This window comes from Lissotriton helveticus, chromosome 7 (assembly GCF_964261635.1).
Source record: "Lissotriton helveticus chromosome 7, aLisHel1.1, whole genome shotgun sequence".
Classification (NCBI taxonomy): domain Eukaryota; kingdom Metazoa; phylum Chordata; class Amphibia; order Caudata; family Salamandridae; genus Lissotriton; species Lissotriton helveticus.
In genome coordinates this window covers 1,857,465,087-1,858,543,026 of record NC_136068.1, presented here as the reverse complement: position 1 = coordinate 1,858,543,026, position 1,077,940 = coordinate 1,857,465,087, and the positions used below count along the sequence as shown (strand labels likewise).

General features: G+C 46.2%; 1 protein-coding gene across 2 annotated transcripts; it reads right to left on the bottom strand.

The window, feature by feature from the left end:
• Positions 1-224,023: 224,023 nt before the first annotated feature.
• On the bottom strand, positions 224,024-1,058,294 carry LOC144767792 (uncharacterized). 2 transcript variants are annotated; one of them, XM_078651172.1, is made up of 8 exons: positions 1,057,414-1,058,294; positions 1,013,185-1,013,274; positions 773,904-773,948; positions 583,538-583,597; positions 526,183-526,331; positions 441,249-441,352; positions 308,377-308,526; positions 224,024-225,672 (listed from the first exon to the last, which is right to left on the bottom strand). In XM_078651172.1, exons 1-8 carry the CDS (start codon positions 1,058,285-1,058,287, stop codon positions 225,528-225,530), a joined length of 1,617 nt encoding a protein of 538 aa, XP_078507298.1. In that variant the 5' UTR covers positions 1,058,288-1,058,294; the 3' UTR covers positions 224,024-225,527. The 2 variants fall into 2 exon arrangements, with proteins under 2 accessions (XP_078507298.1, XP_078507299.1); XM_078651173.1 differs by lacking the exon at positions 308,377-308,526.
• Positions 1,058,295-1,077,940: the final 19,646 nt, after the last annotated feature.

Genomic DNA, 1,077,940 nt, shown 5'->3' with positions numbered 1-1,077,940 from the left:
ACACTCTTACCGTTTATGTGTCTAAGCATTTGAAAAATAATTGCTTTGTTGCCTCTCTATGTGCTTGTTTGTGTACTAAATGTTTATGGTCTTGTGGCAGTGGACCAAAGAGGTGGGCAACTGTAATTGAGTGATTAATTAGGATATTGTGTATAGCAAGGTGGTGCAACTTTTTCTTTCCCTTACTGCCAATTCGTTTGATCCTGAAAAAAAGGATATATGCAAAACAAATTGTCTGAATAGGCTCTATTTCAACACAGTTGTACAGTCACTATTTTAGCATGTATGTACAAAGTGAAAAATTTCTCATAAATTTCACGCACACCAACCTACAGGGCCATATCTATACATCTCTCTAGGTTAGTGTAACAATGCTTCCAACACAGAAAATAGGTTGGTAATCTTTAATGTAGCGTGAGAATAACAAAACCTCCAGCTGCTTCACCAACTCCAGTTTCTTCTCTGCTCCACTTCAAAGATCAACATTCTATACCACCTAGCAACACTTAACATTCCATTATGAATGAATCCCCACATATCTCCCCCCTTACATAGAACAATAATGAAAGTGAAAACAAAATAGTTTCCTAAGTTGAATGCAAAAAACATATTAACACATTAATAATTCAAGGAACTTAGTAGTTAGACATATTTCTACAACTCTTTGAATGCAAGAAACGCATTAACACATTAATATTTTAAGGAGCGTGGCACTTGGACACATCTCCACAACTCCAAGCAGATCCATCAGTTAGGATAAGGATATTCTTCTTCACAGTTTTTACTTGTACAGGTTTAGTAAATTTGCTTTCCCCTTGGTAACAATTCCTCCTCTTCTCACTACAACCCAATCCCCTGCTTCTATATCCGAATCCTTAACACCTTTCCTTAAATTGTAGTGACTCATGGCCACTTTTTGTTGTCTTTTAACATCATCCTCTACTGTAGCACGATCCACCCACACACATTCTCTGTTTTTCAACCATCCTGGAACCTCTTTCATACCCGGTTCACGACCTTTAAGAGAAACGAAAGGAGAAACTCCAGTTATCGAATGTGGTGTGACTCTATAACACCACACCAACTTTTTAAGTTCCTCAGAGCAATCCATCTGCTAACGAAAGTTGAATGTTGTCCATCAATAGACGGTTGATCCTCTCAACCAAACCGTTTGCCTGAGGCCTGAACAAAGCAACCCTCTCATTGGCAATTCCCATTTTGCATAGTAAAAGTAAAGTAAAAGTAAAGTCCACATTTGTAAAGCGCACAATCACCCGTAAGGGTCTCTAGGCGCTGGGGGCCGTCGGGAAGATTAAGCGAGCTATTGCCCAGAGTCACATGGTGCTGGGCTAACCTGCCGCCGGAGCCGGGGATCGAATTCTCTATTTCTTCTGGAAACCAACTGAACTCCACTATCTGACACTTTGGAATCCCTTCATTCAAGAATAACCTCTCCATGAAGCCAATCACTTTCTCTGTCTCAATACAATCAGTAGACTCTACAACAAACCACTGGGAGTGATAAACCATAAGAACCATCAAAAACTTACTCCGAGATCCCAATTTATTTATGGGACCTAGAAAATCAATAGCTAACTTTTCCCACGGCCGTTTGGGAAATTCTGTACAGGCAAGGGGAGGTTGCCTCACAACTTTCGTCTTGTCACTCGGAGCGCATGCATAACATTCCCTGACCAATTCTTCTATATCATTGTCCATTCCTGGCCACCAAAATGACTGCCTAACACGCCTCTTGGTCATATTCCTCCAAAGATGCCCTTCATGTGCTATATTCCTAATTTTACACCTCAATTTAGTCGGTGGTACCAGCTTGTTCCTCCTTCACAATTTTCCCTCATTTACACTTCATTCATCTTCAACGTGATAAAAGCTCCTAAAACTAGCATCGTCACAAATTTCTTTAGTCCATCCTTCCGATACACAACTCATGACCTTCAGCATCAAAGCATCATCTAACATGCCATTGTCCTATTCTTCTAGATCAAATGCTTGTTCCTCATTGCATCTGATCACATCTACCACTTCCTCCAAATCTTCCTTAGTGGCATCCACTGACATTCCAGACAGATAATCTGCTACCACATGTTTAAAACCCTTCATATACTCCATTTGAAAATTGTACTTGAGCACAGATAGTATCCACCTAGAACTCCTGGGAGTAACATTGCCTTCCAATCCTCTTCCTCCTTTAAATAAGTGTACCAAAGGCTTGTGATTGATGCATACCTTAAAAGGTAACCCCCAAACAAAGTATTGAAAATGTTTAATACCCCAACAACACTCCAGAGTCTCTCTCTCAATCGTAGAATATGAAACCTCTGCTCCCTGTAGCCTCCTAGAACCAAAACCAATAATCCTTTCCGCCCCATCATGGATTTGAGATAGGACAGCTTCAATCCCCACTGCACTAGCATCAGTGGTGATATAGGTTTTTCCCTTGACATCAAAATGTCCAAGAGTAGGTGCGTGTAAACGTTTTTTACAGACATGAATGCATTCTCACAAATTTTATTCCATTCAAAAGCAACTCCATTTTTCATCAACAATCTCAAAGGTTCTACTATTTCTGAAAAACCTTTTATGAATATAGAACAGTATTCAGCTAGACCAAGAAAGGATTTCAATTGTTCTTTGTTAAGGGGGGTTGGTGCATCGTTAATAGCTGCAGTGATACTCTTCTTTGGCTTTATTCCTGGCCCTGATATTAAATGTCCTAAATAGGTCACACTATCTCTCTTCAATTGGAATTTTTCTTTATAGTCAATCCATTTTTTTCCATTCATTTTAAAACTTCGGTTAAAACTACATCATGATGATCACTGTCCTTTCCAATAATTAACACATCATCTTGAAAACATAAGACGTTATTCATATCACCAAAAATGTGTTGCATAACTTTTTGGAACACCGCTGAGGCAGACGCCAAACCAAACTGCATTCTTAGGTAGCGATATGCTCCCAGGGGGGTTACAAAAGAAATGAGATGCCTTGATTCTTTATCCAGATCAATTTGATACGCTGCAGACATATCTATGACACTGAAAATTGCTCCCTCACCCATACCTGTTAACATTTCAGAAATATTCGGTAGTGGTTGTCTGTCAACCCAAATATTTCTGTTAAGGTCACGCAGATCAACACGTAAACAAATCTTGTTTCCACCATCCTTGGGCGCGACAACAATGGGTGCGAACCATTCAGAGGCCTCAATAGGTTCAATAATGTTTAGTTTCAACAGTTTGTTGAGTTCTTCTTGAAGGGGACCTCTCATTAGATAAGGCACATTCCTTACCTTATGAACCACTTTTACTTCATTTTTCTTTAAAATAATTTCATGAGAAAAGTTTACCAACTTTCCCAACTTGTCAGAGAAAACATTGGGAAACTTCTACATAATATTAGCTTCATAATTGTATACGTTAAGCACAGGTAAGGATTTTACAGGTTCAAGTGCATTAGGATTAAGCATAATCCCTAAATCTTTTTGATGCTGCCAGCCTAATAAATTAGAACCTTGCTTCGTAAGATATACTTGTCCATACACCTTCCTACTTGAAAAACGTATAATCATCCCAGAATGTCAATGGTCTTACCACCGTAACCAACCGCTCTAATGTCAGGTATGTCCCAAGAATCTACATTACCTTCACTTCCCCATACAATTAACATTTTGACTTCTTTACCATCAAAATCTATGACTGAATGCGGCTTTTCGAGTTTGTCAGAGCTTACAGTAGCTATATCAATTTTACAGACAGATTCTGAGCTCTCATTTTCTTGAATTTGTATCCCTTCTACACAACATGAGTTCTTGAATATTTTCACGTGTCATCAATTTCATGAACATATTGTGTTTTTGCATTGCAAGCCTTGGCAATGTGTCCCCTTTCTCCACAAGCTCTACAAATCGCATTCCTAGCCATACATTTGGTACTAGAAGCGATATGACCAGGAGATCCGCATCTATAGCACTTGAAAACACGTGAATTAGATTGCGGAAATATGTTATTGGATGCAGTGTGGGAAATGTTGGAAGGTTTACTAAAGGACTTGGGTTGAAACGTCCCACCCTTTTTTACTACTTTTGTTTCATCAACACATGCATGGATCTGTGACCCCTTTGAATTCAGATCCCTAGATTCAGAATCCTTCAATGGTATATTTTTAGAAACTATAGAATTGGTACACTGATCCATCTCTTTAATCCACAAGTCAGAATTCTCTAAACGTTTTGGTATCTGAATAGCTTCTTCTAAAGTGGAGTCTTTAATAAGCAATTTTTCTCGTACTCTTTTGTTGTTAGTACACCTAACAATCTGGTCACGTATGAGTGAATCTCCTAACCTTTCAAACTGGCAAGTCAAAGATAAACCCCTCAATGCAGCTACATAAGACGCAATATCTTCATCTATCTTTTGCACACAACACAAAAACGTATGCCTTTCCAAAACTAATAATTTTGGCAACAAACCTTTTCTGTAACATTTGCATACTCATTTCGTAGACATTAGTTGGCTCCCCACTACCCATTCCTAAAGATATTTCAGGTAAGTTCTCATACAATCGATGTCCCTCAGCACCTTGATGATGAAGTAAAATTGTTTATTTATGAATGGGTCCATACTTATCAGCACCTGTAGTTAAAATATAAGTTAAAAATATATTTTGCCATTCTTTCCAGGGTATGGCTGGTTCACCTGGAATTGGGAGAAAAGAAGGAGGAGCTGCTATTACCTGATCAGCCATTAGAATAGGTTGAAGAAAACAAATACCAAAAATTAGTTTAACAACCCTGAAAAGGAATAATGTTAATAAAATAATTAACATAAAAAATTACTGTCAGTAAAGAATTATTGAAGCTTCTCAAACAAATACCGCTGTTTGAATATTAATTGCAGAATAAAGTTGTTTAAATTCACGGGCAGTCGAAAATTCCTTAAAGACAAGCTTCATTCCGATGTTTTTAATGAAAATTGAAGCGGTCCATATGATTCTCGAAAGTCTCTCGATGCCGATGTGTATTTCAACAAAAGAATCGTTATTTAGAAGAGTTCCTTTGATATCGCCGTACATTCACCAATAGAAATGCTTGTGTGCTAAAAGTTGTTAATTTCAGCCAATGAAAATGGCGGCTGGACGTAGGTCACGTTTTTAACCTTACGTCCGTTGCGTAATTGTTTCTACCGGCGATTGGAGTTGTGAACTTTCGCGCTCCAACCTTAAGTGTGGTATATTCGCGGTTCTGCTTCGCGTCTGGTATTCTAGCAGCGCACGAAGAAATTCAGAAAATGCATGCTCTCGTGAAGTTCCAGGTTGTTATCGGCAGTTACAGAAAACGCAGTGCAACGGTAATACCAGCAATCCCAAAAGATGTCTAATATAGTGCATTCGCAGATAGCTATTTCTAGACAGACAGTCCGAACAAAACAAAACTCGTTGCAATTATCCTTCTCACAGCGTGTAAAGATTATGTACAAAGCTTTCCTCAACAGTGCGTTTCAGTGAATGAAGACGTTTTGTCACTACTGTCTTTATAGCATACTTTATACACGTCATTTTCCTTTCAACAGATTCATTTCCACAGGGTACAAAAAGAATTAAATATTCTTCAAACCCCGGGATCAGCGAATAGCTACCATAGTTGCTATCCCCAAGGTGGGGAAACCTAAAGAGTCATGTGCCTCATACAGGACAATATCACTGCTCAATGTAGAACCAAAACTCCTGGCCAAGGTCCTGGCCAACAGGATCAAACCTGTCCTCCATACCCTAGTACACCCGGACCAATCAGGCTTTATGCCTCACCGTAATACGGCACTGAACCTAAGACATCTCCATGGAGTGCTGGGATGCTGCCACGGTTACGGATGGATGCAGTGGTGGTGTCCTTAGACGCAGCGATGGCTTTCGACACACTAGAATGGTCGTACATAATGGCAGCACTTCGAAAGTTGGGGTTCAGCCCTAACTTTGTTAGTTGGGTGAAACTCCTATACAGGTCGTTGTCAACAATAAACTTTCAGAGGCCTTCCCATTGGAGAGGGGAACGAGGCTCTCGAACCACTGGCAGCGTGGGATCGGCAGACCCCCTCTCTGCAGGGGATACGGTGGACTGACGGTTTGGAGGACAGAATTACGCTATATGCGGATGACCTCCTTCTGTACCTTACGGCGCAGCACAAGTCCTTAAAGGCAGCACTAGATATCTTTCGGAGTTTTGGAGAACACTCCGGATACAGTATTAACTGGGGTAAATCTCTCATTTATGTCCTGCAGGGATGACCCCCACCCCCACACACACCGGCTTATTGCCCGATCTAAGTAGTCAGCGACGGCTTTACATATCTAGGTATTTATATATCTCTAAAGACCGTGCCGCAAGATACGAGCGGAACGTCTTGCCACCCCTACAGCGGCTCCAGAGAGATGCCGCCGTCTGGAAAAACCTCCCATTATTGCTGCTTGGCCGAGCTGCCCTATTTAAAATGATGGCGTTGCCACGATTCCTATATGCCCTCCAAAATCACCCGAACCTAGTCCCGCAAAAGTATTTCGCCGCTATTGAGGCAACCCAAAGGGACCTTCTCTGGATTGGTACGCCTCGTACCTCTCTCCAGAGCTCATGCTGGGCTGGTTTGATGGGGGAATCGCACTCCCAGGTATCAGGAAATATTACTGGGCGCGCCGGCGCATCTGTCGGCCATTAATCAGGGTACATACTGTGCAGGGAATGAACCAGGGTACGAGATTGACAAATGGCTTCTTCCAGGAGGAAACTTTGAAGCAGCTCTCTATTCCAGACCGGGAAGGTACCGACTAACAGGGTCAACCAAACACTCTGTCCAGTTGTGGCATATAGTCCTTAAGAAACCGGGGTGGGCTGGCAGGCTTACCCAGGCAACTCAATTGTGGGCTTCAGAGAAGCTAGGCATTCTTAGCCACACAAAAGGATTCAGAAACTGGGATCTCATAGGCATTTCCCGTATCAAGGACTTATGGGGCCCAGAGGGAGTACTCACATTTGATACCCTCCAGCACACATATGATCTAGCCCGGAAGGAACACTTCCGTTACATGCAGGTTCGACATGCACTACAGGCCAATGTTCCTCCTGGGACGCAACTCCCGGAGTCCTCGCCCCCTAGAGGATAGATTACTGGATGGCCACCTTCCAGAGAAGGCAATATCACTCGCATACAAAAAACTCATTAATCATACCCCAGATCCATTACTAGCTATTACAGCGAAGTGGGAGGCATACGGACTTGAGATTGACGATGAAGAATGGCGCGAGGCGCAAGCGTCCCCCAAGGAAATAACAATATCAGCTAAATTTGGTTTGATTCAGCTGAAGATCCTGCACAGAGTATACATTTCCGGTACCAGGCTAGTCTTGATGGGTCGCAGCGACGAAGGACTCTGTCGTAGACGGTGTGGGAACCTTTCTGCACATATAGTGGGAATGCCGGGAGGTACATGCCTATTGGACACCGGTACTTACATTTATGAGAGATGTGTGGGGGGGGGGGTGGAATTGCGACCTGAGGCGAAGAGGTGCCTCCTTAATATATGGGAACCCACAGACCTCCCAGCGTAAGGCAAGCTATGGGCCACACTGGGCCTGGCGATATCAAAGAGAAACATCGCAAGGAGGTGGGGGCTGCCACACCACCAACACTTGGCGCTTGGCAGAAAGACATGGACTGGAGCATGGTTCAGGAAAAAACGGTGTATATGGCTAGGGGGTGCCCGAGGAAGTGGGTAGCTGTGTGGTCTAAATGGAATGAATTTAGGAGAAACATATGTGAGCCTCCCACGATTAGGACTGTTGGCGAGCTAGTTAATGGATGATTATGGTAATGTAAGAAATGGATTTAGACTTCTGATAGATATTGAATCGCAAGACTTTAATTCATGTGTATTCCTAAATATGTATAACTTAAAATGCTGATCTGCCATGTATGTGACCGCTTTCTGTGTAGTTTTCCATTTGAAAATAAAAAAAAGATTTAAAAAAAATATATATATATATTCTTCAAAGCTCATAAAACTCCTTCATCCCACGCATATTGTGACAGTTATCAATATTGTACATAAAAGGAGTTGAAGTTAAATTTATTTTCTTATAGTAGTGATATTGGTAGAATAAAACATTCAATAGATGCATGGTACATACCAGCAGTAAGGCATTTTGTAATCATAGAATCCTTGAAATCTTGAATGTATACCAAATCCAGGTATCATCCAGTGGTGGAGGTTCTGGATTTCTGTCCCCTGCACAGATAGTCCTCGTCGCCAATGTAAAGATGCTTCCAACACAGAAAATAGGTTGGTAATCTTTAATGTAGCATGAGAATAACAAAACCTCCAGCTGCTTCACCAACTCCAGTTTCTTCACTGCTCCACTTCAAAGATCAACATTCTATACCACCTAGCAATACTCAACATTCCATTATGAATGAATCCCCACAGTTAGCTCATTCTAGGATAGCATTTTAAATTCATCTAGAATCTTAGTGCAAATACCTCCTTCTCAGCATGTTATGTTAAAGCTCATATAGAATACTGGTGGGGTGCAAAGGCTGCAGCTGTATTAACTATACCGCGTGTTAGTACCCCACTAGAACCGTGCATTTACGAGTAAAATGTCTCCGATTGGTGAATAGCTGTGCAGACTGAGAATTACAGGGCAGAATTTTGCATGGTATTCCCTATTCTGATGGATTAAACACACACATTTACCACTTACTTTATGAAATTGGTTAATGTGTGTGCTGGGGCTAGTGTGAGGCAGGAGATGGTATCAGGCTTAGAAGTGTAAGGGAAAGAAGGAAGAAAAGTCCTCAGCACCCAAGACTAACAAGCATTTACAGTGCAATAGGTCTCGCAATGCCATTATTTTGAGCTATTGGCATTGTAAATGTCATTGGGTTTTTTTCCCCTTGTGAAGCATTAATCAAACGGTGTAATGCAAAATGGCAATAGCTCACTTGTTGTAACTGCTAAATCTATTGCATTGCATTTATACTAGTGCGAGTTTTGTTTTGGAAATGGTACTTGCTTTTATCAATGTGATTCTTTTTTATCACATTAATCTAATGTGTCCGCATTCGAACATGTAAAATAATCACATTTCCATGTAAATAAAATCACATAATCTGCTGCCGATTCCCCACGGCGCGATCCCTTGACAGCGGTCATACTGAATTCGAGCAGCGGCATTACATGCACAACGAAAACGACGTTTGAAGACGATCTAGACACGTTGTCCCCCGCAGTAGCGGCTATTCATGCCCAACGTAAACAACCTTAGAAGATGATCTAGACACGCGCTACCCTTCACTCGGATAAGGACCACGCTCCAACTTTTACTGCTAAAGGCACCACTTAGAGGACCAGACCTCCCACGAAAGTTCATGGGTATGTGACCTTGTCACACCCACGGTACTAAGGCTGCCCCTTTTTCGTCCTGAAGAAGCTGGGGCCCCCAAGCTGAGGCCCCCAGTCACCCCTGAGCCCCTAGTCAGGTCAAAACGTCGACGACTCTCAAATTGCAAATTGGACCACCCTCTACCCAATCTCATTATACATGTTACTTTGGAATTCATGTTTCGGACTGTATAAATGTAAATGAATGATATCAAAGTATCAATACAACAAGGAGTGGCCTTTTGCCCACAGATCTGGAACTCTTAAACCAGCTTCATCAAAATTATCTCAAATTGGTTTTTTATTACACTTCTGTGCCACAAGCTTTATTAGCTTTTCACCTCTTCCCTACTAACTGCACTTTCCTTCTTTGCACGCTGTTAGAAGCACCACACTCCTTTGTACCGCAATGTATGAGTAAAATGTATATAATTGAGTTCAATGATGGAGTGATTCATTAAAACTCCTTCTGATCATCTAAATGTCTCTTGTCAGGTTGTTGCATCTCTCCCCCCTTTTTCTTCCAGAATAACTACTGAATGGATTGAGACCACAGAGCCAAATAGTTTGAAGGCTCACTAAATTGTATAAATATTGATTATAAGTATGCATTAAGTTGAATTTTGATCATTAGGTTTGGACCATTGTCTTTAATACTACATGTAACCCAGGTCCACGACCAGATTGGGTCACCCCATTTTTCATAATAGGCTGATGAAAGTACTTTTTTATGTGTAAAGTATTTGTAAAGTAATGATAAAAACAATTTTGATAAAAGAAATAAAATAAAAAATATACCTAAATAGATAAAAATTCTGATGTTCTTTGTATTGTTTTCGTTGAAAATTGATAGTTAGCCCACTTTTGAATTTGTGCTGAATCAAACAAAAGAAATATAGGTCCAGAGGGAGTCTCTTTTCTTGTTGTGTTGTATTTCCCCGCTTCCACTGCACGCCCGGTGTGTTCGCGCGAGCCGCCAGGAGGCGAGCGCGCGGCTGCAGGCTCCGGTTATAAGAATGAGAAGTTGAGTGTAATCCCTGGGCTGGGCTAGCTGCCTGCCTCGGGATTGGACGGCGATGATCTCACGATGATCTCACGCTCACCGGAGTCTGCGATAGAGGCACGAAAAATAGCCTGATCCTGAAAAGGAGAGAACAGGAGATGTTGCACAGTCAGATGCTGCAGTCCCGCCCAGTGGCTTTAGGTGCACCCACCGCAGGGACTCGAGTTCGGCTTACTGGACAAACAGCACGTTCAATATTCAAACCGCATATTGCATACTTACCGCGCAGCTGTAAGCAAGAGCAAGTAGGGTCAGGGAAAACACCCCCAAAGAAATACGTTTAGAGCAATATCCTCTTATGGAAAAATAAGAAAACGCGTGCCCATCTGTTTTTAGATGCGCTAGAAAATAGTGTGTAATTAGCTATTCTTAAAATTAAATTTTAATGCAGTGCAAGAAATTAGCTCTTTTAAAATAACACACTGAGTTGGGCGTGAGTACACATATCTATTTAGGGTGTGTGCACATTCAGATGCGCGTAGAGTGGGCTGTGGGTGCAAATCTGCGCCCGCATTCCCCTGTCGGCCTGCGGGGTTCTGGCGTGGTCCGCGCTGACCTTTCACTTTCTGTACAGTCAGCACACGACCGGTGCAGTGACGGCACAGTGTCAGAGCAGTGTGGGCTGCAGCCTCATTCCGTGATCCAGCACTCCCTTCCATGAAACAGCTGATGGCAGCCCAGAAAGCACACACCATGCCCCCGGGGACCGCATCCGTGATGCACGTGTCCGGACATCGTAAACACCCACACTGCACACACCGCCATGGCGTGTTTGATCCCTTTCAAATATGGACCTCGTTTCCGATCCCACATACAGACACCGCACTTCAGCTATCACCCATAGGCAAGCGTGACACGAAGAAGGGCTGTTTTTCAGATCCATGACCTGCAGGGCAAAGTAAACAAAGCAGCGCAAGACTACTGTGTGGTGGGAAGCACCTCGCCGGGGGGACAGACAGACCTCCAGCAGTCTATTTACTGTCAAACTGATGGATAAAAAAAACAAAGCAACAACCTTGTGTGCGAATCCTCTCTGATTATTACTCTTGCTGCCCGTCCCTGCCGCACTCCCCCAGCGGCAGCTGAACACGCCTTCCGCCTCCCTCCTCAATTGCTACATTGCTGACATTCGCTGGGGGACATCACCCCCACCAGCGCTCCTTTCACAACAAACTTTACGCTCAAAAGGTGAGGAGGAGGGGATGAAGCAAGGGGCGTGCGAGAGCCTGGGTCACTCCCAGTGCTTCTTTGTTACCGCCCAGTCTCCTTTTGGGACAGCCCATCCAGACTGGATCCTTTGCTTCACGGCTTGTTTATATAACACGCCTCCTTTAGATAAGACATTGCTTCACGACATTCGTGAAGCAAATCATCCAGTCCGGATGGGCCGTCCCAAAAGGAGAAAGGGAGGTAACAAAGAAGCCCCATTTTCAATCGAAGGCCACCGTTTACCATAAACGATGACATCCAATGAAAATGAGGGACGGGGGTTCGAGCCCCCTTCGAGCCCTTGGTATGACGATACCTTAGCGTCCCTTAAAAGAGCCTGTAGGCAGGCTGAACGGCTTTGGAGAAAATCGTTTGACCCTGATCTCAAGGCCCGCTACTTTGCTAAAACTAAGATCTACCACAGAGCGGTATGCAGAGCCCGTGCAGCTTATTATGCTCAGGAGTTTCTGAATAGCCCTAACCCCTCGAAACTTATATTCAAGGTTTTAAAGGACTTAGTGGCTAAGAGGACAACGGCTGTAGAAATATGTTCAGATTCCCTTTGTGAGGGTCTGGCCTCTTTTTTTCTCGAGAAGGTGCAAGCCATATATCGTACCTTCCCTATGGTCTCGTCCAATTTAGTGCGAGACAGGTGTATCGTGAGAGATAGTGAGTGTCTCGACACCCTGCCTTCCATAACAAGTGAGGCTTTTGACCACTTGAGTTTAAAAATTAAGTCGGGCTCTCCTGCAGATCCGCTTAAACCGGCTCAGCTTAGGACTATGCTGCCGCTATGCAGCACTCCGGTGTTGTCTTTAATCAACCTGTCATTATCCTCAGGTGTAGTGCCTACTAGGTGGAAGCAGGCCATAGTCACACACATATTGAAGAAGGCTACCCTCGATCCTCTCAAACCTGAGAACTACCGCCCGATCTCCTAGCTTCCCTGGGCCACAAAAGTTGCTGAGGCCCATGTGAACGGTATCCTGGCAGACCATCTTACCAGAGCTAACATCTTAGACCCAACTCAGAATGGGTTCCGTGCGGGCCACAGCACGGAGACGGCCCTACTTTCCATGGTCAAACATCTGCGATCTGTGCTTGATGCGGGTCGGACAGCGGCACTATTATTATTAGATCTGAGTGCCGCGTTCGACACTGTATCGCACAGGATCTTACTTCAGCGACTGGAGGAAGTAGGAGTCAAGGGCTCTGCCCTATGCTGGTTTCGATCCTTTCTTACGGACAGGTCGTTCCAGGTTGCGATTCCACCTGGCAAGTCTAAACCGTACCCGTTGTCTCTGGGGGTCCCACAGGGGTCTTCGTTGAGCCCCACTCTTTTTAATCTTTACGTGAGACCGCTGGCTGCGGTCGTCAGGCAATGGGGACTGACGATGGTCTCATATGCTGATGACACGCAGCTGGCGGTCACGTTGAGTGGGGACTCTGATGTGGAGGCCCTCAGGTTCCGGGACTGCTTACGGGCAGTGGCCAATTGGATGAACTCTAAATGTCTCCAGTTGAACACCAAGAAGACAGAGGTCATGGTGGTAGGCAAGCAAGTGGGGTTGTGGGGCGACGACTGGTGGCCTTCTGAACTGGGTGTGACCCCCTCTCCGGTATCGGAGATAAAAAATCTTGGGGTTGGGCTTGATCCAACACTTAGTTTTATCTGCCACACCAAGAGGGTGGCGGCCTCTTGCTATGGCGTTATTAGAAGATTAAGGCCTATAATGAGATTCTTTGATGCCCCCACCAGACAGCTGGTGGTTCAGGCATCAGTACTGTCTGGACTGGACTACGCCAGCTCGCTCTTGGCCGGGATAAATCAGGCTGAACTCATTCGGCTGCAGCGAGTTCAAAACGCTGCGGCCAGAATAGTGGTAGGTTTGCCTAGACGGTGCTCGGTCTCGAAGACGATGCACTCGCTTCATTGGCTCCCTGTAACTCAGAGGATTAAATTCAAGGTTCTCTGCCTGGCATTTAAAATCCTCAAAGGTATGTCTCCCCAAATTCTGGCGAATCTTCTAATTCCTTATGTCCCTTTGCGGACTCTGAGATCTTTGGGCCAGAACTTGGCAGTGGTTCCACGCTTCAGGCTGAGTAGAATTGGCGGCCGCTCCTTTCGAGTACTGGCAGCGAAGTGGTGGAACCTCCTCCCTTCTGAGACTCGGGCAATTGATGACCTTCTCCAGTTTAGACGCGCTATCAAAACCTTATTGTTTGTCTAAATGTAGGTTCTTCTCTGCGCCAGACTGATGTTGTGTTGTGTTTGCCTTCTCATAGCGCCAGGACGCCCCTTTGCTGGGGCAGCTGTTGCGCTGTACAAATAATAATAACATAACATAACATAAAATCTCCTCTAACAATATGTCTCTCAGCGCGAGGAGTGCAAGCGCACTGCAACGCCAGCGAGACCTAATAAAGCTCTCCTACTAATATAATCGGGTTTGGTGTTCCCGGGAACCAATCCGCCTGACTCGTAAACCTTAACAATTGTAAAAATAAACTTTTCCCAAAAATGTTTCTGAACAAAGTGGATAATTGTTTGCAGAGGATGGTCACAATTTTCTTTGGGGGAGATGCAACGAAATGAAAATCTTCATCTGTGCTTATGGCTCATTATCTGAGCTTCATGTAGATTCTTGGCCACAATTAGATAGTTTTTCTCATGGAACAGATGCTCAAGATTCACTCCTGACTTCCATGGCTGATAGATTCAATTATCAACTAGGTCTTTCATCCTTGACTCAGATATGCTATCAGTGGTGATTTGGTGCCAATCTTTTTCTATCTTTGGGAAGAAAGGAGGTATGGAGAGAAGCATTTTCTCCAAGGTGAAAAGAAGCTACCCAAAGTTTGTAAGAGATGCACCTCTGATCATGAAGACATGTATTATAGTTCCCATGTGTCCAAGAGCTTAGCTACATAATTTTGGTGTTTCGGTTATTCCAGATGAATGGTGATGTAATCTCCAGACATCAAGAATTGCCAGATAAGTAAGAAATCTGAATATTCGGTTCTGCTGCATTTGGTATTTCTGTTTTTTTTCTTCTTTTTTTGCAGTGTAGGGACTACAACCATCTTCAGGAATATTTGTATTTGGGCCAAACCATCGTAAAGTAAGGCCAAAGGGTCTTTCATGCCCCGCAGCACACCGATGCTAAGCCTCTGCATGCGTCTCCTGTGTTCCACCCCTTCATCCCATATTTGTTTCTTGTATGAGCTGCAATTGTGTCCTAGCCCCGTTTATATGTGACTATGCAGTATCAATGACAGCATTTTGTCAGCCATACCACACCAAACTTGATTTAAAAAATGTATGTCCTGCAAGTGTAAGCTTTCTGTCTATCGTCAAACAAAGTATTAATTTATAGTTTTGATGATGTACATAGATTCAATTCTTGCACTTTCTGTAAACAAATCAACGGACGCTTATTGAACCTGATACAGGTTTTTGTGGGACCTCTTTGAAAATCCAGGTACCTGTGAAGAATGAGCAACATTGTATAAATGAAATGGCCTTCTATCCCAAGTGCCTCTGGGGGCAACAGGGGTGTGTGTTTGTTTGGCCCCCTAGGCTCTTTGGTATTAAAGAACGAGCTGCAGAACTAACAAATAAAGGAACTCTGCCATTTAGTCCATGTCGTATTACAGATGTGGTGCAATAGCAAAGAAGCTGTCAAAAGGTACACTGATTGTGTGCCATATAGCAGGTGGCATACCCCAAAGGCTGTTCTTGGGAGGGAGTTCCTAGGGTTCTAGGGACCTTACATACATTTCCCTGCAGATGGGTGCTGTTAACTCGCACCCACCTGCAGAAGAATCCCAGTCCTTACATTAAACCAAAGGATAGTCCACCTCCTGTGAAAGAAATAGCCAGTTTGAACTACACCTGTCTGTGAGAAAGTGCCATCTTTCTTGCATGGTATGCCCCCAGTTTTTGCTGAATTGCTTATGTGTTTTGACTGAGTGTGCCTTGGGCTCCTGCCAATCAGGTGCCCGGGCCTGTGTTCCTTCCCTATTTATTTATTTATTTATTTTTAACACTTATAAAGCGCTGCTTATACCCTTGGGCGTCAAGGCGCTGAAACCAATATTAAAGAAGAAATGGGGGATGAGAGAATGAACAGATTAGACGGATGAGAAAAAAGAAAATTACTGAGAGAAAAGCCAGGTTTTCAAAAGTTTGCGGAACTGGAGCAGAGTAACGCTTTGTCTGATGTTAGGAGGCAAGGTGTTCCAGAGTCTGGGGGCCGCCACCAAAAAGCGTCGGTCACCCCAGGACACTGTTTTGGTGCGAGGGACAACCAGTTGGTTGAGAGTGGCTGATCGTAAAGCTCTTGTGGGTTTGTAAAGTTGAAGTTGGTCTCGTAGAAAATGTGGTCCTTGATTATTGATTGATTTGAAGACTATACAGAGTGCTTTGAAATGAATTCTTTTTTGTACAGTCAGCCAATGAAGATCTTTTATGTTTTTGGCAATGGATTCGAACTTTGTTTTGCCAGTAATGAGGCGGGCTGCTGCATTTTGTATAGTTTGAAGTTTTGCAGTTACTCGGATTTGCGCATTGAGAAATAAACCATTACAATAATCCAGGGATGAGAGGACAAGAGCAGAAACCAGTGTCTTAATAGCAGAGTCAGGAAGAAAAGGACGTATTTTGCGGATAATTTTTAGCTTTAAGTGCGCTGTGGATACTGTTTTGTTAGCGTGATTCATGAAATTAAGTCCATCATCAAAGATAACACCCAAATTCCTGACCTTCGAGGTCGGCGTGGGAGGAGTGCCGAAGGTCTCTGGCCACCAGCAGGTGGACCAGGCTGGGGAGAGTGGACCAAAAATGAGTACCTCAGTTTTTTCTGAGTTTAGCTTTAAGCAGTTTGTCGCCATCCAGTCTCCTATGTCTAGGAGCCCTTTCTTACATTTTTCAGCTACTTGTTCTCCGTCGCCTTTGATCGCCAACACTAGTTGGGTGTCGTCGGCGTACGAGGTAAGGCTCATCCCATGTGCTTTGATGGTCTTAGCTAGGTCCGACACGTAGATGTTAAAAAGTGTCGGACTAAGGGATGAGCCATGAGGGACTCCGCAGGGGGCGGAGAGTTGGGCTGATTGAAAGGGTCCTAGGATAACAGCCTGCGTTCTGTTGGCAAGGAAAGAGGCTATTAGGTTTTTGGCAGTATGACAGATGCCAAGTCCTTGGACACGGTCGACCAAGATGTTGTGGTCGACCGTGTCGAAAGCCGCTGATAAATCTAGCAGAACCAGTATGGCAGTGCCACCCTGGTCCCTGATAACCCTGATATCATCAGCGGCTTTGATCAAGGCTGTCTCGGTCCCGTGATATTTTCGGAACCCAAACTGTATTGAAGCTAAAACCCAATTGGCATCTCTGGCCACATGTCGGCCCCTGGTATTGTGACCAGAGAAGACTTCTAAGGGCTGCAGCACTTATTGTGCCACCCTTAGGGGCCCTGCACCCTGATACCCACACTCTGCCTTTGCAGACTGAGTGTCCTGGTGCACAACTAAACAAAGAGTCGACATGTCACACATCCCTGTGTGCCATGCCCACAAACCCACTGACCTGGCTGGGTGCCCTATGCCATTCCTGGGCACTGAAACTGCAGTGATGCCATTAAGAGCATATGGTGCTGGGAGGTTGTCATTACGAACTCCACAGCACCATAATGGCTACACTGAAGACTGACAAGTTTGATATCAAACTTCTCAGCAAATTAAACCCACACTGATGCCAGGGTGAGATTTAATGTAAAATGCGGCATCTTAGAGATGCCCCCTGAAATTTAACCTACAATCCACATCCTGTCTGAGAGGCTGACTAGGCTGCCACACAGCAGACATGTTGCTGGACCCCTCGGTGGAGAGCCCCCCCGCTCTCCTGGTCCTGCAACAATGCACATTCTGGGCGAGGTGCTAGGTCTCGTCCCCCAGGATGGGCAGGGGGAAGCTTCAAAGGCATACCGCCTTTGTGAGCTTCTCCAGGCCACTTGCTGTACTCCGCAACTGGCCCCCACCAGTTCTGACCCCCACTCTGTCGGGAAAACCTACGTGAGGAAAGGGGATGTGCCAGCCTGTGCCAACTCCACCCCTCAGGTGGGAGAGGCGAGGTGAAGCACAACTCTGGGCTCCGGCCATCTTGAGGATGGGGAGCCCTGCCCAATCAGAGATAGGCTCCTGCCCCCCTCCCATAGGAGAGGAGCGCAATAGGGGGGGTACTCACCCCAGGACAGGGACCTATTGGTCCCTGCCCTTCCCCTACCTGTAATTCCCCTACATTTAGTATTTAGGGTTACCCTGAACCTTCCTTCCTCAGATCCCGATTTCGAAACAAGAAAGAAGACCAAGAAAAAGAAGACCTGCCGTGCAGCTTTTAACAAAAGGATGACACCAACTGACTTGGCCCCAGCCCTACCGGCCTGTTGAACCTTGAACCTGCTCCTGCTAAATCCCGGCGTCTCCTGCAGACAGCAACCTCGAGGACTCCGGAGGACCTGCCTGCCTTGACCCTCTTAGAGACTGGGACTCCCATGAGCAGTGGTTCTGCTCAAACAGCAATACCGCTGGTGCCAGCCAGGAACCGCGAATCCAGCACACTCTGCACCCGCCGAGCCCGTTCTGTGCCTGAGTGGACAAAGACCCCGAGGATGTCCCCCCGGCAATTCTGACCTAGAATCCAGTGCCCATGGACCCTACTCTGATACCCAGCGACGCCTGCAGACTCGGAACCAGGGACCCCTCCAACCGCGACCAGCAGAGGGTAAGATTCCCCGACGTCCAAAGACAACCCAGCACCCGGTGCCCGGCCGCCCCCCACCACTCGGCCTCCTGTGCCCAACTCCGGGGTGCCTACCTATCCTCCAAGATCCCAACTTACCCCTCGAAGTGTTGGTCGCTCCTGAAGAATCTCTGTCCCAGAGCCTGCAGCCTTTGTTCCCTTTTCAAGATCTCCATTGAATACCATTGAGCGCCCGACGGCTCAAAAGCACCCTGCACCCAGCCGCCCGAGTGCCTCTGACAGTGCACCCTTTGCCCTAATCTACTTCCCCATTTGCCCTGAGCAAGTGACCAGGAGCCCAGCTCCCACAGTCACGTGGCCTGCTAGCCAGCAGCCACCAACCGAATGCCCCCTGTCTCTCATTGGATAACAATGGGCCTAACTAACTCTGCACCCGGCTGCCCCTGTGCAGCTGAGGGTGTATCAACTGTACCTACCTGACCCTGGGAGACCCCTGAGTCTATACCCTGAACCTTAACTCTGCTAGTCGAGTACTTACCTAAAAGCCGATAACTCACTTTTCTTTGATAGGCTAACATTGACTGGTTTCACTTGGAAATTCTTCAAAGGGTGGACTTTTGGACCTTTAAAATATTCATCTAAAATCAGCCGAACAACGAATTCCGATTTACTCACCTGTTATCAAGAGAGACCTCAGTGCTGCATCTTGTAGCTCAGTACTGACCCTAAAAAGTAATTTTAACCGTACTTACCAGTAACTTGAATTTCCTTCCATAGGAAATCATTGCCTGCTTTTTGCTGTAAAAGTTTCTAAGTTTCGATTTTTGAAACTTACAAATATTCTTTAACAATCGAGCCAACGATAAAAGCGTAATTACTTGCCTGTTTTAGATAAATGTCCCAGTGCTGAACCTAGGAGCCCAGCACTGGATTACAAAAGTAACGTGAACATACTTTACCTGCAAACTGAATTTCCTTTCATAGGATAACATTGGTAATGTCATCCAGAAAAGTTTTTGTGTCAACTTTTAAAATACAATAATATTCCTTAAAAATCACTACTGTAACCAAAATGCTTTTACTTAACTGTTTACAGCACATGCCCCGGGACTGAATCTAGGATCCAGTCCTGTGGTTAGAAAAGTAATCTACAAAGTAATTAATTGCATTTAACTAGAAATTCCCTTTGAGCTCAATGTTGCATTGTGTTTGAAATTGTGTTGCCTATTGCAACAAACGTTAACCATTGTATTCAAATAGTCTATTGCCTATTTGAAAAGTATTTAACTAAAGTAATCCATTCTGAGAAAGTATATTTTGATACCTTGTTGGTTCTAAAATAAAACAACTATATCTTTTGATACAAAACAATTGGCCTGGTGTTCAGTTCTTGAGTGTGTGAGACCATTTGCTGACTGAGTATGTACAATAAATGCTTTACACAGTCCTTGGATACTGCCATACTGCTCGACCAAGCTACCACTTTTGAGAGTAAGGTTATATCTAACTTTAGCCTCTGCCAAACCTCTGGGGACTGTGGTCTCTGTACACACTGTACCTTACTTTGGTCCAGTACATACAGAGTCACTTTCTTACACTGTCAGAGTGCATTTTATTTTTAAAAGAGTAATTGGGTGCACCACCCTGTTCTGTGCTGCGTATATTGAGTGAAGAGCATGAGTTTGTGTGAACTGGGACATAATCTCTATAAGAGAACATCAGTGCTGGGTAAATGTCAGATTTGTCTCTTAAAGGTTTTTTAGGATTGATTCAGATTCAGTCTGAAGCGAAATCAGTGGCTGCAGGATTAGTAGCGCACAGTTGGTCGTTTGTCAATATCACTTCTGATCAGTACCACTTCTGAAAGCCGATTGGGTTGTAGAGACTCATTCATGCTTGCATCTGAAAGATTTATGAAGCACGCAATAATTATGACAAATTAAACAAGCATTTGCAATGCAATAGGTCTCGCATTAGGAAAGTTTGAGCTATTGGTATTGTAAATGACACATTTTTTATTCATGTGTTGGTTTTGAAAATAGCTAAATTAATAGCTTTGTCATTTACAATGCCAATAGTTTTAACTTTCGCAAATGTGACACCTATAGCATTTGTAATGCAATATGTGTTGTATTTACGTGACTTAGATGTATTGATATTACAAATAACAACGGCTTTTATTTTATTTTTAATAATTAATACTTAAATAAAAGCTATTGTAATTTATAATGGCAATAGCTAAAAACTTTTGTAAATAACTTTTTGGAACATTATGTTCCGTGTATTTTATTGTGATGAAAATCCAAGAACAGAAGTGAAATAAAAACATCTTTTTGTGACATTTGTATTAAAGCTTGAAACATTGAGCGAACATATTTGAATCCGTTGTTGTTGAATGGTTGCACAGATTGATGCTGTGGTGGCGCTGAGTGATGTTGTGGTGGCGACGAGTGATGTTGTGGTGGCGACGAGTGATGTGGTGGCGACGAGTCATGCTGTGACATTCAGTGATGCTGTGGGTAGCGTATAGTGATGTTGTGGTGCCCCTGAGTGATGCCGTGGTGGTGCTGAGTGATGCTGTGGTGATGCAATAGAGTGAGGGCGATAGATAGATAGAGGGAGGGAGGGCGATAGATAGATAGAGGGAGGGAGCGCGATAGAGGGAGCGCGATAGATAGAGGGAGGGCGATAGATAGAGTGAGGGCGATGGATAGACAGATTGAGGGCGATCGATAGATAGAGTGGCGATAGATAGAGCGAGTGCGATAGAGTGAGTGTGATAGATAGAGTGAGGGCGATAGATAGAGTGAGGGTGATAGGGTGAGGGCAATAGATAGAGTGAGGGCGTTGGATAGATAGAGTGAGAGTGAGAGTGATAGAGTGAGGGCGATAGATAGAGTGAGGGCGATAGATAGATAGGGTGAGGGCGATAGATGGATAGAGTCAGGGCGATAGATGGATAGAGTGAGGGCGATAGAGAGATAGAGTGAGGGTGATAGAGAGATAGAGTGAGGGCGACAGCTAGAGTGAGAGCAACAGATAGCTAGAGTGAGGGCGACAGATAGAGAGATAGCGATAGATGGATAGAGGGAGATAGATGGATAGAGGGAGGGCGATAGATAGAGTGAGGTGGCCTTGTGGTGAACGTGGTGGTGGACGTGGTGGTGGTGGTGGACATGGTGGTGGACGTGGTGGTGGACGTGGTGGTGGTGGATGTGGTGGTGGTAGTGGTGGTAGTGGTGGTGGATTTGGTGTTGGAGGTGGGTGTGGTGGTGGTGGACGTGGTGGACGTGGTGGTGGACCTAGTGGTGGTGAATGTGGATGTGTTGGTGGTGGACGTGGTGGTGGTGGACGTGTTGGTGGTGGACGTGTTGGTGGTGGACGTGTTGGTGTTGGATGTGGTGGTGGAGGATGTGGTGGTGGAGGACGTGGTGGTGGTGGTAGTGGTGGTGGACATGGTGGTGGTGGACGTGGCGGTTGACGTAGTGGTGGTGGTGATGGTGGAGGTGGTGATTGTGGACATGGTGGTGGATGTGGTGGTGGAGGTGGTAGATGTGGTGTTGGTGGTGGACATGGTGGTGCTGGTGGACTTGGTGGACGTGGTGGTGGACATGGTGGATGTGGTGGTGGACATGGTGGTGGACGCGGTGGACATGGTGGTGGTGGACGTGGTGGTGGTTGACGTGGTGGTGGTGGTGGTGGACATGGTGGTGGTGGATGTGGTGGTGGACGTGGTGGTGGTGGATGTGGTGGTGGACGTGGTGGTGGTCATAGACGTGGTGGTGGTGGACGTGATGGTGGTGGAGGTGGGTGTGGTGGTGGACGTGGTGGTGGTGGTGGACATGATGGTGGTGGTGGACTTGGTGGACGTGGTGGTGGACATGGTGGATGTGGTGGTGGGCATGGTGGTGGACGCGGTGGACATGGTGGAGGTGGACGTGGTGGTGGTTGACGTGGTGGTGGTGGTGGTGGACATGGTGGTGGTGGATGTAGTGGTGGTGGATGTGGTGGTGGACGTGGTGGTGGTTGTAGACGTGGTGGTGGTGGATGTGGTAGTGGACGTGATGGTGGTGGAGGTGGGTGTGGTGGTGGACGTGGTGGTGGTGGTGGACATGGTGGTGATGGACATGGTGGTGATGGACATGGTGGTGATGGATGTAGTGGTGGTGGATGTGGTGGTGGAGGTTATGATTGTGGTAGTGGTGGTGGTGGTGGACGCGGTGGTGGTGGATGTGGTTGTGCCCAATGTTCAGAGGGGACTGGCCTCTTTACTCAACAATAGTTGTGTTTACACAACAGAGCTGCCGGTTGCTCCCTCAGTTGTTGTCAAGGATTGTTTGGTTTAAAACCGCTTCTGCGGCACTTCAAATAAGTTGTGCCTTGTCAGAAATTACAGCCAGGATGCTCCGTGTTCTTTTAATATTGCACTTTTATATAATTTCCATAAACAATCAGGTTTAATTAGAATTTGCCCATGTGCGTCCCGGGAGACACCGGCTTAAATTAAGTCTACTGCAGGGGCCTACATCACGCCCCTGAGTTGAGCGAGCCCCAACAGCTTTCAATAGTGCACACAGAAACAGTGAAAGGAGTTGTAATACACGGGTAGGCGGGAGAGAGGAGAGGCAGAGGGGAGAGGAGGACCGGAGAGCAACTGTTTTGAAAGAAAGGGACAGGCTGAGGGGAAAGAGGAACAGAGGGTGTCTCATGGCGTTGAGACAGGGAGTGTATGCTAAGGAAAGAAGGGGGTATAGAAAGGGGTCCATGGTGTAGAGGGGAGAGAGGAAGCGGAGGGCACAAATTTTTAAGATAAGGGCAAGCTGACAACAAAGAAGGCCAGGAGGAGACCCTGTGGGATGGAGGAAGAGGGGAATGAAAAGCACCGGTTAGAGAGGAAACCCGCGCTGCAGTGGTTGCAGAAAGGGCAGGCTGAAGGGAAAGATGGTCTAAAATTTAGTGAGATAGTGTGCTGAAAAGTGCGGTGTAGTGATGTTAAATGCTTCAAGTGAAACGTATGAGTCAATAAATAGAATTGGTGAAACGCTTTTGAGGTGCACAAGGGCCCGACGAGAAGCGAGGCTCCATTGATATGCTTTAAGGTTTTGAAGAGGAGTGAATGACACGTTATCAAGGTACACAAGTTAAATAAAGGGGGATAAGCCAAGTCAAGTTGATGTTACAGCCAGGGAGTGAGCGAGATGGCACTGTAGAGAACCAACAAAAAGTGCGCGCATTTTCACTCTTAATCACTCTCTGAAATGAATATGTTAGAGGGGTGATGAAGTGAGAGCTCATTCCACAGCACTAGTGACTCCTTTCCCCCACAGCCATCCAACCTTACATTAAAGACTGAGGGCTAGATGTAGGTAAATAGGATTTACCGATTCTAAAATACAGAATTTTACCGATTCGGTATTTTAGAATCGGTAAATTCTATGTAGCTATTAATTCGGTAAAAATTACCGAATCGGTATTTACCGATTCAGTAATTGCCATTCATTCCTATGGGCCTGGAGGCCCATAGGAATGAATGTCAATTACCGAATCGGTAATTACAGAGTCGGTGAAATAGGGAAAGAGTCAAGGGTGGCAGGGTGTCACTTTGACACCCTGTTGCACCCCTAAATAGTGCTTGTGTGCACATCTGTCACATGGCACAGGAGTAAACGCGCAGATTTGCATTTACAGAGGTATTCGTTATTTCGTTATTTACCACCAACTAATAGTTGGTGGTAAATAATGAATCCTTAAAGCACAGAAGCACTCTTCAAAGTGCTTCCTACATGTCATTTACTGATTCGGTAAATACCGAATCGGTAAATGATGATTCGGTAAATACCGAATCGGTAAATACCGATTCATAATTTACCGAATCCTCCCCTACATCCCAAATGCCCAATACCAGTCGGTAACGGCCGAAATTCAGTAATTTCGGCCGTTACCGACCGGTATTGGGCCACCTACATCGGCCCTTGGTGTGTAGCCACTTTTAGATTTTTTTTTTTTTGTAACTTTTTATTATATAAAACAAAAGGAAACAACACATCAAACATACAATCAAGGCAATACAGCAATAATACAGCCATTAGGCCTGCGCTCAAGGAGGACGGGAGATATATGATAACAGGAGAAAAGATTTTTTGAATACAGATGAGAGGAGGGTGCCAAAGGTAGAACTGCATATGAACAGCACAATATACCACAGCTAGAAGGAATGTAGGTCAGGGCGACTGGGAAGGGCTAGGAATCGCAGTGAGTGGGGGCGTACATATATCTCCACGGTATGAGTTCCACTGGTTCCAAATCTTCCCCCATTTTTTGGGTCTGCCTCTTGCCATATACACTGTCTTCTCTCTGAACATGCACCAGTCCAGACTCTCTGTCCAAGCAGTCACTGTAGGCGGCCTTGGGGACCCCCACAACTGTGCAATATCCCTCTTCGCAATCATATTGGCAAGAGTCACCCACCGAAGCTGCGACACGTCATAATCATTCGGACCCCACACATTCAATAAACATTGTCGGGCTTCCGGCATCATCACAACACCCGTTACTTCATCCATCACCTCATATATTCCAAAATCGCACCACCTCAGGGCATTCCCATATGATATGGAGATAGGTGCCAAGGAGACCACACCCACGTCTACACATGCCATCCGTGGAGTAGCCCATATGGATCAGACGGGGACCGGTGACATAGATTCTGTGGAGGATCTTGAGCTGGACCAGACGGAGGCGGGCTGGAATCGCCACCTCCCTGGGAGAGGAGATCGCGGACTGCCTGTCCTCATCATCCAGTTCAATACCACCAGCAATCCAAGCTTCACGAAGGCGATCAAGCAGACTCGATCGGTCATTAATCATTTTCTTATAAAACAATGAGATAGTACTGTCTGGCACATAACCGTCTAGTATACGATCTTCGAGGGGGGAGGATTCCGGAATATCACTACCCACTGGCAACACAGAGTTTAGAGCATGGCGTACCTGGACATAACGAAATTTTTCCCTGTCACTCAGCTTAAACTCTACTTGCAGATCCGAGAAGGTCTTCACCTCTCCATTAACCCAAAGATCATGCACTTTACTAATACCGATCGTGTCCCATTTATCAAATCCCTTCGTCTTCCATAGGCCACCCAACTTCGCAGAGGCATAGAGCGGAGTTGCACCAGTTAGTTTATCACTCCAGCCCATTGCCGCCGTTGCGCTATGCCATACCCGCACGGCTATAGCGGTAGGTCCCGAGAGTTGTGAACGCGAGGGTCCCGAATAAAGCGCCCTGTAGTAATCACCACCCGGGAGCAGCCACTTATCCATTTCAAATGCTGGATTCAACGCCGGGCCATACATCCCGTGGTTGATGGCAGCAAGATGGGAGGCCCAATAATACCTACGAATATCCGGGAGCGCTATACCGCCATCATACCAGGGAAGTGTCAATTTGGGAAGAGCGATGCGTGAACGTCCGTCCCATATTAATTGCCTCTGTAACGATTCTACTTCCTGAAAATATTTTGACGGGATGACATCAAAACTATTCTGAAGTGCGTATAGGAACCGCGGTAAGGACATCATTTTGAAAAGGGCCGCACGGCCTAGGAGAGATAACGGTAATTTACGCCAACGCGCTACATCGGAGCGCAACCTTTGGAGTGGGGGGAGTGAATTGTGTTCGTAGCAAACCGCCGGGTCCAATGAGATAAACACACCCAAGTACTTAAAGCCAGACTGCGACAACTGGATGGGACAGCCCCGCAGCAAACGAGGGACATCACCCGCAAGTACATAAATGTAGGATTTCGACCAATTAATGATAAGGCTTGAGTTCTTCCCGAAGGAGTTAAGTACGTCAAACAATACATTGAGCGATTTTTGGGGAGATGTAAGGTACAATAAAATATCCACGTATAAGGAAATGCGATCTTCAAATTCCGGCGTCCAGCCTATACCCTTCATCGAAGGTTCCCACCGTAGCCAAGAGGCGAGTGGCTCCAACGCCAGAGCAAAGAGGAGCGGGAACAACGGACAACCCTGCCGGGTGCCCCTCCCAAGAGTAAAAGGTACAGAGACACGGCCATTAACCACCACCTGTGCCAGTGGCGTTTCATACAGGAGTTTGACCCAACCAATAAAACCAGCGCCGAATCCAAATTTGGCGAGTACCGCCCAGAGATAAGACCATTCGATTGTATCAAAGGCCATCGTGGCGTCCAAGGACGCCAAGATGGCGGGTTCACGCAGCGTTGGGGCCCGCGCGAGAACACCATGCAAACGTCCCAAATTTAATGCCGTGTTGCGGTGCAGGATAAAACCCGATTGATCCGGATGAATCAGGTTGTTAATAACCGTAATCAGACGATTAGCAAGCAGTTTGGCGAGGATCTTAGGCTCCGCATTTAAGAGCGAAATGGGTCCATTAGACGAGCAGCGATCCCGTGGTTTACCCTCCTTATGGATCACCACAATGGTAGCAAGACGCTGATCTCTGGGGAGGGAGCCACCGTCTCGCGCAGCCAAAAACATATCACGGAGATAGGGCGCTAGAGTATCAGGGCGTAATTTATACAGTTCAACAGGAAGGCCATTGGGACCCAGAGCCTTGCCAGAACGAATGGAGCGTAGCGCGAGAGCCACCTCATCCACCGAGGGCGTGGCATCCAAACAGTCCCGATCCGATTCCGACAAAGATGGAAGTGCTATATCTCGAAGCAACAACTGCGAATCCTCCTCGGGCCTGTCGGACACCGAGGTATAGACCTCTTGAAAATAATCAGCAAAGCATTCAACAATTTCAATAGGGTCCGTTACACGCACACCACCACATGTCTCAATCACTGGAACCACTCGACTCGCTCTCTCCCTTCTGTCCAGCCAGGCAATCAATTTTCCTGCTTTATCACCCACATCATATAGCCGTCCCTGCTGTTCCCTACTCATCATCTTTGCCGCATCAGTAACCAAAGTTTTATATTCTAATTGTTTAAGGCGGAGGACATGTAATGCTTCTCGAGACACCCCTCGTTCCAATGCAGTCTCCAGGTCTGTAATTTCAGTCTCGAGCTGAGCAATTGCCTCATTCTTACATTTCTTAGCACACCCCACCAAAGACAATGCCTGTCCCCTGATCACAGTCTTAAAAGCTTCCCATAACGAAACAGGCGAGGATACAGAACCAGCATTCTCAGTAAAATACAGATCAAATGATTTAATCAATTCAGTGCGAGTCTTAGGGTTAAGAAGATACCAGGGATTAATCGGGGCCACCCTCCCTTCGGCGCCGATGCTAAGATTAAAATGAAACCAAATAGGAGAATGGTCTGATATACCCCGGGCCAAGTGTCTAATCTCTCCATTCGAGGGGGACAGGGCAGCCGGTATCAGGATATAATCCAATCTAGAAAGACTACCATGAGCTCCCGAGTGGAAAGTAAACTGTGTTTGCTCTGGATGCATTAGTCTCCAACAATCTATAAGTCCCAATGTTTCCAAGAAGTCACCCAACCAGGATTGCGCGGCAGGAAGATCTCGGGGCGGATAGCGGTCTATTCTGCCAGAAATGACGGAGTTAAAATCACCACCCAGTATCAAAACACCCTCCGGGAGACCCAGAACCATCCGCCCCAGGTCCGTAAATGTCGTGGATTGTAAGCCCGGAGGGACATACACCGACACCAACGAAATTGGTTTTCCCTCCCACCGCCCAACAAGTGCAACATATCGACCCCTGGCATCAAGGAACACATCGTCAACCTCGAGGGGGAGGGAAAACCTAAGCAAAATACCCACTCCTCTAGAACTAGATGTAAATCCAGAATGGGCAGCAAGACGATAACCCCGTCTATTAAGAGCGTGACAAGTATTTCCTATCAAGTGTGTCTCTTGCAGCAAAACGACATCAGGCGAAAGGCGCCGCAACAGCTGCATAACCACCCCTCTCTTTATCCTATCTCCCAACCCATTCACATTCCAGCATAATCCCCTCAACCCTCTACCCCCCATCCAGATCCACAATGAACTCCCATCGCAAAACGAGCATCACACCAATGTCAAAGATAATGAAAGTATCTTGCCTTGAAAAAGAAAAAACAAACAATCCCAAATCATGGCCCTCCCTCCCCCCAAGGTTCCCAACACAACTCCCCCCCACCCTGCACCCCTGCACCGACTCAAAAGCCACCCCAATTTGCAGTGTGCCTGTCGCCCTAACAATTACAAACAAAGAACTAATCTACACAAAGAAAACCCCAGAGGAGGAAAGGGGCCCCGCCATCCCCGCTACCTCCCAAGATACGAATGGAATGATCAAGGAAGTCAGTGAGCCTCAGCTGGACACGTTGAATAGTGTTCCGCACACAGGCACCTTAATCATTCTTGGTCCATCAGTCCCCCCTCAGCACCACCAGCATGTTCCTGGCCAGCACGGCGAGCCGGCAAAGTGTCCAACCAATAACTCGCTTCCTCAGGCCTGACAAAGAAGAATGTTCGATTGTCATATTCAACACGCTGTCGGGCCGGGAATAACATAGCGTATTTTAGTTCCATGTCTCATAGTCGCCGTTTCTCCCCTTGAAATCCCATTTGTTGTTTCTGGACCGATTGAGAAAAGTCTGGATAAAAGTTCACAGCAGCGTTCTCGAACTGCGTAGGGCCGCTTGTCCGTGCCGCCTGCAGAATGGCGTCGCGATCTCTGAAGCTGAAGATCCGTGCAATAATCGGACGGGGGGAAAACCGGGCTTCGCCTGTCCCCCCTGGTACGCACGTTTGATGGCAAAGAATTTGCTCAGGCCCTTGGGTGCAAGATGATTAAGAATGAGGTCCTCCACTCGAAGATCAGTGGCGAGTGAACTAGAATCTTCCGGGACCCCAATAATACGCACGTTGTTGCCCTGCGCACGCCTTCAGAATCCTCCAAGCGACGAGCAAAAAAGCCATTAGCAGATCTAAGGTTGCGCACTTCTGTTTGCAAGTCGGACAAATCCGTGGTAAGGCTGGATGTCTTTAGGTCCAATGACTTCACCTTCTCGTTCGTCTTGGCCAAATCAGTTCGAATGAGGTTGACATCAATAGCCACCGTGTCCAACTTCAGAGCCAGGGCGTCACACTGTTGGCCAATAGAAGGCTGAATACCAGCAATGGCGCCCATCACGTCCTGTAGCGTTAATTCCACCAATACAGCAGGATCATCGACAGCCTCCTCCCGGGCCTTAGGCGCGCCACCAGGGGATCCTTTAGAAAATGTGTAGCGATCCATGACATTCGTCTGGGTTGAACCTCCACTGATAGTGGTCTTGACTCTCCGTTTTTCACCCTCGGGCTTGCCCGTCATGGCGAGCCGGGTGCCCCGGAGGGAGGCTTGGGATCTGGTCCAAATGGCTCCTTAAAATTCACACACAAGAATACAGGAGGCGGAGTTGGGCCAATTTGAGTCCACAGCCAAACAGTCGCTAGCTCGAAGCTCAATGAGCTGGCGTCGGAGCTCGTCCGATCAACAGACACACCGCAGATAGGAGACAGTGCGCTGGAGAAACGAACCCGAAAGTGAAGTGAGGCTGCGGTCTGATCCCCTCAAGCTGTTGTTGATAAATTACGACCCGGGCACTGCTACAACTCAAGGTCCAGGCTGTTCCATGGAGAAGGCCACAAATTTCAAGACGGCAGAACTCGGGGACCCTGCGTCCGATTCCGAACCAAAAACCTGCTAGCACATCAGCCGGGTTGTGTCTTCAATGACCTTCCATCAAATCAGGATATTATCCAGGATAAATGCGGGAGGCAGCGAGGGTCCTCGGGAGCCCTGTGCTCACGCGGCCATCTCGGATGCGCGCGTAGCTCCTCCTCTCCACTTTTAGATTTTAATTGCATTTGCCCATATGCGTTCCGGCAAACACTGTCTCAAATTAAGCCCCCCTGCTGGGGCCTGTGTTAGGCCCCTGGGTTGAGCGAGCCCCAACAGTCTAGAGTACTACACACTCAAAGGAGCTTTAAAACAAGGGACGCCTGATACACAGTAGCTTATCTTTAGATCTCCTGTAGAGTGAAAATGTGCTTGCTTTCTGGGCTGTCCCCGTGTGTTTTTACAGTGCAGATGGAAAGAGCATTTGGTAATCCATCACTCAAAAAAGACATCTTTTAACGCTCCATTCAAAGTTACAAGGTAAAGTGCATTAGTATGTCCTATCCAATACGGAGTTAAAGAGAGAAGACGTCAAGCTTGTTACAGAACAAGGAGTTTAAGAATAGTTCGTATTTATGCAGCTCTTAAAGAGCTATGCTAAACACTGTGCCATTACATTTCTTTTTATCCCTGCTGTCAGCTATTAAGATTAGGATTTTAAAGTCTGGGCATTATGTATGTGACTGGGCAACCTATGAGTGCAGTTACACCTTCTCATACCACTTAGCAGCACCCAAAAACATGAAGTTACATTTGTCCACCCTGGGGGACAAGAACCATCAACTTACTTCAAGAAGCAAAAACGTTTTATAAATAGTGTGGTATATAAATAAATAATACCGGATCTATTTTTGAATGAATGAATGAATAACAGATAGCTCAATAAAATAAGAGTCAAGATTCGAGGTAGTAGGAGTTTCTGCAGGTTTATTACAGCATAAGGACAGGATCAGGACAACCTGCATAGGAACAGGGGTAACAGGGCCCGGCAGGACAACCGGGGCCCAGCAGCTGCCGGGGCTTGATCTGGAATGAGCGCGCTAACTTTTAATAATAATACATCAACTTATATACATAGCGCAAACACATAGCATTACATTGCAGTAGGCGTAACAGTGGGTGGAGCAGAAGGCGTGACGCGTAGCAGTCGCGAGAGATAACAGTAAGAGTAGGTGTAACTGGGAGTATACATAGACATGTGATGCAAACGTAACAGAATATGTCATGAATGGGGCGGAAACCATGGAGGGGGCTACCTAAGGAGCCGGGACCTCTAACCTAATGGTGCGCGAAAACTGGCAATGACGTGTTACTAGGAGAAACTGGGGGCTATGAACTCTGTGCTAGGAGCAGAGACTAGAGTCTGGAGGGTCGGAGCGACATGTACCTAAACCCTATCTAGTATCTAATGTTTAGAGGACATGTTGATATAAACTAGAAGTCATGAAGGGAAAAGCTAACTTGACTCTAAGACTGGACCATGCATTATTCTACATGTAGTGCGTGATGAAGAATACTAAATGACCATTAAATACAGTATTTCTCTAACATGGAGACGAGAAGGCTAGACAATGACGGAAACTATTGATGCAGTTCAGTAGCTTAGGAATGCAGGGAAGGAGGACTGAACTGATAACTGGAACTATAACATACTTTTGGCAGACTCAGAGGCAGAGCCAAGCTGCACCGGGCACTGCGAGGCAGGAAGTAAGTGAAGGGTCGAGGATACAGGTGGGGGCTGTATCGCTCCTCAGCGAGGCTTCAGGAGACAGGAGCTGAATCTGATGTCCGGGCCCTTTTGAGGCCTAGAAACGGGGACTTTATAATGGAATAACGTGCACACTGAGAAACGTGGCAACATTACTTTACATAGGCCTGATATTCGTAGTATTCACGAGGACTGGAAACTGACATACCAGAGGTGGACACAACTATAATTGCGTCATTAATCGGACATGGGGAACAACATATGCATATTGGTCATGCACACATAACATATGATGGATGAGGCGTAGGGACACAGAACATGGCAAAATTTACTTTTCCACATTCCCTCCTTGTCACTACGTTTCCATCAGGAAACATCAATTTTCATGATACCATCTATCATTTCATACAGTACCATTTGCTCGTCTCGAATTGTCTTGGAACGGGATTTAGAACGGGGCTTGGGACTAGGAATACAAGAGGTAGCACACATGCTGCAAATCGCAGGGCCACATTGTATACAGAGGCAGCAGCTAAATATGATCGCTACTGCAATACCTAGAAAGGACAGGACTTTCCATCCCCAGGCGGAAATTATATTCCAGAACCAACCGGACCATGTCCAGGTGCCTGGATCTTGGTGTAACAGATGGGCAATTTTATGGAGTCTGGTTATAGCTGAATAAACAGACGGTGCGTTATTTGGAATAAAAATGCAGCAACTAGATCCGATGACTCTACAGGCCCCGCCCCTATCGGCCAGTATGACGTCAAGGACGAGACGATTTTGCAAAACGACAAATCTCATAGCAGATTGTTCTTCGGTTAAGTTACCTAGAGCAGAGGCAGTCTCATTTACTACTGCTTCAAGGGTTCTGGTTAACCTACGGATCAGTTTACTGTTCTGAACAGGTCCTACAAAGAAGAAGAAACCTTTATTGAAATCTGTATACTGTTCTAGAGCAGTTTCAGTATAATCGACAATTGGGGACTCCCTTCTATGTCTAATGTGTACTAGATGTGTGTTTCTGTGATAATCAGATGGGGCTAGGAAAACAGGTGGCAGTAGGAAAGCAATGTAACAGGTTCCCTCCCAATCGAGGGGCAGACGAACATATGCAGTTTGACCACAAATAAAATAGGAATGACGTGAAGCTTTGAAAACAGATTTCCTACTGTCACTATACTTGATAACAGTAGTACAATCACTATGTCCTACGTGTACGGAACCATAATTACGGACACATAATTCGCCTTTGACTGGTAGTACTGAAATAGCAGGTAAGTCTGGAGTAGTATCAGACTGAACATTTAGGACCATGAAATTCGACGAATAATTACCTAAATTATAAACTTCATTTTCTAGATCTAAACCTGTTCTGTGGGGGAAACCTTGCTTGTCTGGAAAACATGTACTGTTAAGAAAAGACATATCTGTTGAGGATGACGTTAACGTGGACCATGCTCCACACGAACCATTATGTGAGAATGGATAAGGAAACAGTGGCAGAACTCCCTTCGGTGTCTGAAAAGGGGGGAGTCGACCACACACCCAACAATTAGTGGCATTGCTGGTCTGGTGTGAATAATGTAACATACGGATAAATGTGTTGTTGCGCATAGCGAGGCGGTAAGAATATTCGTGAGGAGGCAGATCACTAAACGTGTGCTCTACTGTAGCATTAGCAGACATATTTACATGAGGAACTGGAAAATACAGATAGAGCGCATAGCTGGTGCAGGAAATCATTATGCTGATGAATAATACGAAACTCAGAAAAACGATACATTGAATTGAACTTCGACTGACTCTCTCACTATGGGGGTCTATTTTATACATGTCAGAAACAGTCTAACCGTTTCACCTAGGGGAGGACTTATACAATCAAACTGACTGACTTATTTTACTAGACCTTAGCTTTAACTTATACTCCTGTTGCGGAGTTTTCTCTAACAAGGGAGGGGTTGTAATAATGTCTTGTGCGGGACAGTCCTTAAGAGCAATATTCTGGCAGTCCTTCAAATCCTGGGAAATGTTTTTAGAAACCGATTTCAGTCCTTTAAAAAGTTTAACATGAGAAAGGTGGATCCATCCTTTTCTGCCTTCCAGCTTCACGGCGGTACGGGTGGTCAAGAGGACCTGACGTGGCTCTTTCCAACGAGGTTCCAGCGGACTTGATCTGTCGAAATTCCGGACCATCACTAGGGAGCCTGGAACGATTTCATGTGGTGCCACCTCGGTATTGTCTGGAAAGGCGGCAGCAACCTGTGAACGACATGAGTTGAGGGCAGACATCAAGGAAGCTAGGTAATCTGTCAGCATATTACATGAAACATCGGTAATACTTCGGGGTCTAGGAGTACCCCACATGTTAGGGGGGCGGCCGAATACGACCTCATACGGGGACAGACCTGATCTGGAATGTGCGACCATGCGCATATAAAACAAAGCGACTGGCAGAGCTACTAGCCAGTCCACACCTTTTTCTTTACAGACTTTGGCAATACGGATTTTCAGGGTCTGATTATGTCTTTCGACTAGACCGGCTGCTTCAGGATGGCGTACACAATGAAACTTCCACTGGTACCCTAACAACAGGGAAACGTGCTTCATCAGTTCAGATGAGAATGGCTGGCCGTTATCAGAATATACGACTCTAGGGAGTCCATATCTAGGGAAAAATTCACGAACCAACTGCTTGGCAGTGGTCGCGGCTGTGTAATCTGGGACTGGATATGCTTCTGTCCACCTGGACAAAGCGCATACTACTACAAGGACATACTTGAAACCTCGACATCGCTCCATCTGAATATAATCCATCTGGAGGACTTCAAAAGGGTGGTCAGGGGGCTGGAAACCACCTTGTTCCACCGGGACGCTTTTACCTGGATTAAACTGACAACATATCATACAGGTACGGACTTTCTGCTTAGCTGCAGCTCGTAAATGCTTGTTGAACCAAATGTTCTGGATACTGTCTAACATAGCTTTTTCTCCTAAATGTGCGGGACTATGTGCGGTATTGATAATGACTTGAACCATAGAGTCGGGGAGGAACCATGTGGCTCTACCCTTCGTTAACCATCCTTGATCTGTCTGGACCCCTCCTTGTTCAGACCATTTCTTGATTTCATCGGGGGTAGCATGTAACTGTATATCTATGACATCTTGTGTAGGGTCCTTAACTGTCATGCATGTAATCGGATCTGGAGTATGTGTCATGTTAACTGGAATGTCTGGAGTCTGTGCTGTAAGCTTGGCTGTGCGGTCTGCTAGATCATTACCTTGGGAAGTAATGTCAGTAACTTTCGTATGTGCTTTGCATTTCATGATAGCAATAGATGTCGGTAAATGTATGGCATCTAACAGGGCTTGAATAAGGAGACCATGCTGAATCTTGGTTCCATGAGAAGTCATGAAACCTCTCTCCTGCCAGAGCACTCCGAAGTCGTGTACAACTCCGAATGCGTAACGTGAATCTGTGTAAACATTAACTTTCAGGTTCTTGGCGTGTATACAGGCTTGTGTCAGGGCGACTAGCTCTGCTGCTTGAGCGGACAGGGTGTCAATACGGTGTGTCTCAATAACTTCGGTGTCAGTAGTTACTGCATATGCGGCGACTAGTTCTCCTGTACTAGTTCTCATACATGAACCATCCACATAAAGTGTCAGGTCAGGATCTGATAACGGAATGTCTGTCAGATCTTGTCTTGGCTTAGTCGTAATGTTAACTACTTCCACACAATCATGTGTGTCTGGATTTAAACTAACTGATGGTAACAGTGTAGCAGGATTCAGGACGTTGCAGCGTCTGATTTCTATGTGTGGCTGGAACAGTGTCAATTCATAACCTGTTAAACGTGCAATTGTCAAGTGCTGTGTTTGTGTTCGGTTTAAAAGAACTTCTACGGAGTGTGGAACTTGTACTGTCAGGGAATGTCCTAAAACTATGGAATCACTTTGTCTGATAGCTAGTGCTGTGGCTGCAACTGACTTGAGGCACGCAGGCAACGCCTGGGCGACTGGATCTAATGTGCTCGAAAAATAAGCACAGGGCTTGTATTGTCCTGCTTGATCTTGTGTGAGAACAGATAATGCTGTACCTTCGCGTTCAGTAACGAAAAGTGTAAAAGGCTTACTGTAGTTCGGTGTAGCTAGAACTGGAGCTTGACATAGGGCTTTCTTTAACTCGTTGAAACTAAGTGTATGGTCAGATGTCCAAGGGAGGACAGTCGATACGGCTGCCTCCTGTGTCGTTAACTGTATCAGTGGCTTGGCTAGAAATGCATACTGGGGAATCCATTGTCTACAATAAGAAGTAAGGCCGATAAAGGCACGTACCTCCTTCTGGGTTCTGGGCTGGGGAAGACTCGCTATTAACTGGATACGGTCGGGTGTCAACTGCCTACCCCTCTTGGACAGCAAGTGTCCTAAGTATACCACTTGCTGAACACAGAATTGAAGCTTCGAAGGTGACACCTTGTGCCCCATCTCGGCTAGAAAATACAGGACTGTAAGGGATGCTCGCTCGCAGGCACGTTCAGAACGGGCTGTGATCAGTAGATCATCGACATACTGGAGCAGGGCAGTGTCAGTTGGCATGTGAATATTGTCTAGTTGTCTCTTGAGTGCCTGACTGTAAATACTAGGACTTTCTGTGAAACCTTGAGGAGCGCGTGTGAACATATAGCTCCTTCCGTTTAAACAAAATCCGAAAAGAAACTGGCTGTCTGGATGAATTGGAACACTAAAAAATGCATTCTTGAGGTCTATGACAGTGAAGAACATGGCTTCGGAATCAATGGCTGTTAACAGGGAAGAGATATCTGGGACAACTGGATACTGAGGAATAATACATTTGTTAAGCTCTCGTAAATCAATCACTAATCGATATACTGGGGGTGCATTTGGATCAGTACGTTTCATGACTGGAATGATCGGAGAATTACATACATTGGAGTCAGTTTCTACAACTACTCCCTGAGCGATGAGCTCGTCAATAATTTTGGATAAGGCTGCTACAGCCTCAGGTGGCAATCTGTACTGTCTGATTCGTGGTAACACTACACCTGGTTTGAGAGTCACACGATGGGGTGTGATTTGCATGTAACCTACATCAGTTGGACCTTGCGCCCATAAGTGCTGTGGAACATTAGACAATCTTGAATCAAAATCTCGTAATACATAGTGACCCTTAAAGTCACGTAGGAACAGACGTATTCCCTCTGGGGAACAGCAAATAACTGCACCTAATTCTTTCAGTGTCTTAATACCTAATAGGTTTTCTGGACATGACTTAGTAAGTAACAGATCAGTAGTACGGGACAATGGACCTACTTCTAGAGTGACTGGCTTAGATATCTCATTAACTATTGGCTTTCCTGAAAATCCAAGGGAAACATTTCTTGAGCCTGAGAGCGGAGCCCCTGGAACTTCGGCGTGACTAATTGTGGTCCTACTTGCCCCTGTATCGATCAAAAACTTTCTGTCTTTCCCTAATACTTGACTGTGAACATAGGGACCTTCTTGATCTACAGGTATCTCGATGAGAGGCAAGCCTACCTCCCTCTCTAGGCTGTTTCATGAATATGGCTGGTACTCTGGATACTCAGACTGTGCATACTGGTACATCTGCGATGTAACGTGCTGTGTTGCAGCAATAGGCTGCGGTGCGGAAACTGTCTGTTGTGCATTCTGTGACTGCGGAGTCTGTGAAACTTGTTCTTGTCTAGGCGGACGTGGTCTTTCTTTAGTCTTACCAGTAGCTATGTTATGTTTCAGAACTGCACACTCGTTTATAAAATGACCTGGCTGTTTACAATAATTGCAGTTCCCTCTAACGGGAGCTGCAGGATGACTGGCTTGATTCAGACCCCTCTTCTGACTGTCTTGAGGAACAGATTGTGCAACTAGCACTTTCATTTTCGTGTCTTTCATACGTTTTCTCTCATGTTCCTGCTCTTCCCTGATTCTATTCTGGTGGTACTGGAGCATCTGGAGCATCTGGGACGGGGTATTTGCTTGCCAGGTGCTTTCGACTTTCAAAACTCGGTTTTTAATTTGTGGACTTGAATTCTCGACTAATTTGGTAACGAAAAGGTGAGGGTATGACTCACTACTTGTCTTGAGACCACTGTTAATACTGAAACATTTTTCAAATCTAGAATAAAAATCACTAATATCTTCATCTTGTTTCTGTTTACAGGCTGAGATTGCATCCCAGTCTTCTTTTCTCGTTGTCAATAATCTGGGTAAAACTTGAATCAGTAATTCTGGTAATTCTTTACATTTATCTCCAAGACCGGTACCTGGTACTCGTGCCTTGTCTTCAGCTTCTAGAGCTGCCCAATCGATCTTTTTCTCTCCCACCTCCCATTCTTTTTCCTTTAGCTTTTCATACACCCCTGCGGGTAACAGGACCTTTAACATTTTAATGATGTCTGGGTAAGTGTATTCTCCCATACGGAGCATGTCTTTTAATTCTCTATGGAACCCTGCTGGATCTTTGTCATGACAGGGAATTAATTTCTTCATTTCAAGAAGTTCCATCTTTGAAATCGGAGTGTATACAAACACTCGTTGCATTACGCCACCCGCCCCTTGGACTGGGTGGACTTCTCGTAACGGATTCTGTCTGTCTATGTAGAATGATTTACTTTCTGGGGGTGAGACATGAACAAAATGCGGGTTCAGAAACGTTCTGTATTTGTGACGCTGTTCTAGAATGACACTAATTAAATCGGTACCTAGACCTCTCCATCTATACTGGAGTAACTCGTTCAGAATATCATGCAACGGACCTGGATCAGAATGTTGACCCTCATACAGAGTGATGAGGTGCTGGATCATATACATACCCACCAGTCGTTGTTCGGCTGGGGGCAGTTTCAGAAACATTTGTGCCACTATTTCGTCTGGAAAAGTGGTAGAATCAGTAATCCATCGGACTGCTGATCGGGCTAGTTCTTGTTCATGCATGGTACTTAATTCACTGTAACCGACTCGTGATTTCAGAATGTGATCGGTAGCTTGAAATACTTGTTCTAGAGAACCTAGTTCTGGTGCTGGATGATGAAAAACAGACTTGTGTTCTAGACGTAAATGACGATCTGGAAATCTAGATTTTCCTACATACGCTATTCTGGCGGAATTCTCGTCTTCCTCTTCAGGATCAGAGATACTTTCTTTCTCGCTTACTTGTGCTGCTTTACGCTGTTCGTGTATCTTTACTATCTCTTTACGGATTTTCTTGTACATACTCTCCATAGCACCGACGGTCTTGTGCTTACCCTCGGCTATATTATCACTCCACCTTGTCAGGATTCTCATTTCGGCGGGATCTTTAGACGGGTAATCTTGTTCTCTTATTAGACAATTGATCAGGAACTTTAATATCATGAGCTGAATCTCGGCTTTCCTTTGAGACATAATCTCGCCAATACTTTCTGGATCATCCCCTGTACGGATGAAACGATATATTCTGTCTAGATCTTCTTTCATATTCGGTAAGGTGACTAGATACTCGGCCACCTTTCTTACGCGGAATGAATATAAAACCATATTATCCTCGCCTGGGACTGGATCATAGACACATTCGGCAAGGGCTTGTCTGATTTCTGCAACAGACTGATATCTAGGCGTACGCTGTGATGCTTGTGCATGTAATTCGGCTAACGTTAAACGCTTGTGTGGCGGCGGGGTTTGAGGAGGACCTCCTCCTGCGGCCCCTAAACTGGAATCGTCGATTGACATTCTTCGTGCTGACAGGGTCGGTAGTTGTAACGTGGGCTGGACTTGTATGGCGGACTGGGCCGGGGGAGCTGTTAAGGGCACCCCGGTGTCTGAAGGAGCAGGAAGTGCCTGATTTACAGGGACTGGCGGAGCGCGAACAGGATTTGCATATTCGGGGACTGTGTCGTCCAAATAGGACGAAATAAAAATATCAGCTGCGGTCGGTTTGTGACGTAGCTTGGTCGGAACTAATGGTGGCGGGAAATTACTAGATGCCTCTGGGGTCGCTTTTGGCACACCTTCGGCAAGAAGAGGATACATACCCTTAATGAGGGCATGCCTCTGTCTGTCTGACTGTTCGGCTTTGACTTGTTCACCTATCTCGATTAATTCTCTTTCTTGGGCTCGTTCTTGGGATTCTCTACTTAACTCTGACTTTCTGACTTCCTTTTCCGTTCTTCTATGCGCTTCTTTACGCCATAACTCGATGGCATCTTTCTGTGACTGTCTGGCTTTCTTTTTCCATAATGCTTCTTCTACTCGCATGATACATTCGGCATCCCATGTACCCGATACGGGCCATCTATACTTTTCTTCTAACTGTTTGGTATACTCTACCCATAAATCTAGATACATTATGGCGCTTATGCCATGTTTCTGATACATAAAGTGACCTGGACTGTCCCTAGGCGGGACAGGAACCGCTTCCTCTAACAGACCCTTTCTAGTTTTTAACTGACGTAACTTGGAAAATATAGGCATGACTGAACTGTAATCTAGACACAATACAATACACAAAAAAACACGAAATCACCTCACACTCATACCACAACATTAAAATACATAAAGAACATTATAAATAACAGTTCGAACAGAATATTACCTGGAATACTGAGAACAGAAATAGAACAGATTTTCTCGAGAACGGAACAGACTAGAGTTACTGGATGCACTGCTGTAACAGTACGGAACATACCGGTCCCATAAAGGGACGCATCAAGACCCGTATCCACCTAGGTGAACACTTCGTTTGTGAGTCTGGGCACCACCAACCCACGGACCAGGAGTCAATTTAGACTGACCCTGTCTAGATACTACCCCAGCAATGGTACTCACCGGGCAGCACGGAACGGAAGGCCTCGGACGGGACTGGACTGCTACGACGAACTTCGGACTTCAGTTACGGATGGGCCTCCGGATACCTCGGACCTTGGACTCTCGGCTTGGGCTCTGGTCGGGACTCGCCGCGTTCCTCCACCGTCTCGTTCGGATGCTGGACCGCCTCCTCCGTCTCCTCCGTGGGCCTGAGGGATACTTGAAGCAGAAATATCTGCCAGTGCACGGTATGGTTCCGTCACGACTGCAGAGGGTCAGGGGGTCGGCGTGGCTTCACCGACGCGTGGGGAAAGGGCAAGTCCCTATTCGGGCGCCATTATGTGGTATATAAATAAATAATACCGGATCTATTTTTGAATGAATGAATGAATAACAGATAGCTCAATAAAATAAGAGTCAAGATTCGAGGTAGTAGGAGTTTCTGCAGGTTTATTACAGCATAAGGACAGGATCAGGACAACCTGCATAGGAACAGGGGTAACAGGGCCCGGCAGGACAACCGGGGCCCAGCAGCTGCCGGGGCTTGATCTGGAATGAGCGCGCTAACTTTTAATAATAATACATCAACTTATATACATAGCGCAAACACATAGCATTACATTGCAGTAGGCGTAACAGTGGGTGGAGCAGAAGGCGTGACGCGTAGCAGTCGCGAGAGATAACAGTAAGAGTAGGTGTAACTGGGAGTATACATAGACATGTGATGCAAACGTAACAGAATATGTCATGAATGGGGCGGAAACCATGGAGGGGGCTACCTAAGGAGCCGGGACCTCTAACCTAATGGTGCGCGAAAACTGGCAATGACGTGTTACTAGGAGAAACTGGGGGCTATGAACTCTGTGCTAGGAGCAGAGACTAGAGTCTGGAGGGTCGGAGCGACATGTACCTAAACCCTATCTAGTATCTAATGTTTAGAGGACATGTTGATATAAACTAGAAGTCATGAAGGGAAAAGCTAACTTGACTCTAAGACTGGACCATGCATTATTCTACATGTAGTGCGTGATGAAGAATACTAAATGACCATTAAATACAGTATTTCTCTAACATGGAGACGAGAAGGCTAGACAATGACGGAAACTATTGATGCAGTTCAGTAGCTTAGGAATGCAGGGAAGGAGGACTGAACTGATAACTGGAACTATAACATACTTTTGGCAGACTCAGAGGCAGAGCCAAGCTGCACCGGGCACTGCGAGGCAGGAAGTAAGTGAAGGGTCGAGGATACAGGTGGGGGCTGTATCGCTCCTCAGCGAGGCTTCAGGAGACAGGAGCTGAATCTGATGTCCGGGCCCTTTTGAGGCCTAGAAACGGGGACTTTATAATGGAATAACGTGCACACTGAGAAACGTGGCAACATTACTTTACATAGGCCTGATATTCGTAGTATTCACGAGGACTGGAAACTGACATACCAGAGGTGGACACAACTATAATTGCGTCATTAATCGGACATGGGGAACAACATATGCATATTGGTCATGCACACATAACATATGATGGATGAGGCGTAGGGACACAGAACATGGCAAAATTTACTTTTCCACAATAGGTTTAGTATTTTCATTTCTAAGTAAGCATATGCAGCATCATGTACTGAACACAGCCAGTGATTTAATCAAGAAAGGCCATGCTTTCGTCCTAGACAACTGCCTAAGAAAAGTGAATCACAAAAACAGCAGGTTATCTTATGCAATGAGTGTATAATCTGTCGTCACTAAAAATCACTTTGGAAAACATTCGAAAAGCAGTTCATAAATAGCCTATTAGCTAGATTCATCATCGTGAAATCGGCTCGTAAAGGGCTGGATTCTGAGAATCTGGCCCCTTGCGAGCGCAATTTTTGCATTTGGGATTCATCATCCCAAATGCAAAAATCGCTATTATAGAATTCGCATTTTTGCGAGGAATTGCATTTAAGGAATCTCTATTTGAGATTCCTTAAATGCAATTCATTAACCATTTTTAATTTGCGAATTTGCAATTTTTGGCCGCTATTTACCGCGAATTGTAACTTCGTGGTAAATAGCGAAAACTTAGAAAAATGCACTTTAGTGCATTTTTCTAAGTTGCATGTTACACACACACGTCCTTTGGACATGTGTGTGCGCAACACATGTGTACATTTGCATTTCAGGGGTGCTACAGGGTGTCCTTTGGACACCCCTGGCATCCTTATTTGCGATTAGCAAATTGCTAATCGCAGATAAAGAATAACTCCCCATTCATTCCTATGGGCCTTAGGCGCATAGGAATGAATGGGGAGTTATTCCTTATTTGCGATTAGCAATTTGCTGATCGCGAATAAGGAAGCTGTAGGAATCGCAATTTTATTTGCGATTTCTACATGAATCCCGTTTTGCAAGTCCTTCATAGCGATTCCTTAATAATCGCTATTAAGGACTTGCAAAACGGGACAATGATGAATCTAGGGGTAGGTGCATTATAATAATACGCTACACGGCGCAAACCACTTATCGCAGGAGATGCAATACAGAACAATTTTAGAATACCTTGTATTTAACCTACGTCTTTTTTATTTCTAAAACTGGAGTCATCTATTTTTTTTTTATCAGGTAAACAAAAACAAATTTGTAGCACTCAACAAGCAACCATCTTATGAAATGCTGAACAAGGCGTAGCCTTCAACAGGGCCGGACTGGGAACGAAAACCGGCCCTGGCAAAGTGCTCGGCCGGCCCCCCCGCGCGGGAGGGGGGGCGAGCGCTTTGCCAGGGCCGCTTTTCAGCCGATTTTGTTACAGGGCCGATTTTGCAGCTATGCTGCAAAAACGGCTCTGCAACAAAAACGGCCCCCAGGGCCCAAAACCGGCCCCCACCCTTGCGGCGCACCGGGGGATTGCCCGGTGCCCACAACGGCCAGTCCGGGCCTGGCCTTCAACATCTACCTGCGATTAAAATAACCCTAAAGCAATCTCCCCTAGGTTTGAGGCAGGCCTGCTAGGAAACCACATCAGTGTCATGCCGACCTTGAACCTTATTGGTATCCAAGACTGATTGTGAAAAGAAGTTATAGGCTACAACGGCAGTCAACATTTCTTTGGAGTACATACAAGTAGCCCATACTTAATTTGCACTGGTGCTTGCATGTCAGCGGGGCTCGGCATTCATTTTACATCATCACATTCTGAACCAGAGCAAAAGGAAAAGGGAGAGAAAAAGAGAAAAAAGTACGGTGAAAGACGGGGCGAGAGAAAAAAAAGGAAAACAGAGACACGGAGAAGCAGGAATGAAAACATGAGTGCAAGAATGACATAAAAAGACAGACAGGAAGGGTGGTGGAAGTGGCTTAGTAACCTTACTATTTGGCAACCACTGCTTTCAGAAGTGGCGAAGTAATAATACACATAGTGGACCCTACAAATGAATGAATGAATGAAAGCCATCTTATAATGCGCGACTTAGCCCAACGGGCATCAAGGCGCCTATCAGAAAAATATAATGCGGAAAAATATAAAACCGGAGCCAGGTGCTGGATTATTGATATGCCTCGGCGAAGAGCCACGTTTTTAATGCTTTTCTGAAAAGCATATTAGAAGGTTGAGTCTTTAATTCAGGGGGGAGGTTGTTCCAGAGTTTGGGAGCCAGGGAGGAAAAGGCCCTTCCCCCCACCTGACTCTGCGAAACCGGGGGACGGATAGGAGATTCTTGCTAGAGGAGCGCAGATTTCTGCTGGGAACATAAGGAACCAGCAGGGATCTTAAACCTTCCGAGCCTTCACCAAACAGGGCCCCATAGACAAGGCAAAGGATCTTAAAAGTGATCCTTGCCTGGATCGGGAGCCAATGCAGGCTTTTCCTAGCGGAAGTGGCAGAGGAGAGGCTGGGGGCGGCAAGGACAAACCTAGCTGCCGCGTTTTGCACGGTCTGCAAGCGTTGAATCAGGCCTTTATTGAAGCCCGCATAGAGCGCGTTGCAGTAGTCTAGCCGTGATGCGACCAAAGCAACAACTACCTGTTTGCGGGTTTGGAGGGAGAGATAATGTGTGATTTTCCTCAAGATCCTGATGATACCCCAACATGTGGAGACCGTCCTGTTTACCTGCTGGACCATATCAAGCGAGGTGTCAATCAGAACACCCAAATTCCGCGCTGATTTCGTGGGCGAGGGACAGGCTCCAAGAGAGGGAGGCCACCAGTCACTTGACCAGACATCTTGGTCTCCGCTGAAGATCAGGACCTCGGTTTTCTCTCCGTTCAGCTTCAGCGAGTCCAAGATCATCCACTGCGCGACTGCCTCCATGCAGTTCCTGAAGCTGAAAGCGGAGATGCTCACCGAATGGGAGAGAGACACCATAATTTGGGTGTCATCGGCGTATGACACCACATCCATCCCAAAAGATCTTACCAACCTGGCAAGTGGGGCCACATAAATGTTGAAAAGTGTGGGGCTCAGCGCCGACCCCTGCGGGACCCCACATTGCATAGGTGTAGCTTGGGACAGGAACTCTCCCAACTTGACCTTTTGCTCCCTCTGATTGAGGAAGGAGGCCAAGAGACTCAATGCAGGGCCCTCCACCCCTATCTCCCTAAGACGAGCTGTTAGGATAGAGGGAGATAGGGCCTGGCCCTTGTCGACCTTCACGCAAATGTTATTTACGACCACCGTGAGAGCCGATTCGGTGCTGTGAAACTTCCGGAAACCATGTTGTGACTGGTCCAGGCGGCCAGAGATGTTTAAAAAGGCCGTAAGGTGTTGATTGAGGTGTGTCTCAAGCATCTTTGCTGGGGCTGGAAGCAGAGATATTGGCCGAAAGTTTTTTAATATCTCCGGGTCTAGGGTTGGCTTTTTCAGCAAAGGCTTGACCACTGCCTTTTTCCAGGAGGAAGGAAAAATGCCTTCCGTCATAGCATGGTTCATCACCTCAAGGTAGAGGGGTAGCAAGACTTCCCTACAGTCCTTCAAGATCTTAAGAGGGCATGGATCCAGAGGGGATCCAGATTTAGTTTTGTTCAAAAGCCGATCTAGCTGCTGGTAGGTGAGAGGGGGGACATTGAACAGGCTCCTATGAGGGTCCGTTAGGCAGCCTTCCGTAAGGGCCGGGGCCAAAGGGAGAGGAAAACCCAGCATATCCCTTTGTACTTCAAGAGTGGTATGAATGTCCACTATTTTAGAATGAGAAAATAGGGAGATCTTGTCACATAACTCTTGGGAACCTATAATAGGATCGGGGGTATGCAGGGTGCACAGAGAGTTAACAATTTTGAATAATTCCCCAGGAGAGGAGAGGGAGGTTGTTAGGTTGGAAAAATGGGCCTGCTTTTCCTCTACTTTATAGTCTCTAAGGAGGAGTTTGTGCTTTTCCCTTTCCCTGAGATCCCAGCTGGCTCACCAGAGCCTTTCCTGTTTCCTGCAACCCTGCCTTAGAAGCCTGAGTCTTTCCAAGAACCAGGGGGCTGAGGGTCTTTTCCTAGCAGAATAGCGATACGACACAGGGGCCAGGAGGTCCACTGCACTTGCAATGGAGTTAGATAACTGCAGTGCAGCCACACTGACATCCCCCACCGGAGTTGTTCTGACATGAGCCATGAGGGGGGCCAGAGTATCATTAGCAATTCTCCTAAAATTCCGCTTGGGTTCCCTTTTCCCAGGGTCACACAACAGCGTTTGAGGAGAGGGGGGGGTTAAATTCCAGGGTAACAGCTAGGTGGTCAGACCACACAAGGGGAAAGGGAGGGCCTGTCGTAAATCGTGGGTCGTTGGAAAAGACCCCATCTAGTGTGTGACCAGCTCGATGGGTGGGGCCGTCTACCAATTGCCGAAGACCACATGCGGCCAGGGTGTCCACTATGGTGAAAGTGTCACTGGAACCATGATCCTCTAAGTGGAAATTCAGATCTCCCATAACTGTCAGATGGACACAACCTAAATAGGGTTATAACATTTTCAGTAAATCCTGGTTAAAATCAGCTCTAGGGCCCGGAGGTCTGTACATCAGGAGGCCAGAGAAGGAAACTGAGGGGGACGAGGCTATAGAAAAATAAATAGCTTGGAAGGGATCCGAGGGGGAGGAGAGAGTTTTGACACGACAAATGGAGGAAACCTTATATAGGATACCCAGCCCTCCGCCCCAACGTCCCACTCTATCCGACCTTGCTAACGCATAGCCATCTGGAGCAGCGTTCACGAGTTCAGGACCACAGGATTCAGAGGCCCAAGTTTCTGTGATGAAGACCCAAGTGGGCTTCCTGACAGAGACAAAATTCCTAAACGCCAGGTTGTTCTTCACCAGTGACCTAGCATTAATAAGGAAACCCCGCTCCATAGTAGTGGTTGAGGCAATATGTATTTTATCATTGACAGTATCAGATATATAGAGGCACAGTATTCCTGGTGTAACAACAACAGTCGGGGAACCCCAGGAAAGCCTCGGGGGGAAGAGAGTGATGACAAAGCAGAGGAAAGGGTTTCAGTGCGCCTAGATCGCGATAGGAATAAGTCGAACTTACTCGCCGGTCAGCAGAGATTATAGCCTTCTCCCCACCAGCCCCATTCCCCAGCCCTTCCTCAGCGCGGACGGGCGCAGACGGGCTGGACTTAGGCGCGACTTCGGTGTGCGTCTGCTGAGCGCGTCCGGTGAGCGCAGAAAGAGACATCTGATCTAAATAGGGGTGGACCTACGTATCGGAAGCCCTCGTGACCCTATGCAGCCAGTCAGGTCCGGGGAAGAAAATATTTGACTACGCCCTCCACGACAAACGGGAGATCCCGTGGTGGAACGGGGCGCTGGCAGGAGCGTCGTAGGGGGTAAGGAACACAGAATATCAACACAGTAAAAACGTAATTATTTGGCAAGTTTTAAAATTCGTAGGCAACATAGCAATCATGCAGCTACAAAATGTATAAGTAAATGTCCCAGCATTAGGCACGAGGTATCTAATCATGCACAGGGCTCCTTAGAACTAACCGGGACGAATTCCAGAGATCCGAACTAAATAGGGGTGGACCTACGTATCGGAAGTCCTCGTGACCCTATACAGCCAGTCAGGTCCGGGGAAGAAAATATTTGCCTGCGCCCTCCACGACAAACGGGAGATCCCGTGGTGGAACGGGGTGCTGGCAGGAGCGGCGTAGGGGGTAAGGAACACAGAATATCAACACAGTAAAAACGTAATTATTTGGCAAGTTTTAAAATTCGTAGGCAACATAGCAATCATGCAGCTACAAAATGTATAAGTAAATGTCCCAGCATTAGGCACGAGGTATCTAATCATGCACACGGCTCCTTAGAACTAACCGGGACGAATTCCAGAGATACGATCTAAATAGGGGTGGACCTACGTATCGGAAGCCCTCGTGACCCTATGCAGCCAGTCAGGTCCGGGGAAGAAAATATTTGCCTGCGCCCTCCACGACAAACGGGAGATCCCGTGGTGGAACGGGACGCTGGCAGGAGCGGCGTAGGGGGTAAGGAACACAAAATATCAACACAGTAAAAACGTAATTATTTGGCAAGTTTTAAAATTCATAGGCAACATAGCAATCATGCAGCTACAAAATGTATAAGTAAATGTCCCAGCATTAGGCACGAGGTATCTAATCATTAGAACTCCATAGAACTAACCAATCAATCAAGCAATTTAGGAAATTAAGTAGTAAAGCCGAATCCGTACGTATTTAGTGGCGAGGGCTCACGGTTTGCTTTCTATATATCAGTTTATATTTATTATTTTTACACAGTTGTAGTGCGGACTATCAACACAAGAAATAAGAACCGAAGGAGAGAGAAATGAGTGCAAAGGAGGAAGTCCAGCGAGGTAAGAGTGAATTAGTCATCACCTAATGCTTATGCCGACATCACAGCACCCAGCTTGCCCAAACAATTATTCACAATAGAGCAAAAAGGCAGTGCTGGATGGCAGTTCCAAATAGGAAGTTTGGTCCCTCGTCAAGGGTGCCTAATATCCTAAAACGGCACTGAAGTTTTAATACCAGGCAGCACAGATGCGGGAGTCTCATGGGAGACCACCGCTTTCCCCATACAACCCAATTACTCCTTCCAAAAGTGACACTCTGACAAGTGAAGATCCGTGTATCCTGTGAAAACAAAACACAGCGCTGTCCGCCCTGCAACGTGACTTCAACCTGCAGTTTATTTTTCTCCATCGCCATCCACAATGCCAACAGCTGAAGGAGCTCTATGCGTCTCCGCTAAAATATAATGATGAAAAGTGCTGGTACTGCCCCATTAAAAGCACTACTGGACGCCATAAACATAAACAGTGGCATGTTAAGTGGCCTCTGCCTCCCTCCCACACACAGCAAGGTTCTGGGACATCGCCTGATGTTCCCGGCTGACTAAAGGGTCTGCACTGCAGTCCGGCCATGCGGTGACCCACCAAGCCCTGTGCAGGAGGTGGCGAAAAACATGCAACACTCCCTTGGCAACCTGGGCAATCGAGTGTGTGTGTGTGGGGGGAGGAAAGTCGCGGTGGCCTGAAGCCGTCCAGTTCTACAGAACTCCTCGCAAAGAGGACGCTATTAACGAGCCCCCACCCCTCCTGTGAACTTTATACCAGGCCCACCCTGTAATGAAGTGCCTCTCGCACACTATCAGAGCACCGTGCAAGCCTTTCACGCCAGTGCCATAAAACTGCTGGGACTGTCCCATTAACAACACTACTGGCCGCCGTAAACAATAAACAGGGGCATGCTGTGGGAAGGGCAGCGCACGGCCCCCCATAGTTAAATATAAAAGGACTTGTTGGGGGGGAGGTGACACATGGACCGCTGCAAGGGAAAGGGCGAGAGCAGCAGACTAGGCTGGTGCCGTGACCTCCTTGACCAGCTATGAACGTCAACACAGAAAACTGCAACCGAACGTACAGCGGGAGGGGGGTGGGAGCAAATGAATTGTAGACAACGGGAGGGCGGCGGGAGCAGCAGACTAGGCTGGTGCCGTGACCTGCTCGACCGACTATGATCATCAACACAGAAAACTGCAACCGAAAGTACAGAGGGAGGGGGATGGGAGCAAATGTATTGCAGACAACGGGAGAGGGGCGGGAGAGGGGTGAACACGGAAGGACGGGGGCTGAAGCATAGTGAACACAACTGGAAAGGGGGCAGGACAGGAGCAAAGTAAACAAGGGTATGGAAACTGTACTCGTCCCGTGTGTTTAAATAAAGCAGGTTTTGATTTGAGGGCGATCTAGCTGGAGTGGATTTGGAGGTGGGAAAGAGGCGATAGAGGGAGTGAAAAAAAAACAAGCTCTTGGCATTGTGGGGGTGCGGGGGAGCGGCTTCCTTTGAAGTCTGATGCCGAGGCTCAGACAAATGGTGTGTGTGCGATGTGTGAAGTGGCTGGTGATGTGCACGCGCCTGGCTCAAATGAACTGTACCCAATCCGCAGTTTGGGTAGACTTTTGAAAGCCTTACTATAATCTCGACAAACGAGCATTGCTAAAGCAATGCTGTAGTCGAGACCTAAAAACCTCTACCATATATATATATATATATATATATATATATATATATATATATTACCTACTGGCGGTCGCCAGTAGGTATATATAGTTAGGATTTTTTCTCTATGGGTTTTTTGAAAATTCTATGTCTAATAACTTTGGCGTTTGTGGACGGAATCGGCTGAAATTTTCAGGAAAATGGCACATTTTGTTTCTGAGCAGCCCTTGAAAATTTGGGGGGGGTTCGTCCAGTGGGGGCCGAGAAAAAAGGGGGGTCCCAAAACGTGTTTTTAACATTGAGTTTTCCATAGGGCGGTTGGCCTCACTTTTAGCCCGAACGGCTGAATGGATTTGCACGAAACTTGGCAAAATTGTAGGGACTGGTAGCCCGATGTGCCTTTTGTAGGTCTCAATATATGTGCTCCAGTGGATTTTGAGAAATTAACGTTTAAAAAAAGATATATATCTGTAACAGCGGACCGGTTAGCGCTCTGGTTCGCGGACTTTTCGCGCAACGGAGCTTTGTGAAGCGAAGCTGATTGGTTCTCCGGCGTCTGTCAACATTCCAAACAGTCCGTAGCGGCCGCCATCTTGTCTCTCGGTAGGATCGAGAGACAAGAGGAGGTCAAAACAAAGGGGGAAATAACTATAAGGGGGCATAGTAGATCCTCGCTGACCCCCTAGGTTTGATGTGGAGGTTTTAAAAGGGCCCCGCGGGGCAAAAAAAAATAATAAAAATAATAATTGAACGGCTGAATGGATTTGCACGAAACTTGGCAAAATATTAGGGACTGGTAGCCCGATGTGCCTTTGCTAGGTCTCAATATATGTGCTCCAGTGGATTTTGAGAAATTAACGTTCAAAAAAAGATATATATCTGTAACAGCGCTCCGCTTCGCGTAACGGAGGTTTGCGAAGCTGATTGGTCATTCTGTCACTGGGCTATAGTTGGGCTACATCTGGCTGATATTTGGGCTACATTTGTTTTTTTGTGTGTCTGGCGGCCATCTTTGGGCTACATTGGGCTACATTGGGCTTCATTGGGCTACATTCGGCTAATTAGCAAATAGCTCATCGCAAACTAGGAATGGTAAAGAATCGCTATTTATTCCTTAAAGTTCGCTATTTAGGAAATGCAAATAACTTTTATGATACATATGGCGGTTCATCTCTAACAAGATAAGAAGCATAGGGATAGATTTATGATGACTGGCGCATCACCAGGGATGTGTTAGTCATTCTGTGCCGCTGTTCCGTCACCTATGGTGTGCTGCATTTACAATGCGGCGCATCATGGGGCAAAAACAGCACAGATGCGTGATGTATCTGTGCCGTAAAGGTGGCGCATTGCTGGAGTTGTATCGCAAGTGTGATGAAGCTCCAGCAAGGGTCGGGGGTGCCCCTGTCGCAGGGTTTCTGTTCTCACACAGAACTGTGGACAGAGGATTGGAACCTCGGCGAATTAGGGTGTCCCAAAACTCACGTTAGTAATCAAAAACTATTTAGCAAGCTAGGTACAGTGTCACATTGGATATAACAAACTCTCAATGTTTAGACAATCCAGAATATGAACTTATAGTACCTCAGGATACGTGGAACTCATGAACAGTCGGTCGTTATATATTTCTTAGAAACCAGAACATGGAGTTAAGAAGAACACATGTGTATTTGAAATGTTTATTTACTAATGCCGTCTTCTCAGGCGTAGTACCTTAGATAATAAAAGTACACATATTATCAGTAGCAAAATTACCAGCATAGTTACTAGTACATAAAAAGCGAATGGTGATAGTATGTTAACATGCTGTAAATGAATAAGAGTTAGCAACACTTATAAGCAGCCGCGGGCCGTGGAGGGAGTTACGGTGGGGCAGGGAGGCGGGGAGGGGGAGGGGCAAGGTAGAGAGGGCTCCACCCTGCTTCTCCCCCTCCCCGCCTCCCTGCCCCATCGTAACTCCCTCCACGGCCCGCGGCTGCTTATATCTCACCCTCCCTAATACACATATTATATTATTTGCTAAGAAGGTCTCTTTGTGTTGGTTTAGGGCGTGTCCATACTTTAGTGTCTTAGATTTGAAGGAATCACATCAGCATACACCAGCTCTCTCTTCATGTGAACCGCATCAACTGTTGTGTATGTGTGTTCGGCAAAGCAATATAAAACCCGCCTCATGCCCAGAATTGGCAGAAGTTGCACTTATGTTATGAGTATGAAGTCGTGGAGATCAGACCTCATAACAATTCTGTATCGTGTTGTTCTTGAAACTTTAGCACTCGCTGTACAGATATAGTTTAACAAGTAAAGCAGATAGTAGACCAATAACATATTATTCTCATGTAAACCACGATGAACTACTAGGTGGAAAGCTAAAGCAACAACTAAGTGTCGTGTGCAGAAGTTGCAAAAAAGGAAAAATGGCGTTTAAACCGGTAATGAGCCCATGCTAACTTAACACGGTGTAAAGATATCCAGGACCTAGATGACACCTCCTCATGATCCGGAAACGAACTGAATAAGATAATAGAAGTGCCATCTCATGAGAGCAGATTGCAAGTTTATATGTGGACGGTCCGCAAGGTAAAGCATTAAAAACTAGGAAAATTCAATGCTAAAGAAAAATAAAACAGCCAAGTACTTTATCGAGTCTTAAGCCAATAGGCAAGGTAAATAATAAAAACTTGACAAATAAGTCAATGAATTGTCAATGAAATGCTAGTACTCAGCATATCAAACATGAAAAAGGTCTATGACATAACTGTGTATGCAAAATAAGCTGCAACAGCCTCCAATAGGAAGTCACCGTCTTCATCCGAAAACAGTTCAGCCATCCAATTTAAAAGCGGAAAAGAACATACGTGCTCTCCCAGCACCGGATCCTCTATCACCATCAGAGGACAGCTCGGTGGGTTTTCAAGAAAGCTGTGTTCCAAGAAAGACTGTGCTGCCGCCAGTAAATTCCAGGGACCAAGTAGTCCATGCATCAATGCCACAGCCATAATCCTTTCGCCAGGACAAATCAACTCGTGAGTAATGATAGGAGTCATCAGCTGATTAAAGTCGACGTCAGGAGAAACCGGTCCGCAGAGACACAAATCAATGGCCCAATCGAAATCACAGGTCAGGCAGTGAAATACAGGCTGGACACAGGTGAAGTAGGAGAACCGAAAAGATAATCCATATGCCGTGCTTAATATCGCCAACGGCATTGTGCCATAATATTCTAGCATGCGATTGCGGAACAGTGTCAGCAGCTGCAGGGTCGGAGGTTGCATAGGAGGGACATCCATATTTAAAAATGTAAAAAAGCACAAGAGCGTCCGCTGGTAATGCAAGTAAAAATGCAATCCACGAACCAGAGTGGAGAAAATGGAATGAAAGGGAGCAGGGATGACTCCAAAGATTTTCTCAAATGAAGTCACGAGACCACTGGTAACAACTTTAAAAAAGTGTGCCAGGGATTTTGTGGAGGATGCGTTAAAGATAGTCGGAAACATGTTGCTGAAATTGAAAGGCAAACCTGTGTACGGGTGTTCGCTATGTGAAGTACGAAAGTTTCACGGGCCGAACTCAAGGCCACCTCTCTCTGAGACAAAAGAGCTCTTATTCTTGTCATGCCGTTGAAACGTGTCCCAAGGTTGGTATTTGTGGCCAGATTGAAAACTCCCTATGTTCATGTGTGGGAGGAAATAGAACATTTCTGCAGCAAATAACCCGTTCACTTACTGTTACGATAAAAGGAATACTTTTTAATTAACTCAGAACAATCTTCATTATTGAGCATCAAATAACTACCATTTTCCAACAACTTGAACGTGGGGATGATAGCAGGAACTGGCGTGCCTTGCAACACGCAAGCCATATTTGGTCGGTGTTTGTTGCATGAATCGTGTAACTGTATGTGCCTACACATTAGTGAATGATCTGGCGTCTCAGTGCATTCCTCTCCATTCAGATAAACTTCTTGATCATCTTTGAAACATCTGTATGTGTATGGAAGCGACCAGACCTCATGAACAAAAGCACTACCTAAAGGTTCATAAAGACCTATTGGTATATATTTCATACAATTTGAAAACTTATATAAAGCAAAAGGCAGCGTTATTAAACCGTGGATAAGGCATGTTGCCAAAAAACCCGCAATCCTCTGCTGATGATGTCACTGAGCATGTCATGAATGATGTAATATGTGACATCATCAGTAGTGGATTATGGGTAATAGTATCTCTAGTTTACTCCCCTATAGCTGTCTTTCTTTTAACATAAGTGTGTGTTTCCTTCCCTTATACTTACTGTTTTTGGTTCGCTTCCAGTTCGCGTACCAGCGAGCGAACTAGGAAGCGAACTAAGAGAAATAGAGGTTGGCACAGTTCCAAATATTGTACCAATTTTTTAATAACGGGGAGGTAGTTCTGAAAAGAACTTTTTTTTTTATTTTTCTGAACATTTTTTTACTGTTTTTGAATTTTTCGGAACAGTTTTATATTTTTTTGGGTTTTTCTTGGAGGGGGCAATGAAAACGATTCATTGTAAAGGGCTCAACAGGAGCAACAAAACAAAAAAAAGAAGTATTTATTATTTTGGGCGTTTCGGACAAACTTGCATATGATAGTCAATAGCTCTGTTGATCAGAGTGATGCTTCTTTCTCCGTAGGAAATGAATCCATCGCAAAATACGCAGGTGTGTTTTACTTCACCAAATCTCATTTGTATATTTGGCACCATCTCCCTGCCCTCTGGTCCCGTTACTTCCGGTACAACAGATCTTCTGGCCATAATAGGGAGATTATCTAGGTCGTTCCGAAACTGTGCAGCACTGTAGTTGTTAGGATGCCACCTAGTCATATGGCGATGCATTGTGTAGTTTCCGAAACTGTATTTTTTGTCGGTCCCTCTGGACAGTCTATCTTGACATATAAGGCAAGTTACGTATCTTGCATTTACTTTTTTCTGACCTTTGGGAATTTTAAAAAATTGCCAAATGAAGTTTTCTTTCCGGTGAGACGTCTTGGGCTGCTCAGGCAAAAACTGCCTCTCTTCGTGCTCGTCCTCCTGTTCCTCTTCTTCTTCTTCTTGTTGAATTACAACTTGAGCAGGTGGTCCACTCTTCCTTGGATGTGGTGGAGGTGGTGGGGAAGCACCAGCTGAAGCTACTAAAGAAGCCATTGCTCAGTGATCACAAAGGGTCTTTCTCTCACAATGATGAAAGTCAGAGTGAGGAAAGAAGGAGGGATTTTCATCATTTGGGAAAAACAAGAGTTCTCAACCAATCAAAAGTGTTCATTTTAGATTATATGACCTAGTCTTACATCATTAGGAAACCAAAAGTGAAATGAACCAATGAAAAGTGTTATTACCAAGTCACATGACTTGCTGTGTTTACGTTAAGCGCTTTGCAGGGCCTCCCGGTTTGCTTCCAGAAACCTGCGCTTTGGCACTCGCTTCGTGTACCAGTTTGCTAACGTAGCACGTCATATGACGTATCAAGCGACAACGTGGAACGTCATGCGGACGGGAGGCGTCACGATGTTGTTTTCTAACGCGGCACTTGCGGTAAAGAAACGTTTACCGGCTCGCGGTCTATTTCGCGGCATCAAGGTCAGCTAACGGGAAGCTTCCCGATTCGCGAAGCGGGAACGAAGAAAAAAAAATATTTAAAAAAAAAATTATTCATAAACATATAAAATATATTTTTGGATTTAAAGAAGAATACATTTTACAGCTACAGATATTAGCTGTTAAAAAACCAATGAAATTCACAGAAAAAACCATAGGTTATAGACCATATATAGTTAGGAATTAGCATTTACAAAACCTTGAAAATTCACTGAAAAAACCATAGGTTATAGACCATATATAGTTAGGAAATAGCATTTAGAAAACCTTATTTTACTCACACAAAACCATTGAAATTCCATATATAGTTAGTTGCACTAACTATATATCGCGCACCTGCAATCCACTGCTGATGATGTCACATATTACATCATTCATGACATGGTCAGTGACATCACTGATGACATCACTGATGACATCTCAAATGACATCACTGATGACATCACTGATGACAACATCCAGTGACTGTATGCTTCTGTAAAGTTAAAATATGTCTTACATATTGAAGAATGAGTGGATGTATAAGTGTCTGGATGAAGGATTTAGTAGGTGCATGACTGACTGTATAAGTGAGTGATTAAATGTGTCTCACTGAGTGCATGGGTTAGTGACTAAACTGTTTTAAATTGTGCATCATTGTGTCTGTTGTTTTGTAATCTGATGCATGTGTTGATCATTAGCTATATGACTAACTATATGGGTTATTGATTAGTTGCCCAAGTATTTGTATGGGAGACTGAGTGTGTGTGTGGGTGTCTGGGAGGTGTATGACTCTGTGCATAGATGTGTGAGCAGTTGATTCACTAGATGTATGGGTTCAAAAGTGCATGTGGAAACATCTGTATGGGCGGTTGACTGTGTGCATGAGTGTATTGGTGAGTGAATGGATATCTCAGTGCTACATGTCAAAGTAAGTACATATGTAAAACACAGTACATGTGATAGTTGACATATATAAATAACTGTGCATAAGAGCCAGTGAATGTGTGAGTGGCTGTATGGATTATTGTGAACTTGTATCAGGGATTGTATAACAGAGTAAATATGTGTTATTATATGTTCCAATAAGTAAGGTGTGTATAACTATATAGTTGAGGAAATCGAGGTGTGATTGATTCTTTGCAAGACTGACTAGGTGTGTGAGTAACTCCATGGATGAGTGACAGTCTGTGAGTGTCTGTTTACACTGAGTGTATCTAAGGTTATATTAGAGTCTGAAGAGGTTCATTGTATCATCACATGAATGATGTCATCAGTGATGTGATCAGTAATGTCAAATGAGATGTCATCAGTGATGTCATCAGTGATGTCATTTGAGATGTCATCAGTGATGTCATCAGTGATGTCACTGACCATGTCATGAATGATGTAATATGTGACATCATCAGCAGTGGATTGCAGGTGCGCGATATATAGTTAGTGCAACTAACTATATATGGAATTTCAATGGTTTTGTGTGAGTAAAATAAGGTTTTCTAAATGCTATTTCCTAACTATATATGGTCTATAACCTATGGTTTTTTCAGTGAATTTTCAAGGTTTTGTAAATGCTAATTCCTAACTATATATGGTCTATAACCTATGGTTTTTTCTGTGAATATATATATATATATATATATATATATATATATATATATATTCACTGAAAAAACCATAGGTTATAGACCATATATAGTTAGGAATTAGCATTTATAAAACCTTATTTTACTCACACAAAACCATTGAAATTCGCATATATAGTTAGTTGCACCAACTATATATTTCGCGTACCCGCAATCCACTGCTGATGATGTCACATATTACATCATTCATGACATGGTCAGTGACATCACTGATGACATCACTGATGACATCTCATTTGACATGACTGATCACATCACTGATGACATCATTCATGTGATAATACGATGAACTTCTTCAGACTCTAATATAACCTTATATACACTCAGTGTAAACAGACACTCACAGACTGTCACTCATCCATGGAGTTACTCACACACCTAGTCAGTCATGCAAAGAATCAATCACACCTCCATTTCCTCAACTATACAGTTATACACACAACATCTTACTTATTCAAACATATACTAACACATACTTAATCTCTTATACAATCACTGATACAAGTACACAATGATCCATACAGCCACTCGCACATTCACTGGCTCTCATGTATAGTCATTTATATATGCCAACTCTCACATGCACTGTGTTTTACATATGTACTTACTTGGACATGTAGCACTGAGATATCCATTCACTCACCAACACACCCATGCACACAGTCAACCGCCCATATAGCTGTTTCCACATGCACTCTTGAACTCATACACCTAGTGAATCAACTGCTCACACATCTATGCACAGAGTCACACACCTCCCAGCCACCCATACACACACTCAGTCTCCCATTCAAATACTTGGGCAACCAATCAATAACCCATATAGCCACTCATATAGCTACTGATCAACACATGCAGCAGCTTACACAACAACAGACATACTGATGCACACATTCAGATAGTTTAGTCACCAACCCATGCATTTAGTAAGACACATTTAATCACTCACTCATACAGTCAGTCACGCACCAACTAAATCCTTCATCCAGACACTTTTACATCCACTCATTCTTCAATATGTAAGACATATTTAAACTTTACAGAAACATAAAATCACTGGATGTTGTTATCAGTGATGTCATCAGTGATGTCATCAGTGATGTCAATGACCATGTCATGAATGATGTAATATGTGACATCATCAGCAGTGGATTGCGGGTGCGCGAAATATATAGTTAGTGTAACTAACTATATATGCGAATTTCAATGGTTTTGTGTGAGTAAAATAAGGTTTTATAAATGCTAATTCCTACCTATGGGGCCGATTAGGATGGCGGACGGACTTGCGTCCGTCCGCCACCCCAGAGGTGGAGGGACCGTCCGCAGGGGCAGCGGCGGTCCCTCCGTGCAAATCAGGATGTGACCGCCACCCTGGCGGTCACATCCTGTATGTTTTAACATTGCGGCGGGTGCTGCTTGAAGCAGCACCCGCCGCAATGTTAAAACTGCATGTTTTACATTTAAATGCACAAAGCGGCAGGCACCGCGCGGTGCCTGCCGCTTTGTGCATGTAAATGTTGGGGGGTACCATAGGTACCCCCCATGTGCACCCCCCACCCCCCGACACCCTGGGGGCCCGCAACGGGCCCCCAAAAGCCAAAGTCCACATGCTTTTCCACGGCGGAAAAGCCGCCGCGGAAAAGCATGTGTTTGTGCAAATCCTGATATCCCTCCTTACACCGCGGATCAGCGGCGGACGGACCTGCCGTCCGCCGCTGGTCCACACGCACTCCCACCGCCATCCTGATCTGGCGGTGGGTCTTCCAAGTCACTGCGGCGGATAATCCGCATACTCCGGGCCGGCGGTGGCTTCCGCCGGCCCGGAGTATGCGGATTATCCGCTATCATAATGAGCCCCTTAATATGGTCTATAACCTATGGTTTTTTCAGTGAATTTTCAAGGTTTTGTAAATGCTAATTCCTAACTATATATGGTCTATAACCTATGGTTTTTTCAGTGAATTTCAATGGTTTTTTAATAGCAAATATTAAAAGCTGTTAAATGTATTCTTCTTTTAAAGGAAAAATATATTTTATATGTATTTAATATAATTTTTTTATGTATATATATATTTTTTTTTTTGTTTCGCTACCGGTCCGCGCACCGGGTAGCTTCCCGTTAGCTCATTTTTATGCCGCGACCCGGTCCGCGTACCGGGAAACGTACCGTTTGCACAACTGCCGCGTTCGAGAACAACATCGTGACGCGGCGCGTAAACGCGACGTATCGCGTTGCCGCGTAATGCGTCTTATGACGCGCCGCGTTCGCGCACTCGGAAGTGCTCCGGTGCGCGAACGAGGCGCGAAGCGCAGCAGACCGGAAGCGCTCCGGGCGCGGAGTGGGACGCGTAACGTAAGCGTAACAGGTCATGTGACCTGTAAATAACACTTTTCATTGGTTTAGAACTTTTTTTTCCCAAATGATGAAAACCCCTCCTTCTTTCCTCACTCTGACTTTCATCTTTGTGAGAGGAAGACCTTAGTTATGGCATCTGTAGTAGCTGCAGCTGGTGGACCCCCACCACCACCACTGGAGGAAGGACCACCTCCACAGTTCCTTCCCAACCCAGAGGAAGACGAAGAAGAAGAGGAAGAAGAAATAGAGCCGAGGCAGTTCTTACGTGAAGAGCCCCGGAAATCCCACCACAAAGACAGTTTTATTTGGCAATTTTATTCATACCCTCAAGGCCAAAAAAAGGTCAATGCCCGACATGTGACATGCCTCATTTGTAAAGATGTTTTGTCTAGAGGTACAGACAAAAAGTATAGTTACGGTAACTATACTATGCACCGCCATATGCAGAGGTGGCATCCACTTAATTACAGTGTTGCAGAGATGCGTCACCTCCAAGAAAACCTATGAACTCCTGTGGCCAGTACATCGGCACAAGTAACTCTATCGGGACCAGAGGCGAGGGAGACGGTCCCAAACATCCAACAGAATTTTGTGCACATGAAGATAGTGTGCCTTTATTGTGGTGACCTACTTTCATGTGCGAATATGAGTATCAATTTGATAAACAGAGCATTTGAAAACCACAAGTGCTCAAAACGCCCCAAGAAATAAAAAAATTTTTTGCTCCTGTTGAGCCCTTTCTAATGCCTGTTTTTCGTTGTTCCCCCCAAAAAAAACAAAAAAAAACATAAAATTGTTAAAAAAAAAAAAAAAAAAAAATGTTCAGAAAAAAATAAATATATAAAACAACAAAAACATTTTAAAAAAAGTTCTTTTCAGAACTACCTCCCATTTTTACAAAATTACGAAAATTTTTAGCACTCTTGACTTCATTTTTCTCATGGGTGCTTCCCGGTACGCGCACCGGTGAGCGCCCCGTTAGCGCAACACAAAAAAAAAGAAAAAAAAAACAAGAGAAGGAGAGTATAAGAGAAAGAGAAAGAGAGAGTAATGTTAAGAGATAGACAGCAAGAGAGAGCAACACAGATGTACTGTGTAATACATAGTAAAACAGTGTAAAAGATATAACAAAGTGTAAGAGAGAAAATGAAAAAAATATAAGGCTGTGAAACAAAGAGAGAAGAAGAATACTAAAGCAGAGGCACATGAAGAATGTGAGTGGCTGTAAAGAGTAAAAGGAAAGAGAAAAAATGATGTGCAAATAAAAGGTAATAACGGAACCACATTTAAATAACACTGGTAAGGGAGAGAGAGAAAAAAGTAATGTGCATAACTAAAGAAGGATGAAATAAGATGGATAACATCGAATAAAGTTGAAACATGTGGATTGACAGAGAGAAAAAACTAAAAGAAGAAAAGAAGAAGTAACAGAAAGGGAATAATTGAAGCAGCAAAGAAATGTAAATAACGTAGTGTGCTTTAACTTCAGGGAGAATGCATAATGAACAAGGAGTGAAGAGACAGAGACAATTACAGTAAGATAGACGGACTCAGTGAACGGGAATGAGGAACTGTGAGAACAGAGGGACTGAGAAAAGGAGTGGAAGGAGTGCAGTAAGTAAATCACCCACACAACACAACAGCTACCCTACCTCAAAGCACTCTAAAATATTATTTTACTGTTTCTCTTGGTTTTCCCCTTGTTACGCTCCCCGGTGCGCTACCCATAGTAAAAGTAAAGAGGGGTGATAGAGGGAGAAATATTGAATTAGGATAACACATGGTGAGTGACAAAGAGAGAGGACAAAGAGAGTAAAGGAAACAGTACCTCAATGAGCTTGAGTACAACAGCAAAAAAAGATAAGTAATGCAGTGTGTGTGACTTACAGGGAGTTAGTGGGTGTAGATCAAAGTGTGGGTATGTAAGGTGTGTCTGTGGGTGTGGTTGTGTGGAGTGTTTTGCTGTGGGTAGAAATGAGGGTGTGTGAAATATGTCTGAGAAGTGTATGAGTGTGGGGTGTATATGTGTTCGATGTATGTGTGTGTATGGAATATGTATGTGTTTTTGAGGAGTGTGTGTGGGAGTTTTTTTGTGTGTATGAGGTGTATGTGTGGTATGTGTGTGGGGTGTATGTTGCAGGTGTGTGTATGTGTTGGGAGGGGGATGAGGTATATGTGTAGGAGTAAGGTAAATAATTAAGAAAAAGAGAATGAGTAAAGAAGCAAAGGAAGGGAACAGAGGGTAAATGAAGTAAATAATAGGGATCAAAAGAAGTTGAATATGAGAGGGTAAATAATGAAAGAGGAGTAAACATGGAGAATAAGAATAAGTGAGAGAAGCAGAGTAAAAACACAGGAGTGAGGTAGATTGAGAAAATGTTAGTGACCTTAAAGCAAAGGGTGATAACAAACTACATTTTTTTAGTCATACTTACCATATAATAAATGTAACTATAATTTTTTTTACTACAGTTGGTTTCTGTGAAATAGAGAAAAAAAAATAAGTTATAAATAGTAAAATATGTATTTCAAATTAAAAGATACAAATGAAGAGCTAAAAATATCATAACACTCTATTTAGAAATAAAGTTATAGTGAAGAACACAGAAAGGGAAATAAACTAAGGTAGAAGGACAAAAAGAAGGAAAAAGAAATAGAAGGAGAGCAAATTACAAAGAGTAAGGTATATAGATTCACTGACAAAAAGAGAGAGAAGAACAGAGAAATGAACTGAAGGTAAGAAAGATACTAAAACAATGTGAGTTAGCAAAACTAAATCAGGAAACAGAAGTAAGTAAAAAGATAATGACTGAGACAGAAAACAGTCTAATTAAGGATGCATTTAGAAGAATGAGGAATACAAGATAACTGAGAGTAAGTGAAGAACAGTCATAGAGTGAAAGGATGAAGGGAGACAGAATAATATACAACAATTGAATGAAATGGACTGAGGAAGTTATAAGGTAGACACACTAAGAGAAAAACGGAGTGAGGTGGAGTACAATGAGTGAGAAAAGGAAAAAAGTAAGTAAGCAAAAAAAAGGAAAGAGAGGAAAACACGACTAAAACAGTGCTACTGAGAGAAAATAATTTGGTGATGAAAGTAAAGAGAAGGACATTGAAAGAAAGGAAGTGATGGATAGTAACGGAACCAGAGTAAAAGAAATGGGATGAAGAACGACGAAAGAGGAGCAGTGAAGTTGTTGTAAAACAAGTGATAGAAGGTAGATAAACACAAGTGAAAATAACACAAGTAGAGTGAGGCACTGAGCACAGAGAAGTATTGAACGAAAAATAGAGAGAAAAGGTCAAAAGTAAGGAGCAAACAAAGATAAGCGAGGGAGAGTGGATGTCAGAGAATGGGAAAACAATTTAATTTACACAATCCAAAGTATAGAATAACTTCTACAAAATGTTACCTAGTTTATTTTTGCTGTTCTCAGAATATATTGAATTTCACTTAAAGCAGTGAGTTCAAATTACTCATCATATGACAGCGGGAAAAAAAATCACAATCTAAAAGATTGTGTTTTAAAATAAACCTTACATACTGACAAATGACAAATGTACGCTAATCTTTGATTGACTTACTTTTCCTTGAGGCCAAATAGTATATCATGGAGGTCCTTTTCTCATTGCATAGTATTTTCCTGTTCAGTTTGAAATCCATTTCATCGACTTTCTACAAGAAAAGCTCCAAGAACATCTGAAATATTTTCAAAATTTTAATATACTCCTTTTTTTCAGTCATGACTCTCTACTCATTCTTGCACCTTTCCATTTGGCCAAATAGTGTCAGATGTATGAGTATATATGAGTACTCCTCCCGTCTTCATAGGCCAATTACCTTTACCTAAATTTTGGCTGTAAAAACACTGGATATGAATTTATAAAGCCAAAAGGCAAACGTTGTTTGAAAGTCAAATGATTGTCGTTACATTGGGTCCAACCTTTAGAAGTTTTTAAATAGCATGTGTAATGCCCTGATGTTGTAGAAGGACCGTCATGAAATATAATAGCTACAGTTTCAAAGGTTCTTCCTGATATCGATTACTGAGAAGCCACGAAATTTTTAATAGAAGTTGTCAATTTAGTTCCATCAGGTCTACATCGTTGGAACATTAAAATAACATAGTGACCATAATTTTGTGGAAATAATATGGACAGCATTGCAGACTTACATTGGGTACACACCATATTGTGATCCGCTGCTTTAACTAGATTATTGAAAGACACTGATTTGCAGTCTGGTAAAGTTAAATATATAAATCTTTCAGAGTCTATTCTAGTAGTACTTGATGAAGCACAGTTATCACAGTCATGTTGCCATTGATAAGAAAGGCCAAATAGATTTTTTATATCTACTCCTTCATCTTGTAATACATCAAACATATACATTAAAAATTCCTGACAATCCTGCTGAATATTCTGTGAAAATTGATTTTGACCTGAACATATATCTAGGAGATTTCTAATTTCTGAAACACTTTCTATTTTTGCTCTATCACTACTACATTTGTCTAACACAGAATTCAATAAACAGTACAATGTTTGTTCCCGATTTTCAACAATCTGTCTTTGTAAATTTTGAAGAAAAAAAACAACATGAACTACTACATTAGCATAGCAGTTGACACCAGAACTGTTTTCAAACTGAAATCCAACAACATCTTCAACAAAATCCTTTTTGTTTCTCTTTACAATTACACTTTTATCTACTTTATGCTTTTTTGCTGATACCTCACTGCAATTACTCTCATTTCTTCTTTTTCGGCCTACCACACATTTTTCAATCAGAGGATATTGAGGCAAATGTGGAGCATACTCTCTTCTTAACCTATTATATTCTTTTACACAATCTAAATCTGCACAAATCTTTGTTTCATCACACTCAGTCAAGTACAATCCTGATAAAGTTCTTACTCGTGATAATGCCACATATGCCATACCCTCTTTAAACACAGAACTTCCAATGTTCACCAAAGCGCTATCTACACTTAAACCATGAGACTTATGAATTGTCACCGCATATGCCAAACAAATAGGAAACTGTTTTCGGCGAACATATAAGCCTTTCACGAGCAAAAATCTAGCTGAACAACGACAAATTTGTTCTATTTAATCAATGTCATTAAATTTAATTTTTTAAATTTCAATTCCATCTCTATTTTTGTAATTCACAAAACCAACAACATAACCCATTGCTCCATTTACCAGACCTCTTTCAACATTTAAATTCCTTCTTAAAATGACACGACAATTCAAACACACATTCAGAGTCTTTTCAAAACCAGCAGTTTTAGATATAGTCTTCTCTAATGAATCCAATTTTGATTTCAAATTTTCAGACAAAATAATTGTTGCTCCCATATGCTCTATTTTATCAATAGCTTCCAGTTTCACTATCTCTTCATTTTCTAACTGTAACATTTTGTTGTTGAACATGGAACATTCTTTCAGAGTTGGCAACAAACATATGCCAGATTTCTTCTTGTTAATTTTTTTAAATATGTTCTCTGGAAGAATGTTTTCATTTGGGTACAAATTTGAAATTAATCGTGCATGTAAAGCTTCTTTCCCTTGCTGACTTATTTTTCCGATCCTTACATCTTCTAGAATGTTTTTATAATCTTCATCCTTAGCCTGCCGCATATTTTGAAGCAGTTCTGCATATTTAAAGTTTAACCATATATTAACGTTTCCGATGCTCCCTAAGCACTTCTTGGTATCTTCATGAGTGAGTATTTTGAACACAGGTTGTCCTTTTACTGGAGTCAACTGCAGAAGATCTCCAAAAACAATAATATGTTTTCCTCCAAATAAAACATCATAGTCTGTTCTAAGAATTTCTTGCATCCTCAAATGCTCAAAAGCAAGCATTATATTTGACACCATGCTTACTTCATCAATGATAAGAAGTTTCATTTTCTTCAGGACTCTTGAAACTTCGAAACACGCATCTCCTGATGTCTTGTGATACTCCAATTTGTTATCATGCTCCACTGGCAGCATCAGTAAACGATGTAAAGTAATCCCTTTAATGTTATGTGCTGCCAGCCCAGTTGGAGCGGTAACAACACAAGACAGCGGTGATTCAGTCCTTTTCTGCAGATAAGTTGCAATGGCTTTAATCAGAAAACTTTTTCCAGTTCCCGCTTCTCCACTCACGTACAGTTGGACAGGCTTAAATGATGTACATGAGCATTCTTTTTTCTCATGACTGAATCCATGTTCAAACTGTTCTGTGACTTCGTCATATATCTGTTTCTGCTCAAGGTTTAGTTGTTTCACCAAATCTTCTAAGTTAACTTCATCATCTTGAGCTTGTTCCATAGCTCTTTCCACCTCATCCATGGCTGTAGCAGCTTCATTTTGGATAATTGGTCCTCCTAGTGGATCCTGACTCAATGAAGTAGAACTCTGACTGCCTTGAGAACTGTCCCTCGCAATCTCTGCAGCAATTGTGGCTTCTTGCTCCATTTCTTCATTCAACATTTGCAGATAATTTGAAAAAACAGGACATTCTATGGTATCCTTCGTTGCATTAAAGGAGTCTTCATAACAGAGAAAATCTCCAAGAAATTCCTCTTTTTCACGCCATGGTTTAAACAGTTGCAAAAGAGCCAAATAATAAAATTCTCTATTATCTGGATTATCACAACTCAATTTGCGATGATTAATCAAATGACCTTTTTTCTGTTTCACTAGACATCCTTCACATCCAATGACTCCATATATTCCATTATTGATATCTTCTCTGATGTTCCTCTTATAAATATATCTTTGCAGAACTTCATAGAGACAAGCGTTCTCAAGGTGATGACTTCTATTTGGATAGTATGTATCCAACATGTTTGTCTTCAAAATATCTGTACTTTCTGGTTCTTTCTCCGCCAAATACTCTATCTCTTGTACAGATTTCAAAACTCGATTTCGTGTTGCAGCAAGACCTAGACTTATCCAAATGATGGTTCTAGATTTGGCATAGAGACTTGCTGACTACAATCGATCAGAACATTCTTACGCTCTAATTTCTCGATGCAACAACATCTTCAGACTGTAACTGTATAATTTCTTGCTTAGACTCTTTTCATGTGAAATGTCCTCCCACATTTCCTTTATTTCTGTCTTTTTTTTGTGATGTAAGACGTCACATATCGAGCCACAGCAATAGAGTTTTCAGCAACGAATTGAATATCCATGTTAGCATTCCACATGGACAAAATCACTGGGTTGTAGTCGTTGATGTACTTGGACTCTTCGTCTCTTTTTAAATTGTAAGTATTTTTGGGTGATTTCCTCGTCACAGTATGTCGCAGAGAAGACATCAAATTATTTACTCTTCCTTTAGAAATCACTGGTCGTGGAAAGCCGAAACGACATTTTGTGTAGAACTTGTCCTTGTTTCTGAATTTTCGACGACAGTACTTTCCACAACGATGGGATTGAAAACGTAAAACTTGTTGCCTTAAACTGTTTTCTTCCGTAGTTTTCGGAACAGCAAATGTTGAATACTCTTCAATGAAGCTCATCACTGTCTCATCCGAATCTGTTCCAAATTTTGGTGCATCTTTAATCCACAACAACATATGTATATGAGGAGCACCTCTCGCTTGATACTCCTTTCTCCAAAAGAAATCCAAAGCCTCTCCAAGGGGAGGATTTTTTTTGTTGGTTATAAAAGACATCATAGCTTCAAATCTATGATTGAAATATCTGCATACATTCACTGGATCCAAAGAACACAGTTCTCCAGGTGTTTTGAATTCTATATTTTGTATATTAGCATTGGCCTCTCGTAAAAATTGAAGTAAGTCCTCCCATGCATACTCGGCACAGCTAAGAGTAAGGAACCATGTAGGGGTTCCTAAGTTTCTCAGCATACATTTCAATTCCCCATGGCGACGGTACCAATACTCATTTGTACCACGCTGACATGCCATGAGATTGATTAGATGAGATTCCAAAATATTATCTTGCAGATTCACTTTCTCCATAAAGTCCCTCGCCGAAACATTTTGCAGATGTGCTCCACTTTTCAGTATATGATTTACTGCATAAGAAAGAGCAGACAAGTCACTTTCATACAGTAGATGAAACAAATAGGGAATGCATTGTCGAAATCTTGGATCTTCAGCATATAATCTTACAGTTCGATATTCAGATGCTGGAATTTGAAGTGGTCGATCATCATATCGTCCACCTCGACCTGTTGGAAATAGCTGTGGAAAACAACGAGCTTCCAAACTTTTTTCCCATACACTAATGGGACTTCCTTTTGCTGCTTTCATTTGAAACAATTCAGTTGCATTCCCCATTACTTCCTTGGAATGCAAAGGATGAACAGTATAATGTTCATATATCTCTTCACTTTTAGACACATCAACTTTTTCAATTTGGCCGCCTGAACAATCACTGTCTTCATCTGCAGATTTTTCCTCTGCTGCAACACATACATCTTTGTAGTACTCATTGTTTTTGACTAAATACAACGTTGCCTTTTTGACTTTCCTAACATCCACTAAATCTTGCCAGATTTTTTTACTCTTTGTTGGAACCCCATTAACTAGAATAGCTAAAGGTTCCTCTTCTACTTTTTCTATACCAATTGTATCAATATTTTTTTTCAAATCTAGGGGCAAATAAACAACTCTTCCCTTTAATCCTCTCTGCAAATCTGTAGGAGGCAATTTCCCTATCTTAGGCTCCATGCGAACAATTGCCTGAAAAGGATGGACACATTGAATCAAAATAGACTCATATGTATTTAAATCCATCAATTCACGGGGAATGTCTACCAACTCCAGATTATTATGAACAGCTCTAGCAGGCATTCTGTTTTGATTTAATTTACCATAACAATATTTACACATACGCTCATCAGAACTCAAATCAAAACAATTCTCCACCCACAAATAAGTTGCTAAATCTTTCCACTCATAATTATCCATCTTTTCACTTTTTGCATATAAATCAACTAACCTAGTTTGAATCTTATAATGAGTCCGTCGACAACATACAGAAGTAAAATTCGGCCTTTCACTTGATTTCACTTTAAACCTGGTAATTTCCTGCTCAAACTTTTCTGTATTTGAAATCTGTACATTATCTTCCACATTACCTTGAATTGCTGTCTCAATTTCTACACTGTCCTCTTGCTCACGAAAATAACAAATCTCAATTTCTTCACATATCTTCTTCACATCTAATTCTGTTCCATGCAAAAGAGCACTGTTTAATTGTTTAAGCTTAAGTGCTGGACTTTTTGCATAATACATCATTCTCACTATTTTCCTCATTTGGTATGATGCACTGCTAACATCCTAAAATGATGAAAAACACTCTGACAGACTTTTCTAGAAAGACAAGCCAGTGAATCGCCTTGCAAACCTGTGATTCCTCTCACTCTGCAAGGATCTAAGTCTTTCAACAACTTCACTTTCTGCTTTATACTTTTTTTACTATATGTACGTAAGAAATTACAAAACAAATCAATTGATTCCTGTCGCACACTACAAATACTACTACACTTCCAAGTGTACACTGGACCCTTAGTACGTCTCCCTAAAACTCCATCAGATAACACCTCTTCTGGTTCTCTAGGTACAAGTTTCTCTTTTTCAATCGGACAACCATCTTTCACTTCATACGCTTGACCACTGGTGTCAACTGCATGCACTAAATCATTCTCCTGGAAGTAACTCTCCTCATTAAAAAATGGCTCACAACTTGAACTGTGCATCCATTCTCCAGAAAAAACTTTACAAAAATTAGTCAGATTAATTACTCTTTTCCATCTACTGTTTGATTTGAAAACATCAATTGTCTTGTTAAGTGTCCTAATTTTATTAATTACTAAAATAAATAATTTTTTCTTAACTTCAAAAGCCTGATCAACCATCTTCTCTACACTTTTCTTTTTCTTATAGAAAACAGCTCTCTGTTTACCTTTCCTAATGTTTTTTAACAAATTTAAAACCACTCAATTACGAAACATTCGTCTACGAATGTCTCTAAACTGATTCTGCCTTCTATTCCTATACATATTATTCTCTCCTGCTCCAGTTTTAGGATTCTTTGAAGTTCTCTCCTTCCTTTTCAATTTTACTCTCTCATTTTCTTTTTGTACATGGTGTCCATTATTTTTTCTGGATGTACATATGTTGCGTAAAAAAGACTTAGTTGTCTTACCAGGAGCTTTGTTCCTGTTTTTTGAAGTACCTGTTGTGGAAGAATGCTGTAATTTCGTTGCTGTTTTTGATTTTTCCCATTTTCGTTTTTTAATTGACCTTTCCCTCGTGGGCATCTTTCCTTATTCTTGAAATAACGATTTCAATCTGTGTTAAAGAAAAAAATAAAACATTATAGACCACTATTACCAAACAACAAAACAATGACAAAAAGCAAACAATCTATTCAAAATTACAGATCAGGTGAGGATTCTCCAGGGGTGCAGAAAAGGTGAGGCCTGTATTGTGGAGTAGTGTGGCTCACTGGTTAGAGGCGGCAGACCCGAGAGCAGAAGTCGGCCCGGGACCAGGGTTCGATTCCCGACGCGGCAGGGTCGTGGACCTTGGTCAGCGGACTCGATAATTCTCGCTTCGGTGCTTACTCTAATCAGAGATCACACTCGGCAACTCTGGGCATTAGCTTGCCTAATCTCCACAACGGCCCCACCAATTCCGGGGATGCCTGGCTCCACCTTGGGGACTCCCAGCAGGGACCATCCCACAGGGAAAGCCAGGACGGGTTCCCCAGAGTTATACAGCGCCGGGACGCCCCGTTGCTGGGGCAGCTGTGCGCTTTACAAGTATACTACATTTACATTGAAGAGTATAGTGATCTTAGGGATAAGATTTTTATATATTTTTTATATTTATAAAATTCCTTTCTTGGGGAGCGTTGGTGGTGAGGCTTGTGTCTAAGAGTGCAGTGGACTAGGCTTCATGAAGCCTATCCCTGACTGCACTGTTAGACACAGGTGTGAATTTGACTCTTTACAATGATATTACATGTGTTAAGTCAGTGTAGGAAGCATATTGAGTTTGTTTGCATAGAGGAATTGTAATTTGTAAAATTGTGAAGCTTCATGTGAAAGCTTTTGCCTTAGTCTTATCCCTGCTGTGAGGCAGATGGTTCTAATTAGGATCTGTGCTGTTTTTCCTAAATGTGATGTCAAAAACGATTTTGGGGAAATGAATGTTTTTTACATATTTGAGTATATTGTGGCACAGAGGTTTAAAACGTGACGCATCTAATTACATGTGTCTCTTTTTAAATATGGTGCAACAATGTACATGTTTGGGCTTTCCTGGGTAGCGTAGTTGGTGAGGCTTTTGTCTAAGAGTGCAGTGGACTAGGCTTCATGAAGCCTATCCCTGACTGCACTGTTAGACACAGGTGTGAATTTGACTCTTTACAATGATGTTACATATGTTAAGTCAGTGTAGGAAGCATATTGAGTTTGTTTGCATAGAGGAATTGTAATTTGTAAAATTGTGAAGCTTCATGTGAAAGCTTTTGCCTTAGTCTTATCCCTGCTGTGAGGCAGATGGTTGTACATAGGATCTGTGCTGTTTTTCCTAAATGTGATGTCAAAAACGATTTTGGGGAAATGAATGTTTTTTACATATTTGAGTATATTGTATATTGTGGCGCAGAGGTTTAAAATTTTACAAATTACAATTCCTCTATGCAAACAAACTCAATATGTTTCCTACACTGAGGTAACACAGGTAACATCATTGTAAAGAGTCAAATTCACACCTGTGTCTAACAGTGCAGTCAGGGATAGGCTTCATGAGGCCTAGTCCACTGCACTCTTAGACACAAGCCTCATCACCTACGCTCGCCAGGAAAGTCCAAACATGTACCTTTTTGCACCATATTTAAAAAGTGACACATGTAATTAGATGCGTCACTTTTTAAACCTCTGCGCCACAATATACTCAAAGATGTAAAATACATTCATTTCCCCAAAATCGTTTTTAACATCACATTTAGGAAACACTGCACAGATCCTATGTACAACCATCTGCCTCACAGCAGGGATAAGACTAAGGCAAAAGCTTTCATATGAAGCTTCACAATTTTACAAATTACAATTCCTCTATGCAAACAAACTCAATATGTTTCCTACACTGAGGTAACACAGGTAACATCAGTCAAATTCACACCTGTGTCTAACAGTGCAGTCAGGGATAGGCTTCATGAAGCCTAGTCCACTGCACTCTTAGACACAAGCCTCACCACCTACGCTCCCCAGGAAAGCCCAAACATGTACCTTTTTGCACCATATTTAAAAAGAGACACATGTAATTAGATACGTCACGTTTTAAACCTCTGCGCCACAATATACTCAAATATGTAAAAAGCATTCAGTTCCCCAAAATCGTTTTTGACATCACATTTAGGAAACACAGCACAGATCCTATGTACAACCATCTGCCTCACAGCAGGGATAAGACTAAGGCAAAAGCTTTCACATGAAGCTTCACAATTTTACAAACTACAATTCCTCTATGCAAGCAAACTCAATATGTTTCCTACACTGAGGTAACACAGGTAACATCATTGTAAAGAGTCAAATTCACACCTGTGTCTAACAGTGCAGTCAGGAATAGGCTTCATGAAGCCTAGTCCACTGCACTCTTAGACACAAGCCTTACCACCTACGCTCCCCAAGAAAGCCCAAACATGTACATTTTTGCACCATATTTAAAAAGAGACACATGTAATTAGATGCGTCACGTTTTAAACCTCTGCGCCACAATATACTCAAATATGTAAAAAACATTCATTTCCCCAAAATCGTTTTTAACATCACATTTAGGAAACACAGCACAGATCCTATGTACAACCATCTGCCTCACAGCAGGGATAAGACTAAGGCAAAAGCTTTCACATGAAGCTTCACAATTTTACAAATTACAATTCCTCTATGCAAACAAACTCAATATGTTTCCTACACTGAGGTAACACAGGTAACATCATTGTAAAGATTCAAATTCACACCTGTGTCTAACAGTGCAGTCAGGAATAGGCTTCATGAAGCCTAGTCCACTGCACTCTTAGACACAAGCCTTACCACCTACGCTCCCCAAGAAAGCCCAAACATGTACCTTTTTGTACCATATTTAAAAAGTGACACATGTAATTAGATGCGTCACGTTTTAAACCTCTGCGCCACAATATACTCAAATATGTAAAAAACATTCATTTCCCCAAAATCGTTTTTGACATCACATTTAGGAAAAACAGCACAGATCCTAATTAGAACCATCTGCCTCACAGCAGGGATAAGACTAAGGCAAAAGCTTTCACATGAAGCTTCACAATTTTACAAATTACAATTCCTCTATGCAAACAAACTCAATATGCTTCCTACACTGACTTAACACATGTAACATCATTGTAAAGAGTCCAATTCACACCTGTTTCTAACAGTGCAGTCAGGAATAGGCTTCATGAAGCCTAGTTCACTGCACTCTTAGACACAAGCCTCACCACCTACGCTCCCCGAGAAAGCCCAAACATGTACCTTTTTGCACCATATTTAAAAAGAGACACATGTAATTAGATGCGTCACGTTTTAAACCTCTGCGCCACAATATACTCAAATATGTAAAAAACATTAATTTCCCCAAAATCGTTTTTTATATCACATTTAGGAAACACAGCACAGATCCTATGTACAACCATCTGCCTCACAGCAGGGATAAGACTAAGGCAAAAGCTTTCACATGAAGCTTCACAATTTTACAAATTACAATTCCTCTATGCAAACAAACTCAATATGCTTCCTACACTGATTTAACACATGTAACATCACTGTAAAGAGTCAAATTCACACCTGTGTCTAACAGTGCAGTCAGGGATAGGCTTCATGAAGTCTAGTCCACTGCACTCTTAGACACAAGCCTCACCACCTACGCTCCCCAAGAAAACCCAAACATGTACCTTTTTGCACCATATTTAAAAAGAGACACATGTAATTAGATGCGTTACGTTTTAAACCTCTGAGCCACAATATACTCAAATATGTAAAAAACATTCATTTCCCCAAAATCGTTTTTGAAATCACATTTAGGAAACACAGCACAGATCCTATGTACAACCATCTGCCTCACAGCAGGGATAAGACTAAGGCAAAAGCTTTCACATGAAGCTGCACAATTTTACAAAATACAATTCCTCTATGCAAACAAACTCAATATGCTTCCTACACTGAGTAAACACAGGTGACATCATTGTAAAGAGTCAAATTCACACCTGTGTCTAACAGTGCAGTCAGGGATAGGCTTCATGAAGTCTAGTCCACTGCACTCTTAGACACAAGCCTCACCACCTACGCTCCCCAAGAAAACCCAAACATGTATCTTTTTGCACCATATTTAAAAAGAGACACATGTAATTAGATGCGTCACGTTTTAAACCTCTGCGCCACAATATACTCAAATATGTAAAAAACATTCACCTCTCCAAAATCGTTTTTGAAATCACATTTAGGAAACACAGCACAGATCCTATGTACAACCATCTGCCTCACAGCAGGGATACGACTAAGGCAAAAGCTTTCACATGAAGCTGCACAATTTCACAAAATACAATTCCTCTATGCAAACAAACTCAATATGCTTCCTACACTGAGTTAACACAGGTAACATCATTGTAAAGAGTCAAATGTATTTCTATTAAACATGCACACATTCTTTATTCCTTTTAAAAAATGTAAAAACTATTTATTTTCCCCCAAATCGTTTTTTACAAAACACAGCACAGGTCCTATGTAGAAGCATTCCATGTCACGACTAAAACTTCACAATTTTACAAAATACAATTACTCTATGCAGTAAAAACTTTTTACCAAGCATTATCAAAAAGCATGACACAAAGCAACATTAAAAAACCACAATTTGCTTCCAAATCTTCTCCATAGAGTATACAAGTCTCTATGTATATTAAATGAATCATAACTCACCTTCACAAATATTTTAGGAGATTCAGAACAGTGTCAGATACACACACCAATATTTCTTTAGCAGAGCAAAAGGTGTGTTCTCTGGTCACTGCAAACCATAAAGGCACAGAAAACCTCTACTTCTACACACTTATTACTCATGGTAACCAATCAAAACTCTTCCCTCTGTATTTTCAAACCAACACCCTTTCCCCTCTCAGCCCTTTCTACCTGTTACCATAGCAACTCCCTCCCTACTGACCTGCCAGGGTTAAAAGTTTATTCAACAATGTTGCAAATCACCTCTGCAAGGATGTTTGACCTGCAAATACACCAGCTTATCTGGTGCAAGGTTTCTTTAAATGACTTTTTTTTAACCATTCAAATTACTTCTTACACAGAACACAACCATGCACCCTAACTTTCAGTTTTCACCTATCTCATTCTACCAATCATTACTTGTAATTCAAAAGCACTGAAACTTCACAGTTTTTTTTTTTGCAAACTTCTATTATTCCAACTGCCATTTTTTTCCATACTTCATCTAACTGCACCAGAATCGCCTCTGACTATGTATTCTGTCTGGATTATTGGACATAGCTATATCCACTGGGCTCAAAGGTATGCAGCTACCAGACATTTACAAAACCTTGATTTATCAAACGTGAGCATAAAATGGATTGGCCACAGAGGATTAAAATGTCACCAATTGATTCCATTGGTGAAAACCTTTTTGCATTTGCCACACCCTGACCTGTTAATTGTGCACTGTGGAGGAAATGACTTGGGCACTTTGACTGGGGTAGGTCTGGAAATGCTTTTAAAGGACACCTTTGATCATTTGATGGCACGTTTTCCACAAACTGCCTTGGTATATTCCAATATATGCCAAAGACAGAAATGGAAGCGGGCCAATCAATTTTGTCCAGTTTGAGAAAGCAGGGAAACATGTGAATAAATCTGTTTCTGCTTACATGAGAGACTATGGAATGGGTTCAATATACAACAATAACTTGCGTTACAACATGCAAGATATCTACAGAGCAGATGGTGTGCACTTTTCTGATGAGGGGAATAGAATATTCCTCCTGAATTTAGAACTGTGCATTGGTACCTACTTATGGGTACCTAAATCAGCCACAGAACCCAAAAGCCCTTTTCAGGGCTACCCTATCTCTGATCACTCCAAATGATTATCTTTTTTTAACTTTTTTCACTATTTTTCACCATAGTACGCTCCCCGGTACGCTCCCCGGTGCGCGTACCGGGCGCTCCCCCCACGAAAATAAAAAAATATATATTTTTCTTTGACCTGTATGGGCCTCCTAAGCCCCCCTCAGAAAACCTAGGGGCTCAGGGGGTGTCTACCGTGCCCCCTTATACCCATTCCCAACGTTGTTTATCCTCCATCTTGTGTCTCAATTCTACCGAAACACAAAATGTAGGACTCCCGTTGTGCTGCCGGTACGCGTACCGGGGCGCGCAACCGGGAAGCGCTCCAAAAAATGATAAAAGGTAATTTACATAAAAAACACTGGAGACACTTACACCAAATATAGAATAGGCCATACTACATACCAGTCCCTACCATTTTCCCAAATTTGGTGGAATTCCATTGATTCATTTGACCTGAAGCCCTGTCTAAATATCCTGAGTGAAATTACATAATAAAAACACATCTGAAGTGTTAGAATTGACAACCAATTAAAATGTTACTTTCATTTTCTATTTTCTTTTCCTGACATTTGATTGGGTATGTACATGAATATAAATGAAAAATGAGAGGGAAACACGGCCATTTTGACTACAACTACCTGAGGTACATCTTGGAAGGATTTTCGCATTTTGTCTTCTTCACCTCTCTAAAAAGTAAGTTGATAATTTCTAAGGGGCACTCTAAGTTATTTATTAAAAACATTTTCTGATAGTTATTTACTGTCCCTCTGCTATAGTTATAGATAGAGATAGGCTCCTCTGTTATATTTATAGATTGACTTAGGCTTCTCTGCTATAATTATGAATTTACTTACACTTCTTCACAGGCACTTTTTAATATTTCTACTTCCTGCCTGTTACCATACATTGCCCAAAGTGAACTTCACTATTAAAAAATCAAAACTACCTGTCTGAACTTAAACCCAACAGTGCCATATTTCTACTGATTTTTTTTTAATGCAAATTTCAGCACAAAAATGGAAGGAGAACAGAACATTTCCTTTGAAATTGTCCAAGAGATGAACAATGAGGAAATCATTGAACCCATTGACTTGGAATTCATGGATGAATCACGGGACCATGAACTTCTACAATGTGTAGAATCTGTGGATTTGTTAATTCAATATGAGGACGTTTCTGACACTCAAATGTTGGAAGTTATGTTCAGTCAAAAAGAAGACATTTCGGACAGTCAAATGTTAGACGTTCTATTAAATTTTGAAAAAGAATCTGAAAAATAAATTTATATTTAATAATCAAAAATTGTTCGAGACATTATTCATTATTATATGTAAATCATAAACTAGTACCAAATTGATTATAATATATACTCAGACTTATAGTATACTATGCAACGTATTTCTGTTACATAATAATTTTGCTCATAGTCACTTCCTTTCTCCCACTATATTATCTCTAATGTGTATTTGACATCTCTTTTTCATCTCCTGCCTCCATGTTGTTTCTGCTTCCCTCACAGACTATGGTATAGATTCCATATACCACAATAACTTCTGTAACAACATGCAAATTATCTACAGAGGAGACGGTGTACATTGACTTTAAGACTCAGCATTGGTACCTACATGTTGGTACTTAAAACACCCAAACAACACAACAACTCTATTCAGAGATACCCTACCTCTAAGCACTTTAAATTATTATTTTAGTGTTTCACTGAGTTTTCCCCATGTGTAGGCGTGCGAGAGGTGTGTGTGGGGGATGTGCGGGGGGTGTCTGTGAGGTGTGTATGTGTGTGTGCGTGTGTCTAGGGGGGATGAGGTATATAGGTGTGTGGGTTTATGGATGTGGGTGGGGATATGGGTATGTAAGGTGTGTGTGTGGGTGTGAGTGTGTGGGGTGTTTGAGTGTAGGTGGGAGTGTGGGTGTGTGAGGTGTGTGTGGGGTGTGTGTGAGTGTGGGAGGTATGTGTGTAGGATGTGTATGTATGTGTGAGATGTGTAGATGTGTCTATGATTTGTCTGTGTGTGTGTGGGGGGGAGATGTGTGTGTGGTAGGTGTGGGGTGTCTCTGTGAGATATTTGTGTGTATGTGCATGTGTGTGTGTGTATGGTGGAAGGGGGGTGAGGTATGTGTTTGAGTGTGGGTGTGTGGGATGTGGGTGTGGGTGTGGATGTGTAAGGTGTCGATGTGGGGCTGTGGGGTGTTTGAGTGAGGGTGGAAGTGTGCGTGTGTGAAGTGTGTGTGGGGAGTGTGTGGGTGTGGGGTTGTGTGCATGTGGGTGTGTGTGGGACACACTTGTAGGTACCTAAAACAGCCACAGAACCCAAAAGCTCTTTTCATAGCTACCCTACCTGTAATCACTCAAAATGATTATTTTACACTATTATTTTCACTATTTTTCACCTAAGTACGCTCCCTGGTACGCTCCCCGGTGCGCGTACCAGGCGCTCCCTCCGCGAAATTTTTTTTTTGTCCCACGGAACCCTTTTATGGCCACCTACCCTGCCCCCTTTTGCTCATTTCCCCCTTTGATTTTTGCCACCTCTTGTATCTCAATCCTAACGAGACACAAGATGGCGGCCGCTGCTGACTGTTTCGAATGTTTACAGACACCCGAGAACCAATCAGCTTGTCGTGCGCAAGTCGCGTGGCGCGCCCGGAGCGCTCCCCGGTACGCGTACCGGGGCGCGCTTACAGATATATAAATTTTTTTAAACCTAAATTACTCAAAATCCACTGGAGCACATATCTTGAGACATAGCAAAGGCACATCGGGCTACCATTCCCTACAATTTTGCCAAGTTTGGTGCAAATCCATTCAGCCGTTCGAGCTAAAACTGCGACAGACCGCCCTATGGAAATTAACATGGAGAAAACACGTTTTGGGACCCCCCTTTTATCTCAGTCCCCGCTTGACAAACCCCCCTCAAACTTTCAGGGAAGGTGCGGAGAGCCGCGAGGCAAAGTTGCTGAAAAATTCACCCTGATTGCTCAACCGGCGCCAAAGTTATTCCAAATAGAATGTTGCGATTTTCCTATGGAAATCGATCCTAACTATATATACCTACTGGCGACCGCCAGTAGGTAATATATATACAAATGCAGGCCTGCAACCACGTGGGCCAGCCACGGAGCAGACTGGAACTGTACATGAGGACATATTTATCTGAGGAAAACATAACTGAGTCGGTGGTCGTTTTATTGCGAGTTTCGTTTGTACCGGCGCCATTTTGGGTGGGGTCAGGCGGGTCCAAGTATAGTCAAAATGTCTCCCCCAACTCGGGGTTGGACCAGAATCTCTTTCAGCAGTCCAGAAGTTCCGCTAAGGGGCAACAGAAGGCACCGGTGACATGAACCATTAATCAAAGAAAAGGGAGGGGGCAACAATCTTTCCTACCGGGTCATACTGGTGTTCCACCGGAACTGATCAAATCAGTAGTCTGCAGGATTCTTGGTCATTCAAACTGAGGCTGGCGCCAGCATGAGGGCGCCGACGTCTTGTGGCTACGTCTTGGTCGTTCTGCGGGCGATCATGGCAGTCATTTCCCATCGGGGGGCGGTTGGGGGCCCGCGGAGGTCGAGGGCCCTCCGCAACTCTCGTAGAATCTTCAAAGCTGAGGAGAACGCCTCTGGACAGGGGCCCATTTTCTGGTTGACAGGCGACCAGGCCAATCTTTTCACGCCAGGCCCATTCCTGCAAAGTCGACCGCCATTTTTAGGAGTTCTGCAGCTACCGGCAGTCACTGGGTCAAATGAGCAGACGAACTCCTGCCTGCTGGGTGAGGCGTCGTGGCACCGCCACAGTGGACGAGACCCTGCTGGGTGAGTGGAGCGTCTCTATACTGCAAGAGTGGACGAACCCTTTGCCGGGTGTGTGGACCGTCCCTATACTGCAAGAGTGGACGAACCCTTTGCCGGGTGTGTGGACCGTCCCTATACTGCAAGAGTGGACGAACCCTTTGCCGGGTGTGTGGAGCGTTGGGGGTGCAGCTGAGGGGCCTCCACCTGGGGAGGCGGGAGAGGCTCCTCCGCGCCGTCTCTCCCTCCCAGTGCACCCCACGGCGTCTCGCTGACATTTGTTATGGCCGGACCAGCCGATGAAGAAGAGGGGGGGGTCGGAGGCATATGCAAGACATCCCCCCCCTCCGTGGCCTGCGAGGCGCCGGGAGAAGAAGGGAATGGGAGGACCACTACATTCCGGGTCGGGCCCATGCCTTCTCCGGCCGATGGCGGCCGGCCGCTCTTTGCCACGGCCCCAGGAACGGGTCCCTTGGTTCATCCTGGGGACAGGCCTTGGCGCGTGGTGTCGCCTCCGGACTATTCGCGTAATGGTTCTCCACCCCAGGCCGCCGCCAACGGCTTTTGTAGACTTTCTGACGCCCAAAAACCTACTAGAAAGTAGCCCAAAGCAGCCCAACATTGCTACTTTGGGGAAGGAGGGACAGAAACGGCGTCAAGCAGACGGCGAAATGCATTGTGGGTTTGTTGTTGCAGCCCTTTGCCATGTAAATAGTTGTTTAATATATTTTTGTTCAAATAAAAACGTTTTAACCTGTTACTTTGCTATAGTGTTGCATATTTCTAATATTTGCCTAGGGTTTGTCGTTAATTTGGCGGGGTGATCGGTGGAGCCGAGCTGTCTCGCAGCCATCATGGCGTTGAGTTCGGCTTTCCTCACTAGTTTCATATTTCCTGAGGGGTTGTTCCTAATGCTTCCATTTCAGTGAGGTTGAAAAGAGATCTCATCAGTGGCCTACTCATTTTACTCGATTCCTTTTGTTTTTCCTAACGATTTTTATATTCTTTTATTTGCTAGCACGATACAGCGGCTAATCCGCATTTTCTTTATATATATCCTTTTTATTAGGGGTGTCCTCCGGTGGAGATATTCGTTTGACGGAAGTCTCAATTATGCTGCTATCACTGCAACCAAAATTCAATGGCACAGATATCCAGTCAATACAGACTCATATATGTCTCTTCAGCCAATCATATTTCCTCCCGCAAAATTTTGTATTCAAATTTACATTTCAGTTGGTTGTCCCTCACAATATTTTCAATGTCACATAAAAGTCACCCATCACCCACTGCCATCTCTGGCTGTTTCCATGGTAACACCTCATTCTACACCTGACTGAAGGCACAGGTCAAAAGTTCATATCTCAATGTTCTACAGCATGTAGTACTCCTCCTGCTACAGCATACAGAATGCATTCTATTACCTATAAAAAAGTGAAACACCCACGCTACAATCATATAGAATACTTCCTCTAAAGAAGCCTGTGAATAACTTTAAAACATCAGCTTAACCTTTTTTTACTCTTTCATCATTGTCAAAAATTTTAAATGAAACGGTTTACATTTTTACTTTTTATTTCCAGTAAATTTTAAAAATAAATGTTTATAGTTCCATAGGCTCAAGCAAGTCAGCTTCCCACCCTATGTCATACAATTCTGACAAATCGGCATCCTCATCATGTTCTTCATCATCCTCCGGATTTAAATCATCTAAGGGATCCACTTCCACTGACGTTTCAATGACAAGTTCAACGATAAGATCGAGATCAACGGATTGCTCATTATCACTCATGGTTGATGTTGTCGTTATCTTTAAAGAAAGAGAACAACAATAAGATGTTGCAGAGTAAGAGACAAATCTCAGAGACTATAATAGTAAAATTGTTTAACAAGAGTAACATTTTCCAGCTATTATTTAGCCATGTCCAGCGATGCTGAGGAGGTGAGGCCTATGTCCAAGCTTTCAGTGAACAGGACTCATCTCTTTTTAACCTTGGATAAGCCTCACCAACTCTGTGTCCCCTGCTCATACTTAAATGTAAAGGGGCAGATTTATGTTAACTGGCGCATCCCCAGAGATGCACCAGTTAATGTGCACCGCTGCTCTGCCACCCATGGTGTGCCGCATTTACAATGTGGAGCACCATTGAGCAAAAACAGCACAGATGCGTCACGCATCTGTGCTGCAAAAGCAGCACATTGCAGGAATCACGTCGTAAGCGCGACATGTCTACTGCAATGCACAGGAGCAAGCCACACATTGCATGGTGCATCACTCCTTATGCCTGTTTCAAACAGGCATAAGGATTTGATTCAGCAATGCTATAAAGCTGACTCATTGAAATCTTCTAAATTTCACTGTGTTAGTTTTACAGGGCTTTCATGCAAATGAATGCCCACCCTGCAACAAAACGCCTATATGAAACCTGACGCAGGTTTCATGTGGCACAGGACTTTACAGCATGACACATCTGCCTAGATGCATCAAGTTGTAAATATGTCGCAACATAGCGCATCTTTTGCGCCGCCGCTACGTCACAAAAGTGATGCACAGCGGCGCAAAAGAGGCACACGGCTATCATAAATCTGTCCCTAACATTTTAAATGATTGATTCAGGATGACGATAAGGTGTGGCCTATCCAGAGGTTTGTTTGAGGTGAGGCCTACTCAGGGTTGCAGATGAAATTTAGGCTTGTTGAAGAATACAAAGGAGATAATACATGTGCAGACCTACCAATGAAGTGAGTCATGTCCACTGCACTCTTGAACAAAGGTCAGACCTCTTCTGTGTCCGTGAACAGGCCTAAACCTCATCTACACAATGTGATTCGTAAAGTTAGGAAACACAGGTGATGTAATTGAAAAATGTGGAATTTCTTTTCCTCATTTCACAATCACATCACCTGTGTTTCCTTTGCTTAGGTATCTCATTGTGCAGATGCAGTCTAGCATATCAAAGAGTACACAGAAGTTCAGCACTGTATACAACAATTTTGACATTTACAGAAGATTCAGCTTCTCCATGCCCCCTACACATTCCTAAATGTTTACAGTTTAAACAGACGGTATGTTCTTGGAGATGAAGTGAGGCCTGTCTTGCAACATGGTGCATCTTTTGCATCACTGCTGCATTGGTTTCATGTCGCACAGGACTTTACAGCATGACACATCTGCCTAGATGCATCAAGTTGTAAATATGTCGCCACATAGCAAATCTTTTGCACCGCCGCTGCGTCACAAAAGTGACGCACAGTGGCGCAAAAGAGGCACACACCTATCATAAATCTGTCCCTAACATTTTAAATGATTGATTCAGGATGACGATAAGGTGTGGCCTATCTAGAAGTTTGTTTGAGGTGAGGCCTACTCAGGGTTGCAGATGAAATTTACGCTTGTTGAAGAGTACAGAGGAGATAATACATGTGCAGGCCTACCAATGAAGTGAGTCATGTCCACTGCACTCTTGAACAAAGTTCCTCAGCCCGGACTGAAGGCAGACACAGACAGACACACACACAATAAGATAACACAGGGCAACGGAGACGGAAAACAGAAGGGAGATGAAGATGCAGTCAAACAACAGGAGTGAGAGAGATATTTTTATACTCCGTTTGGTACCTCAATTTACGAACACATTTACAGCACATATCTGTGTACAACCTCATGGTCAGAACTATTCATTTTATTTTACTCGACCACCTCCCCCTCTCACCCCACCAGTACAAGCCGCGGCCACAAACTACAATGTAATTTTGTCGTCTGTCAGAAAGTTTAAGAATTCATTAAGCATTACCACTTTTTCAAGACGGTATCACATGTAATATACCAACTTTTCATTTTATTTCACTCAACCACCTGCCCCTCTCACCCTACACCCACCAATGCAGGCCGCGTCCAGAAACCGCACTCTAATTTTGTCGTGAGACAGAAAGTTTACGAATTCATTAACCATTAACATTTTTTCACGACGGTATCACATGTAATTTACCATTTATCTCTCTATCTGCATTATCTGTCTCTCTGCTAATATCATTTTTTCACTTCATAAACAACTTCTCTCATTATATATAAAGGCTTCAAAATCACACAAATAATTACTCTTTATATTAAACATATTTTAAACTTCATATTTCACATTTAAATTAAAAATAGTTTTAGAAATACAACACATTATGGCAGCCAAAAATGAGTTTAGTTTCAAACTATGAGGAAAATCAATCATTGTTTGTGAGTAAACCATATTTTACGGTACATGACAAAACAAACAGTTACAGACTTACCTTTACCAATGCTTTGTACGATGTACAACAGTGACAGTCACAAAATAGATATTCGTTTGACGGAAGTCTCAATTATGCTGCTATCACTGCAACCAAAATTCAATGGCACAGATATCCAGTCAATACAGACTCATATATGTCTCTTCAGCCAATCATATTTCCTCCCGCAAAATTTTGTATTCAAATTTACATTTCAGTTGATTGTCCCTCACAATATTTTCAATGTCACATAAAAGTCACCCATCACCCACTGCCATCTCTGGCTGTTTCCATGCTAACACCTCATTCTGCACCTGGCTGAAGGCACAGGTCAAAAGTTCATATCTCAACGTTCTACAGCAAACTAACAACACTGTTTTCCCTCCAGAAACACCTGCCTATCCACAGCTCTGTTACATGTCATTTTTTTCACACCCAATACTACTTTTTCTTTTACATAACATTAACATGCAACGTAGTCTTCAATCTTCACGTATTAGAATCAACCAATCATTTTTCCTTTTTCAACCACACCAAGCTTCATCCATTTTTTTATCCTGACTTTCAGCTTCTAACTGCCATTCCACTTCCAGAACCCATCGGAGTACGAGTGCATCTGCCTTGAAAATGAAGGTTTGGCTTTTAGGACACAGCTATATTCACTGGAGTGGAAAATATGCAGCAAGCAGACGAATTTCCAACCTTGATTTACCAAATGTGCAGATAACGTGGATTGGGCAAAGAGGATTAAGATGTCACCAATTAATACCATTGGTGAAAACTTTTATGCATCTCCCAGAACCAGACCTTATAATTGTGCACTGTGGTGGGAACGATCTAGGCACATTGACTGGGGTAGGTCTGGAAATGCTTCTAAAAGACACCTTTCGACAATTGATGACACTTTTTTCTCGAACTGCCTTGGTATATTCCAATATATGCCAAAGACAGAAATGGAATTGGTCCAATCAACATTGTGCACAAATTGAGAAAGCAAGGAGACATGTTAATAAATCGGTTTCTGCTTTCCTCAGAGATTATAGCATGGGTTCTATTTACCACAACAACTTGCGTTACCACATGCAAGACATCTATAGGACAGATGGTGTTCATTTCACGGATGAGGGAAACAGAATCTTCCTCTGCAACATCAGACTCTGCATCGGTACTTACTTATAAATGCAGAACAAACTCAATTAACACAAGGGCTCTTTTCAGAGCCACCTTATATCAAAGCACTCAAACTTCTGATTTATCTCCATTTTCACACTCTTGTAAATAGGTGTGCGCGCCCGAGTGCGCGCACCCCGCAACTTTAAAAAAAAAAAGAAATATATATATTTTCGCGTTTAAGGGCCTTACTGCACACCCTGAGAGAACCTACGCAGCAAAACAATGTCTACCTTCTCCCCTTTCCATGTTCCAACGCTTTGAAATGACAATATATTTACTCGCAGTGACAAAATGGCGGTCAACACTTCCTGATTTCCTTCGAATCGAACGTTAACAGATGTCACGCAGCAAAAAAAAATCCGCTCGCGCGCAGCCGCTTGAGTGCGCGCACCCGTGCGCGCTTATAGATATATAATTGACTTTAACCTTAATTTTCTCAGCAACTACTGAACAGATTTACACCAATCCAAAAAAAGCGTAATCTGCGAGCCGGACTCTACAGTTTTGCCAAATTTCTTATAAATCCATTCACCCGTTCGACCTGTAGCCGTGTCTAAACGTCCTATGGAAAATAACATGGAGAAAACACGTTTTGGGACCCCCCTTTTATCTCAGCCCCCACTTCACCATTCCCCCCAAACTTTCAGGGAAGGAGCGCAGCGGACCGAGCCATCTTCTTTGAGAAATTCGCAAAGATTCATCCACCAGGGCCAAAGTTAATCCAAATAGAATGTTGAGGATTTCCTATGGAAACTAGGTCCTAACTATAACTACCTACTGGCGACCGCCAGTAGGTAATATATATATGTAATTAGTGAATATCACTTTAAATTTGTGAAAGGATGTATCATTGACCATGTGACCTCTCACACTACTTATGTCACTTCCTTTCTTCTCGACATGACATGTGATCAAGGCTGAGGCGAAACGCGTCATGGCGACTGGTGGGCTGTTATTCACAGAATAAACAACACTGGAAACGATAGCACGGAGTTTGTGGCCTTTTTCTCAATTTTCGTTGTCAGCAGAAGCGGATGCTGGGTTGATTTCGAACTTCTTTGAATATATATATATATATATATATATATATATATATATATATATATATATATATATATATATATATATATATATATATATATATATATATATATTGAACAAATTGCCTGCAGCATTAGGAAGCACACGACAGTGCTATGCCCTCCGGCAGTGAGTTGCAGCCTGATTCATTCGTTCCACATTATTTTTAGGGTGCCGACGCGTTTCAAGGTAACCAAACCTCTTCATCTGGGCTGCAAAGTAATGACACATCAAGACACACGGATGCCTGGCCGTGGGGAAGGCATTAGTGATGTCATTTGAGATGTCATCTGTGATGTCATCAGTGATGTCACTGACCATGTCATGAATGATGTAATATGTGACATCATCAGCAGTGGATTGCCGGTGCGCGAAATATAGTTAGTACAACTAACTATATAGGAGCAATTTCAATGGTTTTTTAAATGCTAATTCCTAACTATATATGACCTGAAACCTATGTTTTTTTCAGTGAATTTGCACAGTTTTTTAAATGCTAATACCTAACTATATATGACCTAAAACCTATGGTTTTTTCAGTGAATTTGCAAGGTTTTTTAAATGCTAATTCCTAACTATATATGACCTGAAACCTATGGTTTTTTAAGTGAATTTGCAAGGTTTTTTTAAATGCTAATACCTAACTATATATAACCTGAAACATATGGTTTTTTCAGTGAATTTGCAAGTTTTTTTAATTGCTAATACCTAACTATGTAAGGCTTGAAACCTATGGTTTTTTCAGTGAAGATATATATTTAATATAATATATATATAATTTTTATTTTCAAGTTTTTTTTTATATGATTACAGGGTCCGCGCACCGTAAACTCTGAGCTCTTACCCCGACAAATTTTTAAAATTTCTAAAACATAATATCTACGTTTTTAACGTAGATTTTATAGGTAGACAATATCTGCTTTAATGTAGAAAATGTTTTTTTTTTTACTTTTAACAACAGTATATTACTTTTTGAATTAGTAACAAATCTCGCGAGGGTACGTCGCACGTGCACGCAACGTAAGAGCTCCGTCCGTGCACCGTAAAAGCTTCGAGCTCTTACCCCCGAAAGTTTTATGAACTTTAAATCGTTTTATCTACGTATTCATTGCACAATGTAAAGGTACACATCATCTGGGATAATAAACAACATGTTAATTTAAACTTTTAAAGACCATATATAACTTTATTAAAACATTTATAAATCTCGCCAGGGTGCGTACTACGTAAGCGCATCGTAAGACGACGTAAGCGCTCCGTAAATAATACGTAGACGCACCGTAAGCTTACGTAAGCGCTCCGTAAATGCTCCGTAAACGCTCCGTAAGCTTACGTCCGACCATGTGACCTCATAACAAAAGATTTTATTGCTTTATAATACTTCCTACTCCAATTCTTGAAAGACCCCACCCATCTTCATCATTCTTCTTTGGCTTTCGAGGAAGAAACACCTTTTTTCATCAGCACTTTGCTCCTGAAAAATCTAATGAAATGTCTGAACAGCAGGAACCTGAGCATTCAGAACATGAGAAACCTGAGCATTCTGAACATGAGGAACCTGAGCATTCTCAATACCAGGAACTTGAGGATTCTTCTAGTTCATCTTCAGAAGAGTTTGTTCCTGAAACCCCTAGATCACCGAAAGAGTCCATAGTTTGGAATTTTTTTTAATTCCCAGGACAGAAAAAGGTCAATGCGCCTTTTGTCACATGCAAAATCTGTGACACGGTACTTTCCAGAGGGGATCCACAGAAGAAGTACAGCTTTGGAACTTTTAGCATGGAACGCCTTGTCAAGAATATACACCCAAACAATTGGAGTAAAGCTGTAATGAAAAGATCATCAGAGGAGCAGGGCTCTGCTCCCAGCACTTCTTCTCAATCAACAGCACCACCAATGCAATCATCAATAATTGCAAATATCCAACCAGAACTTAAGAATTTGATGATGCAATGCATTCGTTGCCAGAAACTAATAGCCTTTGGACAAGAGTCCATTCAAGTTATCCTGCAAAAAAACAGGAAGCACAGGTGCACCCCATCATTTTTTTGTTTATTTTTCATAGTTTGTTCCGGTTGAACAATTATCTGCCTTAAAAAGTTTATTTTTTTACATCGTTTTTCAAGCAAAACAAAAACAAACAAAAAAACATTTATTTTTAGCACTACCTCTACTGGTTAAAGAAAGAACTAAATTTCTATGTTTGTATGTAAAAGTTTGTCATAGTGAATGTCAAAGTGCAAAACTATAAGGATGTGGTACAGCATATACCTATAAGGTGTTTACCTATAGTATACTGTACTACTTCCAAACCACTGAAATGTAACATATGTATATAAATATGTTACAACTCAATGGGCCAGATGTACGTAATCTCGATGTATCTACTCATAAATACCGAGGGCCCGATGTAGGTAATCCCAGATTACCACTTCTTAAATACCGAATCACACCAATTTGGTATTTAAGAACTGGCAATGGGGGGGGCGTGGCCAGCAGCATGCCCGGCTAGGACGTATCTCCGTGTAGCTCCGGGCCAGCTGCTTTTAATCCGCCAAAAAAACTGATGCCTCATAGCCCAAAACAGACTCCTGAACAGCATTAAGCCCCGGTGACTCCTTGTGACCCGCACTCTGCCAGCCCCGAGACAACACCGCCCGAAAATCGGCGAAAGCGGGGACAGAGGCGGATTCGGCCGCGGGACCCAAGATGGCGGCGCACTGACTGACTACCTGGATTTGGCCCGTAGAAGGAGGGCTGACCGGACCGCACCAAAGGCACCGGAACATCGGCTGAGCAACTCTGGCCGCCTACGCGACCCTCGCGGATGAGACGCTCCTGGTGATTGTGGCTTTGGCGGCAGACCCCGTCCTGGACCGCGGCGGCTCCCCCCCCCTGCGGGGTAACAGAGATGCGGGCACAGGGTTGAAACCCGTCTGCTGAAAGGTGCTGACTGCACCCGCGACGGCCGGTGCGGCGCTCGTGGACCCCCGCGGTGCTTTCGGCTGCCGGGAGGTAAGGAGACTCCTTGGGCCACTTCAGCAACCTGGGCGCCTGGCTCAGGGGCCTACGCTCGGCGTGTGAGGCACCGGCGGGAGTCCCAGAGGGCCAGATAAGACCTGGCACTTTGAACGGGCCGGCCACACGACCTCCAGCGGCACAGGGCTGGCTCTCCCCTCCCCCCCCACCCCTGGCAACTAAAACTGGGATCTGGTGGCGTTTTGCAGAGGACCACGCAACCTGGGCCTCACTATGACCACGGGCTGGATTCTGGAGGTGAGCTGACCTACCTGGGATGAAAGTATAGGTCAGGCATATGAGACCCTGGGGGTGGCAGCAATTGAGTGGCACTCGATTAATAGACTGATTCCGCAGTTAAGCACTACCAGACCGGTAAGAAAGGCTGGGACAAGGAAGGGGAGAGGCACGATATAACGAGGCACTGCACGCACGGTGCTTCATCCGGGGGAGTGCGCGCCATACGACCCAATCTTTGTGGAGGGCGGCAAGGAGGCCGTGGGCTGCAGACGGAAGCCGGGACCCAGGACGGGGTGCAGACCGGGATTGAAGACACGAGTCACGGGATACAACTCGCGAGCCCGCAGACCTGCAGCGCAAGTTGGGGAAGACATTGGCCCCCACGCGGAAAGCGCTACTTGGCGTCATCAGCCATGGGGAAGAAAGATACGCGCCTCAAAACTGCCAAACAGGGCCCCATGGATAACTTTGCTGCACCGCGGCCGAACACCGAGGCTGCGGCTGCGACCAAAGGCTCGAGATCCAACACAGACCTCCTGATGGCCGCTATCCAGGCGCCCAGGGCCGACATTCAGGAATCCAGAGCGGCGTTAGAGGTTAAAATTGGCGAAGTGGGGTCGGAGGCAAGACAAGACAAGACTTCCGGAAGTTGTCGGACCGGGTGACCACGGCAGAGACACGAATAGGATAGGCGGAAGACTCGATCTCCACGTTGAGAAAGAACATGGTGGAACTCCAGGCCTCGCATCGTCAGCTACTGTGGAAGGTCGACGATGCAGAAAATAGGGCGCGACGCAACAACCTGCGCTTTGTTGGATTTAGAGAAGGAATTGAAGGGACGGACATGGTGGCCTTTCTCCACTCGTGGCTAACGACAACCTTCCCGGCGGTGCACTTCTCGACTTGTTTCATCATCGAAAGGGCGCATAGAACCTTATTGGTTCGACCACCTGAGGGAGCGAGACCCAGACCCGTCATTGCGCGTTTCCTCAACTTCGCAGACCGGGACCTGATACTGCGGGAATCCAGAAAGCTGGGGGAAATCCGCATGGAGAACGCAACTATTATGATCTTCCCTGACTATAGCATGGAAGTCCAAAGCAACGCCGATCCTTTGACTCAGTCAAAGCAAAGCTAAGAGACATGAACATTACCTATATGCTACTATTCCCGGCGAAATTGAAGGGGATCTACAAAGACAAAACACACTTCTTTAACCATCCGGAGGATGCCTGCCAGTGGCTAGAGGAACGTCCCATATTCCACAGACAACAGAACAACAGAGGGGGAGGCCCAGATAGACAGACTCCGCGCAGGCCGCAGTGGGAACGGCCAAGGACCCAGCGACAAAAGGCACAGAGGAATAGGAAACAGACTCAGACTACGCCTTATCCGGGACGCACCCAGGTGAACAGACGGAAAAGACAGTCGGCATCGCCCGGAGGGAGAGGCGCAACAGGACCTGGACTCAATCGTCTAAGCAGGGCCTCCCGCTCGGAAGGAGAAGAGAGAGGAGACTCCGAAGTCCACTCCTCGGGAGAGGAAGAAGGAGAGGCGCATTCCGTCCATCCACTGGAGAAGGCGATTCGTGACCTAGAACAGGACGCCTCAGGGCAAGCGACAGATCACCGCCTGGACACGCAGGACTCACACTCTTGACCAGGGGCAGATTGGGCAGCCGAGATTGCAGCTCGCCGCTAAGAAGACACGCAAGTTGTTACACCCCCTCTTATACCTATTGGTTTCTACTGGTTACAGACTCTTTAATACGCATTTCCTGCCATTGACTTTTCAGACTATTTACTGGGAAATGTACTATAGGTTTTGCACTGAGTCTGTTAGAGTAGGTTGAAAGGGAGGGGGACCTCTGGGAGGGTGATAGACCTTCTCCTACTGACAGTTCTGCCTTACAGAGGGCTGGGACTGAAAGGGGAGGGAGGTGGGGTGGGGGGTAGGTGGGGGAATTCAGTTATGTTGAAACAGCGAGTTGGGGATAGCGCAAAGGGGGAGGGCGGGGGAGTTGGGGGGGATTGGAGGGGAAGGGGGAGTGAGGCACTCCATCTGAGCATCACAACCGTATCTTGGGCAGACACCCGCGAAAAACAACACATCCTGTCACAAAATGTCGGAGGCTAACTTCCACTAACTGGCACATCATGTCGACTACTGACTTCTGTCCCACGCCAGGCACCGTCACAGGTACTACTGGGCTTGCCATTCACTCACTACCACCATGACTATGGGGGATCATGTGAGGGGAACTGACTACGAGGAGGGCATTAAGGTGATGACCTGGAATGTTAACGGCCTAGGCTGCAAGATTAAACGAGGCCTGGTGAACAATTACATCAAGAGGTCTGGGGCGGATGTTGTATTACTCCAGGAAACACACCTACAAGGCAATAGATGCGCCTTCTTGGCAAGGGGTCCATACAAAGTTTTGTCACACGCAGGGTTTTCCTCCGGGTCTAGAGGGACTGCAATACTCATTAAAAAGAACCCACCAATGAGAGTAACACAAACTTGGACTGACAGACAGGGCACCTATGTAGGAGTACGGGGGTCATGGAGAAGACGGGAGTACACACTCATATCGGCCTATGCCCCGCCCAAATTACAGACGGACACCATGAAGGGGATATCAGACATAATTCTCAACACATCGGATACGATTCAAATCCTTGGGGGGGACTTTAATGATGTGATGAGCTCCTCCGCAGACCGGACAGGGGAGCGAGATAGATCTTGAAATATGACCCCTCTAGCTAAATCTATGGAGATACTGGGCCTCCTAGATGTGTGGCGCTGGCTACACCCAGGAACCCGGACGTTCTCCTTCTTCTCTGGGGCGCACAAAGTCTACTCTCGCCTGGACTATATTTTCATGGCGCGACAGGCATTGCAAGTATCAGACTCGGCGGGAATACTATGCCCGAGGGGTGTCTGACCACTCCCCCCTGGCGATTCAGACAGGTGGACGAAAGAGGAGGGGTCCCGCGACCCTGCAACTCTCGGCCTGGGATTTACAAAACCCGGACATTAGGAAGGGGCTCAGGGCCGACGTGAAGGTGTTCTTGAGAGAGAATGAGGGATCTGTAGACTCCCGAGTAGTCCTGTGGGAGGCGCTCAAGGTGGTGCTTCGTGATAGGGCCCACGGTAGACTGGGGGAAACCAGAAGGAAGAACCACACTGAGGTACAGATCCTGGAAGCGCAAATATTACTGTTAGAGCAGGAACATTTACTCACAAGAGATACAGGGACGCAAAGACGCCTTGCAGATACTCAGGCACAATACAGGCAGCGAGTGACGGGAGAGGCCAGGACGCAAGCATTGGCAACCTTGCACCGCATATATAATGTGGGCGATAAATCTGGGAGGCTATTGGCCTGGCTCAGTAGGAAGGAGAAACACGAACGCTGGGTGGAGAAAATAAAGGTGGGTCCAAACTCTTGGGTCTGCGCTGACGATAAGATAGCTGAGGCATTTGCCGATTGTTATGAAACTTTATATAAGGTCCGAGATCTGGGTTCCAAGACGGAGGCGTTGCAATATATGGAGCCCGTCACCCTTCCAGCACTTGAGGAAACTGACTCCACGGATTTAGAGTCCGACGTCACGGTAGACGAGGTCCGAGAGGCGCTGGCCAAACTTCGCACAGGGAAGGCCGCGGGTCCTAACGGTTTCCCTGCGGAACTCTTTAAGAGCATGGCTGACCTCCTACCGCGACATTTACTGGGCATGTTCCAGAATGCCGAAGAGGAGGGACAGTTCCCACTGGATCTTAGACAAGCCACGATTGTCCCGATCCACAAACCTGGGAAGCCCCCTGAGGACTGCACCTCATATCGTCCCATTTCCCTACTAAATGTGGAGGCCAAGATATATGCAACCATACTAGCCTCGCGCCTGAGAAGAGTTATCCCAGGCAGTGGCGGCTGGTGACATTTGAAAGTGGTGGGGGCGTAAAATTTTAGCTGTATGGCACTGCTGCGAGCGAGCGTAGCGAGCGAGCCTGAAAAACCTACCGAGAAAATTTTGAAAAAAAGAGTGGACAAATGGTGCATATTTAAGCGAATTTGAAGAAGCAGGAAGGTTAATAAAGCAATACGATTTAATTATTTATCATTTAAGAAATTGCCAATTTTTATGAGCTATAGAGGACAATCTTTGCTAATGCTGATGTTATCATTTACCCATTTTAACTTTTCAACATACTGATACACTTGTAATGGTTTTAACTACACAATAAATACATTAATTGACTGTGCAGTGCTGTACACCAATATGACACTATTTCCTTAAATTAATTTTCAGTTTTCATGCAAGAAACTCCTTTTAAAATAAAAGTGCAGAAAATATGAATGCATTTCAAGTTGTACTTGGGGTAAAAAATGCCTGCATGTAACAGCAAAGGCTTACCATGTTTGTTGCGCGCTGTGCAGAGCAAGATTAGTGAAACATTCATTCAGGGTTGTACAACAGCCAAGATGTAATGCGGCACTCCCTCATGACACAGTAATGTGAAACTTTCCCTAACGTCACTGTGTACTGTGACAACTTTTCATGGGCACAATAGGATATCACGTGTTTTGGCTGACAAAAATCACCTCTTTATAGGTAAATGTGCTGGGGTTACTCTTTTATTTGACTGAAGAAAATGAAATTCATAGAACAAAAGGCGAGTTTCTAAAGATACATTTTGTCTCATGTATTCAGATTGGTCACTCAGTGCCTTAAAATTGTCTGTAAATGAAATAGACAAACATTTTCCATCAGTAAACTTTCAAAAATCAGTTTACAGCCTTATATGATGTGATGTATCGCCATATCATATGTCTAGACTGAGTGCTTCTGAACTTTAAGAGCAGCAAATGCACGGATTCCCACAGTGCTGCAGACAGAACCATTTAACCATATAGCAATAGCAGCATATCCAATCAACGGTTCCAAATGAAAATCTGCCAGGGATTGCAGGATGAGCATTTTTTTAAATGAGACTCTTCGAAAAGCAGCTGATTTATATCAATACAGTGAAATACAAAAATATGTGAATATGAATGGAATGGCACAAAAAAAGACAAGCCTCACTCAGTGCTGAACTGACGCAACTCAACAGGGAGCATAATTCAGAAAACAAGATCCACATTTCGAATATATCCTGCGCTGATTTGGGGCACCAATACATAGTAAGGGTGGAAGTACGGGGAACTAGTGGAAGAGGAGCTACTACAGTAAAAGTGAACACAAAAAGCAGGTACAAGCAGAATCCAGATTAATTATTTTGAGCAAACAAACTTCAAGTATTGGGATCAACTTTCCATTTAAGGAACCAAATAAGAGTTTACAAAGAAGTGTGTCATTATGCATGGCCTGGAGCCAAGGGATGTGAGCGTGTCTCTCTGATGCATATCCTTGTCTGTCAACTTTGCTGCGGAACAATAAATAAACCATTCTGACTGCAAGTTTCTGGAACAGACTCCAGCGTGCATCTCGCCAAAACATCTCCGTTCTAATCCGAAATAGTCCTTTCAGATAACAGAGGGAAGTATTTACATAGGCCAAAAAATTATATGTCGAATTCTGCAATGCCTCCCATCAAGATTGAGGTTGATGTACAACAAGAATGAAAGCTGTGCAAAAATCAGGGAGGGGTAGTCATCTCAGTTTCAGGCACCCTTTAGGCATTAGGCAGTCTTTGGATCGAAGTAAGCCCTGCATATTTAGCGAGCGCTTTGATCAAACCATGGTTCATCATAGCACCTACATACTATATGGGCTAACTGGACTGGAACAGACTTCCGCTCAGCAGTAAATAGTTTTTTAAGTAATATCCTCGGTGCTGTAACCACTCTCAGCAGCAAAGGGCCTGGAGCCAGCTGTGGGAATACCCAGGCACGCTCACTGAGACTCAGTCACTGAGAATCTCGTATCCCGAGCCCTGCTCAATGAGACTCACTGAGCGTCTTAGTCTCAGATACCAGACATCTGCTCAGTCAGACCTGTCAAATAAAAACCTGGCTCGGGCCCCACCACTTGGTTCTTTAGATCTACGGCAGACAACGGTCCCAGACCCGCAGAAAGCACGAACAGGTTTAATTTAGCCTCCCTCCTTGTGCGCTTCTGCATGACTGCAGGTAAGTGACATCAAGGGTTTGATATCATTCTATTTTTTATTTACAGTTTTAGATAACTTACACTTGACCATCAGGTAACGGAGCGCTTTACAATAGCAGCAGTTACATAAACAAGACGCATTAATATTTTTGTTAGGCAGAATAAATGATTTCCCCAAAATCACAGCCTTTTGAGCAGACGCCGAGACTCTAACTTGCTTCCTCAGGCCCCAGTCCAAAGTGTTCACCTCTGTCTGTTACCAATAACTGTTCACTGGGACTCGCTCAGTGTCTGGGATCCCCAAAACCGAGCTGGAAGTTATAAATGCCCCCCTGGGCCTTACCTGGCTTGTGAACTGACCAGAGTTAGCTCAGACGATGTCACGTCAGCAGGCAGTCCGGACTAGTATTCTCTGGCAGACTGCAGCAAAAAGTTCCAAATCCGGTGCTGTTTGAATCGGAAAGCAAAGCGGCAAAATACTGTGAAGTAATCATTGCTGGACTGGCACTGCAGTAGATGATGACGCAGATAAAAAATGCACTCCGACCCCAATTTCCACAGTTACTGCAGAGTGCAGGGTCATGCGCGCGACGCCTGTGGTGGTCGAGTCTGCGCAGACTCAATTCCTGCTTCCCACCTGCCACACCCTTTCCCAACTCGTCACAGGGAGGGGTCCCACCCACACCCTGTAACGAGTTGGGAAAGGGTGTGGTGACAAGCTCCACTCCCTCTGATTGACGTGGAGTGTTAGGGATCCCGGGCTTGTTTTTAAAACGCCCGGGGCTAACTTAACCTCCAGGCCATCAGGGGGTGGAGACTGCACCTCGCAACTAGGGGCCAGATGTAGGTAAAACTTATTTACCGATTCTTAATTACCGAATTTTACCGATTCGGTAATTAAGAATCGGTAAATAAGAAGGGGGGGTATGTAGGAACATCCAGATGTTCCATTTACCGATTCGGTAAATATCTGTATTTACCGAATCGGTAAATACTGACCGGTAATGCCCCATTCATTCCTATGGGCTTTGAAGCCCATAGGAATGAATGGGGCATTACCGGTCGGTATTTACCGAATCGGTAAATACCGATTTTGGCAAGGGTGCAGGGGGTGTCACTTTGACACCCTCTAGCACCCCCAAAAAAGGTTCGGGGGCCATATGGCAGGCATACCTGCCCTAAGGGCAGGTCTGCCTGTCATATGGCACAGGTGTGCATGCACACATGTGCATGCACACCTGAATCGGTATTTCACCATCAAATTGAATTTGATGGTAAAATACCGATTTCTTAGGCCTTGTGGGACTCAGAAGAGTCCCACCTACATATCAATTTTACCGATTCTGTAAGACCGGTATATTTACAGAATCGGTAAAATTACCGATTTGCCCAGTTTACCTGCCCCTACATCTCGGTAGCCAAATACCGGTCGGTAACGGCCGAATTCGGCCGTTACCGACCGGTATTTGGCTACCTACATCTGGCCCTAGGTCTTTGCCGAGCTGATGATGTCACAGCCTTCAGGGCTGTGAGGTTCTCAGCCGGCAAACACGTAGCCTTAGGCTACGCTGCTTGAGTGAGCAAACAGGGCAGGGTGAGTCACGTAACATGACGTGAGGTCAGTTATAACAATTTGCACTACAGTGGTGATATCGGGGAGTGTGGAGCATACAGTGCCCCACGTTCAATGCATTTTGGCATCTTTTAAATGGGTATTTTATTTTTATAATGACTGCTGAGCATATCCAGCAATCTAACGGGGGCGGAGCCCCGACGCCCTCATAGGGAAACCGCCACTGATCCCAGGCCTGATACATATGGATCAGACTGAATTCATACCAGAAAGGGCCACCAGATATAATTTAAGGAGGACACATAACTGGCTGCACGTGGTAAAAGATAGAGCTGAACCACATTGGTTCTTGTCCCTAGACGCCGAAAAGGCGTTTGACGCTGTTCATTGGCTCTTCCTGGAGGGAGTACTGGAACGCCTGGGTTTTGGACCCAAATAAAGGAGGAAAGTCGGTCTATTGTATGCAGGCCCTGGGGCCCGGGTTCGGGTCAATGGGGTGATGTCGAGGACTTTTTCCATACTACGGGGAACCCGGCAGGGATGCCCCCTGTCACCCCTGCTATTCGCCCTGACAATTGAGGTGATGGCCTCTGCGGTCAGACAAAATGAGAACATCACGGGGTTCTACATCAGTCAAACGGACACGCAAGATGAAAAAGTATCCCTCTACGCCGATGACGTCCTCCTCTATATCACTCGGCCGGAAAGTACAATACCGGCGCTGTTTGATGAGCTAGCAAAATATGGCGCGAGGTCAGGATACCAGATTAACTGGCACAAATCGACACTCTATGTCCCCCAAGGGTGGGAGGAATGGCCTCAACTGCCGCAGAATCTACAGACAACCGAGGAGGGCTTCCGGTATCTGGGGATATTCATCACCGCTGACAGAGGCATCTCATAGGATCGTAATATCGCTCGGATCATACGTGATTTCAAGGCCGACGCAGATAGGTGGCGATCCCTCCCCCTGACATTACTTGGTAGGGCAGCAATGTTCAAAATGATATCTCTCCCAAAATTCCTCTATCCCTTCCAAAATGAATATTTCCAGATACCGTCCAAGACTTTCCGAGACATACACGCGGACCTCCGGTCATTTCTATGGTTGGGGAAACACCCCAGAGTCGCCCTGACAACCCTGCAGAGACACCAATATGATGGAGGGATTTCTCTTCCTGACCTAGAGCCTTACTATTGGGCAGAACACCTAGCCCCCATTAATGACTGGCTTCACGCACCCGCCAATCACCCCACATATGCTCTAGAACGATACCAAATGGGTACACACTCAAGTCTACACTACATATATGGGGGGAGGGGACAGGCTGGACTACTGACGGCCACAAAGATTACACTGGGGGCGTGGAATAGAGCCACTAATGTCATCGGATGGGTATGCAGGGCTACGAAGCAAACGCCACTATGGGAATGCTCCTGGCTCAAAGAGCTACGCAAATTGAAAGGGTTCCAGGGATGGGACGACATCGGCATCTCTACACTAGGGGACGTCACCAAAAATGGAGCGCTGAAACCCTTTGCTTCCTTACAGGCCGAATTTGGGCTACAGCGCTCTCAACTCTTTAAATACATACAATTAAGACATGCTTACCTGGCGGAAGGAACACTGCGAGAGCCACTCCCCGAATACGCACCACTAGAGGGCCGTCTACTGCAAGAAAAGATCCCAGGGAAAGCCGTTTCCCTAACGTACAAAACAATTATGAATAATAGACCAAACGCACTGGCGGGCCTCCGAGGCACATGGGAACAGGAAGTGGGTGAAATGGATGAGGTAGATTGGGGGGGGTACTGATGCATCCTAGGGAAGTAGCCATCAAATCACACCTACGCCTAATCCAGTTCAAGATCTTGCACATGGTGTATTATGACAGAGTGAGGCTATGCAAAATGGGGCGGGTGTCAGACCCCAGCTGCTTACGATGCAGGCACGAGAACGGGACTTTCTTACACATATTATGGTCATGCACACATATACAAGCCTATTGGAGCGCGATCACCACTGAACTGAGCAACGTACTGGGGATAGACATACCACTAGAACCGAAACTGGCCCTGTTGGGAATGACCAATGATATAGACCTGGCCCACCCGCTACTAATATTTCTGGTGCTGGCCTTGGTGCTGGCCAAGAGAGACATAGCTAGGAAGTGGGGAGCGGCCGACACGCCTCAGATAGGGGAATGGAGGAAGGGCCTAGACATCTACATGGCGGCAGAAAGAGTCACATATAAAGCAAGAGGCTGTCCGAGGAAATTCCGCAAAGTGTGGGGTAAATGGAGACATTACCATGGCCTGGACGGGGGTCTCTGAAGGGACCAAAACAACTATGAGTTGGCCAGCGGAAGTGGGGTAAGTCGTGGGACTCAAGATGATGGGTGGGGAAACACAGAGAGAACTGTGATAGATAAACATTTGGACTGTGAAACCGAGGAGTTACACTTTGACGGGAAAAGGGCGGGTTGTGGGGTTAGGGACGCGGGGTTGCTGCCTGATGATGACATGCATGTTTTAGATACTACATTGTGGGAAAAACGATGCAATTGTTTTACAATGATTGTACTGACAATTTCCTATTGCCTCTTGGGGTTATAACAGTTTATATGTTGGGGAATGGGTGGAGGAAGGAAAAAGCAGATGCAAAAACTTCCTGCCGAACAGTTGCAGTTGTCCTTTGTTTTTATGCTTCTATCGCTTTTCCGGTTAGCGCCACCCGACCTCCGGGATCTGGGTTTACTGGCTGTGTAATGTTTTGTCTAACGACCCACGCATAACTACTGTCGGAAACAGGACTTTCGAAAAGTAAATTTCTGTACTATACAAATCTGCAATAAAAATATATATATAAAAAAAAAAAGAACTGGCAATGGGGATGTAGGTATTTTTACCGAATTAATTACCGATTCGGTAAAATTCGGTAATTACCGATTCAGTAATTACCGAATCGGTAAATACCGAATCCTGTCAGGGGGAACAGGGTGTCACGTTGACACCCTGTAGCATCCCTGTTTTTGGCTTGTGTGCAATGTGACACACATACATGCCCTTAGGGAATGTATGTGTGCCACATGGCACAGGTGTACATGCACAGGTGTGCATGTACACAGGAATTCTTTATTTACCACCCAATTGTATTGAGTGGTAAATAACGAATGCTTAAACGCCTCTAGCACTATCAACAGTGCTACCTACATTAGAATTTACAGATTTGGTATTGTTACTGAGTCTGTATTTACCGATTCGGTAAATACAGAATCGGTAAAAATACCAAATCTGTAAATAAATGCCTCCTACATAGGAAAAGGCATTTACCGGTCGGTAACGGCCGAATTCGGCCATTACCGACCGATAAATGCCTACCTACATCGGGCCCCAAATCATACCACTTCAATATTTAAGAGTAGGTAAATGGGATGTAGGTAATTTCTGTTTTGAAATTACCGAATCTGTATAATTCAGTCATTGCCATTGATTCCTATGGGCCTTGAGGCCAATAGGAATCAATGGCAATTACCGAACCAGTAAATACCGATTCGGTAACATTACCGAATTGTCAAGGGGGACAGGTGGTCACTTTGACAGCCTGTTGCACCCCTGATTCTGACTTGTGTGCCATGTCACACACATACATGGTCTTACGACATGTATGTGTGCCACATGGCACAAATGTACATGCACAGATGTGCATGTACACAGGAATTCATTATTTACCCCCGAAAGTTTTATCGTTATATCTACATATTCATTGTACAATATAAAAGTATACATTATCTGGGATAATAAAGAACATGTTTTTTTTTATTTTTAAACAACATATATAACTTTATTTAAGCAACTTTTAAACAACATATATAACTTTATTTAAGCAACTTTTAAACAACATATATACCTTTATTTAAGCAATTACAAATCTCGTAAGGGTGCGTACCAATCACTTCTTTTCACAACTACCTCTACTGGTTAAAAAAAGAACTAAATTTCTATGTTTGTATGTAAAAGTTTGTTATACTGAATTTCAAAGTACAAAACTATAAGGATGTGGTACAGCATAGACCTATAAGGTGTTTACCTATAGTATATTGTACTACTTCCAAAGCACTGAAATGTAACATATGTATATAAATATGTTACAACTCAATAGGCCAGATGTACGTAATCTCGATTTACCTACTCATAAATACCAAATCATACCACTTCAATATTTAAGAGTAGGTAATTCGGATGTAGGTAATTTCTCTTTTGAAATTACCGAATCTGTAAAATTCAGTCATTTTACCGATTTGGTAATTGCCATTGATTCCTATAAGTCTTGAGGCCTTACCGAATCAGTAAATACCTGTCACGGGTCCAGCCCCCAGGAGCCTGTTACGGAAGACTGGTGGTCCGCCACCCCCCTTTCACCCTGCACCTTTTCCCCACAGCCACAATTCGGTACTTGGTATGGGAACCCCGATGACATCACGAAGGAATGGTCCGAGGAGAATGAGTGCGGCTCCTTTAAGGCTTGGGACCTTGAGCACGGGACTCCACCCCTGATGACGTCAAAAGCAGGAAGTACCGACACGAAGGCGGACGGCGATTCCCAGGCAGCGGAGGAGGACGCAGGACGAGAACGAGGACGAGAAGAAGACGGAGACGACAAGCCAGGAGGCCCACGGTTGGACGCTTCGCCCTGCCAGGCGGCCATGGGAAGAGCGTGGCTGCGAGAGGTACGGGGCCGGGTCGCGGGCTGGGTTGGGAGGCGGAGGCAGTCACCCCCGTAGACATCTCCCGCAAAGAACCCTTTCCCCGAGCACGAGCACTCCTCGTCACAACCAGTATCTCGAGCACGGTGCACTGGGTGCGTTCCCTCACTCCCGGCCCTTGTAGACATTCCCGAGTTTAGTGTATAACTCGTTGCTTTCTTTTCTTTTTGGGTACACCGCGAGACGCCTGGGGCAACACCTTCCTGAAGTGAAACTACCAAGACCACAAGGCATCGCGACGGGTCCTCTTATCCAAAGACTTTACTGTGCTATCCATGAAAAGAACCTTCATTCCAATAAAACCTTCCTTAAAACCTCTCTTGAAGGCACCGGTATTTCTATTTGACCCTCCAGAACCCCCTCAGGTGGTCGACATCCCTGTAAACCCGGCACCCCCGGGACAATACCGAATCGGTAAAATTACCGAATTGTCAAGGGAGACAGGTTGTCTCTTTGACACCCTGTTGCTCCCTTGATTCTGATTTGTGTGCCATGTCACACACATACATGGTTTTAGGGCATGTATGTGTGCCACATGGCACAAATGTACATGCACAGATATGCATGTACACAGGAATTCATTATTTACCTCCGAAAGTTTTATAAACTTTAAATCGTTATATCTACGTATTCATTGTACAATATAAAGGAACACATTACCTGGGATAATAAAGAACATGTTTATTTTAAACTTTTAAACAACATATATAACTTTATTTAAACAATTATAAATCTCACAAGGGTGCTAAATCATTATATCTACATATTCATTGTACAATATAAAGGAACATATTACCTGGGATAATAAAGAACATGTTTATTTTAAACTTTTAAACAACATATATAACTTTATTTAAACAATTATAAATCTCACGAGGGTGCGTACCACGTAAGCACATCATTAGATGATGTAAGCGCTCCGTAAATAAAACGTAAACGCAATGTAAGCATCAATGGTTGCAAATATCCAACCTGAACTTAAGAATTTGATGATGCAATGCATTCGTTGCCAGAAACTAATAGCATTTGGACAAGAGCATTCTGAACACAAGGAACTTGAGGATTCTTCTACTTCATCTTCAGAAGAGTTTGTTCCTAAAACCCCTAGAACACAGAGAGAGTCCATAGTACGGAAATTTTAAAAAAAAAACAGAAAGAGAGAAAAAGGTAAATGCGCCTTTTGTCACATGTAAAATCTGTCACACAGTACTTTCAAGAGGGAATCCACAGAAACAGTACAGCTTTGGAACTTATAGCATGGAATGCCATGTCCGGAATATACACCCAAATAATTGGAGTAAAGCTGTAATAAAAAGATCATCAGAGGAGCAGGGCTCTACTCCCAGCACTTCTTCTGAAGCAACAGCACCACCAATGCAAGCATCAATGGTTGCGAATATCCAACCTGAACTTAAGACTTTGATGATGCAATGCATTCTTTGCCAGAAACTAATAACCTTTGCACAAGAGTCCATTCAAGTTATCCTGCAAAAAAACAGGAAGCACAGGTGCATTACCAGGAGCATTTTATCTTTTCTCTGAAGATTCAGGATGAATCTTCTAATTGAGTCCTCTTGATTGATAAAGCTTGCTTATAAAGTCTTTGTTTGCGGTTCTTGGTAGGCATAATCTATTATGACTCTGTAGATATTTACAATCTGTTGAAAAGAAAAATATGACATATTATAGACCACTACCAACATCGCACATAGCAATTACATTAACTAAACAATATAAACACTAGTTCACATCTCTCTTTGTGTGTCTCATATCACTCTCTGCCTGCACCATCTCCCTCTTTGCATGCCTCATCACACTCTCTCCTTCCATCTCTCTGTTTGTATGTGTGTGTCATATCAATCTCTGCCTACACCATCTGTCTGTTTGTGTGTGTGTGTCTCATCTCACTTTCTGTGTTTTAAACAATGTTTTTTGTTGAAATGTCTGGCTTTAAGTTTTTTGACAAAGAACACACTGAGTGTGTATGTGAATTAAGGAATTATATTTTCATCTTTTTCCATAATGTTAGCTGTGTGTGTGTTCACAATTTGTATCTTTTAGCTTACAGGGTAGACTTCTTTTTAAAGTGTTTCTCATGCTTGAATTCAATACTGGTACAGAGATAGTGCTAATAGTTTAATTTGGCTTGTAAATATGCTCCTTTTTTACAAGCGCCTTGCGCAACCTTTAACATGGGTGCAAGCAGTGAATATATGGAGAGGGATAGGAATAGCAGATAGAAAACAATATGAAATGGTGTGGAAGATGAATAAAGGATTTCACTAATGGCATCAATTGAGATGGAATATAAGATAAAGAGGGGCATATTTACAAGCCCCTTGCACAATGTTTAACATGGGTACAAGCAGTAAATGCATGCAGAGTAATAAAATTGGCACACAGACAAGAATATGAAATGCCTTAAGAGATGCGTAAAGGATTTTACTGATGGCATAAATTGAGATAGAATATACAAAAAAGAGAGGCATATTTACAAGCCCCATGCGCAATATTTGACATGGGTGCAAGCAGAAAATGCATGCAGAGTAATAAAATTGGCACGCAGACAAGAATATGAAATGCTGTGAGAGATGCGTAAAGGATGTTACTAATGGCATAAATTAAGTTAGAATTTACAAAAAAAGAGAGGCATATTTACAAGCCCCTTGCGCAATGTTTGACATGGGTGCAAGCAGAAAATGCATGCAGAGTGATAAAATTGCACACAGACAAGAATGTGAAATGCTGTGAGAGATGCGTAAAGGATTTTACAAATGGCATAAATTGAGATAGAATATACAAAAAAGAGAGGCATATTTACAAGCCCCTTGCGCAATGTTTGACATGGGTGCAAGCAGAAAATGCATGCAGAGTAATAAAATTGGCACACAGACAAGAATATGAAATGCTGTCAGAGATGCATAAAGGATTTTACTAATGGCATAAATTGAGATAGAATATACAAAAAAGAGAGGCATATTTACAAGCCCCTTGCGCAATGTTTGACATGGGTGCAAGCAGAAATGCATGCAGAGTAATAAAATTGCCACACAGACAAGAATATGAAATGCTGTGAGAGATGCGTGAACGATTTTACTAATGGCATAAATTGAGATACAATATACAAAAAAGAGAGGCATATTTACAAGCCCCTTGCACAATGTTTGACATGGGTGCAAGCAGAAAATGCATGCAGAGTAATAAAATTGGCACACAGACAAGAATATGAAATGCTGTGAGAGATGAGTAAAGGATTTTACTAATGCATAAACTGAGATAGAATATACAAAAAAGAAAGGCATATTTACAAGCCCCTTGCGCAATGTTTGACATGGGTGCAAGCAGAAAATGCATGCAGAGTAATAAAATTGCCGCACAGACAAGAATATGAAATGCTGTGAGAGATGCGTAAAGGATTTTACTAATGGCATAAATTGAGATACAATATACAAAAAAGAGAGGCATATTTACAAGCCCCTTGCGGAATGTTTGACATTGGTGCAAGCAGAAAATGCATGCAGAGTAATAAAATTGGCACACAGACAAGAATATGAAATGCCTTGAGAGATGCGTAAAAGATTTGACTAATGGCATACATTGAGATAGATTATACAAAAAAGAGAGGCATATTTACAAGCCCCTTGCGCAATGTTTGACATGGGTGCAAGCAGAAAATGCATGTAGAGTAATAAAATTGGCACACAGACAAGAATATGAAATGCTGTGAGAGATGCGTAAAGGATTTTACTAATGGCATACATTGAGATACAATATACAAAAAAGAGAGGCATATTTACAAGCCCCTTGCACAATGTTTGACATGGGTGCAAGCAGAAAATGCATGCAGAGTAATATAATTGGCACACAGACAAAAATATGAAATGCCTTGAGAGATACGTACAGGATTTTACTAATGGCATAAATTGAGATAGAATATACAAAAAACAGAGGCATATTTACAAGCCCCTTGCGCAATGTTTGACATGGGTGCAAACAGAAAATGCATGCAGAGTAATGAAATTGGCACACAGACAAGAATATGAAATGCCTTGAAAATGCGTAAAGGATTTTACTAATGGCATAAATTGAGATAGAATATACAAAAAAGAGAGGCATATTTACAAGCCCCTTGCACAATGTTTGACATGGGTGCAAGCAGAAAATGCATGCAGAGTAATAAAATTGGCACACAGACAGGAATATGAAATGCCTTGAGAGATGCGTAAAGGATTTTACTGATAGCATAAATTGAGATAGAATATACAAAAAAGAGAGGCATATTTACAAGCCCCTTGCGCAATGTTTGACATGGGTGCAAGCAGAAAATGCATGTAGAGTAATAAAATTGGCACACAGACAAGAATATGAAATGCTGTAAGAGATGCGTAAAGGATTTTACTAATGACATAAATTGAGAAACCTGACTCATTTTCAAAATACAACAGTAATGAAGCACAATATGCTTGTTATGCTTCCCAATACTGCAAACAGCACTCTCTCTATATTAAAAGAACCATTACTTACATTTAAAATCACTTTTGAAAATGTAGAACAGTGTAAAACACACACCAGATTTTCTTAAACAGAATCCCTGAACTGCAGCTCAGACACTGGAAACAGAAATGCCACAGTTTCCCACTCATTCTTCCCACACTATTTCAAAACTAAACTAACATTTCAATTGGTTCTACATTCCCACACTTTCAAACTCACATAATATTCACCCAGCCCCCTAGTGCTCATTCAACCTGTTACCATGGTAACTCCCACCTAAGGAAGAACAGAGTTTAAAAGTTCATCATACTATGTTGCAAATGAATCCAGCAAGGTTGTTAGAGCTTTCAATATAACAGCTAATCATGTGCAATGTTCCTTTCAATGCCCTTTTCTGAACCATTAGAATTGCTTCTTTTAAAAAACAAAACTATGCACCCTAATATGCTTGTTCCCATTTTCAGAAAGCACCAATCATTTCTTAAGCTTCAAGTGCAGTGAATGTCCTCCTCTTTTTTTCTAAACTGCAAGCTTTCCAACTGCCATTTCATTTACAGCCCTCATCTGAGTACAACCAGACCTGCCTTGAAGATGCCTTCAGTATGGTTTGTAGGACACAGTTTTGTATTCTGGTCTAAAAGGTATGCAACAAACAGAGGAATGTTAAACCTTGATTTACCAAATGTGGATATTTTATGGATTGGCCAGAGAGGATTGAGATGCATCTCCCACACCCTGACCTCATAATTGTGCACTGTGGTGGAAATTACTTATGCACTTTGACTTGGGTTGGTCTGGAAATGCTATTGAAGGACATCTTTGGACAATTGATGTCACTTTTTCCTCAAACTGCCTTTGTCTATTCCAATATATGCCAAAGGCAAAAATGGAATTGGTCCAATCAATTTTGTCCACAGATTGAGAAAGCAAGGAAACATGTAAATAAATCTGTTTCTGCATACATGAGAGACTATGGAATGGGTTGTATATACCACAACAACTTGCGTTACAACATGCAAGGCATCTATAGGACAGATGGTGTACATTTCACTGATGAAGGGAACAAAGTCTTTCTCTGTAACATCAGACTCTGCATTGGTACTTACTACACAATGAACACGACGGCTCTTTTTAGAGCCAACTAACATGTAAACACTCAAATATGATTTTAAACTTTATTTTTTTAATTAATTTTTACCGAGGTCCGCGCACCGAGCACTCACTGAGCACTCCTTGTGCACGGACGTATCGTGTTTTCTGATATTTGTTTAAAAATAAACATTATTTTTAACCTTAAGAGTCCTTGAAGGACCCCCTGACAAAGGCCTAAGGGGTCAGGGACACTCTACCCTACCCCCTTCCCACATTTATAAGTTATATTTTTCACTCTCTTCTGAAACCACAAAATGGTGGCGATAGGGATCGCGCACCGTGCATTTACCGAGCACTCAGGGTGCGCGGACCTATTGGAATTTAAAAAAATAAAATAAAACAAAATGGAAATGGACATCATCTCCTCTGTAGATACCTTGTATGTTGTAATGCAAGTTATTGTGGTATATTGAATCCATGCTGTAGCCTTTCAGAAAAGCAGAAACAGATTTGTTCACATGATTCCTTCTTTTCTCAATGTGTGGTCAGAATTGGCGTAGGGGGTCATGAGTTCCTACTCTGGTGAAACACACTTGCTGTTCTATATACTTACTTATGTTGTAAACTAGTGCATCAGAGACAGTCAGTGAGAGAAAGGATGCAGGACATGAAGAACACAAAATTGTATCACTTTGCTACTACCTCATAAATTACATTTAAATAGGAATAATTTTCAAAACAATTTTTCTTTACTAAATTAAAATTTATTAATCAGAATTTTCAAAATCTAAAAGAACTTGTAGCATTTCTTTATCAGGAATTTCATCCATCATAGTGTCTGAAAATGATTCGTCAAACTCAACAATGTCTACACATTCCATTAATTCCATATCTAGTGTTTCATCAAAAAAATCTGCCATGGTATCTACTTCATGTTCTTCATGATTTGTTTCATCTATACAATCAATATACACCACAGAATAAGTTGCCTCAATAAACGTTGCTGTTATTTCAAAGAAGATGTTGGTAGGCTCCTCATTTTCATTCATCATTTTATGTTAGTGTACTATTAAAAGAAAGAGAAACAGCGCTTACTGCATGATTTCCTGCTCTGGTGAGACACACTTGCTGTTCTTTAAACTTACTTATGTTGCAATTTAGTGCATCAGAGACAGACAGTGAGAGAAAGGATGCAGGACATGAAAGAGTGAAACACATTTAAGAAAATTGTGGGGGAGAAGGGAAATATTTATGAGTAAACCTACTATGTAACACCAAAAATTATCAGTTTGCTACTACCTCCTAAATTACATTTTGATAAGTATAAATTCTCATACAATATTTATTTACTAAATTTAAATTTATTGTTGGAAATTTCCAAAATTTAAATGATTGTCTAAGATTGCATCATCAGCAATGTCAATATTAAAAATCTCCCAAAAAGAATCCTCAAACTCAATGAACTCCAAAGCTTCCATTAAATCTGAATCCAAGGATTCATCAAAGAAATCGTCCAAGCCATCTCCTCCATCATAAAGCTCTCCTTCAGGATCATCCTCAATAACAGTCACAAAAATTTCTATAACAATGTCAAATGACTCTTCATTTTCAGCCATTATTGATGTTAGTGTACTATTAAAAGAAAGAGAAAGACAGTGAGATAGGACAGAGAAAAACTATTAAATTCTATTAGAAGAGTCCCTACTGTGTAAATCTCACACCAGAAATTGAACACCAAAATTTCCTTACAAAACTACCTCAGACACTATAGTCACAAAATGGCCGTGTTTCCCTGGACAGTGTATAGTATCAAGCAAGAATTATAAATATAAAGCACTGCATCTGATGTTGCCCTACTCAATCCATAAGTATAACAGAAAAACATTAAACAACTAACAGAAAACATTTTTCCTATTAACTTAAAGTGAACAACAGAGTTCTCCTTACAAATTACCAACTCACCTTCTAGAAAACTGTTGAACAGTAAATTCTGTCTCAATCTCACACCTCAGAAGTATACCTCAAACACTAAAATCTCAAAATGGCTGTGTTTCCCTCTAATTTTTCATACATATTCAGATACCCAGCCAATCAAATATTATCACACACAAAATCAAAACCAAAGTAACATTTTAATTGGTTCAAATTATCAACACTTTCAAATTCACATAATATTCAACCTACCCCCAATGCTCTCTACCAATTACCATACTAACTCTCCACAAACACCTACCTAAACCCAAAGATGAAAAAGTCATCACTCAATGTTGCACTCAACCAACATCTAAACACTGAAACTTGTTATTTTAATGTATTTCTTTTTTGTCTGTTTGAGCCAAAGTCCGCGCACGGTGCACGGAACCCGCGATTTAAAAAAATTTTTTTTTTTCAACCTTCTGGGTCCTTTACAGACCCCATGACAAAACCTAGGGGGCTCAGGAATCTCTACCCTGCCTCCTTGTCAACTATTACACTTCTGTTTACAACCACTATCATCTGCCACAAAAACAAGATGGCGGACAACACTTCCTCATTTCGACTGACTGAAATGTTGACAGACGTCCAACAGCCAATCAGAATTCCGCGCACGCTAAGGTCCGTGCACGTGCAAGGACAGTGCAAGGACGGTGCAAGCCAGTGAGCGCACCGTGTCCCGCCTATAGATATATAATTTGAAAAAAGTCAATTTTCTCAACAATTATGGAAGGGATTTTCACCAAATATACAAAGGCACTTCTGCATACCAGGCTCTACCATTTTGCCAAGTTTGCAGTAATTCCATTCAGCTATTCGGGCTGTAGCTGTGTCTAAAGGTCCTATGGAAAACTGCATTTGACTCAATTTCACATTCAATTTTCTCAAAAACTACTGGAGGGATTTACACCAAACATACAAAAGGCACTGCTGCATACCAGTCCCTACCATTTTGCCAAATTTGGTGTAATTCCGTTCAGCCGTTCGAGCTGTAGCCTTGTCAGAATGTCCCTACGGAAATTAACATGGGGAAAACATGTTTTGGGACCCCCCTTTTTTCTTGGCCCCCGCTTGACGAATCCCCCCGAAACATTCAGGGAAGGAGCGGAGCGCAGCGAGGCAAATTTAAGGAAAATTACACGCAGATCCCTCAATCAGCGCCAAAGTTATTCCCAATAGAATGTTCGGAATTTCCTATGGTATCTAGGTCCTAACTATATATACCTACTGGCGACCGCCAGTAGGTAATATATAGGTACAGAATTGTATAGAAAGCCCACTGCCGGGAATTCAACTCTCCATGCGGAGAGTAGTCATCCCCCCAACCTGATAAAAAGCATTCCGTATGGAGAATTGCTCCGTCTTAAACGGAATAGTACGTACAACTCAGACTTTGAAAAAGCTGCAAGTGAGTGTTTGACCAGATTTCAGGTTAGGGGCTATGAACAGGGGTTGCTAACATCCACTTATAAAAAAGTTCAGGCCAAATCACGAGAAGAACTGTTAATGAACAAAGAAGACATTGTAGGAGAAGGTGGCAATGATACTAAAAAACACAAGGGCTAATTTCGTATGATCACTAGGTACTCAGATGATGCTAACTGTCTGAGCCGTATTCTCCAAAAAAATTGGCACATAATAAAAACCGACTCTGTGATAGGAAAAGATATTCCAGCATCGCCTCTAATGACCTTTCGTAAATCAAAATCATTGAAAGACGTTTTAGTTCAGAGTCTTTTGCCACCCCCTTTCTCGGAAAACAGAAGCAATTAAGGATATGAAGGGCTTTTTCCCTTGCGGGAAATGTAAAGCCTGCGTCTCCAGTAAAAGAACACTGAGTTATAATATCCCAGGTCTAAAAAAGCCCAAAATGATTAACAAATTCATCTCCTGCCTTACCGCATTTGTGGTCTATTGTTTGGTGTGTCCCTGTGGTCTTAAGTACATAGGGAGCACCATCCATAATGTTAAGATCAGGATCCTGGAACACCAACGAGCCATAGCCAATAAGGATGTTAATTATCCAGTGGCGAGGCACTTTGCATTAAAACATCAGAGCAACAGGGATCTGCTCCAGTACTACGGAATTGATCATGTGCCCATAGGCCCAAGGGGCGGGAATAGGGTACAAAGACTACATAGACTGGAATCTCGATATATCATCGACTTGCAGACCAAAACACCTAGTGGGCTAAATAGCAGCGAAGAATTAACAGTACATTTGGGCTAATGGAAACAGTATCATGAACCTGGGATTTTTTCTGTTTCAGTATCAGCATGACTGTATGTGATATGATGTAATGAGATATTTATTTTTATTCAGATTATACTTTAACTTTTTGATATTTTTGGTCCCATTTTGCGTTAGTGTGAGAATTCTGTCCATTCTTTCTGGCATTGGTTATCTCATACCTTCAAAGTATTACATTGTGGCACTGTATTTTGTGTTTGGGACAACACTCACTATTGAGTTGCCGATACACGGCGTGATTTTTGGTCCACACGCGGGGTTGGTGGATTCACGAAATTTATATGGGGATATTTCCAGGATGTATAATTAAATTTGGTGAACTGTTTTTGCCGTGGTTCTTTATTTAAAGACATCTGCAATGTTATCGGCATTTATTAAGTTGATCACCGACGATGTGGACAAACGCCGATACACGGCGAGAATACTCTGAAAGATTGTGGAATGTTCCAAATGCTATAAATGCAATATACTTTTGCTGATTGTTGTCTTCATGTAATGAATTAAAATTTTTAGACTCTGAAAATGTATGAAGAGTTATTGTACAGTGTACTAGGCTAAGATGGCGGACAGTGTTTGTGCCTCAATGTAGCATTTGAGATGCTGTGGTCACTGTTGTTACCACGGTGACGCGATTTAGATAAAATGGCGCATCACAGTATTGAGAATTAACACTGATGAAGGAGTGATTCCGAAACGCGTTTGTTGCTTACGTACATCTTGCCAAATAAACAGCGTCAACGGTTACCTCCTGTGTGCCTGAATTTCTGTGTAAGAAACGGAATTGGGAGCGTGAATATATATATTACCTAATGGCGGTTATCAGTAGGTAGTTATAGTTAGGACCTAGTTTCCATAGGAAATCCGCAACATTCTATTTGGATTAACTTTGGCGCCGGTGTACTCTTCGCGAAATTCTCCAAGAAGATGGCCTGCTCCGCGCCGCTCCTTCCCTGAAAGTTTGGGGTTGATCCGTCAAGCGGGGACCGAGAAAAAAGGGGGGTCCCAAAACATGTTTTCCCCATGCAATTTTCCATAGGACCTTTAGCCAGGGCTACAGCCCGAACGGCTGAACGGAATTACACCAAATTTGGCAAAAAGGCAGAGTTCGGTTCGCAGATCACCCTTTTTGTTAAATGGTGTAAATCCGGTCAGTAGTTCCTGAGCAAAGCAAAAGTAAAATCATAGATATATCTTGAGGAGCTTACCGTAAGCTTACAGTACGCGTACCTTCCCGAGCACGAGCTGAATGCTAATTGGCTGTCAACACTCCAAACCAGGAAGTGTTGGCAGCCATCTTGTGCCTCGGTAGAACCGAGGCACAAGAAAGCAGAAAAACAAACGTGCAGAACGCAAAAATGGGGCAGGGTAGAAACACCCTGACCCCCTAGGCCTGCTCAGGGGCTCCCACAAGGACCCCCAAGGCTCCCAAAAAAAAATCCCCCAAAAAAAAAAAATCGTGGGGGTGTAGGTACGCGTACCCCGCCGAAAAAGAACCCAACCTGGTCTGCTTTTTTCAAATTAGGCCCCAGAAATGGAAAAATGTGTGTGGGGGGCCCAATTCCCCCCACAATGAACCGGGGACCGCCACCCCCGGGGCAAAGTAAATATGATAGCGGGGGGGGCACATGGAACCCCCACAGCCCCGGGGACCACCAACTCCCGGGGCTTTGATAATGATGATGGGGGGCCTCTAAGGCCCCCAAGCCGTAGGGACCGTCACCCCCGGGGCTTTATTACTAAGTATGCGGGGGGGCTCATGGCCCCCCAGCAGACCCGAGGACCGGCACTAATATTTAAAACAGGGGGTCCGTGACGGACCCCCCGGGGCTTTTTTAATTGTTGGGAGGGGGGCCACGCGGCCCCCCTCCTGGAGCCCTTGATGGCCCCGGGGACCGCCACCCCCCAGGGCCGGCTCCTGCAGTGTCCCGGGGTGCCCATCCCACGGGACACTGCTGTTTGCTATGGTAGGGCGGGAGCCTCGCTGCTTCTTTGGTTTTTTTTTTGGGAAGAGAGAGCAGGAAACCGTGGGGGGCTTGGGGACCCCCCCAAGGCCCCCAACGAGGAGGGCCAGGCCTCTCGGGATAGGGTCCCCGGGGCCAGAAGTGGTCCGGGAGGGGGCCCACGCGGCCCCCCTCCTAAAATAAATAAATAAATACATTTTCAAAAAGGCCGGCCCCGTGGGATGGGGCCCCCGGGGCCAAAGGTGGCCACAGGAGGGGGGGCAAAGCAGCCCCCTCCTGATTTTTAAAATAAATAAATGAAAAAGGCCCATGCCCCAGGGGATGGGGTCCCCAGGACGGAGTATGGCCCTGGGTGAGGGCCACGCGGCCCCCTTCCCAATGTTTTTTTTTTAAATAAAAATTGGGGGCAGGCCCTGGGGGATGGGGTCCCCAGGGCAAAAAAATAAAAAAAGAGAAGGGGTCTACACAGCCCCCCTTCTTAAAAGTATATATATATTTTTTTACAGGATCGGGAGGAGGCCACGCCCCCTCCCTGCACCTCTCTGCAATGGAGCCCCCTGGCGCATACTGGAGGTTGCTGGTAGGCTAGTTGGCCCCCAGGGACCGCCAGTATGCAAGGGGAATTAGTTCTCCCTCTGAAAAAGCACCAGGGGTCTGTGTTGCAGAGAGGTGTAAAAAGGGGCGTGGCCTCATTACACCTCTCTGCAACGCAGGCCCCTGGCGCATACTGGAGGTTCCTGGTGGGCTAGTTGGCCCCCAGGGATTCCCAGTATGCAAGGGGAATTAGTTTCCCCTCTGAAAAAGCGTCAGGGGGCTGGATTGTAGAGAGGTGTAATAAGGGGCGTGACCTCATTACACCTCTCTGCAATACAGCCCCCTGGGACATACTGGAGGTTCCTGGTGGGCTAATTGGCCCCCAGGGACCCCCAGTATGCAAGGGGAATTAGTTCCCCCTCTGCAAACGTGCCAGGGGGTTGCGTTGCAGAGAGGTGCAATGAGGCCATGCCCCTTTTTACACCAATCTGCAACGCAGCCCCCTGGCGCATACTGGAGGTTCCTGGTGGGCTAGTTGGCCCCCATGAACCCTCAGTATACAAGGGGACTTAATCCCCCAACTTAGAGCGCAGTACTGGGCGTGTTTGCACAGTGGTGAAGGTAGGGGGCGGAGCTAGAGGTGATATGTGTGCAAACATGCCCTGTGGTGCGTTTTAAGTTGGGGAATTAATTCTTCTTCGATCCAGAGGTCCCCTAGGGGCCAACTAGTCCAACAGGTACCTCCAGTAAGCACCACGGAGCTGCAATGCAGAGTGTTGTAAAAAGGGTGCGTGCCCTCTGAACACCTGTCTGCAACGCAGCTCCCTGGCGCATACTGGAGGTACCTGGGGGGCTAGTTGGCTCACAGGGGACCTCAGGATTGAAGAGGAATTAATTCCCCAACCTAAAACGCGCCACAGGGCGTGTTTGCACACATGTTACCTCAGGCCCCTCCCCCTTCCTTCACTATTGAGCAAAATATTCTTGTAAAATCAGCCGAACTACGAATTCCGATTTACTCACCTGTTATCAGAAGAGACGTCAGTGCTGCATCTTTGAGCGCACTACTGATCCTAAAAAGTAATTCTAACCGTAGTTACAGTAACTTGAATTTCCTTCCATAGGGTAACATAGACTGGTTTCGCTTGGAAATATTTCTAAGTGTGGAGTTTTGGAAGTTTAAAAAATTCCTCAAAAATCAGCTGAACTACGAATTCTGATTTTCTTACCTGTTATTAGGAGACCTCAGTGCTGCTTCTTTCAGCCCACTACTGATCCTGAAAAGTAATTCTAATTGTAATTACAGTAACTTGAATTTCCTTCCATAGAATATCATTGCCTGCTATATAAAATATATATAAATGTACAAAATATTCAAAAAAATATATATTACAATTTCAATATTTTTAAAAACATTTATTTTTCAATGTATTTAAAAAATATGTAATGTCATTTAAAAAATAAAATATCTAAAAATAAATAATTTAAAATAATGTAGTAAATCTGTATAAAAAATATAACAATACATTTAAAAATTATCATTTACAAAACCTTTCAAATTCCCTGAAAAAACATAGGTTTCAGTCACGTTATAGTTAGGAATTAGCATTTAAAAAACCTTTGAAATTCACTGAAAAAACCATAGGTTTCACAAACGTTATAGTTAGGAATTAGCATTTAAAAAATCTTGGAAATTCTTTAAAAAAACAGGTTTCACACATGTTATAGTTAGCTGGACATTTCACTCATACAAAACCTTTGAAATTCCCCGTTATAGTTAGTTCAGCTAACTATAACTCGCGCGCCCGCAATGCACTGCTGATGACGTCACATATTACATCACTCATGACATGGTCAGTGACATCACTCATGACATCACTGATGACATCTCAAATGTCATGAGTGACGTCACTGACCATGTCATGAGCGATGTAATATGTGATGTCATCAGCAGTGCATTGCGGGCGCGCAAGTTATAGTTAGCTGAACTAACTCTAACGGGGGAATTTCAAAGGTTTTGTATGAGTGGCTGAAACCTATGGTTTTTTCAGTGAATATATATATATATATATATACATATATATATATATATATATATATATTTTATTGTTGGAAATTTCATATACAACAAAAATGCAAAGTACATTACATGAACTGTAAAAGGCATTTTAAAATCGCCAAACTAGTATACATGATGGCCATACAGTTCATCACACATCCAATTGTTTTTCCCAAAGTCCCCATAAAACAAAATCTAGTGGTATCCTTAATTGTTCATTTTATGATCTTTGAACAATGGTCTTACAAATCTTTACCAAATAGCGAGCAATTTATTACTGACGCAAGAGAACATTTTCACTTGTTTTATTACTTGAATGGCACAAACAACATAACATCTCAATCACTGATTTATTCCATAGCCCTCAAATTGGAGGAGTCAAATCTTTAGGAGACGAAACCTTAAAATATTTCTAATCACAAATGGATCTATTGTCGCATCTAAATAATCCTATTTTTATAGGAATATAGGACATAGCAGCTGTTTTTTGGTCCCAAACATTTCTCTCTATTAGCTTCATATTGAGATTAAATAATTACTTATTGATTGGGAGATTATAACTTGTCAACAAGGACGATATCTGATAATTAGAAAACATATCTTTAGAACTACCAGTGGTGAAAATTTCAGACGTAATCACATCTTTTACTTAATTCTCTTTAGAATGACACATAGTCAGAGATGTACCTGAGCAAACTGATGTTGCTCTGAGACAGGATATAAGGTAACCCTAATTCCATTGGTGGTAAAGCATGGGGCATAGATTGTCAGAGGCTAAATAACTTCTTTACACTGTAGTAAATAATGTGTAGTCCTTTTAAAGAAACAGAAATCATTATGATTGATCCATATGTAAGTGCCAAGACTATTTTTGACCTGATAGCAATAGTAGTCAATCAATAGCACCACCTCCATATTTGGAAGCGTTTGCCATTGCTGACTTATAATTATTTTTTCTAAATCGCATAACCAATTTTAGGTATCCTATATGACTATTCCCTGGTAAATATAGCTTTTCATAACATATATTTATTTGTAGATCGATCATTCACTTTTTTCAGGGTAACTGTGGTGGAAGATCTAGCTGAGTTTTAGAGAACAAATCCAGATTATCTGCATAGGCCAAAAGCGCTATACTACAACTGCTCAGTTTAGGGCTTTCCCCCTCGTTATTTAAAGTTGAAAAAAGATCAGCAAGTTATCCGGAAAATAACAAACAGACTAAAATATACCCTTCTTTGAAACCATTTGTAGTTTTAATACATAGTGTCAAACCTAAGCTGCTACTCAATTTAACCTGAACCAAGGTATCTGAGTATAGATCAATAACTAATATGAAACTGTTTTGTCAAGCCCCCCCACCTGCCAATGTTGACCATTGTGTATTCTGATCAACCGTATCAAATGTATTAGAATAATCTATACAAAGGGCAAAGATTTTTGTCTTTGGAATAAAGTGTATTTTTGCCCAAGCAATTTATAGCAACAGTAATACCGGTATGATGGGGATAATTATTGAAGAATGTTCAGCCCACTCTGCTAATTTTGCTAACAAAAAAAGTAACTTTCTATACGCATGGACCGGTTTGCTGCATTTTTCTGTTACGGCATTTGAAATTACTTCAGGATCAATGGCCTGAGAGGGTTTTTATTCCAGCAATGAGTGCTTATCTCCTCAATCGAGGTTACAGCTTTGGAACAAGAAAAGGTAGCAGCCCACTTTGCTGAAGATTGATCACCAGAGCCATACAACTCTGCAAGATAAGAACCAAAACGTCTTAGAATTTGTATTAATTATGGATACATGCAATTCAGTCCATAATTGCTGTTGTTTACATTTTCATTTTTGCAGTGCTAACTTTAGTTCTTTTTTTGTTATTTTTGTATTTTTTAATTAATTTATTTTTTGCTTTTTTAAAATGTTTGTATTTCATTATTTGTAAGGCTTATTTTCTGCCTATAAGATTATTTTAAATTTTTAAATCTCCAATGCCAGGTGCAAAGTTCTTTTTCTGCTGGGTCACTTTTAATGAAAGAAAGTTATAAAACAGCCCGGTGGAGAACATGCTAAGTGCGCATGACTATTTGCCCAGTCCAAGATGGCCATCATACAAACTTAAGTGCCCATACCACTCCTTCCGCAGCTGGCTGTGTCAGAAGACAAGCTCCCCCTTGCATGTGGCTTCAGCTAGAAAAAATCAAATGATAATAACAATGAGTTCTCATTCAATTTTTCCTTTTTTACACTGCTGAAAAGCAGTGGATGGTGCTCCTCCGCCTTAGTAGAGGAGAAAACGCTGCCTTTGCATTGAGGTAATAGCTACCTCTGAAATACTGGACAGGGTGGATGTGATCTACAGAATTTCCCAAATCTCTTCTAATTTGTTTGCTATTTGACAACTCCATTTAATTGTTCTTTATGTTATATCTCCGATATGTAGATGATTGGGCTCTTTAGCAGTACACAGGTCTTCATGCGACCACTGAGAGTTATCATTTGAGGATAATGATCACTTTCCTTCCTGTCCCCAATAACAATATTTTGGCCTTTGTGAAAATCTGTGACATGCATATAAATATAATCTATAATAGACTTATGAGTGGCTGAATGATATGTGTAGTTTGCAGGCTGATCTGCAGAAAATCTCCTTTTTAATGTATGGAAGCCCATTTCATCAAAAAAAGAACACATATATTTATCTATAGGTTTCTGTTAGATAGTATTATACTTTAACAACATTATACAGTAGTGACTGTCATCTGAATCCTCTGCTGTTATAATAAGTGTTTTCATACCAAAGATCAGCATTAAAATCACCAGTAATGATCAATGTTGCATATAGTTACTATATGGTCTTCTAAAACGTGTAACCTAGAAGAGAGACTGCAATAATCTTTAGACATCGAAAGAGGAAAATACACATTATCGAAAGATTAAGAGTGGAGTTATCTAACAACTCAACAAGCACAGCAAGTATAAAAGAAAATTTAAATAACAAAACCGTTGTTTACTCTTTAAATTAAGATTAATTATGGAAATTAACTCTCCACTGGGCCTGGCCATTTTATTGACTTTAACTCAAACACTTAAAATTTTGAGATAAAACAGGTATCTGTTCTCCATGATTCCTGAAGGCAAACAGCATGGATGGCCATGAAAATTTCATAGATCCAAGCCACTAGTTTTTAAAGGACGGCTAAGGCCGAAGTGTTCCAAGAACAAATATTAATAAGATGAGCAGAAAATGTGAATGATTTCTTTTGCATACTGCTTTTATTTTTGAATGTTTAATGCCATGTGAAACGTGTTGATTGATCGATAATTCTCCTGTTCCTGAAATGTTCGCTATCCTGTAATGAAATGTTCCTATTTACCGACTATGTGTTAGAAAGACTGATTCTTATCTTTTTAAAGTCGTTCATAATGGAAAATGCCGGACCCTAGCAATTAGACATTTTCTCAGCTGGAATTTAATTTCCACTTTTTTAACTCCCATAATATGGTGGGATATTTTTCATTGTGTACTTTATGTACTACAATACCCCAATGAGCAAGTCATTTTTGTATGAACAAGATGAAATTCATCCATAACGCTGATTGCGTGTGACCTCTTTCCCAGTCTTGGGGTCAATAATAAAACTTACAGAATGAAGGTCCTCCGATTTCAGGTTTAAAAAAATACTCACATTCTAGCAATATAGTTAATATATTTTGCCTATTTAGAATGTCATGTCCCCCTTTATATTGATACTGATGACAGAAACCAATTTTCAGTAAGGTCAATGTCGTGAAGAGGAGACTAGTGTAAGCTGTTTACATTCCTAGGTGTTGGTTGAAGATACTGCTGAAACCAAATGATTTGCAGTAGAAGCAGAGCTTTGATTATTGACCTCAAATAAAGGTTTCATTGCATTTTGACTACTATGATCTACTCAAAATAGTCCTTTTGTAGCTTTATCTGCTAAAGCTGCAAGCATATTCAAAATTACTGAAATAGCTTTGGATATCTTATTCAAAGCCACAGATGACTAGTTCTGTTAGACTTGGCATTCTTGGTGTGGTTTCCCCTGAACTTTTGCCTTTACCTCCTGTATTTTTTACTGCGTGCTGGATTTCATTTTGCTGGCTTAGATGCATTGGGCACTGCTGATCAGTGTCAAAGTGCAAGTGCTCCATGTATAAATTGTTGTTGTAATTGGTCATCCATGATTGGCATATTTAATTTACTGGTAAGTTCCTAGTAAAGTGAACTGAGTGTGCCAGGGCCTGTAAATTAAATGCTACTAGTGGGCCTGCAGCACTGATTATGCCACCCACATGAGTAGCCATGTAAATGTATCTTAGACCTGCCACTGCAGAGTCTGTGTGCGCAGTTTTTAACTGCCATGTCAACCTGGCAAGTGCATTCACTTGCCAGGCCCTTGCCTTCCCTTTTCTTACATGTAAGGTACCCCTCTGGTAGGCCCTAGGTAGAGTGCAGTGTATGTAAAAGGTAAGACATGTGTGTCGCATGTCCTGATAGTGAAAAACTACCAATTTAGTTTTTCATTCTAGAAAGGCTATCTATTCCATTGGCTAACATGAGAGTTATTTTGTAACATCTTACAAGTAAATCTTTCCATTGGGACAAGATAGTAAAGTTCATAGAGCCTAAACTCCCATACACATCTTTTTTAGGAAGATGGTTTTTAAATTGTGTGTTTGTAAATGCCACTTTTAGAAACTAGGCATTTTCTTGTTTAACCAGTCTGTATGCCTCTGCTGGTTGTGTATTGACTGTCTGGTTTTGGAGTGACAGGAGCTGGGGATATGCATTCACTATAGACGGGCAAAAGGGGGGTTGAGGTATGTCCTGCTTTTATTGGGTGACTCATTGCTGGGCTAAATAGACCTTGGCTGCATTTAGAGTGCTGAGAGGAGTTTCACTAGCACCTGAATATGCAGTGTCTCCTCTGCACAATGCTGTCTGCACCTCCTGTAGTGATGCTGCACCAGAATGACAGAACTGGTTTGGACTGGGCCGAGAGGCCCTTGCTGGTCAAAAGGGTGCCAATTCTAGTTCTTGTGCCCTTAGAATTTTGTAGTCAGGCTGCAAAGCAAGAAAAACAACTTCAACGCCATCAGTGATGCCGCAACCTGCACGACGTCGGGGGCACCACTCGCAAACTGCATAACGCACCATCCCACCTGCACTGCAGCTCTGATGCCCGCTGACGGGAACAGTTATCGCCTTCCCGACACCAGCGCTCGGACTGACGCATCACAGCCTCACCGGAACCGACATCTCGCAGCTGTCGCCACCAAATTTCCCCTGTCCGGGAAATAACGCATCGCCTCCTCACAGACACAATGCCTCGCCTCCCCCATGGAAACTAGGGAACCGGCCTCAGTCTGAACCAACGCCTCACCTCCATGACTCTGTGCATTGTACATAGACTTCATTGTCCATGGTACTGTTGTTTGGGGGTCCGTGTGACTCCTTGCTCGACCTATGCGCCTCGCGGTTGGCGCCTTACTTTGGATTTATGCCACAACGTTGTAATAGCCCCATTTACAGCTATTTGTTTCTACAAGAGCTATTTTTGAGAAAACTGTTCTAAAAGTTGGATCTGAAAGATACTATTAGTTATAGATTCCTTACCTTAGAATTACCCCAAGAAGTCAGACTGGATCCGGAGAATTTTTGTTCAGCAATACCCCAGCGCGTCGGTGGACTCCGTGTCTGTCTTCGGCGTCATGGTCGCTGGGATGACATCCCACTGCCTACTTAGAAGTCGCCCGCTGCGCACTGATGTCAGTTCTTTCTATTTCCTAGCCAACATAGTGCAGATTTGGAAAGAGCTTGCCCCTTATCATTTTTTAACTAAACCTTTTAGACTTTTGTCAACGTCTTTTTCGAGGCTTCGCCTCATTGTGTGCAAGGGCTGTCCCATTGTCGGACCGGATCCAAGCCTTTTGGTTCCTGTCACAAACTGATATCCGTGATGGATCCGCATCTCGTGTCTCTGGTGCCAGGAGCGCAACCACGACGAAAGGCGTGTTCCGACTGTCGGGCCATGAATCCAAAATCTTTGCGGGAGTGGGTCCCGTAAGCTTTTGGAGGCCAAGCAGTCTACTTCACGTCACTACCAGTCTCGCTTGAGGGAAATTTCACGAGACCAGGCGCGGAGCCACCACACCTCGTCCAAGTCTTCGCACTCCTCAGGTGTGTCGAAGCATATGAAGAAGGCAAAGAAGCACAGTCGCTCTTCGTCTTCTCCCTGTCGGTCGACGCAATGTGGGAAGCGGATTGTCGTCGCTTTAAGGCTCCATCTCCGGTGCCTGATTCAGGCCCTTGATCATCCCAAGTGTTACCTATTGCCCTGAGGGTGGTGATGAGGACTGGGAGGGGTCACGGGACCCTTTAACAGGCCAGCTGGATGAGCCAGAATGGAGAGAGAAGTTGGATGAGGCCAGTTGTTTGGATACCTCCCTAGAGCTTGGCATTTTTTCTCGCTCTACCGTGGCTATGGAGGAGAGAGCCTCTTATGCAGTGGTGGTGCATAGGGCAGCCAAGGTTTTGGGCCTGCAGCTCCCTACAGTAGCAGTCAGGACTAACCTGACAGCGATTCTTCAGTCGGCGCCAACTTGATGTGAACCCCCCTTGCCCTTTAATGAAAGCCTCATGGACGTTCTTCAGGGCACTTGGTCCAAGCCTGCACAGGGGCTCCTGTAGAATGGACGAATGCCCGCCACCACCACCCGTCTCTGGGCAATCCCATTCTCCTATCCCTACACCCTTACCCCTAGAGCTTTGTGGTCCAAGCTTCTTCTTTCAAGGGCGCATTCCCTTCCGCACCCCTGGATGCAGAATCTGAGAAGCTGGATCACCTTTGGAAGGGTTGCAGTGTGTGAATACCACATGCATCATGGGCTGCTATACCCATACAGTCTGGGATACGGTTGCGCAGGTGCTGCCTCGGTGCCCGGAGGAGGCCTGGGCCATTCTCTCCCAGGCAGTGGCAGATCCTAGAGATGCAGCAAAATTCACAATCCGCTGTGTACTGGATACTGCCAACTCTCTGGGCCACGTCGGTAGCACTTCGGCGCTACGCCTGGAAGAGGACATCTGTTTTTTTTTTATATGTCCAGGCAACTTTGCTGAACATGCCCTCTGATGGCTGTCGCCTTTTTGGTGACAAGGCAGACACGGCAATCACACATTTTAAAGATTCTCGGGAAACGGACAGATCCTTTGCCTCGCTGCAATCTCTCGTCCCCCACAGTCTGCCTTTCGTGGCTACGGAAGGGGCACTAGACCACGTCCGACCAAGTCCAGCCACTGGGCCACGCAAGCTGCCCAGCCTCTGCGTGGCCGTGGACGTGGGGCCTAGCGACAGGGGTCTGGGAACCAGCGGGTGGGCCAGTCCACCCTTTCTCCCCCTGCAGCAGCCGCCAAACCCTCCTTGTCTGACCTTTCAGGGCCATCCGCGGCCAGTGTGCGGCAGGATTCACCATCACCTCCCCCACTGGCAATCCATCACGTCAGACAGGTGGGTTTTGCAGATAGTCTGAAGGGGCTACTACCTCACCTTTAAGACTACCCCTCCCTCCATGCCACTGTCTTTCAATCGCATGTCGGAGGACCATTTGACGCTTCTCTGCAAGGATGTTTCAGCTCTCTTGGCCAAGGGAGCTATCAAGATGGTACCTGTACCAGAAGTAGGTCTTGGTTGCTATTCCCGCTACTTTCTGGTGCCCAAGAAGGACAAAGGGTTGCTTCCTATCTGAGACCTCAGGGCCCTCAACCGATTCCTCCGGAAGGAGAAGTTCAAAATGCTAACCTCGGCTCGGTTCCTGTCTGCCCTCGACCCTGGAGACTGGATGGTGGCATTGGACTTGCAAGTCCAATGCCACCATCCAGTCTCCAGGGTCGAGGGCAGACAGGAACCGAGCGTAGTTTATTTCCCCATTCCTGTCCTGCCAGCCCACAGGCTACGGTTCACGGTAGGTCAAGAACATTTTCAGTTCACCGTGCTCCCCTTTGGTCATACCAGTGCCCCTTGGGTGTTCATGAAAGTGATGGCGGTGGTCGTAGCTCATCTTTGCAGATCGGGGGTCCCTGTCTTCCCTTATCTTGTCGACTGGCTGTTGAAGGCGGGCTTGCCCCAGGCGGTCCTCTCCCACCTCCAGACTACGGCGGACCTCTTGCATACGTTGGGGTTCACTATCAACATGCCAAAGTCACACCTGACTCCCTCTCAGTCGCTCCCTTTCATCTGAGCTGTTCTGGACATAGTGCAGTTTCAGGCTTATCATCCCGAGCAGCGAGTTTGGGATATTCGGGATATGATACCGATGTTTCAGCTTCTATCCCGGATTTCGGTGAGAATAACTGAGACTGCTGGGCCTCATGACCTCCTGCAGATAGATCAAGCCAGATGGCATATGCGGGCTCTGCAGTGGGACCTGAAGCAGATCCTTCTCCCTTCCCCAACCAGATTTCACAGTGGTGACTGATGCATCACTCCTGGAATGGGTCGGCCACTTGGGAGAGGCAGAGATCAGAGGAGTCTGAACTCCGGCGGAGTCCTGTCTTCATATCAAACTGTTGGAGCTCTGGGCGGTTCACGGACAACACCACCGCCATGTGGTACTGCAACAAACAAGGCGGGGTAGAGTATTGGATCCTTTGTCAAGAGGCTCTTCTTCTTTGGATATGGCTGAAACATCAGGGCATTACCCTTTTGGTTCAACACCTGGCAGGTTCTCTGAACGCCAGGGCAGACAAACTCAGCCATCGGTGCCTGGTGGATCATGAATGGCATCTTCATTCAGAGGTGGTGCAAGGTGGTTCAGCAGTGGGGAGAGCCTTGGTTAGAGCTGTTCGACACCGAAGAGAACACGCAATGTCAGCAGTTCTGTGTGTTGGAGTTTCCAAGGCAAAAACAATTGGATAGAATGCAGAACAATGTCATACATTCACCCCAGTACAGAGATCTGGTCCTAAATCCATTGTTTTTTGCTGCCCATGCCATTCCAGTTTGAACCCAGCCATATGCAAATCAGTCTTGAGCCTGTGCCCAATGGGAACAGTCCAGCCCGAACTGCCAGGTCAGGTCCTCCCTAAGATGGCAGGGTATGCCCAGACGTGTGTGCCTTGCTCCCTTGCCACTGGATTCAAGCTAGCCTGGCTGATGAAGGGTGTTACCCAGAAACCGGTCCCAGTAAGCTTGTTTCTGGTTCAGGGAAGGCCTGGCTTGGCAGTTCGGTCCTGACTGTTCCCATGAGGCACAGGGTCAGGACTGATTTGCATATGGCTGGGTCTGAACTGAGGTGGCAAAGTGAGCTAAAGAATGATGATGGATTCAACCCAGATCTGTGACTGGGGGTTAGTGTCTAAAAAGTTTCAGCGCTCTGTCCATAATCTCCTTGTGTTTGTTTTGTTCGCCCCAAGTTGGCAGGGTATGCCCAGACGTGGGTAGCTTGCTCACTTTGCCACTGGATTCAAGCTAGTCTGGCTGATGAAGGTTGTTACGCAGAAACCGTTCCCAGGATGCTTGTTTCCGGTTCAGGGAAGACCTGGCTTGGAAGTTTGCTCTGGACTGTTCCCATGAGGCACAGGGTCAAGTCTGATCTGCGTATAGCTGGGTCTGAACTGAAGCGGCAAAGTGAGCTAAAGAACGATGAATGGTTCAACCCAAATCTGTGACTGGGGGTGAATGTCTGAAAAGTTTCAACGCTCCGTCCATCATCTCCTTGTGATTGTGGAGTTTCGAAGTCGGCACTCGCTTGGCGACACTTTTCAACGCTAGTGGAGCTGTGGCCTCCTGTACACCTTTCCTCTTCTGCCCCAAGTGCTGAAGAAGATCAAGCGCAACCGGGCCCAAGTCATTCTTGTGGCCCTGGGCTGGGCACAAAGAGTTTGGTACCTTGATCTCCTGAACATGGCCAACGATCCTCCGATCAGACTGCCTCTTCGGGAGGATCTTCTGTGGCAGCAGCAGTGGATGGTCCTCCACCAGAACCTGTCCAGTCTCCACCTCCTCGCGTGGAGATTGAGAGGCGACAGTTGACAACTTTTGACCTTCCTCCTGAAGTCTGTAACGTCATCTTGGCTGCCAGGTGTCCCTCCACTAAGACGGTATACGCCTGTCGTTTTAATACGTTTGTGGCTTGGTGCACAGCAAAGGCTGTGGATCCCCTTTCTGAGGTTCTTTTATTCCTTCTTTCTTTGGCCCAGAAGTGCTCTGTTCTGGGCACTCTTAAAGGCTACCTCGCAGCCATTTCTGCTTTTCTTCGGCTGCCAGATCAGCCTTCTTTGTTCAAGTCTCCTATTGCAAGTTGCTTCTTTAAAGGAATTATTCACCTCTTTCCTCCATCTCATTTCATAAAGCCTCAGTTGGACTTGAATCTAGTCTTGACTTATCTTATGTCCGCTCCCTTCGAGCCTCTTCACAACTGTCCTCTCACGCTTCTCAATCTGAAGACTGCCTTTCTTGTTGCCATCACCTCTGCATGCAGAGTGAGTGAGCTTCAGGCCCTTTTTTCTAAGCCTCCTTTCCTTTTAGTCCATCCGGACAAGACCCTCATTCTTGCATAAAGTAGTCGCTCCCATTCACATCGGGCAATCTATTACTCTGCTCACATTTTTTACCGCCTCCGGACCCTTGCAAGGAGGAGACTCCACCGTCTGGACCCAAAATGTGCGTTGTCTTTCTACCTTGACCGAACAAAAGAGTTCCGGGTGGATGATCAACTCTTTGTTGACTCTGTGGGTGCCAAGAAAGGTTGGGCTGTGCACAAGCGTACCATCTCTCGGTGGGTCATACTCTGTATCAAGATTTGTTATATTTTAGCTAAAAAGGAGCCCCCTGTGGGGCTGTGAGCTCATTCCACTAGAGCTACGGCTGCAACTACTGCTTTGTCGCGTTGAGTTCCACTCATCGACATCTGCCAGGCTTCCACGTGGGCTTCTATGCACACGTTCACCAGACATTACTGCCTGGATAGTAAAGTCTGGAGGGAAGGCTACTTTGCCTGTTCTGACCTCTGGGAGTTTCTGGAGTGAACTTGATTCGCAGACCCTCCTCCGGGGATGGTATTGCTGGGGTATCTATTCTAAGGTAAGGAATCTATAACTAATGGTCTCCTTCAGATGAACAAGTTACTTACCTTCGGTAACGATGTATCTGTCAGACACATATATTAGTTATAGATTCCTTACCGCCCCACCCATCCTTCCCACTCTGCAAACTGACTTCTAGGGATAGGGACTCCCTTATTGGGCCCTAGTTGTAGTGCACCAGTGGTCAGTGTCTTTCATGGCTCTCCGCTTCTGGCGTGGAAAGTTGTGTCAAAACGGATGCCGGCACGCATCTAAGTAGGCACTGCAACGTCATTCCGGCAACCACGACGCCAACAACTGACATGGAGTTGACTGATGCCAACTACTGACGCGAAGGGGAATTGCTGAAGAAAAATTCTCTGGATCCAGAATGACACCTGGGGGTAACAAATTCATAACTAATATATGTCTCTTACAGATACATTGTTACCAAAGGTAAGTAACTTGTTCTCTTTGTTACATGTATTTTGGATTTTTGTCATTTTGGTCTTGTTTGGTTTAGGCAAATAAAGATACTTCCTTTTCTAAACTGGTGCGGTGTCCGTTTGTGGTGTTTTCACTGTATTAATGTGTGTTTGAAGTACAACTAGTTTACGCATTGCCTTTGGGATAAGCCTGTCTGCTTGTGCCAAGGTACCAAGAGGGTGAGCAGGGGTTATCTAAAGTGTGTAACTCCCTTACCCTAACTAGAAGCAAGTCTCCCTACTTGGACAAAAGCACCTGCCAATTAGAGTCCCTCATGTCTAACATTGGTGGCAGCAGTGGGTTAAACTTGTATTTCTACTTGACCCAGTGATTGGTGTACATCACTAGACTAGTTCAGACCACTACGCAACCGCATACTATTTTCTGTTCTATTTTTGATTGACCCTTGAAGTATCCATGCACCATGTCCCTAAATGGTAAACCAGCAAGTGATGCTTTAGAACTGGAGTTTGATATTGGAATGTTGCTTACTTACAAAGTGGATCAACTCAGACAATTTTGCATAAGCTTTGTATGCCCCATTGAGGAGCGCATATAGGAAAGAAGGCCTTGAGTGCCTGGTGGGAGGCCCGAGAGCTGAGGGGACAGTTGTGGATATGGATTTGCTAGAAGGGGGCTTTTCGTCCCAGGATTTGCCATTGGGGAGGGCCTCCCAGGCCTGGCAGCAGGTCTATATTCCTAAAGATCTAGTACTAGAATGTAGAATTTCCAGAAAGGGAAGGATATTTATGCTTGGTTTGCATCTTATGAGGCAGCACTCAGCATATATGAGGCCCCAGAGAAAAATTGGGGGGTGGGCCTGTGGAAACACTTTGAGGCCAATGGGAGGAACACCCCGAAACCTTTGGAGGAGGCGGGTACTCTCACCTATCCCAATATGAAGGAATTCAGGAAGTTTGCCGTAGTCTGTAGGTGGGAGACGACTGCTTGGGATGAGTCTGCCTTCAACAACCAGTTGTTGAGACAGGGTAAGACTGGAACCCTTTGATCTCTGCAGATAGGCTGCGACCACCGCCATCACTTTGGTGAACACACACAGGTCACATGTGAGGCTGAAGGGGAACAGAGTAAGCCGAAAGTGCTCGTGGTCCATCATAAACTGCAGGTAGCGGCAAAGGGCTGACAGGATGGGGATGTGGAAATGGGTGTCCTGCAAGTCCAATATTACCATCCAGACTCCTGAGTCATGGGCAGACAGGACTTGAGCAATCTTGAACTTCTCCTTTTTGAGGAAGTAGTTGAGGGCCCTGAGATCAATGATAGGAAGAAAGCCTCCATCCTTCTTTGGGAACAGAAAATAGTAGGAATAGCAACCACAGCCCATTTCTGGCCTCGTAACCCTCTCTACAGCTCCCTTTGACATGAGTCTTGACTTCTTCCTGGAGTAAGGCAAGATGATCCTCCATCAGCTGATCGTAAGTTGGAGGCATGCAATGAGGGGTAGTCACAAATGAGAGGGAGTACCTCCTTCAGACTATTTGCAACATCCACCTGGCTGGGATGATATCTCGCCAGTAGTGGAAGGTATGGTGTATCCTGCCACCAACTGGGACATCCATGATCCGGGGGGAATCAGACTAGGAAGGTTTTGTGGTGGAGAAAGGGTTTGCTGCTTGACTTGACTTCTGCCCACGCGACCTGCGGGGTGGGAGTGACCAATTCCACGGCCCCGCACGGGTTGCTGGACTTTCCAGGACCTCTGGCTGGAATAGGGTTGGTGAGGCTGGAAACCCCTTCCGAAGCCACAAAATGGGCGAAAAGCAGTCCCATGTTGGGATGACGTGGTAAGACCTAAGGAATTGGTCATAGCCTGCGAGTCCTTAAAGCACTCAAATGCTGCATCTGCCTTGTGTCCGAAGAGACGGGAGCCATCAAACGGCATGTCCATAAGATTAGCTTGGACATCCCCTGAATAACCAGACGTCCTCAGCTGGGTGTGGCGCCTTACGGCTACTGTCGAGGAAATCGTTCTGGCGAGCTAGTCTGTTGTGTCTTAGCCACAGCGTAAGGCAAACTTTGCTGCATCTCTCCCATCAGAAATAGCTTGAGAGCAGAGCCCGGTACCCCTCCGAGACTCTTGCCAGCACTTGCGCAACCGTATCCTATATCGAATGGGACTAACGGCCCAAGAGGCATGAGGTTTACCTACTGCAATGCTAGGCTGGCAGCAGAAAAGATCTTCTTACCGAAGCTGTCCAGCCTTTTAGATTCCCTGTCCATGGGTTACGGAGGGAACGCGCCAAAGGAGTTGGATGCCAAGACCACAAGCTTTGTGGGGGGATTTAGGTGTAGAGGAAAGCTGGGGTTGTCCGGTGTAGGGCGGTGGACAATGGTTGTATTCACAGGAGCCCCTGTGTTGGGCTTGGACCAGGTGCCCAGAAGAACATTGCTCAGCACCTTGTTGAAAGGCAGCAAGGTTTCTGAGGTAGAGACAACAGGCTGCAGGACTTCAGTCAAGACATTAGTCTTGGCTGCCACCTTAGGAAGCTGCAGGTACAAGATCTCAGCAGCCCTATGCACCACCATTGCAAACAAAGCCCCCTCCTCTGTAGCCAGGTTAGGAGACGGCAAACAAGAATCCAGAGAAGTGTCCAAACCGCTGGCATCACCGAGGTCCTCATACCAGTTCAGGTCTTCATTTGGTTGTGGGATTTTTAAGGTATCCTGCTGCCCCTCCCAATCATCACCACCCATTCCTAGTCCTTCAGAATAGGGCAGGATCTAACGGCATGGAGCCATACGGCTCCGTTGGTGCCAGGCTCAACGTTGGTGGACGCCCAACCGGCTCAGTGTCGTTTTGAATGATGATGGGGGAGGCGTGGCCTGTGGGGTCCAGCGACACTGTAGGTCTTGGTGTCCAAGACGGCGCCAGGGAAGGTCGCAGAAGAACAGATCCAATAAGAGGCTGTAGCGCCAGAGGCGTCACATACACGGGATCATCTTCTGCTGACCCTGCGGGCCCCGAAGGCATGTCAGCAGGAATAGGCTGCCTAAATGTGGTGCACATGGTATCATAAAATTCTTTTAATTGGAAGGGGGTCGCTCCCTGCCCCGGAAAGGGAGGGAACTGCGGAGCCGACCTACACACCCGCTATGCAGAGCGGTGCCTTGAATGCCGAGGCTCCTCTGTCTCGTCACGTGATGGACTGGGCATTGTCTAAGCATGCTTCAACTTCTTCTGTATTTTATGGTGCTTCTTACCTGATCGTGGTGACTTCAACTGGGAGGAAGAAAACTTTGACTCCCTGCAGTGACACTGTTAGAAATGGGGTTCTCTAGTTGGCAAGGGTTTGCACCTTGTCCAAGTAGGGACCCTTCCTTCTAGTCAGTATAAGGGAGTTACACTCCTAAAATAACCCCTGCTCACGCCCTGGGTAGCTTGGCACGAGCAATCAGGCTTATCTTAGAGGCAGTGTGTAAAGCATTTGCACATAACCAACAGTAATACAGTGTAAGCACTACAAAAGGACACCACACCAGTTTAGAACAATATCCAATATTTTTATATACTTAAGAGAAGACCAAACATGATACAAATCCACAATACAGTACTTAGAAATCTTCAGTTATCATAGTAACATTGAAATAAAATTCCTTGAAGTTGATAGCTCCATCCGGGGCTATCACGGCGTCGTGATCAAACAAACCCAAACAGTTCTGGCTGACCGCGGAGTCGCGGGCCAGCTACGGTGTCAGGGAGACCAGCAAAACGCTACCTGTAGAAATGCAGGGTGTCGGGGACATATCGTTGAGCTTCCAAAAGCACGGCGCCCACAGGCATCGGTTCAGGAGGTTGGGAGTCGTCGGGCCCTCAAAGTCACACGTGATGCAGATCGAACTCCTCGCCGTTGAAGTCAGGAGCACTGGCGTCGGGTGCTGCGGTGCGAAGTGCAGTGGTGCGGCGTGCGATGCCCTCTGGTCGCGGTGCGAGCAGCGGCTCAATAGCAGCGTCAGATGACGCCGTCAGTGAGACCAGGATCGCGGTGCGAAGTGATGCAGTGCTAGTCTCGGTGCTAACAGGTCATGATGGAAGCAGCGTCGTCGTCGTTGCTGAGGAACTGTTGTTGGCTGGCGAACGGATGTCGATAGCCCTGGCGTTGGTAGGCCAAGGCTGCGGTGCAGGATGAGGGCGGTGCGTCCTGTAATTTTATGAGCGGTGATCTCGAACCACGGTGCAAGCAGTGGCATCAATGTCGGCGTGAAGCAGCATCATCGGGGATACCAAGGCGGTGTCGTGAAGCGAGGCGGTGCAGCGTGCGGTGCTCACAGGTCGTGGTGCAAGCAGTGGCTGACTGGCGTCGTCAGAGGGTGTCATCGGTGAGACCAGGTTTGCGTTGCGGCGGTGCCTTCAGGGCACGGAGTCGGCAGCAGCATAGACTGTGTTGCGTTGCTTTTTCTTCTGTTGCAGCACAAAACACACAGTCCCCAGTGCTGAGGGCAGAAGAACTTGAAGTCTTTGTTATTTATTTATTATGCATCTTGTATCGCGCAAACTAAACCCGGAGGTGTCAAGGCGCCTAACAAAAAGATCAAAATGCAGGGCACGTCTACTCATACGCTTGTACAAAGAGGCGTGTTTTAAGGGCAGCTCTGAAAGTCTGAAGGGAGGGGAGGGACCTTAGCTCTAATGGAAAATCGTTCCACCATTTAGGAGCCAAATGGGAAAAAGCCCTACCGCCCCATCTAGTTTTCCGAATGCGTGGGACGCGGAGAAGAAGATGATTAGAGGAGCGGAGGTTCCTGCCAGGGTTGTAGTAATGAGGTGCCGGGTTTTTAGGAACCCGGTGGTGCCAGGGGACAACACCCGAAGACCTCTGAGTTCTTCCTTGTTCCAGACCACAGAAACAATGAGTCTTCTAGTCGCAGTCAGACATCAAGTTTTATTGGTAGCTACCAAGTAACACGTGTCCTAGAAGCACGACAAACACGGGTCATGTATTCTCAGGAGACTGTACGTGTTGTTTTTACAGAACCAGTCTTCTCCTTTTATACAGAAATAATGGCTTCAAGCAAGAATTCTTGAGTTTATGATATGGCTGTAAACATATTTCTGCAATAATACAAAGTGCGGCGTCACGTAAGCAAGCCCACATTTTAGATGTCCAGTTCGTGACAGATTACCCAGCAAGATCCGGGACTCCCATCAGATATCGATGAAACACCAATAAAGGCAGGTACCACCCAGTCATAAAACTGGCCATAAAGAAGAAGTATGGACAGGTGCATGTTTGTAGAAAGCATGTTCTGTATGGGGTGAATGGTTTGTGGAATGTTAAGTGTCGATATTATCGTATTCGGCCACTGGGCGGGGAGCCGCCCAAACAGGTTTGGCTTAAGGCAATGGAGTCAGTTTGGACAGGTCAGGGGGAAGTCAGGGAAGGTGGACGTGTCCTTTTGGATCAAGCTCGACCTTTAATTGACTTAACATGAGGGCAAGACGTAAGATGGATGCCGTTCACAAAATGGAGTCTAAGGGATTGGGATGGAAACTATGATTTAGGGGTGTTGGCAACCCTCGATTGTCACGCAAATACATAGGAATGATGTCCTAATCATTATCGGTTCACAGACACTAAATTCGTCATGGTACGTTGATATTTTGTGACACGGGTATTGGACCTCGATATTAGGATAACAATAGGGTCCAGATTTTCAGAACCACAGTAAGACAGGATGGATCCAATGCCTGTAGGGCTACTTTTCGCCAGAGCCTTATAGACCATACACATGGACTTAAAGACTATCCGATCCTTGATCGGAAGCCAGTGAAGCTGCTTCCTGGCCAGCGTGGCCGAAGAGCGTCGAGGAAAATCAAGGACAAGTCTGGCTGCCACATTCTGGACTACCTGCAAGCGCTGCAGCTGACTCTTATTCAGTCCAGCATACAGCGCATTGCAGTAGTCCAGGCGAGAACCCAGAAGGACGACAGCCAGTTGCCTTCTTGCCTGCAAGGAAAGGTAGTTCCTAATTTTCCTTAGGATGTGGATTATACCCGAACAGGTAGATATCGTCCTGTTGACCTGTTGGCACATACCAAGGGTGGGGTCAATCATAACCCCGAGATTTTTAGCCGAGGAGGTAGGTTTAGGGCAGGCACCCAATGAGTCAGGCCACCACTCCATAGACCAAATGTCTTCCTTTCCGCCGAACACCATCACCTCGGTCTTCTCCCCATTCAATTTCAGTGAGTTGTAGATCATCCACTGGCTGACAGCCTCCATACAAGATCTAAAACTGGAGGCTGGAAGAAAGACACAAGGATCTGGGTGTCATCCGCGTAGGAGACTACCTCCATCCCAAAAGATCTAATAAGTCTGGCAAGGGGGGTCACGTATATGTTAAAAAGGGTGGGGCTAAGCGCCGACCCCTGAGGGACCCCACATTGCACAGACAGGGATGGAGATAGAAATTTTCCCAGCATTACCCTCTGTTCTCTGTGATCGAGAAAAGAGGAGAGCAACCCCAGGGCTGCCCCCCGGACCCCAATCTCACCCAGTCAAGATATTAGGACACGGGGAGACAGGGTATCGAAGGCAGCCGTGAGGTCCAGAAGGATCAGGAGGGATGTCCGACCCCCATCCACGCTCATACGGATGGAATCGAGCACCAGGGTGAGGGCAGACTCGGTGCTATGTTCCCTCCTGAAACCATGCTGGGAAGGATCCAGGCAGCCCGAATTCTCCACGAAGACAGCAAGATGCCCATTTAAATGGGCCTCAAGCATCTTCGCGGGGGCCGGGAGCAGTGAGATGGGGCGGAAGTTCTTTAATACCCCTGGATCTAGGGAGGGTTTCTTAAGCAGAGGTTTTACCACCGCATTTTTCCACTGCTGTGGAAAGACACCCTCCCTCATTACCCCATTCATGATGTCAAGCAAAGGGGGTAAGAGAGATCCTCTGCACTGCTTCAGGATCTTAAGAGGGCAAGCATCCAGCGGAGACCCTGACTTCGTTTTGTCAAGCAGCGTCTCAAGATCTTGTAGAGACAGCGGAGGAAAGGATTCCAGACAGCCGGCCGAAGAAAGCTCAGCCGAGGAGACATCCAAGACCACTGTAACCGGTGGCTCAGCCGTTGATAGCCTCTGTGACTCCAAGGAAGTATAGATGTCCGATATTTTGGACTGAAAGAAGAGAGCTATGTCATTGCAGAGCTCCTGAGATGAAATAACAGGATCGGGGACCTGGAGGGATGTAAGAGAGTCCACGATCCTGAAGAGCTCTTTGGGAGATGAAAGGGAAGAAGTCAGGGCCGTGAAGTAGTCTTGTTTGGTCCCAATAACTTCCGCCTTATATCTTTTAAGCAGGGTTTTATGGGCTTCCCTGTCTTTTAGATCCCAACTAGCATGCCATCGACGCTCCTGCCTCCTTACTTCCTGTCTAAGGAGTCTTAGTTGTTCAGAGAACCAGGGGGCTGAAGGTCTTTTCCTGGCTGAATAAGAGGACCGAGCCGGCGCCAGTTCGTCCAAGGCCTCTGTAAGAATTTTGTCATAATGTGGCACCGCCAAAGAAAGATCCATCTCCCGAATAGAAGACAGACTAGGAATCCACGGGTCAAAGGAATGTTCCCCGATGTTTTTAAGATTCCTACGTACTTCAAAAGTACTCGGAACTTTCCTAAGAATTTCCTGGCTAGGGAAGGCCACGTTGAAAGGAACGGCCAGGTGGTCAGACCAGGAGAGAAAGAAAGGATCCGTTACTGACAGTCTCTGATCATTAGAGAAGATCCCATCGAGCGTATGCCCCGCTCGGTGGGTGGGTCCTTTCACCAGTTGGGTGAGTCCACATGCTGTCAGTACATCCAGCAGCGCAGAGGTGTCATGAGTCTCCAACAACTCTAAGTGAAAATTAAAATCACCCAGAATCGTTAGATTCTCACGGCCAAAATAAGGCTCCAGGAACTGAAGCAGTTTTAGGCTAAAATCTGCTCTAGGACCGGGCGGACGATAGACCAGAATCCCGTTAAATGGAGAGATAAAGGAGTCATATAATGAAAAATACATCACCTGGATAGCGTCCTTAGGGTCAGATAAAGGCATAGTATGACATTGAAACCTGTCTCTATGCAGGATAGCTAGTCCACCACCGACCCGGCCTATTCTGTCCTGCCGAGTCAAGCAATACCCATCTGGGACTGCTTCGATAAGGTCTGGGCCCGATGAGTCCTTAGCCCACGTTTCCGTAATAAAGACCCATGTCGGGTTCTTCTCCAAAACAAGCTCCTTAAAAACAATATTGTTTTTAATGAGTGAGCGCGCATTAAGAAGCAGGCAGTTTACGCTCAGTTCACTAGGTGCCACTAGCGAGCGGAGCTCCCGAGGAGGGGCGGGGGGGGCAAAATTCCGGCCCTCCGGGCCTATCTGGAAGCACCCACATCCCATGGGCCGGAGAAGGTCTTCAGGAGTGCTTCTATGGAAGCACGGTGCAGTAATAGGTCGGAGGCGTAAGACATCCTGTAAAGAATATTTCAATACACCGTGCCCCACTATTTCCGACCTGTAGGTCCAGCCGTCCAGCCCGTCCTCAGCGCGGACGGGCTTTGTTGTTCCTGAGACTTCTTGGACAAGGGACAAGCTTTACTTCAAGGCCTTAGGAGATACTCAAAGAAAGAAGTTGTAGAAAGTTCAGTCCAGTACTTTCGCTGCCCAAGACAGAAGCAGCCACTGCAGTCCAACACAGCAAAGCACTCAGCAAAGTGGTAAATCCTCCTCACAGCTTCTCCAGCTCTTCTTCTTGGCAGTCTTCTTGTTTCCAAAGGAGTTTTAAAGTTCTGGGATCTGGGCCCCAGTATTAATAACCAAAATTCCTTTGTTCTCTGGTGGCAGAGAAGCCCTGTGTCCAGCCAGAACCACTTCTGTCCTCTCAGTGTAGCTGCCCAGCAGGAGGCAGAGACAGCATAGTCTATGGCAGACCAGGCCCATTTAAGTGTGAAAGGAATCTCCTCCCCCTACTCTAAATGCAGACTGGGCGTATTCAGGTGCTAGGGAAAACTACTCTGAATGCAGCCCAGGTCTATTGAGCCCAGCACTGACTCATCCAGACTCTCTGGACCCACTACACATCCCCAGCCCGTCACTCCAAAGTCAGACAGTCAATTCAGATCCTAGCAGAGGCACACAGGATGGCTAAGCAAGAAAATACCTACTTTCTATAATTGGTATTTTCAAACACAGAATGTAAAATCCACCTTTACTAAAAGACGCATCTTTAGATTCTGAGTTCAGGCATAGTAAACTTTATTTTCCTATCTTGTCCCAATGGGAAGTTATATTTATAAGATGTTAAAAATGAACTTCCATGCATTCCTATGGGCCACATAGCCTTTCAATAGTGGAAAAAGAAATTCAGTGTAATTCACTACCAGGACATGTCACATACATGTCCTACCTTAACATACACAACACCCTGCCCACAGGGACACCTTGTGCCTACCTTAGGGGTGACTCGCATGTAAGAAAAAGGAACGTTAGGACTTGGCATGTGGCTGCACTTGCCAAGTCGATATGGCAGGTACAAACTGTGCGCAGGTTCTGCAGTGGCAGGTTTGAGTTACTTTTTCAGGGCTACTCATGTGGGTGGCACAATCAGTGCTGCAGGCCCACTAGTAGCATTTGATTTACAGGCTCTGGCGCACTCTGTGCACTTTACTAGGGATCGACAAGTAAATCAAATATGCCAATCATTGAAACACCAATCTATAACACAATTTACCCAGAGAGCATATGCACTTTAGCACTGATCAGCAGTGGTAAAGTGCCCAGAGTCCTAAAACCATCAACAGCAGGTCAGGAAAAAATAGGAGGAAGAAGCAAAAAATTTGGGCATAAGCCTGCAAAAACAGCCATTTCCAACAGACACTCCGACCTTCATCTCAACCGGGAGCAAGATCAGCAAGGCGACCTCCGTGGCGCAATACGCCGGCCCACGATTAACTTTAGGAACGACGCCCTCAAAGCCTTTGGTGCTGTGGCCCGGAAATCGGAGCATGACTTTGTGTTGTGGTCACGCTTCATGCACTGAAGACACATCAGGTGGGGGTCCGTGACCGAAATAGTGTGGTGACAGGCGCCGCACGGCTTGAACCCTGTGGTCTTCTTGTTATACCGAAACAACAAAAGGTGCCCATGGGTCTCATCAATAAAACCTTCAGCCTGTACATGGAAATGACCAACAAAACTATGTGTTGTAACGAAATAATACTAATAGTGTGTAACTGAGGCAGAACAGGATATCTCAAAAGGCATAAAGATATCCATCAGTTGCTGTCCGGTACCGCCCTTGTCATCATCTGGGTCTCCTCACACCAAGGAGCTCATTTGTAGTCATCAAAACTAGGTGTATATGTTGGATGCTACAAAACTAATGATGCAAAGAGGATTTTAAGGTATCAAGATAATGTGTGCTAACTGATTTGCAGTGCATCAAGTGGTGAAAACAAAATAAGTGATGTGCGTAAAATTGTAGAGATGGGAGGATTTGAAGTTTTAATAGTGCCTCTCAATCTTCAAATGGTTAAAAACAGTGCAAAGAGGTAGCAGTTTGAACAAATATCTGCTGCAGATAATATATGGTGAACATGTTTCAGCAGAACAAGTGGACAAGATTGTCCTCTGCCTTCGTCAGGACCTAATATTCGCTACTGCAAAGGGTGAAAAATATATACAAGTGAAAATGACACTAAATAGCAACCATATCACCTGGTAGTCCTAGGTACATCTGGTTGCTCCTCCTTTTAACTGGATCATGTCAAGAGGATAGTGTTGAGTTCATGCCATGTACAGGAACAAAGGACAAGAAGGATAAGTTACTTACCTGTAATCCTAGTTCTCTTCCAGGGGTATCCTCATCAAAGTCATAAGCATTGAATATTCCCGCCCATGTGCGGGACCCCGGAAACAATATAAAAATATATATGTAAAAAACACATATATCTAACTCCACATATATGTATGTACATATATCATTTTTCTCATACCAATGCAGCCCCAAAAAAGAGGCTAACACAATGTAAAAACTTTGTACATGTACTGCAATTATAAAGGAAACAAATAACACATTAAATCAAATATACTTTGAATTTTGTGTTTTAATGAGTAAAACCACTCATAACTCCTGAAAATTGCTCATAAAAAGACATTGTTAGTCTCAGGCTGCATTGAAAAGCAATAACACAGAAAATGAAAGCATTTTCAACCAAAAAACTGGCACTGTGCCTTTAAGGCAGCCATGAATCCAGGCTTCCCATCATGCCTCAGGGGTGACAGTTAGGTCAGTTGTTCTTTGCATAACCCTGATGTCAGGGCTAAATACACATATGAAAACGTACAGCTCTCATTTACCTGGGGAGGCGGGTGGGTTGCTTATGACTTTGATGAGGATACCCCTGGAAGAGAACTAGGATTACAGGTAAGTAACTTATCCTTCTCTTCCAGGGGATCCTCATCAATAGTCATAAGCACTGAATAGAATAGCAAGCCCAACAACCACCTGCAGGTAAATGAGAAGTACATCTTCTACCTTAAAAGACCCAACATCACAGCCTAGCCTGGCTGCTAAACAGATTCCGCAAGGAGGCTTGGCCTACTTGGGTATCTGCTCTTGTGTCAGAATCAAGACAATAATGTCTGGTAAATGTATGGACGGACCGCCAGGTCGCCGCTTTACAGATCTCAGACATGGGCACATTATTGAGAAAAGCCGCAGTCGCAGCTCTTCCCCTGTTGGAATGCGCCTTGGGAGAAAAACCCAGGGGTATTTGCGCTAGCTGGTAAGCAAGTTTAATACATGAAACGATCCATCTGGAAATGGAACGCTTCGAGGCAGAATGGCCTGTCCTGATCGATCCATAGTTAATGAAAAGATGATCAGAATGACGAATCACTTTAGACCTGTCAAGATAGAATTTTAAAACCCTTTTTAGGTCTAAAGAATGTAGAGCCCTCTCAGCTGGAGTAGAGGGGTTGGGTAAAAAAGTGGGCAGAGAAATGATCTGATTTACATGAAAATCTGACACCACTTTAGGCAAAAAAGATAGATGCGTCCGCAGCACCACCCTATTCAAATGGAACACCGTATAGGGCTCTGATGCACAGAGGGCTTGAATCTCGCTCACTCTGCGAGCCGACGTGATAGCCACCAAAAAAGCCGCTTTCCATGAAAGATGTTGTAAAGTGGCTTTGTGAATGGGTTCAAAGGGAGGACCCATTAATTTTGATAGCACCAAGTTCAACTCCCAGGGTGGAGAAGGAGGACGCACTGGAGGGTATACTTTTTTCAACCCTTGCAGGAAGTCCTTGACAGATGCTAGCTGGAAAAAAAGAGGTTTGAGCAGGCGACCGCCTATAAGCCGTTATGGCCGATAGGTGCACCTTGATGGAATTAAACTTCAAACCTGCTTTAGCTAAATACAACAAATAAGGAAGAACTGCTTCTTCTTGACATTTGATAGGATCATGACTATTCTGTATACACCACATATAAAATCTCTTCCACTTGCATGCATACAAATGTCTGGTGGAAGGACGCCTTGCCTCTTTCAGAATGAACATGCAGTCCTCTGGCAACCCTAGATGGCCGTATTGGATGACCTCAGGAGCCATGCTGCCAAGCTCAGCGACGGAAGGTTGGGATGGAAGATCCTCCCGTCCATCTTGGACAACAGGTCCGGCCTGCATGGCAGCCTCTTGTGAGGTGTCACCGACAGATGAAGCAGGTCCGTGTACCACCATTGCCTCGGCCAATCGGGAGCAATCAGAATCATCGTTGTGCATGAGTGTGTTAGCTTGCTCACCACCTTCGGAATCAACGGGAGAGGTGGAAAGGCGTACACAAATTCCTTTGACCAGTCGATCAAAAGAGCATTCCCTCTCGAGCCTGGCCGGTGGAATCTGGAGGCGAAGCTTCGGCATTTGGCGTTTTGATCGTCCGCGAACAAGTCTATGGAGGGACGACCCCAGGATTGAAAAAGTTCCTCCACCACTTCGTCGTGAAGAACCCAGTCTTCTTTGTCGTCGAAATGACGGCTTAGAGCGTCTGCCCTCACGTTTTGTTCTCCTGGGAGGTGAACCGCCGTGACAGATAGCTCTCGAGCTAGAAGCCAATGCCAGATCCTCTGCGCTTCCAACGACAACGTCCGAGAGCGCGTCCCCCCCTGCTTGTTCAAGTAGTACATCGTGGTGGTGTTGTCCGTCTGTACTAGCACCGATGACTCTTGGATCGAGGGGTGGAACGCTTTGAGAGCCAGGTGTACTGCTCTCAGCTCCAGCATGTTGATATGGTAAGTGCTTTCTTTGTGTGACCACTGACCTTGAACCTGCAGTGGACCCATGTGCGCCCCCCAGCCCAGAAGGGAGGCGTCCGTGATCAGCGTTTGTGTAGGAGGAGGTTGATGGAACAGGATTCCTACCTGCATATTCTGAGCTTTTGTCCACCACGGAATAGACGCTCGAGCTGCGTCTGAGATAGTGATGTGGTCGTCCCAGCGAGCCGATTGCTGATCCCACTTGTCCTCTAGATCCTGTTGAAGAGGACGCATGCGGAGTCTGGCATTCGGAACCAGGAAGATGCAAGACGCCATCGACCCTAGCAGGGAGGCAATCCTGCGTACCTTCTGAGTATTGCTGCGAAGAATCAGCTGACATTTCTGGGCGATTGATGATTGTCTCTCCTCCGAAGGAAACACTTTTCCTGTTTCGGAGTCTAGCAGAGCACCAAGGAAGTGAATCCTCTGGGTGGGCTGAATGACTGACTTTCCGAAGTTGACATGTAGCCCTAGTCTCTGGCAGAGCTGTATGCAAGTCTGAAACTGATTCCTTACATTGACTGGGGAAGGACCTTTCACCAGCCAATCGTCCAAGTATGGATACACGAAGACCCCTCTGCGACGTAGTGCAGCTGCGACCACCGCCACGCACTTTGTGAACACCCGAGGAGCCGACTTTAATCCAAACGGCAGGACTTTGAACTGAAAGTGAGAAGTCCCCACCCGAACCGAAGAAATCTTCTGTGACTGGGATGTATTGGGACATGGAAATAAGCATCTTGAAGGTCCAGCGAACACATCCAATCTCCCTTCCTGAGATGTGGATATATTTGGTGAAGCGCCAACATGCGGAATCTTTCCTTTTTGACATGCAGATTTAGCGTTCGCAAGTCCAGGATGGGCCTGTATTCTGCCTTCTGTCCTTTTTTCTTGACCAGAAAATAACGGGAGTACACCCCTTTTCCCCTTTGGGAGACCGGAACTCTCTCGATAGCTGACTTTTCGAGCAGAGTGGTGACTTCTTTTTGCAGCAGGTGAAGCTGATGATTTGATGTAGACATTGGAGGAACTGGTGAAGGCTGACGACTGAAACGAAGACAGTACCCATTCTGAAGCGTAGACAACATCCATCTGTCTTTTGTGATGCTTTGCCACTCTTTCAAATGCTTTGACAGGCTTCCCCCCACTGGAGTGGTCCACGGCGCTGGGGGAAGAAACGACTCATTGCTTGGCTTGAACCTTGCCGGTGTTGTTGTTGCCTTGGGGCTGATTATTTCCTTTGTAATTGCGCTTGCCTTTATACTGGGACTTTTGCTGCCCCTGCTGATCTTGGCTCTTCTGCCAGTTCGGATTTGAACCCGCTGTTTTGTAGAGCCCTTGTTGAAGGAGCGAAATTTCTTCTTGAACTCTTTCTTTTTCTCAAGACCCACCGCCTTGAGAGTTTCCAGCTCTGCCTTCATGCGCTGCATTTCCTCGTCTGCACTTGTGCCAAACAAAGAAGCACCTGAAAAAGGTAAGTTCAATATACGCGCTTGGGCTTCTGGTTTTAAAGCCGTTAGGCGCAACCATGATGACCTTCTTGCTGTTACCCCATGAGCATACCCATGAGCTGCTAGAGTAGCTCCATCCGCTGCGGCACTTATCACCTGGTTGGAGACTTGACTACCTTCCAGGAGGATTTCCTCAAAGTCCTTACGGTCTTCTGTTGGGAGTTTCTCCACAAAACATTGCAGAGAATCCCACAGGGAGCGGTCATAACTCCCCAGGAGGGCTTCCGCATTGGCAACCTTGAGAAAAGACGCCGATGTATTGCAGACCCGCCTTCCCCACGAGTCTTGCATCTTACTGTCCTTATCCGGAGGAATAGTGGAGGATGAGGCAACTGCATTGGACTTCCTCGACGCCGCAATAATCACTGAGTCCGGGGGAGGATCAGCTCTGAGGAATAGCGGATCGTCCTCTGGAGATTTGTACTTCTTAAGAATCCTTGCCGGAGCCGCCTTGACCGTCGCTGGGGTCAGGAAGACGTCCATAACTGGCTCAATAATCCCCGGCACCAAAGGCAGAAGAGGTTTGGGTGCAGACCTATGTTGCAGTGTTTCAAATATTATAGAGGTCTTGATCTGCGGAGCTTTTAGGGCAACTCCCAGCTTAAGAGCTCCCCTACCCAGTACGTCCTGAAAAGTGAAGATATCATCGATTGGAGATACCCTCGTTGAAGGAGAGTCTGTCAGGGTAGGAGAGTAGTCTCTGTGAGAGCGGGTCGAGGAAGAAGTAGAGGGAGTTCTTCGGCCTCTCCTTGTGCTTCTTGAGCGTGAACGACGCCTGTCTGTTCGCACTCTGGAGCGCGATCGTTCCCTTTGACAAACTGGGGAGCGCGATCTTTCCCTCTGGTGAACTGGAGTGCGCGATCTTTCCCTCTGGCGAACTGGAGAGCGTGATCTTTCCCTCTGGTGTGATCTTTCTCTCTGGAGAACTGGGGAACGTGATCTTTCCCTCTGGCGTACTAGAGAGCGTGATCTTTCTCTCTGGCAAACTGGGGAACGTGATCTTTCTTTCTGGTGAACTGGAGAGCGTGATCTTTCTTTCTGCCTCACTGGAGAGCGCGACCGCTCTCTAGGCCTAGAGAACGGTTGCTGCAACCGATCCGCTGTCTCCTTGTCCGGAGCCCAGTGATGCAGTGGTTTGTACCATCTCGGTGAAAGCTTGACAGTAGGTGATGGAGGCGTTGCATCCTTTTGCGAATGCCGGGATGCCTCGCTGCCTGACTGATAAATAATCACATCCGGGCCAGAGTCCGAACCTGAGCTAGCCGCAGACTTGGAGCGACCACGAGAGTCTCTCTGTTCCGGCGACCTCTTCCGCTTGGCAGCGTGAATGTCACTCACTTGCGAGCCATGGTCATCCTCCGCAGCTGAGGCAGACCCAGACGACCTTATAGACTGCTGTGCCACTGTCTGAGGTTGGACCACTGGAGTTCCCTGCCTCGACGTCGATCTCCGAGGAGGTGAAGTCCGCACCGGCTTCTCCAACGTCGAACTTTGTCCAACTTTCGACGGCGAGTTCCCTGCCGAAGTTTGTGAATGCCTCGACGTCGAGCGTCGATGGTGAGACGTCGACGGAGGAAGCTTCGACGTCGAACTACCCTGGCCCTTCGACGACGATGAATGCCTCGACGTCGAATGCCGATGGGTCGGCAATGGAGAATCCATCAACGTCGAACACCGATGACATGGCGACGACGAAGGATGTTTCGAGGTCGATCTCTTCCTCGACGTCGAAGGCCGATGACCTGACGACGACGGGTGATGCTGGCGACGACGGAGGATGCTTCGACGTCGAGCGTCTATAACCAGACGGCGACGGAGGCTGCCTCGACGCCGAGCGCCCATGACTAGGCGACGGCGGAGGCTTCAACGTCGAAAACTCTACCTGAGCCTTCGACGACGGAAGTCTCGACGTTGAGCCGCCCTGCTTCAACGGAGACCTCGACGTTGCACTCGACGCTGCGCATCGCCCGGTTGACGGCAGCGGAGTCCTGACTTTCGACGCTGAAGACTTCACCTTCTTCATCGTTGGAGACCTCGACGCCGATCCCGACGCCGAAGGAGAGCAGGTCGGAACTTTCTTCGACGACGACCGCTTCATAAGTCTCTTTGGAGACCTACCTCTCTCAGAAAGTCCATAAATCCTGCTTCTTTCTCTGTCCTTGAGAGTTCTGGACGACAAGGACTGGCAGTGGACACAAGATGCTACCTCATGAGAGTCAGGTAGACAGCGAATACACACAGGATGTGTATCAGACCAAGCCTTCTTATGCCCACAGGCAGAGCAGGTGTCAAAAAGAGCCTTAGGCATTTCTGACAAAAAATCTACCTTTTTTGAGCCCAAAAAAGGTATAACTATCTCTCTAAGGTAAAAAACCGTCGAGTGAGATCAAAAATTTTAAGAAAACACCAAGTAATTCTGACAGAAAGTCAAAAAAAGGTGAGAGGTGTTAACCAGGAGGAGCCGGAAAGAACAACTGACCTAACTGTCACCCCTGAGGCATGATGGGAAGCCTGGATTCATGGCTGCCTTAAAGGCACAGTGCCAGTTTTGTGGTTGAAAATGCTTTCATTTTCTGTGTTATTGCTTTTCAATGCAGCCTGAGACTAACAATGTCTTTTTATGAGCAATTTTCAGGAGTTATGAGTGGTTTTACTCATTAAAACACAAAATTCAAAGTATATTTGATTTAATGTGTTATTTGTTTCCTTTATAATTGCAGTACATGTACAAAGTTTTTACATTGTGTTAGCCTCTTTTTTGGGGCTGCATTGGTATGAGAAAAATGATATATGTACATACATATATGTGGAGTTAGATATATGTGTTTTTTACATATATATTTTTATATTGTTTCCGGGGTCCCGCACATGGGCGGGAATATTCAGTGCTTATGACTATTGATGAGGATCTCCTGGAAGAGAAACAGAATATGTCGGTGTCATTGTTATAAAACATCCAAACAAAGCATCAAATGCTGGTTAATCAGCATCGGTCATTAGTACCCCAACTAACCCCATATGTATGATATCTCTATATCCCTGCTTACCTAATAGGTAGGAGGGTGCCGCTTCGCCTCACCTGGTTGCGGCTCAGGTAAATGGAGCACCGCTCTAATAAAAACAAAAAGGAGGATGGATCATGTGTATGTTACCCAACCTACCTTTAAGCGATCTATAGTATGCAAAAAACCGACACCATTGACTGTAGGCTAGCATGTCAATCATGAAAAGCGGATTTTTTGCCAGTGTGTGTAGTCATTGACTTATTTACGACCATGATTCATTCAAATGTTTAATTGATGGTTTAGAAAACAAAATATGTTTGAGTCCTCGTGCTTAGTACTCGTACAAGCACACACAACAGTCATATATGTTTATTATATATCGAGTACATTCCGAAATGCAAGGAAAGTCCTCGCATACCGAAGAGTATTCAACAAACAGCTGTCTGGCTCGGTCATGTTAGGGAAATCAGACCAGTAAAACAATCCAGCTCTACATGCTAGTGAGAGAACAGCGTCTCACTCGGACAAACGCCCCGGACAAATACTGCTGAATCATACTAGCAAGGCAGTCTCCCTCTATAATTTGTTGAAAGGACCGCGTGTCAATCTGATCAACAAACAGACCACAACCGGCTTACCTCTCCGTCGGTACCCCTGGCGAGCAGCTGAGCCGATTCGGGGGTGGTTGTAGGGGGGTAACCGGTAAGGTCTAGGCGCCATCTTTATTCCATATGTACGAAGCGCATTGGCTGTGTCAACGCGTCAAGTCACGTATTACAAGGATCATGGGAAATACAGTTTTAAATGAAGATGTAATATCAACAAACCAATCAGGTTCGTAATCGCGTTGGTTGCGAAAAACGCATCAAAAACCACGTATGCCGGGATCATGGGCAATGTAGTCGGTGTGATTGCACCACACCAATTCAACACATAGTCGTGTTGCATCATCACAGCACTGAGAATGGTGGATTAACCCAATATTCACCTGAGTCGTTACGTTTACGTTTTAAAACTTGTATTCGGTTATCACTTAGTAGAACCATAAAAAGTACAGAAGTGAAATATTACAATACATGTTAAAATCTCAATGTTTTAGTACAATAAAAATTATTAATCATTTAAATCAATTAAAAACCCGTTACTAACAATAATTCATTAAAGTACTGTACAAGAGGACAAGAAAACAAGTAAACAGAAACTCAGACTTTGCAGCGAGATTTTAGACATGATTTTAAAAAACAAGCTACGCACTTAGCAGCATATTGAGAATCTAATGACTGCAAGGCGAGGTAAGCGGGCCGGCAGGTTCTCAGGCCCATTTTGCGGAGAAGGGGAATGATCCAAAGCTTGCGGGAAGGCTCGTAATATCTACAGAACAAAGTTACGTGCAATGTAGACTGGGATGATACGCCGTCACAAGGGCATTTCATTAAGTCATGTGACCAGTCCTGCTCATTGGGAAAGGTAACTAGGCGAAAGAAAGAATTGAATCGAAACCTAGTCAAAACATATTTTTCATGATTAGTTAGGTGGAATGTTAGATATGGTTGAATACCTAAAACAGACTGGACCGATAGGATCTGTACATTTGAAGGTTTAATTACTTCTTGGGAGAGACGCAGATCTCTGAGGTGGATTAGACAAAGTTTTTTCAGGTCTTTCCTGCTGATGTCTGACATTGTCCTAGGTTCTGAGAAGTAAATCGAACAGTTCAAATCCTTAAAGAAATTGGAGACATATAAAAGCCAAGGGATTTTGCTCCAATTTTCCAGGCCTAAACAGTCGGTTAACTGTGAACGGGTTAGATGGCATTGCATTTTGGTCCAAATACGGTGCCACAACAGTATTGGCTGGCATCTGATGTTATCTATCAGGTAATCAATGCCCAGCTCGATGTGGCAACCGTATATTGGAGCACCTTGGGGAAGTGCCAGTAAGTATTTTAAGAACCCGTTTTGAACCGTCTGTAAGTTATCTACAGGAGCGTATCCCCATACCCCTGCGCCGTAGGTTGCTACGCTGTGGCATTTAGCGTGGTAAATTTTAAGCAACTCAGCTGGGGCAGGTTTACCCAGTTTCCTTGAAAAGGAGACAAGAGCTGATGTTGCTCTCTGAAAAAGTAGCTTTTTACTTATCATGGCTTGTTTCCAAGATATAAATCGAAATTAACATAACATAACATAACTTGGTCAATGAAAACTGGTTTAGGGTTCTTCGCCCTGGGTCCGGTATGCATAACAAAGGTTTTATTTTTGTTCACTTTCAACCCTAAGGAGAGCATGAACTGACAGTATTTGTCTAACTGTCTTTGTAACTGGATTAATGTTCTTGCTAAAATTATGGAGTCGTCCGCATATAGCAGAGCGGGAATAGGGCGGTGAATAATAGATGGAAGGTCCTGTCTCCCTTCTAGCATGGCTGCTTCCAGCCCGTTGGTATAAAGATTGAATAGGAAGGGAGCCAGGACACAACCCTGTCTAACACCTTTATTTACTGGAAAAGATGGAGATAATTCGCCGCCGATCCCATATCTCACGCATGCAGTTGCATCGGAATAGAGTTCGCGGAGAAATTGGATAAGAGGGGGATCTACCCCCAATTCACAAAGAATGGACCACAGCCTTGAGTGAATAACGCAGTCAAATGCTGCGCTAAGATCGACGTAGACTAGGTACAGGTTACCTCTTTTAGCCCCCACATATTTGCCGATCAGAAGGGTTAGGTTCAATGCCTGCCCAACAGTACCAAGTCCCTCCTGGAAGCCATACTGGAGATCTGTCAGGATGTTATTCATAGATGCCCAATCCTGGAGACGTACCAGGATCAGCCGGCCAGCGACTTTCCCCAAGGAGTCCAGGAGGGAGATGGGCCTGTAACAAGCTGGATTGTTACGTTCGCCCTTCTTAAAAATTGGGAGCAGAATAGAGGATGACCAAGAGTCTATGAGGCCTATTTTTGTAACTGCTGCCATGACCTGGGTGACGAGAGGTGACCAGAGTTCCAAATTATGTACAAAGATATCTAAAGGAACCCCATCCGGACCGGGGGCCTTACCAGTTTTGGAAGATGACAGCGCATTAATAACCTCATTGTGATCAAAATGAAGGTCAATAGGAAATATTTGGTCCCCGGTACGTTCACCTGCCACCTGAACCTCAGTTATAGTATCTGTGGAGGGGCCACCAAATATCTTTGAGAAGTGGGCCACCCACTCGTCGGCCGTCACTGCCACATCTAGGTGTTTGGGAGATGTGGCATCTACCAGAAAGGGTGATTTAACCGTGCGCCAGAACAGAGAACTGTCTTTGCGTAGGCAGCTCTCATGTAGTTGGGCCCATAGATTCTTCTTGATTTCCTTTTTGCGATTGTGCTGTGCCAATTTATAAACCTTTCTAAGTTTAACAAGCTCGGCAGGATCTCTGTCTTGGTTGTGGAGGGCTCTTTTTAGGTCGGTTAAAGCTTTACGGCAGGTTGAGTTAAACCAGCCTTTGGTTTCCATTTTTCTGAGTTTATGATTACAAAACAATTCTGCCCGTATAGTTCTGATAATTTCCAGAAAACTAGATATAATCAATTGGGGAGAGGAATCTATTGCCAGACAATTATTCATCCATGGAAGGGCTCTGGATATCACTTTGCCAGTAATTGCTACTGGATCGATTTTGGACCATTTTACGGAAAAGCCATTTAGTTTGTCCATGGACAATGATTGTTGGTTTAGTAAGCTGACCCTAGTTAGCTGGGGTAAAGCGTTGTTAATTGACAGTGGTCGCTACTAATATCTGACCCTGTTTTAAAAGTTTTCAATTGACCCTTTATTATCTGGGAGCATAGAATGTAGTCGATGACACTTGACAGACCCCTTCCATGAAATGTTGGAAGAAATTCAACAGGTGGGTCCACAAGGTCGTTCGCATATTCCAACTCCAGTGAAAAAAGACACTCATTCAGGCAGTTACCTAGATTCGTGTGTTGGAAATGGATCAAGGAGCACCCATTTTCGTCTTGGAGGCCACAAGTACCATTCTTTTGGTTGTTACACAGAGAAACATTAAAATCCCCCCCAAATCACATAACAAGTAAGGGAGGAGTATTTGTTCCGTTGTTCAATTAGAAAGGATGTAATCTCCGTTAGAGTTTTGATACATTCAGCAGACTGGAGTTTATTATAAAAGTTAACAAAAAAGTACAGCAAACGCTTGTTAAATGAGACCTTTAAGATTTGAAAGTTCTCGCTAGAAAGAGGAACAGTTAAATTCATAGATGGTAAATTATTTGAAGTATATACTACTAAACCTCCCTTAGGTCTACCGTAAGCTTTAGAACTGGCTGGGGAGTGATATGTTTTATAGCCCTGGATGTGTATAGGCTCAATGGCCCAGGTTTCCTGAAGGCAAACTATTTGATGTGCACTTACTGTGTCTAGCCATGGTTTGTGGTTTATCTTGGAACGGAGGCCAGCGATGTTCCAAAACAGGACAGAAAGGGTCTGAGTAGGGGTTGCATGGTCACTGGTATTAGTGGGAGCGTTGGGAGCTAAAATACCTGACCGTGGGAACGAGTCCGGTATTGGAGCAATGGGATGTAGTTCAGAGGGGTCGTCAGGGATATTAGAGTCCTCTAACACTAAATTTGGGTTTGTTAAACTTAGGATAACTACCTTCCCCATATTACCAGGTATCTCGATAATATTATTTAATGCAATTGGAGACATTGGTGAGTCAGAGGTTATTTCTGCGGGGGAAAAAGGTGTTATTAGTTTCAATTCTGTTGTCATATCGAGGATACCGTTTGTGGAGCAAGAACTTGGAGAACTTAAAGTTGGTTGTAGAGATTTGAGCTCCGGGAGCGGGGGACCTGTGCTTTCCAGACTGGTGCAGGGTGATGGTCAATCTACCATTTCTAAGCAGTCAAATCTGTTTGGGAGGGGGATGCCTCTCCAGCCCAGAGAGGGGGCAGCATCTCTACCTCCATATCCGGTCCAGTCAACCCAGTCTCTTCTCCTATCCCAGTTTCCCACTTGGGTCCAGTTCCATTCTGGGCCTTCATTATAGCGAGGTGTTGGCGGGTAGAAGTAGGAGAGTCTTTTTGTATCTATCCCGTCATTTGTTGCTGACATACCCCAAGAATAAATGTGCTCAGCTGTGAATGGGTCGTCAAAATTAACTATAACACAGTCTCCCAGGATTCTTTTCGGCTCCTTGCCTATCCTTGGGACCCTGCGGACCATTGAGACTTTACTAGCAGAGTACGGTGGTAGAGATCTGTTGATAGACAACCAATGCAATACTTTATTTTTTAGAGACCAGCCAGGTTCTTCCGTATTTGTACTCAGCTCAGGAACCCCAGTCATAATCACCACATAGGGACTTGCTTCTGGTGGTAGATGTATAGGTGGTAGATGTATTGAATGTACGCCCCTCCCCCTGGACCTGGTGTTGGTATTTTGTACCCCTGGAGGCTTAGCTTGGTTGGACATCTGAGTTTTGGGGGGAACTGAAGTTTTATTTCTAATATCAGGGCCCTTCTTCGCCACTGTGGCGGGGGGGGGTTGTTTTACAGGTGACACTTCAATGGCGACTTTTGTAGCTTGCGCCCCTACCTTGGGGGTTTTGTTATTCGCTCTTTGCACCACTGTTTGAGTAGGACCCACCCCCTTGTGAATTTTTGGAGGTGCAGTCAAAGCAGCTATCTGTTTTTCAATCTTTAAAAGGGTCAGTTCAATAGGTTGCATATGGATTTTAATTAGTTCCCCTAATCTAGTTAGCAGTTGGTTATTAATGCCGCAAATTTTGCACCCTCCACCCATGTTGCTGCTTACACTAAGGTTTGCTATGTTCGTGGAAAGATTAATTATTTCTGCTGGTGAAGTGGTTAACTGTCTCTGTATTAAACCAACTTGTCCTGATGGCTGGATAATGGGCAAATCTTTAAAAATAGGTTGTTTCTTGGGATTATTCGCTTTATGCGATTTCTTTGATTTCTTCTGTTTAGGTATTGCACCCTCCCTTAATCCCCTGTCTGGTACTGTGATGGGATCCTCCCGGCTTGGGCTCGCAAAGAGAACAGGGTTTTTTTCTAACAACATAGATGATTGCGAGTCTGAAAGTTCTAAGGATGCTGACAGGTTGACCGTGCTTGGCACAGTGTGTGTTTCTACGTGTACTTCCAGTAGTGAACCGGGATCCAATGGGCGTGTAGGTGACTTGGCTACAGCAAGGCAGCCCAGCGAGGACCGTTTGGCCATGGCCAAATCCTGCGATACCCTTCGTTCTAGCAGGATTATGCCCTGGTCAATTGCCTCGTTAGCCCTAGTAATATACTGATCCATTGGGCCAGTTATCTGTGCTGCGCCTTGAGCTGTTTTGCTTCTAGTTGTCATGGTGTAGTTAGGGAATTAACAAGGCTAGCACAGTGTAGAAGAAGATATGGGATAGATTTTGTCCAATGAGAGTAGATTAAAAGGTTTCGTAGAGCAAATGTACATATAGTGGCCCAGTCCAGTCTTACCCGGTCTTTAACGGGCTTAAACGGCTTAAACGGCTTCGCCCGGCGTCCCGCGAGGCGGGGCTGGCGCAGGTTATATGCGCCTCCTGGCGCGTGTCTCCGTGTCACTGCCCGCATGGGCTGCTGGGGAATGTAGTTCCCGCTCATGCTCTCCACTCGGCAGCACCACTCGTCTGCTGGAGATTGCGAGTGGGTGGCGGGAGGCAGGCAGGATGTCCCAGCGGCTGTTCTGTACCCAGGGAGTAAGTTATTTTACTTTTTATGGCGATGCAAGGTCTCTGTGTCCTCGGTTTGGCAGAAAAGAGAGTCCCCTCCTGAGTCAATTTTAATATTGCTCATGAATTAATCGACTGTAATCACTATATCCTTTTTGAGAGCAAAATATCACGCGAATGCCTACAGAGTGATTACAATGTACCCAGCTCAAAAATAACACACTATCGAGGGGCATAACTTGATATGCTTCAGAACTACATATAATGAATAAAATGGGCATCTCGACCCAAATACAAGCAACCTCAAAGTAATGCTCGCTGGTACCATGCTTCACGTAGTACAAAGGCGCAGGATGGCGTCATAGTAAGATAAAGGAAACATGGGAAGAGAGATTTTAATCCTAGAGACCTAGTGTTGTGAGTGGTTATGATGCACACAGAGCACATGTAGACCAAATCAAATTTGATTCGCACAATAAGAGCTCACTTGAGTCATTTGAGTTATCGTCTACAGTATACATGCTAGTGCACTGAAAGTTCATCATGTCAAGGTATACTGTCCGACAGGAGTCAGAGCCCTGATTCCTTGGCTTCTCAAAACATAACTGCCATTAAATCGGATGATACAACAATACGATAGGTAATATAGATACAAATGAGTGAAAGAGCCCCAATGGATATCAACCCTAAGTTCATAGTGACATCCAGAGAATGTCCTCGTTCAAACCCTCTTTACCTGTACTCAATCTATATACCCACTTCTGTTCTTTCGAGAATAGATATTTGCTGATGTCAACTATGTGGTTAGGGATGAAGGGTTGTTCTACCACGGTCCACGTGAATTCTGTGGGTCCATGACCTGCATCAAGAAAGTGACTTGTGAGACGTGTGGCCTATTTCCTACAACGTATAGTACTTTTATGCTCTGAAATCCGAAGTTTGATCTTCATTGTCGTCATGCCTATGTATCTGAGTTGGCATGGGCAGGTTATCATATAAATCAATTTATCACTATTACAATTAGTGAATTTTCTTTGCTGCCAAGGACGACTAGTGCCGATGTCAATGGTCACTGATCTACAGGTTTGGGGACAAGCAGCACACATGCCGCACGGATGAAGACCCTCAAATGCTGGTAGGTCCCAGAGGGTGCAACTGCTCGTGGGACCTTACTTTTTAGTCTAGTGTGCACAAGCTTGTCTTTTAAGTTAGGACCATGTTTAAATGCAAAGAGAGGGGGTGGTAGAACATCTGAACCGGTGTTTAGGATTGACCAGTGTTTTCCAACAATTTTTTGTATCTGGTTGGACATTGTACTATAGGTGTTGACAAATGTCAACCGTTGAGTATTCTCTTTATGGAATAGCAAGTTCAAGAAGTGCCTCCAGATTGTTGTTAGCCGCCCGTTTTAACGACTGTCGTACTAGTTTCTTAGGGTACTTTCTCGATCTCAGCTGTTTTTCCAGAATGTGAGCATGATCCTGAAAGGCCTCTTTAGTCGAGGTTAAAAATACCTGACTAGCAGGAACCTGACTTTATTCGTTCTTCTAGGCGGTATGTTTAAAATCAGGGGGTTGAAGAGCTAAACTTATCGTAGTCTACCTCTGCAAACACAACCCCCGGATTCTAACCATACCGGCTAACTTCCCACTCCCCTCAACAATCAGTCTTTATCATAAACATTATTTCTAAGTGCTCCTGCATATTCGCTTGGTTGTAGCATGCCTCGATCCGCAGCGCATCAGGATGAACCCCCATTGATGAAGCATGCCACCAAGGGGCAAACCTGGTGGGTAAAGGTTTTCTAAGAAAAACTATGTGTTTCTAAACGTTTCTATCGCAGTGGAGTACTTTGCTTTTTCTAAAAGCTCTTCCCCCTGCTGGATTTCTCTATTTGTTAAGTCCATAGTAAAGAGAAGAGTGAACCCAGTTTTCTTCTACCTCCCCCCTTTTTTGATAAGTATGGAAGAAACTACTAATATGAGGTCAGTAAGGTGGTCTGGACCAATAAATGAGAATGTACAGCCAACCCTCATGAACGTCATAACATCTGACTTTAGCTACGGAGCATGTTATGAGTTGGGTCTGTTGTTATCAAACCTTGAAGCCTACAAAGCATTGATCAGGAAAATTGCATCCTTCTGGATAAAACCTATTTATCCCAGAGGGACAACAGTGGTAAACAACCCTATGGACTGGCACAACGCAAAATGCTTCTCTTATGAGAAGGATTATGTTACTTACCCAGTACACATCTGTTCTTAGCATGTAGAGCTGTAGATTCACATGCTTTGCATACTCCTGCCATCTAGTGTTGGGTCCGGATATTTGCAAGTTTTTTTCTTTTGAAGAAGTTTTTCCAGTCACGAGGTACTGTGACTCCTCCTTTCGGTAATAGTGCGCATGGGCATCAACTCCATTGTTAGATTGTTTTCCCGTAAGAGGGTGAGTGAGTGTAGTACAGAGATACCCATGTGTATGCAATGTAGATAATGAGAACTGCAACAACTAGAGATGCCTGGGGAGGTGGGAGGGGCATGTGAATCTACAGTTCTACATGCCAAGAACAGTTGCTTACTGGGTAAGTGACATAATCCATTCGAGGCATTTTTGCTGTAGATACACATGCTTTGCATAGACTATATAGCAGTATTCTCGTAAAGCGGTGGCTAACCAGTAGATGTTGCAGTTGTCTGAAAAAGTGTCTTTAACACTGTTTGGCCTACATTGGCTTGTTGACGTGCTAACACATACACACAATAGTGTTTGATAAATGTGTTTGGTGTGGACCATGTTGCTGCCTTACAGATGTCAGCTATAGGAATGTTACCTAAAAAGGCAATAGTTGCTCCTATTTTGAAAATGGAATGTGCTCCAGTATGCATCTGTTCTTGGCATGTAGAGCTACAGAGTCTCACACTGAGCATTAGATCGCCACCTGGTGTTGGGCTCAGATGATTGCATGTTGTCGTCTTGGAAGAAGTCTTTGTAGTCACAAGATAGGCGACTCCTCCTTTGGACGATAGTGCGCTTGGGCATCGACTCCATCCTTAGCGGTGGTCACCTGTATCTGTTGCAGTAGTTTGAAAAAGAGTTTTGAGGACAGCTTGGCCTACAGCAGCATGCTGCTTGGCTTGCACATCAACAAAATAGTGTTTAGTGAAGGTGTGTGTTGTAGACCATGTTGCTGCCTTACAGATGTCTTCTAGGGGAATGTTCCCTAAGAAAGCCATAGAGGCTCCTAGTCTGCGTGTGGAATGCGTTCTAGGAGGAATTGTAAATGTGCACTTTGCTTTTTGAAAGCATATTTGTATATGTTGGAACTGGCCCTTCTTGCAGGGTCATCCTCAAACTTTTTGCTTCTTCCTCCCTTATTATTCCTGACCCGTGGCTGTTGGCAATAGGACTCTGCACACTTTACCACTGCTGATCAGTGCTAAAGTACATATGCTCTCTGTGTAAATTGTATTGTAATTGGTTATCCATGATTGGCATATTTGTATTACCAAGAAGTCCCTAGTAAAGTGCACCGAGTGTGCCAGGGCTGGTGATGGCAAATGCTACTAGTGGGCCTGCAGCACTGATTGTGCCACCCGAGTAGCCCTAAAATGGTGTTTGAGGTCTGCCACCGCAGTCCCTGTGTGCAGTTTGTGAATTGCCATGTCCGCCTGGTCAGTGTTCCCACTGACCAGGCCTAACCCTTCCCCTTCTGTGCACATTGGTCACCCCTATGGAAGGCCCAAGGTACCCCCTTGGGCAGGGTGCAGTGTATGTGAAAGGTAGAGCATGTACTTGTGCAGGTGACATGCTCTGGTAGTGAATTACAGCCATTTTCATTTTTCACTGCTGCAAGGCTATCTTGGTCCATAGGCTATCATGGGGATGCTGGCTACAGTGGCCACCAGCATTTCTTCCCATAGGAGCAAGATAGGACATACAAGTCTAGTATCCCATAACTCAGAATTTAATAACACATCTTTTAGGGAAGGTTGTTTTTAAATCCTGTGTTTGAGAACAGCACTTTTAGAAAGTTGCTGTTCTCTTGTCTGATCTTCCTGTGTGCCTTGGCCTGTTTGTGAATAGACTGTCTGGTTTGAGAGTGACAGGGGCTGGGGATTCCCCAGGTGGCTGGCTGAGTCAGCCCTAGGCTGAATGACTGCATTTGCAACTTGAGTGGTGGGAGGGGATAGCACCTGGGGCCTGAATAGGATTGTGCCTTCCCCCCACAGTGCTGGCTCCACCCCCTGTGGGGCGTCTGATGTCTCTGCCCTGCACTGTGAAAGGAGAGAAGGAATCATGTCAGCAAAGTGCTCCAGGGCTGTACTTTCCCTCCACAATGCTGGCTCCACCTCCTGCTGGGCGGCTGACGGCCATGCCCCTCACTCTGAAAGGAAAGGAGAAGCCAGGAAAATAAAGTGATCAGGAAACACCCAGAACTGGTTCAGACCGGGCTCAGGGCCCAATTGCAAAAAGAGAACAAAGACTTTTAGGGGTATAAGTACAGGACCTCTGACAACAGAAAATGAGATCATCCTGGAATCAAGAATGAACCTCTGCCAAGGAGAAAGCTGAAATTGAAGAAGGAAGATTGTCCAGCTGTTACTCTGCTGGATTGCCCTGCTGTTGCTTTGCTGCCAAGGAGAGGGGAAGGACTTTGCTGTGTGCTGTGTCCCCTTGCTTGAAGGAATCTCCAAGGGCCTGAGAAGAGCTGGCTCCCTGTTCTGTAGTCCCAGGAACAAAAGGACTTCACCCCCAACTTCCCCTGAGCTCTACTGAGAGAGTTCTGTCCTTCCTGGAGTGCTTGGCCCATGTGTGGTGCCTCTGGAAGTTGTACCTGTGTTGGGAAGCTGGAAAGTAAGCTTGAGAGACTTCGTTACAGAAAAGTTATTGCATCGCTCGCTGCGGAGCGCATCCCCGACAGTGCGAGGAAATTCCCGCCGCTACAAAGGTCGAGATCGTCGCAGCGCCTGTTGCCGCTGTCACAGCCCTCGCATCCTTCGTTTGCGGGACGCACCCGAACGGTGCGGGAAGTCTAACATCGCTGCGAGTGTCGTCGCAGAGCCTGTCGTCGCTGGGTGAGATCGCCGCACCGCCTGCTTGCGGACCGCATCACGTCGCTGCGAGAGTCATCGCCGAAGCCAACGCATCGAGGAGTTGCGAGAGAGAAGATCACCGCTGGTCCGTGCATCATCGCCCCGGAGATCGTCGCACCTCCAATGATCGTCGCATTGTGCCTTTGCGAGAACAAACTTCCTATGGAACCTACGCACCGGAATCCATACAAGTGGCTTTCCTCCCCATACAGACTGGATTCGTCGCAACACGCCCGCTGCTGCAGCGGGGCTGTCGCAAACGCCTCCCCAGGGTCTCAGGAGCAACGCATCGCTTGTTTTCCTCCACATCAGCTTCTGCTTTTTGGAACTTTGTCGCAACTAAAAGTACTGTGAGCTAAACGTGACGCAACTGTGAACTTTTCACGCAACTGTGGATTATTTTTATCGCAACCTAAAGAACTTTTTTTTCGCAACCTTAAGAACTCTTTTTGAAACCATATTCTTGAACTGTGTATGTTGGATTTTTGTCGTTTTGGTCTTGTGTAGTTTAGATTAAATACCTTTATTTTTCTAAACTGTTGTGGAGTCAGCTTGTGGTGTTTTCAAAGCCCAGAGCGGCGAGGGAAGAAACGGGGGCTTTGCTGACCGGCTGAGAGCCATTGCCGTGAGGGGAATGGCCGACGCAACATCCAGAGCGCTGAGGGGAGAGCAGGCTTGAGCGCCAGTACCGCGAGGGCAGGGACCACAATCCCCAGGTGCCCCGGCGGTTGAGGCGCGTCAGTGACGCCAGCGTTGCGCCAGGAGGTGCGTGTAAAGCCCAGAGCGGCGAGGGAATAAACGGGGGCTTTGCTGACCGGCTGAGAGACATTGCCGTGAGGGGAACGGCCGACGCAACATCCAGAGCGCTGAGGGGAGAGCAGGCTTGAGCGCCAGTACCGCTCGGGCAGGGACCACAATCCCCAGGTGCCCCACGGTTGAGGCGCGTCAGTGACGCCAGCGCTGCGCCAGGAGGCGCGTGTAAAGCCCAGAGCGGCGAGGGAAGAAACGGGGGCTTTGCTGACCGGCTGAGAGCCATTGCCGTGAGGGGAACGGCCGACGCAACATCCAGAGCGCTGAGGGGAGAGCAGGCTTGAGCGCCAGTACCGCGAGGGCAGGGACCACAATCCCCAGGTGCCCCGGCGGTTGAGGCGCGTCAGTGACGCCAGCGCTGCGCCAGGAGGCGCGTGTAAAGCCCAGAACGCCTCGCGCCCAGCGAGTCGCGCCCGGAGCTAAGCCCGGGCAAAGGGCGGGCCCTCTGAGGCCCTCAGAGATCAACAGTGGTCGGGCGGGCCACCCATCTAACGTCCATCTAAAGGTGAGCCTGTTATTCTAAATATGGGGAAACGTAATAACAGTACTGCCACCAGCACACATACTCAGGCTACCGCGGATCCTGCATCTTCCGAACTCTCCTTCGAGAGCCTGCTGGACAATGCTTTTAATGAGATCGCAGAGACAGAGAGGAGGTTGTCATTGGGCTCCTTTAACACAAACCATTCTACTATTATAGTCAGCCCCAAACATACTATGCCTCTGCTCCCAGAAGTCATTGTGGTGAAACCCACCATCACGATCAGTTCATCTGACCCACCACAAGAGAAAGCACTCCCGACATACCTACAGATACTCATCCAGACCCCGCGTGTAGGAGAGTAGGGTCTGCAATCCTATGATCACCCAGATTTTTGCTTTTTTGCTGCACTGGTTTACGACTTTCCCTGGCTGTGGGCCTGCTAATCAGACCCACAGCCTAGCTGTTCTCTCTATCCAAATTGTACTCAGGTACTGAATTGGCACTGGGCCCTCTCCAAGTCCCTGTACCCAGGGCTGAGGTGCACCCAGAAGTCTCCCAGGGGCTGAAGCATGTATTATGCCACCCCTGGATTGACTAACTAAAACTGACACAACTGGCTGCACGACAGCTGGGGCAAGGTGGTGTACTCACCCTTTGCTTTAGATATAGTATACCTATATCTAACCCTAAAATGGACACACAGATCTCCTATCAGTCACTCCTATGGCAGGCCTTAACAATCCTGAAGGCAGAGTGCTTGGAATCGTGTGAGATGGTGCTCTGGCATGAGCTGAGCCTGTCTGCGGCTTTCGGGATCTATCCCTTAGCCGTTTCCATGATATCGCATACCATATACTCTTAAGTGCATTATAATCCTCGCGGTTAAATGCCAACTCTGGTATCGCTTTATCAAAACATGTCGAGTAAGGTGTCATACGACTTGGAATACTAACCCCTCGCCAATTCTGGCGACGGGGTTAGCATTCCACCCTTCTAGAGGGACACGACATGCATGTAACCCCTAAACCCGGTTAAAGTCAAACAGAGTCTCAGCTCCACAAAATGGATGCTGCCACCGAGACACAAGTCTGCCCTCCTGCTGCTGGGAGTCCTCCCAGAGCAGGAGATAAGGACAAAGGGTTTCCTGCCAGGGGCGGTGCCAGCACCGTCCCAGACAGGGTTTTTGTGTATTGTAGGTAGGCAGGGCTTCAGAGGAAGGTGACTGCACGTGGCACCCCGGTGCTCACTGTGCATAGGCTGGCTTGAACCAGTTCCAGGGACACTCCAGACCCTGTGCTGGGGAAAAGCCCGCCAAGGAAGTGGGTGTAACCACCCCCCTCCTGGTCCCACCCATAGGGCAGGACTTAGTCGCGTGCCAGCCCCCTTTTCCCAGATAAAGGTAGGGACTGGCCCCCTTCCAAATCAGATCATCTTTGGAATCAAGATACCACTTTCCACGAAAGGACTTCACGATTTCTTCCTCAAGATTCTCCCTTGTGGCTAAGGAGTAGTCACCCTGCATCCGCAGGCACCATCCAAGAACACTGCGGTCTGCTGCACGTCCTTCCTCCGGAATCCGACTGCCCAGCTCGACGAGACCCGGCTTCCCTGGCACCTCTGACCTCTACCCACCTCTACAGCACAGCTGAGAACCGTGGGTGCGACGAGACCTCGAGGGACCGGCCATCGCCAAGACTGCACGACTTCTGCACAGCAAGCCCACCGAGTAATTTCCTGGTGAGTGCTTTGGGGTCCGAGAAGCCCCCACCCTGAGCAGCTCCAGCACCGAAGAGCAGCCCCCCAGCATCTCCACGATCGGCGTGGGGCCCTTCTGCTTTTTGCTGCTCACCGCGTTGTTTGGCTACTAGCCCGCTGGCTTGTGGCCTTCCGAACGACGCCCGACGACAACACTGCTGCTGGTCTGGTTGCTCCAGACTGGCCCTTGCTTCCCTCCATCGGAGAAGTACTCTGGACCCTCCCGGTCCGGCTGAGACGCCATTTTAGGTCCACCGCGTGGGCCTTACATTTGCCAAGACTTGTTGCCCAATCCTGGGTCCAACGACGTCGACAGCAAGAACCTTCGTGGGACAGCTCGCACCTCCATCCTGGTCGCCGACAACGCCTCCTGGTCCGAGAGACTGCAGAGCCCAGCAGCGCCCACTCACCTGACTGCGGTGACTTCGCCCGGTGCCATCCTGGTGCCCACTTAATCACTGGCTAGTGATTCAAGAACTTGGTCCCCTCTGCTTTCAGGTTTCCTTCTTCCTTGATCCAGGCTTGGATCCATCGAACTTTCCTTCACTGATCGCCTGCCAGCAACTTCCTTCTTCCAGGCTCCTGGTCCGGCAACGAGATTCCCGACGTCTTTTCAGACCTATGCAGCTGCAGCCCCTGGGCTAGGTAACTTCGGCACTTCGGTGTCCCAGCATAGCCTCACTATTCAAGGGTCAGGATCCACTGTCGTTTTCTCCCTACCAGGTCGGGTTCGCCCGTGAACACTAACTTTGTGAATTCTAGCTTCCATAGACTTTGTCCCGCATCCCGCGTGAGAGTGCACACTCTGCACCCGAGTTCCCTAGGCCTCCTGCTAGTAATCTAAAGGTGCAGTAGTCTAGTCCTAGCGATCCCAAAGCCTCTGAGAATCGTTACTTACCTGCTAGTAATTCGCATTCCACTTTTAGAGTATATGGTTTTTCGTGCCCCTCGGGCATTTGTGTATAACGTGCTAACTTAAGTATTTTCATAAGAGTTTTGTTGTGTGCTTAGCACCCTGTCCTCATAAAGAGCACAGGGTTGTTGTGATTCTAATAAATACATTGTTTATTTTCATAACACTTGTGTGGTGTCCTTTCACTGGGTGTTCAAGGGGTAATGTGATGGTAAAACAGCTGGCTTAACACGCCCTCTAGAGTCTTAGCCTTAGACTGCTCGTATCCATGCTACTAGGATAGCTGATCTATAAGGTTGACTTACAACCAATCATCAATAAGGGTTGTTTGGACTGATATATAGTGATCACTAGAATAGTGAACACTGCACATCAGGCCAACTTCTCACACCGCGCCACCCCCCACAACTAGTAGCACGAAGACTGCTGGTGCAAAACGCAAAAGGGTACCAGCAAAAAAAACAATAAACAAAAGGAAGCAGCCCCCAAGGAGTAACAACCAGCCAACTCCACAGAGTATGTGGACTAGGGGGAAGAAACAACCATCAGGGGTTCAAACAGTATGTTCTGATTCTGATTCTGAAGAAAACTCTGGTATTGTTATACCAAATGAGGATAAAAATTCAATCTGTATACAGACTGACCTCCCTAATGAAAATACTCTCCGACCTAAACCAAATGGAAATCTCATAGAGACCATTGCTGATGCAATTTTTAAACAACTGGAAGATCGAATGATCAATCAATTCAATCTTATTTTTAAGAGACTTGATAGACTGGAAACCATCGTGAAAAACGAAGAAGCAAAGAGAAAAGGCACGGCTTGCCTAGACCAAATTAGAGGCGAACGCCTGTTAAAAGACCTAGAGAGTATTACCAGTGCTCTATCCAGTGGAAGCTCCACCACAAACTGTAATACAGCTTTAGCTAAAGGGGCATCTAACATCAGTTCTCCACTGCCGAAGGAAGCAAATAAAAGGCAAAATAACTCTGCCTCAACTTCGCCATCTACCCCTTTGCTACCTTCTGGTCTATCTTGCACCACAAATCCCATTAGTAATACCCAGAAGAGTAATTCTCCCAGAGGCACAACCAAGCAGAAGGTATCTTCCAACCTCGGCCGGGACAGGGGACAACCAGAGGACAACAGACCGATAAAACATCAAGGTCCTGCTTTACATCTTCCTCCTGAGGCTTGCCCTTACGTCTTGGTTCTGGCTGGCATACCACCGCTTAGGGAGGGTCAAGGAGAATCCTGGGTTCAGTTACATAACAAATGCATTGACTGGTCAACTAAACATAAGGGGGTCGGCTATGATATATCTAATGAAATTCTTTCCGCACGCCGGGTGACCTGGGTCGGACCTCTGTTTAAAAACATCAACGGAGACTGTATTACAATCAACTTCAGGAACCCGGGCATAGAAAAGTTTTTACTAAATAAGAATCATAACCAGCACGGCCCAACTACTCTGGTGACCCCCTTACCTTTGAGTTATTTTTACAGACCCCCACATAGAATGTTGCAACCACCACTCTTGTTTCCCTTATATAATAGATTCTCGGCACTATCTGATCAGGGTACTTTGGATTGACTGTCAGACTCCACAGAAGATTCAGCTGTAGTGGTGTCCGACTCCGAACTTTCGCAGAGAGCAGAGTCTGTGGGGTTTTTGATACCATCTGACGTTCCCCTGTTATCCAATGTACAATGTGAATCATTAGCCAAATTAACAGCTATTGCCCAGGCCTCCGTCCAGGATGTTCGTCCAATACCCGTCGAGGACTTGTCTATTACAAGCTGGAACATTGCTGGGCTGAAGGCTAAAATGGTAACCAAAGCCTGGAAAGATTGGGTAAACCATTATGACGTCTTGATGTTTCAGGAAACTTGGTGCACAACCCATTTGTTACTTGAAGGGTATAATTGTCACAATAGGATTGTATTGGCCCCCTCTCTAGGCCGTCCTAGGGGGATTATCGATCTGGGTAAAGATAACTGCAGATGTACAAACAGAAGTAATACAAACTAACGATCCAAGTTTTATGGCACTGACATACACAAGAAAGGTAAAACTGTGTCTGATCAACTTCTACAACAATGATTTTATTTCTCACCCTAATAGTAATTTTTTAAGTCTGTTCAATTTTATTGATGAAATAGGGGAGGGACGGAAATATGGGAAGTTTGATGGTATTTGCATAGGAGGGGATTTCAACGCACATATTCATTCTAGAAATCCCCCTTGTAAGAGAGGTGTAGAACTATCCAACCTCCTTGCAACCAGAGAACTCGTGAACACCATGGAGTTTGCCGGTACCTGTACAAGTTCTGCCCCGGTCCCTACTTACATCGGCCGTGGGAGCGCAACAACAATCGATTATATATTTGTGTCTCCCTCCCTTGCGGATGTTTTATTAAAGGCAGAGGTAGTGTGTAACGCATACAGTGATCACTACCCAATTGTGATTTACTTGAAATCATTAGGGGGTAATATACCATATAGTGAAATCGGGGAAACTAATTTGGAAGCCTCGACGGACAGATTAAGGGTTGTCTGGAGGGGGGTAGATAACAAGGGTGTATTGGCCAGTGTGATTAAGAAACATCCAGCACTGATCTCGGACTGTCTTGCTATTGACAGCTGCGGGGGCAATATGATTAAATCATTTTGTGAACTTTGCTCCGCAATAAAAAGTGAGATCTCTAAACCAGCATCTAGGAACATCGAGGAAACTCCAAGATGGTTTGACACCGCTTGTTCAAAAGCAAATCGGGATTTAAGGGCTGCTCTCATGGCCAAACCGCGGGATATTTCCCGGGTGAGGTTATTGAGAGCAAGGTACAAATTTAACCTACGCATTAGATCCAATGAATTAGTTAAAGATCATTGGGAATCCCTTGCCCGAACGGCTGCCCTAAAGGATAACCCAGGTTTTTGGAGGGAGGTTAAGAACCTAAGATCTCTCGGTTCAAACATAACACCAATTAACTGTAACATCACAGGGCCTGTGTGGGTTGCTCAATTTTTCGAAGATCTATGCTGAATCTGGCAACCCCACAGAAACTGTTCCCCCCCCCAAAACCTTTGAATATTACATTGCTGGAGGTAGAGGATGCTATTATAGAAAGTGCCGGTAATAAAGCCCCTGGACCTGACGGCCTTTCTATTGACCAAATAAAAAGTGAAATTGACTTTTGGGCCCCGTTGCTGTGTAATGTTTTTAATAACTTAACCCATGGATCTATCCCTGAAACATGGCCCTGCAGCACTATCGTACCTATTTTCAAAAAAGGCGATAGGCAGGACCCTGGGTGGTACCGCCCAATATCATTAATTGATAATACATTGAAAGTTTTAGGTAGGGTTATTTTTAAAAGAATCAGAACTTGGGCGGAGGAAAGCTCTATTTTACACCCAAGCCAGCTTGGTTTCCGAAGCAACGTGGGCACAGTAGAACAATGTTTGAACTTGAATTTAATAATGACCAAATATACTATTGCAAAAAAGTCCCCCTTATATTTTGGTTTCATGGATTTGAGTTCTGCTTTTGATTTTGTAAATCGCTCCCGTTTATGGTCTGTTTTACTCAACTATGGTTTAGATGATTATTTAGTTTATTTTTTATCTTACCTTCATAGCGACCTAAGAGCCGGCGTGCGTATAAATCACATGGGCGAAGTTTCTAGCGATATTTTAATCGGCAGGGGGGTCAGACAGGGTTGTGTTCTGGCCCCTCTGCTTTTTATTTTATACATTAATGAGCTGAGCAGCACCCTGAGTACCCTAACAAAAGATGTACCGTATGTAAATGGCATTCCCATACCTACTCTTCTTTACGCGGATGATGCGGTCCTAATGGGCCGCACCCCAAAGGCACTGCGTATTTTAATTTCAGGTTTTGTTATTTTTATGGCTGATTTAGGTTTAACCACAAATTTTAAAAAATCACTTATTATGTCCTGTGGTCCAAAAAAGTATAAAATTATTGAGATCATGTCAGGGGAAAATGTTTTAAAAAGCACTTGCACTTTCCCATACTTGGGGTTGTTGTTCTCTAACACTGGTTCTTGGCAACCACATGTCTCCTACGCGAGGAATAAACTAGGTAAAGCGATTAACTCAATAATTTCTCTGCGCCAACCGAATCACGCTGATGTGATCTCGCCTTTACTTAAGATTTATCAAACCCAATGCATCCCGACAGGTACCTATGGCGCAGAGGTATGGGGACATACAAATTGTCTCCATATCCAGACAGAAGAAAATAGATTCTGTCGGAAGGTGCTGGGTGGAGTCATTGGTGCCCCAAACTACATATTCCACAGTGAACTAAATATCCCTTTTATAGAGGACTTTGTTAGATCAAGACCGGCCCTTTTTTGGCTAAAGATATGGCAGAACCCTGCAGCCTCACTGACACGTGACATAATTTTAGATTGTCTAAAGTGTGACAGGGCACACTGTATACCATGGTTGAAAGCGGTGAATGAATGTTTAATAAGTGTAGGGCATGGACACTTGTTTACATCTCCCAATCTTATAGACCGCTCACATAAGATCCTGATTCAAAGGGCTCTGTATAACATCTATAGAGAAGAGCGAGAAAGGAACGACGTTAAAAAATGCACAGTTGCAAAGTATATGGGTTATTTGGAGCATTCTGCTTGTTACCCTGCCCCGCCCCAGAAATACCTTTGTTTAAATCTTGGTAGATGGAACAGGAGTTTACTGTTCCGTTTTCGGGACGGGAGCATCGTAAATTTGTTAAACTTTCCTTTGGGTTACAATAGACATCTGGAAACATTAAGTTGTCCATGTAACCCGACTATGAAACAAAGTCTAATGCATTTTATGTTTTTTTGTGGTTTTTATAAAATGTTTACTGTTCATTACCTAATGCCATACTGTCGGAAACATGACTGGTCGGATTTTAAGACAGCGTTGAGGAATTTATTAATGTTAGGATCAGATGAAATAATATTTAGAGTGAGCTGTTTCCTCAAAGCTGCTGTTCGCTCACGAGCTACTTTGCACATTGATTGATAAAATTTGCACATTGCACTTCTGCACTTTATACCGCTAAACATTTTGCACGTCTGTTATTTGCATATATATCTGCCTTGATTTTAGTTTTTGTCTTTGCATTATAATTCATAAAGTCGTCGCTACTTTTAAATGATCGGATTTTTACAAATCACACATACTGTTTTTTTAATATGTATTTGCATTGTTGTAGAGCTGGATAGACTAAACTTTGTTTGTTTGTTTATTTTTGTATTCATTGTCATTGTCATTGTATTTGTTATGCACTTTTATGGACGATTTATTCCGAATAAAGATCTTTGAATTGAAAAAATTGTGGTGTTTTCACTGTGTTACTGTGAGTGTTGGTACAAATACTTTACACATTGCCTCTGGTTAGCCTAGACTGCTCGTGCCAAGCTACCTAGAGGGTGAGCAGGGGTTATCTCAGAGGGTTTCCTCCTTACCCTGACTAGAAGCAAGGGTCCCTATTTGGACAGTGGTACCTACCCCTGCCAACTAGAGACCCCCATTTCTAACAGTATACATTTTACAATCCACCTTGCAATACCAGCTTTAGAGATGGGATGATTCCCTTTATGTGGTGGAGAGAAAGCTACAAACAATTGTTTTGCGAAAAGATTTAGTTCTGACAATGTAATAAAGAAGGGCTCATTTCACATCTAGGGTGTTTAGAACTCTTTCTGCTAGAGTCTGGGTTTTGAAAAAACACTGGCAACTCCACTGATTGATTAAGATGAAAGGAATTTTGGATTTGTTCTTAGGACCACTTTGTTACGATGTAATTGTAAAAATGGTTCCTGTATAGTGAAAGCTTGAATCTCACTTACTCTTCCAAGAGAGGTAATGGTCAATAGGAAAGATGTTGTCCATGTGAGGAATTGCAGTTCACATTTGTGTAAAGGTTCAAATGTGGGTCCCATGAGCCTGGTAAGAACATTATTTAAGTTCCACACTGGAGAGGGTGGTAACCTAGGAGGAATGATTCTTTTCAATCCTTCCATAAATGCATTAATTGCAGGCACTCTAAATAGTGACAACTGTTGTCTATTTTGTAAGAATGCAGCAAATGCTGCAAGATGTAGGTGTATAAATAAGTATGCTAGATTATATCTTTGTAAGTGTAGAAGATAGCAAATGATATTCTGGATGGAAGCATCCAGTGGATTAATTTGATTATTGGTGCAGTAAATGGCAAACCTTTTCCATTTTGCAGCATTGCAAGCTCTAGTAGTAGGTCCTCTGGCTTCTTTAATGATGTTCATACAGTCTGGTAACAGGTTAAGGTAACCAAACTCAAAGACTTCAGGAGCCAGGTTGCCAGATTCAGTTGACTTGGATCTGGATGTTTGATCTCTCCATGGTTCTGCGTTAACATGGATGGGAACAGGCACAGTCTTTGGTGTGGAACAAGAGAGTTCTAGCAGCCTTGTGAACCACCGTTGGTGTGCCCATGTGGGAGCAACTATGATTAGTTTGAGAGACTGTTGTCGGAGCTTGCGTATTACTAGTGGGAGTGGTGTAAAAGCGTACGCAAATCTGCCTGACCAGTTCATCCATATTGCATTGCCCTTGGACAACGGGTGAGGAAACCTGGCGGCGGAGGTTGGGCATTTTGTGTTGTTGTGTGTGGCGAACAGATCTATGTCTGGTTGGCCCCACTTGTGAAAGAATGGCAGAAGAACTTGTGGATGTAGTTCCCGTTTGTGAATCTGTTGTGTCTGTCGACTTAACAGATCTGCAATCTGATTACGAACTTCTGGAAAGTGTATAGGGCTAGTAGATATATTTGTTGTGGAAAGGCCCATCTCCAACTGTTCTGTGCAAGCTGGGACAGTTGCAGAGAATGTGTGCCTCCTTGTTTTTGGATGTAGTACCTGGCTTTCATGTTTTCCGTCAGGATCAAGACAGCTTTGTTTTGTATATGTACTTGGAAGGATTTTAGTGCTAGGAATATTGCTAGCAGCTCCAGGTTATTGATGTGGAGCACTTTTTGTTGAGTGGTCCATCTTCCCTGAGTTGTATGGTCTAGGAGATGGGCACCCCGTCTTGTCAGAGATGCGTCCGTTGTACGTACTATCTGTGGAACAGGTTCGAGGAACGGCCGTCCTTTTGACAAGTTTCTGGTGTTCCACCACTTCAGAGAGCGATGTGTGCAGCTGTCCACCAACACCAGATCTGTAAGTTGTCCGTGAGCCTGATTCCACTGATGTGCTAGACATTCCTGTAATGGACGCATTTGAAGTCTTGCATATGGTTCAATTAAAATGCAAGATGCCATCACGCCTATGAGTTGCATGAACACTCTACCTGGGAGAGAGTGTTGGTCTCGAAATCTTGTGACTAAGGCTTGAATGCTCTGTATTCTGGTTGGACTGGGATAAGCTAGAGCTGTAGAGGTGTTTATTGTAGCACCCCGATATTGGTGTATATGGGAGGGCTGGAGATGTGTCTTGGTGACCCCAAGTTGTACAATGTTTGAATTGTCTGATGAGTGTGTTGGACACACTGATTGAATGACCTGGCTTTTATCAGCCAGTCGTGTAGATATGGGAAGACATTGATGTGTTGTGTTCTGAGATGTGCTGCTACTACTGCAAGGCACTTTGTAAACACTCTTGGTGCAGTTGTGACCCCGAATGGAAGGACTTTGAACTGATAGTGTTGTCTGTCTAGTACAAACCTTAGATACTTCCTGTGAGAAGGATGCATGGGAATGTGGAAGTAGGCGTCCTTGAGATCTAGTATGGCAAGGAAATGGCCTTGTTGTAACAGTGGGAGCACTTGTTGTAAAGTGATCATGTGGGAATGATCTGAGTGTATATATAGGTTGAGGGGCCAGAGATCGACAATTGGTCTTAGTGTCCCATCCTTCTTGGGTATTAGGAAGTACAGCGAATAAACCCCTGTTCCTTGATGTTGTGAGGGAACTATCTTTATTGCGTCTTTTTGAAGCAATGAGAGAACCTCTTGTTTTAGCAGCGTAAGATGTTCTGTGGACATTGGACGCTGTCTGGGTGGTGTGTGTGAAGGGGTAGCTGTAAATTCTAGGCAGTAACCATACTAGATAATTTGTTTCACCCACCTGTCTGTTGTGATGGAATTCCAGACAGGTAGGTACTGTGCTAATCTTCCCCCAACAGGAGTGGAATGCTGTTGGGGGAGCGGAAGGAAGTCACTGTTTTGTGGTGGGAGAGGTCCAATTGTTGTTATTACCTCAACCTCTTCCCTTATTGCTGTTTCTTCTGTAGCCGCCTCTAAAATATCTTGTATTGGGGGATGTTTGTGTAGTGGCTTTAAAGGAAGCTGAATTGTCTGCTCCAGTCTGTTTGGAGGCTCCTCTGTAGAAGGACGAATGAAAGGAGCCTTGTATTTGCTGGGGACTGTAAAGCTCCCATAGATTTGGCAATGTCTGTGTCCTTTTTCATCTTTCCAAGTGCTGTGTCTACAGCGGGCCCAAAAAGCTGCTGATGGTTAAATGGCTGGTTTAAGATAGTAGTCTGGACGTCTTGTTTAAAACCTGAGAAGCGTAGCCATGCGTGGGGTCTAAGGAGGACACTAGTATTTATTGCTCGAGATGCAGTGTCTGTTGCATCAAGTGCGCATTTAATTCATGCATTTGAGGTTAGCTTACCCTCTAGGCTTACCCTACTTTGTCTCCCTTGCAATGCAACTCCATTGCTAATTTCTTTCAGGAGAAAATATCGACAATTTATGCTAATTTCACTTTAGATGTTGACGGCACTGATTGTCCATCGAATCTCTCCACTTCTCGCTATAGTGACCAAAGGGATGACACTATGAACCATGCTCTTACAGCATGGCAGCCGTTAGACATTAATACTTTCAGTGAAGCTCTGAATAGTATCAAATCAGGCTCCACCCAAGACCCTATGCCTACTCATGTTTTTAAACAGCTAGACCCATCCATTCTTGAAGTAATTAGAGCGCTGCTAAATACCTCCCTTAATGAAGCAGCAATACCTGGGGAGTGGAAGCACGCCATGGTGATGCCCTTGTTAAAAAAGGCCAATAGCGATCCGGAGGTTCTCTCGAACTTCCGCCCTATATCCCTCTTATCCATTTTTTCTAAAATCCTTGAAAAACATGTAAACAAGCAGTTGATGGACTTTGTCAATGATAGTAACCTATTACATCATTCTCAATCGGGCTTTAGAAAAGGCCATTCTACAGAATCAACCTTATTGGGGGTCACTGAGGTTATTCGTCAAGAGCTGGATACTGGAGGTACGGCGGCACTCATCCTATTAGACCTGAGTGCCGCATTTGACACCATCTCCCATACAATCCTGATTCAGGCGCTTGAAGATATAGGGGTTAGAGGAAAAGCACTGAAATGGCTGGAACAATTCCTCCTGAACCGGACCTTTCAGGTCTTTTCTAAAAATAACTCCTCAGAGGTCCAAAAGTCCACATATGGGGTACCACAGGGCTCAATTTTAAGCCTGTTACTCTTTAATGTCTACTTAACTCCATTGGCCAGGATCGCGGAAGAAATGGGCTTGACCATTTATTCCTATGCGGATCACACACAACTTGTGTTCTCCCTCACCCCCACAGAAAATTCTGGAACTTCTCCCCTTCGTACGGGGCTTCTAAAGATAGGGAACTGGCTTCACTCCAGGAAACTTAAACTGAACGGGGATAAAACAGAGATGCTTGTCTTTGGCAAGCAAAAAAATCTCTGGGGCCCGACTCACTGGCCAGCTGAAATGGGGGCAACCCCGGTTGCGGTACAATCTGCTCGCAACTTAGGGGTAATACTTGACGATAAGCTGTCTATGTGTGCACATATAGCCAAGACAGCTTCAACCTGTTTTTTGATCCTCAAATGGTTGAGGAAAATGTTATGGCAACTACCAGATGATGCACAAAGAACAGTATTACAGGCATTAGTCAGCTCGAGATTAGACTATGGCAATGTACTTTATCTAGGTGTTACAAAAAGTGTTCTGAACCGACTTCAAGTGGTACAGAACTCTGCGGCACGACTGCTCCTTAATCTGCCAGGGCGTAGAAGCATGACAAATCACCTTAAACAACTACACTGGCTGAAAATTGCCAGCAGAGTTAAATTTAAGGCACTATGCTATATGTTCAAGATTAGCTCTGGAGAAGCACCTGTATATATACGCAAGATTGCTCAGAAATACATACCCTCCCGCAATCTGCGTTCTATGAACCAGGCAAAATGTATAGTTCTGGGGGGGCGTGGCTAAGATGGCGGCTTAGGCAGACGTGTTCTTCGGAGGCTCCCCGTCCCCGACCTCCATGCCCTACCTAATTTGCTGACCAACCTGCAGCCGACTTGAGGGGCCGGTGACCGGAGGTGAGGGTAGCTCCCGTGGGGCGGCTGGAGACGATTGGCGAGCCCTGCGGGGGAGAGCGGACTGGTGAGGCGTGAGAGTCGGCAAGCAGGGCCGCGCTAAGGCGGAAAAGCGGCAACCCGACTCCCGCCTTGAGGAGCGGCCCAGGAGGTCCACGACAACGTTGCCGGACCGGCAGAGGTCTCCGGGGTTGCCCAAGCCGCTTGCGGAGGTCAGTGGGAGGAGGAGGGCCCAAGCGGGAGGCCCGAGAAAGGTAGCGCCGGGTGGCCCGGCCAGAGACAGCAGGAAAGGCCCCGGCTGCGGCCTAGCCGGCGGCGGAGGGCTAGCACCGGACAGAGAGCGCAACCCGACTCCCACCTTGAGGAGAGGACCAGGAGGTCTGCGACGCTACTGCCGGCCCGAGAGGGGTCACCGGAGCTGCCCAAGACGCCTGCGGAGATCTGTGGGAGGCGGGAGCCAGATCTGCCCCGAGGCTCCGGATGGGCGGCCTGTGAAAGGAGGCGCCGGGGGGCCCGGCAGAAGATAGCAGGAAAGGCCCCGGCTGCGGCCGAGCCGACGGAGGAGGAAAGCCCCTGGAAAGAGAGAGCAAGTAAGGGCAGCGTCGGCGGATTGGAGGCGCTTCTACCCTGGGTCAGAGCTCACATCGGCCGGGAGGCTGGGACAGGGCACACGGAAGCTCCGGCCTGGGTGGAGGAGGGGCCGGGAGGATAGGCGAGGAGAAGGGACAGGGCCCTGGCGGGGGCCTAGCAGGTGCAGGCGACCTGGCCTCGACCACTGAGCACTCCGAGAGCGCCGGCCCCTAGGAGCTCACTGCCACAGGGAAGAGTGGGCATACACAGGCCTGGCAGGGGAAAGCGGAGGCCCGGGATCTGGAGCCGGGGTATCAGTACTGGTGCTGGAAGGTCTCGACCGCCGTACAACGTGGCATTTAAGCTCGGGCCGAGGAGGGCAAGCCCTAGGAGGACGCAGGAGATCGGGGGGCACTGTTCGGGCCCCCGGCCGTGTCTGCAGTCCACGCCTGCCACTGCTGACCGCGACCCCCCCCGACCCTACAGCGAGGGATTGGGTTGACATCACTAGGGGAGCTGTAACCGAGGAGGGGAACTGAGGCCGAATATCGCAGGAGGTCCCCCCAGAAGAGCCACTTGCCAAAGGAACGGATCTGGAGGTGACGAGCCCTTTGCCGGCGCAGTGCGAGACGGGGTCCCTGAGCCCGAGGACAGGACAAGCGCCTGAAGCAGCGGCGAGACTGGTAGCGCCTAGGGTCCACAGGGGATACCAACAGATCAAGGTAGCAGGGGCAGTACGCCATTTGCAAACGAACTACGCAACCCGGACGTTCTGTGTTCCCGACCCCCGGTGCTGGCCCGAGCCACCTGACTGGGACTTCGAAAAGCGATTGGAGAGGCCGGGTGGCGGAGGGGCCGGCTAGAAGGGAGAAGATGTCTGCCGTCAACCGCAAGGGGAATCGCACCATCACTGACTTGCTGACGAAGGGGAATTCCAAAGCTGAAAAAAGTCCGGATAAACCGGCTCAGGGACCCCCCTCTAAAGGGACGGACCGCGAGGGAGGAGAAGCCCCGGCGACCAAGGCCTTCATGGAGGCCCTCTTCACCTCCCTTAAGGAGGACATTCAAACCCTCCGACAGGAAATGGCGGGGGATTATAAAGAGCTCCGCCGAGATGTTGATGAGCTTGGGGAGCGAGTGGCTGCAAGCGAACTATCAGGACAAGCCAGAAGCGAAGAAGTGGAATTCCTAAGACAGGAAATTGTCCGGCTTAATGAGCAGCAGACCGATCTCCAGTCCCACATGGAGGACCTCGAAAATCGCTCGAGGCGAAATAACATTCGGGTTCGGAATGTGCCCACTTCTGCAGAGGGGGGAGATATCGCAGGCTATCTACGAGGCCTTTTCCGGTCAATACTTGATGTGGAAGATGACTTTGAAATCCGTATTGATAGAGCTCATCGGGAGGGTCCGACCCGTAGGTCCCAGGGTCCCCCCCCGACATTCTGGCCTTTCTACCTGATTACCCTCTAAAGGAGCGCATCCTGAAGTCGGCGCGTCAAAAACAGCCTATTCAGTATCAAGGCCAAGCTCTGGAACTTTTCCAAGATCTTTCGGCAATCACTTTACAAAAAAGGAGATCCTTCAAGCCAGCAACCGCATTTCTCCGCAACGAGGGGGTCCAGTACTCCTGGGGACACCCCTTCCGACTGATCTTCCGATGGAATGGAGCCCTCCACCAATTGCGTTCCCTGAGAGACACTTGCTCATTACTGGGTATACCATACGAGGAGGACCGCCTAGGGGACAGCGGACGTGGAGGCTCTTCTGGGACCCCACCCAAATCTTCCCAAGCGACAAGCGACGGATGGCAGAAGGTTCGACGCGGCCGATCTTCGAGGAAAAACCTCAAGCCTGATCAAATGACAATGGGACAGGAGAAAGCAGCGGCAATCCAGGAGGTTTCCAAGGACACTGGAGCAGGCTCCTGAGAACTGTAGGGGCGGTCGTGATAAGATAGGTATGGCAACGGGGAGGGGGAAAGGGGCGGGGGTCTCGAGCCGTCGAGCCGCCACTGCCACTTATCCCTTGCAAGTACTCTTTGACTGCAGGTTCGAACTGGTGTTACTGGGACCTGAGTCACAATCCGAAAACTGAGTTTCATGTTGGGGACTGTTGTTACATTATCCTGCTGGGAGATGTTAGGGGGGGTGGGACTAGTGGTGTTGATGTGGTGCAACGGTACACCGTGGGTCCTCTACTGGCTGTGGCTCGGGTGGTTGGGGGAGGGCTCCGACGGGGGAGCACTGACAAGGTGGAGGGGAGGGACGATCTTGGCAAAGACAAAGGGGGAGTTTTGCACTGCGGGTTGGGCAAGATGGTTGAGGGAGCGCCCCAAGTGGGGTGGGCAGGGCATAGGATGGCTACTATAGAGGGGACGACAGGTTTGACTTAAAATGCCTATTACGATCGGAACCTGGAACGTTAAGGGACTTAACTCCCCGCAGAAGCGCCAGAAAGTTTGGAGATATGTAATAGATCAGCACTTAGATATTGTAGCACTGCAGGAAACACATCTCCGGAAGGCTGAAGACCACCGCCTTAAGCATAAGAATTACCCCCTTGTATATAAAGCCTCTGCATCCAGTAAACAGAAAGGGGTGGCGCTGCTCTTCAGTTCGGTCGCTCAGTTCCAGCCTATGTGCACTCAGGGCGACAAAGAGGGGAGATGGCTGATGGTCAAGGGACGGATGAAGGGCAAGGTGTGCACTTTTGTGTCGGTTTATGCCCCCAATACTGGCCAAAAGAATTTCTTACTTACACCACTGGGAAAAGTGACGGATTTTGCAGAAGGTCCTTTGTTCCTCTTGGGAGATTTCAACCTGGTCTGGCACCCTACACTGGATAGTACGCACCCTAGACGCTTGGACATGGGTACCTTCCCCGACACTATTCAGACGCTCATTGGGGACATGGGGCTTCTGGACACCTGACGGTTAGCGCACCCGCTCACCCGGGACTATTCTTTCTATTCCCATGTACACCAGACCTACTCACGGCTAGATTACATCTTTTTTAGTCAGTCCTTGCAGGGCAACTTACAGGACGCAAAGATTCTCCCCATCTCAGTATCCGATCATGGGATGTACACAATTTGCCTAACCTGGCTTGGTGGCGCCCCGAAACCTGCGCGTTGGTACTTCCCAGAAGCTTTAACGAGGGATAAGGAATCGAGTGCGCAGCTGAGGGAGACTATTAGAGAGTTCTTCTCCTTTAACGACCCAGAGGAGACCTCAGAATACAATACCTGGGACACGTTCAAAGCGGTTTTGAGGGGTAAATGCATAGCGCTTAATTCAGCCCTAAATAGACAGCGCGTGAAAGAAAGGGAAGGCCTGGAGCAGGAGCTGACGACTGCGGAGCAGACCCACAAGCGGACACCTACCAGGCAGACGCTTCGCACACTCACGCACTCAGAGGCAAACTACGGGCCATCTATAACAATAGGGCAGAGTTCACCCTCCTCAAGCTGCGCAACCTATCTTTTACCCAGGGTAACAAGGTAGGGAAGCACCTGGCCAGACAACTGAAGGACAAAAGGGAGAGAGAATATATAGGGGGAATACGAGATAAGTCGGGGGCTTTACTCCACGGAGACGAGGACAAGGCGGGCCTCTTCGGGTCATTCTATGAATCATTATACACGGCGGATACTCCTGACACTGCACGTCAGCAAGCTTTTCTGAGGGACTTACCCGTCCCACAGGTCTCGCCGGAGTGGAATGAAGCCCTAACGGCCCCCATTACCCTAGAAGACGTCCTATCAGCTATTAAATCACTGAAGCCCCACAAGGCGCCTGGAATAGATGGGTACACTGCAGTCTTTTATAGGACCTTTGCGTCTGAGGTTGGGCTTCACCTGGTCCGACTCTTCAACCGTATGGCCACGGATGGCATTTCCGCGGCCTCCATGGCCGAGGCGGTGATCTCCGTGATCCCCAAACCGGGCAAGGACCCCACCCACTGTGCCTCCTACAGGCCCATTGCCCTCCTAAACGTAGATGCAAAGCTGTACTCCTCTATACTGGCCAAAAGATTGAATGACCTTCTGCCACTTATCATCCATCCCGATCAGTCCGGCTTCATCAAGGGCGGCAAACGCATGACAACACCCGGCGCATAGTCCATCTGATAGAGAAGGCCAACAAATTTAAAATTCCTGCAGTGTTAGTCGGCCTTGACGCCGAAAAAGCGTTTGACCGCGTAGATTGCAGTTTCCTGTGGTCCACGCTGACGAGGTTTGGTTTCTCCTCCCAATTTATTACAATGCTTCAGGCCAACTATAGACAACCATGCTCTAAAGTCTCAGTCAATGGAGTGCAGTCGGCCTCCTTTAGCCACTCAAGGGGGACTAGGCAGGGTTGCCTTTTGTCCCCCCTACTCTTTGCCCTCAGTATAGAGCCCCTAGCTATAGCGGTAAGGGAACATCAAGGGATAGAGGGCCTCCCCTTCTCTGGAGAGGCCCATAAAATCTCGCTGTTCGCGGATGATGTCCTCCTCTCATTATCTAATCCGTTGGGTTCCCTCCCATACTTGCAGGAGGTGCTCAGCTCCTTTGAAAAAGCGGCAGGTTTCAAGGTCAACCTGGCCAAGTCCTACATTCTTTTTTTTTTTTTTTTTTTTTCAAAAACCTTTATTGTGCATTTAAGAAGACAATATACGGGCCCACAACCAACCGGCTGGCCACAAAAACGTGAAGGCACTTGCGCATACAATATGGCGACACAGTAATATATCATCACTCCAAGCGAGCATCAAAGACCACAGCTTAGTTCAACATGATACCGTGACGAAGGAGCAATGAAGGTAGATTTTAAACATTTTTCGTAGCAACAATAAAGGTCAGCATTTCACTTGCAGATCAATAATATAAAATATAGAAGCAGAACGCTGAGTCCGTGTAGGCGTAACGGCAACAGATTGACAAATCAGTCTGACAGCCCTAGCCCAAAAGTCAAGCTTCCCCAGGCGGTACGGCGGCCAAGGTACGTGTAACTAAAGTAACAGCAGGAGCAATCGAATCATCGCATGCCGCCACCCGCCCGCATTAGTCCCACATACGGACCCAAAGAAAAGAAAAGAAAGACAAAAGAAAGGGAACAAAGGCACCATAGAAACTAAAACCCATAAACTAAGGACCCCTCTCCTACCCCCCACCCTACACGCATGCGGAGGCTACGGCCTACCCCCCCCCCAGCAGTGTGTCTGTCGCCCAGCAATCCCGAAATGTAGAATAGGAAGAGAAGAAAGAAAAAGGAAAGGGTTAGGAAAGAACCTAAATTATGAGAGCAAGAAAGGAACATCCCGATCTAAAACTCCCATAGAGCACCGAAACCCGAAGGAGGGCCAGAACCAATTATTCCCAGACTCCACAGCCCGCACGAAAACTATACCCCACCCAAAAGGATCAACAACAGGACAAATTAATACAACCTGAGGTGGGGAAAAGAAACATTTAAAACAGCGCATTCAAACATAATAGAAAGCGTCCCAGTCCGAATCATCGCCCGTAGAACAGACAAAGTAAGTCTGTGAGAAGAAAACCTTCAGCCCTGGCCCGAACGTCGAAAGCCCATCAAACATGGCCACCGCTGGGAGCCCACCGAAGGCAGAACAAAAGGACAAGATGGCCGCCCCCAACGAAGAAGACGCAGGAGAAGATGAAGTGAAAGTCTCCATTTTACAATATGTCCAGTGTCCAAGAATACCATCGTCCCCTTATGCACAGGATAAAAAACAGTCCACCACCTTAGAGAAATGCCTTTAGAGGGAAAGGCGGCCAGGAGGGTCAGCAGCCGAGAAAGCGGTGATGAAGGCAATGGGGACAAAAGCAACGGCAGAGTCACAATTCTCGAAGTGGGGGGAGACAATGTAACAGCAGCTCCATCAACCAACTGATACAATTCGTTGTTGCCAGGAATCATCCACTGTACCGGGCAGGCATGTAGAAACATATTATCCATTTCAGGAGAGATCGGAAGTAGTAGGGAGCCGGATCGCGTCAGGCGCCCCGGGGCAGAAATGGCGTCGTTAATCTTCCAACCCAGCTGCTGGGTGCATCGAAGCCATGTGTCCCATAAGCCGGCGAGCGCTGCCAGGATATCGCCATGAGTCAAATCCCGCTGCGGTTCCAAGCGGTCCATGGCGTAGGTTGTTGCCGTCGGGCCGTCACCACTCTCAAGACCAGGCAGGATAGCACCCCCGGGAGATAAGGGGGCATTCATCAGCCCATCCCGGAAAACCAGCGTCAGTACCTTATCGCCGATGAAACCCCAGTGAGAGGGGGAGGGCGACACGGACCCCGGGGGAAAGGTCGGGGTGCAGGTAGAGACACTGCTCGTAGCACGGAGTGGTGCTTCAGGCGAGGAGGGCGACCCTAGGCAGGAAGGATGTTCAAAAATGGAGGCAGCTCAGCTCGTCAGCAGAGGGACAATGGGAGGCATTACGAGAGGGGAATCCCACCTCGTCAGTGTACAATACAGCCCAGAGGGAATCCGCCACTTCCGCGAAGGATACACATCATCTCTTACTGCAGCCGGCAGCAGCACCGCAAACAACAGGGCATCCCCATATCGTCTCTCCGACGTCGGTGAGGCAGCGTCCAGCGGCGGCGGCAGACAGAGGGTCCAGGGACAACCATGGAAGAAATGCGGCGTGTCCAGATCTCCGCAATAACAGCAGGCAGAGACTTCGGAGGAACGCGAGCGTTGTCAGCGCGTTTCAATCTCCGTTTTACCGCATCACAGGCATAGGAAAAGAGGCAGGATATCGATGCAGGAGTGAAAGGCTCGCGGAGCCGGGCGCTTACACGACCGTCCCGACGGCCATCTTGGCTCCTCAAGTCCTACATTCTTAATCTAACCCTTTCACGTGCGGAAGCCTCACAACTCCGATCGCTCACGCCTTTGGATTGGGCGCCCTCTTCCATACAATATCTAGGGGTCCAGCTGACTCCTAAGGTCGAGCTACTATATGCAGCCAATTTTCCCGCAATCCTCACCCGCATCCAAAAAGAACTGGTACGTTGGAAGTTGCTTTTTCTCTCTTGGTTGGGTCGCATCCATGCTATTAAGATGACCCTCCTACCCAAACTGCTCTATTTATTCCAGGCGCTCCCAATTGAATTGGAGGAGGATCTCTTTAACCCCTTCGACGCTCATGACGAGCCCAGCTCGTCATGGAGTTTCCATTGATTTCAATGGAAATTACATTGAAGTCCTAAAATAGCCTTAGCATCCAAGTGGTTAAGCGACTAAAATCGATGATCCTGAAGTTTGTGTGGCAGGGAGGCCGGGCACGCTTCTCCTTTTTCATGCTACGACGACCACAAAGGGAAGGGGGAGCTGGTCTCCCCGATCTTCGCCTATACTATAAGGCGGCCCAACTGCGCATCCTGGTTGAGTGGGCGCAAATGGAGTCTGAGAAGCACTGGCTCCACATGGACAGCAGCGTAGCAGGCAGGACAATCTGGGACTTGATCTGGCGCGACAGAAAGGACAGACCCCGTAATGTGTACATCAGCACTCCGACACGTACCACCCTCAAAGTGTGGGACTCTGTAGCAGGGAGGGAGGGCTGGACATCTTTCCCGTCACCACTCACTCCAATTCACTTCACCTCTTCCTTTCCCCCAGCGCTCCGGGAGGGACCGTTTGATGCCTGGAGGGCAGGTGGCTGTCTCGCACTTACACACCTATTCCACAACTATGACCCCCTTACATTTGAGAATTGCAAAAGGGACTACGGGGTGGGGGATCAGGAGCACTACCACCACGCGCAGCTGCTTCACTGGGCTTTGGGTCCACAGGTTAGGGAGGGTGCCACTAGACCCCTTACCGGGTTCGAACTGTTCCTCCTCAAAGCTAAATCCATGAAGGGAGCTATCTCTGCGCTGTATAAGTTCCTGCTATCCACGGAGACCGCCCCGCGGTGCGCTATATGTCTTGGTGGGAGGGGATGGCTATGCGAGACCTTGGGGAGGAAGAGTGGAACCGCCTTTGGGCTGATATCTTCCGGTTCAACCAATCCACAGCGCTGAGAGAGGCACATTTGAAAGTAATGGCAGACTGGTACCTATACCCATCTAAACTCGCGAAAATCTTTCCTGGTACATCAGATAGATGTTGGAGGGTGTGTGGCCTATTGGGAGACTTCCAACACATTTGGTGGGATTGCCCCGCCATTAGGCCGTTCTGGGAAGAGATCCTGGCTCAGATAAAATCCATCTTAGGATACCCGGTCCCGACTACGATGACAGAAGCTCTGCTTGACATTAGGGACCCCTTGCTAGAACACCAAACCAGGGCCGATAAAAGAATCATGTGGCTGTGTCTGGGGGCTGCCAAATTGGCTGTGGCGAATGCATGGAAGAAGAGAGAGGCGCCTGCGATGTCCCTATGGCACTCCCGCCTATGGCAACTGCTCAGCTTAGAGCGCATGTCCGACATCTCCCGAGAAGACTTTAGGAACTTTGAGTACCGCTGGGGAACGCTGGTTTCATTCCTCTCGAAAGGCCTACCATCTGCGGTATGCCCCCCCACGCTCAGGGCCATGCATCTGTTCCAGATTTAAGGGCCTCATACGGTTGACACACTAATGTATGGCAACTCCACCACTGGGAGGGGGGTGGGAGAGGGAGTTTGGGGGGAGGGGGGATGGGAAGGGGAAATTGAGGGTTCCGAGATTGTTACTATTTGATTCGAGGTAAAATATCCACTGTTAGGTTTCCTTGAGCTCTGGGGAATCAATACTAGCTAATTGAGCTTGCTGGCAACTGGGCGGGCTTGAGATCTGGGAGAGCGCACTGTGTTTACGGATTCTTGTGATGCACCACCGCTCTCGGTGACTATCCCTTCTTGGTCTAACTGGTACTCAATCCTGTCCGCCCAAACGCAGAACATTATGAACTTATGGCGGACAGTCCAGAGATGATTCAGGTCCTTGGGAAGCATCGACCCTTCCGCTTGCCTATGTTGTAAGTGAAGAGCTCAATATTTCAGAGGGCCCCTGCGTGGGCTTGTTGGCGGATTGTGCCTTGATTATTTTGATGTGGAAAACAATAAAAACTTTGTTTGACAAAAAAAATGTATAGTTCCCAGGGTCAATCGGGCTCGGATGGGCGGCCGCTCATTTGCCCATCTGGCCCCTGCACTGTGGAGCTCACTTCCGCTTAGCTTACGCCTAGAACCATGCTACCTTCGGTTACGGAAAGAAATTAAAGCATGGCTTCTCCCTCCCTTTTCATGTGTAACATTGATCCAAGGCGCCGGGAAACCCTCAGTGTAGCTGTCGCGCCATACAAATGCAATAAATACATAAAAATAAATAGGATAAGATCATTTGCTTGTACTTTATATTGGTCAGGTAGATGCTGTAGAAGTGTTTCTAACTGATCGTTATCGTCCCTGTCATATCTTGCGAGCAGCTATGCGCCAGGTATTGCTTGCTTGGACAGCTATTCTTTTACCTGAAGCGTCTATCATTTTAGATTCTTTATCAGGAGGTGGCGCTTCACCTGAGGCTTGGGAGTTAGCGCGCTTTCTAGCATTGGAAATGACTAGTGAATCTAAGGGTAGTTGTTCCTTAATAAAGGCAGGTTCTCCAGGGGCAGGCCTATATTTCTTTTCTATTCTGGAGTTTATGTTCCTAGCACGTACAGGATCTTTAAACACTTCGGGGGCATGCTTAATGACCCCTTTAATCATGGGTAGTATTTGAACTGACTTTTGGGATTGTTCAAAAGTATATAATAAAAAGGCCTCATCTGAGTGCATTGTGACACCATGATAGATGGCTCTATTAATTAAATGTCCAAACCCAATATTATCTTCCGGAGGAGATGGTTTTGAGGGGTATGGATGGGGATCTGGGATGTCCAGTACATCTCGTGGGACTGGGTACTCCCAATCAGGTGGATCATTTGGGTCATTTGGGTAGGTAAAAGGGTAATTTGGGTTAACATGTCCTGTCTCTGGATCAATATAGATCTTTTTTTGCTTAGGATCAGGATGAAAAAGCTCCTCTTTTGGAGGAACCGCTGTCGGCGCCGATTTGTTTGGTTCCGAGCGTGGTTCTTGTTTGTTTTTGTCTTTAGCCTTAGGAGGCGTGATAGAGTCCTTTGGCTTAGGTTTTGGCCCCGAGGATCTTGGTTTTGGAGCCAAAGCTGGTTTTGTCGGTATGGAAGCGTTTGAAGCCGGCTTGTGTACTGGCTTGGACGTTTTTGGGCCCGGTTTATCCTTCGAAGTCGACGGTTTCGGAACTGGTTTCGGAGCTTGTACTTCTTTTGGTTTCGGTGCCGAGGGTGCTGGTGGGATCGACAAGTGCGATGTGCTTGGTCCCGAGCTACCAGAAGACTTTTTGATTTTCTTCGGAGCCGGGCTCAAAGGCGGGGCTTCTGAAGTAAGTTTTCGGTCGCGACTGGGCCCAGGAGGCTGAGTGTTGACCATAGCCATCAATTTCGGTGGTGATGTTGGGGTAGGGGCAGTAGTACTCACTCGTTGACCCGGAGTGATGGAGTCATCGGAGTCATCTGCCTCGGATACGATTTCGAGAACTTCGGAATCTTCTTCTGGCACATGTGGGCCATCGTCAAAGGTGTCCACCGGTTCTGTAGCTGATCACTGCATGATGTGTCGACGGGCCCTTCGATCTTGAATGGTATTCTTCGATCGAAAGGATGCACAGGCTGGACAGCTGACTCGTCGTGCTCAGGTGATGAGCACAGGTTACAGACCTTGTGATGGTCGCTGTGCAGGAATTTTGCTCCACACTGGGGGCATTTCTTGAATGGTGTCCTTTCCATGAGCTGTAGGCCTTACGGCGTGGATAGGCCCAACGGCCGGCGTCGAAGACCGGAATCGAGCTGATGAAGTCGAATCGATGGTTGAGATGTTGAAAAGTTATTTGGAAGAAATTAAGTACATTTTTGCACGTTAAACTACTTAGAAAGTAGATTTTGAACCGGAGCGGAAAAGTTGCATCCGAACCCAGTGGCGGAAAAAAACGATCTAATGATGGAGTCGATGCCCATGCGCACTATCGTCCAAAGGAGGAGTCACCTATCTCGTGACTACAAAGACTTCTTCGAAGACAACAACAACATGCAATCATCCGAGCTCAACACCAGGTGGCGATCTAATGCTCAGTGTGAGATCTGCAGCTCATATGCCTTGAACATATTAGTTATAGATTCCTTACTTTAGAATTACCCCCAGGCGTCAGACTGGATCTGGAGAATTTTTCTTCAACAGTACCCCTGTGCGTCGGTAGGTGATGTCGGTCGACTTCAAATCTGTCATTGGCGTCGTGGTCACCGGGATGATGTCGCGGTGCCTACTTAGAAGCCACCCCTGCGCGCTGACGTCAGTTCTGACACGACTTTCCATGCCAGAAGCGCAGAGCCATGAAAGACACTGACCACCGGTGCACCACACAAGGGCCCTGAAAGGGCGTCCCTATCCCTATAAGTCAGTTCGCAGAGTGGGGAGGGTGGGTGGGGCTGTAAGAAATCTATGACTAATATATGTCTATTACAGATACATTGTTACAGAAGGTAAGTAACTTGTTCATCTTAAAGAGACTATTAGTTATAGCTTCCTTAAACTGGAATAGATACCCCAGCAATACCAATCCTGGAGGAGGGACTGCGCAACCAAGTTCACACCAGAAAGTTCTGGTGGAGAGAACGGGCAAAATGGCCGTCCGTCTACACATTATCAAGGCAGTAATGTCTGATAAACGTGTGCCCACCTGGCCTTACGGCAGATGTCTATGAGTGAAACTCTACATGACAAAGCAGTGGTTGCTGCCATAGCTCTAGAAGAATGAGCTCGCAGCCACACCAGAGGTTCTTTTTTTGGCTAACGCGTAACAAATCTTTATACAAAGGACAACCCATCGAGAGATGGTACGCTTTTGCACAGCCCGACCTTTCTTGGTAGAGTAACAGTCTGTCCGATGTGAAAAGGAGTGACAACTTTAGGTAGGAAATAGGGCCAGGTTTGAAGCACCACTTTGTCCGGATAGACCGAGAACAAAGGGGGCTTAGAAGAAAGAGCCTGAAGCTCACTCACTCTGCGAGCAGAGGTGATGGCAACAAGAAAGGCAGTCATCAGAGGGAGAAGCCTAAGAGGGCAGTTGTGAAAAGGCTTGAAGGGAGAGCACATAAGGTAATTCAAACCAAGGTTCAAGTCCCACTAAGGCATTGTGAAAAGAGATGGAGGAAAGAGATGAATAATGCCTCTAAGGAACCGACTTGCAATAGGGGACTTGGGGGCATATTATCAAGGGATTTATCTCCGCTTTTTTGGCTTTAAAAGCCAAGAAAGTGGAGATACAATTATCTCCCTATCAGCAACAGGGTGCTAACACGCAAAATCGCATGTTAGCACCCTTTTTCTCTACGCTTCCCCTTGCATCTCTAATGAGATGCAAAGGGGGCGTTCCAGAGAAAAATAATAGGAGAAATGTTGTTAAGCAACATTTCTCCTATTATCAAGGATTTCACTAACCCTGTTAGTGATAAAAAAGCAGCGCTAACCGCGGTTAGCGCTGCTTTTTTTACACCTGGTATTTTCCTGACTTAGCCATGATATCCTATGGAAGGTGGATATCATGGCTAAGTTTGTGAGCCCCTATCATCAAGCTAACGCCAAACTTCGAGAGATTATCGTTGGTTTTCCAGCGATAATCTCTCATTTGGCAGTTAGCACGAGGATTTTTAACACTTCTGAGATAATCCTTGCTAATAGCATGTTATCTCTGCGATAATTTCCGGCGATGCTTAGCGATAAAAAAATCGTTGCTAAGCCTCGTTAGCGATAAATATCGCTAATTGTTAGTAATATGCCCCTTGATCTGGTAGCCAAAGAAAAGCAAAAATGGCTGACAGGCAGCCTTCAAGAGTGCTCAGAGCAGAGCCATGCTGGGACAAAGAGCGAAGGAACAATAGAACCTCTGAAAATGGGGCAGAAAGAGTATCCACAGCCTTTGCTATGCGCCATGCCACAAACTTGTTCCATCAACAGGCATATACCGTCTTAGTGGAGGGATGCCTGGCTGCCAAGATGACATTACAGACTTCAGGAGAAAGGTCAAAAGCTGTCAACTGTCGCCGCTCAATCTCCACGCAAGGAAGTGAAGGCTGGACAGGTTTGGGCGGAGGACCGTCCACTGCTGTTGCTACAGAAGCTCCTGCCGAAAGAGGCGGTCTGGTCAGATGATCAGGAGCCATGCTCAGGAGCTTGGGGTACCAGACTCTTCGTGCCCAGTGCGGTGCCACAAGAATGACTTGGGCTTGGTCGAGCTTGATCGTCTTCCAAACTCAGGCAGAAGTAGTAGAGGCGGATAGGCGTACGGGAGGCCGCAGCTTCACTTGCGGCAAAAAGCGTTGCTGAGCGAATGCCGCCTTGGAAACTCTAACATACAGAACTGTTGACATTGCACATTCTTTTCGATGGCACGCCGATCTAACCAAGGCTCTCCACACTACAGAAAGTGACCTTGCACCATCTCTGATTGAAGACACCTTTCATGATCCACCAGGCACCGGTGGCTGTGTTTGTCGCCCTGGCGTTCAGAGAACCTGCCAGGTGTTGAACCACCAGAGCCATGCCCTGAAGTTTCAGCCATGTCTAAAGGCAAAGAGCATCTTCACAAAGGGTCCACGACCCCAACCCTGCCCTGTTTGTTGCAGTACCACATGGCGGTGGTGATGTCCATAAACACCTGCACTGCCTTCCCTTTGATAGAGGGTAGGAATCCATTCAGTGCCAAGCAAATCGCCCAGAGCTCCAACAGTTTGATATTGAGCTCGGACTCAGCCGGAAACCAGACTCCTCTGATCTCCGCTTCTCCCAGGTGGCTGCCCCATTCCAGGAGTGATACATCGGTCACCACGTGAGCTCTGGTTGTGGAAGGGAGAGGGATCTGCCTCTGAACCAATCCTTGTTCGTTAACCACCACAGAAGTTGTTGCACAGTTCCCTCCGTGATCTGGATATAGTCGGAAAGATTCCCCTAGAACTTCAGGTCCAATTGCAGAGCCCCATATGCCATCTGGCATGATCCACCTGCAGAATGCAGGAGGGATTGAGGCCCAGCAGCCTCAGGGTCATTCTCACCAAAATCTGGGATAGAGGCTGAAACATCAGTATCACAGCCCGAATATCTTGGACTCGCTGCTCAGTAGGATAGGCCCAAAACTGCATTGTGTCAAGAGCAGCTCAGATGAAAGGTAGCAACCAAGAGGGAGTCAGGTGTAACTTCAGCACATTGATAGTGAACCCCAGTGAATGCAGGAGGTCCACCGTAATCTGGAGTAGGAAGATGTGAGCCTGGGGCGAGCCCGCCTTCAACAGCCAGTCATTGAGATAGGGGAAGACTAGAACCCCTGATCTGCGCAGATGAGCTGCAATCACACCAGTCCAAACAACCCTTATGGTGATGGTTGTAAGTCAACCTTATAGACCAGCTATCCTAGTGGTAGCGTGGACAGAACAGTCTTAGGCTAAAAGACTCTTGAGGGCGTGTAAAGCCAGCTGTTTTACCATTTGTAACTATCAAAAAAGATGGACGGGGCTGTTCCTAGGGAGGGTTGGTGTGCTGGTCACAGAGAGAGGAAGTGTGGTAGTTGACATGTGCAAGCCTACCACTGGGTATTCATTTTGTTGGATATGGTTGCCTCACACACCTTTGCAGGTGTCATGCTTCATCATAGGCAGTGCTCCTCGTCGGGTAAGCGGTGCAATCCCCGACGGGCACACCTCAAAGAGGGGCTCTTTAGCGGAGATCTTTTAATCCAACTGCCTGTGGGTGAAGTGCGGGTGTGGGGCCAGAGGGTTGTAGACAGGATGGTGAATTAAAATGGAGCTAAGGGTATCAGAGACAATTTTATTCGGGTGGTCCCTTGCTTCAATTAAAAGTGAGGCTAGTCTGGGCTTGCTGGAATTTAATGTTCCTGGCTCTAGACTGGACTAGGGAGTGTTAAAAATCGGTCAACATGTTTCTCGCTGTTGTACATTGACACGCGATTCGTCAGGACCTATATAATAAAGTCTACAAACAATTTTGCCTATATCAGAATCATATGCTCATTACCGATTGTGGGAATGGTGTACCTCTGTTGCACTGTTCACTGTCTAATGGTCAGGATTGATATGCAACATCAATGCCCGGCGGGTCTTACATCAGGGATCGGGCCTCTGTGTATAAGGCTTGGATTCCCTGTGTAGTAAGCATTCGTCCTACCTCTCTCTGCCGGGATCGGGTATTCTAGTGAGCACCTTGCACCAGTCCAAACAACCCTCATGGTGATGGTTGTAAGTCAACCTGATAGACCAGCTATCCTAGTGGTTGCGAGGACAGAACAGTCTTAGGCTGAAAGACTCTTGAGGGCGTGTAAAGCCAGCTGTTTTACCATATGTAACCCCTTGAATACCAAATGAAAGGACACCACACAGGATATATAAAAAATATATATGTATTTATTTACTAACACACTCCTCTGAACTCTTTATGAGGTCAGAGGCAAAAGCACATAACAAGTTACTCTTAGAAATTCTTTAAATAGCACAATTTACAGTTAGGCCCTAGGGGCGCATAAAACCATATACTAAGTAAGTGTTATAAGAACCACGACTCGGGAAAAGGAAAGGCCTAGAGCCTAGAGAATCGCTGGGGCTACACGATCTGACCCTTAGGTTAGGAGTAGGAGGCCCACAGGCGGCACGTGCAGTGTCTTTACACACACGCGACAGTCAATGTTAAGTCAATAGGAACTTCGAGTTTAGAAAAAGAAGGATGTAGGACACTTCCGGTTTAGCTAGAAGGAAACAACTAAAAACCTAGACACTTGGATAGTCAATACCCTTGGGAGCACCGAAGTACTCGCGTTACCTCACCCACAGGAAGCGGGTGCATAGGTGTGAAGATGTGTCGGGTTTCGCCGTTGAAGTCTATGGAGCCTGTGAAGAAAGATGCTGCAGGCGACCAGTAGGAAGATGTCCGGGTGGATCCAAGGGTGGATCGAGGATGAAGAAGACCTGAAAGCAGAGGGGACAGAGTCTGGGTCACTAGCCAGTGACCAGGTGGAACCAGGAAGGAACCAGGCGACGTCGAGGAGCAATCAGGTGCAGTCGTGAAGCTTGTCTCTTCAGCCACGCGGACCAGGAGGCGTCGAGGACGACCAGATGCTGGAGAGGAGCTGTCCCATGAAGGTTCTCGCAGATGGAGGGGTCGACTGCCGGATTGGAGCAACAAGCCTTGGCAAAGGCAACCCACCAAGGATTCAAAGAAGGCTTCTGATGCAGACCAGCAAGGTCTGAGGTGCCTCACCTTTGCAGGGAGGCAAGGGCCAGTCTGGAGCAACCAGACAGGCGAGGTCATTCAAAAGGATAGTCGTCACAGAGGCTACTAGCCAGAGGGCCAGCAACCGGACAACGCGACGAGCAGAACCCAAGCAGAAGGGCCCCACGCAGAACTCGTGGAGTGTGGAGGGCTGATCTTCGGTGCAGGTGGAGCTCAGATTCGGGGCTTCTCAATCCCCAGTGCACAGCTTCGAGGGTACCTCAGGAGCTGCACAGGTAGCAAGTCGTGGACTTTTCAAGATGGCCGGTCCCACGTGTCTCGTCGCCTCCAAGGATCTCAGCTATGGTGCAGACATGAAAAGAGTGTCACAGAGGTCTGGAAGTCTGGGTCTTGTCAGGCTCTGTGCTCGGGTCCCGGCGGGAGCGTCGACAAAGCAAGCCGTAGATTTTCTGGATGGTGCCTGGTTGCCCAGGGTGGTCACTCCTTGGCCACAAGGGAGATTCTTCAGTCTTCAGCTTTAGCAGAACGTCGAAGGTCCATAGTTTCGTGTCAAGTTTCGATTCAGGGATTAATCCAAAGTCCTGGGGTTCAGCTCCTACCTTTATACAACTAAAAGGGTCTGGATTACTTTCTAGGTCCCTCCTATGGGTGGGACCAGGAAGGGGGGTGGTTACACCCCCTCTCCTTTGTCCGGTTTCGCGCCAGAGCTGGGGCTGGAGTGCCCCAGCACCGGTTTGAACTGGACTATGCATGGAGCACCTAGTGTGCCCCAGGCAGTGTCTCAATCTATTCAGCCCTCCCTGTCCCAATACACAAAGTCCTGTCTGGGGTGGTGCTCGCACCTCTCCAGGCAGGAAACCTATTGTCCAAACCTCCGTGACTGGAAGGACTCCCAGCAGCAGGAGGTCAGACTTGTGTCTTTGGTAGCAGCGTCCATTTTGTGACGCTGGGGCTCAGGTTAACTTTAACCGGGATAGTCAGCAACAACATGTCTTCTCCCTCTAGAAGGGCGGAATGCTACTCCCGTCGCCAGAATTGGCGAGGGGGTAGTATTCCAAAGCGTATGACACCTTACACAACATGTTTAGATAAAGCCAAACCAAAGTTAGCATTTAACCGCGAGGTTCATATTGCACTTAAGAGTATATGATATGGCAATATCATAGAACAGCGATAAGGACATGGTTCCGAAAGCTGCAGACAGGCTCAGCTCATGCTAGAGCACCATCTCACACGTAAGCAAGCACTCTGCCTCCAGGATTGTTAAGGCCTGCCATAGGAGTGACTATTAGGTTACTGTGTGTCTATATTTGAGGTTAGATATAGGAATATTATACCTAAGCAAGGGGTGATTACACGACCTTGCCCCAGCTGAGTGATCAGCCAGTTGTGTCAGTTTGAGTGGCCAGCCAGCGGTGGCATAATACATGCTACAGCCCCTGGTAGGCCTTGGTTACACCTATGCCCTGAGTACTAAGGTACACTTCTACAGGGGCTGACAAGGTGAACCAATTCCCAATTGTGGATGTACCTAGAGTACATGGTGTGAATTTAGAGAGAGTGCATCTGGGCTGTGGGTCTAATTAGCAGGCCCACAGCCACATCTAAGTAAACCAGTAAAGCAAAAGCAAAAAGTGGGGGTGACCATAGGAAGCAGACCCTACTCTCCTACACCATGCCATACACTTGTTCCATCAACTGGCATATACCGTCTTAGTGGAGGGATGCCTGGCTGCCAAGATGACATTACAGACTTTAGGAGAAAGGTCAAAATCTGTCAACTGTCGCCGCTCAATCTCCACACAAGTGAAGGCTGGACAGGTTTGGGTGGAGGACCGTCCACTGCTGTTGCTACAGAAGCTCCTGCAGAAAGAGGCAGCCTGGTCAGATGATCAGTAGCCTTGCTCGGGAGCTTGGGGTACCAGACTCTTCGTGCCCAGTGGGGTGCCACAAGAAAGACTTGGGCTTGGTCGAGCTTGATCTTCTTCAACACTCAGGCAGAAGTAGTAGAGGCGGATAGGCGTACAGGAGGCCGCAGCTTCACTTGCGGCAAAAAGCGTTGCTGAGCGAATGCCGCCTTGGAAACTCTAATATACAGAACTGCTGACATTGCACATTCTTTTCGGTGGCACGCCGATCTAACCAAGGCTCTCCTCACTACAGAAAGAGACATTGCACCATCTCTGATTGAAGACACCTTTCATGATCCATCAGGCACCGGTGCCTGTGTTCGTCCGCCCTGGTGTTCAGAGAACCTGCCAGGTGTTGAACCACCAGGGCCATGCCCTGAAGTTTCAGGCATGTCTAAAGGCAAAGAGCATCTTCACAAAGGGTCCACGACCCCAACCCTGCCCTGTTTGTTGCAGTACTACATGGCGGTGGTGATGTCCATGAACACCTGCACTGCCTTCCCTTTGAGAGAGGGTAGGAATCCCTTCAGTGCCAAGCAAATCGCCCAGAGCTCCAACAGGTTGATATTGAGCTCGGACTCAGCCGGAAACCTTTGATCTCCGCTTCTCCCAGGTGGCGGCCCCATTCCAGGAGTGATGCATCGGTCACCACGTGAGGTCTGGTTGTGGAAGGGAGAGGGATCTGCCTCTGAACCAATCCTTGTTCGTTAACCACCACTGAAGTTGTTGCACAGTTCCCTCCGTGATCAGGACATAGTCGGAAAGATTTCCCTAGAACTTCAGGTCCAACTGCAGCGCCCCATATGCTATCTGGCTTGATCCACCTGCAGAATGCAGGAGGGATTGAGGCCCAGCAGCCTCAGGGTCATTCGCACCAAAATCTGGGATAGAGGCTGAAACATCGGTATCATAGCCCGAATATCTTGGACTTGCTGCTCAGTAGGATAGGCCCGAAACTGCACTGTGTCCAGAGCAGCTCAGATGAAAGGGAGCAACCAAGAGGGAGTCAGGTGTAACTTCAGCACATTGATAGTGAACCCCAGCGAATGCAGGAGGTCCACCGTAATCTGGAGGAGGAAGATGTGAGCCTGGGGCGAGCCCGCCTTCAACAGCCAGTCATTGAGATAGGGGACGACTAGAACCCTTGATCTGCGCAGATGAGCTGCAATCAGCACCATCACCTTCATGAACACCCGAAGGGCACTAGTTAGGCTGAAGGGGAGCACAGTGAACTGAAAATGCTAGGTAACGTCTTTTGGCTGGCAGGAGGGGTTGTGGAAATAGGCGTCCTGCAAGTCAAACGTCACCATCCAGTCTCCGGAGTTGAGGGCAGATAGGACCTGAGCCAAGGTTAGCATTTTGAACATCTCCTTCCGGAGGAAGTGGCTGAGGGCCCTGAGGTCTAGGATAGGACGCCGGCCTTTGTCCTTCATGGGCACCAGAAAGTGGCGGGAATAGCAACCACGACTTACTTCTGGCGTAGAGACCCTCTCGATAGCTCCCTTTGCCAAGGGAGCTGAGACTTCCTGGTGGAGTAGCGCCAAATTATCCTCCGACATGCGATCGAAAGACGGTGGTATAGAGGGAGGGGTAGTCTTGAAGGGGAAGGAGTGGCCCCTTCAGACTACATGCAAAACCCACCTGTGATACGTGATGGACTGCCAGTGGGGGAGTTGATGGCAAATCCTGCCCCCGAGTGGTCACTGACTGGCCTGAAAGTTCAGACTAGGAGGGTTTGGAAGCTACTGCAGTGGGGGAAAGGATGGCCTGGCCAGTCCGCTGGTTCCCAGGCCCGGGTCACTGGGTCCCACTGCTACGCAGAGGCTGGGTAGCTTGCGTGGACCGGTGGCTGGACTGGGTCGGACGTGGTGGGGTGCCCCTTCCATAGCCACGTTAGAGGCGAAAGGCAGATTGTGGTGGATGGGAGGATGCAGCAAGGCCCAAGGATCTGGCCGTAGCCCGAGAAGCCTTAAAGCGGTCCAGCGCGGAGTCTGCCTTGTCACCAAAAAGGGGCCAGCCATCGAAGGGCATGTCCAGCAAAGTAGACTGAACATCACCCGAAAAACCAGACTTCCTCAACCTGACGTAGCGCCGGAGGGCTCCCGAAGTCGCAATCGTTCTGCTCAGTGAGCCGGAGGTATCAAGTCCACAGCGAATTGTGAATTTTGCTGCATTTCTCCCATCTTCCATGGGTTGGGAGGTATGGTCCGCGCCTCCTCCGGGCACTAAGGCAGCACCTGCGCCACCGAATTCTGGATGATATGGGAGTATCGGCTCAAGAGGCACAGAGTAGTCACAGACGGCAGTGCCAAGCTGGAGGAAGAGAACGTGCGCTTCCGAAGATGATACAACTTCTTGGATTCACTATCCAGGGGTGCAGAAGGGAATGCACTCTTGGAAGAAGAGGCCTGGACCACCAAGCTCTTGGGGGAAGGGAGTTGGGTCAGGAAAATGGGGTCGTCCAGAGCTGGGTGGTTGTGGCGGGCAATCGTCCGTTCGACAGGAGCCCGTTCTGGGCTTGGACCAATTGCCCAGAATGACGTCTGTGGGGGCTTCATTATAGGGCATGGGCACTTCAGAGGAAGTTGCCGCCGGCTGAAGCACCTCCGTCAGGAGGTTAGTCCTGACTGCCACTGCAGGGAACTTCAGATCCAAGGCCTCAGTTGCCCTAAGCACCACAACTGCATTGGACGCTCCCTCTTTAGCCACGCAGAGAAATCATGCCAAGCCCTGGGTAAGTATCCAGACCACTGGCGTCACCCAGTTCCTTTCCCCAGCCCGGTTCTTCATGCTGGACTGTCAAAGGGTCCAGCGACCCCTTTCAGTCCTCATTACCGCAATAGGGAACACCTGGGATGAACAAGGGAACAAAAGTACCCTCTGGCGTCAGATTCGACGTCGGTCCGGCTCCATCTCGGGGATGAGGATGGGATGGCGTGGGCCAGGGGTGTGGTCGCTGGGATCGGTACCAGGGAAGGTCGAATAAGGTCAATCTGCATCGATCCGGATCCAGGCCTGGATCCACAGGGGCCCTCTGGTGCCGGGGCCGAAACAACCATCATCAACAGCCCAGGGCCCCCAACCGACTCTGTGGGGCCCGAAGGAGCACCAGCGGAGTCGGGCTGCCCAAACACACGATGGAGGGCTTTCTGATATGTACATAGCTGAGTGGCGGGGAGTCGTAGCTGAGTCAGGCACCGGAGATGGAGCCTTAGAACGATGACGCTCCGGGTCCCACGTTGCGCCAGCCGCCCAATGGGGGGAAGGCGAAGAGCTACAGTGCGTTTTTGCCTTCTTCTTGTGCTTTGACTTACCCGAAGAGTGCGAAGACTTGGACGAGATGTGGTGACTCCGCGACCAGTCTTGAGACCTTTTCCTCGAGCGATACCGGGAGCGACACGGAGCTGACTGCCGGGCCTCCAAAGCTTTTCGGACCGCTCCGGCAAAAACTTTGGATTAATGGTCTGACAGTCGGAGCTTGACTCCAGGTCATGGTCGTGCTCCAGGCACCAGAAGCACATGAGGTGCAGATCCGTCACAGACATCAGGTTGTGTCAGGAGTCACAAGGCTTGACTCCAGTCCAACAATGGGACATCCCTCACGCACTAGGAGTCGAAGACTCAAAAAAATGTTTTGTCAAAAAATGACTACTGGGGGCGTGGCTTACATGGCGAGGTGAGCAGACGTGCGCTGCTGGAGCTCCCGCCGTTCCCGGCCTTCATGAGCGATTAAAGCGGAGTCGGAGGGCTCTCAACACACCCCCGGAGTCTGCCGGGGAGGCTGCTGACCTCGGAGCGGGGTCCGGTCAAGGGATCTGGCGTGAGAGCGGCGAAACAGATCTCCTTAACGGCGCCGACCGGAGGGTCGGAGTGGTGCCCGCCATCTTGGTGCTCTGGCCTGCTGTTGGCATCGCCATAGTCGACAGGGAGGTGAGCGCGAGCCTGTGAAGCGCTCCCGGAGGGCCACTCTGCTGTACAGCTGCGGCTGACCTTCTTCCGGCCCTGACGTACTGCGGACCACCGGAGGTGCTGGGTCCCCGCTGAGGGTCAGAGGAGAAGGACCCGCCATTTTGAGGTGCCAGTCGGGCCGAGGTGGCGTCCGGGTGCCGGGCCCTGAGCGCTGTGGGTGCTCCGGTGATTGCAGTCCTGAGGTGAGGCCCGCGGGAGTAGTACAGGCGGCCCGTCTGAGCAGTGGGAGCAGCGGGGCGGCAGCGGCTGCTCCGCCGAACATCGTGGCCGCCATCTTGAGCGCACTGGAAGAGGCCTGCGAGCGCTGGGGGAGGGGTGCATGGTGCCACTTCTACAAACGGCTGCAGAGGCCTTTATCTGACGGCGAGGTCTGGGGGCCCTGGACGGCGCCGGCCCTGGGCGAACTGAGTGCGAGTGCCGGCCCCTCCCCCACCCGGCGACGTCCTAGCTTGGTCCGGCTACAGTGGAGGTGCGGAGGCGATCTGGGGGCGAGGTCCTGAGGCCCACAGGTGAGCGGTGGCGTCCCGGGGGGGGCAGCAGAGGAGAGCGGAGCAACCCGTTCCCTTTGGACTCCTGTGGGACGGGCCTTGGGAGACCTGCTGTCCTACGAGGTGCCCTCTGACCACCGTGACCGGCCATTTTGTGCGCTGCTGCTAAGGCCTGTGCTGAGGCCTGTGTGCGCTGCGAGACAGGTGCGGACTGGGGCCCTGGAGGACGCCCGCCCTGATCGAACTGTGTGCTGGGCCCCCGCCCCCCCCCTGGCGCCGTTCTGCAGTGGAGGCGCGGAACCCCTCGTGAAGCGTTCTGGAGAGGCGGGGGCTCGGACGTCCACAGGTGAGCGGAGTTGTCCTGAGGGTGTGGCGGAGGAGGCTGGAGCTGGCATCTGTGGCCCCTGGCGAGGTGGGCCTTTGGAGGACTGCTGTCCTACGCAGGGCCCTCTGAAGCCCTGAGGGGGGGATCTCTCTCCCGCATCATCTGTGGAGTGCCCTGGCTCCGGGGGTGACTGAGCTGCGCCCTCGCCCCTCGGGGGAATCACTGCTTGATAGACAGACCGGTCCCTGGACTGCCTTCCTGCTGTGCCCTCCTGGTGCAGCGTGGGAAGGTCGGGTGTGCTGGGACGTTAAGTGTGGGACAGCTGACTGCGCGCCGCCTGGCGCATGATAAACTGCAGTGGAGGGCCCCCCTTGAGACCCAGACTTTTGTTCGGTGGGTGGTGGGTTCTGCGCTGGTGTGAGATCGGAATCCTTAGGGTGAGGTGGGGGCCGGGGTGTATCCCTTGTCTAGCCTGAGAAGAGCCGACCTCCTACCATAATCAGCGGGAGAATCGTCTGCACTGCCGGCTCGGACGGGCCATCGGGGATGACGCGCTCCAATAAAGGCGGCAGGACCGACTCGGCAGCAGCCCCCAAGGAAAATACGGTTGTGGCCATGTGGGGCAAAGCAGGGGCGCCTGCGGCGGATGCAGGCCCTTCCAGGGGTGCAGAGAGTTCTCCGCCGGTCACTCAAGCGTTCATGTCCTCCTTCATGGTGGAATTGAAAGCGGAGATAGGTTCCTTACGATCCGAGGTCCACAGCTGTGTGAAAGAGCTTCGGAAGGAGGTGACGGACCTTGGAGACCGGGTTGATGGACTGGAACGGAGAATGGATACACGAACGGGAGACCAGGAACACCTATGGCGGCCCTTGAGGAATAGAACATAGAGGTCCAGGTGAAGCAGGAGGGCTTGGAGGACAGAAGCCGGCGCAACAATCTCCGCATTCGGGGCATTCCATTGGGAGAAGAAGGGGAAGACATCATGGGCTACGTGGCGCAACTTCTACACGAGGTTTGGGGCGACGAGAACGCTTCACCCCCAACGCTGGACCGAGCATATCGAGTGGCCGCCCCGGCGGGGAGGACGGGACTCCTGCCGGATATCCTAACCAGGGTCCACTTTTTCACTGAAAAGGAGGCGATATGGAAGAGTGCCCGTGACAACCCGGATCTGAGATACAACGGCCATAAGATACAAATTTTCCAGGACCTGGCTCCCAACACCCTTAAGCGGCGCCGCGCATTTCGGCCGGTAACGGAGAAGTTGCGAAGCCTGGGCATTACTTACCAATGGGGGCACCCCTTCGCACTTATCTTTCAATGGGAATCGAAGCGTAGATCTGTGAGATCCTACAAAGAGGCGGCGCAGCTCCTTCGCCTGGCGACGACCCCTCCGTCGAGCCCGTCACAACCCCGCAGACAAAAGAGGACCCCGGCGGGACCAGATTGGACCACGGTAACACGACATCGCCGAACCCCCCCTGCAGAAGGGCTCTCCCCCACCCGGGCCAAGCAGGACATTATAGCCCACATACGGTCCCTGGAGGGGGATAAGGCAGAACTTAACGAGGGCCCCGTCACCTCTTGATCAATGGTCTGTATCTTTCTCTGCTCCTGATGGGGGGGGGGGGGGTTGCCCCTGATTATGTCGGGCTCCAAGTGGAGAGGTGCAGTAAGATTCCTTAATTTCACCCCTGACTCTGACTCTGTGGGCGGCGGGGATGGCGGGGGCTCCCTAGCGGGATTCCCTTTGAGAACCGACAGACCCCCCTCTGTGTAATTGACCTGCCCCTTAGGGAGTGACATCCCAGAGAGCGTCCGAACCTGCGGGTGTAGGATGCCCTGTAACGGGGTCAGTGTTCTGCGGCCCGGTTGGCCGCGATTGTTTTCTATTGTTGGATGGCCCTTGTGGTTCTCCGTTCCCTTAATATCTCTTTCTGCCTCTCTTGGTTTCTTGCTGCTCCTTTTCTCTCTTTTCCTTTCTTCTTATGGGGACCTGGGGAGGGGAGGTGGATTGCGGATGGGAGGTGGGGATGCACGACCATGGACTGGGGGGGCTGCGCTGCGACTGGTGTGATTGATGTGTGGATCATGTTCGCCTCTGTGAAATCTTGGTATGGCTGTGAATGCTGCTAGATCTGTGAAGCTCATGACCCTCAACGTGAAGGGTCTTAATTCGCCCAACAAGCGCAAACAGGTCTGGCACTATCTCCTGCGTCACAGTCCGGACATCATCTTCTTGCAGGAGACCCACCTCCTACAGGCTGACACTGGGCGCATGGCTCACCCTCGGTACCCTCTTCAGTTCTGGGCAGCGGCGGACACAAAAACAGCAGGGGTAGCGATTTTGTGCAGGGCTGGCATCAGGCGGGGGGAGACCAGGCCCTTCCGAAGTGGCGATGGCCGCTTTCTTAGGGTGAGTGTTGCGGTGGGACGTCGCCGATTAACCTTGTGTAACGTATACGCCCCCAACCAGGCTCAGGACCGTTTTTCCGGGACCTCCTGCGAGATCAGATACCACAGGGCAGCCCTTCGCTGATTCTGGGAGGAGATTTCAATATGGTATGGTGCCCAAAGATGGACCGGAGTGAGGGCTCCTTTAGTGGGGCTGGAGCAATGTCTCTGGCGCTTCGCAAGCAGATCGGGGACTTAGGGCTGTTTGATGCGTGGCGCTATTTCTCACCGGATAAACGTGAATACTCATTCTATTCGAGTGCTCACCGCTCCTACTCCCGCATCGACTTTGTGTTTGTGTCGCACGACCTCGTCCGGGATGTGAGGGGAGTGGAGATGTCCGACATCTCAATCTCAGACCATGCTCATGTGGAGCTGCTCCTTCGGGACCAGGATGCGGGCCCTCCCAGAGAGAGGAGATGGTTCCTGCCGCCAGGCATCCTCCGGGACGCAGCGAGTGTTGCGGACATCCGTGAGGCGATTACCTTTTATTTTGAGAACAATGACTTACCTGAGACGCCTTTCCCGGTGGTCTGGGACGCCTTTAAGGCAACGATCAGGGGCCATATTACATCCCTTGTGATAGCGAGAACGAGAGAGGCACGAGCGGTGGAGGATGGCTTGGTGGAAGACCTAAGGAAGGCGGAAGCGCAGGATCAGGGCGGCACTACTCTGCAAACGAGACGCCACCTAGCGAATCTTCGAGGCCAACTGCGGTTGCTGCGTGCGAATAGGGCGGAAGGTTCCCTCTTGGCTTTAAAGCAGACACATTTTGAGGGGGGAGACAAGGTTGGGAGACTCTTAGCAAGGAGACTGCGGGTTCGAGCTGCTAAGTCTCACATAGCGAATGTTCAGCTACCAAACGGGTCCAGGGCTACGGCGGCTACCGATAAATGTCAGGCTTTCCGGGATTACTATGCTTCATTTTACGCTGCGGAGACACCGCCTCCTGAAGTGGTGGAGGAAGTCCTGGAGCGGTATGGGGGGACGGCATTACACCCCCAATTTGCAGACCTCCTGGAGAAGTCGATAACTCTGGAGGAGGTGACCTCGGCTCTTCGTGAACTTCACTTAGGGAAGACGCCGGGTCCGGATGGGCTTCCGCTCTCCTTCTATCGCATGTTTCAGGCTCAGCTGGGGCCATATCTTCTCCGGCTCTTCAACTCTTTCACGGACGACTTGGGTCCTTCTCCAGATATGGGAATGGCGGAAATTGCCTTAATCTTGAAGCCTGGGAAAGACCCCACACTATGTTCGTCGTACCGCCCGATAGCTCTGCTAAACACCAATTTTAAAATATACACCAAAGTGCTGGCAAAGCGACTGGACCCTCATATGCCTGACCTGATTGACCCAGATCAGGTGGGATTCATTTGCGGCCGTCAGGGAGCTGACAACGTGCGGAGGGTGGCCCATCTGGTAGGGAAGGCGCACCACTGGCAGATCCCGGCCTGTCTCCTCTCATTGGACGCTGAAAAAGCGTTTGACCGGGTGGACTGGTCGTTCCTCCGGGCGGTCCTCTGCAGGATGGGACTTGGCCCAAAGATGATCACTAGAATTATGGCGCCGTATGTTGTGCCATGGGCCAGGGTCCGCGTGAATGGACAGCTAACGGAACCGTTTAGGATAGAGAGAGGGAATAGGCAGGGCTGTCCGCTCTCGCCTTTACTGTTCGCCCTGGCGATTGAACCCCTGGCGGATATGATCCGTCGTGCACCGGACATTCATGGCATCCCTCTGGGGGGACAGGACCATAAAGTAGCGCTCTATGCGGAAGATCTCATTCTCACCCTCAGTAAGCCCCGAGAGTCCTTACCTGCGGTTCACTCCACGCTTTGCCTCTTTGAGCGTGCCTCTGGTCTGAAAATTAATCATAGCAAGTCCTGGGCACTCAACCTTTCCATCCCCAAAAACGAGGCTCCCCGCGGGAGCGGATTTGCCCGTATCCCTGGGCGGAACACCACATTCGATACCTTGGCTTGCATCTGACTCCTTCATTGGATGGTTGGTCACAAGTCAATTGGAAGGATTGTCGCGGATCTGTCCTTGACGACCTGCGGAGATGGAAATCGTTGATACCATCGTGGTTGGGTAGACTCAATGCGGTAAAGATGTCCATCCTGCCCAAACTTCTCTACTTGTTCCAGTGTTTGCCTACACCCATCCCCTTACATAATATTCGGAGTTTGCAAAGAGAGCTAACCAGCTTCATATGGGGAGGGAGGCTTCCACGCTTCTCCCAAGCACTCCTTATGGCGCCGCGAGATCGCGGAGGGCTGGCGTGTCCTAACTTGGTGGATTATTACTGGGCCGCCCATTTACGCTTCGTGGTTGAGTGGGGCACCAGAGAAAGTGAAAAGAGGTGGCTTCACATGAATAGGGCGGTAACTGGTCACACCATCTGGTACTTGGCGTGGAATCATAAGGCAGGGCGCTCCCCGAGCGCTTATTTGGCGATGCCCACTAAAACAGTTTTGGAAATATGGGATAGAGTGGCGGTGCGTAGAGGTCTCACAACTTTTCCATCCCCGCACACCCCCATTGAGGGGAACCCGTGGTTTCCACCGGCCTTCCGTACTAGAGCCTTTCGTGGGTGGACTCAGGGTGATTGCAGGGTCCTTACGGACCTCTTTGACGGAGGCACCCTGAAGTCTTTCGCTCACGGTAGGGAGGAATTTCGCCTCCCGCCAGAAGCTGAGATGCAATATATCCAGTTGCGACACTGAGCCCTGACTGATGCAACGTATCCCGGGGCCACCCGAGATTTCACCCCGTTCGAGAGACTTGCCCGTTCTTGTACCGAAACGAAGGGCTTTATCTCCAAGATATACCAGATCCTACAGCACCCTCAGGTGCCGCCTTCGCAGCCCTATCAACAGCGGTGGCACGCGATGTTAGGAGCCGATATTGCACCGGAACAGTGGCTTCGTCTGTGGCGCGATATCCCTAAAGTATACCGTAGTATCCCGCAACAAGAAAACGCATATAAAATGATGACCCAGTGGTACTACACACCTCAACGTTTGCATAAAATGTTCCCATCCTCTTCTCCTGACTGCTGGAGATGCCAGGCTGCAACTGGAGATTTCCTACATATCTGGTGGACCTCCCCCTTGGTGACCATCTTTTGGAAGGAGGTCCTGAGTCACATTAGGGGGGTCCTGGGGTTTCCTCTGCCTGATGCCGCTAGTACACTATTGCTGGGAGTCAAACCTGCAAATTTGTTAGCATTGACCCGGAGTGATTGGACCATAGCGCTACAAATGCTGGGCTCCGCCAGACAACTCATTGCTTTATACCGGAAGAAGGCAGAGGCACCCCCCATTGCTGCGTGGTTTGTGAGACTCTGGCATGTCCTTACCAGGGAATTACTCTCAGCTAGACTGCAGTCTCGCAACACACGCTTCAAGGCGGTATGGCAGCCTCTGGTGTCCTATTTGTGCAAAACAGAACATGCGCAAAACATGCCCCCTAAACTTAGGGCGTTACATTTAGTGGATGACGCTGTGCTTCCCCCTACCTCACGCAGGCCTGTGGTATAATGGCCCTGGGGTCCGACATGTGTCTTACGGCGGGTGTTCCTGTTATCGGTGAGACCTGCGAGGACTCGTACCCCTCTGGTCCCTTGGCTGTCCTCTAGGTCTTTTCTTTCCTCTTCTCTGATTACTGTCTCTTCTCCTCTTCTGTTACCTTTTCTGATCTGTTGCCTCCTTCTAGGCTCTTGGTTGTAATTTGGACCGCTCTGGTCTGGTAGTTCTATTAGTTCTAGTTCTTGGTCTGCACTCGGCCCTAGGGGCCAGGTTTTATTAGCGGTGACCTTTTGACATGCCTGAAAGATTCCTTGATTTTCAGACGCGGCCGGCCCTATTGGGTTGTAGGCGGAAAGCTGTGTATAAGGTTAGGAAGTATTCACGATTCTCATGTTATTCCACTGCTTTTCCTATGACGCGGCCGGCCCCTGTGGGGTTGTAGGCTTATCGCCGTGTATGTGTCACCTTTTTTGCATACTCCCAACCTAGGGGGTGAAATAAAAACAGACTTCATAAAAAAAAAAAAAAAAATGACTACTGGGCAAGCTCTCTCTGGATCTGCGCTAGGCTGGCACGAAAAAAGAAAGAATTGACATCAGACCGAAGGGGCGGCGTCTTATTGGCTCCGAGACGTCATCCCGGCGACCACGACACAGAGTCGACCGACGCCACCTACTGACGCGCAGGGATACAGCTGATGAAAAATTCTCTGGATCCAGTTTCACGCCTGGGGGTAATTGTAAGGTATGTAATCTATAACTAATAGTTTCTTCAGATAAAGTTCTTTTAGCTTTAGCACAGAAAGTCTGAATGCATTTAATAATCCATCTCGAAATGCCAGATTTAGAGATGGGAGTGCCCTCGTGAGGTGGAGCAAATGCAAGAACCACTGATTTGTTTTATGAAAATCCTTCTTCCTTTCAATATAATACAATAGTGCTCTTCTGACATTAAGTGTGTGAAGAGCTCTTTCTGCTACAGAATCTGGTTGAGGAAAGGACACTGGTAACTCAACTGATCGGTCAGAAATATCTTTAGGAAAGAATTTTGGATTAGTGCGAAGAACTGCCCTATCTTTATTGAGTTGAAAGAAGGATTCTTCTAACGTTAATGACTATAGCTCACCAACTCTCCTTAATGAAGTGATGGCAATGAGGAAGGCAACCTTCCATGAAAGGAACTGTAAAGGAAAATTGTGTAATGGTTCAAAAAGGTGGACCCATTAGCCTTGTAAGCACACTGTTGACATTCCAAACTGGTGCTGGAGGTGTTCTATGTGGAATTACTCTTTTGAACCCTTCCATAAAGGCTTAAATTACTGGAACTTTGAACAAAGTTAAATGCTGAAAGGTGCATCGAAAGATGTGTCGGCTGGACCAGCTTGCTGTAGATGCAAAAGATACAATATAATGTTTTGTACAGAAGTATCTAGAGGATTCGTTTTGTTGTTTTGTTGTTGTTACAATAGACAACACATATCTTCCATTTAGCTGCATAACAGCTCTGGTGGTAGGCTTTCTTGCTTCTTTGAGAATAGTCATACTATCTGGTAGTAAATGTAAGTATCCAAACTCGATGACTTCAGGAGCCAAATTGTTAAGTGGAGCTCCTTGATGTTTGGGTACCTGACTTCTCCATGGTTCTAAGTGAGAAGGCTGGAAATGAGACCCAACTTTTGATGTGGAACCACTGATAGTGCCAATAGTGTGGTGAACCCCAGTTGACGAGCCCATGTACCAAAATTAGTGTGAGCGATGTTTGCCTGAGCTTTTGAACCAGAAACGGAAGGAGTGGGTAAGGCGGAAAAGCATAGGCAAATATCCCAGACCAATTCATCCATAGGGCATTGCTTTGGCTGGAGGGTGTTGGAACCTGGAGGCGATCTATTTGTGGGAATCCCCATTTTGGAAAAAATTGGAGGAAAATATGGGGTTGAAGTTCCCACTTAGGTATTTGTTGCCTCCTCTCCCTGAAGAGGTCGGCAATTTGATTGTTCACTCCTGGGAGGTGTTCTCCCAGAAGATAAACTTTGTGATGGATTGCCCAACACCAAATGGTCTGACAGGGTTGTGACAGTTGTAGAGAGTGCCCCCCTCCACCCCCCCGTTTTTGTGCATAGTACATGGCTGTCATGTTGTCTGTGCGGACTAGGACAACTTTGGCTGTGAGGTGAGAATTAAAGGGCAACGCTAGAAATACTGCTAGAAGTTCTAGATAGTTGATGTGAAGACATTTGTGCTTGCCCTCGAAAGGCCCTAAATTGTGTAATTGTGGAGATGGGCACCCCAAACTGTAAGAGATGCGTCGGCTGTTAACACGATCTGTTGAACAGGGTTGATGATGTGCCGGCCTTTTGATACGTTTTGTGTGTTCCACCACTGCAGAGAGTGATGGGTATGTCCGTCTACCAACACTAGGTCTGTCAAATGACCCTGTGACTGATTCCACTGACGTGCTAAGCATTCTTGTAGGGGACGATATGTAGTGTTGCATGAGGCACTATTACGATGCATGATTTATTTTTCTCTATCTTTATTGCATTTTTTATCACTTTCCTGACACAAACTGAACATTAGTGCATGTCGCACTTTCTACAAAATCAATGCTGCCATATCACTGTACATATAATTCTAGATGTTATTATTCAATAACCATAGCAGAAGGAGCCGTTGTGTCGCAGAGGTTGATGTGCATTTGCAAATTAGCATGGGTGTCCGCAACCCACGCATACCGTTACCTCCATTTGAAGAGCAGGGCTCCTTTATTGCATGTGACTTCTCACAACAGTAATTAACCATGTGCAGACATGACAATTATTACAGAAGTACATGGCCCATATGTATGGTAAATGTAGGGTTATAGTAGACAGTAATGCATGGGTGATAAGAGATGAATATCACAGCTAATTGCAAGACATCTTCATTTTTAAACATTTTAACCACAACTTGTGAAAATGAAATAAAAGCGAAAGAAAAATATCTGGTGCTTAAAGGAACTTGTATCTGGTGTAGTATGCACTTTTCGAGTGAAGCCATGCCAAGGGCCATATGTGTATAGTGGATCAGAGTTATTTGTCCTGTACTGCGCATAGACGCATGGACTCTAAAATATCCTACGCCTGAAGTTATGTCTATGAAGTGTCATGATGGAATGCGAGGTCAGTGCCTGACCCAACAGCTATGGCCAAAGCGTCTTGAGCGTATGGCCTGTCAGTCCCACCCGGAATACACGGTAGGCTTCATCCCCACCTGCTGTATATGAGTCGTATGTACTGCGGTATCAGTTTGTGTAAGGGCTTTCAGAATATTATCCCAGGCTTGTGCGAGGGGAAACTTACGCAACCCAGCCGTTTCTTCTCTAGGAAGAATAGTGCTTTCTGTCTGTGCCCAGGTCTCCAGGGATTTCAACCAGTTGGGTACTTCTGGAGGGTCTTTATGATTCCACCTCTTTGTTATCAATTGTTTCGTGGTTATGAGCCCTAAGTCACGGAACCTAGAGCTTACTTTGGTATCTTTTGTTCGTTTGTAAAATCCTAAAATACAAACTTCCCAAGTGTTCGGTACCTCGGTGTTAGTGCTTCTTGTGAGTGTTGCTGCTATCGTTTGCCAGTATGATAGAAGCAGGGGGCAGGACCACATCATATGCAGTTGGTCAGCATCTAGGAGATGGCATCTCGGACAGCTGGAGGAGGTGATGTTAAAGTACTTATTGATCTTATCCGGTGAAAGATACACTATGCAATATGAATGTTTGTATGAGTTTAAAATTTGAATTGCGTGGTGTGTGTGGCACCGACTAAGATACGTTCCCAGGCCCTGTCAGTCCAGGGTCGACCTCTGTCCTCAGTCCAACGTGCCCAAAGTCTCTGTGGTGATTTTAACAAATGAGCGAGTAGGGCCTGCACCAGTGGACTACGTACTTCCCTTCCCCCATCACATGTAAATATTGCAACAACTGATGCGTCGGCAGCTCAATTGTCAAGTCCCCCTATTGTAGTGTCAGCGTCCACATGATGGCTGCATGAAGAAGAAACTGACCCACTGGCAGACCAGTATCTGCTGTTAGGGTTGCAAATGGCAACAGAGCACCATCCACGTGTAAATCTCCAAGTGTCTCTACTCCTGCCTCGGTCCAGGGCATCAGCACCGCGTCTGGTACAGAGTCCCTATCTCTGGGTGTCCCAATAAGTGGCAGTATTGGGGCATAAGGAATTACGTCTTTCGTAAGTTGCAGGCTTCTCCGGTAGCATCTAAGGATCAATTCCATGTGTATCTGTGTCGGATGGGAAGTTTCGCTAGTAGATGAAATAAACTATAGATTTGAGTCTGCGTCCAGGAAGATGACTCAGTCGCAGTATCCATTAGGTTCCTGCCACTCAGCCATTTATCGACCCGTTGGAGCTGCGCGGCTAAGTGGTATAATTCGAAATGAGGAACTGCTAAGTCCCCACCTTCTGGTTGCACATACAATTTCTGCAGTGCTATCCTGGGTCGCCCCGCATTCCAGATTAGGCCTCTCACTAGTCCCTCCAGTTCCCGAAATAGTCGCACTGGGACATAAATAGGGAGATTTGCAAAATAGTATAACAGTCTTGGTAATACTATCATCTTGGTTAAAGTTATACTGCTCATCACATTGAGCGGTAGGGTCTTCCAGAATTGTATCTGCGCCCTTATGGAGGAGATGGCACGCACCAGGTTGCCTTCCAGTATGTCCGTTGGGGATCTGTAAATATATATGCCCAGGTATCTGGACGTGGTCGGGTACCAGGCAAGTACAGTCCCATTGATAACTATGTCCGTCATGACCACATCTTCGTGGAAAGAATAGGCACCCGATTCAGCCTAATTTACCTTAAGGCCGGACACTTCTTTGAAACTACGGAATATTGCGGATATGGCCAGCGGGATAGCGTGCAATTCCCTTACGTAAAACAACAGGTCATCAGCATATAGGGATACCGTGTGAAGACCATCATCCAAGAGGATACCCCAGTGTGCGCCGCTCTCCCGGAGCAGAGCCGCTAGGGGTTCCATGGCAAGAGAGAAAAGCAATGGGCATAAGGGGCATCCCTGCCTAGTACCACGCCTGACCCTGATTGTGTCAGAGATGAGCCTGCCAGTGCGGGCCCGTACTGTGGGTCGCTGGTACAATAATTGCACCAGTTGTAAGTATCCATCCCCATGCTCATATTTACACAGAACTGCTGCAAGATAGGGCCACTCCAACGAATCAACGTCCTTCTCTAGGTCTAACACTAAGCATACGGAACGTGGCCAGCTCTTCATAGCGTATTCCTGAACCCTAAATAATCTACGGATATTAATAGAGGTGCTCCTGGTGGGGACAAATCCGTTTTGATCGCTATGGACCAGATCCGGCACAAACGGGGCAATACGTTTAGCTAGGGCAGAGGCAAGTATTTTATAATCTGTGTTCAGCAGAGCCAGTGGGCGATAAGAACCAAGTATTTCAGGGTCCCTGCCTGGTTTCAAGAGTGAGATCAGCGTTGCATCATTTTGTGTGAGTGTGAGGGCGGAGTCATCTAGGGATGCCACGTATACCTGCAATAGTTCCGGTATTAATATATCTGAATAGGCTTTATAAAATTCAGCCTGTAGTCCGTCCGGACCCGGAGATTTGCCATTTGATAGGGAGAAAATACTATCTTGGATTTCTTTGGGCAGCAAAGGAGCACCCAGTTCCCCTTGCTGATGCTCCTCCCGTTGCGGCAGCGTCAGGGTGGATAGAAACTCCTGTATGACCTCGTCTGGAGCTAGCAAGCAAGACCTGTACATCATGGACTAGTGTTCCACAAATGCATCGTGCATGTCACACTGAGTATGTACTGTGTCGCCTTGTGCATTCTGCATCGACATCGCAGGTGTGGTGACTGCATCCTGGCGTATCAGCCATGACAGCAACTTGCCAAGTTTATCTCCCATATGATGAGTGCACGCTGAGTGTGCTGCATATTTCAAATTACGGAGCCGGTCTAGCAATCTGGAGTGCTCCCCCCTAATTCGTGCTAGGGACCCATCGTCGCCGTCTAGGGCCTCTCCCTCCCTGTGTAGCAGGTCATTTTCAAGTAGTGTGAGGTCAGTCTCCAGCTGTCTCCGCATGCCCACTTGTACACAGAGGGATTCTCCCCTAACTACTACCTTAAACGCGTCCCATTCCACTTGTGGCGTCGTGGCTGTGCCAGTGTTCTCTTTAAAATACTGTGTGATGTTTGTGGCTAGCAGGCTCCCAAAGGGTGCATCCAATAACAGATCTGGTTGTAGCCGCCAAGTTGGGAAAGTTGGCCAGGGGTGTTCCCATGGCACCTCCAATATATGCGGGTTACGATCTGAATGTGTCCTGCCTTAATAATAGACTGCGGATACACGTGGGAGCAGCTCTTCCGAAAGCATGTTATCGGTCTAACCGTATATGCAAATCATGAGGACCGGAGTAATAGGAATACACCCTGTCACGGGGGTGACGTGCCTCCAAATATCCCTGAGTAGCCATTGCCGTGCCCAGTTAGTTAGTGCCTTCATGGCAATGTGTGTGGTTGTGCCCGTAAGGGGTGGAAAGGAGCGGTCCGGTGTGACATCAAGTACGCTGTTGTAGTCTCCCCCCAAAAACATTGGTATATCATGCCATGGCGCCAGGACACGCGACATGTCATGAAAAAAACTGCTTGGTCTGTGTTGGGAGCATACAGCGACACGATTACAACCTACCGGCTATCCAGTGTACCCCTAACCACCACATACCTGCCCTCTGCGTCTGTCAACGATTGTGTGACTTTAAGTGGGACCCCCGGCCGCACCCAGATCAGCGCGCCTCGTGCATAAGCTGAATATCCTGTGGCATACAGTTGGCCACGCCAGCGGCGGTGCACGCGTTGGATTTCTGTTTTGGCCAGGTATATCTGATACCTACATGACGGTGTGTGCATGCCCCGCACATTCCATGTGCCTATTTTAAGTGCAGACATAGTGTTTACAAGGTATCAGTATAGATTGCCCGGCAATATACGACTTCCCCAGCATAGTGACTCGTGGTATTTTGCATTGTGTCAGGACGGCATACAGTAAAGAAAATCTCATAATAAATAAAAAACAAACAGATAAATAAACATGTAAAATTCCAAAAGGGCGATGATGCAACTAGCAATCGTCCAAACTCTCAATAGAGGTAACAGTCAAAAATGACCTGGGGGGATGCGCTGTGTATTACGTACAGATGTCTTACAAGATATGTGTCTAGCGTTTCAGAGGCTCCCCGTCTTCAGGCTCAGCACAGCATAATGATAGCAAAGTATGTACCCCGGCTCAGGAACACCCGCCAGGCAGACAATGTGTCTCAATGCCTGCGCAGTATCAACAAAGTATGAGATCAGATTCCGCCCTCCCCTCTTACATCATGATGTCACTCACCGTTCCATGCGGCACTCGGAATCTCAGCAGTGGCTATAACACATGGCTACCCCAGTAACGACCGCACTCTCTTATTCATAAACCACAATACCTCAAATCGCAGTCCAATCAAAGATAGGATCTCGCAATATTCATATGATCATGTCAGCTGTCTGCGGAGTAATGTCCGGTTGCTCAGTCTAGTCCTGCGAGTTTTGCAGGCCATATAGTCGCTCGTCGTCCCTGGATAGTTCGTGCTGACTGGAGTTGGATGCGTCCTCAGCCACCAAAGAGCCTCTGATCTCCGCCACCGCCTGCAGGGTGTCCCGTTGGCCGCTAAGAATCAAATCCGTGTTGGGTCCCACAGCAGGTGAAGGCAGCGTCCGGGCCCCTGACGTTCCCCGTTCCCTCCGGCGGAGGCGGAAGGGACTCCTCAGTTTCGGCAGTCATCGTCGCAGAGGAGTCTCTAGGTCCCACAGCAGTAAAGGTGTCCAGCCAGCTCTCTGCCTCCTCTGAGGTAGCAAAGAAATGCGTCTTATCACTCGCTATTACCCTCAGGCGCGCTGAGAAGAGCAGAGAATATTTCAGGTTGTGTTGTCGGAGACGTTTCTTCACTGCCATAAATGAGAACCTTTGCCTTTGCACCTGAATGGTATAGTCCGGAAAGAACATTATTTTATGATTGTCTATTTGAATATCCTGCAGCTTCCTGGTTTCCTGTAGGATGGAATTGCGATCTCGGTAATTGAGAAGTCGGAGAAGCATGGGCCTTGGGTTTGACGCCGTGGGAGGAGGTCTCGCTGGGACTCTATGTGCACGCTCCATGACAAAGTGAAGTGAGAGGGTTCCTTCCGGGAGTAGGTCTTTGAGCCAATTTTCCATGTGTAGGGTGGGCTCCCTTCCTTCCCAGCGTTCTGGCGCACCCACTATGAGCACGTTATTTCATCGCGCCCGCCCTTCAGCATCCTCGGCCCTGTCCTCCAGAAACTCCACCTGGTTGAGCAAGTTCTGTACATGTTTGTCTGTCTGGGCCACCTGTGGCTTGATGTCCCTGAGCGTGTTTTCCAGAACTGTAGTGCGGTCTGTTAGTTTCCGGTGATCCGCATGTAGATGAGTGAGGTCGATGGCCACCTTATCGATCTTGGATTCTAGGGAGGTGCGAGTCTGATTGCGGGTTTCTTCCAGCCGTTCCATCGCAGCGAGCACCGCATCCAATTTGTTCGCAGTTTGATCCGGGTGTCCGTGTTTTGCCATTTTACCAATCATAGGCTTAGGTGGCAGCTGTGGGGCCTGCGTTCCTCCCATTCCCGTCCACACCCGGGTGCCACCAGACATGAGTCGCTGAGAATGCACTCCTGTGTCCACTCCGCGTATGTCAGGATTTCAAGTCGATGACTTTATGGCGTGCATCCCACAGCGGGGCCCACGTCGATGTCAGTAGGTGTGGGCTAGAGCAGCAACTGTCTCATTGCCCAAGACCTTAGTGGCAGGGCATCTCCTCCGCTCACAGATAACTCTGCCGCTACTCAGCCGCCATCCACACCTCGCAGTGAAGTGGGCTGCTTCAGGTTACTGCGTTGCCTTCAGTCCCAGGGAGGGGCAGGTATAGCCTGCGGCTATGACACAAGTGTCCGTGAGGGCCAGCAAACCTCACCCTCGAATGCCACCCAGGTGACCCACACAGTGTCAGACTGGCGTGGCACGTCAGTGCGGAAATGGCCCTGCGTCTACAGCTCAACAAAGGCCAGGTTGGCAGAGTCACTTCTCTGGTACAGATCCCAGGGAGTTATGCCAGAAGTACATCCATCTGATTGCGCAGCTACTGCTCAGTGGGTTCGCAAATACCGTCACTCTCGGGCATCAGGCGGGACAGGTCCATGTCTTTCAGTGTCACACAGCTCTCATAGGGGCACCTGCAGTGTATTCCCCATCACACAGACATGAAAATAGTGAAAGATAGTTGCACCAAAGTCAGCAGTACCCTGAGTGGCAGTATGGAGGGCATAAGTGGTCTCTGAGCAGATCTATGGGTCATGGCAGGCAGCTCAGCTGCGATGGTTCAATTCACTCGAACATGCCATAAGAGCGATAGCGATGACAAAGCAAATTGGGCAGCCCCATGGTCGCCACCCTCTGCCAGCCTCAGCACCGGTCAACAGCCCGCCCAGGGGGCTCACGCGGCTACAGCGCACAGGTAGTTCAGTTGGAGCCCCAGCGCGTTCTAGTACAGAACTGCAGGAGGCAATTGGGATAGTGGCAGGGTGGGCAGCTGCAGCCCTCTTCTGTTAGTTGGAATTCTTCTGCTGCAATACCGGCACAAGGGCAGCCCAGGCGGTCCCAACAATAACAGCATCCGCCACCCCGCCGCCTGCGTCACAGCAGCCAATGGCCCACAAATGGGGTGTCACACAGCAAGAAGGCAGGATCAGCCCAGCGGGGCCCTCAGTGCCTCTCAGCTGCCCGCCGGCGTACCTGCTCGCAGTGGCGGGTGAACAGCCTCCAACGTCCTCTGCTGGCGGGGGTTCACAGGTCACAGCTGTGCCGTGAGGGCAACGGCAAAAATTGCAGTTAGAACGGCACCAACGCCTGTAGCCCACCTCTGCGCGGCCCGGCAACCAACAGCTGATCCAGAGACCCTGTTCAGCGCTGGCAGGTAAGCGACACGGCGGAAGCTCCGATCATGACTCTCCGCCCGTCAGCAAGTGGTCAATGAGTCGGCGGCAGGGCGGACACCTACAGCTTGGATCCATCGGGGCTTTGCTGTTACGCCATCTTTGCGGCCTGGGGGTGGAGCCAATCCCCAGGCTTTCTTAGTCCATGTCTGCCACAGGGGCCACACACCAGATGGCCCGCCCAGGCAAAGCCCGCAAAGCGAGACCCGGGCAGGCCGAAAATAGCAGCGAGGGCTCGGTCGGTGTTCTTAATTAAATTGCGCCCGGCAAGAGCCTTCCCGGGTGCCTACATGTAGAGTGCAGGGCCTGTTCAGGGGAGCCTCCGGCAGAGCTCTACCCAGACACATCTTCCACCATTTCAATCGTAGCCACGCCCCCACTATTGCGATGCATGATGCCATCATTCCTATCTGTTGCATGAAAGTCTTGGCTGGTAGGTATTGGTTCACCTGAAACTGTAATAACAGAGTTTGAATATTTTGAATCCTGGCTGTATTGGGAGAGGCTAGAGGTGTGTGAGTATTGAGAGTAGCTGCCAGATAGGACTACATTTGTGAAGGCTGAGGATGAGACTTTTGATTATTGACCGTAAAGCCTATTGGTGGTGTAGGTCTAACGTAGCCTGAATGTGTTGCAAGCACGTTTGGTGTGTGCTGGCTTTAACAAGCCAATCTTCTAGATATGGGAAGACATGAATCTGTTATCTTCTGAGATGAGCTATGACTACTGCTAGGCATTATGTGAACACTCTGGGTGCAGTAGTTACTCCAAATGGGAATACTTTGAACTGATAAGTGTTTTTTCTTCTAACACAATCTGAGATATTTGTGATGAGATGGGTGAATTGGAATGTGGAACTATGCGTCTTTTCAGTCTAGCGTAGACATAAAATCACCTTGCTGTAGAAGTGAAAGCACTTGTTGAAGTGTTACTATATGGAAATGTTCTGACAGTATGTACCAGTTTAACTCTCTTGGATCCAAAATTGGTCTTAAAGAATCATCCTTTTTGTGGATTAGAAAGTACAGAGAGAAAACCCCTAAACCTTGGTACTGTAACGGAACTGGTTCTATGGCTCCCATTGTCAATAGAGATTGCAGTTGTTTGAGTAACTGTAGGTGCTCTAAACACGAGTTTGTGAGTGTGAGGTGGAATATTTGAGGATTGGTGGTAAGTTCCAGGCAATAACCATGTCATGTAATGTTGATCACCCATTTGCCTGATGTTATGGACTGCTAAATGGGGAGGAATTGTTGAAGTCACTGCTTGTTAGGGGAAGGGGAGTTACACACTATGGCCTTACCCTTGAAATTGTTTCCTCTGTATATTCCTCTATAAAATTCTCTAGAGGGAGTGGATTGCGTGTTGGATTTGTAAGAGGACGCATTAGGGTCTGAGAATGTGCTTTTGGACCCTGCTTTGTAAAACGAGTGGCGAAAGGAGCCTCTGTTTGATGGAGACTGGAGACCTCCCATGGACTTGGCAACTTCTGTAACTTTCTTCATTTTCTCTAAAGACTCATCGACTTAAGGTCCAAACGGGTGTTGTTTTTAAAAAGAGTGTTTAAAATGGACTGTTGAACTTCAGGTTTAAACCATGAAATCCTAATCCTAATCCAGGCTTGTCTTCTTAGAAAAATGCTGGTATTTATTCCACTCGCTGCAGTATCAGCAGCATCTAGAGCACATCTTATGAAGGAGTTAGAAATGAATTTGCTTTCATGAACCTACTCCTGTGCTTTAATCTTGAGTTTATCTAGGTGATATTGAAGTAGTTGTTCCATCTGGTCCCAGTGTGCCCTATCATACATAGCTAGTTAGCAATGCGCCCGAGGTTAGTGGCTTTAGCAGCTACTCTTTTACTAGCTGCATCGATTAATGTAGGCTCCTTGTCTGGGGGAGGTGCATCGGCAGAGGTCTGAGAATTTGCTCTCTTACGAGCATTCAAGACCACTAACAAGTCTATCAATCAATGAATCAGCAAATTTGTATAGCGCGCTACTCACCCGCTAGGGTCTCAAGGTGCTGGTGGGAGGAGGGGTTGTTACTGCTCGAACAGCCAGGTCTTGAGTTGTTTCCTGAAGGAGAGATGGTCTTGGGTCAGCCGTAGGTGAGTGGGGAGGGAGTTCCATGTCTTGGCCGCCAGGTGGGAGAAGGATCTTCCTCCGGCGGTGGTTCTGCGAATTCGTGGGATGGTGGCGAGGGCGAGGCTGGCGGATCGGAGCTGGCGGGTGGGTGTGTAGAATGTGAGGCGGCTGTTGAGGTATTTGGGGCCCATGTCGTGGAGAGCCTTGTGTGCGTGGGTGAGGAGTCTGAACGTGATCCTCTTGCTGACGGGGAGCCAGTGCAGGTCTCTCAGATGGGCAGAGATGTTGCCGTTACGGGGGATGTCCAGGATGAGATGTGCAGAAGCGTTCTGTATCCGTTGGAGTCTTTTCTGGAGTTTGGTTGTGGTACCAGCGTAGAGGGCGTTCCCGTAGTCCAGTCGGTTGGTGACGAGGGCCTGGGTGACCGTCTTCCTGGTTTCGGTGGGGATCTACCGGAAGATCTTTCGGAGAATGCGCAGGGTGTTGAAACAGGATGATGTGACGGCGTTGACTTGCTTGGTCATCGTGAGGGAGCAGTCCAGGATGAAGCATAGGTTGCGTGCCTGGTCCGTTGGCTTGGGGGCAGTGCCCAGGGCAGGGGGCCACCAGGAGTCCCAGGCAGAGGGGGATGGTCCCAGGATGAGGACTTCCGTCTTGTCTGAGTTCAGTTTCAGACGGCTGAGCCTCATCCATTCCGCGACGTCTTTCATTCCTTCCTGGAGGCTGGCTCTGGCGGTGTCGGGGTCGTTGGTGAGGGAGAGGATCAGCTGGGTGTCGTTAGCGTAGCAAATGATGTTTAGGTTGTGTTGGCATGCGATGGCTGCGAGGGGGCTCATGTAGACGTAGAAGAGGGTGGGGCTGAGCGAGGATCCCTGCCGGACTCCGCAGATGACTTCGGTGGCCGCGGATCGGAACGGGGGGAGGAGGACTCTCTGGGTTCTTCCGGCGAGGAACGAGATGATCCACTCCAAGGCCGTTCCTTGGATTCTGGTGTTGCTGAGGCACTGTATCAGGGTGTGGTGGCATACGGTGGCGAAGGCTGCTGAGAGGTCCAGGAGGATGAGGGCAGCTGTTTCCCCATTGTCGAGCAGGGACCTGATGTCGTCGGTGGCTGCGATGAGGGCTGTCTCGGTGCTGTGGTTTGCTCGGAAACTGGACTGCGATCGGTCAAGGGCTCCGTTTGTCTCGAGGAAGGCGGAGAGTTGTTTGTTGACGGTCTTCTCGATGACTTTGGCAGGAAAAGGGAGGAGCGAGATAGGGCGGAAGTTCTTGAGGTCCGTGGGGTCCGCGGTGGGTTTCTTCAGGAGGGCGTTGAGTTCGGCATGTTTCCAGCTTTCTGGGAAGTTGGCGGATGCGAAGGAGCTGTTAATGATGTCCCGGAGTTGGGGTGCGATGATGGAGTCGGCTTTGTTGAAGATCTGGTGTGGGTAGGGGTCGGTTGGGGAGCCGGAGTGGATGGTGTTCATCGTGCGGGTGGTGTCTTCGGTGCTGACCGGGGTCCAGGTGCAGAGGGTGGTGGTGGGGTGCGCTGATTTGGCGGTTGGGTGCTTGGTCTGTGCGTCGAAGCTGTTGTGTATGTCGGCGATCTTGCGGTGAAAGAACGAGGCGAGTGAGTCGCAGAGGTCTTGTGAGGGTGTGATGTCGTTGTTGCAGGCGCTGGGGTTGGAGAGCTCTTTAACGATGCTGAAGAGTTCCTTGCTGTTGTGGGTGTTGTTGTCCAATCGTTCTTTGAATGTTGTCCTTTTGGTGGTGCGGATCAGCTGGTGGTGTTTGCGGGTAGCGTTCTTGAAGGCTGTCATGTTTTCTGTTGTCTGGTCGTGGCGCCGGGCTTTCTCGAGGGTGCGGCAGGTTTTCTTGGAGTTTATGAGGTCGTTGGTGAACCACGAGGCTTTCTTGCTGCCGGGTCTGCTGGGGGGGTTGTTCAGTGGTGCGAGTTCATTGGCGCAGTTGGTGAGCCACTTTGTGAGGTTGCGGGTTGCTTCATTAGGGTCCGTCGTGTTGGTGGGAGGGTGCTGGCTGAGGGAGGTGGTGAGTTGGTTGGCGGTGATCTTGCTCCAGCTTCTGCAGGGAACCTGTTTCAGGTGGTGGTGGGTCGTGGTTCTCCTGAAGTTGAAGTGGACGTAACTGTGATCTGTCCAGTGTAGTCCAGTGGAGTGGCTGAAGGAGATGTGCTTGCTGGAGGAGAAGACGGGGTCAAGCGTGTGGCCGGCGTAGTGGGTGGGGTGTCCACGAGTTGCTTGAGTCCGAGGTTGGCGAGGTTATCCAGCAGGGTGGTGGTGTTGCTGTCATTGTTGTTCTCCAGGTGGAAGTTGAGGTCCCCTAGGAGGATGTAGTCTGAGGAGGCGAGGGCGTGCGGGCTGATGAAGTCTGTGATGGCTTCGCTGAATTGTGTGCGTGGTCCCGGGGGTCTGTAGATGAGAGTGCCTCTGAGGGTGGTCTTGGGGTCGGTGTGTATCTGGAAGTGAAGGTGCTCGGCGGCGGTGAGGGTGTCGTCGGAGTTGGTCGTGATTCGGATGGTGTTTCTGTGGACGATGGCGATGCCTCCTCTGGTTTGGTTGACGCGGTCCCTCCGGGCGATCTTGTAGCCATCCGGGATGGCTATGGCGATGTCGGGGGCTGAGGAGGTGTTCATCCAGGTTTCTGTGAGGAAGGCGAAGTCTGGTGATGTTGTGTCGAGGAGGTTCCAGAGTTCGACGGCGTGCCTGTGGACGGAGCGGGTGTTGAGCAGGATGCACCTGAGGTGGTTGTAGCTGGTGCTTGGCTTGGCGGGAGCCGTGTAGGTTCGGAGGCAGGTGAATTTGCAGGCTTGGCAGGTGAAGGGTCCGTGGGTGCGTTTCGGGCTGGCTTGGGAGCAGGCGGGGTTTCAGTGCGTGGAGGGTGGCGGCGTCGTAAGTCTGTCGTGTGGGCTGGCATCGTCGGGGGCCAGGGGTCCTGGCGCTGGGCGCAGACGGGCTTGCCTTAGGTACGCCTTCAGTGCGCCCGCTGCACGGCCGCCGTGCGGCCTCTATATGAGGCGAAGTGGGAGGGAGGAGCAGCTGGGAGGCGGGAGCGGGGCGGCCAATGGGCAGGGGGTACAGAAGGTAAGGGGGCGGGGCCGCAGGGGAGCAGCGGCGGGAAGCGGGTAGCGGGGGGGGGGGCACACACCACGGGCAGGGATACAAATAAGCAACTAAAATCCAAAAAAGACAATAAATGCACAAATAACAAAATACAAATTACAGTGTTACAATTACAGTGTGGGCATACAGCAGTAGGAAGGAGAAGGCAGCAGCAGGGGGACGCCAAGGTCAGGGGTGAACCTTCGCACCGGGGGCAGACACGCGGTCACAGCGGAGGAGCCGAGCGGCGTGGGGGATTGCCTGGGGTCAGAGTCTAGAGGCAATTGTCCTTTAATAAAAACTGGATCAGGTGGCGGGTGTTTATATTTTTTATCAACCCTTGGAGTTAAAACACGGGCATGCACTGGGTCTTTAAATATTTTGTCACCATGCTCTTTAACATTTATTTATTATTTATTTAGTGTGTTTTATATAGCGCACAGCTACCCCAACGGGGTGTCCCGGCGCTTCTGCAGGTGTGCTGCCTCAAACATCAGTGGTTCTTAACAAAAGAGGAAAGTCTTCAGCGCTTTCCGGAAAGGCATCTCTTCCTGAATCATCCGGAGGGAGAGTGGAAGTTTATTCCATTGAGAGGAGGTGCATACCTGGAATGTTTTTCCTCCTGAGCGCGCCTTTCTAAACCTCAGGGTAGAAATCAGATTTTTTGAGTTGGGCCGGAGGTGTCTGGCATTGCTATAGGGACGGAGACAAGAAGAGAGGTAGGCGGAGCCTTCCCCTTTGATAGCTCGATGAGCCAGGGTAAAGGCCTTGAACTCAGCCCTTTTTTTGATGGGGAGCCAGTGGAGTCTACGACGGTGGGGAGAAATGTGGTCTCGGAGATAGACGCCACAGACCAGTCGAACTGCCGCATTCTGGACTGTCTGCAGTCGGTGACACAATCCGGAGGCAAGCCCTAAGTACAGGCCATTAGCATAGCCCAGGTGTGATGTTATCAATGCCTGCACTATGGTTTTCCTGATGTTGCTTGGAAGGAAGTTCATGAATTTCTTTATCATCCGGATTTTTGAAAAACAAGCAGCTGACACAGTCTGCACTTGATTGTGGAATGAAAGGTGGGAGTCCCATCTCACCCCCAGGTTTTTCACTGATTCCTTAGGGGAGGGGGAAGGGCTCAGATCGAGGGGCCACCAGAGGTTAGAGTCTAGCGGGGAGGGTTGGTGGAAGAAAAGGACCTCTGTTTTCCCAGCATTTAGGCGCAGGAAGTTATCGTCCATCCAACGGGCGATATTTCTTAGGCAGTTTTTTAGTGGGTCGAATGTGGAGTGAGTGGGGGTGTCGTAACATAGGAAGACTCTGAATTGTCCTGTGTGTAGACCCTAGAGTATTTAATAAAAAATCTTCAACCAAAGACTCTTTATATAATCCAACTCCATGATACTTTGCTACTCTAGAAATACGCTCCTGGTAAGCTTTGCAGGGTATAGATCTGGGTCAGTATCCATGGGAGGATCAAAAGTGTAGTCATTCCATGGATCTACAGGCAAATGAGTAGCATCATCATCATCATCGTCGTCTACGTCAGGTAGTGTATGAGGAGACCCCTGAGGTGTTATGATTAGATGATCTGAACTTGGTAAATGTGGTGAAGATGGTGGGGGTGTATGAACAGTAGCTTGTAACCATGTCCTTCTTTTTCCTAAGAGGAATCTTATAAGCAGGGTCCTTTAAAGGAAGTTTCCGTTTGGATGGTGTCTTAGCTAAAATATGTCCAGTATCTAGATTGATGTATAGCATCTTTTGTTTAGGTCTAATTTTTCTTTGAAAAGTTTCAGGATAGGTTCCAGAGACTTTTTGAGGCTTTCTTTTGTTTTCGGCGTAAAAGGTTTTTGTGCTGAACCACTCTTGCCTTTAGGAGTGGAAGGTTTCGGCTCTGAAGTATGTTTATCTTCCTGAGTGCAAGGCTTTGATTCCGAATCAGTCTTATCTTTCGGAACGGAGGGTTTCGGATCGGAAGACGACGACTATGGATGACTCGATCCCGAGCCGGAAGGCTTGACTGTTTTGGTGGCGGGGCGTAGGAAACATTGTCTCAGTGCCGATCAAGGTCCAAAGGCAGAGGTGGTGCCGAAACATTATGCTTGATGGAAGTTTTAATGGGTGAAGGGTCATTAGTACTCACTGTATCCTCTCCAGGAGGCATGTCTACAGACTCCATATCAATCTCCAGTTCAGAATTGGATTCTGGAACAGAGAAGGGTTCTTCCTCTTCTGCTGCTTCGACCTCTTCATGTTCGGATTCTTCCCCAAAGATATACAGAGTATATTGAATGATTTGGTGTTGCATTTCTCTTTGTCGAGTCCTACCTCCAACGATTTGCAGGTGTCACAGTCTTCTTCCTTGTGCTCCGGCAAGAGGCACACATTACAAAGTTTATGTAGGTCAGTGCGAGGGTACTTGGAGTGGCACCGAGGACAGAATTAGAACGGAGTCCGTTCCATCGGCAGAAGGGTGGACTGACACGGCTAGGCCGGAGGGCCGCTCACGATGCTTCCAACCAAAGATAGTGTTTCCCGATTCAATAGCCGGAGAACGGGAAAATGCATACGAAAACAATACCGTCGAGGTTATAGTTGCGCACCAAAGGGTACCCGAAGGACGGTTTCAAACTGGAGCGCAGCAATAAACTTACGAAACCGATGGCATTAAAAAAAAAAAATCTAACAATGGAGTCGATGCCAATGCGCACTTTCACTGAAAGGAGGAATCACTGTACCTCGTGACTGGAAAGACGTCTTCAAAAGAAAACAACTTGCAGACATCCGGACCAAACACTAGATGGCAAGAGTATGCAAAGCATGTGTATCTATAGCACACATGACTCAAACAGAGCATTCTTTGGACTTGACAATACGTAAAACTTTCTCTGCGTCAACATGCTTCCTGGATCTAAGAAAATACAAAAACCAATGCGCATGCAAAAAAACAACAACAAAAAACAGAGTCCGGCAAAAGCATGGAAGATCCTACTGGCTGCAAAAAACAGAATATGACGCCAAGCAATTTTGGAAGATGGTCTAGTTCGGGTGTGTAGGTAACTGGAATTTTGCTGCACATGTCACCCCACTTTTTACCCCCATTTGCACTACTAGGTGCTGCTTGTTAACTCTTATAGTGCACTGAAGCCTTCTAACCAGGCTCCAGTGCCAGTATTATTTTCATAAAACAAAGTAACTATTCAATTGTTCCCCAACTGGCAAAGACTTTTGCACCCCTATAAGTCCCTAGTAAAGGGTACCCGGGTACTTAGAGCATGGGTACTAAAGATGGACCCTAAGAGACGTCCATACAAATTGCATGCAGGCTGCCACTGCAGGCTGCATGATATGGTACAAATCGTGTAAAAACACAACATGTCACACTCCCTGTGTGCCATGCCAAAGTCACAGCATATAACATATGTACGTCATCCATACAGAAGGCCTTGTAGTCCTAAGGCAGAGCGCATTATATCACATGTGAGGACATATCTGCATGAGCAGCTATGTCCCTGTGCTGCCTAGTTCTATTATAAAGCGGTACAAGTGAACAGGGAAGCCATCTTAAGTATATGTACTGGGCACTGGTCATTACGAGTTTGGTATCAGGCACCATGTCTTAATAAATCAGTACTATTACCAGTACTAGGTCTATTATTAAATGCACACAGAGGGCACCTTAGAGGTGCCCCCTTATCAACCTACCAATATCTAGAGTGCTGACTGACTGGTATCGTCCAGCCTGCCACTACATACAATTTACTGACCCCTGCAGGTTAGAGCCTGCAATCTCAGAGGTCAGAAACAATGCCTATTCCAGAAGAAGGTGTTCACACCTCCTCCAGCAGGATGGCTAGAGTTTTAGCATATCAAGGCCAGGGGTTTCAAAGCCATTGTGCCTTTAATATGAGACTCTAGCTTTACCCAGACCTGGGAGATGCTACCCCCTGCCCTGAGGCCCTGGCACCCAGATAGGCTGAAAATTAGCTATGCAGTAGACGTGTGCACCTCCAGGCTAGTCACACCTCTAAGGTGGGCTACCTGATGTGCTCCACGAAAGAAGAGTGCCACCATCTTGTATTTTGTGGAATTAGCCCACACCCCATAGGAAGTGGCCATATTGGGGGTGTTGTGACGTAGCCCATTGGCTATAACCCTTCACTCTGCTAAATGCAGTATTGAGGTGGTCCCCTGACACCAGGAACTCAGATTCATCTGCCTGAAAGGACAAAGAAGTGCTGAAGTTCTTGTGGGCCAGCACCTTGCTTGGCGCAAAACCATGACTGGCTGCTCATCCAGAAGCGGAATAGCCTCCCCAAATCCTTGGACGTCTGCTCAGCACTTAATCGACTTAGCAGCAACTCCCTTGGTGTGGAGGAGCCACTTTCTTTGTCCCAGCAGGCACCAACCACATCTGCCCCCAACAGCGTTCTGTCGACCCCCGGGCCAACCAAGGGAGTAGCACTCTAAAAAGAGGACGTTGTTAGTCCACGAGGTCAGCTCCAGCTCCCTGCCAAGTGTGGAGATTCCAGGACCCCCAGGAGCCCTCCAGCACCAATATCCGACGTACCAGAGCCAGCGGCAAGCACCAAGGCTTGTTTGTGTTTAAGCTGGAACACCACTGCCGTCTAAAGTTACCTGTATGTTGAGGGACATCGAGAGGGGCCAGTTCCACAATGAGAGTGGCTATGCTATGTTACTTTTCCCTCTTCTGAAGGTACACCAAGAACCGTGAGACCCTTTAATTGTCGGACAAAACACCTCTGCACCTAAGCTTCCCAGCATGGGCGCAAGTAAACCAGGCTTGTTTGTGTTTAGTTGGAACACCACCACCGCCAAAAGTTACCTGTATTTCAGGGACATTGAGAGAGGCCAGCTCCACCCTGAAAGTGGCAATCCTGTGTTACTTTTCCCTCTTCTGAAGGTACACCAAGAACTGTGATACCATTTAGCTCACCGACCCGTCGGACAAAACACCTCTGCACCCGAGCTCCCCAGCATGGGCGCAAGCAAACCACTGGTGTCTCTGTGGTCCTAACACCCTCAACAACGGAGCCCCCCCCCCCTCCAATGGGTCCTGCTGGGCTGGTCCCACAGTCCCCAATTTGAAAGCCTTTTTCTTACAGGTACTTTTCCCATTGACTATAACATGTAGCGTTCGAGGCTACTACTGTGTACAGCACCTCTGTACCCGGACACCCCACGGCATATACACTTGAACTGTTGGTACTTTCTTGGACCTTGGCCTCTACTTACCTTATGTCCAAAAGAACAGTCCTGTAAGTGGTCCTGTAGTGCAACTAGTGAATGTTACTTGAGGATAACCGTATGTCCAAAAGAACAGTCCTGTAAGTGGTCCTGTAGTGCAACTAGTGAATGTTACTTGAGGATAACCTCACCACGTTTTGGAGGTTCATGCCTCAAACAATTAATTATTCACATCTAATGTACTAGCCTGATTCCGATATTCTTGGTGTCAAAAATTATATAAAAATCTGGTTTATTTTTCTAAATTGGCCTCAAGTTTCTTCTTGAGTGTGTGTCTCATTTATTGACTCTGTGTGTACAACAAATGCTTACCACTACCCTCTGAAAAGCCTAAACTGCTCGTCCACACTAACAAAAAAGAAAGCATTTGGGATTATTAATTTAAGCCCTGTAAACCAATAAGAGCTGTCTGGATTTTCTATATTGTGTACCTCATTTTAGTGCACTACTTAAAAAGCCAGCTTCCAATAGGGTTTAATGGTCAAACAATTTTTGGGGCCAATATGTGGCTGGCCCATTTTACAAAACCATATACACAAGAGCCTGGTTCTTCTGATTTTGGTAGTACCGACAAATTGCACAAATGCAGTAATTTGATTTGCCAAAAGGATTGGCAGCAAGCTGCTGTCGCCCAGAAGGTCTATAAGCAAAAACCTGTTGCACAGGCGCTCTATGGTGCAGAGATTAACAAAGCCTGGGACCTGCAAGTAGTGGAACACTATTTTCTGTGGACTTTGTTCAAACTGGGCCCTTGGACACCGCTACTCTCGGCTGAGCTGGGTTTACAAACTGTATCAGATATCGCTCCCTTACGACCTGTCCTATAGTGCATCAGTTTAAACAAAACAGAAATCCCTTGGCAGGTGTGTATCTGCAATCTGCTATTGAAGTATTAGCCATAGAAAGTACAAACAGGAATAGCTTGGGAAAACAAGTAGTGCTATCTCTGGTGGGACTCTAGTCGAATAAACAGTGAGAGCACTGCAGGTGTCAAGGAGGCCTACTTGCACTAAAAATGTATCACTGCTGGTAGCAAAATGAATCCTCTAACTTTGAACTACCACCATGGTGCACGGATGCCTGCTTTGCATGCACAATTGTTTTGTGAAGGAAGGCAGAGGCGGCTCTCCGCTACAGCGGAGGTGCGTCACCTCACTGCTTTCAACAGTGCAAAAAAGTAAAAATAAAATGTTAACGCAATATTATCATCATTTTATTTTTCCGTTGAAGCTCAGTTCTAGGTGTGAGGCAGGGCTGGGCAACCCAGAGCAGGCCATGATGGTTTGTCCGGCCAGTCATGCACACTTAGCATATTCTCCACCCAGCTGTATTGCACAGGCTCCTGGGACTCCCTGTCTGAGCGCAGAACCACGGCACTCAGACCATTCACGACGCTGCTGTCCTGCTGGTGACAGCAGCTTTGTGATTGGCTTAGGGGAGCTTGTGTGCTTTCTGCTTCCAGAGCTCGTCAGGATGAGAAGTGGAGGAGAGATGGTGGCCGTGAAGAGGTAAGTGTAATTTTATTTCCCACCTCCTCCCCTGCCCTGTCACTTCAGATCCGTGCCAGCTGCCACTAGAGGAAGAGGCACCTTCCTGCAGAAAAACAATCCTGAGAGGCATATTCCTCTTTCTATGTGTGCTGCAGAGTGCAGCAGCGCAGATAGAAAGAGGAAGTAACAAGGAGAAATAAAGATATTTCTCCTTGTTACTCTTCTCCTGGGAAGGCATATCTTTTTGGTGCATTCCAAGGTCCACCAGTTCTTGTAAATATGCGAAAGCATTAAAAACCATACGAGTTGCATGGGAATACCCATGTAACGCCTACAGAATGTCTTCTCAGGGCAAAGCAAGGCAACTCAGTGATTTCAGGAGCATTGCCTTACTGTAGATTTACGAAGCAACCTCAAAGTGGCCTTGCATGGCTTCATAAATCACATGTAAGGGTTGTGTCGCTCTTGCACCACATAAACCAGCTCATAATTAAGCCCATCAGTGCTTTGGAACATCAGTGAGTATCTCAGTTTGCAAACAACAAGTACCAATAGGACTGAGCTACACAAGCTCAAAATCTGTCAAACAAATCACAAATGGGCTACAAAAGAGTAGAATACTAATTTATTCCCAAAGAAACTTGCTATGTGAGTCATAGCTGTGCTATTTTGTAACTTGCACAACACTAAAATTAAACTGAACCGGAAATAACAGAAAAAAGCTCATAAAAGCTAAATAGACATTTCAACTGTAAATTCTAGATATATTTCTGTTAGCATAAGCTCTGTTAGTTGGAACAATTTATTCATCAGCTCCATAAAACACATTCCTGATTTTACTAGTTTCCGTTTTCGATATTTCCTATAAATCTCTCTAAAACATGAGGCCTTAAATAATATTCAACAAATGTAGAGGAAAACGTCCCATTTTCTTCTACTGTAGCAGTTCTTCAGCATTCCAACTTTACTGACCCCACTTGTACACACCCTCTCTCGCCCTTCCACCACTTCATCACCTACGTTCAACATTTGCACCGCTTCATTGTGTGTCTGAATGAACCCTGTTAGTATCTATTCACCTAGCGCTCCCTTAGAGCCGGATGTCTCCCTTTTGGGGTTCACTTTCGAATGTTTCTGATTTCATGGTGGGACCAGTCCCATGGCACACTTAGAAAACGCTTTCCAGGTGTGACCTCAATATGTCTCTATCACGTTGTCTCACTCATAATACTCAGTTTGGTATATCACAAGTCAACTCCAAGGCCCTTATCACGAGTAGTCTTGGAAATGGGCTGACTAAATTCCCGCCCACAGAAAATTACAGCTGGCAGGATACTATCACTTCTGGTGATGGATACCATCCATCTAATATGTTTGAATCTGATGGTCTAATATGAAATCGGAAATTACCCAGGGAATTGGTGACTTTTGGTCAGATTTCCACAGTAACTGCTCATTTTGGCTCACATATTTACAAGGAAATGTTTGCTGCATCTGCAGCTGAAATCGCAATGTGACATTAATCAAATCTTCTGTGTTCCCCTGGCTCTGATATTTTCAACGGTACCAGTAAGGCCTGTTACTAGCCCCACTGGCAATGCAGGTCCCAGAAGCAAAACACAACCACTAGTGCATTAGTGCATTCTCTCCCTATTATACGAACCTCCTACACCATTTAGTGATTCTCTCACAGTGACTAGCATTCACCCAGGGTTCCTAATGGTTATATTTACAATGCCAGATTCCTGGAACATTAACACACCAAAGCACCCCACATTGCTTTACTAAAAAAAACATGTTACAATTAGACATTAAATGGTCCTCCGGTACAACACATTTTGGTTACTTACGCAATTTATTTTATAAACAACATTCATTTGAAAGTTTTGGCTGGTGGGAAATCAACCATAACATGTTAAATATAATATACAGAAAGATTTAGAAAACACCTAATGTAAAAAAAAATAGATTCAGAAAAGAAGTAGAGAAACTTGAGACACTCAGCATGAATACATGGAGTTTAAGCAAACACACAACTTTGCCAATTGCCTATTCTCCCAGGGGAGTGAAGAAGTCTTCTGGTCAAGCTGAACAGAAAATCCTGAATCATCAATTTATGGTCGTTTTATAATTGTTTTAGGAAACCTATTCATGCATATCCAATTGAGCGGTGAATTGCAGTCCATATGAGTTACGTTGTGAATATTCACGGCGGCACAACCTTTGGTTACGTTGTGAACATTCTTCGGAAATGTTGCACTAGGAAGAAAACAGAAGGTAAAGATGTGTTCATCATTCTCTAGACAACATTCTTAGTCTATCAAACACCACCCCTCCATTAATTAGGATATACTTTTCTACAAGGGGAATGAGTCAAAAACTTCAGTACGTTTTGTTATTTTCAGCTCATTTGGGAACTGCTGCGATTGATAAGAAGCAAGGTAGGTCAGGATCCCAAAGCAAAAGATTAATTTAGCATCTGTTCTTCTCTCGGCCCCAGGCAACACTGACATTCCTACGATCACTTGTGTTCAGGGCATATCACACTTCTGCACATGCATCCAACTAACTGGCACAAAAATTAGTTTCTGTACAGTTCCCACACTGCTATAAAGATCCTCGAAGTCTTATCCCTGCACTCCATCAGAGCCTCAGCCTCAATATGAGACACGTAAAACATGATAGACCAATTCCGCCACTGACTTTGTTTCATGCTGCCAATGAATACATAAACCATCTAAAATAAAATCATCTACAAAACCAGAACAAAATAATGGGTTTGTTGAACAAGATACTTAACTTCGGTAACGATGTAAGAGACATGTGTTAGTTGTAGATTCCTTACCTTATAATTTCCCCCAGGAGTCAGTCTGGATCCGGAGATCTTTTCTTTAGCAATACCCCTGCGCATTGGTAGGTGCCGTAGGTCGACTTTGCATCAGTCTTCAGCGTCGTGGTTGCCGGGATGACGTTACGGTGCCTACTCAGGTGCCGCCCCTGACACTGATGTCAGTTCTGACAATACGTTCCATGCCAGAACACACAGCCATGGAAGACACTGACCACTGGTGCACCAAAACTAGGACCCTGTAAGGGAGTTCCTTTCCCTAGAAATCAGTTCGCAGAGTGGGGAGGATGGGTGTGGTGGTAAGGAATCTACAATTAACATATGTCTCTTACAGATACATTGTTACTGAAGGTAAGTAACCTGTTCATCTGAAAGAGACAGTTAGTTGTAGATTCCTTACCTTACAATAGTTACCCCAGCAATACCATCCCTGGAGGAGGGTCTGCGAATCAATTTCACACGAGAAAGTTCTGACAGACCGAACGGGCAGGATAACTGTGTCTCCGGACTTGAATGCCCGGGCAATAGTGTCTGGTGAACGTGTGCAGAGATGCCCACGTTGCTGCTTGGCAGATATCAATGAGTGGGACTCCACGTGCCAATGCAGTGGTTGCTACCGTAGCTCTAGTGGAGTGAGCGCGCAACACCACTGGAGGTTTCTTCTTCGCTAAAGCATAGCAGATCTTAATGTAAAGGACAACCCATCAAGATATGGTACGTTTTTGAACAGCTCAGCGTTTCTTGGCACCCACATAGCCAATAACGAGTTGATCATCCACCCAGAAGTCTTTGGTGTGGTCAAGATAGAATGACAGTGCACGTTTACGGTCCAGATGGTGGAGTCTCTCCTCCTACTTGGAAGGGTGCAGAGGTGGGAAAAAGGTGATAGATTGTCGTACTTCAAATAGTGTAACCACTTTAGGAAGGAATGAAGGCCGCGTTCTAAGCAACACTTTGTTTGTATGAACAGAGAAGAAAGGGATTTTGGAAGATGGAGCATGAAGCTCACTCACCCTGCGTGCAGAGGTGATTGCAACAAGGAAGGCAGTCTTAAGAGTGTGGAGCCTGACAGGGTAGTTATGAAGAGGCTCGAATTGAGCACACATAAGAAACATGAGAGCAAGTTCAAGTCGCACTGGGGCGTTATGAAGTGGTGGAGGAAACAGATGAGTAATACCCTTAAAGAATCCATTAACCTTTGGGGGCTTGAATAAGGCTGGCTGATCCAGCAGTCGAAGAAAAGCAGAGATTGCTGCAAGATAACCTTTGAGAGTGCCCAGAGCAGTGCCTCTTGGGCCAAAGAAAGTATTCACAAAAGGACCTCTGAAAAAGGGGCAGAAAGGGAACCAACAGCCTTTGCTGTGCACCATGCCACAAACGTGTTCCATCTACAAGTGTATACTGATTTAGGGGAGGAACTCCTTGCTGCCAAGATGACATCACAGTCTTCGGGTGGAAGGTCGAAAGCGGTCAACTGTCGCCGCTCAATCTCCACTCAAGAAGGTGGAGACTGGACAGGTTTGGGCGAAGAACAGTCCCCTGCTGCTACGACAGAAGATCCTCCCCAAGGAGCAGTCTGATCGGAGGATCGATGGTCATGCTCAGAAGCTCAGGGTACCAGACTCTTTGCGCCAAGTAAGGAGGAACAAGAATACCTTGGGCCCGGTTGCGTTTGATCTTCTTGAGTACTCGTGCCAGAAGTGGTACAGGCGGAAAGGCATACAGGAGGCCATAGTGCCACTCGCGAAGAAAAGCGTCACCGAGTAAGTGGCGTCTTGGAAACTCCAATGTGAAATACTGCTAATATTTCGCGTTCTCTTTGGTGGCAAACAGATCTAATCAAGTCTCTCTGAAAGAGATCTTGCACCGCCTCTGAGTAAAGACACCATTCGTGATCGACCAGGCATCAACAGCTGAGTTTGTCCACCCTGGCATTCAGAGAACCTGCCAGGTGTTGAACCCCCAGGGTCATGCTCTGATGTTCCAGAATTGTCCTGAGGCGGAGAGCCTCTTAACAAAGGGTCCACGAACCCACCAGCCCTATTTTTGAAGTACCACATGGCGGTGGTGTTGTCTTTGAACACCTGCACCATTTTCCCTTTTAGGGGGGGAAAGAATGTCTTCAGTGCCAATCTGATCGCCTGGAGCTCCAGCAGGTTGATATGGAGCCCAGACCCCTGCCGGAGAGCAGACGCATCTGATTTCCACCTCTCCCAGATGGCCGCCCCATTCCAGGAGTGACTCATCTCTTAGATCTGGTTGGGGAAGGGAGAGGGATCTGCCTCTGACCCAATCTTGGTTTGTTAACCACCACTGCAGCTGTGTCACAGTCCTTTCTGAGATTTTCACATATTCGGAAAGATTCCCCTGATGCTGCGCCCACTGGAACTTCAGGTCCCACTGCAGAGCCTGCATATGCCACCTGGCATGTTCCACCAGGATGCAGGAGGCCATGAGGTCCAGCAGCCTAAGAGTCATTCTCACTGAAATCCGGGATAGAGGCTGAAACATCGGTCTCATAGACCAAATATTCCAGATTCGCTGTTCGGGAGGATATGCCCGAAACTGCAGTGTCAAGAACAGCTCAGATGAAAGGGAGCATCTGAGAGGGAGTCAGGTGTGACTTTGGCACGTTTACAGTGAACCCCAGCAAATGCAGGAAGTCTGCCATAGTTTAAAGGTGGGAGACGACAACCTGAGGCGAGCCAGCCTTTAACAGCAAGTCGTCGAAATAGGGAAGACTGGGACCCCTGATCTGCGGAGATGAGCTGCGGCCACTGGCATCACCTTTGTGAACACCCGAGGGGCACTGGTAACGCAAGAGGGGAGCACAGTGAACTGAAAGGGATATGATCCACCGCGAACCGTGGATAGCGTCTGTGGGTCGTTAGGACGGGAATGTGGAAAAAAGCGTCCTGCAAGTCCAACGCCACCATTCAGTCTCTGAGGACGAGGGAAGATAGGACTAGAGCCAATATGAACATCCTGAACTAAAGTAGCGGAAATAGCAACCACATAGTACTTCTGGCAGAAGGACCCTCTCTACAGCTCCCTTGGCCAAAAGAGCTGAGACTTCCTGGCGGAGAAGTGCCAAATGATCCTCCGACATGCGATTGTAAGATGGTGGTCTGGAGGGAGGGGCAGTCTTGAAGTGGAGGGAGTAGCCCCTTCTAACGATTTACAGAACCCACCTTTTGTGTTGGACTGCCAGTGGAGGAGGTGATGGCGAATCCAGCTTCCAACTGGCTGAAGATGGGCTTGGAGGCAGTGACCGGGAGGGGGAGGGGAAGGGGGGCCGGGGCGGTCGCGTGGGTGGTCAACTGACTCCCGCGCTGGTATCCAGCCCAGCGAGGACACTGGGTCCCACGAGTGCAGCCACGCAGAGCCTGGGCAGCTTGCGTGAACCGGTGGTTAGACTGGACCGGACGTGGTTGGTAGCCCCTTCCGTAGCCAAGAAAGGGACGAAAAGCAGACAGGAGTGAATGGAAAGGCACAGTGAGGCCCACAGATCTGGACAGGACTCGAGAGTCTTTAAAGCGCTCAAGCGAACAAGTCTGCTTTGTCGCCAAAAAGACGACAGCGATTAAAGGGCGTGTCCATCAAAGTTGACTGGACATCCACCAAAAAGCCGGATGTCCTTAAGCAGCCCTAGCGTCGACAGGCTACCAACATGGCAATCATTTTGCCCAGTAAGTGGGTGGTATCCAGTCCACATCGAATGGTGAATTGGACTGCGTCCCTCCCATCTGCAAATGCCTGGGATAGAAAGACCTGGGCCTCCTCTGGGCACTGAGGCAGAACCTGCGCGACTGTATCACCGACGGTATGGGAGTAGCAGCCCAAGAGGCACGCAGTATTCACCGACTACAGTGCCAAGCTGGAGGAAGAGAAAATTTGCTTCCCAAGATGGTGTTGCTTCTTGGATTCCTTAACTCGGGGAGCAGAAAGGAAGGCGTCCTTAGAAGAAGAGGCTTGGAACAGCAAGTTCTCAGGGGAAGGGTGTTGGGTCAAGAACACAAGGTTGCCTGGGGCCGGGTGACGGCAGCGGGCAATTGTCCTCTCCACAGGAGCCTTTGTGCTGGGCTTGGATCAAATGCCCAGGAGGACATCAGAAAGGGCTTAATTGAAAGGCAATAGGGGTTCAGAGGAAGAACCACCTGTCAGGAGGTTTGTCCTGACTGCCACCTAAAGAGAGCTCAAGGCCAAGGACTTCGAGAGCCCTTATGAACACCACAGCATAGGAACCTTCCTCCTCCGTAGCCACGGTAGGGAGAGAAAGAAAACCAGTGTCTGGAGAGGTGTCCAAACCACTGGCATCACCCAGGTCCTCTCGCCAGTCTGGTTCTTCCAGCTGGTAGGTTAAAGGGTCCAGCAACCCTTCAAAAACCTCATCACCTCCCTTTGGTCGATAGACACCAGGGATGAATAGGGGAACAAAAGTATCCCCAAGGGTCGGTTCCGACGTCGGTCCGGCTCTGTGTCCAACTTGGGGATAAGGATGGGAACGGTATTGGCCGGGGGCACAGCCGGTGCCGGGGGTGTCGCGATTGAGATCAGCCCAACTGAAGGGCAAGTAAGATTGTTTCGCATCGAACCGGATCTATGCCTGGATCCACGGGCCCCTCCAGCACTGGGGAAAGAGCCGCCAGCATCAAAGGCCCAGGACCCCCGCTCCGCGGGGCCCATAGGCACGCCGGCAGAGTCGGGCTTCCCAAAGACGAGGTGTAAGGCCTCGTATAAGTGGCGAAGTTGGGATGGGGATGCTCCGTCTCCCTGAAAGGTGGGAGGTGTGGAATAGTCGCTGAAGCAGGTTCCAGAGACGGAGACTTCGAGAAATGATGCTCCGAGTCGCGCCCCATGTCATATACGACCAACGGGGAGAAGGTGCAGAGCGCTTGTGCTTTTTCACCTTCTTCTTGTGCTCGGACTTACCCGAGGACCTTGATGACTTGGAGTGTGGCTTCGCGAACGGCCTTGTGACCTTCCTCTCGCACGAGACCAGGAGCAGCGCGGAGCCGGCTGCAGGGCCTCCAACAACTTTTGAGACCGCTCCCGCAAAGTCTTTGGGTTCATGGCCCGGCAGTCGGAACACGACTTCGGGTCATGGTCGCACTTCAGACACCATAAGTACATGAGGTGCAGATCTGTCACAGACTTAATTAAACAAAAATAATTAACATCTAGATGTTGTAAGAGTGGTCCCTACATTGGTGGGGAGCACACTGTGTTCTTTAAATACCCCTCACACACTAAAAGGACCCTTGGTGTCATGCTTCATCATTGGGGTCTTCGCACCCCTCTACGGGATGCGGTGTGCTGGTAACCGACGACTAAGCAGGTGCACTTTTATACTTTGGCTATGTGTGCTGTGTGTGAGGTTTCAGTGTGTATAAGTGAGTGGTGGGTTCTGAAAAGTGACAAAGTGAGGTTAAAAAGCACCTGGCACGTGAGGTCTACAAAAATATTAATGGGACCCCGTACTGGTACTGTTAAAAGGGTGATTATGAGGTATTTTGTATGTTAATGTACAACACCTCGTGTGTGCGGCATCGACATGTTTCGAAGCTAGGCTTCTTCTTCAGGATGGGGTGTGCAGATCCCCATCTTACTCACGTCCATTGAAAATTTCGGATTGATTACAGAGAAGTGATATTAAGCTAAAAAAGGCTAGTATGTGCCTACTTGTCTGTTCAAAAGTTTCTACATTGAGAACCCGAAAAGGACCAAAAAAACACAAAAAGAAGAATATTTCGGTATTATCATTGTAATATCCAGAAATGCAGGTTCAGTGACCTAAAAAAGTGTGAGGGCAACAACTGCTAGACATAATATGTCATCCTATTGTGGTGGTGTGCCCTGTAAAAAAGAACACAGACAAGACATGCACAACATATAACATAAAACACATGCTCTAGGTCATTAACCTATAAAGTTTTGACGAATGTAATCTTGTTAGCCATTTGGGAAAGAAACAATTGTGAGCATACTTGCTGAAAAAGAACTGGTTGGCACCATGAGCCTCCAAACGGTGGGGTTGAAGTGCTATTTGCACCCTATAAAGATAAGGTATAATGCTCAATCTGTATGAACGCCTAGTATTCACTTACTTCTGGTGGTGGCAAACGAGGTTGCTTAGTGGTTAGTTATACTCACTGCTACACAACAGTTTCTGCGCCTTACTTCCCCCGACCGTGGCTCCACTGGTAGTGAAAAGAGCCCGGTATCTGAGCCTTAAGTACCCCCACCAATCACCATGAATTGTTTGGTTAATTGGTCAAAAAACGGGAAAAGTTGTGGGCCATATAAGGCATTTCCGGGCTGCCTGTAAACTCATCGCTGCCTCCTGTCTAGTATGCTGAATGGGGCGCAAGCGCCCGGCGTGCTGCGGTTATCGCGCATGTGCAAACCCGATGGCTGAGTGTCTAGGGTCCTGCACAGGCGCGTGTGGATACCGCAGCCAGGCATTAGCGGAGTACTAGATATTGGCAAAAGTCAGTGTGAAGCGCGTTCCAGCTTCATTTAATGCGATAGATCGTTACCAATAATAATGGTCTTGTGCTTGATGTTGGCAAAGTCAGTGTGAAGCGCATTCAGGCTCCATTTAATGCGATAAATCGTCACCAAAAACAATGGTATAGTTTTTAAATGACATATAAACACATATGGGAAGGAATGGATGGTACTGCCACCTGTGGGGTCATAATAGATACTGATCATAGAGAGAGATTCTCCCGAGATATATCAGTCATTAGGAATGGTGGCAGTTATGTGCTCAATCTAATGAACATTAGTTCCAACTTATGCGGGTGTAAGGCTTACCAAAAATAGTCTAAAGAAGTCATTTTGCACCCATGTGCATACTGTTATGGTAGAAGTGTGTGGACTAAATTACAGTGGACCTGGAAAGATGGCTTGTTATCAGCCAAAATACCATAAGATATTGGTATCGGTTGTCTTGTTACAAAATACGTGAGGGACAAAGTTAATTCAGCTGGCCCCACTGTATGTCGTCGTTTAGGCCAATCACGTGGGTGCCCAGCCGGAACACCCAGCTTTGCTTTTTTCAAAGAGGCCTTTCTCAGAGGGTAGTTGTTCAATTATGGTCCAGTGTAGGTCGTTTACACAGTGCATTTCATTCAGAAAGTGTGTCGACATTTTTGTTGTGCTTTTCTTGCACCTTACATTGCTCTTATGCTCACTGATTCTGGTTTTGACTGATCTTGTTGTCATTCCAATATATTCAAGGCCACAAGGGCACGTAATCATGTATATGACATGTTTACTATTACAGTTTGTAAACTTTCTTTGATCCCATGTAGTTCCGTTCCTAAATGCCAGGTGTCTGCTTTTCTTTGTTAAGAGGCAGCTGCTGCAGTTACCAGAGGGATGATGACCCTGTATCCCATGTAGTGTGGGTTGCTCTGGATGCTTTATTTGAGGACGGGTGTGGACTAGAATGTTTTTAAGGTTTCTACCTTGCCTATGTGCAAAGAGGGGCTTCTCTAAATCCAGATCACCACACACCAAAGTACGCCAAGGTTTATTTACAATTTTTGAGATTTCATTGGAATGTGTATTGTAGGTGGTCACACATATGGGTGTTTTATTGGGCTCTTTCTGCACCTTTTCTTCCAGAGAGCCTCTCTGTTGTTATTCTGGGTGCTCTTCGTGGCTTTGTTGATTACAGTGGCAGAATAATTTCTCTGTTGGGGCTTCCATTTAAGGTCTGCCACTTGTGTCTTATATTCACCCACATCAGAACAATTCCTTCTGAGATGGAGGAATTGACCATGCGGTAGGGTGTCACGGTGTTGTGGGTGAAAGCTGTCATACCTTAGGAGACAATTTCACGCGGTAGGTTTAAAGTGGGTGGGGGATTTTAGAAATCCACCCTCTGGATAGATGTTTAGATCAAGGAACACCAGCATTTCATGTGAGACAGAGCTAGTAAATTTCAGAAAAGCATTCTGTATGTTGAGCCACTCCATGAACTGTGTCACAGAGTGCATGTCGCCCTCCCAGATGACAAAAATGTCATCTATGTAACGTCTCCACGTACGTAAGTTGTTTCTGAAGGGGTTATTTTCGTGAAAGATTTTATGTGTCTCCAGGTGGTGGACGTAGAGACCGGCCAGGCTCGGAGCAAAGGTGCTCCCCATGCTGGTACCGTGGCTCTGTAAGTGTAGTGTATTTTCATATTTAAAAAAATTGTTTGTTAGGGCAATGGAAATGCACTCGAGAACCACCCCTCTAGGTGTTTGATATTTACATGGTGTGGAGAACAAAACTTCCTCAATGATGTAGAGTGTTTCATCATGGGGTAAACTAGTATACAGGCTCTCCACATCCAAACTTAGTAGCAGTTGGGTTGAGGGGTCAAAAGGTAAGTTCTGTAACAATTGGAGTACCGCTTTAGTGTCCTTCAGGTATGTGTCAGTGGCCTGTACCAGGGGGTGTAGAAATGAATCCGCAAATTGGGATAGAGGTTCCAAAATGGAACCGATGCCCGAAACAATAGGCCTCACTGGAGGTTTTTCCAGGTCTTTGTGTATTTTAGGGATGGTGTAAAAGTACGGTGCTTTTTGGATCAGGAAATCAGTCTCTTTTTTTTATAGCCACTTACGGGCCAAGGCTTCCTCCACCATTCCCGATATCTTGATATGAAGTGCCTCTGTGGGGTTCTCTTGTAGGACAATGTAATTGCTCCTATCTGCCAAGAGTCTCAGACATTCGTGATTATAGGCAGTAGCTGTCTGCACAACAATAGCTCAGCCTTTATCAGCAGGCTTTATGATGTCTTTGTTACCTGCGAGTTGCTTTATGGCTCCTTGTTCCACATTGCTGCTGTTGTGGAACACATTCATATTGGTTGTGTTAATCTTTTTCAAATCAGTCATTACTGCTTTTTCAAAAGCGAGTACTTCAACAGGCAGGACTGCATCAGGGGGAGTGAAAGTTGATTTCGGTTTTAGACCTGTGTCAGTGGGTACGGAGGTATCTTCTTTGTTTTGAAAGAAGGTTTGTAGTTTGATTTTTCTCACAAAATCCTGCATTTCGACATGTAGTTTGAAAGCATCCAGCTTTTTTGTAGGTACAAAACCTAGGCCTTTATTAAGGACTGCCTTTTCTATTTCCAAGAGTGCCCAAGGGGTTATATTGACTACTAGGTCCCTCTCCTGCTGGTTGACGGTTGGTTCTGGAGGGCGCCTGTCATGCTCCTGGTTGACACTCGGGGATCCTCTTGGTCCCCTTCTTGCCACGTTACATTGTTGCCCCTCTTGTTCCTGCCCCTCCGGGGTCCCTGGCGTGACCCTAAAAAAGGCTGTGGCCCGTAGAAACTTCCTTCATATTCAGGAGCCCATTGTTGATAGAGTGGTTCCATGGGTGGTGGTCCATACTGGTATTGTTGGAATTCAGGTGGGCCTTGGTATGCTTGGTACATGGGTGGGCCTTGATAGCCTCTCCATCCCCTTTGTCTGGGTAGAAAGGTTTTTGTTGTCTTTGCCCCCCTCTTTGATATCTGTAAGGGTGGTGCCCACTTGAGTTTGACCCATTTGAGCTGCAGTCTGATGACTCACTGTCCTGGTCACTCATGGTGTCTTTTGAGAGGTAACCCTCTCTTATGTAGGGATATGCTTTCTCGTGTGAAAAGCGATCTTTATCTTTCTTCAATTTATTGAATTTGCTTTGTTTAAGAGTGAGTTCAAAATCTGTCATCACAGACATCATCTTGTGACGGGCGTTGCTGGGCGTCAAGCTGGTCCTTCGTAGGGACATTCCTTGTGCACTGGGAGTCAGACTCAAAAAAAGACGTGGACAAAAAGTTGCAAAAAGCTAGCCAAAAAACTGGCTATGGGGTAACCTAGCCCTCTTCGGGTCTGCGCTAGGCTGGCACGGAAAAAGAAAGACCTGACGTCCGTATGCAGGGGCTGGTTCTAAATAGGCACTGGGATGAGATTCCGGCGACCATGACGCCGGACGCGGAGTTGACCAATGCCACCCACCGACGTGCAGGGGTATTGCTAAAAAAAAAATCTCCAGATCCAGACTGCCGCCTGGGGGAAATTCTAAGGTAAGGAATCTACAACTAACTGTCTCTTTCAGATATAAGCTTTTAGTGACTTAATGACACTAACATATTCCAGTCCACCCTCTTCTCAGCACATCATCACCATACCAATGTCGCTGATAAGGCTTACTATGATTGTGCTCTGCTTCCCGGTTCTCACTGACTTAATCCTTGATTTGGCTCCTCTCTCAGCCATGCTTATATCTGTTAATGATTTCAGCCTTAAAGAGAAATTATAACAGACCAATATTCGACTAGTTACTGTCTGGCCATTATGTCTCAACACGCACTCACTCCTGCTTTTACAATGCAAGAACAAAGACTAGTTTTACAATGCATTTGCAGTAAACGTTATTACATTTACTATAGCAACGCATACCACAAACATGCATTATGCCACATTATAAAAACAATACAAATTCGAACAACGCCATGTAAGGATTCAAATGTAAAAGGCAACCCAACAAAAAAAGTTATCTAAGGCATGAATGATGCTGAAGTCTACTTCAGCAGGGGTCTTTAACCTCTAGATTAAGAGCTACTACTTAACAATGAAAATCACCCAGAGCTACTGTCTTATTGTAATTGTATTTACATAACATTCATAACTCCAGACACAGGGTTGAAGCACATTTCAGGGAGTTGTACTCTACTCTGGAACCCAAAGGATTAGAGGCGGATTAGTACAGGGAAATATAAGTTGTTAATTTGAGGGGTGGACATATGAGCCTGTTAGTTTGATTGATTAGGATAAAGGAGGGGTAGAGGAGTGAAAAGCCTAGATAGTGTTATTTGGGAGATCATATTAATAGGATGAGTCAAAGGAGGGAAGAGTCTTGAAAGCGTTGTTAGGGCCATCACAGTAGTAAAATGAGGTTCGGGATAGGTCAAAAGAGAGATATAGGAGGGAAGATTCTAGGAAGTGTTATTTTGGAGATCATAGTAGAAAAATTAGGTTTGGGGCGAGTCAAGGAAGGACAGAGGAGGGAAGAGGCTATAAAGGGTTATATGGGTGATCATAATAGCAGAATGAGGTTTGGAGTGAGTCAAGGAGGGATAGAGGAGGGAAGAGTCAAGAAAGGATCTTAGGGAGACCATAGTAGTAGAATGAGGGTTGGAATGACTTAGACAGTGAAGGTAGAGGATTTAATGAGAGAGGTATGATGAGACAGAGTAGTGCATTGAGGGAGTTGAGGTTTTTTCCCCTTCTTTCTACAGTAGGAGCAAAGTAATAACTATATAGATACATAACTAAATATAAAGATTATACATGTATAAGGAAAATAACAAAGATATAAATTCTATTGTACACATTTCCATATGTGCATGCATAGATAAATAGGTAGAAATAGGTAGAAATGTGGACTTTCAGGTGTTGCTGTGTGTAAAGTAAATTTATTTCTGTATTTTTATAATACTTTCATTTATTTATTTTATTGTTATGTTTTCCGTAATATTCAAATAAAGAAGCACTTGTAGATATAATTGTTATGCCTATATTTATTGTTAGAAATGGGATATCTAGTTAGCAGAGGAAGGCACCACCACTCTAGCCAGGGTAAGCTAGATACACACTAAAAGATAACCTGTTCTCACCCTCTGGTAGCTTGGCACAGAGCAGTCAGGCTTATCTAAAGAGCCAAAGTGTAAAGTATTTGTACAACCAACACACACACACATGCATGCACACACACAATAAAAACACCACAAAAAGACTCCACACAGATTTATAAAAAATTGAGAATCATTTTATAAAAAAATCAAGACCAAAGCAGCAAAAATCTAATGAGTAGAAGTCGATATTTGGACATATCACTGTTTCATCACTTCATGACTGATTTCTCAGTTGTCTGAAGCTTGTTTCCATAATTTAGCCATTTGGCTTCTGACAGCCTGCATTTAGGTCACTACAAAATGGGGAAACGACCAGGACAAAGTGAACAGTTCATGCTGACCGCGATGGAGCACTGCAAGCCTTTCAGGTCAGCAGTCCAGGACAGTGTTCAGTTTAGAGGAGAATCACATGCACTTTCGTACAGGTCAGCAGTGTCAAATTAATCCCAGTCCTAAGGCCAACAAAATGAATTAGCAAAAAGAGGAGCTAAGCAAGAAATGTTTTGGGGGAGACGACCCTAAGGCTGAGAGATAGATAAATAAAATAAACAGGGACCCATAAGCAATTCATCAAGTAACTTATGAAAACTATGCAGTGACCTATTTACATATATATATATATATATATATATATATATATATATATATATATATATATATATATCATCCAAAAGTGCCCCGGATCAGAGTGGCGTTCTCATGATCCGGGGCACTTTTGGATGATTTATATGCGGCAGGCTCCGAGCCGCAGAGAATGCACCGCCTAAAAGCCAGGTCTAACAGGCTGTCAATGGAGCAGCCTGCCAGTGCTAAGGATTGCCGAAAGAAAACATGAAAGCAGCCCTGGAACCCACTGGAGGGCTATGAACTTTTAAGAAAGATGGGTTAAAAACATTGTGGACATTAAAACCGGACCCGAGTGAAAAGGGTTTTGAATCAGTACTTCTAAGTCCAGCAAGCAGTTTGTAACAGAAAAATCGTGCATTGTGGGTAAAAAACACAAACTATAAAATTGTTTGAAGTACTGCACCGGGTTTTTGCTGTGTCTCCCCATTTCCCCTGAAGAAATTGCATGAGGCAATGAAACGCGTTGGGAAGCTTTAAAAATGAACTGGGGCTGTGATCGTGTTTAGTGCAATAATAAAAGGAATGTTTCCTATCCTTGCAGAGTGGCGTTCTCATGATCCGGGGCACTTTTGGATGATTTATATGCGGCAGGCTCCGAGCCGCAGAGAATGCACCGCCTAAAAGCCAGGTCTAACAGGCTGTCAATGGAGCAGCCTGCCAGTGCTAAGGATTGCCGAAAGAAAACATGAAAGCAGCCCTGGAACCCACTGGAGGGCTATGAACTTTTAAGAAAGATGGGTTAAAAACATTGTGGACATTAAAACCGGACCCGAGTGAAAAGGGTTTTGAATCAGTACTTCTAAGTCCAGCAAGCAGTTTGTAACAGAAAAATCGTGCATTGTGGGTAAAAAACACAAACTATAAAATTGTTTGAAGTACTGCACCGGGTTTTTGCTGTGTCTCCCCATTTCCCCTGAAGAAATTGCATGAGGCAATGAAACGCGTTGGGAAGCTTTAAAAATGAACTGGGGCTGTGATCGTGTTTAGTGCAATAATAAAAGGAATGTTTCCTATCCTTGCAGAGTGGCGTTCTCATGATCCGGGGCACTTTTGGATGATTTATATGCGGCAGGCTCCGAGCCGCAGAGAATGCACCGCCTAAAAGCCAGGTCTAACAGGCTGTCAATGGAGCAGCCTGCCAGTGCTAAGGATTGCCGAAAGAAAACATGAAAGCAGCCCTGGAACCCACTGGAGGGCTATGAACTTTTAAGAAAGATGGGTTAAAAACATTGTGGACATTAAAACCGGACCCGAGTGAAAAGGGTTTTGAATCAGTACTTCTAAGTCCAGCAAGCAGTTTGTAACAGAAAAATCGTGCATTGTGGGTAAAAAACACAAACTATAAAATTGTTTGAAGTACTGCACCGGGTTTTTGCTGTGTCTCCCCATTTCCCCTGAAGAAATTGCATGAGGCAATGAAACGCGTTGGGAAGCTTTAAAAATGAACTGGGGCTGTGATCGTGTTTAGTGCAATAATAAAAGGAATGTTTCCTATCCTTGCAGAGTGGCGTTCTCATGATCCGGGGCACTTTTGGATGATATATATATATATATATATATATATATATATATATGTGTGTGTGTGTGTATATATATATATATAGTTAACTGAACGGAGGAATTTCAATGGTTTTGTACGAGTGAAATGTCCAGCTAATATATATATATATTCACTGAAAAAACCACAGGTTTCAGGGGCATTATCGTTAGCTGGACATTTCACTCGTACAAAACCATTGAAATTCCTCCGTTCAGTTAACTATAACTCGCGCACCCGCAATGCACTGATGATGATGACGTCACACACTACATCACTCATGACATGGTCAGTGACATCACTCATGACATCACTGATGACATCTCGCATGGGCTAGAGGGCCTCAGGATTGAAGGGGAATTATTTCCCCAACTTAAAATGCGCCACAGGGTGTGTTTGCACATGTCACCTCAGGCCCCGTACCCTCCCTTCCCCACTGTGTAAACAAGCCCTGTGGCCGTTTTAAGTTGGGAGATTAGGTCCCCTTGAATCGTGAGAGTCCATAGGGTCAAACTAGCACGCTAGGTACCTCCAGTAAGCAACGTTGCAGAGAGGTGTAAAAAGTGGCACGGCCTGGACCACCTCTCTGCAAAGCAGCGCAGTGGCGCTTACTGGCGCTTACTGGAAGCACCTGGTGGGCTAGTTGGCCCCCAGGGGCCCTCAGGATTGAAGGGGAATTATTTCCCCAACTTAAAACACACCACAGGGCGTGTTTGCACACAACACCTCAGGCCCCGTCCCCTGCCTTCACCACTGTGTAAACCCGCCCTGTGGACGTTTTAAGTTGGGAAATTAAGTCCCTTTGAATCCTGAGTGTCCCTATGGCCAAACTAGCCCACTAGGTACCTCCAGTAAGCACCACAAAGCTGCATTGCAGAGAGGTGTAAAAAGGGGCATGGCCTCTGAACACCTCTCTGCAACGCAGCTCCCTGGCGCATACTGAAGGTACCTGGTGGGCTTTTTGGCCCTCAGGGACCCTCAGTATTGAAAGGGAATTAATTCCCCAACGTACAACTCGTCAGGGGGTGCGTCTGCACAATGATGAAGGAAGGGGGCGGGGCCTGAGATGACATGTCTGTAAGCACGCCCTGTGGCGCTTTTTAATTTGAGGAATGAATTTCTCTTCAATCCTGAGGGCCAGGGATCGGGAGAGTGCGCGGATCCTGCGCGGCCATAGATATCACTATTTTTTTTAATTACATTTTCTCAGCAACTACTGAACGGATTTACCCCATGTAACAAAAAGAGTTATTTCTGAACCAAGGGCTACCTTTTCGCTAAATTTGGTGTAATTCCGTTCAGTAGTTCAGGCTGTAGCCGCGGCTAAAGTTTCCTATGGAAAATTGCATGGGGAAAACACGTTTTGGGACCCCCCCTTTTTTCTCGGCCCCCGCTTGACGAATCACCCTGAAACTTTCAAGATTGGACCAGAGCGGGCCATGAGTTTTGACTGCCAGTAGGCAATGTTATATATAGATATATGATCAACCACGGAAAGATGTTGCCAGGAAAGATCAGATGCCTAAAGGCACCGAAGAAGCAAGAGTGGAAACTTCGGACTCTGATGTCACTGCCAGTGAGTTATCTGGGGATGAAACGACAGGGACAACCACTGCTCCTGGACCCCCAGTTAAGAAAACCCCTTTTCAGCAGGAGTTCAAGGTCATCCGAGAAAGTTGGCTAAGGGATGGCAAGAACAAACCCCCAGAAGCAGGAGACAAACCCGACGAGGGGGCTGGAAGGGGAAGAGGAAGAGGCAACGGCAACGTCAAGAGCAAACCAATTCCGAGGGTCACCAGGAGCCAGAGGAGGGGAAGATGGTAGGCCCTTCGGAACAACTCACCATAGTGAACCTTTCGGATAGACAACTAACTCCAGCAGAAGAGTCTGTTCTCAAGTTAGGATTGACTTTCTGTCCAAGTAAAAGCATGGAGTACACACAGACACGGATCGATCTGTTTAAATTTGTTCGCAAGATCAAACTGCACAAGTTTCATAAAGTTAAACCCACAGCTCAAGAAGCCAAGCATCTAAGACAGAATAAAAAGGACACGGATCTCCTAACTGTCAATGATCTCACTGCCTGTGAAGTATTACATAATTTGAGACTAGAAGGCAACATGGAAACGGAAACAACTGATAATACTCTCACCCAAAGACTGGCCAATGTTGATATTGAACAAACTGCACCTAAAAGTAATTTCAAGTTGGCTTCCAAGTTTGTTCCACAGACTGCGGTGGATTCGATCGACATTTTTTCCGATATAGTCACCAGGGATCTGATGACCATGAGAACCACTCAAGAAAATCGGAAGACTCGATTTAATACCACCAAGGAACAGCATGTAGCCATTAAGTCCATCATGGATGATGAAACCATAGTGTGCAAACGCTCCGACAAAGGAGGCAACATTGTTGTCATGTCCAGGATCAAATATGTGGCAGAGGCCATGCGGCAACTGCAGGATGTTTCCTGTTATGCCATAATAAAGAAACAAGATTACTTATCCAGCATAAATGATCTCTATGTTTTACTTAAGAAATGGCACGATAAACAGATGCTTGATCTGGATGAATATCTTTTTCTCAAGACCACCAACCCTGTGTTACCTTGTTTTTACCATCTCCCCAAGGTCCATAAGGACATTAGAGACCCCCCTGGGAGACCTATTATCTCCTCAATGGGAGGACTGACGGAGAACCTCTCCAAGTTTCTAGACCACCACCTGTTCAGTTCTGTGTTGTCTCTGAAATCATACATCAGGGACACTTCGGACTTTATAGAGAAGGTGGAACTTTTGAACTGGCAACCATCCTATATACTGATCACCCTGGACATAACAAGTTTGTATACTTGCATAGATCATGACCAGGGTCTCCTTGCCATAGAGTACTTCCTCAAAAAGAGAGAGTTAAAATTTGCAATGCATAATAGGATGCTATTAGAATTAGTTACATTCTGTTTACGCAATAACATTTTTCTCTTTCAGAATACCATATATTGCCAACTGACTGGTACGGCGATGGGTTCCTGCTTCGCCCCCAGCTACGCGAATTTATTCGTGGGCTGGTGGGAGGAGCAGGTAGCCTGGGCCCCCAGACTGTCCTCCTGGAATTCTAAGGTGGTACAATGGAGCAGGTACATTAATGACCTGTTCCTAGTATGGAATGGTACCATTGAGGAAGCTAAACAGTATATTAATCTGCTCAACGACAATGAATTCCATTTGAAATTCACTGGGGACATCAATAAGGAAAAGGTAAATTACCTGGACCTGGAGGTGAGCATCAGGGATGGGCACATTTGCACTAATTTGTACCGCAAACCGACTGCCGGAAATAGCGTTTTACACGCGTCCAGCAGTCATCCCGGCAAATTAATTAACAACATCCCATATGGGGAGCTTTTGCGGTTAAAGCGCAATTGCAGCCAAGATGATTCCTTTGAGGAAGCAGCCAAGGAATGCATGGAGAGATTTGTGGTAAGAGGATACAGCCCCCATGTTCTAAAAGAGACCCTGAGGAAAGTTAGGAGCGTTTCTCGATCTAGTCTTTTCACTAAAAAAACAGTCTCCAGTACAGAAGGCAAATTTGTGGTAAGAGGATACAGCCCCCATGTTCTAAAAGAGACCCTGAGGAAAGTTAGGAGCGTTTCTCGATCTAGTCTTTTCACTAAAAAAAAACAGTCTCCAGTACAGAAGGCAAATTTCGCATGATCACTTCCTACTCTGCGGACTCCCACAAATTGCGTGAGGTATTGGCCAAACATTGGCATATTCTAAAAGCAGACCCAATTATTGGCTATGATATACCAAACATGCCATTAATTACGTACAGGAAGGCGAGATCACTACGCGACCAAGTGGTTCATAGTTACCTTCGACCCATTGAGAAGCGACAGGGCACGCTGAAGGAAGCCCAGGGCTTCTTTCCGTGTGGAAAGTGCAAGGCCTGCTCTGCAAGTAAAAGAACCTTGTACTATGGGGTCCCAGGACATAACAGAGGGAAGAAGATCAGTAAATTCATGTCTTGTCACTCTGATCATGCAGTTTATTGCCTAGTATGTCCTTGCATGTTGAGATATGTGGGAAGTACGATCAATCCTGTCAAATTGAGGATATTTGAGCACATGCGTGCAATAGCCAATAAGGATTTTACTTATCCTGTGGCACGCCACTTCTCTATCAAACACAACAGTGACAGGAACCTTTTGAGATATTTCTGTTTGGACAGAGTAGAAGTAAATCCTAGAGGGGGCAATAGGTTGCTTGCTTTAAGGAGACTCGAGTCCCGTTATATCATAGACTTAGAAACCAAGGCACCTAAGGGGTTGAACATGGGAGAAGAACTGGCTTCACACTTGGGTTGATAATGACGTGAAAGTGAAATATGTAAAATATGTAATCTGTATTAATATTGACTGGATGATGATCCATTCAGTATATTTTTAGATGGTTCTTTAAATCAAGTTGAGGCTCGGGGTGTATGATGTCACTTTTATTAACTCTGTGTTAATATTTGTATAATACATTGCTTGATACTTAGTTCCACCCCAAGTGGGCAGTCCTTATGGGCTGCCAATGCCGATCCACGGCGAGATTTTCCTGATCTTCCTGATGTTTCTATCATTGATCGATGATGTGATACATAGGTTGAAGTTTTGGTCATCTTAACCCTGCAATACGAATATCAATGGTTGTCTGTATTTGAGTGATGCGGGTAATTATTAGGATGATGAATTTGCCGATACACGGCTTAATTTATGGTGTAACATACGTACAAGCAATGTTTGGTTATTTGATGTATTTGCACATTACAAGATGGCGCTCATGAGGCGTCCGTTTAGTCCCTCGTTTATGCCCATGACATATGGGAAACATAGATAAGGATTCAGTTTTTGGTTGCACTGATGTAAATACTGACGAAGGGAGTTCCATCTCCAGAAACGCGTCTATCGAAATAAACCTACCCCTGCTGAAAGCAACTGTCGTGCTTGGGAGTGCTTTTTGTCCTAATTAACCCGGCTGGGTATCTTTTTGGGATTTGGAGCTATTTTATATTACCGCGGACACCAACGCGGTCTAAAGCACCCGCTGTAAGAGTGACTCGTTTTTCTTGGTGTGAGAGGGAGCCTGCATATATATATGTATATATATATATATATATATATATATATATATATACATATATATATGTATATATATATATATATATATATATATATATATATATATATATATATATATATATATATATATATATATATATACATATACTACAAATGCTGTCCCCTGCACCTCCTTCCGGTGCGTACAAAGACAACGCAAATCCAACGCTTCTGGCACACAAATTTTATTTCACGGAGCTGCCAAATCTGACGCGTTTCGGGCGTCTACCCTTGTTCACATATACATACACACACACACAAAACTAAAGGTTAAAGTAACAGTTTAGTTAGATGACGTTTTGAGGTAAAAAAAACTGAGAAATTCACCAATTATAGTTAGCTAAGCTTTCCATGCACTGCTTATGACCTCACATCTGACATCACTCATGACATGTTCTATGACATTTTATAACATCACTCATGATATCATTGATGACCTAACCGATGACATCATCCAATGAGTATGCTTGTTTAGATTGTGGCAGATAACTACCACATTACTTTTCCACCTTATTCTGTGTACTTTGGGCCCAGCTAATAGGTTGTAAGCATTTAGAAAAAATATGTCCACCTAATGCATCACAGCTACTTCCTTACCCTGTAAGCATCTGAGAGCTGTAGATTCACATGCTTTGTATACCCCTGCCATCTAGTGTTGGGTCAGGATGTTTGCAAGTTGTTTTTCTTCGAAGAAGTATTTTTTAGGCAGGAGGCAAGGTGACTCCTCCTTTCCAGTGATAGTGCGCATGGGCTTCGACTCCATTGTTAGATTGTTTACCCGCAAGAGGGTGAGAATAAATTAAGTGTAGTATAGAGATGTCCATGCGTATTTAGTGTGAATAATAAGAACTGCAACAACCATAGTTGACCGGAGAGGAGGGAGGGCGCATGTGAATCTACAGCTCTATATGCCAAGACCAGAAGCTTACAGGGTAAGTAACTTAATCCATTCAAGGCATGTGTGCTGTAGATACACATGCTTTTCATAGACTGTATAGCAGTTACCCCAAAAGCGGTGGCTACCCAGTGGGTGTTGCAGTTGTTTGAAAGAGTGTCTTTAGCACTTCCTGTCCGACATTAGCATGTTGACGTGCTAACACAGCCACACAATAATGTTTTGTAAATGTGTGTGGTGTAGACCATGTAGCTTGCTTATACATGTCAGCTTATACATATGGGAATGTTGCCTAAAAAGTCCATAGATGCTCCTATTTTGTGAGTGGAATGTGCTCTAGGAGGTTCTGTTCTTTTAGCTTTAACATAGCAAGTTTGAAAACATTTGACAATCCACCTCGAAATGCCAGATTTTGAGGTTTCCTTTAGAGGTGGAGCAAAAGCAACAATAAGGTGTTTTGTTTTGCGAAAATCTTTTGTCCTTCAATGTAGTATAATAATGCTCTTTTGACATAAAGTGTGTGTCGAGCTTTTTCTGCTACTGAATCAGGATGAGGAAAGAACACAGATAACTCAACTGATTGGTTAATATGAAAAGCAGAGACAACCTATGGAAGAAATGTTGGGTTTGTACAAAGAACATTTCTATCTTTATGAAGTTGAAAGAAGGGTTCTTCAAAGGTTAATGCCTGCATCTCACTAACACGCCTTAGTGAAGTGAAAGCTATTAAGACGGCAACTTTCCATGAAAGAAAGTATAGTGAACAACTGTGTAATGGTTCGAATGGTGGACCCATAAGTCCTGTAAGAAAAATGTTAAGGTTCCAGACAAGTGCAGGGGGGTACTCTGGGTGGTATTACTCTTTTAAGGACTTACATAAAGGATTTCATCACAGGCACAGGATAGTTCTGTAGTTTGGAGTTTGTGGAATAGGGTCAATAAACAGCCACCGTTTTGACAAATTTTGTGTGTTCCACCAGTACAGAGAGTGATGAGTATGGCTGTCTACCAACACTAGATCTGTCAGCAGACCCTGTGATTGATTCCACTGATGTGCTAAGCATTCCTATAGAGGGTGCATGTTTAGTTGTGCATGAGGCACTATCGAAATGCATGATGCCATCATCCCTAGTAACTGCATGAATGTTCTGACTGAGAGATACTGGTTGACTTGAAACCATATTAGACCTGTCAGCCCTAGGGTGGTCTTCCCCCATTTTTTTTGCCTTGTTTTTTCCACCACTTTTTTCGTTGGACCTAGGTCTCTGGGCGCCTTACCACTGCCAATCAGTGCTAAGGTGCAGGTGCTTTCTCCTAACAACATGGCTGCCACAGGCCCCTGCTACTGCGGAGTGGCCTTTTTAAACATGCACTAGTACTCAGGAGCAGGCTGGGACATTAGGATACAGTAGCACTGCCATCCCGCCTTTTCTGCCCATAACCTAGACTGTGGAAGCTCCTGGAACCTTGCGGAATAGGGGAGGGGTTACACTATGCCGCCTTTCGAGAGTGGTCACCTGACCTAGGGGTATATAGGGAAAGGAGGGAAACCTGTCAGTCAGTTGGGGCGTCACTGGACCTGGGGGAACCTCAGCAGGAGTTTAAACGGTAGGGCCTAGGGGAGGAACCTACACCACTGGAATTGACTGGGCCGAGGCACTGCTTTCTAAGTTAGGTGAGGGACTCCACCAAACCCACTGATCTGGCCCAGCGTTGGGGAACCTCGGAAACCACCTCCAGTGAGCCAAGGGAACCACCCTACCTCTGAGCCGCCAACTCAACCCCACCCTTTTTCTTCGTCCCAAGAAACTACCTAAGAAGGGCGCATAAACAATCCAGCGCCGCAAGGAAACACCTACCTACCTACCGTGAGGACTGCTGGGGGATCAACCAGGTAACAGCGCTGCACCATCCAAACGCTTCCCTGACAGAACTGTGGCCATCTGCGCTGTCCTACATAAGCTGCCTTGGGACTGTCTGTCCCCCTTCCAACCCATAGTGTCGGGGGTAGGCTCTTTATTTGAACCTTTAGGAAAATACATAGATTTTTTCCTACAAAAATTTGTGACAACCTGGAATACAAATATCAAAGATACAACGGATTTCCTCAACCGATTGAATTCTCTAGAAACAACACAAAGCGAACAATGGACACTGTACAATCGACGTGACTTCATTATATACGTCTATCCCCCTGAGAAAGAAGGAATGGAATCTACTGAACGGGCTTTGCTAAGAATGTAAGAGACAGGAGCAAATAAGGTGTTCCTGCTTGACCTATTTTTGTTTTGTCTACAACATAGTTATTTCAGATTTAAAGAAGAATACTTCTTACAAATAAACGGCACAAGTATGGGTTTCGGGGGGGGGGGGAGCGCCCATGTACGCTAACATCTTTATGGCGGCATTTGAAGAACACATTTTAACCCAAAAAACATGGCACCAGCAACTGGTTAATGTATCGTAGATTCATTGACGATATATATTTGATATGGTCAGGATCCGTAGTTGATCTAGGAGAGAATATCAGAATTTTAAATACCAAAAACGCCAGAATCAAATTTACCCATACAATAAGTCAAACGGAAATATCCTTCTTGGATGTGAAAATAACGAAGAGAAACACTGATTTACACACTGAAACATATGTCAAACCGACGGACAGAAACAACACATTATTATACCAAAGTTTTCATTCTCCACAACTGATCAACAATCTTCCCTTCTCTCAAATGTTACGGATAAAAAGGATTTCATCCACCGAAGAAGCATGTCAAAAAGACCTTGTTCGAATCAGAGAAAGATTCCTCAAAATAGGGTACCCTCCAGAGTGCATAGACATAGCGGAATCACAAGTAGCAGCTGTAGATCGTGAAGAACTATTAACCATCAAACCCAAACCGCCGACTACTAACCGTAACGTATTTGTATCTAAGTACTCAACTAGCTCCACAAACATCAAAAAGATAATAGTAAAAAGATGGGAACTTCTTCAAAAGGATGCGGATTTCAATAAGATCTATAAAGAAAGACCGATATTCGCTTTTACAAGAAGCTCCAACTTGAAGGAGCAACTCACAACATCGAAGATCACGGAAAATGTAGAACATAAAGGCATGAGAAAGTGCAACAATTGTATGCACTGTAATAACGTAATGCAACAAAATTAGATGACTCATCCTAGAACAGGAGAAAAAACTATGTTAAGATTCCCAGCTGATTGTAATTCAAGTCTCGTAATTTACAGTATAAAATGTCCCTGCGGACTTTTATACATAGGAAAAACAGAAAGAAAAGTTAAAATAAGAATTGGAGAGCACAAAAGCATGATAAGAAATAAGAACACCAACTCTAATCTGGTGGTACATTGGATCAACCACCAACATAATATATCCCAAGTATGGTACATGGTCATAGAAAAAATAACAATTAGAGAGGGAAGGGACACCAGCCAGCACCTATCACAGCGAGAAGTAATGGCAATTAAAAAGTATCAAACCATGGGGGCGTGGCTTGGATGGCAAGGGGGAAGCAGACCTAAGTCCGGAGCTCCCGACCCCCGAGTCAAAGAACGGCGAGCAAGACAGACAAAACGCGAAGAAGCGCTACAACAACCGAGAAAGGAGGTGTATGAACGAAAGGGGCACCACGAGAGCCGAGCCAAGTTGAGGTGCTGCCACCAGAAGCAGGGAAAAAAGCGGAAAAAAAGAAGCCAGTCAAGAGGAGAAGGAGTAGGCAAGATGGCGGACACCTCGGAGAGGAAGTGAACGGACCGCCGAGACACCAAGTAAGAAGCACCCGACCTCAGGCGTAGACCCCCCCGGGGCCCATAGAAGGGAGAAGGACCCGCCAATACCGTATGTAAGGCAGCGAGCAGAAATACCCCCCCAACCCCCCCTGCCCACAGACGAGGAATCGAGGCGGCCATCTTGGTGTGGGAAAAAGCGAGGGGCGACCACACCGCAAGGAAGGCTATTCCCCCAAGCGGAGCGCTCCAAGGCGCGAGGGAAGACCGCAAAGTAAGAGCGCGGTCAGCAGAGACTAGCGCGAACAGGGGGCAGGGGGCGGAAGAAGCCAAAGGGGAAGCGGCAGCCGGGAGGCACGTAGCCCGCCACCAAGCCGCCCGGGAGAAGCGCCCGGGGCCGAACCCGCCAGTTGAAGGCAAGCGCATGCGGCAGAGGGGGAAATAAAAATAAATAGACAATAGAGCCCGAAGAGGAAACGCTCAGTGCAACCACGAAGCAGAGGTACAAAAGGGGGGCGGCCATCTTGGGAGAGGCGCTGAAGCGAGCAAGCGGCCATTTTGGTGAAGGTGAAGCGAGGAGCACTCACAGAAGCGCCACACGAGCACCCGGGGCAGCAGGGGGAGACACCAACCCGACACCAACCCGGCAGAGGGGGAAATAAATAAATAACAATAGAACCCGAAGAGAAAACGCTCAGTACAACCACGAGGCGGAGGTACAAAAGAGGGGCGGCCATCTTGGGAGAGGTGCTGAAGCGAGCAAGCGGCCATTTTGGCAAAGGCGAAGCGAGGAGCACTCACGGAAGCGCCACACGAGCACCCGGAGCAGCAGGGGGAGACACCATCGCGGCCCGGAACCACCCCCAGAGAGCGACCAACCCCCCCAAACGGCGGAGGCAGTGGGCAGACAGCAGACGCGGAGCAGCAAGCACGCACGCGCAGAAGCAAGGTGCGAAAGCCACAGCCAAGCCTACATCCCAAACTAACCCGCAACAGAAGCAGTAGAGGGTGCAGAGCTACGAGATTTAAAGCCTGAGAGAGCGCAAGAAGGCAGGACAAGGGGTAGAACCGCAAGAGGCTGGCGGAGTACAGGACAAAAACTAGAGTGGTCAAGTGGCCACCCAGGTTCAGAGACAACCCCCTAACAGCAATAAGCACCCTGAGGAACAAGGAAGGAAAGGGGGAAAACAAAGCCGCCACAAGACAACCGCCAATAGAAGGGAAACCCAAGACTAACCAGGCCAGAGGAGGCACCGACGCCATGGCAGGGAGAGAAGGGAAACAAGGCACAAACGACTTGAAAAAGAGCAAGAATGAAACTCCAGCCTCCCCGAGCAAGGAGCGCAGCGGCCAGGGTGACGGAACCATCACACTAGACACTCTCCTGAAGAAAATAACAGAAGGGAACGAGTTGGCAAAGGCCACGAAAAAGACAGTGGATAGCATCCAGATGGAGCTAATAGCGATCAGAGCAGAGCAAAGCAAAGCCAATGGCAGAATAGACGAGGCAGAGAAAAGGATAGGCCTGCTGGAGGACAATGCCAACATAACACACAAAGACCTGGGGCTGGTGATAAAGAGAACCACGGCGCTACAAAAGGCCATGGCGGAGCAGGAGGACAGGAGCCGCAAAGGCAACATACGACTCTTGGGAGTGCCCGAGGAGGAGGAAGACACACCGGGGTCATGCGCCCTAATGCTGGAGTCTCTAATACCCAAGCTCACCGGACTCAGTTTCGACAAACCGCTCGAAATCACCAAAGCGTATCGCATACCGGCCAGAAAGCAAGCGAATAGCAACGCCCCTAGGCCTATAATATGTAAACCGCTAAGAGAAAATCACACCGACGCGATCTTTTTCGTCGCCAGGAAGGGCCGTCCGATGCTGGTAAACGGAAGCAAAGTAACAATCACCCAAGATTTCTCCAAACTAACAGTTGAGGTGAGGAAAGGCTTCCTAGCCCAGAGGGACCACCTGCGGAAAAAGAACATCGCCTTCACTTTTGCGGGCCCGTCCAAAATGAGAGTGACAGACAGGCACGGAAGCAGAATCTTCGACGACCCCAACGACCTACACAGATACCTACAAGGCCCGGTACCAGAAGAAATGGAGCTACCAAGCCCGGGGGCGAAGCGAAGAGCATCCTCGGATGAAACACACGAAGGGGAGGAATAGGAAAGGGAACTCTGAACTTAAACGAACAAATCTACCTCAGACAATCGCACAACAAGAGCAACCGTAGGTACCTCAGCAGTGCCACCGCAGCCACGGAAAGAAGGGGGAGAACAACAACAACCATATCCTTTTTTTAGCTATCACCTGATCGAACGAAGAGACCCCTTAGGGCTGGGGGCCAGCCCAACAGCAGAGACTTAGCAAGGACTTGGGGGGGGGGGGAGTGTGAGGACCTTTGCTGTCGCACACCCGAGTTACTACGGACGGGGGGAGGTGAGGAGGGGGGCGGGCAGGGGGGGGAAGTGGGGCAGGTGGACAAAACAGTACATGATACGGTCACCATCTGTGTAATGAACAAAATCCCTTTACTCTTTCTTTTTTCTACATACATCCTTTACTTTTTCCCTCTTTCTATTCCCATCCAAACCCCTGGGGGGGGGCGCAGAACGCAAGGCATCAGCAACAACACCAGACCACCATGACAGACCCAACAAAAGCTAGCCTGTCTACTGACCTGAAGATAGTATCCATGAACGTTAAAGGACTGAACCACCCGGTCAAACGAAGGAAAATATTAGAACACCTGGCCAAACTAAAGGGAGACGTATACATGCTGCAAGAGACCAAACTCTCAGAAGAAGAAGCAAAGCAACTCAAGGCTAGATGGATAGGGGAAGTACTCTGCTCACCAGCAAAAGGGAAGAAAAGAGGAGTAATAACGATCCTGAGCAAGAGGGCCAACCTAACAACACAAACAACGGACGCAGACGAGGACGGCCGCATGCTAATAACGAGCGTCCAGAGAGGGAGCGACAGAATACACGTGGTCAACATATACGGCCCCAACTCTGAAAATAAACAATTCTGGCAGGAAGTGGACAGCAAACTATCCGGCCTGCCCCAAGAAGACCTCCTGATCATAGCCGGGGACATGAACAGGACAATGGATCAGGCAACGGACAGGCACCCAAACAGACCAAGCCATAACTCCAACAACAACAACAACACCCTGAAAGACCTGTGCATCAAACAGCATCTAGCAGACCCATGGAGGCTACAACACCCAACAGCGCGTGAGTACACCTTCTACTCACACCCACACAACTCCTACAGCAGGATTGACTACATACTGATGTCCAACACTCACACGCACCTTATAGAAGAAACGGAGATAGCTCCAATAACCATCTCGGACCACGCTCACATAACACTCACTCTAAGTGGCAAGCACAACGAAAGCCCAACGAGGAGATGGAGGCTTAACGACGACATCCTCCAGAACAGAGAGAACGTGAAAGAAATTGAAGCCACAATTAAAGAGTACCTCAAGCACAATGATAATGGCGAAGTAGGGAAGGACATCATATGGGACGCCCTCAAAGCAACACTAAGGGGGAAACTAATAAACATCAAATCCAGGATGAACAGAAGCAGAAACAAGAAAATCTCTGAGCTTGAGGAGGAGATAACAGCACTGGAGAGAGGTCACTGCGCAAACATAACAGACAAGAACACGCTCACCCTGCTCACAAAAAAGAAATATGAACTGAACAAGATCTTAAGCGAGAGGGCAGGGTCCTGGCTAACAAAGTTCAAATCAGTCAACTTATGCGCAGCAAAGAAAGCAGGGAAACAGCTGGCATCCTACCTAAAGGCAAAACAGAGGCAGCACACGATAGCAGCAATAACAGATCAAACGAACAAGTCCCAAACAACGAACAAAGGAATACTAGAAGTCTTCAGACAATTCTACCAAGAGCTATACACCGAGGATAAGAACCTGAACAAGGATGCAGGACTAACTCTGCTCAATGACACCAATCTGCCAAAACTCAAGGAGGAGGAGAGGGAGTCGCTCGAAGCCGACATAACGGAAAAAGAGATTGAAACAGCCATAAGCCAGCTAAAACAGAACAAAGCGCCAGGACCAGATGGATACTCCACAGCGTTCTACAAAACCTTCGGCGAACACATTAAAACGCTAATGGCACAAACGTACTCGACATGCATCCAGAATGGGAAGATGACGGAGTCCATGTGCGAGGCCAATATCACCATAATCCCCAAGGAGGGGAAAGACCCACAATACCCCCAGAACTACAGACCAATCTAGCTAATAAATGTCGACTGCAAAGTCTACGCAAAGGTCTTGGCCAATAGACTAAACAGAGTTCTGCCAGACATCATCCACACCTCACAAGTGGGATACATCAAAAACAGGCTATCGCAGGACAACACAAGGCTACTGTGCCATCTGATCAACCACACAGCAAGGAGCAATGAACAAGCAGTCATGATAGCGCTGGATGCGGAAAAAGCCTTTGACAGAGTCTCGTGGCCCTTCCTGAGGAACTGTATGGGGAGTTTCGGACTGGGGGAAAAATACACGGCAATGGTTATGGCCCTCTACAACAAACCGAAAGCAAAAATAGTGGTAAACGGGAGCGCATCCGAAACGCTCACGCTGGGAAGAGGCACCAGACAAGGAACCCCCTCTCCCCAGGTCCTCTTCTTGCTCGCTTTAGAACCCCTTCTAGCCAGAATAAGAGACAACACAGGTATAACAGGCGTCAAGATCAAAGAGAAGACAGTCAAACTAGCGGCGTATGCAGACGACATCCTAATCACAACAGCAAACCCCTCCCCGTCAATAAAAGCGCTCATGGCCACAATAGGAGAGTACGCGGAAGCCTCAGGCTACAAACTCAACAAGGAGAAATCGGAGTGCAAGCCAATGAATGTCCACACCACAAGAGAGGTCCTAGGCGACTCCGGACTGGCATGGCAGACGAAACCACTAAAATACCTAGGACTCCACTTTGGAAGAGACCTCACATCAACGCTACAACACAACGAGGACCTTACACTGAAAAAAATAAAAGAAAGGCTGGAACTATGGTCGCCAAAATACATAAGCTGGTGGGGAAGAATAGAAACCATCAAAATGATGATAACCCCAGCGATAAACTACACGCTAACAATGCTACCACTCCCAGTGACAGAAACATTCCACAAAAAATTAGACCAACTCATAAACATCTTCCTATGGAAAAACAAAAAACCCAGGATAAGCCTACAAAAACTAAGACTGACAAGGGACCTTGGAGGCCTCAACCTGGCAAACTTCAAAATATACCAAACGGCATGCCTGGCGAGACAGGGTATTGCCTGGATAGACGATACACAAACTTACAAACCAGTATGGCTTGAGGTTGAACAAGACATCCTGGGACTGTTGAAAGTTAGGCTGAAAACCGTCAACATTATCGGCGCCCTCTTGCTCTCCTTAAACCTTTTGTGCGCGTAAAACAGCCGCCATTTTGGACACCATGGCTTACCTGCTCTCGCCGAGAGCCAGCGCGTCTCTCTCTCTCTCTCTCTCCTAGCTTCGCTGGCAACCCCCTGCTTGCACCTGCCTTGAGTCATAAACCCCTCTTCGGCGCTGCTCTGCCCCAGGCCCTCATCCTGTTCCCAGCGCGACACCTCCCTGCTTCCCCGTCATGATCTCCGGCCCTTTTGATGCAAACCCCTTTTCCCGTGTGCCCGTTTGTCTTCCCCGTTCCCAGGCCGACACCTAGCTCTGCCGATACCAATCCCTTGCCCCTCCCCATACAATAGAAAGCTTCCCTCCTCAAAGGACCCCCGAGATGATCAAAGCCCCCCCCATCCCACGAGATCCGATCGAAACCCGCACACTCCGTGAATCGGCGGAATACCCAGCTGCGCGATGATCATCACCTGTTGTGAACGGGGCGGGGACTTCCACTGTAACCTTGCGTGGGAACGGGCTGGGAAGGGGGGGATTCTGAGGATGTCTTTCCGTACATCAAAGTATCAACGAGAATGTGTTACATGTAATAAAGAGATAAACTTGTGTATAAGAGGCCAGGCCTCAGGGATGCAGTTAGAGCACCTCAGAACGATACCTTCTGTCCGTTTCGTTGTGTTCTCCTCCGGAGAAAATAAAAACCTTGTTTCCTGCCTTCCAGTCTCCAGCGCCTGCCTCTTCAATAGTTTAACTTCTTTGTGGGTTCAAGAGGCGACACCGCCGGGCAAATACTTAAGGATCTTATATTCTGGTTGGTAGTGCCCCCCAGTTGTATTTTTCCACAATTGGCGTCCCAAGCGTGGGGCCCATCAGCGACCCATGGATCCAGTGGGAGAGGTCCTGACGACAAAGTGAACGACTGCAACGATCGGGAACGCGTCTGTCCGATAGACCCTCGTCTGACAGCCGATCATCCGAACTTCACTGGTTCCGAACAGACCTCTCTCGAGTGATCTACGGTCCTGACTGGGAACCATCAGGAGTGCCGCGAGGATAACGAAGAAGAGAGGACGATCGGGCGCTGGATTCGGAAGTCAGGAAACTGTCCATGCGGTCCGGGTAAGGTCGTGTTACCACGACAAGTTGCGAAAAAATTGCTTGATTGCTTGTTTGTTAAATACTAGTATTGCTCTTTTTGTTTATTTGGAGATTCACTGTCTGCAAACGGAGAAACAACAGGCTCTCTCTTTGCAAGCAGTGGAGGATAGGTAGGGCAGACAACCGTGCTTATTTTTCTCCCCCACTCAATAATCACCTGAAACTGAACTGTTGTTCACAAACTATTGTTTCCTGGAGATTCCCTGTCTGCAAACAGGGAAGAGACCACCCTTTTTGCAGATAGTGAAAAGGGTAGGTAACGCAGATCTTTGCGGACCTACTCATTCTCCCCATTGTTATTTATCGGTCTTTTGTTATCTTGATCTATGAGGGATTCACTGTCTGCAAACGGAGAAACAACGGGCTCTCTCTCTTTGCAAGCAGTGGAGGATAGGTAGGGTAGCAGCCGTGCTTATTTTTTTCTCCCCCACCCAATAATTGCTTGAAACTGAACTGTTGTTCGCAAAACTATTGTTTCCTGGAGATTCCCTGTCTGCAAACAGGGAAGAGACCACCCTTTTTGCAGATAGTGAAAAAGGTAGGTAACGCAGATCTTTGCGGACCTACTCATTCTCCCCATTGTTATTTATTGGTCTTTGGTTATTGTGATCCATGAGGTATTCACTGCCTGCAAACAACGTAGAATAGAAATATTCTGTCTAGTCTTTGCACCTAGTGATAAGATAGGCAGTGCTGACTTTTTAGTCCCTCGTTACGAGCCGTCATGTCTGTCTTCTCCCCACTGATGAGTAGCCTGTTTAGCCCGGACCGCCTATTAGAGATGGACCATCCAGCCCCGCTGGAAGGCACCCCTAATAAGGACATGTTCATGAAGCATGGATTGACCGCTATAGCCTATAGTAAACTATGGCATAAATATACAAAAAAGGGTCAAGAAAGTCAATGGCCCCTGATAGGATCCTTCGATGATGATAAAATAAAAACGCTAGAAACCGCCCTGGGTAAAAACAAGACAACACCTACTATGCTTGACAGCTTCGGCATGTGGCGAAAAGAAACTGAACAGCGTAAAAAGAAAACTGAGAGTAGGTTGGAAAAAGAGCTGCAAAAAGCAGCCCACCTAGCTGCTCAGAAAAAAAAAAGGAGATAGAGGAAAGAGAGAAAGCTAAACAGAAACTAGAAAGGGAAACGCCAAGCCAGTGTCCGGTTAGAACCCCCTCCATGCTCTACCCTGACTTACCCTCGAAACGACAAGCCAATGAGGACCTGCTGTTAGGTCCTCCTATCATCTACATGCCCCCTCCATATGCCCCTTCTCAACCCTTGGCGCAGCACGCGCCACCCCCAGGTACAAGCGAAGGTACCGCCACAGCGTCGGCCCCAATAGCCTCTGTGCCAGCCGAACCCCTTGTATTAAAACCCGCATCAACAACAACGTTAGATGACCATGAGACTCGAGGGGCTGGCCCTGCAAGAACAAACAGACTAGACAAGGATGAGCGAGCGGGGATCGACAAAATAGCGAGGACACTGGTAGAAAGGAAGGATGATGAAGAGTACATCACAGATATGTTCAGCTCGTATACAGGGAGTCACAGACGACATTTTACCGTACGACTGTGTTATCATGTCTTGAATGCATACGAGGACCGATATCGAGACAAAGGTCCCGAGAGCCTAAGGACTCTGTACCGGAAGGTCGATATCGGGGATGAGGGCGAGTGTGATGTGTCGGACCTCCTTACGCGTACGCTTGAGGTTTTCCGCCACCTCACTGAACGAAAGCCAGGAGCTAAATCCGCAGCCCCCGTAGTGACCGAACCACCAACCGAGCAATCTAACACCATGATGCCGATACGTGAGGCTGCCCCTTACTGGGTTCCCCCTCGAGGTACAGGGACTCACGATGATGCAAACAACCAAGATGCAAAGGGAAGGGTAGTATACAACTGGGTCTACCAGCCATGGGACCGGCAAGAGATACTGACATTCCGGAAATCTCTACCCGACCTACGTAAAAACCCCACTGCCTTCTATACTGAATTAGGTACAGCCCTGGGTTCAACGATCATGACCCTGGCTGACATCGACTTGTTCTTCGGGTTATGTCTGCCAGCTGATGTGTGGAAGCAAATCCGGAAAGTCGACCACCTTGAGCTGTTCGGACACACCTGGTCACAACTCGATGACTTGGACAAACAACGGGGACCAGGACAAAAGCCGTTGAAATCCATTCTAGACCTCCCAGATAAAATCGTAGTGAAATTAAAAACCCTAATCCCAGAAAAGAAAGTGGACTGGTCGATAGTAACAGCCTGTCGCCAAAAACCCCAGGAGGATGTATCGGAATACTTCTCCCGGTTTGAAATGGTGTTCTCCGATTACAGCGGCCAGGACATGACCACTGCAACCGGACACCATCTGTTTGTCCAGAATTATGTTAAGGGCCTATCATTGGACATCTCCCAGAAACTACAGGCCAGCGAGAGTAGTTGGGCAGCCTCCAAACCTACAGCGATTCTCCAAATGGCCCAATATTATGAGCATCAGAAAAATGAAAACGATAGGGCGACAGAGAAAAAGAAGAAAGACTTAAAAGAGAGGGTGATGATTGCCAAACTGCAAGGGGTGACTATAGGACGAGACCAATACCGGGGAAACTACCAGACAAACGTCCCTAAGACTGCATTTCCCCAGGACCGCACTCTGACTCCCTACAGTGGACGCACAGACCTTAGAGATGACCAGTGCGCTTTCTGCAAAGGGACTGGCCATTGGAAATCCCAGTGCCCAGTTCTCCTGGAAATGATCAGGAACAGAGACCCCAGGGATGTAGCAAACGGACCGAGACCTAAGGGACCACAACGAGGGCCCCCAAATGACGCGACTAATGACAGATCAAGCAGACCAAATACGTTCGATCGACCCAGACAGAACCAATATCAACAATCTGACTATGACGACACTCACACCTTTGCATAGGACAGCCAAGGGCGAGGGAGGGATCCAGTCGAGCTCTATGTTGACCAGCAGGGCCCTTATGTCACTGCTAAGGTCCTGGGTACCAAGTCTCCATTTCTGGTAGACACTGGCGCAACACGTAGTGCGTTATCTAAACGACTGATTCCAAGGGCACCCTTGTCTGGCTCACTCATAACATCGACAGGTTTCGATGGAACGCCCTCCACCAACCCTTTGTCTGCCCCGATTCTCTTTGACGTAGAAAACAACACCACCGACACCACGTTCTTGCTTTCCTCCAATAGCCCTGACGCCATTATGGGACTTGACTTACTGAAACACTTCCGAGCGACGATTAGGTGTTCTCAAGATGGAGTTCGAGTGTTTCTTTACGACAACCCCGTTCTGCTTAGACATTGTTCCCCCCGACACATGTTTTCCATCACCGACGTCGACGCGTCCCTGCTTGACACTCTACCTCCGTATCTGTGGGCCAAAGCGGATTCGGACGTAGGGCGTATGTTAATTGACCCAGTGCACATTACTGTCCGACCAGACGCAACACTCCCAAAACTCCCACAATATCGGATATCGCCAGAGGGCGAGAAGGCATTGGTAATGATTATCCAGTCACTGATAGACGCAGGAGTGGTAGAGGAAGTGGTTAGCAACGTTTGCAACAGCCCTATCTTGCCCATTATCAAGAAGCAGGGAGAGGGAGATGAGAAAGCATACCGTTTCATCATCGACCTCCGAGAGATCAACAAAGTGGTGGTACCCCAGTACCCTGTGGTCTCAGACATCACCACCATCCTGACCTTGATTCCATCCACTGCCACCACCTTTTCCGTCATCGACCTCAAGAACGCATTCTTCTCCATCCCCATCCACCCAGACAGCCGATATCTCTTCGGCTTTACCCTAAAATCCCGCTCATATAGGTTTTGCCGAGCCCCTCAAGGCTACACGGAGAGCCCTAGCATCTACAGCCAGGCCCTCAAAAGGCAACTAGACCAAGTCCGGTTACCCGACGGGGTGGTGTTGGTACAATATGTCGATGACATCCTTTTGGCAGCCGACACCACCCCTCTAGCGGTTACCGCCACCATTCAACTCTTGCACTTCCTTGCGGAAAATGGCCACAAGGTCTCCAAGAAGAAGTTGCAATTCTGCCTACCCCAGGTCACTTACCTGGGCCACCTTCTGTCCAAAGATGGAAGGAAACTCACCCCTGATCGAATCCAGACCATTCTAGACACCCCTGTCCCTAAAACCCAGAAGCAGGTTCGCTCCCTATTAGGCCTCACCTCCTTCTGCCGACAATGGTTGCCAAACTTCAGCCTCGTTGTAAAACCACTGCTCTCTCTCCTAAACAAAGACGTCCCTTTCCCACTCCCTTGGACTCCTGAGTGTCAAACTTCCTTCACGGAACTACGAGATGCCCTTTGCTCAGCCCCTGTCCTGGGTACCCCTGATTACAGAAAGCCCTTCTCCCTTTTCACTCACGAAAGGGAGGGGTGCGCTTTATCTGTCTTGACCCAGGCCATCGGTCCTAAACAACGACCGTGCGCTTACTTCTCTGCCACTCTTGACCCTGTCGCCAGAGCCTTGCCTGCCTGCCTTCGAGCTGTAGCTGCTGCTGCAGTCTCTATCCGACAGAGCGAGGGGATTGTACTCTCGAATTCCCTCACGGTACTGGTACCCCATGCAGTCGACACCCTCCTGAACCAAACCAAGACGCAACACCTGACGAGTGCACGACTGACTGGATACGAACTGACCTTGCTTGCCCCCCATATCACCCTGAAAAGATGCACCACACTGAACCCAGCAACTCTGTTACCCTTGCCAGAGAACGATCCCAATGTGCACCCTGTACATGACTGCGTGACTCTTACGGACGAACAGACCAGGAGTAGGGTCGATCTCAGAGACACAGCTTTCCCTGACCCCGACGGGGAGTTGTGGGTGGACGGTTCTTGCATCAAACTCTCCGATGGTACCACTTCCGCTGCCTATGCAGTCACCACGGCTCGAACTGTAGTAGAAACAGCCCGCATCACCCAGCGATCTGCCCAGGCAGCGGAACTGATTGCTTTGACGAGAGCCTGCATCCTGGCAACAGGAACCACGGCGAACATTTACACCGACAGCCAGTATGCCTTCGGGGTGGTTCACCATTTTGGGCTCCTCTGGAGGGAGAGAGGATACTTGACCTCACACGGCACACCCATTTTGCACGGGGATTTAGTCTCCGCCTTAATCGAAGCTGTCCTCCTCCCCAACAAACTTGCCGTTATCAAATGCCAGGCACACAAGAAGGTGACAGACATTATTGGACAGGGAAATGCACTAGCCGACATCACCGCCCAAACGACAGCTGAAAATAGAACGACAACACATATGTACGTGACCAGGTCACAAGCAGAAAACTGGACTGACGCCAAGGACACAATTAGAGACATACAAACGGCTAGCACACAACACGAATTGACTGAATGGGCACGGGTGGGATTGAAAGACGATGAAGGCTGCTGGCGGACAAAAGACACGAACAGATGGTTGCTACCTGATTCATACTTGATTCCCATATTAACCATGGCACACTCCCCTGCCCACATTGGATCAGCCCCCATGATCGAACTTGTCTCCAGGGTTTGGCACAATGACAAGATCCCAGATTCCGCCAAACGCCTGGTCCAACAATGCTTAATATGCCTGCAACACAACCCCGGGAAGGGAACTGTAGTACCCCGGGGGGGATTTGGGGTCCCAAACCACCCATTTGAAGTCCTGCAGATGGACTACATCCAGCTAGACAGATGCCAAGGCCTGAAATATGTACTCGTCGTGGTGTGCGCATTTAGCAAATGGGTGGAAGCATATCCAACCCGTGACAACACCGCTATGGCCACTGCAAAGGTCCTGTTAAAGGAGTTTTTCCCCCGTTATGGCCTCTGTCGTGTTTTATGGAGTGATAATGGCCCCCACTTTGTAGCCAACGTTATCCAGCTCATCCTAAATGGGCTGGGTATCAAACAGAAATTCCACGCAGTCTTCCACCCTCAATCTGCTGGGCTTGTCGAACGACACAACGCCACACTAAAGCTTAAACTGGCCAAAATAGTGGCTACGACGGGCCTGAAATGGCCAGACGCCCTCCCATTGGCATTGCTATCGATGCGCTCTACCCCCACCCGACATCACTTAACCCCTTATGAAGTTGTCTTCGGTCGACCCATGAGCGTCTGGTCTGCCCCGAAACCAACTTCCATTCATGACGTTCCGGATGTCCTAATGTCTGATTATCTGTACAAATTGACTGAAACTTTGTCTGTCCTTCATCAGCAGGTGCAGCAGGCCATCCCCGATGCTTCCAGGGGTCCGGGTCACGCCATCCAGCCGGGGGACTTCGTGCTGATCCGAAACTTTCAGCGATCAAAGAGTTTGGAACCCCGGTGGACGGGCCCCTGGCAAGTGCTGATCACCACTCGGACCGCACTTCGAGTGGAGGGGAAGAAACACTGGCTGCACGCTCATCACTGCAAGAAGGTCTCTCCAGCCCTGGCCACGACAGACACCGTCAACACCCAAGAAGAGCTCCTGAACCAGGACCGACCATCGTTGAACTGCTACCCTGATACAGAGACACTTGAACTTTCAAAACATCCTGACCCCACTGTGCCATCTCGAGAAGGGTATTTCCTGCGTCGAAAGGAGGGAGCTTCGGCTAAGTAGGCCACGGACTAGGTTAGAGGATCTCAGAACGGTGACCCAAACTACCAAGGGTTACCTGGAGAGAAGCTAAAACTAAGTCTGTGGTCCTGCCCACTACCGAGCACCTTGAAGACGAAGATGATGGAAGCGCCAGATAAGAAGATGATGGAAGCGCCAAATAAGAAGCCGACGGAGACAGCAGGAAATACCCACTACAGAAATCCGAGAATAGACAGGCTCCATAGCTCAAAGACAATTGCACTCTTCATCGTAATTCTCCTCTGTTTTCTCCTCATGACTACGCTCTGGATTATGGAAGAACATGCACCTGCTCACGAAACATTCCTAACCACTGCTCAGCCTACCACCGTGAAGGAACATTATCTAATTTCGCTCTCTCCTCAACTAAGAGAGAGACGAAAGGAGTTTTGGAACAACTCTTTCGTGCAACTACTTCACCAGCACAATCTTGCCACCAACGCCACCAACTGCTGGATCTGTGGGTTGCTACCCCATGCCACTGGACATTCAATACCATTCATCCCTTCACCCTTCTCCGTCCACGGCTCCTGCCTTGCCTGGCTGATCCTCTTGCAAGAGAGCTATACGGACAATGCCACCTCCAGCAGAACTGCAGCACATTCTCCTCATGGGGCCGGGCGAAACAAGACAAAGACACACTTCTGCCCGCTGACCCCCAGCGACTCGATCCAAATGGACATCCCGGCCAAAGAACGAATCGAAATGCAGGTGTTCAACAATCCAACCAGACCCACCTTCTCCTATCTGCGGAAACGAACGGCTGCCACTCTGACTGTGGCCCTGACGGTCATCAACGTCACAGGCCACATGTGTGTAGAAGAACTTGGGACACAGCGGGTGGGTCGCAGCGCTTGCCGCTTTACCAGAACTTTGGACTCCACGGATCCACCTTCCTTTGTGTCATCCCCAAACATGTATTTCATCTGTGGCACGAAGGCCTACACCTGGCTCCCCAAAGGCTGGGGGGGCACTTGCTACATCTCCTTCGTCCTTCCTCCAACTTATGTGGCCCCAGCGAATCACCACAGACAAAAACGAGCCAAAGACGTTGAGCAAGCCGACTCAACAGGGGCACAGTTCCTCGATGCTATGAAAGGACTCGTCCCCCTCTGGGGCCCGATGGCAAACAGCCGTGCCATCCGACATTTGACTCAGGCAGTCGAGACAACCATGAACATCACAGCGGGCATCTTTGCCAACAACACTGCCGAGCTCCAAGCGGTCCGTTTGGTGGCTCTTCAGAACCGCCTCGTTCTAGATGTGGTTCTGGCGGACCGTGGAGGAGCATGCCGCATTATTGGGGCAAGCTGTTGTACATACATACCGGACAACTCACCCTCAGTGTACAAAGCCATCGAACATCTTCACAGACTCTCTTCGGAAGTTCACCAAGAGCAAGAAGAATGGTCGCTTGGTGGTTGGTTCTGGGACACCGTCAAAAGCTGGGGCTGGAGACTGCTCACCATTATCCTGATTCCCGTAGTTGTAATATGTGGCCTATGCTTAGGAATTCAATGTTTGCCACCTATGTGTTCCTTATGTGCGAGTTGTATTTTTCCCAAAACTGTGGACATTGGAAGCGAACATATGAGGGCATTGTATGATACCGAAGTTAGGAATTTGATGAAAATTGACATTGAGTAAGCAAGTTGGCTAGATATGTTGAAAAGGGAGGACTGTTGAAAGTTAGGCTGAAAACCGTCAACATTATCGGCGCCCTCTTGCTCTCCTTAAACCTTTTGTGCGCGTAAAACAGCCGCCATTTTGGACACCATGGCTTACCTGCTCTCGCCGAGAGCCAGCGCGTCTCTCTCTCTCTCTCTCTCCTAGCTTCGCTGGCAACCCCCTGCTTGCACCTGCCTTGAGTCATAAACCCCTCTTCGGCGCTGCTCTGCCCCAGGCCCTCATCCTGTTCCCAGCGCGACACCTCCCTGCTTCCCCGTCATGATCTCCGGCCCTTTTGATGCAAACCCCTTTTCCCGTGTGCCCGTTTGTCTTCCCCGTTCCCAGGCCGACACCTAGCTCTGCCGATACCAATCCCTTGCCCCTCCCCATACAATAGAAAGCTTCCCTCCTCAAAGGACCCCCGAGATGATCAAAGCCCCCCCCATCCCACGAGATCCGATCGAAACCCGCACACTCCGTGAATCGGCGGAATACCCAGCTGCGCGATGATCATCACCTGTTGTGAACGGGGCGGGGACTTCCACTGTAACCTTGCGTGGGAACGGGCTGGGAAGGGGGGGATTCTGAGGATGTCTTTCCGTACATCAAAGTATCAACGAGAATGTGTTACATGTAATAAAGAGATAAACTTGTGTATAAGAGGCCAGGCCTCAGGGATGCAGTTAGAGCACCTCAGAACGATACCTTCTGTCCGTTTCGTTGTGTTCTCCTCCGGAGAAAATAAAAACCTTGTTTCCTGCCTTCCAGTCTCCAGCGCCTGCCTCTTCAATAGTTTAACTTCTTTGTGGGTTCAAGAGGCGACACCGCCGGGCAAATACTTAAGGATCTTATATTCTGGTTGGTAGTGCCCCCCAGTTGTATTTTTCCACAGGAGGGCTCAAGCCAATAGCCCTCCTAACAGCAAACAGACACCCACAAAAAACTAACGCCATACTGAAACACACGAGAGAAGCACTGATGAAAGTAGACAGACGCATGGCACAGAAGCTGAAAGGCACAACATGGGAGTCTATCTGGTTCAACACAAAAGTAACCTATCAAGGAGCGACATTGCACAACGACACATGGATCGAGAAAGGCATCAGCCTTCCTAACCAGACGGAAACCAAGCACGGACCACTGACGTTCCAGAACCTACAGCAGCTACACAACCTCCCAAACCAAGAGCTCTACAACTTCCTAAAGATCAAGACAGCCATAACGAAAGCGAACCTACACAGAGAGGAGCCAAGCATCATCAAGTACCTGCAAGTCCTCAACTCAGCAGGTCACCAAACTGCAAAGATCTACAAGCTCCTAAGCCCCTCCACGCTGGCGCAGAACAAGAAGGCCACCAACGCCTGGGAGATGCTCCTGGGCAGGCAACTGAATGAAATAGAACGGGCAAAAATGTGGAGCTCAGCGACAACAAACAAAGTCACCCCACAACTAGCGCAAACAAAGTATTGGCTACTCCACAGGGCCTACTGGACACCATCCAGGCTCCACAAGGTCGGCATTGCAGAATCAGGCAACTGCTGGAACTGCCAGAAAGAAGAAGGCACCCTTGAACACCTCATCTTCACCTGTGTAAAAGTCAAGAGGTTCAGGACACAGATCAACACCTTCATAAACGATATGCTCAAAGCCGACCTAACTATCAGCTTCGTAAGCCTGGCGACAGAACACATGACCGCGAACCTAAAAAGTAGAGAAGAGAGAGAACTACTAGACCTACTCCTCACAGCAGCCCTTAAAATAATCCTGACTAACTGGAAGAACACAGCCAAAGCAAACTTTAAAACATGGATTAACTGGGTCACCTTCCTGAGAGGAGCAGACAACATCACAGGCAACTTCTCGAAAGAACACAACGCCAAACTACACATGTGGGGCCCACTCGACGACCACCTGAGGAAACCCCAGTAAAGGACCCACCCCCCCCCCCCCACCCCCTTCTCTCTCTCTCACTCCCTCTTTTTCTTACTTTTTTTCTCCCTCCTCGTAACTGAGGGAAAACAAACGAAAGGAGCGCGCATCCACAAATGGACTGTAGATACAAAAAAAACGCTAATGTACACTCCACCTATATATATATTTTTGTATGTTTTTGTATATTCGTGCGGATGCCAATAAAAGCTTTTTAAATTAAAAAAAAAAAAAAAAAAAGTATCAAACCATGGAACCCTACGGACTAAATGACAAATTAGATTCAAGCTGTTTCATTTAAATAAGGAATAACAGCAGAATTATCTTCCCTACACCAATAAAATATGAGTGACCACGTTTATATCCTTTCAGCATCAAATCCAACTAATAATCCAGCACAAATAAAAGTCACGCTTGACACAACAAGGTAGCTTGAAGACCCGAATGCATAGCACACAAAGTAACTATTTTAAATAGCAAGGTTGAATGAATTGCCCAAGACACATACATGTTTGTTGCTTTATGTGAAACGGAGTTTGAATAAGAAAATGAATGTATATCCAGCAAATGTGATGCAACATCAACGATGTATTTAAAATTTTTAATGAGGAATGAATGTAGTCAACAACGTTGGCATTTATTTGCAATTGATATATACGAAGAGCAGTTACAGATACTCTATCTTTTACCATACTAACATGGCCGCCGCGTTTACATAATGTACACGAACCCATCGTTGCTGTTCAGTGTCTCCAGTTCCACCTATCAAGCACAACTTTATTTAATCACTCCTGGTCGCCGTTTTAACATGCAACACCGCCACGCGAGGTATATGGATTATTTTTCGTTGTCTCGGCAAGATTCACTAAGGTGAGGTACGGCAGAGGCATTCAGGCAAACACACAGACAGTGGTATTTCCCTTACGGTAATCGCCATCTATTTCCAAAGATTTCATGAACTGTGCGAGCAGCTATTTACAGCGACTTTTAGAAGCGAACTTTCTACCGACCCATAGACTTGTATCGGGTAAGAGTATGCCACATATGTACACTAGTATCTGCACAACTATCATGAGGAAACGGTTTTCTTTACGGTTTCTGCTCCTATGTGTTTACAGATCAGCACCACGTTCCTGATTAAATTGACCACATGCACAGGTACTTTGCGCATGCTAAACTCCGTGCACTGAGAGGTTGTCAAACATTGTTTCAGCACAAGCAGCTCACAGCTGTGGCACATTTCTGTTTTATTTCTGGCAGAATCCAAAGCTCAGTTATTCAGGTTGTCCTTCTACCGAGCACGTAATCATACCTACCGCTTCCAAGGTCAGTTACTACACCGCTTATGGTGGTCCTTCCGGTATACATTTCTCAGCACAGTTTAATTCCGGGCACTCCTTCATTTCGTAGCCATCTTACAATCACTTGAGCGTCACAGTGTCCAATAAACAGGAAGGATGTTGAGTATAGCACATCACAGTTACCGCACTACTAACAGTTAGCCCCGCATGGATTTTAAGGATATATAGAACGTAAACGTGGAACAAGAAAGTCAACAAGCATTTGCAATGCAATAGGTCTCGCATTAGGAAAGTTTGAGCTATTGGTATTGTAAATGACAAATTTTGTATTTATGTATTGGTTTTGAAAATAGCGAAATTAATAGCTTTGTCATTTACAATGCCAATAGTTTTATCTTTCGCAAATATGACACCTATAGCATTTGTAATGCAATATGTGTTGTATTTATGTGACTTAGATGTATTGATATTACAAATAAAAATGGCTTTTATTTTTTTTAATAATTAATACTTAAATAAAAGTTACTGTAATTTATAATCGCAATAGCTTTTGTAAATAACTTTTGTGAAGATTATGTTCATTTTATTTTATTTTGACGAAAAACCAAGAACAGAAGTGAAATAGTTACATCTTTTTGTGACATTTGTAATAAAGCTTTGATTCATTGAGAGAGCATATTTGAACCAGTTGTGGTTGCACAGATTGATGCTGTGGTAGCGCTGAGTGATGTTGTGGTGCCCCTGAGTGATGCTGTGGTGGTGCTGAGTGACGCTATGGTGATGCGATAGAGTGAGTGCGATAGATAGATAGATAGATAGAGTGAGGGCGATCGATAGATAGATAGAGTGAGTGCGATCGATAGATAGAGTGAGGGCGATCGATAGATAGAGTGATGGCGATAGATAGAGTGAGTGCGATAGATAGACAGATAGATAAAGTGTATCTATGTTGCATTGAGTAGAGTGTAAGTATGAGGTGTGTAATTATATGGCACTGAGTGGTAATATGAGAAGTGTATGTTGTATTCAGTAGAGTGTAATTTTGTGGCATGTAATTATGTGGTACTGAGTGGTATTTGGAGTGTATGCTGCATTGAGTCCAGTGTAATTATGTAGCATATAATTATGTGGAAAAAAAACTGCAAAAAACACAGTTGATGGACAGAATGTAGAACAATGTCATACATTCACCCTAGCACAAGGATCTGGGCCTAAATACATCGTTTTTTTGCACTCCACACCACGCTGGGTTAGACAATTGCTATATGCAAATCAGCTCTGACCCTGTGCCTCATGGGAATAGTCCAGTCCGAACTACCAAGCCATGTCTTTCCCAGACCAGAATCAAGCATCCAAGGACCGGTTTTTGGCTATCAGCCTTCATCAGCCTGGATAGCTTGACTCCAGTGGTGTGGAGAGCCTGGGACTCACGTCTGAGCATACCCAGCACACTCGGGGTGAAAATTGCAAAAAACACAGTTGATGGACAGAATGTAGAACAATGTCATACATTCACCCCAGTACAAGGATCTGGGCCTAAATCCATCGTGCTTTTGCACTCCACGCCACCCTGGGTTAGACACTGGCTATATGCAAATCAGCTCTGACCCTGTGCCTCATGGGAACAGTCCAGTCCGAACTACCAAGCCATGTCTTTCCCAGACCGGTATGCTCAGACGTGAGTCCCAGGCTCTCCACACCACTGGAGTCAAGCTATCCAGGCTGAATGAAGGCTGATAGCCAGAAACCGGTCCTTGGATGCTTGATTCCGGTCTTGGAAAGACATGGCTTGGTAGTTCGGACTGGACTGTTCCCATGAGGCACAGGGTCAGAGCTGATTTGCATATAGCCAGTGTCTAACCCAGGGTGGTGTGGAGTGCAAAAAAACGATGGATTTAGGCCCAGATCCTTGTACCTGGGTGAATGTATGACATTGTTCTACATTCTGTCCATCAACTGTGTTTTTTGCATATAATTATGTGGCACTGAGTGGGATTTGGAGTGTATGTTGCATTGAGTGCAGTGTAATTATGTGGCGTGTAATTATGTGACACTGAGTGCTATTTGGAGTGTATGTTGCATTGAGTGCAGTGTAATTATGTGGCGTGAAATTATGTGGCACTGAGTGGTATTTGGAGTGTATGTTGCATTGAGTGCAGTGTAATTATGTGGCGTGTAATTATGTGGCACCGAGTGGTATTTGGAGTGTATGTTGCATTGAGTGCAGTGTAATTATGTGGAGTGCAATTATGTGGCACTGAGTGGTATTTGGAGTGTATGTTGCATTGAGTGCAGTGTAAATATGTGGCACTGAGTGGTATTTGGAGTGTATGATCCAGTGCAGTGTGTGAGGCTGCGCAGAGTGTGAGGCTGCGCAGAGTGTGAGGCTGCGCAGAGTGTGAGGCTGCGCAGAGTGTGAGGCTGCGCAGAGTGTGAGGGTGCAGTGTGTGTGAGGGTGGAGTGTGTGCAGTGTGTGAGGGTGCGGTGTGTGCAGTGTGTGTGAGGGTGCAGTGTGGGCAGTGTGTGTGAGGGTGCAGTGTGTGTGGGTGCAGTGTGTGTGGGTGCAGTGTGTGCAGTGTGTGTGAGGGTGTAGTGTGTGCAGTGTGTGTGTGAGGGTGCAGTGTGTGCAGTGTGTGATGGTGCAGAGTGTGTGAGGGTGCTGTGTGTGAATGCAGTGTGTGTGAGGGTGCAGTGTGTGAGAGGGTGCAGTCTGTGTGAGGGTGCAATGTGTGCAGTGTGTGTGAGGGTGCAGTGTGTGCAGTGTGTGTGAGGGTGCAGTGTGTACAGTGTGTGAGAGGGTGCAGTCTGTGTGAGGGTGCAATGTGTGCAGTGTGTGTGAGGGTGCAGTGTGTGCAATGTGTGTGAGGGTGCAGTGTGTACAGTGTGTGTGAGGGTGCAGTGTGTATGTGTGTGAAGTGCCCACTATGAACTGAATGTATGCAAGCACAGGTGTACAGGATCTGGTAGTCCACAAGGCAAGTCTCTTTGTCACAGAGAGGTCACTAGCCTAGGTAGGGGTCAGGCCAGTTTGCCAACAATTAATCATGCTTGGGCCCTAGAGAGCACACACGCCTGAACTGGAGAGTCGCGATTCAGCACACGAAGGATGATTTTCAAGGGGGATGACTGTTCTTGTGTGGGCTAGACCTCCTGGAGTGCAAAGTGCTTTTAGAAACTCAGAAGCCTCCTACTCTCTGAATACCTGCGAGTTCTAGGAAACACAAGACTAGATAGGGGGAAGGAGAGTGGGAGATGGCATGGGATCTAAAGATGAGAGAAGGGTGCGGGGAGATGAGTGAACATCGATGGAAAAAGTGGAAGATGGAGGGAGGAGAACTAAAAGGTGATAAGATGAGGCAGGATCACGAGGGGAGAGAACGGAAAGATCACGGTCATATCGTCCAATTAGCCCACCATTATGACAACATAACTGACTACCAATATATAAAAATTTTAAAAAGAAAGAAATAGAGGAATAGAAAAACAAAACAAGTCCATGATAGATGTTCCATAAATATCTCTGTACCGTGGCTCTGTCAGCCATCTTGCCTATATGCACTAATTCCATTTTCTCGACTTGACTGTGTACCGAGATAGTAAACGGTACAGGTGTGCTAAACATACATGTACTAGGGTACGAACGGTAATGCTCAATTCTAAAAATAGCATACCTGTGTGCAGGTGAAATGAGAGTCACAAGGTAAGTGTTGTAGGTTTTCGAGATACAACGCCTAGCAGGGTTTGTAGATATTTATGACGCCGCAGATAATCTTATGGACATAATAGACCGTCTAGAAAAAGTACAGACAGTATAGATATCATTAAAGTATATATCTCATGTTATTACTGCGTGCTTTTACAAGAAAGAAGAAGAGATATATAAAATAGTAGCATACCAGAAATACTCTATGGGGTAGTGTGTTCGATGCAGGGATGTCGCATGAACTGGCAAGCGGCTCGTCAGGCGCGCTAAATGATAGCTCAAACGCCACAGCGCTCTGACTTCCCTAGATATAAAGCGGAACTATTTCTAAACCAGATAGAGAAGTAGAAGCGCAATTCTTTATTTCAAAAATGCGAAGATACATTCCTGAAAGGGTGCGTAAATGGACTAAGGACGTACCTGGAAGACAGCGATAGTTTGTCTTCTCTGGATATCAAAAACGCGATAGGGGGCCACGATGCAGTAGATCAAATGGCCACCATAGTTGAAAATGCACGAGAGACGCAGCGTATCTATAGCCAAATTTAAATATTGCTGCGGTGGAACAATCACAGAGATAAACAGCGGATTGAAACTAGGAGAAGTAATCAAAAGGGGACTATGAAGCCTGGGCCCGCAACACGGATAATGTAAGTGCTGAATCGCAACTGATTGACAGTAAGAATCAGCTTATAAATAATGGTCTCAGCCGAGAACTGGTAGCTAATGTCTCTTAAATACAAAATATGTGAGCAACATCGTGTCCGCTAATACATGAAGATCGACAAAGGACTGATAAAGCACTCAAAGGTATGGGGCGTATACCCAGAGTTGAAGCTTGCCATAAAGAGGAATATTAAACAGAGGACTAAAAGATTAGACTAAAACTGCGCACACTGAACACGCAGACGTCTGCCCTCCTCCGATACCTACAAATTATAGTTACAGTCTTACTACTAATTGCATTCAGCCCAAGTCGAGAAAAAGTCATCCACATCGTATGCACCGCCACGGCACCACCACCACTAGGGGTGCGCGCGCGCACTGTGACGTGCACTAGTTCCACTTCCTGCCTGCGCGAGTGCACTTTCCCCATTTCATGTCGGGCCGGGCCCACTGATCTGCGGGGCCCCCTGGGCAGCTGCCCATACAGACCATGCCTAGGACCGGCCCTGGGACCGCCGCAGACGAAGAAGGTAGGGCAAGATATAGAGGAGGAAGCAGTAAATGATCCAGGAGAAACAACAAAGATCGAGGCAGGAGAAGAAGATGTGGGTCATTCCATGCAGCGGCGGCGGCATGTAAGGGGGGGGGGGAACGGGGGGGCCGGCGTGTGTGTCTGTGTCTGTGTGTGTGTGTGATGTATTCCTATAGGGTCTGTATCGATCCCCCTGTTCCGGACCCTGTTCTGGTTAACAAACTAACTAGCAGCCATCCCATGATGCAGAAACCGTTATCTGATTAAGCCACACCACGGCACAGGAAAGCGGTATCTGATTAGGTCATAACGCTTGCCATCTAATTAGGCAAGCAATATTCCTCCAGCCCCTGATAAGGCATACGGAGTTCTCAAAACAAATCAAACCTATGACAACCTGGGAAAATCCCTGCGGCCATTGTTTTGATTTCACCGAGAACTTCAGTAAAAGAATGTGCTAACGACCAGTTCGTACGACATCCTTATTAGTTCAGTTCAGTTTATTTTTATTATGATAAAGGAACTCCTTGGAGGTCCACATAAGAATCAAAGTATACATACCAAGCAAAGCACATAAAAATTATCTTACCAACACTCCATCAAAGAAAAACAATATGAACAACTTAATACAGATCCAAAAAACATTTAAAAAAACCATATAATTTAAAACAAAACATTTCATTCGGTGGGTTAATCAAGGCCGCCTGCAATGATGAAGCTAAAAGAATGTTGAGTTGAAGGCAAATTGGTCGTAACCATCTACGCCTAAAAGGCATCAGGGCAGGACAAACAAAAATAACATGATTTAAGTCCTGGTCATACATCTGACAAAGATCACAAAGTGCTGAATGACCATACCATCTAGCACACAGATCTTTCAACGGAAGCAGATTTTGTCTTAATAAGTACACTAAGCGACGAACGCCATGAGAGATGTTCCAGTACATATAAGGTTGAGCTTTCCGCAAAATACAGGACTCTATAACAGGAGTACTACCTTTTTTTAACAACCGGGAATCTCTAACCTGACGAAACCCCAGTTCCCATGTGGAAGCTTTCAAAATAATTTTTAATTGATAAGATGATAAAGAAAACAATGTCTCTTCATCCAATTTCAATTGCACCACTGCGAATCTGAAGTTTTTTACAAGTAAAGAGTAGTCATTAAAGTTTCCCAGCAATTCATTTTTTAAAAGCTCTCTTAAGGTATTGGACTCACTTTTTGCTATACCTACTACCCAACGTATAACACTGGCCAAACCTTGTACCCAACTGCTGCGTAATCCCAATTCCTGTCTTAAGGAAACAGTAGAATTTGCTGTGCTAACAGATAGCAAACTACGCAGAATTTTCCCTTCTGCGCAGTTTAAAAAACTCCATTTCTTTAAATCTGTTAACTCTATGCCATATAATAGGGAAGCAGGGACTTTTGCTCTAAAAACATCAAGAAGAATAGAAAAATGCCTTCTCCCTGTTGCTTTGTATAATGATACTAAGCTCTTTCCCTGTGAAATAGCCTTCCGGGAATTATTATCCAAATGTGCTTTGTCACTTAGATTACTTGTGACAATTTTGCCCAAAAAGGTATAAACTTTCACAATTTCTAATTTTTGCTCCCCCACCCTCCAAGGAAAATTAAGAAATTTAGGTTTCTTTTTACCGGAGAAACACATCACTTTACTTTTTGCCGTATTTATCAATAGGTAATGGTTTTTGGCGTATTCAGACAGCGCTTGCAAACGATTATTCAAGCCCTTCGGGGTAAGATCCAAATTCAAGATATCATCTGCATACGTAAGGCATGCGATCGGAACTCCACCCAAAGACGGGGCAATACCAGCGCATGCTGAGAGGGCCGCAGGTAAATTAACTGTATAAAGGGAAAACAGCAAAGGAGCCAGCAGGCAACCTTGCTTTAATCCGTTAGAAGTGTAAATTATTTTAGATAAACCACGTTCACCTCCCAGTAAAACTCTACACCAGGTATCTGAGTAAAGTGCACGAATTAATTTAATAAGAAAAGGGGGCATACCTAAATCAAATAACTTTCTCCAAAGCAATATTCTATCCACTTTGTCAAAAGCGGTGGAGAAGTCGATAAAGGCGCCGTAAACCTGACCACCACGGACTTTCACATATTTTTCCGTAATAACATGAAGAGCGGTCAGGTTGTCTAAGGTTCCGTGACTTTGTCTAAAGCCTGTTTGTTCAACAGGCAAGATTTTAAACTCAGTTACCCATTGGTTCATTAAAATAAGAACACATTTTGCGAAAACTTTACCAATGGCGTCAAGCAAAGCGATTTGGCGATAATTTTGAGGAAGATTTCTTGCCCCTTTTTTATATAATGGAACAATGATACTTCCTTTCCAGGAGGGGGGGACTATTCCATTCAAAAAGCAAAATTTAAATACAGGAAAGAGAATTTTGCTCCAAAGTTCACTCTGGTGTTTTAAAACAGAGATGGGGATTTTATCAGGACCCATGGCACCAGAGGAACGCATGTTCTTAATAGCAAATTCAATATCCTTTATCGATGGGCAATCAAATATATGGGAGACGTAATTAAATTCCACAGTAGAAAATTGAGAATTATTATTACTGTACAAATTCTCAATATATTGGACCCAAATCCGTTCCTCAATGGCAATAGGGGTGGCGCTAGCTCTGGTCCCACATCCCTTGCCAATTAAAGACCAGAAAGTCTTAGCTCGGCCATTATACGAAGCTTCTCTCAGTTGTATCCAGAGAGAGTCTTCCTTATTACGCTTTAAACGGGCTTTAAGCCTAACTCTTCTTCTTTTTAAAATTAACAACCTTTGCTTGGCTACTTGAGAAAATGATAAATATTGCCCCCTTATTACTTTATTTATTTCTCTGTTTAAAGCCCGCAAAGGACAAGGGACTGTAGAAAGTTTTTTCACAAAGGGTTTCTTTTCCGCTATGGAAATTATCGATTCTAAAAAATTAGCAAAACCTAACAGCTCTCTCCCTTCCCAAAGAGATAAACTCTTGACTGTTTGGTTCAACAGAGCCTCCAAACTTTCAAAAGTGCGGAAATTCCAGAAACATTTCCCAGAATTGGAGTCAAAATTCACCAGGTCCGTATCCATACTCCAAGAATCTACTTTTGGAAGACTGACAGAGACTAAAAGCATCAACGCATTATGGTCACTAAGATTAGACTCTATGACCTTCATATTTTTCAACCGGGAAAATAAGGCGTAATCTGCCATAACATAATCTATAATAGATTTTCCCATGTTTGACTTATGCGTGAAAGCAGCTGGAATGTCAGAAGGGAGCCTCCCATTTACTATTAAACAGTCAACTTTATGTAGACCTTCTAGGACAAGTTTACCTCTTTTGTTGGTTTTAATTTTGACTGGAAACTGGGCCGGAGGTATATTCAAAGACTCCTCCCTGAGAATGTTTCTAAATACATCCAATCCACAGTTGGATATGTTACAATTCAAATCCCCAAACATTAGTACATGAGGAGGTGGAGAAGCATCCATAATTTTAGTTAAAAAGGAGAACAGTGTTTTTAAACTATCATTATAGCAACAATTTGGGGGAATATAGATGTTTATTACTACCAACGATGAATTCGGGGAATCCTCAAATACATCTTTTAAGGTTACTGCCTGGAACAACTTCCCTGGATCGAGATAGTGTGAATAGTTCCATTTTATTCTATTTGTTAATAAACATGCTATTCCTCCCTTTGCATGGCCTCTTCTAGAAGCAATTGCACCGTTTTCCAACACAAAATAATCCTTTTCAAGCGCTAATCTACCTTCCACCCATGTTTCTTGTAAACAGATTATATCTGCCTCATTGGAATCTAAAAAGCCTAATTTCTCCTTATGGTCTTTAAAGCCTGAAGTATTCCACGACATAAGCTTCAACTCTTTGTTAAAAATTTGAATGCAGTTTGTTACAGGAACCAGATGTACTTGCTAAAACTCCAGGTAACCAACTCCACTTAGACTGATCATCTTTCACAGTTTGTTTAAGAGGAGGGTTTTTATATAACACTCGCCTTTCATTCCTAGATATGCATATTTTTAAATCCTCCGGTCTAGTACTAGAACAATCAGATGAAAGCAAACCTATACTGGGGGAAGATGACAGATTGGCCACAGCATTTTGATTTCTTTTTTCCCCAAAGAAAGGCACAACATCTATACCTCTGATTTGCAATTCCTCCGCCCACTGTAAAATAAGATTAGACACTATTTTTGATTGAAATTTCACCCTTGTAGATCTCCCTATCAAAGAGTTTAAAAGATATACTACATCCAAATCAGATGTTTGAACTAATTTTAAACTCTCAATCTCTTTGAAACAAGTAAGTAAGGCAGATCTATTTAGGATCAAGTCTGTTTCAAATAAGGGAAAAAAATCAAGAAACAAAGTATCCACATGTATTTTTTCTTTAGGAGGTATGGATACAATTAAAGGCACTTCTTGGAAGGGCCTTGCTAAGGGATTAAGAGGGAAGGAAGAAGGATTAACAGAAGGAGAAAGTGCCTTAGAAACATCTTGGAGAGACCTTGCTGAAGGGTTCAAATGGGAAGAGAAAGGATTACAGGATGGAGAAATAGCCTTAAAAAGAAAGGGATTAGTGGAAGAAGTAAGACCTGGTCCTGTACACGCAGGTTCCACCCTAGGGGGAACAATCATATTTTCCTGAGAAACAAAAGAATGCTCAGCCTGAGGGGGAACTTCCGAAATCGGTTCCAAACTTTTTTCAAATAGCAGTTTCCTCTGTCTTTTTTTAGAGATTCTTCGAATAAGTTTTCTCTTTTTTAATCTGTTCTTTTTTTGTTTTGGAGGGAGCAAATTGTCAGCTATTCCCGTATTTACTATACAAATCTCCTCATTTTTTGATTGTACGGAAAATATAGGGAAGAGAGAGGGAGTTTCCGTCTTATGATTGACTGGGGACAAAGAAACTTCCTCTATTTTATCACAATTGGAAGCTACACAATTAGCCCCAGATGAAACTGCTTTAACAATTTTAAGCTCAGTTTTAAGATCAGCTGGAAGTACTGCTGGGTTCATTATTTTTTGACTATCCACAAAGAGAGGAGTTTGGACAGACTCCCGTGCAATTTGAATACCTGGAGCAATTATTTTAGGGATCTCCAACGAAGGAACAAGCGTTGGCTGGCAATCAGACACTGCTCCATTCTTATTTTGCAAAAGAACTTGCAATATTTGAGTTACCGTGTCAAACATACACTCAGAGCCTCCCACAAATTTTTCAAGTAGGCTCAAAATCGAGGATAAAATGGTTTCCAAAGAAAATAATGAGTTAGAAATTAACTTCCCATCATTACTTGGGGACCCCTCAGCTAAATTATTCAAAATAGGACCAGAGCAAGAGGTAAAGTTTAGTTGAGCAAGGGAAAAATCTAATTTATTAGACGGTGTACTACTTAATGGGCCCGCACTTGAAATGGATATAATTTCATTTGAATTTGGGATACTCCTAGATTTCCCCTGACAGGCTAACATCCTGTCCTTGTGTGCTGTTAAATCGATATCAGGTAGAGTAAAATCCCTTTCTAAAATGGGCGGATTAACTGGTAAAACTAACGAAGGACTAGGGTTCACTATAACTTTAGGAATTTCCAAAATAGGCGCTTGAAAAAAAACAGAACTATCAGTTTTCAAAGCCTTATTACCCAATGATTCTGAAGTAGCGTTCGGACTTAATTGCAACTCATGTGACATCAAAGACAAACCCCTTATTAAAGTGGGGCTAGAAGGTATCAAGAAAGATGGACTAGGAGCCACACTCAAGGTAGAAGACACATTAATAACCATATTAACGGACTCCGGAGCGTTCAAATCTGGAGCCTCGCTTAGGGTCTGTGACTCTAACAAATTGTCTTTCCCTTTATCCCATAAATTAAAAAGCTGACACTGGCCTTTAAGTTGCATTGAAGACGTAATTTTGTTACGTAAAGGGTTAGATTTCGTTTTAGAACCGGATTTCCCTACTAAAACACGGCCAGAACGGAGTTTTTTAGCCGTCATGGGAACAAAATAAGATAAATTTAATCAAGTTCTCTAAAATATACAACAAACCAGTGTATAGAACAACAAAACGAAAATTTAACAAAAACTAAGGGAGGGGGCCCAGCCCAGCCTACTTCAGCCTCTGACGGCCTCAGACGGTCCCGCCCTTGTCCCGGGCTTCTCCCGGCACGCTCCCGCACGCTCCCGCGTTGCGGTACCGAGTGGGAGATATATAGCTGTGCTGAGGTGGGGGAAGAGCCAGCAGGGAGAGCGGGTCAGCTGGTGTAGATGCCGAGGGTAAGGCGCTCCTGGGACAGGTAGTCCTGCGCCTCCCCTCGCTCGCAGCCCTGCTTTTACCACCGCCTCAGAAGCTCAAGCGCCAAAGCTGTGAAGCGCCGTTCAAAAGACCGCTGACGATGCGGGACCCGCGGAGCGGGTTCCGCGAGGCGTAAAGGCTGAAAGCTAAAAGCAAGTCAAAAGCACAACAGCACCAGGAAGAGCGAGTCCTTCACGCTCGCAGTCCAGGACGCCTTCAGCAAGAAAAATAAAATGAGCAACAGGTGAGCAATCCGCCAAAGGAACTGACTCGCTGGCCTTTAGCTGCGCTGAGGTGGGGGAGGAGCCAGCAGGGAGAGCGGGTCAGCTGGTGTAGATGCCGAGGGTAAGGCGCTCCTGGGACAGGTAGTCCTGCGCCTCCCCTCGCTCGCAGCCCTGCTTTTACCACCGCCTCAGAAGCTCAAGCGCCAAAGCTGTGAAGCGCCGTTCAAAAGACCGCTGACGATGCGGGACCCGCGGAGCGGGTTCCGCGAGGCGTAAAGGCTGAAAGCTAAAAGCAAGTCAAAAGCACAACAGCACCAGGAAGAGCGAGTCCTTCACGCTCGCAGTCCAGGACGCCTTCAGCAAGAAAAATAAAATGAGCAACAGGTGAGCAATCCGCCAAAGGAACTGACTCGCTGGCCTTTAGCTGCGCTGAGGTGGGGGAGGAGCCAGCAGGGAGAGCGGGTCAGCTGGTGTAGATGCCGAGGGTAAGGCGCTCCTGGGACAGGTAGTCCTGCGCCTCCCCTCGCTCGCAGCCCTGCTTTTACCACCGCCTCAGAAGCTCAAGCGCCAAAGCTGTGAAGCGCCGTTCAAAAGACCGCTGACGATGCGGGACCCGCGGAGCGGGTTCCGCGAGGCGTAAAGGCTGAAAGCTAAAAGCAAGTCAAAAGCACAACAGCACCAGGAAGAGCGAGTCCTTCACGCTCGCAGTCCAGGACGCCTTCAGCAAGAAAAATAAAATGAGCAACAGGTGAGCAATCCGCCAAAGGAACTGACTCGCTGGCCTTTAGCTGCGCTGAGGTGGGGGAGGAGCCAGCAGGGAGAGCGGGTCAGCTGGTGTAGATGCCGAGGGTAAGGCGCTCCTGGGACAGGTAGTCCTGCGCCTCCCCTCGCTCGCAGCCCTGCTTTTACCACCGCCTCAGAAGCTCAAGCGCCAAAGCTGTGAAGCGCCGTTCAAAAGACCGCTGACGATGCGGGACCCGCGGAGCGGGTTCCGCGAGGCGTAAAGGCTGAAAGCTAAAAGCAAGTCAAAAGCACAACAGCACCAGGAAGAGCGAGTCCTTCACGCTCGCAGTCCAGGACGCCTTCAGCAAGAAAAATAAAATGAGCAACAGGTGAGCAATCCGCCAAAGGAACTGACTCGCTGGCCTTTAGCTGCGCTGAGGTGGGGGAGGAGCCAGCAGGGAGAGCGGGTCAGCTGGTGTAGATGCCGAGGGTAAGGCGCTCCTGGGACAGGTAGTCCTGCGCCTCCCCTCGCTCGCAGCCCTGCTTTTACCACCGCCTCAGAAGCTCAAGCGCCAAAGCTGTGAAGCGCCGTTCAAAAGACCGCTGACGATGCGGGACCCGCGGAGCGGGTTCCGCGAGGCGTAAAGGCTGAAAGCTAAAAGCAAGTCAAAAGCACAACAGCACCAGGAAGAGCGAGTCCTTCACGCTCGCAGTCCAGGACGCCTTCAGCAAGAAAAATAAAATGAGCAACAGGTTATTGACGTATCTATGTCCATCCTTACGTCAATCTCGGCACCTTACAGGTATAAATATTACCGATATTGCCTTAAGCAAACACACGCGGTGGTGACGAGATCGGAGCAGCGAGACTTGCCGAAGAGGCCAGCACAGAGCGGACCCTGCTGGCGCTGCCCCGCCTTCCTGACGCGCTGAGAACGAGACGCTGCTTTCTCCTGCCGAGAAATCCAGCTCCAGCGCTTCCAAGCAGCCCTTGCAGGCAGCCTGGAATATCGAGACCAAAGACGAGAGATACCATCCCTCAACCATCCTAGAGCTCAGGTACAAAACTGAATAACCCCTGGCAGAGAATTCTTGAGTCAGTCACTTGGCAAAACAAACTTAACTTAAACTGCTACTTTCTATTCCCGCCCACGTATTAGGCTTAGGTCAGGTACACCGGGGTAGGCGTAGTTAGAAGCACCAGTTGAGTACGATTAGTCAAATATATATATGTATGTATCTATTTTATCCATTTTAAACCATCATATGGCTTAGAAACCATATAAATGTTTTTACAGTATTATTTCATACTTCTGCTTTTATTGTATGCACTTTACTTAACCATAAGTATTGCAATAATATCGATTCATTTCTCTTGTACGAGAAAAGAGACTGATCAATAAATAACATCTTTTATTGAACACGCCCGTCTCTTCCTTTTCTCTACAATCTGGTGAAACTAAGAATGCACGTACTGACTGAGTAAAATAAGTTGTCTTTTGTTTTCACACGACTCTAGAGATACACTCTTGATTAGGGGAGAGCAAAGTTGTCATGTTCTATGGTTGTCAGAAACTAAATCCCTTCTTGTCTATCCAGGGAGGTTCAACTCCTCCTTGCCTATTCGAGAAAGTTTCTAGTGAACTCTGAGCTAGCTGGCAAACCCAAAACTTTAAGTCTAATATCGACAATAGAAGACCTAGTTAACGTCTGGTCTAGGCCTATACTATTGAAGGTATTATTCCAATGCGCAGAGCCTATCGGGATAATAGGAACTACACTACATGGCGCCCAACGTTTGGAAAGGCGATAAAACTAACGCAAGACATTAGAGTAACTCAGTCGTGCTTTTTCACTCAGACCCCTTTTTTCCCATAATACTCCAAAGACGTCTGGAGTGGGTGAAAGGTTATATCCGCCAAACTTCATAGAGAGGAGACTCCTATGTATGGTTCATGGTTTAGTCAACGTTGAAGGATACACTGTTCCAAAATATTGTGCATCTAATCTTTGTTTCCATAAGAAACCTGATCTGCAAACAAACGAAATTACCTTCCTGTCGGTAAAATGGTAGACAGTGATGAAGAAAGAGAGACAGCTAGAATGGCAGCTGAACTTGTAGCAGCTGATAATACTATGCAAGAAGCAGACCCGGATATAATACTGATCCCGGTCAACATAAGAAAATCTGTAACTTTAAAACTTATAGAAAATGGACTGACACCTAGAGGTGGCACAGTCATATTCATAATAGAGGCACACGAATATCGGCAGACAGAGGTATTCTATTCATGGATACACTTTCCAGCAGCAAACGCTGTAACAAAGCACTTCCACTATTACAAAACAGAGGAACCTCCTAATGAGTACACTCCTTTCGAGGAGGTGGAAGTACCACTTAAATTCCAAGAGCACCTGCTCTTGTTTAATGGCGCCCTAAAACATAATAATCACATCACCAGGCTCGGTCCACTAGGTAGACCAGGAGCAACGTGGCCGGTCCTAGCCGGATACACACCACATCCAGACATCGAAGGAATGTCTGCAGCAGATCTTTTAATACAATTAAAACAATTAATAAAAGTACATAGACAATTAGTCCAATATGTAATGCGGACTTCGACAATCCAACCAGCAATTAAAATTCCACAGCTGACCCCTCATCAGGGGAACACAAATAAAATTACACCACAGAACATACAGTCCTGCCTAGGTAAAGTACCAGCTAAACGGGAACAAATACCATTCTGGTTAGCACAAAAAATCACCCAAATAGAGGCGGTGTTTCCAGACACCACCCCGTTAGAAAAACACAGGATTCTGACTATCTGTCTTCCAATGGGAACCGCACCACACGTGGAGGACTGTGACACTTGGGGTACAGTCTTTGCTTCCATTTACACAAAAACGCATGGTGTTCCATCCATCTCGGTAATACCAGATGTGCTAAAACAAATTCATGATGAAGATGGTCCAGAACCCGCTTTAACTCTTGGTATGAAATTACTGAAAGACTTCAAGCAGGTCTCGGCTATATTATTAGCCAACATAAAGGGAGAAGCAGCAAACGTGGCGATCCGCCAAAGGTTAAAAGAGCCTGATATAGCAGACCAACCGGCTGAAATTGCCAGAATTATAGAAAAATCTTATGAGGAACTAGGTAGAGATAGTTTAGGTGGAATACCAGTAAAACCCCAACTGATTGAAAGTCCTGAAAAAGTATTTATTAAAAATAATCTAACACAAAAAAAGAGCTGGGAAGGAAATAAACAATCCTATCCTAAAGAAAAAAGATTCCAGACCAGAGGAAGGTCTCCTCGGCGGAGAGAAAGATCTCCTGACCAAGGACGCAAGTCTCCCCAAAGGGAGCCCTCTGGGAAAAAATACAACCTTAGAAATAGGGATAATATAAAGAAACCTGATAGATATCAAGATAATGATACACGTCCCTCTCAATCTTTTCAGACTTCCTCGCAGAAATCGGAAAGAAGAGGACGATCAGAACACAGGGAAGAGCACGTCAAGTCCAAAGACAAGGAACCTGCTCATCCAAATAAAAAATTACAATTTCCAAAAAAGAAGGTAGCCAGTATTAAAGTAATCAACAATGCCGAGAATACTGAGGACACAACTGAAAAACGGAGAATGGGCTCAGACAATGCTAGACAGCGCAGCAGAAGTGAGCATAGCTCGCAAAGTCCTTATGAATCATCTGGAGACAGTGGACACGAATGAATACCTTCAAGTGGAAACTGCAGACACCAGAGTTAGCAAACCTCACAAAATATATGAAATAACTTTACGTATAGAAGGGGATAAGACTAGAAAAATAAGGGGCCTATTTTGGGATAATCTCTCCAAGGGCTATGACATCCTTCTAGCTGAAAAAGACTGGCCACCAGAGTTTGTCAGGGAGTGCCCTCATGGCGAAGAAATAATTATGCCTGCCTTCTCAAATCATATTCCAATCCATAAAAAATACACACTTGGTAGAAAATGGGCAGTAGCTCAAGCTCCTGCTTTATATAAAAATCATGTAGGATGGGATGAGGACTCTCCTCCTCACAAAATCCAGTTAAAATCACAACCTACTGCACAGAGGCAGTATCCAATCAAGCAAGAAGCTAAAAAACAGGTAAAAGAAATACTAGATCAACTAGAATACCAGGGGGTGATTGAAACTTGCACCTCACAAATGAACAACCCTTTGTTTCCGGTCTCCAAACCAGACAATTCATATCGTCTAGTTTTGGATTACAGACACCTTAACTCATGTTGCAAAACTTTTGCAGTGCAAAACCCGCATAGTGCTGCACTAATGAATAACATAGTGCGCAAAAAATATAAAACAACATTAGACATCTCTAATGGATTCTTTTGTCAAAATATAGCACCAGAGAGCAGATACTTGTCCGTGTTCTCAATAAATGGCGCTCAAAAACAATTCTGTCGGTTACCCCAGGGGTACAAGAACAGCCCAGGATTATTCTCAGCGAGAGTAACAGAGTTACTACAAACCTATGATGACGAAGCGTTATCTTATGTCGACGACATATACCTAACAGATGATGACTTGGATACTCACTTGAAGAGAGTGAACACCATAATACTTGGGTTCGCAGCAGAGGGTTACAAATTCAACTTTAAAAAATCTAGAATTGCCCATCTAACAGTCCTGTTCTTAGGATATGAATTATCAAGTGAAGGTAAAAGCCTGGCTGACAATTTCCTAGAGAAATGTGCCGTGCTCCAAGCACCTAGAACACTAAAAAACCTACAGTCAATTCTAGGCTTCCTAAATTTCGGAAGAACATACATTGCAAATTACGCAGAAAGGGTCAAACCCCTTTATGATCTAATAAAACCAGATTTTAAAAGAACCAATTGGACTCAAATACACACAGAAATTCTGAGATCCTTACAAACAGACATGTTAATTAAAACAAAATTAGAAACACGTGATAACACACGCAATCTTGTGATTCGAGTCATCCCAGGAAGATGCGGATTCACATACCTGACCTCTAATGAGGGAGAAAAGGTACCAATTGCATTCAAATCACACTTGTACACAGAAGCTGAAAAGAAGTTCAGCATTAAAGAAAACATTGTTCATGCAGTTCAAACGGCAATAGCTAGAGAAAAAGATAAAGCTGACGGTAGACGTATCACAGTCAGAACAGCAGAATCAGCCTTTGAGGCATTAACAACCCCATGTAATTTACCAACAACAGCGTTGAATCCTCAATGGATACAATGGGTGAATTCAATTACAACGGACAGAGTAAAATACTACTTTGATCCAGAATTAAAAGAAATAAAAAATCTAGAATATGAAAGAACATTCCCTCTGCCAATCGACATTCTGCCATTACGACAATACGCTTTTGTAATCTATACAGACGGACATGCTCAACTCTCCGTTTGGGGAGAACAAGCATACAACCCCACATGTGAGATTACAAAAGAAGTGTGGCGCGGAGGAAAACTAAGACTTCTATTAACAAAAACACACTCAGTAGAAACTAATTCAGAAGAACAAACTGAAATAATAGCATTGAAAATGGCGCTAGATAATGCAGATCGCGAATTCCCGACACTTATAGTGTCCGATTCATATTACTGCGTCAAATCATATAACAACGATTTGCAGAAATGGATTCTAAACGGTTACAATGATGACACAGGTGCAACAATAAAGCAAAAAGTGCTTTGGAAACAAATAGTTCTTTTGCAAAAAGAACTACCAAAAACTCACGTGATACACTCACTGAGTCATCAGCGTGATGGCGTTCACGTTGCAGGGAATTCATTGGCTGAGAAAGCCACAACGGTAGCAACTGAATCTGCTTCCGTAGTTAGGAAAAAGCGTGCAGCAAAATACATTGACGGTGAAACAGTGCTGGCGGTGAAAACGTCATCAAAAGGCGACTGCTCAGCGCTACCGATCAACTATCCACTCAATTATACATACATAATCGATGCAAACTCCGTCCCTTTTGCTCGAATCCCTGGAGTGGGGGATAGAGTAATTCCAAACATGGACAGGAGAACCTTGTTAATTGTGGACGCACATATAGGTGAGGGTCTTAGTCATCTCAAACTAAAGGATTCTCTGGAAGAACTTCAATCAGTGTACTGGTGGCCAGGCATGAGCCTGCAGCATCACATTTTTGTAAAAAAATGCCCGGATTGCAACAGAGATCGCAGCGGCGAGAGAAACGGTGTAATACCATGGCGTTTCACTCAAGAAGGGCTAAACAATAATCAATAAAACCAGTATAAATAATGCGTCCTATTAACAAACAAAGACTAGTTTCCACTTATAATGTAGACCCCAGCACTCGGCTGACGTCGGGACTGTTATAAAAAGATTTGCGAGTCTAAATGGCATATACGCTAGGAGCATGCTACGTTTGACCAATGTTTTCACTTGAAGCCCTCAAGCCTGTGGGGAAGCATGGCCAAATGAGCATAGCACAGCGGGATTCTTCTCACTTCCTTCCTGAGGGATACGGGATGGTGTAAAGAAAAAACCAAGGCATAAAGCTATCTATAACAGAAAGGATATTAGGTTCGGGAGCTGGGTGGGTCAAACATCTAATAAGTGTCCAACGTAGTCTAAAAACAACCTGCCAAGAAATTCTCTGAAGGGATTCAGTCCGTACGAATTGTTGTTTGGGACTAGGATGATGGTCTTAGATCTTGACAGTCAGACTTCAGTGGTGAATGAAAAAAGCTTTGATATCAAAGATCGTTTGGCTATTTTGCAGGACTTAAACGAAACAAGAAAAGACCTGAGCAACATAAAGTTGAAACAGCAGCCAACAACCACTGAAGATAAAACCACCTGTCCGGATTCCAAAAGTCGGGGATCTAGTCAGAGAAAAGATCGCGGTAAAGAAGGAATTTGGGCCTTCTTACAGAAAAGCACTTCCTGTCTTGTCTATCAACGGGACAAGATCAGTAGTACTACCGCCCCTTGCTGGTAAAAAGGAGAACAGAGTTGTATCAATCGACCTGGTAAAACCACAATCATGTGGCCGATAACAAACAGTAGGCCAAGTGGACTCCCGATAAGTAGTAGAACACCAAGGTTTGCTACAAATACAGAGGTCCTAACCAAGAGGCTAATCACATTCGAAACGCCTACAGAACAACAACAAGGACTATGCAACAATGCATTGGAGCTCAGACCTCTAAAAACCCAAATAAAAACATCTAGTAGAGACACACCAACCTACAATGAAGTAACAAATGATTATGCTGAAGCTGCAAGAAACAGTAATCCTGAGGCAATTGGAACAATAGACAGAACGGCATCCGGCTACTTCATCAACTTCGATGAATTTTCTGAAGATCTAGGTGAATCAAAGGAACATACATCAACAAAAACCTTTAAAGATAAAGCTAAGGAACTTTTGAAACCACTGAAAGAAACCTATCTAATTTCTCCATGGATTGAATTTTGGGTGGCCTTTGGTGTATTTATCCTCATACTTTGGCTCATCATGGTACTATGCTTGGGACGCTTCATTGAGGGAAAATATACTAAAATGGACACAGCAAGCCAGAAAATCAACTTGATCCTCAAGCCACACACGTCTTCACATGTCAAGAAAAGAGAACTTTCTTCAGTCAACTTCACAGCCAATCCTATACCGGGTGGGGTAGCATGGGACAATACTGACTATGAAATTTATGGTCCGGTGGAAATCCTGAAATATCCACACCAAATCAAGATCTCGTTGAATGACTTTGTAAAACCAAGCTCATTTGCTGATGATTGGGACTTTGAAAGCATTAATAATATGATGTCTGACCTAGTGATGTCTGCTAAATTTACCAAACATGATTATTTTCAGGGTTCATCTAATTATGATAGTATGTACTGTTACAACCACTATGGTAACCATTTTCTACATAAATCGGCACAACCTAGAAATGTTTTAAATTATAATCAATGAGAACATTGTGCAACCCCTCCAAAAGGAAGCTCAAGAACCTTTTATGACAAATATTCATATTTTTCAGGGTTCAACACAAGTAATGCTGAAACATTTTATTTCAAATTGACAAATAAGACAGGAACAAAAACTATGCTTACAAACACGAAATTGATATATTCGGATTCATTTTTTGAACAAATGACTACATTTGGTTTTGATTATTGGGACAAAAATGTTGAAGTAAAAAGTGTTTGGGGTACAAAAGAATGGCAAGTACAAGGTATAGAATCATTGTTTAGAGCCTGCATGATCCCGGAACAAATTGTATTTTTGAATGACACTATTCAACAAACTACCTGTCTTGGCCTAGCCAAAATCAAAGACTTAAATAAACTGTATATTCCAAAGCCAACAATAAACAGCAATAGCTCTACAGATGAAGAGATAGACTTAAACTATGTATTAAACCAAAACAGAACACATCCTGATTGGAAAAAATGGATAATCTGGCCCACAGATACTAATAACTGTCAAGACAGATTCCTGAACAAAACACAGGGGTTCACATTGACCAGGCCAGACCCTAGATATTCCCAAAGACAACACCCAGGGATAATCACAACCTACAGTGTGGGCAAACTCTGCCTTCAATGGCTACAAACTTCCACACTGACAGAAATTAAGCAACACCTAACTTTACTTACTGATGGTGCTGACTTGCGTGATTTCATTATGGGACCGCGCAAACAGCGTCAAAAACGCTTCATAGCAGCCTCTATATATGCAGCTTACAACGAGGCCTGGAAGATAACTCAAATTGAGACAGCAGAAAGAATACGGGAAATTGACCGTATTAATTTGGAAAAATCACTTTCTGTAGTGGACAATGGGCTAATGACTCTGTCCTCCAGAATCTTTTCATTGGACAGCATTGTGTCTTCAGCAATCGACATAATATCGCAAGACCTACTGTTGTTACAACACGGTCAGTCTCAATTGCGCTCTATTATACAGCTTGGCTGGACGTTACAAAATCTGCGTTCAGGCTATGTGCCTTGGCGTTTAATCAACACAACGTCACTATTCAATATCTTTAACCTTACTGATAAACAAATCAGTATGGCACAGAAGGGTGCTGATTATACAATCCTGAGCATTGAGAAACTCGAGAGATTACCATTGACAATGTCAGAACGACCTGTCATTGAATGGATAATACATGGGATAATTAATATTCCAATATCTACTTTCAGGTTTCAATACTGCCAAAAATATATACAGGCTGGCATGTACGAAAAATTGGGAAAAGGGTACATTAAGTCAACATGGAACTTGCCCTATTCACATGCATGTGTCAGTAATAAAGGACAGAAAGTGTTTCTTAGTGGCAATAATTGTGCGATGTCACTAAGCGGTACACTTCTGTGTAATGGAATTAGTTTGCATGGAGCCTGTGAAGGGAACTCGAACAACCTTTCATGTCACCAGCTAGGCACACCTGCAACACAGATAGAACCATTCTTTAAAAGACTCTATAACGGGAGTTACATTCTAATTGTGGATCACAGATGTTGTAGTTTACTGCCCGGGGTTCCTTATCTCATAAGTACGACTGCGAAGGTCATGTGCTGTGGACGCTTATTGTTCCCCAGCTCCTTTCCAGACAGGGAGGCAAGGACGTGGCCCAGCTTGAAAATTACTTCTATTCGAATTGATACTTTAAGCAGAATGAAAACAGTGCTTCTTCAGACACCGACCAGGCTCACGTCATCAAAAGAAACGTATGATCTCCTAGTCGCAAGGACGACTGCAGAGATTCACTCATTGTTATCAACTAATTCCCCCATACATTTCGCAGAAATCCTGAATGAAATCTTAAATATTTCTGATACCAGTGGAGTCTCAAATGTATTTAAGACAGTGTTTTCAGGGGCATTAACACCATTCAAAGCCATACTGGGTATTTTTCCAGACTTTGTCCATTCGATTTTTGGCGGACTTCCCCTCATTTTGGGACTAATTGCAGGAATCCTATTCTTGGTCCTTATATTTCGTTATGGCAAACCATGTCACAGACAAAACACCTGCGACAAGGGAAGAAACAATCCGAGCCATTGGATACCGGGACCGGATATCAAAAATCCTGGGACTATCCCGGCTTAGAGACCTAAACATGACTTGGTTTCTTTCATTTCGACCAATTTGGCATCGATGTGTTTTACCTGTATTAAGGTGCATGCTGTGCGGAGAAGAATGCGTGTTGGACACCTGTCTGACGATACAATCGGATGCGCCAATGGATGCAGAAACATTGTTGGGTCCGGTTACGGCTCATGCATTGTGCTGCCCTCAACGGCTGCCAATCCTGATGACGGCATTCGTGGAAACTTTGCCACTACGATTGAGGGGTAGTGAAGTTCAAGATGAAAGCAGCATCGATCAGGTACGACCTTCTGTCAGCAATACTAATCAAAACGTCAATGGAGACAATCATGCCCATGAATGCATGGTTACATCCTTTTCCGAGTTAGTGGAACTTTCACAGGAAGCTGTTGACAGCTTTTTCGACAGTCTCAATGATATGATGTTCTCTCCAGAGCAGAAATAACGACTTTTGAGCAAGCTAGCACACGGCGTTCCCAACACCCTGAATTTGGCCTTCAACTTTAATAATAAAGTAGCATGAACAATTTTCCCTCCAGTTCACGGACAGCAATTTTTCAGCAGCCCCAAAATATTTTTACAATTTTTCGGGACACTTATCTTCTGCTTAAAGTAGAAACTATTCTTAGAGAACTGAATTTCTATTTTTAGTGAATTTATAGACATTAGCTGCTCGCTGGTATGTTCATAAATATTTTGATCTGTGATGAAGTGGTCTCGAACTTTTTCTTCTGTATTTAAGAGCCATTTCATGTGTAATTCTCATATTCGATTAATACTAATGTATACATGTGCGTGATTAATTTAGCATTGTTCTACATATTGAGTGCATATAGTACATGTGTCTAATTTTTTTTCGTATATTACATAATTTCATTATATGTATTTTGGGGTGGTAAGGTATACACGATACTCTACAGTATGTTTTACTATGCCTAGATTCGTAAATATGGCCATAGTTAGCGTGGAGTGGGTGTGATGTATTCCTATAGGTTCTGTATCGATCCCCCTGTTCCGGACCCTGTTCTGGTTAACAAACTAACTAGCAGCCATCCCATGATGCAGAAACAGTTATCTGATTAAGCCACACCACGGCACAGGAACGCGTTATCTGTTAGGTCATAACGCTTGCCATCTAATTAGGCAAGCAATATTCCTCCAGCCCCTGATAAGGCATACGGCGTTCTCAAAACAAATCAAACCTATGACAACCTGGGAAAATCCCTGCGGCCATTGTCTTGATTTCACCGAGAACTTCAGTAAAAGAATGTGCTAACGACCAGTTCGTATGACATCCTTATTGACGTATCTATGTCCATCCTTACGTCAATCTCGGCACCTTACAGGTATAAATATTACCGATATTGCCTTAAGCAAACACACGCGGTGGTGACGAGATCGGAGCAGCGAGACTTGCCGAAGAGGCCAGCACAGAGCGGACCCCGCTGGCGCTGCCCCGCCTTCCTGACGCGCTGAGAACGAGACGCTGCTTTCTCCTGCCGAGAAATCCAGCTCCAGCGCTTCCAAGCAGCCCTTGCAGGCAGCCTGGAATATCGAGACCAAAGACGAGAGATACCATCCCTCAACCATCCTAGAGCTCAGGTACAGAACTGAATAACTGAATAACCCCTGGCAGAGACTTCTTGAGTCAGTCACTTGGCAAAACAAACTTAACTTAAACTGCTACTTTCTATTCCCGCCCACGTATTAGGCTTAGGTCAGGTACACCGGGGTAGGCGTAGTTAGAAGCACCAGTTGAGTACGATTAGTCAAATATATATATGTATGTATCTATTTTATCCATTTTAAACCATCATATGGCTTAGAAACCATATAAATGTTTTTACAGTATTATTTCATACTTCTGCTTTTATTGTATGCACTTTACTTAACCACAAGTATTGCAATAATATCGATTCATTTCTCTTGTACGAGAAAAGAGACTGATCAATAAATAACATCTTTTATTGAACACGCCCGTCTCTTCCTTTTCTCTACAATCTGGTGAAACTAAGAATGCACGTACTGACTGAGTAAAATAAGTTGTCTTTTGTTTTCACACGACTCTAGAGATACACTCTTGATTAGGGGAGAGCAAAGTTGTCATGTTCTATGGTTGTCAGAAACTAAATCCCTTCTTGTCTATCCAGGGAGGTTCAACTCCTCCTTGCCTATTCGAGAAAGTTTCTAGTGAACTCTGAGCTAGCTGGCAAACTCAAAACTTTAAGTCTAATATCGACAATAGAAGACCTAGTTAACGTCTGGTATAGGCCTATACTATTGAAGGTATTATTCCAATACGCAGAGCCTATCGGGATAATAGGAACTACACTTCGTGTGTGTGTGTGTGCGCGCGTGCGCGTGCATGTGTGCGTCTGTCTGTGTGTATGCTGTGTGTGCGTGCCTTCGGCCGGCCTGCATAAGCTCGTGCACGGACCCTGAGCAGCTCGTGCACGGACCCTGAGCAGCTCGTGCACCTGTCTGTCCTCCCTTGACAGGCATCTTAGCTGCAATAGGTCTCGAGCGAGACCTAAAAAGGATTCTAGATGTTGTGAAACATACAGAGTTGACTAACTATTTACAGGATGATGCAATATTGTAACACTATGAACAACCTTGCATGTCTCGAAAGGCAATAGATGTTCTAGTCAAATGTTAAATTTGAAGAATATAACAATGTACATTTATAAAATCAAGTGATAGTAACATACAATTCAATTATTGGTTTTCTTAACAGAGGCCCCTGAGGAAGGGACAGGCGTCCCGAAATGCATCGGACCACCACCACCAATCGCCTTTTCGCCCAAAAAAATGTAGTATAAAGTAAATGTAAATGTTAATCATGAAGCAATGATTATCACAAACACAATTCAATGTATAAGAAATTGATTGAAAATCAATAATTCTAGCAAAAATTAAAAATGATAGAGAGAAACACGTAATCAATTTGAGTAGAGTTTGATTGAAAACAAAGTTTTGCCTCAAAACTCTTTGGTTTAAGATTTAAAGAAATTCTTTGGATTTAAGTTAATGCTAAGCTCCTGAATCAACAGGAAAGCAGTGTGATAAATTCATCCCAACTGTGCACTAGATTTGGTCCTGACAGTACGTCTTGTACCAACATTTACACGTTTAGATAACCTAGGGACAGGCAGCCCTTTGAAATCTGGTAGCACGTTCAAGACAGAATAATAGGATTAAAGTGAACCTTCACTAGTTTTTTTAAATAAACGAGGAGTGCTAGTAACCATACTTCAAGATATATATAACTTGTGCCTCTTTGCCAGACTCCGTCCAGTCTGCCTCTCCTCTCGTGATGGCTCAAACCCACTCATACATTGTTTTACACCGGCTCGCTGAACTTCAGCAGGCCGATAGAGATACCAGAGGCTGTCCTGCATCTCCTGAGCCAATCTATACACTGCCTTTTGTAACTATCAAGCAGCATGGAGGCAGTGCCTGAATGAAAACATTGCGGCCACCCAGTGATAAAACAATCCTAATCTAAATGATACCTACTGCAAAAGCAAGGGAATAAATGAAGGGGGTCAAAACTCCAGCGCCCTAATAGGGTTGCCGCCCCTGTATAGTACTCATATCTCCACTGACATCAGCTTAATTTCCTAATGCAGGTTCGGTGTGTGTCAAGGGTTTGATACAGAGAAATAGTTGCATAACAATAGCTCCCGCCGTGTGTGGGGGCTTTGAGCTCCAGGGGGCCCCCTCTGGCACAGTGCACAGGTGGGCCTGAGAGCTCCTGACTGAACCCGAATCATGGGGGCCCCCTAAATGTACTTTACAGCGGGCCCCCTCAGGTTTCGTTATACGTATTTAACACAATACTCCATAAGGGTTTCCCACATATCTGTGATTGATTGTTAATGTGAACTATGCTATGTTTAAAGCCGTAGCAATTTATACAGCAATAGGCAGGAAAAAGAAGCTTTGATGACGCCATTAGCGATGTCATCGATGTCACTTGAAATGTCATCAGTGATGTCATAAAAGTTGATGACCGAACATGCCATGAGTGATGTAATATGTGAGGTCATAAGCAGTGCATTTTATTTGTATTTATTGGTATTTATAAAGCGCATCAATCATGCCACGGAACATCACGGCGCTAGGACGGATTTTAGTTCAGTGCAGGTTGAACATTGATAGGATCAGTTGTAGTGTAGTTCCTATATTCCCAATAGGCTCTGTGCATTGGAATAGTATATCCTATAGTTTAGACGTAGGACTGAGGTCGACTAGGTCTCTTTCGAATATACTAAACTTAATTGTGTGTGCCAGTTAGCTCAGAGGTCACTAGAAACTATCTCGAATTCACAAGAAGGGATTGGTCTCTGACAACCGCATAAACATGACAACTTTGTTTCCCCAAGATAAAACTGATATTCAGAGTCATGGAAACAATAGATAGGTATTTCACTCGTGCATGCTTCGTTCCACCAGAGGTGCAGAGAAATAGGTAGACGGGTGTTTTCAATAAAAGGATTTATTGAACAGTCTTCTTTCTCAATCATAAGAAATGAACTGCTACAATTGTAAAACTAGTTATAAAATATAATGCATACAGTATTAATAGTAGAATAAAATAATACTGTAAGAGCATTGTATGGTTCCTAAACCATAGATAAATACATACATAAATAACAGAGCCTAAAAGTACTCAACTGGTGCTTCTAAAATACGCCTACCCCAATGTACCTAACCTAAGCTTAGTACGAGGGAGGAAGTAAGTGAGGTGTAGCATAAATGTAGTATTCTTTTGCCAAGAATCTGCCCAATATTTCTCCAAGGGTCTAATCAGCTCCGTTCCTTAGTTTAGAATGGAGAAGGTTGGTCTCGGGACTCAAATTCCCAGCAACCCACAAGGGTATCTTGGAAACACTGGAGCTGGATTTCTCTGCAGGAGAAAAGACAGTGTCTCTCTTAATGCGTATGCTGGAGGGTCGGCTTCCTTCGGCACTTGCTGTAGCAGGGCATGTCGGGCAAGTAGATAGTCGAACTGCTCCAAACCACTGTGTGTTTGCTTGGGCAAGTGTGGGCATATTTATACCTTGAAGGTGCCTGGTTTGACGTATGGCTGTACATAATAACGTCATCAAAGAGTCTCAGTTCTTCGAAAACTCCATGAGTTCTTGAACAAATCAATATTCAAGCGAGGGGAAGTCCCTGACTGCTGGAGGCAGATTTTTCCAAGAAATCGTTGTGGATTTTCGGAACTAGTGGAAGTAGCCCTGGAGTATTTGGACTGCATGAGCTATGCCTAAATATGGTTATGATTTCTATGCCTATATAAGGATATGGTGATTTATACCTATAAAAGGGCATGAATTGGGAAACTTACAATAGGGTCCTAAAATAATACATAACACAGTATCTAGGGAACAAAATGGTTTTCAATTTGCATGGCGGAGGCAAGTTATAATTAGCTCTGCTAACTATAAATGGTGAATTTCTGTGTTTTTTTCCAGTTCAAAATGTTAATGTTCACATTGACGAATTCACCTAACTATAACGTTACTTTACCCTTTTTTTGTCAGTGTATTTCGAAGTTTAAAAAAAAAAGTAAAACATTTTTATTACACATAATTTTAAGTTACTTTAACCTGTGGGTTTTCAATGAATTTCTAGTTTTGTTTTATTGTTTTGAACTAAACTCATTATTTTGTGAGAGTATGGATGGTAGAATAACTTTAAAATATGTGTTGTGCTCTGACATATATGTTTGTAAAATAATTTGGTTTTTGTTTGTCACAAAACAGAATATGGTTCAGTTTGCAAAATATTTGTAAAATGTGTGTGAGTATTAAACATAAATAATCAATAATAATTATTTATTTGCTCGGGTATTGTAACTCTGACATCAAGACGTGTCACCAGCAATCTTTTTTGTGTTGTGTCATTACTCTTGCAATGATGGGTGTAAGTAGTAGGGTTTGGAGAGGGACTGGCCTCGCGTTTCAGAACTCTCTTTCAGATGACAGGTCTGCGTAGCAGGGCGTGTGTAGGAACTCTCCTCTCTGCTGAGACCTCTCTCTGTTATAGGTACGAACAGTAGGGTGTGGGGAGGGATACCCCTCTCCTTTTAGACTGCTCTCTCAGGTAACAGGTGTGTGTAGTTGGTGTGTGGAGGGACTGGCCTCTGATGAGACCTCTCTCTGTAATGATAGGTGTGTGTAGTAGGGTGTGGGGAGGGACTTGGCCCTCCTTTCAGACCTCTCTCCCACATGACAGGTGTGCCTAGTAAGGTTTATAGAGGGACTGATCTCTCTGCTGAGGTCTCTCTCTGTAATGATGGGTTGGCACAGTAGGCTCTCCTTTTAGACCTCAGATGACTGGTGTGAATACTAGGATGTAGGGAGGGACTGCCCTCTCCTTTGAGACCTCTGTAGGCACCTCCTCTCTAAAGCTAGAGGGACAGCATACCATTCTGTTGCCCCTTTAGATAGCTTTTTTACTTCATTTCCACAACACCTCCAATTTTTCACAGTAAACAGTTATCGCAGACACTTAATTTCTGACATTCCACAAGCCAGCCAATCAATGCACTTGCAAGACTCGCAGGACCCTCTCACTCCAGCAAGAGCATGAAGGCTCATGGGAAAAATTGGCTTCCTGACCAAACAGGCCTCCATTTTTTACATTGCATTTCTCGCGAGCCCAACTACCACAATGGACCATTCTTCCACTCCTCCCAGCATTATTTTAGTGTTGACGTGGCGCAGACTAGCTCAGCAGGCGTGCCGCTCGTGTGCCAAAGGCAAGCCCATCTACACCCGTCCGCTACCAGGGGTCAGGAATGCTACTTAATTTAATCCAGATAAAGTTGTTTATTCATCTAGTCAGCAAAAAACGCTTCACCCCGCTACTCAATATGTATGTCACTCATATATAGATATAAGAATAATAATAATAATACCGAAATTTCTAGAGCGCGAACAGCTACCTCGCCAGGAGGTGTCCCAGCGCTATGTGAGCAGCTCAGAGGGAACAATAAGTAATGCCGGTGTATCAGATCTTTTGAGTAAAGAGCCAAGTTTTTAATTGCTTCCTGAACCCAATCTCTGATGTTGCCGACTGAATGGCAGATGGTAGGGCGTTCCACAGCATCGCGGTGTTTGCTGAAAAAGTCCTGTCTCCCAAACACGCCTTTCTGACTCGCGGGGCGTGTAAATGGAGTAGGGAGTTTGACCGTAAGAGTCTCGCCTGTTCATACCTAGGGAGTCTTGCTTTGAGATAGCTAGGACAGGTGCCACGGAGAGCTCTAAAAGCCAGAGTTAGCGCATTGAATTTAATTCTGCTTGCCACCGGAAGCCAGTGCAGCTCGCGCAAATGCGGAGAGACATGCTGTTTGAAAGGAATGTGTTTTATCAGCCTTGCAGCCGCATTCTGCACGGTCTACAAACGTTGAATCAAATATTTAGGTAGGCCCAAATATAGGCCGTTTGCATAGTCCAGCTTAGAAGTGACCGTCGCATGGACTACCATTTTTCGGCAGTCTTCTGGAAGAAGCACGAGGAACTTGCGCAAATTCCTAAATTTGTTTAAGCACCCTGTTGTCACTTGCTGAATGTGGGCGGAGAAGGCCAAACTCAAGAAGACAGCAGGCCTATCTGGTCGCTGGAAGTGCCAGGTGACAGGTGCGGGTGTGTGGGGAGTGGTGTGTGAGTTAAAAATATTGTATTGATATCCTGGAGGAATTTTATTCTGGGGTCCGTGCAATATGGTTAAACACCGAGACCAAGAGACATACTCTTGAGCTGGTAGTCAGAGTTAGGCGTATTCTCCTTCTGCGTATCTTAGTGTTTTTGGTGGTGATAAAAAGTGGTGGTATCAGGCTTACATGTTTCACGCCTATAGTGGTCTCTAATGGATCCAATGGCATTTCCTCAGGACCGTGCGAAAGTTAAAACGTGAAAAGTCAGGTACAGGGGTTTGAGACGGCGACACTTAATATACCCTGTATTTACCTAGATTCAGGTGTGGTCGGGCGACTCTGTGCCCGAACGGGTTCAACCACTTAAGTTTACAGTATCCAACCTGTAGAAAAAGAGAAAGCAACACTAGTCCTGTAAAGATAGACATATTTAATAAAAAACAGGCTTATCAGCTCATACATGGTGTCCGTACCTGATAAGGTTTACCGGTGGAAAGCAAAATTTTTCATCTCGTGAGATTGGTTATTTAATGAAAGAATGCCTGCACACACATTGTACACACGCAGTTCTCTGTTATCAAGTGATACAACAGACTGATCTTCTGTGCCAGAATGGAATGGAATGGCAGTGGTTTAAAATGGACACACCAAAATACTCGAGGTGTAGGGGTGCCTATCACTGTGGCGGCGTGCAACCGGTGATCTAGTAGTGAAGGTTTGCTTGTCTGAGCACAAACATATCCTTAAAGTAGTGGATAATGGGATACAGACATAACGGATACACAACAACATGACGAAGGCCGAACGAAGGCCAAAGGGTAGGACTTTGAATTAGAAATCCCTGCCAGCCACTCTGAAGCGTAAACATTTTCTGTGTCTGGGGAGGACAGAGATGTGAAAATAGGGACCCTGAAGATCTGGGGTCGCCATGAAATCTTCCTGATTTATCAATTGAAGCACCTCCTGAAGAGACAACCTTCGGAAGGATTGCTTTTTTAGAAATTTGTTGAGGCAACGAAGATCTAAAATGGGACGCCATTCTCCCAATTTCTTTATTATGAGGAAACACTCGGAGAAGAAAAAAGAAATTCTTCCACCAAACTTGACTGAATTGGTGGTAACAGTGGACGTATGTCACTGGTTTTTAGAGTTATCTCAGTCTTTCCTCTGTAATGTTTGTAGGAGGCGGCAGGTGGTTGTTTGAACGACTGTTGCTGTTGTGACCATGGGTACATTGATTGACCCTGATGTGGTTGGTACTGTTTGTACTGACTGTAACCTCCACGAAAGGAGGACAAGCTGCGTCCTCTTGCTTCACGAAAGGGCTGTTTCTTGAACTGTAGACTACCACGAGCCTTTGCAGTGTCTGTATCCTTTTTGATGGTCTGAAGGGCTGCATATATGTGATGTCCAAATAGGGATTCGTCATCACAAGGCATGTAAATTTACAAAGTCTGAACCTCTTGTCTAAAAGAAGTAGCCTTTAGCCAGCCCTGATACCTCAGGACCGCAGCCCAAGCCAATTGGCGAAATCCAATGGAAGAAACATCCACTGCGCAATTGATGATCTCAGCCGCGATCCGTTCTCCCTACTGCAGGATCTTGAGAGCCTCAGATTTGGATTCCTCCGGAAACATTTCTATATATGGTGGAATGTCCGACCACATTTGGCGGTCGAATCTGCATAAAATAGCAAGAGAATTGGCACTGGCGCCATGGTGTAGAATTTTTTACCGATGGAGTCGAGTCATCTTCCATCTCCATTTGGCGATGGAGAAGTAGGACTTCTGGCACAACGCTGGGCTGGTTGCGAAACCACAGAATCTGACTTAGGTTCCCCGATAAGGCAGGCAGGTGAGTTATCCGGAGCCTTATATTTCTTCTCCAATTTAGGTCATGCTGCCAGAATAGACACTGATCTCTTCATGACCTTTAAGCCCTCTTGCCATATAAAGTCTACTATAGGGATAGAGTGAACCTGCTTCTTTGTTTGTTCTTTGAAATCGTACAGGAAACAGTCAGCCTGCTTAGTAACCATGGGAAGCTGAAACCTCTTTGCAGCTCTCTCCATGAGGGTATGGAAGCCACCGATATCTTCAGGTGGTGAATCTACTGAAGGTGGAGTGGAAGGTGATTGTGTCTGGATCTGGTAGTCATCCCATTCGTTGGGAAGGGATATCTCATCCAGCTCTCCCTCTTCTCTCTCCTCGTCAGTGGTGTGAAACTCCTGGTCATGACATTGCGCTCCCACAGGTACTAGGGTAAGCGGAGGGGAGGGTCTAATTAGCAATGAATGCTGTGTAATGGGTGTTTGAGGAACTGAAGAGGCCGGCTCTGAAGGGGGGAAAGTGCGGTAGTAATCTTCTACGATATGCTGTAAATTTGAAACCAGAAAAACAGGCATTTGGATAGTTTGTTCAGTTTGCCTCTACTGGTTGATGGCTTCAGAGTAACATACATAGTCCTCATCCTCACCATCCTGGCATTTAATGAGAAGGTCAGACGGACTGTGAGCCACCCCAAACATTCCCCGATCTTCCGATTCCTCCACATCTGCTCCTTAATCCAACGATTTCTCTGCAAGACAGGGAGACACCTTACTTGGAGATAAGCGAAAAGGCAGTATAAGCTCCTGTGAAGGTCTTTTTTCCTTGGAAGCAAGTATATTCGTTGACGGGACCAGCATCGACGACGATGTCAAGCAAACCACAGACGAGGATGTCATAGATGACGTTTTCATTGACAGTTTTCCAGTTGACGATCTTGATGTCGACACGGTTCGTCGACGAGATCTGTATCTGAATTCCTCATTTTCGTTGACGAGGCTACCGTCGACAAAGACTGTGCCGACGAGGAAAGCGTTGATGAGAGAAAGTTGCCTTTGAGAGCCGCAGCGGCGACAAGAATTCCGTAGACAAAGGTCTTTTCTTTTTTGTCGACGAGGAAGACTAAGTTGCAATCGTAGATGGTCTCACCCTCACAGATACTAACGTGAATTGAGATGATGCAGACAACATGATCATCGTAGTCTGAGGGGACGAAAAAGTCGACGTCGTAGTGAGAGATTCCTGTCGATGAAGGAACCGTTAACGGTTTCGTCGACGGAGCATCTTTCTTGTGAGGTAAAGAGACTTTACAGCCTGCTTCATTTTTTTTTTTTTTTTAGGTGCAAAAATCAAAACTTTACTCCATAGTCGTCAAAACGCGTTTCGGCTCTCGCGAGCCTTGTTCACTTGACATGGTGGTACATTTTCTGTGCATTTTTTTTTTATTTTTATTTTTCAAAAACCTTTATTGTACCTTCAGAGTTACACAGCGGAATGCCCACAACCCTACGGGCTGGCCGCTATACCAATTTGTTAATCATAATGCAGCATTTAAACTTCTTTGCAGACATAGCCAACACACGAAATAGAATCGGAACTGCCGCAGTAAAGAGGTACAGTATACGCATCATAGTCCCAACTGTACTGGTTTTTGGTTTTCTATTTTTCAAAAAACAACAACAAAACAAAACAAACCAAACTTCAGGAATCACAATGTGGTCATATACTGATTGGTATCGGTCGAGTACGGCTCCTTCGTGAAATGTAACCCTTCAGCGTCCCCCCCCCTAAGCCTCCTGTCCCGCCTAAAGTGGGTGTCCGGGTATGTGAGTATGTTCTGCCTGACCGTGTTCCCTTGCACTCTCCCTACCGTGCCCCTGCGCAAGAACGCCACTTATTAGTTGCTCCCGTGTCTAATGTCCTCCCCCTCCGTACTGTCCGCTAGTAACACTAGCCCTCCTCCTCTTCCTCATCCGACACATCCTGTTCCTCCTCTGGCAAGGGATCGCAGATCTCCCCTCTGTATATATTCCGCTTAGTCCAGATTTTGTTCCACTTCCCCGGGCAGGCCCGGTTGGAATAGACCGCCCTTTCTGTTATCATCACCCTGTCCATATTCAAGCACCATTGTGTCTTGGTTGGTACTTCTGCCAACCCCCAACGCTGCGCAATATCCCTTTTGGCTACCATCAATCCCACCGTAACCCAGAGTTGACCATGTCTAGAGATATCAGTAGGTTCCCATATATTCAGTAGGCAGCCTGCTTCATTTTTGAAGTCTTTTTGATAAGGCGTAGAGGGCACAGACTGACCCTTAAGAGTGGCTGGTTCTTTTTTAAAAGATAAAGGCTGATCTTCATGTTTTGAGGTGTGGTGATGCATTTATAACATCTTAGCAGCCACCAACTCCACCTCACTAGTTCTTTTCTTTGAAGCTGTAGTTTGAAGTGGGGAATCACTCTCCTCATCAGATAAAGGATTTTCTTTGGTTTTAAGCTTCTGTAGCCACAGAAGAAGACGTCCTTCTCTAGCTCTCAAAGTTTTTTGGGGAAAAGTTCTATACATTTTGCAGTCTCTTACCTGGTGTTCAGGGTGAAGGCAATAAATACAGTTCTTATGGGGATCATCTGAGTGAAGTCTTAATTTCCCACAAGCATCACAATGCCGGAAGAGAGATCTTTTCGAAGAAGACATGTAGATTGAAAATCTGAAAGATTCAGAAGGCCAAGAGAAAGTACTGAGCATATCTCAGGGAGACTCCCTTCACACGACGTGCGGTGGAAAATCTGAGAGCCTGGAGCCTCTGTGGAGAGGGTTCTAGGGGGTGCTGTCGCCTGATTGGGTGGAGTTTGGACCATACCTAATGACTAGGATGAGATATTAAAGGGAATGGTTTTTCTCTATTAACTTTAATGTTAGAGTAATTGCTTACTGATTTTTATGTACAGTGTGACTCCCACTTCGACGACGGGGAATGATTCAAGCATGTAAATCTATGAAAGGTACCCCAATACTGGAGAAACCTGGCTCCATGAGGCCTCGACCCCAGATATCATTGCGGCACTCCCTCCAACCTATAGTGTGGTTAGACTGGATTAGGTGGATAAGAAAGTGGTGGCATCGCAATTGTTTTTTAAAAGGATTTTCATTGTAAGACACAAGATCTTTCAATCCAAGATTGTGAGGTATTATTTTTTCTCTATGCCTCTCACATAATTCCACTATGTTGGGCCCCTTGATTTATCGTCACCTGGGATATGCTGGTAATTGGAGCGCCCAGCTTCCAGATGCCTTTTCTCATCATATCCTCAAATGTGCAAACTTTAATGTGCTAGGACATCCTAATATTCACTTTGAGGATTCCCTTTGCTGTTTTGCCACCATTCTGATAGACGATCTTAGAGCTTTAAATCTTTCCTTGATGAACAACGCCCCTGCACACAGTGTTGGACATCTGCTGGACCCCCTTTCTCAAACCTTAAGAGTTTTGTTGAAGACAGTCCAATTTCTTTACTTTGGTCAGATCATTTTTCAGTACCAATCTCAGTTCTGATTTTTCCTCTGGTAACTACACTGACCTCAGGTCCAACGATTCTTTCAAGAAATTACTCCTATCTCAATTTCATTATTTTCAAATCCTCAAGACAAGACGCATGAACCAGTTTGAGCCATTCAGTAGATTAAGACCTGTCTACGATTGATAACTGAATTATGAATACCCAGGATTTGGTTATGCCGACTGAATTTATCACTTAGTCCAGACTACATCCTCCAGCCCCATGGTTATATGACACTCTTCGAGGGTCAAAAAGCACTGTAAGCATCTGGAAAGGATTTGGCGAAAATCCTATTACGAGGAAGACAAATTTAAATGCCGATTTAGCTCTGAAAGAATATCTTAAAGCTTGAAATTCTACTCTGCTAAAATCCTCCCTGCTCAAAGATGTCAAAAACACTATTCACAGTGGTTAAAGAGCTATCTGATTCTGGAGAGATATCCACCCCCTCCTACCTTTTACAGCCAAATGTGAAGAACTGGATTGCTTTAATAAAAAGGTGGCAGATATTCAGGCCTCGATATCCTGGAACTCTACGTCTCTGCCAGAAAGCAGGGTCACCGGGGACTTCAGTAGCCAAAGCTCATAAAGAATTAGACAGCAATACTACTTCTGGAAATAGTCTCAATCACTGCTCAGATTCCTTCTCTCCTATTGAAGTCCCCTGCCTTCCTTACTTTGTTGAACTCCATAAAAGCTGAGGGCCCGATTCCAAAAGTAATCTGAGACAAAATCCTAACTTTACGACTTTCGGAATTCACAAAAGACATTTAGGAGTAGTAAAGTTAGGACTTTGTCTTAAATTTGTTTTACGTTTTGTTCTTGAGACAAAATCCTAACTTAAGTTTAACTTACGTTTGTCTTAAGATCAAAACTTAAGTCAAAATCCTAAATTAAACTTAAGTTAGGATTTTGTCTTAAGACCAAAACTTAAGACACAATCCTAACTTTACTACTCCTAAATGCCTTTTGTGAATACCAAAAGTCGTGAAGTTAGGATTTTGGCTTAGATTACTTTTGTGAATTGGGCCCTGAGACTTCTGTTGAGCCCCTCCTTCGTCCTATGTGATTAAACTCAGCCATGAATTTTTGCAAATAATGACTGCCCTTCTTAATTCTTCACTGCAAGAGGGTCTTGTTCCTAAAGCCTGGTAACACGCTATGATTCTGCCCCTACTAAAGAAGGCTAATCTAGATTCTACTAATTGGTAAAATTATAGGCCAATTCAGGTTTTCAAAAAAATTCTTGAAAAACATGTAAACCAGCAAGTCTCATCATTTGTGTAAGCACACAATATCCTTTACCCATCACAATCTGGATTCAAGGCTGGTTACAGTACAGAATTCATTTTGCTGGGAGTTACAGAGCATTTCAGACTTTATTTCGATAGGTGCGCTAATCCTGCTTGACCTTGACGCAGCTTTTGACACTGTGAGGTATATTTACTATTGAATGGTGCAGAGTGGTGCTGCAAGCAATTTTACAGTGTCACGCTGCGTCATTTCAAGAAAGCAGGGGCACACCCCTGTATTTTCTTTTGCGCCAGCACAAAAAATAGTTGCCTAGCGCCAGCCCAGACATCCTTGCACCGTTTTGCAAGGGTGCCTGCATGGCAGAGATGATTGTTTATGTGCAGGAAGATTTCTCTTCTTGCACATAAACAATAAAAAATGGCGACTTGCTACTTACAAGCAAGAAGCATATCACCATTAATTATTGATTGTTTTTGTGCAAGGGACAAGTTTAATGCACAAAAACAATCATTGATTGCGTTTCGCTCTTTATATGTATGAATGCAGGACACAGAGCAAACAACGAGGAGAAATAAAAGTATTTCTCCTCTACGCGCCATTCTAATGTCTGTTTTTCACTGGCGTTAATTTTTGGTGCTGACTCAGATGTACAGATTCTTGTAAATCTGGGGAAGCGGCAAAATTGGTGTTTCATGGAAACGCCCATAGCAACACCCACTACATGTCCCTTTCACGCAAAGTGATGCGTGAAAAGGGACCGTACTTACAAGGCGGCGTTTAAGCCACTCAAAGTGGCGTAGCACCGCTTCGTAAATATGGAGCTTGGCATAGAGCCACTGGAGCGTCAGGAAAAGTGATGCTCCGTTGGTGCTATGCCCTTGTAAATATGCCAGTGTGTCATGAGTCACTCTTAAAAAAGACTGGAGGACATGGGTCTCCATGATAAAGAGCTGCCAAGGCTGGTTTCTTTTTTGCATCACTGGACTTTTTAGGTTTTCTCCACCATCTCTACTTCTAGGTGCTATTCTCTTGCTTCTGGAGTCCTCCAGCTCTAAGCCCGGTGCTATTTTGCATCCCCTGGCTGATACTGTGGAAGGCTGTAGCCTTTCTCTGTTCTTCTACACCAATGGCACCCAGATTTTCTCTGTCACCTAGTCAGGTTCACGTCTAGGACACTTTAAACACCTGTCTTCTGAAAGTAGCCACGTGGATGAGTAACAATTCTTTGAAACTAAATTGTGATAAGGCCTGTTTTTCAGTCTTAAAGTGGTTTTAAAATATTCACTGGATATAACCTTTTTTCTGCTCAATGAACTAGAATTCACGACCTGATTCTGTCAAGACTGGACTATAGAAATATTCGATGACTTCACTCACAAGTCTGCAAGTGGTTGAGGAAAAGTGTTCTTCTGATCGACATTGTTTTTTCATTGCCATGTCGTGTCAAACACTTCCACACGACCCACCTGGTCGTTTCTGCTGATGCCTGGGAAAATTCTAACTGACACGACAAAAACCATCTTGCAGCCTGCATTTCTGCCCAGGAACTGTCACAGACCCAACCCCCCTTGTTCTTTGCAGTTCAACAGAAAGTCATGAGACACTCACGCCCTGTGTAAATGATTTATTTTCCATCTCCTGCTCCCAGCCTGGTAAACATCCTTGACACCGTGATAAGGTTATCTGGACAATGGTCTGACTGCTGGGCCTTGATCAGGGTGATTAAACAATGACCTGAAGGACTGGACCTTGATCAAGCTGAGTGAACAATGACCTGAAAGACCGAGCTTTGATCAAACTGAGTGAACAATGATTTGAGTACCAAGCCATGACCAGGTCACCAACTACAAACATCGTCTGGATCTGGTTATCAACTGCAAACACTGCCCTGATGGAACAATGGACTAATAGCCAAAAGACTAGAATGAAAAAGTATAAAAGGCTTGTAAGCTGCGGAGTAAAGCAGCAGCCTCCTCTGTCTTGTTTCTAACGAGCTTGGGACTCTGTTCCATAGCCCGGGCTATTTGAATAAATCTGCAGACGAAGGCTCCTGTGTCTCCTTTTACTACGTATGAAGGGTATGGAAGACTTGGGCGGTTCCCTCGCCGCCGAGACCCAGTAAGTGGGTTATTCCGGTTCTTCAAATGGCGCCCGAACAGGGACTCCACGAGTATGAAGGTCAGGCCCGGTGGATGTGAGGAGGTGCACGGAGAGACTCCGACGGAGGCGCCCTACCCGAGGGATTCTTGCAATCCGGTAAGCCGAACGACTCGCCCGCTGTTCCTCCCCACCCGGTCTGGGCCACATGACTGCGTTCTCGCTTGAGTCCCCTAGCAAATCATTTCTGGAGCAGGACACAGCCCTACGTCTGCAGAAGAGAACTACTCATGTAAGGTAAGGGTGGACTGATCACCCACCAAGTCTGTATGATTCTGTTATTGACTTTTGCAAAAGCCAAGCTGTTATTGACTTTTGCAAAAGCCAAGCAAGCGAGGTAAGTTTTTAAAACCTGCTGGTGTCTGTTATCTGTTTTCAAGCATGCCAGTCAGTAGTAAGTTCAAGAGATTATGTTGTTGTATGTGTAAGCAGGACTCCCAGCTGGAGGCGGCCTGTCCGCTTCCTCCAGAAGGGACCCCATGCCATACGATGTATGTTAAACATGGCCCTGCTACCATAATGTTTTCCTCATTCTGGGTAAAATATACGAAACAAAGTAACGTGGAATTACAGTGGCCACTTTATGGCTCCTTTAATTCCCAAGTTCTCGCCAACTTAGAGGAACAATTAATGAAAAGAAAAACGCGCCCGTCTATGTTTGAATCTGTCCGATTTTGGAGGAAAGAGATAGAGCAGAGAGCTAGAAAGCAGAAGGCTCAAGAAGGAAAACAGGAACGTATGTCAATGGCCAACCACGCCAGAGAAAATTTACAAAATCAAATGACAAAATTGGTATAAATAGCCGATCGGGAACATGGGGCTCGGGTACAAAAATGTTATCCAGCTCGGGAGGAGAAAGGAAAGGGCCATATGGAAGGAGGAGAAGAAGGTGATTCCTTGCTTGATACCATGCTAGAAAGCCCTCCTGCATATGCCCCAATGTACCCTGCCCCGACGCCCCGCATGTCCCCCCGCCACCGCCCACTCCTGCCCCCACTGCCCCTCCTATTCTCCCTGTCACACCAACCCTCCCGATTTTTCCTATGACACCGACCACGCCCGCTAACCCTGTCCTCGCTGCGGGAGTGAAAATAAGTCTCCATCCGCCCAACCCCTGCGGCTTTACCCCTACCCGCCCTTTTCCTACTTCCCCGTGGTCTACAGTTAAGCAGGATTTATATAAGTTGTTGAATTCCCCCCGACTGGCCTCCTTGCGCTCTGCAGTCAGCTTTTCGTCCCTTCGAGAAAATGACCTACAGAAGCAACAGTGTGAATGTTGGATAAATAACGGGAATATTTATGCCTTTAAAGAAATATGGTCCACCTTGTCCCAGTGGACGATTATGGAACAGACCACCTGGGCTGAATACATGGTTACCCTGGTCATGCAAAGATTTGAGAATGCGCTTATGCAGATACCCACCGGATTAATGGACCTTAGGTTGCAAATAAAAAGAGGCGATGTTCAGGGAGAGGGGATGTTACGCGCTATGTCTGCTTTAATGGCTTACCGTGATATGACCGCTTTTCCCAACATTCCTCTAGAAACAGCTATGCCAATGAGAGAGGCGGCCACTGTCTTTGTTAACGCACTTCCGATGCCCAAATTATTGGCCGAGGGGCTGTTGAGGCACACTGGCGCAGGCTTTGGGTTCATGTTCCTAGGAAAAGGTCAGAAGTAATGCAGTTAAAAGGACAATTACCACTACTCGGAAGAATCCGGCTGCCTTTTACAGAGAATTAGGTCAGATTATAGCTGCAGGTACTCTCGTTCTTGAGGATATAGATTTACTTTTTGGTACGGTTGTCCCCACTCAAATTTGGGACAAGATTCGACATACTGACCATGAAGTGGCATTGGGAGGTAAATGGCCTGACCTAGAGGCTATGGAAAAAGCAAGGGTAGGAGGGACTAAACTAGAAGCTGCCATCCTGACTTTGCCCGGCAAAATAATGACGTTCATGAAAACACTTTTGCCGGAAACTGTCATTAACTGGGATAAAATAAAACGCCTGTAGGCAGCGAAAAGATGAGAATGTGGCTGACTTCTTTACTAATTTTGAGACAGAATACAAGGGACATAGTGGTTTGGATCCCTGGACCCCTGGTTCTGGCCCAGTGTTTGTCGATAAGTTTGTCAGCAACTTGCTTCCTGAGATATCCGTCAGGCTTAAGAAAGTTGAAAGTACGTGGTCTACCCAAACTATGACTGGTATCTTGGCAATGGCACAATATCACGAGAATAGGAAGAATGAAGATAGAGACAAGTAAAGTAAGAAGGTTAGGGATCTTAAGACTAAGGCACTTTTGCAGCAGGCTTACCCTCCCCGAGGTCCCGATGCCAGCGGGAATTTCAGACCCCAACCCCCTCCGAGGGCTCGCCAGTCTACCCCCTCCAGCCCTAAACATACGGGAGCACTCCAAACAGATAAGTGTGCTTATTGTAAGGGGTATGGCCATTTGATAGATGAGTGTCCGTGTTAGCTGAAAACATCCGAACAGGGAAGACTCAGCCTCGCGCTCCCAGGGAGGGGGGAGGCCGTCTAGGGACCATGGCCCGCCCCATCCACAGGATAAAGAACGTAGGCCCAGGGATGATGCTCCCGCCGGGCCAGAAGGGTTGATGGGTACGAAGCAACACGCACTTATTACAATGATGATTATGACGAAGTTGATGAGACGGGGTCCTACCAAGCATAGGACAGCCAGGAAAGGGGTATTACCAGAGTGCAAATTCCAGTGGATCAAAGTGGCCCGTATGTTCAAATGTCAGTTGTGGGGGAACGATCAGAATTTTCTTTTGGATACTGGGGCCACCAGGTCTGCTATTGCACGTCTGTCAGTCCCGGAGGCACCCCTTTCTGGCAATATAAATGTATCTGTGGGTTTTGCAGGAACACCTGTGACCAGCCCTGTCTCTGAACCCCTCCACCTCGATATTGGTCCTGCACATGTTGACGCTCCTTTGGTCCTTACTACAGGTTGCAGGGAAAACTTGTTAGGCATGGATTTACCGAAAGCTCTGTATGTGACCATATCATGTAATCCCCAAGGTGTATCCCTAACAAGTTCTCCCACCGCAGCTTCCTATATGTATCTATCAGGTCCCCTCCCACCAGAGTTGCAGTCTTTACCTTCCTCCCACTGGGCATCATTAGACACTGTTGTAGGGTGTCTCAACATATCCCTTCACGTGCACTTCTCCCCCGCCTCCGGCAGTATCGACTACCCGCGGAAGAAATGGCCCTTTTAACAATAATATCTGAATTGATGGGCAAGGGTGTAGTGGAGGAAACACTTGGCAATATCTGTAACAGTCCCATTATCCCCGTTCTTAAAAAGACCAATGGAGATGCTCTCTCCCCTAAAATATACAGATTTGTGATTGATCTGAGAGCCCTTAACAAAATAACAATATCCCAATATCCTGTTGTCCCCGACATTACAGCCCTCTTAACGATGGTCCCTTCTGACGCCAAGCACTTTTCTGTCATTGATCTGAAGAATGCCTTTTTCAGCATTCCTATACATCTTGAAAGCAGACATTTTTTGGTTTCTCCCTTGGTGGGCGGAGCTTTTGATTATGCCTCGCCCCTCAAGGTTTCACAGAGAGCCCCAGTATCTATAGTCAAGCCCTAAAAAGTCAACTAGATTCCTTGGAACTCCCTGATAATGCCACACTATTACAATATATAGATGACCTCCTCATTGTTGCAAATTCTGCCCCAGCATGTATAGAAGCTACTCTGTTTGTTACGCCACCTTGCCCTCCATAATCACGAAGTCTCTTTGAAAAAGCTTGAGTTTTGTCAAGAGAAGGTGACCTATTTAGGTCTTCTCCTCTCGGAGGAGGGAAGGCAGCCCACCGCTGATCGTGTAGCCATTATCAATGCTATAACGGCCCCACGAACACAAAAGCAGGTGCGAGCCTTCATAGGCCTAACCTCATACTGTAGACAGTGGATTTCCAATGTTTCGCCTATGGTCAAACCTCTTCTTGCCCTCACCACTAAAGACATATCAGACAGTTCCTTTCCATGGACTAGAGAGCATGCGCAGGCCTTCCAAGATTTAAAGAGGGCTCTGTGACTGCTCCAGTCCTCGGTACTCCTGATTATAACAAACAATTTTTTCTTTTTGTACATGAGGCGGACGGCTGTGCATGCGCTGTCTTGACCCAGATGTTCGGAGGTCACCATTGGCCATATGCCTATTTTTCAGCCACCTTAGATCCTGTTGCAAGGGCTCTCTCAGGATGCCTACGGGAGACCGCTGCGGCCGCCCTCATGGTCCGTCAAGAGTGCGGGAATCGTCATGAACTCACCCCTTACTCTGATGGTTCCCCATTCTGTAGATACTCTCCTTAATAACACCAATACACAGTACCTCACTAGCGCACGATATGAACTGACACTCTTTGCCAGCCATATTAACATCAAAAGATGCACTGTACTAAACCCCGCCACATTACTTCCACTGGATACTCAGGATGCCAGCTTAGACCCACATGACTGCATATTAAGGACAGAGGAGGAGACGAAGGGACGGGTTGACTTACAGGACACCCCGATAGTAGAACCAGAAGGTACACTGTATGTGGACGGATCATGTCTCAGAGGGCCAGATGGTAACACCTCAGCCGCCTACGCCCTCACGACATTAGGGCAAGTAGTAGAAACAGCTCAGATTCTGCAGTGCTCTGCTCAAGCAGCAGAATTAGCCTGTGAGTTAAGCAAAGTGATGACGGTAAATATTTATACTGACAGCCAATATTCTGTCGGGGTGGCCCACAACTTCGGGAGACTATGGAAAGAAAGGAATTTCCTTACTTCCCATGGGACCAAGATTCAACATGGCCCCCTAATTCACCGATTGTTAGACTCCCTGACACTCCCCAGAAAGGTGGCCATTATAAAATGTAAAGCCCATAAGAAAGTGACAGATGATGTTGGGAAAGGCAATGCCCTGGCTGACCAGACGGACAGACAAACAGCTCTTAGGAAAAGGGAAGGAATGTATGTAGGAGGTCCCGCTAGGTGGGTGGCAGACGAGGGCGTGGATGAAAACACAGTACAGAGTGTGATTGATATTCAGTCCCATACTAGTCCTGAGGAACTGAGGGTGTGGAAGGAGCAATTAGCAAAGGAGGGAATTGATGGTTGTTGGGTTCGTACGACTATGGAAAGACAATGGATGTTACCTGACAGTCACGTTCTACCAGTAATTATGATGGCCCATGGTCCTGCTCACATTAGTGCAAAAGGGATATGTAAACTGTCGGAACCTACATGGTACAACTCTTAGATACCATGCATGATTTGCCCAATGTATAACCCAGGAAAAGGCACAGTTACTCCTCCTACCTTCCCTTTTGAAGTCCTCCAAATGGATTACATCCAGATGGACCGATGTAACAATTTGAAACATGTCCTAGTCGTGGTCTGTACCTTCAGCCGATGGGTGGAGGCCTACCCCGTCAAAGACTGCACCAATATAACTACCACCAAAGTGCTATTAAAAGAGTACCTCCCACGATTTGGTTTGCCTCGCTTGGTCTGGAGTGACAATGGGACACACTTTACGGCTCAATTTTGGAATATGTCTGTACAGCATTGGGTATAAAACAAAAATTTCATGCAGCTAACCACCCCCAGTCAGCAGGGAGGTGTACAATGGTATCCTAAAAACTAAAATGGCCAAAATAGTAGCCGAGACAGGTGTCACTTGGGTTGATGCTCTGCCCGTAGCCCTACTGTCCACAAGAACAACGGCCCACACCAGGATAGGGCTATCCCCCCATGAGATTGTGTTCGGGAGGCCTGCCAATGTATGCGGTGTCCCGCGGCCTAAGAAGCTGTCTGATGTGGAATACCCTGTATTAACTGATTATCTGTAGTCTGACTAATATCTTTCATACTCTTTATCACCAGGTGCATGAGGCCATACCTGACAAAAGCGCGAGGGCCCAGGACACGTTATCCAACCTGGTGAATGGGTCCTGATCCGGAACTTTCAACGGACTAAGAGCCTCGAGCCCCGCTGGACACAGCCCTGTCAGGTGTTGCTGGCCACCTGCACCGCCGTGAAAGTAGAAGGTTGGAAGAATTGGGTGCATTTGTTGCACTGCAGGCGTGTGCCTCTGCCCTTCCCCTATGATCAGTGGGTGAGGGAAGGACAAGGAGACACAGAAACAGTCCCGACGTTTGTCCCATTCAGCGATGCCAGACTGCATTCTACATCTACGGAAGCAGAGAGTGACAGCATTCTGAAAGGAAGGGTGGAACCCTCCCTTAACTCTGCTCAACACCAAGAACAATTGTTTCCCGACCATACTGTCCCTACTTCCGACCGATATAACTTGCGCCCCCGAGGGAAGGCTTGCCCGTGACTTCGCCAAGTTCCTATAGGCTGTACGGCTGTGATCTTCCGAGTAGTGCTGGTGTGTCAGACTAAGGTACGCCATAGGGCCCTTGGCACCTGCGCCCAGTAAAGCAATCACCAATCACAGACAGCCACTAGAGGTCCCTGGCTTAGCACAATGGCTGGCCTCCAAAACACCCGAATCCAGAAACAATATGTTCGTCTCCGACATAGTAAATGCTTCATGGTGACACTGTTTGTCTCCCTCATCTTGTCTATTCTTGGTTGGCAGTTACTAATCTACCACCCTGTTACCTCACCACCCCTACCCCGACTCCTGCAGAGCACCAGTATTACACGTTACCAGCCCACGAATTACACCGCCATGCAGAATTCTTCAATAACACCTTCATCACCAGCTGATCATGATCACTTCCAACTACTGGGTTTGTGGACTGATGCCGCATTCCATGATACACCCTGTCCCATTCTTTCCCTACCGCTTTTCCATCTCTGGGTCTTGTCTTGCATGGTGGATGTTGATACAGGAGGCCTACACTGTCAATGGTACTGCCAATTCTGCACTTGGAACATTTCGGGATGACTTCCGGCAGAACAGATCTGGCCATGCCAATGCTCCTTTTTGCCCGACCAGCTCATCTACATCGCTACTATCACCAGATGAACTCGGTGAAATGGTAGTATTCAACTCAACCACTCGACGAACATTTTCCAGATTACGCACAAGAAGGATACTGCCTGATGTACGAGACACTGTGAATGTCATAAATGTGCAAGGCCGTGTCTGCATCCATGGCCTAGGGACTAAGAAAGTTGGTACCAGTGCATGTGATATCACAAAAACTTTAAACTCTACATCTCCTACGAAGCTGGTGGCATCCCCCAACACCTATTTCATCTGTGGCACAGCCGCCTACACTTGGCTCCCCCGTAACTGGCCTGGTACCTGCTATCTGGCCTTCCTCCTTCCACCAACGGATTCTACACATCGAGGTTACCATAAGTTAATGAAGGGCACTCTGCGCCGCTCACGTAGGGGTGTCATATCAGCCGAGGATACAGCAGGCCAGGAAACCGGGGACTTCTTTAAAGGTTTCCTTCCATTCTGGAGCCCCATGGCAAACAGTCGGGCTGTACGAGGACTGACCAGGGTCCATGAAGCCACCATCACAGTAACAGCTGGTGCCCTCTCCAACATCACTGCAGAGCTACAGGCGGACCGCCTTATAACGCTTCAGAACCGCATGGTCCTAGACGTCATCCTTGCTGATCGGGGTGGTGTGTGTAAATTGATCGGCTCCAGCTGCTGCGTGTACATCCCAGACAACGCACATACAGTGTACGATGCCATCCAACGTCTGCATCGCCTTTCTTCCGAAATTCATCTGGATGAAGGCAACTGGTCCCTCACAGGCTGGATCTGGGGCCTCCTTTCCCAGTGGGGGTGGAGGGTCCTCATCTTCCTTGCCTTGGGAGTAACTCTCCTGGTCTCCTGCTGTTTGTGCTTTCAGTGCCTGCCAGTGCTCTGTACGATATGTGTCCAGACCATCAAGCCTCCACCCTCTAACATTCACAACACCAATATGACGATGATGCTCCAACAACAAAACGATGGCCTTATGAACATTGACATTTCTTAAAGTATTTGCCACTCAATGGCAAAAGGAGGGTCTGAGGAAAAGTGTTCTTCTGATCGGCATCATTTGTACCAGGACTCCATTGTTTTTTCATTGCCATCTTGTGTCAAACACTTCCACACGACCCACCTGTTTCTTTCTGCTGATCCCTGGGAAAATTCTAACTGACACAACAAAAACCATCTGTCACACACCAAACACCCCCGTTCTTTGCAGTTCAACAGAAAGCCATGAGACACTCACGCCCTGTGTAAATTATTTGTTTTCCATCTCCTGTTCTCCGCCTGGTAAACATGCTTGACACTGTGATCAGGTTATCTGGACAATGGTCTGACTGCTGGGCCTTGATCAGGGTGATTAAACAATGACCTGAAGGACCGGGCTTTGATCAAGCTGAGTGAACAATGACCTGAAAGACCGAGCTTTGATCAAACTGAGTGAACCATGATTTGAGTACCAAGCCTTGACCAGGTCCCCAACTACAAACATCGTCTGGATCTGGTTATCAACTGCAAACACTGCCCTGATTGAACAATGGACTAACAGCCAAAAGACTAGAATGAAAAAGTATAAAAGGCATGTAAGCTGCGGAGTAAAGCAGCAGCCTCCTCTGTCTTGTTTCTAACGAGCTTGGGACTCTGTTCCATAGCCCGGGCTATTTGAATAAATCTGGGTTCCTCCTGCAGAAGAAGGCTTTTGTGTCTCCTTTTACTACGTATGAAGGGTATGAAAGACTTAGACGGTTCCCCCGCTGCCGAGACCCAGTAAGTGGGTTATTCCGGTTCTTCATGGTCCAGAATACGACTGCCAGACTGTTATTCCAACTCCCCAAATATTCCTCCATATCCAGTCTCCTCCGAGACCTCCACTTGCTTTTGGTGGAAAAACGTATCCAATTCAAAGCTTTGTGCTGTATGCATAAAGCCATGTGCAACATAGGCCACCAGTATCTGCGACTGCTGGTGAAACACTACTGCAACAGCAGTTCCCCACTGTTCCAGCAATCGCAATCTCTGTGTGGTCCTCAGATTTAAAAAAAAACTTGTCAGGGTGGTTGCTCCTTTTCCTATCTGGGTCCCAAGCTATGGAACGCTTTGCCCGACCCTATGTGGAGCCATTCTTGAGTGGAGGTTCAATGTTTGTATTTGGTGATTTTATTTCTGATGAACAGTGGTACTGTTCCATGTATTGTTTTGTGGGTGATAGAACCTGGCTTGAAGGTGGTTCTTCTGTTAACAGGTAACCAATGTAGGGTTATCAAGGCAGGGGAGATGTGGGCTTGTGGATTTCATTTATGAGTCGTCTGGCAGCAGAGTTCTGAATTTGTTGTTGTTTTTTATAGCCGATAAAGATGATCCATGGTAGAGCACATTGGTGTAATCAAGTTTAGACAGCACAATAGAGTACAAGCTCATTAACGTTAGGGGGAGTCCATCGACAACTTCTACGCGAGCTGGCCAGCACCTGCACAGATGAGGACCAGCTCAAAGAAATCCAGGCTTAACTGATGTAAAGGTGCAGAAAATAAACATTGCAAAAAAGAACAAGTGATGGACTGAATGTGGATCAATGTCACACACTCCCCCAGTCAAAAGATCTGGGCCCAAATCCATCGTTTTTTTGCACTCCACACCACCCTGGGTCAGATAATGGCTTTATGCAAATCAGCTCTGACCCTGTTGCCCCATGGGAACAGTCCAGTCCGAACTACAACAGCCATATCCTTCCCAGACCGGAATCAAGCATCCGAGGACCGGACCGGTTTCGAGGTAACACCTCTCTTCAGCCCGGCTAGCTTGACTCCAAGTGGTGTGGAGTGCCTGGGACCCACGTCTGGGCATCCCCAGCGCACTTAGGGCGGCAATTGCAAAAAAGAACAAGTGATGGACTGAATGTGGATCAATGTCACACACTCCCCCAGTCAAAAGATCTGGGCCCAAATCCATCGTTTTTTTGCACTACACACCACCCTGGGTCAGATAATGGCTTTATGCAAATCAGCTCTGACCCTGTTGCCCCATGGGAACAGTCCAGTCCGAACTACAACAGCCATATCCTTCCCAGACCGGAATCAAGCATCCGAGGACCGGACCGGTTTCGAGGTAACACCTCTCTTCAGCCCGGCTAGCTTGACTCCAAGTGGTGTGGAGTGCCTGGGACCCACGTCTGGGCATCCCCAGCGCACTTAGGGCGGCAATTGCAAAAAAGAACAAGTGATGGACTGAATGTGGATCAATGTCACACACTCCCCCAGTCAAAAGATCTGGGCCCAAATCCATCGTTTTTTTGCACTCCACACCACCCTGGGTCAGATAATGGCTTTATGCAAATCAGCTCTGACCCTGTTGCCCCATGGGAACAGTCCAGTCCGAACTACAACAGCCATATCCTTCCCAGACCGGAATCAAGCATCCGAGGACCGGACCGGTTTCGAGGTAACACCTCTCTTCAGCCCGGCTAGCTTGACTCCAAGTGGTGTGGAGTGCCTGGGACCCACATCTGGGCATCCCCAGCGCACTTAGGGCGGCAATTGCAAAAAAGAACAAGTGATGGACTGAATGTGGATCAATGTCACACACTCCCCCAGTCAAAAGATCTGGGCCCAAATCCATCGTTTTTTTGCACTCCACACCACCCTGGGTCAGATAATGGCTTTATGCAAATCAGCTCTGACCCTGTTGCCCCATGGGAACAGTCCAGTCCGAACTACAACAGCCATATCCTTCCCAGACCGGAATCAAGCATCCGAGGACCGGACCGGTTTCGAGGTAACACCTCTCTTCAGCCCGGCTAGCTTGACTCCAAGTGGTGTGGAGTGCCTGGGACCCACGTCTGGGCATCCCCAGCGCACTTAGGGCGGCAATTGCAAAAAAGAACAAGTGATGGACTGAATGTGGATCAATGTCACACACTCCCCCAGTCAAAAGATCTGGGCCCAAATCCATCGTTTTTTTGCACTCCACACCACCCTGGGTCAGATAATGGCTTTATGCAAATCAGCTCTGACCCTGTTGCCCCATGGGAACAGTCCAGTCCGAACTACAACAGCCATATCCTTCCCAGACCGGAATCAAGCATCCGAGGACCGGACCGGTTTCGAGGTAACACCTCTCTTCAGCCCGGCTAGCTTGACTCCAAGTGGTGTGGAGTGCCTGGGACCCACGTCTGGGCATCCCCAGCGCACTTAGGGCGGCAATTGCAAAAAAGAACAAGTGATGGACTGAATGTGGATCAATGTCACACACTCCCCCAGTCAAAAGATCTGGGCCCAAATCCATCGTTTTTTTGCACTCCACACCACCCTGGGTCAGATAATGGCTTTATGCAAATCAGCTCTGACCCTGTTGCCCCATGGGAACAGTCCAGTCCGAACTACAACAGCCATATCCTTCCCAGACCGGAATCAAGCATCCGAGGACCGGACCGGTTTCGAGGTAACACCTCTCTTCAGCCCGGCTAGCTTGACTCCAAGTGGTGTGGAGTGCCTGGGACCCACGTCTGGGCATCCCCAGCGCACTTAGGGCGGCAATTGCAAAAAAGAACAAGTGATGGACTGAATGTGGATCAATGTCACACACTCCCCCAGTCAAAAGATCTGGGCCCAAATCCATCGTTTTTTTGCACTCCACACCACCCTGGGTCAGATAATGGCTTTATGCAAATCAGCTCTGACCCTGTTGCCCCATGGGAACAGTCCAGTCCGAACTACAACAGCCATATCCTTCCCAGACCGGAATCAAGCATCCGAGGACCGGACCGGTTTCGAGGTAACACCTCTCTTCAGCCCGGCTAGCTTGACTCCAAGTGGTGTGGAGTGCCTGGGACCCACGTCTGGGCATCCCCAGCGCACTTAGGGCGGCAATTGCAAAAAAGAACAAGTGATGGACTGAATGTGGATCAATGTCACACACTCCCCCAGTCAAAAGATCTGGGCCCAAATCCATCGTTTTTTTGCACTCCACACCACCCTGGGTCAGATAATGGCTTTATGCAAATCAGCTCTGACCCTGTTGCCCCATGGGAACAGTCCAGTCCGAACTACAACAGCCATATCCTTCCCAGACCGGAATCAAGCATCCGAGGACCGGACCGGTTTCGAGGTAACACCTCTCTTCAGCCCGGCTAGCTTGACTCCAAGTGGGCTGAAGAGAGGTGTTACCTCGAAACCGGACTGCAAAAAAACGATGGATTTGGGCCCAGATCTTTTGACTGGGGGAGTGTGTGACATTGATCCACATTCAGTCCATCACTTGTTGTTTTTGCAATTGCCGCCCTAAGTGCGCTGGGGATGCCCAGACGTGGGTCCCAGGCACTCCACACCACTTGGAGTCAAGCTAGCCGGGCTGAAGAGAGGTGTTACCTCGAAACCGGTCCGGTCCTCGGATGCTTGATTCCGTTCTGGGAAGGACATGGCTTTTGTAGTTCGGACTGGACTGTTCCCATGGGGCAACAGGGTCAGAGCTGATTTGCATATCGCCATTGTCTAACCCAGGGTGGTGTGGAGTGCAAAAAAACGATGGATTTGGGCCCAGATCTTTTGACTGGGGGAGTGTGTGACATTGATCCACATTCAGTCCATCACTTGTTGTTTTTGCAATTGCCGCCCTAAGTGCGCTGGGGATGCCCAGACGTGGGTCCCAGGCACTCCACACCACTTGGAGTCAAGCTAGCCGGGCTGAAGAGAGGTGTTACCTCGAAACCGGTCCGGTCCTCGGATGCTTGATTCCGTTCTGGGAAGGACATGGCTTTTGTAGTTCGGACTGGACTGTTCCCATGGGGCAACAGGGTCAGAGCTGATTTGCATATCGCCATTGTCTAACCCAGGGTGGTGTGGAGTGCAAAAAAACGATGGATTTGGGCCCAGATCTTTTGACTGGGGGAGTGTGTGACATTGATCCACATTCAGTCCATCACTTGTTGTTTTTGCAATTGCCGCCCTAAGTGCGCTGGGGATGCCCAGACGTGGGTCCCAGGCACTCCACACCACTTGGAGTCAAGCTAGCCGGGCTGAAGAGAGGTGTTACCTCGAAACCGGTCCGGTCCTCGGATGCTTGATTCCGTTCTGGGAAGGACATGGCTTTTGTAGTTCGGACTGGACTGTTCCCATGGGGCAACAGGGTCAGAGCTGATTTGCATATCGCCATTGTCTAACCCAGGGTGGTGTGGAGTGCAAAAAAACGATGGATTTGGGCCCAGATCTTTTGACTGGGGGAGTGTGTGACATTGATCCACATTCAGTCCATCACTTGTTGTTTTTGCAGAAAATAAACATTACAAAGCCTGATCCTGTGCCAACTGACCATCTGCCTTGACAACATCTTGATCCTGGTACAATCGCATGACCAGTCTGCGGCCCAGGCTAACAATATGGACCTGGCTATTGCACAGAAAAGCCAGCGAACATCAAGACAAAATAGGCGGACGCCATTCATACCAAGGGCCGAAGGTATGCAACCAAAGGAAGAAGACCCCAGTCAGGCAAGCCAAAGTACGAGTATGAGGACTGTGGGCGCAAAGAACACCTGGCAAGCGACTACCCGGCCCAAGGCACACCTGTTCAAATCAATATAAAAGAACAGTTCCCTTGAATAAGGTCATTCACATAAACATCATAGTAAAGGAATAACAGTAACTATAACAACTGAATAAAGGTTAAAAAATTTGTCAAATTTTATTGTATACAATAAGGTTAAAAAAAGCAGAAAACAAGATTGACTGCTAGACACAAATTAAAACATAATAAAAGTAACAATCCATTTCAATATTGACCAGCAATATTGCTGAAAGACAGAAACAGTAAGACGAACAATTGATACTTACCTGTAAACAGGTGGTTCTCCAGTATTGGTGTCTTTCATAGATTCACATGCTTGAATATTCCCCGTCGTCGAAGTGGGAGTCCCACGGTATATAAAAATAGCAATAATGCTATTATAACATAAATGATAACATCATATATAATAAAAATAGAGATAATACATACTGTAAAACCTCTACAATGGTAACTTCCATAGGAAGACATTATAAAGAGAAAAACTCATTTGTAACATATCAGTGTCATTATGTTAGTCCAAACTGCAGCCAATCAGGCTCAAGCACCCTCTAGAACCTTCTCCTCAGAAGCTCAAGCCCTCAGATTTTCGTAGCACTAGTAATAATAGCGCATGAGGAGAAGAGAGCCTCTGAGGGGAGGAAGGGTGGGTCGCATGTGAATCTATGAAAGACACCAATACTGGAGAACCACCTGTTTACAGGTAAGTAACAATTGTTCTTCTCCAGTATTAGGGGTGTCTTTCATAGATACATGCTTGAATAGAATAGATAGCAGTAACTCCTTAGAACTGGGATTGCTAATAGATTCTTAAAATGAAGGCAAACATATAGCTTAAAAGCATATAGCAATCACAGAAAGAAAAGGAGGAGGGAACAGAGGCTCACCTTATTTAAAGAGATGGCGAAGCACTGCTTGCCCCACTGCGGTATCCGCTTCGTTGATGGAATCCAAACAGTAATGTCTGGTAAAGGTGTGCCTACTTGACCATGTTGCCGCCCGGCAAATCTGGTGTAGAGGCACTCCAGCAAACAAGGCCGTGGAGGACGCCATCGCTCTCGTCGAATGCGCCTTTACTGGACACTGTAAAGGCTTGCCAGCTTGTTGGTGACAGAAGGATATGGCTGCTGAGAGCCACCTTGCAAGTGTTTGTTTCGTCACTGGATGTCCCCTCCGCAACCTTCCATATGCCACAAAAAGTTGATCGGATTTGCGGAAAGGGGTAGTCCTTGAAATGTAAAACTTTAGACAACGTCTGATGTCTAAAGAATGAAGTCGTTGTTCTGCCGGTGATTTTGGATCCGGGAAAAAAGTCTTTAAGAAGACAGGTTCGTTCAGATGGAAATCAGTAGGCACTTTTGGCAAAAACGAGGGATTGGTACGAAGAGACACGCCATCGGGCTTAAATTGCAAATATGGAGGCTTGATTGTGAAAGCGTGAAGATCGCTTACACGACGAGAGGATGTTAGGGCTAAAAGCAATACAACCTTCCAGGTAAGAAATTTGGTGTCTGCCCTGTGAATTGGCTCAAAAGGAGGCTTCATGAGCTGTGACAATACCACGTTGAGCTGCCATGCTGGAGGAGGGCGTCTAACAGGAGGAAACTTTCTGAAGAGACCTTTAAAGAATTGTCGGATTATTCTGGATGAGCAGAGAGACGTCGAACCATCGTGTCTGAAACGCGAAATAGCTGCCAGAAAGACTCTCAAGGTGGCATGAGAGAGGCCAGACTGAGCAAGGCTCAGAAAGAAAGGCAAAAGCTGCTCCGGAGCAGAAGTGAGTGGATGGATATCTGATGCAGCGCACCAATGGCAAAAACGTTTCCACTTTAGCTTGTACGTTTTGATGGTTGATGAAGCTCTAGCAGAAGCCAGAATGTCTCTGCATTCCTGGGGCATATTTAAATTTGCAAATTCGAGGTATTCAGGTTCCATGCCCATAACTGAAGCGTGGTCGGGTCTGGATGGCAAATTTGACCCTCGTCCATTGACAGGAGATCTGGACGTGGATGCAGATGAATGGGAGCGCATTGGGATAACAGAAGAAGTTCTGAGAACCAAGCCTGTCTGGGCCAACGAGGGGCGATCAGTATCAAGTGGCAGGGTTGCCTGCGCATCTTCCACAACGTTCTCGGTACCAACGGTATTGGAGGAAATGCATAGGCGAACAGGCCGCTCCAATCCATGAGAAGGGCATTTCCGCTGGACTCTGGATGAGGATGCCAGCTCGCAAAGGCGGGGCACTTCCGATTCAGTGGAGTGGCAAAAAGGTCTATCATGGGATGTCCCCAACGGCGGAAGACCATGTCCAGAGTAGGCTGATGAAGTTCCCACTCGTGGGTCGATGACGTGGACCTGCTCAACGAATCCGCTAGGATGTTTGAAACCTCCGGCAGATGGACCGCCGTTAAGGAAATTTGATGACGAAGAGCCCAATTCCAGATCCTTTGAGCTAGCCGAGACAATGGCTGAGATCTTGTGCCGCCCTGTTTGTTCATGTAGTGCATGCTGGTTGTGTTGTCCATTTGAACCAGCACGGACTCCCCTTGCACTACGGGCAAAAAGGATCTGAGAGCAAGGAAAATCGCCATCAACTCCAGTCTGTTGATATGCCAGGTTCGTTGTGTCGCCGTCCACTTGCCCTTGATTGAAAGGTCCAGGAGATGAGCACCCCAACCCTCCATGGACGCATCTGTAGTCAGTGTTAGATCCGGAGAATGGGCCAGAAACGAAACTCCTTCGTCCAGGTTGGATGGTTCTTTCCACCAAAGCAGACTGTCCTTCATGCGAGACGAGACTCGCACTAGGTCGTTGAAGGACCCTGACACTTGGCGCCATTGCAGGTCTAGTTCTTCCTGTATAGGACGAGTGCGTAGCCTGCAGTTCGGGAGCAGAGCGATGCAGGACGACGCCATCCACAGAAATGACTTCAACGTCCGCACAGAAACTGACTGTTTTGAACGGATGGTGGTGACCAGACGTTCTATCTTCCTCTGTCGTTCTTGGGAGATGAAGGCTTTTGATATGCTCGTGTCTAGAATTGCTCCCAGGAAGTTTCTCCTTTGCAATGGTGCAAAATGTGACTTCTCCCTGTTGATGGTAAACCCCAGTGACTCGAATGTCTGCAGGCAGAGACTTGTGTCGTGAGCCAGCTGTAGGGGGGATGGAGATTTTAGAAGGCAATCGTCTAGATAAGGAAAGATTTGCACTCCCTGAAGACGTAGATAAGCCATGACAGGGGCCAAGACCTTCGTGAAAACACGAGGTGCCGATCGCAGGCCTAAAGGCAGCACCTTGAACTGGTAATCCATATTGCCCACCTTGAACCTCAGAAATTGGCGATGGTGTTGGAGAATCGGCACATGAAAATAGGCGTCTTGTAGATCTATTGTTGTTAGGAAATCTCCGCTGCAGAGAAGCCGTAAGACTTCCGATAACGTCAGCATGCGGAAAGATTGTTGTTTCAGAAAGAAATTGAGTGCCCTCAAATCCAGTATGGGCCGCCACTCTCCTGTCTTCTTGGCAATGAGGAAAAAACGTGAGTAGAAACCTGTCCCTTGTTGAGATATAGGAACCACTTCGACTGCACCTTTTAGTATTAGAAGACGAACTTGATGTTGCAATTCCCTGAAATGGGGAGGTGGCGGGCCTGATGGTGGAGAATGAGGAGGAAACTCTGTGAACTCCAAGGCATGACCCTTGCGAACAATGTCTAATACCCATTGGTCCGATGTTATCAGAGACCATTGGGAATAAAACTGCGAGATTCTCCCTCCAACTCCTTGCGCAACTTGAGTCATTGACGTTTGTTGGTGGAACCCCTATAATTTGACTTTCCTCTATAGGGTTTCGACTGTGGCTGGCGATTAGACTGTTGGTTGGAGTAACGCTGATTTCCTTGATTGTACTGGCGGTACTGAGTGTGTCCTCCTCGAAAAGTGGTTGAAGACGAGCCTCGTCCACGTGCGCCACGAAAGGGCTGCTTTTTAAATTGCAAGGATCCTAGCGATTTTGCTGTATCGGTGTCTTTCTTTATTGATTCAAGCGCTTCATCAATGTGAGCGCCGAAGAGAGACTCACCGTCATATGGCATGTCGAGTATCTTCGACTGGACCTCCTGCCGAAATGAAGTGGATTTAAGCCAACCCTGACGGCGGAGCGCCGCAGCACTGGCAAGGATACGAAAACCAGTGCTTGCCACGTCAATCGCACAGTCGATCATTTCTTCTGATGCCCTCATGCCATCCTGAAGGATCTGTTGCGCCTCTGCTCTGGACGCTTCCGGTATCAGCGAAACCAGTGCAGAAATATCCAACCACATTTGCCGGTCGAAACGACCCAAAATGGCCAATGCATTTGCAGCACGAACGGACGTAGACGACATGGTTGAAATTTTTTTCCCAATTGCGTCCAAACGTCGACCCTCTCGATCAGGCGGAGCGGTGATAGGAGTCGCCGGGTTACGGGACCGTCGCTGCGCTGCCTGCGTGACCACTGAATCTGGCTTAGGATGCGAGAGCAAACAAGCGGGGGAACCAGCCGGAGCTTTATATTTCTTTTCCAGGCGAGGGACTTGTGCAGGCAAGGAGTTAGGAGCATGCATGATCTTTATACCCTCGTTCCATACAAATTCTATAATAGGTATGGTGTGAATTTGTTTGTACGGTTGGTTTTTGAAATCATAGAGAAAACAGTCTTCCTGTCGTTGTGCTCTCGGTAATTTAAAGCGGTCCGCCGCTTTATTCATCATTACATGGAAGCTTGCGATGTCAACCGGAGGTGAATCACCAGCATCTGCTTGCTGAGGAGAGGGTGACTGTATCCGATAGTCATCGAAATCCGCCATATTTTGGTCCTGGTCTTCATCAGTATCCTAGGGTACTTCCCCTTCTTCTCTGTCCGACTCCTCCTCCTCTTGCGCAACAGGTTGCGGATTCGTGGGGATAGTAGGACGGGGTCGCTCTGGTTGAACAGTGTGCTCCGAAGAATGCTGATGGTTTGCAGGGCCTGGTGTGTCTGATGGAGCGGGGCCTGGTGTACCCTGAGGGGTGGCGGAAATCTTCGATTGTAGTCGTCCAGCATATGCTGGAGGTTAGAAAACAAAGATACTGGAAATGTTGCCATAGGAACCTGTACATATTGTTCGTCCTGTTGGTCAACTTCCTCCTCCTCCTCGCCCTCAGAACTTGTGTCCTGACATTTAATTATTAATTCCGATGGACTATGTGCATCGTCAAGGACATCGTCGTCCCCAATAGATTCCGTTTCGTGATCAGTAGCCATCATTGGTGATGGTAGCTGGAGAGTAGGAGGTGGCAAGTGGAGAGTAGATTCCTTGCCAGAGGCCATGGAAGGCAGAGGCACTAGAGGCATAGTGGCGAAAGAACCCCCTCCTGACGTGGATCCTGCATGTTCCGACCGTGATCCCTTTTATAACTGCCGCAGCTGTAGCTGTCGCCGAGGCAGTTGTTTCCACGGCGGGCGTCGACGATGTAGCAGTAGATGTCGACGAGCGTTTAGACTCTACCGTCGACGGTGCCGTCGTCGACGGAATCTTCGTCGACGGAATCTTCGTCGACGGAACCTTCGTAGACGGAACCTTCGTCGACGGTACCTTCGTCGACGGTACCTTCATCGACGGTACCTTCGTCGACGGGATCTTCGTCGACGGAACGGTCGTCATTTTCTTCGTCGACGAAGCCGTCGTCGACGAGCTGGTCGACCGAGAGGTCAGCGTCGACGGGACCTTTGTCGACGATGAACTCTTCGACGTCGACGAGGATTTCTTCGTCGACGGTAATTTCGTCGCCGACGAGACAATCGGGATCGTCGACGAGATAGAGGAGATAGAAGCTCTCGTCGACGTAGAAGACGTCGACATAACCATCGACGACGAGGAAGCAGACGTCGTCGTCACTGAAGTCGTCGACGAAGACACCACAGCCAATCTCGTTGATGGAACGGTCGTCGACGAGCCCGTCGATGACCGCGGTGTCAGAAGTGTTACAACACTTATAGAGGCTGGAAATGACGCCTGAGAGCCAGGTCTCGTGGGCGTAGACACAGAAACCAGAGGAGCTGGTGGTTGAACTTGTGCCACTGTTAAAGCCATCTTTTTCTTCTTCAAAAAAGGAGAAGGTAATTCCTGAACACTTCCACGCTTGGAAGCAACAGTAGAACAGCCTGACTGGAAACTTTCTGCGTCTGACAAAACATCCTCTTTATCCTGGAAGCGCTTCAACCATAGAAGAAGACGACCTTCCCTGTCTCTGAGAGTCTTAGCTGGAAAAGCTCTACAGAATTTACAGTCATCCACCTTGTGTTCAGGATACAAACAGTAAATACACTTTTGGTGGGGATCCTTCTCAAACAAACGTAGCTTCCCACAGGAAGAGCAAGGTCTAAACAAAGACTTCTTACTTGACATTCTTGTAGAAAAACAACTGAAGTGAAATACTTGAAGAAAACTGAGCAGAGCTCAGGGAGACTCCCTTCACACGACGTGCGGTAGAAAATCTGAGGGCTTGAGCTTCTGAGGAGAAGGTTCTAGAGGGTGCTTGAGCCTGATTGGCTGCAGTTTGGACTAACATAATGACACTGATATGTTACAAATGAGTTTTTCTCTTTATAATGTCTTCCTATGGAAGTTACCATTGTAGAGGTTTTACAGTATGTATTATCTCTATTTTTATTATATATGATGTTATCATTTGTTATATTAGCATTATTGCTATTTTTATATACCGTGGGACTCCCACTTCGACGACGGGGAATATTCAAGCATGTGAATCTATGAAAGACACCCCTAATACTGGAGAAATACAAATTATGCAATACACGGTATGTGTTCTAATGTTCTTTTTTGAAACAACGGTGTTGTGCAGATAGAATATTATTCTGTCAACAGCGATGTATGAACCATGAATCACACTGTACTGGGGCGTCGACGCGTTTCGGTGGTTGATTGCAATTTTATCCACCTTTATCAAGAAAAAGATTCTATTTCTGTCGTACTTTACAAGTCTTCCTCTATAATGTGGGTGATGCTGTAGAATATTAGTACGGTCATCCACTGTAAGGGCGTTCTTGCTTAGGCCGTGGTTTATTCATAAAAGATTTTCAGGCTTTGATTTTTGTGAATAGCCCTTGTCTTGGGTTTGTGTGTAGTTTGTAGCAGAGTTGATCAAATTTGGTATCAGATAGCGATCCTTCTGCCTTCGTTAAAAACGACTTCTATTCTAATGAAGATATTGAGTCAGCCTGTTATGTAAATAAACAAGGTGATGCCCGACTTCTTTGAAGTACAACGCTTTATATTCTGGCGCGTTGAATCTGACCAGAGGCGCCTAAGTCTTGCCACAGGGACGTGAGTAATGATTCCCTCTCCGCCTGCTGTCGGCTGCACGCTTCTCTGGTCGTTTCCATTAGATCTAAAGACACCTGTTCAAATTGCAGAATCAAAAACCACTTTTCGGCAGTCTACAGAAAGAAGCTCAGGAATAAGGGCCACAGAGACAACAGATCGCTGTCAAAGATGATGTACCAACTATCCCTCCACGATCATCGCAAACTGGCCTACAAAGTGAAAGACGGAGAGAAGGTCATAGCGGACCTGCAACCCTCCGTCGTCGCACATCAAAAAACACTTCAAACCGTCCTGGGTCACCTGACCGCCATGGAGGAGCGTGTGGACGATCTAGAGGGTTGCTCAAGACGCTGTAATATCCGCGTGCTGGGACTCCCAGAGGGAATCGAAGTTGCAAATCCGGTGGAACACATGGAAGAGTGGGTGAAATCTTTCACTCCAACTAGAGACCGCACAGCCTTCTTCTCCATTGAACGTGCCCACAGAGTCCCAAACCGCAAACCTCCGCCCGGAGGCCCGGCCAATGCGGGTAAAATTTCTGCACTTCTTAGACTGCGACGCGGTGCAAAGGGCCGCCAGACACTCGGGCCCCATCCTTGTAGAAAACAAACAGATCATGATCTTCCCTGACTATGCATGGGATGTGCAGAAACAAAGATCATCATTCCTGGAGGTGAAACAACGACTACGGGCGGACATTATACAATATTCACTGCTATTCCCAGCCCGACTCAAAGTTATTCACGACGGCTCCACCATCTTCTTTGCAAACGCTGAAGAGGCACATGATTGGGCGGATCAACACTGCGCACAACACCCCAGGGATGAGACCACACAAGATCGGAAATCAAGGGTGCCACGACCCAGAAGACACAGTTCGAAGCAGCGACGCAGCGGAAGGGACAGGACAGCAGGGTTCCATACCCTGTAATCCCCAGACCTGACGCAAATCATGCAGGAGCGACGACTGGCCTAGCAGGCAGTGGTCGGAACTGCAAGCCTCCCCACCTGCAGAAGACACAGACCCAGCCCCAAACCGTTTCTATTCGGATGGAGATGACAACAGCGACAGGACTCCTTCTAGAGCGGACTCAATCACTCCACCGACGGTTACCCCCCAGACTGTCGATATCATAATTTGATGGAAACACTGTAATTTCTCTGAACGGGGCAGCCCGACTGGCAGTCCCTTGACATCATAAGCAGCCAAGACTTACCCACATTGCATTCACAACACCTACCTGATTATTCGCAGTCCAGATGACTAACACTAACAAAAGCCCATTCAAGGACCCGCCCCGCAGACATGTACTGCCACCCCCACGTAACGTTTTTGCACTCTCCGTTTTCTATGTGAGTCAGTTTGGACGTAACGACCCCAGCGATAGGTCCTTGGTATTGGGGCTGTTCCCCCAACCCCAGTTATCTATTCAATTACTGTGTTAAGTCTAACCCCTACCCCTCATGGATTTCTACGCAACAGGGTACCCACACCACACAGACAGATGACACTGAGCTTCACTTATGACTATTACACTATTAGGGCATCAGCGGGCGCTATGCTCCAGTCGAGACTTGTTATACCAATATATATAAGCAACACTAAATGGCTACCAGAATGCAGAACGTAGACTTCAATATCTTAACACTATGGGGGCCTCCATACACCAAGTAAATGCTACGCTGTATATTTCTACATAAAACGCCAGAACGCACAAATCGCACTCTTGCAGGAAACGCACTTAACCACGCTAGAAATAAACAAATTACAGGCCAAATGACGTGGAACCATATGTGCCACGTCATACTCTGCGTACGCGCGTGGGGCGCTGATTTGGGTCAGACCTGGGACCCCATTTCAAGAACTCCGGAGAGTGGTAGATAAAGAATAAAGAAGGGATGTATGTCTTACTGGAGGGTCTCCTAGACAGACAACCAATACTTTCGGGTAGCGTATAAGCCCCAAACGTTGAGCCTGATAGCTTCTGGGACTGCCTCACAGGAGTTTTAGCCCAATTCGCATCCATACCGTGGATATTAGGGGGTGACTACAACTGTACACTAAGTCTTGCCCTGGACTGATCCCATCCTCCACCTACACATTCTCCGGCCCACAAGTAAACGTAACGGTTTCAAACCTGGGTCACGCAATAGGCACTCATAGATGCATGGAGAGCGCACCATCCGCAGATTCAACTATACTCGTTTCACTCCATCTCACACAATTTTGGGGTTAGACTGGATAGATTTTTATGCTCAGAGTCGCAAATACCCAAAATTCAACACGCAGACTAACTAGGCTGGGTCATTTCTGACCATGAGGCTAATATACTATGGATATACTAGAGACCCCCATGCCCCAGGACCCACCTGGAGACTACCACGGGACAGCTTGATGGACCAAGCTTTCAAACACGAAGAGGGGCAAAGCATACAGGAATACTTCATTAACAACGCAGAAATGGCAACATCTAAATTAGTAGAGTGGGACGCATTCAAAGTAGTAGCCCGGGGAGAATGTATAAAACAAATAGTAAGGGTAAAACGGACACTGGAACGAGCACTAACAAAAGCTGAAACAAAGCTAGCTACCCTCACAAAACGAGAAAACGCAAACGAGGCGACAGTTGCTCAGGTAGCGTAGGCAAAGACAGAACATTTGGCTACCATCACAGACTTACGCAGGTACAATTTCTGGGCATATGCAACTCAGGTGTATATGGAGAGGGATAAAACAGGCACACTACTAGCATGGCTGGAAAAACAAGACACAGAAGTAAAACCCATCACCGAAGTGCTCGATCCCCTCAGAAGTTTGGTGCGCTCCCAAGCGGAAATCCTACTGGCATTCCAACAATACTACACTAAGGTGTACCGTAACCCAGCACCGACCAGGCAGGAAGCAATAGACCACTTACTCGACCCACTGACGATCCCACACATCACGGAGGCATAGAAAACCACAATAGGCGCAGAGATCCAATCTACTGACATCACCCAATCAATCCGCGCACTGGCTCGCAACAAAGCACCAGGCCTAGATGGCTTTCCCCTAAAATATTACACAACCTTCTCCCCAATGCTGGTCCCCCGCCTCATAGAGATGTTTACAGCCGCGCTAGAGAAGGGAGAGTTACCAAGATCCTTTCAACAATCAGTTATTGTAACCTTCTCGAAGCCAAACCGTGACCCACAACAGATGGCCTCATACTGCCCCATCACCCTTCTGACCGCCGAATGTAAGATATTAGGGAAGATACTGGCGGACAGATACACACAAATTCTACGACCCCATGTCCACCCAGACCAATGTGGCTTAGTTCCAGGCAGAAACACATCCCAAAATATACGCCGCTTATTTCATATCCAAGATCAAGCGAGTGCCGTATTCCCTAGAGCAGCCTGACTCACCTAGAGAAGGCCTTCAATACTTGGCCTTTCTTATTCTCCATTCTAAAACGGGTAGTGGGTGGGACCAATCCCACCCACCTAGAACACACACAACTCCTATACACCAAACTCACCTCGCACATTCGCATGGGACGATACATATCGTCATCATTTGAGGTGGAGAGGGGCACGAGGCAGGGCTGTTCACTCTCGCCCCAGCTCTTCGCCCCCGCTGTAGAGCCCCAGGCTATACGACTGTGCCAGGAGGTGGAACTTTGGGGAATTCCCCTGGCGGACACCATACATAGTGTCTCCATGTACGCTGATGACCTATTACTATATATTCGGGGCATCACCGCGGACCTAACACCCAATTGGACAACACTGACAGTATTTACTGGGGCATTCGGGCTCAGAGTAAGTTGGGAAAAATCCAGTTTACCCACTTCACCTAAACTTCAACCCCCAGGATGTTCGAATGGGCAAACAGAGCTTAAATTGGAGCACAAGTGCCACCCGTTACCTTGGGATTCATTTATACCACTCCCCATCTGACATCTACGAGGGCTACCACCGTTGAGCAGTGACCGGAATCAGATCAGCTGCGATTTATTTGGAAGAACCTCCCGCTGGCCCCCATAGGCCGCCCTAGAGAAGGGAGAGTTACCAAGATCCCTTCGAGAATCAGTTATTGTAACCTTCCCGAAGCCAAACCGTGACCCACGACAGATGGCCTCATACCGCCCCATCACGCTTCTGTCCGCCGACTGTAAGATATTAGGGAAGATACTGGCGGACAGATACACACAAATTCTATGACCCTTGGTCCACCCAGACCAATGTGGCTTTGTTCCAGGCAGAAACACATCCCAAAATATACGCCGCTTATTTCATATCCAAGATCAAGCGAGTGCCGTGATCCCTAGAGCAGCCTGTCTCATCCTAGACCTCGAGAGGCCTTTGATACTTTCACTTGGCCATTCTTATTCTCCGTTCTAAAACAGGCAGTGGGTGGGACCAATCCCACCAACCTAGCACACACACAACTCCTATACACCAAACTCACCTTGCGCATTCGCATGGGACGATACATATCGTCATCATTTGAGGTGGAGAGGGGCACGAGGCAGGGCTGCTCACTCTTGCCCCTGCTCTTCGCTTTCGCTGTAGAGCCCCTGGCTATATGACTGCGCCAGGAGGGGGAAAATTGGGGCACTCCCCTGGTGGACACCATACACAGTTTCTCCATGTACGCTGATGACCTATTACTATATATTCGGGACATCACCCGAGGACCCATATGGAGAACACTGACAGAATTCGCGAGGGCATCTGGGCTCAGAGTAAGTTGGGACAAATCCAGTTTACCTACTTCACCCAAACCTCACCCCTGTTACCTTGTGATTCATTTATACCACTCCCCATCTGACATCTACGAGGGCTACTACCGTAGAGCGCTGGCAGAATCCGATCAGCATCAATTTATTTGGAAGAACCTCCCGCTGGCCCCCACAGGTCGTGTGGCCTTAGCCAAGATGATAATAGTCCTGCGGCTATTGTATCACTTCAGGAAACTGCCGGTAATCCCACCCAGCGGTACAAAAGGGCGTGGTGATGGACGGAGCATCTGATTCGCCATAAGTGGGCAGGGTATGCTCAGACATGAGTCCCTTGCTCACTTTGTCACTGGATTCAAGCAAGCCTGGCTGAAGACGGCTGAAATGCCAGAAACCTGTCCTAGGAAGCTTGTTTCCGGTCCAGGGAAAGCATGGCTTGGCAGTTCGGGCTGGACTGTTCCCATGAGGCACAGGGTCAGACTAATTTTCATATCGCTTTTATGAGGCATTTATTATGTGTACTACGTGCCTAAAGATGTCTGTCCAATATTGCGCTATGGGTCTGCAATCCCAGGCCAAGTGAGTAAACGTGGCGCACTGAACTCCTCATCTCCAGCACCTCGCATCTGGGTGTAAGCCTATGCGATGTAGCTGCGACGGTATATGGTATAATCTGTTCAGGAAGGAAAAGTGGATAAGTCGCAGTCTGTAATTCGGTGAAAGGTGTTCCAGCTGAGAGCAACAGAACTACCACTGTTTGTCTTCTTCCCATTCCACTTTAGAATTAGCACATCTGATTGGAGATTCTCCCTGTGTGATGCTATATATGCGTGTTATAAGTTTGCGGGGTGATGTATTCATTAAAACATTCTCCAGCACAGGCAGGGCAGGCGGCGCGCTTGGCAACTCCTTATACCTGGATCTACATGCTGCTCTGATTTGGCAATACAAGGGCATATCTTACGCGGTAGGCGTCTGTGGATCGCACTTCTGTGTTAATGTTAAAAATTTGCCGTCTGGGAATAAGTCACTCCCTTCCTCTAGCGACATAGGATAGCCTTTAGCAAAGTTACAATTGCCCACCACATAGGGAGGAGGAGGACTAGGCGCACCCTCTTTGAATCGTACTTCCTAGCGGCGCAATTACAGTGGCTGTCCTATTGGACGGTGGGCCGACACATGGGTGAGGCGCACGCAACGACCGACCAGAGTCCCATCCCGGAACTCCGCTGTTTGCTGCTGCCAGGCACCAAACCGCATTGCACATATTCGATACAGGTGTCGGTGGCTCGCAAATGTATGCAGCGGATACATCGTATGTCGGCAGGGAAATCACTGTACTCCCCTCTACTGCCGCTGGTCAATTAGCCCAGACAAGAGAAATACTACACAACTAGCGTGCTCCGCATATGGACAAAACACTGTCTAACCAAAGCGGAGTCTCTGTTCGAGGACGGACAGCTCAGACAATATCGCCAGATTATGGAAGACTATGACCTCCTCCCTGGCTAATTTCTACTCCACAGGCAAATCCGAGAAAGTTATCGATCATACCATGACCTGTCGGTGGCAGAGCCAGCGACTCATCTGGTCATTCACACGATCATACACATGGGAATAGAACAACACCTAAAGCTCCTGTATGGCTCTATAAGGCCATACAGGAGCTCATAAACAAACCCTTGCAGTCCATACCGGCCACATGGGAGGAAGAGCTAGGACATCAATTACACGAAAAAGAATGGGAGATAGCCCTCAAATACCCCAAGAAGGTGTCCAGAAATGTGCGCTTCAAAAATATACAATTCTACATCCTACATAGAGCGTATCAAACACCAGCGCACCTCCAAAGGTTCTACCCAGATACCCAATTCCTTTGCCCCAGATGCCGATCACGGGAGGCAGATTTCCTCCACATGTTCTGTAGTTGCCCTACACTACAACCATACTAGAACACAGTCCACAAGACACTTAGGAATGGTATACACTCAAAATACCGAGTTTTTAATAGCGATTTGCATTAATATCGATTAAAAAATATAGAATGGACATAATATCGAATGGACAGAATATAGACAACAAATATAGAATGGACAGAATATAGACTACAAAAATATCGAATAGGATAGCATTAATATCGAATCAAAAATATAGAATGGACATAATATCGAATGGACAGAATATAGACAACAAATATAGAATGGACAGAATATAGACTACAAAAATATAGAATGGACAGAATATAGACTACAAAAATATAGAATTTGAGGTAAGTTAATATCAATTATTAAAGTGTTTTATATGTTAGTATATGTTCGAAAAGTGTTAAATTAATTTTATTATTTATATTAATTAATTATTTTTATGGTATTTAATTTTTGCGTAATATAATTCTGTAGCGGGTTGTGGGTTTATAGGGGAATAGGGTGGGAAGTAATTTAATTATAATTAATTAAATATGTTAATTTATTTATTGGTATTTATTTTGAATTAATTGTTAATTAATTGGTAATTAATTGAAATATCATCGGTAATTAATTTTAATTAATTGATAAATATGGTAATTTTAGTAATGTATTTTCTGTAGCGGGTTGTGGGTCTATAGGGGAATAGGGTGGGAAGTTATTTAATTATACATAATTAAATATGTTAATTAATTTATTTATATTTACTTTGAATTAATTGTTAATTAATTATTAATTGGTAATTATTTAAAATATAATGGGTAATTTATAACTATGTTAATTTTATTAATTTATTTTCTGTTGTGGGTTTATAGGGGAATAGGGTGGGGAGTAATTTAATTGTAAGTAATTACATTTTTTAATTCTGTTTTTTTAATCTAATTTTTAATTATTTTTTAATTGATAATTTTATTGTTAATTGGTAAATCATTTGTATTAGTAGGTAATTATTTTTATTAATTAATTTGTATTTAATATATTATATAAAAGTGTTAATTATTTTAATTAATTTGTAATTGGTATTAATATTTATTTTATTTTTATTTATATATGAAGTATTTTCTTTCCCTACTGTTGCACTCACTGGAGTGGGAATAGTAATTGTTACCCTCCTGCTATCCAACGCTTTCCCTACTGTTGCACTCAATGGCGTGGGAATAGTAATTTTTACCCCTACACTATCCAACGCTTTCCCTACTGTTGCACTCACTGGAGTGGAAATAGTAATTTTTACCCCTACGCTATCCTACGCTTTCCCTACTGTTGCACTCACTGGAGTGGGAATAGTAATTTTTACCCCTACGCTATCCAACGCTTTCCCTACTGTTGCACTCACTGGAGTGGGAATAGTAATTTTTACCCCTACGCTATCCAACGCTTTCCTTACTTTTGTACTCTCTGGAGTGGGAATAGTAATTTTTACCCCTACGCTATCCAACGCTTTCCCTACTGTTGCACTCTCTGGAGTGGGAATAGTAATTTTTACCCCTACGCTATCCAACGCTTTCCTTACTTTTGTACTCTCAGGAGTGGGAATAGTAATTTTTACCCCTACGCTATCCAACGCTTTCCCTACTGTTGCACTCTCTGGAGTGGGAATAATCATTTTTACCTCTACGCTATCCAACGCTTTCCCTACTGTGTTTTTCGTGAACGCCAGAACGCTGTCAGTGAGTTGCAAGCTTCAAGCTACAAGCGTGTGCCGTAAAACAAGCCAAGCATAGCCACGAACCCCGGGCTTCAGGCTCCGAGCTTCGGAGGGCTCCAGGCTCCAGGCACCGGCACCGGCTTTGTCCGGGGGAGCCGTAAAAGTTGCAGGTAGCTGAGGCGAGCCGAGGGAGCCGCTTTGCTAAACACCACAGAATCGGCAGAATCAGCAGAAACCGGAGACGCCGCATTTAACTGAGGCACTCCCTCCGCCGGGGCCTCCCCCTGCACCGCCATCTGTGACTGTGTGCCGGAGCCCGGTGGTGAAGAGGAGGTACAGCGTTGGAGCTGAATTTACGGTGAGCGCAAAGGGGGCAGCGCAGTGAAATCTTTTCATCTGAACAGCGAAGTGGGTGAAGTGTGAGACAAGCCGCTACCTGCTTCAGCTGCCTTGCCCTCTCCCTCTCCCTTGCCCTTGCTCTCAAACATATGAGGTGAGTGAAGGAGTATGTAAGGGATTGTTGGAGGGGGCGAATGAGAGCAGGAGGAGCTGAGAACAAAGGTGCCAGCAGCTCTGGTCACAGTAAGGCGTTATTACTGTGGAGGGCTCGGAGTAAGCTTGGACATCCCAGTACCCTGTGAGCATTTTTGTCAGTTGGGTGAAGCAGGGTCCGAAGGAAAGCCACCGCACGCTAAAGGAGCGGAGGCGTTGAGGCGCTGAGTCAGAGCAGGTTTTGCAGAGAAGGCTCGGTGGTGGAAGAGCCGCTACAGACTGAGAACCTATTGACAGGCATCAGGCGGCAGAAGCCAGAGGCTCGTAGCTGGAACGCCGACCGATAAAAGCCTCACCAGACCTGTTAACTGCCATGCACCAGTCAAATTGCACGGCCCCCTGAGGCTGTGCAGGAAGGCATTAATGTATACCACATTTTCCCGGCCGCTGGTCATTGGGCGCCACCGGATGTGATCTAGACGGCCGGACTGCCCTGGCGATATGAGATCAGGGCGTGTTCGTGGATGCCCCACGAACAAAGGGGGGGCAAGCGCACGAATAAACGCAAAAGATCGCCAAAAGCTCTCGAAAGAGAAGAGCCACCGACCAAAACCGGGCAAACAACTCAGAGCGAAGGTTCACAAGCGACAAATCCGACCATAACAGCCTGAGTAGTGAACAACTGACAAAAGCAGAAAAGAGCAGCAAAACAAAAACCAGCCTCGCAATGCTCCAACCAAAAATGTATACAAAGTTTCATTTTTTAAGAAATGCGGGGGGACACTACTCTCAAACATCAATGAATCTTTAGGCTTACAGCAACCCATTGAACCATCTCAGCTTTCTCAGCCTGTGCAGCACACTGGCTTACTGCCAGCAATCAACAGCAAGGGAAGCCCAAGCCCTACGGCGAGGGGATCACTACAAGTGACATCAACCCCTCAGAGCGACAAAAGCTGCATCACTAGGACCGTCACAACCGAAGGGATAAAGCCAGGAATGAAATTTGCCATAGAAGCAAACCATATTCAAGTGCACAGGGCAAATAACAATACAAAAAGCCAGCCTATAAACATACTCCACAAAAGCTTCATAGGCCCTGGCACTATTGCTAATGAAAATTCTTGTGAGGGCAACACACTCGGTAAGGGAGGCGAAGCCGACGGATCTATGAACTGCATTGCAATAAGCCAAGAACAAACAAAGCATCTCAGTGACTATAATGAAGTAAATGTAAACACTGAAAAGGAGCGCTGGGAAAAGAACGTCTCAATTTTGGGAAACCAAACTTTAACTCATATTGAACAAGCAACTGACCACAATAGTGGTGGAGAAGTGTGGCTCACTGGTTAGAGGAGGCAGACCTGGAAGCAGAGGTCAGCCCGGGACCAGGGTTCAATTCCCGGCTCGGCGGGGTCTTGAGTCCTAAAAAAATGTCCATGAACTCGACAATTCTCGCTCCGGTGCCTACTCGATTCACGGGTTCACACTCTGCGACTCTGGGCAATAGCTTGCTTAATCTGCACAATGGCCCCTCGCGGCGGGATGCCTGGCTTTCACCTTGCGGATACCCTGCCGTGGTTATCTCACAGGGGAATACCAGGACGGGTTCCCTAAGCAAGCGCTTAGAAACCGCTTGGTGATTTGCGCTATATAAATTCCTGTACATTTACATTTACATTTACATAGTAAGTCTAGGCCTGGGAAGGATATGGCCCACACTGACAGGTCACCAACCTCACCGCTGGAGGTAATAGAAATATCCTCATACCTGGGTAAGGAAGAGTGGGAAGATCTACTAGTTGCATACACTCAAGACAAAAGTAAAAGTGAGACAAATATCAAAGTGGCGAATACGCCCATCACAATAAGCGATGCCTCTCATGAACACTGTAGGAGAGTAGGGTCTGCAATCCTATGATCACCCAGATTTTTGCTTTTTTGCTGCACTGGTTTACGACTTTCCCTGGCTGTGGGCCTGCTAATCAGACCCACAGCCTAGCTGTTCTCTCTATCCAAATTGTACTCAGGTACTGAATTGGCACTGGGCCCTCTCCAAGTCCCTGTACCCAGGGCTGAGGTGCACCCAGAAGTCTCCCAGGGGCTGAAGCATGTATTATGCCACCCCTGGGCTGACTAACTAAACTGACACAACTGGCTGCACGACAGCTGGGGCAAGGTGGTGTACTCACCCTTTGCTTTAGATATAGTATACCTATATCTAACCCTAAAATGGACACACAGATCTCCTATCAGTCACTCCTATGGCAGGCCTTAACAATCCTGAAGGCAGAGTGCTTGGAATCGTGTGAGATGGTGCAATGGCATGAGCTGAGCCTGTCTGCGGCTTTCGGGATCTATCCCTCAGCCGTTTCCATGATATCGCATACCATATACTCTTAAGTGCATTATAATCCTCGCGGTTATATGCCAACTCTGGTATCGCTTTATCAAAACATGTCGAGTAAGGTGTCATACGAATTGGAATACTAACCCCTCGCCAATTCTGGCGACGGGGTTAGCATTCCACCCTTCTAGAGGGACACGACATGTATGTAACCTGTAACCCCGGTTAAAGTCAGACATAGCCTCAGCTCCACAAAATGGATGCTGCCACCGAAACACAAGTTTGCCCTCCTGCTGCTGGGAGTCCTCCCAGAGCAGGAGGCAAGGACAAAGGGTTTCCTGCCAGGGGCGGTGCCAGCACCGTCCCAGACAGGGTTTTGTGTATTCCAGGTAGGCAGGGCTACAGAGGAAGGTGACTGCAAGTGGCACCCCGGTGCTCACTGTGCATAGGCCGGCTGAAACCAGTTCCAGGGGCACTCCAGCCCCTGGCCTGGGGAAAGCCCGCCAGGAGGTCCCTATGGGTGGGACCTCCTGGTCCCACCCATAGGGCAGGACTTAGTCGCGTTCCAGCCCCCTTTTCCCAGATAAAGGTAGGAGCAGGCCCCCTTCCAAATTAGATCATCTTTGGAATCAAGACACGACTTTCTGCGAAAGGACTTCAAGATTTCTTCTTCAAGATTCTCCCTTGTGACTAAGGAGTAGTCACCCTGCATCCGCAGGCACCATCCTAAGAACACTGCCGTCTGCTGTAAGTCCTTCCTCCGGAATCCGACTGCCCAGCTCGACAAGACCCGGCTTCCCTGGCACCTCTGACCTCTACTCACCTCTACAGCCAAGCTGAGAACCGTGAGTGCGACGAGACCTCAAGGGACCGACTATTGCCAAGACTGCACGACTTCTTCACAGCAAGCCCGCCGAGTAATCTCCTGGCGAGTGCTTTGGGGTCCGAGAAGCCCCAACCCTGAGCAGCTCCAGCACCGAAGAGCAGCCCCCCAGCATCTCCACGATCGGCGTTGGGCCCTTCTGCTTTTTGCTGCTCACCGCGTTGTTTGGCTACTAGCCCGCTGTCTTGTGGCCTTCTGAACGACGCCCGACGACATCACTGCTGCTGGTCTGGTTGCTCCAGACTGGCTCTTGCTCCCTTCCAGAAGAGGAGCACCCCGGACCCTCCTGGTCCACTCAAGACGCCATTTTGAGTCCACCGCGTGGGCTTGAATTAGCCAAGGCTTTGTTGCCCAATCCTGGGTTCTTCGACGCCGACAGCTTCATCCATCGTGGGACAGCTCGCCCCTCCATCCTGGTCGCCGACAACGCCTCCTGGTCCGTGAGCTCTGCAGAGCCCAGCGTCGCCCACTCACCTAGCCGAGGTGACTACCATCCGGTGCCCTCCTGGTGCCACCTGACTACTGGCTAGTAGTCACAAACTTGGTCCCCTCTGCTTTCAGGTGTCATCCATCTTCAAGATCCAGGCTTGGATCAACTCGAACTCTCTTCACTGGTCGCCTGCCAGCATCTTTCTTCCAGGCTCCTGGTTCGTCTACGAGGATTCCCGACGTCTTTTGAGACCTATGCAGCTGCAGCCCCTGGGCTAGGTAACTTCGGCATTTCGGTGCCCCAGCATAGCCTCACTATCCAAGGGTCAGGATCCACTGTCGTTTTCTCCCTACCAGGTCGGGTTCGCCCGTGAACACTAACTTTAACTTTACTAGCTATCATAGACTTTGTCCCGCATCCCGTGTGAGAGTGCACACTCTGCACCCGAGTCCCCTGGGCCTCCTAGAAGTAATCTAACGATTCCATAGTCAAGTCCTAGCGATTCCAAAGCCTATTAGTACTGTACTTACCTGCTAGTAATTTCGCATTCCACTTTCAGAGTATATGGTTTTTCGTGCCCCTCGGGCATTCGTGTATACTGTGCTAACTTAAGTATTTTTATAAGAGTTTTGTTGTGTGCTTAGCTCCCTGTCTCATAAAGAGCCAGGGTAGTCTTGTTATAAATAAATACACTGTTTATTTTCATAACAACTTGTGTGGTGTCCTTTCACTGGGTGTTCAAGGGGTAATGTGATGGTAAAACAGCTGGCTTAACACGCCCTCTAGAGTCTTAGCCTTAGACTGCTCGTATCCATGCTACTAGGATAGCTGGTCTATAAGGTTGACTTACAACCAATCATCAATAAGGGTTGTTTGGACTGATATATAGTGATCACTAGAATAGTGAACACTGCACATCAGGCCAACTTCTCACATTGGTGGCAGCGGTGGGATTTGAGCTTGCTGTTGTTTTACCACACATATCCTAAGAATATCTTGTGAAAGATCACATAAGTACTAAAGGTACATATAACTTAGCTTAGAATACTCTGAGTTCTACTGAACCAGCTGTTGTAGCTCCTAGGGCCTAGCACACCCTAAACTACAACTCTAGCAAGGGATCAGTAGGCAAACATATAGTGTAGGTAAGTGCACCACTTACACCTCACTAGAAAAAGCATGTCTACCCAAGGAGAATCTACTGAGACTCCCCTTGTGGATGTTGACCCTCCACAGGTCAAATCAAGATATGCCGCTCTCAGTTTTCAGGAGATGAGACAAGTGTGTACCTCCAGGAAACTGAAACAGGGGTCTAACCCCACCATTCCCTTTTTAATAGGTCTCTTAGAGACTTATGATGCGAGAAAGCTTTCTCAGCTAGATGGGAATATGCCAGCCTTAGAGGGTACCTCTGGGGGTCCAGACCTCCCCAACATTGCCAATGCAGTTGAGGAGGAGGATCAAGAGGAACTCTCTGGGGACGAGGTAGACAAAGGTCTTGAGGTAGTCAGAAGGCTAACTAGGGCCAACTTAGACTTGCTTGGGCTAGGATCTGGGGGACCCCCAGTACTGACCCTAAGTAGGCCTAACCTTGGAGTTAGGAGAGATAGATCTCTTTCTAGGGACTCCAATAGATCTCTGCACTCTAATGCCTCTTCTCAGAGGAGAAGGAACTCTCCCCAGAGGAGATTGACTTCCCCTCAGAGAATGGAGCATGAAGCTAGGATGAGACAGGCTACTCTGAGGATTGAAAGGGAAGAAATTGCCCTGGCCAAAGAGAAGCTTGCCTTGGCTAGAGAGCAGCAGATGAGTGGGTTAGCTCCCACTGGTGGCAGCAATCTCCCAAGAGATAGAGAGAAGGGTTTAGACACTAAACACCTGACTAAGATAGTGCCCCCCTTTAAGCAAGGGGATGACATCCAGAAATGGATGGCTGCTCTGGAGAGGGCCTGCACTGTGCAGTGCATTCCCCGGAGTCAGTGGGCAGCTATACTGTGGCTCTCCTTTGATGGTAATGGTAGAGATAAGCTCCTCACTACAAGAGTGGAGGATGCTAATGATTACCAGGTCCTGAAAAATGCACTGATTGATGGGTTTGGTTTAACCACTGAGCAGTACAGGTTGCTGTTCAGAGACACCCAGAAAACTCAGTCTCAGGACTGGTCTGACTTTGTGGATTGTGCCACTAAGGCTTTGGAGGGCTGGTTGCTGGGTAGCAAGGTTACTGATTACACAGGGTTGTACAATCTCATGATGAGAGAACAAATTTTAAATAATTGTCAGAACCAGTTGTTGCACCAGCACCTTGTTGATTCAGATCTGACCTCTCCCCAAGAATTGGGAAAGAAGGCAGACAAATGGGTCAGAACAAGGATCAAGCAGAACCAGAACCAGAACCAGGGTGGTCAGAAGAAAGCGGACCAGAAGGGTAACACTAAGAGTGAACAAAATGACCAGAAGTCTTCACCAGGTCCCCGACAAACCAAAGAGGGTGGGGGTCAGGCTTCCCAGAAGAAGAAGACTCAAGAAGGCCAGTCAAAGAGGTGGTGCCAGTACTGCAAAAGTAAGTCTCACTGGTTTAGTGAGTGCACCAAAAGAGGAGGACAAACTCCTGCCACTACAGCCCCTAAGGCAACTGCACCCCCTAGTACAGTCAGTAGTGGTAGTGTACCTCCCAAGGCATTAGTTGGGTTAACCTTGGGAACTGAGGGGTCTGACAACCTAGTTGGCACACTCACTCAGGCTGTCCTTGTCTGTACAGGGGATATGGATATATCCCCTGATATACGTCCCAATACTTTGGGCAAATACAGGCAGACACCTTTGATTAATGGCAAGATGGCTCAGGCCTATAGGGACACTTGTGCCAGTGTCACCATGGTGACACCTAACTTTGTGGACCCTGGACAGATCATGCCAGGTACAGATTTCCTGGTGACCAATGCCAGCAACATCACTACCAGTCATAGTATGGCGATTGTGGCTTTCTCCTGGGGTGGAGTGAAGGGACAAAAGAAAGTTGTAGTCAGTTCAGACCTCCCAGTTGATTGTTTGTTGGGCAATGATTTGGAGTCATCACTATGGTCAGAAGTGGAGCAGAGGACTCACATGGAGATGTTAGGCTTGCCAGCACATGTGCTTGCTGTGACTAGGTCACAGGCCAGAAGATGCCCCACTGAACAGGTGCTGGATCCTGAAAGAATGGACCAGACACCTTCCAAGAAGAAGAGCAGTAAGGGTAAGGCTTTGCCTTCCCCCTTGCCCCAGGTTGAGGATCAAGTCTCTGAGGAGGCTGATCTGAGAGAGCTGAGGGAAACTGAGCCTAAAGAGCTTGAACTTGATCAAGTTGAGTTTCTGGGCTCAGGGGGACCCTCCAGAGCAGACCTGGGGAAGGCACAGTTAGACTGCCCTTTCCTTGAACCCCTCAGACAGCAGGCTGCTGCTGAGGCTGCAGGGAATGCCACAGGTGCCCACAGGGTATACTGGGAAGATGGACTCCTGTACTCTGAGTCAAGAGACCCCAAGCCTGGTGCAACCAGGAGGCTGGTCATCCCCTTGTCTCTGAGAGGTTTCCTTCTCACCTTGGCCCATGAGATTCCCCTTGCAGGTCATTTAGGTCAGACAAAGACGTGGGACAGGCTTGTCTCACACTTTCACTGGCCCCACATGAATGAGAATACCAAGAAGTTTTGTCGCTCCTGTGTCACTTGCCAAGCCAGTGGTAAGTCAGGTGGCACAACAAAGGCCCCCCTCATACCACTACCTGTGGTGGGGGTTCCCTTTGAAAGAGTGGGGATTTACATTGTTGGTCCAATGGAACCCCAGACAGCATCAGGGCACAAGTTTATACTGGTGGTGGTGGATCATGCCACCAGGTATCCTGAAGCTATTCCACTTAGGACCACTACAGCACCTGTAGTGGCAAGGGCCCTAGTTGGAGTGTTCTCCAGAGTGGGCTTCCCTAAGGAGGTTGTTTCTGACAGAGGTACAAACTTCATGTCAGGATATCTGACTGCAATGTGGAAGGAGTGTGGTGTGAACTACAAGTTCACCACACCCTACCACCCACAATGCAATGGGCTTGTTGAGAGATTCAACAGGACCCTCAAAGGGATGATTCATGGGCTACCTGAAACTCTTAGGAGAAGATGGGATGTCCTGATCCCCTGCCTCTTGTTTGCTTACAGAGAGGTCCCACAGAAGGGGGTTGGCTACAGCCCTTTTGAGCTTCTGTATGGGCATCCTGTAAGAGGACCCCTGTGTTTGGTGAAGGAAGGATGGGAGAGATCTCTCAAAAAGCCTGCAACCAACATAGTGGACTATGTACTTGGTCTCCGCTCCAGGATGGCTGAGTATATGGAAAAGGCATCTAAAAACCTTGAGGCCAGCCAAGAACTCCAAAAAGCTTGGCATGACCAAAAGGCTGTTCTGACTGTGTACCAGCCAGGACAGAAGGTGTGGGTGCTGGAGCCAGTGGCCCCAGCAGCTCTGAAAGACAAATGGTCTGGGCCCCACACCATCATTGAGCAAAAGGGAGAGGTTACCTACTTGGTGGACCTTGGAACTCCCAGGAGCCCTCTCAGAGTGCTCCATGTAAACAGGCTCAAGGCATATGTTGACAGGAAGGACATGAGCTTGCTCATGGCCACAGATGAGGGACAGGAGGAAGAGAGTGACCCTCTCCCAGACCTGCTCACTCAGAATCCTGATGATGGATCAGTAGATGGTGTTGTCTTTTGTGGCAGCCTCACTGAACATCAGCAACAGGATTGCAGGCAAGTTCTGCAATCCTTCAGACATATGTTCTCTCTGACACCCAGCCAAACTGATTGGTGTACCCATGATGTTGACACTGGAGACAGTCTGCCTGTCAAGAGTAAAATCTACAGACAGCCTGATCATGTTAGAGACTGCATCAAAACAGAAGTGCAGAAAATGTTGGAGCTGGGAGTCATTGAGCCCTCAGATAGCCCTTGGGCTAGCCCAGTAGTTCTAGTGCCAAAGCCTCACACCCAGGGTGGTAAGAAAGAGATGAGGTTTTGCGTAGACTACAGAGGCCTCAATGCAGTCACTAAGACTGATGCCCACCCAATACCAAGAGCAGATGAACTTATAGATAAATTGGCTTCTGCCAAATTCTTAAGTACATTTGATTTGACAGCTGGGTATTGGCAAATCAGGTTAGCTGAGGAGGCCAAACCCAAGACAGCATTTTCTACCCCTGGTGGGCATTATCAATTTGTGGTAATGCCCTTTGGTTTGAAAAATGCACCTGCCACCTTCCAAAGGTTGGTGAATCAAGTCCTCACTGGGCTGGATGACTTCTGTGCAGCATATCTTGACGATATTGCTGTCTTTAGCTCCACCTGGGAGGATCACCTGGTCCACCTGAGGAAAGTGTTAGAGGCTCTGCAGAAGGCAGGCCTCACTATCAAGGCCACTAAGTGCCAGATAGGGCAGACACAGGTTGTATACCTGGGCCACCTTGTAGGTGGAGGCCAGGTTCAGCCATTGGAGAGTAAAATACAGGCCATCCAGGACTGGGCTCCTCCAATCACCCAGACTCAGGTTCGAGCTTTCTTGGGCCTGGGTTACTATAGGAAGTTTGTCAGAAATTATGGGTCCATAGTGACCCCTCTTAATGACCTGACAAGCAAAAAGATGCCAAAGAAAGTTCAGTGGACAGCAAGCTGTCAGAAAGCATTCAATGACCTCAAGCAGGCCATGTGCACAGCACCTATCCTTAAGAGTCCAGATTACTCCAAGCCATTCATTGTCCAAACAGATGCTTCTGAGTTGGGTGTGGGAGCTGTTCTGTCTCAACTGAATTTTGATGGTAATGATCAGCCTATTGCTTTCATTAGTAGGAGGCTGACCCCCAGAGAGAAAAATTGGTCAGCTATTGAGAGGGAGGCCTTTGCTGTGGTTTGGGCCCTGAAGAAGCTGAGGGCCTACTTGTTTGGCACTCACTTCACCATTCAGACCGACCATAAGCCCCTCTTGTGGCTAAATCAGATGAAGGGTGAAAACCCCAAACTGCTTAGGTGGTCCATTTCCCTACAGGGGATGGATTTTACAGTGGAGCATAGACCTGGTACTGATCACAGCAATGCTGATGGGCTCTCCAGGTATTTCCACTTAGAGCAAGAAGACTCACCTGGTCAAGGTTAGTTTATTGTCCCAAAGTTTGGGGGGGGGGTCATGTAGGAGAGTAGGGTCTGCAATCCTATGATCACCCAGATTTTTGCTTTTTTGCTGCACTGGTTTACGACTTTCCCTGGCTGTGGGCCTGCTAATCAGACCCACAGCCTAGCTGTTCTCTCTATCCAAATTGTACTCAGGTACTGAATTGGCACTGGGCCCTCTCCAAGTCCCTGTACCCAGGGCTGAGGTGCACCCAGAAGTCACCCAGGGGCTGAAGCATGTATTATGCCACCCCTGGGCTGACTAACTAAACTGACACAACTGGCTGCACGACAGCTGGGGCAAGGTGGTGTACTCACCCTTTGCTTTAGATATAGTATACCTATATCTAACCCTAAAATGGACACACAGATCTCCTATCAGTCACTCCTATGGCAGGCCTTAACAATCCTGAAGGCAGAGTGCTTGGAATCGTGTGAGATGGTGCTCTGGCATGAGCTGAGCCTGTCTGCGGCTTTCGGGATCTATCCCTTAGCCGTTTCCATGATATCGCATACCATATACTCTTAAGTGCATTATAATCCTCGCGGTTATATGCCAACTCTGGTATCGCTTTATCAAAACATGTCGAGTAAGGTGTCATACGAATTGGAATACTAACCCCTCGCCAATTCTGGCGACGGGGTTAGCATTCCACCCTTCTAGAGGGACACGACATGTATGTAACCTGTAACCCCGGTTAAAGTCAGACATAGCCTCAGCTCCACAAAATGGATGCTGCCACCGAGACACAAGTCTGCCCTCCTGCTGCTGGGAGTCCTCCCAGAGCAGGAGGCAAGGACAAAGGGTTTCCTGCCAGGGGCGGTGCCAGCACCGTCCCAGACAGGGTTTTGTGTATTCCAGGTAGGCAGGGCTACAGAGGAAGGTGACTGCAAGTGGCACCCCGGTGCTCACTGTGCATAGGCCGGCTGAAACCAGTTCCAGGGGCACTCCAGCCCCTGGCCTGGGGAAAGCCCGCCAAAGGAGAGGGGTGTAACCACCCCCCTCCTGGTCCCACCCATAGGGCAGGACCTAGTCGCGTGCCAGCCCCCTTTTCCCAGATAAAGGTAGGAGCAGGCCCCCTTCCAAATTAGATCATCTTTGGAATCAAGACACGACTTTCTGCGAAAGGACTTCAAGATTTCTTCTTCAAGATTCTCCCTTGTGACTAAGGAGTAGTCACCCTGCATCCGCAGGCACCATCCTAAGAACACTGCGGTCTGCTGTAAGTCCTTCCTCCGGAATCCGACTGCCCAGCTCGACAAGACCCGGCTTCCCTGGCACCTCTGACCTCTACTCACCTCTACAGCCAAGCTGAGAACCGTGAGTGCGACGAGACCTCAAGGGACCGACTATTGCCAAGACTGCACGACTTCTTCACAGCAAGCCCGCCGAGTAATCTCCTGGCGAGTGCTTTGGGGTACGAGAAGCCCCAACCCTGAGCAGCTCCAGCACCGAAGAGCAGCCCCCCAGCATCTCCACGATCGGCGTGGGGCCCTTCTGCTTTTTGCTGCTCACCGCGTTGTTTGGCTACTAGCCCGCTGTCTTGTGGCCTTCTGAACGACGCCCGATGACATCACTGCTGCTGGTCTGGTTGCTCCAGACTGGCTCTTGCTCCCTTCCAGAAGAGGAGCACTCCGGACCCTCCTGGTCCACTCAAGACGCCATTTTGAGACCACCGCGTGGGCTTGAATTAGCCAAGGCTTTGTTGCCCAATCCTGGGTTCTTCGACGCCGACAGCTTCATCCATCGTGGGACAGCTCGCCCCTCCATCCTGGTCGCCGACAACGCCTCCTGGTCCGTGAGATCTGCAGAGCCCAGCGTCGCCCACTCACCTAGCCGAGGTGACTACCATCCGGTGCCCTCCTGGTGCCACCTGACTACTGGCTAGTAGTCACGAACTTGGTCCCCTCTGCTTTCAGGTGTCATCCATCTTCAAGATCCAGGCTTGGATCAACTCGAACTCTCTTCACTGGTCGCCTGCCAGCATCTTTCTTCCAGGCTCCTGGTTCGTCTACGAGGATTCCCGACGTCTTTTGAGACCTATGCAGCTGCAGCCCTTGGGCTAGGTAACTTTGGCATTTCGGTGCCCCAGCATAGCCTCACTATCCAAGGGTCAGGATCTACTGTCGTTTTCTCCCTACCAGGTCGGGTTCGCCCGTGAACACTAACTTTAACTTTACTAGCTATCATAGACTTTGTCCCGCATCCCGCGTGAGAGTGCACACGCTGCACCCGAGTCCCCTGGGCCTCCTAGAAGTAATCTAACGATTCCATAGTCAAGTCCTAGCGATTCCAAAGCCTATTAGTACTGTACTTACCTGCTAGTAATTTCGCATTCCACTTTCAGAGTATATGCTTTTTCGTGCCCCTCGGGCATTCGTGTATACTGTGCTAACTTAAGTATTTTTATAAGAGTTTTGTTGTGTGCTTAGCTCCCTGTCTCATAAAGAGCCAGGGTAGTCTTGTTATAAATAAATACACTGTTTATTTTCATAACAACTTGTGTGGTGTCCTTTCACTGGGTGTTCAAGGGGTAATGTGATGGTAAAACAGCTGGCTTAACACGCCCTCTAGAGTCTTAGCCTTAGACTGCTCGTATCCATGCTACTAGGATAGCTGGTCTATAAGGTTGACTTACAACCAATCATCAATAAGGGTTGTTTGGACTGATATATAGTGATCACTAGAATAGTGAACACTGCACATCAGGCCAACTTCTCACAAACACCCAGTGAAGGATATCGGGGCTTCAAAGGTGGGCCAAAAAAGCCCCACAACCGCAGAAAATCACGACGAAACCCCAAAGCACACAAAGTATGAAAGCGCCTGGTGCAGTTTACTCAAAACAACACAACTCCTGGTATAAGCCCTTAACTATCAGTCGGATAAAATGGACACCCAATTGACGCTACTTGCCACACTGGCTGTATTTGTGGTTGCCATTGATGGGAAGTTGGGCGCGCTAAATACGCTTCTTCAAAACAAACTGGCTCAGCCGAACCAAGGATTTGGGAATTTTAGAGAAGGATGCGGATGCGGCCCAATCATCGATAAATTGGCAACATTACCAACAATAACAATATTGAGCGACCTGTGTACACAGCTCAGAAGGCCATCCAAGTGCAAACAAAGCAATCCCTGCGATAGCTCCTTCAAGGCTGACATAGACAACTCAAGCACCAAAGAAGCGCCGGTGAGTAATAGACAAGGCAACTCTAAATCAAGGGCCCCTCCACCTATAATACCAACAAGCATAGGGGTCAGCGAAACCGGAACAACAGAACCTCCATTCTTTGAAAATGCAGAGGAAGATAAAGCAAACTTAAAAATGAATGCCAAGCAAAGACGAGCAAAAAAACGCAAAGGCAGGAAATACAAAATTGACTCTCAACGCAAAGGCTTTTTACACCTCTTTAGGAATATTCCAACTATGGAACAAAGCGCAGCTCAACTCGAGGGTGCCACGTGTCTATCGGAATGTTAGGAAGTCATCAATATACCTGAGACTCCTACCGAGGTAACAACCATCAATGGAATTGGGTCCAACAGTAAAACAAAAACAAAAACCTTGGAAACATATGGGATCTGTATACAAAAAGCGCCTGAAACAGGAACACAAAATGTATGCCTCCAAATCGGTGAAGCCAGCAATTAAACCCTTGAACCAAGCGCAGAACAGGCACAAAAAAGCAGCAGGCAGCCCGGCCCCAACCTACCGCAAACAAAAAACCAAGAACACACTCGGGGTGCGAAGCCCGGGAATAATCCAGGACTAGATACCACAGAGACAGGCAAAGGGCTGCCAGAAAGCTATCTACCTATAATTACCCAAGGAACACCGCCCATAAAGAGAGAAGAAGAATCATCCACTACAGGGACAGCGGATCTTATATGCTTTATCTCCAGGCCTGGAGATAATTATCACCCGGCCGGGCAGCCAGCGTGGAATCAGCACACCATCGGCCGAGAGCTAAGAGTAACTGCACTCACACAAACCAGGTTAAAAAAACTGCAACACGACTAGTAGAGGACCTGCGACACAGTCTTCCCAAAACAGAGGGAGGGCTGTCAAACGAACAAAGAAACGCTGAGCCGTCTGCACGAAATCAGCAAATACCTGGCCGAGAGCTAAGAGTCACCGCACCTAATTTTAACCAAACGAAAACAACTGTAACAAGGCTAGTAGAGGAAACGCGATCTAGCCAACCGAAAACAGAGAGTGGGCTGACAAGTGAACAAAGAAACGCAACAGGTGCCGTTTGGTTCAACCCGGACTACATCTCGCAAGGAAGACATGACACACTGAACAGAGGCAGCATCTTACGGCTGCTATCCCATATTCCCTCTTTGGCAGGAGTAAAAAGCTCGGAATTAGTATCCATTGAATTTATAGCCGATGAGGTCACAGGCAGAGAAAAAACAAAAGCAACTTGGACATCCTTGGCAATTTCACAAAAAATATATGCTGAAGCTGAAACCTTTAAAAACTGGGAAATCACAATAAAACCATATATAAAGCCAAGATATCCTGATATTCTTGTCCCGGCAGAAAATGAGGCAGAACAAGCTATCACGAAAAGTCTCAGAAACTCTGTCCTGAGAGGAGCGGTAGGGCCAGGGGGCAACAACGCCGAGCAACATAACGAGAGCACCCGACGTATTGCAGATGAATACATACAACCACCTGGACTGCCTGACTCAAGATGGACAGCCAGAACTTTAAATAATAATGAATGACAAGTTAGCCTCAAGCCAAAGGAGGGCGCTCACGACTTATTGAGAATATGCTCATGGAATATTAATGGCTTGGCGCCTAAAATAACTGACCCAGAGTTTATGATCTATATTAGAAATTTCGATGTCGTGGTATTTCAAGAAACGTGGCTTGCAGATCCCCCGCACCTTCATGGCTACTTACGCTTTTACTCCGCTGCAAAAAGGACAGCTAAATATGGGCACCCTCAAGGTGGCCTAGCAACTTATATATCGGCCACAAGTACCTTGACGGCTAAAGAAGTCGGACCAACTTCTACAGCCTCGCTGGCTGTTAATATTTACCTGTCACAACTTAAAACAGGTACCGTTGACACCGACTTTACTTTAATCAACGTCTATATCCATCCTAGAAGGAAAAGAAAAGCAGCCAACGACCTTTGCAGCTTTATTGAGACTTGCATAAGGGAAAGATCCACAACAAATGTTGTTCTTACTGGGGACTTCAACCTTAACCTCATTGGCACCACGCAAGAAGACGAGCCACTAATCCAAAATGCAATCTGGGACATTCCATCACAAGTGACTCCACAAATCTCCAAGCAAACAAAGCTAGGTAATAAGATTTTAAAAGATCAGGAATACTTCAACATCAGGGCCCTAAATGGAAGGACCTCTGGAGACAATCCCTCAGCCGCAACTTTTCATGCTACAAGAACAAGTAGCATCCTAGATTACACCTTTATCTCATTACCACTATTCCAGTTCTTAAAATCATACCAGATAGGCCGCAGCGGAGACAGCGATCACTGCCCCCAAGAAACCATCTTTAAGATCGAAAAGCCCAACTTTGAGCTATCTAAAGAACCAAAAGAGTCAATCCACACCGTTAACTTCAAAAAATTAAATATTTAGCAGCAATAGATGAAACTCTAGTGGAAAGGGCAAAACAGCATCTTGGGTGTTGCTCTGGATCCAGCGAAACCACAAAATGGGAACAATTTACAAATATTATGTCTACATATGCTACAAGACCTAAGCCACAGTCACAAACAGGCAATGAAAGATCGGGCAAATTCTCCCAAGAACATAAAGGAAAAATTAGAGGCATAAAAACCTCGATCTATCGCACAATGACAGAGCTTCAACAGAAACCCACAGACACAGCAAAGCACGACCAATTACGGAAATTAAAATCAACACTAAAAAAAATAAAATGGGAAGCAAACAAATCCGCTGAGGATAATTTATGGGCGAGACTTCACTCTGACATTAAACGGAACGATGGGGCAAGGTTCTGGAAATCAATAAACTCACTTATAAGACCAACGCACCATGGGGTCTCCTCTAACATCTCAGAGCAAACTATCTTGGTACCCATTTTAACCAGGCTGAGGGAAACAATCCGGACCAGGAGTTTGCTACTCACCAAAAACTTCCAACGAGCAATGACATAAGCTCCACAGAATGGCACATTCCGAGCGAAATAGGGAATTTACAGAACTTACAAAACATTATTAAGCGCCAAATCAAGAAGGGAAGAAGAGAGGGAGCACCAGGGCCGAATGGAATCCCTCCAATTTTCTACAAACAAGATGTGGCAGGCTGGACAGCAGCCCTGGAACCCCTTTTTTTTAGAGATAAGACATTTCAACATACTGCCAAGCTCCTGGAAGGGCTCAATTATCTCCCCAATTTGTAAGGCAGGAGATAAGGCTTCCCCTCAAAACTATCGATTGGTGGCTTTAATCGACAACGAGGCAAAATACTTTGCAGGCATCCTTCTAGAAGAGCTGATGGCCTGGGCAACAGAGAGATCCTTAATCCCGGCCAACCAGACAGGCTTTGCCAAATCAGTAGGCACAATGACTAATATTTTGAGCATGGGCATGCTCATAGACAAGACAGAATTTAACAAAATGCCCATTCATTTCTGCTTTATTGACTATAAGGCCGCTTTTGACCACATAAACCGGAACCTCTTATGGTCTAAACTGAACGACTGGGGCATATCGAGACCCCTTTTGGACCTGCTAATTAACCTCCACACATAGACTTGGGTACAGATAAAGGTGGGGGATGGATCTGTTTTGTCCAGGTGCATACAGACCAACAAGGGCCTGAAACAAGGCTGCGTCCTGGCCCCCACCCTATTTAACTTGTTCCTAAGCGACCTTGTCCCCATTTTAAACGGTTGTAACTCCCACGCTCCGAAGCAAGGAGGACTGCAACTACCTTGTCTACTATATGCTGATGATATCGTCCTTATAAGTTATACCAAGGTAGGACTTCAACACCTCCTGACTGCAAGACAATGCTACTCAGACAAAAATGAGCTTACAATAAATCTTGAGAAAACCCAGACAATGACCATCAGCAGGATAAAAATTAAACTAACATGGTACTGGAACAAGACAAGAATTGGAGACACCCCAATATATAAATACTTAGGAGTGAAGATCGACAACGGTGGGCAGTTCTCCGCCCAGAGAACGAGTATACGAGGGAAAGGGCTATCTTTGGCAATTTCGCTGAAGTCTCTAAACCGCAAACTTTCTGGCCCCTCTCTTCTGCCCTTGACGCAAGTAATCCGCACTAAACTTCTCCCAACAATTACCTATGGGAGTGAGGCACTTAGAGGAAGGGATGCCAAGATCCTTGATAATACAATAACAGCTGCTTACAGAATCATCTTCAGCCTGCCCAAACAAACCTCACCAGCTCAAATCAGGCTAGAATTTGGCATCAATCAACAGCTCCTAGCAAGGCAGGGAGCCTACATGATAGCCTGGGACAAAGTGAGGAAATCAAAACAGGGAACATTAAATGAATATCTGTGGAGAGAGTTAGTACAACATCCGTCCTCAGCAGCAGCCAAGTTCCTACTGGACAGCCGGACAAACACGGGACTAGAGCAGCTCTGGGATACCCCAGTAAATCATATAACATTCAAAAAATTGGTCAAGAAATCGATCAAACAGCTATCATGGGTCCAAGATAAGGCAGCCCTCTCCAAAAGAACGCATGGTTGGATAACCCTAAACTTGTATACTACTAAGGCACCACAGAGCTACTTTGGCGAGGGATACCCCAAATCCGTCAAAATGTGCTTCTTAAAGCACAGGCTGGGCCTGCTACCCTGTACTCAAAATCTCCCATGCTGGATTAAAATAAAAGCTGATCCCCTTTGTCGGCTATGTGGCTTGGGGCAAGAGGACATGCTGCACTTGATATGCTCATGCGAGAAATTACGCGATGAACGGAAACACTTGTTGAAACACCACTTCAATCGGCAAGGAATCCGCACACGAAGGAAGGCAGTTCTGGCTTGCTTTTCTCCCCATGACTCTCGCTTGAGCTGTAGCTTCGTAAAATTTATGAAGGCAGTGGGAAAAAAGATGCCTGAAATGAATCTATAACGGTCCCTGTACTATTGACCTAATATCGCTTTGTCGAATGACATTACTGACTCCATGAGCTCATGAGGACATCGGGAAAGTAGAAATATTTCATAATTATAAAGTTGAACTTTTAAAAATCTTTATTGCTCACGAAGTTGCTGCGTGCACATTCGAACTAAGGAACTGTGAATGTTTTATTCTCTTTTATTAGAATTGCACTTTTATTATTCTCTGTTCTTAACCTATTTTTGTACTGCAATGGTTTTAAGTAACTATGCAAAATAAAATGATTACTATTATTATTACTATTCCCTACTGTAGCACTCTCTGGAGTGGGAATAGTAATTTTTACCTTTTCGGTATCCAATGCTTTCCCTACTGTTGCACTCACTGGAGTGGGAATAGTAAATGTTATGCCTACGCTATCCAACGCTTTCCCTACTGTTGCACTCTCTGGATTGGGAAGGAGTAGTTTCTGTCCTGTAACTTCAGTTCTGAGGTAGGGGTATCTCTGTTATAGTCATAATCTAGTGAATAGTCCCGCCCATGTGCGTGGACCCCGGAGCAATCAAAAATAATCTCTTAAGTTGTCAAAAAATGCAGAACTGCACAGACCCTTAAGGGAGAATTTAAAGACAGATATTGTAGCCTATATCCACAGGCTACACTGTCCAGTACTTCAACTAGAAATTCCACCAAAAATCCACAAACAGCACAGCCCGTCCAGATTTCTCCACATAGAAAAACTTGCCTTTACCAGCAAAACCCTCTGGAATATATAGAGGAAGGAGTGGACAGACAAGCCCCATAGGATGCCATTATGTGGCTCAGAACAGGATACTGTGCCTTTAAGAGAACTTTCCAGAACACTCTCAGTATCCCAGAATGCACTGCAGGTCCCGTTTACTTTCAGTTCTTTTTGAAGGCGTAAACGCCAGACCTGTAGCATTCCTCACATTAATAACTATCTCTCTCTCCACCGGGGAGGAGGGCGGGCGCTTATGACTATAACAGAGATTCCCCTACTACAGAACTGGAGTTACAGGACAGAAACTACTCCTTCTGTAGTAGGGGATCTCTGTGTATAGTCATAATCTAGTGAATAGAATGGCAAGCCCATCCCCACATCAAAGCGGCGGTGGAGAAAAAAGGAAATAACACCACTACTGTGCGAACAGATTTCGCAGCAAAGCCTGCCCAACCTGAGCATCTGTCCTGGCATCAGTGTCCAGACAGTAATGCTTAGCAAAGGTATAGATCGACTTCCAAGTGGCCGCCTTGCAGATTTCTGCAATTGGAACATTACGTAGCAAAGCAGTCGTGGTAGCTTTGCCCCTGGTGGAATGAGCCTTAGGTTTACCCCCTAAGGTCTTATTAGCCTTCTGGTAACACAATTGTATACAGGACACAATCCACCTCGAGATGGACTGTTTTGAGGTAGCAAGACCGGTCCTGACTGATCCATAATTGATAAACAATTGGTCTGACCTACGAATATCTTTGGTTTTATCCAGATAAAATTTCAACACCCTCCTGACATCCAGGGAATGCAGAGACCTTTCCGCTGGAGAGGAAGGATTCTGAAAAAACGTAGGCAAAGTTATGGTCTGGTTAACATGGAAATCAGATATAACCTTCAGAAAAAATTTAGGGTGAGTATGCATAACAACCTTAGCAGCATGAAATACAGTATAAGGTTCTTGGCAACACAACGCCTGAATTTCACTCACCCTGCGGGCAGATGTAATGGCCACGAGGAACGCCGCCTTCCAGGACAGGTGCTGCAACGAAACCTTATGAATAGGTTCAAAAGGCTCCTTCATCAATCTGGACAGCACCACGTTCAATTCCCATGAAGGCGAAGAAAGCCGGACAATAGGGAACACTTTCTTCAAGCCTTCCAAAAAATCTTTGATCACAGGGATCTGGAAGAAGGAAGACTGTGAAGGGCATTTCCTGTAGGCAGTCAGCGCAGCAAGATTAACCTTAATGGAATGGACATTAAGGCCAGACTGCGCCAAATGTAGAAGATACGGAAGGATGACAACTTCCTTACACGTCGTCGGGTCATAGTCCTTGGACTTGCACCAGATGCAAAATCTCTTCCAGTTGTAAGCATAGGAAGTCCTAGTGGAAGGTCGCTTAGCCTCCTTCAGTATGTCCATACAATCTTCTGGTAGATTCAAATGGCCATATTGCACTATCTCAGGAGCCATGCCGCCAAACTCAAAGACGAGAGGTTGGGGTGTACCATCTGCCCCCCGAACTTCATGAGAAGGTCCGGCCGGCAGGGCAGCCATATGTGAGGAAGGAGAGACCGGCGAAGCAGGTCCGTGAACCACCACTGCCTGGGCCATTCTGGGGCAATCAGGATCATCCGCGCCCTGGACTGGGACAGCTGGATGAGCACCGCCGGAATCAGGGGAATGGGTGGAAAAGCGTACAGAAAGCTGTTCGACCAGTTGATCCATAACGCATTCCCCAGCGTCCCCTGCTGGTAGTACCTGGAGGCAAAGTCTCGGCATTTGCTGTTTTTGTCGGTGGCGAACAGATCTACATCTGGAGTCCCCCACCTTGCGAAGACTTCTAGTACTTTGTCGTTTATGGCCCATTCGTGGTTTTCCTGAATCAGTCTGCTCAGTGCGTCGGCCTGAACATTCTGCACACCTGGTAGATGGGTAGCCGTTATCGTCGGTCCTCTGGCTATAAGCCAGTGCCAGATCGCCTGCGCCTCCTGCGACAGAGTGCGCGATCTCGAGCCCCCCTGCTTGTTAAGGTAATACATCGTGGTCGTATTGTCCATCTGTACAAGCAAAGAGTTGGTCTGGAAGGACGGATGAAAGGCCCTAAGTGCCAAGTGAACAGCTCCGAGTGCCAGGAAATTGATGTGATACGTGGACTCCGTCGGGGACCACGTTCCTTGGATCTGTAAGTCTCCGGAGTGCGCCCCCCAACCGTGGAGAGACGCATCCGTCACGATAGTCTGTGTGGGAATGTCCTTGTGGAAGGGAACCCCTCTGAGGAGATTCTCCGCTGAACACCACCACTTCAGAGACTGAAGAGCATGCAGAGACAGTCGTATCTTGTCTTTCCTCTGATCCCACTGATCCTCCAAGCACTCCTGCAATGGTCTCATGTGCAGCCGTGCGTGTGGCGTGAGGAAGATACAAGAGGCCATCGACCCCAGTAGAGAAGACACCGTCCTTACTGTTGTAGATGGAGCGGTCATAACAGCCTGAGCCTTCCGAAGGAGTAATAATCGTCTCTCCTCCGAAGCAGACACGCTTGCTGACAGCGTATTGATGGAGGCTCCTAAGTACTGTATGCACTGGACCAGAGTCGGGACAGACTTGGACATGTTGATGTGCAACCCCAGCTTGTTCAAGAGAACGGACGTCTTCTGGAAGTGCGCTTGAGCTTCCGAGAAGGAGGAGGCCTTGATCAACCAATCGTCCAGGTACGGGTAGACAAACACCTTGTTCTTCCTCAGGTGTGCAGCTACCACTGCCATGCACTTCGAGAATGTTCTGGGCGCAGACTTCAGCCCGAATGGCAGTACTGTGTACTGATAATGATTGGCGCTGACTTGGAATCGCAGGAACTTCCTGTGTTTGTGGGCAGTTTCAGCTGCGCGAGCTCCAGGCGGAGGCCGATATCCTGTTAAGGAAAAGGGTGATAGAAGACGTACCTCTGTCTCAAAGGGGAAGAGGTCTGTACTCCCGGTACTTTCTGGTTCGCAAGAAGGACAAGAACGAGTTCAGGCCCATTCTGGATTTGCGACAAGCAAACCAGTGGATTCGCAGAGAGAAATTTCGCATGCTGTCGTTGCATCAGATTTATCCTCAGCTGCAACAGGGAGACTGGCTCTGTGCTATAGACCTACAGGATGCATACTTCCATGTGCCCATTGCACACTAACACAGGAAGTTCCTGCGATTCCAAGTCGGCGCCAATCATTATCAGTACACAGTACTGCCACATCAGCAGCCGCGCTGATGACTTGGTTCGACACCAATAGTCCCTCATTGAGAATCCCTTGAAAGTCCTCTTTCTTCTCTCGAGGAAGGAGCTCGGCGAATTGCTGGAGGGATTCCCACAGGGCTCGATCATATCGCCCTAGCAAAGCCGCAGCACTTGCGGCCTTCATTGCAGTAGATGCCGTCCCACAGACCTTTCTGCCAGCCGAGTCCAACCAGCGGCTCTCCTTATCAGGAGGCACCGTGGATGACGGGGTGGTGGCATGCTGCTTCCTAGCAGCTGTCACTATGACCGAGTCCGCTGGCGGATCCATCCTGAGAAAGGCCGGGTCAGAATCCGGAGCCCGGTACTTCTTGAGGAGCCTGAAGGGAGCCGCCTTCGTCACCGCCGGAGTGAGAAACAACTCCTGAGCGGGCTCTACCAATCCCGGTACTAGGGGTAGCAACGGCAGAGACAGGTGCTTTTTATGTAGCGTCTCGAAAATCACGGACGTCGTGGGTGTGGGCACCGTCACCGTGATGCCCAACTTAGCCGCACCCCTCAGCAGAACATCTTGAAATGAGATGTCGCCCACTGGCGACACCCTCGTCCCCGGGGATTCCGACAAAGTCGGCGAGTAGTCCCTGGTCCCAGAAGAGCCTGTGTGGGATCGCGATCTGCGCCTCCTGTGGCGTCGCCTTGATCTTGTCGACGACCGGCGACGACTCCGCGATCTCTCCCTCCGCCTGGAGCGAGAGCGCGATCTCCGCGGCTTCGGACGCTCCGCAGGTCTCACAGGAGCAGGAGACTGCGGCTTGACCGGGACCCTCAGCTGAGGAGTCCCCTTAGGAGGCGTCGGGTACCGTGGCAGCGAAGCCGTCCTCGGCGGAACCGGAGGCAGTCCTTGAGGAGGTAGCAGAGGATGACCATGAGGGGGAACCAGAGGTGGAAGCGGAGGCGGAGTGGGATTCCGTGGCGGAGGTTCCTTGGGCAAGGGAGGAGGAGGGGTAGCCGATTTTGGCTTGGAAGGTGTATATACCTCGGAATACACAGAGCCCTGTGCCTCCCTCTTCTTCTTAGGAGGAGGCGATGGAGAGGCCGTGTCCCCTATTGGAGAATGTCGCTGATGCGCCCCAGCGGACCCAGAGGGACTCCTGGCGCCAGAACTCCTTCTGTGCTTCTTTGGAGTCGATGAACGTCGTCTCGACGTCGAGGAACGCCATCTCGACGTCGACCGGCGCCCTCGTCTCGACGTTGAATCACGTCTGGACGACGAATGTCTCTTCCTCGTCGGCGACCGTCAACGTCGAACGTTTCCTCCGCGACGTCGAACGCCTTCTCGACGCCGAACGCCATCTGGACGTCGAACGTCTTCTCGAAATCGAACGCCTGCGAGTCTTCGACGTCCTCCTCGACGTCGAGGATCCCCTCGACGCCGATCTCCTCCTCTTCGCCGACGGCGAGCAGCGGTGTCGCGTCGACGGCGAGCGCCGACCCGAACTCCTTCGACGTCGATAACTCGACGATGACACCGTCGACGGCGATCTCGACGGTGGCCTCGACGTCGAACGTCGACGCCGCTTCAACCCAGAGCCCTGGGGAGACGAGGAACAGACTGCTGTCATCCCTCTCGACGCCGTCGTCGATGCTATCGACGTCGGCGGAAAAATAGGACGTTTGCTGGCCTTCCTGCCTCTCGGGAGCCCCCCAGAGGCCTCAGCATGGGCAGATGAAGTATGCCCAGACCCACCTTGTGTCTGCAGTCTTCTATCTTCCAGGCCTTGGAGCCTGATCTTCATCCTCTCTCTCAGGGTCCTGGTGGATAATGTCTGGCTCCTCTGAGACATGAGATGAGGGAAGGCAGACGATGCACACCTCATGTGGGTCTGACTTGGCCTTCTTCCTTGGACACTCTGGGCATTTGTCAAACAAAGCAGGCATCTTGACAAATAAAAGAGTGACCAAGACACAAACAAGGAAGATAACAACAAAGTACTTTAATGAAAGCACTCAAATACTTGAAAAAGTGAAAAATCACCAATAAACCCTTGAAAAGGGAGAGCTCAATGCTCCAGGGTCCTGCTTGCAGGAGCCGGAAAAAAGAACTGAAAGTAAAAGGGACCTGCAGTGCATTCTGGGATACTGAGAGAGTTCTGGAAAGTTCTCTTAAAGGCACAGTATCCTGTTCTGAGCCACATAATGGCAGCCTATGGGGCTTGTGTGTCCACTCCTTCCTCTCTATCATTCCAGAGGGTTTTGCTGGTAAAGGCAAGTTTTTCTATGTGGAGAAATCTGGACAGGCTGTGCTGTTTGTGGATTTTTGGTGGAATTTCTAGTTGAAGTACTGGACAGTGTAGCCTGTGGATATAGGCTGCATTATCTGTCTTTAAATTCTCTCTTAAGTGTCTGTGCAGTTCTGCATTTTTTGACAATTTAAGAGATTATTTTTGATTGCTCCGGGGTCCACGCACATGGGCGGGACTATTCACTAGATTATGACTATACACAGAGATCCCATACTACAGAATAGTAATTTTTACCCTCCCGCTATCCAACGCTTTCCCTACTGTTACACTCTCTGGAGTTGGATTAGTAATTTTTACCCTCCCACTATCCAACGCTTTCCCTACTGTTGCACTCATTGGAGTGGGAATAGTAATTTTTACCCCTATGCTATCCAACGCTTTCCCTACTGTTGCACTCCCTGGAGTGGGAATAGTAATTTTTACCCCTATGCTATCCAACGCTTTCCCTACTGTTGCACTTTATCGAGTGGGAATAGTAATTTATACCCTCCCGCAATCCAACGCTTTCCCTACTGTTGCACTCACTGGAGTGGGAATAGTAATTGTTACCCCTACGCTATCCAACGCTTTCCCTACTGTTGCACTCACTGGAGTGGGAATAGTAATTTTTACCCCTACGCTATCCAACGCTTTCCCTACTGTTGCACTCACTGGAGTGGGAATAGTAATTTTTTACCCCTACGCTATCCAACGCTTTCCTTACTTTTGCACTCTCTGGAGTGGGAATAGTAATTTTTACCCCTACGCTATCCAACGCTTTCCCTACTGTTGCACTCACTGGAGTGGGAATAGTAATTTTTACCCCTACGCTATCCAACGCTTTCCCTACTGTTGCCCTCACTGGAGTGGGAATAGTAATTTTTACCCCTACGCTATCCAACGCTTTCCTTACTTTTGCACTCTCTGGAGTGGGAATAGTAATTTTTACCCCTACGCTATCCAATGCTTTCCCTACTGTTGCACTCTCTGGAGTGGGAATAGTACATTTCACCTCTATGCTATCCAACACTTTCCCTACTGTTGCACTCTTTGGAGTGGGAATAGTAATTTTTACCTTCCCGGTATCCAATGCTTTCCCTACTGTTGCACTCACTGGAGTGGGAATAGTAAATGTTATGCCTATGCTATCCAACGTTTTCCCTACTGTTGCACTCACTGGAGTAGGAATAGTAATTTTTACCCCTACGCTATCCAACGCTTTCCCTACTGTTGCACTTTCTGGAGTGGGAATAGTAATTTTTACACTCCCGTTATCCAACGCTTTCCCTACTGTTGCACTCACTGGAGTGGGAATACAAATTTTTACCCCTACGCTATCCAACGCATTCCCTACTGTTGCACTCACTGGAGTGGGAATAGTAATTTTTACCCCTACGCTATCCAACGCATTCCCTACTGTTGCACTCACTGGAGTGGGAATAGTAATTTTTACCCATACGCTATCCAACGCTTTCCCTACTGTTGCACTCTCTGGAGTGGGAATAGTAATTTTTACCCTCCCGCTATCCAACGCTTTCCCTACTGTTGCACTCACTGGAGTGGGAATAGTAATTTTTACAGCTATGCTATCCAATGTTTTTTCTACTGTTGCACTCACTGGAGTGGTAATAGTAAATTTAACCCTCTCGCTATCCTATGGTAAATATATTGTATATTTTTTATTAATACTATGTATATATATATATATATATATATATTACCTACTGGCGGTCGCCAGTAGGTATATATAGTTAGGATTTTTTCTCTATGGGATTTTTGAAAATTCTATGTCTAATAACTTTGGCGTTTGTGGACGGAATTGGCTGAAATTTTCAGGAAAATGGCACATTTTGTTTCTGAGCAGCCCCTGAAAATTTTGGGGGGGTTCGTCAAGGGGGGGCCGAGAAAAAAGGGGGTCCCAAAACGCGTTTTTCCCATGTTAATTTCCATAGGGCGGTTGGCCTCACTTTTAGCCCGAACGGCTGAATGGATTTGCACGAAACTTGGCAAAATTGTAGGGACTGGTAGCCCGATGTGCCTTTGCTAGGTCTCAATATATGTGCTCCAGTGGATTTTGAGAAATTAACGTTTAAAAAAAGATATATATCTGTAACAGCGGACCTGGCAGCGTCCCAGGACGCGTACTTTTCGCGCAACGGAGCTTTGTGAAGCGAAGCTGATTGGTTCTCCGGCGTCTGTCAACATTCCAAAAAGTCCGTAGCGGCCGCCATCTTGTCTCTCGGTAGGATCGAGAGACAAGAGGAGGCCAAAGCGAAGGGGCAAATGACCATAAGGGGGAATAGTAGATCCTCGCTGACCCCCTACGTTTGATGTGGAGGTTTTAAAAGGGCCCCGCGGGGCAAAAAAAAAACAAAATAATAATAATCGAACGGCTGAATGGATTTGCACGAAACTTGGCAAAATATTAGGGACTGGTAGCCCGATGTGCCTTTGCTAGGTCTCAATATATGTGCTCCAGTGGATTTTGAGAAATTAACGTTAAAAAAAAGATATATATCTGTAACAGCGCTCCGCTTCGCGTACTTTTCGCGTTACGGAGCTTTGCGAAGCTGATTGGTTCTCCGGCGTCTGTCAACATTCCAAACAGTCCGTAGCGGCCGCCATCTTGTCTCTCGGTAGGATTGAGAGACAAGAGGAGGCCAAAGCGAAGGGGGAAATGACCATAAGGGGGCATAGTAGATCCTTCCTGACCTCTTAGGTTTGATGTACCATTTTGCCAAGTTTGGTGTAATTCCGTTCAGCCATTCAGGCTGTAGACGTATGTAAATGTCCTATGGAAAATTGCATGGGGAAAACACATTTGAAAGTGTTGAAATTTAGAACCAATTAAAATGTTACTTTGGTTTTGTATTTGTGTGTGATGAAAGTTAATTGGTTATGTATATATGTCAAATGAGAGGAAACCACAGCCATTTTGTGATACTACTGTCTGAGGTACATTTGTGAGGAATTTTTGGTGGTGAATTTCTGGTGTTTGATTTACACAGTACTAACACTTCTGCTACTTTTAAAAAGGTGAGTTGTTAATTTGTAAGGGGAACTATGTTGTACACTTGAAGATAATTTGAAAAATGTTTTCTGTTATTTATTTGCAGTCCTTCTGTTATACTAAATACTTGATAAAGTTAGTTTTATATTAAGTATTACTAAAAACGATAAATGAAAGTGATTATTTTTTTCTGCAATTTACAGCAAGCAATTTCAAAATAAAATGGCTCACAATGAAGAGACCGTGGCAATTTCTTTTGAATTGTCCACTACATTGATTGAAATTGAGAGCACCAATAATGAAATATTGTCACAAGGAGGACATGACTTGTATGATTCCATTAGATTGATTGAAATGGACAGCACCAAGAATGAAATATTGTCACAAGGAGATGACTTGAATGATTCCACTACATTGATTGAAATTGAGAGCACCAATAATGAAATATTGTCACAAGGAGGAGATGACTTGTATGATTCCATTAGATTGATTGAAATGGACAGCACCAATAATGAAATATTGTCACAAGGAGGAGATGACTTGAATGATTCCACTACATTGATTGAAATTGAGAGCACCAATAATGAAATATTGTCACGAGGAGATGACTTGAATGATTCCACTACATTGATTGAAATTGACAGCACCAATAATGAAATATTGTCACAAGGAGGAGATGACTTGAATGATTTTTTTGATCAATCTCTTGATGGCGAATTTATCGAGTGTTTGGAGACCATAGAGTTACAAGAATCATCATTGGAGACTTTTAATGAGGACATTGCTGATGAGGACATGTTACTAGTTCTTTCAAATTTAGAAAATTCTGAAGAATAAATTTATATTTAGAAATCAAAAATTGTTTGAGACATTATTCATTTTTATTTTTAATTTATGAGGTTGTAGCGAAGTGATTGTAGTATAAAATGAGACTTATAGTATAGAGTGCAACATTTTTATGTTACATGGTAAGTTTACTCATATTTACTTCCCTTCTGCCACTATATTATCTCCAATGTGTATTTGACATCTCTTCTTCATCTCCGGCCTCCTTTCTCTCACTGTGTGTCTCCGATGCATCTTATCGCTGCTATTTTGTGTAATTACAGAAGAGAGTAAAATAAAATAGTTCGGAACGTGAAAAGGGGGCAAAGTAGAGTACTCCTCACCCCCTAGGCCTTTTAAGGCGGTCCCAAAAGGATCAGTTTCTGCTTTCCTGAGAGATTATGGTATGAGTTCCATATACCACAATAACTTGCATTACAACATGCAAGATATCTATCTCCTATTACCAACTTTTGGAGATATTCGCGCTAAGCGCGAATATCTCCAAAAAGTAACACCTGCCCTGAGCAGTTCTTAGGCATGTTATCCAATGGGAGGTGGATAACATGGCTAAGAGCATTAGCTCGGTAATGCATGAATATCGCTGAGTTTTTAGCGATATTCATGCATTGCGGCCGTTTATTATCGCATTTGCGATAAACCTTGATAATAGCAAGGTTTATCTTCGATAATTTCTGACGATGCTTAGTGGTAAAAAATTGGTTGGTAAGCATCGTTAGCGATAAATATCGCTTAACTTTGGTAATATGCCCCAACGTCTGTTAACGTTCGATTCGAAGGAAATGAGGAAGTGTTGAAAAACATTGTCTGCGCCATCTTGCCTTTTTTGAAATGCCACACTTTTGTCGTGCACGGCAGCCATTTTAGATGTCTTGACCAGACCCACTCTCTGCACGCTGTCGATTCGTAGCATGGCTCCTCACCCACGCAAGCATCTTCCCTAGGCACTGGTCACCACCGCTCTCTGTCTTATGCATGGGCAATAAACCTCCCCCCATCTGCGCTGCTCTTCCCTGAGAATCACACTCTGTGCCCGCCCGACACCTCCCTTTCGCCCTATTCACTACCGCACCCTCTGACACTCCTCTTTCTCTGTGTCCGATTGTCCAGGCTATCAGCTAGCCCTGCAGATGTAGTTTATGGCCCCAGCTGTAAAGAATCACCCCTCTTCAAAGGAGTTATAGTAGATCAAGGCCCACACCCGATGAGATCCGTCACACCACACGTGTTCCTACTATCTGAAAACCATCCTGTATTGTGATTGGGGAGGGGACCGAGCCTGAAGCGGAAGATTCCAGGAATGACTCTTTGTACATCAAAGTTTTTACAATTATGTGTCACATTAAAAATATATAGCACTCCAACAAAGTAGTAGGAATATAAAACTTTAATAACATATAAATATATACAAGAAAACAAAAACAGTAAAAACATTTAAACAACGAAGAGACCGTGGCAATTTCTTTTGAATTATCCAATAGATTTATTGAAATTGACAGCACCAATAATGAAATATTCTTGTCAGTAGAGGTCTGTTGTGCGAATAGTTCCAAGGCAGCAGAACGCGCTGAAATCTAGATGGCACGAAAGTGATGTCTAGTAAGTTGCCGCCCAGCAAAAAACGGCGTGGGGCGCCGCGGGGGTGAGTGAGTCCAGTAGGCACCACAGCTATTCTTACCAGCATTGCAGAATTACTGCTGGGGACAATGCCTGTGCTGTAGCAGGGTCACAGCAGAAACAAAAAGGATTCTGTTGAAGATGTTGTTGGTTTTCAATTTGAAAACAGTTCTGGTGTGAACTGCTATGCTAATGTAGTGGTTAATGTTTTGTTTTCTCTAGAAAATGTAAAAGAGGGGGAGGCAGTCCAAAGTTCCGTTAAAAGGGCAAAGGAAAGGATCGGTGGTTTGAACTATCAGTCAAAAAGGGGAGGGGGTGCAATAATTTTTCCTACCGGGTCACACTGTGCTTTCACCGGAAGTGAGGTCTGCAGGATTCTAGTAATTCAAAGTGAGGCTGGCGCCAGCATGGGAGCGCCGACGTCCCGCGGATACAGTTTCGTCACTCCACGGGCGATCATGGCAGTCATTCCCCATCGGGGGTCGGAGACTCCCGCGGCTCCTCTAGAATCTTCAAGGTCGTGGAGGACTACGGTGGTGGAGTCAACCAGTGACCGGGCCATTTCTTTATGCTGGGCCCGCTCTTGCCAGGTCGACCGCCATTTTGAGAGTTCGGCAGCTACCGGCGATCGCGGGGTCACATGAGCGGACGGGCTCCACCCTGCCGGGCGAGACGTTGCAGCATGGCCACAGTGGAAGAACCCATTTCCGGGCGCCTGGAGCGCTGAGGGTGCAGCTGGGAAGCCTCCACCTGGGGAGGCGGGAGAGGCCTGTTCGCACCGTCTCTCCCTCCCAGTGCACCCCACGGCGTCTCGCTTGAGATTTGTTATGGCCGGACCAGGCGATGAGGACGAGGGGGGGGGGGGGGGTCGGAGGCATGTGCAAGACATCCCCCCCCCAGTGTTGTCGCAGCCATTATAAAAGAAAGAAGTGTCCCGTCCGTCTTCGGGCCGGGCTTCCGGTGGATGTCGGCCGGACGCCCCTGGCTCTGGCCCCATGAACGGGTTTCTTGGTTTATCGGCTGCAGCCGGATCCCGTCGGCCTCGGCCCCCCGATCGTTGGTGGTCGGACCGGAAGAGCATGTGGCGGGACTACCTGCAACTCTCAAGGGCCACCGCGGCCGGACTGGGAGAGAGAGGGGAGGGTCGAGGAGACATTCCCCCCCCCTGCAACTGTTCAGCGTTGTAAAGGCAATCCCCTGGCCGGGTCCCGCTGGCCTCGGCCTCTCCTCCGGCTACACCCTACGTTAGGATCTCCTGGCCGAGGCGTGGCAGCAGGACCTGCCTTATATGGGCTGCTCCCGGCTGGGCGTAGCCGGAACCCTGCCCCACCTTGGAAGTTTCCAGAGTGGGGGTGGATGTTCTACTGACTTGCATTTTCCCTAGTCTATCGATTTTTTTGGCGTGGCAGGCGGTGGGACAGCGAGGGGTGATTTGGTTTCTCTTACTGTTTTTCTGGTCTCTCACCACTGGCATATTTTAACGTTTTCTTGTTTCTAGGACATTAATAGGTTTTATCATTACGTTATGTTATTGTTTCTTTGTTCGTTGTTTAATAAAAGTTCATGTTCATCAGTGGCCTACTGATTTTCGTTTTCCTATTTTTTTCTTTCCAGGTTGTTTCATGGTAAAGTTTCTGTTAACAGGATACAGTGATCACTTCGTTATTATTGCATATGTCCTTTTCACTAGGGGTGCTCTCTGGTCGGGCCAGATGACGTATCTCTAGTAAATGGTCCGGGTGAAAAAGGTGCATCAATCAGTGGGGAGTAGATAGGCATGACAGATTACAACGGGGGAGAAAGGTCCGCATTACGTACCCTTTCACTACTTGCAAAGATTTTCCTACGTTTATTTGCAAACAGGGAATACCTCCAAAAAGAACTAATTCCCAAACAGTCAATGTTCGGACAATCAATCAATCAATGAGGAATGAAATAGGTACGACGTGTTAAAGGCTTGCGTTACCTACCCTTCACTATCTGCAAAGGGAGAGAGAATATTCCTATTCTTCCTCGTTTGCAGGTAGAGAAGATCCTTAAGAGAATTAACTTCGAACAATTCAATGCTCGATTGAAACAATCAACAAGGGGTACTGTGAACACAAATGAACGCCGCTTATATACATACGCATTGCTATTTTCAACAGGTTGTTCCTAATGTTTCTATTTTAGCGAGGTCAAAAAGAGATCCCATTAGTGGCCTACTGATTTTGCTCGATTCCTTTTGTTTTTTTACACGATTTTTCGCTATCTGCAAAGACTAAACAGAGTATTGCGACTCTGTGCTTGTTTGTAAATAGAGAATGAACCAAAGAGAACAATCAATCAAATGGAGAGAGAAGCAGGCACGACGGATTACAAAGGGGGCAAAGGGCTGCGTTAACTACCCTTCACTATCTGCAAAGAGAGAGTACTCCTAATAGAAATGAGGGGTGGGGGGCAGCATTCAAAGCAGATCAGTGTGCATAAACACGAAAATGTTTTTACTTACCACGTACTTGACATTCAACAGCTTATGATATTTGCTATTAAAAAACCATTGAAATTCACTGAAAAAACCATAGGTTATAGACCATATATAGTTAGGAATTAGCATTTACAAAACCTTGAAAATTCACTGAAAAAAACATAGGTTATACACCATATATAGTTAGGAATTAGCATTTAAAAAACCTTATTTTACTCACACAAAACCATTGAAATTCCATATATAGTTAGTTGCACTAACTATATATCGCGCACCCGCAATCCACTGCTGATCATGTCACATATTACATCATTCATGACATGGTCAGTGACATCACTGATGACATCACTGATGACATCTCAAATGACATCACTGATGAGATCACTGATGACATCATCCAGTGACTGTGTGTTTCTGTAAAGTTTAAATATGTTTTACATATTGAAGAATGAGTAGATGTATAAGTGTCTGGACGAAGGATTTAGTAGGTGCATGACTGAATGTATGAGTGAGTGATTAAATGTGTCTCACTGAGTGCATGGGTTAGTGACTAAACTGTCTTAATTTGTGCATCATTATGTCTGTTGTTCTGTAAACTGCTGCATGTGTTGATCAGTAGCTATATGATTAACTATATGGGTTATTGATTGATTGTCCAAGTATTTGTATAGGAGACTGAGTGTGTGTGTGGCTGGCTGGGAGGTGTGTGACTCTGTGCAGATCAATGTGTACTTGTATCAATGATTGTATAAGAAAGTAAGTATGTGTTAGTATATGTTTGAAAATGTAAGGTGCTCTATGTTTAACTGTATAGACAAGAAAATGGAAGTGTGATTGATTCTTTACAGGACTGACTAGGTGTGTGAGTAACTCCATGGATGAGTGGCAGAGTGTAAGTGTCTGTATAGGTGTATGAGTGCATATGATAGTGTTGTAAAGATGAGTGATTGTATGTATGAATGATTGTATGGGTGAATGAGTGAATGTGTGTGTAGACGTAGGAATCAGTGAGTACGTATGTAGTAACTAGTATTGGTGTGTCAATGGTTTCAAAAATTATACTCTGTATTTAACACTGGGTGAAACAGAGGTTATATTAAAACGTGAGGAGATGCATTGTATTGTCACATGAATGATATCATCAGTGATGTGGTCATTGATGTCAAATGAGATGTCATCAGTGATCTCATCAGTGATGTCATTTGAGATGTCATCAGTGATGTCACTGACCATGTCATGAATGATGTAATATGTGACATGATCAGCAGTGGATTGCGGGTGCGCGATATATAGTTAGTGCAACTAACTATATATGGAATTTCAATGGTTTTGTGTGAGTAAAATAAGGTTTTTTAAATGCTAATTCCTAACTATATATGGTGTATAACCTATGGTTTTTTCAGTGAATATATATATATATATATATATATATTTATATATATGTGTATATATATGTGTGTGTGTATTCAATTTATTTCTATTTTTTGTTTATATTAATTATTTATTAATTTGAATGTTATTTAAGTATTTTAAGTATGTTTAATTTAGTTATATTTATTATTTCATTAATTTAAAATTACTTTTAACTATTTAAAAAATTCGATATTTTGACTATCTATATTTTTGTAGGTCTATATTTTTGATTAGATATTTTGTACTTACCTGTTTGAAGATAGGAAGTCGATATGTTGGCATTCTATATTTTTTACTCGATATTTTTGTAGGTCTATATTTTTGCTATCGATATCGTTTCAGTGATCCCTTAGGGATCTCATGGGTCTAACATATACGAACACATGGGAGGCCTGTGCACTAGGAATCTTCTGGAGACGGACGCAGCACAAAGTGCCCATCCGCTTTGTATCGCTGGCAACACTACTAGCTAAAAGAGGCACAGCAATGCACTGTCGATCCCCTACAGGCCACCCGATAGCGGCATGGGTGGGAGCAGTACACAAATGGGCGGAAGAGGAAACACTCAGGAAGGAGGAGGTAAAAGGGATGCGCAAACACCCCATATCCATGGAGTGGACCCTATTGTTACATCAATTCAAACAGCAGCCAACGCGTTGCCACTCAGACAGCCCCCGCACACCTCAGTAGGCTCGCAACAACAAGTCCCAACCGGAAGCGCACACACCACCATTCATGCTATAGCAAATATGTAAAGACGTCTGACAATGCCACCACGTACCACACAGGACAACGAGACAGGTGATAATGGCTGGACTACCCCCCTTTAGCAGCACTCTGTCATACCAACAAGCAAGATTTATAACAGCCCCGGTACCCCGCCCAATTCATATACCCTAGGTCCAATGAACACTATCCTAGTTTTACTCCCCAGTTATGTGCTGAAATCGTTTATTGAAGAGACTGTATGAAGTGCAAGATAAATGTCCACTCAGTGCAAGGATTGTTATAGCTAATAATGAATACCGAATGCACTGCAATCAAATTACATGTATGACAATGCAATGAGTTTCTTTTATGAAAATGTTAATAGAAAAATTCATATAAAAAAAACAAAAATCCTGTACCACTATCCCTCCCAAACATGACGCTCCCAAACAAAGGCCCCGGAGAGACGAAATCGCCGCCAAAAAGATTTGTCCCTAGAACAAGAAGAGACGTTCCTCCTCTCATTCACAAGAGAACTAAAATGCCGCAGGAGGCCACAATCCACATGCCCCATCCAAGTTGCAGGGTTAGAAGTAAAAGCAATCATCGACACCGGAGCCTCAGTTAACGTAATGGGGGTACAACAATACAAATGCCTCCGGCCCAAGCCTCAACTAGTGACATCCTACACAAAGATCTTTGCATATGGGAGTCACACACCTCTACCCCTCTGTGGACGAATGTCAGTACCAGTACCAGTACGGTACGAAGATCAGGAGGTCACCACAACATTCCTTAGCATTGACCAAGAATTAGACACGCTAATTGGCAGCAACACAGCAGAGGATCTCGGCCTGGTTTCCAGCCATCCAGCGAGTTCTTTGGGTATGTCTTTAATCAAGATGGAATACATGTCGACCCCAGCAAGTCATAGACAATCAAGCATGCGCCAGCACCTACCACCTTCCCTGAAGTGAGAAGCTTCTTAGGGATGGTTTCACACTGCGGGAGGTGTATTTCCGACCTGGCTACCCTGGCCGAACTCCTGCGATCGCTCATGAAGGCTGACCCATAGTGGACATGGGGCAATTGAGAAGAGGAGATGTTCCAGAAGATCAAGAACGCCCTTTTGGACAACACCATGCTTGTTTACTTTGACCCTAACAAGCGCACTGAGCTGGTGGTTGACGCCAGCCCTGTCGGACTGAGGGCCATCCTGGCCCAGGAGTCAGGTCGGTGGGCCATGTTGGCATGTGCCAGCAAGGCCTTGACACTGACAGAGTCGCAATTCGCCCAAATTGAGCAAGAGGCCCTCGAAAACAAGTGGGCCTATGGACATTTTCACCAGTACCTAAGCAGCAAACCATTCAGGGTTGCCACAGAACATCAGCCTCTCGTCCCCTTGTTCTGAGGGTCAGCTCCTCACCCGCCTCTCCAGATCGAGAGAAGGGCCATCCCACTGCAACACTACCAGATGGAAGTTGTCTACCGTCCAGGACAGAGGAACCCAGCCAACTTCTTATTTCAGCACCCGAAGCCCTCTGATGTTCACAACAGCCAGGATGGAGTGGAAGACTTCATCAGGATGGGGCCAGGATGGTGCCAGGTGCCCCCTGTCCCCAAGCTCTACGGCTGGAAGACATCAAGGAAGCTGCAGAGATGGACCCAGTGGTCGGTAAAGTGCGAGTGGCTGTGCAAAGTGCCACATGGCGGGATCTCTTTTGGAATGCCAATTATTGGTTGAGTGAAGAGAGAGAACCTGACCAAGATGTGGAGGGGGGAGGAGGGGGTGCGGGATTAATTCAGCCCCACTCCGGACGGAATCCTCCTGCTGTGGTCCCGCATAGCAGTACGAAAGGCTCTGAGGCACCACGTCACACTACTAGAACATGGAGGAAACCAAGGTGCCCCAAAGATGAAAACAAGGACGAGAGAGAAGGTATGTTTCCCTGGATTAAAAGAGATGGGCAAAAACGTTGTTTGCAAATGCTCAATGGGCCAACTAACTGAAACGTCAGAGAGACAGGCCCGTTATCACTGAAGAACCCTGTGTGACCCCCTGATGTAAGTATGGACTTCGGAAGCTTCCCGACGGGCAAACCACCGTGGTGATAGTGGAAGCCTACTCGAAGTATCCCATTGAGGAGGTGATAGACTCTCCAGTGTTTGTCCACGTCGCCCCAGTTCTCGAGAAGCTATTTGCTATCTTTGGTCTACCCACGAAGATCAAAAGTGACAATGGACTGCCTTTTCACTGCACAGAATTTGGGGACTTTCTCAACCGACTTGGAGTACAGAACCACTGCATTGCTCTCCAATGGCCAAAAGATAATGGCTAGGTCAAAAGATGAATGCACACAATGAACAAATCACTTCGCCTTACCACTGCAGAACAAGTCAAACCCAAATGCCACGTACAATCATTCCTGAGAGAATACAGGAGTACCTCCACTGCACAACACAACAGGCCCCATAGACCCTAATGTTCAACGAAACCAGACGAGACCGGATTCCCACATGTCTAGGGTGGACACCACCGCCTCACGACGTTCAAGGGACCCAAGCATGTTGAGAGCAGCGCTGCATCCTCGCCAGCCAAACCCGGTGACCAAGAGCCCTATCACTCTACCCGGTGACCACGTAATCATCAAGGACCATAAGCCTGGATCGAAGTTTAGGACATAATTTTAGCCTAGAATCTGGACCGCTATCAGAAGTGACGGAACCATGGTAACGGGCAAGAAGTAGTCTGAAGGAACATGGAGTAGTTTCTTACCTGTAACTCCAGTTCTGTAGTAGGGGTATCTCTGTTATAGTCATAAACTAGTGAATAGTCCCGCCCATGTGCGTGGACCCCGGAGCAATCAAAAATAATCTCTTAAGCTGTCTTCATTGCAGTCCTGCATAGACACTTAAGAGAAAATTAAAGACAATAATGCAGCCTGTACCGTCAAGGCTACACTGTCCAGTACTTCAGCTAGAATTGCCAAGGATATAACACCAATAACATATTTAATACAATTTGTCAAGTTTCACTCATAGAGAAACTTTCCTCCCCTCACCAAGTACTTTGAATGATAGAGAGGAAGAGATGGACAGACAAGCCACCATAGGCTGCCATTATGTGTCTGGAAAAGGGATACCGTGTCTTTAAGGAACTCTCTAGAGACCCTCGGTATCCCAACATGCACAGTCCCTTCCTTTTACTTTCAGTTCTTTTTGAAGGTGCATAAAGCAAGGCCTGTAGCATACATCACAGTACCATTTTCTCCACCGGGGAGGAGGGCGGGCGCTTATGACTATAACAGAGATACCCCTACTACAGAACTGGAGTTACAGGTAAGAAGCCACTCCTTCTGTAGTAGGGGATCTCTGTGTATAGTCAGGGTTCAGGTTTCATACGTCTTTATTTCGGATTTTTCACCATAAAAGACATCATATTAAATACATACATAATTCATAATAAAATTAAATAAGGAAATTCAAAACACATCATATTTAAACAATTTTAAGAAATTTCCTAGAATGTCCGCAAAAACATCAAGGATCCATTAAAATTGAATTAAATATATTCAAAAAGACGTTAATGATTCATTTGGAAGTAAAAAATGTAAAACTTCATTTGGTAGGATAATATAACAGCTATTAGTCTTCTACAGTTCAAATAACAAGTGGGTGCCTAGCTCTAATGATCCATGCCCATCCTAAAAATTTAGCCACGCTTATGGTCACACATTCTGAAGTATTAGATCTTAAAACCCAGATTGCTTCCATACACACCCGAGAATTAATCCTTCTGCAGATAGGTTTAAGCCACTTGCGCCGCGGAATAAGCAGGGCAAACAAAAAAGAAGTGGCCAATAGATTCCCTTTGCCCACTACACCATGGACAGGACTCGTTTTGTCGGTCACGCCATTTGTGTGTAAACACCCTTACTGGTAGGGTACCAACTCTAAACTGATGATAAAGTTTTCTGTCTAGACTTTTGGTAATACTATCCCAATAAGGCTCTAGGCGGGTATCAACCTTGTGAAGCAAGAAAAGACCTGTCAGGTTTGTAGACTGTGACAATTGAACATGTTGTTCCTTTACAGTTGCCCAATATAGTAGCTTAAATTCTTTTTTCGAAGGGAATACATTATTCCCCGGGTCTGATCACAAAAGACTCAAGCCCATATTTTCTAGAATGGACTTCACATTTTGAAACCACGGTAGGTTTCCTGATCCTAAAATAGATCTCAGATCCACAATTTCATTTGCAAAGAAAATCAGTTCTGGGGTGGACCAAATACGTCTCCACAGGGCCACCATCCTGTATCGAGCTAGATCTCTAATGGAATGACAGCCCATATCTAACAGAAGAGGGATAATTGGCGTTGATTGTGGAAGACTAACCAAACTGCGCAAGAATTTATTTTGGATTTTTACCAAGGGTGCAAGGTCCACAAAACTCCATAAGTCAGCTCCATAAAGGATAGCAGAACTTATTTTAGCATTATAAATTTTTAATACTAGCAATATCCTTTTAGTTTGCGAACAACGTTGTTCCTTTACGAGACACCCCGTTAGACGGGCAAATTTCAAACAAAGCGCCTCAATCTGTGCCTTCCAGCGCAGCCTATAGTCTATAACCAACCCTAAGTAGGTCATAACACCCACCTGTTCTAATCTAGTGCCGTCCATACTAACTTGGCTTCTAAGTGGTTTGTTTTTCGTTAAGACCATAAATTTCGTTTTGGACACGTTGATCTCGAGATCGTTAATTTTGCAAAAATCCACAAATTTATTAATTGCAGTCTGTAGTCCCGTTTGCGTTTTTTGCCAGGATCAACGTGTCGTCGGCGAAAATTAAAAGGGGAAACTTTCTCCCACCTAAAACCGGTGCATCTGTTGGAGTATCTGCTAAAAACCGCACTTCTTGGTTTATGAATAGGAGAAACAGGGTTGGTGCCAGGACGCAACCCTGCCTTACGCCACGGGTCACTGGAAAAGTCTCTGTCACCTGACCCTGCCTACCCCATCTTACTCTAGCAAAGTTGTTCTCATGCAGCCTTACTGTTAACTCCAAAAGTTCTGGTGGCATTCCCATTTTACTCAGAGCAACCCACAGCTTTTCTCTGGGGACTAAGTCAAATGCGGATTTTAAGTCCACAAATGCGGCATAAATGGTACCCCCACCCAAAAGCACAACCTTCCAGTATATCAGATTGAATCTGAGTACCTGGTCGACTGTGCTTGTACATGACCTAAAGCCTGCTTGCATCGCGGATAAAATATTTGCCTCACTCATCCATGCCTGAATTCTCGCCAGGAGCATTCTTGCTATGACTTTCTGCAGGGCGTCTATGAGGCTTATAGGGCGGTAATTCCCTGGTAGAGACCGGTCGCCTTTTTAAAAAACTGGTAGGATTTCAGCCCCTCGCCAGGACTCCGGGACCTTAGCCCCATTGGCAATAGCATTGGCTAAAGTCGTTATATAAGGTACCCAATTTTCCTGATCATACTTAAAAAGATCGGCTGGGATGCAGTCCATGCCGGGTGCTTTACCTGCTTGGACCAATCTTAGCGCCGTCTCAGCCTCTGTGCTGTCGAACACTAAATGCTTATTTATGGGTTTGGGTATTAACAACAACATGCCTCTCTCCACTTCGTTAGTTGCCATCGCCCCACCACAAAACTGTGTTGAGTAGTACTCCACCCAATCTCTAGCAGGAACATGATTAACTGGCGTTTGTGAATCCTGAGGCCCTCCCCATTTTACGACCTGCCAGAATTTAATCTGGTTAGAAGATAAGCTTGCCTCATACAGGTCCTGCCATCGGCGGTCGTCCCATGACTGCTTCGCAATCTTTTGGGCCTTCTTATAATTTAGCCTCTCCGTTTTGATAACTGAATTCAGCCTAGATTTAATGGCATTGATCAAAGCACTATGGGCCTCACGACAGGATTTATCATACCATTTAGAGCCAGAAGAATCACCGCCTGTTTTCCCTAATGTCCCTTGCTTCGTAAAAAGGGATTTTAATTTGTCAAACAGTTGCTTGTGTAGAAAACTAATGTGCTCGAGTTGTCCTGTGTTTCTGATCACAGACATTACCTGCCTTACCGAGGATGACACTTGATGGGAAATTTTTTCAAGAGTGACCGGGTCATCCAGGACACTGCACCAACGAACCCTACGACAGTCATTCGTAAGGATAGCCTCTGCTGTGATACAATTCGTGGCGGTGGAACTTGCAGGTTCCCTATCAACATTCATCTTTAAAACCAGGGGATTATGATCACTCTCTGGCCTCACTAAGATTACCATATCCTCTAGTAAAGACCAGAACTCTAACTTAATTAAAAAATAATCTATTCTACTGGTGCTAAAACCATTGTCAAATGTACTCGGACATGCTCTGTCTGAGTTTGCTCGTCCGTTTGCTGCCCTAAAGCCCCACTCCAAACACAGACCCAGCCACTGTAGTGCTGCCTCGGTGACCTTTTTGATAGGTTTTAAGTCAAGGTGGGGGACGTTCCATAGGAGATCAACCTCGTCATGACAATCTTCTTCTTCCCAGGGCAGGGGTTCAAAAGTACAGTTTAGGTCTCCTGCCACTATTATACACTTTTCCCTCCCAATGGAGTCTAATAGATGTTCTAGATCATCTATTATTGCTGGGCTCCGTCCTCCTGGTAGGCCCCTAGCATAGCTATTAATAATAAATAGATCCTGTTGGTTGTCTCTGCTAAGTTTTAAGCCAAGGATATCATTATTTTGAACTTTCAATTCCAGTGGCCTAAATCCTAAGGATTGTCTAATCCAGATTTTTAACCCGCCTGACGGTCTTCCCTTACTTCCCTTTAATGCTGGTTTATAAAGTCATAATCTAGTGAATAGAATGGCAAGCCCATCCAAAAACATCCCGGCGGTGGAGAAATATAGACAACACCACTATTGTGCGAACAAATTCCACAGCGAAGCCTACCCAACCTGAGCATCTGCTCGGGCATCCGAGTCCAGACAGTAGTGCTTAGCAAAGGTGTGGACCGACTTCCAAGTGACGCCCTGCAGATCTCTGCAATGGGAACATTTCAAAGCAAAGCTGTTGTAGCTGCTTTGCCCCTGGTAGAATGAGCCTTAGGCTTACCCCCTAAGGTCTTATTCGCTTTCAGATAACAGAGCTGGATACATGACACAATCCACGTAGAGATGGAGTGTTTCGAAGTAGCCAGACCAGTCCTAACCCATAGTTGACAAACAGCTGGCCGGATCTACGAATATCCTTGGTCTTATCCAGATAGAATTTCAACACCCTTCTGACATCCAGGGAATGAAGAGACCGTTCCGCTGGAGTGGAAGGATTCTGGAAAAATGTTGGTAAAGTTAGTCTGATTAACATGAAAATCAGAAATCACCTTGGGAAGGAACTTAGGGTAAGTACGCATAACAACTTTAGCAGCATGAAATACAGTATAAGGTTCCTGGCAACACAATGCCTGAATTTCACTCACCCTGCGGGCCGATGTAATGGCCACCAGGAACGCCAAGACAGGTGCCGCAGTAAAGCCTTATGAATAGGCTCGAAGGGTTCCTTCATCAACCTGGACAGCACCACATTCAGTTCCCATGAAGGCGAAGGAAGCCGAACAGGAGGGAACACCTTCTTCAACCCTTCCAAAAAACCCTTAATCACAGCAATCTGGAAGAAGGATGTCTGTGAAGGGCATTTTCTGTAAGCAGTCAATGCAGCTAGATGAACCTTAATGGAATGAAAATTAAGGCCAGACTGAGCGAGATGTAGAAGGTATGGAAGGATAACATCCTCCTTGCAGGTCATCGGATCATAGTTCTTAGACATGCACCAGATGCAGAATCTCTTCCATTTGTAAGCATAAGAGGTCCTAGTAGAAGGCCTCTTAGCCTCCGTCAATATGTCCATGCAATCCTCAGGAATATTCAAATGGGCCATATTGTACTATCTCAGGAGCCATGCCGCCAAACTCAACGATGAGAGGTTGGGGTGCACCATCGGCCCCCCGAACTTCATGAAAAGGTCCGGCCGACACGGCAGCTGCCGATGAGGTAGGATCGACCGGTGAAGCAGGTCCGTGGAACCACCACTGTCTGGGCCATTCTGGCGAAATGAGGATCATCCGCGCTCGGGATCGGGCCAGCTTGATGAGCACCGCTGGAATCAGGGGAATGGGTGGAAAAGCGTACAGAAAGCTGTTCGACCAGCTGATCCATAACGCGTTCTCCAGAGTCCCCGGCTGGTAATACCTCGAGGCAAAGTCGCGGCATTTGCTGTTTTCTGCGGTGGCGAATAGATCCACTCCTGGAGTGCCCCACATGGCGAAGATGTCGTCGAGCACCTCGTCATTTATGACCCACTCGTGGTTTTCGTGAAGCAACCTGCTGAGGGCGTCCACCTGAACATACTGCACACCTGGCATATGAGTTGCCGTTATCGTCAGTCCTCTGGCTAGCAGCCAGTACCAGATCGCCTGCGCTTCCTGTGACAATGTGCGCGATCCCGAGCCCCCTGCTTGTTGAGGTAATACATCGTGGTCATATTGTCCGTCTGCACAAGCAAGGAGTTGGTCTGGAAGGACGGATGTGTCGTGTATTTCTATAGGTTCTGAATCAGTCCCCCTATTCCTGACCCTATTCTGGTTAAACTAACTATCAAGTTAACTAACAGTCAGCCCATGAGGCAAGAAAACCCCCATGATGCAGATACCGTTATCTGACGCAGTCACACTACGGCACAGGAACGTGTTATCTGATTAGGTCATAACGCTTGAGATCTAATTAGACAAGCGACATTCCTCCAGCCCCTGATAAGGCATACGACGTTCTCATAACAAATCAAACCTATGACAACCTGGACAATCCGTGCGGCCATTGTTTTGATTTCACAGAGAACTTTTGCAAAAGAATGTGCTAACGAGCAAGTCGTATGACATCTTTATTGACGTACCTATGTCCATCCTTACGTCAATCTCGGCACCTTTAAGGTATAAATATTGCCGATCTTGCCCTATGCAAACACACGCGTGGTGACAAGACGGAGCAGCCATACTTGCCGAAGCCGAGAGCAGAAGCAGACCCCGCTGGCAGCAGCCCCGCCTTCCTGACGCGCTGAGAGACGCGCTGCTATCTCAAGCCGAGAGACCCAGCACCGGCGCTTTCGGGCAGCCCTCGCAGGCAGCCTGGAATATCGAGAGCAGAGAAAGAGATACCATTCCTCATTCATCCTAACTTCCAGGTACAGAACTGAATAACCCCTCACAGAGAATTCTTTAGTTATTCACTTGGCAAAAACAAACTTAACTTAAACTGTAACTTTCTATTCCCGCCCACGCATTAGACTTAGGTCAGGTACACGGGGTAGGCGTATTTAGAAACACCAGTTGAGTACGTTTAGTCAAATGTATATGTGTATGTAAATATATTTTAATCATTTTAAACATCATATGGCTCAGAAACCATATCAATGTTTTTACAGTATTATTTTATACTATTGCTTTTAATGTATGCACTTTACTTAACTATAAGTATTGCAATAATATCGATCCATTTCTCTTGTACGAGAAAAGTGACTGATCAATAAATAACACCTTTTTATTGAACACGCCCGTCTCTTCCTTTTCTCTACAATCTGATGAGACTAAGAATGCACGTACTGACTGAGTAAAATAATTGCCTTGTGCTCACACGACTCTCGAGATTGACTCTTGATTAGGGGAGAGCAAAGTTGTCATGTTCTATGGTTGTCAGAAACTAAATCCCTTCTTGTCTAATCAGGGAAGTTAATCCTTCCTTGAACATTCGAGAAAGTTTCTAGCGAACTCTGAGCTTAGCTGGCAAACCCAAAAATTAAGTCTAGTATCGACAGTAGTAGACCTAGTTAACGTCTGGCCTAGGCCTTTACTGCTGTAGGTACTATTCCAATGCGCAGAGCCTATTGGGAAGATAGGAACTACACTACATGGCGCCCAACGCGTTTGGAAAGGGCGATAAAACTAACGTAAGACATTTAGAGTAACTCAGTCGTGCTTTCTCACTCAGACCCCTTTTTCCAAATACTCCAAAGACGTCTGGAGTGGGTGAAAGGTTATATCCTCCAAAACCTCGCAGGAGGGAACTCCTATGTATGGTTCTTGGTCAAGTCAACGTTGAAGGATAAACAGTTCCAAAATATTGTGCATCTAATCTCTGTTTCCATAAAGAAACCTGATCTGCAAATAGACATAATACCATCCTGTCTGTAAAATGGGAGACAGTGATGAAGAAAGAGAGGCAGTTAGATTAGCAACTGAACTCGCAGATGCTGATGCTACCATGCAAGCAGCAGACCCGAATATAACACTCATTCCGGTCATTAAAAGGAGATCTATAACCTTAAAACTTATAGAAAATGGACTGACACCTAGAGGTGGCACAGTCATATTCGTAATCGAGGCACACGAATATCGGCAGACAGAGGTATACTATTCATGGATACATTTTCCAGCAGCAAATGCTGTAACAAAGTACTTCCACTATTACAAAATAGAGGAACCTCCTAATGAGTACACTCCTTTCGAGGAGGTGGAAGTACCACTCAAATTCCAAGAGCATTTGCTCTTATTTGATGGCGCCCTAAAACATAACAATCACATTACCAGGCTCGGTCCTTTAGGTAGACCAGGAGCAACGTGGCCGGTCTTAGCCGGATACACACCACATCCAGACATCGAAAGAATGCCTGCAGCAGAGCTGTTAATACAGCTAAAACAACTACTAAAAATTCATAGACAATTAGTTCAGTATGTAATGCGGACTTCAACAATTCAGCCAGCGATTAAACTTCCACAGCTGACCCCTCACCAGGGGAACACAAATAAAATCACACCACAGAACATCCAATCCTGCCTAGGTAAAGTTCCAGCTAAACGGGAACAAATACCATTCTGGTTGGCACAGAAAATTACCCAAATAGAGGCGGTGTTTCCTGACACCACCCCATTAGAAAAACACAGGATTCTGACTATATGTCTCCCAATGGGAATCGCACCACACATTGAGGACTGTGACACTTGGGGTACAGTCTTTGCTTCCATCTACACAAAAACGCACGGTGTTCCATCCATTTCGGTAATACCAGATGTGCTAAAACAAATTCAAGATGAATACGGTCCAGAACCTGCTTTAACTCTTGGTATGAAATTACTAAAAGACTTCAAGCAGGTCTCGGCTATATTACTAGCCAACATAAAAGGTGAAGCAGCAAACGTGGCGATCCGCCAGAGGTTAAAAGAGACAGATATAGCAGACCAACCAGCTGAAATTGCCAGAATCATAGAAAAATCCTATGAAGAACTAGGCAGAGATAGTCTAGGTGGAATACCAGTAAAACCGCAACTGACTACAAGTCCAGAAAAAATATTTTTTAATAATAATAATTCACCAAAAAAGAACTGGGATGGAAATAAACAATCCAATCCTAAAGAAAAGAAATTCCAGTCCAGAGGAAGGTCTCCTAGGCGAAGAGAGAAATCTCCAAACCAAAGACAGAGGTCACCACAGAGTGACCCCTCTGGGAATAGATATAACCTTAGAAATAGGGATAATATTAAAAAACCTGATAGATATCAAGACATTGATACACGTCCCTCTCAATCTTTTCAGAATTCCTCGCAGAAATCGGAAAGAAGAGGACGATCAGAAGAGCACGCCAAGTCCAAAGACAAGGAATCTGCTCAGCTAAAAAAGAAATTACAATTTCCAAAAAAGAAGGTAGCCAGTTTCAAGGTAGTTAAAAATGCCGAGAATACTGAGGACACAACTGAAAAACGGAGAATGGGCTCAGACAATGCTAGACAGCGCAGCAGAGGTGAGCATAGCTCGCAAAGTCCTTATGAATCATCTGGAGACAGTGGACACGAATGAATACCTTCAAGTGGAAACTGCAGACACCAGAGTTAGCAAGCCCCACAAGATATACGAGATAACATTACGTATAGAGGGAGATAAGACTAGGAAAATAAGGGGACTATTTTGGGATAACCTCTCCAAAGGCTATGACATCCTTCTAGCTGAAAAAGACTGGCCACCAGAGTTTGTCAGGGAGTGCCCTCATGGCGAAGAAGTAATTATGCCTGCCTTCTCGAATCAAATACCGATTCATAAAAAATACACACTTGCTAGAAAGTGGGCAGTGGCCTTAGCACCTGCTTTATATAAAAATCATGTAGGATGGGATGAGTATTCTCCTCCTCACAAAATCCAGTTAAAATCACAACCAACTCCACAAAGGCAGTACCCAATTAAGCAAGAAGCTAAAAAACAAGTAAATGAAATACTAGATCAGCTAGAATACCAGGGGGTGATTGAAACTTGCACCTCACAAATGAACAATCCTTTGTTTCCGGTCTCCAAACCAGACAATTCATATCGTCTAGTTTTGGATTACCGACACCTTAACACATGTTGCAAAACCTTTGCAGTGCAAAACTCACACAGTGCTGCACTAATGAATAACATAGTGCGCAAAAAATACAAAACAACCTTGTACATCTCCAATGGATTCTTTTGTCAAAACATAGCACCAGAGAGCAGATATTTAACTGCATTCTCAGTAAATGGCACTCAAAAACAATTCTGTCGGTTAGCCCAGGGGTACAAGAACAGCCCGGGGGTATTCTCAGCGAGAGTAACAGAATTACTACAACTATATGATGATGAAGCATTATCTTATGTTGATGACATTTACCTAACAGATGATGACTTGGAGACTCACTTGAAAAGAGTGAACACCATAATACTTGGGTTCGCTGCAGAGGGTTACAAATTCAACTTCAAAAAATCCAGAATTGCCCATCTAAAAATTCTATACGAAGGATATGAATTATCAAGTATAGCCTGGTTGACAATTTTTTAAGAACTAGAAGAATTAAAAAATCTAAAATATGAAAAGACGTATCCTCTGCCAATCGACATTCTGCCTCTACGACATTACGCCTGTGTAATCTATACAGACGGACATGCTCAACCCTCCGTTTGGGGAGAACATGCATACAACCCCACATGTGAGATTACAAAAGAAGTGTGGCGCGGAGGTAAACTAAGACCTCTATTAACAAAATCACACTCAGTAGAAACTAATTCAGAACAACAAACTGAAATAATAGCTTTGAAAATGGCGCTAGATAATGCGGATCGCGAATTCCCGACACTTATAGTGTCAGATTCATATTACTGCGTCAAAGCATATAACAAGGATTTGCAGACATGGATTCAGAACGGTTACAAAGATGACACAGATGCATCAATAAAGCAGAGACTGCTCTGGGAACAAGTAGCTCTTTTGAAAAAAGAACTACCAAAGACTCACGTGACTCACTCACTGAGTCATCAACGTGATGGCGTTCACGTTGTAGGGAATTCATTGGCTGAAACAGCCGCAGCGGCAGCCACTAAATCGGCTCCCGTAGATCGAAAAAAGCGTACATTAAAATACATTGACGGTGAAACAATGCTGGCGGTGAAAACGTCATCAAAAGGCGACTGCTCAGCGTTACCGATCAACTATCCACTCAATTATACATACATAATCGATGCAAACTCCGTCCCTTTTGCTCGAATCCCTGGAGTGGGGGATAGAGTGATTCCAAACATGGACAGGAGAAACTTGTTAATCGCAGACGCACACATGGGCGAGGGTCACAGACACCTTAAATTAAAAGATTCTCTGGAAGAATTACAATCACGGTACTGGTGGCCAGGCATGAGCCTGCACTACACCATGTTTGTAAAAAACTGCCCAAACTGCAACAGAGATCGCAGTGGGGAGAGAAGCAGTTTAATACCTCGTCGTATCAAGGCAGATAATATTACCAGCAAAAAGAATGACTTGCGATTAACATATACAGGCTAGTTTCCACTTATAATGTAGATCACCAGCACTCGGCTGACGTCCGGACTATTATACAAGATTTGCGAGTCTAAATGGCATATACGCTAAGAGCATGCTACGTTCGACCATTGTTTTCACTCAGGCAATCCAGCCTGGGGGGGAAACATGGCCAAATGAGCACAGCCCAGCGGGAATCTTCTCACTTCCTTCCTGAGGGTACGGGATGGTGTAAAGAAAAAACCAAGGCAGAAAGCAATCTATAATGGAAAGGATATTAGGTTCGGGAGCTGGGTGGGTCAAACATCTAATAAGTGTCCAACGTAGTCTAAATAACTTGCCAAGAAATTCTCTGAAGGGATTCAGTCCGTACGAATTATTATTCGGAACTAGGATGTTGATCTCTGACCTTGATAGTCAGACTTCAGTGGTTAAAGAAAAAAGCTTTGATGTCAAAGACCGTTTGGCTATTTTGCAGGACTTAAACAAAACAAGAAAAGACCTGAGCAACATACAGTTGAAACAACAGCCAACAACCACTGAAGAATCACCACCTGTCCCAGCAAGACCTGTCTGGATTCCAAAAGTCGGGGATCTAGTCAGGGAGAAGATCGCGGTAAAGAAGGAATTTGGGCCTTCTTACAGAAAAGCAGTTCCTGTCTTGTCTGTCAACGGGACAAGATCAGTTGTACTACCGCCACTTGCTGGAAAAAAGGAGAACCGAGTTGTATCCATCGACCTGGTAAAACCACAACATGTGGCCGATAACAAACAGTAGGCCAAGTGGACTCCCAATAAGTAGCAGAACACCAAGGTTTGCTACCAGCACAGAGGTCCTAACAAAAAGGCTAATCACATTCGAAACGCCTAAAGAAGAACAAGAAGGACTATGCAACAATGCAATAGAACTCAGACCTCTGAAAACCCAAATAAAGACATTTAGCAGAGACACACCAATCTATACTGAAGTACCAAGTGAAAATGCAAGAAACAAAAATCCTGAACCAATTGGAACAATTGACAGAACTGCATCTGGTTACTTCATCAACTTCGATGATTCCTCTGACGGCTTCAGTGAATCAAAGACACAGCCATCATCAAAATCCTTTAAAGACAAAGCGAAGGAACTTTTGAAACAACTGAAAGAAACATATCTGGTTTCTCCATGGATTGAATTTTGGGTGGGTTTTGGTGCATTTATCCTCATACTTTGGCTCATCATGGTATTTACTTTGGGACGCTTCATTGAGGGAAAATATGCTAAAATGGACACAGCAAGTCAGAACATCAACTTGGTCCTCAAACCACACACATCTTCACACGTCGAGAAAAGAGAACTTTCTTCAGAACTTTCTTCAGCCAACTTCACAGCCAATCCTATACCTGGTGGGGTAGCCTGGGACAACACTGACTATGAAATTTATGGTCCGGTCGAGATCCTGAAATATCCACACCAAATCAAGATCTCCTTGAGTGACTTTGCAAAACCAAACTCATTTGCTGATGATTGGGACTTCGAGAGTATTAACAACATGATGTCTGACTTAGTAATGTCTGCTAAATTTACAAAACATGATTATTTGCAAGGTTCTACAAATTATGATAGTATGTATTGCTATAACCATTATGGTAACCATTATTTGCATAAATCGGCACAACCTAGAAATGTTTTAAATTATAATCAATGGGAACATTGTGCTACACCTCCAAAAGGGAGCTCTAGAACTGTTTATGACAAATATTCATATTTCTCAGGTTTTAACATAAGTAATGCTGAAACATTTTATTTTAAATTGTCAAACAAGACAGGGATGAAAACCATGATAACCAACACAAAATTGATATATTGAGATTCATTCTTTGAAAAAATGAATACTTTTGGATTTGATTATTGGGACAAAAATGTTGATTTGAAAAGTGTTTGGGGTACAAAAGAATGGCAAGTACAGGGTTTAGAAGCTTTGTTTAGAGCCTGCATGATCCCAGAACAAATGATATTTTTAAATGACACTGTTCAACAAACCACCTGTCTTGGCTTAGCCAAAATCAAAGATTTAATTAAACCGTCTATTCCAAAGCCAACAATGTTTAGCAATAACTCTGATACAGATGAAGAAATAGACGTAAACCATATACTAAACCAAAACAGAACACATCCTGATTGGAAACAATGGTTGATCTGGCCCACAGATACAAATAACTGTCAAGATAGATTCCTGAATAAAACACAGGGTTTCAAAATGACCAGGCCAGACCCTAGATATCCCCAAAGACATCACCCAGGGATAATAACAACCTACAGTGTGGGCAAATTATGCCTTCAATGGCTACAGACTTCCACACTGCCTGAAATTAAGCAACACCTAACTTTACTTACTGATGGTGCTGACTTGCGTGATTTCATACTGGGACCACGCAAACAGCGTCAAAAGCGTTTCATAGCAGCCTCTGTATATGCAGCATACAATGAGGCCTGGAAGGTTACTCAAATTGAGACAGCAGAAAGAATACGGGAAATTGACCGTATCAATTTGGAAAAATCACTTTCTGTAGTGGACAATGGGTTAATGACTCTGTCCTCCAGAATTTTTTCATTGGACAGCATTGTGTCTTCAGCAATTGATATATTATCGCAAGACTTACTGTTATTACAACATGGTCAGTCACAATTGCGTTCTATTGTACAGCTTGGCTGGACGTTACAAAATCTGCGTTCAGGCTATGTGCCTTGGCGTTTAATCAACACAACGTCACTATTCCAAATCTTTAACCTTACTGATAGACAAATCGGTATGGCGCAAAAGGGTGCTGATTATACAATCTTGAGCATTGAAAAACTAGAAAGATTACCAATGACAATGTCAGAACGAGCTGTCAGTGAATGGATAATCCACGGAATCATAAATATTCCAATCTCAACCTTCAGGTTTCAATACTGCCAAAAATATATACAGGCTGGCATGTACGAGAAATTGGGAAAAGGGTACCTCAAAACAACTTGGAACCTGCCCTATTCACATGCATGTGTCAGTAATAAAGGACAGAAAGTGTTTCTTAGTGGCAACAATTGTGCTATGTCACTAAGCGGCACGCTTCTGTGTAACGGAATTAGTTTGCATGGAGCCTGTGAAGGGAATTCATACAACCTTTCATGTCACCAGCAAGGCGCACCTGCAACTGAAATAGAACCATTCTTTCAAAGACTCTATAATGGGAGTTACATTCTTATTGTAGACCGCAGATGTTGCAGTCTTATGCCCGGGACTCCTTATCTAGTAACTACTACGGCGAAGGTCAAGTGCTGTGGACGTTCTTTATTCCCCAGCTCCTTTCCAGACAGGGAGGCAAGGGCATGGCCCAGTTTGAAAATTACTTCTATTCGAATAGATACTTTAAGCAGAATGAAAACAGTGCTTCTTCAGACGCCTACAAGGCTAACGTCATCAAAAGAAACGTATGTAAATGTAGTTGAGCTTATATAGCGCACAGCTACCCGCAGTGGGTTTCCCGGCGCTTGCTTAGGGAACCCTTCCTGGTATTCCCCTGTGAGATAGCAGGGTATCTACAAGGTGAAAGTCAGGCATCCCGCCGCGAGGGGCCATTGTGGAGATTAAGCAAGCTATTGCCCAGAGTCGCAGAGTGTGAACCCGTGAGTCGAGGAGGCACCGGGGCGAGAATTATCGAGTCCGTGGAATTTTTAGCCCGAGACCCCGCCGAGGCGGGGAATTGAACCCTGGTCCAGGACCGATCTCAGCTTCCGGGTCTGCTGCCTCTAACCCCTGAGCCACACTTCTCCACATGATCTACAAGTCGCAAGGACGACTGCAGAGATACATACATTATTATCAACTAATTCCCCCGTACATTTCGCGGAAATCCTAAGCGAAATCTTAAATATTTCTGATACCAATGGGATCTCAGGGGTATTTAAGAAAGTATTTTCGATGGCATTAACACCATTCAAAGCCATACTGGGTATTTTTCCAGATTTCGTCCATTCGATTTTTGGCGGACTTCCCCTGATCCTGGGACTAATTGCAGGAATCCTATTCTTAGTCCTTATTTTTCGTTATGGCAACCCATGTCACAGATCAAACTCTCGCGACAATGGAAGATACGATCCTAGCCATTGGATACCGAGACCGGATATCAAAAATCCTGGGACTCTCCCGGCTTAGAGACCTGAACATGACTTGGTTTCTATCATTTCGACCAATGTGGCAAAGGTGTGTTTTACCTGTACTAAAGTGTCTGCTATGCGGAGAAGAATGCGTGTTAGACACCTGTCTGACGCTACAATCGGATGCGCCAGTGGATGCAGATACACTGTTGGTTCCTACCAAGGTTCACGCTTTGTGCTGCCCTCAAAGGCTGCCAATCCTGATGACGGCATTCCTGGAATCTTCACCACTACGATTGAAGAGTAGTGAAGTTCAAGATGAAAGCAGCATCGAACAGGTACGACCTTCTGTCAGCAATGCGAATCAGAATGTCAATGGAGACAATCATGCGCACGAATGCATGGTTACCCCTATTCCCGACTTAGTGGAACTTTCCCATGAAGCTGTTGACAGTTTTTTCGAAAGCCTGAATGATATGATGTTCTCTCCAGAACAGAAATAGAGACTTTTGAGTAAACTCGCACACGGCGTTCCCTGAATTCGGCCTTCAACTTTTAAAAATAAAGTCACATGAACAATTACAATCCAGTTCACGGACAGCAATTTTTTCAGCAAGCCCCTAAAATATTTTTTCTTCCTATATTTTTTTCCGGGACACTGATCTTCTGCTTAAAGTAAGAAACTATTCCTAGAGAACTAAGATTTCTATTTTTAGATACTTTATATAGACTTTAGCTGCCCGCTGGTATGTTCACAAATAATTTATTATGTGATGAAATGTTCTCGAACTTCCTTTCTGTATAGCCATATTAAGAGCCATTTCATGTGTATTTCTCATATACCAATAAGCAATAATGCATAAAAATGCGTGTTTACTTTTGCATTTAATTCATAGCTTAAGTGCATACAATATATATGACTGCAATTTTACAGTATATTTGAAAATTTCGAAATGCATTTATGTATTTTGGGGTGGTAAGGTATACACTATACTCTATAGTATGTTGTACTATGTTATACTATGCATAGATTAGTAGATATGACCATAGTTAGCGTGGAGTGGGTGTCGTGTATTTCTATAGGTTCTGAATCAGTCCCCCTATTCCTGACCCTATTCTGGTTAAACTAACTATCAAGTTAACTAACAGTCAGCCCATGAGGCAAGAAAACCCCCATGATGCAGATACCGTTATCTGACGCAGTCACACTACGGCACAGGAACGTGTTATCTGATTAGGTCATAACGCTTGAGATCTAATTAGACAAGCGACATTCCTCCAGCCCCTGATAAGGCATACGACGTTCTCATAACAAATCAAACCTATGACAACCTGGACAATCCGTGCGGCCATTGTTTTGATTTCACAGAGAACTTTTGCAAAAGAATGTGCTAACGAGCAAGTCGTATGACATCTTTATTGACGTACCTATGTCCATCCTTACGTCAATCTCGGCACCTTTAAGGTATAAATATTGCCGATCTTGCCCTATGCAAACACACGCGTGGTGACAAGACGGAGCAGCCATACTTGCCGAAGCCGAGAGCAGAAGCAGACCCCGCTGGCAGCAGCCCCGCCTTCCTGACGCGCTGAGAGACGCGCTGCTATCTCAAGCCGAGAGACCCAGCACCGGCGCTTTCGGGCAGCCCTCGCAGGCAGCCTGGAATATCGAGAGCAGAGAAAGAGATACCATTCCTCATTCATCCTAACTTCCAGGTACAGAACTGAATAACCCCTCACAGAGAATTCTTTAGTTATTCACTTGGCAAAAACAAACTTAACTTAAACTGTAACTTTCTATTCCCGCCCACGCATTAGACTTAAGTCAGGTACACGGGGTAGGCGTATTTAGAAACACCAGTTGAGTACGTTTAGTCAAATGTATATGTGTATGTAAATATATTTTAATCATTTTAAACATCATATGGCTCAGAAACCATATCAATGTTTTTACAGTATTATTTTATACTATTGCTTTTAATGTATGCACTTTACTTAACTATAAGTATTGCAATAATATCGATCCATTTCTCTTGTACGAGAAAAGAGACTGATCAATAAATAACACCTTTTTATTGAACACGCCCGTCTCTTCCTTTTCTCTACAATCTGATGAGACTAAGAATGCACGTACTGACTGAGTAAAATAATTGCCTTGTGCTCACACGACTCTCGAGATTGACTCTTGATTAGGGGAGAGCAAAGTTGTCATGTTCTATGGTTGTCAGAAACTAAATCCCTTCTTGTCTAATCAGGGAAGTTAATCCTTCCTTGAACATTCGAGAAAGTTTCTAGCGAACTCTGAGCTTAGCTGGCAAACCCAAAAATTAAGTCTAGTATCGACAGTAGTAGACCTAGTTAACGTCTGGCCTAGGCCTTTACTGCTGTAGGTACTATTCCAATGCGCAGAGCCTATTGGGAAGATAGGAACTACACTACAGATGAAAGGCCTTCAGTGCCAAGTGTACAGCTCTGAGTTCCAGGAAATCGATGTGATACGTGGACTCTGTCGGAGATCACGTTCCCTGGATCTGTATATGGTCTGAATGCGCTCCCCAGCCCAGGAGAGACGCATCCGTCACGATAGTCTGAGTCGGGATGTCCTTGTGGAAAGGAACCCCTCTGAGGAGATTCTCTGCTGAGCACCACCATCTCAGGGATTGTTGGGCGTGAAGAGACAACTGAATCCGGTCGTCCCAACACCCTTTCCTCTGGTCCCACTGGTCCTCCAAACATTCCTGTAGCGGCCTCATGTGTAGGCGCGCGTAGGGAGTGAGGAAGATACAAGAGGCCATCGATCCCAGTAGAGAAGACACCGTCCTCACTGTTGTAGGTGGAGCAGCTATGAGAGCCTGAGCCTTCCGAAGGATGGATAAGCGTCTCTCCTCCGAAGGAGACACGCTTGCCGACAGCGTATTGATGGAGGCTCCCAAGTACTGCAGGCACTGTACAGGAATCGGGACAGACTTGGACAGATTTATGTGCAACCCCAGACAGTTCAACAGGACGGCCGTCCTGTTGAAGTGAAATTGTGCTTCCTGGAAGGTGGGGGCTTTGATCAACCAATCGTCCAGGTACGGGTAGACAAACACCTTGTTCTTTCTCAGGTGTGCTGCTACCACAGCCATGCAGGAGTGAGAGACTCGGCACTGCGCTGGTTCCATTCTTTTCTGCAGGATAGGCAGCAGGCAGTTTCAGTGCCTCCTTTTCAATCATCCTTTTCCCCGGTATTGCACGGAGTGCCTCAGGGCTCTGCCATCAGCCCAATTCTTTTTAATGTATACCTCAGGCCACTAATCTCGCTCATTAAAGGATTCGGCATCAGAATTGTTAATTATGCCGATGACACGCAGATGATCCTCTCCTTGGAAGGAGAGGATTCCATCTCTGTGGAGGTCCTACACAACTGCCTATGGAATACGGCAAGTTGGTTAAAGGCCAACTGGCTTCAGTTTAATGCCGGGAAAACCGAAGTGCTTTTCACCGCTGGAACGAGGATCCCTCAACCATTTCCTAACAATTTCTGGCCCCGGAATCTGGCGCCAACGTACGGCCTGCGGACTCTGTCCGCAACCTAGGGGTCATGCTGAACCATGGGTTCAGCATGGATACCCATGTACAGAAAGCATGGGCCTGTTGCCTTGCTATCCTTCGCTCACTTAGGAAGGTTTTGCCTCTCTTGCCCCTCCATGCTCGCGCCCAAGTGGTTAGATGTACCATCTTGAGCAGGCTGGACTACTGTAATGCCCTCCTGCTCGGGTCTCCTGAGTATCTACTGGATAGACTCCAAAGGGTCCAATCTGCGGCTGCTAAATTGGCCTTGGGGCTGCCGAGAAGATCTCATGGACCATCTGCCCTGGCAAAACTACATTGGCTTCCTCTTAGACAGAGGATCCAATTTAAGGCCTTCTGCATAGTTTTAGGGCTCTCCACGGGTGCGGTCCAGCCTCTCTAAGATCCAAGTTTGTTTGGTATGCCCCTACCAGACAGCTTCGCTCATCTGATGCTAAATTGGTAGTTGTTCCCAGATTTAGGAAGGTCAGATCTGGTGGTAGATCCTTCGAGGTGACTGCCGCCAGACTCTGGAACACTCTCCCCATCGAGATTAGGGCCACTAATGAACTCTTACAGTTTAGGAAAAAGGTGAAAACCTGGCTTTTCCCTGGCTAGCCTTCTCCCCCGGTATTCCTGCTTTCTCGCTTCTCTTTGGGTTCTGTTAGCGCCAGGATGCCTGCAATGGTGACAGCCGCGCTTTATAAATGCTTAAAATAAAATAAATGCATTTCGAAAAAGTCCTGGGTGCAGACTTCAGCCCAAACGGTAGTACAGTGTACTGATAGTGATTGGCGCCGACTTGGAATCGCAGCAAATTTCGGTGTTTCTGTGCGATGGGCACGTGGAAGTATGCATCTTGCAGGTCTATCGCGCACAGCCAGTCTCCCCTTTGCAGTTGAGGGTAAATCTGGTGTAAGGACAGCATGCAAAACTTTTCTCTGCGAATCCACTTGTTTGCTTGTCTCAAATCCAGAATAGGCCTGAACTCGTTCTTGTCCTTTTTGCGGACTAGAAAGAACCGTGACTAGAGACCTCTTCCCCTTTGAGACAGAGGGACGTCTTTTATCGCCCTTTTTCTTAACAGGGTATCAGCCTCCGCCTGGAGCTCGCGTAGCTGGAATTGCGAGCCGACCGGTGGAATTGCTGGAGGCTGGCTGGTGAAACGAAGACTGTAACCATTGCAAACAATATTCAGCACCCACTTGTCCTGAGTAATGTTTCTCCACTCTGCCACGTAATGTTGAATGCTTCCCCCACCGGAGCGGGGAACGGATGAGGGGGAAGAAGCACCTCAGGGCCTAGAGCCAGCCGGGCCTTTGGTCGCGGAGGAAGATCGTTGACCCCCTCTGGCGCTTTTGGAACGGTTTCCGCTGGAACTGCTGCTGTTGTTGTTGCTGTCCAGCCTGCCGACCTTGCCCTCTACCACCTCTGGAACGGGCGGAAGGTCTTTTTCTGTTCCTTAGGCTTTTCCAACCCGACAGTCGTCAGGGTTTCTGCCTCTGCCTTCATGCGGGCCATCTCGTCGTCCGCATGTTTCCCGAAAAGGGTCTCGCCCGAAAAGGGTAGGTTAGCAACTCTCTGCTGCGCCTCGGGCTTCAAGGATGTAAGACGTAGCCAGGCGTGGCGCCTCAGGTTGACCCCATGGCAGTACCCGTGGGCTGCCAAGAGGGAAGAATCCGCAGCCGAACTTATCACCTGGTTGGAAACCAGCAGACCTTCCGCGAGGATCTCTTGGAAATCTTCCCTCTTCTCCCGGGGAAGGTGTTCCGCAAACTGTTGGAGGGACTCCCACAGAGCCCAACAGGGCTGAGGCACTCGCGGCCTTCATCGATGTGGAGGCTGTTCCGCAAACCTTCCTGCCTGCCGAATCCATCCAGCGGCTCTCCTTGTCAGGAGGCACTGTTGAGGATGGGGTGGTGGCGTGCTGTTTTCTTGCTGCCGTCACAATCACCGAGTCAGGCGTGGGATCCACCCAAAGAAATGCTGGGTCTGAGTCAGGAGCCTTATATTTCTTCTGCAGCCTTGAAGGTGCCGATCTCGTAGACGCAGGCGTGAGGAACAGTTCCATGGCCGGTTCTGTAGGAGAGTAGGGTCTGCAATCCTACGGTCACCCCAGATTTTTGCTTTTTGCTTCACTGGTTTACGACTTTCCCTGGCTGTGGGCCTGCTAATCAGACCCACAGCCTAGCTGTTTTCTCTCTAAATTGACACTCATGTACTTTAGGTGCATTTACCAATTGGTATTGGGTCCCCTATCAGCCCCTGTACAGTGTACCTTAGGTACCCAGGGCATAGGTGCACGCAAGGCCTACCAGGGGCTGAAGCATGTATTATGCCACCCCTGGCTGGCCATCTAAACAGACACAACTGGCTGGTAACACAGCTGGGGCAAGGTGGTGGAATCACCCTTTGCTGTAGATATAGTATACCTATATCTAACCACAAAATGGACACATAGATTCCTATAAGTCACTCCTATGGCAGGCCTTATCAATCCTGAAGGCAGAGTGCTTGGAATTATGTGAGATGGTGCTCTAGCATGAGCTGAGCCTGTCTGCAGCTTTCGGAACCAAGTCCTTATAGCTGTTCCATGATAACGCTATACCATATACTCTTAAGTGCATTATAATCCTCGTGGTTATTGCTAACTTTGGTATAGCATTATCAAAACATGTCGTGTAAGGTGTCATACGCTTTCGAATACTACCCACTTGCCAGTTCTGGCAACGGGGGTAGCATTCTACCCTCCTAGAGGGATAAGACATGTATGTAACTTCACAAAATGGATGCTGCCACCACAGACACAAGTCTGACCTCCTGCTGCTGGGAGTCCTTCCAGCGAGGGAGGCCTGGACAAAGGGTTTCCTGCCTTGGGAGGTGCTAGCACCACCCCAGACAGGATTTTGTGTATTGAGGTAGGCAGGGCTGAAAGGAATGAGACATGCCTGGGGCACACAAGGTGTCCCTGTGGATTCACCGGTTCAAACCAGTTGCTGGGGCACTCCAGCCCCAGCTCTGGCGCGAAACCGGACAAAGGATAGTGCCAATTCAGTACCTGAGTACAATTTGGATAGAGAGAACAGCTAGGCTGTGGGTCTGATTAGCAGGCCCACAGCCAGGGAAAGTCGTAAACCAGTGCAGCAAAAAGCAAAAATCTGGGTGATCATAGGATTGCAGACCCTACTCTCCTACATGACCCCCCCCAAACTTTGGGACAATAAACTAACCTTGACCAGGTGAGTCTTCTTGCTCTAAGTGGAAATACCTGGAGAGCCCATCAGCATTGCTGTGATCAGTACCAGGTCTATGCTCCACTGTAAAATCCATCCCCTGTAGGGAAATGGACCACCTAAGCAGTTTGGGGTTTTCACCCTTCATCTGATTTAGCCACAAGAGGGGCTTATGGTCTGTCTGAATGGTGAAGTGAGTGCCAAACAAGTAGGCCCTCAGCTTCTTCAGGGCCCAGACCACAGCAAAGGCCTCCCTCTCAATAGCTGACCAATTTTTCTCTCTGGGTGTCAACCTCCTACTAATTAAAGCAATAGGCTGATCATTACCATCAAAATTCAGTTGAGACAGAACAGCTCCCACACCCAACTCAGAAGCATCTGTTTGGACAATGAATGGCTTGGAGTAATCTGGACTCTTGAGGATAGGTGCTGTGCACATGGCCTGTTTTAGGTCATTGAATGCTTTCTGACAGCTTGCTGTCCACTGAACTTTCTTTGGCATCTTTTTGCTTGTCAGGTCATTAAGAGGGGTCACTATGGACCCATAATTTCTGACAAACTTCCTATAATACCCAGTCAGGCCCAAGAAAGCTCGAACCTGAGTCTGGGTGGTTGGAGGAGTCCAGTCCTTGATGGCCTGTATCTTACTCTCCAGTGGCTGAACCTGGCCTCCACCTACAAGGTGGCCCAGGTATACAACCTGTGTCTGCCCTATCTGGCACTTTGTGTCCTTGATAGTGAGGCCTGCCTTTTGCAGGGCCTCTAACACTTTCCTCAGGTGGACCAGGTGATCCTCCCAGATGGAGCTAAAGACAGCAATATCGTCAAGATATGCTGCACAGAAGTCATCCAGCCCAGTGAGGACTTGATTCACCAACCTTTGGAAGGTGGCAGGTGCATTTTTCAATCCAAAGGGCATTACCACAAATTGATAATGCCCACCAGGTGTAGAAAATGCTGTCTTGGGTTTGGCTTCCTCAGCTAACCTGATTTGCCAATACCCAGCTGTCAAATCAAATGTAGTTAAGAAGTTGGCAGAAGCCAATTTATCTATAAGTTCATCTGCTCTTGGTATTGGGTGGGCATCAGTCTTAGTGACTGCATTGAGGCCTCTGTAGTCTACGCAAAACCTCATCTCTTTCTTACCACCCTGGGTGTGAGGCTTTGGCACTAGAACTACTGGGCTAGCCCAAGGGCTATCTGAGGGCTCAATGACTCCCAGCTCCAACATTTTCTGCACTTCAGTTTTGATGCAGTCTCTAACATGATCAGGCTGTCTGTAGATTTTACTCTTGACAGGCAGACTGTCTCCAGTGTCAACATCATGGGTACACCAATCAGTTTGGCTGGGTGTCAGAGAGAACATATGTCTGAAGGATTGCAGAACTTGCCTGCAATCCTGTTGCTGATGTTCAGTGAGGCTGCCACAAAAGACAACACCATCAACTGATCCATCATCAGGATTCTGAGTGAGCAGGTCTGGGAGAGGGTCACTCTCTTCCTCCTGTCCCTCATCTGTGGCCATGAGCAAGCTCATGTCCTTCCTGTCAACATATGCTTTGAGCCTGTTAACATGGAGCACTCTGAGAGGGCTCCTGGGAGTTCCAAGGTCCACCAAGTAGGTAACCTCTCCCTTTTGCTCAATGATGGTGTGGGGCCCAGACCATTTGTCTTTCAGAGCTGCTGGGGCCACTGGCTCCAGCACCCACACCTTCTGTCCTGGCTGGTACACAGTCAGAACAGCCTTTTGGTCATGCCAAGCTTTTTGAAGTTCCTGGCTGGCCTCAAGGTTTTTAGATGCCTTTTCCATGTACTCAGCCATCCTGGAGCGGAGACCAAGTACATAGTCCACTATGTTGGTTGCAGGCTTTTTGAGAGGTCTCTCCCATCCTTCCTTCACCAAACACAGGGGTCCTCTCACAGGATGCCCATACAGAAGCTCAAAAGGGCTGTAGCCAACCCCCTTCTGTGGGACCTCTCTGTAAGCAAACAAGAGGCAGGGGATCAGGACATCCCATCTTCTCCTAAGAGGTTCAGGTAGTCCATGTATCATCCCTTTGAGGGTCCTGTTGAATCTCTCAACAAGCCCATTGCATTGTGGATGATAGGGTGTGGTGAACTTGTAGTTCACACCACACTCTTTCCACATTGCAGTCAGATATCCTGACATGAAGTTTGTACCTCTGTCAGAAACGACCTCCTTTGGAAAACCCACTCTGGAGAACACTCCAACTAGGGCTCTTGCCACCACAGGGGCTGTGGTGGTCCTCAGGGGAAAAGCTTCAGGATACCTGGTGGCATGGTCCACCACCACCAGTATAAACTTGTGCCCTGATGCTGTCTGGGGTTCCATTGGACCAACAATGTCAATCCCCACTCTTTCAAAGGGAACCCCCACCACAGGTAGTGGTATGAGGGGGGCCTTTGTTGTGCCACCTGACTTACCACTGGCTTGGCAAGTGACACAGGAGCGACAAAACTCCTTGGTATTCTCATTCATATGGGGCCAGTGAAAGTGTGAGACAAGCCTGTCCCAAGTCTTTGTCTGACCTAAGTGACCTGCAAGGGGAATCTCATGGGCCAAGGTGAGAAGGAAACCTCTCAGAGACAAGGGGATGACCAGCCTCCTGGTTGCACCAGGCTTGGGGTCTCTTGACTCAGAGTACAGGAGTCCATCTTCCCAGTATACCCTGTGGGCACCTGTGGCATTCCCTGCAGCCTCAGCAGCAGCCTGCTGTCTGAGGGGTTCAAGGGAAGGGCAGCTCAACTGTTCCTTCCCCAGGTCTGCTCTGGAGGGTCCCCCTGAGCCCAGAAACTCAACTTGATCAAGTTCAAGCTCTTTAGGCTCAGTTTCCCTCAGTTCTCTCAGATCAGCCTCCTCAGAGACTTGATCCTCAACCTGGGGTAAGGGGGAAGGCAAAGCCTTACCCTTACTGCTCTTCTTCTTGGAAGGTGTCTGGTCCATAATTTCAGGATCCAGCACCTGTTCAGTGGGGCATCTTCTGGCCTGTGACCTAGTCACAGCAAGCACATGTGCTGGCAAGCCTAACATTTCCATGTGAGTCCTCTGCTCCACTTCTGACCATTGTGATGACTCCAAATCATTGCCCAACAAACAATCAACTGGGAGGTCTGAACTGACTACAACTTTCTTTTGTCCCTTCACTCCACCCCAGGAGAAAGCCACAATTGCCACACTATGACTAGTAGTGACATTGCTGGCATTGGTCACCAGGAAATCAGTACCTGGCATGATCTGTCCAGGGTCCACAAAGTTAGGTGTCACCATGGTGACACTGGCACAAGTGTCCCTATAGGCCTGAGCCATTTTGCCATTAATCAAAGGTGTCTGCCTGTATTTGCCCAAAGTATTGGGACTTATTTCAGGGGACATATCCACATCCCCTGTACAGACAAGGACAGCCTGAGTGAGTGTGCCAACTAGGTTGTCAGACCCCTCAGTACCCAAGGTTAACCCAACTAATGCCTTGGGAGGTACACTACCACTACTGACTGTACTAGGGGGTGCAGTTGCCTTAGGGGCTGTAGTGGCAGGAGTTTGTCCTCCTCTTTTGGTGCACTCACTAAACCAGTGAGATTTACTTTTACAGTACTGGCACCACCTTTTTGACTGACCTTCTTGAGTCTTCTTCTTCTGGGAAGCCTGACCCCCACCCTCTTTGGTTTGTTGGGGACCTGGTGAAGACTTCTGGTCATTTTGCTCATTCTTAACATTACCCTTCTGGTCTGCTTTCTTCTGACCACCCTGGTTCTGGTTCTGGTTCTGCTTGATCCTTGTCCTGACCCATTTGTCTGCCTTCTTTCCCAATTCTTGGGGAGAGGTCAGATCTGAATCAACAAGGTGCTGGTGCAGCAACTGGTTCTGACAATTGTTTAAAATTTGTTCTCTCATCATTAGATTATACAATCCTGTGTAATCTGTAACCTTGCTACCCAGCAACCAGCCCTCCAAAGCCTTAGTGGCACAATCCACAAAGTCAGACCAGTCCTGAGACTGAGTTTTCTGGGTATCTCTGAACAGCAACCTGTACTGCTCAGTGGTTAAACCAAACCCATCAACCAGTGTATTCTTCAGGACCTGGTAATTGTTAGCATCCTCTACTCTTGTAGTGAGGAGCTTATCTCTAACTTTACCATCAAAGGAGAGCCACAGTATAGCTGCCCACTGACTCTGGGGAATGCACTGCACAGTGCAGGCCCTCTCCAGAGCAGCCATCCATTTCTGGATATCATCCCCTTGCTTAAAGGGGGGCACTATTTTAGTCAGGTGTTTAGTATCTAAACCCTTCTCTCTATCTCTTGGGAGATTGCTGCCACCAGTGGGAGCTAACCCACTCATCTGCTGCTCTCTTGCCAGGGCAAGCTTCTCTTTGGCCAGGGCAATTTCTTCCCTTTGAATCCTCAGTTCAGCTTGTCTCATCCTAGCTTCATGCTCCCTTCTCTGAGGGGAAGTAAATCTCCTCTGTGGAGGATTCCTTCTCCCCTGAGAAGAGGCATTAGAGTGCAGAGATCTATTGGAGTCCCTAGAAAGAGATCTATCTCTCCTAACTCCAAGGTTAGGCCCACTTTGGGTTAGTACTGGGGGTCCCCCAGATCCTAGCCCAAGTAAGTCTAAGTTGGCCCTGGTTAGCCTTCTGACTACCTCAAGACCTTTGTCTACCTCATCCCCAGAGAGTTCCTCTTGATCCTCCTCCTCAACTGCAGTAGCAATGTTGGGGAGATCTGGATCCCCAGAGGTTCCCTCTAAGGCTGGCATATTCCCATCTAGCTGAGAAAGCTTTCTCGCATCATAAGTCTCTAAGAGGCCTATTAAAAAGGGAATGGTGGGGTTAGACCCCTGCTTCAGTTTTCTGGAGACACAGATCTGTCTCATCTCCTGGAAACTAGCGCCGGGAAACCCCTGGGTATCTGTGCGCTCTACAAACTCAAATATAATAATAATAATAATAATAATAAACTGAGAGCTGCATATCTTGAAGTGACCTGTGGAGGGTCAACACTGACCAGGGGAGTTTCAGTAGAATCTCCCTGGGTAGACATGCTTTTCTAGTGAGGTGTAAGTGGTGCACTTACCTACACTATATGTTTGCCTACTGATCCCTTGCTAGAGTTGTAGTTTAGGGTGTGCTAGGCCCTAGGAGCTACAACAGCTGGTTCAGTAGAACTCAGAGTATTCTAAGCTAAGTTATATGTACCTTTAGTACTTATGTGATCTTTCACAAGATATTCTTAGGGCATGTGTGGTAAAACAACAGCAAGTTAAAATCCCAACCGCTGCTCACCAATGTGAGAAGTTGGCCTGATGTGCAGTGTTCACTATTCTAGTGATCACTATATATCAGTCCAAACAACCCTTATTGATGATTGGTTGTAAGTCAACCTGATAGACCAGCTATCCTAGTAGCATGGATACGAGCAGTCTAAGGCTAAGACTCTAGAGGGCGTGTTAAGCCAGCTGTTTTACCATCACATTACCCCTTGAACACCCAGTGAAAGGACACCACACAAGTGTTATGAAAATAAACAGTGTATTTATTAGAATCACAACAACCCTGTACTCTTTATGAGGACAGGGTGCTAGGCACACAACAAAACTCTTACGAAAATACTTAAGTTAGCACGTTATACACAAATGCCCGAGGGGCACGAAAAACCATATACTTTAAAAGTGGAATGCGAAATTACTAGCAGGTAAGTACAGTACTAATAGGCTTTGGACTCGCTAGGACTTGACTATAGAATCGTTAGATTACTTCTAGGAGGCCTAGGGGACTCGGGTGCAGAGTGTGCACTCTCACGCGGGATGCGGGACAAAGTCTATGGAAGCTAGTAAAGGCAAAGTTAGTGTTCACGGGCGAACCCGACCTGGTAGGAAGAAAACGACAGTGGATCCTGACCCTAGGATAGTGAGGCTATGCTGGGACACCGAAGTGCCGAAGTTACCTAGCCCAGGGGCTGCAGCTGCATAGGTCTGAAAAGACGTCGGGGATCTCGTTGCCGGACCAGGAGCCTGGAAGAAGGAAGTTGCTGGCAGGCGACCAGTGAAGGAAAGTTCGTTGGATCCAAGCCTGGATCGAGGAAGAAGAAACCTGAAAGCAGAGGGGACCAAGTTCTTGAATCACTAGCCAGTGATTAAGTGGGCACCAGGATGGCACCGGGCGAAGTCACCTCGACTAGGTGAGTGGGCGACGCTGGCTCTGCAGATCTCACGGACCAGGAGGCGTTGTCGGCGACCAGGATGGAGAGGCGAGCTGTCCCACGATGGATGAAGCTGTCGGCGTCGAAGTTACCCAGGATTGGGCAACAAGCCTTGGCTAATTCAAGCCCACGCGGTGGACTCAAAATGGCGTCTTGAGTGGACCAGGAGGGTCCGGGGTGCTCCTCTTTTGGAAGGGAGCAAGGGCCAGCCTGGAGCAACCAGACCAGCAGCAGAAATGTCGTCGGGCGTCGTTCAGAAGGCCACAAGCCAGCGGGCTAGTAGCCAAACAACGCGGTGGGCAGCAAAAAGCAGAAGGGCCCCACGCAGATCGTGGAGATGCTGGGAGGCTGCACTTCGGTGCTGGAGCTGCTCAGGGTCGGGGCTTCTCGGACCCCAAAGCACTCACCAGGAAATTACTCGGCGGGCTTGCTGGAAAGAAGTCGTGCAGTCTTGAAGATGGCCGGTCCCTCGAGGTCTCGTCACACCCACGAATCTCAGCGTGACTGATGATGCAGGTAGAGGTCAGAGGTGCCAGGGAAGCCGGTTCTCGTCGAGCTGGGCAGTCTTGATCCGGAGGAGAGACTTGCAGCAGACCGCAGTGTTCTTAAGATGGTGCCTGCGGATGCAGGGTGACTACTCCTTAGTCACAAGGGAGAAATCTTAGGAAGAAGTCTTGAGTTCCTTTCGTGGAAAGTAGTTTCAGGATTCAAAGATGATCTGATTTGGAAGGGGGCCAGTTCCTACCTTTATCCTGTAAAAAGGGGCTGGCACGCGACTAAGTCCTGCCCTAGGGGTGGGACTAGGAGGGGGGTGGTTACACCCACTTCCTTGGCGGGCTTTTCCCCAGCACAGGGTCTGGAGTGACCCTGGAACTGGTTCCAGCCAGCCTATGCACAGTGAGCACCGGGGTGCCACGTGCAGTCACCTTCCTCTAAAGCCCTGCCTACCTACAATACACAAAACCCTGTCTGGGACGGTGCTGGCACCGCCCCCGGCAGGAAACCCTTTGTCCTTATCTCCTGCTCTGGGAGGACTCCCAGCAGCAGGAGGGCAGACTTGTGTCTCGGTGGCAGCATCCATTTTGTGGAGCTGAGGCTCTGTTTGACTTTAACCGGGGTTAGGGGTTACATACATGTCGTGTCCCTCTAGAAGGGTGGAATGCTAACCCCGTCGCCAGAATTGGCGAGGGGTTAGTATTCCAATTCGTATGACACCTTACTCGACATGTTTTGATAAAGCGATACCAGAGTTGGCATATAACCGCGAGGATTATAATGCACTTAAGAGTATATGGTATGCAATATCATGGAAACGGCTAAGGGATGGATCCCGAAAGCCGCAGACAGGCTCAGCTCATGCCAGAGCACCATCTCACACGATTCCAAGCACTCTGCCTTCAGGATTGTTAAGGCCTGCCATAGGAGTGACTGATAGGAGATCTGTGTGTCCATTTTAGGGTTAGATATAGGTATACTATATCTAAAGCAAAGGGTGAGTACACCACCTTGCCCCAGCTGTCGTGCAGCCAGTTGTGTCAGTTTAGTTAGTCAGCCCAGGGGTGGCACAATACATGCTTCAGCCCCTGGGAGACTTCTGGGTACACCTCAGCCCTGGGTACAGGGACTTGGAGAGGGCCCAGTGCCAATTCAGTACCTGAGTACAATTTGGATAGAGAGAACAGCTAGGCTGTGGGTCTGATTAGCAGGCCCACAGCCAGGGAAAGTCGTAAACCAGTGCAGCAAAAAGCAAAAATCTGGGTGATCATAGGATTGCAGACCCTACTCTCCTACAGGGTGTAACCACCCCCCTTCCTCGTGCCACCCATGGGAGGGACCTAGTCACTAGCACACCCCCCTTTAGCAGAATAAAGGTAGGAGCTGGTCCCATTCCAAATTAGATTATCCTGAACAACTCTACAAAGAAGAAACTCTGGACTTCGACGTTCTGCTCCACAGAAGACTGAAGAAATCTCCCTTGTGGCCAAGGAGTGACCACCCTGCAACTGCAGGCACCATCAAGCGTCCTAGCGGTTCACTTTGTCGTCATTCCTGCGGGAACCAGATTTCAGAGCCCGACGAGACCCGGACTCCCAGACCTCTCCGACCTCTACCCACATCTGCAGCACAGCTGAGATCCGTGGGTGCGACGAGACACATGGGACAGGCCATCTTGGAGAAACTGCACTTCGCTTCCAACACGACTTCAGAGGCATCCCCGAGTAAGTGCTTTGGGGATTGAGAAGCCCCAGCCCCGAGCAGGTCCTGCACAGAAGACCAGCCCTCCAGCATCCACGAGATCTGCGTGGGGCCCTTTTGCTTGATTGCCGCTCAATGCGCTGTCTGGTCATTTGCCGGCTGGCTAGAGGCCTCCTAGACGACGACCCAAGAAATCCACACCGCTGGCCTGGTTGCTCCAGACTGGCCCTTGCTTCCTTCCAAAAGAGAAGCACCCCAGATCCTCCTGGTCCGCACCAGACGCCATCTTCACTCACCGCGTGGGTTGCCTTTGCCAAGGCCGGTTGACTCAGACTCCGGATCAGACACCGCCGACAGCGAGAGCCTGCGTGGGACAGCTCGTGCCTCCATCCTGGTCGTCGAAGACACCTCCTGGTACACGTGGCCTGCAGAGTCAAGCGTCCACTTCTCACCTGATCGCGATGACAGCATCTGGTTCCTTCCTGGTTCCACTCCAGTCACTGGCTAGTGACTTTGAACACTGTCCCCTCTGCTTTCAGGTCTCCATCTTCCTCGATCCACCCTTGGATCGCTCCGGACATCTTCCTCCTGGTCGACTGCAGCATCTTTCTTCAAGGCTCCATTGACTTAGACGCGGAAACCCGACACACTTTCACACCTATGCACCCGCAGCCCGTGGGTGAGGTAACGAGAGCATTTTGGTGCTCAAGGGTAGATTGACTCTCCTAGTGTCCAAGTATCCTGTTGTTTTAGTCGTAACTAGTCGGAACTGTCTTTACTCACCTTTTTAGTAACTTGTTGTGCCCATTGACTTTGTTCCGCATCTCGCGTGTGAGTTCACACTCTGCACACGCGTCCTGTGGGCTTCCTGCTCCTTACCTAAGGTTAGGGTAGTGTAGACCTAGCGATCCTACAGCCTCTGGGCATCCTCATTTCCTCTATCGATCTCCTTAGACCATTTACTTAGCATATGGTTTGTCGTGCCCCTAGGGCACCATTGTAATTTGTGCGACTTATCGTATTTTTCTGAAGAGTATTGTTATGTGCTTAGCCCTCTGATCTCATAAAGAGTTCAGAGGTGTTTGTTAGTAATAAATATATTGTTTATTTTTATAACAACCTGTGTGGTGTCCTTTTATCTGGTATTCAAGGGGTCATATGTGATAAAACAGCTGGCTTCACATGCCAAAAGAGTTTAGCCTAAGACTGCTTTGTCCATGCTACCATTAGGATAGCTGGTCTATAAGGTTGACTTACAACCAATCACCATAAGGGTTGTTTGGACTGATACAAGGTGATCACTAGAACTAGTGAGCATCATATATCAGGCCAACTTCTCACAGGTTCTACCAGCCCTGGCACCAAGGGCAGAAAAGGCCGAGACAACTGCTTCTTATGCAGCGTTTCGAAGACGATGGACGTCAGTGGCGCAGGCACAGTGAGCGTGATACCCAGCTTAGCCGCCCCTCGTAGCAACACGTCCTGGAAGGACACTATGTCGTCTACTGGCAACACCCTCGTCCGAGGGGAATCCGTCAGGGTAGGTGAATAGTCCCTGGCAATAGAGGAATACGTGTAGCGGGACCTCGACCTGTCCCTCCTGTGGCGCCGTTTGGATCTTGTAGAAGAGCGACGGCGACTCCTGGATCTATCCCTCCGTCTGGAGCGAGATCTCGACCTCCGCGGCCTCGGATGTTCCACGGGCCGCAGCGGAGGGCGCTGTGGAGGCCTAAACGGGAGCCTAGGTTGTGGTGGCCCCGTAGGCGGCATCGGGAGATGTGGTAACGAGGCAGACCTCGGCGGAGGTGGTGGTGTAGGACGATGAGGAGGAACAGGTGGCGGAGGCGGCGTCGGGTTACGTGGAGGAGGGTCCTTAGGTGGTGGTATATAAATAAATAATACCGGATCTATTTTTAAATGAATGAATGAATAACAGATAGCTCAATAAAATAAGAGTCAAGATTCGAGGTAGTAGGAGTATCTGCAGGTTTATTACAGCATAAGGACGGGATCAGGACAACCTGCATGGGATGACCCAGCAGCTGCTGGGGCCGGGTCTGGGATGAGCGCGCTAACTTTTAATAACAATACATTGACTTATATACATAGCGCAAACACATAGCATTACATTGCAGTAGGCGTAGCAGTGGGTAGAGCAGAAGGCGTGACGCGTGGCAGTCGCGAAAGATAACAGTAAAAAGAGGTGTAACTGGGAGTATACATAGACATGTGATGCAAACGTAACAGAATATGTCATGAAATGGGGCGGAAACATAGGAGGGGGCTACCTAAGGAGCCGGGACCTCTAACCTAATGGTGCGCGAAAACTGGCAATGACGTGTTACTAGGAGAAGCTGGGGGCTACGAACTCTGTGCTAGGAGCAGAGACTAGAGTCTGGAGGGTCGGAGCGACATGTACCTAAACCCTATCTGGTATCTGATGTTTAGGGAACATGTTGATATAAACTAGAAGTCATGAGGGGAAAAGCTAACTCGACTCTAGGACTGGACCATGCATTATTCTACATGTAGTGCGTGATGAAGAATATTAAATGACCATTAATACAGTATTTCTCTAACGTGGAGACGAATAGGCTAGACAATGACGGAAACTATTGATGCAGTTCAGTAGCTTAGGAATGCAGAAGAGGAGGACTGAACTGATAACTGGAACTATAACATACTTTTGGCAGACTCGAAGGCAGAGCCAGGCTGCACCGGGCACTGCGAGGCAGGAAGTAAGTGAAAGGTCGAGGATACAGGTGGGGGCTGTATCGCTCCTCAGCGAGGCTTTCAGGAGACAGGAGCTGAATCTGTGGTCCGGGCCCTTTTGAGGCCTGGAAACGGGGACTTTATAATGAAATAACGTGTACACTGGGAAACGTGGCAACATAACTTTACATAGGCCTGATATTCGTATTATTCACGAGGACTGGAAAATGACATATCAGAGGTGGACACAACTATAATTGCGTCAGTAATCAGATATGGGGAATAACATATGCATATTGGTCATGCACACATAACATATGATGGATGAGGCGTAGGGACACAGAACATGGCAAAATTTACTTTTCCACATTCCCTCCTTGTCACTACGTTTCCATCAGGAAACATCAATTTTCATGATACCGTCTATCATTTCATACAGTACCATTTGCTCGTCTCGAATTATCCTGGAACGGGATTTAGAACGGGGCTTGGGACTAGGAATACAAGAGGTAGCACACATGCTGCAAATCGCAGGGCCACATTGTATACAGAGGCAGCAGCTAAATATGATCGCTACTGCAATACCTAGAAAGGACAGGACTTTCCATCCCCATGCGGAAATTATATTCCAGAACCAACCGGACCATGTCCAGGTGCCTGGATCTTGGTGTAACAGATGGGCAATTTTATGGAGTCTGGTTATAGCTGAATAAACAGACGGCGCGTTATTTGGAATGAAAATGCAGCAACTAGATCCGATGACTCTACAGGCCCCGCCCCTATCGGCCAGTATGACGTCAAGGACGAGACGATTTTGCAAAACGACAAATCTCATAGCAGATTGTTCTTCGGTTAGGTTACCTAGAGCAGAGGCAGTCTCATTTACTACAGCTTCAAGGGTTCTTGTTAACCTACGGATCAGTTTACTATTCTGGACAGGTCCTACAAAGAAGAAGAAACCTTTATTGAAATCTGTATACTGTTCTAGAGTAGTTTCAGTATAATCGACAATTGGGGACTCCCTTCTATGTCTAATGTGTACTAGATGTGTGTTTCTGTGATAATCAGATGGGGCTAGAAAAACAGGTGGCAGTAGGAAGGCAATGTAACAGGTTCCCTCCCAATCGAGGGGCAGACGGACATATGCGGTCTGACCACAAATAAAATAAGAATGACGTGAAGCTTTGAAAACAGATTTCCCACTGTCACTATACTGAATAACAGTAGTACATTCACTATGACCTACATGTATGGAACCATAACTACGGACACATAATTCGCCTTTGACAGGTAGTACTGAAATAGCAGGTAAGTCTGGAGTAGTATCAGACTGAACATTCAGGACCATGAGATTCGACGAATAGTTACCTAAATTATAAACTTCATTTTCTAGATCTAAACCTGTTCTGTGGGGGAGACCTTGCTTGTCTGAAAAACATGTACTGTTAAGAAAAGACATATCTGTTGAGGATGACGTTAACGTGGACCATGCTCCACACGAACCATTGTGTGAGAATGGATAAGGAAACAGTGGCAGAACTCCCTTCGGTGTCTGGAAAGGGGGGAGTCGACCACACACCCAACAATTAGTGGCATTGCTGGTCTGGTGTGAATAATGTAACATACGGATAAATGTGTTGTTGCGCATAGCGAGGCGGTAAGAGAGTTCATGAGGAGGCAGATCACTAAACGTGTGCTCTACTGTAGCATTAGCAGACATATTTACATGAGGAACTGGAAAATACAGATAGAACGCATAGCTGGTGCAGGAAATCATTATGCTGATGAATAATATGAAACTCAGAAAAACGATACATCTGATTGAACTTTGACTGACTCTCTCACTATGGGGGTCTATTTTATACATGTCAGAAACAGTCTAACCGTTTCACCTAGGGGAGGACTTATACAATCAAACTGACTGACTTATTTTACTAGACCTGAGCTTTAACTTATACTCCTGCTGCGGAGTTTTCTCTAACAAGGGAGGGGTTGTAATAATGTCTTGTGCGGGACAGTCCTTAAGAGCAATATTCTGGCAGTCCTTCAAATCCTGGGAAATGTTTTTAGAAACGGATTTCAGTCCTTTAAAAAGTTTTACATGAGAAAGGTGGATCCATCCTTTTCTGCCTTCCAACTTGACGGCAGTACGGGTGGTGAGGAGGACCTGACGTGGCTCTTTCCAACGTGGTTCCAGCGGACTTGATCTGTCGAAATTTCTGATCATCACCAAGGAGCCTGGAACGATCTCGTGCGGTGCCACCTCGGTATTGTCTGGAAAGGCGGCAGCAACCTGTGAACGACATGAGTTGAGGGCAGACATCAAGGAAGCTAGGTAATCTGTCAGCATATTACATGAAACATCAGTAATACTTCGGGGTCTAGGAGTACCCCACATGTTAGGGGGGCGGCCGAATACGACCTCATACGGGGACAGACCTGATCTGGAATGTGCGACCATGCGCATATAAAACAAAGCGACTGGCAGAGCTACTAGCCAGTCCACACCTTTTTCTTTACAGACTTTGGCAATGCGGATTTTCAGGGTCTGATTATGTCTCTCGACCAGACCGGCTGCTTCAGGATGGCGTACACAATGGAACTTCCACTGGTACCCTAACAAAAGGGAAACGTGCTTCATGAGTTCGGATGAGAATGGCTGACCGTTATCAGAATATACGACTCTAGGGAGTCCATATCTAGGGAAGAATTCACGAACCAACTGCTTGGCAGTGGTCGCGGCTGTGTAATCTGGGACTGGATATGCTTCTGTCCACCTGGACAAAGCGCATACAACTACAAGGACATACTTGAAACCTCGACATCGCTCCATCTGAATATAATCCATCTGGAGGACCTCAAAAGGGTGGTCAGGGGGCTGGAAACCACCTTGTTCCACCGGGACACTTTTACCTGGATTAAACTGACAACATATCATACAGGTGCGGACTTTCTGCTTGGCTGCAGCTCGTAAATGCTTGTTGAACCAAATGTTCTGGATACTGTCTAACATAGCTTTTTCTCCTAAATGGGCTGGACTATGTGCGGTATTGATGATGACTTGAACCATAGAGTCGGGGAGAAACCATGTGGCTCTACCCTTCGTTAACCATCCTTGATCTGTCTGGACCCCTCCTTGTTCAGACCATTTCTTGATTTCTTCGGGAGTAGCATGTAACTGGATATCTATGACATCTTGTGTAGGGTCCTTAACTGTCATACATGTAATCGGATCTGGAGTATGTGTCATGTTACCTGGAATGTCTGGAGTCTGTGCTGTAAGCTTGGCTGTGCGATCTGCTAGATCATTACCTTGGGAAATAATGTCAGTAACTTTCGTATGTGCTTTACATTTCATGATAGCAATAGATGTCGGTAAATGTATGGCATCTAACAGGGCTTGAATAAGGAGACCATGCTGAATCTTGGTTCCATGAGAAGTCATGAAACCTCTCTCCTGCCAGAGCACTCCGAAGTCGTGTACAACTCCGAATGCGTAACGTGAATCTGTGTAAACATTAACTTTCAGGTTCTTGGCGTGTATACAGGCTTGTATCAGAGCGACTAGCTCTGCTGCTTGAGCGGACAGGGTATCAATACGGTGTGTTTCAATAACTTCAGTGTCAGTAGTCACTGCATACGCGGCGACTAGTTCTCCTGTACTAGTTCTCATACATGAACCATCCACATAAAGTGTCAGGTCGGGATCTGGTAACGGAATGTCTGTCAGATCTTGTCTTGGCTTTGTCGTAATATTAACTACTTCCACACAGTCGTGTGGGTCTGGATTTGAATTAACTGATGGTAACAGTGTAGCAGGATTCAGAACGTTGCAGCGTCTAATTTCTATGTGTGGCTGGAACAGTGTCAATTCATAACCTGTTAAACGTGCAATTGTCAAGTGCTGTGTTTGTGTTCGGTTTAAAAGAACTTCCACTGAATGTGGGACTTGTACTGTCAGAGTATGTCCTAAAACTATGGAATCACTTTGTCTGATAGCTAGTGCTGTGGCTGCAACTGACTTGAGGCACGCAGGCAACGCCTGGGCGACTGGATCTAATGTGCTCGAAAAATAAGCACAGGGCTTGTATTGTCCTGCTTGATCTTGTGTGAGAACAGATAATGCTGTACCTTCGCGTTCAGTAACGAAAAGTGTAAAAGGCTTACTGTAGTTCGGTGTAGCTAGAACTGGAGCTTGACATAGGGCTTTCTTTAACTCGTTGAAACTAAGTGTATGTTCAGATGTCCAAGGGAGGACAGTCGATACGGCTGCCTCCTGTGTCGTTAACTGTATCAGTGGCTTGGCTAGAAATGCATACTGGGGAATCCATTGTCTACAATAAGAAGTAAGGCCGATAAAAGCACGTACCTCCTTCTGGGTTCTGGGCTGGGGAAGACTCGCTATTAACTGGATACGGTCTGGTGTCAACTGCCTACCCCTCTTGGACAGCAAGTGTCCTAAGTAGACCACTTGCTGGACACAGAATTGAAGCTTCGAAGGTGACACCTTGTGCCCCATCTCGGCTAGAAAATACAGGACCGTAAGTGATGCTCGCTCGCAAGCGCGTTCAGAACGGGCTGTGATCAGGAGATCATCGACATACTGGAGCAGGGCAGTGTCAGTTGGCATGTGAATGTTGTCTAGTTGTCTCTTGAGTGCTTGACTGTAAATACTAGGGCTTTCTGTGAAACCTTGAGGAGCGCGTGTAAACATATAGCTCCTTCCATTTAAACAAAATCCGAAAAGAAACTGGCTGTCTGGATGAATTGGAACACTAAAAAATGCATTCTTGAGGTCAATGACAGTGAAAAACATGGCTTCGGAATCAATGGCTGTTAACAGGGATGAGATGTCTGGGACAACTGGGTACTGAGGAATAATACATTTATTAAGCTCTCGTAAATCAATCACCAATCGATATACTGGGGGTGCATTCGGATCAGTACGTTTCATGACTGGAATGATCGGAGAATTACATACATTGGAGTCAGTTTCTACAACTACTCCTTGAGCCATGAGCTCGTCAATAATTTTGGATAAGGCTGCTACAGCCTCAGGTGGCAATCTGTACTGTCTGATCCGGGGTAACACTACACCTGGCTTGAGAGTCACACGATGGGGTGTGATTTGCATGTAACCTACATCAGTTGGACCTTGCGCCCATAAATGCTGCGGAACATTAGACAATCTTGAATCAAAATCTCGTAATACATAGTGACCCTTAAAGTCACGTAGGAACAGACGTATTCCCTCTGGGGAACAGCAAATAACTGCACCTAATTCTTTCAGTGTCTTAATGCCTAATAGATTTTCTGGACATGACTTAGTAAGTAACAGATCAGTAGTACGGGACAATGGACCTACTTCTAGAGTGACTGGCTTTGATATCTCATTAACTATTGGCTTTCCTGAAAATCCAAGGGAAACATTTCTTGAGCCTGAGAGCGGAGCCCCTGGAACTTCGGCATGACTAATTGTGGTCCTACTTGCCCCTGTATCGATCAAAAACTTTCTGTCTTTCCCTAATACTTGACTGTGAACATAGGGACCTTCTTGATCTACAGGAATCTCGATGAGAGGCAAGCCTACCTCCCTCTCTAGGCTGTTTCATGAATATGACTGGTACTCTGGATATTCAGACTGCGCATACTGGTACATCTGCGATGTAACGTGCTGTGTTGCAGCAATAGGCTGCGGTGCTGTAACTGTCTGTTGTGCATTCTGTGGCTGAGGAATCTGTGAAACTTGTTCTTGTCTAGGCGGACGTGGTCTTTCTTTAGTCTTACCAGTAGCTATGTTATGTTTCAGAACTGCACACTCGTTTATAAAATGACCTGGCTGTTTACAATAATTACAGTTCCCTTTAACGGGAGCTGCAGGATGACTGGCTTGATTCGGACCCCTCTTCTGACTGTCTTGAGGAACAGATTGTGCAACTAGCACTTTCATTTTCGTGTCTTTCATACGTTTTCTCTCGTGTTCTTGCTCTTCTCTGATTCTATTCTGGTGATACTGGAGCATCTGGAGCATCTGGGACGGAGTATTTGCTTGCCAGGTGCTTTCGACTTTCAAAACTCGGTTTTTAATTTGTGGACTTGAATTCTCGACTAATTTGGTAACGAAAAGGTGAGGGTATGACTCACTACTTGTCTTGAGACCACTATTAATACTGAAGCATTTTTCAAATCTAGAATAAAAATCACTAATATCTTCATCTTGTTTCTGTTTACAGGCTGAGATTGCATCCCAGTCTTCCTTCCTTGTTGTCAATAATCTGGGTAAAACTTGAATCAATAATTCTGGTAATTCTTTACATTTATCTCCAAGACCGGTACCTGGTACTCGTGCCTCGTCTTCAGCTTCTAGAGCTGTCCAATCGATCTTTTTCTCTCCCACCTCCCATTCTTTTTCTTTTAACTTTTCATACACCCCTGCGGGTAACAGGACTTTTAACATTTTAATGATATCTGGGTAAGTGTATTCTCCCATACGGAGCATGTCTTTTAATTCTCTATGGAACCCTGCTGGATCTTTGTCATGACAGGGAATTAATTTCTTCATTTCAAGAAGTTCCATCTTTGAAATCGGAGTGTATACAAACACTCGTTGCATTACGCCACCCGCCCCTTGGACTGGGTGGACTTCTCGTAACGGATTCTGTCTGTCTATGTAGAATGATTTATTTTCTGGGGGTGAGACATGAACAAAATGCGGGTTCAGAAACGTTCTATATTTGTGGCGCTGTTCTAGAATGACACTAATTAAATCGGTACCTAGACCTCTCCATCTATACTGGAGTAACTCGTTCAGGACATCGTGTAACGGGCCTGGGTCAGAATGTTGACCCTCATACAGAGTGATGAGGTGCTGAATCATATACATACCCACCAGTCGTTGCTCGGCTGGGGGCAGTTTCAGAAACATTTGTGCCACTATTTCGTCTGGGAAAGTGGTAGAATCAGTAATCCATCGGACTGCTGATCGGGCTAGTTCTTGTTCATGCATGGTACTTAATTCACTGTAACCGATTCGTGATTTCAGAATGTGATCGGTAGCTTGAAATACTTGTTCTAGAGAACCTTGTTCTGGTGCTGAATGATGACAAATAGACTTGTGTTCTAGACGTAAATGGCGATCTGGAAATCTAGATTTTCCTACATACGCTATTCTGGCGGAATTCTCGTCTTCCTCTTCAGGATCAGAGATGCTTTCTTTCTCGCTTACTTGTGCTGCTTTACGCTGTTCGTGTAACCTTATTATTTCTTTACGAATTTTCTTGTACATACTCTCCATGGCACCGACGGTCTTGTGCTTACCCTCGGCTATATTATCACTCCACCTTGTCAGGATTCTCATTTCGGCGGGATCTTTAGACGGATAATCTTGTTCTCTTATTAGACAATTGATCAGGAACTTTAATATCATGAGCTGAATCTCGGCTTTCCTTTGAGACATAATCTCGCCAATACTTTCTGGATCATCCCCTGTACGGATGAAACGATATATTCTGTCTAGATCTTCTTTCATATTCGGTAAGGTGACTAGATACTCGGTCACTCTCCTTACACGTACGGAATATAAAACCATATTATACTCGCCTGGGACTGGATCATAGACACATTCGCCAAGGGCTTGTCTGATTTCTGTGACAGATTTATTACTTTTAGGAGTACGCTGTGATGCTTGAGCATGTAATTCGAGTGCTGATAAACGCTTGTGTGGCGGCGGGGTTTGAGGAAGACCTCCTCCCGCGGCCCCTAAACTGGAATCGTCAACTGACATTCTTCGTCCTGGCAGAGTCGGTAATTGTAGCGTGGGCTGGACTTGTATGGCGGACTGGACCGGGGGTACCGTAACAGGTACTCCGGTGTCTGGAGGAGCGGGAAGTGCCTGGTTTACAGGGACTGGCGGAGCGCGAACAGGATTTGCATATTCGGGGACTGTGTCGTCCAAATAGGACGAAATAAAAATATCAGCTGCGGTCTGTTTGTGACGTAGCTTGGTCGGAACTAATGGCGGCGGGAAATTACTGGATGCCTCTGGGGTCGCTTTTGGCAAACCTTCGGCAAGAAGAGGATACATACCCTTAATTAGGGCATGCCTCTGTCTGTCTGACTGTTCGGTTTTGACTTGTTCACCTATCTCGATTAATTCTCTTTCTTGGGCTCGTTCCTGGGATTTTCTACTTAACTCTGACTTTCTGACTTCCTTTTCCGTTCTTCTATGAGCTTCCTTGCGCCATAACTCGATGGCATCTTTCTGTGACTGTCTGGCTTTCTTTTTCCATAATACTTCTTCTACTCGCATGATACATTCGGCATCCCATGTACCCGATACGGGCCATCTATACTTTTCTTCTAACTGTTTGGTATACTCTACCCATAAATCTAGATACATTATGGCGCTTATGCCATGTTTCTGATACATAAAGTGACCTGGACTGTCCCTAGGCGGGACAGGAACTGCTTCCTCTAACAGACCCTTTCTAGTTTTTAACTGACGTAACTTGGAAAAGAGCGGCATGACTGAACTGTAATCTGGACACAATACAATACACAATGAAACACGAAATCACATCACACTCATACCACAACATTAAAATACATAAAGAACATTATGAAATAACAGTTTGAACAGAATATTACCTGGAATACTGAGAACAGAAATACAAGAATTTTCTCGAGAACGGAACAGACTAGAGTTACTGGATGCACTGCTGTAACAGTACGGAACATACCGGTCCCATAAAGGGACGCATCAAGACCCGTATCCACCTAGGTGAACACTTCGTTTGTGAGTCTGGGCACCACCAACCCACGGACCAGGAGTCAATTTAGATTGGTCCTGTCTAGATACTACCCCAGCAATGGTACTCACCGGGCAGCACGGAACGGAAGGCCTCGGACGGGACTGGACTGCTACGACGACGAACTTCGGACTTCAGTTACGGGTGGGCCTCCGGATACCTCGGACCTTGGACTCTCGGCTTGGGCTCTGGTCGGGACTCGCCGCGTTCCTCCACCGTCTCGTTCGGATGCTGGACCGCCTCCTCCGTCTCCTCCGTGGGCCTGAGGGATACTTGAAGCAGAAATATCTGCACGTGGCCGGTATGGTTCCGTCACGGCTGCAGAGGGTCAGGGGGTCGGCGTGGCTTCACCGACGCGTGGGGAAAGGGCAAGTCCCTATTCGGGCGCCATTATGTGGTATATAAATAAATAATACCGGATCTATTTTTAAATGAATGAATGAATAACAGATAGCTCAATAAAATAAGAGTCAAGATTCGAGGTAGTAGGAGTATCTGCAGGTTTATTACAGCATAAGGACGGGATCAGGACAACCTGCATGGGATGACCCAGCAGCTGCTGGGGCCGGGTCTGGGATGAGCGCGCTAACTTTTAATAACAATACATTGACTTATATACATAGCGCAAACACATAGCATTACATTGCAGTAGGCGTAGCAGTGGGTAGAGCAGAAGGCGTGACGCGTGGCAGTCGCGAAAGATAACAGTAAAAAGAGGTGTAACTGGGAGTATACATAGACATGTGATGCAAACGTAACAGAATATGTCATGAAATGGGGCGGAAACATAGGAGGGGGCTACCTAAGGAGCCGGGACCTCTAACCTAATGGTGCGCGAAAACTGGCAATGACGTGTTACTAGGAGAAGCTGGGGGCTACGAACTCTGTGCTAGGAGCAGAGACTAGAGTCTGGAGGGTCGGAGCGACATGTACCTAAACCCTATCTGGTATCTGATGTTTAGGGAACATGTTGATATAAACTAGAAGTCATGAGGGGAAAAGCTAACTCGACTCTAGGACTGGACCATGCATTATTCTACATGTAGTGCGTGATGAAGAATATTAAATGACCATTAATACAGTATTTCTCTAACGTGGAGACGAATAGGCTAGACAATGACGGAAACTATTGATGCAGTTCAGTAGCTTAGGAATGCAGAAGAGGAGGACTGAACTGATAACTGGAACTATAACATACTTTTGGCAGACTCGAAGGCAGAGCCAGGCTGCACCGGGCACTGCGAGGCAGGAAGTAAGTGAAAGGTCGAGGATACAGGTGGGGGCTGTATCGCTCCTCAGCGAGGCTTTCAGGAGACAGGAGCTGAATCTGTGGTCCGGGCCCTTTTGAGGCCTGGAAACGGGGACTTTATAATGAAATAACGTGTACACTGGGAAACGTGGCAACATAACTTTACATAGGCCTGATATTCGTATTATTCACGAGGACTGGAAAATGACATATCAGAGGTGGACACAACTATAATTGCGTCAGTAATCAGATATGGGGAATAACATATGCATATTGGTCATGCACACATAACATATGATGGATGAGGCGTAGGGACACAGAACATGGCAAAATTTACTTTTCCACACTTAGGTAACGGCGGAGGTGTAGGTGACCTCGGCTTGACCGGGGAATAAACTTGTGAGTGCTCCGAGCCCGGAGCCTCTTCCCCTCTCTTCCTTTTCTTCGCCTGACCGGAAGGGGGGGACCTAGAGGCCGTACCCCTGGTAGCCGAGCGACGTCGCCGTAGCGACCGTGGACTTGTGGTGACCGAAGACACAGTCCTAGCCTTGGAACGCCTCCTGGAGGGCGATGCTCTCCTCCTCGACGCTGAGCGCCTTATCGACGTCGATGAACGCCTTCTCGACGTCGATGATGATCTCCTTCTCGACGTCGACGATTTCCTTATCGACGTCGAGTCGACGTAGATGGTGAACGATGGTGACGCCTCGACGTCGACCGCCTGCGCCTTCTCGAACCTTCTCGACGTCGATGATGACTCGATGACGAAGCAGTTCTCGAAGTCGACCTCGTCGGAGGTCTCGATGTCAATCCCCTCGACATCGACGTCGCTTCGACCCAGAGCCCTGGGGAGACGGGGAGCAGATCGTGGTCATTCCTCTCGACGCCGACGTCGAGGCTATAGACGTCGACGGAGACTGGTGGCGTTTGCTGGCCTTCTTACTGGGCAGCTCCCCAGAGGCCTCAGCATGGGCAGAGGAAGAAGCCCCTTCCTGCCCAGACCCACCTTGACCTTGCTGTCTTCTTTGCTCCAGTACTTGGAGGCTGATCTTCTCTCTGTCCTTCAGGGTCCTACTGGAAAACTGCAGGCAGATCTCACAAGTCCCAGGAACATGAGAAGAAGGGAGACACAGGATACAGATCCCGTGTGGATCAGATCTTGCCTTCTTCCTGGCACACTCTGGACATTTCTCAAATAAGGCAGGCATATTTGATAAAAGAGTGGCCAAAATCACCAGAAAAGTGAAGAAGAGGCAAAAATACGTCGAGTGAACACACTCTAACACTAAAAGTGCCAAAAAGTTAACAAAAACCCCAAAAAGGGAGAGCTCAATACTCCAGGGTCCTGCTAGCAGGAGCTGGAAAAAAGAATTGAAAGTAAAAGGAAGGGGCTGTGCATGCTGGGATACCGAGGGTCTCTAGAGAGTTCCTTAAAGGCACGGTATCCCTTTTCCAGACACATAATGGCAGCCTATGGAGGCTTGTCTGTCCATCTCTTCCTCTCTATCATTCCAAGGATTTGGTGAGGGGAGAACACTGGCTGGTCTGAGTAAGGAGAAGACGACTCAGTGGGTGATCTGTGGACCGGTGCGTTTCAGGTCCTGCAGAGAATCAGCAAGATGACACGCAAGCTAGTTCTCCCGTCTGTGATTTACCCCCGTCAGTAGAACCTGCGACCTAATGCACAGCCCAGCCAGTGGCTGAAAGACTTTGCATGTCAAATAAAATTAACTCTTGCTTTTAAAAACAAGTTGGGGAGGGATGTAGCTGGTTAGTGAGTGGTCCTGCTTACTGAGTAGGATGTGTATGCACCCCTTTATTTAAAGCCTCTGGCCATGCTTGGGCCAGAAGCTTTACATAAAGGGGAGAAGTCCACTCATGGTCTCACTCCAAAACTATAATGCTGAGTACAAATTGAATGTCTATGGGACCCGGGAGCGGGGCCTACTACACATGGGGGGCTGGCATGCAAATATGCACCCCGCATCACTGACAGCACTTTTTCCTAGCTATTTTCTTTTAAAAAATGTTTTTGTATTAGATTTTGAATAAACAAAATACAATACACAGTAAGCAATGTAACCATCTCCAACACCCCTCCAGTCCCACCCCACTCCCACCCCGGCATGGCAATGAGATAGCATCCATCAATACAAGGACATGTGCAGTATAAAGAGAGTATAGTGGCACACAATAAGCATGAATAAATAAGACAGTGGCAGTAGCAGTCCTGGTTCCGTAAAGCGCGAAGCACAGAGCAACCTGTCAATAAACATGGCATCACTGATCAGGGTGGGTTAGCAGATAAACAGTCAATGGGGCCCAACAATCTTTAGGTCGGGAAGCATCAGGTATTTTCTCAGCATAAGCTTTCAACTGATTCCTACAATAGAGTAGATCATGCATCCATTTCTTGACAGTGGGAACAGAGTTAGCACCCCAATTCAACCCCTCCGCTCTTTTAGCCAGCAAAGTTGAGACTGCGACCAAGCACCGGTTGCAGGGCTTAAGGCTCCCAACACTGCCTAGGAGGAGGATCCGTTAACACCTTCACCACCTTAGTCCAGAACGCATACACGTCAGCACATGCCCAAGCCAAATGTAGAAAGTCAGCGTCCGCCCGCCCGCACCGGACACATGCAGCACTTTCACGCAACCCAAGCTTACACAAGTGCAAAGGGGTATAGTACAATTAGTGCAGAAACTCAAAGTGAATCATACGGAGATTGCAGTTTGATTTGAGGTGCCCGGTTAGAGCGCAGCAGGCTTGCCACTGCTCGATCGTGAATGCAGTTCCCAGTATCGTATTTCATTTTAGAAATGAAGGGTGATCCCCAGGCTCATTCTCCCTCTGAGAGGCCTTATATAGTCTAGTAATTATGCCCTTTGTTGCGCCTGCAGCCAGCACCGCTCGCATTGTCCTGGGCTCAGCCGGAAAGTCCGGGTATATATCCCTAACTGCTAGCCGCACCCGGGCGAATATGAACCCGAGTAGAAAGCTGCCACATCGATCTCTCTGTACACTTTGAGTACGAAACTGTCCCTGTGCGTATAAATCTCCCATAGTAGTGATGCCCACAGCAGCCAGCTCCCGCAGCGCAAGCTTCACCCGTGCAGCCGCAATGTCTGGATGCACTGCGTTTTCCTAGCTATTACTTCAGTTTCAGATTCTTAGAGTACTCATAGCATTTTCCTAGACTTCACTGCAAGGTAGCTACCCCCACATTATCTAATTCCTCAGGACCAGCGTTCACTTCTTGTACACCACTATGCCACTTGTTGTGTTCAATAAACAGTAACCACTGAATACACAGTGCTTCGCCTATCCCTTGGCCATGCAAGCTCTGCTCTCAAGGATCCGACCAGTTCATATCGCTCGCCCACCCATTTTGATTTTTCCATGGTATGGGGGGTGGGTTCCCAGTTAAATGCAATAGTTCTAGGGAAATTTTAACACTTGTGCACTTCCAAACCTCCAGAGTAAAGCTAAGGAACTTTCAGGTGAACAGGTGGCCTTTTGTTTTTGGGATTTTTATCAGAATCGTATATAGTAATAGCATTTTCAAAATCGAGTTTCCCTTTTGGGCGTTCTTTAAATGGTCCTGGGTGAGAATAAAACAGTGGCATTAAGCTAAGTGTGGGTGTGTCACTGATCTCGTTCTCTTCGCTCACCTCCCAGCAACTGCTGCTGTTGGTCAGGACTTTTATGAGATTGGTGGGCTGGGTCAGGGGAAGGGCACAGCAATACTATAAAGTTGTTCGAAAACCATAGAAGTGCCTGCATTCAGATTTGGTTGATACCATCGATTATATCACTCCTCGTGAACTCTTGGTCCCAAGTTAGTTGGGCGATTCGATTTTGCGACCTCCACATTGCTGTTGGCACAAACCACAGACAACAATACTATTGAAGGTCACTCCATTAAAGACAACAACAGCAACATAATTTTGCCAATATTATCGGGAACACACTTTTGGCAATGTCCAGACGCAGTGTCCCCTTGCGCGCGGACCTGCAGTGTTTTGTTTAGTGTCCCATGTCACGCGGACCTGCTGAGTTTAGTTTAGTGTCCCATGTCGCAAGGACCTGCAGTGTTTTGTTTAATGCCCCATGTCGCGAGGACCTGCTGAGTTTTGTTTATTGTCCAATGTCGCGAGGACATGCAGTGCTTTGATTAGTGTCCCATGTCGCAAGGACCTGCTGAGTTTTGTTTAGTGTCCCATGTCACGAGGACCTGCAGTGTTTTGTTTAGTATGCCAAGTCGCGAGGACCTGCAGTGCTTTGTTTAGTGTCCGATGTTGCAAGGACCTGCTGTGTTTTGTTTAGTGCTCGATGTCGCGAGGACCTGCAGTGTTTTATTTAGTGTCCCATTTCGCGAGGACCTGCAGTGTGTTGCTTAGTGTCCCATGTCGCGAGGACCTGCTGAGTTTTGTTTAGTATCCCATGTCGCGAGGACCTGCACGGCCCGATTCACAAAAGTAATCTGAGACAAAATCCTAACTTTACGACTTTCGGTATTCACAGAAGGCATTTAAGAGTACTAAAGTTAGGATTTTGTCTCAGTTAAACTTAAGTTTGTCCTACGTTTAACTTGAGACCAAAACTGGCCAAGCATAGATCGCCATCTAGTGTTGGGTCCGGATATTTGCACCTTGTTTTCCTTCGGTAGATTAAGATAGCCAAACTCTAAGACTTCAGGTGCCAGATCGCCAGATTGAGTTGACTGGGGCCTGGGTGTCTTATGTCTCCATGGCTGTGTGTGAGGAGATTGGGTGTAAGACGTAGCCAATAGGGTGGTGAACCATGGTTGACGTACCCTTGTGGGAGGAACCAGGATTAGTGTCAGGGACACTTGTTTGAGTTTCCGAACCGCTATTGGAATGAGTGGCAGAGGTAGGAAAGCGTAAGCAAATATCTCTGACCAGTTCATCCATAGTGCATTGCCTTTGGACAATGGGTGTGGATACCTGGATGCGAAATTAGGGCATTTTGCGTTAAGATGCGTGTCGAACAGGTCTATGTCTGAAAAGCCCGTTTGAAAGAACCTGCTGTGTCTGATGACTTAGCAGCTATGCCATCTAAATGCCTACTCCTCGGAGGTGTTCTGCTAGGAGATAGATTTTGTGATGAAAGGCCCACTTCCAGACGTCCTAGGTGGGACAGTTGGAGGGTGTGTGTTCCCCCCTGTTTGTGTATGTAATACATAGCTGTCATGTTGACCTGACCTGACCTGGTCAGTGCCGGTCGCTCCACCCGCCACGTGGCCCACCTGCGTGTGCCCAGTCCCCGTTGCCGCCGCCACTGCTTGGTCTGTTATTGTATTGCACTGTACTTATTGTATTGCACTGTACTCTGTTCCCTTGATTGTATTTCCCTCGATTGTATTTCTGTTCTCTCTGTTCTCTCCGTGCTCTCGCCGTTTGTATTGCATTGTACTCTGTTTCCCTTGATTGTACTTCTGCTCTCTCTGTTCTCTCCGTGCTATCACCGTTTGTATTGCATTGTACTCTGTTTCCCTTGATTGTATTTCTGCTCTCTCTGTTCTCTCCGTGCTATTGCCGTTCCTCCCCCTGGTTTCACTGTTGTGCCCTTGATTGTGCTCCAGCGGATCCACCCCGCTCCCCGCTCCCTGCCACTGCTCCCCCGCGGCCCCACCCCCGTTCCTTCAGCCTCACCTCGCAGCGCTCCCCTCCCCACTCGCCACCCCGCTCCCGCCTCCCAGCTGCTCCTCCCTCGCCCCTCCCCTCCCCATTTATGGCAGAGTGCATGCGTACGACCAGCGGGCGCGCCGATGGTGAGCCGAAGGCGCGCCAAAGGTAAGCCCGTCTGTGCCTGTCCGCGCCTGGCCCACGCCCAGCGCCAGACCCCCTGGCCCCCGAAGAAGCCAGCCCACCCGCCGGACTTACGACCACACCACCCTCACCGCTCTCAACACCGGCCGAACCCCCGGCTGCCACCGAGCCACCCCAGGACGCACCCACGGACCCTTTACCTGCCAACTCTGCAAGTTCTCCTGCATCCAGACCTGCACTGCACCCGCCAAGACAAGCACCAGCAGCAACCACCTGAAATGCATCCTGCTCAACACCCGCTCCATCCACAGACACGCCATAGAACTCTGGAACCTCATCGACACCACAGCCCCAGACGTCGCCTTCCTCATGGAAACCTGGATGAACGCCTCCTCAGCGCCCGACATCGCCATCGCCATCCCGGACGGATACAAGATCACCCGGAGGGACCGCGTCAACCAGACTGGAGGAGGCATCGCCATCGTCCACAAGAACACCATCCGCCCCACGACCAACGCCGACGACACCCTCACCGCCACCGAACACCTGCACTTCCAGATCCACACCGACCCCAAGACAACCCTCAGAGGCACCCTCATCTACAGACCCCCGGTACCACGCACACAATTCAGCGAAGACATCGCCGACTTCATCAGCCCGCACGCCCTCCCCTCCGCTGACTACATCCTCCTCGGGGACCTCAACTTCCACCTGGAGAACAACAACAACCGCAACACCACCACCCTACTGGACAACCTCGCCAACCTCGGACTCAAGCAACTGGTGACCACCCCCACCCACTACGCCAGCCACACGCTTGACCCGGTCTTCTCCTCCAGCAAGGACATCTCCTTCAGCCACGCCACCGGACTTCACTGGACAGACCACAGCTGTGTCCACTCCAGCTTCAGAAGGACCACGCTCCACCACCACCAGCAACAGGTCCCCCGCAGAAGCTGGAACAAGATCACAGCCGACCAACTTGCCACATCCCTGAGCCAGAACCCTCCCGCCAGCTCAGCGAACCCCAACCAAGCCGCCATCAACCTCACGAGGTGGATCAGCAACTGCGCAGACGACCTCGCTCCACTGAAAACCCCCCTTGCCAGACCCGGTACCAAGAAAGCCTCCTGGTTCACCGACGAACTCAAGAGCTCCAAGAAGAACTGCCGGGTCCTCGAGAGAGCCTGGCGCAGAGACCCTACTACAGACAACATGACCACCCTCAAGCTCGCTACCCGAAAACACCACCAACTGATCCACGCCACCAAGAAAACCGCATTCAAGGAACGACTGGACAACAACGCCCACAACAGCAAGGAACTCTTCAACCTCGTCAAAGAGCTCTCCAACCCCAGCGCCGGAAACAACGACATCACCCCATCGCAAGACCTCTACAACTCGCTCGCCTCGTTCTTCCACAGCAAGATCGCAGACATACACAACCGCTTCAGCACACAGCCGACGCACCGTCCGACCGTACCATCGCCCCCCACCACCACCCTCCGCGCCTGGACCCCGATCAACACCGAAGACACCATCCGCACGATGAACTCCATCCACTCCGGATCACCAACCGACCCCTGTCCCCACCACGTCTTCAACAAGGCCGACTCCGTCATCGCACCCCATCTACGGGACACCATCAACGCCTCCTTCGACACCGCCACCTTCCCAGAGAGCTGGAAGCACGCCGAACTCAGCGCCCTACTGAAGAAACCATCAGCAGACCCCACCGAACTCAAAAACTACCGCCCCATCTCGCTCCTTCCTTTTCCTGCCAAAGTCATCGAGAAGACCGTCAACAGACAACTGGCCGCCTTCCTCGAGACGAATGGATCCCTCGACCACTCGCTGTCCGGCTTCCGGGCCAACCACAGCACCGAGACCGCCCTCATCGCAGCCACCGACGACATCCGAACCCTGCTCGACAACGGGGAAACAGCGGCCCTCATCCTCCTGGACCTCTCCGCGGCGTTCGACACGGTCTGCCACCGCACCCTAGAACAGCGCCTGCACAACATCGGAATCCAGGAGAAGGCACTGGAGTGGATCATCTCCTTCCTCACAGGAAGAACCCAGAGAGTCCGCCTCCCCCCGTTCAGATCCGAGGCTACTGAAGTCATCTGCGGTGTACCACAAGGATCATCACTCAGCCCCACGTTGTTCAACATCTACATGAGCCCCCTCGCGGCCATCGCACGCCAACACAACCTCAACATCATCTCCTACGTCGACGACACCCAGCTGATCCTCTCCCTCACCAACGACCCCGCTACCGCCAGAACCAACCTACACGAAGGGATGAAAGACGTAGCCGAGTGGATGATGAACAGCCGTCTGAAACTGAACTCAGATAAGACGGAAGTCATCATCCTGGGATCAAAGCCCTCCGCCTGGGACGACTCCTGGTGGCCCCCTGCCCTGGGCAGCGCACCCAAACCAACAGACCACGCACTCAACCTGGGCTTCATCCTGGACTCCTCCCTCTCCATGACCAGACAAGTCAACGCCGTCTTCTCATCATGCTTCAACACCCTACGCATGCTACGTAAGATCTTCCGGTGGATCCCCACCGAAACCAGGAAGACGGTCACCCAGGCCCTCGTCACCAGCCGACTGGACTACGGCAACTCCCTCTACGCCGGAACCACTGCAAAACTCCAGAAAAGACTCCAGCGCATTCAAAACGCCTCAGCACGACTCATCCTGGACATCCCCCGACACAGCCACATCTCCGCACACCTGAGAAATCTGCACTGGCTCCCCGTCAGCAAGAGATTCACATTCCGACTCCTCACCCACGCACACAAAGCTCTCCACAACCAAGGCCCAAGATACCTCAACGACCGGCTGACCTTCTACACTCCCACCCGCCAGCTTCGATCGACCAACCACGCCCTCGCCGCCGTCCCCCGCATCCAAAGAGCCACAACGGGAGGAAGATCCTTCTCCTACCTGGCTGCCAAGACGTGGAACTCCCTCCCCACAACCTCCGCCTGACCCAAGACCACCTCGCCTTCAGGAAGCATTTCAAGACCTGGCTGTTCGATCAGTATCGGACCCCCCTTCCCCAAGCGCCTTGAGACCCTCCGGGTGAGTAGCGCGCTATACAAATGCTCTGATTGATTGATTGATGTTGGTACGAGCCAGGACAGCTTTGCCCATTAGATGGGTTTGAAAAGCTTTGAGGGCTAGAAATATGGCCATGAGCTCTAAATGGTTGATGTGGAGCAACTTTTGTTGGTGACTCCACAGGCCTTGTAGTGTGTGTTGCTGTAGATGAGCACCCCAGCCAGTTAGAGACACTTCCGCTGTTAGTACTGTCTGTGTAACCGGGTCTATGAAGGGCCGTCCTTTTGACAGATATTGTGTGTTCCACCACTGCAGAGAGTGATGAGTGCTGCCGCTTACCAACACTAGATCGGACAATAGAGCGTGGGACTGGCTGCACTGACTGGCTAAGCCTTCCTGAAGCAGACACATGTGGAGCCCGGCATACGGGGGGATTATGATGCAAGATGCCATCATCCCCAGCAGTTACATGTAAGCCCAAGCTGGAAGAGATTGATTGGGTTGAAACTGAAGAACCAAGCCTGAATGTTGCGAATTCTGGCTGCGTTGGGAAACGCCAGAACCTTTTGAGTATTTAAAGTGTCTCCAAGGTAGTTCTGAATATTGTCTGGCTGAAGGTGTGACTTCGGCACATTGACTGTGAACCCTAGTCGATGTAGTAACTTAATGGTTACGGAAGTGTATTTGAGACACTGTTGATATTTGCTGGCTTTGATGAGCCAGTCATCTAAGTATGGGAAGACATGGAATGGAGGCTTTGTCTCCTGAGATGAGCAGCTACTACCATCAGACATTTTGTGAAGACTCTGGGGGCAGTGGTGACTCCGAATGGGAATATCTTGAACTGGTAATGTTGGCCCGCTAGCACAAACCTGAAAAATTTGCGATGAGCAGGGTGGATTGGAATATGTATATAGGCGTACTTTAAGCCTAGAGTGGACAGAAACTCACCTTTTTGGAAAAGAGGTGGTACCTTTTGAAGTGTTACCATGTGAAAATGGTCTGACTGTATGTAAAGATTGAGTGTTTTGAGATCTAAGATTGGTCTGAGAGACCCGTCCTTTTTTGGTATTAGGAAGTAAAAGGAGTACACGCCTGACCCTTGGTGTTGGAGTGGTACAGGCTCTATAGCTCCTTTTAAAAGTAGAAACTGTACTTCTTGTTTGAGGAGGTGTAAGTGATCCGGTGAGAATTTGTGTGACTTTGGGGGAATGTCTGGAGGAATGTTGATGCACTCCAGGCAGTAAGCAGAACAGATAATTTGTAGAACCCATTTGTCTGTTGTTATGGACTGCCAAGCTGAAAAGAAATTTGACAGTCTTCCCCCGACAGGTGTTAGGTGGTTGGGACGGAAGGAGAGGTGAGTCACTGTTTTGTATTGGAGGGGGAGGTGCTTGTGTTTGAACTCTACCTCTTCCCTTACCATTATTTCCTCCTTCCAAAGGGTTGATTATGACCCTTGTAGGTGGTGGTATTTTCTTGTAGTGTAGTTCCTATAGTCCCAATAGGCTCTGCGCATTGGAATAATATATTCAGCAGTGTAGACGTAGGACTGAGGTTAACTAGGTCTCTACTGACTATATTAGACTTAAGTTTTTGCCAGCTAGCTCAGAGTTCACTAGAAACTTTCTCGAATAAGCGAGGAGGAGTTTTACCTCCCTGGATGGACAAGAAGGGATTTAGTTTCTGACAACCATAAAACATGACAACTTTGCTCTCCCTGAATAAGAGTATATCTCTAGAGTTGTGTGAAAACAAAAGACAGCTATTTCACTCAGTCAAAGGTGCGTACTTAGTTTCACCAGATTGCAGAGAAAAAGAGAGACGGGCGTTTTCAATAAAAGGTGTTATTTATTGAGCAGTCTCTTTCCTCATACAAGAGAAATGAATTGGAACAATTGCAATACTTATAGTTAAGTCAAGTGCATACAGTAAAAGCAGGATTATAAAATAATACTGTAAAAGCATGGATATGGTTTCTTAGCCAAATGATACTTTAAAATGGATAAAATAGATATATACATTGACTAATCGTACTCAACAGGTGCTTCTAACTACGCCTACCCCGGTGTACCTGACCTAAGCCTAATACATGGGAAGGAGTAAGTAAGTAGCAGTTTAAGTTAAGTTTGTTTTGCCAAGAATCTGACTCAAGAATTCTCTGTAAGGGTTTAGTCAGTTCAGTACCTGGGTATTAGAAGGCAGGAGGGCTGGTATCTCTCTCTCAGGACTCGGTATCCCAGTCACCCCCAAGGGTAAGCTGGAAACGCCGGAGGCTGGATTTCTCGGCAAGAGAAAAGACAGCGTCTTTCTCAGCGCGTCAAAAGGGAGGGGCAGCGTCCGTGGGCTCTCGCATCAGCTGGGCTCTTCGGAAGTAGTAGCTGCTCTGCTCCAGGATTACCACCGTGTGTTTGCTTAAGGCAGCGTTGGTATATTTATACCTGAAAGGTGCCGGGGTTGACGTAAGGATGGACATAAGACGTCAATAAAGATGTCACTAAGAACTGGTCGTTCTTACAGTGCTTTACAGGAGTTCTCGGACGAAATCAAAACAATAGCAGCGGGGATTTCCCAGGTTGCTGGAGGCTTGGATTTGTTTAAGAACTCGGTGTGCTTTCTAGGGGGCTGGAGGAATAGGCTTGCTTAATGTGACAGCATGCGCTATGACCGAATTTATGAAAAGGGTTTCTCTGCCCTTGTAGGGATATTAATGATTTATAACCGGACAAGGGCAAAGAATAGGAAATTCTTCAGGTACCTAGATAAAACACACTACACCCACTCCACGAATTCATGTCCATAATTACTAAACTAAGCAATAGTAAACATATCTAACGGTGCATGTGTATACCGATCCACCCCAAAATACATTATTTTGCATCTGAAATGGTATATGCGAAATACACAAAAATGAGTATAGGTACTGTATGCTTTCAAGCAGTGTAATCATTCATTAAAAAGGATGCACATATATATCAGCATGAATGATTTGCGAAAATTACACATGAAATGGCTCTTAATACAGAAAAGAAAAGTGCGAGACCATTCCATCACATATTAATACAGTTTCTTGTAAATATGCTAGAGGCTGAGGTAATATATTGTCTCTAGAGTTCCTAAAAATAGAAGCTCTGTTCTCTAAGAATAGTTCTACTTTAAGCAGATGATGAGTGGCAAAAAAAAGTAAATATTTTTGGAATCGGGGAAAAATAGTTTCGTTTTCAAGGGAAGAAGTCAAAACAGTTCCAAATATTTTCAGAAGCTTTTGTTTTTCAAAGCTAAAGGCCAAAGTCAGAGTTCAGGGAACGCTGAGTGCTCATTTGCTTAAGAGTTTATTCTTTCTGTTCGGGCGAGAACATCATTTCAGACAGACTTTCAAAAAAGCAGTTTACCGCTTCAGGTGAAAGTTCGACCAAGTTGGAAAATGCCGCAACTGTGCAGTCGTGAGCGTGATTGCTATCATCGATGACAGGATTAGCAGTGCTCACAGAGGGTCGTACCTGGTTGATGCTGCTCTCATCTTGCACTTCACTACCCTTCAATCGCAGTGGTGAAGTCTCAACGAATGCCGTCATCAGGATTGGAAACCGCTGGGGACAACACGATGCATGAGCCTTTACTGGACTGAGCAAAGTATCTGTATCCAATGGTACTTCTGATTGTAGTGTAAGACAGACGTCTAACACGCATTCTTCTCCGCACAGCATACATCTTAACACAGGTAAGATACAGTTTTGCCAGATGGGTCTGAATGAAAGAAACCAGGTCATATTCAGATCTCTTAGCCGGGCTAATCCAAGGACTTTAGTTATGCGGTCCCGATAGCGTATAGCTAGGATCGTTTCTTCCATTGTTGCTGGAGTCTTGTCTGTGACATGGCTTGCCATAACGAAGCAGGAGAATCAAATATAAACAGGAGTGGAAGGCCGCCAAAGAATGAATGGACAAAATTAGGAAAGATGCCCAGGACTGCTTTGAAAGGTGTCAACAGTCCCGAAAAAATTGTCTTAAATATACTCGCGATACCATTCGTATCAGAAATGTTTAAGATTTTGTTTAGCATTTCTGCGAAGTGTAGGGGGCAATTTGTTGATAAAAGGTTATGAATCTCTGCCGATGTCCTTGCAACTTGGAGATCATACCTTTCTGTTGATGACGTCAAGAGCACTGGCGTCTGTAGAAGAACAGACTTCATTCTGCTTAAAGTATCAATTCGAATAGAAGAGATTTTCAGACTGGGCCAAATTGTACCCTCCCTGTCTGGAGTGTCGTTGGGATACAATACTTGCTCACAGCGAGTGACCCTGGACGTTACGCTTACGAGATAAGCTTTTCCTGGCACCAGGCCACAACATCTGTGGTCCACAATTAGAATACAGCTCCCGTTAGAAAGCCGTCTAAAGAATGGCTCTATTCGAGTTGCAGGTGTGCCAAGCTGGTGACATGAAAGGTTATTTGAAGTCCCCTCACAGGCCCCATGCAAATTTATACCCTGACACAGAAGTATACCACTTAGTGATTTTTCACAATTATCACCACTAAGAAATACATTCTGTCCTTTTTCACTATAACGTGTGTGTGTAAGGTAATTTCCATGATGACTTGATGTATCCTTTACCCAACCTTTCATACTGGCCTGCCTGTATATACTGTTGGCAGTATCGAAATTGGAAAGTCGTTATTGGAATAGTTATTATCCCGTGTATTATCCATTCAATGACAGGTCGTTCTGACATTGTCAATGGTAATCTCTCAAGTTTTTCAATGCTAAGAATTGTATATTCTGCTCCCTTTTGTGCCAAGCTGATTTGTATATCAGTAAGGTTAAAGATAGAGAATAATGACGTTGTGTTGATTAAACGCCAAGGCACGTAGCCTGAACGCAGATTTTGTAACGTCCAGCCAAGCTGTACAATAGAACGCAGTTGGGACTGACCATGTTGTAACATTAGCATGTCCTGTTCTATTATATCGATTGCAGATGATACAATCCAGTCCAGTGAATATATTCTGGAAGACAGAGTCATTAACCCATTGTCCACAACAGAAAGTGATTTTTCCAAATTAATACGGTCAATTTCCCGTATTTTCTCTGCTGTTTTAATTTGAGTTACTTTCCAAGCTTCGTTATAAGCTGCATATATAGAGGCCGCTATGAAACGCTGTTTGCGTGGTCCCATAATGAAATCACGCAAGTCAGCACCTTCTTTAAGTAAAGTTAAGTGTTGCTTAATTTCTGCCAGTGTGGATGTATGTAGCCATTCAAGGCAGAGTTTTCCTACACTGTATGTTGTTACAATCCCTGGATGTTCTGGCCTGGGCAATTTGAACCTCTGTATTTTGTTCAGGAATCTATTTTGACAGTTATTTGTGTCTGAGGGCCAGATCAACCATTTCTTCCAATTAGGATGTGTTCTGTTTTGGTTTAAAATATGGGCTACGTCTATCTCAACCTCTGTAGTGCTATTACTGTCAGGTGTTGGCTTTGCAATAGACGGTTTGTTTAAGTCTTTAATTTTGGCTAGGCCAAGACAGGTTGTTTGTTGAATTGTGTCGTTCAAAAATATAATTTGTTCTGGGATCATGCAGGCTCTGAATAACGATTCTATACCTTGGACTTGCCAGTCTTTAGTACCCCAGATTGTTTTCGTTTCAATGTTATTTTTCCAGAAATCAAAACCAAATGTACTAATTTTTTCATAAAATGATTCTGAATAGATTCATTTTGTATTTGTCAGCATGGTTTTCATTCCTGTCTTATTTAACAGTTTGAAATAAAATGTTTCTGCGTCACTTGTGTTAAACCCTGAAGTATGGGAATTTCTCATAGAATGTTTTTGAACTACCTTTTGGTGGAGTTGCACAATGTTCCCATTGATTATAATTTAAAACATTTCTAGGCTGAGCAGATTTATGCAAATAATGGTTACCATAATGGTTGTAGCAGTACATCTGATCATGATTTGATGGACCCTGTAAATAATCATGTTCTGTAAATTTTGCTGACATAACTAAGTCTGACATCATATCATTAATACTTTCAAAGTCCCAATCATCAGAGAATGTTCTCGTTTTACAAAGTCACTTAATGAAACCTTAAATTGATGAGGATACTTCAAGAGTTCGACCGGGCCATATATATCGTAATCTGTTTTGTCCCATGCTATCCCACCGGGTAATGGATTGGCTGTGAAGTTTACTGAAAAAAGTTCTCTTTTCTCGATGTGTGAAGACTTGTGTGGCTTTAGGACCAGGTTGATGTTCTGGCTTGCTGTGTCAATTGTAACATATTTTCCCTCAATGAAGTGTCCCAAGCATAGCACCATGATGAGCCAAAGCAGGAGGAAAAGTACACCTAGCACCACCCAAAATTCAATCCATGGGGAAATCAGATAGGTCTCTTTTAGTTGAGGAAAGAGTTCTTTAACTTTGTCTTTAAAAGTTTTTATTGTTGGCTGTTCTTCAGGTTCGCTAGGATCCTCAGAAAAGTCATCGAAGTTGATGAAGTAGCCTGATGCAGGTTTGTCAATTATTGGAATTGCTTCTGGATTTTTCCTTGTTTTATTAGCATAGTCTGTGGCTACATCGTTGTAAACAGGTGTTTCTTGACGAATTGTTGTAATTTGGGTTTCAAGAGGCATAAGTTCCATGGCTTTGTTGCATAGTCCTTGTTGATTCACTGTAGGTTTATCAAATGTGATTAGTCTCTCAGTTTGAACCTCTTGATTTGTAGCAAACTTTGGTGTTCTGCTACTTCTTGGGAGTCCACTTGGCCTACTACTTATTATTGGCCACATGATTGTGGTTTAACCAGGTCGATGGATACAACTCGGTTCTCCTTTTTACCAGCAAGGGGCGGTAGTACGACTGATCTTGTTCCGTTGACAGCTAAGACAGGTACTGCTTTTCTGTAAGAAGGCCCAAATTCCTTCTTCACCGCGATTTTCTCTCTGACCAGATCCCCAATCTTTGGAATCCAGACAGGCCTTGCTGGGACAGGTGGTTTCTCTTCAGTGGCTGTTGGCTGTTGTTTCAACTTTATGTTGCTCAGGTCTTTTCTTGTTTCATTTAAGTCCTGTAAAATAGCCAAACGATCTTTGATATCAAAGCATTTTCTTTCTACCACTGAAGTTTGACTATCGAGGTCCTGGATATTCATTTTAGTCCCGAACAATAGTTCGTACGGACTGAAACCTTTTAGAGAATTTCTTGGCAGATTATTAAGACTACGCTGGACACTTATTAAATGTTTGACCCACCCAACACCCGAACCTAATACCTTTGCCGTTATAGATTGCTTTATGTCTCGGTTTTTTCTTTCCACAAGCCTGTTTCCCTCGCAATGGAAGGGACAAGAATACCGCAATGCAATGCCCATGCTGGTCATGGCCTCCTTATAAGCTCGAGAGCTAAAAGCCAATTGCGTATGTGCCGATAAAGACTTGCAAATCTTTTATAACAGTTCTGGCGTCAGCCGAGCGCTGGGGCCACATCCACATGAATCTCGTGCAGGAGTCCACTGCGACCATGATGTATTTATAGTTGCCATCCCTTTGTAAGGGACCACAGTGGTCCAGGTAAACACACGCTAATGGTTTATCTGAGATCAGAAGGGGCGTCTGTGCTGGTCTTTTTACCGTCGAAACTTTCATCTTTTGGCATATTTCACAATCTAGAACATAGTTCCTAGTTTGTCTTCTCATTTGTGGCCACCAGTATCTCTGTTTTAATAATGATACTGTGGCCGAGACACCAGCGTGTGCAGAGGCGAGCCCTTCGTGTGCCGCTATAATTAGTCCTAACCTATGTTCCATGTTTGGAATTGCCCTATCCCCCACTCCAGGGATTCAAGCAAATGGAACGTTATTCCCATCAGTTATGTATGAGTACTTTACTGGAAAGCCTTTCGGGAGTGTTTTTATCGCATTATTTACTGTAGCACTGACAGCTTGTAATATGTCGCTGTCTATTTTTGTTTTTGACCGGGTAATGGCAGCTACGGAAGCTGTTTGCACAGCTGCCTTCGCGGCCTCATCAGCCAATGAATTCCCCGCAACGTGAACGCCATCACGTTGATGACTCAGTGTATGTATCACGTGAGTCTTTTGTAGTTCCTTTTGTAAAAGAACTACTTGTTCCCAAAGCGTTTTATGCTTGATTGTGCCACCCTTCGCATCTTTGAAACCATTTAGAACCCAATTCTGCAAGTATTCATTATAAGACTGAACGCAATAATACGAATCGCACACTATGAGTGTGGGGAATTCGCGATCAGTATTTTCAAGCGCCATCTTAAAAGCCAGTAGTTCAGCTCGCTGAGCTGTACAATCCCCTAGAGATTGTGTTTTAGTGACCAGTGGTCTAAACTTTCCTTCGTGCCAACGACCTTTAACAATCGCGCACGCAGCACTGTAAGCTTGTTTACCCCCAACTGCGGGCTCTGCTGATCCGTCTGTATATATTATACAGCCGTAGTGTTCAAGGGGCAGGATTTTGGTCGGCAGAGGACATTCAAATTCATATTGGAGAAATTCTTGTGTTTTTAAATTAGGATCAAATTCGTAGACCACGTCTGTTGCAGCAAGAGAATTAACCCATTGGATCCTTCTAGGATGTAGCGCTTTTGCATTTGGAATGCTTGCCTTTGTTACCGCTTCTAGAGCTGGTACTGGTGTAACAATGATTATTCGTTTACCTTGTGCTAGGGCTCTTTCTTTTGCTACCGCAGTCTGAACCGCAGTTAGAATTTTTTCCGTCGAGCTAAATTTCATTTCAGCTTTTGTGTACAAATGTGATTTGTATGCTATTGGTACAGTTTCTCCCTCATTAGAGGTTAGGTATGTGAATCCGCATCTTCCTGGGATGACCCGGATCACAAGGTTGCGTGTGTTATCGCGTGTTTGCAACTTTGTTTTAGCTAACATGTCTGTTTGCAATGATCTCAAAATTTCTTATTAGTTTATAGAGAGGTTTAACCCTCTCTGCATAATTTAGAATGTAAGTTCTTCCGAAATTCAGGAAGCCTAGAATTGATTGTAAGTTTTTCAGCGTTCTTGGTGCTTGGATTACAGCACATTTCTCTAAGAAATTGTCTGCCAGGCTTTTGCCTTCACTTGATAATTCATATCCTAAGAACAGGACAGTTAGATGGGCAATTCGTGACTTTTTACAGTTGAATTTGTAACCCTCTGCTGCGAACCCAAGTATTATGGTGTTCACTCTTTTCAAGTGAGTATCCAAGTCGTCATCTGTTAGATAGATGTCATCGACATAAGATAATGCCTCATCATCATACATTTGTAGTAACTCTGTTACTCTTGCTGAGAATAATCCTGGGCTGTTCTTGAACCCCTGTGGGAGTCGACAGAATTTTTCTGCGAGCCCATTATTGAGAAAGCGGTCAAATACCTGCTTTCAGGTGCTATATTTTGACAAAAGAATCCATTAGAGATGTCTAATGTTCTTTTGTACTTTTTGCGCACGATGTTATTCATTAGTGCTGCACTATGTGAGTTTTGTACTGCAAAGGTTTTGCAACATGAGTTAAGGTGTCTGTAGTCCAAAACTAGACGATATGAATCGTCTGGCTTGGAGATAGGAAACAAAGGGTTATTCATTTGTGAGGTGCATGTTTCAATTACCCCCTGGTATTCAAGTTGATCTAAGATCTCCCTGACCTGTTTTTTAGCTTCTTGCTTAATTGGGTACTGCCTTTGTGCAGTTGGTTGATTTTTTAACTGGATTTTGTGAGGAGGACCATCCAACATGGTTTTTATATTTTTTATGAATTGGAATGTGATTTGAGAAGGCAGGCATAATCATTTCTTCGCCATGAGGGCACTCCCTTACAAACTCCGGGGGCCAGTCTTTTTCAGCTAAAAGGATGTCATAGCCTTTTGAGAGGTTATCCCAAAATAGACCCCTTATTTTCCTAATCTTATCTACCTCTATACGTAATGTTATTTCGTATATTTTATGAGGTTTGCTAACTCTGGTATCTGCAGTTTCCACCTGAATGTATTCATTCGTGTCCACTGTCTCCAGATGATTCATCAGGATCTTGCGAGCTATGCTCACTTCTGCTGCGCTGTCTAGCATTGTCTGAGCCCACTCTCCGTTTTTCAGTTGTGTCCTCAGGATCCTCAGCATGTTTGACTATTTTAATGCTGGCTACCTTCTTTTTTGGAAATTGTAGTTTTTAGGTCTCGTCCTTTACCATTCCGAAGGAATGGGAAATGGCGAGAATTCAAGTGCTCGAACTGATTGTCAAACCACCGCTTTTTTTCGTGGCGTTTTCTTCGAGTGCACGTACAGGCACGCGCGTTTGGCCCATACACTTTCATGGCCATCTGTTCCTCAATGTCCCTCCCACCCTTCGTTTGATCTTGCCGCGAGTTCAGGGTAATGGCCCTCCCCCAGCACAGAGCGCGCATCGCGGCCGCACAGCACATCAAAGGGCTTCTCCCAGCGTGTGCTGTGCGGCTTCTCCTCCCCTAATTATGTGGCCGGCCGTACTTGTGTTTCCCGGCCGCTTCCCGGCCACTCTTGTATTTAATTAGCAGCAGCAGCATTTCTCCTGCGCCAGGCCACATCAAAGGCTCTGTGCCACTTTCACCCACACAGCAACACTTACAGACACGCAACGCAACTCACACCCACGCAAGCCCACTATCATCCACACAACACCACACTCACCCACGCAACGCCACTCACCCAAGCAACACCACTCACACACGCAACGCAACTCATCCACGCAACCCCACTCATCCACGCAACCCCACTCATCCACGCAACGCCACTCACCCAAGCAACACCACTCACACACGCAACACAACTCACCCACGCAACGCCACTCACACACGCAACGCCACTCACACACGCAACGCCACTCATCCACGCAACGCCACTCACCCAAGCAACACCACTCACACACGCAACACAACTCACCCAAGCAACACCACTCACACACGCAACACAACTCACCCACGCAACGCCACTCAGACACGCAACGCCACTCAGACACGCAACGCCACTCAGACACACAACGCCACTCAGACACGCAACGCCACTCAAGACACGCAATGCCACTCAGACACGCAACGCCACTCAGACACGCAACGCCACTCAGACACGCAAAGCCACTCAGACACGCAACGCCACTCAGACATGCAACGCCACTCAGACACGCAACGCCACTCAGACACGCAACGCCACTCAGACACGCAACGCCACTCACACACGCAACGCCACTCAGACACGCAACGCCACTCAGACACGCAACGCCACTCACCCACGCAACGCCACTCACCCACGCAACGCCACTCACCCACGCAACGCCACTCACCCACGCAACGCCACTCACCCACGCAACGCCACTCACACACGCAACGCCACTCACACATTGTGGGTGCAGATTGTGGGTGCAGATTGTGGGTGCAGATTGTGGGTGCAGATTGTGGGTGCAGATTCAGAGTGCAGATTCAGAGAAAACTCAGCAGCACCACCACCATTGCAATGCAATAGGTCTCGTTTTAACGCAAATTTAAGCTATAGGTCTTGTATATGACAAAGCCTTTTATTTATGTTCCAAAAACCAGAACGCAAAAATAAAGGGCATTATCATTTACAATGCTAATAGTTCAGACTCGCGTTATTGCGAGACCTATTGCATTTCCAATGCTTGTTTACTTTGATGAGCAGGTTCTTTGTCTTTGGACTTGACGTGCTCTTCCCTGTGTTCTGACCGTCCTCTTCTTTCCGATTTCTGCGAGGAAGTCTGAAAAGATCGAGAAGGACGTGTATCAATATCTTGATATCTATCAGGTTTTTTCAAATTATCCTTATTTCTAAGGTTGTATCTTTTCTCAGAGGCCTCCCTCTGGGGAGACTTGTGTCCTTGGTCCGGAGATTTTTCTCTCCGCCGAAGAGACCTTCCTCTGGACTGGAATCTTTTTTCTTTGGGAGTGGATTGTTTATTTCCATCCCAGCTCTTTTTTGGAGTGTTTAAATTATTTTTTATAAATATTTTCTCAGGATTTTCAGTTAGTTGGGGTTTTACTGGTTTCCCACCCAAACTATCTCTTCCTAGCTCTTCATAGGATTTTTCTATGATTCTGGCAAGTTCAAATGGTTGTTCTGCTATATCTGTTTCTTTCAATTTCTGAAGAAAAGTTATATCCTCAGTTGCCACTTGAATTAGGTCTCTATATGCCTGTGTTAATTCTTTTATTTTAACTAAGAGTTCTTCGCTTGACATTTTAGTAATGTCCGGATGTGGTGTGTAGCTGGCTAGAACCGGCCACGTTGCTCCTGGTCTACCTAGTGGACCGAGCCTGGTGATGTGATTATTATGTTTTAGGGCGCCTTTAAACCAGAGCAGGTGCTCTTGGTATTTTAATGGGATTTCCACCTCCTCGAAAGGGGTGTACTCATCCGGCTATTTTGTAATAGTGGAATTCATGTGTGACAGCGTTTGCTGCTGGAAAGTTTATCCATGAATAGAATACCTCTGTCTGCCAATATTCATGTGCCTCAATTACGAATATGACTGTACCACCTATCGATGTTAGTCCATTTTCTATTAGTTTAAGAGTTATAGTTTTTCTTATGCTGACCGGGATGAGTATTGCACCCGGGTCTTGCTGTAGGAGACTTGTGTCTTCCGCTAGGAGTTGGGCTGCTATTCTAGCTGCCTCCCTTTCTTCTTCATTGTCTGACATTTTACTGACAAGAAGGTTTTTTGTTGCAGATCAGGTTTTCAAGGAAACAAAGATTAGGTGCACAATATTTTGGAACGCTGTATCCTTCAACGTTGAATAAACCAAAAACTATACATAGAAATCTCTTTCTACTAAGCTCCGGCGGATTTTAACCTTTGACCCACTCCAGACGTCTTTGGAGTATTTATGGGAGAAAGGGTCTATGTGAAAAAGCACGACTGAGTTACTCTAACGTCTTGCGTTAGATTTATCGCCTTACCAAACGTTGGGCGCCATGTAGTGTAGTTCCTATAGTCCCAATAGGCTCTGCGCATTGGAATAATATATTCAGCAGTGTAGACGTAGGACTGAGGTTAACTAGGTCTCTACTGACTATATTAGACGTAAGTTTTTGCCAGCTAGCTCAGAGTTCACTAGAAACTTTCTCGAATAAGCGAGGAGGAGTTTAACCTCCCTGGATGGACAAGAAGGGATTTAGTTTCTGACAACCATAAAACATCACAACTTTGCTCTCCCTGAATAAGAGGTTATCCCAAAATAGACCCCTTATTTTCCTAATCTTATCTACCTCTATACGTAATGTTATTTCGTATATTTTATGAGGTTTGCTAACTCTGGTATCTGCAGTTTCCACCTGAATGTATTCATTCGTGTCCACTGTCTCCAGATGATTCATCAGGATCTTGCGAGCTATGCTCACTTCTGCTGCGCTGTCTAGCATTGTCTGAGCCCACTCTCCGTTTTTCAGTTGTGTCCTCAGGATCCTCAGCATGTTTGACTATTTTAATGCTGGCTACCTTCTTTTTTGGAAATTGTAGTTTTTTACTTTGATGAGCAGGTTCTTTGTCTTTGGACTTGACGTGCTCTTCCCTGTGTTCTGACCGTCCTCTTCTGTCCGATTTCTGCGAGGAAGTCTGAAAAGATTGAGAAGGACGTGTATCAATATCTTGATATCTATCAGGTTCTATCAGAAGCATGGTATCGGTGCCGACCGGAGCCCAAGGGCGTGGGATGGCCCGAGCTTTCTTTTGCAGTTGAGGTGGATTTCAGGGCAGGGGAGGAGCTGTACTTACAGTACGCTGTCCATGTGAGATGTCTTCATCTGGGTTGGAGCCGTACTCGGAGATTGGTTCCTGTTCCTACTAGGCTCCGATAGCATCGCTGGCTTCTTCCTCCAGTTCAGTTCCAAAGAGGTCCGGAATGGAGCCTGTGTGCTGGCTCTGCATGCTGCAACGTCAAGCCCGATGGTCGCGAAAAGTCTTCTTGGTGTAGAAAGCTTTGCATGTGTGGCAGTCCTGTTCACTGTGTTTAGGGGAAAGGCACAGGTTACACACTTTGTGTGGGACGGTGCGCAGGTATTTTGCGTGGCACCGAGGGCAGAATTTAAATGGAGTTTGTTCCATCAACTGCGAGTCGAACCGACGTGGGTAGGCCCAATGGTCTACCACGAGCTCTCCGATCGAAAGAGGGTTTTTTGTTTGTAAACACGACACGCAAAGAATAGAATACGCAATCGAAAACAATACCGTTGAGGAACAATGTCTTGCGCACCGAAGGAATGGTGTCAAGCCGGAGAGCATCGACTAAAATCCAAACCTGATGGCGTAAAAAAACAACCTAACAATGCGCACTATCACCGAAAGGAGGAGCCACCTGACTGGAAAGACTTCTTCAAAGAAAAACGAAGTGCAAACATCTGGACCCAATACTAGATGGCGATCTATGTATAGCATATGATCTACAGCTCTTATGCCTCAAACATACAGTTTTAAGACTTTTAAAGAGTCTTCATCATATTTTAAGTGAGGTTGTATGTTTTACATGGAAACCCTTTCAGAGCTCGGCATAAGCACGGGCTCTAAGAATCAAGCCAGGCTCTTGGCTCAGTTCTCTCTGTTAATTTGTTGGCTCGCCCACCCCTACTTAATCTAAATCACATTGCATTGCTATCCGTCATGTGCAATGGAGGCAGGTCTAGAGAGTCATAGTTTGTACAATGTTCTCGGTGCACGCAGGTGAGCCTGGATAACTAATAAGTGTACACAGGGTTTGGTATATTTAAATGAACATAGGCGTTTCTCTGCATGGATACTAGTATTTTTTTTTACTGTTTCTTATAGATTCAATGTGTATGAATCTATGTGAATATGCACATATGTAATCCATATATTGAGTTTATATGCAAGTCCCCCTCGAATCTAAGATTTCTGCCACCTCTTTTAAAATCCACAAGCTGCCACTGGATACTGAATTATTTACAGCAATATTTTCCTTAAGAAAAATACGGCGGGAGACAGTGGTTCATTGCACAAGTTTAATGATTTTGATGATGTTTAATGATCCTGATGTTTATAGATTATAATAGATTAATGTGGGCAGGTTTATGCCATTTGTGCTTATCATTTAAGACCACTACCCGGGAGTAAATATATAGTTGATCTGAAACATCACATGAGTGTGTTCTCATTCAGAACTTACAGTTGAATAGCTAATGTAAGTGTTCAGGGATTGCCTTAGTTTATTAATTCCTGCTTTATGTGAATGAGGCAGAAGCACTAAAAAATCCTAACTGAGATTACCACATTAAAGTAAACTGTAAAATAAAAGTACTTAGAATTTTTAGTAACTATTCTGAAGTTGTGTCGCAGGGTCTAGGGGCTCACAAACCTGGGCCTCCCCTCCCAAGGCAACAACTCTTTTTAAGCATCCCTCCCACATGCTCAAAGGCACCAATATACTTAATAACGGCATAAGGGAGGAGCTATGAAATGGCTGAAAAGGGTGCACTACTTACAATACTGAATTTCCATCCTTGCCGTCAATCCACTTCCATCGCCCTCCCCTAAAACGTAGTCCAATCCAGTAGCTTCTTGCACTTGATAGAGTCTTAACCATGTCCTGCAATTGGGAAAAAGATAAACTATCATTAAAGTACAGGTGGAAACGAGTACTCAGCAAAAAAAAGGCATCAATGTTTTAGGAACATAATTCAACTGGAAGATGCTTTCTAAATATGCTACATAGTAAGCCATGCAGGTACCTTGACACAGAACAGTTTTCAACTACCAAGCAGTTTTTTTTCAATTTCCTGAATGTTAAAACAAAACTTTTTAAGGAACAAAAAAACCTCTGAAAAAAACACACTTTGCTGTGCTGCCCTACGCCAAAGTGAAAGGGCAGGAATGATTTACATGACCTTGTAAATCTGAGGTAGCATCAAATTCCATGGGTGTTGAGTGGGTAAACCCATTGCAACGCCATGGGATGCCTCCCTGGTGCTGTGTTAGGTGACGCAGCGTTGTCACCTTACTCATGATTTATGAGGCCACTTAAAGCCACACAGGGTGCTTTTGCGAGACATCATAAATCCAATTGAGTGCCCTGCATCACACATGTAACACCTTACGTGGTGCAAAAGTGACACCGGTTTCGCATAAATAAGTCCCAAAGTATTTTCTTTTTATTTGTGACATCGGGGTTTCATGAAATGATTTGCCCAGAAGAGTCGGAGGCCTTCCCATGCAGGACCACACGGGAAGAAAGGCTAGGTTCTCCATACAGAGAAGCAAGGTGAGATAAGGAATTAGTTACTTACCTGTACACTATAGTTCTCCAGTATTATCTTTCATAGATTCACATGCTTGTATCTTCCCCGTCGTCATGGTGGGAGTCTCACGGTAACAGAATGACCAAGCAGTATCATAGAGAAGAAAAACTGCATAGAAAATCCCCATAGGGGCTGTATTATTTGGTAACCAGACCACATCCTTGTTTGGACCAAAAGCCAGCCAATCAGCATTGCTGCCCTGCCCTCACACTCCCCAGCAGAAGCTTCCTGCCTCAGATTTCCGTCCCCGAGTGAGAGACATGGATAAATACCGAGAAACAGGATCTGCCTGAGAAACGGGGAGGCGGGCGGGCGCATGTGAATCTATGAAAGATAATACTGGAGAACTATAGTGTACAGGTAAGTAACTAATTCCTTCTCCAGTATTACATCTTTCATAGATTCACATGCTTGTATCAGAGTAGTAAGCAGTGCTCACCAAATTAGTAGCGTTTCCAGGACAGAACTAAAAAAGGAAGCTCTGCCGTAAGACAAAGGTATAACAATACACATCATAATATACGAAATACGATAAATGCATGTTGACACATATCAAAGTATTGCATAAACAACAAAACATGCCATTATGTCATACCTTACTGAAAAAGACGTTTCAGAACAGCTTGTCCCACTGCCGTGTCCTCTTTCCACGCAGTGTCCAGACAGTAGTGTCTCGTAAAAGAGTGCACGCTCTTCCACGTCGCTGCTCTGCAGATGTCAGGCAGCGCCACTCCTGCAAACAAGGCCATCGAAGTTGCCATCTTCCTTGTGGAATGTGCATGTACCTTAGAATCTAGCGGCTTCCCCGCTTTTTCATGACATTTCAGGATAGCTGCGGAGATCCATCTGGCAATACTCAGTCTTGACAAAGGAAGACCCTTCCTTTGCCCTTCAAAAGCAATGAACAATTGCTTGGACTTGCGGAACGTTTTTGTCCTTTCAATGTAGAACTTTAGGCATCTGGAAATGTCTAAAGAATGTAAGGCTCTTTCTGCCTCCGATGAAGGATTGCTGAAAAAAGTAGGCAAAATAATGGGTTCATTGAGGTGAAAAGATGTTGCCACCTTGGGAATAAAGGTAGGATTTGTCCTTAGGATAACCCTGTCTTGACGAAATTGTAAGAAGGGTTCCTCCACTGAAAAGGCCTGGATTTCACTAACCCTCCTTGCTGATGTTAAGGCGAGAAGGAGGGCCGTTTTCCATGACAGGAACTGCAAATCTGACTTGTGAATAGGCTCGAAAGGAGGCCTCATAAGCTGTGATAGTACTGTGTTGAGGTGCCACGGCACAGGAGGGCGTTGGATGGGTGGATAAACCCTAAAAAGTCCCTTGATAAACTCCTTTATTATCCTGGAGGACCAGAGAGATGGTTCATTTGGCTTCCGCCTGAAGCGCGATATTGCTGCCAAGTGTACCTTGACCGAGGCATGCGACAGACCTGCCTTAGATAGTGACAGCAGGTAAGGGAGGATACCTTCAGGTGGTACTTCAAACGGATGCAAGTTTTGTCTGCTGCACCAATGGCAGAAACGTGTCCATTTCGCTGCATATGTTTTGTTTGTTGATACAGCTCTAGCCTGTGAGAGAACATGTCTGCATTCTTGTGAAATGTCTAGATTTTGAAACTCCCGCTCGTGAGGTTCCATGCTGACAATTTTAGAGATTGTAGATTCGGATGCAGAATTTGCCCTTCTTGCATGGAGATGAGGTCTTGAAATGTCGGGAGCTGGATTTTCTCGCCCCTCGACAAAAGAAGTAGGTCTGGAAACCACGCCTGTCTCGGCCAGGCTGGTGCTATCAGTATGATCCGGCACGGTTCCAATCTCATTTTGCGCAGTACTCGCGGTATCAACGGGAAGGGAGGGAACGCGTATGCAAACCTTCCTGTCCAATCCATGAGGAATGCATTTCCCTTGGAGCCCTGTTGATGGTATCTGGACGCGAATTGAACGCACTTTGAGTTGTTTTGCGTTGCGAACAAATCTAATGTGGGAGTGCCCCACCTTTGAAACAAGAGGCGAACCTGAGTGTGGTGTAGTTCCCACTCGTGCATCGCCTTGGTAGTACGGCTCAGGGCGTCCGCCCGTGTGTTGAGGACTCCCTGAATATGCTGAACCTGAATTGAAATTCCATTGGTTATGAGCCATTTCCAGATTCTTTGCGCCAATGTCGACAGTTGTTTGGATCTCGTACCGCCCTGCTTTAGTAGGTAAAACATGGTAGTGGTGCTGTCCGTTTGGATCAGTACTGACGATTGGCGTATTCTGGGGAGAAATGCTTGAAGACCTAGGAACACCGCTTTGAGCTCCAACATGTTTATGTGAAGCTGAGCTTCCCAGTCTGACCAAAGGCCCTGAATTTCCAGCTCCTGAAGATGCGCACCCCATCCTTTCAGCGAAGCGTCCGTCGTCATCATGAAGTCGTGATCTAGAGGAATGAAGCTCAAGCCTTGATCCAAGTTCTTTCGAATCTTCCACCATGACATTGCCACCTTCATATGGCTCGTGATGGTAATGCGATCCTCGAAGGTACCTTTGGCCTGGGCCCACTGCTCGTCCAGTTGTTCCTGCAAAGGCCTCATTCGAAGCCGACAGTTTGGCACCAGAGGGATGCAGGATGACATCATCCCCAACATGGATTTGTATATCCTCACGGAAGTGGACCTTTTTGCTTGAAGAGCTGCCGTTAGCCTCATGATCTTTCCCATTCGTTCTTCGGAAGGGTAGGCTTTCCCTGCACTGGTGCATATCCATGCCCCCAGGAACTGGATGCCCTTGGCCGGAGTCAGCGAGGATTTCTCTAAGTTGGTCTTCAGGCCCAATCGCTGAAACAGCCGGATGCAGCTCTGAAGAGATGTTTCTGCCTCCCTGAAGGATGGACCTGTCACCAGCCAGTCGTCCAGATATGGGTAAATGTAATGCCCTTGCAGTCTTAAATGGGCTGCCACCGGGGCCATGCATTTGGTGAATACCCTCGGGGCTGACTTGAGTCCGAATGGCAGGACCTTGAACTGGAAGTGGCGACTCTCCACAACAAATCTGAGATACTTCCTGTGCTTCCGAAGAATTGGAATATGGAAGTACGCATCCATGAGATCTAAGGAGGCCATGAAGTCGTTTTGTTTTATCAGTAGAAGAATTTCTTGTAACGATAACATTCTGAAGGGTATCTTTTTTATGTATCGATTTAGATCCCTTAAGTCCAATACCTGCCTCCATTTCCGGGTTTGTTTCTTTTTGATGAGGAAGAAATGCGAGTAAAAGCCTTTCCCTCTGAGATGTTGCGGCACTTCCTCTATGGCTCCCTTTTGCAGAAGCGAGAGAACTTCCTTCTGCATTTCCTGGCGATGTTTGCTGAGCCTGAGTACTGGGGGTTGATCCGGAGGTATCTCCACAAATTCCAGAATGTGGCCCCTGCTTATGACATCTAAAACCCATTTGTCCGATGTAATGGACATCCAGTTGTTGTAAAATTGAGACAGATAGTGGTCTTTGTCGTGGATCCGTTGTGTGGGGAGCGCCGGCCTGAAATCATTGACGTCTATTAGACTGCTGAGGTTTCCCCCTGGCGTTAGATTTGCCTCTGGACTGTTGTTGGTAAGAGGAGTTGGAGGACCTGAATTGGTTGTTAGTGTTATACTGTCGATATCCCTGCTGATTGTACGGCTGATATCGGTTGGATTGAAAAGAGGATCTTTGATTAAATTGACCTCTTGAACCTCTCCTCCGAAAGGACTGAAACCTTCCTTGCTGAAGTGATCCCAGCGCTCGAGCTGTATCCGTGTCCGATTTTATGCCTTGCAACGCCTCATCGATATGCTTTCCAAATAAGTTTTCACCGTCAAAAGGCATATCAACGATTTTCGCCTGTACCTCTGGACGAAAAGACGTCGCCTTGAGCCAGCCCTGTCTGCGAAGCGAAACCGCTCCCGCCATCTGCCTGAAGGCCATGGACGAAATATCCATGGCGATGTCGATAGATTCGGCAGCAGATTTAGAGCCTTCCTTAAGAATGGCTGCCGCTTCCTCCTTTTTGTCCTCTGGAAGAGCAGAAAGTATGGGTGCAATATCAGACCACATTTGCCTGTTGTATCGTCCAAGCAGTGCCATAGCATTTGCCGCTTTAATGGTAGAGGCAGCCATGACTGCAAACCTCTTACCTGCTCCATCCATTCTCCTTCCCTCCTTGTCAGGTGGCACTAGGGAAGTAGCCACCGGGTTCTTAGAATTTCTTTGTGCCGCCTGCGTCACAACTGATTCAGGCCTGGGGTGCCCAATGAGGCAGGCTTTTGTGGACTCTGGGGCTCTGTATTTCTTGTCAATGCGGGGAACTGAGACCGCAATAGACGCAGGTGTTTTCAAGATCTTCAGACCCTCCTCCCAGATGTGAGGGATAATTGGAATAGAGCGAAGCGACCTCTTGTTTTCATCTTTGAAGTCATACAAGAAACAATCCGTTTGTTGTACCTCAACATCCAGATTGAATCTTTTGGCCGCCCTTTCCATGAGATCATGAAAACCTCCGATATCTTGAGGAGGGGAGGTAGATTTGAGTGGTTCAGGCGATGCAGTCGATGGTAAAATGTATTCGTCCCATTCCTGTCCTGAAGCATCCTGAACGAGTTCTCCTTCTTCAGGCTGCTCATCCTCGTCGGATTCCGTAAGGTCGTCCCTTATAGTAACAACCTTCGGCGATCTCACCCCCTGTTCTTGTTGAGCAGGTGCTGCAGGTGTCTGAGAGAAAGGCGTCTGCCTAGCTGGTTGCGAGGAATTCGCCCCTGGGAAGCGACGGTAGTAGTCATTCAACATCAACCTAAGATCAGAGACAAGGTTGAGGGGTATAGACATCGTCTCCTGATGATCTTCCTCCCTCGAGTCCTCATGCTGCTCCTCCTCTTCTTCATCATAATCACCAGATTCCTGAAATGACTCATATCTGGAAGATTGTGGTCTGTCCTTGAAGGAATAAACCTCCTCTTCATCCGTGTCTTGGCTCTTTATCTGCAGCTGAGAAGGACTGTAGGCGGCACCTGAGGACTCCTCGCCATCTGAGTCCTGCTCTAGCAATGAGGACGGCGGCAAAGGTGAAATCTTTGTCCACGAGGTGAACTCTGCAGCTTCACTGATGGTAGATGAACCCCTTGTAGACTGAAAAGACCGGATCGAGATCATGGTCTTCGACTGCGGTGATTTGAATGCTTTTGCGGAAGAAAGCACGATTTTCGTCGACGGAACCGTCGTCGACGGGCCTTTCGTCGACGGAACCATCGTCGGTGGGACTTTCGTCGACGGAACCATCGTCGACGAGACCTTCGTCGACGGGACCATCGTCGACGGGACCTTCGTCGACGGGACCTTCGTCGACGGGACCTTCGTCGACGGGACCTTCGTCGACGGGACCTTCGTCGACGGGACCTTCGTCGACGGGACCTTCGTCGACGGGGCCCCCGTAGACATCTTCGACGTCGAACCTGTCGTCGACGGAGTCGTCGTGGTCGTCGTCGACGGCCTGTTCGTCGACATTGAGATTTTACTCGTCGATGTTGTAATCGTAGACGTCGCAGTCGTCGACGTAGCTTTAGACCTTATCGTCGACGAAGCCACAGTCGTCGACGAAGTCGTCGTTGACGGAGCCGAAGTCTTCACCACAGATCTTGGAGCAGAAGCCAGCGAGCTGGTAGAGGGTGCAGACCCAGGTTCCTTAAGACTGGACTGTCTCACCACAGGAGTAATAGGAAGAGATGCGGTTGATTTCTCCTTAGTTTTACTCTTTTTAGACTCCACTCTCTCCACAGAAACAGAAGCCTTTCTTTTCTTGGGAGTTGAATGAGAAGATCCCTCCTCAGAATCTGAGCCTGATGTGGCCTTCTTCTTCTGAAGCCATAACAGTAGTCTAGCCTCTCTGTCTCTTTTAGTTTTGTCAGAAAATTTTCTACAAAACTTACAGTCTTTCACCAGGTGTTTAGGGTGGAGACAGTAAAGGCAGTCCTCATGTGGGTCCTCAGAGAACAGTCTGGCCTTCCCACAGGACCTGCATGGCCTGAACAGCCTCTTTTTAGAGCCGTCAGCCATTATAAGAGAAATAAGTACACACAGTACCTTAATGTAGAAGACAGGAAACAAGATTCCAAAAGGTCAAAAGTTCACTCAGGAACAGAAGAAAACTGAGCAGAGCTCAGGGAGACTCCTTATCACACGAAGGCGGTTGGAAATCTGAGGCAGGAAGCTTCTGCTGGGGAGTGTGAGGGCAGGGCAGCAATGCTGATTGGCTGGCTTTTGGTCCAAACAAGGATGTGGTCTGGTTACCAAATAATACAGCCCCTATGGGGATTTTCTATGCAGTTTTTCTTCTCTATGATACTGCTTGGTCATTCTGTTACCGTGAGACTCCCACCATGACGACGGGGAAGATACAAGCATGTGAATCTATGAAAGATGTAATACTGGAGAATGGCTGTAACACAGAGAGGGGCTAAGGAGGGTTTGGAAACTGTGAAGCAGGAGTGTGGCACACATGAAGTGTGTGACTCAGGAGCATATTTGTGCTGGCTCAGATGTCCTGCAGGGTTGCAAGCCCACTGCGGTAACACTAGCCACCTCAGGGATGTTCTTCTATAGAAAGAAAGGGCACTGTATATTGGGCTCCGATTTGTGGTCTGGGTAAAGTGAATATTACAGCCATGTGGTGAATGCCGTCATATCCAACGCTTTTAATATGTATTTTACTTTACATTCTATGAATAAGGAAATCAAGATCTAATGCTCTTGCATTTACAGAAGCATTGTACAAATTTGATATCTTGATGTTGAATAGATATAAAATGTCACTAAAGGACAGACTACCCAAGGCAGATATGAGAGTTGCACTTGTTCATTAGTAACATTTCACATGCAACATCAAAGTCACTTGCTCCTCGTTGAAATTTCTCACCACTGACAACACAGCCACCATAAATAACTAAGCAATAATAATTTGTTCGCAGGACATTGTTAAGGACATGTTTTAATCAACCTAGTATAAGGACGTGTAGGCAGGCCCTGATTCAGAACTTAGATGGTCAGCACATTAAACTGTACTTGGTTAGGTTAATGGACCATTTTTTAAAGCAGTTCAATTACTAATTTTATTTTTCAAAACACAGTTTTATTAAGTCAGCAGATAATACAATCGCATCTCGAGCAGGATAAATACAGTTTGTTCTGGTCAGAATGATACGAATCAATCTGTTGACTTTCATATGACATTTACAGAATAAGTAAATTAAAATTTCGGGCTTGTAAACAACAGCCCATAACTTTATAACCAGGCGTGCTATGTACAATACAGTAGTCCGGTCAACATAGCTTGCAAGCCAATTCCCATATAATATAGGCCCCTATATCACCTCTCGTCCCCTTGATCTATCATTCAGAGGTTTCAGCATCAGTAAAGCGTGGTGGAGGGGGATCCGAAATAAGCCCTCGGAAATCTGCTCAGCATTTTCAGATTTTAAAAAGGTTTCTGCAGGCAACCTCGTGGCTTAACTATAGGTTGCTTTGTGCATCTGGAGTTGCCCTCCATGCTCCCAGTTTGGGCGGAGCTGGGTCTTTCCATGCCCTAGCTATATCTCTTTTGGCCAATAATAGATGTCTTATATATAGATTTCCTCCAATCGTTTCGGTGGTATGTAGTAGTGCAAGCTTAGGGGACAGGGGTATTTCCCATCCCAGTACTTCTGACAGACAAGTCGTGACCCCAGTCCAAAATCTGCAGAGCCCCGTGCATTCCTATGAATATACCTTCCATGCTGTCACAGCGGAGACATGTGGGGGGAAGCTTACAGTCCTGCCCTCCACAACCAATATATATTAAAAAGCTCCTTTTGGAACTCTTGAAAGGACTTCAGAACAGTCCTGTGCATACCGTCTCCCAATGTGGAGATAACAATGATATCCCAGTCCCGAAACCCCGACAAGGTAGATACCTGTGGTATAAGACCACTCTGCCAAAGAGGCGTTTTTTCTGGTCAGTGTTCCCCACCATCCCATTCTGCGCAGTGTTTGCTTCCAAACTCCAAAGACCACCCGTATAGCAGGCGGGAGGTGACGGAGCTCCCTTGGGCCATGTAGGAGCAAATGGGGTAGGGTGCTACCCATGAGCCATCATTCCACCTGGTATGCCGGGTCATTTTTATTTCCGTACCACCAATCTTTTAGCACTAAGAGATGAGATGCTGCATGATATGATTGCATATCTGGTATTGCTATCCCCCCACAGTAGGTAGACTAAAAGCATATTTTGAGCGCGACTCTAGTGGTCTGGTCATTCCAAAGGAAGCGGCTGAGTCTGGAATTAGGCTGTTGGAACCAGGCAAGCGCTATTTGAAAGGGATGATTCTGCAGCTAGTAGAGAAGACGACGGAGTGACATTTTAAAAATCGCCGATCTACCCAATATGGAAGGGGCATACATGTCCATGGCTTCTTTTCGGTCTGGGTGCGCAGCCAGATGGGGGTGATGTTTTTATCCCATTACACCGATTGGGAGGACGCTAGGTGGACCCCAAGATATTTAAATCCTGTTGTGGCTATCGTGACGTCTGCAGACCATGCACCCATTTCGGAGCTCCCGCACAGAGGCCAGAGTACAGACTTCCGGGCGTTCATGTATAACTCCAAGGTCTCTCCAAATATCTATATTATGCTGAGCAACCGAGGCCCGCCCGACACTGCTCTGATAAAAAGAAAAACACATTTGCATACAGGGTGATCCGATCCGATATCCCCCCTGGCCACACAAATCCCATAACCTGTGCAACAATCCGGACCCATGAGGTCAGTGGTTCCAGTGCCAGCGCAAATAAGTAGGGGGACAGAGGGCACCCCTGGCAAGTGCCACACCCTATAGATATGGGTTCAAAGACCGCACCTACCACGCTAACTGAAGCCGTGCGATTCGTATATAACAGCCGGATATAGGACAAAAGACGTAGTCCAATATTAAGACGCTGCAGAAGAACAAACAGGTACGCCCACCCCAAAGAATCAACTGCCCTATCTATGTCAGCCAGCAGCAACGCTATCAGACCTTCCAGATGGTCGATTGCTGCTACTGCGTTGTGGGCCCATCGGATATTGTGTCGGGTGGCCTGGCAAGGCATAAAGCCTGCCTGGTCTGGATGAACTAGGTCGGACATAAATAGGAAGATACGATTAGCAAGGGCATTAGCCAAAAGTTTGGCCTCCACATTCAGCTGCAATATGGGACGATACGATGAGTGTTGGTTGATCTGAGGGTCGGCCGGGCTTAAGGAATATTCTCCTCGAGGGCCGCATTCACTGCCTCCAGATAGTGGGTAACAAACTGGGACTGAAAGAGCTTGTAAAACTTGCATGGGAAGCCATTGGGACCCGGAGCTTTACCCGAGCGCAAGTCTTTGAGGGCCACACCCCGCTCCTCAATTGTTAAGGGGGCATCTAGTTCGCCCGTATTGTATCTGACAAGTCTTTTTTTGGAGGGGGAGGGGGTAAGTCTTTTATAAAGCAGTTAATCCCAGAAGATTCAGGTAGCACATCATTAGGGGTATGTAGATCAGCGTCATATGTCGCAAAACCGGACGCAATCTGGGCTGGGTCCGTCAGCGTTCAGCCATCATCACCTAGAATACCAGGTGTTGTTAGTGGGTGAGACGCCCGCTGGCATAGGCGATGCCGGAGAGAGCACGACTTATCCCCCCCACTGATATATTTGCCTACCGCCTACATCTCGACTCTGTTGTTCTAAATCTAGTATTTGAGCCTCTGCCTGGAGCAATATTTCTCATCGCTGTTTCCGTTGGGCGGCGCAAAAAGATACATCGGCACCCCTAAGGATTGGCTTCATAGCTTCCCAGATGGTCACCACCAAGATCACTGCTCCCAAGTGTTCAATAAAATAAGCCGTAAAGGCCTGATGCATGTAGGTTTTATATTGTGGACCATGAAGATGCCACGCCGAAAAGCGCCATCGGAAGGGAGGGTGGGCTATGTCCAGACGCAATGTCAACGCTTTTGAAGAGTGATCCGACAGACCTCTAGGTAAGATATCCGTCGCAGCAAGGCGATAACAGTAAATGGTCAGTATAAATATGTAGTCTAAACGTGAGAAAAATCATGTACTGTAGAGTAATATGTGTACATTTGTACTATCGGGTGTAAATGCCGCCACATATACACCCAGCCCATGTCTCGAACCAGTGTCTATAGTTGTGTTTTGCTGAGTAGCTCCGGCCCTCCACCTGATCTCCATTCTTCCTGAGCCAATATCAAGATTTCATTCCAGAGGCCCCTGGCTATCTCTAACATCATTCTAGTCAGGCATTCCACAAACGATTCAGACAATGTGGCGCATAAACACTACCAAATGTAACCAGCTTCCCGTATAACGTACTGTTATACCTGCTACTCAGCCAGTGTGACTGTGGTGGGGAATCTTGGTGTGAGAGTTGGCTGTGGAATGTTGGATGACTGAGGCTGTTAGTTGGAGGATGGGCTGAGAAGCAGGATGGCTGCTTGTGGTGGGGCTCTACTTGTTAACATCATACTTGAATAAAACTACCTGCTTAATACATGGACCACCTGACGTCTTTTTCCTACACGTACCAGTCACAACTATATATCTACCCTGGGGGTCAGACCATGTTTTAGTATGTGTAAAGGGGACTCTCCGATGAATATAGTCTGCCACCCCATGAAACCCCTTGTGAACCCAGCATTAACAACCTGTATATAGCCAAATCAAGAAAGACATCGCGCTTTGGAACCCAAAAGGTGAGTTTCTTGCAGTAGCAGGACATTGGCTGAGCACGTTTGGCCTCGCAAAGGACAGCCCCACTCTTGATCTTGTCCAGTGCCCCCCATATATTTCAGTTAACTACTTAAAGCCTACCAGCAGGGTCTGACATATGGCACAGTGTGAAGAATAAATATAGAGCATGGCTTTTCTCATGGCATGAAGATCATATGCATTAAAAAACGCATGGCACAACATAAACAACACAACTAATCAATCCCTTTTCCACCCCCTCCCACTCCTCCCAATACCTCATAACAGTTGAAGTATCTGTCGCGGTTGGGGTCCTACTTCTGCCCCAACAGGGGCAGGGCACAACCCCAAACCAATGGATCCCCATTGAACTATCTCCATGCGTAGATAAAGTTCTCAGATTACTGAGATAAGAGTTATGGGGGGGAAAGTCCTATGGAGGCCCTGGAAATGTTTTCATCAGCCAAACAAATAATGTACTCACGTTACTCAGTCTCCATTGTGTGACAGTGTTAGTTCATGCTCGTCTTCATCCACTAGGGAGCTGGTTGCCCCCTGTGATTTGGAGCGGTGCCTTGAGAGTGATCTAAGGTTCGATTTCACTTTAGATTTGACAGTCTTTCGTGTGGCCTCTTCAGAGGACGACTCCAAGTTGATAGATGGCGGGGTGTGCGGCTTGAGCTTCTGTCTCTTGCCCGTCCAGGCAAAAACCTCTTCGGGGGTATCGAAGAACAACGTACGCGATTTATAGATAACATGCAGCCGGGCAGGGAAAAGCAGGGCATACTGAATCTCCAAGTCTCAGAGGCCGTGAATGACTGTCATCGTTGTTGCACCAGTCTCGTATAGTCTGGACAAATTAAAATGGGATGAGAGTCATAGTGAAGTATGCCAGCCAATCTAGCCTGCGCAACGATGGCATCCAGATCATGAAAGTTTAGGAGACTGGCGATAATGGGCCATGGTCTGGCCCTGGGCGGTGGCTTCTGCAACAAGACGCGGTGAGCACGTTCGAGAATAAAGCTTTGGGACAAAGACGACTGAGGGATCCATCCTGCAAGCCATGTGGTAAGGAACTGCTCCATGTTGTTGCCTTTGCAGCCCTTTGGGAAGCCCACAAAATGAAGATTGTTCCTCCGAGCCCTGCCCTCGGCATCTTCGGCCCTGATTGCAAGACCCTTTGTAATGGATTCCAAGGAGGATACCCTCTTTTGGAGGGACATAACTGTATCCTCTGTAATAGATATACGGGTCTCGGCTTTTGTTATCCTGTTGACCGTCTTGTAGAGATCTTGGCGGATCAGTATGAAGTCAGACCCCACCGCTCCGATATTGGCCTCCAGGGCGTCACAAGATTGAATTCTCGCCGCCATCAGTGCAGCGTTGTCTGGGTCCCGGCATAGCGATCCAAAGTGCTCTGCTTTGTACCCTGCAGCCTATCACGGGTCGTTTTCAGCGACAGTCGGTTCCAATTATTAGTAGTATAAGTCTACAGGGGCGAGGACATCTTAGCCTGTAATTATAATAGTGCTGTCTCAGAGGAGCGAAGGGTCCACCGCGGCAGCTGATCCAGATGTCGCCTGTCTTCAACTCGGGCAGGAGGCAGGCGTGAACGTGGCCCGCACACAGGCCGCACCGAATCTAGCCCGGACGCTTCCGCATGCATCCACCGCCCACCCCCCTTATGGGTGCCCCCGCACAGCCCTCTCCAGCAGCATCGCACAGCTCCCGCGTGGAGTCGGTCTCAGAAGGCAGGAATAGGAAATGGTCAATCCACCTGTCCAGCCACAGAGGTCAGGGCACAGGTAGGTAGTTCTCACAGAAGATTTCTAGTGGAAGGATGTAGGGCACAGGTAAAGAGCAATGCGGATCACAACTGCCCACTTCGCCGAGGCCCAGGAGTAGCGACGGGCCAAGCCCGTGTGCCACGCAGAGGAGGTGTATACTACAACAGACAGCAAGGAGACCACAACCTCTGTCAGGGCCGCAGGGTCAGCGCCAAGCAAGCCTGTGGTTGGAGCACTAGGGAGGGGTCGGGCACCAGTATTTCAGGGAGGCAGGTTACGGTGTAGGGACCAGGCCAAGACACACTGTCACAAGGAGCCTTCTGGGCACTAGGATCTCACCCCATAGTCAGAGGAGAAGAAGGAGGAGGGGAGAGGGAGCCCCCAGAGTATCTGATGTTGCAAGAAGGCGCCGCTCCTCAGGAGACATGAGGCAGAGTCAGGGCGCCGGCGGCATCAGGAAGACCGCGATAATCCAATATGGTGGGAACCAGCATGACCGGCCAACGAGTCCGCCCGCGCGGCACTCCCCAACCAAGTCATGGTTCGGCAGCGCCATGCGCGACCGCAGCTCCCTTGGGCCATGTAGGAGCATGAGCCATCATTCCACCTGGTATGCCGGGTCATTTTTATTTCCGTACCACCAATCTTTTAGCACTAAGAGATGAGATGCTGCATGATATGATTGCATATCTGGTATTGCTATCCCCCCACAGTAGGTAGACTAAAAGCATATTTTGAGCGCGACTCTAGTGCTCTGCCTGGAGCAATATTTCTCATCGCTGTTTCCGTTGGGCGGCGCAAAAAGATACATCAGGACCCCTAAGGATTGGCTTCATAGCTTCCCAGATGGTCACCACCAAGATCACTGCTCCCAAGTGTTCAATAAAATAAGCCGTAAAGGCCTGATGCATGTAGGTTTTATATTGTGGACCATGAAGATGCCACGCCGAAAAGCGCCATCGGAAGGGAGGGTGGGCTATGTCCAGACGCAATGTCAACGCTTTTGAAGAGTGATCCGACAGACCTCTAGGTAAGATATCCGTCGCAGCAAGGCGATAACAGTAAATGGTCAGTATAAATATGTAGTCTAAACGTGAGAAAAATCATGTACTGTAGAGTAATATGTGTACATTTGTACTATCGGGTGTAAATGCCGCCACATATACACCCAGCCCATGTCTCGAACCAGTGTCTATAGTTGTGTTTTGCTGAGTAGCTCCGGCCCTCCACCTGATCTCCATTCTTCCTGAGCCAATATCAAGATTTCATTCCAGAGGCCCCTGGCTATCTCTAACATCATTCTAGTCAGGCATTCCACAAACGATTCAGACAATGTGGCGCATAAACACTACCAAATGTAACCAGCTTCCCGTATAACGTACTGTTATACCTGCTACTCAGCCAGTGTGACTGTGGTGGGGAATCTTGGTGTGAGAGTTGGCTGTGGAATGTTGGATGACTGAGGCTGTTAGTTGGAGGATGGGCTGAGAAGCAGGATGGCTGCTTGTGGTGGGGCTCTACTTGTTAACATCATACTTGAATAAAACTACCTGCTTAATACATGGACCACCTGACGTCTTTTTCCTACACGTACCAGTCACAACTATATATCTACCCTGGGGGTCAGACCATGTTTTAGTATGTGTAAAGGGGACTCTCCGATGAATATAGTCTGCCACCCCATGAAACCCCTTGTGAACCCAGCATTAACAACCTGTATATAGCCAAATCAAGAAAGACATCGCGCTTTGGAACCCAAAAGGTGAGTTTCTTGCAGTAGCAGGACATTGGCTGAGCACGTTTGGCCTCGCAAAGGACAGCCCCACTCTTGATCTTGTCCAGTGCCCCCCATATATTTCAGTTAACTACTTAAAGCCTACCAGCAGGGTCTGACATATGGCACAGTGTGAAGAATAAATATAGAGCATGGCTTTTCTCATGGCATGAAGATCATATGCATTAAAAAACGCATGGCACAACATAAACAACACAACTAATCAATCCCTTTTCCACCCCCTCCCACTCCTCCCAATACCTCATAACAGTTGAAGTATCTGTCGCGGTTGGGGTCCTACTTCTGCCCCAACAGGGGCAGGGCACAACCCCAAACCAATGGATCCCCATTGAACTATCTCCATGCGTAGATAAAGTTCTCAGATTACTGAGATAAGAGTTATGGGGGGGAAAGTCCTATGGAGGCCCTGGAAATGTTTTCATCAGCCAAACAAATAATGTACTCACGTTACTCAGTCTCCATTGTGTGACAGTGTTAGTTCATGCTCGTCTTCATCCACTAGGGAGCTGGTTGCCCCCTGTGATTTGGAGCGGTGCCTTGAGAGTGATCTAAGGTTCGATTTCACTTTAGATTTGACAGTCTTTCGTGTGGCCTCTTCAGAGGACGACTCCAAGTTGATAGATGGCGGGGTGTGCGGCTTGAGCTTCTGTCTCTTGCCCGTCCAGGCAAAAACCTCTTCGGGGGTATCGAAGAACAACGTACGCGATTTATAGATAACATGCAGCCGGGCAGGGAAAAGCAGGGCATACTGAATCTCCAAGTCTCAGAGGCCGTGAATGACTGTCATCGTTGTTGCACCAGTCTCGTATAGTCTGGACAAATTAAAATGGGATGAGAGTCATAGTGAAGTATGCCAGCCAATCTAGCCTGCGCAACGATGGCATCCAGATCATGAAAGTTTAGGAGACTGGCGATAATGGGCCATGGTCTGGCCCTGGGCGGTGGCTTCTGCAACAAGACGCGGTGAGCACGTTCGAGAATAAAGCTTTGGGACAAAGACGACTGAGGGATCCATCCTGCAAGCCATGTGGTAAGGAACTGCTCCATGTTGTTGCCTTTGCAGCCCTTTGGGAAGCCCACAAAATGAAGATTGTTCCTCCGAGCCCTGCCCTCGGCATCTTCGGCCCTGATTGCAAGACCCTTTGTAATGGATTCCAAGGAGGATACCCTCTTTTGGAGGGACATAACTGTATCCTCTGTAATAGATATACGGGTCTCGGCTTTTGTTATCCTGTTGACCGTCTTGTAGAGATCTTGGCGGATCAGTATGAAGTCAGACCCCACCGCTCCGATATTGGCCTCCAGGGCGTCACAAGATTGAATTCTCGCCGCCATCAGTGCAGCGTTGTCTGGGTCCCGGCATAGCGATCCAAAGTGCTCTGCTTTGTACCCTGCAGCCTATCACGGGTCGTTTTCAGCGACAGTCGGTTCCAATTATTAGTGGTATAAGTCTACAGGGGCGAGGACATCTTAGCCTGTAATTATAATAGTGCTGTCTCAGAGGAGCGAAGGGTCCACCGCGGCAGCTGATCCAGATGTCGCCTGTCTTCAACTCGGGCAGGAGGCAGGCGTGAACGTGGCCCGCACACAGGCCGCACCGAATCTAGCCCGGACGCTTCCGCATGCATCCACCGCCCACCCCCCTTATGGGTGCCCCCGCACAGCCCTCTCCAGCAGCATCGCACAGCTCCCGCGTGGAGTCGGTCTCAGAAGGCAGGAATAGGAAATGGTCAATCCACCTGTCCAGCCACAGAGGTCAGGGCACAGGTAGGTAGTTCTCACAGAAGATTTCTAGTGGAAGGATGTAGGGCACAGGTAAAGAGCAATGCGGATCACAACTGCCCACTTCGCCGAGGCCCAGGAGTAGCGACGGGCCAAGCCCGTGTGCCACGCAGAGGAGGTGTATACTACAACAGACAGCAAGGAGACCACAACCTCTGTCAGGGCCGCAGGGTCAGCGCCAAGCAAGCCTGTGGTTGGAGCACTAGGGAGGGGTCGGGCACCAGTATTTCAGGGAGGCAGGTTACGGTGTAGGGACCAGGCCAAGACACACTGTCACAAGGAGCCTTCTGGGCACTAGGATCTCACCCCATAGTCAGAGGAGAAGAAGGAGGAGGGGAGAGGGAGCCCCCAGAGTATCTGATGTTGCAAGAAGGCGCCGCTCCTCAGGAGACATGAGGCAGAGTCAGGGCGCCGGCGGCATCAGGAAGACCGCGATAATCCAATATGGTGGGAACCAGCATGACCGGCCAACGAGTCCGCCCGCGCGGCACTCCCCAACCAAGTCATGGTTCGGCAGCGCCATGCGCGACCGCAGCTCACCTCAATTCAGGCCACCGCCAGCTCCGGCCCCAGCTGCAGGATAATCACACAGCCGGTTTCCAGGAGCCGCCTGGCGAGCAGATGTCCAGCAGCCTCAGTGGCAAATGGCACCCGAAAGCAGACTCACTGCATGCCTCTCCAGCGCCCCACAGGCCAACAGCGGTACCTTCCGGCCTCGGGGCCCACTGTTGATATTTCCGCTGGTTTTTCCTGGGAACCCTCCGGCTCGATCGGCAAGCAGACCAGGAGAATTTGCGAAGCCTATTGGGCCCGGGCCCGCCAGTTGGCCGTCACAACCTCGTCGTTTCAGCCTCGATCCGGGTCCGGCTGCCCCCTCGGGGTGATGCGGGCATGGAGAACAGTATGGCCGGGAGATTGGGGGTAGGATGCAGACTGATGGGGTAGGATGAATGCAGGATTATGAGCGGGCCTCTGGAGCTCGCTCAGAGTGTCTTGTGTGATATTTTGTAACAGTTTTAATTAACCATGTACACTAAAAGAATATAAGAAGGCACGTGTCCCGAGTACCAGCTTGTAAGGATAGAACAGGTATAAGAAGGTTGCACAGAGAGGGCGTGCAATTCGCTGACCCTCCTGGACAATGTGAGGGCCAAGAGAAAACCAGTCTTGATGTTTTTAAAACGTCTTTAATAGTATTCAATGCCAAAATAAGGCATGACTACACAGGGCAACAATGTGCTGGCACAGCATCTAACTCGGACACAGAATGAGGAGACAATCAAATGCATGTCATAAATAGTGAAAAAGTGCAACAGGTAACTGTAAATTGAACATTCAAATTATACACATATTCCTTTCTACTTTATTTATACTGTAATTTTGATCTGGGTTTATTTTTTTTCATTCATTTTAATGAGAATGGAAAATAAATCTACAGCAAATAAGCATAAGCAAGCAGTTTCTCCTCCACCTCTGAAGTCCAAAATGGTAGATTCATCGGAACCATCCGTTATTACTATTTTGGAGGAATTAAAGGCTGTTAGATCAAATACTGACAATATTGCTATGGAAATTAAAATTATATGGAACGACATGGCCAGTCTTTCAATGAAGGTAACAGATAATGAGATCATACTACATGCTGTTATAACCAATACAGATAAGATATTGCCAATGATTACAAAATCCCCTTCATTAATACCAGATTGCTTGAGTTAGAGAACAGGAATAGGCAATATAACTTACAAAGATATTGAAGGGAACGATTCTAGGCGATATTTAGATAATCTACTACCTAATTTATTGAATGCGAAGTTATTGGAAAAATTTGAACTAGATAAAGCACATCGCATTCCATCTTATCGTACACCAGGTCAGACTAAGCCCAGGCAAGTTATCATCAAGGTTTAACGCCATCATCACCTCGTTCTTATCAGGAAGGCAGCTCGTGAAATTCCCTCTCTTCTAGTTAATGGCTCGAAGATTTTCATCCATCAAGACTTCGCCAAAGAGACACTTGCGATACGACGAGATAATGCAGCTTTGAGACCACGATTGAGAGACTCTGGCTTCAAGTATGGACTCTTAGATCCGTCCACCATGCGTATCTGGAAAGACGATATTTCCAAATCATTTCATCAACCGGAAGACCTTCAAGCTTTTCTGGATAACTTCTCTCCTCTATCAATGGATACACATGACTCTCCAACCTGAAGTTATTCAGATAGTGTTACTACTTATGCTTTATTACTTATATGGTAACTCGTAGGTATATTTGTTGTCAAGTTAGTATTGCTCCTGTTATTACTAGGATAGTCCTTTTCTAGTAAGGGTGTGCTCCTACCTCTCTTCTCTTTCCCTCCCACGTGTGTGTTTCTTCACTGGTTATGTTTCTTATCTACTTTATATGTATATATATATATATGTGTGTGTGTGTGTGTGTGTGTGTGTGTGTGTATATATATATATATTATATATAGTTATTTTTATGTTCTCCATGTCTATTGGCTACTTCTATGGTCTCTTATACTACTTCTATTCCATATTGTAACTCCTTCACTCTTTCTTTTTTCTTTTTTTTATCACTTCATAAACCATGAATAGTTTTCCTGAAGTTAAAGTTGTATCGCTAAATGCCAAAGGTCTACGGCATCCAGTTAAAAGATTAAAGATTTTAGACTATTGACAAAGTCAAAAAAACTATATCTGTTTATTGCAAGAAACCCACATTGATGACACTCTTTTAATGTACATGCAAAGGAAATGGGTTGGTCAGATTATCTCCTTCCCTGTGCAAGGTAAAAAGAATGGCGTGTTTATTCTTTTTTCAATAAGTCTTCAACTACAAGTTCTAGACAAAAAATCTGATTTAGAAGGTAGATTTCTTTTAGTCAAAGTTAAGATTGGAGATACAAGTTTACACCTAATTAATATCTATGGGCCAACAGCAGATGACCCTAATTTTTGGTCTCACATTACTTTTGAGATTCTTCAACTTGAGAAAGTTTCCGTAATTGCTGGGGGTGATCTTAATTTGATTAGTGATCCTATTTTAGGTAAAGTGTACTTGACCAAATATACCACTCACAAGTGTTCATTCCTTCAGAACTTTAATTTGACAATACAAAATTGGTTGACATCTGGAGGTTACATTTCCGAACCCAGAAGCAATTCACGTTTTTCTCCAATCCACACAACTCTCATTCACGCCTAGATTTTTTTGGGGTATCTAGATACCTAGTGAAGACAATAACATGACCTACAATTGGTAACATTGAAATTCCTGATCCTGCAATAATTATGTTTCATTTACAAACTGGTCATTTTACAGTCTCTCATTCCCGCTGGCGCGTTGATGTTGTTCTTCAAGACACTCATAGAGGTACCATTTTAAAAGCCATTCATAAATATTTTTGTCATAATCCCGATGATGTTACCTTCCCTATTGTAAAATGGGATGCTTTTAAAGCTTATTTAAGAGGAATTGTTATTTCTTTAATGGCACATGAGAATACATTGTTAATCCTAGAAAAACAGATTGCCAAATTTGAACAACTGTTTATCTCTACTCAAAATCTTGTATTTCAAACTACACTGCAAAAATTCAGATATGAATATAATTCCATGTTGAGTTAAAGAGCTGGTATGCAGATTGCTAACCAGAAAGATAAATTTGCTTTTAACGCTAACAAGTCAGGAACATATTTAGCTAATTATCTACGCAGCAAGAAAGATAGAAATCAAAATCATGCTATCCACAGACACAATGGTACCATTGTTGTATTTACTCCAGACATTATAGATTAATTTCTTAAATTCTACTGTTCCTTATATAGTAACCCTACCCTTCTTGATTCTCAAATTATGGATAATTTTTTAACCGCGGCCCATTTACTCCACCTCTCCCAAGTTGATAAAATCAAATTAGATAATCCTATCCCAGCAGATGATCTTTTATTGGCTATTCAATCGCTTAAACCTCAAAAATCTCCTGGCCCTGATGGTATTCCCGCAGAATTTTATAAAATATTTGCTGACACTCCTATTCGTCACCTACATCATCTATTTACTACATTTACTCAATCTGGTTTACTCAATGGCTCTTTTACAGAGGCAAATTATAGTTCTGACTAAACCAGATAAAGACCATACCAAAGTTAAAAATATCGTCCTATTTCTCTGATAAACGAGGACTGTAACATTTTTGCAAAAATCCTAGTCACCAGATTAGCTCAGGGTTTGTCCTCCCCTATTCACATCAATCAATCTGGATTTATGTCAAAACGTTATTCTGAATAAAAATGCAAGACTACTTGTTCATGTTATTGATAAGTCTTCTACCCTCACCTCTCCCCCTGGCCTACTAACTTTAGACGTGGAGAACGCTTTCGATAAGGTTCACTGGCAACTTCTTTTTCGAACACTTTCTTCTTTTAGTTTTGATAATAATTTTATAAAAATGATATCGACTTTATATGGCTCCCCTTCTGCCCGACTCTTTATTAATCGTCAATTTTCAAATCCCTTTCCTTTCTATAGAGGAACTCAACAAGACTGTCCATTGTCGCCATTTCTTTTTGTTTTCGCAGTTAAACCTTTTCTTTCCCACATTCGAAACTCTTTTAAGATTGAAGGAGTTATGTTAGCTGATGTTAATCTTAAAACGTCTGCCTATGCAGATGATGTCTTACTATATTTTAGTAATCCAGCCACCTCTTTCCCTGGATGTTATACACAAATATTCTACTGTCTCTGGCTATACCTTGAATACTCGTAAAACAGAATTCTTTCCCTTGCAAGTTCACTGTACACCCTCAGTACTGGACAATACTGAAATTATATGGCAGAAATAGAAAATCAAGCATCTAGGTATATTCCTTACAGACCCTTAATATACTCCATTACTCTAAATTGTGACTATCTACTTAACAACATTACAGAAAAAAGATTGTCAATGGTCCACAATACACTTATCATTTCGTGCGGGTTTCAGCACTGAGACGGCTCTTCTGGAAGTGGCCGAGACCATTCGTGAATGTGTGGCTAGGGGCGAGGAGGCCATGCTTGTCCTCCTCGCCCTATCCGCCGCCTTTGATACGGTCTCCCACTCTACCCTCCTAGACCGTCTCAAGCAGGTCGGCATCGGTGGCACTGCCCTTACCTGGATTGAATCCTTCCTCACTGGAAGAAGTCAGAGGGTGATGCTTAGGCCTTTTAAATCAGAGGATAAACCCCTGCTGTGTGGCGTGCCGCAGGGTTCTGCCCTCAGTCCTCTGTTTTTCAACGTCTATCTCGCACCCCTGGCCGCCGTGGTGGAGTCCTGTGGAGTCAGAGTGGTCTCGTATGCTGACGATACTCAGCTGATATTCTCCTTCAGAGACCACTCGGACTCCACATTTGCCAACTTCCGCCAATGTCTTGACGGCATTCGCATCTGGATGACTAACAATCATCTAAGACTCAATGCGGATAAGACAGAGGTGCTGTTTTTTAACCAGAAAAACCCTATCCCCCCCTCACGGTGGTGGCCCACTGCACTTGACCCCGCTCCCTCCCCTGTCCATTCAGCTCGCAACCTAGGCTATCAGTTTGACGACTCTCTCTCATGTAAATCCCAAGTCAACAAGGTCACTTCTGCCTGTTTCATGAAGCTACGCATGATCAGGAAGATACTTCCCTACCTTCCCTTGGACGCCCGCCGAACAGTCACCCAGGCCCTCATCACGTCCCACCTGGACTACGCCAACAGCTTATACGCTGGCGCTCCTCAGTATCTGATCGATCGACTCCAGATCGTTCAGAACGCGGCGGCCAGACTGATCGGAAATATCCCTTACCGCCAGTCAGTCACCGCTTACCGCAAGGAGCTCCACTGGCTCCCCATTGCTAGTCGTATTCAGTTCAAGATCCTTACTCTCGCTTTCCGTGCTATCAACGACCTTGGGCCCAACTACCTTAAAAAGCGAGTGTCCATATCTCATTCCATTAGATCCCTGAGATCTAACAACCTACGCCTCCTGGTTTCTCCTCGCTTTCGACGCGCCAGAATGGGCGGCAGAGGGTTCAGCGTTATCTCTGCTAAACTGTGGAACCGTCTCCCTATCGATCTTAGGTTCTGTCCTTCTGAACCCATCTTCCGGGCCAGATTAAAAACCTGTCTGTTCTCCGGACTCTTATCCCCATCGTGTTGCTTCCTTTCCTTCCCTCTTCCCTTGAGGCTCTGGTTCTAGCGCCGGGACACCCCTTAGGGGGTAGCTGCGCGCTCTATAAACTACAAAAATAAATAAATAAATAAATAAAATCATGGTGGAGGAAACTTGAAAACATTAAAATGGTATTAGCCTCAATTATTTGTTATACCTTGTGTATGATGCCTGTACAATTACCTCTCTCAATCTAAATTTATATGGAATCACAAACCCCCTCGTATTGCTTATACTAAACTTAAACTGTCCAAACTGAATGGAGGATTTGGTTTACCTGATTTTTTCAAATACCATAAAGCATTTATTTTAAAACAAGGTTCAATCTGGTTCACATGCTTGGATACTAATTATTCCCCTAAATGGTTACTGATTGAACGCAATTTAAAGTCACCATTTCCTCTCCCATCTCTTTTGTCCATGGCTAATTCAAATAAATCTTTTAAATCCTCCACTATCATTGCTTCCACTAAATTGATTATTGAAGATGTTGATGCTTCTTTTTCATCATGTATTTCAGACTCTACTATGATTTCCCTTTGGCATAATCATTATTAAAATTTACCGTACAATTGCATTCTGGAAACTATGGATTGCAGCTGGCATTTACTTTCTCCAGGACATTTATGAAGATGGTGCTCTATTATCGTTCTCTGAACTACACAACAGATTCATGTTACCCTTAAATATGAATTTCTTTGCCACACACTGCTTAACACCTTTACAAATGTGCTACCCCCAAATTAAGATTCCAGATATAAGTTGTATTAAAGCTTTTTCTGCCTCCCAACATACAGTCTCCAAATTTTATAAACAGCTTCATCATATAGATGCTACTAACCTTACCTTTTTATCCACTTTCTGGAATGCAGACCTTCCCTTGAATCTTTCATTAAAAAAATTGGTATAAATATGGACCATTAATATTTCAGGATGGTTTCCTGTATCATTATCCCAAACCAACGCCTTTATCTTGTTTAACTGTTGGGGGCACTCCGAGCAAGCAGTGTTCATCTGAGGCCTCCACTAACACCTGACTCTCTGCAAAGTTCTCAAGACTTTCTCTAAGTAGGATGCCGGGGGCAGCCCACAGCGACAGGAGGCCCCTGAGCGAGCAAATGTAATGGGTCAGGTAGGCTTGATGCAAGTAGTAAAACTGCACAAGTTTGAACCTCGCATTGCTTGCCACTTCCTCTCCCTGAGCAAACGCTTCCGTCACAGGTCCCCTTTATGAGAGGCATCATCTGTGCCCACGCCCACTTGTCCCGAACCGCTGTCATGTCAGTGTGGCAAGGGCCCTGTTCCACAGGCTCGGTGGGGAAGGATGGCCAGACCTCACAGATCATATAGAGTTTCTTGGCGTATTCTAGGAGCTAGCCCTGGTAAAGGCGAAAGACATCTCGAATTTCTACCATCGTAAGGAACACACCATTAGGGTATAGGTCACCAACAGTATTACAGCTGCCCTCAAACCACTGCCTCAAGTCCATCAACGATTGGAATTCACATATGGACTTCAACTAGCGAAGGAGCAAAAGTCAGGCGTGGGTGTTCGATGCAGCACCCAGGCTACTGCATGTTCCAAGGCCACAGCCACCGGTCATCTGGGATACCCAGCCCCAGCATAAGGCAGTGGTGGAGGTTCGCTGCAGTGCCACACACGCCTAGAATTTTGTGTTTTTCCATATTAAGGCCATCAAGGACCACTGAGCAGCATATTGCAAAAGGCTTGCAAAATAGTACAGTCTTAGGTCTGGTAGTCCCAGTCCTCCTAGGTCAGTGTGCAACTTCAGAATATCCATCTTAACCCTGCTGCACTTACAAGTCAACACTAGGAGACTATTGAGTCTGGTGAAGGTAGATGGAGGAATTTCATACATAGCATGTTTCAGAACATAGAGGCAGCAGGGTAAAAGAAGCATGCTCAGCGCAACTCTGCTCATTACAGACAGCGGCAGATGGATCCAGCAATGGATGGATCCCTCCAGGCTTCTGAGGACTCCACCCATGTTAAAAGATGAATGGCTGTGGCTTTTCACAACTGGTCACCCTTCCTTCCCATACGACGGGCCACACCCTGGACGGGATGTTTTCCAACAATCACATTATTAGGGTAGGAGAGCCCCTCCTATTAGCTTTGTCAGACCACTTCCTCATTCCTTTTAGTTTGAGGGTTTCGGCTTCCGGGAACCCGCAACCCGAAAACACGAAAACTCTTGAAAAACGGAATCTGAAGTTGATTAGTAATGAGGATGTTGCAACTGCTTTGGTAAATTTTCATGATCCGGGTCACCTAAGTGTTAACCTAGCGGCAACTGAGCTATCCAATAAGCTAGTAGAGGTGTTGAATACTTTAGCCCCATTAAATGGTCATTACTCAGCAAGGAAAAGACCCTCAGCTCTGTGGTTTTCTGATAGACTGCGCAAGCTCAGACAGGAGTGTAGGAGGCAGGAAAGAATATGGCACACTGAGCTTACATCGTCGGGCAGAGACCTGCATAAACAATGTCTGAAGGTATATAAGGCGGCCTTTTTGGAGGAGAAGGGAAGGTTCTTTGTTAAAGTTTCTGAGTCTATTAAATCTTCTAAAGAGCTTTTTAGCCCCATTAAAAGGTCATTACTCAGCAAGGAAAATACCCTCAGCTCCGTGGTTTTCTGATAGACTGCGCAAGCTCAGACAGGAGTGTAGGAGGCAGGAAAGAATATGGCGCACTGAGCTTAGATCGTCGGGCAGAGACCTGCATAAACAATGTCTGAAGATATATAAGGCGGACATTTTGGAGGAGAAGGGAAGGTTCTTTATTAAAGTCTCTGAGTCTATTAAATCTTCTAAAGAGCTTTTTAATATTGTAAATTCCCTCATTACTCCTACAAATACCGACCCTGGGGAGGTGTCACAGGAACTCTGTAACAGGCTTTCAGCTTTCTTTCGCACTAAGATCCACGACATATACACTCAATATATATGCGGCATCTGCAGCTGGTGCAAAACGCTGTGGTCAGGCTGGTGACTGATGTTCCCAAACATCATTCAATCTCATCCTCCCTTCGGTCTCTGCATTGCCTCGCAATCGATCGTAGGGTCATGTTTAAAGCTCTCTGCCTCACTCATAATGCTTACTATGGCCGGGGCCCTGACGGCATTAAAGCATTATTTCATCATATGTCCCTACTAGGAACCTCAGGTCTGCAAGTAAGCATCTTCTTATCATGCCCAGATTTAAGCGGCTGAGATGGGGCGGGATATTCTTCTCATTGACTGCTGCTAAATTGTGGAACAAAATTGCTGGACAATGCTCACACACTCTTTTTCGAAAGGTGTTAAAAACCTGGCTGTTTCCTCAGACGATGGTTTAGGGGTGCCTCTTTTGCCTGCATGTGTCCTCTGCTGTTACCGCCTTGATGCCCTTGGGCAAAGTTAGCCCTCTACAAGGTTTATATTCATTCATTCAGATGATATGGGCCTACAGAGGGCTATCTGGATCCCCAGATACCAAAAATGATCCATTTCCCACTAAAGCTCAGTCACTGGGAGCGCGGCCGGCCGTGCCCCCACCAGAGCGGCCAGTGGGAACAGCACCATCTTCTGCCAATTGATTTGGAGGCCTGACACCTCTCAGAATTCAGAAATAGTTTGCAGCAGGATCATCACGGACTGCTTGTGGCAGGTAACATACACTAGTGCATCATCTGCGAAGAGTGAGACAACATGGGTGACCCCCCCCCCACTTGGCCATGTTGCGGTGAAGGCATATTGCCAGTGGCTCCATCACCAAAGCAAAGAGGAGGGGTGGCAGTGGGCGTTCCTATATCACAGCTTTCTCAAAGCTCTCCGACACCAAGGAGTGTCCAAATACGTGCAACAGCACTGGCATAGAGTAGTCTCACCGAGGACACAAAATACCCCATTCTCCAGAGAACCTCCCAGAGGTACTTCTAGTTGACGGTGTTCAATGCTTTTTCATCTAAAGCAATCAATGCTGCCTCCATCTCGCTATCAGTGACTAAGTGCAATATATGGGACATCCACCGTAGGTTCATGTGGGTTCATGTGGGCTGCATTGACAAAATGTGTAGGTGGACAAATGGGGACGAATCCTTGGAGTAAATGTGACTATAGGATGGCCACCCTCCCAAACACACATGATCCCTGAAACAAGACCAATTATGGTACCTCTGAAATAGAAGGACCCGTACTCCGGTTAGAGCTTTAGCTCTAATTAAGGAGCATGGAATACATGTAAAGAAAGGCAGGGGCACAGCCACAGTTACGGTGGGGCAGGGAGGCGGGGAGGGGGAGGGGCAGGGTTCTAAAAAACTGGCATATGGATAATTGCAGGTAAGTACACAATTTAATTATTAAAACGAAATTCGTTGCGCGCACAGCATCGCATATTGTGATGCAGTGCGAGCTACGAAATTCGTTTTATTAATTAAATTGTGTACTTACCCGCAATTATCCATATGCCGGTTTTTTGCACCCTCCACCCTGCCCCTCCCCCTCCCCGCCCCGCCGTAATTCCCTCCACGGACCGTGGCTGCAGGGGCACACACACATATAGCCCCAAAGAAGGCCCAAGACCCACTTGGGCTCTCTGTGAGGGCCCAAACCATGATGGGAGAACCAGAGGTGATTGAGAAAATAATGCTAAACTAGAACCCTGTACTTATGTTTTAAAAAACCCATGGTACCCAATTAATAAACAGTGATTCTTACTGGGTATAATATGATTTTTGTTTGTATTAACTTTCTTTTCTCAACTGGATCCCTGCTTATCTAGAAAGAATTTTATATAAGAACTCCCACTTGCGGTCGAGTTCGCCCTGGTTGTACTACCCTACGAAAGTGTGAATCTGCGCCGATGATGAAGCAAACCACTATTTAGTGAGTGAACCGTCTATTCCAAAGTCTTTGGATTTTCCTGTAGAATTCTGAAGTGGTTGGCCATTTATTCTCGTTTTAAGTGCCTGGTTGCCTTTTGTGTGGATAGTAACCCTAAGAGGGCAGTTGTGACGATTCAAATAATGAGCACATCAAAAAAGTCAGGACTAGATTTAAATCCCATTGAGGCATGAAGAATGGCCTGGGAGGGCACATGTGTTAGAGACCTTTAAAGTTAGTGCAACGGCCGACTTAAACAAAAAACTTTGCCCGGTAACTGCAAAAATGCTGAGCTGGCTGAAAGGTAACCCTTAACAGTGCCCAGAGCAGAGCCATGCTGGACCAAAGGAAGAGCAAATATTAAAACTTGAGAAAGGGGTGCAGAAAGATGGTTGATATGCCTAGAGGCACACCACGTGACAAATTTATCCCATCGGTAGGAGTGTACCATTTTAGTGGAGGGATGCCTTGCTGAAAAAATAACAACACAGACTTCAGGAGGAAGGTCGAAAGCTATTAACTGTCGCTGCTCCATCTCCAAGCATGAACTTGAAGGGTGCACATGTTCAGGTGCAGAACCCTCCATGTTGTTGCAACAGGGGATTCTCCTGAAGAGGCAGCCTGACTGGAGAACCGATACTCATGATCAATAGCTTGGAATACCAGATATTTTCCTTGCTCAATCTGGAGCCACAAGAGCTACTTTGGATCGGTCATGCCTGATCTTCTTGAGAATTTGGAGTAGGAGTGGTATAGGGAGGAAGGTGTATAGTAGGCGTGAGCTCCCTTGAAACAAAAAAAGAGCATCAGAGTGAAAGCGGCCTCAAAAACTCCAGTGTGCAGAACTGCGGACATTGCCCCTTCTTGGCACTGGAGAACGTCCTAACCAACGTTCTCCCGTTCTTAAAATGGATCATGTACCTCATCCAGATGGAGACGCCGTTTGTGAACCGCTAGGCAACGACGGTTACGTTTGTCCGCACTGGCGACAAGCTCCATCCATTACCACCCCCTTTTGTACCACTTTGTTCGCCATAAGTCGGCAGGGTATGCTCAGACGTGAGTCCCTTGCTCACTTTGCCACTGGATTCAAGCAAGCCAGGATGAAGACGGCTGTAATGCCAGAAACCAGTCCTCGGATGCTTGTTTCCGGTCCAGGGAAGGCATGGCTTGGCAGTTTGGGCTTGACTGTTCTCATGAGGCACAGGGTCAGACTGATTTGCATATGGCCATGTCTGAAATGGGGTAGCAGAGTGGGCTAAAGAACGGTGATGGATTAAACCCAGATCTGTTGACTGGGTGTGAGTGTTTGATTGGTTCAGATGCTCCGTCCATCACCACCCCCCACTCCACCCCCCCCCTTTTTGTACCACTTTGTTCGCCATAAGTTGGCAGGGTATGCTCTGCTCAGACGTGAGTCCCTTGCTCACTTTGCCACTGGATTCAAGCAAGCCGGGCTGAAGACGGCTGTAATGCCAGAAACTGGTCCTCGGAAGCTTGTTTCCGGTTCAGGGAAGGCATGGCTTGGCAGTTCGGGCTGGACTGTTCCCATGAGGCACAGGGTCAGACTGATTTGCATATGGCCATGTCTGAATTGGGGTGGCAGAGTGGGCTAAAGAACGGTGATGGATTAAAACCAGATCTGTTGACTGGGTGTGAGTGTTTGATTGGTTCAGATGCTCCGTCCATCACCACCCCCTTTTGTACCTGATTTCTTTTGGGCACAAGAAAGTACCTGGAATAAACTCCCTTTCCTGGCTGCGCGGAAGGAACCTCTTCTAAGGCCCTTTTTCGCAGAAGGGTTATCACGTCCTGCCGAAGCAACTTTAACTGGTGAGGACGAGATCTTTTCGGAGGAATGTCCTTTGGAGGCACCCGAAACCGTAGTGCGTATCCATTGCGCAGTATACTGAGCACCCAACGATCTTTTGTTATGCTGAACCACTCTTCCAGATGATGTGAAGCACTTTCTCCCACTGGAGTGGGCAACGGCGCCAGAGGAAGCTCTTGCTCATTGCTTCCCTGCCGATCTGGCCGTGTTAGAGGACTGTTGCTGATGACCTCCTCTACCTCTGTTGGACTTACGGCCTTGATACTGCGATTTGCCTTGGTTTTTGTTCTGGGACCATTGAGGGGTTTGAACCCTCTGTTGGTACCCCTTGCGCTGGTTGGGTCTGTATCGTCGCTTAAACTCTTTTTTCTTCTCCAATCCAACAGCCTTGAGGGTGTCGAGCTCGGCTTTCATCCTACCCATTTCCTCATCAGTATGTGTGCCAAACAGGGAGGAGCCGGAAATATGGAGATTTAGGATCCTCTGTTGAGCATCTGGCTTAAGAGCTGTTAGTCTCAACCAGGAGGACCTCCTGGCGCAAATCCCATGCGCATATGAATGCGCCAACAGCGTGGCACCATCCTCTGCTGTGCTAATCACTTGGTTGGCAACAAGCGACCCTTCCTTGATGACTTCCTCAAAATCCCTTCGATCTTCCTTTGGCAATTTTTCCTTGAAGCGGTCCAAGGAGTCCCATAAGGCCCTGTCGTAGCACACCTAATAAGGCTGCTGCACTAGAGACTTTGAGCGAAGATGCTGCAGACCCGCAAACCTTCTGTCCCCAAGAGTCCTGGGACCTGCTTTCTTTATCCGTCGGGACTGACGAAGAGGCAGCAACTGCATGAGTTTTCCTCGCTGCCGCAGTTTTAACAGAGTCCGCAGGCGGATCTGATTTTAGGAAGACAGGGTCTGTTGCTGCAAGTTTGTATTTCTTTTGAATCCTCGCCGGTGCAGATTTAATCGCAGCTGGTGTGAGGATGTCCATCACCGGTTCCAGGAGACCGGGAACCAGAGGTAGCAACGGACGAGATGCTGCTCTCTGATGTAAAGTCTCAAAAATAACTGTTGTTGCCACCTGAGGAGTAGGCATTTCGCTGTTCAGATTCTGAGCCCCTCTCTGAAGCACATCTTGGAGTACGCTGGGACCAACAGCTGTCACTGAACTGTCAAGTCCAATCAGTCTCAGCCGCTTGTTTCTCCAAGATCAAATCCTAAAAAACTCATCAATTACCTACCGTGTGACAATCGAAAGACCATAATCCACGCGCTGATCATCTCCCACTTGGACTACGCGAAGGGACTCTATTTAGGATTACCCACTGGCCTATGTCACAAACTCCAAACGGTTCAAAATGCTGCAGCTCGCTTGATAGGTGGCCTTTCATGCAGACAGCATATATCTCCATATCTCCGCGAACTGCATTGGCTACCCATAAGCAAACGCATTGAGTTTAAAGCTATGACACTAGCCTACCGCTCTACCCAGGGTAACGGATCTGCTCATCTCAGATCAATTCTCCGTCCTTACTGCAATTCTCGCTCACTTCGCTCCAACTCTAAAGGTCTACTGGTCACGCCAAGATTTAAAAAATCTCGTTCTGGAGGAGGAATCTTTGAACTAGGCGCCGCCCAGCGATGGAACAAGCTGCCTCTCAATTTCCGCATGAGTAAGACTGAATCAGAATTCCGTCGCGCTCTGAAAACTTTCCTTTTCTGTCGGTAACCGCCCATCTCTGGTTCCTCCCTGAGATCCCCAATCAATCAGCGCCGGGACACCCCGCTGGGGTAGCTGAGCGTATTACAAAAGACATAAATAATCATGATAGGTGTTAATGTCATCTATCGGTGAAACCTCTGACAAAGGGCTATCTGATAGAGCAGGTGAATAGTCCCTCTTGGAGGATCGGGTGGAAGAGGAAGACCACGTAGGTGACCGTCTCCTTTTGCGATGGGAACTAGTTCTGCGCTCCCGTGACCTGCCCGCATGTTCCACACGTCTGGGCGAGGGCGATCTATCCACTTCCTGCACCAATCTTTGCAGAGGTGACCTATGAAGAGCACTGGTATATTCTTCCTCCCGTCGGGATGCTCTTGTATTTTTACTCCAGTGATGGAGGGGAAGGAGCCATCTCGGTGACAAATGAACAGTAGGGGAAGCTTCCCTGTGATGTGAAGGGGACCTATGTCGTGGTCTGTCCGAGTGCCTTTCTGGCGAGGCAGATGGTGAATGCTCAGCTGAAGGGTGTCTCGAGGAATGAGACGAAGAGTGTTGTGAAGCTAATTCTGTTACCAGAACCACAGAGCCTTCTCCAGACCTCATTGATGTGGGCCTCGATGTCGGGCATGTGAGCTGCTGCGTCTGAGACCTTCTCGACGTCGACCTAGACCTCCTTCTCGACGTCAATTTCCGGCCTGGTATTGAAACTGGTCTCGACGTCGACTCTCTTTTCCTTGACATTGAGTGCCTTGCAGACGATGCTAGAATATTCCTTTGTCTCGACGTCAATGAGCCGGCAATGGCGGAGGGGTTCTGCTCCTCGACGCCGGACGTCGTCGGGCTGACGAAGACGAAGGGCCTCTACTCCTCGACGCCGATCGCCACCGTGTTGACAACGCTGGAGGGCTCTTCTTCCTCGACGCCGATCATCGTCGAGACGATGGCGGAGGGCTTCCAATCCTCGACGGCGATCGTCGCTGGGTTGACGACGGCAGAGGACTCCTGCCCCTTGACGTTGATCGTCGATGGACTGACGACGTCAGAGGGGTACCCGCCCTCAACGCTGAAGCAGAAGTGCGAGGGACTTTGCTTCTGGATGGAGATCTCGCCCTCTTAGAGTCCTTCCTCACCGGTGACCTGCCTCTGGAAGATGCCTTTTCTGCCAGCCCATAAAGACGGATCCTTTCTCTGTCTTTTAGAGTCCTTTTGGATAGGGACTGGCAATGAGGGCAAGTCTTGGGGACATGGTCCTTAGGCAAACAAAGAATACAGACCTCATGAGAGTCTGACCTGGACTTCTTTTTTCCACAAGAAGGGCAGGGGTCAAAGAGAAATGGCATTTTGAGTGGAAAAAATGCCCAAAACTGTCAAAAAAAGACAGAACCTTACTTCAAAAGATGAAAGATGTCGAAGTAAGTCAAAATGTTCCAAAAAAGTGAAGATTATTTCTGACTAAAACCATTTGCTTTTTATTTTATATATATATATCTATATATCAACCACAAAACTCTTTACTTCAAAGAGAGAAATACTCGCACTTGGGATAACCTCAGTTTAATTCAGCAAGGTAACGCGTTTCAACAGCAAAGGCTGTCTTGATCAAGGGAGAGTTTTGTGGTTGATTAATTGCCGAGTGTCCCGGGCCGCGGACTTCGTGAACAACGGGTCCTTCTGGTGTAAAGTATATATATATATATTCACTGAAAAAACCATAGGTTATAGACCATATATAGTTAGGAATTAGCATTTACAAAACCTTGAAAATTCACTGAAAAAACCATAGGTTATAGACCATATATAGTTAGGAATTAGCATTTAAAAAACCTTATTTTACTCACACAAAACCATTGAAATTCCATATATAGTTAGTTGCACTAACTATATATCGCGCACCCGCAATCCACTGCTGATGATGTCACATATTACATCATTCATGACATGGTCAGTGACATCACTGATGACATCACTGATGACATCTCACTTGACATCAATGATCACATCACTGATGATATCATTCATGTGATAATACAATGCATCTCCTCACACTCTAATATAACCTCCGTTACACCCAGTGTTAAATAGAGAGTATCATTTTTGAAACCATTGACACACCAATACTAGTTACTACATACGCACTCACTGATTCCTATGTCTACACACACATTCACTCATACAATCATTCATACATACAATCACTCATCTTTACAACACTATCATATGCACTCATACACCTATACAGACACTCACACTCTGCCACTCATCCATGGAGTTACTCACACACCTAGTCAGTCCTGAAAAGAATCAATCACACTTCCATTTTCTCATCTATACAGTTAAACACAGAACACCTTACATTTTTGAAACATATACTAACACATAGTTACTCTCTTATAGAATCACTGATACAAGTACACATTGATCTGCACAGAGTCACACACCTCCCAGCCAGCCATACACACACTCAGTCTCCCATACAAATACTTGTGCAACCAATCAATAACCCATATAGCTACTTATATAGCTACTGATCAACACATGCAGCAGCTTGCACAACAACAGACATACTGATGCACACTTTTAGACAGTTTAGTCACTAACCCGTGCATTCAGTAAGACGCATTTAATCACTCACTCATACAGTCAATCACGCACCTACTAAAACCTTCATTCAGACACTTATACATCCACTCATTCTTCAATATGTAAAACATATTTAAACTTTACAGAAACACATAATCACTGGATGTTGTCATCAGTGATGTCATCAGTGATGTCACTGACCATGTCATGAATGATGTAATATGTGACATCATCAGCAGTGGATTGCGGGTGCGCGATATATAGTTAGTGCAACTAACTATATATGGAATTTCAATGGTTTTGTGTGAGTAAAATAAGGTTTTTTAAATGCTAATTCCTAACTATATATGGTCTATAACCTATGGTTTTTTCAGTGAATTTTCAAGGTTTTGTAAATGCTAATTCCTAACTATATATGGTCTATAACCTATGGTTTTTTCAGTGAATTTCATTGGTTTTTTAACAGCTAATATCTGTAGCTGTAAAATGTATTCTTCTTTAAATCCAAAAATATATTTTATATGTTTATTAATAACTTTTTTTTTAAATATTTTTTTTTCTTCGTTCCCGCTTCGCGAATCGGGAAGCTTCCCGTTAGCTGACCTTGATGCCGCGAAATAGACCGCGAGCCGGTAAACGTTTCTTTACCGCAAGTGCCGCGTTAGAAAACAACATCGTGACGCCTCCCGTCCGCATGACGTTCCACGTTGTCGCGTGATACGTCATATGACGTGCTACGTTAGCGAACTGGTACGCGAAGCGAGTGCCAAAGCGCAGGTTTCTGGAAGCAAACCGGGAGGCCCTGCAAAGCGCTTAACGTAAACACAGCAAGTCATGTGACTTGGTAATAACACTTTTCATTGGTTCATTTCACTTTTGGTTTCCTAATGATGTAAGACTAGGTCATATAATCTAAAATGAACACTTTTGATTGGTTGAGAACTCTTGTTTTTCCCAAATGATGAAAATCCCTCCTTCTTTCCTCACTCTGACTTTCATCATTGTGAGAGAAAGACCCTTTGTGATCACTGAGCAATGGCTTCTTTAGTAGCTTCAGCTGGTGCTTCCCCACCACCTCCACCACATCCAAGGAAGAGTGGACCACCTGCTCAAGTTGTAATTCAACAAGAAGAAGAAGAAGAGGAACAGGAGGACGAGCACGAAGAGAGGCAGTTTTTGCCTGAGCAGCCCAAGACGTCTCACCGGAAAGAAAACTTCATTTGGCAATTTTTTAAAATTCCCAAAGGTCAGAAAAAAGTAAATGCAAGATACGTTACTTGCCTTATATGTCAAGATAGACTGTCCAGAGGGACCGACAAAAAATACAGTTTCGGAAACTACACAATGCATCGCCATATGACTAGGTGGCATCCTAACAACTACAGTGCTGCACAGTTTCGGAACGACCTAGATAATCTCCCTATTATGGCCAGAAGATCTGTTGTACCGGAAGTAACGGGACCAGAGGGCAGGGAGATGGTGCCAAATATACAAATGAGATTTGGTGAAGTAAAACACACCTGCGTATTTTGCGATGGATTCATTTCCTACGGAGAAAGAAGCATCACTCTGATCAACAGAGCTATTGACTATCATATGCAAGTTTGTCCGAAACGCCCAAAATAATAAATACTTCTTTTTTTTGTTTTGTTGCTCCTGTTGAGCCCTTTACAATGAATCGTTTTCATTGCCCCCTCCAAGAAAAACCCAAAAAAATATAAAACTGTTCCGAAAAATTCAAAAACATTAAAAAAATGTTCAGAAAAATAAAAAAAAAAGTTCTTTTCAGAACTACCTCCCCGTTATTAAAAAATTGGTACAATATTTGGAACTGTGCCAACCTCTATTTCTCTTAGTTCGCTTCCTAGTTCGCTCGCTGGTACGCGAACTGGAAGCGAACCAAAAACAGTAAGTATAAGGGAAGGAAACACACACTTATGTTAAAAGAAAGACAGCTATAGGGGAGTAAACTAGAGATACTATTACCCATAATCCACTACTGATGATGTCACATATTACATCATTCATGACATGCTCAGTGACATCATCAGCAGAGGATTGCGGGTTTTTTGGCAACATGCCTTATCCACGGTTTAATAACGCTGCCTTTTGCTTTATATAAGTTTTCAAATTGTATGAAATATATACCAATAGGTCTTTATGAACCTTTAGGTAGTGCTTTTGTTCATGAGGTCTGGTCGCTTCCATACACATACAGATGTTTCAAAGATGATCAAGAAGTTTATCTGAATGGAGAGGAATGCACTGAGACGCCAGATCATTCACTAATGTGTAGGCACATACAGTTACACGATTCATGCAACAAACACCGACCAAATATGGCTTGCGTGTTGCAAGGCACGCCAGTTCCTGCTATCATCCCCACGTTCAAGTTGTTGGAAAATGGTAGTTATTTGATGCTCAATAATGAAGATTGTTCTGAGTTAATTAAAAGTATTCCTTTTATCGTAACAGTAAGTGAACGGGTTATTTGCTGCAGAAATGTTCTATTTCCTCCCACACATGAACATAGGGAGTTTTCAATCTGGCCACAAATACCAACCTTGGGACACGTTTCAACGGCATGACAAGAATAAGAGCTCTTTTGTCTCAGAGAGAGGTGGCCTTGAGTTCGGCCCGTGAAACTTTCGTACTTCACATAGCGAACACCCGTACACAGGTTTGCCTTTCAATTTCAGCAACATGTTTCCGACTATCTTTAACGCATCCTCCACAAAATCCCTGGCACACTTTTTTAAAGTTGTTACCAGTGGTCTCGTGACTTCATTTGAGAAAATCTTTGGAGTCATCCCTGCTCCCTTTCATTCCATTTTCTCCACTCTGGTTCGTGGATTGCATTTTTACTTGCATTACCAGCGGACGCTCTTGTGCTTTTTTACATTTTTAAATATGGATGTCCCTCCTATGCAACCTCCGACCCTGCAGCTGCTGACACTGTTCCGCAATCGCATGCTAGAATATTATGGCACAATGCCGTTGGCGATATTAAGCACGGTGTGAGAAGTTGGCCTGATGTGCAGTGCTCACTATTCTAGTGATCACTATATATCAGTCCAAACAACCCTTATTGATGATTGGTTGTAAGTCAACCTTATAGACCAGCTATCCTAGTAGCATGGATACGAGCAGTCTAAGGCTAAGACTCTAGAGGGCGTGTTAAGCCAGCTGTTTTACCATCACATTACCCCTTGAACACCCAGTGAAAGGACACCACACAAGTGTTATGAAAATAAACAATGTATTTATTAGAATCACAACAACCCTGTACTCTTTATGAGGACAGGGTGCTAAGCACACAACAAAACTCTTACGAAAATACTTTTAAGTTAGCACGTTACACAAATGCCCGAGGGGCACGAAAAACCATATACTTTCAAAGTGGAATGCGAATTACTAGCAGGTAAGTAACGATTCTCAGAGGCTTTGGGATCGCTAGGACTGGACTACTGAACCTTTAGATTACTAGCAGGAGGCCTAGGGAACTCGGGTGCAGAGTGTGCACTCTCACGCGGGATGCGGGACAAAGTCTATGGAAGCTAGAATTCACAAAGTTAGTGTTCACGGGCGAACCCGACCTGGTAGGAAGAAAACGACAGTGGATCCTGACCCTAGGATAGTGAGGCTATGCTGGGACACCGAAGTGCCGAAGTTACCTAGCCCAGGGGCTGCAGCTGCATAGGTCTGAAAAGACGTCGGGATCTCGTTGCCGGACCAGGAGCCTGGAAGAAGGAAGTTGCTGGCAGGCGACCAGTGAAGGAAAGTTCGATGGATCCAAGCCTGGATCAAGGAAGAAGAAACCTGAAAGCAGAGGGGACCAAGTTCTTGAATCACTAGCCAGTGATTAAGTGGGCACCAGGATGGCACCGGGCGAAGTCACCGCAGTCAGGTGAGTGGGCGCTGCTGGGCTCTGCAGTCTCTCGGACCAGGAGGCGTTGTCGGCGACCAGGATGGAGGTGCGAGCTGTCCCACGGAGGATGAAGTCGTTGGCGTCGAAGTTACCCAGGATTGGGCGACAAGCCTTGGCTAATTCAAGCCCACGCGGTGGACTCAAAATGGCGTCTTGAGTGGACCAGGAGGGTCCGGGGTGCTCCTCTTCTGGGAGGGAGCAAGGGCCAGTCTGGAGCAACCAGACCAGCAGCAGAAATGTCGTCGGGCGTCGTCAGGGAGGCCACAAGCCAACGGGCTAGTAGCCAAACAACGCGGTGAGCAGCGGAAAGCAGAAGGGCCCCACGCAGATCGTGGAGATGCTGGGGGGCTGCTCTTCGGTGCTGGAGCTGCTCAGGGTGGGGGCTTCTCGGACCCCAAAGCACTCACCAGGAATTCACTCGGCGGGCTTGCTGGAAAGAAGTCGTGCAGTCTTGCAGATGGCCGGTCCCTTGAGGTCTCGTCGCACCCACGGTTCTCAGCTGGGCTGTAGAGGTGGGTAGAGGTCAGAGGTGCCAGGGAAGCCGGGTCTCGTCGAGCTGGGCAGTCGGATTCCGGAGGAAGGACTTACAGCAGACCGCAGTGTTCTTAGATGGTGCCTGCGGATGCAGGGTGACTACTCCTTAGTCACAAGGGAGAAATCTTAGGAAGAAGTCTTGAGTTCCTTTCGCAGAAAGTAGTTTCAGGATTCAAAGATGATCTGATTTGGAAGGGGGCCAGTCTCTACCTTTATCTGGGAAAAAGGGGCTGGCACGCGACTAGGTCCTGCCCTATGGGTGGGACCAGGAGGGGGGTGGTTACACCCACTTCCTTGGCGGGCTTTTCCCCAGCACAGGGTCTGGAGTGACCCTGGAACTGGTTCCAGCCAGCCTATGCACAGTGAGCACCGGGGTGCCACGTGCAGTCACCTTCCTCTAAAGCCCTGCCTACCTACAATACACAAAACCCTGTCTGGGACGGTGCTGGCACCGCCCCTGGCAGGAAACCCTTTGTCCTTGTCTCCTGCTCTGGGAGGACTCCCAGCAGCAGGAGGGCAGACTTGTGTCTCGGTGGCAGCATCCATTTTGTGGATGCTAAGGCTCTGTCTGACTTTTAACCGGGTTATAGGTTACAGGCATGTCGTGTCCCTCTAGAAGGGTGGAATGCTAACCCCGTCGCCAGAATTGGCGAGGGGTTAGTATTCCAATTCGTATGACACCTTACTCGACATGTTTTGATAAAGCGATACCAGAGTTGGCACATAACCGCGAGGATTATAATGCACTTAAGAGTATATGGTATGCGATATCATGGAAACGGCTAAGGGATAGATCCCGAAAGCCGCAGACAGGCTCAGCTCATGCCAGAGCACCCTCTCACACGATTCCAAGCACTCTGCCTTCAGGATTGTTAAGGCCTGCCATAGGAGTGACTGATAGGAGATCTGTGTGTCCATTTTAGGGTTAGATATAGGTATACTATATCTAAAGCAAAGGGTGAGTACACCACCTTGCCCCAGCTGTCGTGCAGCCAGTTGTGTCAGTTTTAGTTAGTCAATCCAGGGGTGGCATAATACATGCTTCAGCCCCTGGGAGACTTCTGGGTACACCTCAGCCCTGGGTACAGGGACTTGGAGAGGGCCCAGTGCCAATTCAGTACCTGAGTACAATTTGGATAGAGAGAACAGCTAGGCTGTGGGTCTGATTAGCAGGCCCACAGCCAGGGAAAGTCGTAAACCAGTGCAGCAAAAAGCAAAAATCTGGGTGATCATAGGATTGCAGACCCTACTCTCCTACATGACCCCCCCCCAAACTTTGGGACAATAAACTAACCTTGACCAGGTGAGTCTTCTTGCTCTAAGTGGAAATACCTGGAGAGCCCATCAGCATTGCTGTGATCAGTCCCAGGTCTATGCTCCACTGTAAAATCCATCCCCTGTAGGGAAATGGACCACCTAAGCAGTTTGGGGTTTTCACCCTTCATCTGATTTAGCCACAAGAGGGGCTTATGGTCTGTCTGAATGGTGAAGTGAGTGCCAAACAAGTAGGCCCTCAGCTTCTTCAGGGCCCAGACCACAGCAAAGGCCTCCCTCTCAATAGCTGACCAATTTTTCTCTCTGGGTGTCAACCTCCTGCTAATGAAAGCAATAGGCTGATCATTACCATCAAAATTCAGTTGAGACAGAACAGCTCCCACACCCAACTCAGAAGCATCTGTTTGGACAATGAATGGCTTGGAGTAATCTGGACTCTTGAGGATAGGTGCTGTGCACATGGCCTGCTTTAGGTCATTGAATGCTTTCTGACAGCTTGCTGTCCACTGAACTTTCTTTGGCATCTTTTTGCTTGTCAGGTCATTAAGGGGGGTCACTATGGACCCATAATTTCTGACAAACTTCCTATAGTACCCAGTCAGGCCCAAGAAAGCTCGAACCTGAGTCTGGGTGATTGGAGGAGTCCAGTCCTTGATGGCCTGTATCTTACTCTCCAGTGGCTGAACCTGGCCTCCACCTACAAGGTGGCCCAGGTATACAACCTGTGACTGCCCTATCTGGCACTTGGTGGCCTTGATAGTGAGGCCTGCCTTTTGCAGGGCCTCTAACACTTTCCTCAGGTGGACCAGGTGATCCTCCCAGGTGGAGCTAAAGACAGCAATATCGTCAAGATAAGCTGCACAGAAGTCATCCAGCCCAGTGAGGACTTGATTCACCAACCTTTGGAAGGTGGCAGGTGCATTTTTCAGTCCAAAGGGCATTACCACAAATTGATAATGCCCTCCAGGGGTAGAAAATGCTGTCTTAGGTTTGGCTTCCTCAGCTAACCTGATTTGCCAATACCCAGCTGTCAAATCAAATGTGCTTAAGAAGTTGGCAGAAGCCAATCTATCTATAAGCTCATCTGCTCTTGGTATTGGGTGGGCATCAGTCTTAGTGACTGCATTGAGGCCTCTGTAGTCTACGCAAAACCTCATCTCTCTCTTACCACCCTGGGTGTGAGGCTTTGGCACTAGAACTACTGGGCTAGCCCAAGGGCTATCTGAGGGCTCAATGACTCCCAGTTCCAACATTTTCTGCACTTCAGTTTTTATGCAGTCTCTAACATGATCAGGCTGTCTGTAGATTTTACTCTTGACAGGCAGACTGTCTCCAGTGTCAACATCATGGGTACACCAATCAGTTTGGCTGGGTGTCAGAGAGAACATATGTCGAAAGGATTGCAGAACTTGCCTGCAATCCTGTTGCTGATGTTCAGTGAGGCTGCCACAAAAGACAACACCATCAACTGACCCATCATCAGGATTCTGAGTGAGCAGGTCTGGGAGAGGGTCACTCTCTTCCTCCTGTCCCTCATCTGTGGCCATGAGCAAGCTCATGTCCTTCCTGTCAACATATGCTTTGAGCCTGTTAACATGGAGCACTCTGAGAGGGCTCCTGGGAGTTCCAAGGTCCACCAAGTAGGTAACCTCTCCCTTTTGCTCAATGATGGTGTGGGGCCCAGACCATTTGTCTTTCAGAGCTGCTGGGGCCACTGGCTCCAGCACCCACACCTTCTGTCCTGGCTGGTACACAGTCAGTACAGCCTTTTGGTCATGCCAAGCTTTTTGAAGTTCCTGGCTGGCCTCAAGGTTTTTAGATGCCTTTTCCATATACTCAGCCATCCTGGAGCGGAGACCAAGTACATAGTCCACTATGTTGGTTGCAGGCTTTTTGAGAGGTCTCTCCCATCCTTCCTTCACCAAACACAGGGGTCCTCTTACAGGATGCCCATACAGAAGCTCAAAAGGGCTGTAGCCAACCCCCTTCTGTGGGACCTCTCTGTAAGCAAACAAGAGGCAGGGGATCAGGACATCCCATCTTCTCCTAAGAGGTTCAGGTAGTCCATGAATCATCCCTTTCAGGGTCCTGTTGAATCTCTCAACAAGCCCATTGCATTGTGGATGATAGGGTGTGGTGAACTTGTAGTTCACACCACACTCTTTCCACATGGCAATCAGATATCCTGACATGAAGTTTGTACCTCTGTCAGAAACGACCTCCTTAGGGAAACCCACTCTGGAGAACACTCCAACTAGGGCTCTTGCCACTACAGGGGCTGTAGTGGTCCTAAGGGGAATAGCCTCAGGATACCTGGTGGCATGGTCCACCACCACCAGTATAAACTTGTGTCCTGATGCTGTCTGGGGTTCCATTGGACCAACAATGTCAATCCCCACTCTTTCAAAGGGAACCCCCACCACAGGTAGTGGTATGAGGGGGGCCTTTGTTGTGCCACCTGACTTACCACTGGCTTGGCAAGTGACACATGAGCGACAAAACTCCTTGGTATTCTCATTCATATGTGGCCAGTGAAAGTGTGAGACAAGCCTGTCCCAAGTCTTTGTCTGACCTAAATGACCTGCAAGGGGAATCTCATGGGCCAAGGTGAGAAGGAAACCTCTCAGAGACAAGGGGATGACCAGCCTCCTGATTGCACCAGGCTTGGGGTCTCTTGACTCAGAGTACAGGAGTCCATCTTCCCAGTATACCCTGTGGGCACCTGTGGCATTCCCTGCAGCCTCAGCAGCAGCCTGCTGTCTGAGGGGTTCAAGGGAAGGGCAGCTCAACTGTTCCTTCCCCAGGTCTGCTCTGGAGGGTCCCCCTGAGCCCAGAAACTCAACTTGATCAAGTTCAAGCTCTTTAGGCTCAGTTTCCCTCAGCTCTGCTAGATCAGCCTCCTCAGAGACTTGATCCTCAACCTGGGGCAAGGGGGAAGGCAAAGCCTTACCCTTACTGCTCTTCTTCTTGGGAGGTGTCTGGTCCATAATTTCAGGATCCAGCACCTGTTCAGTGGGGCATCTTCTGGCCTGTGACCTAGTCACAGCAAGCACATGTGCTGGCAAGCCTAACATCTCCATGTGAGTCCTCTGCTCCACTTCTGACCATTGTGATGACTCCAAATCATTGCCCAACAAACAATCAACTGGGAGGTCTGAACTGACTACAACTTTCTTTTGTCCCTTCACTCCACCCCAGGAGAAAGCTACAATTGCCACACTATGACTAGTAGTGACATTGCTGGCATTGGTCACTAGGAAATCAGTACCTGGCATGATCTGTCCAGGGTCCACAAAGTTAGGTGTCACCATGGTGACACTGGCACAAGTGTCCCTATAGGCCTGAGCCATTTTGCCATTAATCAAAGGTGTCTGCCTGTATTTGCCCAAAGTATTGGGACTTATTTCAGGGGACATATCCACATCCCCTGTACAGACAAGGACAGCCTGAGTGAGTGTGCCAACTAAGTTGTCAGACCCCTCAGTACCCAAGGTTAACCCAACTAATGCCTTGGGAGTGACACTACCACTACTGACTGTACTAGGGGGTGCAGTTGCTTTAGGAGCTGTAGTGGTAGGAGTTTGTCCTCCTCCTCTTTTGGTGCACTCACTAAACCAGTGAGATTTACTTTTGCAGTACTGGCACCACCTTTTTGACTGGCCTTCCTGAGTCTTCTTTTTCTGGGAAGCCTGACCCCCACCCTCTTTGGTTTGTTGGGGACCTGGTGAAGACTTCTGGTCATTTTGCTCATTCTTGACATTACCCTTCTGGTCTGCTTTCTTCTGACCACCCTGGTTCTGGTTCTGGTTCTGCTTGATCCTTGTCCTGACCCATTTGTCTGCCTTCTTTCCCAATTCTTGGGGAGAGGTCAGATCTGAATCAACAAGGTGCTGGTGCAGCAACTGGTTCTGACAATTGTTTAAAATTTGTTCTCTCATCATTAGATTATACAATCCTGTGTAATCTGTAACCTTGCTACCCAGCAACCAGCCCTCCAAAGCCTTAGTGGCACAATCCACAAAATCAGACCAGTCCTGAGACTGAGTTTTCTGGGTGTCTCTGAACAGCAACCTGTACTGCTCAGTGGTTAAACCAAACCCATCAACCAGTGTATTCTTCAGGACCTGGTAATTGTTAGCATCCTCCACTCTTGTAGTGAGGAGCTTATCTCTACCTTTACCATCAAAGGAGAGCCACAGTATAGCTGCCCACTGACTCTGGGGAATGTTCTGCACAGTGCAGGCCCTCTCCAGAGCAGCCATCCATTTCTGGATGTCATCCCCTTGCTTAAAGGGGGGCACTATTTTAGTCAGGTGTTTAGTATCTAAACCCTTCTCTCTATCTCTTGGGAGATTGCTGCCACCAGTGGGAGCTAGCCCACTCATCTGCTGCTCTCTTGCCAGGGCAAGCTTCTCTTTGGCCAGGGCAATTTCTTCCCTTTCAATCCTCAGTTCAGCTTGTCTCATCCTAGCTTCATGCTCCTTTCTCTGAGGGGAAGTAAATCTCCTCTGTGGAGGATTCCTTCTCCCCTGAGAAGAGGCATTAGAGTGCAGAGATCTATTGGAGTCCCTAGAAAGAGATCTATCTCTCCTAACTCCAAGGTTAGGCCCACTTCGGGTTAGTACTGGGGGGCCCCCAGATCCTAGCCCAAGTAAGTCTAAGTTGGTCCTAGTTAGCCTTCTGACTACCTCAAGACCTTTGTCTACCTCATCCCCAGAGAGTACCTCCTGATCCTCCTCCTCAACTGCTGAATCAGTGTTGGGGAGGTCTGGATCCCCAGAGGTTCCATCTAAGGCTGGCATGCTCTCATGTAACTGAGAGAGCTTTCTGGCATCATATGTCTCTAAGAGACCTATCAGAAAGGGAAGGGTGGGGTTAGACCCCTGCTTCAGTTTCCTGGAGACACAGAGTTGCCTCATCTCCTGAAAATTGAGAGCTGCATATCTTGAAGTGACCTGTGGGGGGTCAACACTGACCAGGGGAGTCTCAGTAGAGTCCCCCTGAGTCGACATGCTTTTCTAGTGAGGTGTAAGTGGTGCACTTACCTACACTATATGTTTGCCTACTGATCCCTTGCTAGAGTTGTAGTTTAGGGTGTGCTAGGCCCTAGGAGCTACAACAGCTGGTTCAGTAGAACTCAGAGTATTCTAAGCTAAGTTATATGTACCTTTAGTACTTATGTGATCTTTCACAAGATATTCTTAGGGCATGTGTGGTAAAACAACAGCAAGCTCAAATCCCAACCGCTGCTCACCAATGTGAGAAGTTGGCCTGATGTGCAGTGCTCACTATTCTAGTGATCACTATATATCAGTCCAAACAACCCTTATTGATGATTGGTTGTAAGTCAACCTTATAGACCAGCTATCCTAGTAGCATGGATACGAGCAGTCTAAGGCTAAGACTCTAGAGGGCGTGTTAAGCCAGCTGTTTTACCATCACATTACCCCTTGAACACCCAGTGAAAGGACACCACACAAGTGTTATGAAAATAAACAATGTATTTATTAGAATCACAACAACCCTGTACTCTTTATGAGGACAGGGTGCTAAGCACACAACAAAACTCTTACGAAAATATTTTTAAGTTAGCACGTTACACAAATGCCCGAGGGGCACGAAAAACCATATACTTTCAAAGTGGAATGCGAATTACTAGCAGGTAAGTAACGATTCTCAGAGGCTTTGGGATCGCTAGGACTGGACTACTGAACCTTTAGATTACTAGCAGGAGGCCTAGGGAACTCGGGTGCAGAGTGTGCACTCTCACGCGGGATGCGGGACAAAGTCTATGGAAGCTAGAATTCACAAAGTTAGTGTTCACGGGCGAACCCGACCTGGTAGGAAGAAAACGACAGTGGATCCTGACCCTAGGATAGTGAGGCTATGCTGGGACACCGAAGTGCCGAAGTTACCTAGCCCAGGGGCTGCAGCTGCATAGGTCTGAAAAGACGTCGGGGATCTCGTTGCCGGACCAGGAGCCTGGAAGAAGGAAGTTGCTGGCAGGCGACCAGTGAAGGAAAGTTCGATGGATCCAAGCCTGGATCAAGGAAGAAGAAACCTGAAAGCAGAGGGGACCAAGTTCTTGAATCACTAGCCAGTGATTAAGTGGGCACCAGGATGGCACCGGGCGAAGTCACCGCAGTCAGGTGAGTGGGCGCTGCTGGGCTCTGCAGTCTCTCGGACCAGGAGGCGTTGTCGGCGACCAGGATGGAGGTGCGAGCTGTCCCACGGAGGATGAAGTCGTTGGCGTCGAAGTTACCCAGGATTGGGCGACAAGCCTTGGCTAATTCAAGCCCACGCGGTGGACTCAAAATGGCGTCTTGAGTGGACCAGGAGGGTCCGGGGTGCTCCTCTTCTGGGAGGGAGCAAGGGCCAGTCTGGAGCAACCAGACCAGCAGCAGAAATGTCGTCGGGCGTCGTCAGGGAGGCCACAAGCCAACGGGCTAGTAGCCAAACAACGCGGTGAGCAGCGGAAAGCAGAAGGGCCCCACGCAGATCGTGGAGATGCTGGGGGGCTGCTCTTCGGTGCTGGAGCTGCTCAGGGTGGGGGCTTCTCGGACCCCAAAGCACTCACCAGGAATTCACTCGGCGGGCTTGCTGGAAAGAAGTCGTGCAGTCTTGCAGATGGCCGGTCCCTTGAGGTCTCGTCGCACCCACGGTTCTCAGCTGGGCTGTAGAGGTGGGTAGAGGTCAGAGGTGCCAGGGAAGCCGGGTCTCGTCGAGCTGGGCAGTCGGATTCCGGAGGAAGGACTTACAGCAGACCGCAGTGTTCTTAGATGGTGCCTGCGGATGCAGGGTGACTACTCCTTAGTCACAAGGGAGAAATCTTAGGAAGAAGTCTTGAGTTCCTTTCGCAGAAAGTAGTTTCAGGATTCAAAGATGATCTGATTTGGAAGGGGGCCAGTCTCTACCTTTATCTGGGAAAAAGGGGCTGGCACGCGACTAGGTCCTGCCCTATGGGTGGGACCAGGAGGGGGGTGGTTACACCCACTTCCTTGGCGGGCTTTTCCCCAGCACAGGGTCTGGAGTGACCCTGGAACTGGTTCCAGCCAGCCTATGCACAGTGAGCACCGGGGTGCCACGTGCAGTCACCTTCCTCTAAAGCCCTGCCTACCTACAATACACAAAACCCTGTCTGGGACGGTGCTGGCACCGCCCCTGGCAGGAAACCCTTTGTCCTTGTCTCCTGCTCTGGGAGGACTCCCAGCAGCAGGAGGGCAGACTTGTGTCTCGGTGGCAGCATCCATTTTGTGGATGCTAAGGCTCTGTCTGACTTTTAACCGGGTTATAGGTTACAGGCATGTCGTGTCCCTCTAGAAGGGTGGAATGCTAACCCCGTCGCCAGAATTGGCGAGGGGTTAGTATTCCAATTCGTATGACACCTTACTCGACATGTTTTGATAAAGCGATACCAGAGTTGGCACATAACCGCGAGGATTATAATGCACTTAAGAGTATATGGTATGCGATATCATGGAAACGGCTAAGGGATAGATCCCGAAAGCCGCAGACAGGCTCAGCTCATGCCAGAGCACCCTCTCACACGATTCCAAGCACTCTGCCTTCAGGATTGTTAAGGCCTGCCATAGGAGTGACTGATAGGAGATCTGTGTGTCCATTTTAGGGTTAGATATAGGTATACTATATCTAAAGCAAAGGGTGAGTACACCACCTTGCCCCAGCTGTCGTGCAGCCAGTTGTGTCAGTTTTAGTTAGTCAATCCAGGGGTGGCATAATACATGCTTCAGCCCCTGGGAGACTTCTGGGTACACCTCAGCCCTGGGTACAGGGACTTGGAGAGGGCCCAGTGCCAATTCAGTAACTGAGTACAATTTGGATAGAGAGAACAGCTAGGCTGTGGGTCTGATTAGCAGGCCCACAGCCAGGGAAAGTCGTAAACCAGTGCAGCAAAAAGCAAAAATCTGGGTGATCATAGGATTGCAGACCCTACTCTCCTACACACGGCATATGGATTATCTTTTCGGTTCTCCTACTTCACCTGTGTCCAGCCTGTATTTCACTGCCTGACCTGTGATTTCGATTGGGCCATTGATTTGTGTCTCTGCGGACCGGTTTCTCCTGACGTCGACTTTAATCAGCTGATGACTCCTATCATTACTCACGAGTTGATTTGTCCTGGCGAAAGGATTATGGCTGTGGCATTGATGCATGGACTACTTGGTCCCTGGAATTTACTGGCGGCAGCACAGTCTTTCTTGGAACACAGCTTTCTTGAAAACCCACCGAGCTGTCCTCTGATGGTGATAGAGGATCCGGTGCTGGGAGAGCACGTATGTTCTTTTCCGCTTTTAAATTGGATGGCTGAACTGTTTTCGGATGAAGACGGTGACTTCCTGTTGGAGGCTGTTGCAGCTTATTTTGCATACACAGTTATGTCATAGACCTTTTTCATGTTTCATATGCTGAGTACTAGAATTTCATTGACAATTCATTGACTTAATTGTCAAGTTTTTATTATTTACCTTGCCTATTGGCTTAAGACTCGATAAAGTACTTGGCTGTTTTATTTTTCTTTAGCATTGAATTTTCCTAGTTTTTAATGCTTTACCTTGCGGACCGTCCACATATAAACTTGCAATCTGCTCTCATGAGATGGCACTTCTATTATCTTATTCAGTTCGTTTCCGGATCATGAGGAGGTGTCATCTAGGTCCTGGATATCTTTACACCGTGTTAAGTTAGCATGGGCTCATTACCGGTTTAAACGCCATTTTTCCTTTTTTGCAACTTCTGCACACGACATTTAGTTGTTGCTTTAGCTTTCCACCTAGTAGTTCATCGTGGTTTACATGAGAATAATATGTTATTGGTCTACTATCTGCTTTACTTGTTAAACTATATCTGTACAGCGAGTGCTAAAGTTTCAAGAACAACACGATACAGAATTGTTATGAGGTCTGATCTCCACGACTTCATACTCATAACATAAGTGCAACTTCTGCCAATTCTGGGCATGAGGCGGGTTTTATATTGCTTTGCCGAACACACATACACAACAGTTGATGCGGTTCACATGAAGAGAGAGCTGGTGTATGCTGATGTGATTCCTTCAAATCTAAGACACTAAAGTATGGGCACGCCCTAAACCAACACAAAGAGACCTTCTTAGCAAATAATATAATATGTGTATTAGGGAGGGTGAGATATAAGCAGCCGCGGGCCGTGGAGGGAGTTACGGTGAGGCAGGGAGGCGGGGAGGGGGAGAAGCAGGGTGGAGCCCTCTCTACCTTGCCCCTCCCCCTCCCCGCCTCCCTGCCCCACCGTAACTCCCTCCACGGCCCGCGGCTGCTTATATGTGTTGCTAACTCTTATTCATTTACAGCATGTTAACATACTGTCACCATTCGCTTTTTATGTACTAGTAACTATGCTGGTAATTTTGCTACTGATAATATGTGTACTTGTATTCTCCACCCTGCTTCTCCCCCTCCCCGCCTCCCTGCCTCACCGTAACTCCCTCCACGGCCCGCGGCTGCTTATAAGTGTTGCTAACTCTTATTCATTTACAGCATGTTAACATACTATCACCATTCACTTTTTATGTACTAGTAACTATGCTGGTAATTTTGCTACTGATAATATGTGTACTTTTATTATCTAAGGTACTACGCCTGAGAAGACGGCATTAGTAAATAAACATTTCAAATACACATGTGTTCTTCTTAACTCCATGTTCTGGTTTCTAAGAAATATATAACGACCGACTGTTCATGAGTTCCACGTATCCTGAGGTACTATAAGTTCATATTCTGGATTGTCTAAACATTGAGAGTTTGTTATATCCAATGTGACACTGTACCTAGCTTGCTAAATAGTTTTTGATTACTAACGTGAGTTTTGGGACACCCTAATTCGCCGAGATTCCAATCCTCTGTCCACAGTTCTGTGTGAGAACAGAAACCCTGCGACAGGGGCACCCCCGACCCTTGCTGGACCTTCATCACACTTGCGATACAACTCCAGCAATGCGCCACCTTTACGGCACAGATACATCACGCATCTGTGCTGTTTTTGCCCCGTGATGCGCCGCATTGTAAATGCAGCACACCATAGGTGACGGAACAGCGGCACAGAATGACTAACACATCCCTGGTGATGCGCCAGTCATCATAAATCTATCCCTATGCTTCTTATCTTGTTAGAGATGAACCGCCATATGTATCATCAAAGTTATTTGCATTTCCTAAATAGCGAACTTTAAGGAATAAATAGCGATTCTTTACCATTCCTAGTTTGCGATGAGCTATTTGCTAATTAGCCGAATGTAGCCCAATGAAGCCCAATGTAGCCCAATGTAGCCCAAAGATGGCCGCCAGACACACAAAAAAACAAATGTAGCCCAAATATCAGCCAGATGTAGCCCAACTATAGCCCAGTGACAGAATGACCAATCAGCTTCGCAAACCTCCGTTACGCGAAGCGGAGCGCTGTTACAGATATATATCTTTTTTTGAACGTTAATTTCTCAAAATCCACTGGAGCACATATATTGAGACCTAGCAAAGGCACATCGGGCTACCAGTCCCTAATATTTTGCCAAGTTTCGTGCAAATCCATTCAGCCGTTCAATTATTATTTTTATTATTTTTTTTTGCCCCGCGGGGCCCTTTTAAAACCTCCACATCAAACCTAGGGGGTCAGCGAGGATCTACTATGCCCCCTTATAGTTATTTCCCCCTTTGTTTTGACCTCCTCTTGTCTCTCGATCCTACCGAGAGACAAGATGGCGGCCGCTACGGACTGTTTGGAATGTTGACAGACGCCGGAGAACCAATCAGCTTCGCTTCACAAAGCTCCGTTGCGCGAAAAGTCCGCGAACCAGAGCGCTAACCGGTCCGCTGTTACAGATATATATCTTTTTTAAAACGTTAATTTCTCAAAATCCACGGGAGCACATATATTGAGACCTACAAAAGGCACATCGGGCTACCAGTCCCTACAATTTTGCCAAGTTTCGTGCAAATCCATTCAGCCGTTCGGGCTAAAAGTGAGGCCAACCGCCCTATGGAAAACTCAATGTTAAAAACACGTTTTGGGACCCCCCTTTTTTCTCGGCCCCCACTGGACGAACCCCCCCCAAATTTTCAAGGGCTGCTCAGAAACAAAATGTGCCATTTTCCTGAAAATTTCAGCCAATTCCGTCCACAAACGCCAAAGTTATTAGACATAGAATTTTCAAAAAACCCATAGAGAAAAAATCCTAACTATATATACCTACTGGCGACCGCCAGTAGGTAATATATATATATATAAAAAAAACTACTGGTGATAGCCAGTAGGTATATATAGTTAGGACCTAGCTACCATAGGAAATCTGCAACATTCTATTGGGAATAACTTTGGCGCCGGTTGAGGAATTTGCGTGTAATTTCCCAAAATTTAGGCCAGCTCCGCTCCACTTCTTCCCTGGAAGTTCCGGGGGGATTCGTCATGCGGGGGCCGAAAAAAAAGGGGGGTCCCAAAACGTGTTTTCCCCATGTTAATTTCCATAGGACGAATAGACAAGGCTACAGCCCGAACCGCTGAATGGAATTACACCATACTTTGCAAAATTGTAGGGACTGGTACGCAGAAGTGCCTTTTCTATATTTGGTGAAAATTGCTCCAGTGATTTTTATGAAAATGAACTTCAAAAACATATATATATCTATATAAGCTTACTGTACTTTGTACCTTCCCGAGTACGAGCTGCATTCTGATTGGCTGCCAATGTCTGTCAACACTCCAAAACAGAAATTGTTGGCAGCCATCTTGTACCTCGGTAGACTGAGGCACAGGAAAGCTGAAAAACAAACGTGTAGAACTAAAAAAGGGGGCAAGGTAGAAGCACCCTGACCCCTAGGCCTGCTCAGGGGGTCCCACAAGGACCCCCAAGGCAAAAAAAAAATGTTTTCAAAATTCAAATTCTTCATCCAAGAAGTGTTGGCAGCCATCTTGGGACCAATATACATGATAGCACCTCATTAAAAAGCATTGCAGTTAATAGAAGGTTTTAGGACTTTAGTTACATTATAAATCATTTGTTGATGGTACCATACTCATTTTAGGAATTGTGGTGTGTTCTAAGGTGATTTTACCATGTGAAAACGCCTTCTGCTGGGATATCATGAATCATGTTTGAAAGAAAACTATTATCTCATGCTTTTCCGACATTGGTTTGGAAGGGGATCTATAAGCTAAACTGAAAGCATATTTTCTGTAAATTCACATTATCTTTCTCAGTCATGTGAGAATGAAGTCTGACTTTCTCAGTAAAACATGTACATCCAACAAGGACAGAGACTGTCAGTTGATTCCTTTGTGTTCTACTGCAGCTTCCCAGAGTGTTCTAAAGAACAACTAGAGCACTGACAGTCCTACTTATTACAAAGGTATGGCACACCTGAAGCCATCTTGATTGGAATAAAGTGGTAACTCTTAAAACATTTAATTTAAAAAGGAACAAAATGAGGGGGTGTATTTTGCCATAGAAAGTATGATTAGTGCTGCAGAAAGAAATATTAGGACACATTTTGAGTGACTTCTCAAATCCTCTTCTATTTCATTAAAAAAATCTGACATGCAGTCTACCAAGATGGCCACCAGAGACAAAAGGGCCCAAATGTAGCCCAAATAGCACCCAGATGTAGCCCAAGTATAGCCCAATGACAGAATGTCCCAGAGTGTTCTAATGAACAACTAGAGTGCCAACAGTCTTACTTATGACAAAAGTATGGCACACCAGAAGCCATCTTGATTGGAATGAAGTGGTAAGTCTGAAAACATTTAATTTAAAAAGGAACAAAATGAGGGGGTTCATTTTGCCATAGAAAGTATGATTAGTGCTTCAGAAAGAAAAATTAGGGCACATTTTGAGTGACTTCTCAAATCTTCTTCTATTTCATTAAAAAAATTCTGACATGCAGACTGAAACATGCACTTTGAATACCAGCAGCAGACTTCCCAGGTGAGCAGTAGCTTTACTACAGTGATATAATGAGCAACTAGAGTGCTAACATTCAGAATTTATGGCAAATGTGTGACACATCTGAATGCCTTCTTGATGGAACCAAAGTAAACAAGCATTGAAAATGCAATAGATCTCGCCCTCGTTTAAGTTGAAGCCATTCTAATGAGGTGGCTTTTTAGCTTTGCTTTTAATAGTGTTTTTCAAACTTTCATGTAAATAACATGTAAATAAATAAAATAAAATAAAAAAACACTAATTTTGCACATTGCACTTGCACTTTATCTTCGTTTTTATTTCCATTTCACTTAAACAATTTTAAACATTGGTTTACTCGGAAATATGATTAACAATTGGTTTATCATTGTTCAATGGGTTTTATTCTATTTAAATATACCTATTGTTGTGATGTGGTTGAAAGAAATCTTTCATGTCTATGAACGATCTTGTACTACATATTATTTTTTTTATAATTTTTTTTATTTTTGGCATAGCAAGAGAAAGAGGGAAAAAAAAGAGAGAGAAAAAGACAGAAAAAATACAGGCGGCAGTTCCGCAATATCACCCATTCAAGGGGCCTGTAAGAATCCAAAACAGAGGCTGCTGTGGTAACATATGACATCAACATGGGGAGGACTCAAAGTCAGTGCTTGCCAACGAAGAGAGAAGAAATCAGAGTCAATCGTTCCATGGCTCAACGGCAGTTCTCTCCAAGGGTGACCATTCCCCAAGCTAGTATTGCCGCGAAAGCCTCCAAGCTACAAATAGCCTCCACCAACAGTGCTGTGCCGCAACAGGAAACAAACTAACACCCTCAACGTAATCCCCATCCAACCACCCCCCTCCCCCCCAGGTGGTGGCGCCGATATACACTTTCAGTCTCGGTCAATCAATCATACACACAGGTTAAATCTGGAAAAGGTGAAGGGCACGCAGGGCAGATGGGCATACCGCAGAGGGCAAGCCTTGTGACAAGAAACGAACCAATGGTCCCCAACGAAACATAACATTCTTAAAATTGCCCAGGAAGATGTCCGCCATTCTCTCCATGCTCAATAATCTCCAGAGTCTAGCGTGCCATAATGATATGGCCGGGGCAGTCGATTTCTTCCAAGCTGCAGCTAATGTAAGTTTAGCGGCTCCAAGGCAGAGCCATATAAGTTGTTTATCCGCCTTAGTCTGATGTTCCAACAGTGGATCCCGAAGACCCAGGAGAACATAGGACAAAGAGTCCGGGATCGGATATCCTAGGATGTCCTTGATATGGGACAGAATTTCGGCCCAGAACGGTCGGATGATCGGGCAGTCCCACCAAATGTGGCGGAAAGTCTCCCAACAGACCACAACCCCTCCAACACCGGTCCGAAGAAGCAGGAAATATGCAATGTAGTTTGGATGGGTAGAGATACCAATCTAGCATGGTTTTAAGGTGGGCCTCACGTAAGTCCACAGAGTGATTGTAGGCTGCAATATCCCGCCAGAGACCTTTCCATTCCTCCTCCGCTATGTCTCGGCCCAGGAGGACCTCCCAGTGGTCCATATAGCGAGGACGTGGAGAGACCGCCGTGGTTAGCAATAGTCTATATAGGAAGGAAATCGGCCCCTTCATCGTGGAGGAACGGAGGATGAAGGCCTCAAAGGGCGAGAGCGGTCTTGTAGCGGCTTCCCTCAGTCCCGTCGAGGTCGCCCAGTGGAGCAGCTGAGCGTGACGGAAGCGTTCCGTGGCCGGGAGGCCATAGTCACGCATGCAGTTATGGAATGTGAGAGGTTCCACTCCGTGGAACAAGTGCGTAAGGGTTCTGCATCCTCCCTCTCTCCATAACCGGAAGGGTCCCTCCTGCATCGCAGGCGGGAAGGCCGGATTAAAATGCAAAGGAGTAAAGGGGGAAGGAAACGTCGTCCAGCGATCATCACCCGTGATCGAGTCCCACACCTTCAAGATCGTGCCAGTGGGCGTGGTGATGTAGGCGTTCTTAGGCCTATCCACCTTGGGCTTCCAGGCCAAGTCCCAGATCGATCTCCCGGCCACACTCCTGTCCATGTGCAGCCATTGCTTCTCAGAAAGCTGCTGCGACCACTCAACCAACACCCGTAGTTGCGCGGCTTTGTAGTACAGGTGCATGTCAGGGAGACCCACTCCTCCCTCCCTCCGAGGACGTTGCAAAGTAGCGAAGGAGAAGCGTGCCCGGCCCCCCTGCCAAATGAATTTCAGTAATAAGGTCTTAAGGCGTCGGAAGAAGTCCATCTCCATGGGGATAGGGAGGGCCTGAAAGAGATACAAAAACCTAGGGAGGAGGACCATTTTGATTGTATGGATCCTACCAAGCCATGTGATATATTGGTAAGCAAAACTGCAGACAGTGGACCACTCTGATTCCAAGCACCAACCCCAATATCTCCAATAAAATATATACAAGCAAAAAGTACTGGCGTGCAATTTTCAAATGCCCCCTGTCCCCAAGGGCATATCCAAAAGGGATTAGAAGTGATCTGTATTGTTCGTAAATGAAAAAGCACCGCTAGAAAATTAATTGTCCAATAATTCGTTGGAGAGTAATAACTCGTTAGGCCACATGCATGCAGACGCTGAATCACAAATGCTGTTGGAAAGATGGCAGGTATTAGCCTTTTTTGATATGTGTAGAATTTTTATCTTCAATTTTGAATATTTCCCTTTGGCTCGATTTTAAAAAGGCTAATACCTGCCATGGTACGAGACATATAAGTTTTTCCTAATGGATATTGATATATAAGAATGGATTGAAAATAGCCAGGAAATTATTACCTAAGAGGATTTCGAATTAATATCACCTTGCGTCTAGGAAGCAATATAGCCCTGAAGAAGTTCCGGTCACGGAACGAAACGCGTTGGCTGGTGTTTGTATGGACTAATAAAGGAACACTGAATTCCACATATCTTTCCAACAGCATTTGTGATTCAGCGTCTGCATGCATGTGGCCTAACGAGTTATTACTCTCCAACGAATTATTGGACAATTAATTTTCTAGCGGTGCTTTTTCATTTACGAACAATACAAGCCATGTGATATATTTCGGCTTCCACCGGTCCATTTCCGCACGAACCGCCGATAACAGCGGTGGGAAGTTCGCTGCGAATAAAGATCGTATAGCAGGGGTCAGACGAACTCCCAGGTACAATAGGGAGGTAGACGCCCACGCCAAGGGAGTGAGCGGACGCACTCGCTCCAGGTCTGCCGAAGAGAGAGTCAGGTTTAAAATATACGATTTACCAAAGTTAACCTTAAATCCGGCCACGGTTTCAAAGTCGGACAGTAAGGCCTGAATATGTGGTAGGGAATGAGCTGGCTCCCCCACCGACAGCAACACGTCGTCCGCAAAGAGGGAGATTTTGTGCTGTTCACCCGCAAAGGGGAGTCCCTTTATCTGATCATGCTCTCGCACCGCAAGGGCCAGAGGCTTGATGCTGAAGGCAAAGAGGAGAGGGGAAAGGGGGCAACCCTGCCTCGTACCCCGGGAGTGAGCAAAGCTGGCGGAGCGGTGACCATTGATCACCACCCTAGGGCTAGGGCAGCTGTAGTTCGCCCGGATCATTGTTATAAATTGGTGCGAAAAGCCAAAGGCCTCCGGGGTGCGGAACATGAACCTCCAATCCACCCGGTCAAAGGCTTTTTCCGCATCAAGCCCCACTAGTACCGCCGGGATCCGGAACCGGGTGGCCTTCTCAATTAGGTGTATTACCCGCCGCAAGTTGTCATGCGTCTGTCGACCTTTAATAAATCCGGACTGATCCGGGTGGATGATAGCCGGCATCAGATCCTGGAGCCTGCGTGCAATAATAGTGGAATATAATTTAGCATCTACATTGAGGAGTGCTATCGGGCGATACGACGAGCATTTGGAGAGATCTTTCTCTGGCTTGGGGATCACGGTTATCATGGCTTCTGCCATAGTGCCCGATGTTTTCCCAGTGACCGCCATTTCATTGAAAAGGGACACCAAGAAATCGCACAGCTCGGCCGCAAACGACTTATAAAACAGGGCAGTATAGCCATCTGGACCCAGTGCCTTATGGAGTTTCAAATCCCTAATGGCATCCAACACCTCCGATCTGGAGATGGGGGCAACCAAAAGCTCATTCCACTCCTTAGAGACCTGTGGTATGGGGAGGTCAGCCAGGAACCGATCCTGAGCTGCTTGATCCAAAGAGTCGCCTTCATAAAGTGCCTCATAGAAGCGACCAAAGATATCAGCCTTATCTACATCTCTATGTTGCAGTGTACCAGATGGATCTTGGATTCCACCAATGTAGTCCCTCTCTCTCTTATCCCGGAGCTGGCGGGCTAGGTGCCTTCCCACCTTATTCCCCTGCGAGTAGGAGAGACGCCTAAGCCGCAGGAGGGTAAATTCAGCACGGTTGTTGTAGTGGGCTTTCAATTTACCCCGCACCGCCGTCAACGGTCTGAGAGTCGCTCTAGACGGGTTTGTTTTATGCATCTGTTCTAAGACGGCAAGTTCCGCCTCTAACTCCTCCCTCTCCTTCCTCCTTAGCCTATTGAGATTGGCATTGAGGCCCAGGCAGGTACCCCACAAGGAGGCCTTGCACGCATCCCACGTATTGAAGAGCGAAGTATCCGCAACCGGGTTGAGGGCTAGAAACTCCCCAATAGCCTTCCGCAACTCCTTACAGGATGTATCGTCCCGAACGAGCGCTGGCGGAAAGTACCACTTCCTCAAGCCATCACCCCCCGCCGACAAATGGAGCCCGAGAACCAGCAAGCTATGATCTGATACGGAGAGCGGGAAGATGCTAGAATCACGGACATCTCCCCTAAGGGCTTGGCTCAAAAAGATATGATCCAGACGGGAATAAGTATGATGAACATGGGAAAAGAAGGTATAGTCCTGAGTTTGTGGATGCAGGAAACGCCAACTATCAATCAATCCCAGCTCACCCACAAGACGCTGTGTTTCAGTGGAGAAGACCCCAGTGACCGCTCTCTGGGCTCGGGAGCTGTCTAAATCCTTGTCCCAAACCATGTTGAAATCCCCCATTAAGAGCAAATGCCCCTCCACAAAGTCCCCAACCCTATCCAGCAAGTCCTGGAGAAAACCATTCTGCCCAGAGTTGGGAGCATATACCACCACAAACGTGCACACTCTGCCGTAAAGTACTCCCTTGACCATCAGCCAGCGCCCTTCTTTGTCACAACTAACCCCCATAGGCTGAAAGTGTAGGGATGCCCGAAACATAAGAGCCACTCCCCTGTGTTTGGTGGATGCCGAGGACCTATAGATGAGGGGGAAGTGTTTGTGTCGGAGCCGAAGCTCATCTCTACGTGCCAGATGGGTCTCCTGGAGACCCACGATATCCAGGTGATGGTCAGATAGATATTTCCAAATCTGCTGGCGTTTCTGTGGGGAATTGAGGCCTTTTGCATTCCACGTTCCAATACTAATCGGCTTGGGGAACCATCAGAACCCATCGCTGTGTACTCGCACCGACAACAGGACCATGCATCCACCCCTCCAGAGGCAGCCAGACCCCTCCCCGGTCCACACCAGCATCCACCTCACAACGCCCAGCCCATCTCCCAGCTTTCCAAGCCGAATCCAAGAGGCCCTCGGGGCCCGCCCCCACTGCCCCCAAGGTAAATATGCAAGTACAACTCCAATCCGGCAAGCATTCTCGCCCAGAAACCTGATAGACAGAGTCCCATCCGCCTCACCTTCAGAAGGAAAAAAACATACTGCGCATTCATTCCAGTCGCCACCACCTCCCTGCCCAACCCGAACCCGCACCCCAACAATCCCCCCCTCAATTGCCCCCCCATCCCTTCCAGTCCCCCCCCCAAAAGAACAAACCAGAACCCGTACAATGTACTTAGCAGACCCAGTGGACAGTAGTTGGTAGAGTTCCTCCTGGGCCGGGAACGGGGCACCAATGTTGGGACCCCTAAGGCCACGGTCCGGGGTGTCTCCTCAAAAAGTACAATCAAACCCACGGTACCTGAGTTCACGTGCCCCTCCGGCACCAACCAGCCAGCGGCTCAAGGATCAGGCCGCTCCGGAGCTCTGCTGCGAGGATGCCAGAGTCGCCGAGGCCACCGAAGCCACTGCATCCTCCCTCTCCTGTAGGCTCACAGTACGATCAGGCCGTCTACGGTCCGTGTCCGGGCCCACTCTCTGCCAAGAGGAGGACCGTCTACGCCTCCTCGATGGGGAATCGCCAGCCTCCTGTGAAGGTGCCACGTCGTCCAGGCCCAGAAGATCCTTTGCCACTTGAAGAGAACGTATTTGCGCTAGCCTGTTTTGCCACCTAAAGATGATGCGGAAGGGGTGACCCCACGAGTAGGAAATGTTGCGTTCCCGAAGGAAGGTGGTCACTTGGCGGAACTCCCGCCTCTTCCGGAGAGTCGACGCTGCCAGGTCCTGGTAAAGCTGCGGGCGGTGCTCTCTGAATTGCAATACTGGGATAGCCCGTGCCTTCCGCAGGATACGTTCCTTTAACTGGAAGTCATGCACACAGACTAGAATGTCCGGGGGCGGTCCCCCTCCCCGCCTCGGCAACCCGACCCTGTGAACTCTGTCCATTCTGATGTCCTGTACATCCTCCTCGTCCAGTATCTGCAAGAAGAGAGCCTGGACGTAGCCTCGTAAGTCCCCTGCTTCACCATCCCATGGCACCGGGCGAATGCGGATGTTGTTCCGGCGGGAACGGTTCTCCAGGTCCTCCGTATGAGCCTGGAGGTCCAAGTTCTGCTCCGTGAGCCGAATGAAATCCTGCTGAAGTTGGTGGACATCGTTCGCCATGCTTAAGTCGTGGTCTTCCAATGTCGCCACCCGCTCTCCTATGCCATCCACATCCCTCCGCACTTCCCGGAGGTCCGACGCTAGTTGGGCGCGAAGTTCGGAGATGTCCTCCTTAATGGACGCGAAGAGTTCCGTCATGAAGGCCTTGGTTGCAGGGGCCTCATCATCCGATTGCTTGGACGACACGCTGGGCCCGGGGGACGGCGGTTGCGGAGAGGTTTTCGACGCGCCATCTTTGCCAGGTTTCCCCTTGCGCAGCGTAGAGGACATCGTGGCACCCCTTCACCAACAGGCAGGCAGGACAGCGGATCACCCTCCAGCAGCCACTGGACCGTCAAAACAAATGCTCCTCCCGTACAGGTGCCGCCAGTGCAGTGATCCCCAGGCGTCAGGCTAGGCCTCTAACCCAATGGTACGACCGGCGCCGCTGCTGGACGCTGCTGCTGGTCAAAGTCAGGCTCAGATTCTCCCTACGTTGCAGAGCCACCAGTGTTCACCGGCCAGGCCCCCAGGGAAGACCCACCGCCGTGGCAATGCAACTCCGCAGTGGCTCAAGTACTACACAGGCAGGAAAGCGTGGGGGGCCCCCTGTAGGACCCTCTCAGGTGCCCAGGTCTCGGAGGGCAGCACCACGGCCAGGCAGCCCCAATCGTCGAGGCGGATCAGAGACAAATGGGGGGAAGAGTCAATGCAACTGCGGAATCCGTCTTTTGCGCTCAAATCTGTACTCGCGACGCCCACTCTCCAGTCTCAGTGGGGCCTCTCACCAGAGCAGCTTCCCTGCGCTACCCAGCGTGGTACCCCAGGCAGATGGCATGCCTAGGGCCGAAAGGCCGGGGGTTCTCCCCGTCACAGCTCCGGGGCCCTACTCCTCCTCCCCTCTGCAAAACAGGGAGGTCAGGCGGGAAAGCAAGGAAGCCGCTGCTCCGCCGGCCCGCACCGCCAGTGCTCTCTCGGCAGCCGCGGCCCCCTTCCTGGGCGAAGCAGCCCCTCACCTGCAACCTCCACAGCAGTCCCGGCGGGCGGCGATGCAAGAGCCGCGAACGTCCGGTCCGTCGCAGCCCTCCGCCAGGGTTTGCTCCGCACAGCCGCGGACAGGAAGTCCGGCCCCCTCCGCCACCCGAGGCCGGGGATCACAGGGCCGCAGGCCGTCGCCGCTCCAAGGACCACTTCCAGCCCTCCACAGCGCGTATTCGTGGCGCCGGACCCGACCCCTTCACTCCGGAGGCCGCAGCTGACCGCAGGGGGTCGATTAGCACGCCGCTGCCAGAGCTAAACAAGGCTAAGCTGGGCTTGGCGCCGGAGGGACTCAGAAGGACGTCTCACTCCGTCGCCATCTTGGCCACGCCCCGTGCTACATATTATTGACGTCACTCATCCCTGTATATAAACCAATGTAATTGGTCTCACTGTGTCATGTGATCAAGGCCCAAGGCAGGGCCGAAACGCGCCATGATGCCTATGCACTGAATTAAAAGAAAGAAGCACTTATATTGTGGTTCGTGTCCGTGTTTTCAAAGACCAGGATGGGGTTGACGTTTTGGATACGGAAACTTCGTGATATCTTAAAGCCGGCGGTAGTTTCTCTACGGCGATCCACGGACCCCCTCTCGCATTTGGGCTGCAGCAAATAGAAGAAACCTGCTCTTCCCTGTGGGGGAGAACCTTGATTGTACTCCGGTAGGAGCAACGCTAAAGCCCCCCGTGCGAACCGCGGACAACAGCGATGTACAGTGGGACCCTTGGCGGGAACCGGATTCGGAGGAGTCGGGAACTTCCAAAGGAGACCCAGGTACCAACTGTTTAGCGGAATAAGGGGTGAGAGGTGTGCAACGAACGGAGTGAGGGAGAATATTTACCACCTCCTCAAACTTCGTGAGTTCTGTAATTAAATAATTCACTCGTGCAATGGCGTCTGACACAGTAGATGAAAGGGAACAGGCGGCGCTACACATGTTCAATCAAGATCCTGCAGTGCGTAACAAACGGGGGAACCCGACAGTAACAGAAAATATAGTGAACACTAATTTTAAAGAAAAATTTTAAATACTTGAAAAAAAGAGCCGCGGCGAGCAGAGTAAATGGTGGGAAGCATGATCCCTAAAGACTTACTTAGATGTGGACAGAGTCCCTCGGAGGCTTAGAATACTTTTGGCGCCAAGCTACGAAGAGCCCAACCCCCTAATGTTGCGTGCTTGGGCAGAATGTAACCTGGACTCGTCCAAACGCCTAATGAAGATTTTAATTGAATTCGCAGAAATAGATCGTGCTCAACTGCTTGAAGAGATTGATCAAATAAATGAGGAAATTGAAGCCTTAAATCAACCTGACGACGAGGCAAAATTACGTTCAGAAATGAAGTCAAGACTCAAAAAGGAGGAAGAAAAAATAAAAGAGTGCAAGACATACAAGTTCTTTCGGGATAAAACCGATTACGAAAGATGCCAAATCTTCACCTTCTCTCGTAAATATGAAGCATTAAGACAAAACAAAAAAAAGGAAAGGACGCTCAGGCTTCTGCAAGACCTGAGGGAGACCAAACAAGGTCATCAAGCACCTCACTCACCAGCCTCAGCTCGGGTGCAGAAAGTGACCCGGAATCAAGGGGTGATGCTAGCGTAACTGACCCAACCTGAACCCTGGATGCCGAATTGGCTTTTTTATGCGAGGCTTGCAAACTAACTTCGCACAAAACGGGTGAATTACGACCAAACAAAAATTGGAAGCGCCAACAAAGACGCAAAGCCAGACGCAACAAAATCGAATTACAACAACAAAAAAGAGGAAACTGGAGAGGGAAGGGCAAATAAACAGCAATTTGGCCATAAACAATGATAACAACAAAACAATTGTAAACCTCTCGCAAGTACAACTCAGTGACAACGAAAAGAATATACTAAGCCTGGGCCTCACATACTGTCCTGCAAATGACTTCAATTACGCTAAAACACGACTTGACATATTCAAAGGCACGAGGAAATTAAATCTGCAGAAATACCACCTTCTAAACAAAAAGAACAATTCAAATAATCCTTTTTTTGAAAGTACGGATACTCCCAGTTCTCAATCAGATACACAAATAGGGAGTAATCTACAAGAGGAAATTCAGGAACTATGGGACAATGGTTTAACTGGGGCTTTGTCAGGAAGCAGTGAATCAGCCTCTGTGGATAACAGTGTACCACTCAATACTGCCAGTATTAATACCAAGGGCCCCTCAACGCCTTTACGACCAAAATCGACTTTCAATCCCATTATGATGAAGGACTCTATTGACCTGTTCCATGATCAGGTCACAACGCAATTAAAGGTCCTAAATGTCAACATACATAAAGGGAGAAAAAGGTACAATAAAGAACGAACTGAATACTTTGCCCTCATGTCCAAACTGAAAAAGAATAACAAGATCGTCATCAGACCATCAGACAAAGGTGGCAATCTAGTATTATTAACCAACGAAATGTACACTAAGGAGGCTTTCAGCCAACTCAACGACAGAGACTATTACATAAGGTGCAATTCAATTGAGTTGAAAAAAATTTATGAAACATTCAACAAGAAACTCTCACATTGGAAATCTGATGGCCTCATAACAAATCAGGAGTTCAAATTTTTGAAAAATAACTTCCCAGTGGTACCTACCATATACTTTTTACCTAAACTTCATAAGGATCCAAACAACCCGCCTGGACGACCAATAATCTCAGCCAGGAGGAGTTGCTTGGAAAATGTGTCGCAATATATAGACTTCTTTTTACAGACACATGTCAAGGCCTTACCGCCATACATTGGTGACACCAGTGACTTCTTACGGAAATTGAAGGATCTGAAGTGGGAACCAGGGTATTTACTAATGGCGCTTGATGTTAGTTCCCTCTATACCAGTATTGTCCACACTGACGGGCTTAAGGCACTTGACTATTATTTGGAACAATCAATGGGTAATGTACAAAAGCACAAAAAAATGTTGATTGAAATGGTTGAGTTCTGTCTAAATAACAATATATTTATGTTCAACAACCTTCCTTTTAAACAACTTAGAGGGGTTGCCATGGGAGCCAGCTTCTCCCCCAGCTACGCGTGTCTTCACATGGGCTGGTGGGAGGAGCTGGTTCTCCGGGCTGAACATCAGGAGGCGATGACAACCCATGTGGTAAGCTGGCTCAGGTTCATTGATGACTTGTTTGTTATTTGGAATGGTGATATGCAGACTGCTAATGAATTTGTGCACTGTATAAACTCAAATGAATTAAATCTACATTTCACAGCAAACATAATTCCAACATCAGTAACATTCCTAGACACTGAGGTTTACATTGAGCAGAACAGAATAGAAACCAAATTACATCGAAAAACCACGGCGGGAAATTCGACATTACATGCTTCTAGCTCCCATGTGCACCACCTGATTACTAGCATCCCCTATGGGGAGATGCTCAGGTTAAGACGAATTCACAGTAAAAATGAGGACCTACTGAAAGCACAGTCAGAGAGTAAATCTAGATTTCTAGAACGAGGCTACAGTGACAAACTTGTTGAGACTGCTATCAGAAAATCTATGGTCAAAGAACGTTCTGATTTGCTTCTAACAGGCATGAATATTGAGAGCAATTTGGAAAATACCTAACAGTACTGATACCCCTGTGAACAGTCTCAAAGAAGGATAACCCCTTTAAACTAGTGATCCAATACAACCAACAACATAGGAAAATAGAATCTATAATTATCTATAATTAAGAAGGAGTAGTTTCTGTCCTGTAACTCCAGTTCTGTAGTAGGGGTATCTCTGTTATAGTCATAATCTAGTGAATAGTCCCACCCATGTGCGTGGACCCCGGAGCAATCAAAAATAATCTCTTACAGTGTCAAAAAATGCAGAAATGCATAGACACTTAAGAGAGAATTTAAAGACAGATAATGGAGCCAAAAAGGCTACACTGTCCAGTACTTCAACTAGAAATTCCACCATAAAATCCACAAAACAGCAAAGCCTGTACAGATTTCCCTTGCTTAACAGCAAAATCCCTCAGGAATGATAGAGAGAAGAACCTGGACAGACAAGCCCCATAGGCTGCCATTATGTGGCTTAAATAGGATACTGTGCCTTTAAGGAACCTTCCAGAACCTTCACCCAGTATCCCAGAATGCATAGCAGGTCCAACTTAGTTTCAGTTCTTTTTGAAGGCGTAAAAAAACGCCAGACCTGTAGCATTATGAACATGAATAACTCTCCACCGGGGAGGCGGGAGGGCGCTTATGACTATAACAGAGATACCCCTACTACAGAACTGGAGTTACAGGACAGAAACTACTCCTTCTGTAGTAGGGGATCTCTGTGTATAGTCATAATCTAGTGAATAGAATGGCAAGCCCATCCCCACACCAAGCGGCGGTGGAGAATAAAAAATTACGCCACTATTGTGCGAACAGATTCCGCAGCGAAGCCTGCCCAACCTGAGCGTCTGCCCTGGCATCAGTGTCCAGGCAGTAATGCTTAGCAAAGGTATGGACCGACTTCCAAGTGGCCGCCTTGCAGATCTCTGCAATGGGAACATTACGAAGCATAGCTGTCGTAGCAGCTTTGCCCCTGGTGGAATGAGCCTTAGGTTTGCCCCCTAAGGTCTTATTAGCTTTGTAGTAACACAACTGTATGCAGGACACAATCCACCTCGAGATGGACTGTTTAGAGGTAGCAAGACCAGTCCTGACTGAGCCATAATTGATGAACAATTGGTCTGACCTACGAATATCTTTAGTCTTATCAAGATAAAACTTCAGCACCCTCCTCACATCCAGGGAATGTAAAGACCTTTCCGCTGGAGATGAAGGATTCTGAAAGAACGTAGGCAAAGTGATAGTCTGGTTGATATGAAAATCAGAAACAACCTTGGGAAGAAACTTAGGGTGAGTACGCATAACAACCTTAGCATTATGAAATACAGTATAAGGTTCTTGGCAACACACTGCCTGAATCTCACTCACCCTGCGGGCCGATGTAATGGCCACAAGGAACGCCGCCTTCCAGGACAGGTGCTGCAACAAAGCCTTATGAATGGGTTCAAAAGGCTCCTTCATCAATCTGGACAGCACCACATTCAGGTCCCATGAAGGCGAAGGAAGCCTGACAGGAGGGAATACTTTCTTCAAGCCTTCCAAAAAATCTTTGATCACAGGGATCTGGAAAAAGGAAGTCTGTGAAGAGCCTTTCCTGTAGGCAGTCAAAGCAGCCAGATGAACCTTAATGGAATGGACATTAAGGCCCGACTGCGCCAGATGTAGCAGATATGGAAGGATGACATCCTCCTTGCATGTCGTAGAGTCATAGTTCTTAGACTTGCACCAGATGCAAAACCTCTTCCACTTGTAAGCATAAGAAGTCCTAGTGGAAGGTCGCTTAGCCTCCTTCAGTATGTCCATACAATCCTCTGGGAGATTCAGATGGCCATATTGCACTATTTCAGGAGCCATGCCGCCAAACTCAAAGACGAGAGGTTGGGGTGCACCATCCGCCCCCCGAACTTCGTGAGAAGGTCCGGCCTGCACAGCAGCTTCATGTGAGGAAGGAGAGATCGGTGAAGCAGGTCTGTGAACCACCACTGTCTGGGCCATTCCGGGGCAATCAGAATCATTCTCGCCCTGGATTGGGACAGCTCGATGAGAACCGCCGGAATCAGGGGAATTGGCGGAAAAGCGTACAGAAAGCTGTTCGACCAGTTGATCCATAACGCGTTCCCCAGCGTCCCCGGCTGGTAGTACCTGGAGGCGAAGCCTCGGCATTTGCTGTTTTCGGCGGTGGCGAACAGATCTACGTCTGGAGTTCCCCACCTTGTGAAGACTTCTCCCAGTACTTCGTCGTTTATGACCCATTCGTGGTTTTCCTGAATGAGTCTGCTCAGTTCGTCTGCCTGAACATTCTGCACACCTGGCAGATGGGTGGCCGTTATCGACAGTCCTCGAGCCAGAAGCCAGTGCCAGATCACCTGCGCCTCCTGCGACAGAGTGCGCGATCTCCAGCCCCCCTGCTTGTTGAGGTAATACATCGTTGTCGTGTTGTCCGTCTGAACAAGCAGAGAGTTGGTCTGAAAGGACGGATGAAAGGCCTTCAGTGCCAAGTGAACAGCTCTGAGTTCCAGGAAATTGATGTGGTACGTGGACTCCGTCGGGGACCACGTCCCTTGAATCTGCAGGTCTCCGGAATGCGCTCCCCAGCCTTGGAGAGACGCATCCGTCACAACCGTCTGTGTGGGAATGTCCTTGTGGAAGGGAACCCCTCTGAGGAGATTCTCCTTCGAGTACCACCACTTCAGAGACTGAAGAGCATGTAGAGACAGTCGTATCTTGTCGTCCCAAGATCCTCTCCTCTGATCCCACTGATCCTCCAAGCACTCCTGCAGCGGCCTCATGTGCAGCCGCGCATGTGGCGTCAGGAAGATACACGAGGCCATCGATCCCAGCAGAGAAGACACCGTCCTCACTGTCGTGGATGGAGCGGACATGAGAGCCTGAGCCTTCCGAAGGAGTGATAAACCTCGCTCTTCCGAAGGAGACACGCTTGCTGACAGCGTATTGATGGAGGCTCCCAAGTACTGGATACATTGGACCGGAGTCGGGACAGACTTGGACATGTTGATGTGCAACCCCAGCTTGTTCAAGAGAACGCACGTCTTCTGGAAGTGTGCCTGAGCTTCCAAGAAGGAGGAGGCCTTGATCAACCAATCGTCCAGGTAAGGGTAGACGAACACCTTGTTCTTCCGCAGGTGTGCCGCTACCACTGCCATACATTTCGAGAATGTCCTGGGTGCAGACTTCAGCCCGAAGGGAAGCACTGTGTACTGATAGTGATTGGTGCCGACTTGAAAGCGCAGAAACTTCCTGTGTTTGCATGCAATGGGCACATGGAAGTATGCATCCTGTAGATCTATGGCACACATCCAATCTCCTCGTTGCAGCTGAGGGTAGATTTGATGCAACGACAGCATGCGAAACTTTTCTCTGCGAATCCACTTGTTTGCCTGTCGCAAGTCCAGAATGGGCCTGAACTCGTTTTTGTCCTTCTTGCGGACAAGAAAGAACCGAGAGTAAAGACCTCTTCCTCTTTGAGACAGAGGTACGTGTTCTATCGCCCTTTTCCTTAACAGGATGTCTGCCTCCGCCTGGAGCTCGCGCAGTTGGTACTGCGAGCTAACCGGAGGGATCGATGGGGGCGGGCTGATGAACCGAAGACTGTATCCATCGCAAACAATATTCAGCACCCACTTGTCTTGAGTAATTTTTCTCCACTCTGCCAGAAAAAATTGAACGCTTCCCCCCACCGGAGCGGGTAACGGACGAGGGGGAAGTAACTGCTCAGGGTCGAGACCCGGCCGGGCCCTTGGACGCGGTAGAGGACTGCTGTCCACCTCTACCCCTCTGACGCTTCTGGAAGGGTCTTCTGTACTGCTGCTGCTGTTGCTGCTGCTGATGTTGTCCAGCAGACTGTCCCCTTCCACGACCCTGCGACCCGAACCGCCGTTGGAACTGGCGGTAGGGTTTCTTTTCCTTGGGCTTCTCCAAGCCCACCGCCGTCAGGGTCTCCGCCTCGGCCTTCATCCTGGCCATCTCGTCATCTGCGTGTTTTCTGAAGAGGGTATCTCCGGAAAACGGGAGATTCGCCACACGTTGTTGCGCTTCCGGTTTAAGCGACGTCAACCTGAGCCAAGCATGGCGTCTCTGGTTAATCCCGTGGCAGTATCTATGCGCAGACAGCAAGGAGATATCCGCCGCGGCGCTGATGGCCTGGTTAGAGACCAGCATCCCCTCCGGGACGATCTCCATGAAGTCCTCTCTGCGGTCTCGAGGAACGAGGTCCGCAAACTGCTCCATTGAGTCCCACAGTGCACGGTCGTATCGTCCCAACAACGCCGAGTCACTGGCGGCCTTCATCGAAGAGGAGGACGTACCACACGCTTTCCGACCAGCAGAGTCGATCCAGCGGCTCTCCTTGTCCGGAGGCACCGTGGATGCAGGGGAGGTGGCATGAAGCTTCCGGGCCGCCGTCACAATCACCGAATCCGGTACCGGGTCCTTTCTCAAAAAGGCTGGGTCCGAGTCCGGAGCTCTGTATTTCTTGAGGAGCCTGGAAGGCGCAGACTTCACCACTGCCGGTGTCAGGAAGAGCTGTTCAGCCGGCTCGAGGAGCCCTGGCACCAAAGGCAGCAGGGGGCGAGACATGTGTTTCTTATGTAATGTCTCAAAGATCACAGAGGTCGAAGGTGTAGGCGCTTCAACCTTGATCCCCAACTTCGCCGCTCCACGCAGGAGAACCTCCTGGAATGTGCCGATATCGTCTATCGGGGACACCCTAGTCTCCGGCGAATCAGACAGCGTGGGCGAGTAAGAACGGGTCCCAGATGCAGAACGTGACCTGGACCTACGCCTCCTATGGTGATGCCTGGATCTCGATGAAGATCCGCGTCCACTCCTAGATCTGTCCCTTCTCCCCGAGCGAGACCTCGATCTCTTGGGTCTGGGACGTTCCGTTGGCCTCCCCGGTTCAGAAGCCCTAGGCTTCGGATGAACCTTTGACTTAGGAGTCTTCTTCGGCGGCGTCGGAAACTTGGGCATCGACACCGCCCTCGGTGGAACCGGGGGTGGGGGAGTAACCGGAAGCGGAGCCTGCGGAGCCGGCCGAGGAGGCAATGGAGGAGGGGTCGGAGCCTTCGGAGGCGGACCCTTTGGTAAAGGAGGCAGAGAATGGGGTGCAGAAGGCTTCTTCGGGGTATATACCTCGGAATACGCCGTTCCCGGCGAGCCATCATCCTGTCCGGACTGTGGGGAGCCCCCCACAGTCCTGGGCCTGTCCTTACGACCTCCTGACGCCGAAGATCGGTGCCCAGACGACGACGGTGGATCCTTAGACGTCGAGCGGCTCTTCGGCGTCGACCGTTTCTCACTCCTCGACGTCGAACGGTGTCTACGTCTCGACGTCGACCCCGACCAGATGGACGAACCACGAAATCTCGACGACGGGCGATGGTGCCTTGACGGCGACCTCGACCTCTTCGTACGTCTCGACCACGACCTCTTGGATCGCCTCGAAGTCGATCTCTTTGTATGTCTCGACGTCGACGTCTTCGGCGCCGGAGACTTCTCCCGTCTCGACGGCGGCCTCGACGACGAGGATCCCCTCGACGGCGAACGGCGGTGTCGCTTTGACGGCGAGCGCCGACGCCGGGTCCTCCGATGTCGACCACTCGACGCCGACGGCGCCGACGAGGAGATCGACACCGGCTTCGACGGCGGCCGGTACACGTCCCTCGACGTCGACGGGCGACGTTTTCTCAACCCAGAGCCCTGGGGAGACCGGGAACTGGCCGTGGACCTTCCTCTCGACGTCGTGGTCATCGCAACTGACCCAGACGGAGATCTTGGGCGCGGGCTGGACTTCCTGCCCCTGGGGAGCCCCCCAGAGGCCTCAGCATGGGCAGTAGAAGCCCTTCCAGACCCACCTCGAGCCTTCATTCTTCTTTCTTCAAGTCCCTGAAGTCTGATCTTCCACCTGTCCTCCAGGGTCCTGCCAGAAAAGCCTCTGCAGATCACACAATCCTCAGGGATGTGGGAAGAGGGAAGGCAGAGAATACAGACCTCATGAGGGTCTGACTTGGCCTTCTTCCTGGAGCACTCCGGGCATTTGTCAAATAATGCTGGCATTATGGACAACAAAAGAGTGCAGAAACCCAAGAAGAAAGTCACCAAAGTACTTTAAAAGCACAAAAATCGAATTTAGTGTAAAAACACCAACAAAACCCTTGAAAAGGGAGAGCTCAATGCTCCAGGGTCCTGCTTGCAGGAGCCGGAAAAAAGAACTGAAACTAAGTTGGACCTGCTATGCATTCTGGGATACTGGGAGAAGGTTCTGGAAGGTTCCTTAAAGACACAGTATCCTATTTAAGCCACATGGGGCTTGTCTGTCCAGGTTCTTCTCTCTATCATTCTCTCTATCATTCCTGAGGGAGTTTGCTGTTAAGCAAGGGAAATCTGTACAGGCTTTGCTGTTTTGTGGATTTTATGGTGGAATTTCTAGTTGAAGTACTGGACAGTGTAGCCTTTTTGGCTGCATTATCTGTCTTTAAATTCTCTCTTAAGTGTCTATGCATTTCTGCATTTTTTGACACTGTAAGAGATTATTTTTGATTGTTCCGGGGTCCACGCACATGGGCGGGACTATTCACTAAATTATGACTATACACAGAGATCCCCTACTACAGAAATACTGGCCACTGGTATTATGTGATCCAGTAATAGGTTCTAATTTACCTAAGAGACCGTCAATTACCTACAGTAGAGGTCGCTCAATGAGAGACGAGCTTATCAAAACTAGCCCTGAGGTAATTGAATCCACTGATTGGCTGAAAAATCGCAGTGGTTTCTACAACTGTAAAATATGCAAAGCCTGTAAGCAAGGTGTAAACACCAAAACATATGTTTCACCTTTTGATCAAAAGGAACACAAAATTAAACAGCTGCTAACCTGTAAGACTGAATTCGCTGTTTACGTGTTGTCCTGCCCTTTTAACCTTTTGTACGTGGGAAGTACAAAGCTCCAAGTACATAAGCCTATTTTACAACACTTAAGAGCAATTTCCAACCAGGACAACACGTATCCTGTAGCCAGACATTTTAAATCTGTACACAAATCCAACAGCCGGGATCTTAGATTTTATGTAATTGACTCAGTACTACCAAGTAGGAGGGGAGGCAATCGAGAAGAAAAACTACGTCAATTAGAAATGAGATATATCCTGGAACTTGACACCAAGCAACCTTTTGGTCTTAATATGACAGAGGATTTGTCTACATGTCTTTAGGTGGTGTTGATTCCTCCCTCCAACCCCCGCTATACACAGTTCAGACCTCTAGACCCTCAGGTTAACATAAGATTCTTTCTGATACTAGTCATCTTAAATACAATTTTTACCTCGTTTATATGTTTCAGTCGTTGTAAATGAATGTATTTCAAATATGTGTATTTATTTATGTGGTGATGATCTTAATCGGTATTTACGATATATTTATGGTTATTTATATAAATATGTATGCATTTCTCCTATTTATATATTTATATTTATATGAAATTTTAGGATGTTTAAATAATATGAATTTTATCTCTCATTTGATATTTTTCTAAGGAACACTTTATTATGGTTTTGAAATGTTACATACATATTTATTGATACTTTGGTATTTAAATTGACTATGTCTGAGAATAACCACACATACCGTTTAGTTTGAATTCAACACTACATAATAACATCACTCAAATAATAATTGATCTAGTTGATCTAGGTGGTACATTCTATTCACCATCATATGACTTCCCTTATGTCCTGAATCTCTGAGACTACCTCACATACTCTGCTGATCACTCTTTAGCTCATTCATACAGCCAACCGCATTGGGGCTCCAATCAACTATATGAGTATATAGACACCACAAGACATGCTGAAGTCTATAGGTATTTCTTTCTCTTGTTCATATAACACTATAAAACACTTTGAACAATTGACACAAGTCACTAGATTGGGATCAATTCTTCTGACTGTTACGCTCTAGATAGAGAGAAAAATAAATAAAATAAAATAAAAAAACACAAATTTTGCACATTGCACTTGCACTTTATCTTCGTTTTTATTTCCATCTCACTTAAACAATTTTAAACATTGGTTTACTCGGAAATATGATTAACAATTGGTTTATCTTTGTTCAATGGGTTTTATTCTATTTAAATATACCTATTGTGGTGTGGTTGAAAGAAATCTTTCATGTCTATGAACGGTCTTGTACTACATATTATTGACGTCACTCATCCCTGTATATAAACCAATGTAATTGGTCTCACTGTGTCATGTGATCAAGGCCCAAGGCGGGGCCGAAACGCGTCATGATGTCTATGCACTGAATTAAAAGAAAGAAGCACTTATATTGTGGTCCGTGTCCGTGTTTTCAAAGACCAGGATTGGGTTGACGTTTTGGATATGGAAACTTCGTGATATGTATATGTATGCATGCATTTATATTTGTATTTATATAGATATGCAGATTATATATGTATGTATATATATATATATATACACACATACATATATATAAATGCATATATATGCATATATATATATGTGTATATGTGTGCGTGTAGATAGACCGAGGTACAAGAGAGCAGAAAAACAAACGTGAAGAACACAAAAAGGGGGCAAGGTAGATACACCCTGACCCCCTAGGCCTGGCCAGGTGGTCCCACAAAGACAAAAAAGGCCCACATTAAAAAAAAAAAACCTGGTCTGTTTTTTTAAAAACTACCCCCCCGGGGGGGGGGGACAAAATCACGGCGGCATAGTTATAAAGAAGTGTGGGGGGTCCACAATCCCCCCCACACTGCCCCGGGGACCGCCGCCCCCGGGGCAAAGCAACGCAGCCCCTTGGCGCATACTGGAGGCTCCCGGTGGGCTACTTGGCCCCCAGGGACCCCCAGTATGCAAGGGGAATTAGTTCCTATTCTGCAAACAGGCCAGGGGTTGCGCTGCAGAGAGGTGTAAAAAAGGGTGTGGCCTCATTACACCTCTCTGTAATGCAGCTCCCTGGCTTATACTGGAGGCTCCCGGTGGGCTAGTTGCCCCCAAGGGACCCCCAGTATGCAACGGGGAACTAGTTCCTCCTCTGCAAACGTGCCAGGGGTTGCGCTGTAGAACGTTGTAAAAAGGGGGCGTGCCCTCTGAACACCTGCCTGCAAAAATGTAGTACATCAGTATAAAAAAAATAACACTTAATACATTTAAAAATTGTCATTTAAAAAACCTTTGAAATTCAATGAAAAAACCATAGGTTTCAGGCCTTATATAGTTAGGAATTAGCATTTAGAAAACCTAGCAAATTCACTTAAAAACCATAGATTTCAGGCCTTATATAGTTAGGAATTAGCATTTAAAAAACCTTGCAAATTCACTGAAAAAACCATAGGTTTCAGGCCTTATATAGTTAGGAATTAGGATTTTAAAAACCTTGCAAACTCACTGAAAAAAACCATAGGATTCAGGCCTTATATAGTTAGGAATTAGCATTTAAAAAAACCTTGCAAATTTACTGAAAGAACCATAGGTTTCAGGCCTTATATAGTTAGGAATTAGCTTTTAAAAAACCTTTGAAATTCACTCAAAAAACTATAAGTTTTAGGGGTGTTATAGTTAGCTGGACATTTCACTCATACAAAACCATTGAAATTACTCCTATATAGTTAGTTGTACTAACAATATTTCTCGCACCCGCAATCCACTGCTGATGATGTCACATATTAGATCATTCATGACATGGTCAGTGACATCACTGATGACATCTCAAATGACATCACTGATTTGTTCTGTCTATATAGTACAGGAGAGCTCTTTTAACGTCAAGGGTATGTAGCGCTCGTTCTGCCACGGAATCTGGATTAGGGAAGAATACTGGCAGTTCAATAGCTTGGTTGATGTGAAACTGAGACACCACCTTTGGCATAGATTTAGGGTTAGTTCGCAGCACTACCATATTAGCGTGAATTTGTATGAATGGCTCCTGAATAGTTAGGGTTTGCAGCTCACTAACTCTTCTGAGTGATGTAATCGCAAATAGGAAAGCTACTTTCCACGTTAGGAATTGTATCTCACAGGAGGTTCAAAGGGTGGTCCCATTAGTCTGGTAAGAACCACATTGAGGTTCCAGACAGGTGAAGGAGGGTGCCTTGGAGGAATGATTCGTTTGAGTCCCTCCAGGAAAGCTTTAATAGCAAGTACTCTGAAGAGTGAAAGGTGTTGCCTGTTTTGAAGATAAGCTGCCACCGCAGCTAAATGTATACGAATGGAGCTGTAAGCCAGATTGCATCTGTGTAAATGTAGAAGGTAACATATGATGTTCTGAGTAGATGCATCTAGCGGATTTATGTCATTATTTTTACAATAGATGACAAATCGTTTCCATTTCACCGCATAGCATGCCCTGGTGGTAGGCCTCCTTGCCTCTTTGATAATATTCATACAGTCGGGAGGCAAGTTGAGGTAACCAAACTCTATGACCTCAGGAGCCAGATCGCAAGGTTCAACTGTTGCGGATCTGGGTGCTGAATGTCGCCATGGCTCTGCGTTAAAAGGCTGGGTGTTAATCGCAGCCTTTGATGAGGAACCACGGAAAGTTCTAGGAACGTGGTGTACCATGGTTGCCTCGCCCATGTTGGAGCAACTAGGATTAGTGTCATTGAGTGTTGTCGCAGTTTGCGTGCCACTAGTTGTATGAGCGGGGCTGGGGGAAAAGCGTACGCAAACCTGCCTGACCAGTTCATCCATATCGCATTGCCCTGAGATTGCAGATGTGGAAACCTGGCGGCGAAGCTTTGGCATTTTGCGTTTTCCCTTGTGGCGAACAGGTCTATTTCTGGGTGACCCCACCGCTGGAAGTACGGCTGCAGCACTGAGGGATGTATCTCCCACTCGTGCATCTGGTGGCTGTGTCTGCTGAGCAGGTCCGCCATCTGGTTGTCCTTGCCTGGGAGGTGTTCCGATGTTTCTCTGAATGGCCCACTTCCACATGCTTTGCGCTATATGGGACAACTGTGGAGAGTGTGTCCCTCCCTGCTTCTGTATGTAGTACATGGCAGTCATGTTGTCCGTCCGGATTAACACAACTTTGTTGCACAAGTGTACCTTGAAAGCTTTTAGCGCCAGAAAGATTGCCATCAGTTCCAGCAGGTTGATGAGCATCTGCTTCTGCTGTGTCGTCCATAGTCCCTGCACTGTGTAATGGAGGACATGCGCTCCCCATCCCAGGAGAGATGCGTCCGTCGTCAGCACTATTTGTGGTACAGGCTCTTGGAACGGTCGTCCCCTGCAAAGGTTTTGTGGTTTCCACCAATGCAGAGAGCTGTATGCGCTACCGGTCCCCAACACTAGGTCCTTCAATTGTCCTTGAGCCTGGTTCCACTGCCGTGCTAAGCACTCCTGGAGCGGACGCATGTATAGTCTCGCGTGAGGGACTATGAAAATGCAGGAGGCCATCATGCCTATCAACTGCATAAACACCCTTGCCGTGAGCGAGTGTTGTGGTCTGAATTTCTGAATGAGTAACTGAATGCTGTTGATTCTGGCTGAGTTTGGCTGCGCCATCCCCCCAGAGTGTCTGTTGTGGCTCCCAGGTACTGCTGCACGTGGGCGGGCTGAAGATGAGACTTTGGGTAGTTTAATGAGCCAGTCGTCTAGATAGGGGTAGACGTGAACACGGTTTCTCCGTAGGTGTGCAGCCACTGTCGCTAGGCACTTGGTAAACACCCTGGGGGCTGTAGTCACCCCGAAAGGCAGTACCTTGAACTGGTAGTGCGTGTTTTGGATGGTAAACCTGAGATACTTCCTGTGTGCTGGATGTATTGGTATGTGGAAATACGCATCCTTTAAGTCTAGGGTAGCGAGGAAGTCCCCCTGACTGAGTAATGGTAGAACCTGCTGTAAAGTGAGCATGTGAAAATGTTCTGACAAGATGTATTGGTTTAGGGGCCTGAGGTCTAGTATTGGCGTGAGAGACCCGTCCTTTTTGGGCATTAAGAAATACAGAGAGTACACCCCTGTACCCTGTTCCTGTATAGGGACAAGTTCTATGGCCCCTTTTTGCAGCATGCTGATAACTTCTTGCTGCAATAAGTCTATGTGCTCTGCGGACATAGGACGTTGTTTTGGGGGTATGTTGGGTGGAGTGGATGTTAGCTCTAGACAATAGAGTCCCCTTACAGCCCAGCAGGCTGCAAGGAATACCGACGGACAGTGCGGTGCCCCATTATCCTGAGCTGCATGCCAGGTGAGGAGAAGCACCTTCCTCTCGCATCAGAGGAGGATTACCAGGAGTGAACGGGTAATACTTTTGATCATTTTTTATGTTCGTTTCACTTGTACACATATTATTATTCTTTTGAGCAGTAGCAAATATTTATTGAGTCCTGAAGAAGCGGTAGATAACCTTGTGGATCTTTAATTCCCGCAGAAACATGTCGACCAAAAGATCAAGTCAGTAGTCATTTGTTCAATCTGCTGACCTATTTGCACTTAATTGTTTTTATTCTCTTGGAAGTGGACGGCTCCAGAATAAAGTGAATATTGCGTTCACTCTCCAATTTTAATAAGAGCACTTTTCTTTTTCACTTCATGCACTGCTTCCAGTTACATTACATACTTTACATACCATTTGAGTCCTATTACTATTGTAATTAACCATTTCACAACAATCTTTTGAGGTGGTTACAACATGGACTCCCCACTCTGTGAAGTGGTCCAGATGATGAAAGGGCGGTACAGGATGAGTAACTGATGGATACTCTTTCACACTGTGTAGATATCCGGTTGTATGCTCCATACTTGAGGCACACACAGAATCATTAAGGCACACATAGACATTCCTCTACTCTAGACCCACAGTCACTTTTGTTATAGTACATATCTTGTTAAGGGGGCTGTGACTGTGTTAAGGTCGTTAAAAATTCCCTTGGACCCTCCACTTATCCGTTTGTTTTTTGTTAGCTCTAGACAATAACCATACTGAATGAGTTGTCTCACCCACCTGTTTGTGGTAATGCTTTCCCAGACTGGCAGGAACTGTTGTAATCTGCCCCCGACCGGTGTTATATGGTCCGGGGGCAGCGACAATGCGTCACTTCTTAGTATTGGCGGAGGATTTGGTGTTGTTATTCCCTCGTCCTCTGCCTTTACTGCTGTTGCCACGGTATCCACCTCTGTTTTTTTTTAGGATAGGTGGTCTGCGTGTTCCCTTTGTTGTATTGAGTCCGCTGGGATGCCTGTCCTCTTGAAGCTCCTCTGTTATTGGAGCGACGAATAGAACCACCTCTGAATTGTTGAGACTGCAAGGCCCCCATAGATTTGGCTGTCTCTGTGTCTTTTTTTTTATTTTTTCTAAAATGGAGTCCACATCAGGACCAAATAAAAAATCTGGGTTTATAGGCTGATTCAATAAAGTGGTTTGAATCTCTGGTTTGAACCCTGAGATACGCAACCAAGCATGCCTTCTGAGCATGACACTAGTGTTGAGGGCTCTGGCTGCAGTGTCAGCTACGTCCAGCGCACATTTAATGGAAGCGTTGGATATGAGTTTCCCTTCCTGTATTAGTGTTTCTGTTCCTTCTTTGTAGGCATCAGGCAAATGTTGTAGCAGTTGCTCCAATGTGTCATAATGTGCCCTATCGTATCTGGCTAATAGGGCCTGTGTGTTGGAAATTCTCCAGATGTTAGCTGCTTGTGCAGCCACCCTCTTCCCAGAAGCTTCTAACACTTTAGATTCTTTGTCTGGAGGAAAAGCATCACCAGTGGTCTGGGAGTTGGCACGTTTACGAGCATTGGAGACAACCAAAGAGTCCAAAGGCAACTGTCCCTTAATGTATGTAGGGTCCACAGGCGCCGGTCTGTATTTTCTTTCAATTCGGGGGTTAACAACCCTTGCTCTGGTGGTCTCCTTAAAAATGTCTCCTGCGTGTTTGAGGACACCCTTTAACATCGGCAATGTTTAACTGATTTCTCTGAAGTGGAGAAAGTGTCATACAAGAAATCCTCCACAATTGGGTCAGCATGCATGTCCATATCATGAATATGTGCTGCCCTCTCTATTACTGCGCTAAACGCCGCTGTATCCTCTGTGGGCAACGTTTTTACAGGATAAGAAGGAGTATCAGGGATAGGTTGTGACTCCCCCTGGTTAGCAGTGTCTGTCCAGGTTTGAGCCTGGTCATCTTGATCATTGTCCGCAGGGTAACTATATTGTTCGTCATAGTTGTACCCTAGCTCCTCAGTAGAGCGTGTGGGTGAGTACGCATAAGTGTCTTGGTCATGGTACTGCACACTTTCAAAAAGGACAGGCGATGTGGAAGAGTCCCTTTTCTTTTTTAGTGGAATTTTATAGGATTCCAGTGGATTTTCTGACCTGATATTTCTTTGATATATAGTAAGTGTACCAGTGTCGGCGTCGATATGGAGCTTTGACTGTTCATCATAGGAGGGCTCCTGATACACAACGCTTGCTTCTTGAGGATGACTCCTCTTCCCAAGTGTCACAGTTTTGGAATGTTCGATCCCCATTGTCGGATCCGTTCCCCTAGGTCGTGCTGTTGGGGGCAGTCCGAATTTTATGGGCGGCTTTGGGCCTGGCGTCGATATGGCACCGACGGACTTTGCTTTGTCATCGTGCTTTTTACTTTGCGTCGACTTTGGTGCTTGCGTCGGAGGCGCGCTCTATTTTATGGATTCGATTTGCTCCTTCGAGGCGCCTTTGGCTTTTGGCTCGAGGACTTTGACGAGCTGTTGTTGTTCGACTCAGTGCCTCGGTTCGAGGGCCTTTTGAGAGTCAAGTCCTTTGTTTGTGTCGCTGTCCGTCGACGCCGACCTCGTTGGTTCGACGTACTTGGCTTTAGCGATGGACTGTAGCGCACCAATCTTCGGATCGACACCCTTTGCGGTTGACCTTTTAGGGTCGTTGACACTTGTTTTCGACGTCGATTCCGATGTGCTTACACTCTTCGATCCGATGGGTGACTTTAGCAGTTTCGGTTTCATTTTTTCCTCGATAGCTTTCGGTTTCGCTTTTAGTTGGGCGACCGATGGCTCATGTGAAATATTCTTAGCCGGGCCGAGACACGGGGCTATAGAATGCTTAATATGATCTTGGCAATGCCTCGACCGGAGCCTTGGAAAGTTTAAGAGTGTCTTGTTTAGGCCCAGTACCCACTGTTGGGCCTGGTTCATCACTCGAGTCGTCATCGATGGCTCCGATGGGGGACACGTCGTCCCTTACCTCTTCGATGTTTTCATCTTCAACGACGTGCTCCTCGTCGTCCTCATAGTAGTTGGAGCCGTGCTCCGAACCTGGATCCGACGTCTGTTCTGGATCCTCAGTGTCGACGATCTTGTCGTCGTCTTCATCGAAGATATTCACCGGGTCGGGCGCTGGCTTCGGCATTGTTTGTCTTGCTGCACGTCGGAGCCTAAGCGTCTTCTTGGACCGGAATGGAGCACAAGCTAGGCAGTTGTCCTCGTTGTGGTCTGGTGATTAGCACTTGTTGCACACCATGTGTACATCGATGTGCGGGTATTTTGAGTTACAAAGGGGGCATCGTTTGAACGGGCTCCTTTCCATCGACGATTGGGCCTTTGGTGTTGAAAAGGCCACACGGCGCTCTTTGACGTCCTGCTTCGAAAGAAACTGGAACAAAAACTCGGCACCGAACGAAAGAACAATACCGACGACCCCGAAGGCCTTTTGGCCTTATAGAAAAGTTTCCGAACTGGAGTTAAGAAAAGTACATCCGAACCCAATGGCGGAAAAAAACAATCTGAGGATGGAGAGGATGCCCATGCGCACTGTAGTCCAGGGGAGGAGCCACCTATCTCGTGATACTTCGAAGACTATTCCAGGACAACAATGTGCAATCATCCGGACTCAACACTAGGCGGCGATCTATGCATAAGATGTGAATTCAGCAGCCCACATGCCTCGAACATATATATATATATATATATATATATATAGAGAGAGAGAGAGAGAGAGAGAGATACATAAATGTGGGTCACATATATGATTATGTTTCAGGGGTCCTGCACATGGGCGAGAATATTCTAGTGCTTATGACTATTGATGAGGATCCCTTGGAAGAGAACTTCAGGTCCCAATGCAGAGTCTGCATATGCCAATGGGCGCATGTTACAAGCAGGATGCAGGAGGCCCAACAGCCTCAGATTCAATCTTGCCGAAATCCAGTTTGAGGCTGAATCATCTGTATCATAGCCTGAATCTCCTGGACTAATCTCTCTGGAGGATAGACCAGAAACTGCACGAAGTCCAAAACAGCTCAGATGAAAGGGGGTGTCTAAGAGGGAGTCAGGTGTGACTTTGGAACATTGATAGTGAACCCGGCGAGTGCAGGAGATTTTCTGTAGTCTGGAGCTGGAAGATGATTGCCTGAGGGGGGGAACCTGCTTTCAACAGCCAATCGTCAAGGTAGGTTGAAGACTGGAACTATGACCTCCGCAAATGTGTTGATACCACCACCAACACCTTTGTGAACACCCGATGGACACTAGTAAAGCTGAAGGGGCGCAAAGTAAGCTGAAAATGCTCTTCGCCCACCGTGAACCGTAGGTACCATGTGTGGGCAGGAAGGATGGGGATGGGGATGTGGAATTACGTGACCTGCAAAACCAATGCTACCATCCAGTTTCCCAGGGAAATGGCATATAGAACTTGAGTGAACGAGAGCTTTTGGAATTTCTATTTTTCTGGAAGAGATTGGGAAGGCGCAGGACTACTATAGAATGAGAAGCCGCTTTGGCCAATCTGTAAAACCCACCAGTCGGATGTTACTGACCTCCGTTGGTGCTGGTGATGACATATCCTGCCCCCCCCCTCCCCCCACTGGGTGCCTGTGATGGCAGGAGGGCCAACTAAATGAATGTAGAGGCTATTGCTGCTGGGGCCAGGGGACGTGGACTGGCCTAACCTCTGGCTACCTGTTTCACGTGGTCTGTGAGGACCTCGTCCTTGGCCACAAATAGGCTGGGAAGCCAGTTGGCTATGGTGACTAGGAGGCTATGAATGCGGCTGGAAATCACTTCCATGGCCTAAGCGGCAGAAGATGGACTGGAGCTGGCAAGGGACTGGCCAAATCTCTACTATCCTTAAAGGGTTCCAGGTCTGAGTCTGCCTCCTCATCAGAAAGACGAGAGCTATCAAAGAGGTTGTCCATGAGCGCATGGACATGCATTAAAAATACAGAGGTTCTCAGCCAGGTGTGGTGCCTAAGGAACACAGACAATGTAATCGCTGTACCCACTGTCATGTCCAGTCCACCTTCCCACAGGTATCCAAGCCTCTTGGATTCCCTATATGGGGGAGTGGGAGGGAAAGCATCAGAATTGACCCAAGAGGGGGAGGCTTGAATCACCAAGCTCTCATTTGTGAGGGCTTCATTAAAGGAGAGTGAGTGTTCAGATGGGGCAACTCCTGGGTGAAGCACCTCTACAAAGACATTTGTCTTGGAAGGCGACCTTTACATTGCGGACATCAAACCGCGATGCCATTACAACCTTGTTGTTACAACGACCGTGTTGTTACCACGGAAAGCCATTACTACGCAAGTCATTACATCGACTTGCAGTAGATGGCGCGCTAACATTAGGAATAGTATAATTTAATATTCCAACACCTTCCCTACTGTTTCGTAGGCTGGAGTTGGAATAGTAAATTTAACATTTCTAATGTCAGCACGCCATCTACTGCAAGTCGCTGTAATGACTTGTGTAGTAATGGCATTGCATGGTAACACCGCTGTCACTGTAACGACCACGTTGTAATGACTTGCGTTGTAACAAGTCATATTCTTTGTCTTGAGTGCCACTGAGGCCAACTAAAGGTCCAAGACATCAGCCGCCCTATGCACCATCATTGTGAATAAGGCACTGTCCTACATAACCACGATAGGGGAGAGACCCAGCTGCAGTCTGATGAGGATTCTAATTCACTTACATACACCAGTTCCTCATACCAGTTGTCCGCAGTATTGTCCAGCGCATGATGGTATCAATCAGGGTCCTCAGACCCCATCCATTCATCTTCTTCTACAAGCCTGTTGAATGGCACTGGATCCAAACCGGAGAGCATGACCTCGGTCGGCGCCAGACGTTGCCCGTCCAGCTCTGTGTCAGAGACGGGAATGACAATGGGGATGGCGCTGCCATGGGGCGTTGGTAGCGCCAGGAGCGTTGGTACTGGAGCAAGTGTCGAGGAAAGTCTCAGTCTTGTGGGTGGTGATGCTCCGGATCCAACACAGGATCAAAGTTGCCTAACTGGCATAGAATTATATTTACAACAAGGGGTGGTGAGGGACAGAGTATCTGAATTAAGCAGAATACTCTCACCCTGTCAAGAGATCAGGGCTAGATCCAACACCGTTTTTTAGCTCATTGCACCATCAGGATTCAAGCAAGCCGGGCCGAAGACGGCTGAAATGCCAGAAACCGGTCCCCGGAAGCTTGTTTCCTTCCCAGTGTAAGAATTGGCTTTTGTAGTCTGGTCTGCCCTGTTCCCATGATGCACTGGGCCAGGGACAGACTAATTTGCATACAGCCAGGTTCTGAAACTGGGATGGTGCAATGAGCTAAAAAACGGTGTTGGATCTAGCCCTGATCTCTTGACTGGGTGAGAGTACTCTGCTTAATTCAGAGACTCTGTCCATCACCACCCCTTGTTGTAAATAATTTTGTCCACCCTAAGCGTGGAAGGGTATACTCAGATGTGAGTCCCTTGCTCATTGCACCATCAGGATTCAAGCAAGCCGGGCCGAAGACGGCTGAAATGCCAGAAACCGGTCCCCGGAAGCTTGTTTCCTTCCCAGTGTAAGAATTGGCTTTTGTAGTCTGGTCTGCCCTGTTCCCATGATGCACTGGGCCAGGGACAGACTAATTTGCATACAGCCAGGTTCTGAAACTGGGATGGTGCAATGAGCTAAAAAACGGTGTTGGATCTAGCCCTGATCTCTTGACTGGGTGAGAGTACTCTGCTTAATTCAGAGACTCTGTCCATCACCACCCCTTGTTGTAAATAACTGGCATAGAAGGCAAGCCAACCAGCGGGGATCAAGTGGGGTGCTCCAGAGGGTTGGCCCAAATATGAGGTGCATGGACTCACATAATTCTTTCAGTTTGGTGGGGGTCACTCTGGCTTTAGGAAATCAGGGAATGGGGAGAAAAGACCCTGTCTCAAGCTCTGCCAAAGCGCGAGCCTGGATTGCCTCTTATGAGGTTTTAGGTGGGTGCGGCAAAGTCAAAGATCTCTATGACTTCTTGACTTACCTGAGGATTTTGAATAAGACGACAACCACTGCGTGTGGCTCTGTGAACAGTCCGGAGACCCTCCGCGTGACTGGGATCTTGAAGATTATGGGGTCATCTGAACTCGGTCAGCAAGGAGCTTGAGGGAATGCTTTCTCAGTGATTTCGGGTGCATGGTGTGCCAGTCCTGGCAGGTCTTGGAGTCATGGTACCTCTTCTAGTAACACTGACAAGTCAAGAGAGACATCTGCCTCATCGGCATCTGCCTGTGATGGCTACCACATGTATTGAAACCAGTAAGTTTATTTAGCGACATGCCTGTACCCAGAAGAGAAATCTCTCAAAAAAAGTTAGACAATAAGGCAAGCAAAAACAGTCCAAAAGCAACTGAGGGTAGCTCTTCATGGATCAGCGCTATCTGTCATGGAATGGAAAGATCTGACTTCAGCGTGCTGGGTTGGCACTTATATAGGCATCAGGCATATCACTTCCAGCATGGCTGCAGAGCCAAATGACGCCACCTACTAGAACACAGGGGTACTGCTCGAAAACTTCCAGATTCAGTTTGAGGTAAGGAATCTGCAGCTAGATGTCTATCAGATTCATTTTTTTCAAACATCATTGTTTCAACATTAGGCTATGATTATTAATATGGTACAGGATAATACAAAATTGCTGAACATAGTCAGGAACTGAGGGACAACAGGTTTTGTTCGATTTGCTGCATGACATCTGCGTTTTTGGCCAATTGCATCTCCACATGCTGGGAATTTTAAATGTACAGAGGTCATAGAAAGACTATTTTTATCAGATAAAAGACAAAACTCTGTTTTAAGAAGTGGCACAAGACAAAAGAAGTGGGGACGAATGGGTGAAAAAATGTAAAAAGAAAATACACCAACAATTTGCATGTTGTCTTTGCTGAAAATACATGACATGGCTTTCTTTTGTGCTTTAAAGAACTATCTGCTTTTTTTATCAGCCCATTGGCGAAACCAAAAAAAGTATCTTTTGAGTAACATTTTTAAATATTGTCATAAATGGTTTCTGTAAGAGCCAGGAAGCTTTTCCAACAAAAACTAATAAAAACAAATGAAGAAAGGCACTCAACCAATTGCAAAGCCAGAAATTCTCCTCCCCACCTTAGAGAACACTTGCTTCACCATGTGGTGTCTTGGAAAGCTATATAGAAATATCGATAAATCAAACCTGAAAAGACAAAATACAGCGCTAATGGATAAGTGTAGTGACATCAGGTTTGGAATTGTACAGACTAGACATATCTACTGTGAATTTTATCTGACAGTAAAATGACGTGAATTAAAAACAGAAAAAACTAATACATTTATAAAAATAAGAAACAAGCAAAAGATAAATTATTTTACATTTCTTACCAGTGCATCTATATCATTAAATATTCCTAGGGTACCATTGCGGGAATTACAGAATTTCAAGCTGGAATCCCAATTCAAGAATTTGGAACTAAATAAGCTGAAACAGTGATGCCTGTAGGATATCCACTCTGAAGGACATGCCTGTTTTTCTAAAGAGAAATGTGACAAAATTAAACATTCAAGTTCTCTACTTAAACCTCCGAATTGCCACCTAGTATTACATATGCACTTACTCATACCAAGCAGATTTTTCGCGATGGGTAGCGAAGGAAAGTCATGATTTTAATAATGATGAGCCAAAGCAAACATTACATGGTGGAGCAATAACACCCGCCTTTGTGTCTTTAAAAATATTAGGACTTTACTTTGCTACCATCGAAATATGTGCATTTTATTGCAAGATTGAATGAAAGCTTCATTATGCTTTTTATGCCAAAAAAGTGTGAGCCACAGGTTTATGATGAAAAGTTCTGAACATGGACGTGCTGGAAAGCATCAGATTAGGAACGTCTTCTCACCCCAGAGCAAAATGCCTTTAAAGCCAATTAAACCCTAGAGAATTAAGCAATCAAAACAACTGTATTAACTGTCAAAGCAGCAATTTATTTAACCCACCTCGCCAGGGATAGAGAAGAAACCGCTGCACAACACACAATTTTAGATGTTAAGGAAAATTCTCTCTCTCTCTCTCTCTCTATATATATATATATATATATATATATATATATATATATATATATATATATATATATATATATATATATATATATATATATATATATATATATATATATATATATATACAGTAGCAGCCCGTCCCGACGTTGTCCGGGTGTGACATAGATTATTTTAAAATCTTGCGGTAGACAACATTTTTGGTTTCATTAGCAAAGGGACGGAGAAGGCCCAGCTGCAGCCCTGGTTGATGTTAGCAGGCGCATGTAATTGGTGTAGTGATCCGCCGCCTGAGCCCGGCTACAGCCCTGGTTGATGTTAGCAGGTGCGTGTAATGTCGTTGAATGAGAGAGTTATCAGCCGCGGCTAAATCCGTTTAATGAGAGAGTTGAGTGACAGCGAGTAGGAGAGGCTGCAGTAATTGTCCCCGCAGACATGCTCATTTGCGTGTTCCCCCGCTTGAGGCCCAGATGAAGGCCTGTTTGATGTTAGCAGGCACGTGTTCCCCCGCTTGAGGCCCAGCTGCAGCCCTGGTTGATGTTATCAGGCGCGTGTAATTAGTGTACTGATCCGCCGCCTGAGCCCAGCTAGAGCACTGGTTGATGGTAGCAGGCGCGCGTAATTTCGTTGGATGAGAGAGTTCAGTAACAGCGCGCAGGAGAGGCTGCAGTAACGTTACTTACCAGGCCTCCAGGTGAACGCGCTTGTCACGCCCCCAGCACACGGCCACAGCAGACGATCTTCTGATTAATGTACAACCCACATGGCATGAAGGGTGGAACGTAGCACACGCCCCCGGCGTTTCTCACGCCCTCAGCGTGCCCCTTGATGCGGCGCAATTGCGTTCACATGGCATAAAGGCCGGACACACGCCCCCAGCATTTCTCACATCCCCAGCGTGCCCCTTGATGCTGCGCAGCAACGTAATTGGCGCTTGAATGTTCGACTCACATGGCATGAAGGGCGGACACACGCCCCCAGCATTTGTCACGCCCCCAGCGTTTGTCACGCCCACAGCCCACGATGTGATGGCTGTACCACACTCCCCCCGCGTTAGTCACGCCCCCAGCCCAGGCCCACAGCATAACACAGACACACCCACAAGGGAATACTTTGCTGGCACGGTTCTTTTACCTTTTAAATGTATAGAGGAGTTGGCCTAACGGCTAAGGCGCTGGACCTCGGCACTGGGGATCTGGGTTCGAGTCTTGGTAACGACGCCAAACATCCTGTTATTTTGGGCAAATCACTTAATCTCCCTGTGCCTAACAAAAAGGAATGTGTGTTCTCATGTAACATAACTGGTGCTATGTAAATCGCTGTGATACCTGATTCAGTTCGGGTCAAGTTTGCGCTATATAAAACTCTGCAAAAAAAATATATATATGGTGGCCGTCTGCATAGCCTATGTCCTTCTGCTGCAACTGCCTTTCCAACGCTGTATTGGGTGTTGTGATTGGTGCTGTGGTTACTGAGATTACCCGCCTCAAAGTTTTGGGCTCTCTCTTTATAAGATTAGTATGGATATATATATATATATATATATATATATATATATATATATATATATATATACACACATATATATATATATATATACATATATATATATATGTATATATATGTATATATATATATACTGGTATTTTACCTCACGGTAAAAAAGAAAGAAACGCACTCTCCTGTTGACAGAAATTAAGGCGGTGTATTCCCAAGTTTCCACCATGCCCAACGCATTTCGCCTTAACATAAGGCTTGTTCACGGGATCTATATTCTTACCTAATATAGGAGGTTTCAACAATGAAATGTTTAATTGTGAAACTACGATGTTTTTTGTTCATTACGAGTTGAATATGCGAAATGCACTTTGCACTTTTTTTAATTGTTTTTTTTCAATGTTCATGATTAGAATGGGAGTGACCAGAGCATGCCTCATGAGAGTTAAGGCCGTGGGTTTTCCTGACATGTCATGTGATCAAGACCGGGGCAACCTGGTCGAAACGCGTCATGTTGTGACTTAGATGGAATACAATTTGCACTTTATACATTACCTTTGTGGTGGTTCGTTCCTGATGGTGAAGCGACGTGTAGGTTCTCGTTTGCTCATTGAAGGACTTGGTTTCCATTGATTTCAACACGCTGTGGCTGTCGGCGTGTTCAATGGACCCTCTTCAAGGTGTAGGCTGGATTGTGGCTGCTGCTATCGCTTTGCGATATTCTTCTTGACCCGGAAGTGGTACAATTATCCAGCCCCCTGCAAGGCGGAAAGCGAGGTAGCTCCGAGCACGGAGAGAGTGAGCGGTAAGCCGGTTGTAAGTGAGCCGTAAGGATCGCGGTGTCGGAGGACTCCAAGAGCCAGGTTGTGGTTCTGAAATTCTGGACCCTACTGTCATCCCAGTATCGAGATCCAATGCCCGTGCCACAAAATATCAACATCCCATGACGAATTTGGTGTCAACGGACCGGTAATGATTATGACATCATCCCTGTATATTTGCGTCATGATCGAGGAATGCCAACACCCCTAAATCGTAGTTTCCATTCCGACCCCTCAGACTCCATTTTGTAAACGGCATCCATCTTGTGTCTTGCCCTCATGATAAGTCAATTGAGTAAGGTCGAGCTTGATCTAAAAGGACACGTCCACCTCTCCCTGACTCCCCCTTGACCTGTCCCAACTGACTCCCTTGCCTCCAGCCAAACATGTTTGGGCAGCTCCTCGCCCAGTGGCCGAATACGATAGCATCAATGCATAACATACCACAAACCATTCACCGCGTACAGATCATGTTTTCTACACACACACACACCTGTCCGCGTTCCTTGTTTATGGCCAGTTTTATGACTAGGAGGTGCCTGCCTTTTATTGGGGTTTCATCGATATCTGATGGGAGTTCCGGGACTGGCTGGGTAATCTATCACGAACGGGACGTCCAAAATATGGGCTTGCCTACATGACTTCGCTCTTTGTATTATTGTAGAAATATGTGTACAGCCATATCATAAACTCAAGAATTCTTGCTTGCAGCTATTATTTCTGTATATAAGGAGAAGGCTTGTTCTGTAAAAACGAACAGTCTCCTGAGAGCACACGATCCGCGTTGTCGTGCTTCTAGGACACATGTTACTTGGTAGCTGCCAATAAAACTTGATCTCTGACTGCGACTAGAAGACTCCGTGTTTCTGTGGTCCGGAACAAGGGAGAACTCAGAGGTCTTCGGGTGTTATTCCCTGGCACCACCGGGTTCTTAAAAACCCAGCACCTCAAGGTCGGCTTATTGAACAGGTGAGCCGCGTTACACTCCGAGCGTTGAAGGAGCCCGTGTTGCCTTGTAGTTAGCGGGTGTGAAGATTTGAAGGATTGTATGATTCCTGTTCGATAAGAAGGTGCGCTTAGGCTCAAGTGTGCTTCACGAAGGGGATCATCTACATTAAGAACTGTGCATAACCATATTTTCCTATTTCATACGCTATGGCGTCCACAACTGACGTGCTCAGGAACCGCGATGAACGCGCGGATGCGATGTTTGCTAATATGCCGGTACTACTGGAACCGGTCAACAACAGAAGGAGCAAACAGCTGATGAGAAGGATGTTAAAATCCTGCTTAAAAAATTGGAGAAGCTGCAGAGGAATGAATTAACAAAGTGGTGGGAGCGAAAATCTTTGGAAAAGTACAAAGAGGCTGGAAGGGTGCCTAGGGGTTTGCGTGTGTTAATACCTCCTTTGTTTGAAAAACCTAACCCCTTGATGCTTAAGGAGTGGGCAACAAACAACTTAGAATGTTCAAGGAACATGGTAATGATGCTAGTGAAGTACGCCGAAATCGATAGAGTTGAGATTGCGGTGGAAATTGATTTACTCATTGCTGAACTGGATGCACTTGACCAAAAGGATGTGGTAAAGAAGGAAGAGATGAGATTCAAAAACGCCTTGACAAACATGAGAACATAATAATGAATCGAAAGATAACCAAATTTGCGCGTGATAAACGCAACTACGAGACTGGACGCATTTTTACTTTTGCCAAGCGTTTTGATAATGTGAAAAAGCTAGCGAGTAACATAGTCCAGCATCCTTTAATCTCAATTGATCAAAGTAATGGTGTTGGTGCTACATCTATTTCTGGTGAAAGTGTGCTATCTAGCAGTGTGGAATCTAGTCCAAATGAGATTGACCATCATTTAAACATGCAAGAACCCCAAAGCTTCAGTCCCTCGGAGGAATTGGGGTTTATGATAGAGGATCGCCGTCAAACCCTGAGACCGAGAGTACCCCAAATACAGCCCCAAAATGTCATAGGCGCAACCAACAGCGTAAAGAGAGGAGGAAGGCGCAGAGGTTTCAACAAAAGAAACTAATAATTCAGGAAAGTCAGTCAGAGGCGGCGATTACATCAACTGCTAATACTGTTATTAATATGACTGAACTTGAATTAAATACTGCAGAACTTCAGCTTTTGTCTTTGGGACTTTCTTTCTGTCCAAAAAGTAATTTTAAGTATGTCCAATCTCGTATTGACATTTTTAAATTTATCAGAAAGTTGAAATTAGTTAAGTTCCATAAGCTAAAGAAAGCAAGCTCTAAAGCTACATCTATTACTGCAGTCAACCAACCAAGTTCATTGTTTCAGGTAGCTGATGTCACTACGCTTCGCACAGCAAATGTTTTAGCTGATTTGAATGAGGATGTTGTTCTTAACACTCAGGACGATTTGATAGGTGTATTTTAACCTCTAGCGCTGCTCTTACTCCTTTTCGCCCACCATCCACATTTATGCCAGTTATGGCAAGGGATGCCATAGACATCTTTGGGGATTGTGTTATTAGTGACCTTAAAACCCTCCACAGAAAATGTATTTCTATGAATAGGAAGGGCCAATATAGGGAGCAACAATATTCCCGCCTGATGGATAAATTGGGTAAAGAAAAGAACATCGTAATTAACAAGGCTGATAAAGGCGGGAATGTTGTTCTTTGGCCCCGTGATGCATACCTTGAGGAAGCAAGAAAACAGCTTGATGATGACAAGTGCTACAAGCAGGTAGCTTTCCCAATTTTATTAAAGGTTAAAGACCAAATATTCAAAGAATTGTCACAGTGGAAAAGGGAATGTCTAATAGATAAGGATGAGTAAATTTTTTTAAGAACCGATTACCCAATTAGTCCAACCCTGTATCTACTCCCTAAGGTACACAAGCAAGTTACCCCAGTGCCAGGACGTCCAATTATCTCCGCCGAAGGTAGCCTGCTGGAGTCAATGTCCAAATATATCGATTTTTTTCCTCCATGATTATGTTTCTAACCTGCCTTCATTTATTAGAGACACAGGCCATTTTTTGGAGAAACTTAAAGAAGTGATATGGGAGGATGGCTATCACTTGAAGAGGTGTGGCGCCCCGGCCAGGCTGACTGACTCCGGAATCTGGGGATCAGGGTTCGATCCCCGGCACCGGCAGCAGATTAGCCCAGCACCATGTGACTCTGGGCAATAGCTCGCTTAATCTTCCCGACGGCCCCCAGCGCCTAGAGACCCTTACGGGTGATTGTGCGCTTTACAAATGTGGATTATTATTATTAATATTATTACTTGTTAGTGATGGACATCTGTTCCCTATACACCAGCATAAACCACCAGGATGGGTTGAATGCTATTAAGCATTTTTTGTCCGACAGAAACATTTGCTACAACGAACACAATAAAATGTTGCTCCACATGACGGAATTATGTTTAACCAACAATTTCTTTATTTTTAATAAAGAACTTTTTCATCAACTCCGGGGTGTCACAATGGGGGCGTGCCTCTCTCCTAGCTATGCGTGCTTGCACGTTGGCTGGTGGGATTGGCACGTCCTCTTGCAGACACACGCGGTTGACGTTTCTGAACATGTCATCAGATGGTGGAGATTCATCGGTAACGTGTTCATCGTGTGGAAGGGCTCAAAGGAGTCGGCATTTGAGTTTGTCAGCAAACTAAACATCAATTCTCTTAATTTGGAGTTTACAGCGCAGGTTAGTGACAGTAGGGTGGAATTTTTGGACGTAGAAATTTTTGTGGAGAATAGGACCATCTGTACTAAGTTACATCGTAAATCTACAGCTGGGAATTCTATTCTTCATGCCAGCAGTGCTCACCCTAGACACCTCATAAACAGTATCCCCTATGGGGACTTTTTGCGTATTCATAGGATTTGTAGCAGGAAAGAGGACTTAGACATTTGTTTAGAAGAATCCAAGAAGAGATTTATGGCCCGAGGGTATAATCATAAGGATTTACAAGCAGCCCTGGATAAACTAAAGAAGGGTACCTCTTTAAATGATAGTGTCACGCCGGATGAGGCTCTTGAACAGATAAGTGTAAAGCCTATAGTGAGATTGATTACTACTTTTAGCAATCAGGAACTGGCAATTAGGAAAATTGTTAGTAGACATTGGACCATCCTGCATACTGACATCACATTATCCCCGAGCTTTTAAACCAACCTACAATCACATTCAGACGAGCACCCTCAATGTCGGATGCTTTGGTAAAAACTAGTCCTGAAGTGACCAATCAGAAAAATTGGTTGACTGACAAGAAAGGTTTTGTAAAATGTACTTCATGCAGGGCATGTAAGTTTGGGGTCAATAAACAATTCTTTATGGATCCCTTTTCTAACATGCCTAACAAAATAAATGGTTATTACACATGCAAAACCGAGTGTGCGGTCTATATATTGGAGTGCACCTGTCAACTTGCCTATGTCGGCAGCACAAAACTCCCTGTTTTCAATAGGATCCTCCAGCACTTGCGGGCAATTGTAAACTCGGATCCAACCTATCTGGTTGCCCGCCATTTTAAATTAGTACATCAGAACAAACTGGAGGATCTTAGATACTATGTTATCGACTCCGTCCCCAAATCCAGTCGTGGTGGGAATAGGGAAAAAAGATTACGCCAATTGGAGAGTCAATACATAGTTCGGCTTAACACCAAAATACCGAATGGGCTAAATACGGGGGAAGATTTAGTTCACTTTTTTATTAAATGTGGTTTAGTTGGATCTGCTATATATGATTAGATGAAATTAATTTTGCAATTTTGTGTCTATTTTGTTCTCTTATGCTGCTCTGAATATGAAATATGATTTGTGAATTGATTGTAAGTGCGGGGTTTAAATATCAATTGTAATTATGTGTGTATATATATATTAATTTAGATTTTAGGTCTTTTCTATTTATTTATTGTAGGTAATGGATTTTAGAGAAACCGTTTTATACTGTGGAATTTTTTATTGGTTTTACTAGTTTTCTAGTTTTACTGATCGATTTTTTTTTTTGCAGGGGGTTGTAATCCATTCTATATAGTTTATGAATTAATAGGTACCTGATAATAACTAAACTGTGATTATTCTATTATATATATATATATATATATATATATATATATATATATATATATTGGCATTTCTGTTATATTTGACTCTATAACTTTAATCTTTATTATATGTAATATCTAGAAGCAGGCGATGATATGCTTCTTTATCCTTGCTCAAATTGCTGTAATACATTCGCATCCGATTTTAAAATTGTTTTAATAGAAGTTAAGCTGTTTATTTAGCTACGCTTCATTAATACTACACTGGGTGTACTCATTATGAGGGCTGCTCTTTCCCATTACATCTTATAGTATGGTTTGCATATTCTCTCTTTATAAGCAGAATTTGGGCACTTGCCCCGGATTTCTTACCTAATATAGGAGGTTTCAACAATGAAATGTTTATTTGTGAAACTACAATGTTTTTTGTACATTGCGAGTTGAATATGCGAAATGCACTTTGCACTTTTTTGAATTGTGTCTTTTTTCAATGTTCATGATTAGAATGGGAGTGACCAGAGCATGCCTCATGAGATTTAAGGGCGTGGGTTTTCCTGATGCTTCGATAAAGGTACATTTGGCAGCTATCTCAAGATATAGAAGACATCCTACCCGTCCATCTCTCTGGTCTCAGAGAGTAATAAAGGAATTTCTCAAGGGACTTTTCAGGACGTTTCCTCCAGTTCACCGCCCAACAGTCTCATGGCAGCTTAACACGGTTCTAGCACAGCTCATGAAGTCTCCTTTTGAACTGATACATAAAACAGATTTGCAATATCTCTCATGGAAAATGGCCTTGCTTTTAGCTCTCACTTCAGCAAGGAGAGTAAGTGAAATTCAGGCTTCCTCGATTTCTGAACCTTTTCTCCAATTTCGTCCTGACAAGGTTGTCTTGAGGATAAATCCTAAATTCATCCCTAAGGTTCCATCCATATTTCATCTCAACAAACCTGTGGTGTTACCTACTTTTTTCAAGGATCCTTCGTCACCTGTGGAGCAATCTCTACATTCTCTAGACGTCAAAAGGTGTTCAAAGTTCTACATTGACAGGACGAAGTCATTCAGAAAAACGAACCAGCTTTTTGTAGCATTTTCTGGTCCAAGAAAAGGGTTGGCACTTTCAAGATCCAGTATTTCTAGATGGATTTCTTCGGCTATCTCTCTGTGCCATGGCAAAGCCGGTAATCCTCTCCAGAGTACATGCACATTCCACCAGAAAAATGGCAACTTCTACGGCCCTATTTGCAGGAGTGTCACTGCCAGACATTTGCTGAGCAGCAACGTGGAAAAATGTGCACACTTCTAGCTACAGCATGGCGAAATGACGCAGCAGTGGGACAAGCAGTTCTTCGCCATCTATTTCATTGAGGTATTGTTCAAGATTTTATATATATATATATATATATATATATATATATATATATATATATATATGTATATATATATATATATATATATGTATATATATATAGATATGTATATATATATGTATATATTTGCTTTTCTTTCAAGGTTATGCTCTTGCTTTATTGATACTCTTTGTTCAACATACATGATTTTTGTAAAGTTTGAAAACTATTCTAAGATTCTGTTTATTTATATACAAAAAATAGGAGCAGAGCCCACAGTCTGTGAGATTCTATCCTGAGCAACGCATCTTCTATAAGTACTGCTTGCTATTCTGATACAAGCATGAGAATCTATGAAAGATTCAATACTGGAGAAAATACTAGTTACTTACCTGTACACTATGGTCCTCCAGTATTATCTTTCATAGATTCTCATGCGACTCTCCCACCTCCCCGTTATTCAGGTAGACCTCTGATCTCTAGATATATCCTTGGCTCTCACTCTGGGCTGAAAATCTGAGGTATGATGGCTCTGCTGGGGAGTGTGATGTCAGGGCTTGCAGCTGATTGGCTGAGTTTTGGTCCAAATAATGAGGAGGTTTGGCAACCAAATATTATGGTCCCCTATGGGACTTTCTATGTAGTGTTTTACTCTATGATACTGCTATAGTCATTCTGTTACCGTGAGACTCCCACCATGACGACGGGGAAGATACAAGCATGTGAATTTATGAAAGATTCAGTACTGGAGAATGGCTAGCACTCCCAGGGAGGGTGGGCTGCTGGGGACAGCAAACCCCCATGTCTGGGACTGGTTTGACAATAAAGCAGTTTTTTTTATTTAAATGCAGCCAATTTTCCTTAAAGGAAAATGGGATGCATTTAAAAAAGTAAAAATGAAACCTTTCAGTTTCATTTTTTAAGGGCAGGCATTCCCAAAGGGGAAGGGGGCCCCTGGGAACCCTTTTCCATTTGCGAGTGCCTTACCACCCTACTGAGAAAGGTGGTAAACAGCGAGTGTTTTGCGATCGCAATTACACTCATACCTCGGTTTTGGAGTCGCTATTAGGAAGGGGTGGCCTTGGAACGCCCCTTTCTGAGAGCAAGTCGCTAACCCTATTTTGCGAGTCACTAATTGATTAGCGACTCGCAAAATAAGGTTGGTACATTGACCACAGGTTTTCTGTGGTCGCAAATGGGCCAACAACCACTTTGAAACTGAAAAAACGGTCATACATCTAGCCCAAAGCCTTTTACCAATTTTACAGCCAGGCCTGGAGTGATAACCGGCTTTTGTCATCAGCATCATCAAGAATGATGCTTTGAACATCTTTCATATCCGCATGGATGGCAGTGCTAATGCTATGCTTAAAGACTGTGCTGTAGAAATGGGAAAAGACTTTGTCAATTTCTAGCTCACTGCATTATTCTTTGAAATGCTTGTAAACCCGGCTAGCTTGTATTGAGTCCCCCGCTCAAGCCTGGAAGACCAAAGCTATGCACTGTAAAAGTTGGTACTTTACCAAGCTTTATGACAGCAAGGTAGGCCCCATACTGAGCCCTGGCCATCAAAAATATCTTCTGAGGCTGAAGTTTTAAATTGAAATGACCTGTTGGAATAATTTTTGCAGAAATGTTAGAGGCACTTATGTCTCCAAGAACCTCTATTATGTTTTTAAAGTAATCTTTTTCTTCTTGGCTGAAGGATTTATGTACATGTTAATTAGTACAACATGGCCAGGAATGGCTGCAGGGTCAGTTGAAACCAATAAGAACAACTTCAGCAAATGGTAGGCTGTTGGACAGTAAGGTCTAGTTTAGCTGTTATATGTGCTGGAAGCCCCTTCCCCCACCCACATTGTTTATCTTTTTACGCCGAGCATTCAAGACCTCTTGTATATATTTAGTATATACTTATATGTGTATGTGCTTTATGGGTTCTGGAGATCAGCCCTAGGACTTGTCTGCTTCCGCATAGGGACTTTTTTTTCTGTTCAACTGCCTTTATTTAACTGTCTTGATAGAAAACAACCATAGAGGTCAGCAAAATATCAGAATTGCTTTCGGCTGAGGGACTTTCTTTTTTTTTTTTCTGGCAACTGCCTCTATTTACCTTTCTTAATAGAAAACGACCAGCAGAGGTCAGTAAAATACCAGAATCACTTTAGCATTCTTTACATTCCAGTCCATAGAAATTGTCTTCCACAAGCACCGGCGGACAATATTATTTTTTTCAAATCTTTCATTTTCAGTGATATACCCACTGAAGGCCCTGATTTTATAATCAAAACAGCTTTGGACTATTCCATTTCTCACTGAAAGGCAATATTTCTCTCCATGTGTTCCCATACTTGGCGTGTCACGCAGTCAGGTGCTTACTTTCCCTCCATGGTAAAGAACATTAGATGTTTCAGCACCCAGGCTAATGTGCTCTGTATACATATCAGGTCCCAAAGGCGAGACCGATTGCATAGCAAATGCTTGTTTTATGAGGCTACCACACGGCTGTGAAGAAAATGGACATCAGTGACTGGCTGAGAGTGCACCAAGATACTTAGCAGCAACAAATTGCTGTGAAAAAATGCAAAATATTTGTTTTCTTTATATCTTTGAAAACCAGTAATATTCCATGAGCCGAATGGTATAGATTCAGATTTATTTGTGGGATTTAGATTTTCGTTTTTGCTGATTGATATGTTGGGTATGAGATTTTACACAATATGTACATTTAAATTCTGAATTCTCAATGGGTTTTAGTGCTTTGGATATCCAGCCCAATTATCGTTGGTAGAATTATGTATAGCTCTCTGTACCTGACGGAGTCTAGACTCTCCAAATGCCAGGTTACACTAATTACGTCATTTGTAAAGTATGGTTTACCTTTGGGACCCTTAGCTATTTTTTTAAAAGGAATTCAGCTGCACCTTTCGCTAAATCATCCTGGATATTTACATGGGAAAAGTGGTGTTTGGTAAAACTGGTTGACTATTTTTTTCTTTTTTACACCAATTCTTCACTCATTAAATTGATGTTGGTAGCACTGACAAAATCGAAAACGACATTGGATTGACAGTACCAGTTCACAACTGTAATTCCAAATGTATCCTCTAAAGCTGGGTAAAGGAAAGTGATCCTTTCCAAAGTATAGGATTTCAAATGTTACAGATGTGCATGAAATCTAAAAAAAAACACAAATTGTCTCCGTTTAATATATTAGATATTTAATCTGATTTCTAATATGGGATGAAATAAGAGTATGAGGCTCTTCTCTTCTTCATTACCTCTCGAAATAGTAGCTCAGTTCTTCCCTCCATCATACCTCTCTCCGAACACTTTGAGCATTAATGGTCCTGAATACATTTTATGGACAGGTCGCTCTTCTGAGCACTGTGAAGTTTTGCATTATCTGACAGCGCCACTGTAGTAAAATTAGTTTTTTCATTGCAAGAGGGGTTCTATAAGTCTATCCAAGGGTGGTCTCATCTTCTGGGTTACTCATAGGTAAATCCTCTGGGTGCTGGGATTTGCAAAAGGTTTGGATTCCTAGGAATTCTTGAAAAGAAGAATCATTGTAGCTTATATATGATTTGTCTAGCTTTAGAACAGGAGTTGGTGTCAAACACTAGGGACCCTGCCAACACTGAATTCGCGTCCCATGGCATCCTCCTATACGCAGCCAAATAGGACTACAAAGGGCCATCTCTTTTTATACAAATTTTATGGACTCCCTCGGCTTAAAATTAAACGCTAAAAATAGTTTTGTGATGTCATGTGGCTGGAATAGAAATAAGACCAGAAGCTTCCAGGCGGGGGAAACAAGGTGGAAATTACCCCTGCATTCAGCTATCTGGGAGTGCTTTTTGATAGATCGAGTTCTTGGGCTCCAGCAGTAAAGGCTAGGCCCCTACTGTAGGAGAGTAGGGTCTGCTTTCCTATGGTCACCCCACTTTTTGCTTCACTGGTTTTCGACTTTAATGTGGCTGTGGGCCTGCTAATCAGACCCACAGCCCAGCTGTTCTCTCTCTAAATTCATACCATGTACTTTAGGTACATCACCAATTGGGAAATGGGTCACTCTTGTGAGTCCCTGTACAGTGTACCATAGATACCCAGGGCATAGGTGCACCCAAGGCCTACCAGGGGCTGCAGCATATCTTATGCCACCCCTGGCTGGCCATCCATACGGACACAACTTGCTGATCACTCAGCTGGGGCAAGGTTGTGTAATCACCCCTTGCTTAGGTATAGTATTCCTATACCTACCATTATATATAGACACATATGCACCTATAAGTCACTCCTATGGCAGGCCTTAACAATCCTGAAGGCCGAGTGCTTGGTTTTATGTGAGATGGTGCTCTAGCCTGAGCTGAGCCTGTCTGCATCTTTCGGAACCATGTCCTTATAGCTGTTCTATGATATAGCCATACCATATACTCTTAAGTGCATTATAATCCTCGCGGTTGAATGCTAACTTTGGTTTGGCTTTATCAAAACATGTCGTGTAAGGTGTCATACGCTTTGGAATACTACCCCCTCACCAGTTCTGGTAGCATTCCACCCTTCTAGAGGGAGAAGACATGTTGTCCCTACTAATCCCGGTTAAGGTTAACCAGAGCCTCAGCATCACAAAATGGATGCTGCTGCCACAGACACAAGTCTGACCTCCTGCTGCTGGGAGTCCTTCCAGCGAGGGAGGCTTGGACAATAGGTTTCCTGTCTTGGGAGGTGCTAGCACCACCCCAGACAGGCCATAGTGTATTGGGGCAGGGAGGACTGAATGAAATGAGCCACTGCCTGGGGCACACAAGGTGTCCCATGCATAGTCCGGTTCAAACCGGTGCTGGGGCACTCCAGCCCCAGCTCTGGCGCAAAACTGGACAAAGGGAAAGGGGTGTAACCACCCCCTTCCCTGGTCCCACCCATAGGAGGGACCTAGCAGGTAATCCAGCCCCTAAATTTGGTATATAGGTAGGAGCTGAGTCCCAAGACTTTAGATTTATCCTGACTGAAACTTGAAACGAAACTCTGGACCTTTGATGTTCTACCTGAAGATAGAAGACTGAAGAATCTCGACAGGGGACGACACTGCGGACTATAATGCGCGGGGAATTTCCGACCATTCCCCACTGTTAGTAAGAATGGGACGGACTCGGGGTAATGTGGGGGCCTCCTGGCGCCTTGCAGCTTGGGATCTTCAAAACGCGACTATCCTGAGAGGCTTGAGAGCAGATGTACAGGTCTATGTTACTGAAAATGAGGGAACAGTCGATTCGGGGGTGACCTTCTGGGAAGCCCTGAAGCCGGTAATGTGGGATAGGATACAAAGTAGACTGGGGGAGGAAAGGAGAAAACTCCAATCAGAGGTAACTGTACTGGAACAGACTATCCTGGGCCTAGAGAGAGAATACCAGAGTTCGAAAAATGCTGAGACTCTTAGACGACTGATTGATACTCAGGAACACTATAGAGAACTGGTGACTAATGAGGCTAAAACTCAATCCTTAGCCACCCTTCATCGCCTCTACGACGTGGGGGACAAGTCAGGTAAACTACTAGCGTGGCTAAGTAAAAAGGAACGCGCGACTGGATGGGTGGATCACATTAGAGATGCAGCAGGGAGGCTTGTTAGTTCTGATGCACAAATTGCTGAGACATTTGCTACACACTATGAACTCTTCTACGCAGCCAGGGACCTGGGGACCTGTGAGGAAGCTCTACAATATATGGCGCAGACGGACCTGCCCCTGTTGTAGCCTGAGGCCCTTCAGGCGCTGGAGGCTGACATTGCGGTGGATGACATATCTGGAGCCCTAGCCAGATTGCGACCGGGGAAAACACCGGGACCAAACGGTTTCCCGGCTGAGTTTTTTAAGCGTACGGCAGACCTTTCGGTTCGCCATCTGAAGGGTCTCTTCGTGGGGGCTTACCAGAAGGGGAGACTCCCTCCAGACCTCTCCCTGACGACAATTGTCCCAATACATAAAGAGGGGAAACCGCGAGAGGATTGTGCTGAGGTCGGTGATCCCAGACCTTATACATCTGGATCAAACAGGTTTTCTGCCAGACAGAGCCACTAGACTGAACCTTAGACGTACTCACAATTGGCTGCATGAAGTGCGGGGAGGAGAAGAACCACATTGGTTTCTCTCCCTTGACGCTGAGAAAGCCTTCAATGCGGTTCATTGGCCATTTCTGGAGGGTGTTTTGCAAAAGTTTGGATTCGGCCCTAAGTTCCAGAGGTGGGTCCAGCTCCTCTACACTGCACCAGGAGCCAGAGTGAGGGTGAATGGGAGGTTGTCTCGTGAATTCCAGATCCAGAGAGGGACCCGACAGGGCTGCCCTTTGTCCCCCCTCCTCTTTGCACTCACTATTGAGATACTGGCAGCTAGGATCCGACAAAATGTAGACATCTCCGGTTTTGGAAGAGCTGACATGGACCCCGCACAAGAGAAGATATCCCTTTACGCGGATGATATACTCTTGTATATTACAAACCCGGAGACAACTGTTCCGGAGCTATTCCGGGAATTAGAGCGATATGGCAGGCAAGCGGGATATACAATAAACTGGCACAAATCGATCTTGTATGACCCCGGGGAACGAGGCCACTGGGTGACACTGCCAGGGCAACTACTAACAACGGTGGAGGGTTTCCAGTATCTCGGGATATACATCCCCCTTGATAGGACACTATTGTTCCAAAAAAACTTGGAGCGGATTATACTGAACTCCCCTGCAGATATGGACCGCTGGAGACAGCTCCCACTTACACTTCTAGGTCGAGCGGCTTTGTACAAGATGATTATCCTACCCAAGTATTTATATGCCCTACAGAATGAATATTATCCGCTTCCGGCAACGTTGATATCCAGAATTCACTCGGATCTGAGGGCTTTTCTCTGGCTGGGTAAGCAACCTAGAGTAGCGTTGACTACTCTCCAGAGACACCAATACAGTGGGGGGATCTCACTCCCCAACCTGGAAGCCTACTACTGGGCGGAACACATGGCACTGATTAACGATAGGCTACATGCCCCGTCAGATCATCCCACTTATGCCCTAGAAAGACTTACAATGTCATCGCAAAATTTACTATACTATCTTTATGGGGGTACTAGACGGGAACCGCTCCTCCCAGCGACGGCTATAACGTTACTTGCATGGACTAAGGCTACAAAACGCAGGGGATGGGAGAAGAAGCCCACCCGACAGACACCGATATGGCACTGTAAGTGGTTAACAGAGCTAAATAAACTAAAAGGCTTCCAAAGATGGGACGACATAGGCATCTCCACCATAGGGGACGTGATTGCCAAGGGGGAACTGAAATCCTTTTTGGCCCTGAAGACGGAATTTGGGCTTCATCACTCACAGCTCTTCAGATACACGCAGCTGCGACATGCTTGGCGGGCCCAAAATATCCAACTAAGCGACATCCCAGAGTATGCACCTCTGGAGGGACGGCTCTTGCAGGAACGGATCCAGGGGAAGGCGGTCTCCATCACATATAAAACCTTAACTAACAACATGCTAGGTGATCTGGCGAAGCTTAGACAGACATGGGAAACAGAGGTGGGAGACATGGACGACTTAGATTGGGACATAGTACTAATGCATCCCCGGGAGGTGGCAATTAAGTCTAGGCTGTGCCTTATTCAATTTAATGTGCTTCACAGAACCTATTACGATAGGGTGCGACTCCATAGAATGGGGAAAATAGAGGACACAAAATGCCTTAGATGTCGCCTAGATGACGGGGATTTTTATCACATCATATGGACATGCGACTTGATACAAAATTATTGGACCCACATCTTCACAGAACTGAGGGAGGTCTTGGGGGTCCCGCTCCAACAGGAGCCCAAGTTGGCATTACTGGGTATGACCAACGACGTGGACCTACCACGCCCCCTCCTAACCTTCCTGGTACTGGCACTGGTGGTAGCGAAAAGAGACATAGCGAAGCACTGGGGGTCACCGGAATCATCGGGATTAGAGGAATGGAGAAGAGGGTTGGACCTTTACATGGCAGCCGAGAGAGTGACTTATAAAGCTAGGGGGTGCCCGAAGAAATTCCATAGGGTTTGGACCAGGTGGCGGCACTACCATGGATTGGATGGGGGGTTATGAGGGAGGGGATTAAAGTATCTGGCTACACGACCACGAGAGCACCTCCAGGAAGACTTTGGGTGGGATACTAAGAGATAATTGCACTTTGAATTTGTGGACATTGAACCAGTGTGTTACGAACTGTGACAGAGATTTATAGCTTTGGGGAGGGTGGGCGTGGGAGTAGAGGTAAATGTACTGCTCATCACATGACTGTAATGTTAAGTTATGATAAAATGCAAATAAAAATATATTTAAAAAAAAAAGACTGAAGAATCTCCCTTGTGGTCAAGGAGTGACCACCCTGAGCAAGCAGGCACCATCAAGCGATCAACGGTTTGCTTTGTCGATGCTCCCGCCGGAGCCAGAGCACAGAGCCTGACAAGACCCGGACTTCCAGACTTCCAACAACCCGATCCACAGCCACAGCAGAGCTGAGACCCGTGGAGGCGACGATAGACGTGGGACCGGCCATCTTGGAAAGCCAGCTAATTGCTTTCCGTGAAACTTCTGAGGCACCCTCGAAGTTGTGCATTGGGAATTGAGAAGCCCCAGCCCCGAGCACCAACTGCACTGAAGATCAGCCCTCCAAACTCCACGAGTTCTGCGTGGGGCCTTTCTGCATTTTCCTGCTAGACGCGTCTGCCCGGTCACTTGCCCGTTGGCTAGTGGCCTCTGTGACGACAAACCTTTGAATTTACACCGCTGCTCTGGTTGCTCCAGACTGGCCCCTGCTTCCCTGAAAAGGAGAAGCCCATCAGACCTTGCTGGTCTGATCCAGAAGCCATCTTCGATTCCTGCGTGGGTTGCCTTTGCCAAGGCTTGTTGACTCCAATCCGGAAGCCGACACCGCCGACAGTGAGAGCCTTCGAGGGACAGTCCGTATCCAGCTCCTGGTCGTGGTCGACACTGTAAGAGAGTGGGTTCTGCAATCCTATGGTCACCCCAGATTTTTGCTTTTTGCTTCACTGGTTTACGACTTTCCCTGGCTGTGGGCCTGCTAATCAGACCCACAGACTAGCTGTTCTCTCTCTAAATTGACAACCTTGTACTTTAGGTGCATTTACCAATTGGTACTGGGCCACCTTATCAGTCCCTGTACAGTATACCTTAGGTATCCAGGGCATAGGTGTACCCAGGGCCTACCAGGGGCTGAAGCATGTATTATGCCACCTCTGGCTGGCCATCTAAAACTGACACAACTGGCTGCATGACAGCTGGGGCAAGGTGGTGTAATCACCCTTTGCTATAGATATAGTATACCCATATCTAACCCTAAAATGGACACATATATTCCTATCAGTCACTCCTATGGCAGGCCTTATCAATCCTGAAGGCAGAGTGCTTGGAATTATGTGAGATGGTGCTCTGGCATGAGCTGAGCCCGTCTGCAGCTTGCGGAACCAAGTCCTAATAGCTGTTCCATGATAACGCTATACCATATACTCTTAAGTGCATTATAATCCTCGCGGTTAAATGCTAACTCTGGTATAACGTTATCAAAACATGTCGAGTAAGGTGTCATACGAATTGGAATACTACCCCCTCGCCAATTCTGGCGAAGGGGGTAGCATTCCACCCTTCTAGAGGGCACGACATGTATGTAACTGTGAACCCCGGTTACAGTTAATTCGAGCCTTGGCATCACAAAATGGATGCTGCCACCACAGACACAAGTCTGACCTCCTGCTGCTGGGAGTCCTTCCAGCGAGGGAGGCTTGGACAAAGGGTTTCCTGCCTTGGGAGGTGCTAGCACCACCCCAGACAGGATTTTGTGTATTGAGGTAGGGGGGCCTGAAAGGAATGAGACATGCCTGGGGCACACAAGGTGTCCTGTGCATACACCGGTTCAAACCAGTTGCTGGGGCATCCCTGTCCCAGCTCTGGCGCGAAACCGGACAAAGGATAGGGGGTGTAGCCACCCCCCTTCCTGGTCCCACCCAGGGGAGGGACCTAGTCAGTAGTGCAGCCCCCTTTAGGAGAATAAAGGTAGGAGCTGGTCCCATTCCAAATTAGATTAATCCTGAACTGAAACTCTACAAGAAGAAACTCTGGACTTCGACTTTCTACACAGAAATGAAATGAAATGAAATGAAAAAGGAACTTGCTAAAGCGCACTGTGGCCAAGCGGCTTCCTGGCGCTGAGAACTAGTGCCTGACTCTACAGAGCATCCGAGAGGGCTAACAAGGGAAGGCCTGGGCAAAAAGAAAAGTTTTCAGGGCTTTGCGAAAAGAGGGGTAGGTAGGAATAGAACGAATAGAGAGGGGAAGACTATTCCAGAACTGGGGGGCGAGAACCGAGAAACGGGTACCCCCTGTACGGGATTTGCGAAAGCGGGGAACTTGGAGAAGAAAAAGAGATGAAGAACGGAGCGTGCGAGCTGGGGTGTAGGGAGTGATTAAGGAAGCAATAAAAAGGGGGGCAGAATGGGTATAAGCCCGAAAGGCTAAACAGGCCAACTTAAAAAAAGATCTAAAGTGCACAGGGAGCCAGTGGAGGGACTTGAGTACAGACGTGATGTGGGAGGATTTAGGAAGGTGGAAAATGAGACGGGCTGCCTGGTTCTGAATGGCCTGGAGCCGTCGAGTTTCGAAAGTCGGTATGCCCACGTAGAGGGCATTCCCATAGTCAAGGCGGGAAGTGATAAGGGCCATGACTATGGATTTAAGGGCGTCCGTGGAGAAGTACCGGGATATTTTTCGGATGAGACGAAGGGATAGGAAACAGGAGGAAACAACGGAGCTAACTTGGGTATGCATGGAAAGGTCATTACTGACCTTGATGCCCAAGGTGCGGACAGAAGAAGCCGGTAAAGGGGGGGAGCCAAAGGAAGGGGGCCAATGAGTCGGGGACCAAGGGTTGGAGGGACCACCCGTGAAGACAAGCTCCGTCTTATCCGGATTGAGCTTAAGATGGTTAATGCTCATCCATTCCGAGATAAAGACTAAAGTGGAGCTGAGAAAGAGAGGGGAATCTGGAGAGGCGGAGAGATCAAAGACGAGCTGGAGGTCGTCCGCGTAATTGTACACGGAGACCCCCTGCTTGCGGAGAGAAAGAATAAGAGGATAGATATAGAGGTTGAAGAGAAGGGGGGAAAGAGAGGAGCCTTGGGGGACCCCGCACACAACTGGGCAGGGGGGGCGGAGAAGCCTGAAAGATGGACGGCTTGTGGAGAAGTGTGGCTCAGGGGTTAGAGGCAGCAGACCCGGAAGCTGAGATCGGTCCTGGACCAGGGTTCAATTCCCCGCCTCGGCGGGTTTTGGGCTAAAAATTCCACGGACTCGATAATTCTCGCCCCGGTGCCTCCTCGACTCACGGGTTCACACTCTGCGACTCTGGGCAATAGCTTGCTTAATCTCCACAACGGCCCCTCGCGGCGGGATGCCTGACTTTCACCTTGTGGATACCCTGCTATCTCACAGGGGAATATCAGGACGGGTTCCCTAAGCAAGCGCCGGGAAACCCACTGCGGGTAGCTGTGCGCTATATAAGCTCAACTACATTTACATTTACATTTGACCTGCCTTGGAGGAAGGACGCCAGCCAGGAGAGTGCTGCTCCCCTGATGCCGGCTGCGCTGACACGGTTGAGAAGAATGGCGTGGTCGACCGTGTCAAACGCAGCCGACAAGTCGAGAAGCACCAAGGCTTGGGGAAGGTTAGAGTCCGCTTTCCCCTTGAGTTCGTCCAGAACAGCAGTGATCACAGTCTCCGTAGAGTGGCCCGGACGAAAGCCCGCCTGATGGGGGGCCAAGAGGCGATTTTCCTCGATATACGAGGACAGGCAAGATGTTACGTGAATTTCCAAAATCTTCCCCAAGTAAGGAAGAAGAGAAATAGGCCTGAAATTGGTGGGGAAAGAGGGATCCAGGCCTGGTTTTTTAATGATAGGGAGAACCATAGCGGTTTTAAAAGAAACAGGGACAGAACTGAGAGCCAACGAAGTGTTGAGCAAAGTAAGGGGGGGCGGGGCAGCTAGTAAAGAGAATTTTTAGAATCCGGGCCGGGGCACAATCGGCCGGAGAGCCGGACTTAACTTTAGAGAGCAAGTGGAGGAATCTGTCGGTGGAGATAGAAGGAAAGTGATCCAGAGAGGAAGACGGCGGGGAAAGGGGAGGAGTGACGCGGGATTGACAGACTGCGGGGATGTTAGCTTTAATGTTGGCAATCTTGTCAATAAAGTAATCATTAAGTGCAAAACAGAAAGATTGAGTGGGGGCAGGACTAGTGCTCGTGCGATCGGAGGTGGCAAGCTGTTGAACAAGGGAGAAAATTTCGCGAGATTTATTTCCAGAAAGAGCAACTTTCTCCGTGAAATAATTTGTTTTGGCCAACAGGATTGCTTTCTTATAGCTGTTGAGCATAAGTTTGTATTTAGCACGAAGCAGAGGGCAATTATCTCGTCTCCAATGGCATTCCGAGCGCCTGAGATTGAGTTTAAGGTCTTTAAGCTCACTCGTAAACCATCTATGTGCGTCGTGTGGACAGACGGATTTGACTTTCTTAAGTGGAGCCACCTGATCACAAGAGGAAGAGAGCCAAATGTTGATGGCATTAGCTTGAGATTCGAGGGAGAGATCTGTCAAGTCGGGCGCTGAGGAGGTCAGGGAAGACGAAAGAAGAGTGAGGTCCGTCTGGTTCCAGCTACGGGCTAACATGTTCTTGAGTAGGGGGGGTTTAACAGAAGAAGCAGAAAAAATACTAAAGGAAATAGTAAAGTGATCTGACCAAATACACGGAGAAATAGATGGAGGGGAAACTTCGCGGCGCAATGACCAAATTTGGTCCAGAGTGTGGCCCTTGACATGGGTGGGGGCAGCGATGTGAGACATGAAATTTAAGGACTGAAGGGTGGCAGAAAAATCTTTAGATGAGGAGTTTTCTCTAGGGTCATCAGGCCAGTAATTAAAATCTCCGAGTAGGATGACTGACGAGTTATTAGCCGCCAGAGTGGCCAGCAAGTCCTGCAAGGAAGCTACAAACTGAGGCATGGCTAGGGGAGGGCGATACATAAGAACAAAAGTAAGAGGATCTGCGAGGTTGAGGGACCGAGCCACAAGGTAATCCACATTGGGTATGGGTGGGTGGTCGAGAAGCTGGAATTTAAGGGTGGAACGAAGAATCATTGCCACACCACCTCTGGCCTTTCCGGCCGGACGGTCCGCTCGAAGAGCATAATAGGTGTCGGGAAGAATGGCCAGGAGATCCGGAAGCGAATCTGTGGAGAACCAAGTTTCGGTGAGGAATAAATAGTCAGGAGAATCCGAGCTTAAGAGATTAAAAAGCTTGATTTGATGCTTGACTGCCGAACGAGTGTTTCAGCAGGCAAGCTGAGGCTACAGATGGGGAGGATGGGGGTGAAGATGCTACTAGAAGGGCGGGAGGGGAGGAAGTACGGCTGTGTGAAAAGGAGGGTGGCCAGGGAAGGTGGGGCGCGAGAACACCAAAAGTGTTGAGACGTTGCACCAGTGGAGGGGAAGGCGGGCTGGGGGCCATAAGTGCAGAAAGTTGATCGGATGAGTAAACCAATGGACGGGCAGGGCCTGTGGCCCCTGGTCCCGGCCGGTCCCGGCCGGGCGCAGACGGGCTTGCCTTAGGCGCGCCTTCGGCGCGCAAACGGCGCGCCCGCTGCGCCCGTCCGCTGCGCATACGGGGGATTTGTAGTGGCGATCAGGGCGTGGCCTGGCGGAGGTGGGCGTGGCTAGAGGGGCGGCTCGCTGGTGGCGGCGAGCGAGGGAAGCCTGACCCGCTGCAGCGTCAACCTCGGCTGCGCGGGGGGCCACGAGGCAAGAGAGAGGTCCCTGAGAAGGGTAGAGGTAAGTTTTAAAAAATGAAGACAAAGTAAGCGCAAAAAGTTTAAAAACACAGGGCTTCGCTAGGCTAGGCTCCCGCAGAAGGCAGGGGAGAGTCAGGTGTGTCAAGTTAGTAGTCAGTTCCTCCCTATAAAGTGAAGTGGGCGTGGCCTGGCGGAGGTGGGCGTGGCTAGAGGGGCGGCTCGCTGGTGGCGGCGAGCGAGGGAAGCCTGACCCGCTGCAGCGTCAACCTCGGCTGCACGGGGGGCCACGAGGCAAGAGAGAGGTCCCTGAGAAGGGTAGAGGTAAGTTTTAAAAAATGAAGACAAAGTAAGCGCAAAAAGTTTAAAAACACAGGGCTTCGCTAGGCTAGGCTCCCGCAGAAGGCAGGGGAGAATCAGGTGTGTCGAGCTAGTAGTCAGCTCCTCCCTATAAAGTGAAGTGGGCGTGGCCTGGCAGAGGTGGGCGTGGCTAGAGGGGCGGCTCACTGGTGGCGGCGAGCGAGGGAAGCCTGACCCGCTGCAGCGTCAACCTCGGCTGCGCGGGGGGCCACGAGGCAAGAGAGAGGTCCCTGAGAAGGGTAGAGGTAAGTTTTAAAAATGAAGACAAAGTAAGCGCAAAAAGTTTAAAAACACAGGGCTTCGCTAGGCTAGGCTCCCGCAGAAGGCAGGGGAGAGTCAGGTGTGTCGAGCTAGTAGTCAGCTCCTCCCTACAGAAGACTGAAACAATCTCCCTTGTGGGCAAGGAGTGTCCACCCTGCACAAGCAGGCACCATCAAGCGTCCAGCGGCTTCACTTTGTCGTCTTCCCTCGAGGATCCAGACTTCAGAGCCCGACGAGACCCGGATTCCCAGACCTCTCCGACCTCAACCTAAGTCTGCAGCAAAGCTGAGACCCGTGGGTGCGACGAGACACGTGGGACCGGCTATCTTGAACGAACCTGCACTTCGCTTCTAGCACGACTCCCGAGGTAAACTCTACCAAGTGCTTTGGGGACTGAGAAGTCCCAGCCCAGAGCAGCTTCTGCACCGAAGATCAGCCCTCCAGCCTCCACGAGATCTGTGTGGGGCCCTTCTGCTTATTTGCTGCTCGACGCGTTGTCTGGTCACTTGCCGGCTGGCTAGTGGCCTCCTAGACGACGAACCTTTGAATCTTCACTGCTGGTCTGGTTGCTCCAGACTGGCCCTTGCTCCCTTCCAAAAGAGGGGCACCTCGGACTCTCTTAGTCCGCACCAGACGCTTTCTCCACTCACCGCGTGGGTTGCCTTTGCCAAGGCCTGTTGACGCCGATTCCGGATCCAACACCGCCGACAGCGAGAGCCTGCGTGGGACAGCTCGTGCCTCCATCCTGGTTGTCGAAGACACCTCCTGGTCCACGTGGCTGCAGAGTCAAGCGTCCACTCTTCACCTGATCGCGACGACAGCACCTGGTTCCTTCCTGGTTCCACACCGATCACTGGCTAGTGACTTTGAACACTTTCCCCTCTGCTTTCAGGTCCTCTTCTTCACCGATCCACCCTTGGATCGCACCGGACATCTTCCTCCTGGTCGCCTGCAGCATCTTTTCTTCCAGGCTCCATAGACTTCAACGCCGGAACCCGACACGACTTTGCACCTATGCACCCGCAGCCCGTGGGTGAGGTAACAAGAGCATTTCGGTGCTCAAGGGTAGATAGACTCTCCTAGTGTCCAGTTCCACAGTCGTTTTAATCCTAACTAGTCAGGATTGTCCGTACTCACCCTTTTCTTGAACTGTACTGTCCATAGACGTTGTTACGCATCTCGCGTGTGAGTTCACACTCTGCACCCGCGTTCCGTGGGCCTCCTATTACTTACCTAGTGTTAGTGTAGCGTGGTCCCACCGATCCTACAGCCTCTGGACAGCTCCATTCCTTTTATCGACTTTCACATTCCACTTACTTAGTATATGGTTTGTCGTGCCCCTAGGGCACCATTGTAATTTTGTGCAACTTATCGTATATTTCTTAAGAGATTGTCATGTGCTTAGCCCTCTGACCTCATAAAGAGTTCAGAGGTGTTGTTATTAATAAATATAGTGTTGATTTTCATAACAACCTGTGTGGTGTCCTTTCATCTGGTATTCAAGGGGTTATATTGTGGTAAAACAGCTGGCTTCACATGCCAAAAGAGTTTAGCCTAAGACTGCTTTGTCCATGCTACCATTAGGATACCTGGTCTATAAGGTTGACTTACAACCAATCACCATAAGGGTTGCTTGGACTGATACAAGGTGATCACTAGAACTAGTGAGCATCATATATCAGACCAACTTCTCACAGACACCTTCTGGTCCACATGGCTGCAGAGACAAGCTTCACGACATCACCTGATTGCTTCGCGACATCGGCCTTGTTCCTTCCTGGTTCCTTCCTGGTCACTGGCTAGTGACCCAGACTCTGTCCCTTCTGCTTTCAGGTGCTCTTCATCCTCGATCCGCCCTTGGATCCAACCAGACACTTCCCTCCTGGTCGCCTGCAGCATCTTTCTTCGAGGCTCCATAGGAATTAGCGACGAAACCCGACACACTTTCACACCTATGCACCCGCTTCCTGGGGGTGAGGTAATGCGAGTACTTCGGTGCTCCTGTGGGTATTGACTATCCTAGTGTCTAAGTTTTAAGTAGCTTTCTTCTAGTCCATCCGGAAGTGCCCTAAAAGAAATAGTTTCCAATTCTTTTGTTCCCATTCTAACTCTATGGTAACCCATGTGTGTGTAAAGACACTGCACACGCATCCCGTGGGCCTCCTGCTCCCTATCCATTGGTGGTAAATCGTAGCCCCAGCGATTCTCTAGGCCCTAGGCCTATCCTTTGTTTGTGACGTGGTTCTTTTACCACTATTTTAGTATATGGTTCGAAGTGCCCCTAGAGCATTACTGTATTTTGTGCAACTTATTGTATGATAATTGAGTATCTTGATATGTGCTTGTGCCTCTGACCTCATAAAGAGTTCAGAGGATTAATTTAGTAATAAATACATATATATTTTATATATAACTTGTGTGGTGTCCTTTCACTTGGTATTAAAGGGATTGCATATGGCAAAACAGCTGGCTTCACATGCCCTCTTGAGTTTAGCCTAAGACTGCTTTGTCCATGCTACCACTAGGATAGCTGGTCTATAAGGTTGACTTTACAACCATCACCATAAGGGTTGTTTGGACTGGTGCAAGGTGCTCACTAGAATAGTGAACATCATATACCAGGCCAACTTCTCACACCTACTTTTTATGAAGTCTATCTCTGCCCTTTTTAACTTTGCTAAAAAATTGGGTAAAAAGGCTCTCAGAAATTCGAATAAAAATATACCAAGCAAGGTGTGTGAGTATTGCGATAACGGGGCAGGAATTTGGGGCTACCAAGATTGTAGTATAATTCAACGCATACAAAATACCTTTCTGAGATCCCTTTTAAGTGTTCCTAATAGTGTCCCTGTTTTTAGTTGCCATTCAGACTGGGGGTTGTACATATTGCCGATATGATTAAGGTACAGCCAGTATTGTTATGGCACAGAATCTGGAACACTGAGAACGCAAGACTAAACAGAGAGATAATTAGGGACTCTATGAGATTAGATTTGGTCCGCAAAAACCCATGGTTGAAATATGTTAAAAGCTTTATGCAGGATATCGGTCACATAGAATATTATACTAAGCCCGACTGTATGAACCTTATAAAGCGTAAAGATTTTTAAAAAATGGCTATGTCCCACTTAGAAGAGAAAAGATTAGCTTTAGAGTTGAACAAACCAATGGTGATTAGCCATCAATTGACCCTTACAACTATATCCATTCAACCCTATTTGCTTTGTGTTCAAAGTGGCTATAACAGATATCTCCTGACCAGATTTTGGTTCGGGATGTTCCATCATTTAATTACATACCCAACCGTAAACGACTGGTCAAGAGAATTGTGTCAATGCCCATACGATAACGTATTCAGACAAAGTACTATGCATGTGGTTTTATTCTGTAAGTTGTATAAAAATGAGAGAAGAAGATGGTTAATACCTTTATTACTTCAGGGCAGATGGAGACAGTGTTATATACTTACAGATGCTTGAAAATTACTATAGCATTGGGTCTATGGTGGGCTTTCTAAAGAACGTCTTGAGGAAAAGGAAAGCTGCTAACAATTGACTTGTGGGATATAGGTTCCGGTATATGCATTGAAGGAAAAAATGAAATTCTCGCCACTACTAGCTTAACTCTTTTAGAAGTTTTTTCAATGATGGATGTACATGAAATTAGTTATTTTTTTGTATTATGTATGATGATGTATTGTTGGATTATGTGTATGCTTTTGTGATTTTAATTATTCAAAACCGAATGAAGCTCATTTTGATTGATTGATTTCTCTAGTGCTTCTGATGAAATGTAAGTGGCTCTGCTGCTGATTTTAATTTGTGCTCTTGATATTCTTCAGGCAAATGGGGGAGACTGGAAGACATACTTGCTACTTCTTTTTTTTTAAACTCTTTTTATTAATGAATCACATGTAAGACACAGCACCCCGAACCCCGGAGAGGCTGCAGCGAGTACATTACATCAAAAATCAGCGATGCATTGTCAAGAAAATAAACTCCCCTCCAACCCCCACCCCTATCCCCCATTACCCCCATGTCCCTTTCCCCCTCCCCTGTGCACAACGTCTCTCCGATACCGCTTTGAATAGTAATATACAAATCAGTATATACATCATGTCCTCCACATGCCCATCACAACTGCTCCTCCACGGCTCCGGCGGGTGCTGGGGGCTCAAGCCACAGACCCCTGAAATCTGCCCACCGTTTCCATATTTTGTAGTGTTTCCGGGGACAGCCTCTAGCCTCGAACACTGGTCGTTCCAGCCCCATGCAAAAGTCAATACTTTTTTTCCATCCTGCTACTGTGGGAGCCCTGGGGTCTTTCCAGGCCTGTGCAATGTCCCTTTTTGCCACTGTGAGGCCCAGCAGGAGCAAGCGTCTTTTATGGATATTGCCTCCCACCCCCTCCAGGACGTGCAACAACCCCAACTTCGGAGTACGGGGGAGGTCCAATCCCAGCACCTCCGACAGACAATTCCACACTCCAGCCCAGAACCTCACCAGGCCACTACATCCCCACACCGTATGTAAGAGGTCCCCATCTCGCCACTGCACCTCAAGCATGCTGGGGACTCAATCAGGCCCGCATTCCACAATCTCTCTCTGGTATAGTAGGTGCGGTGTAAGTACTTGAACTGTATCAGGCGTAAGCGGACTGCAATGGCCGCTCCTCTGGGGGATTCAAGGGCTTCACGCCAGTCTTCCTCCTCCAGTTCCCCCACATTATTCACCCATCGATCCCTATTGGGAAGGTCATCGATGTCTCCCCGGCCACTCTCACCGTGGCCGTCAGGTCGATGTACAGCAGCCGGATATACGACAGAAAGTGCGGTCCAAGATTTAACCGCGGAAGAAGCGCGAATAGATAGGTCCAACTCAGGGAATCAAAGGCCTTATCTATATCTGCCAGTAGTAGCGCTACTTGACCTCTCGTTTTAACCATCACTTCTATTGCCATGTGCGCGCGTCTAATGTTGTGCCTCGTCGCTCTTTGGGGCATAAAGCCGGCCTGATCTGGGTGGACCAGGTCTGTGATATACGGAAGCAGTCTGTTCGCAAGGGCCTTGGCCAATATCTTGGCCTCAATATTTAAAAGGGAAATCGGACGGTAGGACTCGTGGCGGTCAGGGGGCCGTCCAGGTTTGCAGAACACTACAATCTCGGCATGTCTCCAGTCTGCCGGCAGGAGGCCATCCTCCCTCGCCGCTTCTAAGGCAGTCCTATAGTGGGGTCCCAGTTGGAGATGATATGGCTTGAAGAATTCACTCGGGAACCCATTTGGCCCGGGTGCCTTACCGGTGTTAAGCTCTCCTAAGGCTGTACCTAATTCCTCCGCCGATAGTGGGGTCTCCAGCCGCTCCCGCACGTCGTCTGGGAGTGCACGGGGCGGAAGATCGGCCACAAATTTGTCTATGTCCAGAGCCTGGAGGGAGTCCTGTGGAGCGTATTGGGCTGCAAGGTAGTGGGCAAAGCAATCCGCCAACTCTTTCGGATCTGAAATTGAGGCCCCCGTGTCGTCTTTAAGGCCTGGCAGTGCATACGCTTGATGTGTGTTCAGACAGAGCCGGTGGAGCATTGTACAGGATTTGTAGCCCCATAGATAGATTCTACTTCTGGTAGCCAACCAGATTTGCCGAGCCTCATCTAGTAGCAGGGATGCATACGATGCTGTGCCAAAATCAGCTGCCCCACTTCCTCCCGACGACTCGCAGCCCTGCACTGAGTCTCCAATTGTTCCACCGAGGCAGCAGCCTTCACTAGCTCCTCTTTCCGCTTTCGGCGCGCTGCCGCACACCAGGCTATGTCAACTCCATGCAATGTGGGTTTTAGGGCCTCCCAAGCGGTTCTCGCATCCGCTACTGTGCCCAAGTTTTCTTCCCAGTAGTGAGCAATAGCCGCCCCCATGTGCTGCTGATAGGCCTCGCGCTGCAAGTTCCAGGCAGAAAGGCGCCACCGAAATGGCTGTCGCTTCTTATCTAATGTAATGTCTACCATGACTGGAGAATGGTCTGAGAGACCCCGCGGCAGGATGTACGCCGAGGCAACTCTCCCCGTCGCAGCAGCAGAGACAAAGACGTAGTCCAGTCTCGAAAACGAGTGATGGACCGCCGAAACATAAGTGTATTCTCGTTCGTGTATATGAAGGTATCGCCAAGTGTCTACCCAGCCCATGCCTCGCACCATACCACTCAGTTTAGTGGGGTTATACGCAACGGGGTCGCCCCCCGGTCGGCACCTATCTAGTCTGCTGTGCATGACATCGTTCCAGTCCCCTCCGATTACCGCCAGTCCCTCCGGAATTTCAGCCCACACAGCAAACAATTTCTCTATCAGTGCCCATTGGAGCGGGGGCGGGGCATAGACGCTACCAATGATCAGTGTCTCAGTGCCTATCGTTCCTTGTATAAACACGTATCTACCTTGTGGGTCGATCCACTGCTTAGTGTGAGTGTAAGACTATCTACGGTGCATCAGGACCGCTACTCCCCGGGACCCCCTTACAAATCCCGCATGATAGACCTGATCATAGCCATATCTCTGTAGGCCCAGCGCTTTGTTACCTAGCAAGTGTGTTTCTTGAAGTAGAAGTATATCCACCTTTTCTCTCTTCCCCAGCCTTAACACCGCTCCCCTCTTGATCTTATCACGCATACCCCTCATGTTCAAACTCATCACTTTCATTAATACCCCAGTGGGCTTTTGCTCAAGGTTATCAACCGCCTTCGAGGTGAAGGCGCATCAATGCATGCAGCAATGGGCATTCTGGGCCAAGACGCACTAATAGCATCAATCGAGACAACCATGTGCACAACAACTCATCCCACCCCCACCCACCAGTCTTCAGTCCCCCCCTTCACCCCTCTCCCCTGCCCCAAGTCCACCCCACTCATCAAACATTTCCCCAACTGGTCCTCAGACCCCCAACCTCCCCCCACCCCATACCTCAGCAACATTGAAGTACCTGTCGCGGGATAGAGCGTCTCCAGCCCCCAACGGGAGACCCAAGATCGTCCGTCCCCCACCAACAGCCCCAAAAAAAAACACCCCAAGTAATCTCCTAGGAGATCAACCCTCCCCTAACTTGAGGCATGTGTCCGCCTATTAGTCCATCCCTCCCCACCCTACCAGCATCCCATGTCAATTAGTCTATAGTTTGTCACACCGTAGTGGTGCCGCTGAAGGCATACCTCGTCTCCAGCCAGGCCATCAATGTCCGTCATTAGCCAAAGTTTTGGTGCAGGACGCATCACTGAGGGGTCAATCCAGAGTCCCTCACCCCTCACGGATCTACCTTTGGAGCATCCGAAGCTGCAGCTTCTCCTGTGTACCCTCCTTTGGCTGGAGAGCGTTTCGAGGAGCGAGACCTCCAGTTGCTTCTGCTCCGTGAGCGTCGGGGGGTCCGCGGCGGCACGTTGAGGATGATGAATCTGAGTCCCTGGCCGGCGGGGTATGTGGTTTAACTTGCACTGTTTCGTCCGTCCATGCAAACACTGAACTAAAGAAGTGAGTACGTGATTGAAAGACCACTCGCAGGCGAGCCGGGTAGAGCAGAGCATATTGTATCTTTAGGTTTCTTAGACGGGCTTTGGCTGCTGCAAAGGACTGCCGCTGCTGTTGCACTAGTTTTGTATAGTCAGGGAATATCATGATCCGCTGATTGTCGTACATCAGGGGCTCCTTCAATCGGGCTTGTTTCAGTATCGTGTCACGATCATGATAATTAAGAGGTTTAGCTATCACCGGCCTTGGGCGTTCGCCAATCGGTGGTTTCTGGGTCAGCGCTCTATGGGCCCGTTCGATGATAAAGCAGCGGGAGAGGGACTCCGGCGGGAGCCAGCCCTCCAACCACTCTGTGAGAAACGCCTCCATGTTGCCCTTTTCGCAGTCTTCCGGAAAGCCAACAAACCGTAGGTTATTGCGCCGGGCCCGCCCTTCGGCGTCCTCGGCCCGGAGTGCCAGGCCCCTTTGAATGCCCTCCATATTGGCCACTTTCTTCTTTAGGGTTACCATATCCCCCTCCACTCCAGTGAGCCGGGCCTCTGCGTCTGTGATGCGGGCCACTGCGTTCCGCAAGTCCTGCCGCAGCAGTGTAACATCCGCCCCAACGGCCCCTATCTTGGCGTCCAGTGTGTCCCTGGATTGGGTGATCGCAGCCAGGAGAGCCGCATTGTTTGAACCCTGGGCCAGTTGGCCTCCCGAGGCCCCGGAAGTCCCACTCGGGCCCGTGAACTTGTCTATTGTCCCCTGTTTTGAGGCTCCACCACCGCTTCCGCCTCTGGTCATGTTCGGTCGTCTGCGGGATTCTTCCTGTAACTTTCGTGGCCGCGATCCCACGCTGTTTGGGGCCCTTCCCCTTTCAGAGATCGCCCTCCGGGGCTTGCTAGATGCATTGAGCCCAACCACTGGGCGCCAAATATCAGACTGCTCGCAATTTAGGCTTCGATCTCAGCCCCAGCACCTAACGCCGCCCTTGGTATCTCCCAGTTGGATCACCGATGGTCTCGCGCCCGCGCCGTCTGCCAGGGGGCTCCAGCTCCTGTATAGCCAGATCCTATGTTGGGCCCCAGAACCGATGTGGCGGCGTCGTAGAGCCCGCTACCAGAGCACAGGATAGCACATGGAGCAAAAAGCGCAGATGGGGCCCAAAAGTACTCCAAAAGTAAGCCAGTTGTCAGTCCAGGAGGCTGGGCCCCAAGCGCCCCCGCCGCGCCCCACTGCAGATAGGGGCGTACTTGTTAGCGTACTTGTTAGCCCAGGTCCGGCGCGACCGTCGGGGTATCTGTTTGCCTCCCGCTCCGGTCTCCGCCGCCAGCAGCCTTCGAAGTCCGGGTCGCTCCTGGGCCTCTGCCTTCCCCCTAGGACGCAGCCTCCGCCTCCACCAGTCCAACAGACAATCCCCAGCTTTGCCGCGCTACTCACACCCGGGTCCACCGCCGACGTTGACGTGTCGACGGCGACGGCGATGATGATGACGTCTTCGGCGGCGACCTCAACAGCGGTCTCGTCAATCCCCTCGACACCGAACGTCGACTCGACCCAGAGCCATAGGGAGAAGGGAAGCAGACCGTCGTCATGCCTCTCAACGCCATTGTCGATGGTATCGATGTCGAAGGAGAACGTCGACGCTTTCGGGCCTTCTTGACGCTGGGAAGCCCCCCAGAGGCCTCAGCATGGGCAGAGGAAGCAGATCCAGCCTGCCCAGACCCACCTTGACTCTTCAGCCTTCTTTCTTCCAGTCCTTGGAGCCTGTTCTTCTTCCTGTCTCTCAGGTTCCTGGAGGAGAAGGTCTGGCAAATCTCACATTCCTCAAGGAGATGAGTAGAAGGAAGGCACAGGATACACACAGAGTGTCGGTCCGACTTGGCCTTCTTCCTGGGCATTTATCAAATAATGCAGGCATTTTGGATAAAAAGAACTGCACAGAACACTAGAAGAGGAAGAAGGCACCAAAATATGTCGAGTGTAAACACTCACACACTTTAAAAGTGCAAAATATTCTATAATAAACCCAAAAAGGGAGAGCTCAATGCTCCAGGGTCGTGCTAGCAGGAGCCGGAAAAAAGAACTGAAAGTAAATGGGACCTGCAGGGCATTCTGGGATACTGAGAAAGTTCTAGAAAGTTTTCTTAAAGGCACGGTATCCCTTTTTGAGCCACATAATAGAAGCCTATGGGGCTTGTCTGCCCTCCACTTCCTCTCTATCATTCCTGAGGCTTTACTGGTAAAGGGGGACGTTTTTCTCTGTGAAGAAAACTTGGCAAGCTGTGCTGGTTGTGGTTTTTGGTGGAATGTGGAAAGTCTAGCTGAAGTACTGGACAGTGCAGCCTGTGGATATAGGCTGCATTATATGTCTTTAATTTCTCTCCTAAGTGTCTTTGCAGTACTGCATTTTTAGACAGTTTAAGAGATTAGAGATTATTTTTGATTTCTCCGGGATCCACGCTCATGAGCGGGACTATTCACTAGATTATGACTATACACAGAGATCCCCTACTACAGAATGAGTTTGCGTTTTGGGACAGTTTAGACAGTATTCATCTATCGTCATGATCCTCAATATGAGATTCCACTGCAAGGCTTGATTTTTTGGCTATCAAGGTTACTACACCTCTTTCTTGTTGATCGCTAGGTAGCAATGCACATCACTAATCCAGCTACGGCCAGTGACGCCATCTCTTTATCAGTGATTTTTTTGTCTCCTGCAATAGGATAACAGCCTTAAGTTTGTACAGATCATTTTGGATGTTTTGCGCTTGATAGGATGGTTGAGACCTTTAACATTTAAAGTGATCATTGTGAGGTTCTCGTCAAAGTAGTTACTAGTCATAGTATAAGAGCTGGAGTACGGTTATAAGTAGGCTAAGCGGAGGTTGTGTAGGGGATCTAGACCTTGCTCTATCGAACAAGTTCCTTACCTTCAGTAACACTTTCTCAGGTAGATACAGTATCTGCCTGTGGATTCATCACCTTTAGAATTACCCCTGCGCCAGCATTCCACAGAAACTTTTTTCTAGCTCTCCCACGTCGACGGGGAAGTCACAATAGTACTGCTCCGCTTGAGAGTCCCTATGACGTCGTCGGAGCCACAGGAAGACCTCGACGGAATGTTGACGGGAGTTCCACCCATTTTTTCCGTGCCTTTGAGGCGAACGGGTGGACCGACAGTATTCCAAGTATACACAGGATACAATATTCCCACAAATACACAGAGTATATAGAAACATAGGAAACACTAAAGAAACAAAGCATTTCCTAATCCCCAAAAGCAAGACAATCAAAAGACATAGGCAAACAACCATGTCAGATAATGATAAACACTTTTCGATATAAAAAGGTGGACAATGGGGGGGGTGAGGCCAAGCGCGCGGCTATGGCGGACGCAGCTTAGAAGAGCTCCGTCCCGCCAGTCAATGATCCTGCCAAACTATCCTGTCCCCCCCGCGCCGCAGACCAGTCCTGAGGCGGGGCGCTGCAGCGGGAACCACGGGCGACGCTCCGGTGAGCTCCTGTGGTCCCGGGGGTGCCCCGGGGGCCGGCTGAGACGAGCCTCGGACTGCGGCCTGGACCCGATCGGGAGAAGCCGGGACCTCGATTTTCGAGCCGCCGACCGTAGTGCAGGCCGGGCAGCAGCTGGAGGGGGAGTCGCAGCGGGTTCACCGGCTCCCCGAATTACGGTGGCTGATCCTGGGGCCTCCCTGGTGCCCCCCCTGGCCATGTGGGCGGATTGACCTTTCTGAGCCGTACTTTTGGGTCGCGGTGCCCAGAAGAGGGCCGTGAAGCCAGGGCCCACAGTTTAGAGACATCCCCCAGGTTTCCTGGAGAAGGGCGGTGCTGAGTGGACTCGGGGGGCTGACCGGCCTTCGTGTGCAGTGGCTGCAGGGGAAGAAGTGAGGAGGGGAGCGCCCTTGGTCATTTGGCAGCCCTCGTGTGGGGGTGTACATCGGCTTGTCGGTGGGGCCCCTGCCTGGCGGTGTATGGTGGGGCCCGGTCCTGGTGGTGCCTGGAGACGCGCCTGGGGAGCCCGGAACAGTGGGTACTGAACATCCTGCGAGGGAATTGCTTTGCTGGTAGGCGGCGGTGAAGGGGGGGGGCCACCCTGTTTTCTGCCCCGACTCTTGAGAGACATTGCTTTGCTGGTCAGCCGGGAGGCACGTTGGACGGTGAGGGGCCTGGTGATTCTCCTGGCGAGGTGCCCCCTCTCTCGGACACGGAAGGCGGAGGGCGTTGTTGGCCCGGGCTGCCAGACCCCCCTGGGGACTCTAGGGGCCCACTGAGATGACGCGTGGTGGGGGCGGCAGGGGCTCCACAAAACTCAGGCCCATCGACAAGTTCACCAAGCCTGGTGGAGGTGCCTGGGCGGCAGGGGGACCCTCAGACTCTAGCCCAGATAATGCAACACTGCTAGCCGCTATCACTCCATCCCGGGACGCACTGGACGCCAATATTGGAGCTGTGGGAGCGGATGTGACCCTGTTGCGCCAGGATCTGCGCAACGCGGTGGCCCGTATCACTGAAGCAGAAACAAGGATATCAAGCGTGGAGGATGATGTGGCTACCTTGAAGCGGAAGGTTGACAATATGGAAAGCGTACAGAAAAACTTGTCGCTCAGGGCGGAGGACGCAGAAGGACGGGCCCCAAGGAACAACCTGCGCTTTGTAGGGCTGCCTGAGGGCTGCGAAAAGGGCAACATGGAGACTTTTCTGACGCAGTGGCTGACGGGCTGCTCCCCCCGGACTCCCTTTCACCGTGCTTCATCATTGAACGGGCGCATAGGGCTCTGACTCAGAAGCCGCCGGTTGGGTCCCGTCCCAGGCCGGTAATTGCCAAGTTCTTAAACTTCCATGACCGGGACACCATCCTACGACAGGCACGTGCAAAGGAGCCTCTTCTCTATGAGAACCAGCGGATTCTTATCTTTCCTGATTATACTAAAATGGTGCAGCAGCAGCGGCAATCCTTCATGGCGGCCAAGGCCCGCCTACGGGACCTTAAACTTCCATATGCACTACTGTATCCGGCAGTCTTCGGATGGTGTACCAATCTCGTACGCACTTCTTTGATACCTCTGAAGATGTTTTTCAATGGACAGACGAGACTGTGAAGGTGCTGGCGCATACCCCACCGGGTTTTGACTCTGATGCTTCGCAGAATGGAGGACAGCCGAGTACCGCCAGAGGGTTGCGGAGTAAAGGGAACTGGCGGTCCAGATCCTGGGAACGATCCGATTCTGGGGGGGCGGAGGGGGGTGCTGGGGGCACTACCGATCCTCCTATTGTTGTGCCTTGGGTGGAGGCGGTGCGTCATGCCGGGCCGGGTATTGGCCGATATGTACTTCCATGGTTAGGGGCGGGCAGGTTATGCCTCAGTGGAGCGCCTCGCCAGGTAGGATTGTGATATAATGTTGTGTAGTGATGCGTTGAGACTGCGGGGCGCGGGGGTAGCACAGGGCGGGCAGTACCCCTGGGTGGGATTGGTTAGGGGGGTGGTTAGATGGTGGGCAGTGTGGGGGGGATCCATTGGTGGGGGTGGGCTCGGGTCCTCTGTTCTGGACTCTAGGCAGTCTTCGCAGCAATAGGTACTTCAGTGGTTTTGAGGTATGGGGTGGGGAACTGGGAGTTAAGGGGGGGATTGGTTGTTGTTACATGTTTGGGGGGGAGGGGGGTTCATACAACTCTAATGGCGTCTCCTTGATCATATGGCATGCTCCTGTAGGGCTCAGCATTGGGGGTTTCCCCTTTGTGATTTAATAACTACACATGATGCACCTATGGGTTTACTACCACCAATCTACACATGATGCACCTATGGGTTTACTACCACCAAATACAGTCATTGATACTCATAACTCATCTGTATTTGCTCAGGATTTATCTCCTAAACCCAACAAACAGGTTTCATTACCCACACTAGGTACAGGACATAGGGATAAGACCACTAATTTAACAGAACAGACTTCCACTGTAGTCCCTGAACATCGGAATCAACTAACAATGTAAACCCTGATCAAAGGAGTATAAAAACTACGTTTGACGTTATGTTTTGGAACGTCGCAGGGTTACAAACTAAAATAATTGAGCATATGGCATGCTCCTGTAGGGCTCAGCGTTGGGGGTTTCCCTTTTGTGATTCATTAACTACACATGATGCACCTATGGGTTTACTACCACCAATTTACACATGATGCACCTATGAGTTTACTACCACCAATCTACATATGATGCACCTATGGGTTTACCACCACCAATCTTGCATGAAACTAGCAATAATTCTCCTAGCGACTGGACTGAAAGTTTGGAACATCCTTCCATTACAAAAAAGGAGCCGAAAATAAACCTCGACTCAGGGAACCAAAGTACCGCTCCAGCTCCCCTCATCTCTCTCAAAATACCACCAAATACAGGCATTGATACTCATAACTCATCTGTATTTGCTCAGGATTTATCTCCTAAACCCAACAAACAGGTTTCATTACCCACACTAGGTACAGGACATAGGGATAAGACCACTAATTTAACAGAACAGACTTCCACTGTAGTCCCTGAACATCGGAATCAACTAACTAATGTAAACCCTGATCAAAGGAGTATAAAAACTACGTTTGACGTTATGTTTTGGAACGTCGCAGGGTTACAAACTAAAATAATTGAGCATATGGCATGCTCCTGTAGGGCTCAGCGTTGGGGGTTTCCCTTTTGTGATTCATTAACTACACATGATGCACCTATGGGTTTACTACCACCAATTTACACATGATGCACCTATGGGTTTACTACCACCAATCTACATATGATGCACCTATGGGTTTACCACCACCAATCTTGCATGAAACTAGCAATAATTCTCCTAGCGACTGGAATGAAAGTTTGGAACATCCTTCCATTACAAAAAAGGAGCCGAAAATAAACCTCGACTCAGGGAACCAAAGTACCGCTCCAGCTCCCCTCATCTCTCTCAAAATACCACCAAATACAGGCATTGATACTCATAACTCATCTGTATTTGCTCAGGATTTATCTCCTAAACCCAACAAACAGGTTTCATTACCCACACTAGGTACAGGACATAGGGATAAGACCACTAATTTAACAGAACAGACTTCAACTGAAGTCCCTGAACATCGGAATCAACTAACTAATGTAAACCTTGATCAAAGGAGTATAAAAACTACGTTTGATGTTATGTTTTGGAACGTCGCAGGGTTACAAACTAAAATAATTTACCAAAATTGGAGGTTAACTGTAATGTCATCAGACATAATCGCCTTACAGGAGACTTGGCTCTCTTCACCATCTCACCTCCTAGGCTACAAGACCTTCTTTTCGGGAGCGATCCCGTCAACCTCGGGCAGGTCAAAAGGCGGTCTAATAACCTACGTTTCAAATACCCTCTCTTTGGGAAAAATTGAAGTTCTGAGGCTAGAGCATTCCTATCAAGTCCTAATGATTATCGGCTGTAAAAGTTCCATCTACTTAGTGATAAATCTTTATAATAATTCAGGGATAGGAGATCTAAATGAGTGTTTAAATAGTATTATGGGACTGTTCCAAAATTTACACATTAGATTTCCGGATAAATCTATTATGGTTATTTGGGGAGGTGATTTTAACCTTCACTTGTGTAAAAACAGTGAACGCGGCATCTGTGGCATTCAAGATGAGTTTGGCAATAATATATCACACTTTGTGCATACAACTTTAGGAAATCGAATGAATGAAATTATGGTCACTGAAGACTTGGGTTTCGCAAACGAGTTGGTTAGTCCCCCAGTTCTTTTTTCAACCACCTTTAACGGTCGGGGAGCAAGTACGATAATTGATTTTATTTTGGTCCCTAATTCCATGGCTTCAAGAATCAATAATTTCGAAACATCTGTAAACATCTTTAGTGATAATTTCCCCAATAGCGTTCGAATAACCTTCCTGCCCACAACAACAGATAAGGCATATTGGAGCCTTTTGGATCAAAAATCTCTTACTTTAGACAAATTAAATGGTTTCACGCTTAAATGGGCTAATGTAGACCAACAAAAAGTCTTTACAAGCGTTGTGAAAAAGGTACTTCCCGAATTAAATGCTTGTCTAGACTTGAACTCCAGTCCGGAGACAATTCTTACCAGCTATGAGTCCATTTCTAAAGTAATACGTGATGAGTTATCCATTACTAAAAAGATAAATAGGCCCAATTCCAGGAGGGGGCGGTTCAATGCGGAATGCACCAAAGCATTAAGCAAACTAAAGAATGCTCTAACTAATGATATTAGGAATAGGCAAGAAATCGCAGATCTGAGGAAGGCTTATAAATTAGCTCAAGGGAAACGAAAAAAACAAATTAAGGACTCCTTATGGAAACAACTTCACCATAGTTGTCTCGCGAAGGACTCCCTTACTTTCTGGAAAACAGTTAAAGCTCCCTTCCTCTGTGTAAATCAGGAATTGCCAAACCTAGAGGTAGCTATTGATCCCGAAGCCTGGGTGAACCAATTTACTACCATTTTTAAACAAGACGAAGTATCGATGCAAGACCTGGCTGATAACATTGGTACTCCAACATACCCAATACAGATAACCTTTGAATATGATGAAATCACAAAGGCTCTTAAAAAATCAAAAGCTGGAAAAGCCCCAGGGCCGGATGGGGTCCCCGTAGACCCATTTAAGTTCCAACCGGACCTATGGTCCCCTGTCCTGATGAGAGTACTTGAAGCAACTACTCAGGCAGGTTTAGTGGAATCTTGGTCAACATCGATCATGGTACCAATTTTTAAAAAGGGAGATCGTAGCAACCATGGGTGCTATCGGCCCATATCTTTGTTAGATACTCTTGGCAAGACAGTAGGGCGAATTCTTTTGGAACGCCTTCAAACCTGGGCAGAAGAAATAGCATAGTCTCAGATGTGCAATACGGTTTTAGAGAAGGTCTTGGGACAGTCGATCAGGTTTTAAATCTCACGCTGTTAACTGAGAAATACGTGTCAGCTAAAGGTGGGCAATTATACAAGGTCTAGGTAGACCTCAGTGCAGCATTTGACTGCGTAAATCACTCAAAATTGTGGTCAAAGCTCTTCGACATGGGAGTCGAACCTGCACTAGTCACTTTCCTCAGAGAACTCTACTCCAACGCCTCAGCAAGGGTCAGATTGTTGGGGTTCAAGGGGGCCTGGTTCCTTCTGTCTAGTTCCCCGTTAGCGGTTTTTCTTAAAAGTGCCAAGTGCATATGCGAATTTATGGACGCTCCCTAGGGCTCGCTTTAAAAGGGGGCTGCCAACAGAAAACAGGTGCTTGGTTTCTTTATTGGTCCCTTGCCGTGTGATTCCTGTTCCTGTGGTTCTACCTTGTTTCCCTTCCCACGAGCTCCGTTCCAGCGGTTTTTTCTAGAGCTGGGTTTTGATCCCCTTTTTCCCCTGCTCCCTTGTTTTCCTATTCCCATGGGCATTTCTGAACCCTTTATTGGGGTCCTGTTTTTGATCTTCGGTGACGTTCTGGGATTCGCGGCTGTGTTTCCTTTGAGTTTTACCGTCCCGTTATTATCCCTTTTTGTATCCAAACCATCTTGTTATACGCTGTGTTTGGGTGGTTTCACAAAGGAGTTGAATAACGGCCGTTTTTGCGCTACCTTCGTGTTCTTTTTTAGATTCCAGGTTTTTTTTGGGTGTCGTTCGTATTCCTTTTGATACCATGTCCTTTTTTGTCCTAAGAATTGTGAATTCCACCCCCTTTGTCATTCTCGGTGTTTCCCGAGGGGGCGTGGTTGGTCTGGGGTTACGCAAGAAACAACCAATACGATTGCAGTGGAAGAATTCCTGTTTTGTATCAAGCCACTCCCGTTTGTTATCTGGGGTAAGCAGGGAGGTCGGTGGTTCGTGTGTGTACTTGGCACTGGTAATAAGAGATGGGGTGTGTTTAATCTTGTCTCCTTTTTCATTTTAGCGGTCTCGTCTGTGTCAAGCTGTCAGCTGCCAAGAAGCCAGAGGAGACGAGTTGTGTTCCCCAAGACCTTGGGTTCCCTTGTTTTGTTACCCACCTTCTCCCGGTGTCGTGTTCTCCACCATCCGTTTTGATTGCGGGTGTTGGGGTCACGGTGAGGGTAGAGGATTGGGACGTTCTTCACTCCTGCGGTGTTGGGCCGGTCGGCATCGGAACAGAAAACCAAGCCCACGAATTAACACATCGCCCGAGTGAAGAATGGTTGAGGAGGCAGCAGGGGGGCTTCTTCGATGCAGGAAATCATGCAGGCTTTAGCACACATACAGGGTGAAGTCCAATCCCTGCGTCAGGAGAATCAGGAGTTACGGGGGACACTGAGTGAGGTGAAGGAAAGCACTAAGAGAAGAGGGAGGGATCCCTCAGTTAAGGCTAAGCCCCCATTGATTCAACCAGCCACATTTAAATATGAGAGGAGTGGGGGGCAGAGTGGGTCTCCTTCTCCTTTGTCCGTTACAGTGAACACTCCCGTGCCGGTGCCTCTAGCAGCTCCAGAGAGGTTTTCCGGGGATAGTAGCAGATATGCTATATTTATGAACCAGTGCCATTTGCACTTCATGTGTCGACCAACCGCTTTTCCTGACGACACTACTAAAGTAGCGTTTGTGATCTCATATCTTTCGGGTACTGCAGCTAGTTGGGCGGTCCCCTTAGTGGAAAACAATGACGCTGTGTTGAATAGTTTCCCAGCCTTTAAGAACCAGATGCATAGCCTGTTTGCTAAGCATGCTTTTATGCAGGCAAGCGATGTGGAATTGTTAAAGCTACGGCAGGGTAAGCAGGATCTTTTGGATTATGTGGCTACTTTAAATCGCCTAGTAGCAGAGACACAATGGCCCATGGCAAAAAGATCCTCTTTGTTTTATCAGGGCTTGTGCGAGGACTTAAAAGATATAGTCTCGCAGGTTGTAGACCCCCCTGAAGATTGTGTTGAGTTCATTGATTTGGTTGTCAAACTCAACCATCGTATGAGTGAAAGAAAAGGGGAAAAGATCAGGTTTCAACCCCCAAGGACAACTGTAACCAAGAGAGAAACATCTGAGAATGGGGGCGTGAAAACAGATCCTGAACCTATGCCTTTGGGTGGGGTGCGGGGTCCCTTATCCAAGGAGGAAAAGGAGCAAAGGCGATTGTTGCAGTTGTGTTTGTATTGTGGGAGGGGTGGACACTTTGCTTGAGAGTGTCCAGTGAAACCGTCCCGGATCCCGGAGAATAAGGCTGTGGCTTTCGTGGGAAGGGATTGTGAGAGTCCTTTAGTCCATGAAAGAGGTTTTTGTAACCCATATGATGTACAAGGGAAGGTTCAAAGAGTCCTGCATCATTTCACGGTATCGGCTTGCTTCGCTTACTCATCTTGTGGTAGAGCTTCCTTGTCGGTATTATTGGATTGTGGGGCCACAGGGAACTTTATGGACATTGGGTTGGCCGAGTCGTTGATGGTTCCCTGTGTGATGAAGAAACAACCTGAACCTGTGAGGGCTATTGACGGCACGGAGCTAACCTCTGGGTCGATTGTACGACAAACCGAACCTTTGTTGATGACATTTGATAATGGGCATTCTGAGACTGTCTGTTTCGATCTGATTGCCGCACCAGCATTTGGGGTGGTACTCTGGGTACCCTGGTTACAGGCCCATAATCCCAGAATCGATTGGGCGCGGAGGCTGGTTACGCTTGATTCGGAGTATTGTCTTCTTCACTGTTATTGTGAGGCGACTGATAGGGTGTCTCCGTTGTCTTGTGCAGCGAGTGGTTGCGATCAGAACGGTTTGCCTCCTTCGTTTGTGGCATATAAGGAGGTGTTTGATAAGGATCAGGCGTGTGTATTGCCACCAACAGGGCTTTTGATTGCCGTATTGATTTGGTTCCGGGGGCCATTTTGCCCTGTAGTAGGGTTTATGCGTTGTCGGAGCCGGAGGAGAAACATCTACGGCAGTATTTGGATGAGATGTTAAAGAATGGGTTTATTCTGCCTTCTTCTTCGCCTGTGTCTTCCTCCATATTTTTTATACCGAAGGAGGGTGATCTTCGCGCTTGCGTGGACTACAGAGCGTTGAATAAGGTCACAATAAAGAACAAGTACCCATTACCTCTTATACCGGTGTTATTAGACCAGCTGAGAAATGCCAAGGTGTTCACAAAGCTTGATTTAAGAGGTGCTTACCATCTCGTTCGCGTCCGCGAGGGCGACGAATGGAAAACGGCGTTCCGTACTAAGTTTGGTTTGTTTAAATATTGTGTTATGCCTTTTGGTTTGTGTAACGCCCCTGCCGCTTTTCAGTTTTTTATAAATGAGGTTTTGCGTGAGTTTATGGATGTCAGTGTGATTGTTTACATTGATGATATTTTGGTTTTTTTCCCCGTCCTTTGAGGAACATGATGCTCATGTTTCGCAGGTTTTGTCTAAGTTGTTGGAACACCGTTTGTTTGTCAAGCTGGATAAATGCACTTTTGGTGCGACACATGTTGAGTTTTTGGGATTCCTGATATCTGCGGATGGTATAAAGATGGATCCCCGGAAGATCGAAGCTATAGTTAACTGGCCCATACCCGCATGTGTTAAGGATATACAGGTGCTACTTGGTTTCGCCAACTTCTACAGGCGTTTTATCAGTCATTTCTCTGACATTGTTTCGCCTATGACTTCATTGTTGAAGAAGGGAGTGGTGTTTGAGTGGACGCCTGCGGCACAGTTGGCTTTGGAAAGATTAATTGGGCTTTTTACATCTGCTCCTGTGTTGATGCATCCTGATCCTGCTCTTCTGTTTTATGTAGAGGCGGATGCGTCCCAGCTAGCCGTTGGGGGCGTGTTGTCTCAGCGTGACAATGAATCTGGGTTGATGCATCCAATTGCGTACTTTTCAAAGAAACTACTACCTGCTGAGCAGAATTATACAATTGCCGAAAGGGAATTATTGGCCATAAAGCTGTCTTTTGAGGATTACCTTTGGGGGGCTCGTCACCCCATTACCATCTATACGGATCACAAGAACTTGGAGTTTTTCCGGTCCGCTAGGGCTTTAACTCCCAGACAGATGAGATGGGTGCTATTCTTCAATGAATATGATTTTACCATCACGTATAGGCCAGCTGTTCAACAGGGGAAATCTGACGCATTATCTCGGATTTATGCGGATCCGTCACAAGGAAACAAGACGGAGGAGTCCTGTTTAATGATTCCTGGTGATAAGATAGTTGGTTGTGCTTCCATGGACGATTTCATGGTTAAAGTGCAGGATGAAATGAAGCAGTTAGATCTGGCTCCGTGGCTGTCGGAACCTGGAATCACGTTAAAGGATGGGTTATTGTATCAGGCAAAGAAGTTGTTTGTGCCCCCCGAATTGCGTACACTGGTTCTTACATATTGTCATTCATCGTCCTTGGTTGGGCATCCGGGGGTCAATAAGACCAAAGAGCTGTGTATGCGTTGGTTTTGGTGGAAGTCTCTGGCCCATGATGTACAGGTATTTGTGGCCTCATGCCCGGTGTGTGCTGTTAGTAAGTCCTCGCACATGTCTCCGTATGGGTTGTTGCACCCATAGCCAGTGCCTCCTTCCCCCTGGCATACGGTCAGTATGGACTTTGTGACCGATTTGCCGCTTGATTCAGGGTTTCCGGCCATTTTAGTTGTTGTGGATTTATTCACAAAAATGGCTCACTTCGTTCCCTTGCCAGGGTTACCTACATCTAGAGAATTGGCTGATGTGTTTATGGCCAAAGTGATCCGACTGCATGGGGTTCCAACTGCCATCGTTTCAGATAGAGGGGCACAGTTTGTTTCACATTTTTGGACTGCCCTGTGTCGATCATTAAAGATGGAAGTACGTTTGTCAACAGCTTACCATCCACAAAGCGACGGGCAAACAGAACGTACCAATCAAACCAGGGAGCAGTATTTGCGCTGTTTGCTAACGTCACTGACGGGCAGTTGGGTACAAGCCCTTCCTGTGGCTGAGTTTGCATATAATAACAGCATGCACTCAGCTTTAGGCCTGTCACCGTTTTATTGTTCAATGGGGTTCCATCCCAAGACCATTCCTATTCAGCCATCTGAGAGGGTACCAGCAGTGGATTCCCTGAGTAGGGGTTTGATTGAAATCTGGAAGACAGCCCAACAGCATTTATTTGAGTCCAAGGAAGCCATGAAAGTACAGGCAGATAGGCATAGATGGCCAGCTCCTCTGTATGCAGTTGGGGATAGGGTTTGGCTATCAACGAAGAATCTGAAGTTGCCAGGACCAAGAAAATTACAGCCTCGGTTTGTAGGTCCCTTTCCTGTCCAGAAGGTGAATCCAGTTGCGATCAGGTTGGCTTTACCGGCTGAGTATGGTATTCATCCTGTATTTCACACCTCTTTGTTGAAGCCATACGTCACCACTTCTCAAGAGTTGCCACCTCCTCCTCCCATTTTAATAGATGATAACGTGGAGTATGAGGTTAAAACTGTTATGAATTCCAAGCGGATGAGGGGACGGCTGTATTACCTAATTGACTGGAAGAGTTATCCCCCAGAGGACCGTTCTTGGGTTCCGGCAAGTAGGGTTCATGCTGCCCGGTTAGTTTGTCTGTTTCATCGCCTGCACCCTGGGAAGCCAAGGCCTGTAGGGAGGCTTTCGGGAGGGGGTACTGTTGGGGTTCAAGGGAGCCTGGTTCCTTCTGTCTAGTTCCCCGTTAGCGTTTTTTCTTAAAAGTGCCAAGTGCATATGCGAATTTATGGACGCTCCCTAGGGCTCGCTTTAAAAGGGGGCTGCCAACAGGAAACAGGTGCTTGGTTTCTTTATTGGTCCCTTGCCGTGTGATTCCTGTTCCTGTGGTTCTACTTTGTTTCCCTTCCCACGATCTCCGTTCCAGCGTTTTTTTCTAGTGCTGGGTTTTGATCCCCTTTTTCCCCTGCTCCCTTGTTTTCCTATTTCCTTGGGCATTTCTGAACCCTTTATTGGGGACATGTTTTTGATCTTCGGTGACGTTCTGGGATTCGCGGCTGCGTTTCCTTTGAGTTTTAACGTCCCGTTATTATCCCTTTTTGTATCCAAACCATCTTGTTATACGCTGTGTTTGGGTGGCTTCACGAAGGAGTTGAATAACGGCCGTTTTTGCGCTACCTTCGTGTTCTTTTTTAGATTCCAGGGTTTTTTTTGGTGTCTTTCGTATTCCTTTTGATACCATTTTTTCCCCTGTCCTTTTTTGTCCTAAGAATTGTGAATTCCACCCCCTTTGTCATTCTCGGTGTTTCCCGAGGGGGCGTGGTTGGTCTGGGGTTACGCAAGAAACAACCAATACGATTGCAGTAGAAGAATTCCTGTTTCGTATCAAGCCACTCCCGTTTGTTATCTGGGGTAAGCAGGGAGGTCGGAGGTTCGTGTGTGTACTTGGCACTGGTAATAAGAGTAGGGGTGTGTTTAATCTTGTCTCCTTTTTTCATTTTAGCGGTCTCGTCTGTGTCAAGCTGTCAGCTGCCAAGAAGCCAGAGGAGACGAGTTGTGTTCCCCAAGACCTTGGGTTCCCTTGTTTTGTTACCCGCCTTCTCCCGGTGTCGTGTTCTCCACCATCCGTTTTGATTGCGGGTGTTGGGGGTCACGGTGAGGGTAGAGGATTGGGACGTTCTTCACTCCTGCGGTGTTGGGCCGGTCGGCATCGGAACACAGATATGGTACAGATGGAGCCCTCACCAATTCATTTAGGATAAAGAGGGGGGTCAGGCAAGGGTGTGTCCTGGCCCCCTTCCTATTTACTCTTTATACTAATAGTCTTGAACAAGAAATGGTGAGAGATAGTAACGATTTGCCTTCCATCCGGCGTCGTCCAATTCCGGCGTTGCTTTACGCCGACGACGCCGTCATTCTAGCAAGAACTCCAGTCCAATTACAGCGCTCGGTGGACAGATACTGTGGGTATATGTCCTCCTTGAACTTAAATGTAAATATAAAGAAAACTTTTACTATGACAATGGGACAAACAAAAACAATGAAAAAAAGGACATTTACATTAATAACTCTGTCTTAGATACAACCACTTCATACCCATACCTAGGGATTCTGATAGATAGTAAAGTAACATGGTCAAAAGCCATTGACGCGAGGAAATTATCCTTTCTAAGGGCCACAGCAGCGTTAACTTCCTTTGCACAAAAACTCGGGAAGAGATCGCCTGAGGAAATGTTAAAAATATTTCAGGCCAAATGTACAAGTGTTGCAACCTAAGGTGCGGGCGTGTGGGGATACTCAAACGTAGACGAAATTCAGAAAGTTGAGAATTCCTTTCTTTGCTATCTCCTTTCGGTCCCGAGAAGCACAACTACATACGGGTGCCACTTAGAATTAGGCATCGATTATATCTCGGACCTGATAAAGCTCCAGCCCATAATGATGTGGAGGCGCATCTGGACGAACGACCATTGCCATCTAACCAGAGCCCTTATAAAGGAATGCATGTCACTAGATAAATCCTATAAAATAAGGTCGCTGGAATATGTAAGATCTTTCTTTACCGATCTAGGCTCTCCAGGCTGCTATACTGAGCCGTTAACGATCTCCAAAATTTCAAAGAAAGATCTTAAAAATTCCTGCTTGTTACATCTGAGAGACCTTAGATTGGTCAAAGAAGTTGGGAAAAAATCTGCACTACATTTACTGTCTATCCAAACCACCTTTTGTCTAGAGCCCTATTTAAAATCAGATCTTACTCAGTTTGAGAAATTTCTGTTGACTAGATTTAGATTGGGAAGCTTTTTCAGACTTGTTTCTTTTCCCACCTAAAACGATTGGTTAACAACCCTTGCAACTCGTAGTCGCTGGATAATCCCAATATTAAAGAACATGGGACTCTGACGATGTCGTCCAGCACTACTGCCATTGCAACTGCTGGAAAATGAACTATATGCAAAATCGATTGCCCACTTTTTAAAATTCTGCATTAACCACCGCTCTAATCTTAACACCGCATAATCACTGTATTTCGAGCTATGTATTTATCCTGTATATTAATTTTTAAAACACTTTTATTCTATTTTTATCGACAATTGTCTTTTAAAAATGTTCTTTTATGGCTTTCTTCGAAAACTGAATGAAGTTAATTTTGATTTGATTTGATTCATTAATGGGGGCGCAGAAGCTAATGTGAATGGAGTCAGGGCTTCAATACGAGTTCTCAGTAGGAATGTGAGGGGTACGGTGGATCAAATTAAGAGGGTGCAGTGCTGCGTCAAGCGAAGCGAGAGCGTGCTGATGTTTTATTATTGCAGGAGACACACCTCATGGGTACCAAGACCCTTTGCTTGCAGCGGTTTGGTTATCAACAGGTCTTTCATGCTGGATTTGCTAGGGGGTGGCCATTTTAGTGCATCGCAAGCTCATGTATGCCCACCATACTCAGTGGGTTGACCTGCAGGGTCGATACATATTCATAAGGGGTACGATTGGAGGGTAAATGTTTGTGTGTTGGCAGTGTGTATGCCCCGCCCCCGCTGCAGTGGTCACTGATAGAAAAGTTGTTTACGTTGTGGGCCGATATTCCGGAGTCCCTAGCGGTGGTGGGAGGGGACTGGAATGACATCATGGATGGATTGGTGGATAGGTGCAGGCCGGGTGGAGGTCGGGGGCAGGAGATTACTAGCAAGTTAGGAGGGATGGTTACGCATCTAGACTGGGTGGATGCCTGGAGGTATTTACACGCAACTAGGCGGGCTTACACGTATGTCTCTGCAGTTCATAACACTTTTTCCAGGCTTAATTATATCTTTGTCCCTAGGATGGTCATAGGTAGGGTAGACTCGGATTCCATTTTGACGCGGGGGCTCTCAGACCACTCGCCGCTATGTCTGGAGTTTCGGTTGGGTAGGGCACGGCAGCCATTTCGGTGGCGCTTGTTCACCTGGCACCTCCATAATGAGGAATATCGAAATCACTTAGGGGAGGCCATCACCCACTTCTTGGCTGAAAACTTTGGATCGGTCCCTGGGACCGGGACGGTGTGGGAAGCCCTGATGCCTACGTTGAGGGGGGTAGACATAGCGTGGTGTGCAGCAGCGCGCAGGCAGCGGATGGCGGAATTGTTGCGTAGGGAGGCTGAGGTCGAGGCCATGGAGCGGCGCTGCAGTACCGGGGAAGAGACTCAAATGGTGGACCAACTTCTACTGGCTCAGCAATCTTATTCGTTGCTGCTTCTAGATGATGCTCGGCATTCCTGGCTGGCGACACGCAGTAGAATATACCAATGCGGGGACAAATCGGGGACCATGCTGCATCGGTTTGTCAGGGCACGTTTCAGGCTCAGGTATTGCCGGGAATACTGGGCGTCGATGGAGACCCGATGGTGGATCCGAGGCTGCTTGCTGAAAGCTTCGCACACTATTATGCGGCTCAGTATGCCCCGAGCGAGTGTCTCCCAGCAGAGATGGTGGACAAGTTTATAGCGGATCTGCCGCCCCGGGCAGTGTCGGACGAGGTTCGGGATGGCCTCGAACTTCCTCTGACGATGGAGGAGCTGGGGACGGCCTTGGGCGAATTGAACTCCGGGAGGGCTCCAGGACCCAATGGGTTTCCTAGTGAGTTCTTTATGAACTATAATGGACAGCTGGGTGCTCACTACAGAGCTAGAGGAGGCGAGGGAGCGCGGCCGCCTCCCTGCTGACTGGAGGCATGCGGAAATAGTCGTTATCTAGAAATCAGGCAGGCCACCGGACCAATATGCCTCTTATAGGCCGATACCCTTGTTGAATGTAGAGGCGAAGGCTTTGGCCGAGGCATTGGCTAATCGTCTCTTGCCCTACATAGCAGATCTTGTACACCCTGATCAGGTGGGGTTCATGCCTAATAGGGCCACCAGGCACAATATTCGCAGAGCACATGTGGCTGTGGCGGCGGACCAGGGCCTTGGGGTGCAGGCGGCTTTCCTTCTGGCGGATATAGATAGGGCCTTCGATTCCCTTAGTCGTGTATATTTATTCGCCTTGTTGCCGAGACTCAATTTGGGGCCTCGCTTCTTATCGTACCTGCGGCTGCTGTATACAGATTTGACTGCCTCGGTGAGGGAAGCGGGAGCCATCTCCACTAGATTTGCAATCGGACGGGGGATTAAGCAGGGTTGTCCCCTCTCGCCATATCTCTTCGTTCTGGCGATGGAGCCCCTGGCGGCATGGGTGCGTATGGACGCACAACTTTGTGGCATCGAATGGGAGTCGGGACCATCAGACAGAATAGCTCTATATGCAGATGACGTGCTATTTTTCCTTACCCAGCTTAATAGGTCGGGGCCTCGTGTCTTGGAGATAATGAAGATTTTTGGAGAGACTTCTGGCCTGTACCTCAACCCCCGTAAATCGACGCTGTGGGTATTCGGAGGTCAGGCTGGTGTGGGTGATTGGGCCTCGGCGCTGCAGATGGCAGTGGGAGGTATCAAATACTTGGGCGTTTTCCTTACGGGGGTCCCCGCAGCCTCCTGGGAGCGCAATTTAGCCCCGGTCTGGGATAGGGTCCGGGCTGATATGAAGATCTGGTCCCGTATGCCTCTCACCATATACGGCAGATCAGCCATTTTCAAAATGGTGGCACTTCCCCGGCTGCTATATCAGTTACAAAACCATCCATATGCTATACCCCCCATGTGGTTTCGACAGGTCAACTCAGCTTTGGGGCAGTTTCTTTGGGAGGGGGGAGTGGTGCGGGTGGCACTGCGAACATGTTTTCTTTCAACGTATTGCGGGGGTCTGGCGTCCACAGATATTCTATCGTACTATCAAGCCTCGCATCTCCTTGTGTTGAATGAATGGTGGTATGGTGACAGGGGTGACCACGCTTATGCTTTGGAACGCCACTTGATGGGAGCTAGATCTCTCCACCAGATACTGTATGCGGCACCTCTGCGCGGGAGGTTGCCGCCGGCGACCCAGCGGGTCTTCCAGGTGTAGAGGCAGGCACTGCGTCGAATGGGCTGCTGGGGCAAGCTGACGGCGGAGACCCCGTTATGGCGGAATGGTCGCTTTCCGGCATCGGATTCCCTGAAGGGCTTCAGGGGATGGGATGACATTGGGATCTCCAAATTGGGGGATGTCATGTCGGGCACTACACTGAAATCCTTTCAAAACCTCCAAACTGATTATGGTATGCCCCGGGCCCAATTTTTTCGATATCTGCAGTTTCGCCATGCCATTGCGCCGAGCCTGGTGGGCCTCGATTCCCTCCCGGAGTTCAGCCCCGTGGAAGCTAAGGTTTTTATGGGCGATCTGGGGGACAAAAAGATATCATGCATTTACCAGACTCTTACTACACATTGTTCCTCGACACTACAGAAGCTCAAGGAGGCGTGGGAATGAAACGTGGGAGATCTGGATGAGGATGATTGGAGGGAGGCATTGGAGGCCCCTAGAGGTGCAGCGATAGCAATGAGACTCAGGATAATACAATTTAAATACTTAAACAAGATTTATTATATCAGGGAGCGATTGTGGAAGGCAGGCCTCATTGCAAGCCCGGATTGTCTGCGCTGTGGGGTGGCGGAGGGCACACTGCTTCATACGGTATGGGATTGCACTTCTTTGGCTAGGTTCTGGAGAGGGGTGTGGGAATGCCTGACAGAGGTTTTACGATGGGAACTTCCACGTACGACACGGTTAGGTCTGCTGCATGTGATGGAGGGAGTGGCGGGGAATAGGTACAAGAGGCACCTACTGGTATTGGGCTTAACCCTAGCCAAGAGGGATATTGCGAAAGCATGGAAAGACCCCCGAGCTCCTTCGCTTCCGGTATGGAAGCGGGGTATGGACTATTGTATGGGGCTGGAGCAGCCCATCTTTGTAGCAAGGGGTTGCCCGCGTAAACATTACCGGATCTGGAAAAGGTGGGCTGACTATAGAGGCTTGTGCTTGAACCCCTGGTGGAGCGAGATGTCACTGAAGGGACGATGGAATGACTCTACGTTTCGATCCTTTTGCGAGTGGGGCTTGAGATGCTATGGACTGATCGGGAGGAGGTGGAGTTGTGTGACAAGGGGGATGGTGGGGGTTCTCAGTGGGGGGGAGGGAGTATAGGGGGAGAGGGGGTATGTTATATTGTTTTGTTTATCATTGTTGCTGCATAAAATGATGTAAAGATTGCTTGGACACTGATCCTTTGAATTATTTGGTGGCTTCCTCCGAAGTGTGGGGGGGTCGCATGGTATGTGCAGTCTGTCAAATAAAATCTGTTTAAAAAAAAAAAGGTGGACAATGGGGAGGAGGGTGGGTCAGTGAGGAATCCACAGGCAGACACTGTATCCACCAGAAAAGGCGCTACCGAAGGTAAGTAACTAGTTCCTCTGATGGATACATCTGCCTGTGGATTCCTCACCTTTTGAATTGAATTCCACAGCAGTCCCACGCCTGGAGGAGAATGTCCACCTACTCATACCAAAATGTCCTGAAGCACAGAACGTGCAAAATCGCAATCCCTCCTAACCTCTGAATCCAAGCAGTAATGCTTCGCAAAGGTGTGGAGGGAGGACAAAGTTGGGGCCTACAACAAGAACACCTCTAGCCAAAGCAGAAGATGACTTAGCTCTGGTGGAATGAGCTCCTATACCTTCAGGCGGCTCCTTCTTGGCCAGGGAATAGCAGATCTTGATACACAAGATGATCCACCTGGAGAGTGTTCGTTTGTGGACAGCTTTGCCTTTCATTCATCCAGTGTAGCCCACGAAGAGCTGGTCATCCAACCATAGGTCCCTGGCTCTGTCCAGATAGAAGCTGACAGCCATCTTAGGTTCTAGGCGGTGAAGTTTCTACTCCTCTATCCCCTCTCCTTGAGAGGGGATAGAAGGTAGGCAAGGTAATATACTGCCCTAGATGGAAAGGAGTGACCACCTTAGGCAGGAAAGCAGCCCAGGTCCTGAGAACCATGAATGGTTAAAAACTGAGGTTTAGAACTAATAGACTGAAGCAAACGTACCCTCCTGGCTGAGGTAATAGCGATCAGAAAGACCATCTTGAAAGAAAGAAGCCTCAACGGGCAACTATGAAGAGGCAAAAGGAGACGCCATTATGAAAGTAAGAACTAGATTCAAATCCCACTGAGGCATAATGAAGGGAGTGGGAGGACACCTATTGGTAAGGCCTTTAATGAACCTCATAACAATGGGGGATTAAAATAAAGATGGCTGGTCCGGCAAACAAAGGAAAACCGACAAGGCAGACAAGTAGCCCTTTACGGTAGCCACTGCACAACCCTGCTGAGCCAAGGTAAGACAAAAACAACCAAGCACATCAGACAAATGGACTTTCTAAGGATCAATAGACCTCTCTCCACACCATTTCACACATTTGACCACCTAGAAGAATAAATAGATTTAGTGGAGTGTCTCCTGGATGATAAAATAACATCCACCACATCCGGTGGGAGAGAGAACGAACTCTGGTTGCCCCGTTCAATCTCCCGGCATGAAGGTGCAAGCTCTAGAGGTGAGGGTGTAGAACCTGTCCCTACGATTGCGGGAGGAGGTCTGCCCTGAGAGGGAGACGGCGGGTACGATGAAAGGTGAAATAGATCTGTGTACCACACCCTTTTTGGCCAATCCAGAGTGATCAATATGACATGGGCCTGGTCTTGGCAATCTTCCTCAGAACCAGAGGAATCAAGGGTATGGGAGAAAACGCATTCCAACTGAAATGCGTCCCCCAACGCTCCTCACATCGCAAACTGGAGACTGCAGAATGACAGACAGTGCGCATTCTCTTGAGTGTCGAAAAGGTCCAACCAAGGGAATCCCCACTTCAGGAAGATATGATGGACTACCTCCAGAAGAAGCCTCCACTCGAGGTTGGCAGAGAATAGCCGACTGCGACTGTCCGAACACACATTTAGCACTTCGGCCAGATGATCTGTAGACAATCAATCAATCAATCAGTGACACTTATAAAGCGCGCTACATACCCGTAGGGTCTCAAGGCGCTGGGGGGGGGGGGGGGGTGCCGCTACTGCTCGAACAGCCAGGTCTTCAGCTTCTTCCTGAAGGAGAGGTGGTCTTGGGTCAGGCGCAGGTCGGACGGGAGGGAGTTCCAGGTCTTGGCGGCCAGGTAGGAGAAGGACCGTCCTCCTGTAGTCGCTCTTCGGATGCGGGGGACGGCGGCGAGGGCGTGGTTGGCTGATCGGAGGTGGCGTTTGGGAGCGTAGAAGTTGACTCGGCTGTTGAGGTAGCTCGGGCCTTGGTCGTGTAGGGCTTTGTGTGCGTGGGTGAGGAGGCGGAAGGTGATTCTCTTGTTGACGGGGAGCCAGTGAAGGTCTCTCAGATGTCCGGAGATGTGGCTGGATCGTGGGATGTCGAGGATGAGTCTGGCTGAGGCGTTTTGGATCCGCTGGAGTCTCTTCTGGAGCTTGGCGGTGGTCCCGGCGTAGAGGGCGTTGCCGTAATCCAGTCGGCTGGTGACGAGGGCCTGGGTGACGGTCTTCCTGGTCTCATAGGGGATCCACCAGAAGATCTTCCGTAGCATGCGTAGGATGTTGAAGCACGCCGAGGAGACGCTGTTGACTTGCCTGGTCATGGAGAGGGAGGAGTCCAGGATGAAGCCCAGGTAGACACACAAATCCGATGGACCTGAGCCCAAGACCAGAGTTGGAGAGCCTCTCTGCAGTGACGATACGATCCTACACCTCCCTGTTTGTTTATGTACTACATTGCGGTAGTATTGTCTGTCAGGACCTGCACCGACTGATCGCGAAGGGAGAGAAGAAAGGCCCTGAGAGCCAAATGTATTGTCCGCAATTTCAGAAGGTTGATGTGAAGCAACCTTTCTTCTGGAGACCGAAGACCCTTGATCTCCAGATCCCCCAAATGAGCACCCCACCCGAGAGTGGAGGCGTCCATGTTCACTGTGCCCACCGGAGGGGGAAGTTGAAAGGGTTTTCCTTGCGCAGGTTGCCTACCACACTCCACCAAGACAGATCCACAGCAGTGGCTCTGGAGATCCTCACTATCTCCCTGAGATCTCCGAGGTGCCGAAACCACTGCCTGCGGAGGCACCACTGGAGAGCCCTCATGTGCCAGCATTCATGATTGACCAACAGTATGCAGGAAGCGAATAGACCAAGCAGGTGTAGCACCCTCAGGACTGGAACAACTGCTTCATCGTGAAACAAAGGAATCATCTCCTGAATGTCGTGAATCCTCTGCGGAGGCGGGTAAGCTCAACACACAGTAGTGTCCAGTACTGCCCCTATGAATAGGTTGCGCTATGAGGGCACCAGGTGAAATTTGGGTACATTTATCGAGAAACCCAAGTCGAACAACAGTTGTACTGTTACTTGCAGATGACGCAGCGCCAACTCTGGCGTCTTTGCTTTGAGCAGTCAGTCGTCCAAATAGGGGAAAACAGGAATCCCCGACTTTCTGAGATGAGCTGCTACCACCGCCATCACCTTTGTCAAGACCCGTGGTGGGGGAGTGAGACCGAACGGGAGGACCGCGTGAAGTCTTGCGCAGAGGGTGTGGTGGGAGACGGTGTCAAACGCGGCTGAGAGGTCCAGAAAATGAGAGCAGCAGTCTTGCATTGGTTGAGGAGGGTGAGCATGTCGTCTGTAGTGGCGAGGAAAGTGATCTCGGTGCTGTGGTTGCTTCTGAAGGCCAATTGGGAAAGGTCCAGGATGTGGTTCACTTCAATAAACTCAGAGAGTTTGTGTTGATGGCTTGCTCGATGATTTTGGCTGGGGAAGGGAGCAGAGAGATGGGTCTGTAGTTCTTGAGGTCTGTCAGGTCGGCAAAGGTTTTCTTCAGCAGGGGGTTGATGTCTGTGTCCAGTCTTCAGGAATGGTGGTGGACTCAATGGAGCAGTTGATGGTGCTGCAGAGTTTGGGTGCGATGGAGGTGCAGGCTCTGTTGAAGATGTGGTGAGAGCAGGGATCCGAGGGGGCTCTGGAGTGGATACTCTTCATGATCCTGAGAATTTTGACAGAGGGTGGGTGGTCCTGTTGGGCAAGGTCTGTTGGGGTCTGGAGCCATTGGGTGTGGTGGTTGCGAGTGGGTCTTGGGTTGCAAAGCTGTAGTAGATCTTCTTGATCTTGCGATGGAAGAAGGGGGCAAGGTTGTCACAGAGGTCTTGAGAGGGGGGAATGTCTGCTGTCTCCGAGCTGGGCTTGTTGAATTCTTTGACCATGGTGAAAAGTTCTTTGCTGTTGTGTGTGATGACGCTTCATTTCATGAAGTACCTGCCTTGTCACAGGCTGCGTTCTTTAATGTTCTGAGCAGGAGGTGGTGTGTGGTGATGGCGGATTTGAAGGCTGTCTGGTCTGCCACAATCTTCCTGTTCCCCCATCTTTTCTCAAGCTGTCTGCAGGTGTGACTGGGTACTTGAAGGACAGGGGAGTACTAGCAGGCCTTCTTTGACGGCTGCTTGCCTGACAGTTTTTGAGGGGAGCTAGTTTTTTAGCGCAGTCGGGGACCCAACGGTGGAGGTCGCGTGCCTAGTTGTTGGCGTCCGTGGATGTCAGTGGTGGAGTTTTGATGAGGAAGGTGGTGAGTTAGTTTTCGGGGACCTTGTTCCATCTTCTGCAAGTATAGCTGTGGGCACGGTGGCATATGGTAGGTTTGGTGAAGGAGAAGTGGAAGCAGTGGTTGACAGTCAAATGTGACTCGGAGGTGTGGCTGATGGAGATGTTGCTTGCGGAGAAGATGGAGTTGAAAGTGTGTCCACGTATGTGTGTGTTTGGAAAAACATCTGACAAAATAATAAAGGCATCTCAAGGCCAGACCTGAAAACAATAGGTGTTTTGTATATTTATGAGATTATGGGTAGAAACTCTTTTAGAACTAGACCAGTCCCCCTGGCATTAAAGTTCACTATTACTAAAAATGACAGTAAAACCCACCAACCAGAGGACCAGTAGGTCATATTAGGTTTAGTAATCTTAACAATATTAATGGAAGCATTCCCCAAAACATTCTGATCATCCACAACAATCTAAAACATTGTTGGTAGCACTCTGATGATTCATAAGCCACTCTGCTCTTCACTTGCTAACTTACCATCTGTAATTTTGATGTTTATAAATGGAAGCAAAGCATCATTCGCATCCCGAACACCTTCTGTGGGTAGAAACAAATTGTTAGGAATTTTGGTTTAACAGGGATTCTAGAAGCAATCTCACTCCGATGAGAGCATGATTATAATGTTTTTAAACACTGTATGTACTTTAACACCTCAGATCACATTGCTGCTTCCAAAAACTATACGGAAACATTGTTGGGTATTCAAGTATGGTCAAACACTTTTTAGATTCTACAACATATCAGTAAATAATGCAAAATAGCGAGCTTGTATCACCCTATGCTTGTGTTCCTTTTTACAACTGTTGTCAGTGTGAAAAGTGCACACAGAGAAACAGTCAGAAAGAAATGCAATGTGTCGACACCTCAAGAAGCTGCCCATGGTGAGCTAATGCAGAAAGGGTCATAGTCAGGCAAGTGAAATTTATGAATATGAATCCAGCCATGGACTAGAGAAGGAACTATTGCTAGTTCATGGATTCTGGAAGATAAAACTGGTTCACTTTGCAACCTCCACTGAACTGATAAACAAGTAACTTACCTCCAGTAGTGCTCTTTCTGGTAGAGACTATCTAGCCGCAGATTCCTCACCTTTTAAATATTTCCCAGGCATCAGACTTGATCCAGAAGCTTTTTCAGCCGTACCTCGGGCGCGCCGGTTGGTGGCGCAATGCAGTTTTGCAACAACCCAGGTCCCCTCTGTAAACAATGTACAGAGCCTATATGGGCGCCACCCCTGAGCACTGATGTCAGTTGTTTTCGAGCCTGTCCACATCCTCAGAGGCCAAGCCCTATGAGTGATACGGATGGAAACCAGTTTGCAGATTCCTAGACTTGGGATCTTATTAAAGGATAGTGTCCAATCACAGAACACGGAGGACAGGAAGGTCGGTGAGGAATTTGCGGCTTGATATATTCTGTAATAGAAACAGCGTAACAGAAGGTAAGTAACTTGTCCTTCTAATGGAGATTTCTAGCCACAGATTTCTCACCTATTGACAATTTTGAATAGCTACCAAAGCAGAACCTAATAGGAGGTGGGTCTGTGAGTGGACTCAGACCAAAAACTCCTGTAGGAACGGGTAGACAAATTGCCTCTTCCAGCAAATCTGACTGTCCAGAAAATATTGCTTTGCGAACGTTTAGCGGGACGCCCATGCAGTTGCCTGGCTGATATCTAGGTCTGGGACTCTGAGTGTTAAACACCACTGGCCATAGTGGAATGAGCATACAGCTGTTCTGGGGGGTGCTTTTTGGACAGCACATAGCAGATCGTTATGCTAAAACAAAGTTCTGGAGGCACGCTCAAGGAGTCCACTGCTATCACCAACGTGAGGACTACATGAAGATTTTCCTCCGAGAACTGTTAGAAGACAGCCTGACAAATCTATTTTCAGTGGAACAAGCTCCTCTGCAGAGGGCGCCAGAACAGCCTATAATCACCCAGCTGCTCCATTACAGAGAACGCAACAAGATTCTACGTCTGGCACCAGAGATTGGAGACCTTCACTACCATGGTAATAAGCAGTCCTTCTATCCCGATTTCACTGTGGTGGTACAGATTGCCCAAATGGAGCTTCTCCTTGGTAAATGTACCCTACGCCCTTCTTTACCCGGGAAAGGTCTGTGTCCTCGTGAACATAAGGCAAATTTTTTCATGGATCCCAAGCTGGCCATAAAATTCTCCCGCAAGTATGCCCGCGGATCGCTACCCGCAGCTTCCAGCTGGGGGCTGACCTGGAAGGCCGCCTCAGTGACAACAACTGATTTTGCTTTTGCCCAATAATCACTTTGCCCATGCAGCTCCTCTGACCCATCTGAGGACTGAGGCTAGAGAGTTGCCCGCCTCACTATGCCTCAGGATGGATTCCTACTGGCCTTTCTATGTTTTTGCAGCATGGGAAGTGGTGGTGGGAAGGTTTTTCAATGGTTTGGGGTTACTGAAGTGCGTAGGGGAGGAGTGTTCTGTTTATTCTTTTGTTTTACAACAGCTGCCTTGGCGTTATGCACCACACATTCCTTGATCACAGGCCGCATGCGACACACCTATATATAACACACCATGGTGGCAGAAGACATCTGTGCTCAAGACCTTCATAACCTAATAAGTTCCACACCCTGATGAGTTGAGTCATTCTTATTTCTTGGAATATCTGAGACATGAACGATTGAAAAGTCAGGCAGACGTTCACTTACCTCCAACATGTTTTTTTTTACCCACAGTATTTCTTAACTGGCATTTCGAGGTATGTAACGTTAGCCACAAGTGTTAAACTCAAAGATGTTCGGCAGAATGAACACAGTAGATGGGTGCAATAACTCAGTGTTATTTTCAGTGTAACAGTAATGTAATATCTGAGGTGTTGTAATTTGTAAACCTTAGTAACCTGACAAACCAAGAGTAGACAATCCATACTGAATGCGGGAAATGTGAGGGGGGAGGAAGACAACAGTGCACTGTAGGAAGTGTTAAGGAGTGTCTTGTTCACCCAGCCCTTTATGCCAGAACCCCGGCTGCTGCTGGGGATGTAGAAGGGGCTGTGCAGTGGAAGGCCATCAATGTGTCTTGATAGCAGGACCAAGCTTGCCGGGGGACAAGTATGGTAAGAAAGTGTCACCTGACCCAGAGGTGTGCGAAGTTTCTTAGCGTGGTCTCTCATCCGATTTAGCCTCCATATCGTTCAGGTACCCCTCCCAAAGCAGTGGTGGTGAGGCCCCTAAAGTGGTAGAAGAGAATTATGAATAAGCCTCAAGTTCTGAATATGCACCCCTCTTTAAGTCGTGGCCCAATTCCCTAGTGCGGGGTGTGTGGTGGGACCGCAATGAGGCCTTCCAGGCCATGGAAATTCACAGTTTGGCAACACCTAGGGTGAAGTAGAGGAATTTGTGCATATTTCGGGTACATTTTGAGCGATGGGTTAATCCTAACATGCATTGTAGTGCTGCCTGAGGGAACTGTCTCCCCTCTACATTGGATTCATGAGTCATGACCACACCCTTGTAGTCTGTGGTATTGAGGACTTCCAGGCCATGGAAATGTACACAATCCAAGAAAAAGCACACTAGTGTGGGTTTGAAAAGGTACACTGGTGTATTGTTTGAGTTAAGCAAAACGCTCAACTTTTTGTTGCCCCACTGCCCAGAAGCCACTCCAATACAAGGTCAAAACTACAAAGGAAAAGAAGCGTTCAAATTCAATCAATAAATGTCCTTTAAGCAATCCTTAAGATAATATTGCTACTTAAACAATTCCTCATTATCCAATTCAAAGTAGAAACTCAGGAGTCTTGTGTATCTCATTGAATCCAATTTTATACAAACAATGCTTTTTTATCAGAAGCAGTCCATTCAACCCAGCCAATGCGCCTCATCCCATAAGGACTTCATCAGGGCTGTAAATTTAAAACATCCATGTCACTTATTTTATATTGTATCAACAATGTTCAGATCCACCCATAAACCCATATTACAATTAAATAAAAAAAAACTCTGAATGCACCCAACAAGACTCCCTACCTATATACAATCTAATACAACCATTTCCTGTGCAATCTTGGATTACACAATTAATGTTACCCTCCCACCTATCAATCCAATGGCCAAGTGAAGAACAACAATATCAATGTATACTTTCCCCAAAAAGTATATTTTTTGTTTCTGCCCAGGTGAAGTCATTTAGACAGACCATGTGGTGCCTAGCATACACCATGGTCCTTCCCAACATCTAACTTGTCATTCCTTCCAGGGTTGTGAAAAGTAATCCACCCACACGTCCTCAGGAATTAAATGCCCTGGTTTTAGCGTGATTCAACTCATCTGTCCAATCGTCTGTATCAGGTATTTTGACAGGTTATCAGATCCTCTTCTTTTTGTATTTATAGTTTTGACCATGGAAAATGACAGTTTGGCAAGGGCCAGTGCGAGGTTGATAAATGTGTGAATATTTCAAATACGTTTTGAGTGCCTGGGTAGCCCAAACATACAATGGGGAACAGCACCCCCCAGTATATTCGATTCATGAGCCATGGCCACCTCCAGTTGCCGGCATTTAGTGGACAGCACCACACCAAATGAAGGAAGACTGCATTGACCTTGGGACACAAAGTGCAATAGCGTATGGACCTTCGAAAAATGTGGTCCATCCGTTGGGTTGTCAGGTAGGTTTGGTGTACATAATTAAATTGTAAACATTTGAGACATGCATTGCAAGAAATGTTTTTACCTTTCAGTGGGCATCTTTCCCTATGAGTGTCAATAAGCTCCTGGCCAATATCCAACGCCGAATGTGCCTGCAAGGCTGAGAGCAGCAGATCTGTCTTGTGCTATTGTGCGGTGTAGAGGCAGGTAACTGCATGTCTTGAATGACCGTATGTGAGAAGCATGTGTGATGGTTGGGAGATGGTTTGCATATCCACAAGAGGATTGCTGGACCGAGCCCTAATTTGCAGAACACTTTCAAAAGGTAGGGCCATTCCAAGGAGTCGAGGGCTTTTTCAATATCCAGGGAGCCGGCTCATGGGTATAGGGCCTTGGTACGCACAAAGTTTATTATCAGAAACAATCTGAGTCAATTTAGCAAAACGTTGCACTTTTGAATGAGGCATTTTGATCCATGTAAACTATTGATTTCGCTATCACCTGTAGTCTATTTGTTAATATTGCCCCAGGATTTTATAGTCCATATTCAACAGGGACAAGGGTGAAAAGAGCCCACTAGAAATTGGTCCCTTTCTGGTTTAAAGAGAACTGTAAGAACAGCTTCTCTCTTTATCCCCACTCCCATTTTGTGGGGCTATATATTCCCTGTAATCTAATGTGGAGATTCGCGTTAGCATATTCGTATGAACTATTTTTGTTTGGGCTAGCTGGGTAAAAGAAAAAGGTTTGGAGACAGAGCACTTTTACAGAGCTTCCATCTTGGCCTTTAAAGACGTCAATTCTTATTCTCACCAGAACAGCCCCCAACCCGCCCCAGTCTAGTGTGAAGAGTAAGGGGTTGTGGTTAAACAAGATCATTTGTTTGCGTCAACAAGATGCAGCCCAGGTAGTCGGATGGTTTTGGCTTAGGGGCCCAGTCTGCATAGCAGAATATGACGTCTATCTTAGTGTGAATTCAATGAAGCCCGGACTAATAGGAGTATTAGCTGCCCTGTTAGTTGGGAGGGCGAGGCACAATATGCTTAAGAGTTGCATGCGGAAGGGCCAGGGTTGGAGGTACCTCGTATTCGTAGGATTTCGACCCTGGGACACGATTAACATCTTCACCAGAAACATGGGATGAGTGTGTTGATCAGTGTTAGAAACGGGACCCCCGGCCGGCCAAGGCTCACGCCACAGTCAGTGAGGGATCACCATTTCTAAGGTCAGGGCAAGGGAGTTGCACACCAAGATAAACCCTGCTCACCCTCTAGGTAACGTGACGCGAGCAGCAAGGCTAATCTCGAAGGCGATGTGTAAAGCGTTTGCGCGCGCACCCAGCAACAACACCCAAGGCCCACCACAAAGGAAACTCCACACAAGGTTATATCAAAAATAGCTTTTGTATTATAATAAAAACACATTAGATAACAAAACACACTTTTACAATGTGCCAACAGGCACGGGCAGAATTTACAAGGGATTATGTACAGGACAGGGCCACCTGGACCACTGTCAGGGGTATGCACTTTTAGAATTAGCACTTGTAGGTATAACACTTAGCACATAGACATATAATGACTGTAGCACCAAAATAGTAAATGTAGCACACAACCAGTAATTCCTGGTAAAGGGTAAATACCTCCTACGCAACCCTAACCACTGTAGGAAAATCACGCAGGGAACTAGGACCTTAATATCAGGACCTATAGAAGGAGAACACCATCACCTAAGCATGTCACATTTAGCAAAGGGAAGGAAACCTAAAACAATCCTCTAAGCAGGTCACTTTTAGCAAAGGGGAAGAAACATAAACAATCACCTAAGCAAGTCACATTTAGCAAAGGTAATAAAACATAAACAATCCTCTAAGCAGGTCACTTTTAGCAAAGGGGAAGAAACATAAAACAATCACCTAAGCAAGTCACATTTAGCAAAGGTAATAAAACATAAACAATCCTCTAAGCAGCTCACTTTTAGCAAAGGGGAAGAAACATAAAACACATTGCACATGAGGCTTAAAAACACATTCAGAGGTGCAGGTAGAACATTTGCGCAGGAATCACATAAGCAAGTAAACCATAAATTGCGCCTGGTGCACATAGGCACAACACTAGAACTGTCCCTCAGGCCAACTGGCCTCGCAAGGGCTGAAATGCCCTTAGTCCAAAATGTCAGGGCAGGCTGCGCAAGCAGCAAAGAACAAACCTAAACGTGGCAACTGCCCATAAAGTGCTGGGCAGCTGTAAAGCAATGATGAGCCAACGTTGGAGCCTTGTGGGTTCAAGAACAATGGTGGGGCGAAACACAGTGTGGGAGCCATGGGGCTCTAACCAACTAACTGCCCCCTGAGCCTCGCTGGGCCCTAAAATAAATGACTGGGATGTGAGCCTCCCTGGGTTCTGCAATAACGAATGCCCCTCGAGCCTCTCTGGGCTCGCAAACAAATATGGGCGGGAGCCTCAGGGCTCTACAAACAAGGCACTGGCCCTCGAGCCTCCCTGGGCTCGTAATAGCAAAATGGCGTCCTGAGCCACTCGGGCTCTCAATACTAAATGTGCCCGCTGTAGTTGGAGTCCCACTCGGGGACTCGAGGAGAAGGAAATGATGCCAACAAGAGCCTCTGCGGCTCAACAAAAAGGAACTGGCCGGGCGCCGGTGGAACCCCACCCTCTGGGGCTCGAGAACAAGTGTGGCCCAACGTTGGAGCCTCTCAGGGGCTCAAGACAGCGACACCCTGCCACACGGAGCCTCCCCTAGCCCTCCTCACTTACCGGGCTACTCTGGCGGGGGCTCCCTGCGGGTTTCGCGCGGCTCCTCTCTGCTCCGGGCTGCGGGGGCGGGACTTCCGGCAGCCTCTCCCGGGCCGCGCAGCGATTGGCCGGCCAGCAAGCTGCTTCCGGGTCGTCGCAGGCAGCGCGGCGGCCCGGCGGGGGCTGCACACACTCCTGGGCTGCGGCGGTGATCTCGGGGCTACCACGAGGGGTCGGCACCCTTTCTAATTAAAATAGAAAGCGAGGTGGGCACTCGCTCGGGGGCATAAGAACGGCACCAGGTCCCTGGCGGGGTGGGCACCTGCCAGGGATACGAAAATGGCCAAAACGGGTCAAATGCCGGGTGGGCACCGGCGAAGAGCAAGGGAAGCGCTCCCAAGCGCGGGTGACAAAGTAAAGCGCTCCCAGGCGCTAGGGACAAGAATAAAGCGCTTCCAGGCGCTCTGGCAAAAAGTAAAGCTCCAGCAGGGTCTGGAGGCAGGCAGGGGGGCAAGGCTGGGCCCAGTGCCAGCTCACTGGGTCTCCAGGCAGGGAGACAATCCAAGTGGCGGTCCTCCTGGCCCCAGCAACAGCAGCAGCCCCCTCTGGCAGGATCCTGGAACAGAACAGAACCAATTGTAAGGGGACACAGCCCCTTCTTATACTACTAAATCCTTTGTCTGTAGGTGCAGGGCGGGGGAGAAATCAGTCGCAGCTGGTTTTGGAGCACCCTTGATGGCTCAACCACCCCTTTCATTCACAAGGGAGGCTAGGGTCGTTAGACGCACCACAGGGGGCGGAGCCAGCATTGTGTGGGGGAAGCCCAGCCCCATTCAGGAACCAGGTGCAGCCCTCCCTCACATCACTCAGGCTGATCTCTCCACTCACTCCGGGGCAGACCCATCCAGACTTCCTGGAGCCAGGCTTGCCAGCCAGCTCCAGCCAATCACGCTCCAGCACCTTCACTGCACACACACATCAATGTCTAGAAGTAGCACTTCCCCACTAGACACATACAAGCCGCACATACCATTGCGCAGCATTCACTCTCACGAGTTCGCACATACCAAACTCGAGCCTGTACTCCCCACGCATCAGGAACTAACATGGACACACACATTCCCCATACATTCCTATGGGAGGGCAGGCCAGCCTCACTACACGCATGCACTTTACTCTGGGACACAGGGCAAAAGTACGCAGAGACCCAAAAACCACTAACACAGATCACATACAGATTACGGGTGAACCTGCCAGAAGGGCCAAGTCCAACACAACCCCCTTCCAGCCAAAACGCAGGGCAGACCAATCACCACCGTGATGGACTACCCTGCTTGGGGCGATAAAACACGGACGCGGGCCCGCAACTGCAGGGACACCCCCCTGTTTTACGCCACAGTGAACCCCTGGGGTTCCTTCTAAAACTATGGTAGGGACCAACTGGGCTACCCCACTGGTACTCTCCAGCTGTTCTCGCCCAGGACCAGGCCCTAGGCCACCCAGGTGCCACTGGTTCCTGCCTACTCACAGAGTGGGGGGCAGTAACCCCTGGCACATAGTAGCCATTCTCCACCCTTCCTGTCTGCAAGACAGGGCTAGACTGCCACTGGTTCTCCAGCCTAGGGTCTACAACCTCAGGCAGACGAGGAGTCTCAGGGAAGGCTCTCCTCCCCCTACCTCTTCTTCTAGGGTTCCTCCTCCTCCTGCGAGGGGTACCCTCAGAACACCATTCTCCCAACCTTGGGTTTAACCCCTCAGGTTGCACCGGGGTAAGAAGTGGGCTCTCCCACCCTCTGCACCCCCTTCCAGAGTCCTGCTCCCTCCCAACCGGGGCGGTACCTCTGGAAGAAGAACTGGTCAGGACACTGATTACAGTAGTCCCACCCTTTAGGTCAGGCGGATCCTGAACCTGGCCTCCCAACCTCGGGTCTAAAACCTTCGGTGGCACAATTGCCTGGCACTCCAGGACTTCTGGGGACTCACATACTATTCCCCAATCACTCCTTTCGCTGGACTCCTGTACCCTCCCTACCGGAGCAGTACTGCCAGACTCTAGAACCATAGAAGCTCCGCTTACAGATGCTCCAGGTCCTCTACACGCTAGGAGATCTCCCTCAAGTGAACTAACAGGAAAGCCTAGGTTCCCATCCTGGTGTTCCCTAAAGAAACCATCCAGGCTCTGCGGCAGGGCTTCGGGCGCTTGGGGACTCGCGGTCACACACACACTCCCACTCCACTGAGACAGGTAGTAAGCCCCTACACCCTCCTCACTATACTGGGACCTAGCTCGGCTACACCGACCCTCCTCCACCACGCTGGGCTGGAGGACACCTGACCCACTATTGTTGGAATCACTCACTAATGACTCCAGAGAACCTCTCGCACCGACCCAGCGCTCTGCTTCATCTGCAAGGTCCCAAGGACAAAAGGAACCACACCTCAACAGGTGCTGGCGCAACTCTGGACAACAAATACTGAGCATCTGCTCCTTAGGAACTATATTGAGCAGTCCATACAAATCCGGTTTTGGGTTAAGCTCTCTCCAACTGTCCAGTGCTTCTTCACATTCATCCACAAAATCTTCCCAAGACTGGTGAGACAGTTTCCTAAGTCTCCTGAACTTCAACCTGAACTCCTCTTCTGAGGAAACAGGTACCATACTCGGGGAACTGGGAGTGGGACTTTCTACACTGAAATTTAAATAGCTGCCACCACTGGGCTTAACCCTCCCTGGGGAATCCAGGACATTAAAACTACACTCAGGGGATAACCTACCCTCTAGGGTTATCTTCTCCCTCAACAAGGCCCTTCCAGCCTCTAGCTTGGCGTGCTCTAACCTGAGCTGTTCCACTGCTAGCTGGTGCTCCCGCTCTTCCCTCCCATCCAACCACTCCTCTGGGGACAGGACAAGGGATGGGGCGGTGGTACTGACACTGGACCCAGCAAGGGACTCCCTATCTATGGGGTCCTCACTATCTGCTGGTGCCCATTCACTGTCATCTTCATCCTCTTCACATTCTTCAGGGCTCCCCACAGACTCACCACCCTCATGGCGTGCGGCCCGGGCCCTCTCTCTCTCACTGTACTCAAGATCCCATTGACCCTTTCGCCATTGGATCAGGCTGTCCCTAAACTGGGACTGAGTATCCGACTCACTCACCTCCATGCCTCCCTCTACACAGAATCTGACCAGCTCTAACCTACTGTATTTAAAAAGACCACAGAGATCAAAAGTTGGCTCCAATTTGGCGGACGTTCTCAAGAAGAGTTTGACACAGGGAACCTGGGGGTCTGGGCTTAACAGGAGTATACAGTTACAAAAATTCAGCAAGATCCCTATCTCAGAGAACTTGCACTCCTCTGTCCAGTGTAACACACCACTCATTCACCCCCCCCCCCCCTCGGTAAGGCAGTTTCTACCACCCCAGATTTCTCAACCTGACCATAAGTGACACAGGTACCAATCTGGGAGCAGGGCGGGGAACAAATGTACTGGACACAATTATAAAATGACACCTTTCAGGAGCAGAAATACTTAAACTTCACCTAAAAAACAATAATCCCAAAAATGTGGTTATCTAAAAATGTAGAGTTTTGTAGTGCGGCCTGTCGCCACTGTGGTGCAGCGCAAACGCAAGTCCAATCCGCACCGCTTGCAACCAATGTTAGAAACGGGACCCACGGTCAGCCAAGGCTCACGCCAAAGTCAGTCAGGGATCACCATTTCTAAGGTCAGGGCAAGGGAGTTACACACCAAGATAACCCCTGCTCAACCTCTAGGTAATGTGACGCGAGCAGCAAGGCTAATCTCGGAGGCGATGTGTAAAGCGTTTGCGCGCGCACCCAGCAACAACACCCAAGGCCCACCACAAAGGAAACTCCACACAAAGTTATATCAAAAATAGCCTTTGTATTATAATAAAAACACATTAGATAACAAAACACACTTTTACAATGTGCCAACAGGTACGGGCAGAATTTACAAGGGATTATGTACAGGAAAGGGCCACCTGGACCACTGTCAGGGGTATGCACTTTTAGAATTAGCACTTGTAAGTATAACACTTAGCACATAGACATATAATGACTGTAGCACCAAAATAGTAAATGTAGCACACAACCAGTAATTCCTGGTAAAGGGTAAATACCTCCTACGCAACCCTAACCACTGTAGGAAAATAACGCAGGGAACTAGGACCTTATTATCAGGACCTATAGGAGGAAAACACCATCACCTAAGCATGTCACATTTAGCAAAGGGAAGGAAACCTAAAACAATCATCTAAGCAGGTCACTTTTAGCAAAGGGGAAGAAACATAAACAATCACCTAAGCAAGTCACATTAAGCAAAGGTAATAAAACATAAACAATCCTCTAGGCAGGTCACTTTTAGCAAAGGGGAAGAAACATAAAACAATCACCTAAGCAAGTCACATTTAGCAAAGGTAATAAAACATAAACAATCCTCTAAGCAGGTCACTTTTAGCAAAGGGGAAGAAACATAAAACACATTGCACATGAGGCTTAAAAACACATTCAGAGGTGCAGGTAGAACATTTGCGCAGGAATCACATAAGCAAGTAAACCATAAATTGTGCCAGGTGCACATAGGCACAACACTAGAACTGTCCCTCAGGCCAACTGGCCTCGCAAGGGCTGAAATGCCCTTAGTCCAAAATGTCAGGGCAGGCTGCGCAAGCAGCAAAGAACAAACCTAAACGTGGCAACTGCCCATAAAGTGCTGGCCAGCTGTAAAGCAATGATGAGCCAACGTTGGAGCCTTGTGGGCTCAAGAACAATGGTGGGGCGAAACACAGCGTGGGAGCCACGGGGCTCTAACCAACTAACTGCCCCCTGAGCCTCGCTGGGCCCTAAAACAAATGACTGGGCTGTGAGCCTCCCTGGGCTCTGCAATAACGAATGCCCCTCGAGCCTCTCTGGGCTCGCAAACAAATATGGGCAGGAGCCTCAGGGCTCTACAAACAAGGCACTGGCCCTCGAGCCTCCCTGGGCTCGTAATAGCAAAATGGTGTCCTGAGCCTCTCGGGCTCTCAATACTAAATGTGCCCGCTGTAGTTGGAGTCCCACTCGGGGACTCGAGGAGAAGGAAATGCTGCCAACAAGAGCCTCTGCGGCTCAACAAAAAGGAACTGGCCAGGCGTACTGTTGTATTGGCCGAATGTCGATTGGCAGAGGATATTCTCTTTCATATTCTAGATTTTTTAATTTTTTCATTTCCGGGTCAAAATAGTATTTCACTTTGTCTGTAGCAAGAGAATTTTCCCATTGTGTCCATTTTGGATTTAATGCCACAGTAGGTAAATTACATGGGCTTGTTAATGCCTCAAAGGCTGATTCTGCTGTTCTAACAGTAATCTGTCTGCCATAAGCTTGGTCTCTTTCTTTTGCTACAGCTGTTTGAACCGCATGAACAATGTTTTCCTCAATGCTGAATGTTTTTTCAGCTTCTGTGTACAAATGTGATTTGTATGCTATTGGTACCTTTTCTCCCTCATTAGAGGTTAGGTATGTGAATCCGCATCTTCCTGGGATGACCCGGATCACAAGGTTGCGTGTGTTATCGCGTGTTTGCAATTTTGTTTTAGCTAACATGTCTGTTTGCAATGATCTCAAAATTTCTGTGTGTTTTTGAGTCCAATTGATTGTTTTAAAATCTGGTTTTATTAGTTCATAGAGAGGTTTAACCCTCTCTGCATAATTTAGAATGTAAGTTCTTCCGAAATTCAGGAAGCCTAGAATTGATTGTAAGTTTTTCAGCGTTCTTGGTGCTTGGATTACAGCACATTTCTCTAAGAAATTGTCTGCCAGGCTTTTGCCTTCACTTGATAATTCATATCCTAAAAACAGGACAGTTAGATGGGCAATTCGTGACTTTTTAAAGTTGAATTTGTAACCCTCTGCTGCGAACCCAAGTATTATGGTGTTCACTCTTTTCAAGTGAGTATCCAAGTCATCATCTGTTAGATAGATGTCATCGACATAAGATAATGCCTCATCATCATACATTTGTAGTAACTCTGTTACTCTCGCTGAGAATAATCCTGGGCTGTTCTTGAACCCCTGGGGGAGTCGACAGAATTTTTCTGCAAGCCCATTATTGAGAAAGCGGTCAAATACCTGCTTTCAGGTGCAATGTTTTGACAAAAGAATCCATTAGAGATGTCTAATGTTGTTTTGTATTTTTTGCGCACGATGTTATTCATTAGTGCTGCACTATGTGAGTTTTGTACTGCAAATGTTTTGCAGCAGGAGTTAAGGTGTCTGTAGTCCAAAACTAGACGATATGAATCGTCTGGCTTGGAGACAGGAAACAAAGGGTTATTCATTTGTGAGGTGCAAGTTTCAATCACCCCCTGGTATTCAAGTTGATCTAAGATCTCCCTGACCTGTTTTTTAGCTTCTTGCTTAATTGGGTACTGCCTTTGTGCAGTTGGTTGACATTTTAACTGGATTTTGTGAGGAGGAGAGTCCTCATCCCATCCAACATGATTTTTATATAATGCAGTAGCTTGGGCTACTGCCCACTTTCTTGCAAGTGTATATATTTTATGAATTGGAATGTGATTTGAGAAGGCAGGCATAATCATTTGTTAGCCATGAGGGCACTCCCTGACAAACTCCGGTGGCCAGTCTTTCTCAGCTAAAAGGATGTCATAGCCTTTGGAGAGGTTATCCCAAAATAGACCCCTTATTTTCCTAGTCTTATCTCCCTCTATACGTAATGTTATCTCGTATATTTTATGAGGTTTGCTAACTCTGGTGTCTGCAGTTTCCACCTGAATGTATTCATTCGTGTCCACTGTCTCCAGATGATTCATCAGGATCTTGCGAGCTATGCTCACTTCTGCTGCGCTGTTTAGCATTGTCGGAGCCCACTCTCCGTTTTTCAGCTGTGTCCTCAGTATCCTCGGCATGTTTGATTATTTTAATACTGGCTACCTTCCTTTTTGGAAATTGTAATTTTTTACTTTGATGAGCAGGTTCCTTGTCTTTGGACTTCACGTGCTCTTCCCTGTGTTCTAACCGTCCTCTTCTTTCCGATTTCTGCGAGGAAGTCTGAAAAGATCGAGAGGGACGTGTATCAATATCTTGATATCTATCAGGTTTCTTCAAATTATCCCTATTTCTAAGGTTGTATCTTTTTTCAGAGGGCTCCCTCTAGGGAGACTTGTGTCCTTGGTCCGGAGATCTTTCTCTCCGCCGAGGAGACTTTCCTCTGGTCTGGAATCTTTTTTCTTTGGGAGTGGAATGTTTATTTTAATCCCAGCTCTTTTTTGTAGTGTTTAAATTATTTTTAATAAATATTTTTTCAGGATTTTCAGTTAGTTGGGGTTTTACTGGTTTCCCACCCAAACTATATCAGACGAGCAGCCCGGTGGCAGAGGGCTCGCGCGCGCTGGGCGCTACATTTTGCTTTTAATTACCTTCCTCCTCTGCTGACTGAAGAGCAGCCCTTCGTCCCGCTGACTGAAAGCGCTGGACGCCATCCACTTTTTTAAAACTCACTCCTCCCGCCCTGTTGGCTCCTCCCACCTCCTGTGTCACGCGCCTATTTAGGCCACGCCCCTTTTTCTGTTGGTGAACAGACGAGCAGCCCGGTGGCAGAGGGCTCGCGCGCGCTGGGCGCTACATTTTGCTTTTAATTACCTTCCTCCTCTGCTGACTGAAGAGCAGCCCTTCGTCCCGCTGACTGCAAGCGCTGGACGCCATCCACTTTTTTAAAACTCACTCCTCCCGCCCTGTTGGCTCCCCCCACCTCCTGCGTCACGCACCTATTTAAATGTCCCCTATGCGGCCGCGCAGCGGACGAGCGCAGCGGGCGCGCCGGCGGCGCGCCGGAGTCGCGCCAGAGTCAAGCCCGTCTGCGCCCGTCCGCGGCCGGACGGGCCCAGGGACGCTGCTACTGCTATTCCCTACTCTCCTTCTGCCCTCATGCACCTTCAATCCGCCGCTTGTCCCCTATCACCGGACACCTCCACACGGATCACTTCACTTGGAATCGCTGGTGATCTCTCCCCCCATCTGGGCCCGGTCACTTCTCCCACCTCTCCTATTATCCCCGAGTCACAGATCCGTTTACTTTATTTAAACACTCGTTCTTTTGTCAGACATCAAACTGACATTTTTCACTTACTTTTGACTGAAAGGCCTGACGTCCTTCTACTTTCTGAGACCTGGCTCACGGACGACTCCCTCCCGGACATATTGGCAGCGTTACCTCCAGACTATTACCTGCTTAACACCAACCGCCAAGGGGGCCGCTCTGGGGGGGGGGGGGGGTCGCAGCGGTAATACATAAGAACATCAGGGTTACCGCCTCCACCTCTATGACTCTGCCTGATGTGGACAATCTGGTTCTCAGTCTTGGGACTGAGGTGGGCGCAGTCACCTTTATGGTACTCTACCGCCCTCCCCAGCCCATGCCCTCCTTCCCTGCATCTTTCATTGAACAGCTTGCCAGCCTAGCTACTTCCTACCCACGTATAGCTATTGTCGGGGACTTTAACTACTGGTTTCAGCATAAGGATGCCGGTCCCCATGCCTCTGAATTGTTCGAAGGTCTCTCGAGCCTGAACTTCAGCCAATTAGTCACCTCTCCCACTCACAGTGGCGGTCACATACTTGACCACATCTGGGTCCATGGGGTGAAGCCCTCCCACCCGCTTACCACACCTTGTGTATGGTCTGACCATTTTCTTATTGACACCACCATTTCTGTGGCAGGTCAGATTAGGACTCCCCCGCGGGAGGGTGGCATGGCTCGTAAGTGGAAGGCTGTTGATTCCTCCAAACTGTTATCCCACCTGTCTAACACACACCCCCTACCCTCAACAATATTGACATCAACGAGCTAGATGGTAAAGTTTCCAACTGGCTCGTGTCAGCTAGTGACATCTTTGCCCCACTAACCAAGTTCCCTCGATCCCGACACAGCAATTCCCATAAATGGTTTACTCCCCACCTTAAAGCCATACAGTTGGAACTCCGCCAATCTGAACGCAAGTGGAGAAGAGATTACGGCCTGTCAAGCAGAGATACTTATGTGGCAGTCCGTAATAAGTACAAATCTGCCATCTCTGCAGCAAAAAAAGCCTATGTCTCAGAGAGAATCTTACTAGCCCCCTGCAAGTCGAAGGAGATTTTCAGAGTCCTGGATGAATTCACCTCCGATCCCAGGACGCTCCCGACCCAGGCCCCCACACAGGAATCCTGCAATACACTCAGCACCTTTTTTATACAGAAGATTGTTTTGATTAAGGACACTATTCCGGTCACCTCACCGGGCGCTGATTCTGCTACTCCCCCCCATAATGCTCTTTCCATTACTCAGTTCCCCCCCTTAGATCTTACATCCCTAGCCAGTCTGGCCGCTCGTATTAAGTCTGGTTCTCCTGACTACCGCTGTCCACCTTCTATATTACGGGACATCTGCCACTCACTACCCGACTGCATCCTTCCCTTGCTTAATCTTTCTCTCCTTTCCGGGACGGTACCCAGCTCCTTCAAGGAGGCCGTTCTGGTGCCTCTGTTGAAGAAGCCTGGAGCCGATCCTGCCGTCCCGGCGAACTATCGTCCCATCTCTCTTCTACCCTTCTTTTCTAAAATCTTGGAAGCCCATGTCACCGCCTGTCTCTCGAGGTTTATCGAGAGCTCTAGCTTCCTCGAAGTTAACCAGGCCGGTTTCCGTCCTGGTCATTCTACGGAGACCGTGATCCTGGCCGTTCTGGATACCTTGAGAGACGGAGCTGACAAGGGTACCTCACAGGCCTTGGTATTATTAGATCTGTCGGCCGCCTTCGACACGGTGGACCATAACATCCTTCTCCACCGTGTCGAACAGGCCGGCATCCAGGGCCTGGCGCTGGCATGGGTTAAATCCTTCCTTACTGGGAGATCCCAGACCCTCAGCCTAGGTACATTTAGGGCTCCCAGGGAGCACCTGCCTTGCGAGGTCCCCCAGGGCTCCTCTCTATCCCCCCTTCTCTTCAATCTCTATCTTCGCCCCCTTCTTTTTTCTCTGAGGCAGTGGGACGTCACCGTCTTTAATTACGCGGACGACCTGCAACTCGTTTTTTCTTTAAACTCCCCCTCTGCTATCCCTACTTTCCAGGCAGTTATGTCCCATATCTTTCAGTGGATGTGTCAGAACCAGCTTAAATTGAACCCAGGAAAGACGGAGCTCCTCTTGCCTGGTAAGAGCGCCGCCCACTGGGGTCCACATTTCTGGCCGGCTCCCCTCCCACCCCGGTGGCCTCGGTGAAAAGCCTCGGGGTCACTATTGACGCTGGGCTTTCTCTCGGGCCGCCGGTGGGGACGGTGGTCTCCTCCTGCATGTTCCAGCTGCGCAGGATTAGGAAGGTGGCCTACCTCCTCACCCCCGATGCTCTGCTGCAAGTCATCATGGCCCTCGTTCTCTCCCGCCTGGATTTTTCGAATTCCATCTACCATGGTTTACCTAAATGTTCCATCTATAGGCTGCAAATCATTCAAAACCAGGCGGCGAGACTGGCCCTCGGGATACCGAAATGGCAGTCTGCCAAACCCCTCCTCATTAAATTGCACTGGCTCCCTGTCAGCCTAAGGGCTGCCTTTAAGCTTGGCTGCCTTATTTTTAAGTCTCTCTCTGGCTCTTGCCCCGCTTTCCTGAAATCCCTCATTCGGCCCTACTGTCCTTCACGTAACCTTAGATCACTACACTTACACCTCTTGGTTGTCCCTCCCATCAAACTCTGTAGATCTGGTGGTCGGAGATTCGCTTACCTCGGCCCCAAACTCTGGAACTCCCTCCCTCTCTCAGTCAGGATCTCTGGCACTCTTATCCAATTCCGTAAATCACTAAAAACCTGGCTTTTCCCACAATCTAGCTAAAAGTCCCTCTGTTCCTTTCAGCACCCTACCAGCGCCATGAAACTCACGGTGACAGTGCGCTTTACAAGCACCCCCTTAACATAACATAACATCTCTTCCTAGTTCTTCATAGGATTTTTCTATGATTCTGGCAAGTTCAAATGGCTGTTCTGCTATATCTGTTTCTTTCAGTTTTTGGCGGATAGCCACAGATGCTGCTTCTCCTTTTATGTTTGATAATAATAAAGCTGAGACCTGCTTGAAGTCTTTCAGTAATTTCATACCCAGAGTTAAAGCAGGTTCTGGACCGTATTCATTTTGAATCTGTCTTAGCACATCAGGTATTACCGCCATGGACGGAACACCATGTGTTTTTGTGTAAATGGAAGCAAAGACTGTGCCCCAAGTGTCATAGTCCTCCACATGTGGTGCGATCCCCATTGGAAGACAGATAGTCAGAATTCTGTGTTTCTCAGTAGGGGTAGTATCCGGAAATACTGCCTCTATTTGAGTGATTTTTTGTGCTAACCAGAATGGAATTTGTTCCCGTTTTGCGGGTACTTTACCCAGACATGACTGTATGTTCTGTGGTGTTATTTTATTTGTATTCCCCTGATGAGGGGTCAGCTGTGGAATGTTAATAGCTGGTTGGACTGTTGAAGTCCGCATTACATATTGGACTAATTGTCTATGAATTTTAATCAGTTGTTTTAGCTGTGCTAAAAGTTCTGGTATTGACATTTTTTCAATGTCTGGATGTGGTGTGTAGCCGGCTAGAACCGGCCACGTTGCTCCTGGTCTACCTAGTGGACTGAGCCTGGTGATGTGATTATTATGTTTTAGGGCGCCTCTAAACCAGAGCAGGTGCTCTTGGTATTTTAATGGGATTTCCACCTCCTCGAAAGGAGTGTAGATATCCAGTGGTTCCTCTACTTTGTAATAGTGGAATTCATGTGTGACAGCTTTTGCTGCTGGAAAGTTTATCCATGAATAGAATACCTCTGTCTGCCGATATTCATGTACCTCAATTACGAATATGACTGTACCACCTCTCGATGTTAGTCCATTTTCTATTAGTTTTAGAGTAATAGTTTTTCTTATGCAGACCGGGATGAGTATTGCATCCGGGTCATTCTGTAGCAGAGTTGTGTCATCCGCTAGGAGTTGAGCTGCTACTCTAGCTGCCTCTCTTTCTTCTTCATTGTCTGACATTTTACTGACAAGAAGGTTTTTGTTGCAGATTAAGTTTTCAAGGAAAACAAAGATTAGGTGCACAATATTTTGGAACACTGTATCCTTCAACGTTGAATAAACCAAAAACTATACATAGAAATCTCTTTCTACTAAGTTCCGGCGGATTTTAACGTATGACCCACTCCAGACGTCTTTGGAGTATTTACGGGAGAAAGGGTCTGTGTGAAAAAGCACGACTGAGTTACTTTAATGTCTTGCGTTAGATTTATCGCCTTACTAAACCGTTGGGCACCATGTAGTGTAGTTCCTATATTCCCAATAGGCTCTGCGCATTGGAATAATATATTCAGTATTGTAGACGTAGGACTGAGGTTATCTAGGTCTTTACTGACTATATTAGACTTAAGTTTTTTGTGCCAGCTAGCTCAGAGTTCACTAGAAACTTTCTCGAATAAGCGAGGAGGAGTTTAACCTCCCTGGATAGACAAGAAGGGATTTAGTTTCTGACAACCATAGAACATGACAACTTTGTTCTCCCTGAATAAGAGTATATCTCTAGAGTCGTGTGAAAACAAAAGACAGCTATTTTACTCAGTCAATAAGTGCGTACTTAGTTTCACCAGATTTGCAGAGAAAAAGAGAGACGGGCGTTTTCAATAAAAGGTGTTATTTATTGAGCAGTCTCTTTCCTCATACAAGAGAAATGAATTGCTACAATTGCAATACTTATAGTTAAGTTGTAGTGTAGTTCCTATTATCCCAATAGGCTCTGCGCATTGGAATAATATCTTCAATAGTATAGACCTAGGGCAGAGGTTAACTAGGTCTTCTACCGACGATATTAGACTTAAAGTTTTGTGTTTGCCAGCTAGCTCAGAGTTCACTAGAAACTTTCTCGAATAGGCAAGGAGGATTTTAACCTCCCTGGATAGACAAGAAGGGATTTAGTTTCTGACAACCATAGAACATGACAACTTTGCTCTCCCCTAATCAAGAGTGTATCTCTAGAGTCGTGTGAAAACAAAAGACAACTTATTTTACTCAGTCAGTTCAGTGCATTCTTAGTTTCACCAGATTGTAGAGAAAAGGAAGAGACGGGCGTGTTCAATAAAAGATGGTATTTATTGATCAGTCTCTTTTCTCATACAAGAGAAATGAATCGCTATTATTGCAATACTTATAGTTAAGTAAAGTGCATACAGTAAAGACAGAATTATAAAATAATACTATAAAAGCATTGATATGGTTTCTGAGCCATATGATACTTTAAAATGGATAAAATAGATACATACATATATACATTTGACTAATCGTACTCAACTGGTGCTTCTAACCACGCCTACCCCAGTGTACCTGACCTAAGCCTAATACGTGGGCGGGAGTAGATAAGTAGCAGTTTAAGTTAAGTTTGTTTTGCCAAGGGACTGACTCAAGAATTCTCTGCAAGGGGTTATTCAGTTCTGTACCTGAGATCTAGAATGGTGGAGGGCTGGTATCTCTTATCCCAGGTCTTGATATTCCAGCTGCCTGCGAGGGCTGCGTGGAAGCGCCGGAGCTGCATTTCTCGGCAGGAGAAAGGCAGCGTCTCGTTCTCAGCGCGTCAGGAAGGCGGGGCAGCGCCTGTGGGCTTCGCTCTCAGCTGGGCTCCTCGGCACGTCTCGCTGCTCCAATCTCGTCACCACGGCATGTGTTTGCTTAAGGCAATGTCGGTAATATTTATACCTGAAAGGTGCCGAGATTGACGTAAGGATGGACATATATACGTCAATAAGGATGTCATACGAACGGGTTCGTTCGCACATTCTTTTACTGAAGTTCTCGGTGAAATCAAAACAATGGCTACGGGAATTTCCCAGGTCGCTGTAGGTTTGAATTGTTTTGAGAACTCCGTATGCCTTATCAGGGGCTGGAGGAATATCGCTTGCCTAATTAGATGGCATGCGTTATGACCTAATCAGATAACGCGCTTCTGTGCCGTGGTGTGGCTTAATCAGATAACGGTTTTTGCACCGTTGGATGGCTGCTAGTTAATTATTAACCAAACCAGGGTCAGGAATAGGGGAATCGATACAGTACCTATAGAAATACATCACACCCACTCCACGTAGACTATGTCCATATTTACAAATCTAGGCATAGTGAAACTAGTAGCGTTTGTGTATACCGTACCACCCCAAAATACATTCATATGTATTCTGAAAATTGGAATCATGAAATATACGAAACACAATCACATGTACTATCACATGTACTATATGCACAAGCAGTGTAATAATGCTAAACATATAACGCATATTTTAAATTCAGCATGAATAAATGCGAAAACCACACATGAAATGGCTCTTAATACAGAAAAAAAGTGCGAGACCATTTCATCACAATCATAAAGTTTTGTATGATAATGCTAGAGGATAGCTAATGTCTCTTGACTACCTAAAATAGAAATTCAGTTCTCTAAGAATAATGTCTACTTTAAGCAGAAGATAAGTGTCCCAAAAAATCGTAAATATTTTGGAATTGGGGAAAAAGGTTCTCGCTGTCTGAAAAACTGATGAGAAAAAATTTCCATATCACTTTTTAAAAGTTGAAGGCCAAATTCAGGATGTAGGGAACTCCGAGTGCTAGCTTGCTCAAAGTCATTCCTGCTGCTCTGGTGAAAACATCATATCATTTAGACTGTTGAAAAAACTGTCAACAGCTTCTTGCGTAAGTTCCACTAACTCGGAAAAAGTTGTTACCATGCATTCATGAGCATGATTGCCTTCATTGATGTTTTGATCAGCATAGCTGACTGAAGGTCGTACCTGGTTGATGCTGCTTTCATCTTGTACTTCACTACCCCTCAATCGTAGTGGTGAAGTCTCCACGAATGCCGTCATCAGGATAGGTAGCCGCTGGGGACAGCACAATGTATGAGCCGTTACCGGACCCAACAAGGTTTCTGCGTCCATTGGCACATCCGATTGTAGTGCCAGACAGGTGTCCAACACGCATTCTTCGCCACATAGCAAGCACCTTAATACAGGCATAACACAACGTTGCCACATCGGTCTAAATGAAAGAAACCAAGTCATGTTCAGGTCCCGAAGCCGTGCTAGTCCAAGCACTTTAGTTATGCGGTCCCGGTAGCCAATGGCTAGGATCATTTCTTCCCTTGTCGCAGGTGTTTTGTCTGTGACATGGTTTGCCATAGCGAAATAACAGGATCAAAAATAGGAAGCCTGCCACTAGTCCCAAAAGGAGAGGAAGTCCGCCAAAAATGGAATGGACAAAGTCTGGAAAAATACCCAGGATGGCTTTGAATGGTGTTAAAGCTCCTGAAAACACTGTCTTAAATACACTTAAGACACCACTGGTATCAGAAATATTTAAGATTTCGTTCAGTATTTCTGCGAAATGTATGGGGGAATTAGTTGATAACAATGAATGAATCCTTGCCGTTGTCCTTGCAACTTGGAGATCATACGTTTCTTTTGATGACGTTAGCCTGGTCGGCGTCTGTAGGAGCACTGTCTTCATTCTGCTTAAAGTATCAATTCGAATAGAAGCAATTTTCAAATCGGGCCATAACCTTGCCTCCCTGTCTGGAGAATCATTTGGGAACAATACTCGTTCACAGCACATGACCTTCTTAGTCACGGTTATGAGATAAGGTTTTCCGGGCAGCAAACTACAACATCTGCGATCTACTATTAGAATGTAACTCCCGTTCGAGAGTCTCCTAAAGAATGGTTCTATTTGTGTTGCAGGTGTGCCTAGCTGGTAACATGAAAGGTTATTTGAAGTCCCTTCACAGGCTCCATGCAAGCTAATACCCTGACACAGAAGTGTACCGCTTAGTGATCTTGCACAATTATTGCCACTAAGAAACACTTTCTGGCCTTTATTACTGACACATTCGTGTGTATAGGGCAAGTTCCATATTGACTTAATGTACCCTTTACCCAACCTTTCACACTGGCCTGCCTGTATATATTTTTGGCAGAATTGAAACTGGAAAGTAGTTATCGGAATATTTATTATTCCATGTATTATCCATTCAATGACAGGTCGTTCTGACATTGTCAATGGTAATCTCTCAAGTTTTTCAATGCTCAGAATTGTATAGTCAGCACCCTTCTGTGCCAAACTGATTTGTTTATTAGTAAGGTTAAAGATATTAAATAATGATGTTGTGTTGATTAAACGCCAAGGCACATAGCCTGAATGCAGATTTTGTAACGTCCAGCCAAGCTGTACAATAGAACGCAATTGGGACTGACCGTGTTGTAACATCAGTAAGTCTTGCGATATTATATCGATTGCTGAAGACACAATGCTGTCCAGAGAATATATTCTGGAGGACAGAGTCATTAACCCATTGTCCACCACAGAAAGTGATTTTTCCAAATTAATACGGTCAATTTCCAGTATTTTCTCTGCTGTCTCAATTTGAGTTTCTTTCCAGGCTTCGTTATAAGCTGCATATATAGAGGCCGCTATGAAACGTTTTTGACGCTGTTTGCGTGGTCCCATAATGAAATCACGCAAGTCAGCACCTTCTGTAAGTAAAGTTAGGTGTTGCTTAATTTCAGCCAGTGTGGACGTTTGTAGCCATTGAAGGCAGAGCTTGCCCACGCTGTAGGTGGTTACTATCCCTGGATGTTGTCTTTGGGAATATCTAGGGTCTGGCCTAGTCAATGTGAACCCCTGTATTTTGTTCAGGAATCTGTCTTGACAGTTATTTGTATCTGTGGGCCAGATCAACCATTTTTTCCATTCAGGATGTGTTCTGTTTTGGTTTAATATATGGTTTACGTCTATCGCAAGATCTATAGAGCTATTACTGTTCACTGTTGGCTTTGGATTAGACGGTTTGTTCAAATCTTTGATTTTGGCTAAGCCAAGACAGGTAGTTTGTTGAATAGTGTTGTTCAAAAATATAATTTGTTCTGGGATCATGCAGGCTCTAACGATGATTCTATACCTTGTACTTGCCAATCTCTTGTACCCCAAACAGTTTTTGCTTCAATATTATTGTTCCAGAAATCAAAACCAAATGTATTCATTTGCTCAAAAAATTAATCTGAATATATCAATTTTGTGTTTGTAAGCATGGTCTTCATACCTGTCTTATTTGACAATTTGAAATAAAATGTTTCTGCATTACTTGTGTTAAACCCTGAAAAGTATGAATATTTATCATAAAATGTTTTCGAGCTACCTTTTGGAGGAGTAGCACAATGTTCCCATTGGTTATAATTTAAAACATTTCTAGGTTGTGAAGATTTATGTAGATAATGGTTACCATAGTGGTTGTAGCAGAACATCTGATCATAATTAGACGAACCCTGCAAATAATCATGTTCTGTAAATTTAGCAGACATTACAAGATCAGACATCATATCATTAATACTTTCAAAGTCCCAATCATCAGCAAATGTGCTTGGTTTTACAAAGTCACTCAATGAGATCTTGAATTAGTGTGGATACTTCAGGATTTCAACCGGACCATAGATTTCATAATCAGTTTTGTCCCATGCTACACCGCCTGGTATAGGATTGGCTGTGAAGTTCACTGAAGAAAGTTCTCTTTTCTCGATGTGTGAAGATGTGTGTGGTTTAAGGACCAAATTGATTTTCTGGCTTGCTGTGTCCATTTTAGCATATTTTCCTTCAATGAAATGTCCCAAGCATAGTACCATGATGAGCCAAAGTATGAGGATAAATGCACCTAAGGCCACCCAAAATTCAATCCATGGAGAAATCAGATAGCTTTCTTTCAGCTGTTGAAAAAGTTCCTTAGCTTTATCTTTAAAAGTTTTTGTTGATGGCTGTTTCTTACATTCACTCAGATCTTCAGATGAATCATCGAAGTTGATGAAGTAGCCGGATGCTGTTCTGTCAATTGTTCCAATTGCTTCTGGATTACTTTTTGCTTTTGGATATTGCTTTGTTTCATTAGCAAAGTCTGTAGTTACATCATCATAGGTTGTTGTTTCTTGATGAAAAGCTTTGATTTGGGTTTTAAGAGGTTCAAGTTCCGTTGCTTTGTTGCATAGTCCTTGTTGTGTCACTGTAGGCATTTCGAATGTGATTAGCCTCTTAGTTTGAACCTTGTGGTATATAAATAAATAATACCGGGACTATTTTTGACTATATTAACAATAACAGATAGCTCAATAAATAAGAGGCAGGATCCGATGTGTCCGAGTCAGAAGGATTTATTCAGGCAAAAGGGAAGGGACTGGAACGGGACAGCCTGAAATAAAATGAAAAGGAAGGCAGCTGCAATGCTTCATCGACAGTGCAGCATATATATAGTAATACATTTCCAATACATTACATACAGTAGGCGTAACTTATGACAAACATATGATAAGAGTGCATGGGTGGAGAAAGAAGGCGTGCACAGGGCGTGCATTGAGACATGTGGTATGAACGTCACAGAAATGTCATGAATGGGCGGAAACATGGAGGGGGCTACTCGAGCAGCTGGGACCTTTAACCTAGTGGTGCGCGCAAACGGGCAATGACGTGTTACCAGGGAGAACTGAGGGCTATGACTTCTGCACTAGAAGAGGAGACTAAAGTCTGCGGTGTCAGGACGACATGTACCTATAGCATATCTGGTATCTGGTGTTTGGAGTACATGTTGATAGAATCCAAAAGTTATCAGGGCAAAGGCTACTTGACACTAAGACTGGTGCATGCATTTATTCTACATGTATTGCGTGAGCTAGGAATATTCTATGAATATTAATACAGTATTTCTCTTACATGGAGACAGAAAGACTAGACCATCGCTGAAACTGTGATGCAGTTCAGTAGCTTAGGAATGCGGAGAAGGAGGGCTGGACTGATAACTAGAAGCATAACATACTCTTGGCAGACAGGCAGGCAGAGCCAGGCCGGGCCGGGCACTGCGAGGCAGGAAATAAGTGAAGGGTCAGGGATGCAGGTGGGGTCTGTATCGCTCCTCGGAGTGGGTTCAGGAAACTGGAGCTTGAATCTGATGTCCGGGCCCTTTTGAGGCATAGAAACGGGGACAATGCGGTGAATTAACGTGCACACTGTAAACGTGGCAACATAGGCCTAATACTCGTTGTTTTCACGAGAACTGGAAACTGGCATACTAGAGTTGGACACAACTATAATTGCGTCTTTAATCGATCATAGGGGATACATGCATATCGATCATGCACATATAACATAGAATGGGGAACACGTAGGCACATACAACATGGCAAAATTTACTTTTCCACATTCCCTCCTTGTGCCCTACGTTTCCATCAGGAAACATCAATATTCATGATACCATCTATCTGTTCATATAGCATCATTTGCTCGTCTCGAATTGTCTTGGAACGGGATTTAGGACTAGGAATACAAGAGGTAGCACACATGCCGCAAATCGCAGGGCCACATTGTAAACAGAGGCAGCAACTGAATATGATCATTACTGCTATACCTAGGAATGACAATACTTTCCATCCCCAGGCAGATATGATACTCCAGAGCCAACCGGACCATGTCCAGGTGCCTGGATTCTGGTGTAACTGATGGGCAATTTTATGAAGTCTGGTTATAGCTGAATAAACAGACGGCGCGTTATTAGGAATGAAAATGCAGCAACTAGATCCGATGACTCTACAAGCTCCTCCTCTATCGGCCAGTATGACGTCAAGAACGAGACGATTTTGGAGCACAACAAAACGCATAGCAGATTGCTCTTCAGTTAAATTACCTAGAGCGGAAGTAGTCTCATTCACTACTGCTTCAAGGGTTCTGGTTAGTCTACGTATTAACTTACTATTCTGGACAGGGCCTATAAAGAAAAAGAAACCTTTATTGAAGTCTTGATATTGTTCTAGAGCAGTTTCAGTTTGATCGACAATTGGGGACTCGGTCTCCCTTTTATGTCTAACGTGTACTAGATGTGTGTTTCTGTGATAATCGGATGGGGCTAGGAAAACTGGTGGCAGTAGGAAGGCAATGTAACATGTTCCATCCCAATCGAGGGGCAGACGGATATATGCGGTCTGACCACAGACAAAATAAGAATGACGTGAGGCTTTGAAAATAGATTTCCCACTGTCACTATACTCGACCACAGTAGTACAATCACTATGTCCTACATGTGCGGAACCATTCTTTCTGACACATAATTCGCCTTTGACTGGTAGTACTGAAATGGCAGGCAAATCTGGAGTAGTATCGGACTGAACATTCAGAACCATGAAATTCGAGGAATAATTACCTAAATCATATACTTCATTTTCTAGATCTAACCCTGTTCTATGGGTAAGACCTTGCTTGTCTGGGAAACATGTTCGATTCAGAAGGGACATATCAGTTGAGGATGACGTTAACGTGGACCATGCTCCACACGAACCATTATGTGAAAACGGATAAGGAAAAAGTGGCAGAACTCCCTTCGGTGTCTGGAAAGGAGGGAGTCGACCACACACCCAACAATTAGTGGCATTGCTGGTCTGGTGTGAATAGTGCAACATTCGGATAAAAGTTTTATTACGCATAGCAAGACGATAGGATAACTCGTGAGGAGGCAGATCACTAAATGTGTGCTCTAATGTAACATTAGAAAACATATGTACATGTGAAATAGGAAAACATAAATGTAACGCATAACTTATGCATGTAACCATAAGACTTAGGAACAATAAAAAGAATAGAATGATGATACATCTCTTAGAGTTTTGACTAACTCTCTCACTGTGTGGGTCTATCTCATACATGTCAGAAACCTGTCTAACCGTTTCACCCGAGAGGGACTTAGACAATTAAACTGGCTGACTTACTTTACTAGACCGGAGCTTTGCTTTATACTCCTGCTGCGGAGTTTTCTCTAACAGGGGAATTTTAGATTCATAGTCTGGACAGTTCTTGAGAACGGGGCAGTCCTTGAGAAATGTCTTATTTCTGAGTCCATGAAATTTCTTGATGTGGCTCATATGTAGCCACCCCTTGCGGTTTTCGAGCTTCACTGCAGTCCGGGTGGTAAGGAGGACAAGACGGGGCTGCTTCCAACGGGGCTCCAGCGGACTTGAACGATCAAAATTGCGAACCAAAACAAAATCCCCCGGAACGACTTCATGCGGTTTCACTTCGGTGTTGTCTGGAAATGTAGCGGCAACCTGTGAACGACAAGATTGTAGTGCAGACATCAAGGAGGCAAGGTAATCTGTCAACATATTACTGTCAATATCGGTAATGCTACGGGGTCTAGGAGTACCCCACATGTTGGGGGGGCGGCCAAATACTATCTCGTAGGGAGATAGACCTGAACGGGAGTGAGCAACCATTCTCATATAGAATAGGGCAACTGGCAGTGCTACTATCCAATCTACACCTTTCTCTGCACACACTTTGGCTATGCGGATTTTCAAAGTCTGGTTATGTCTCTCTACGAGACCGGCTGCTTCAGGATGGCGTACACAATGGAACTTCCACTGGTACCCTAACAGAAGGGAAACTTGTTTCATGAGCTCGGATGAGAATGGCTGGCCGTTATCTGAATACACGACCCTAGGTAGTCCATAGCGGGGAAAATACTCACGAACCAACTGCCTGGCAGTGGTCGCAGCTGTGTAATCTGGAACTGGATATGCTTCTGTCCACCTGGACAAAGCGCATACAACTACGAGGACATACTTGAAACCTCGGCATCGCTCCATCTGAATATAATCCATCTGGAGGACTTCAAAAGGGTGGTCAGGAGGATGGAATCCACCTTGTTCCACCGGGACACTTTTACCTGGATTGAACTGACAACATATCATACAGGTACGTACTTTCTGCTTGGCTGCTGCTCGTAAATGCTTGTTGAACCAGAGGTTCTGGATACTGTCTAACATGGCTTTTTCTCCTAGATGTGCTGGACTATGTGCAGTGTTAATAATGATTTGAACCATAGAGTCGGGGAGAAACCATGTGGCTTTTCCCTTCGTCAACCATCCTTGATCTGTCTGGACCCCTCCTTGTTCGGACCATTTCTTGATTTCATCAGGAGTAGCATGTAACTGTATATCTATGACATCTTGTGTAGGGTCCTTAACTGTCATACAAGTAGTCTGTTCTGGAGTGAGTGTCTGTGTCGTGTTAACTGGAATGTCTGGAGTCTGAGCTGTAAGCTTGGCTGTTCGATCTGCTAGATCGTTACCTTGGGAAATGATATCAGTGACTTTCGTATGTGCCTTGCACTTCATGATAGCGATAGCTGTCGGTAAATGTATTGCATCTAACAGAGCTTGAATGAGGAGACCATGCTGAATCTTGGTTCCATGAGAAGTCATGAAACCTCTCTCCTGCCAGAGCACTCCAAAGTCGTGTACGACTCCGAATGCGTAACGTGAATCTGTGTATATATTTACTTTCAGGTTCTTGGCACGTATGCAGGCTTGGGTCAGGGCGACAAGCTCTGCTGCTTGAGCAGACAGGGTGTCAATACGATGTGTTTCTATAACTTCGGTGTCAGTAGTCACTGCATACGCGGCTACTAGTTCTCCTGTACTTGTTCTCATACATGAACCATCCACATAAAGTGTCAGGTCTGGATCAGGTAATGCAATATCTGTCAGATCTTGTCTTGGCTTTGTCATAGTGTTAACAACTTCCACACAATCATGTGTGGCAGGATCTGAAGTAACAGAGGGTAACAGTGTAGCTGGATTTAAAATGTTGCAGCGTCTGATTTCTATGTGTGGCTGAAATAATGTCAGTTCATAACCTGTTAAACGTGCAATTGTCAAGTGCTGAGTCTGTGTTCGGTTTAAAAGAACTTCCACGGAGTGTGGAACTTGTACTGTCAGGGAGTGTCCTAACACTATGGAATCACTTTGTCTGATAGCTAGAGCTGTGGCTGCAACTGACTTGAGGCACGCAGGCAGAGCCTGGGCCACTGGATCTAATGTGCTAGAAAAATAAGCACAGGGCTTGTATTGTCCTGCTTGATCTTGTGTGAGAACAGATAATGCAGTACCATCACGTTCTGTAACAAAAAGTGTAAAAGGCTTACTGTAGTTCGGTGTTGCTAGAACAGGTGCATTACATAAAGCTTTCTTTAACTCATTGAAAACAAGTGTATGTTCCTGGGTCCAAGGGAGGACAGTCGATACGGCTGCCTCCTGTGTCGTTAACTGTATCAGTGGCTTGGCTAGAAATGCATACTGCGGAATCCATTGTCTGCAGTAAGAAGTGAGGCCGATAAAAGCTCGTACCTCCTTCTGTGTCTTGGGCTGTGGAAGACGTGCTATTAACTGGATACGGTCAGGTGTCAACTGCCTACCCCTCTTGGACAGTAAGTGTCCTAAGTAGACCACTTGCTGGACACAGAATTGCAATTTGGAAGGGGACACCTTGTGCCCCATCTCGGCCAGAAAATACAGAACTGTAAGTGACGCACGTTCGCAGTCACGTTCAGAACGGGCTGTGATCAGTAGATCATCGACATACTGGAGCAGGGCAGTGTCAGTTGGCATGTGAATGTTGTCTAGTTGTCTTTTCAGTGCCTGACTGTAAATGCTAGGACTTTCTGTAAAACCTTGAGGTGCTCGTGTGAATTTATAGCTTCTTCGATTTAAACAGAATCCGAAAAGGAACTGGCTGTCTGGATGAATGGGGACACTGAAAAATGCGTTCTTGAGATCGATAACTGTAAAGAACGTAGCTTCAGAATCAATGGCTGTCAAGAGGGAAGAAATATCAGGGACCACTGGGTACTGGGGTATAATACATTTATTAAGTTCTCGAAGGTCGATCACTAATCGATAAACTGGAGGTGCATTTAGATCAGTACGTTTCAGAACTGGAATGATAGGAGAATTACATACATTGGAGTCAGTTTCTACAACCACTCCCTGAACAATAAGTTCGTCAATAATTTTGGATAAGGCTGCTACAGCCTCAGGTGGCAATTTGTACTGTCTGATTCGTGGTAAAACAACACCTTGCTTCAGAGTCACACGATGGGGTGTGATATGCATACAACCTACATCAGTTGGACCTTGCGCCCATAAATGCTGTGGTACATTCAATAATCTTGGATCAAAATCACGTAATACATAATGACCTTTAAAATCACGCAAGAACAGGCGGACCCCTTCTGGGGAGCAGCAAATGACTGCTCCTAATTCTTTTAGTGTTTTAATGCCTAACAAATTTTCTGGACAAGACTTCGTGAGTAACAAATCTGTAGTTCGGGACAATGGACCAACTTCTAGAGTAACTGGTTTCGATATTTCATTAACAATAGGCTTTCCTGAAAATCCAAGGGAAACATTTCTAGAGCCTGAGAGTGGAGCCCCTGGAACCCCGTCATGACTGATGGTAGTCCTACTTGCCCCTGTATCAATCAGAAACTTTCTGTCTTTCCCCAATACTTGACTATGTACATAGGGACCCTCTTGATCTACAGGTATCTCGATGAGAGGCAAGCCTACCTCCCTCTCTAGGCTGTTTCATGAATATGGCTGATAGTCTGGATACTCTGACTGTGCATATTGGTACATCTGCTGTGTAACGTGCTGTGTTGCAGCTATAGGCTGCGGTGCGGTAACTGACTGTTGTGCATTCTGCGGTGGCTGGGAAGTCTGTGAAACTTGTTCTTGTCTAGGCGGACGTGGTCTCTCTTTAGTTTTACCAGTAGCTATGTTATGTTTCAGAACTGCACACTCGTTTATAAAATGACCTGGCTGTTTACAGTAATTGCATGTCCCTTTAACGGGAGCTGTAGGATGACTGGCTTGATTCGGACCCCTCTTCTGACTGTCTTGTGGAACAGACTGTGCAACTAGTACTTTCATTTTCGTGTCTTTCATACGTCTCCTTTCGTGTTCCTGCTCTTCCCTGATTCTGTTCTGGTGGTACTGGAGCATCTGGAGCATCTGTGACGGAGTATTAGCTTGCCAGGTACTTTCGACTTTCAGTACTCGATTTTTAACGTGTGGACTTGAATTCTCAACTAGTTTGGTAACAAAAAGATGAGGGTATGACTCACTACTTGTTTTCAGACCACTATTAATAATAAAACATTTTTCAAATCTAGAATAGAAATCACTAGTATCTTCGTCTTGTTTCTGTTTACAGGCTGAGATTGCATCCCAATCTTCCTTTTTCGTGGCTAGTAATCTTGGCAAAACTTGTATCAATAACTCGGGCAATTCTTTAGCTTTATCCCCAAGACCGGTACCTGGTACTCGTGAATTATCTTCAGCTTCTAAAGCTGTCCAATCTATCTTTTTCTCTCCCACCTCCCATTCTTTTTCTTTGAGTTTTTCATATATGCCCGCAGGCAACAGGACCTTTAACATTTTAATGATATCAGGATACGTGTATTCTCCCATACGGAGCATGTCCTTTAATTCACGGTGGAACCCTGCTGGATCTTTATCATGACAGGGAATTAACTTTTTCATCTCTAAGAGTTCCATCTTTGTGATAGGGGTGTAAACAACTTCTCGTTCTAGACCACCACCCTCTTTCTTGACTGGATGTACTTCTCGTAACGGATTCTGTCTGTCTATGTAGAATGATTTACTTTCTGGGGGTGAGACGTGAACAAAATGCGGATTCAGAAAAGTTCGGTATTTGTGGCGCTGTTCTAGAATGACACTTATTAAATCGGTACCTAGACCTTTCCATCTGTACTGGAGTAACTCGTTCAATATATCATGTAGAGGACCTGGATCAGAATGCTGTTCCTCATACAGTGTAATGAGGTGCTGGATCATATACATACCCACCAGACGTTGCTCGGCCGGGGGCAGTTTCAGAAACATTTGTGCCACTATTTCGTCTGGAAAAGTGGTAGAATCAGTAGTCCATCGGACTGCTGATCGGGCTAGTTCTTGTTCATGCATGGTACTGAGCTCGCTATAACCTATTCGTGATTTCAGAATGTGATCGGTAGCTTGGAATACTTGCTCAAGAGAACACTGTTCTGGTGCGGGAGGAGGAAAAACTTTCTTGTAATCTGGGCGTAAATGTCGGTCGGAAAGTCTAGTTCTACCTACATACGCTATTCTGGAGGGATTCTCATCGTCTACCTCTTCAGTAGAAGAGTCATTCTCTTTCTCGGTTGCTTGTTTTTCTTCTTGTTTCTGGTGTATACGTATTATTTCCTTACGAATTTTCTTGTACATACTCTCTATACAATTTTGTGTCTTGTGTTTTCCCTCAGATATATTGTCACTCCACCTAGTCAGGGCTTTCATTTCTTCCGGATCTTTTTCTGGAGTATCGTGCTCTCTTATTAAACAGTTAATCAAAAACTTTAGAAGCATGAGCTGAGTCTCGACTTTTCTTTGAACCATGGCTTCGTGAATACTTTCTGGATTCACTCCTGTACGGATAAAACGATATATTCTGTCTAGATGTTCTCCCATATCGGGCAGGGTGTCCAAATAGTCGACAACCCGTCTTAAACGTAATGAATATATGACCATATGACCTTCGCCTGGAACTGGATCATAACGGCATTCAGTAAGTGCTCGCTTGATATCTGCGTATGTAGTCATTTTTGGCGTACGCTGTAACGCTAGTTCATGTAGCGTCAGCCGTCTGGTTTGAGGCGGGGTACGAAGAGAACCTCCCCCCGCGGCTCCTAAACTAGAATCGTCGGTGTATACTGTACGTGCTGGGAGAGTGACTGACGAAGCGGGTGTATGTACTGTGGGCTGGGCCGGGGGTACTGTAACAGGTGCTGTAAGATGAACTGAACCCACGGAACCAGCGACTGGAGGAACAGGAATTACATTATTAACGGGAACAGGCGGAATAGGATTTGTATATTCTGGGACTGTATCGTCCAAATAGGACGAGAGAAAAATATCAGCTGCGGTCGGTTTGTGATGTAGCTTAATCGGGACCAATGGTGGCGGGAAATTACAGGGTGCTTCCGGGGTTGCTTTTGGCAAGCCCTCGGCAAGAAGAGGATACATGCCTTTAATAAGGGCATTTCTCTGTCTGTCTGACTGTTCTGCTGTAACTCGTTCACCTTCTTCAATTAATTCCCTTTCTTGGGCTTTTCCTGCGGATTCCCTACTTAATTCTGTTTTTCTGAATTCTTTTTCGGTTCTTTTATGAGATTCTTTGCGCCATAACTCGATGGCATCTTTCTGGGACTGTCTGGCTTTCTTTTTCCATAATGCTTCTTCTACTCGCATGATGCACTCGGCATCCCATGTACCTGATACGGGCCATCTATATTTTTCTTCTAGTTCCTTAGTATAGTCCGCCCATAAGTCTAGATATATTATGGCATCTAAGCCATGCTTGTGATACATAAAATGTCCTGGACTGTCCCTAGGAGGGACAGGAACTGCTTCTTCGAGCAACCCTTTTCTGGTCTTTAACTGACGTAATTTCGAGAATAAAGGCATTTCACTAATATACTTGGAACACAATACACAATAATCACAGTAATAAAACAGCGAACAAAGCACTCATACCACGACATAAAAATACATGAATAACAGTTCGAACAGAATATTACCTGATACACTGAAAACAGAACACATGAATTTCTCGAGAACGAAACTTACTAGAATTACTGGATGCACTGCTAAAACAGTACAGAACATACCGGTCCCTTAAAGAGACACGTCAGGACCCGTATCCACCTAGGTGAATACTTCGTACTGGATCTGCGTACCCAAACCCATCGGACCAAGAACAAACTAATGCTCCTGTCTAGATACTTCCCCTGCGACGGTACTCACCGGGAAAGCAGAAACTGGAAGGCCTCGGACTGGACTTGACTCGACTGCGACGACGTCGGACTACGAACTTCGGAAACTTCGGTTACAGGTGGGCCTCCGGATACTTCGGACCTTGCTCTCTCGGCTTGGGCTCTGGTCGGGACGAACCGCATTCCACACCGCTTCGTCTGGATGTCGGACCGCAGACGCCGTTTCCTCCGTGGGCCTGAGGGAGACTTGAAGCAGAAATATCTGCCGGTGCGCAGTAGAGTTCCGTCACGGCTGTAGAGGGTCAGGGGACCTGCGTGGCATCGCCAGCGCGTGAGGAAGGGGCTCGTTCCTGTTCGGGCGCCATTATGTGGTATATAAATAAATAATACCGGGACTATTTTTTACTATATTAACAATAACAGATAGCTCAATAAATAAGAGGCAGGATCCGATGTGTCCGAGTCAGAAGGATTTATTCAGGCAAAAGGGAAGGGACTGGAACGGGACAGCCTGAAATAAAATGAAAAGGAAGGCAGCTGCAATGCTTCATCGACAGTGCAGCTTATATATAGTAATACATTTCCAATACATTACATACAGTAGGCGTAACTTATGACAAACATATGATAAGAGTGCATGGGTGGAGAAAGAAGGCGTGCACAGGGCGTGCATTGAGACATGTGGTATGAACGTCACAGAAATGTCATGAATGGGGCGGAAACATGGAGGGGGCTACTCGAGCAGCTGGGACCTTTAACCTAGTGGTGCGCGCAAACGGGCAATGACGTGTTACCAGGGAGAACTGGGGGCTATGACTTCTGCACTAGAAGAGGAGACTAAAGTCTGCGGTGTCAGGACGACATGTACCTATAGCATATCTGGTATCTGGTGTTTGGAGTACATGTTGATAGAATCCAAAAGTTATCAGGGCAAAGGCTACTTGACACTAAGACTGGTGCATGCATTTATTCTACATGTATTGCGTGAGCTAGGAATATTCTATGAATATTAATACAGTATTTCTCTTACATGGAGACAGAAAGACTAGACCATCGCTGAAACTGTGATGCAGTTCAGTAGCTTAGGAATGCGGAGAAGGAGGGCTGGACTGATAACTAGAAGCATAACATACTCTTGGCAGACAGGCAGGCAGAGCCAGGCCGGGCCGGGCACTGCGAGGCAGGAAATAAGTGAAGGGTCAGGGATGCAGGTGGGGGCTGTATCGCTCCTCGGAGTGGGTTCAGGAAACTGGAGCTTGAATCTGATGTCCGGGCCCTTTTGAGGCCTAGAAACGGGGACAATGCGGTGAATTAACGTGCACACTGTAAACGTGGCAACATAGGCCTAATACTCGTTGTTTTCACGAGAACTGGAAACTGGCATACTAGAGTTGGACACAACTATAATTGCGTCTTTAATCGATCATAGGGGATACATGCATATCGATCATGCACATATAACATAGAATGGGGAACACGTAGGCACATACAACATGGCAAAATTTACTTTTCCACAACCTCTGTATTTGTAGCAAACATTGGTGTTCTGCTACTTCTTGGGAGTCCACTTGGCCTACTGTTTGTTATTGGCCACATGTTTGTGGTTTTACCAGGTCGATGGATATGACTCGGTTCTCCTTTTTACCAGCAAGGGGCGGTAGTACTACTGACCTTGTCCCGTTGATAGACAAGACAGGAACTGCTTTCCTGTAAGAAGGCCCAAATTCCTTCTTTACCGCGATCTTCTCTCTGACTAGATCCCCGACTTTTGGAATCCAGACAGGCCTTGCTGGGACATGTGGTTTCTCTTCAGTGGTTGTTGGCTGTTGTTTCAACTTTATGATGCTCAGGTCTTTTCTTGTTTCATTTAAGTCCTGCAAAATAGCCAAACGATCTTTGATATCAAAGCTTTTGTCTTTAACCACTGAAGTCTGACTATCAAGATCTTGGATCATCATTCTAGTCCCGAACAATAGTTCGTACGGACTGAACCCTTTCAGAGAATTCCTTGGCAGGTTATTTAGACTACGTTGGACACTTATTAAATGTTTGACCCACCCAGCTCCCGAACCTAATTTTTTATTTTTTTTAAGACCAATGGTCCCAAACTTTATTTAAATTCACAGATAAGTCAAGAAGTGTACATACAGTGTCAGAACAACGGGTTAATGCCACAAATAGTACCCCGCAGATTGTACACGTCAACACAGCAGTTATACATGAGTGAAAGTAAACAGGTGCAGGTAGAAATGCATTGGTACATAATTGACTGTGCCAGGGAGTGACTCACGGTGCAGTGCCCGCAGTTCGCAGCACTGCAGAAAGGGCCTAGCGCGTTCAAAAAAGAAAAGTCCACAGTTAGTGCATGAAATTGAGTTCCCTGTACAATGCAGCAGAGAATAGAGGCAACAGTGGTGGTGTGTACTGGCATGATTAGGGGTACAGTATAATCGGCCTCTGTGTCAACCAAAAAGTGAACTGGGAAGTCTAATACTGGGGGGAGGGAAAAACATTCCAAAAAACTGTTGGACTAGCATTCGTGTGTGTGGTAGTGTACCCAGGATCCTAGCTGTGTGTGGTGCATCCGGTAGGGGCCATGCAGGGGGTGGGGGCAAGTGAGGAGGTGGCGTCGGGGCAAGAAGGGGGGGGGGGCACAGGCGGCAGGAGGGCAAATGTGGCAGGGGATGTCTCCGCCACACACGGTCTCGGTCACCGGGGGGGGTGGGAGGGGGCGCGCGGAGCGGGGGGAAAGACAGGGGGGGAGGGGGGGAAAAGGGGGAGGGCAAAAGGGGGGGAGGGGGAGAGGGAAAGGGGCGGCGGAGCCTGTGTTAGGTGCGGACAGCAGTCGAGGGAGCCCTCCCTATGTCGCAGCGGGACGGCACTCTATTTCGGCTTGTGTGCATGCGTTGTGATACGCAATCAGGGCATCGTCCCAGTCCTGGGCGATCGGGTATTTCCGGAGGCCTGCGGTTTCCTCCCTATGAAGTGACACACTCTCCGCACAGGCCCAGTTAGCAAAAGAGCGGCGCCAGTCCGCAGGGCGCGGTGGGTCAGCACTTTTCCAGCGTCGTGTGATAAGACGCTTGGCCGTGATAAGGCCTAAATCCCAAAAGCGCGCCCGCATCTTGGTCTGTTTGGTCCTCTTGTAGAGTCCCAAGAGGCACACCTCCCAAGTCTTGGGAAGAGGTTCGCCCGTGGCCGCCGTCAGCATGTCCGCGACCGCAGACCAGTACGAGTTAAGATGAGCGCAGTTCCAAAATGCATGCAGGAGGTCCGAGTCTTGGAGGCCGCATCTAGGACACGCCGAGGAAGTGAGCCCGAAATAGCGATTCAGTTTGTCTGGAGATAGATATGCCCGGTGGATGATGTAATACTGTATAATCTTGAATCGTGCATTGCGGGGGACGACCCTGGCGCCCGCCAGAATAGCATTCCACTGGTTGTCTGTCCAGTCCGTGCCACGGTCGGCCATCCACTTGTCCCGCAATCTCCGAGAGGAAAATTGCGTGTGGTTGTGTAAGGCTTGCGCAAGCCAATGTACAAGGTGTGAACCATCTCCCATCACGTGCAGGTATTGGATGAGTAGGTGTGTGGACGGCTCGTGACTAAGGTCACCCCACGCCTCTGTCAACACACGTAGGAGTCTGGCATGTGTCAGAAATTGACCCATCGGCAGCTCTGTGTCCGCGGCCAAGGTCTCGAAGGGCAACAGCTCCCCGTCGCTATACAGGCCGCCCAGGTCGTCCAAGTCCACCGCAGTCCAGCTGCGTAGTTCGGCCGAGGAGAGCGTGCCTGCACCCAGGGGCGTCCCTAGTAGAGGCAGGTTCGGGGCATAGGGCACTATATGTTTGGCTTCGCCACTGCTACCAGGATCTGCGTGGGGGGGCGGCCCCGCGCCAGCGGGTGGAAGAGGGCGAGCGCTTGTACGGAAGACAGGATGGTATCAGCCGTGGCTGTGTCCATCAAGTTCTTACCGCTCAGCCAGTAGGCAACCCACTGCAGCTGTGCTGCCAAGTAATAGAGTTCCTGATTGGGAACCGCTAGGCCTCCAGCGTCCACGGGTGCAAACAGAGTCTTCAGTGCTACCCGGGGCCTCCCCTTATTCCAGATGAGGCGTCTAGTGAGGGAGTCCAGCTCTCTAAAGATGCGCGCCGGCACATACACTGGCAGATTGGTGTAGTAATAGAGAAGCCGGGGAAGCATTACCATCTTGGTCAGCGCCACCCTGGCGGGCACATTGAGCGGGAGGGAATTCCAGAATGTGACCTGGGCCGTAAGCGAGGAAATGGCTCTTATTAGATTCCCCTCCAGGAGGTCTACGGGGGTCTCAATATATGAATATCCCCAGGTACCGAAATACTGTCGGGTGCCATCGGAGCGTCTCCCCCATCATGCGTACATCACACTGCGGCATCTCGCTATCGAACGCATAAGTCCCAGATTTGGCCCAGTTGACACGGAGCCCCGACATGTCGCCAAATATCCGAAACATGTCCGTGAGCGCCGCTGGTATTTGCGTGAGATCTCTGACATATAGCAACAAATCGTCGGCATATAGAGACACCGAGTGTGTGCCATCCGCCAGCGGTATGCCCCAGGCGTCTCCGGAGCTGCGGAGCATCTCGGCCAGTGGCTCCATCGCTAAGGCGAATAATATGGGGGAGAGGGGGCAGCCCTGCCTGGTGCCCCTCCCGATGCGGATCCTGTCCGAGAACAACCGTCCAGTCCGGACCCGAACCTCTGGGGCCTGGTAGAGGAGTCCCACCATCTGTACGTAAGCGTCCCCCAGTTCGTATTTCTCTAGGACTCGGAGGAGATATGGCCAATCCACCGAGTCGAACGCCTTTTCCAAATCAAGTACGATGCATCCCGAGCGTGGCCAGGCTAGGGTCGCATAGCGTTGGTTTCTAAAAAAACGGCATAGATTGTAGGACGTGCTCCGTGTGGGCACGAAGCCATTCTGATCAGAGTTCACCAGAGTGGGGACCAGTGGCGCTAGTCTCCGGGCTAGGGCCGCTGCAAGAATTTTATAATCGGTATTGAGGAGCGCTAGCGGCCTATAGAAGCCGAGGTCGCTCGCTTCCCTACCCGGCTTCAGCAGGGAGACCACATTAGCCTCGTTCAGGGACGCCGGGAGTTCAGCGTCTTCCAGTGCTGCCCCATACATTTTCAGCAGTTCCGGTATTAATACCAGGGAGTAGGCCTTGTAAAACTCCGCCGGGAGCCCGTCAGGGCCCGGCGCTTTGCAATTGGAGAGGGAGAAAATCACCTCACGTAACTCCTCACCAGTAAGCGCGGCTCCTAGTTCGGCCTGTTGGGCAGCGGTAGCCGTCGGGAGCCATAAAGACGTCAGATAGTCCATGATCTCCACCACCGTGGCCCGCAGCCGCGAGCTGTACAGGGACTTGTAGTGCGACGTGAACGCATCATGGATCTGTTTCTGGGTATAGACCTCAACGCCCTGGGGTGTACGGATAGATAGGATCGATGCAGAGCGCGTGTCTTGTCGTACCAACCATGACAGTAGTCTGCCAGGTTTGTCGCCTGCATTGTGGGTGCGCGCGGAATGTGCTGCGAAGTTGATATTCTTTAGGCGTTCCAGCAGAGCCGCGTGGTCCGCTCTGGCTGAGATGAGTTGGGCATCATCTCCCCTCTCTGCTTCCCGTTCATTATCCAACAGAGCCTCTTCCGCCTGCAGCAGATCTCTCTCCACTTGCCTACGCAAGCTTGCTTGGACACCGAGGCAGCTACCCCGGATCACCGCTTCAAAGGCGTCCCATTCGATTCTCGGGGAGGAGGACGAGTCCATATTGTCCTCGAAGTACCGTAAGATCCTCCCGGAGATTTCCTCTCGGAACGGGGTGTCAAGTAGGAGATCCGGTTGCAGGCGCCACGTTGGTACGGGCGGGCGTGGGCGCTTCCATCCATATACCAGCGTATGCGGGTTATGGTCCGAATGTGTCCGGCCAAGGTAGTCAGTGTCAGACACAGAGGGGAGCAGGTCACGGGACAGCATGAATCTGTCTAACCTGACATGTAGAGAATGGGCTCCCGAGTAGTAGGAGTATACCCGGGCGGTGGGGTTCCTGATGCGCCATGCGTCCTGTAAGTTCCATTGCGTCGCCCAGTCAAGGAGGGCCCTGGACGTCGCCTGTACCGGGGCGAACGCTACCGGGAGGGACGAACGATCAAGGGAAGCGTCTAGCACGCAGTTGTAATCCCCGCCCATCATCAAGGGTACGCCCGGCCATAACGCCATCGTTGCCGACAGCCGTGTGAAAAATTTCCCCTGTTCCACATTAGGAGCGTAGAGTGAGGCTATGACTACCTGCTGCCCGTCAAGTCTGCCCTGTATGAAGACATAGCGTCCCTCAGTGTCAATACTGCTGTGTGTTAGTGCAAATGGAACCCCGGGCCGGACCCAGATCAAGGTCCCTCTCGCAAATGCCGAGAAGGTTGTGGCAAATATCTGACCCCTCCACTTGCGGCGAAGCGTGGCTACCTCAGTGGCAACTAGGTGTGTCTCCTGGAGCAATGCAATCTGAATCTGATGCCTTGTAAGGTAGGAATATACCTGGTATCTGCGTGAAGGTGTGTGCATGCCTCGGACATTCCAGGTACAAAATTTAAACGTAGCCATCACAACGCTGATCATGGTCAAGCACCCATCCCCCCCCCCCAGGCCCCTACCCGCCCCACCCGTCCCCGCGCAGCAGCAGCAAACAGTAAGCAGTATCACCCCACAGCCCCGCCCCGGAACCCAAGGATGCACGCAATAGCAGGACAGTACCAACACTAGTCTCAGAAGGCATAACATGAACATAAACATAATACCAAAAGGGCAACAACAAAAACAAGTCGCCGCCCAAACGCTCTATCGAGCTCAATCAATCCGTAAGGTCAATGGGGGGATGACTAAGTACAGCACTTGAGTGAAACAAGGTAGTTCGTTACGTCCGAAGAGCCGCAGCGGCTCCCCTGCCACAGGCAGAGGGCCAAAAGGACGCCAGGAATCAGTGATAGTGTCCGTGGCCAGGACCGATTCCCAGTATCACTTGACCCGGACATTCGATCCCAAAGTAGGAGCGCACCTGTCGCCTCCCAGGGGGAGGGGCACTCACCTCTAGGGGTCCGTCCACCCCCTTAAAGTCATGGTCCCGGTGGGACTCTGGCAGGGTAACCCCGGCTCCCGTCCCGGCGTCACGGCAGCTCCGCGGCAGTCCGGTGAACGGGGGTGGGGGGGAGGAGGTGGTGTTTGGCAGCAAAGTGCAGGCCTCACAGAAGACAGCGACCATGGTTGCTAGGGCCCCCAGGAGTGTCAATGTGGGCCCTTGATCGAGCCGTCTCTGAGGGCGTGTTGACTGTTCCAATACGAAAGACACGTCGGTCCAGCCAGGGATGGGTGGACAGCTCCCGAACCTAATACCTTTTCCGTTATAGATAGCTTTATGCCTTGGTTTTTTCTTTACACTATCCCGTATCCCTCAGGAAGGAAGTGAGAAGAGTCCCGCTATGCAATGCTCATTTGGCCATGCTTCCCCATAAGCTTGAGGGCTAAAGGGAAAACATTAGTCAAAACGCAGCATGCTCCTAGCGTATATGCCATTATAGACTCGCAAATCTTTTTATAACAGTCCAGACGTCAGCCGAGCGCTGGGGTCTACATTATAAGTGAAAATTAGTCTTTTTATGTTAATATGACGCTTTTTTCATGATGGGTACTTTCTTATTGTTGTTGTTTATCTGGAGCGAAATGCCATGGCAATAGTCCTCCTCGCTCGCCACTGCGATCTCTGTTACAGCCTGGGCAGTTTTTTGCAAAAATGTGATGATGCAGACTCATGCCTGGCCACCAGTATACTGATTGTAATTCTTCTAGGGAATCTTTTAGCTTTAGGTGTCTAAGACCCTCACCCATATGGGCGTCTGCGATTAACAAGCCTCTCCTGTCCATGTTTGGAATTACTCTGTCCCCCACTCCAGGGATTCGAGCAAAAGGAACGGAGTTTGCATCGATTATGTATGTATAGTTGAGTGGGTAATTGATCGGTAGCGCTGAGCAGTCGCCCTTTAATGACGTTTTCACCGCCAGCACTGTTTCACCGTCAATGTGTTTTACTGTACGCTTTTTTGTAGCAACGGAAGCCGGTTTAGTTGCTACCGCTGTGGCTGTCTCAGCCAATGAATTCCCTGCAACGTGAACGCCATCACGCTGATGACTCACTGAATGTATCACGTGAGTTTTTGGTAGTTCTTTCTTTAAAAGAACTACTTGTTCCCAAAGCGCTTTCTGCTTTATTGTGGCACCTGTGTCATCTTTGTAACCATTCTGAATCCATTTCTGCAAATCGGTATTGTATGTTTTGACGCAGTAATACGAATCGGACACTATAAGTGTCGGGAATTCGCGATCGGCATTATCTAGCGCCATTTTCAATGCTATTATTTCAGTCTGTTGTTCTGAATTAGTTTCTACTGAGAGTGTTTTGATTAATAGAGGTCTCATTTTTCCTCCACGCCATACTTCTTTTGTAATCTCACATGTGGGGTTGTACGCTTGTTCTCCCCACCCAGGTGGTTGAGCATGGCCGTCTGTATAAATTACACAGGCGTACTGTCGTAAGGGCAGAATGTCGATTGGCAGAGGGTATTGTCTTTCATATTCTAGATATTTTAATTCATTCAATTCTGGATCAAAATAGTATTTTACTTTGTCCGTAGCAATCGAATTTACCCATTGTATCCATTCTGGATTCAATGCTGTAGTCGGTAAATTACATGGGGTTGTTAATGCCTCAAAAGCTGATTCTGCTGTTCTGACTGTAATACGTCTACCGTCAAATTGGTCTTTTTCTCTTGCTACAGCCGTTTGAACCGCATGAACAATGTTTTCTTTAATGCTGAACGTTTTTTCAGCTTCTGTGTACAAGTGTGATTTGTATGCTATTGGTACCTTCTCTCCCTCATTAGAGGTCAGGTTTGTGAATCCGCATCTTCCTGGGATGACTCGAATCACAAGGTTGCGTGTGTTATCACGTGTTTGTAATTTTGTTTTAACTAACATGTCTGTTTGTAAAGATATCAAAATTTCTGTGTGTTTTTGAGTCCAATTGATTCTTTTAAAATCTGGTTTTATTAGATCATAGAGAGGTTTAACTCTCTCTGCATAATTTATAATGTAAGTTCTTCCGAAATTTAGGAAGCCTAGAATTGATTGTAAGTTTTTTTATGTTTTAGGTGCTTGGATTACAGCACATTTCTCTAGGAAATTGTCAGCCAGGCTTTTGCCTTCACTTGATAGTTCATATCCTAAAAACAGGACTGTTAGATGGGCAATTCTTGACTTTTTAAAGTTGAATTTGTAACCCTCTGCTGCGAACCCAAGTATTATGGTGTTCACTCTCTTCAAGTGAGTATCCAAGTCATCATCTGTTAGATAGATGTCGTCGACATAAGATAATGCCTCGTCATCATATGTTTGTAGTAATTCTGTTACACTCGCTGAGAATAATCCTGGGCTGTTCTTGAACCCCTGGGGCAAACGACAGAATTTTTTTTTGCGTGCCATTTATTGAGAACGCCGTCAAATATCTGCTCTCTGGTGCTATATTTTGACAAAAGAATCCATTAGAGATGTCTAATGTTGTTTTGTATTTTTTGCGCACTATGTTATTCATTAGTGCAGCACTATGCGAATTTTGTACTGCAAAGGTTTTGCAACATGAGTTAAGATGTCTGTAATCCAAAACAAGACGATATGAATTGTCTGGTTTGGAGACAGGAAACAAAGGGTTGTTCATTTGTGAGGTGCAAGTTTCAATCACCCCCTGGTATTCAAGTTGATCTAGGATCTCTTTTACCTGTTTTTTAGCTTCTTGCTTAATCGGGTACTGCCTCTGTGCAGTAGGTTGTGATTTTAACTGGATTTTGTGAGGAGAGTCCTCATCCCATCCCACATGATTTTTATATAAGGCAGGGGCTTGAGCTACTGCCCACTTTCTTGCAAGTGTATATTTTTTATGAATTGGAATATGATTTGAGAAGGCAGGCATAATTATTTATTCGCCATGTGGGCACTCCCTGACAAGCTCGGGTGGCCAGTCTCGTTCAGCTAGAAGGATGTCATAGCCCTTGGAGAGATTATCCCAAAATAGACCCCTTATTTTTCTAGTCTTATCCCCCTCTATACGCAATGTTATTTTATATATTTTATGAGGTTTGCTAACTCTGGTATCTGCAGTTTCCACCTGAATGTATTCATTCGTGTCCACTGTCTCCAGATGATTCATAAGGACTTTGCGAGCTATGCTCACTTCTGCTGCGCTGTCTAGCATTGTCTGAGCCCATTCTCCGTTTTTCAGCTGTGTCCTCAGTATTCTCGGCATTGTTGATTACTTTAATACTGGCTACCTTCTTTTTTTGGAAATTGTAATTTTTTATTCAGATGAGCAGGTTCTTTGTCTTTGGACTTGACGTGCTCTTCCCTGCGTTCTGATCGTCCTCTTCTTTCCGATTTCTGCGAGGAAGTCTGAAAAGATTGAGAGGGACGTGTATCAATATCTTGATATCTATCAAGTTTTTTTATATTATCCCTATTTCTAAGGTTGTATTTTTTCGCAGAGGGCTCCCTTTGGGGAGACTTACGTCCTTGGTCAGGAGATCTTTCTCTCCGCCGAGGAGACCTTCCTCTGGACTGGAATCTTTTTTCTTTAGGATTGGATTGTTTATTTCCACCCCAGCTCTTTTTTTGAGTGTTTAAATTATTTTTAATAAATACCTTTTCAGGACTTTCAACTAGTTGGGGTTTCACTGGTATTCCACCAAAACTATCTCTTCCTAGTTCTTCATAGGATTTTTCTATGATTCTGGCAATTTCAGATGGTTGGTCTGCTATATTTGTCTCTTTTAACCTCTGGGGGATCGCCACATTTGCTGCTTCTCCCTTTATGTTGGCTAATAATATTGCCGAGACCTGCTTGAAGTCTTTCAGTAATTTCATACCGAGAGTTAAAGCGGGTTCTGGACCGTATTCATCTTGAATCTGTTTTAGCACATCTGGTATTACTGACATGGATGGTACACCATGTGTTTTTGTGTAAATGGAAGCAAAGACTGTTCCCCAAGTGTCACAGTCCTCCACATGTGGTGCGATTCCCATTGGAAGACAAATAGTCAGAATCCTGTGTTTCTCAACAGGGGTGGTATCTGGAAACACAGCCTCTATTTGAGTGATTTTTTGTGCTAACCAGAAAGGAATTTGTTCCCGTTTTGCGGGTACTTTACCTAGACAGGACTGTATGTTCTGTGGAGTAATTTTATTTGTGTTCCCCTGATGAGGGGTCAGCTGTGGAATTTTAATTGCTGGTTGGACTGTTGAAGTCCGCATTACATATTGGACTAATTGTCTATGTATTTTTATTAATTGTTTTAGCTGTGCTAAAAGATCTGGTGCAGGCATTTCTTCAATGTCTGGATGTGGTGTGTATCCGGCTAGGACCTGCCACGTCGCTCCTGGTCTACCTAGTGGACCGAGCCTGGTGATGTGATTATTATGTTTTAGGGCGCCATTAAACAAGAGCAGGTGCTCTTGCAATTTGAGTGGTATTTCCACCTCCTCGAAAGGAGTGTACTCATTAGGAGGTTCCTCTATTTTGTAATAGTGGAAGTCCTTTGTTACAGCGTTTGCTGCTGGAAAGTTTATCCATGAATAGAATACCTCTGGGTGCCGATATTCGTGTGCCTCAATTACGAATATGACTGTACCACCTCTTGGTGTCAGTCCATTTTCTATAAGTTTTAAGGTTATAGATTTTCTTATGTTGACCGGGATGAGTATTATATCCGGGTCATTTTGCAGCAGAGTAGTGTCAGCTGCTATGAGTTCAGCTGCTATTCTAGCTGTCTCCCTTTCTTCTTCAGTTTCTGACATACTACTGTCAAGAAGATTATTTTATTTATTTGCAGGTCAGGTTTCTATGGAAACAAAGATTAGATGCACAATATTTTGGAACAGTGTATCCTTCAACGTTGAATAAACCCAGAACCATACATAGGAGTCTCCTCCTGCGAGGTTTGGCGGATATGACCTTTCACCCACTCCAGACGTCTTTGGAGTATTATGGGAAAAAGGGGCTCTGTGTGAAAAAGCACGACTGAGTTACTCTAATGTCTTACGTTAGATTTATCGCCCATCCAAAACGTTGGGCGCCATGTAGTGTAGTTCCTATTATCCCAATAGGCTCTGCGCATTGGAATAATATCTTCAATAGTATAGACCTAGGGCAGAGGTTAACTAGGTCTTCTACCGACGATATTAGACTTAAAGTTTTGTGTTTGCCAGCTAATTCAGAGTTCACTAGAAACTTTCTCGAATAGGCAAGGAGGATCTTAACCTCCCTGGATAGACAAGAAGGGATTTAGTTTCTGACAACCATAGAACATGACAACTTTGCTCTCCCCTAATCAAGAGTGTATCTCTAGAGTTGTGTGAAAACAAAAGACAACTTATTTTACCCAGTCAGTTCAGTGCATTCTTAGTTTCACCAGATTGTAGAGAAATGGAAGAGACGGGTGTGTTCAATAAAAGATGGTATTTATTGATCAGTCTCTTTTCTCATACAAGAGAAATGAATCGCTATTATTGCAATACTTATAGTTAAGTAAAGTGCATACAGTAAAGACAGAATTATAAAATAATACTGTAAAAGCATTGATATGGTTTCTGAGCCATATGATACTTTAAAATGGATAAAATAGATACATACATATATACATTTGACTAATCGTACTCAAATGGTGCTTCTAACCACGCCTACCCCAGTGTACCTGACCTAAGCCTAATACGTGGGCGGGAGTAGATAAGTAGCAGTTTAAGTTAAGTTTGTTTTGCCAAGGGACTGACTCAAGAATTCTCTGCAAGGGGTTATTCAGTTCTGTACCTGAGATCTAGAATGGTGGAGGGCTGGTATCTCTTATCCCAGGTCTTGATATTCCAGCTGCCTGCGAGGGCTGCGTGGAAGCGCCGGAGCTGGATTTCTCGGCAGGAGAAAGGCAGCGTCTCGTTCTCAGCGCGTCAGGAAGGTGGGGCAGCGCCTGTGGGCTTCGCTCTCAGCTGGGCTCCTCGGCACGTCTCGCTGCTCCAATCTCGTCACCACCGCATGTGTTTGCTTAAGGCAATGTCGGTAATATTTATACCGGAAAGGTGCCGAGATTGACGTAAGGATGGACATATATACGTCAATAAGGATGTCATACGAACGGGTTCGTTCGCACATTCTTTTACTGAAGTTATCGGTGAAATCAAAACAATGGCTACGGGAATTTCCCAGGTCGCTGTAGGTTTGAATTGTTTTGAGAACTCCGTATGCCTTATCAGGGGCTGGAGGAATATCGCTTGCCTAATTAGATGGCATGTGTTATGACCTAATCAGATAACGCGCTTCTGTGCCGTGGTGTGGCTTAATCAGATAACGGTTTTTGCACCGTTGGATGGCTGCTAGGTAATTATTAACCAAACCAGGGTCAGTCAGGAATAGGGGAATCGATACAGTACCTATAGAAATACATCACAAAGTAAAGTGCATACAGTAAAAGCAGGATTATGAAATAATACTGTAAAAGCATTGATATGGTTTCTTAGCCATATGATACTTTAAAATGGATAAAATAGATACATACATATATACATTGACTAATCATACTCAACTGGTGCTTCTAACTACGCCTACCCCGCTGTACCTGACCTAAGCCTAATACATGGGAGGGAGTAAGTAAGTAGCAGTTTGAGTTAAGTTTGGTTTGCCAAGAATCTGACTCAAGAATTCTCTGTAAGGGTTTAGTCAGTTCAGTACCTGGGTAATAGAAGGCAGGAGGGCTGATATCTCTCTCTCAGGACTCGGTATCCCAGTCACCTGCAAGGGTAAGCTGGAAACGGCGGAGGCTGGATTTCTCGGCAAGAGAAAAGACAGCGTCTTTCTCAGCGCGTCAAAAGGGAGGGGCAGCGTCCGTGGGCTCTCGCATCAGCTGGGCTCTCGAGCAAGTAGTCGCTGCTCCAGATTCACCACCACCGTGTGTTTGCTTAAGGAAGCGTTGGTATATTTATACCTGAAAGGTGCCGGGGTTGACGTAAGGATGGACATAAGACGTCAATAAAGATGTCACTAAGAACTGGTCGTTCTTACAGTGCTTTACAGGAGTTCTCGGACGAAATCAAAACAATAGCAGGCGGGGATTTCCCAGGTTTGCTGGAGGCTTGGATTTGTTTAAGAACTCGGTGTGCTTTCTAGGGGGCTGGAGGAATAGGCTTGCTTAATGTGACAGCATGCGCTATGACCGTATTATGAAAAGGGTTTCTGTGCCGTTGCAGGGATATTATTGATTTATAACTGGACAAGGGCAAAGAATAGGATATTGATTCAGGTACCTAGATAAAACACACTACACTTCATCCTCTTCACCTTCTTCAGGGCTCCCCACAGACTCACCACCCTCATGGCGTGCGGCTCGGGCCTTCTCTCTCTCACTGTGCTCAATATCCTATTGACCCTTTTGCCATTGGATCAGGCTGTCCCTAAGCTGGGACTGAATATCCGACTCACTCACCTCCATGCCTTCCTCTACACAGAATCTGACCAGCTCTAACCTACTGTATTTAAAAAGACCACAGAGATCAAAAGTTGGCTCCAATTTGGCGGACGTTCTCAAGAAGAGTTTGACACAGGGAACCTGGGGGTCTGGGCTTAACAGGAGTATACAGTTACAAAAATTCAGCAAGATCCCTATCTCAGAGAACTTGCACTCCTCTGTCCAGTGTAACACACCACTCATTCACACACCCCCCCCCCTTCGGTAAGGCAGTTTCTTCCACCCCTTATTTCTCAACCTGACCATAAGTGACACAGGTACCAATCTGGGAGCAGGGCGGGGAACAAATGTACTGGACACAATTATAAAATGACACCTTTCAGGAGAAATACTTAAACTTCACCTAAAAAACAATAATCCCCAAAATGTGGTTATCTAAAAATGTAGAGTTTTGTAGTGCGGCCTGTCGCCAGTGTGGTGCAGCGCAAACGCAAGTCCAATCCGCACCGCTTGCCACCAATGTTAGAAACGGGACCCCTGGCCGGCCAAGGCTCACGCCAAAGTCAGTCAGGGATCACCATTTCTAAGGTCAGGGCAAGGGAGTTACACACCAACAGGGGTGGGGAATTTATTAAAATATCTACTTGTCCATGGGACAGGTTGCTTCATAAATCTACTTGTCTTGTAACAAAATCCACTTGTCCCTTTGGTACTAGGAGTGCCACAAATGATGGCAGCAATCTCATTATATGGGGAGCTCTTATATTGCCTCTCTGATTATGCCAGGGCATATTCCATAGTAGTGTTTGAATACTAGTAATAATTTTATGTTGCCATGTTTCCGCAGCTCCATATACTGGGTCTGAAGATGGTAGTAAGCAGTAGTTTCAGGCTTGGAATGCCCTATTTAGTCTGTTCAAACCTACTGACTTGCATGTTTTAGGGTTTTCAACAAATCTTCTCTAACCTTTCCCATACTGAGAAATGTTGGAAATTTACTCCTGAGAGTGACATATGTAAACCTTCTTTCAGAGTTGGGAAAAAAGTAGTTGGAGGGAAAATGAACTTTTAAACATCCAGGTTTTCACATGAGCAAATCTACACATGCATATTTGCTCATGCTAAAATGTAAATTACAAGAGCATTTAATGAATGTTCTATTTAAAAATAAATGTAGGTTTTTGATGAACTTACGCGGAACTGTTTTGTGGTGAATTGTTGATGCTAACAAAGTTATAGGAACTACCTTGACCCTTTTCCTGAACGTACTGCATGCTAAAATGCAGTTCACAAATATTTTTTTGAAGTACAATTTCTTGCCCTACTAATGTAAATTCTTGTGAATTCACGAAAGTCATATACCAAAGGTGCACTTTTGAGACTTTCTTTAATAATTGGGCCCCTAATTAATCAATAAGGTTTTACAAAAGCCATGCCAAAACAAGTCACGCATTGCCAAAACTAAAAAGCTGACCACCAATGTCAGAACTACTTGCTTGTTTATTTTTGTTTCCCATAATCTTATTGAAACTGGTTACACAAATTTTACAATATAAATATTTTTGGGAAATACTAGCATGCATCAACACGTTTTATTAAATGATGCTGCAAAGAAATGGTACCTGAAATTTTACAGTAGTTTAGCAAAATGTTATTTCCCTACTTTCATTTTTTAGGAACATTTTATATTGAAAGCAAAGAAACATTAATCTTGGTTTCAAGCTTCTGCAAATATTTGCATCTAATCAGAAAGCATTCTGTGAGCATCATGCATAGCCTCATGTTGCTAAACTTTGAAACCGTGTGTACACATTTTCATACTGGAACCACTGTCAGTAGTGCAGTTAGAACGTACATTTACTTAGAGCGCTCTCCCTAATAATGGAGGCTTTCAATTAATGAACCATAAATACAAGTTTGAACAGTATTAACACATGCACATAAATATTAACTAAACTACAGGCAGTACCCTTCCCTGATTCTTAATGTGGTACTGCAAACTGGCAGCCAAAGAGTTTGTGCTGCAGGGGGTTGTGCCTACTTGTCCCAAGGACAAAATACACATTAAAACTTGTTGCCCTTGACCCCCAACAATATGTCCTGGGCGTCGGGCTATAGGAATTCCACATCCCTGCACCAAGATAACCCCTGCTCAACCTCTAGGTAATGTGACGCGAGCAGCAAGGCTAATCTCGGAGGCGATGTGTAAAGCGTTTGCGCGCGCACCCAGCAACAACACCCAAGGCCCACCACAAAGGAAACTCCACACAAGGTTATATCAAAAATAGCCTTTGTATTATGATAAAAACACATTAGATAACACTTTTTTTTTACAATGTGCCAACAGGCACGGGCAGAATTTACAAGGGATTATGTACAGGACAGGGCCACCTGGACCACTGTCAGGGGTATGCACTTTTAGAATTAGCACTTGTAGGTATAACACTTAGCACATAGACATATAATGACTGTAGCACCAAAATAGTAAATGTAGCACACAACCAGTAATTCCTGGCAAAGGGTAAATACCTCCTACGCAACCCTAACCACTGTAGGAAAATCACGCAGGGAACTAGGACCTTATTATCAGGACCTATAGAAGGAAAACACCATCACCTAAGCATGTCACATTTAGCAAAGGGAAGGAAACCTAAAACAATCCTCTAAGCAGGTCACTTTTAGCAAAGGGGAAGAAACATAAACAATCACCTAAGCAAGTCACATTTAGCAAAGGTAATAAAACATAAACAATCCTCTAAGCAGGTCACTTTTAGCAAAGGGGAAGAAACATAAAACCATCACCTAAGCAAGTCACATTTAGCAAAGGTAATAAAACATAAACAATCCTCTAAGCAGGTCACTTTTAGCAAAGACGCACCACAGGGGGCGGAGCCAGCATTGTGTGGGGGAAGCCCAGCCCCATTCAGGAACCAGGTGCAGCCCTCCCTCACATCACTCAGGCTGATCTCTCCACTCACTCCTGGGCAGACCCATCCAGACTTCCTGGAGCCAGGCTTGCCAGCCAGCTCCAGCCAATCACGCTCCAGCACCCTCACTGCACATACACATCAATGTCTAGAAGTGGCACTTCCCCACTAGACACATACAAGCCGCACATACCATTGCGCAGCATTCACTCTCACAAGTTCGCACATACCAAACTTGAGCCTGTACTCCCCACGCATCAGGAACTAACATGGACACACACATTCCCCATACATTTTTATGGGAGGGCAGGCCAGCCTCACTACACGCACGCACTTTACTCTGGGACACTGGGCAAAAGTACGCAGAGACCCAAAAACCACTAACACAGATCACATACTAAAAGCAAAAAGATTAGGGGTGAACCTGCCAGAAGGGCCAAGTCCAACACAACCCCCTTCCAGCCAAAACGCAGGGCAGACCAATCACCACCGTGATGGACTTACCTGCTTGGGGCGATAAAACACAGACGCGGGCCCGCAACTGCAGGGACACCCTCTTGCTTTACGCCACGATGAACCCCTGGGGTTCCTTCTAAAACTATGGTAGGGACTAACTGGGCTACCCCACTGGTACTCTCCAGCTGTCCTCGGCCAGGACCAGGCCCTAGGCCACCCAGGTGCCACTGGTTCCTGCCTACTCACAGAGTGGGGGGTAGTAACCCCTGGCACATAGTAGCCATTCTCCACCCTTCCTGTCTGCAAGACAGGGCTAGATTGCCACTGGTTCTCCAGCCTAGGGTCTACAACCTCAGGCAGACCAGGAGTCTCAGGGAAGGCTCTCCTCCCCCTACCTCTTCTTCTAGGGTTCCTCCTCCTCCTGCGAGGGGTACCCTCAGAACACCATTCTCCCAACCTTGGGTTTAACCCCTCAGGTTGCACCGGGGTCAGAGGTGGGCTCTCCCACCCTCTGCACCCCCTTCCAGAATCCTGCTCCCTCCCAACCGGGGCGGTACCTCTGGAAGAAGAACTGGTCAGGACACTGATTACAGTAGTCCCACCCTTCAGGTCAGGCGGATCCTGAACCTGGCCTCCCAACCTCTGGTCTAAAACCTTCGGTGGCACAATTGCCTGGCACTCCAGGACTTCTGGAGACTCACATACTATTCCCCAATCACTCCTTTCGCTGGACTCCTGTACCCTCCCTACCGGAGCGGTACTGCCAGACTCTAGAACCATAGAAGCTCCGCTTACAGATGCTCCAGGTCCTCTACACACTAGGAGATCTCCCTCAAGTGAACTAACAGGGAAGCCTAGGTTCCCATCCTGGTGTTCCCTAAAGAAACCATCCAGGCTCTGCGGCAGGGCTTTGGGCGCTTGAGGACTCGCGGTCACACACTCACTCCCGCTCCACTGAGACAGGTAGTAAGCCCCTACACCCTCCTCACTATACTGGGACCTAGCTCGGCTACACTGACCCTCCTTCACCACGCTGGGCTGGAGGACACCTGACCCACTATTGTTGTAATCACTCACTAATGACTCCAGAGAACCTCTTGCACCGTCCCAGCGCTCTGCTTCTTCTGCAAGGTCCCAAGGACAAAAGGAACCACACCTCAACAAGTGCTGGCGCAACTCTGGACAACAAATACTGAGCATCTGCTCCTTAAGAACTATATTGAGCAGTCCATACAAATCCGGTTTTGGGTTAAGCTCTCTCCAACTGTCCAGTGCTTCTTCACATTCATCCACAAAATCTTCCCAAGACTGGTGAGACAGTTTCCTAAGTCTCCTGAACTTCAACCTGAACTCCTCTTCTGGGGAAACAGGTACCATACTCGGGGAACTGGGAGTGGGACTTTCTACACTGAAATTTAAATAGCTGCCACCACTGGGCTCAACCTTCCCTGGGGAATCCAGAACATTAAAACTACACTCAGGGGATAACCTACCCTCTAGGGTTATCTTCTCCCTCAACAAGGCCCTTTCAGCCTCTAGCTTGGCGTGCTCTAACCTGAGCTGTTCCACCGCTAGCTGGTGCTCCCGCTCTTCCCTCCTATCCAACCACTCCTCTGGGGACAGGACAAGGGATGGGGCGCTGGTACTGACACTGGACCCAGCAAGGGACTCCCTATCTATGGGGTCCTCACTATCTGCTGGTGCCCATTCACTGTCATCTTCATCCTCTTCACATTCTTCAGGGCTCCCCACAGACTCACCACCCTCATGGCGTGCGGCCCGGGCCCTCTCTCTCTCACTGTGCTCAAGATCCCATTGACCCTTTTGCCATTGGATCAGGCTGTCCCTAAGCTGGGACTGAGTATCCGACTCACTCACCTCCATGCCTCCCTCTACACAGAATCTGACCAGCTCTAACCTACTGTATCTAAAAAGACCACAGAGATCAAAAGTTGGCTCCAATTTGGCGGACGTTCTCAAGAAGAGTTTGACACAGGGAACCTGGGGGTCTGGGCTTAACAGGAGTATACAGTTACAAACATTCTGCAAGATCCCTATCTCAGAGAACTTGCACTCCTCTGTCCAGTGTAACACACCACTCATTCACACCCCCCCCCCTCGGTAAGGCAGTTTCTACCATCCCTGATTTCTCAACCTGACCATAAGTGACACAGGTACCAATCTTGGAGCAGGGCGGGGAACAAATGTACTGGACACAATTATAAAATGACACCTTTCAGGAGAAGAAATACTTAAACTTCACCTAAAAAACAATAATCCCCAAAATGTGGTTATCTAAAAATGTAGAGTTTTGTAGTGTGGCCTGTCGCCACTGTGGTGCAGCGCAAACGCAAGTCCAATCCGCACCGCTTGCCACCAATGTTCCCGGCCGGCCAAGGCTCACGCCAAAATCAGTCAGGGATCACCATTTCTAAGGTCAGGGCAAGGGAGTTACACACCAAGATAACCCCTGCTCAACCTCTAGGTAATGTGACGCGAGCAGCAAGGCTAATCTCGGAGGTGATGTGTAAAGCGTTTGCGCGCGCACCCAGCAACAACACCCAAGGCCCACCACAAAGGAAACTCCACACAAGGTTATATCAAAAATAGCCTTTGTATTATAATAAAAACACATTAGATAACAAAACACACTTTTACAATGTGCCAACAGGCACGGGCAGAATTTACAAGGGATTATGTACAGGACAGGGCTACCTGGACCACTGGCAGGGGTATGCACTTTTAGAATTAGCACCTGTAGCAGGGGTGGGGAATTCATATCGCCTGACACCTGAGACATGTTGATTTCTGTCTGGGGCAAGAAGATTTAATGTCTATTTTGTCCGACGGACAACTAGACATTAAATCAAAGTAAACGGCGATGGCCCTGCTCTGCCCCGCCCCTACAGCTGGCAGCTCCGTGAGGGGCTGGTAGAGTTCTGTCAGACGCAGCTTCTCTTCCACTATTGGTTGTAGCTTCTGTACACAGGCATCTCTTGTGTATTAGGAGTGCGCACAAAAACAATGGTCTGCTTATGACTGCCCCACAAGTCTGTCATTTGCTTTACTAATGTCATAGCATGCGTGATAGCACGGGATGCCGAATACAGAACGTACAATTTATTTGCCTTGTTAGTAGGATTTTAAAAACACGTTTTTGTGTTTTCCTAGCAGCTAATGTCTGCGTGGCTAGTGCTGAAAAGTGGACACTTTTGCTCTGCAAGCACACGAAGTAGGGGAAAGAGGCGGTAGAAAGAAAATGAAACCGGGATGAGCAAGGAGAGGGGTCTTTAGAAGCGTAGTGTCTGCATTTTTTTTGTTTAGTAATTGCCACAATTATACAAGAATGAACTCCACATTAAAGTTATTTTAATTTGGTTTAGTGTAAAATTAGAACGCAATATAAAAGGGGCTGAGGCACGGTAAATACTTTCTTCCTTCTGTTGGTTGTCCGTTTCCTCTTTTTCCTTTGGTGCAGTTGTCCTAACCAATCGAAAGTGTGGTGAATATTGCTCATGATGGAGAGTGAGTTTGTATTTAAAATCCTTTACTACTGGTGTGCCCTGAAACAGTCCTGCGAGGGTAGCGCTGGAGAGGGCTGTCTCTGGCATGCGGGGTCCCATTTGGCTCAGATTCTCTCCTGTACTGGCCATGGCGGCAGTGCAAGGGTTGGAGCGGTCGGCCGAGGCTATGCTAAAGAGGGCAGTGGAGTTGGAAGGTGCTTTAAGATCCAAGAGACCCTGATTGGCCGCAAGGACGGGATAGACCTTGTCATTTAGGTGCTGAAAGGTGATCTTGTGTTCGGGAGAGGCGCTGCCACATTTGTTTAGGCATTACAATTTCATATTTTATGAGTATTTAAATTTGACGTTGTGTTATTTTATGTGTGAAATTTAAGAGTTATCCTGCCCCGACCCTTAACATGGCAAAGTATTTTTTAAGATTTAAGAGTTATGCATTTGGCTCTTTTAGCGACAGTATTTTGAAGGCCTTTTATATGAGGTTGTGCTCTTAGCGGACGATTTTTTATTGCTATGTGTGACAGTTCCGTGGATTCAGTGTACATTCTTCTGTCAAATGTTGGACACCTCGAGTGACTTTTTTTGTGAGTAAACCGAATAATGAAGACGTGAAGAAATGCACATCAGAAACTACTCCTTTTGAGCAATGAGAACTGCCACAAAACCTCTGAATTGGACAATCAACATACTTCCGAGTCAACACGTAGTTTTCCCAACAGTAATACTGTCTCCATTTTTCCCAATGCTCTCTGGAAAATGAACCACAAAGCAAGCAGTGAGACCTTTCCCTACAGTCCTACCAAATTAGGTGGAATTTTCTTCCTATGTTTACCCTGGACACAGACTTTGTTTGAACTTTGATATGAATAAATATTTGGCCATGTCCATGATGAGAATGGGCTGTGGAAAGAGTTGTGAATACTCCCAAATGCATTATTTTGTGGGTGTGCATAAACTTCCCAGGGCATACCGACCCTGAAATACCCTCCTGAAACACCCTCTTCTCACACCTCAGAAAATATTTATTCACAAGAAAAGGTAGGTGTAAGTGAATCTTTTTACAAGTGCACATTTACACTTTGAGCCTAACAACCTGAAAAGCTGTGCTATTTGCTAACCAAAGTTGAAATAAGCATTGGCAAACTATAGATCCTAAACAGCCAGAGACAAGGGGTGTCCAACATGTGCTAAGGAGGGCCAAACCCATACTAGATTTTCAGGATTATTACATAAAATAAACATATACCAATTTAATCTCATTGGAACTAATTTGAATAGTCAGTGGTAATTTTGAAAGTCTGGCCATGGATTCGGACCTGCCCTCGTGGACCTATGCTGGACATCATTGTCACCTAATCAAAAACTTCCTTGGAACCCTTCCCCTTCTGTAACATACATTTGTATTTCTCATACATTTGTAGAATGTCCTTCATTAGAACAGAAAACGAGTGGCTTCTTTCACGTTTTTCTGGAAATCCATGGATATGTTTGCGGGCAGTATCTCTGCTCCAGTCAGGGCCAAGTTAAGCACATGTTATGCAAACCTTTCCTGTTAGGCACTGCCTATCAATAGGAAGTGTTTGGGCCTATCTATAGGAGGTGTGCTTAAGTCTGCGCGGGGGTATGTCTCTAGGGGTGTGGTCCTGCATGGGGTTGTGTGTCTGTCCATTAAGTGATGTATGGGTGTATGCATCTGCAGTGTAGCTATGTGTCTGTGCAATGGCGTTGTTTGAGTGTGCAGTGGGTGTCTGACTGTCCCAGGTGTGTCTGTCATTGCAGTTGGGTTGTGTGTATGTGCAGTGAGTATGTCAGTATGGCAAGATGAAAGGGGAAGAACTAATTAGGCTGGAAGGAGGCTAGACGTTTTGTGACAGACAGCACCTCCCCAACTGCACAGCATTTCTCATCCATTAATTTTTTAATGCAACACTGAGGTACTCCACCTTAATTATGAATAAGTATATCGTGCTACCAGAATATCATATACAAACGTTTGAGCGTCAAAATTTGAAGAAGGTAATTGGTAAGTAATGATTTACTATTCCTAACTCCAGACTCTATATTTTGGTTCTCAATATTTTGGCAGCGTGATGTTTCTGCAGTAGATATTTGCACATACAACCAACATGGATGGATGTGCAAATATGCTGCAGCTTGTGATTTGGACCAGTATATCGAAGCTACCATACCTGAAGTCAGTTATTCAAGATCCTTCCAAGATAATATGGAGGAAGCTTTTCACAACTTCAAAAAATGTCTTGGAGCAGTCACAACTTGGATGGAAACAAATTGTTTAAAACACAATTCTGACAAATCAAATGTTTTGGTTTTTACCAAAATGACCCCTGCTACCTTCTATCTGGTGGTGGCCTGCCAACCACCTGTCCTAATCATATCACGTCTGCTAGAAATGTGTGCACCATCTTTGACTCCACCCTCTCTTTTATGTCTCAAATTAAACATATTTCGTCTGTCTGCCTTATGAAGATAAAAATTATAAAGAAGTTTCTTTATCTGGTTTCTGAAGAGACAACGAAAACAGTAGTTCATGCTTTAATTTTGTCCCATCTGGACTACTTTAACGGGCACAACCATGGTCTTCCTGCATATTTGATACACCGACTTCAGCTAATTCAAAATGCAGTGGCACGACTAATCAGAAGAGTGCCGAGGTGCCATAATATCTCTCCATATTTGAGACATATGCACTGGCTTCCAGTGGAATAGCGTATCAACTTCAAAACTCTAACGTTGGCTTTCAGCACTTATCATGGTGAGGCCCTATGTTATCTCCTGAATAGACTGTCTCTGTATACTCAAAAGAGGGCACTTAAATCCAACAATAGTCAACTCCTGCAGATTCCAAAATTTCTGAAGTTTCGTTGTTTCGGCAACCCTACTGTACGCACTGCAAAATTATTGACATTCTTCCTTTTCAGTTACGGTTAATTGACTGCCAGCCTTCAAAAGGCAACTTAAAACGTGGCTATTTGACTCAGCTTAATTTTTTATTACTTTGGCCTTCCTTTACTGTCTGCTAGATCGCTGGGCCACTACCTTCGAACCAGCTGTGGGCTTTAACAAGTGTCATTTGATTGGTTTATTGAAGATCATTTATTGTTTTGTTTCAGTACTTAAGGAGAATATCGCTTTTCTCAGCAATAAAGTTTTCCTTAAACATTTTTGCAAATCATTGATATCACTGGTCAGTTTTATTAAAACAAAAATCCATTTATGGCTCTGTGTCATCCCACATTATTGATTTGGGAACAGGTGGGACAAGTGGATTGTCTTACAGGACATGTAGATATATATTGCATTTTGTCCCATGGACAAGTAGATTATTTAAAAATTTCCACACCCCTGTTGTAGGTATACCACTTAGCACATAGACATATAATGACTGTAGCACCAAAATAGTAAATGTAGCACACAACCAGTAATTCCTGGTAAAAGGTAAATACCTCCTACGCAACCCTAACCACTGTAGGAAAATCACGCAGGGAACAAGGACCTTATTATCAGGACCTATAGAAGGAAAACACCATCACCTAAGCATGTCACATTTAGCAAAGGGAAGGAAACCTAAAACAATCCACTAAGCAGGTCACTTTTAGCAAAGGGGAAGAAACATAAACAATCACCTAAGCAAGTCACATTTAGCAAAGGTAATAAAACATAAACAATCCTCTAAGCAGGTCACTTTTAGCAAAGGGGAAGAAACATAAAACAATCACCTAAGCAAGTCACATTTAGCAAAGGTAATAAAACATAAACAATCCTCTAAGCAGGTCACTTTTAGCAAAGGGGAAGAAACATAAAACACATTGCACATGAGGCTTAAAAACACATTCAGAGGTGCAGGTAGAACATTTGCGCAGGAATCACATAAGCAAGTAAACCATAAATTGCGCCAGGTGCACATAGGCACAACACTAGAACTGTCCCTCAGGCCAACTGGTCTCGCAAGGGCTGAAATGCCCTTAGTCCAAAATGTCCCCTTGCTTATATTCGCAGACTACATGTTGTCTCGATTGCCGTGATTCGTGCATTAGTGCAATACATTGGTCGTCATCTCCCGGGAGGTCCCCCGTGGGGTCCGGCCGTTCAAACGGAACATGGCGGCTTGAGACTAAATCCAGTTATGGTCAATTCGGTTTTTGGTAAGCGTCCCGATGATAAGGATGACTTTCCTTTCTGGCTTGCCGAGAAATTTGATCAACTGGAGGCTGTGTTTCCGAATTCTACTCCTGCTGATAAACATAGAATGTTGACGATTACTTTGCCTAAGGATTTAACTCCTGAGCTCATTGACTGTGAAAGCTGGGGAAAAACTTTTGCGGCCGTTTATACGAGGTGTTTCGGCACCCCGTCTATGACCGTACTGCCTACGATCGTTAAGCGTGTTCAGGATGATCATGGACCGGAAGCAGCGGTTGAATTGGGTATGCGCCTGTGTGGTTCTTTTGACATAGTAAGCGATCTCATACTCTCCAATATTAAAGGAGATGCGGTGAACTTTCAGGTGTCGAATGCTTTGGCTGCTCTGCCCGATGCCGATAAACCCCGACAGTTAGCGAAGATAGTTGTGGCCGCATATAAAACGATTGGCCGCACAAGTAGAGGTCTGAAATATTTTGCAGTCAAGGAGAAAAAACAACCACAAGGACAGTCTGCTGCGCCAGATGTCCAGCCCAAGTCCAAGAAACAAAATTGGCCTCAAAAACAGAAACAGGGGAAGCAACAACAGAAGACTCAGGATTCTTATCCTGCACCACAAGTTCCTGCGCCAACTGAAAAAGTTTATGATTTGCGCGATGGCGCGATGATTAAATCACCTGATCGATTTCAGGTTTCTGATCAACGCTCTCCTCGTTCCTTTCAGGACTCATCGGCTCTGAAGACCGGTGGAGGAGGAGGCGGTAGGGGACGTGGTGGCCAGCAAGGACGTGGCCAGCCCCGACAGACAGACGGCGCAGCGAAGCAGGAGGATTCTACGCCAAAAAGACCACAGTTTGCGAAAAAGAAAGTTGCAGCCTTAACAGCGCATCGATATGCCACAGATAGTGAGAACGCGGCTTCGGAATCTGACGTGGGCTCTGACCTTGCTGGACAGCGCGGCGGAGATTACCATAGTGAGAGAGGTGCTGCGTCCACTACTGAGGGTGACAGCGACTGATGTCTACGTTGTAATTGAAACAGCCGATACGAGACTGGCTCCCCCTGAAAGACTTTATGAAATTGTCCTGTTAATTGAAGGTGACATACAGCGTACCGTCAAAGGGGTATTTTGGGAAAATCTGTCTTCTATGTATGATATTTTACTTTCGGAGGCTGACTGGCCCCCACCCTTTGTGCTCGCGGCGCCGCGAGGGGAGGAGGTAATCCTCCCCAGTTTCGCGAAAACTGTCTCGAAAGAGCATGCGCAGCATTTTGCAGAAGAGTGGGCTCGGGCTCTCGCACCGGCTCTGTACCATAACCAATGTGGTTGGGATAAATTGTCCCCTTGCCACGAAATTCCACTGCAGTCTCAGCCGCAGCCTCAACCTCAATATCCCATTCGGCGTGAGGCAAAATCTTCCGTCGCGGAAATCCTTGAACAATTGGAATATCAGGGAGTTATTGAAACGTATGTGTCACCGATGAATAATCCTCTTTTTACTGTGACCAAGCCTGACGGATCATATTGTTTGGTATTGGATTACCGGCATTTGAACTCGCATTGCCGTAACTGTGCAGTACAGAATACTCACGGCTCTGCCCTAGTGGTTAGTCTAGTGCGTAAGCGTTTTAAAACAACTCTTGACATATCCAACGGTTTCTATGCCCACAGATTGGACAGCTTTAGCTCCCAATGGACCAGTTTTACATGCGCTGGGGTCCAAAAACAATTCCGGCGTCTCCCAATGGGCTATAAGAATAGTCCTGGTATATTTACCGCACGCATTGTCTCTATTTTGGAGGCACTCGACCCAGATGCTTGTTCGTATGTGGATGACATATATCTCACAGACGACGAAATTTGGGAGCATCTGTGTCGTGTAAATTCTATTATTTGTACCTTTGCAGATATGGGTTACAAATTTAACTTTGCAAAATCGCACATTGCTCAGCACACAGTGTTGTTTCTGGGCTATGAGCTCAACAATGAAGGTAGAGGTTTGGCACCTCACTTCTTGGAGAAATGCGCACAGTTGCGCGCTCCTACAACACTGAAAAAATAACAGTCTTTACTGGGCTTTTGAATTTCGGGAGGACATACATTCCGGAATATGCCCAGCGTATCAAGCCTTTGTATGTTTTGATACAACCAAATTTTTCCAAATCTTGCTGGCTGCCTGAGCACTCAGCCATCTTGTAGTCCTTGCAGGCTGATCTGCTCGCTTTTAAATTCTTACTGACTCGTGATAACCACACCAACCTGGTGATAAGAATAATTCCGGGGACAGTGGGTTTCACGTACCTCACTTTTAATGAAGGAGACACAGTACCTATTGCTTACAAGTCACACTTGTACACTTCGGCTGAAATGCGGTTTCCCACTGTGGAAAAGGTTTTAACAGCTGTGCAGATGGCGATTCTTAAGGAACGAGCTCTGTCACAGGGGAAACGCATGTTGGTTGTTACACCCTGCCCTCATTTGGAGGCGGTCACGAAAGCCAGTGTACCGAATTCAAAAGCATTGCACCCTCGGTGGATTCAATGGGCTGCGTCCTTGAGGTCCACAGATGTCACGTTTATTTTTGACGCCTCATTACAGTCGCAAGAGTACTTGCAGTATGAATTCGTTCATCCTGCTCCTCTAGCTATGCGACCTTTGGAGGACTTCCATTGCATCATTTACACTGATGGTTCGGCGCAGGTTGCGCATGGCTCTAAACACGCCTACGTTTCCGCATGCGCCATTGTGGTCGGTGCTATGTTAAACGGTGAGTTCATATCCAGGGAAGTGCACACGCTGCCACTGGGAGATTGCACCGCACAATTGGCAGAGCTTCGTGCTCTCTTACTAGCGTTGGAGTACAATGATCCTAGTGTGACTACTCTTATTGTGAGTGATTCTTACTACTGTGTCCAGTCTTACAATGAAAACTTGTTCTTTTGGATTCAGAATGAATTTAGTGATTCCAAGGGTAGCACAATAAAACATAAGATGATCTGGGTTCGAGTGGCGGAGCTTAAGGCTAAGTTGCTGCTCGTTTTTGTTATTCATACTCTTGGCCACCAGCGTGTTGGAGTCCACGCTGTCGGTAACTCGCTTGCTGATGAAGCAGCGAAATCAGCGGTTTCTACATACTTAGTTGCAGCAGTTACACGGTCCTAAAGTAAGATTGATAGTGATATCTTGGCGGCAGTTGCTGCCACTGAGAAGGGAGGTAAACATCCTACGGGGTTCCCTTCGAAGTACACGTACCACTTAAGTCCCGAAAAGGTTCCTTTTGTGAAAATTCCTGATGTTGGGGAACGTTTGATTCCCAACTCGGATCGCAGGGCTGACTTGATTACAGCGGCTCATGAAGGTGTGGCGTCTGCGCATGCGGGCGTCTCGGCCACTGTAACTCAATTACAACAACGTTTCTGGTGGCGGGGACTGTACAAACAGACGCGTGATTATGTCCTTCTTTGTGACATATGTCAGCAGATTAAACCTTCGACTGCTGCGCGTCCGCCACAGACTCAGTTGTACATTTCTAATAAACCACTAGGTTGTGTTTATTTAGATCACTGCGGTCCTTTTTCATCTGATACTGCGTATAAGTACATCTTAGTTGCAGTTGATTCATGCACACGCTTTGTGTGGGTCTGGCCCCATCGCAGCGCTGATTCACGGACTGTCATTAGAGATTTGCGCATCTTTGTAGGGATTTTTGCCTGTGGTACCTTCCATTCGGATCAGGGTCCGGCTTTCGCCTCTAAGGCGTATAAGGATGTCATGAATTCGATGGGGGTCCAAGTAAAGTTTTCGTCTCCCTACAGACCTGAGGGTAACAGTGTAGTGGAGCGAATGAACCGTGATTTAAAGCAATCTTTGAGAGCTTGAGTTATAGGCACTGGCAGAAACTGGCTAGCCCACCTCTATGGCGTGCAGCGTGCTATTAATAATCTCCCTAGAAGGTCTCTGGGTGGGCGGACCCCATACGAAATGCTCTTTGGCATCAAGATGTACGTCCCTGACCTTGACGATCTAGACTGTGCGGTTCGCGCCACTTCCTTTGACGCAGATAAACATTGCAATGTTTTACAGAATCTACAAAAGACCAGAGACAGTCTTGCAAAGGGACATTTGCCCTCCACGTCGGATGTTGCGTTGCAGATCCCGGTAGTCGGCTGGCTACCCCAAGTTGGAGAACTGGTTCGAGAAAAGATCGATAGCAAGAAAGAATTTGGTCGTTCCTATCGAGCTCCAGTTCCAGTCCTTGGAGTGAAGGGCACAAGAACAGTCATTTTACCACCACTTCCTGGTCGTAAGGAAAACAGGTTTATCTCAATTGACAATGTCAAGATACACAGAGTGGCCGATTCTCCTTAGCATGACACCGGCTGTTTCCTGTCCTTCCATTGTAAGAAATTCAGTTTTGCCCTCTACTTCTAATCATGAAACTGAAGTGGCCATCGAATTACCTGCAATTTCCAGTCCTTTATTAAGTACTTTGCCTGGTACAAACCATGATGAAATAGACTATACTTACCCCACTGACTTGTCCATGCCTGACCTGCAAGCACGTTTAGCCACGGAATCCAGATTTTCATTTGACTCTGTTTCGCTTGCCTCGAAGAAACCCTCACGTTTTGCAGTTTATGCCAGCTTATTTAAAAAACATTTTTTGATTCCTCCTTGGACATATATGTGGCTGGTGCTTTTTTCAATTTATCTTTTTATGTCAATAGGTTTTGTATTTTATTTTTTCCGATTGGTAAATGGACACTATGTCGAGGAAAGAACATGCATTCGCCAAATCAATGGAACTTTGGCCCCCCTTTCCTCGTCGCATTCTGCACACAGATTGAAAAGAGACTTGACATTTGTTAATATCACTGCTTGGCCTGTCCTTGATGGAATAGTGTGGGATGCCGTTCGGTTTCAAATTCATGGCCCTACCAAGGTTGTTAATGTCCCCAATGTGCTTAGGGTTAACATGGGGGATGTTGTGAAACAAAACATTCGTTCTGATGATTGGGATGTTCAGGCCGTAGAGTCTTTGTTTTCTGATTTAAAATACTATGCTGCCTTTGATGCTGAGGATTTGTATTTAGAATCTGCTAATTATGGTGATTTGTTTTGCTTTCAATATTTTGGCAATCACTTCTTACATAAAACAGCATCCAGAAGGAATACTGTAAATTATACACAACGGGAGCATTGCCCAGCTCCTAAACAAGACAGTTCAAGTACTTTTTTGAAAAAGTACACTTATTTTACTGACTTCAATCAGTCCAATCCCAAGTCCTTTTATTTCAAAATGACACAGAAGCCTATGTCCAAGGTTAGACTTACCGATACCAAATTGTTGTATTCGAAGTTCTTTCTTGATCAGCTGGCTATTGGCGGCTATGAATTATGGAAGGAAACAATTGACCTAAAATCTGTTTGGGGTTCTAAAGACTGGCAGGTACAAGGCACAGAGGCTTTGCACCGTGCATGTCTCATCCCGAATCAAATATTGTTTTTGAATTCTACTATTTCACAAACAACGTGCTTTGGATTGGCTACTTCTAAAAAACTAAATTTTCCTGCTATCCCAGAGTTAGAAGAATATTCTGGCTGGAGCAATTATACTCAATTTTCAATTAGGTACTTACAGACCCTATTGCTGAATTCGTCCTTTAACATATCCAGTATGGACCGAAAAGGTTGGCTGATGTGGCACAGGAGTGCTGATTCATGCCAGCGCCGTTTTTTGGGTTTGACTGATGGCTTTACACAGGTCAGACCTGATTCACGTTTTGAAACTGAGCATTCTGTCACAACTTACTCTGTAGGTAAATTATGTCAAACTTGGCTGAAACATTCTAAATTATCTGCAGTTAAATTACATCTTGCAAAACTAAATGATGATGTAGATTTAAATGATTTCATAAAAGGCCCGGCTAGTGGTAGATCAAAAAGATGGATATATGCTGTCTACAATGAAATCTGGAAGACATCACAGATTGAGGCAGCAACACGACTTAGGGCTATAGATCAAGCAAATCTAGAGAAAGTACTTGCAGTAGTAGACAATAGTGTTAACATGCTTTCTTCCCGCATTTACACTTTAGATAATATTGTGTCTTCTGTAGTGGATATCGTGCATGATGAAGTATCTGTATTGTACCATGGTCAGAATCAATTACGTTATATCATGCAATTTGCATGGACCCTTCAAACGCTTAAATCTGGCAAGGTGCCATGGACCTACATGAATGTTTCTTCTCTCTTTGCCCCCTTTAATTTAACTGATAAACAGCGCTTGCTTTCTATGCGAGATGCTTCTTTTTCTATGTTACATATTGGGAGATTGGAGTCCTTGCCTTTTTCTGTGGCAGAGGCCTCCGCTGCGACGTGGCTTATCCACAGTTTGATAACATTACCTTTTGCTTTATATAAGTTTACAAATTGTTTGAAATATGTTGCCATAGGTCGCTATGAGCCTTTAGGTAGTGCATTTCTCCATGAAGTGTGGTCCCTTCCTTACACTTATAGATGTTTGAAAGACGGCCAGGAAGTTTATGTTATGTTATGTTATGTGCGTACTCTTTTATAGCGCACGGCTACCCAGACGGGTGTCCCGGCGCTTTAGCAAAGAGATCAGAGACCAGTATATCCGGACAGCAACTCAGGAGGTCATGGCGATCACGCAGAAAAGAGCCACGTCTTTAGCTCCTTTCTAAACGTCAGGAGACTATTGGCTTTCCGTAAGGAGATCGGAAGCCCATTCCAATGGAGGGCCGCTAGATAGCGGAAGGACCGACCACCCATCCGAGCACGTTTAATAGACGGGACCACAATCGTGGCAGATGAAGCCGATCGCAGCACCCTCCTTGGAACATAAAAGGCCAGTCTCTTCTTGATGTACATAGGGCCTACAGAGTGCAGGGCTTTAAAAGCCAGAGTCAGAGTTTTAAAAATAACTCTTTTAGAAATCGGTAGCCAATGTAGCTCCTTAAGCAAACCAGAGGCTCTGGCTCTGCGTGGAAGGCCAAAAATTGCCCTTGCAGTTTATCTGAATGGGGAGGAATGTACAGAAACTCCAGATCATTCGTTAATGTGTAGACACATACAATTGCACGGGTCTTGCAACCAGGACAGACCAAACTTAGCCTGTGTTTTAAAAGGGACTCCTGTACCAGCAATCACCCCGACTTTTACCTTATTGGGGAACGGAAGTTATTTACTTTTGAATAATGAAGATTGTTGCGGGTTAATTAAAGGTGTAGCTTATGTGGTTACCGTAACTGAACGTGTCGTTTGCTGTAGAAATGTCCTGTACCCACCCACACATGAAAATAGGGAGGTTTCCATTTGGCTACGCATCCCAACCTTGAAAGCAGAATTCAGCAGCATGAGCAGAATAAGGGCGCTATTGTCCCTGAAAGAAGTGGCCTTGAGTTCGGCTAGGGAGACTTTCGTTCTTCACATAGCTAACACCCGGACTAAGGTTCAGGCCCTTTTAAATACTGATTTACCGTTGCATTTTGGCGAAATTATACATTCTATCTTTAACGCGTCCTCCACAACTGGGCTGGCGCATTTTTTCAAAACAGTTAGCAGAGGCCTTGTAACTTCATTTGAAAAGATATTTGGAGTGATCCCTGCTTTCTTTCATTCCATTTTTTCGAGTTTGTTTGGTGGATTCCCGGTTTTACTGGCACTGGCGGCAGGCGTCCTAATTGTACTTTGCTTCCTTAAATATGGATGCCCCACATGTGGAAGGAGCCGCCCAGCCCCTGCTGGCGCTGTTTCGTAACCGGATGCTTGAATATTTTGGCACGCTGCCGCTTGCGATTTTGAGAACGGCATACGGATTATCGTTTCAATTTTCCTACTTCACCTGTGTCCAGCCTGTGTTTCATTGCCTGAGCTGTGATTTCTACTGGGCCATTGATTTGTGTCTCTGCGGACCGGTTTCTCCTGACGTCGACTTTAATCAGCTGATGAGTCCCATCGTTACTCACGAGTTGGTTTGTACTGGCGAAAGGATTATGGCCTTAGCAGCGATGCATGGACTAATGGGTCCTAGGAACATACTCGCAGCAGCGCAAGATTTCTTGGCACTGAGCATTCTTGAAAACCCACCGAGTTGTCCTCTGATGGTGATAGAGGCTCCGGTACTAGGAGAACATGTATGTTCTTTCCCGCTTTTAAATTGGATGGCTGACCTGTTTTCGGATGAAGACAGTGATTTCCTGTTGGAGGCTGTAGCTGCATATTTTGCATATTCGGTCTTGCCTTGATGAACCTTCTTGATTTATGAAGATGCCCCACTTTTTTGCATTTTTCACCTCCCAGTCCTATTGGCTTGAGTGCGGTGGAATTCTGAAGTTGACATTTTTTATATTTTGATTTGATTACTGCAGTTTTTTATACTTATAAAGATTGTTCATGGTTCTTGAACTCTGCTTTCATAAAGTTGCCCTTATCTTATCTTATCCGTCCTCGGATCATGGGGGGGTGTCATATAGCTACTATATATCTTTATAATGCGTTAAGTTAGCATAGGCACATTACATGTTTAAATGCCATTTTTCCTTTTGCTGCTTCTGCACACGACACTTAATTGTTGATTTAGCTTTCAACCTAGTAGTTCGTTGTGGTTTACATGAGAATAATATGTTATTACTCTGATATCAGCTTTGCTTAATAAACTATGTCTGTACAGAGAGTGCTGAAGCTTCAGGAACAATAAGATACTGAATTGTTATGAGGTCTGATCTTCGCGCCTTCACAGACATAACATAAGTGCAGCTTCTGCCAACTTTGGGCTTTAGGCGGGTTTTATATTGCTTTGCTTGAAGCACATAAACACTTGATGCTGTTCGCATGCAGAGAGAGCTGGTGTATGCTGAAGTGATCTCTTCATTCTAGGATCCTGAGGTATGGGCCCGCCCTAATTAAACCCAAAGAGACCTTCTTAGCAATAATATAATATGTGTGTTAGGGAGGGTGAGAAATAAGTGTTGTTAACTCTTATTCATTACAGCATGTTAGCATGCTGTCACCATTTGCTTTCTATGGACTAGTAACTATGCTGGTAACTTTGCTTTTGATAATATGTCTCCTTGTATTATCTAAGATACTGCGCCTGAGAAGACGGCATTAGTAAATAAATATTTCAAATGTGCACGTGTCCTCATTTACTCCAAGTTCTGGTTTGAAATGATTGTATAACTAAAGAGTGCTCATGTGTTCCACGTAACCTGAGGTATTGTAAGCTCATGTTCTGGTTTGTCTAAACATTGGGAGTTTGTTATGACCAATGAGACACTGTAGCTAGCTCGGTAAGGGGTTTGTTGGGTACTAAGGTGAGTTTTGGGTCACCCTAATTCGCTGAGGTTCCAATCCTCTGAGCACAGTTCTGTGGGAGAACAGAAACCCTGCTACAAGGGCAGGCTGCGCAAGCAGCAAAGAACAAACCTAAACGTGGCAACTGCCCATAAAGTGCTGGGCAGCTGTAAAGCAATGATGAGCCAACGTTGGAGCCTTGTGGGCTCAAGAACAATGGTGGGGCAAAACACAGCGTGGGAGCCACGGGGCTCTAACCAACTAACTGCCCCCTGAGACTCGCTGGGCCCTAAAACAAATGACTGGGCTGTGAGCCTCCCTGGGCTCTGCAATAACGAATGTCCCTCGAGCCTCTCTGGGCTCGCAAACAAATATGGGCAGGAGCCTCAGGGCTCTACAAACAAGGCACTGGCCCTCGAGCCTCTCTGGGCTCGTAATAGCAAAATGGCGTCCTGAGCCTCTTGGGCTCTCAATACTAAATGTGCCCGCTGTAGTTGGAGTCCCACTCGGGGACTCGAGGAGAAGGAAATGCTGCCAACAAGAGCCTCTGCGGCTCAACAAAAAGGAACTGGCCGGGCGCCGGTGGAGCCCCACCCTCTGGGGCTCGAGAACAAGTGTGGCCCAACGTTGGAGCCTCTCAGGGTCTCAAGACAGCGACACCCTGCCACACAGAGCCTCCCCTAGCCCTCCTCCCTTACCGGGCTACTCTGGCGGGGGCTCCCTGTGGGTTTTGCGCTGCTCCTCTCTGCTCCGGGCTGCGGGGGCGGGACTTCCGGCCGCCTCTCCCGGGCCACGCAGCGATTGGACGGCCAGCAAGCTGCTTCCGGGTCGTCGCAGGCAGCGCGGCGGCCCGGCAGGGGCTGCACACACTCCTGGGCTGCGACGGTGATCTCGTGGCTACCACGAGGGGTCGGCACCCTCTCTAATTAAAATATAAAGCGAGGTGGGCACTCGCTCGGGGGCATAAGAACGGCACCAGTTCCCTGGCGGGGTGGGCACCTGCCAGGGATACGAAAACGGCCAAAACTGGTCAAATGCCGGGTGGGCACCGGCGAAGAGCAAGGGAAGCGCTCCCAAGCGCGGGTGACAAAGTAAAGCGCTCCCAGGCGCTAGGGACAAGAATAAAGAGCTTCCAGGCGCTCTGGCAAAAAGTAAAGCTCCAGCAGGGTCTGGAGGCAGGCAGGGGGGCAAGGCTGGGCCCAGTGCCAGCTCACTGGGTCTCCAGGCAGGGAGACAATCCAAGTGGCGGTCCTCCTGGCCCCAGCAACAGCAGCAGCCCCCTCTGGCAGGATCCTGGAACAGAACAGAACCAATTGTAAGGGGACACAGCCCCTTCTTATACTACTAAATCCTTTGTCTGTAGGTGCAGGGTGGAGGAGAAACCAGTCGCAGCTGGTTTTAGAGCACCCTTGATGGCTCAACCACCCCTTTCATTCACAAGGGAGGCTAGGGTCGTTAGACGCAACACAGGGGGCGGAGCCAGCATTGTGTGGGGGAAGGCCAGCCCCATTCAGGAACCAGGTGCAGCCCTCCCTCACATCACTCAGGCTGATCTCTCCACTCACTCCTGGGCAGACCCATCCAGACTTCCTGGAGCCAGGCTTGCCAGCCAGCTCCAGCCAATCACGCTCCAGCACCCTCACTGCACACACACATCAATGTCTAGAAGTGGCACTTCCCCACTAGACACATACAAGCCGCACATATCATTGCGCAGCATTCACTCTCACGAGTTCGCACATACCAAACTCGAGCCTGTACTCCCCACGCATCAGGAACTAACATGGACACACACATTCCCCATACATTCCTATGGGAGGGCAGCCCAGCCTCACTACACGCACGCACTTTACTCTGGGACACAGGGCAACAGTACGCAGAGACCCAAAAACCACTAACACAGATCACATACTAAAAGCAAAAAGATTAGGGGTGAACCTGCCAGAAGGGCCAAGTCCAACACAACCCCCTTCCAGCCAAAACGCAGGGCAGACCAATCACCACCGTGATGGACTTCCCTGCTTGGGGCGATAAAACACGGACGCGGGCCCGCAACTGCAGGGACACCCTCCTGTTTTACGCCACGGTGAACCCCTGGGGTTCCTTCTAAAACTATGGTAGGGACTAACTGGGCTACCCCACTGGTACTCTCCAGCTGTCCTCGGCCAGGACCAGGCCCTAGGCCACCCAGGTGCCACTGGTTCCTGCCTACTCACAGAGTGGGCGGTAGTAACCCCTGGCACATAGTAGCCATTCTCCACCCTTCCTGTCTGCAAGACAGGGCTAGACTGCCACTGGTTCTCCAGCCTAGGGTCTACAACCTCAGGCAGACCAGGAGTCTCAGGGAAGGCCCTCCTCCCCCTACCTCTTCTTCTAGGGTTCCTCCTCCTCCTGCGAGGGGTACCCTCAGAACACCATTCTCCCAACCTTGGGTTTAACCCCTCAGGTTGCACCGGGGTCAGAGGTGGGCTCTCTCACCCTCTGCACCCCCTTCCAGAGTCCTGCTCCCTCCCAACCGGGGTGGTACCTCTGGAAGAAGAACTGGTCAGGACACTGATTACAGTAGTCCCACCCTTCAGGTCAGGCGGATCCTGAACCTGGCCTCCCAACCTCAGGTCTAAAACCTTCGGTGGCACAATTGCCTGGCACTCCAGGACTTCTGGGGACTCACATACTATTCTCCAATCACTCCTTTCGCTGGACTCCTGTACCCTCCCTACCGGAGCGATACTGCCAGACTCTAGAACCATAGAAGCTCCGCTTACAGATGCTCCAGGTCCTCTACACACTAGGAGATCTCCCTCAAGTGAACTAACAGGAAAGCCTAGGTTCCCATCCTGGTGTTCCCTAAAGAAGCCATCCAGGCTCTGCGGGAGGGCTTCGCGCGCTTGGGGACTCGCGCTCACACACTCACTCCCGCTCCACTGAGACAGGTAGTAAGCCCCTACACCCTCCTCACTATACTGGGACCTAGCTCGGCTACACTGACCCTCCTCCACCACGCTGGGCTGGAGGACACCTGACCCACTATTGTTGGAATCACTCACTAATGACTCCAGAGAACCTCTCGCACCGTCCCAGCGCTCTGCTTCTTCTGCAAGGTCCCAAGGACAAAAGGAACCACACCTCAACAGGTGCTGGCACAACTCTGGACAACAAATACTGAGCATCTGCTCCTTAAGAACTATATTGAGCAGTCCATACAAATCCGGTTTTTGGTTAAGCTCTCTCCAACTGTCCAGTGCTTCTTCACATTCATCCACAAAATCTCCCCAAGACTGGTAAGACAGTTTCCTAAGTCTCCTGAACTCCTCTTCTAGGGAAACAGGTACCATACTCGGGGAACTGGGAGTGGGAATTTCTACACTGAAATTTAAATAGCTGCCACCACGGGGCTCAACCATCCCTGGGGAATCCAGAACATTAAAACTACACTCAGGGGATAACCTACCCTCTAGGGTTATCTTCTCCCTCAACAAGGCCCTTTCAGCCTCTAGCTTGGCGTGCTCTAACCTGAGCTGCTCCACCGCTAACTGGTGCTCCCGCTCTTCCCTCCTATCCAACCACTCCTCTGGGGACAGGACAAGGGATGGGGCGCTGGTACTGACACTGGACCCAGCAAGGGACTCCCTATCTATGGGGTCCTCACTATCTGCTGGTGCCCATTCACTGTCATCTTCATCCTCTTCACATTCTTCAGGGCTCCCCACAGACTCACCACCCTCATGGCGTGCGGCCCGGGCCCTCTCTCTCTCACTGTGCTCAAGATCCCATTGACCCTTTTGCCATTGGATCAGGCTGTCCCTAAGATGGGACTGAGTATCCGACTCACTCACCTCCATGCCTCCCTCTACACAGAATCTGACCAGCTCTAACTTACTGTATCTAAAAAGACCACAGAGTTCAAAAGTTGGCTCCAATTTGGTGGACGTTCTCAAGAAGAGTTTGACACAGGGAACTTGGGGGTCTGGGCTTAACAGGAGTATACAGTTACAAAAATTCAGCAAGATCCCTATCTCAGAGAACTTGCACTCCTCTGTCCAGTGTAACACACCACTCATTCACACCCCCCCTCCCCCTCGGTAAGGCAGTTTCTACCACCCCTGATTTCTCAACCTGACCATAAGTGACACAGGTACCAATCTGGGAGCAGGGCGGGGAACAAATGTACTGGACACAATTATAAAATGACACCTTTCAGGAGAAGAAATACTTAAACTTCACCTAAAAAACAATAATCCCCAAAATGTGGTTATCTAAAAATGTAGAGTTTTGTAGTGCGGCCTGTCGCCACTGTGGTGCAGCCCAAACGCAAGTCCAATCCGCACCGCTTGCCATCAATCTTAGAAACAGGACCCCGGCCGGCCAAGGCTCACGCCAAAGTCAGTCAGGGACCACCATTTCTAAGGTCAGGGCAAGGGAGTTACACACCAAGATAACCCCTGCTCAACCTCTAGGTAATGTGACGCGAGCAGCAAGGCTAATCTCGGAGGCGATGTGTAAAGCGTTTGCGCGCGCACCCAGCAACAACACCCAAGGCCCACCACAAAGGAAACTCCACACAAGGTTATATCAAAAATAGCCTTTGTATTATAATAAAAACACATTAGATAACAAAACACACTTTTACAATGTGCCAACAGGCACAGGCAGAATTTACAAGGGATTATGTACAGGACAGGGCCACCTGGACCACTGTCAGGGGTATGCACTTTTAGAATTAGCACTTGTAGGTATAACACTTAGCACATAGACATATAATGACTGTAGCACCAAAATAGTAAATGTAGCACACAACCAGTAATTCCTGGTAAAGGGTAAATACCTCCTACGCAACCCTAACCACTGTAGGAAAATCACGCAGGGAACTAGGACCTTATTATCAGGACCTATAGAAGGAAAACACCATCACCTAAGCATGTCACATTTAGCAAAGGAAAGGAAACCTAAAACAATCCTCTAAGCAGGTCACTTTTAGCAAAGGGGAAGAAACATAAACAATCACCTAAGCAAGTCACATTTAGCAAAGGTAATAAAACATAAACAATCCTCTAGGCAGGTCACTTTTAGCAAAGGGGAAGAAACATAAAACAATCACCTAAGCAAGTCACATTTAGCAAAGGTAATACAACATAAACAATCCTCTAAGCAGGTCACTTTTAGCAAAAGTAAGAAACATAAAACACATTGCACATGAGGCTTAAAAACACATTCAGAGGTGCAGGTAGAACATTTGCGCAGGAATCACATATGCAAGTAAACCATAAATTGCGCCAGGTGCACATAGGCACAACACTAGAACTGTCCCTCAGGCCAACTGGCCTCGCAAGGGCTGAAATGCCCTTACTCCAAAATGTCAGGGCAGGCTGCACAAGCAGCAAAGAACAAACCTAAATGTGGCAACTGCCCATAAAGTGCTGGGCAGCTGTAAAGCAATGATGAGCCAACGTTGGAGCCTTGTGGGCTCAAGAACAATGGTGGGGCAAAACACAGCGTGGGAGCCACGGGGCTCTAACCAACTAACTGCCCCCTGAGCTTCGCTGGGCCCTAAAACAAATGACTGGGCTGTGAGCCTCCCTGGGCTCTGCAATAACGAATGCCCCTCGAGCCTATCTGGGCTCGCAAACAAATATGGGCGGGAGCCTCAGGGCTCTACAAACAAGGCACTGGCCCTCGAGCCTCCCTGGGCTCGTAATAGCAAAATGGCGTCCTGAGCCTCTCGGGTTCTCAATACTAAATGTGCCCGCTGTAGTTGGAGTCCCACTCGGGGACTCGAGGAGTAGGAAATGATGCCAACAAGAGCCTCTGCGGCTCAACAAAAAAGAACTGGCCGGGCACCGGTGTAGCCCCACCCTCTGGGGCTCGAGAACAAGTGTGGCCCAACGTTGGAGCCTCTAAGGGGCTCAAGACAGCGACACCCTGCCACACATGGTGCCTCCCCTAGCCCTCCTCACTTACTGGGCTACTCTGGCAGGGGCTCCCTGCGGGTTTCGCGCTGCTCCTCTCTGCTCTGGGCTGCGGGGGCGGGACTTCCGGCCGCCTCTCCCGGGCTGCGCAGCGATTGGCCGGCCAGCAAGCTGCTTCCGGGTCGTCGCAGGCAGCGCCGCGGCCAGGCGGGGGCTGCACACACTCCTGGGCTGCGGCGGTGATCTCGGGGCCACCACGAGGGGTCGGCACCCTCTCTAATTAAAATATAAAGCGAGGTGGGCACTCGCTCGGGGGCATAAGAACGGCACCAGGTCCCTGGCGGGGTGGGCACCTGCCAGGGATATGAAAACGGCCAAAACTGGTCAAATGCCGGGTGGGCACCGGCGAAGAGCAAGGGAAGCGCTCCCAAGCGCGGGTGACAAAGTAAAGCGCTCCCAGGCGCTAGGGACAATAATAAAGCGCTTCCAGGCGCTTCGGCAAAAAGTAAAGCTCCAGCAGGGTCTGGAGGCAGGCAGGGGGGCAAGGCTGGGCCCAGTGCCAGCTCACTGGGTCTCCAGGCAGGGAGACAATCCAAGTGGCGGTCCTCCTGGCCCCAGCAACAGCAGCAGCCCCCTCTGGCAGGATCCTGGAACAGAACAGAACCAATTGTAAGGGGACACAGCCCCTTCTTATACTACTAAATCCTTTGTCTGTAGGAGCAGGGTGGAGGAGAAACCAGTCGCAGCTGGTTTTGGAGCACCCTTGATGGCTTAACCACCCCTTTCATTCACAAGGGAGGCTAGGGTCGTTAGACGCAACACAGGGGGCGGAGCCAGCATTGTGTGGGGGAAGGCCAGCCCCATTCAGCAACCAGGTGCAGCCAACCTCGCATCACTCAGGCTGATCTCTCCACTCACTCCTGGGCAGACCCATCCAGACTTCCTGGAGCCAGGCTTGCCAGCCAGCTCCAGCCAATCACGCTCCAGCACCCTCACTGCACACACACATCAATGTCTAGAAGTGGCACTTCCCCACTAGACACATACAAGCCGCACATACCATTGCGCAGCATTCACTCTCACGATTTCGCACATACCAAACTCGAGCCTGTACTCCCCACGCATCAGGAACTAACATGGACACACACATTCCCCATACATTCCTATGGGAGGGCAGGCCAGCCTCACTACACGCACGCACTTTACTCTGGGACACAGGGCAAAAGTACGCAGAGACCCAAAAACCACTAACACAGATCACATACTAAAAGCAAAAAGATTAGGGGTGAACCTGCCAGAAGGGCCAAGTCCAACACAACCCCCTTCCAGCCAAAACGCAGGGCAGACCAATCACCACCGTGATGGACTTCCCTGCTTGGGGCGATAAAACACGGACGCGGGCCCGCAACTGCAGGGACACCCTCCTGCTTTACGCCACGGTGAACCCCTGGGGTTCCTTCTAAAACTATGGTAGGGACTAACTGGGCTACCCCACTGGTACTCTCCAGCTGTCCTCGGCCAGGACCAGGCACTAGGCCACCCAGGTGCCACTGGTTCCTGCCTACTCACAGAGTGGGGGGTAGTAACCCCTGGCACATAGTAGCCATTCTCCACCCTTCCTGTCTGCAAGACAGGGCTAGACTGCCACTGGTTCTCCAGCCTAGGGTCTACAACCTCAGGCAGACCAGGAGTCTCAGGGAAGGCTCTCCTCCCCCTACCTCTTCTTCTAGGGTTCCTCCTCCTCCTGCGAGGGGTACCCTCAGAACACCATTCTCCCAACCTTGGGTTTAACCCCTCAGGTTGCACCGGGGTCAGAGGTGGGTTCTCCCACCCTCTGCACCCCCTTCCAGAGTCCTGCTCCCTCCCAACCGGGGCGGTACCTCTGGAAGAAGAACTGGTCAGGACACTGATTACAGTAGTCCCAACCCTTCAGGTCAGGCGGATCCTGAACCTGGCCTCCCAACCTCGGGTCTAAAACCTTCGGTGGCACAATTGCCTGGCACTCCAGGACTTCTGGGGACTCACATACTATTCCCCAATCACTCCTTTCGCTGGACTCCTGTACCCTCCCTACCGGAGCGGTACTGCCAGATTCCAGAACCATAGAAGCTCCGCTTAGAGATGCTCCAGGTCCTCTACACACTAGGAGATTTCCCTCAAGTGAACTAACAGGAAAGCCTTGGTTCCCATCCTGGTGTTCCCTAAAGAAGCCATCCAGGCTCTGCGGGAGGGCTTCGGGCGCTTGGGGACTCGCGGTCACACACTCACTCCCGCTCCACTGATACAGGTAGTAAGCCCCTACACCCTCCTCACTATACTGGGACCTAGCTCGGTTACACTGACCCTCCTCCACCACGCTGGGCTGGAGGACACCTGACCCACTATTGTTGGAATCACTCCCTAATGACTCCAGAGAACCTCTCGCACCGTCCCAGCGCTCTGCTTCTTCTGCAAGGTTCCAAGGACAAAAGGAACCACACCTCAACAGGTGCTGGCGCAACTCTGGACAACAAATACTGAGCATCTGCTCCTTAAGAACTATATTGAGCAGTCCATACAAATCCGGTTTTGGGTTAAGCTCTCTCCAACTGTCCAGTGCTTCTTCACATTCATCCACAAAATCTTCCCAAGACTGGTGAGACAGTTTCCTAAGTCTCCTGAACTTCAACCTGAACTCCTCTTCTGGGGAAACAGGTACCATACTCGGGGAACTGGGAGTGGGAATTTCTACACTGAAATTTAAATAGCTGCCACCACGGGGCTCAACCATCCCTGGGGAATCCAGAACATTAAAACTACACTCAGGGGATAACCTACCCTCTAGGGTTATCTTCTCTCTCAACAAGGCCCTTTCAGCCTCTAGCTTGGCGTGCTCTAACCTGAGCTGTTCCACCGCTAACTGGTGCTCCCGCTCTTCCCTCCTATCCAACCACTCCTCTGGGGACAGGACAAGGGATGGGGCGCTGGTGCTGACACTGGACCCAGCAAGGGACTCCCTATCTAGGGTCCTCACTATCTGCTGGTGCCCATTCACTGTCATCTTCATCCTCTTCACATTCTTCAGGGCTCCCCACAGACTCACCACCCTCATGGTGTGCGGCCCGGGCCCTCTCTCTCTCACTGTGCTCAAGATCCCATTGACCCTTTTGCCATTGGATCAGGCTGTCCCTAAGCTGGGACTGAGTATCCGACTCACTCACCTCCATGCCTCCATCTACACAGAATCTGACCAGCTCTAACTTACTGTATCTAAAAAGACCAAAGAGATCAAAAGTTGGCTCCAATTTGGCGGACGTTCTCAAGAAGAGTTTGACACAGGGAACTTGGGGGTCTGGGCTTAACAGGAGTATACAGTTACAAAAATTCAGCAAGATCCCTATCTCAGAGAACTTGCACTCCTCTGTCCAGTGTAACACACCACTCATTCACACCCCCCCTCCCCCTCGGTAAGGCAGTTTCTACCACCCCTGATTTCTCAACCTGACCATAAGTGACACAGGTACCAATCTGGGAGCAGGGCGGGGAACAAATGTACTGGACACAATTATAAAATGACACCTTTCAGGAGAAGAAATACTTAAACTTCACCTAAAAAACAATAATCCCCAAAATGTGGTTATCTAAAAATGTAGAGTTTTGTAGTGCGGCCTGTCGCCACTGTGGTGCAGCGCAAACGCAAGTCCAATCCGCACCGCTTGCCACCAATGTTAGAAAAGGGACCCCCGGCCGGCTAAGGCTCACGCCAAAGTCAGGCAGGGACCACCATTTCTAAGGTCAGGGCAAGGGAGTTACACACCAAGATAACCCCTGCTCAACCTCTAGGTAATGTGACGCGAGCAGCAAGGCTAATCTCGGAGGCGATGTGTAAAGCGTTTGCGCGCGCACCCAGCAACAACACCCAAGGCCCACCACAAAGGAAACTCCACACAAGGTTATATCAAAAATAGCCTTTGTATTATAATAAAAACACATTAGATAACAAAACACACTTTTACAATGTGCCAACAAGCACGGGCAGAATTTACAAGGGATTATGTACAGGACAGGGCCACCTGGACCACTGTTAGGGGTATGCACTTTTAGAATTAGCACTTGTAGGTATAACACTTAGCACATAGACATATAATGACTGTAGCACCAAAATAGTAAATGTATCACACAACCAGTAATTCCTGTTAAGGGTAAATACCTCCTACGCAACCCTAACCACTGTAGGAAAATCACGCAGGGAACTAGGACCCTATTATCAGGACCTATAGAAGGAAAACACCATCACCTACGCATGTCACATTTAGCAAAGGGAAGGAAACCGAATACAATCCTCTAAGCAGGTCACTTTTAGCAAAGGGGAAGACACATAAAACAATCACCTAAGCAAGTCACATTTAGCAAAGGTAATAAAACATAAACAATCCTCTAAGCAGGTCACTTTTAGCAAAGGTAAGAAACATAAAACACATTGCACATGAGGCTTAAAAACACATTCAGAGGTGCAGGTAGAACATTTGCGCAGGAATCACATAAGCAAGTAAACCATAAATTGCGCCAGGTGCACATAGGCACAACACTAGAACTGTCCCTCAGGCCAACTGGCCTCGCAAGGGCTGAAATGCCCTTAGTCCAAAATGTAAGGGCAGGCTGCGCAGGCAGCAAAGAACAAACCTAAACGTGGCAACTGCCCACAAAGTGCTGGGCAGCTGTAAAGCAATGATGACCCAACGTTGGAGCCTTGTGGGCTCAAGAACAATGGTGGGGCGAAACACAGCGTGGGAGCCACGGGGCTCTAACCAACGAACTGCCCCCTGAGCCTCGCTGGGCCCTAAAACAAATGACTGGGCTGTGAGCCACCCTGGGCTCTGCAATGACGAATGCCCCTCGAGCCTCTCTGGGCTCGCAAACAAATATGGGCGGGAGCCTCAGGGCTCTACAAACAAGGCACTGGCCCTCGAGCCTCCCTGGGCTCGTAATAGCAAAAATTGCGTCCTGAGCCTCTCCTTTGAGTGAGGTAACTTATAGCTGAGCCAGTAGCATGGTTGCAGAGTGTGTGCTTGAGAGCTTGTTCTCAAGATCCCGAGTTCAATTCTTACTTTACACAAAATTTGTTTACCATGTGACACAGTTAATCATTTGAATCTCTACTGCTTGACTCATAGAGAAGCCGTGGATAGGCATACTTCATAGGACCGCAAGAAAAGCTGAGGATCGTTAGAGCTGCTTCCCCAGGTCGCAAAACCTGGGGAATGAACTTTGCTGGGGTGAAAATACTGCAGCTCCCCTTCCCTAGGAGTGTGGTGAAACGATAAAGAACCCAATCATCGCCTCACTGTCAGGCTCCTTGTTTTCTTTCGCTGAAATAAACAACACCTCGTCTATCTCCTAACACCAGCCAGGGTATCCTACAAGGATGCAGCGAGCAAAGTGGTTTCTTGTTCTTTCTGCTCCATGCGTTTTAGTTATGACAAGAAGGACGCCACGGTTTTACAACATCATGATGTTTAGGTCTTGCCAGCCAGACTGCTTTTAGCTCTCTGCTGGCGAAAGCCTATTGTGGATCACAGTGCTTTAAGTGGGAAGATATAGGTGGGATAGCCTCTCAAAAGGGGCATCTCCTATATAATTAGGATCATGGCTTAAAACATGTGAAACTGCGCTTTATGCAGCACACTGCCTGAGCAGTATTTAGGTACTTCTTTGTGTTTCCTTTTATTGCGACCAGACATTTCACAACAAAAGAATGCCTAAAATCAGCCACGCCTATTGTCTTTGCGGTGCTTGTTAGCAGCTTGATATAAGTGGGTAAAACCAATGATTTTGTTGTGAATAATTAGAGCAGACAATTGCAAATAGTACATATGTGACAATGATATCTACTTCAGGCTTGCCGTGATAAAGTAAAGTACCAGTGCACACTGTAGTGCTTATATCTAAGCTTGCCCTATGCTCAAGGGCTGTCTCATGAAAATTAGATTAAGAACAAATTGAGCCATGATGGTTTACCCTTATCTTAAAAAGTACATCAATGACATGCTCCACTCTTCGATCAGAAGATTAAACATTACATTTTTTATTTAGTCAAATATCTGATACAAACTGGGCCAATCAATCAAAGAATCTTTATTTCGGCAGAATGCCTTAAAAAAAAAGAGCAGTACTACCTAAAAACAGTGCAAATAGATGACAATAAAAAAAATAGTACAATTAATAGCAGCAAATCGATCCTCAGGCAAATTGAATCAGTTCATACAAACACGACACAGTAAAAAACGTACAATAGTTAAAAAAATAAATACATTTCATATTTAAGTTAAAAAACAACATAAAGGAGGAGGAGCTCCGCGCACAACCAAGATGGCCGCGTGAGCTTAGGGCTCCCGAGACCCTCGCAACCTCCCGCATCTATCCTGTCTTATATCCTGTTCTTCATCGATGTTCTCGTGAAGACGAACCACGCGTGAGGTGAAATCTCCATTCTGATTTTTAATCGGACCCCGGGAGCCGGAGTTACGGTGCCTTGAAGTTTGCGGCCTATGCCCCCGTGTTGCCCGGCTGTGGAGCGGCCATGCTACCCGAGCTGTAGTTGAACAACATCGGCCTAAGGGGATTGGTACGACCGGCCCGATTGGTTTCACTTTCGGTTTTGACTTCAAAGTGCCCTGTGACTGGGAACGAGCCTACCCCTGTGCCCACAGACAACTGCCTGGTCATCCACGAATTTGAGTCTGACTGTTTTGGCCGGATTTGGAGAACTTTCGATTTGTGCCCTCTGGCCGGGGCTGTTTTCGCCCGAGGAGGCCGGAGGTCGCAATTTTCCTGTCTGGTGTCATCGAATCACGCTGGTCCATCTCCCCTAATGGCGGGGAAGTCGGAGGGTGACAGGCTGAAACCTAAGAACACTCGGCGGGGTGGCTCTGCTCAATCCAACAGTATGGATCGCTATACCCAGCCTAGGGGTTCCCCCGATGGAGCTGGCACTAGGGAGCCGCCTACTTCAGCGATCGAGCCGACTTTGCAAGATGTCATGGCCGCGATTGATGGAATCAAGTCCTCATTAGGACACCAAATTGAAGCTCTCGCACATAAACTTGACACAGTGGCGATTGATGTCAATCTGATCCGTGCAGATCTGGGCAAAACTAATGAGAAAGTTAAATCTTTGGACATTAAGACATCCAGTCTGACGAGTGATGTCACTGATCTGCAAACAGATGTCCGTCGCTTGAAGACCAACAGCGATCTCATTATACGTCGTCTCAAGGATTATGAAGGGAGGGCTCGCCGGAACAATGTCCGTATCATAGGGGTCCCGGAAAAGGCGGAAGATCCGGCAGCGGACCTCTTTGTTGAGGACTTAATTGTTCGCCATCTTGCACCTAAGGGACTGAGTAAGTTCTTTACGATCGAACGTGCTCACCGAGTTCCAGGTGGTCAACCGCAGTTGGGAGCCCCGCGGCGGCTATAATAGCCAGGATCCTCAATTTTCGGGACAGGGACGCTATCCTGCAGGCCTCACGGACAAGTGGCCCTACAAAGTTTGAAAACACCACTGTCAGCTTCTACCCGGACTTCACCCAATCGGTCCAGAGGCAAACACTTGGCTTCATGGGTGTGAAGAGAAGATTGCGAGACAGGGGCCTCAAATATGCCATGCTTTTTTCGGCCAAGTTACGAATTGAAGATGCGGAGCGGACTTATTTTTTCGATCGTCCGGAGGTGGTGGCTGACTGGCTTGACACTCTATCGATTCAGCCTCCTACGGGGAAACAGTCTGGTGGAGCGGAGGGAGGACCGACAGAACAGGAATAGGTGCCGGCAGATGGTATCCTGGGGTCTCTTGCTGGCCTCGAACTGTGGTTCGATAATCCTGACACTTGACTTGATATACATTTTGAGGGCTGCGGGGTCAGTAGTGGGTCTATTTCCTCCTCTGTGTTTCTTTTTGTAGCTTATTTAGATGGGGGGCGACAGGCACACTGCTAGTTTGGGTGGGTTTCTACTATTGTGCAGGGGTACAGGGTGGGGGGTGTTGTAACGGGATGTTGCTGGAGCGGTTGGGGGGTTTTGTTGGGGAATGTGTGTGTTTCTTTGCAAGGCAATGTATCCATGTCTACTTTGAACGAGGTGCTGTATTATTCCCGGGGTTGGATCCTCTTTCTTCTTCGGGATGGGGGGTAGAGGGCTGAAATTGATGAGTTTGAATGTAAATGGTCTGGGGGATCGGATAAAACGTAGTGTCGTGTTGCAACTGTTGAAGCGTCTTTCCCCGGATGTAGTCCTCCTTCAGGAGACGCACTTGATTGGTAATACTTGTCGTGCTATGAACAGGAGGGGATACCGTTTGGCCGCACACGCCCGGTTCTCCTCCAGCTCCAGAGGGGTGGGTATCCTGATCAAGAACTCTCTCCCACTTGAAATTGACTCCACGGTCCCCGACGATAGAGGGCGCTATGTTGCTCTTACGGGTAGGTGGGAGGGCCGGACCATTTCCCTGATTTCCGTGTATGTTCCCCCTGGCCTGCAGTCGACTACTTTTGCGGACTTAGGGCAGGTTCTCCTAGCTCTTCCTGAGGGATCACTGCTCATGGGTGGTGACTTTAATGCGGTTGTCTCTGGTAGTATGGATCGGCACCCACCCAGGGATCTGAGAAGTGCACAAAACTGGCTATCTGAGTTCCTTGATACCCTGGGTCTGGTTGATTGTTGGAGAATGTTGTACCCGGTGCAGCAGCAGTATACTTTCCATTCGGGTGCGCACGGTAGCCTTTCCAGAATTGACTATGTATTGGTACCGGCGGCGCAGGCCCTCTCCGTCACCGAGGTTAAACATCTGGCCCGTGGTATTTCCGATCACTCTCCTTTGTGGTTGTGGATGGAGCCGGGCTCTGACACTGAGGGTCGGGTGGCCCCGATGAACCCCTGGTACCTTCGACACTCCAAAACTTGGACGGCCTTGGTAAAATCCCTTGACCAGTATTTCTCGGAGAACGAGGGCTCGGTTTCCTCGGCCGTATCTCTTTGGGAGGCTTTCAAGACCGTCCTTAGGGGTCAGGCCCTGTCTTTGATAGCGAGTGTTAAGAAGCAGAAGGATGAGGAAGTGGTCAAGATTGAGGCAGAGATAGCGAACTTGGAGCTAGATCTGGAGAGGGGGGTAACCCGCGCTGCGATGCATGTATTACGATTGAAACAACTTGACTACAGGGCTTTGGTCACCGACGCAGCTAAGGCCATGAGCAGGGAGCAGCAGGGACGCCTTTATGATGTGGGGGATATGGCTGGTAAATTAATTGCGTGGTTGGATAAGAAGGATAGAGCTAGTCGGGTAGTGCCTGTGATTGAGACGCCTAGTGGTGATCGGGTTTCTGACCCCAAAGAGATCGTTCAGCAGTTCGCGGATCACTTCCGGACGGTATATTCCTCTGTCTCGATAGACCGGAGGAGGACTCACATCTCTTGTTACGGGATATATCCTTGCCGCGACTTTCTAATAATGATAGGGAACAAATGGACGCTGCAATAACAGCAGATGAGGTGGCTTTAGCGGTTCGCTCCTTGCGTTCTGGGATAGCAATGGGTCCTAACGGCCTACCTATTGAACTCTACAAACTGAAACCTGATAAAATTGCTCCCTATCTGCGAGACATGTTTTTGGAGTCTCTGGAGTGTGGCTCTCTCCCCCGTGATCAGCTGACAATATTTTATTATATTTGACTTCGCCACGAAAATCCTTGATAGTATTGTGTGACGTCTTGTCCTCATTTGGTAGAAACTCAGGCCTCATCATTAATTGGACGAAATCCTATTTATACGTCCTTTCAGGAGATGTCCCTCTTCTCCCGCGCAACTGTCCCATCCGGATTGCGCAAACAGGGTTTAAATACTTCGGTATTTATATTTCATTGGACCCTGCAGTTCGGTACGAACGTAATTTCCTTCCGCCCTTGTCTAGATTGAAGCAAGATGTTGCGGGTTGGCATAGGCTTCCACTTTCACCGCTTGGTTGTGCTGCCCTTTTCAAAATGATGTCTCTACCTCGTTTTCTTTATGCTCTTCAGAATACTTTCGATATTGTTTCTGCTAGTTATTTTCGAGCGATTGAGGATCTTCAAAGGAAATTGATATGGGATGGTAGACCTCGTATTTCGCTCGTTAAACTGACGCTCCCGTGGTACGATGGGGGTATTGCTCTCCCGGATATATAGCGATACTATTGGGCGTCCCAATTGGGAGCGATTAATCACGGCATGTATGGTCCCGACTTGAACCCCGCCTTCGCCATGGATAGGTGGCTTCTGCCTGGTGGCAACTATTATAGGGCACTATACTCTAAATCTGTGGTCAAGGCTTTGTCGGGACCTATGAGGATAGCAGTACACCTGTGGCAGGACGCGACTAGCGCGACGGGATGGACGGATCGTTTGACCCGGGTGATTCCGCTATTTGGTTCTGATAAACTTGGCAAACTGTGGAATACCAAGGGGTTCGATAAATGGGACCTCATTGGTATTGGTAAGGGGGGGGACCTCTGGGTCAAGGGTCAGGTGAAATCGTTTGAGTCGTTGCAGGAGGAGTTTGACTTAAGTAACTCGGAATACTTCCGTTATGTCCAGGTTCGCCATGCTTTGATGTCGGTTTTCCCGGTCAGGGAGGTAATTCCGGAGTCGTCCCCGCTCGAAGATAGATTGTTGGATGGCTATGTGCCTGATAGCACCATCTCCCTAGTCTATAAAAAACGAATTAATGATAGATCAGACCTCCTATTGCATCTTCGAGACTTGTGGACACGTGACGGTCTTGAACTGGATGACGAAGACTGGCAATCTGTGATCTCCTCTCCAAAGGAGGTCGCAATCCCAGCTCGACTCTGGTTGGTTCAACTCAAGATTCTGCATAGGATTTATGTCACGGGCCCTCGTCTTGTCCACATGGGTTTTTCTGAGGATGGTCTGTGTAAGCGAGGATGTGGGCATGTGGGGACATTCCTCCATATTATCTGGGAGTGTTGTGAGATTGCGACCTTCTGGAGCGAGGTACATGAGGTAATGAATGAGGTGACGGGGATTGCCCTTTTGCCGGAGGCTAGACGCTGTTTATTGAATGTTTGGGAGCCTACGGACCACAATGTAGCGTAAACTCGATGGGTGACCCTGGGGGCCATGATTGCTAAGAGAAATATCGCTTAATTGTGGGGGTCCCCGAGGCCGCCTACGGTGGCGGCATGGAAGGAAAACATGGACTGGTGCATGTTTAGGGAAAAGACTGTGTATTTGGCCCGGGGCCGACCCCGGAAATGGTGTAGAATATGGGGACCCTGGAATGGCTATCGTGGAGATATATGTACGCCACGTGTTGTAGATGTCCCTGATGTCCCACTTTCCCCCTAACCCCGCATTCCGCTTGCTGTTCTATATATGCTTTAACTTTGCCCTGCCCCCCACCCCCTTTCCTACATTGATTGCTGATTTATTTGTATTGCTTTTCCTTCCCCGTCTTGGAATGGGTACTGTATGTCATATATTTTTTTTGCCTTGCTGTTTATATAAAATTTTTCAATAAAAAGAATTATAAAAAAAACAACATAAAAAGACAATATGTAACCGTGTGCAAACCCTGCTTAAGTTCAAGCAATTAGGAGCCTGCGCTTATGCCACATGGCAGACAACATTTTTGAAACAGCACATACAGTCGGACCAGTTGTATCGTTTTTTTTTTCACAACAAATTTTATTGGTTGATTAGGCAAGGCAAGCACGTGACTCCCCACAGCCGGAGATTACCACCACATATCATAACACATTTCAGTATTGTGCAGAGCTTAATCAATGAAGAGGATAAAACAAAACCCCCCACCCCTACCTCCACCCCTCGCCCCAACCACCCAACTACCCGTCTACCCACCCCTTATCCCTCCCTAACCCCTTGCACGTGATCACAACAAGCTATCAGTACTTGGACTTAGTGCGCTTGAGAGGGCGCAACCCCTCAGGCTTCAGGGTCCTCCACAAACTGCATATCATCTTCTTGGTCTGTCGGGGGGTCCAGAAGCAACCCCCTATACTCCGCCCAACGTTTCCAAATTTTATAGTGTTTGCGGGGGCATCCTCGGGCCTCAAACACTGGGCGCTCCAACCCCATGAAGTAATCTAGACCCGCCTTCCATGCACACAGCGGGGGGGGCTCTCGCTCCCTTCCACGCCCTAGCTAGATCTCTCTTTGCGACCACCAATCCCAGTAAAAGCAGGTGGCGTTTGTAAATATTCCCCCCAACCCCTTCCAGTACATGAAGGAGCCCTAATCGGGGGGTGCGGGGCAGATCCCACCCCAACACCTCAGACATGCATCCCCAAACACCACTCCAGAATCTATTCAGGCCTGCACACGACCACACGGTGTGCAGCAGCGTACCTCTCTCAGCTCCACAGCGCAGGCATTCCGGCGACACGATCAGACCCGCCTTCCACAGTCGTTCCAGGGTGTAGTAAGCCGTGTGTAGGTATTTAAATTGGATAAGCCTGAGTCGTATTGCTATGGCTGTTCCTCTCGGGGATTCTAGCGCCTCCCTCCAATCATCCTCATCTAACGGTCCAACATCCTTCTCCCACGCCTCCTTAAGGGGAAGCAGGGAGGAAGAGCAGTGTGTCACTAGGGTTTGGTATATTTTAGACACTTTCTTATCTCCCAGGTCGCCCATGAAGACCTTCGCCTCTATGGGGCTGAACTCCGGCAACGACTCCAGACCCACGAGACTAGGCTCCAGGGCATGCCGGAGCTGCAAATAGCGAAAAAATTGTGTCTTGGGCATGTGGAACTCAGTACTGAGCTCCTGGAAGGACTTGAGGGCGACCCCAGTCAGTATATGTCCTAGCGATGAAATCCCAACCGCATCCCATCCATCAAACCCCTGCAGCGAGGCCAGCTCGGGAAGCCTCCCGTTCTTCCATAGTGGGGTCTCCGCTGTCAATCTGCCCCACCAACCCATGCGACGCAACGCCTGCCGCCATACTACAAATACCACCTGCGCGGTACGCGGCAACCCGCGCCTCAATTTGGCAGAGTACAGAATCGTGTGCAGCGTATTATCGCCCATCAACGAGCGCTCTAGGGCGTAGGCGGGGTCTCCTCTGTCTCCATACCACCACTCGTTGAGTACCAACAAGTGGGAGGCCTGATAATAAGACAACAGGTCCGACGTGGCCATACCACCACAGTATGTGGATAGGACGCATGTTCGCAACGCCACCCTAGCCGCCCCCTCAACCCAGAGAAAGCGGCCTAGAACAGAGTTAACCTGGCGAAACCACTGGGGCGCGATGGGGCGGGGGTGGTTCTGTATCTGGTAGAGGAGGCGCGGGAGCGTGACCATCTTAAAGATTGCCGATCTGCCGAATATGGTAAGAGGCATTCGAGACCATGTTTTGATATCTGTCTGGACTTTGTCCCACACCGGTACAACGTTGCGTTCCCACGCTACGTCGGCGGATTCAGTAAGGAACACTCCCAGGTATTTCAGTCCCCCAGTCGCCACCTACAATGTCGCTGCCCATGGGTCTGCCACCACTCCACCTCCCAACACCCACAGAGTGGACTTCCGCGGGTTTAGGGACAGGCCCGAGACCTCACCGAAGATGCGCATGATCTCCAGGACCCGGGGGCCCGACCTGCGCAGGTCTGTAAGAAAAAAGAGGACATCGTCCGCATATAATGCAGTTCTGTCAGTGATGTTTCCTTCCCATTCAAAGCCCCGCATCTGCGCGTCAATACGCACCCAAGAGGCCAGAGGCTCCATTGCTAATGCAAATAAATAAGGTGTGAGCGGGCACCCCTGTCGGGTCCCGCGGCCAATCAAGAATTTCTCGGAGACCGCCCCGGAGACTCGCACAGACGCCGTGATATCGGTGTACAGCAGTTTGACGTAGGAGATGAACACTGGGCCCAGGTTTAAGTGCGGCAAGAGCGCAAACAGGTAATTCCAGCTGACCGAGTCAAAGGCTCTATCTATATCCGCCAGCAGTAGGGCCGCACCTTCTCCCTTGGCCCCCATAGCATCGATCTCCGCTTGTGCCCGCCTGATATTATGCCTTGTCGCCCTATGTGGCATAAAGCCGGCCTGATCCGGATGGACCAGGTCAGTCACATACGGAAGCAGTCGGTTCGCCAGGGCTTTAGCCAGCAGCTTGGCCTCGATATTTAGTAGGGAGATCGGGTGATAGGACTCCGGCTTGTCAGGGGGCCTACCAGGCTTCTGAAAGACCACCACTTCGGCATGTCGCCAATCAGCAGGCAATCTACCTTGTGAGTGTGCCACAGTTGTATCGGTTTTAAGTATTCTAAATGCATGCATACATTGTTTATAGGCTAGGTTTTTACATAGCGGAACAAGCCAGTAATTCTTAGCCTTCGAATACCCTGGGCAAAAAAACAGCACGTGTAATTCACTTTCAGTGTCACATTCGCAAGCCAGACAATTTTTCTGAGCAGAGGATAACCACCTGCTAGTAAGAGCTCGCAGCGGAAGTACACCATGCCTCCACTGAAGATATAATTTTTTTGCTAACACAGGGTATATATCATTGAGGAACTGCTCAAATAAGTAAGAGTCTTTAACTTGCAAGAAGGAAGCAGTAATTGAACCAGTTTGGGGGTTAGATAGTGAAGCATTAAGTCTCTCCGCACGCAATACATGTGTTAATTGAGTGCGAGACAGTCGTCTGCAACCATCCTCTAGATCTAACCATAATTCAGGAATCTCTAGCCTAGTGAATTCCTTTTTTATATAGGCGTGCCAAGGAATGTTTCCTGAGCCTGTAGCAGTCAATATTTCCTTGAGTTTCTCTCTGTAGTGTGTGAGCTCCGGGGTGACTCAGAGCCTGCGCCAGAATCTCAGGGGTTTTAGGGCTAACTCTTCATAAATAGGTCTGATTCCCAAATCTAACCTAAGATGAAGCAATGGGGAGCTAAGCGGTAAAGCCAGAAGCCCTCTTAGGAATTTGTTCTCAGTTTGGCTGATTTCAGACCTATTGCAGAAGCCCCAGAGTTCTCCCCCGTACATAATGGCTCCCCTAGCTTGTGTTTTATAAACCTCCAATGGTGGTCTCACAGGTTTAATAGTGGACTTATTGAAAAGCCTAAGGATTCTGCCAGAAAGTTGCGCCAGTTTCAGTTGTGACTTAATCTGCTGGGGTCCCCATGTCAGGTTTTCATTTAACGTCACCCCCAGATAGTCAAAAGTGTGTACCCTATCTAGCATCGTCGCCCCTAATCTTGGATTTGGGCGTGAGGTTCTTGGTGGGTTAATGATCATAAATTTTGTTTTTGAGGTGTTGATCTCCAAACCTCTAACAGTGCAGAACTCCTGGAAGCCATCCAAATTCGCTGGACACTCATTGGGGATTTGGAAAGCAAAAGGGTATCATCAGCGAACATAATCGCTGGGACCCTGTTACCTGCCAACTTTGGGGCGTCATTGTTCGGGATTCCGTTAAGGTGCCCAATTACCCCATTGACATAGAGGCAAAACAGGGTCGGCGCAAGTACGCAGCCCTGCCTTACCCCCCTGCCTACTGGGAATCTGGATGAGAGCGTGCCATTTTTTCCACATCTGACTTGACCAAAGTTGGCTTCATGCAACCTTATCAAAATGATCAGAAGGTGAGTGGGGACGCCTAGGTCAGTTAGAACAGCCCAGAGTTTCCCCCGAGGTACAAGTTCAAAAGCCGAACGGAGGTCGACAAACACCATATAGAGGCTGCCACCGTCTATTCTCACTGTTTTCCAATACAGTAATTGTAGGCGGAAAATGTGGTCAACTGTGGAGGTGTTCTTTCTAAACCCTGCCTGGTAAGGACTAAGGATTGCAGACTCATCGATCCAGTCCTGCAACCAGTCCAGGATGAGTCTTGCAAAGATCTTTTGGGGGACATCAATGAGACTAATCGGTCGGTAGTTGGAGGGGAGCAGAGGAAAGCCCTTCTTGAATATGGGCACTATCTCTGCGCCCAACCAAGTACATGGAACCGACATGCCACTCATGACTGCGTTGAATAATATCTGGAAATATGGGTCCCTGATGCAAGTTTAGAAATAGCATTGCTGACTTCAAGCACCGTGAACTTATTCACCTCCGTGTCCACCGACAGTGTGGGGAGAACGGACGAGTCCTCGGTGCACTCAGGGCGTCCCTCGGTAGAATATAGCGCCCGATAGTGTCCTTCCCAGGCCTCTAGAGCTATATTCGATTCTATAGCTGCCTGTGGCTCACTGCATCCATTATTAATAATGGTCCAGAATTTGCACGGGTCTTTAGTTGCAAGCGCCAGCGATAGGTTGGACCATTTTTTTGGGTCCCATTCTATCTTGGCACATTTGATCAGATGTTTGTGGTGTGCCCTCGTGGTTTTAATTAGTGGCCCATTATTCTCTTTAATGGCCTGCCATAACTCAGATTTAGCCTTTCTGCATGCAGGGTTATACCAGGTATGGGGGGGGTGCCTTTTTTACTCACCCCGAAACCCGGGGATTAAAAATCTCACCCAGATTTCTCAGTAGATCCTCGTGAAGAGATTCCAATTTAGTGAAATACGATGGTGGTTGATTAATTAGTGTCGCAACCTCCATAAATAAGGGAATTGTGAGGCTATAGAGTTTCCCTAGTTGGTCTGGGTGTTCCAGTAGTTTGTGCCATTTGACTCTACGTCTATCGTTGTAAACAATAAGATTGTCATCATTGGCGCTGGAGGCCGAAGGGCCCTTGCTACTGCTGTATGGTAAGCCCAATTCTAAAATGAGTGCGTTATGATCACTATCTTCTCTAATAGAAACAGTAAAATCATTAACTAGTGGCCATAACCTTGTTTCAACTAAAATATAGTCAATAAGAGACATGTGTTCAACTTTATTGTAGGTGGATTTAGCTGGGATGTCCGAAAAGGTTCGGCCATTGCACGCTCTTAGGGAGTTATTTAGGGTGAGTGCCAGCGGCGTCCATGCCTTTGGTGATGGAACCTGGGGCAAGGGTATCGACCAATAGTCATCCTCTGCAGTTAGCACTTCATCATTTAAACCTTTTAGGGATTCAAAATGGCAGTTAAAGTCACCGCGGATGTATGTCATCACAACACATGCTTTTACAACGCATGCCTTTACAACACAGGTTTTACAACGCAAGTCGTTACAACGACTTGCGTTGGGGGCGCTGGATAGTGGAATAGTTTAATTTAATTTACTATTCCAACTCCAGTCACCCGTGGATAGTAGGGAAGGTTTTGGATAGTAAATTAAACTATTCCCTATCCTACAGCGCCCTCCAGCGCAAGTCGTTGTAATGACTTGCGTTGTAAATCCTGCGTTGTAATGGTAGTGCGTCGTAAAAGTTGCGTTGTGATGGATGTTTCCCGTCACCGCCAACCACCCAACGGGTTTTACTCGGAATAGTGGGAATAAAAAGGGCTAAGTACTCAATAGTAATAGACTCATTACTTAGGCTTACAGGTCGAGAATATACATTAATCAGTGCAAGTTTATGTGCATTTGGCCAAGTGAGTACTACACATTGGATGTCTCTGGAGTGGGTTTCTAATGATTTGGCACTACAGCCAAGGTGAGTACCAACCCAAATTGTCAAGCCCCCGGATGGGCGGCCTTTCCCTCCCCAGGTAGCCGGCACACTGAATGCTGCATAACCGGTCCGGTGTTGCACGGTGCGGGCCCAAGTCTCCTGGAAGAGACACACGACACTGTTGTCCACAAAAGAGCCACATTCTGGACAACTCATCTTATTGAGGAGCCCTGCCAGATTCCATGATAATATTTTAAGTGAATCTGGCCCAGTACCCTCAACCTTGCCACCGACTGGATCCGTGTTTCCTGCATCAGTCTGGGTCACTGGACACGCTATAAACACTGGTTGTTTATCAACCAATGCTATCAGAGTCCCAGGGTCTCTACCACTATCAACAGAGAGTTGACTATTACTAGGGCTAGGTAGGGTTATTCCGTTCGACCCATTAACTCCCACCTGCCTCGCCATAGTGATGCGCTGGCCATTCCTTTCTTGTGGATTTCCTCCCGGTGCTCCCTCAGCCCTGTCAGTTTCGATCAAATCCCGTTTTGTTGTACCCAGGGTGCACCCTAGTCAATCGACCAAATCCAAACCACTGTACCTGTTATGTCGGGGTAATGTCACAGGGTCAATCAACTCACCAGTTTCTCCTCGGGTTGGTCGATCCAATTGGCGACCTACCTGGGTCCATGATTGGCCAGAGCCAGTGTTGGTATGCAGTTGACCCGGGGGATAGAAATATGCCTGGGGAAGCGACTGGATGGCTGTTGCGGGAGAAAGATGGGGGAATTGACAAATATGATGTGCTATCCGTGTGTTTCCAAAATTTATCAGTACACAATCGCCCATTATATCCTTTGGCCTTTGGCCCACCCACGCCACCCTACGGACAGGTAAAATGTCACTAGTCACGGATGGTGGAAGTGCTCTATTTTTGTTTAACCAATCCGTGACTTTATTTTTGAGTGAGGTATGAGATTCCTCACACTCGTTCATCAGCTCCGGAACACCAGCCAAAACCACCACATATGGGCTAGATTGGGGAGGTAAATCAATTGTTAGGCGCCTTGGGTTACTAGTGCGTTGTTTCTGCTTGGATACGTTAGTGTCGGGGCATATATTGGCATTGTGTCTTATGTTTGAAGCTTGCCCCATATTGCAAACAACACCCACATTCCATCTTCTGACCCTTTCCGCTCTCCCAACATCTAGTACAATAGGATCTGGTACAGCTAGCCTGCCCACCCCCTCATTGTTGTGATTTATAAGTACTGGAGTAGCTAAACCTGCAGTATTACCCATGATGTTTAAGCCATCCAGAACTACAGGTGCAAGTTTATCATCAGCTTTAGATAATATAGCTACATCCCCTGCAATATGGTTTAGAACATTAGTTACAGATACTAGGCTAGCTTCAATAGCAGCCAGTCTGTGGGTAAAAGGCAACAAAAGATCAGCAAAGAAAGTCCCCATTTTGTCCCAGAAAGCATTATTTGCAAAAGGCATTTCAGCAGTCAATGGATCGAGTGCCGCCAATTCAGGTACACCTGTTGCTACTGCCAATTCTTCTGAACGAACCGAGGTTACCCCTGCAACATCGTCCATCCCCAGGTTCGTAAATTTGCTGCGACAGTGATTCTTTGGGGGTGCTATGTCCCGTTTCTTTTTAGTTGCCCTCTGCCTTAACAATAAATGTTCTTTTCTGCTCTTTGTGGTAGTTGTCATTGATCTTGTTTTAGGAGGGGATGCCTGGTCCGATGCCATCACTTCTATAGCTATGTTTGGTGAAACCTCCGCTATCGAGTTGGCCACCGTAGAGGGGGAGTTGTTACCACAAGATAGATCAGGTGCCGGTGAGCTAAGCGGGGTATATCAATTCACAGGCAAGACAGGGTGAGCATGCACATCAAGAGATAGCCTCCGCTCTGTTACCGCTATCTCTTGCTCCAGCGCTTTCAACGCTCTTGTGAAGAAATAGTCCAAAGTCCCTATCATACCTGCACTATTAATTGCTGGCTTATCCTTGGGGATGCCTGTCGCCATTACTAGTATTTAGACAAATGTACTCCACACTGCGTAGATTTGAGACAATGATAGTTAACTTACCGGGCGACAGTGGGCCTCTATGTCCAAGGCAGTCGTTAGAGGGTGGGCCCGGCCTGCTTCCGGCCTCGAACGGGCTCAAACGGGCCCGCCCTTGGCCCGGGCTTCGCCCGGCGCGCGCCCCGCGTCGCGGTGGGCGTATCCGGTAATATAGGCAGGCCTACACAAGGGGAGGAGCTGGGAGGTAGTAGGTGCGGGGACTCCTGGGCAATGGAGTCCCGCTGTCTCGCTCACTCCCGGCTGTGGCGGCGTGCTGTGTCCCAAAATACGGCTACGAGCGGCTCCCGCAAAGCGAGGGCCGCGAGCGGTTATGAAGGTGCAGGGGGAGGAGCTGGCTGGTAGTAGGTGCGGGGACTCCTGGGCAATGGAGTCCCGCTGTCTTCCTCACTCCCGGCTGTGGCGGTGTGCTGTGTCCCAAAATACCGCTACGAGCTGCACCCGCGAAGCAGGGGCCGCGAGCAGTTATGAAGGTGCAGGGGGAGGAGCTGGCTGGTAGTAGGTGCGGGGACTCCTAGGTAATGGAGTCCCGCTGTCTCCCTCACTCCCGGCTGTGGCGGCGTGCTGTGTCCCAAAATACCGCTACGAGCGGCACCCATAAACTTTGTGAATGTAATCAAACATCAATGTTCATTATGTAGCAGTAACCTTTTTTATTTGGTGTGTTGGTCCTATTTGAAAAAATCATAGCCAAGATCTCCTCTTTTATGATGACTTCCAAGAGAGCTTATAATGTGAGGTGTGAATGTTGGATCAGGAAGTGTTAAAAATAGGGGTCTCTAGTTGGCAAGGGTTTGCACCTGTGTCCATGTAGGGACCCTTCCTTTTAGTCAGGATAAGGGAGTTACACTCTTAAAATAACCACTGCTCACCCCCTTGGTATCTTGGCACGACCAGTCAGGCTTATCTTAGAGGCAGCGTGTAAAGTATTTGCAAAGAACCAAGAGTAACACAGTGAAAGCACTACAAAAGGACACCACACCAGCTAAGAAAAATATCCAATATTTGTATATACTCAAAACAAGACCAAAAACAATAGAAACTTTGCAAGATGTCTTCTAAACTGCAGAAATACCTCAAAAACACAGTTTATACGAGTCAGTAACTTCGTCCGGTGTTACCGCGAAGCTAAAAACAACAGAGTCCAACAGTTCCAGCCAACCGCGTCAATACGGGCCAGCAAAAGCGTGAACAGACTCAGTAACAGTACTTTTCTTGTTAAGCTTAAATGGAGGTGCGAGCTGGTCGTGGCACGCTTCGTGGTTGCGTTGCAAAATGGACGTGGTACAGGGCGCGTTGTCCTCTCGATGTGGTGCAGGCAGCAGCTCAGTGACGAACGTCCAGACAGCATCGGTGAGACCAAGGCTTGCGGTGCAGGACAAGACATCGCTCAATGCGTTGCTGGCAGGTTGTGATACAGGCGACAGAGCCAGTGTGCGGGAGCTGCCCAGACGGCTGTGTGGGAGGAGGCTGTGCATCGTGAAACTTTACGAGCAGTGCCTCCAACCACGATGGGGTCACGGTGTCGAGTTAGCAGCAGGGACAGAGTCGGTGAGACCAGGATGGCGAAGTGAAGCGAGGTGGTGCGGACTTCGGTGCCAACAGGTCACAGTGCAAGAAGCGGCTCGGTGGAGGTGGAGTCGGTCTTCGTCGTCGGTGAGACCAGGGTTGCAGTGCGAGATGCAGACGGTGGGGTCTGCAGTGCTGTCAGGAAACAAAGCCAGCGACAGAGTTGGTGACGGAGTCGGTTGCGGTTCCCTTCTCTGTGGCAACTGAAACAGTTGTTCCAGAAGCAGTACCCAGAGGCTGATGAAGTCTTTGCAGTACCTGAGACTTCAGAACAGGAGGCTAGCTCGATTTCAGGCCCTTGGAGATACTCAGCACAAGTAAAGAAAGTTCAGGCCAGTCCTTTCACTGCCAAGACAGAAGCAGCAACAGAAGGCCAACCCAACAAAGCAAAAGCACAGCAAAGGGGCAGTACTCCTCCTGGCAACTATTCCAGCTCTTCTTCTCGGCAGGTTCCTTGATTCCAGCAAGTTCTAAAAGTCTGGGGTCTGGGCCCCTCTTTTTAAACCCCAAAATTCTGGGTTCTCTGAAGGCAGAGAGTGTCTTTACCCAGCCAAAACCATTTCTGTGGGGCACTTTGCAATTGCACAACAACCTCCATTGGCAGTGTGAGCCCTGGCTTAAGACACACCACAGGGGGGCCGAGCCATCATTGTGGAAGGCAGGCACAGCCCTATTCAGGTGCAGGTACTACTCCTCCCCCCACTCCAAATGCAGACCATGCCTATTTAGCCCAGCCCTGACTCATCAGGCTTTCTGGAGCTACTGCCCTCCTCTAGCCCCTGTCATCCAATGCCAGACATGCATTACACAAACCTAGCAGAGGCATACTGGATGGCTAAGCAAGAAAATACCTACTTTCTAAAAGTGGTATTTTCAAACACAGAATGTAAAAATCATCCTCACTAATAGTTACATTCTAAGTTCAGGCATATCACACTTTATTTTCCTTCCTTGTTCCCAGGGGTAGTTATGTTTATAAGATGTTATAAACAAACTCCCCATTCTTTCCTATGGGAGCAGGGAGCCTTGCAATAGTGAAAAACAGAATTGGCAGTATTTCACCATCAGGACATGCCACACACATCAGGGTATGTCCTACCTTTCACATACAGTACACCCTGCCCACAGGGGTACCTTGGGCCTACCATAGGGGTAACTAACATGTAAGAAAAGGGAAGGTTAGGGACCTACCAGTGTGTTCACTTGACAAGTCGACATGGCAGTCCCAGACTGCACTCATGCTCTGCAAAGGCATGCCAGAGTTACATTTAATAGCTGCTTGTGTGGGTGGCACAATCCAGTGCTGCAGCCCACTAGCAGCATTTGACTTACAGGCCCTGGCACTCAGTACACTTTACTAGGGACTGACAAGTAAATAAAATATGCCAATCACATATAACACAATTTAGAACAGGAGCACTTGCACTTTCACACTGATCAGCAGTGAGAAAGTGCACAAAGGCACCAAGCCAGCAAACCGGTAGATCAAAAAGCAAAATGTCAAGGGAAACACAACAAAAGATGCCACGTCTAACAGGAAGGAGGAGCTGTCTTATGCTCTGGTGAGACTTCATGTTACTCTTGATTCAGATAAGATATTAACTAGACTAAGACGTGAGTATAAAGAGCTTCAGATGCGGCTCAATATTTGGGATAAGGTGAAATGGGCAGCTAAGTATAAGAACTCTAGGAACATTTGAGGGTATAATCCATGTAAGGATAAGAAGGTAATGTGTAGTGGGGTTCAGGAATGGGTGTCACACTTTGATTCAGTAGTTAGAGACCTACTCTGGTTGGCATTACAGTAGCAGGGAATGATCCAGTATTGGATTACAGCTTTGCAGAATTTACATGAAAACAAAATAGCTCAGGTGCAGTATGGGCACAATGGGCACGTCACAGAGAGTGTTCCAATAACTAAAGGTGGGCTCCAAGGGTGCTTACAGTCTCTCACGTTCTTCTCATTAGTTTTAAACAATATTAGCTGATACATAGAGGGCAAGATGCTGGATAGCATGAGACTCGGTCAATTGAGGATTTTGATGCTGTTATTTGTGTATGATGCAGTCCTGTCATCTATTACTGAGATCTCAATGCACAAGCTGATTTAGGACTCTGTTGTTTATTGTTTTGGGAAACACTTGAGTATCAATTTTCCTAACCTGGACTTATGATAATGAAGCCAAAGACTGTGCTGTAGCGCTTCTTCTCGGAGAACCGTGAGCTTTGGTAGTGGGGAATTATTTTTACTATCTCTGCATACAATTTGATGCAAAACTGACCTGAAGTCAGCACCGGGAAAAAGCAGCAGCAATACTAAAGCAGGCTGCAGGTGCAGTCATTAGATGCAAGCAATGACTACCGGGGCAGTCCTTGAGCCCGCTTCTACATGTCTGTAGAATTAAGGCAGTAGTAGCAGCAATATATAGCGCAATATATATATATATCCTATAGATCAATACTTATATAGTTGAGATGTACCCTAAGGTACAGTGTTCATTATATGTAAAGTTAACATAAAATGTGTATTGTAAAAGACACGTTCACCTAGAAGGATATCTTGCTGCTGAATAACAGATGTTTATTGTTACCCAACTACAGGGGTACTCATTTTGTCAACCTCAGAAGGATGAAAGGCTGAGTGGACCCACCGAGCTTTGAACCTGTGACTAAAGGTAAAACACAGGCCCCTAAAGTGGACGCATTAGTTCACTAGTCAACCAGACTCAGCTGAGAACTCTTTCTTTAAAAACATATTTTGCCAGATGGAGCAAGGCTGTGTGGAATGATACATTTTGTAATTTTGCTAGAGGGGAAAAAGAAATTATTACCCATGTTATCTTATTCTCGCATAATGCACTGGATGCTCGTAGGAAGTGGATTACACCTTTATTAAGTGTGTATAATGTATCAAATGAGACAGATAACATAGCCCTTTGCTACAGAACGTCCCACTCAGTGATTTATTGTGTAGTTTCTATGTATATCGGGAGTGCCTGGATTATGACTGGGAAGTCAAAGAATAAGGGGAATATAGACTGATTTAATCTGTATTATTCTAGCTGCTATTGTATATAACAGTTCTATGTCTTACAAATTATTGTAATGCTATGGTAGTCAAAGGTGAGTGGATGTAAGGGTTGCATTTTATATTTTACCTCTTGTTTTATAAATGCCTTTTAATGATTTTACTGCGGCTAGTGCAGGGACTTATGTATGTAAATTGTTATATTCATTATTGTGTTTTAAAGCTGCATCATGTATTTTTGTTAAGGCAAATACATATTTGATGCCATTCAGGTTCCATACATCAACCCCTTACAAACAGGTGCTTTGTGTCCCGCCTCATCAGGGCAATCAAAAAAAAAAAAAAAAAAGAAAATACAGGGCAATCATAAGTTGATATGTAGTCACCACATATCAAAAATGGCATACAAAGAGTTGAAGCGAAGCGCCAATGAGCATGGGTGCACCCTATGAGACCTCCCGAGCCAGGGGGGCCTTGATTCAATCTCTAAATGCTTTTAGTACTGAATTTTAATGACCTGGTGTGGTCTGATACCTTGAAGCACTAATGATACTGGGAGAAGCCTGGGTAGATAGATTAAACACTGTATATTAATAACTTAACACTGGGGCCTAGCAGGGGGCAACAATGGATAAGTTACCTGTAATCCTAGATCTCTTCCAGAGGTATCCTCATCAAAGTCATAAGCACTGAATATTCCCACCCATGTGCGGGGACCCCGTAAATTAAGGGTCTCCTAACCGGTCCTGGAGGGACGGATCCATGCCAGATTTTGTGCATATCCCCATTTAGATACATGTAGTTATTTTAAAAATCTGGCATGGATCCGGCCCTCCAGGACCAGTTTGGAGAACCCTGCCCGTAAATAATAAAAAATATATATAAAAAACATATATATATATATATATATATATATATATATATATATATATATCCGAGAAACCCTCCTGAAAGAAAGGCAGAGGCCACAACGGGGAACAATTTGAAGGCTGATTTATTGAAAGGTTTGGACGGCACTCCGGGCGTATGCATTTCCGCTGTGTAGCTTCGTCAGCGCCCAGCGTGGTACTCAGCAGGATGGTCGAGTGCCTGTCAATTAGTTGATAGTTCATACATTGCCTCATTTGTAGGACGCTCCGCCCTAGGTGATGCCGGACAGCACCAATCACCGTGTCTTTAGAGTGCAACGCACTTCTGATCCCAGCATGCAATGTAAAACCAGGAAAGGGCAGCCAAATGGAAGCGCGACCCACAAAGTAGCGCTCGATCACTTCTCTCGCTGTTGCCGTGAACCCTTCAATGTGCAGCTTCCTCGGGTCCCCAACTGCAAAACCTTCGTCTTCAGGGAACAGTTGTGCGGGGGAAAGTCCGACAGTGCGTCTGTCCCAATGCGGAGCTAGTGACTCCGACACCGCAATGTTACTCCCTGTTGGCTAAGGTGGGTCTGATCAGTATCAAAAACTTGAAGAAGAAAGTCTTACACCGAGGCAAGACGGGGCGCCAGTGTCGATCAGGCCAACTTGTCTGCAGGGGTCTCTGTAAATTGCCGCTGGCTGGCAATTGTCAATGTCCGAGAAACCCTCCTGAAAGAAAGGCAGAGGCCACAACGGGGAACAATTTGAAGGCTGATTTATTGAAAGGTTTGGACAGCACTCCGGGCGTATGCATTTCCGCTGTGTAGCTTCGTCAGCGCCCAGCGTGGTACTCAGCAGGATGGTCGAGTGCCTGTCAATTAGTTGATAGTACATACATTGCCTCATTTGTAGGACGCTCCGCCCTAGGTGATGCCGGACAGCACCAATCACCGTGTCTTTAGAGTGCAACGCACTTCTGATCCCAGCATGCAATGTAAAACCAGGAAAGGGCAGCCAAATGGAAGCGCGACCCACAAAGTAGCGCTCGATCACTTCTCTCGCTGTTGCCGTGAACCCTTCAATGTGCAGCTTCCTCGGGTCCCCAACTGCAAAACCTTCGTCTTCAGGGAACAGTTGTGCGGGGGAAAGTCCGACAGTGCGTCTGTCCCAATGCGGAGCTAGTGACTCCGACACCGCAATGTTACTCCCTGTTGGCTAGGGTGGGTCTGATCAGTATCAAAAACTTGAAGAAGAAAGTCTTACACCGAGGCAAGACGGGGCGCCAGTGTCGATCAGGCCAACTTGTCTGCAGGGGTCTCTGTAAATTGCGGCTGGCTGGCAATTGTCAATGTCCGAGAAACCCTCCTGAAAGAAAGGCAGAGGCCACAACGGGGAACAATTTGAAGGCTGATTTATTGAAAGGTTTGGACGGCACTCCGGGCGTATGCATTTCCACTGTGTAGCTTCGTCAGCGCCCAGCGTGGTACTCAGCAGGATGGTCGAGTGCCTGTCAATTAGTTGATAGTTCATACATTGCCTCATTTGTAGGACGCTCCGCCCTAGGTGATGCCGGACAGCACCAATCACCGTGTCTTTAGAGTGCAACGCACTTCTGATCCCATCATGCAATGTAAAACCAGGAAAGGGCAGCCAAATGGAAGCGCGACCCACAAAGTAGCGCTCGATCACTTCTCTCGCTGTTGCCGTGAACCCTTCAATGTGCAGCTTCCTCGGGTCCCCAACTGCAAAACCTTCGTCTTCAGGGAACAGTTGTGCGGGGGAAAGTCCGACAGTGCGTCTGTCCCAATGCGGAGCTAGTGACTCCGACACCGCAATGTTACTCCCTGTTGGCTAGGGTGGGTCTGATCAGTATCAAAAACTGAAGAAGAAAGTCTTACACCGAGGCAAGACGGGGCGCCAGTGTCGATCAGGCCAACTTGTCTGCAGGGGTCTCTGTAAATTGCCGCTGGCTGGCAATTGTCAATGTCCGAGAAACCCTCCTGAAAGAAAGGCAGAGGCCACAACGGGGAACAATTTGAAGGCTGATTTATTGAAAGGTTTGGACGGCACTCCGGGCGTATGCATTTCCGCTGTGTAGCTTCGTCAGCGCCCAGCGTGGTACTCAGCAGGATGGTCGAGTGCCTGTCAATTAGTTGATAGTTCATACATTGCCTCATTTGTAGGACGCTCCGCCCTAGGTGATGCCGGACAGCACCAATCACCGTGTCTTTAGAGTGCAACGCACTTCTGATCCCAGCATGCAATGTAAAACCAGGAAAGGGCAGCCAAATGGAAGCGCGACCCACAAAGTAGCGCTCGATCACTTCTCTCGCTGTTGCCGTGAACCCTTCAATGTGCAGCTTCCTCGGGTCCCCAACTGCAAAACCTTCGTCTTCAGGGAACAGTTGTGCGGGGGAAAGTCCGACAGTGCGTCTGTCCCAATGCGGAGCTAGTGACTCCGACACCGCCATGTTACTCCCTGTTGGCTAGGGTGGGTCTGATCAGTATCAAAAACTTGAAGAAGAAAGTCTTACACCGAGGCAAGACGGGGCGCCAGTGTCGATCAGGCCAACTTGTCTGCAGGGGTCTCTGTAAATTGCCGCTGGCTGGCAATTGTCAATGTCCGAGAAACCCTCCTGAAAGAAAGGCAGAGGCCACAACGGGGAACAATTTGAAGGCTGATTTATTGAAAGGTTTGGACGGCACTCCGGGCGTATGCATTTCCGCTGTGTAGCTTCGTCAGCGCCCAGCGTGGTACTCAGCAGGATGGTCGAGTGCCTGTCAATTAGTTGATAGTTCATACATTGCCTCATTTGTAGGACGCTCCGCCCTAGATGATGCCGGACAGCACCAATCACCGTGTCTTTAGAGTGCAACGCACTTCTGATCCCAGCATGCAATGTAAAACCAGGAAAGGGCAGCCAAATGGAAGCGCGACCCACAAAGTAGCGCTCGATCACTTCTCTCGCTGTTGCCGTGAACCCTTCAATGTGCAGCTTCCTCGGGTCCCCAACTGCTAAACCTTCGTCTTCAGGGAACAGTTGTGCGGGGGAAAGTCCGATAGTGCGTCTGTCCCAATGCGGAGCTAGTGACTCCGACACCGCAATGTTACTCCCTGTTGGCTAGGGTGGGTCTGATCAGTATCAAAAACTTGAAGAAGAAAGTCTTACACCGAGGCAAGACGGGGCGCCAGTGTCGATCAGGCCAACTTGTCTGCAGGGGTCTCTGTAAATTGCCGCTGGCTGGCAATTGTCAATGTCCGAGAAACCCTCCTGAAAGAAAGGCAGAGGCCACAACGGGGAACAATTTGAAGGCTGATTTATTGAAAGGTTTGGACGGCACTCCGGGCGTATGCATTTCCGCTGTGTAGCTTCGTCAGCGCCCAGCATGGTACTCAGCAGGATGGTCGAGTGCCTGTCAATTAGTTGATAGTTCATACATTGCCTCATTTGTAGGACGCTCCGCCCTAGGTGATGCCGGACAGCACCAATCACCGTGTCTTTAGAGTGCAACGCACTTCTGATCCCAGCATGCAATGTAAAACCAGGAAAGGGCAGCCAAATGGAAGCGCGACCCACAAAGTAGCGCTCGATCACTTCTCTCGCTGTTGCCGTGAACCCTTCAATGTGCAGCTTCCTCGGTTCCCCAACTGCAAAACCTTCGTCTTCAGGGAACAGTTGTGCGGGGGAAAGTCCGACAGTGCGTCTGTCCCAATGCGGAGCTAGTGACTCCGACACCGCAATGTTACTCCCAGTTGGCTAGGGTGGGTCTGATCAGTATCAAAAACTTGAAGAAGAAAGTCTTACACCGAGGCAAGACGGGGCGCCAGTGTCGATCAGGCCAACTTGTCTGCAGGGGTCTCTGTAAATTGCCGCTGGCTGGCAATTGTCAATGTCCGAGAAACCCTCCTGAAAGAAAGGCAGAGGCCACAACGGGGAACAATTTGAAGGCTGATTTATTGAAAGGTTTGGACGGCACTCCGGGCGTATGCATTTCCGCTGTGTAGCTTCGTCAGCGCCCAGCGTGGTACTCTCCTCCAACCCGTCCGGGTGAAAGCGGCACTCGCAAGGGTATTCGATTTTCATCCAAATTTTAATTCATATCGCCAGCAGTAACATGGCGTGTTTCGGCTACTGCCTTATTCTTATGTTACATTGTTTTGCGCCAAGACGACAATTTAAAAACACAGTCAACAAAAGGTCACGTGATGCGCAAAGACCAAACCTCAAAAAGGGACCCTTAAACTTTATCTTGGGCGCCATCTTTGAACATCTCATACTGAGAAATGCGTAACTCATTCAAATGCTTTAAATAGCCCACATTGTCACAACCTCCCCTCTCATATCGAGTGCAAAGGATTGTGTGTCTGAAAATACCAGAAACATCATGTCATGCGCTCAGTGTCATAGTTATCACGACGTGTATCAGCTTTAACGGACATCTCCAATAAGCAATTCCTACATATAAAGATCTAGCAGTATATCGGCATAGCCCCAATTATTGCGATGCCCTTAAGTGACCCCAAAGAAAATCTCTCAAATCTAGCACGGCATGTTTAGAAGATTACACAAAACATATGAATTCATTCACTATACAGATATTTCATTCTTTCATATGTAAATTAGTCTCCCAGATGTATCGACAGTTCCTCTACTATATTCATTCCCTTAAGGGTCTTTGTCTCCAAATCAATGATGTATCTTGACTTTAGCCTGCGAAGCTTCCTGACCCTATCACCACCCCCTACACTAGGCGGGATTGTGTCGATCCCATAATACATTAGAAGTTCCCTGTTACTGCCATGCTTTTCAGTGTAGTGCCTAGCCACTGGGTAAGTTGGTTAATTCTTGGCAATTACCCTCATATGTTCAAGCATGATGGAATTAATGTTAATGTTAATGTTAATGGGACTTTTAGAGCGCGCTACTACCCTGAGGTGTCCTGGCGCTGTGCACTACCTACTAAAGAAGCTGTGGCAACCCCCGTGGGCGGGAGTCAGTTAACTGAAAAGCCAGGTTTTTAGTCCTTTCCTAAACGACAGCAGCTCTGTCGAATTCCTTAGGGAAGAAGGAAGGCAGTTCTAAGCTTTAGGGGAGCAATGCCGGAAGCTCCTACCGCCCCATTTCTGTTTATTAAAGCAGGGGAGTAAGACTTGTTTCACCTGCATGGACAGCAGGGCTCTTCCCGGGACATACCATTGAATGGATTGCTTAAGAAAGTCAGGGCCAAGACCATTAAGAGCCTTAAAGACTAAACACATGGCCTTGAACTGGATCCGAGATTTAACAGGGAGCCAGTGGAGGGCTTTAAGTCCTGCCCTAACCGAAGCAAACTTAGGAGTCCCCAATAGCAATCTGGCTGCCTCATTCTGTACAGTCTGGAGCCTGGCCAACTGTCTCTTCTGGATGTTGATGAAGAGGCCGTTGCAATAGTCCAGACGTGATAGAATGAGCGCTGTGAAGGCTATTTTCATGCTTTCAGCCGGAAGATATTTTATTTTGCGCAAAATACGCAAGATGAAAAATCAGGAGGAGACAACCTTGCTGACCTGATCACAGTATGCCAGTTTAGAGTCCACAATCACTCAAAGATTTTTCGCCCCGCCAACCGGCGAAGGAGGTGCGCCCATTGTATCTGGCCACCAATCAGGGGTCCACAAGTGTGCTGTGTTCCCAAAGAGGATAACCTCAGTTTTCCCTGTATTAAGTTCCAGGCAATTTGATGCCATCCAAGCAGCCATTGCCTGCATGCAGCTATGGCATTTTAAGCTGGTCTCTGCCTCATCGTCTTTTTGGATAGATAACACAATTTCTGTAGCGTCGGCGTATGAGGTTAGATGAAAGCCAAAAGATCTAATCAGAAGAGCCAGCGGGACAACATACACACTAAATAGGGTCGGGCTGAGCGAGGAGCCCTGTGGGACTCCACAGGGAAAAGAGAAAGGCTTGGAGCTGTCATTACCAAGATCCACTGTTTGAATTCTGTTTGCCAGAAAGGGCTCCAAAAGCTCCCATGCTTTGCCACCGACTCCTACCGCCAATAACCGGTCCATCAAAACCTTATGATGGACCGTATCAAATGCGGCCGAAAGGTCCAACATGATGAGTATGGCAGCCCGTCCCTGATCAAGAGCCTCTCTAATTTCATCTGTAGATTTGATTAACGCCAGCTCGGTGCTGTGCTCCGGCCGAAAGCCAAACTGCGTGGAGTCTAGCAGGGAATGGGACTGAATGAACCGACTGAGTTGACTATTCATGGCCTTCTCAATCATCTTACCCGGAAAGGGAAGACGAGAGATAGGTCTATAGTTACTCGGATCTGTAGGGTCCAAATTAGATTTTTTAAGTAGAGGCAGGATGAAAGCAGACTTCCAAAGGGCTGGGTTATTAAATATAGAAGCAAACAAAGGAGTGAGAGCTTCCCCGATAATATCAGGGACTGCTTTCAGCACAGAGACTGGGCAGGGGTCTGATGGGGAGCCGGACCGAATCTCTGATATCAGTGTAATGACTCCAGCCTGTTCCAACTGAGTAAAATAATCAAATCTGGGGGGATGTCCATTCTGCTCCGTGCTCACAGAAGGTCATACCTCATCGGTGACATTAGATGTAGGATTGAAAGAGGAGAAAATATGTTCAACCTTTTGTAGGAAGAACGCAGCCAGAGTCTCACACAATTCTGGGCTGCTTTCAGTTTTTGGGCTTGGGGCAGTGGTAAGTGTAGAGATGGTTTTAAACACGGCTTTAGATGAAGAGCTGGCCCTTCTAATTTGACTTCCAAAATAGGCCTATAACTAGCCAGAACCCGTTTGTAGGTCGCTTTATCAGAGGCCTTATACTCACTCCTCCACCCTCTCTCCAACTTTTTACAATCTAATTTAAGATTTTTAAAATTTTCAGGATACCAGGGGGCTGACGGCGCTGAGCGCTTAAGAATGCACCGCTTACTAGGCGCCAATATCTTGCAGGCAGAGTCTATCCAATCATTATAGTTGATTGCAGCTCTATCAACATAAGAGGTAGGTATGGGTAGAGAGCTTTTTAGCGACGAGTCAAGGACAGCATTGTCAATATTCTTCCAGGCTCTTATCGTCAACGCTGCCTTAGATGAGGATTTGTAAGGACTGCGCGTAACTGGTTTAAACTTAAAAAGTACCACCGAGAGATCAGACCATGTAAGCTGTTCTACATTGGATTAAGCAAGATTTGGATTGTGACAAAAGATACCATCCAATGTATGACCAGCGGAGTGAGTAGGATAGAGCACTAACTGCCTAAGATCCGCTCCGCTGAAAATCTGCTGAAGTTTTACATTGTCTGGATCCTTTTGATCTTCAAGATAAAAATTTAAATCACCCAGCACTGTAAAATGCTTATTGCATAGTCCGTCCTCTATTAAGGAGCCTATGGAGTCTAAAAAGGTGCCCCTAGGTCCTGGGGGTCGATACAATAGAATAACATTAAATGTATCATGATCTGAAATTTGAGTGATAATTGACAATGCTTCACATGCCTGATTAGATGCTTTGGTGAAGGTAGGTTTCAGCAGATGATGGTAAATTACCGCTAGCCCTCCACCTTTCTTAAGAAGTCTATCCTGAGTGTGGCAGAGGAAGTTGGGGGGCGTGGCTTTGACAAGATCAGGCCCTGAGGCTTCGTCTGACCAGGATTCAGTGATGAATGCCAACTTAATATCGGGATTTTCCATGAACATTGCGCATTGCACACTATGCTTGATAAGGGATCTAGCATTGACCAGAAGACATTTAAGGGGCTTTTGACTGCCTAGAGTGGGACTGATACCCGCTGTGATGCCACAGGGAAAGTCGGAATTTACCGCAGTCTGAGGCGGAACTGAGGCACATTTTGGGCGACGTTTTGGCCGTGCCTCCAAGAGAGCCTGGGGAGTAAGCCTAGGGCAACAGGTTCTTCCATCATCCGGATTCCAGCCCATAAGTTGATCTCTAGAATAGATGTATTGGTCGATAGCATTTAAACCAGGGGGAAGGGCCCTACGCCCGGCACGTGCAGGGACGGGTGCAGACGGGCTTGCCTTTGGCACGCCCGCCGCGCGTCAGCATGTGCCTTTATAGCCTCCCAGAGCTAGAATGCTGACCTCCAAAATGGCGATGTCCTGGTCAGATTCTCAGACTCCACCCCAGCCCACAAACATACAGCGCGAGCCCCAGGAATAGAATGCCCAGTGCGCTCACAATGCCAGGTAAGCAGAAAATCCTTTCAAATTAAAACCAAACACAGCAAAACAATTCAAAATGTTTAAAATGTTTAAAATATGTTTCCTGTTTAACCCGTCAGACGAGCGTTGAACGCAGCTTCGTCTAGGCAGTAGCGCGACGCGGTCGCGTCAGCGCGTGCATTTATAGCCTCCCAGAGCTAGAATGCTGACCTCCAAAATGGCGATGTCCTGGTCAGATTCTCAGACTCCACCCCAACCCACAAACATACAGCGCGCGCCCCGGGAATACAATGCCCAGTGTGCTCACAATGCCAGGTAAGCAGAAAATTCTTTCAATTTAAAGCCAAACACAACAAAACTATTCAAAATGTTTAAAATACGTTTCCTGTTTAACCCGCCAGACGAGCGTTGAACGCAGCTTCTTCTAGGCAGTAGCGCTTAATGGTGCTCCCTATGTACTTGAGTCCACAGGGACACACCAGGCAGTACACTACATAGGCAGTGGTACACGTAATGAACTTCTTTATGGTTCTCGGTTGTTTCAATCCTGACACCTCATATACCAACGTTCTTTTACTGCTAGCACAGGCCTTGCACTTACCGCAAGGATAAAAGCCCTTAAGCTCCCTTTGGTACGGCCTGTTTTTGGAATGGTATTAAAGTGACAGATTCCTCAAGGAGGCCTGGCCTACTTGGGTGTCTGCTCTGGTGTCTGAATCCAGACAATAGTGCCGAATAAATGTATGGACAGACCTCCAAGTTGCCACCTTACAGATCTCAGAGATCGGCATATTATCAAGGAAAGCAGTCATAGCCGCCTTCTCCCTCGTGGAATGCGCCTTGGGAGTAAGCCCAAGGGGCTTTTGTGCTAATTGATAAGCTAACTTGATGCATGAAGCTATCCACCTAGAGATGGACCTTTTTGAGGCTGGAAAACCTGCTCTGATCGACCCATAGTAAATGAATAGTTGATCAGACTTTCTAATCGACTTGGACCTATCCAGATAGAATTTTAAAAACTATTTTTAGGTCAAATGAATGCAAAGCCCTCTCTGGTGGATGATTGGGGAAAAAGGTCAGAAGTGAAATGGTCTGATTCACATGGAAATCTGACACCACCTTCGGAAGGAAGCACGGATGAGTCCTCAAAGCCACCCTAGTAAGATAAAAAACAGTGTACAGTTCCTTTGAACAGGGAGAGCTTGTATTTGCCTCACTCTGCGAGCTGAGGTTAAAACTACCAGGAAAGCTCCCTTCCATGTGAGGTGTTGCAAGGTTGCGTTGCGGATAGGTTCGAAAGGTGGACCCATCAACTTTGATAGCACCAAGTTAAGCTCCCAGGACGGTGAAGGAGGCCAGAAGGGAGGGTAGACATTTTTTAGACCTTGTTAGAAATCCTTCACAACATGCAACTGAAAGAAGGACGGCTTAGAAGGTGAACGCCTGTATGCAGTAATGGCTGCGAAGTGCACCCTAATGGAAGGAAACTTTAAGCCTGCCCAAGCTAGGTGAAGTAGGTATGGAAAAATAACTTCCTCCTGCCCCTTGGTGGGGCTACAATTGTTTTATACACACCACAAATAAAAACGCTTCCACTTGCAAGCATATGAGTGTCTAGTGGACAGTCTCCTAGCTTCTTTCAAGATGGCAATGCAGTCTTGTGGCAGTCCTAAATGACCACACTGGAGGACCTCAGGAGCCATCCTGCCAGGTCCTGTCTGCACGGCAGTCTCCTGTGTGGGCATTCTGACAGGTGCAGAAGGCCCGGGTACCACCATTGCCTCGGCCAGTCCGGAGCAATCAGGATCATCCTCGTGTGTGAGTGTGAGAGTTTGGTCACCACCTTCGGGATGAGTGGAAGGGGTGGTAAGGGATAACAAATGCCCCCGACCAATCTATTAAAAGGGCATTCCCCTTTGACCCTGGCCGGTAGAACCTTGAGGCGAAGACTCAGCATTTTGTGTTTCCGTCGTCCGCAAAGAGGTCGATGCTGGGACGACCCCACGCCTGGAAAATGTCTTCGACAACCTCGCCATTGAGTACCCTGTCTTGCTGGTCATCGAAGTGCCGACTGAGAGCATCCGCTTGTGAGTTCTGCTCCCCCGGCAGGTGTACTGCTGTGGTCGATAGGTTCCTTGCTAGGAGCCAATGCCAGAGAGCTTGAGCTTCCAGCGACAAGGTCTGTGAGAGAGTTCCTCCCTGTTTGTTCAGGTAGTACATGGTGGTGGTATTGTCCGTCTGTACTAGAATGGAGTTTCCCTGAATTGAAGGGAGGAAAGACCTGAGTGCCAGAAGAACGGCTCTCAGTTCCAACATGTTTATGTGATAGGACTGCTCTTTTGATGACCATTAACCTTGTGTCTGGACCCATGTGAGCTCCCCAACCTTGGAGGGAGGAGTCCGTGATCAGCGTCTGAGAGGGAGGTGCATGATGGAATGGAATCCCTACTTGCAGATTCTCCTTCTTCATCCACCATGGGATGGATGCTCTGGCTGTGTTTGAGAGATTTATCTTGTCATCCCAATGAGCTGTTTGCTGATCCCATTTGTCCTCCAGATCCTGCTGCAAAGGAAGCATTCTCAGCCTGGCATTGGGGACCAGGAAAATGCAGGATGCCATCGACCCTAGCAGGGAGGCAATCTGACAAAAAAATGTTGTCTGCCTTTCTGTGTAATGGATAATTGTCGCTCCTCCAAAGGAAACACTTTTCCTACCTCGGAGTCTACCACCACACCCAGATAATTAATTTTCTGTGTGGGTTGCTGAGTTGACTTTTCAAAATTCAGGGGAAGTCCCAGCCGGTAACAAAGATCTAGGCATTGCTGGAAATGATTCCTCACGCTCTGGGGAGAGGGACCCTTCAACAGCCAGTCATCCAAGTAAGGGTACACAAAAATGCCTCTGCGACCTAGTGCTGCTGCCACTACTGCCATGCACTTCGTGTACACTCGGGGAACTGACTTCAACCCGAAGGGCAGCACTTTGAATTGGTAGTGGGACGATCCCACCAGAAATCTCAGATATTGCCTGTGATGCTGACTGACGGAAGATGAAACTAGGCATCTTGCAGATCCAGCGAACACATCCAATCTCCCTGTCGAAGATGTGGATATATTTGATGGAGAGCCAACACGCAAAACTACTCCCTTTTGATGGCTTGTTGAGTGTTCGCAGGTTCAGAAAGGGTCTGTATTCTGATACCCGACTTTTCTTCTTCACTAGGAAGTATCTTGAGTAGACTCCTCGACCTCGTTGTGATTTGGGCACCTTCTCCATGGCTGACTTTCGCAGAAGGATAGTCACTTCATTCTGCAGTACCTTCATCTGTTGGCAGGATGATGGAACTGGAGGGATTGAGGGAGGATGGCATTGAAAATGTAGAGAGTACCCATTCTGCAGCGTAGCTATCACCCATTGGTCCTTCGTGTAAGCTCGCCACTCTTTCATATGATTTGCAAACTTCCCCCCAATGGAGCGGTAAACGGCGATGAGGGAGCGGGAACTCATTGTTTGGTTGGAGTCTTCGTGGAGGTAGTGGACGGACTCTGGTTTCCTCTGCCTCTGGAGGAGCGACGGCCTTGGTACTGAGACCTTTGCTGACCTTGTTGGTTTTGATGCCTCTGCCAATGAGGGGTTTGAACCCTCTGTTGGAAGGGTCGTCGATCGTACGGCTTGAAATGTCCTCTGAACTTTTTTTTCTTTTCTAGACCCACCGCCTTTATTGTGTCTAGTTCCGTCTTCATCAGAGACATCTCCTCTTCTGTGTGAGAGAAGAATAAATATGAGCCGGAGAAGGGGGGGATTGAGGATCCGAGACTGCGCTTCTGGTTTAAGTGCCGTGAGGCGAAGCCAAGAAGATCTAGCGCATATCCCATGGGCATAGGCATGAGCTGAAAGAGTGGCTCCATCGGCTGCTGCGCTGATCACCTGGCTCGCCACCAGGCTGCCTTCCTGCAAGATTTCTTCAAAGTCCTTGAGATCTTCCTTGGGCAGTTTTTCTGAAAATCTTTGAAGAGAGTTCCACAAAGACCTGTCGTAGCGCCCCAAAACAGCCGAAACACTTGAGACCTTGAGCATGGAGGCTGATGTGCCGCAGACCTTCCTTCCCCACAAATCTTGTGCTTTGCTCTCCTTATCTGGTGGAACTGTAGAAGATGAGGTTTATAACAGAATCTGGAGGGGAGTAAGACCTGAGAAACAACAGGAGGACAGTATTTCTTTTGAATCCTCGCCGGTGCGGTCTTTAGGGTTGCCTGCGAGAGGAAAATGTCCATAACCAGCTGGAGTAGCCCCTGCACCAATGGTAACAGCGGTCTAGGTGCAGCTCTCTGGTGCAAAGTCTCAAAGATTAATGACGACGAGCTCTGCTGAGTGGGCATAGGGATGTTCAGCTTACTTGCCCCTCTGGAAAGCACATCCTGGAAAGTGCCAACATCATCCACCGGAGAGATCCTCAATGGTGGACTGTCGGTAAGAGTTGGTGAGTAGTCTCTTTTTGACGTATGTGTGGAAGAGGAAGAGGGCAGTGGAGATCTGTGCCTTCTCCTCTTGCTTCTGGATCTGGACCTCCTTCTAGTAGAGGGTGCAGGAGTGTGACTGCGCTCATTGCCTCTTGATAGAGTTTGAGCCCTGTCAACAGCTTGCACCAGTCGAGCCAACGGAGACCTGTGTAGGGGCCTTGAGTAGTGTTGAGCCCCTGGAACTTGAGCAGGAGCCCAGTGATGCCGAGGCAGGTTCCATCTAGCTGAAAGATGGATAGAAGGCGACCTTTGTCTCTCTCGTCTGTCAGGTGAGCGTGCAGGAGGAGATTTTCTTCCCTCTGCTTGTGCAGGCCTGTCCGCTGAATCAGGGTGCACAGTGTACGCTGGACTGCTCGACGTAGAGATCACTTCTGGTGATCTAGAAGATGATAATCTGAAAGGAGAGCAGCGGGAACCTGTTCGACGTCGGTGATGGCGATGGAGAAAGGCTTACTGAACCTAAGTCCCCTCTAGACTGCAGTCTCGATGTTGATCTCGAAAGTTCCCTCAGGATAGAACAGCGGTTTGACGTCGAGTGTCGACACGGCGACACTGATGCTTGCTTCGACGTCAACCGTCTACTCTTCAAAGGACTCGGCCTCGACGTCGATCGTGCTGTACCTGATGGAGACCTGTGCCTCGACGTCGAACGTCTGGCCGATGGAGTTCCTTGTCTCGACGTCAGTTGTCTCTGCTCCGATGACCAGTGTCTCGACGTTGACCTTTAGTGTGCCGATGTCGACGGAGACTTCTGCTTTGACGTCGGTGACGGAGACTTGTGCCTCGACGTCGATCGCTGTCTAGATGGAGACGACGGAGTGATCTGCCTCGACATCGAACATCTAGCCAACGCTGACAGAGATTTGCTCCTTAACGTTGAGCATCGCCTGGTTGATGACAATGGAGGGCCCTTTATCTTGCTCGACATTGAGAGCACCAACTTTGACTTTGTAGAAGTGTAATGCGCTTGCCCCCACCGCAGCCTTTGACGATTGCTTCTTCGCCGCCGGTAACTTCAACGCCAATCGCAACGTTGAAGGAGAACAGACGTCGACTGTGTTCTCTTTCTCTTTTGCCTCACTGGAGACCTACCTCTTTCAGAGAGGCCATACAGACGAATTCTCTCCCTGTCTTTGAGCATTCTTCTCGACAACTTCTTGCAGTGATGACAGGTGTCAGAAGAGTAAGAATCAGGGAGGCAGAGTATACACACGGTGTGTGTCTGATCTAGCCTTTTTTTGCCACAGGCAGGACAAGGGTCAAATAAGGAAGGCATTTCTGACAGAAAATAACCTTTTCTTGTCGTATGGCGTTATAAATTCCGAATAAATTTTCCCGATTCATGCCTTTATATAGGTACAATTTGCGTGGCCCTTATATAAGCATAGAAATCAAGCCCTTATTTAGGCATAGCCCATGCTACCCAAATACAGGCATGGCTACTTCTATCCATTCATCAATGTCACAACGATTTCTTGGACAACCAGTATCTTAAGCAGAAGGGACTTCCCCTAGCCTGGATATTGATTTCTCCAAGAAACTCGTTTATTATGCATGAACAACTATTCCTTAGTGGTTCATCCTTGACGTTTATATGCCCGACTTTACGTCAAAGCTGGCATTCCTAAACACCTTCACTTGCTGTAGCAAAGCACGGTGTGGTTCGGTGCAGTTCGACTACCTACTTGCCCAACGCAGCTCGCTACAGCAAGTGCCGAAGGAAGCTGACTCTCCAGCTGATGCACTGACAAGAAGCTGTCCTCCTCTGCTGAAAATCCATCTCCAGTGTTTCTGACTCCCCTTGTGGGGTGTTGGGAAATCGAGTCAGAGACAGAGATACCAACCTTCATTCTAAAGGTATGGAGCTGATTAGAACCTAAAGAAACCTTTGGCAATTCTTGGCAAAAACGAAACCTATGCAAACAGCACTTACTTCTTCCCTAGTACTAGACCCAGGTTAGGTACATTGGGGTAGGCGTATTTTAGAAGCACCAGTTGAGTATTATAGCCCGTGTTATTTATGTATGTATTTTTATGTCATAGCACTAGACAATACTATTACAGTATTATTTTATAATACTATTCTCACTGTACGCATTATACTTTGCATTCTGTCTAACGATTGTAGTAGTTCACCTCTCTTGCATGAGAAAGAAGACTGTTTAATAAATACTTTTATTGAAAACGCTGTCTCTCTATTTCTCTGCAACTCTGTACAAACGAAACATGCACGATTGACTGAGTAAAATAGTTATCTATTGTTTCCACGACTCTGAAGATATTTGTTCCAGTCCCAGGGAAACAAAGTTGTTATGTTTATGCGTTTGTCAGAAACTAATCCCTTCTTGTGTATTCGAGAAAGTTTCTAGTGACCTTTGAGCTAGGTGGCACTCACAATTAAGTTTAGTATATTTGATAGTGACACAGACCTCAGTCCTATGTCACATCTATAGGATATATTATTCCAATGCGCAGAGCCTATTGGGAATATAGGAATTACACTACATTGTCAGGGCTCGAAAAATCCCCAAAATGGTACTAGTCCTGCAGGACTAGTACCTTGAAAAATCTCCTCGACCTAACTCCAACCTACTTGACCTCCATCTCTGAAAGCGGAGCAAATGTGACAAGATAACAATATTTAAAGGCATCTTTATGGCTCATTACCTTTGTGAGGAATAAATATGCCTTTAAATATTGTTTTCTTGTCACATTTGCTCTGTTTTTACTGACAGAGGACAAAAGCTAGTTTGTCTTCCTACTCGCCAGTAAGGGCGAGTAGGACCTAAAAGCAGCTCAACCTCGTTTAATTTAGCTCGCATATGCGAGCGGTCAAGTAGATTTTTCGAGCCCTGATTCTGGCACACCAAAAAGGTTAACCCCTCGCTCTAAAGCCTTAAGACATTGAGTGAAGTGCAAAAAAACACCAAATAGTAGAATTTTTTTGACAGAAAAGTAAAAAAAGTAAGAGCTGTGAATCCAAGGTCCTGACGAAGGAGCCAGAAAGAATAACTGACCCAACTGTCACCCCTGAAGCTGGGGGTCATGGCTGCCTTAAAGGCACGGTGCAAGTGCTTTCATTTTCTATGCTATTGGTTTACAATGCAGCCTGTAGGCTAACAATATCTGCTCTTTTGCAGTTTTTCATGAGTTTTACTTATTAAAAAGAGTTCAAGTGGTCCTTGCCCTTCTGTGGTTTATACATACATTATGTGTTTAAAAAAGCAGTTATTTATGATTGCATTGTTTAGCCTCCTAGATGGGGACTGCATTGGTATGAGAAAAAAAAGATATATGTATGATATATACATATGTCGCGCCGCTGAAGAGTTCAATGAGCACGAAACACGTCCGGCGTGAATCGACAGGCACGTTGTAAACTGGATCCGCCTGCCGATCCGGCTTTTACCTAATGAAGGTTGCTGCAGTGGATGTCAGAGTGCATCTCCAACAGGTGGGAACCTTGGAGCTTTGATTTATACGTGGCCTCCCAGCCGCGGGAGATGCACCACCCGGAAACTTGGGGCCACGGAGCTCCGAATCACGGAGTCTCAATGTGGAGGCATCCATGGAGGATTGATAACTTGGACCCTCCTGAGGCGCAGCCGGGAGTAGTAGGAGACAGAATTATTTCACTGTTTTTAACTTAAACAATTGTATTTTTTGCCACTTGAATTTTAACTCACTCACCCCTCCTGGGACATATCCTCGGTGTGCAGGCACCCTTCCACGCTGATAACGAGTGCTGGTAAGGGCGAAATCGCCGCCTTTCCCGTCTAATAATATCCTCCCGCCCTGATTGGGACACGCCCACTCGAGGCCACGCCCCCTACCCCAAGCTATAAAAAAAACGTGCTGAATCACAAGCAAGTTAAATAACTTGGACCCTCCTGAGGCGCAGCCGGGAGTAGTAGGAGACAGAATTATTTCACTGTTTTTAACTTAAACAATTGTATTTTTGCCACTTGAATTTTAACTCACTCACCCCTCCTGGGACATATCCTCGGTGTGCAGGCACCCTTCCACGCTGATAACGAGTGCTGGTAAGGGCGAAATCGCCGCCTTTCCCACCTAATAATCTTCTCCCGCCCTGATTGGGACACGCCCACTCGAGGCCACGCCTCCACCTATCCCCTCCCAACAAAAATGTGCTTGTTCCAGAAGCGCAGCGGACGAGCGCAGCGGGCGCGACGATTGCGCGCCAAAGGCGCGCATAAGGCAAGCTCCTCTGTGCTCGTCCGTGCCGAGACCGGGCCTAGGGCCACCCCCCCTATATCCCAGGCTACAAAACGCAAGCATTACAGCACGGAAACTCTCTTGGGATTAAGACCCCATGGCAGGGATTGCTATCAGTCCCAGTTCCACGCAGAAAACATCCCATTTACCTGTCCCTCCTGTCAATCAACCCTCAAACCTAAGCCGGCCCCAGACCAATCACACGAGTACCGCATGTTCTTGCTCAATTGCAGATCCCTGCCCAAACACAGGGCAGAGTTTGCGCTACTGCTGGAAGAACGTTTGCCAGACATTGTTTTCCTGACGGAAACATAGCTGGCCACAGACACGGACCCGGCGGTAATCACAGCCCTCCCTCCTGGCTTCCAAATCATTCGACAGGACCGACCTGAGGGCAGAGGAGGAGGTTTAGCTATTATCTATAAAGACCAATTCCTCTGTCGAGTAATCCCGGAAACCATCCCAGACTGCGAGAGCTTAGCCTTCAGCCTCGAACTCTCCCCTAACATCTGCTTCACAGGTACTCTAATTTACCGCCCCCCAGGCCCTCCCAAGCAATTCCACAATCTTCTCGCTTCAATTGTGGACGAACGCGTCAGCACTCCCTCGAACTTCACCCTGCTAGGGGATCTTAACTACCACTTTGACTCCACAACTGATCACATAGCCACTACGCTGGTAGATGACCTAGCAGCGCTGCAGCTAACCCAAATCGTCAGGTCCCCCACTCACGTCAAAGGCCATTTGCTGGACCCTGTGTTCAGCAATTGTGCAGATCTTACATCTAGCCCACCAATCCCCCTTCCATGGACTGACCATTTACTAGTCCCCTTCACCTGGACCACATTCAAACCCCCAACCATCAAACCCACAGTACGAATAGCCAGAGCCTGGTGCCGCCTCCCAGTCGATAAATCGACGACCAAACTCGCTAGCAGCCTTCTTCTCCATAACAAGGATCCCTGCCTAGCCAGCCAGACATTTGAAGACTGGATCACCCAATCCCTTGACAACACTCTCCCCAAAAGAAAAACCACTCTGAAACGTTCCCACAAATCTGAACCCTGGTACTCAGAGGCCCTTAGGGTAAAGAAACGCCTATGCAGGAAAGCTGAAAGGAAATGGCGTTTGGACTTCTCTCCAATGGAAAAAACCCAATACCGAACGCTACTTAAAGAGTACAAAGAAGAAATCAAAGTTACTCAGGCGGCATATTTTGCTAACAAAATCCTTCTAGCCAAATCAAAACCAAGGGAGATTTTCCAAATATTAAAAAATCTCACCAAGCTACCACCCAGTTTGCCTGAAACCACATCCTCAGAGCACTGCAACAAGGTGGCAGCCTTCTTCCATCAAAAGGTTGACAAAATCTACGCCTCCTTCCCCCCCTTGGCCGCACCCGTCACAGCCTCGACTAACACAGCCTTGGCACACCTTTCCCCACAGACTCCCTCCACACTAGATTACTTCCCCCCCCTAGATCTGGTATCTCTGGAAACTGTAGCCCGGAAAGTCAAATCTGGCTCCCCCAATGACCCAGCGCCACCTGACATTATAATGTCGGCATCTCAGGTCACCCTGCCAATCATTATGGACCTCTTGAATGCCTCCATCTCCTCCGGCACGGTCCCGCCTGGATGGAAACGGGCCATGGTTAAAGCGCTGCTGAAGAAACCCAGTTTGGACCCACTAGACTTCAGCAACTATCGGCCAATCTCCCTACTTCCCTGGCTGAGCAAGGTTTTGGAGAAATACATCAACAGCCATCTGGTCACCTTCCTAGAAACCAACCAACTACTAGATCCCACCCAGACAGGCTTCCGCCCCAAGCACGGAACCGAGACCGCCCTCCTCATGGTCACCGAGGAATCCAGAAAAATCTTGGACCAAGGAGGATCAGTGGCAGTGATCCTCCTTGACCTTAGCGCGGCCTTTGACACGGTCAGCCATGACATCTTGCTGAACCGTCTAGCTAATGTTGGTGTCAAGCACAAGGCTTGGCTATGGTTTGAGTCCTTCCTGAAAGACAGATCGTTTCAGGTATTCGACGGGGAATCAGTGTCCACCAGCAGACCTTTAAGGTGCGGGGTCCCACAAGGCTCCTCTTTAAGCCCGGCGCTATTCAACATTTATATGAGGCCACTGGCTGAGGTTGTTCGTCCGTATGGAGTTAAGATCATCTCCTATGCGGACGACACCCAGCTGGTGGTCTCACTGGCGCAGGAGGCCAACATTCCCATAAGCGGAGGACTCTATAAGTGCCTTGAGGAGGTAAAGAGCTGGATGTCCGCCTCATCACTCAAGCTAAACGGGGACAAGACGGAGCTGATGCTTCTAGGTTCCGCGAACCCAAGCTCCTTCAATTCCCTGTGGCCACCCTGTTTGGGTACCCCTCTGTGAGGACTGGGGTTGGGATAAGGAGGGACGCCACGACTTGAGGTCTATGGATAACCGTTTTATTCACAGTTACAGTATTGAGACTCAGGGGATTGAAGTGGCACAACATCCACTAAGGCACACAACACAACAGTCCGGGATTTCCTCCTCTGGTGAACGTCCGGGGTCTTCAATTCCTGGTCCGGGACTTCTCAGGGGGAAGGTCACGGGTCCAGACGTAGGCTCGAGAGAAAGGAAAAGAGACAGCCGCATTAGTGGCTGGGACTGAGGTTTAACGAGCGGGAGGGGGGCAGGGGAGTGAGGGATCACCAGGATACTACCACCATCTACAACAGCCTTTTGAGTGTAGGCAGGAAACAGTGCACAGCGCTAGTAACCACCCTCAGGCTACCCCGTCCCATCCCTTGGTTTAAACAGTCCCTGTAAACGCCCTCGTACCTTGTGGAGCCACACTTCTCCCCTGGAAGTGTGGCAGGGCGGCTCGTGATGTCGTTGGCCTCCTGGCCTTCTCGGCTCCGGGGGTCCTAGAAGCGGTTCTTCGGCACTTCCTCCTTCTCCTTCCTTGGTGTCTTCCTCGTGGATCGGCTGGTCTCCTGGAGGTTCCGCGCCGACACACAAAGACGGGGCTTCCTTAAACGCCCCCGGCCCTTCTAATTGGTCTGACGCGGATGTCGTCCGCTCTCCTGATTGGCTGCTTGGCGGAAACTCCGGGGAACACACCCCCAGCGTCATGGAAGGCAGGCGCAGTGACGGGGTCAACGAGGGAAGAGCCGGGGAAACCCAGGAAACATCCAGAGGATCCTGCGGACGGGGTGGAAATGGAGAAATGTTAGCAGGTACACCCCGTCCGTCCGAGTCAGGGACCTCGACCTCGGGACACCCTCCAACACCCAAGGACAACATCAGGAGTCTTGGGGTGTGGCTCGACAAAACCCTGTCATTCGACACACAAGCTACCAAACTTTCGGCCACCTGCTTTGGCCTGCTTAAAATGCTCCAAAAAATTCTTCATCTTTTACCCATGGAGGCTAAACAGGTGGCCATCCAGGGTCTGATCCAGTCCCGCCTGGACTTCAATAACGTCCTGTATCTCGCGGCACCAGACTACACACTGCGGAGACTTCAAACAGTGCAGAACTGTGCAGCCCGGACACTGCTCCAGCTCCCACGCCGACAATCCATCAGAGCTGGTCTGACCAGTCTACACTGGTTGCCAGTCCGCCAAACAATCCACTTCAAAGCCTTGTGTATCGCCCACCAGGCCTTCTGGGACACAGGCCCCATTATCACCCACGACCTAATCTCTCACTACCATCCAAGTAGAAACCTACGGTCAACCCAGACCTTCATTGCCACCACACCCAGAATAAAAAGAGCCAGATCAGGTGGTAGGACCTTCGCCCATAACGCCTCCAAGCTGTGGAACGCCCTTCCCCTTCATCTGAGAGCTAACTCCAATCTTACCTCATTCCGGAAACAGCTCAAGACTCTTCTTTTCAACTCCCCACAGTAATTCCTGGTACTATCCCCGCCTCTGCCTAATCATCTGTTGGTCCCTTAGCGCTTGGACGCCCCCGGGCATCAATCGCGCTCTATAAATCCACTTACAATTACAATTACAATTACAATTGACAAGCCAGATGTGCGAGTGGAGGCCAATTGGTGGGCTTGAAACATCTCAGACAGCGGCACATAACTGGGGCACACACTACAAGACCCACAAACCAATGCGGACTCATTGGAGTCGCCCATTGGAGGGCTCATATTTTTAACCTCTATGCCAAAATGACTGCCGCTGAAGACTGCAATGAGCACGAAAAGCGTCCGGCGTGAATCGACAGGCATGCTGTAAACTGGATCCGCCCGCCGATCCGGCTTTTACCTAATGAAGGTTGCTGCAGTGGATGTCAGAGTGCGTCACCAACAGGTGGGAACCTTGGAGCTTTGATATATATATTACCTACTGGCGGTCGCCAGTAGGTATATATAGTTAGGATTTTTTCTCTATGGGATTTTTGAAAATTCTATGTCTAATAACTTTGGCGTTTGTGGACGGAATTGGCTGAAATTTTCAGGAAAATGGCACATTTTGTTTCTGAGCAGCCCTAGAAAATTGGGGGGGGGGGGGGTTCGTCAAGGGGGGGCCTAGAAAAAAGGGGGGTCCCAAAACGTGTTTTTAACATTGAGTTTTCCATAGGGCGGTAGGCCTCACTTTTAGCCCGAACGGCTGAATGGATTTGCACGAAACTTGGCAAAATTGTAGGGACTGGTAGCCCGATGTGCCTTTGCTAGGTCTCAATATATGTGCTTCAGTGGATTTTGAGAAATTAACGTTCAAAAAAAGATATATATCTGTAACAGCAGACCGGGCAGCGCTCCGGTTCGCGGACTTTTCGCGGTACGGAGCTTTGTGAAGCGAAGCTGATTGGTTCTCCGGCGTCTGTGAACATTCCAAACAGTCCGTAGCGGCCGCCATCTTGTCTCTCGGTAGGATCGAGAGACAAGAGGAGGCCAAAGCGAAGGGGCAAATGACCATAAGGGGGCATAGTAGATCCTCGCTGACCCCCTAGGTTTGATGTGGAGGTTTTAAAAGGGCCCCGCGGGGCAAAAAAAAAAATAATAATAATAATCGAACGGCTGAATGGATTTGCACGAAACTTGGTAAAATATTAGGGACTGGTAGCCCGATGTGCCTTTGCTAGGTCTCAATATATGTGCTCCAGTGGATTTTGAGAAATTAACGTTCAAAAAAAGATATATATCTGTAACAGCGCTCCGCTTCGCGTAACGGAGGTTTGCGAAGCTGATTGGTTCTCCGGCGTCTGTAAACATTGCAAACAGTCCGTAGCGGCCGCCATCTTGTCTCTCGGTAGGATCGAGAGACAAGAGAAGGCCAAAGCGAAGGGGCAAATGACCATAAGGGGGCATAGTAGATCCTCCTTGACCTCTTAGGTTTGATGTGGAGGTTTTAAAAGGGCCCCGCGGGGCAAAAAAAAAAATAATAATAATAATCGAACGGCTGAATGGATTTGCACGAAACTTGGCAAAATTGTAGGGACTGGTAACTCGATGTGCCTTTGCTAGGTGTCAATATATGTGCTTCAGTGGATTTTGAGAAATTAACGTTCAAAAACAAGATATATATCTGTAACAGCGCTCCGCTTCGCGGAGATAAAATTATATCTGTATTATCTAGCTGTTGCTAACACCAGTTAGCGACGGCTAGTAGGAGATAGCGACCATCTTGGGCCCCACTTTGCATGTGAGTGATATTTATCACTAATGACATGCAAAGTGGGGATGCCAAGATGTTAGCGACTGGAAACAGTCGCTAACATCGCTATCTCCTATTATCAACTTTTGGAAATATTCGCGATAAGCGCGAATATCTCCAAAAGCTAGCACCTGCCCTGAGCAGTTCTTAGCCATGTCATCCAATGGGAGGTGGATAACATGGCTAAGAGCATTAGCTCGGTAATGCATGAATATCGCCGAGTTTTCAGCGATATTAATGCATTGCGGTCGTTTTTTATCGTATTTGCGATAAACCTTGATAATAGCAAGGTTTATCTGCGATAATTTCTGACGATGCTTAGCGGTAAAAAAATCGTTGCTAAGCATCGTTAGGGATAAATATCGCTTAACTTTGGTAATATGCCCCAACGTCTGTTAACGTTCGATTCGAAGGAAATCAGGAAGTGTTGAAAAACATTGTCTGCGCCATCTTGCCTTTTTTCAAATGCCACACTTTTGTCGTGCACGGCAGTCATTTTAGATGCCTTGACCAGACCCACTCTGTGCACGCTGTCGATCCTTAGCATGGCTCCCCACCCTCGCAAGCATCTCCCCCAGGCAGTGGTCACCCCCGCTCTCTGTCTTATGCATGGGTAATAAACCACCCCCCATCTGCGCTGCTCTTCCCTGAGAATCACACCCTGTGCCCGCCCGACACCTCCCTTTCGCCCTATTCACTACCGCACCCTCTGACACTCCTTTTCCTCTGTGTCCGATTGTCCAGGCCGGTCCTAGGGTATCAGCTAGCCCTGCAGATGTAGTTTATGGCCCCAGCTGTAAAGAATCGCCCCTCTTCAAAGGAGTTATAGTAGATCAAGGCCCACACTCGATGAGATCCGTCACAGCAGACGTGTTCCTATTATCTGAAAACCATCCTGTATTGTGATTGGGGAGGGGATCGAGCCTGAAGCGGAAGATTCCAGGGATGACTCTTTGTACATCAAAGTTTTTACAATTATGTGTCACATTAAAAATATATAGCACTCCAACAAAGTAGTAAGATTATAAAACTTTAATAACTTATAAATATATACAAGAAAACAAAAACAGTAATAACATATAAACATTTTTAGGGAAAAACAACGAAGTAGCGGTCGGCTGTGCGAATAGTCCCAACGCAGCACAACGTCCAGATTTCTGGCGTGGGGCGTCGCGGGGGGTGGGTCATCAGTAGCAAACTGTTGTGCGAATAGTTCCAAGGCAGCAGAACGATGGCACCAAGGTGATGTCCAGTAAGTTGCCGCACTGGTTTTGGTATCCTACAATGCTGCTCCGAATAACGGCGTGGGGCGCCCCGGGGGAGGCGGCGTGAACGGGCCTCTCCAGGTGGAGTCTCATCTGTTGTAGTGGGGCGCCCCTTTACCGTTTCAGTTGCCATTCCGTCCGCTTTTGGTCCACTGTGTCAAAAGCCGCAATTCAGCTGAGTTGCGCCCACTCTTGCGGTGCAGCGATAGGCGGCTGCGCCAACTCTTGCGGTGCCGCGATAGGCGGCTGTCACAGGACTCTCAAAATGGCGGCAGGCTGTTTCCTTTTTGGGCCTGGTCCACTGAAATGGCCCTGGGACACCTTGGAAATCGGACGCTAGTCTGCTAGGTCTTGGACCCCATTCTCGAAAGCGTCCCCTCCGCCTTGAGGATTCATCAAATGTTTTGGGGGCCCCCGACTCCTGTAGGCTTCTGGTGGGGAGCGGCTGCCATGATTGCTCGCGGAATGACCACGACGGAGCTACGAGATGGTGGTGCTCTCATGCTGACGCCAGCTTCAGTCTGAAACATCCAGAAACAAGGTGGGGCTTTCATCGTTTGGAAAAAAAAAAAGTTTTCATCCAATGAAAAGTGTTGTTTTTAGGTCATATGATCAAGCCTTCCATCATTAGGAAACCAAAAGTAAAATGAACCAATGAAAAGTTTTATAAACAAGTCACATGACCTGTTATGCGGCATAGGGTATAAAATGCGGAGAAAATAAGTTGGCACGTGAGGCGGCGTCAGTAGCGGACCGATGTGCGAATAGGCCGAAGGCAACACAACGCGGCAAGATCCGGATGGCACCGAGGTGGTGTCCAGCAAGTTGCAGCACTGGTGTGGCCATCTTACAATGCTGAAAGTCGGCGTGGGGCGCCCCGTTGGCCTGTGAGTTTGCGTCAGTAGCGGACCGATGTGCGAATAGGCCGAAGGCAGCACAACGCGCCAAGATCCGGATGGCACCGAGGTGGTGTCTAGTAAGTTGCCGCACTGGTGTGGCCATCCTACAATGTTGAAAGTCGGCGTGGGGCGCCCTGTTGGCCTGTGAGATGGTGTCAGTTGCGGACCGATGTGCGAATGGGGCCAAAGGCAGCGCAACAATATTTTCTGTATAGAAGATACCACTAGGCGTTGAGATGCCAAGATCCGGATGGCAACGAGGTGATGTCTAGCAAGTTGCTGTACTGGTGTGGCCATCCTACAATGGTAAAAGTCGGCGTGGGGCGCCCTGTTGGCCTGTGAGATGGTGTCAGTTGCGGACCGATGTGCGAATGGGGCCAGCGCAACAATATTTTCTGTATAGAAGATACCACTAGGCGTTGAGATGCCAAGATCCGGATGGCACCGAGGTGATGTCTAGCAAGTTGCTGTACTGGTGTGGTCATCCTACAATGCTGAAACTCGGCGTGGGGCGCCCCATTAGCCTGTGAGATGGCGTCAGTAGCGGACCGATGTGTGAATAGGCCGGAACCAGCACAAGGCGCCAAGATCCGGATGTCACCGTGGTGGTTTCATAGTTGAGAGGCACTTCATCTGCAGTGGGGCGCCGAGATCCGGATGGCACCGAGGTGATGTCTAGCAAGTTGCTGTACTGGTGTGGTCATCCTACAGTGCTGAAACTCGGCGTGGGGCGACCCATTAGCCTGTGAGATGGCGTCAGTAGCGGACCGATGTGCGAATAGGCCGAAGGCAGCACAACGCGCCAAGATCCGGATGGCACCGAGGTGGTGTCTAGTAAGGTGCACTGGTGTGGCCATCCTACAATGTTGAAAGTCGGCGTGGGGCGCCCCGTTGGCCTGTGAGATGGCGTCAGTAGCGGACCGATGTGTGAATGGGGCCAAAGGCAGCGCAACAATGTTTTCTGAATAAAAGACACCACAAGGCGCTGAGATGCCAAGATCCGGATGGCACCGAGGTGGTGTCTAGCAAGTTGTGGCACTGGTGTGGCCATCCTACAATGGTAAAAGTCGGCGTGGGGCGCCCTGTTGGCCTGTGAGATGGTGTCAGTAGCGGACCGATGTGCGAATGGGGCCAAAGGCAGCGCAACAATATTTTCCGAATAGAAGACACCACTAGGCGTTGAGATGCCAAAATCCGGATGGCACCGAGGTGGTGTCTAGCAAGTTGCTGTACTGGTGTGGTCATCCTACAATGCTGAAACTCGGCGTGGGGCGCCCCATTAGCCTCTGAGATGGCGTCAGTAGCGGACCGATGTGCGAATGGGGCCAAAGGCAGCGCAACAATATTTTCTGAAGAGAAGACACCAAAAGGCGCTGAGATTCGGTTACCACCGAGGTGATGTCTAGCAAGTTGCCGCACTGGTGTGGCCATCCTACAATACTGCTCCGAATAACGGCGTGGGGTGCCCGAAGGGGGGGGGGGGGGGGAGAGGCGGCGTGAACGGGCCTTCCTAGGTGGAGGCTCGTCTGCTGTAGTGGGGCGCCCCTTTACCGTTTCAGTTGCCATTCAGCTGAGTTTCGGCTGCTCTTGATGCTACAGCGACAGGCGGCTGCAACAGGACTCTCAAAATGGCGGCCTGTTCTTTGGATTTGGGCCTGGTCCACTAAAATGGCCCTGGGACACCTTAGAACTCGGACGCTCGATTTTTTTTTCCTTTCCTGTACATGCAAAAAAAGGTAAATGCCCGGTACGTTACACGCTTCATCTGCCACGATGAACTCTCCAGAGGAACCGAAAAAAAATATAGTTATGGTAACTATACCATGCATCGTCATATGGAGAGGTGGCACCAATTAATTATAGTGCTGCATAAAAGAGAGATTTGGAGGAGAACCCCAGACCTGCTAGTACATTCATCAAAGAAGTGGCACTGACAGCATCAGAGGCAAGGGAAACGGTCCCAAATATTTAGAAGAACTTTGGAAAGATTAAAATGACATGTTTAGATTGTGGCAAATTAATTTCATGTGGACAGATGAGTGTTACTCTAATAAATACAGCATATGAACATCATCATAGTCGATGGTTGGTAGAGACATTTTGACTATATCCTGGACCTGCCCGTCCTCGCCCAAAATGGCGCCGGAATAAATGGGACTCGTAACTCCTTGTTGTGTACTGGTTGCAGAACCTTGAAATCACGAGATACGTATGCAGTTTTGAAGCACATGGCGGGCGGGGACGAGAATTGATTGAATATTTCGACATCCCTATTGATATTAAGTTCTGATGTGTTATTGATTACTGTACTATTGAAAGTTCGAATTAACGTCACCCATGGTACTTGTCCGCAAATGTATATCTAGATAATTTGATTGTAACTGGCCCTGTCGTATTTTAATTATAAAATGTACGTCCACCGATTCCGTAACTGTTAGACACCTTAGTTCTTGCAACCTAATGGCCCGCCCGTTACGTTCCTCTACAGTGTAAATGTCTACTCATCATATACGATTACAGTTTGCTCCGTGGCCGGCCCACGTGGTTATAGGCTCGTATTTGTATAATGAAATTTTCACAATAAAGGTTTTTAAAAGAAAACATGGTAGTAGTATATACATTGGTAAAGTTTTTAATAATAGTCACTGTTTTAGAATCATTAAAAGGCAAGTGAAATAAAGCAGACCAATTACATGAAGGGTAAAAGGTATAATACGAAGGAACGCAGTAAAGATAAATGGTCAAGGGCTGTTGTGTTTTCTATTCCTGCAACATAAAGTGATCGATAAGAATCTCATATTCAGGCGTATCGGCGACTAAGACAGCAGGTCGACCCTCTCTTGCTCAACGGCTCCGTCATGGGACGAAGAAACGCTCTTTTTCTCGAAAAAAGAATATATTTTACTTGCAGGACAGTTGTAAATTTTCCGGGAAAGTACATTAGCCTGGAACATTATAACATATATTTAAGAAAAAATAATGTTCGGAAGTAATAAAAAGCGTAATTTTTAGGTCATATGACCAAGCCTTTCATCATTAGAATAAGAAAAGTAAAATGAACCAATGAAAAGTTTTATTAACAAGTCACATGACTTGTTATGCTTACGTTACGCGCTGCGCGCCCCGGATGACTTCCGGATGCGCTAACGCGGCGCGTCATATGACGCATTACGCGACAACGCAGGTCCAGAATATAGTCAAAATGTCTCCACCAACCAGCGGTCGGAACACAACCCCTTTCAGCAGGCTAAATAGTTCTGTTAAATGACAACAGAAGGGACAGGCAACAAGAACCATTAGTCAAAGAGGGGAGGGCTAGTTTTTCTCTACCGGGTTACATTGGGGCGCTACCGGAACTGATCGAATTGGTAGTCTACAGTGTTTCTGGATGTTTCAGACTGAAGCTGGGGTTAGCATGAGAGCAGCACCATTTCGTAGCTCCGTCGTGGCCATTCCGCAACCAATCATGGCAGCCGCTCTTTATCGTTATTTTGGGCGGGGTGGGTGGCGGAGCCGAGCTGTTTTGCAGCCATCATTGTGTGGAGTTCAGTTCATTTCACTAGTTTTGTATTTGTCATGAGGGGTTGTTCCTAATGTTTCTATTTTACCGAGGTCAAAAAGAGATCCCATTAGTGGCCTACTGATTTTGCTCGATTCCTTTTCTTTTTTTTTACACGATTTTTCGTTATCTGCAAAGACTAAACAGAGTATTGCGACTCTGTGTTTGTTTGTAAATAGAGAATGAACCAAAGAGAACCAATTCTAAAACAGTAAATACTTGGATAACAATCAATCAAATGGAGAGAGAAGCAGGCACGACGTATTACAACGGGGGCAAAGGCCTGCGTTAACTACCCTTCACTATGTGCAAAGAGAGAGTACTCCTAATAGAAATGAGGGGGGGGGCACCATTCAAAGCAGATCAGTGTGCATAAACACGAAAATGTTTTCACTTACCACGTACTTGACATTCGACAGCTTATGATATTTGCTATTAAAAAACCATTGAAATTCACTGAAAAAACCATAGGTTATAGACCATATATAGTTAGGAATTAGCATTTACAAAACCTTGAAAATTCACTGAAAAAACCATAGGTTATAGACCATATATAGTTAGGAATTAGCATTTAAAAAACCTTATTTTACTCACACAAAACCATTGAAATTCCATATATAGTTAGTTGCACTAACTATATATCGCGCACCCGCAATCCACTGCTGATGATGTCACATATTACATCATTCATGACATGGTCAGTGACATCACTGATGACATCACTGATGACATCTCAAATGACATCACTGATGACATCACTGATGACATCTCATTTGACATCAATGACCACATCACTGATGATATCATTCATGTGACAATACAATGCATCTCCTCACATTTTAATATAACCTCTGTTTCACCCAGTGTTAAATACAGAGTATAATTTTTGAAACCATTGACACACCAATACTAGTTACTACATACGTACTCACTGATTCCTACGTCTACACACACATTCACTCATTCACCCATACAATCATTCATACATACAATCACTCATCTTTACAACACTATCATATGCACTCATACACCTATACAGACACTCACACTCTGCCACTCATCCATGGAGTTACTCACACACCTAGTCAGTCCTGTAAAGAATCAATCACACTTCCATTTTCTTGTCTATACAGTTAAACATAGAGCACCTTACATTTTCAAACATATACTAACACATACTTACTTTCTTATACAATCATTGATACAAGTACACATTGATCTGCACAGAGTCACACACCTCCCAGCCAGCCACACACACACTCAGTCTCCCATACAAATACTTGGACAATCAATCAATAACCCATATAGTTAATCATATAGCTACTGATCAACACATGCAGCAGTTTACAGAACAACAGACATAATGATGCACAAATTAAGACAGTTTAGTCACTAACCCATGCACTCAGTGAGACACATTTAATCACTCACTCATACATTCAGTCATGCACCTACTAAATCCTTCGTCCAGACACTTATACATCTAGTCATTCTTCAATATGTAAAACATATTTAAACTTTACAGAAACACACAGTCACTGGATGATGTCATCAGTGATGTCATCAGTGATGTCATTTGAGATGTCATCAGTGATGTCATCAGTGATGTCACTGACCATGTCATGAATGATGTAATATGTGACATCATCAGCAGTGGATTGCGGGTGCGCGATATATAGTTAGTGCAACTAACTATATATGGAATTTCAATGGTTTTGTGTGAGTAAAATAAGGTTTTTTAAATGCTAATTCCTAACTATATATGGTCTATAACCTATGGTTTTTTCAGTGAATATATATATATATATATCGGGAAAATGCTACTTACCAGTATGCATCTGTTCTTGCCATGTAGAGCTGCAGAGTTAAACACTGTGCTTAAATGGCCACCTAGTGTTGGGCCCGGATGTTTGCAGTTTGTTTTTGTTCTAGAAAGTCTTTGGAAGTCACAGCATAGGTGACTCCTCCTTTGGATCATACTGCGCATGGGCATCGGCTCCATCCTCAGATTGTTTTTCGCCATTAGGGAAGTGATGGAGCTTTACAAGAAAAGTAAGGATGTCCATGTAATATGTATCTAATTAAGATAATACTGAAACAGATAATGGTAGCCGGGGAGGCGGGTGGGCGTGTGTAACTCTGCAGCTCTACATGCCAAGAACAGATGCATACTGGTAAGTAGCATTTTCCGTTCGAGGCATATGAGCTGTAGATTACACACTGTGCATAGATTGTATAGCAGTTCCCACATTTAGCGGCGACCACCAGTCTCTGTTGCAGTGGTTTGAAACAGGGTTTTTAGTACAGCTTGGCCCACAGTAGCTTGTTGTTTAGTTTCCACATCTACACAATAGTGTTTTGTGAATGTGTGCGTTGCAGACCATGTAGCTGCTTTGCATATGTCGTCTAGGGGAATGTTCCCTAAAAATGCCATTGAAGCCCCTATTTTCCTCGTAGAATGGTCTTTAGGAGGAATAGATAACGTATGTTTAGCTTTGTGGCAACAAATTTGTATGCATTTGACAATCCACCTTGCTATCCCAGATTTTGATATGGGGTTACCCTTATGTGGTGGTGAAAAAGACACAAAAAGTTGTTTTGTTTTACGAAAAGTTTGTGTTCTTTCAATGTAGTAAAGCAATGCTCTTTTGACATCTAAGGTGTAAAGAGTTCTTTCTGCGACTGTTTGTGGCTGCGAGAAAAATACGGGCAGCTCAACAGACTGATTTAGATGGAAGGGTGAAATGACTTTTGGAAGGACTTTAGGATTAGTACGTAGAACCACTTTATTAAGGTGCATTTGCAGAAAGGGTTCTTGAATGGTGAATGCTTGTAGTTCACTAACTCTTCTGAGAGAAGTAATAGCTACTAGGAAAGCTACTTTCCAAGTTAGGAATTGCAATTTACATTTATGCGACGGTTCAAAGGGAGGTCCCATTAACCGTGTTAGAACAATGTTTAAGTTCCACACCGGTGACGGTGGTGTTCTGGGAGGGATTATTCTTTTGAGTCCTTCCATAAAAGCCTTTATGGCAAGCACTCTAAAAAGAGATAGATGTTGTCTATTTTGTAGGTATGCTGCAATGGCAGCAAGGTGCAGTCTGATAGAAGTGTACGCTAAATTACACTTTTGAAGGTGTAATAGGTATCCTATGATGTGTTGAATAGACACATCTAAAGGATTGATGTGGTTGTTTTGACCGTATATTACAAACCATTTCCACCTAGCTGCATAACATGCTCTAGTGGTGGGACTCTAGCTTTTTTAATAACGTTCGTTCAGTCTGAAGGGAGGTTAAGGTAACCAAACTCTATGACTTCAGGAGCCAGATCGCTAGGTTGAGCTGAGCTGGGTCTGGGTGTCTGATTTCTCCACGGTTCGGCGTTAATAAGCGTGGAGATAGGTATCGTTTCTGTTGTGGTACCACAAAAAGTTGCAGCAGCGTGGTGTACCACGGTTGTCTGGCCCAAGTTGGAGCAAGTAGAATGAGTCTTAGGGAATGATCCTGTAGTTTGCGTACCACTAATGGAAGTAGTGGGAGAGGCGGAGAAGCGTACGCAAATTTTGCGGACCAGTTCATCCATATCGCATTGCCTTTGGACAGCAGGTGTGGATATCTGGCGGTGTAGCTTGGACATTTTGCGTTTTCGTGGGTAGCGAAGAGGTCTAGCTGAGCTTGTCCCCACAGTTGAAAGAATGGTTGAAGAACTTGTGGATGAAGTTCCCATTCCTGTCGACTTAGAAGATCTGCTATGGTGTTTTGTACTCCTGGAACATGCTGGGCTAAGAGAAAGATCTTTAGTGGTATAGCCCATCTGCATATCTGCTGCACTAACTGAGAGAGCTGTAGAGAGTGTGTTCCCCCATGTTTGTTTATGTAGTACATGGCTGTCTGTGCGGACTAAGACAGCTTTGCCTGATACTTGCTTTTGGAACGCTTTTAGGGCTAGAAATACAGTTTGGAACTCCAGGTGGTTGATGTGGAGTGACTTTTGTTGTGGTGTCCACCTGCCTTGCATGGTGTGATGCAGTAGGTGAGCTCCCCAGCTGGAGAGCGATGCGTCCGCTGTTGTGACTATTTGAGGAACTGGCTCTAGGAACGGTTGGCCTTTTGAAAGGTTTTTGGAGCTCCACCATTGCAGAGAGCGATGAGTCCGACTGTCTACCAACACTAGGTCTGTTTATTGACCGTGACCCTGGTTCCATTCGCTTGTTAAGCACTCTTGAGTGGACGCATTTGTAGTCTTGCGTGAGGTACTATAAATATGCAAGATGCCATCATTCCTATGAGCTGCATGAACACTCAAGCTGGAAGATAGTGTTGCGGCTTGAATTTTGGTAGGAGAGTTTGTACACTTATTATCCTGGCTGGAGAGGGATAGGCTAGTGGTAATTCGGTGTTTATTGTAGCACCGAGATATTGTTGTACATGGGACGGTTGCAGATGTGACTTGGTGTGATTTACTGTGAATCTCAAGTCGTGGAGTAGTTGAATTGTGGCGTGAGTGTGTTGTACACACTGGCTGTTTGAGCTGGCCTTTATGAGCCAGTCGTCTAGATATGGGAAGACGTGAAAATGCTGTCTTCTTAGGTGTGCTGCTACTACCGCTAGGCATTTGGTAAACACCCTTGGTGCTTTTGTGACTCCGAATGTGAGTACTTTGAATTGGTAGTGCTGACCGTCTAGTACAAATCTGAGATATTTTCTGTGCGCTGTGTGGATAGGAATGTGGAAGTAGGCGTCCTTGAGATCTATAGTGGCAAGGAAGTCGTTTTGTAAAAGGAGTGGAAGGACCTGCTGGAGTGTGACAATATGAAAATGGTCTGATTGTATGTACAGGTTTAGGGGTCCGAGGTCTGAGGTCTAGAATAGGCCTAAGAGATCCGTCCTTCTTTGGAATTAAAAAATACAGGGAGTATACTCCTTTGTTTTGCTGATGCAGTGGAATTATTTCTATTGCATTTTTCTGCAGGAGGGATATAACCTCCTGTCTGAGCAGTATCAAATGTTCTTGTGACATTGGACGCTGTTCGGGTGGTATGTTTGGGGGGTAGATGCTAGTTTGAGACAGTAACCTGACTGAATTATTAGTTGCACCCACCTGTCTGAAGTGATGTTTTTCCAGGCTGGCAGGTATTGTTGTAGCCTTCCCCCGACAGGAGTGGAATGCGGCGGGGGAAGGAGAGGGAAGTCATTGGGCAGGGGTGGAGGCAGAGCGGGAGTTGTTGTTTTTACCTCTGCCTTTATTGTTGTTACCTCTGTACCCGCCTCTTTGGTAGCCCCTACTATAGGTGGATTGTGTGGGGGATTTGTAAGAAGTAGAAGGTGTGTCTGAAGAGTATCCACTGGTGGTGCCCCTGTAAGATGAGCGGCGAAATGAGCGTCTGGGAGCCTGCGACTGCAAGGCTCCCATAGATTTGGCTGTATTGGTATCCTTTTTCATCTTTTCAAGGGATACGTCCCCATTAGGTCCGAATAAGTGTCGCTCATCAAAGGGCTGGTTAAATATGGCACTTTGGACTTCAGGTTTGAACCCTGAAATGCGATGCCATGCGTGTCTACGCAACAGAACACTGGTATTAATTGCTCTGAAGGCAGTGTCTGCTGCATCTAGGGCACAACGAATAGAAGTGTTTGTGATATTTTTACCCTCTTGTATAAGCTTATTTGCCCTGTTTTTATACTTATCGGGGAGGTGCTGTATTAATGATTCTAATTCATCGTAATGTGCCCTGTTGTATCTTGCCAATAATGCATGTGTATTGGCAATACACCACATGTTTGCTGCCTGAGACGCAGTTCTTTTACCGGATGCGTCAAGGAGCTTAGACTCTTTATCTGGTGGGGGAGCTTCACCTGATGTTTGTGAATTTCCTCTTTTGTGTGCATTAGAGACCACAAGAGAGTCTAATGGTGCTGGGACTTCAATATATGCTGGATCTGAAGGGGCAGCTTTATATTTTTTCTCTATTCGTGGGTTGATGACCCGAGATCTAACTGGGTCTTTGAAGACTTCTGGAGCATGCCTAATAACTCCCTTAAGCATGGGTAAAACTGACGCGGACCTTTGTGCGTTGTCAAAGGTATCCATTAGGTAGTCTTCTTCTACAGGGTCAGTATGTAGGTCAACCCCATGGTATTGTGCAGCCCTTTGCACTAGTTGATTAAATCCCTTAGGGGCCCGATGTAGGTGGCCATTTACCGATCGGTAACGGCCGATTTCGGCCGTTACCGACCGGTAAATGGGTATTTGTGATGTAGGGGCCCTATTTTACCGAATCGGTAATTTTACCGAATCGTTATTTTTACCGATTCGGTAACTTCCTGATGTAGGTGGGACTCTTCTGAGTCCCAAAGGCCTTACAGATTCGGGGGCAGATTTATGAGGCCCTTGCGCCACGTTTACGCCGCTGTTGCGTCACGCAAGGCGGCGTAAACGTGGCGCATCCCTACGAACGATTTACAACGTGACGCATCTAGGCAGATGCGTCACGTTGTAAAGCCCTGCGCCCCTTGTGGGCGTTCCGGCGCAGGGAGGGCGTTCTGGGGCAGGTGCGCCTCGCAAAAGTGGCTGAGTGAAATCTATAAGATTTCACTCAGTCACTTTCAGGCCAATGCTGCGTCAAAAGCCTGCGCCTGCTTGAAGCAGGCGTAGGTCTTGATGCAGCATTAGTCAGATAGGGCACCCCCGAGCCTTGCTGGAGCTGCGTGGAGCAACTCCAGCAATGCGCCGCCTTTACGGCACAGATGCGTCACGCATCTGTGCCGTTTTTGCCCCATGATGCGCCGCATTGTAAATGCGGCGCACCATGGGTGGCGGAGCTGTGGCGCACTGTGGCGCACATTAACTGGCGCATCCCTGGGGATGCGCCAGTTAACATAAATCTGCCCCTCGGTATTTTACCACCCAATCCAATTGGGTGGTAAACTACCGAATCCAGGTGTGCGTGCACATGTGTGCATGCACACCAATGCCATGTGACAGACAGACATTCCCTTAGGGCATGTCTGTGTGCCACATGGCACACATGCCTGTATTTGGGGTGCTAGAGGGTGTCAAAGTGACACCCCCTGCACCCTTGCTGAAATCGGTATTTACCGAATCAGTAAATACCGATTCGGTATTGCCCATTGATTCCTATGGGCTTCAAGGCCCATAGGAATCAATGGGCAATACCGAATCGGTATTTACCGATTCGGTAAATACCGATTTTTACAGATTCGGTAATTCAATTACCGAATCTTCCTAAATCTCCCTCCTTCATATTTACCGATTCATAAATACCGAATCGGTAAAATTCGGTACTTATGAATCGGTAAATACGATTTTCCTACATCTGGCCCTTAGTGCCTGCTGGTGGGGAAAGCCTAGAGGGATATATCACGTCTTGAGGGACGTTAGAGACGTCTGGAGTGTTATAATCATTCCAAGGGTCAGGTGAGCCCGGAGGAATAGACTGATCTGGCGGCTCACTATCTGTACCAACCTGTGTCATCAGAGCTATCATCCCTGTTGTCATCATCTCCTATGGGAGAAGGTGTAGGGGAGTGCTGTGGTAGGGGAGGAGGTGGTGATGGTATATGTGGAGGATTAGAGAGAGGAGCAGGTGTAGGTGTGTCCTGTGGTCGTTTTTTTTTTAACTAAGAGTTAGTCGACCAGTGTTTGGATCCTGAACTAAAGTCTTTTGTGCAGGGTCTGGATGAAATAAGTCCTCTGCGGGAGGCAGATCCCTTGGTGCGGAGGGCTTTTTTTGGCACCGAGCTGTGAGCTTCATTTTGCTTTGAAGATTGTTGTTTGGCAGTGTCTTTAGCCGGGGAAGTATGTGCCTCTTTCGGTTCCAGTAATTTTTTCGGCTTCGATGGGTTTTTCGGATCCGATGATTTTTCGACTCTGAAGCGGGTGTGGTTTCGGTGCCGAGGATCTAACACTAGGCTTCTGCGCCGATTGTTTCGATGCCGTCGTGGAGGCTGACGATGGTATCTTTTTCGGTGCCGGTGGATGTGCACCGGCACCGCGGGCAGGCTGACTCGGGCCAGAGTCGCCTTAAGGCTTAGTGGGCTTCTTAGCCGAGCTCGAAGGCAGGGCATTGGAAGCAGCGTCTTGGTGTGCACCCAAGGATGAGGGTGTAACCGAAGTCTTTTTTGAATGTGTTGAGAAAGGGTCGCGGTCGACGTTCTTACTTACGACCCTCTGTGCCGCAGTGATGTCCTCGACTTCAGAATCTTCGGCCTCGGAGGTGCTGTCGACGCCATGTTGTTGTTCTGGGACGTCGACGCCCTCTTGGAAGATGTCGTCTGGAATCAGAGCTGATGAACGAGCCATTGATCTATGAACTCTTCGGTCCCTGGAGTGGAAAGAGGCACAAGCGGAACAGTCTTTGGCCTTGTGCTCCGGTGAGAGGCAAAGGTTACACACCTCATGTAGATCTGTGTGGAAAAACTTTGACCTACATAGAGGACACTTTTTAAATGGCGTCCTTTCCATGAGCTGGAAGTTGAGGCCTAGGTAGGCCCAAAGGCCTTCGTCGACGACCAGAATCGAAGACTTCAGAGTTGAAGAGTAGCGTCGACTGGAAAATGCGTTCGAAACAATAGACTTTCTAGAACAAAAACAAACTGCAAACATCCAGGCCCAACACTAGGTGGCCATCTATGCACAGTGTGTAATCTACAGCTCATATGCCTCGAACATATATATATATATATATATATATATATACAAAGAAACTCCACAACACCTCCGGCAAGCTGTCCAGCAAAACCAGCGAGAAAGGAGAAGGACCACAGGATCAGGTGCAATGATTTTATTCAGCACAGGAAAAACAGCTACGTGTTTCAGGCTACACGAGCCCTTGTTCACGCTGTAAGTCATTAAAGTTTTTGTTGCTTTTTTATATGTGTGCATACAAGTGCTTGCTATAGATAATGACATCATATATCACGTGGTCATAGAAAGGGAAAACATACTGATAACAGTATGTTTTCATATATATCGGTCGTCAGTGATGATTATAGAATTATAACAGCATAAATGCAAACTGAAATATATGTACTTAAATTGACAATAGCACAATATTGATGGATAAATCCAAATATATATTTATGTCTGGTTCCAAAATACTTGTGTAGGTGCAAGATGTATATATTCCTTTCAAAGTTGCCCTGCAGTAAGAGGCGCACTCCTCCAGTTGTGAGGTAACAACCTTTTATTTTCAAAAACCAGAGTGCAACTCCGACGATATATGTCCATTTGCCTGATGCATTTCGGAGCTACTTTTCTCCTTCTTCAGAGGTATGTTGTCAGCACACCGATAATAATTAAAGTCAGCCCCCGCGTTGCTGCACCATTTTATAGAACTCCGGTGTGTCCATTTTGCTGGGGTGCACGCTGGGACTTGTAGTACAAATTTTAGCTTGTCAGCCTCCAGTGGCTTGTGTGATGCACAATGTTTTTATGGACTGCTTTTCACACTCCTGTGGGCTTCGGGATTGCAATCCGGTCTTCCAATTAAGAAACAGCTGCGCCGTCACGATCCTGGACAGTGCCAGTAAGACGAGCCCCCAGATGATCGAGGGGTGGAGCGATCTCTCCGCGGCTGGAACTGCCGCGTATTATCTTCCTTTCAAAGTTGCCCTGCAGTAAGAGGCGCACTCCTCCAGTTGTGAGGTACCAACCCTTTATTTTCAAAAACCAGAATGCAACTCCGACGATATATGTCCATTGCCTGATGCATTTCGGAGCTACTTTTCTCCTTCTTCAGAGGCATGTTGTCAGCACACCGATGATAATTAAAGTCAGCCCCCTGCGTTGCTGCACCATTTTATAGACCTCCGGTGTGTCCATTTTGCTGGGGTGCACGCTGGGACTTGTAGTACAAATTTTACTACGCGGGGGGCTGACTTTAATTAGCAGACTCCCTGCCTTCCAAGGACAGGATGAGCTGAGTGTCGTCAGCATAATTCACCAGCTTGATGTTATAAGATTTAATGATGGAAATCAAAGGTCTTAGATAAATATTAAAAAGGATCGGGCTAATAGAAGATCCTTGAAGGACCGCATGCTCAATCGTTCTAAAATTGGATGAGAAAGGGGGAAGTCGTACCGCTTGTTCCCTATTTTCCAGATATGACTTGAGCCAGTTAAAAGCAAGATCTTCCAGCCCGAGTCGCCTTAGTAGGATTTTGTGATTGACCGTGTCGAATGCGGCAGACATATCGAGTAAAATCAACACAGTTGACTGACCTCTGTCTGCCCTCATTCTAAGTTCATCGAAAACTACTACCAATGCTGTCTCTGTTCCGTGGCTGGTCAGAAACCAAATGCTCATCTTTGAACCTCAAATTGGTTTCCCAAAAGATAGACAGGGCTCTGCTAACCAGGCGTTCAAGAATTTTTACCTGGTAAGGGAGAAGTGAAATGGGGCGGTAGTTGTTTGGACACTGAGGGTCAAGGGTGGGCTTCTTAAGCAGGGGTGTCACTAAAGCTTGTTTCCAGCAAGAAGGGACTATCCCACTGCTTAAGAATTGACTACAAATCCTGTGGAGCTGAGGCAGTAACTGTCTGCCATATTTCTTCCAGACCTTAGGAGGGAGAGGGTCCAGGGGGGATACAGATTTAGTGCTCATGGCGAGTTTGTAGAACTCCTCTTCGGTAGGAGAAGCAAACTGATGTAAAGTTGTTGATCTGTGTTTGCGGGTCTCTTCATTTATTTGGTCTGCAAATGACTGATGGTGAGTCTCAGAGACCGTATCACTTGGTTTATCCTGCTTTATTGACAGCTCAGTTATTATCTTGGAGATTTTCTCCTCAAAAAAGATAGCTGAACTGTCGCAAAATTCTTGAATTGCGACAGTTTCATTTTTTGGGGAGTCTGGTTTGGATAGTTCTTCAACTATTTTGAAGAACCTACGGGTTTCATTAGGGGCCTCCAGAATAGTTACCAAAAAACTCCGCCTTAGCTTTGGAGATTTCATTTTTGTAGTTATTCAAGGTAACCTTGAGAATGTCTTCCTCAGCAATAGCATAACTTTTTCGCCATTTTATTTCAGCCAGTTTGCAGTTGTATCTGAGAACTTTGAGATTCGCATTAAACCAGGGGCAGATCGTTTATGCTTAGATCTTAAGTTTCTTATAGGAATAAACCGATCAAGCGTCTTATTGATCTGTTTACAAAATTCCTGGTAGTTAATTTCCACAGGCTTATTTACATCAAACACATTGGAGTCAGTGAATAGGGATAATTGGTTGTCTATATCATACATTTTATTCCACTCCCTGCCTTTGCGATAATTAGGTGTACTTGTAAAATCTAGTTTTTTTTGGGGGCTATCTACTGAGAAGGTAACAAGGAAGTGATCCGTCCAGCACAGAGGCGATATGGCCTCTACTTTGGCTATATTTTCCTTGGCAAAAATGAGATATAGAGCATTTCCACCTTGGTGGGTGGGGGCCGATACCACTTACTTAAGTTCTAGTTCTCACAAGATTGCACAACATCACTAAGTGCTGACCCATTGGTTCCATTAGCCCAGAGATTGAAGTCCCCTACAATAACCATATTAGAGTGTGTGAGTGCCAGATTAAACAAAGTATTTATAACATTCTGGAAATAGGAGTTAACTGTACCAGGAGGACGATAACAGATCATGCCTGAGACCAGATGTCCACTAGGGCTCGTCAGGGAAAATCCCATAATCTCCATATCCTCGGTATCATCAATAGAGAGTTGTACAAAGGTCCAAATATCCTTAAATATCAGTCCAACCCACCCCCCCCACCTCTCCCAGTAAGCCGCGGTTTGTGGAGCACCTTATAGCCGACTGGGCATGCCACTCCCAGTTCGACCTCAGAGTCATGGCGGGTCCATGTTTCAGTAAGGAATAATGCATCTAATTCAAGGGTATCAATCAGTATGTTAACCTCCTGGTGGTGTTTTACAAGGGACCTGACATTAAACAACCCGCACTCAAGGCCAGCCATCTTGCTCTTACAATAGGAACTTTGACCTGCATAGATGATGTATCAAAGGGATCAACACTCCTACCTTTCCTCTTCTGTAGGAGTTGCTCCCGTGTGTACATCTTTCGTTGCTCCCTTCCTACATGGTACTCAAAAGCAACAGCGTGGCTGGCGCTGTGCGCGGACGGGCGCAGACGGGCTTGCCTTTGGCGCGCCCGCTTTGCGGCCGTGCTTAAGAAGCCCTCGTGACTGCGCATCTAGAGCGCCAACCGAAGCTTCTGGACCCAACCTTACTCCGGCGCTCACCGGAAGTGAGGATATGCGAGCCCCCAGGCGATTGTAATTGCAGCTATTAAGTAAGTAAGGGCATGTTTTTCTAAGAGTCCTATGTCTGCTCCTAGCAGTAAATTATCAAAGATTTAAACTGAAGGAACCATCGGAGTTCACTATTCAGACTATGCAGTACAATTAAAAAACAGTATATTTAAAACAACAGTAGAACGAACAAAATGCTAAAAGCAGGTTTGCATTAGCGCATTAGCAACCAGTGCATGCAGGTATGCCCGACTCTGTGATCTGTATATGTAAATATATGTATATATGTATATATATATATATATATATGTACATATGTAGATATATATATAGATATATAGATATATATATATATATCTATATATCTATATATATATATAGTTAGGACCTAGTTACCATAGGAAATTCCGAACATTCTATTGGAATAACTTTGGCGCAGATTGAGGGATCTGCCTGTAATTTTCCTTAAATTTGCCTCGCTGCGCTCCGCTCCTTCCCTGAAAGTTTCGGGGGGTTCGTCAAGCAGGGGCCGAGAAAAAAGGGGGGGTCCCAAAACGTGTTTTCCCCATGTTAATTTCTATAGGGACATTCTGACAAGGCTACAGCTCGAACGGCTGAACGGAATTACACCAAATTTGGCAAAATGGTACGGAATGGTATGCAGCAGTGCTTTTTGTATGTTTGGTGTAAATCCCTCCAGTAGTTTATGAGAAAATTGAATGTGAAATTGAGTCCAATGCAATTTTCTATAGGACCTTTAGACACAGCTACAGCCTGAATGGCTGAATGGAATTACTGCAAACTTGGCAAAATGATAGAGCCTGGTATGCAGAAGTGCTTTTGTATATTTGGTGAAAATCCCTTCAGTAATTGTTGAGAAAATCGACTTTTTTAAAATTATATATCTATAGGCGGGACACGGTGCGCTCACGGGCTTGCACCGTCCTTGCACTGTCCTTGCACGTGCGCGGACCTTAGCGTGCGCGCTCGGAATTCTGATTGGCTGTTGGACGTCTGTCAACATTCCAGTCAGTCGAAATGAGGAAGTGTTGTCCGCCATCTTGTTTTTGTAGCAGATGATAGTGGTTGTAAACAGAAGTGTAATAGTTGACAAGGAGGCAGGGTAGAGATTCCTGAGCCCCCTAGGTTTTGTCATGGTGTCAGTAAGGACCCCGAAGGTTGAAAAAAAAAAATGTTTAAATCGCGGCTCAAAAAGACAAAAATGAAATACATTAAAATAACAAGTTTCAGTGTTTAGATGTTGGTTGAGTGCAACATTGAGTGATGACTCTTTCATCTTTGGGTTTAGGTAGGTGTTTGTGGAGAGTTAGTATGGTAATTGGTAGAGAGCATTGGTGGTAGGTTGAAGATTATGTGAGTTTGAATGTGTTGATAATTTGAACCAATTAAAATGTTACTTTGGTTTTGATTTTGTATGTGATGAAATGTGATTGGATGGGTATTTGAATATGTATGAAAAATGAGAGGGAAACACAGCCATTTTGAGATTTTATTGTTTGAGGTATACTTCTGAGGTGTGAGATTGAGACAGAATTTACTGTACAACAGTTTTCTAGAAGGTGAGTTGTTAATTTGTAAGGAGAACTCTTCAAGGCAGGTCTGGTTGTACTCAGATGAGGGCTGTAAATGAAATGGCAGTTGGAAAGCTTGCAGTTTAGAAAAAAAGAGGAGAACATTCACTGCACTTGAAGCTTAAGAAATGATTGGGGCTTTCTGAAAATGAAAAAGAGCATATTAGGGTGCATAGTTTGTTTTTTAAAAGAAGCAATTCTATTGGTTCAGAAAAGGTCATTGAAAGGAACATTGCACATGATTAGCTGTTATTTTGAAAGCTCTAACAACCTTGCTGGATTCATTTGCAACATAGTATAATGAACTTTTAAACTCTGTTCTTCCTTAGGTGGGAGTTACCATGGTTACAGGTTGAATGAGCACTGGGGGATGGGTGAATATTATGTGAGTTTGAAAGTGTGGGAATGTAGAACCAATTGAAATGTTAGTTTAGTTTTGAAATAGTGTGGGAAGAGATTTCATTGGTTAAGACCTGAAATATGTGTGAAGAATGAGTGGGAAAGTGTGCCATTTTTGGTTTCAGTGTCTGAAGTGCATTTCAGAGATTCTGCTTAAGAAAATCTGCTGTGTGTTTGACACTGTTCTATATTTTCAAAAGCGATTTTAAAGGTGAGTAATATAGAGAGAGTGCTGTTTGCAGTATTGGGAAGCATAACAAGCATATTGGGCTTCATTCCTGTTGTATTTTGAAAATGAGTCAGGTTTCTTCATTGTAGTGTAGTGTTCATTTAAATGGGTTGTGCTCTGTGTGTAAAATGATTTACCATGCTAAATGTTTTTTGATAACATGTGTGGCTCAAAGATTTTTGACAAGGATCACAGTGAGTGTCTGTGTGAATTAAGAAATTATATTTTTACCTTTTTCCATAATGTTAGCTGTGTGTGCTTACAGTTTGTATTTTTTAGTTTATAAGGTAGACTTCTTTTTAAATTGTTTTTTATGGCTGGATTCAATGCTGGTATAGAGATAGTGTAATGGTTTCATTAGACTTGTAAATATGCTCCTTTTTTAGAAGCGCCTTGTGCAACGTTTAACATGGGTGGAAGCAGTGAATGTATGGAGAGGGATAGGAATAGCAGATAGAAAACCATATGAAATGGTGTGGGAGATGCATAAAGGATTTCACTAATGGCATCAATTGAGATGGAATATAAGATAAAGAGGGGCATATTTACAAGCCCCTTGCGCAATGTTTGACATGGGTGCAAGCAGAAAATGCATGCAGAGTAATAAAATTGGCACACAGACAAGAATATGAAATGCCGTGAGAGATGCTTAAAGGGTTTTTCTAATGGCGTAAATTGAGATAGAATATACAAAATAAGAGAGGCATATTTACAAGCCCCTTGCGCAATGTTTGACATTAATGCTGGTATAGAGATAGTGTAATGGTTTCATTGGCATATTTACAAGCCCCTTGCGCAATGTTTGACATTAATGCTGGTACAGAGATAGTGTAATGGTTTCATTGGAATATTTACAAGCCCCTTGCGCAATGTTTAACATTAATGCTGGTACAGAGATAGTGTAATGGTTTCATTGGCATATTTACAAGTCCCATGCGCAATGTTTAACATTAATGCTGGTACAGAGATAGTGTAATGGTTTCATTGGCATATTTACAAGCCCCTTGCGCAATGTTTAACATTAATGCCGGTACAGAGATAGTGTAATGGTTTCATTGGCATATTTACAAGCCCCTTGCGCAATGTTTAACATTAATGCTGGTATAGAGATAGTGTAATGGTTTCATTGGCATGTTTACAAACCCCTTGCGTAATGCATATTCTTGTCTGTGTGCCAATTTTATTACTCTGCATGCATTTTCTGCTTGCACCCATGTCAAACATTGCGCAAGGGACTTGTAAATATGCCTCTCTTTTTTGTATATTCTATCTCAATTTATGCCATTAGTAAAATCCTTTACGCATCTCTCAAGGCATTTCATATTCTTGTCTGTGTGCCAATTTTATCACTCTGCATGCATTTACTGCTTGTACCCATGTTAAACATTGTGCAAGGGGCTTGTAAATATCCACTCTTTATCTAATATTCCATCTCAATTGATGCCATTAGTGAAATCCTTTATGCATCTTCCACATCAGTGTTTCCCAAACTGTGGTCCGCGGACCCCCAGGGGTCCGTGACACATTCCCAGGGGGTCCGCAGGCAACAGTTTTAAAAGCACAGAAAAGTTTCTTGTATAATTAGCAGCTTTCCAGCAGCAATAAAAGTGTCAAGATAAAGCCAGTGATTAATGTACCTGCTGGAGTGTGAGGAGAGTTTTGTTTAGTGGCAGCTTTGACTTAACTAATGTAGCACAGAGGGTTAATGTGCCTACTGCAAAGAACGTGTAACATGCATTTTAAAAAGCAGCATTTTATGTGCATAGGTTCGTGGTTACTGCTTTTGTCACAGAGATTCTTTTGTTACTGTGCACTTCACAAGTGACAATCGTAATGTAGCAGAGGGATCTATAAACTATCATCAAAGAGCTGCTTGCAAACTGCATGGTACCAGTTAGTAACTTTTGTTTTTTCCCAGTTATTCATTATCCTGATGCTGCTAAAAAGATTTATTTGGGTGGAAATACATTTTTAATGTTAAAGTCAGTGCTAGCCACTGTGTTATGTTCTGAATCCTGAGTTTGTGCTTTTCCAGACCAAGCACTCTTTAAACATTTTATATACACACTGTTTTACATGTACGATTCAATGTCTCTATATGTGTGTGATGTAACGTGCTCTGACATCCTACAATGGTATTAGAGATGCTATAAAACAAATGAAATACATGTGACAGAGGGGCTATTACTTCAATATAAAATACTACGGGCCAGATGTACGATCCGTTTTCATATGCGTGAACGGGTTCGTGAACCCGCTTTCACATGCAAAAACGTATTGGGCCACGTACATTGCCTATTTCGCGAGTCGCAATTTGTTTGCGACTCGCTAAATAGGTTTTGCAACTTGCTATTTGGAAGGGGCATTCCCTTCCAAATAGCGAGTCTTAAAACCATGTACAAATGTTTTGCGGTCGCAAAACACTCACAATTATCACTTACTTCAAGTAGATGGTAATGCATTTTCAAAAGGGAAGGGGTCCCCAGGGGACCCCTTCCCCTTTGCAAATGCATGCAAAATTATGTTTTAAGGGCAGGCAGTGGTCCCAGGGACCTCTGCCTGCCCTTAGAAAATGAAACAAAAACGTTTCATTTTCTTCTTTTTTTAAATGCATGGTAAATGGGCTGCATTTTTTTTTAAACTGCTTTATTTAAAAGCAGTCCCAGACATGGTGGCCTGCAGAGCCCAGCAGGCACCATACCTAGGAGGGCTGGCATTCCCAATAGGCTCGCAAATTGCGAGAGGCTCATTAATATTAATGAACCTCACAATTTGCGACCCCATTGGGAATCTGAAACAGTGTTAAACACACTGTTGTACATTTCATTTAGCGACTTGCAATTTGCCTTTCGCAATGTGTCGCCAATTGCGAGGCGCTAAATGAAATGGTCGTACATCTGGCCCCAAAATCCTTAGGGGCAGATTTACAAGCCCCTTGCTCCTCATCACTTTCGTGATGCATCGGCGACGCAAAAGATGCGCCATGGTGCAGGGTATTTACAACGTGACGCATCTGAGAGATGCGCCACGTTGTAAAGCTCTGCGCCAGAAGGAGGCGTTCACTCAGTCACTTTGGGGCCCATGCTGCGTCAAAACCCTACGCCTGCCTGAAGCAGGCGTAAGGATTGACGCAGCATTAACAAGATTCGCCCCCCAGAGCATTGCTGGAGCTGTGTCCCGCTTGCGACGCAACTCCAGCAATGCGCCACCTTTACGGCACAGATGCGTCATGCATCTGTGCTTTTTTGCCCCATGAGGCGCAGCATTGTAAATGCGTCGCATCAATGGTGGCGGAGGCATGGCGCACAATAAGTGTGGCATCCCTGCTGATATGCATGGATGCGCCACTTATTGTAAATCTGCCCCTAAGTACTTTGAGTATTTGTTGTGTGTGCACACGTGTGTATTTTTTTCGAATTACTGTTTTAATATTTGAAATTATCTCATACAAATTCCTGGGGGGTCCCCGGCTTCCAGTGGTGACTCAGTGGGGGTCCTCAGGAGTCAAAAGTTTGGGAACCACTGTTCCACACCATTTCATATTGTTTTCTATCTGCTATTCCTATCCCTCCCCATATATTCACTGCTTGCACCCATGTTAAAGGTTGCACAAGGCGCTTGTAAAAAAGGAGCATATGTACAAGCCAAATTAAACTATTAGCACTATCTCTGTACCAGCATTGAATTCAAGCATGAGAAACACTTTAAAAAGAAGTCTACCCTGTAAGCTAAAAGATACAAATTGTGAGCACACACAGCTAACATTATGTAAAAAGATGAAAATATAATTCCTTAATTCACATACACACTCAGTGTGTTCCTTGTCAAAAAACTTAAAGCCAGACATTTCAACAAAAACATTTAGTATGGTAAATCGTTTTAGACACAGAAAGTGAGATGAGACACACACACAAACAGAGAGATTGGAAGTAGAGAGTGAGATGAGGCATGCAAAGAGGGAGATGGTGCAGGCAGAGAGTGATATGAGACACACAAAGGGAGATGTGAACTAGTGTTTATATTGTTTAGTTAATGTAATTGCTATGTGCTATGTTGGTAGTGGTCATAATAGATTATGCCTACCAAGAACCGCAAACAAAGACTTTATAAGCAAGCTTTATCAATCAAGAGGACTCAATTAGTAGATTCATCCAAAAGACAATCTTCAGAGAAAAGAAAAAATGCTCCTGGTAATGCACCTGTGCTTCCTGTTGCTTCAGAAGAAGTGCTGGGAGTAGCGCCCTGCTCCTCTGATGATCTTTTTATTACAGCTTTACTTCAATTGTTTGGGTGTATATTCCGGACATGGCATTCCATGCTATAAGTTCCAAAGCTGTACTGTTTCTGTGGATTCCCTCTTGAAAGTACTGTGTGACAGATTTTACATGTGACAAAAGGCGCATTTATCTTTTTCTCTCTTTCTGTTTTTTTTAATTAAATTTCCCTACTATGGACTCTCTCTGTGTTCTAGGGGTTTTAGGAAAAAACTCTTCTGAAGATGAAGTGGAAGAATCCTCAAGTTCCTTGTGTTCAGAATGCTCTTGTCCAAAGGCTATTAGTTTCTGGCAACAAATGCATTGCATCATCAAATTGTTAAGTTCAGGTTGGATATTTGCAACCATTGATGCTTGCATTGGTGGTGCTGTTGCTTCAGAAGAAGTGCTGGGAGCAGAGCCCTGCTCCTCTGATCTTTTCATTACAGCTTTACTCCAATTGTTTGGGTGTATATTCCGGACATGGCGTTCCATGCTATAAGTTCCAAAGCTGTACTTCTTCTGTGGATCCCCTCTTGAAAGTACTGTGTCACAGATTTTACACGTGACAAAAGGCACATTTACCTTTTTCTATTTTTCTGGGTATTTAAAAAATTTCCGTGCTATGGACTCTCTCTCTGTTCTAGGGGTTTCTCAGGTTCCTGCTGTTCAGCCATTTCAGTAGATTTTTCAAGAGCAAAGTGCTGATGAAAAAAGGTTTTGCTTCCTCGAAAGCCAAAGAAGAATGATGAAGATGGGAGGGGTCTTTCAAGAATTAGAGTAGGAAGTATTATAAACCAATAAAATCTTTTGTTATAAGGTCACATGGTTGGACGTAAGCTTATGGAGTGTTTACGGAGTGCTCACGTAAGCTTATGTTGCGTTTACGTATTATTTACGGAGCGCTTACGTCATCTTATGATGTGCTTACGTGGTACGCACCCTTGTGACATTTATAATTGTTTAAATAAAGTTATATATGTTGTTTAAAAGTTTAAAATAAACATGTTCTTTATTAACTCAGTTAATATGATCCTTTATATTGTATAATGAATATGTAGATATAATGATTTAGCACCCTTGTGAGATTTATAATTGTTTAAATAAAGTTACATATGTTGTTTAAAAGTTTAAAATAAACATGTTCTTTATTATCCCAGGTAATGTGTTCCTTTATATTGTACAATGAATACGTAGATATAACGATTTAAAGTTTATAAAACTTTTGGAGGTAAATAATGAATTCCTGTGTACATGCATATCTGTGCATGTACATTTGTGCCATGTGGCACACATACATATCGTAAGACCATATATGTGTGTGACATGGCACACAAGTCAGAATCAGGGGTGCAACAGGCTGTCAAAGTGACAACCTGTCCCCCTTGTCAATTTGGTAATTTTACCGATTCGGTATTTACTGATTCGGTAATTGCCATTGATTCCTATTGGCCTCAAGACTTATAGGAATCAATGGCAATTACCAAATCGGTAAATACCGCTTCGGTAAAATGACTGAATTATACAGATTCGGTAATTTCAAAAGAGAAATTACCTACATCCAAATTACCTACTCTTAAATATTGAAGTGGTATGATTTGGTATTTATGAGTAGGTAAATCGAGATTACGTACATTTGGCCTATTGAGTTGTAACATATTTATATACATATGTTACATTTCAGTGCTTTGGAAGTAGTACAATATACTATAGGTAAACACCTTATAGGTTTATGCTGTACCACATCCTTATAGTTTTGCACTTTGACATTCAGTATGACAAACTTTTACATACAAACATAGAAATGTAGTTCTTTTTTTAACCAGTAGAGGTAGTTGTAAAAAAAACAGTTTGGTACGCACCCTTACAAGATTTGTAATTGCTTAAATAAAGTGATATATGTTTTTTAAAAGTTGCTTAAATAAAGTTATATATGTTGTTTAAAAGTTGCTTAACTAAAGTTATATATGTTGTTTAAAAATTTAAATAAACATGTTCTTTATTATCCCAGATAATGTGTACTTTTATATTGTACAATGAATATGTAGATATAACGATAACACTTTCGGGGGTAAATAATGAATTGCTGTGTACATGCACATCTGTGCATGTACATTTGTGCCATGTGGCACACATACATGTCGTAAGACCATGTATGTGTGTGACATGGCACACAAGTCAGAATCAGGGGTGCAACAGGCTGTCAAAGTGACAACCTGTCGCCCTTGACAATTCGGTAATTTTACCGAATGGGTATTTACTGATTCAGTGATTGCCATTGATTCCTATTGGCCTCAAGGCCCATAGGAATCAATGGCAATTACCGAATCGGTAAATACCGATTCGGTAAAATGACTGAATTAAACAGATTCAGTAATTTCAAAAGAGAAATGACCTACATCCCATTTACCTACTCTTAAATATTGAAGTGGTATGATTTGGGACGCGATGTAGGTAGGCATTTACTGGTCGGTAAGGGCTGAATTTGGCTGTTACCGACTGGTAAATGCCTTTACCTATATAGGAGGCATTTATTTACAGATTTGGTATTCTTACCGATTCTGTATTTACCGAATCGGTAAAATTACCGAATCGGTAAATACAGACTTGGTAAAAATACCAAATCTGTAAATTCTAATGTAGGTAGCACTGTTGATCGTGCTAGAGGCGTCTAAGAAGAACAATATTTACTTACCTGTAATCTGTGGTTCTCCAGTATTGGTGTCTTTCATAGATTCACATGCCTGAATCATTCCCCGTCGTCGGAGTCCCACGGTATATAAAAAAGCAATAATATGCCTGTAATAACCAAAAAACCTTGGTAATAACCAACCAGGAAGTAAAGTAGCCCTAGCTACAGGAGCAAAAGGCTCCCACACTCATGACTATCCTAGTCATTATGTTAGACCAAACTGCAGCCAATCAGGCGACAGCACCCACCAGAATGTTCTCCTCAGAGGCTCAGGCTCTCAGATTTTCTCGCACAGGAGTGAAACCAACATAATTGCCTGAGGGAGCCTCTGAGGGGAGGTAAAGACACCAATACTGGAGAACCACAGATTACAGGTAAGTAACTATTGTTCTTCTCCAGTATTTGGGGTGTCTATCATAGATTCACATGCCTGAATCAGAGTAAATAGCAGTACACATAACCTAATGCTCATAATTAAATTTAATTTAATTTAATTTAATTGGGGGTTTATATAGTGCTAGGATCGACTCCCGGAGGAGTATCTCCGTGCTTCGACCGCCGGGGAACCCGTCCTGGCTCACCCTGAGAGATGGTCCCTAATGGGTATCTCTAAGGTGCGACCAAGCATCCCCGGCGGTCTGGGGGGGCCGTTGTGAAGATGAAGCAAGCTAATGCCCAGAGTTGCAGAGTGTGGTCCCTGACTAGAGTAGGCACCGAGGCGAGAATTATCGAGCCCGCTGACCCTGGTCCACGACCCTGCCGCGTCGGGAATCGAACCCTGGTCCCGGGCCGTCCTCTGCTTACGGGTCTGCCGCCTCTAACCAGTGAGCCACACTTCTTCCGACGCTAACAGTATCATAGTATACATGCATAATGATAAAAATGCAAAAAAACATGGTAAAGCGTCTAGAGAAGAGCATAGAGGAGGCGGGAGAACAGAGGCTCACCTTATTGGAAAAGATTGCGAAGAACTGCTCTTCCCACCGAAGCATCTGCATCACTTGCCGAGTCCAGACAGTAGTGCCTCGTGAACGTGTGCCTGCTGGACCACGTTGCGGCTCTGCAGATTTGCAGAAGAGGCACACCAGCAAACAAAGCAGTGGAAGAGGAAACTGCCCTTGTAGAATGCGCTCTTGGTAAGGCCTGTAGGGGTCTTCCTGCCTGTTGATGACAGAGTCCGATTGCTGACGAGACCCATCTGGCGATAGTCTGTTTGGACACTGCACAGCCTTGGCGCAGTCTGCCATAGGCCACAAACAACTGATCTGTCTTGCGTAATGTTGCTGTTCTTGAAAGATAAAACTTGAGGCACCTCTTGATGTCCAAAGAGTGCAAAGCTCGCTCAGCCGGTGTTTGTGGATTTGGAAAAAATGTCTTGAGGATTACCGGCTAATTTAAATGAAAGTCCGACGGGACCTTGGGCATGTACCTTGGATTGGTACGCAGTACCACCGAATCAGAGGTAAATTGCAAAAAAGGTGATTTAGACGTGAATGCCTGAATGTCACTGACCCTTCTGGTAGATGTTAAAGCCAATAACAAGGAGACCTTCCAAGTACGAAACTTAAGGTCAACCGTATGTATCGGCTCAAAGGGATGACGCATGAGCTGGGTTAGTACCACATTCAAATGCCAAGCAGGAGGCGGCCGTCGAATTGGAGGAAACATACGAAATAGACCCTTGAAAAATTGCTGAATTAATCTTGAAGAAAACAGAGAGTTCGATCCGTCCTGACGGAATCGGGAAATGGCTGCTAGAACTACCTTCAGGGTTGAATGCGCCAAACCCGATCTAGCCAGTTGCAGGAAGAAGGGTAATATTTGCTCTGGTCTAGCATGAAAAGGATGTAGATCAACAGTCTGGCACCAGGCACAGAAACGTTTCCACTTGAGTTTGTAGGTCTTTATGGTCGATGGTGCTCTGGCGTTAGCCAACACTTCTTGACAATTATGAGGAATGTCTAAGTGGGCAAATTCACCGTGTTGAGGAGCCAAGCTGACAATTTCAGAGAAGCTGGGTCCGGATGGTACACTTTGCCTTCCTAAACTGTGAGGAGATTCGGTATTCGAGGCAGTTGTATTGGTACGCACTCCGAGAGGAGGAGAAGCTCGGTGAACCAATATTGCCGGGGCCACCTTGGAGCAATCAGGATTAGACGACATGGTTGACTCCTCATCTTCCTGATGACCTTGGGAATCAACGGAATTGGCGGAAAAGCGTATGCAAATATTCAACACCAATTCACCGAAAGGGAATCCTCGCACGAGTCCTTGCGGGGAATCCAGCTTGCATAGTGTTGGCATTTCCGGTTCTGCGCTGTTGCAAACAAATCCAGATCGGGATGACCCCACTCTCGGAATATCTGATCCAGGGATGGTTAATGCAGTTCCCATTTGTGATTGCTCCCTGCGGACCTCCTGAGTGAATCCGCTAGGACATTGGCAACCCCTGGGACATGGACCGCCGACAGATTGATGTTGTGATCCAGGGCCCAATTCCAAATCTCCTGCGCCTGACTGGACAACCCGGCCGATCTTGTGCCCCCCCTGTTTGTTCAGGTAATGCATGCTGGTTGTGTTGTCCGTCCGTATCAACACGGTAGAGCACTCCAAGATCGCCTGAAAGGATTTCAGAGCAAGAAAAATGGCTCTTAGTTCCAGTAGATTTATGTGCCATTTTTTCTGTTGAATGTTCCATTTGCCACTGACTGTCATCCCTTGGAGATGGGCGCCCCAGCCCTCCAGAGAAGCATCCGTGGTCACGATGAATCTGGGTCCTTCTGTCAGGAATGCGCAACCCACCTGTAGGTTGCCATCTTGCCCCCACCACTGGATGGAGTTTCTCATCCGAGGAGTTAAGTTGATGACGTCCTCGAATGAACCTGTTATTTGCACCCACTGACGACTGAGTTCCTCTTGCAAAGGGCTCATTCGCGGGCGACAGTTGGGGGTGAGAGGGATACAGGACGAGATCATCCCGAGGAAAGACTTGAACTTGCGAACAGAAACGCACTTTCTTCTTAGCAGTGATGAGGACATCTTTCGAATCTTCGCTTGCCTTTCTCTTGATATAAACACCTGGGCGAGTCTTGTGTCCAGCGTGGCTGCCAAGAAAGACTTCCTCTGTAATGGAGTTAGGTGAGACTTTTTGAAATTCACCGAAAAACCCAGGCTCTGGAATAGTGATAGACATCTCTGAACGTGAGTTCTTGCCAGGCCGATGGAACTGGCCTTGATAAGGCAGTCGCCCAAATATGGATAAATTTGAACTCCCTCTAGTCTCAGGCGTGCGGCCACCGGGGCTAGCATTTTTGTGAAGACTCTGGGGGCCGAACGTAGTCCAAAGGGGAGTACTTTGAACTGGAAGTCCCTGCCAGCCACTCTGAACCGTAAGAACTTCCGGTGTCTGGGAAAGATGGGCACATGGAAGTATGCATCCTGAAGGTCGAGTGTTGCCATGTGATCTCCTACTGAGAGAAACTGGAGGATTTTTTGAAGCGTCAACATTCTGAAAGATAATTTCTTGAGGTACTTGTTGAGGGCACGCAGGTCGAGGATGGGGCGCCATTCCCCCGACTTCTTGCGGATCAGGAAAAATCTTGAATAAAAACCTGTTCCCTTTTGATGATGAGGTACCCTTTCTATCGCTCCTTTCCGAATCATAGAGTGAATTTGGGAAAACAGCTCCCTGAGATGAGCTGGAGGTGGTCCTCTTGGGGGAGAATTTGGAGGGGCTTGGCCGAATTCGAGAATGTGACCTCTGGAAACCACGTCCAGGACCCATCTGTCCGTGGTAATCTTGGACCAATTTGAGTAATATCGGGATATTCTTCCTCCAATTTGTTTCAGGCTGGGACAAAGTGGTGGCAGGATGTGACTCTCACTTGCTCTTGTTGTCTCTTCCTCGATAAGAGGTTTTCCCTCTTGGTTGAGAGTAATTATTCCTCCTTTGGCCATATGTTTGTTGACGGTATGGCTGGTATCTCTGATTTCCTTGGGTGGTGCTGTAGGAGCGTTGCTGTGAATAACCTCCTCTGTTCGAGAAATTGCCTCTACCTCTTGCACCACGAAAGGAAGACTTTCGAAATTGGAGCGAGCCCAGCGATCGTGCCGTCTCTGTGTCCTTCTTTATGGCTTGTAATGCCTCGTCAACATGTTGACCAAAAAGGAATTCTCCATCATAGGCCATGTCCATGATCTTTGTCTGGACCTCCAGACGAAAAGATGTAGCCTTTAACCAGCCTTGTCTACGGAGAACAGCTGCTCCCGCCAGTTGTCTAAAACCTGTGGCTGCCACGTCCACTGCAGCATCAATTATTTCAGAGGAAACGCTCTCCCCCTCCAGCAGGACCTTTTTTGCTTCAGATCTATCCGGTTCTGCAAGCTTCTCGATGAAAGGTGATATGTCGGACCACATCTGCCTATCATACCTTCCAAGTATTGCCAGTGAATTTGCGGCTCGGACTGTGGTTGCCGCAATAGTTGACACCTTCTTCCCTATCGAGTCAAGACGTCTACCGTCTTTATCAGGGGGAGCCGAGACCTGTGTAGATGGATTCTTGGCTCTTCTTTGTGCTGCCTGTGTGACTACAGACTCCGTCTTAGCCTGACCAATCAGGCATGCAGGAGATGAACTAGGTGCTCTATATTTTTTATCTACCCTAGGTAGTACTGCGGGTAGAGAATTTGGTCTTTTCATTATCTTTAGACCTTCCTTCCATATGAAGTCAATGATGGGAATAGACCAACTTTGTCTTTGTGGCAAGTCCTTAAAATCATATAGGAAGCATTCGTCCTGTTTAGCCTCCATTGAAATGAGGAACCTTTTCGTAGCTCTATCCATAATCTTATGGAAGCTGGCAATGTCCACCGGTGGAGAGTCTGCCGTAGGCGGGGCTGCTGGAGAAGGGGTTTGTGCCTGATAGTCGTCCCACTCCGACGATACCGACTTGTCGTCTAATTCACCGTCTTCTCGTTCGTCTTCCGACGAATTGTCACCTTCTGCCTGATGGGATGGTGCTGGAGAAGAAGGTAGTGCGGATCGTGCTTCTTCAGCTGCCACTTGAGGATTTGATTCCTGAAGTCCTAACGTTGCCGTAGATGGTCTTGGCCTAGGCGTAGAGACATGAGATTCACCTGATTCTGAAGGTGGAAACCTGCGATAATAATCGCTCAACATATATTGGAGGTTTTGGAACAAATCTATAGGCATTTGCATGCCAGGTGCTCCTGGAAATTTTCTTCCTCCTCTTGATCTAGGTCTTGTACTTTAATGAGCAAGTCCGAAGGGCTCCTGGCCGCACGGAAATTGTCATCCTCGTAGGATTCTTCTTCCTCAGAATCCAACAATTTATCTGGTAGTTTTAAAGGAGACAAAACTGTGGAGGTTGAACCACGCTTTTGCAGGAGCGAAGCAGTGGTCGCCGGTGATGGCAAAGGTATTGTGGATGCTCCTGCCGACCACACTTGCATTGCCATGCAGGTTGACAGTGGGGGCGTCGATGGAGTCACCGATGCTGATGACACGCTTGATTCCCCTTGCGTTGTTAAATCCAGCGTCAACGGTGCGCCCGTCGACTGTAGTGGCTTCATCGACGATGAACTCGTCGACGAGGGTGTTTTCTTCTTCGTTGACGGTGTCGACGTCGACGGCATTGTGTGCTTCGTCGACGAGGAGGTCGTCGACGGATTCATTACCTTCTTCGTCGACGAGGACGTCGTCGAAGGTAACTTCGTCGTCGATGGTGTTGTCGACGGTAACTTCGTCGTCGAGGACGACGTCGACGGTAGCTTCGTCGACGGGGAAGTCGTCGACGGCAAGGTCTTCGTCGACGGCAATAAATTCGTCGACGACTGAGTCGACGTCAAAGAGCTCATCGACGTCCTACTATAGGTAAACACCTTATAGGTTTATGCTGTACCACATTCTTATAGTTTTGCACTTCACATTCACTATGACAAACTTTTACATACAAACATAGAAATGTAGTTCTTTCTTTAACCAGTAGAGGTAGTTCTAAAAAGAACTGTTTTTTTTTTTGTTTTGCTTGAAAAACGATGTAAAACTTTTTAAGGCAGATAATTGTTCAACCGGAACAAACTATGAAAAATAAAGAAAAAAATTATGGGATGCACCTGTGCTTCCTGTTTTTTTGCAGGATAACTTGAATGGACTCTTGTCCAAAGGCTATTAGTTTCTGGCAACGAATGCATTGCATCATCAAATTCTTAAGTTCTGGTTGGATAATTGCAATCGTTGATGCTTGCATTGGTGGTGCTGCTGATTGAGAAGAAGTGCTGGGAGCAGAGCCCTGCTCCTCTGATGATCTTTTCATTACAGCTTTACACCAATTATTTGGGTGTACATTCTTGATATGGCGTTCCATGCTAAAAGTTCCAAAGCTGTACTTCTTCTGTGGATCCCCTCTGGAAAGTACTGTGTCACAGATTTTACATGTGACAAAAGGTGCATTTACCTTTTTCTGTCCATCTGGGAATGTAAAAAATTTCCAAACTATGGACTCTTTCGGTGATCAAGGGGTTTCAGGAACAAACTCTTCTGAAGATGAACTGGAAGAATTCTCAAGTTCCTGGTGTTCAGAATGCTCAGGTTCCTCATGTTCTGAATGCTCAGGTTGCTGCTGTTCAGACATTTCAATAGATTTTTCAGGAGCAAAGTGGTGATGAAAAAAGGTGTTTCTTCCTCAAAAGCCAAAGAAGAATGATGAACGATGGGAAGGGTCTTTCAAGAATTGGAGTAGGAAGTATTATAAACCAATAGAATCTTTTGTTCTGAGGTCACATGGTTGGACGTAAGCTTACGTTGCGTTTACGTATTATTTACGGAGCACTTACGTCTTCTTACGATGCGCTTACGTAGTACGCACCCTCGCGAGATTTATAATTGCTTTAATAAAGTTATATATGGTCTGTAAAAGTTTAAATTAACATGTTCTTTATAACATAACATAACATAACATCCCAGATAATGTCTACCTTTACATTGTGCAAATGAATACGTAGATATAACGATTTAAAGTTTATAAAACTTTCGGGGGTAAGAGCTCGAAGCTTTTACTTTGCGCGGAGGGAGCTCTTACGTTGCGTGCACGTGCGACGTACTCTCGCGAGATTTATTACTACTTCAAAAAATAATATACTGCTGTTAAAAGTGTAAAAAAAAACATTTTCTACATTAAAGCAGATATTGTCTACCTTTAAAATGTACGTTAAAAACGTAGATATTATGTTTTAGAAATGTAAAAAATTTGTCGGGGTAAGAGCTCGGAGCGTTTTTGGTGTGCTTACGGAGCGCTCACGGAGCGCGGACCCTGTAATCATATAAAAAGAAAACTTGAAAATAAAAATTATATATATATTAAATATATATATTCACTGAAAAAACCATAGGTTTCAAGCCTTACATAGTTAGGTATTAGCAATTAAAAAACCTTGCAAATTCACTGAAAAAGACATAGGTTTCAGGTCATATATGAACAATAGTTACTTACCTGTAAACAGGTGGTTCTCCAGTATTGGTGTCTTTCATAGATTCACATGCCTGAATCATTCTCCGTCGTCGGAGTAGGAGTCCCACGGTATATAAAAAAGCAATAATATGCCATAAAAGATATAGCAAATATCAGAAATACCAAACCAGGAAGTAAGTAGCACCAGCTACAGTAGAAAAAACATCCCCACTCGTGACTATCTTAGTCATTATGTGTTAGTCCAAACCGCAGCCAATCAGGCGACAGCACCCACCAGAATGTTCTCCCCAGAGGCTCAGGCTCTCAGATTTTCTCGCACAAGAGTGAAACCCCATAATGTCCGAGTGAGTCTCTGGGGGAAGGTGGGCGGGTTGCATGTGAATCTATGAAAGACACCAATACTGGAGAACCACCTGTTTACAGGTAAGTAACTATTGTTCTTCTCCAGTATTAGGGGTGTCTTTCATAGATTCACATGCCTGAATCAGAATAGTAAGCAATACTCCCAACATAATGCTCGTAGACGTCAGAGTGGCATATATATATATATATATATATATATATATATATATATATATATATATATATATATATATATATATATACAGTATACATGTAAAACAAAAATCATCAACATCTGACAAAATGTCTAAAGAGCATAAAAGAGGAGGTGGAAACAGAGGCTCACCTTATTTGAAAAGATTACGCAGCACTGCTCTTCCAACCGAAGCATCTGCATCGTCTGCTGAATCTAGACAGTAATGTCTAGTAAAAGTGTGCCTGCTAGACCACGTAGCAGCTCTGCAGATCTGTCGAAGCGGCACACCAGCAAAAAGGGCAGTGGAAGAGCTAACCGCCCTTGTAGAATGCGCTCTTGGCAAGGCCTGTAAGGGCCTACCGGCTCGTTGATGACAAAGTCCAATTGTAGAGGAGACCCATCTAGCAATGGTCTGTTTTGAAACTGCACAGCCCTGGCGCTGCCGTCCATAAGCCACGAACAGCTGGTCCGTCTTGCGGATGGTAGATGTTCTTGATAGGTAAAATTTGAGGCATCTCCTAATATCCAGCGAATGCAGTGCTCGTTCTGCTGGAGACTGCGGGGCTGGAAAGAAAGTCTTGAGGACAACCGGCTCATTTAAATGAAAATCCAAAGGCACTTTTGGCATGTACGTTGGATTAGTACGTAGTACTACCGAGTCAGTGGTAAATTGGATGAAAGGCGATCTAGATGTGAAAGCCTGACTATCGCTAACCCTTCTAGCAGATGTTAAAGCTAGTAACAGCGACACTTTCCATGTCACAAATTTCAGCTCCACCTTATGGATCGGCTCGAAAGGGTGACGCATGAGCTGAGTTAGTACGACATTCAGATGCCATGTAGGAGGAGGTTTCCGCACAGGCGGAAACATACGAAACAATCCTTTGAAAAATTGTTGTATAATCCGTACAGAATACAAAGAATTTGATCCATCTTGACGATATCTAGAAATGGCAGCCAGGAAGACCTTAAAAATAGAATGTGCCAAACCCAATCTGGCCAAGTGCAAAAAGAATGGTAGAATTTGCTCTGGCTTGGCATGAATGGGATGAAGACCATTAGACTGGCACCATGCACAGAAACGCCTCCACTTAAGTCTGTAGGTTTTGATCGTAGATGGAGCTCTGGCCTTCGCCAGCACCTCCTGGCAATCCTGCGGAATGTTTAAGTGTGCAAATTCCATGTGCTGAGGAGCCAAGCCGACCATTTCAGAGAGTTCAGGTCCGGATGATACACCTTGCCCTTGTGGGTAGAGAGAAGATTCGGAATGCGAGGAAGTTGGATTGGATTGCATTCCGAGAGAAGGAGCAGCTCGGTGAACCAGTATTGTCTGGGCCATCGTGGAGCAATCAGGATCAACCGGCATGGTTGCTTCATCTTCTTGAGGACTTTCGGGATCAGTGGTATCGGTGGAAAAGCGTAAGCGAATATTTGATACCAACTCATCGAAAGGGCATCCCCGCATGATTCCTTGTGGGGAACCCAGCTTGCAAAGTATGGGCATTTCCGGTTCTGATGCGTCGCAAACAAGTCCAGATCCGGATGCCCCCATGTCTGAAAGATGCGGTCTAGAGATGGTTGATGTAGTTCCCACTCGTGGGTGCAACCTGCGGATCTGCTGAGAGAGTCCGCTAACACATTCGCGACTCCCGGGACATGGACAGCTGACAGATGGATATTGTGAGTCAGAGCCCAATTCCAAATCTCTTGTGCCTGGTGCGACAGCCGGGCTGATCTCGTGCCCCCCTGCTTGTTTAGATAATGCATGCAGGTGGTGTTGTCTGTCCGGATCAAGACTGTGGCCCCTTCTAGGGTCGCCTGAAAGGATTTCAGGACTAGTAAGATGGCGTGCAATTCGAGCCTGTTTATGTGCCATTTCATTTGGATTTTGTCCCATTTGCCGCTGACCGTCATGCCCTGGAGGTGTGCACCCCATCCTGTCATTGACGCGTCTGTTGTTACTATGAACCTGGGCACTTCCGTGAGGAAAGAGCATCCCACTTGTATGTTGCAACCTTGGCTCCACCATTGAATCGCTGCTCGCATTCGTGGTGTTATGTTTATGATATGCTCGAAGGACCCTGACACCTGAATCCACTGGTGACTGAGCTCCTCCTGCAGGGGCCTCATCCGAAGACGACAATTGGGGGTGAGAAGAATGCAGGAAGAAATCATTCCCATGAAAGACTTGAACATGCGCACTGAAACGCAGCTTTTTAACAACAGTGCAGCAGCCAGCCGTTGTATCTTTTCCTGTCTCTCCCTTGAGATAAATACTTGGGCGAGCTTGGTGTCTAATGTCGCTCCCAAGAAAGTCTTTCTCCTTGATGGCGTTAGGCGTGATTTCTGGAAGTTCACTGTGAAACCCAGGTCTTGCATCAGTGACAGAGTCTTTTGAATGTGAGTTTCTGCCATGCTGAAAGAACTGGCCTTGATAAGGCAATCGTCTAGATACGGATATATCTGTATTGACTGAAATCGAAGGTGGGCTGCCACCGGGGCCAGCATCTTTGTGAACACTCTAGGGGCTGAGCGTAGTCCAAAGGGAAGAACCCTGAACTGGAAGTCCCTGCCAGCCACTCTGAACCTTAGAAACTTCCGGTGCCTGGGAAAAATTGGAACATGGAAGTATGCGTCTTGAAGGTCGAGTGTTGCCATAAACTCTCCCGCCGAAAGAAAATGGAGGATTTCCTGCAGTGTTAACATCCTGAATGACAGTTTTTTGAGAAATTTGTTGAGGGCACGCAGGTCGAGGATGGGTCGCCATTCCCCCGACTTCTTGCGAATAAGGAAAAATCTTGAGTAAAAACCTTTCCCTTTTTGATGATGAGGAACCCTCTCTATTGCTCCTTTTCGAATCATAATATTGGTCTGGGCAAACAGCTCCTTGAGATGTGTTCGAGGAGGTCCTCTTGGGGGACAATTTGGAGGAGTTTTTACGAATTCCAAAATGTGACCTCTGGCTACCACATCTAAAACCCATTTGTCCGTGGTAATCTTGGACCAATTTAAGTAATTTGGGGATATTTTTCCTCCAATTTGGTTCGTGTTGGGGCAAAGTGGCGGCAGGATGCGTCTCTCACTTTTTACTGTCTCTTCCACGATAATTGGATTTTCCTCTAGACTGAGAAAAATGTCCCCTTCTTTGTCCGTAAGTCTGTTGACGATATGGCTGGTATCTTTGGTTTCCCTGGGTGGAAGTATAGGAGCGCTGTTGGTTATAATTTCCTCTATTAGAGAAAGTCCCTCTTCCTCTTGTTCCACGAAAGGAAGACTTCCTGTATTGCAGTGTGCCCAGCGAACGTGCTGTATCCGTATCCTTCTTGATGGCTTCCAGCGCATCGTCTACATGTTTTCCAAATAAATGCTCTCCATCATAAGCCATATCTATAATCCTTGTTTGGACCTCCTGTCTAAAAGATGTTGCTCTCAACCATCCTTGTCTCCTGAGAACAGCTGCACCTGCTAGCTGGCGAAAACCTGTGGCAGCAACGTCCACTGCAGCATCAATCATCTCAGATGAGACGCACTATCCTTCTTGAAGGATTTTCTTTGCTTCCGCTCGATCTGGTTCAGGAAGTTTGTCCACATACGGCAAGATGTCCGACCACATCTGCCTCTCGTATCTCCCTAATATGGCCAGAGAGTTTGCGACTTTAATAGTCGTAGCTGCAATTGTAGAAACTTTTTTCCCGATTGAATCAAGACGTTTCCTGTCTTTGTCTGGCGGCACAGAAACCTGAGCTGATGGATTAGAAGATCTCTTTTGCGCTGCCGGTGCTACCACAGAGTCTGCTTTCGCTTGCCCAATGAGGCATGCTGGAGCTGAATTAGGTGCCCTATATTTTTTATCCACTCTAGGGAGCACTGCTGGTAAAGAGTTAGGTTTGGACATGATCTTCAGTCCTTCCTTCCATATGAACTCAATGATTGGAATGGTCCAACTCTGTTTCTGTTGCGAAGACTTGAAGTCATATAAGAAGCATTCATCTTGTTTAGACTCCATAGGTATCAAGAACCTCTTTGTTGCCCTATCCATGATCTTGTGGAATGAGGCAATGTCCACAGGAGGTGACTCAGATGTCGTAGGTTCTGCCGAAGAGGGTGTGTTTGCATTGTAATCCTCATACTCCGACGATTCCGACTTATTATCCAATTCTCCTTCCTCCTGCTCCTCATTATCAGAGTACTCATCATCCTCTGTTTGAGGAGCTATGACTTCAGACATAGGCAATGCTCTACGTCCTTGTTCCAGTGGTTCAGATCCAACTGGCTGTGTCTGCTTTGAAAGCGGCGTCGCTGTCTTAGGCCTTGGCGTAGACACCCGAGAATCACCTGACTCTGAAGGCGGAAAACCCCTATAGTAGTCGCTGAGCATGAATTGCAAATTGCGAAATAATGCCTCAGGCATTGGCATGCCGGAAGCGGGCCTGTTCTCCTGTGACAAAGGCTCTGTTTCTTGTATATCTTCTTCCGTATCACCGTCCTGAATCTTAATCCGGAGGTCAGATGGACTTCTGGCCACTCCAAAATTCTCATCCTCATGAGAACCCTCTTCATCAGAATCCAAAAGTTTCTCTGGCACTACGAGCGTAGAAGGGATGACCTCATTATCAGCCCGTTTCTTCAACAGCGTAGCTGTAGTTGCAGGTGAGGGCAACGGTATTCCAGATGGGTGTGCTGACCAGACTTGTAAAGCAGTGCAGCTTGACAATGGTGGCGTCGACGGATGCACCTCCGTCATCGACGAATCTGTCTCTTGATGCGGAACCTTTTTCTTCGTCGACAGAACCATCGTCGACATATCTTCGTCAACGAGGTCGTCGACGGTAACTTCGTCGACGGGGTCGTCGACGGTAGCTTCGTCGACGTTGATTTAGCCGTCGACAAGGATTTCGTCGTCGACGGTAACGCCGTCGACGAGAGCTTCGTCAACGAGAGCATCGTCGACGGCACCATTTTCCTCGTCGACGGGGAATCGCCCGTCGACACTAGGATATTAGATGAGGAACTCGTCGACGGTACCTTAGCCGTCGTCGACGGGACTATCTTCGACGACGAGATAGGCCTTATCTGCACATGAACCAGCGTAGGAGAAGAAGCTGAAGACATCACTAGAGCTGGTTGAGGAGATGAGAAAGTCATAGTGCAGGTGGTAGACGTAGCCACATGAGAGGAAACACACTCCTTATTTGACGTTGACATTGTCAAAGGTGGCAACTGAGGAGGCATAGACTGTGAAGATTTCTTGGGAACTGTAGATTTCCCAGATTTCTTAGCGGACGCACTATCCATCCTAACAGATGGAAGAAGCTTCTTTGAAACACTAGATCCAGAAGAATCCAGAGAAGGTTGGGCCTCTTTTGCCACTTTCGCCCTGGGAGATGATACTTCAACTCCAGCCTTCCTCTTACTGAAAATACGAGAAGAACCAGAGGCAATGCTTCCTACCTCAGACAAAGGGTCGTCCTTGTCTTTTAGTCTGCTAAGCCACAACAGCAGTCGTCCTTCTCTGTCCCTGATGGTCTTAGGGGGAAAGGTCCGGCAGATCTTGCACTCCTTTGCCTTATGGTCAGGATAAAGGCAATATAAACATTTCTTGTGGGGATCTTCTTTGAATAATCTAAGTTTTCCACAAGAATCACAGGACCTGAACAGTGATTTAGAAGTAGACATTTGAAAAGTCTTGAAGAAAATACTAGTCTTGAAGAAAAACTGAGCAGAGCTCAGGGAGACCCCCTTCACACGACGTGCGGTAGAAAATCTGAGAGCCTGAGCCTCTGGGGAGAACATTCTGGTGGGTGCTGTCGCCTGATTGGCTGCAGTTTGGACTAACACATAATGACTAAGATAGTCACGAGTGGGGACGTTTTTTCTACTGTAGCTGGTGCTACTTACTTCTTGGTTTGGTATTTCTGATATTTGCTATATATTTTATGGCATATTATTGCTTTTTTATATACCGTGGGACTCCTACTCCGACGACGGGGAATGATTCAGGCATGTGAATCTATGAAAGACACCCCTAATACTGGAGAAAGTTAGGTATTAGCATTTAAAAAACCTTGCAAATTCACTTAAAAAACCATAGGTTTCAGGTCATATATAGTTAGGAATTAGCATTAAAAAAACGTTCAAATTCACTGAAAAAAACATAGGTTTCAGGTCATATATAGTTAGGTATTAGCGTTTAAAAAAAAAGTGCAAATTCACTGAAAAAAACCATAGGTTTCAGGTCATATATAGTTAGGTATTAGCATTTAAAAAACCGTGCAAATTCACTGAAAAAAACCATAGGTTTCAGGTCATATATAGTTAGGAATTAGCATTTAAAAAACCTTGCAAATTCACTGAAAAATCCATAGGTTTCAGGTCATATATAGTTAGGTATTAGCTTTTAAAAAACCGTGCAAATTCACTGAAAAAACCATAGGTTTCAGGTCATATATAGTTAGGAATTAGCATTTAAAAAACCATTGAAATTGCTCCAATATACTTAGTTGTACTAACTATATTTCGCGCACCCGCAATCCAATGCTGATGATGTCACATATTATATCATTCATGACATGGTCAGTGACATCACTGATGACATCACTGATGGCATCTCAATTGACATCACTGATCAGATCACTGATGATATCATTCATGTGATAATACAATGCACTTCTTCACACTCTAATATAACCTTTGATACACCCAGTGTTAAACACAGACTACCATTCTTGAAACCATTGAAACACCAATACCAGTTACTACATACGCACACACTGATTGCTAGGTCTATACACACATTCAATCATTTACCCATACAATCACTCATACATGCAGTCACTCATCAATAGAACACTATCATCTGCACTCAAACACCTATACAGACACTCACACTCTGCCACTCATCCATGGAGTTACTCACACTGTGGTAAATAAAAAACTAATTATTTACGCTGTCGGAATTTCTATAATTACCCAAGAAATGGTAATACATAAAATGAGGAGCAGAGTCCGTGGTCTTCGAGTTGAAAGGGTTTTATTCCAGAACTCGAGTTAAGGGAGAGCTCCTTCACCAAGCGGGTTCAGGAGTAGTCTTCTTTATTTGGAACATAACAGCACTTATATACATTATGAGTACAATCAAAAGAAGGAGTTCCCCCGGACTTGATTCAATCATTCATGATGTAATCATACGGAAGACATAGCATGCTTGTTCTCGTTTAAAGAATAACTTGGATTACATTTACACATAGACAAACATATTGCATTGGAGTGATTGTGGTGACAAGTTACAGAGTTACTAGTGTCTGGGGACAGAGAATCGAGGCATTGTTACAGTGTCGTTTCTGTCTGAAAGGTAAAGAGGACGAGGCATTGTGCGTTCTTTACTTCTTACACAAGGGCGGTGATGTCTCACAATGGTATATGTGTGCAGCTGGGAGGAAGGAGAATGGGCTGTAGTTAACTATTCTTCTTCATGGCTGTCTCGTGTGCTTGATCAGGTTTTCCCTTGATTGTTGACCCAACCCATGGCTGCCCCCGCAAGCTGAGAGATCATTGACGAGCGAGAGCTGCTCGTTCTGTGACAGAGTTGGAGAGGGGGGGTTTTGGCGAGCCAACCATCTTAACTGACTCCGTTCTGGTCTAAGGGAAAATATCGAACGGGACGGAAACCCGTAAGATACACGATGGCTGGCCATTATTTTCTTTGCATGTGCCAGTACAACGAAGAGAAAAAATAGGCAAGAGGGGGTATAACAGGATCTGTGCTTGAAGTAGGAAAATCGGCTTGCCTGGTCGGTGTTAGGGTGAATAGGGTGCATGATGGGACACTAGGCGGAAAAGGGAGTTTTTAGTCAACTTCCACATTCCCTCCTTGTCCCATAGAAACCCTATTACAGAAATTCTTAATCAATTTCTATATTCATTAGGTCGTATACTTGTTCTTGCAACATGATCTTTTCATTTTTCTTTCCTCTGTTTCGTGGACGAGAAGTACAGGAAGTGGCACACAGTCCACAAAGGGCAAGGCCACACTGGACACAGAGGCAGCAGGTGAAAATAGTGGCTAAAACGAGGCCCAGGACTGTTAATGCCTTCCACCCCCAGGTGGACAGGAGGTCCCACAACCAGCCGGTCAGGGACCATGTGCCGGTGTCCATATCCAACTTATCGGATAGCACATGGAGGCGAGAGATAGCAGAATAAACTGATGGGGCGTTGTCTGGAATAAATACACAACAACTGGACCCTATTACCTTACACACACCACCACGGTCGGCTAACAGGACATCTAAAACTATACGGTGCTGCAGTGTCATGAGCCTGTCTGCAGCTACCTCAGCTGTAATGTTATATAAGGCGCCAGTTGTTTCGTCTATGGCGGCCTGAACTACACGGGTTAGTTGCCGGATGTGGCGACTATTTGCCATAGGTCCCCAGAAAGGGAGAAAACCTTTAAAGAAGTCTCCAGCTTCTTGTCCTGCAGTATCTTCTGCATCTATGACCCCCCTTCGCTGTCTTCTAACTTGGGTCAGAGGGTCAATCAGGTGGTAATCGGCAGGGGCGGTGTAAGTCGGTGGTAAAAGGAATGCGATGTAGCACTTTCCAGACCAGCCTTGAGGCAACCAAGTGCGCGCATGGGGTCCACAGATGAAATAGGTGTTGGGGGCAATTACTATGGTCGGAAAATCGGGAGCGGGTAGTGTATATGTCCTATCACACTCGCTGTTCCCCATTACTTCCCCTTTTCCTTTTCCCCTTATGCAAAACCGGCCATTTTGCGGTACTACCCAACCTCCTTGATCTGTCCGTCTTTGATCGGCGGAAAACATTTCCCTGAAGGAAGCAATGTCATGGAACTGAGAGTAACTGATATTTTCGTGATCTTCGGCCCTCCCCCAGGTTACAGTAAGATCCACCATTTTGGAAACAGCCTTTACTATTTTAGTCTTTACTTCGTTCCAATTACTCTCGTTTTTCAATTTTGTCGAGGGGATGTTTCTGACTGAGGCAGAAAATATCATGGCTAATGCATAGGCGGACCCTGAATAACCGAACGGGAGAGAGAAAAAGGGCATTCCCTTATGTACGGAATGTGGCATCAAGCCACAAACCCAACAGTTCGTCTTGTTGACTATGAGTTGGTGTTTATGGAGGGTGGAAATGAAGGTATTATTTATAAACTCCTTTCTTCTGTCCTCGAGGTGTGGGGGAAGATCAACATGGGAATGCATAGTGGTATTCTTTACAAGTGTGGAAGAATGCGGAGGGAAAACTGTACATAAGATCCAACCCAGACAAGCTGCTATACAGCAAACAAGTAACATTATCAGTAGGAAAATCGAGAACCTGCTATGCAGTAATTTTACATAATTAGTCTTTTTCCATTTGCGCATCATGTCATTTCTCCTCATTTTGTCTATGAATTTAATATCAAAATGTCTCTGTACACGAGATCAAAACGTCTCCCAGCAGCCGCTTCACCAAGAGCTTGTTCCTGGGCTTAATTAGCTACCGGTGCGTTACGATCAGGTGTAATGTCTTTAGTCTATTTTTGGTGAGATCGCAGCCGCGATCTGTATTCCTGTTGAGGAGTGAGTTCTGGAAGTGGGGAAATTATATCCGGGGCGTTTATAGCCGTTGAACAGGGCACAGTGTCTGTTGGTGTTGGTCCAAAAAAAATTCTGCAGTGGCTAGCGTGGAGCCATCCCTTGCGTCCTTCTACTTTGACGGCCGTCCTCGTGGTCAAGAGTACTAATTTTGGAGCCGTCCACCTTTTCTCCAGGGGGCTGGTACGATCGAAGTTCCGTACAAGTATCCAATCTCCGGGCTTTATGGAGTGTTCCTCAGGCGTGGTGTGGTCTGGAAAAGCTGCTGCAACCTGCGAACGACAAGATTGGAGTGCAGACATCAAGGAAGCCAGGTAATCTGTCATGTTAGAATCAATTTCAGTCAGTTTCCTAGGAGAAGGGACATCCCAGATGTTAGAAGGTCTCCCGAAAGTTATTTCGAAAGGGGACAGTCCCGTCCGGGAATGTGCCACCATCCGCATGTAAAAGAGAGCGACCGGGAGGGCAGTGACCCAGTCTATCCCTTTTTTTTTGCACATACTTTGGCTAGTTTCGTTTTCAAGGTCTGGTTGTGTCGCTCTACCAGGCCCGCTGCTTGAGGGTGTCGGACACAATGAAATCTCCAGGAATATCCCAGTAGTAGAGAAACAGCCTCCATTAGTTTGGAAGAGAAAGGCTGTCCATTGTCTGAATAGATGACCCTTGGTAACCCATACCTGGGGAAAAATTCTCTCACTAGTTGCTTAGCGGTTGTCAGGGCACCATAGTCTGGGACGGGGTATGCTTCAGTCCATCGTGTCAGTGTAAACACTACCACCGGTACATATTTGTACCCTCTACATCTGTCCATCTGGATATAATCCATTTGGAGGACTTCGAAAGGATGATCAGGAGGCTGGAATCCACCCTGTTCTACTGGTACTCCTTTACCAGGGTTAAATTGGCAACATATCATACAAGTTTTTACCTTTTGTTTGGCTGCAGCTCTTAGGTGTTTGTTAAACCAGATGTTCCGTAAACTATCCAGCATACCTTTCTCGCCTAGGTGGGCGGGGCTATGGACTGTGTCAATTATGACTTGTACCATGGAGTCAGGGAGAAACCCCACTGTTCGGTTTTTGGTCATCCAACCCTGATCAGTCTGGACCCCTCCTTGTTCAGTCCATTTCTTTATTTCATCTGCGGTGGCATGTGTCTGTATGTCTTGCACATCTTTCAAGGGATCCCTCACTATCATAGTGACAGTCTGTGTGGGTAACTGAGAGTCTGTGGTATTCGCTGGATTCTGGGCTGTCTGTTTAGCAGTCCGGTCCGCTATGTCATTTCCTTTAGATATAGTGTCTGTAGCTTTGGTATGTGCTTTGCACTTCAGAATAGCTATGGCTGTAGGCAGGTGTATGGCATCTAGTAAGGCTTGAATCAGGGGACCATGTTGTATTTTGGCCCCATGTGAGGTAAGAAAACCTCTTTCTCGCCACAACACTCCAAAATTATGAACTACACCAAATGCATATTGGGAATCGGTGTAGATGTTCACTTTCAATTGTTTTGCCCATATGCAGGCCTGTGTCAGGGCGACGAGCTCTGCTGCTTGGGCTGACAGGATGTCTATTCTTTGGGTCTCTATAATTTTACAGTCCGTTGTTAAGGCATAGGCTGCCACTAACTCTCCAGCGCTTGTCCTCATGCACGATCCATCCACATAAAGTGTTACATCAGGATCTGGGAGTGCAACATCTGTTAGGTCTTGTCTTGGTTTTGTCACTACATCGATCATCTCCACACAGTCATGTTGTGTCGTGTCATCTGAGCTTGAGGGCAAAAGGGTAGCGGGGTTCAATATGTTGCACCGTCTGATCTCTATGTGTGGCTGAAAGAGCGTTAGTTCGTATCCTGTCAGTCTTGCTACAGTCAGGTGTTGAGTCTGCGTTCTGTTTAGAAGGACTTCCACAGCATGTGGCACTTGTACTATCAGGGGATGTCCTAACACTATTGAATCGCTTTGTCTTATGGCCAGGGCTGTAGCCGCAACGGATTTCAGACATGCAGGCAAAGCTTGTGCTACGGGGTCCAATGTGCTAGAGAAATAAGCACAGGCTCTATTTCTTCCTGCTTGGTCTTGTGTGAGGACAGATAGTGCTGTTCCGTCACGTTCTGTCACGAACAGGGTAAAATGCTTGCTGTAATTCGGGGTGGCCAAAACTGGTGCTTGACACAGAGCTAGTTTCAGAGCTTCAAATGCTTGGGAGTGTTCTGATGTCCAAGAGAGAGTTATATGAGTGGCTGCTTCCACTGTAGTTAACTGTATGAGTGGCTTAACTATGTGGGCATACTGAGGGATCCATTGTCTGCAATATGAAGTGAGACCAATGAATGCAGGCACTTCTTTTTGTGACTTTGGCTGTGAAATTGTCGAGATCAATTGGATTCGTTCTTGTGTCAGTTGCCTACCCTCCTTGGACAGCAAATGTCCTAAGTAAGCCACTTGCTGTGCGCAGAACTGCAATTTTGAGGGAGACACCTTGTGACTTTTGTCTGTCAGGAAGTGTAGAACTGTGAGAGATGCTTTTTCACAGTCTGGTTCTGTCCTTGCTGTGATGAGAATGTCATCTACATACTGTATTAATGCTGTGTTGGTAGGCATATTGATACTGTCAAGTTGTCTTTTTAGTGCTTGGCTGTAGATGCTTGGACTTTCTGTATAGCCTTGGGGAGCTCTAGTGAACCTGAAACTTCATCCTTTTAAACTGAATCCGAATAGATATTGACTGTCGGGATGTATAGGAATGCTGAAAAACGCATTCTTCAAGTCGATGACTGTGAAAAATGCAGCTTCGGGGTCTATGGCAGTGAGGAATTATCTGGGACCACTGGATATTGTGGGATCACACATTTGTTCAGTTTTCGAAGATCAACCACCAGTCGGTAGACCGGGGGTGCCTGAGGGTCAGTCCTTTTGAGGACTGGAAGAACTGGAGAATTGCAAACATTTGAATCCGTCTCTATCACCACTCCATGTTCTATGAGTTCTTGGATTATCTTGAGTAAGGCTTGTTCAGCCTCGGGTGGAATCTTATATTGTCGTATACGGGGTAGGACTACACCCTCCTTGAGTGTGACGTGATGTGGGGTGATATCCATGTATCCGACATCAGTCGAGCTTTTTGCCCACAAATGTTGTGGGATGTTGTGAGAAGTTGGCCTGATGTGCAGTGTTCACTATTCTAGTGATCACTATATATCAGTCCAAACAACCCTTATTGATGATTGGTTGTAAGTCAACCTTATAGATCAGCTATCCTAGTAGCATGGATATGAGCAGTCTAAGGCTAAGACTCTAGAGGGCGTGTTAAGCCAGCTGTTTTACCATCACATTACCCCTTGAACACCCAGTGAAAGGACACCACACAAGTGTTATGAAAATAAACAATGTATTTATTAGAATCACAACAACCCTGTGCTCTTTATGAGGACAGGGTGCTAAGCACACAACAAAACTCTTATGAAAATACTTAAGTTAGCACGTTATACACAAATGCCCGAGGGGCACGAAAAACCATATACTCTAAAAGTGGAATGCGAATTACTAGCAGGTAAGTAACGATTCTCAGAGGCTTTGGGATCGCTAGGACTAGACTACTGAACCTTTAGATTACTAGCAGGAGGCCTAGGGAACTCGGGTGCAGAGTGTGCACTCTCACGCGGGATGCGGGACAAAGTCTATGGAAGCTAGAATTCACAAAGTTAGTGTTCACGGGCGAACCCGACCTGGTAGGGAGAAAACGACAGTGGATCCTGACCCTTGAATAGTGAGGCTATGCTGGGACACCGAAGTGCCGAAGTTACCTAGCCCAGGGGCTGCAGCTGCATAGGTCTGAAAAGACGTCGGGAATCTCGTTGCCGGACCAGGAGCCTGGAAGAAGGAAGTTGCTGGCAGGCGACCAGTGAAGGAAAGTTCGATGGATCCAAGCCTGGATCAAGGAAGAAGGAAACCTGAAAGCAGAGGGGACCAAGTTCTTGAATCACTAGCCAGTGATTAAGTGGGCACCAGGATGGCACCGGGCGAAGTCACCGCAGTCAGGTGAGTGGGCGCTGCTGGGCTCTGCAGTCTCTCGGACCAGGAGGCGTTGTCGGCGACCAGGATGGAGGTGCGAGCTGTCCCACGAAGGTTCTTGCTGTCGACGTCGTTGGACCCAGGATTGGGCAACAAGTCTTGGCAAATGTAAGGCCCACGCGGTGGACCTAAAATGGCGTCTCAGCCGGACCAGGAGGGTCCAGAGTACTTCTCCGATGGAGGGAAGCAAGGGCCAGTCTGGAGCAACCAGACCAGCAGCAGTGTTGTCGTCGGGCGTCGTTCGGAAGGCCACAAGCCAGCGGGCTAGTAGCCAAACAACGCGGTGAGCAGCAAAAAGCAGAAGGGCCCCACGCCGATCGTGGAGATGCTGGGGGGCTGCTCTTCGGTGCTGGAGCTGCTCAGGGTGGGGGCTTCTCGGACCCCAAAGCACTCACCAGGAAATTACTCGGTGGGCTTGCTGTGCAGAAGTCGTGCAGTCTTGGTGATGGCCGGTCCCTCGAGGTCTCGTCGCACCCACGGTTCTCAGCTGTGCTGTAGAGGTGGGTAGAGGTCAGAGGTGCCAGGGAAGCCGGGTCTCGTCGAGCTGGGCAGTCGGATTCCGGAGGAAGGACGTGCAGCAGACCGCAGTGTCCTTGGATGGTGCCTGCGGATGCAGGGTGACTACTCCTTAGCCACAAGGGAGAATCTTGAGGAAGAAATTGTGAAGTCCTTTCGTGGAAAGTGGTATCTTGATTCCAAAGATGATCTGATTTGGAAGGGGGCCAGTCCCTACCTTTATCTGGGAAAAGGGGGCTGGCACGCGACTAAGTCCTGCCCTATGGGTGGGACCAGGAGGGGGGTGGTTACACCCACTTCCTTGGCGGGCTTTTCCCCAGCACAGGGTCTGGAGTGTCCCTGGAACTGGTTCAAGCCAGCCTATGCACAGTGAGCACCGGGGTGCCACGTGCAGTCACCTTCCTCTGAAGCCCTGCCTACCTACAATACACAAAAACCCTGTCTGGGACGGTGCTGGCACCGCCCCTGGCAGGAAACCCTTTGTCCTTATCTCCTGCTCTGGGAGGACTCCCAGCAGCAGGAGGGCAGACTTGTGTCTCGGTGGCAGCATCCATTTTGTGGAGCTGAGGCTCTGTTTGACTTTAACCGGGTTTAGGGGTTACATGCATGTCGTGTCCCTCTAGAAGGGTGGAATGCTAACCCCGTCGCCAGAATTGGCGAGGGGTTAGTATTCCAAGTCGTATGACACCTTACTCGACATGTTTTGATAAAGCGATACCAGAGTTGGCATTTAACCGCGAGGATTATAATGCACTTAAGAGTATATGGTATGCGATATCATGGAAACGGCTAAGGGATAGATCCCGAAAGCCGCAGACAGGCTCAGCTCATGCCAGAGCACCATCTCACACGATTCCAAGCACTCTGCCTTCAGGATTGTTAAGGCCTGCCATAGGAGTGACTGATAGGAGATCTGTGTGTCCATTTTAGGGTTAGATATAGGTATACTATATCTAAAGCAAAGGGTGAGTACACCACCTTGCCCCAGCTGTCGTGCAGCCAGTTGTGTCAGTTTTAGTTAGTCAATCCAGGGGTGGCATAATACATGCTTCAGCCCCTGGGAGACTTCTGGGTGCACCTCAGCCCTGGGTACAGGGACTTGGAGAGGGCCCAGTGCCAATTCAGTACCTGAGTACAATTTGGATAGAGAGAACAGCTAGGCTGTGGGTCTGATTAGCAGGCCCACAGCCAGGGAAAGTCGTAAACCAGTGCAGCAAAAAAGCAAAAATCTGGGTGATCATAGGATTGCAGACCCTACTCTCCTACATGACCCCCCCCAAACTTTGGGACAATAAACTAACCTTGACCAGGTGAGTCTTCTTGCTCTAAGTGGAAATACCTGGAGAGCCCATCAGCATTGCTGTGATCAGTACCAGGTCTATGCTCCACTGTAAAATCCATCCCCTGTAGGGAAATGGACCACCTAAGCAGTTTGGGGTTTTCACCCTTCATCTGATTTAGCCACAAGAGGGGCTTATGGTCTGTCTGAATGGTGAAGTGAGTGCCAAACAAGTAGGCCCTCAGCTTCTTCAGGGCCCAGACCACAGCAAAGGCCTCCCTCTCAATAGCTGACCAATTTTTCTCTCTGGGTGTCAACCTTCTACTAATGAAAGCAATAGGCTGATCATTACCATCAAAATTCAGTTGAGACAGAACAGCCCCCACACCCAACTCAGAAGCATCTGTTTGGACAATGAATGGCTTGGAGTAATCTGGACTCTTTAGGATAGGTGCTGTGCACATGGCCTGCTATAGGTCATTGAATGCTTTCTGACAGCTTGCTGTCCACTGAACTTTCTTTGGCATCTTTTTGCTTGTCAGGTCATTAAGAGGGGTCACTATGGACCCATAATTTCTGACAAACTTCCTATAGTACCCAGTCAGGCCCAAGAAAGCTCGAACTTGAGTCTGGGTGATTGGAGGAGTCCAGTCCTTGATGGCCTGTATCTTACTCTCCAGTGGCTGAACCTGGCCTCCACCTACAAGGTAGCCCAGGTATACAACCTGTGTCTGCCCTATCTGGCACTTAGTGGCCTTGATAGTGAGGCCTGCCTTTTGCAGAGCCTCTAACACTTTCCTCAGGTGGACCAGGTGATCCTCCCAGGTGGAGCTAAAGACAGCAATATCATCAAGATATGCTGCACAGAAGTCATCCAGCCCAGCGAGGACTTGATTCACCAACCTTTGGAAGGTGGCAGGTGCATTTTTCAAACCAAAGGGCATTACCACAAACTGATAATGCCCACCAGGGGTAGAAAATGCTGTCTTGGGTTTGGCCTCCTCAGCTAACCTGATTTGCCAATACCCAGCTGTCAAATCAAATGTACTTAAGAATTTGGCAGAAGCCAATTTATCTATAAGTTCATCTGCTCTTGGAATTGGGTGGGCATCAGTCTTAGTGACTGCATTGAGGCCTCTGTAGTCTACGCAAAACCTCATCTCTCTCTTACCACCCTGGGTGTGAGGCTTTGGCACTAGAACTACTGGGCTAGCCCAAGGGCTATCCGAGGGCTCAATGACTCCCAGCTCCAACATTTTCTGCACTTCAGTTTTGATGCAGTCTCTAACATGATCAGGCTGTCTGTAGATTTTACTCTTGACAGGCAGACTGTCTCCAGTGTCAACATCATGGGTACACCAATCAGTTTGGCTGGGTGTCAGAGAGAACATATGTCTGTAGGATTGCAGAACTTGCCTGCAATCCTGTTGCTGATGTTCAGTGAGGCTGCCACAAAAGACAACACCATCAACTGATCCATCATCAGGATTCTGAGTGAGCAGGTCTGGGAGAGGGTCACTCTCTTCCTCCTGTCCCTCATCTGTGGCCATGAGCAAGCTCATGTCCTTCCTGTCAACATATGCCTTGAGCCTGTTAACATGGAGCACTCTGAGAGGGCTCCTGGGAGTTCCAAGGTCCACCAAGTAGGTAACCTCTCCCTTTTGCTCAATGATGGTGTGGGGCCCAGACCATTTGTCTTTCAGAGCTGCTGGGGCCACTGGCTCCAGCACCCACACCTTCTGTCCTGGCTGGTACACAGTCAGAACAGCCTTTTGGTCATGCCAAGCTTTTTGAAGTTCTTGGCTGGCCTCAAGGTTTTTAGATGCCTTTTCCATATACTCAGCCATCCTGGAGCGGAGACCAAGTACATAGTCCACTATGTTGGTTGCAGGCTTTTTGAGAGGTCTCTCCCATCCTTCCTTCACCAAACACAGGGGTCCTCTTACAGGATGCCCATACAGAAGCTCAAAAGGGCTGTAGCCAACACCCTTCTGTGGGACCTCTCTGTAAGCAAACAATAGGCAGGGGATCAGGACATCCCATCTTCTCCTAAGAGTTTCAGGTAGTCCATGAATCATCCCTTTCAGGGTCCTGTTGAATCTCTCAACAAGCCCATTGCATTGTGGGTGGTAGGGTGTGGTGAACTTGTAGTTCACACCACACTCTTTCCACATTGCAGTCAGATATCCTGACATGAAGTTTGTACCTCTGTCAGAAACGACCTCCTTAGGGAAACCCACTCTGGAGAACACTCCAACTAGGGCTCTTGCCACTACAGGTGCTGTAGTGGTCCTAAGGGGAATAGCTTCAGGATACCTGGTGGCATGATCCACCACCACCAGTATAAACTTGTGCCCTGATGCTGTCTGGGGTTCCATTGGACCAACAATGTCAATCCCCACTCTTTCAAAGGGGACCCCCACCACAGGTAGTGGTATGAGGGGGGCCTTTGTTGTGCCACCTGACTTACCACTGGCTTGGCAAGTGACACAGGAGCGACAAAACTCCTTGGTATTCTCATTCATATGGGGCCAGTGAAAGTGTGAGACAAGCCTGTCCCAAGTCTTTGTCTGACCTAAGTGACCTGCAAGGGGAATCTCATGGGCCAAGGTGAGAAGGAAACCTCTCAGAGACAAGGGGATGACCAGCCTCCTGGTTGCACCAGGCTTGGGGTCTCTTGACTCAGAGTACAGGAGTCCATCTTCCCAGTATACCCTTTGGGCACCCGTGGCATTCCCTGCAGCCTCAGCAGCAGCCTGCTGTCTGAGGGGTTCAAGGGAAGGGCAGCTCAACTGTTCCTTCCCCAGGTCTGCTCTGGAGGGTCCCCCTGAGCCCAGAAACTCAACTTGATCAAGTTCAAGCTCTTTAGGCTCAGTTTCCCTCAGCTCTTCCAGATCAGCCTCCTCAGAGACTTGATCCTCAACCTGGGGCAAGGGGGAAGGCAAAGCCTTACCCTTACTGCTCTTCTTCTTGGAAGGTGTCTGGTCCATAATTTCAGGATCCAGCACCTGTTCAGTGGGGCATCTTCTGGCCTGTGACCTAGTCACAGCAAGCACATGTGCTGGCAAGCCTAACATCTCCATGTGAGTCCTCTGCTCCACTTCTGACCATTGTGATGACTCCAAATCATTGCCCAACAAACAATCAACTGGGAGGTCTGAACTGACTACAACTTTCTTTTGTCCCTTCACTCCACCCCAGGAGAAAGCCACAATTGCCACACTATGACTAGTAGTGACATTGCTGGCATTGGTCACCAGGAAATCAGTACCTGGCATGATCTGTCCAGGGTCCACAAAGTTAGGTGTCACCATGGTGACACTGGCACAAGTGTCCCTATAGGCCTGAGCCATTTTGCCATTTATCAAAGGTGTCTGCCTGTATTTGCCCAAAGTATTGGGACTTATTTCAGGGGACATATCCATATCCCCTGTACAGACAAGGACAGCCTGAGTGAGTGTGCCAACTAAGTTGTCAGACCCCTCAGTACCCAAGGTTAACCCTACTAATGCCTTGGGAGGTACACTGCCACTACTGACTGTACTAGGGGGTGCAGTTGCCTTAGGGGCTGTAGTGGCAGGAGTTTGTCCTCCTCTTTTGGTGCACTCACTAAACCAGTGAGATTTACTTTTACAGTACTGGCACCACCTTTTTGACTGGCCTTCTTGAGTCTTCTTCTTCTGGGAAGCCTGACCCCCACCCTCTTTGGTTTGTTGGGGACCTGGTGAAGACTTCTGGTCATTTTGCTCATTCTTAACATTACCCTTCTGGTCTGCTTTCTTCTGACCACCCTGGTTCTGGTTCTGGTTCTGCTTGATCCTTGTCCTGACCCATTTGTCTGCCTTCTTTCCCAATTCTTGGGGAGAGGTCAGATCTGAATCAACAAGGTGCTGGTGCAACAACTGGTTCTGACAATTGTTTAAAATTTGTTCTCTCATCATTAGATTATACAATCCTGTGTAATCTGTAACCTTGCTACCCAGCAACCAGCCCTCCAAAGCCTTAGTGGCACAATCCACAAAGTCAGACCAGTCCTGAGACTGAGTTTTCTGGGTGTCTCTGAACAGCAACCTGTACTTCTCAGTGGTTAAACCAAACCCATCAACCAGTGTATTCTTCAGGACCTGGTAATTGTTAGCATCCTCCACTCTTGTAGTGAGGAGCTTATCTCTACCTTTACCATCAAAGGAGAGCCACAGTATAGCTGCCCACTGACTCTGGGGAATGCACTGCACAGTGCAGGCCCTCTCCAGAGCAGCCATCCATTTCTGGATATCATCCCCTTGCTTAAAGGGGGGCACTATCTTAGTCAGGTGTTTAGTATCTAAACCCTTCTCTCTATCTCTTGGGAGATTGCTGCCACCAGTGGGAGCTAGCCCACTCATCTGCTGCTCTCTAGCAAAGGCAAGCTTCTCTTTGGCCAGGGCAAGTTCTTCCCTTTCAATCCTCAGTTCAGCTTGTCTCATCCTAGCTTCATGCTCCATTCTCTGAGGGGAAGTAAATCTCCTCTGTGGAGGATTCCTTCTCCTCTGGGAAGAGGCATTAGAGTGCAGAGATCTATTGGAGTCCCTAGAAAGAGATCTATCTCTCCTAACTCCAAGGTTAGGCCCACTTCGGGTTAGTACTGGGGGTTCCCCAGATCCTAGCCCAAGTAAGTCTAAGTTGGCCCTGGTTAGCCTTCTGACTACCTCAAGACCTTTGTCTACCTCATCCCCAGAGAGTTCCTCTTGATCCTCCTCCTCAACTGTATTAGCAATGTTGGGGAGATCTGGATCCTCAGAGGTTCCCTCTAAGGCTGGTATGTTCTCATGTAACTGAGAAAGCTTTCTGGCATCATATGTCTCTAAGAGACCTATCAGAAAGGGAGTGGTGGGGTTAGACCCCTGCTTCAGTTTCCTGGAGACACAGATCTGTCTCATCTCCTGGAAACTGAGAGCTGCATATCTGGAAGTGACCTGTGGAGGGTCAACACTGACCAGGGGAGTCTCAGTGGACTCTCCATGGTTAGACATGCTTTTCTAGTGAGGTGTAAGTGGTGCACTTACCTACACTATATGTTTGCCTCCTGATCCCTTGCTAGAGTTGTAGTTTAGGGTGTGCTAGGCCCTAGGAGCTACAACAGCTGGTTCAGTAGAACTTAGAGTATTCTAAGCTAAGTTATATGTACCTTTAGTACTTATGTGATCTTTCACAAGATATTCTTAGGGCATGTGTGGTAAAACAACAGCAAGCTCAAATCCCAACCGCTGCTCACCAATGTGAGAAGTTGGCCTGATGTGCAGTGTTCACTATTCTAGTGATCACTATATATCAGTCCAAACAACCCTTATTGATGATTGGTTGTAAGTCAACCTTATAGATCAGCTATCCTAGTAGCATGGATACGAGCAGTCTAAGGCTAAGACTCTAGAGGGCGTGTTAAGCCAGCTGTTTTACCATCACATTACCCCTTGAACACCCAGTGAAAGGACACCACACAAGTGTTATGAAAATAAACAATGTATTTATTAGAATCACAACAACCCTGTGCTCTTTATGAGGACAGGGTGCTAAGCACACAACAAAACTCTTATGAAAATACTTAAGTTAGCACGTTATACACAAATGCCCGAGGGGCACGAAAAACCATATACTCTAAAAGTGGAATGCGAATTACTAGCAGGTAAGTAACGATTCTCAGAGGCTTTGGGATCGCTAGGACTAGACTACTGAACCTTTAGATTACTAGCAGGAGGCCTAGGGAACTCGGGTGCAGAGTGTGCACTCTCACGCGGGATGCGGGACAAAGTCTATGGAAGCTAGAATTCACAAAGTTAGTGTTCACGGGCGAACCCGACCTGGTAGGGAGAAAACGACAGTGGATCCTGACCCTTGAATAGTGAGGCTATGCTGGGACACCGAAGTGCCGAAGTTACCTAGCCCAGGGGCTGCAGCTGCATAGGTCTGAAAAGACGTCGGGAATCTCGTTGCCGGACCAGGAGCCTGGAAGAAGGAAGTTGCTGGCAGGCGACCAGTGAAGGAAAGTTCGATGGATCCAAGCCTGGATCAAGGAAGAAGGAAACCTGAAAGCAGAGGGGACCAAGTTCTTGAATCACTAGCCAGTGATTAAGTGGGCACCAGGATGGCACCGGGCGAAGTCACCGCAGTCAGGTGAGTGGGCGCTGCTGGGCTCTGCAGTCTCTCGGACCAGGAGGCGTTGTCGGCGACCAGGATGGAGGTGCGAGCTGTCCCACGAAGGTTCTTGCTGTCGACGTCGTTGGACCCAGGATTGGGCAACAAGTCTTGGCAAATGTAAGGCCCACGCGGTGGACCTAAAATGGCGTCTCAGCCGGACCAGGAGGGTCCAGAGTACTTCTCCGATGGAGGGAAGCAAGGGCCAGTCTGGAGCAACCAGACCAGCAGCAGTGTTGTCGTCGGGCGTCGTTCGGAAGGCCACAAGCCAGCGGGCTAGTAGCCAAACAACGCGGTGAGCAGCAAAAAGCAGAAGGGCCCCACGCCGATCGTGGCGATGCTGGGGGGCTGCTCTTCGGTGCTGGAGCTGCTCAGGGTGGGGGCTTCTCGGACCCCAAAGCACTCACCAGGAAATTACTCGGTGGGCTTGCTGTGCAGAAGTCGTGCAGTCTTGGCGATGGCCGGTCCCTCGAGGTCTCGTCGCACCCACGGTTCTCAGCTGTGCTGTAGAGGTGGGTAGAGGTCAGAGGTGCCAGGGAAGCCGGGTCTCGTCGAGCTGGGCAGTCGGATTCCGGAGGAAGGACGTGCAGCAGACCGCAGTGTTCTTGGATGGTGCCTGCGGATGCAGGGTGACTACTCCTTAGCCACAAGGGAGAATCTTGAGGAAGAAATCGTGGAGTCCTTTCGTGGAAAGTGGTATCTTGATTCCAAAGATGATCTGATTTGGAAGGGGGCCAGTCCCTACCTTTATCTGGGAAAAGGGGGCTGGCACGCGACTAAGTCCTGCCCTATGGGTGGGACCAGGAGGGGGGTGGTTACACCCACTTCCTTGGCGGGCTTTTCCCCAGCACAGGGTCTGGAGTGTCCCTGGAACTGGTTCAAGCCAGCCTATGCACAGTGAGCACCGGGGTGCCACGTGCAGTCACCTTCCTCTGAAGCCCTGCCTACCTACAATACACAAAAACCCTGTCTGGGACGGTGCTGGCACCGCCCCTGGCAGGAAACCCTTTGTCCTTATCTCCTGCTCTGGGAGGACTCCCAGCAGCAGGAGGGCAGACTTGTGTCTCGGTGGCAGCATCCATTTTGTGGAGCTGAGGCTCTGTTTGACTTTAACCGGGTTTAGGGGTTACATGCATGTCGTGTCCCTCTAGAAGGGTGGAATGCTAACCCCGTCGCCAGAATTGGCAAGGGGTTAGTATTCCAAGTCGTATGACACCTTACTCGACATGTTTTGATAAAGCGATACCAGAGTTGGCATTTAACCGCGAGGATTATAATGCACTTAAGAGTATATGGTATGCGATATCATGGAAACGGCTAAGGGATAGATCCCGAAAGCCGCAGACAGGCTCAGCTCATGCCAGAGCACCATCTCACACGATTCCAAGCACTCTGCCTTCAGGATTGTTAAGGCCTGCCATAGGAGTGACTGATAGGAGATCTGTGAGTCCATTTTAGGGTTAGATATAGGTATACTATATCTAAAGCAAAGGGCGAGTACACCACCTTGCCCCAGCTGTCGTGCAGCCAGTTGTGTCAGTTTTAGTTAGTCAATCCAGGGGTGGCATAATACATGCTTCAGCCCCTGGGAGACTTCTGGGTGCACCTCAGCCCTGGGTACAGGGACTTGGAGAGGGCCCAGTGCCAATTCAGTACCTGAGTACAATTTGGATAGAGAGAACAGCTAGGCTGTGGGTCTGATTAGCAGGCCCACAGCCAGGGAAAGTCGTAAACCAGTGCAGCAAAAAAGCAAAAATCTGGGTGATCATAGGATTGCAGACCCTACTCTCCTACAGATGTCATTTAGTCTGGGGTCGAATTCTTTGACTGTGAAATGTCCTTTGAAATCTCGTAGAAACAATTTTACTCCTTCCGGTGAACAGCATATTACTGCTCCTAGTTCTTTGAGTGTCTTGTTTCCTAGTAAATTCTCTGGGCACGTTTCCGTAAGGACTAGATCAGTAGTACGTGTCAGAGGACCTACTCCTAACGAGACTTGTTCAGACACTTTGTTTATGATCGGTTTTCCTGAAAAGCCCAGAGATATATTATGTGAGCCAGAGAGAGGAACCTCTGGGACTTCCTTATGACTTATGGTAGTCCTACTCGCCCCCGTGTCTATGAGGAATTTTCTGTCTTGTCCCAGTAAGTGAGCTTGTACATATGGACCTTTCTGATCCACTGGAACTGGGATAAGGGGCAAGTCACTTTCTCTCTCTAGGCTGTCTCATGCATATGGTTCAAACTCGGGGTAATCTGACTGTGCGTACTGGTACATCTGTGTGGCAGCAGCAGCAGGCGTCTGAACCTGTGGAGGGGTAATGGTCTGAGGCTGCTGAGTGTTACCTGGTCTGGAAGTGTGAGGGCGTTCTTTTGTCTTTCCTGTCGCTATGTTATGTTTCAGGACTGGGCATTCCCTCACAAAATGGCCTGGTTGCTTGCAGTAGTTGCAAGTACCTTTATTGGCCCCCACATTACCTTTGGGGTCCGTGTTTACTGGTGCCGTCTGTGCAACCAGTACCTTCATTTTTGTGTCTTTTACTCGTTTCTTTTCTTGTTCCTGTTCTTCCCTTATTCTGTTGTGGTGGTACTGTAACATTTGTAACATTTGTGAAGGACTATTTGCTTGCCAGGTACTCTCAATCTTTAACACTCTATTTCTGATGGGGGGTAGGGCGTTGTCCACCAATTTGGACACAAAAAGATGAGGATATGCCTCGCTACTATGTGCGAGTCCACTATTTATAGAGAAACATTTCTCCAATCTGGTGTAATAATCACCCGTATCCTCGTCTGGCTTTTGTTTACAGGCAGAAATGGCATCCCAATCTTCCTTTTTTATTGTCAATAACAGAGGCGAGACCTGTATGAGGAGACTGGGTAATTCCTTTACACATTCACCTAGACCTTCACCTGGTTTTCGGTCTGTCTCTTCTTTTTCTAGGGCAGTCCACGTAATCTTTTTACCACCCACCTCCCAGTCCTTTTCCTTCAATGTATCAAATATGCCTGTAGGTAGAATTACTTTAAGTAGTATGATTATATCTGGATATGTAAAACTACCCATTTGGAGGATATCCTTCAACTCTCTATGAAATCCTCCCGGATCTTTTTCGTGAGAGGGCACCATCTTTTTCATTTCCAATATTTCTAACTTGGTAAGGGGAGTATACACATGTATTCGTTGCAGTGTACCATCTGGCTGGGGTATGGGGTGGACTTCTCGTAAGGGGTACTGGCCTATACTGTAAGGTTCATGGTCTGATGAAGCTAAGGTAAGTTGGAGGTAACGGAGGCGCAGGTCCAGAATGGTATTGATCAATTCCGGTCCCCGAGACCTCCATCTTTCTGTCACTACTTCTTGTAACAGTTTGTATACCTTATCTGATCGGCGGAAGTTATTCTCGTATAAGGTAGCCAGGTGTTGGATCATATAAATACCTGCTAGTCGTTGTTCTGCTCGGGAAAGAGACAAAATCATTTGTGCTACTATATCTGGGCCGTATACCCGGTGCTGTGATATCCAATGGGTGGCAGACCGGGCCAATTCCTTTTCTTGTTGAGTAACGGGAGGCTCATTGTCCATCCATTCATCTAGGGCTCTTTCTGTGGACTGAAAAAGGTCTTCCGAAGAAGGATTTAATCTTTTAACTTTCCGCGATACTCGCGGGGTTCGCCACTTGGAGCCAGGACAATGTCGCGCTACACCCAGGAAATTTATTCTACCTAGTGTCGGACCCTCATCTTCCTCTGAGTCGTCCTCCTGTGTGACTTTCTCAGAGTGGGTGGTGACAATTTTCTTAACCAGTCTTTTAGTTATTTTGTCGATCTGATGTCCCAGATCGTGTGCTCCCCTGTGTACCTGATCACTAAGGTCTATTAACTCAGAGTCTACGCTTCCATTACCCGGGTCTAGTTCCCGGATCAGACAATTTATGATGAACCGCAGGAGCAGTCCTCTGATGGGAACTTTTCTATTTTTCATGACCTGGACCAGAGTATCCGGACCTTCACCTGTTCGTATGAACTCATAAACTCTATCCAAATGCTTCGTTATATCAGGGACCTTCTGGAGTTGACCCAGGGCTTGTCTTAATCTCTCTGATATCGTGGCCATTGGGCCACTACCGGGTTCGGGGTCGTAAGGACACTCAAGAGGCGGGACATCGTCTTTATCCTCAGCCCCGTTCCCGGACACTCCTAAATCAGAGGTGGAACCACCGGCTACTAGTTCAGGAGCACGTGTAGACGGGCGTGTTCTAGGCATGTTAACATAAGCGGGGGGTGGTTCCGACAGATAGGCAGGGAGAAAATTGTCGGGAGCAGTGGGAATTACTTTCACTGGGGATTTGGGATGTTCTTCTATAATTTCTTCTGACAAAACGGGATAAATGCCAGTAACAAGGGCGCTTCTTTCTCTATCTGCCTGTTCAGCTAAAACTTTCTCACCTTCTTCCTGTAATTGCTTTTCTTTAGCCTGTTCCGACATTCTCTTACGTTTCTCGACTTTCCCTAGTTCTTTCTGGGCCCTCTTATGTGCTTCCTTACGCCATAACTCAATGGCTTCTGTCTGTGAGGGCCTCGCCTTTCGTTTCCATAACTCTTCTTCTACTCTCATAATACATTCTATGTCCCAGGTACCTGCAGCGGGCCATCTATGCACCATTTCAAATTTTTCGGTATAGTCTACCCAAAGGTCTAAGAATAATATGGCACTCAATCCATGTTTGTTATACATGAAATGTCCAGGTGTATCTCTAAGCGGGATTTTAACTGGTTTCTCTAATAGATTCTTGCCGATCGTACGTAATTTGGAAAACAGAGGCATTCTTAAACTCAACTAATTACGGTTAAAAAGACTTGGAATATACAAAAACAAAACAGACACTTTATACACTAAAATATAGTGCAACCGTACCGGTCTCACGAATGAGACACGTCTTTATCATTTTCCGAAAATGGAACCCGTCTTTATACTTTCCCAGGGGTACTCACCAAGAAGCAAAACTTGAAGACCTGGTCATCGGACTCTCGACGCTTGCGCAGGAATATCGGGGCTCCAAAGACCTCGGACTCGGCGTTCTCACTGGTCGGGCTCTGGGTTGGGACGCTCCGCTATCTTCTTCACCACCTCGTGTGGATGATCGATCGCAGTCTGTCTCCTCCTCGTCTCGAGGGAGTTAGCGGGAACACCCCGCTGTTGTGCACTTGAAGTCTGCCGAAAGTATGGAAGGGACAAGTACCCGACTTACATCGCCGGCGCGTAGGGAAGAGGGAGAGTACCTGTTCAGGCGCCAATTAATGTGGTAAATAAAAAACTAATTATTTACGCTGTTGGAATTTCTATAATTACCCAAGAAATGGTAATACATAAAATGAGGAGCAGAGTCCGTGGTGTTCGAGTTGAAAGGGTTTTATTCCAGAACTCGAGTTAAGGGAGAGCTCCTTCACCAAGGGGGTTCAGGAGTAGTCTGCTTTACTTGGAACATAACAGCACTTATATACATTATGAGTACAATCAAAAGAAGGAGTTCCCCCGGACTTGATTCAATCATTCTGATGTAATCATACGGAAGACATAGCATGCTTGTTCTCGTTTAAAGAATAACTTGGATTACATTTACACATAGACAAACATATTGCATTGGAGTGATTGTGGTGACAAGTTACAGAGTTACTAGTGTCTGGGGACAGAGAATCGAGGCATTGTTACAGGGTCGTTTCTGTCGGAAAGGTAAAGAGGACGAGGCATTGTGCGTTCTTTACTTCTTACACAAGGGCTGTGATGTCTCACAATGGTATATGTGTGCAGCTGGGAGGAAGGAGAATGGGCTGTAGTTAACTATTCTTCTTCATGGCTGTCTCGTGTGCTTGATCAGGTTTTCCCTTGATTGTTGACTCAACCCGTGGCTGCCCCCGCAAGCTGAGAGATCATTGACGAGCGAGAGCTGCTCGTTCTGTGACAGAGTTGGAGAGGGGGGGGGTTTGGCGAGCCAACCATCTTAACTGACTCCGTTCTGGTCTAAGGGAAAATATCGAACGGGACGGAAACCCATAAGATACACGATGGCTGGCCATTATTTTCTTTGCATGTGCCAGTACAACGAAGAGAAAAAATAGGCAAGAGGGGGTATAACAGGATCTGTGCTTGAAGTAGGAAAATCGGCTTGCCTGGTCGGTGTTAGGGTGAATAGGGTGCATGATGGGACACCAGGCGGAAAAGGGAGTTTTTAGTCAACTTCCACAACACATCTAGTCAGTCATGCAAAGAATCAATCACACTTTCATTTCCTTAACTATACAGTTATACACACAACACCTTACTTATTCAAACATATACTAACACATACTTACTTTGTTATACAATTACTGATACAAGTACATAATGATCCATACAGCCACTCACACAATCGGTGGCTCTTGTGTATAGTCATTTATATATGCCAGCTACCCACACACACACACTCAGTCTCCCATACAAATACTTGGGCAAACAATCAATAACACATATAGCCACTCATATAGCTACTGATCAACACATACAGTTGCTTACACAACAACAGACATACTGATGCACACATTCAGACAGTTTAGTCACTAACCCATGCATTCAGTAAGACACATTTAATCACTCACTCATACATTCAGTCATGTACCTACTAAATCTTTCATCCAGACACTTATACATCCACTCATTCTTCAATATGTAAAACATATTTAAACTTTACAGAAACACACAGTCACTGGATGATGTCATCAGTGATGTCATTTGAGATGTCATCAGTGATGTCACTGACCATGTCATGAATGATGTAATATGTGACATCATCAGCAGTGGATTGCGGGTGCGCGAAATATAGTTAGTACAACTAACTATATAGGAGCAATTTCAATGGTTTTTTAAATGCTAATTCCTAACTATATATGACCTGAAACCTATGTTTTTTTCAGTGAATATATATATATATATATATATATGTATATATATATATATATATATATATATATATATATATGTGTGTTTTTCATATTTTTTTTTATTATTTCCGGGGTCCCCCCCACATGGGTGGGAATATTCAGTGCTTATGACTTTGATGAGGATCACCTGGAAGAGAACCTATTCAAATACAGTGAGGGCCATTCTTTAACCCCAAGGTTGAGTGCCCAATCATAAAGAAGAGAGAGTGCAGCACTTATCTGGATTGGCATTATATCAGCAACACATGTAATCATAGCGGTCCCGCCTGCCTAAGAGCCACAGCACATTGCAAGAGATGGCACTGGAAGTACAATAGCACCCTAAAACCACAATATGGCAGTGGTGCTCTGAGGCCACCCTACCACCAGATGGGAAGGTACTCATGGGAAGCAAAGTGGCCTTCACTGACTGGGCACTTCTGCAAGCACAGGCTAAGGTGAGTGGAACTCCATGCCTCAGAGGCATATGCCTACAATAAAAAACACCCACCACCAACCCAAATACTACATAGGGCACACTGACTAGGACATGGATTTGTTGTCTCCCAGGCCACAATTTTAAGGTGACCACTGCTGGTTTTGTTACTTCATTTTCTACTGGAGGATCTCTAGACGGATTTGCATGCCTAGCGATTGACTGTCTTTGCTAACAACTGTACCATATATGGGTCTCTGTTCTGCTTTCTAAGGCATGTGCATTCACTGCAGTGGAGTATACTACCCACTTGCCAATGTATTAGGGCCTGATTTAGATTTTGGCAGTATTATCGTTGTCTCTCCGCAGCAGAGTATAGAAGTACTCAGCTAGGCTGACGGAATCCCGCCTGCTGTATTTAGATGTGTGCTGGCTGAACCGCCGTCCGAGTCTCCTCCATCAACGCGGCTGACTCCTAGACTGGATCACATTGCTCCATCGCTGTAAGGGTAGCGGTATTACACCAACCCTATTTAGATCTCACCATTGTGCTAGCGGCGTCCCAAGGTGGACATCCGACGAAGGGATACCGTTGATAGGCACCTTACTTTTTTGAATATTTTTTTTCCAGTGTCAATACATATGTGCGTATTTCAACAAAACAAGTTAAGAAATACACTCATATACAATATACATTTGGAACCATTGCTTGTGAGAGCAATGCACAAGTCCACAGCCACTGCAATAGTGAACAAGTGGAAAAGGGGCTTACCTTGATTTCAATAACGACAGGGTGAATGTCCTTTATGGGCAAGCAAAGGGGCATGTAGACAATAGGCTCAGTGATAGAAAAGGGACTTGAAACAGAAAATACGGTACTTTTGTATCTTATATCCCGTGTAACCGCCAACTCAGGTGTGGAGGTTTCTCTCCACAGTTGCCTCGATGGAAAGGCACATTACAATTGGCATGGTGGTAATAGTGGCTGGACTCCCTCCTTCAACCGCTTTTGTCTGCGACATCGTTGACATAGTAGAGGAATTCCTGGCTGAGAGAGCGGGACTTGGATGCACTATCGTCTATGGACCTGCTAACATCTAAATAACAGCTCTTTTTCTCGGAGTCATTACAAACATCAGATTTACGGTTGAAACTCAATCACAAGAAATGGCAGCTACTCAATCTGTTCCCATCTCAGTGCTAGACACATTAACAGAGTAACTGTCAGATGTTAAAATGTTGGTAATGCGATAAATCAGCAGTAACATACACCAACGGAGGTCCACTAAATGAGAACTGACTTAGCTTCCTTCCAACAACAGACACCGTATTCCAAGAAATGGAAATGCATACGTGTGAACTCCAGAAAAGGGTCCCAGAAATATGGTTCTCGAGGCAAAAGGTGACAGGGTGATACAGGAGAGATAACATACGTATCAAGGGTGTTGCAGAAAAATTTGAGGTAGAGAACATGTCAGCCATTCTATGCCACTTTTTTACAAAGCTTCTAATGACACAACTTTTGAACCAGTGGAAATACATTGGGTCCATTGAGTAAAACCATGTTGGGCACATAATAAAAACCTGTACAGCCTTGAATCTAAACACCCTGATCCTAGCCTTCTTCCTGTGTCCCCTAAAGGCCCACCCTGTCATTAATTCAGCAACGAATGGGTATGATGACCACAAAAGCAACACTAATGTGAAAAGATGTTTTTAGCTCTCTGTCTGAGACTGCGTAAAAAAGAAACTTGATGTGGCCTCCAGCGTCTGGTCCCAATGCTCATCACCCTAAAGGTTAAACAATGCAATGCAAGGGGCCAGGGGCAATGAAAACATTCCTGGACACAGCAGACATGGACATCAGAGACTCCGGATGATACGCCACAATACACCACTCAGAAGGATCACCACCAAGAAGACCGTAAGGAGTAGCACAGACTGGAGCAAGTGGCATAGAAATGGGCCTCAGAGGACAAGTGCCCACCTAGAGTACAACCACTATCAAGAGATAAACCTTGAATTAAGCACCACTGGCTTGACTTCCTTATATTCTGTAACCACTCATGAAATGTGTATATTATATGATGATATATTTGACTCACCTGCAATCTTACTCTAAGACACAGTGAAACTATTGATCTCCCAATATAAGGTACTGTTCATTGCTTGTTTTAGACACAGATTTTCTATTTCCTCCCTTTTGGAATATACGATTAGGATCCCTCTTTCCACGAGACTAAGCTAGATTTATTTACCTGTTTTGTTGGCCAGTGGTTGCTGTGTAACTATCCAATTGCTTCTTCATCTTTTTCACCACTACTAGGTAGGATCCCCGAAACGTTTGTTCTGATAAGTGAAGGGCATGCCAAAATGGAACTGGGGCACTGTCATGAGACAGATCGCGACGGACTAATCAACACAATTGAGGAAGGTGCACGTAGGAAGGGAAAAGCTGACAAAGCATTAGTAAAGGTGTTATGTGGCTGTTTGAGCTCATGGTGTACTGGGGGTACTAAAATATATATACATTTGCATTGAGGTGCTCAGAGAATGTGATTTTCCAACTGCAAAATACGTTTGCACATCAGGCCGAGTATCTAGAGAGACCATTAATGACGGCTAATGGTTCTGAAAAGTGATGACAGCAGCTTATAAAGCAGCGGCTTTTGAAAGTGAATGTCCTTGCTTCTTAAAATAGAGTGAGACCTACTGGCTTTGCCAATGCGTGTAAGGAATGCAGCCAATTTTAGTTCTCAAATGTATCTTTGCCAACAAGACCGTGAAGCTATTTTCATACTATTTTGATGAAGAAGCTATTTTTCGAATTATTTTGATGATACACAGGCACTCCCATCCTACAATCACTCACCATAATATTTGGCTGCGAGACTTGGTTCAGTAAAGTGGACACCGGCTGCAAGACAAAAAAAAAGAGTTGAGTTGTTAAGAGCTTGATTGAAACATGATTTGCAGCAGTAATGTCAGACCAATAAATAATTAAAAACAAAAAGGCTAACTTTGTGTAATGTAGATTGAGCACCTTCAGTTTTTCCAATTACCAGTCGAACAGTGCCAAAATAATTAGTGTCAACATAAATGTGACTGTGTGTAACCTAACCAATAGCAGCAGGCAGAGTAATTGAAGTGTGGAGAAACTTCAATTAAAATATGTGAGCCCCCAAAGCCCTACATTGGGAGCACTATTTCCCTCACCAATAACAGTAGATGTTCACATTTTTTTAGGGATATGCAAGATACACATTTCCACTGTTATTGTTACCTCAGCACAAAAGGATAAAAATAATAAATTACAGTTTTTTGAAAAATGCTTTCAGGGAGCTATACTTTCTACCTGCAGATTCATCACCTCCTGAATATCATCAAGCACCAGATTCAATGAGAAAAACTCTTGAAAAAACATCTGTGTGCCAATAGGTTGCTTCATCAGTCACTGTCACATCCCAGTTGTGCCCCTGACAAGACAAAAAAAGAGCTGCAAACATGGGCCGCCCTTGTCTCCAGAAGTCAGGTTATCTTTATTCTTCCATGCCCCAGATGTGAAGCATGGCTCACAAATCTTTAGTTGATACAGGCAGTGTTTGGAACCACACTTGAAAATGTATTTATTCAATGGGTGGGCAGTAAACTCCGCTCCCTCGGTGGAGTCCGCAGAGTTTTAACCACTCCGTACGCCGCATGTAGTGTGGAGATCCAGAATAAAATTCGCCAACCACTGCGTGGCAGAGTTTTCTCATGCGCAACTTGCCAAAGCTAAGTTGTTGAGCAAGAAAATCAAGTGCTAGGTTGAGTCCCAGCATGATTTCTCAACGCTGGCAGTCGTATCAAGTCGCCACTGCTCACGTTGAGAAAGAAAACAAGTTACTTACCTGTAACTACAGTTATCTAGTATTGGTATCTTTCATAGATGCACATGCCTGAATCATTCCCCGTCGTCGAGATGGGAGTCCGACGGTAAAACACAAAAGCAGTGCCATAAATATTAAATAAGCTAAAAAAAGGGCCGAAGGCCTTCCATTAGTAGCCTGTCTAGTCCATTTTCAAAAAAGGACCAAACGTTTGCTCCAGCCAATCAGCTGTTAGCCCCTCTGGAACACTCCCAGCAAAGGCAAGCTCTCTTCAGATTTTCCAAGCACAAGTGGGAAGTAGGTATACCAAAAATCAATGAGAACTGACTCCACGGGGAGGAGGGTGGGTTGCATGTGAATCTATGAAATATACCAATACTGGATAACTATAGTTACAGGTAAGTAACTTGTTTTCTTATCCAATATTGGGTATCTTTCATAGATTCACATGCCTGAATCAGAACAGAAAGCAGCACCCTAATTGTACTGTCGTTAGCGGAAGGTGGGAGACATGTAATTTTAATCTCCCAATAGTTATCCACTCTCTTTTACACAATGCATGTACCAAACATTATACAAATTGTCAAATACAGTTACCTGATCACCAAATCTAATAAATATATCAGAGAAATAAACAGCAAGAAAGCATTTTTTCATTATGAAAATTAAAGAATCTGACCTTAGTTAAAAAGATGACGTAACACAGCTTGTCCAACCGCTGCATCCTGCCGTTGTGCAGATTGGAGGCAGTAGTGCCTTTTAAACGTGTGGACATTCTTCCATGTCGCAGCACGGCATACTTTGTCTAATGTCACTCCAGCAAACAAGGCTCTAGATGCAGCGACTGTTCTTGTGGAGTGTGCTTTAGCCCTCACTATCAGAGGTTTGTTTGCTTTTCCATGGCAGAACTGTATCGCAGATGCAACCCATCTGGCGATCGTGGCTTTCGTTAATGTGGTTCCGTGTTTTCCTTGACCGCTGGCCACCAGAAGTTGATCTGTTTTCCTTATTTCCTTTGTTTTGTGAAGATAACATTTCAATAAACATCTTTTGAAATCCAATGTATGAAAAAAACGCCCGTTCAGCTGGGCTACATGGATTTGGAAAGAAAGCTCGCAATATTACCGGTTTACTTAGGATTTGTCCGAAGAGCTATGTAATTCTCTGTAAAGCTCAGGAAAGGTTCTTTTATTGTAAAAGCCTGTACTTCACTCACTCTTCTTTCAGAAGTAAGAGCTAGCAAGAGGAATACCTTCCATGTGAGAAATTTAAGTTCTGCTTTATGAATTGGTTCAAATGGTTGTCTCATCAATTGTGCTAAGACCACATTGAGTTTCCATTCTGGAGGAGGTGCGCACACCGGAGGAAAAGCATGGAAAAGGCCTCTCATTAATTGTTTTATGAGAGGAGATGAACAGAGCGAAGGAATCTGAGATTTCCTGTACTGGGAAATTGCAGCCAGGTGAACTTTTACAGACAATAAGGTGAGGGCTGACTTACCTAGTGAGAGCAGGTAAAGTACAATGTGCTCAGCAGGGGCTTGCAATGGATGAACTTTGTTCCTTTCGCACTAGCAACGGAACCTTTTCCATTTCAGACGATATGTCTTGATAGTGCTTTCAGCACGGGACTTCACAAGTATTTCTCCACAGTCCTGTGAGATATTGAGAACCTTTAACTCTACAAATTCAGGAGCCATGTGTGCAAGTGAAGAGAATGTGGATCCGGATGGCCCTTGTTCTTCGATAACATCGTTGGTGACAGATGAAGACGAATGGGTTTGTCTTGTAACAATAGAAGTAGCTCCGGGAACCAATACTGCCTGGGCCTACGTGATGCAATCAAAATTAGGCAACAGCCTTCCAACTTCAACTTGATTAGTACACTGGGAATTAATGGGATGGGGGAAAAGGGTAGGCATAAATCTCTGACCATCGCATAAAAAGGGCATTCTTCCTTGACCCCGGTTGTGGGAACCTGCTGGCATAATACTGGCATTTTGCATTTTCCTTCGTTGCAAACAGGTCCAGAGCGGGTTTCCCCCATCTGTAAAAGATCCTGTCCACCTGTGCTTGCTCCAGCTCCCACTCGTGGCAGCTGGACTGTTAGCTGCTTAGTGTATCTGCCAGGGTATTGTGTAGACCCCCGACAAGCTTGGCCCTCAACGAGATTCAATGGAACAACGTCCATTCCCATAAATCCTGCGCCTCTCGATATAGCGTCATGGATTTCGTTCCTCCTTGTTTGTTTATATAGTACATTCTGGTCGTATTGTCCGTTCGGAAAAGCACTGAGGAATCTGCTATTCAAGGCAGGAAAGCCTGAAGAGATATGAATATAGCTTTGAGTTCCAATCTGTTGATGTGTTGTTTTTTCTGTATCAAAGACCACTTTCCCCGGACTTGTAAATCTTGCAGATGACCCCACTCTCCCTCCATGGAGGCATCTGTTGTAAGAATGAAATCTGGGGTACCTTGTAGAAAGGTTAGACCTTGAACAAGATTAGTCGTTTGGGACCACCATTGAAGTGTTTCCACCATATTTGTTGTTATTCGAATCACATCTTCGAAAGAACGCAAGGCTTGTTGCCACTGTTTCTGTAGTTCCTCCTGAAGAGGTCTCATCTTTAGTCTCGCTAAAGGTATACATTTATTGCTGAAGAGCACATCCCTACGAGCGATTTGAACAATCGTACAGAAACTGACTTTCTTCATTAAATGGTCCTTGCCAATCTTTGAAGTCGCATCTGTCTCTCTTGAGACAAGAATGCTTTGCATTGGACTGTGTCCAGGGAAGATCCCAGAAACGAAATTGCTTGAGTTGGACGCAATTTTGATTTTTCCCTATTTAGAGTGAATCCCAATGTGTTGAATAGATAGAGACAAGCTGCAGTTGTCTGATTGGCTTCCTGCGCTGTTGCAGCTTTGAGCAGCCAATCGTTGAAGTATGGAAAAACTTGAAACACTTGAAATCGCAAGGCCGATGCTAGTGGTGCTAGGCACTTGGTGAAAATCCGTGGTGCTCATTTTAGATCAAACGGGAGCACCTTGAATTGATAGTGGGTACCAGCCGTTGTGAACCGTAGATATTTCTGGTGCTTTGGGTGGACTGGGATATGAAACTATGCGTCTTCCATGTCAAGTAAAGTCATGAAATCTCCTTTGTTTAAGCATCCCAGAATATCGGAGAGTGTTATCATCCTGAATGTCTGTTTTTTGAGAAACTTGTTGAGCTTCCTTAGGTCCAGAATCAGTCGCCATTCTCCTGACTGCTTTCTTATTAGGAAGAAACAAGAATAGAAACCTCTTCCTCTCTGAGTGAATGGTACTTTCTCTATAGCTTCCTTGAGGAGCATGATCAAGACTCCTTTTTGTAATAAGTGAAGTCAAGGGGGAGAGGGACCCCTGGGCGGAGTAATAGGTGGTTTTGAATGAATTCTAGGGTGTGACCCTTGGTGACTAAGTCCAACACCCAGCAATCTGATATTATCTCTTGCCATGGCTGTGCATATGCAGAAATGTTCGCACCCACAGGTAGGGAGGGAAAATTGATTGGTACTCTAACATACTCATTGTTTTCTGCCAGAGTCATGGCCCTGTTGTGGTGTTCGCTTGCGGCCTCCCTGGCGAGAGAAACCAGCTGTGGATGATTGGCGATACGATGGCGGGTTTTAAGATTGGAGATATTGAGGTTGGTATTGTTGAGTTCTTTGATATCCTCCTTTGTAGGTGGTGTATCCTTGCCCTTTGGCGCCTCTAAAAGGTAAACTTCTATATTGCAGAACTCCCAAGGACTTTGTGGTATCTGTATCAGGAAAAACTTGTGAAAAGCCTTTATCTTTAAGCAATGGGACAGTGATAAAATGCATCGTATCCTGTAGCGATCTATCATCACAGCTGCAGGGAACCAGGGATTTAAAATCATAACAACGTCTAGGTGAGCTAAAGACAGATGAACTATATTAAATCTAAATCTTACAAGCAAAAATCCCTCCCTAATGATTTCCATCAGAGCTAAATAGGGCTCCATATCTTGGGTGGTAGTTAGCATTACATACTTTTCAACAGAGAGTTTCAGCAATTCAGACTCTTCTAACACTGTATTTCCTTTGAAAAAGTGCTCCTTCACCCATTTAGAATCCAATCTAAGAATACCCTCAGAGTTAGAAAATAGCTCCACCCTTCCCAACTTGAAGAATTAATCGAAAATATACTTCAACTAAGCGAATTTTTAAAGCATGATCAAGTGACAAATAGTCGCTAAGTATTAAGCGGTTCAGGCTAAGCTCCTCTATGCTCCATATCCTGATCACAAGGTGTCAAGAGCCACTCACCTGAACAGAATGGGACTGGGAGGAGGCTTACTGGCATGGGTAAGGCTATTGTATACATCATTTTATAACACTATGAATCCTCAGGTCTGTAATAATGATGTGTGATCCGTGTAACAGATTACATTTAGATATCAGCTCTCAATAGGGGAGAGATCCCTTTAAGGACGAATACCCTCACTCACCATAGGTGACATGCTTCATCATTTGGGAATTTCCTCCAAGTGGAAATCCTAGTTCCACTGAGGGCTAAAACTTCCTCATTGTGAGGGAGGAGTTCAGGGATGTTTTAATGTAGAACCTGCTACACACTCGTGGATCCTAAAGTCCCATGGCGATTAGGTGCAAAAAAAGCAGCGTAAAACAGGAAAGAAGTGGTTTAAAACTACCTAGTGAAAGCAAAATAATCCAATTTTATTTGCTTGCTATCCCTAGTAAAGTTAAAAAGCAGTGAAAACAGCAGTATGAAAATAGACTGCTGGATTGTTACACACGGTCAACATGTTTCAGCCCCTGTGATCTAATTCAGTATCCGGGCTTTCGTCAGGACCATAAAAAAACGACAAAGCTGCTGCTCAAAGTGAAAAACGCAAACAGAAATTTAAGGATACTAGACCAGTGATCCGGTGTATTCTTCAGTAATACTGGATATACCTAAGGGTATATACGCAAAGACACGCACATATCAGGTCGAAACGAGAACACATAAACTTGTCTTTGAAGGATTGAAATCATATCCTACTATTAGTGATAGGGTGGCAACACTCACCCAACTTTGTGGATATATACCCTCACCTCAACTTGGCGGCGGCTCAGGGAAGGGGGCCCCGCTCTAAAAAACAAAATATAATTCTGCGTCATGTATCTTAATTATCATACTGACACAAATGTATTTAAAAACATAGGTAAAGCATCCATAGCTTCAGGGATGAAACAGAAAACAAGTCCAGTAAGAAGTAAAAACCAAATAAAATAACAGGAAAACAGTCTCGAGTCTACATATGGCTGTGTTTACTTCGCCATGGTAAACCCATGCTTCGGACAAAAACTGGACAGAACAAGGGTTTTTGTGAATACTCCAATAGCTGTTTTAGAATCCTTGTTGAGAGCAGATACAAATCTACTCAAGATATATAGTAATGCCAGAGTTGTTGTAAACAATGTGCTAAACAATCGGAAAAACAATGTTTTAAAGTATCCGAAGTTTAAACACAGATTGGCAAACACTGAGTGTAAAGTTAATGTAAAGTTAATGGCTGTAAGACAGAATGATGCACTAAAGTCACCATTGATCGTTTAAGTAATGTCCGGTATTTTAGAAAGAAAGTGAGGGAATCGTTGGTCAATTAAAAGAGCGACTCTGCGCAGGACGATGTAAAAGATTCAAACAAAGCCCATTGACATGCAGTGAACTAACCTATCCGTCCGTACCCCGTCGCGGTACTGAAACTGCAACAGCAGGTACCTAACGGATGGCGCAGTCTCTCTTTATAGTGAACAGATTCAAGGTTAATGCGCTCAACCTGATTGAGGACCCATACGTGGCTGACGATAGTGCCTGGCTAATACAGTTCGTTTCAGCACGCAGGTGTACTCAGAAGCCACTATTAAAGGGGCATGCGTAAATCTAATGCAGTTACCTGACTTTGTCCGCAAAATGTAGACAACGGACTTTCGTACAGAAAGAGAACACAACGCCATAGATCAAAAACGTAAACTGATGGTGACATCTGATAATGCTATGGTGCCAATAAGCACACAAAGTAAATGCCTTGTTCTCACATATTGTACTGCATGTAGTAAATAACCAAGTATCACCTATATGACTTTAGTATGGCAATATATAAACATGATTAGATGTTCTCCACAAAGTAGTGTTTCTTATGATAAACGCTGATAAATAGAATCGTTTTTTTTGAGCACCCATATGTTAAAATTGTGGCTTAAGTTGTTATCTTAGTAGTCAGCATTATAGTGTTGCACATAATTAAGGGCAAAAATATATTGATATTCTTAATAGAAATATGGAAGCTTGTATGTAGCCATTATGTATATATTGTGTGCCTGAAGAGGAACCAACCCTAGATCGGTAGCATGTAAGGAAGCAGTCTTTGTCATGCTATTCCCTAAGTGATGTAAATTATATCAGAAGCCAGGGAATATCGTCATTAAGTCCAGTAATGTCAGTATGAAGCCTATACACCCAGCATTGTTCACGGTTCAACAAGAATTTAGAAAGATCCGTAATGTGTGTTGGAATCCATGGTTGCTCAAGGACTGTCCAACATATGTCATGTTCAGAGTGGTTCACATCTATGAAATGATTAGTCATTTTGGTTGCTCTTCTCTTGCAACGGATTGTGCTTTTATGTTCAAGAATTCTGGTATTCACTTTTCGGGTGGCCATGCCTACGTACCGCAAGTTGCACAGGCATGTAATCAAATAAACCAGTTTGTCACCATTGCAGCTAGTGTGCTTGGACAAAACCCATGGCCTGTTAGTCCCAATATCAAATTCTGTGGTGTGCTTAGTTTATGCACACACAGCGCATGAGCCACACGGAAAGTGTCCTTTTAGCGGGTGGTAAGCCCAAGAGGGATACTTGATGTTCTGTCCTTTGAAGGATAGGTCATGTGTGGACAATCAAGTCTTTGATGTTGGAACTTCATTTAAATGCAAATAATGGGGGTGGTAATGGTAAATCTCCAATGTTAAGGATTCTCTAGTGTCTGAGGATGCTCTTTTTTATTTCATTCGAGTACCCAATGAAGGTGTTGACACGTGAGTCTATTCTGTTCTTCCTTAGGGGGTATAATTTCAATTAAAGCCTCTCTGTTGTTGTTGGCTGCCCTCTTCTTGGATCAACGAATAGTTCTCAACGGGTAATTCCTTTCTTTGAGGTGTAAGGCCAGCTGTTTGGAATGTTCCATAGACGTACAATTGAGCCCGACAAGTAAAAATTGCCAGAAGGGCAAATTCTCGCGAATAGCTTTAGGGTGTAAACTCTGATATGACAGGAGTGAGTTGCGCGCCATAGGTTTGTGATATAGCTCAGTTCCACGACTATCTACTTCAGGAAAAATCCGAACATCCAAGAAAGGTAAACTGTTCTTGGAAAATTCAAGAGTGAATTTAAGGAAATTGTTTCTTGTATTCATCTATTGGTGAAATGATACAATGGTCTCCGGATTACCCCGCCATACCACAAAGATGTGATTGATATAGTGCTTCCATACTTGGATATGTTGTACAAAAGGATTGTATACGCCCCCCCACGGCCCGGGTGCACACCGGGAGGACCATCTCACCCAGACAGGTTGTGGAGAGGGGTTTGAGGCAGGGATGCCCCCTCTCCCCACTCCTTTTCGCAGACCATGGAGCCACTGGCGTGCAGGGCGAGGAGTGGGCAGGACTATAGTGGCCTGGACAGAAGCGGTCACACATTCTATAGCCCTATATGCAGACAACCTCTTACAATTTCTCAGAGACACAGCGAGCGAACTTGCCCATCACAAAGCTACGCTGTCTGCCACAGGGAGAACACTGGGAGGGGTTGGAGGACTGGGAAGGGTCAGGACAGAAAGTGGTGGGGGACTTATACCAAGATTCTACACTGCTCCCATTCGAAGAGTTGCAAGCGGCATATGACTTACCAGGAACCCACTTCCTGAAGCATGAAGCCCTCACCAGAAGGATTAGAAAACACTGGGGCGTGGGAGGCATGGAGCCATGGGCACTAGCAGGATGTAGGTATGTTGCGCTATCAGCTGGGAGGATCAAGACAGTCTCCTGCCTCTACAAGTGAATGAGGCAAGACATGCAAAGGCCATTAGAGAGCACCTGTGATTGCAGTGGGAAGAAAACCTCGGGAAACAGATTTCAGAGGTGGAGTGGGACAAGATCCTAGCCCGAACCCCAAAAGCATCTAGAAATGCGCATATTAAATACATTTCTACATATGGCATAGAGCATGGGTACTCACAAACTTTCTCTCCGGGGCCAAATTTACAGTGTGGTTTGTGTCCGAGAGCCGCACCGGTGGGTCGGGGTCAGTTGGGGAGGGGGCGGGGCTAGAGCAACAAAAAAAACTGTGACCATGAGGTTGAGCACAGGTCCCTGCAGCGGACGCCTTTGCCCACTGAGCTACCAGACCCAGTATCTATCTATCTATCTATCTATCTGTCTATCTATCTCTGCCTCCCTCCCTCCATCCCTCTATCTCCCTCTCTCTCCCTCCCTGTCTCACTCCCTCTCCCTCTCTCCTTCCCTCTCCCTCCCTCTCCCTTCCCCCTCCTTTCCTCTCCTTCCCTCCCTCACCCTCACTCTCCTTCCCTCACTCCCCTTCTCACTCTTCCCCCTCTCCCTCCCTCACACCCCTTCCCTCACCCTCACTCCCCTCTCCCTCCCTCACTCCCCTTCCCTCCCTCCCTCCTACTCCCCTCCCTCACTCCTTCCATCACCGATCCCTTACTCCCTCCCTCACCCCCTCTCCTTCCCTCTCTCCCCTTCCCTCACTCCCTCCCTCACTCCCCTTCCCTCACTCCCCTTCCCTCACTCCCCTTCCCTCACCCCCCTTCCCTCACCCCTCCATCACTCCCTCCCTCACCCCCTCCCTCACTCCCGACGCCCGAGACATCTAGATTTCTTAGGAGGGCAAGAAGTTTTAAGTAGCATTTTGTCCAAAGGACAAGTAGACAGTTTAATAGTGCTGGGGCCCGCACTTTAATTTCCCCAGAGCAGAACAACAACAGAGATAAAGCAGAGCTCAAAGTTGCAGCCAGCTCCATTAGCTTGTGTGGCCCCCAGGCCCGCCCCTGTTCCTTTTATTTTCTTTGAGCATGAGACAAACATCGTGCTTCTGCAGCTCCAGAACACTCACAGCACTGTCATGTAAGAGGCTGCCTTATCTGCCTCTTGGCCCCTTGCTCTGACTTGAACTCTATGACCCCTGCGTTTTAATCTCTGCTCCACTCTTGGGCCCCATACGGCCCCAAGAGCAGTGCTTTCCCTTCTCATGCACCTCGTGCCCCCCCTTCTTTGCACTTTTCCTTTCCTGTACACTTTGTTTCACCCGGTGCCTAAACCTGCTAACACCGCCCTCTCTGACAGCCCGGACCTGCTCCCCTTGACCTCTCGTTTTCTCAGTCATTCAGGGCTTACATTAAAGCTCATAAGTTTCTCCATGAGGCTTTCATGCAGTCCTAAGGCCACCCCCATTTCTGTCCTTCCACTAAGCCTCTCATCTCACTTTGTGCATACACCAGGGGCATTTTGAACACACTGCCATAGCAACTACAGCAGCTGTGGAGTTCTTGATGGGCCTCTTCAGTCTGCAGGTCTGCACACAAAGGCCCATAATGGATTTGAAAGGGGTGGGTGGAATAGTGATAGGGTGGATGAATAGATGCATGGATGAATGAGTGAAAGGGTGGATGGATAGATGCATGGAAGAATAAGTGAGAGGGTGGATGTATAGATGAATAAGTGAAAGGGTGGATGGGTAGATGCATGTATGAATGAGTGAAAGGTTGGATGGATAGGTGCATGGATGAATGGGTGGAGTGAAAGGGTGGATGAATAGATGCATGAATGAATGAGTGAAATGATGGATGTAAGGAAGGATGCGTGAAAGAATGGATGGGCAAAGGTGAAAGGATGGGTGGCTGAGTGGATGGATGGGGTGAAAGTGGTTTAATGAGTGAAAGGATGGATGGCTGAATGAAAGGGGGATTAATGGGTGAGAGAGTGGATGGATGGATGGCTGAGTGGGTGGGTGGATGAATCGGTGGGTGGGTAGGTGGCTAGCTGGGTGGAAGGGTGGATGAATGGGTGGATAGTTGAGTGTAAAGGTGGATGGAGGGATTAGTGAAAGGGTGGATGGATATATGAGCGAAATGGAATGATGGATGGGGTAAAAGGGTGAATGGATGAGCTAAAGCATAAATGGAGGAAGTGAAAGGGTGGAAGGATATACAAGTGAAAAGGAGGATGGATGTATGAGCAAAAGGATGGATGGAGGGATGAGTGAAAGGGTGGATGAATATGAGCGAAAAGGAGGATGTGTGGGGTGAAAGGATGGATGGATGAGCAAAAGGATGGATGAGTGAAAGGAAGGTGGGATGGATGAGTTTGATAGATAGGTTTGGAGATGGAAGGATAGGTATGAACAGTGGCTTCGTGAACACCCCACTTTAGCAGCTACTGTAGAGGTGGAGCTCTTGATGGGCCTCTTATGTCTGCAGCTCAACAGACAAAGGCTCATAATTAATGTGAAAGGGTGGGTGTGAGTGAAAGGATGGATGAATGTGTCGGTGAAAGGATGAGTGAGTGTAAGTGTTGCTGGCTAAATGCATGGATGAATGAGTGACAGGGATGGTTGAGTGACGGGGATAGTGGATGGACAAAGGATGTTATAATGAAGGAAAAGCTTAATTGATGGATGGGTTACAGGGTGTATGGATTAGGGAGCGAAAGGATGGATGAGTGTAAAGGATAAATGGATGAGTGGAAGGATGGATTGATGGATTGGTAGAAGGGTGGGTGGATGGATGAGTGAAAGGGTGGATGGATGAGTGAAAGGATGGATGGATAAGTGAAAGGATGGATGGATAGAGGGAAAGGGTGGCTGTATGGATGAGCGAAAGGATGGACAGATGGCTGAAATGGTTAGGTTTGGAGATGGATGGGTGGGTTTGGATATTGATGAGCGGATGGACTGACAAATCAACAGATGGACGAACATATTGGTGAAAGGCTAATGGATGAAAGAATGAATGGATGACCATCTAAAGATGAAATGCTAGATATCAGTGGGTGAAAGGATGAATGGATGGATGCTTAGATGGAAGAGACAGAGCAATTCTGGAGAGGACTCCAGTGACTTTTTTCGCTTGCTTGGTGGCATAAGAGCTTTGGATCAAAGTGGGGGGGGTATTTCAATTTTCTGGTTACTCACTTGGCCTGCACTATGCTCCCTTCTCTACCTGGGGATTATCAGGTAGGTGTGGTGCTGTTCGCCAGCACTTTCTTACTAGACAGCCAGTATTTGGTCTCATAAAGGCCTCATTGCCATAGAAATTCCTGGTACTGAACAAAACTACTTTGTAAAAGAGCAGAATGTTGTCACACAGAAGGAAGCCAGCCGATAGATAGGATGAGAAAGCATTTAAATAAAAACAAAAAGTCTTGTTTAACTCAGATTGAATTAGGGGCTCAAATGTTAAAGAAAGTGACAAAAGTGCACCCAGGATATATGTCCTTATATTAAATCAGATTTACGTTTTTCATGAATTCACATGAATTTCCTTAAGTAGGCCAGGAAACCGTAATTCTAGAAAATATTTGCGAATTGCATTTTAGCATGAGCAAAGATGAATGTACCCCAGTGGAAATCTGAGTGTTTACAAGTTAACTTTTCCTCGAACCACATTTTCCCAGCCCTGGAAGAAACTTTACTTCTGCCGTTGTCAGGGGTAGTAAATTTCCAACCTTTCTCAGTATGGGAAAAGAATAGAGAAAAGCTAGTGAAAACCCCCAAAAGTCAAATCCTTTTATAGTATTAGCCTGACATTAACCAGAGAGGCTACTATCAGAGCTCTTCTATATTGAGATGGCTGCCATTATTTGACGGCGCACTATGTGGCACCAAAGGGACAAGTGGGTTTTGTTACAGGACAAGTAGATTTATGAAGCTACTTGTCCCTTGGACAAGTACATATTTCATTAAATTCCACACCCCTGCTCCCCTTCCCTCTCTCCCTCACTCCCCTTCCCTCACTCCCCTTCCATCAGTCCCCTTCCCTCACTCCCTCCCCTTCCCTCACTCCCTCTCTCCCCTCACTCCCTTCCCTCCCCTAACTCCCTTCCTCACTCCCCTTCCCTCACCCCCTCCCTTCCTCTGTCTCCCTCTGTTGCCCTCCTCCCTCTGTTGCCCTCCTCTCTCTGTCGCCCTCCTCCCTCTGTCACCCTCCTTCCTCTGTCTGTCTCCCTTTCTCTGTCTCTATTTCTAGGTCTTCCTTTCCCTCCTCCCTCCCTCTGTCTCTGTCCCTCTAACTCCCTCTGTCACCTCACCTTGCCTGTTTGTCACCGGGCTAAGACAGCTTCCCCAGCCAGCTTCCCCAGCACGCACAGACACACACAGCCCCACCCGAGCACTTCACAGGTATTTAAAAAGACCATTTGCATTTGAATGGGGCTTTGCTGTATTTCACCTCCTCTTAGGCCCCTGCAGCTCCACTCTGGCCTCGCTGGAATGAATCGCCCGGCCCCCACAGAGCAGCAGAGTCTCTCCGAGTGTCTCTGCAACCGGCAGTGTTTGCAGACACTCTTTGAAAAAGTTTTTTTAAAACACGGGTACGATGTCTCATGGTCCGCGGGCCGCCACGGAAGGCTTGCCGTACGATGAGTACCCGTGGCATAGAGCATACCTCACCCGACCCACTTTAAGAGATAATTTGGGACAGAGACAGTTGCATGCCTGAGATGTGGAGAGAGGGAGGCATTTATAATTCATATGTTTTAGGGCTGCCCCACGCTGCAATCTTTTTGGGATGAGATAGGGCAGGTAGTAGGCAGTGTTCCCTCGAATTATTTTTATGTTTGTGCAGCAGTGATTTGTTTGTTTGCGCACAGTTCTTGTTCGTGGGCGCAACTGAGTGATACTAGCAAAAATTATGCTACTTTCCATTGAGTCTAGAAAGAACAGGAAACAGCCATAACATTGCATGCTTTTAAATCACCTGCTTTAACACAGTCGTTACAACGACTACGTTGTTAGAACGCGAGCCATTACATTGCAAGTAGTTTCAACGACACACTGGTGTTGGATACGAATCCAACACCTTCCTTGCTGTTGCCCAAACTGGAGTAGGAATAGTAAATTATACTATTCTGAAGTCCAGCGCGCCCCCTACAGCAAGTTGTTGAAACTACTTGCGATGTAATGGTTCACGTTGTAACAACACGATTGTTGTAATGACTGCGTTGTAAAAGCATGTGATGTAAAGGATGGGAAGTAGCAGTATATATTTGAAAGGACACCTACCCAAAGATTTAAAAATTAAAGAGTAAATTGAAAGCACATTACACTGCTAAATAGTTTAACAAGTATTGGCAATCTCAATAGGTCTGGCTTTAATGTACTGCACCCTGCACTTAAGCAGGCACACCACTCATCCTGCACTCACAATACACACCGAGAGCTTGCACTGAGGCACATTACTCACCCTGCAATCACAAAGCACACCACTCACCTTACACATACAAAGATACACCACGTACCCTACATTCACACAGACACATTGCTTACTCCACATTCCAACACTTTGCTTACCCCGCACAGATACACTCATAAACAAACCAAAACTGCATTCAGGCACATTATTCACTGTGCACACACACACAGACACACACACACACCATTCATTCTACTCTCACACAGATCCGAGTCACCTCACTCAAACATGCACACCACTCATTCGATACCCCGCAAGCAATTCCTCACACTGAACTCCCAATGCACAAAACTGCCCCCTGAACTCACATTGCACTCACTGCACTTATGCAAGCAGACTGCTCATTTTATACTCACAAAGGTAGACCTCAACCCCACAATACACACCATTCAACCTGCACTCAAAATACACTTAGCGTACAGTCTGAACACTTCTTATTCTCACATAGGCAGATTGCTTACCCTGCAAGTATTTTATACTCACAAAGGTAGACCTCAACCCCACAATACACACCATTCAACCTGCACTCAAAATCCACTTAGCGTACAGTCTGAACACTTCTTATTCTCACACAGGCAGACTGCTTACCCTGCAAGTATACAATCGAAAATGATGGACGTCATTTGGGGTAGTCAGGGGTCGCAGCTGTGACCACTAGCTTACTGCCTGCTATTCCTGGCACTTCTTTTGCGACCCCTGACTATCCCCAAATGATGTCCATGTCGCAAAGCTCTTCACTATGCCGTTGTACTGACTCACATCCTCGGGTATTCCCTATTCTTACCACTAACCCTGCACTCACTGCAAATTCACAAAGGCACACCCCTCACCCTCCACCCAAAAATGCATCCCTCATCATAAAAATGCATCCCTCATCATATACTCAAACAGGTACACTGCCCTTAAACATGCACACTGCTCATGTGCACTCACACAGAATAAGCTCTCACCCTACACTAACATCGATATACGCCCCGCCCCCTTTATTTAGAGGCACATACCTCACCTTACCCTCAGGCAGAGTCTTTGGGACCTGTAAAGCCCAACCTGTAGGAGTGCTGCCAAGAAGAATGCATTCACGTCCCTTTCCCTATCCTTCTTAGACTTAAGTGGATGCAGGAGAAAAAAAGGAATTAAGACTCATAATGAAGAAATTAAAATATAGGGCGGCTTTGATATTACAGGCAGTAAGGAAGAACAGTGTATGTGAAGCAAGCAGGTAGTTTAATGCAAGCCTACCAATTTTGGCAAGATAACATTACAAAAAGAAGAGACTGTGCTAGGAGGGAGACTGCCTGGTGGGACACGTGACAGAGGGCATTGGGTCTGAGAGCCAGGCAAAAAATCAAGAGACTTTCATAAGTGTATAATCGTCACAGTAGTCTGCAGTGATGAGGGAACTGAAGATAAGAGAGCTTTAATTGTGAGAGGCTGTTGCACAAAGGAAATGAGACCGCAAGGAAAGAAACCTTGCCAAGGAAGTAGTAGTGACAGAGAGGGAACGAGAGCGGAGACAACTGTAACTATGAAACACAGCTTCACAAAGAAGAAAATACTGCTCCGGGGTGTTGACCAGGAAAGACATATTTACAACAAGGGGTGGTGATGGACAGAGTCTCTGAATTAAGCAGAATACTCTCACCCAGTCAAGAGATCATGGCTAAATCCAACACCGTTTTTTAGCTCATTGCACCATCCCAGTTTCAGAACCTGGCTGTATGCAAATTAGTCTGTCCCTGGCCCAGTGCATCATGGGAACAGGGCAGACCAGACTACAAAAGCCAATTCTTACACTGGGAAGGAAACAAGCTTCCGGGGACCGGTTTCTGGCATTTCAGCCGTCTTCGGCCCGGCTTGCTTGAATCCTGATGGTGCAATGAGCAAGGGACTCACATCTGAGTATACCCTTCCACGCTTAGGGTGGACAAAAATATTTACAACAAGGGGTGGTGATGGACAGAGTCTCTGAATTAAGCAGAATACTCTCACCCAGTCAAGAGATCATGGCTAAATCCAACACCGTTTTTTAGCTCATTGCACCATCCCAGTTTCAGAACCTGGCTGTATGCAAATTAGTCTGTCCCTGGCCCAGTGCATCATGGGAACAGGGCAGACCAGACTACAAAAGCCAATTCTTACACTGGGAAGAAAAAAAGCTTCCGGGGACCGGTTTCTGGCATTTCAGCCGTCTTCGGCCCGGCTTGCTTGAATCCTGATGGTGCAATGAGCAAGGGACTCACATCTGAGTATACCCTTCCACGCTTAGGGTGGACAAAAATATTTACAACAAGGGGTGGTGATGGACAGAGTCTCTGAATTAAGCAGAATACTCTCACCCAGTCAAGAGATCATGGCTAAATCCAACACCGTTTTTTAGCTCATTGCGCCATCCCAGTTTCAGAACCTGGCTGTATGCAAATTAGTCTGTCCCTGGCCCAGTGCATCATGGGAACAGGGCAGACCAGACTACAAAAGCCAATTCTTACACTGGGAAGGAAACAAGCTTCCGGGGACCGGTTTCTGGCATTTCAGCCGTCTTCGGCCCGGCTTGCTTGAATCCTGATGGTGCAATGAGCAAGGGACTCACATCTGAGTATACCCTTCCACGCTTAGGGTGGACAAAAATATTTACAACAAGGGGTGGTGATGGACAGAGTCTCTGAATTAAGCAGAATACTCTCACCCAGTCAAGAGATCATGGCTAAATCCAACACCGTTTTTTAGCTCATTGCACCATCCCAGTTTCAGAACCTGGCTGTATGCAAATTAGTCTGTCCCTGGCCCAGTGCATCATGGGAACAGGGCAGACCAGACTACAAAAGCCAATTCTTACACTGGGAAGGAAACAAGCTTCCGGGGACCGGTTTCTGGCATTTCAGCCGTCTTCGGCCCGGCTTGCTTGAATCCTGATGGTGCAATGAGCAAGGGACTCACATCTGAGTATACCCTTCCACGCTTAGGGTGGACAAAAATATTTACAACAAGGGGTGGTGATGGACAGAGTCTCTGAATTAAGCAGAATACTCTCACCCAGTCAAGAGATCATGGCTAAATCCAACACCGTTTTTTAGCTCATTGCACCATCCCAGTTTCAGAACCTGGCTGTATGCAAATTAGTCTGTCCCTGGCCCAGTGCATCATGGGAACAGGGCAGACCAGACTACAAAAGCCAATTCTTACACTGGGAAGGAAACAAGCTTCCAGGGACCGGTTTCTGGCATTTCAGCCGTCTTCGGCCCGGCTTGCTTGAATCCTGATGGTGCAATGAGCAAGGGACTCACATCTGAGTATACCCTTCCACGCTTAGGGTGGACAAAAATATTTACAACAAGGGGTGGTGATGGACAGAGTCTCTGAATTAAGCAGAATACTCTCACCCAGTCAAGAGATCATGGCTAAATCCAACACCGTTTTTTCGCTCATTGCACCATCCCAGTTTCAGAACCTGGCTGTATGCAAATTAGTCTGTCCCTGGCCCAGTGCATCATGGGAACAGGGCAGACCAGACTACAAAAGCCAATTCTTACACTGGGAAGGAAACAAGCTTCCGGGGACCGGTTTCTGGCATTTCAGCCGTCTTCGGCCCGGCTTGCTTGAATCCTGATGGTGCAATGAGCAAGGGACTCACATCTGAGTATACCCTTCCACGCTTAGGGTGGACAAAAATATTTACAACAAGGGGTGGTGATGGACAGAGTCTCTGAATTAAGCAGAATACTCTCACCCAGTCAAGAGATCATGGCTAAATCCAACACCGTTTTTTAGCTCATTGCACCATCCCAGTTTCAGAACCAGGCTGTATGCAAATTAGTCTGTCCCTGGCCCAGTGCATCATGGGAACAGGGCAGACCAGACTACAAAAGCCAATTCTTACACTGGGAAGGAAACAAGCTTCCGGGGACCGGTTTCTGGCATTTCAGCCGTCTTCGGCCCGGCTTGCTTGAATCCTGATGGTGCAATGAGCAAGGGACTCACATCTGAGTATACCCTTCCACGCTTAGGGTGGACAAAAATATTTACAACAAGGGGTGGTGATGGACAGAGTCTCTGAATTAAGCAGAATACTCTCACCCAGTCAAGAGATCATGGCTAAATCCAACACCGTTTTTTCGCTCATTGCACCATCCCAGTTTCAGAACCTGGCTGTATGCAAATTAGTCTGTCCCTGGCCCAGTGCATCATGGGAACAGGGCAGACCAGACTACAAAAGCCAATTCTTACACTGGGAAGGAAACAAGCTTCCGGGGACCGGTTTCTGGCATTTCAGCCGTCTTCGGCCCGGCTTGCTTGAATCCTGATGGTGCAATGAGCAAGGGACTCACATCTGAGTATACCCTTCCACGCTTAGGGTGGACAAAAATATTTACAACAAGGGGTGGTGATGGACAGAGTCTCTGAATTAAGCAGAATACTCTCACCCAGTCAAGAGATCATGGCTAAATCCAACACCGTTTTTTAGCTCATTGCACCATCCCAGTTTCAGAACCTGGCTGTATGCAAATTAGTCTGTCCCTGGCCCAGTGCATCATGGGAACAGGGCAGACCAGACTACAAAAGCCAATTCTTACACTGGGAAGGAAACAAGCTTCCGGGGACCGGTTTCTGGCATTTCAGCCGTCTTCGGCCCGGCTTGCTTGAATCCTGATGGTGCAATGAGCAAGGGACTCACATCTGAGTATACCCTTCCACGCTTAGGGTGGACAAAAATATTTACAACAAGGGGTGGTGATGGACAGAGTCTCTGAATTAAGCAGAATACTCTCACCCAGTCAAGAGATCATGGCTAAATCCAACACCGTTTTTTAGCTCATTGCACCATCCCAGTTTCAGAACCTGGCTGTATGCAAATTAGTCTGTCCCTGGCCCAGTGCATCATGGGAACAGGGCAGACCAGACTACAAAAGCCAATTCTTACACTGGGAAGGAAACAAGCTTCCGGGGACCGGTTTCTGGCATTTCAGCCGTCTTCGGCCCGGCTTGCTTGAATCCTGATGGTGCAATGAGCAAGGGACTCACATCTGAGTATACCCTTCCACGCTTAGGGTGGACAAAAATATTTACAACAAGGGGTGGTGATGGACAGAGTCTCTGAATTAAGCAGAATACTCTCACCCAGTCAAGAGATCATGGCTAAATCCAACACCGTTTTTTAGCTCATTGCACCATCCCAGTTTCAGAACCTGGCTGTATGCAAATTAGTCTGTCCCTGGCCCAGTGCATCATGGGAACAGGGCAGACCAGACTACAAAAGCCAATTCTTACACTGGGAAGGAAACAAGCTTCCGGGGACCGGTTTCTGGCATTTCAGCCGTCTTCGGCCCGGCTTGCTTGAATCCTGATGGTGCAATGAGCAAGGGACTCACATCTGAGTATACCCTTCCACGCTTAGGGTGGACAAAAATATTTACAACAAGGGGTGGTGATGGACAGAGTCTCTGAATTAAGCAGAATACTCTCACCCAGTCAAGAGATCATGGCTAAATCCAACACCGTTTTTTCGCTCATTGCACCATCCCAGTTTCAGAACCTGGCTGTATGCAAATTAGTCTGTCCCTGGCCCAGTGCATCATGGGAACAGGGCAGACCAGACTACAAAAGCCAATTCTTACACTGGGAAGGAAACAAGCTTCCGGGGACCGGTTTCTGGCATTTCAGCCGTCTTCGGCCCGGCTTGCTTGAATCCTGATGGTGCAATGAGCAAGGGACTCACATCTGAGTATACCCTTCCACGCTTAGGGTGGACAAAAATATTTACAACAAGGGGTGGTGATGGACAGAGTCTCTGAATTAAGCAGAATACTCTCACCCAGTCAAGAGATCATGGCTAAATCCAACACCGTTTTTTCGCTCATTGCACCATCCCAGTTTCAGAACCTGGCTGTATGCAAATTAGTCTGTCCCTGGCCCAGTGCATCATGGGAACAGGGCAGACCAGACTACAAAAGCCAATTCTTACACTGGGAAGGAAACAAGCTTCCGGGGACCGGTTTCTGGCATTTCAGCCGTCTTCGGCCCGGCTTGCTTGAATCCTGATGGTGCAATGAGCAAGGGACTCACATCTGAGTATACCCTTCCACGCTTAGGGTGGACAAAAATATTTACAACAAGGGGTGGTGATGGACAGAGTCTCTGAATTAAGCAGAATACTCTCACCCAGTCAAGAGATCATGGCTAAATCCAACACCGTTTTTTAGCTCATTGCACCATCCCAGTTTCAGAACCTGGCTGTATGCAAATTAGTCTGTCCCTGGCCCAGTGCATCATGGGAACAGGGCAGACCAGACTACAAAAGCCAATTCTTACACTGGGAAGGAAACAAGCTTCCGGGGACCGGTTTCTGGCATTTCAGCCGTCTTCGGCCCGGCTTGCTTGAATCCTGATGGTGCAATGAGCAAGGGACTCACATCTGAGTATACCCTTCCACGCTTAGGGTGGACAAAAATATTTACAACAAGGGGTGGTGATGGACAGAGTCTCTGAATTAAGCAGAATACTCTCACCCAGTCAAGAGATCATGGCTAAATCCAACACCGTTTTTTAGCTCATTGCACCATCCCAGTTTCAGAACCTGGCTGTATGCAAATTAGTCTGTCCCTGGCCCAGTGCATCATGGGAACAGGGCAGACCAGACTACAAAAGCCAATTCTTACACTGGGAAGGAAACAAGCTTCCGGGGACCGGTTTCTGGCATTTCAGCCGTCTTCGGCCCGGCTTGCTTGAATCCTGATGGTGCAATGAGCAAGGGACTCACATCTGAGTATACCCTTCCACGCTTAGGGTGGACAAAAATATTTACAACAAGGGGTGGTGATGGACAGAGTCTCTGAATTAAGCAGAATACTCTCACCCAGTCAAGAGATCATGGCTAAATCCAACACCGTTTTTTAGCTCATTGCACCATCCCAGTTTCAGAACCTGGCTGTATGCAAATTAGTCTGTCCCTGGCCCAGTGCATCATGGGAACAGGGCAGACCAGACTACAAAAGCCAATTCTTACACTGGGAAGGAAACAAGCTTCCGGGGACCGGTTTCTGGCATTTCAGCCGTCTTCGGCCCGGCTTGCTTGAATCCTGATGGTGCAATGAGCAAGGGACTCACATCTGAGTATACCCTTCCACGCTTAGGGTGGACAAAAATATTTACAACAAGGGGTGGTGATGGACAGAGTCTCTGAATTAAGCAGAATACTCTCACCCAGTCAAGAGATCATGGCTAAATCCAACACCGTTTTTTAGCTCATTGCACCATCCCAGTTTCAGAACGACAGCAGTGGACAGAAAATGATTGGGACTGATACAGCATTTATTGGGAGAGAGAGCTGAGCAGAAGAAAAAAGTGTCTTCCTAACCCGGATATTTAGGAACTACCCACTTCACTACAATTTATTTGCAGTATACCACACGACTCTAAGTAAATATGCAGTGCGGTGTTGTGGATCAGGTGCCTGTTTTCGCTAAGCTGAAGCTAGTCCTTCCTCTTCTCATGCTTTGGCTTCTAATACACTTGTAATCCTTCCTACATTGCATCATGACTTGTGCAACCGGGAGACACCACTTCTCAACACTGTCACTCTGGTACCGTGGTGAAACCCATTCCTAGACCAACATCACTCTGCAACCCAGGCACCTTAAAATATAACACTGTGCTATCTGCAGCAAGCATGGGATCCTCTATGAAGCTGGGAAAGGAGAGAGACAAGTAGGAAGAAGGAATACGCAGACGCAGATTCAAAGTAAATCAGTCAAGTATGTTACTGTTTTCGGCCACTCACAAGAGAAAATGTGCATCAGATATTGAATCATACATGTATTTGTGAATCATGTGATTGTCCAAGAGTTTGTTGGCGCTATATAACATATGCTTGTTTCCCTAGTCAATAGTACACTACTCTACTCACTTTATTTTCCTTAGGGGCCTTATTTTTAACTACTACTTGGATTGACTTTTGCTCTTATTCAGCAATCTTGGTCATGATAACTGTCTTTCAAGTAATTGTTTTATGTAGAGGTGAGCGAGCCACTGAGAGCTCAAGCAAGGCTCAAGTATGAGGCCTTGCCTAACTGAAGTTTCTACTGCAGCCTCAAGCCCATAATGAGCCAAGCCTTCATGTGGCTTCTGCAGGCCTCCCTCTAACCATCCCTTTTTCCCTCTACCCAATATGTGCCATTATGGCCAGAGCTGCTGACTTTGGAACTGCGGAACCAGGTTCGAGTCTCAGTGCTGGCCCAAAATCCTTTGATTCTGGGTACGTCACTTAATTTCCCCATACTTATAAACAATGAATGTTAACTGGTGCTCATATAAAGCACTCCCATACATTTAGGTTGAGTTTGCGCTGTATAAGAACTGCAGAAAACTGCATAGAGGTCAAAACAAAGCCTTAACATCAGAAAAGACGAATAGATACCCGTTTATTGGCTGATTTTTACAAATTGAACAAGTAAACTTGGATCATTTTGGTTTTCCCTCCTATATTATGTGATCTTAGGCAAATATTTTATTTTACCAATTTGTTTTTTCTTCAATACTGCATATGCAAACATTTTCAAATATGTGAGTTCAGACTACCAGTTGTACAGAAATCTGTTGTGTTTGGTTTAAATGGTTTAATATTTCTCTATAATAATCTTACCCGCTTACAGGGGTTACAAGACAACTTCTTGCCTCTTAGTTCACTAATTGTTTTAAAACTATCACTTTTAATGAGCTTCTTAGAGCAGTGCGATAATGTGACTATTATGTCAAAGGTTCAACATGTTAAAGAAGTACATATTTTTGAATGTTGATGATGCTTTATTATATTTTACATGATGTTTGTTGTATGATTTATAAAGCAATCATTTACAGGGCCGGGCTCATGCACATGTTCTAAAATCATAGCCAGACTCTTGGCAAGGTTCTGGCTCTGCTCTCCCTTTTAATTTGTTGGCTTTTAATCTATTGCCCATCTGTACTTTAACAAGAGTTGTTTTCACAAAGTACTTTGAGAAACCCCTGCAAAGCCCCAGACAGTGACAGAGAGGAAATACAATTAGTAAGAATAATTTGTGGAGAAATCACTTATGTGATTACAAGAAGAGGATTGCAGCTTTCAAATTGCAGATAGAGAAGAATAGTTTGGTATATTCAGTTTACATTAAGAATTTAATGTGTTAATTTTATGTTCCAACTAGCCGCAGACAGCGTGTCTGATATGCAGATTATTTCAGCAGGGCTCTCTTTTCTTTTTCATCTCTGCATTTTTCTACCTCCCCAAATAAGTTATCTTGAACAGAACATTGTATAGTTCGAACATCTGGGACTTTTAGTCAACACCTTCAAATACAAGCTTGCCAATATAGTTTTACCAAAAGAGCTTGTTTAGTTGCTATGCTTTTATTATACAAATTGCAGTACCCGCACTATTGTTCCTCCTATTCACAACTGTAAAGTTTGTAAATCTTATAGGCTGCTAACTATATAAAAAAACTGTTACTCGAATAATTGTGGAGGGGCTTGGCAGTCACAACTTAAACAAAGTCAGGAGGAAACTTATGAAAGGCCTCTTTTTACATTCATTAGCAGCTCATTGAGAGTTCTTCTCCTGTCAGAAGAAGTTCCATTTGTTATGCGCGCTCATTAAGGCTTCCTGCGTGGTGAAAAATCAACTGTGCGCAGCTGCCCAGGCGCGCAGCCTAGAGGGAACATAGGTGGTAGGTGATCTCATTGACAAAGTGCTCCCGCATACCCCAGTGCACTTAGTGCTAAGATGGTTCCCACACACAGCGAAAAACAAGGCGACTTGGAATTTTCAGGAACTGGTATATGCTCTGGCCAAAAGAGAGAAAGCCAGGAATCGGAAGGCACCAGGAGGGCCACAGATTGTTTCCTGGAAAAAAGAACCCGAAAATTGTGCCGGAGAGGAAGGTAGACTGCTGCTCAGGAAAGCTAGTAAAGGGATAGGTAAAATATATGGGGCTAGGGCGTAGGAAAATTTAGTGAGTAAACTGACGGCAGATTGACAGGATAATAGCCGGACTGGCTCCCCGCTGCCACCGGCACTGGAACAGGGGCGAGGGCGTGATGAGTATTCAGATCAGGGACAATAGGCATCACATACTGAAACTAAAAGCCTGACTCATGAGAACCCAACAGCACCTAGGGATTGAACTAAGTCCACTTAAGTGCAACTCAAGGGCAGAGGGGGGACTGTTTTGTTAAAAGGGGTGTTAAACTAAGCACACCAGAGAGCAACCGTATTGAGTAATGTGTACCAGATATGGTGCGCATAATATCTAGGTATGTTTATGATATCTTGAAAACCTAATAAAATCTGGTTGTAATTATTATTATTTTTTTCAATGAGTCACTCACCTGAAATCCAGGCCTTCCTTAGGAGAGACTTTTGAACCCAAACCTAACTGAAACTCCTCTCAGCTATAATGCCTTTTGTAACTATGTAGCTGAGACAGGTTTCAAGGGGAAGGGGAATTGGGAGAGAAAGAAAGAAAAAATACTGCTTTGATCCTCAGGACATCACACTCTTGCAGGATACAATGGGAACCTCTTGGAGAATCTCATCTGTGACATTGGTTTATAAATTTATAAATTTGTACGTCTTGTAATGTGAAAATAAGAACAAGAGATTATAAATCGGGGCTGCAAAATTATATTTAACTATTAGCAGCAAAAGAAAACAATATTTGCATACCAGCCTAATTATGAATTCTTTATATCTAGTTTTTTTGCAGGATTTATTGTTAAAGCTCTCCATTGTTTAGAGTTGCATAATATAAAACATATGATTAAATATAAATTATCATACTACGCTGTTAATTCTCTTAACACTCACTAATCACACTGAGTTGTATTATCAACTCTTATTAAAGCAGATGTCTGCTTTAATAAGAGTTGATAATAATGCTGATGATAATAATGCTGGTTTTCTTAAATCTTTTAATTGTGATGTACTGTATTTTGAAGGAGTTTCTTGATAACGGGCTCTATATAAAATAGTTCTAGCCAATGTCCACAAGAGGTCGCTCAAGGCTAAAAAGACTCTGCAGTTCGTAAGAAACTAGTTACTTACCTGTACACTATGGTTCTCCAGTATTATCTTTCATAGGTTCATATGCTTCTATCTTCCCCGTCGTCATGGTGGGAGTCTCACAGTAACAGAATGACCAAAGCAGTATCATAGAGAAAAACTGCATAGAAAATCCCATAGGGAATGACATGATTTGGTAACCAGACCTCCTTATTGTTTGGTCCAAAACACAGCCAATCAGCAGAAAGCCCTGACATCACACTCCCCAGCAGAGCTCTCCTACCTCAGATTTCCAGCCCCAAGTGAGAGCCATGGATATACCCAGAGGTAAAAAGTTCTACCTGAGAAACGGGGAGGTGGGTGGGCGCATGTGAATATATGAAAGATAATACTGGAGAACCATAGTGTACAGGTAAGTAACACGTTTCTTCTCCAGTATTGAATCTTTCATAGATTCACATGCTTGCATCAGAGTAGCAAGTAGTACAAAAATCTCACAGCGTTTCCAGGATAGAACCCCAGAACTCTGGGCTCTGCTCCTAAATTTTGTGATGTATCATCCATTGGACATCATCCAGAATTAATTAATAATCTCTGTAAACTACGAAGGTGAAATGTGTTCCACATAAAACGATGCCAATATAGCGCATAATTCAAACATTTGTTCATATATCATTATATTCATCTATATATACAGATATACACATGTATACTTTGACAAATAAGAATATATAGCTTGAACAGAAAAATACCTTATTGAAATAGATGCAGAATAACTGCTTGTCCCACTGCTGTATCCTCCTTCCACGCAGTATCTAGACAGTAGTGTCTAGTAAAAGTGTGAATGTTCGTCCAGGTCGCTACTCTGCAGATAGCTGGCAGTGACACTCCTGCAAACAAGGCCGTGAGGTCGCCATCTTCCTGGTGTAATGTGCTTGCACCTTGGAGCGTAGGGGTTTCCCGGCCTTTTAGTGACATTTGATAATAGCCGATGTAATCCATCTTGAAATACTTGATCTGGATAATGCCAGACCTTTCCTCGGCCCAGCAAAGGTTATGAACAACTATTTTGTCTTTCTAAACAATTTCGTTCTGTCGATTTAGAACTTTAAACATCTTTTGATGTCTAGAGATTGTACGGCTCTCTCTGCTACTGTCGAAGGATTTCCAAAAAATGTAGGTAACAATACCGGTTTGCTGAGGTGAAGTATTGAAATATTGAAGGGACCTTAGGAATGAATCTTGGGTTTGTCCTTAGTATCACTTTGTCTTGCCGAGAAAGGGTTCTGCAATTGAGAACGCTTGGATTTCGCTAACTCTCCTAACAGATTTGAAAGCCAACAGCAATGCTGTCTTCCACGATATGAACTGCAGATCTGCTTTATGTATCGGTTCGAATGGAGGATTCATGAGTTGAGATAGTACCGTATTAAGATGCCAAGGGATCAGAGGGTGCTGAATCGGGGGAAACACTCTGAAAAGTCATTTGATGAATTCCTTGACCAACCTTTGTGACCAGAGCATAGGTTGATTTGGAACACTTCCATATCTTGAAATTGCCGCCAAGTGTACTTTTAAGGAGGCATGAGAAAGACCTGCTTTAGACTAATGAAGAAGATATGGCAGAATTTGTTCCGGAGAAACTGTGAAAGGATGCAAAGCCTGAGATGCACAGCACTAGCAAAATCTCTTCCATTTTGGTGTATATGTTTTGTTTGTTGAAACTGCCCGAGATTGAGGCAGTATGTCCCTGCACTCTTGAGGGACGTTTAGGGATCAGAATTCATGTTCATGAGGTTCCATGCTGATAAGTTCAGCGATGTCAAATTTGGGTGAAGAATTTGTCCTTTGCTCATAGAAATGAGATCCTGTGCTATCGGAAACTGGATGCTGGTGGCTATTGAAAGTTGGAGAAGCCCCCGAGAACCATGCTTGCCTCGGCCAGGCTGGAGCTATCAAGATCAAGTGGCATGGCTCCGATCTCATTTTGCTATCAGAGGGAATGGAGGAAACGCGTAAGCGAACATTCCTGTCCAACGCAGGTGTAACGCATTCCCCCATGATCCCGCCTCTGGGAATCTGCTTGCAAACTGTTTGCATCTTGAGTTGTTCTGAGTTGCGAACAAATCTAACGTTGGCGTGCTCCACTGCCAAAACACTCTTAGCAGTTGGATTTGGTCTAGTTCCCACTTCTGAGACACACTGGTTGTCCTCCTCAGAACATCTGCCCTTATGTTGTTTATCCCTTGAATATGTTGGACCTGAACGGAGATGTTGTGAAGTAGGAGCCATCTCCTAGTGACGAGAGTAGCTTCGATCTTGTACCTCCTTGTTTCAAGAGGTAGAACATTGTTGTTGTACTGTCTGTTCTTATCATTACAATAGAATCGTGTATCCTGGAGAGAAAAGCTTTTAGACCCAAGAACACCGCTTTCAGTTCTAGCATGTTGATGTGTAACTGAGTCTCTTGTTTGGGCCAGTGACCCTGAATCTCGAGATCCTGGAGATGTGCCCCCCAGACTTGCAGCGAGGCATCTGACATCATTACATAACTGGGAGGTTGGGATTCGAATGTCAGACCTTGTATTGGATATTTCTGATCTTCCACCATGACAGAGCTTGTCGCATTTGAGGAGATATGGAGATCCGATCCTCGAAGGACCCCTTGGATTGTATCCACTGTTTGTCGAGGAGTTCCTGTAAAGGTCTCATCTACAGATGGCAATTTGGTACCAATGGGATACAGGAAGACATCATCCTCAACAAGGACTTGTAAATTCTCACTGAAATGTACTTTTTTGACTGCAGATTCGAAGCCAGAGTTAAAATTGTCAGAATCCGCTCCTCTGATGGATTGGTTTTTGCTTCTTTTGTGTGAAGTACGGCCCCTAGAAATTGAAGGGATTGTGAAGGCACTATGGATGACTTTTCCAGATTGACTCGCAGGCCCAGGCGATGAAATAGATCCATGCAGCGTTTTAGAGAGATCTAGACTTTTCTGTAAGATGATCCTTTTATAAGCTAATCGTCCAGATATGGAAAGATTTGATGCCCTTGTAATCTTAGGTGAGTCGTGACTGGTGCTATGCATTTTGTAAAGACCCTTGAGTCTATTTGAGTCCAAAGGGCAACACTTTCAATTGGTAGTGGCGCCCCATCACTACAAAACGCAGATACTTTCTGTGTTTTACATGAATTGGGATATGGAAATAAGCAAGAGATCCAGGGATGCCATGAAATCTTTTTTTGCGTAGGAGCAGGAGAATCTCCTGAAGTGAGAGCATGCGGAACGGGATTTTCTTGATGAACTGGTTCAGATCCCTCAGGTCCAATACCTGTCTCCATTTTGATGACTGTTTTTTCTTTATCAGAAAGAAATGTGAGTAAAATTATTTTCCTCCCTGAGAACAAGGAACTTCCTCTATAGCCCCCTTCTGTATCAGAGATAGAACTTCTGTTCTGAGAGCTAGAAGGTGTTGCTGCTGTCTGAAGACAGGAGGCTGATTTGGGGGTATCTGTACAAATTCCAGGTTTTGGCCTCGATTAATTATATCCAATACCCATCTGTCTGATGTTATTGCCAGCCAATGTTTCGAGAAGAGACAGAGATAATGGTTGTTGTTGGGATCTGACCAGGTGGAGGGCGCCTTGACAAAGTCACTGCCGCCTATTAGATTGCTGTGCTTTTCCTCTAGCAGGATTCTTTCCTCTAATTGCTGATGGAAAGAGGGATTCGAGGGACGATACTGCTGGTTAGAGGGATATTGGTGGTAACTTTGCTGGCTGTATGGCTGGTACCTGCTGGACTTTTACGAAGATCTTTGTCCGAAATGTCCTCTAGCTCCTCTCCTCCCAAAGGATTGGAATCCGCCCTGTTGAAGATACCCCAGCACCCGTGCTGTGTCCGTATCTGCCTTAATTCTTTGGAAAGCATCATCTATGTGTTTACCAAAGAGATGCTCCCTGTCGAAAGGCATGTCAACGATTTTTGCCTGAACTTCCGGCCTAAAAGAGGTAACTTTCAGCCAACCTTGCCTTCTGATGGCCATTGCTCCTGCCATCTGACGAAACGCCACTGAAGAGATGTCCATAGCAATATCAATGGATTCAGAGGCCGCCTTAGCCCCATTCTGTAAAATAGCTGCTGCTTCCTCTTTCCTCTGGCAGGTGAGCCAACAGTGGCGCTAAATCGGACGTCATCTGTCTGTTATAACGGCTGATGAGAGCCATGATGGTAGATGCTGCCATTATTGCAAACCGCTTCCCTGCTCCATCCATTCGTCTTCCTTCCTTATCAGGGGGAGCTACAGATGTGGATACAGGATTTTTAGAGTGTCTCTGTGCTGCCTGCATTACCACCGATTCTGGGCGTGGGTGTCCGATCAAACACGCAGGCGAAGATTCCGGCGCCTGGTATTTCTTTTCAATCCAAGGAACTGAAGCCGCCACCGATGCTGGCGTTTTCAAGATTTTCAAACCTTCATCCCAGATATGTTGGATGATTGGGATTGATCTAGCCGACTTCCTTGAATCCTCTTTGAAATCATATAGGAAACATTCTGTTCCCTGTACTGGCATCTAGAGCTCAAATCTTTTGGCTGCTTTCTCCATAATATCATGGAATCCTCCGATGTCCTGTGGAGGAGAGTTCGCTGGAAAAGGTGATGGCGAAGGGGTTGTAAGCAAAACATATTCATCCCATTCTACACCTACTGGGGTGTCATGAAGAAGTTCACCTTCTTCTGGCTGCTCTTCTCCGTAAAGTCGTCTCATATTGTGACAACTGGAGGAGAACGCAATTTTTGCACTGCAGGTGAAGGTTGGGCTACTGGCACTTGTGCAGGTGTGACTGGAGCACTTGTAAAGGGGGCATTAGCTTCAGGAAAACGGCGGTAGTAGTCGATCATGTGACGTAAGTCCGTCACCAGAGAGATAGGCATTGAGATGGATTCTTCCTTCTCATCAGCTTGTTGCTCCTCCTCTTCCTCATAGTCTTATGACTCTTGAAATGACTCATATATTTTTGATTTTGCTTGAGGGCGATCCTTAAAGGAATAGACATCTTGAACCTCCTGACCTTCTTCCTCATCAGTCTCTTGGCTCTTAATCTGCAGCTTAGAGGGACTATAAGCCACTCCTGACTCCTGCATTATTAGCAAATTTGACGGAGGCAGCAGAGAACTTTTTGTCCACACTGTAAATTCAGAAGATTTCTTTACCGTCGATAAGCCCGTCGATGAGTGAAAAGATCTGAAAGAGATCATAGTCTTCGACTGTGGTGACTTAAATGCCGTCGTCGACAGAGCTGCCATCGACGAAGCTCCCATCGTCGAGATTAGAATGGTCATCAACGAAGTCGTCGACGGTGTAGTCGTCAACGAGGTCGTCGTCGATTATATTGGGGATGTAACTTGTCCTGTTGACGGAGTCGTCGGTGTAGTCTTGATCACTGCCGTCGTCGTCGCCGAGATTGTCGACGTCGTTGACAGTGTCATTGACGTCTTCACAGGAACTCTAACTGGAGACACCATAGTCTTTGTCGGCGGAGTAAAAGACACTCCCCTTGACACTAAGGATTTCTTCAGAAGAGTCTGAGGGAGAGAAGAGGTCTCTTTTCCCTTAATTTTCTGTTCCTTAGGATCCACAGATACTTCTGAAGTGGAAGACTTCCTCTTTTTAGAAGATTGGCTCATGGATTCCTCCACTGAATCTGAGGTGGCATTCTTCTTCTGAAGCCACAACAGAAGATGTGCCTCTCTATCTCTCAAAGTTTTAGCTGAAACAGTTCTGCAGTGTTTGCAGTCCTTAGCTACATGTTTGGGGTGAAGGCAGTATAGGCAGTCCTTATGTGGATCTTCAGAAAAAAACCTAGCCTTTCCACAGGATCTGCAGGGCCTGAAAAGCCTCTTTTTAGAGCTTTCAGCCATAGTAAGATACTAGATGAAGCACAGGGCTAGATGTAGGTAAATAGGATTTACAGATTCTAAAATACCGAATTTTACCGATTTGGTATTTTAGAATCGGTAAATGCTATGTAGCTAATAATTCGGTAAAAATTACCGAAACGTTAATATTCGGTATTTACCGAATCGGTATTTACCGATTCGGTAATTGCCATTCATTCCTATGGGCCTGGAGGCCCATAGGAATGAATGTCAAATTACCGAATCGGTAATTACCGATTCGGTAAAATAGGGAAAGAGTCAAGGGTGGCAGGGTGTCACTTTGACACCCTGTTGCACCCCTGAATAGTGCTTGTGTGCACATGTGGCACACATACATGCCCTAGGGGCATGTATGTCTGTCACATGGCACAGGTGTAAATGCACAGATTTGCATTCACAGAGGTATTCGTTTCTTACCACCAACTAATAGTTGGTGGTAAATAACGAATCCTTAAAGCACAGAAGGACTCTTCAAAATGCTTCCTACATTTAACTGAATCGGTAAATGATGATTTGGTAAATACCGAATCGGTAAATACCGATTCGGTATTTACCGAATACTCCCCTACATCCCAAATGCCCAATACCGGTCGGTAACGGCCGAAATTCGGTAATTTCGGCCGTTACCGACCGGTATTAGGCCACCTACATCTGGCCCATAGTATCTTAAATCCAGAAGAAAATTTGACAGTTGAAAAGGTGAAAAGTTCACTCAGGAACAAACTGAGCAGAGCTCAGGGAGACTCCTCACACGAAGGCGGTTGGAAATCTGAGGTAGGAGAGCTCTGCTGGGGAGTGTGATGTCAGGGCTTTCTGCTGATTGGCTGAGTTTTGGACCAAACAATAAGGAGGTCTGGTTACCAAATCATGTCATTCCCAATGGGGTTTTCTATGCAGTTTTTGTCTATGATACTGCTTTGGTCAATCTGTTACCGTGAGACTCCCACCATTACTACGGGGAAGATACAAGCATGTGAATCTATGAAAGATTCAATACTGGAGAAATAATTTGCTCAACTTGTTCCAGGAAAAACGCTCATTGAAATTCCGCAGCAGTGTTATATTCAGGGCTTTAAATGGGCCGGGTCTCACCTGTGCTGAACTCAGGCAGTTTTTTAGCGGGGGCCTCGAAACGGGTCCTTACCGGGCTCTGTTTTGTGCCCTGCAGTGACAGCAGGCACATCGATGTGTGCTGCTCACACTGCTCACTTCTCACTCGTGGAGAAGTTACGCATTGACGTCATGTTCGGTGAGCGTTGCAGGGGAAGGGAAAACCTTTAAAGAGAGTCATTTTCTCTCTGGATTTCCCTTCTCTTTTTGAGACTCAGGAGGGGCAACATTGTTGTGGTGTCACCAGGGCTTTAAGTGGAAGCTTTTTCAATATTATATACAACAGTTGCTGCTTATTTATCTAATGCAACTGACAACCATTGATGAAGCCAAAAGTCCTAACTTGTTGTAGGTATGATGTTACTTTCTACATCATATATCTAGATGCAATGACAGAAACAGCAAAATACAAGTCGGGTCGCACACTATGCTGAGCACAGATTTTTAGCTTACTTATTTTTAATTACATTGGCCACACCCCTTTGAGAGTCCCCTGTTTTTTCATCCCACTTAAAGCCCTGGTTATATTCAAATAAATACCAAAGCAGATCTACAATCGAGGCAACGTAAGTGTTGAAGAAATGAAATTAGCTTCTTTGCTTTTCTTCGCGCTCCGAGAGGAGTCTCTAGATTTTTTTACTCTCAATTCTTTAATGTTCTTTATTTTGTTTCCTTAGCCGAGTGAAGAGAGAAAACACACTGCCAAACTTTGAAAAAGTGGAACCAACTGAGGACACGACATCGCTGGAGTAATGCGCCGTGGCTGGAGTTCGGGTAAGGTTCAGAATGATCAGAGCCCAAGCATTGACTACATTGCTCGGCTGTTATTTATAGGTAGAGATATACGTGCTGACAGGCACACAGAGTGCAGGCATGATGTGACAGTTTGCACAGGAAGGGTAGGGAGGCTTGACAGTTGGCGCATGTGAGCGCTAACACGTTTTTGATTATGCAAATAGAGCTTGTTACATTTCCAGAACTTGCAAGGGTCTGCCAATACGCAATTACAAGTTTCACGAATAAAGTTATGTAAACAGATGAGTTTCCTAAAGAGAATATATACTTATATATATCCCCTTCGCTGCGGCAGCAATTCCGCCGCAGCGCTAGGGGGGCAGGGGGGCCGAGCGGCGCTCGCATGCTCGTGACGCAGCCGCTCCGTCACGAGCCGTGGTTGAGCTGTGCTCATGACGGAGCGGTTCCGTCATGGCCCTGCCCGCTCAATGGAACGTCCAGCGCAGGCGCGGAATTCGCGCCGCGCCGAGCGGGCCATGACGGAACCGCTCCGTCATGAGCACAGCTCAACCGAGGCTCATGACGGAGCGGCTCCGTCATGAGCATGGAAGCGGTTAGATATATATATATATATATTTTTTTTTTTTCACTGAAACAAACACAGGCATTAGTGGCATTATAGTTAGCTGGACATTTTACTCGTACAAAACCATAGAAATTCCCGTTATAGTTAGTTCAGGTAACTATAACTCGTGCACCCGCAATGCACTGCTGATGACGTCACATATTACATCACTCACATGACATGGTCAGTGACATCACTCATGACATCACTAATGACATCTCAAATGACAGCACTCATGACATCATCCAGTGAATGTGTGTTTTTCTGAAAATTAAATGTTTTATATATGTATATCTCAAGGTCGATGGAAGAATACATGGGTATATAAGTGTGTAAATGGATGATTTTTTTTATAAAATTGATTGCATAACTGACTGATTAAGTGTATCTTAGTGAAGACATGGGTGGGTTTGTGAGTGATGTTTAAATATGTAAATGTCTGTACAAGTTGGTGCATGGGTTGGTGAGTAGCTACATGAGTGTCTATGTTTTTTTTAGTATCAGTATGAGTGCATATATGGTTCGGTGGGGGGTATTACTTAGTGCATAGATGCATGAATGAGTAACTCACTGTTTGTATGTGTTGAAGACAGCATGTGTGCAGGACTGTATAGGTGGATGAGTGTGTGTATGGGTGTGTGAGTGAATGTCTGTCTCTATAGTGTATTTATGAGTAACTACATATAGTATATGTGAGTATTGGTGTATATAAGTGAGTATATGTGAGAGTGAGAGATTGAAAGTTTCTGTACAAATAGTTAGGTGTTTCTATAAGTGATTGTTTAAGAGAGTAAGTATGTGTAAGTTTCTGTAAAAGTAAGTGTGGTTATGTAGTGAGGCCTGAGTCTAGTTTGTGTTCCCTGTTATGTTACCATGAGCTTATTAGAAGTTTAAACGCCATTTTACCTTTTTGCCGCTTTTGCACACAACACTACATATAATTGTTGTTGTAAGTTAGGCTACGTGAAATGCTTTACATGAGAAAAGCTTGTTTTCGACATCCCTAGACTTATATCATGACCGTAGTCTGCACAATGAGTGCTGAAGCCGTCAAGGTTATCATAACATAGTAACTGTTGTTCATACTGATTGGCTAACGATCTTAGAAACAACAAATAGTAGCTGCAGGCACTGCGAGATGCTGGCCCCTTTATTATTACACTGCAGCCATGATTTCACACACTTGGAAGATTTTCTGTTTCCAGTGATGCAGAGAGCCTTTGCTGATCCTGATGTGATACACTCTTGCTGAGCTGAGAGGTAATGGGGTTCCCTAAACTAGCCTAAGAGACCTTCTTTAGTTTATAAAACATAGTTCCTAGCTAGGAAGGGTGATTTACTAGGCGCTACAGTATCTATTTTCACCATCATTGTAATATGATTTCTCCTTTTGTGTTTTATGGAATTGTAACAATGGCGCTCACATTATTTCTAATAATATGCCTGCTTATGTTAGCAAAAATACTGCACCTGAGTGCACGTTGTTAAAATAAATATTTTAACTTTACCCGTGTCTCTTTTTTTACTCCTGTTGTGGACTGTTATGAGAGTAAAACAAAAGAGTGTTCTTAATTCCCACCATTCCTGAGTTTATAATAGGTCGCATGTTCTGGGTTGTCTAATCATTTGTTGCTTTGCTATTGGACGAAGAGCTAATGCCAGCTGGTTGGGGTTTTCTAGGCACTAAGGTGAGTTTTTGGTACACCACAATACACTGAGGTCCTGGTTATCTGTGCACAGTTCTGTGTAGGAGCAGAATCCTTGCTACATGGTGCACCTAACGTGGTGGTCTTATTGTGAGACTCTTGAGTAGTGCTTGTATCAGTCTACGACCCCCTCACTATTGTTTCCGGTTGACAGTGGTGACGGATAAACTTAGCTATGGTTAAATATGTCTTTTCAAGCTTGATACTTTATAAACGGTTTCTATGGAATTACTACCCAGTTGTGCTATATTACATTGCATTGTTCTTTTTTCTTTCTGTGTCATTATGGCCGTTGATATCCCGTAGCATTCACTTGGCTGTACGCAATCATTTGCAGGTTTTCAACGTTGCCTTGGAAGGCATGGCAGTTGGTTTTGTTGTGAATGCTTACCCGTTTGAGCTTTTCTACTCATGAGTTACGTTTCCTGCGGTTAATGCAGACACTAATGTGTTTCATACTTACACTCCCACTGCCCTGCCTGTGGAGTACACTCCTTATAGGACACAGGAGGTTCCGATTTCTGCTTGGCAGCACCGCGTTTGGTTTGATGGCGCCCTTCCCCACCCTCTAACACTGATTAGATTGGGTCTTTTGTCCATTCCAGGCGCCTCTTAGCCTGTTTTGGCTGGTTTTACCCCGCACCCGCGTGCAGGGGAATGTCCCTTACTTGAAATGAGGCCCCTTTATATCTCTGCTGTAGCGGTTATTAAGGCATTGGTTAATTACATTTCCCACAACTTACCAGGTGGGGGTCCAGGCGTTGCGGCGCATCCAGTTGGGCCTAAGCTTAGTCCAGTTATGGTTAATGCGGTTATCGGCAAGCGTCCCCAAGATAAGGATGAAATGCCTTTTTGGCTTGTCGAGAAGTTTGACCAACTGAAGGCAGTATTTCCCAATAAGACTCCTGTGGAGAAACACAGTATTCTAACGATTAGTTTGCAGAAAGACTTAGTACCTGAAGTGACTGACTGTACACCATGGGGTATGATTTTTGCAGCGGAATATACGAGATGCTTGGGCACCCTGTTAATCTCTGTTCTACCCTCCATCATTAAGCGTGTTCAGGATGAGCACGGACCGGAGGCGGCTGTTGAATTGGGAATGAGACTAGTTGGAGTGTTTGACATAGTTTACGATCTTGTCCTTGCTAACGTTAAGGGAGATGCGGTGAGCTTCCAGGTGTCGAATGCTTTGTGCGATGTCCCCGATACAGAGAAACCCCCGTCAGTTACCGAGAATTATCGCGGCAGCTCATAAGACCGTTTGCCGTAATAGTCTAGGTGTTAAGCCTTTTGCCAACACAGCGCAAAAGCAAACGCAGGTGGCGAAGTCTGACAAAGATGATCGCCCCCAAGGTCCTAAACAGACTTGGACCAAAAATAAGAAACAGGGGGAAAAGCAACAGAAACTGGGGTTCTGTTCCTTCTCGCCAGTACCTGGGTCTACTGAGGGCATTTATGAATTGCGCGACCGCGATACGATTAAGTCACCTGATCGTTTTCAGGTACCTGATCAACGTTCTCCTCGCTCTTTACAGGAATTATCGGTCTCACCAACCGGTGAAGAAGGCAGCAGCAGAGGCCAGTGTAACCAGCAGAGCCGTGAGTAGCCTGACAGTAAAGGCAAGCAGGACGACTTTTCACGTCCCAGACCCCAGTTTCAGAAGAAGAAAGTTGCTGCTGTAACAATGAGATATGCCACGGATAGTGAGAACGCAGCTTCGGAATCTGACATGGGCGCTGACGCTGTTGGACAGCGCGGCAGAGATTACCATTATACGAGAGGCCCTGAGTCCTCTACTAAAGGTGACAGCGACTGACAATATTGTTGTAGTTGAGACAGCTGACGCCAGAGTAGCTCCCCCTGAAAGACTGTTTGAAATTGTCCTTTAAATTGAAGGAGACATACAAAGTACCATAAAAGGGGTATTTTGGGAAAATCTAACTACCTGTGACATTTTGTTGGCGGATGTCGACAGGCCCCCACTATTTGTTTTAGCAGCTCTGCAAGGGGAGGAGGTAATCCTCCTTGCTTTCGGGTACACAGTGCCAAAGGAGCAGGCCATGCATTTTGCAGAAGATTGGGCAAAGGCACTTGCGCTGGCTTTGTACCGTACTCATTGTGGTTGGGACAAATTTTCCCCAGACATGAGATACCCTTACGGTCAATGTCACAGCCTCAACCCCAATACCCCAATCCCCCATGTGACATGAAGCGAAGGCTCCCGTGGCTGAGATCCTTGAACAACTGGAATATCAAGGTGTGATTGAAACATGTGAGTCTCCGATGAATAACCCTCTTTTTACTGTGACCAAGCCAGATGGCTTGTACCGTTTGGTATTGGATTACCATTACTTTTTTTTGGGGAGTTTTATATAGCGCGAACTAGACCCGAATCGAATCGGGTATCAGAGCGCTTTACATAGCACCAGTTACGTTACATGAGGACACACATTCATTTTAGGCACGGGGAGATTAAGGGCCAGATGTAGGTAGCCTAATTGCGGTCGGTAACGGATGAAATTACCGAATTATGGCCGTTACCGACCGGAATTGGGCTACTGAGATGTAGGTGCCCAAATAGCTAATTCGGTAATTTACCGATTCGGTATTTTAAGGAATCGGTAAATTACAGATTCCTTAAAATACCGAATCGGTAAATTACCTAATTAGCCATGTAGGGAGCACTCAAATGGGTGCTTTCCCCTTTTTTGGGATTCGTTATTTACCACCAACTACAAGTTGGTGGTAAATAAAGGAAAAAAAACAAAAAGCAATTTCATGCAAATTGCTTCAGTGCCATGTTGCAGACATACATGCCCGTAGGGCATGTATGTCTGCAACATGTGCACCCATACACAATTGAGGGGTGCAACAGGGTGTCAAAGTGACACCCTACCACCCTTCAATGTATTTCCCCTTTTACCGAATCGGTATTTACAGATTCGGTACTTGACATTCATTCCTATGGGCCTCCAGGCCCATAGGAATGAATGGCAAATTACCGAATCAGTAATTGCCGATTCGGTAAATACCGAATCTTAACGATACAGCATTTTTTACCGAATGATTATCTACATAGCATTTACCGATTCTAAAATACCGAATCGGAATGATTCTGTATTTTAGAATCGTTAAATCCTATTTACCTACATCTAGCCCGTAGTGATTTGCCCAGAATCATAGGAGGTTTTTGGCGTCGTTACCAAGACTCGAACCCAGATCCCCAGGTCCGAGGTCGATCGCCCTAGCCGTTAGGCCAAATTCACATTGTCGTACGTTTTCGGTGCAAAATATTCACAATTCTGCTCTTGTGGATAGTCTTGTGCGCAAAAGGTTTAAAACCACACTTGATATATCCAATGGTTTCCTTGCCCTCAATCAGTCCTCTAGTAGTAGTCAATGGACAGCTTTTACCTGTGGTGGCAAACGCCGCCAATTCTGTCGTTTGGCTATGGGCCATAAAAACAGTCCAGGCGTTTTTGCCACTCGCATAGTCTCTCTTTTGGAGGGGCTCGACGCAGATGCATGTTCGTATATGGATGACATTTATCTCACAGACAACAATCTATGGCCGCATCTGTGTTGTGTTGACCGCATAATTTGCAATTTTGCGGATTTTGGCTATAAATTCAACTTTGCTAAATCTCACATAGCAAAGTACACAGTGTTGTTCCTGGGCTATGAGCTCAGCAATGAAGGTCGAGGTTTGGCTCCTCACTTCTTGGAGAAATGCGCACAGTTGCGCGCTCCAACGACACAAAAAAAACTACAATCACTACTGGGCTTTTTGAACTTCGGGCATACTTATGTTCCTGATTATGCCTAGCGTATCAAGCCTCTTTACACTTTGGTACAACCTACTTTCTCCAAATCGTGCTGGCTGCCTGAACATTCAGCCATCTTGCAATCTTTGCAGGCTAATCTTCTAGAATCTAAATTCTTTTTGACTCGTGATAACCACACCAACCTGGTAATAGGAATCGTACCAGGGGCGGTGGGTTTCATGTACCTCACTTTTAATGAGGGTGAGACAGTCCCTATCGCTTACACATCGCACTTGTACACTTTGGCTGAGTTGTGGTTTTCCGCTGTGGAAAAAGTTTTGACTGCAGGGCAAATGGCGATTCTTAAGGAACGTGCACTGTTGCAGGCACATTGCATTTTGGTTGTTACTCTGTATCCTGAAGTGGGAAGTGTGGCTCAATGGTTAGAGTGGCAGACCCTGATGCAGAGGTCTGGCCAGGGACCAGGGTTCAATTCCCGCCTCGGCGGGTCTTGGGCTCAATTTCCTTGGACCTGATAATTCTCGCCTCTGTTCCTATCCTAATTATGGGTCCCACTCCGCAACCCTGGGCAATAGCTCGCTTAATCTTCACAACGGCCCCAACAGCGCTGGGATGCCTGGCTTCGCCTTGGGGGTGCCCATGAGTGGGCATTTCACAGGGAAAAGCCAGGAAGGGTTCCACAGCGGTATGCGTACAGCGCTAAGACACCTCAGGGTATAAGTGTGCTATACAAGTACGAATTCATTTCATTTCATTGGTGAGTTCAAGTCCGATGTCGTGCATGCACAGACAAGAGGACTGTACTGCCCAATTGGCAGAGCTTCGTGCTCTGATGCAAGCATTGGAGTACACAGATCCTAGTGTGAATTCTCTTATCGTAAGTGACTCTTACTACTGTGTTCAATCATACAATGACCATTTATCCTTTTGGACTCAAAATGACTATCATGACCCCAAAGGTCGCACAATAAAACATAAAATGATCTGGGTTCGAGTGGCTGAACTTAAAGAAAGACTCCCACTCGTTTTTGTAATTCATACTCTTGCTCATCAGTGTTTGGAGTTCACGCTGTTGGCAACAGTCTTGCGGATGAAGCCGCCAAGACAGCAGTTGTGACATATTCAGTAGCAACAGTTACACGTTCCAAAAGTAAGATTGATGATGACATCTTGGCAGCTATTGCTGCAGCAGAGAAGGGAGGTAATTACCGAAAGGTTTCCCTTCTAAATACTCTTATCATTTAAGTCCTGATAAAGTTCCTCATTGAGAATTAACAACGTTGGTGACAGATTAATTCCCAACGCACATCTTAGTTGCAGTTGATTCATGCTCACGCTTTGTGTGGTTGTGGCCACAAAGGAGTGCTGATTCTCGAACTGTCGTAAGGTATTTACGTGTCTCTGTGGGAGTTTTTGCGTGTGGAACCTTCCACTCGGACCAGGGTCCAGCGTTTGCCTCTAAGGCATAAAAGGATGCCATGCGTTCATTGGGGGTCCAGGACAAATTTTCGTCTTCATATCGGCCTGAGGGCAATAGTGTTGTGGATCGGATGAACCGTGACTTAAAGCAATCCTTGACAGCAAGAGTTTTAGGTACAGGCCGGAACTGGCAAGCCCACCTCAATAGCGTACAGCGTGCACTTAATAATCTCCTAAGATGGTCTCTGGGTTGGTGGACCCCATACAAAGTGCCCTTTGGTATCAAAATGTTTGTTCCAGACCTTGATGGTCTAGACATGGCGGCGTCGGACGCATCCTTTAACGTAGATGAACACTCTACTGTTTTACAGAATCTACAAAAGAATCTACTAAAGACCAGAGACAGTCTTACAAAGGAACATTTGCCCTCCACATCGAATGCTCCGTTGCAGAATCCGGTAGTTGGCTGGCTACCCCAAGTTGGTGAACTGGTGCGAGAGAAGATTGAGAACAAGAAGGAATTCGGCCCCTCATATCGTGCTCCAGTTGCTGTGCTTGGCGTGAAGGGTACAAGAACAGTCATTTTACCTCCACTTTCTGGTCGAAAGGAAAACAGGTACATCTCAACTGACAATCTCAAACTACACAGAGTGGCCGATTCTTCTTATTATGACACCTGCGGTCTCTTGTCCAGCTATGCTGCGAAACTGTGTTTTGGCTCCGACACCGGCTGCCGGACCTGTTGCCATCAAGATTCCTACGGTTGCAGATCCTTTATTGACTCCTCCAGCTGATAATCCCGTTAATGAAACTGAGTAAACATATCCCGCAGATTTGTCCATGCCTGGTTTAGAGACCTGTGTCGCTAATCAATCACGTTTTTCATTTGACACTGACTCTACCACATCAAAGTCTCCTGCTAAATTTTCGATTTTTGCTGTATGGCTTAAAAAACATTTTTTAATTCCTCCTTGGACTTACATTTGGCTGATGCTTTTTTCAATTTTTATATTCATGTCCATTGGATTTGTGCTGTATTTTTTGCGACTTGTGAACAGACACTATGTTAAAGAAAGATCTACAATTAGACTAATTGATGGAACGTTGGCACCCCACTCCTCATCGCACAGAATGAAGAGGGACCAGACATTTGTGAACATCACTGCTTGGCCAGTCTTAGATGGGATTGTATGGGATGCTGTAAAATTCCAAATTCATGGTCCCACAGAGGTTATTAATGTCCCTAATGTACTATGGGGGATGTGGTAAAATAAAATATTCGCTTTGATGATTGGGAGGTGTTCTGTTACCAACACTATGGAAATCACTTTCTGCATAAAGCAAACACTTTTAGACATATGGTAAATTACAAACAATGGGAAAATTGTCCTGCTCCTGTTCAAGGCAGCTCTAAAACTCTGCTAAAAAAGTTTCTTACTTTACTGATTTTAATCAATCCAACCCTGATGCATTTTATTTTAAAGTGACTGAGAGGTCCTCTTCCAAGGTTAATTAAATGCTCCTTCATTTCCAGATTTGGGTGTATACCCCCAGTGGAATAATTACACCACTGCTTCCCTTACTGATTTAAAGACCCTGTTAAAAAAACTCCTCCTTTAAAATTTCTGGTCTTAATCCCAAAGGTTGGCTACTGTGGCAAAAGAGTGCAGATTATTTCCAATACCATTTTCTGGGTCTGACCCCTGGCTATACAGGGGTTAGATTAGATCCACGTTTTGAGAGTGGTCATTCTGTCACTACTTATTCTGTGGGTAAGCTGTGCCAGAACTGGCTTAAACACTCCACCTTGGGGTCAGTGAAAATACATTTATCCAAATTAACTGACACCATCGATTTGAATGATTTTGTAACAGGTCCTGCAGCTGGCAGATCAAAAAGATGGATATATGCTATTTACAACAAGGTTTGGAAGTTGTCCCAAATTGAAGCTGCTTCTAGATTTAGGGCTATTGATCAAGCTAATTTAGAAAACGACTTGCTGTTGTAGAGAATAGCATTAGCACACTTTCTTCCCGAATTTACACATTGGATAATATTGTTTCTTCTGTGGTTGATATTGTGCAAGACGAGGTTTCAGTTTTGTACCATGGTCAAAATCAATTGAGGTCTATAATGCAGTTTGCATGGACTTTACAGACATTAAAATCTGGGAAGGTGCCTTGGGATTACATGAACACATCCTCGCTATTTCTGCCTGTCAATTTGATTGTTAAACAACAATTTATGTCAATGAAAGATGCAACGTTTTTTCTATTACATATTGAAAAGTTAGAACCATTACCATTTTCTGTGGCCGAAATAAATTCTGCAGTTTGGCTTAGCCACGGTTTAATAACGCTACCTTTTCCGCTGTTTACATTTGAAGCATGCATGAAGCATTATGCTATAGGCAGATATGAACCATTGGGTAGCGCATATCTCTTTGAGGTTTGGTCTCTTCCGTTCACCTATAGGTGTCTGAGGGAGTGTTAAGGAGTTTATTTAAAAGGTGAAGATTACACATCCACACCTGATCACTCAATTAATCTGTAGGAATATACAATTGCACGGTTCGTGCAACCAGAAAGCATCGAATTTGGCTTGTATTTTAAAAGGTACACCTGTTCCGGCTATTACACCTACTTTCACGTTGTTAGCAAACTGTAGTTATTTGTTATTAAATAATGAAGATTGCTGTGGTATGCTTGTGGGAATTCGGTACATCGTTACTGTTTCCCAACTTGTTATCTGCTGTAGGAATGTCCTGTTTCCTCCTCCACATGGGAGTCTCGATGTATCCATCTGGCCTTCTATTCCGACCTTGAAAGCAGAGTTCAACAAAACGAGTCGAATAAGAGCTCTATTGTCCCAGAAAGAAGTTGCCCTTACTTCTGCTCGTGAAACATTCGTCCTTCACGTTGCTAACACTCGTACTGAGCTACATGCCTTGTTAAATACAGATCTGCCCCTGCATTTTGGTGCTTTGATCCACACAATATTCAATGCCTCTTCCACTACGGGACTGGCACACTTTTTTAAAGTAGTAAGTTCTGGCCTGGTGACCTAATTCCAGACTATATTTGGTGTGATACCGGCATTTTTTCATTCTATTTTTTCCAACCAGTTTAGCGGTTTCCCGTTAATTCTCGCTTTAGGAGCCAACATACTACTGTTGATTTTCTTGCTGAAAAACGGTTGCACTTCCTGTGCCACTCGACAACCAGCCCCGGCTGCTCCAGCTTCGTAACCGGATGCTTGAATACTATGGATTGCTACCTCCGGCTACATTGAGTGTGGCGTATGGTTTATCCTTCCAATTTTCATATTTTACATGCGTGCAGCCAGTTTTCCACTGCCTGGATTGTGGTTTCGAATGGGCTCTGAATTTGTGTGTCTGCAATACGGTGTCTCCTAACCTGGATTAATATCTACTAATGAGTCCCTTAGTTGCTCATGAACTAGATTGTTCTGGTATCGAGATTATGGCCTGCGCAGCGGCTCATGGAGTCCTAGGCAATTGGAATATATGGTCTGCAGCCCATGATTTCTTGGCACAGAGTTATCTCAAAGAACACCAAATTGTCCTCTGATAGTGCTAGAGGCTCCGGCTGTTGAAGAACATGTGTAATCCTTTCCATTACTAAACTGGATGGCTGAAATGTTCACGGATGATAACGACTTCCTATTGGAGGCGGTTGTGACTTACTGTGCCTATATACTGCAGGATTGAAGTGACATTTTTTTTCTACTTCATAGACACGTACTGGACCCGTGCATTAATTTTTTTCCAATATTTTTTAATTCCAGATTTTTCACACCATGGTATCCCGTGACTGTTTGATACATTTGATAATTCTTAATTCTGATATTTTTACGACCAATTATCATGTTTGGCAAAAATCTCTTGGTTCGGTCTCATTCAGAACTGAACATACATAACAGCTTTGATAACCATTCCGGAGACCAACCCACCCCACCCACCTCCGAGCTAAAAGCCCCCTCCTACAACCTTTGCGCCTGGAACCCAATCACCACTGAGGACACCATCCGCCTGATGAACTCCATCCACTCAGGATCGCCAACCGACCCATGTCCCCACCACATTTTCAAGAAAGCAGACTCCATTATCGCACCCCATCTCCGAGACGTCATTAACTGCTCCCTCAACTCCGCTACCTTCCCGGAAAGCTGGAAACATGCCGAACTCAGTGCCCTTCTGAAGAAACCCACAGCAGACCCCACTGAACTTAAGAACTACCGCCCCATCTCGCTCCTCCCATTCCCTGCCAAAGTCATTGAGAAAGCCGTCAACAGTCAGCTCGCCGCCTTCCTCGAATCCAACAAATTCCTCGACCCTTCACAGTCCGGCTTCCGAGCCAAACACAGCACCGAGACCGCCCTCATCGCAGCAACAGACGACATTCGAACACTACTGGACAACGGAGAAACAGCTGCCCTCATCCTACTTGACCTCTCCGCAGCCTTCGACACAGTCTGTCATAGCACCCTTATACAACGCCTCAGCAACGTCGGAATACAAGGAAAAGCATTGGACTGGATCATCTCGTTCCTCGCCGGAAGAACCCAGAGAGTCCGCCTCCCCCTTTTAGATCAGAGACCACCGAAGTCATCTGCGGCGTACCACAAGGATCATCACTCAGTCCCACCCTCTTCAACGTATACATGAGTCCCCTCGCATCCATTGCGCGCCAACACAACCTCAACATCATCTCCTACGCTGACGACACCCAGCTGATCCTCTCCCTCACCAAAGACTCAAACACCGCCAAAACCAACCTACACGAAGGGATGAAAGAAGTAGCCGAGTGGATGAAGAACAGCCGTTTAAAACTGAACTTGGACAAAACGGAAGTCCTCATCTTAGGTTCAGCCCCATCCGCCTGGGACGAATCATGGTGGCCACCAGCCCTGGGAAACGCACCCATACCTACGGACCACGCACGTAACCTGGGCTTCATCCTGGACTCTTCCCTCTCGATGACCAGACAAGTCAACGCCGTCTCATTATCATGCTTCAACATCCTACGTATGCTCAAAAAAATCTTCCGTTGTATCCCCACCGAAACAAGAAAGACGGTCACCCACGCACTGGTCACAAGCCGACTGGACTACGGAAACACCCTTTACGCCGGAACCACAGCCAAACTACAGAAAAAACTCCAACGCATCCAAAACGCCTCAGCCAGACTCATACTAGACATCCCCCGCCAAGCTCACATTTCCGGTCACCTGAAAGACCTCCACTGGTTCCCCGTCAACAAGAGAATAATGTTCCGTCTCCTCACCCACGCACACAAAGCCCTCTACGACCTAGGACCCGAATGCCTCAACACGCGCCTGTCCTTTTACACCCCCACCCGCCAACTGCGATCGTCCAGTGAAGCCCTCGCCACAGTTCCACGCATCCATAAATCACCATGGGGGGGAAGATCCTTCTCCTACTTAGCGGCCAAAACCTGGAATTCTCTCCCCACCCACCTCCGCCTTACACAGAACCACCTCTCCTTCAGAAAACAACTAAAAACTTGGATATTCGATAAGTAAAGTACCCCCTCCCTCAAGCGCCTTGAGACACTCTGGGTGAGTAGTGCGCTATACAAGATGTTAAACTTAAACTTAAACAAATATTGCCCCCTTTCTTTGTGCGTTCTCCGATCAAGGGAGGGTGTAGTTAGGCCTGAGACTATTTTGTGTTCCCTGTTATGTTAGCATGAGCTTATTAGACGTTTAAACGCCATTTTACCTTTTTGCCGCTTCTGCACACAACACTACATATAATTGTTGCTGTAAGTTAGCCTACGTGAAATGCTTTACATGAGAAAAGCTTGTTTTCGACATCCCTAGACTTACATCGTGACTGTAGTCTGCACAGTGAGTGCTGAAGCCGTCAAGATTATCATAACATAGTAACAGTTGTTCGTACTGATCGGCTAAGTCTTAGACACAACAAATGGCAGCTGCAGGCCCGCCGAGATCCTGGCGCCTTTATTATTACATGCAGCCATGATTTCACACACTTGGAAGATTTTCTGTTTCCAGTGATGCAGAGAGCCTTTGCTGATCCTGATGTGATACACTCTTGCTGAGCTGAGAGGTAATGGGGTTCCCCAAACAAGCCTAAGAGACCTTCTTTAGTTTATAAAACATAGTTCCTAGCTAGGGAGGGTGATTTACTAGGCGCTACAGTACCTATTTTCACCATCATTGTAATATGATTTCTCCTTTTGTGTTTTATGGAATTGTAACAATGCTGCTCACATTATTTCTAATAATATGTCTGCTTATGTTAGCAAAGATACTGCACCTGAGAGCACGTCGTTAAAATAAATATTTTAACTTTACCCGTGTCTCTTTTTTACTCCTGTTGTCGAATGGTATGAGAGTATAACGAAAGAGTGTTCTTACTTCCCACCATTCCTGAGTTTATCCTAGGTCGCATGTTCTGGGTTGTCTAATCATTGGTTGCTTTGCTATTCGACGAAGAGCTAATGTGACACTGATGCTAGCTGGTTGGGGTTTTCTAGGCACTAAGGTAAGTTTTTGGTGCACCATAATTCACTGAGGTCCAGCTTCTCTGTGCACAGTTATGTGTAGGAGCAGAATCCTTGCGACATGGTGCACCTAACGTTGTGGCCTTATTGTGAAACTCTCAAGTAGTGCTTGTATCAGTCCACGACCCCCTCACAATTGTTTCCGGTTGACAGTGGTGACGGATAAACCTACCTATGGTTAAATAGGTCTTTTCAAGCCTTATACTTTATAAACGGTTTCTATTGAATTACTACCCAGTTGTGCTATATTACATTGCATTGTTATTTTTTCTTTCTGTGTCATTATGGCCGATGATATCCCGCAGTACAGTCTTTTGGCTGTATGCAATTATTTGTTCAACGTTGCCTTGGAATGCAAGGCACTTGTTTTTGTTGCGAATGCTTACCCGTTTCAACTTTTCTACTCATGGGTTACGTTTCCTGCGGTTAATGCAGACACTAATGTGTTTCATATTTACACTCCCACTGCCCTGCCTGCTGAGTACACTCCTTATAGGACACCGGAGGTTCCGATTTCTACTTGGCAGCATGGCGTTTGGTTTGATGGCGCCCTTCCCCACCCTCTAACACCAATTAGACTTGTTTGTATATAAATGTTGATTTATTTGTATATATGTCAGTTGTATGATAGTTGTAAATATTGTAAATGTTTGTGTAAAGTGTTTTTCTCACCCATGAAAAAATATATCTGAAAATGATTTAAAATTCCAAAAGGGTTGAAATAAAGTAACCCAAACAAACAGAAGATTCCTCCTTGTTTGTATTCTCAATACTTTGAGAGAAAAAAATTATTGTGAGGGCTAGCAACTTCTTTGTTCTTCAATTATATTAGGTCCAGCTGCCCCTCAGTCCCAGGACCTGACTTCGTTGTTTTGCAAACTTTGTAGCTGTTATTAAGGCATTGGTTCATTACATTTCCTGCAACTTACCAGGCGGGGGACCTGGTGTGCGGCGCATCCAGTTGGGCCGAACGGGTTGAAGCGGGTACATACACAACAACCAGACATATGTTTCCTAACGGAAACCTGGCTAAAACATCACACCGTCCCAGCTATAGCAGTGGGGGTTCCTTTAGGATTTAAGTTTATAAACTTGGATCGTCCAGAGAAAATTGGTGGTGGCTTAGCCATAATGTATAATGGAACACCTGAAGGTTACCATATTAGAACAAAAATACTGACCACAGTTTGAAATAATGATTTTTAAAATCAATTCTGCCACTAAAACCTTTTGGAAAGGAGCATTAGTTTATCGCCCACCGGGATCTAGTGTGGGCTTTTTGCTGGCTCTTTTGGAGCTTTTAGCCCCATATTTTAAAGCAAAGGAGAATTTTATTCTTCTTGGGGACTTTAATATTCACGCTGACAATTCTATGCACCCAGAAACTATATCTCTGATTGCTGATTTATCCACTCTTGGCTTGAGGGAAGAGGTGTGGCGCCGCGGCCAGGGCGACTGACGCTGGAATCTGGGGACCACGGTTCGATTCCCGGCTCCGGCGGCAGATTAGCCCAGTACCATGTGACTCTGGGCAATAGCTCGCTTAATCTTCCCGACGGCCCCCAGCGCCTAGAGACCCTTACGGGTGATTGTGCGCTTTACAAATGTGGACTTTTAGATCTGCTGAATAGCGGACCCACACACACAGGAGGTCACTTCTTAGATCTGCTCTTCTCAAATTGCTCTGAAGTACGTTGCTTACCCACTGTTCAAATAAATTGGACTGATCACTTCATAGTGGGATTTTCCCTATTAGGAGTGGATAAATCCTTCCAAAAGAATATTTTTCCACCTATCTGGCGTCGACAGTGGTATAAAGTAACGATGGAGGAGTTAGTGAGGGTATGGAAGCAGCCTATTCATCTAGAGGAGGACACTGTGGAGTCCGTACTACTTAAATTTAACAAATCTCTCATAGAGGCAATCGACAAATTAGCCCCTCTGAAGCTACATAAACAATACCCTCCTTCCAAGCAGGAAGTATGGTATTCTGAAGCTCTCAGAATAGAGAAGCAGAGACGCAGGAAGATAGAAAAGAAATGGAGGAAAATGCGAACAGAAGAAAGCAAGAAAGCATATCACGATGCCCAATCTAGTTACTATAAAAATATTAAATTGGCACGGAGAAATAGCCTTGCTCAGCAACTCGCAGAGGCGGGTAATTCCTCTAAGGAATTATTTAAAATTTTACAAGCATTTGTAAAACCAGTCGCATGCGAAAGCCCAGATGATTTCTCTCAACCATTATGTGACGAAATTTCTTTGTTTTTTGAAAATAAAATAAATTTGATTTATGGGAAAAGCATGAGGGCTTCCAGCCAAAAGAGCAACACCTCCATTCCGTTTTCTCCTCCTGCTCAGAGAGATGTCTCTCTTGTGGCATTTCCAGCAGTTAGTGACCTGGATCTACTCTCCCTTATGAGCCACATAAAATCGGGGTCTCCTGATGATTTTTTGCCCGCTAAAATAGTTGCTCCCCTGAGCACTTTGCTTGGATCTTATATCCAAGCAGTAATAAATCACTCTCTCGGGGAAAGACTTGAGCCTACGGAGTGGAAAAGAGCAGTGGTGAACCCTATCCGAAAGAACGCAGCACTTCCATGGACGGATCTTTCAAACCTACGAGCCATCTCCCTCCTGCCTTACCTTAGCAAAATGACCGAGAGACATGTGAACACCCATCTGTCCAAGTACATCGAGGCAGCGGAGGGTCTAGACTCTTCTCAATCTGGGTTTAGGCCCAATCACAGCACCGAATCTGCCTTCCTCTCAGTGACCGATAACATCAGGATGTCTCTGGATGGAGGGGGCTCTATGATTCTGGTGCTGTTAGATTTATCCGCTGCCTTCGACACGGTGTCACATGAGATACTTCTCGGTCGTTTGAGGGAGATGGGTATAGGAGGCGTAGCTCTGTCCTGGTTGGAGAGCTTTCTTTCGGGCCACTCACAAGGAGTCAGACTGGGCTCCCATTATTCCATCTTTAGAGAGCTCACCGAAGGGAGTGCCACAGGGCACATGCCTAAGCCCTACACTGTTTAATGTGTATGTGGCCCCCTTGGCAGACATCGTAAGAGCACATGGGTTCACCCCAGTGTCGTATGCTGACGACACTCAGCTTTTGTTCCCCTTTCGAAACCTCACACCCACAATACAAACATCTTTTTCGGACGGAATGAGGGCAGTATCGGACTGGATGGCATTAAATTGCCTCCAGTGCAATGTAGGCAAGACGGAGGTCATGCTGTTTGGAGAGGCCACCCTTTTGTGGTCTACTGAATGGTGGCCCCTGGATTTGGGACCAGTACCAAGCCCCAAACAGACTGTTAAAAATCTTGGTGTGCGGCTTGATAAGGCACTTTTGTTTAAAGAACACACTAATCAAGTAGCAGGATCTTGTTTTGGTGTCATCGGGCTGTTACGACGTGTCTTTCCATTCCTATCAGACATCTACAGGAAAACACTTGTCCAGACGTTGGTAATTAGTAGACTAGACTACTGCAATGGCCTGTTCATATCGGCCAATGAGGAACAACTGCAAAGATTACAAGTGGTCCAGAACACCGCAGCGAGACTTGTTCTCAATGCCCAGCCTAGAACAGCTTCACAACATCTCCTGGACAAACTTCACTGGCTGCCGGTTAGGCAGCGTGTAAAATTTAAAATCTGCTGCACAATACACAAATGTCTGTTTGGTACTGAACCCAAATATCTGAAGGAAAATTCAATCACTATAGTCCTGGACGCATTCTGCGTTCTAGCAGTCAGCAACTGCTCCAGGACCCAAGGATTAAAAGATCTAGACAGGGAGGCCGTGCCCTCTCCTATAAAGGCCCCACTTTATAAAATTCACTCCCTTCAACCTTGAAACTAAACACTAATTTTCAGTCTTTTAAAAAGACTTAAAAAACGTATTTATTTCCGGCCTGCTAAGATATCAACATACTGACTCCCTCACAGTCCATGATCATGATTAGGTTATCTTGGTAAGAGCATAAGCACGGAGATACCCCTTTGGGGGTCGAGTCCTTGCGGTATATAAGAAAATAAATAAATAAATAAATAAAGCTTAGTCCCGTTATGGTTAATGCGGTTATGCACCTGAGAGCACGTCGTTAAAATAAATATTTTAACTTTACTCGTGTCTCTTTTTTACTCCTGTTGTGGACTGGTATGCATTGCAGACAGGTGTAAAAAGCAGTGGCAGCTGGTGGAATTTGAAACTAGTGGGGCGTAAGCAGACCGAATCAATGTATGCACGCGGGTGAGCCCGACGACAATAAGGGGGCTTCGGGGGGTTCTACCCCCGTGAAGAATTTGTTTTAAAATTGGCTTCTTTTTTGTGTGATTTTCAGCACTATTTCTGTGATAAAAATTCAGGTCTTCTAGGCATTCATAAAAGAAAACTCAGACATTATTTCAGAGAATTTCTGGGTTGCCAAGCAAGTCTGACTTCTGAAGAGGGCTAGGGTACTAAGCAAGACTGCTTTGGCTCTACTCTTTCCAATAGAAAACACTAGTTAGCGATGTGAACAAGTTCAGTGGACAAACCTGGGTTCTAGGGAGAGTCCCTCTCCTGAAAAAGAAATTTAAAAAAGACTGGCAAATGGTGCATTTTAAAGCAAATGAATGCAGCGATAAAGCAAGGCTTATTAAGCAGTGCGAATGTATAGTCTTGAAATATTAAGCACATTAAAAACTGCCACGTATCTTCTTGCATTAATTTGTTCAACAGTTACTGTAATATGTCCATTGTTCTGCATGACAACTTTAGCCCCTTAAATGTATGCTTGCCCAGTGTCTTGCACTGCATGCAGCATTAACTTTGGAAAATATGCTCTAACCAGACTTCGGGAAGCACCCACAGCTGCTGTGCAGACAGGTCTTTAAGTGAGATGGAAAAAGTGGTTGCTCTCTATAAAGAAACAGGCCAAATAAATTTCTGTGATTCCTATAGTGTGCCATCACACCGGTATTTTGGTTTCTCTTTGAGATGTAATTTTATCCAGATAAATGGCACAGCAACTGACATACGCCTAAAGTCTGTCAGCATGTTTGGCTTTGTCACTAGGTGTTAGATGTTTAAGATACATGAGTAACAAAAATGATTTCTTAAAAATAATTAACATTGAAAATGTTTAAATTCTGAAAATCTGAAATAGTGGGAGTGAATTTAATAGCATTGAGGCCTGTGGAAGGAGTTTTGGCCTTCAATTATGGGTGCTTTATGTTAGATATGTATCCTCTTTTTCTCTGCATCTCTTGTCCATCTACACATCTTCAACCCACTCGCTTTTCTCTTCGGCATCCTCTTTTCACTTTTCCCTGAATGCCCTTCCTCACATTTCTGTCACTTCACCGCCCCCAACATACACTGCATTCTTTCAAATATAAGCAATTTAATTTCTCTTACTTTTGCCTAGTAAATATTTTGACATCAGTGTACCCCTTCACACACATTTCCACAGAATTTCAGTTGCAAATAGAATATACAGATATTGTTCGGTGTGCTCTGCAGAGAGGCCAACCCACTGATAGGTACTTTGTTTGGCTTTAGTTTTAGCGCCTGCGTGCTCAATCAAAGCCCCTCATAAACACCTGCATGACCCAAGCCTCAAAGTATACACATAAAAAAAATCAGATAAACAACATTATAAATAGTTAACTCGTGGGAAATGCAAGATCAAATAAACATGTAAAAAAAGATAGGAAGTAAATCGCTGAAATACATTCCCTCAACGTTTTTAACATTCATTGTTTGCAAGTCATGTTTTTGGCATCAGTGTTAACTTAGGGGCATGTACACAGGGCCAGTTTTAATGCCATTCATCCGAGGACTGGCCACTCTAAGCACATGTTACACATTAAGCACATATCTCTCGCGTTGGGCCTGACTCTGATATTTGGATCCATTTCACAAGGGAGCAAATGCCGCAGCTCCACTTCTAAAGGAGCGAGCAATGTGCAGAGCAATGTGCAGTGAGGGCCTGGGGTGTCAGTGGGGGAGGTAAGCATGATGAGGGGTCTCGGCACAATATACAGAACACAGCATTAGCTTGCAAACACTTAGCGACGCGCTTAAAGCTACAACCTTGTAATATTCCTCAGTAAGTGTACTATTTTGCTAAAGGTAGGAGTGCCTGAACAAGGGCCTCCCTGATACCCCGCGATATTCAGCAGATGCGCTTGTCTGCACCTGCCTGTATTTAATCTTACACTCGAGGGAAACCTTCAACTGTCTTTTTAAAAGCTTTGGAAATATTGTAAAACTGTTTTTGTGCACCTCTGTTTTTAAAGGATTTACGTTTTAAAAACGCCACAGCTCGCCCTACTAACTCACCCCACACGTCACCTGGTGTCTCCCCGTTCCACCACGGAGTGTTCCGATTGAGTGGAGGGAGACCGGAAGTGACGTGTAGATCCCTCGGTCAGCAGTCTAGCTGCCAGGAGTATAAAACACATGGGCAGACCGGCGTGCAGCGGACGCGCGCAGCGGGTGCGCCGAAGGCAAGCCCGTCTGCGTCTGGTCGTCGCCTTGAGCCAGAACCCCTGCCGGTCCCATAAGCAAGCAGGTAACCAGTTCGGACAAACACTACACATACACTAGCTGCGACCTACAACGAATCAGGGACAATAGTAATGGGAGGGATTTACAAGCAGCCTGCCCCTCCCTGTACCTCCTCTATTTTAGCAGAAGGCCCTTTCTCCTGCATCAGATGCTATCACCAGTGTGGGCTGCCATCGCTACGCAAAGCCAACCCCCCAGGTCTCAACCGTACAAATGACACCTTGCATCAACTTAAAAATCACCAATTATGCCCTACGCATACCACCACAAGAATAAGCAACCGGGAATGCTTCCTGGCTAACGTGCGGTCGCTTCCCAAACACGCCATTAACATATGGGACCTGCTTTCCTCCTCCCACCCAGACATAGGGTTCCTGACAGAAACATGGATAAAGCCAACCTCCAATCCAGCGATAGCCATGGCCCTACCTGATGGCTACCACATTCAAAAACTCGATAGACCATTAAAAACAGGGGAAGGGGTAGCGATTATCTATAAGGATCCCATTAAGGTCACCATCTTAGACCAACTAAGTAATGACAATACAGAAACCCTGGTCTTCAGAATTGACCTACACGGACAACTCAGTTGGAAAGGCGCCCTTGTATACCGCCCTCCGGGGCCTCTCCTTGATTCCGTCACCAAAATCATGAACCTCATCTCTCCATATGTATAGTATCCAAAAACTTTCTGCTCCTCGGAGACTTAAATATACACAGTGATAACCCAAATGATCCAGATGCTTCCTCCTTTCTGGCTGAGCTCGAGACACTTGAACTGACCCAAATTAATAAAGAACCAACTCACACAGCAGGGCATACACTAGACCTTATTCTCTCAAATTCTCCCAATATTTTCTGTGGAACAACCTACCCCCTAATATGGTCTGACCACTCCAAAATGGAATTCTCCATCACAGGACCCAGAGAACGTAACATCTAGAAGGGTAATAGCTTAAAGATAAATAGACAGTGGTATAAACTATCCCCCACTCTATTCCAAGAAAATGTTGTCTCTCCACAGTATACCAACTTAGACAATGTTGAATCTCACCTTAGCAAACTTCAAGGAGCCATAACATCCACTATAAACACGCTAATACCCCTGAAAACCTCGAAAGCATCCCCGAAACGCCCGCATACCCCTTGGTACACCACCAACCTCCGGACTGAAAAAAGCAAATGTAAGAAATTAGAACGACATTAGCGGCGCTCACACGACCTTCATGATAGAGAGAGATTCAAATCTGCCCTTGCCAAATACCATAACAGCATAAAGCAGGCTAGGAAACTGCACATAACCAATTTGCTTGAGCAAACAGACAAATCTTCTAAAATTCTATTTCAGGTCCTCAACACATTCATCAATCCAAAGGCATGCAACACAGAGGAAAAACCCTCCCAGGCACTATGTGTTAACATTGCATGCCACCTCACTTCCAAAATTGACAATATCTACAGAAAAATCATGACAACTAAAGGCTGCACAGCAATTGATAATCACAAACCCCCCTCACCTTGCCCTGTTGGCAGAAACTAGAGGAATTTCCGCCGCTTTCCATTGAAGAAACAAAAACACTGCTAAAAACAACCAAATCCGGCTCTCTCGCAGACCTGATCCCTGCCAAAATCTCCGCCCTTCTTGCAGACCAGTTGGCTAACTTGATCTGCCCCATCCTTAACAGCTCACTTAGGGAAGGCAATCTCCTGAAGGAATGGAAGGCAGCCCAGATACTGCCCATCAGGTAAAATGCCAAACTCCCCCCTAAAGACGTCACTATCGACCCATCTCTTTATTGCCGCTACAAAGTAAACTACTAGAGAAACACATAAACAAACACATGACTAACTTCCTTGAATCTTCCAATAGCCTCGACCCCTCACAATCAGGATTCCGTCCTAAACACAGTACGGAATCAGCTCTGGTGACAGTCACTGATAACATCAGAATGCTAGCAGACAGGGGTAAGGCAGTACTCCTTATACTGCTGGACCTGTCTACTGCATTCAACACCATCTCCCACCAGATCCTGCTAGGCAGACTCAGAAACATAGGCATGGGGGGGGATAGCCCTAGAGTGGATGACCAACTTCCTAGCCAAATGAACACAAACAGTCAACCTAGGCCCCTTTCGATCACAAACTACCATGGTCACCAAGGGGGTCCCCCAGGGCTCGTGCCTGAGCCCCACCTTGTTTAATATATATGTCACCCCACTCGCTAAAATAATAAGAAACCTAGTGTTTATCCCTATTTCCTACGCCGATGACACACAGTTGCTGCTCTCATTTGATAAAAACTGCACCAACATTCAGAACACCTTCTCTGAGGGAATGAGATCCATCACCAAATGGATGAGCGATAATTTTCTCCAGCTAAATGCTGAGAAAATGGAAATAATGCTCTTCAGAGATGCAGTAACAAGCTGGTCTCCAAACTGGTGACCGCGAGACCTGGGCCCAACTCCCTCCCCCAAAACAGTAGTAAAGAACCTAGGGGTAAAAATTGACCAGAAACTTAACCTCGAGGAACACGCCACCACAACCGCCAAGTCCTGATTCCACGTGCTCAGTCTGCTTCGCAGAGTTTTCCCCTTACTACCTATGTCCACTAGGAAAACCTTGACGCAAGCTTTGGTCACAAGTCGTCTGGACTACTGCAATGCTCTGCTGATCTCCACCAAGGAATTCTCCCTTAACAAACTGCAAGTGGTGAAGAACACAGCGGCTCGACTAGTGACCAATGCAACCCCCAGAACCCCCTCACTCCCTCTACTTCGTAAACTTCACTGGTTACCGATTCGGAAACGGGTCAAGTTTAAGATCTACTGCATGGTATACAAATCCTTGAATAAATTAGGACTCAGATACATCGCAGATAAATTGTCCCGGTACAACCCCACGAGGACCCTTCGATCTGGGGCAAAGGAGCTTCTCTCTGTACCTCGGATAAAACAAACCCGACAGGGGGGCGCATCATTTTCTTATGTTGCACCCTCTCTCTGGAATCAGCTCCCCATCCATATCCGTCTCTCCCCCTGCAACTTATCTTTTAGAAAACAACTGAAAACCTTGCTGTTCTAATATATTGGGTCCCAGTTGTCTACAGCCGTCCTAGCGTAGAGATACCCCGGCTGGGGTGATTCATGCGCTTTAGAAATGACATAGATAAATAAATAAAAAATAGCGGAGGGGCACCGTAAAAGGGTGTTACTGTCCTGGTCTGAAACAAATCTATCCCACATGTAGGACACTCCCTCGCAGTCATCATATCCAACTCGGCACTAGAAAGTCAATTACCAGTATCTTCAAACCTGAAGTCTACAGAGAGTCCAAGAACCTTCCAGAAAGGTGTGATGATGTCAGAGGAGGTGGCTGTCTGAACACTACATAGCAACACAGCAACGAAGGAAGCTCATTTGGACTTCTGATGCTCTGGAGTTCTCAGCCCAGATTATAGGTCTATGGGAGACCTGGGACAGGATGCAGCTAGGATCACAGACCAGACAACCTCTTGGGGGAGAAACTGCTCTATATGTGAATAAGAAAGAGTTGGAAAGTGGCAGCCTTTGCCAGTCCATAAACGTATTTCATGAGATGTAACACCCTGTTACACAGACATTGTTCAACCCTTAGTGCATGCTGCTGGTGCCACTGAACAGGTGTCGTAGTATCTGCAGATAGCTTTATCTTCAAATGCCCTTTCCAGATTACATGTGCGCCAAACCAAACAGGAACTCAGCTTTTAAGCTCTTTTAAATGCCCTGTGAAGCATCAATCCACTCCTTCTCGCTAATCCATTGAAATGAAAGCCCGAAAGGATGGTGGGATCCTGTTTAAAACTAGGATAACTGGACAACCTGCATTACCAGCAAAAACCCAAGTAGTGAGAAGCAAGCTTCATCTCTGGGCCGAGACCAATTTAGGCCCATTTTTTCTGTCCACCCTTAAAACCCCCCTCATCAGAGCCAAGTCATCTGTGGAGCTTTAAAGATCTTAGAGTTGCTATTCATTTCTATTATAAATGACTTAACTCATGGATTTCTATGTGGAGTCGCAGCCATTTTATCGATCCTCGCCTACTACTCCCAGGTTCTTCAAGTAAAGAGACAACCGGGCAACATTGCATTGTTTGCCTCTAACTGCCCTTGCATGACAGGTGTGCAGTAACATTGTGCAGAGATTGCACGAAGGAATGCGCTTTGAGGTGTAACCAGCAGTGCTGCATTAATTTACCTCATTGACACATGTAGCCTTTTCTCTAATTACCACGACTTTGAGCCCCAAAAAGGTCACAGGCAGCTACGATGTCATTATTAGCCGAGCATTGTGGTCTGAAATTAACTCACTGCAAATGTTTTGCTAAAAAGTGTAGGGTCAGACTACATAAACTGCAGATGATGCTAAATTGCACTGGACGCTGTTGCTGCAAAATGGCACTACTACAAAAAGACAACAATTGCACCATTAAGGCAGCAAAAATCAATGTCCGTATTTCAAAATCAGAACACTTATTTTCTGCTACAAAACAGCTCCAACTACTGCAAAAAGAAACAGCGCATCCACGAAAGATGCAGTGTTATGCCTGAGAGCATTAAATGCCCATTTGCACATACAGTGCAGTTTATGAAACGCGGCTTTAATACTACTTTGGCACGTGTCGTTTTTCGCCCTACAATCAAAACCATGATATTGCTGCAGGAACATCCAAGTGCAACTGTTTTAAGTAGCTGTTGTCCAATCAGAACCACTTGATACTCAATAGCAGTATGTGCACGTTGTAGGGGTTTACAGTTCTCAAACATTTCCGCAAGGCACTTTTCCTCAAATGAACGTTTAATCGTTCTTCTCACACTTTTCGCCCTTCCAGTTTAATACTGGAGGTGATTTCTTACACCCACCACTGTGCATGGTCTCTTAGTACACAAGGAAAGCTTGCTCTGTTGGTTCCCGTGTGGTACATATCCTGTGTCACTGATCCTTGCATGGCGGATGCTCTCGTGGTATGTATTGTGTATGTGACTGCGAGAGGAAGCATGCTGTGTGAGGAAACCTGTTCTCTGTGTGTAAATGAATCCTCAATCTTACCGCACTGTCTCCCTAAAACCCGATAACGTCCATAATTTTATCCTCACAAACCTTCACCAACACGCCACAACGGCTCAGCATGGATAGCAGCCTTGGACGTATCCATAACAAGACAAGTTATCAGGAGTCGCGGCTCACATCACAACACTCGCGGGGGAAGGGGCGGGTTGCGCGGGCCGACAAATTAAAATAAAGAAACCCTACCTTACCGCCGGTCCGCGCCGCCTCTGCTGGGCCCTTGGCGCCATCACAAACAGCACTGTAATGGACTGGCAGCCCCTCTCAGCCAATCCTGGCGCTGCCAGTAGCGCCAGGATTGGCTTAGGGCACGGTTATTCTTCGCCCGCAGCCTGCTCATTAGGAGGCCGAAGGGCTCCTAATGGGCATGCGCAAACCAGTGCAAACACAAGTGCGCTTGAGTGGGCACGGGCAAGAAATTCACCCTCCGTCCCCACTTATGCGCACTTGTGCTGCTGCCTGATGCCCCTGGCCTGACAATCTTGTCAGTCAACATGACGCCGGACCACCCATCCCCTTCAGGCTCTGCAGGGGGTGGGCGGTCCGACGTCATTCTGACTGACATGATTGTCAGTTCTCCCTTGCCGTCTTTGAACTTAAGTAAACTGATTCAGTTTACTTAAGTTAAGAAACGCCGAGGGAGCTGGCGCGGGGGCTACGCCCCAATGGACGCACCGCGCCTAGGAAAAAGGGGCACGGCCTGGACCACCTCTCTGCAACACAGCGCAGTGGCGCCAACTGGAAGCACCTGTTGGCTAGTTAGTCCCCAGGGGCCCTCAGGATTGAAGGGGAATTATTTCCCCAACTTAAAACGTGCCATAAGGCATGTTTGCACACGTCACCTCTGGCCCCGTCCCCTCCCTTCACCGCTGTGTAAATGTGCGCTGTGGCCGTTTTAAGTTGGGAGATTAAGTCCCTTTGAAACAAAAAAAGGGAAAAGACAGAAAGTGGGTTGGTTCGACAAGAATTGTACAAAGGCATATAACAACTTAAAGATTGCCCTACACAAGAAGGAATTCAAGCAAGGAAAAGTTACAATCAAGCCCTAAAAGTAAGAAACAAGGCAAGTTTAGATAGGGATAGCACTGCGTTCTGGCATGCGGTCAACTCTCCTTTTATGAGATCAGAGACAACCACGAGATTGGAAATTGCCATCAGTGAGGATCAACGGGTAGAGCACTTTTCCTGAATGTATGCAAAAAAGAAGGAAGTCAACCGTCAATATGATTGTCCCTTATCACTTAGTCCTACTAAAGTCTCATTCCCAATTAATACTAATTTTACTTTGGATGATGTACAACTTGCCCTGAAAGCCAGTAAGAGCAATAAGGCCCCGGAACCAGATGGGGCGCCCATAGATATATTTAAATAGAATCTAGAGCTATGGGGTCCCATTATAAAACAGGTACTTGTAGCGGCATGCAAAGTCGGTTTAAGTGGCTCATGGTCAGAATCACTAATGGTCCCAATCTTTAAAAAAGGCGATAGATCAAATCCAACATGCTATCGACCGATCTTGGGGAAGGTGTTAGGAGGCATTAGTTTAAATCGCATACAGGAATGGGCCGAGGACAATAAAATACTGACCGACCTGCAATTTGGCTTTAGGGAAGACCTGAGAACTATAGAACAAGGCCTAAATTTAACTATTATGACAGAAAAATACACGAGGGCAAAGAATGGGAGACTGTACCTGGCCTTCGTTGATCTCTCCACGGCCTTTGACTGTGTATGTCACGTGAAACTGTGGAGAACGCTCGAAGCCATGGGAGTAAAAGCGGCTCTAGTAAAAGTGGTAAGAGGATTATATTCAAATGCCAGAGCCAGGGAAAGGTTTGGACCTAACGGAGAAAACACTACTTCATTCGGCATAGAAAGGGGGGTCAGGCAGGGATGTGTCCTGGCACCCTTCTTATTCACCCTGTACACAAACGGTTTAGAGCGGGTGATGCTTGAGGGGTGTCAGGACCTGCCCCGGATACAAAATAGACTGATACCGACCCTACTCTACACTGATAACGCCGTGATAATGGCCCGAACATCAATAGAACTACAGCGGGCTCTGCATAAATTTAACAAATACAGTCTTGACCTAAAGATAAATGCTACAAAAACTTATTTAATGGCCTGTGGGAAAGCTACCAGGAAAGAGAAATCTATTTTTATCAGTAGTGGTAAACTTGAATACAAAATCATATCCATATCTGGGTATTCTCATGGATAATAAGAGTTCCTGACAGGAGGCCATAAGGGCAAAGAAACTCTTATTTATGAAAGCCACGACTGCTCTTGTAAATTATGCCCCAGAATTCAGGAAAAAGACCACCCTTGGAGCTGATAAAGATATATGAGGCCAAATGCGTTAGTGCAGTTTTATACGGGGCAGGGATTTGGGGATATTGTAATGTATCAGTAATAAAAAAAGTAGAAAACACTTTTATCCGCTATGTATCGGCAGTCCCGTCCTCTACTTCAACGTTTGTCTGCCATTCAGAGCTGGGGCTGCAGTATATAACGGATAAAATAAGAGTCCAGCCACCCTTATTGTGGCATTGTATTTGGACGGCAACAAAGACAACTTTTAATCAAAGCGTTATAAGCGATTCTCTTAAACTAGAGAAATCCCTATATACTAGATGGCTGAAATATATTAAAGATTTTATGACGGACCAGGGACAGCCTGAGTATTTCAGTAATCCATCAAAGCTAAATAGCATTTCCAGGAAAAGATTTTAAAAAACAGTGTTTGCTTCACATGGACGAGTTAAAATTTGTAAGTGAAGCTCACAAGTCCACATTTAGCCAAAACCAGTTGATTCTTTCCACTTTAGGAATGCAATCATATCTGACTTATCAGTTAACTGGGTATGAAAAATTTGTATTGGTCAGATTTAGGCTAGATTGCTTTTATCATTTAGTGTCGTTCCCTGTAACAAACGATTGGTCAAGAAACTTAGGACCATGCCCGTGTGATGGGGTTACAGCCCAATCAACAATACACAAGACTTGTCTATTTTGTATAAAGCATTTCTGTAAAATATGAATTTGATCAGATGAAATGATTAGACAGTTGCTTTGGAAATACGTGACAATTTTTTATAATACAATGGATATTTCTCTTTTAAAACTAAAGATTTTAAATGTTTACATTCTGTATTTCTATGCTACGCTTTTATGGTTTTTAAGTCTTGAAAAGAAACCGAATGAAGTGAATTTGATTTGAATTTGAAGTCCCTTTGAATCCTGAGGGTCCCTAGGGTCAAACTAGCCCACTAGGTACCTCCAATAAGCGCAGCTGCAGAGAGGTGTAAAAAGGGGCACAGCCTGGACCACCTCTCTGCAACACAGCGCAGTGGCGCTTACTGTAAGCACCTGGTGGGCTAGTTTTCCCCCAGGGGCCCTCAGGATTGAAGAGGAAATATTTCCCCAACTTAAAACGTGCCACAGGGCGTGTTTGCACACATCACCTCAGGCCCCGTCCCCTCCCTTCACCGCTGTGTAAACACGCCCTGTGGCCATCTTAAGTTGTGCAATTAAGTCCCCTTGAATCCTGAGGGTCCCTGGGGTTCAACTAGCCCACTAGGTACCTCCAGTAAGCGCCACTGAGCTGCGTTGCAGAGAGGTGTAAAAAGGGGCGTGGCCTCTGAACACCTCTTTGCAACGCAGCTACCTGGCGCATACTCGAGGTACCTGGTGGGCTAGTTGGCCCTCAAGGATCCTCAGTATTGATGGGAAATTCATTCCCCAACTTAAAACTCGCAGGGGACGAGTTTGCACAATGGTGAAGGAAGGGGCGGGGCCTAAGGTGACATGTCTGCAAACACACCTTGTGGCACGTTTTAAGTAAAGGAATTCCATTCCACTCCTTTACTCTACGCCACTGCACTCTATTCTACACCAATGTATTCAATGCTACTCCACTCTACACCACAGCACTCAATGACACCACTCTGCAACACTGCATTCTACACACTGAACTCTACACAACTCTACTGCATTCTATGCCAATGCACTCTACATCAGTCCACTCAACATCGCTCTACTTTGCATCACTCAACTCTATGCCACTGTAGTCTGCAGCAATACACTATGCCACTGCACTCAATGGCACTATATTCAACTCTTTACCACTCTACTTTGCACCACTTCACTCTTCGCCACTGTACTCTAATCTTCACCATTCCATTCTGCACTGCTGCAACACTCTGATCTACAACACTGCATTGTACAACAGCAGAACTCTACAATGCTGCACTCTTTGCCACTGCACTCTGCAATGCTCTACGTCAATGAAACCTATACCAATCCACTCTACTCTACTCCACTATACGCCACTCTACGCAATTCAAATCTATGCCACTTCAATACATGACAATTCATGCCACTTCACTAAACAACACACTACTCCACTCTTCGCCGTTCCAGCATACAACAGTTTACATCACTATCCTCTGCACCACAAATTTTTTGCCATGCTTAACAGCAGCCAGGCTGGTGTACAACATGGCTAAAACACATTGCCACAGCCCACGGCTCTCGCATAGGCGGCACTGCCAATGCTTCTCTCGGCGTCCCAGCTTTTTGGGTGGCCTACTCCTTGCCTGCTCGGTATGTGCATCCTTCGCAATGGAGAGTGCAACCTGAAACTGTTTTCTCAATAGCTTGTGAAGGATTTCCAAGCTTTGACTCAAGTCACACAAGAAGGTGTGCAATGCTGTGAATTATTTGCCAATGTGAAGATGCAGGCAAATGTATTTATATATGCATTTATTGAATTTGTACAGCGCAACAGCTACCCGTAGGTTTCCCGGCGTTGTATTTCAGATATCTCCTATGACATTGTAAAGGTCTGTGCTTTTTCAATGGTCACTAATGTTGCTGGCGTGATATGTACCTTTTCCTTATTTCTGCAGACATGGTATCAAAGGGGCCCATTAGGATGTAGGGCTGATCCCCACCGCCATCCGCCCTATATCCTTTCCCACCCGCCACTCATTTACCCCCCGCCATATTAGTATGGCTGGGGTTAAGGTGGCGGACGGGAAGACCGTCCGCCGCTTTTCCGCCCAGTCGACTTAAGGGTTTAATATGGTGGAGGTGTCTGCTTGAGAGCGCCATCCATATTAGCATGGGGCGGAAACATGCCTTTCTGTGGCGACATTGGTGCCATGGAAAGGCATGCGGATTCTGCTTAAGGGGGCCTGTTGCGGGTCCCCAGCATATTGGGGGGTGGGTGGTTCACATGGGGGATACCTATGGTACCCCCCTGCATTGACTTTGTTTTTTTCGGTGACTTTCAACATTTTTTCAAATTCTATTTCCTAACCATAATGTGCCTGTAACCTTTGTTTTTTTTCTGTGAATTCCAGTTTTTTAAAATGTTATGTCCTAATTTTCATCAGTTTCTTATAACTGGATTTCCTAACGTCCCTGTAACATTTAGTTTTTTAAGGAATGCCTATGGTTTATTAGGGTGGTCGTAAGGTGTCTACAGTAAAATGTTGCAGGGAAGGGTCAATTTTTTGTTTAAGGTAAATGGTTTACTAATAAAGCAATAAAAGTAGTAGTACTATAGTATATTTATAGGGAAATAACATTTTAAAGGTTGCTTAAATTATTTTGGGGGTGTCACGACGCCGTTGCGACCTGTGCCAGCATGTATTTCCGGAGTCGCAGTAGGGACATGACTCTGGCATGTTTTTGGCAGTAGCAAAAGACATTCAAACACTTTAAAGAGGTTTACTAATAAAGTAATTAAAGTAGTCTAAATATTGAGAAAAACATTTTTAAAGTAGATTTAATATACTTTGTGGTGTTGCAACATCACTGCGGCGTGAGCGTGACGGTGTCGCGACTCCCATGTGACACAGGAACAAATAGATGTATTTGTTTAAAGAGCTTTCTATCATTAATGGAGGAACTTCCCACCCATTAGCTCCATCTTTAAGGTGTGGTTGTGTTTCTCACACATCTGTATTGCTTCTCATACATGTTTTTTTGTGCGTTTTACACAGAATTTTTGGACACAAATAGGTTATCTGCTCCTCCAGATAACCGTTAAGAACATCCCAACTTTTCAGAGGAAGAATAATCTTTGAAGCCTAAGAAGAAGAGCATAGTGTGGCATTTCTTCTCTATTCCTGCAGCAGAAAAAAAGAACTGAGTGCCCTATCTGCAACAAAATCCTTTCAAGAGGTTCCCAGAGGAAATACTCATGTGGAACATCTAGCATTATGAAGCACCTGCTGGCTATGCACTACACTTGTATCAGACAAGCATCATTAGAAAGGGACAGGGGCCAGTAAGGAACATCTACTGGAGATGGAGTGCAACCAGTAAGTGTTCCAGAGTTCGCGGGAGTTGGACAGTTTTGTTTAAAATGTAATGGAATATAGAGCAGTCAATCACTGCTCTAGTTGGCAGCATCAAGTCTTAGGTTTTTTTTTCAAATTATTGGTGTACGTTTTGTGCTTTTGCACCGTGTTTTGCACTTTTCTCTCTAGGAACTATAAAAAAAAGTTAGAAGATACAATTTTGTGGTGGTGAGCCTCAGCAAGGCCTTCCAGTGCTAGGGGTTCGCCCTTCTTTGCAGAAAGTCCTTAGACCAATAGGAAGAAGTTGGCACGGAAACTGGAATATAAAACAGAGTACTTTATTACCCTCATGAGGTGGAACCACATTCACACAACACCCTTCAGTAGTGTATGAAGTAGCACCCTGAACTGAAGGAGCATGGTCCTTTTATACCCACACAGGGGCTCAAATGAAGGCGGTACAAGTACAAGCAGAAGGTTTTAGGTACATATAAGGTCATACAGAAAATTTACAATCAACAAGTGGGAGGAGCTAACAGTGGCTAATTCCAGTAAATACATCCTGACAGTTACAGACTAGAAGCAGCTGCAAAGACAGCTGCATGCTCAACTGAGCATTTGCAAAGCAGAAGAGGTTAAATATACCTTGTCACTAGGTATATACGAGGGCAGACGACAGAAAGGTAGGACAGAGCACATGGTGAGCACGTGGTAGCACATGGCATACAAAATGGCTGCCAAATGCAAGATGGCTTCAGCTAGATGCTAACCCAGTTCGATGCCAAACTACAACAGACGACCCTTTTAGCATTAGCTGAAGACATTCGTTCATCTAGGGTAATCTAAATATGCATCCTGTACATTGATGCTCATCATTTCAGTGACCTCTTTATTCAGCATTTGCTGGGCTTTTATTTCCGCAACATTTCTTTTAGTAGGGGTACAAGCAGTGATGCACATAGAGCAAAGCATAGGACCACATTGTATACATGTACAGTTCGCTGCCAAATTACAACAGACGACCCTTTTAGCATTAGCTGAAGACATTTGTTCATCTAGGGTAATCTAAATATGCATCCTGTACATTGATGCTCATCATTTCAGTGACCTCTTTATTCAGCATTTGTTGGGCTTTTATTTCCGCAACATTTCTTTTAGTAGGGGTACAAGCAGTGATGCACATAGAGCAAAGCATAGGACCACATTGTATACATGTACAGCATGTAAATAGTATCGCCAGTGTGTTGCTCTGCTCATCATATTGTTGGTCACATCTACCTATGTTTTCATTTTGTATTCCTGTTCATATTGTCGCTGATTTTCTCTACACGCTTCGTGACTGTTTGCTCCTATGTACCAACCTAATGCGAATAAAGAGATTTAAAAAAAAAAAATAGTATCGCCAGTATTATACATAAGATAGTAAATAATTTCCAGCCCCAAGTGGCAAATAGCGTCCAGAACCAGGTCGAAAAAGTCCATGTACCAGTCTCTGGGTGAATTTCTGCAGCAATCTTATGCAGTTTTGATATTGCGTCATATACTGAAGGTGAGTGATCCGGTATGAATACACAACAGCTGCTACCGACGATGCGACATGCACCACCTCGATCAGTCAAAATCACATCAAGAACCATACGATTTTTGAGTGCTACAATTCTTGCAATTTGCAGTCCTTCTGTAATGTTCCCAAGTGCCATTGCTGTCTGATTGGTAACAGCTTCCACTACACACGTTAGTCTCCTTATTTTTCTACCGTTCAATGCAGCACCCACAAAGAAAAACAAGCCCAAATTAAAGTCGACATATTGTTGCAAAGTGGTGTCAGTCTGATCAACCTCATCTGTATCTTTTGTTCTTTTGTATCTATCTTGGAGATATCGTTATATAGTTTCAAGTCTTGGTGATACGATGGAGGGGCCAGGAACACAGGGGGTAACAGAAATGATACATAACACACCCCAGACCATCCAACTGGGAGTTGATAACATCCCTTATTACCACATACAAAATACGTATTATGTGACTACGTAAAACTACTATTATTAGAAACTTAAATAGTTAATGTCACAGTACATTCACTCCTTCCCACTGGAATTTTCCCAGTACTTTCTATACATAAATCTGCTTCAGCCCTGGTCGCAAAAATTACAAATGGTTCATTGTTCTTTAGAGTTCTTGTGTTGGTGAAAACATTTGGTACAGTTATTGCCAGGTCGATACTCTTCCCACTCCCATTTAGTTCCTTTAGCTTGAGGGTAACCATCTTCATCAGGGTAACAAGCTTTTTTAAGATGATAATTAATACTTCCAACTGTCGCTTTCTTTGAAGCAATCAAAAGCACAAACCAAGCATGACAAGAACCATTATGAGAAAAGGGAAGTGGAATAAAAGGTGTACCCCCTTTTGGTGAGCAGGTATCATCCCACACACCCAACAATCGGTGGTATTTGTGGCATTATGCGTATGATGCAACATCTGAATTGATGTGTTGTTTAGGTAGGATTGTTGATGCTTCTGCTCATGGTAGGGAAGCGTAAAATAATGATGCTTAACTGGTGCAGAAGTAGTGGCAATCAGCAATTGTCGAGCAGGAGCCACTTTCTCAACAACCCAAGTTATTGCTGCCATAGGCACCATAGCAACATCAAATCCTATAGCACAAATGATCTTCTTACTACAGATCTTAGCAACAGTTCATCTTTCAGCAGGCATGATCACTTCGTTGTTAAAAACAATCGTTGGAGCTCTTATCCCTGGGCGGCCGTTGATTTCTTCACCGAGGGCCAAGACGGGTGTCACTTCGCAGGACTGATCCCACCCCCCTTGCCACATCGGTACTCCATTTCACTAACTCAGAGCGGTTGCTCAACCAGTCTTTTCAGCACTGCAAATTCTTTCCTCAGTCTCAATTGGTATCGCGATACTCGTGTGGTCCGGAAAGACTCCCTCAGTTTCGTCAGGTGAGATGGCGTGGCCCTTCTCCGTTTCCAAGATCTCTCGATGATCAGTCAGCACAGCAGGTTCCACCAAGGCAGGCGACACTCTCTTACAGTGAGTGCTATGGACCCAGTTCTTCCTGTTCGTCACTTGAATTGCTGTCCGTGTCGCAAGGAGCACCTGCCCCGGTCCTCGCCACCTAGGCTCCAAGCTGTTCGACCTTTCTAAGATCTTGGCCATCACATGGTCACCAGGTCAGAGTTCGTGGGCCTCACTTGTAGATCTATCAGGCAGAGCTTCTCGAACCCGTTGATGAATAGAGATCAAACTGTCGGTTAACTGTGCCAAATAATCATTCATCAGAACACAAGGTTCATCATGTACAGGCAGTGTCTTTGGAACTCCCCAAACGTTCATCGGTCTTTTAAATACCACTTCATATGGAGTAAGCCCAGATCGTGAATGTGGCACCGATCTCATGGACAACAATGCCAAGGGTAGTGCATCTGGCCATTTCAGAGATGTGGAAGCAAGTATTTTTGCTAACTTCAATTTTAACGTAGCGTTGTGCCTCTCCACCAATCCTGCTGATTGTGGGTGGAAAACTGCATGGAATTTCTGTTTGATTCCTAATCCTTTCAGGACATGCTCAACAACTTGCCCAATATAATGAGGTCCGTTGTCACTCTACAAAAGTTTCCAAACACCATATCTAGGGAAAAACTCTTTTAAAAGCACCTTTGCTGTAGTAAGAGCCATATTATCCTTTGTAGGGTATGGCTCTATCCATTTACTGAAGGCACATACCACCACTAGAAAATACTTTAGGTTGTTACAGCATGCAAGTTGGATGTAATCCATTTGCAAAACTTCAAAAGGTGCAGTTGGTGTAGCAAACCCTCCTATAGGAGTCTGTGTCCCTTTTCCAGGATTATACTGCCAACAGATCAAACAGGGTTGTACTATTCTTTTATCTGTAACGGCAATCTCTGGATGCTCCTAGACTTGTGTGAGCAATTTCGTTATCGCTAGAGCTCCAACATGTGCCGGCCCATGTGCCATTTGAACCGTAGACTGTAAATAAGCAGCAGGCAATTTATATTTAGCCATTTCTTTGTTGCAGCAACAGCCCTCATCTTCTAACATTCCTTCTTCAGACCATTGCTCAAGATCTTTCACAGTAGCAGATCTCTGTATATCTAATACTTCTTCTCTAGTATAATGCCAACGCTCAGCTTGTGATTTCACTACGTACATGGATGTAGTACTTCGTTGCATCGCAGTCTCACGACCTAAGCGACCTGCAAAGGCGTTGCCTTGTCTCGTCTTATCAATGACTTTCTTGTGCGCGCTACACTTAACAATAGCAGTTTTCTTTGAATATGTAAGTGCAGTCAAAAGATTATGCACCAGTTCTCCGTGCATTATCTGCATCCCGTGGGATGTAAGAAAGCCTCTTTCCTTCCAGGAAAAAATCATGAGACACTCCAAAAGCATAGCGGCTGTCCGAATAGATGTTCACACACAAATCAGTGCTAAGTTCACACGCTCGTGTCAAAGCTATCAACTCAGCTGCTTGAGCAGACTTCTGTGGTATACGAGCTGTCTCCACTACCTTCTCAAGTGTCGTGATTGCACATGCAGCCGAAGTCGTGCCATCTGGTAACTTCAAACAAGACACATCAACCCACAGGTCCCCATTTACATCTGAAAGGGGCGTATCTTGCAAATCGACGCAACCCTTTGTCTTTTCCTCTGTAAGGAAGATACAATCGTGAGACTCCTGTGACTGAGTCAGTCGCTGGATATGGCAATAAAGTAGCTGGGTTTAGTGTTGCACATCTCTTTAATGTAATGTGAGGGGCTAACAGTGTCAACTGGTATCCTGTTAAATGAGCACTAGTCAAATGTTGCGTTCTAGTCTGATTCAATAGGGCATCAACCGCATGGGATACTAGCACCAACAGTTTATGTGCCAAAACTATCCATTTACTCTGACGTATGGACACAGCTGTTGCTGCAACTGAACGAAAACACCCAGGCAATGCACGAGCAACACGATCAAGATACGCTGAAAAATATGCACAGGGACGCTGCTTGTCACCGTGTGTCTGTACTAAAACTGACAATGCACACCCATCTTTCTCGTGTACATAGAGTGTAAAAGCCTTCGTGTAATCTGGTGTGCCTTAACACTGGTGCAGAACAAAGAGATTGTCGTAACTGATGAAAAGCATCCTGGAAATCATCTGTCCATGGAAGGGGCATTGGAGTGTCTTTAGTCAAAAGCGCTAGCAGGGGTTTAACAATGTGTGAAAAACCTAATATCCATTGCCTGCAGAACAAAGTCAAACCAATGAATGCACGGACATCTTTCTGAGAAGGTACTGGTGAGTCTAAAATTGCTTGTATGTGATCTGGTGTAAGTGCACGACCCTCCTTAGACAGAAGGTGACCTAAATAGGTAACCTTCGGTCTACAATATTGCAATTTCTTCCGTGAAACGTTATGGTTGCGTGTAACAAGAAAAGAAAGTAGAGCCAAAGTACATTTTTCACACTGCTCAGGCGTATCGGCTGCCAACAAAATGTCATCGACTTATTGTAAGACAGCCAATCCTTCAGACAAAGTAAAGGAGTCAAGTTGTCGTTTCAGGGCTTGACTATAAATGCTCGGACTCTCAGTGTACCCTTGAGGAATTCTACAAAATATGTACGATCTATTATTCAAAGTGAAACCGAACAAATATCGGCTATCAGGAAGAATAGGAATCGAGAAGAAAGCATTCTTCAAATCAATCACAGAATATCTAGTTGCTGTTGGAGGAACTAGGGTAAGCAATGTCGTTATGTCCAAAACCACAGGGTACTGCGGTACTACAATCTTGTTGACTTCTCGCAAATCAATGATGAATCTGTAAATCCTAGTGTCAGTATCTTTTTTCAAAACGGGAAGGATAGGACTGTTGCAAACATTATAGGGAACTTCTTCCACAACCCCCACTTTAATCAAATCATTAACAATACGTATAAGTGCTTCTTCTCCTTCTTGAGAAATGTTACATTGAGGCAAGCGTGGCAATGAAGCGCCCTCCTTGACACTAATATGTACTAGTGCAATAACCATTTGCCCTACATCGGTGTCTGAAGTGGCCCACAAAGTACTAGAGAGTGAAGCTAATGCAATGTCCTCTTTCACAATACAAGATCTTTCCATCACGGGGTCGTTGTCATTCAAAAGAACAAGTTACTTACCTTCGGTAACGCTTTTTCTGGTGGATACAGTATCTGCCTTTGGATTCCTCAACTTGTGTATATCCCCTGCGCCGCAGCCATTCGGAATTTTTTGTAGCTCTCCACGCCGGCGAGGTCATGGACGACGTCACAGAGGATACGACTCTGCTCGCGACCCCGCTGACGTCACTGGATCCATAATAGGGCCTCGTCGGCGTGATGATGTCAGTTCCTCCCCTTTTTTCCGTGCCCCTGAGGCACACGGACGGACCGACATAAACAAGTGTAGTTTACACAGTACACAGTATTTGAACCAACACACATAGTGTGAAGACAATTTAAAAGGTAAACATAATTAACCATTTCCATTGGAAAATACAACAAAAATACTTGCAGGTATAGAAAAGTGGACAACGGGGAGGCGGGTGGGCATGTGAGGAATCCACAGGCAGATACTGTATCCACCAGAAAAAGCGTTACCGAAGGTAAGTAACTTGTTCTTCTGATGGATACATCTGCCAGTGGATTCCTCGCCTTGTGAATAGAGTCCCACAGCAGTCCCCACTCCCGGAGGAGGGTGTCCACTCTACTATACCAGAAAATCTTGGAGGACAGAACGAGCAAAGTGGCCGTCCCTCCTCACTTCGGAATCTAAGCAGTAATGCTTTGCGAAAGTGTGGCGGGAGGCCCAAGTTGCCGCTCTGCAAATGTCCTCTACAGGAACACCCCTAGACAAAGCAGATGTAGAAGACTTTGCTCTAGCAGAGTGAGCTCTTATACCCTCTGGAGGTTCCTTACCAGCCAGGGCGTAGCAGATCTTAATGCATAAGATAATATTGAAAGTGTGCGATTGTGCACAGCTCTTACCTTCCTGCAGCCAGCAGATCCAACAAAGAGCTGGTCGTCCACACGATAGTCTTTAGTCCTATCGAGATAAAAGCTCACCGCTCTCTTAGGGTCGAGACGGTGAAGCTGCTCCTCCTCCTTGGAAGGGTGAGGGGGAGGATAGAAGGTAGGAAGGGTAATAGACTGCCCCAGATGGAAAGGAGTCACCACCTTAGGCAGAAAAGCAGCCCTGGTCCTGAGTACCATTCTTTCAGCATGAATGGTCAAGAATGGGGGTTTCGAACTTAGAGCTTGAAGCTCACTTACCCTCCTTGCCGAGGTAATTGCAACCAGAAAAAATTGTCTTAAAGGACAGTAGCCTCATGGGACACTTGTGCAAAGGTTTAAAGGGTGAACCCATCAAGTAGGTAAACATAACATTTAAGTCCCATCAAGGCACAATAAAAGGAGTAGCAGGGAATTTGTTGGTAAGACCCTTAAGGAAACGTAACATAATAGGTGACTTAAACAAAGACAGCTGGTCTAGCAAACAGAAGAATGCCGACAAGTCCGATAAATAACCTTTTACAGTAGCCACAGCAAAACCCTGCTGGGTCAAAGAAAGAGCAAACTGAAGAATATTGGACAAACGAGCTCTTAAGGGGTCAATAAATTTCTCTCCACACCAGGAAACAAATTTAGACCATCTATAAGAATAAATTGACTTGGTGGAAAGCCGCCTGGCAGAAAGAATAACATCCACCACGTCAGGCGGGAGAGAAAAATAATTCAGGTTGCCCCGTTCAATCTCCAGGCATGAAGGTGTAAGCTCTGGAAGTGGGGGTGTAGACCCTGCCCTCCATCTGAGAGAGATCTGCCCTGAAAGGGAGACGAGCGGTGGGCACGAGGAGAGGTGGAGAAGATCTGTGCACCACACCCTTCTTGGCCAATCCGGGGCAATCAATATGACTTGGGCCCGGTCTTGGCGAATCTTCCTCAGAACCAGAGGAATCAAGGGTATTGGAGGAAACGCATAAAGGAGTTGCGAGCCCCAACTCAACTGAAACGCATCCCTTAAAGATCCCTGCATCGGAAACCGGAGACTGCAAAATGACGGGCAGTGAGCATTCTCATGAGTGGCGAACAGGTCCACCTGAGGAGTTCCCCACGTCTGAAAGACATAACGAACCACCTCTGGATGAAGCCTCCACTCGTGGTCGGCAAAAAACTGGCGACTGAGATTTTCTGCAGGCATGTTCAGAACTCCGGCCACATGATTTGCCATCAGACAAATCTGATGGTCCTGAACCCAGGACCAGAGACGCAGAGCCTCTGCAAAGACACTGCGACCCTACTCCTCCCTGCTTGTTGACATACCACATCGCGGTAGTGTTGTCCGTAAGGACCTGAACCGACTGACCGCGAAGGTAAGGGAGGAAAGCCTTGAGCGCCAGACGTATCTCCCGCAACTCTAGAAGGTTGATATGAAGCAACCTTTCCCCTGGAGACAAAAGACCCTTGATCTCCAAATCCCCCAGATGATCACCCCACCTTAGAGTAGATGCATCCGTTATCACTGTGGGAACGGATGGAGGAAGATGGAAAGGCTTTGCTTGACTCTGGCATGTTTTTGGCAGTAGCAAAAGACATTCAAACACTTTAAAGGTTTTATTCAAAGTCAGAGGTTTACTAATAAAAGTAATTGAAGTAGTCTAACTATTGAGAAAAACATTTTAAAAGTAGATTTAATATACTTTGTGGTGTTGCAACATCACTGTGGCGTGAGCGTGATGGTTTCGCGAATCCCATGTGACACAGGAACAAATAGATTTATTTGTTTAAAGAGCTTTCTATCATTAATAGAGGAAGTTCCCACCCATTACCTCCATCTTTAAGGTGTGGTTATGTGTCTCACACCTTTGTATTGCTTCTCATACATTTGTTTTTGTGTGCGTTTTACACAGAATTTTTGGACACAAATAGGTTATCTGCTCCTCCAGATAACCATGAAGAGCATCCCAACTGTTCAGCGGAAGAATTTTTGAGGCCTAAGAAGAAGAGCATAGTGTGACAGTTCTTCTCTATTCCTGCAGCAGAAAAAAATAACTGATTGCCCTATCTGCAACAAAATCCTTTCAAGAGGTTCTGAGGGCAAATACTCATGTGGAACATCTAGCATTATGAAGCACCTGCTGGCCATGCACTACACTTGTATCGCACAAGCATCATTAGAAAGGGACAGGTGCCAGTAAGGAACATCTACTGGAGATGGAGTGCAACCAGTCAGTGTTCCAGAGTTCGCGGGAGTTGGACAGTTTTCTTTAAAATGTAATGGAATATAGAGCAGTTTATCACTGCTCTAGTTGGCAGCATTAAGTGTTAGTTTTTTTTTCAAATTGTTGGTTTACGTTTTGTGCTGTTGGTTAAGACGCACTGTGTTTCACACTTTTCTCTCAAGGAACTATAAAAAAAAATGTTAGAAGATACAATTTTGTGGTGGTGAGCCTCAGCAAGGCCTACCAGTGCTACGGCTTCGCCCTTCTTTGCACAAAGAACTTAGACCAATAGGAAGAAGTTGGCACAGAAACTGGAATATAAAACAGAGTACTTTATTGACCTCATGAGGTGGAACCACATTCACACAACACCCTTCGGTAGTGTATGAAGTAGCACCCTGAACTGAAGGAGCATGGTCCCTTTATACCCACACAGGGGCTCAAAAGAAGGCGGTACAAGTACAAGCAGAAGGTTTGAGGTAGATATAAGGTCATAAAGAAAATGTACAATCAACAAGTGGGAGGACCTACCAGTGGCTAATTCCAGTAAACACATCCTGACAGTTACAGACTAGAAGCAGCTGCAAAGACAGCTGCATGCTCAACTGAGCATGTGCAAAGCAGAAGAGGTTAAATATATCTTGTCACTAGGCAACATACGAGGGCAGACGACAGAAAGGTAGGACAGAGCACATGGTGAGCACGTGGTGGCACATGGCATACAAAATGGCTGCCAAATCCAAGATGGCTTCAGCTAGATGCTAACCCAGTTCGCTGCCAAATTACAACAGACAACCCTTTTAGCATTAGCTGAAGACATTCGTTCATCTAGGGTAATCTAAATATGCATCCTGTACATTGATGCTCATCATTTCAGTGACCTCTTTATTCAGCATTTGTTGGGCTTTTATTTCCGCAACATTTCTTTTAGTAGGGGTACAAGCAGTGATGCACATAGAGCAAAGCATAGGACCACATTGTATACATGTACAGCATGTAAATAGTATTGCCAGTATTATACATAAGATAGTCAATAATTTCCAGCCCGAAGTGGCAAATAGTGTCGAGAACCAGGTCGAAGAAGTTCATGTACCAGTCTCTGGGTGAATTTCTGCAGCAATCTTATGCAGTTTTGATATTGCGTCATATATTGAAGGTGAGTGATCCGGTATGAATAAACAACAGCTGCTACCGATGATGTGACATGCACCACCTCGATCAGTCAAAATCACATCAAGAACCATACGATTTTGGAGTGCTACAATTCTTGCAATTTGCAGTCCTTCTGTAATGTTCCCAAGTGCCATTGCTGTCTGATTGGTAACAGCTTCCACTACACACGTTAGTCTCCTTATTTTTCTACCGTTCAATGCAGCACCCACAAAGAAAAACAAGCCCAAATTAAAGTCGACATATTGTTGCAAAGTGGTGTCAGTCTGATCAACCTCATCTGTATCTTTTGTATCTATCTTGGAGATATCGTTATATAGTTTCAAGTCTTGGTGATACGATGGAAGGGCCAGGAACACAGGGGGTAACAGAAATGATACATAACACACCCCAGACCATCCAACTGGGAGTTGATAACATCCCTTATTACCACATACAAAATACGTATTATGTGACGACGTAAAACTACTATTATTAGAAACTTAAATAGTTAATATCACAGTACATTCACTCCTTCCCACTGGAATTTTCCCAGTACTTTCTATACATAAATCTGCTTCAGCCCTGGTCGCAAAAATTACAAATGGTCCATTGTTCTTTAGAGTTCTTGTGTTGGTGAAAACATTTGGTACAGAGTTATTGCCAGGTCGATACTCTTCCCACTCCCATTTAGTTTCTTTAGCTTGAGGGTAACCATCTTCATCAGGGTAACAAGCTTTCTTAAGATGATAATTAATACTTCCAACTGTCGCTTTCTTTGAAGCAATCAAAAGCACAAACCAAGCATGACAAGAACCATTATGAGAAAAGGGAAGTGGAATAAAAGGTGTACCCCCTTTTGGTGAGCAGGTATCATCCCACACACCCAACAATCGGTGGTATTTGTGGCATTATGCGTATGATGCAACATCTGAATTGATGTGTTGTTTAGGTAGGATTGTTGATGCTTCTGCTCATGGTAGGGAAGCGTAAAATAATGATGCTTAACTGGTGCAGAAGTAGTGGCAATCAGCAATTGTCGAGCAGGAGCCACTTTCTCAACAACCCAAGTTATTGCTGCCATAGGCACCATAGCAACATCAAATCCTATAGCACAAATGATCTTCTTACTACAGATCTTAGCAACAGTTCATCTTTCAGCAGGCATGATCACTTCGTTGTTAAAAACAATCGTTGGAGCTCTTATCCCTGGGCGGCCGTTGATTTCTTCACCGAGGGCCAAGACGGGTGTCACTTCGCAGGACTGATCCCACCCCCCTTGCCACATCGGTACTCCATTTCACTAACTCAGAGCGGTTGCTCAACCAGTCTTTTCAGCACTGCAAATTCTTTCCTCAGTCTCAGTTGGTATCGCGATACTCGTGTGGTCCGGAAACACTCCCTCAGTTTCGTCAGGTGAGATGGCGTGGCCCTTCTCCGTTTCCAAGATCTCTCGATGATCAGTCAGCACAGCAGGTTCCACCAAGGCAGGCGACACTCTCTTACAGTGAGTGCTATGGACCCAGTTCTTCCTGTTCGTCACTTGAATTGCTGTCCGTGTCGCAAGGAGCACCTGCCCCGGTCCTCGCCACCTAGGCTCCAAGCTGTTCGACCTTTCGAAGATCTTGGCCATCACATGGTCACCAGGTCAAAGTTCGTGGGCCTCACTTGTAGATCTATCAGGAAGAGCTTCTCGAACCCGTTGATAAATAGAGATCAAACTGTCGGTTAACTGTGCCAAATAATCATTCATCAGAACACAAGGTTCATCATGTACAGGCCGTGTCTTTGGAACTCCCCAAACGTTCATTGGTCTTTTAAATACCACTTCATATGGAGTAAGCCCAGATCGTGAATGTGGCACCGATCTCATGGACAACAATGCCAAGGGTAGTGCATCTGGCCATTTCAGAGATGTGGAAGCAAGTATTTTTGTTAACTTCAATTTTAACGTAGCGTTGTGCCTCTCCACCAATCCTGCTGATTGTGGGTGGAAAACTGCATGGAATTTCTGTTTGATTCCTAATCCTTTCAGGACATGCTCAACAACTTGCCCAATATAATGAGGTCCGTTGTCACTCTACAAAAGTTTCCAAACACCATATCTAGGGAAAAACTCTTTTAAAAGCACCTTTGCTGTAGTAAGAGCCATATTATCCTTTGTAGGGTATGGCTCTATCCATTTACTGAAGGCACATACCACCACTAGAAAATACTTTAGGTTGTTACAGCATGCAAGTTGGATGTAATCCATTTGCAAAACTTCAAAAGGTGCAGTTGGTGTAGCAAACCCTCCTATAGGAGTCCGTGTCCCTTTTCCAGGATTATACTGCCAACAGATCAAACAGGGTTGTACTATTCTTTTATCTGTACCGGCAATCTCTGGATGCTCCTAGACTTGTGTGAGCAATTTCGTTATCGCTAGAGCTCCAACATGTGCCGGCCCATGTGCCATTTGAACCGTAGCCTGTAAATAAGCAGCAGGCAATTTATATTTAGCCATTTCTTTGTTGCAGCAACAGCCCTCATCTTCTAACATTCCTTCTTCAGACCATTGCTCAAGATCTTTCACAGTAGCAGATCTCTGTATATCTAATACTTCTTCTCTAGTATAATGCCAACGCTCAGCTTGTGATTTCACTACGTACATGGATGTAGTACTTCGTTGCATCGCAGTCTCACGACCTAAGCGATCTGCAAAGGCGTTGCCTTGTCTCGTCTTATCAATGACTTTCTTGTGCGCGCTACACTTAACAATAGCAGTTTTCTTTGAATATGTAAGTGCAGTCAAAAGATTATGCACCAGTTCTCCGAGCATTATCTGCATCCCGTGGGATGTAAGAAAGCCTCTTTCCTTCCAGGAAAAAATCATGAGCCACTACAAAAGCATAGCGGCTGTCCGAATAGATGTTCACACACAAATCAGTGCTAAGTTCACACGCTCGTGTCAAAGCTATCAACTCAGCTGCTTGAGCCGACTTCTGTGGTATACGAGCGGTCTCCACTACCTTCTCAAGTGTCGTGATTGCACATGTAGCCGAAGTCGTGCCATCTGGTAACTTCAAACAAGACACATCAACCCACAGTTCCCCATTTACATCTGAAAGGGGCGTATCTTGCAAATCGACGCAACCCTTTGTCTTTTCCTCTGTAAGGAAGATACAATCGTGAGACTCCTGTGACTGAGTCAGTCGCTGGATATGGCAATAAAGTAGCTGGGTTTAGTGTCGCACATCTCTTCAATGTAATGTGAGGGGCTAACAGTGTCAACTGGTATCCTGTTAAATGAGCACTAGTCAAATGTCTGATTCAAAAGGGCATCAACCGCATGGGATACTAGCACCAACAGTTTATGTGCCAAAACTATCCCTTTACTCTGACGTATGGACACAGCTGTTGCTGCAACTGAACGAAAACACCCAGGCAATGCACGAGCAACACGATCAAGATACGCTGAAAAATATGCACAGGGACGCTGCTTGTCACCGTGTGTCTGTACTAAAACTGACAATGCACACCCATCTTTCTCGTGTACATAGAGTGTAAAAGCCTTCGTGTAATCTGGTGTGCCTTAACACTGGTGCAGAACAAAGAGATTGTCGTAACTGATGAAAAGCATCCTGGAAATCATCTGTCCATGGAAGGGGCATTGGAGTGTCTTTAGTCAAAAGCGCTAGCAGGGGTTTAACAATGTGTGAAAAACCTAATATCCATTGCCTGCAGAACAAAGTCAAACCAATGAATGCACGGACATCTTTCTGAGAAGGTACTGGTGAGTCTAAAATTGCTTGTATGTGATCTGGTGTAAGTGCACGACCCTCCTTAGACAGAAGGTGACCTAAATAGGTAACCTTCGGTCTACAATATTGCAATTTCTTCCGTGAAACGTTATGGTTGCGTGTAACAAGAAAAGAAAGTAGAGCCAAAGTACATTTTTCACACTGCTCAGGCGTATCGGCTGCCAACAAAATGTCATCGACTTATTGTATGACAGCCAATCCTTCAGACAAAGTAAAGGAGTCAAGTTGTCGTTTCCGGGCTTGACTATAAATGCTCGGACTCTCAGGGTACCCTTGAGGAATTCTACAAAATATGTACGATCTATTATTCAAAGTGAAACCGAACAAATATCGGCTATCAGGAAGAATAGGAATCGAGAAGAAAGCATTCTTCAAATCAATCACAGAATATCTAGTTGCTGTTGGAGGAACTAGGGTAAGCAATGTCGTTATGTCCAAAACCACAGGGTACTGCGGTACTACAATCTTGTTGACTTCTCGCAAATCAATGATGAATCTGTAAATCCTAGTGTCAGTATCTTTTTTCAAAACGGAAAGGATAGGACTGTTGCAAACATTATAGGGAACTTCTTCCACAACCCCCACTTTAATCAAATCATTAACAATACGTATAAGTGCTTCTTCTCCTTCTTGAGAAATGTTACATTGAGGCAAGCGTGGCAATGAAGCGCCCTCCTTGACACTAATATGTACTGGTGCAATAACCATTTGCCCTACATCGGTGTCTGAAGTGGCCCACAAAGTACTAGAGAGTGAAGCTAATGCAATGTCCTCTTTCACAATACAAGATCTTTCCATCACGGGGTCGTTGTCATTCAAAAGAACAAGTTACTTACCTTCGGTAACGCTTTTTCTGGTGGATACAGTATCTGCCTTTGGATTCCTCAACTTGTGTATATCCCCTGCGCCGCAGCCATTCGGAATTTTTTGTAGCTCTCCACGCCGGCGAGGTCATGGACGACGTCACAGAGGATACGACTCTGCTCGCGACCCCGCTGACGTCACTGGATCCATAATAGGGCCTCGTCGGCGTGATGATGTCAGTTCCTCCCCTTTTTTCCGTGCCCCTGAGGCACACGGACGGACCGACATAAACAAGTGTAGTTTACACAGTACACAGTATTTGAACCAACACACATAGTGTGAAGACAATTTAAAAGGTAAACATAATTAACCATTTCCATTGGAAAATACAACAAAAATACTTGCAGGTATAGAAAAGTGGACAACGGGGAGGCGGGTGGGCATGTGAGGAATCCACAGGCAGATACTGTATCCACCAGAAAAAGCGTTACCGAAGGTAAGTAACTTGTTCTTCTGATGGATACATCTGCCAGTGGATTCCTCGCCTTGTGAATAGAGTCCCACAGCAGTCCCCACTCCCGGAGGAGGGTGTCCACTCTTCTATACCAGAAAATCTTGGGAGGACAGAACGAGCAAAGTGGCCGTCCCTCCTCACTTCGGAATCTAAGCAGTAATGCTTTGCGAAAGTGTGGCGGTAGGCCCAAGTTGCCGCTCTGCAAATGTCCTCTACAGGAACACCCCTAGACAAAGCAGATGTAGAAGACTTTGCTCTAGCAGAGTGAGCTCTTATACCCTCTGGAGGTTCCTTACCAGCCAGGGCGTAGCAGATCTTAATGCATAAGATAATATTGAAAGTGTGCGATTGTGCACCGCTCTTACCTTCCTGCAGCCAGCAGATCCAACAAAGAGCTGGTCGTCCACACGATAGTCTTTAGTCCTATCGAGATAAAAGCTCACCGCCCTCTTAGGGTCGAGACGGTGAAGCTGCTCCTCCTCCTTGGAAGGGTGAGGGTGAGGATAGAAGGTAGGAAGGGTAATAGACTGCCCCAGATGGAAAGGAGTCACCACCTTAGGCAGAAAAGCAGCCCTGGTCCTGAGTACCATTCTTTCAGCATGAATGGTCAAGAATGGGGGTTTCGAACTTAGAGCTTGAAGCTCACTTACCCTCCTTGCCGAGGTAATTGCAACCAGAAAAAATTGTCTTAAAGGACAGTAGCCTCATGGGACACTTGTGCAAAGGTTCAAAGGGTGAACCCATCAAGTAGGTAAACATAACATTTAAGTCCCATCAAGGCACAATAAAAGGAGTAGCAGGGAATTTGTTGGTAAGACCCTTAAGGAAACGTAACATAATAGGTGACTTAAACAAAGACAGCTGGTCTAGCAAACAGAAGAATGCCGACAAGTCCGATAAATAACCTTTTACAGTAGCCACAGCAAAACCCTGCTGGGTCAAAGAAAGAGCAAACTGAAGAATATTGGACAAACGAGCTCTTAAGGGGTCAATAAATTTCTCTCCACACCAGGAAACAAATTTAGACCATCTATAAGAATAAATTGACTTGGTGGAAAGCCGCCTGGCAGAAAGAATAACATCCACCACGTCAGGCGGGAGAGAAAAATAATTCAGGTTGCCCCGTTCAATCTCCAGGCATGAAGGTGTAAGCTCTGGAGGTGGGGGTGTAGACCCTGCCCTCCATCTGAGAGACGGGATCTGCCCTGAAAGGGAGACGAGCGGTGGGCACGAGGAGAGGTGGAGAAGATCTGTGCACCACACCCTTCTTGGCCAATCCGGGGCAATCAATATGACTTGGGCCCGGTCTTGGCGAATCTTCCTCAGAACGAGAGGAATCAAGGGTATTGGAGGAAACGCATAAAGGAGTTGCGAGCCCCAACTCAACTGAAACGCATCCCTTAAAGATCCCTGCATTGGAAACCGGAGACTGCAGAATGACGGGCAGTGAGCATTCTCGTGAGTGGCGAACAGGTCCACCTGAGGAGTTCCCCACGTCTGAAAGACATAACGAACCACCTCTGGATAAGGCCTCCACTCGTGGTCGGCAAAAAACTGGCGACTGAGATTTTCTGCAGGCATGTTCAGAACTCCGGCCACATGATTTGCCATCAGACAAATCTGATGGTCCTGAACCCAGGACCAGAGACGCAGAGCCTCTGCAAAGACACTGCGACCCTACTCCTCCCTGCTTGTTGACATACCACATCGCGGTAGTGTTGTCCGTAAGGACCTGAACCGACTGACCGCGAAGGGAAGGGAGGAAAGCCTTGAGCGCCAGACGTATCTCCCGCAACTCTAGAAGGTTGATATGAAGCAACCTTTCCCCTGGAGACAAAAGACCCTTGATCTCCAGATCCCCCAGATGATCACCCCACCTTAGAGTAGATGCATCCGTTATCACTGTGGGAACGGATGGAGGAAGATGGAAAGGCTTTGCTTGACTCTGGCATGTTTTTGGCAGTAGCAAAAGACATTCAAACACTTTAAAGGTTTTATTCAAAGTCAGAGGTTTACTAATAAAAGTAATTGAAGTAGTCTAACTAGTGAGAAAAACATTTTAAAAGTAGATTTAATATACTTTGTGGTGTTGCAACATCACTGTGGCGTGAGCGTGATGGTTTCGCGACTCCCATGTGACACAGGAACAAATAGATTTATTTGTTTAAAGAGCTTTCTATCATTAATAGAGGAAGTTCCCACCCATTACCTCCATCTTTAAGGTGTGGTTATGTGTCTCACACCTTTGTATTGCTTCTCATACATTTGTTTTTTTGTGCGTTTTACTCAGAATTTTTGGACACAAATAGGTTATCTGCTCCTCCAGATAACCATGAAGAGCATCCCAACTTTTCAGCGGAAGAATTTTTGAGGCCTAAGAAGAAGAGCATAGTGTGACAGTTCTTCTCTATTCCTGCAGCAGAAAAAAATAACTGAATGCCGTATCTGCAACAAAATCCTTTCAAGAGGTTCTGAGAGGAAATACTCATGTGGAACATCTGGCATTATGAAGCACCTGCTGGCCATGCACTACACTTGTATCGCACAAGCATCATTAGAAAGGGACAGGTGCCAGTAAGGAACATCTACTGGAGATGGAGTGCAACCAGTCAGTGTTCCAGAGTTCGCGGGAGTTGGACAGTTTTCTTTAAAATGTAATGGAATATAGAGCAGTTTATCACTGCTCTAGTTGGCAGCATTAAGTCTTAGGTTTTTTTTTCAAATTGTTGGTTTACGTTTTGTGCTGTTGGTTAAGACGCACTGTGTTTCACACTTTTCTCTCAAGGAACTATAAAAAAAAATGTTAGAAGATACAATTTTGTGGTGGTGAGCCGCAGCAAGGCCTACCAGTGCTACGGCTTCGCCCTTCTTTGCACAAAGAACTTAGACCAATAGGAAGAAGTTGGCACAGAAACTGGAATATAAAACAGAGTACTTTATTGACCTCATGAGGTGGAACCACATTCACACAACACCCTTCGGTAGTGTATGAAGTAGCACCCTGAACTGAAGGAGCATGGTCCCTTTATACCCACACAGGGGCTCAAAAGAAGGCGGTACAAGTACAAGCAGAAGGTTTTAGGTACATATAAGGTCATAAAGAAAATGTACAATCAACAAGTGGGGGGACCTACCAGTGGCTAATTCCAGTAAACACATCCTGACAGTTACAGACTAGAAGCAGCTGCAAAGACAGCTGCATGCTCAACTGAGCATGTGCAAAGCAGAAGAGGTTAAATATATCTTGTCACTAGGCAAAATACGAGGGCAGACGACAGAAAGGTAGGACAGAGCACATGGTGAGCACGTGGTGGCACATGGCATACAAAATGGCTGCCAAATCCAAGATGGCTTCAGCTAGATGCTAACCCAGCTCGCTGCCAAATTACAACAGACAACCCTTTTAGCATTAGCTGAAGACATTCGTTCATCTAGGGTAATCTAAATATGCATCCTGTACATTGATGCTCATCATTTCAGTGACCTCTTTATTCAGCATTTATTGGGCTTTTATTTCCGCAACATTTCTTTTAGTAGGGGTACAAGCAGTGATGCACATAGAGCAAAGCATAGGACCACATTGTATACATGTACAGCATGTAAATAGTATTGCCAGTATTATACATAAGATATTCAATAATTTCCAGCCCGAAGTGGCAAATAGTGTCGAGAACCAGGTCGAAAAAGTTCATGTACCAGTCTCTGGGTGAATTTCTGCAGCAATCTTATACAGTTTTGATATTGCGTCATATACTGAAGGTGAGTGATCCGGTATGAATACACAACAGCTGCTACCGATGATGTGACATGCACCACCTCGATCAATCAAAATCACATCAAGAACCATACGATTTTGGAGTGCTACAATTCTTGCATTTTGCAGTCCATATGTAATGTTCCCAAGTGCCATTGCTGTCTGATTGGTAACAGCTTCCACTACACAAGTTAGTCTCCATATTTTTCTACTGTTCAATGCAGCACCCACAAAGAAAAACAAGCCCAAATTAAAGTTATGTTATGTTATGTTATGCAGGGGTTTTGTATAGCGTACGGCTACTCAGAAGAGTGTCCCGACGCTTTAGATTGCGCACTAATCTCATAGCACAACAGGGAAAATAAGAGACAGAAATAAGAGAAACCTAAAAGGGGCCGAAACTAAGAGGAAAAGAGCCAGGTTTTAAGCCCTTTCCGAAAGGCCAACAAATTAGGAATGCTGCGCAGGGACACAGGAAGTTTATTCCATAACTGAGGTGCTAGTAGTTTAAAAGAGCGGCCTCCGATGCGGGCTCTCTTCACACGAGGAACCGCCGCAAGAGACAGGGCTTCAGACCTGAGCGGCCTAGCAGGCAGATAAAAGGCCAGCCTCTTCTGCAGGTATTTTGCTCCGGAGGCGTGCAAGGCTTTGTGCGCCAGAGTAAGCGTTTTAAAAATTATCCGCTTCCGGACAGGGAGCCAGTGCAGAGCCTCCAGAAGACCCGAGGCTCTGGCACGGCGCGATAGTCCAAAAATGGCCCGTGCTGCCGAATTCTGGACAACCTGTAACCGTTGGAGCAGATACTCTGGCAAGCCGAGATAAAGGACGTTGGCATAGTCAATTCTCGAGCCTATGATCGCCTGCACCGTGATCTTCCTATGTTCCTCCGATAACAGGGGAAGGAACTTGCGTAGCATCCGGAGTAGGCCAAAGCAGGTACCAGTGAGACCGATTACCTGTGAACGTAGTGTGAGGCCATTATCGATCTTAATCCCAAGGTTTTTAGCCACCTGGGACGAACTTGCTGGTGGAAACATGTTCTCAGGCCACCACACTTTCCAGTCCGGATCCGAACTGCACCCAAAAAAGAGGACCTCGGATTTATCCGAGTTGCACTTGAGGCTATTGTGATGAAACCATTGAAACACCGCCTCAAGGCAACCCTGGATCCTACCTCCATCGAAGTCCGCACCCCTCTCACAGGTGAAGAGGAGCTGGGTGTCATCGGCATAAGAAACGATCTGGGCCCCGAAAGACTCCGCCAATGCCGCCAAAGGGGTCATAAAGATGTTAAATAGAGTTGGACTCAGGACAGAGCCCTGAGGAACTCCGACACCCAATGGCGACATCTCGGCGGAGCAAGCAGAAGCCCAGACCGTTTGTCGACGGCCTGCCAGGAAAGATCGAAACCACTGGAGCACCGTCCCTCGGAGACCAACCTCTGAGAGTCTTGCAAGAAGACCCTCATGCGGGACGGTGTCGAAGGCCGCCGACAGATCTAGCATCACCAGCATCGCTCTCCCGCCCGAATCCAGCACCTCCTTAATCGCCTCCGAGACTTCTAGGAGGGCTGTTTCGGTGCTAAGATTGGCGCGGAAACCCGACTGGGTAGGGTGCAGTAGGTCATGTGACTCCAGGTAATCGGCAAGCACCTTATGGACATGCTTTTCAATTACCTTTGCAAAAGCCGGCAGGAGCGAAATAGGTCTATAATTCGCCAACACCTCCACATACAGGCCAGGCTTTTTAAGCAGGGGAATGATCATGGCCTGCTTCCAGGCCTGGGGAACCACACCCTGTGCAAGAGAACAATTCAACAGGGGGTTCACAAGAGGATTGATGACAGCTGCCATTTTAGCCAAAAATTTTGCCGGACAGGCATCCCGAGGGGAACCTGATTTAAGGCCAGCCATCAGGTCAAATGAGGCGGTCAGCGAGAGAGGAGGGAAAGCTGCCAAGGCCACACCTGCGTTGAGTCGGGTATCAGCGGTATTCTCCACCCGACCCGGTATCTTAGGCTCCAGCACAAGGAAGGAGTCCTGGATCCGCTGGATCTTAGAGGTGAAAAAATCCGCAATCGCCCTGACCCAAGGCGCAGGAGGGGAAGACTGGGTTGGTACTGCGCGAGACGTTGTGAACTCCCGCACAACGGCGAAAAGCTCCTTACAGGAATTGGAGGCAGCTTCAATTTTTCTCGCGAAATAAGCCTTCTTCTCCGCGAGGATGTTCCGATGGTAAAGTCGACATATTGCTGCAAAGTGGTGTCAGTCTGATCAACCTCATCTGTACTTATTGTTCTTTTGTATCTATTTTTGGAGATATAGTTATATAGTTTCAAGTCTTGGTGATACGATGGAGGGGCCAGGAATACAGGGGGTAACAGAAAGGATACATAACACACCCCAAACCATCCGACTGGGAGTTGATAATATCCCTTATTACCACATACAAAATACGTATTATGTGACGACATAAAACTACTATTATTAGAACCATCAATAGTTAATGTCAATCCTTCCCACTGGAATTTTCCTAATACTTTCTATACATTATTCTACTTTAGCCCTGGTCGCAGAAATTAAAAATGGTCCATTGTTCTTTAGAGTTCTTGTGTTTGTGAAAACATATGGTACAGAGTTATTGCCAGGTTGATACTCTTCCCACTCCAATTTAGTTCCTTTAGCTTGAGGGTAACCATCTTCATCAGGGTAACAAGCTTTATTAAGATGATAATTAATCATTCCAACTGTCGCTTTCTTTGAAGCAATCAAAAGCGCAAACCAAGCATGACAAGAACCATTATGAGAAAAGGGAAGAGGAATAAACCCCCTTACTTTTGGTGAGCAGGTATCATGCCACACACCCAACAATCGGTGGTATTTGTGGCATTATGAATATGATGCAACATCGGAATTAATGTGTTGTTTAGGTAGGATTGCCGATGCTGCTCATGGTAGGGAAGCGTAAAATAATGATGCTCAACTGGTGCAGAAGTAGTGGCAATCAGCAATTGTCGAGCAAGAGCCACTTTCTCAACAACCCAAGTTATTCCTGCCATAGCCACCATAGCAACATCAAATCCTACAGCACAAATGTTCTTCTTACTACATATCTTAGCAACAGTTGATCTTTCAGCAGGCATGATCACTTTGTTGTTAAAAACAATCGTTGGAGCTCTTATCCCTGGGCAGCCGTTGATTTTTTCACTGAGGGCCAAGACGGGTGACTCTTCGCAGGACTGATCCCCCCCTTGCCACATCGGCACTCCGTTTCACTAACCCAGGGCGGTTGCTCAATCAGTCTTTTCAGCACTGCAAATTCTTTCCTCAGTCTCAGTTGGTATCGCGAGACTCCAGGAATCGTGTGGTCCGGGAAGACTCCCTCAGATTCGTCAGGTGAGGTGAGATGGCATGGCCCTTCTCCATTTCCAAGATCTCTCGATGATCAGTCAGCACAGCAGTTTCCACCAAGATAGGCGATACTCTCTTGCAGTGAGTCCTATGGACCCAGTTCTTCCTGTTCGTCACTCAAACTGCTGTTCGTGTCGCAAGAAGCACCTGCTCCGGTCCTCGCCACCTAGGCTCCACGCTGTTCGACCTTTCGAAGATCTTGACCATCACATGGTCTCCAGGTCGGAGTTCGTGGGCCTCACCTGTAGATCTGGCAGGAAGAGCTTCTCGAACCTGTTGATGAATAGAGATCAAACTGTCGGTTAACTGTGCCAAATAATCATTCATCAGAACACAAGGTTCATCATGTACAGGCTGTGGCTTTGGAACTCCCCAAATGTTCATCGGTCTTCCAAATACCACTTCATATGGAGTAAGCCCAGATCGTGAATGTGGCACCGATCTTATGGACAACAATGCCAAGGGTAGTGCATCTGGCCATATTTCAGAGATGTGGAAGCAAGTATTTTCCCTAACTTCAATTTTAACGTAGCGTTATGCCTCTCCACCAATCCTGCTGATTGTAGGTAGAAAACTGCATGGAATTTTTGTTCGATTCCTAATCCTTTCAGGACATGCTCAACAACTTGCCCAATAAAATGAGGTCCGTTGTCACTCCACAAAAGTTTCCAAACACCATATCTAGGGAAAAACTCTTTTAAAAGCACCTTTGCTGTAGTAAGAGCCGTATTATCCTTTGTAGGGTATGGCTCTATCCATTTACTGAAGGCACATACCACCACTAGAACATACTTTAGGTTGCTACAGCATGCAAGTTGGATGTAATCCATTTGCAAAACTTCAAAAGGTGCAGTTGGTGTAGCAAACCCTCCTATAGGAGTCCGTGTCCCTTTTCCAGGATTATACTGCCAACAGATCAAACACGGTTGTACTATTCTTTTAGCTGTACCGGCAATATCTGGATGCTCCCAGACTTGTGTGAGCAATTTCGTTATCGTTAGAGCTCCAACATGTGCCGGCCCATGTGCCGTTTGTATCATAGGCTGTAAATAAGCAGCAGGCAATTTCCATTTATCCATTTTTTTGTTGCGGCAACAGCCCTCATCTTCTAAAATTCCTTCTTCAGACCATTGCTCAAGTTCTTTCACAGTCAATAGGCAAAATACGAGGGCAGATGACAAAGGTAGGACAGAGCACATGGTGAGCACGTGGTAGCACATGGCATACAAAATGGCTGCCAAATCCAAGATGGCTTCAGCTGGATGCTAACCCAGTTCGCTGCCAAATTACAACAATTTGCTTATTTTATTTTAAAGTTAAAAAAAAAAAAACAGTTTTTGTTAGAACCACCAATTCTGGTTTAAGAAAGAATAACGATATGTATGTCTATAACAGTGTGAATATATGTCTTATTTTGCTTGTCAATGCGTAAGATTGTATAGATGAGTCACTGGGTGTATAAGAGCATCTATGGGTGAATGAGTGCATGTGTGAGTGCCTGTATGGTTATCTGAGTGGCTCTATCTGTTAGTAAGCTGGTGAGTGAGTGTTGTATGGGTGAATGAAGAGTATTCGTGACTGAGTGGATGTGTAGTGGATGTATGGGTGAGTGAGGCAGTGTGCAAGTGGCAATTAGATGACAAAGAGAACATGAGTGGAATATGCATGAACGAGTGGGTGCATGAGCGCCTGTATGGGTGATTGAGTGGGTGTGTGACTGCCTGTATGGGTGTGTGAGTAGGTGTGTGAGTAGCTGTTTAAGTGAGTAGATAGATGATCGGTGTATGGTTGAGTAAATGGGTGTATGTGACTGAGTAGATGCATGAGTAGTGTCTGTGTGTATGTCTAAGTGCATGTGTCAGTGGCTGTATGGATGGATGAGTAGCTGTGTGACTGAATGGGTAATTGATGGTATGTATGTGTGAAAGGGTATGTGAATGGCTGTGTGAGTGTATGTATGAATGTTTGACTGGGTGTGTTAGAGGCTCCATGCGTTAGTGAGTAGCTATATGAGTGTCTGTGTGGTTGAGTGAGAGTGTGTGTGAGTGGCTGTATGGATATGTGACTCGATGTATGAGAGGCTATACGGATGTGTGAGAGGCTATATGGGTGAATGAGAGGATGTATGAGTGACTGGTGTGAGTATAGGTGAGTGATTGGGAGTATGAGCCGCTGAGTGACTTGGGGCCCGATGTAGGGTGCCAAATACCGGTCGGAAACGGCCGATTTCTGTTGTTACCGACCGGTATTTGGTATTTGACATGTAGGGGGCTTCAATCCTACAGAATCGGTAAATTTACCGATTCGGTAATTTACTGATTCTGTAAAATACCGATTCGGTAAATTTATCGAATCGGTAAATCAATATGTAGGTGGCACTGAAAACAGTGCCACAGGCCCCTAAGAATTTGTTATTTACCATGTAATACTATTGCATGGTAAATAACGAATTCCTGTGTACATGCACATCTGCCCTTTGGGCATGTATGTGTGCCACATGGCACACAAGCCAGAATCAGGGGTGCAACAGGGTGTCAAAGTGACACCCTGTCACCCTTGAAAATACGGTAATTTAGGAATCAATGGCAAATACTGATTCGGTAATTACCGAATTTAGCAGATTCGTTAATGTATTCTGTAAATATACCTACATAGCATTTACCGATTTGTAAATACCGAATCGGTAAAATTCGGTATTTACCAATCGGTAAATTCTAATTACCTACATCTAGCCCTAGATGTTTGAGTGTTTTTATGGATGGCTGCGTGCATGTGTGATTGACAGTATGGGTGAATGAATGCATGTGTGAGTGGCCTATGGGTGTTTGAATGGGTGCATGAGTGCTTGTATGGGTTACTGCATGGATGCGTAACTGACTGTACAGGGGAATGCTTGGGTGTGTTGTTGCTTGTATGGAGTGAGTACCTGTGTCTGCGCCTTTAGGGGTGTGTGAGTTATATGGATGAGTGCGTGTGATATTGGCTATATGTGTAAGTGGGTGCACAAGCGTCTGTATGGGTGAGTAAGTAGGTGCATAAGTGCATAACTGGGTTGTTGAGTGGGTACATGACTAGCTGTATGAGTGAGTGTTAGGGTGTGTCAAAGGCTGTATGGGTGAGTGCCTGTATATTACCTGTATGTGTCAGTTACTGTACAAATGAGTGACTGTGTTTGAGTGGCTGTATCGGTGTCTGAGTGGGTGTGCCAGAGGCTGTATAGGTGAATGACTGGGTGTGAGTGACTGTATGGGTGAGTTAGGGTGTGAGAGTAGATATATAAAGGAGCGAGTCGGCGAGTAAGTAAAAGGGTGTGTGAGGGGCTGTATGAGTGAGTAACTGGGTGCATGAGTGGTGAGTGAATAGGTGAGTGAGGAGATGAATGTGGGTGACGTAGTTGGTGTGTATGAGTGAGTGGGTGGGTATATGGGTGGCTAAGTGTATGTGTGTATAGTTAGCGACAGACTGTAGGTTGTGGGAGTGAGTGTCTGTATGAGTGAGCAACAGTACATGAGTACTCTATGGGTGAGTGAGTGGGTGCGTGACTAGCTGTATGGACAAGTGCATGTGTGAGCCCGTATGGGTAAGTATGTGCGAGTGATTGTATGAGTTTGTAAGTGTATGCAAGTTGTTGTATTAGCGAGTAACAGGATATTTAAGGGGGTATACGAGCGAATGAATCTCTGAGTTTATATATATCACTGTGTGAGTGAGTATCTGTATGGGTAAGTTAAAGGGTGTGTGAGTGGTTGTGTGCAAGAAGCTCTGTGGGTATGTCAGTAGATGTGTTTGTAGATGTGTCAGTCAGCGACTGCGTGTGCCAGTGCCTACAAGGGAGAATGACTGGGTGTGTTAGGGATTATATGAGTGATGGAGTAGATGAATGACTGAGTAAGTGGGTGCACAACACTCTGTCAATTAGTGTTTCAGTGGCTGTTTGGATGAATAAGTACCTGAATTAGTGCCTATATGAGTGAGTGAAAGGATGTATCAGTATCTGTATTGGAAGGTGAGTGTATGTAGTTGTAAATGTATCTGTGAGAGTCTTGGTCTTTTATTGACTACTGGTGAGTGAGAGGATGTGTGAGTGGCTGGGTGATTGACTGGGTTTATCAGTAAGTCTGTCTGTATTAGTGCCTCTATGAGACTAACTTTCACATTTCAAACAAAACAGTAGACGCCTTATACGGTAATAGTATTGTCACATTTTAGAAATCCATTTTTTTTCTTTATTTACCGTTTTCAGGTTTTGTAGTTGTATACCATAATCAATGGATTATATATATATATATATGGAATTAGTTACTTACCTGTACACTATAGTTCTCCAGTATTATCTTTCATAGATTCACATGCTTGTATCTTCCCCGTCGTCATGGTGGGAGTCTCAGGGTAACAGAATGACCAAGCAGTATCATAGAGAAGAAAAACTGCATAGAAAATCCCCATAGGGGCTGTATTATTTGGTAACCAGACCATATCTTTGTTTGGACCAAAAGCCAGCCAATCAGCATTGCTGCCCTGCCCTCACACTCCCCAGCAGAAGCTTCCTGCCTCAGATTTCCGTCCCCGAGTGAGAGACATGGATAAATACCGAGAAACAGGATCTGCCTGAGAAACGGGGAGGCGGGCGGGCGCATGTGAATCTATGAAAGATAATACTGGAGAACTATAGTGTACAGGTAAGTAACTAATTCCTTCTCCAGTATTACATCTTTCATAGATTCACATGCTTGTATCAGAGTAGTAAGCAGTGCTCACCAAATTTGTAGCGTTTCCAGGACAGAACTAAAAAAGGAAGCTCTGCCGTAAGACAAAGGTATAACAATACACATCAGTATATAAGAAAAACGATAAATGCATGTTGACACATAAATCAAAGTATTGCATAGACAACAAATCATGCCATTATGTCATACCTTACTGAAAAAGACGTTTCAGAACAGCTTGTCCCACTGCCGTGTCCTCTTTCCACGCAGTGTCCAGACAGTAGTGTCTCGTAAATGAGTGCACGCTCTTCCACGTTGCTGCTCTGCAGATGTCAGGCAGCGCAACTCCTGCAAACAAGGCCATCGAAGTTGCCATCTTCCTTGTGGAATGTGCATGTACCTTAGAATCTAGCGGCTTCCCCGCTTTTTCATGACATTTCAGGATAGCTGAGGAGATCCATCTGGCAATACTCAGTCTTGACAAAGGAAGACCCTTCCTTTGCCCTTCAAAAGCAATGAACAATTGCTTGGACTTGCGGAACGTTTTCGTCCTTTCAATGTAGAACTTTAGGCATCTGGAAATGTCTAAAGAGTGTAAGGCTCTTTCTGCCTCCGATGAAGGATTGCTGAAAAAAGTAGGCAAAATAATGGGTTCATTGAGGTGAAAAGATGTTGCCACCTTGGGAATAAAGGTAGGATTTGTCCTTAGTATAACCCTGTCTTGACGAAATTGTAAGAAGGGTTCCTCCACTGAAAAGGCCTGGATTTCACTAACCCTCCTAGCTGATGTTAAGGCGAGAAGGAGGGCCGTTTTCCATGACAGGAACTGCAAATCTGACTTGTGAATAGGCTCGAAAGGAGGCCTCATAAGCTGCGATAGTACTGTGTTGAGGTGCCACGGCACAGGAGGGCGTTGGATGGGTGGATAAACCCTAAAAAGTCCCTTGATAAACTCCTTTATTATTCTGGATGACCAGAGAGATGGTTCATTTGGCTTCCGCCGGAAGCGCGATATTGCTGCCAAGTGTACCTTGACCGAGGCATGCGACAGACCTGCCTTAGATAGCGACAGCAGGTAAGGAAGGATACCTTCAGGTTGTACTTCAAACGGATGCAAGTTTTGTCTGCTGCACCAATGGCAAAAACGGGACCATTTCGCTGCATATGTTTTGTTTGTTGATACAGCTCTAGCTTGTGAGAGAACATGTCTGCATTCTTGCGAAATATCTAGATTTTGAAACTCCCGCTCGTGAGGTTCCATGCTGACAATTTTAGAGATTGCAGATTCGGATGCAGAATTTGCCCTTCTTTCATGGAGATGAGGTCTTGAAATGTCGGGAGCTGGATTTTTTCGCCCCTCGACAAAAGAAGTAGGTCTGAAAACCACGCCTGTCTCGGCCAGGCTGGTGCTATCAATATGATCCGGCACGGTTCCAATCTCATCTTGCGCAGTATCCGCGGTATCAACGGGACGGGAGGGAACGCGTATGCAAACCTTCCTGTCCAATCCATGTGGAATGCATTTCCCTTGGAGCCCTGTTGATGGTATCTGGACGCAAATTGAACGCACTTTGAGTTGTTTTGCGTTGCGAACAAATCTAATGTGGGAGTGCCCCACCTTTGAAACAGTAAGCGAATCTGAGTGTGGTGTAGTTCCCACTCGTGTGTCGCCTTGGTAGTACGGCTCAGGGCGTCCGCCCGTGTGTTGAGGAATCCCTGAATATGCTGAACCTGAATTGAAATTCCGTTGGTTATGAGCCATTTCCAGATTCTTTGCGCCAATGCCGACAGTTGTTTGGATCTCGTTCCGCCCTGCTTTAGTAGGTAAAACATGGTAGTGGTGCTGTCCGTTTGGATCAGTACTGACGATTGGCGTATTCTGGGAAGAAATGCTTGAAGGCCTAGGAACACCGCTTTGAGCTCCAACATCTTTATGTGAAGCTGGGCTTCCCAGTCTGACCAAAGGCCCTGAATTTCCAGCTCCTGAAGATGCGCACCCCATCCTTTCAGCGAAGCGTCCGTTGTCATCACGAAGTCGTGATCTAGAGGAATGAAGCTCAAGCCTTGATCCAGGTTCTTTCGAATCTTCCACCATGACATTGCCACCTTCATATGGCTCGTGATGGTAATGCGATCCTCGAAGGTACCTTTGGCCTGGACCCACTGCTCGTCCAGTTGTTCCTGCAAAGGCCTCATTCGAAGCCGACAGTTTGGCACCAGTGGGATGCAGGATGACATCATCCCCAACATGGATTTGTATATCCTCACGGAAGTGGACCTTTTTGCTTGAAGAGCTGCCGTTAGCCTCATGATCTTTCCCATTCGTTCTTCGGAAGGGTAGGCTTTCCCTGCACTGGTGCATATCCATGCCCCCGGGAACTGGATGCCCTTGGCCGGAGTCAGCGAGGATTTCTCTAAGTTGGTCTTCAGGCCCAATCGCTGAAACAGCCGGATGCAGCTCTGAAGAGATGTTGCTGCATCCCTGAAAGATGGACCTGTCACCAGCCAGTCGTCCAGATATGGGTAAATGTAATGCCCTTGCAGTCGTAAATGGGCTGCCACCGGGGCCATGCATTTGGTGAATACCCTCGGGGCTGACTTGAGTCCGAATGGCAGGACCTTGAACTGGAAGTGGCGACTCTCCACAACAAATCTGAGATACTTCCTGTGCTTCCGAAGAATTGGAATATGGAAGTACGCATCCATGAGATCTAAGGAGGCCATGTAGTCGTTTTCTTTTATCAGTAGAAGAATTTCTTGTAACGATAACATTCTGAAGGGTATCTTTTTTATGTATCGATTTAGATCCCTTAAGTCCAATACCTGTCTCCATTTCCGGGTTTGTTTCTTTTTGATGAGGAAGAAATGCGAGTAAAAGCCTCTCCCTCTGAGATGTTGCGGCACTTCCTCTATGGCTCCCTTTTGCAGAAGCGAGAGAACTTCCTTCTGCATTTCCTGGCGATGTTTGTTGAGCCTGAGTACTGGGGGTTGATCCGGAGGTATTTCCACAAATTCCAGAATGTGGCCCCTGCTTATGACATCTAAAACCCATTTGTCCGATGTAATGGACATCCAGTTGTTGTAAAATTGAGACAGATAGTGGTCTTTGTCGTGGATCCGTTGTGTGGGGAGCGCCGGCCTGAAATCATTGACGTCTATTAGACTGCTGAGGTTTCCCCCTGGCGTTAGATTTGCCTCTGGACTGTTGTTGGTAAGAGGAGTTGGAGGACCTGAATTGGTTGTTAGTGTTATACTGTCGATATCCTTGCTGATTATACGGCTGATATCGGTTGGATTGAAAAGAGGATCTTTGATTAAATTGACCTCTTGAACCTCTCTTCCGAAAGGACTGAAACCTTCCTTGCTGAAGCGATCCCAGCGCTCGAGCTGTATCCGTGTCCGACTTTATGCCTTGCAACGCCTCATCGATATGCTTTCCAAATAAGTTTTCACCGTCAAAAGGCATATCAACGATTTTCGCCTGCACCTCTGGACGAAAAGACGTCGCCTTGAGCCAGCCCTGCCTGCGAAGCGAAACCGCTCCAGCCATCTGCCTGAAGGCCATGGACGAAACATCCATGGCGATGTCGATAGATTCGGAAGTATGGCTGCCGCTTCCTCCTTTCTATCCTCTGGGAGAGCAGAAAGTATGGGTGCAATATCAGACCACATTTGCCTGTTGTATCGTCCAAGCAGTGCCATAGCATTTGCCGCTTTAATGGTAGAGGCAGCCATGACTGCAAACCTCTTACCTGCCCCATCCATTCTCCTTCCCTCCTTGTCAGGTGGCACTAGGGAAGTAGCCACCGGGTTCTTAGAATTTCTTTGTGCCGCCTGCGTCACAACTGATTCAGGCCTGGGGTGCCCAATGAGGCAGGCTTTTGTGGACTCTGGGGCTCTGTATTTCTTGTCAATGCGGGGAACTGAAACCGCTATAGACGCAGGTGTTTTCAAAATCTTCAGTCCCTCCTCCCAGATGTGAGGGATAATTGGAATAGAGCGAAGCGACCTCTTGTTTTCATCTTTGAAGTCATACAAGAAACAATCCGTCTGTTGTACCTCCACATCCAGATTGAATCTTTTGCCCGCCCTTTCCATGAGATCATGAAAACCTCCGATATCTTGAGGAGGGGAGGTAGATTTGAGTGGTTCAGGCGATGCAGTCGATGGTAAAATGTATTCGTCCCATTCCTGTCCCGAAGCATCCTGAACGAGTTCTCCTTCTTCGGGCTGCTCATCCTCGTCGGATTCCGTTAGGTCGTCCCTTATAGTAACAACCTGCGGCGATCTCACCCCCTGTTCTTGGTGAGCAGGTGCTTCAGGTGTCTGAGAGGAAGGCGTCTGCCTAGCTGGTTGCGAGGAATTCGCCTCTGGGAAGCGACGGTAGTAGTCGTTCAACATCAACCTAAGATCAGAGACAAGGTTGAGGGGTATAGACATCGTCTCCTGATGATCTTCCTCCCTCGAGTCCTCATGCTGCTCCTCCTCTTCTTCATCGTAATCACCAGATTCCTGAAATGACTCATATCTGGAAGATTGTGGTCTGTCCTTGAAGGAATAAACCTCCTCTTCATCCGTGTCTTGGCTCTTTATCTGCAGCTGAGAAGGACTGTAGGCGGCACCTGAGGACTCCTCGCCATCTGAGTCCTGCTCTAGCAATGAGGACGGCGGCAAAGGTGAAATCTTTGTCCATGAGGTGAACTCTGCAGCTTCACTGATGGTAGATGAACCTCTTGTAGACTGAAAAGACCGGATCGAGATCATGGTCTTCGACTGCGGTGATTTGAATGCTTTTGCGGACGATAGCACGATTTTCGTCGACGGAACCGTCGTCGACGGGACTTTCGTCGACGGAACCATCGTCGACGGGACTTTCGTCGACGTAACCATCGTCGACGGAACCATCGTCGACGGGACCTTCGTCGACGGGACCTTCGTCGACGCAACCATCGTCGACGGGACCTTCGTCGACGGGACCTTCGTCGACGGGACCTTCGTCAACGGGACCTTCGTCGACGGGGCCCCCGTAGACATCTTCGACGTCGAACCTGTCGTCGACGGAGTCGTCGTGGTCGTCGTCGACGGCCTGTTCGTCGACATTGAGATTTTACTCGTCGATGTTGTAATCGTAGACGTTGCAGTCGTCGACGTAGCTTTAGACCTTATCGTCGACGAAGCCACAGTCGTCGACGAAGTCGTCGTCGACGGAGCCGAAGTCTTCACCACAGGCCTTGGAGCAGAAGCCAGCGAGCTGGTAGAGGGTGCAGACCCAGGTTCCTTAAGACTGGACTGTTTCACCACAGGAGTAATAGGAAGAGATGAGGTTAATTTCTCCTTAGGCTTACTCTTTTTAGACTCCACTCTCTCCACAGAAACAGAAGCCTTTCTTTTCTTGGGAGTTGAATGAGAAGATTCCCCCTCAGAATCTGAGCCTGATGTGGCCTTCTTTTTCTGAAGCCATAACAGTAGTCTAGCCTCTCTGTCTCTTTTAGTTTTGTCAGAAAATTTTCTACAAAGCTTACAGTCTTTCACCAGGTGTTTAGGGTAGAGACAGTAAAGGCAGTCCTCATGTGGGTCCTCAGAGAACAGTCTGGCCTTCCCACAGGACCTGCATGGCCTGAACAGCCTCTTTTTAGAGCCGTCAGCCATTATAAGAGAAATAAGTACACACAATACCTCAATGTAGTAGACAGGAAACAAGATTCCAAAGGGTCAAAAGTTCACTCAGGAACAGAAAGAAAACTGAGCAGAGCTCAGGGAGACTCCTTATCACACGAAGGCGGTTGGAAATCTGAGGCAGGAAGCTTCTGCTGGGGAGTGTGAGGGCAGGGCAGCAATGCTGATTGGCTGGCTTTTGGTCCAAACAAAGATATGGTCTGGTTACCAAATAATACAGCCCCTATGGGGATTTTCTATGCAGTTTTTCTTCTCTATGATACTGCTTGGTCATTCTGTTACCGTGAGACTCCCACCATGACGACGGGGAAGATACAAGCATGTGAATCTATGAAAGATGTAATACTGGAGAAATATATATATATATATATATTCATTTTTCAACAGTGGGGGGCAGGGGAAACAAACATAAAGAGCGCTGAAAAATACCCTGTTCAAAATTCAATATCTGCTCTTTTCTTTTTGTAAATCAGAACGTGGTGCTTTTTTATACCAATCCATACTAATATTATAAAGAGAGAGCCCAAACCTTTGAGGCGGGTAATCTCAGTAACCACAGCACCAATCACAACACCCAATACAGCGTTGGAAAGGGCAGTTGCAGCAGAAAGACATAGGCTATGCAGACGGATAAAAAAATGTATAAAACAATTGCAGAAAACTACATCATTCAGAAGGCCGAGGGCCAAAATAACATCAAACAGGAAATGATGTAATAATGTGACTCACTATATTAAGACTGAGAGCCTGGAGCCAAATTGATCGTGAACAAGGGATATGCTATCCCGAAACGCGTAATTTGTGCCTGCCTGCTTGAGAAACTCCATGCTGTGAGGATTAAATAAAAAAGCACATAAGTGAAGACAAACGCGAGTTCGTCCCGTTTTTCACCCAGCTGGGGGAATTGGTTGTGGATTTAAATGCAGAGTAGTTCTGCCGCAGGATTTACGAACCGGCGAGAGAGCGCTGCAAATTCTGGCGAAAAGGAACCGAAGGGTATCAATATATATATATATATATATATATATATATATATATATATGTATATATATATATATATATGTATATATATATATATATATATATATATATATATATCCATACTAATATTATAAAGAGCGAGCTCAAACCTTTGAGGAGGGTAATCTCAGTAACCACAGCACCAATCACAACACCCAATACAGCGTTGGAAAGGGCAGTTGCAGCAGAAGGACATAGGCTATGCAGACGGCCACCATATACATTTAAAAGGTAAAAGAACCGTGCCAGCAAAGTAGTCCCTTGTGGGCGTGTCTGCGTTCTGCTGTGGGCGTGACAACCGCTAGGGGCGTGTGGTACGTTTCGCCCTTCATGCCATGTGAGTCGTAATTGCGTCGCATCAAGGAGCACGCTGTGGGCGTGACACGCTGGGGCCGTGACAAACGCTGTGGGCGTGTGTCCGCCCTTCATGCCATGTGAAGCGCCAATTACGCAATTGCGCCGCATCAAGGGGCACGCTGGGGGCATGACAAACGCTGGGGGCGTGTGCTACGTTCCGCACTTCATGCTATCTGGGTCGTACATTAATCAGATCGTCTGCTGTGGCCGTGTGCTGGGGGCCTCACAAAGGCGTTCACCTCGAAGCGTGGTAAGTAACCATTCGCAAGACTCCCTGGGGGACTGCCCGTTGTCTCACACATACTGGGGGTGCCAAATGCAGTGTGTGCCTTGGCCTGGGTGCGTCCGAAAGGGCCGAACGCAGGGTGTGGCTTGGCCTGGGTACGTCTACAAAGCACTCGGGCCGAAGAGCGTCGGTGTGGGTCATAAAAAAATAAGAACAGCGTGAAACAATCATTCAAGACTCACACAATTCTAATTGTTAGGCGGTCGCCGCTGGCCCTCAAGCGGGGGCACACGCGACTGAGCGTGTCTGCGGGGACAATTACTGCAGCCTCTCATGCGCGATGTTACTGAACTATCACATTAAACCAAATTACACACGCCTGCTAACATCAGCCAGGGCTGTAGCCAGGCTCAGGCGGCGGATCACTACACTAATTACATGCGCCTGCTAACATGAACCAGGGCTGCAGCTGGGCCTCAAGCGAGGGGACACAGGCCTGCTAACATCAACCAGGGCTGCAGCTGGCCCTCAAGCGGGGGAACACACGAATGACCGTGTCTGAATACACACATTACACACATTCTACTTCATACCCGGACAACGTCGGGATGGGCTGCTAGTTCTAAATAAAATGGCATCTGATGGCAGCCAGGATCAGTTGACCCAGCAAAGCGGTAGTCAGTTGCATGGGAGTGTTTCACCATTCCCAAAAGAAACTTGGGGTAAAACATAGCAAATGCTCTTTATACATGAAGACCCTCTCCACGAGTATGACAAAGAAGTATTTCTGTGGATCGATAAGAATATTGACACATCCGAAGGCATATCACTGCAATCACTGTTCTAAAACAAACAAAATAGAAATATAAGTTAGTATTTGATTAAAAAAATTCCAGAAACAGAATAGTACACATTGCTTAAGCTGTAAGAGTATATTACAATTTAGTAAAACATTAAATTTTCCTTTTTTACTATTCTCAGCTTTCATACTTTTTCATCCATAAGCAATGCATTGTATGAAGCTTCATCTGTGAACAGTGGGGAAAAACAATCATATAGATTGTAGAAAAAAACCTGTATAGTATATCACTGTAATTAAGTGAACCTTTGTATTTCACTCACTACAATTCCTTAATTAGTTTTTTTTACCAACAGTTACCACACTGCTTTAAACAAACCTATCTATAAAATATATTTGTTTGCTGATGCTCCTAGGCCCGTCTGACCTCTGCTTCTCTAATTCTCTGTGGCCCCCCTGTCTAGGCCCCCCTCCAACCCCTAAAGACAACATCAAGAGCCTCGGGGTTTGGTTGGACAGATCCCTCTCATTCAACACTCAGGCCACAAAACTCTCAGCCACCTGTTTTGGCCTCATGAGAATGCTAAAGAAAATCTTCCCTCTCCTTCCCATGGAAGCCAAGCAGGTGGCTATACAGGGTCTAATACAGTCACGCCTAGACTTTAACAACATGCTCTACCTAGGCGCCCCAGAGTACACCCTACGCAGACTCCAGACAGTGCAGAACTGCGCGGCCCGCTTACTGCTCGAGCTCCCTCGCAGACAATCAGTGAGGGCCGGGCTGGTCAGCCTTCACTGGCTGCCAGTGCGCCAGAGAATTCTTTTCAAGGCCATGTGCATTGCCCATCAGGCCTTCTGGGACACAGGTACCAGGATTACCCGTGACCTAGTCACCCATTACCTTCCCAGCAGAAACCTCTGCTCCCGCCAGACCTTTCTGGCTATGGCCCCAAGAATAAAAAGGACCAGGTCTTGTGGCAGGACGTTCGCCTACAATGCATCCAGGACCTGGAACACCCTTCCCCTTCATCTAAGAGCCTACTCCAATCTCTCCGTGTTTTGCAAGCAGTTAAAAACCTTCCTTTTTAACCTGCCTCATTAAGTCTCAGCTAGCCTCCCCATGAAGGCTCCTGGTTATTTTCTAGCGCTTGGACGCCTCCGGGCAGCAATTTGCGCTTTACAAATCTACATCCATTTCCATTTCCATTGTTACTATAAGTGGTACAATACTACTAAGAAATATAAACCACACTTGAATTTTGGAAATGCTTTTGAAAATATCACCTATGGTAGGCCGAACTATGTCTAAAATGCTAATGATTCATGTGGACAATATACCATACATTATTTTTTTTCTCCAAAAATAGTAAATAGAAGGTTGGTTGAATAAACAAAAGGTGACAGTTATGTAGTTTGAAAGGATAGTTTTGGTTTCAATTTAAGCTGCCCGTGATTCCATTGTTTCCATTCAATTTCACTACTAAAAAAATGAGGGCCTCTGAATTTTGGAGAACTTTTTAAAAACATCACCCCGATAGGCCGAATGATGTCTAAAACACTGATGATCCACGTAGAATAAAAACACAGTACATTACTTCTTTCACAGAAATACTCCTTAGAACTTTAGTTGAAGAAACAAAGGGTAAGAATTTCATAGTTGTAGTTTGAACTCTAGGTTGGTGTCATTGCATTCCGTCCATCCAGATTCACTCTTTATATACACAGTATAGTGCCCAGCTGTTACATTAAGTCCTTCATGAAACATGATAGCCACAGTAGTATAAGTTCTTCCAGAAACTGATGTGTCCTGCTTTGAAGTTTGTAATTTCGGTTTTCCAATTGAGATCCATCTGCTCCGCATCGCTGCAGCATTAATATTAGTTATTTTCCTCTTCTTTGTATATGCAATGTAGACATAACATCCGATCTACAATTTGGAAAGGTCACATTTTGATTAGCCCTTTTAATTAATCTGTCGAAAGGCACAGTTTTGAAATCTGGTAGTGTTAAGTACAAAAATCTCTTTATTTCAGAGGTAGACCTAAAAGCTCAATCATAAAAGTCATGGTTCCATTTGTAACTTAGCTCAATAAGTAATTATGTTTATTTCTGCTCCTTCTAAAACTCCAAGTAGGAGCATTATAAATTGATGTGTGCCTTGCTGAGAGTTCTGAATACATGGTAATGATCCACTACATTTATTTACTAGATCTTGAAAGACTGAAGCACAAATTAATATAGTCCTATCACTTATCACTTATCACAAGTAAACTGTGTTGCAAAATACACAGTGCATAACAATCTCTTCTGAGCGTTCTATTCTATTGCATTTATAATATGTGGTAAATGAAACAGTACATTGAGAACAACATTTGCATACCAGTTGACACCAGCAGTGTTTGACAACTGGTAACTTACAATCGCTCCGGTATTCTCCAGTTTTCTCTTGTTAACTTCTTCCCTGTTCTTCTTTTCCCGCAACATCTGTATATTCTTTTGTTAGCTTCCGCTTTGCACAGAATAGAATTTTTTCACAACTTGCATCGGCACTAAATTTTCTGTCATCAAAATCGATCAAAAACAAGCCGGACAACGTTCTTACGCGAGACAATGCAACGTATGCCGCACCTTCTTCAAACACAGTACAACCAATATTAATAAACACTGCGTCTACACTTACACCTTGAGATTTATGGATAGTTACAGCTTACACTAGAGACAGCTGTTTACGGACACATAAGTCTTTTACAAGCAAAAAACTTAGTACGCATCGGCCCATCTGCTTCACGCCATCAATCTAATTAAATTCTCTGGCTAAGTATTCAACCTCATCCATATTTCCAAAACGTATGAAATAAATAACTTTACCCATAGCACCATTTACTAATTCTTTCCCGGCACTTACATTTCGATGAAAAATAACACTACAGTTCTTGCACATGCGTAAACACTTTTGTAATCCTGCATTCTTGGGTACAGATTTCTCCAATGAATCCAATTTTGCTTGTAGTGCTCACCTTAGCAGTAGTGTTACTTCCTGGTGTTACATTTTGCCAATAGCTGCAAGTTTCAAAATGTTTTCTTTCTCCAGTTTTAGTAATTGTTCATTAGAAGTGGTACACTTTGAAAGTGAAGGCATCAACCAGACTATAGTTTTGCCTTCTTCAATTAAACTATACATTAGCTATGCTGCTGTGTTCTTACGAGGAGAAATGTTTCTTGATAAATCGACTTTTCTAAACTATGTTCCCCTCCTTTGTCAGAACTCCTACTTTGTGTATTCCATGTTGTATGCTTAACGCATATTCCTCAGTAGTTCCTTGTATTTGTACATTAGAAAAATTTAAACAATGCCAATTCTTCCCAAAGAATTCAGAGTTTTATCATGTAGAAGTGTCTGGAAAACAGGCTGTCTTTTGACTTGGGTAAGCTGTAATAGATCACCGAAGAAAATTAAATGCTTCCGCCACACAAAATATCCCACTACGTTTTTATAATTTGTTGCATTCTCAAGTATAGAAAGGCATGCATTAAGTGCGAGGCCATGGTCACCTCGTTGATGATCGAAAGCTTCAGTTTCTTCAACACTCTTGACACTTTGTGATAAGCTTCACCAGATAACTTTTGGTATTGCAATTTATTGCCATGTTCAACAGGTAGCATTAGTAGATGATGAGAGTAATTCCTTTAATTCCATGGGTGATTACTAGACACAATACATTTGTATCTGTAGCTCTCTGTAGGTAAGCGGTGAGTACTTCCATTAATAAAGCTTGCCAGTTTGACCACTATTGTATAATAGTATTGGCTTAAATGATAAACATGTGCATTCTTTCTTCTCCTGAGGCAAATATTGCTCTATTTTCATTTACCACCAAATAAATTTCTTTGTGCTCATCGTTCAGTTGTTCAATTAATTGTTTTCTTGTCTTGCTTGTTCTGTTGCACTTTCCACCTTATTCATAGCTATTAAAGGTTCGTCTTCAATAATAGGTTGTCCAAGAGGATCCTGACTCAGTGGAACAGAACTTTGACTGCTTTGTGAGCTCTTTCTTAGCTATCTCAGAAGCAATTGTTTCATCCTGTTGAATCTCAGCATTTGACATTTGTAAATAGTTTGCAAATACTGAACACTGAATGTTGCCTTTCACAGCATGGCCAGACTTGAGGAGTTGAAGAAGTGCAAACTAGAAAAACTCTCTTCTGTCTGGAGTTTGGCAACTGAGTTTTTTGTGGTTAAATAACTTTTCTTTTGTATGTCTCACCAAACAACTGTCACATCCCACTACTGCATATTCCCTTATCTATATTTTCTATTACATTCCGTTTGTGTCTGTAGTGTTGAATTACTTCATAAAGACACACGTCTTCTAGATGTGGGCTCTTTCTTGGATAGTGCATATAATGTAATGTGATGTAATGTATGTATACTGTTACCTCGTTACGTGGCGTCCTGGCGCTGTATACCGCTGGGGAACCCGTCCTGGCTTTCCCTGTGAGAGGGCACCCCAAGGTGAAGCCAGGCATCCCCGGCGTTGCTAGGGCCGTTGTGGAGATTAAGCAAGCTATTGCCCAGAGTTGCAGAGTGGGACCCATGGTTAGCGTAGGCACCTAAGCGAGAATTATCGAGTCCGCGGACATTGACCCAAGACCCTGCCGCATCGGGAATTGAACCCTGGTCCTGGGCCGACCTCTGCTTCAGGGTCTGCCGCTTCTAACCAGTGAGCAACACTTCTCCACACTTCTCCACATGCATGTCTAACATAGTTGATTTATCAATATCTGCACTTTCCGAGTCAAACTCTGCTAGGTACTGAATTTCTGGGAAAGGCTTTAACACTCTATTTTGGGTACTTGCTAGGCCTAGAGTTAGTCAACAATTCCTTTTGACTTTGAGAACAAACTGTCCAAGATGAACCAGTCACAGCACTCATAGGATCCCATCTCTCTTTAGGGAAGCATTTTACAAGCTGAAGGGGCCCAATTCCTTGAATGAAGTCCTTTCTACAGAAACCTCTCCCACATCGCCTTTATCCTCATGTATTTTCAGATTTTGTAATGTATGAAGTGACGTATAAAGCAACAGCAATGGGGTTGTCTGCAACAAATTGTCAATCCATATTTGCATTCCACATCTTGAGAATCACAGGGTTGTTGTTATTAATATACTTGGAAGCCTCTGTTCTTCTCAGGTTATATGTGTTTTTTATTGATTTGTGTCACTGTATGTCTGACTGCAGACAAAAAGCTCCTCATTCTTCCATATTTGCATTCCACATCTTGAGAATCACAGGGTTGTTGTCATTAATATACTTGAAAGTCTCTGTTCTTCTCAGGTTATATGTGATTTTTTATTGATTTGTGTCACTTATGTCTGACTGCAGACAAAAAGCTCTTCATTCTTCCTTGGAAAATGGCAGGACGTGGCAATCCAAATCGACATCTCATGTAAAATTTTCCTTTGCATCTGTATTTTCAATGACAGTACTTCCCATACCTAGGAGTGTAAAATCCTAGAACTTGTTGTGGCAAGCCCTTTTCACCACTGTCTTTTGGAATGGCACATGTTCTATGAAAGACAAGACACACTCATCACTGTGTGTTCCAAATTTCAGTGCACTTCTTAATCATACCAGCATGTAAACACGAGGAGCACCTCTTGCTTGGTATTCTTTTCGTCAAAACAAATCAGTTACTTCACCAAGAGGAGGATTTCGTTTGTTGCAGATGAAAGACATCATAGCTGAAATCCGTGACTAAAATATCTACAAACATTGGTGGGATCCAAGGAGCAAAGTTCTTAAGCTGTCTTCACTTTGATATCTTTAATGTTAGAGTTTGCTTCTCTCAAAAATTCAAGCAATTCATCCTAGGCGTACTCAGCACCACTGAGTGTCAGAAATCAAGTAGGTGCACATAGATTTCTCAACATACATTTCAGTTCTTCACGATGGCGATACCAATACTTGTTGGTGCCACGTTGGCATGCCATCAAATTAATTAAGTTGTATTCTAAGTTTCCATTGTTTCCGTGAACTTTGTCAATGAATTTCTATGCAGAGAGATTTTGAAGATGTAATCCTGCTTTCAGTATGTAGCTACAGCAAATGAAAGTCTAAACAAGTCACTCTCATTCAGAAGATGGAATTTGTAGGGGAATACACTGTCCAAATCTTGGCCCCTGTGAGCATAATCTGTTTGACAGGTATTCAGCTGCTGGTATCTATAAAGAACGGTCATCAAAGTGGCCACCTGCACCACTGGGAAAAAGTTGTGGTAAACAGCGAACTTCTAAACTTTTCTCTCACACACTCATGGGAGCTCTTTTTGCTTGCTTCATTTTAAAGAGATCAGTAGCATCACTGATGACTTCGTTAGAATGTAAAGGATGGCTGCTGTAGTCTTCGTAAATCTCTTCTGATCTTGATTAATCCACTTTTTAATCTGTCAACTTGATGGTAATATTTCATACTCTTTATGTCACCTCATGAACAACAGCAACATTTTTATAATAAATATTTTGCACAAGGTATAATGCTAATTCTTTTACTTTACTAGCATCCACTAAGTCTTGCCAGATTTCTTATTCTTTGTAGGCACATCATTTATTAGAATGATATGTGGTTCATGATCATCTCTCTGTACACCAACAGTTTCAATGTTCTTTTTAAAATCTAAAGGTAAGTAAATAACTGAAGATCAGTTGGTGGCAGCTTCCTTGTCTTTGGCCTGAAATATGTGTACACATTGCATTGGAATTGATTCATATACATTTAAATCTCATAGTTCTTGTGGAATAGATACTAGTTCTAACTTGTTATGTGCTGCCCTAGCTGACATTTTGTTTTCCTCTAACTTATCATAGTAGTACTTACAAATAATTTGCTGTATGAATAACTCAAACAGTTCCTCCATAAATAAACAGCAGATTCTAGCCACTTATTTCTATTCTCCTGTTCAGTTTTTAAGAATACAACTACAATGCGAGTTTGGCTTTTGTAGTGAGTGTGTCGAAAACATATACAAACAAAGTTTGCTTTCTCTGAAGAAACTGGGTTAAAATCCCTAATCTCTTCTTTAAAGTTATCAACACTAATAACCTGTTTCTACTCCTGCACATATAAGCTCCCCATTTTCTCTACACTCCTCTTTAGGACCAAAGAACCAAAACTGAACACATGACAAACTTTTTCGAACTCTGCTACCCTACCATTCAAAAGAGCTCTAGTCATTTGTCCTAAACAAAAGGCGAGCGTCTTGAGTAAATTATACTAACTAACTTTTGCATTGTAGAGTGGTGAACAGCTAACATTAAAAAAAATGATGAAAGGTGATTTGGCACACTTTCTTCGAAAGACATGTTAGTGAGTGTTCTTGTAAATTGGTATACATCCTTAATTTTTTAAGTGGATCTAATCCTTGCAACATACTTTTTTCAGTTTCATATTTCTGCAGGGAAACAGATGAAGAAAAGTTCTCAATGTGCCAATTGATTCCGGCCAAACACAGCAAAATACTGCTACAGTTCTATTTGACACATGGGCCTGTCTACGCCTTCCCTGTACCTCTTGAGCTATAATTTCAATACCATCTCATAACATCGTCAAGTTGGTTCAACTTCAACTGCATGCACTAGTAGCTTTATTCACTAAAGGAAGGCTCAGTACTGGAAGAATATTTCCATTGGCCACTGAAAACTTTGTAAACGTTACTTCTATTCAAAAGTCTTTCCTTTTGGCTTCTTTCCGTCATAAACATCACTATTTTATTCAGTGTTCTCATCTGCTCAGTCGCAAAACAAAATAGACTCCTCTTGAGGACAAAGGCCTTATCAAATACAGCCTCAATGTGTTCCATTTGTTTGACTGCTTCTCTTCTCCTTTTATACTGCTTCATAGTTTTAATGAAATTGTGAATTACACTACTACGAAACTTTGTGACTCAGTTTTCTTTTATCTGCCTCTGTACCTATCTGCTTTGTCATTCAATGTTTTACTCTTAATGTCATGCACTTTTTGTCCTTTCTGAGCTGATAGCAAAGTTTGCTTTTTAGTTACTTGCTTTTGCTTCCTTTGCAGTATTCCACATACTATTTTAAGAAACTTTTTTGTTTCTTACCCGCAGCTCTTTTCTCTTTCACTACATTCCCTCCATTTTGGCTCTTTTGTTTCTCAGTTGTGAGGAGATAGTATCCTTTCCTCTGTTTCTTTCTTCTCTCAGTTTTTGATGGGATTGTAATTATGTAGTTGAAAGTGGAGGTAAATGTAAATGTCTGCAAAGAGAAAAAACAAATGAGCACAATTGTGTTTTCTTTGCATACCATTAAATTATATTTTTAAAGCATTCAACAGACAACATAAACAGTTATATTACAATAGCATAGTCAGTCTAACTATCATTTTTTTATGTTTACATCTGTGTGTCTCTGCCTGAGTCAGCATATCCATCAGTGTGTGCATGGCCAACCCACTGTATGTATAACTGTGATCCTGTTTGAATAATGAATGACTGTCTGGGTGTTATAGTGTATGAAGAAGGCTGTGACTAAGTCTGCATGTGTGTGTTTTGGTGTTTTAGTGTATGCAAGAGGATATACATGCATTTTAGTGTCTTCTTCCCCGTCTCCTTCGTTGTGTATGCGTATATATCAGTGTATGGGTAGCTGTACTACTCTATCCATCAGAATGTACATAGGTGTGTCAGAATATGTATCACTTTCTACTTCTGTGTATTAGAGTATGGACTAGTGTTATCCTGAGTGTTTAAGTGTATGGGTCAGTGTGTGACTGGGTATCTTAGTGTATAAATCACTGTGTCGCTAAGTATCTCAGTGTATGCATGACTGTATTTGTAGGTGCATCACTATATCCATCAGAGTGTAACTGGGTGTCTTAGTGTATGTTTAAGTCTGTGCCTAGGTGTATCAGTGTATACGCCACTATCTGTCTGGTTGTGTCTCTGTGTGCAAAAGTGTGTACATGGGGGTATCGGTATACACACAAGTGTGTGTCTGGCCGCGTCAATGTATTTATCAGTGTGCGGCTGGCCGTCTTATTGTATGGGTCAGTGTGTGACTGGGAATGTTAGTGTGTACCTTAGTGTGTGCCTGGGTGTCTCCGTGTATGGATAAGTGTATGTGTGGTCATATCACTATATATCTCAGAGTGTTACTGGGTAGGTTAGCGCATGTATAATTGTGTGTCAGGGAGTAACAGTCTATCCTTAAGTAACTACAACTGGCTCTCTTAATAACTCTATAGGCCTCTAAAACTGTAGGCAAGTGACTGTTTACTGAAAGTGTTAGTGACTGTTCGGATATGTAACTGTACAACTGAATCTATTACTGCTGGATACATAAGTGGCATGTCAGTAGGTTTCTGAATGTCTAAGTACCTCACTAGTGTGACTGCCTTTATGCTTTTGGAAATAGGTTTATGAGTTAAAGTATGGGTGAGAGTACAAGTATAACTGAGCATATGTGTCTGTGAGTGTGTATCAAATTCACTAAAACTTTAAAGTGAATGTCTTACCTTTTAAGCACATAACACCCTGCCCTATGGCCTATTCTACAAGTGACGTAAGTGTAGTAAGAGGGGAGTTTTAGGTTTAGAAAAGGGATTTAAAATGACAAGTTGACTAAGCAGTAAAACTCCACACACAGGCTCTGCATTACCAGGCCAACGACATGTTTAAAGGGCTACTTCTGTGGATGGGTGAGAATTTGAGTACATTTGTGAGTGCATCACTCTGTGTCACTGGATCTCTAAGTAACTATATCGCTATTTCACTGGCTTTCTTAGTAATTCTATAGGTTTGCAAAACAGTATGCAAGTGGCTGTACGGATAGCTTACTAGCAGTGTTAATAAGTGCTGAGGTATGTAACTGTGGTTACATCGGACTCTGTTACTTCTAGATATATAAGTGGTATGTCAGTGTGTGACTGAATGTCTAAGGGCCTCTTCTGTAAATAAGTTTATGAGTTGCAATATGGGTGGGAGAGTCAAATAACAGAAGGAAAAAACACACCACTAAAATACGCTCTGAAATAGGGTCATCAGAATGTTTAAGCCACACAAAGCAATTCAAAACTTACACAGAAAAAATGTTATCCATGATATTTATTTGCATTTCTGATAGGTCTTTTTGTCTTGTTTTCTTTTCCTTTTATATCATAGGAATATTCAATACATAATCTAAATCATACACATATTTTCAACAAACGGATAAACCTCCCTTCAATCAGGAATACATTTATTTCAATCATTCATAATAAGCACATACCATTCATAACCAATTACAACACACAACCATTCACACTTTAAAAACAAGACATACATAGAGCCTTCTGAGAGGAGATACTTACATAGATCATCCTAAACTAAGATCAGGGATATAAACTAAAAAACAAGGTCACACGAATATATCAGTTGTTCCTCTGTGTGACAAATCAAAATATATATAGTATACATTCGTTTTTTTAATAACTCTTTTTTTTAAATGATAATTTGATTAAAAAACCATTTAATTTTTACATTTGATGCCCTCAAGTATCTACAGCCAGTGCCGATGCGTTTCGGTGCTGGTGATAAAACGCCCACCCACCTTCTTCGGGGCACGCATTGGTGGAGAAGTGGTGGGAGAGTGCATGTATAACAGAGCGGCAGCAAACAGAGTGTGCATATATTTTTTTACATTGGAATGTGCGCGCATTTGCTGTAGTGACATTACGCCCCAGCATACCCGCACGGCCGCACCTCACCGTGGCCTAGGTTCTCAAGCGCCCGCTCTCGCTCTGTTTAGTGAGAGGCGAGTGCGATCTGGACAACGGTGGGTTACCTAGAACAGGCAGGCAGCACAGCACCAGGTACTAGGCCTAATCATTATCAGAAGACAGCAGTTAAATAAATAAAGGTGCACAGGCGCAGTGCTGCCTAAGGAGCACGTGCCAGTGAGGGCGAGGCAGGGCCAGGGCCTGAACAGTTAATGAAGCCTGCCTAACAGTCGAGTAGTCCCGAGTGAGTGAGAGTCCTCAGTCCGACTGCTTAATTTATTAATAATTATATGTTGATTGATATTGATTATGGGGTTGCCGCGTGGTGATAATGATTAGATTATGAATGTTTTTTAACTTGATTGATGATGATGACGGCGATGCCTGGGTCCCTAGTTTGATGAGTTACGGCTGGATTCAGTTTTGGTTTTACAAGTCTGTGGGTGACGCCGACGGTGACCTACTATTTAACAACCTACCTAAGGCTGTATTGAGTCAGTGGTTGTATGATGCCAAGCAGCCAATTTAACCGCGCCGCCTGCCTGCTTGCGGACAACCAGGGCCTGTGTCTGTAAAATGTGGCAGCAGCAGGCCTAATCAGTCAGCCTAAGGCTGCAGCAGCAGCCTGCAGGCTGTGCAGTGCAATACTACCTCAGTCAGTGCGTGTGCGTGTGCCAGTGTCCAGTAACTTCAGTTTTAATTGAACCACACACACACACACACACACACTGAATACAATGTTGTTTGTTACTGTACGTAAGGTATACCGGGCAGACGTAGCCGCCATGTGATGCCAGTGCCACCATGATCATGCCGCCAGTGGGAGGCGTTTATTTTATTTTAAAAGTTTTATATCGCGCTAGCTTGACCCGTAGGTATTAGAGCGCTTTACATACACACAGTTAAAAAACACAGAAAGAGATTGCACTCATCATTGACTTCAATCTCCCCTGCCCGGCGTCAGACAAGTTCCTCTCCTAGGGTTTATTTTGTTGTTTCTTGCGCTATGTTCAGATGCTTTTGCCAAGAAAAATAGAACGCAGAGCTCACGCAATACGTAAACTGGAGATGTCGAAACAAGGGTGTGTGCAGGTAAACTAGGACGAGGTGAATGCATTGCTATAATTCGATAATGTGTCCACAGTAGGAGTAGGTATGTATGAAGATGCTCATATATTTTCCAGCAACCTTAGCAAAGTTTGATGAAAAACTTCACAAAGGTTACTTCTCACAGTTGCAGCAAAACTTTGACTTTTGCTCGAGTTTATTTGGAAAGCTGAGCTTGCAGACAAAAACTCTGCATGCATTTATAATGGTGCATGGGAAACTCCAGCAAAGGGTTAACTGGTGGAGAAGAACTCTGTAGATATTTGTCATTGTGTCTGGGTTCGATAAGAGTGAAAATTAACTCACAATGTACTTAAAACTGTGCACGGGCTCCAGCAAACGTAAACCAAGAAACCTTGGAAAGCATTGGAAATTAGAAAATTGGAATCTTCGCAAAACTTTTGAGTTTTCTCCACAGGATTCAAATCTGCGATATTCATTTTACACATACACAAACTCTGCTGTAGATTATTAGCTCGCTGAGGTAGTTCTCCAAGGGTTTACAAGTAGTTCCAACTTCCAGGTCAGCAGAACACGATGTTCCCAGTCGTGGTCTAATATTAATCTAATTTTTCCTAGGACAGCAAACAGACTACAACTCCCAGAATGTACGCATTCGTCAAATGAAATGTGTGACTGGTCAATATGGGGCTGAAGGCTGCTGCCTGCTTGCACCCTTAAACTTACCAGCATTTAAACCTGTGGCCCCCCAAAAACTGTTCAGGCCATTACCGCCCTAAAATTGGAATAAGTGTCTCAATGCCACTGGAGAGATGAAGGTAGCTCTATTCTGACTTCTCTCCAATAAATGTACTTTCTCACAGGCGTAACCCAAGATCAAAATACCAAAAAGACTCAGGTATTTATTTGCATCAGCTATACTGACTATACACAAGTAAAATGAATCTGAAATGTGGGCATTTTTCGTTTTGTAAAAATGTATTACGTTTTGCCTCTCTCCCTACCCAGCGACGCATGAAATCACATTTCCTGAACTTTCTTCTCCTCCCCCGCCTCTGTCAGTGTCTTCCCTGGGGCAGACGCGCTTATCACCTCTGCATTACATGCCTGTAACACAAACACCAAAACCACAGAAAAGGCCTGCAGGTGAACTAACTGCCTTTGAAGGGGCGGTGGCCCATGGCAATTGCTTGCTGTTGCTTGCCAAACCAACCAACACTACTTTTTGCTGTTTGGGTGCACACAGTCATGCATGCCTCCCTTTCACCCTCGGAATCCTCATCAGACAAAACAGTGAAAACACACAGACTGAGAGGACAGTGAAGGGCACATGGAGGTGTCAGTCAGTAGGCTGAGCAGGGTCTAGCCACGTCAGTATTATACTGCGAAAAATGCATTCTAACTCGGTGTTCTTGCTGAGGCTTGGACTTGTGACTGGGCTGGGTGGGCCCAGGCCCCCAGTTATATTCAGGCATACATTAAAATGTCAAGATAACTGGTGATTAATCGTCTTTAAAGAGAGAGACAGGAGTTTTGTCTAGGGGAAGTTGTGGCTGCTTGTAAGGTAGTACAGATGCCAGATGGTTACTATACCTGCTGCAAAGAACGTCTACCATGCTGATCAAAAAGTGCATGTAATCATCTAAAGTAGGTCAGTGACACGTGTTACTGCTTCTGTCAGAGAGATCCTTTTGTTACTTGCTGTTTGTATATATTACATATGACGTTTAGCAGTGCCAGTTGCGGATGTGGGTGGAGCGAATATAGTAAGTGGGTGGAGCCAGAGAAAAGTGGGCGTGGCCTCCGTCAAACATTTGAGCACCTGCACTTCAAATTTTACAAATTAAGCACTGGCACCCATGCACTATTCAGGGCTGCAACAGGGTGTCAATGTGACACCCAGCCACACTTGTAAGTCTTCCCCATATTACCGATTCGTATTTACCGAATCAGTAATTCCCATTCGTTCCTATGGGCCTCCAGAATGGGAATTACCGATTCGGTACTATGCCGAATCGGTTAATACCGAATATTACAGATTCTGTAAAATATATCGAATCATTTGCTACATACCATTTACCGATTCTGAAATACTGAATCAGTAAAATTTGGTATTTTAGAATCGGTAAATGGTATTTACCTACATATGGCCCCTAGTTCCTAGATAGGGAGGGTGCTTCAAATAGGCGCTTTTATCACCTGTTTGCACTATCATTGTAATGATTCCTCGTTTTGTATTTTATGGAATTGTAACCAAGCTGACCGTATTATTCTTAATCATATGTATGCTTATGTTGATTAAAATACTGCCCTTGAGCTCACGTAGTTAAAATAAAATTTTTAACCTTACAGTGTCTCTATTTTACTCCTGTTGTGGACTGGTATGAACGTATAACAAAAGAATGTTCTCACTTCCCACCATTCCTGAGATGGTCCTAAGTCGCATGTTCTAGGTTGTCTAATCATTGGTTTCTTTGCTATAGGACGAAGAGCTAATGTGACACTGATTGCTAGTCTGGTAGGGGATTTTGGGTACTAAGGTGAGTTTTAGCACACCCTAATTCACTGACGTTTTAAATCTCTATGCACAGTTCTGTGTCTGAGCAGAATCCCTGTAACATGGCGCCGCCAACGAGTGTGATCTTATTGTGAGACACTTGACTAGTGCTTATATCAGTTTACGACCCCCTCACTATCGTTTCCGGTTGACGGTAGTGACGGATAAAATACCTACCTATATTTACATAGGTTGTTTCAAGCTTGATACTTTTCAAAGGTTTCCTCTTTGAATTACTACCCAGTTGTGCGTTATAGTATTGTATTGTACTTCTCTATTACTGTTTCGATATGGCTGCGGTTGATATCCCGGCATACAGTCATGTAGCTGTGTGTAATCATTTGCAGGAATACCTCGTTTCTCTGGAGGGACAAGCAGTGGTTTTTGTAGTCTCTGCTGACGTGGCGTACCCATCTGAGTTGTATTACTCATGGGTGACATTTGCCGTTGTAGATGCTGTTTCTGGTGTTTTTCACACCTACACCCCCGATGATGCTCCTGCAGTGTACGCTCCATATCGCACAGTAGAAATTCCGATTTCAGTTTGGCAGCATGCCGTTTGGTTTAATGGCACCCTCCCACATGTTTTTACAGCGGTCAGACAAGGACCGTTGTCCATTCCAGGCGCTACTTGGTCTGTGTTGGCTGCGACCCCTATATGCCTTTTCAGTAGCAGTTATTAGGGGTCTGGTTCACTACATTACTCGCAACCTCCCGGGTGGGGCCCTGGGTGATGTAGCGCGTCCAGTTGGCGGTGGCGCACTCAAACTTAGTCCCGTCATGGTTAATGCGGGCATGGGCAAGCGTCCACAGGATAAGGAAGAAATGCCTTTTTGGCTTGCCGAGAAATTTGACCAACTGGAAGCAGTGTTCCCAAATACTAGTCCTGTTGAGAAAGACAGGATTCTCACCGTGAGTTTGCAGAAAGACTTAGTGCCTGACGTAACTGAGTGTACAACTTGGGGGGTGATTTTTGCGGCAGTCTATACTAGATGCTTTGGCACCCCATCAATGACTGTTTTGCGCACTGTGATCAAGCGTGTTCAGGATGAGCACGGACCAGAGGCGGCAGTGGAGTTGGGAATGCGACTCGTGGGAGCGTTTGATATGGTACGCAATCTCGTCCTTGCAAATGTAAAGGGGGATGCGGTAAGTTTCAAAGTCTCTAATGCTCTGCCAACAATCCCCGTCAGTTGCCGAAAATTATTACGGAGGCTTATAAGACCGTGGGCCATAATAGTTTAGGTGTTAAGCCTTTCGCAAAAAAAGAAAAGCAACAGCAAACTCTTCTGATAAGGATGACCGCCCGAAGGTTCAGAAACAAAATTGGAGTAAGAACAAAAAACAGGGGAAGCAGCAGAAACAAGGTTCCCGTCCCGCTTCGCCTACACCTGCCCCTGTTGAGTGTAAATATGATTTGCGCGACCGCAGTACTACTAAGTCGCCTGATAGGTTTCAGGTTCCTGAACAACTTTCTCCTCGCTCTTTGCAGGAAACATCGGTAACAGCCACCGGTGGAGGAGGCGGAGGCAGAGGTGAAGGTGCCCAACAGGGCCGTGAGCAGCCTCGTAAGGCTGACGGAAAAGGCAAGCAGGACGAGGCACCGCGTCAAAAGACCTAAGTTTCAAAAGAAGAAAGTTGCTGCTGTAACAGTGAGATATGCCACAGATAGTGAGAACACAGCTTCGGAATCTGACATGGGCTCTGACCCTGCTGGACAGTGCGGCGGAGGTTACCATCGTTCGAGAGGCGCAGCGTCCACTACTGAAGGTGACAGCGACTGACACCTTCGTTGTAGTGGAAGCAGCTGACACTAGAGTGGCACATCCTGAACGACTTTATGAAATTGTCCTTGTAATTGAAGGTGACATAGAATGTACCATAAAAGGTTTTTTGGGGGAAATTTCTAACAACTACTTATGATATTTTGTTGGCGGAGGTCGACTGGCCCCCACCTTTTGTCTTGGCCGCTCCACTGTGCCGAAGGAGCAGGCACTGCAATTTGCAGAAGAGTGGGCTGAGGCGCTTGCGCCAGCGTTGTACCGTACTCACTGTGGATGGGACAAATTTTCCCCTCGACATGAGATCCCTTTGCGGTCCATGCCACAGACACAACCCCAATACCCCATACGGCATGAGGCGAAAGCCTCTGTGGCCGAAATCCTTGAACAATTGGAATATCAAGGTGTAAATGAAACGCTTGTGTCTCCGATGAATAACCCACTTTTTACTGTGAGCAAGCCAGATGGCTTGTACAGTTTATAATTGGAGTACCGCCACTTAAGCTCACATTGTCGTATGTGTGCGGTGCAGAATACTCACAGCTCTGCTCTTGTGGATAGTCTTGTGCGTAAAAGGTTCAAAGCCACGCTTGACATTTCCAATGGCTTCTTTGCCCATACCTTGTCCTCCCTTAGTAGTCAGTGGACGAGTTTTACCTGTGGCGGCAAACAACGCCAATTTCTTCGTTTGGCCATGGGCTACAAGAACAATCCAGGCGTTTTTGCTGCCCGAATAGTCTCTCTGCTTGAGAGGCTCGAAGCAGATGTTCGTATGTGGGTGACATTTATCTCACCGACGACGAATTATGGCCTCATCTGTGCCATTTTGACCGCATCATTTGCCGTTTTGCGGACATTGGCTATAAATTCAACTTTGCGAAATCACATATTGCAGAGAACACAGATTTGTTCCTGGGCTACGAGCTCAACAATGAAGGTAGAGGCTTGGCTCCTCACTTCTTGGAGAAATGCGCACTTTTGCGCGCTCCCACAATGCTGAAAAAGCTACAATCCTTACTGGGCTTTTTGAATTTTGGACATACATACATTACGGAATATGCCCAGCGTATCAAGTCGCTCTATGCATTGATACAACCTACTTTTTCCAAATTGTGCTGGCTGCCAGAACAGATGGGAACGGAACGGTTTTAAAAGTCGGCAGGTACAAGAAAGAGTGTTGTTTATTGTTTGTGAATGGAAGGTAGTGCAATGTAATAGGGAAAGAGTGGGGGAGATGAATAAATGGGTGTGTGCATGTGAGTATGTATGGGTGATACACAGACTTTGGGAGGCGGAAATGTGAATTGTGAGTGAATGTGGAAGAGTGCAGGGAAAGAGAATGGTGTTTAGAGAATGTGAATTAAATAATTTTGGGGAGGCTGAACTGCGAACGGCGGGTGTATGCTGGAGAGTATTAGGTACATGAAGGGTGTTGAGAGAGAGTGAATGAAATGAGGGGCGAGGTGACGATTAATTTACATAGAAAGGAAGAGATGAGTAGGAAGGACCTGAAAAAACCGGGGCAGTATGGAAGGGTAGGACAAAAGAGGGGCTAAGGAACTGTACAACTCGTGAAGGTACTCAGAATTTGCTAACATGTTAGAATTTGTATAACATGGGGTTCACTTAACATGACATAGCGATCTAATGTGCACAAATATGATGTTCATAGTCTTATGGTAATTTATTGTTGTTCACAGTTACCCCTGACGAAGGGCTTTTTTAAGCCTGAAATGCATTGGGACTTTTAATAAACACTGCAACGACGAACCTCACGCATCTGTCGTGTTCTTGAAAGAGGCCTGGAGAGGCACAACTTGGGCATGAGAAGCTTGTGAAATTGCAAAGTATCCTGTGTGGTGAACGTTTAAAATGGTTTGAAAGTCATGAAAAGTGAAGTTAGAAGACATGAATATAAGGTTTAAACTACGTCAAAATGAAAGAATAATTTTCAAATAATGTGGCAAAGTTGCCTCTGCAGTGCGATTGGCTTGGGGCGTACAGTCGCCCCACCCGACTACAGTTGCCAGAACATTCAGCCATAATGCAATATTTGCAGACTGACCTACTAGTATCTAAGTTCTTGTCGACTTGTGATAACCACACCAACCTGGTGATAAGAATCGTACCAGGTGCTGTGAGTTTCACGTACCTCACTTTTAATGAAGGAGACACAGTTCCTATTGCTTACAAGTCACACCTGTACACTTCGGCCGCGTTGCGGTTTTCCACTGTGGAAAAAGTTTTGACAGCAGTCAAATGGCGATTCTTAAGGAAAGTGCACTGTCGCAGGGAAAACGCATTGTGGTTGTTACTCCGTATCCAGCCTTGGAGGCAGTGACGAAGGCCAGTGTACCAAATTCCAAGGCTTTGCACTCTCGGTGGATACAATGAGCTACATCCTTGACATCTCTGGATGTAACGTTCATTTTCGATTCCTCTTTGCTGATTCAAGAGTTTTTGCAGTATGTGTTTGTTCATCCTGCTCCTCAGACTATGCGCCCACTTGAGGATTTTCGTTGTATCATTTACACTGATGGAAGTGCGCATGCGCCTACGGATTCAAGACACGCATATTCCGCGGCCTGTGCAATTGTGGTTGGTACGATGGTGGATGGTGAATTCAAGTCCGATGTCGTGCATACACAGACATTAGGGTACTGTACCACCCGGTTGGCAGAACTACGTGCTCTGATGCTTGCATTGGAGTACGCGGATCCCAGTGTGACTACTCTTATTGTGAGTAATTCTTATTACTGTGTACAGTCTTTCAATGACAATCTACCCTTTTGGACTCAAAATGATTATCGTGACTCCAAAGGTCGCACAATAAAACATAAAATGGTCGGGGTTTGAGTGGCAGAGCTAAAAGAGCGTTTCCCACTCGTTTTTGTAATTCAAACTCTGGGTCATCAGCGCGTGGGAGTTCATGCTGTTGGCAACTGTCTCGCGGATAAGGCTGCGAAGACAGCAGTAGCAACATTTGCAGTGGCAGCGGTTACACGTTCCAAAAGTAAGATTGATGATGACATCTTGGCAGCTATTGCCGCGACTGAGAAGGGAGGTAATTATCCTAAGGGTTCACTGAGCGCCATTTATCTGAATCATAGGTCATGTATTCTTTTTTGTATCGTATGTACACACTCTCCCTATTAGATGTTTGTAATTTGCTATGCTATGTAACCAAAGATACATCATTGTTTGCTTATTTGGAAAATGATAAATAAAGTTAAAAAAAAAAATTATCCTAAGGGGTTTCCTTCGAAGTACACTTATCACTTAAGTCCCAATAAAGTTCATTATGTGAGAATTAACGACGTTGGTGACAGACTGATTCCCAACGCGGACCGCAGACAGTGTTTGATTACAGCAGCCCACGCCGGGAAGGCTTCGGCGCATGCCGGCGTGTCAGCTACTGTATCTCTCCTTCAGCAATGATATTGGTGGCAGGGTTTGTACAAACAGACACGTGATTTTGTCCTTCAATGTGGCATTTGTCAGCAAATTAAGCCCTCTTCTGCTGCACGCCTGCCCCAAACTCAGTTGTACATATCTAATAAGCCACTAGCGTGTGTTTATTTAGATCACTGCAGTCCTTTCTCCTCTGATACTGCGTATAAGTACATCTTAGTAGCAGTTGACTCTTGCACGCGTTTTGTCTGGGTGTGGCCTCAAAGGAGCGCTTATGCCAGAACTGTTGTGAGAGATTTGCGTGTCTTTGTGGGAATTTTTGCAAGTGGCGCCTTCCATTCGGACCAGGGTCCAGCGTTCGCCTCTAAGGAGTACAAGGTTGCCATGGTTTCATTAGGGGTTCAAGTCAAATTTTAATCTCCGTACAGGTCTGAGGGCAATAGTGTTGTGGAGCGGATGAACCGTGATTTAAAGCAATCATTAGGTGTTAGGTGCTAGCAGAGAATGGCTTACCCACCTAAATAGCGTACAACGTGCACTTAATATTCTCCCTAGAAGGTCTCTTGGTGGGCAGACCCCATACGAAATGCTCTTTGGCATCAAGATGTTTGTCCCAGACCTTGAAGGTCTAGACATGACGGCGGGAGCCGCATCCTTTGACATAGAGGAACATTCTAATGTTTTGCAGAACCTACAAAAGACCAGAGACAGTCTTGCAAAGGAACATTTTCCCTCCATGTCTGAAGCTTCGTTGCAGATTTCGGTAGTTGGCTGGCTACCCCAGGTTGGAGAACTGGTCCGAGAGAAGATCGACAACAAAAAAGAATGTGGTCCTTCCTATCGAGCTCCAGTTGCCGTGCTTGGTGTACAGGGTACAAGAGCAGTAATTTTACCTCCTCTTCCTGGGCGAAAGGGGAACAGGTACATTTCAATTGACCATGTCAAACCACACAGGGTGGCCTATACTGTATAGTATGATGCCTGCGGTTTCGTGTCCAGCAATGGTGCGACACTCTGTTTTGGCCCCGCATCTTGCCATCTGGCCTGATGTTGCCATTTAAATGAGTCCACTTACGAATCCTATATTGAATCTACCTGCTGGTGATCCTCTTAATGACACTGAATATACTTACCCAACTGATTTGTCTATGTCTGTTTTGGAGACCCGTGTGGCAAATCAATCCTGTTTTTCATTTGACACTGGCTCATCCACATTTTTCCTACCTGGTTTAAAAAAAAAAATGTGATCCCACCTTGGATTTACATTTGGCTGGTGCTGATTGCAATTTTTTTGTTCATGTCCAGAGGATTTGTGGTATATTTTTTTCATTTAATCAATGGACACTATGTTGAAAAAAGAAAAGTCAATACGAGTGATTGATGGAATTTTGGCTCCCCACTCCTCTTCGCACATCATGAAGAGGGACTAGACATTTGTGAATATAACTGCTTGGCCCGTTTTAGATGGTATTGTATGTGATGCTGTAAAGTTACAGATTCATGGTCCCACAGAGGTTATTAATGTTCCCAATGTACTCCGTGTTTCTGTGGGGGATGTGGTTAAACAAAATATTCACTCTGATGATTGCGATGTAAAAGCAGTTGAAGCTTTATTTACTTATTTGAAATATTATGCTGCCTTCAATGTTGAAGATTTATATTTAGAGTCTGCAAATTATGGTGATTTGTACTGTTACCAACATTTTGGCAATCACTTTCTGCATAAGACTAGCTCATTTAGGAGCATGGTTAATTTCACACAGTGGGAACATTGTCCTGCATCAGTGGAAGGCAGCTCGAGAACATTTTTGAAAAAGGTTTCCTATTTTACTGATTTTGATCAATCCAACCCTAATGCACTTTATTTTAAATTGACTGGAGAGTCATTTTCCAAGGTTAGACTTACCCACACAAAATTACATTATTTAAAGTCCTTTATTGACCAGTTGGCTGTTGGAGGCTATGAACTGTGGAGAGATACTATTGATCTTAAATCTGTTTGGGGTTCTAAAAGTTGGCAAGTGCAAGGCACTGAGGCTTTGCATCGTGCATGTCTCATCCCAAACCATATGTTGTTTCTGAATGATACTATTTCACAAACCACATGCTTTGGATTGGCTACTTCTAAAAAATTTAATGCTCCTTCATTTCCTGATTTGGGTGAATTCCCCCATTGGAATAATTTTACCAGTACAACCCTGAATGAAATACAGGCACTGTTTAGTAATTCCTCTTTTAATGTGTCCAGCATTAATCCCGAAGGCTGGTTGCTATGGCAAAAAATTGCAGATTCCTGCCAGCACCGCTTTCTGGGTCTGACCCCTGGCTATACGGCGGTTAGAGTTGATCCTCGTTTTCAGACTCCCCATTCAGTCACCACCTATTCTTTAGGCAAGTTGTGCCAGAGTTGGCTCAGACATTCATCCTTAGCGTCTGTTAAGTGGCATTTGTCCAAATTTGCTGAAACTGTCGATTTAAATAATTTTGTGAAAGGCCCTGCGGGTGGCAGATTGAGAAGATGGATATATGCTGCTTACAATGAAGTTTGGAAACTGTCTCAAATTGCTTCTAGGCTTAGCTAGATCAGGCCAATTTAGAACAAGCATTTGCAATGCAATAGGTCTCGCATTTACGCGAGTTCGAGCAATTGATATTGTAAATAACAATGCCTTTTATTTCTGTTTTCGTTTTTAAAACATAATAGTTTAAACGTGTGTAAATGTGAGACCTATTGCATTGCAAATGCTTGTTTATCCAGTCTGCAGAACACCTGGCCCATAGGTGGTTCCAGTGCTTATTTTGAATTGGCAATTGCCTGTGGGGTCCAACAGCACTCATTTTGGGGGACTGACACTTATTTTTCCTCATCAAACTTTAACCCAGAGAAGGAGAGAGGAAACAACATAAGGAGGAAGAGAGAGAAGGGAAAAAATAGTGACAAAGAAAGAAAGAAGGGATGGAAGACAACCTGAAAGAGTCAGACACAAAGGGAAGGAGTATCTGGTGGTGTACTAAGGAGACAAGAGGTGAAATCAAAACTATGTAGCCTCGGTATTTAACACTTTAGACATTTGATATCACCAGCCAAAGGCTTCTCAGCAAAATGTTAGGCCCTAGCATTTATTATTTTACAAATTAAGCACTGGCTCCCCAGTGAATGCTGCCTAGGGCAGCTATTTGGTATAAAGGAGGAATTGGAGGTAATCCCTGTTGCTGATGCACTAAAGGGCAGAGGTTAGATGAAACAACTCAAGTGTGTGTTGATATTGCTTAGCTACTTTTTGTCATGTATTTGGTACCTCATGCAGATTAGGTCTGTAATTTATGCAGGTGATATCATCATTGCAGCGTTGGAGGCCGAGCTCCAAGGAGCACTGGGGCATTTAATATATAACATTTCTAAAAGAGCAGACGTATCCCGAAAAATAGGGGCTTGTTGTACTTAGAACAGTATGCTTTATGGAAAGGGTAACGAATCCAGGGCAATTCCATAATTGCAATCAGTTCGCAGAGAGGAAAAAAAAGATTAGTCAGATTCATATGATTTTTTGTCAGTTGCTGAAGGTGGAATGGAAAGCAGGACTTGAGAATCCCTGGCAATAACCGAGTCACTAACACTACCTCCGTAACCCAACAATGAACCAGAAGACATAACCAGAACCCTGAACTTTCACTAGAAGACTATATCAAGTATATATGTTTTATGCTACAAGTTATTTGGGCTTCCAAATAACTGGATATCTGTCCCTAATTTCTTACTTTTGAACAGCAGGTTTTAAAAATACTTTCTGCAAATTAACAATGCATAAAGACATAAAATAATTACATGGATAAAGCATGTATAACAAACAAAGGATATCACCCTTGTTTCACTTGTTGGTTGCATTCATTTGCATAGCATAGCATATGCATTCCATTAGTTTGGCCTCATTGCACAGTCCCCTTCCCTAAACAAGGTGGTAATCAGTGCACAAGAACTTACACTGCATGTTCTGCCTCATTCTGACACATGGAACTTGGAATCAGAGGTAACCGGACCGCTAAATACTAAACCCTGAGATATCATTAACATGTGCAATAATTACTACCCATTCATCCTGCAACTTGAAATGAGGTCCTCTATGGCATATCGGCACTGTGCTGCATGAATGAGAAGTGTTCTGTCTAAGGTATGCTGATAAAAATTGACATGAGTTCTTTCTTAGTGGTTAGTGCTGTTGAGAGCCACATGATAGCCGGTTAGATTGCATACATGATGCCTGTGAAAGAGAGGTTACTAAATTAAGTGGGTTGTGCTGTGCAGCATTACGGCATACGTTTTTGTTTACAAATCTATTTAATGTCATGTCCAGGACCTTGCAGTCTCTTAAAACAACAAATGGTTGGTATTTTATTCTGAGGTAGGTGGCAACCCTAGGTGGCACCCGGTGAATTCAGATCTGGTGTTACCGGACAGGGGCGTAGCTTCCAATGGTACAGCAGGTGCAGTGGCACACTGGCGCCCAGATGCATAAGGAGCCCATTGACACCCTTATTGATGCTATATTTTATTATCTAATCAACAGCATTGGACGTCTCCATTGCTTACACTGGGACCCATGGCACTCTTGCTACACCACTGGTAGTGGACCCGGTAATTCTGAGTCTGATAAACCCAGATCCGAAAAAATATCCTTCAGCCGACCACATAATGAGTCGCTAGCATGCCGAGCATTAAAGACTTCTACTTGGTTTGTTCTTGTCTGTTTTATTTATAAATGTTCATGTAATTATTATGATCCCCCGATTTCTCGGCTAGCAAGAAAAGAATGCTTCTGTTAACATTTTCGCTAACGTCACGAACGCGGCTTACTCCGTGCCGCAGACACAATCAGAGCAGTACTGCCCTAGTCCTGAGCAGTGTTTAGAGAAACCCTTCACAAAAACAAATGACTCAGTGTGGTCTTCTAGAGGACCTGCCAGAAAGTCTTGCCAGAAAGCTTCAGACTCTGAGCATAAAGCTGGAAAACAACCGTACTTACTGCACAAAAACCAGCACTGCATTCTTCCAGGCCCGGGACAGCTTGCCACGGTGATGATGTTATCATCCCACGCAGCCGCACAACGCCCTCGTGCCTCGCGCTCTTTTCCTGTTTGTCTTTTTATACAGACGTGTGAATCATTATAGAGCGCGAGTCCATGACTGTAAGACAGTCTTCCTGTCTCAGTGGAAGTGGCCGGAAACTCAAAACGAAAAAAAATAGGTGAAAATTATTCCTGCGTACTTTTCCCTGGAGCGGACATGGGTCTGTGTTTTTATGCAAAGGTCATTCTTGCTGCGTATTCGGGAAGAGATGATGTGATGCGTGCATCAGAAAAACTGATGCAATCTTTGAGCAATTTGAGTTTTTTGGCTGGGCTGATTGACTTTATCAACCCTTCTTTAAGCTTTATTGAATTATATTTGGCCATAGACTGATGTCGGAAATTACACAAGCTCTTTTCAAAAATGCCCGCCCCCTTTAGCAACAACGAAACCGTGACCAAAAACGAAACCTGCCATGGGGCGGGACTTCCGTCTTCGAAAGCCCGCGCCCACGGAGTGCCTGGACAGAAAAGCAGTGCTGGTGGCGCGGGGCTCCCATGCCCGAGGGAGAGCCCCGCGGAGGCTGCAGAGTCCGGCGATGCGGTGAGTGGGGTTGGTGGGGGGTGAGGGGGTCGTCTGTATGTGTGCGCTTGTGTGTGGGCCGGGGGGCGGCGGGGGGGATTGTCTGTGTGTGTGCTCTCGTGTGTGTGTGTGGGCAGGGGTGGGGGGGGCTGGGGAGGTGTGGTGTGGTGTGTGTCTGTATGTTTGCGCTCGTGTGTTTGTTGTGTGTGCCTGCCTGCTTGTGCATGTGTTGTGAACAGCCTGCCGGAATCGGAGCGCGCGACCTGATCCGATTCCGGCAGGCTGCTGCGTGCGCGTGCCAGTCTCTTGTCCTCTCCTATTTAGTCCTTGAAAACCAGAATGATTACAATAGTCTCGCTTTGCGACAGCAGGCCTTTGGCCTGCAATCGCAGTCGCGAGACCTAAAAAGTGCTTGCTGTTGTAGATAATAGCATTAACACCCTTTCTTCACGGACTTACATTTCAGATAATATTGTGTCATCTGTGGTTGATATTGTACAATAAGATGTTGCAGTGTTGTATCATGGGCAAAATCAATTGCGTTCTGTTATGCAGTTTGCCTGGACTTTGCAAATGTTAAAGAATGGTCGCGTTCCATGAGATTACATGAACACAAGCTTGTTATTTCTGCCTTTTAATTTGACTATGAAACAGCAATTTATGCCAATGAAAGATGCCACTTTTCCCCTGTTGCATATTGAGAAATCAGAACCATTGCCTTTTTCTTTAGCGGAGGCAAATTCGGCTGTTTGTATCCACGGGTTTATAACCTTACCGTTCTCTCTTTTCAAATTCGAGAATTGCATGAAACACTATGCTATAGGCAGATTTGAGCCCCTGGGTGGAGCATATCTTCATGAAGTTTGGAATCTACCATTCACTTACAGATGTTTGAGGGATGGTAAGGAAGTGTTTATGAATGGCAAAGATTGCATCACTACACCAGACCATTCATTAACATGCAGAAATCTTCAGTTGCACAGCTAGTGTAATGTGCTTGCACCAAATTTAGCGTGTGTTTTAAAAGGCACCCCAGTCTCGGCCATTACACCTACATTCACACTACTTGCTAATAGTAGTTATTTATTATTAAATAATGAAGTGTGTTGTGGGATGCACGCCTGTATTGCTTACATTGTTACCGTTTCCCAGCGTGTAACCTGTTGCAAGAGGAATATGCTACTTACCAGTATGCATCTGTTCTTGGCATGTAGGGCTGCTGACATTCATATCTGTGCATAGATCGCTGCCTAGTGTTGGGTCTGGATGATTGCACTTTGTTGTCCTGGAAGAGTCTTCGAAGTATCACGAGATAGGTGACTCCTCCCCTGGACTACAGGGCGCATGGGCAACCTCTCCATGCTCAGATTGTTTTTTGCCAGAGATGGAGATAGGAAAGTAAGAGATGTCCATGCTAGAGATAATGCTGCACCTGCGAAAGGCGCCGGGGAGGAGGGTGGGCGATATGAATGTCAGCAGCCCTACATGCCAAGAACAGATGCATACTGGTAAGTAGCATATTCCGTTCGAGGCATGTGGGTGGTGAATTCATATCTGTGCATAGACTGAATAGCAGTATCTCCTCTAGCGGTGGCCACCTGTGCCAGCTACAGCAGTTTGGAAAAGAGTTTTGAGGACAGCCTGGCCTACAGCAGCTTGCTATTTTGCTTGCACGTCTACACAGTAGTGTTTAGTGAAAGTGTGTATGGTGGACCATGTGGCTGCCTTACAGATGTCTTCGAGAGGAATATTCCCTAGGAAAGCCATGGATGCCCCCATTTTACGTGTAGAGTGCGCTCTAGGGGGGAATGTTAAAGTGCGTTTAGTTTTTAGATAACATATTTGAATGCATTTAACTATCCATCTGGCTATTCCTGACTTTGAAATAGGATTTCCTTTGTGTTGTGGTGCAAAAGCAACAAACAGCTGTTTTGTTTTCTTAAGGATTTACTTCTGTTCACATAGTAAAGTAGAGCTCTTTTTACGTCTCGTGTGTGCAGGGCTCTCTCAGCTACTGACTGTGGATTCTAAAAGAATACTGGCAGTTCAATTGCTTGATTGATATGGAAATTGGATACGACTTTAGGCATGACTTTAGGGTTTGTTCTAAGAACTACCCTGTTAGCATGTACCTGCATGAAGGGTTCTTGAATTGTTAGTGCTTGCAATTCGCTCACTCTCCTGAGTGAGGTGATGGCAACTAAGAATGTAACCTTCCACATTAGGAATTGCAATTCGCATGAGTGTAGAGGTTCGAAAGGAGGTCCCATGAGTCTGGTAAGCACTATATTTAGATTCCAGACTGGGGAAGGAGGGTGTCTTGGAGGGATCACCCTTTTTAAGCCCTCCATAAATGCTTTAATTGCGGGTACCCTGAACAGTGAAAGGTGTTGCCTGTTCTGAAGGTATGCTGCTATAGCAGCTAGGTGTAGTCGTATGGAAGAGTATGCTAAGTCACATCTTTGTAAATGCAGCAGGTAGCATATAATGTTTTGTATGGAAGCGTCTAATGGGTTGATTTGGTTATCGTTGGAGTAAATAACAAATCTCTTCCATTTTGCTGCATAGCACGCTCGTGTGGTTGGTTTTCTTGCCTCCCTAATGATGTTCATGCAGTCTGGGGGCAAGTTAAGGTATCCAAACTCTAAGACCTCAGGAACCAGATCGCTAGGTTCATCTGATTGGGATCTGGGTGTCTTATTTCTCCATGGTTCTAAGTTAGAAGATGTGGAGCAAGGCACAGTTTTTGATGAGGAACTACTGAAAGTTCTAGGAACGTTGTGTACCATGGTTGTCTCGCCCATGTGGGAGCAACTAGGATTAGGGTGAGTGAGTGTTGTTGCAGTTTGCGTGCCACCAGTGGGACCAACGGGGCTGGGGGAAAAGCGTACGCAAATCTGCCTGACCAGTTCATCCATATCGCATTGCCCAGTGACAACGGATGTGGGAATCTGGCGGCAAAGTACTGGCATTTGGAGTTTTCTTTTGTGGCAAAGAGGTCTACCTCTGGGAAACCCCATTCCTCGAAGAATGGCTGGAGAACTAGGGGGTGAATCTCCCATTCGTGTATTTGTTGGCTGTGCCTGCTGAGCAGGTCGGCAATTTGATTGTCCTTCCCTGGGAGGTGTTCTGCTAGGAGAAAGATGTTCTTTTGTATTGCCCACTTCCATATGCTCTGCGCCAGATGGGGCAGCTGTGGAGAGTGAGTTCCTCCCTGTTTCTGGATATAGTACATTGCGGTCATGTTGTCCGTCCGGATGAACACCGTCTTGTTGTACACGTTTTTTTGAAAAGCTTTTAGGGCTAGTAAGATCGCTAGCAACTCTAGTTGGTTGATATGCAGCCTTCTTTGTTTGTTTGTACAGAGCCCTTGTACTGTGTACTGAAGGAGATGGGCTCCCCAGCCTGTCAGTGATGCGTCCACTGTTAGTACTAGTTGTGGAACCGGCTCTTGGAACAGTCGCCCCTGTGAAAGGTTTTGTGGGTTCCACCACTGCAGAGATTTGTGTGCGCGACTGTCCACCAACACTAGGTCTTTTAGTTGTCCACAAGCCTGGTTCCATTGCCGTGCTAGGCATTCCTGTAACAGGCGCATTTGAAGTCTGGCATGGGGGACAATGAATATGCAGGAGGCCATCATGCCTATGAGCTGCATGAAAACTTGGGCTGGCAGGGAGTGCTGTGGCAGGAATTTGCGGATGGGTATCTGCATGATGGCTATCCTTGCTGTGTTTGGGTACGCCTTTGCCACTGAGGTGTTTATAGTGGCTCCCAGGTATTGCTGTATGTGGGAAGGTTGCAGATGCGATTTTGTGTAGTTGATTGAAAAGCTTAGACTGTGTAGCAACTGGATTGTGTGGGACGTGTGTGCTGCACACTCTTGGTACGATTTTGCTTGTATTAGCCAATCGTCCAGATAAGGGTACACATGGACGTGTTGCCTCGTGAGATGCGCTGCTACTGTCGCTAAGCATTTTGTTAACGCTCTTGGAGCCGTGGTAACCCCGAAGGGCAAAACTTTGAATTGGTAGTGTTGCCCTTCTATTGTGAACCTGAGGTATTTTCTGTGGGCTGGATGGATGGGTATGTGGAAGTACGCATCCTTGAGGTCCAGTGTTGCTAGGAAGTCTCCTTGCTGTAGCAGCGGGAGCACTTGTTGTAGTGTGATCACATGGAAGTGCTCCGATAGTGTGTATTGATTTAGGGGCCTGAGGTCCAAAATTGGTCTGAGAGAACCGTCCTTCTTTGGAATAAGGAAGTATAGGGAGTATACTCCTTTCCCTTGTTGGTGGAAAGGGACTTGCTCTATGGCCCCCTTTTCCAGCATGCTTTTCACCTCTTGTTGCAGTAGGGTGATGTGTTCTATGGACATAGGACGATGTCTGGGTGGTATGTTTGGTGGCGTAGAAGTGAGTTCTAGGCAATACCCAGACTGGATAATTTCTCTTACCCACCTGTCCGTGGTGATTCCGTGCCAGACAGGTAGGAACTGTTGTAGTCTGCCTCCGACTGGTGTTAAGTGGTCTGGAGGCAGCGTAATTAAGTCACTGTTTTGTGGTGGCGGAGGCTCTGGTGTTATTGCATCCCCGCCCTCTTCCCTTATTACTGTTACCTCTGTAACCACCTCTGGTGGTGTTCTTTGCGAAGGAACCTTGCGTGTTACCATTGTAGGAGGCAGATGTTTGTGAAGCATTTCCTCGTGTATTTACTCTGTATGAGGAGCGTCGAAAGGAGCCCCTATGTTGCAGAACTTGCAGTGCACCCATGGATTTTATAGTTTCTGTGTCCTTTTTCATTTTGTCCAAGATGGTGTCCACCGCAGGACCAAATAAAAAATCTGGGTAGACGGGTTGGTTTAGAATGGTGGACTGCACCTCATTGAAACTCGCAGCCATGCGTGTCTGCGGAGGAGGACACTAGTATTAATGGACCTAGCTGTGGTGTCTGCAGCGTCTAGCGCACATTTAATGGAGGCATTTGATATGAATTTTCCCTCCTGAATGAGATTATTTGCTTGTGCTTTAAGCGGCTCGGGCAAATGTTGCATGAGGCTTTCGAGCTGATCATAGTGCGCCCTATCGTAACGAGCCAGTAGGGCTTGTGTGTTAGCAATTCTCCAAGAATTGGATGCTTGTGCCGCTACCCTTTTGCCTGATGCCTCTAGAATTTTTGACTCCTTATCAGGGGGAGGTGCTTCCCCTGTTGTCTGAGAGTTGGCTCTTTTATGTGCGTTAGCAACTACCAGTTAAATACTACTGTGTCATCAGTGGGTGATGGCTTAGGCTTAGTAGGATAAGTGGGCACATCGGGGATGGGACGGGTGTCATAAGGGTCTGTTGGCTCATCCCAAGGTTCCTCTTGGTCAGGATCTTGAGGAAAGTCATATAGGGGCTGTGGTTCATACCTTGTGTCCCCCTCATCGTCCCCGTGGTGAGAAGGTGAGGTAGGTGCAAAGGGTGTGGAAGGCATAATAGGTTGAAAAGGGATTGAGGGTCTTGTGGGAGAAGTGCCAAAGTCCTTTTTCTTCAGCGGGATAGGTGAATCAGGTTCAAAGTCTAAAGGTCTTTTTTTCCTATGCAGGATGGTAACTTTACCAGTCTCTGGGTTAATGTAAATTTTAGCTTGGTCGTCGGATGGATCTGGGTGGAATAGTTCTTCCTCTACAGTCCTGGGTTTAGTGTTGGACTTTTTCGGGTCGACAACACCTGGTTTTTCGACGACCTTTGGTGTTTTGCTGGGTTTTTTCGGCTCGGGCCCTGATTTTGGCTCGACGAGTGGTTTCGGATCGACCGGAACTTTCGGGTCGACACGTTTTATTTATTTATTTTATTTTAGTGTATTTTATATAGCGCACATCTACCCCAACGGGGTGTCCCGGCGCTCCTGTGTGTTCGTAAGCTGAGCTAGATTTTAGAGGAAATTTTTAACAGAAAAGAAAAGTTTTTAAGGCTTTCCGAAAGGGGGGTCTTCCTGGATCATCCGGATGCAAAGGGGTAGCTTGTTCCAGAGGGCAGAAGCGCATACTTGGAAGGTTCTACCGCCGGAGCGTGCTTTTTTAAATCTGGGGGTAGTGAGAAGGTTTTTTGAGGAAGAGCGAAGAAGCCTGACATTGCTGTAGGGGGAGAGGCAGGTGGAAAGGTAGGCAGAGCCCTTTCCCCTCACTGCGCGGTGGGCCAGTACAAGTGCTTTGAATTCTTCCCTTTTTTGTATGGGCAGCCAATGTAGTCTACGGCGATGTGGCGAGATGTGCTCACGTAGGGGAATGCCACCCACCAACCGTACTGCAGCATTCTGGACTGTCTGGAGTCGATGGCAAAGACCAGATGTCAGTCCAAAGTACAGGCCATTGGCGTAGTCCAGATGGGAGGTAATCAGTGCTTGGACTATTGTCTTCCTGGTGTTATTAGGTAAGAAGTTAATGAATTTTTTCATCATCCTGATTTTGGAAAAACATGCTGCAGATACTGTATGGACTTGTTGGTGGAATGAGAGGTTAGAATGAGAGGTTAGAATCCCATCTAACCCCTAGATTTTTTACTGATTCTTTTGGCTGGGGGGGGGGGGGCACTCAAATCAAGAGGCCACCAGATGTTGGGGTCCAGTGGAGATGGCTGATGGAAGAATAATACCTCAGTTTTCCCGGCATTAAGGCGGAGAAAATTGTTATCCATCCATTAGGCAGTGGTGCGGAGGCAATTTTTTAGTGGGTCGAAGGTAAATTGAGGAGGGCCGTCAAAAGTGAACAAGAGTTGGATATCATCTGCATAGGATGTTGCCTTTATTCCTGTTTGGGCGATGATTTCGGCTAGGGGTGAAAAATAAACATTGAACAGGAGAGGGCTCAGTGAGGAGCCCTGTGGGACTCCCCACCGAAGCGGTCGACTGTCCGAGGTATAGGGAGGAGTGAACACTGCTTGCGTCCAATTGGACAGGAAGGATGCAATCCATTTAAGGGCCTTACCCTGGATGCCTTTTGATCGGAGGCGGTCAAGGAGGAGGGGGTGGGAGACGGTGTTGAATGCTGCCGACAAGTCAAGCAGCACCAACACCGCTCTAGATCCCTCGTCCAACTTTCAACGTACAGCATCGGCCATCTCAATCAGTGCTGACTCAGTACTGTATCCCGGTCTAAAACCGTGTTGTGAGTCATGAAAAGCACCATGTGCTTCTAAGAAACCTGCTAGTTGTTGCTGTACAAGTTTTTCGAGCACTTTAGCAGGGGCTGGTAATAGGGAGATAGGCCTGTAGTTGGCAGGTTCACTAGGGTCGGCATTAGGCTTCTTCAGTATGGGGACTAATCAAGCATGCTTCCAGGAGTCTGGAAAGACACCTGTACGCAGGGAATCATTCCATATCCCATTTAAAATGGGATTGAGAAGAGGTGCCAGAGATTTATATTGTTTAGCTGGCCAGGGGTCCATAGGTGAGCCAGATCTGTGCAAGTTACATGGCTATCTGGGTTGGTATTACAGGGGAAGGAGTCATATATAGTGGCAATTTTGTCTTCAAAAAAATCCGAAAGGCGATTGCAAAGTGTCTGAGATACCAGAGGGGGTCATTTGAGAGCTAATGGGTCTGTGAAGGTTCTGACTGTATTAAATATTTCCCTGGACGATCCCTGTGCACGGTTTATTTTCTCTTCCAGATAGTTTCTTTTGTGCTCAGTTATTCTTTTCCTATACTCTTTGAGGGCAGATTTATACTTGATCTTATAGTCGGGGGGAGTATGATAGTCTCCAGCGTCTCTCAAGAAGCTTGCATGCCGATTTGCATTTGCGGAGCACATCGGAGTACCAAGGGGCAGAAGGGGCAGCACAGTAGGTTTTAATAGGCCTGATTGGAGCAAGATGGTCAATGGCGGAAGAAATCCAGCCGTTGAAGTTGGTCAATCTGGCATCCAAATCTGAGGCTATATCTGAGGGATTGATAGGGGTGAGGTGGGCAGCTAAGCTATCAAGAGAGATCTTACTCCAATTTCTACCTAGAGTTTTGGCCGGCAGTCTGGGTCGGTCTTGATGGTGCAGGGAAAAGGAAAACGGAATAAAAAAGTGATCGGACCAGATCACCGGAAGGGGTTCATTTATGGAGATTCCATCCAGATTAGTACAAATCAGGTCTAGGGTATGTCCGGCCTTATGTGTTGGACTAGTAATAAGTTGGTTTAGCCCTCCGTCTGATAAAGTGGAGAGGAAGTTGAGAGTGATGGGATCCGAGGGATTATCAACATGAAGGTTGAAATCCCCAAGGAGGGTAAAGTTTGCATAACGTGATGTTGCCTGCAAAACATAGTCTAAAAAGGCCGGTAAATAGGATGTTTTAGAATTGGGAGGGCGGTAGACCAGAAGACCAGAGAAGGTGAGATTAGCAGCCATTTTGACGCAGAATGGAAGTGCTTCGATGTGTTCTAATTGTGTGTAAGGGAAGGAGGAGATAGTCCACTGAGATCTATATATTATGGCGACTCCTCCTCCTGAGCGTAAGCTCTGTCTGTTAGCACACAATATGCTGTAGCCAGGAGGTATGGCTAGGCATATGGCAGGGTTGGTTTCATCCCCTAACCAGGTCTCGGTTAGAAAGAAGAGATCCCACTTATTATCTTTCAGAGTTTGGGCAGTTTGTGCTCCGTAGGCTTCTTTGGAGGAGTGTCTTTCACCAGATCGATGTTCTTTTTTGGATCGACCGGTGTCTTTGGAGCTGTTATCTTTGGGTCGACAGGTTTGTCCGGCTTCGATGGTTTCGGTATGGCACCGGATGCCGGGTCGACGGTTTTCGGAACCGCAGGCTTGGTCGGGTCGGCGACCTTCTTCGGTTCGGCGCCCTTCGGCTGCGTGCCCTTGTTCGGGTCGACCGATTTTTTAGGGGTCGACGGCTTTTGGCTGAGCGGCCTTTGCGGGGTCGACAGTCTTCTTTGGTTCGATGCTCTTTGGCTGTGCGGCCTTCTTTGGGTCGGTGACCTTTATTGGCTCTGGAACCTTCTTCGGGGCGATGGTACTAGGCCCTGGGATTTCTGAAGGTTTCGGTTTCGTTTTCGGAGCCGAGCCTGAAGGCGGGGCTGTCGAAAGTTTTTTATGATCTTGGCTAAGGCCTGTTGGCGATGCCTCGACCGGAGCCTTTGGTGACGGGTCAATTGGTGTCGGGGGCAGTGTACTCACAATTTGGCCTGACAGGATCTCGTCGTCGGAGTCGGAGTAGTCCTCGACTGTGACGATCTCTAGGTCTGAGTCTTGAGCGTCCGGTAGGTCCTGGTCATCATCGAAGATGTTGTCCGGTTCCGGTGTCTGTCGCTGCATTTCTTGCCTAGCGGCCCGTCGGATCCGTATGGTTTTCTTCGACCGGAACTGGGCGCAGGCCGGGCAGGTTTCTTCCCTATGGTCTGGGGAATGGAACTTGTTGCATACTGAGTGTTTATCAGTATGGGGGAACTTGGAGTGGAATTGTGGGCACCTTTTAAACGGGCTTCTTTCCATCGACGGTCGGCTCACGTGGCGTCGAAAGGGCCCAGCGGCCCGCGTCGACGACCGATTCGAGATGGAAGTTTGTATCGAGTAGAGAGGTACCGAACGAGAACAATACTATCGAAGTCGAAGGCCTTTTGGCCTTTAGAAAGTTTTGTTTTCGATTCCGAGTTGGAGTATAGGATTTTGCATCCGAACCCAATGGCGGAAAAAAACAATCTGAGCATGGAGAGGATGCCCATGCGCACTGTAGTCCAGGGAAGGAGTCACCTATCTCGTGATACTTCGAAGACTCTTCCAGGACAACAAAGTGCAATCATCCGGACCCAACACTAGGCGGCGATCTATGCACAGATATATATTCAGCAGCCCACATGCCTCGAACATGTGTTGTTCCCTCCTCCGCATGGCAGGCTTGATGCTTCCATCTGGCCCTCCATTCCGACCATGAAAGCAGAGTTCAACAAGATGAGCAGAATAAGAGCTCTTTTGTCCCAGAAGAAAGTTTCCCTTACATCTGCGCGTGAGACGTTCATCCTTCACGTTGCAAATACTTGTACTGAAGTAAATGCCTTATTAAACACGGACCTGCCCTTGCACTTCGGTGCTTTGATCCACACAATCTTAAATGCCTCGTCCACTACTGTCTTTGCACATTTTTTAAAAGTAGTATGCTCTGGCCTTGTTACCTCGTTTCAGACTATATTTGGTGTGATCCCTGCGTTTTGTCATTCGATTTTCTCGAGTGTCTTTGGACGTTTCCCCTTGCTCCTGGCTCTGGGCGCCGGCATTCTGCTTTTATTTTGTTTATTACCAAATGGATGCACAATGTGTGCCCCACCACATACAGTCACAGTCCTGGCTGCTCCACCTGCATGACCGGATGCTAGAATACTATGGTGCGCTGCCTTTGGCGACTTTAAGTGTGGCGTATGGTTTATCCTTCTGGTTCTCTTTCTTCACTTGCGTGCAGCCTGTTTTCCAATGCCTGGATTGTGAATTCAAATGGGTCCTGGATTTGTGTGTCTGCAACACGGTGTCTCCTGATCTGGATTTCAATCTACTAATGAGTCCCTTAGTTGCTCATGAAATAAGACTGTTCTAGTACCGGGATTATGGCCTGCGCAGCAGCACATGGGGTTCTAGGCAATTGGAACATTTGGGGTGCAGCCAATGACTTTCTGGATCGCATTTGTCTGGAAATAAGCCTGAGTTGTCCTCTGATGATGCTAGAGGCTCCGGCAATCGAGGAACATGTATGTTCTTTCCCCTTGCTTAATTGGATGGTTGAAATGTTCATGGATGAAAACAACGACTTCATGTTGGAAGCAGTTGCAACATTTGGTGCTTACACGTTGTTGGACTGAAGTACAGATTTTTGGGCTTCATAGACACGTGCTGGACTCGTGAATATTTTTAAATTTTTGTCTTGATTTTTCCTTATATGTTGCAGGCTTTTTCACACACCATGGCCAAGTGTGTTTGTATTCACTGATTTGGATTTTTTTGAATTTTCATTCCTAAATTTCAAGTTTGGCAAACTTTCTGAACTTGGTTCTGTCTCCCTCGAACTTGCACTCTGCCTTCTATGATGTTTGCCCTGAGTGCTGTGTGTTCCCGGAACATGGGGGGGGGGGGGTGTAGTGTGGTTTATGGGCCTCTTTTTGCTAGCATGATAAGTTAGCATGGCTTATTAGGAGTTTAAACGCCATTTTTCCTTTTGCTGCTTTTTTGCACACAGAACTGCTTAGCTGTTTTTGCAGAGTTAGCTTTTACGAAGGTCTACACATGAGAAAAGGTTTGTTTTTCGACATCTCTAGACCTACATCGTGTCCCCAGTCTGTACAGTGAGTGCTGAGCCGCCAAGGTTATCGTAACGTGCGAGCCTGTTTATCGGCGTATCGGTGTAACACATTCTAGACACAACAATTTGGCAGCTGCAAGCCAAGTAGGATTCTGGAGCCTTTATCATAGCACACTTGCCAGAATTGAACACACTTGGAAGATTCCAGGCATGCAGAGAGACTAACCGATCCTGATGTAATTTACACTTACTGAGCGGACAGGTAAATGAGGTCCCCCTAAGAAAGCTCAAGAGACCTTCTATAGTTTTATAATACATAGTTCCTAGATAGGGAGGGTGCTTCAAATAAGCATTTTTACCACCTGTTTGCACTATCATTGTAATATGATTCCTCTTTTTGTATTTTATAGAATTGTAACCATGCTGACCATATTATTCTTAATCATATGTATGAAATGTGTTACTTACCTGTAAAAGCAGTTATCCAGTATTGGTGTCTTTCATAGATTCACATGCCTGAATCATTCCCCGTCGTCGAGACGGGAGCCTCCGGTATATAATAAAGTAATGTCCTATAGACATACATAAAGAAAAATAGGCCTAAGGGCCTCACCTTAGTAGCCTATCCTTGTCCTTATGCAAAAAGGACCAAACTCTTAGAGCCAGCCAATCAGCTATCACCTCCCTCTAGAACCTTCCCTGCTGGAGCCTCAGTCTCTCAGATTTTCGTACGCACCAAGCTAGGTAGGCGTAAAGCAGGTAGAGAGAGAACGTGAGTCCTTCCAGGGGAGGCGGGAGGGTTGCATGTGAATCTATGAAAGTCACCAATACTGGATAACTGCTGTTACAGGTAAGTAACTCATTTCTTATCCAGTATTAGGGGTGTCTTTCATAGATTCACATGCCTGAATCAGAATAGTTAGCAATACATATTATGCACATGTCTGATGCAATGATGCCACATAATCAGTTAGATAATACACTAAGTATCATGCGACTGTAAGCATTAGGATACATCAACATAACCAAATAGAAGAGATGTGCATACCAGGATGGCGGGATGTAGGAAGGCTCACCTCACTGGAATAGATGTCGAAGCACCGCCTGGCCCACAGCTGCGTCCTGCAGAAGCTCAACATCCAGGCAATAGTGTCTGGCGAACGTATGCGGCGACTTCCACGTCGCTGCTCTGCATATGTCCAGAATCGGCACTCCAGCGAACAGCGCTGCTGATGTGGACATTGCTCTTGTGGAGTGTGCGTGCACCGTGGCATTCAACGGCCGGCCGGCCTTTTCATGGCAGAATGCTATCGCCGAAGAGATCCACCTTGAGATACTCTGTTTCGTGAGTGGGAGACCAAGTCTTGGTCTACTGTAGGCCACAAAAAGTTGCGACTACTTTCTGAAGTCTTTTGTCTTGTCCAAGTAAAATCTTATACACCTTTTGAGGTCTAAGGAGTGTAACGTCCTCTCTGCTGCAGTGGTAGGGTTTGCAAAGAAGGAACGTAGAACCACCGGTTCATTAAGGTGAAAGTCTGAAGGCACTTTTGGCATGAATTTGGGATTCATCCTCAGCACCACTCTGTCTTGTTTAAAATGCATAAACGGTTCCTGAATGGATAGAGCTTGTAACTCGCTGACTCTCCTGGCCGATGTTAGAGCGAGCAGAAGAGCTACCTTCCATGAGATGTACTTGATGGGTGCTCGGTGAATGGGCTCAAAAGGATGGCTCATAAGCTGGGTGAGTACCAAGTTTAGATGCCATGTAGGTGGAATCCTTCTAGGCCTTGGGTACGACCTATACAAGCCTTTGAGGAACTGTTTAATAAGCCTGCTGGACCAAAGCGAAGGGGCCTTCGAGGATCTAGTGTAGCGTGAAATTGCAGCCAAGTGAACCTTTATAGATGCATACGCCAGTCCTGACTCCGCCAAGTGTAGAAGGTATGACAATATCTGTACAGGGGTAATATGGAGAGGTGACAGATCTTGTTCCACGCACCATAAGCAAAACCGCTTCCACTTGAGGGAGTACGTTTTGTTGGTACTGTCCGCTCGCGCTTTCGCTAGGACCTCTCTGCATTCCTGTGGGATGTCTAGATGACAGAATTCTCTGTGCTCAGGAGCCAGGCTGATAATCTGAGCGATGGTAGGTTCGGGTGTTGGATCTGTCCGTTGGACATAGTCAGCAGGTTCGGGTGCTGTTGCAGACGAATCGGAGCCCTGATGGAGAGGCAATGAAGGTCCGAGAACCAATGCTGCCTCGGCCAGAACGGGGCAATTAGGATCAGGGTACAAGGCTCTGCCTTCATCTTCCTGAGGACCCTGGGAATCATCGGGAAGGGGGGAAAAGCGTACGCAAAGACGCCGAACCCACTGATGGAAAGGGCATTTCCGAGTGACCCTTTGGGGACGCCAACTTGCGTAGTTTGGGCATTTGGCGTTCTCCCTGGTGGCAAAGAGGTCGATCCTTGGGATTTCCCATTCTGAGAATACCTGATCTAGTGTACCTTGGTCGAGCTCCCATTCGTGAGTGAGAGACGTCCGTCTGCTGAGTGCGTCCGCGATGGTATTGTCCTTGCCCGGGACATATTCCGCTTTGAGCGTGATCCTTTGAAGCACTAGCCAGTTCCAGATTTCTTGCGATTCGCGTGAGAGAGTGAGCGAACACGTCCCTCCCTGCTTGTTCAGGTAGTGCATCGTCGTGGTGTTGTCCGTCCTGACGAGCACCTGGGAGTTCTGGATACGTGGTAAAAAGGCCTTCAGTGCCAGGAAGACCGCTCGCAGTTCGAGAAGGTTTATGTGGAATGTCTTCTCCTGGTCCGTCCATTTGCCGCTGACTTGTAGGTCCTGTAGGACCGCTCCCCAACCCTCCAGGGAGGCATCCGTGGTGATTACCAAAGGTGCTGCCGGAAGGAGGAAGGGTAGGCCTGTCGACAGATTTTTGTGATTCATCCACCATCGCAGAGTTTTGGACATCTGTGGTGTTATTCTCACTGTGTCGTCGAGCCAGTCCATTGGTATGCGAGAGCTTCTTGCAATGGACGCATCCTGAGGCGGCAGTGCGGGATGAGGAGGATACAGGACGACATCATGCCCAGTAGTGATTTGAAAGTTCGAACTCTCATGGTCTTTCTCGAAGCCACAGCCGTGGCCAGAGATTAGATCTTGTGTTTCCGTTCCTTTGAAGGAAATGCTTTCACGCATTCCGTGTTCAAGGTTGCCCCCAGGAAGGAGATGCGTCTGGTCGGGGTCATGCAGGATTTCTCGAGATTGAGAGTTAATCCTAAGTGCAGAAAGAGATTGGTGCAGGCGTTGGAGGATGAGGTCGCGCCTGTTGCTGAGGGGGCTTTCAGCAGCCAGTCGTCGAGGTAAGGGAAGACCTGGTGACCCATTTGACGCAGGAAGGCTGCCACAGGAGAAAGGCACTTTGTGAAAATCCGCGGGGCGGATTTGAGGCCGAACGGCAGTACTTTGAATTGGTAGTGGCGTCCTGCCACCTCGAACCTTAGGAATTTTCTGTGCCCTTTGAGGATCGGGATGTGGTAGTAGGCATCCTAGAGATCTAGGGAAGTCATGAAATCTCCGCTTTCTAGAATGCCCAGAATTTCCCGGAGCGTCACCATCCTGAACGACTGACTCTTTAGGAAAGAGTTGAGGGCTCTGAGATCCAATATGGGCCTCCACTTTTTCCCCTTCTTGCGAATAAGAAAGAAGCGGGAATAGAATCCCTGTCCTCTTTGAGATGGTGGGACCATCTCGATCGCTCCCTTCTTCAACATCGCGGATATTTCCAGGAGCAACGGCCGTAGATGTTTGTGTGGCAGTTTGCGTGGCGGTGTTGGAGGTGGGATGGTGATGAATTCCAGGGAATGGCCGAATCTTATTAATTGTAGGACCCACCGATCTGTGGTTATGAGATGCCAATTCTGTAGGAAATGGGTCCACTTTCCTCCAATTTTGAATGAGGGATATTGTTGCTGGACTGGCCGGAGTAATCGGTCACTGGCGGCCGCCAGTGCCCCTCCTCTGGTTCTTTCCTCGGAAGTTCGATCGTCCATAGGAAGTTTGGCGGTTCTGCTGTTGCTTCTGTGGATACTGCGACTTATTCTGGTATGAATAGGAGGATCTATTTTGGAAGGACCCCCTGTATGAGGGCTGACCTCTGGACCTGTTGCCCCGAAAGGACTGGTTCCTAGCCTGCAGCGTACCCAGTGCTCTAGCCGTATCGGTGTCTTTTTTAATGTTCTGGAGCGCTTCATCAATTGTGGCTCCGAAAAGATGTTGGCCGTCGAAGGGCATGTCTAGCACCTTTGTTTGTACTTCTTGCCTAAATGAGGTAGCCTTAAGCCAGCCCTGGCGCCACAGGACTGCCGCTCCAGCTAATTGGCGAAAGCCAGTCATGGCTCCATCTATGGCACAATCTATGATTTCCGCTGCAGAGGCTTGACCTTCCGAGAGCAGTGCCTTGACCTCTTCCTGCATTGTATCTGGTAGCTCCGCCAAATAAGGGACCATGTCCTCCCACAGTTGGCGATTATAGCGTCCTAACAGGGCAATAGAGTTGGCGACTTTGATAGTCATGGCTGACGTAGTGGTGAACCGTTTCCCAATGGTATCCAACTTTCTTCCCTCTTTGTCCGGTGGTGCTGACAAGGGAGAGGAAGGGTTGCGGGAATTCTTCTGAGCTGCCTGGGTCACCACTGAATCAGGTTTTGGGTGCCCATTGAAACAAACAGCCGCCTTGGTGGGAGCTTTGTATTTCTTGTCCAGACGTGGGATCACCGCAGGTATGGACGCCGGCGTGGCCATCAGTTTCTTTCCCTGGTCCCAGAGAAATTCTATAATCGGAATTGATTTAGTGATCTTTTTGGTTTGTTCTTTAAAATCATATAAGAAACATTCTGTTTCCGTTGTTTCCATTTCTATGTGGAAACGCTTCGCTGCCCGCTCCATTAACTTATGGAACCCGCCAATGTCCACTGGCGGAGAATCCGATTGGCGTGGTTGGGGTGAAGCTGGGGAGGGCGCGACATACTCGTCGTCGCCGTCGTCCTGATCCGTGCGACCCTCAGGGACTTCGCCTTCTTCCATTTCCTCCGCTTCCTCCTCTGAGGATTCCACTACTTGAGGTGAGACTGCCTCATGGGAGGCCTGCGGACGTGGTCGCGTCTGTTGTGGGGCTGCCGGTGGAGCAGATGTCGCCGGCGTTGGGCCCCTATTCTCAGCATCCAGTGCGTCCGGGAAACGCTACTTGTAGTCCTGGATGAGATGTTTAAGGTCATCCACGATGGACACCGGAAGGCAAACCATAGGGGTCACTTCCGTCCGTACCTGCGCTCGGAAAGAGTGTTCGTGGTAGGTAAATTCCTCCTGTTCCTCATCAGTGCTTTGGCATTTCACGTGGAGGTCAGAGATGGACATAGCTTGAGTTGTTGTTTCCTCTTCCGATTCTTCACTCTGGAGAAAATCAGAAGGTAAGTGGCTCTGCACTTTGCTCGGGGAGGTCGTTTCGGGCGTGATCAGCTTCTTTGGCACTTTGCGCGGTGGTGTCGGCGGAGGCTGCGTCCATGACGACGGTTCCACTAGCTTGGACTTTTTCCACGGGTCCGCGTTGTCCCTGGTCGTAGACGACCCTTCCGTCGACGGTTTCGTCGTCGACTGCATGTTCTCCGTCGACGGGGGTTCAAGCGACGAGATTTTTGTCGTCGTCGATGTTTTCGTCGACGACGCGGTCGTCGACGACATCCTCGTCGACGATGCACTCGTCGACGATTCATTTCTCGTCGACGATTCATTCCTCGTCGACGTCTTCTTCGTCGACGGTCTCGGTGACGCGTCTTCCGTCGACGGCGGGCTTCTCGTCGTCGACGTCCCTGGCTTGGTCGTCGATGGGTTCCTCGTCGACGGTGTCATCGTCGACGACCCCGATTTTGACGTCGATGAGCTCTTCGTCGACGGGGTCGTCGTCGACGGCCCCGATTTCGTCGACGATGGTGCTTTAGACGACGACGATTTCAGCAGTATGACAGATGTGATGGGCCTACCTGCCGACGATGATGATGGTGTGGTCGTCGTCGATGCGAGGACTGACGATGCCGTCGTCGTCGACACCGTCATCGTCGTTGTGGAGACGGCGAGTGGCGTCACAGCCTTCTTTTGCGTGGAAGATGGCGTAGGCTTGGTGGATGAGTGCGCAGGCTTCTTAAAGGCATGAGAGCCTATGTCAGACACTGAGGAGGTCGTAGATTTGGCCTCTGAAGATTTCTTTTGCATCTTCATAGGAGGAGTGTCTGAGGGGCCAGGGGGGTCCCCCCTTGGCCTCTTGAGGGAGACGTCAGAAGTCATGGAGAAGCTGCCCTCTGAGGACTCCACATTATCCCTCTGCTTGAGCCTGTCCAGCCAAATGAGAAGTCGGCCCTCTCTATCCCTCAAAGTCTTATTAGGGAAAGAGCGACAGATCTTACAATCCTTAGGGACGTGGTCTGGATAAAGGCAGTATAAGCACAGGTCGTGCTTGTCCTCCACATGGAGCCTTTTCTTCCCACATGAAGAGCAGGCCCTGAAAAGGGCTTTCTTCTGGGATCCAGACATTCCTTAAAATGGCAAGGAAAGACAGCACTTACTGCAATTGAAGAGTCTTATATATCCCAGTTGGATAATTTGAGAAAGTAATCCTTTTTCCAAGTGAATAAAGTAGGTTTAGAAGATATCCTGAGGAGAGCTCAGGTTGGAGACTCCCTAGCACAACGTGCGGTAGAAAATCTGAGAGACTGAGGCTCCAGCAGGGAAGGTTCTAGAGGGAGGTGATAGCTGATTGGCTGGCTCTAAGAGTTTGGTCCTTTTTGCATAAGGACAAGGATAGGCTACTAAGGTGAGGCCCTTAGGCCTATTTTTCTTTATGTATGTCTATAGGACATTACTTTATTATATACCGGAGGCTCCCGTCTCGACGACGGGGAATGATTCAGGCATGTGAATCTATGAAAGACACCCCTAATACTGGATAAGCTTATGTTGATTAAAATACTGCGCTTGAGATCACGTAGTTAAAATAAACATTTTAACCTTGCCGTGTCTCTATTTTACTCCTGTTGTGGACTGGTATGAACATATAAAAAAAGAGTGTTCTCACTTCTCACCATTCCTGAGATGGTCCTAAGTCGCATGTTCTAGGTAGTCTAATCATTGGTTTCTTTGCTATAGGACGAAGAGCTAATGTGACACTGATTGCTAGTCTGGTAAGGGATTTTGGGTACTAAGGTGAGTTTTGGCACACCCTCGTTCACGGAGTTACTAAGTCTCTATGCACAGTTCTGTGTCTCAGCAGAATCCCTGTAACATGAGTGAATATCTAAGTGCCCCTCTCAATTTGTCTCACTGAGTATGAGTGCCTCTAGGCTTTTGTAAATAGGTTTATTAGTCCCAGTATTGGGTCAGCATATGGGTCTTTAAGTACATAGCATAATCAATAAAAGTTCAATGTGTATGCCTTATGTTTTAAGTACATACCGCTCTCCCTTTCACCTAAGGCCTACTTTACAGGTACCTTATATGTCCTGAAAGGGGAGTTTAACACTTGCCAAAGGGGATTCAAATGCCAAGTGTACTTGGCAGTACAACTCCCCATACAGGCTCTGCAGTAGCAGGCCCAAGACATTGTTAAAGGGCTTCTTGTGTGTATGGGTGACTTGATTGTGTCAGTACTTGAATACATATGAGAGTGACTGTATCATTCTCTTTGTCGGTGTTTGGCTGGATATCTAACCATATTGTTATAGGAGTGGCTTTCTTGGTAATTCTATACACCTGTAAAACTATATGGAAGTGGGTGTATGGCTCGCTCACTGATTGTGTTCGTGAGTATTGGAGTATGAGTGTGGGTGTATGTACAACTTGCTGTATTACTGCTGGATACATAAGTGCTTTCTGCGTGCCTTACCTTTTAAACACATACCACCCTCCCAATCACCTACGTATGGATTACTTAACTGGTGTCTTATATATACTTGAAGGAGAGTGTACGGCTTGGCAAAGGAGTTTTAAATGCCAAGTCGGCTCTTCAATAAAACTGCACATAGCTTCTGCAGTAGTGAGCCTGAGACATGGTTGAAGGGTGACTTAGCTGGATGGGTGACTTGACTGTCTCAGTACTTTTGTACAATCTAAGTTAGTGTTTTAGTCACTCTTTCTGTGCGTTACTGTATGTGGAAGTAACTATGGGCCAGATGTAGGTAATCTCAATTTACCTATTCGTAAATACCGAATTTTACCGATTCGGTATTTAAGAGTAGGTAAATGGGATGTAGATAATTTATAGGAAAAAATTACCGAATCGGTGAGATTCGGTAATTAAGAATTGGTATTTACAGATTCGGTATTTACCAAATTGGTAAATACCGATTCAGTAATTCCCATTCATTCCTACGGGCCTGGTGGCCCATAGGAATGAATGGGAATTACCGATTCGGTATTTACTGATTCGGTAAATACGAAGCGGTAAATACCGAATCGGTAATAGGGGGAAATCTTTCAAGGGTGGCAGTACATTGACACCCTGTTGCACCCATGAATAGTCATGACAGATGTATTAAAGTTGCACCACCTCACTATATAATTTAAATATTATGCACAGGTATATAGAGTCCATCCAAATAATGTAATTCCTTCTTTCAGGGTGTGTATTCTTCGCTTTAGTTAAACAGTCACAGCCAACGCGTTTCGTTCTGAAACCAGAACTTCTTCAGGGCTGGAAAATTAAAACATATACAAAACGACATATAAAATCAACATATAACAAATACATGTATAAAAACACCATATACATATATACAGAATATATACATAATATACATAATACCACATTAATGGGTATGGTGATTTTCGTTAGACTGCGGATTTGGCGGTCCATCCGAATAGGTGAAGCGTTCAAGTCGGACTTGAATATTTGCCACAAGTAAGTGGGACCTGGGACTGATGTTTTTAGGGGAGTTTTCTACATTTAATAACAGTGGGCGTACAGCCATAAGAGAGCAGTCGGGCTTCTTCGTTGGTTTGTTAGTTAATATTAAGATGACCGTTTGTGATATAAGAGTGCTGTTGCACCTTAGTTGGACGCAAGTATGTTGTTTCACACACGTTGATGAGATATATATGGACCGGGTGCTGGCTATAAACTTCCGCCTTTGGGTATTTCTAGATAACTATAGCTTACTGCGGGGCAAACTTGTTCCCTGTTAGCCCAAGTGATTTAAAACAGTGAGGTCTTTTGATTACGTGGATTTCGGGTCCTCATTTTTTCTAAATGCACCTCTTTAATAGGAGCTACACCGTTACTGGGCACAGGAGCACATTGCGATATGAGTGGAACATTATACTGAGGAGGAGGACTGTGGCCTTACTGAAATATATGGATTGCCCGGTTTAACAAGTGAAGATGCAACCATTACACGATATTGTCAGGTAGGAATTGGGATTTGGCTTTTCCCTTGGAAATATGGTACTATTGTCAAGGGGAATGGTATTCACTTATCAGGGATTTCCCTAAATAATAGTGTAGCAGGGTTTCTGTTCTCCCACAGAAACGAGCCCAGAGGATTGGAACCTCGGCGAATTAGGGTGACCCAAAACTCACCTCAGTACCCAACAAACCCCTTACCGAGCTAGCTACAGTGTCTCATTGGGCATAACAAACTCCCAATGTTTAGACAAACCAGAACATGAACTTACAATACCTCAGGTTACGTGGAACACATGAGCACTCTTTCGTTATACTATCATTTCAAACCAGAACATGGAGTAAATGAGGACACGTGCACATTTGAAATGTTTATTTACTAATGCCGTTTTCTCAGACGCAGTATCTTAGATAATACAAGGAAACATATTATCAGAAGCAAAGTTATCAGCATAGTTACTAATCCATAGAAAGCAAATGGTGACAGCATGTTAACATGCTGTAATGAATAAGGTTTTAACAACACCTATTTCTCACCCTCCCTAACTCGCATATTATATTAATAGCTAAGAGGGTCTCTTTGGGTTTTAACAGGGCGGGCCCATACCTCAAGATCCTAGAATGAAGAGATCACATCAGCATACACCAGCTCTCTCTGCATGCGAACAGCATCAAGTGTGTTTGTGTGCTTCAAGCAAAGCAATATAAAACCCGCCTAAAGCCCAAAGTTAGCAGAAGCTGCACTTATGTTATGTATATGAAGTCGCGAAGATCAGACCTCATAACAATTCTGTATCGTGTTATTCCTGAAGCTTCAGCACTCTCTGTACAGACATAGTTTATTAAGCAAAGCTGATATCAGAGTAATAACATATTATTCTCCTGTAAACCACAACGAACTACTAGGTTGAAAGCTAAATCAACAATTAAGTGGTGTGTGCAGAAGCAGCAAAGGAAAAATGGCGTTTAAACATTTAATGAGCCTATGCTAACTTAACACATTATAAAGATATACAGTAGCTATATGACACCCACCCATGATCCGAGCACGGATAAGATAAGATAAGATAAGGGCAACTTCATGAAAGCAGAGTTCAAGAACGATGAACAACGTTACAATCATATAAAGAGATGGAAAAGACTATAAAACCAAAAAATCAAAAAGTCAATGTCAGTGGTCAATAGCACTCAAGTCAATAGGTCTGGGAGGTGAAGAAAAAAATGAAATAAAAAAGGTGCCATCATCATAAACCAATAAAGGAAGTTAAGGCAAGACTGAATACGAAAAATATGCAGCAACAGCCTCCAACATGAAATCACCGTCTTCATCTGAAAACAGGTCAGCCATCCAATTTAAAAGCGGGAAAGAACATACATGTTCTCCTAGTACCGGAGCCTCTATCACCATCAGAGGACAACTCAGTGGGTTTTCAAGAAAGCTCAGTGTAAGAAATCTTGCGCTGCTGCGAGTATGTTCCAAGGACCCATTAGTCCATGCATCGCTGCTAAGGCCATAATCCTTTCGCCAGTACAAACCAACTCGTGAGTAACGATGGGACTCATCAGCCGATTAAAGTCGACGTCAGGAGAAACCGGTCCGCAGAGACACAAATCAATGGCCCAGTCAAAATCACAGCTTAGGCAATGAAACACAGGCTGGACACAGGTGAAGTAGGAAAATCGAAACGATAATCCATATGCCGTGCTTAAAATCGCAAGCGGCAGCGTGCCATAATATTCAAGCATCCGGTTGCGAAACAGCGCCAGAAGGGGCTCGGCGGCTCCTTCCACATGTGGGGCATCCATATTTAAAGAAGCAAAGGACCACTAGAACGCCTGCCGCCAGCGCCAGTAAAACCGGGAATCCTCCAAACAAACTCGAAAAAACGGAATGGAAGAAAGCAGGGATCACACCAAATATTTTTTCAAATGAAGTTACAAGACCGCTGCTAACGGTTTAAAAAAAATGCGCCAGCCCAGTTGTGGAGGACGCGTTAAAGATAGAATGTATAATTTCGCCAAAATGCAACGGTAAATCAGTATTTAAAAGGGCCTGAACCTCAGTCCGGGTGTTAGCTATGTGAAGCACGAAAGTTCCCCGAGCCGAACTCAAGGCCACTTCTTTCTGGGACAATAGAGCCCTTAGTCTGCTCATGCCGTTGAACTCTGCTTTCAAGGTTGGGATGCGTGGCCAGATGGAAACATCCCTATTTTCATGTGTGGGTGGGTACAGGACATTTCTGCAGCAAACTACATGCTCCGTTACGGTTACCACATAAGCTACACCTTTAATTAACCCGCAACAATCTTCATTATTTAAAAGTAAATAACTTCCGTTCCCCAATAAGGTAAAAGTCGGGATGATCGCCGGAACCGGAGTCCCTTTTAAAACACAGGCTAAATTTGGTCGGTCCTGGTTGCAAGAACCGTGTAATTGTATGTGCCTACACATTAACGAGTGATCTGGAGTTTCTGTACATTCCTCCCCATTCAGATAAACTTCCTGGCCGTCTTTCAAACATCTATACGTGAAAGGAAGGGACCACACTTCATGGAGAAATGCACTACCTAAAGGCTCATAGCAACCTATAGCAACATATCTCATACAATTTGTAAACTTATACAAAGCAAAAGGTAATGTTATCAAACCGTGGATAAGCCACGTTGCAGCGGAGGCCTCTGCCACAGAAAAAGGTAAGGACTCTAATCTCTCAATATGTAACATAGAAAAAGAAGCATCTCGCATGGAAAGCAAGCGCTGCTTGTCAGTTAAATTAAAGGGGGCAAAGAGAGAAGAGAAATTCATGTAGGTCCATGGCACCTTGCCAGATTTAAGAGTTTGAAGGGTCCATGCAAATTGCATGATAGAACGCAATTGATTTTGACCATGATACAATATAGACACCTCATCATGCACAATATCCACTACAGAAGACACAATATTATCTAAAGTGTAAATGCGGGAAGAAAGCATGTTAATACTATTATCTACCACTGCAAGCACTTTTTCTAGATTGGCCTGATCTATAGCTCTGAGGCGTGTCGCTGCTTCAATCTGTGATGTCTTCCAGATTTCATTGTAAACAGCATATATCCATCTTTTTGATCTACCACTAGCCGGGCCTTTTATGAAATCATTTAAATCGACATCATTATTCAGTTTTGCAAGATGTAATTTAACTGCAGACAATTTAGAATGTTTCAGCCAACTATGACATAATTTACCCACAGAGTAAGTCGTGACAGAATGTTCAGTTTCAAAACGTGGATCAGGTCTGACTTGTGTAAAGCCATCAGACAAACCCAGAAAACGGTGTTGGCATGAATCAGCACTTCTGTGCCACACCAGCCAACCATTAGGGTCCATACTGGATATGTTAAAGGACGAATTCAGCAATAGGGTCTGTAAATCCCTAATCGAAAACTGAGTATAATTACTCCAGCCAGAATAGTCTTCTAAATCTGGGATGGTCGGAGAATTTAATTTTTTAGAAGTAGCCAATCCAAAGCACGTCGTTTGTGAAATAGAGGAATTCAAAAACAACATTTGATTCGGGATGAGACAAGCACGGTGCAAAGCCTCAGTGCCTTGTACCTGCCAGCTTTTAGAACCCCAAACAGATTTTAAGTCAATAGTTTCCTTCCAAAATTCATAGCCGCCAACAGCTAGCTGATCAAGAAAGGACTTCGAATACAATAATTTGGTATCGGTAAGTCTAACCTTGGACATAGGCTTCTGTGTCATTTTGAAATAAAAGGACTCGGGATTAGACTGATTGAAGTCAGTAAAATAAGTGTACTTTTTCAAAAAAGTACTTGAACTGCCTTGTTTAGGAGCTGGGCAATGCTCCCATTGTGTATAATTTACAGTATTCCTTCTGGATGCTGTTTTATGTAAGAAGTGATTGCCAAAATGTTGAAAGCAAAACAAATCACCATCATTAGCAGATTCTAAGTACAAATCTTCAGCATCAAAGGCAGCATAGTATTTCAAATCAGAAAACAAAGACTCTACGGCCTGAACATCCCAATCATCAGAACATATGTTTTGTTTCACCACATCCCCCATATTAACTCTAAGTACATTAGGGACATTAACAACCTCCGTAGGGCCATGAATTTGAAATCTAACGGCATCCCACACAATCCCATCAAGGACAGGCCAAGCAGTGATGTTAACAAATGTCAAGTCTCTTTTCAGTCTGTGTGCAGAATGCGATGAGGAAAGGGGGGCCAAAGTTCCATTGAGATGTCGAATGCATGTTCTTTCCTCGACATAGTGGCCATTTACCAAGCGGAAAAAATAAAACACAAACCCTATTGACATAAAAAGGTAAATTGAAAAAAGCACCAGCCAAATATATGTCCAAGGGGGAATTAAAAAATGTTTTTTAAACAAGCTGGCATAAACTGCAAAACGTGACGGTCTTTTTGAAGCATTGGAAACAGTGTCAAATAAAAATCTGGATTCCGTGGCCAAACGTGCTTGCAGGTCAGGCATGGATAAGTCAGTGGGGTATGTATAGTCTATTTCATCTTGGTCAGCACCGGGCAAAGTACTTAATAAAGGACTGGAAATTGCAGGTAATTCAATGGCCACTTCAGTTTTATGATTATAAGCAGTGGGTAAAACTGAATTTCTCACAATGGAAGTACAAGAAACCGCTGGTGTCATGCTAAGAAGAATCGGCCACTCTGTGTATCTTGACATTGTCAATTGAAATAAACCTCTTTTCCTTACGACCAGGAAGTGGTGGTAAAATGACTGTTCTTGTGCCCTTCACTCCAAGGACTGGAACCGGAGCTCGATAGGAAGGACCAAATTCTTTCTTGTTATCGATCTTCTCTCGAACCAGTTCTCCAACTTGGGGTAGCCAGCCGACTACCGGGATCTGCAACGCAACATCCGATGTGGAGGGCAAATGTTCCTTCGCAAGACTGTCTCTGGTCTTTTGTAGATCCTGTAAAACATTACAATGTTCATCTACATCAAAGGTCGTGGCGCGAACCACGCAGTCTAGACCGTCAAGGTGAGGGACGTACATCTTGATGCCATAGAGCATTTTGTATGGGGTCCGCCCACCCAGAGACCTTCTAGGGAGATTATTAAGCGCACGCTGCACGCCATTGAGGTTGGCCAGCCAGTTTCTGCCGGTGCCTATAACTCGAGCTGTCAAAGATTGCTTTAAATCACGGTTCATTCGCTCCACTACACTATTACCCTCAGGTCTGTAGGGAGACGAAAACTTGACTTGGACCCCCATCGAAGTCATGGCATCCTTATACGCCTTAGAGGCGAAAGCCGGACCCTGATCCGAATGGAAGGTACCACAGGCAAAAATCCCTACAAAGATACGCAAATCCTTAATGACAGTCCGTGAATCAGCGCTGTGATGGGGCCAGACCCACACAAAGTGTGTGCATGAATCCACTGCTACTAAGATGTACTTATACGCAGTATCAGAGGAAAAAGGACCGCGGTGATCTAAATAAACACAAAATAGTGGTTTATTAGAAATGTACAACTGTGTCTGTGGCGGACGTGCAGCAGTCGAAGGTTTAATCTGCTGGCAAATGTCACAAAGAAGGACATAATCAGGCGTCTCTGTTTGTACAGTCCCCGCCACTGTTTGTACAGTCCCCGCCACCAGAAACGTTGTTGTAATTGAGTTACAGTGGCCGAGACGCCCGCATGCGCAGACGCCACACCTTCATGTGCCGCTGTAATCAAGTCAGCCCTGCGATCCAAGTTGGGAATCAAACGTTCTCCAACATCAGGAATTTTCACAAAAGGAACCTTTTCGGGACTTAAGTGGTATGTGTACTTCGAAGGGAACCCCGTAGGATGTTTACCTCCCTTCTCAGTGGCAGCAACAGCCGCCAAGATGTCACTATCAATCTTACTTTTGGACCGAGTAACTGCTGCAACTAAGTATGTAGACACTGCTGATTTCGCTGCTTCATCAGCAAGCGAGTTACCGACAGCGTGGACTCCAACACGCTGGTGGCCGAGAGTATGAATCACAAAAACGAGCGGCAACTTAGACTTAAGCTCTGCCACTCGAACCCAGATCATCTTATGTTTTATTGTGCTACCCTTGGAATCACGAAAATCATTCTGAAACCAAAAGAACAAGTTTTCATTGTAAGACTGGACACAGTAGTAAGAATCACTCACAATAAGAGTAGTTACACTAGGATCAGCGTACTCCAACGCTAGTAAGAGAGCACGAAGCTCTGCCAATTGTGCGGTGCAATCCCCCAGAGGCAGCGTGTGCACTTCCCTGGATATGAACTCATCGTTCACCATGGCACCGACCACAATGGCGCAAGCGTAAACGTAGGCATGTTTTGAGCCATGCGCAACCTGCGCCGAACCATCAGTGTAAATGATGCAATGGAAGTCCCCCAAAGGTCGCATAGCTAGAGGAGCAGGATGAACGAATTCATACTGCAAGTACTCTTGCGACCGTAATGTGGCGTCAAAAATAAACGTGACATCCGTGGACGTCAAGGACGCAGCCCACTGAATCCACCGAGGGTGCAAAGCTTTTGAATTTGGTACACTGGCTTTCGTGACTGCCTCCAAATGAGGATAGGGTGTAACAACCAACATGCGTTTCCCCTGTGACAGAGCTCGTTCCTTAAGAATCGCCATCTGCACAGCTGTTAAAACCTTTTCCACAGTGGGAAACCGCATCTCAGCTGAAGTGTACAAGTGTGACTTGTAAGCAATAGGTACTGTGTCTCCTTCATTAAAAGTTAGGTACGTGAAACCCACTGTCCCCGGAATTATTCTTATCACCAGGTTGGTGTGGTTATCACGAGTCAGTAAGAACTTAGAGGCGAGCAGATCAGCCTGCAAGGACTGCAAGATGGCCGAGTGCTCAGGCAGCCAGCATGATTTGGAAAAATTTGGTTGTATCAGAGCATACAAAGGCTTGATACGCTGGGCATATTCCGGAATGTATGTCCTCCCGAAATTTAAAAAGCCCAGTAAAGACTGTAATTTTTTCAGTGTTGTAGGAGCGCGCAACTGTGCGCATTTCTCCAAAAAGTGAGGAGCCAAACCTCTACCTTCATTGTTGAGCTCATAGCCCAGGAACAACACTGTGTACTCAGCAATGTGCGATTTTGCAAAGTTAAACTTGTAACCCATATCTGCAAAGTTACAAATAATCGAATTCACACGACACAGATGCTCCCAAATTTTGTCGTCTGTGAGATATAGGTCATCCACATACGAACAAGCATCTGGGTCGATTCTCTCCAAAAGAGAGACTATGCGTGCGGTAAATATACCAGGACTATTCTTATAGCCCATTGGGAGACGCCGGAATTGTTTTTGGACCCCAGCGCACGTAAAACTGGTCCATTGGGAGCTCAAGCTATCCAATCTGTGGGCATAAAAACCGTTGGATATGTCAAGCGTTGTTTTAAAACGCTTACGCACAAGACTATCCACCAGGGCAGAGCCGAGTTTAAATGCCGGTAATCCAATACCAAACGATACGATCCGTCAGGCTTGGTCACAGTAAAAAGAGGATTATTCATCGGTGACACACACGTTTCAATAACTCCCTGATATTCCAATTGTTCAAGGATTTCCGCGACGGAAGTTTTGGCTTCACGTCGCAAGGGATATTGAGGTTGAGGCTGCGGCTGAGACCGCAAAGGAATTTCGTGGCAAGGGGACAATTTATCCCAACCACATTGGTTACGGTACAGAGCCGGTGCGAGAGCCTGAGCCCACTCTTCTGCAAAATGCTGCGCATGCTCTTTCGAGACAGTGTTCGCGAAACTGGGGAGGATTACCTCCTCCCCTCGCGGCGCCGCGAGCACAAAAGGTGGGGGCCTTCCGAAAGCAAAATATCATACGTAGAAGAAAGATTTTCCCAAAATACCCCTTTGATGGTACGCTGTATGTCACCTTCAATTAACAGGACAATTTCATAAAGTCTTTTAGGGGGAGCAAGTCTTGTATCGGCGGTTTCTATTACAACGTAGACATCAGTCGCTGTCACCCTCAGTAGTGGACGCAGCGCCTCTCTCACTATGGTAATCTCCGCCGCGCTATCCAGCAAGGTCAGAGCCCACGTCAGATTCCGAAGCTGCGTTCTCACTATCTGTGGCATATCGATGCGCTGTCAAGGCTGCGACTTTCTTTTTCGCAAACTGCAGTCTTTTTGGCGTAGAATCCTCCTGCTTCCCTGCGCCGTCTGTCTGGCGGGGCTGGCCACGTCCCTGTTGGCCACCACGTCCCCTTCCGCCTTCTCCTCCACCGGTCTTCGGGGCCGATGAGTCCTGAAAGGAACGAGGAGAGCGTTGTTCAGAAACCTGAAATCGATCCGGTGATTTAATCATCGCGCGATCGCGCAAGTCATAAACTCTCTCTGTCGGCGCAGCAACTTGTGGCGCAGGATAAGAATCCTGAGTCTGCTGTTGTTGCTTTCCCTGTTTCTGTTTTTTTAGGCCAATTTTGTTTTTTGGACTTGGGCTGGACATCTGCTTCAGCAGACTGCCCTTGTGGTTGTTTTTTCTTCTTGATAGCAAAATACTTCAGACCTTTACTTGTGCGACCTATAGTTTTATATGCAGCCACAACTATCTTCGCTAACTGTCGGGGTTTTTCGGCATCGGGCAGAGCAGCCAAAGCATTCGATACCTGAAAGTTCACCGCATCTCCCTTTATATTGGAGAGTATGAGATCGCTAACAATCTCAAAAGAACCACACAGGCGCATACCCAATTCAACCGCTGCTTCCGGTCCGTGATCATCCTGAACACGCTTAACGATCGTAGGCAGTACGGACATAGAAGGGGTGCCGAAACACCTCGCATAAACAGCCGCAAAAGTTTTCCCCCATTTTCACAGTCAACGAGTTCAGGAGTTAAATCCTTAGGCAAAGTAATCGTCAACATTCTATGTTTATCAGCAGGAGTAGAATTCGGAAACACAGCCTCCAGTTGGTCAAATTTCTCGGCAAGCCAGAAAGGGAATTCATCTTTATCATCGGGGCGATTACCAAAAACCGAATTGACCATAACCGGATTGAGCTTTAAACCGCCATGTTCCGTATGAACAGCCGGACCCCCCCCGGGGGACCACCCGGGAGATGACGACCTATGTATTGCACTAATGCACAAATCACGGCAATCGAAACAACATGTAGTCTGCGAATATCTGCTAGGGGACAAGCGCCGTGATTCGGGTGCGGGGTGAATACACCCAATGCAGGCCAATTTGTGCCTGGAATGGACAAAGGACCCAACCTCGCAGCGGATAAAGAGTGGGGTAGGGCGCCATCAAACCAAACGCGATGCTGCCAATGATCAATAGGTATTTCCAGTGCCCTGTAAGGTGTATATTCAGCCGGCACAGGTGAGGACGTGTAGGTGTGGAACACACCAGAATTTGCGTCTAGTGTCGGAAACGTTACCCATGAATAAAATAATTCGAAACGGTACGCCGGATCTGCACACACCACTAAGATCACAGCTAAGCCATCCACAGGGACCTGGTAATTCTGTAAATGGTTGCGCACCGCAATGCGACTATGCTGCGGGATGTTCACAGCCTGCGCCATGATCACACCGGAACTACTGAAAAACAAAGGAAACTTTGTAGCACAACTGGGTAGTAATTCAAAGAAACCGTTTTAGATAGATTCAAGCTTGAAAAGACCTATGTCAAAAATAGGTAGGTTTTTCCGACACCACCGTTTTCCGGAAACGACAGTGAAGGGGTTAATGTTTGAATGATATACTACTCAAGTGCCATGATATAAGACCACCAACGTATGGGCGCCATGTAGCAGGGTTTCTGTTCTCCCACAGAACTGTGCACAGAGGATTGGAACTTCGGCGAATTAGGGTGACCCAAAACTCACCTCAGTACCCAACAAACCCCTTACCGAGCTAGCTACAGTGTCTCATTGGGGATAACAAACTCCCAATGTTTAGACAAACCAGAACATGAACTTACAATACCTCAGGTTACGTGGAACACATGAGCACTCTTTCGTTATACTATCATTTCAAGCCAGAACATGGAGTAAATGAGGACACGTGCACATTTGAAATGTTTATTTACTAATGCCGTTTTCTCAGACGCAGTATCTTAGATAATACAAGGAAACAAATTATCAGAAGCAAAGTTATCAGCATAGTTACTAGTCCATAGAAAGCAAATGGTGACAGCATGTTAACATGCTGTAATGAATAAGGTTTTAACAACACCTATTTCTCACCCTCCCTAACTCGCATATTATATCAATAGCTAAGAAGGTCTCTTTGGGTTTTAACAGGGCGGGCCCATACCTCAAGATCCTAGAATGAAGAGATCACATCAGCATACACCAGCTCTCTCTGCATGCGAACAGCATCAAGTGTGTTTGTGTGCTTCAAGCAAAGCAATATAAAACCCGCCTAAAGCCCAAAGTTGGCAGAAGCCGCACTTATGTTATGTCTATGAAGGCGCGAAGATCAGACCTCATAACGATTCTGTATCGTGTTATTCCTGAAGCTTCAGCACTCTCTGTACAGACATAGTTTATTAAGCAAAGCTGATATCAGAGTAATAACATATTATTCTCCTGTAAACCACAACGAACTACTAGGTTGTAAGCTAAATCAACAATTAAGTGTCGTGTGCAGAAGCAGCAAAGAAAAAATGGCGTTTAATCATTTAATCAGCCTATGCTAACTTAACACATTATAAAGATATACAGTAGCTATATGACAATAGCTGGTGTTGTTCTCATTGGCGTTTATATTCAGAACATCTTAAGAGACCACTTACGATTTGGGACTTATTTTGTATCCATGAGAAGGAATGAATTTGATTCCGTGACCGAACCTACAGTATATGATATCAGATGGTACGTTCTTCTTTTTCAACTTGTTCTATGTTTGATGTAGACGATTGTTTCCCTCAATTGAGCCAGTTTTTGGATCTTTGTGGCCCCCTTTTTGTGAAATCAGACACACGTTATAGACATAATGAATCCATATGTCACTTTCTGGTCACTGGTTAGGAGTGTGATAATGATGACCTACATAGGAATATCATGTATTCTCTTGTTTGAACCTTTCCCTTTCTTTCTTCCTTTTTGGAATGTTGGAATATATGAATTCATCTAGGTGAAACTATGTGTCACAGTAAACATGCAATCAAGTACATGCAGTATCTATGGAGACACATTCTAACATACGCTTTTGTGGTGTTTGTTTTGTATATTAATTTGGTATTATGTATATTATGTATATATTCTGTATATATGTATATGGTGTTTTATACATGTATTTGTTATATGTTGATTTTATATGCCCTGAAGAAGTTCTGGATTCAGAAAGAAACGCGTTGGCTGTGACTGTTTAAATAAAGAGAAGAATACACACCCTGAAAGAAGGAATTACATTATTTGGATGAACTCTATATACCTATGAACACTATTTAAATTATATAGTGAGGTGGTGCAACTTAAATACATGTGTCATCACATTTGGTTTCCCCTGGGATAGGGTGGTGCTCCTGGGCAGTGAGTACTGTTAAAGGTTTTGCACACAAAAAATTCTTTAATTTCAAAAAACTTTTGGGTAAAATATTTTTCTGCGTTTAGGTGCCTTGTGAGGAATTGATCCACTGTCCGTTTCTGTGCATTCGATTTGTTTTGGTTTTAAATTGGGCACAGCGCAGACCAAATCTTATTACTTAAAAATTGTTGCTAGAAGGGTGTTGAATTCTTTAAAAAACAACAATATGTCGAAGTTTAATGATAAAAGGGAAGAAATGGCTTTAGGCCTTTTTTCCAATATACAAGCAAGTATTTCTAACACCACCAAAGTACATACTAACGAAGGCCTGCGGAATACATTTTAGAAGCTAGAAAGATTAAAAAAACAGGAAATGTCTCGTTGGTGGGACGGCATCACACTAAAGCAGTATCTGGATAATCAAAAAATTCCTAGGGGGTTGAGAATACTTATATTCCCAACCTTCGAGGATTTGGATGAGGAAGGATTAAAGGATTGGGAGGAGAATTTGACAAAGGCATCTAATGTCATGATGCGCATCTTGATCAGACACTCTGAGAAGAAAGTGGAGAGCCTAAAAAAAGATATTGTTATCCTTGAAAGAGAAATAGATTCCTCAATTTTGAAAGAGGTAGTAAAGAAAAACTATGAAATCTATGTTAATGTGATTGAGGCCCACCAAGTGTACTTAAGAGACAAGAAACTTAGAAAATACGCAAGGATGACAATGACTACATGAATGGGCGTATTTATACTTTCGCTCATAAATTTGATTCAGTCAAACCAGTACGGGAAGGTAAAAGATTAAGAGAAGACTCAAGTGATTCACTATCTATCAGTAGTAGCTCTATTTCATCCATTGAAAGTGGCACCTCTAAGAATGGGGGAGTGACACCGACCACCTCTCCTTTGAAACTTAATTTTTTAGTAGAAATGGAGAGGATCAGACTCGGGAACAAACTGGTCAAAAGAGATCAAAAACAAGGAGGGGTGGAAAGGAGTGGCGGGCCAAAAGGAATAAGGAAAGAAACCACCCATCCAATGGACACTCGGTCCAAGAAAGTATAAATACGGATTTGAATGATTATGTTGAACAAAATGCTCTGACTATTGTTAATTTATCTAATCGTACACTTACAAAAGTAGAAATTGATGTTTTGCAAAAGGCATTGAGTTTTTGTCCCTGTCAATGGGGAGATCCATGTGAGATATGGTTGATTTATTTAAATTTGTGCGGTTGATAAAATTAAAAGATCATTTCCAAGGTTTGAATATTGTTTCTGATTGTAATGTACAGTCTTCACCAATGGTGACACACACGGTTTCTGACCTGCTGAATATCCAGATATTGTTCTCCATTTCAGGGGAGGATTATTTCCCTATCCAAACTATTAGGGATGACTTGGAAATAACTGAGGACCTAGGGGTAACCAGCGGACTGAAACCGAAATCTAAATTCATTCCGACTAATACACACAGAAACATAGATCTTTTTAAGGAGAGAGTCACAAAGGATCTATACACACTGATGGAAAAGTCTGGTAAATACACACAACATCGTTCCAATTTAACTAGGACAGAGAGACTGGCTTTGGAGAATTTGCGACTTGATACCTCAATTACCATCAAGGAGGCTGACAAGGGAGGGAATGTAGTTGTTATGAATACGGTGGATTACTCAAAGGAAATCAATAGACAATTGGAGGATCCTGTTTGTTATCAGAGAGTTGTAAGTAATCCCATTTCCTCCCTTGTCACTTATATAAATGCCAAAATCTTCGATTGGGGCGAGAGTGGATTGCTTTCGGAAGCCGAAAGTCGATATCTCAAGGTTAGCAATCCTCTCGCCCCATGCATTTACATTCTGCCAAAAATCCACGATGGGGGGGTGGGGGGGGAATTCCCTCCCGGACGGCCAATTATATCAGGGATAGACTCGCCCACTGAGCGACTATCGGAATATGTTGACGAGTTTCTCCAGCCTTTCGTTGTCAATCTTCCATCATATATTCAGGACTCTAGGGACATCCTTGCAAAATTTGATGGTTTATCATGGTCTGACGACTTGATTTTTGTAACTGTGGATGTCTCGGGGTTATATACCTGCATTCATAAGCATTTTGGTCTAACCGCTATACACTCTTTTTTGGCCACGCGCACAGCAGACCTTGCTAACCACAATGAAATGCTTTTAGAAATGATTGATATCATCTTATCAAGAAAAATGTTTCTACACAATGAAACGTGGTTTCACCAGACACAGGGGACCGCAATGGGGAGCAAATTCGCCCCTTCGTACGCAGGACTTTTCATGGGCTGGTGGGAGAGGGAACATGCGTGGGGAAAATATGCCTCCACCTGGATGGACAGTATTGTCTTCTGGGGGAGGTATATTGATGATATCATCATGCTATGGAAAGGTACACCTAGCCAACTTCTTGAGTACCACGCATTTTTAAACGATAACCCCCACAACGTACACCTTACCATCAAGTATAGTCAGAGCAATATTGAGTTTTTGGATATCCTATTTTACATCAGTGAAGGAAAAATTGAAAGCACAATTTTTCGGAAAAATACATCATGTAATAGCACCTTACATGCATCTAGCGCTCATCCTAAATCAGTAATACGGAACATACCTTTCGGAGAAATGACACGTGTCCGCCGTAATTGTAGTGCAGACATGACATTTGGAACAAATATTGAGGAGCTGAAAACAAGGTTTAGACAGCGCGGTTATGATGAGGATGTTTTGAGGAAGGCCAATTCGAGAATCAATAAAGTTTCTAGGACAAGTACATTGCAGAAAACTAAGAGAAATCACACTATTGCGAAAGATCAGAGTTCACGCTTGGCCTTTGTTACACAATACACTAACAATAGTGCTGACCTTTTCACTATACTAAGACGACATTGGGGACTCCTATATGATACTCCAAGTCTCAAGGAGATAGTTACGGCGACACCCAAGGTATCATTTCGACGAGGCAAAACACTTCGAAATTTACTTTGCCCAAGTTATCCACCCAATATGATTTCTAAGACATGGCTCCCCACCACCCCCAAGGGTTTTTATACTTGTTCAAGTTGTAATGTGTGCCCCTATGGAAGGAACAATACGCAGACTTTCCAACATAATACATCTAGGAGGTAATTTATAAATTGTAAAACAAGTTATGTTGTTTACATTATTGGCTGTGAATGTAACAAAAGATACGTGGGCAGCACAGTGCGCCCACTCAAATCACGCATCCAGGAACATGTGCGTGCTCTGAAAAATTTTGACTTGAAATATCCCATGACATACCACATGAGAGAAAACCATAGGGAGGACAACAAGATTTGGTTCTATGGTATTGACCATGTCCCCGCTCATTCTCGAGGAGGTAACAGGGTACTAGCTTTACGTAAAAGGGAGGCTATATGGATTTGTCGGCTTAGATGTACTTAGGAGGGGCATAATACCGATGATGAAATGCACTATTTTTTGTAAACATCGCTTATGGTGCATTGACAGTTTGGGTACCAATTATGTGTTGGAGTGCTGGTATTTTATTCTGTACTTGCGATGCACTATAACTCATTGTGCAAAGTCATCAATTATCTCTCCTGTATGGTTGACACATGTTTTTATGGATTAATGCTCACCGGAACGGGTCGAGATTGAAATTGCACGTTGTTGTATATATATGTTTTACTCTACAGTGGTGTCTGGACCATGAACTGTGGTGTTGTCAACATAACTTTATCAAGATACATGTTGTCGGTTAGGTTTTGGACATCAGCTCACCTTGTGTTAGAGGTAGGACTACCTTCTATACAGTTTAATGGGAACATGTTCGTACATCCCGCTCCAAGAGCTTATCCGGAGGGAGGGGGGTTCAACGTGGTCCCACTGCACAATATTTAGGCTGAGAAAACTGAGAGAGATATTATTATTATGGCAACTCGATCAAAAAAATTTATAATTAATTTTTTACTGTAATGGAGTAATTGGTCCACAATGCACGGAATTATCTGTTCTATTTTTATAATTACCCTCATTCACATTATGGGGAAGCACTTCTGCATTATTGTATTTCTGAGTCAGTGTTTGCATCCGTGTGATTTTGTCTTTTGATCAGTCTAAGATGGCCGCGTCTTTCACATCGTCCAGGCTGAATATGCCGACTTCCCTGGGTCACGTGGGACGCTGCTTGTGACTATGTTTCGAGCGAGAATGGTGATTTTCGTTAGACTGCAGATTTGGCGGTCCATCCGAATAGGTGAAGTGCTCACGTCGGACTTGAATGTTTGCCACAAGTAAGTGGGACCTGGGACTGGTGTTTTTAGGGGGGCTTTCTACAATTAATAACAGGGGGCGTAAAGCCATAAGAGAGCAGACGGGCTTCTTCGTTGGTTTGTTAATAGTTAATATTAAGATGACCGTTTGTGATATAAGAGTGCTGTTACTAAACACAATCGCACCTTAGTTGAACGCAAGTATGTTGTTTCACACACGTTGATGAGATATATATGGACCGGGTGCTGGCTATAAACGTCCGGTACAAAAGGGGGTGGTGATGGACGGAGCATCTGAATCAATCAAACACTCACACCCAGTCAAAAGATCTGGGTTTAATCCATCACCGTTCTTTAGCCCACTCTGCCACCCCAGTTCAGACATGGCTATATGCAAATCAGTCTGACCCTGTGCCTCATGGGAACAGTCCAGCCCTAACTGCCAAGCCATGTCTTCCCTGGACCGGAAACAAGCTTTCGAGGACCGGTTTCTGGCATTCCAGCCGTCTTCAGCCCGGCTTGCTTGAATCCAGTGGCAAAGTGAGCAAGGGACTCACGTCTGAGCATACCCTGCCACACTTATGGCGGCCAAAAGCGGTACAAAAGGGGGGGTGATGGACGGAGCATCTGAATCAATCAAACACTCACACCCAGTCAAAAGAGCTGGGTTTAATCCATCACCGTTCTTTAGCCCACTCTGCTACCCCAGTTCAGACATGGCTATATGCAAATCAGTCTGACCCTGTGCCTCATGGGAACAGTCCAGCCCGAACTGCCAAGCCATGTCTTCCCTGGACCGGAAACAAGCTTCCGAGGTCCGGTTTCTGGCATTCCAGCCGTCTTCAGCCCGGCTTGCTTGAATCCAGTGGCAAAGTGAGCAAGGGCTAAAGAACAGTGATGGATCAAACCCAGATCTTTTGACTGGGTGTGAGTGTTTGATTGGTTCAGATGCTCCGTCCATCACCACCCCCGTTTGGACCGCTTTGGCCGCCATAAGTGTGGCAGGGTATGCTCAGACGTGAGTCCCTTGCTCACTTTGCCACTGGATTCAAGCAAGCCGGGCTGAAGACGGATGGAATGCCAGAAACCGGTCCCCGGAAGCTTGTTTCCGGTCCAGGGAAGGCATGGCTTGGCAGTTCGGGCTGGACTGTTCCCATGAGGCACAGGGTCAGACTGATTTGCATATAGCCATGTCTGAACTGGGGTGACAGAGTGGGCTAAAGAACGGTGATGGATCAAACCCAGATCTTTTGACTGGGTGTGAGTGTTTGATTGGTTCAGATGCTCTGTCCATCACCACCCCCTTTTGTACCGGCTATAAAAGTCCGCATTTGGGTATTTCTGGATAACTATAGCGTACTGCGGGGCAAAGTTGTTCTCTGTTAGCCCAAGTAATTTTATACAGTAAGGACTTTTGATTACGCGGATTTCGGGTCCTCATTTTTTCTAAATGCACCTCTTTAATAGGAGCTATACCGTTGCTGGGCATAGGAGCACATTGCGATATGAGTGGAACATTATACTGAGGAGGAGGACTGTGGCCTTACTGAAATATATGGATTGCCCGGTTTAACAAGTGAAGATATAGAGATGCAACCATTACACGATATTGTCAGGTAGGCATTGGGATTTGGCTTTTCCCTTGGAAATATGGTACTATTGTCAAGAGGAATGGTATTCACTTATCAGGGATGTCCCTAAATAATAGCTGGTGTTGTTCTCATTGTCGTTTATATTTAGAGCATCTTAAAAGAGACCACTTACGATTTGGGACTTATTTTGTATCCATGGAAAGGAATGAATTTGATTCCGTGACCGAACCTACAGTATATGATATCAGATGGTACGTTCTTCTTTTTCAACTTGTTCTGTGTTTGATGTAGACGATTGTTTCCCTCAATTGAGCCAGTTTTTGGATCTTTGTGGCCCCCTTTTTGTGAAATCAGACACACGTTATAGACATAATGAATCCATATGTCACTTTCTGGTCACTGGTTAGGAGTGTGATAATGCTGACCTACCTAGGAATATCATGTATTCTCTTGTTTGAACCTTTCCCTTTCTTTCTTCCTTTTTGAAATGTTCGAATATATGAATTCATCTAGGTGAAACTATGTGTCACAGTAAACATGCAATCAAGTACAATCAGTATCTGTGGAGACACATATTCTAACATACGCTTTTGTGGTGTTTGTTTACAGCAGCTCGTCTTGTATTACAACTCCCCAGAAGAGCAGTATCTAAACCAGCATTAGCGGCTCTACACTGGCTACCTATTAAGAAGAGAGTGATGTTCAAAGCCCTCTTAATGTGCCACAGGAAACTCCAACGGAAAGCCCCTCCCTATTTGTTTGATCTAGTACTTAGGTATCAGCCAACCAGAGCCCTCCGATCAGAGAGGATGGATTTGGTGACGATCCCCCGTGTAAAAAGGGCAAAGCTAGGTGGTCGCTTTTTTTAGATATGTAGTAGCAAAAAACTGGAATGCTCTCCCCACATCCCTAAGACTGGAAGAATCTGAAACAAAATTTAGAACAATGCTAAAAACTCACTTATATAAACTATAAGCAGGGGGATGGGGGTGGGTGTTTCTTTCGGGAAGTCTGTATGTCTCTGATAAACTTGCTTCTTCAGCGCGGGGACACGCCGGGATGGCGTCACCAGGCGCTTTATAAACTACCTTATTATTATTATTATATTAATGTGGTATTATGTATATTAGGTATATATTCTGTATATATGTATATGGTGTTTTTATACATGTATTTGTTATATGTTGATTTTATATGTCATTTTGTATGTGTTTTAATTTTCTAGTCCTGAAGAAGTTCTGGTTTCAGAACGAAACGCGTTGGCTGTGACTGTTCAACTAAAGAGAAGAATACACACCCTGAAAGAAGGAATTACATTATTTGGATGGACTCTATATACCTGTGCACAATATTTAAATTATATAGTGAGGTGGTGCAACTTTAATACATGTGTCATGACATTTGGTTTACCCTGGGATAGGGTGGTGCTCCTGGGCAGTGAGCACTGTTAAAGGTTTTGCACACAAAAAATTCTTTAATTTCCAAAAACTTTTTGGTAAAATATTTTTCTGTGTTTAGGTGCCCTGTGAGGAATTGATCCACTGTCCGTTTCTGTGCATTTCACCCCTTAATAGTGCATGGATGCACATGTGGCACACATACATGCCGTAAGGGCATGTATGTCTGCCACACGGCACTGAATAAAAAGCAAAAAATTGCTTTTTAAAAGAAATTTGTTATTTATCACCAACTAGTAGTTGGTGGCAAATAACGAATCCTTAAATGTAAGAAGCACTGACTTGAGTGCTCCCTACATTACGGATTCTGTAATTTACCAAATCCGTATTTTAAGAATTCGGTAATTTACCGATTTCTTAAATTACCGATTTGGTAAATTACCGAATCCTGAAATGTGGCCTGCTACATGTGAAAAGCCTAATACCGGTCGGTAACGGCCGAAATTCGGTAATTTCGGCAGTTACCGACCGGCATTAGGCTTCCTACATCTGGCCCTATATCACTATTTGAGTGCCCTTTTGGTAACTCTATGGGCTTGTAAATCTCAATGCAAGTGGATGTATGGTTAGCAAACTGGCTGAGTCAGTGAGTGTTGGGGTATGTAACTGTGTGCTCAACTGGTTCTGGTACTGTTGGATACATAAAGGCTGTGTCAGTGAATGTCTAAATGCTTCTGTCTGTGTAACTTGTTGTGTGACTGACTCTATGCTTTCACAAACAGGTTTATGAATTGTAGTATTAGGCTTCAGACTGGATGTATAAGTGGGAGTATGTACATGTCACTCACTGAAACTTCAAAGTACTTTGCTCAACTTTTTTAAACAGATAGCACCCTGGTCAACAACCTACCTACAACCTAGCTCAGGGATCACTTCTATCTAGCAAAAGCAGAGTTTAAAGCTTGGCAATTGTTTTTTAATGGTAAGTCCACCTGGTAGTAAAACTGCACATACATAGTCTGAAGTAGCAAGCCAAAGACACGTTAGAAGGGCTACTTCCCTTGATGGGTGATTAGGAGTGTCTGTACTTGAGTACATATGTCAGTGAGTGTATCAGTCCCATTGTGAATGTGTCACTGGATGTGTACGAAACTATGTAAATATATGACTGCCTATCTTAGTAACTCTACATTTCATTAATGTGCATGTAAGTAGCTGTATGTATTCCTTCCTGCTTGTGTTAGCAAGTGTTGGCGTATGTAACTGTGTGTACTGCACGGGTGGGGAGGTTGCTGTTCATCGCCCCCCCCCCCCCCCCCCCATACTTATGTTCAGAGGCCAGGGCACGGCCGGACTGTAGGGGCTGAGAACCGCAGCAACATTGATGTGCCTGATCTGCTGCAGGCATCGGTTTCTGCGCCAGGAAGGAGGGACAGTGCATAATACTTACCTGGATTGCTGTAATTGTGTATTGCTGTGTCTGCTGGCCTGGATTGATTAGTGGACCCCCACTGAGGAGGCTCTATTGGTGCGTGAATTGCGTCAGTGGATACGCGAGACGGAGATATCGCAGAATTAAAAGGAGAGTTGGTCACCCTCAAGCTGCAGGTGGCGCAGATGTCTGTGGTCACGAAAGCACTGGAGAATCATGCTTAAGAGGTGGAGGGGACGGTGAGACGTAGCAATATTCGAGAGCTGGGCATCCCGGAACGAGCAGAACTGGGGGTGGCCGAGCAGTTCCTGGAGTGCTGGATTCGTACCCAGCTGTGCCCGAGGGCTTGTCGGATGCGTTTGTGATTGAGAGAGTGCATAGGGCTCTCGTCCCTCCCCTGCCTCCGGGAGCGCAGCCACGAGCTGTCATAGCTAAAATCCTCACCTATCGATATAGAGACTGCATCCTGCAAGCGGCAAGGGAACACCAGAACCTTCAGTATGAAAACAATGAAGTGACTATCTACCTGGATTACACTAAGCAAGTTCAGGAACTATACAAATCCTTCCTGGGTGTGAAGCGTTGGATGTGAGACATGAACGTGCAAGATATGCTCCTGTATCCAGCCAAGCTAAAGGTGATTTCGGGGGGTAAGGCACAATTCTTTTCCTCCCCGGAAGCCACTTGGGAGTGGTTGGCGATCCAGTGTGATGGATTTACGCCTGGAGAAGCAAGGGGGCAGAAGAGACAAAGGAGGACATGGCGGAAGGAGGCTGGAGAGGGCAGCAGATTCTAACGGACTCGCAAAACTCCCCGGAAGTGTCACAGCGGAGTATAACGGTGGGAGAGGATGGAACTCTGCAGTCTGGTTCCCTTGTGGAGAATGCTACAGAGGACGATTTGCTGGGAGCTGCCACCACTGAACCGGATACGCAAGATCAGACTCTGCCCTTAACGATAGACGTTGTGCCCGAGACTTTGTTGGAGGATCTTCCTGGGGATGTCAGTGAAAGTGATTAAGCATTGGCTGTTAACCTACACCACTACTAGCTGATTCAGGTTATATACGCACGAGTTGGTAATGCTGTTTGGTGGTGTTTGCTGCACTGGGACTTTTAAGGGGGGGGGGGGAGTATTGCGCTATTTGGGGGCCTGATGGGACCTAGTGGAGGGGATGTTGCCTGGATTAAGCATATATGCAGTGGGTTTATTTCAGAATGGCCGCGGGATCTTAAATCTGTGGTGGGCGGGAAGGTGGAGGGGTGATGTTCTCTTGTTGCCCCTGTTGGGTTTATGGAATACTGTGCACGTCCTTGCACGAGCGGTGGTTGGGCAAAATCGCCTGTGATGGTTGTCGAGTATTGTCCATGGGTAGTGGGAGGCGAAGCTTTTGTTGGTTTAGTTGTTCTAGTGTGATTTTTTGTGGGGTTGCGCCCAAGAGAGAATTATTGCAGAAGAATGCCGAGTCCCGGCACGTCGCCAGGCAGAAAGTGTGAATGTATGATTATGGCAGATGTAGTAAAGTTCCTTAGTTGGAATGTTAGGGGTTTAGGCACCTGCACTAAACAACACAGGGCCCTTTAATTTCTTAAGTACCATGGCATATAGATTGCTTGCCTGCAGGACACACATCTGGATGACGCTGGGGCGGGGCGCCTCACCAATAAATGGAGGGGGCAGGTGTTCCATTCGTCGTATTCTACCTATGCCAGGTGGTGTTGATTTGGGTAGCACCTGGGGCCCCGTTTACTCTACAATATGCCGAAGAGGGCTGTTATGTGCTACTGGGGCAAGCTAGGTGGCAAAGACAGCAGTATATTAAACACCTATGCCCCTAATATTGATGAGCCACATTTATTTGCGGCCTTACAGGATTTGATCACTGTAGACTTGGACACTCCCCTTTTATGGTTGGGTGACTTTAATTGTGTGGTGGACCCGGAATTGGATAGATGCCCCCCTCAAAGGGGTACCAAGCCGCGTATGGCTAAGCAGTTGCAAAAACTAATGAGTGACCTAGGCATCCAGGATGTTTAGAGGGAGCACCACCCGACCCAGAAAATATTCACCTGTTTTACCCCCACTCACAGTCGTCTAGATAGGGTACTAGCGACAGAGCTTCCAGGGTTCATGGCAGCGGAGATTATACACCTGGTGCATTTTTTTGTCTGATCATGCACCGGTGTGTTGCGCGGTGCGGTGGGCAGCGAGGGAGCAGGACCCTCGTAGATGGCGGCTCCCCATTGATATTCTGGAGCATCCGGTTGAAAATGAGGCAATTTTGAGTGCGTTAACAGGGTATGTATCTCTTAATTGGGGCACTGCTAGAAGTAGAGCTCAAAAGTGCGATGCGATGAAAGCTGTGGTTAGAGGGGCGGCGATGGGGCTGACATATGGGGTCCGGAGGCAATTACGATCTGAGCTGCAGGACAGTTAGAATATGTTAGCTGAACTTCCGTCAGTGTCGCAAGAGCAAGGTGACTCCAAGGAACAGGAGCGTGCATTACGGGTACAGGCTGCAGATACTTGGGATAGGCTGGATATGTATACCCTTACGAAATATCACCAGCGGCTACATGCAGAGGGTGATAAATCTGGTTGGTTATTGGCTTGGATATTGCGGAGCGAGCAGTCCCCCCACCTGGTTACCAGTCTTCGAGCACAGTCAGGCAAGCTGCTTTATTCTCGGGTAACTATGTTGGAGGTGTTCCGGCAACACCTGAAGACAGTGTATAGGGCCGACCCCCCTGTGGGTGCAGACCATTATATCCCTTTTTAGAGGACCTACAGTTGAGGCAGATTTCTGATGAGGTCAAGATGGTACTGGATGTGCAGCTGACTGAGGAGGAGCTCGGGGAGGTGATAACCAACATACCTAGGGCCAAAGCTCCGGGAGGGGATGGGTTGCCTATTGAGTATTATCAAGCATATTCAGCAATACTGACCCGGCCGCTGTTGCAAACTATTTATGAGTCCTTTGAGAGTGGAATATTGCCCCCTACGATTCGTGAGGGTGAAATTTGTCTAATTCCAAAGCTGGGTGGTGATGGCCAGGACCCGGTGGCATACAGACCCCTGACAATGATTAACCCGGATGTAAGGGATTTATGTAAAGTGCTGGCCAAGCGATGGGTCCACGTGCGCCCCATCTAGTCCACGAGGACAAGTGCGGTTCCATTCCGGGTCGTAGTATGTCAATGAATATAAGGAGACTGGCGAATGTCCTGCATGAGACACAGGGAGCCACTGGGGAGATGGTGTTGATATTCATCAACCTTGAAACTGCGTTCGACACAGTGGATTGGGGCTACTTGCTCAAAATACTTGGGAAGTTGGGGATTGGACAGCGTTTTCGCAGATGGATTAAAATACTATATACAAACCCAGCAATATGTGTGCAAATGGGTCAAACCTGATCGGCGTAGTGGATGTTGGGCCGGGGCACGCGGCAGGGGTGCCCACTGTCGCCGCTGCTGTTTGCACTGGCCATTGAGCCTATGGCAATATGGGCTAGACAGGAACTGGGCCGCTGGGGCATACAAATTGGGCAGAGTATGCATCTTTTCTCACTCTATGCAGATGATGCGCTGTTTTATCATACATCTCCACGTGAAGCCATACTGTGCTTGCTAGGGATGATGGACAGGTTTGCGACTTATTCAGGACTGCGCATAAATAGACGTAAATCCTGGTTGCTCCCCCTAGCAGGACTGTGAGATAGTAAGGCGCAATGCGGTGCAGTGGTTGGATGAGGGCGATCACTGGGAAAAGCGTTTATTAGCCGGGCTAGTGCAGCCAGTGGATTTCCCTATGCTCTTGATGGAGGGTGCGGGAGTGAGAGCGGAGTTGCCATATATTGTTAGACAAACCGCCTACATATGGCAGAAAGTTGTGCAACGAGTGCTCGGGCGGGCTCCCTTCCACCCGGAATTGTCAGTTTGGCAGTTGGTCCCTGTGCAAAGTATGGTGGAAAACATGTCTTTCCAGACATGGACTGAGGGTTGTTGCAGGGTGTTGGCCAATCTATATATAAATGATACCTACCTTACATTTGAGCAGTCATGTGAAGGGTTCGGTTTGGGACAGGGGCCATGTCTACAATATGCTGGTCTAATGGAAGTGGCCAAGATGACATTGCCCACATATCAGGGTATGCCCCGGACCACTGAGACCTTGGACATTTTGTTAACATGTGGAGGAGGGCGTAGTTTGGTGTCTTTGTTGTATAAGGCAAATAGGTTGGGCTCGGGGTCTTTGGTGCTTAGGGCATGGGAGGCTTGGAATGAAGATTTCCAGGCACCGCTACCGGAGAGTGAGTGGATCAGAGTATGTACACTAACATGCAAGGTGGCTTGCAATGCCCGGCAAAAGTTGCTGTACAATATCTTCTTGCAACGGGTGCATATGACCCTGGCGAGGCTCCATCGTATTGATGCCTCCCGTTCACATGAATATCCTAGATGTCATGGAGCCCATGCTGGGTTCATGCATTTGGCCTGGGAAGGCCCGGAAGTGCATCAGTATTGGCTTGAGGCAGTAGCAGAACTCCGTGGAAGGGCGGGAATTGCGTTTGAGGCTAAGCCTGAGCAGTGCCTCCTAGGGCTGATGGCACACCGCAAGAAGAGAAAAATGGCCAACAAGTTATTGCAGCTAGCGTTGGAATTAGCTAAACAGAGGATTGCAATTTGCTGGATGGGTGAGCAGGGTCCCTCTTTTGTAAATTGGATGAGAGATGTGGGGGAGTGGTCCCTGGTGGAGGAACTACACATGAAGGCCTGCTGCAGGGACAAAAGGTTGGATGAGGACATAGCAACCTGGAAAGAACTATGTAGAGAATTGTTGAACTCAACAGGGACAGAAAGTGACCAGACTACTGAGACTGATGGTGACGATAGTATGTAAATGCAGGTGCTTGTGTCTCCCTTTATGATGCTGTGTCCGCTACTAAGCCATGAAAAATGTAAAGTGTATCCTAGCTGTGCTATGTGTTCGGGGCTCGAATATGTGTAACGTAAACAAGTCAATGGATATTGTGTCGAAGGATTCTTTATATGACCGCTCAGTTTGTGGTGAAAATTTACAAAATAAAGTTTAAAAATAACTGTGTGTACAGCTGGCTCTTTTACTCCTAGATACGTAACTGCTATGTAGCTGTACCAATAAATGTGTCGTTATGTCTGACACAGCTAGATTAGTAGATTTTTAACTAGGTATGTTGGTCTGTAACAGGATTTCTAACTCAATGAGCTTTCAAGCTGAAAACACAGGTTCTGGAGTAGCACGCCTCACACATATTTGAAGGTCTACTTCTCCGGATATGCCAATCAGACGTAGATTGTGTATAATACTATTTAATTACCTGTCTCTGAGCACAGTTACAGAACAGAAGTACAGGCTTACAAATAAATTAAGTAAATTAATTGGGGATAAGTTAAGGAACCTCTATGTAGGAGACAAAAACATTCACTTGACAACTACCTACCACAAATAAAGATTTCAATCACCTAATTCCAACTACATACCTCACTGTGTAACTATATTTTTAGTGTCTGTTTCTGTTTCCAAATGCCTATGTAACAAACAGTTAAGATGCATTTCTCAATAAAAGGTCAAATGGGTGACTAATATAGTGAGCACTTTACTTGAAAGATATATAATCAATTATTTCAGTCCATTCTTAGGTATAATACAAGATATGTAACTAATATTTGATCTTTATTACATTTAACACACACAACTCACTATATTTTTCTATTGCTTATAATATATGTGTGTGTGTGTATATAGTATGAATCTTCCCCTTCTATTAACATGCCTGTGAAATCGCTTTATTCACCAAATTTGAACGCAGTTTTACTTCACATTACGTACAAGAGGAAATGATTAGTACCACTCTCAATAGAAAAGAACCAGTAATGGGAATCTTTCCCACTCTTTTTTCAGTGATACTCATGTACTTAGCAAATCATAACATACCCTTTATTTTTTCTTTTGTTTTCCATTTCTCATTGGTCACCCTTTCTAAATATTATCTAAAGAAATCCAATCTAGTAGTGCATGGCTCGAAAAATCAAAAAAAGTTTACTAGACCTGAAGTTCTAGTAACTTGAATAATTTACTCAACCTAACTGTAATGCACTTGACCTGGTCTCAATTTGTGTGATCCTAGGCAAATATTGTCTTATGGAGCTGCCCTTTTCTTAATTATCATATAAGTGAGCCACTTCAAATATGCAAGTTCATGATTTCTACTGAACAAAAAACTCTTTTTATTTACTATACTAAACATTTGCTCCATGAATAATAAGAATCAAGCCCACATATAGGGTAAACATGATACCTGGCTTGCCTCTTAGTTCACTAATAGCATTGTCATCTGGGAAAGAGCAGGAATATTTTCCAGTCCGTGTTTGAAAACTCACTTTTCATAAATATATTACTTAAGCATGATGTGGTAGTGCACACATTTTTCAATGAAATGGTCACAAAACGTTCCCACTACCGTGCAGTTTTACTGATAAAAGTATATAGTGCATAAACAATGTTTGGAAATTGGGGTTCAGCAAAAATATTTAAAAATTGCACACCATCAAGTAAAGTGTTTAGAATCCTATAACAATCTTTCTTTTCACCACAGAATTTAAAAAAATGTGTCTACAAACTAGTAAAATGTATCTGAAATATTTGAACAGTTCAGGTATTAACTATTTCAGTGTTGTATTAGGAAAAAAGCCTGAAAGCTTACAGCCTTTCATTTTACATGCTTTGCACAGCACGATAGTCGCACAGTTCATATTACAAAATCCTCCAACTTCAGTCACAGAAAGAAAGGTAACTGTAGGAAGACAAACTGACTTTTCACCACTGCCTCTGAAAGTGAGCATATGTTACAAGATAAAATGTACAGGCATCTTTATTGCTCATTCACTTTGTGAGTAAGCAGAACACCAGTTGTCAGATTGCCAGAACGGGCGAGTAGGCCCTAGAAATAGCTTGTTCTGTTAAAACTGACTCGCCACAGCAAGTGGATTTTCGAGCCCAGTAGTGTCTGTGGGAGGATTCACGACTCCATCGCGACACTCCCCGTGTAACTTCATAACAGTTGAAAATCCATACAGGAGTCGTTACTGCATTTACCATTATCATTTTTTAATTTATATTTGATATTCTGTGATGGTTGTGATTTTGGACATTGCTATGTTGGAAGACGTAATATATGTAAATCACTCTCCTTTAAAGTTTGAAAGTACAGTTTAAGATTTTTCCCCCACACTGTTTTACCTCAGTTGCCATATCAACCTCCTTTGAAACACTCTACTGTACCAGTAGGTCATAGGTTCATAGCACTTTCTGTCAATAGTATACTAGTTACAAGTTCAACTGTAGCAGGTGTGGTTTAGTATACGCTCAACCCAAGCACACACTTGAATCAATTGCCAGCATGTTACAGTCATATAGTAAAACACATTTCATTTTAAGATTCTCTTGGTCTTTATTTTCTACTTTATATTATCCAGCCAGCCGACACGTGTTTTGTCGCCTGGGATGTTACCCACAAATTCCTCAGGGCTGTCTTCCTGTCGTGTAGCTCTCAAGTATCTCTAAGCCGGTTGTAATTCCATCCCGGCAGGCACTTAAGTGGACATCAAAATCTGGACTTCTTAGAGTCTTCAAAATCTTCCAAACTGAGAATCTTATGATGAAATGTGTTTTACTAAATGACTGTAACATGCTAGGAATTGATTCAAGTGTGTGCTTGGGTTGAGTATATACATTACAGACAGATCCTCTCAGGGTCGCACTGAAGGGTTTTAGGTGGTTCCCCCTACCTGGGAGCACCACGTTTAGATAACACACTGCACTGACGTACCCGTAAATAGTGAGCACCATAGTCACCTGGTGTTCCATCACCCACAGCGTTTCAAGGTGCAGTTGAGGATTTGGAAATTTTAACATATCCAAAATAACATAACTTCTTTTTAATTTATCCAGAGCCATGACAGATCTACGGCCTTTACCTTTCACATCACTACCTATTTTTAGCTACCAAAATATTTACACCATCCAATAAACTATGTCCCTTTTTAAACCAGGACCTGTCCTCCATTTTAACTGTCTTTCATTTTGAAAATGGTCTCACTCAGCACCAGCCTTCTCCTGTGTGCTTCTGCTGCTTGCCTTCAAAATAGTTATGGTGTAACGACAATACGAGACTCCTATGCCATGTGCTGGAGAAGTCGAAAATCTCGAATGCCCCCGCAGTAGCAATCACCCTGGACGCGGAGAAGGCGTTTGATAGGGTGTCGTGGCCCTTCCTCCGTCAATGCATGCACATATTCAACATGGGTGATACTTTTATCGACATGGTCATGTCATTATATGCCTCTCCTTCGGCTAGAATTGCCATTAACAGTTCGCTATCAGAACCATTCCTTCTTGAACAAGGAACTAGACATGGTTGCCCCTTATCTCCCGCTCTATTCCTTCTGGCATTGGAACCTCTCCTCCGCGACATACAACAGAATGTAGTTATTAGTGGCATCACCTTCGGCGATAAAAGTATTAAAATTGCTGCTTACGCAGACGATATCCCGATAGTCACTGAGAATCCTGACACCTTTATAACCGCACTGATGAACTCGATAGAATCCTACTCTAGGCAGTCAGGCTACAAAGTAAATCGCGATAAATCTGAAGTAAAACCCCTCAACATATTCACTAATAGGGAATCTTTAGGCAATAGTCTGGCAAAACAATCACATCAAATACCTAGGTATAGAATTTGGTAGTTCCATCATAGAGACCCTACAACACAATGAAAAACTCACTCTAGAAAAAATAAAAACTCACCTAGACGGATGGTCACCCCGCTTCATCACTTGGTGGGGCAGGCTAGAGACCATCAAGATGATGATTACACGGCTAGTAAATTACATAATTACCATGCTCCCCTTGATGCTGTCCCAAGAATTTCATAATAGATTGGACAAAATGATTAACAATTTTATCTGAAAAGGGAAAAAAGCACGTATCAGCTTGCAAAAACTGAGATTAGATAAATCCATTGGTGGAGTCAATCTCCCAGATTTTAAGAGATATCAAATAGCCTTTCTAGCGAAACAAGGATCCTATTGGCTGTCCCCCCCCAGTGGACTATACACCGGTGTGGCTAGACATCGAAAAAGCGCTCCTGGAAGGCATTCCTCCCATCTCGATCTTATTAATGAAAGCGAATCAGCTCCTGTGTTCTAAACCCATATTTACTAACACCAAAATAGCTTTACTAAGAGTAGATAAACTGCTAGAATCATCAATAAGAAAATCACGGTGGGAAGTGATTTGGAAAAATCCCTCAATCACTTACAAAGGTAAACCACTATTCAACCCAACCTGGATCAAGAAAGGAATTATTTTCCCCCACCAACTCTATGATAATGGCTACCCTCTGCCCTTTACAAAAATCCAATCGAACTTTGGAATAGATAGTTCCGACTTTTACATATTCCTTAACGTCAAAACAGCCCTTACAAAGGCGGGTTTGACATCCAAACAACCGGCTCTTCCATCACTCCTCTCCTCCCTAAATAAAATTGGTCACCAGGTCTCGAGGCTATACAAATTGCTGAGCCCGCAATCATCCATGTTAAATACCAAAACAACACAGTTCTGGTTGTCAATCGCCTCCTTCTCCATCTCAGAGCTGGAGTGGTCCACGGTGTGGAGATCTTGCACGAGCCATAAAATAAGCCCTACATTATCACAAGCCAAAATCTGGCTCATGCATAAAGTCTTCTGGACGCCGGCTCGCCTATATGCACACAAACTCAGCCCTGACGCATTTTGCTGGAACTGCAAGAGGGCAGAAGGAGACCTGGACCACCTCATCCTCCAATGCGACTGCGTCTCAACGTTTTGGGATAGAGTATTTGACTTCATCCACAAAGTATTTAATATCTCACCTGCCAAAGAATTTCCTATCTTGTTTTCGGCTTTACAAAGGAAACCCAAATCCCAGAAATAGCCAGGACGCTCCTAGACCTCCTCCTCATGGCGGCTGTGAAAGTCATTCTAAACAATTGGAAACACACCAAAAATGCAAGCTATGCCTGTTGGCTAAACTGGGTGATTAACCTACGAGGGGCTGATAACATCTCTCTACAAAACACACCAGGGCGCCCCTCATAAAGGAAACTTTGGAATTCACTGGATATCTACTTCAAAACCCATAAACCTCCGTGATTACCCATAACCTGAACTGCTATGCCGCATCGTGGTGTCCCACCTAACTTACCACATCTTACATCTTGCATCTCACCTCTTACCTCTTACACCTATCCTTTGCTCTCTCTCTCTACTCTGTTCTTCTTCCTCCTACCTACTTAGATCCTTTCCACTTCCTATTGAACTCTACCCTCTCAGGAGCCCAGCCTAGAAAGGCTTCATGGCTGATTGCCACATTACCCTCGTGACCGTCCCTAACGACATGAACACCATCGTGGGACATAATGCCTTTCTCTGCCAATATTCACGTCATATCCTCTTTGAATAATGTATACTGACATGTATTGGTTATATGTACATTGCTACTTCTGATTTGTATGCTACTAAACCCTGAAATTTCCAATAAAAACGTTTGAAATAAAAAAAATATATAGTTATGGTGTGGATTGTGGGTCATAGCTATGTGTTTTGAGCTATAAAGTGGCATTGACAAGGGCTTAGGTTTGTCTGATGTGGACATTACTTGGATTGGTCAAAGAGTATTAAAGTTGCATCAGTTGCTTCCATTGGTTGAAAGCCCTGTGGATTACCAATATTCAGACCTCTTTCGTGTGCATTTTGGAAGCAATGATCTAGTCACACTTACTGGGGTAGAACTTCAAATCTTAATGAAGGTTACCTTTCCAATACACTGCATTGGTGTACTCTAACTAATTTTCCAAAGGCAAAAATGGAAATAGTCATACAAATTCTGTCCACAGATAGACAAAGTCAGGAAACATGTTAATAAAACTTTAAGAATTTCTTAGAGACCACAACATGAGCTCCATCTCAACAACAAATTGCACTTTGACAAGGAGCCTATATACAGAAGTGAAAAAGTTAATTTCTCTGAGAAAGGCAACAGGATATTTCTAAACAACGTGTAAGGTTGCATCCTGTGCTATGTGTAGTAATCACCTACACACAATAAACACAATGGCACTTCTAAAAGCCACCCTTTACCAATGATGAAGAACAATAGTTACTTACCTGTAATCTGGTTCTCCAGTATTGGTGTCTTTCATAGATTCACATGCCTGAATCATTCCCCGTCGTCGGAGTGGGAGTCCCACGGTATATAAAAAAGCAATAATATGCCTGTAATAACCAAAAAACCTTGGTAATAACCAACCAGGAAGTAAAGTAGCCCTAGCTACAGGAGCAAAAAGCTCCCACACTCATGACTATCCTAGTCATTTTGTATAGACCAAACTGCAGCCAATCAGGCGACAGCACCCACCAGAATGTTCTCCCCAGAGGCTCAGGCTCTCAGATTTTCTCGCATAGGAGTGAACCAACATAATCGCCTGGGGGAGCCTCTGAGGGGAGGTGGGCGGGTTGCATGTGAATCTATGAAAGACACCAATACTGGAGAACCACAGATTACAGGTAAGTAACTATTGTTCTTCTCCAGTATTTGGGGTTTCTTTCATAGATTCACATGCCTGAATCAGAATAGATAGCAGTACTCATAACATAATGCTCATAGACGCTAATTGTATCATAGTATACATGCAGAAAGATAAAATACAAAAGACATTGTAAAGCGTCTAAAAGAGCATAGGAGGCGGGAGAACAGAGGCTCACCTTATTGGAAAAGATTGAGAAGAACTGCTCTTCCCACCGAAGCATCTGCATCACTTGCCGAGTCCAAACAGTAGTGCCTCCTAAAGGTGTGTCTGTTGGACCACGTTGCAGCTCTGCAGATTTGCAAAAGAGGCACCCCAGCAAACAAAGCAGTGGAAGAGGAAACTGCCCTTGTAGAATGCCCTCTTGGTAAGGCCTGTAAGGGTCTTCCTGCCTGTTGATGACAGAGTCCAATTGTTGAGGAGACCCATCTGGCGATAGTCTGTTTGGTTGGATACTGCACAGCCTTGGCGCAGTCTGCCATAGGCCACAAACAATTGATCTGTCTTGCGTACAGCTGCTGTTCTTGAAAGATAAAACTTAAGACATCTCCTGATGTCCAAGGAGTGTAACGCTCGTTCAGCCGGTGATTGTGGATTTTGAAAAAATGTCTTGAGGATTACCGGCTCATTCAAATGAAAGTCCGAAGGGACCTTGGGCATGTACCTTGGATTGGTCCGCAGCACCACCGAATCAACGGTAAATTGTAAAAAAAGGTGGTTTAGACGTGAATGCTTGAATGTCACTGACCCTTCTGGTAGAGGTTAAAGCCAATAACAAGGAGACTTTCCAAGTAATAAACTTAAGGTCAACCTTATGGATCGGTTCAAAGGGGTGACGCATTAGCTGGGCTAGCACCACGTTTAAATGCCAAACAGGAGGTGGTCGTCGAATCGGAGGAAAAATACCAAATAACCCCTTGAAAAACTGCTGGATAATTCTTGAAGAAAACAGAGAGTTTGATCCGTCCTGACGGAAACGGGAAATGGCTGCTAGAAACACCTTTAGGGTTGAATGCGCCAAACCCGATCTAGCCAGCTGCAGGAAGAAAGGCAATATCTGTTGTGGTGTAGCCTGAATGGGATGCAGATCAACAGTTTGGCACCAGGCACAGAAACGCTTCCACTTGAGTTTGTAGGTCTTAATCGTTGATGGTGCCCTGGCGTTAGCTAGAACCTCTTGACAATCCTGAGGAATGTCTAAGTGGGCGAATTCATTGTGCTGAGGAGCCAAGCTGATAATTTCAGAGAAACTGGGTCCGGGTGGTACACCTTGCCTCTCTGAATTGTCAGGAGATTCGGTATTCGAGGCAGTTGCATTGGCCTGCACTCCGAGAGGAGGAGAAGTTCGGTGAACCAATATTGCCGGGGCCACCTTGGAGCAATTAGGATAAGGCGACATGGTTGACTCCTTATCTTCCTGATGAGCTTGGGAATTAACGGAATTGGCGGAAAAGTGTATGCAAATATTCGACACCAATTCATCGAAAGAGCATCCCCGCACGAGTCCCTGTGGGGAACCCAGCTTGCAAAGCGTCGGCATTTTCGGTTCTGAGCTGTTGCGAACAAATCCAGGTCGGGATGACCCCACTCTCGGAATATCTGATCCAGGGATGGTTGATGTAGCTCCCATTCGTGATTGCTTCCGGAGGATCTGCTGAGTGAGTCCGCTAGGTCATTGGCAACCCCTGGGACATGAACCGCCGACAGATTGATGTTGTGATCCAGGGCCCAAGTCCAAATTTCCTGCGCCTGATGGGACAACCGGGCCGATCTTGTGCCTCCCTGCTTGTTCAGGTAATGCATGCTGGTTGTGTGGGCCGTTCGTATCAACACCATAGATCCCTCCAAGATCGCCTGAAAGGATTTCATGGCGAGAAAAATGGCTCTTAGTTCCAGCAGATTTATGTGCCATCTTTTCTGCTGTATGCTCCATTTGCCACTGACTGTCATCCCTTGGAGATGGGCGCCCCAGCCCTCCAGAGAAGCATCCGTGGTCACGATGAATCTGGGTCCTTCTGCCTGGAACGTACATCCCACTTTCAAGTTCCTTCCTTGCCCCCACCACTGGATGGAGCTCTTCATCCGAGGGGTTATCTTGATGACGTCCTTGAATGAGCCTGTTATTTGCACCCACTGACGACTGAGTTCCTCCTGCAAGGGTCTCATTCGTAGGCGACAGTTGGGGGTGAGAGGAATACACGATGAGATCATCCCGAGGAAAGACTTGAACTTGCGAACAGAAACACACTTTCTTGTTAGTAGTGCAGAAGCCATCTTTTGAATCTTCACCTGCCTTTCTTTTGATATAAACACTTGGGCGAGACTTGTGTCCAGCGTCGCACCCAAGAAGGACTTCCTCTGCGATGGAGTCAAGTGAGACTTTTTGAAATTCACCGAAAAACCCAGGCCCTGGAATAGGGATAGACATCTCTGAACGTGAGTTTTTACCACGTCTATGGAACTGGCCTTGATAAGGCAGTCGTCCAAATAGGGATAAATTTGAACTCCCTCTAATCTCAGGTGTGCGGCCACCGGGGCCAAAATTTTTGTGAAAACTCTGGGGGCTGAACGCAGTCCAAAGGGGAGTACTTTGAACTGGAAGTCCCTGCCAGCTACTCTGAACCGTAAGAACTTCCTGTGTCTGGGAAAAATGGGCACATGGAAGTATGCGTCCTGAAGGTCGAGTGTTGCCATGTGATCCCCTACTGTGAGAAACTGGAGGATTTCTTGAAGCGTCAACATTCTGAAAGATAATTTTTTGAGGTACTTGTTGAGGGCACGCAGGTCGAGGATGGGGCGCCATTCCCCCGACTTCTTGCGGATGAGGAAGAATCTTGAATAAAATCCTGTTCCTCTCTGATGTTGAGGTACCTTTTCTATTGCACCCTTTCGAATCCTAGAGTGTATTTGGGAAAACAGCTCTTTGGGGTGAGCTGGAGGTGGTCCTTTTGGGGGAGAATTTGGAGGGCTTTTGAGGAATTCGAGAATGTGATCCCTGGAAACCACGTCCAGGACCCATCTGTCCGTGGTAATCTTGGACCAGTTTGAATAGTATCGGGATATTCTTCCTCCAAGCTCAGGCTGGGACAAAGTGGTGGCAGGATGTGTTTCTCACTTGCGCTTGTTGTCTCTTCCTCAATAAGAGGGTTTTCCTCTTGATTGAGAATAATTATTTCTCCTTTGGCCATATGTTTGTTGACGGTATGGCTGGTATCTTTGATTTCCTTGAGTGGTATTGTAGGAGCGTTGTTGTGAATAGTTTCCTCTGTTAGGAAAATTACCTCTTCCTCTTACGCCACGAAAGGACGACTTTCGAAATTGTAGAGAGCCCAGCGACCGTGCCGTCTCAGTATCCTTTTTAATGGCTTGCAGAGCCTCGTCAACATGTTGTCCAAAAAGGAACTCCCCATCATAGGCCATGTCCATGATCTTGGTCTGGACCTCTAGACGAAAGGATGTAGCCTTTAACCAGCCTTGCCTCCGGAGAACAGCTGCTCCCGCCAGCTGTCTGAAACCCGTCGCTGCTACGTCCACAGCAGCATCAATTATTTCAGACGAAACGCTCTCTCCCTCTAGCAAGATCTTTTTTGCTTCAGCTCTATCTGGTTCCGAAAGTTTTTCGATGAAAGGCGATATGTCAGACCACATCTGCCTATCATACCTTCCAAGTATTGCTAGTGAATTTTCGGCTCAAACCATGGTTGCCGCAATAGTTGACACCTTCTTCCCGATCGAGTCAAGACGTCTACCGTCTTTATCAGGGGGAGCAGAGACCTGTGAAGATGGATTCTTGGCCCTTCTTTGAGCTGCTTGCGTAACTACAGAATCCGTTGTAGCCTGACCAACAAGGCATGCCGGTGACGTAGCAGGTGCTCTATACTTCTTATCTACCCGAGGTAGAACTGCGGGTAGTGAATTTGGTGTAGCCATTATTTTTATACCTTCCTTCCATATAAAGTCAATGATTGGAATAGACCAACTCTGTCTCTGCGGCAAATCCTTAAAATCATATAGGAAGCATTCGTCTTGTTTAGCTTCTATGGTGATGATGTGGAAAAGTAAATTTTGTCATGTTCTATGTCCCTACGTGTCATCCGTCATATGTTATGTGTGCATGATTAAATATGCATATGTACTCCCCATGTCCGATTCAAGACGCAATTATAGTTGTGTCCACCTCTGGTATGTCATTTCCCAGTCCTCATGAGTAATATGAGTATCAGGCCTATGTAAAGCTACGTTGCCACGTTTCTCAGTGTGCACGTTATTCCATTATAAAGTCCCCGTTTCTAGGCCTCAAAAGGGCCCGGACACCAGATTCAGCTCCTGTCTCCTGAAGCCTCGCTGAGGAGGGATACAGCCCCCACCTGTATCCTCGACCCTTCACTTACTTCCTGCCTCGCAGTGCCCGGTGCAGCCTGGCTCTGCCTCTGAGTCTGCCAAGACTATGTTATGATTCCAGCTATCAGTTTAGTCCTCCTTCTCTGCATTCCCAAGCTACTGAACTGCATCAATAGTTTCCGTCATTGTCTAGCCTATTCGGCCCCATGTTAAGAGAAATACTGTATTTAATGGTCATTTAATATTCTTCATCACGCACTACATGTAGAATAAATGCATGCTCTAGCCTTAGAGTCTGTTAGCTTTTCCCCTCATGACTTCTAGTTTATATCAACATGTTCCCTAAACATTAGATACCAGATAGGGTTTAGGTACATGTCGCTCCGACCCTCCAGACTTTAGTCTCTGCTCCTAGCACGGAGTTCATAGCCCCCAGCTTCTCCTAGTAACACGTCATTGCCAGTTTGCGCGCACCATCAGATTAGAGGTCCCGGCTCCTTAGGTAGCCCCCTCCAATGTTTCCGCCCATTCATGACATATTCTGTTACATTTGCATCACATGTCTATGTGCACACCCAGTTACACCCTCTTTAGCCCTTATCTTTCGCGACTGTTTCGCGTCATGCCTCCTGCTCCACCCACTGCTACGCCTACTGCAATGTAATGCTATGTGTTTGCGTTATGTATATATGCTCATGTATTTGTTATTAAAAGTTAGCGCGCTCATCCCAGATCCAGCCCCAGCAGCTGCTGGGCCCTGTCACCCTGTCATCCTATTCCTATGCAGGTTGTCCTGTTCCTGTCCTTATGCTGTAATAAACCTGCAAAACTCCTACTACCTCGAATTTTGACTCTTATTTATTGAGCTATCTGTTATTCATTCATTCATTCAAAAATAGATCCGGTATTATTTATTTATATACCACATAATGGCGCCCGAATAGGGACTTGCCCTTTCCCCACGCGTCGGTGAAGCCACGCCGACCCCCTGACCCTCTGCAGTCGTGACGGAACTCTTCTGCGCAGTGGCAGATATTTCTGCTCAAGTATCCCTCAGGCCCACGGAGAAGACGGAGGAGGCGGTCCAGCATCCAAACGAGACGGTGGAGGAACGCGGCGAGTCCCGACCAGAGCCCAAGCCAAGAGTCCAAGGTCCGAGGTATCCGGAGGTCCACCCGTAACTGAAGTCTGAAGTCCGAAGTTCGTCGTCATCGTCGTAGCAGTCCAGTCCAGTCCGAGGCCTTCCGTTCTTGCTGCCCGGTGAGTACCGTTACTGGGGTGGTATCTAGACAGGGTCAATTTAAATTGACTCTGGTCTGTGGGTTGGTGGTACACAGTCCCACAAACGAAGTGTCCACTTCGGTGGATGCGGGTCCTGACGTGTCTCTTTAAGAGACCGGTAAGTTTCGTACTGTTTCAGCAGTGCATCTAGTTTCTGTTCTAGTCAGTTCTGTTCTTGAGAAATTTCAAGTATTCTGTTCGCAATATTTCCAGGTAGTATTCTGTTCGAACTGTTATTTTAAATGTCCTTCATGTATTTTAATGTCGTGGTATGAATGGGGGAATAAGTATCGTGTTTATTGTGTATTGTATTATGTCCAGATTATAGTCCAGTCATGCCGCTCTTCTCAAAATTACGTCAGTTAAAGACTAGAAAGGGTCTGCTGGAAGCAGCAGTTCCCGTCCCGCCCAGGGACAGTCCAGGTCACTTTATGTATCAGAAACATGGCATAAGTGCCATATTGTATCTAGATTTATGGGTAGAGTATACCAAACAGTTAGAAGAAAAGTATAGATGGCCCGTATCGGGTACATGGGATGCTGAGTGCATCATGCGAGTAGAGGAGGCATTATGGAAAAAGAAAGCCAGACAATCACAGAAAGATGCCATTGAGTTATGGCGCAAAGAAGCTCATAAAAGAACCGAAAAAGAAATCAGAAAGTCAGAACTAAGTAGAGAATCCCAAGAACGAGCCCAAGAAAGAGAATTAATCGAGATAGGTGAACAAGTCAAAACTGAACAGAGAGACAGACAGAGGCATGCCCTTATTAAGGGTATGTATCCTCTTCTTGCCGAGGGCTTGCCAAAAGCGACCCCGGAGGCATCTAGTAATTTCCCGCCACCGTTAGTTCCGACCAAGCTACGTCACAAACCGACCGCAGCTGATATTTTCATCTCGTCCTATTTGGACGACACAATCCCTGAATATGTAAATCCTGTCCGCGCTCCGCCAGTCCCTGTAAATCAGGTAATTCCTACTCCCCCAGACACCGGGGTGCCCTTAACAGCCCCCCCGGGTCAGCCCGCCATACAAGTCCAGCCCACGTTACAATTACCCACCCTGCCAGGACGAAAAGCATCAGTTGATGATTCTAGTTTAGGGGCTGCAGGAGGAGGTCTTCCTCAAACCCCGCCGCCATACAAGCGTTTATCAGCACTCGAATTACATGCTCAAGCATCACAGCGTACTCCTAAAAGTAATAAGTCTGTTGCAGAGATCAGGCAAACCCTTGGCGAATGTGTCTATGACCCAGTTCCAGGCGAGTTTAATATGGTTTTATATTCCGTACGCGTAAGGAGAGTGACCGAGTATCTAGTCACCCTACCGAATATGAAAGAAGATCTAGACAGGATATATCGTTTCATCCGTACAGGGGATGACCCACAAAGTATTAGTGATGCCATGTCTCAAAGGAAAGCTGAGATCCAGCGTGTTAGACCTGTCTGGATTTTTTGCGCAGTCCCTCCTCATTATTATTTATTTTGTCCCCTTTTTGCCCCTCATACCCTTATTAATTTTTGTGTCTACTGGATTTTTATAGGTGTTGGCCAGGGGGATAGGTGTTCCCTCTCCCCCTCATAGTTTTTTACCTCAGGTCCAGAGGCCTGTTCTGACAGGAAAGTTGGCACCACCTAAAATGGTGGCCACCAACTGCCCCAACTGTCACCAACAGAACCTGGCTATAGACCAACATAGGGCATTCCAGAACCTTCTGGTCCATTCTGGACCACTGAAGGGCAGCCTATATAAGGCGGAATGCGGGGCAGCCATTTTGTCTACCTGTGAGAGTCAGCTGGAGGACAGGCTATCCTGGCAGGTGGGAGGAGACTAGTGTAAGGGTTGAACTTCTAGACTGGGAAGCAGCCTATTAATTCCACTTCTCTATTCCTCCTGTGGGTTCCTTGTCCTGTCCCCGCTGGGAAAGTTGAGGGAGACCCTGGGCGCCTGACTGACCCCTAACTTCCAAATAGTAGGGTGTAGGTAGGGTAAGGAGACTGCAGCGCAGTGGAGCGCAGTCCTCTGCCCAGCATTGGAAACTGAACTGGGAGGGTTCCTAGTAACTGTCTAGGGAAGAGGGCTGGGGTCCTAGTGAGGAGAAAGCACCCTGAAGCTTCATTCTGTGGAACCCCTTTGATTCCCCCCTTTTCCTGTTAGAAACAAGAAGATAACTGTTGTCCTGGGTGGCACTGGGCACCTCTTACCTGGGTCAGAACTGGCAAGGAGCCGACCCTGTGTTGATGAATCAGTGGTTGGAGCCTGGTGGAAGATTCCCTCGAGCCTGGGCAACCTTGTGAGGCCAGCACCGAAAACGGGACCCCGGGGGCACCTGTCGCGCTTTGTGTGGATCCGGAGATAAGTGGGAGCGCAGTGCTCCATCCCGGCGCCAGCGCGCTAATTCCCCCGTGAAATTGTCGAACTGTGGTGAGAGAAGGGGCCGAGGATTGAACAGGCCCGGAGCGGAGACGCTTTTCCCCCGCGCATGCGCAGTGGAGGCCGGGGCAGTGGAAATCGACGACGTCACTTTCGGGTGAGGAGCGCTGTGAGGAGGCGGCTTCGGCGAGTGCTCGTGTGTGAGCTGCGCGCCGAGGGACAGATCCGGGTGTGAGGAGCGAGGAGCGCATTGCGCATGTCCCCGCGATCAGCGCGTTCCCGGCCAGAAAGAGTGAGGCTTCATTTTTTTCCCCCCCTTCGCTCAGGCGCTTCAGAAAGGAGCCAGCGCGAGCGGAAAGGGGGCCTTCCTGAGGGCGCTTCACCAACTCTCTGCCCTAGTATCCAGGAAGCGAGGGCGCTTCACTATTCCCCCGCCCCAGCACTAAAAAGGCAGCTGGCTCGGCAGGAGGGACCTCGAAGGAGCCCGTAACTGACAGTAAGGAGGTTATCTGGAGGGGGAAGGTGGCGCTAGAGCCTGTGATCACCTGGTAACCCAGTAATGGTTGTTGCTCCTCGCAGTTACTGCAATTCATAACGTGGTGGGTAACCTGAGAAAACCCTCTTTGACTGTGAGCTAAAAGGAGACAATTACTGGTACTGTGTAAAGCAAGTCTAGTGTACTCCATAGAATTCCATTCCCCCTACAAGGGCATAATTAAATGCTGGTTTAAGTGGGCTAACCCAATGGCCTTCATTTGAGTAATAAGATTATCTAAATGTCTCTAATGTAGATGGGAGTGTTGCTCTGCTTGGATTTAGAAGTTGTTTGTGCCAAAACTTAAAGTAAAGCTGTGTACAGACATTACTTGATTGAATTATAAAAGAGTAAGATTTATTTGCCAAATGTCCAGATGATTTATCTGTTTTACAAATGTTGGTCGCTCTTCTGTTTTAGACTTGAATAAGTATTCCTGCTATAATCCAACCAACCTGAATGTATTAAGGGATAATCTGCCAATAATTTGAAAAGCATAATTGTTGACCCTGAAAGTGAGTTAAACTGTTTCTGAGCTAATTACATGTGAGATACTTAAATTTGACAACAGAGAGCATATTATTTTTATATAAAGCAACACGTATTTTCATATAATTTTGGTGTAGTGTTTTCTTTTTGAGTGCTATTGCGTGAAGTTACTTTTGGGTGGTCTGTAACCTTTACACTGTGCCTCTAGATGTTAGTCTTGCCCTAGGCCAGGCTACCTAATTCCAACACAGCGTATGATATTAAAGTTTTTAATTAACTGTCTAATAAGAGAACAAGATTACCCGTCTAAAGACCCGGAAGAAATGAAAACTCTAACAAAGTGGAGTGATAATATAGCCGAAGGAAAGCACAATACCATTGGTGCCATGGAAAGTATGTACAAGAAAATCCGTAGAGAGATAATAAAGATACACGAACAGCGTAAAGCAGCACAGGTAAGCGAGAAAGAAAGTACCTCTGATCCTGAAGAAGAAGACGATGAGAATACCGCCAGAATAGCGTATGTAGGAAAACCTAGATTTCCAGATCGCCATTTACGTCTAGAACACAAGCCAATTTCCCATCATTCAGCACCAGAACAAGGTTCCCTAGAACAAGTATTCCAAGCTACCGATCACATTCTGAAATCACGAATCGGTTATAGTGAGTTAAGTACCATGCATGAACAAGAAATAGTTCGGTCAGCAGTCCGATGGATTACTGATTCTACCACTTTTCCAGACGAAATAGTGGCACAAATGTTTCTGAAAATGCCCCCAGCCGAGCAGCGACTGGTGGGTATGTATATGATTCAGCACCTCATTACTCTGTATGAGGGTCAACATTCTGATCCAGGCCCGTTACATGATATCCTGAACGAGTTACTCCAGTACAGATGGAGAGGTCTAGGTACCGATTTAATTAGTGTCATTCTAGAACAACGCCATAAATATAGAATGTTCTTGAACCCGCATTTCGTTCATGTCTCACCCCCAGAAAGTAAATCATTCTACATAGACAGACAGAATCCGTTACGAGAAGTCCACCCAGTCAGAGGAGCGGGTGGCGAAATGCAGCGAGTGTTTGTATACACTCCAATCACAAAGATGGAACTTCTAGAGATGAAGAAATTAATTCCCTGTCATGACAAAGATCCAGCAGGGTTCCATAGAGAATTAAAAGACATGCTCCGTATGGGAGAATACACATACCCGGATATAATTAAAATGTTAAAGGTCCTGTTGCCCGCCGGGGTGTATGAAAAGCTCAAAGAGAAAGAATGGGAGGTGGGAGAGAAAAAGATAGATTGGGCAGTCCTAGAAGCAGAAGATAAGATACGTGTACCAGGTACTGGTCTAGGAGAGAAATGTAAAGAATTACCAGAATTATTGATTCAAGTTTTACCCAGATTATTGACAACTAGAAAAGAAGACTGGGATGCAATCTCAGCCTGTAAACAGAAACAAGATGAAGATATTAGTGATTTTTATTCTAGGTTTGAAAAGTGCTTTAGTATCAACAGTGGTCTCAAGACAAGTAGTGAGTCGTACCCTCATCTCTTTGTTACTAAATTAGTTGAGAATTCAAGTCCACATATTAAAAATCGAGTTTTGAAAGTCGAAAGCACCTGGCAAGCTAATACTCCGTCCCAGATGCTCCAGATGCTCCAGTATCACCAGAATAGAATCAGAGAAGAACAAGAACACGAAAGAAAACGTATGAAAGACACAAAAATGAAAGTGCTAGTTGCACAATCTGTTCCTCACGACAGTCAGAAGAGGGGTCCGAATCAAGCCAGTCATCCTGCAGCACCCGTTAAAGGGAACTGCAATTATTGTAAACAGCCAGGTCATTTCATAAACGAGTGTACAGTTCTGAAACACAACATAGCTACTGGTAAGACTAAAGAAAGACCACGTCCGCCTAGACAAGAACAAGTTTCACAGACTCCTCAGTCACAGAATGCACCACAGACAGTTACAGCACCGCAGCCTATTGCTGCAACACAGCATGTTACATCGCAGATGTACCAGTATGCACAGTCTGAGTATCCAGAGTACCAGCAGTATTCATGAAACAGCCTAGAGAGGGAGGTAGGCTTGCCTCTCATCGAGATACCTGTAGATCAAGAGGGTCCCTATGTTCACAGTCAAGTATTAGGGAAAGACAGAAAGTTTTTGATTGATACAGGGGCAAGTAGGACCACAATTAGTCACGCCGAAGTTCCAGGGGCTCCGCTCTCAGGCTCTAGAAATGTTTCCCTTGGATTTTCAGGAAAGCCTATCGTAAATGAGATTTCAAAGCCAGTCACTCTAGAAGTAGGTCCATTGTCCCGCACTACTGATCTGTTACTTACTAGGTCATGTCCAGAAAATCTGTTAGGCATTAAGACATTGAAAGAGTTAGGTGCAGTTATATGTTGTTCCCCCGAGGGAATACGATTGTTCCTACGTGACTTTAAGGGTCACTATGTATTACGAGATTTTGATCCGAGATTGTCTAATGTCCCGCAGCATTTATGGGCGCAAGGTCCAACTGATGTAGGTTACATGCAAATCACACCCCATCGTGTGACTCTCAAACCAGGTGTAGTGTTACCACGAATCAGGCAGTATAGATTGCCACCTGAGGCTGTAGCAGCCTTATCCAAAATTATAGACGAGCTCATGGCTCAAGGAGTAGTTGTAGAAACTGACTCCAATGTATGTAACTCTCCGATCATTCCAGTCATGAAACGTACTGATCCAAATGCACCCCCAGTATATCGATTAGTGATTGATTTACGAGAACTTAACAAATGTATTATTCCTCAGTACCCAGTTGTCCCAGATATCTCTTCCCTATTGACAGCCATCGATTCCGAAGCCACGTTCTTTACTGTAATCGATCTTAAGAATGCATTTTTTAGTGTTCCCATCCATCCAGACAGCCAGTTTCTTTTCGGATTTTGTTTAAATGGAAGGAGCTATATGTTTACACGAGCTCCTCAAGGTTTCACAGAAAGTCCTAGTATTTACAGTCAAGCACTTAAGAGACAACTAGACAATATTCACATGCCAACTGACACTGCCCTGCTCCAGTATGTCGATGATCTACTGATCACAGCCCGTTCTGAACGTGCTTGCGAGCGAGCATCCCTTACAGTCTTGTATTTCCTAGCCGAGATGGGGCACAAGGTGTCCCCTTCGAAGCTTCAATTCAGTGTCCAGCAAGTGGTCTACTTAGGACACTTACTGTCCAAGAGGGGTAGGCAGTTGACACCAGATCGTATCCAGTTAATAGCGAGTCTTCCTCAGCCCAGGACCCAGAAGGAGGTACGTGCCTTTATTGGCCTTACTTCTTATTGTAGACAATGGATTCCTCAGTATGCGTTTCTAGCCAAGCCACTGATACAGTTAACGACACAGGAGGCAGCCGCACCGACTGTCCTCCCTTGGACATCTGAACATACACTTAGTTTCAACGAGTTAAAGAAAGCTTTATGTCAAGCTCCAGTTCTAGCTACACCGAACTACAGTAAGCCTTTTACACTTTTCGTCACTGAACGCGAAGGTACAGCATTATCTGTTCTCACACAAGATCAAGCAGGACAATACAAGCCGTGTGCTTATTTTTCTAGCACATTAGATCCAGTCGCCCAGGCTTTGCCCGCGTGCCTCAAGTCAGTTGCAGCCACAGCACTAGCTATCAGACAAAGTGATTCCATAGTTTTAGGACACTCCCTGACGGTACAAGTTCCACACTCCGTGGAAGTTCTTTTAAATAGAACACAAACTCAGCACTTGACAATTGCACGTTTAACGGGTTATGAATTGACACTGTTCCAGCCACACATAGAAATCAGACGCTGCAACGTCCTGAACCCTGCTACACTGTTGCCATCAGCTAGTTCAAATTCTGCCACACATGACTGTGTGGAAGTAGTCAACATTACGACAAAGCCAAGACAAGATCTGACAGATATTCCGTTACTAGATCCCGACCTGACACTTTATGTGGATGGGTCATGTATGAGAACTAGTACAGGAGATTTAGTTGCCGCGTATGCAGTGACTACTGACACTGAAGTTATTGAGACACACCGCATTGACACTCTGTCCGCTCAAGCAGCAGAGCTAGTTGCTCTGACACAAGCTTGTATACACGCCAAGGAAAAGAAAGTTAATATTTACATAGATTCACGCTACGCATTTGGAGTCGTACACGACTTTGGAGTGCTCTGGCAGGAGAGAGGTTTCATGACTTCTCATGGAACCAAAATTCAGCATGGTTTCCTTATCCAAGCTCTGTTAGATGCAATACATTTACCGACATCCATTGCTATTATGAAATGCAAAGCACATACGAAAGTTACTGACATTATTTCCCAAGGTAATGATCTAGCAGATCGCACAGCCAAGCTTACAGCACAGACTCCAGACATTCAAGTTAATCCGACACAGACACAAACTCCAGATCTGACTACATGTATGACAGTTAAGGACCCTACACAAGATGTCATAGATATCCAGTTACATGCTACTCCCGAAGAAATCAAGAAATGGTCCGAACAAGGAGGGGTCCAGACAGATCAAGGATGGGTGACGAAGGGTAGAACCACATGGTTTCTCCCCGACTCTATGGTTCAAGTTATCATTAATACCGCACATAGTCCAGCACATTTAGGAGAAAAAGCAATGTTAGACAGTATCCAGAACATTTGGTTCAACAAGCATTTACGAGCTGCAGCCAAGCAGAAAGTCCGTACCTGTATGATATGTTGTCAGTTTAATCCAGGTAAAAGTGTCCCGGTGGAACAAGGGGGTTTCCAGCCTCCTGACCACCCTTTTGAGGTCCTCCAGATGGATTATATTCAGATGGAGCGATGTCGAGGTTTCAAGTATGTTCTTGTAGTTGTATGCGCTTTGTCCAGATGGACAGAAGCATATCCAGTCCCAGATTACACAGCCGCGACCACTGCCAAGCAGTTGGTTCGTGAGTTTTTCCCTCGATATGGACTCCCTAGAGTCGTATATTCTGATAACGGCCAGCCATTCTCCTCAGAGTTAATGAAGCACGTTTCCCTTTTATTAGGGTACCAGTGGAAGTTCCATTGTGTACGCCATCCTGAAGCAGCTGGTCTGGTCGAGAGACATAATCAGACTCTGAAAATCCGAATTGCCAAAATATGTAAAGAGAAAGGTGTGGACTGGCTAGTAGCTCTGCCAGTTGCTTTGTTTTATATGCGCATGGTCGCACATTCCAGATCAGGTCTGTCCCCGTATGAGGTCGTTTTCGGCCGCCCCCCTAACATGTGGGGTACTCCTAGACCCCGAAGTATTACTGATGTTTCATGTAATATGCTGACAGATTACCTAGCTTCCTTGATGTCTGCCCTCAACTCATGTCGTTCACAGGTTGCCGCCGCATTTCCAGACAATACCGAGGTGGCCCCGCATGAAATCGTTCCAGGTTCAATGGTCCTCGTACGTAACTTCGACAGATCAAGTCCGCTGGAGCCACGTTGGAAGGAGCCCCGTCAGGTCCTCCTCACCACCCGTACAGCCGTAAAATTGGAAGGACGCCGCGGCTGGGTACACCTTTCGCACGTCAAGAAATTCTACGGATTAAAGCCGGTCTCCAAGAACATTTCCCAGGATTTAAAAACTTGTCAAAACATTGTTCCTAAGGACTGTCCCGCAAATGACATTGACACAACCCCTCCCCTGTTAGAGAAAACTCCGCAGCAGGAGTATAAGCAAAAGCTACGGTCTAGTAAAATAAGTCAGCCAGTTTGATTGTCTAAGTCCTCCCCTAGGTGAAACGGTTAGACTGTTTCTGACATGTATAAAATAGACCCCCATAGTGAGAGAGTCAGTCAAAACTCAATCCGATGTATCGTTTTTCTAAGTTTCATATTATTTCTCAGCCTTTTGACTTCCTGCACTAGTTACGCATTTTATCTGTGTTTTCCAGTTCCTCATGTAAATAAGCATTCTAATGTTACAGTAGAGCACACGTTTAGTGATCTGCCTCCTCATGAATATTCATACCGCCTCGCTATGCGTAACAATACTTTTATCCGCATGTTGCATTATTCACACCAAACCAGCAATGCCACTAATTGTTGGGTGTGTGGTCGACTCCCCCCTTTCCAGACGTCAAAGGGAGTTCTGCCACTCTTTCCTTATCCTTTTTCACATAATGGTTCGTGTGGAGCATGGTCCACGTTAACGTCATCCTCAACAGATATGTCTTTTCTTAACAGCACATGTTTCCCAGACAAGCATGGTCCCCCCCACAGAACAGGTTTAGATCTAGAAAATGAAGTGTACAATTTAGGTAACTATTCGTCGAATTTTATGGTCCTGAATGTTCAGTCTGATACTACTCCAGACTCACCTGCTATTTCAGTATTACCAGTCAAAGGCGAATTATGTGTTCGTAATTATGGTTCTGTACATGTAGGACATAGTGATTGTACTACTATTGTCAAGTATAGTGACAGTGGGAAATCTATTTTTAAAGCTTCACGTCATTCTTATTTTGTTTGTGGTCAAACTGCATATGTTCGTCTGCCCCTCGATTGGGAGGGAACCTGTTACATTGCCTTCCTACTGCCACCTGTTTTCTTAGCCCCACCTGACTACCATAGGAATTCCTACCTAGTACATACTAGACACAAGAGAAATCTCCCGATTGTCGACTATACTGAAACTGCTGCAGAGCAATTCATTGATATTGATAAAGGTGTTTTCCCTTATTTAGGTACAGTTGTAAATAGTAAGCTAATCCGTAGGTTAACAAGAACCCTTGAAGCTGTAGTAGATGAGACTGCCTCCGCTCTAGGTAACTTAACCGAAGAGCAATCCTTTATGAGAATTGTTGTGCTCCAGAATCGTCTCGTCCTTGACGTCATACTGGCCGATAGGGGCGGGGCCTGTAGACTCATCGGATCCAGTTGCTGCATTTTCATTCCAAATAACGCGCCGTCTGTTTATTCAGCTATAACCAGACTTCATAAAATTGCCCATCTGTTACACCAAGATCCAGGCACCTGGACATGGTCCGGTTGGTTCTGGAATATAATTTCCGCATGGGGATGGAAAGTCTTGTCCTTCCTAGGTATTGCAGTAGCGATCATATTCAGCTGCTGCCTCTGTATACAATGTGGCCCTGCGATTTGCGGCATTTGTGCTACCTCTTGTATTCCTAGTCCCAAGCCCCGTTCTAAATCTCGTTCCAAGACAATTCGAGATGAACAAATGGTACTGTATGAAATGATAGATGGTATCATGAATATTGATGTTTCCTGATGGAAACGTAGTGACAAGGAGGGAATGTGGAAAAGTAAATTTTGTCATGTTCTATGTCCCTACGTGTCATCCGTCATATGTTATGTGTGCATGATTAAATATGCATATGTACTCCCCATGTCCGATTCAAGACGCAATTATAGTTGTGTCCACCTCTGGTATGTCATTTCCCAGTCCTCATGAGTAATATGAGTATCAGGCCTATGTAAAGCTACGTTGCCACGTTTCTCAGTGTGCACGTTATTCCATTATAAAGTCCCCGTTTCTAGGCCTCAAAAGGGCCCGGACACCAGATTCAGCTCCTGTCTCCTGAAGCCTCGCTGAGGAGGGATACAGCCCCCACCTGTATCCTCGACCCTTCACTTACTTCCTGCCTCGCAGTGCCCGGTGCAGCCTGGCTCTGCCTCTGAGTCTGCCAAGACTATGTTATGATTCCAGCTATCAGTTTAGTCCTCCTTCTCTGCATTCCCAAGCTACTGAACTGCATCAATAGTTTCCGTCATTGTCTAGCCTATTCGGCCCCATGTTAAGAGAAATACTGTATTTAATGGTCATTTAATATTCTTCATCACGCACTACATGTAGAATAAATGCATGCTCTAGCCTTAGAGTCTGTTAGCTTTTCCCCTCATGACTTCTAGTTTATATCAACATGTTCCCTAAACATTAGATACCAGATAGGGTTTAGGTACATGTCGCTCCGACCCTCCAGACTTTAGTCTCTGCTCCTAGCACGGAGTTCATAGCCCCCAGCTTCTCCTAGTAACACGTCATTGCCAGTTTGCGCGCACCATCAGATTAGAGGTCCCGGCTCCTTAGGTAGCCCCCTCCAATGTTTCCGCCCATTCATGACATATTCTGTTACATTTGCATCACATGTCTATGTGCACACCCAGTTACACCCTCTTTAGCCCTTATCTTTCGCGACTGTTTCGCGTCATGCCTCCTGCTCCACCCACTGCTACGCCTACTGCAATGTAATGCTATGTGTTTGCGTTATGTATATATGCTCATGTATTTGTTATTAAAAGTTAGCGCGCTCATCCCAGATCCAGCCCCAGCAGCTGCTGGGCCCTGTCACCCTGTCATCCTATTCCTATGCAGGTTGTCCTGTTCCTGTCCTTATGCTGTAATAAACCTGCAAAACTCCTACTACCTCGAATTTTGACTCTTATTTATTGAGCTATCTGTTATTCATTCATTCATTCAAAAATAGATCCGGTATTATTTATTTATATACCACATAAAGAACCTCTTTGTAGCCCTTTCCATAATCTTGTGGAAACTGGCAATGTCCACCGGTGGAGAATCCGCCTTAGGCGGGCCCGCTGGAGAGGGGGTTTGTGCCTGATAGTCGTCCCACTCCGACGACACGGACTTGTCGTCCAATTCACCGTCCTCTCGTTCGTCTTCCGAAGAATTCTCACCCCCTGCTTGATGAGATGGTACCGGTGAAGAAGTTACTGCGGGTCGTGCCTCAAAAGTTGCCACTTGAGACTCAAATTCTTGGGATATATGACGTTACAACGCATACTTTTACCACGCATACCATTACAACGAAAGTTTTACAACGCATACCATTACCACGCAAGATTTTACAACGCATATACCTTTACAACGCATACCATTACAACGTAAGTATTGGTAAGTATATAATAATTTTTTTAATTTTAAATAATTAAAAATATTGCAATATAATTTAATTTCATTTTATCTTATGTAATTAATTTAATTTAAATGTAATTTTATTTTATTTATAAAAAAATACCCCTGTACCCCAAAAACCCAAAACTGACCCTGAACCCTAAAAATACCCCTTTTCCCAAAAACCCCAAACTGACCCTGAACCCTAAAAATACCCCTTTACCCCAAAAACTGAAAACTGACCCTTAACCCTAAAAATACCCTTTTACCCAAAAACTGAAAACTGACCCTGAACCCTAAAAATACCCCTTTACCCAAAAACTGAAAACTGACCCTGAACCCTAAAAATACCCTTTTACCCAAAAACTGAAAACTGACCCTGAACCCTAAAAATACCCTTTTACCCAAAAACTGACCCTGAACCCTAAAAATACCCCTTTACCCAAAAACTGAAAACTGACCCTGAATCCTAAAAATACCCCTTTACCCAAAAACTGAAAACTGACCCTGAACCCTAAAAATACCCCTTTACCCAAAAACTGAAAACTGACCCTGAACCCTAAAAATACCCCTTTACCCAAAAACTGAAAACTGACCCTGAACCCTAAAAATACCCCTTTACCCAAAAACTGAAAACTGACCCTGAACCCTAAAAATACCCCTTTACCCAAAAACTGAAAACTGACCCTGAACCCTAAAAATACCCCTTTACCTAAAAATTAAAAATTGACCCTGAACCCTAAAAATACCCCTTTACCCAAAAACCCAAACATATAACATTTAAAAAATAATTATATACTTACCAATACTTACGTTGTAATGATATGCGTTGTAAAAGTATCTGCGTTGTAAAAACATGCGTGGTAACGGTATGCATTGTAAAAGTTTTTGCGTTGTAAAAGTTTCGTTGTAATGGTACTGCGTTGTAAAAATTGCGTGGTAAACGTTGTATACCAAATTCTTGTGGTTGTAAAGTTGTCGTAGATGTCCTAGGTCTAGGCGTAGAGACATGAGAATCACCCGATTCTGAAGGGGGAAACCTGCGATAATAATCGCTCAACATATATTGGAGATTCTGAAATAACTCCAGAGGCATTTGCATGTTAGGCGCCGACACAGTCTCCTGATTAGAATGCTCCTGGAAAAGGTCTTCCTCCTCCTGATCCATATCCTGAACCTTTATGAGCAGGTCAGAAGGGCTCCTGGCAGCACGGAAATTGTCGTCCTCATAGGACTCTTCTTCTTCAGAATCCAGTAATCTATCTGGAAGCTTTAAAGGAGACAAAGTTGTGGAGGATGAACCACGCTTCTGTAGGAGCGCAGCGGTGGTAGCCAGCGATGGCAAAGGTATAGTGGATGTCTTGGCTGACCACACTTGCATCGCCGTACAGGTTGACAGTGGAGGCGTCGAAGGAACCACTGGTGCTGATGACAAGCCTGATCTCCCTTGTGTAGTCAGATCCGTCGTCGACGGAGCGGCCGTCAATGGTAACGTCTTCGTCGACGGTGAACTTGTCGACGGGATTGTTTTCTTCTTCGTCGATGGTGTCGACGTCGACGGAAGTGTTAGCTTCGTCAACGAGGATTTCGTCGACGGGATCATTTTCTTCGTCGACGGGAACTTCGTCGACGCGGGCATCGTCGACGGAAACTTCGTCGACGAGGATGTCAACGGTAAGGCCTTCTTCGTCGGCGGCGGGATGTTCGCCGACGGCTGAATCGACGATCGATGAAATTATCTTCGTCGAAGGAATAGGTCTAACCTGAACCTGAACTATTGTCGACAGTGAGGAGGCTGAGGACATCACCATAGCAGATTTCGGTGAGGAAAAAGTCACTGTTGAAGTGGAAGAAGTAGCCACATGAAAAGATGGCGACGAAGAGGCTGTACTTGACTCTGTTATGGCTAGAGGTGTAATCTGAGGTGAAATTTTCTGAGAAGGGACTTTGGAATCTGTAGTTTTCCCAGCTTTCCCTATGGGCACAGATTTCAGAGGTGGGGACACCTTCTTGGAAGTAGTAGGCACACCAGAATCCTGAGAGGATTGGGCCTTCTTCAACACCTTCACCCTGGGAGAAGTCACCTCAACCTCAGTTTTCCTCTTCCTTGAGGAAACAGAAGACCCCGAGGCAATGCTCCCTACCTCTAAAACAGGGTGATCCTTGTCCTTTATCCTCTGAAGCCACAGGAGAAGACGACCTTCTCTGTCCCTGAGAGTCTTTTGAGGGAAGGATCTGCAGATTTTACATTCCTTTGCCTCATGATCCGGATACAAACAGTATATACATTTCTTGTGAGGATCCTCCTTGAACAGCCTTAACTTTCCACAGGAATCACAAGCCCTAAAGAGGGATTTAGAAGTAGACATCCTTTGAAGGTAAAAGAACCAATCAAAGTAAGAAGAAACTGAGCAGAGCTCAGGGAGACTCCCTTCACACGACGTGCGGTAGAAAATCTGAGAGCCTGAGCCTCTGGGGAGAACATTCTGGTGGGTGCTGTCGCCTGATTGGCTGCAGTTTGGTCTATACAAAATGACTAGGATAGTCATGAGTGTGGGAGCTTTTTGCTCCTGTAGCTAGGGCTACTTTACTTCCTGGTTGGTTATTACCAAGGTTTTTTGGTTATTACAGGCATATTATTGCTTTTTTATATACCGTGGGACTCCCACTCCGACGACGGGGAATGATTCAGGCATGTGAATCTATGAAAGACACCCCAAATACTGGAGGATTAATTTTCCCCCCAAAATCTTTTGAGTCGCAGATCCATGATGAATACGCAAACCAAAAGTTCCCATTCAATGCACAATAGCAACATAACAATTTATAAGTCTCTGTTGCATTCGGTGCATATGGCTTTAAGCAGCTATGTGAGTGTCTATTGTGGTCTGTAACTAGATGTATTAGTGTTGAAGTGAACCTGTGAGTGGGTGCGTGAGTGTGTCAGTGGGTCTGTGAATGTACGCATGAGTGTCTAATTGGGTGTGAGTGTTTGAGTGGGTGAATGACTGTCTGGGTGGATCTGTGAGTGGGTGCATGAGTCTGTGTGTCTGTGATTGGGTGCATGAGTATCTGAGTGGCTCTGTGAATGGGTGCATGAGTGTCTGAGAGGGTCTGTGAGTGGGTACATATCTCTGAGTGGGTCTATAAGTGGGTGTGTGAATGTCTGTGTCGGTCTGTGAGAGGGGGCATGAGTCTGTGAGTGGGTGCATTAGTGTCTGAGCGGGTGTGCGAGTGGGTTAGTGAGTATGTCTGAGTGGGTGTTTGAGTCTCTGAGTGGGCTTGTGAGTGGGGGCATGAGTCTCTGACTAGGTCTCTGAATGGGTGCATGTATGTCTGAGTGGGTGTGGGAGTGCCTAGGTATGTCTGAGTGGTTGCATGAGTCTTAGTGGGTGTACAAGTCTGTGAGTCGGTCTGTGAGTTGATGTGTGTCTGAGTGGGTCTGTGAGTGGGTGCATGAATTTCTGATTGGGTCTGTGAGTGGATGCATGAGTCTGAGTGGGTCTGTGAGTGGGTACATGAGACTGTGTCGGTGTGTGTGAGTGGGTGTGTTAGTCTGAGTGGCTGTCTGAGTATGTATGTCTCAGTGGGTTTATGAGTGGGTGCATTGGGGGCGTGGCTAGCAGGCCACGATGGCGGTCGGAGTTTGCTAGAGCTCCGCTGCCGCCGGGGGAATAAAACCCTGTAAGCCGTGCCTGGGGGGCACCAAACGCCGTTGCTGACTGCTCACTTCTTCTCCAGAGCCCCCACACGACTCGACGTTATCCCGGGGATCCTACGAGCCCGAACCATCGAGAGCATGACGGAGTGCCGACTGGAGCCTACCTTCGGGCCCCGAGCCGGGTCCTAGCGTGGTGGGGCCGGCCGCGGTGCCTGGGGTGCGGAGCGCCGGCCGGCGCGGCGGACTGTGCCTGACTGGAGGAGACTGCCCGCGCTGTGACCTGCGGTGCCGCCGGAGCCTGGGGCGGACGGGACAGTGCCTGCCTGCGAGGACTTCTGCCCGATTTACAAGCCGAGGTCACGGACATTTGAGGTGGGCCTAGCCCGAGAGGGGCCTGATAACCATGCCGGCTCCGCGGCTTGCCTGGTGGCCTGGTGAACTGCCGGAGGGCGAGTGGGGGCACCGGGGTGGGTTTGCCGACCCCCCTCCCTCCCTATCTTCCACCCCTCCCCCCTTCCCCTGAGGAGAATCCTACTGGAGCCAGTGAGGATAGGCGGAGCGGACCTGGGTGGGTGCCCGCGGACACCAGGTAACATGTCAGACGCCCTACGCCACCACGGGAAAAACCACTGACGCTCTCACGGCTCGAGCGGGGGAGGTGGGGACCGACACCGTGTCCTGCGGCCCGCCCTCTGCCCTCCTTAGAGACACGGATGCTGAGTGCTACTGGCGAGACCCCACGAGTGGATCTGCCCGGGCCCTACCCTGAGACACACCTGGCAGCCGAAAATACGGAGGAGCCAGGCGTTCAGCCAGAGGACTGGTCGGGGACGACGAAGGGCTAGACGGACGCCCACCCCTGTTAACAGCCCCGGACACTGACTAAGCCTGCAGTCGCCCATAATGGTACGGAAAGGGGCAAAAGCAACGGACGGCAGAGATGGAACACCACCGGGACCTCTCCCGGACGCCGGCCTGGGTGGCTCTGCACCGACCTCTGCCCTCACTGAAGACCAACAAATGGACAAACTGGACGTGATCCTTAAAGAAATTCGTGACTCCAGGGCTGCGATGGAAACGCAAGTGGGCACCCTAACTACTAACCTCTCACTGTTAAAGGCCGATCATGACAAGCTGGTGGACAAAGTTAAAGACCAGGGTATGGTGCTGACGGACCTCGCCCGACGGTTGCAGATCACACGGACTCCATCCAACAAATCCAGCACCAGGTAAAGTCCCTCATGGAGCGGGTGGAGGACGCCGAAGGCCGTAATCGGCGTAATAACATCCGCGTCATTGGACTTCCGGAACGGAGCGAGGGGGCCCACGCAACGGAATTTATGGAACAGTGGTTTCGCGACAACGTGACTACGGAAGGTCTATCGCCGTTCTTCTGCGTGGAGAGAGCCCACCGGATTCCCACTGGACAACCGAGACCAGGACAGCCCCCCGACCACGGATTGTCAAAATCCTCAACTACCGGGACAGGGATGTGCTGCTCCAGAAAGCCCGGATGAAGTCCCCCATCGAAAATGAGAATAAACGTATTTCGCTGTACCCGGATTACACCAACCTGGTGCAGAAACAACGGTCCTCCTATTATGACGTCAAAAAGAGACTTCAGAAAGCGAAACTCCGCTATGCCCTACTATTTCCGGCCCGTCCATGATAATAAGACTCACTTCTTTGAAAGCCCCACGGATGTGGAAGAATGGATGGAGGTGATGGACATTGAAGAGGACCCAGGCCCGACCCAGAGATCATCGGCCGGTGGCTCCAGGGACGACTTAAGCCAGGCGGGTGATACGTCAGACGCACAGACCAGGAATCCGAAGCGACGCAAGCCCAACGTTTTCCAACAAAAGGCAGGCCAAAAGGACGCTGTTGCGATGGTAGGCTCCTTCCGGGAAGAGAGAGAGACAATACCTACAGACACTGAAGACAGTACTTTGCAGTCCGACTCGGAACACAGTATAGTATTGTTCCCGACAGTCACGCCTAGAGCGGCGGATGAACTCTTGGACAACGCCCATGAATAACTATAGACACAACCGTCTCCTGAGACTGCGAGATTTACTGATATCCTTTTCTGTATAATGATTGTAATGCTGAGTTAACAATGGGGGAAACACTACTGAAGTATGAGAATTTGAGGATGTTCTGTGGCCATGTATGGAAGCCTGGTTGTCCTGGGGTACGCTTATTGCGCGATAGATATGATTTGGGGTCCGCATGATTCACGTCCCCGTGATGTAAGAAGTGCGACATTCAGTTAGTATAAGTAGATTTCCCCCCCCCCAGAGGCTGTCAGTAATTGTTGTATACACATTGACTCCCCCGGCGGCGCCGTTGAGCCGGCGACGCGGTTTGGTATGGAGCCATGGACACGGCCTACGCTACGCCGACCCCCCAAAAGCGTATGCACTGTCGAATGTTTGTTTATGTTTTGTATTTTTTTGGTTTGGCACAGCAAAGTTCCTATGCTGCGCCCTAAATGTTCGGGTTTGGGAAAGGGAGGGCACCGTCTCCTGGCTCACACTGATGTAACACCTTTCACAACACGAAATGCTACTTATTGTAATGCTTACACTAGGACATGGCTGACATGATAGGGAAAGATAGACTGGCTACCTGGAATGTGAGGGGGCTTGGTGCGGTGCAAAAACGACATCGAATACACGCCTTTCTACTTCGCCAACAGGTGCAGATAGCATTTTTACAGGAGTCCCACCTAACACTGTCTGAGGCACACGCGTTACGTAAAAAATGGAGAGGGACTGTGCTCACTACAACATACTCTGCATTCTCCAGGGGGGCCACAATCTGGATACGCCATGGCACCCCTTTTGTGGAACTAGAACGAAAGGTAGATGACCAAGGCCGTTACATTTTAGTGAAAGGTACACTGGATGGCACAATGGTAGTCCTGGGAAGCATATACGCCCCGAATTATGATCAGGACAGGTTTCTGACGACTGTACGGAGAGCCTTAACTGACTGGTTAGATATTCCCTGGGTATTGGGGGGGAGACTGGAATACGGTTTTGGACGTTGACATGGATAGATCACACGCCCCCCCCCCTCCAGACGGCAGAAGTGCACCAGATGGCCGACTCCTTCGGAACGTGGCTTCAAGGGTGGGGACTGTCAGACGCATGGCGTATGCTGCATCCAACTCACAAAGAGTACTCATACTACTCCCCTGTGCACAACCTACACACTCGATTAGACAGATTCTTATGCACCACCTCCCTTACAACTCAATGTACGTCCTCTGAATACCTCGCAAAAACGTTTTCGGATCACAGACCACTAACACTTGACCTAAATTGGGGGAGGGTACCTTCACCAATACCCACCTGGAGACTCAACCCCTTACTATTAGAGGATGCCCCGTTCCGTGCACACCTCACCGACACCCTTAATAACTATTTCAGGGAGTACTGGGACTCCACGTCCTCGAATCTGGTGGTGTGGGACGCCATGAAGGCTGTGATACGGGGGGACGTGATTGGTCAACTGGTGGGAGCCCGACAAGAAATCCACAGGAAGCTCTGTGAAACCGAGACCCGCCTGAAAGACCTAGAGACGGCAGCGGGTACAGACCCAGAGAGAAAGAATGATTTACAGTTATGCAACATTGAACACGCGCAACTCCTCGAAACTTTAAGGGTCATAGACTACAGAGACTATTTGCGCCACCAACATGCGGAGGCGGATAGATCTGGAGCTCTGCTGGCTTGCTTGATCCGGGATACCCCTGAGGTCCCGGTGATTACGCGAATTAGGACCGAGATGGGTGGGGAGGTTATCACACAAGCCGAAATTAATGCTCTCTTTAGGGCCCACTTAGAAAGATTGTATGCTCCCCCCCCCCCCCCACCCCCCCGAGGATATCGAAGACGACATGATAGGATTCCTGCAGGAACTACAGTTCCCGACCCTAACCCGAGACGCGAGGACTGAGTTGGCCTGACCCGTAACGCGTCAAGAAATAAAACTAGACATCCATTCCCTTAACCGAGGTAAAACCCCTGGTATGGATGGGTTACCTGCGGAATTTTATCAGACCTTCTCTGACATATTAGTACCGGTCTTAGAAAAAATCTATAAGACCGCTTCCGAGGTCGGCCGCCTACCTACCACGACTATGCAGGCTTCGGTGATATCCATACCAAAACCTGGTAGAGATACCCTGGACATTAATAATTACAGACCGCTCTCAATGCTCCCTACGGAGTATAAAATACTCAGTAAAGTTATTGCCATGCGCATACAGGCCCATCTCACTGGTTTAATTCACCCGGACCAATGCGGCTTCCTTCCAGGGAGGAGCACCTCCCAGAACACGAGAAGGCTCCATGCCCTCATGTCGGCTACACCGCCAGATCTACCTCAGGCCGGCTGCATTGCCCTGGACCTCCGGCAGGCGTTCGACTCCCTGACTTGGAACTTTATGTTTGAAGTCATAAAGCGTTTTGGTTTCCCCGACACCCTGATAAAATGGATACGCTTATTGTATACCCACCCGACGGCTAGGGCACGTACGGGTAGGTACACCTCAGATAGCTATAACATCTATAGAGGTACCAGGCAGGGCTGCCCATTGTCGCCACTGTTGTTCGTGTTAACGCTTGAACCTCTGGCAATCGCGCTCCGGACTCGGGCGGCTGAGGTGGGAATATCGGTCGGAGGTACCCATATCCTTGTCTCGGTATATGCCGATGATATTTTGGTATATCTCCGAGATTTGGACGGGGACCACTCGCACCTGGCGACCATCTTTGCCCGGTTTGAGAACATCTCTGGCCTGGCCATCAACCCGTCGAAGTCCCTGGGATTCTACTTCCGAGAAGGACAACGACCATCCCATATACAATTCGGCGCCCATAGGATCCAAGTGGCACTGACCACGTTTAAATACCTGGGCCTTAACATATATAGGAGTCAGGAGGATCAGATTGAGGGCAATGTACGAAGGGCAATTAACGGTCTCCGGGGTAGTGTGAATTTTTGGATATCCTTACCGCTTTCTGTCATGGGCAGGGTGGCGATCTCGAAGATGGTCCTACTACCGCTGATGTTGTACTATTTCGTGAATCTACCAGTTCTTCTTCCACAACACGTATTTGCTACACTAAATACACTGCTGATCACTCTAATATGGGGTACGGGGAGACGTCGAATAAGCCTAAAACAACTACAGCTGAGTACCAGACGGGGTGCCCTGGGTGTACCGGACCTGCGAGGATATTACTGCGCAAGTCAACTACAGTGGCTAACTAGATGGGTGGCGGGTAGGGACCTACACGAAATAGCATTTACACAGGACCGATTGGCACGCGGGGAACTACATTCCCTTTTGCTACCTACTGCCAAGATTCCCCGGGACTGTCATCCCCTGCTGAGCACTGCTTTGCGATGCTGGCGAAAGACACTGACGTACACGGCCGGGACCGCCCCTTATGCGGATAACATTCCCCTGTTAGGGTTCCCTACACCACAAGGTACTCTGACGCAGCGTAGGTTACGGCCCTGGACGGACGCAGGGGTGGATAGAGTGGGAGACCTGCTTGGGGACGACACGCTGATGGATCATGCCTCATTTGCACAGGCCACAGGCGCCCCATTATGTTTATACCTACTGCACGCCTCAGTAAGCCAATATGTCCGAAGTACATGGGCCCCGCAACGCAATAAACCGACACAACATGCATTGGTACACCTCCTCCATTATATGGGGACGGGAGGACACTTGGTGCGCTGGCTCTATGGGGGTATCAGGGAATATGCTGCGTTACCCCTTACCACACTCAGGGACACTTGGATTGAGGATACAGGAGAAGCCATGACAGATGGGGAATGGAAGATTGTTCTAGAGCACCACAGGAGAGTATCCAGAAACGTAAAATTTAAATTCATACAGGCTATGGTACTGCACAGAGCGTATCTCACCCCCCATAAGCTCCATAAAATGTACCCTACTTCCCCCCTCAACTGTCCCAGATGTCAGCAGGATGAAGCGGGTATCCTTCATATGTTATGGACATGCCCGAGACTAAACATTTACTGGGAGAGGATCAGGCACACACTGCACGATATCACAGGCCAGCAGATCCCGGAGGGGGCACTGCCCTGTCTGATAGGAAAAAGGAGGAGACCCAAGACCCACAGGGCGCAACTGAAATTCTTGGACCTGGCACTCCTGTTGGCACACAGAGGTATCACTATGAGATGGAAATCGGCCAGACCGCCGAGTGTTGACGTATGGCGATCTGATTTGTTAAAATGGGGCAAAGCAGAAGGCGTGACCCTGCGAAGGGAGGAAGAGAAAGGGGCCCGCAAACACCCTATAGCGCAGGATTGGGAGAGAATGCTGACAGAATTAGAGAATGTGGACACAGGGTCCTCACAGGGAAATGCCCCATGACCATAACACAAAAGGGACGGAGCGCAAGAACTGGAGAATGAGGCTGTGAACGCCATAAGTACGGGATAGCCAGCTACAGATCGACATTTCCTCTAAGTCAGCCTGATCCGGGGACCTTGATAAACAGTGTGTATATGATAGATACACTAGGAGACGGGAGGGTGGGATAGACATGGGTGGGACATTGGGTTACTAAAAGTTATTACTGTAATGTGAATGTAAGGTGTTCGATTCTTGAAAAGAAGATATTGCAATGAGACCGCAATCATTTCCCAATGTATTATGTATGACACCCTGAAACACCAACGGAAAAAGGATTGGACATACCTGTTAAATCACAGACAGTATTGGTTATGAAAATAATAAAAGACTGGAAATTGATTTGATATGTGCTTGAACATGTAATTTTGATGCACTTACAAATAAAAATGTTTTAAAAAAAAAAAATTAGTAGGTGCATGAATGCCTGAATGGATTTTTGAATAGGTGCATGAACATCTGAGTTAAGAGTGGGAGTGTCTCAGTGTGAGTGGGTCTGTGATTAAATTAATGAATGTGTGAGTAGGTCTGTCAGTGGGTGCGCAAGTGTCTGAGTGGGTCTGTCAGTGGCTCCATGAGTCTCTGAGTTGGTGTGTGAACGGGTGTGTTAGTCTTTGAGAGGGTCTTTGAATGTGTGTGTGTGGGTGATCTCTCAGTGGGTCTGTGAGTGGGTGCATGATTACTTGAATGGATTTCTGAGTAAGTGCATGCGTGTCTGAGTGGGACTGTAAGTTTCTCAGAGGGGTTGTGACTGGGTATGTCAGTCTCTGAGTGGGTCTGAGTGAGTATCTAAGTGGGTCTTGGGTGCAGAAGTGTTTGAGTGGGTGCATTATTATTTGGGTCTGTGAATGGGTGCGAGTGGCTATGTGAGTGGGTGCATGAGTATCTGTGTGGGTCTGTGAGTGGGTATGTGATTGGGAGCATGAGTCTCTGAGTGGGTGCATGATTGTCTGAGTGGATCTGTAAGTGAGTCAGGGGTCCAAAAATCATGAAAATATTACTAGACCTGCAGGTCTAGTAACTTGAAAAACCTTCTGGTTCTAACTGTAATGTACTTGACCCATGTACTGGTCTCAATGCGGTTGTCACCCGGTTCACTTTACAAAATCATCTAACTTCAGTCACACAAAGTAAAATGTTACAAGACAAACTGACTTTTAACATCTGTCTCTGAAAGCTGAGCAAATGTGACAAGATAAAAAGTAAAGGCATCTTTATTGCTCATTCACTTTGTGAGTAAGCAGAACACCTGTTGTCAGCTTGCCAGAAAGGGCAAGTAGGCCCTAAAAATAGCTCGTCCTGATTAAATCCGACTAGCCATAGCAAGTGGGCGAGTGGATTTTTTCGAACCCTGTGATTGTTAGTGTTTGAGTGACTCTGTGACTGGGTGCATTAGTGAGTGAATGACAGAATGCATTGGCGGATCACCACAAAGCTTTTCATAAACAGCTAACGTGGCCAGTACTCTTTTTTTTTTTCTTGTGAAGATTCGTCAACTGGCGCCAAAGATGGAGTCAAGTCAAAAAACGCTTTTCCAATGGAAACATAGTCCAACAATAAATACCCACTGGCGACTGCCAGTAGGTAATATGTATGTGTGTGTGTGTGTGTATATATATATATATATATATATATATATATATATATATATATATATATATATATATATAAATATCCATTGCTGCTCAGTTCCTCTAATCATGAAGAAATACTGCACTCACGGAGGGGGGGCTTTAGCAAAAGACCATTTATTATATGCATAGGAAAAACAAACGTTTCAGCACAAAGCTTTCCTCAGTGTTCAAAATTAATTAAACAAGGCGTATTTATAAAGCATCATCCAAAACCGGTTGTGGCATTGAGGTAGAGAAGGGACACATTCACTCTCTGTCACAATGGGCGCCATTTTGAAATGTACAGATACCTATAGTTTTCAAATGAAATTCATCGTTACATTATCTGAGTGCAATATGTAGCTGAAATCAAATATATAATCTTATCCAATTTGCATAATAAAATGTTTAAATACATTTTTACCATTCATTGGTGATTTCAACATTTCATGTTTTAAATAATGCCATGAATCGGCTAATGTCCCCTCTCATAATCCCTTAATACATGCCTCATTGATGTATAATTTTACACATAATTAACAAAATAAGTAAAAATCAGTAAAAAATAAAATAAGTAAAAAATAATAAAGTCAAATCCCCGCACCTCTAACTATTGAGCATGTAAATTCCCTCTATATATCATTTTTGGATCAACCCACTTCTTTCGTCCTATCAAGAAAAGACATATCCAGGTTTACCAATCATTACTTTTCATCTGGCTGGTTTCTCTAAATCCTCATATCCAATTTGACCCTCTCATTATTTTGCATCTACTTTCCCAAATGTACCCCCAGCTCTTCACCATAATTCAATCCTCGGGGGGATTTTGTAAGACGGTCAATGATGTTCCTCGATTCCAGGCGTCTCAAACTACGCAGTCTGTCTCCTCCGCGTGGACTTACTGGAACGAAATCCAGGCCATAATATTGTACATTGCTCCTGTCACTATGATGGAACTCTGCAAAGTGGCGAGCCACTGGGTATGCTGAATCAGCTTTGTCTATGGCTCCTAAATGTTCAAGGATTCGTATCTTCAATTGGAGGATGGTGTTTCAGATATATTTTAACCCACAGGGGCAGACTAAGCAATATACTGAGTATGTAGTACTGCATGTTAAAAACTTCGTGATCTCCTTTACCTCACCTGTATCGGATGGTGTATATATGAGAACCCTTTTGCTATTAAAGCATGCCTTGCATTTACTGCAAGGAAAAAATCCTTTCATATCTTTCAATGTATTAGTTCTTTGCTGCACAAGGTCTAGATGACTCTTTACTAACATGTTTCTCAGGGATCTCGCCTTACTGAATGTCACCAAAGGTTGGTTAGGAATATCATCCTTAAATATATTATCCGTTTAAGGAACATGCCAATTTCTCCTGAGCATTTTCTTTAAATGGCTAGCTTCAGAAGAATATGGGGTGATCATTCTGAATTTACCTTTACTTTTATTGGCTACCCTGTTCTTTTTACCTTCAAGTAGCAGAGATTCCATAGGAATACGTCTTACCTTGCATAAGGCCTTTTCTAGCAAGGTATGATCATACCCTCTAACACTGAACCTAGCCTTGCTCTCAGAGGCAGCAGCCTCAAAGTCCCGATCTTTTGTGAAGTTTCGTTTCGACCTGAGAAACTCCCCATAGGGGATACTCTGTATAAGTGCCTTTGGGTGGTTGCTGCTGGCAAATAGAACTGAATTTCCGGCTGTTAATTTCCGAAAAAGTGCAGTGTGTATGTTGTTGTTTTCCACAAACACTTTCAGGTCCAGATAGTCCATTGCCACTGGACTAACTGCACCTGAAAAGTGCAGATTTAAATCATTATCATTCAGGACACAGATATATTCTTGCGCTGTTTCTATACTTCCCTGCCATACGATGAATAAATCATCTGTATATCTGTGCCACTGCACTACTCTCCCCGGTTGTGCACCTTCCAGCGCCCTTGGCACCTGTTCCTCCCACCAGCCAATGAACAAGTTCGCATAGCTGGGGACGAAACAGGTGCCCATCGCCATTCCAGAGGTCTGCCTGAAGAACTGGTCCTCAAACAGAAATATGTTATTTCTCAAGCAGAACTCTACACATTCAAGAAGCATTTCATTATGCAGAGCATAGCGTAATTGGCGTTTTTCCAGATAAAATTGTACCGCTCTTAAGCCTTGTTGGTGGTCTATACACGTATACAAACTTGTAATGTCTAGCACCATCAATAGGTAACTCGGATCCCAGTTCAGTGTAGATAGTTTGGTCAAAAAGTGTTTTGTATCTCTAGTATATGAGTCCAACTGTGCAACAAAGGGAAACAGAAAGTGATCTATAAATCTGGACAAGCGTTCAGTTAAGCCGCCAATTGACGATATTATAGGCCTCCCATGAGGATTCACACTGTCCTTATGGAGTTTTGGAATATGATAGAATGTGGGGACTACCAGGTGATTGTTCCTAAGAAATAAATATTCATCTGTCCCAGACAGACTTCATATACCATTTGCCTATCAAGTCGTCATATGATTTTATGCCGTTCTGATATAGTTCTTTAGTTGTTTTTTCATAAAATCTTACATCTGAAAGTTGCCGTTGTGCCTCTGTCCAATACTTGAGTCGTGTTTGAACAACGACATTTCCTCCTTTGTCAGAAGGTTTTATTATTATCATTTTGTCCTTCATAAGATTTTGTAGGGCTAACTGCTCCATTCAATTGATATTTCTCCTTGTGGATTCATCATTTTTGTTTGATCTAAATTTGAGTAGGTCGTTCACCATAGCTTCTGTGAATACATCGATGGCATCTGCAGGCATCTGGGGATTAAACACCGATGCAGGTTTAAATTGACTTTTTTCTTTATCCTGATCGATGCCTGCTCGCATCACTCTCTCAGCTACGGTGATGATTTCCATTGGTGATTCCTCTTCTGATCCTAGAGTGTTCAGAGCTTCCACTGCTGAAAGATCCTTCACAAGTAGGGCATCAGTAGCTGTTGGTCGATTCTGTATTTTCCTTGTCTCCTTCAGATGTGACCTTAATTTATTTATGTAGCTCAAGTTTTCTGGTGAAGTTGAATAGGTCAATTCTTGTTTGCGTATATTCCAAATGGTTTGACGGGCAGAATGTAAGTGCCAGACTTAGGACCTTGATTTCTTCCTTGGTTAGGGGTTTGTCCGTTAAATTTACCACAGTAAGATTTGTGGCTTCTATTGCCTCTTGCTATCACTCTTCTTGCTGCGGTTGATCCATGTTGGCCTTTTTCCCCTTCCTGCCCCCGCCTCATCTCCGGGTCCTTCTCCTTCCCTTTCTGGGGGCTTGTTCTCCCCCCCCGTAACCACGATCGCTGGATAATTTGAAATTTGTCGTGAAAAGGGGTTCTCTTCCTTTCATCTCCTTTCGACGTAATTTCATCACCGGACTCATTTTTGGTTAAATCGGACTCGGAGGTTTCCACTGTTGGTGCTGTTCCTTGTTTTGCCCTTTGATTGAATTCCTTTCTTGGAACATCGAATTTTCGAGCAAAGGTGAGTACTCTGCCTTGCAGGTAATCATTTTCGTCTCTGACAAATTTCTCTTGCTTCCTATTTTTGATTTTTTTTCTTCACATTTCAGCAGTCTCACTTTCATTTGACCTTTCAACGCCTCCACGCGACTGCTGTTCTCCTCTTTTGTCAACTCTTCTTCCAGCGTGTTTACTTCCTCTAGTGCCTTAGCACGATCGCTCCAAGCATACTTGACTAATATTTGTAAAGTCTCACAGCAGTAAGATGCTGTGTGCTCCGCCCAGTCCGTGAGGACCTGTGGGTCGGGGTTCTCATACGAAGGTACTGTATACACCCTCAACCCTCTTGGCACTCTATTCTCTTCAATGTAGCTTTGAAGGCTGGTGGCTTCCCACCACTTTCTTATTTCGCGTTTGTGCAGTCTCTCCAACTTAATCATGATGTCATTTAGTTTACTGTGGGTTGGCATAGGTGTAGATATACTCTGTTGTGCTTCTTTCCCTTTTGATTTAAACATGCCCTTCGCCGCTTCGCGGCACGAGGATTCACAAAACATGCCTTGTTATTTGTCTTATTTTTTATTCTAACACTCCTTCCGTTGCACGGGTCTAATGCTTAGCCCCCACGCCCCGTGACGCCTCGCTGCTATCTTTCCGCCGTATATATGAAAAGGCTTGTTTCACTCACCAGAGTCGCATTATGTCTTTTTTGCTAAAAAAACGGCCCATACGGACACGTTCATCCAAAACGCCTCAGCGGCCCATCCAAAACGCCTCAGCGATCCCGTTGGTGCATCGTGTAAATGAATGCTCTCTTGCCACTGGGTACCTCCAATGCACTCACGGGCAGGTGCTGGTTGCGGTCGTGGCAGGCCTCTCTCAATTGCTGCTCAGTTACTTTAATCATGAAGAAATACCGCACTCATGGAGGGGAGGGGGGGGCTTTAGCAAAAGACCATTTGTTACATGCAACGGAAAAACAAACGTTTCAGCACAAAGCTTTCCTCAGTGTTCAAAATTCATTAAACAAGGCGTGTTTATAAAGCATAATTCAAAACCAGTTGTGGCATTGAGGTAGAGAAGGGACACATTCACTCTCTGCCACAATGGGCGCCATTTTACTAATCTTATTTTTTACTGATTTTTACTTATTTTGTTAATTCTGTGTAAAATTATACATCAATGAGGCATGTATTAAGGGATTAAGAGAGGGGGACATTAGCCGATTCACGGCAATATTTAAAACATGAAATGTTGAAATCACCAATGAATGGTAAAAATGTATTTAAACATTTTATTATGTAAATTGGATAAGATTATATATTTGATTTCAGCTACATATTGCACTCAGATAATGTAACAATAAATTTCATTTGAAAACTATAGGTATCTGTACATTTCAATATGGCGCCCATTGTGGCAGAGAGTGAATGTGTCCCTTCTCTACCTCAATGCCACAACCGGTTTTGAATGATGCTTTATAAACACGCCTTGTTTAATGAATTTTGAACACTGAGGAAAGCTTTGTGCTGAAACGTTTGTTTTTCCGTTGCATCTAATAAAGGGTCTTTTGCTAAAGCTCCCCCCTCCGTGAGTGCGGTATTTCTTCATGATTAGAGGAACTGAGCAGCAATTGAGAGCGGCCGCCACGACCGCAACCAGCACCCACCCGTGAGTGCATTGAAGGTATCCAGTGGCAAGAGAGCATAATATATATATATATATATATATCGCCAAAACCTCAGTTTCCCCAAGGACGGACGACGCCATGTAGTCACAAAATAGGTTTTATTTCTCAGTTGCTTGTACACGTTTCGCCTGAACCAGTAGGCTTGTTCACCAGTAAAGTTTTTGACAATTTTCACCATTTTTAAAATCCTGTGCATGTGACCCAGTCGCGTGTTGAACTACACAACAGACCCTACACCAACATTGGTAGAATACAATCATCGGAGCATATTCTCCCTTCAAGTTAATGACTGTGCTACTGTACAATGTTATTTACATTCTGCACTGCCCCAGTGAGCTTTTAACTGTTTATATTCATGAACCCATGCTTTTCTGATTATTAAGCCCCAGTGGGCAACACCTAAAAATCTCAATTTGGCTTGTCTTATGTTGTGTAGTGTGTAAACCAAAAGTGCTAAAAAAAATGTGCTCTAAAAAAACTTAAAACTAGAAAAGGGAGCGCATTCACAGCTTTAAATCTAGACACTCATATACAGCACAACACAAATTCATAAGTGAGTATACAGGTCTTCTTCCATATTAAGACCCGAAGGGCTTCTTGTATCTAGCTCTACTATGTAGCAGGATTCGAGTCTCCTCAATTTTTTCTCTCTATCACCCCCTGTATTATTAGGCGGAATTGCATCTATAACATAGTAGATTAGGCTTTGGACGTCCTTGTTATGGAATCGTTCAAAGTGGCGTGCTACTGGGTACAATCTATCCACGTTCTTTATTGCTCTCAGATGCTGCAACATTCGCCTATGCACTGGTAAAATTGTGCTGCCCACACATTGCAAATTACATGAACATCTCAAAATATATACAGCATACTCAGTTTTAAAGTTATACTGTCCTTTGATCTTTTTTTCTCTTTTTGATAGCCCAGGTTTGTAGGTCGTCATATTTTTCCCATGAGCACAGGCCTTACATTTCATACATTTAATGAACCCATCTTTGCGTTTCAGCCATGTAGAGCTAGTTCCAGGTGCATCATTTTTTGAAATCATGTTACTGACCAACATTTGTTTAAAAGATCTTAACCTCCGAATAGTTAATAACGGTCTCCTAGGCATTAATTTTCCAAGTACCTAGCCTAATCTACTATGTTATAGATAAAATTCTGCCTAATAATAGAGGTGGTGATAGAGAGAATAGGGTTGGTGTCAGCAGCTGATGGATGGGTTGAGCCTTGAGAGGAAACGCTCTGTGAACCAGTGCTGCCTGGGGCATATGGGGGCTATCAGAAGAAGGGAGAAGTGTTCAGTTTGTATTTTAGTAAAGACTTTAGGGATCAGTGGAATGGGGGGGAAGGCGTAAGCATATATTCCAGACCAGCGCATTGAAAGGCCATTCCCCCAAAAGTATGGGAGAGGGAATCTGCTTACATAGAACCAGCATTTTCTATTGGTGTGGGTCGGAAAACAGGTCCCAGTGTGAAAAAATCCTGTCCAGTTGGTCTTGCTCTAGCATCCACTCATGGCAGATGTCTTGTGATCTGCTGAGGGCGTCTTCCAGAGTATTCCAAAGCCCCGGAACAAGCTCCGCTTTTAGCGATATTCCAAGAATAATCAGCACACTCCACAGCTGTGTGGCTTCTTGAGAGAGTAAGGGACTTAGTTCCTCCCTCCTCCTTCTTTGTTGATATAAAACATGCTTATGCTGTTGTCCGAACGGACCAACACCGATGAGACTTTTATCCGGGGAAGGAAAGCTTACAGGGAGAGAAAAATGGCCTTTAACTCTTGCCTGTTGATATGCATTTGTTGTTGGGACAAGGACCATTTCTCCTGAATCTGGAGGTCTTGGAGATGGCCTACTCGAACCCTCCATGGAAGCATCTCTGGTGACAATGAAATCCGGGACTAAGGACATGCGTGGAGTGATAGTTACCACGTCGTCAAAGGATCCCATTGTTTGATTCCATCGACATCGAAGTTCTTGCAATGGCCTAATTTGCAGACGAGCTAGAGGCACTAGGTCGATCGCTGAAGACAGCATGCCCAGAAGAGACATGTATGTCCTCACTGAAGTGTACTGTCTATTTGATAGTCTGAGAGACAAGGTTTGCAACCGCTCCTGCCTTTCATGTGAGAGGAAAGCCTTGTTGTGAGTGGAGTCCAGGTCGGCTCGTAGGAAAGTCATTGTTTGACTTTGAAAGACTGATGACTTTCGTTGGTTTATGGTAAGGCCCAGTCTGTGGAACAAACTTATGCAGTCCTCTAAAGTCAGCTAGACGAGCCATAGGAGTATTCAAAGGCCAGTCGTCCAAATATAAAAATACCTGGTGACCATGGTTCCACAAGGCAGCTGCCTCTGGGGCCAGGAACTTGGTGAAGATCCGCGGAGCGGATTTCAGAATGAAGGGTAGGACTCGAAACTGATAATGGGTACCAGCCACTGTGAATTGGAGGAACTTTATGTGTTTGGGGTGTATAAGAACATAAAAATAAGCTAAGCATCCTCCAAATCCAGCGGTCATTTAGTCTCAACTGTGGAGGCACTGAAGAATCTCGGAGAGCGTAACCATTCTGAAGGTTTGATTTTTGAGGAATTTGTTTAGCTGTCTGAAGTCTAAAAAAGGTCTCCACTCCCCTGATTTCTTGCATATCAGGGAAAAAGGGGAGTAAAAACCTTTTCGTCTTTGTGCCAACGGAACTCTCTCTATTGCCCCCTTCAGTAGCATAATATTTGTCTCCTGTCTTAGTAAGTGAAGAAGAGGAGGGTGCGATCCCCAGGGTGTAGTGTTTGGTGGGCGCTTGACAAAGTCAAGAGTGTGGCCATAAGATATCAAGTCCAAGTCCCATCTGTCTACTGTAATATAGTGCCACTGATGAACATGACTGGAAAAATTCGCTCCGGCTGGGGAGTAGTAACTGGTACCCTGATGGGGTCACTGCTTGCGACCGTAGTTGTGTGCTTATGATGGTGGTTTTTATGTGTGCCTTGTCTAGAAAAACCAGATGTTGACAGGTTTGTTGTTGCTAGAAAAAGCACCTCTATATCCGGAGAATCCTCGTCCTCGTGCTTCCTGAAAGGGCACCTTACGATACTGTAGAGTCCCCAGCACCTTGGCTGTGTCTGTATCGATCTTTTTGCTAGTAGAGCTTCATCAATGTGCTTTCCAAATAGACTATTGCCATCATACTCCATGACCAGTATCTTTGATTGTACTACTGGACAAAACGATGTTGCTCTAAGCCATCCATGGCGCTTTTAAACACCAGCACCGGCTAGTTGTCTAAAGCCTGTTGTGGCTATGTCCATGGTGCAGTCTATTATTTCAGCCACTGTGCCTTTCCCCTCAGCTACGACTTTCCGATATTCCAGCTTATTTTTCATCAGGTATAAGATCAAACATTGCCCGATGGATGGCCTGTACATTAGCAGCTCTCACAGTAAATGCCAACATGAATGAGAACCTCTTCCCAATGGTGTCCAAGGGGCGCCCTTACTTGTACAGTAGGGATGTTTTTGGGGCTAACAGATTCTTTGATCTTCTCTGTGCCACTTGAGAAATTACCGAATCCAGTTTGGGATGACCGGTAAGGAATGCGGGGGAATCCTCAGGTGCCCTGTATTGTTTGTCTATTCTTGGCAATACAGGCACCACAGTGGCTGTTGACTTCATGACTTTAAAGCCCTCCTGCCAGACACTGTCGATAATGGGTATACACCTTACTGATTTTCTTGATTTTTCTTTTAAGTCATAAAGGAAGCAATCGGATTCCTTCACTATTGTGGGCAGATGAAATCTAGAGGCAGCCTTGTCCATGAGACTATGAAACCTCCACATGTCAAGAGGATGGATCATCCCTAGAAAGAACCGGGATAAATGGTTGTGGCGTCATCGTAGGAGTAGAAGGGGGAAGCAGTATTGGCGTGGTGGCGCCATAGATGGCGGTGGCATAGTAGTCTGTTCCTCTTGGGGTGGAAACCTTTTCCTGTAGTCTGTGAACATGGCCTGCAGATCTTAGATTAACTAAGGTGGTATTTGAGCAGGTTCCTGTCTTGGGGGGATCACCATAATACCTGTAAAGTTGGTATTGTTTAGGACGATCAGGATAGTAGTGCTGGTAGTACTCTGCTTCATCATAGTAGTCTTCATCCTCCTCCTGACACTTGACGCTGAGCTCTGAAGGACTATGAGCAGTCCCAAAAAGGACCATCATCGTCAGTTTCTTCTGCCTCCAGTAGGTGGCTCGAGGGCAAAGATGACATTTTGCTTGGTGACTGAAAAAACAGACCGCAGGGATGCCTTGGACACTCTGGACATCCGCTGCGGAAGTGTTGAAGGTATAGTCAGTGATGACAGCATCACTGACCTCGTCAGCAAAAGCGGCGTAGACTGATCCGTCGTCAAAGATTGTTTCTTGTCGACTGTAAAACTGTGTTGGACCTAGATTACCCAAGCCTACATATGGTAGCTTGGCACAGTAGTGGTCTACAGCTAACTCAAGGCGTTGGCTAAGTACTTACAAGTCTCACTCACAGTAACTCAGTGTTGAACCACTAAAATAAAGACACAACACCACTGTTTGGAAAAATACCGTTACCTTTTATAAAAATAATATGTCTCTTTAGATTCAAATCATACAGGATACAACATCAATTTCTTTCAGGAATAAACATTACACTTTTGCTTTGAGAAATTACTTTTCACTCTTCCTGCTGTGGAAAAAGGGCAGTAAAACACATTCACTTGGCAAGAGTTCAGTAATGAGGAAGTGACACTCTTTTGAAATTACAAGAAACCTGTTAGATTTACACTATGCAGGGTTACACACTTACATCACCTAACTGGCATGTACATTTCCTAACAGTTTCAGAGTGCTCTTCAGGGTTATTGGCCTGCTTCAGTAGTAATTTTCAAGACCCTAGTATCACTACCCTGTAACCAATTCTATAATTACTCTGGTGTATCAAGCTAACTCCCAGCTTTGATCAACCCTGGTTTCTACCATGAACTATTATTTCTTCTATTCACAACTTAGGATTTTCACTAGCAGTTCCCAGCTATCAGACTCTTTAGTGGCCCCTCTTCCCTGCTCCTTACTTTAGCGTGGGGACGATGATGTCCCAGTCCCCACGCGTCACTGTTGCCTCAGGGCGCCTGCCGGACTGGGGGGTCTGGCGGTGAATCGATTGGGGTCCCCAACTCTCCCCTCCCTGCTCGTGTCTGCTTCACACTTTGACACTCGAGCGGGGAAGGCAAAACGGAGCAACACGCCTGGGCCTTCTTTTCCCTCGCTCGCGCTGGCTCCTTCAGCTAGCGCTCGAGCGTGGGGGGATCGAGGTAACTGACACGGCGCTCCGGGAATCCTTCCGGCGCCTCTTCAGTCACTCCGACCGTCGCGCTGAACCTCCGGTCATGCGCGGAAGCGCTCCTCGACGACTCCGCCTCCGCTCCCGCCTCCTCAGCGACGCGCACTGCTCTGGGCCTGCTCACCTTATTGCCCCTCCTTCCGGGGACATCCACAGCTCACGGGGCATGCGCGAGCCCGACGCTGGAAGCGTCTCTTCAGGGGCCGACTCACTTCGCCTCACAGAGACCGATTAAGGCAGCGCGGGTGCGAGGGACCAGTGTTCCCGCTTGGCGCCGCGCTGTCACCACTCTTTTGGCCACTGATCCTCCCCTCACTTGGCTCCAAGGAAAAACGCTGCACAGAGCGGGACGCTCTATCTTCAGGGTCCCAACAGGCTCCGCTGCCGCCTGCCTCCTCCACCAAGCCTCAGGAGCACCACAGAGTCCACACCTGACTGGAATCCACTCCCTACTCAGCGCTGGTAGGTGGAAGTCTTATCCAGGAAAGTTAGGTCTCCTAGCAGAGCGTTCCACTAGGGATCAATGGGGGCAAATCTTAGAAGGGTCTTTCTTCTCAAATAGCTCGATTTCTTTATCAGTAGTTATTGTCTGGAGAGAGGGATCGGTCAAGGGCTGAAGGGGGAACAATCCTCTGAAGTAACTGTCAGCCTCAGAGACAAACTAGCTGCTCTCAGTGTGTCCACCTCCTCTCACCACTGCCTCACTCCTCTACTCTGGGGTCAGCACAAAATGGCTGCTGGTCACTGGCCTTATATAGGGTGGCCTGAGACCTGCAGAAGTCTCTAGTCAATTCTAGAAAGTTCCCTAATGTTATCCTATGGACCTGTCCTCCAGTAGTGTCCGTTATGGCAGTTGGTGGACACCATCTTAGGTTTCTGGAGATCCCTAGATTTTCAAGGGGGCTGACTAGGCCTCACAGGTTATGAGGGAAAAATGGCGTCATCGCCAAGGAACACCTAGCCCCCTGACAGCATTAAAAAATCCCTGATGGACATATGTAAAAATAAAAATAGAAACTCTGGGAGGCTAAGGGGGGCAAAAATAAATCATGATGGTTAGAGTCTTCCCAGAAGCAGACAGGTCTAACACGCGTCCCCCCCAGCTGAAAGTGGGGAGAACTACCCAACCCCTTGGGAGTCCTCATCACTAAGGCGGAAATACCTGGATAGACCGTCTGCGTTGGCATGGTCCGCCCCAGGTCGGTGTTCCACCCTAAAGTCCATTCCCTGTAGGGAGATGGACCACCTTAGCAACTTGGGATTCTCCCCCTTCATTTGCATCAGCCAACGAAGGGGGCGATGGTCAGTCTGAACTAGGAAGTGCGAACCAAACAGGTATGGTCGCAGCTTCTTCAGAGCCCAAACCACCGCAAAGGCTTCTCTCTCAATTGTACTCCACCTCCTTTCCCTGGGGAGTAGTCTCCTGGACAGGAAGACCACGGGTTGATCCAAGCCCTCATCATTTAGCTGCGATAACACTGCCCCAATGCCATGTTCTGACGCATCTGTTTGGACAATGAATTCTCTAGCAAAATCAGGGGCCTTGAGAATGGGAGCGGAACACAATGCTTGTTTCAAGGTCATGAAGGCTCGCTGGCAAGCCTCCGTCCAGACTACCCGTCGGGGTTGCTTCTTGGAAGTAAGTTCAGTGAGGGGTGCCACAATAGTGCCATACCCCTTCACGAAGCGACGGTAGTATCCAGTGAGGCCCAGGAAGGCTCGGACCTCTGTTTGAGTCTTGGGGGGCTCCCAGGCGATGATGGTCTCAATCTTTGCCTGGAGGGGCTGCACCGTCCCTCTGCCCACCAAGTGACCTAGGTACACCACCGACCCCTGTCCGATCTGACACTTGCTGGCCTTGATGGTCAAGCCAGCCTGTTGCAGGGCATGAAGAACAGCTTGCAGGTGCTGCAAATGGTCCTCCCAGCTGCTACTGAAGACAGCAATGTCGTCCAGGTATGCAGCAGAAAAAGCTTCCATTCCCGAAAGGACCCTGTTCACCAGCCGCTGAAAAGTGGCAGGGGCATTCTTAAGCCCAAAGGGCATCACACGAAATTGGTAGTGTCCCTGAGGTGTAGAGAAGGCTGACCTTTCCTTCGCCTCCTCAGTAAGGGAAATCTGCCAGTACCCTGAAGTTAGGTCAAAGGTACTTAAGTATTGAGCAGCTCCCAGCCGGTCAATAAGCTCATCCGCCCGTGGGATAGGATGTGCATCAGTTTTGGTTACTGAATTCAAGCCTCGGTAGTCCACACAGAATCTCAATTCAGGTGTTGGACCTGGTGGGGCAGCTTTTGGTACCAAAACCACCGGGCTAGACCAAGGGCTACCAGAAGGTTCAATCACCCCTAACTCCAGCATCTTGGCGACTTCACTTTTGATGTTGGCCTTCACCTTGTCCGACAGCTGGTAGATTTTAGATTTCACAGGTGGGCTGTCTCCTGTGTCCACGTCATGGGTACACAGGTGGGTCCTACCTGGGACAAGGGAGAACAGGGGAGAAAATTGCTCCAGGATCTGGCGGCAATCACTTTGCTGTTCAGAAGTCAGGGATGGCGAGAAAATCACTCCCTCCACTGACCCATCTTTTTCTTTGTACGAGAGAAGATCAGGGAGAGGTTCACTTTCTTCTTCCTCTGCTCCATCGGTTACCAGCATTAAGACAACCTCGGGCCTCTCATGATGTGGCTTGAGACGATTGGCATGCAGCACCCTGAGGGGCTGCCTCGGGGTCTTAAGATCCACCAAATAGGTGGACTTCCCCTTTTTCTCCAAAACCTCAAAGGGGCCTGTCCAACGGTCCTGGAGGGCATTTAGCTCTCCAGGTTCCATTACCCACACTTTCTGTCCAGGCTCCAGTTCCACTGGGTGAGCGTTGTGGTCATACCACTCTTTCATAACTGCTTGGCTGGCCTCCAAGTTGTCTGAAGCCTGCTTCCACAACTTAGCCATTTGGCTCCGGAAGGCCAGCATGTAGCTCACCACGTCCTGGGGAAGCTTCCTGGGAGTCTGTTCCCATCCGTCTTTCACCAGGCTGAGAGGTCCCCTTACAGGGTGCCCGTACAAAAGTTCGAAGGGGCTGAAGCCCACTCCCTTCTGTGGCACTTCCCTGTAGGAAAACAAGAGACAGGGTAGGAGGATGTCCCATTTCCTCCGTAGGCTCTCAGGTAGACTCCGTATCATACCTTTCAAGGTTTTGTTAAACCTTTCCACAAGACCATTGGTTTGTGGGTGATAGGGAGTGGTAAACCGATAGGTAACGCCGCACTCTTTCCACATGGCCCGCATGTATGCTGAAAGGAAGTTAGTCCCCCTGTCGGAAACGACCTCCTTGGGGAAACCCACTCTGGTGAAGATCCCCATCAGGGCCCTTGCCACTGCAGGTGCAGTGATGGTCCTCAGAGGTATTGCCTCTGGGTACCGTGTGGCATGATCCACCAAAACCAGTATGAACCGGTGTCCAGCTGAAGTTGGTGGATCCAATGGCCCTACAATGTCGATGCCCACCCTCTCAAAGGGGGTGCTAACGACAGGTAGTGGTTCCAGGGGAGCTTTTAGCTTCACCCCAGTTTTCCCACTGGCTTGGCAAGACACACACGTCCGACAATATGTATCCGACGCCACTTTCATTCGAGGCCAGTAGAAATGGGGGACAAGCCGGGCAAAGGTCTTGTCCTGTCCTAGGTGTCCTGCCAATGGTATCTCATGAGCCAGTTCCAGTAGAAAGGCTCTAAAGCATTGAGGGACCACCAAGGCTCTGGCTGAACCGTGGCCAGGTGCCTTGGGCTCACTGTAGAGGAGTCCATCCTCCCAGTAAATCCGGTAGCTCCCTTCAATGTTTCCCGCTGCCTGGGCGTTGGCCTGTTGCCGCAGCCCCTCGAGAGTAGGACACTCTTTCTGAGCTTTGCAGAACTCTTCCCGGGAAGGACCTCCCTCCACATGCCATTCAGTAGGGATGGGTAGGTTCTCCAGGGAAGCAACATTCTCCCCTGTGGACTCCAGATCCACCTCCGCAGGTGGTCCAGCTGTCTCACGAGGTGGAGATGTCGAGGCAGGGTCCTCCGGCCTCTTGTCCTTCTCCTCTCTGGCAGCCGGCTGGGCCATTGTTCCAGGCTCCAGCGTCAGCGAACTCCCCCTTCGGGCAGTCGCGGACCTTGTGCTGACACAAGTCCAGTCAGGGGGTCCCAGCATCTCAGAGTGAGTCTGGTACTCCACCCTCCTCCAAGCATTGTGCTCCATATCATTCCCTAACAGGCAGTCAACAGGCACGGCAGGGCTTACGGCAACTCGAAGTGGACCTGCAACCCCTCCCCACTCAAAGGGAACCTCAGCCACAGGGTAGTGGCCCAATCTGCCGTCAGCCATTACGGCGGGATGGAGTACATCTGGGATGACCTGCTCTGGAGACACCAGCTGACTCCTTACCATAGTCATGCTGGCTCCTGTGTCTCTCAGAGCCTCCCCTCTACGGCCATTGATGGTGACCCACTGCTCATACTTAGTAGTATTAGAGGGCAGCTGGGTCTTGGGAACCATCTCCTTATCTCCCAGGGACACTAAGGTGACACCCGCCCGCTCCCCTCCATTAACCAAAGGCATCTCCTCCCCGAGCACTACACTAGTGATTCCCGGGGCTTTTCCTCCAGTGGGAGGGGGTGGTCTTTTTGGGCATCTCACATCTCCTTTATAGTGTCCCACACCACCACACTCAAAACAATGAACAACCCTTGGCTGCTGGCTTTGGCCAGGGGTAGGGTTGCGAGGGGGGTTACTCTTGGGGATGAATCCTCTGCCCCTTCCTTGCGAAGTATTTTGTGGCCCTTTTGAGAACTCCCTCTTAGTTTCCCCTCCCTCTTTCCTCTGGGGGGCGCCCTGTCCTTGCTTCTGGGAATTCCCTCCAGTCCCCTTAGTCGACACCCGGGTACTAACCCAGATGTCCGCCTCCTCAGCAAGCTTCCTGGGGCTGGTCAGCTTGCTGTCCACCAGATGCTGTCTTAGTTCGGGAAGACACTTCTCGAGTAGGTGTTCCTTGAGTATGAGGTCATATAGTCCCTCATAGTCTCCTACTTCGCTGCCTCTTACCCAACCCTCAAGGGCCTTCCTGGAGTAGTCCAAGAAATCTACCCAGTTTTGCGTGCCCAGCTTGTAGCTGCCCCGGAACTTTTGCCTATATTTCTCAGGGGTCAACCCAAACTTCTTGAGCAGCGCTGATTTCATAGCCGGATAGTAGGTCTGTTCACTCTGGTCAAGAGCCAACAAAGTATCCCTGCCAGTGGGGGGCATGTATTTGTATAACCCACCTCCCCAGTGGACTTCCAGAATCCCATGGGCCCTTAGCGAGACCTCGTAGGCGGCTAGCCACTTAGCAATGTCGTCACTGGGTACATAACAAGCCATAATATCTTTTGGTAGGTACGGTCTAGGTTCCCTGGTGTTGGTCTGGATATCGCTGCCACCATTCTCTGATTTGGGGGATCCTCGGTTTAGGGCTTGTAAATCCATCTCTTTGATGGTTCGCTCATGCGCCAACCTCCTATCCTCCCTTTCCATGTCCATCCTGGCTAGTTCTATTTTCAACCTCCTCTCCTCCCTCCTATCTTCCAGCTCGGCTTCGGTTAAGCCCCTGTCTGAAACGCTGCTGCTTGCCCTTGAAGGTATCCTGGGACCTGTCAGAAGATTCCCTCTCCCCATTTGGTTCAGCAATGCAGCCTCAGTAACAGTGTCCCCATCACCCACTTCCGTTTCTGGTTCCTCCCTTAGACGAGCTTCTAACCATGCCCTTATGCTTGTCAGCAACTCTCCTTTCTTGGCACCTTTATTAAAAAATACCCCGTTCTGCTGACACCAATCCCTGAGTTGGGCCACAGTATTGGCTTCCAGCTCTTTAAGATTCACCTCCAGCTTTGCCATGGTATAAAATTACTCACAGGAGAAAACCACGAAGTGACCTGAGGTTAACCTCCACCCACCACCAGAAGTAAATTTAGAAAAATCAAAAATGTAAATTAGGAGGGCCGCAGGGAGAAAACTCCAGGTGAGGTCTCGTGGTTGGCACTGCGTTACTAATAAGTGAGTGTAAGTACAAATCCGTTATCCCACCGCTGCCACCAATTATGTTGGACCTAGATTACCCAAGCCTACATATGGTAGCTTGGCACAGTAGTGGTCTACAGCTAACTCAAGGCGTTGGCTAAGTACTTACAAGTCTCACTCACAGTAACTCAGTGTTGAACCACTAAAATAAAGACACAACACCACTGTTTGGAAAAATACCGTTACCTTTTATAAAAATAATATGTCTCTTTAGATTCAAATCATACAGGATACAACATCGATTTCTTTCAGGAATAAACATTACACTTTTGCTTTGAGAAATTACTTTTCACTCTTCCTGCTGTGGAAAAAGGGCAGTAAAACACATTCACTTGGCAAGAGTTCAGTAATGAGGAAGTGACACTCTTTTGAAATTACAAGAAACCTGTTAGATTTACACTATGCAGGGTTACACACTTACATCACCTAACTGGCATGTACATTTCCTAACAGTTTCAGAGTGCTCTTCAGGGTTATTGGCCTGCTTCAGTAGTAATTTTCAAGACCCTAGTATCACTACCCTGTAACCAATTCTATAATTACTCTGGTGTATCAAGCTAACTCCCAGCTTTGATCAACCCTGGTTTCTACCATGAACTATTATTTCTTCTATTCACAACTTAGGATTTTCACTAGCAGTTCCCAGCTATCAGACTCTTTAGTGGCCCCTCTTCCCTGCTCCTTACTTTAGCGTGGGGACGATGATGTCCCAGTCCCCACGCGTCACTGTTGCCTCAGGGCGTCTGCCGGACTGGGGGGTCTGGCGGTGAATCGATTGGGGTCCCCAACTCTCCCCTCCCTGCTCGTGTCTGCTTCACACTTTGACACTCGAGCGGGGAAGGCAAAACGGAGCAACACGCCTGGGCCTTCTTTTCCCTCGCTCGCGCTGGCTCCTTCAGCTAGCGCTCGAGCGTGGGGGGATCGAGGTAACTGACACGGCGCTCCGGGAATCCTTCCGGCGCCTCTTCAGTCACTCCGACCGTCGCGCTGAACCTCCGGTCATGCGCGGAAGCGCTCCTCGACGACTCCGCCTCCGCTCCCGCCTCCTCAGCGACGCGCACTGCTCTGGGCCTGCTCACCTTATTGCCCCTCCTTCCGGGGACATCCACAGCTCACGGGGCATGCGCGAGCCCGACGCTGGAAGCGTCTCTTCAGGGGCCGACTCACTTCGCCTCACAGAGACCGATTAAGGCAGCGCGGGTGCGAGGGACCAGTGTTCCCGCTTGGCGCCACGCTGTCACCACTCTTTTGGCCACTGATCCTCCCCTCACTTGGCTCCAAGGAAAAACGCTGCACAGAGCGGGACGCTCTATCTTCAGGGTCCCAACAGGCTCCGCTGCCGCCTGCCTCCTCCACCAAGCCTCAGGAGCACCACAGAGTCCACACCTGACTGGAATCCACTCCCTACTCAGCGCTGGTAGGTGGAAGTCTTATCCAGGAAAGTTAGGTCTCCTAGCAGAGCGTTCCACTAGGGATCAATGGGGGCAAATCTTAGAAGGGTCTTTCTTCTCAAATAGCTCGATTTCTTTATCAGTAGTTATTGTCTGGAGAGAGGGATCGGTCAAGGGCTGAAGGGGGAACAATCCTCTGAAGTAACTGTCAGCCTCAGAGACAAACTAGCTGCTCTCAGTGTGTCCACCTCCTCTCACCACTGCCTCACTCCTCTACTCTGGGGTCAGCACAAAATGGCTGCTGGTCACTGGCCTTATATAGGGTGGCCTGAGACCTGCAGAAGTCTCTAGTCAATTCTAGAAAGTTCCCTAATGTTATCCTATGGACCTGTCCTCCAGTAGTGTCCGTTATGGCAGTTGGTGGACACCATCTTAGGTTTCTGGAGATCCCTAGATTTTCAAGGGGGCTGACTAGGCCTCACAGGTTATGAGGGAAAAATGGCGTCATCGCCAAGGAACACCTAGCCCCCTGACAGCATTAAAAAATCCCTGATGGACATATGTAAAAATAAAAATAGAAACTCTGGGAGGCTAAGGGGGGCAAAAATAAATCATGATGGTTAGAGTCTTCCCAGAAGCAGACAGGTCTAACAAACTGCCGTTGACAAGTGCCGTTGTGCAGATGCCCTCAACGGCGGTGTGCTCATTGAAGGTGGTGGTACAGACCTCGTCATTTGTGCCGACGTCGCGGTGGCCCTGCCATCACTGAGGTCTTCGTCAAAGGCAATGAATGCGTTATTGTTATTGGAGCCTTGATGGCAGCAGCCGTTGATGACGTTGGCGCAGTCGACGATCTCGGCGACAAGAGGGTAGTCGTCGTCATCGTTGAAGTTGTAGGCGTCGACGGTGATAATGTCACAGAGAGGTATCTGTGACTTGATTCAAGCCTAGTAGACTCTGAAGAGGTGGCAGACTCCAGTTCAGTGTGAGAAGTCACAGCATGAGATGGCCAGAGTAGCTCGGAGGAGATTTTGGAATCTTTTTCCTTTTTATGAGCTTCTTTGGTCAGATGAGAGGTTTTAGGATGTTTCTTGATCTTCGCAGACTTACCCTCAGGCGCCCTGGGTCTCTTATAGGATTTAGACGAGGTGTCGCTCTCCTCATCAGATGTTCTCTGCGTCTTTTTCAACAACAACAAAAGTCTGCCTTCTCTATCTCTCAGAGTTTTGGATGAGAAAGTGCTGCAGATTTTGCACTGTTTTGCCTCATGATGAGGATAGAGGCAATAGATGCTATCCTTGTGGGGATCATCAATATGAACCATCTTCTTCCATCAGTACTTGCAAGGGTGAAACGGTCCCTACCTGTTAGACATAATAAATAAACAGGAGGAAATAAGACTTATCTGTGAAAATTAAGAAACAACTGAGCAGAGCAGAGCAGAGGCTCCCTTCACACACGATGTGAAGTGAAAATCTGAGGGCTTCAGCCTCTCCTAGAGGGTGCTTGCTGCTGACTGGCTATATCTTAAGTTTGGTCCTGTTTTAAAGAGGAGGTGGATAGGCTATTAAATGCATAGTTGTCACCATGATAGCCTTTGGAAAGTTTTCTACTACTGCTTTATTTATATTACCGTGGGACGGGGAATGATTCAAGCATGTGAATTTATTAAATATACCGCAATACTGGATAACCATAGTGCCAATAAATACTTGGCCACACTGAATACAATTACTCTACTTGTGTCAGTTCTCAAGATTCGGCACCTAGATACCGCCCAGTGCCCAAGTTTACAAAGGGGAACACCCACTTGACAGAAAGGTTATGACAGCAAGGACAAGGACAAAAAAATATGTATGTTCCTGCGTTTATGTACCCCCGTGGCATAGTGGACACTGATCATCAACCTCACCCTTTCCATACCAGGTAGAGCTGAAACTTTTGTGGGTAAGGTGCCGTACCTAAATTGGAGGTATTAAGTACATGCTAATGTTGGGACAATTTCATCAATGGTCGTCTCATAGCGTGCACATGGTTTTACGTCAATGAAAGCTAATGTTAATGTTCCTTTACTCCTACGATCATAAATATAAAATGTTCGACCCAAACCCCCTACAGGGCTTACTAGGATATGTAAAGGATATGCCAGTTAAAGTTCGGAAACATAATGCTATGCTACTCCTGTTTGCTAAACGCCGAGTGGCCATGCATTGGGGGAGGAAAGGGGCTCCCTTTATGAAGGGTTGGATCCAAGACGTAACATTCAGCCATATGCAATTGACCAACTTTTGGGAACTGATGCTGTCGGCATCCAGTCCATGAGTCATATGGGAGCCTTTTGTGGTGTGGCCCGAGAGCGACAGGTAGTGGGTGGAGGTGCTCCAGAGGTATCTGTGGATTCATAGACAAGTACAGGAAGGCCTGGTGGAGGATGGTCTACTGTAGTAGAAGAATACTGCACACTGTGTACAGTTTTTACATTGTTAGGACTAACACATTTTTACACCGACTAGTCAGTGGGATATAGTGGATTCTAAACTGTTATCCTGATGTTATACGATGTGTAGTACTTTGATGGCTCTCACTCCCATCATTTATTGTTCAGAAGAATACACACGTTTGAAATATCTGTAATTATAGTGGTATGCGGATGTACGGATGTACGGACAATTATGTAACGATGAGTAACTGGCTTGTTGTTTGCAATGTTTGTAGCATTGTTTAAAAATGCCAAAATAATTTTTTTTTTAAAGTTCCTTTACTCTGTGACAATTTCTACGGCTACAACCATCCAGTAGTGTCCCTTGAGCCAATCTCATGGGATCCAGCTCATCGATTCAGGGGAGGACCAACAGTGTGCCTTTAGGGTTCAAAACCAAGAGATCTCTGTGAATTGCGGGCCATAATATCGCTTATACCTACTCAATATGGTTCAATGGCTGGGGTATTCGACAGGAATGGGACACTTTACCCGTGTTTACAACGCGTGCCATTACCCCGCATTTTTTACTCAGCGGAATCTATTACAACACAGGGCTTTACAACCCAATCCATTACAATGCATTCCCCATTACAACGCAATTTACTATTTTAACTCCACAGGGGCGTTACTATGGGGAATGCATTGTAATGGTTTGTGGTGCAAAGCCATGCATTGTAAAAGATTTGGCGGAGTAAAAAATGCGGGGTAATTGCATGCATAGTAACGCATTTGTTGTAAAGGATGTTTACCACTCCACAGCCGATGCCAGTAAGTTAGAAGCCTGTATTCTACTCTATGTGATATCTTTCTCTATGCTAGATCTAAATATACTGGCAAAAGCAGTGTACTTTGAAGAAGATTTAATATAGATCTCAAAGAACTTGTGCTCCACAAATTCTAAGCTAGTGCTGTTAGAACTTCCTCACACTTCAGCCCTGATGTTTTTGATGTAATACCATATCTCCTGTTAGTTTGGTCCCTGATGGGCGCCTATTACAAGTTTTTGTACATGGGAAAGGGTGGCTGCGCATTCACCTGTGGGGTTGAGTTACAGGTGTGGGCGGTGGGGGGGATAAGCTGGTTACTGTTCCAAAGAAGGATATTGCACTGCATTGGATATAAGTAGAATGTTTGCAAACATGCAATGTTAATGGCATGTTACAATCACGAAATGTTTATTGGTTACACATACACCCTTTGGGTAGCACAAGCTGGATGATGGGCACTAAGAATTCCAGCAATTAACTGCCTGACATGGAATGTGCAGGGACTTAGAGACCCGCGCAAACGTAGGCTATTATTGCGTTACCTAGATCGCCATCAGATCCAACTGGCTGTGATCCAAGAAACGCACCTTAATCCTCACACAGCTACCACATTTGGCAAACGATGGGTGGAACATCGCTGTTTCTCGTCCTATTCTACATACGCCTGGAGTACGGGCATACTTATTACAGCAGGAATAGATTATTGCCCAATAGGGCAACTGCAAGACGCACAAGGCCGATATAGTATTATGTGAGGTAGACTTGCTGGACATACGGTCACATTGATATGTTATGCACTTAACATTGATGACACTGGGTTCTTCACCACTCTCTGGGGGAGCATTATAGAAATAGGACCCACATACATAATATAGTAATATAGTAATATAGCATAGTACTTGTTTACTCTCCCCTGAGGCGGAAGCCGGGGGCTCTACTTTCTATCCCTTTTGCGATGAAATAGCGGTAACTTTAAAAAAACTGTAAATATTTTAATTGTAACGCTTTTAAACTTCACTGCATAACCGCGCTCTCGAGTGCCAGATTTACTTTGCACCGAGGCACGCTCCCTCACCTTTCCTCCCGGCGTGGCCGATTAAGGGCTGACGACGCGGGGTACAGGCGCCATCTTGGAGGGAGGAAGGGTTGGCGGTCCAGTGGCAGGACGCCTCCCGCCCTCCCGGATATTTAAGCAGGTTTGACCATCGCTCTGTGTACTTGTTTACTCTCCCCTGAGGCGGAAGCCAGGGGCTCTACTTTCTATCCCTTTTGCGGTGAAATAGCGGTAACTTTTAAAAAACTGTAAATATTTTAATTGTAACGCTTTTAAACTTCACTGCATAACCGCGCTCTCGAGTGCCAGATTTACTTTGCACCGAGGCACGCTCCCTCACCTTTCCTCCCGGCGTGGCCGATTAAGGGCCGACGACGCGGGGTAAAGGCGCCATCTTGGAGGGAGGAAGGGTTGGCGGTCCAGTGGCAGGACGCCTCCCACCCTCCTCTGCAGAGTATAAAATGATGAGGTCATTCCGTCCGCGCAGCGGGCGGGCGCGCCGGCGGCGCGCCAAAGGCAAGCCCGTCTGCGCCCGTCCGCGCCGGACACGGGCCTAGGGCCACCTCCCCATGGTCTATAGACTGCACGCCCCTCCCATCCTACTCTCATTCCTTGCTAACTCATCTACGTCCACAACTAAGGGAAGGATGTACTAGATATAATCCGGACTCTATATCTTCCGCTACTACAATAAAATGTATGCACTGTCAGGCAGCTATCCCCTTATTAAACAAATCGGTGGGAAGCAACAATCAAAATCAGACTACGCAAAAATTTATACCGGCTCTTATTAATGTTCGCTCCTTGGCTAAACACAGGCAAGAAATCGCCGATCTACTTCTTGACAGGAACATCGATATAATGTTCCTAACAGAGACCTGGTTGGATAAAGCATCAGACCCAGATCTTGTGATAGCCGTTCCAAAGGGATTTAAAGCCTACAGGCTGGACAGAATAGGCAAGAGAGGAGGTGGGATAGCCATAATTGCCCGGGACACTACCCGGGATATTTACCTGTCTCCTTCTCACAACTTTAGAGGCGTACTGTTATATAGACGACCTGAAGCTCGATCGGGATTTCTTATAGAAATCGCAACGATCTTAGAAGCCTTTGCTACTGAGAAGTCAATGACATTGTTAGGAGACTTCAATTTCCATTTGGACTGCAACCTAGATAAAGACACTATGTCCTTACAGTCAGAAACGGAGGTCTTCGGTCTATCAGAGTTGGTGATGGGACCCACCCACAATGCAGGACATACTTTAGACGGAATATTCACTAATCTAGATAATCTGCTAGTTACTGACATCCTGCCTATGACTTGGACTGACCATTACTTGGTGCTAGGTACGATAAAAATTAGCGAAATCCCTACTGTTAAAACATCAACCTCCAAACAGGAATCTTTTAAGGTATGGAAAGATATCAATATTCCCAACCTTAAGGCAGCATTAGACATCTCTAAACCCACCTTGTCTAATGATCCAGAAATAGCCACAAACCAATACCAAACTTGGCTGGATCAGGCCATTAACAAATTAGTACCAATTAAAAGGACGTCCAGGAATAGAAGCGCTCCATCAGCGCCCTGGTACACAGAAGAACTCAGGAAACATAAACAGATATGTAGAAATAAAGAAAGACAGTGGAGGAAAAATTATGACAAAGAAAGTAAAAATATGTATAAGGAGCTTCAGACTCAATATAAACTCCTGATTATAGAGGCAAAAAAAAAGTACTACACCGAGCAAATCGAAAGCGCCAAAAACTCTAAAAAGCTCTTTGACATAACCAAACAGCTTGCAGGAGATGTTCCCGATTTGAACCCTCCTTGTTCACAAAGTTTTTGTGACTCATTAGCATCCTTTTTTTTCACTAAGGTGAATGACATCTTCTCAGTATTTGATTCCGTTGATAAACAACGCATTGAGGATACAACAAAGTCACCTTCTGATACTATTTTTCCACAGTTTGCGGAAATCACAGAAATTCAAATCCAGGACATTATCAAATCCATTAAGTCTGGCTCAGCATTGGATCCTTGTCCCCTGAAAACTCTCCGTCCATTAATGGACACCGTGATTCCTGTCATAACCCAAATTTGTAATCAAATGTTTCACACAGGAATTTTCCCTAGCCCCTTAAAAAAAGACCTTACTGAAGCCTCTTTTGAAAAAATCTGGTCTAGACAAAACGGAGTTGAAAAACTATAGACCTATAGCCAACCTCTCGTTTCTTGCCAAAATAGCTGAGAAAGCCATGAATATTCAACTTGCGGAATTTATTGAGCAACACCATCTGCTCGATGAAACCCAATTTGGATTCCGCAAGTTTCATGGAACGGAAACGGCACTTATTAAAGCGGCGGATGACATCCGATTAATCCGGGACCAAGGAGGAGCAGCCCTGTTGGTGCTGTTAGATTTATCGTCCGCTTTCGACACGGTTGACCACAAGATCTTGGTCAACCGTGTTGAAAAGATGGGAGTGCAAGGCTTGGCTAAAAAACTACTGGCATCTTTTCTGATGGACAGATCTCAGGCAGTCACCTTAGGCCAATTCGAGTCAGCAGAATTGTCCTTGCCATGTGGGGTACCTCAAGGTTCATCCCTTAGTCCGACACTATTTAACATCTATGTGTCGGACCTTGCTAAAACCATCAAAGCACATGGGATGAACCTTACCTCATATGCGGATGACACCCAGTTGATTCTGGCCGTCAGAGATGATGGGGACACAGTAGCGGAGAATTTTAAGGCAGGTATGCTGGCCATCGGACAATGGATGTCAGCAAACTGTCTAAAATTGAACTCCGATAAGACTGAGGTGGTAACCTTTGGTCATCTCAGCCCAATCTGGTCTCTGGCATGGTGGCCATCATCCTTTGGATCCTTGCCTAAACCATCCACGAAGGTGAGAAACCTGGGCGTCATGTTTGACGACAACTTGAACTTCATGGCTCACGCCAACCAAACGGCCGCCACAGCATTCTACAAACTACGCTTGGTTAAGAAGATCCTTCCCTTTCTTCCCAAAAATGTAGGCAAGACACTAGTTAGCGCTCTTGTTCTGTCAGCATTGGATTACTGCAATGGCCTGCTTGCCAATGCTCAAACTAGAGTTATCAAGAAAATGCAGACAGTTCAGAACGCAGCAGCCAGGCTTCTCTCGGATACCCCTAAATTCAAGCCTATAACCAAGACTTTGAGAAGCTTTCATTGGCTCCCTATCAGGAATAGAATTAAATTCAAAACATTGTGCATTGTTTATAAATCATTACATCAACAAGCACCTCAATTCCTGAGAGACCATCTTGTTCCATATATTCCTTCTAGGCCGCTCCGTTCAGCTATGCTGAACGATCTGGTTGTTCCATGGACTAATAAACTAGTCAACTGGGGAGACAGACGTTTCCTGGTTGCCGCCCCAAAATTATGGAACACACTTCCCCAATCCATTAGATCCAGCCCTAATCTCCTGTCATTCAGAAAAAACTGAAAACATGGTTGTTTAACCTCTAGAGCTAGAAGCCAAGCATAGGAGAGTTCTCAATAGTACAGCGCCGAGACGCCTGCGGGCATTTGTTCGAGCTTAAGAAATGTTAAAAATAAATAAATATAGGGTGGAGATTTCAACCGGACGCTCAATCCAATGATGGATCGAAATCCCATACACCCTCACTCGCACCCTCAGACGTCCAAAAACCTTGCAGACATCATGGTAGACAATCAACTATTTGACGCATGGAGGTTCCTTCATCCAAGGGCAAGGGAGGGCATATTCATTTCTAGTGTAGACTCTAGATAGCCCGACTTGAATTTTTGGCTCCTCTCGGCCAGCCTCAGCACATGGCTTAGAGAAGCGACACACTTGAATCGGACTTTGTCTGAACACTCCCTGGTGTTACTGAAGCTCACCCCACCAGGCAATATCTCCCCATATCAATCGTGGACAGTGTTGCCCTCTGCTCTTTTGGGCACAGCTTTCTGTGAGGAAATACGGTAGGAGGTTGAGGAGTTCTCCCCTCACAACATATAGTGTAGAAGAGATGGCAGTTGTTTGGGAAAGCTTTAAAGTCACGATGACGGGACTATGCATAGGCAAGAGGTGGGGGGATTATCAAATCTATTAGGGGCACACTACATAAATTAGAGACGGAAATCAAACAGCTTGAAGATGAAATTGCAGCCAAACCCGACCGCCATCTCAATGTGAGACTTAAGGAGCTCCTCATAGAATATACAGAAGAAGCGGAACGTGAATCTAAGTTCTGCTCGAAATACCATGTAGCTCGGGCGTTTGGGGAAGATGAACGGCCGGATAAGGCACTGGCTGTGGCCACCAGGATCTCCAGGTTTGCCAACCAGCATACAGACACCAAAGAGATTCTTGACACTTTATCCAACCACTAGTCATCTCTATACCGCTCCCGGAAATAAGACACACCCGACATAGTGTCATATTTTGCAGACACTGCTCTTGGATTGATAAACGATTCTCGTAGGGAATTTTTATCTGGAGAATTTGTGGAAGATGAAATACGCGCAGCCATAATGGGGTTGAGGTCGGGCAGAGCACCATGACCCGACAGTCTGCTTGTCGACTTCTAAAAAGTTTACATTGACCAATGGCCCCCATACTTAGTGTGTTCGGGGAGGCGTTGGATATAGGCATTCTTCTCCTATCGATGCGACAGGCCAAGATAATATAATTGCTCAAACAGGACAAAGATGCCGATGCATACGGGCCGCTGTTGTTAATTAATTGTGATACTAAAATCCTGGCGAAGGTTATAGCCAATAGGCTATCCCTAATGATGGACGGCCTGGTTCTCCCAGACCAGGCTGGGGTTGTTCCAGGAAGGGCCACCTTGCACAACTTGAGAACCACTTTTCCATTGCTTCATGACATCGACCCCGATGACTCCCTATCAGGAATATTCCTAGACACTACCAAAGCGTTTGATTCCCTTGAATGGGGATACATGTTTGCTATTTTAAGCAGAATGGGCCTCCCTAAAACTGTTCCTGGGACGCACAATATGAGAGCTCTCCATGGGGGATTTGCTAAAACCCATAGGTCTAGGTCTTGGTCTCCAATCTACTCTTTCTCTCTTCTACATCATTATGGGTCCTATCCTGGAAAAAACAGACTTATATCCCACACACCCAGAGCTGTTACTTATGACAGGGGGAAGGGACAGAGGGGAACTTGGTCAAATTCGAAGTGTTAACCAACAGGGGCTGTTGGGTTAGGACAGTATGGGATGTAAGGTGGGGCTCCTAATTCCTGTTGTCACTAGGTTTACCCACCCGATCACTTCCCTCCATTGGATTGCACTTAGGAAGATTAGGGTTTTACTTCCCACATTCCCTCCCTTTATAACTCTCCACAGCATTCTTCAAAGCTGAAATCCGGTCCCTCAAGTCCCCAATCACACACCATCAAGCTACGGAAAGTTGAAAAACACTCCAAACTGGAGGAGCAAGACACCTCCTTTCAAGACCCCTCGTTTAAAACAGCGTTGGGGCAGAGGATCGATAAGCGATTACGGCACTCAATTATTTTATCATTAAATCCAGACAGGGGCCTCTCACTGTCAGACTCCATAGAGCACAGTATCCTCTGTCGCTAGGCTGCGTTCCAACACACACCAGAGGTTTGCTAAACATTTAAGGTATGTGCTTAGTCCACTGTAATGGGTCTAGTAGTATTGCTGTTAGAAGAAGAGTTGGGATTAATAATGTCCTCACATTCGGATAGGAGATTGTCAATCCTGTCTATTACGCAGTTGCCGGTTGCTAAGGATAGTATTTTCTTTTTTGCTTTAGAGGACACCGAAATCCCTTCCGCTACCTTCCTTTTACCCATTATAAGAATGAGGAGTGGGGGCAACCACTAACTCACGGACAATAAAATCGGAATGAATATGCAACAATTACATTAAGCCTGCCCACCACTTACAAGGGTTTAACTTGTGATAACCACATGCATGCCCTAAACATTCTGCTTTTACCATAATTAAATAACACAGAGCTCATAAGGATTCACTTCCTCCCGTCCTCTCCACTCCCAAATACACAAGAATGAAATGAGGGCCCGGAGGACGACAATATTGATTGGGCCTGTGTCAAGTCAGTGGCCACTAGAGTTTACAGTTCTCCTCTTGTAAAACTGAAAATGGAATCTGCGTTATAGAACAGTACCTTGATTAGGAGAAAGCAGTGCCCTCAGTACGATCCAAACGTTGGAGTCACAAACAAGGAAAACCAATGGGGTTGCCCAGGCCTGCTTCTTCCTGAAGCTGCCCTTGCCCTGGCCTTCGCCAAGGCATAACCCACACTGTGGAAATGCAGAGCGCTTATAGCGTGATGATGAGAGGACCACCTTCTGGAGAAGAGCCTGCACCTGCGCCTCCCGGCGCATTGCCAGATGGGAGAGTGAGTCTCCTGGGGTCCTGGCAGTCCAGAGGGGTAATATACCCCCAAAGAAGCTTTAGAAGTGTCCTGCGCTATGGAAATGCTGAGTACTTATAGCGTGATGATGAGAGTTACCTCCCCATGGAGCAGAGACTGCACCTGCGCCTCCTGGCTCGTTGCCGGATGGGGGAGTTTGTTCCCTGGGGTCTTGGTAGTCCGGTGGGCTAATGTACTCCCAAAGAAGCTTTTGCAGTGTTTCACACTGTGGAAATGTAGTGCTCTTATAAAACGATGATGAGAGGCCCACCCCTCTGGAGCAGAGACAGCACCTACACTTGATGGCGCATTTCCGGATGGGGGAGTGAGTCCCCTGTGGTCTTGGCAGTCTAGCTGGGTAGTGTACCCCCAAGGATGCTTTGGAAGTGAATTATTAAAGTCACAGAAGTGCACTACTAGGTGTATGTCCACAGATTTAGGCCTGGAAAGTCTACTCCTACAAAACAAGTTGTATATTCTATTCACCCAGGCACATATACAAGCATACTTTTGCTTGTGTGAAAATCTACTGAGTGACTGCAAATCTCTTTAACTACAACCCCTTCTTTCCACACCTTACTTCTGTCATTGTCAGGAGTAAAAGTACAACCTTTTCCAATGTGGGAAAAGAAGGGAGAGGATTTTGTAAATAACTTTAAACATGTAAGTGAGTGGGTGTGCAAAGAGGCACACAGATTTCAATCATGAAATGACGCCTTGCGCCTATGAGTAGATTTGCTGAAAAGTGGCAAAATCAGAGCCTTACTAGCCTCAAAACTGTAAGAGGTATGTTGTCTTCCCGGTACAATCTACAATTTAGAAGCTTGTGCAAACTGTTCAAATGGCCCTCTTCTCTGTAATTAGAGACTATTAGACAGACAGCCTTGTTCTGAAAAGATCTGCAGATTAATTTGATAGAGTCAAACATTATCACCATCACAGCGCCGTCATTGATAAACTTTTGAAACAAAAACGCAAAAATCTAAATAGAATTGTGTTGATTGATAATTGATGTGGCATCTCTGTTACCATTTGTGGATAAATGCACATACATAACGCGCTTGTCACTTTTTTGCACTTTGCCACCTACACTAATGTCTAGTAAATTAGAGTATAAGATGATATAATAATACATCACATCATTAAAAGGAGTGGCCCATATGTGCATCTGATACATATTGATGAATAAGGTAAATGTATGTATATCTGTCATAAAGGAATCCCACTAAACCGTGCTTCATTCTTATAATATGAGACTCCACACAATAAGGGAGGCTATTATAAGAGAATGCTGCCACCATTTCTTAACTCACAGCATGGAGTAAAAAGGGACATGGGGATTGTTTTACAGGAGACGTAGATCTATGAAAGATAGCGTTCGGCGGATAGGTAGATATTTTATCAAATTCAACACCCCTGAACTACTTCTTGAGTTGATGCTGGGAGAACCCATCCCTCATGGAAGAATAGATCCCTTAACGGATGTTAAGACTATACTTAAACAAACCTTCATTGGGTATTTTATCTCACCTGCTTATGTCCCTATGTATTTTGTATCCAAAGTGAATGGGGGTATTTGATATGCATCACTTACAGAGATCTAACTACCATTCTAATCAGGAACCGTAATCTATATCCTCTCATTTCAATCCTGCTGAATCCGGGCACAACAGGTAAGATATTCACCAAACTTGATCTGCAACGAGCTTACAATCTTATGAGTATACATTAAGGGGACAAATAGAGCACTGCATTGAACTCACAATATGGCCACTTTTATTATCTGGGATGAAATATGCTCTTTGTAATAATACGTCAACATTTCTTCAAGTACATTTGTGAATAAGGGTTATTGAAACGAGAAGAGAAGAAAGGGAAGTTGGGACATTAAATCTATTGCATGTCCCTTTTAGCATACTAATTAACAGCCAGAGCAGAATAAATAACTGGTTATTGCAGAATAATCTTACCTGTAATAACTAGCACAATCAAAACAAGGAAGCACAGAGCTGCATAACGAAATGAACGTAGGGCTACATGGCAGCAACAATAATTACACTCTGTGGAAAAAAAAATGAGAAAGGTTAATTAAAGAAAAACATTCTGAAAAAAAGCCTAAAACAAAGTTACTCACTGTAGTGGCTACTGTGCTGTAGAACTAAGATTCCCCTTCCTCCAGAGTCATTGCAGGGTCAAGACAACCAGGCCAAAGAGCTTGTGTATGTCTTCCCAACAAAACAAATCACAGAACTAAAGGCTGACTACCTTTCGGCATTAAGTATGAGTCAAGCCACCATACATATAGGATCAGGACTGATTGGTAGTTGTACGGAAACAGTGATACTTGGGACAATCACAACATGAGTTACTTAGTATGTTTGTTACTTTCCACTTACTGATACAGTCAATTTCACTTCTCCTGCGAGTTCCTTGGGACTCGCAAAATGTTTCTAGGGTGGGGAAGGAGAAAGCAGCATAACAGAAACCCAGAAAATTAACCAAGCTAAATTTGGCCTCATGAACCTGTGTAGCTGATTAAGAGCTGACCAATGTATACTGCTTACAAAAGCTACGTGAATGAGACTAAATGACCACTTTGCAAAAAACATCAAGCAGGATATGTACTGAATAGTCTTGGTCATCAATGCCCTTCAACAGAAAACAAAATGCTGTGCTGCTAAGAATCTACCAAACAATGCCGACATGCATTGTGATGGACTACAGTAAGTTACAAACAGGTGGTCTGAGTTTAAGGTCTTCAACCACTATAACTGCACGTAAGGGCTGTATTAAATTCAAGGCAATAATGAACTTTTACTAGCCAAAGGACGATTCTGAATATTTTGTTAAAACAAAGGCTGTTTTCGAAGACAAGTTTATTTCCGTTTAAGTCAGATCATTATGCTCAAATGCCAAAGTATGTAATAAAGTCTTCAAACTGCAGAATAAGGGAAAAATGAAACTCCAAATGTCAATTTTACACTGCGTTATGAAACAAGAAAAAGTGCCGCTTTGACTCTTTGTAGTAGTAGGAGCTAAATGATACCTCCAAACGTCATCATGAAAGTGAAGTGAACCAGTGGGGATGCCATAAATAACAGCCAAGTCGGTGAATACTACTCCATCATTCATCTGCACAGGAAGTGAGATCATTAGATTTCCCATCATCCATCTTCACAGGAAGGGACATCAAACCTTTCCTCTCCCAGGAATTATTTAATAGCTGCCACAGTGTGGATGCTTAGAGGACATGCCACTGGCATACCAGACGCAAGGCCATCTGCGCCTAGGCTGTGCCAACTGCCAGGAAAACTGATCCTTCCCCCTCCCACCGCACCCACACTGCGACTCTCCCCACCCTCAAGCCCAGCGACCTTTCCACATGCTGCTGCCTCGCTGGACCACACAACTCTAGGGATAATTCTACTGCACTTCCTGTAGGTTTTCATGAACTTATCCATGCCCAACACTCACTGGACTGATAGCAACCCACTCTCTCACACTCACAGTCCTGCAATCACCTACACAACAAACACTCCACACGTGCACTCCCCCGAACTACGTTTCCTCAATGAAACAGAGCTGAACCCATCAGCGGCACCTGGCATTATCCCAGCCATTACTCATGGCAACAAGATTGCTAGGCAAGACAAGACTTCAAAAGTACGTAGGTGGAATCACCATAACCCACATGAACACCATCAGCTGCACCACATCCAAGGACCCGTCATCCTTCAACATGGAACACCTGTTATGGGAGTTTGAGGTCACATCCAACTTTACCATAGGCGGCATTCTCATCTCCAGACAATCAAGACCGAGCACCAACTTCACAGATTCCATCATGGACTTTGTCACAGCACTCACCCTCGATATTAGGAATTACATCCTGCTCAGAGACCTGGAAGACCATGTCAACCCGAAGTCAAGAGCACTCATGGACGACCTCTGAAGCCTGGCTCTAACCTAACGAGCATAGGGACCACCAGGATCATATTTTCAACAAACTTAACAACATCAAAGTTGACGAGCACACACCAGCCCCTATGAAAGACCACGCCCGTATCAAGTTCAGCATCCAGTCCCGGTCCAACGCACATGCACCACTGCTAGACCATGCTGGTGAAACTGGGACAGCATTTCCGAAAAGAACTGGAACACCGCTCTCATCACCCACCAACTCAAACACAGCAACAGTCTTCCCAAAGCCATCAAGAACTTCAACATTTGGTCTACCTTTTGCCCTGCCTCCCTGGCCCCACTCATACACAGCAATATAACAATATCCATGATTATGGGTGATGAAATGGTCCACTAGAGGGGCACCTTGCACTTTACAGCGGATCTTACTCATGTGCTGTAACACTCTCATTTTAACCTCCTGGGTGGTTTGTCCCACATACGGTTTGTTGCATGGACATAGGATCAAATAAATCACGTTAGTAGTGTTGCAGTTGGTTAGTGAAGGCAACCTATGAGTTTTATTGTTATGTATCAGTGAGGGCCCCTCTATGTTGAAGGGACAGGCCTTACATGTCCCACATTTGAAATGGCCCAAGACAGGAGGCATACCAAGCTGATCACGCAGGCTTAGTGGTTTTGGTGGTTTAAGGAACGCCTTGACAACATTGTCTTTTACGTTGCGTCCTCTCTTGAATGCAAACAAAGGACTCTCATCCATTTTTAGTTCCGTGGCCACTAGGTTCCAGTATTTCAACACTGTTTTCTTGGTGATATTGCTTTTGGAGTGAAAGGTGGTAACACAGACTAACCTGTTGGCATCTTGTTTCTTTTGTTTAGGGCTTTGAAGTTGTTCTCTCGGGCAATACCATGCCCTCTTCTTAGCACGTTTGAGTAGGCCCAGGGGGTAGCCTCGTTCCCGTAGGTGCTTAGTAAGTGTTATCACTTTCCTTGAAGTAGTCCTCCCTTTTGGTGCAATTCCTCCTCATTCTTAGATATTGGCCATAGGGTAGGTTGTCGCGGAGGTTCCGGGGGTGATGTGAGTCATATTTGAGCAAAGTATTTCTCTCAGTAGGTTTCCTATAGAGATCGCAGTATATTAAGCCATTCTCTACTTGAAAAGTGAGATCCAAGAAGGCAATGCTGTTCCGATCATAGGTGATGGTGAACTTGATGTCATTGTTCCTCTTGTTCAGCCAATCGAAGAAAAGGATTAGGTCGGCTTCTGTCCCTGACCAAATCATCATGACATCATCAATCTACCTTTTCCAGATTGATATTGAATTGATGTATGGGTTGTCTTCTGTGTAGAGGTTCTCCTCCTCATAGTTACCCATAAAAAAATTTGCCAGACTCGGTGCGTAGGTGGCCCCCATCGCCACGCCCTTGCATTGGTAGTAAAATTGCTGCTTGAAGACAAAGTAGTTCTTCTTCATCACAATTTCTAGGAGGTTAATCAGAAAATCCGTTGGTATCCAATGAGGCGCAGTGCGTTTTTCAAGTATCTCCCTGATGATTTTTATGGCTGTATCTTGTGGTATCGACGTATAGAGAGAAGATACATCAAGTGTCACCATGAACTGGGTGGTGTTATCATATGATTGATTCTCCAGTAATTGGATAATGTGCATTGAGTCCCGGACGTATGATTTGGTCAGGGGTACCATCAGCTGAAGGAAGTGGTCTATGAATTGGTTCAATGGCTCCAGGACGGAACCACACCCAGACACGATAGGTCTTCCTGGCGGATTAACCATGCTCTTATGCACTTTGGGCAATGTGTATGTCGTTGGTATCCTTGGCTCCTTTTTAATCAAGAAGTTTCTTTCAGGTGGGCTAAGGAATCCCTCCTCTACGCCAGCACTGGCAAGTTTCTCAAATAAATTTCTGATGTTGGTAGTGGAGTCCCGACTGATCGGCTGATAACTTTCCCTGACTCCCAATTGTCTCTCAATTTCATTGACGTAATCCGTCGTGTTTTGTAGTACAACTGCACCCCCTTTATTTATTTATTTATTTAGTGTATTTTATATAGCGCGCAGCTATCCCAACGGGGCGTCCCGGCGCTCCTGTGTGTTCATATGCTGAGCCAGATTTTTAGAGGGAACTTTAGCAAAAGAGGAAGGTTTTTAAAGCTTTTCGAAAGGGGAGCTCTTCCTGGATCATCCGGATGGAAATGGGTAGCTTATTCCAGAGGGCAGAAGCGCACACTTGGAAAGTTTTACCGCCGGAGCGTGCTTTTTTGAATCTAGGAGTGGTGAGGAGAATTTTTGAAGAAGAGCGAAGAAGCCTGGCATTACTGTAGGGGCAGAGGCAGGCGGAGAGGTAGGCAGAGCCTTTTCCCCTAACTGCGCGATGGGCCAGAATAAGTGCTTTAAATTCTGCCCTTTTTTGTATAGGCAGCCAGTGTAATTTACAGCAGTGGCGAGATGTGCTCACAAAGGGAAATGCCACCCACCAACCGTACTGCAGCATTCTGGACTGTCTGGAGTCGGTGGTAAAGACCAGAAGTCAGTCCAATGTACAGGCCGTTGGCATAATCCAGATGGGAGGTAATCAGTGCCTGAACAATTGTCTTCCTGGTGTTACTAGGTAAGAAGTTGATGAATTTTTTCACCATCCTGATTTTGGAAAAACAGGCAGCTGATACTGTCTGGACTTGTTGGTGAAATGAGAGGTTAGAATCCCATCTAACCCCTAGATTTCTTACTGATTCTTTTGGCTGGGGGGTGAGGGGGGGCACTCAAATCAAGGGGCCACCAGAGATTGGGGTCCAGTGGAGAGAATAGTACCTCAGTTTTCCCGGCATTAAGCCAGAGAAAGTTGTTATCCATCCATTGGGCTATGGTGCGGTGGCAATTCTTTAGTGGGTCGAAAGTGAATTGAGTGGGGCTGTCAAAGGAGAACAGGAGTTGAATATCATCCGCGTAGGATGTTGCCTTTATTCCTGATTGAGCAATGATTTCAGCTAGGGGCGAGAAATAAACATTAAACAGAAGAGGGCTCAGTGAGGAGCCCTGGGGGACTCCCCACCGAAGCGGTCGACTGTCCGAGGTGTAGGGAGGAGTGAACACTGCCTGCGTCCTATTGGACAGGAAGGATGCAATCCATTTAAGGGCCTTACCTTGGATGCCTTTTGACCGAAGGCGGTCAAGAAGGAGGGGGTGGGAGACGGTGTCGAATGCTGCCGACAAGTCGAGCAGCACCAACACTGCTCTTGATCCCTCGTCCATCTTCCATCGTACGGCGTCAGCCATCTCAATCAGTGCTGACTCGGTACTGTATCCCGGTCTAAAACCATGTTGTGAGTCATGAAAAGCACCATGTGCTTCTAAGAAGCCTGCTAATTGCTGCTGGTCAAGTTTTTCGAGTACTTTAGCAGAGGCTGGTAATAAGGAGATGGGCCTGTAGTTGGCAGGTTCGTTAGGGTCGGCATTGGGTTTCTTGAGTATGGGGACTAGTCGGGCGTGCTTCCAAGAGTCTGGCAAGATACCTGTCCGCAAGGAGTCATTCCATATACCGTTTAAGATGGGGATGAGGAGAGGGGCAAGGAATTTAAATTGTTTAGCTGGCCAGGGATCCATAGGTGAGCCAGATCTGCATTTTAAGAGTTCTGTTAAAGATTGATCTACGGTAATCCCTTCGAAATTAGAGAAGATACAGTCAGATTCCGTTGAGACTGTGCTAGTTTCATGACTGTCTGAGATGGTATTGCAGGGAAAGGAGTCGGTATTGCAGGTAAAGGAGTCGTATATGGTGGCAATTTTGTCCTCAAAAAAATCAGAGAGGCGATTGCTAAGTGTCTGAGACACCAGAGGAGGTTGTTTGAGGGCTAATGGGTCTGTGAAAGTTCTGACTGTATTGAATATTTCCCTGGACGATCCCTGTGCTCGATTTATTTTCTCCTCCAGATAGTTTCTTTTATGCTCAGTTATCCTTTTCCTATAATCTTTAAGGGCAGATTTATACTCGAGCTTACTGTCTGGGGAATATGACTGTCTCCAACGTCTCTCCAGAAGTTTGCATACCGATTAGCACTTACGGAGCACATCAGAGTACCAGGGGGAAGAAGGGGCAGCACGGAAGGTTTTAATAGGCCTGATCGGAGCAAGATGGTCAATGGCGGAAGAAATCCAGCCATTGAAGTTGGTCAGTCTGGTATTCAAATCAGAGGCTATATCTGGGGGGTTGAGTGGGGTGAGGTGTGCAGCTAAGCTGTCAGGAGAAATCTTGCTCCAATTTCGACCTAGTGTTTTGGCCGGAAGTCTAGGTCGGTCTTGATGATACAGGGAGATGAAAAATGGAATAAAGAAGTGATCGGACCAGATCACCGGGAGAGGTTCATTTATGGAGATATCATCCAGGTTGGAACAGATCAGGTCCAGGGTATGTCCAGCCTTATGTGTTGGACTGGTGATTAGTTGGTTTAACCCACCGCCCGATAAGGTTGAAAGGAAGTTGAGAATGGTGGAGTCAGAGGAATTATCAACATGGAGGTTGAAATCCCCAAGCAGGGTAAAGTTCGCGTAACGCGATGTTGCCTGCAGAACATAGTCTAGAAGGGCCGGGAGATAGGATGTTTTGGATTTGGGAGCCATTTTGACGCAGAATGGAAGTGATTCAATGCGTTCTATTTGTGTGTAAGGGAAGCAGGAGATAGTCCACTGTGATCTATATATAATGGCTACGCCTCCTCCTGAGCCTGAGCTCTGTCTATTAGCACACAGTATGTTATAGCCTAGCGGTATGGCCAGTCATAAGGCAGGGTTGGTTTCGTCCCCTAACCAGGTCTCGGTTAGAAACAGGAGATCCCACTTGTTGTCTTCTAAGGTTTGGGCAATATCAAGAGAGTGTTTCACTAGTGATCGACAATTGATCAGGCCCGCTTTTATAGATATAATTTTACTAGCAGGGGAAGTGAGGACAGGGGTCTGTGATATGGGACATTTTTTCCTAGTGTTGTCTTCGATCTGTCCCGAGCTGCAAGATGTAAATGGCAGATGGGAAGTGAGGTCGCGAGGAAAGATTAGAATAGAAGTGCAATAGTTGGGTTTCAGATTCATAAGCATATCCCGGTCATAGACGATGAGGGATGGAGGGCTGCGACAGATAAGAGTACTTACAGCCACGGCCGCGTCCTGGTCGTGGACAGGCGCAGACAGGCAGGACTCTGGCACGACTCCAGCGCAGATCCGTTGCGTCCGCTGCGCGGAGGCATGCCCTAACCTTTTTATACTGGCCAATCGAGTGCGTGCGAACGCTTCCCCAAACTAAGATGGCCGCTAAGATTATTCAGCCCGGCCGGGACACAGCTATCTCAGCGCCAAAGTCGGCTGATGTTGGTCCAGGTGGCGAAGAAGGGCGGGGAAGAGTCAATAGGATCGGAGGTCACGCTTATTAAATCAAGCAGGGGGTGAGGGGAATATAACCACCACTTTTTTGTCAAGCGGGGGAGATCACGTAAAATAAGAATACAATTTTTCAAAAGCTTCGTAGTCAAGCGAAAATACAGGCAATGTTAAAAGCTGATTAATGCAGCAGATTAAAATGTGCAAAAAATAGAAATAAGTCTAAGCAAAATAACACAGCAACCTCCCGGCTTCCGCCTCAGGAGGGGATTGAACACACAGCAAGTTTGAGAACCTGGCCTGGGGTGCCCTTTTTATACTAGCCAATCGAGTCCGTGCGAACGCTTCCCCAAACTAAGATGGCCGCTAAGATTATTCAGCCCGCCCGGGACACAGCTATCTCAGCGCCAAAGTCGGCTGATGTTGGTCCAGGTGGCGAAGAAGTGCGGGGAAGAGTCAATAGGATCGGAGGTAGCGCTTATTAAATCAAGCGGGGGGAGAGGGGAATATAACCACCACTTTTTAGTCAAGCGGGGGAGATCACGTAAAATAAGAATACAATTTTTCAAAGCTTCGTAGTCAAGCGAAAATACAGGCAATGTTAAAAGCTGATTAATGCAGCAGGTTAAAACGTGCAAAAAATAGAAATAAGTCTAAGCAAAATAACACAGCAACCTCCCGGTTTCCGCCTCAGGTGGGGATTGAACAGGTTCCCTGCCTTCACAATTAGGGAATTGTTCTGGCCCAATTCCTTCAATGCTTCCTTTTCCTCTTTGGAGATGTTATACTTGATGTACTGCTTTTCTTCCAAGGATGTCATTACCTCTTGCATCACGATCTGTTCAAATGCAAGAATGCGTTGGCTCATACAATATGATCCAGGAGTGAAGGAATATGGTGGTTTGAATGGAGTGGCCGTCACTTTTGGTGTATATTCATTTCTGCCAAAATGGTACTTTAATCTGATTTTCCGAAAAAATCTTTGTAGTTCCAGCTTTGTGGTGAAAAAAGAGTCTGGTCTACCGGTCGGGACAAACGAAAGTCCTTTACTAAGGACACTTCATTCTGCAGATGATATTTCATGACTTGACAAATTGATGATGGGATCCGCTAGATCCAAGTTCAGAGTTGTGCCCTGATTTGCACTTGGTAGGTCTTCATGCATGGTTGTACATAACGGCAGAGGTGGGGCTAAGATGTCATCCAATAGCCTGCTCCGGTCAGGTGGGGGTGAGATAGACCTGATGTCCTCTGGTTCTGTTACAGATGCGGCCATGACATTCACCTCTAGTTCTTGTTGTGTGAGGGTCCGCGTTGTGGATATAGTGCTGTCCATTGTCGATGTGGCACAAATCGCTTCTGTAGTAGCTGTCATTGTCGCTCCTTCTAGCATGGAGTTCAACCTTTCAGTGTTAGTGATCTACTCCTGTGTCATTTCGGAGAGGCTTTGTGGGGAAGTGCGAGTTACCATCTGTATGTTTGCTTCCGAATTGAGATCTCGCCATGGCCCTCCGGTTGGTAAAACCTCACCCTTGTGTTTCCTCTCGTGGCTCCCCTTCCTCGGTTCCATTGTTTCCATTGTCCCCAACCTTGGTCGGCTCCTGCGCCCCGGTTGGATTGGCGGTAGCCTTGATCTAAAAAATGGTGTTGCTGCTGTGGAGCTAGGAACTGCCTGCTTGTTGATGGGCGATCCTGTTCAGATTCTGAGCCACTCGCTGCTGATGAATCCGAGAAAGTGTGGAATCGCCTTGGTCCTTGTCTTCCTCTATTGGTAAAGAAACCTTGCTCGTCTTGCTGATAATAGTTCGTCAGCTAGGTATGGGTATGTGTACTTCTTGTCGTAGTTACGGACGTCTTTTGTGAGTTTGTCCAACTTTCTATTCAGGGTCACTGGGTTGAATTCCGCAAGCGTCTTTTCTGCCCATTCAAGAGCTTCTTTCGCATTGGCTAGGGCTCCGTCTTCCAAAATATCCCTCTAGCTGACCTGAAGAGTACCTATTGACCCTAACTCTTGTGCAATTTCTCACTGCACGATACCCTCTCTGATACTTAGCCTTATACATTGCAGACTGTCACCATCCGCCTCCTGTCTTATTATTATTAATATTATTATTTATTTACTTGTTAAGCGCGGCTGCCACCCAAAGGGTTTCCTGGCGCTGAGACTGCGTCTATCCTGCAGGCATACTACCATTATATTGCTCTGGGGAACAAAAAGGTCTTGAGGTCCTTTTTAAAAGGAATAAGATCTTGTCTACACCTCAGCGCCAGCGGGAGGGTATTCCAAAGGGTAGCAGCCGTGAAACTAAAAGCACGGCCACCCATCCTCACTCTATTGATCCTGGGAACCGTCACCAGACACGCAGAGGAGGATCTTAAAGGTCTGGCAGCGCGGTACCAGGAGAAAAGATTTTGGAGCGGTATCGGCCCCTGTCCGTGCAAAGCCTTGAAGACAAGGCAAAGCGCCTTGAAGGAAATTCTCTCTTGGATGGGTAACCAATGGAGATCAGCTAATGCGCCAGAGGAAGAGGCAGATCGAGGACGGGATAGAGCCAATTTAGCCGCCATATTTTAGATCCTCTGCAGCTTTAAAATCAAAGTTTTTGGGGCTCCCAAAAGTAGTGCATTGCAGTAGTCTAATCGACTAAGAATAGAGCTGCGCACTACCTCTGCCCTTGCCTCCTTAGGGAGAAGCGGTAGGATCTTACGTAGGGCGCAAAGTAAACCCATACAACCCGCTATAGTTCTATTCCCAGAGGCATCAAGCTGCAGATTGGGTTCAAACAGAACTCCCAAATTACGGGCCGACTCAGCAGCCTCCACCGTACCTGGAATAGATGTAGGCCAAAAATCGTCCGGAAGCGGACGAGGGGTACGGTCTAGGGAGCAATGAAGAACCTCCGTTTTGGATCCGTTGAATTGAAGCGAGTTGGCTCGTAACCACTCCGCTGTAGCCGCCATGCAGCAGTGGAAAGTGTCTCTCGATATTGCCCTGGTACCCTCAAATGAAAAAATCAATTGAGTGTCATCGGCATAATTGATGACAGATATGCCGAATGACTTTATCAAGGCAACCAGAGGTCGCAGGTACAGATTAAACAAGATCGGACTGATCGCCGACCCCTGAGGGACTTGCTGCATGGCAGAACGAAAAGGTGGTAGTTCCACTGCCTGCTGTCTGTTACTGAGATAAGATGTTATCCATCTCAAAGCCAGGCCAGTTACTCCTGTACTCAGGAGACGGTCCAGTAGTACTGCATGGTCCACCGTGTCGAACGCTGCCGACATGTCAAGCAGCACTAAAAATGCTGACTTGCCCATGTCTACACGCGCTCGTAGATCGTCCAACACGGTGACCAGAGCAGCCTCCGTGCCATGAGCCGGCCTGAAGCCGAACTGCGATGTATCCAGGCAGGAGTTGTTTTCCAGAAAGCTGGATAATGTTCTCGTGACCCACTTCTCCACAACCTTTATTATAAAAGGCAGAAGCGAAATAGGCCTGTAGTTGGCCGGGCTTGAAGGGTCCAAGGAGACCTTCTTCAGCAATGGTGTAACAATTGCCATCTTCCAGCTATCTAGAACTACTGCTGTACTCAGTAACTGGCAGCAAATGGCGTGGAGCGGAGGAAACAGCTCAGTTTGAAATGCCTTCCAGACCTTATGGGGCATAGGATCAAGTGGTGATCCTGAAGACACACCATTCGCCAGAAGGCAGAATTCCTCCAGAGAAGGACTAGGAAAGCAGGACAGCTGGGTCGCCGCGGGAGGAGGTTCTGCAGAGGGAGGCAAGGAAGATGTAGACTGGCCGGAGATCTGAAGTCCGCTCAGAATTTTTCTAATCTTCTCCTCAAACGCAGAGGCCACAGAGTCACACAATTCCTGGGAGACAGGGATGGCCGGAGCAGTACAAGGTGGATTGGCTAGATTGTCGACCGCTTTAAACAATGCCTGTGATTTGTTAGAGGCCTTGGCCAACATGTCTGCCAAAAATTGGGCCTTGGCCTTCTTCAGCTGAATCTTATATTCCTGCAAGGTCGCTTTATATGCTACCTTATCTGACTCCTAATAGTCTCTCCTCCAAAGTCGTTCCGCCTGTTTACAGCGGAGTTTGTGCTGTCCCAGATCATCAGTGAACCAGGCATTAGTTCTTTTGGGTCTGTCCCTCACTTTCCTTAAAGGGGCCAATTCGTCCAGAGATGTCACAATCTGCTGGCAAAGGACCTGATAGCTTTTATCCGCACTATCCTTCACCATAAATGGTCTGGGCAGCAAGGTAGGTCTAGTTGGATGTTTCAGAAGACGAGACCATTGCCTACTGATCTTAGTGACACCTGGATCACCTGTCCTTAGTGAGCCGGGCAAGGAGATAGACAATGGGACTAGTGTGTGATCAGTCCAGCATTGATCCACGACCTCTCCCACTACGACTAGATCTTTATCGGCAAATGCAAGGTCTAAGGTATGCCCTTTAACGTGAGTAGGTGCCGAAACCAGTTGTGCAAGTTGTATATTGCTACATGCTTGGCAGAGTTCTCTATATGCCAGATCTTGAGGGCCAGAAGGCCAAAGGTTAAAATCACCTAGCACTAATAATCTAGTGTGGGAGTTTGAAAGGTCGTAGATAAGATCAATCAATGGCTGAATGGGCGTGGTGGTTGTGGAGGGTGGCCTATAACATAACAGTCCTGTTACCAGAGTAACGCTCTGGGCCGTGATTGATAAGCCCATGGTCTCAAACCCTGGTACCTCCTTCACCTCCAACTGTGTGAAGGAGATTGAATCTTTAAATATATAGCCTATACCGCCCCCCCTACCAGTTGTTCGAGGGGAGTGTTTTATGAGATAGCCCGGAGGACAGGCCCACCCAAGTTCCACTGCGCAGTCTGACTTAGTCCAAGTTTCTGTTACAAAGAGGACATCTAGATGTAAAGAATCTATGAGAAGAGCAATTTCCGCATGGTGTTTTACAAGAGATCGGACATTCAGTAGACCGCAAGAAAGGACTGTAAAAGAGGGCTGTCTTGATAAAGACCCGCAGCGACCTCCGACTGGGGCGCACCAGGGTCGAAACGTCGACGCTCAATTAGGTCCAGAACACTCCATGATTCCTCTACAATACACTAGGATTCATTGGAGATTAATTAATTGTTGGCCTATCTATCACCTGTGTATATAATTTTATTTATTCATTTTCACTGTATATATACCTCAGCACTTGAGCACTTTTTTCACCAACTGTCACTGAACTGTATCTATGTTTGATGGTCGTACTTTGTACTGATTGTTTTGTCACTGAATGAAGTAATTCAGCATAAACAAAATTGAATTCTAAACATAAACACTTATGAATTCAATATCTGGCTATATCATTTATTTTGTTTTTTCAGCTTGAGCATTGATTTCTCAGTTGCATGTGTATCAGAGAGTTCTCATTGTTGTTTCATTTGCATGTATTAGCATTTTTCAAAGCAATTTGTCCTACCCAACAGAACCATTTGTTTGTTTAACCACTAATACCCAGGTTATGAGGGACACAGGTTTACCCCTTTTTAGGTCTCGGCTTAGAGACGTGCGAAGCGCGTTCTCGGCAGAGAACTATAGCAATCATTTCAGCCGACAAAGGGAGACAAGAGCTGGGCACGCGCCCAGCATTCTGAATGGGAGAGGGAGCGCCAAGAGCTGGCCACGCGCGGATTTGGTCACAAGCACGCTCACGGCGCCAGCTTCTCCGCCGCGCGCCGATGACTGCTCTCTTCCTGGCCGGCACTGTATCGAGAAAGTCCTGCTGCTGCGCGTCCCCTGCACTGGGAATGCTCAGATCAAGGATGCTGGGCTCTGATGAGGTAACCGAAGGCTGAGAACCGTCGAACAGCGCGACGCGGTGAGGTGCGGGAGGAGTGTGAATCAACATCAGCTCCGGAGACACCGGGAGACCGAAGCAGAGGCTGTCACCCCGCCAGGGCTGCGGACAGAAGCAGCTGTCCTTTCCTCCGAGGAGCGAGCGGCCGCTGGTGAGTGAGGGGGCCTGGTGTGGGAACGCTGCAATGGTCGCCTCTCGATGGCGAGTGGCTGCAGTGGCGTCACTAGGGGGGTGCGGACCGCACCGGGTGACACCATCCGTTGGGGTGACACCGACCGGCAAAAATTAAGAAGCGGGGCTGCGGGGCCCTGGGGTGCTAATAGCTGAGGCGTGGTGCAAATAATCCAGGCAAGAGACAGCCCGGTACATCCCAACTTGACTGAAACAAAGCGAGCACCTGTCTGCGTTCCCGCTGAAAGCTATTTAACATGAAGAGAGCAGGAGGGTTTAACGGGATCGACAGGAGACGCCTTGTGGCTGCGGCTCAGGGTGTCCAGCAGGCCCCTCGGGATGGCCACAGAAGCCCGGTCCTTGCCAGCCTGCAGAAGGCCCTGCGCCTCGAGAGCTTGTCAACCGACATGGGGGGCGTTCCCCCGGGGCAGGATGTGGGGCACTCGGGGTGTGCGTAGACATCACCTGGCGCTTGAAGAAGAGGAGTGTCCTGCACTGAGTCCAGGGGTGGTTTATAAGCCTCGAGAATGTGGAAAAGTAAATTTTGCCATGTTCTATGTCCCTACGTGTCCCCCATCTTATGTTATGTGTGCATGATTAATATGCATATGTATTCCCCATGTTTGATTAAAGACGCAATTACAGTTGTGTCCATCCCTAGTATGCCAGTTCCCAGTTCTCGTGAATACTACGAATATCAGGCCTATGTAAAGTTACGTTGCCATGTTTCTCAGTGTGCACGTTATTTCATTGTAAAGTCCCCGTTTCTAGGCCTCAAAAGGGCCCGGACACCAGATTCAGCTCCTGTCTCCTGAACCCTCGCTGAGGAGCGATACAGCCCCCACCTGTATCCTCGACCCTTCACTTACTTCCTGCCTCACAGTGCCCGGCTCGGCCTGGCTCTGCCTACGAGTCTGCCAAGAGTATGTTATGATTCTAGTTATCAGTCCAGCCCTCCTTCTCTGCATTCCTAAGCTACTGAACCGCATCAATAGTTTCCGTCATTGTCTAGCCTTTACGTCTCCATGTAGGAGAAATACTGTATTAATGGTCATTTAATATTCTTCATCACGCACTACATGTAGAATAATGCATGCTCCAGTCTTAGAGTCTGTTAGCCTCTCCCCTCCTGACTCTTAGTTTATATCAACATGTCCTCTAAACATTAGATACTAGATAGGATTTAGGTACATGTCGCCCTGACTCTCCAGACTTCAGTCTCTACTCCTAGCGCAGAGTTCATAGCCCCCAGCTTCTCCTAGTAACACGTCATTGTCAGTTTGCGCGCACCATTAGGTTAGAGGTCCCGGTAGCCTTAGGTAGCCCCCTCCATGTTTCCGCCCCATTTATGACATATTCTGTTACGTTTACATCACATGTCCATGTATACGCCTCTCGTTACACCCACTTTCACCCTTATCTTTTCGCGACTGCTATTGACCACACCCACTGCTCCGCCTACTGTATTCACTGTAATGCAACTGTTTTAGTATATATGCTTGTGCACTGTTATTAAATGTTACGCCGATTCCTTTTCCTTGATCCTGCCCCCGGCAGCGCTGCCATCCTGTTCCCGTGCAGGTTGTCCTGTTCCTGTCCTTATGCTGTATTAAACCTGCAAACTCCTACTACCTCGAATCTTGACTCTTATTTATTGAGCTATCTGTTATTGCTATGTCCAGTCAAACCTAGATCCGGTATTATTTATTTATATACCACATAATGGCGCCCGAACAGGGACTTGCCCTTTCCCCACGCGCCGGTGAAGCCACGCCGGCCCCCTGACCCTCTGCAGCCGTGACGGAACCATACCGTGCACGTGCAGATATTTCTGCTTCAAGTATCCCTCAGGCCCACGGAGGAGACGGAGGTGGCGGTCCAGCATCCAGACGAGGCGGTGGAGGAACGCGGCGAGTCCCGACCAGAGCCCAAGCCGAGAGTCCAAGGTCCGAGGTATCCGGAGGCCCACCCGTAACTGAAGTCCGAAGTTCGTCCGTCCGGCGTCGAAGCAGTCCAGTCCAGTCCGAGGCCTTCCGTTCTTGCTGCCCGGTGAGTACCGTTGCTGGGGTAGTATCTAGACAGGGTCAATCTAATTGACTCTGGTCCGTGGGTTTTGGTGGTACACAGACCCAAAACGAAGTGTCCACTTCGGTGGATGCGGGTCCTGACGTGTCTCTTTATGAGACCGGTAAGTTTCGTACTGTTTTAGCAGTGCATCTAGTTTCTGTTCTAGTCAGTTCTGTTCTCGAGAAGATTCATGTATTCGGTTTTCCGTATTCCAGGTAGTATTCTGTTCGAACTGTTATTTCAAATGTCATTCATGTATTTTTAATGTCGTGGTACGAAAGTGGTGTAGTTATCGTGTTCATTGTGTATTGTATTGTGTCTAGATTACAGTTCAGTCATGCCCTTATTTTCTAAATTACGTCAGTTGAAAACTAGAAAAGGTCTGTTAGAAGCAGCAGTTCCTGTCCCGCCTAGGGACAGTCCAGGTCATTTTATGTATCAGAAGCATGGCATAAGTGCCATATTATATCTAGATTTATGGGTAGAGTATACCAAACAGTTAGAAGAAAAGTATAGATGGCCCGTATCAGGTACGTGGGATGCCGAGTGCATCATGCGAGTAGAAGAAGCATTATGGAAAAAGAAAGCCAGACAGTCACAGAAAGATGCCATCGAGTTATGGCGCAAAGAATCTCATAAAAGAACCGAAAAAGAAATCAGAAAGTCAGAATTAAGTAGAGAATCCTTAGAACGAGCCCAAGAAAGGGAACTAATCGAGATAGGTGAACGAGTTAAAACCGAACAGTCAGACAGACAGAGGAATGCCCTTATTAAGGGTATGTACCCTCTTCTTGCCGAGGGCTTGCCAAAAGCGACCCCGGAGGCATCCAGTAATTTTCCGCCACCATTAGTCCCGACCGAGCTACGTCACAAACCGACCGCAGCTGATATTTTTATTTCGTCCTATTTGGACGACACAGTCCCAGAATATGCAAATCCTGTTCCGCCAGCTCCTGTAAATAATGTAAATCCTGCTCCTCCAGTCACCGGAGTACCTGTTACGGTACCCCCGGTCCAGCCCACATTACAATTTCCCGCCGCACCAGCACGAAGAGTATCAGTCGACGATTCTAGTTTAGGGGCCGCAGGAGGAGGTCCTCCTGGTACCCCGCCGCCACACCAACGTGTAACGTTGGTCGAGTTACATGAATGTGCGTTACAGCGTACGCCCAAATACAAGTCCGTTGCAGATATCCGACGAGCTCTTACTGAATGCCGCTATGATCCAGTTGCAGGTGATGATAGTACAGTTATATATTCCATCCGTGTAAGACGGGTGACCGGGTATTTGGACACCCTACCGAATATGAAAGAAGATCTAGACAGAATATATCGTTTCATCCGTACAGGGGATGATCCAGAAAGTATTGGCGAAGCCATGTCTCAAAGGAAAGCTGAGATCCAGCTCATGTTAATAAAGTTTCTGATTAATTGTTTAATAAGAGAACAAGATTCTCCGACTAAAGATCCAGCCGAAATGAGAATCCTGACAAGGTGGAGTGATAATATAGCCGAGGGTAAGCACAGAACCATCAGTAGTATAGAGAGTATGTACAAGAGAATTCGTAAAGAAATAATAAAGTTACACGAACAACGTAAAGCAGCACAAGTAAGCGAGAAAGAAAATGACTCTTCTACGGAAGAGGTAGACGACGAGAATCTCACTAGAATAGCGTATGTAGGAAAATCGAGATTTCCAGACCGACATTTACGCCTAGAACACAAGAAAATCTTTCACCATCCAGCACCAGAGCAAGGTTCTCTAGAACAAGTATTTCAAGCTACCGATCATATTTTGAAATCACGAATCGGTTATAGTGAGTTAAGTACTATGCATGAACAAGAACTAGCCCGATCAGCAGTCCGATGGATTACTGATTCTACCACTTTTCCAGATGAAATAGTGGCACAAATGTTTCTGAAACTGCCCCCAGCCGAGCAACGACTGGTGGGTATGTATATGATCCAGCACCTCATTACTCTGTATGAGGGTCAACATTCTGATCCAGGTCCGTTACACGATGTCCTGAACGAGTTACTCCAGTATAGATGGAAAGGTCTAGGTACCGATTTAATTAGTGTCATTCTAGAACAGCGCCATAAATATAGAACGTTCCTGAACCCACATTTTGTTCATGTCTCACCTCCAGAAAGTAAACCCTTTTACATAGACAGACAGAATCCGTTACGAGAAGTACACCCAGTTAGGACAGCGGATGGTGAAATGCAAAGAGTATTTGTTTACACTCCGATTACAAAGATGGAACTCTTAGAGATGAAGAAATTAATTCCCTGTCATGACAAAGATCCAGCAGGGTTCCACCGAGAATTAAAAGACATGCTCCGTATGGGAGAATACACGTATCCAGATATAATTAAAATGTTAACGGTCCTGTTGCCCGCAGGGGTATATGAAAAACTCAAGGAAAAAGAATGGGAGGTGGGAGAGAAAAAGATCGATTGGGCAGTTCTAGAAGCTGAAGATAAGATACGAGTACCAGGTACCGGTCTTGGAGAGAAATGTAAAGAATTACCAGAATTGCTAATACAAGTTTTGCCCAGATTATTAGCCACTAAAAAGGAAGACTGGGATGCAATCTCAGCCTGTAAACAGAAACAAGACGAAGATACTAGTGATTTTTATTCTAGATTCGCGAAATGCTTTAGTATTAACAGTGGCCTCAAGACAAGTAGCGAGTCATACCCTCATCTCTTCGTTACTAAATTAGTCGAGAATTCAAGTCCCCAAGTTAAGAACCGAGTTTTGAAAGTCGAAAGTACCTGGCAAGCTAATACCCCGTCCCAAATGTTACAGATGCTTCAGTATCACCAGAATAGAATCAGAGAAGAGCAAGATCATGAAAGAAAACGTATGAAAGACACGAAAATGAAAGTACTAGTTGCACAATCTGTTCCTCAAGACAGTCAGAAGAGGGGTCCGAATCAAGCCAGTCATCCTGCAGTTCCCGTTAAAGGGACATGCAATTATTGTAAACAGCCAGGTCATTTTATAAACGAGTGTGCAGTTCTGAAACACAATATAGCTACTGGTAAGACTAAAGAAAGACCACGTCCGCCTAGACAAGAACAAGTTTCACAGACTTCTCAGCCACAGAATGCACAACAGACAGTTCCAGCACCGCAGCCTATTGCTGCAACACAGCATGTTACACAGCAGATGTACCAGTATGCACAGTCCGAGTATCCAGAGTATCAGCCATATTCATGAAACAGCCTAGAGAGGGAGGTAGGCTTGCCTCTCATCGAGATACCTGTAGATCAAGAGGGTCCCTATGTTCATAGTCAAGTATTAGGGAAAGACAGAAAGTTTCTGATTGATACAGGGGCAAGTAGGACCACCATCAGTCACGCCGAAGTTCCAGGGCCTCCGCTCTCAGGCTCTAGAAATGTTTCCCTTGGATTTTCAGGAAAACCTATTGTAAACGAGATATCTAAGCCAGTTACTCTAGAAGTAGGTCCATTGTCCCGCACTACCGATCTGTTACTTACAAAGTCATGTCCAGAAAATCTGTTAGGCATTAAAACACTGAAAGAATTAGGTGCAGTTATTTGCTGCTCCCCAGAGGGAATACGACTGTTTCTACGTGACTTCAAGGGTCACTATGTATTACGAGATTTTGATCCGAGATTGTCCAATGTTCCGCAGCATCTATGGGCGCAAGGTCCAACTGATGTTGGTTATATGCAAATCACAACCCATCGTGTGACTCTCAAACCAGGTGTAGTGTTACCACGAATCAGACAGTACAGATTGCCACCTGAGGCTGTAACAGCCTTATCCAAAATTATTGACGAGCTCATGGCTCAAGGAGTAGTTGTAGAAACTGACTCCAATGTATGTAATTCTCCGATCATTCCAGTCATGAAACGTACTGATCCAAATGCACCCCCAGTATATCGATTAGTGATTGACCTTCGAGAACTCAATAAATGTATTATTCCTCAGTACCCAGTTGTCCCAGATATTTCTTCCCTATTGACAGCCATTGATTCCGAAGCCTCATTTTTTTCAGTCATAGACCTCAAGAACGCGTTTTTCAGTGTCCCCATTCATCCAGACAGCCAGTTTCTTTTCGGATTTTGTTTAAATGGAAGGAGCTATAAATTTACACGAGCTCCTCAAGGTTTCACAGAAAGTCCTAGTATTTACAGTCAAGCACTTAAGAGACAACTAGACAATATTCGCATGCCAACTGACACTGCCCTGCTCCAGTATGTCGATGATCTACTGATCACAGCCCGTTCTGAACGTGCTTGCGAGCAAGCATCACTTACAGTCTTGTATTTCCTGGCCGAGATGGGGCACAAGGTGTCCCCTTCGAAGCTTCAATTCTGTGTCCAGCAAGTGATCTACTTAGGCCACTTACTGTCCAAGTGGGGTAGGCAGTTGACACCAGACCGTATCCAGTTAATAGCGAGTCTTCCTCAGCCCAAGACCCAGAAGGAGGTACGTGCTTTTATTGGCCTTACTTCTTACTGCAGACAATGGATTCCTCAGTATGCATTCCTAGCCAAGCCACTGATACAGTTAACGACACAGGAGGCAGCCCTATCGACTGTCCTCCCTTGGACATCTGAACATACACTTAGTTTCAATGAGTTAAAGAAAGCCTTATGCCAAGCTCCAGTTCTAGCTACACCGAACTACAGTAAGCCTTTTACACTTTTCGTCACAGAACGTGAAGGTACAGCATTATCTGTTCTCACACAAGATCAAGCAGGACAATACAAGCCCTGTGCTTATTTTTCGAGCACACTAGATCCTGTAGCCCAGGCTCTGCCTGCGTGCCTCAAGTCAGTTGCAGCCACAGCACTAGCTATCAGACAAAGTGATTCCATAGTATTAGGACATTCCTTGACAGTACAAGTTCCACACTCCGTGGAAGTTCTTTTAAACCGAACACAGACTCAGCACTTGACAATTGCACGTTTAACAGGTTATGAACTGACACTGTTCCAGCCACACATAGAAATCAGACGCTGCAACGTTCTAAATCCTGCTACACTGTTACCGTCAGTTATTTCGAATCCTGCCACACACGACTGTGTGGAAGTAGTTAATATTATGACAAAGCCAAGACAAGATCTGACAGATATTCCATTCCCAGATCCCGACCTGACACTTTATGTGGATGGTTCATGTATGAGAACAAGTACAGGAGAACTAGTAGCCGCGTATGCAGTGACTACTGACACTGAAGTTATAGAAACACACCGTATTGACACCCTGTCTGCTCAAGCAGCAGAGCTAGTTGCTCTGACCCAAGCCTGCATACACGCCAAGAACCTGAAAGTCAATGTTTACACAGATTCACGCTACGCATTCGGAGTTGTACACGACTTTGGAGTGCTCTGGCAGGAGAGAGGTTTCATGACTTCTCATGGAACCAAGATTCAGCATGGTCTCCTTATTCAAGCTCTGTTAGATGCCATACATTTACCGACATCTATTGCTATCATGAAGTGCAAAGCACATACGAAAGTCACTGATATTATTTCTCAAGGTAATGATCTAGCAGATCGCACAGCCAAACTTACAGCACAGACTCCAGACATTCCAGTTAATCCGACACAGACACATACTCCAGATCCGACTACCTGTATGACAGTTAAGGACCCCACTCAAGATGTCATAGATATCCAGTTACATGCTACTCCCGATGAAATCAAGAAATGGTCCGAACAAGGAGGGGTCCAGACAGATCAGGGATGGGTAACGAAGGGAAGAGCCACATGGTTTCTCCCCGACTCTATGGTTCAAGTCATTATCAATACCGCACATAGTCCAGCACATTTAGGAGAAAAAGCTATGTTAGACAGTATCCAGAACATTTGGTTCAACAAGCATTTACGAGCTGCAGCCAAGCAGAAGGTCCGTACCTGTATGATATGTTGCCAGTTTAATCCAGGTAAAAGTGTCCCGGTGGAACAAGGTGGATTCCAGCCCCCTGACCACCCTTTTGAAGTACTCCAGATGGATTATATTCAGATGGAGCGATGTCGAGGTTTCAAGTATGTCCTTGTAGTTGTATGCGCTTTGTCCAGGTGGACAGAAGCATATCCAGTCCCAGATTACACAGCCACGACCACTGCCAAGCAGTTGGTTCGTGAATTCTTCCCCCGCTACGGACTCCCTAGGGTCGTATATTCTGACAACGGCCAGCCATTCTCATCTGAGCTTATGAAACATATTTCCCTTTTGTTAGGGTACCAGTGGAAGTTCCATTGTGTACGCCATCCTGAAGCAGCCGGTCTAGTAGAGAGACATAATCAGACCCTGAAAATCCGCATCGCCAAAGTATGTAAAGAGAAAGGTGTGGACTGGCTGGTAGCTCTGCCAGTCGCTTTGTTTTATATGCGCATGGTCGCACATTCCAGATCAGGTCTGTCCCCGTATGAGGTCGTATTCGGCCGCCCCCCTAATATGTGGGGTACACCTAGACCCCGAAGTATTACAGATGTTTCAAGTAATATGCTGACAGATTACCTAGCTTCCTTGATGTCTGCCCTACACTCTTGTCGTTCACAGGTTGCCGCCGCATTTCCAGACAATACCGAGGTGGCACCGCATGAAATCGTTCCCGGATGCATGGTTCTTGTCCGGAATTTTGATCGTTCAAGTCCGCTGGAGCCCCGCTGGAAGGAGCCCAAACAGGTCCTCCTGGCCACCCGTACTGCCGTCAAGCTGGAAGGCAGGAAGGGCTGGGTCCACCTGTCTCATGTGAAAAAAATTTACGGACTAAAGACTGTTTCAAAGAAAATTTCCGAGGATTTTAAGGATTGCCAAAGTACTATTCTTAAGGACTGTCCCGCAAAAGACAATGATACAGATTCTTCCCTGTTAGAGAAAACTCCGCAGCAGGAGTATAAGAAAAAATTAAGGTCTAGTAAAATAAGTCAGCCAGTTTGATTGTCTAAGTCCTCCCCTAGGTGAAACGGTTAGACCGGTTTCTGACATGTATATAATAGACCCCCACAGAGAGAGAGTTAGTGAGAACTCTAAAAGTTGCACTATTATTTTATGTTTTCTGCTATATCTCAGCCTTATGATTACCTGCACATGTTATGCATTTTATTTGTATTTTCCAGTTTCTCATGTAAATAAGTCTGCTAATGCTACAGTAGAGCACACGTTTAGTGATCTGCCTCCTCATGAACTCTCATATCGTCTTGCTATGCGTAATAATTCCTTTATCCGCATGTTACATTATTCACACCAGACCAGCAATGCCACTAATTGTTGGGTGTGTGGTCGACTCCCCCCTTTCCAGACACCGAAGGGAGTTCTGCCACTCTTTCCTTATCCATTTTCACATAACGGTTCGTGTGGAGCATGGTCCACGTTAACGTCATCCTTAACAGATATGTCTTTTCTTAACAGTACATGTTTCCCAGACAAGCAAGGTCTTCCCCACAGAACAGGGTTAGATCTAGAAAATGAAGTTTATAATTTGGGTAATTATTCTTCGAATTTCATGGTCCTGAATGTTCAGTCTGATACTACTCCAGACTTACCTGCTATGTCAGTATTACCAGTCAAAGGTGAATTATGTGTCCGAAAGAATGGTTCCGTACATGTAGGTCATAGTGATTGTACTACTATTGTCAAGTATAGTGACAGTAGGAAATCTATTTTCAAAGCTTCACGTCATTCTTATTTTGTTTGTGGTCAGACCGCATATGTTCGTCTGCCCCTTGATTGGGAGGGAACCTGTTACATTGCCTTCCTACTGCCACCAGTTTTTCTAGCCCCACCTGACTATCATAGGAATTCCCACCTAGTACATACTAGACACAAGAGAGACCTCCCGATTGTCGATTATACTGAAACTGCTCTAGAACAATACATAGATATCAATAAAGGTGTCTTCCCCTATTTAGGTACTGTTGTAAATAGTAAACTGATACGTAGATTAACGAGAACCCTTGAAGCAGTAGTGATTGAGACTACTTCTGCTCTAGGTAACTTAACCGAAGAGCAATCCTTTATGAGAATTGTCGTGCTCCAGAATCGTCTCGTCCTTGACGTCATACTGGCCGATAGGGGCGGGGCATGTAGAGTCATCGGATCTAGTTGCTGCATTTTCATTCCTAATAACGCGCCGTCTGTTTATTCAGCTATTACCAGACTCCATAAAATTGCCCATCTGTTACACCAGAATCCAGGCACCTGGACATGGTCCGGTTGGTTTTGGAATATAATTTCCGCCTGGGGATGGAAAGTATTGTCATTTCTGGGTATTGCAGTAGCGATCATATTCAGTTGCTGCCTCTGTATACAATGTGGCCCTGCGATTTGCGGCATTTGTGCTACCTCTTGTATTCCTAGTCCCAAGTCCCGTCCTAAATCCCGTTCCAAGAAAATTCGAGACGAACAAATGATACTCTATGAAATGATAGATGGTATCATGAATATTGATGTTTCCTGATGGAAACGTAGTGACAAGGAGGGAATGTGGAAAAGTAAATTTTGCCATGTTCTATGTCCCTACGTGTCCCCCATCTTATGTTATGTGTGCATGATTAATATGCATATGTATTCCCCATGTTTGATTAAAGACGCAATTACAGTTGTGTCCATCCCTAGTATGCCAGTTCCCAGTTCTCGTGAATACTACGAATATCAGGCCTATGTAAAGTTACGTTGCCATGTTTCTCAGTGTGCACGTTATTTCATTGTAAAGTCCCCGTTTCTAGGCCTCAAAAGGGCCCGGACACCAGATTCAGCTCCTGTCTCCTGAACCCTCGCTGAGGAGCGATACAGCCCCCACCTGTATCCTCGACCCTTCACTTACTTCCTGCCTCACAGTGCCCGGCTCGGCCTGGCTCTGCCTACGAGTCTGCCAAGAGTATGTTATGATTCTAGTTATCAGTCCAGCCCTCCTTCTCTGCATTCCTAAGCTACTGAACCGCATCAATAGTTTCCGTCATTGTCTAGCCTTTACGTCTCCATGTAGGAGAAATACTGTATTAATGGTCATTTAATATTCTTCATCACGCACTACATGTAGAATAATGCATGCTCCAGTCTTAGAGTCTGTTAGCCTCTCCCCTCCTGACTCTTAGTTTATATCAACATGTCCTCTAAACATTAGATACTAGATAGGATTTAGGTACATGTCGCCCTGACTCTCCAGACTTCAGTCTCTACTCCTAGCGCAGAGTTCATAGCCCCCAGCTTCTCCTAGTAACACGTCATTGTCAGTTTGCGCGCACCATTAGGTTAGAGGTCCCGGTAGCCTTAGGTAGCCCCCTCCATGTTTCCGCCCCATTTATGACATATTCTGTTACGTTTACATCACATGTCCATGTATACGCCTCTTGTTACACCCACTTTCACCCTTATCTTTTCGCGACTGCTATTGACCACACCCACTGCTCCGCCTACTGTATTCACTGTAATGCAACTGTTTTAGTATATATGCTTGTGCACTGTTATTAAATGTTACGCCGATTCCTTTTCCTTGATCCTGCCCCCGGCAGCGCTGCCATCCTGTTCCCGTGCAGGTTGTCCTGTTCCTGTCCTTATGCTGTATTAAACCTGCAAACTCCTACTACCTCGAATCTTGACTCTTATTTATTGAGCTATCTGTTATTGCTATGTCCAGTCAAACCTAGATCCGGTATTATTTATTTATATACCACAAGACTCTCTGGGCCAGTAGAGGCCGCCGACTATGGAGACCGCAAAACCTCAAAACATAGGCCCTGAGCATCAGTGCATCTGTGCGTGTGAAAGACTCTGGACACCAGGGGATGGATAGAGGGGGTGTGGACTGCAGAGTCCACGGCACGGACACAAGGAAGGTGGCAGCGAGCGCTCAAGCGCTGCGGACAAGCATGGACGTTTCAAGGCGCCAACATAGGCCATTCACTGATCATAGCGTGAAAGAGTGAGTCGTCTGCGGTCACTCAAGGGGTCTGTGGGTCGAGCTGGGATTTAAAATGCAATGATGTGTTCGTTAGCTTAAAGTATTCCCAGGGAGTCCTTTAAAACATTCAAAGGAGCATCCCGTTCACAGCGGAGAAAAAAACAATGGAGCGAGGCCCCTCCGGCGTCGAGGAAGTAGTGACTTCATAAATGATGTTTATTAATAGTCAATTTAGATTTATTGTTGGTCTTTTAAGGTGTGATGTTTTTGTCCCTTACAGCTTTTTTCAAGAGTTTCGGCTGCCCTTTGTGTGCAGTGCCCCTTTGTTCGTCTTAGAAACCATCTGAACGGGGATGACGACGTTTTACTATTTAGTTAGAAGGGTGGTAGGACAGAATCTTATGAGCAGCAAACACTGCGTGAAAAACCATTAAAGCGAAAAGTCAGCTTTTCTTATTTTATCTCATAGACCAAAAAACAACGGCGTGAGACAGTGACTATCCAGTCCAGGTTTTGTTTCTTTGTTTATGGGATTTGCAATTCCGATTAAAATGGACTTAATGAATGCAAAGCATATACCTAGGCCTGGGGAACGTGCGAGTCTTGTTTTAGCTTTAATGTTGTTCCCTGTGTTGGTTTGTCCTCTAACAGACACTGCTAGAAAGCCCCCATTTCTCTCAAGTGATGCCAAGAGTTTGGTGGGGGTTTGCGCCAGGGATATAATGTTCGTTTCTTTTTCCGTTTTATGTACCGTGAAGTCATCACGAATGTATTGGAGCATTTTACACGAGCACCAGTTACAGCATACAAGGTCACATTAATTAATCTTGTTAGCTATCCCAAGTACAATAAAATACGCAGTTCCCTACTCATATCACTCCCAGAGTCCTCAGGTTTCACATCTGCTTGCTTGAGTAGTTCATCCACTATATCTTTTCGCGATTAGCATATTAGGATTTTTACCTATTTATCCCATTTTAAATTCCGGACTACAATTCCCAGGACGCAAAGAATAAACATGGCCAATTGGAAAAGGACGGTCTGACCAGCATCCTGTCAAACTCCACACCAAGGTCACAATTCTTCACGTTCTACGCCTCTTCAGGCGTAGTATGCGCTATATAAAAACAATTTTTAAAAATGCCACACCTCTGAGCCCAGCATGGGTCCAGCTCAGATATCTGGATCAGAGATCATTTATCAGGCCCACTTGGAGTACCAAGACGAGTCCAAGTTTTGGCTTTACATTCTGAGACTTTTAGTTCCATATAGTGCATTATAACATAAAAGTGTCAGAATGCAAAGCAAAATCAGGACATGGCAAAGTTCCCCGGTTGAACTTTGGAATCGAAGAATCTCCCTGCCTGCTTTGTTCTGGCCCTTAGTTCGCTTACCCGTCCTCACATTCTCGTGAACCGTAGCTTAAGAGATTTAAAACATAGGGTGGTCGTCAAACAAGGACAATGTTTGTTCCATTTGGTATCGACGCAGTTAAGCATCAATGTGTTTTTCCTCTTCAGCAACTGATGGATGCGGACCGCACGGGTGACACCATGAGTTACCGCACTGGGTGACACCAACCCTAGTGACGCCTCTGAGTGGCTGGATAGTGAGAAAGGGGTGAGTGGAGTGAAAAAAAAGACAGCCCCTGGCTTTTTTTTCTGGGTCTCCCACCTGACTCTGGTCTGCCCATACCGCCCATGAGGTTTGTTGTCAGTCACAAGGGTACCCATTCTGTTAAACGCAATTCAACTTTAACATTCAGCTGTGAGCAGGGGGGCACCCCTCCCGTATGCGCAGCTCATTGTTTTCCGCCAGGGAAGCAGAAAATTTGTTAAAGTCCCTGCCTTACCCCCAAGGGATCATGGCATATGTAGAGTTGTTGCAGAGCCTTCCACATACACATGGATGTGGTGGGGGTTGCCGAAGAGGTGGTTCAGTGTTTATCTCCAGGCAGATCCTGCCATGCCAGTTGTTGCCTGAATGCTGATTATGCATGCCTACCTCTGTTGTATAATCAGCATGTCTTGCATACAACTGCTTCTCTCTGGCTGCCCTGCCTGATTTTGTTTTTGATGGAGCTGTCAGTGTGTTTTGTTTTTTAGGAGAAGCGTTTGCTTGACTGTGAATACGCTTGGGGCACCTCTTACAGATCATGTGATCTTAAGTGCACAACACTTTTCAGCTTCCCATTTATGCCAGTCCACGTCTTTATATTTTTGATTTGTCTTTCGTTGTCGAATGGGTGGGTGCACAGCGCAACTGTCAGCAACAGATTATAAACTATTACGTACTATTTAGATAGATTGGCTTTGGCTTCACCCAGTGAAGTGCTATTTTTATACCTCATGCAGTTGGTTGTTTTGTGCATCATTCCGCCTTCCGGTGAGTGCTTAACTGTATTGCGTTTGTTTCTATCTTAAAAGTACATAACGTCTTCACAGTTTGACATTCATTTTGTATGTATACATTTTAATCAGACACCAGTCTTTTCTTGCCTTCTGCCCCCTGATTGTGCTGCTTTTCTTGCCTTCTGCCCCCTGATTGTGCCGTTTTTCTTGCCTCTGTTCCCCTGATTGTGCCGTTTTTCTTGCCTTCTGCCCCCTGATGTGCCATTTTTCTTGCCTCTGTTCCCCTAATTGTGCAGTTTTTCGTGCCTTTTGCCCCTGATTGTGCCGCTTTTCTTGCCTTGTGTGTGTGGCTTTGTGTGTGGCTCTGTGTGGCTGTGTGTGGGTCTGTGTGTGGGGCTCTGTCTGTGTGTGTGGGGCTCTGTCTGTGTGTGTGGGGCTCTGTCTGTGTGGCTAGCTTTTTTTGTAGGTGGCTCTATGTGTGGGTGGCTCTGTGTGTGTGGCTAGCTTTTTTTGTAGGTGGCTCTATGTGTGGGTGGCTCTGTGTGTGTGTGTGGGTGGCTCGGTGTGTGTGTGTAGGTGGCTCTGTGTGTGTGTAGGTGGCTGTGTGTGTGTGTGTAGGTGGCTCTGTGTGTGTGGGTTGCTCTGTGTGTATGACTGTGTGGGTGGCTCTGTATGTGTGTGTGGGTGGCTTTGTGTGGGTGGCTCTGTGTGGGTGCAAAAGCAATAGGTCTCGCATTTGCGAGCGATTAAGCTAGTGGCATTGTAAATGACAATGCCATTTATTTATGTTTTAAAAACAAAAACATAAAGAAAAATAATGTCATGAGCAATGCTCTAACTTTAACAATGCAGAGACCATTGCATTGTAAATGCTTGTTTGTTAAGCTATATTGATTGCAGGTGCACACCTGCCAGGGTTTTCCTCCTTATTGTTAAGTTTTCACTAAGAAATTGTTGACACTCTGAATGTTGCATTACACTGAATATGTCAGACAAAGAAACACTCTAATATAGCGAGGATTATATCGCCAAGCTAATTCAGGAGCAGGGAGCATCTAATTTTCTGTTAGGTTCAGATCGCACTACTGTAGATGCCACATTGAATGAAAAGCTGCGCAAAATAGAAAGACTTGAAAAGAAATTGATCAGATCTCGTCTTCATGGACATGTCTTAACAAAATATCTCTCTTCAAACATAATACCGAAGGGCCTACAAATCAAGAACGAGCCAGCAATATTTATTGACGTACCGAAATTCAGAGAAGGTTTTAGATTTGTGGCCAATAATTGCTCCAGGCATTGGATGGTGCTAGGTGTCGAGACAGCCATCGAATACGTCAAAAGGTTGACCCAAGAAATAGCAGACCTGAAGAGGGAGATTTTGGAAGACGGAGCCCTAGCCAATGCGAAAGAAGCTCTTGAACGGGCAGAAAAGGCGCTTGCGGAATTCAACACAGTGACCCTGAATAGAAAGTTGGGCAAACTTTGCAAAAGACGTCCGTAACTACGACAAGAAGTACACATACCCATACCTAGCTGACGAATATTATCAGCAAGACGAGCAAGGTTTCTTTACCAATAGAGGAAGACAAGGACCAAGGCGATTCCACACTTTCTCGGATTCATCAGCAGGAAGTGGCTCAGAATCTGAACAGGATCGCCCATCAACAAGCAGGCAGTTCCAAGCTCCACAGCAGCAACAACATTTTTTAGATCAAGGCTACCGCCAATCCAACCAGGGCGCAGTAGCCGACCAAGGTTGGGGCCAACGGAAACAATGGAACCGAGGAAGGGGAGCTACGAGAGGAAACACAAGGGTGAGGTTTAACCAACCAGAGGGCCATGGCGAGATCTCAACTCGGAAGCAAACATAGAGATGGTAACTCGCACTTCCCCACAAAGCCTCACCGAAATGACACAGGAGAAGATCACTAACACTGAAAGGTTGAACTCCATGCTAGAAGGAGCAACAATGAGTGCTACTACAGAAGCGATTTGTACCACATCGACAATGGACAGGACTATATCCACAACGCGGACCCTCACACAACAAGAACTAGAGGTGAATGTCATGGCCGCATCTGTAACAGAACCAGCGGACATCAGGTCTAGCTCACCCCCACTAGACCGAAGCAGGCTATTGGATTACATCTTAGCCCCACCTCTGCCGTTATGTACAACCATGCAAGAAGACCTAGCAGGTGCAAATCAGGGCACAACTCTGAACTTGGATCTAGTGGATCCCATCATCAATTTGTCAAGTCATGAAATATCATCTGCAGAAAGAAGTGGTCCTTAGTAAAGGACTTTCGTTTGTCCCGACCAGTAAACCAGACTCCTTCACCACAAAGCTGGAACTACAAAGATTTTTTCGGAAAATCAGATTAAAGTACCATTTTGGCAGAAATGAATATACACCAAAAGTGACGGCAACTCCATTCAAACCACCATCTTCCTTCACTCCTGGATCATATTGTATGAGCCAACGCATTCTTGCATTTGAACAGATCGTGATGCAAGATGCATCTTTGGAAGAAAAGCAGTACATCAAGTATATCATCTCCAAAGAGGAAAAGCAGTACATCAAGTATATCATCTCCAAAGAGGAAAAGGAAGCATTGAAGGAATTGGGCCAGAACAGTTCCCTAATTGTGAAGGCAGTGGACAAAGGGGGTGCAGTTGTACAACAAAACACGACGGATTACGTCAATGAAATTGAGAGACAATTGGGAGTCAGGGAAAGTTATCAGCCGATCAGTCGGGACCCCACTACCAACATCAGAACTTTAATTGAGAAACTTGCCAGTGCTGGCGTAGAGGGATTCCTTAGCCCACCTGAAAGAGACTTCTTGATTAAAAAGGAGCTAAGGATATCAACGATATACACATTGCACAAAGTGCATAAGAGCTTGGTTAATCCGCCAGGAAGACCTATCGTGTCTGGGTGTGGTTTCGTCCTGGAGTCATTGAACCAATTCCTAGACCACTTCCTTCAGCCGATGGTACCGCTGACCAAATCATACGTCCGGGACTCAATGCACATTATCCAATTACTGGAGAATCAACCATATGATAACACCACCCAGTTCATGGTGACACTTGATGTATCTTCACTCTATACGTCGATACCACAAGCTACAGCCATAAAAATCCTCAGGGAGATACTTGAAAAACGCACTACGCCTCATTGGATACCAACGGATTTTCTGATTAACCTCCTAGAAATTGCGATGAAGAAGAACTACTTTGTCGTCAAACAGCAATTTTACTACCAATGCAAGGGCGTGGCGATGGGGGCCACCTACGCACAGAGTCTGGCAAATTTGTATATGGATAACTATGAGGAGGAGAACCTCTACACAGAAGGCAACCCATACATCAATTCAATATCAATCTGGAAAAGGTATATTGATGATGTCATGATGATTTGGTCAGGGACAGAAGCCGACCTAATCCTTTTCTTCGATTGGCTGAACAAGAGGAACAATGACATCAAGTTCACCATCTCACTTTTCAAGCAGAGAATGGCTTAATCTACTGCGATCTCTATAGGACACCTACTGAGAGAAATACTTTGCTCAAATATGACTCATATCACCCCCGGAACCTCCGCGACAACCTACCTTATGGCCAATATCTAAGAATGAGGAGGAATTGCACCAAAAGGGAGGACTACTTCAAGGAAGCGCCTACAGGAACGAGGTCACCCCCATGGCCTACTCAAACGTGCTAAGAAGAGGGCATGGTATTGCCCGAGAGAATGACTTCTGAGTCCTAAACAAAAGAAACAAGATGCCAACAGGTTAGTCTGTATTACCACCTTTCACTCCAAAAGCAATAGCACCAAGAAAACAGTGTTGAAATACTGGAACCTAGTGGCCACGGAACTAAAAATGGATGAGAGTCCTTTGTTTGCATTCAAGAGAGGACGCAACGTAAAAGACAATGTTGTCAAGGCATTCCTTGAACCACTAAAACCACTAAGCCTGCGTGATCAGCTTGGTATGCCTCCTGTCTTGGGCCATTTCAAATGCGGGACATGTAAGGCCTGTCCCTTCAACAGAGAGGGGCCCTCACTGATACATAACAATAAAACTCATAGGTTGCCTTCACTAACCAACTGCAACACTACTAACGTGATTTATTTGATCATATGTCCATGCAACAAACCGTATGTGGGACAAACCACCCAGGAGGTTAAAATGAGAATGTTACAGCACATGAGTAAGATCCGCTGTAAAGTGCAAGGTGCCCCTCTAGTGGACCATTTTATCACCCATAATCATGGACCAGAGAATATACGCTGGAGAGTCTTGGAGAAGATAAATACAAACCCGCGAGAGGGCTCCTTAACCTCTGCCCTTAACAGAAAGGAATGCAAGTGGATACATTTTCTAAACTCTGTAGCTGCTGGCCTAAATGAACATGAGGAGATATCTAAACAAATGGGCCTACTCTAAGTTGACATCATCGGGGTCCCTTTATTTATAGACACAGCACAGGTTGAGACACACATTTACATGATGCAGATCGTCACAGCTGTCATGCATTTCGTACTAACCACCAAATGTGATATCTTAATTTGTACCATGATATACACCACTGTGCCGTACTGTGTGTCCTATGTGTGCTTGAACCTTGTCCTTTCATCCGAAACTGTGGTTCCCACACATGTGAATCAATGTAAGTTTCATTTTTCTCTGTATCCGCACATATTGGCAATTATTGAATTCTTACATTGATGTTATCCTTAGTTTTCGCATACTCGTTGCTACCTTTAGAGTCCTCCCCTTAACGCTGCCTCAGTCCTGAAGTAGTTAATTTTCCTAAAACACGCAGTTTGCGTGGTACAGTCATCGCCCGACGCGGTCGCCTAGCAACAGGCGTGATGGGCGTACACACGTGTCCAAGAACTGCCTTATACCGCCTCTGCGTAGGCTCGCTTCACATCACTAACAGTCGCTTTGGACCAAGTGTTATCTGATCGTCTCTACGACGGGTTAGTTTACAAATGGGGGGGTTGCCGTACTTAATCCACATCAGTACCTATTTAGCGAGTCCGGATCGTGACGAATTTTAATGGGCACACTTTTACCGTAACGCGCCACTTAATTTATTACACCTTACCTTTCCTCTTTGAAGTCTTTTTAAAAGTTAGCGCGTTTGTTATTGAGCACCATCGCACTGAACTAGTCGGGCCCTCCAACACTTTGATCACCACTACTGACATTTAACCCATATTATCAGGCATGGCTCGAGTCACATTTACCCCATGTTATCAGGCATGGCTCGAGTCACTGCTGGGTCTACCTAACGGCACCGGACCCTCAGTGCACGTTTGTTAATGGGCAATTTCGTACTAGATTAGCCGGGGCTTTTTTAACTCCTTGATCAACACTGCTGACGACTCACCCCATGTCACTGTAAGGTCAACTTAACTCCATCGGACCTCCAGTGCATCACGGCATCCCCCAGCCACCGCCGGCTTAACGACTCAGCTTGTTCTATCACGGGTTTCACTGAATCACAAACTAGTTTCCATTCGTAACTGAAACCTAAAATAACATCCTTTCCCTACCAACAGATATGACCAGCAAATGAGAGGCAGTACATCAGGCAAATCATTATTCCTGATCCATGTGAGTACCTATTGACTCACCCCTAACTCTTGTGCAATTTCCCACTGCACGATACCCTCTCTGATACTTAGCCTTATACATTGCAGACTGTCACCGTCCGCCTCCTGTCTTGATAAAGACCCGCAGCGACCACCGACTGGGGCGCACCAGGGTCAAAACGTCGACGCTCAATTAGGTCCAGAACACTCCATGATTCCTCTACAATGCACTAGGATTCATTGGAGATTAATTAATTGTTGGCCTATCTATCACCTGTGTATATAATTGTATTTATTCATTTTCACTGTATATATACCTCAGCACTTGAGCACTTCTTTCAGCAACTGTCACTGAACTGTATCTATGTTTGATGGTCCTACCCAACAGAACCATTTGTTGGTTTAACCACTAATACCCAGGTTCTGAGGGACACAGGGTTACCCCTTTTTTGTTAAGCCTCATAAAAAATTGAAAGCAGAAAAAAAAAAATCGTTAAACTACTGTGAAATTTCAGGTATCATTTTTTGCAGCATCATTTAATCACATGCGTTGATGCACGCTACTATTTCCCCGAAATATTCATAATGGAAAATATGTGTAACCAGTTTAAATAGGATTCGGGGAAACAAAAATAAACAAGCATGGCCAACGCCAGTAGGTCTGAAATTGGTGGTCAGTTTTTTTAGTTCTCGACTGACGAAAGCATTGCATGCGCTGCTCTCGCAATGGAGAGAATCTTTTGGAATAGATTCAGCCAAATGGACAATGATGGCTGCTCTCGCCACCTGCAAAGCTAAACATACACGCGTAGGGACAAAAAAATGCACGCGCATGTGGACAGCCCAACGCCATCTTTGTGCACACGAGAGCGCATTTTGCATGCGCTTCTCTCACCATGGAGAGGACCTTTTGGAATCGATTCAGCCAAAGCTGAATGCAGGCCCGTCCAAATGGAAAAGATGGCGGCTCTCGCCATCTGCAAAGCTAAACATGCACGCGTAGGGACCAAAAATTTATGTGCAAGTGGACAGCCCAACGCCATCTTTGTGCGAGTGCATTTTCTGACCCTACGCGTGCATGGTGGAGTGCTTTCGCTTTCCCAGATAAGCTGATGGACCCGGCGGCAGTGCTTGTTGGTAGAGTGATCAGATTCTGTAATTAACTTCTTTGTCTTGGTGAGGGTATTTAATCTTCCCTTTAGCTCTGGGCAGTATTCTGCTTTGGCCCTATGTTCCCCTCTATGTTCTTTACATGTTTCCCAAAGCCCCTGTTCTAGTTCTCCCATCTCTGATCGAAGTTGAGTCACATAAGCTAAGGAAGTTAACTTCCGAAATATGTGGCTGTCTTGAAGCAGGACAAAGCAGTACTCTTGCAGCACGAGCATCAGGTCCAAAAATCCTTATAAATGCAGAGTTCTTACAGAATGCACGTCCGGGACAATGAGACTAAGAGGAGTCTTGCTCAAAATTCTGTAATTTGAAGACCCATGTAAGACACTGAACAAGTCTATCCCGCTCCTAAAACAATAAAACATTTGTACAAGGACCACAACCCATAATACGTTATAGCTCTACAGAGGCCCTGGACAAGCCTGCCAATCAGACGCAAACTCCACTTGCATTCACAGTGTATTCCCTAGGGCTTTCTTTCCATTTAACTTTCAATCGTCCTCCCGGCCGAGTCGGGTTAGAATGTGCCGCGGATAGGTTTCGGCTCACCCAACAATTCGGTTATCTGTCATCTGTGACTAATCCAGCCCATTGTTCCTCCTCCAGACTCACAATCGCGTGCGCAGATTGGAAACCTGACACACGTTGATTTTGTCACCGTTTTTCAGTCACCCCTCCCTTCCCCGTGCTTTGGAGCAGCCATTGAATGTTTGCTGAGCATTTAGGTAAATGAATAAACATGAACCAAATTAGCCACCCGTGTCAAACGGGTACAGGAAATATGCACAGGAACTAAAAGTGACCCCCATTAGTGAATCGGAAAGCTACAAATGCGGGCTATGTTTGCAAATTGTACCATACACTGCACCGATCCGAGCTTGCTGCTGGTGATGTTTGTCTTAATATCAGGGAAACCAATAGCTAAACCGGTCCAGCAGGTCATAAACCAGACCTGCCGGATGAGCTGGTCGGAAACTGCCTGATTGTACTTGAAGCCAGTCCGACCCGGTTAGCCATACAGTTTGTTCTAATTGAGTTTCACATGAGACGTGCAAAATATACACCACAGAATTAAGAAAAGATCTATTGAATTTTAAGCAACATATTTGTATATGATTCCCGGTGTGACCTGATGCATATACATTCCTCTAAACCTCTTTAGAGTAAAAGGGATAAATGATACACTCCACAATAGATGATCTAAATCTTTGTGTAAGACAGGACAAATACTCTTTTTTCACTTATCTTATATTTTGTGATCTCTTTTCTTGATGGCACAGCACCCCGAGCACCCTGCACTCTTATCTCACAGATCTTGGGAGTCAGAAACCCACCCTTGCTGTTCCTTAAAATACAAATATTTATTACTGCCCCAACCTATAACGGCTGTTCTAACACTATAATATCTTCCAGGCCCCAGGAGAAGTCAGTGCTTTTTCTTTGTTAACTAGCACTGTCTTGTCCATTGTTTTGTACTTCATGCTTACATTTTGTGATATTACATAATAATGCTCACCTACCTCGACTCCACAGCCCATCTCTGCTTCTCCAAATTGACCACCCAATTATTTGCTCATACCCTTGGTTTGTATACCCCATGTTCCAGGCAGGGGGGCAGAAGCAGCTCACAAGTGCAACTGCGGCTGAGATATCAAGTCTGGCATATGCAGGACATAATCCAAAAATTGGTGGTCTTTCCGGTGCATGCAAGTATTTACACTCTAAATAGGGTAGACAAGACATCCATACTGGATAAGGGACATTTTGTCTTGTTGTGTCACCCAGAAAGCTGCAACAATATGTGACTGACTAGCAATGATGCAGTATTTCTGCTCCAAAGTGATTGAAATACCGACTTAAAAAGGGAAAAATCAATGCTGTTGACGAGCGAAAATTTACAGCACCCACGTTGCTAAATAGCGCCCTGTTTCGTTGGGATGAGTGCTGAAACCAGGGGTGCCACATTAAAAGCGGGGTGGGCCGGCCTCTCTTTCATTTGCCTCATCATGACTTCCATACAGTTGTCACGTAATTTATGGCAAGCTTGCAGGTTGTCAAAGACTGTCACGGCCGCAACGTCGCCGTGCACACCGCTGACACAAACACGCCGGTGTAAAGGCAATGTATTGTTTCATAATGCCGGAGGAGGAGAGGCGCATAAAGTCACAGATTGCAGAATCTTCAGTTAAGTTAAAGTTTAGACAATAGGGGAGTGATTCTGTTGAGGGATTATGAGGAAGGAATCAAAACGAATAAATGTAAACAAAATACCTCTGAAACCATAAATCAGACTGTTACTTTTGCCTCATTATTCCTTTTTATTAACTATGGGCCTTAAGTAATTTCTCATATCTTTTTTTATCTACTTTTCGGTTCCTTAACCCAATATATTTTTAACATACCCTTAGAATGGCATTGCAATGGTAACAATAATTACATTACTTACATATGTACAATACAGACAGTGAAAAAAAAGACGCAACATTTTTAAACATATACAGAGATGTACTTTTTTTTTTTACGTTTTTGTCCTACACATTTCTAATTATTGTTGGTACCTTTCCTGTTAGGTCCTCAACTGAAACTTTACTTGAGGTCCTGTAGAGGTCAGAAACAATTTTGTATACTCAATTTTGTGGACTCGAAGACTAGAATTTAAGTTCTCAAAATGTTCTCTATTGAGTGTATTTTGTGTCCATATTAACTCTGAACTTCTCAATTATAGAATGCCAACGCATGTCGACCTTCGTTTTGATTGCTTCCTCTGAATCCCCCAACAGAATCACTCCCCTATTATCTAAACTTAAACTTTCAGAGGAATTTTGTTTACATTTATTCAGTTAAGTTAAAGCCATTTGCTTTGCTATACAATACCATTAGCAAAGCAAATTGCTTCCACTTAATTAAAGACGAGACCTATTGCATTTTTAATGCTTGTAAGTTTTGTCAATGCGTGAATTTTTTTGGCATGGTTTTTGTAAAACCTCATTGGTGTGAGAGCTGCTGGGCCCTCGCCATTATAACAAACATTGACAAAAGCAAAAATAGTTTTTTAATTCTCAAAAAGCACACAATGCCACAGTAGTTACTGGCACTGAGCAAAACAACTTTGTGTGCCGATATGCTCCTTGTGAAAAAGCAGAATGTTGTCACTCACAGTGAAGCCAACAGATAGAGAGAGACTGAATTTTTATAAACGCAAACAGTAATGGTCAAAGCCAGACCAAATTAGTGGCCCAATTATGAAAGAAAGTCTTAAAAGTGCACCCAAGGTATATGTCCTTGCATTAAGTGTAGCTATACAGCTTTCCAGGATTTCTAAGAATTTATAGAATTTGGACGAGAAAATATTTGTGAACTGCATGAGCAAATGTGCATGTGCAGATTTGCTCATGCGAAAATCTTAGTGTTTTGCAAGTTCACTTTCCCGCCAACTCTGGAAGAAGGTTTCGTCTGCCATTGTCGGGAGTACATTTGCAATATTTCTCAATATGGGAAAAGATTAGAGAAGAGTTGTTGAAAACCCTTATAACATGCACATTAGTAGGTTTGCAGAGGTTCAAAAGGGCATTCTAACCCTGGAACTACTGCTTACCACTACCTTCAGCCCCAGTATGTAGATCTGCCGAAACATTGCAATGTAGGGGGAATGCAAGTATTCAAACACTACAACGGTATGAGCCCTAGCATAATCAAAGAGGCTGTATCAGAGCTCTTATATAATGAGATTGCTGACATAATTTTTTGCCGCTCTACATGGCACCAAAGGGAGAAGTGGATTTTGTTACAGGACAAGTAGATTTATGAAGCAACCAGCCCATGGACAAGTAGATATTTTATTAAATTCCACACCCCTGAAAGAACCTTCAATGCTTGTCAACTACAGACCAATCTCCCTGCTACTGTTCCAGGTCAAAGTCTTAGAGAAAATCATCAACAGACATCTCACTTAGTACCTCAACAATCACCAACTCCTCAACACCTCTCAGTCTGACTTCAACAGAACAGAGGAGACATGGTGGATATCATCCTCCTGCACCTCTATGCAGTATTTGACATATTCTCCCACAACATCCTCATCCAATGCCTATACAACATCAGAATTCAAGAACACACGCTCTAGTGTATCTGGTTCTTCCTGACAGGAAGGACCCCGTAAGTCAGACTGGCACTGTACAAGTTGAACGCCTGTGCCCTCATCTGCAAAGTTTCGCAAGGATCCTCCTTGAGCCCGTATCTCTTCAACTTATACATGCTCCCTCTAGCCAGCATCCTCCACTCTCACATCAACATCCTCTCTTACGCTGACAATACGCAACTCATTCTCTCCCTCAAAGACAACACGCCCAATACAGGGTTCAAGTTCACTACCTGTATGCCTGAAATCACCCACTGGATGAAGAACAAGGACCGGATTACAATTTTGATGGAAGGGTTACTCTGTCACAACGGTGACGGATATCCCGTCCACCAAAATATAAATCCCATTATATCCTATGGGATTTATATTTTGGCGGACGGGATATCCGTCACCGTTATGACAGAGTAACCTGTCCGCCAAGATCATAATCAGGCCCCAACTGTCTAAAACTGAACACCGAAAGTGAGAAAAACAGCATAAGGCAAAGTAAGGAGAGTGATGAGAAGAGAAGCTTGATGCAAAATGAAGGAGTGTGATGAGAAGAGCAGTGTGACGCACAAGGAAGGAGAGTGAGGAGAAGAGCAGCATGAGGCACAAAGACGGAGAGTGAGGAGGGGAAGAGTAGCAAGAGGCACAATGAAGGAGAGCGAGGAGAAAACAGTTGGACGCATTCTAAACACCAGAGGTATTTTACTACTATATAAAGCCCATACTTTCTGAATAAACACATCTTAGTTGTAGGTATCTTCCACTGAGCTTTCATATCAGCTGATACGCTTGACTAACAAATAGTCATTCATTCTCATGGTTCATTTCGTACTGCAAAAATGTATAAGCTCATTGTGGCCAACAGCCCTTTTCAAGCTTCCAAACTTGACAAAACATGCATCACTGAGATGGTAATAACACCTATTATTTACAGTGCTAAGCAACACAGGCATTTGCAATGCAATAAGTCTTGCATTTACGAGTGTTTAAGCTATTGCCATTGTAAATGGCAATGCCTTTTATTTATCTCTTTTGATAATTAACATATACATAAAAGACATTGTCATTACAATTACAATAGGTCAAACTCTTGTAAATGCAAGACCTATTGATTTTCAAAGAAGCAGCAGCCATTGCCCAGGACTGCTTGGAAAGTGAAAGCGAGCTTGGCACTCTGAATGTTGCAGGAAAGCATGTGGTGCCTGCAACTGGAGAAACTCATTAAAGAAAATAATGCTTACAGACTAAATAAGAGATCCCGTGTATCAACATAAATAAAAGGGCCAGACCTCCTCGCAGGTTACAAATGAAGACAAGGTGGTACTAAGGAGGGACTATCAAGCCTATTAACAAGTCAGGAGATAGCATTTAGAATAGACAATGACACAAGATAATGACAAATATGGGCAGGGCTTCAAGTCTGTACTCGAATACAGCATGCCTTGCAGGCACCGCATGCGCTGCCCAGACTCGACCTAAATAAGACTGGAGTGGAATAACGGGTGCTGCGGAAAAATAGCCACAAACGTGCTGTGAATACCTCAACATTCATATGTGTGTATTATCTGAGTGTATAAATTAGGTCCGGAAAGAGGAATGTAGCTTTTCATATGAAGTTCAAATTCCAAAGGTGTAAACCAAAGAATAAATGTTCTTAAATGTACTGCACTGCTTACAGGTACCATGTATTATTGCTAATGGCCCAGGATTAGGGTGCTTTATACCCAGGACCGTCATAGTGTTACTACTGATTTGTTACTCTTGTAAAAGAAGACTGTATTTATGAATTTGTCAAGCATGTTTTCTATTCCACAAGTATTTAAAATAGGAAAAACTATGGAGTAAAATTGTAGTTTTACGTGTCAAGTACAGCGATGAAACAAAGCAAAAAAAGGGGGTATAAAAGAACTACATCCTAAAAAGGCATTTTTATGGCAGGGTCCCTATAGGCAGTCACCAGTTTTGGAAGTACAGGCTTGACACACTAGATGTCTGCGGTTCTAGAAGCAGTGTCATAAATCCAATGAATTCCAAGTGCAGGGCATTTGTGTATATGTGACCTGAAGGAAGGTGAATTTGGTAGTTGCACAAGAACAGGGGATATGGTAAATCATTTACCAAAGCTAAAGGAAGACAAGGGCAGTAATTCCACTGATGAAAATGAGACAGTTAAGAATTTAGAGGCTCGTACAAGGTGGCAACAGTTCGGTGGTTACAGTCAGGGGTTCGCAAGATGCTAGTATAATGTTAATAGATTCAATAGTCCACCTGTCAAGCGTTATACAGGTGCAGCACTGTCACATGAGGTTTTGGGGTATTGCAGCCAAACCCCTGCACAAGCTCCTTACCCGAGACCCTGCTCCTCCACCCGGCCCAAGGCTGCATCCTTCAGCAGGCGAATACACAGAACAGCACCAGGCAGAGCAGCGCACAACCCTGTGATGGACACATGTCCCGACTCATGCAGCAGAGCGGACTAAGCACTTGGGGCAGGGCAATAGCAGCACATCCTCCCACAGTCGGTGCAGCTGCTGAACCGACTCTACACCCACTGCTCCGTTGAGTCCACTCCAGTGTAAGCCACAAGCAGCACATGCTGCAGGCCCAGCGTGTTGGGAAGTATCAAGGTAGCAGATAGAAACTGCTACATACAGCGTGATTCATGGTTGTGGCCATCTTGTACTACTTCAAATATAAGAATATGACCTGCAAACTTTGCTAAACCCCCAAGCATTTGTCCCAAAATAGAAATATCAATGTTGAAGAGCATGCATTATTATTACAACAAAGATACAGATGCATTTTACCCTATTAATTGCAGCGCCATGCAATATGTAAAACAAGCAACGTTTATGAAACGGCAATATTGATTAATAAGTCAAAATAATATTTATTAAGTAAATATTTCTTTTGCCTCAGCTCTAACTATTGCAATTTAAATTTGTCAATGGAAAATCCAACCCCTACCGCACGAAGACCGCCATGAAGTAATCGCCCATATTGCAGCACTGACTGTGAGAACACGGAGGCGTGATTTATTAAACACCCTATAGGAGAACAACGCATCTGTTCTCTGCAGTCTACATCTCTCACTGAGAGGGAGACTAATGTATTCCTGCTGCACAAAAAGTATGCACACACAATGAAGGGGGGGGGGAATGGGAGCTACTGGGAAGACTTAGTGAGGGTGGAAGGGCGCAAAGAGAATCATGGAGGAAGGAGCTGGTGAGAAACAAGGGGGGGGCAGAAAGAATAGTGGGTAGAATGGGGGGTAAGAGAAAGGGCAGAATGTGGATATACATGGACTGGAAGAGGTGGATGAATATCAGCAGTGCCGTGGCGTGCAAGGAGAAAAGAGCCCAAGAAGCAGGATGGAAGAGGAGGCAGCTGCAGGAGTGCCCCGCTGGTTAAAAAAAAAGCAGTTGCGGGAGAGTCAGTCAGGAGAAAGTAATTTAAGAAATTAGTGCTCACATACTGTAATTAAAACATCCAGCGTACCAACACATGTAAAGGCAGTCCTCACGGGAAGTAACAATGGGAGAAAATGAGGTGCTAAGGAGGGACTACTAAGCCTGTTGACTAATCAACAGGCACCATTTATAAAGGACAATAACAGGAACCGATGGAAAAGTTGGGCACAAAATGGGTGGAGCTTAAAGCCCATATCTGAATACTGCATGTCTCTAAGAGACACCGCAAGAGCTGCCTAGGTGAGACCTAAAAAGGAGAACAAAAACCATATCCTCTACACACTGCCCCCGCTGCGAGAACTGTTCCTTGCGCAGCAAGAGTAACCAAGGTCTTAATACTAGCAAGGAAAATGGCCCCAAACACTCATTTCTGCTAGTAAAACAGCCATAATGGTGATGCGGTGGCCCCTCATACAACTGCCCTAGTGCCAGTGCACCTGCTATACTAATGGAAGTGATGGCCCTTTAAATAAATAGTAATAATGAGCCTGCATTTCTCACTACCTTCCTCAGACCATCGCTCTGAGGAAGCTGCTTCTGTCCATTTGTAAACTAAAAAATGAACCCCAAATAGCACCCCTTCTTCCTGGTAATCTCTTTGAGACAGTTCATGGATGTCGCCCCTTTCTACTTTATCCACTGCTATTACTCTGGGGATCTAGGTGTACAGATGATATGGGCTCTGCATATGAATATGAGCTTGCTAGCCTCCTCCATGCCCCCTCCTCGATTTGCCTGAAAGAATATCTGCATGTAGAGGATGAAGCAAACAGGGATTATGGAAGCCAAAGTGACTATCCTTTTTTAATGTTATTAAAACAGTGCCGTTACTTTTTGTTACAATCTACCACCCCTAAATAGCTAATAGGGACCTTGAGGTGCCTCTTGGTAAAAGTTTAGGTGGGTTGGTGTGAGTTTTTATGCAGAGAAGTAGACAGAGGCATCAATGTAAAGAAGAAACAGGCCTTTCAAAATGTAAAGGCTGCTTGCCACCAAGTATAGGCTTGAATTTATTGAGTCACTTGAAGGATCATTGTGGCAAAGATGTATTCTTTTTGAGAGGTAATGGAAAGGTGTGTTTAGGAAAGTGGCATTAAAACAGGCTTATAAAAACCTTTGTACTAGTTACAGTCTGATTACATAATACTAAACTGTATCCTTTGAAAGGACTTGTTTTATCTTAAATGCTAAATCATTTGGTGAAAGCCTATCTTATATTGTGTGCAATACAATTATAAAATGACTTTACTATTCACAAGGCTTTCTGTCACAGGCTGGGACTTTATAGCAGTGTATATACACACCACTATTCCAGACGATGCCGTCCAAGAATCATTACTTCCACGCTCCAGTGGTCTCTAACATAAAACAGTGTATTTCCCACTAATTAGTTTAATTGGCATTTATTTTTCCATTTAATAATTATATGTTACTTTAAATGCAGTTAGCTGAAGGTGAAAAAACAACAAAATACTTACAGAATGTTTTACTCTTTTTAGTAGTGTCTTTTATCATTCCCAGCACAAGGCTCAGGATCACAGGTGGCATACCTTTTTAATGCACTTCAACTGTGAAGACAGCCAGGAAGCGTGACAAATAAACAAAAGGTATGCTTCCAGGGCATCTTCATTTATAATTAAAAATTAGTGAGGCATGTTCCCCCTAAACCACCCCTGGGAAACAGAGCCACAGACCCCCAGGTGGGAGTGCCATAAGGTTTGAACACCTCTGCTCTCGAAAGACACATATTTTATGAAGAATGAAGGAAGGAGGGCAGATGTACTTATACTGTTTCATGTCCCTAAGACAGTTGTATAGATCTGGATGTGTATGGTGATGCAGTCAATACCCTTAGGGGATTAATGGCAGGGCTGGCCACCCAGACTCCACATATGCTGTAGGGCAGTAGTACAGGAACTAGATTGGGCCTCCATAATGACAAACCCTGCTTTGAACCATCTAATTCCTGGCAACTGGCATATGTCAAACTTGAGATTCCAGGTCCAATAATGAATGGCATTAAGGAGTGCTATGAAGCATAGTAAAGTTGAAAGGTGTGCTGGGAGCGCGCGCGTCCGCTGTAAGGCAGCAACCCCTAATAACTTTGCCAAAGCTTGCTCTTTCTTGCCTTTAACGAATCCTTGAAACCCAGAGGAAGAGCACCTGGATGGCACTTTGCATGAGCGCTCGCTGGGGTGACTGCTGCTTCGCTAAGGCATGTTCTTTTATCCCGTGCTAGATGTATGTCATGTTGCAGCTGGGGCGAGATAGTATCTAGCTGCTGACTCAGGGTGCACACCTCTTTCTGCAACATCTCCCGACGATCCATGGGGAAGGCGCCCACGTCCTGCAGCACTTCTTCCACATTAATGTTGAGTTGCTCGGCCTTGGCGTAGTAGGTGAGCCACACGGAGTCCAGGCCGTCCCTCCGGGGCCTGATTTCGCAGAGGTACTTGTGCAGCCCGTCGCGCTTCTTGCCCTGGGCCCGCCGGTGCTCCACCAGCAGGGTCCCCAGGTGGTGGAAGAGGCAGTCCAGGTGTCCCTGCTGCTCATCCACCCAGCCCCGGACCAGGTAGTATTGCTCGTGCCAGAGGTAGGGCGGCATGCATCTCCGCAGGCAGTGGGTCATGCACTCGGGCACCGGCTGCCAATGGGTCATCAAGCGGTTCAAGCCCCGCTGCATGTCCAGCGCCGTTTTCACCAGCAGGTGCACGTGCGTCATGAAGAGCACCGTCTTGACGTCTTCCTGGAGAGTGCCCATCCCGCCTCTGAGGCAGAGGCCGCCGCCGCCGTCGGTCGGGGGACTCGCTCTCGGTTGGTCACACCTAGCCCGCCGGTCCCACTTGAAAACAAACAGCAGACCCATGCGCCGGCCTTCGTCACCAGGAAGGAGCGCGGCCGCAGGGCAAAGGCGCATCGTGCGCCGCACGCCACGCTGCCGTGCGTCGCACGTCAGGCAGCGGCCGCGTGCCGCCCGAGGACGAGGCCTCGCGAGCAACCACCGCGTGCCGCCCTTGAAAACAAACAGCACACCCATGCGCCGGCTTTCGTCACCAGGAAGGAGCGCGGCCGCAGGGCAAGGGCGCACGCATCGCGCGCCGCACGCCACGCCGCACGCCGCCGTGCGTCGCAACGTCAGGCGAGCCGCCGCGTGCCGCCCCCGAGCACGAGGCCCCCTGGAGAGCAACCGGAAGCTGGGCGAAGGAAGGAGCGCCAACTGTCTGACCCGAAGCAGGAAACAAAAAATAAAAATAAAAAATGCAAAACAGGTTTAATTTCCTCATTAGGTTGCACTGGACTGAGGTAAATGTTCAGTTCTTCACAAATTCTCGACGTAGCTGCCACCGTTTCAGATTGCCAATGTCCTGGTGTGACGTTTGCTTGGTTTCAGTACATTTATGAGTGACATTCAACTGCCAAATGCAGTCCTGCCAAGTGTCACGCATTAGGCGTGACGCTAACGCATTTCACTGTGGTGTTCCCGCAACACCGCAGTGAAATACATTGTCACGCATTTTTGTCACTGTCCACACTCTGCTGACAGAGCTGAAACTGGCTGCCCACGACTCTAAGTGCTAGCGCGCGCCGCCACCTGCGTGCCCCCCCCCCGGGCGCTGCAGACTTCACTTGCCAGCAGCAGGAGCTCAATAGTTAAATATCAGCTCTCAGACAATGTTACAATTTCTGCCCGGGTGCCTGCGAGATTCCCGCACGCGCTGCGCCGGCTGCGCGGCTCGTTTCAGTCACTGTGAGCCACTGACTGCAGCCCAATTAATACCGAGACCCCTGGCGGTCGTTGCATTATATGCTGTGGCGTTGGGGGGATGCAACCTCAAGTCCTCCAGTAACAGGAAGTTAAGTGGTCCGTCAGAAGCGGTGGGCCGGGGCACTGGACTGACTGCTGTGCGCAGCGTCCCTCTCAGTCATCGCGTGTCTGAGACTGAATGGCTGCTGCCTGCGCAGGAGGGGCAATAATTTATTATAATATTAAACCGGCCGCGGCGTTAGACTGGCGGGACGGCACAACATCGACCTCACAGTGAAGTTCTACCGATTACTTACTATCCCTGCTTAGGTCGATTGTGACAATGTGGATAGTCACTCAGGTTTCCAGGGTTTTAGTTCCTGACTGAGGGTTCGAGCGAGTGTGTGACACCATGACGGAAGCGACGGGTCCAGGCCTCGAGTCAAGGTGCAGGGGGAAGTCATGACTCGTCGCGGCTGGCTGACTCCTACCGTGACAGCGCTGCAGTGTTCCCCACGCCACAACTACGTGTGTCACACTGGGTACCTTTTAAGTAGCAGTCGGATGTTTCAGATAATAGTTGCAGTATTATGGTCACACTCGCGCTTGGCATTGAAAGATACCAGCTCCGTCTTCATCGGGTGAGTGATGCTGCTGCTCACAAGTAGCACTAGCTCACTGTTGTACTTAGTGATAGTTTCACTATAGTAAATTCCTACTGTATAACCTACTTTTGTTATTTTTTTAATTCTAGGATTGTAACTTTTTATAACCGTCCATGGATTTACATAAATGTGCACGCTATATGAACATTCACGTAAATAAATAAAACATGTATTCCTCTTTCTTCTCCCACCCCGTACCTAAGCCTCCGTTTCTGTGAGGTCAGCCCATCTCCCGTATTAGAGGCATAGGCTATCTCTGCCGGCGGGCGGCTAGAGTACCGCAGGGGGAGCCTGAAAACTTTCACCATGTCATGTTTACACCCGGGGCGCACAGGCAGCCAGGGCCTCTAGGAACTGCTGGAGCAAAGTAAGGGCACAGGCAGCGAGGGCTTCCAGGCACGCGCACTGTTAGAACCGAGTTCAGGTACCAGAATGATAACACATAAACAGAAAAGGTTATTTGTTTAAGCGTGCATTGACAATACAATACATTAGTATTTTAAAATAAGTTCAACATTGTTATCCAGATCTGTAGTGCTACTATGTGAATAAAAAGATTGTTTTATTTGATTATTGTATTTACCATCGCATCTCTGCTGATGACATTTTAGTTAGTAGTCGCCATATATGACTAAGCAACACGTTTGCATTCTTGCACCTGTCCATGTAGTGTACACTGAAGTTCTATGTTTGTGAAGGGAGATCATTCTAAGTATATGCTATTTTAATAGCACAAACCAAGGCAAGTGGAGAAAGGCACAAGTGCAGTCAGCAAGTGATGGGAGAGGTACCTGGGTTCTTTGAGGAGACAGGCAATAGTACTGCATTGTGCTGTCATGTTTTTTAAAAAGGTTCGTCTACAACTCTTTCCTCAGTTGCAGCAGTGTTGAGGCAGTCCTGCTGGATACAGGGATATTTTTCCAGTCCCTTCATGCACAGATGGAGAAAGTCAATTGCCTGTTTTATCGCTTTTTAGAGTTTTTGGCCACCAGTCTGGTCTAAACCCTTTTATCTTAACTACATGTGATTAAACATATGATCCTAACGACCATCTCATTGCTCAAATAGGTGTAATTACTGACATTTATATTTTTTCCTCATCGCCATTGATTGATTTTGCACACGAGGAAGTGTCACTCATAGTTGTTGAAATGTCACTCATAATTACACTAAAATTATGACAATGTCACACATAGCAATCTGAAACCTTGGCAGCTATGCAAATGCGTGACCCTTAGAGTGACACTTTCTCAAATGTAGTTCCGAGCAATAAGGCGCATGAAAAGAGATATCAGAAACGTTACCCTTTTGAGCAGTTAGGAGCTCTGAAAAATATCTGCCGTGAAGCCACTGAAATTGAATTTTGATACTTGCTTTATAATGAAAGCAATTTCTGCACATTTTTGGCAGCCTATGTTATACTATGTGTAATACAATTCTAAAACAAAGTGCATATTCACAGTGCTTTCACTCGCATGTTGGGACCTCGTAGCACTATAAATACAGAAGTCTCTATCCACTACTGCTGCAACAAAAACAAGATTCTGTTTCTCTCTGGTTACATTCACACAAAACATTTTCAGTGATTGTGTTAACCAACTGAGTTTTCATAGCATTAACGCAGAAAGAAGGCACCTATTTTGTTTAACTTGCATGATTTATTATCTTGCAGTTAAGTTATGAGGTTATTTTGTAGGTACTTGTCTAGCGACCAACAAAGTGGTTATAGGTTGCGTTGGTTAAGTCCATTTATGCATTATGACCCCTGCAGCCTCACCAAATATTTATGAGGGGATTTACTTCAGGGCATCCAAGCAGAATATTTTATTCAATGCTGACAGCTTGGCTTTTAGAGCTGCTGGGAACTGGAAATAGCCTTACAACATTCATCACAATTATGGCGTTAATACACTTTATCATCTGCATGAAACAAGTTAGATTCTGGTCGAAGTATGTAATATAAATTTAGAAAAACATGCCACATTAGCTTTGTAAACACCCTGAAACTGCTAGCCAAGTGTGGGCACATGCTGCAGAGTTCTGATGAATTTCAGAGTGCCGAGCCTGTAAACTGAGTGTGTGTGAATAACCCGCCCGACTCCTGCTGCTTTCCACAATGCTTTGGGAGTGTATTGCCAGGTTAGCACTTTGATCCCTTGCTTTGTCGTGAGCTGTGAGTTCTTTGGCCTGCTTGTCAGGACGGACATGGGCTGCAACAGTAGGCAGCACGTCAAGGGTGTGCCTGAGTGGAAGAAGAGTCACAGGCTGCATCTCTCCTCAGTGTCTCATTTTGGCTGACTGGACAGCAGCAGTGGTGCTTTTATTATTGTGTGTACAACTGATTAAAACAAGAAAATGATTACTCGACTAGCAAAATCCGGGTTCTGCTAAAAATAGTTTGTAGATATATCTTTCTTAGACACAAGACTTTGGGCCAAATACATAAAATGTGCATAAGGGTTTCAGTTTGTGAGTCCCAAAAGTTGATAAACAGATTTTCCTTTAAGCACTGGATTCCATTTCCCTGCATATTCATAAATGGAAATATAGAACAATCTAAATCTTAGGAATTTCATTTTAATGTCTCAGGGCAAATTTGACCCAAGATATTGTTGGTTCTGAGGCGAGGGTTGCAGAAACTAAATACGTGTGTTGATTGTTGTAGCTTGGCCAATTCGTTCTCTCCTTCTGTCTACTGGTTAAGGTCCATATGGGGCAGAGCTGGACTGGCCAGACTGGGTATTGGGCATTTACACAGGATGCTGGAAGGGCGGGCGCTGTTTTTTCAGCTGCTGGGGCTAGTTTTGTTACTGTGGGCCAGTTTGGCAGCAGTGCTGCAATATCAGACCCAAGTAACAAAAAAAGCAAGCAAGCGTTTCCAGTCACTCAGGGCCAAGCAGTGCTTTCCCAGGGACTGGTCATAGAAAATTGCCAGGCCTGCTTTGGGGACCCAGTCCGGCCCTGCCCTGGGAAGACATTTTCGGCCCAGTCGATTTAACTTTGCCCCCGTCTGTTAATCAGGTAGATTATACGTTTCTAGAGCCTTTTTTCCAACGTTCAGTTCCATATCCTTGTATGATGTTTTCTTAAGTTCCAGGTGAATTAAGGGATTTAGGGTTGATGAAAAGGCCCTCGCACAATCACAAGAATAAATCAAACTGCTTCTGTAGTTGAGTTATGTTAGAGTTTCTAGGTGCAGCTCTAACCTGATGACTCAGTGAGGAGTGGCTATGCAAAGATGCAGAAGTTTATGTACACACTGCATGTACGCAATATTAAGACTTGCTATGACTGTCCTATTTAACGCGGGTGATATATAAAGTAAGTAAGGGATACGTTTCATGTTTAGCGCTTCAATGAAGATTTGTTTGCTCTTGCTCCAAACAGGTTGGACAATCTTATAATAGATTTTGTGATCATGGTTGACTTTAACTTTCTTGTGAATAGATGGTTAGTCCACAATAGCTTATTTTCAAATGTAACTCCAAGGTACTCGTATAGGTTAACTATTTTGATTGAAGCATCTCCTAAGACCCACAGTACAGACTTAGTTTTCTTTCCAAGTGTTATGATTTTGGTGATTGACAAGTTGGCAAATAATCCATTCTACAAATGTAATTCTTTCAAACAATGTAGTGAATATTGTAGCCCTTTTGGAGTTTGCAATAATATCACTAGATCAAGAGCATAGGCCAGGTGTGGTACTCCAGTGCATCTGAGCTGTGGTGGAATACTGAGGTCTGATTTAAGAGACTCGGACACATCAGCAATATATAAAGAGAATAATAAAGGGGCCAGGGTGGACCTTTGTTAGAGGCCATTCTCAGTGTGGAATATGGATGACGATATTATCAGTGGATAGCATTACTTGCAGCCATGTGTCTGTATGCAGTTCAATAAGGAAGTTCAATAACCATGGGTCAATTCCTCAGTTCTTGAGCTTTGTCCATAATCTTTGATGATTCACTTTGTCGAAGGCAGTAGAGTAATCCACAAAGCAGGCATACAATGCTGTTTTGTTTATTAAAGATTTTGTTACAAGAAGTGTTAGGGCCATGATGTTATTGACAGTTGAGCAGAATCCTGTTTGTGTTGGTGGTATTAGAAGTTGTTTTGTGGCCCAGTTTGCCAGATTAGTTAATAAATGTTTGGCAAATAGCTTCCCTTCAAGCCTAAGAGGGCTATTAGATGATAGCTAGCTAGTTCTTGTGTGGGCCTCTTTTTATAGATAGTATGAGTTATTGCACCTTTCCATGAAATAGCGACAGGCCCAGTCGTGGGGACATTAAGAAATAGCTGCTCCAGTATTGACCTCCAGAAAGAGACATCAAGTTTCATCAAGTCTATGGGTATGCCATTTGGGCCCACAGATTTAAAATGGCCGGAGGTTTTTATTCATTTTGTTATTTCCTCCTTGAAAACAAAGTATGGAACAAAGTCTGATAAGGGCTTAAATGATATTAGAGGGAATAAGGGACTTTATCTAGATTTCCCATCTATCGTTTGATATGAACAGGTCTTTGAGCTGTGGATAAACATTAGAGAGACAGTCTGTGATAATATTTAATCTAAATTGGAATTTCAGAAACTTCAACGAAAATACTGTGATGTTTTAGCTGCACCAAACTATAAAGTTAAATTAAAGAGCTATAGAAGCTAGACACAACACCCATGCTTCAGATATCAACATTAATTATAGAAAATTACTAGGCACATACATTTTGCACATGTATGCTTTAGGGAAGATTATGACTACAGTTTAGCTCAAGATTTATTAGTGTTCGTTCTGTCATCATGTAGACCAACAGCACAGAACCTCAGGTAATTACATAAGAGACCAGTCCAGTTCCATTGACTGCACAAACTGATTTTATGTTTTTATGTAGGTTTTATGAATACCCCCGCAAACCTTATCTTGTTGCACTTTTAAGGAAACTTAATTATAACCAAATCAAACCTGCCTTTTTTTATCTGCAGCTTTTGCACAGCGATAGTGTTTTACAGGTTAAAGAATTTCTAAAATTAACCGTCAAATTAAGGAATTGCTTAGATCAATGATATTGTACTTACCTTCTGCACTTTACCATGTATCTGGATCAATTAATTGGCAATGGGCTACGTGTAATATGATTTTTTTTTGTGTGACTATGAATTATTGTAATAGTATGAATAATGTTTTTAATGATATTGCATATATGTGTACTTTTATGGTGTGAAATATAACCGAATAAAGTCTCTATTGAATTGAATTGAATTGATTGAGAAAGCCTTGAAAAAATAGGTGCCTCTCTTTTCCCTCATCCCATTTCTCCTTCCCACATTTCCATGTTTTAAGCTCAACATTCCTTTTGTGGACACACCTCCAGGTAGGATAAAGTATGGAAGATCAACATTACTGTTTTTCCTGTCTGCTCACCTTCTCCATTGTTTTTCCTGTCTGCTCACTTTCTACAGTTCCATCTTTGCTACTTTTAACTTCCCTACAGCAAAAAAGTGGCAGATGTTGATTCTGTCATGTTTAGATTGCCACTGACATCAAAGCACTCTTACAGTTGCCTTGCCTTTTAAATCAACTACCTCTTATTATGCCGTCGGGGCATCGCCACCTTCTTGGGACTGATAAACCTTGTTTTACCTTGTACTATCACTTTTTTCGTTTACTCATCTCAATTTTCCACTTCAGCCATCACTTCATTATATTTGTAAATAGATTTTATATTCCGGAACACACATGCTGCTTGTTAAATAAAGATTAGTTAGTGATACAGTACACAAGTATTACATGTAGGCACAGCCATACTTTGTTCATTTACTGATTACGTTTAAGTCGAAATAGAAAAAGTAGCATTGTTACCAAAGAGGCCCTATGTAATCTTGGGAGTAAGCTAATACATTTTTGTTTATCTTAAAACAAATAGTTTACTATATTGTATGATTTTTAGAGGGAATCCTGTTGATATAATGCACAGCTAGCCCAGGGGTTAACCATTGAAGTTTGGATGCTTGGTAACATAGTTCCATATCTGGGGTCCAGAATCCTCCTTTGCCCATGGCGGCTTTAATTTGGACAATGCAACTCGTCTCCTATCATTTACCTAAGAGGCCGTCTAAGTCTTTAAGTATTGTTGAGAGCACTAGCACTCGTAAATTAACAAAGTGGTAGAGCCATCTGGGGTGCATGCCCATTTTTGTAACAGCCTGTTTACCTTTGTGGTAAACCTTGGTCACCATATATCTGAAGGTATGCGGGTCCCTTCTTATAGTAGTTAACCCATGAGTAAATTATCATGGAATGTGCCCTCTAGCTTGTGGTAAACACAGGATTTAGACCAGTTCACCTTCAGTCCTGCCAGCTATTCCATTATGTCTAATAAAAGATAGGTTCTAGGTTCCCTCAAATACCTTTGACAAATATTAACATGTCATCCACCTATAGTGAGACCAAAGGGGAAACCGCACTCTCCCCTAGTTCTTTATAGAGCCTCGGCAAATGGCTTCACTGCCAGTGCAGATCAAATGGGGGGATAAAGATCATCCCTATTGTGTCCACTTTTCAGTATTCTGTTGCGAGATGGGACCACCTATTTTGACTCTGGCTGTGGGACTAGTATATAATGATTGTATCCATTGAAGTATATGGTCATTTATATGGTCACTCAGTGTTAAGTATAGTATCTCAGTCTTAATGTATCTCCACCTTAATGTGTCAAAGGCCATCTCTATATCCAGAGAGTCTATGGCCGGGTATTTGTTTTGTATTTTATTTATTTATTTTTCACATTTATAGAGCGCTCTGTTACCCGGAGGTGTCCTGGCGCTAACGTGATTGAACCAGTGTATGTGGGTGGTTTAGAGCTTAGTGAGTAAAGAGCCAGTGTACGCTTGGAAGCACCTTCTATTACGCAAAATAGACAAATTATGTTTACTGACATGCTTCACCTCAGTATGAAGCGATTTTGGTCAGTGTAGACCTACATGGATATATATATGTTGCAGGAAAAACGGGATACAGCTTAAATGGGCCCATATCGATGCAACGAAGTTTGTCCCTGAACTTATATCCAATATACAAGTTGACATTCAATTATGTCTAGACCCGGAAGCAGAGGCAGGGAAAGTTGTCCCAGCCTTTTGTAACATCCTAAAAAAAAAAAAATCCGCCCTAACTAAAGATAAAATCTCGAAAAGGGGGAAGGCAGGGGCTGATTTAATTCCCTTTGCACAAAAGTAAGAAAGGCACTGATGGTTGCCTTAAATGCTAAACCTAGGAACTATGACCACATAAGAACACTCCGGGCTTCATATAAAACGGTACGGAAAATAAGAGAAAAAGAAATTAGGGATGACCTATGGGCTGACCTGGAATAAGCAGCCTGTTCTGGAAACAGCTGCGAATTCTGGAAAATTGTTAATACGCCACATTTTAAAACCCCTACTGACCCTACTACGGACATAAAGGTTGATGAGGAGTCGTGGCCCAAATACAACAAGTCTCTGCTATCTGCTTTAGTAAGCTAAAAAAATCTGCGGAAAATGCTGCACCTGCTTCCAGAAGATTGCCGCAAAACAGTTGTACATGCCACAGTTACATCTAGGCTAGATTATGCCAATGCGCTGTACCTTGGCCTCCCAAAATATGCTATCCACCACCTTCAAATGATTCAAAATGCGGCTGCGAGACTCGTCTGCCGGATCCGTTTCCGACAACATGTCTCTCTGCATTTAGACAAACTCCACTGGTTACCAGTGGAAAAAAGAATCATATTTAAGGCCATGACAATGGCCTATTGGGCTCTAAATGGAAACTGCCCGAAGTATCTGAAGGAAAGACTCTGCCCCTACCAACAAAACAGGGCGTTGCGCTCTAACTCTTTCCATTGGCTGCAAACTCTGCGCTTTAAGAAAGCACGACTGGGGGGAAGAGCTTTCACAGTGAAAACAGCTGTACTGTGGAACAACCTCCCTGCCTCACTTCGAGGCGCCGAGTCAGAACTCTGTTTTAAAAAGGCCTTGAAGACATGGCTCTTCAAGACAGCAGCATTACAGAACTAATAGTCGCATTCCTGCGCTTGCCATCTGTTTTCACCCCAGTTGTTTTTAGCGCCGGGACACCCCTGTGTCTAGGGGTAGCTGTCGCGCTTAATAAATATCAGTATTATTATTATTATTATTATGAGAACATTTTTTCCCCAACTTTTGATACTAACAACCATCATGCGATTACCATGGAAACATCTTATGCACAATATCTTTCTCATTAAATGAAGTAAAGTTGGCACTGAATTCATATAGTACAGGAAAGGCCCCAGGACCGGATGGCGTCCCAATTGATTTCTTCCAAACAAATCCAAATCTGTGGATCCCACTCTTAACCAATGTTTTAACACCTTGGCTGCTAGGGAGATTATTCTGCTGTGCTGAACTTTTCAGATTTCCATGATTCATGACGAGCTCAGCTCGTCATGAGCACACGAGTAGTGTACTGCATGATGAGCTGAGCTCGTCATGAGCATCGAAGGGGTTAAATAGCATAGCTTTGATTGGCACGCCCCCCCTCGTGGTCTTCGGGGGTTATTGTACTTATTTATAAAAAAAGGAGATAGGGCCGTCCCTAAAAATTACAGACCAATATCCCGGCTCAACACAACATCAAAGCTTATGGGCCGGCTCCTCCTCTCTACATTAGAGAGTTGGGCTTCTGTAAATAAGATCTTAATCCAGGCACAGTATGGCGTCCAGCAGGGGAGGGGTACTGTGGATCAATGCTTGAACTTAGCACTGACTATTGAAAACACACCAGTATGAAAGATGATATACTATACATGGCGTTCGACTGCGTGGCCCATGATAAATATGGGATATAATGGAGAGGATGGGGGTTGAACCCGCTATCTTAAATTACATTATGCAATCGTATGTAAACACCACAGCTTCAGTGCGCTATTCTAAATCTGGAAATTGTACACATGTCAGAGTCAAGATACTAAATCTTACCAACAACTTGCACAAGAACAGAGACACTGGTTCCCAACTCCCTCTCAAAGATAATCCGGAGATCCAGTAGAATGTACCTAGACTCCAATACTACTTTCAAGGGGGAAGAGGGAGTGGATAAAATAACAAATCAAGAAGAGACTGGTCCTGAAACTCTGGTCCTCTCTTTACTCGTCTACTTAGTCTTCTATTCAGCAGACTGTATTCTTCAAAGAGAACCTTAAAATAATAAACACAAATTATTGATACCTACTCTACTCTACTTCTATCCTCTCCTATGTTTCTAACTATCTTACCTACCCTAAGTTTCAAGAGCTGTGCCTCTCTTCTGTGTGTATTTTAGATGAAGATTCTCATTCCTCTTCTGTTCTTGTTGCTGTCTCCCAACGTCTTTTTACCTATTTAAACAAATCTCTTTTAGCCACTATTTACTGTCAAATCAACCTTAAATATATGTATAAAATGTGTGCTGAGCCTTTCTCTTCACTTAATTCTTTTGTGGGGGCTTCTATTCTCTGTATAATCTTCGCTCGAATTTTTCCTTGTACACTGTTATTTCTAGTTTTTCTTTATTTGAAGAGTTGCCTTTAAGTACTTATTCATGTGCCCATTCTTTTATTCCACGGATTAATTTCGACCCCGGCTCTCTGATGAGTATAGTTTTATCTACAATCTATTAATACTAATTGTAGTTCATGCGCTACAGTGCCTTCCCAATTTACATTTGTTCTATCTTTTATATCTACAGGTTAAGCTTTTAGTCTCATACACTGGTACGTAGTATTTATGCTAATTAACTATTTACAATTTCCTTAAATTCACATCTTGCATTTCACACAACATTTCTCTGAAAAGTTTTTACTTAGCTTTTGTCTTCTATTTTCTTTCCTCAGGTGGCGCTGTGGTAGCGATAACCCCAAGTGGAAGCAGCTGTCTAAAGATGAAGTCTGCTCACAGGTAAGGGCGACGCTACAACGTCTTCTAGATTCTGTATCTCTCTCGCTACTCTAAACATGCCAGAAATGAATTTTTGCCCTAACTACTCCCGACGGAGCAACGGGGGGAATACTGGACGACTTCCTGACGTGAAAGAACCTTCTAACCATAACTTTCTCTGAAGCTCTAATTACTTGATGCGTACTCGGAATTTACTTCAGTGAAGTGCGCGTTTGTCACAGTGCGCGCGCTTCACCTAGCTACTGGACACCTGTGGGGAAAAGACTAGACCGCCGCTGTGATTTTAGAAGCGGCGGCCACCTCAGAATTCCTTTGCTGATTCAACATTGTCCAATGATTGCTCTTAGGCTGTCTTCTCTCTATTTGGCAATAGGTGTTATTTAGTACTGCGCCCACAATGGTCATGTCACCTATTAGAGGTCTGACAACACCTCTCTTTAAAATTTCCAAAGGAGTCAGACAGAGCTGCATTCTGGCCCCTTTTCTATTCTCCCTATATACAAACAGAGTAGAGAAGGCGCTAACAGTGGCTACTAGGGACGTTCCCCTTTATGAAAATCAAATGCTACCAATATTTTCCTATGCAGACGATGCGGTTTTAATTGCAAGAACGGGGATAGGACTACAAAGGCTTCTAACAGCGTATGTCTATTTTATGGAATCACTACAGCTAAAAGTAAATCAATCTAAGTCCTTTATAATCATAGCTGGGGGCACTAAAAGAGATAAAGTCCTGTATTTCAGCGCAGATGCAGGAAAGATTGAGGTTGTAGACTCTTTCCCCTATCTAGGTATTCTTTTTGATAATGACTTGTCATGGGCAAAATTGATGGACGGTAGGAGGATGGTGATGGAGAGGGGCATTACTGCTGTTAAATCGTTTGCAAATAAATTGGGCGCCAAACCCCTACTGCCCTTGGTGTGTGATCTGGGGCCGACTTGCAGTTTGCTGTGATTACTAAGGAAGAGATCTGAGGAACTTTGCTGTGTGCTGTGTTCCCCTCCTGCTTTCAGAAAGGACTTTGCTGTGTGTTGTGTCCTACCATGTCTCCCAGAGCCTGAGATGAGCTGGCCTCCTGTTTTAACTCAGGGACATAAAAGTTAACTGAAGAACTTCCCTAAAGCTCGCCCTGCATCGTGCTCTGCTGTCCTTGCTGACTCTGGGATGACCTGGGTGACCAGATGCCGCTGAGGTCCGTCGTGCCGCCTGCCTGATGTGCACGGCAATTATTGTGCCCAGTGTGACCCTCGGAGTACCGGCCCTTTGTCCTCGCCGGCCCCCGTCTATCCTGAGGTATCATGACCAGGATTGCCGTCGCACCCGCCAGATCAGGAGCTCTACAGTGGCCCCCAGCCTCTGGCGCCTCTATTGTGTGAGGGCTACATTCACCGCTGCCGCCCTGGGGGGCTCGAGATCGCTGCATCAAGAGTCACCGCCAGCGGCCCTAGAGTCTTGCAAGCACCACTTTCCCCTCGTTGCTGATGTCAGGGGACCACCGCGCTGGGATTGGCTGCAGCGTTGGGCGTCCCCTAGCAACCAAGGGGCTCGCCTGGGAAGAGCTGTACAAGGACTGGAGGAGGCATGGGGCGTCTCCTAGCAACGAGGCCTCCCCGGTCCTCTGACGTCGACAGGATAACCGCGCATGAAGGAAGCTGCTCCAGAGAGAGAGTTGTCCGGCAACTGGAAACTCGGCCGACAGAGCCGCACTGGGATTGACCCAGCACGCAACGCTGGATCTGAAGCCGAGGGCGCTTTCCCGAAGTGAAGTTGCGCCGCCCGGAATCGAGTCAGGTTGAACGCCTCCACTGCCCCGCATTCCAAAAGGTAACTGGCTCCGGTCTGGGGGAAAAACCGCGCCTGAAAGCGGCTTGCTGCGAACCCATAGCAGGGGGTGTGTGAGTGTGCAGGGCTTTGTTCACGGCCTCCCGCCATAGTAGAGAAAGGCTCGTACTTGCCCAGGAGGAGCAGTACCGGGGCTTACACGAACACCCTATGTGTTTTCACCGTGTTCGGGGTAATTTCTGGAGTCACCACGTCCCGCGATACGGCGGGGACATTTGATACATTTATATCTTTGGTGATACTTAGAGCCTGCTCGCGCTCTTGGAGGGGAAAGTAAACAGCAGTGTGGGCATTCTTGGGAACATCCTTGCACTTAACAGAGCGGGGGCACTGCTGACCAGGAGACACCTTTCTTCCCCATTGAAGTGTGAGCTGTGTGAGCTGTGTTAAAAGGGTGTACTGGGAGCCCAAGGGAACATACTGAAGTGAGACTTTCTTTTGGCTAGAAACATAACAAGGATCTGATTTAAGAGGCATAAAAATACTAAAAGAACATTGCCAAAGTGAACGTTTTTCAAAAGACCATTTCTGAGGAAGGAGTAATTTATGTATGTGCATTTTTGGACGTTTGTGATCTGTCCTAAGCTTTATAAAGATATTGATATTTTTATAAACAACCTGTGTGGTGTACATGTGTGGTGTTTCACTGTGTTAATGCGCGTGTTGGTGAACATAATTTACACATTGCCTTGGGGATAAGCCTGTCTGCTCGTGCCAAGCTACCAAGGGGGTGAGCAGGGGTTATCAACAGTGTGTGTTTCCCCCTTATCCTGACTAGAGTGGTGGTGTCTGCCTGGCTTTGGTGCAAGCCTTAGCCAATCAGAAATCCCATTTCTAACAGTAGCCAATAACATTTCTGTAGGATTTTGGGTTCCATATATATCTACATTTTTTTAAACCTAAATATCTCTGAAACTTCTGAATGGATTTACACCAAATTGCAAAAAGCGCACTTTCTGAGTCAACATCTAGCTTTCTGCCAAATTTGGTGTAATTGTGTTTAGCGGTTCGGGCTGTAGTTGTGTTTAAAAAATGAAAAATGCCCATAGACATAACATTGGGAAAATGTGTTTTGGGACCGGTGGCAGCTCCTCTTCTAATGCAGAGGAGCCTCATCCCACTGTTATTTAAGCAGTGCACAAGAGAAAAAGAAAATTATAATAACTCTACGTTATTCTCATTTTATTTTTCTATGCGCCACTCGGAGCCAGGTGGGGGCTCTGTGATGCCAAGTAGAGTGAGAAATGGTTTTGCACTCCTCTGAGTGCATATCTGAGGCCGGCCAAACCGCCATGTGTGCTTGATATGTTCTCATTTGGGCTGTGTTGTACAGCCTTATGGAGCACATAGCCTGCCTTTCCAGGCACTTTCTGAGCGCCTAAACCGGATGCTCGGACCAATCAGGCATGGCGACGAAGGAAAAGGTACGTTTATTTTTTTACAGCAGCAATGAGTATAACAAGTGGTCCAAATATAAACATGTGACTGACACTTTATGTTTGGGTACAGGCTGATGCAGCTTAACAAATTCTCCTGTTGGTTCCCTTTTCATGCTTTTCTTTTGATTCTCAGACTTTCTTTTCTTTCATCTCTCTTCACGCTCATATCTTGTTTTGGTTCCCTCACTACTACTAAAGTCTCCTTCCACTGTCCTTTTTTGACCAGGCAGGCCTGTTATTTTTCTTTCTCTCAGAACTGCCAACAACCTTAATGTAAGTTCTATATTTTAGCTCCACAAGATCTATGCGCCTCTTTCTTACTGTTGCCCAATTTTGAATCATCGTATAGTGTATGCCCAAAGTACAACAAAAATTACTAAAAACCACAATTTAAAAAATAACATTCCTACTTTCAGTTTACTTCCCTGCCCATGTCTACACACCTTCAAATGCCACCACCCTTCCTTGGAAACATGGTGGGACTTCAACCATTAAGGGTAGAGGGTTTGAGATCCACCAGTCTTTTATCATCAGGTCGCCCTATGCTCCTAGCATCCTGTCAGTATCCTTGCCGTCCACACTATCTCTAATGTTGTTCACGTCCCAGCCGCAAATGTCCTTCCACCATGTAGTGCTGTAACCCGCTGTTCCTCCACCTCACTGTCAGGATTTACTCAACAATAGAACTGAGTGGGGTTTGAATCCATGGGAGGGTCAAGAACCAAAGGGTGACTTAACACTTGTGGTTCCTAGGGAGCTGGAGATTGGGGAGTTGTGACAGCAGGTGTTGGTGTCCTGCCTGTTTCAAGGTTGTGGAATTTTCTGGTGTAGGAAATAGGGGTCAGACCACAGCAAGTGTGGGCATGTTTTCCTTCCAGGTCTAGATAGGCACAGGGGCAGCTGGTGATATTTGAAAGTGGTGAGGCATCAACATTTGGAATGAGAGTCCTGTGGCGACTGAGCGTAGCGAGCGAGCCTGACTGTCATATGGGGGGATCGCATGATGGGGGAGGTTCTCCCCTTGAGAACATTTTGGGAAAAAAAAGAGTGGGCAAATGGTCATTTTCAAGCAAATCGGAGAAAGCAAAAAGGTGACTAAAGCAATTTTGAAAGTTTAGTCATGACATCAATAAAGTGATTTTCATGCAGCTCTCTCATGGCTGTTCATAGCTTACTGTGCTAGATTATGATTGTAACTTATGAACTTCACAGTGACAAAAGCAGTATCCCACAGAGCTATGCACTTATTGTTCTGTCATCTGCATAGTACACATTTTTTGTATAGCAGAAATATTAACTCTCTGGGCTACCTTAAATGAGTCAAAACTGCGACTGGACAAAACTCCGATCTCTCTCCAGCGGGTACATTAATCACCAGAGTTATCTTGGTACTGTTATTGTTGCCTTAAAACTGTTGGATATACAAGAAACTCTGCAGTGCTTTTAAAACTGCTGCACTGCTACAAAAGTGCCCCCCTCTCCCCCAGTAACAAAGTGCCCCCCTCCCATCCTTCCAGCCTCCTGGGAAAACACCAGATGCCTGGTACGGCCCGTCTGGCCTAGGCACTGATGCGTGCCTGGGTTCCCGAGTGCTGGACGAGTGCACAGTAATGGTTGTCAGAACGGGGCGTGCTTGTGTCTGGTCCTGAGTACAGTGCACCAGAGGAGTGCGCGTGTGCTCTTGCAAGTGTCCTGAGTGCATTATTTCATTGTGTTGCATTGCGCTCACGGGGGTCAACATGAAATATTACCCAGAAAAGCAATCAACAGAGAGGCGCTTACTAGCACCAACTAGTACGCAGATATTGGAGGACAAAAGTAAAATGTGGGCGATTGGAGAGTGGATGGCCTCCAATTACCTAAAACTAAACTCCGAAAAAACGGAGGTGGTAATTTTCGGACACCTTTCACCCAGCTGGTCTACCACCTGGTGTCCCCCTATATATGGAACCCCCCCAAAACCAGTCCCCACCGTCAGAAATCTTGGAGTGACTTTTGAGGAGAACCTGAATTTTATGGCCCATGCAAATAAAATAGCAGCCACTGCCCACCATAAACTCAGGTTGATAAAGAAAATGTTGTCGTTCTTACCAAGTGCAGCAGGTAAGACACTGGTAAGCTCCCTAGTGATGTCCTCCCTTGACTACTGTAATGGATTATTTATTAATGCCCAAGTCAGAGTGACTAATAAAATGCAGACTATCCAGAACGCTGCAGCCCGTCTCTTGTCTGGAACACCGAAGTTTATGCCAATCTCCAAGACCATAAGGGACCTCCATTGGCTCAAGATCCGAAACAGGATTAAATTCAAAACGCTTTGCATAGTCTATAAAGCATTGCATAACCATGGACCGCATTTTCTGAAATCTCACCTTAGGCTCCATTCATCCACAAGAGCGCTCCGATCCAACAACCTTAAACTTCTGCTGATACCACGAACCAAAACAGTCACCTGGGGCGATCGACGCTTCTTGGTAGCTGCCCTCAGATTGTGGAACTCTCTGCTAGAAGCCATCAGAGAAAGCCCGTCTGTGATGCAATTTCGCAGAAAAATAAAGACCTGGCTGTTTGATCAAGAATAGCTTCCAACTCAGCCTCTGGGAATTTTACGCACAGTATCTAGCGCCGAGACGCCTATGGGCATTTGTTCGCGCTGTATAAATCGCAAAAATAAATAAATAAATAAATGCATTTGACAAAACAAAGGAGCTTATTTTGAACCAGTAAGCACAGTGAATTATCGAATTATGCTGCTTGCCACATACGAGGAAAAATGGCAATTCTGCTGCCGTCATGGTAACCCTGCGTGAACATACTGTGTAAGATAGGCTTTCCTTTAGGGCAGAGTTTCTTTATGGGGCTTTGTTATGGCAATTGTCTTGTGGGAGAGTGGGTAGAGCAGACTTACAACAGGGTGCATTTCTTCGTTGTGGAGACTTCCCTGCGAAGTGCAGTAAAAGTCTTATACCCAGCACTTCTCCCACTAGATCTCAAGACAGCGGGCATGATTAAGAGACAACATGAAGGTGAACTGAACTAGTTATTCCATGCACCATGATCCAATCCTGCCTCAAACCTTCCATTGTAGTCATCATACAAGGTATTGAGACACCTTTCTACTTTGTACAAAAACACAGCATTTTTTAAATTGACAATATTTCACGAGTAGCTGGATAACTGAAAACATGGCAGCCTCCACGCTACTGTTACTGGGCTTTTCATGAGTAATTGAAGATACATGACAGTCCATGTCAGTGCCTAAGGCAGCTGATTTATCATTTATTTCATGAAAAATCTGTAAATAGTGAAACAAATCCTTATATAAATTGATTTTATCTAGAGAAGGAAACACCGTAATTGATACACGGATATTCTGGTTGCCTTAAGGTAGAAGTTTTCTTTAACTACATAATATGGCACTTTTTACATTTGTTGGTGTGCTCTACAACTTGTGGTCATTACTGTCCCCTACAACCACAGTGCCACAGTCAACTTTCCATTTCCTCCTGCAATTGTGATGTTGCCCTATATAAGCTGCAGACATGCTGTGTCACATGAAATCAACACATTTCACATGGTCAACCCTTGATGAGACAATATCACAGTCAGCAGCAGATGAGGTGGACATTTCTACATGTGCGAAGGTTCAGCACTAATGGCATGATCGAAGTACATGACAGGTTTCACATCCTCGCGGGGCCATCTGTGGGGGTGGATTTTGGGGACATTTGCTGTGTTTTTGGCTTGAGTAGGAGTACCCATCGCTTCTCAAGATCCTATAACCGGATGGCGATCCGGATGCTGTGCTTCCCTTAGGACATCAGGGCAATGCCACACTCATATTTTGCCCCCCACAATTAAAGGGGAGTGCAATTTCAAAACGATAAAGTCTTTGACGCGGACGAGCATTTGAGGTAGGTTCTTGAGAAGCCAGTGCGACCATGCCTAAGGGGTGGGGCTTAAATTGACAAAGACTAGACTGAGAGTATTAGTGAAGTACAGTGGCAGCGTGCACTTCGCCCCAAGTGTGCATGTCGCGTTGGACAGCTGCCTTTCTCCGGCCAACCCAACATGCGTACTAGAGATGTCTCCACCTGCATATTAGTGAGCCTGGGGTGACTCAAATCCGCAGTCCCCGATCTCAGTAATGAGCGGTATGGCCACCTGCCCGAGTCAATCTTGGTGTTTCTGTAACAGCAGGAGCAGTGTCCAGATGGGATCAGAGAGAGCCACAGTGGTTGGATTAGGGGCCTCCTAGCAGTGTGTGCTCGTCAGCGACACGTGAGGCAGCGGGGGTGGGAGTAAAGGCTGCCTCTCTCTTATTTCTCTCCCATTTTAGTGCGACATGATTAAGACTGAGCTGAGTCACCTTAGCTGACTTAAGTTCAGCAGAACACAGGTAAGTAAATATAAGTTTAATTACTAATTAGTGACTGTGGATTCATGCGACTAGAAGTTTGTTTTTATTGCCCCACTGTTGTTGGAGTGAATCGATAAAGCAGGCTGCTAACCTGCGGCTCCCAGCAGTATATGAAGAATGCAGTCTCAATCTGTCTCTGCTTGCCTACAGTGGGCCTCATTTATGAAAAGTGATGCATCGCTACGTGAAAACAGTGATGCATCACTTTTCATTGCGCCCTACTTGCGACACCGATGATGCGTCATATTTAATGTATAACGCATCATGTCGCAAAGAGTTACAGGTACGTCAGTATTTCTGACGTATCTGTAGGCGCAAAAATAACGCATTGCTGGAGTGTGTCACAAAAGTGACACAACTCCAGCAATGTGTCCTTTCACATGGGGCAAGTCCCATGTGAAATGTGCCTGCGTCAGTCTTACGCCTGCTGTGAGGCAGGTGTAAGATATTGACGCAATTGCGCCCTAGAAGTGACACTTCTACAAGGCTACTTGCGTCAGCAAGCCCACCCTGCGTACATTATACCTGGCGCAGGTATAATGTGGCGCAGGGGGTTACAAAGTGACGCATGTACCTAGATGCGTTATTTTGTAAATATAACGCAACATGGTGTATTTTTTACGCCAC

Bases quoted from the DNA above. Each gene is read 5' to 3' on its own strand.
- LOC144767792 (XM_078651172.1), bottom strand. From the start codon at position 1,058,287: ATGGGTGTGCTGTTTGTTTTCAAGGGCGGCACGCGGTGGTTGCTCGCG. The intron at 773,949-1,013,184 runs GTAAGATTATTC...TTTGTCTTGCAG, and splicing joins GATTGTGCTAGTTATTACAG to CCGGTGTCCACTTTACTGAA. The intron at 583,598-773,903 runs GTGAGTGATTGT...TTCTACCCACAG, and splicing joins TCTCGCAGCCAAATATTATG to AAGGTGTTCGGGATGCGAAT.